The sequence below is a fragment of the Mustela erminea genome, chromosome 11, assembly GCF_009829155.1.
Source record: "Mustela erminea isolate mMusErm1 chromosome 11, mMusErm1.Pri, whole genome shotgun sequence".
NCBI classification, from domain to species: Eukaryota; Metazoa; Chordata; class Mammalia; order Carnivora; family Mustelidae; genus Mustela; species Mustela erminea.
The window spans coordinates 101,869,056-103,022,488 of record NC_045624.1 but is presented as its reverse complement, the minus strand read 5'-3'; the positions used below and the strand labels follow the sequence as shown (position 1 = coordinate 103,022,488).

General features: G+C 40.9%; 8 protein-coding genes and 1 non-coding gene across 17 annotated transcripts; 4 read left to right on the top strand and 5 right to left on the bottom strand.

The window, feature by feature from the left end:
- Window positions 1–230,042: 230,042 nt before the first annotated feature.
- On the bottom strand, window positions 230,043–231,003 carry LOC116568799 (poly(rC)-binding protein 1-like). Its single transcript, XM_032304433.1, has one exon. It carries the CDS (start codon window positions 231,001–231,003, stop codon window positions 230,479–230,481), a length of 525 nt encoding a protein of 174 aa, XP_032160324.1. The 3' UTR covers window positions 230,043–230,478.
- Window positions 231,004–236,923: 5,920 nt separating this feature from the next.
- On the bottom strand, window positions 236,924–237,343 carry LOC116569358 (40S ribosomal protein S24-like). Its single transcript, XM_032305547.1, has one exon. It carries the CDS (start codon window positions 237,326–237,328, stop codon window positions 237,008–237,010), a length of 321 nt encoding a protein of 106 aa, XP_032161438.1. The 5' UTR covers window positions 237,329–237,343; the 3' UTR covers window positions 236,924–237,007.
- Window positions 237,344–412,064: 174,721 nt separating this feature from the next.
- Window positions 412,065–428,548, bottom strand: C11H7orf25 (chromosome 11 C7orf25 homolog). Of its 4 annotated transcripts, XR_004276906.1 has the most exons (3): window positions 428,281–428,548; window positions 425,444–427,329; window positions 412,065–412,849 (listed from the first exon to the last, which is right to left on the bottom strand). XR_004276906.1 is itself a non-coding variant. In XM_032305284.1 (2 exons), the coding sequence occupies exons 1-2, from the start codon at window positions 428,524–428,526 to the stop codon at window positions 426,031–426,033; spliced, it is 1,545 nt and encodes a 514-aa protein (XP_032161175.1). In that variant the 5' UTR covers window positions 428,527–428,548; the 3' UTR covers window positions 425,161–426,030. The 4 variants fall into 4 exon arrangements, 3 of the variants coding, with proteins under 3 accessions (XP_032161175.1, XP_032161177.1, XP_032161176.1); XM_032305284.1 differs by lacking the exon at window positions 412,065–412,849 and having other exon boundaries at window positions 425,161–427,329; XM_032305286.1 differs by lacking the exons at window positions 412,065–412,849; window positions 428,281–428,548 and adding an exon at window positions 428,083–428,270 and having other exon boundaries at window positions 425,161–427,329.
- On the bottom strand, window positions 417,253–417,359 carry LOC116569731. The gene has a single exon (XR_004277162.1). It is a non-coding gene; the product is annotated as a U6 spliceosomal RNA (small nuclear RNA).
- Window positions 428,549–431,838: 3,290 nt separating the features above from the next.
- PSMA2 (proteasome 20S subunit alpha 2) lies at window positions 431,839–442,505 on the bottom strand. Its single transcript, XM_032304774.1, has 8 exons — window positions 442,381–442,505; window positions 438,663–438,739; window positions 437,823–437,955; window positions 437,256–437,378; window positions 436,434–436,515; window positions 434,840–434,913; window positions 433,712–433,769; window positions 431,839–433,624 (listed from the first exon to the last, which is right to left on the bottom strand). The coding sequence occupies exons 1-8, from the start codon at window positions 442,419–442,421 to the stop codon at window positions 433,508–433,510; spliced, it is 705 nt and encodes a 234-aa protein (XP_032160665.1). The 5' UTR covers window positions 442,422–442,505; the 3' UTR covers window positions 431,839–433,507.
- A 116-nt stretch (window positions 442,506–442,621) lies between these two features.
- MRPL32 (mitochondrial ribosomal protein L32) lies at window positions 442,622–447,377 on the top strand. The gene is made up of 3 exons (XM_032304776.1): window positions 442,622–442,793; window positions 444,181–444,362; window positions 446,813–447,377. The coding sequence occupies exons 1-3, from the start codon at window positions 442,664–442,666 to the stop codon at window positions 447,065–447,067; spliced, it is 567 nt and encodes a 188-aa protein (XP_032160667.1). The 5' UTR covers window positions 442,622–442,663; the 3' UTR covers window positions 447,068–447,377.
- Window positions 447,378–525,447: 78,070 nt separating this feature from the next.
- LOC116568798 (small ubiquitin-related modifier 2-like) lies at window positions 525,448–528,372 on the top strand. The gene is made up of 3 exons (XM_032304432.1): window positions 525,448–525,582; window positions 525,642–525,759; window positions 528,299–528,372. Exons 1-3 carry the CDS (start codon window positions 525,448–525,450, stop codon window positions 528,370–528,372), a joined length of 327 nt encoding a protein of 108 aa, XP_032160323.1.
- A 47,881-nt stretch (window positions 528,373–576,253) lies between these two features.
- Window positions 576,254–1,036,616, top strand: HECW1 (HECT, C2 and WW domain containing E3 ubiquitin protein ligase 1). 6 transcript variants are annotated; one of them, XM_032305359.1, is made up of 29 exons: window positions 576,254–576,303; window positions 722,171–722,228; window positions 784,465–784,789; window positions 792,887–792,994; window positions 832,732–832,826; window positions 872,020–872,095; window positions 878,745–878,914; window positions 925,511–925,653; window positions 928,893–928,993; window positions 930,529–931,857; window positions 936,951–937,052; window positions 942,115–942,265; window positions 950,239–950,381; window positions 952,074–952,195; window positions 954,223–954,408; window positions 964,068–964,202; window positions 972,548–972,653; window positions 973,572–973,668; window positions 979,099–979,182; window positions 979,620–979,729; window positions 985,145–985,265; window positions 986,012–986,125; window positions 986,938–987,090; window positions 1,017,336–1,017,434; window positions 1,017,998–1,018,127; window positions 1,023,298–1,023,444; window positions 1,024,620–1,024,734; window positions 1,025,123–1,025,321; window positions 1,032,603–1,036,614. In XM_032305359.1, exons 2-29 carry the CDS (start codon window positions 722,202–722,204, stop codon window positions 1,032,712–1,032,714), a joined length of 4,800 nt encoding a protein of 1,599 aa, XP_032161250.1. In that variant the 5' UTR covers window positions 576,254–576,303; window positions 722,171–722,201; the 3' UTR covers window positions 1,032,715–1,036,614. The 6 variants fall into 6 exon arrangements, with proteins under 6 accessions (XP_032161250.1, XP_032161247.1, XP_032161248.1 ...); XM_032305357.1 differs by lacking the exon at window positions 576,254–576,303 and adding an exon at window positions 576,380–576,764; XM_032305358.1 differs by lacking the exon at window positions 576,254–576,303 and adding an exon at window positions 578,110–578,188.
- An 11,501-nt stretch (window positions 1,036,617–1,048,117) lies between these two features.
- On the top strand, window positions 1,048,118–1,089,289 carry STK17A (serine/threonine kinase 17a). Its single transcript, XM_032305361.1, has 7 exons — window positions 1,048,118–1,048,469; window positions 1,058,692–1,058,904; window positions 1,071,255–1,071,399; window positions 1,083,629–1,083,755; window positions 1,086,605–1,086,653; window positions 1,086,741–1,086,920; window positions 1,087,689–1,089,289. Exons 1-7 carry the CDS (start codon window positions 1,048,264–1,048,266, stop codon window positions 1,088,011–1,088,013), a joined length of 1,245 nt encoding a protein of 414 aa, XP_032161252.1. The 5' UTR covers window positions 1,048,118–1,048,263; the 3' UTR covers window positions 1,088,014–1,089,289.
- The last annotated feature ends 64,144 nt before the right edge of the window (window positions 1,089,290–1,153,433 follow it).

The window sequence follows — 1,153,433 nt, the reverse complement described above, 5'->3', positions numbered from 1 at the left end:
GAGCCCCCTCCAAGCATACCTCTTGCTTTTGCCTTGAGATGTCTGCTCTGGCCATGATACTTTGCTTACATAAGCCCTTTCTGCCTTTCAAAATGCTTGGTGCTGAGGGGAACCTGGCTGCTCTCACCTTCTGCCTGGAGGAGAAAGGTAGGCCTGGGGCCTGGGCTAGGAGCAGGGATGCGTCACCAGATTCTATAATTTCTGGAATGTTCGTCATTATTAAATAAGGAAAATGTACTAGTTGTAAATACAACAATAGATACATGTATTGCATATGTATGGCAATCACGTATTTTAAATAATGCGGTCATAATATATGGTGTTCTGAAATTTGCTTTTCGCACAATAATACATCTGTGATTCTTTTCTTATGCCAGTGGCACAGATTCTCTTTTTAAAAAAGAGCTGTTCAGTATTCCTTTGGCTTTATTCCACTGTATGTATAAATTTACTAGTTATCTACTGATGTATCTGTAGATAATTTCTGATGAACTATTACAAGGAAAACAGCAAAGAATATTTTTACGCACATATCTTTGTATTATGTGAATATTTCTATGGACTGAGTTCTCAGAAGTGAGACTTTCCAAAGTGCACTTGAAGAAGCTGGACTAATCCATATTTCTCCAAGAAAGTGTGTGTGTGTGTGTGTACTATATTATCAGTTGAAATTTTCAAATGTAAGTGAAAATCATGTTTTAGAACATTCTTTTTCATTTATTTAGATATTAGTAGTTTGACTCTATTTCACTGTCTTTGTCACTTACATTTTTCTACCTGAATTGCTTGTGCTTACCTAGTGGTATGCTCTTTCCCATCGGCCTACCGACTTTCTACAGTAATTTAAAAATGCTTATGTGTTATGAATTATAACCCATTGTCTGTTATATTTTTCAAATATTTTCATTAGTTTAAAAAATAGTTTTTAAGCTTGATTTATCATGGCCTCCCTGTTACAGGAATTTAAAGTTTTCCAATAGTCAAACGTGTCAGTGTTTTCCTTTGTGATTGTGCTTTTCACGTCATGCTTAAAAAGGCTCAGCATCCAAGAATGTAAAACGTTCCCCTGTTTTCTTCTCAGACCAGACGGTTGAGTGCATGCGAGTCACTTGCGCAGAACTATGACAAGAAGCCAAGAGCCAGAAGCCCATTTTCCCTTCTTCACGTGCCATGCCCACATCACGATGCCTTGCTTCCTAGAATAGCAACTCTCCAACCTTGTCACACTCTCCATGACTTCCAGAAATCAAGCACAACCTCCTGTTGGGATTGCTCCTGATTTCTTTTAGTCTAGAATTGAACAAAAATGTTTTTTGGCAGAGGGGTGCCTCTGTGCCTCAGTTGGTTAAATGTCTGCCTTCAGCTCAGGTCCTGATCCCAGGGTCCTGGGATTGAGTCACGAATCGGGTTCCTTGCTTGGCGGGAAGTCGCTTCTTCTTCTGCCTGCTACTCCCCCTGCTTGTGCTCTCTCTCTCTCTCTCTCAAATAAACAAACAAAATCTTTTAAAAATTTTTTGGTGGAAATTAGGAGGAAGTCACACAAACAAGCTTCTCACAACTTGAAAACATACATATCGGTCTATCCAATCCCAGACAAATGAATGTGAGTTAAATAGAGATAGACTTTGAGTTTTTACCTTTATTTTTAAATAGATACTCTTCGGGAAAAAAAATCTCATCAAAATTTTGTTGCCATTTTTCTCCCTTGAGTTCTGAAATTCTTCATATACTCAATAGGAAATAGTAATTTTCACCACTGTCATCATAATTAAACATAATATGATAATAGTTAGGATTATGAATCACTGTCTTAATGAGCGGTGCTTATATTGCTCGTTATTATGGCGGTTGCTATGATTATTATTTGGGGATTATGGACTATCCAGAAATGGCAAGTTCTTTCCTAAGATGATGATTATAAATAATAACAATGATGCCAACAATAATATAACAACCGATTTCTGCTTTTTTGAGCAGGTAAGACTACTTTATAGGTGAGAATCCTTAAAAATAGAGATTTTAGTCTAGAACGCAGGGAATAAAGGATGAATAGCCGAACAAAACTCTGACAGGTAAAGCCAAAGGGCAGGAAGTTTCAAAACTATTACATTCATTTATCATATCTATTTATGAACTCTATTCTTCCTGATGAAAGATGCAAGGATCTGAAGCTAGTCGGAAGTGTTCACTTTCACATCTCAAAGGGGCATCTAGAACATGAGGCTGTTTACTCCAATACCGCGCCATCTCCCACCTTCTGCACCCTCCTGGGAAATTGCATTTTTCCCCATGACCAATGTGGGATAATACAGACTTCTGAATTTTAATTTATTTGAGAAATGGGTAGCAACAATCTATTTTCCTTGAAAATTCTGTCCAAGTGTTCAGAAACATGTTCCCATTTCCCAATTTTAGAAAAGAAGACCGCTGTTATTATCAATATAGCACACGTGTTTAAAAGATGCTGAGAAAACCGACATACTTTATTAAAAATCTGGCTCGGCTCTCCTTTTTCAAGCTCAAAATATTGTAATATTTAATAATACAGATAGCATATCAATTCTTGTGTAGATTCCCACAGAAAATGAAAAACAAACACTGGAAAAAGATGGAAGGGGCCCCAGTACAACCTACAAAGTATAAAACCATCAGATAAAGTAGAATGAATGAATGACAGCACAACACTGTTGAGTTTTTTGTACCAACCAAGGCATATAAAGGAGTCTCCTAATGAGGAATAAGAATAGTTTGCACTAGCACATGCGCTAGCATGTGATCACAGGACAACCCTAGGTGTCACAGTTACGGTAGGTGGAATGCTCCCCAGCTCGTGGTTGAGGAAACTGAGCCTCTGTCCCAGCATCTGATCAAAAAAGAACTAAAGCATAGGTTGGTTGACTCTTGGACTGCTGTTCCAACAACAACACTGTATTACCAGGGCTCTCCAGAGAAACAGAGCCAATAGGGTAAATCTCTAACTATGTATCAGAGATAGATATATGGAGAAATGTCTATTTTTTATTTTTTAAAAATACTTTATGTATTTATTTGAGACAGAGAGCCCAGAGAATGAGAGGGAGAAGCAGACTCCCCACCGAGCAGGGAGCCTGATGTGCGGCTTGATCCCAGGACCCTGAGATCTTGACCTGAGCCGAAGGTAGAGCTTGACTGACTGATTCACCCAGGTGCCTCAGAAATGTTTCTTTTGAGGATCGGTTCATGTAAGTGGGAAGGCTGAGAGGCCCCATGATCTGGAAACCCAGGAAAACAGGTGGCAGAGTTTTCTAGTCCAAACATGAGGGCCTGAGAACCCAGGGGGCCCATGGTACTGGTAAGTTCCCGTTCAAGTCTAAAGGCCAAGACTCAGGAGCATGGATGTCCAAAGGTAAGGAGAAAATGGACGTCCCAGTGCAAGCAGAGAGAGCAAATTCATCTTTCGTCCTCCTTTCTGATCTCAGAGCCCCAAAAGATTGGATGATATCCACCCACCTTGGTAAGTGCATCTTCTTCATTTAGTCTGCAGGTCTAAACGCTAACCTCCTCCTGAAACACCCTCCCGGACACACCCAGAAATGATGGGGTTTTTTTGTTTGTTTGTTTTTTGTGGTTTTTTTTTTTTTTAAGATTTTATTTATTTATTTGACAGAGATTACAAGTAGGCAGAGAGGCAGGCAGAGAGAGAGAGGAGGAAGCAGGCTCCCTGCTGAGCAGAGAGCCCAACACGGGGCTTGATCCCAGGACTCTGAGATCATGACCTGAACCGAAGGCAGAGTCTTAACACACTGAGCCACCCAGATGCCCCCAGAAATGACCACTCTGGTCAAGCTGACACACATCAACCATCCCAGTACCGTGGTCCTATATATAGTAACTTTGTTCACCAAGAGCGCCTGCCACACAGCACATACTGTGGGCTCATCACAGTTCTAGTCCCCTTACATGTATTAACTTGGGAATGCCTCACAACAACATAAAAGGCAGGTATTATTATCTGTGTTTGCATGCGAGGAAACTCAGGTCTGTAGTATTCAAGTGAGCAAAGCCACATGATTAACAATTGGTGGAACGAGAATTTAAAGCTCCAGAACTCCGCGGTGTGGGGTGATAAATTCTCTATGCTGGGGACACTAACCTGGCCCACACCAGGCAGGCAGTAAATATGTCATGAAGAGATAAACACGGGACAGGAGTCACTTACTGATGATGTTTAGTGCTAACGATATAACCGAGGGCACGCATCATATATACCGATTTTGTGTTATTCTGTGTATTCCTTCCTCCCTTCCTTCCTTCATTCATTCAGAAATATTTATTGAGTGCTTCCCATGCTTGGGAACTGCATGAGACACGAGGAATAGAGAAATAAACCAAAAAGACGTGGCTTTTCTTTTCCTGGATCATATAATCTAATGGGAACAAAAAGCCCTAAATATCCAAGCATATATTTAGTTACAAATTCTTAGAGGCTTAGTGAAGAAAGAGTTTATGGATCAAACTGGCTGCGTGATTGGATGGAAGAAGGGGAAGCTGAAGAAGGATTTGGGCAGAGGCGACATTGTCTGTAACACGTGAACAGAGGAGGTAACAAGGCAAATAGCATGGAAAGTTTTTGAGGTGAAGGGTTTTTGAGAAGATTCCAAAGCAAGAAAAAGTGAGTTTTCACAAGATTTTTTTCTTTTTTTTTAAAGGCCATTGTGGAGGGAGCCAGGGAATGGGGTTGTGAGGAGGGGGCCCTTCGGGGTCCACGGAAGAACACGTGGAACCATATAGAATCCACAGTTGATCTGAAATGGAAGACGGGTCTCCGGAAGGTTTCGGGCAGGGAAGTTCTGTGAGGCCATATGCATTTAAAAACATCACTTTTCTTAGTTAGCTACACAGACAGTGAGTAATCTCCTAGCCTCTGCTTCTGTAAATCTGGGAGCACTTCTCCTAGACATGCATTTCCAGCAGTTAAATGTTACTTGGGTATTTTACGTTACCCACTTGCTTTAACCCCAAACACTGTAATGTCTCTGGGTCCACTGTTCTGAAATCCTTTCAGCCTTTGATAAGACAGTGAAAGCATAAGATATGTGTTCAGTAATTCTTCACGAATTTTAACCCATTACAATATATTAAAGACACACACATCCACACACATCACACATGAAACAGAGGCCTGAAGTCCTTGGTTACATTTCTAGAAGTTTTTCTAAAAGGCTATAGCAAAAGGCAGTACAGACACAGAGCTGGGGCATTTTATGGTCCAGCCTGAATCTGCCCCAGTGAAATTCCCACCCCGGTTTTATAGACTCGACTTTACTCCATGTTAAGATAAGCATCTGAAAAGAATGGAAACACCTGCCCTAGTCTGAGGCTCACATTCTCACTGGCTGTAACCCTAGCCTTGGCCGTAAAGCCTAAAGAATGAGGCTCTCCCCTGACAGACGTGCCTGCTTTGAGTTCATAAGGCACAATGCTTCTACCTGACAATTTCCTTTCTGTTAAAAAGAGAAATGACTGTTTTGCAATTTTGAACTTGCAGAAACTATTTTAGCGAAAGATGTTCAAGAGAACCCCGATGAGTGAAGGCATCCACTTAACTGAGAAATGTTGTGTAGTTCATTATTGAGGAGAAAGGGGCAGATTCCATACTCCAGGCTCAAGGCAATAGCCACCAGCACATTTCCAATACTCTGAAAGGAGAACTGGGGTTTAGACTGATAAAAAGAGGCACAAAAAGGACCAATCCTTTGTGAATATCAAATGTCAATCTCGGTACACTGCAGTTGCTAATGGAGCTAATACATTTGGGGAGGATTTTTCACAGGGGTGAAAAGAAAAGGATTTGCTGTCGAAGCCTGAATTTACCAGTAAATTCAATTAACTGGAAGGAACATCCCGCTACCCAGCATTTTGATTAATTGATGTTCTGCTGTACAGTCATTAGATTCTGGTATGCTAACATTAAAAGCGAAAATTGTAATTATGTGGCATTTACTGAATCCCCTAGCAGGCTCACATGAGATGTGGATTCTAGCTAAAGAGGGCTACACAGTCAGAAGGAACAGCCTCTTCAAAATACTGCAAGACCAACTGAAGTTCTGTTGCCACAACTTTTCTAATCGCTTTGTAACCAAACATTTAAAGATACATAAGGGTTACACGTGTTTAAATTAAACCATGGCATTAACAGAATTACTTGTAAGTGATCTCTAAAATTCTTTGCAACAAAACTTAATAATAGATGTTGTGTGCATCTCAAAGACAAAAATAGCCCCAGAAAACATTTGATGAACGAGTCAGACAGAAATGATTTTTTTTTAATCGTTCTAGATTATGTCATGCATATTTCAGCAAACTCTACTTCCTTCACAGAAACATATTTTGGGCAATTTCTTTTAGATCTGAAGCTTGGGGATTATTAGAAAAATCCCCAACAAGTGGGAGAAATGCACCAGAAGAAATCCTTTCTCACTGGACGGTTGCTAATGGGAAAAAATATTGTGCAGTGTTCACACCGGGTGTGACCAGCAGGAAAACCCTTTTCCACACACCCTAGACTTCATCAGTGCTTGGGGCTTTGAGCTATAATTGGGATGATTCAGTAGGTTAAATAAGTGGCCTTAACAAATTACTCTTATTGCCAATCATATTTCTCCTTGCAACTTGCTGGAAGTTCGTGACGCTTTTGGTTAGGAGACCCAGGGCACCTGCCGCTCCCTGCCTTATAATTATTCTCTGCTTTCCAAACGGTGCGTGGGAGAGGTGCAGTTCCTGTAGAGATTTTGAATTTCTATCACGATGGGGAACAGAAAGCATTTCACCACGGCTCTCTTATTTTAACCTGTCTAGCAAACACATAAGCCACCCACAGTTCAAAAGCTTGCTCCTTCAGGTAACACAACGCTTTCCCTTGAGAATGTCAATGTCCTACTCGTTTTTGTGTTACCTGTAGAAGCCAGCAACACAATCTTAAATACGAAGAGTACTCAGCGCACTTCTGCTGCAAATTTGCTCACTCCACTGTCCATGTCCACGAGGCACAAAGAAAGGATGGGCATTGCGTTAGCCTGGGTCCCAGAGGATAATGATAGATACTTGGTCCAACTGTTAAAGACTCCAGTTAAAATACATGTTTTGCACTGTTTCTGTTAAAAGACACATTTCTGGGGCGCCTGGGTGGCTCAGTGGGTTAAAGCCTCTGCCTTCAGCTTAGGTCATGATCCCAGGGTTCTGGGATCGAGCCCCACATCGGGCTCTCTGCTCAGCGGGGAGCCTGCTTCCTCCTCTCTCTCTCTGCCTGCCTCTCTGCCTACTTGTGATCTCTCTCTGTCAAATAAATAAATAAAATCTTTAAAAAAAAAAAAAAAAAAGACACATTTCTGGGGGCGCCTGGGTGGTACAGTCAGTTAAGTCCCTGACTTTTGGTTTTGGCTCAGGTCACGATGTCAGGGTCATGAGATCGAACCTGGTGTCAGGCTCAGCAGGGAGTCTGCTGGACATCCCCCCCACCCCTCCCCCTGCTCTCTTTTTCTCTGTCTCAAATAGTAAATTTTTAAAAATCTTTTTTAAAAAAGTGATTTCCAGGGCCAGAGAGAAGATGATTCTTTGTGTCTCTAAACCCATCTTTCTGGATTTGTGCTTATATGGATTCACTAAAATCAGAAGGTGACATATACTTGTGAGGGCAAACTCGTGACTGTCCCTCAGTCAGAAGAGTCACTGCTAAATGACCAGGCCCTCTAGAAACTTCCAGGCCCTCAATACAGCACATCAGGCAGCCACTGTTCCATTGGCATTGGCATAAGCTGACCACCTATTTCACTGTCATATGCATTCAGAATAAAGTTTGGCTGACTGTCAATAACTTGGCTTTCTAGAATTAATTGTTTTAAAGTTAGTGCAAATCGACGACTTGAGTTGTTCTTTCGGTAATGCTTGGCCTGGATTCTTGATCCTTAGTGTTCTGTTTCCTCCTTCCACTGGCTGCTCTCCGAGAGGTGTCCAGGTGTTGGGGACGTGGGCTGGCTTATGTGACTGCGTGAGTGAAGGTCTTTGGAAGCCCCCTCCATCTACAGTCCAATATTCTTTTTCAAAAAAGATTTATTTATTTATTGAGGGAGGGGTGAGGGCGGCAGAGGGAGAGAACCTCAAGCAGACTCCCTGCTGAGTATGTGGCCTGACATGGGGCTCAATCTCACGACCTTGAGATCATGACCAGAGCTGAAACCAAGAGAGTGACACTTACCTGACTGAGCCACCCAGGTGCCCCACTGTTCAATAATCTTTGGATATTTGTATTATATCTGTTTTGGCAGCCAAGTATGAAGTCTGTGACTATCTCCCACTGGCTGATATGACCTCTTCTGTGCTTCCGGTGGCTGTGGAACACCAAGACCTTGTCACATACCTAACCCGGTCCCATATCCAGCATCTACCATGGCGTGGTCCCATAGTGGCTCTGCTGCAGGCTCTGGGAAGCTCAAAGGTACAAACTAAGATTCTATCTGGCCTTTCTGTTCTGCTCTCTTAGGTGGGCGAGATCGTACCATATTGGCACTGGGCTGTAAGCACTGATCTTCAAGAATCATAAATGGGGGGCGCCTGGGTGGCTCAGTGGGTTAAGCCGCTGCCTTCGGCTCAGGTCATGATCTCAGGGTCCTGGGATCGAGTCCCGCATCGGGCTCTCTGCTCGTCAGGGAGCCTGCTTCCCTCTCTCTCTCTCTCTGCCTGCCTCTCCATCTACTTGTGATTTCTCTCTGTCAAATAAATAAATAAAATCTTTAAAAAAAAAAAAAAAGAATCATAAATGGGGAATCTGGGGACAGAATGCCTCCCTCTGCTCTCTGAATTGTCCTGATCTATTTAATATTTTTTAGCTTCTCTGGGTGGAACCTGGGAAAGACAAATATTGGGACAAATCTCTCTGCTCTATCATTTTTTTTAGTTCTTTTCTTCTTCTTTCTTAAAACAGCAGGGAGAAGAAGCTGCCAGTTTTCCTCTCCTGAGCCAGAATTTCTGGGGTGAGGCCCGGGGCTCTATCATTTTCCTAGCTCTCGAGTTGACTCTGATGCAGCTGAGAACAACTGACGAAGGTCACCCCTTCTTCCTGAATCCATCATGGCTCTGCTCTAATAGAAAACAGGTAATTCTTACCCCCGTAAAGAAGGATTTCTGATGAATCCTCCGTGGTTAGCCCTTGACGTGGGAAAAGGGGTGAGAAAACTATATTGGACAATCTATATTAGGAGCTCAAACTTTGAATTCGCTCTGTCAAATCCTAACCTTTCTCTTCTCCCTACTCTTTGCTCATTCCCCCAAGCAAAGCTGCTCTGGGCCAGAGTAAGAAAGGCATAATCTTAAGAAGGAAAAAAGAAAAGCACATTCATTGTTGTTTTGTTTTGTTTTCCATGTGCTCAGCCCTTAGAGCACACAGCAAACCACATGTAGCATACCATGTGACCTGCGTGCATATCACATCGTCAGAACGTGCTTGGTAACAATCTGGTCCAGCACCACGAACGTGAATTCTTCTGCCATGTGCAGCGCCTGTGCTTATACTGTCTGGATTCGCATAGTTGGAATCATCCCCTCATTTCTGCCTGTGGGATTTATTACTAATTGCAAAGGATTCTGAGATGTTTCACCTACAGTGACTCATGGCTTATATCCTCCTCAATAGCACAGTCGGGTTTGCCTTCCTCCTCTGCACCACCTCTGAGAAGCACCTGGGGCTGTGACTCACGTCCTGAGTCCCTGCCCTTGGAGGATTTCTTCACACTTCACTGACATGGGAAATGGGGGCTTCTTGTTCCCAACTTTCTTGTGGACAGAGTGCAGATTTCAGAAGCTCTAATCAGAAGGATTCCTGTTGTGGGGCACCTTGGTGGCTCAGTTGGTTGAACATCTGCCTTCAGGGCTCAGGTCATGATCCCAAGGTCCTGGGATCGAGTCCTGCATCCGGCTCCCTGCTCAGCAAGGAGCCTGCTTCTCCCTCCCCTGCTCCCCCTGCTTATTATCTCTCTCTTTCTCTGTGAAATAAATAAATAAAATCTTAAAAAAAAAAAAAAAAAAGAATTCTATTTCTCCAAAGAAGACATTCAGCTGGCCAATAGACACGTGAAAAGATGTTCCACATCTCTCATCACCAGGAAAGTGCAAATCAAAGCCACAGTGAGGTATCACTTCACACCTGTTAGAATGGCTAAACTAAAAAAACACAAGAAACAACTAGTGTCGGCCAGGATGTGGAGAAAAGGAAACATTGTGCGTTGTTGGTGGGAATGTCAACTGGTCCAGCCACTCTGGAAAATGGTATGGAGATTCCCCAAAAAAGTTAAGAATAAAACTGCCTTACAGTCCAGTAGTTGTGCTACTGGGTATTTACCCCCCAAAATACAAAAACACTAACTCAAAGAGATACATGCACCCCTATATTTATTGTGGCATTATTTACAATAGCCAAACTATGGAAGCAGCTCCAGCGTCCATCGACTGAGGAGGGAATAAAGACGACGTGAGAGATACATACATATATCTATATATATCTCATATATCTATATATATCTCATATATATATGAGAGATATATGTATGTATCTCTCATGTCTTATAATTATATATACATATACATAATATGAATATTATTCAGCCATAAAAAAGAATGAAATCTTGCCATTCACAAAAATGAATGAAGCTAGAGAGTAAAATGGTAAGTGAAATGAGTTAGTCAAAGAAAAACAAATACCAGGTATGGTCTAACTCACACATGGAATTTAACAAACAAAACAAAGGAGCAAAAAATAAAAAGAGACACACCAAGAGACAGACTTTTAGAGAGAACAAACTGATGGTTATCAGAGAGGTAGATGGAAACGTGGGTGAAGAAGGAAAAAAAAGTCACTAAGGAGCTGATCTTAACATAGTGAGGGGCACTGGGTGGCTCAGTCAGTTAAGCATCTGACTCTTGATTTTGGCTCAGGTCCTGATCTCAGGGTTGTGAGGTTGAGCCCCACATCAGGCTCTACCCTGGGTACAGAGCTTGCTTGGGATTCTCTCTCCCTCTCTGTATAAATAACTACATAAATAAAATAGGAAGATTATCCTGAGTTATCCACATGGCCAAATGTAATTGCAAAGATCCTTAAATGTGGAAAGGGACGCAGAAGAGGTCAGGATGATTTAAAGTGAGAAGAACTCACCGTTGCTGGCTTTGAAGACAGAGTGATTGGCTGGGAGCCAGAGATGGTGGGAAAGGTCTAGAAGCTCTTAAGACCAAGAAGACAAATTCTCACCAAGAACCTCCAAAAGAAATGTATCTCTCCTGATCCCTTGATTTTAGCCCAGTGAGACTCATTTCAGACAGTTTAACCTCAAGACTGTAAGATAATAAATTTATGTTTTCTTTTTTTTTAATCCACTAAGTTTGTGGTACTTTGTTACTAATGCAGGAGGGCTGGAGTGTGGTCAGTGATTTTGCTGGAAAAGGGATCAGACTTTGAGAAACACAGATGTGATTTTACTTGCACCTCTGACTTTCTGAGGCCTTTTCTAGTTGTGGTAGACAGCATTTTGGACAGCCCACAATATCCCAACCTCCTGGTATCCTCTTATACTTGTATCCTTCTCACTGACTGCAGGCAGAACCCGCATCTTGTTTCCTAACCAGAAGAACATGGCAAAGTGATGGGATGTCATGTCTGTGATTTTTATAATAGGCTCTGTCTTGCTAGCAAATTTGCTCTTTTCTCGGTTGCTGTCTCAGAAGCGAGTTGCCATGTTGTGAGAAAGCCTGTGGAGAGGGCCACATGGCAAGGAGCTGAAGGTGGCCTCTAGGAGCTGGGGTGGCCTCTAGGAGCTGGGGTGGCCTCCAGGAGCTGAGTGTGACCTCCAGGAGCTGACATACAACAGGAAGTCAGGGCCCTCAGGATTTCAGCTGCAAGGCATTGACATCTGCCAACACTGAGGGAACTTGGATGTGCATTAGTTTCCAACTGAGCCTCCAGATGAGAACACAGCCTAGCTAACACCCTGGCTACAGAAGACTAAGCAGAAGACCAGTAAAGCTGTGCCCAGACTCCTGATCCATATAAACAATGAGGGAATAAATGCTATTCTGTTTTTGGTCATTTGTAATAGAGCAGAGAAAATGAATACAATAGTATAGTCCAGAGACTGGACTAAGCAGAGGTAACCTTTGGCAAAGAGAAAAGTCAGTGGACCCCCAGTGGGTCATGTCTGTTGTTCTGTAATAGTAACATTACTATTTATGAAGCATGTTCTGTGTATCAGGCATCAGAACTGTCCTGAAAGTTTCATACTCACTGAGTCCTTGACGTAGCTATCAGCCCATTGTACATATAAAGAAATAGAGGTCCCTGGAGGTTAGGCACCATTCTGATGTCCCCGAGTTAGTAAGCAACAGGACCACGTATGAAATGCATGCTGGGCTGACTTCAAAAGTTGCACCCGAGTCACTGGTGTAGGGTTACTACCCTGAGAAGAAGGTGGCACCACATTTGGGGTGGTCCAGGGCTTCCCCGGTAACAATGATCTCCCAGTGATGACTCTGGATGAGCTCCCTATGACCCGGTTTGGGAACCAGGAAATGAGAATAGCCAGATGCAGAGTTTTGTGTCCATTCAACCTGCAGCCTCTCCTCTGAGTCCTGCTGGCCTCGGGGTGTCTGTGATGGACTCCACCATCTCCTGAGGTCTGTGCCCAGGAAAGGGGCTGAAATGGAGACACCTCCTTTGGAAGTTCAGATCATAAGGGATGAAATGGGACTTGGCCACTTGACAATAAAAAGCACTTTTAGGAAAACATTTGAAATCTGGAAAAGGGAGGGTTTGACTAAAGCATTTGTCTACCTAACATATTTCCCTTAATTTTGCTCATAATGGATGATTTCTCTACCTTCTTGAGCACAGGGATGCGATACCGATTTTAAGCAGACCCACGTGGTTGTGGCCACATTCATAACTGTCTCATTTATGAATCTCAGCAAACCCACTGAGTGTAATGAGGTAGAAAAATTAGGAGCTCAGGAGGTCATCGAGCGTTATGACTGTGTGCAAATACAATTAATGCCCATCTCAGTAATGGTGTCAAGGAAGTATTCTCACCTAATATCCGATTCAAGACAACCAACACGACTAACCCGGCGCTTTGTCTGAAGACACATCTGAAATATATCAAAGAAATAAATGAACTGTCAAAAACTTCATTTATTCTCCCGAGATTATGAAATGCGGCCGGGGAATTTGTCTGAAAGAGGGCTGCAGGAGCTTGGAGGGAGTTGTGGTTGACGCCCACCACAGAAGGCCCCAGGCAGTTGAGGGCAACCTCGGATGAACAGATGTGACCCAGGCCGCCTGCTGCCATGATTACAGAGCAGGAGAAGCCTCTAGAAGCTTGTAGAGCTTCAGGAGGGGGTGGGGGGCAAACTAGCGCAAGCTCTGGTGGGGCCAAATTAGCAGCACCACCAGTGTAGTTGTGGTTAAATTCCTCTGCTCAGTTTTTATTGATGAAGGAAATCAAGCTCCACCGTGTTTTTTCAAAGTTGTCAACTCTCTTCCCTAATTTTTCCCCAAGATTATTATTTTGTGGGTGGTGTCAGAGGAAGTCGGGGATGGGGCAAAGGTTCTCAGTTAATGAATTTCTTTTTCAAACCCTGGAACTTGAAATTGCAGTTGTTGAAGGAAAAAAAACCACAGATCTACTGGGCGAGGTGGTTCATTCCATTCGAAAATAGGATGAGCCACATGGGGCAAAAGGACCCCGTGAAGATTGGGTTCCATGATGAAGAAAAATGGGAGGTATTAAAAACAGTGGTGTTTTACACTGCGCATGCACTTGTAGTCTCCTCACAACAGCACCCTCCTCCTCCCCTCCAAGGGAAAAATGAATTATCTTCCCATGAGTGTTCAAGACTCAGGCCCCTGTTCCTTCTTCCACAGCCCCAGGCAAGCAGCTAACATCTGCCCCTTGCCAAGTCTGAGTCGTCACTTTCCCTAACCCACTTAGGAATGCCGTGAAGACAAGGTATGCCCATTTTGCAGATGAGGATACAACAACTCGGTAGGTTTAAGCAGTTTCCCTAGGGCCATCTTTTGGGAAAGATGGAGTGTAAACTGCAGACCTATTAAAAAGAAGAAATAAAGGGGTGCCTGGGTGGCTCAGTGGGTTAAAGCCTCTGCCTTTGGCTCAGGTCATGATCCCAGGGTCCTGGGATGGAGCCCTGCAATGGGCTCTCTGCTCAGCAGGGAGCCTGCTTCCTCCTCTCTCTACTTGTGATCTCTGTCAAATAAATAAATAAAATCTTCAAAAAAAAAAAAAAAAGAAGTAAAATGCTGGAATGGGCCATCTGAGTTAAATTCGAATGTCTTTGCAAAAGGATGGTGGGCCCGATGTTTAATAATCCTGAAGATTAACATTTGCAGAGAGTCTGTAGAGAAAAATAAACCAGAGGAGAGAAATGCAAAGAAGCTTTCAGAAAATACCAGAGAAGCGGGCTGTCTCTACATGAATATGCATGTAGAGACGAAGATGGAGGGAAAGAAAATATTTCCAAATGAGATCATGTTTTTCAAACACTGACCATAACCAGGGCAAGGGTTCGGGGCAGAAGACCTGACAGGGGAGGCAGGAGGAGGAATCAGGTTGGGCAGAAATCACAGGGAGCGCGACTTTCTTCCGTGGCAGCTCCAGCCTTCCCTGGTAGGGCCGTTCTTCAGCTGAAGACAGACATTCCAGAAACTGTTCTTGAAGGTAGCTCTGGTTAGTCTAGAAGCAGGAAGTGCCAGAAATCGCGTGGGGGAAGCAAATTCTCTTGACGTTTCCTGCCCTCAAGATTCAAGGAGCTCAGGCTCACCTTTAAACCTGAGGAAGCTTGGTGAACTTCACCAAGTTCACCAGACCCGGGGAGAGGCGGGCCGGCTGACAGCAGCTCTCACCAGCAGCAAGGATTTATGTGCCGCATTGCAAAGGACACGCATTTTAAGGATTTCTCGCTGTGTGAGAAACTATTGGGGCAAAATGGAAAAGGGGGGGGGGGGGAGTACACCTGATTGTAATTAATGCTGACAGTAATCTCCAGCTTTCCTTCTGCAAACAGCCAGATGGGAAAGCTGAAACTGTTAATAATAGAAGACGTTGCCATCCACGGTTCGTGGAGTCATAACTCTTTAAAGACTGTTTGGATTCCTGCTCTCTCCAGACCGGCCCAGGCCAGATGCTGCTCAGACTCTCCGCAGCCGAGAGGAGTCAGAGGAAAGCTGTTGCTCTCAAACCCCCGCCCCGATGAGAAATCTATGCGTGGGAGGCCTGGCGCTGGCGGGAAGAGAGGAAGGCAAGGAAATGGGAAGAAAATGTGGGGTCAGACTGCGGCATGGAAACATCTCCACTCAGAGCCTCCTGGACGGCCCTGGGGGAGGGAGCAACCCGTGAGCTGTGGGGGGTCCCAGCAGAGATGAGATTGGAGAGGCACGTTGGAAAAGGATGTCATTCTCCAAGGGCCTGGTCAGATGTGGCCCAGCAGAGGTCAGGGTGGGGGTGGGGGGGGTGCCTGTAGTGAGTGGGAGCTGGCAGTGCTGTTTCAGGCAGGGGACAAAGACCAGAGGGAGAGAGCTTCTCAGGTAGCAGGGAACAGCCTCGTGTCATCTTCTATCCCTCCCTGACCGGCCGGAGGTCTGTCTGCGTTCTGCCTGCCTGTGCGCCTGCTGGCTGGGGGTGGCCTGGCGCAGGGAAGAAAAGGGAAAGGGCAGCAGGGATGGGTGCCAGCCCCCTCGTGCTCCCTTACGGCCTCAGAGGAAAAGACTAGCGCGGAGGGATTTTGTGGCCAGGGAATTCCTAGGTCAGAGGTTCAGTATCAGGGTCCAAGGTGGCCTCTGGCAGGAGAGGAGGAGTCCTTGGTGAAAGCGGCTAGGGGGAAGGTGGCCGTCAGGAAATCTAGAGAGCTCCGTCCCCTTCCTGTCCTTTCAAGATCACCCCATGAGCATCCCCAAAGTCCTTCTGACTGGGAAGGAGACACCCACCAGAGACTGTGCGGTCCTTGCGGGAGTTGTGACGTGCAGTCAGGCGGGCAGAGGTGAGCAGGCTCCTTGGAGGGAAGGGGGAGCCCGGCAGGTCTGCTCAGAAGGAGGACTGGAGGTTCAGCAACGAGGAGAGGACCTGAAATCGAGCCAGAGAATGAGCCTCCCAGAAAGCCAGTGCACACGGGAGGGGGCGCGTGGGACCGGCCTGGCCAGAGAAGGAAGAAGGGGGAAGGTGTGCTCCTGGCTACAGGCCATGTGCGCGGGGAACCCCCCGAAAGATGGAACTCACTAGCAAATGGCTTTCAGAATAGGCATGGCAGGTCTGTGAGGTCAGTGATGTCTGCTGGAGGCTGGACGAGCTGTCAAAATCCTTGGTGACCTGCAGGGATTGGCCCAGAAAGAGAGAGGAACTGAGGGAGGCAATAGGAGGGAAAACGTTTCAACAAATGATCCCGACAGCCCACACCACCAAAAGATGGGACTCTTTTTCCACCAGATAACTAGATTAAACAAAACCCCTACACACCTTTCCCACAAATACGTCCTAATAATTTTCACTGAAAGTTGGGTAGAGATGAGAGAAACATTTGGGAGGTGCTTGGAATGGGGAATCAAAGGAATTATGAGTAAAAAGGACATTAAGGACAAAAGATTTGCAAGGTTTTCACTGATCATTTTCAGACAGGAGAAAGCTTTCGTCCTACTTCCCCCACCTGTGCCCCAACCCCACCCCCCACCCCAGAATCTCATGGGGAACAACAAATGGAAAATAGGAGAGTGGACATGATTTTTCGGTCAGACCCAAGACTCGAGGCCTGGCTGCTTCTTCCTGGCCCACAGAGTAGTCACAAACATCCCCCACAGAGTGTGATGTCAGGAGGAAGGGGTCTGGAAACCACAGCCTTCACCAGCTCTTTCATTTTGAAAGTGTGGGGGCTGAAGCAGCTTTGCCAAGAAAAGGGAAGTGACATAACTTAGAGGCCAACTTGGACCCCGCGCTGGGGAGAACTCCTGGGGACCTCCTAGATATGCCCCCAGCACCTTGGCCCTGGCCTGGGAAAGGCAGAGGTCTGTTTCCTCCGCATGGGTGCTGGGACCGCAGGGAAGAACCGGCACAAACTTGCCTCACGGGTTTGTAGATCCTTCCATTAAAGACGATTTCCACATACCGCAATCCCGGCCCAGGCCTCCCATGCAAAGCTGGCCCCATAGCAGCTCTGCCTGCGACGAGCGTGCAGGGGGCACGTGGTGAAACCCCACCGGGCCCTGCGCCCACCTGTGCCTGCGGACGTAGCCTTCTGAGCCAGGGCCCCATAACCTGGGTAATTATAGAGCCCGGGCCCACTCAGGGGAATTAGATGAAGCAACAAGCTATTATTTCCCTTGTTTGCTGAAATAATAATATGTGGTCCCTCCATAGCGCCTTTCATCAGGAGACTTCAAGGTACTTCCCAGGCACTGCTGGATTGTAAACTCTTTTACCGCGGATTTGCAATAAAGAAAATGAAGAATAAAGGAGGAGTGTCTTGTCAAGGAGCCGGTCTTAGCCCAACCGCAGGAGCGCGGCTGCCTCGAGGAGAAGGGTCTGGTTCCGCTCCCCCAGACAAAGGGCAAGGCTGGGGCCGCCCCAGGCCGCGTGGGCACAGACGGGGGCGAAGAATGCAAACGGCAGTGCTGGGAATTGCTAGAAAGACTTAGCCTGTGCCCCGTGCCTCCTCGGGTCAGCGCCACCGGCTCTGGGCGCGCAGAACGGAGGCCGAGGGAAACAGGAGAAGGTCCAGGATGTTTAAACAATTTTGCTGAGTTCAGAAAAGGCCCCAGAGGAGAGGAGATGACTCAGGCCAATAAACGAGTGGTTTGATAAAGGAGCCCATGGGGACAAACTAGGAACTGCAGGCTGGTCCGTTTGACATGAATTGTGGACCACTTTGAACTTGTTTTAAGAGTCAAAGAGGAGAACATTTGGTCAGATACAGATTGGCTGGGGTGACTGGGGCGTCTTCAGGAAGGAAGGGGCATTGGATTTCAGAAACTAAGAAAATTCTTTATAGATCCGGCAGGTCTGGTGGACAGAGGGAGCAAAGCCTCATGCCTGGAAACCCACCTCCTCAAGTCAGGCAGGCAGCACCCACAGAACAGACGGACCGAGTGAAGTTGTGATGAGACAGGAAGACAAGTAAAACAAACAGGAAGGATTTTAAAGATCTTGGTACCATGCACACTCTGCTAACCTTTGCCATCAGTCCACTCCCAGAGCAGAGCAACACGGCCCTTTCTTTACAGCTGCCATTTCCCAAGCTGTGTCCCTCAGAACTGTGGGTGATGGCCTTTGAGAACTGTTCGATATTGAAGTAAATCTCCAAAATACCACAGACCGCTTGAATCCTCTCTGGCATATCAACAATGCATATTAGCTTATTAAAGTTCTGTAGGAAACCAACATTTTCAATTGTCTTCACCCCTGTGTTCCCAACTCCTAACTGGGACAGGTTTCCCTTCTGCAGGCACTTGTGACTGTCCCACAGAACGGCTGGTCCGCAGAGTGCTCCTGGCAAGCCCCGGGATGAGAAGATGATGAGCTGGCCCAGATTTCTCTCCTCCACGATGTCAGAAGTGCAGAGGCTGCTGCTTGAGGCGCCCTGGGACCAGGTGGACCCCTGGGGCAGGTGGAGGGCTCGGGGATCCGGGAGGAGCCCCGCTCAGTAGCACAGGGGAGGGGCTCAAGTCTCCGCTTGGGACAGCCGACCAATCAAGAAGACTAGAGAGCCGAGCAAAGCCAGGTGTGAGCTGGGCAGGGACAAGCGCACGGGTCCCGTGCAGCCCGGGCAGCCAGGCAGGCAGCAGCCACCTGCTAGAAAAGTCGGGCGGGATTGTCACTGCCTGGAAGAGTCAGGGTGAGAGTCACCAGAGAGTCACCAGGTAATGCTTGTTTACCCTCTTGGAAACCCTCTGCAGCACGAGGTGTGCCTGAATCTCATCGAAGTCTTACAAGAAGGCCATGCTGACAATCCTCGTGATACATCTTGGAGAAGTCAAGTAATTTGCCTGAGGCTGCACAGAGAGCAAACTGTTGGAGTTCATGTTTGAAACCGAACATCTGTCTTGAAAGCCTTCCCTTTCAACCTCTATGCCAGGGGTTGGCAAACCCGGGCCCGTGGGCCAGGTCCAGATCATGGCTTGTTTTTGTAATGAGCGTTTTATTGGAATACACCTAAACTCATTCATTTACCTACTGCCTGGGTCGCTGCCTGGTGATGGGGCGAGGCGGTCTGTGACTTGGAATGTCACGACTGTTGCTGCTTTAAATGCCTTTTGATTGTTCACAACGTGCCTGGCGGGGCAGGCTCCACAGCCAAGAGAGGCAGGATGTGTTGCGGAATATGTTAATTCTGAGCCACGCTGGCTTTCTGCAGGTAATTTCTGTGATCCCGTCAGGAGTGCTGAGAACTTGAAGTTGCCCTGGCCTGTACTTGATTCCCTAACTGGCCCCAGTGCAGCCCGCACTTGGGCCTTGCAGCAGCCTTGGCCCCAGGGAGCCAGGAAAGACGGGCTGGGGAGGTGGGGGTGCTTGGCTCAGGAATCTGGTGGGAGCTACGAGCCCCCGAGCTTGTGACCTTGGGGGAGCAGACTAATAATGAGGGCCCCATAGCACAGCAGGCAGGGTGCTGCGGATTAGTCCCAGGGGTAATGAGCCTTGTGTTAGACTGAGTGAGCTCTTAGTTTTGAAATCATTCTGTCCCATGTCCTCTTGGCCCCCTGGGAGAGTCTTAGAGGCAGGAGCCTGGGCAGAGGCTGGGAAAACAGGAGAAATGTTTCCTTCTTTCTCTGGCCCTTGCTCTTCAAGCCAGGCTAACTTCCACAGATCGTGTTCACGGGTCTAGGTTGGGACTCAAGAATCAGCATGTCTAACACATACTTTCTCGGGCAAACCTTACTGTGTTGGTTCTTGGACCACACTTTGGTATTTTCCGAGGCTGGAACTCTGACCTGAGCTAGCTAGTCATCTGGTCTCTCTGGTACCCTTCCGCCTGAGCTGGCTTGGCCTTGTTCTCCTGCCCAAGAGACCTGTTCCAGAGGTGGCCAGGCTGGAGAGCTCCTTCTGGCCTCTGACATGCTCTGACCCCTTCAAGTCTCAGTGTTTGAACCAGGGAACTCCAGATACCTAAGACTTGATGTGCCATGTGTGTTAGCATCCTCTGTCCCTGCCAACACAAATTCTTGGCTTCAGACCCTGCTTGGTGAGATGCTATTTCCAGGTTGCTCTAGTCCCCCCGTGTCCTATGAAAGTCAGTGGATCCAAGTAAGTACATTAGGGTCTAATCTTCTCTGAACCCCCTCTCATTCCTCCCACCTGCCACCCATTGGGCAGCGGGTGAGATCCTGGTTATTTTCAACCCTTAGCCGGAGAAAGACTCCACTCCCATCCATCAAGGGACAGATGAAGAACTAGGAGTTGCCCCTTACTCTGTAGCCCAGGCATCACCAGCTCTGCCCCTGTGTTCTCTCCTGGAGGAAAGTAGGGCAGCAAGATTCTTCCCCAAGTGGTGATAGTTTCTCGGCCAACTGTTGTGACATGCAAGGTGTCTCTTCCAGGGATTCTGGCCAGTGGCAAGTCTCCCCTTCTGTGGAGCTGTTGTGGGAACTCTGGTGGCCACAGGGTACAGATGACTCCACTGGCCATGGTGTCCCCACAGACATCCCCTTGTGGTCCACATGGAAGCACGGTGACAGTTGCCAGGCTAGTGCTGGGGAGGGATGGGAGGGCCCACAGGACCATGCTTTTCTGTGTACCTATACCCTCTTAGAGAGCTTCTAGGACATTCCAAGCAACACCAGACTTCCTTCAAAATGCAAGTATGCTTCAGTTCATGGAGACACGTAGCAGCTCCCGCATGGTCACTTTGAAGGTGGAAATGGGAGATTATTAATTTAGGATGTATAATGTATGTTCCATTGCAACAGTTACATGTGGTTTTATTTTCCTTTTCTTTTTAAATATATGACTTTCTATCTGGCACAAATTAAAATCATATACTAATAGTCCCATTCAGATGGTCTCTCAGCTCCTTCCTTGCAGGAATCCAACAATATCTAAAGTCAGGTTTTTCCTGGTAACTGTCATTGTCATTGTCCCTTTGGATGCTGCAGCCAGCTAATAAAAAGGCAAGCAGAAGAGCTGACCATTATATAGTTTCAACTCCTAGGAAGGGTTTAGAAACGAGCAAAAGAGCACGAGGCTTGGCCCAGCCAGAGCCCATGTTGACTCAGCAGCATCTCAAGCCACCATTCATTCTTTCTTGTACCTCTGGGACAAACCCTCAGGACAGACCCCTCTGTGTTCTTGCTCTCCTTCTCCCCCAAGCATACGCTCTGAGGTGACCATTGGCCTCACCAGGCATGTGGTGTCCATCGTGCTCTTCCCTGGGGCCCAGGGCACTTTGCTCCCACCGGGGACTCTAGCCATCCTGTGGTCAGGGAAGGAACACGGCCCACAAGTCCCTGGTGTGGCTGAGACCCAGGCAAGCAGACAGGCTCACCAAGTTATTACCTCCTCTACTCTTCAGTTCCTTCATTTCAAAAATGGAAATATTGGTAGGAATGGAAAATGAAGGAATATATATGAAGTGGCTTCCCTGGACCATTTGAGTCGGTGAATGAAAAACCTAACCTGTTATCTTGGACTCTCATGTTACGATGATCTACTCAGACCTTGTGTCTGTTTCCATGCTGCCTCTGGTCTGCCCTGACCGGTCTAAGCTTGTCTCCATCCTAATGCATTCAATAAACAAATTCATTCCTTTCTCAAATATTTTTTAAACGTCTGTTAAATATAGGTCTCTAGGCTAAATACAGAAAATACAGCTATTGCAAGGAAAATGAGGCCCTGTTCCTGTCTTCAGGAAGTACACGGGCCAGCAACTTCTGACTGGAGGCTTGCTGTCTCTGCCTCAGCAGTCAGCCTCTCCCCCCATCACCCTCCCCCTTCAGCCACTAGAATGTTCTAGAATGAATCTCTATCTCTCATCTGTATGTGTGGCACAAGGACATGTCTGCTAGCCAGCTCTTACTGTCTCTATCTGATCGCGCTCTGTTTAAGAAAGGAAAGCAAGAATGATAACAATAGCGAACACCAGTGCCCTCACCATAGGCCAGGTACTATCTGAAGAATTTTGCATCAGTAATGCTATTTCTTCTTTTAGCTATCCATTGAGGTAGGTACTATCTTTGCAGTAAAGGACCAGAAGGGTAGATAGGTTACCTTGCCTAAGGACCTATGCTGATCTGCCGGGAGAACCAGGATTTGGAAACAAGCAGTCAGAGAAACAGTCACAGAGCCTGTTAAGGTAAGAAACAGTCACAGACCCTGTGTCTTAAACTCCACTCTGCAACCTCTCATCAGCACGGGCACTCCTTCCTAGACAAAGGTCTCTTCTGGGAGCCCCTGAGTTTTCCTCAGCAGCCGGGGTTGGTTTGACCAACTGCTGCTTTGGTCAATTCTTCTATGTTGAGAAACACCATGAAAGATGATGGCTTCCTCTAAGTCAATGGAAAGGATCAAGATCATAGAATCAGTGTTCCATTTTTGTCTAGCAATTTTTTAAATTTTACTTTTACATGGGCTGTCTCCATGGTAAAGCAAGACGAGGGGCAGACTTTCTTTCATGATGTTGTTCAGTTGACATTCCTTCTCCCTGTTCCCATTAAAATCCCTCTGAGGATGAACTTCCCAGAGAAGATGGCAGCCAGTTAGGGCCATGTTATTTGTCTTCCCAAATTCTCATTGAAATAATTATGGAAATTGAGTGAGAGATAAAAGCTTCCAAGGTATTGGAAATTAGGAATACAGACTAATGATTTGCTAGATGCCGGGGGGTATTTCTACCAACTAAGGCTTAGATGGTGCCCGAGGTAGACAAGCCAGATCAAGCAGAAAGACATTGAGAAATTTCCACCCCATCTTACTGAGTTATTATGTATCCTCGAATTCCGGAGAGGGAGCCAATTAAATAATGAAACAACTGCTTTCTGTCTTAGCTAAGGTCATTTTATCCGACCAAACTCTATCATTGGCACTTCTTTTTTGATAGCCCACTTGGGGAGTACCATCGGTAATACAAGAGGGTCAGGTCAGAAATAGTCAGTTCAGGTATGGGACAGAGAATCATAAATGGAGGGAACAGGAAAACAGTGAGAACATGCTGTATGAATTGCATTCCAAGCTTGCATCTGAGAAGGAAAGACCTACAGGCTCTCAAAGTATCCAGGAATAAGTCGTGTTTCCTGGTATATGATCACTGACTTTTAAAGACTGTACACTTCATTGGAATTCTCCAGTAAAGCAGCCTTCCAGTTTGGGGGCTGGGAAGAAGGTCCTGATGATGTTCTTATGGTTCCTATTGGAACCAGGTGACTCCCTGCATTTGTAAATATTGGCAAACATCAGGCACTGAGAGCTGCCCTCTGATCCTTCAGGAAGGAGTAAATGGGAAAAAAATCCCTCATAGGGCAAATGGAAAAATAAAAGAAATGTATCATTAATGTCAAGTTGCAGAAGGTAGATGGAATTCTGAATCAGGATCCAGTACAGGAAACATTTGTCAGGTCAATCAGCTGTACACTCATTCTATAAAATACTCAAAGATGTATGGCAACTAACCCATAAATGAATTGAAATTAAATAGCTGAAAGCAGGCGAGTAGTGGTATTATGGGAACCAGGTAAATACTGAGTTAAGTCTAAATGACTGTTGTCATTGTGATTAGAAAATTGAATGGAAATGTTAATAAAAAGAGAGAATATAAATAAACGTATGTAACAGTGATACTTATTTTAAAATTTACACTTAAATTAGCCACCAGTATAACTAAAACCAGAATATGCATCTTGAAAATTATCAGATTGCAAAATGTTTAGAAAACCTTTCTCATCTAGGAAGAAACTGGAAAACAAAAAAGAAGCAGTCATGAATTAATTACAACCCAAAGAAAGCATGAAAGGAGACAATGGTAGAAATACTCCGCATTATTTTTTTTTTTAAGATTTTATTTATTAATCAGAGAGAGAGAGGGGGGGAGAGAGCGAGCACAGGCAGACAGAATGGCAGGCAGAGGCAGAAGGAGAAGCAGGCTCCCCGCTGAGCAAGGAGCCCGATGTGGGGCTCGATCCCAGGACGTTGGGATCATGACCTGAACTGAAGGCAGCTGCTTAACCAACTGAGCCACCCAGGTGTCCCAATACTCCACATTATTAAGTACAATGAATGTAAGCGGATTATGTTCAAATATAGACACAGTTTCAGGAGGCATCATGAGGAAAAGGAAATAGAAATACACAAAAATAAAACTAAAACAGAAGTCGAGAACTTTTGGGGGGGCCTGCTTAGACAATATCCCAAGTTTTGAGGAAACGATTTGTTCCATCGCCACAACATAACGTCTGTTTTCCTTTCTCACTCAGTTGATGGGGACAGTCAAAAATCAAGATTGAACACCATTTTCTTTGATGCTCACAATATTCCATACCCCGGAAATTAGGCTGATGAAACTTGGTGTAGGAAGGATTTCCAGCCTTCTTCGTGTCTTGTCAAGTGAAACCCGACTTTTATTGCCCGTGACTGAGGGTAAATGGGTTCTCCTGGTCCCATTTACCATTTTATAAGTCCGTTCTTGGATAATGGCATGGTGAATTGTTCAAGATCAAACCTTGGTATTGTGATTAATACTAGACTCACATTAGAGCAATTAAACGGTTATTTGCACCTATGATGTAATCAGCTTAGACAAAAAGTCTTACACAAGTCGAAATGTCAGTCATTATTCATATTATTATGGTATGCCACGAGTTCTGCGATTTTTTCTGTCCCATATATCCCTGCTTATTTCTGTCTCATTCAACATAATCCTTGCAGGCTGAGCCCATCCTGATGGGAGCTGAATGTCCCAGTGGCTGATTTAGGTAACGTGAGAGTGTTTGTTGTCATTGTCATTTTAACAGAACCAATCTCATTTTTTAAATGACTGTTGGTGTTCTGAAGTGGATGTCTGTGTGCAAATATTGGAAACACAGGCCCAGAGCCTCGTGCTGCCTGAGAGCGCCCGTGAGGGGAAGTGGTGAGTAACCACTGTGGCCCCTGGAACCATTAGGAATGGAATTCATATGTCTGAGGAGGGTGACTGAGAAAGTCTGGTAGGATCATCTCACAGTGGAGGGAGGGAGGAGTCCGGGGCCAGTCAGACACAGGCCAGACGCTGGACATCTTTCGAGGATGGCAAGGTTGGCTGGAGGTAGGTGTATCCGCAAAATCATTGACACAAGCAGAGCCGGGTGAAATGGAGTTTAGAAAATGAGTCAGAGTTTCGATGATCAGAGCGCAAACCAGCAAGAAGTGAGGCCAAGAAGGAGGTGAGAAATGATAAATAACAAGAATTCGTTCATTTGCTTGTCCGTTGTTCTGTGGGGAGTAGGGCGTCCTTGATGAAAGGGATCTAATCAGACCGGGTTTTAGAAAGACTTGTTGAGGGCGGGGTGTAGAGAATGGAGAGATGGGAGTCGGGGTGGCTGGGGAGAGAAGCCGGGGCTGACATGATGAGCTTCTGAACCCAGGCTCTCTTCCCTGCGAGCACACACACAGCAGGCTTCCTAATTCTCTTACCGACTGGGTCAGAGCGTGATGTGCCATCGGTGAACTCCCTTGAATGGCAAAATCAGCAGTCCCCAACTGAAAAGTTCCCGAATGGTTCCTTCTGCCTTCTCTGCTCACACTCCCACTACATTTCCAACAAGGGGTTGACCAGTAGCGACTGACCCCTGATCTTAGCCCAAAGATCAAGAAGCGATGACCAGTAGCTACTTAGAAACCTGTTTCTCCAACCTCAATTCCTGGGACTCTCTTCCTTAGTCAGTCTGCTCTAGAAGGTTCAGGAGCTAGTGAAGCTCTTTGTCTGCCCTAGGCTTTCACCCGCCGTGTCCTCTCCCCATGGTCTGGATAAATGGTCTGGATGAACGGTTACTTCCTACAGAAGCTATCCCTGACTACCTTTTCCAGCATATGCACCATCTCTCTTTATTCTCCATTCCCATGCCACGTTCCTTCCCTCATGCCACTTGCCATAATTGGAAAACAGGATTTATGTAGTTTTAAATGTAATTATTATTCTCTTCTCCCCAAACTAAACTATACAAGGGCAAGGCATATATCTGTTTTATGTGCTTGTGACTACTCAGCACTTTTCCATAGATCCTCATTGTTTGGAAGTTCTTAAATGTGAAGTTAAATATCCTGTCTAGTGTTTGGATCTGCTTTTTGTTATCTGCTTCAAGACAGATCAAAGGCCGTGCAGGGGGCTCTGGGCTCCTGGCCACTGAGGAGAGACCACTGGGCAGCCGTGAGCTCTCTCCTGGCCCCTTCTTTCTCTTGAGGATCAGCAGGCAATGACTGGAACCCACATGTACTCTGTGAGCAGGTCTTGCTAATTGAGATGAGATTTTTGACCCTTGGTAATAGAACTTGTCCTTAAAATGATGCTAAATTGTGAATTGTGTAAGACTGATGATTCAGAGGCCTGTACCCCTGAAGCAAATAATACATTATATGTTAATTAAAAAAAAAAAAACACGATGCTAAGTTTCATAAGGGAGAAGATTCTGGTCTTTTACTTCCCAATTCTCTCTCTGAGGACATAGCCAGTGTGGAATAGTTAGAATAATGAGGATGAATACTACACTGTTTAATTATAGCCCAATAAAAATATAAATAAGATTATCAGTCATTTATAATTACCTCTTGATCTGATCCTTCCGGGGAGGAAGAAGAGAACTGTGTTCCCTTTGGAGGTAAATTAACTCTTTCCGGCTCCGTATTGCAATAGAACTGTAATTTTCCAAGCACAGCGCTTGAAGCAAAACAGTTCAATTATAATCCAAACTGCAAGCAATTTACTTACTGGTAAGATCAGTGCTCTGAATGCCTACTTAGGAGGAGGCAAACATCAGATGGAGCTCGTGTCTGTTCTGACCGCCTGTGGCCGACATCACTGGAGTGGGGTTGAGACGTGTTTAGGGTTCAAATTCTCTCCTCTGGGAGGACTGAGCCATTAGGACAGAACAGCGCATCAGGGAATGGCCCCACACTGCTTGCTTGCTCATGGCTTGGAACCTGCTGCGGAGAGGACCCGGGGTGCAGAACTGGTTCTTGCGCTCCTTCCATCAGAACCTATGGGGCATTGGAGAGTGTGGTGTGGCACTCGGAGAGCGTGGCTCAGTGCTCCCGTGGTCATGGCCAAGGCTGCATCTCCCCAGATGCCAGCCCGGATGCGTCAGTTCCTCAGTGCGTCAATTCCTCAGGGTGACAGGAGAACTGGGGAGCACGGGCCATTTGGCAAAAATATGACACACATCAGAAAAACGGCTTCAAATTCTGCAAGGTTTTGGGCTGGGGACCTAGAGGGCCTTGATGTAGTGTTTCCTGTCAGCGTGCTGTGACACGGCTTCTAACTGGGGGAACTGTGTGCTGGACCCCCAGCGGCCGGCCCCCTGGGAAAGGGTTAGTTCTCATGGGGCCCAGGAGCCCATCTGGGCAGAAAACTCAGCCTCCCTGAGAAGTGACCTCTGGCCTGGCTGGGGAGGACGTTGGATAGCTTCCTCCAGTTCTGTCTGAATTCTTAGAACGTGGGCAGAAAAGTCAGCACAGCACAGTGATGGAAAGCAATGCAGTCACACTGGCTTAGGGATGCTGAGAGGCAGCTCTGGCCAGACTCCCAGTTCCGTGAGGGTTTCACCCAGCTCACCTGCAGCAGGGTGGCTGGTCAAGGAACACCCACCCCCCACTTCTCCAAAAGGCCCCAACTAGTCGGAGGTACGGGAGCTGAAGGTGGGGGGGTTGGTGAGGGGTGGGGTGAGCCCATGGCCCCCAGGGCTCCTTTTTGTGGTCTATCGAGCTGTCTCAGTGGAGCTTGCTGCCTCCTGAAGCAGTTGGGGCCTCACTGGGCAGCCTTGTATGGCTTCCATCCTCTCCAGCTCCTGGCTTCTCCCTGCATCTTATGACTAGGTGGGAGAGGGGTCGGGGGCTTGCACTTCCTTATTCATTTGGGGTGGGGGATAAAAATGGCACGGGGCTGTTCCTAAAGCGGGGGGAGGAGGCAGAACTAGCACCAGGAATAACACGCAGGTGTTTGCCCACTTGCTCTCCGTTCCCTTCAGAACAGCCGACCCTTCTCTCTGGCTTCCTTCGCTTGTAACACCCCTCAACCTGGCAGGGATCTATTTCAGCTCCTTATTTACACAGCAAGTGTCTGGTCCTCGGGGAGGATCTGCGAGCACATTCCTCTGGGTGGCTTTTTGCCAGGAGGAGGGAGGAGCTGAGGACTCCTGCACGTGCGTCCAGGGTCCCAACCGGGGACTCATTCCTCTCTCCCATGGGTTCAACGGAGGCTGAAAATATCATAGGGTAAGGGGAGGCTATCCCTACATGTTTGTGCCTCTGGATTTCCAGACTTTCCTCTCTCTGGAGCATGAAATCCAGGCAGGCAGGCAGCAATCCCCTCTCTCACTGGCATCGATTTAATTCCCTTAGGTGTCAGACCCGGAGGAAAAAACTGTGGCAAAATGGCAGGCACTTTACTTGTAAGTACTAGCATTTTTAGCGCCCCACCCCCCGCCCCTGCCCCATTCTCTGCGGACAGAGTGCACAAATCAGAGTAAACTTTTCTTAAAGGAAAGCTAGGACAGGACAGTGAACTTCATCTTCAGTTTTATGGGCGAACAGGAGGCAGAGATGGCTAATTCTCCCGCCTCGGTCTTCCGTGCAGAATTCCAGCCATAGTCTACCAAGGCCATGGACCCCTACAACCGGGCGTGGCCCCCTGCCTACATCCTGGCCAGTGAGACCTAAACAGAGGCCTACTCCAGAAGCTTCCTATGGGAGTAGATGACTGGGAAATGCCCTTTCTGCCAGGTGAGCTTTCCTTCTTTTTCGAGCCTGCAGGAGGGACCCAAGGGCTGAGGTGACAACGTCTATCTTGGGCCACTGAGCCTGGCAAACACGTTTAGGTTGATAAAGCTGAACACAGGTGTCAAGGCCGCTGAAGACCCCCAAACCGGTCCTTCCTTTGGACTTTTGCATGAGACTGAAATAAATAATGTCTGTCTTATTTAAGCCACGGATTTTTTTAAAAGTGTGTCATCTTTATTTTGTATGCCGCCTGGCCCTTTAAGAGACTCAGGTGCCCATGGGAGCTCCTTCTGTTGGGATATTGACTGCATCTCATTACACTGAATCATTTTACTGCAGCCTAAGGGAGTTAGCCGGGCTGTTCTGTTGCCAGTGACCGTCCACTGGTTCTACACAAGCTGCAAATAACCTTGTGGCTGTTCCTCGCCGGGCTTTGTCACCTCCCAATCCAGGCCGACCAGGAAGGCTAGCTTTCTGCAGAAGTGCTCACCAGAGGTATCCGTTCCCCTTCTGCTTCTCATTTTCCATTTCACTCTTGACTTAACTTTGTAAACATTTCTTCTGCCTTTCTTGCCCCAAACTAGGCACAAATGATCATTTGTATATCTCAGTATTGCTGGCAAGAAGAATAAATAAGGCACCAACCATTAATTCAAAAACCATGTTCATAGATTTGGTAACGGAGATGGAATATTCCGCTAGCGATGGATGTTTTTTCCATGACCACGGGCGTCTAGCTCAGGGGTCAGCAAATTTCTGTAAAGAGCTCAGATTGGAGATATTTTAGGCTTTTCAGGTCATGTGTTCTCAGACACAGCAACTACTTAGTTTTGCCATTGTAGCATGAGACAAGTCAGAGACCTATACGTAAAAAAATGAGTCTGGCTGCGTGCCAACCCTACTTGTGAAAACAGCTTACAGGACTGGATTTGGTCCACAGACTGTGGTGCAGAACCCCCCATCTGCAGGGGAGATTCTAAAGCAAGGAGCAGAGCGAATATCAGTGATTGAGGAAAAACACTGCTGCAGTGGCGGACGGAGGGTGTGCACTGGAGTTGTGACGGTGTGGGACCGTCCGCATTGTTCTGTGGGACAACGCGGATGCTCTGCAGTTCTGGAACTTTGGGACTGTTGGCTGCCATTGCGTTTCAGCAGGGCGGAGCAGCAGCTCCAAGTGGGCAACTGAAGAGTTTTGGAAGTAGACAATGGATGAAGTTTTTCTTTCCCCCCTCACAATAAGAGTAAGAGCTTCTGCAAATAGAACTATGGCTCTGCAAACAGGCACTCTCTGTTCTCCGTGTGTCATATGAATCTGAGGCTCAAAAATGATCACTGCATAAGACCTTCACGGGCATGGCCTCTGCCAATCCCACTGGGTTCCGTGCAGCCTCCCCCCGCCCCAACTCATTGGAAATACAATGAATACAAAGAAATCTGGCAAGTCGTGTGCCAAGTTCAGGCTGAATAAGACTTAACAGCAGAAGCGTGGGGTGTTCTACGCAAGGGATGCATTGTTACACACTACGTCTGAGACTAATGATGGACTATACGTAGGCTAATTGAATTTAAATTAAAAAAAAAAAAAGATTTAAGAGCGGGGGCAGGGTGGGGGACTGCAGCTGGAGCAGCGCAGAAAGCCCGATCAGGTGGACAGTAGAGTGCAAAACAACAGGGAGAAGGCGGAGAGGATGTTCTACGAGAAATTAACGCGGGCACGGACAAGACCTCCCGAACAAAACTGAGCGGCCAAAAGGTATCCTTGTTGGTTCCAGCCAAGTCACAGAGCTGCGGCTCAGGAGTTAGGAAGCCAGACGTTGGGGGTCTCTTGGGCGAACCAGGGAGGTTTCTGAGTCAGGCAGTGGTCTTCTGACATGAGTTTTCTTTGAACATTTCTTGATGCGCAGTGGAGACCACATTCGTGGGGGGACATCGCTGGAAGCTGAGTGCAGGGATCAGGACTTGGAAAGGGGGATCCTTCTTTGTGCTAGAAGTTGAACACCCCTTCACACGGACACTTCACATTTGTTTTAGCTTTTAATTAGTGTGGGGAGGAAGGGAACAGAAATAAACTGATCTTCCTGAAATCTTAAAAACAACATTTTAAGTTCAAAACAAGGAATTTTACCAGGCGAACTGTACCAAATACAAAGTGAACTTATTGAAAATTATCATTATTTTGGCTTTTATGTCACTAATAATCAAATACTTCAGTCATCTTTATTTATTAAAGATAAGTGCATGGATAGATTTACAGAGTTGTGCTTAGAACGTGTTGAGGGTCTCACACCCCAATTCTTGAAGAGTAGGTCAGCAAATTTGGCATGGATTCAGGGGTTATAATACACTCAGCTTACATCGTATTACGGCGATAGAAAAAATGAGAAGTAAACAGAAAAATGTAGTTTTTGTGAGGCCTTAGCCTGAAAGCAATCATTACAACCAAATCAAGTATTCCCAGAGGAAAAGGATACAAAAATCAAGTAGGGACAGGTGACAAGTTCTGTGCCCATGAAAGGGCATCAGGTAGGGCCTGCATTCAGGGACATCTAACAGCTACCCCAATGAGCCCAGGCTGCTGGAGAGGCCCCACGATGACGTCAGTGGTCCATGTTCCCTCCACCTTTCCTATCACCGCCCTTAGCTTGTGGCGCGTGGCCTCGAGGCAGTCCCCGGACCTCCAGACACAGTGTCCACATTCCAGGCCAGAAGGGTGGAGGGTTGCCAGACACCCAGTCAAATCTGGATTTCAGATAGACAATGAATAATTTTTTAGTACAAACCCCATATTTTCTCTGGCAACCCCAGTGGAAGACAGAAGGCGAAGACCTGAAAAGACACGGAGCTGAGTCCAACCCCTACACCGAGCTTCTGCAGGTCTAGCCAGGGGCTGAGCTCACACACCATTGGCTGCACGAGAGTCACGTGAGCTTCTTTGGCCACAGGTGACTCTGGGACCCTCAATATCTTTGACCAGCCTCACTGGGGTCCTGGACAAAAAAGATTCCATAAGTGAGGAAGAAGGGAGGGAAGGTACAGGGTAAGCAACCAGCAGGCTCTGCCAGAGGGGAGAAACTGAGTCCTCAGGCAGAAGGAAGCAAAGGCTATCACAAGAGCTAACACCTCCTGAGTACTTCCTATCATGTAGTGACTATTTAAGTATCTTGCCAATCGTCACAACTACCTCTACAGGGTAAGTGTTATTATTATCCCCATGTTTCTGGAAGAAGAGACGGAGGCATGGGTGCACTCAACTCCTGGTACAAGATACCCCAGTTCTATGAGACAGGAACAGAACGCGGACCTCTTTACATGGAACGGGCATCCAGGTGACATTCTTAAGACTCGTATGCCAAACAGACCAAAACAGTGGGGGCTGACAGAGCCCTTCTTACGGCAGCTCAAGGGCCGAGAGAGTTCCCATGAATGAAAGATGGAAAGCTGTACTGTTTGGGGGACATGCCACGTCCTGGTTTGTCAGGGACTGAAGAAGCTCCTGGAATGGGAGAATGTCAGTGCTAAACCTAGAAAGTCCTGGGCCAGACATGCCGACCACCCTGTTCCCGGATAAACCTTTAGGGGATCTACCTTAGTTCTAAACCTGAACGGGAGCTAAGGGTCAGAGGAAAAATGACTCCAGTCAAATACAGAGCCTTATGGTATAATTGACAAGGAAGTTTCCAGTATCTTGTAGAAGAGACAGCAGTCTGGAAGTCAGGGGACTTCCTTCCACCTCTGCCTCCACTCCAGACTTAACTCTGGAATCTTGGGGAATTTGCCCTCCCCTCCTCAATCAGCAACAGGAGGAAAGTAAACCTGGTAATTTCTGAGAGCCTGGTAATTTCTGGTTCTTTTAATTTTCAAAGTTTAGAACCTGATCGTTTTTTCTGTCCCTTAACACAAGAGGAGCCTTCTCCGAACCTGTGCATCTGTGGCAAGAAACAGGTAGTTCTCGCATCCCCTCTGATTCCTTTCAGTTTGGACGCAAGTCTCTCATGACCACGAAGAAAGAAAAAGATGAATTTAATTATAAAATTTTGGTTAGATCTGATGATCTGGGCAACGTCACAGCCAGCTCTCCATGGCAATGAATGACTCTGTGGAAAACCTCCCGTGAAATATTTGCTCTCCCTTTCTGTCAACTCCTTTCCAAACAATCAGATTGAAATTACCTCCTTCCTTGCAGTTCTAGCCTACTGACCGTAGTAACTATTTTATGCATAATCCATATCCTTTGTGTGATATTTTTAGCTCGGTTGTTTTCAAAGACTATGTGTGTGTACTGTGCTCCTGCTATGAGGCTGCACTGGGGAAAAGCTGTGGGAATTCCAGAATTATACCAGAGAGTGTTTCACTCAAGGAATTTCTCTGGGAAGGAGCTAAGATCCATAAACACTGCAAATAGAGAATATAGAAAATAATGAAAAAAGTACAAAGAAGTCACTCAATAAGAAGCAAAAATGTATATGCTCTGAAGATTAAACATATTCTGTATTTTGGGGGACACTCTTGTTTTCAGAAATACTCTGCCCCTTTGTTCCTACAAAAATATTCCAAGAATGGCAGCATTTTTGGCTCTCAAGCTACCATTTCATTGTTTCCCATATCCAGAAGTAGTACAAAATATTTCTGTCAAATTGCGTTCTGAGTTTTGGGACTAAAACATGGACTTAATTAAGAACAGAAGCGATCCGCTTTGGCTAAAGTTATAGGAGTGTCTTCCTGGAAGAATTAGTGCTTAGATTTAGAGAGTGTCAGACCTGGATGGAATTTCAGAAACTTCGTAACCCAGCCCTGCTTTGTACAGGCCAGGGAGATGAGCTGACATGTCCAGGCATAATTCTAAGGAGTAACAGAGTCAAGAATGGAAAGCAAGACTCCTGATTCTTAATACAGGGTTTCACTTGTGAGCAAAGGTGCCATTTCTGGGACGGGATGCCTTCATTCCTCTTGAGTATGGTCACTCTGCCCTTAATACCCTCCTAATAGGACTTGTGGTGGGAATAAAGCCTTGTCCTTGCTCAGAAATAATGACAACATGCAACAGCAGTGGATGCCAAGGGCCCAAGTGGGATATATTTGGAAGATCAGGAAGGGCAACGGTGGATGTTGGGAGTGGGAGGACATAGTGGGGAATGGGGATGTGGGCCGAGTAGGGAAGACTGGATGGTGGGTGGAGACAGTGTCAGACAGTGTGGGGAGACCAACCACAGAGACCCAGGAAGCCAGGCTGAGGAGTTGGGACCAGGGAGGCAAGATAGGGAGGCAGATGAGCATAAGGTAGAATTAAATGATCTGGGTTCTATTCTGACCTTGGTTTTATTTTTTTTAATTTTTTTAAAGATTTTATTTATTTATTTGACAGACAGAGATCATAGGTAGGCAGAGAGGCAGGCAGAGAGAGGAGGAAGCAGGCTCCCCGCTGAGCAGAAAGCCCGATGCAGGGCTGGATCCCAGGACTCTGGGATCATGACCTGAGCCGAAGGCAGAGGCTTTAACCCACTGAGCCACCCAGGCGCCCCAACATTATCTTTACTATATAATAATATCATTATATTTATAATAGGAGTATTTATTCCCTGTGCAGAGGTTGAGCACGACACAATCAATATCATCTCTTAAAAGAGACTTTTGAAGTATAACTGCCCAATGTTTCCTAACAGGAAGTTGGTGTAATCCTTAGAAAGAAATGGTGTGGGGCACACCATACCTGTTGTGGGTTGATTGTATCCCCCCAAAAGATGAGATATGATAGTGGCTGTATCAGGCAAACTTGCAGCTCTCAGTTTACCTATGGAGAGGAGGAAATGCCCTCCTTCTGGGCCTGCTGAAAAATCAAATGATTTAATGTATATACAAATGTTCTTGATGGACTTGAAAATGCTATATAATTTTTATTTTTTTTATTTTTTAGTTTTCAAAAGGGTTATATTTGGAAGCTACCTCAAGGAGTCCCTCTTGAAATACTACTTGATCTGGACCTTGCAAATAATGGTGCTTTCATGTGAGAAGAAATTTCGAGGAGGGTGGGTTATAGAACCACAGGGGTTCTGTGGGTGGTGAAAGGAGGGAAAAGAGGGGATTTTTGGTGAAGGGACCTTTGTGCCCTTGAGGCAAGGGTTTTTGGAAATAGTATAATGTCTGTTTCCAGGGTCTGTGAAAGGGAGCACCGTTAGAGACATCTCTGTGAGATGTGAGGGCCAGCACGTCAGGGTGTAGCACCAAAGGGCAAGGAATCTGCCCAGTCCAGCAGAGTGGCCTTGGCATAGTGTTATGGGTACAGAGCTGGGAGGGAGGGGTGATTCGCAGGAAGGAGCACCAGGGGCAGTGAGAATGTGCCCACGTGCCAGCCTATGATGGGCCTGACCCAAATGGAGCTGAATCAGAACAGGAGACGAAGGAGATGGCCAACCCCTCACCACGACTGAAGGTTAGTTTAGCGACCATGGTGATCCTGAGACAGGTTTCTAGAAAAAAATAAGACTTGGGGCAAAGTGTAAAGTAGAGGGTGAATGAGAGTGAGTTGGGAGTAACTATGTCTCACTAAACAACTCTGTCCATCCCCACTTGCTACAGCTGAATGGTAGCCCTCAAAGGTACTAGTTGAAGCCTGACCCCCCAGTACCTCAGAAGGTGACCACCTCTGGAGATAGAGATTTTAAAGAGGAAAATGAGATCATCAGAGTGGCCCTGAGCCTCTCTGACTGGTGTTCTTATAAGAAGAGGAAGGTCGGACACACAGAGAGAAACAAGGGTGTGTACGCAGAGGAAGACCACGTGGGGACATAGTGAGAAGGCGGCCATCTGCAGGTGAAGGACAGAGACCTCAGAGGAGTGCAAATCTGCCGACTTATAGACATGTCAGTTGCAGATTTCCAGGGTCCAGAACCGTGGGAAAATCAACATCTGTTGTTCAAGCAGCCAGTCTTGGGTATTGTGTTATGGCAGCCCGAGAAAACTAATATACCCCTTCATCCTCCTCCTCTGTTAGAACCTGAAAGAGATTTTCTTCTCAGAGGAAAAAAACAAAAACAAAAACCATTCTACACCATGATGACACCAACACTATCTCTCCTTTCCAGACCATCTCTGAGATGCCAAGAGGAGCCGTTGGTCTCCTTGTTGCCTGTGACAGTGCACAGAATGAGCTGAGCATTCCCGGGGACTGTATACATGAGCCAGGACCCAGCAAGAGGTGAGCCCCAGCAAGCACTTTCTGACTTGGGAACAGTGTTGCCTGGTTTTAAAATTAACAGGAACGGAAAGGAATTTCATGAATACTTTTAGAAAGGTCTATCTGTTACCCCTCAGGACAGAGCTATCGGTGGCCGTCCGCTCCCAGAACTAGCAACTTTGGGAGGAGGGCAGGTGAGTTTTTTGTCTGACTTCAGGGAATTCAGAAGCTCCCTTCTCTAGGCTTTTCTTCTTCCAATGTCAGAAAAAAATACAGCTTTGAGATTGGGGATTGGAAAGATGATCCCAGGAAGCAGAAGTGAGGGAGTAGGGAGGAGAAACAGGCACTCAAGGGTGTGTCCATGACTGCTTACTATTGTGCGTGACTAGGGCGTAATTCCTCAGGGCCTCTCTGACGACCCATGGAGAATCCAACCAGATGATGGGAGGTTGGGCATTTATTCACCAAATCCCTTTAGGTAGGAATGCCTCTGGCCTATTAATTTTCCTGTGGGACCAAGTTGCTCTGCACTTGGACTCTCTGGGGTTTCAGAAAAAATTCTGTGGTAACCAGGCAGGGGGGTGTAGAGGTACCCACCATGAACGGACTAGTGATACATTTGGAACAGCCCATCAGAGCTGTGAGGTCAGAGGGGCTGAAGGCATGGGGCATGGTATAGAGTATTCCAGGCAGAGCAAACAGCCAATGAAAAGGCCCTGAGGTTAGGGCATCCCTGAGGCATTCAAAGAACACCAGAAGGCTAGTGTGGCTGAATGGAGCAAGCAAGGAAGAGAGTAATATGATTTGCAGTCAGAGAGGCAACGGGGACCATCCTATGGGAAGACGCTGCTTTTAGTCTGAGAGATGCAGTGTCCATGGTCTAATTCATGTTGTGCTGATAATGCCCTTGGGTTGGGGTAAGAGTAGAAGTGGAGGCTGTTTCCACAATCCAAGTGAGAGATGACAATGATGTGTGTCCCTGGGCAGCAGCAGTGGAGGGGAGTGGTGGGAAATGGTATATGTTCTCTGATTCTCTAACAACCACACAGGGTGATTCTTATTTTTAATCCTTAGAGGTTTTATTGGGAGTTTGAAATGTCTGAATTTTATAGGTTAAGGAGCTGGTACAAGCTTCTGCCCCCATTAAGGGTGTAAACCTGGGTCCCGAGCCTCGATTTTTCCTGAGCCTCCCCGGATGATCTCAGACAGGCATGCCCATGAAATCCATGGGCCTGGATATACTTATCGATGAGGAAGGGTAAGAAGAGGCAAGAAAGGAACGAAAAGTCCATATGGTCTTTCTAACAGAGAGCCTACTTTCCTCATTACATTCCAAGATGCTGACCAAACTAGATGCAAGACTTCAGAAACTATAGAACAGCAAATTATTGGGTTGGGAAGCAATAATTAGAAAGGAAATGAAGAACATGGACGTTGGGGGCCTTAATGTGAAGTATGACATTGATAAATCAAAGGAAGCCTTGAATTAGAGATGTGGATATTTCAACTGATTATCCAAGATAACTCATATCCTCCATTAACCTCGTCCATCTTGTTTTGCCTTTGTGAGGACAAAGACAGTCTTTGCGCATTGCCAGGCCACAGGATTGTGTCTCCCAAATGTTTATTCAACGAGGGCGGGGAGGAAGGGGATGAAGCACTTGAAAAATAATTTGCTTGTTAGGCAGCCCAGAGGAATGTTCTCCTTTCCACCAAGTCTGGTATATTTACGGGAAAGATAATAAGAGAAGCTTATGATGGATTTTGACAATAAGGCAGAAGTAAACAATAGCCCAGGCCAGAAAAAGTTAAGATTCACATACCTTTACTCTTCATGCTTATCCTAATAGTCTAGTATAAACAAAGTGCCCCATGACTGTGGAGAAGGGTAGAAATCACTCAGTTGCCTTCTCTTTCCCGATGACTCCAAAGCAAATGGTGTTTATTTGGGGGCCTTTATTTTTGTGTCTTTCTTCCCTGACAAAGATGCCACTAGGGACAACAGGCATGTTGGGACATCAGCATGGCCACGTGTCTTCAGATCACTTTGATTCATGTGATGTTGAGATGAGAGTCCAGGAGAGACCACAGAAGTGGGAATGGAAAAGGCCCGATTGGACTATTCCATTCCAGCCACTCCACCCTTCCTGGCAGGAGAGAGTCCCTCGACAGAAGATGTACCGGCCGGCCTGAGCCAAATATCCTGGTCGTCTGGAAACTCTGACGATATGACAGGAATTTGAATGGGAGCCATGAGACACCCTGTGGGCAGAGGAAGAGGGTTGGATTCTTGTATTACTTGGGTGTTTTACAAGCGCCTTGGTGTTTGTTTATTGTTGGGTGACCTTGTGTGAGATCCAGGAGAATCCCCTTTGTCCTTTTTCTAGACCTGTGACTGCTCCTCTCTTTGGTGTTCAGCTGTTGCTTTCACACAAGCTGTCTGATGCCAGACCTCACAGGAGTGGGTCTGGTTTTCCTTGTGAGCAGCAGGAATTCAAGAGTCTTTGCTTTCTCCTTGGCTCTGGGAACCAGGGTCTGGTTCTGCAAAGAGCACGAAAGCCTGAGGCCTCTAGAACCAAAGTATTACGGCACTGGGGCTCCCCAGTAGGTGTTGAGACTCTCACTCACCCATCCACAAATCAGCTCACTCACACTCCTCCCTCCACCTTCAACCTTTAAGAAAATTGTTCATGTGACACGACCCTCCTAAATTGCCCTTCACTTTCTTCCTTATGATTAAAAAATCCCAACTAAATGGGTTTTTCTTGAGGAATTGTTTTACAAATATATAACAAATGTTCAGAATTATGTAACCCGTCATATTTCCCATTCTGACCTTCCTGGCTTAAAAATTCAGGGCCAAAATTAATACTTATTTTTAGATTCCCTGGTAGTTTTTGCTTGATATGTTTGCTTCCTTTTTTCTATGTTTTCTCTTATTTCCCACTTTATGTCTTAAATATGTATGTCATTTATTGTAAGGTTTCTTAATTTTTTTTTTTTTTAACTGGAGGCAACAGAGACATAAAGTAAAAATGATCTACTTGCCTTGAGCTCACCTAAAGAAACCAAGTCTACCAAATCAGAAGCAGGGCATCTGGGCAGCCTTGGCCATCTGCACACCTGTGCCCACGGCAAGAGGAAGCCTACGTCAAGAGGATTCATGGATAAGAGGCATCTTCCAATGATGTTGTTTGGTCAATCCACTGACACTATGGTTCTCAAAGTTGGTCGCCAGACCAGGAACATCAGCATCAACTGAGAATTTACTACAAATTCTCAGTTGGTTCTCAGGTCTCTCTAAGATCTACTGAACCAACATGCCCAGGGAAGGGCTCAGCATTCTGTGCTTTACTGAGTCTTTTAGTTGATTCTGAGGCATGCTCAAGTCTGAGAACAACTTGCCAAGCCATATGCTATGTGCCGGTGTAGGCCATCCACGAAAATTCCCTTTTGATTTTTTTCTGCTTAGTTTGAACTTTGATGTACAAGGCCCAGGTTGTAAGTCTCTTTGTACTTTCTTGCTCGGTCTTGAGTCTCATTTGCTCCTTTTCATTCTCCAGGGGCCATGTCTCTGTACCCCTTCTGCGTGGCACATGTGATTGGACACTGACCTTTAAATATCTTGTTGGACCCAGAAACTTGCTTTTTTTCCTTCAGCTTACACATTAGTAAGACATCAAGCGAGTTCTTCATTTCTTCGCTCACACTTGCCATTAATTCATTTGCCGGTGGCCCTGCTGATTCACATGATTATTACTCACCACCCCTGTCATTTTGAACTTTAACAGAGAGGTAGAAACAGTCAGGGAACTTCCACAGGAGTGTCTCTGGGACAATCAGCAGCAAAATTCCAACAAGGCAGTGAGTACAAAAACGTGAGCTTTGTCTTCTCCGGGCAGGGAGCATTTCGCCAGGGGTGCAGGAAACCACAGGCGAATGAAGAGTTTCTGAAGATTCGGGAAAGTGAAGTCTCTCTCAGCCTTGAAGTTGGCTCTTCCCTGCCCCAAACCAAGGATATTTATAAGACCTTTCCTACCACATAAATGCAAAGAAGGCTTCATTTTTTTCCTCAGCAGACATTTGACAGAGAACAGCCGCAGTGGAAGGAATTACATCCCCGCACCCAACTCCCCCCACCCCACCCCGTCCCCGGTCATTCATTGCTGAAGTACACTAGGATGTTTATTACTTTATTTGGGTTTCTGAAAAAAATACGTGTTGAAGACTGGAATCAAACTGGCAATCAAGGCCAGAAATAAACTGGGGCTTGTACAGAGAGGTCAGGGTAAAGGGGACACTTGGATCCCCTGCTTCAGAGTAAGGCCTATTGCTATTTGAATGTGTGGCCAACTGGGAAATCCCTGCTCTGGTCATCTGCAGTGTTGAGCCCCTCCCAGCTTCTCAGCAGGCTCTGCCTTCCTCACCTTCACTAGGTAGGTCCAGTCCTATCAGCACATTATCCACAGGCCACGTATTCAGAACAGCTCGATGCCCACTCTATTGTGTTTGTGAGAATTGTAATATTTAGTATTAATTTAGATAATTCCAATGAACCTTTGGTGATCAAGACGGGGCAAGGAAGAGTAAACCCATCTTGCCTGATTAGGCTTTTTTAAGGCTAGCCTCCTAAGGCTGGGTTTCCTGAGACATGGACATGTCTCATGGAGAAACCCAACTTCCAGCATTTTTATGAGGTTTCAATGAGATAATGATTGAGACCTACTATTGTAGCATGTGCTTGATAAATGTTACTTCCCTTCCCTCCAATCCTGAAGCATCGAACTGTGATATGAATATTTCTTGTCAAGCCATGAAATTAATGGACTCATAGGACCTACAGGGCATTGAGGCCAGGTTGATCCTGCCATGGAAAGGGCCATCAGGGAATATTTCTCTTGCAAAATTGACACTGGCCTTCCCATTAAGGCCATATTTTCCTCTCAACTGTTTTCAGCTCAGACTCTCAGTTCAACATAGACATCTACTACTCTTTTTTGCTTGTAACTTTGCCCAAAGCAATCTAAACAGTAGCCAGGAGGAGAGGAAGAAACTCATCATTTTATTTCAGGTTCTGAATAAGTGGGCATCAATGGCTTGAGTAACTCAGGTAACTAGTGTTTAGGCAAAATTGTACTTAAGAAATCTATTGTAGGTGAAATGCCACCAATCCTGTTGTTAACCTGATCATATAAGGAATAATATGTATGAAACACAATAAAGGAACACGAATGTGTTCTGCTTTCTAGCTAAATATGGAAACCCTGTATCTATTTTCTTGTGTACATAAAAATATTCACTCAACTTTTATTAGAAAATATGTACAAACTAGCTTATACAGCCATCCTGTTCTGTAGGCTTGATGATATTGATTTGACTCAAGGCAGACACGTCAACCTTCCAGAAAAAGTATTGTTTACCCTAAATGTACATCAGGCAAATAGATACCCTCCTCATTCAATGGATATTCACAGGATTTTAGGCATAAAGTTTTGGGTGCCATCCCCATGTTATAACCTTCCTCCTCCACTCTCTCCTGAGTGAAACTGCTCAGCCCAAGAGTGCTTCCTGATGGCCAGTCACAGGTAGAAGATTTGTCTCATGGATAAGGAGAGAACACATGAACAGGCATATCAGGGACTTATAAAGTCGGTTACTGTAAATAGAAGGGCTGGGGTACTGCAACTCCTTCTTCAACTAGGAACACAGACAGAGTGAGGCACTTGGCTTCTCTTCCATGAGAGCTGAAGCTTTCAGAATGCCCTGTAGTCATAGAAATCTGGGATGGCCATCATGAAACATTTGCGAACTCAACTGGCCAGAGACAGAAGCAGAAGACATGCCACTCAGAAAACATATAGGATATAAGGTATAGATACAAGCTGATACCAGAATAGGAAAAAACAAATAAACAAAAACCCAGATGTCCAGAGTGTGTGAGTTGTATGAATACAGGAACACCTATGCCGAGATGTGGTCTCTTGCCACTGCTGTCTTTAGAAAATACTTAGACCCAAAGCCCCCTTCTGGTCCAGTGTCCATGAATTTGCTTTAATTATAGAACTTTATACCCACTCTCCCTCTTTTGCGCTCCATGAGCTTCTGCATCCCTTTTCACTCCTTGTGTGTCCTTAATAAATAGTCCTTTTAGTAACTGAGTGAGTCTCTGAAACTTAAAACCAAGTAAGTTAGCTGTATTTCAGCTCTTTGCTGTGTTTGCCACATTCAAATATGACATTTATGACATAGATTTAGCCTCTGAGCTTCTCCTCACCCCCTTTCTGTTAAACAAAGAAGGATGCTTCTCTTGGCTTCTAGAATGTACCATAACAAAATTGTAACTGGTAATCTACCAACACTTTTTTTTCACTTTCCATGAAGAGTAATTGCTGTTTTACTGTTCTTCTGAAAATTGGGCTCTCTGAATTTATTTTTTTTTTAATGTTCAATTAGCCAACTCTGTGAATTTTGCCAGCTCTTGTTCTAGTTGACCCACCCATCCTTTTTTTTTTTTTTTTTAGATTTTATTTATGTATTTGAGAGAGAGAGACAGAGAGAGAGAGAGTGCAAAAGAGCACAAGCAGGGGGAGAAGAAGAGGAAGAGGGAGAAGCAGGCTCCCAGGATCCCAGCAGGCTTGATCTCAGGACCCCGGGATCATGATGTGAGCTGAAGGTAGACCCTTAACCAACTGAGCCACCCAGGCACCCTGACCCACCCATCTTGTTACAATGGCTTTGTGCCCTCAATGTCATGTTGGTTCATGCCTGGGAAGACCATAGTGAAGTCAAAAAAGGTAGGTCTTCTTTTTTTCTTATTTAAAAAACTATGTGTTTATTGGAAAAAAAATAGAACAGAAGAGTAAAGAAAAAAAAAATCACCTATAATCTCAGAGAAAAAAATCACAGTAAAATTTGTTTTTTTCATCTTCATTTGTTTGTACATGTAAGAAATAATTGAGATCATATGGAACATACATTGTGAAAGCTTTATAAGTCACTTAGTGTTGTAATGTAAATATCTTCCCAAGTTTTAAAAAGCTCTTTGTAAACACCATTTTTAATAGCTGCGCGATAGCCCATCAAATGTGATTTCATCACTTGCAGTACAGATAATAATTCTGCAGTGTTGAACATTTGTTTACAATATTAGGCTAATATAAATAATTATGTAATGGATATTTAGTCCATGTTTTGGATGATTGTTTTCAGATGGATTTCTGAATGTGCAATCACTGGGAAAGAGTTTTCTTTGGCATTTGTAGGACCCTTCAAAAGCTTTTTTCAAACTTAGAAACTTTAGAGATTAAGCAGCCTGTCCTCTACAGACTCCATCGACTATCATGAAAATTCAATAGCCACATAAATGTCATGACACCTGGATGTCAGATCCCCTGATGACTAAGCCTTCTTCGTGCCTACCTAACTCCATGGTCTTGAAATGTTACACAGTCATAACCCGATATCCTACTCAGGAAGTCTGTCTAGATGAGTAGTCTTAGCTAAACTCAAGTTGGTGGATTATACTGGTGTTGGGTCCTGAATTGGACTTCTATTAAAAGTAAAAAAAAAAAAAAAAAAGTATCAAAAGCGTATACACATATAACATACATGTGTATGTGGTGTGTGTGTATAAAATACTCTCTTCTCTTGGGCACCTGGGTGGCTCAGTTGGTTGAGGTCATGATCCTGGACTTCTGGGATTGAGTCCCACATTGGGCTTCCAGCTCCTTGGGGAGTCTGCTTCTCCCTCTGACCTTCTCTCTCTATCTCTCTGTCTTAAATAAATTAAAATTTTAAAAATAAAAAACTGGGGCACCTCGGTGGCTCAGTGAGTTACAGCCTCTGCCTTCGACTCAGGTCATGATCCCAAGGTCCTGGAATTGAGCCCCACATCAGGCTCTCTGCTCAGAGGGGAGCCTGCTCCCCACCTCTCTGCCTGCCTCTCTGCCTAATTGTGATCTCACTCTGTCAAATAAATAAATAAAATATTAAAAAAATAAAAAACCAAAAAAACAAACAACAACAACAACAAAAACCCTCCCTTCTCTCTTTAAGACCACCTGCTTGGCAGAAGATGGGGAAAACCAGAATGGAGAAGCAAATGCTCTGTCCTCCCCAATCCCACCTGTGCTTCAACAAGAGGACTCTGTATCTCTCTTCTCTATATTTGCTCTCTGGATAAACTGTCTTTTGAAGAATGGTACTTGGAGGGTGGGGGAGGGAAAAATTCAAGAGTGTCACTCTTAAGCATAATATAACTTTACAAGAGAGAAGCTGAAAAAGTTTAGCCTTTTTCTGAGTTGTATTGTAGTAGCATGACTTGGAAACACAGCACATTTTCAGACTATCTGAAAAATATAACTTATAATGCGGGTGTCAAAATCCATAAAGGGAAATATAAAGGAAAGAAGATTTGTTACCCATCATTCAATTTTCTTTCCGTTGCTCATGTTTAAATGATGTTAAAAGATATCCCATGTTATAGATAGGGGCCCTTTTAAGGACAGACCTCTAGAAATTCTAGAGATACTAGAGATACTTGTGGTACTCCTGGTCTTTTAGAACTGTTCTTAAACCAAGCAAGCAAGCAACCAACTAAACAACCAGATCAGTGAATATCCAATGAAACAAAGCAAAGAGATAACAACACCATCCCGCAGAAAGCAGAAGATGGGGTAGCTCAGTGATCAGTGAGTGTGATCAGTCAACAAATCCATCACGATGACCTACTGTGCACCATGTGCTTTGCTGGAGCTCAATATACAACATTATCTAAGGCCAGTTTCTGCCTTGGGACATTATAGCCTAGTAAGGAAACATGGACACCACAGGAGGAGCAGCAGAAGATATGTCTGTGGGGTGTGGTGGGAAAAGACAAGAAATCCAAATCCTATGGAGAAAATAGGAAGAAATTCAGAGGAAGAGAGAATGAAGCTGAGGATAAGACTGCCTTAAGGGGCAGTAGGATGTTACCCAGGCCCCATGCTTAGAAGGTCTCTGTGTTTGGTTTAGTGGTCTACCAGATATTGCCATTTTGAAATTCTTGATTGTTTTTTAACAAGAAGCCCATATTTTCATTTTATTCTGGACCTTGCAAATTATGTAGCTGGTCCTGGCTGAGGGCTTTATCTGGTGATGAAATGAGGGAAGGCATTCCAAACAAAGGGTGTAGCACAGTAAAAGACGTGGATCTGAAAGAACAGGAAATGTAAAGTCTACCAAGAGTCATACAGCTTGACAAAATTACATGTAGGGGTGGGGCAGGGATGTATGGGAAGATAAAGTAAAGCAAGTTGTAAGGCCTGGATCCTGAAGGGTCTTGAGTTTGTTGAAAGAATCTGGATTTTTATCTCATGGGTAATATAAAATCATTCAAAACTTTGACCAGAGGAGTAGCAAGATGACATTTATGTACCTGCATGGTCATTTATATAGCAGATGGAGATTAATTGTAGAAGGTCAGCCTAAGAGGTAGGTAGACTGGTAAAAATTCCTTGGAAACAGAAACTAGATGGTAGTAGAGGGGATTTTTAGGAGACACAGGATGAAGGTGCAAGGACATAGAAACAATAGAAGGAGACAAAGGCTGGTTGGATCTAGGAGTTAGTGAGTGGGGAGAAAGAGAGAATGAGTGCTAGATTTCTGACTTGAACAAATGAATGGATTGGGATGTGGTCACCTGAGATGGGGAATATAAAGGGATAAAGTTGCAGAGGAGAGATTGATGGGCTTAATTGAGACTATGTTAACTATGACTCCCTAGTAGATGGATGTGCCACTGCAGAATTGGGTACAGTGGTCTGGCTGAAGATGCAAGTGTGAAAGGCCCTGGGAATGGGAGATCGACGCAAGGATGAAAGCACTCGCTTTAGAGTGAGAAGAGTATGTAGTTGTGAGCTCTGGAGAAAGTCATGCAAGGCTCAGGTAGAGAACCTGGAATCCACAAAGCAAAGTGATAGAGGACATTTGAAAGGCAGCACCAGCCAGCAAGAGTGTCACCTGCTAACCCAAAGAACAAGTTTCAAGAGGAAAGGGTAGTCAACAATATCAGGGAAAGGGAGGTTTCCTAATTCTCCTCCAGAACCCAGGCCAGCTGCAACATTAACCACGTGACTTTGCCCAAGTCCTCTTTCCCTCCTTATTCCATATCTCATGCTGGACCTTTGTTTCTTTCTCTCTCACTTGCTTGGATTTTATATCAGCAGCTTCTTGGCTGACATCAGACTTTTGACCACAACCCAAAGCCTGCTTTCCCTTTACAATTCTAAGGTCATCCTTAACATGAGAAAGGCACCACCCTCCTATGTGGCAAGAGTTGGGCAAGAAGGACAGATGAAAATTCCAAATGGAGATTGCTTGACCACGGTTTGCCATGACACCATGACTTTAAACCAGCCCGAATCACTCCTGCCCCAAGTGCTGGCTTCAGATGCCTACGTATTAATGCTGCTGTGTCCGAGTCTCTCTCTAGCCTCTCGTTTGCTCCTTACCTCCTGCTTGGCCTCTGCAACACCCTAGCCTCCATGCCTCCTGGTCTCATCATCCTTTTGCATCCACCTTTGCCTTTGGACTTGATGCAGAAGCAGCCACTCTTGGCGATCCTTGGGACATGCCTTACACTCACCTTCTGGTTCCTTATATTCTTGGCTTATCTGACCTGGCTGCTCTGAGTCCTGGGATCCTGCTGGAATGATTGTTCACCCAGCTAGAATGCCCGCCCCCCCCACTTGGGTTGCCACTATAAACCCTACCTGCCAAGATGGCGGTGGACATTGGCTTGTTCTTACCCCTTGACTCCCAGACTTAAGCCCACCCTTTGAAATCAATATTACAAGAGCTATGGGATGCCCTTCTTTTCTACACTTTGACATTCTCCACAGAATGGTCCTTTGTTGATCCCCCTTCAACTGACAGTCAGAGACCAAAGGGTAGTGAGGCTGCCCTGAGTGTACTTGGGGTAGGAATTCTAGATAGTAAATGTCAACTTTATCTTCATGTACTCCATCATCCAAATTCTTACGTGATTCTGTTGGGTAAATTCCCTGTACAATGGTGTGTTCTTGTACGAACCGTTTCTCAAGCAAAGAAAGCATTTCCAAGTGGTTCTTTTTAAAGCTTTATGTATAACTTTAAGATCTGTGCATGTGTGGGTATATACGTATATATGTATTTTTTATGTTCTTTTTAAAAAAATTTTTATTTTTTATTAGCATATAATGTATTATTAGCCCCAAGGGTACTGTATATATGTATTTTATATATGAGGTAGATAATTTCAAGAATCTTTAATTATTTCTCAAGTATCTGTTTGGCAGTCATGTTAAGGGATTATGCAAACATTTTCATCAAACACAGCTCCAAAAAGGAAAAAAAATAAAGAGGAAAGACATTATAGGAAGTCCCGGCAAGCCACAAGGTATCAAGTGGCTGGTATCCATCTATGTAGACTAGTACATACGTCTGAATATGATACACACTCTGCCTTCCTAAAAAAGGTTTAGAACTTTCTCGCCGGGAAGGAATGCAAGACAAGATCTTGGTGTCTTAGTTTAGATAAGCGTCCTGTTCAGTGGCAGGGGCTATGTCAGAAACTGGTTTGAGAGTGTGCATGTGTGTGAGAGGATAAAGGGCCAGGAAGTAGGAGAGGGACTGAGGGACAGGCAGAGGTTATGACAATGGAGGATTCACTGGGATTTGCTACGCTGGGCCTCAGCTGGTGGGGCCGCCAGAGGTCATATTACGGGCATCTGCTTCATTGGATTTAGAACAATAAAAAGGCTATGCTCTCTTGATAATTACTTGCCTAAAAAAACCTCAAAAAACAAAACAAAACAAAAAATGAGCTAAATCCTGACTTGCCAGAAATAGTATCATCTCCCAGTTCTTTCTAAGACACTAAATGTAAGGCAGAATAAAAGAAAACTCTATTCAGGGTTCTTTCTGCCTGAAATTTTTTTTTTTTATCAATTCTAACTGTTCTGAGGGCTTTTTTTTTTTTTTTTTTCCCTAGCAGCCCCTGGGCCAATTATGGTGTCCTGGAAATGAGTAAGGGGAGAGCTGGCAAATGCCCTCTGGGGATCTGCACTGATTCACCCTCTGAGAGAGCAAAGAGCTTGACCTTGTGCTCTCAACATCTCACCGTCAAGCCCTTCTCCGTGCCCAAGCCAGGGAAACGTCCCTGATCCATAGGTGGGAGCATCTAATTCCGCCCTCATTTTCTTTCAATTGTGTGTTTTTGCCACTTTTGGCCCTGTAACTGGATGCTCTGATCTCCCTGAACTTCCAATATCTTTCATTCATTCAATAAGCTCTAATTAGGCACCTACAATATTCTCAAGGAATGAATCACGTAACCAGGCAAGCGAGAGGTAATAGGTAAAACCTGTGAGCCATTTGGTCAATATGTGGCCCTTCACACATAAAGGATATGCCATGTTCTTGTTAAAATAGGTATTCCAAAAGTCCATGGAGAATCACCAAATTCATGCAAACAACTAAACTGGTTTTCAAATTATTTATAGTCAAAATGAACTTATTAGCTCCCTAAACATGGTACTTAATAAATGATTGTCCATGGGTGTATTATCTCACAAAAAACATCTTTCAAAAACAAAAAACAAAAAAAAAACAAACTTAATTTTATTTTTATTTTTTATTTATTTTATTATTTTATTTTTTTGCCTTTAATTGTATACTTATTAGGGATTAAAGCTCATGGTAAGAATGGAAGACATGACCTTTGGGACACAAGTAATTTCTTAATATTTTTAAAAAGGATTTTATTTATTTATTTGAGAGACAGAGAGCACTAGAGGGAGAAGAAGACTCCCTGCTGAGCAGAGAGAGCCCGATGCCGGGCTCAATCCCAGGACCCCGAGATCATGACCTGAGCCAAAGGCAGACGCTTAACTGATTGAGCCCCTCAGGTATCCCCATAATTTCTTAATATGTTCTACTTGCTGATTTATCAAGGAAGACTCTGCCCCAATGTTCTGTACCTTGTTCACCTCTGAAATAAATTGCAAGAGAGAATTTAGAATGCACAATGGAGAGGTGTCTAGCTCAGTTACTAGTGACTGATGTCTGAATGCAGTGCCCTGAAGTGAGTCTACTTTCCCTTCTACAAAATGGGAACAATATGGTTGCCATCATTTTTAAATCCCTTTGGAATTCTCAGACAGAAGTACTGAGTCAGTGCAAAATACCTACCCAAACAAGGGGCGCCTGGGTGGCTCAGTTGTTAAGCGTCTGTCATTGGCTTGGGTCATGATCCTGGGGTCTTGCGATGGAGCTCCACATGGGGCTCCCTGCTCAGCAGGAAGCCTGCTTCTCCCTCTGCCACTCCCCCTGCCTGTGTTCCCTGTCTCACTCTCTCTATGTCGAATAAATAAATAAAATCTTAAAACAACAACAACAAACCTACCCCCCAAAATAAAACAAAACAAGACAAGCCTTTTGAGTTCAGGATACCTCAGAAGTAAAGTTTAATTTTCTGGGGGGTGGTATCATGTGTTAAAGTATGCAAGGAATTTTGCTGAATTAAAATTAACTTACTTCCACAGTCCCACTCCAGCAGCAAGCAGAAGACACAGGTCTGCTGATTGTTTGTGTCTGTTGAGCCAAAGCCTTTGGCGGACACTGGACAGGGTCACGTGGGCAGGCTGGGACTTGGGCAGAAGACCAGCAGCCGGTCCTGAGTCCCTGTCATCACATGTTTGGGTTCCAGCCCTTGGGGCTCTGCTTCAGAAGGGGGACCCTGATTGCCTTGCTGCTTTCTCTTTAATGTAGAATGACGGTGAGCATGACCTGGTGGGCAGAGGATTAACGTGTGGGCTTGGACATCAGGCAATCTGAAGCCAGATGCCAGCTGCTTTGGGGGAGGCTGAGAAATACCAAACGACCCTAGTCTGGAGCCATGAAAGACCCAGGGCCTGATGGAAACTGATTGGGTGCAGCCCTTCCCCTGGCAGACCTGGAGACCCGGAGACCGGATCTCCAGCCCCAGAGCATTTCCAACCAACCTGGGTGAGCCCTGCTCCATTGTGATGCATACAATTTTGAGGGGTTCTCATCTTATCAGATATATCTATATTGCTAATTTTTAAGTGATTTTTTAAAGTCTCTAATATTCAAGAATTAGGCAGTAATTTCCATTCAATCTAAAATCCAACCCCTTGTAGCTTTAAAGGATTTTTTTTTTTTTTTAAGATTTTATTTATTTGAGAGAGAGCGGGAGCAAGCAGGAACTGGGCCAGAGACAGAGGGAGAATGAAAGAGAGAAGCAGACTCTGCTGAGCAGGGAGCCCAATGTGAGGGGCTCAATCAAAGGACCCTCGGGTTATGACCTAAGCAGAAGGCAGAGGCTTACCTTCTGAGCCATCCAGGGGCCCCTAAAGGAAGAGTCTTTTAAATGTAAAAATTGTAGCAGTGTAGATAGGTAACAGATAAAAAGACTGTCAAAGAATTTGACCTGAAAGAGATGGATGTTTACATTCTGGTGAGGCTCAAGTAGCAGGTTAATGAAACAGATTAACACTCCTTGAGCACCTCCTTACCAGCCACTGTACTACATAATGGCTAAACTTAGTAAACATAACCCCTGCTCAGGAGGGGCTGAGGTATGTGGGTGTGGTGGGGAAAAGCCAGGAGGCAGATGACTGTGGTCCAGTGAGATGAGTTCTGTTAGAGAGAGAGGATGGAAGGTGACTGGGGCTCAGGGAAAAGCAGGTCAGGCAAGGTCTTCCAGAGGAGGTAACGTGAACCAAGTCGAAAGGTCATTTTTAGGTAGTTAAGTCTTTCATTACTGTGAATAAAGTATTTTTATTCATGATATTTTCAAAGGTGTTGGAGGTACCATATATGAAATGTTGGTTTTTAATATATTTCCCTTTTATAGATGCTAAAAAATTACAGTAGTCCTATTTTTTTTCCCAGTGATGGTCTTTAGTAATCCAAAAAGAAAAGTGCCATCTATGAAAATACTCGGTGTTCTTCCAGTAGCCTTTTACGTAGTATTTACATAGTTAGATAATGTATATTATATGGCTAATATTATCTTTCCTCATTATTTATCTGATTTTGATGGGAGTGTTTTTAGGTTAGCGTATCCCAAAATGTGTCTATGAAATTGTTTGATAGAAATTTAATACGGGTGTTGTGAAAAAGAATATTCCATGTTCAAATAAAAGTGGTGGAAAAACTAGGTTTAAGAGTTAAACTCGGTCATTGGATTTCTCAGAACCTTTATTTAATATGCTGATTGATATTTTAAAGGTGAATCTCCAAGGAGAACTGGTCTGAGTGTTTTTCAAACTTATATGACCTCAGGACATACACTTACATTAGAAACCGTGTTTGTGTTATTTCTTCCTAGGTACCATATCATGTCCATCTTGCTGTGTTGTTAAATATTGCTTATACCTATTTCTAGTCAAATATCTGAAAGCTGAATTTATATAACTTCCTTATAGTTCTAACAGTTTTTCTTTGTTTTCATAGGCACACTCTGGTTTGGGAAGCTGGAATTTCGTACAGTTTTGAGAATCATTTTTAAGAAAATGTTTACAAAATTTGTAACATAAAGTAGTTACCATCTCTGTTTTCTATTGTTAGACTTTAATTTAGTGTTGTCTTTAATGAACACAAAAAATGACGGTCTTCCCTTAATATCTATGCCCTACTCGACATTAAAATTCATCATCCTGCCTTTGTTTTTCTGTTACTGAGTATCTTCGCTTTAATTCCTCAGTTTGCCTTTGTCAGTTTCTCTTGTATTTTGTCAGAAAAATATGAATACCAAAAGGCTAAGCTCATAAGGTACTTTACCTCTGAAAAGGTTTCGTGTAGCTCCCCTATTAAGAGCTAACTCAAAAGAAAGATGGTAACAGTGACACAGTATTTATAGATGAAATAGAGTAATAGGTAACTAACATTAACTATTTACTCTGTGCCCAGCCAGGAGCTAAGCACTTAATATAGGTTTTCATTTTTAAAAGGAAAAGCAGAGGGCGCCTGGGTGGCTCAGTGGGTTAAAGCCTCTGCCTTCTGCTTAGGTTATGATCCCAGAGTGCTGGAATCGAGCCCTGCATTGGGCTCTCTGCTCAGCGGGGAGCCTGCTTCCTCCTCTCTCTGCCTACTTGTGATCTGTGTCTGTCAAATAAATAAATAAAATCTTTAAAAAAATAAAAGGAAAAGCAGGTTCTCTGAAAACAAGTACTATTAATGAAAACAAGTACTATTAACAGGCACTTTGCACACATGACAAAACTTGAGGCATGAACCGCTCTGAGCAGGAGGCCGCTTCACAGCTGTGCGGGTTGGAGACCCTTTCTCTCCACAGGCAGGTCCCAGGGCCCAAGAGCCACGGGACAGAACCTGCAGCCTGTCAGTGGGATAACAAAGTGGGAGTATTTTGTGGGTGATCTTGAGCATTTTCACGAGAAACGGGACAGTTTCACATCAGGAAGTGTCAGCCTGATGGTCCCTTAACCTAACCCATAAGCGCCCAGGCGGGTGGATGCTCAGGACCCGCCTTGGCTGCGCTTCCGCGGGGTAAGGCGAGCCCCCCTCCCCTCTCCCCTCCCGCAGGGTCGGAGATCCGCGGGGGTCTGAGTGCGGCGGCGGCAGTTGCTCCCAGGAGGCGAAGGCGAAGAAACTGATGGCGCCGTCTGAGGCCCACGAAGGCGCCGTGGAGGGCGCGCGGGCGCGGGCACAGGTGAGCGGAGGGGCCCGCCTGCGGCCACGGCCGGGCACTGGGCGGGGGGCGGGGCTGGCGGGAAAGGGGTGGGGGCTGGGCTGAGCTAGCACCGGGCCGGGCGCAGGGTCGCTCCGGGGAGGAGCAAAACCCGGGTCTGCGGTGGCGCTGCCCGGTGGCCGGGGCGGGGCCTGGCGCGAGCCGCGTCCCGCCGCTTCTAGGAATGTCCGCCCGGGCCGGCCGCCCCCCGGGGCTTCGAGCCGGAGCCGCCTTTACGGAAAGCTCATCTCCGGGCGCGCCCCGGCTGGCTCCGACCGCAGGCGCTGACCCCGTCCGGTGGTCCAGCCCCGGGGGAGCGCAGCGGCCGTCGCTCTCCGCCGGGCTGCGGGACGCCTCCCTCCGGTCCCCCGGCCCCTCCGGGTCTCCGGCCCTCAGGCCCCTCGCCAGGGCCTCCTGCCCTCTTGCAGAGTCAGGGCCACCCCAGCTGTCGGGCGCCCGAGCTCGCCTTCAGCATCCGCCCCAGCAAGCCCGCGGTCGCCGGAGAGGGGCGTGCGGCCGGCCTGCGCGACGCGTGGAAGCTTCGAGAAAAAAGTTCAGCTCTTCCCTTGGTCTGTTATCTTTTCAAGTCTGGTGAATGCAACCGCAAGCAGAGGCTTTACCTGGACATTTTCAAATCCTGTGGGTTTCCCAGGCCCTGCGAGCGCTGAGATGAACTCCGAACTCCGTTTCCCGTGATGAGGCTCGGAGCAGGAGAACCGGACGGGCAGCCCTTCCCAGCAGATAAGTCTGTCTTGAGCCACCGTTTGAAGCTATCCCCAAGGCCGTTGCATCCAACCTTTACTTAAAGATCATTTTTGTGAGGCATCCAATTCTGTGGCTCCCTTGGGCTGCGGCTGAAGACAGACTTCACAGTATTTACTGTTTCTGGTTCGAGCTGACAACTATTTAAGGGCAAGAGATTTCAGCTGCCACCGCCCTTCACAGCTTTTGCCACCAACACGTTTGCCAGACAGAATTAGCTGGAACTTCGGGAAGCCAAGGAGACCCCTTTAATATGGCACAGGAGAAAGCTTTTAGAACTTGGAGCTGTTTTCTTGCTGATATGGTCTGTGTCCTCTGTCCCAGTTGGAAAGCGAGGAGCTGTTAACAGTGGCATTTGTGTGGCCTGCAGGAATAATCATTGTCGCGCAGTTAGGGTGGTCAGCTCTGCTGGGGTCTGTCACATTCTTGGCTGGAGTGGCTCAGCTCTGCTCCCCATACCTCTTCTCCAGCAGGCTAGCCTGGGCCTGTTAGCAAAGTGAAGGCACCGGTGCAGCAGAGACTCGCAGCCTCTGCAGGCCTAGGCTTAGAACAGGGTCAAGTCCAAAGAATTCTAGTGGCCAAAGAAAGTCTCAAAGTCACCCCCGGTTTTCAAGGCACTGGGAAATAAAGTTTGAAAATAATTGTCAACTTACAAGACAAAATGAGTAGAGATGGGGAGCACTCTGGTAGGATCTATCCATTCACCTACCACAGCCGTAGGAGTAGGTGGCTGTCCCCTTTCCCCTGGAATTCTTTCTCTGCACCTTGTTCATCTTGCTGTCTGCCAGCCCCAGACATGCGTGTAAGTAACCTTGTATTTGTTTTAAGCACAGCTGTACGGAGAACAGGCATTTAAACATTTAAAAAAATTTTTTTTTTATTTTTTAAATTTCTTTTCAGTGTACCAGAATTCATTGTTTAGGCACCACACCCAGTGCTCCATGCAGTAGGTGCCTTCCATAATACACACCACCAGGCTCACCCAACCTCCCCCCCCCCACCCCCCCCTTCCAACTTTTTCTTGTAGCAAGCACAACAGCACTAGAGATGCCTCAGCACCCTCCATCCACATCTGCTTCTGGCATTTTCTCCTTACATTTCTCTGTGATGTGTCTAGGTCTGGATTCTTTTTATCTACTCATCCGAAAGGGCTTTCCATATATTTCCTCTTTAACAACTTTCTCTTTGACTATTTCTTCTCCAGGTTTTCCCTATTCTTTCCTTCTGGGACATTCACAAAATAAATGCCAGACTTGTCTCTGTATCCTTCAAGATTGTGAACTCCTCTTGTAATCTTACTATTTCATCCTCTTGCTTCTCTGCTTCTCTGTTTCAAACTATGTTTACTTGGGTTTTTGTCATTGTTATCTTTGTTATTATTAGTTATTTCTCTCTCCAGCTGTTTCTAGTACTTTCTTTAACAAAGTACATCATAGTACTGGCTACATCTTAGAATCATCCTGCAGATTAAAAATACGTCAATACCTAGTCTTGCCCCGAGAGTTTCTAGTTTATTGGGTATGGGTCAGGACAAGGACATCAGTATTTTATGAAGCCTGAAGGTGATTATGGTAACCAGAGTTAAGATCCGTCAAGGAAAACATTTTTTTTTTTTTTTTTTTTTGGGCGGGGTTGTGGGGGGGCGGATATTTTTTCTCAGTGACCATATTTCTCACACCCAAGATTTCTCATTCTTTCTTTCTTAATACGCTAGATTTATGTCTTCACCCCTGGTCTTGGTTTGCAAATAACATTCCTTCCTTAGAACATTTTTAAACATCACAATTTGAGTCTCTTTTACATTGTTCCATTATCTGTAACTCCTAAAATGTGAATTCCCCCACTGGTTGATTCTGGTTACTGTCTGTCATGGTATTGAACTTTCTCACAAGCTTTGTCATTTTTGACTGTGAGTTCATCTCAGACCTCGTGCCTTGGGGTATGAGGAGCTCCTCATGGGGGTGTTTTCAGGCTTGCCTGTGCTTGGTTCTGTGGATCTCACTGGCTCCATGTCAGTTTTTGTGTAAGTGTATTTTCTTGGGCTTATATTGAGTTTATAGTTCAAATTTAGGGTCTGTGTATAGTCACCCATAGCCTTAAGTGTTCTGAGCTTACACAAGTGACCCATTTCACATCATTACCTAAGGCAAGAGGTTAATTCCCAGTCTGAAGGGTAAGGATAGCTGTGTTTTCATTTGTGAACTTCTAATTCTGAGTTTCAGTTCACATGGGGAGCCCAGTTCTGGCTTTTTGTTGGATATTCCTAATGGGACTGCTGTGTCCAGTTTCTGGGCATCACTCTGGACACACATCTTCAGCTCCAATGTACCCCTGTGGATTTCTTCTCCATGTCTCTCACAAGGAAATTTCCTTCTCTTACTCTATGTGTTTTTTCTTCATAAAATTTTTGTTTTATTACAGTTTTAGATTTAGGAAAAAATTCCAAAGATAGTCCAGAGAGTTCCATGTAGCTTGTTCTTAGGTTCCCCTATTGTTATCATTTCATGTTAGTTTGATGCATTTGTTAAAACTGATGAACTAATATCGATACATAATTAGATAGTTAAAAATCCATATTTTATTTGGATTTCCTTATTTTTTACCCGTGTCCTTTTTCTTTTCCAGGATCCCATCCAAAATACCATATTATATTCAGTCATGTCTCCTTAGGCTCTTGGCTGTGACAATTCACCAGACATTTCTTGTTTTTGAGGACCTGGACAGTTTTAAAGAGTACTAGTCAGATATGTTTATAGAATTTCCTTCAACTTGGTGAATAACGCTTGTTTCATAACTAGATGGGGTTATGGGTGTTTGGATGGAAGACCACAGAGACAGAAGAGACGTTCTCATCACTTCATATCAGGGATATGCACTGTCAAGATGACATATCAGTATTGATGTTGACCTTGATCTCCTGGCTGAGGTAGTGTCTGCACGGTTTCCTCACTGTAAAATTACTCTGTTTTCCCCTGAGCATATTGGCCTTTTGGGAAGGAAGTTTCAATGCTCAGCAAACGCTTCACAAGTGGGGAGTTGTAAGAAGTGTCTGGGTGGTACAGTTGGTTGAGAAGCAGACTCTTGCTTTGAATTCATGTTGTGATCTCATGGGCTGTGGGATGGAACCCCATGTTCGTTTCTGTACGCTGTGCTCAAAGCAGTCTCTTGTCTCTGTCCCCCTGTCCCTCTTCCCATCTCCTGCTCATGCTCTCTCTCTCTCTCAAATAATTAAAATCTTAACAAAAAAGAAAAATTAAAAAGTGGGGAGTTATGTGGTGTGAACACGATGAAGTGGGGAACAGCTGCTTGAATTATTTAATTCTTTCACATAGAAAATTTTGTCTGTTCTTCCCTAATTAATCAAATAATTAATTCAATCATTTGTTTATATCAGTATGGACTCCTGAATATTTATCTTATACTTTGGTCGATAATCCAATACCGTGTTACTTATCTTGTTGCTCAAAGTGCAACAGCTTTGACTGTTGGGAACTCTTTCAGTTGGCTCCTGTATCTCTTGGACACTTTTTGCTTTTTTTTTTTTTTAAATTATTTACCTACTTGGTCGCAAGATGCTCCAGGCTCATTCTGTATATTCTGTCTTGGTTCTAGAATCAACCATGTCTCCAGGGATTCCTGGTGTCTTTTGCTGGAGAATGGTACTAGATCTGGGTTGCTCGATGTGCTTGTTATTACTGGGTTTGTTGCTTCTAGGCCCTCCCAGCTGACAGAGCAAGGTGATACACGTGTAAATATCTATGTATATACACATTTCTATATGTAGCCATTTCGATCTGTATAGGCTAAAGAGGAGCCCATATTGGATGACTCAAACTCCAGTCCCTTGCTGCGTGGATCCTTCTAGTCTCTTGCATGTCTGTGTCTCCTGTCTGATTCCTGCCATCCACCATCCTTTAACTTAATTGTACAATTCCAGGATATGGGTATAGTGGTTTCAGAGTTACTAACCTGTGTCCCATGGGAAATAACTTTATGAACCAGAGTGCAACGCATATGTACAGTTCCCTTTGTTTTTGGTCTTATAGACTCCACTCATGTCTTTTTTAAAAAAGATTTTATTTATTTATTTGTGAGAGAGGGACACAGAGGGAGAGAGAGACTCTCAGGCAGACTCCACACTAAGTGCAGAGTCTATGCTGGGCTCGATCCCATGACCATGAGATCATGACCTGAGCTGAAACCAAGTGTTGGACACTCAGTTGACTGAGTCACCAGCGTGCCCCGCCACTCATTTATAAAGTTGCTTACCCATCCCCTTCAAAGACATTCCTTCATACAGTTATAATAGAGTTAGATTTCTTTTTCACAGTCTGTATTCCATTCCTGAGATCTCAGAGCTCCTAAAAGATTTTTTAAATTTGCGTACATGAGGGTTCACTCTTAGTGCTATGAAGTTCTATAGGTTTTGACAAATTCATAGTCACGTAGCCACCACTGTAATGACAGACAGAATATTTTCACCATTCTAAAGAACTCCTTCAACCTTCAGCTGGGCTTCAGCCTTCTTCTTCTTCTTTTAAGATTTTTAAAATTTATTTGTCAGAAAGAGAGAGAGCATGACCGCGAACACGAGCAGGGGAGTGGCAGGCAGAGCAGGCAGAGAGAGAAGCAGGCTCCCCACTGAGCAAGGCTGGCTTCAACCCTCTCTTCCATCCAAGTTCCTGGCAACCACTGATCTGTTTACTGACTCTACAGTTTTCCAAAATGTCATGTAAATGGATTACACAGTATGTAGCCTCCTCAGACTGGCTTCTTTCACTTAATAATATGTGTTCAAGGGACACCCGGGTGGCTCCTCAGTTAAACGTCTGACTCATGATCTCAGTTCAGGGCTTGGTCTCAGGGTTCTGAGTTCAAGCCCTGTGTTGGGCTCCACTCATGGAGCCTACTTAAAAAGAAAAAAAAAATGTGTTCAAGATTCATCCATCCTTGATTGATTCATCAATCAAGATTGCTTGATCCACCAATTTTTAAAGAATCCTCTTTATCACTGAACATTATTCTGTGGCATGATGCACTACAATTGTTTTCTGTCCACCTGTTGAAGGACATCTTGGTTCCTTCCAGTTTTTGGCAGTTATGAGTACAGCTGCCGTAAACATTTGTGTTCAGGTTGTTGTCTGTCATACTTATGAAATGTAGATAGGCAGATATTTGCTTTAATAGTATTTGTATGTTTCTATGAAATTTAATCCTGGGTTTAATCTAGCATCTTGGTACAGAAGCCCCTGAGAATTAACCCAACAACCAGATCCTGAAAGCTTGAAGTGTTTCATGGTCCATAACTAATTGGCAGAGGAAACTGCTCAGATGTGGAGAACTCCCTCCAGGGGCTCATGTTACCATGTTGCCACCCATTGAAGCGTGGTGGGGTTGAGCAAACAGACCTGTGTGTAGACAAGACAGCTCTGTAGGGGAAGAGTCTCAGACATACAAAAAGAAGCAAGACAAAGAGAGAAAGGAACAGAGAAGGCATCTCTGTTTTCACTTTTTTATTAGCTTTCTGCCTCCTTTCCTTGGGTGTCCTGTCATACTTCCTGTTTAGATCCTGTATGATTCCTTGACGTTCATTCAATAATCTTCCTTTTCACCTGAGCTAGCGTGTGTTCCTTACAGTGAACTTCCCCTCCCCAATCAAAAATCCAAACGAAGCCTTGAGAAGAATAATTCTGTTGGTTGTATTTTTGATAAAAAAGGAGATTACTGGAACCTTAAATTCCCAGATTCTTACCAGCTGCTACTTGTGCTTAAAAACTACCACACCAGGTCCCTGAGACCGGCTCGAAGAGATTCCTCCAGGGACGCCTTAATAAAAATCAGAGCATTGACCTTGACCTAAGTGATACTCTTCCTTTGTTGTCTAGGTTGGGCTACTTTTGTACCTCAAGAGGCTGATTCATTTACTTTCTCTAATCCCTTTCCACTGGCCCCAAATTAGTTCTGTTAGGACAGGATACTCTTTTCTAAGAAAGGAGTACCAGTTCCTTAATATACAGCTACTTAGAGCTACAGGAGTGAACAACAAAGGGAACTTTGAGGAAGAAAAGATTTTTACATTTTTGAACTTCCTATGAGTAATCTCTAACCGTTGAACACATCCTACTCCTCTCTGTTGTATGATATGTTATTTTGTGTTATCATTTTATTTTCTATTGAGGAATAACAATCACAAGGTGTACTAATATTAAGAGCACAGCTTGGTGAATTTTTATGTATGTACACAACAATGTAACCACCACCCCAGATCAAGACTTAGAAAATTATCATCACTCCAGAAAGTTCCCTGAACTTCATGTAAATGGAATCCCACGGTAGGGAATCATCTGAAATCTCTTCTCTGTCGTTGCATGTGTCAGTAGTTTCTTATAACTTTGTAGGGTATGTAGTCTTCTACAATGTGAACTACTGCAAATTGTCTATTCTTCCACATTTTGTATATGTGGCTATTATGAACAAAGTTGTTCTTTTTTTTCTTTTTAAAGATTTTATTTATTTATTTATTTGAGATAGAGCAAGAGCAAGTGGGAGAGCATGAGAGCATGACTGGGGGGTAGGGACAGAGGGAGAGGGAGAGGGAAGACTCCTCGCTGAGCAAGGAACCTGATGTGGGACCCTATCCTGGGACCTTTAGGAACATGAGCTGAAGGCCTTGCTTAATCGACTGGGCCACCCAGGTGCCCCATGAATAAAATTGTTCTGAGTATTTATGTACAAGTCTTTTTTTTTTTTTTTTAAACTAGTCATATATGATCATTTCTCTACTATACATACCTACAAATGGAATTTTTGGACATAGGATAAATGTATGTTTAGTTTCTATTGCTAGTTTTCCAGAGTGTTAGAACCAGTTTATATTCTACCATCAATGAATCAGAATTCTGTTTCACATTGCTGCCAACATTAGTAGTTTTAGTCTTCTTCATTTTAAATATTCTAGTAGTAATATAGCGGTATTTTTTCTCTTTTGTCCTTAATCTATATCATGACTCCTCCTTCTCACCCTTTCATCCCCAAAGTTAATCAGTTTGGCAAATGGCATTCTTCCCTGACGATTTTCTTGGATTAATAGTGACTTCCTGGAGTAAGCATTGGAAAGAAAGATACGATTAATTAACAATGTATTTCATCAGCTCAAAAGGAAAAACTTTGGAATACATACAAAGTGTTTATTGCCCTGAGATTAAAGAGTGCCGCTAACAAATTTCTAGGTGTCATAATGCAATCTGTTCTCCTTTGCTCCCCTAGTATATGAAAGCACAGAATCGGCTCTAAATCCATGACACCTTGTTGGATTAGTTAATGAACATCTCAGGGATATAGTCTGTATTGCAGAAATTGAATCATTAATAAATGAGTGAAGAATGACCCCTGCCATTGTCAGAACACTCACTGGAGAGCATAATGTAATGCAGTTACTCATTATCTCTTGATGCTGCGTATTAGCCCTTCCTATTAGATCAAAGCAAATTTTCTCTGTTGAACACAATGCTTATTACACTCCCAGACTGAATGAAGCTGGACCATTTTATTCAAAGGTAAGTGGGAGGTAATCAGGTAAAACTAGTAAAGTTAATGCAGTTTTAATAATTAAGTTTTTTAAAAATATACTTACTAAATAATCACGGATTTTCCTTCAAATTCTAGGTGATATGTTTATGTATATCTATTTACATGTATCATGTTAGGTATAATAATAAGCATAATGAAGTAATATTCTATAGACCTTCAATATTCCTGAGGGACTAAACTCATGACTCTTAGCAAATAAGGAAATTTGTGATTTGGAAATAAATAATTTGGAAACCAATACAAATCTTTTTTTTGTGTTTGTTTCCAAGTCACTTCATGAGATTTTTGCTCATATTCTCATAGTGTAAGTAAACCACATTTTAACTTTGATGATAGAATTTCTGGGGAGGGAATCATATCATGGCACAAAACTAGTATTTTCCACAAAATTCATGATGTAAGTAAAGGGTGAAGAAGGGCACATTCTTGATGGTTTATTGGGTTACTTCTGAGAGTAATGCTCACTCTGTATGACCACCAAAAAAAGATTCAAATCCATGCCTCAGGAAAATTTAAATTATTACAGTTCCAGAAATATTTGTTAAATGAAATAATAAAATATAAAACCCAAAGAGTTGACCTTGCCCTGATCTCTCCCTTCCCATAGCTGATTCACCATCTTGGCAGTGATTCACACCCTTACAGACATAGCACAGTTTATCTGTTGATTGCTGGTGATCACCACTCCCATTCGTACGAGGTGTTGCTACATTAATCATGTAACATAATTTCTGCTGTCTAGGGTTTGATGCATTTTTGTACTGTTACATCACTTCATCTTTATTGCCAATATGGTATGTGATAGCCCCTCCACAATTTTCCTTGGCATGGATGTCACTGTGTAGCTTGGTAGAGGCCCATTTTCCTCCATAGAGCCATCAAACTAGGCTCTTCTAAGAAGGAAGCTGGGCATACATGACTCTAACAAGCATTCTAGATAATAATTGATGTGTTCAGTTTTGGAAGCATCTGTATAGAGGGAGGACTGTGATTTTTTTTTTTCATAGATTTTACATATAGTGCATTTGAATCGTGGCTCGATGAGATTTTTTTTTTTTAAAGATTTTATTTATTTATTTGACAGAGAACACAAGTAGGCAGAGAGGCAGGCAGAGAGAGAGGAGGAAGCAGGCTCCCTGCTGAGCAGGGAGCCCGATGCAGGACTCGATCCCAGGACCCTGAGATCATGACCTGAGCCGAAGGCAGCGGCTTAACCCACTGAGCCACCCAGGCGCCCTCGATGAGATTTTTTAAAAAATTACTTTACCAATCATCTTTGTATTTGTTGCTTCATCTATTCACCCGTCTCTCCTTTGACACATTGATTGTTTCTTTGGGTAGCTAAAAAGTCCTGACAATGGATTTGTGTGATTTGGGGGAGGGTAACGACCCTGAACCTCAGTTGTCTCATTTGTAAAATGAGAGTATTTACATTCTAGGTTTGTTATGATGGCAAAATAAGAGAGCATGAGAAAATATTAATAAGCAGGTAACTATCTGGGTCAAATAAACTAATGTTTATTCCTTTTATCTCTTTTACTAAAGAACTGTGAAACTTTATGGAAGCGTTTCAAACAGTGGTCCACATTTACTGGTTAGGTTTTCTGATGTGAGTTTTCAAGGTGATAAATCTTCCTCTATACATTGGTTAACTGCATCTCACAAATTTTGGTATGTGTATCTTAATTTTTTTTTTCACTTTCAAAATATTTTCAGATTTCCCTTGTGCTCTTCTTTAGACCCACAGATTATTGAGAAGTGTTTATTTCCATGTATTTGAAAATTTTCCTTTTATCTTTCCATTATTGATTTCTTGTTTAAATCATTTAAAATCATATAATACACTTTTTATGAGTTCAGTTCTTTAATGCTTGTTAAGCATCATCTGTCCTGGTAAAAGATACATGTGCACTTAAAAAGAATGTGTATTCTGCTGTTATTGGGGGACTGTTCTATAAACATCAAATAGCTCCATTTGGAGGGTGGTTTTTCTACTATAACCCTTCTGATTTTCTGCCCACTAGTTCCATCAAGCACTGAAAGAGGAGTTTTGAAGTCTCCTACATAATGTGTGTATTTTTCTGTTCTCTTGAAGTTCTTTAACCTTTTTGTTTCATTTTCTTTGAAAGCTCTGTTGTTAGCTACATACATATTTAGCATTTTATGTCATCTTGGTAAATTGGCCCTATTATCAATTCTAAGGTCTCTATTTTTGATCATTATTTTTGCTCTAAAGACCACTTTGTCTGATCCATTTGTAGATCCAATCCAGTTTTCTTTTGGTTGTGCTTGCAGAGTATAACTTTACTGGTTATTTAACTTTTATCCTACTCATATCACTATATGTGAAATGAGTTTCTCAAGAGCATGTGGTCATTCTGACAATCTGTCTTTTAAGTGGTATGTTTTCTTTTAAAGATTTTAAGTAATCTCTACACTCAGTGTCCGACTTGAACTTATAACCCTGAGGTGAAAACAAAAACAAAAACGGAAAAACAAACCCTAAGGTTAAAAGTCACATGCTTTAAAATGACTGAGCCAGCCAGGTGCCCCTAAGTGGTATGTTTTGACGTTCACATTTAATGTAATTATTAACTTAGATCTGTGACTACTGCTGTAATATTTACTTTCTGTTTGTTTTCTTTCTTTCTTTCTTTCTTTCTTTCTTTCTTTCTTTCTTTCTTTCTTTCTTTCCTTGGTTTCTCTGCTGCCTTCTGCTTTTTTCTGAATTACTTTGATATTTTTAGTACTCCATTTAAAAACTTACGAATATTTTTACTCTTTTTCTTTGTATAATTTTCTAGTGGTTGTTATAGAAAATGCAATATATATTTTAACTTTTCACAGGCTCCTTAGAATCAATTTTTATTACTTCAAATGGAATGTAGCCATTTTGACAACCATATGTAGGTTCTCTGTAGCCTCTTCATTTCGTTTTAAATTTTCTTATGTATTATATTTACATACACTGAAAACTCTATCAGACACTTTTAACTCCTGTTGTCATCATTAAAAACTACTTTAACAATCCCTAGAAGAAAATAATAGTCACTTATGTTTATGTATATATTTACCATTTTGTTCCTCTTCCTTTATTACTAATGTTCTGGTATAATTTCTCCTTTATCTGAAGATGTTTCTTTAGTAATTCTTTTAAAACAAAACTGCCAGTAATGAATTCACAGTCTACCTCACTTTATTTCATTATTTTTTATTATTATTATTTTATTATATGTGTGTGGTTTATCCTATTTAGGGTTCATTCAGCTTCCTGAATCTTTGTGTTTACATCTTTCAAAAAACTGGGAAAGTTTTTAGTCATTATTTCTTTTATTTTCCTGTACTGTGTTCTTTCTCTTCTCCTTCTGGAACTCTAGTACCACAAATGTTAAGACTTTTGGTGTTTTCCCAAAGCTCCTTATGACTGTTCATTCCCACCACCACCCCCATTCTTTAGTTCTCTATGTTATTCAGATTGGATAATTTCTATTGATCTATCTTCAAGTTTATTACTTTTCTTCTATCATCTCCATTCCATCCAATAAGTTTTTAATTTTCATTATTGTATTTTTTGTTAGTATTTGTTTTGGTTCTTATTTGTATCTTCTGTGTCTTTACTGGAACTTTTTAATCTTTCCATTTATTTTGTAACTTCTTTGAACATTTCTATAAAAGCTCATTTAAAGTCCTTGCTACATAATATCAACATCTGTGTTCTCTCAGTGTTTTTGTCTCTCTCTTTCTCTTTTTTAAAAAAGATTTTATTTATTTATTTGACAGACAGAGATCCCAAGTAGGCAGAGAGGCAGGCAGAGAGAGAGGTGGAAGCATGCTCCCTGCAGAGCAGAGAGCCCAACGTGGGGCTTGATCCCAGGACCCTGAGATCATGACCTGAGCCGAAGGCAGAGGTTTAACCCACTGAGCCACCCAGGCACCCCAGTATTGTTGTCTCTTGATGTCTTTTACCATATAAGTTGAGATTTTCCTGATTATCTTATGAGGAGTAATTTTAGATTATATCCTGCATATCTTGAATATTATGTTAATGAGGTTCTGGGCTTTATTTTAATTTTATGGAAAATTCTTTTTTTCAGTCAATCAAGTTTGTGTAGTTCAGACTGCATTTTATAACCAGACTTCTGTAGATTGTGGCTTTAGAGTCATCGCTATCCCTCATGTGCACCACTCATTATTAGTTTGGAACTTATGTTCTGACATATCCCTTACTTTGGTATTCAACATATGGTATGCTCTTTAATAGCAGATCCACAGAGGTGCGTACAGTTCTGGAGTGATGCCTGTCCTCCTTCTCCACTATCCCCTGGTACTTTCTGTTTTCCTGAGGCTCCCTCTTTCGGTCTTCCAAACAAAAAGCTGAGATTTTAGTTTCATGGCTTATATCCACTTCTTTCGATCACACTCCTACCCAGGGCCAAGAAGCAGGAAGACACAGGGAGAAAAATACCCATGGATTTGCCTGATCCTCTTGGAATCTAACTTATCTGATCATAGAGGAAACTTACTCTCCTTCAGAGATGTAGGGTCCATGGGACTCCAGGGCTATTGCTGTTGTTGCCACCATTACTGTAGGATGACTAGACTCTGAAGGGCTGGGGGGGAAAAAGACCTTGAAAGAAAAAGTTTTCTTCCATATTCTCTATGTGTTAGAAGTTCCCTTTTCACTTCTCAAAGCAGAACCAGAAGGCTTCTCCTTGAGTTTTTTCAATTTGTGCCACATACCCACCTCCTTGGTACCACTTTTAAATTTGAGATTGTGTTGAGATTGTGGGATACTAAAGGAAAAAAATCTGTTAAACTCACTGCTAGTTCGGGTTTCTAGAGCTGCATTCCTTGTATGAGACAGGGTGCAGTGTGCTTACTCTGAGTTACCCTGAAAAAAAATGCCCGTTTTATTTTGTTACCCCTTCTTTCTCCCTCCAGACATTGGTGAGGTAGACCATCAACAGTTGGGCTGCAGCACATACCCTCCCACCCCCCATTGTGAGAGATGTGGCAGTTTCAGCTTTAGTGCTAGGTGGCAGTGGGGGAAGCTTATCTCTTCATTTTTAGACTTTCTCAAAAACTTTGTTTAAATGATTCATGTGTGTACATCACATAGATCATGTTTTGTGAATCATGTTGCAATCTTTTTCTCTCAAGTGTTTAAAGATCATTCATTTATATTGATACAATATTGTTAGAGCATGTAACACATAATATACAACATATATCATTCTTTCACTTGTATCTTTAGTTTTGGATCTATTACTAGTTCTATTAAATGCTCACATTAATTTTTTAAGTCATCTTCTACAATCTCTTTGCTAGATGAAGTTCATTCTCTAGTGTATTGTTTTAGAAAGGCTCACAATTGCAGAATTCATCAAGTTCACCAGTATATTTAAAACTGTTTATTCAGACATAGTTAATATCCCTTGACTGGATATAAAATTCCTAATTCTTGATTTTTTTTTTTTTTGTATTGTCACTGTTTTCCTTATTTGTGTATTTTTTATGAGAGGGAATCTTTGAGGGTTTATAATGATTATTATTATTGTTATTATTATTATTATTATTGTATTTAAGATCTAATGGCTTTACTAGGATGAAACTAGGAATTTTACTTTGTGAGCCAAGTTTTCAGGGTACACGATAGGTTTTTCTAATGTATTGGGATATGTATTCTTTTATTTCTGTAATATTTTCCTGTATTATACTTTTAAATATTACTTTTTTCCATTGTTTTGTTTTCCCTCTTTGATGTCTTGAATTATACAAAAATTGGATGCTTTTTCTCTTCTACTACAGATGCTTTCTCTCCGAACCTTTTTAAATTCCCTATTTTGTGTTCATTCTTGGTTATGTTTCAATGTCTCTTGTAGTTTTCAACAAAATCCATTCTTCCTCAGACAGTTTATAATTTTTTCTTTATTATTTGACATTTTGTTTTTATCTTCTATGTATTTCATGATTTTAATTAAATCTCATTTCCTTTCTTGATGCTTTTGCTTATTTGCTTGGTTTTTACATTTTCAGTTGAAGGTAGAATTTTTTTTTTCATATTCCCAAGTGCCCCTTCGAAAGTATTTAATGCAGTTTGAAGTGTTGTGTTACGGTTTTCTCCTACTTTATTACTACTTTTCTTGGAGGGAGGCATGGTTCACCAGCTGGAAATTTTTGATTCTCATTTTTATTATATTTTGTTCTCAGTTTTCATTCTATTTTTCTATTTTCTTTTTATGTTTATTTTGTATAGATGAATATTGCTTGTATTTGTACATTTTCAGGCCAGGTCTGTGGGTATGGAGTGATTTATGAGATTGCTAGTTCAAGATTCTCTTTTTTATCAGAATAGGAAAATATGGTTTATTTACCTAATGACTCGCTGGGTGGAAAAATGGAATAGTCCCATGTCCTTGGATATTTCAGTATCATTTTGTTTTACAGAGTCCTAAATATGCCTCTCTTACCTCTTTTTTTCTTTCACCACAAGTTTCCAAAGAGCCACAATAGTTTCCGTTTTACCATTTTCTGTTCTGAAGTATTGCCTTTGGAGAACTGCTTCCTTGAGATTTATAAGGCTCTTTGCCTGTAATCTGTACTTAGTCCATCAGGATTCCTGTTCAATCTTAACACCCTTAGGGTGTGCTTTCTCTTCTGTCAGTGATTTTATGCCAGTTCTGCGCTTCCCAACATCTCTTCTATTTTTTTCTGCACAGTTTTTCCCAAACAGCCCTTGCTCTCCAGTGAGGCTCTCGGTGGGAATGTTAAAAATAGCTTATAGAGATTGGTGTTTGTGTTTCTATTTACAGGTAATTTGAAGTTTTGATGTTCCCTTTCTTTTTTTCTTATCATGAGGGTGGGCTTTCAGAAGTTTTATTTGTTCTTTTTTTTTTTTTTTCCTTAGCAAAATTTGGATTTATACAGCTGCTATTAGCTTGGTAACCTAGATTTCCTTACATCATACATAAAGATGAATATTGAACATTTTCTTCTTATCATCAGAAACAAAGTATGAATATTTACTCTCATTACTTCTACTTAACATTTTACTGAAGTACTCTCAGTGCAAAAAAGCAATACAAAGAGTTAAAAACACTTTAATTGCAAAAGAAATTGTAAATTGACTTTATCCAGGGATTGAATGATTTTTCACATGGAATAACTCTTAAGAAATATTCAAAATCAAGGCCAATATATAAAAATCAGCTATTTATCTGTATAATAGAAGCAAACATTTTGAAAACGAAACTTAAAGAATTCAACTTAAAATATCATGAAAAATACAAAATGCTTAGAACAAGTTTAACAAAAGACTTTTAAGAACTATCTGCAGAAAATTATAAAACATTCCTAAGAGAAATTAAATAAGACCTAGATAATGGAGTGACTTATAATATCCTTGTACTGGGAAACTTGTTAAGATGTCATTTTCCCCCTAGGGGCACCTAAGTGGCTCAGTTAAGTGTCTGCCTTTGGTTCAAGTCATGATGCCAGGGTCCTGGGATCGAGCCCCACATTGGGCTCTCTGCTCAGCAGGGAGCCTGCTTCTCCCTCTCTGTCTCCCACTCCCCCTGCTTGTGTTCCCTCTCTCGCAGTGTCTCTGTCAAATAAATAAATAAAATCTTAAAAAAAAAGAAAAGATGTCAATTTCCCCCAACTGATGTATAGATTTAATGCAATAGCAATCCAAATCTCAACACTTTTGTGGGGGTGGGGAGAAGTTAACAAGTTACTTCTAGAATTTATATGGAAAGGCAAAGGACCTAGAATATTTTGCTAAACAATGGCAGAATTAGAGGATTCATTCTACCTGATTTTTGACTTCACACTTAATATAAGATGAGAATACTAAGATAGTATGCTGATGACCTAAGGATAGACAGATGTATCAATGGTATAAGAAGAGAGAATCCAGAAATAGAACTGCACATTTCAAATCATTTGTGACAAGGCACTAGGTAATTTCTATGTGGTAAGGAAAGTCTTTACAACAGTGGTATTGGAACAACTGGTTAAATGTAGAGGGAAAAATGAACATGACACAAAGCTCATGCCTCACCTAAAATTTCATTCAAGATGGATCAGAGACATATATATAAAAGCTAGAATTACAAAGCCTCTGGAAGAAACCATAGGAGAATAATTCAGTGACCTTAAGGATGGCAAAGATATATTTAAGAGGACTTGAAATGCAGTAAATATTTAAAAATATGATAAACTGGACTTCATGAAAATTAAAAATTTCTGCTTTGTAAAATACAGAATTAAGAAGATGAATAAACAAGTCACAGACAAAATATTCACCTTTATCTATATTTATCTCTCTCTCTCTCTCTCTCTATATATATATATACACACAATAGCTGACAACAGTCTTAAATCCAGAATTTATAAGGAAAATAACAAAAGACAAATATCTCAATTATAGATGGACAAAATAATTGAGCAAGCCACAAAAGAAGGTGTAAGAATAGCCACTAAGCACATGAAATTTGCTCAATATCATTAGTCTCAGAAATACAAATTAAAGCCATAATGAGGCTTTACTTTACATCTACCACAGCAGCTCAAATTAAGAAGACTGACTACAATTGTTGAGAGTGTGAAATGGTACAGCCACTTTGGAAAATTGTTTGGCTCTTCTTGTAAGGTTAAACATACACCTGCATTAAAAAACAATTTCACTCTAAAATATTTACCCGGAGAAGTGAAAATATATGTCTTCAAGAGACTTTTATGTACCCTTTAATCATAAAGGACCCAGATTAGAAATAACCGGAATGGGTCTTCACGAGAAAGTGAATACACAGCTGTGGTATGTTCAGAGAATGGAATATGACTGGGCAATTGAGAGGGATGAACTCCTGACACATGCCTCACAGATAAAACTTACATGCTATAGACTGAGGCAAGTCAGGCACACAAGAATCCGTAGTGTACAAGTTCATTTATGTTAAGGTCAAGCATAGGTAAAACTAACATGACAGATGTTCACAACTGTGGTCAGAGTGGGAAGTGAGGATTGCCTGGCAAGGCCACGAGGGAACTTTCTGAGTTGCTAGAAATGTTCTGTATCTTGGCTGTGGTGGTAGATACAGTGGTTTACACGTTACTCAAATCTCGTTGGAAGTGTTCACTTGGTATTTCTGTATTTCACTCAAAGTAAATTTCCCATTATTAAAAACAAAAGTCAAAATCAAATATAAAATAAAATAATGTCAGAGTGAGTAGTCACACGAAAGAATTTTGCCACAAATGAAGACATACCAAGGACACTTACTAGTTGTGTGACCTCATGCAAGCTTTTCAAAATTATTATTATTTTTTTTTATAAAGATTTTTATTTATTTGTTAGAGAGAGAGAGAGAGATACAGAGCGCAAGCACAGGCAGACAGAGTGGCAGGCTGGAGGCAGAGGGAGAAGCAGGCTCCCTGCTGAGCAAGGAGCCCGATGTGGGACTCGATCCCAGGACGCCGGGATCATGACCCGAGCCGAAGGCAGCCGCCCAACCAACTGAGCCACCCAGGCGTCCCTCAAAATTATTTTTATTTTTTAATTTTTTTGAGAGAGAGTGGAGCAGGGGACACAGAGAGGGAGGGAGAGAAAGGCTCAAGCAGGCTCCATGCTCACCAGCGCAGAGCCCAACACAGGACTCAATCTCCTACGCCTGGGATCTTGACTTGAGCTGAAGGCAAGAGTCAGATGCTTAACCTACTGAACCACTCAGGCACTCCCCCTCGTGCAAGTTTCATAACTGCTCTGAGCCTAAGTTTCTTCTTCTGTAAATTAAGAGATTTATGGGATTAAGAGAATTACTGAATTACCTATGACAAGGAGTATAAAGTATTTCCCAGGGGATTAAAGGAAGTGAGTAGTCAGTATGTAGTTTACAAAATTTCTGCCTTTTACTTTCTCAAATTGTGAAATATAACTTTTTTTTTAATTAGTGTATTTTTTATTATGTTAGTCGCCATATAGCACTTCATTAGTTTTTTATGTGTGTTCCATGATTCATTGTTTGCATATTAAGGAGGGCACGTATTGCAGGGAGCACTGGGTGTTAAACACTGTTTTCTTCAAAATACTTCCTTTCTGTCCTTTCGACAACTATACTTACTATTTTGCTACTTTTCATCAACCCAGATGTGAACCCTATCCTATCACTGGTTTCACAAAATTCTACTCACATTAAATATTTTGTAAAGTTGGTAATATTATTCACCTCTCCTATTTCTCCTCCTTTCTCTTTTCTCCTGTCGTTGGAAGCACCAGAAAATTTCTCCTGTCTGTCATATCCACAGATGTTCTAACCACACGAGGATCCCTTGGAATACCGCCTTCTATTATCACGTGTGTGTATGTATGTGTGTGCACATGTGCATTGTAGAAAAATACAGGTTTCTTCATCATGTTGCATCTATCTACTTGTTTTCTACGGCCTCTATATTCCCGTATGTTATACTGTCTTTGTAACAGAAGGGCTATGCCACTCTAAGTGTCTGACATGCCCATGGTCTCCTGCAGACAAAGCAAGAACCTCAAGAATTTCATTACAGTAGGGGTAGCCACAGCTGAATGGCAGAATTAGCTGCCAGTGGCTCTAAACCTCCTTCCTGAGTGTACAGATCCCAACTTTAAGGGAGCTTACATGATAGACTCTAGAAGACAGTTGTGGGACAAGTGATAGAGAAGATAATAAGGAGCAGCCCTGAGGTGAGCAGAAATTAGTTCGGATGGACTGATCATCAAATAGTTGCAAGCTGGAACAGAAAGGCATGGGGCAGCCATAACTGTCAGTTATAAAAAAAGACAGCTGGAGAACCAGTTTGCTGGAGCTAGTGACCCCTTAAATGTGTTCTACTTTTCTAGAAGGCCTGATTTCCAATTGTCCATGTTTCTACTACTCTGTCCATGTTTCTACTACTATTTAGACCCGCCTCTAAATCTATTGCTTTTATATATCTTCTAGCTTGATTGCCCTACATCCTGTCACCAAAGATGTCATGAGAGCCTTACTTTGTCCTTTGGAACAAGAAAAGACCTGGTTAAGGCAGGAATAGGAGAGGTACTGAGATTCAGAACTTCAGACAAGACTGTCCATTTCTAGTGATTCTGGTTTGTCCAAATAGAAGAGGATCTCTCAATCTCTCTGCTTCTCTGTTTCTTTATCTTTGTCTTTCTCTCTCTCTCTCCTTCTTTTCTTAGAAGCGGACTCCTCCTCATAGTTTCTTAGGCCTTGCTTCTGTGGCAAGATATGATCAGAGCAGGGATGTAGCCTTACCAGGAAATGCCTCTCCCATCACTGGCTGGATTTTATCCTGCAGTGGTTCAGGCTCAAGGGAGACAGCATGATCTCTGACAAAGGAGAGCAAACACCCTTCCCTTGTGCTTTCCTCAGAGCAAACACTCTCCCCTTGTGCTTTCCTCAGAGCCTTGACACTCAGGCTCTTGTTCCTGCCTGAAGGAGCCTCATCTGTCTCTGTTGTAATGGTAGACCCAGATGTTCTCTGTGTTCCCTCAGCCCCAAACAAAGACAAGGGCACTTGGCATGCAGGTTCTGGGCCCCTTCATTGCAGATGAATGAAGTTCTCCTCCCATTATCTTCAGCTCTGATTTCTTCCTCACTGGCCAGTGCTGGTCCTTGCTTTTCCTTGCTTGATGCTTCCTTATGTGTAGCTCTACCCAGTCCCTATTCTCTCTGGTCCTACTAATACTGGCCCCAGAGGTGACTGGACTTCACCAGGGAATAATGGCTCCTTTAGACAAGTAACTTAAGGTCATTGTGTTTACATGTTCACCCAATCTGATGCAATGTCACAAACTCCTGGGACTTTCAAGGAGTGTCCCCATACCAACATTCAACTGTCCAAGTGAGAGAACTGAGTCTAAGGCTCCCTCAGCAACACCCTGGGAAATGTTAGCCCCTTCCTCTGTGTGCATGGAGTGGGGCACAAGCATATTTACTCAGGTAAGGCTCAGTTTGCTAAGTTAAAATCCTTGAAGTCCTTTTTCTAAAGCATTTGCTATAGCTCTTCCTGAGGCCTGAGCCCCATTTTTAAATGAAACTTAGGTATCTGATTATGACCTTCCTCTGCTCTTTTCTCTGAAGGGTTGGTGTATTTAGTCCTATCAGTACTGTTTACATATGATCTTGTCCTAAGATACCACACATAAATGGAGTTCAGGTAAATATCTGGTACAACTCTAGTTCATAGAACATATAAATAATGTGAGTTTCCTCGTTAAATGTTTTTGCATAACAAGAAAAAAAAATAGAAGGCCTGTAAAGGAAGAAAAAGTCAAAATGAAAATTGATCCATGTGGCTAGCAAAGCTTCTATAATTCCACAGGAGAATCACTGCACTTTCCCCACCCACTCTAATTATTACCTTCCATTTTACTACAGAAGCTAAATTATTGTTGTCACACCACATGGCATCAAATTATCACTGGACGCTAGCCAACTAGGCAGAAACCAGAGTCTGGTTGAAATACCAAGTGAGTAAATATTTTAAGCTTCAGGAGAAGCAAAGGCAAATGTGAAATGAACTTGAGTTCAGGCATATTTATTTGGACTTTTGGTTTGTACAAGGTGGAAATTCCATACATGGCTCCTTCTCATTGCCTGAGTATAGGTAGAACCTCCGCCAGAAAGTCAGTCACACTAACTTGTCAAGTCCACAGACACACTTTGAAAGGCGCACAGGTAAGGGGTACTTTAGGAATTCTTTACACCATCCATCTTTTAACAGTAAAAAATGACAAGGGTCATTTAGACCTGCTCTTATATCAAGACTGTGTTGACTAGCTTGAACGTGAGTCATTTAGGTGATTCCTACTCATTTTTCAGGTTCCAGCTGAGATGACCCTTCTTCCAGGAAGTCTTCCCCGCCAATCACAATTTGAATAGTTTGCTTAAACCCTTCCTATTTGCTCTTTGCCACATCCGTTTTCCTCTTCATATCCCACTTGTATCATAGCCCACTTAAAATTATGCCATTCTGACCACTGTAAACAATTTGAAGTTAGAGATGGTGCCTGTTCTTTTCATTGTTCCTGGCACTTGTGGGTATACTTTGTTCCACTCCACAGGAAAAGGGGTTGAATAGAATGGAGTGTCTCTCCTGAGTGCTAATTTGTCATCAGGATCAGGCATACAGCACTTTGAGGAGACTGGGGGAGAGAGAGGAGCTGGTGTGGAGAGAGGGAAGTGATTTTGATAGGAAATCTAATGTGCCAGGAAGCTTGCAAAATGCTTTACACATCCTGTCTTTTTATTCTTCACAACAACCTTTAGAGGTCATCTAATCCAACTTCTCACAGATGAGAAACTGGAGGGAAACATTCTCAGTGGTGACAAGAATTGCCCTATTTATGTACGTGTGTCTGTTTTTATGCCCTAGTGTAGCTTCTGCACTGGTGTGCCCTTCACACAGTAGTCACTACTGAAGTTCAGCTTATCCCTCAAAAGCCAGTCCAAGCATTTTCTCTACCTTAAGTCTTCCCATGAGAGGGCTTCCTACTTTGCCACCAATCCTTTCAATCAGAATTAAAGATTGCTTCCTTTGAACCTCTCTTGAACTGGAATTTCTAACAGATATGTGAATATAGTTGTTCAGCGCAGGGGCTTTGCACTCAAACTCCCTGAGTTTTGATCTTCCTCCCCTATGCATCGACCCTATGACCTTGGGCAAGTTACTTAACCTCCCTGGCTTTGTTTACTCTCTTATTGTATCAGCCGGGGTTCAACCAGAAAAGCAGAGCCAGTATGAGATACATATTAAGAGATTTATTGCAAGGAATTGGTTTATGGGGTTGCGAGAGCTGGTTACCCAAGTCTAAAATCCATCAGGCAAGTCCATCAGGAAGGGCAGGCTGAAACTCTGGGGTATCAGATAAAGCTGTTGTCCAAAGTTAGAATTTCTTCTTCATCAGGGAAGCCTCAGCTCTGCTCTTAAGGCCTCTCAAACTGAAGGAAGCTGGTCCACCAAGTTTATCTAGGATAATATATGTTCTGTCAACTGATTAAGGGCTTTAATCATATCTGCAGAATATCACCATGGCACCCGCCTAGATTAGTGTTTGACTGGATAACTGAGGACTGTAACCTTGCAGAGATGACACATCAAAAGTCCATTGTACTTACAAAGGGAGTCAGGGGAGCATAACAGTAGAATCAATCTACATCATAGGGCCATTACAGAGAATGAATGGGTTTATCCATTCCATGCATTTAGAATAGCATTTGGTAGGTGATAAGGCCTCCACAAATGTTGACTCTTAATATAATGTTTGTTATATTATATTGGAATTAATTTTTACATGCCTACTTTCTCTTCTAGACTTTGAATTCTTATACTCATGTAGGTACCCTAAGCTTTGTATAGAGCCTGACCTACAGTATGGCTTAAGTTCTACAAATGAGTAATTATTTTTTTTTCAGTTTTGAAATGGCTTACAGATAACCTACAAGAATGCCATATGAGGGACCCATTAATGAAGACTATTCCTCTTCCCTGATTTTTCCCTTGCACTGGAAGACTAAGGAGATGTAACATTTTGGGACATTTTCTGAAGAAGGAAAGAGAATGAAGGTACATACCAACTGAATTCCACAGCTTCCTTTTTCATATTAGTTTCTAATGGTAGCACAGAGCATGTTATAGTTTGACAGCAGGCCGGGTAGAAGAAGCTCCACCAAATGGTCCAGGACTGAGAAATGTATTAAGCCCAAGAAGAGAAATAATTTGATGTTCTGCTGATTCACTATGTAAAGATGTAAGAAAAAGTGTTTTACTTGCTCTTATGTCTCAGGAAGTTCATGTTTATAGTAAAGGAATTTTCATTCCACAAAATTTCAAATAATGACTGAGATCTAAGTTCACATATCTATATGATAAGAAAATTAAGCTAAAATCCACTGAGGCGCCCAAACCATGGAGATTCTCATTTCCTCTACTCCCTCTGTCCTCCACATCTGGAGGTAGATTTGTTTTTCAGAGTATAACCTAATACAGGAGGAGAATGAAACTCTTCAGTAATCTCTTCTTTTGTGTGGTGAGGATGTTGCAATATCTGTGATCCAAAGACTATGGTTGCAGCACAGGGGATTCATGTTAACTCTTCATCTTTTACTTTCTTTGCACTTTTTTTCATCTGTAAAAGTTACTTAGGCTTAGCACTTGCGTGTAAATATCACACTTAAGCACAGTTGCAAAGAAAGCCCAACTGGGATGGCTTTAGAATGATCCTTTTTGGAAGGCCAAGTGTAAGCAGTGTTGAACGTTTAAAAAATGAGGATAAAATTCAGGTGCTGGTAAACAGTGTGTGTGCTTACTTGAGCTAAAAGATCAGAGAAATGTGTAGAGTTAACTTTTTATCACCCAACAGTTCGCAGAAGTTCAGATAGTGCACATATGCTCTACACAAAATTGGGAATGACTTGTTACGAAAGGATTGAAATGAAAGCTCTGTTGGATTTATTCAATTCATGTGTAAACTCCATTCTTCACAAAATCTTTGGATATTACATACTATAAATAAATACATAAAGTTAGTGTGATATGGTTCCTAATTTCCTTTGTCTTGATTTAAATTGCTTTAATCCAAAAATTTTCATGGTGGCCAGGTTTTTATTAAATTTTGTTTGAGAAAAAACATTCATGAATTCCTAAATTCAGTACTAACTAGTGAGCAATGGATCATCTGTTTATCATTTACATACAGACATGTATCAGGTGCTTGCTAGGTGCAAGAAATGTGGTAAGCCTCAGTGTTACAAAGAGAAAATGGAAATTCCAGTCTAGTACATGAGCTATCCCCGCAGTGTTTGGGAAAGATGGGATGCTAGGGAAGAGCACTGGAGAGGTGCCCAGGCTCTAAATATTATAGAAAGCTTCCTGGGGGAAATGACATCTACACCAAAACCTGAACAAATTCATCAGGTGAAGGGTATGTACATGTGTAGGTATGTGTCCATGGGGAAAAGGATCATAGGCATTTCAGACAAAGAGAATAGAATATGTGAGGGCTGTGTGGCCAGTAGAAGCATGGGACATTCCAGCTGTACTGTATTTAATTTTAGTACAACTAAAACTAAAATAAAGACTTATTTCTGGTGTGTCTGTTATAGGAGGGAGATAGAGGACATGAATGGCAAGAAGACTGGAAAAGTAGAAGTCAAAAAATGAAGTGTGATAGATGATTCAAGAAATGTTCAAGAGGTATATTTCACAATTTTATTAAAGATAAGGTTTCAATGGTGTGGGAAAGGATGAATCAAAGATGGCTCTTTGGGTGCTGATGTGAGCAAATGGTGGTGCTATTTACTTTAAAAAATGAACCTAGGAGGCAAGGTTTTCAAGAAAGAAAACACAATTGGGTTGGATTTCTGGGTTTGAAATGCCAGTGGAATATCAAGTAGAAAGGCCTAGTAGGCAGTTAGATACACGACTCTGATTCTCAGAAGCACCCCCCATAGAAACAAATTTGTGATTTATCATCATATACACTAGGGTTTTACAACTTTGGCACCACTGACATTTGGGTCCAGGTAATTCTTTGCTATGAGGAGCAATTTATACACTGCAGGATATTTACCAATATCCTTGGCCTCTACTTACTGAATGGGATATGTTACCAGATACTGGCAGATGTCCCCGTGGGACAAAATTGCTCCTAGCTGAGAAGCACTGATATGGGTTGTACCAATCCATGAACATGGGTGAGGGTAGAAAGTGAAAGGATAACAGGCCTCAAATTAGAACACTTAAGGACACTTTTAGGGACCAAGAAGAGAAAGAAAATCCCATTAAAGAGACTGACAAGGAGTGGTCAGAGAAGTAAAGGAAAAACATTCCACTGAGGCCAAGGGGAAGAAGATTTCAGTAAGAAAGATGTGATCCATGAGGGCAGATGAGGCTGAGAAATATACTTAAATCTGAAAAGTAGCCTGCTTTTGGCAGCAAATGTGTCATTGACAACTTCAATGAAAATAATTTTTTGGGAGTTTAGGGGACAGAGGCCAGAGGGCAGTGAAATGAGAATATGAGTTCATATTGTGTTGTGTTATTTTATCTAACTAAATATGTCAGCCCGGATAGGAGAACATGGACAGCTAAAAAGATCTTGGGTTGGAGTTTTGAAAGGGGTTCAAAGTACGGTTTAAGGCAAAGGGAAGCTGATGATATTGACAAGGGCGTGAGTAGAGTAGTGGACCATGGAAGGTACACTGGATAGTGACAGAAATGAATGTAAGGAGAGAGTGACGGGCACAGAGAAAGTAGAGAGTTTTTTTTTTTTAAACAGGATTTTTATTTATTTATTTGACAGACAGAGATCACACGAAGGTAGAAAGGCAGGCAGAGAGAGAGGAAGGGAAGCAGGCTCCCTCCCCAGCGGAGAGCCCCACGCAGCGCTGGATCCCAGGACTCTGGGATGACGACCCGAGCCGAAGGCAGAGGCTTTAACCCACTGAGCCACCCAGGCGCCCCGAGAAAGTAGAGAGTTAAGAGTCAAGGTCTCTATGAGTAAGGGAGTAGGGAAAATGAGAATTTCTGAGGGGAAAATTTGGAAGTCGGTAGGATACTTATCAATCAGATTGGACCTTGGTTTGTTTGTAAGTTTGGGGGCTAGCCTAGATGCCCCCAATATGGCTTTAGACTTGTTTTACATCAGTAATCATTTTTCTGATTCTGACATGGTAGACATATGACTCTAGGAATTGAAAAAACATATATATACGTACACAATATATATATGTACATATATATGTACATACTTACACATATACATATATGTGTATGCGTGCATGTGTTTGTGTCTATGAAATCTTATTGATATCATGTTTTTCTTAGATAAGCTTCTCTTTGATTTGGGGCTCTCCTAATTTTGATGTTATAAATTTGGTCCTGATTTTGATGCCATATATTTGATGCTATAAGTTGTTTTATTTTCAACAGTTGGGTCCAACCAATAGACTTTGATAGACTCTCTGATAGATTCCTTAGCTTACATATATGAGGTTAGTTTTTGGTGGTTCAACAGCTTTACTTGGGAGAGAAGCGTAAGTCTTCAAGAAATGCAAAGATCAGGGAACTTTTGTTTTTATGGGTTTTCTTCCCTGTTAGCACACTTTACTTTTGGGTGGTTTCCTCCTCTATCCTCTGATCCTTTCTGACAGGTCAACAATAATAAAGGCTTGAAAAGTTGTGTCTTATAAGAAAATGAGAAGTCTGTAAAACAAGGTCAGAAAAGGGAGGACATATACTTCTGCTTTGCCTTCTGACACTCCAGGCAGACATCACTAATTCATTTCAGCACATCTTCCTCCAGAATCTGGACATGTGCTTATAGCTGTGATTCTTACCTCTGAGCACCAGAATCACTTATGGGGATTTAAAAAGTAATAAAGTTTCTCAGGACTCGTCCTAAATTTACTCAATCATCATCTTCGGTGTGCCTGTCTGAGATGGATTTTCTACATGTGGCTGCAGGCAGACAGTTTGGAGTTGGCACTGGAGATGGAAGACACATGATCTCAGTTAGAGAATAACTGCCAGCTCTCACCCTCCTCTGTATTCCCTGAATTTCCACTTTCCAAAGTGGAGATGCATTTTGCTTCCAAAAGTTGTCAATTCTGAATCAGAACAAGTCTTAATAAAGGAGCTAGAGCAAGACCTCAAGACCCCATCTACTTCTTGTCCATCAACAAGCTCATGGGAGAATCAGTCCATTGTGATGGGTCATTGATTCATTTATTCCAGAAACATTTATTAAGAGATGGTATACTCTGAAGAGGGCATGCATTTGAGGCTCTGAGCAGACTAGGTGATAAAATCATGTACTGAAGAAATTAATCAGCTCTTGCTCACATGCACTTTCCCAACAAGCCCAGCATCCAACAAAACTTTACATCAAAATACCAATCATCACATTTTCCCCAAACAAGGAATGTATGAAAAGCAGAAGAAGGAGGTGTGATACAGTCCGTTCATCTGAGGTTGTGTTCCAAGAAGACTTTCCCAATGATGTCCCTGATTTTAACAGAGAAGCCCTAGCTGAAGCCGGATAGGAGCAAGTACGTGCTTCTGGCTCCTTAGTTCTTCATCCCAAGTGGCATTTTCTTATTGGGGTATTACAATAGCTTTGCCGTGCAGAGAGACCCGTGCCCATTTCATGATGAGCTTTCAAGTTACACTTCTATTGGGTCCTCTTTAGTACTGTCTTCCAAATCTTTGACTACACTTTTCTAAGCTGACAAATTATAACATCCTGTTCTTAGCAAATGTTCCCTCTGAGATAAGAGGTTATCAGTTTAGTGTTTCTCCTCCTTTCCAGAGAGAAAGCTGAGGGGGTTTGACAAATGGTTGGCAGGCTGCTCTATGGAACCACTTGAGTTTGGGTGGGTGTTGGAGCCTCAGGAGAGAACAGACAAAAAAGAAGCTGAAAGCATGGGGCTCCCCAGCTCCACGGAAGCAAGCTCTGGTTTGTACCTTACTTAGTAATAGATCAAATAAAATGGGAATAAATATTTACTCCCCTTAAAACATCTGAAAAACAGCAACAATAACAACAAAATGAATCCTGAAGCTAAAGAAAATATGACCTAGAACAGTGGTTCTTGAACTTTAGTTGTATTGAATTCACTGTCAGCCTTGTTAAAACACAGGATCCTGGGCTCTACTCCTAAATTTTCAGATATGCTAGGACTGGGATAAGGCCCAAGAATTTATACTTTTATTAGGTCCCAGGTGATGTCCTAAAGGGGCTAATTCTTTGACCCCTCTCTGAGAACTACTGCTCTAGAACCATTGCCCTTTGATCTTGTGATCCCATGGTTTCAATAAGAGGTGTCTTTCGGTGCCATGTGAGACCTTTACGTGCAGACACATCACACTTTTGGTAGCCAGATCCTTAGTCCTCCTTAGGAGATGTCAGAAACTCATTTGCCAAATACAAATTTTCACATTTTTAAAATTATATGCCACTATGTTCTTTTGGGAGGTTTCACGTATAAATCTGGATTTCTAGCTTCTTTTGAAAAAATCAGAATAGCTTGCACCATGGGCCAGCTTTGCCACCTGGCAGCCCTCTGCTGGAGATGAAGCGGTGGCTATCCACCTTAGACAGTCATGTTCCTCCCCTCACTTCTTCTTTCTCTCAGGCTCCACAGATTATCAAGAAATCAGACACACTCATATTCAAATCTCACATTCGTTCAAAATGTTTTTGGAGTTAGGCAGTTGATCACTTACTACTCTTTCTCCCTTACTGCCCTTCATTGAAAGGCCTTGGAATGAAGAATCAATGAAGGCTATTTCCTATTGTGTTTGCTATCTATGCACAACACAATATAACAAAGTCTTAAATTAGGGAGATATTTGCAGGAAATCAAGCTTACTATAAATGTACAGAAAACGTTATTCTAAGTGAAAATAATACCCCAAGGTCCTTACCTTGGCTTAGAGGTGTGAACTATGACCTGATATAATACCTCACTAGGGAGTTTGAGAGTCAATTTCACAGCATTTATTTCAACTGCCAATGCTGACTACTTCCCGAGTTTCTATAAAAATGGCATCTGTAGCGTGATGGCTGAAAAAACAAACATATTTAAAATTCTTAGACTCTATAGAGAGTCTATTGCTGCCTTTGACTTTGTGATATTTCTCTAAATTCTTTGGAACAAAGTCCTAGCCTCCGGATCTTTCAAAGAAGGGATTTGCACTAAAACTAATATTCCTAGTCCATGCTCATCAGGGTCAGAGGCTGCCTTTTGCGCTGAGATCCCTCAATATTCACAATCATTTCACACTTTAATTGGGACGGTATCCCTAAATTCAAAGGCAGAAAGTCCTGTCGAACTTGCTTTGTTTAACAAAGGAGGCTTTCTTTCCCAAACCCCTCTGGCTTTGGTGACTTGGAAAATCTTATTAGCCAGATGAAAAAATAAATTCCAATACCGACTCTGGGACTCGAACAGCTATGTGGAGGCTTGTGAAGAGCGAAGAACCCAATTAAGCAGCTCAGCTGCACAGGCCTGAGTGCAGCGTGGCAGACCCGGGGTGCCCTCACACCCCTCGTCCGGCTGAGCTGCCTTTAAGCTCTCTGTCAAAATGGCATGAGTCTGACTGATGCATTTCCCAACCACAAGACACCAGTGGAGGGTAAAGCTAATGCAGGCTGGGAGTAGCCGGATCAGGGAGATATGACTCTGATATCTAAACAGGGATTTGGATGGAGCAGAGGCAGGCTTAAAACAACTTTCTCATAACAAAATAGAGTGGCTAAACAGAGCTGCCAAAGCATTTTCTTTGACCCCTTTGTCCTTAGCTTCAAGAGGAACAAATATGTTCTACTTTCTTCGCTTGACCTCTTATCTAAGGAAAAAATGACCCTCACCCCCAGGGATGGTGTGGACAAACCTTGTGTCGGTCTGCTTTGAAAAGAACTGAAACCCAGGTGGTGGCTGATCTGCAGAGGAATCTGGGGAATTTTAGGATGTCCCTGTTTGGTGGCCCCACAGGAGGGATTCGGGCTGGGAGAGGCTCCTGGTTGGAGGCCAAGCACTGCCCCCCTCCAGCTCCATGTCAACTGGAATGGAAGGTGAGCCCAGCATGGCTGGGGGCTGGGACCAAGTCGGATATTCATTTCCCAAGTGATTCCGATATGCTAGTAGTACCTTAAAAACATTTGGCATGATATTTTAGAAGCAGAACCATATAAAAGTTCATTAGTACTTAAGTTATCCCTACCTGGGCAAAAGTAAGAGTTTCAACTTAATTTCAGTCAAAGTCCACTTCATGTGAAAACAAAGCTTCTGACCCAAAGAAAAGTGAATAATGCTGTAAATATTAGTTACTTAATAATTGCATGTTTGGAGATATTCTGCTTTTTATGGTTTTGATCTAATTATAAGGTTAACTTCCAATTATTTTATCTTCTTGTATGTTCTGTTCTCACTGGATTCATGGAGTCATTTCCATGCCTGTATTCTGTCTCCTGACCCAGCATTTAGCACCCATCTTGTGTCTACGTATTATGTACTCTGAAGCAAACAAAATCAATTTTTTGTTGTGTTTTGTTTTATTTTTCTGTCAAAGGAATTACAGTTTAGTTAGGGAAATGAGTCTAGAATAGGAGCTTCAAGAAAATTTATAGGCAGATAGGGTTCACTTTACATTTAGGTATAATTCAGAGTTCTATCCTGCACCTTTTTCTCTATTCATTTATCCCCTCTCTTCGGGGGCTCTTATATGCACACACAGATATTGCCTATATCACTACTTCCAACCCCAAATTTTCTCCAGATACTTTTTTAAATTAGTGTATTAACATATAGCATTGCATAAACTGAAGGTATACAGCATATTAATTGATACATTTATATATAGTAATATGATGCCATTGTAGCAATAGTTAGCACCTTTATGATGTTATATAGTTATCTCTTTTTTCTAGTAGTTGGAATAATTAAGTTCTAGTCTCTTAGCAAGTTTGATGATAATACAATATTATTCTCTATATTCATTGTACAGTGCATTAGATCTCTATGGCTTATTTACTACTTGTTGCAAGTTTGTGCACTTAAACATCTACCTTATTCTCCATTCCCCATCCCCAAGGAACTACCATTTTACTCTCTGTTCTTACAAGTTTGGTGTTTTTGGATTTCACATATAAATAATATCAAAGAGTACTTGTCTCTCTGACTTATCTTAATTAGCAAAATGCACTCAGAGTCCATTCATGTTGTTGTGAATGGCAGGATGTCTTCCTTCCTTATGGCTGAATAATATGTATACACACCACATCTTCTATATTTATTCATCCATCAATGGGTATTTACGTTGTTTCAATATCTTAGCTATTGCAGACAAGGCTCCAATAAACATGAGAGTGCAGATAGCTCTTCAAAATCCCGTTTACAGGGGTACTTAGGTGGTTCAGTTGGTTAAGCCTCCAACTCTTGATTTTAACTCGGGTCATGATCTCAGGGTGGTGGGATTAAGCCCTGCATCAAGCTCCACAATCAGTGGAGAGTCTGCTGGAGATTCTCTCTCTCCCTCTGCCTTTTCCCCTGCCCTCTCTCTCTCAAATAAATAAATAAATCTTTAAAAAAAAAATCCTGCTTTCATTTCCTATGGATGTGTATCCAGAAATATAATTGCTGGATCTTTGGTAAATCTAGTTTTAATTTTTTGAGGAACCTCCATATTGTTTTTCAAAGTGTTTGGACAAATTTACATTCCCATAGTAATCTATAGAGAGTCAGTTTTCTCCACATCTTTACCAAACCTCTTGGCTCCTGTCTTCTCAACAGTAGCCATTCTAATAAGTATGAGATGCTGTCTCATTGTGGTTTGATTTGCATTTCTTTGGTGATAAGCGATATTGAGCATCTTTTCATGTACTTATTGGACATTTTCATGTGCTCTTTAGAAAAATGTCTATTTAGTTCTTTTTTAATCAGCTCATTTTTGTTAGAGTTTAATGAGATATTAACCCCTTATCTGGTAAATGGCTTGAAAAAATTTTCTCCCACTTTGTAGGTTGCCTTTTCATTTTGCTAATTTGTTTCTTTTGCTGTGCAGAAGCTTTTAAGTTTGATGTGGTCCCATTTTTTGAGTTTTGCTTTTGCTGTTGGTGCTCTTGGCATCATATCCAAAACAACATCACCAAGACCAATGCTGGGGAGCTTCTTCCCTACATTTTCTTTCAGGAGTTTTATGACTTCGGGTTTTATGTTGAATTCTTTGGCCCATTTTGAGTTAATTTTTCTGGCTGTTGTGAGATAGGGGTACAGTTTCATTGTTCTGTATGTGTTTCTCCAGTTTTTCCAACATGTTTGTTGAAAAGACTGTATTTCCCCACTGGGTGTTTTCAGCTCCCTTGTCAATTATTAGATGGCCATGTACTCGGGAGGTAATGCTGGGCTCTCTATTCTGTTCCATTGGTCTATGTGTCTGTATCTGTGCCAGTATCATGATGTTTTTATTACCATGGCTTTGTAGTAAAGCTTAAAATCAGGGAGTATGATACCTCTGGCTTTGTTCTTTTTACTCAGGATTGTTTTGGCTCTTCAAGGTCTTTTGCAGTGCCAGACAAAATTTAGGATTGTTTCTTCTATTTCTGTGAGGAATGTTCTTGGGATTTTGATGGGGATTGTGTTAAATCTATAGATGCCTTTGGGTGGTATGGGCATTTTAACAATATTAATTCTTCTGACCTATGAATATGGGATATCTCAAGTTGTTCTCCATGGTTCCTTCCTCTACCCTTGGGAGTTTGCTGCTTTCCCAGGGTTTTCCTTTGTTGCGTCTGAGGTGGGGCTCATGGAGAATGCCCTCCTTGGGAGATAAGTAGACCTTGAAGATGCCCCTTGCTCAGGAAGATTGGAGTTAGGAGCAAGGATTGATTTGAAATTCAAACAGTGAAAGCCATCTGTAATCCAGGCTTGTGGTATATTTGACAATTCAATTCACTAGAAAACTTGAAAAGCTCTTGATCTATATGCTTCTGGTCAATTTCATATGCCAGTAATACACTTATCATTCTTTAGGGTATGGTTCTCCAATCTGCTCTGTCTTTGTTCACCTGACTTAATGGCAGCCAACCAAAGACCAGACAAAGCTGACAGTGTCTCACTACATTCTGTTTTCTACTTTTTACAGTAGAATACAAGTTAAGCCAATACCTATTCTACTTATCGAGTTATAATAGGAAGACATTTTATCAGTGTTCATAATGAATGTATATCTTTCCAACTTTTAGTAATGGTTTCCGTAGTATGGTCTGCTGTAATTCTCCACACATTATTTGGCCTTTTAAGTTAAGAAGAAAACAGAATATATCCCCAGAAAACAAAAGATATTAAGCTATAGCTATTAGAATAAACATCAAATAAAAATTCTTTAAGATAGGGAGAAAGCTCAAATGCCCAAAGAACTAAATTTGGCTGTTTTGAAATCCTCCAACTCTAAACATCTCCTGACCATAAGTAATTAAAATAATAATAACATGAACTTAGATTGGTGAGATATTTTCCAATTTATTGAGATCTTTTATACAAATTAAATAAATAGAACTTTTTAAAATTGATAACCCTTTTAAAGAAAGGTTTTATAACAAGACTAAGCAGAGAGTAGAATTCTCGGATAGCTCTCCAACCCCCTCCAGTCTCCCCTATTATTAACATCGTGCATTAATGTGTTATTGTTATTATAACTGATGAGTTAATATTGACAAATTATTATTAACTGGAGTCTGTGGTTTACGTTAGAGCTCACTCTTTGTGTTATACATTCTGTAGGTTTTGACAAAGGTATAAACAACCTGTATCCACTAAAATAAATTAATGTTACATTACCTACATACAGTTAAGTACTCACATCTTTAGTGCCCAGCCTGATAAATATTTTCATATCACATTTGGGCTCATAAGGTGAGAAGGCGAAAGTTAAGTCATCTAGTTCTGTTCTACAGAGCTGAATATTAATAATAGTTTGGTGGCCATTCCAATCATGTCTCTCTGTCTATAAATTTACTTTATGCATACAAACATATAAATACAATGTATGCTGTTCTCTACCCTGCTATTTGAAAGTGTGTGGTTTAGTCTGCTTTTGACTAACAACTAACATACAAATAGCTTTGCAAGTAGAAGCTTCTCATTCTTTGTGGTTAGCAAACAAACAAACAAACAAGACACTAGAGGAATTAATGTAGTTGTCAGCTCAGGAAAATAACTCATGAAAGACCATTGTGAATTTTGCATATAATTTTTAAGAGTTTCAAAGATAAGTGAACCTCAGTAAGCTTCCTTCCATTTCCTACCCCCTTTTTAATGTATGTGAACATAGTTTCTTTTGCTTTAGCTATGAAACCTAAGAGAATTGATGAAGAACATCAATTATTATTGATGTTACTAAAAGTAATTATTACTAAATCATCATAAGGAAATGTTGAAAAACAAAAATAAAACTGGGGCCATCACGTTACCTGATTTCAAGCTTTATTACAAAGCTGTGATCACCAAGACAGCATGGTACTGGCATAAAAACAGACACATAGACCAGTGGAACAGAGTAGCGAGCCCAGATATGGACCCTCAACTCTATGGTCAATTAATCTTTGACAAAACAGGAAAAAATATACAGTGGAAAAAAGACAGTCTCTTCAATAAATGGTGCTGGGAAAACTGGACAGCTATATGTAGAAGAATGAAACTCGACCATTCTCTTACACCGTACACAAAGATAAACTCAAAATGGATAAAAGACTTCAACGTGAGACAGGAATCCATCAGACTCCTAGAGGAGAACATAGGCCGTAATCTCTTTGATATCAGCCACAGCAACTTCTTTCAAGATATGTCTCCAAAGGCAGAGGAAACAAAAGCGAAAATAAACTTTTGGGACTTCATCAAAATCAAAAGCTTCTGCACAGCAAAGGAAACAGTCAACAAAAGAAAGAGGCAACCCACGGAATGGGAGAAGATATTTGCAAATGACAGTACAGACAAAAGGTTGATATCCAGGATCTATAATGAACTCCTCAAACTCAACACACACGAAACAGGCAAACATATCAAAAAATGGGCAGAAGATATGAACAGACACTTCTCCAATCAAGACATACAAATGGCTATCAGACACATGAAAAAATGTTCATCATCACTAGCCCTCAGGGAGATTCAAATTAAAACCACATTGAGATATCACCTTACACCAGTTAGAGTGGCCAAAATTAACAAAACAGGAAACAACATGTGTTGGAGAGGATGTGGAGAGAGGGGAACCCTCTTACACTGTTGGTGGGAATGCAAGTTGGTGCAGCCTCTTTGGAGAACAGTGTGGAGATTCCTCAAGAAATTAAAAATAGAACTTCCCTATGACCCTGCCATTGCACTCCTGGGTATTTACCCCAAAGATACAGATGTCGTGAAAAGAAGGGCCATCTGTACCCCAACGTTTATAGCAGCAATTGCCATGGTTGCCAAACTATGGAAAGAACCAAGATGCCCTTCAACGGATGAATGGATAAGGAAGATGTGGTCCATATACACTATGGAGTATTATGCCTCCATCAGAAAGGATGAATACCCAAATTTTGTAGCAACATGGATGGGACTGGAAGAGATTATGCTGAGTGAAATAAGTCAAGCAGAGAGAGTCAATTATCATATGGTTTCACTTATTTGTGGAGCATAACAAATATCATGGAGGACAAGGGGTGTTAGCGAGGAGAAGGGAGTTGGGGTAAATTGGAAGGGGAGGTGAATCATGAGAGACTATGGACTCTGAAATACAATCTGAGGGGTTTGAAGTGGCAGGGGGTTGGGGAGTTGGGGTACCAGGTGGTGGGTATTATAGAGGGCACGGATTGCATGGAGCACTGGGTGTGGTGAAAAAATAATGAATACTGTTTTTCTGAAAATAAATAAATCAATTTAATAAAAAAAAAAGAAAGAAAGAAACAGAGAAACTTTCCTTCCAAGATCTCTCTTTTTTTTTCTTTCTTTCTTTTTTTTTTTTTTTTTCTGTCAATATATCCTGGTAGCAGTAAGTCAGATGAGAAGATTATTGCTTGTTATTCTCCTTACCAATTATTAGAATCCCAAGATAGTTTTTTCCACAGAAAGTCCCACATTTTATTTCACAATGAAGAAAACTTTTGATTCTCACTAGATATATTTCTATTTTACTCTGTTAAGTGTTACTGATTAAACTATAAAAGCTGTAGGTTTTCAGGAATTTCTGGATTAGGACCTCTTCAATTAGTTCATTTAAAGTGTTCAAAACTCTTTCAATAAATGTAATTCATGTTTTAAAATATAATTTTTACATTATAAAAAATGAAACAAAGTGACATGCTAAAATCAAATGATCATTCTACAGTTAATTAGTCTTTCTATGTTACAGAAATATGCATGATATCAAATTATTACTTATGAGTAATAATAAAAGCAATCTTTTACATAATTTGAACCTTCAGAAACTAAAAATTTCTAAAACGCAAAAAAAAAAGGTAATAATTCTCCATACAAATATGCATTTCAAAAAAAGAGCAAGGAAAACGAAAAGGTATATATACTCTATGTTTTTGGTGCAGTTTAGAACTGCAAGTTCTAACTGAAAGTTTTTTCTGTACATTTAGTAACAAATTTGTAATATATTTGTCAGACTCCATTTGGGAGTCAGTATAATATATGTGCTGCCAAAGCGAGCACTGGGAGTCAGTATAATAAAGTATAGTATAACAAAACACTAGGCAACATGGTTTAGGTAACAGCTCACTATTCTGAGGCTGGAAGCCTGAGCTGAGGGTGTCAGAGTGGACTTGTGAGAGCCCACTTTGGGGTCCCATCTTCTTGTTAAGGAGCAAGGGAGCTCTGTGGAGTTTCTTTTATATTAGCATTAATCCCGTTCATTGGAACTCAGTCCTCATGACCTAATCACCTCCCAAGGTCCCACCCAATACTATCACCTTGGGGGACAGGATTTCAACTTTGCTATGGTTTGAATGTTTGTGTCTCCCCAAATTTGTATATTAAAAGGCTATGTTTTGTATCTTTATCTGGACAGGGGTTACATGAGTGTGATGAAAATCCGTCATGCGTGTGTCTGTGGGAGACAGATTTCTTTGAAACTAGTCATCCTGCTCGTCTACATATTTAGTCTAAAGTAATTTCATATAACTGTCTTAGCTTTCTACTGTTGCTACAACAAATTACCACAAAGGTAGTGGCTTAAAACAACACAAGTTTATTTTCTTATAGTTGTAGAAGTCAGAAATCCAAAATGGATTTCACTGGGTTGAATTCAAGTAGTTAGCAGGGCTGATGTCTTTAGGAGGCCCTAGGCCATTCCCTCTCCCATCTCCCCCAGCCCCACACCCCTTGGCTACTGGCTACATCTCTCTAGCCTCTGCTTGTGTTGCCCTATCTTCTCTGACTCCCTTGCTTCCCTCTTTCCCTTTTAAGGACCTTAGTGATTATGTTGGGCACATCTAAATAATCCAGGATTGTTCATCTATCTCAAGATACTTAATTACATCTACAAAGTCCCTTTTGTCATGAGGGTAATATATTCCCCGTGTTCCAATGAATAAGATCTTTAAAGGGCCATTTTATTATTTTACCACAATACCCCATAAATAAAACATGAAATCACAATGGGAATAAGAAAATGCTGTTAGTTGAATGAAAATGAAACACAACATATCAAAATACATAGAACTCCATGGAAGCTGTGGTTGAAGGGATATTTGCAACCTTATCTGCTTTTTTTTTTCTTAAAAAAAAGCAAGTATTCAAATCTATGATGTGTGCCTGCTTTCATACTCTAAAAAAAAAGCAAATTAAAAACAAAGCAAGCAGTAAGAATGCAAAAATAAAAATAAGTGCAGACATAAGTGAAATTGAAAACAGAATTCCAGAAAAGAAAATTAACAAAAGTGAAAGCTTTCAGTGTCAAGAAAATTGTTAAACTTGTAGCCAGACCTACCAAAAAAGAGAAAAGGCACAAATAACTAATGTCAGAAATAAAAGAGGGAGCATCACTACAGTTATTACAATGATGAATAGATATTAATGGAATATTTTAAGTAACATTTTGGCAATAAATATGACAAATTCCTTGAGAGACACAGCATACCAAAGCCTGCTCAAGAAGAAATAAATAATTGAATACTCTTACAGTTAGAAATTAAATAGGTAGTTAAAAGTCTTCCTACCAGATAACTGGATAGGAAGCTAGACAGATAAATAGGTAGATAGATAGGCAAAATTAAAACCTCAGGCTGAGATAGCTGCAGTGCTGATGTTTACAAAACACTTACTGAAGAAGTAATATTGATCTATACAATTTTTATCTAGATAATTAAAAAGATCAAACTTCCCCCCATTATTTTGTGAAGTCACATTATAATGGTACCAAAACTAGATAAAAATATCTCAAGGAATTCGGGATGCCTGGGTGGCTCAGTTGGTTAAGCAGCTGCCTTCAGCTCAGGTCATGATCCCAGCGTCCTGGGATCGAGTCCCACATCGGGCTCCTTGCTCAGCCGGGAGCCTGCTTCTCCCTCTGCCTCTGCCTGCCGTTCTGTCTGCCTGTGCTCGCTCTCTCCCTCTCTCTCTCTGACAAATAAATAAATAAAATCTTTAAAAATATATATATCTCTCAAGAAACTAAAGCTACACACCAATATCTCTCATGAACATAGATGCAAAAATTCTTAGCTAAACACAAGCAAATTGAATTCAGCACTTTTATAGAAAGTATAATGAAAGCATAATGAAGGGTGCCTGGGCGGTTCAGTTAGTTAAGCATCTGACTCTCATCCCGCATCAGGCTCTGTGCTGGGGGTAGAGCCTGTTTAAGATTCTCTCTGTCCCTCTCCTTCTGCCCTCTGCCCCCCCCCAACAAAAGAAGAAGAAGGAGGAGGAGGAGGGAAAGGGGGGAGGAAGAGGAGGGAGGGGGAGGAGGAGAAGGAGGAAAGGAAGGAAGGATGGATAATTCCCCCAAGAGGGGATTAGCCAAAAAATGTTAAGATTGGTTTGACATTCAGAAACATTCAAAAACAAATTTTTATAATTCATAACATTAGCTATATATACTTACATACATATATACATATATATTATATATGTAATACATATATATCACATCGAATAGTGAATTAGTACAAGATCTTTCAACATCCACTTCTGAAAACTACAGATTCTAACTAGAAACAGAAAGAAATGTATTCAACCTGATAAAGAACTTCTATAAAATATTTCTTATTTTATATTTTATGGCAAGGGAATATATGCTGTCCTTCTAAGACAAGCAACAAGACAAAGATATATGCTCGCATCATTCCTACCTAACATTTTTCTTGAGGTTCTATCCAATGCAAGAAGGTAAGTAGAAAAACAAAAAAGACATGTATATTTGAAAGGAAGAGGCAAATTATTCTTTTTTTTTTTTAGATTTTTTATTTATTTATTTGACAGAGAGAGAGAGATCACAAGTAGGCAGAGAGGCAGGCAGAGAGAGAGGGAGAAGCAGGCTCTCCGCTGAGCAGAGAGCCCGATGCGGGGCTCGATCCCAGGACCCTGAGATCATGACCTGAGCCGAAGGCAGAGGTTTTGACCCACTGAGCCACCCAGGTGCCCTGAGGCAAATTATTCTTACTTGCATATGATATGATCATGTACATAGCAAATATGAATAAGTCTATCAAAAGACCTAGCTCATGTTAATAATAACTGAATTTAGCAAGATTTATGTACTAGAACTCTGTTGTATCTCCCTGTAGCTGCAGCAAACAAATAAAAAATTAAATTTTAGAAGGCAAGTTCATTTAAAATAGTGTTCAAAACTTGTAATACTTAGGAATTAATTTAACAAAATATATGCAACATTTCTACACTTAAAACTACAAAACCATTGCTGAAGAAAACTAAAGAAGGTGCAAGTAACTGGAGTTGTATAGTTTGTTGTATAGTTGTTATAGTTTGAAAGTCTTATGCCTTAGGTGGCAATTCTCTCTCCATATAATTTATAGATTCAAAATGATCCCCAGTAAAAGATATTAGCAGGCAATTTTGCAAACATATAAAAGGTAAGTCACAAACATATTTGTTAAAGGGGTTGTATTAAAAATCTATAAAGAATTCTTACAATGCAATAGGAAGACAAATGGTCAGATTTCTTTACATGGGCGGAAGATAGAAATAGTCATTTAATCAAAATTGATATGTGGATGGCAAATAAGCACATGAGATATTAATCAAAACTCCTAGTCACTAGAAAAATACAAAATAAAACTATAATGATATACCACTACACGCCTATTAGAACAGAAACAATGCCATTGATATCACTGAGTTTTACTAAGTTGATGGTACAACTGAAAATCTGCACATTGCTGGTGGAAGTGCAAAATGCTGCGTCACTTTGCAAAAACAAGTTTGTTGTTTTCTTATAAAAATTAAATATTCACTTACCACAGAAAAACCATTTTGTTCCTAGGTATCTATCCAAGAGAACTGAAAACACATGTCCACACAAAGACCTGTATATGAATGTTTACAGCAGCTTTTTGTAATAAAAATCTAGAAAGAACTCACTGGCTATTAAATGGTGAATTCAACTGTGGTTCATCCATATAATGGAATACTATTCATTAAAATAGAAAAAAAAAACTAGTGATATATGTGAAAACAGAGATGAATATGCTAAGTGAAAGAATCCAGACACAAAGTATTTGGACGGTCTGAGTCCATTATTTTGACACTCTGCAAAATGTGAAACCATTGGAACAGAAATTGATCAAGGGCAGGGAGTGGAGAAAAAGGAGTATCTACAGAGGGTCGTGGCTCATGAGGGAACTTTTCTGAGGTGGTGGAAATGTTCTATATCTTGATTTTGGTGCTGGTTACATGACACTACACATTTGTCAAAATTTATCAAATGTACACTTAAAATGAGTGAATTTTGTTGGTTATATATTATACCTCAATATACCTGACTTCAGAAAAGCAAGGGAACAATAAACTCAAAATTCAGTATAGTTATAAAACACATTTGACAGTATCCAACATTCTGTTCAGGTAGGCTGTTTCCTCTGTCTTAAGCTTCAATGATTCCAATTAAGTGACTTCTCCCCTTTCTGTTCTGAAGTACTCAAAGCCTAAACAAATAAATGTAGTTAGGACTATGACTGAGACTATCTGTATCTGAGAACACGGGGAGAAATTATGATTGGAAGAATTTAAAATAATCCTATTTTAATATAAATTACTGAATTAAGGTAAAATCCTCTTCTCTAAACTGCAAATGGACAGGAAAAGATAAAAGAATTGAAAACTGAGAAATCTTCATGGTGAAAGGTAATTATTAGAAATTCTGATTATTAGAAATTATTAGGATTTTTATAATAGAGTATGTGTATGTGTGTATGTGGGGACAGTTTTGGTAAGAAAGATTGGTCCTTCTTTCCTTGTGGCCATCAAGTAAATAAATCATTTCATAGGAGAGTGGACCAGAGAGAACTTTGGGGAAAACCAAGAAATTGTGTGGGAGGTAAAGATATAGACAAAGGCAAAAGGATACCAAGGATAGAACGTTTTTGTAGAAGACAAGAATGAGCTGCAGAGATTTAAGAATTAGGAAAAAAAGCTATTAAAACAAAGTTCTTTAAAGGAAAATAATTTATATTTTCTATGTCATGAGGATTATCCTGTGCAGAAAATTAGAGTAAATCTACTTAAAATCTTTTAAAGAAACTTGAAATTTTATCTCGGTGTGAAGACTCATAAACTGATTTCCTGGTGCGGAAAGCACACATTAGCAAATCACAGGCCTTTAAAAGAGGATTTTGTGGTAACTTAGCTTTTGTTTTCTGAAGCACAGATTTATACAAGGAAATGTCTGTTAAAATGAAGACTAAGATGAATAAAATCTACAATTTTAAGATGCTTTGTCAAGCACAAGTAGAATTAAGTTGCATATACGAAAAGTAACTCATGTCTTAATTATTTTGTTTTGTTTGTTTGTTTGTTTTTTGAAAGGAACATTCTACATAACCACAGTATTATTCTCACACCTGGTAAAAAAATTTTTATGGAGGTGTAATTGACACATGGTTGTATAAATTTTAATTGTATAACATGTTGAGTTGATACATTTGTCTATTGCATATGATTACCATTTGAAGCATTAGCTAAAATCTAGCACTTCTATCACATCACATAATTATTATTTTTTTGTGATGGGAACAATTAAGATCTAGTCTCTTAACCACTTTGGAGTTTATAATACAGTATTGAGGACTATAGTCATTACACTGTGCATTAGGTTTCCAGAACTTACTTATCTACTAGTTGCTAGTTTGTGTGCTTAAGCAACATTTCCCAATTCCCTCGCTCTCCAGCCCTGGGAACCACCATTCTACTCTGTTTTCATGAGTTTGGCTTTTTTAGATTCCATACAAGCGACATCATACAGGATTTGTCTGTCTGTGTCTGATTTACTTTACTTAGCACATGCCCTCAAGGTCCATCCTTGCTGATGCACTGGCAGGATACCCTTCTTTCTCATGACTGAATTATACTCCTTTTTTTTTCTTTGACACACACACAAACACATACACATACACATACACATACACATACACATACACATACACATACATCTTTTTACCCATTCATCCACTGATTGACAACTAGGCTGTTTCCATATATTGTGAATAAGCTGCAACAAATATGAGAGTGCAAATAGCTCTACCATATCTGGTTTTCATTTCCTTTGGATGTATACTCAGAAATGAGATCATATGGTAGTTTAATTTTTAGTCTTTTTTTTTTTTTTAGAAACATCCATACTGTTTTCCATTGTGGCTGAACCGATTGGCATTCCCACCAACAGTGCACAGGGCTCCCTTTTCTCCACATCCTTGGCAGCATTTGCTATCTTTTCCCTTCTTGATGATTGAGGTGACTTTTCTCTCTGGTTTCAGTTTGACTTACCCTGATGATTAGTGACGTCGAGCATCTTTTATATGCCAGTTGGTCATTTGGATATCATCTTTGGAAAAATGTCTATTCTGGCCCTCTGCCCATTTCTTAATAGGATTGTTTCATAGTTCTTGTTTGGAGTTGTATGAGTTCTTTATATATTTTGGATATAAACCCCTGATTTGATATATAGTTTACAAATATTTTCTCCCATCTTCTAGGCTGCCTTTTCACTGTGTTCATTGTTTCTTCTGCTGTGCAAAATCTTTTTTTATTTTGATGTAGTCCCGCTTATTTATTTTTTTAATTTCATGGCTTATGCTTTTGGTGTCACATACAAAAAAAATCAAAAAATCATTGCCAAGACCAAAGACAAGGAGCTTCTGTATGTTTTGTTTTGTTTTGTTTTAAGGAGTTTCACCGTAGCAGGCCTTATGTTTCATTTTTTCTCTTTTGAGTCTTTTTGTGTGTAGAATAGGATAGTTTTATTTCTCCACATTCAGTTATTCAATATCCCAGCACCATTTGTTGAAGACACTATCCTTTTTTCTTTCAGTGTTCTTGACTTCCTTATATTGATTGGCTGTATTTGGGGGGGTTTATTTCTGGGCTTTCTATTCTGTTCCATTGATCTATGTGTTCTATTTTTATGTTAGTACCATATTGTTGTAATTGTTGTAATTATTATAGCTTTGTAGTATTGTTTGACATTGGGAAGTGTGATACCTCCAGCTTTGATCTTTCTTAAGATTGCTCTGGCTATTCAGGGTCCTTTTCCAATAAATACAAATTTTAGAATTTTTTTTTATTTCTCTGAAAAATGTTATTGGAATTTGGATAGGGAATGTATTAAATCTACAGATGGCTTTAGGTAGTATGGACATTTTAATAATATTAATTCTTCTGATCCATGAACATGGGATATCTTTCCATTTGCTTGCATCATCAATTTTTTTCATTAACTCTTATAGTTTTCATTGTGTAGATCTTTCACTTATCTGTTTAAATTTATTCAGGAGTGTTTTATTAGTTTTGATGCTATTGTAAATGGGATAGTTTTCTTTATTTCTTTTTCAGATATTTCATTATTAGTGGATAGAGATGCAACCAATTTCTCTATGCTGGTTTTATATCTTGCAACTTAAAAAATTTTTTTTTATTAATATATAATATATTATTAGCCCCAGGAGTACAGGTCTGTGAATCATCAGGCTTACACACTTCACAGCACTCACCAAGGCACATACATTCCCCAATGTCCATAACCCAACCACCCTCTCCCTACCCCCACCCTGGCAACCCTCAGTTTGTTTTGTGAGATTAAGAGTCTGTTATGGTTTGTCTCCCTCCCAATCCCATCTTGTTTCATTTTTTCCTTCCTTACTCCCCAAACCCCTCACTCTGCCTCTCAAATTCCTCATATCAGGGAGATCATATGTATATCTTGCAACTTTAGTGAATTTGCAGGCTGGTTCCATTAGTTTCTGGTTGAGTCTTTGGGATATTTTTATTTTTATTTATTTTTTTTAAAGATTTTATTTATTTATTTGACAGATAGAGATCACAAGTAGGCAGAGAGGCAGGCAGAGAGAGAGAGGAGGAAGCAGGCTCTCCGCTGAGCAGAGAGCCCAAAGTAGGGCTCAATTCCAGGACCCTGGAATCATGACCTGAGCTGAAGGCAGAGGCTTTAACCCACTGAGCCACCCAGGCACCCCATTCTTTGGGATATTTTTGTATACACAATCATATCACCGGCAAATAATTGATAATTTTGCATCTTCCTGTCTAATTTGGATGCTTTTTATTATTTTGTCTTTCCTCCTTGCTCTAGCTAGGACTTCCAGTACTATGTTGAATAGGAGTGAAGAGAATAGGCATCCTGGTCACATCCTGATCTTAGAGGAGTAAGATTTCAATCTTTCACTATTGAGTCTATTGTTAGTTTTGGGTTTGTTGTGTGTGGCCTTTATTATCTTCAAATATGTTCCTTCTATACCGAATTTATTGAGGGATTTTTTTTTTTATCATGAAGGAATGTCAGAAAAAAATATCATAAAATTTGTACACATTATATTGTATAAAACACACATATATACACATATATATGTGTGTGTGTATATATCGATATATATATATCAATATACATATATCAAGATATATATATACATATATGTATATATATCTCAAATCTTTATCCATTCATCAGTTAATAGATATTTGGGCTCTTTCTATAATTTGGCTATTGTTGATAATGCTATAAATATTGGGGTGCATGTGTCACTTCAAATCAGTATTTTTGTAACCTTTGGGTAAATACCTAGCAGTGCAATTGCAGGATTGTAGGGAAGCTCTATTTTTAACTTTTTTGAGGAACCTTTATACTGTTTTCCAGAGTGGTTACACCAGTATGCATTCCCACTAATGGTGTAACAGGGTTCCCCCTTCTCGTCATCCTTGCCAACATCTATTGTTTGCTGAGTTGTTAATTTTAGCTATTCTGAGATGTGTGAGGTGATACCTCATTGTAGTTTTGGTTTGCATTTCCCTGATGATGAATGAAGTTGAGCATTTTTCAATTGTCTGTTAGCCATTTGGATGTCTTCTTTGGAAAACTGTCTATTCATGTCTTCAGTCCATTTCTTAACTGGGTTATTTGTGTTTTTTAGTATTGAGTTTGGTAAGTTCTTTATAGATTTTAGATCATAACCCTTAATCTGATGTGTCATTTGCAAATACCTTCTATTCTAAAGGTTGCCTTTTAGATTTATTGATTGTTTCCTTCACTCTGCAAAAGTTTTATCTTGATGAAGTCCCAATAGTTCATATTTGCTTTTGTTTCCCTTGAGTCTGGAGATGTATCTAGTAAGAAATTGCTAAAGCCAAGGTCAAAGAGGTTGCTGCTTGTTTTCTCCTCTAGGATTTTGATGGTTTTGTGTCTCACATTTAGGTCTTCCATCCATTTTGAATTTATTTTTGTGGGTGCTGTGAGAAAGTGGTCCAGTTTCTTCTCTTGCATGTTGCTGTCCAGTTTCCCCAACCCATTTGTTTTTTTAAAGATTTTATTTATTTATTTGACAGAGAGAGATTACAAGTAGGCAGAGAGGCAGGCAGAGAGAGAGAGGAGGAAGCAGGCTCCCCGCTGAGCAGAGAGCCCAATGCGGGACTCGATCCCAGGACCCTGAGATCATGACCTGAGCCGAAGGCAGCGGCTTAACCCACTGAGCCACCCAGGCGCCCCCCCAACCCATTTGTTGAAAGAGACTGCCTTTTTCCCATTGGATTTTCTTCCCTCTTTGTCAAAGTTTAGTTGATCATATAGATGTGGGTTGATTTCTAGCTTTTCTATTCTGGTTCACTGATTTATGTTTCTGTTTTTGTGCCAGTATCATACTGTTTTGATCACTATACCTTGTAATATAACTTGAAGTCTGGAATTGTAATCCCTTCCACATTGCTTTTCTTTTTCAAGGAAAAGAATTTTGTGGTTCTGTATAAATTTGTCTGTATGAGGCTTATTTGGTCTAACTCTGTGGAAAATGCTGTTGTTATTTGGGTAGAGATTGCATTAAATATGTAGATTGCTTTAAGTAGTGTAGACATTTTAATAACATTTGTTCTTCTAATCCATGAGTATGGAATGTTTTCATATTTCTTTGTGTCATCTTCAGTTTCTTACATAAGTGTTCTATAGTTTTCAGAGTACATATCTTTTACCTCTTCAGCTAGGTTTATTCCTAGGTATCATATGGGTTTTGGTGTAATTTTAAATGGGATTGATTCCTTTGTTTCGCTTTCTGCTGCTTCACTATTGGTGTAAAGAAATGCAACAAATTTCTGTACTTTGATTTTTCTATCCGATGACTTTACTGAATTCATTTATAAGTTCTAGCATTTTTTATTTTTTATTTTTTTTTTGGTGGAGCCTTTTGGGTTCTCTCCATGGGGTATCATTTCATCAGCAAACACTGAAAGTTTGACTTCTTCCTTGCCAGTTTGGATGTCTTTTATTTCTTTTTGTTGTCTGATTGCTGAAGCTAGTAGTTCCAGTACCATGTTAAATAACAATGGTGAGAGTGGACATACCTGTCTTGTTCTTGACTATAGAGGGAAAGCTCTTAGTTTTTCCTCATCGAGGTTGATACTAGCTGTAGGTTCTTTTGTATATGGCCTTTATGGTGTTGAGATTATGTTCCCTCTATCCCTACTTTGTTGAGGGCTTTTATTAAGAATGGATGGTGTAAAAAAAAAAAAAAAAAAGAATGGATGGTATAGTTTGTTAAATTTTTTTCAGTATATATTGAGAGGATCCTATGGTTCTTTTTCTTTCTTTTATTAATGTGGTGTATCACATTGATTGATTTGAAAATATTGAACCATGCCCTGCAGCCCAGGAATAAATCCCACTTGATTGTGGTGAATGATTCTTTTAATGTAGTACCATGAGATTCAATATGCTAGTATTTTGTTGAGAATTCTTACATCCATGTTCATTAAAGATATTGACCTGTAATTCTCTTTTTTAGTCAGGTCTTTGGAAGTTTTCCTTCCATTTCTATTTTTTGGAATGGTTTCAGAAGAATAGGTATTAACTCTCCTTTAAACACTTGATTGAATTCTCTTGGGAAAATATCTGACTGGATTTTGTTTGTTAGGATATTTTTGATTACTGATTCAATTTCTTTGCTGTTCTTCCTGTTTCAGTTTTGGTAGTTTATGTTTCTAGGAATTTGTCCATTTCTTCCAGGTTACCCAATTTGTTGGCATGAAATTTTTTGTAATATTCTTTTAAAATTATTTATATTTCTGTGGTGTTGGCTGTGATCTCTCCTCTCTCATTCATGATTTTATTTATATGGGTCATTTGTCTTTTCTTTTTGGTAAGTCTGACGAGGGGTTTATCTATCATTTTTTATTTTATTTATTTATTTTTTTAGAGAGAAAGAGTATGAGGGAGAGGGACAGAGAGAGAGGGGAAAATTAATCTCAAGTGAGCTCCACACTTGGTGTGGAGCTGATGCAGGGCTTGATCTCATAATCTGAGATTATAACCTGAGCTGAAATCAGGAGCCAGACACTTAACTGACTGAGCTACCCAGGTTGCCCCAGGGTTTTATCAGTTTTTAAAATTTTTTTGAGGAACCAGCTCCTGGTTTCATTGATCTGTTCTACCGCTTTTTGGTTTTGTTGTTTCTGTAACATTTATTTCTGCTCTAATCTTTATTATTTCCCTTCTTCTACTGGCTTTAGACTTCATTTGTTGTTCTTTTATCCTTTAGTGTAAGTTTAGCTTACATATTTGAGATTTTTCATGCTTCTTGACATAGGCCTATATTATTATATACATGTGACCATTATTATATTCTTTGTTTATTCTTATTATATTCATTATTATATTCTTGTGACCACTTTGGCTGTATCCTACAGGTTTTACGCCACAGTGTTTTCATTATTATTTGTTTCCATGTACTTTTTAATTTCTTTTTAAATTTCCTGGTTGACCCATTCATTCCTTAGTAGGATGTTCTTCAACCCCCATGTATTTGTGGTCTTTCAGATTTTTTTTTTTTGTTATGGTTAACTTCAAGTTTTGTAGTGTTGTGGTCAGAAAATATGCATGGTATGGCCTCAATCTTTGTGTACTTGTCAAGGCCTGATTTGTTTGTGATCTAATTTGGAGAATGTCCCATGTACACCTGAAAAGAATGTGTATATTGCTGCTTTAGGATGAAATGTTCTAAATATATCTGTTAAGTCCATCTGGTCCAGTGTGTCATTCAAAGCCATTGTTTCCTTATTGACCTTCTGCTTGGATGATCTTTCCATTGTTGTTAAATAGGGTGCTAAAGTCCCCTTTATAATTAATATAATATAATAATGTTATATTATTATAATAATATAATAATTGTATTATTATCAATGAGTTTGTGTTTGTTATCAGTTGTTTTATCTATTTGGGTACTGTGCAAAGAGAACATACATGTGTGTGAATGAGGGGAGAGGCAGAGGGAAAGACTTCCCAGTCTGCTGGGGAGCATGGAACCAACACAGGGATTGATCTCATGACCTATGAGATCATGACTTGAGTCAAGACCAGAAGTTGAACACTCAACCAACAGAGCCATCCAGGCCCTTGAGTATGGCAAGTTTTAACTAGATGTATTGTGGTCTGCTTGTTAAAAGAGACCTGATGCAAATATCTTCTCCCATTCTGTCAGTTGTCTTTTGATTTTGTTAACTGTTTCCTTTGCTGTGCAAAAGCTTTTGATCTTGATGAAATCCCAATAGTTCATTTTTGCCCTTGCTTCCCTTGCCTTTGGCGTTGTTCCTAGGAAGATGTTGCTGCGGCTGAGGTCGAAGAGGTTGCTGCCTGTGTTCTCCTCAAGGATTTTGATGGATTCCTTTCGCACATTGAGGTCCTTCATCCATTTTGAGTCTATTTTTGTGTGTGGTGTAAGGAAATGGTCCAATTTCATTTTTCTGCATGTGGCTGTCCAATTTTCCCAGCACCATTTATTGAAGAGGCTGTCTTTTTTCCATTGGACATTCTTTCCTGCTTTGTCGAAGATTAGTTGACCGTAGAGTTGAGGGTCTATTTCTGGGCTCTCTATTCTGTTCCATTGATCTATGTGTCTGTTTTTTTTTTTTTTTTTTTTTTTTTTTTAATTTGTCTGTTTTTGTGCCAGTACCATGCTGTCTTGATGATGACAGCTTTGTAATAGAGCTTGAAGTCCAGAATTGTGATGCCACCAACGTTGGCTTTCTTTTTCAATATCCCTTTGGCTATTCGAGGTCTTTTCTGGTTCCATATAAATTTTAGAATTATTTGTTCCATTTCTTTGAAAAAGATGGATGGTACTTTGATAGGAATTGCATTAAATGTGTAGATTGCTTTAGGTAGCATAGACATTTTCACAATATTTATTCTTCCAATCCAGGAGCATGGAACATTTTTCCATTTCTTTGTGTCTTCCTCAATTTCTTTCATGAGTACTTTATAGTTTTCTGAGTTCCTCAAAATGTTGAAAATAGAACTGCCCTATGACCCAACAATTGCACTATTGGGTATTTACCCTAAAGATACAAACATAGTGATCCAAAGGGGCACGTGCACCTGAATGTTTATAGCAGCAATGTCCACAATAGCCAAACTATGGAAAGAACCTAGATGTCCATCAACAGATGAATGGATCAAGAAGATGTGGTATATATACACAATGGAATACTATGCAGCCATCAAAAGAAATGAAATCTTGCCATTTGCGACAACATGGATGGAACTAGAGTGTATCATGCTTAGCGAAATAAGTCAAGCGGAGAAAGACAACTATCATATGATCTCCCTGATATGAGGAAGTGGTGATGCAACATGGGGGCTTAAGTGGGTAGGAGAAGAATAAATGAAACAAGATGGGATTGGGAGGGAGACAAACCATAAGTGACTCTTAATCTCACAAAACAAACTGAGGGTTGCTGGGGGGAGGGGGTTTGGCAGAAGGGGGTGGGATTATGGACATTGGGGAGGGTATGTGCTTTGGTGAGTGCTGTGAAGTGTGTAAACCTGGTGATTCACAGACCTGTACCCCTGGGGATAAAAATATATGTTTATAAAAAATAAAAAATTAAAAAAAAAAAAAAGAGAGACCTGATGCTATTTCCACTAGAGCTGAAGCTTTGCAGAACTTTGTGATCAGTGGACCTGGTGTGTTCAGGAGTTTCGTACTGATCCTTCTGAGGGAGGGGCCCACTGCTCTGGTTCTCAGGCACATTTGCCAGAGAAAAGCAGCACCTGCAGAGTGCAGGCAGTAGGCCTTGGTGGAAATGGTGCTCTGTTGCTCATTGAAATTTGTTTATGGTGAGTGGTGGGGGAAGAAATGGTACCAGCCCCTTTGCTTGTCCTCGGAGAGGGAAGATCACCCCATTGTTGTCCAGGAAGCCCTCTCAGAAGGACAGTCTCCCCTTGTGTGTCCCAGGTGTCCCTTAGATCCCTCCCTGCCTTTACCCTATCTGTGTCTAGGCCATCTGCCCACCCAGCACTGTAGTATAACTGTGTTCTAACCCAGGTGTTAGGCCAGCTGAATCTTAAAAGTCCAAACTAGATATCTGGCATGGTGGGTATTCATGCTTCCTTGGGGAGGGTCTTGATATGCTGGGATTGGTGCAGGCTTGTCCCAGAAGGGCAGTCACAACAAAGTGCAGAGGTATGGGAGTTTGGAGTAAAGAGCAGCAAGGAGCCAGTGTCTAGATTAACTGTCTTCGGTGGGTGTCTCTGTGCCCATGCTAACAGGTGGGACATGGGAGTAATGGCATGCACTAGCCATGCCACCTCTCTCAGATGTGCACCAGGAAGAGGGAACCCTCTCTCCCAGTGTGTTCCAGCGGATCCTCAGATCACACTGTCTGCCCTGGAGCTATCTGTACTCCTTCTCTTCAGGAGCACTACAGTGCCTGTAGGGCCCCACACTGGCCATGCCTCTAAAACTCTAGTGTTTGAGCTCCACTTGTAAAAACTCATAAAAATCAACTCCTCTCATTTTCTTGGTCAATGGCTTTGGGGAAGTGTTTTCCTTGTGCAATCCCCTGTGTCCTGCTCCCTCTCTCTCACCTCCCTGTGTGACCAGGGCTACCTCCCTTTCACAGCACCCATGATCTCTTTCTCCCCCAAAGTATATCTCCATACCCCTTACCTTCCTTGGTGCAGCCCTTCTGTCCCTCTAGTTGTGCAGTTTGTTCTGTCAGTGCTCAGGTCAATTTCTCGAGTATCCAGAATGATATGATATTTATCCAGCTGTGTGCAAGGGAGGAGACAAGCCTAGCGTTCTCCTATTTCTCCATCATCTTAGCTTCTCCAATCTGTTCCTATTTTCTATTTCTTCATGATTCAGTCTTGGTAGATTGTATGTTCCTAGAAATTTATCCATTTCTTCTAGGTCGTCCATTTTGTTTGTGTAGTCTCTTACGATGCTATGTATTTCTGTAGTATCAGCTGCAGTGTCTCCTCCTTCATTTCTGATTTTATTTGAGTCTTTCTTTTTTCCCATTGTCTAGTTAAAGGGTCACACCCATCAAGTTTAGTTTTAACAGATATTATTTAATACAGCCCATATTAAAATTCTGTAATTACTTTCAAAATGTATCTTTATTGCCTGCCTGCCTCCTTCCCTCCCTCTTTCTTGTCTTTTCTTTTCTTTCCCCTTCCTTCCTTCCTTCCCAGCAACAACAACAACAACAACAAAAACCTACATGCAAACTTCTAGATTTCTTTTTTGTACCTAAAATATATCCAACTGAAGGTGTAGAATGAGACCACCATGAGTGTAGAAATTATATGAATTAATTATTTATTCTGTGTGGTTTGGTTTTCCATTTTTTAAAAATATTTTTATTTATTGGAGAGAGATAGGGCATAAGCAGGGGAAGGGGTAGGCAGTGAGAGAGGGAGAGCCTGCCTCCCCACAGAGCAGAGAGCCTGATGCAGGGCTCAATTCAAGGACCTCAGGATCATGACTGGAGCCAAAGGCAAACACTTAACCAACTGAGCAACCCAGACACCTCTGTTTTTCCATTTGATATTGAGTTAATCTTATTCTGTAGCATTTACTCTTTTAATAATTTAATTATATTTTTAAATATCTAAAATTTTAAGTGGTTCAAATTCAAAATTACCTTAAAAGTATACTACAAAGTCTCATACTCATCCCTTCTCTTTTACTTGATTTCCACCCACCTCCTTTGGTAAGCATTTGTGTTAGTTTCTGCTTTATCCTTTGCATGGTTCTTTGGCAAAACTATGTATATGTCTCAAATTTATATTTACAGATTTATATTTATGTAAAATGTGTTAAAATACATAATACATATACCTTTAATCTTCTTTCTTTCATTAAAGACAGGATACTGTGTATATCCTTTTATGTGTCTAGTTTTTTTTTTTCTTTATTCTTCCCATCTTTTTTTTTTTAAGTTGTATTTATATGAGATGGATATTAGCTGAAACTATTGTGGTAATCATTTCACAGTATATGTAAATCAAACCATCATGCTGTATGCCTTTAACTTATACAATGGTATATGTTAGTTATTTCTCAGTAAAACTGAAAAAAATCATACACTTAATAATATTGCATGACAAGGCAAGTTCCAGAGTATCAATGCAGTTGATCCAGAATTTGATTCACCTTGTTTTTATAGATCATCATTAAAATGAAAAAAAAAAAACACAAAATAAATTTTTTGTTGTTGTTTATAGAAAACTTGCAAACCCACAAGAATATATCTCTGGGCTTCCAAGAGTCCCCCAACCTTCTTTTGAAATACTGTGACTTATATGTAATGGTCTAATTGTGTCAACTTAAGAAATCCACATTACATTTTCAGAAGCTGCTTCTAAACATTTAAATATTTGTTAGCTTTCTATGGTTTCATAATTTAGAAAAAGAATTTTTTAAATATATAATGTATTATACCTTTATTCTTCTTTCATAAAAGATAGCATATTGTATATATTCTCTTACATATTGAATTTTTTTTACTTTTACAATACATCTTTCTCATTATTTCATAAAAGTGCATAGAGATTTTCCTTATGAATATATGGTACTTCTTTGTCTGGATATAACATTTATTTAGTCAGTCTCATGAGGATAGACATTTAGGGTATTTCCAATATTTTGTGATTACAAGTAACACTACAATAAATAATATTGTATGATGTGCGTACAGTCTTTTAATAATGACTAAAAATCCATTAACAGTAAATGAAATATACATTCACCAATGGAGAAATAAAATTAAAAACTTTAGCATGCCAAAAAAATGAACAAAGACCAATGAGAGAAGATAAATTTGGAGAAAGATATGTACAATCTATATCACACATAGGAAGCTAATTTCTCTGATGTATAACTAAGTCTTATCATTTAAGGGAGAAAGGACTAGCATCAAATAGAAAAATGATCAAAAGGCACAAAAAGACAATTCATAGAAAATGATGTACTAATGGCCATTAAACATACAAAGAGATGTTTTCAGCTTACCCATATCGAGAGGAATGTAAATTAAAACTACATTGAGAAACCATTTATCACACATCAGCCAGGCAAAACTTCAGTAGCTTTTACAAGACACTCTGATGAGAGGGTGGCAGTCTGATGTATTGTTCATGGGAGAGCAGGGTTTGGTGTATGCTTTATTGATGTAATACGGCAATCATTAACAATATTATGTATACATTTACCCTTTGGCTTAACAATCCCACATCAAAGAATCTATCCTGAAAATTCACCTACACAAACATGATTCTAAGTTCAAAATATACTTCTTACTTATTTACTTGTTTTAATTTCTAATTTCAGCATAGTTGACACACAATGCCACATTAATTTGGGGAATACAGCATAGTGACTTGGCACGTTTATACATTATGTTATGCTTACCACAGGTGTACTACCATCTGTCACCGTACAATGCTATCAGACTATCATTGACTGTATTCCTTATGTTGTGTCTTTTATTCCTGTGACTTCCTCATTCCCTAGCTGGAAGCCTGTATCTCCCACTCCTCTTCCAAAAATTGTTACCAATATTATTATATTTAAGTTACGTGGGATGAATGCCATGATTTCTATGAATAAGTGTTGGGTTTTGTTGCCTTTCAGTTAAAACACTGGGAGAAAATATTTGTGAAGGTACAAAAAAGTAATGGGGAACACAAATGATTTTAACTTCCTTTGGATATATACTGGAATTTAGTATGACTTGGCTTTCATTAGATGATAAGGAAAATGTGTTTAAAATATTAGGTCGACACTGTAGCATTTTGAGATACTTTGTCCAAACATCTCCAGGGTACAATGCATCCTTCGAGGACCATGGCTCACTTGGATGGAGAGGCTTTTAACTGACAGTTATCTGTTGTGATCTCTCTTCAGAAATTGCTTTTGTAATTGTGCCCCCATTTTAAAATTTATTATATTCATAGATCTATAATGAGAATGAGGGACCAAATTAATCTTTTCCAAGTTTGTTGTAATGAACAAGTCAAGACTATTACAGTTATCTGCTACATGGGTAGAACAAGTCATTTTAAAACACACAGACTTAAAAGAACAATAATGTATTCGTTTGCTTAGGATCCAGCCAGGTCCACTGGACAGAGAATGTTCCCTGATGAGGCCTCCTTTTGCTCTTTCATCCATTGCTGTCTGCAGATCTCGATTTTGCCTTCTACTTTTTTGTTTATATCCTCTGAGAAGCCCTTCACTTCCTGGAACAGATGGTTTTACTTGCAGCTAAAAATAGCTCACTCAACCTGCTTCTTGTACACAGAAAATTGAGAGCCCACAGACCTCTTTTCATTTTGAACTGTTCTTGTCCATTTTAGTCCCAAGCTGGTGATGCTTTGTCAAAAGTCATTCTCTTAAAAACTTTATGGGTTTTCTATGAATATTTCGGAGCTTTATTCTGTGCACTAAAAGCCCGATTTGTAGTTCCTGCTGAACAAACTTTTGCCTACTTTGAGTGTGTCAAACTAATATACGGCAAAATCCTTAAGAATTTAGAAGTCATTTGGTCTTGCTGAGAGGGGATAGGAGACTGTCGTAAATCTTTCAGAAACCTTAACAAGCATCTTTCAGCCACATCTTTTGTCTGCTTTTTACCTTGAGATCATATTTTATTCAGTGTAACCTGGACTTGATCTTTGCCATGAGGCATTTTCTCATTTTGAAAATCTTTTGCTGTCTGGAAAGCTATCCAGAGCCCTCGATGCTTCCCCTACATTTTTGCTTGCATAGCTAATATTTCTTTCTTTAGCTCATCTCCATCACAATACCTTCTGACATGCTGCTGAATAAAGTCAAAGAGCACTTTAAGCATTCTGCCTAGTAATCTTGTGCAAATCTATAAATTCATTAGGTACATTTTCTACATTTGTCATTACCACAAGCAGTGGTATTGCCAAAAATTTACCTCTACGTAGCAGGTATTGTCCCATATCCAGCTTCCATTAGTAATTTCCTCATTGCTTTTCCTAGCTCACCAACAGTTTCCTTGTCACCCCACCATCAGTTCATTCCCAACACTGATGCTGCAGTCTCAGGCTTCTATTTATTTATTTTTAAATTATTGAACAGAAGTACACTCGTTGCAAGTACCAATTACTGCTTTTGTTACCTATCTCTGCCCCATAACCTAGTGACTTAGAACAACCACCATTTATTTGTTCATGATTTGCAGTCAGTGTATGATTTGACAGGGTTGGATTATCTCTGCTCTCTATAGTAGTACTGACCTGGGTCGCTCACAATTGTGGAAGACGCAAGATGGCTTCCTTCTCATGTTTGATGCCTCCGCTGGGTTTCTAGGATGGCTGTGTCTCATTGGTCTTCTCTTCTTTCGTAATCTCTCATTCTCCAGAGTCTTCCTGCACATGGCTATTCTCCAGGAGTGTAGATGGCAACTGGCTTCTAAGAGGGCAAGGATCCTGAGGACCTATGCTGCAGTACTGGTACAATGCCATTCTAGGATATTCTGTTGGTCAAAGCAAGTCATAGGGACAGCTCAGAGCTCACATGAGAAAGGATACAGATACCATCCCTTGGTGGAAGAAGTGGCAAAAAACTGTGGACATTATTAATCCACCATAGCTATTAAGTTTGATCAGCCTTAAGGAATACTATGGTATTTAATTTATTTATCCTAAAATGATCTATGTAAATAGAGTTCCCTACTAGAAAGCTGAGTCCTCTATTCATCCAATATTAAAATCTGTTACTCTCCTAACTCTGAGTCAAACACTTAGTCCATTGCCTAGTGCTGGGACAATTTTTGCTCTCCTTTTCCTGCTGGGTCCCCTATACTCATCCATCTATCTCCACCCCTACTGTGAATTTTACTGTTGTTTCACTTTCTAATGATATCTAAAAGCCTCTGGGAAACACAAAATTAAAAGCCACGTCAAAATATTGTATGCCTATTAGGGTGGATGTACTTGGGTAGAAGTGTGGGATCCATGGCTGTGTAAACACATACTGACTGAGGACAGCAAAATTTATTCCAACTGAATTTGATTTTAGCAATGATATGTAAATACTATGTTGTAATCTACCTGCTATGTCACCAAGCTCATGTAAAGAAACACAGCATTTTTATGTAGCTATTTAATACAGGAACTTTTTAATATAGCCAAAACCCAACAATTAAAATTTCAGCTTTTAAAAAAATCACCAACCAATCAGCTTAATAACCAATTAACTAACTAGTTAGACAGTTTCATTGTTCAACAATTCATTATTACTTAAAATAATTAACTTTCTTATTGCTATTAATTAATTGATTAATTAAACCAATGAGTGGCTAATTACCAATGGATTGGAAATGAGTTTACCATTCAAATTTCTTGGAGGGTAAAAAAGGAGATTTGTCTCATGTATAGGCTGGAGTTCAGAGGTGTGAGGAAGAATGGGATATGCTTGGAGGAAGGGATAAGATGAGACAAGGGTGAGGAATGAGTTAAGGAACAGAGAGGGCTGAGAATTAAATATGGTATAAAGATCAAGGAAAGTTGCATAAATTATGGTGCATCAAATTAGTATCATCATCATCATCATTGCCATAATTACATTTTTTGTCACAGTCCATGAAAAAACCTTGAAAACCCATCTAACAGCTGTAAAAATGCTCTCCTACTGCTCACTATCTTCCATCCAAATCGTGTTCTTCTCCATGATGATGCCTTCCCCCTTGCCATCCTTCTGGAGAGTGATCTCTCTTCTCCAGCACCATATTCCATCCGTCCCGCAATGTCTGTTCAAATGCTGACCTTTTAGTCAGCTTCCCCTGAAGACACCGTACCTTAGCATCAATATTGGCCTTGTCTGAATCACATAATTTATCACATCAGTATTTGTCATGGCTCTCTCTATAAAATGCAACAAACACTGCTAACTTGTTTCCTTATATTCTGGTAAATGTGTGTCCTTTATCTCACCTACAGTAGAAACTATTCCTTTTTCTTATTAAATGCCCTACAAATACATGTTGGATGGAATGGTATTAAGTTGCTACACACAATTGAGTAGACAGAGAAAATCCTTGCCTTTTGCGGTCTGTACAATTCTAATCCTCTAATTAACATTATAATTGCAAAGGAGCAGAGCGGTAGGAAGAAAAGGAAAAACAAAAGAAAATAATAAAGAGCTCACCCAGTTCTCAGAAGTCCTGGACACTCGGTCCACCTCTCCCATTTACAATCTTCGTAACTATCAACCACTCTTGACCTTTCACCTTTTCAGGAGGCCAGTGTATATATATGCTGGATTCCCACAGAGATGCATCCAGGATGAGACACGGCCGTGACCGTGAAAAGACGCTGACAACCCTGAAGTCTCATGTGTCATCGTGTCATGGGAGCGTAGGAAACTTTGGTTACTCAACTTTGAAGCCCCGAGATCTTAACATGGTATATACATACGTCCAGCTTTTTCTGACCCATATTAATACTTCAGATGCTCTTAAGACTGAAAACTCCTAAGTTTATTCTTGCATTTAAGGCTTCATCTTGCTCCTCAAACCAGAAACTTGAACCTGTTTTTCTTAGTACAAGCTCAATATTCTTCTTTGACTACAATTCAGACATATCCTCATGAGGTGACCTGTTTCATGCCACCTCTTGTCTTAATGTATAGAACAGGCTTAATTTGGGTTCTCCCAGAAGGAGACTTGGGGACAATAATTTGAGGTGATCTCAGGACCAGTAGAGGAGTAGGGAAGTAAGACAGGAAAGGGTATATTCTCAAGCCAGGATCACTGTAGTCGATGGGGAGCTCAGCCCCACAAGGAAACTCTGGGAGATGACGAGACTTGGGGATTTATTTTGCCCACTCCCTTTAGCCATTTGTAGCCCATGCTGCTGGGTGTGAGTGGTATTTTCTAGATCTTCCAGCTTTCTGAGCCCTTGGACTGAGTGGGATCCAGCGGCCAGAGAAGGCCCTCAGGCTGTGGTGTATAATGGGCTACAGGTGGGATACCTTCTGCTTCAGTGACATTTGCTCTGTCTGCCTTGTCCCTGGAACTGCTGTCTGAAAGGTGTATATTTCTTCTCATTTCAAAATCTGTTGAACGCTACCCATCTACACCTGAAATAGCTTTGCTCTAATACCACCTTCCTCTGCTCAAACAGTATTTCTCCAGTAGATAATCCCCAGAAGAGTCAGCTCTACTTATGACCAGTATGAACATGTATGTTTGCTTTGAGATTTCGATGGAGAGAACAGCAGCAGGCTCTGGCAGAAAGGCAAGAGGCTGTGGTTTCAGTTAGGTCTCTCCAATCACAGTGCTACCAACAACGTGTTTTTCTTCTCGGGTGTAAGAAAAATGAGGCATTTCTAGTTTCCTCTTCTACTAAACATTTTTCTGCAGCCGCAGTATCATTCTTGTTCCTTTGCAGGTCTCTTTCTGTCAAGGATTTCCACGTGATTTATAAGCAGACTGTCCTGGCTGCCTCCGCTCCAACAGCCACAGCTTATTTGCAATACTGCAGTAGCCTGTCCCCAGTCACCATCTCCCTTGGAGATGGAACTTTCACTGCCAATCATTCTGGTTTCTTGCACACATGACCGGATTTCCCCCGATGTCAGTCTTACCTCCTTCACCCACCTTGCCTCACTGGCCCACCCAGGGTATCCTTCCTCTCATTCTTCTTAAACCCTTTTATATATTCCTGTCAGGAGCCAATGCCTTTATATCACGGCATATTCCTCAGGGCAGGGGTCAGAAAACCTCCCTTGTAAAGGACAAGCTATTAAATAATTTGATTGTGGACCAGAGTCTCTATTGCGACTCTTCACCTCTACCACTGTGAAGCAAAATCAGCTCTCGACAATACAGAAGTGAACAAATATGGCTGTGGTCCAGTACACTGTGTTATAAAAGTGGGCAGTGGGCTAGATGTGACCTGGACGCATAGTTTGCCAGCCCTGGGCTTATAACAACAAAGAAGGTAACAACTTTCTGCTAGAGTACCTGATGTATATTAGTGCTCACCAAGCATTTATTAAAATGTTTTGAGGCATATGTAAGAAATAAATTAATACTCTTACCTTAACCTTATCTTGTTGGTGAAAACAACAGATTTCTATACCAGTATATGAAGAAATTCGCATGATAGGTCTCCTTCACTTAAATGAACAACTAGCACATTATTTTTAAAGCAAAGGTATCAAAGAAAAATTTGAGCCATATAAAATTTTTTAAAAATTTTGGGGGGCACCAGGGTGGCTCAGTTGGTTAAGCGACTCCCTTTAGCTCAGGTCACGATCCTAGGGTCCTGGGATGGAGTCCCATATCGGGCTCCCTGCTCAGCAGAGAGCCTGCTTCTCCCTCTGCCTCTGCCTGCTGCTCTGCCTACTTGTGCTCTCTATCTCTTTGTCAAATAAATAAATAAAATCTTTAAAAAAAATTTTTGAAGAACAAAATAAAGATTTGAATTCTGATTTCCAGTTCCTTTCTCTGCACTTCAAACACCAGCAGAATCAGTAATAATAGGGTGTAGACTGATAGGACTTTTTTTTACACTTAATTTTTTTAGAGTAGTTTTAACTATACAGAAAAATTGAGAGGTAGATACAGAGATTTCTATACACCCCTTACCCCCACATATGAGTGGTTCATTTTTACCTACACTGACATATTGTAATTTCCCAAAGGCTATCACTCTTAGTGTTGTATCACTCTATGTATCACTCTTTAATTTTATGGGTTTGGAAAATGTTTAATGATTTATATTCACCATTATCATATAATCCAGGGTATTTCGTGCTCTAAAAATCCTCTGTACTCCACCTACTCATCTCTCCCCTGACTCCCAACCTCTGACCATAACTGATCATTTTATTGTTTCCACAGTTTTGTCTTTTCTAGGGTGTCATATATTTGGAATCATGTAGACAGACTGTAGTCTTTCAGACTGGATTCTTTGGATTCTTTCACTCAGGTTCCTCCATTTCTTTCATGCCTTGATAGTTCATTTCTTTTTCAGTGCTGGATAATATTCTGTTGCCCAAGTCTACCACAGTTTATCCATTCATCTACTGAAAGGTATCTTGCTTGCTTCTAAGTTTGATCAATGATGAATAAACCTGTTATATCTTTGCTTAGGTTTTTGTGTGAACAAAGATTTTTAACTCCTTTGGATAAATACCAAGTAGTGTGATTGCTGGGTCCTATGATCAGAGTATGTTTAGCTTTACAAGAAATCACCAAACCATCTTCAGAAGTAGGTGTGCCATTTTGTATTCCGACCAGCAGTGTAGAAAGGTTCTTGTTACCCACATCCTCACCAGCATTTGAGGTTGTCAATATTCCAGATCTTGGCCATTTTAATAAGTATAAAGTGGTAATTTACAGTTTTTTTTTAATTTACATTTCCCTGAAGACATGATGTGCAACATGTTTTCGTATGCTTATTTGCCATCTGTATATCAGCTTTGGTGAGGTGTCTGTTAAGGTCTTTAGCTCATTTTTAAATTAGGTTGTTTGTTTCCTTATTAAATATTAAGAGTTCCTTGTATATTTTGGAAACAATCCTTTATGAGATGCATGTTTTGCAAATATTTTGTTCCAGTCTATGGCTTGTCTTCTACTTCTTTTGATTTTGTCCTTTGCAGAGCAGAAGTTTTTAATTTTAATGAATTCTAGTTTACCAGTTATTTTTGTCCTAGATCATCTCATTTGTGTTTTATCTAAAGGGTTATCATTATACCCAAGGTCTTCTAGGTTTTCTCCTATATTATCAGTTTTATAGTTTTGCATTTTACATTTAGGTCTGTGGTTTTTGTGAAGGCTGTAAGATCTGTGTCCAGATTCATTATTTCGTATGTGTATGCCCAGTTATTCCCCCATAATTCACCAAAGAGACCATTCTTTCTCTGTTGTATTGCCCTTGCTTCTTTGTTAAAGATCAGTTGACTGTATTTATGGGGGTTTATTCTGGACTCTCTGTTCAGTTCCATTGATCTATTTGTCTATTCCTTCATCAATGTTACATTGTCTTGATTACTACAGCTTTATAATTAGTCTGAGGTTGGGTAGCATCATTCCTCCAACTCTACTCTTCTTGGTGGACAGGACTTTAAATAAAATGTGGTTTTTTTTAAAGGAAATAAATAAAAAAGAGAGAAATTCCTTAAAATACTAACTCTCAAGGGAGTTTTACATTATCATTTTGGCATCTGTAAATTTCACTCATTTGTCTTTATTTTTTTCTGTATGGGTGATGTTATTTTATGGTTACAATCAAGAATTAGTTTATGCAACACATATTTACTGATGGACTACTGTATGGCAGGCTGTGAGGATTCAGCAGTGAACAAAACAGAAAAAATTCTTGCCCTCATCGAGCTTACAGGCTCATGGAAACTGAGAGGGAGAAGAATCAATAAACAAACAAACATGTACTATAACAGGTGGTGGTACATGTTAAGAGAGAAAAAAATAATAGGCAAGAAAGAGCTTAGAGTGCTCGTATAAAATGGGTGAGGGGTCAGAGTATTACCCCCCTGTTAATATAACCCTTGAGAAGAGACCTGAAGAAAGTGAACAAGGAAGTTAGGTGGATACCTAGGGAGGGAGTATTATAAGAGGAAATGGTAAATGCTAAGGCCCCTGTGGATATAATGGTTAATTTTATGGTGTTAGCCTGACTGGACCAAGGAGTGCCCACATATTTGGCTATACTTTATTCTGGGTATTTCTGTGAGAGTGTTTTGGACTGAGATTAACATTTAATTTGGTAGACCGAGTGAAACAGGTTGCTCTTTCTGACACTGGTGGGCCTCATCCAGTTGGTTGAAGACCTGAATAGAACAAAGTCTGACCATCTCAAGAGTGGGAGAGAATTCTGATAGCCTATGAACCAAAATGTTAGCTCTTCCTGTCTGATGACCTCTCAGTTGAAACACCACCTCTTCCTAGTTCTACATTAAGTAGTGTGCTAGCCTTTGGACTCAAATAGGGACTTGGGGTCTGCATATTTTGATGTTTTCAGCCTCCACAATCACATAAGTCTTCCCTTATAATAAAATATACACATACATAACATAAAATTGGAGATTTGGGAGAACTCTAACTAATCAATGGGGAAGTGAGAGACTGGGTGTTTGGCTATTTGAAAGAGAAGATGGATAAAGGAAGTCAAAGAAGAACTGGAAAGACTTTTTAGGCCATTGTAAGGACTTAGCATTTACTCCAAATGGGAAGTTTTGGGAAGATTCTGAACTGAAGACAAAGTACATTTTAAAAAGATCATTCTAGCTTTTATGTGAAATACAGCCTGAAGGAGGCTCAGAACAGAATGGGAATGACCAGTTCAGAGGCTGTTTCAGGAGTCTAGATGACTAGAATTGCAGTGCTGGTTGTGGAGCCGGTGAAATTTGCCGACTCTGGATATTAGTTAATGATAAATCTGACAGGAGCTTCTCAGAAGTCTGGAGTTGTAAGGTCTAGAGGAAAAACTAAGGTGAACTCCAAATTTGTTGTCATAGCAATAGGAAGAACACTATTTTCATTTATTGAAATGGACAAGAATGTGGGAGAGTCAGGTTTGGTGGCACAGAGGGTATCAACAATCTGGAGTTAATGTGAGAATCCAATTAGTCATCCGAAGGAAACATAGGTTTATAGTTATACAGTTAGATAAAGAAATAGGAAGTTCTGAGGAGACATAAATTTGGAGGCACCAGGGTACTGGAGGTATTGACTGCTGTGAAACCAGATGAGGTCACCAAGAAAGTTACGGGAGTCCCGAGAAGGCCAGTATTTAAAAGGTCAGAGGAATGAGGACCCAGTAAAGAAGATGGAGAAAGAATGTGCTGTCAGTGAAGTGTGTGGAGACTGGAAGGAAATGTAGCCCCCTAAGCTGCGTATTGGAAAGCTGTTTCAAGAAGAAAAGAGTATTCCAGGCTGTCAAATGCCAGTACTAGTTCAAGTAGGATTAGGAATTGGACTGATATCTAGCTACTGTATCTGACAATGGGGGGGAGCGGTCAAGGAATATCTCATAAAGAGCTATCTCAGTGAAGTAATGTATGGAAAAGCTTTCCTGGAATGAGTTCAAGAGGAATAGAGTAAGAAGAAATAGAAGCAAAGAAGAAAGACAGTTTTTAAGAGATTTGCTACAAATGGGAGCAGAGAAATTGAATTTTAGTAGAAGAGGAAATATTTATCTATAAACTGATGGGATTGATCTGATAAAGGAAATTTGATGATATGGGGAAAATGAAGTATCTTGGAATAGACATGACAAGATGGGAGTCAGTACTCAATGGTAAGGGTTGGATTTGGATAGGGACTTGGATGATTTATTTGTAGTGATAGGAAAAAAAACAGAGAATATGAATATGAGTGAGTGGAGAGGAACTAGAGTTTTGAGAAGGAAGTTGTGAAATCTAGGAAAAAACGGGGGGGTGGGGAATGAGTGACCATATGAGGGAATTGTGAGACTCTAATATTTCTCATATCACCAACAACTCTAACATCTGCCTTCTAGCTGTTAACAGTGAGTTTACAATGAGTTCAGAAAAGTATTGCTATGTCTGCTTCTCTGACTATGTCTAGTTCCTGATGCAGGTGTGCTCTAGGCAGAGGTGAATTAACAAGGCAGGTGAGCACCAGGTAAGAACGATGGAGAGGAAGTGAGACAAGGGCGACGAGGTATATGCAAAGGAGAGTTTGTCGTGATGGGAATGGAGTGGCTGTTGTGAGAGAAGGAAAAATGCTTTAAGGGAGTTGTGAGTTTTAAAAGGTTGTAGGATCATTGTATTGTTGAACTTGACAGAGTTGTTGAATTGAGATAGAGTGCTTTCCTTTTACTTCTCTTTCTCTAATTCTCCACATCCACGCCACCAGCAAGTGCTATGCATTTGACCTTCCTAATATATGCAGACTCTGAGCACTTCTCTGGATCTTCAAGATGATCATCTGGACCCACACTGTGATCATGCACGCCTTGGCTGTCATAGTAGCCTCATTGCTGAGCTTTCTACAACCACTCTCGACCCCACCCTCCTCTGCCCATACTCCATCTCAAGGTTATTTTCCATACAATGTCTAGAGCAACTTCTTTTAAAAATAAAGGAGATAATTTCTGTTGCCCAAAACCTTCCAGAAATTGTGTCAGAGTGAAGATCAAAATCCTTATGATGATCTACAAGCCCCACATGAACTGTAAACTCCCTGGCCTCCATGACCTTCATCTCCTGCTCTTCTCCTTCCTCAGCCAAGTTGGTCTCTTTGCTGTCCTCATACCCACATGCCTCAGGGCATTTGATCTTTCTTCTGCCTGGATCACTTTCACCGGCAATCTACAAGTCTGACTCCCTCATTTCAAGTCTTTGCTTAAATTACACCTTATAAATGAAGTTTTCCCTGACCACCCTGTTTGAAACAGTACTTTGGGAAAGTTCAGTAGAGACACATGTCACTATGCTTTCACATTATTTGGGGCATTGAAGGGCAAGATTCCCTTTATCCTCTAAAATGAAGCAGGCTAGCAAATTGAAAAACAAAAATGAGTTTTTAACAGGAAAGTTGCAAGCATATGAGTTGTCCTTCATTCTTCTCCATTTTGCTGCAACCTGTAGCTAATATTCTGGAGAAAAAGCACACAGATATTGGTGTGACTGGTTTAAAACAATAGTGTTATATATAAACTCACTTTATTTCTCATAAGAAAGAAAAATGTCTCTCGTGATGATATTTTTGGGTTTAGTGTCTTTCTTCAAGGGCAAATCACAAAAACTATTTAAATTCTTAGGCTACTTTCCCTTTTCCTCAAAACTTTATAAAATTATTCTCCATTGTCTTCTGATTTTTTTGTAAAAAAAAAAAAAAACCTTGAAGAAAGACACTCATTGGGGCCCTCTCTGCCCCAATAAAAATTATATTTCTGTAATTTCACTTTTAATTGCTCGATATTATTATACATTTTCCTTTTTTGTCTTAGCATCTCAGCAATATCTTTCTTCTTGACTCCTCCTGTGTCATAGAGCCAAATAGGTTTCTAAAATTTTCCCCTGGTTTCAGTAATAAAGGGGTTTTAGAAGTCTGTGCTTCCGAGTTCCCAGAATTATGTTTCTTTTCTGTGGTTTGACAGAATTAGTTCAAGTTCATTGCATGTTGTGATGCTTGCATTTAAACAGACTGGATTAGACCAGTAACCCAAAAATAGGCAGAACAGGTGGGTTGTTATGTTGAATGCTAGGGGAGGGGGGGCACATTACCTGGTTCATTCCTACTGTCCAGTACATCTGAACTGGTGTGGCAGAATTGTTAGTGCTCACTAATGCCCATCCCCCCACCACATTTCTCAGCTGCCCTGGTAATTACAGAGATGATGTTATTGAGCTCTGGGCACACGGAATGATATGCAACACTCTGGTGACCCCATGCTTGTGTCTAGGATCTCTCCCACACACACACACACACGTCTGGGAGCTAGAGGATAAAATGGTGGGGCTATGCAATGAAAGGAGCATGGATCCCTGAATTACCACTCGAAATAGTCTTCTAGAAGAGCATCTTGACTCACGTCTGTGATGTGAAAAAGATACTTTTATGAATATATATAGATAGACTTTGTCTCTCTCCCTGTGTCTTTCTAGTTACAATTGACAGTTGTAGGATCTTCTGGGTACCAAAAGACAGGTAATGGGGATAGGGTGGGGGAACAGAACAGTAGTTTTAAGGTGGTCATGATTGTGTGTTCTTGATAAGGAAAATCTGTGTTCTCAGATGGCTGACCAAGCCAGCAGGGGAATCCCAGTCCCTGCCCCAATGCCCTTCCGGGTTCTTCTTCCTGCCCCGCTTGCCGCTCACACCCAGAGTACCATGTATATGGAAGTAGAAGTGTATAAATCACCCCCCCCCCCAGCTTGTGCTCAGGGTTCACACTTTTGGAGAACAGTCTTCTGTGAGCCCACCAGTGTCAAATAAACCTCCTATCCTCCAAGATGTCCAAATGCTGCTTGGTTCTTCCATCGAGCAATCCAGTCCAGGTTCGGAAACATTCTGAATTGGGGAACAAAAATACAGTTTCTTTCTGTCAAATTTCAGATAGACTTAGGATTGAAGAACCACTAAGTATATATTTTAATCTAGCTCTCTCAAGTTTTATATCTTCACTGGGATTTTTTAATAATTTTTTTTCTAACTTAACTTTCAAATAATTTCACACTTACAGAACAGTAGCCAGAATTAAAAAAATGAATCCCTATTCACTCTTCATAGATTTTCAATTATTAATTCTTAATCACATATGCTTTCTCATTTTCTCTGTGACTATTTGAAAGTAATCTCATATGATTTTTTTTTCTGAAAAGTAAACTACAGATACTATGCCTCTCTACTCCTAAATCTGCCATGTGTATTTCCTATGAATGAGGACATTTGCTTACATAAACATAGTATAACTATTAAAATCAAGAAATTATCAGTATTATTCTATTATCTAATATGGGAACCTAATCCATATATATCCAGTTGCTCATATTTAGAGCATGTGTGTGTGTCCATCAGCACACATGTGTGGATAGTCCTCCTTACCAGTTCTGGATGCCTTCCAGGATCAAAGATTGATCCAACATTTGCATTTGGTTTTTGTGTCTCTCTAGTCTCCTTTAAATGGGGATGGTTTCTCAGTCTGTCCCTGGTAACCTTGATAGAGAAGTTATTTGTAGACTGTTCCTCAAGGTGGGATTATCTGATGATTCCTCATGATTAGGTTCAGGTTATACGTTTGTGAGAGTTAACTTTATGGGTCAACATAAAATATTAGTTAAATTTATGTGTCACCCCATGATCGGGTCATGGGGTACCCAGAGACCTGCGTAAACTTTATTGTGGGGTGTGTCCATGGGGATATTTCCAGAGAAGATTAGCATTTGCATTTGTAGCTTCTATCTCTCCTCCGTGCTCATGGGTGTCATCCAATCTATTAAGGGCCTGAATAGAACAAAAACATGGAGGAAGGGAGGACTCCCATTTTCTCTCTTTACCTGACTGAGGACATTGTTCCTTTGACATTCCTGATTTTGGAGGGCCTTCAGACTTTCGTTCTCCAGTTTCTAGGCCTTCAAACTGCACCACCAGCTTTCTCTGGTGTCCCCCTTGCAGATACTGTGGGACTTCTCAGTCTCCATAGTCATGGCAGCCAGTTTATTCCATAATAACTCCCACATATGGATAATGAGAGATTATCACAGAAGTGATGCTGTCTTCTTTTTACCTTCCAAGTGCATGGTTTCAGAAGGCACCCAATGAAATTAATCCCAATTCTGGTGCTCTTAACTTTTATCATATGGGTCATTCTGCCTGCTGACAGAATTTTGTAAAAATGGAATATGATCTTTATTTTCTGGCATATGTCACTTAACATTATGTTTATGGGATTCGCATATTATTCTTTGAGTGTGTATGCACAGCAATAGTTTATTTATTCCCATGGCTAAGTAGTCCATTACATGGACAGAACACAATATACTTATTCAGTTGTTCTTTTTATAGACTTCTGGATAGTTTTAAGTTTTTAATAATTATAAATAATGCTACTATAAGCATTTTTAGTGCATTTTCACACTGTGGGGGGAGATATATATCCAGGAGTGAATTATCTATATTATTTGATATTTATAAATTCAACAAGTTTTCCCAAGTGGTTGTACCAACTTATATTCCTACAATCAGTATCAGAGTAATTTTCGTTGCTTCACTTGCTAACACTTGCTAAGGTGCTAAGGTCAGTTTTTTAAATTTGGTCATTTCGATGGATAAGTAGTGGTTCTCACTGTGGTTTTATAATTTTTTTTTTTTTTAATTTGACAGACAGAGATCACAAGCCGGCAGAAAGGCAGGCAGAGAGAGAGGAGGAAGCAGGCTCCTCGCTGAGCAGAGAGCCCGATGCAGGGACCCCCTGGGATCATGACCTGAGCCGAAGGTAGAGGCTTTAACCACCGAGCCACCCAGGTACCCTCTCACTGTGGTTTTAATTGCTGTTCCCTAATGGCATGTAAGATCAAGCGCACCTCATATTCTTATTGGTAATTTGGGTATTTTATTTTGTGATATGATTGTGGAGGTCCTTTTACTATCTTTAAATTGGATTATCAGGTTTCTCTTATTGATTTGTAGGAGTTCCATATATATCTTGGCAATGAGTCCTTTGTCAAATAAATGTTTTACAAATAGCTTCTGCAATCTGGGGCTTATATTTTTACTTTCTTATATATGTCTTTGGGTAAATAGAACATGATTATATCTGTAAAGGCCCTATTTCCAAGTAAGATCATATTCTGGGGTCCTGGGTGTTAAGACTTGAACATATGAATCCAGAGGAGATTAGACACAAGTTAACTCAGAACAACTTTAAAAATGTCATTCCATTTTCTCCCAGGATCCTTTGTTTCTAGTAAGAATTCTCTCATCAGGGGCACCTGGGTGGCTCAGTGGGTTAATCCTCTGCCTTCGGCACAGGTCATGGTTTCAGAGTCCTGGGATCAAGCCCCGAATCGGGCTCTCTGCTCAGCAGAGGACTGCTTCCCCCCCTCTCTCTGCCTGCTTGTGATCTCTCTATCAAATAAATAAATAAAATCTTAAAAAAAAAAGAATTCTCTTATCAGTTTTACTGTTGCTCCTTTCAAAGTATATATTATTTTTTCCTCTGGCTACTTTTATGATATCCTCTTTGATTTTGCCTTTTGGTGGTTTATTTTAATATAATATATTGTAGGTTTTTTTTTCCAGTCTTGGAATTTGTAAAATTCTTTGAGTCTGTGATGTCTTTTGAAACTTTTGGCGTGTCACAGCCATTTGGCATGTCTTCAATGACTACTTCTGACCTATTCTTTTTCTCTTCCTGAGTCTCTGATTACCTACACATTAGAACTTTCCATTGAACTACATGTGGCTCTCACACCCTTGACTGCATTTTTCATCTTTTTCTCCTTGTATTTAAGTACGTCTTTTGTTTACCTACCGACCCGTTTACAAATCACCTTCTTTTCTCCGTCAGTCTGTTATTAAACACATCTGTTCAGTACTTCATTTGACTTATTGTATTTTTTCAGTGCTAAGATTTATATTACATGATTTTAATTGATCTTAGTTGGCAGATAATATTATCCATACCTTATCTCTTTTGTTTAATAGTTTCATCCAAATAACTTTTAAGTTCATATCTGATAACTCCAAACATATGAATTACACGGGTATGTTCCAGTTGTCTGTTTTTCTTCTTGGATTTGGCCATTTGGTCCTGCTTCTTAAAAGGTGTGGTAATTTTTTATTGAGTATCAGACTTTTAAAAAATATATTTTATTTATTTACTTGAGAGGGGAAGAAAGAGAGAGAGTGAGGGTAGAGAGGGAGAGGGAGAAGCAGACTCCCTGCTGAGCAGGGAGCCAGATGCAGGGCTCAATTCCAAGACTCCAGGATCATGACCTGAGCCAAAGGCAGATGCTCAACAGACTGAGCCACCCAGGTGCCTCGAGTATCAGATATTTTTAATGAGACACTACAGAGATGTTGCATAATGATATTTCTTCTATAGGGAATTTAATTTTTATTGTCAGGGATATAGTCTGAGCAACTCAACTGAATCTCCTTGATACTGCTCCATTTCTGGCATTTCTTCTCTGTTGCAACTCTTTACACCTTGCATTGTTGGTCTAAGTCCTGCCAGCTTGGGAAGGTCTGAACTGCAAGTTTGCTTTCTTGGCCCCTTGAAAATGCTGTAATATTTAATGATCTTCGCACCTATATTCCTCTTAGTTTTTAGAGTTTCTCTCTGGATTTGCACACTGTTGGATTTAGCAAATGTTTAGAGGAAAAGTTGCATACAGAATATCTGGCCCTTTCATCCACAGTTTTTTTTTTTTTTTTTTAAAGATTTTTTTTTTTTTTATTTGATAGAGATCAGAAGTAGGCAGAGAGGCAGGGGGAAGCAGGCTTGCCACTGAGCAGAGAGCCCGATGTGGGGCTCGATCCCAGGACCCTGAGATCATGACCCAAGCTGAAGGCAGAGGCTTAAACCACTGAGCCACCCAGGTGCCCCATCCACAGTTTTTTTCTGCAGGATCCTGTCACCTGATGTCTCAGATGTCTTTATAGTCATCACAGCCCAGTGAGACTGCTATAAACTTTAGTCTGGTACTGTTCAATATGGCACTCATTGGCCATATGTGGCCACTGGGCACATTAAATATGGCTAATCTGAATTGGCATGTGCTGTACGTGTAAAATACACACCAGATTTTGAAGTTGTAGTACAAAAAAATGTAAAATGTTGCATTAATTTTCTTTACATCAAATACATGTTGAAATGGTATTTTTTAATCTATTGGATTAAGTAAAATATATTATTAAAATTAGTTTTGCCTGTTTCTTTTAACCTGTTTTAATGTAGTTACCAGATCACTTAAGATTATGTGGCTCACATTATATTCCTATTGGACAGCCCTGTTCTAAATTACTGTTTTCTGTTCGGCTTCCATGCCCCATACTGCGAATTGGCAATTGTCCCAAAGGAGTAAAGTGACTTCACATGTAGGGCTTCCTTCAACATGCTGCCCTTTTTTCAAGAACTTTAGCCCTTCAAATTCTGACTGCCTTGGCTGCTCTCCAGTGCCACTGAACAGATGCTTTCTTCCTTCTCTCCTTCTTTTCTTCTCCTCCTCCTCTTCCTCTTCCTCTTCCTTCTTGTTCTTTTGAGTCTTCTCATCATTTACTGTTTTTCGTGACAGTGGGGCAGTCTCATATCACCTATGCATTAACCTGAGGCCAATCTTCTCCACCTGATTATTTTTAAAAAGTTTTTAGCAGATGCTACCAATAAACCTACATAACCCTAGGACATTATCATTTAGTGTGATACAAATCAATTCTAACCATTAGTATCTGTATTTTTGTGCCTACAGATTTTTATGGAATCACAGATTATATCTCTTTTTACTCACGTAGCCTGCTGGGAATATCCAGAAATTAACAGCCTGTGTGAATAGCCTCAACCTAAAACTATTTTGAGTAGGTATGTAAGCACTTGCTTCTTTCCCCTCAGGAGAATAATGCTGTTGCCTGCATTTTACACTCTTCCCTAGGTGTTTCCAGAATTTTAAGCTCTAGTTGTCCAATGTGGAATCTGTTTCAAAACATACCCACAACTGGCTGACTTTCTTTCTCTGTTTCATTTCCCAGCTCTCACAGTGTTCCCTGAACTTGCCACACAAACTACCTATAATTGAATCTTTGTCTCAAAATGTACTTTTGAGGGAACCCAAATCAAAACAAGTTGTAAGTATTCTTGCAAAATTCATCTTCCCTTTTAATTCCTTGAACATAATAATTATATTTAATGCTTTACTTTTTTCAAAAAAAAAAGGAAGTTAATTTAAATACAATGCAATCAAATGTTTTAAGACTACATTTTGAGGATTTTTGGCAAGTGCATGCACCTGCGTAATCTACACACCAACTAAGATAGAGAATATCTAGCATACCAGAACGTCCTCTTATAACCAAAATTCAACTATGACGTTAGGAAAGCCCATACTTTTATGCCCAGTGGTACATATTCTTGTGTCTTCTCTCTTTCTTCTAATATGACATCTGGGAGATTCATGCAACCTTTCATGAGAAAAAATAATTGTTTTCCTCTACATAGCTGAGCAGTACTCCACTGTACAAGTGAATATTCTATACTTGTTTATCTACTGTATGAGTCTTTTAAAGCATTTCTTGTTCTGTTGGACAAATACCTAGAAATGAAACTGCTGGAGCATAGGGTAGATACAACATTTAAATTTTGTAAAGACATACAGGCTTTCAAAAAAAAAAAAAAAAAAGGACATAGAGGCTTTTTAAAATAGTTTCCAGTTACTCCACATCCTCACCAACATTTAGTGTGGTCATTCTTTTTAATATTAGCTATTCCAAAAAAAAAAAAAAATTAGCTATTCTAAATGATGTGGAATTGTATTTCATTGTGGTTTTAATTTGCATTTCCCTGCTGACTAATGAGCATGTATAGTAGCCATTTGTCTATCTTAGGTTGCAAAGTAATTGTTCAGATTTTTGTCCATATATATCTATTTATATTTATAGACATATACATATATATATACATATAGACATATAGACATATGTATATAAGGGAATATTTTCTTCAGTCTGTAACTTGTATTTTTATATTTTCATGGCATCTTCTAATGTGATGAGCAAAATCTTTAGTTTTCATGAAGTCCAGATTATCAATTTATTTTATTTTATTTTCAACGTTTTTGTGTTTTGTGTAAGAAATCTGGTGAATGTGCTTGTTAATTCAAAACCAGTTGTTACAAGTATAGAAACCTTATTTTTTCTTAGAAGGCTCTGATTTGGAATGTTTCTCCATTTCATGATGTCTTATGTTGCTTTAATTGGGGTTTTCTCTTCTTCCTGCTTCCAGCCTCAGGGAACCCAATCTCAGACACTCACCACTTGGCCGGTAGCCCAATCAAGTGCCCCTTCCTTGAAACTACTTATCATATCCTCATAATTAGCACACATTTCTCCCAGATTCTGGCAATTAGCTGTTTGCAACTTCCAGTTTTCTCTGCTGTTATGAGTGTTTATGTTTTTCTGGGTCTGCAATAGGTCATTTAGAAGGAAGTTGAGAAAGGAGCTGTTTTTTCTTAAATATATATTTTCCATCAAAATTGTTTATATAAAAATGAAAGAAGATGATTGGATTAAAAAGAAATGATGGATTGTAACCCAAATTACAGTGTATTTTAATTTAAAAATACCAGGCTCTTCCAATGAATATTTTCAGGCAATAAGTGACTTGCCCTAGGTCATAAATGAAATAGACAATTATCTCTATTTGTTTAGGAAAAAAATGGTCACCCTTGGAAAGCAAATAACTTGCTGTTTTCTAGGTTGGGGCAAAGTAGACAATACTGCCCTCTTTAAAATAATCTGCTGAGAGTTCATCCTCTAAGGCACTGAGAAGGTCTGGTCTGCCCTTTAAAGGTGGAATGCCACCTTCAGGGTACCTTCTTCTCATTTTCCTCTTGGCACTATTGCCTTGGGAACTAAATAAAAATCTGTGGCCATTAAATTATAAACAAAGGCTCAGAATTCTGTAAACAAAAGATGAATTAACTAGTTAGGGGAAAAGGAGGACATGTCAAGTAACAAAGCAGGCCAGCCCTCCAGTGTCGAGCCCTCAGTGTGTTTGTCATTAGGCATTCTATGTGCCACTTTTGCGTCATCGACAAAAGAACAACTTTTCCAAATCCCACCATAATGCATAGCTGAAAATTATAGGTATTTCTCAGTAAAGAAATATTTCAGATTTATAGTGTTTCTCATTGGAGCATTTTCAACCAGTAAGAATTAATTTATGGTGAATTCTAATGGTGGTGGGGTTTTATTTTATATTATTTTATATTTTATTTTGTCAGGATAACAAACATTTTAGAGAAAGAAACAGAGATAATAATATCCCTAGGGTTACACAGCCATTAAGTATGACATAAAAAAAACTAAATTGTGGAAAAAAAAAAAAAAACTAAATTGTGGCCACCGAATGCAAAACAGGTCCCTCACTAAGCACCTTCCATCAACTGTATCTAGAATTTAACCTTTCTGGAATCTTTTGCTCAGCGTTAGTTAAAAACTCCTCGGGGACTGAAACCATAAATTGGCATAGCACTAAACATGGGTGGCTCCCTTTAAGGTTTAATGGGCAGATATATGTCTTTGGAAGATTTGACATGGCACCTAAAATTAACATATTGCTCAGTATTCTGATTAAGGCACAGAAGGTGCCTCTCAAAATGCAAATATTATCTGCCAGAGGATAATATGTTCAATAATGGAGAGCATTAATACTCTAATGAAATGATTTCTCAGAAATTAGATAACAGTTCATTTAGTAGAGCCCTGAGGAAATGGGAATATAGCAGGTAGTTTAGATAAGAGAGGAGTGATGAACAAGATCCGGAATATTGAGGCTGTAAGAGGTGATTTCAGCTGATGGAGAATTAATTTATTTCCCGACGTATCATTGGTCAATTTCTCCAACCTTTGCCATCTGTTCCTTTTTTTGGTTTGTTTTCTTTTTGCTTATGTACTTTTATCTATCCACGGGATAAACCTGAAGCTAACATACTATGGAAGAACAAAATCAGGAAAGGATGGCTCAACAGAAATTGAAAGGGACCTGTCATTATTTCCCAGAGCCCCAGTGTTATAAATTATAAAGAAGAAAGAGAGAGAGAGAGAGAGAAGGAAAGGGAAGGGAAGGGAAAAGAAGGGAAAGGAAGGAAGACAGGAAAAAGACTGTCAGGAATTATTCTCCAGAAATGGCGAATGTGGGAGAAGACTGTTCAGAAGTGACACCTGTACCTAAAGGTACACATGTGTTGTCTAAGATCTGTCTCCGCAGACCAGTCTAGTCTGTTGCAGAAACAGGTGGCATGGCATATGTCCCTTGGCTTGCCCCCTCCCAGCCGAAGAGTGGTTCCAGATCAGGCATCCAAGGGGAGATGTCAGGGGGTCAAAGCAAAAGCATGAAAGCACTGGAAAAGGAAGGGGGCAGAGGGCTTGGGCAGGAAGAGGGAACTGAAGATGGACTTTGCATCTTTATGGTTTTGATGTGGCTGGACAACAACCCAAGGGCATATACCATTAATTGCCTACTGGTCATTCAGTCAAGAGCTGTTGGCAAAACTAGTTGAGGTTCATGCAAAGCTACTTCAATCTTTAATCTGCTAGAAGTTTATTATTCAAAGATAATCATTTAAAAATATCCTAAATGGAAAACAACTTAATATCCATAAAAAAATCTACTTTCTCTTAAAATAATAAAATTGTAGCTATTTAACCAAACATACCAAAGAGCTCATAGAAGAATATCCTCAAGGTTTCAACCTTGAGATTCTGCATTAACTCCTAAGATATTTTTCAGGCCTAAAATTATATGTTTATGAGATGTAAGCCTATAAATCATCAGAATCAAAATTTTACTGCTGTTTCAGAAATAGCCTTAAATATCAACTGAGGAGTCTACTCCAAATATGATGTTTTAATCTAATTTACACCCAGATAACTGTAGTGGTGGGAACCACCCCTCATCCCATTCCTTATGGGGATAGGCTCCATTCATAGGAAGATATAATTTATTTATATCTTCTATCCATTAATCTTAGGTCTATGCCTTGAGGATTAATTGGACAGTTTTTTCAGCAAGCCTAAGAATTAAGATGCACAATTCCAATTATAAAACTAAATGTCTATACTAAAAATATATTCATTATAAATGGTCAATAATTATCTTCAAGAATGTGATGTCCTGAGCAAAAAATAGTATCATTACATATAGGCAGACATTTAATAGGTTTAAAGCAGAATAGCTTATTTATTAATTCAATAAAAATTCCTTCTTTCAGGCCCTTTGCTTTGTCTTGGAAAATCACAGAATAGGCAATTATAGTACAATGTGTAAGACTATAAAAGGAGGTATTCATGGAAGCAGATCAACCATCTTAACAAGTTACAGAGGTAAGAGGGACAGGTGTCGGGATGGGTGTGTGGGATTTAGCTGCTCAAGTGGGTCATGGTGCTGCTCAAGTGACCCATGGTGGGTCTGACGTGCACTGGGCAACATAGGAGTCAAAATACATAGTAGCAGTGCAGATACAGAAATCCAAAGACCCTGAGAGAGTTTTAGGATAGAGTTAAAGCTTAGATGTTAAAGCCCCATGTGTGGATCTCATTGCCCAGGAAGAGTATGAAAAGTGAGATGATGAGGGACCCAATGAAGAGTCTCTAGGGAAAGACCAAAGTAAGAGGAATAGCCAAGAGTCTAGGAGAGACTAGTTCTAGAACTAAAGAAAAATGTGCCCCCAGATGAAGAGAAAAAGGAGTTTCCAGCAAAGGAAGGCACAGCTAAGAGTTGCCTAATGCTCCAAAGAGGTTAGGTGTGTGGAAGTAATGTAAGGCCAGAAATATAAGGAGTCTGAGGTAACATACGCTTACCTTGGACTTACTGACTAGGGGCCCGCAGGTACCCGGATGTGGGTTGTTGTTGTTTTTTTTCCCCTCGGTGCAGTGAGCGCCTTGCCACATAGATGGAAGTGGTTAGTGTGCCCAGTGCCCACCTGAGGCTCCTGGCAAGAAAGCAGGAAAGGGACAGGGGACTGAGAGAAGGGACTTGGGGATGGGTGGGGCTTCACTGGGGAAGAACCAGAGAGGGTGGGACTGGGGATATGTGAGAGAGAAGGATAAAGTGATGGAGAAAGGCGGGAGATCAGGGCTTCCGAGGGCAGTGGAAGGACTTGAGAAGGAGAGAGATTCGCCTTGTCGGATGCGAGGAGAAAACAGTGTTCATGGCCATGTCTGTGGAAGGAGCAGCTGTGCCTCCTCTTCCACCGCGAGAGAGACGGGGAGGGCTTATCAGCTTGTGTCGCCTGAGAAGTAGACACCAAGATGGAATCAGACATGCCAGAGGTTTATTTATGGGGAGGGGAGTGTGGAAATGGTAGTGATGGATAAAGGCCGGAGAGAGCAAGGGGATAGAGAGAGCTTTGACTGCAGTCAGTCTGACACACATCGGAAGAGGGGCAAGTAGAAAGGACTAGACAGGAAGCTAAGTGAGTCTGAGCGTCTTGGCTGGTGGAGAGCCCACCAGGAGTCCTGCATCAGGCATGAATGACCCACCCTGGAGAGCCCTGCGGCCTGGGGACAGGGGGGTTCTGAAGGTCAGCAGCAGGGGGCTCCTGGCAGCAGCTCCCCCCGGGACCGCCACATGGGGCATTGGCTGGGGGACAGGAGAACACAGCACCTCAGTCCCACAGCTGTGCAACTCCAGCCCCCGCACAGCCAGGCCTCGTGAGGGCAGCTCCCGGGGCTCCCAGCTGCTGTCCTGCCTTCTCTGAAGTGCTCTCCAACGCTGGGGTGCGAGCAGCCGCTGCCTGTTGTGAACCTCTGACTGCATCGTCTTCCTCTGGCCGGCCTCTCGGCTTTTCCGCTGCTTGTGGAACCAGCTCCATGCGTGAGCCCCTCTGTGTGACAGACTGGAAGTGGCTTCTTCTTTTCTGGACAGACCAGGACTGACAAAGGGGTGTGACAGCCCTTCTCACTCTCTCTCCCTTCCCTAAACCCCCAAAACATGACTTGTCTACTTTGTTTTGTTCTGTGGTCTCCTGCCTATACTTCCTAGGAGCAAGTAGTTCTAGAAACCTAACTGGAAGGGCTGGTTCCAGCAAAATGTGAAAATCCTGGTTTTCAGAAGGGGTTTTCTGAACTTCATCATTGTAATGAAAACAGCCACCAGGTTTCTAGCATTGCAAGTTCAGTATTGACCTGCTGTACCGCTCAGTCTCCACTTGACCCTCACACCAGGGGAGACGCGCATGGCTGTTCCTTCTGTGGCTCTTGGGTCTCAGGGATGCAGCATGTCTGTTAAAAAAAAAAAAAAATACACAGAGGATTAATGACCTCATTTTCACAATGTTATCTTAAAAATTGTGTGCATTTGACTTTGCAGCGTGCTGATTTCCACCAGGTCCAGACAGAAGGGTGATTTTTTTCCTCCCATTATAACCAACATCCAGAAGGAAGAAAAGGCATTCTCCAAATAGTGGGTTCATCTGTAAGACCCAGGATGGCTCTGGAGCTCACAGTAAGGGCAGGGAAGTTCTTTCCAGAACTTTTCATTCCTTGTTTTTCCCCATGCAACAACTCTACGATGTAAAAACCTATAATTTCACCCAAATATACTCCCCCAAACCGTTCTGTAAGGACTCTGGGTTATATCACCCATGAGCTGGCATGTCAGCAGCCGGCCCTCTCTTTTACACCCATTAGAAGTACTCAGGATTCATGGGCCAGCAGAGGCTGGTCTCATACTTTTTTAGGAGGAAATAAAACAAGGAGGGGAGGATGTGCACTCAGTGGCTTGCAGAAGAGAGCTCATTGGCTGGGATAGATCATTCTGACAACAGCCCCCCTGTGCTCATGCCCCCGCCCCCGGTCTGTGCCACCAGCTCTCAATGGGACTTGGCCCGCAAGAGAGGAGGTCGATTTTCCCACCCCTTGGCCAGGGCTTTGGTGGATGCAACAAGTGCACAGGTGATGCAAACAGATTCGGAAAGCACCTGTGCTCTGGGACTTGCTCTCCTGCTGGCGGACCCCTCTGTCCCCATGAGCACACCCAGGCTGGTGTCTGCAGGGTGAGGAACAGATAGCAGCTTGCCCCTGGAGAACTGGCCAGCCTTGCCCCTGGAGAACTGCAACAGGAGCCCTCCAGGATGTTTTTCTGCCCCTTTCCAGCTTCTCTTCCTTTCAGTGTATATTTGGGGAAACAAAAAATACTGTTTACTATCACTGCTAGGTGAAACTACATTCCTAATTTCTTGGTGATGGTTTTCACTTTTCCTTCTTGTGGTTTTCCAAGCAGCATTACCAGTGGGCTGTGTTTGCTTACACGCCTATCTGGCCTTTTAATCATGCATAAAGTAATGAAAACGATGTCTGTTGTTCTAATTCACAGAACTGTGGGTGGTTCCTTAAGCCGCAAAAGCTAGATTGTCTAAGTGAGCTATCCGGCCTGGAACGCAGAGCTCAGGCCTGACACATGCTGGGTATTCCATACCTGCTGGTTGGATAATGGGAAAGATGCGGAACTAATTCTTGAAATAGAAGACGAAATATTTCTCCAACCTTGAGATCGTCTCCTACGACTCTGTAGTGTACCTTCATTTACTTCTGCGTGTCTTTTTTCTAAACTAAGATAAGTTAAATTTGAATTGGTCCAGATAGTTAGCTACATTCCTAAGGGGTAGTTAGAAAAGGGTGCGGTGAGGGGGTGGAAGAGAGAAGGAGACAGAGCAGCAGGCAAAGTGGGAACAGACGATTTTACAGTGCCGTCTTGGGTCCCCTGTAAGAAGTGGACACAAAGAAAACTTGGGCCTTAAAACTGTGCTTCTGTGATGGGCTGGGGTGAGGCAGCAAACAGGCATTTCAGACCTGAAGGAATCAGGTTCTTCTGCTGCCTGCTTGTGTGCACACGAAGCGGATCTGAGGCTGTATTTATCTTCCATATTTGGGAGAGAGGCTGAGAAATACCTACTCCGCTCTGGCAATCTGACTGAGTTAAATAAACACTTCCCGGACAGTTTGTATTTCAGGCTTCCAAATTACCTCTAGTGTGAGACCTTAAAGGCATGTCTCAACAGCTCCTAATTATAAAGTATTGAACATTTTAATGGAAGACCAAAAATAACAACAACAACAAAAGAAAATATCAATTAAATGCTTTATTTCAATATGTATTTTAAGAAAATGAATTTATAAGCATTTTATTAGCACTTGAAAGAAGGAAGATCTTGAAATATTTTTATCACATAGAATAGAGGTTGACAAACTGTAGCCCACAAATCCAGCCTGCTCCTGCTTTTCTAAAAGTTTTATTGGAACAGTCTTATTCATTCACTTACATATTGTCTTTTAGCTCTGAGGCTACAAGAGTAGAGCAGAGTAGTTCTGACACAGTATATGGCTTGTAAATTTTTATGGGGATTGAAGAATATCTTTGGAAAACTCCAGGTTGAAGCAAGACAGAGTCAGGAAACCTGGGCCCCAGGAAGAAGGCATTGACTGCCTCAGAAGGGCATTCTTCACACGGCTCAATTTCAGTAATGACTGTGTCCTCCAATCACAACTCCACAGGACTCACTCCATCCTAATGAAATCCGGGATGAAAATTCTTCTTCTGAGTTATTTGACCACCATCTGTTTAAGAGATCAGTCAATGCAGTGTTGCTCTGGGAGCTTGAAGGGGGCAGGGCAAAGCCACAGGAATGAAAGGGAGAGGGACATCTCCCCTCTCAGTGCCATGTCACGTCATCAGGTTTTGACAACGAGGGGGACTCTGGTCCGGTCAGGTGTTTGTGTTCAGGGAGGCAGCAGCCAAGATGGTGGAAGCAGTGACAGTAGGAGGGTCTGTTTGGAGAAGCTTGTTTGAGCAAAAAGATTGAGCAGAAGTGCCAGTCCTTGGAGCTTGGTGGAGGCCACAGGAGAAGAAGTGTAGAGGAGGACATTCTAGTGTCTGCTAGTAGCCCCGGGAACCTGCGGAAGCTGGCAGATCTGCATGATGGTTAGATACCATCACTTAGAAATCCAGTCTTGGCAGAACTTCGTACAAATTCCCAAAAGACAAAGCCTGACCACACGGGAGTGGAACTCGTGAGTATATTTTCTTATCTGAATTAGTTTTCTGTTTGTTTTAAAAGTAGCTGACAGTATCAGAGTGCATGGGAATCAGAAGGTTGGCCTTGGACCTACAGGGATGTGAGGAGAGGATGTGTATCTGGTTGACTCCTCCTCCTAACTCACTTCACATGTTTGCTCTTTGACTAAAAAGTGATGACCTTTAGACCATGTGCCATCTTTGTGAGCTTTCGGAGACCCTGTCCTCATGGAGCCCCTTTACCCTACCAGGGAGATTTTGAGGCCAAGGTCCAAAATTGTTATCAGAAAGAAAGGCCGGTGCTAAATAAATATAGACCTCTTCCCAAATCAAAGAAAGTCTTCTGTTACTCCTAACTTTGATCATACCACTTAATCTTTCATAGTCAAAGCCAAACCAGAGTGCTATTTATAGAGAGATCCTTCCGGGAAGGAGGCCACAAGCCTTTTAATTTCATGTAGTATTTGTTCTGTAACAGACATAATGTGTGTTTTGGAGGAATGGTTTATACCTAAGAGTAACACTTCATCTATGGACCATACAAAATGACCTGAAATTCATCACAGAAGTAAAACAAAAAACCAGGGATGTTGGATAGCAAGTTCCACACATACACACAAAAAGTCTGTGATCAAATATATTGGGAAATGTTGAGTTACAAGACTGAAATGGTTAATTATAGTTCAAAACTTCTCAGGTTCTTAAATAGGCTGATGTGTGAAATGTATTCCCAGGAGAAGAACATAATCTGGTGTATTACCCAAAAGTATTTGATTAGTGTGACCCTTTTGTGTAACAGAATATTACACAAAGCACATTCAGTCTTTGTGTGTTTTAAAATCCCCATTTTTTACAGCAGGGGAATTTGTATAAGATGGTAGACATTTGGGAGGATGCACTATATTAGGCAGAACTCTTAAGGATGGAGTTGATAAAAAGTAAATGCAAAAACAAATTGAGTAAAAACAAAACCCACCGACTGCCTAGTTAAGAAGCAGAAGCATTAGAAGGCATCTTCAAGCAAGCCTGAGTAGGTGTTCTGTTGGAGGGCTTCCTCCCTAGTTCTTTCTTGACCTTGCTCTTTCCGCGGTTCAGCCCTGCTTCCCTCCTCCTCCCCTCCTCTTTCTATAAAGTGGCAGATCTGTGATATCAGAAGGAAAGAATTCCTATTTTCTGAGAACCCTAGCACAATCCAGAGCGAGCACTCACTGGCCAGCTTGGATGCTACATCTATCTGTAATCCAAACACTGTGGACAGGAGAATGCAGAATTATGGTGGGCCAGGTCTAGGTCATGGGTCCACCCTGTGAGGGAAGCAAAGGAGGATGCGTCATTTCCACTTCAACAACACGGGAGAAGTTCTTGATAAGAGAATTTCTTTAACACAAGACAGGAGAGAAGATGCCGGGCAGGCAAAAAAAATCAACAGATGCCCACTGATTTTTCACATATTGCAGCATCTGATGGTGTACCTCCTTGTTTCGGCTCTTTGCTTGTTTAGACCTTGTGCCACAGCCACCATCTTGAGTTCCTCTGTGAGTGGTCATATTGACCTGGTATCTTCGCCTGGAAGGAAAGATTTCCCCGACTCCTATATTCTCCTTTCCCTTGTACAGATGATTAACGCCATAACCCAAACAATAAAAAGATTCCTGTTTCTTCAAACTCTACTGGGGATCTTGAAGTGTACTGCAGTCTGAAAACCACTGCTCCCTAGAGATGGTTAAAAACCATGTAACTGTTGGTCACATCAGATCCTCGAGGGGGGTGCGATGAGGAGATTTTTCTTAATAGACCCGAGTGAATAGCTCTTCTCTGACCATTTTCATTCAGCAGGTCTGGGGTAGTGTTTATTTGTCTGTATTTTACCAGAATTCTACAAGGAATCCAAGTGCATACTCAAGTTGGAGGACCGCTGTTTGAAAAGAGAAAAATATTTAAGGTAACACTGGTATTTAGATTTCAACATTGTGGAGACAACCGCCATCATTCAAGAACAGCCCACAAACTTGAACACATGGGAAAAGGAGTGACCCCCAGATTCACAAGCAGCTGCTCTAGAAAGAACTCAAGCCTGGCTGGCTAATAAAATATGATGAAGACTAGGGAAGTCCTTTCAGATAATGCAGCATGACTGAGGAACACTGGGGTACCAAGGAAGGCAGAGGCAGGGTGTTGGGACATATCACGAGAGGGACAGGGCAGAGGACAAAAGGGTATTTGAGTGACGGCACTACGTAATCTTGCAAGGTCAGGAGACAGAGCTCTAAGCAGCAACAGGCTCTATAGTCAGGAAAAGGATCATATTCACATATATGTTGTCCAAGGTCTCAGTCGGTTTTTCAGCCCTCCTGCCCCACATGGAGAACAACTCTTCTCAGTGTCATCTTGGAATATAGAAGGTAAAGATGTACACACTCTTCAACTATTTATCTTGGCAGTTTCAGTAATCTCAATGTGTATTAAAAATGCCAGCAGTGGGGGTGTGCTCTCCTGAAGGTGACCAGCTGTTCTCCCACTCTCAGAAGAAGTGGGCTTAAGTAGCTACCCCGGGGGTGCAGGTCAGTGTGAGAAAATCCTTTCTGACAGGAATGTCCTGAGTTGCAGACACCAGAATGGATTAAAGCAGGAGGCCAAGCAGGCCCTTCTCCAGAGGAAGCTGCCTCCAAGATGGTGCCTGTTGCATTCAGAACTTTTCTCACATCCCTGAGATAGTCCAGGATATCTACTGCAAACTCCATCCAAGGAAGCAGATGTATAACGGTTTCTAATGCACAGATTGCCAGAGCATTGAGGGCTTCAGGGAATGAGGCCAACAGAGCTTCTAAGGTTTCAGTAATCCTGTGAAGTTTCCCCCGAGACTTCCTGACAATCCAAATGAGCAAGAAATCAGTCTACTCTTGATTGTTTAATAAGGAATGTTCTGGTTGGTGGATTTTTCTACCTGCTTTTAATCATTCCATCGCCTCTTGGAACTTCCACCGACTGTTAACTATGGATGAAAACTGAAGGGAAAAACCCAAGCCAGTTCTGCTATACATTAGCTCTGCTACAGGAGGCGGCATCCTAAAAATTCAGAGGGACCAGAACTTACTTCATAAACTTCAGTAAGGGGAATGCCATTCCCAGCAGCAGTGTGACGGTTGGTCAGACTGATCATGCTTTTACACACGGAACCACTGCTCATAACGGAGATGAAACTATTACAATATGGGGTCCTGGTGAGAAGGGAATGGGCTACTGAATCCTCAGCATGGAGTGCTAGCTCCCTGTTACTAGGGTTGCTAAAGCATGGAAGCCGGGCTCATGCCCCACACAAGTCTGTATTGTATTTTAATTCCATTATAGTTAATACACAGTGTTCTATTAGTTGCAGGTGCACAAAATAGTGACTCAACAATTCTATACATTACTCAGTGCTCATCACAGTAAGTATACTCTTAATTCCGTGTGTGTGTGTGTGTGTGTGTGTGTGTGTACCACTTTATACATTCATTTATTGATGGACACTTGGGTTGCTTCCATAATTTGGCTATTGTAAATAATGCTGCAATAATCACAGGAGTGCATATATCTTCTTGAATTAATGTTTTCATATTCTTTGAGTAAGTGTGGAATTACTGGATCATAAGGTAATTCTATTTTTAGTGTTTCTAAGGAATCTCCATATTGTTTTCCAGAGTGGCTGTGTGAGTTTGCATTCCCACCAATAGTGCAAGAAGACTTTTTTTCTCTACATCCTCACCAACACTTTTCTTCTGTTTTTTATTTGAGTTCACTATGGTTCTGATTTGCATATCTCTGACAATGAGTGATGTTGAGCATCTTCTGCCCATTTTTATTTTTTTTAAAAGATTTTATTTATTTATTTGATAGACAGAGATCACAAGTAGGCAGAGAGTCAGGCAGAAAGAGAGGAAGAAATAGGTTCCCTGCTGAGCAGAAAGCCCGATGTGGGGCTCTATCCTAGGACCCTGAGATCATGACCTAAGCCGAGGGCAGAGGCTTTAACCCACTGAGCCACCCTGGTGCCCCTTCTGCCCATTTTTAATTAGATTATTTGCTTTTTGGTGTAGAGTTGTAAAGTTCTTTATATATTTTGAATACCAACCCTTTACTAGATATGTCATTTGGAAGTATCTTCTCCCATTCAATAGGTTGTCTTTTAGTTTTGTTGACTGTTTCCTTTGCTGTGCAGATGACTTTTATTTTGATGTAGTCCCAATAGTTTATTTGAGCTTTTATTTCCCTTGCTTCATGAGACACATCTAGAAAAATATTGCTATAGTGTATGTCAGAGACATTATTACTTCCTGTGCTCTCTTCTAGGATTTTTATGATTTCAGATCTCACATTTAGTCCCTTTATCCACTTTTGAATTTCACTTTTGTGTATGGTTAAGAAAGTGGTCCAGTTTCATTCTTTTGCATGTAGCTATCCAGTTTTCCCAACATGATTTGTTGAAGAGACTTTTTCCCATTGCATATTCTTGCCTCCGTTATCAAAGATTAATTGACCATATAATTGTAGATTTATTTCTGGGATCTCTATTCTGTTTTATTGATCTATGTGTCTTTTTTTGTGGTAGTACCATACTGTTTTGTTTACTACAGCTTTGTAGTATATCTTGAAATGTGGGAATGTGATATATCCAGTTTTGGTTTTTTGAAGATTTATTTGGCTGTTTGAGGTCTTTTGTTAATCCATAGAAATTCTAGGATTATTTCTTCTAGTTCTGTGAAAAATGCTGTTGGTATTTTGATAGGGATTGCATTAAATCTGGAGATTGCTTTGGGTAGTATGGACATTTTAACAATGTTTGTTTTCCCAATCCATTAGCATGGAATATCTTTCTGTCATCTTCAATTTTTTTTTTTTATCAGTGTTTCATACTTTGTATAGTACAGATCTTTCACCTCCTTGGTTACATTTATTCCTAGGTATTTTATGCTTTTTGATGCAATTGTAAATGGGATTGTTTTCTTAATTTCTCTTAGCATAGTGTATAGAAAGACAATGGATTTCTGTATATTGATTTTATATCCTGTGACCTTACTGAATTCCTTTATCAGTTCCAGTTATTTTTTTTTATGGTGTCTTAGGGTTTTCTAGTATCATGTCATCCAAATAAGCAAGTCTTAATCCAGGATCCTGGAGGACCCTGAAGAAAGGTCTGAAGAGAGGGAAATGAAATGGCAAAGGAGAAGAAAGGAGTAAGAGGCAGAAGTAGAGGAACTGAGTCAGTAACATACAGATTGTGGGGATCCTGCTGCATCTCTAAAGCTGCTTCCTGCTTTTACTATCACCAGCCCCACAACACCTACCATTTATTGAGGACTTGCTGTGTGTCAAGGATCATCTAACTAATAAATTGCAGATCCCGGAGCTGAACCTAAATAAGTTCAAACCCATGCATTTGTTATACCCTGAAAAATGGTAAACACAGGTCAGTTTCTCATGAGGCATGCATGTATTTGCTAACAATTTTTTAAAACTGATTTTTGCTTTCTTTTCTATCTTCTGTACAGTCTTCCCATAAACTCTCACTACCTGAGGTTCCTTAAGCTTCTACCCAATCCTTGAGACCTGACAGAGCCTGAACACACAACTTGGCAGCCTCCAAACCTCTGCTCTAGAACTTCTCCATCTGGCCCAGCAGTCCTTCAACCAGAAATGTTCCTAGACATCTCTGCCCTGGCATGGTCGTTTAATGTGATACATCTCCCTGTAAGCACTGTTTTTGCTGTATCCCATAAATTTTGATATCTGTAACTTATCAAACTCTTTTCTTAAGTTCCCTTGAGACTCTTTCTTTAATCAATTGATTACTGATGTATGTTACTTTTCAAAAGTTCAGAGGAAGAGTTTCTATTATTTTCTATGACTTTCCAGTTACTGATTTTTAGTTTAATTCCATTATGATCAGGAAATATATTTGTAATGATTTTATATCTTTTAAATCATGAAGTTTGTGTTATGACCCAGAATATGGTCTATGTGTATGGACTTTTGCCACGTGCACTTAAAAATAATGCATATTTGGCTGTTGTTAGAAGAACATTCTGTAAATGTCAATTAGATACATTTGGCTGTGGGGTTATTTTGCTTTGTCTCCTGTTCTGATTTTGTTCTGAGCTGTTCATTGATTACTGAGAGAGACAATTTGAAGTCTTCACCTGTAGTTCTCCTTTTATTTCTGTCACTTTTTTCCCTATACTTCAAAGTTTTATTGCTATGGGGTGCCTGGGTGGCTCAGTCGGTTAAGCATCTGCCTTTAGCTTAGGTCATGATCCTGGAGTCCCAGCATCAAATTCTGGGATCATGTCTCTGGCTCAAGTCCAACATCAGGCTCCTTGCTCAGTGGGGAGTCTGCTTCTCTCTCTGCTCCAGCCCATCCATACTTGCTCTCTCTCACTCAGTCTCTCTCTCTAATAAATAAAATCTTAAAAAAAAAAAAAAAAAGGTTTGTTGTTCGATACATAAACACTTAGGTTGTTATGTTCACTGAGTTTTATCATGATGCAATGTCTTTATTTTAAGCAATTTTCCTTGCTTTGATGTATACTTTATGTGATATTTATATGGCTGCATAAGTTTTCTTTCCATTACCTTTTTCATGGGAAATCTTGTCCATCCTTTTACCTTGATAGTTCCCATATCATTATTTTACAGTGGACTGCTTTTAGATAGTATATGGTTGGATCTTCTTTTTATCCATCATGACAATCTGTCTTTTAATTCATGTGCTGAGGTCATTTATGCTTCATGTAATTATTTTTGATATTTAGATTTGGTCTAGCATTTTGCTTTTTGTTTTGTTACCTCTCCTTTTCATTACTTCTTTTCTCCTTTGATGCTTTCTTTTGAATTCACTTTAAATTTTCTATGAATTTTGAGCAATTCACTTTAAATTTTCTATGAATTTCAACTATTTTTCCTTGGATAATTTTTTAATGGTTGCTCTAAGGATTACAATATACAAACCTAACTTTTCATGCTCTACTTGGGACTGATATTTTGCCATCTCAAGTGGAATGTTGAAAACTTCCCATCACATAGGTGTGTCTTTATTTCCCCCACCATGGTAGCTGTCGTGTATTACCTCTATACACTCAAAACCCATTGCTGTAGACAATGCTGTAACATTACTCCTCACCTGCATATATGTTTCACACAACATAAGAGGAGAATAGCCCATTTTATTTATCTATATAGTTATAGTTTCTTTCATGCTTCCTTTATTTCTGATGTTTCCATGTTCCCTGTGATGCAGAAGCCTGAAGTTCTCACTTCAAGATTTTTTTTTTTAAAGATTTTATTTATTTATTTGACAGAGAGAAATCACAAGTAGATGGAGAGGCAGGCAGAGAGAGAGAGAGAGAGGGAAGCAGGCTCCCTGCTGAGCAGAGAGACCGATGTGGGACTCGATCCCAGGAACCTGAGATCATGACCTGAGCCGAAGGCAGCAGCTTAACCCACTGAGCCACGCAGGCGCCACAGGATTTTTTTTATATAGCAGCCTACTAACAACAGATTCTTACTTTCCTTTTATCTGAGAATGTTTTTGTTTCATCTTTCTTCCTAAAGAATATTTTTGCTAACTATGCAATTTTAAATTTATACTTTTTTTTTCCTTTCAGTTCTTTTATGATGTTATTGCCCAACCCATCCACTTAAAACACAGTCATTTCAACTGCTATTTCCTAATGCTTCGTGCATTGTTTTTTACTCTGAATGCTTTCAAATTCTTTCCATTGCATTCATGTATAGCTTGCTAGGCTATCATGCGTCAGGGCATGGATTTTTCTAAGTTTGCACTTTTTTAGATTTGCTATACTTTTTTCATCTGTAAGTTTGTCTTTTGCTCAATTTTAGGGAGTTTTCAGACTTTTTTTTTTTCCTCTCTCAAGCAAGTTTTCTGGGCTATGCTTTCTCTTCTCCCTCTGGGAGTCTAATGACATAAATGTTATGCCTTTGAACTTTTCCAGAAGTCTTTTCATTTTCTTTTCATCTTTTTCTCTCTGCTGTTCAGAAGGTATAATGTCTTTCTTCATAACCATTGACTCTTTGTTCTGCCATTTTCATTCTTTTATTTGCCCCATCTACTGGATTATTTACGTTGATTTTTATATTTTTTTAGTTCTCAAATTTTTATTTGGTCCTTTTAAAATTATTTTTCTTATATCTATGCTGAGACTTCCTGTTTTACTATTTGTTTCAAAAATGTTTCAGCCTTGGGGCGCCTGGATGGCTCAGTGGATTAAGCCGCTGCCTTCAGCTCAGGTCATGATCTCAGGGTCCTGGGATCGATCCTGGCATCGGGCTCTCTGCTCAGCGGGGAGCCTGCTTTCCCCTCTCTCTCTGCCTGACTCTCTGCCTACTTATGAACTGTCAAATAAATAAATCTTTAAAAAAAAAAAGTTTCAGCCTTACTTCTCTGAACATGGTTGTAATAGCTGCTTATGATTGCCTTTCCCATTATAAATTGAGATTTACCTGGCTTTTCATTTGCTGAGCAATTTTGGATCATATCCTGGATATGTTGGATATTGTATCATGAGACTGTGGGTCTTGTTTAAATCTTGAAAATGTTGACTTTTTGTTTGTTTGTTCCAGCAGGCAATTTCCCTGGTTATTTTTATTTTTATTTTTTTAAGTAGGCTCCATGAACCCAATGTGGAGCTGGAACTCATGACTTTGATCTATTCTGGAGAATGTTCCATGTGCACTAGAGAAAAATGTGCATTCTGTTGGTTTGGGATGAAATGTTCTGAATATATCTGTGATGTCCATCTGGTCCAGTGTGTCGTTTAAGGCCTTTATTTCCGTGTTGATCTTTTGCTTGGATGATCTGTCCATTTCAGTGAGGGGACTGTTAAAGTCCCCTACTATTATTGTATTATTGTTGATGTGTTTCTTTGATTTTGTTATTAATTGGTTTATATAGTTGGCTGCTCCCACGTTGGGGGCATAGATATTTAAAATTGCTAGATCTTCTTGTTGAACAGACCCTTTGAGTATGATATAGTGTCCTTCCTCATCTCTTATTATAGTGTTTGGCTTAAAATCTAATTGATCTGATATAAGGATTGCCACTCCTGCTTTCTTCTGATGTCCATTAGCATGGTAAATTCTTTTCCACCCCCTCACTTTAAATCTGGAGGTGTCTTCGGGCTTAAAATGAGTTTCTTGGAGGGAACATATAGATGGCTTTTGTTTTTTTATCCATTCTGATACCCTGTGTCTTTTGATTGGGGCATTTAGCCCATTAACATTCAGGGTAACTATTGAGAGATATGAATTTAGTGCCATTGTATTGCCTGTAAGGTGACTGTTACTGTATATTGTCTCTGTTCCTTTCTAATCTACCACTTGTAGGCTCTCTCTTTGCTTAGAGGACCCCTTTCAATATTTCCTGTAGAGCTGGTTTGGTGTTTGCAAATTCTTTCAGTTTTTGTTTGTCCTGGAAGCTTTTAATTTCTCCTTCTATTTTCAATGATAGCCTGGTTGGATATAGTATTCTTGGCTGCATGTTTTTCTCGTTTAGTGCTCTGAAAATATCATGCCAGCTCTTTCTGGCCTGCCAGGTCTCTGTGGATAAGTCAGCTGCCAAATATTAGTCAGCTAATATTTTTACCATTGTATGTTACAGACTTCTTTTCCCGGGCTGCTTTCAGGATTTTCTCTTTGTCACTGAGACTTGTAAATTTTACTATTAGGTGACGGGGTGTGGGCCAATTCTTATTGATTTTGAGGGGCGTTCTCTGCACATCCTGAACTTTGATGTTTGTTCCCTTTGCCATATTGGGGAAATTCTCCCCAATAATTCTCTCCAGTATACCTTCTGCTCCCCTCTCTCTTTCTTCTTCTTCTGGAATCCCAATTATTCTAATGTTGTTTTGTCTCATGGTGTCACTTATCTCTCGAATTCTCCCCTCATGGTCCAGTAGCTGTTTCTCCCTCTTTTGCTCAGCTTCTTTATTCTCTGTCATTTGGTCTTCTATATCACTAATTCTTTCTTCTGCCTCATTTATCCTAGCAGTGAGCCTCCATTTTTTTATTGCACCTTATTAATAGCTTTTTTGATTTCAACTTGGTTAGATTTTAGTTCTTTTATTTCTCCAGAAAGGGCTTTTATATCTCCCGAGAGGGTTTCTCTAATATCTTCCATGCCTTTTTCGAGCCTGGCTAGAACCTTGAGAATTGTCATTCTGAACTCTAGATCTGACATATTACCAATGTCTGTATTGATTAGGTCCCTAGCCTTCGGTACTGCCTCTTGTTCTTTTTTTTTTTGTGGTGAATTTTTCCGCCTTGTCATTTTGTCCAGATAAGAGTATATGAAGGAGCAAGTAAAATACTAAAAGGGTGGCAACAACCCCAGGAAAATATGCTTTAACCAAATTAGAAGAGATCCTAAATCGTGAGGGGGGGAGAAAGGGGATAAAAAGAGGTTCAAAAAGAAAGAAAGAAGAAAAAAAAGAAAAAAGAATTAAAAAAAGAAAACAAATAAAGAAAAGTATAAATAAGAAAAAATATATATATTAGATAAACTAGTTAAAAAACGTTAAAAAAGAAAAGGGTAAAAGTTAAAAAAATTTAGCAGAAGAAGAGAAAAAAAATGAAAAAGAAAAAAATTAAATTAACTGCAAGACTAAAAAATCACAGGGAGAAAGCCATGAGTTCCGTGCTTTGCTTTCTCCTCCTCTGGAATTCTGCTGCTCTCCTTGGTATTGAAACCGCACTCCTTGGTAGGTGAACTTGGTCTTGGCTGGATTTCTTGTTGATCTTCTGGGGGAGGGACCTGGTGTAGTGATTCTCAAGTGTCTTTGCCCCAGGCGGAATTGCACCGCCCTTACCAGGGGCTGGGCTGAGTAATCCGCTAGGGTTTGCTTTCAGAAGCTTTTGTTCCCTGAGCGCTTTCCGTAGAGTTCCGGAGGACGGGAATACAAATGGCGGCCTCCTGGTCTCCAGCCCGGAGGAGCCGAGAGCCCGGGGCCCCACTCCTCAGTGCGCCCTCAGAGAACAGCGCCCAGTGACTCCCGTCTGCCTGACCTCCGGCCACGCTCCGAGCTCACCGAGCCTGCGGCTGGTTCAAGGTAACCCCGAGCTGCGAGCTTACTCTCGGCTCTGTCTCTGTAGCCGGCTTTCCGGTTCCAATACCCGCAAGCTCTGCGATACTCAGACACCCCCGATCCTTCTGTGACCCTGCGGGACCTGAGGCCACGCTGACCCCGCATGGGCTTCACCCCAGTTTAGCCTCTGGAGCAATGACCCTCAGTGGAACAGACGTTTAAAAGTCCTGATTTTGTGCGCCGTTGCTCCGCCGCTTGCCGGGAGCCGGCCCCTCCCCCCGGGGTCTATCTTCCCGTCGCTTTGGATTCACTTCTCCGCCAGCCCTACCTTTCAGAAAGTGGTTGTTTTCCTGTTTCCAGAATTGCTGTTCTTCTTCTCTTCGATCTGCCGATGGATTTGCAGGTGTTTGCAATCTTTAGGTAAGCTATCTAGCTGATCTCCGGCTAGCTGAAGTAGTCTCAGCCTGCTACCTCTCTGCCATCTTGACTCCTGGAACTCATGACTTTGAGACCAACACCTTAGCTGAGATCAGGAGTCAGATGAGTTTTATTCCATGCTTCTCATCTATGTTTTTTAGCTGTGGGTTCAATATTCATTCATTTTCCTAGGCCTTTTCAGTACCAATTAGGTCTGTTCCGTATGAACAGCACTGGTGGCCAGTTGAGATGTGCTGGTCTCTTTTATTGAAGTCTTCAAAGATTAGGGTATGCTATTTAAGACTAGATTCACTCATAAAGCCCTCGGATGAAACTGGGAGATCATAAGCAACATTATGGAATTGATCTCTTCATCTTCCTCCCCTCCACAATATCACTAACGTTTCCGTGATCTGCCACCCCTCTCTACCTTTCCCAATACTTCAGCCACAAAGCCCAAACTGGCAGTAGGAATTGCCCCACAATTCCTGAACAGTCTTGTGACTATAGCTTCTCTTGTCAGAGAGAATTTTCTTCCCTCAGAGTGCTTTCCTTGGAGCCACTGCTGCCACCATCTGTGCCCCTAACATGCCATGATGGTAGTGTCTGGGGACCACCCTGAAAAAGAAGAAAACAAAGGAGGGATTTCCTCTTACTCTTTGTGACACTTGGAGTCTTGTTTTCTGCTTTTGGACCTATAAGAGAGTACTCCCATTGGAGTCATTCCCACATCCTCCCACTGTATACCTCTGGGTTTTTGACCATTTTTGAGTCTGGGTAGAACAATTCTGGAGGGGAAGACATGAGAAACTCCTGCCAGTGTCATATTACATCAAACTGTGGGCTCTTTTCTTAATCCACTGTTATCATCTACTTTTCAGAGTCATAGCTATCATGTGCATTCTGTCCAGAGTTTATATTTTGCTCATTGTGACTGTCACAGGGTAGAGTGTGTTCACTCCACTCAGACTGGAGTCAGAAGTTATGGATAGGGTACTGTTTAATAGTCAACTTTTTTCCTGTTGCATAAGAAAACATCTCAAATTGTATAACCTCATGTATCGCTTTAGTCTCTCCTGAGAACATTTTATTTCACCACCAGTATAAAGCTATTATGTTGTATGTTTGACCTGATCTGATTAAATTCAATCTAAAGTCTTTGGTGAATTTCACTAACTGAAATTACAACTTTTTTTTTTTTCCTCATCACGACAGACAGATTCAATATCAAGTCTCTAGAATTCAAAACTGCCTCAGGACATAAAGAACTTACAGAAAATGTAGTTTAAATAGATGACTATATTGTATAACCATGTTCAAGAAGAAGTATCAAATTTTAAATAACGTGACAATTCCACTATTTACAGGACCAGTTTGAATGAAAAGTAGAAGACAAGAGAAGGGTTAGTATTCCACAGAAGACATTAATAATATGTGGTCAATATGAGGTCCCATATGGGACTCATAGTCAGTCTTACAAAGGACTGATGTAGACTGATCAGAAGAGCCAACAGTAATTTGCAGTTTGTCTTCCAATACCATGAAATACAAGAGTAGATCCTCCATTGAATTAATAGTCCCATGGGGTCCCTATATTATTATGTAAAATTATAACCAATCCATAAGCATTAGAATCCCTTCTGTTAAACATAATGAATGTTCCATTTTACATCCAAGATTTTGAGCTCTTTCCCAGATTCCAACCAAGTGTCAGGATAATTTTTGCATTTATTTGGCTCAAGAATAAGACTGACTATATTCATAAGCAAGACCTCAGATTTTTCTTATAACAAGATATTTGAATGCTTGGATTTTCTTGATACTGTGTACATTATAGTAAACAGTTGTTCAATCCTCCGTTTTCATATTTTGCTCCACTCCAGAAATCACTGCATATGGATACAAAATTAAAGCAGAAGTCTTTTTCTCATGGCAACCCTGTTTGCAAAAATAAACACACAGACACAGAAATGGCAGCATAAGATATGCAAAATTGAGAGTAAGTGTGGTAGACAGAATAACAGTCCCCCAGAGATGTTCATGTCCTAATCTTTGGTTACTTGTGAATATGTTACCTTACATGACAAAAGAGACTTTGCAGGAGTATTTAAGTTAAGGATTTTGAGATGGGGAGATTATCCTGGTGTATCCAGGTGGACCCAAAGTAATTACAAGTTTTTTTAATAAGGAGAGAAGAAGATGGAAGACTCAGAGAAGGAAATGTGCTAATGGAAGCAGAGGTTGAGTGACCTAGCCGTAAGCTAAGGGACATGGGCCACCCACAGAAAGGCCTCTAGAAGGAATGTAAGCCTTGATTTTAGCATCTTCACCTGGTTTTGGGGATTCTGAACACCAGAACTATAATACAGTTCATGAATTTGTGTTTTTTAAGCCACTAAATATATGGTAATTTGTTACAGCATAAATAGAGAACTAATATATTAAGTTTTTGGTTACATGAGGGACTCGTGGTGGCTTACGAAATTGACTGCATGCATCACAATAATTTGCTTGGACAAAAGCTCATCAGAAAACTGTGGGAGAGATGATGGATGGAATAGGTGGGGAGGGAGGGAAAGAAGAGGAAAGGCAGAGAAAGAAGATCATTTTGTGAAAGTCCCAAGGCCAGCTGGAACTTCAGGTCAGCTTTTCAGGTTCCAGCTGGAAAGTCAGGGAATATAGTTAGCAGGAAGTAATGTCAGTCAGATTCCACTCCTGAGAAGGAGCAGCTGCCTAGGAAGTAATCAGCGATGATGCTAACAAAACCCTGTAAGGTCTCCCAATTTAGGTAAATAAGACCCAGAGGGAAGTAAAGACCCCAGGGCTTTTGGGGCCTTCTGCCTCAGCAAGTTGCCAATGCACTGGAGCCCAAAGTGTTTGGGTGGCTAGGGCCTGAAGGGAGACCCAAAAAAGGGCACTGTCTCCTGCCACTGCATATACGTGGAGTTTGGGCTTTGCTCAAGTGAAAGTCGATCACCAGCAGACCTTGCATCCACTCTTGTGTTTTCTCGAACACAGTAAGGAAATAGCAGCATCCAAGTACTCTGGGATTACCAAGTGGCTGTGTAGGTCTGCTGGGTCTCTGTAAACCAATGCAGAAGTACAGTAAATATCATTTTTTCTTTCATTGGCATTCAGAAATCTCGGGAAGGTGTTTATTCCATTCTTGGGATGGTTATAACTCATATTTAACTATAAATCAATATGTAAAGATGAGCAAAAAGAGAAAAATGGTCAAGTCTCTTAAAAAATATTGCATGTCAATGAAAAAAAGAAGTTCTCTAGAACAGCACAGTAACTTGCTGCCTGAACAGGAGGAAAATTTAGAGAGTCTCTCATGTTCAATTCTAAATGATTGAATAGGACATTTTATCTTTGAAACAAATTTGAGCAGTCACGAATAGGGCTCAGGGGAGTCTGCATCAAGAATAAAAATATACACTGGCTGGTTGAAGGGTTATAAACAAAACAAGTAGAGTGTGATAAATCAGCTTTTGTAAAAATCACTTTGGAAAAATAGTAGACATGTATGAGAAATTTAGAAGTTACATGGAAAAGATGAAAAGAGGAAAATAATAAATAAAATTTACTTTTCCATAGCAATTGCCAATACTACAGTTGGCTGATAAATCTGAAGAGTGCCTTAGCTGTTACTGAACAAACTCTGTCCTGTTGAGTAATTCAGCAGCTCATTTTGCGATAAATGGAACAGAAGGGATGAATATACTCCAACCACAGACAGAGCCAGTCCGGGCTCTCTCCTGAACAGCCAGACCCTGGCGGCAGGGAAGGTCTGCATGCTACGGATTAATGTCGTTGATCAAGGGTGAGAAAGAGTTCACCTGTAGATCATGCACCTAATGTGTTCACAGTACATTTTTGGGGAAAAGTAAATTGGGTTACAATTCTACTTTTCAATTCATGGTTGGGGAGCAATCATGGTTGTTTCAAATAGAGGAGTTTGGCAAAAATTGGTGAAACCATTCTGTGAGAAGCAATGGACTATACAGGACTTTCAATAAAAAGTAATGTAAATTGTATTTTTTAATTGTGTGTTACCATTCCTTATGTCAGTAAAATTTATAAGCCTGTGTATGTATATCCACACATATTATATATGGCTATACATATATTTTCCAGAGCCAATTATTACTAGTACATTACTACTTGTAGATAACACTTATTTCCTAAAAATCAATTAGAATTCATTGAAAAAGATAATTATATATAAAATAAATACAAAAATACTACAGAAATATTTTATTTCACAAAATTGATAGCAGTATTTGATTTGTTTATCGAAAACAACTTATTAAAGTGGAGAATCATTAACATTATACAAATATATGCCTGAAAATAAATGATTTCAATTAAATGTTTATGACAACTTGCTAACAAAACCAGGGCTTTGAGGGGTTATAAAACAGGCTATGTCTCTCAGTGTGTACATTTGTTAAAATTCCCTTTTGTTTTTCTTGCATAAATCATATCTCTTAATACCAAAAATCTGGGGACATCTGTGACCCAATAGATAAAACTTTCCCAGGTCAGACCAGCAGGTACACTGCAGAGCTGAGATCTGAGTCCAGGCAGTCTGGTCACTCAGTCCCTAACTCTCCCATGTGGATGCTGGAGAACAGAGAGGCCACTAGTGTTCACTGTGCACGATACATCAGCCAATATGTCTGATAGAGGTGCAGCAGCAAGAGGTCTTAGGAAATCTGTTATGAGAGTTACTGTATCTTTGTTTTATAACCACAATAACTGGTTGAAAGGAGTCCTAAAAAATCTTAATTTAAAACCACAGTGAGATACCACTTCATACCCACTAGGATTGCTAGAATAAAAGAAGCAGATAACAAGAAGTGTTGACAAGGATGGAGAAATTAGAACCCCCATACACTATGGGTAAAAGTGCAAAATGGCACAGCTGTTGTGGAAGACCGTCCGGCAGTTACTCAAAGGCTGAAGTATAGAGTTACCCTGTGAACAAGAAATTCCAGTCTTTGACATCGGCATGAGAGAAATGAAGGCCTATGTCTACACAAACACTTCCACACAAATGTTCATAGATGCATTAAACGTAACAGCCAAAAAGTGAAAACAACCCATATGGCCAATGACTGTTAAAATACACATGGATAAATATGACATGAAATATGCTTAATCTATGCAAAGAAAGTGTTACAACTTTGATGAGAGATATAAAAGACTTTATTTTATTGAAAAAAGAGATCTATATTTGTGTAAACATAATTTTGTGCTGTGTGGGCACAGAATGTGTTGGAGAACTCAGTATTATCAACAGATTTCTTCTTGAGTTATTTAAAAATCTTAATTATTTACTTTTGGTGGAAATCTTACCTTTCCCCCCTCTTTATACTTGTTAATAGGATTCTAAAGTTTACTTGAAATTTAAGATTACTGAGAGTTGCCTTGAGATTAAAAAAAAAATAAGAATAAAGAGAAGAGATTTACTCTAATACCTATACAGTATTATCAAGCTTCAGTACCTGTGAGGTATGAAGTAGCGGATATTCTAAATGAAGAAATCAGGAACAAAATTTAATATATCATAAAATTTGTATACAAAATAATTGGGGGAGAGAAACCACTATTGAATAAATTATAACAAGACAATTGGTAAAAGACAAAATTTAATTTCTGTCTCACAAATCACACTGAAACCAATTACAGATTGGTTAAAAAATTCAACCTACCTGAAATATAAAGCCACAGAAGGACTAAAATGAAATGATTCCTTAGTAGGTGATGTCAGTTAACAAAGACCATTGTAGGAATGAAAGCTAGAAAACAAACCACAAATTAAAGTGTTGAAATATACAAAAATGTAAATCTTCTGTATATCAAAAGCATTATAACATTTAAGATGAAATCGCAAAGGGGAAAAATTTGTACAGCAGATAAATGCTTCTTATCTGTAATATATAAAGTGCTCTTGTAAGTCACTAAGAAAAAGATAACCAAAAACATAAATAACACATACAATTAATTTATTAAAATATCCATTTGTGAAATCATGCTGTTATGCACAAATAAAAAATTAAGTTCAAATTCACACATAATGAGATACTACTTTTTACATAGTTGGAAACAATGGAAAAGAGCAATAATTGATGTTATCGAGAATGAAGTAAAGGGACAGTCCCGAAAATTTTTGTTTTGCTATAAATTTCTATAAACATTTCAAAGACAAGTTATCCCTAGGGGATAATTAGTGATGTCGAAAAGACTACTATATAAGGAATTTCATAGTTGAATTATTTATTTTATCAAAAATAACTAAACAAAGCAGACTTAATGGTCCCAAATAGGGTATGAGTCCATCAAATTATGGTAAATCTACATGCTTGAAAATTATGTAACCACTAATAATCATGGTATCATATGATTTTAAATCAAAGAATTTAATCATATGCAAAAACATTCATGATATGTTGCCAAAAACTTTATGCATACAAGTTCAGTGATTCTCACGTGTACCCATGCATGCACACACATGCACCAAACCACTTTTAGAAACTCACACATTAATGAAAAAAGTTTTTGATGATTACCTCTAGTTAACAGTATCATCAATAATTTTTATATTCTCCTTTAGGTTTAAAAATTTTTCCAAATTTCTATAATGAACCGATTCATTTTACAAATAGGAATTAAGTATTAAAACAAAAACACAGAAAATTTTAAATTGAAGGCATTGCATAGAATATTTACTGAGCATATATGATGGGTCTTGCACTGCTCTTGGTGTTTGGGCTGCACCAGGGTATAAATGCCTTTCTGCCCCCTAGAACCTTACATCCTAGTAACAGATTACACAAAAACATCTTCTCCAGACTCTGCTGCCCAAAAGCATATGATTTAGGGGCTCAAAAAGCAGCTAGCACTGAGTGTAGAATCTCTAACTCAACTAATTCAAAAGGAGTTCTCTACCTATGTGAACACTAGTTAACTTTGGACTGCTCACAAGTAAGCCACACATTTATGTCCAAGTGATGTCACAATAGAAAATATGGGTGATTTAAGTCCAGACTCACTCTCTTTCCTAAAACTGAGAGGTTGCAATCCTGTTGTTTCCAAAGCTTGGCATTTCAGATGTTTGTATATTTATAGAAGATTCATCGTGTGTCTGCTGCATGGTTTGTACAAATTCATTAGTAGTCTCAGATCCACAACGACAAGCCTATTTACAACCAGTGGGAGGAAAAAATACTTATCTAGCAATTCCGTGTCACTTAAATAAATTCACTTATATCTACATTCTCTCCTCCACATAAGGTTCTAAATTTCTGGAGGATGGGAACCCTAGAGGCTACTTTGAAATTTGTACAGATACTAACTTCAACACATTAATTCTTAATAAAGACTCTAATGCTCTAGGATGATTAACACAGGGAACTCAGTACATAGTAGAGAACTGTGCACATTACCTGATTGATGACTTACCTGGGGTGGTGTGTAAATCTGCACTTACAAACTTGTCCATACATGCTTTGCTAGTCATGCTGAAAACCATGTTTCCAGACTGTTTACACAAAATAGAGCAGACACTGCCAAAAAATTAAAAAGTAAAAAATAAAATAAAATAATTAAAATTTTAAAAAAACAAAAAAGGGCTTTATTTTCAGTCAACAGAATATATAGTCTTACATTGGAGCCTATGTATTGCAGGGGCACAAGGTAATTACATGTTCCTCTCTTTTGTGCTACCGTATTTATGGAAGTCAGAGTTATATTATTTTTACATCAACATATATGTTGAATCTGTAAAGAAAAGGCTTATCTACCTTTTTTTCCCTTCCTTCCTGGGAAAAATAGATTTTTGGTGATTGTGGCCCATGCACCATTTTGCTTTATTAGGACACATGCTCAGTTATTAGGAGATCTAAGAAGGGTCCCCAAATCTACATAAGCTCAGAAGAAAATCCTTTGATATTCTCAAACCAGTACTTTAACCTTCTGTGAGCAAAATTCTCGATTATAGTTTTAGCAGATTTGGCAGGAACCAGGATTGCTGTTTAAAACGAACAAAAACTATTTACACAGGTGATTCTCACATGTCCTAAAGGTAGAGAACCATTTGAGATGTATTAAGGACTCCTCAATGATTTTAAAATCATGTTAAGTAATTAACAGTTCATATGTGGAGTTTTTTCATATAACTTAGGTCTATCAGCTTAATTCAAATCAACCAATATTTGTCAAAAATCTATTATATACAACCCACCTTCCTCGGACTGGGGGAGTGCAAAGTGACCCTAATAACAAAATTCCAAGGGAGAATCTGGTAAGATCTATAAGAGATGACAAGGGTGCCATGAGGGGTGGGAGAAAGAGGGAAGTCTTATCACTTCCACAAAATCATGAAAAGCATTATTAAAGAAGTAGTTGAGACAGACAGACGAAGAACTGGTGGGAATCTGACAGGCTGAAGTTACAGGGGCAGGCCAGGGCAGGGCCCCACAGGAGGAAGGACAGGATGGATGGGGGGGTGGGGTGTTTGCAATCTGGCTGAAGCTTAAGTAGAAAAAATAAAGTGAGAAATTCCTTCTGGGAAATTAATTCCATAGGCAAGAACTCAGTCCAAGGAAATGAAAGAAATTCCCTTACCACCATAGAACTTAATAAAACTCATTTTCGAAGAAAGAGCTCAGAGAAAGGAATAGTAAAAAAACAACAGAATGAATTGGAAAAAAAAAGATTTTGCAGTTAAAGAAACAAAATAAGGAACAAAACAGCAATATTGGAAACACATACATTAGGCACTAAAATAAAACACCATGTCTGAAATTTCATTATTGTAATAAAGGCTTTAGATAAGCGTTGGTGCAGAAGGGAAATGGAAAAAAAATTTAAAACAGATAGATAACACCATATTTCATTAAATCAAAACACCATCAACTTTAAGACACATTGTTATTTTATGTACCCCTCGAAAAGGGGAAAAGCACTGCCAATAACACCATGGCCCAATGCTGTCTTGTTTCTTGGCATTTTCGTATTTACTGATGGGGCTCCTTTAATCATAGACACAGATTGTTTTATATCAGGCATGGTTCTGCCACATACAAAAGGGACACACTGTCAAGATTTATAACAAGATGAATTAGTTAAGACATTCCTAGTTTCTTACATTGTGCCCAGTTGTCCTCAGTCAGTTTTCAGCTCAGTGTTGTTGAAGTCTGTGGTTATCCATCTAATGTCTCCGTAATACAGCATAACACAGCATCATACAATCGTGATGGCTACCACTTGGTAAGAAAACATGGCATCGGGCCATTCTGCTCTCAGTATTTGTTTCAAGGATAACCCAACACATAAATGGCAGATGTACCTGATTTAAAAAAAAAAAAAAAAATCAAAGAATGATTCTTGAAAATGTATTCAAATTGTAAGGACAAAAATTCACTTAATAAGGTATACTGTGTTCCAGAAAAATATATACATAGAATTTGGACACAGAAGAAATGCTGATTAAGGTATCACATTTCAAGAATAGGCTGGGTAGTGTGTTATTTAAGCATGTGGAGCTGGCAGTAAGACTTCCAGAGCTCAGATCACAACCCTTTCAGTTTCCGTCTGTGTTCTCCCCAGTGCTCTGGGCTACCTCTCTGGGGACCAAAGTGTCTGTATCTCAGAGGGGTTTCCTGAGGACCAGGAACTGTCAGGAAGGGTGTTCAGTGACTGTTAGGTTGAAAACAATCATTCAGAGCTCCATGCTGGCTGACATGAAGGAACCCGAGGCTGGACTTACTCTCCTCCTAAACTAAACCATTGGACCTGCTGTAGGGAACAGAGGCTTCCAAGACAAAAGACCCACCCTCCCCCTTCCAGGCAGTGATCTCTGGAAGACTAGAAACAATGAGATGTGCAAACAGCTGCCCAGTTTTTCTTCCTGGGGAGAGTTTCTATGCCACAGGGTAGGCAAAGGGCCCCCAGGCAGAGCCAATGGTTTTCCCAAGTTGAAGAGATGGAAATGGGCTTCCCCTGAGGCCAGGCGCCTGGAGTAGGCAAGCCAGAGGGCCAGAGAAGAGAGAGCTGCCCAGGGGGACTCAGTCGCCTCAATCATAGGAAAAGAATTAGCTGTACACCAAATGCTGCTCTGGGCCAGTCTAACAGAGCTTGGACACAAGACCCAAAATGTTCTCAATGAGTTAAATGTTTCTAAATGATTCCTTTGGTGACATGTCTGACCCAATCTTTTGCCCGTTTTTTTTTTCCCCCTTTTCAATGAGATTTTTTTTTCTATTATTGAATTTTAAGTTATTTATATATTTTTCCAGTTTTATTGAGATATAATGTAATTATTTGATGTACATATATATATTGCAAAATGATGAGTTAACATCTATCAATTCACATAGCTACAATTTCTTTTTTCTTGTGATGAGAACTTTGAAGATCAAAATACACAATACATATATTCTAGCTACAAGACAATTTCAGACATGTGGTTTATAAATGATTTCTCCCAAAGTGTGGTTTGTATTTTCATTCACTAAACAGTGTCACTTAAAGAGTAAAGTTCTTATTTTGATAAATTCCCATGTATCAAGTCACAAACACACACACACACACACACACACACATTCATAGCCACTTTATTTGCAGTACCAAAAACCTGGATATAATGCAAATGTCATCAACAGGTGAATGGATAAATAAATTTTGGTGTATTCATACATTGATATGTTACTACTCAGTAATGAACTATATAAATATATGAATGAACTGTTCACATATTCAACAACTTGGATGAATCTTAAAGTAATTATGCTCAGTAAAAGAAGTCAGGCCCAAAAAGGGGGGTACATAGCGTATGATTCCACTTATATATAATTCCAGAATACGCTAGCGAATGGGCCATGGCGCAAGCCAGTCAACATTTGCTTGGAGAGAGGAGGTGAGGACAGGATGAAATGATTACAAAGGGGCACAAGGATACATTTGGAGATGGTGAATACTATTATTATCTTGACCAGTAATATACACATTTTGAAACTTATCAAATTGTACACTATAATCACGTATATTCTATTTCATGTAAATTATATTTCAATAAAACTCTAAAAATTAGTGGCTCAGCCATCCAAGCATAAAAAGCAAGAAAGGTGGGGGGAAAAAAATCAAGCTAACCTCAGATTTCTCCATGGCCATGTGACTTTATCTACTTCGTGCTTTTATGAAGATAGTTAATGGACTTACTCAGAGGTATCTAAGATAATTTCTTTAAAAGAAAAATAAACAACTGTAAATCATCACAAGCACGACAACTGTTACAGTCTAGTCCAAGGTGCTCCTGGGAAGTATCTCAGAGACCTGATCCAGTCTGAGAACCTGGGGAAAGCCCAGTCTTCTAAAGAGAACTTTCAGGGTGCGAGGAAGTCAAAACAACGTCTTGGGAAGAAAGAACATGTGCAAATGAGCTTTTCCCTTAATATGAGCTAAAATCTGCTTCAAGGAAATTGTTCCATATCTGGAAAATGCCGTTCAGATGTTTAAGGACATGGCCAAAGTCACACTAGGAAGTGACAAGTGACAAGGGCTAGTCAAAACCTGAACAGCTCTATTTGACCTATTCGATGCAAGAAAAAAAAAAGTATATAATTTAACTATCTGAGCTAAAAAGGGGAAGAGTAACATCACCATTGGGAAAATACAAAAGACACATGGGGAAGTTTCCAAATGTCTTTCTTTTAAAAGAAAATCAGCCAGCTTTGTGAGCAGAGCAGAACGCACAGCATTGTCAAATCACTATATTGTGCAGGAGAAACTGCTGTACCATTGTGTGTGCCGACCACATATACATAAACTTCTTGGCTTACTGAGTTCTTACTGGATAAAATCAAACATATTTCCGGGGCGCCTGGGTGGCTCAGTGGGTTAAGCCGCTGCCTTCGGCTCAGGTCATGATCTCAGGGTCCTGGGATCCAGTCCCGCATCGGGTTCTCTGCTCCACGGGGAGCCTGCTTCCTCCTCTCTCTCTCTCTGCCTGCCTCTCTGCCTAGTTGTGATCTCTCTGTGTCAAATGAATAAATAAAATCTTTAAAAAAAGAAACATATTTCCGTACAAAAGTCTGCATTATTTGCTCCACCGCCTAGTGTTCCGCATGCACTCCTCCCTCTCATCCTCACGTTCCTGCCAGGACACCCAGCAAGTTCCAACTTCCGAATGCCCTGCTGGCCTCCACGTTCTCTTAGAGCGGCTCCCTCTGTGGAAAGCCCGCCCTGCTGCCCCCAACCATGGAATCCCCAAGACTCCTTTGCCCAGGGGTGCTCACTCGGCAGAGGGACCCGCGCCCAGGCTCGCTGAGATCTAACCCGGAGCCAGCACAGGGGATGTGCTCCACCAAATAGGCCTCACATCCCTGTCATTTTTCAAACCTCTAAAGGAAGGATGAGAGAGAGCTCTGAAAGTTAAGGACCTTGAAACAGCCGCATTTCCTGGGTGATGTGGAACTCCCAAATCCCCGGGAGAGGAGGAACACTTTGGAAGGGTTGGAATCACACTGTGAAGCAGGGGCTTTCAGATATTTTAAATACTAGAGGCCTTCTTCTCCTAGAAAAGTTACCTGGGATTCCCACATACAGAGCAGATTAAAGTAGGACTCACATTTGTAAGGGCGGTCGGTAGGAACAATGGGGCCGGTTAGCTACCTGATGCACTTGAGTGTCTCTGCTTTTTAATTATGATTTTATTAAAAGTGTTTAATGTGTCTTTTAAAAAGGCACTCAGACATTTGCAGACCCTGAAGCAGTCCTGAGCCGGGCTTGAAAATGACCGCCTTAAGTCGGGAGGAGTAGGGCTTAGGCAGGAATCAACGGGCATTCAGGGAATTCAGTGGTGTTGCTTGATTTAAGCCTGGGTCTTTCTTTCCATTGCATCACTGCTCTCCAGGCTTTGTGAATTCGCCCTGAGGAGTTACAGACAGGCATCTGCAGGGTCCTGAGTTTCTAATTAAGGGACCAGAAAATGCAGCGGTGGGAGGTGGGGATGGAGGAGGAGCCCGGCCACTCTGCACTTGGCAGAGGAAGGCTCACTCTCCCACAAGGCATGCAGGGGGGCCGGAGGGGTAGTCCTGCGACCCCCCAGGAAAAGCACTTTCGGGGAGGCCGCAATTCACTGGGCTTGGGCAGCTTAACAGCAATAAAAAGGGAAGGTATTTGACTTCTACCAGTACTTTCGTGATCAGCCCGTATCACATCTGTTGGGTTCCTTCACCCCAGTGGAGGCAGGGGGTTCTGCACGCGGTAGTTGTGGGCAAGCTGGGCAGCGGGCTGAGCCACCGCCAACCCCCTGGAGGATAATAGGCATCTGGACCCCGCAGGCAGAGCTATGTAAAGCTAACACACGCAGACGCTGGGGGCTTCAGCCGGTCTAAAAAGGCAGGGAGCTTGCATGGTATATTAAATTCGCTGAATTTTACAGCAAACATCTGGCCTCAAGGACAGCTGTGGTCAGGTTTAGTGAAAGACTTCAGTGAAAAATGGTAAGGCCCAAATATCTGAGCCTCTCCGTTTGCACTAAAGCAACTTGCGAATCAGCCGGGCTGCATGGGGCCTTAATGTTTACCAGCTTCACTTTATTTAAGGCAAAGGTAAACTTCTCAAACAGAAGGAAATATCATCCCTCGGATTAGGGGAGTCCTATACACGGAGCGCTGTCTTTTCTGTGGGCGAGACGTGTATTCTATTGTTAGAAAATTACAAACGTGTCTCTTCACATCCCTGGATTTTGTTTACCTTGATACCATTTAGCATTTAATGATGAACACATAGAGTGGGAGATGATCGCCCACTAAACAGCCTCCCTGCGCATCTGAGACTTTGCATAAAAAGGCATGTAGCCTAGATAACAACTCTTCGTCGTAGCCACGAAAGCAAAACTGAGAGGTTTCACACTCGATGCAGAAAAGTTGCATCTCAAAACTGTTGGCCTACCTGGAGTGGCCTGTTTCTGATCTGTCGGAAAGCACAACATGGCTTTAATGTGACCCTAAAGGATAGAAGGAAAATAGAGCCTCCACGTGAAGCTCGTTGAATGAGGCCGAGCACATTTGAAATGAATCAAGATGGCTAACATCTGCTCCTCTTTATTAGAAAGATTCTCTTTTTTATTATAAATAAACACTTTGTCCAGGTATGATTGTGAATTCCATGAGTCCGTGGACTTGGGTTTCCAGAGCAAATCGAGCACTGGGTGCCAGAAGCACAAAGCATATTCTGAATCTCTCTAGAACCCATCAGTGAACACACATAAAGAAACACATAATGAGCTAGTGCATTGCAGGCTTTTGCCTCTTCCTGGGGAGCCCTGATCCAGCTGCTCTGCAGAACACGGTCTCGATTTTCCTGACCTGTGGAGGTGCTTGGAGCTCCCGACAAACATGCCTCAGTCAGCATTTCGCTAGTTATCAGAACACAGGAGACAGTCACTCTGCCTTCCGGCCAGCTCAGGGTGGGTGTTCACTATTATCAGGTGAATAAAGGAGACCCAGATGAGACAGACCTTTAAGGGGCTGCGGATATGAGAAAATAGGATGGTAAAGAGGGTTTGGATCCCCATGCCACACATCCTCCATCTTTCTCTTTCCTTCTGCTCTCAGGAATGTACAGCATGTACGTTTAGGACTGCCCTTCAGAGCGACCCCACTGCTACTGCTTACATCCCACTTAATGGGGGTAAGGCATGATGGGGTGGTCCTGTGAATTCAGGAAGGCTATTTCTCCCTGAAAGTGGGAAAAATTAAGAGCCTGTTTTTGTGGGACGCCTGGGTGGCTCAGTGGGTTAAAGCCTCTGCTTTCGGCTCAGGTCATGATCTCAGGGTCCTGGGATCGAGCCCTGCATGGGGCTTTCTGCTCGGCGGGGAGCCTGCTTCCCTTCCTCTCTTTCTGCCTGCCTCTCTGCCTACTTGTGATCTCTGTCTGTCAGATAAATAAAATAAAATAAAATAGCCTGTTGTTGAGTGTGAATCCTGCTCACTGAAAGAACTACACTCTCCCACTCTCAACTTACCTTTCCGTCAGAAGAGACCGATCTGGATTTGAACAGTGCGTTATTACAGTAAAACTTTGGACATGGTACTCCACTTGTTTAGGACTATTTCTCTAGGTCGAAAACAACACAACATTGGCATCTGAATATTAGTCTCCACAGTGTGACTTCACTTACGTTGTATCATTAATGCCTCTTGGTTACCCAGTGGTAGAGATGTGACCAACCCATTTAACCCAGGAAGAAAAGTAAGGTCTGCCGTTTGTACTTGCTATGTTGTAAAATGGGCCTAACAGCCAGTCTTCCCATTTCTCAGTCCTGTGCTCATTTCAAAGCACTAAAATCCAAGGCACCTTAAAAAGAGAGAAAGACAGAGGACCCAGAAAAGTGTCACTATCCTACATTTTACAAGGCCTGATGGAAAGAAAGACGGTCTGTTTCTGATATATGTCAGACTCGGTACTAGATTAATGTGCTGAATAGAAACAAAAAAGCTAGATGAAATATTTTTTTAAAATCTTGTTAAAACAGCCACTCAGTGGTCATGCTATAAATGCCTTGAGGGGAGGGAACTGTTGTCTCTTTCTTATGCTGTTTGTCCCCAGCACATGCATAGGGAAGGAGCTGGTCTATCACAGGCACTCCATAACTATGTGTTGAATGATTGCTTCGGTGAGCTAGCAAGGAAATAATGAACTTGGGCCAAAATCTAAGTGAGCATGAAAACCTAGAGAGGCAAGTATAGCATTTCACCCAGTATTTGAACCTTGAGAAGATTTGGAGAAGCTGACCATTTTATGATCCTGTGTGGTACAGAGGCTAGAAAGGAGAGCATGGGTCCCTTCCAAGTAAGACTCGAATGGGAAACCTACCCCATAAAGTGGGAACACCAAGAGACTCTATCTTCAGTATGAGAATAAACTAGAAATGAACTCTCTGTCAGCTTCCTACCAGAAAATAGTAAAAAAGGAAAATAAAAAATAAAAAAAAAAAGAAAAAGAGAAAGAAAATTGCCTGTCTCAAATCTTGGCACTGAGCAGAAGGAAAGACAGGACTGAGAAATTATATTTACAAGCTAGCTCTCATGTGGATTTGCTGCCCTAATTTCATAGCATCTGGATGGTCCCAAAAACTTCAGATGGAATTGTTTAAATAATCCTAGATTGGATGCCACCTGGCAGAGGAAAGCAATAATCCTTTTAAGAAGTATATACATTTGTCTCTGTGCTTACAAGATTTACACACACATGCAAATCACATAGGAAAATTAGCAGCTCATGTTGTTAAAATGACTTAATAGATGAAGAAACAAGATATCTTCGAGTGAGAAACAGCAGGGTTGAACACTCTATGAAACTGTAGACATGGAAACAAAGCAACTATGTTTGCGAAGTTTAAGTAAATAGAATCTATGTTATAAGTTTGCATAGACAGAATAAAATATTGTAAGAAAAACAAAGCAGGTTTGAAAGAAGAATCAATACTTTTAGAAAGGGAACATATAATGATGAAAATTTAAAAACTCCATGTGTGTGTTTCAAAAAAGATCAAACAAAGCTGGAAATCAAAAGGTGAATTGGAAGATTGAGCTGAAGGATTTATCCAGAATGTAGCACAAAAAGACAAAGAAACAGTAATTATAAAAGAGAGTTAAGAGACATGAAGGACAGACTGAAAAGATCTAATTTATTCTTAGTTGCTGTTCTGGAAGTAGAAGAGAGAAAGAATGTGGCAAAGGCAATGTTTGAAGAGAAAATTCTGAGAATTATTAAAGCAAGAGATTCAAGACCTGAAATATGATCATACATCATTTTAATACTGGGAAACATGAATGCCAGGTACTAAAGGAAGCAAGAGATGAGAGGCAATTTGCCTTCAAAAGTGTGTCAGACTGACAGAAGACTTCTCAAAAGTCACATGGAAACTAGAAGATAGGGCACTCGAATTTTCATTGTATTAAGAGGAACACAAGCAAACAAACTAACTAAACCTAGAACCTATTCAACCTCAGAGCCTATGCCCAAGAAATATTTTTTTTTTTCAGAAATGAGACTGGATATTTTTAGAGAAACGAAGAATTGGTAGGTTTTGTTGCTCATAGAACTCACTAAAGAAGATACTAGAGTATGTCCTTCAGCTCAAGGGAAGGTAATTTCCAGGTAAAGATTTGGAATGCCAGGAAAAACAAAGAGCAAACAAAATAATAACATGGTGTAATATGTAATGACCAATGACTGAATAAATCCATAATAACTCTTCTAACATATGGAGAAATAATATATACCATAAAATAGCATATGACTTGGGAAGGAGGTGAATGGAGCCAGGGCGTTCTCAGATCCTTATATTTCTGGGACAAGGATGAAGATACTAATGAAATTTAATGTTGATAAATGTGCATGTCAGAATTTCTTAGGTAAACAGCAATAGGAACTAAATATACAATATCCAAAGTAGAGGAGGAAAAAGGTGGATAAAAAAACCAAATGCCCAAAAGTCCAAAAATGAAAAAATAAGCACACATGAGACAACTGAAAAAAAAAGTAGATACAAACCAAAATACAGTATATTAGACATTACAGCAAATGTAAGGAAATTAAATAATTCAATTAAAATGCTAAGGTTGTCAGGCCAAGTTTTTAAAATGCCAGCTCAAGGCATTTCCCAGTAATAAGTAAATGAAAGACTAAAAGTAAAGGAATGGAAAATATGTATCTGGATACATCCAAAAGTCTCAGAAGCCAGGATACTGCTTACATTTTGTGGAGGGGGAGCGGGGAGGCACAGAATGGGTATCTTAAGAAAATGGCACATTCTATTTCTTTATATGGGTGTGTTGAGTTCTTGGGTATTTTCTGCATTATTATTTTTAGCAAACTGTTTAGCTATAAAATATATACACAAAAGTGCAGAAACAAGAACACAGATCAATGAAAGTAGCTAAAATTCCCAACATGCCATCACCCAACTCCACGACATCTGAATCACTAGCTGTCCTAATGGGGAAAAAATAAAATAAAATAAACAAAAAAGTGTACAAAATAAGGAATGGCATGTCCCTACCCTTTTCTCAAAGGTAACTCTATTCTGGTTTTTGACACTATCAATCAGTATTGCCTGTTTTGAACTTTATATAATTGGAATTACGTAGTATACATTCTTTTTTCTTTTTTCCTTTTTTAGTAGGGTTGCTTTCCCCCAATATTTTATTTGTGAAATTGACCCGTGTTGTTGGATGCATAAATAGTTTTTTCATTCCCTGCTTTATTATTTTTAAATCAGACATATATGTATTTTATATACTTTTCCGTGCATCTGTTTTATTTCACAATAAAACAAATGAAAATAAAACTTGGAAAGATCAGATTCAGTAGTTGGGTAGTTGCTGTTACCTCTTTGCAGGTCCCTTAGAGTTGTAAATCCTAGCTATCCAAATATTTTAGACATTAAATATTTCCAGAGAGGCTAGAGTGAAAGTCATTTCTCAAACACCTCTCTCTTTCTGCATTCGCTGCCAAGTCCAGACCAGACACAGGCATAACAGATATGGACTCTGTCAAGTAAGTTCCCCTGAAGTCTGTTTGTAAGACCAAAATTCAAAAAGCAAAACCAAAGACGTGCCTGGTCAGCCGGATTTCCCCTCCTCTAGATCTGCTCCCAGCAAAGTTACGCAGCCAGTAAACCGTCACTGGCTCTGCTCTTCCCAGCTGTCACCCCCCGCCCCACATTCACCTGTTTGCCCTTTCCATCTGTAGCCCCAACCCCTGCCCCATGCTTCATCCAGATTTCTCCCTGCATGATGAAAAGGCATCTGATAAAAAGATTCACAGTGAAATGTGGAAAAGAAGGGATTATGCTCTATTTCCGGAGGCTGTCTACATTTTTACAAGGCTAACGGTAAGGGTAAAGTTCAGCCACAGGGAGGACACCCTGGGGGAGATCTGGGGAGGCTGTTTTACCCGCCATCAGGTGGACATTACCCTTGTTTGCCTGCAGTGAGCAACCCCCGCCCCCGTGCACTCGGAGGTTTTGTTCCTTCTAAGCGAGGGGACCTCTGACAGCAGGAAGGAGACTTTCTAGCTTTATATCCCTGTGGCCTCCAAACCAGAAACCACAATTCAAAGATGAAAGCGAATCTTCACAGCAGAAAACTATTTCTGAGCTGCTGCCGCTGAAAAAGCCGAGTAGTCAACCCAGCGGAGGCCGTGATGCGGACACCCAGTCCCTGCCCGGCCCCCTCAGCCGGCTCAGCGCCGCCTGGCCCCACCGGCATCGGTAGCTGCTTCTGAGGGAGGAAACTTACCCGCCTTGTGGGAAACAGGCTTGAGGACAGCTGCCGAAGCCAGACCTGGGCATGCTCCCAACTGTGCATGAAATCCCTTCCCTGAGGATGTCTTGTTCATCCATCCACCTTGGGAGACCATACTTTCTGATTTGCCTCAAGACTCCTGGTTTATGCCCGTTATCTTGGAATCCCGCTTGTCCTGGATTTTTTATTTTCTAACAAAGTAGTAATAGTAGTAGTGGCATTGAACTGGGCAAGGTTGGATGTACTTCTTATCTGCAGCTTCTACCATAATCTCATCAGCGTGGGGTCGGTACCTGATCAGGGAATGGAATTCTCACTTTATTGCCTGGTTATAGCAGAAAGACAATCAGCGATCCCTACTCTCCTGTTGCGAGGCTTCCCGTTTGGGTGGTCTTCACACCTCTTTACCCTTGACCTATCCCTCTTCTTCTAAGACCAGGATCCTGAAAGAGTAAAATACATTTTTCCTGTACATTTTTTCACGAAGCCTCATAATGTAGTTTCTATCTTCACTACTCCCCTGACACTGCTCCAGAAAAAAATCACCCTATTGACATTTCAAGAGAAATTAGGTTTTGTTATTACTTCCTTGATCTTCTGCATAATTTGATGCATTTACTATCAGATTTCTTGGAATTTTGTGCATGCCTGGATTCTGGTAACCACTGTCTCCTGGTTTTCCGTATCCCTCCAAGTCCACTCCTTTTCCTCCCTCTTCACCTCTACCCGAAACGCCTTTCCCAGATCCAAGCGTTTCTTTTCAATCTCCTTCAGGGGAACACTGGTGTTCCCAAGATTCCCAGCATGCCTTGGGAGGGTCCTCACTTGACCGCTGGCCCAGGGCGAGCCCACCTGTGCTGCTGGTCATTGTCCCCTATGCGACAGTGACCCCAAACTGTCACCTTCACTTTTCATGAACACATCAAATTCATATATCAACTTGTCCCCTGAAATGTGTACACTTAGTTGTCCCTATTTCACAGCTCAAAGGGCCCCCCCGCCTGAGCCACTATCATCCTCCAAAACCTGTTCCCTGAAATCCCTAACTTTGTCTCCCGTGCTTCATGCCGTAGTCACTTAGGCCAGAACCTGGAATTCATCTGAGATCCCGCATCCCCTTTCTGTCCAGTGTTCTGTGACAAACGTGTCATGGGTCTCTAGTGCCTGTAGAGTCCTCTCCAGGCTCCCAAGATGGCAGACGCAGCCCTCCCTGCCTCAGGTCATCAGCGGCCTCTCGGTGAGGCCCTCCAGGAGAAGCACACAGAAGCGCCTTCTCTTCCCTGCTGACACGAAATCTGAACACGCACAAACCAGCAGCAAGGTGATGTAATCCTATCCAATTTTCACAGATAATATCCAGGGTGGAAATGTTTCCAAACCACAGCTGAAAGACACATGTGGTTTTATTCGGCATGAAATTCAGCAAGTAATTAATACTCAACTCTGTCATGCTCCTGGAAGCACGGCCACTCTTGGAGCTCTGGAGAGGGAGAGGGAGCCCCTCACCCTGCTCTCTCCTGAGTCTGCCCCATGAGGGAAGGCTAAAGCCTTTTGCCCCTTCTTTTGGGGAATCACACACACACACACACACACACACACACACACACGTGCACGTGTTGGCGGCTTCTTGTGGTGCAAGGAGGACTGAAGATTCCGGAAGCCTACACAGAGAGCATCCCGAGTCAAGACTGTTCCAGGAGCTATTGCTGGGGCTGATTGCTCTCTAGCACTGTGTAGCAACGGCACACAACTAAAGAAATTCTAGAAGGAAACCAAACAAGTCATCATAGTAAAGGTTTGTACTATACTAGCAGAGTCAGATGCTGGGAAATCTCACCTTTAAGATCAGCTAAAGGAAACCACCGAGCCGAAGTGCAGAAGTGGTCAGGCTTTGGCGAAACTTCATCTGGAAAAGTCACCTCAAGGGTGTTCTTAGAAACACTTACCATAACCAATGTGGAGTTTTCCTTTTCATCCCGTCCTTTCTTTTGCCCCTTCTCCTCCTGGACATATTCATTTCTTATTTGCTCGTGCCTTTCACTGGTCTTCAGCTCTGCTTGAGAATATATTTCAGTGCTTTGAATCCATGTTGGGTTTTCAATCCTATTTTGGTTTTTAGTATTTTGGGACTCCCTTTGAGAAACAAAATAAAACTATGGAGTTCCTCTCCAGGAAGAAAACTGTACACGCAGTTCCAAGTTTTGCTTCTAATTCATGGAGTTCATGGGTCCACCCCCTCCCAGCAAAACATGTCCATGACCCTCATAGGGCCGCCTTTGTCTTTTAGGTGAAAATCTTCAAGTATTTGAAGGGAGTTCCCCCATATCACTTCTCCACCCCTCTCTAACCTCCCACTTGACTGATCCAGTCTTTCCTCACTTGTCTTGTTTCTCCCCCAAATTACCTCTGTCCATTTTCTGGGATGAACTGGGTTTGGTTCAATGGCTTGGGTATGACACGTGTCCCTAAGGATAGGCCGCTGCACTCCCTTCTCGAGACAGTGGTGGAGGAAATGTATCCACAAGCACTGGCTTTCCCTGATGCTCCATGGCAGAATCACCTAGAATGTGCCGGCAACAAATTCTCAGGCTGCTTCTCAACGTAGCGAGCTCCGCGTTGGGAAGTCTACAAGTACCCCATGGAAAGTTCTAGTCAACTGTAACCAAAGGGAGCAAAATGGGGAGGCCAGGGCCCGGTGTCCAAGCTCCCCAGGGGATGAGGGCAGGTGTTGTGTTGGAATCCGTTGCCCATGTGGGTGTAGCTGCCAGTGCTCAGTCCGCTTGGCTCCCTGGGTCTAGACAGGTAGCAGGTACAGATGCCAGGATGCAATCTTGGCCAGCCAATGAAAGAAAGCAACAGGAGAGCCCATTCCTTCCTTCTTCCTTTCATTTAATGAACCAGTTTTCACTGTGCTTCTGTTAAGTTCTGGGCTCTGGGCTAGGTGCCTGGAAAAAAAAAAAAAAAACAAAAAAAAACAGAACAAAACAGATGCGGCCCTACCTCCACAGACCTTTTGCCTAATGGGTGACACAGTAATATGGTGGGACCCTTGAACTCTGAAGGGAAGAAAAAGGTTTCAGAGAGGACTTAGGAAAACATCTAACACACTTTGGCATGGGGTGATATCAGGGAGAGCTTCCTAAGGGTGGTGACATCGATGCTGATATGTAAGGGGTGAGGAGTGCTGGCCAGATGGTGTGTGTGCGTGCATGGTGTGTCAGAGGCAGACGGGAGACAGCGTGGTGAGATGGTGAGGGCCAGAGGAAGAGGGGAGAGCTGGAGGCAACTTGGGGGTGCAGAGCAGTAGGAGAGGCCCAGGGGGGCGCTGCATCTGTAGGAGCTTCAGGAGGTGGAGGAGGGCCCAGAAGCAGCTTCGACATCGCCCTAAGAACTCAACACTTTAATCTGAAGGGTTTTTCATACGGACATGATCCAAGCGGAGGTGAGTCTCGGAGCAGAGCTGGTCACGGGGCCGCCTGCCCCACGGAGCCAGCTGGGGAACAGGCGTTTTTCCTGCACTTGGGGGGCGGGAGCCAGGGGGCACAGAGCCACCACGGCCCCGTCCTGTCCTGATGGCCAGTGTGCAGTAGAGTCCAGAGCTCCTTGTTCTGTGAACACCCTCTCTCTCTTCTCTTGTCTACCCATTTGGCCCAGATGCCCCCCAAGTCACAAAGAATGTCAGCCTATGGCGTGTTCTTAATTTTCCTACCATTCCTTAGGGGAGGGGCAGTGGTGATACAGAGAACTCACTAAGGACCACAGGGAATGACCTAGAAATAAATGTATTTTTTGCTCTTTGCCAAATCTCACCCATGCCTATGGCCGTGTCCGACCCTCCTTGGGGTCTCAGAAACCTGGGCAAGGAGCCTGAAACTGGAGCTCTTCCTGGAATATCCCTGTCCAGGGCCCAGAGCAAAGAGGCCACGTGGAGCCTCTGGGGTCCTGCCTGCGGCTGTCCCCCTCCTACCCGCCCACTGAGTGGCTGAATCTCTGCCTTCCCGATGATCTTCCCAGGGAAGTGACTGGATTGTTGAGTAAAGAACAGCCCCGTGGGAGCAGAAGGTACAGGTGGGTCTTGTCTCTTAGGAAAGCTTCTCCTTAAAACAGCAAGCTTCCTGGGCTCTGTTTGAAGACCACTAGACTTGATCCACAGAAAGAAAGAGCCAGTTACACATCCTGAATCTGACGGAGATTCAAGGAGGTGGCACATGTGGCCTGCTGGTTCAGGACTCTGGCCTGGCCCCACTGGGTTGCGGCTAGCAAGGAGTCCCAGAAATAACCTGCTTATCTTGGTCCCCACGCCCAGCGGTGCCCCCAGGCTAGGCACCCCCGTCCCCTGTCCCCTGTCCCAGTGGTTTGCTGGCTTGACCTTCAGCTGACCTCACCCCCTTGGGGCAAAATCACAGCCAGGCAGCTGCCTGTTCTTTTGCAGGAGTAATAGGACCCCTTGTAAATGCTTATCAGAGTGCCGGGCGCTGAACTGAGCTCTGGAAATTACTTTCACTAGAGATCCCTGGTGCCTGCCCCTGCATTCTGTTTCCAGGAGCTCTGCAACCACTGGGTGTTTTCCTGAGCTCTCTCTATTTTTGCAGCCAGCTGGTAAGTCCTGGATGATGCGTGTTAAATGGGTTTCCAAGATGTGTGTACTGCCCAGGGATGAGCCAAGCTTGAAAACTCAGCCTTTCTTGGGGACGATTCCCGCCTGCGATGTGTGGGTGGGTGTTGGAGGGCAACTGGGATTAGCTTGGCCTGAAAGCCGGAGGAGCGTTTGTTCTGGTGTTGAAAGCACAAATGTAATGCAGTCCGAGAATGGGACTAAAACTCCAGAGCTGCTTGTGCTCCTCAAGGCCAAGGTTAAAAAGAACTGAAGCCAAACTCTGCCTCGAGTCCAGTAACCCCCGAGTATTTCATACCACCAAGCCCCGCACTCAGCCCACCTCCCTCTGCTTGGAGAATTTATTTTTCTTTGTCTCATATATCAAAGCAATTTGCAAATTCTAGTAAGGTCACTCACTGGTAAATATTCATGGAACATTTACGGTGAGAGATAGAATCATGAAACAGATACCTCCCATGTCTTTAAGAAGCCTGATTGTAAGAGAGAAAAAAAAAAAAAAAAAGAAAAAGAAAAGCAGACTCTCCGGATTGGAAAGGGGAGAAGGGTCATCTCGGTCGGCCATCCCTGCGAGCCCAGGTGTCCTGGGCTGTCTCCTTATAGAGCAGATTTAGAGCCTAAGACAAACACTTCTGTGACTCACTATGCCCTAAAGGCTTGTTTCCTTCTCCAGGGAGCACGTCTTCTAATATCCCAAGTCTAAAGTCCTCTGTCTTGCCATGCGCTGTCTCTCGAGCTTTCAAGCATTCCTCTGAGGTGCTGTCCATCGAAGAATGTTTTGAAGTCTCCAAGACTCTTTTTACACCTAAACCCGGTCTCTCCTCCTGCATGTGGAAGGCTGATTCTTTAGGTCTGATGCCACCATCTTGTTTTTAATTTATAATAACTTCATCTTTTTTTTTAACATTTATTTATTTGACAGAGATCACAGGTAGGTAGAGAGGCTGGCAGAGAGAGAGAGAGAGAGAGAGAGAGAAGCAGGCTCCCTGCCGAGCAGAGAGCCCGATGTGGGACTCGATCCCAGGATCCTGAGATCATGACCTGAGCCAAAGGCAGCGGCTTAACCCACTGAGCCACCCAGGCACCCCTAACTTCATCTTTTTATATTCACTCCAATATTTCGTTCTAGATCAGGGGTTGGACAGGCAGCAGCCTCTGGGTCAAATCTGACCCACCAGCTGCTTTGGGACTGTCTACCTTCTAAGAATTGTTTCCATATTCGTAAATCATTGGAAAATATCAAAATGAAAATGTGTTAATGACACATGAAAATAATATATATAGCATATTTACATACTGTCCTTAATTTGACCTCTTGGCCTGCAAAACCTAAAATATTTACTGTGCGGCCACTTACAGGAAAGCTTGCCAAACCCTGGGCTAAATTTTAATTCTGTTGTTGATCATAGAACAATACATCCTTCTTCACAAGGGCTCCATAGGGATGATAGGGATGACGTTTTCCATCTTTTACAAAATCTCGAAAAATGTATACAGACCGGTATACATCCTCCAGGTAATCTCAATCTAATAATCCATGTAGGGCAACTCCTCTAGTTCAGTGTTCATAACATGACCTGTGTTTAAGGGTATCAGGAAAGCCACGTCAATTATCTCGCTTGCATGCGGTATACCAGATGCACTCATACCTCTCACTGTGCTTCTCATTCACCGGTTACTTCAACAAATGCTGAGGTGAGTCTGACCTAACTTATTCGTGGGTGCTTGTCTCCCTTTCTAATGTACAAGATTTGGCACCGAAGTTTTCCAGGAGTCAGCAGCTGCTCTCGGGCCTGAGTTTGAGAAGCGCCTCTGTACTGGGTACCGATACTGAGTACTGGGTACCACTCATTTCTATAACAGGTGATCTCCACGGTCTTAGTGGGATTAACGCAGTAAGAGTCTCAGAGTCGCTCATGATTCTTACAACTTCCAGATCGGGGGTTTTAGGGCTTTAATGACTCGTGGCTGTCATGTGGAAGTCTTTGGAAGGAAAAGAGAAGGTGGAGAAGGTCCACCTGCCTCTTAGGCAGACACAGGCTCTATCAAACAGGAAGTTGTCCCAGCCTCTCCCCAGCTCAACTCTAGGCTATGCAGGGGCAACATTAGCTTTGGGGGTAGCTGGCCGTCTCTCTGTGGTATGTGGTATTTCCTTTTTTCCTTTTTTGAATCTTTGCTAGTATCTAGATCTCTTTATGCTCTAGTTTTTCTTCTTTAAGCACAGACAAGAGGCACCTATGCTGAGGCCAGGACATAAAAACTATTTTGTAAAAAGAGAAGATGTTCTGGGGCACCTGGATGGCTCAGTGGGTTAAAGCCTCTGCCTTCAGCTCAGGTCATGATCCCAGGGTCCTGGGATAGAGTCCTGCATCGGGCTCTCTGCTCAGTGGAGAGCCTGCTTACCCCTGCTTCTCTGCCTACTTGTGATCCCTCTCTGTCAAATAAATAAACAAAATCTTTTTTAAAAATTAAAAAAAAAAAACCCAAGATGTTCTATTAGAATTACTTCACCCACTAAGTGATTATATTTTGGCATTTTTTAAAATTTCACTTGTACCAATTTTAAAATTTCACTATTGTACCCACTTGGGTCTTTTTTAAAAAAGATTTTATTTATTTATTTGACAGAAAGACACAGCGAGAGAGGGAACACAAGCAGGGGGTGTGGGAGAGGGAGAAGCAGGCTTCCTGTGGAGCAGGGAGCCCGATGCAGGGCTCCATCCCAGGACCCTGGGATCCTGACCTGAGCCCAAGACACACGCGTAATGACTGCGCCACCCAGGTGCCCCTCCCCATTTGGCTCTTAAGATCATTTCCTTTAATTGAGATCAATGTAGCAAAGACATTTGGTTGCCAGCCACAGAAACCCAATTTAAATGAGCCAACCAAGGGGCGCCTGGGTGGCTCAGTCTGTTGAGTGTCTGCCTTTGTCTCAGATCATGATCCCACCTGGGATGGGCTCATCCCTGGGATCCCACATCACATTGGGCTCCCTGCTCGGTGGGAAATCTGCTTCTCCCTCTCCCTCTGCCTCTGCCCCTCCCCTTGCTCTCTCTCCTTCTCTCTCTCTCTCTCTCAAAAAATAATCTTTTTTTTTAAAAAAGTGAGCTAACCAAAAAGAAGACAGGGTATATACAGAAGCAAAAGACCTAAGGAACCATAGGCTTGGGGATGGGAACTGGCCTCTCTCCCTCCATCTCTTCCGTGTTCGTGCATCTATCTGACTTCATGCTCTCTCACTGGCAACAGACATCAGCAGCCCCAAGTCCAAGCTCAATTCTAATTTTTTATTTTATTTTATTTTATTTATTTGACAGAGAGAAATCACAAGTAGATGGAGAGGCAGGCAGAGAGAGAGAGAGGGAAGCAGGCTCTCTGCTGAGCAGGGAGCCCGATGTGGGACTCGATCCCAGGACTCTGAGATCATGACCTGAGCCGAAGGCAGCGGCTTAACCCACTGAGCCACCCAGGTGCCCCTCAATTCTAATTTTAAATGAAGAGATCTTGGGCAAGAATTCTGCTTGGCTGGACTTGAGACACCTGCCAGAGTCTGAGACCAATTGTTGTATCTGCGCAGATGGGAGTCAAGTAAGGAGCCAAACCCAGGCCCCTCCACGCCACCCCTCCCCTGCCGCTCCCCACTCTGCCCTGTCTCTGGCCAGCCTCAGCCAGGTGATGGGAATATCCCATTCTCTCTGGAAGTAATCTAGGATTCGGGGATTCCATGGTTCTCTGTCAGCCATATATATCCTGCTGCAGGCATACACATCTCCTTGTTTTTCTTTCTGTTTTTAATTTTATGTTTTTGTCTTTTTATAAAACAGACCTGAAAAAAATATGTTTGCCAATAGCGAAGTAAAATATAATACATGCTATGGCTGAGAGCAGAGTGCTCTAAAACTTTGGAGGAAAGAGAGATCCTACATGACATTCAGATTAGGAGGTGAAGGATGGGCAGGTTTGCCACAGCAGTTGGTGGGGGGGAGGGTGGGGAACAGGCATCAGCAAACTAAGGTTCTAAGAGGATCCCTGGGGATGATCACAATAGAAAGAGCGTCAGGGTCAGGGGCAGAGGGGAAGGGTTCCACCAGGCTTCCTGGGGAACCAGGAGTAGCCAGCTTTGGCTGAGGCCTGTGAAGGCCAGAGTACCAGCTTACATAAATTCTGGTATGTCTGTGTGAGAAACAGTCTCATTTCCTTATCGTCTCTCATTGTAGATTCCGTTTCCCTCATTAAATTCCAAGCTCTCCGAATCCCTGGGGAAAGGAGCTCCTTTATAGAAAGTCAGCTGTGTGCTGATGTTTTTTTAAGTCTTCATAAATCTTGTGAACCCTTTCATAAATCACACAGAGCTGCTGTGGTGTCGCAGCTGTACTCCGCAGATCCTTGAGGGGAATGCTTCTATCTGTCCCGGGCAAAACTACCAGAGCAGTCCCGGACCCCATAGCTCCTAGCAGGTACCTCTCCCCCACCCCCGCCAGTGCCCAAGGCCTCTCACTGCCTTCCCTCCGGCTTCCCACCCACCGCACCTAAGAAAACAGGAAAGACGCCGTTATCAGTCACTTATGCTTGATGATGGATTGATTAATTGCACTTTAACTGAAATCCAGTCACACAAGTATCACCTGTGCTTTCAACCCTTCATTTGCATTTAATCCTTTTATCTTCCAATGTGGAATAAAAGGCTATTTTCTATGCTAAAAGAAATTCCAGGCTTTCACTAGCTTACAGCGATTTTAGAAGGTGGTGGTGGTAGGGATGAGGAGAGAGAAAAGGAGGGAGAAATCAGAAAGCAGGAGAGGAAAAGGGACGGGCTGTGAAGCGGGAGAGAATACAGAAGAGGTAACAGAGGCAGGTGGAAACTGACATCGAGCGTGTCTGATAAATAAGATGCTTGTTAAATATTTATTGAGTGAGTGCTCATGGAATGCAGAGATGGATGGATGCTAGATTCAGAAAAATAGATTTAAAAAATTTGCTGCTTCAAACTAGACACCAAGTTCCTTGGGGGCCAGAAATGGGACTTCTTTTTTTTATTCCCCTGGCAGCTAGAATATATTGTCCTACTCAGTAAATAAGCAGAGATATAATAAACACACAGTGGTTGAGGTTTATACACGGATTTAGCAAGCATTGCCTGAATTCAGGTTTGGGGTCTGTCGATAAAATACTTTCTTTGGAGCCCCAAACCTCAGTCTTTACTTCTAGACACCTGGCTTTTTAATTAGCCAGGCCCCTTAGGTCAGTGGTTGATCTCTCTGTACCTGAGGTGCCTCATCTATGAAGTAGGTAAGTTGGACCCTGGGCTCCGTGGAGCCCCAGAGATTTCTTTCTTTCTTTTCTTTTTTTTTTTAAAGATTTTATTTATTTATTTGACAGACAGAGATCACAAGTAGGCAGAGAAGCAGACAGAGAGAGAGGGAGAAGCAGTCTCCCTGCTGAGCAGAGAGCCCAATGCGGATCCCAGGACCCCGGGATCATGACCTGAGCTGAAGGCAGAGGCTTTATCCCACGGAGCCACGCAGGCGCCCCACCCCAGAATGAAAGTGCCCCAAAGCCATCGTGAGTAGAGGAGAAAGGCCTGTCATGGCAGAAAGCCCTCCCGCACAGGTCTGCCTCCAGCTACCCCCCTCCCCACCCGGTCCCCCACTGCCCACAGCAGCTCTGTGTCCAGAAAGCAGACCTGCTCTTATCTTTCACTATTTTAAAGTCTGGAATAAAGTTTTATTTGGAGGAGTGAATAGTTTTCAGGACCACTGCACTTGATCTCTCAAGAGTTGCTTTAACTCCCTTATTTATTATTTTTCCTAGAACAGTATCTCATTATAACAGCCTCTCAATTTCTCATGATTAATGTCTTTTAATTAGGGATTCAAAACAATATAATTTCAAAGCATTTGCCAGATGTCTGCACATACTAGATGCTAGACTACAAATGGAATTAGTCATAATCTTACCATTACTCTCCAAAATAGCTGCAAAATCCTCAAACTATATTCAAAATATTCATTGAGTGGCAAGCATTAAAATTAATTTTTGAAAACATCACTGCGTTCCTAATCAGAAAGCTGAGTCATAGTTTCTGGATTCCTGGAGGGGAGGCAGTTTCCAATTAGTGATTTCTCTGCTGTGTTGTAATAGGAAAATATCAAGTCTCATATAAATGAAGAAGAGAACACAAATTCTCAACTGGGTGATAACTGGTGAATTCTCTGGCTTAAGGATATATGGGGAAATTTAAGGTAAACATATGTTCAACTTCTAGCTTGATGGTAACTGTACTCAAAACAGTCAGTATCAGTCCTATCAGTTTCACCTAAACTGATAGGAGCTGACAAAAGAAACGACGAGAGCAGAGAGAGGGTAACTTACGTGAGCTGCAAGTCAATCTGGAAGTCATAGACCCTCCTTGCCAAGAAGGGGTAATTGGAGGCCAAGCTCCATGATCATTAATGTGTGGTTGTGTTTAATGCGGCCCATCCAATATTTCTGGCACGCAGAACTTCCGGCTGCCTTGCGGTTGGATGGGTGTCATGTGACTAGTTCTGGCCCTAGCTGAGGGGGGTCTATTCTGAGCCAAGCCCTGAATGCTAATACGAGACCTGCCAGCATTCTCTTTCCACCTGGCGTGACGCTTGGCCGCTGGGTCACCGAGTCCCCACAGATACGGAGTCGCAAAATGTCCCTGAGAAAGAGAACGTGGTAGCTTGTGCCACTGAGATGGGAAGTTTCATCATTGTGGCATAATCTGATAAAATATGTAAAAGAGAAACTTGTTTCAACCAGGTGGTAAGTAATCTTTCTTTTCTAAGCGAATTGGGAAATTTGCTCAAGGCCAGACCACCGGGCAGGGGTTTGGGAGAAAAGGCAGCCTCCCCCTTCCAAAGAAAGCCTAAAACTGCGTTTATTCCTCAGGCTCCCATGGAATACTTAAATACTCTTGGGGAGACTCAAAGAACCTACTTTAATTAAAAGCGTGTGACTTTTGCTTCTCCCATCTTGAAGTTTTTAAATGGCATGTGTCATATTTTTGGAAAACAAGACCAGTTGGGGGGGGGGGAATTAAATAAATAAATAGTTCCCCGTAATGTTTTTCATTTGAACGGAACTCTGAAATTTTTCCACAAAACTTTATTTTTCCAGGTTTTTTTTTTTTTTTTAACTTTACAAGAAAGGTTATGAAAAGGAAAAAAAATCAGAACATCTCTCTCACAATCCTGGTCAGTGTCTTCAAGTGCATTGATGATGATGCGTCGCACACACCTTTTTTTAGGCAACCTTGGGTCTTAATAAGCTTCATTTCCCGAGCTGAGCTAACGGCGACTGGAAGGGGCAGAGTCCCCATCGGAGAGCAGCAGAGGGGAGCTTGTTCCCAGAATGAGTCACACTGTCCACATGGCTGCTGAACTCAGTGGTTCCTATTAGCCAGAGTGCCAGAGTTATTACCCCCACTCTTGTTTTTACAGCAATATTAATTCCATTCCTATGAACTGAGGTTTGGACAAGTTCCTCCTCGATTTTAAAAACATATTAGTAGTGAATCCGGTTGGGCCCCAAAACAAGAAAAAAAAAAAAACATGCAAAACTTCCTCATGGTTCCACTCATGTTAGACCATAAGTTCATCGATTCTTTTCGACCATGAAGTGCCATTCATTCTTTACACTTCATACTCATTTTCCATCATTTAGTTTACTGAAAAAATAGAATGAGCAGAGTATTCTATCTATCCTGCAATTAACCACTTAGTCATGACAAGTTTCACTGGTAAAACAAAATGGGATGTAAATATATTGGGGGGGCACCCCTTCGGGATTTTTTTTAACAATGTTCTCTTTCCCTTCCCTGCCAAAGACCACCTGTGTTTTAGAGTCTCACTCAAGAATCGTGGAAGTGAGGCATTTAATACCCATGGCTCCTTAACTAACTTGAGTAATTATTCAACTTATCTCCTTAAAATATAACACTTGAAACTGCAGTGCCCAATAAATATAACTTTATTTTCAAGCTGGGCTGTATTTTTCACATCCAACTGTGAAGATTTATAAATTTACCTTTTGAGATTTGAACTTCATGAGGATCTGAAAATGCAGTGTGATAACACCTAACACGGTCCGTTTATAGTCATCACTGGAAAGACGTCACCCGTCAGGCAACTGAAAAGCAGCCACCTTCGCTTGGAGGGTGCTGATAACACTCCCGTATCCCTTAGGCTCCCATAGAAGAGCCTGCTTGAATCAGTGACCCTTGTATGCGGTAGCCTGGTCAGCTGGTCAAGGGTGGTTTTACCACCATCATTCCAACCACATTCTGACACCAGAACAGCTCCTCTTGTCAATTTGAATTAATTAATGAACTTATTTATTTACTTAATTTTTGATGCACTGATCTGTTTTAAAGTATGGTTAACAAGACACAGTGTTGCCTTTAACTTTTTGGTCATTTCCTTGGACAGTGTTTATGAATACTCTCTGTAACTTAAATTTCCCTTTGGTGAGTTTCCCCCTTGAAACCATATGACTTGCTAAGGGTTTGCTTCTGAAGACAATGTTCACTGGAAATAGGCTTGTGTGAAGGAGGAACATGAACATTTTCAACAACACAGAATGTACAGAAAAGCTCTTTAAATATGATGAGCCCTCTGCCTTCTGGATTATCTACGATGTCTTCAAAGAGCACTGTGCTATACCAAGTGTGTGAGGACACGACCATGACCTTCGGTCTGTTCCCAAAGAGAGTTAAAAAATCATGCCGCAAAGAGTTACGGCACACAGAGAGCTGTGTAAGAATAAGAAATAATGTATACATTTTAGGTATAAGCAAGAGGCCAAGTAAGGAACATGGGATGATGAGGGACTCGGCAGGGAAGGGCTCATTTGGTGGATTTTCCGTGTCAGCATCCCAGATGGACTTGTGAGGATGCCCAAGGCTACATCAGGCATATATCTACACAAGCACGCACGTATGAAAAAAAATATGTCTGAATTTGAACTGCTAATGATTTATTGACCTCATCAAGCAACTCTTAATATTAACGATGATGATTTTAACCTTTTATTAAGCACTTTATAAGAACCAGGCCCTAGGTTATAAGCTTATATTTTGGGTTGGGTTAATTATTATCCTCATTTGGTAAAGAAGGAAATAGAAGTGCAGGCAGATTGATTAAATGTTGGCAAATTGTGAAGCTGAGATTGGAACCTGCATCTCTATGAATTCACAGGGATGCTTTGATAAGTTGTTTGCTCGGTTTGTTTTCCTTAATGCATTCAGAGAGCTGAGTAAGCAAATCGGGGAAAAAGAGAACCCAAGAAATTAGGTAAAAACCCTCTACAGAAGAGGGTATCTTGTTGAAGAAAAGAAAGGATGGTGTGACCCCAGCTACAACAGTTGAGTTTTTTTTCCCTTTTTCCCATCCCGGCTCCCAGAAGGAGCCTGGATGCTGGCTGGAGCCATGAGTTAAAAAATAAAACACAGAGTAGAGCCTGAGGCTAAGGCCATTCATTCCCAAAGATGGCCCCAGAGCAGCTCCCGCACCAACTCGGGGCAGGCTGGATGTGCAGGAAGAGAGGCAGAGGGCCACCAGCTTCTTCAGGTCAAGTGCACACATTAGACTGAATTCCCCAACACTCCAGCTGCCTGAACGAAGGCTGCATATGCCTTGAGCTTTCTTAAAAGAAAGGGAATGGGTTTTCCAGATCAAAGTTTTCCTGGAATTCTGTGTCTGTGGAATATGGACAAATATTAAAAATATGTATGTGTGTACACACACACACACACACACACATACGTATATGTATATGTTCCACATATGCATCATTCGACGTGTATATGAATTTTCTAATTAAACTTTTTAATATAATCTCATGTTGGGTTCCAGCTGTGTCATTTCAGTATTCTGTGAGTGGCTGAAGACGGAAATATGCCACATGGCAATATTCCATGACCCTACCTGGGGGAATTCATGACTTGGAAGCATGGAAGAGATTCAGTCTCATTCCTAGTCATCTGTTTAAATCAACTTTCCCTAAGACTTCCAGCCTCCCAAACAATCTGTTTTAGATGTAGCAGCCAGGATCGCAGAGAGAGCAGTCTGAGGCATTTTTAGACTAAAATATACACTTTGTTCTCGGCAACAAACAGGACTTCGAGATTATCATCCAGTATCCTCTTCCCTGCCTTGCATCCCTAAGGCATAATAATTCTGTGCAGCTCAGTGCAAAATTGAACATACTGGACTAGCACAATAGAAGCAGCCCCCAGCGGAGGGGGGCATGGGAGCCAGTCCACCGTGGATCCGGCCACCCCTGCCTTCTTGGAGGTGGAGTGGGGTCTCTTCCCTCATCAGCCCTACTGTCCTGTGAAGAGAGGAAAGTGAGCTGGGAGGGAATGACCCTCCTCAGGGAAAACCTTCCTTCTTTCGTTGCTGGCGCCCAAGGACTATGATTTTCTTTCTTTAAGATTTCCAGCCTCCCTACTTGGTCTCATTACTGCCAAGTTGCACACAAACATGCCCTTTAATCCGGACGTTTTCCGGGCCCTCTGGCCACATCTTGATTTCTCCTCCTGGTTAGGGTTCCATGCTGGGCCTGGTGCTCACACAGAATTGCACATGGGGAAATTGCCTAATAAATCATAGCGATCATGGGCTTCTTATATAAATGGGGTTTTTCTTCATATATCTTCTACCTGGTGCAAAATGCATTGAGGACTGATTTTCTATGAGTAATTGTGCAATTTTATGCATTTGCAAGAACTCAGGTCTTTAATAAATCAGACCTTTGGAGTCCTTGGAGTATTTTTCTTTATACCACAGACCTGAACATTTTGTATGGTTTGTGGTCGTTTGTTTTTTTAATATTCTGGTTGGTTTTCAGTTTGCTTGGTGGTGTTGGCTGCAGACTTGTAATTTCTGCTAGAGTTGAATTTTCCACTCAGAGCAATTTTATAGCTCTCCAGTGTTCATGGAGACCAGAACGGACATTTTTGCCAATTTTGACCAACTTCATTGACAGACTCAGAATCTTAAGTGTGGGCCAGATAATGGACGTGATTCATATCTTACAAGCACCCCTGTTGATTTGCCCAGAATCTGATGCTGGCCTCTTGTGAATAACATTCTCCAGCCTTCCCATCGGGGTGTCTTGGAGTACGCAGGCCCTATCCCACGCAGAACACAAATGTTATCCCTCGTTTCTAGCACACACTCTTCAGGGTCAGTAAAATCCTTCGAGAGAGATCTAGTGTCTACACAACCCGGAATATCTTTCCTTTTGATTATGTATGAGGTGAAAGAACATTTAATGTTCAGAGATGAAGCAGAATTATCACTCATCAAACCATCAGACTGGTTTTACAAAGAAAAACAGTATTATAGTAGTCTACCGCATGGGAAGGCAACATGATTTTAGAGAGATTTTCTCATTCTTTTTTAGAGGAATGATCTCAGGAGAATGACAGATAACTCCAATGTCGTTTAAGGATAGCTGACATAAGACAATACTTGACTAATGTCATATATCAAGGCAATGAAGACTCAACACATAAATCCATTGTACGTAATCTAGCTGTTGCTAAAATTAATGCTAATTATTATGTATGAGCAGGAGCTCTAAGTGAGTTTCAATTCCACATGGGGAACAGCACCTTTGGAGAAGTTGAGGGAGGGGAATTTGCAATATTTAAGATCTGTTCTATGGCCCATGCCTTGCCTTTATTAAACCTAATTAAATCTGGAAGGAATCATGGATCGCATTTTATGGAGTAACCACTGAAAACAGGAAAATTAAGGAACATACCCAAGATTGCATAGCTGATGACTGGCGAACTTGAACTAGAACCCAGGTTCCCCTGATGACACAGTCATCTCCCTCAACTTGTATAAAGCCTTGAGTTTCAATTTTGAGACTTAAGCAAAGGTTGGCAAACCCCACTGAGATCGTTGTCCCTTCCAGTTCTTCTGTCCTTACTGTAGAGGGTGTTCCCACAAAAATACACTTCCTTGTGAATGTTCCCTCAGTGTCTACCATCCAACGTTTTGCTAAGGACCAATAAATATACACATGAAATATGAGGTAATTGTGATCTGGGTGGAAAGTCACGAGGGACTCCCATACAATTGTTTAATAATGATGCAAAGTAGTATTGACCACTGTCTCCATTTATTCATTCCTTCTGTCATTCACAGTCAATAAAAGCTCAACTTCCTAAAGCATAATTTACCAAAACACACTTCCGAACCATTTGAGGTAGCTTACAGTGTTAAAACCCCCAAGACACAAAACATTTAAAGCAAGACCAGAAGACCAGAGACAGTTCAGACGGACAAGAACATTCAAACAGGAGACTTAGCATGCAACAGGAACTTCTAAATATTGAAGCGAAGTGTAAGACCCAAATGGACTTTGCTGTGCTCTTCAGTTCTGCCTGAGGAACGCATTCTTTCGGATACGAAATGGAGTTTATTCAAATAGATGCCATATGCATCAGAGCCTCAGAGGGTCACCCAGGAATTGGCTCTAAGTACAGAGGTTATTTGAGGAAGAACTATAGAGATCTGTAGGACAAGTGTGTGAGTGGCAATGTGGGGGATTTTAAGAATGACAAGCTTCCAAAATTAAATCCAGCCAATCACAGAGTGAGAAAGGCACTGCTTCTTCAGTGGTCTTTTGATCAGACTGTCTCTGGTGGTTGCTAAGTCATTGGCTCCAATGCTCTCCAAATCTGCAAGCTTTCCCTTTTAATAAAGGGAACAGTGACCTGCGGCCAAATGCGTTCTCTAGGTGAGAGTTTTAAGTGACAGTTTAAAATGTGGTTTTGGGGGCACCTGGGTGGCTCAGTTGGTTAAGCAACTGCCTTCAGCTCAGGTCATGATTCTGGAGTCCTGGGATGGAGCCCCACATCTGGCTCCCTGCTCAGCAGGGAGTCTGCTTCTCCCTCTGGCCTCTCCCCTCTCACGCTCTCTCTCTCTCTCATTCTCTCTCTCTCAAATAAATAAATAAAATCTTTTTTAAAAATGTGGTTTTGTTTTTCATTATTTATTTATTTATTCATTTATTTTCATGGTTTCTTTCTATTTATAACAAGTGGGACTAGTTTTCAGCTATTTCTCCATAGAATAAATTTATTTTTCTAGGCAGGCTTTTACCAATCCTAGTGGTCTAGACTCAGAAATATAACAGTGGCAAGAACTGAGGAGGGTGTGGGTCTGTTAGACGCCCGCATGTGACTGGTGGCAGATAGAACAAGTCGGTGTGACCACTCTCGAAGACAATTGAACATTGCCTGCCCCCATAAGCCTCTGTCTCACTGGTATGTCCATGCCCAGGACACATTTTTGCACTTGAATAGCAGGTCATATGCAGCAAAAGTTCATAGGAGCCCTCTGAGCAATAACAAAATCATGAAAATCACCTCCATACCCAATGTTGGTAGGAAAGGAAATGAAAAAACTCTGATGAATTCACAGAACGAAATATTGCATGATTGTCAAAATGAATCTACAACCGTACTGAACAAGGATGAATTTAAATAATATAAAATATAATGTAAAGTGAAGAAAGCAATACTCAAAATATAACACACAGATTCTCTTCTTTGTTTTTTTAAAGATATTATTTATTTCAATCTCAAGTAGGTGGAAAGGCAGGCAGAGAGAGAGAGAGAGGAGGAGGAAGCAGGCTCCCCAGTGAGCAGAGAGCCTGATGCGGGGCTCGACCCCAGGACCCTGAGATCATGACCTGAGTCGAAGGCAGAGGTTTAACCCACTGAGCCATCCAGGTGCCCCCACACAGATTCTCTTCTTAAGGTTCAAAACACCTGAAGTGAAAATGCATGTTTTTAAATATACATATTGATGAAATGAGACTATTTAGAAAAGGAAGCAACAGAATGATAAACATAACCTTCAAGATGATTTTGAGGTGACAGGTTGTAGGAAGATGGTTTGCAGAAGGGGTCATGTGGCTGGATTTAGGTGATTGTCAAGTGCTGGCTTTCGCTGAGGGTGTTGGCGGTACAAACACTTGTTACATTATTCAAAGTAATTAATTAAGTAAATAACAATAAGAGGGAAAGTAAACTTTGAGTGGGGTAATAATGAGAGTCTACCAGCAGCCCAATATCATGATGAACTCAGATCCATGCTTTGGACGTCCAACAGGAAAAACGAGGGCATCGAAAGGAAGATTCTGAGCAAAATCATGGTGCAGGTGTGCAGAAAAATGCAGTGGACTGAAATCTGAAAAGTCCTGCATTAGAAAAAGGTCCTTCCCCAGATTCAGGTGGTTCAAATAAACTGAAGCTTGGAAGTCAGGTTGAGAGGGAATTCAGAAAACATTTGAACTGAAAATGAAGTAAACCACGGAGGTCAAAACAAGCAAGAAGTCCGGGGAGGTGTGGGCACCATGTGGAAACTGCGCGCGAAACAGGACACACGCACAGCTGAATGTTAGGCAAGAAAACTCAGGGCATCAAGAGCAGTGCCGAGTCAGGGAGGTGTCAGCTCTGATCAGTGCTACGGGAATATTTTCGACATTTGGCTGCTTCCTTTTCTGTCTTTTGATGTTCTCAACCTGCAGTCAGTCTGGGGTACTTACCTGTAACCCACTATTTTTCAGAAGGAATTTAAGATGGCTTATAATTATACTTAAAGCTCGACAAGGTAGGGACCTTTGGGTGGCTCAGTCGGTTGAGCATCCAACTCTTGATTTCAACTCAGGTCATGATCTCAGGGTTGGGAGATGGAGCCCCGTGTCAGGCTCTGCTGGGTGTGAAGCTGTTAGGGGTTCGCTCCCTCCCTCTCCCTTTGCCCCTTTTCTCTCTCTCTCTCTCAAATAAATAAACAAATCATTAAAAAAAAAAAAAAGACAGCAAGGTAATTAGGTGAGAAGTGGGTGAAGAATAAATAAAAATAAGAGGAAGAAGCCAAACTAGAGTCAGCAGCCCTCCTTGTGCACAAAGCGTTTGTGCGCCAGGAAGTTGTCCAACACAGTCGTTCTGTAACACCTGGGGAGGAACAATGAGTGCTATCTTCAGCTGGAGTTTTGCAGGATTCCCAGACACCTTCTTCAGATACTGATCTCACAGAGTTCTTCAATTGAATGCAACTGTAACAATGTGTCTCTGAGAAAGCCTTCTTGAGAGGGCTAGCCAGGTCCACTGGTTTTTGGTAACTTAACTCAACTGTGGGTAGAGAATGTGCTAAAACAGAAGGAGGGTATAAGTGCTAAGTGATTCCTACTAAATACTAGCAGTTTCTGCAATATTTTTAGCAGGAGCTCTTTGAGGTCCATTTCCTGAATTGTTCCCAAAGTGGGTATTCATCTCTAAACAGAGAGTTTCATGTGCTCCAGATTCTTGATGGACAAGTGGAACAGTTGACCTTTGGACCCTAACATAAAAAAAAAAAAAATGTGGCCAGACTGGGGTCATTCACTCTTCATGTCAGTGGAAGGGCAGGAGGTGCAGAATAGAAGTAGAGACTTGGGGATGGGACCCCAGTGAATTAAAACATTCTCTGTAGGAGACAGAGTAGGATAGATCCTATGGAGTCTAAAATAAGAATAGGGATAATCTAAGCTGGTGAAAGTGGAAAACAACAACAACAACTAGACAAGCAGTAAGAAGAAGAAGCATCCACAAGAGTGTTTATTTCTAGAAGGCATGTTAGTGCTTTTTGCCACTTGGAGAGGGGAGTCAGTACAGGGCTGTAGGCTGTGCAATAAGAAGTATGGGTCCCTGGAGAAGATTAGCTGCGGAGGGAGGTATGGGCTGCCAGGGTCTGGACATCTGAGGGTGCATCTGGCCAAGAGGCAGAGTGGTTGTTCAAGTTCCAGGCCCCTGAGCACTGCCTTGCAGGTGACAGCCTGTCTTTTCATACCTTTCTTCTGAGTGAGTACCTGGTTCTATGCGAGCACCTGTTTTGCTGTGTGTAATTTCAGTTGGTTTTATTCTGCAAAGTCCCTAACTCCTTTTAATTGCTAGAGAAAATAATTCTTGGTTAAGATCAACCCTTCCACCCAGCACTGGTCCAGAAACTAGAGTACACAGGACATGGCAGGAACCAAAAAGAAACCAGTCCCTGGGGCAAATAATACATTATATGTTAATAAAAATAATTAACAAAAAGAGAAACCAGTGATAGGGGAGTACTCTCAAAATTCCTTTAAAAAAAAACAAAACAGTCGGAACAGATTTGAGCAATGTAAGAGCTGAGATTTCTGGTTGAAATAGTCCAAGGATGTCACACTATTCCTCTCAAAATGCCAATAAAACAGAGATACTAATAAATCAGTCTGAAATATTCCTTCAAATTCTGTAGCTGAGGAGCAACTCCAAGAGGAATCCCCAAAAAACAGAGATAGTATCCTTTCCAGTGCCCAATACTGTGGGTCCCACTTGGCTTCGACACTTTATATCCTCTGGTAGTTGGATCAGGCATTCATCACCACACCCTATACAATAGCCCCTACTTTCTCTTTCGTAGATCAGAGCAAACTTCAAAACAAATCCTTCTGGCAGAAGGGAAGGAAGCCAAAGGGGCCAAAGAGAACATGAGTTGGCTGGGAGGGAGGAGGCTATGCATGAGTCTCAGCAACCCAGGACATGCGCATTCTGGTGAAGACATGAGGAGAGGGAGAAGCAGACAGCTAGCAAAAGAGAAAGCTGAGCCCAATGCTATTACAACTTCTGGTCAGTTCCTGTTCTTTTCTTTTGTGTGTGTGTGTGTGTGTGTGTGCGCATGTGCTAAAGTGGTATGACTTCTGAAAAAAGAAAATTATGAGTATTTCCGTTGGTTGAACTTTCCTGCAAAAGATGTTTTATAATGTTCCATGCACCTGTAAGCCAGGTGCTGTCTGAGATCCCCAGGCTTAGATCCTTCAGGCCATCAGCTCAAGCTAAAGGAGCTGGGAGCTGGTTTCCCAGAAGGAAAGAAGGATGGAAAGGAAGAAAAAGAAATATATCACTTTCCTTCTGACAAAGAGATTTCTTTGACATTAAATTCGAGGGTAAAAAATTTCTTAGATCTTAACGGATTGTGTTCAATTTAAAACCTGAGTCTATAGTATTCAGTAAAAAAAAAAAAAAAAATTAAGCCCACTTAAAGTGAGGCTTTTTATTATCTTTACTAGAATATATTAGCTTGAACTGTGGCAAATATTCAACGATTTTTGACCTAAAAATCCAATTTCATATGAATCAATCTGATAAATGTCCCATTATAAACTATATAGTCATTGAAACAAAACAAAACAAAGCAAAAAACTAAGTTGGGTCCAGAATCATTGATATGAAGCTCAAATTCATGCATTATTTTTCTCATAGGAAATTTTTAAAGAACCAAAAAACATTTTTTTTAAATATCTAGCCCAGCCCCTTAATTTCTGTGTTAGAGAAATGAGGCCTCAGGAAGTTAACACTTGTGTAAACCATACATTTCAGTAAATGTAATAGGTGTGAAATTAAACAAGGATTGCCTTCAGGATATTTACGAATCAGTCTATAATCTGCCCATGTCACTGATAAAAAAAAAAAAAAGCCTTCTCAACAGTACAGTTCTTAACAAGAAAAGTGTGCTCCTGGGGCCTCCTGAAACATTTAAGAGAGCAAATACCTCTCTTCTCATCTCATGATGTCATGTGCTTGGTGGTGGCGATGAGGGAGGGAAGGGTTGCTAACCTAGTGTGGTTATACCTTTCTTCATGCTAGAGCTGCTGGATTTGGATATCCACATTGACCAGCAAGTGCTGGGTTTCCTGGACAGGGATTTGGGGTCAAACCTTCTTCTTTCCTCTTGTCTGAAGCCTAGAGTTGAGACGGAAAAGAACTGAGGGCAGACATCACCAAGGATCAGTCTGTCCCAGGTAGTTCTAAGCGGGGAGAAATTCCCATTCTCTACTATATGTACTAAGTCTTCTATAGAAAAAGAAGGTAAAACTTTTAGGAAGAGGCTTACAGGGAACAGAATGGTTGGGGCCTAGCTACTTGGCAATTTGGGGAAGTAACTTTCACATGCAGACAGAGGCCTCAAAAATAACAACGTGAGGCTGTCTTTGGGGTTGTAAAATAAGTAGAGTGATATCTGTTTTCTTTTTTTTTTTAAACGTTTTATTTATTTATTTGACAGTCAGAGAGCACAAGGAGGCAGAGAGCAAGGCAGAGAGAGAGGAGGAAGCAGGCTCCCTGATGAGCAGAGAGCCTAATGCGGGGTTCGATCCCAGAACCCTGAGATCATGACCTGAGCCAAAGGCAGAGGCTTAACCCACTGAGCCACCCAGGCGCCCCTGATTTCTATTTTCTAAGAAAGAAATGGGAGGGTGGGAGTTGCAGAGAAAGGAAGATAAGCCAGATTCCCCAGTAGCTGCAGGTAAGAGGTTCCAGCAAAGTCTCCCTCTGACAAGGTAGAAGTTAAAAGCTGCTGGCTAGACCTTTACCCAAAAGACACTGAAACCAGCAAAGGGAGCTTCAAAGAGATGTTGAGTAAAGAAGCAGAGCATGGGAACAGCCACATGTTCAGAACAGCAGCTGTGGAATAGAAGTAATACAAGAATGCCCCATACGGTACAGCCATTCTGCGTGAATGTGAAACTCAACACAGTCAATACTGAACAGCTGAATCATAAATCTGGGACCCTTTCAACATCAGTTGCAGAGGTTTCATGATGCTGCTGTAGCCTAGAAACTGAGAGAAGATCAAGTATGTCATCTACTCCACCATGAAATATACCTTTGATTAATCCTAAATGCCAACTACTCCTCACCTAGCTGGTACTTCCTAAGTCAAATGACTTACATTAACAAATATTACTATGGTGTTTACAATGAAGGACTGTGGTACAGGGGTATGCAAAAGAATCCTGTATTTTTAAGGTAATATAAAAACACTTTTTATTTCTGTGGCACTTGATAATTTATATAGATAAGTATATGTGCATTATCTGTGCCTGTGGGCTTTATAGTAATCCTCTGAAGTGAATGCTAAAGGTATTCTCATTTTACTGATAATTAGCTCATGTTCTTTATTTTTGTATTGCCTGCATTTTCATCTACAGATTTACTAGTAGGCAGTACTCCAGTTCTTCTCCAAGTGTGGTCTCTGGACCAGCAGCATCAGCATCACTTGGGCACTTGTTAGAAGGCAAATTCTTGTCCCCCACCCCACCCACTGAATCAGAAACTCACAGTGTTTTAATTGACTTTGATGCATGCTCAAGTTTGGCAATCACCACATAATGTTCATTATTATGAAAGAAAATCCTGAGTTCTGCATGATATATCTAATGTGCTGGAATTTAGAATACGCACCTCACCAGCTCCAGAATCTAAAGACCCCAGAACTAACTTGTTATTCCAGAGCTGAACCACTGGTTATTTTTCCTCCACTTTGAGTTTCCAGGCTTAACTTAGATTTGGGTCTTGTGAAAGACAAAATGCACCACCCACCTAAGGAAATGCTTTTATGGCAAAATGTTCATTCATGAGGACCACCTCAAACAAAAGGAAGATGCCAATTGGCAAACCAGCAGGCTTATTAATCATGACCACCCCAGGGCTGCTGTGATGATTCATTATGAGGCAATCTCTTTGCCAAGAGCACACTATCTTGATTTCTTGTAGCTTTGCAGTAAAACCTTAAAATCCTATAATTTCTCGAACTTTATCTTCTTTTTCAAAATTGTTTTAGCTGTCTAAGTTCCTTTGGTTTTACATAAATTCTAGAATTTGTCTAAATCTGCAGAAGAAAATCCTTCTGGGATTTTAACTGGGCATGTATTAAATCAATTTTGAGAAAATTGTCATCTCTACTATGTGGAGTCTTCCAATCCATAAACATGACCTATTCTCTCTAATTATTTTGTTCTTACTTGACTTCTTTCATTATCAGTTCATAGTTTCCAGATTACAGCATCCATATATGTTTCATTAAATTTCTCTAAATAAGGTGCCTCGTTAGCGCAGTAGGTAGCGTGTCAGTCTCATAAATTTCTCTAAATATTTTATTTCTGAACCTGTTTTATATACATATAATTTTTAAATTTTTTATTTGCATGTACCTTGCTAATGTGTAGAAAGACATTTCTTATATAATACAGTATAATTTTGTGTGTGTGTTGTGCTTATATCCTACAACCTTGCTCGACTCACTTTTGTTCTAGAAGGGTTTTTTTCTATTCCTTAGGATTGTCTATAAAGAAAATCCCATATTTTTTTTCCATCTGTATGCCTTTTCTTTCTTTCTTTTCTTCTTTTTTGCCTTATTACTCTAACACTTCTAGGGCAATGCTGAATAAGTGAGTTGAGACTGGACAATTAACAATAAAACAACAGTAAGCGCTTATCTATGAAGTAATTACTTTTTTAAAAGATCTTCTTTATTTATTTGAGAGAGAGAACAAGATGGGGGAAGGGCAGAAGCAGAAGCAGACTCTCCTGCAGGCAGGTACCCCAATGAGGACTTGATCCTGGGATTCCAAGATTGTGACCTGAACCAAAGGCAGTTGCTTAGCCAACTGAGCCACCCAGGTGCCCTGAGTAATTACTTTAAATGTAAATGGGTTAAATTCCCCAATCAAGAACAGAGTGGCTGAATAGATTAAAAATAGAAACGGAGTGTGAATTCAACACAGAATATAGAAAGGAAGAGAGAATTCAACAATATACTGCCTATAAGAAACTCCTTTTTTTAACTTTAAGGACACAAGACTGAAGGTAAAGAGATAGAAAAAGATACTGCATGTTAATCCAAAAAGAACAGGATGGCTATATTTACATCAGAAAAAAACCTATTAGTCAAATCTGGTCACAAGAGACAAAGGTCAGTGTATAATGATAAAGTGGTCAATTCACAAAAAGGATAAAACAAATGTAATATATATATGTGCCCAACATTGGAGCACTTAAATATAGAAAGCAAATATTAACTAAAGGGAAACCTAGATAGCAATACAATAGTAGTAGGGGATTTTAATACTCCACTTTCATCATTGGATAGATCATCCAGACAAAACAAATCAATAAGGAAATGGCTGACTTGAATAATACTGCAGACCAAATGTACCTAACAGACATTTACAGATCATATTATCCAACAGCAACAGAATACACATTCTTCTTAAATGCACATGGAACATTTTCTAAAACAGATAATATGTTGGGCCATAAAATTAATAAGTATGTAGAAATTATACAACACACTCCTGAACAATCAAAAGATACAAAAAGTATTTTGAGACAAATGAAAATGAAAACACAGCATACCAAATCTTATGGAATGCAGCAAAAAGGGTCTTAAGAAGGAGGGCTTACATTAATAAATGCTTACATTAAGAAAAAGGAATCTGAAATAAAAAACCTAACTTTACATCTTGAAGAACTAAAAAAAACAAATAAACAAACAAACAAAAAACACTAAGCCTAAAGTTAGCGTTAAAAAGGAAATAACAAAATAATAAACATCAAAGCAGAAATAACGAAATAAAGACTCGACATACAGACAATAGAAAAGATCAATGAAAGAGAGTTTCTATGGAAACATACACAAAACTGACAGACATTTGTTAAACTAACCAAGAAAAAAAGAGACAGGCCTCAAATAAATAAAATTACTAATGAGAAATGAAACATTACAACTGATACCGATAAGCACAAAAGATTATAAGAGACTACCATCAATAATTGTATTCTAAAAAATTAGATAACCTAGCAGAAATGACTAAATACCTAGAAACGTAAAACCCAACAAGAATGAACCAAAAAGACATAGAAAATCTGAACAGACCAATAATAAATAAGGATATCAAGACAATAATAAAAAAGTTCCCGACAAAGAAAATTCCAGAAGCAGATGGCTTTACAGGTGAATTCTGCCAAACATTTAAAGAAGAATTAATGCCAATCTTTCTCAAAATCTTCAAAAAAAATGAAGACGAAGGAATATTCTCAATCTCATTTACAAGGCATGAATTACCCTCATCACAAAGTTAGATAAGCACTATAAGAAAATAAAATTATAGGTCAATATCCCTGATGAACATTCATGCAAAAAATACTCCAAAAAATATTAGCAAACCAAACTCAGCAGTGTATTAAAAGGATCATCAACCATGATCAGTTAAGTTTCTGGCTTGGGATACAAGGTTGATTCAAATCAATAAATGTGATTTACCACATTAACAAAATGAAAGCTAAAAACCACATGATATAACCATATGGAAGAGCATTTGACAAAATTCAACTCCCTTTCATGATAAATTCTCAACAAATAAAGTATAGAAGAGATGTACCGCAACATAATAGTGGCCATATATGATAAGCCCATGGCTAATATCCTACACAAAGGTGAAAAAGTTGAAAGCTTTTCCTCTAAGATCAGGTACAAGACAAGATTTTCCACTCTCACCATCTTTCTTCAACACAATATTGGAAGTCCAAGCCAGAGGAATCAGAGAAGAATGAGAAGTAAAATGTATCCAAATCAGAAAAGAAGAGTTGAAAGTGTCTGTTTGCAAATGACATGATCTTATATATAGAAAACCCTAAAGACTCCACCAGAAAACTTCAGAACTAATAAAAACAAAACAAAACAAAAAAACATCAGTAATGTTTCAGGATACAAAATCAATATGAAAATCAGTGGGATATCTATACACTAACAACAAACTATTGGAAAAAGAACTTAAGAAACAATCTCATATACAACAGCATCAAAAATTTTTTTTTATTTTTTTAAAGACTTTATTTATTTATTTGAGAGAGAGTGAGAGAAAGCATGAGCGGGGAGTGAGGGAAGGAGAGGGAGAAGCAGACTGAGCAGGAAGCTGAGAGGGAGCCAGATGCGGGGCTGGATCCCAGGACCCTGGGATCATGATCTGAGCCAAAGCCAGACACTTAACTGACTGTGACACCCAGGCTCAGTGATGATGGGATCATCAAAAAATTTTTAATATTTAGGAATAAATTTAACCAAGGAGGTAGAAGATCTGTACCTTGAAAACTATAAAACATTGATTAAATAAAGTGGGCAAAACACAAATGAATGGAAAAATATTCCGTGTTCCTGGTTGGTTGAAATTAATATTGTTGAAACATCTATACTACCCAAAACTATCTATAGAGTCAATGAAATCCTTACCAAAATCCCAGCGGCATTTTTCACAAAAATAGAATAATCCTCAAATTTGTATGGAACCATAAAAGACTATGAAGAACCAAAGCAATCCTGAGAAAGAAGAACACAGCTAGAGGCATCACATTTATCCATTTAAACTATATTATGAAGCTATAGAAATCAAAACAGTATGACACCAGCAAAAAATAGACACTCAGACCAACGAAGAAGAATAGAGAACCCAGACATAAATCCACACACCCAATCTTTGATAAGGGTGCCAAGAATACACAACAAAGACAGGATAGTCTCTTCAATAAATGATGTTGGGAAAGCTCCATATCCACACGCAAAAGAATGAACTTAGACCCTAATCTCACACCATACACAAAACTTAACTTGAAATGAATTACAGGCTTAAACATAAAAATTGAAACCATAGAAGTCCTGGAAGAAAACATAGGGAAAAAGTTCTTTGACCTTGATCTTGGCAATGATTTTTAGATATGACACCAAAAGCACAGGCAATAAAAACAAAAATAAACCAGTGTGATTGCATCAAAGGAAGAAGCTTCTTTACAGGAAAAGAAATAATCAACAAAACAAGAAGAAAACTTATGGAATAGGAGAAAATATTTGCAAACCATGTATCAGAGAAGTTAATATCCAAAATATATAAGGAACTCATTTGACTCAATAATAGAACAATAAGTAACTGGATTTAAAAATGGGCAAAGGATCTGAACAAATCTTTTTCCAAAGAAGACATACCAATGGCCAACAGGTATATGAAAAGATGTTCAGCATCACTAAACATCAAGGAAATGTAAATCAAAATGAAAATGAGATATCACATTTCATGGTTAAGATAGTAACAAAAAGATAAGAGATAACAAGTATAAGCCAGGATATGGAGAAAGGGGAGCCCTTGTATACTGTTGGTAGGAATATAAGTTGGTACAGACATTATGGAAAGCAATATGAAGCTTCCTCAAAAAAATTTAAAATAGAACTACCATAAGATTCAACAATCCTACTTCTTGATATATAGACATAGGAAATAAAATCAGAATCTCAGAGCTATTTGTACTCTTATGTTCACTGTAGCATTATTCATAATAGTTAAGACATGGAAACAAACTATGTGCCCATTGGCAGATGAATAGATAAAGAAAATGAAGTATATACATACAATAGAATATTATTCAGCCACAAAGAGAAGGACATCCTGTCATTGGGACAACATGGGTGAACCTGGAAGACATTATGCTAAATGAAATAAATCAAGACAGAAAGACAAACACTGTTTAATCTCACTTTTATGTGGAATCTAGAAAAAATAAACTCAGAGTGGAAGGGTGATTTCCCAGGGACAGGGGATAGAAGAAATGGGGATGTTTGCCAAAGAGTACAAACTTGTAGTTGTAATATGAATAAATTCTGGTGATCTGATGTACAGGATGTTAACTATAGTTAATAACACTGCAATATATACATGAAATTTGCTAAAGTGTTCTTACCACACTCAAAAAATTGTAATCATACAAAGTGGTAGATGTGTTAATTAACTTGACTGTGGTGTTACTCTCCCAATGTGTATGTACATTAAATCATCACATTGTATGCCTTCAAAAAAATCTCATTGTACAACCCAGATAAATTTTTATTTATCAATCATATTTCAATATAACTGAAAAACATTTATTTTAAAAAATTGTAGGTTTGGGTTTTTCACCAAACTTGGAGTTTTCAGCCATTATATCTTAATGCATTCTTTCAGCATCATATTCTTTCTTCTCTTACCCTGAAATTTCAAGAAACATGTTATACCTTTTGTTATTGTCTCCTGATGTTCTCTCTTCAGTCGCCTTCACTGTTTTTGCACTTTGTTACTCAGATTGGGTCATTTCTCTTGTCCTCTCTTCTTGTCATACCCTTGTGGTTTTTGAACCCATCATTGAGTTTCTTACTTATGTTTTTCAGTTCTGAAATGTTCTCCTTTATATCTTCTATTTCTTTGTTGAGAGTTTTAATTTAAACATTTTTCTAGCAGTGTTCACAAATGCTAATTTGAACAATTTTATAGTTACTGTTAAAAGTATTTTCCAACCTCTGTATAATCTCAGTGTTTGCTTCTGCAGATTGTCATTTTCCATGTGAGTTGTTATGTGCTGAGTAATTTTATATCCTGGACATTTTGATATTAAGTTACAAGACTGTTGATCTTCCTTCAGTTTCATGGGAAATGTTATTTTAGTTATAGAAAGCAATCGAAAGGGCTAAGTTCAGGCTGTAAGTTCCAACCCACATTTTGTTGCTGTGGTTCCAATGTCAGTTCAGTTTTTAAATCCTTTGTACAGTTCTGTAGATCTGTCACAGTGAATGCCACCCAATGGCCAATCTGGGGCATGAACAGTGGTCTGTCAGCTTAGTTCTCAAACTATTTGGTATCGTAATTAGAATTGTATTCACATGCGTGCAGCACAGGGGTTCATAAACAACTTTATGGGCAGCTTTCCTGAGCTCCTTCTTCATCATGGTCTCTTTGGTACATTCAGTTTCCAAGAGCATCTTTTTTTCACTCCTCTATTATCACTCTATTCTGCATACTTCCACGGTTCTACCAAAAAATGGCCAAGCCATGGGAGGACAGAAAGGGTGAAAGCAATGGGAATTTGCCTCTCTCTATGGGAATTCTTGCTCCACTGAATGGAGAGATAGGTTTTTATCTGTTATTAGTCAGGGTCCTCCAGAGAAACAGAGGGAAGGATAAAGGGAGACAAACACACACACACACACACACACACACACACACACACACACACGTGTTCACACATGTACATAGAAACAGAGAAAGAGAGAACTTTATTTTCAGGAAGTGGCTCACATGACTGTTGGGGCTGGTAAGTCTAAAATCTGCAGGGCAGGGGGCGCCTGGGTGGCTCAGGGGGTTAAGCCGCTGCCTTCGGCTTGGGTCATGATCTCAGGGTCCTGGGCTCGAGTCCCACATCGGGCTCTCTGCTCAGCAGGGGGCCTGCTTCCCTTCCTCTCTCTCTGCCTGCCTCTCTGCCTACTTGTGATCTCTCTCTGTGAAATAAATAAATAAAATCTTAAAAAAAATAAAATAAAATAAAATAAAATCTGCAGGGCAGGCCAGCAGCTTAGAAAGTCAGGAAAGTTAAGGTTACAGCTCAAATATGAAGGCAGCATTCCCTCAAAAAAGGTGAAATCCTTCTTCCTGAGGGACCTCAGTCTATTTTCTTTTAAGTCCTTCAACTGATTGGGTGAGGCTCATTCACAGTATGGAGGATAGTCTGCTTTACTCAAGTCGAATGATTTAAATGTTAATCTCATCTAAAAATTACCTTTATGGTGCCATCTAGAGTGATATTTGACCAGGCGCCTGAGTAATGTGGTCTTGTTAATAAAATTAACCACCACAAGTCCACCTTTTGTCAACTTGACACCCATATACATCTTTTTAAACCACACTTAATAAATAATAACCAAATAAAATAACAAAATCATACTCTTACCTAACAGTATAACTCTCCTGGTAAAACTGAGGATATACTAACCTTTTCTCCACAACAGGATACCAAGTACTTGGGTGATGGTCATTCTTCTTAACATCCTATAACTTAAATCTTATAATGTAAAGTTAACAATACTTAAATACCCTGAGGTAAAGTTAATATATCTTATGTTATATAATAAAAGCATAGGAGAGAGAAGAAAAGAAGATATTCTCTTGATTCAAACACACGCACACATTCATAACAAAATAAAAAATACCCATGATAATCGCAAATTATACCTCCTCAACGTTTCGGCTCCTTCAGCTTCCTATTACCAGCTACTTCCCAGCTGCAAGAGGACTTCTTGGGGGCTGGGTCAGGAGAGAATAGAGAAAAGAAAAATAAATAAAATGAAGGATTTTCCCCACTCTGTGCATTAGGAGTTCATGTCCCAGCTGCTTGAGCCAGAGCCGTAGGGCTTCCCTTATGGTTGTGACTTGAAGTCAGTTTCCAGGGATGTGATGAACATGGGTGAGGACATACTGGCGGATAAACAGTAAGCTCACTGCCAGAAGAATGGCACTTCAAATCTGGGCTCTTTGCCAATCTTTCCACAGCTATTTTCTTCTCAGGGTCCTTAGACAGCTGGCCCATGCGTTCTGTCCAGGTTTTATAGTTGTAATCACTTGGGCAGAAAGGGTGGGATGTGCTTATTTCATCTCACTCAGAACAGGGACCTTCCACCTACCTATTCTTTTTACCTTATTTAGTGTTACTTGCTAAAGAATTTTAAATTATACATGTGGCTCATTTTTGTTGTTTGCATCATATATACATCAGATATTGGCTGGTCTAGAAGTTTGATGGAAAAGAAAAAAATCCATATAATTAATATTAAGTACCTTCTCTGTGGCAGATATTTTGCTAAGTGCTGGGAAACCATACTGAGTAAGGCGGACTTAGTTCTTCTATCATGAAATAGTCAGGGATAAACAGACTTTAAATAAATAAGTGATCATACACACACACATGTATACACACACACAAAACCATACCGTTATGTTTGAAGTAAGCACTATAAACGAAATACTCTGTCATAGAGTCCTTAGCCCGGGACTGTGGCCAGGATAGAGCACTATGGAAAGTGTCCCTAAGGAAGTGGCCTTCAAGACAAGGCCTGAAGGTAAGTAGGACTTTCCCAGGTGAAAAGGAGTGAGGAGGAGCATTCCTGGCAGATGTATTCCCATGGGCTGAAGATTTTAGAACCAGAAGGAGCTTTTCCCAAGGAGAAGAAAGAAGGCTGGTGTTGATGGGGCATAAGGAAAGAGGAGGCTCCTGTCTGTTGAGCAAGGTATGCAGACCAGCCTGAGGAAGAGCCCACTAAAAAATGGTCCCTAATGTACACCCAGTGGCATGGTTCTCCACCAGATAATCTAGGCTCCTTTGGTATCCCCTTCCGATAGGAAGCAGGCCCAGAAAAACATGCCCCAGTATTTCTGGAGACTAAACAGAAGAGTTTCAGAAGCCTGAGAAGATCATTGTTTCCTAGACTACCTACCCTGCATTACAGCCAGTAGAAGTGTCTCTGGTGAGAAAAAAAGAAAAGCAGAGAAAAGAGGACTATCTGTGGTCATCCTTTTTCCACATGTCTGCCTGAGGACCACAGAGACTAAACCCTCAAATTTGTGAAGTTACTTTGCAGTTTCTCTGGCACAATACCCTCATCATAAAGGCATATGATGAACAACTATGAGGTCCAGAAAACTCACACGATGAGTACGAAATAACAAAGCAAGTTAAGAGCCACAAAACAAGTAGAGAGCCTGGAACTCCACCATGCTTGCCATAGAGCAGAAGTACTGACCCTGACATCTTGCAGACCAGGCACCCTTCCATTTCCCTAACTCAGCTCACACTGGCTGTGGGACAAAGTCTTTATCCTTGTGGTCTTCTCATACATGAGATACTGCAGGAATTCTTCAAAACCACAGCCCTGGTATAGATAACCTGACTTTTGTGACTTCCCCACCAAAAAGTGGGATTAAATCAGTTCTAGAATGGGACTTAAAAACCTATATTTGAATAAGGTCATATTTACCTAAATAAACTTCAAGAGTCCTACACTCACATTTTTATGCTAAAGCTCCCCATTTCCCACTTATCCATTGTGTCCACACTAAACCTACTGCTACAAGAAGTTTTGATTTTCTTTGTCACAAAACAAAACAACATCAAGAGCCTGCAATGTATAATCAGCTTGACACTTGTGAGTATCTGCATTCAGATCCATGAAGGGGCTGTGGGGCTTGGATCCCAGTTTTTCAGGCCATCAGAGGCCTTTGGACATGAGTTATGACTTTTCCACTTCTGGAAAAGAGAGGTATTTTTTCTAAATTGCAGCAGCCGTATCTGCTGAGTAATGGGCGCATACCTAGAGTCACAGAAAGAGTCCAGCCCAGTTCGATATTTATGAGCTGACATTTAGTCTGATAATGGAGGGCTTTCATGTGTTTATTTAATGGCCAGTCCCAGTAAGGGTTAAGAAGCAGGGACAAGATCCTGGGGAGCAAAGGCCCATCTCACACACATGATCTCACACACATGACCAGTGTTTGTCCCCCAACTTCACAGGCAGACCACAGATTTACTCCTCACTGTTGGATAAACCCACACTTGGTGATCCCTTTTCTGTACATGTCTGCTGCTCACAGCGTAACCGGTAAGCACAGAAGAGGAAAGAATGATCAGCAATGGAAAGTTGGCTCTTAGAACAGTGCCAAGTGCTGGGCAGACACTTGAAAGTGGGCCTTTATCAGAAAATTCGGCCCAAGTCAGTGGTTTATGACCTGGGAACCACTTTCACCGAAGCAAAAGGCAGAAAAGACTGGTTATAAATTGAGACCGGCCGAGAGGGATTGTCATTTCTTCCCACTGCTGGCCAGAGAAAAGGCAACTCTCTAGTCACTAGGGAGGGGCCCGCCATGTCTTCTGCAGCAGCTCAGTGGGAAGCTTCTTTCTTCCTACCCCATCACCCGTTCCCTCACTCCACAAACTGCTGCTCATTGAAGTCCCCAAGACTTCGTGAATTTTGGGTTTTGCTGGCAGCCAGCACTGCAGGTTGCCAACGAAGAGTAATGACGTTCCAGGAACCGCCAAGCTGCGTGAGCTCTTCAGGAAGTTGTGCCTGGAGAAGAAAGAATGTAGGATCGATAACGTGGCTGTTTACAAACATCTTAGGGACCTCCAGAAGGCAGCGGGGGTTAGGCTCCGCCATGCAGAATTGTGTGAGGCTTGATTTAAGGCCAGAGGTTTTGTCCTCTTGCCACAGTGAAAACAGGCTCCAGATCACAAAAGTTTGAATGTGCCAAGCATTGCAATCACAACCTGGGAGTGAGATGTTAGCTGAGGTAGGTAATCCCTCTGCCAAGACAGTTCCTTTTTTCCCTTACAATATGTTTTTTTCCATCTGTGAAAATAATATAGCATCATTGCTAGTGTAGTCATTGTAATTAACCAGAAAATTCACTTTCCTTTATATTTATGATTTTTAAGCCCACTGTAATATTAATTATTATTTCATGACGCCCAGATTCTGTAGAGCTTTCCAGGAAAATATGACTCCAACGCTAAGAGAAAATGAATACATGAGAAATCCCATTTGACATAGCACTGGAACACTTGTGTTCAATTAGATAAGGGACACCTACCCTTAAGTCTCCCCACCCTTGTATTCACGTTTTCAAATTTTTATTTCCTTTGATTTGTCATATCAGAATCTCTCTTTCCCAGGCTGAGACATGCACGGCAATAGTTAATGGCTTCTACTTTAGATAACCATTGAGATGTTTAGATAACCATTGAGATGTTTTCCAATTAAACATTAGATGGGAGAGTGATTAATCAGATGCATTGTGAATCCACCTCTCTTAGCTATGTTCTGAGTTTTCATGGCCAGCTAGCAGCAGAACTGATGAGGGTGGGGTTGGAGACGCCAGGGAAGGAAGACACAAACTATGACAGGAGCTGGGAGCTATTGCCTCAAGGCCTTTGTGGGCCAGAGCACTAGGCAGGGCAAGATGGGCGGCCCTCGTGCTTGCCCAGCCAATAAAGAACTGATGACAGCCAACAAAGACATCCATGTGGTGATCCCACTGTGAGCTGCCCATTTCTCTCAGGGTTGGAATGTTTGGAAGATGAGCAGGCTTTTAGCTGCTCAAGAAAATTTGCCTCCGGTAGGAGAGAGATTTCAAAAGTTCATTATCCTTCTCCTTGTTCCTGGGCCAAAGTCCAGGCATATTCTGGTAACTTCTGGGAAAGCCACCTTCTTCCCTCAACAGAAAAACAAGTCAACCCAACATTCAGACCAGCAGATGGCTTCCAGGGAAAATATAAATGATCCACCTGCTGAAGCAAGATGCTGACATAAAGTTGGATGTATTTGCAGATGACTCACAGTGATGGCTTTCTTGCGGTTGTCAATGTGCAGGCTTCTCATGCCCCTGTAATTGCGGGGTGGACAGCTCAGCAGGCAACATAGCCTCACTGTCTCTTCCTGGGGGGACCTCAGGGATCTGACTCTGCCCCCTGACTGTGGGCTCTTCCGTGCCAGGGATCTGGCCTCACTTTCCTCATAGCCACAGTGCTCAACCCACTTCCTCCCTGCGGCCGGCACTTGTGAATGCTTGTGGAAATGAATTCGAATCCAAGGCAATAGATAAGAATGACAGTCTTTCCAGTTGTCTTTCGGGACTTACGTAGGTGGGTTTATTTAGAACCAGTCTATTTGGGAGTCAGTTCTGGGAAAGGCTAACTAAATGCTACTCTTCCTACACTACTAGGTTGTTTTGGCTAGATTCATAGAACCTCATATTTAAGGGAGCTTTTCGAGGTTACCTGGTCATATGGCTCTTCTGAACACATTTGTGCTTTTTTCCTCCTGGGCAGAAGTGGTTCTTCACTCTTGTAAAAAGCACATACCCCATCACGATCTCACAAGGAGAAATCCTCTTTCACAAATAAAACCTATAATTAGATTTCCAAATCAATTCTAGTTTATGGATGAGAATTCTTTTCTTCTCTTTCCTTTATTTATAAAGGAAAATGGGAAAAATAGGAGGGTGATATAACTGTAAAGTATCATATAGTGATCCATAGTTGCATTAATTTTTAACAGTAGAAGACATTTATAGTGCCTTATTTTAAGTTAAATCAAAGAATACTAAATCTATATAGTGTAGTATTTTGTGTGTATACCATATTAATAACGCTATGTCGATAAAAAACCTTATTGACTATGTACCATGCCCCTCCCGCCTTATTTTACAGAAGAGAAATATTAGGGACACAGAAACAGAAGGCATGCCCATGAATATGTAGTGGCAAAGACAATGAAAGGAGAAAGAGACATAAACAGAGACTGAGGGAGAAACAAATTCCAGGCAAAAAAGAATTAATAGAGGAAATGGAAAATAAAGACAGAGAAAAGAAGCCAAGGTACGGAGAGGAACCAGAGGAGGTTCTGGAAGAAGTAGGAAAAGAAAAAAAAATAGAACAAGGAGCAAACAGCGATGAGGGGCAGAGGAAAGGAGAAATAGCAAAAAGAAAGTTTCATGTAAGAAAAAACTATAACCTTAATAATAGAAAAGAATGGACTTTTAAGTCTTTTTTTTTTTCAAAGATTTTATTTACTTATTTAAGACACACACACACACACACACACACACACACACACACAGCACAGCAGGAGAGTAAGAGGGAGAAGCAAACTCTCAGCTGGGCAGGGAGCCCAAGGCAGGGCTCAGACCCAGGACTCTGGGATCATGACCTGAGCCGAAGGCAGACGCTCAACTGACTGAGCCACCCAGTCGCACCTGAACTTTTAAGTCTTATTTTCTGGGTTTAAATACCAACTATACTTCTTACTAACATGCAATCTTTACTCAGCCCTCCTCATCTCTCAAACAGTAACAGTGGGAGCACCTCCTCCAGAGTCATTGTGAAGTGCTGGGGCATTGCCAGCTCGCTGACCATTTGTTCCCATCATCCACAGCTAAACCATCCCCCAGTCTGGGCCTGCATAGCTGCCGGGGTGTTATAGTCACTGTCAGACTCAAGTAATAGTTATTTGTGAACACCTCCTACTGATTTTTCAAATCTTAAATATGAAAGATCTTCTTCTAATGCCATACCTTTTTTTTTTTTTTTCAGATTTGGATAATCAATCTGTTCAAAGTATAATTATGGTGAGTAGATTTCTGGAATAGTTTGGACTTCAAGTGTTCTTTCCCACTGTCACCGTAAGTAACCCTGTGACCACAAGCTCCTGCTTCCTCACATACGCAAACACATTATGTTGTTGCCTTAGCCTCAGGAGGCAGAAAATGTCTGGGCTAGGAACACAGGAGGGCTAAATCACATACTGGTCAGTGACAATGTATGCTTCTCGATGTCTTTTAAGCAAAGCCTGTACTTGGACAAGCGTATCTTCTCCAAGATGAGCCCCAGCCCCCAAATGAAATTAACTTAGGAAATTTCTTATTTGTTTTTCATTTCCATGCTGCCTTCCTCAGCCCTCCATTCCTTACCCACCAGCTAATATTTTGTACACCCTACTCTGACATTTCAGATCAACCTTCGAAATACCAAGGTTGGATGCATGGTGTTCTGGAGTGAATGGCTGTGTGAAAGTCCCTTAAAGTCAAGATAGGTCTAAAGCCTGGACAAACATGGTGTTTGTCCTGCACAGCTCAGACTTTCTGAATTCACACAGTCATAAAACAGACAGAACTTTGTGTATCATGGTCTGGCCCTATCAGATTTCTCCACTTTTGTGATGAACCTGTAATCAACATTTACTAGAAAAATTGATATGTCTTTATCATTATTATTTTCAAAATTGCGCCTTTGGTGGAACTGACTCAGAGCCAAGTACAAATACTAAAACTAATTAAAATTCATAAAACACCAAATGGCAGCAGTAATTAAAACAACTTAATTTCCCCCTCGGGGTAATCCAACATAAAATTTCATGGGAATCTTCTAGTTGAGAAATCCCAAAGAGTTACATAAAGTTCACTCTGGCCCTCAGATAGTGTCAGTTCTCTGTTGTAGTTCAGCTCCTATACCCTTTTGTGTACTTTGAACTGAGTACTTTATAAGGAGGCTATCAGATTCCTTATCATCCTTCTGCTCCTACTCCCTTAAATGTGATAAGGGAGCAAAAATAATGGGTTAGTTTTACTCACCGCTGCTTCCCCTAAAGTTTCTCTCTCTTGCCAGGGGGATTTTGAACTAAGGGTCCTATGTAGACATGCAGACCCAGGGAAGGGAGGGCTCAGGGACTAACAGGAAACATTGAGATGTTGAAGAAATGGACAGGCGGGCCAGGAGACATACGTCTGGGCGTGAAGGTGTGGTTAAAGAGAGGACACAGGCGAGTCCTGTCAGGACTCAGTGCTGTATCTAGTTTTCTGGGATGCAATTGCTCAGCCACAGCTTTTTTTCTTTCTTTAAGATTTTATTTATTTGAGAGAGTGAGTGAACGAAAGAATATGGGCAGGGAGAGAGGAAGAAGCACACTCCCCACCAAGCAGGGAGCCCAGAACTCCAGGATCATGACCTGAGCCAAAGGCAAACACTTAACCAACTGAGCCACCCACACGTCCATCAGCTGTAGCTTTTTAATTGTAAGTATTTTTTTTTAAGATTTTATTTATTTATTTCTTTGAGACAGACAGTGAAAAAGAGAGAGAACACAAGCAGGGGGGAGGGGCAGAGAGAGAGGAAGAAGTAAACTCCCCATTGAGTAGGGAGCCCGATGCTGGACTCAAATCTTAAGACCCTGTGATTATAACCTGAGCCTAAGGCAGACGCTTAACCAACTGAGCCCCTGAGGCGCCGCTAACTGAATAGAATTTTAAGTACATTCTACTACATGTACTGTATATATGTGTATATGTATTATATACACAGTACGTATATGTATTATATAATACGAACACCTGTGTACCCAGTACCCAGCTAAAATTGCACACTAAAAATTCGCTGAAATCTCCTGTCTCCCTCCCCACTTTCAGATTTCATTTCCTCCCCACACACAGAGCAGAACATTATCAGCAACCAGGGTGTTCAGAAGAGCTCCCCATCTATTACACAGAGTAGTATTTTGTGTGTTCGTGTATTTACTTAAAATACTATGTAGAATTGCATGAGCATTGTTTGTTTGTTTGTTTGTTTTGGTTTTTTGTTTGTTTTAATTTAAGATGAGCTTCTGTTAGTATCACTTTTCAAGATAGTATTTTCTGTCACTAAATGGCTGGACATTGTGACATGCATTAAATCATGAAAGTGATTTAATCTGGAGGTAAAGAAACAAAAGGAAAGCATATTTCCTATCGGCAACTCAAAGTTCTTAAAGGGCAGGAATGACACGGCTGTCTAGTACTTCATTTTACTTCCAGCACCCCGTGAGACTGCCTGACATGTAGCTGAGGCTCAGCGAGTGTCTGTCAGGTGACCAGATTGGAAAGCCGGACAAAGACAGCAGTAATGCCACTGTCACGGGTTGGCCTGCGGCAGAGCTGTTCCCTCCGGTAGCTCAGTTTGAGGGATGAGAAAAGTCCTTCATTCCCACAGCATATTAAGGGCAGGGACCTATTTCAATTGAGGAGGTCTGCAATGCATTTTGGGCCTCTAACTAGAGAAACAATGCTTATCCAATTTTCTAAACTCTAGTAAAAAGTAGCCAGACAGAGCCCCAGTCCGTTCCCCTGGTGTTGAAGAGAAAAGGAGAAATTGTTGGACAAGAGGCTAAATTATCTTGTTTGAATGATTGGATTTCCTTGAAATACAAGGTCACATATGGCCAACGGAATTCTTTCTCCTCATAAAGAGGTCCAGATCAAAACAACGGAATTGAACCCAAATTTCACAGTTCTTTTCCCTCTAGGCTCGACTCAGAAGCTCGGAGACATCAATGACCGATGATTTTTATGACAAGCCCGAGTCTTGGCATAATGGGGTCCCTCACTTAGTTTTAAGGCCCTTTCATTGGTGATATAACAGCTCTGTTGTCGGCAGCCCTCAATGACATCATAGTCATAAAACTGAGCAACAGCAAGAAGATTGTCCCGCCGGCGGAGTGGGGACTGGGAGGCAGCCAGCAGCGTGCGGTCCTGTGTTCTTTGTTCAGCTCGAGCCCAGGCGGCGCTGGCCACCCCCCGGCTTGCGGCCGCTGCCCCCCACGACCGTGCGGGCGGCTCAGCCGTCACTGCGGCCCGCGGCTACGAAAGGCGAGCGGGCTTTGACCCCTGCCTGCCAGCATCCTCTTCCGCTCCGGCCCGCAGGCTCGGGACCTCAGGTGGCCCCATCTGTGAGGCCCTTGGATGAGTGTCCCAAGGCAAGAAACATGAGATTTCATCACCAGAAATGTGTCCCAACGTTCTAGCTTCCTTAGACGTCTCTGAATCATCCCGGGAAAGGTCAAGCAGCTGCCCGTGCGGAGAAGGAACGTGCGCTAGTATCACACACCCAACTCCTGCCCGCGTAGCCGAGGTGTCCCCACCGCCTCGGACCGAAGCTCACCACGGGCAGCGCAGGCGAGGCGCATGCGCTCAGCCACGGAGCCAGCTGGAGCACGGGGCGCATGCGCAGCTCAGCCATGGCAAGAGCAGCCGCGGAGCAGAGGCGTTCGCTGAGTTCAGTCGCTGCGGTCTGTCCTGGGCTGGGGAGGGAAAGTTGTTCACTCACCCTCTACTGGCCTCAAATGCTGTTAAAAGCTATGAAGAACAGAAATAATGGAACATAAAACTGCACCACTGTAGAGACAGAACGTGGCTGCAAACATCTGCGGAGCTCAAACACCAGCGTCCCTGGCTAAGCAGCTGACCTGCAAATGGCTTTAACAGAAGGTGAATATGGGAAGTCACAGCCTCAGAAAGCAGCGCCTCAGCTCGCAGACGCGCTAGGGACGAGGGGCTTTGCGGCGCATGCCCTGGGCCCGTGCCTATCACCAGACAGACCCCGGCATTTTCTAGGTCGGCTACACTTCGGTCCTGACTCCTTAGCATCTCAGAAAACAAAAACAAGTGATATCCAAACAGGGTCTAGGGGTTTTGTTCTCTCCGAGAAGCTAACGGGGTTCCTTGAAGGCCCCTGAACTGAGTCCCTTTTCTGTACTGAGTTTTGCTTCTCCAAAGTTTAGCAGAGCAATGGGGCCACTCAGTTTTCCGGTCGTCGGGGCAGTATTTCCTCCGTATTAAACAGCTAGAGTTTCCTGAGTGTGATCGTCAAAATCTGTGCTTCAGTCTCCACGGAATTGAAGCCAGCCGACCTCCATTTCCTCAATTACAGTGGGCCGGGAACGCTCTCCTTTCCTCACAGGGGTGTTGTGACTTTTATTTGGTCTTGCAAGGGTTCCCGAGGTCCTGTTGTCCCTGTTGTAGCCACCAGAGCTGACACTGCTGGACCTGGGGCTTTCTTCTAGGTCCATCTCTTCTACTAGTGCCTTGCACCTGTGAACATGCTGGCACGAGCTGACCTCGCCGGCTCTTCTGGAAAAGTATTAATGAGGGCTTTTCTGAACGAGTTGGACAGGAATAAATCCTCCCACTCCTTCTGAATACCACTTAATCACTACCTGTGCCTCTGCTCCAAGTCCCTGAAAGATTTTTATCCTCAGGGTGTTCAGCCGGTGTTTCTCAGAGTGGGTTCTGTGGGACACTCATTCTACAGAAAACTGATAGGAGCACATGCTGCACTCACAGCCTGCTTGCACACATCTACAGTACATGCCATGCAGCTGTTGCACACTGCATGCGATATACACACTCATCCACTTGTACACACACATATGCTGCACACTGCATGGATGGTGGTCAAGAAAGTATTGAGAAACCTAATCCGTGTAAAACCAATATTTTGCATCAGCTCACCAGAGACTTTGGTATTCTAATATGCATTATCAATCTTTAGAAATTGGGTATTAGTATGCAGTGTTTCCCAATCTACTCAAACACAGAGCTACTTCTTTGTGGAGAGTGCCTAAAATGACCAGGGGTACCATGGAACATGCTTTGCAGAACCCTCTATTACAGCAATTAAAAAACCACTTACCCATCTAAAACTGGAGTGAGAGTAACAATTACTCTTAGTAATATTAAAAACATAAACATTTTCAAAAGCATTGAGAGATTAGGACAGGGGTAAGCGCACTATGACCCACAAGCCAAACCTGGCCTATGGCCTGTTTTGGTATGGCCCTCCAGCTGCAAATGATTTATATTTTTAAAGAGCTATGAAAACAAAACAAACAAAAACAAAGAAAATGCAACAGAGACCATAAAGGCCCACAAAGCCCTTCACAGAAAAAGTTGGCAGGGCCATTAGCCATTTGTGCTGTTGAAACTTAATTTAATTAGGGGAGCCTGGGTGCCTCAGTCAGTTAAGCATCTGCCTTCAGCTTGGGTCATGATCCCAGGGTTCTGGGATCAAGCCCTGTGTGGGGCTTCTTGCTCATGGTGGAGACTGCTTCTCCTTCTCCCTCTGTTACTCCTCCCCACCCCCACTTATGCTATCTCTCTCACTCTATCTCAAGTAAATAAATAAAATATTTAAAAAAAAAAAACTTAACCTTAATGAAAAGAAAAGCTTCTTTTCTCAGTCACATTAGCCACATTTTAAGTGATCAGTGATTGGTTACATGTGACAAAAACCCACCATACTGAAAAATGCAGTTAGAGAATATTCCCATCATTGCAGAAAGTTCTATTGCTTTGAACTGGTTTAGATGAAAATTTCTGTTGAGGTTCAGGGTAACACTATCTGTGGTTGTTCCTAGAATAAGATTTCCTTCTTACTGTTGTTTTGTTTAAGGAATTTGATTGAGGTTATGTGGACAATGTGAATCTAAGGAATTTGATTGAGGCTGTGTGGACAGTGTGAATCTTGCCAAAGAGTTCTGACTGCTTTCTGATAGATTTCCAGTTGAATAAGTTTGCCATCTGAAGCCTTCAATGGTATGTTGATCTTTCTTCAGCCCCCAGAAACTCGATCTATGGCTGGCCTCATCCTGCCCCCAGACCCACATAAGCGCCTAAGACAAGCCAATAGTGGACAGGAAGATTCTCACTAACCACTATTTACATAGTGTCGAGTCTTGAGTTATTTTGGCTTGCCTCCCTCTCCTTCAAGTTCCTGCCAGCCTCTCTGTGTTTCTTTCTTTCTTGAGTTTCCCTTCCGTCCTCCTTCCCTGCTAAATGTAATTCCCTTCACTTTATTATTCAGATTAATTTTGTTCATCACCTTTTCCTTGGCTTTGGGCCTGTATTTACATATTTAAAGACTCATAAATATACTCTGCTATACAAAATGTCTACTAAATTACTTTTCAGCAATATGAAAGAACTGGCAAAAGCTTTGAAATCCCCTCTCTGCTTTTTCCCACCAATATCTATAACTGGACAAGAATAGTATCAACACTGGGTTCCTAATGGAATATATGTTACATCTCACTCACTGAATGTTAAAGGCAGAGTTTTTGTCAAAATGGCATTTCCCCCTTGCTATCCTAGGAAATGTATACTGTCAGCAACAGCAAGGAGAGCATTAGAAGAAAGAAAGGGATCAGCACCATCGAATGCCGTGGAGACAAGTGAGGATGATGACTATTCCATTCCATGGGCTTTCAAGAATTTCTTTAATAAACCATTTTAGGGTAGTAGTTTCCAAACTAGATCATCTATTGAGTTACTAAATAAGTCTCATTAGATTCTAATAGATAGATATTATGCAAAGTATCTTCTTTGACTATAAGAGAAATGAAGTTAAAAAGCAACAATAGAAGTAAAACTGAAAAATCCAAAAACTTCTGAAAATTAAATAGCACACTTTTAAACAACCAATTGATCAAAGGAGAAATCACAAAGAAAGTTAGACATACTTAAACACAAATGAAAACAAAAATGTAATATACCAAAACTTAAGAGGCATATAAAGGGACATTTATAGGTTTAAGGGCTTACATTTTTTAAGAAAACTAAAAATTTCTTATTTCAACAACACAACTTTACAAGTTGGGGATCTAGAAAAAGAAAAAAAAACTAAACCCAAAGCTAGAGGAAGGAAATAAATAATAGAAAATTAACATAGAGAGAAATGAAATAGAGAATTTTTTAAAAATACAGAAAATCAAAACAAAAAGTTAGGGCTTTGCAAAGATAAGCAAAATTGACAAACCTCTAGGTCTATAGAACAAAATAAAAAAAAAAGAGAAGATTCAAATAACTAAAATCCAAAATGAAAATGGGGATATTACTACTCATTTGGCACAAATAAAAAGAATTATTAGAAAGAACTATGAATATTAGTACACCAACAAACAGATTACCTAGATGAAAAAGGAAACATTCCTAGAAAACAAAATCTATCAAGATAAAAATCACAAGAAATAAGAACTCTGAATAAACCTGTAACTAGTAATGGAATCAGTAATCAAAGTCTCCTGACAAAACAAAGCCTAGACCCGATGGCTTCATTGATGAATTCTACCATTTAAAAAAGAATTCATAACCATTTTTTCTCCAAATTTTTCAAAATAATTGAAGAGGAGGAAGCACATCTTAACTCATTCTATGAGCCCAGAATTACAGCATCAAAGCCGGACAGAGACCCTACAATAAAACAAAAGTGCAGATCAGGATCCCTTACAGACATTCATCAGAAGTCCCCAACAAACTACTAGCAAACCAATTACAGCAGCATATTAAAAGGATTATATCATGATCAAGCAGTATTTATTTCTGGAATTCAAGGATGGTTCGGCATACAGAAATCAATCGCAATGCACCACATTGACAGGGTGAAGGAAAGGAACCACACGATTATCTCAATGGATGCAGAAAAAGCACCTGACAAAATTCAACATGCTTTCATGATAAAAACAAACAAACAAACAAAACACTTCACAAACTAGGAAGAGAAGGAAACTACCTCTACAAAATAAAAGCCAAATATGAAAAACCTATAGCAAACATATACACAACAGTGAAAGACTGAAAGCTTTTCCTCCAAGCTTTTCCCCTTGGTCCTAGGCAAGACAAGGATGCCCACTCTCACCACTTCTATTCGATTTAATCCTAGAAATTCCAGCCAGAATGGTTAGGCAGAAAAAAGCAATAAAATGCATCCAAACTGGAAAGAGAGAAGTAAAGTTATCTCTGTTGGCAGATGATATAATCTCATATGTAGAAAACAAAAAAGATAGTACATACAGAAAAAGAACTGTTAGAGCCAATAAATGAATTTAGCAAAGGAGCAGGATACAAAGTCAACACACAGAAACCAGTTGCAGTATACAAACAATAACCATTCTGAAAAGGAAGTGATGGAAACAATTCCAGTTAGAACCACATCAAAAATAATAAAACACTGAGGAATTAATTTAACTAAGGAAGTGAAAGACTTGACATGGATGGAACTGGAGGAAATTGTGCTAAGTGAATTAAGTCAAGCAGAGGAAGTCAGTTGTCATATGGGTTCACTCATATGTGAAACATGAGGAATAGATAGCATGGAGGACCTTAGGGGAAGGGAGGGAAAACGGAAGGGGGAGAAATCAGAGAGGGAGATGAACCATGAGAGACTATGGATTCTGGGAAACAAACTGAGGGTTTCGGAGGGGAGTAGAGTTGGGGGATGAGGTAACCAGGTGGTAGGTATTGAGGAGGGCACATGTTGTGATGAATACTAGGTGTTATATGCAACTAATGAATCATTAAACACTATATCAAAAAATAATGATGTACTTGACAGTGGCTAACTGAACATAGTAAAAAAATTAAAAAGAACACCAAAAAAAAAAAATTGCAAAACGTTGCTGAAAGAGTTTTAAAGGGCATAAACAAATGGAAACACATCTCAAGTTCATGGATTGGAAGGTGTACTATTGTTAAGACATCAATACTTCCCTAAGTAACTTATGAATTTGATGCAATCTTTATCAAAATCCCAATGACATATTTGCAGAAATACCAAAACCCATTGCAAAATTCATAGGAAAGCTCAAGAGAACCTAGAGGACCAAAATATTTTTGAAAGAGAAGAACAAAGCTAGAGGACTCACATTTCCTGTCAAGACTTACTAGAAAGCTACAGAATGTAATGAAAGTTATCATACTAACATAAGTGTACAGACATAGAGGTCAATGGACTAGAATAGAGAGCCTAGAAGTAAACCCTCACATCTATAGCCAAATGATTTTCCACAAGGGTGTCAAGTCTATTCAGTGGGGAATGGAAAATCTTCTTCTTCTTCTTCTTCTTCTTCTTTTTTTTTAATAAAAGATTTTATTTATTTATTTATCTGAGAGAGAGAGGGAGAGAGAGCGAGCACAGGCAGACAGAATGGCAGGCAGAGGCAGAGGGAGAAGCAGGCTCCCTGCTGAGCAAGGAGCCCGATGTGGGACTTGATCCCAGGACACCAGGATCATGACCTGAGCCGAAGGCAGTTGCTTAACCAACTGAGCCACCCAGGCATCCCCAAAATCTTCTTATTAAATGATGCTGAATATCCACATGTGAAAGAATAAAATTGGACCCTTACCTAACACTGTAAAAAAAAAAATAACTAAAAATAGAACAGAGACTTAAATGTAAAGCCAAAATTATAAAATTCTTGCAGGAAAACAGGGAAAATTCTTCATGACATTGGATGTGGTAATGATTTCTTAGATATGATACCAAAGGCTAGACCTGTATCAGATTTCATGAAAATTTAAACATTTTATGCATTATGAGACAGTATCAACAGAGTAAAAATACATCCTACGGAATGGAAGAAAATGTCTGCAAATCATATATATATATTTTTTTTTAATTTGTTTACTTGACAGAGATCACAAGTAGGCAGACAGGCAGGCAGAGAGAGAGGAGGAAGCAGGCTCCCTGCCAAGCAGAAAGCCCGATGCGGGGCTTGATCCCAGGATCCTAAGATCATGACCTGAGCCGAAGGCAGAGGCTTTAACTCACTGAGCCACCCAGGAACCCCTGCAAATTATATATCTTATAAGGGACTGATATTCAGAATATAGAGAGAACTCTCAAAGCTCATTATCAACAAAAACATCAAAATCTGATGCAAAACTGGGCAAAGAACTGGAATAGACATTTCTCCAAAGAAGATATATGAATGATATGTGTGAGAATGAAATATGTGAGAAGATGCTCGACATCATGAATCAGTAAAGAAATGCAAATCAAAGGTACAGTGTGCTACAAGCTCACAAAGAAAGCTACCATCAACACCCCCCCACCACCACCACCCAGAAATAGCAATAACAAGGATGTGGAGAAGCCGGAGCCTTGTGCACTGTTGGTGGGAACATAAAGTGATGTAGCTGTTGTAGAAAACAGCATGGTCGTTCCTCCAAACATTAAAAATAGAATTACACATGATCCAGCAGGTTCACTTCTGTGTATATACCCAAAATAATTAAAAGCAGAGTCCCAAAGACATCTTTGAATACCTGTTTACAGCAGTATTATTCACAATAGCTAAAGCATGGAAGCAACCCAAGTGTCCATCAATGGATGAATGGCTAAGCAAAACACGGCATCTACATATGATGAAGTAAGTATGAGTCAGCCTTTAAAAAATTGAGGAAATTTTGACATTTGCTGCAACATCCTGAGGACTTTATGCCAAGTGAAATAAGCCAGTCATGAAAAGATGAATATTGTATGATTTCACTTACATGAGGTACTGAGAATAGTCAAAATCATGGAGACAGAAAGTAGAATTGTGGTTGCCAGGGACTGGGGAGACATTCAAAATGGCAGTTAGTGTTTAAAGGATGTGGAGTTTCAGTTTTACAAGATTAAAGGAGCCCTGCATACAGACAATGGTGATGGTTTCAAAACATTATGACTGTATTTAATGTTATTCATTGACCACTAAAAAGTCATTAAAGTGGTACATTTATTTTCTGTGTATTTGGCCACAATAAAAATTTTTAAAAGAAAAATAAAAAGTTCCAATTGCTCTTTGTTACCTCAAATGAATCTCCCAAATAGGTTGTGTATATACAAGGCTTTTCTTAATCCTGTTCAAACTTTCCTTTTCGGACTCATGTCCCGCTACACCTGCCCAGAATCCCAAACCTCCAAGCCCAACTGTAAGCATGTTAGAACCCACTGAGGACATTCTGGTTCATCTGGGCTGTGTTTCCACACTCAACACACGACCAAGTACCTACCTTTACATGCCTGGGTCTTTGCACATGCTTTTCTTTTGCCTGGGATGCCCCTGACTGGTAGTTCAGTTTGCTCTGATTCTTGATAGTTACCACTAGCCACTAACTATATCTGTCCATAAAGAGAAGAGCTTTGGTTTTTAAAAGATCAGTCTTCTACCACTTTTTCCAGACAGGCTAACTTAGAACCTGTTGCCTCTATCTTTACTCTAAGAGAGGGAATTTAAGTGAGTCATCCTTTATAAAAAGTGCTTGGTTGACTGTCCTGGAAGTTGGGGTTCATGTGTGTTTTCTTGCTGAAGATGGAAGGACTCCCCCAAGTAAGGCAACTACTTCACAATGTACATCCAAACCCTGGCCAAGATCATAAGCTATAGAGCAACTCCTTTTTTCTGACTGTCTGGCTAGGTGGTTAAACACACACACACACACACACAACCACAGTAATCTGATGACTTGGTCACTGAATTTGAATCTCGTATTGACTTTCACAAATGGCCTTAATGGGAGGCATGAGTACAGAGTGATAAAAGGCACAGGATTTTATTTCAAACAGATGTGGGTTCAAATATCAGCTTCCCAGTTTATGACCTGGTGACTGGGAAATTTGCTTAACCCCACTTTACTTCCATTTCCTCATCTGAGAAATGGGGATAAATATCACACAGCTTTGTCAGGAATTTAAATTTTTCTCACAAATGTGAGACACGTGAATGAAACCTGCTGGCCATATATTGGGCACTCAATAAAGCTGTTGATTTTTATCACAATCTTATTGAGATATAACTCAGTATTCAGATACTGTATAGTCCACCTATTCAAAGTGTATAAACCAATGATATTTAGTATAACTATGCAACCATCGTGATAAATATTTTTGATAAGCCAATGATATTTAGTATAACTATGCAACCATCACAATAAATATTTCAAAGCGTATGAGGGATATGCTGTGGTTTAACGTGCAATACCCAGTTAATGAAAGACAGTCATGACTGAGACCCTGAGTTACCCAAACTAGCCTTGGTGCTGATTTAGCTCACTTCCCAGCTTCCCCTCAATCTGAACTGAGTAGACTCAGAATTAACTGAGAATTAAAAACAGCAACATACAAAAGTTATTTTCCTTCTGTGGTGGGGAAATATGAACCTTTCAGTACTACTGTTCCCAAAAGTGACAGGAACATACAGCTCTGTGTAAAGAAAAAATGACGGTATTGCTATATATGACAAATCCTATCCTCGACCAGGTTCCCATTGTTCCAAACAAGGGAAGGCTCTCTTACTGCACATCCTAGAATGTTCCTTCTGCTGCCTTCCTTTTATAATCATTGTTTTCCTCATCATTTCTGTTTTTCCCATTAAATGCTGTTCTCTTGTTGAGGAAATGAAATAGGGCTATTTCAGTAGACACACTCCACAGCCTCTAATACTCATATTCATTTGGTCTCTATGTTTCAAGACTTGGAAGCAGAGGTTGTGGAGGATAAGCTCAGGAGAATGGCAAAGTGCTCATTTACTATGAATGAAGCATTTGGGGGTCCAAGGGGAAAACCTATCTTGTACACATATATCTGCTACAGAGCCAAGACCCTCTTCTTGTCATCTAGCATGCAGACCAGCTGTGACTCCTGAGGCCAAGGGCTCTCCAGAGAACCCCACTGGGCCAGCTGTGGTGCCCTGGCTTCACAATGAAGCCATGTATTTCCTTTGGTGTTATTTTTCAGTGTCTTCCTTCTCTCTTTGTCTCTCCCTAAAATCTAGTTCAAAGAGGTCTTGAAGATTAAGAGTAGCTATGAGGACGGTCCCTTAATTTTCTCTTCCTTGCTTACAAATGAGGAGCTTCGTAGCACATAGCATCTAGAGCACATCATTCAACACTGAAATTATTGTGCCAAACAGGAGTATCCTGCTGCTATTTCATTGCTTGTGAGCAAAGAGGGAAACAGTTCCACATGAAACTATACTTGAGGGAAGACCATCTCATTCATCTAACTCATTCCTCTCTCCAAAGGGGAGAACTGATCTGATCTCAAGTTCAAAGACCTGTCACTGAGCCTTGTTTTCTAGCAGTAGAAGGAACACCGCAGTTTTCAAGCATAGATGGGTGTGGGCTCTCTTTCTCTGATAAAAAGGCTCTGTGGCATTTCTTTGAGGGGTGGCCCCTGTTGCACCCAGGAAAGACCCAGGGCCAGAGGTAAAAGTGGGCTGTACCCAGAGGATGCTTCAGGTTTCCACTTGGGGATACCTCATTTGAAGTGTGATAGAGACCATAAGGAAGCATTCACAGACTTGCCCTCCATAGGACTGGCCTCTTTGTCATATCTCAAGTCAATGGCAAGAGAGAATTATATAAGGCTGGTGCAGTGGACAGGATTCTATCAGAGAAACAGGAACCTTGCTAGGCAAAGCCATCACATAATTATTACTCGCTCTGGACCACTTTAAGAACAAACAGAGGCATTAATTTTAGTGAGTATCGAGGATATAAATGGGACTGTCCACGTAAACCAGATGTCACAGCGCCTCACTCCAGAAATTTCAAGTAAGGAGAGCTTTCATAGAGAGAACTAAGGTTTCACTTCCACCAGAGGGGCTGGGAGAGCAAAGATTAGGTTCAGGGCTGCTGGGCCTGGCCCAGAAGCTGTAGCAAATCTCAGCAATTACTGGGCAAGTGACCACCAGTGAGTTCAGCTGTCGAAGTGTGTGGTTGCCAAGAACTTGCCTCTGCTTATCCAACTACCTGCAGCTACCACTGTTCTTCCAGAATAGCAGCCCATCCTTCTCATTTGTCTCCTAGATCTTATGCAAGAGCCAATAGCTGGAAGACTAAGCCTGACTTTGCAAAGAGATTGTGGAAAAGCCTGGCAGGGGCACCAGACCAATATTACCTGAGCCATGCTGACAGAGAAATGTTAAATTGCTAAATGGGTTTATACGAAGAAGGGCAAAAGAGTTCATCTAGATGGGCAGAGAGGGAAAGGAGGAAAAGGAGGGAGGACTTGGGCCATTGCAGTCAGGCTTCATAGTTCTAAAGGGTTAGAAATAAATGAGAAGAGGGAGAAGCAAGAATAGGGCAGCTTACCCACTATAAAGAACTGGAGTGAGATAGAGAGGTGAGGAATCTTAGGACACTGCATGAGTTGAGGTAATTCAACCTTTTCCTATGTCTTTTAGAACCTTCAGCAGAAGCTTACATTATTTTTCAAGGGTTTTTTGAATCAGGGTGTTTTGACTGTGATGCAATCAATACCCAGACATTTCCCCCAAGTTGCATAGTTTTATGCCCAGGAGGGTGACAAGATATGTGGTTCAGGTCAGTTTTGTGAAGTTATACACTCTGGCTTGGGGCCAAAGTCCCAGCTAAAAAACAAATTTTCTTCTTGTTCCACTTGTTAGTCATTTTCCTGCACCTATATTTTTCCCTTAGGGACACAGGGATAGACAGCTCTGGTATGGGACAGGATTGAAGTAATACTAGGTACAGGGCTGTTACATATTTATTACATAAAGACATGCACCAAACATGACCTTGAATTCTATCAAAGCAATCACACCATTTAGAAAGGAAGACCCCCCGTGAGACTGGAAAAGATTTCAATAAACAAATGAAAATCTGAGGACCACAAAAGGCATAGGAGAGGAAAAGATAGTGGTGTTTATTCCTACTACTTAAACTACTCTCATTAACCATGTACTTAAATAACTGGTTTAACCTTTGTCTTACTTGTGAAGGTATAATCTCCATGAGCAGTGACCATGTATATATTTACTTATGTGTTCTTATGGCCTGATATGGTGCTAAGACTGGCAGATCACATTGCCTTTATATTTGTTAAATAATTATTCAAGATATAGGCTGCTAATTATCAATTCCCCATGTTGCAGTATTTCCCAGATGTTTTCCTTATTTTTTGCTTGTGTGTATGGTCAATTTCTAAGCCCCATTTAGAGCCTGAGGTAACTTGTCCTGTTTTTTAGTACTATGCCTTTGGGCTTTCCAAACATCTCCCTCGCTCCCCGCCCCGGGCCCCCCCAAAAAAATTATTTAAGGGAAAGAGCTCCTGTGGAATGGGTATGACTCCTATTAATTTTCTGACCTTCAGAAATGTGAATATATCACCTAAACTTTGCTGGCAGCTTTGGGCACACTTTCCAGGAAGGGGGGGATATTCCAGGGAGAAAGATTATGTCACGTCCAAAGGAAAACTACATTGGTAAGTGCTTCCCTAACAGATGGACAGAGAGAACTCTCTAGAACACAATTCCCTGCTCAGAAAGGATGTCAGTGACCAAAACAATCAGAACATTGGATTATAAAGTTTTTTGAATGTCTCTATGTCTACTTACATTTCTCTTCCCTCCATAAAGCCATTTATATGAGAAAGGACACATGAACTCTCATTTGGGAGCGGAAACGAAAAGAAGTGCCAGAGAATGTGCTGTCTCCATCCTGGGGCAGGATTGGGAGAAGGGGACAATAACTGACACAGAATGGAGAAAGAGTGGCTACCATCAAAGTCGAGAGATGTGGGTGAGAACATGGGTTCTGCTTTGAAGAAGGAAGAGCCAGTGGGTGACCTGAGTCTGCCACAGAAAGACCTCTATCCAATTCCCCTGTGAATCTATTTTGTCCCAGCTGAGAGTGGAAGCAGTACTAGCAAAATCAAAGCTTTATTGAACATGTAAATATTGGCTCCTTGATTTTAAGTTTCTCCGATACAAGTTGATCTTTGATTTTTTGACTAGTTTTTTTGTTTGTTTGTTTGTTTTTACAAGACAGTTCCAAAACCTAAAGATTGCACGTGTAGAATGACATGTTCTTCCCAGCTCCTTATAAGTCCTTTGTCATGACTGTATTTTTATACTCAATAAAAAAATATATCACATTAAAACTAAACATAGAACATAATACTACATGATACAAAAGTCAATCTAAGAGAAACCCAATTACTCCAACAGCACGTTATGTATAACCAGAGAGCAATGTCAGGGTCCTCATTAACTTACAAAATTAGAAACCTGCTACTGGTCTCAAATGCTTTTGTCATTTTTCAGTTGGAAATAATTTTTTTGAACTGCTTCTCGAAGTAATACCAAGTAGATATTCTCAAAAGTGCCCCTGACACAACTCAAATACATTCTGGATAAATAACCATGAGCATATTTTTAAATTAATTGTGGAGCTAGCAGGAAGATAAAGGAACTCCCCAAAGATTTCCCTCAATCCCCAATCCCCAAAGAAAAAAAGTAGTGAATCAAAACACAAAGGAGTGAGCAATAAATGAATATAAAACCAAAAGCAGCCCTGGGCCAAATACTGATACGAACAACATAGAATTTAGGGGATTAACATTTGCATGCCACAAACAGGAGATTAAGCTATAGGCCTATACAGGGTCAGGGAGCTAAATCCAAGACCTCAGCCCTCAGCATTAAGCTAGAACAATCAAAAGAGATGAAAAAGAATGCAGTGCCAGTTAAAGGACTGTGTGACAGTTATTACTGGTACTCACAAATACTTCTAGCTCTCCTCCCTGTGTTGGACCAAGTTTCCCTTGGTCTCTTGTTGGTGGTTGAAAACAGCTTAGGCCAATAGTCTAGGAGTGAAAGTGACACATGTCATTTTCACGTAAAACTCTCGGTGCTTAATTCCACAAACTCTCTTCCTCTGCTGTGGTAAATTCTAAAGCATTAATTCTAATGCATCATATTAAGTTGGAAATACTACAGAATTGAAGTAGTATGTGATCTAAGCCATTGTATGGAAGACAATTCCCCCTGAAGAGCTTCTTGAATCCATATCAGACTTTACATTAAAAAAAACAAAAAACAAAAACAAAAAAACACTTTTATAGTTTAAGTCACTGAGAGTGTGGTGTAAGTCACTGGTAGCTGTTTGTTGGAGTTGTTTGGTACCCAGTATTAATTACCCTATTCTGACTGACAAAGTTGCCTACAAAGAAACATGTCTTTTTCCTTCTGCTGCAAATGAGATAAAATAATAATGATTCTCACTATAAATTTACAATCATAAGTCTGCTCTCCTACAGATCTAGACTTCAAATACAACACAACCTGCATTCTGGGAAATCTAAGCTCACAAACTGTAATTAAAATGTTAACAGGTTGTTCGTGTAAAACTCACCTGTTTTCTGAAGAAAATTATCCCCCGTGTTTCCACAGCTCATGTTCAACCAGATAGGAATATTCAGTAATAAATTTCCATACATTCAAGGAAAAGTAAGCAAAGAAAGGACAAAAATCAGAGCCCCTCAAGGACTACTAATCTTAAAATTATAAAATTCAGAATGCAAAATCAAAATTTATGAAATATTTCAAAATGAATACAGACTATAAAGCTAGTAAGGAATACAAAACTAAGAAAATGATCAGGCAGACTTCTTTAAATCTTTTGGAACTAGATATAATTATTTTATTGAAAGAAAAAACACTCAGTGGATTAAAAACTGAAACAATAGTAAACTTATCTGAACTGTATAAATTTACTTGGTATGCAACATAAAGAGAAATGGAAATGGAAAACATGAACACAGAAAAAAGAGTAAGACACAGAAGATAGCATGTTTACAAGTTATTCTTTATAGAATCTTAACGAAATAACAAAAGAACCTAGGGAGACTTTCAGAGAAGTGGCAAGACTAGTCAATTCTACAGGAAAACTCCCAGTCAACAAATTCCAGCCATGTGATCAGAGCTTCCAATCAACAACATAGTGTTCCGTACTTAGGATTAACAACTAGCTGTCATGTTCAAGATCACTAGAGCACAGAGGTCTCAAGCAGGAAAGACAGAGTCCTCCAAAAGCAGAAATAAAAACAACTTGGAAAAAACAGATAATGCAAGATAATGAGTGTTTTAAAAACCTAATATTCTCAGAAAGACAAGAAACTATATCGCAACCATGAGACAAGAACTGGATGCTATGAAAAAGAATAGTGACAAAATCGGAAAGAGCTCATGGAGAGCATCAGAAAGAGCTCTTGGAAATTAAAATCATGACAACAGAAATGAAATGCTTGGAAGATAAATGAGGCAACATACCAGAAAATTGAGTGGAAGGACATGAAAAATAACAGAGCAACGATAAAAATAAAACTCAGAGAAGCTAATCCAGAGTGAACAGAGAATTTAAAATTTTCAGAATTAAAATTCTAATTCTAGAGGGGAGGAGTCAAGATGGCGGAGAAGTGGCAGGCTGAGACTGCTTCAGCTAGCCGGAGATCAGCTAGATAGCTTATCTAAAGATTGCAAACACCTGAAAATCCATCGGCAGATCGAAGAGAAGAAGAACAGCAATTCTGGAAACAGAAAAACAACCACTTTCTGAAAGGTAGGACCGGCGGAGAAGTGAATCCAAAGCGATGGGAAGATAGACCCCGGGGGGAGGGGCCGGCTCCCGGCAAGCGGCAGAGCAACAGCGCACAAAATCAGGACTTTTAAAAGTCTGTTCCGCTGAGGGACATCGCTCCAGAGGCTAAACCGGGGCGAAGCCCACGCGGGTTCAGCGTGGCCTCAGGTCCCGCAGGGTCACAGAAGGATCGGGGGTGTCTGAGTGTCGCAGACCTTGCGGGTATTGGAACGGGAAAGCTGGCTACAGAGACAGAGCCGACAGTAAGCTCACAGCTCGGTGTTACCTTGAACTGGTCGCAGGCTCGGAGAGCTCGGAGCGCGGCCGGAGGTCAGGCAGACGGGAGTAACTGGGCGCTGTTCTCTGAGGGCGCACTGAGGAGTGCGGCCCTGGGCTCTCGGCTCCTCCGGGCCGGAGACCAGGAGGCCGCCATTTGTATTCCCGTCCTCCGGAACTCTACGGAAAGCGCTCAGGGAACAAAAGCTCCTGAAAGCAAACCCGAGCGGATTACTCACCCCGGCCCCGGGTAAGGGCGGTGTAATTCTGCCTGGGGCAAAGACACTTGAGAATCACTACAACAGGCCCCTTCCCCCAGAAGATCAACAAGAAATCCAGCCGAGACCAAGTTCACCTACCAAGGAGTGCGGTTTCAATACCAAGGAGAGCAGCAGAATTCCAGAGGAGGAGAAAGCCAAGCACGGAACTCATGGCTTTTTCCCTGTGATTTTTTTTTAGTCTTGCAGTTAATTTAATTTTTTTCTTTTTCATTTTTTGTTTTTTTTTTTCTCGCCTTCGGGTAAAACTTTTTTTTTTTTTTTAACTGTTACCTTTTTCTTTTTTAACGATTTTTTACTAGTTTATCTAATATATATATTTTTTCTTTTTTACATTTTTCTTAGGTGTTTTCCTTTTTTTTTTTTAATTCTTTTCTTTTCTTTTTTCTTTTTTCTTTTTTTTTTTCTTTTTTCTTTTTTTTTCTTTCTTCCTTTTTGAACCTCTTTTTATCCCCTTTCTCCCCCCTCACGATTTTGGATCTCTTCTAATTTGGTTAAAGCATTTTTTCCTGGGGTTGTTGCCACCCTTTTAGTATTTTACTTGCCCCTTCATATACTCTTATCTGGACAAAATGACAAGACGGAAAAATTCAACACAAAAAAAAGAACAAGAGGCAGTACCGAAGGCTAGGGACCTAATCAATACAGACATTGGTAATATGTCAGATCTAGAGTTCAGAATGACAATTCTCAAGGTTCTAGCCGGGCTCGAAAAAGGCATGGAAGATATTAGAGAAACCCTCTCGAGAGATATAAAAGCCCTTTCTGGAGAAATAAAAGAACTAAAATCTAACCAAGTTGAAATCAAAAAAGCTATTAATGAAGTGCAATCAAAAATGGAGGCTCTCACTGCTAGGATAAATGAGGCAGAAGAAAGAATTAGTGATATAGAAGACCAAATGACAGAGAATAAAGAAGCTGAGCAAAAGAGGGACAAACAGCTACTGGACCACGAGGGGAGAATTCGAGAGATAAGTGACACCATAAGACGAAACAACATTAGAATAATTGGGATTCCAGAAGAAGAAGAAAGAGAGAGGGGAGCAGAAGGTATACTGGAGAGAATTATTGGGGAGAATTTCCCCAATATGGCAAAGGGAACGAGCATCAAAATTCAGGAGGTTCAGAGAACGCCCCTCAAAATCAATAGGAATAGGCCCACACCCCGTCACCTAATAGTAAAATTTACAAGTCTCAGTGACAAAGAGAAAATCCTGAAAGCAGCCCGGGAAAAGAAGTCTGTAACATACAATGGTAAAAATATTAGATTGGCAGCTGACTTATCCACAGAGACCTGGCAGGCCAGAAAGAGCTGGCATGATATTTTCAGAGCACTAAACGAGAAAAACATGCAGCCAAGAATACTATATCCAGCTAGGCTATCATTGAAAATAGAAGGAGAGATTAAAAGCTTCCAGGACAAACAAAAACTGAAAGAATTTGCAAATACCAAACCAGCTCTACAGGAAATATTGAAAGGGGTCCTCTAAGCAAAGAGAGAGCCTACAAGTGGTAGATCAGAAAGGAACAGAGACCATATGCAGTAACAGTCAACTTACAGGCAATACAATGGCACTAAATTCATATCTCTCAATAGTTACCCTGAATGTTAATGGGCTAAATGCCCCTGTCAAAAGACACAGGGTATCAGAATGGATAAAAAAACAAAACCCATCTATATGTTGCCTCCAAGAAACTCATTTTAAGCCTGAAGACACCTCCAGATTTAAAGTGAGGGGGTGGAAAAGAATTTACCATGCTAATGGACATCAGAAGAAAGCAGGAGTGGCAATCCTTATATCAGATCAATTAGATTTTAAGCCAAAGACTATAATAAGAGATGAGGAAGGACATTACATCATACTCAAAGGGTCTGTCCAACAAGAAGATTTAACAATTTTAAATATCTATGCCCCCAACGTGGGAGCAGCCAACTATATAAACCAATTAATAACAAAATCAAAGAAACACATCAACAATAATACAATAATAGTAGGGGACTTTAACACTCCCCTCACTGAAATGGACAGATCATCCAAGCAAAAGATCAGCAAGGAAATAAAGGCCTTAAACGACACACTGGACCAGATGGACATCACAGATATATTCAGAATATTTCATCCCAAAGCAACAGAATACACATTCTTCTCTAGTGCACATGGAACATTCTCCAGAATAGATCACATCCTCGGTCCTAAATCAGACTCAACCGGTATCAAAAGATTGGGATCATTCCCTGCATATTTTCAGACCACAATGCTCTAAAGCTAGAACTCAACCACAAAAGGAAGTTTGGAAAGAACCCAAATACATGGAGACTAAACAGCATCCTTCTAAAGAATGAATGGGTCAACCGGGAAATTAAAGAAGAATTGAAAAAAATCATGGAAACAAATGATAATGAAAATACAACGGTTCAAAATCTGTGGGACACAACAAAGGCAGTCCTGAGAGGAAAATATATAGCGGTACAAGCCTTTCTCAAGAAACAAGAAAGGTCTCAGGTACACAACCTAACCCTACACCTAAAGGAGCTGGAGAAAGAACAAGAAAGAAACCCTAAGCCCAGCAGGAGAAGAGAAATCATAAAGATCAGAGCAGAAATCAATGAAATAGAAACCAAAAAAACAATAGAACAAATCAACGAAACTAGGAGCTGGTTCTTTGAAAGAATTAATAAAATTGATAAACCCCTGGCCCGACTTATCAAAAAGAAAAGAGAAAGGACCCAAATAAATAAAATCATGAATGAAAGAGGAGAGATCACAACTAACACCAAAGAAATACAAACTATTATAAGAACATACTATGAGCAACTCTACGCCAATAAATTTGACAATCTGGAAGAAATGGATGCATTCCTAGAAACATATAAACTACCACAACTGAACCAGGAAGAAATAGAAAGCCTGAACAGACCCATAACCAGTAAGGAGATTGAAACAGTCATTAAAAATCTCCAAACAAACAAAAGCCCAGGGCCAGACGGCTTCCCGGGGGAATTCTACCAAACATTTAAAGAAGAACTAATTCCTATTCTCCTGAAACTGTTCCAAAAAATAGAAATGGAAGGAAAACTTCCAAACTCATTTTATGAGGCCAGCATCACCTTGATCCTAAAACCAGACAAGGATCCCACCAAAAAAGAGAGCTATAGACCGATATCCTTGATGAACACAGATGCGAAAATACTCAACAAAATACTAGCCAATAGGATTCAACAGTACATTAAAAAGATTATTCACCACGACCAAGTGGGATTTATTCCAGGGCTGCAAGGTTGGTTCAACATCCGCAAATCAGTCAATGTGATACAACACATCAATAAAAGAAAGAACAAGAACCATATGATACTCTCAATAGATGCTGAAAAAGCATTTGACAAAGTACAGCATCCCTTCCTGATCAAAACTCTTCAAAGTGTAGGGATAGAGGGCACATACCTCAATATCATCAAAGCCATCTATGAAAAACCCACCGCAAATATCATTCTCAATGGAGAAAAACTGAAAGCTTTTCCGCTAAGGTCAGGAACACGGCAGGGATGTCCATTATCACCACTGCTATTCAACATAGTACTAGAGGTCCTAGCCTCAGCAATCAGACAACAAAAGGAAATTAAAGGCATCCAAATCGGCAAAGAAGAAGTCAAATTATCACTCTTCGCAGATGATATGATACTATATGTGGAAAACCCAAAAGACTCCACTCCAAAACTGCTAGAACTTATACAGGAATTCAGTAAAGTGTCAGGATATAAAATCAATGCACAGAAATCAGTTGCATTTCTCTACACCAACAGCAAGACAGAAGAAAGAGAAATTAAGGAGTCAATCCCATTTACAATTGCACCCAAAACCATAAGATACCTAGGAATAAACCTAACCAAAGAGACACAGAATCTATACTCAGAAAACTATAAAGTACTCATGAAAGAAATTGAGGAAGACACAAAGAAATGGAAAAATGTTCCATGCTCCTGGATTGGAAGAATAAATATTGTGAAAATGTCTATGCTACCTAAAGCAATCTACACATTTAATGCAATTCCTATCAAAGTACCATCCATCTTTTTCAAAGAAATGGAACAAATAATGCTAAAATTTATACGGAACCAGAAAAGACCTCGAATAGCCAAAGGGATATTGAAAAAGAAAGCCAACGTTGGTGGCATCACAATTCCAGACTTCCAGCTCTATTACAAAGCTGTCGTCATCAAGACAGCATGGTACTGGCACAAAAACCGACACATAGATCAATGGAACAGAATAGAGAGCCCAGAAATAGACCCTCAACTCTATGGTCAACTAATCTTCGACAAAGCAGGAAAGAATGTCCAATGGCAAAAAGACAGCCTCTTCAATAAATGGTGCTGGGAAAATTGGACAGCCACATGCAGAAAAATGAAATTGGACCATTTCCTTACACCACACACAAAAATAGACTCAAAATGGATGAAGGACCTCAATGTGCGAAAGGAATCCATCAAAATCCTTGAGGAGAACATAGGCAGCAACCTCTTTGACCTCAACCGCAGCAACATCTTCCTAGGAACAACGCAAAAGGCAAGGGAAGCAAGGGCAAAAATGAACTATTGGGATTTCATCAAGATCAAAAGCTTTTGCACAGCAAAGGAAACAGTTAACAAAATCAAAAGACAACTGACAGAATGGGAGAAGATATTTGCAAATGACATATCAGATAAAGGACTAGTGTCCAGAATCTATAAAGAACTTAGCAAACTCAACACCCAAAGAACAAATAATCCAATCAAGAAATGGGCAGAGGACATGAACAGACATTTCTGCAAAGAAGACATCCAGATGGCCAACAGACACATGAAAAAGTGCTCCATATCACTCAGCATCAGGGAAATACAAATCAAAACCACAATGAGATATCACCTCACACCAGTCAGAATGGCTAAAATAAACAAGTCAGGAAATGACAGATGCTGGCGAGGATGCGGAGAAAGGGGAACCCTCCTACACTGTTGGTGGGAATGCAAGCTGGTGCAGCCACTCTGGAAAACAGCATGGAGGTTCCTCAAAATGTTGAAAATAGAACTGCCCTATGACCCAGCAATTGCACTACTGAGTATTTACCCTAAAGATACAAACGTAGTGATCCAAAGGGGCACGTGCATCCGAATGTTTATAGCAGCAATGTCCACAATAGCCAAACTATGGAAAGAACCTAGATGTCCATCAACAGATGAATGGATCAAGAAGATGTGGTATATATACACAATGGAATACTATGCAGCCATCAAAAGAAATGAAATCTTGCCATTTGCGACAACATGGATGGAACTAGAGCGTATCATGCTTAGCGAAATAAGTAAAGCAGAGAAAGACAACTATCATATGATCTCCTTGATATGAGGAAGTGGTGATGCAACATGGGGGCTTAAGTGGGTAGGAGAAGAATAAATGAAACAAGATGGGATTGGGAGGGAGACAAACCATAAGTGACTTTTAATCTCACAAAACAAACTGAGGGTTGCTGGGGGGAGGGGGTTTGGGAGAAGGGGGTGGGATTATGGACATTGGGGAGGGTATGTGCTTTGGTGAGTGCTGTGAAGTGTGTAAACCTGGTGATTCACAGACCTGTACCCCTGGGGATAGAGTATTATGCCTCCATCAGAAAGGATGAATACCCAACTTCTGTAGCAACATGGACGGGACTGGAAGAGATTATGCTGAGTGAAATAAGTCAAGCAGAGAGAGTCAATTATCATATGGTTTCACTTATTTGTGGAGCATAACAAATAGCATGGAGGACATGGGGACTTAGAGTGGAGAAGGGAGTTGGGGGAAATTGGAAGGGGAGGTGAACCATGAGAGACTATGGACTCTGAAAAACAATCTGAGGGTTTTGAAGGGACGGGGGGTGGGAGGTTGGGGTACCAAGTGGTGGGTATTATAGAGGGCACGGATTGCATGGAGCACGGGGTGTGGTGCAAAAATAATGAATACTGTTATGCTGGAAAAAAAAAATAAAAAAAAATAAAATGCGCATCTAAGCACGATAAAAAAAAAAAAATTCTAATTCTACAATTGAAAGTCACCATCCAAAAAAATGAAGATTGACAGCAATACCTCACATTATGAAATTTCTATACATGGAGGATGGAGATCTTAAGAATTTACCTCCTAAAAGAAATATTGAAACCAAAAAAACAGTGAAATAGGTTTTCAATATTCTGAAGAAAAACTGAAACCCAGAATTATGTAAAAATCAAACTATTATTCTACTGTGAGGGTAGGATAAAATATTTTAAACATTCAGTATGTAAAATGTTTACTTCCCATGCACACTTTCTCAGGAAACCAGTAAAGCCTATATCATCCATCAGTTTGCCAGCAGGAACACTGAAAAGTAGTGAAATCATGTCTCAGGCAGGCATGCAGCTAGATGTAGTGAAGCATTCCTATCCTAAAAATGATACAGAACAATTACCAGCCCTTTGCCCTAATGACCATGGGAGGCAGTGTTTACTAGAACTCCAAAAGAATAGCTTTAACTTTGGTAAAGGCTGTGGAGAGGAGCTTATGAACTTCAGTAAAGGAACATAGGCAACCAGTGGAGATTAGGAAGAAAGGAAGCCAGCTTTGACATTATTCCCCTCTGAGCTCCTGCTCATGCTTCCCACTAGCCTATACCATTTAGAAACCAGAGGGCAAGAAGTTGATGCAGTGCATGAAATTAGCCTCCTAGGGCCAAAGTAGAGTAGAAAAGTATGGAGAGTGAATCTCTAGGGGCAAATTCAATCATCTCCCCTTTTATCTAAAAATCAATGAGGATTGTCAAAAGCTAGGCAGAAATTGAATCCATGAAACAGTTTCTAACTTAAGAAAGAAGCAAAAGAAATTCACAAGATGATGGTGAAAGAAGGTCCTAAACTTTCAATGACAGGAGTGGACCCGGAGGGTAATCAGCACATTCTAAAGCAGGTCTGAGGCTTCCAAGAAAGAGGTCTCCAAAAAGTGGGAAATGTGTGTCTAATCTGTTTACAGGTGATTTAGTTAATTGTGAGAGTTGAGTTGTGTGCAAATGATACATTGTATTAAACCAAACAAAAATTTTTTTAAGATAACTGTTGACTTTAGGGAAAATAGACATCTGAAAGATCATGGGAAGAAATCCTAGTGTACTACATAACAAATGCAAAAGGATAGAAAAAAAGTAGTGGGGAGAGGAACAAGATGGCAGGGGAGTATGAGACCTAAATTTTATCTGGTCCCAGGAATTCAGCTAAGTAGTATCAAACCATTCTGAATGCCTACAAACTCAACAGAAGTTTGAAGGGAAGAAGAGCAGCAATTCTATGAACAGAAACACAACCACTTTCTGGAAGGTAGGACGTGTTGAGAAGTGAATCTGAGGCAATATATGGGAAGATAGACTGCGGGGGTGGGGCAGGCTCCCGGCAAGTGAGAGAGCAGCAGAGCACAAAATTGGAACTTCTAAAAGTTTGCTCCAAGAAGGGACGTTGCTCCAGTGGCTAAGGGGAGGGTGGACTCCTCATGGCAACAGTACGGTCTCAGGACCCTTCACGTCACAGAAAGACCAGGGGTGTCTGAAGTGGCAGAGCTCCCAGGTATCAGAGCAGGGAAGCTGGCTGTGGAGACAGAACCAAGGAGTGAACTCTCAGCTTGGGGTTACCTTAAACCGTGATTCAAGACACAGTTGGACCACTATTCTTTGAGCAGGGACCCCACAAGTGGCAGATCCAGGAGATTCACCTTCCTCCTCTGGGAGAAGCAATGTGGCAGGAATCTGCTGGGTTTGGAGACTCCAAACGGGGCCATGCACCAGAAATAGAAATGCATGGAAACAGGCTGGGTGAGCTCAGAGTGCGGCCAAAGACCAGGGAGACGGGAGGGATTGACTGCTTTTCTCTGAGGGCACAATGAGGATTGGGCCCCAAGATTTCAGCTCCTCTGGGCCAGAGATTGGGAGGCCACCATCTTCATTGCCATCCTCCAAAGCTCTATGGAAAGCATTCAAAAGCTCCAGAGACCAAAACCATGCAGATTACTTAGCCTGGCCCCTAGCAAAGGCATTGCAATTCCGCCTCTGGCAAAGGCATTTGAGAATCTCTGCAACAGCCCCTCCCCCAGAAGATCAGCAAGAACATGCAGCCAAGACCAAGTTTACTGATCAATGAGAACTGCAAAACTTCAAAGCTAGGGGAATACAGCACATAGAATTCACAGCTTTTTTCCCCATCATTCTTTAGTCTTTCACAGTTAAATTTTTAAATTTTTCATTATTTTTTACTTGTTCTGTTTTTTTAATTTTTCCTGTTTCCTATTTTAACTATTTTATCTTATCAATACCTATTTAAAAATCTATTCTATCCCTTCATTGTATTTAAACTTACTTTTTGTATACATATAAGTTATTCTTTCTTTAAAATTCTGGGATACAGTTTCCTCTAACAAACCAAAACGTACCATAAATCTAGCTTATGGCTTTATTCTAGTCTCCAGCCTGTTCACCTTCTCTCCTTTTTATTTTCTTTTTCAACCAACTTCTTATCTTCTCAATTCCTTTTTTAAATTTTCATCTTTACAGTCCTTCACCTTTCACCATGTTTTGTTTTTGTTTTTGTTTTTGTTTTGTTTTAATACCCCAAAGCAGGCCCAGCCTGCCGTGTTCTTTTGTTGGGACAGAAAGGGAATGGAATCTTACCAATAGGTGAAAAGGGCTAGAGAACACCAAGGATGGGCCCACCCTTTTTCCTACAAAGGCCTAATACTAAAAGGGAAGGGGAAAAAAACCACCAACAAAGAGTTTAAGATAGTAGTCCCAGCTTTTTCAAATATGAAGCATTTTTTAACCAATCCATTTTTTAATTTTTAAATTCTTGACATTACAGAACTAAACTGAAATTTATTAACATTCCACTCTTACATTTCTTATCGACAAACAGAAATAAAATTCATGAGCCAAAAACCCAAACAAAACTAAAAACAGGGAAAAGCTTATAAAACTAAATATGGATCCCAGCATTAACAGCTGAACAGAGAATGTGATTTTTAAATTCTTAACGGATGATAAAGTTGTGTAGAAACTGAACACTTACAAATTATTTAAAACCTGGAATCACTGACCAGAAATTACACAGTTGGATCATGGGAAAACAGCAGAAAGGGGTTTTAAGTGAACCTACACTGTTCTAGCTGCACCCCATGCCCTTCTCGGAGGAAAGCCTGGCATTGATTAGACACTAGGCCAGACTAATACTGACAGCAGAACCAGTGATAGTAACCTGCCTACCAGAGGAGCCTTCCACGGGATTGGCAATTTTGATCTGGGCCCCGGACATCTGGCGGATCTCATTAATGTTGGCGCCTTGGCGCCCGATTATGCAGCCAATTAAGTTATTTGGAATGGTGAGTTCATAGGTGGTTTGAGTAGATGCATCCAAACTTGCCCAATAGCCTTTCACTTCTGGAGAGCTGGAGTCAATTCCGGCGAATCCGGTCCCGCCGTGCATCATGGCAAAGTGAGACTGTTGTCTTGCCACCTGGTTCAGTTTGGCCAGATCGAACGGAGAAATGGTGTGTTGTCCTTGAATCGAGTAGGCATCTAGAGGTGGTCCCTCCAGGTCATGGGTGGCATGGGGGTAGCCCGCAGCGTCGCTGCACCAATCTTGGCCGTCCGGGCAGATGACTGGAGAGCTGGCCGACGTGGGCTGGTACACGGAATGGTCATGACTCTCCCTTGCCTCTTTATTCACCAGTCTAATCATACTTTTTTTTCCCCCCTTTCTTCTCCCCACACCTTGTTTCAGGTCTCTTCTGATTTGGTTAGTGTATATTTTTCTGGAGTCATTGTTAAACCATTTTAACATCTTGTTCTCTCATTCATCTATTCTTCTCTGGACAAAATGACAAGGCATAAAAACTCACTCTCCAAAAAAGAACAAGAGGAAGTATCAATTGATTGGGACCTAATCAATATGGACACTAGAACTATGTCAGAACTGGAGTTCAGAATGACTATTAGAAAGATGCTAGCTGGGCTTCAAAAAAACCACAGAAGATACTAGAGAACTGCTTTCTGGAGAAATAAAATAACTAAAATCTAACCAACTTGAAATCAAAAAAGCTATTAATGAGATGCAATAAAAAATGGAGGCTCCTTTTGCTAGGATAAATGAGGCAGAGTAGAGAATAAGTGGTATGGAAAACCAAATGATGAAGAATAAAGAAGCTGAGAAAAAGAGAGATAAGCAACTACTGAATCACAGGGGGAGAATTCAGGAGATAAATGATACCATAAGATGAAACAATATAGAATAATTGAAATCCCAGAAAAAGAAAGAGAGGGGCAGAAGGAATACTGGAGCAAATTATAGCAGAGAACTTACCTAATTTTGAGAAGAAAACAGGCATCAAAATCCAAGATGCACAGACAACTCCCCTCAAAATCAATAAAAATAGGTCAACACCCCGTCAACTAATAGTAAAACTTGTAAGTCTCAGAGACAAAGATACAATCCTGAAAGCATCTCCATACAAGAGGTCTGTAACCTACAATGGTAGGAATATTGGATTTGCAGCAGACCTAACTATAGAGACCTGGTAGGCCAGAAAGAACTGGCATGATGCATTCAGAGCACTAAGTGAGAAAAATATGCAACCAAGAATACTAGCTAGGCTGTCATTGAAAATAAAAGGAGAAATAAAAGGCTTTCAGGACAAACAAAAACTAAATGAATTTGCAAACACCAAACCATCCCTACAGGAAATATTGAAAGGGACCCTTTAAGCAAAGAGAGAGACTAAAAGAAACATAGATTGCATAGACTTTTGGGAACAGAGACAATATACAGTAACAGTCGCCTTACAGGCAATACAATGGCACTAAATTCATCTCTTTCAATAGTTACCCTGAACATAAATGGGCTAAATGTCCCAATAAAAAGACACATATCAGAATGGATTAAAAAAAAAAAAAAACCCAAGACCCATTGATACATTGTCTACAAGAAACTCATTTTAGACCCAAGGACACCTCCAGATTTAAAGAAAGGGGTGGAAAATAATTTACCATGCTAATGGACATCAAAAGAAAGGTAGGGTGCCAATCCTTAAATAAGACAAACTAGATTTTAAGCCAAATACTATAATAAGAGATGAGGAAGGACACCATATCATATTTAAAGGGTCTGTCCAACAAGAAGAACTAACAATTTTAAATATCTATACCCCTAACATGGGAGTAGCCAACCATATAAATCAACTAATAACAAAAATCAAAGAAACACATCAATAATAATACAATGATAGTAAGGGACTTTAAGACCCCCCCCCCCATGAAAATGGACAGATCACCTAAGCAAAAGATTAAAAAGGAAATAAAGATTTTAAATGACACACTGGGCCAGATGGGCATCACAGATATATTCAGAACATTCCATCCCAACACAACAGAATACACATTCCTCAGTTCACATGGAACATTCTCCAGAATAGATCATATCCTGGGTCACATATCCAGTCTTGGCCAGTACCAAAAGATTGGGATCATTCCGTGCATATTTTCAGACCACAATGCTTTGAAACTAGAACTCAACCACAAGAGGAACTTTAGAAAGAACTCAAATACATGGAGGCTAATGACCATTATAGAATGAATGAGTCAACCAGAAATTAAAGAATTTTAAAAATTCATGGAAACAAATGAAAATGAAAACACAACTTCTCAAAATCTTTGGGATGCAGCAAAGGTGGTCCTGAGAGGAAAGCATATAACAATACAAGCCTTCCTCAAGAAATAAGAAAGGTCTCAAATACACAACCTAACCCTACACCTAAAGGAGCTGGAGAAAGTACAGCAAATAAAGGTTAACCCCAGTGGGAGAAGAGAAATAATAAAGATCAGAGCAGAAATCAATGAAATAGAAGCCAAAAGAACAGTAGAACAGATAAACAAAACTAGGAACTGGTTCTTTGAAATAATTAATAAGATTGATAAGCCCCTGGCCAGAGTTAGCAAATAGAAAAGAGAAATGACCCAAATTAATAAAATCAGGAATGAAAGAGAAGAGATCACAACCAACACCAAAGAAATACAAATAATTATAGGAACATATTATGAGCAACCATATTCCAGCAAATTTGACAATCTGGAATAAATGGATGCATTCCTAGAGACATATACACTACCAAAACTGAACCAGGAAGAAATGGAAAACCTGAACAGACCCACAACCAGTAAGGAGATTGAAGCAGTAATCAAAAATATACCCCCCCCCCAAAAAAAAAACAAGAGTCCTGGACCAGATGGAATCTCAAAGGAATTCTACCGGACATTTAAAGAAGAATTAATACCTATTCTCCTGAAACTTTTCCAAGAAATAGAAATGGAAAGAAAACTTCCAAACTCATTTTATGAGGCCAGCATTACCTTGATCCCTAAACCAGACAAAGACCCCATCAAAAAGGAGAATTACAGACCAATATCCCTGATGAACATGGATGCAAAAATCTTCACCAAAATACTAGCCAATAAGATTCAACAGTACATTAAAAGGATTATTCACCACGATCAAGTGGGATTTATTCCTGGGCTGCAAGATTGGTTCAACATCCGCAAATCATTGTGATACAATACATTAATAAAAGAAAGAATAAAAACCATATGATACTCTCAATAGACACTGAAAAAGCATTTGAAAAAGTAGAGCATTCTTTTGTGATCAAAACTCTTCACAATGTAGGGATAAAGGTACATCACTCAGTATCATAAAAGCCATCTGTGAAAAACCCACAGCAAATATTCTCAATGGGGAGAAACTGAGAGCTTTTCCCCTAAGGTCAGGAACACGGTAGTGCTGTCCACTATCACCACTGCTATTCAGTATAGTACTAGAAGTCCTAGGCTCAGCAAATAGACAACAAAAACAAATAAAAGTCATCTGAATCTGCAAAAAAGAAGTCAAACTCTCACTCTTTGCAGATGATATGATACTTTATATGGAAAACCCAAAGACTCCACTCCAAAACTACTAGAACTCATCCAGGAATTCAGTAAAGCATCAGGATATAAAATCAGTGCACAGAAATCAGTTGCATTTCTTTTTTTTTTTTTTTAAGTTTATTTATTTATTTGACAGGCAGAGAGGCAAACAAAGAGAGAGGAAGGGAAGCAGGCTCCCTGCTGAGCAGAGAGACTGATGCAGGGCTCGATCCCAAAAGCCCAGGTTCTGAAGGCAGAGGCTTAACCCACTGAGCCACCCAGGCACCTCGAGTTGCATTTCTATATACCAACAACAAGACAGGAGAAAGGGAAATTAAGAAGTTGATCCCAAAACCATAAGTTACCTAGGAATAAATCTAACCAAAGAGTCAAAGTTTCTGTACTCAGAAAACTATAGAGTACTCATTAAAGAAATTGAAGAAGACCCAAAGAAATGGAAAAACGTTCTATGCTCATGGATTGGAAAAACAAATATTTTGAAAATGTCTATGCTACCTAAAGCAATCTACACATTTAATGCAATCCCTATCAAAATACCATCAACTTTTTTCAAAGAAATGGAACAAATAATCCTAAAATTTATATGGAACCAGAAAAAAACCCGAATAGCCAGAGGAATGTTGAAAAAGAAAGCCAAAGTTGGTGGCATCACAATTCTAGACTTCAAGTTCTATTAAAGCTGTAATCATCAAGACGGTATGGTACTAGCACAAAAACAGACACATAGATCAATGGAACAGAATAGAGAGCCCAGAAATAGACCCTCAACTCTATGGTCAACTAATCTTCAACAAAGCAGGAAAGAATGTCCAGTGGAAAAAAGACAAGTCTCTTCAACAAATGGTGTTGGGAAAATTGGACAGTCACATGCAGAAGAATGAAACTGGACCATTTCCTTACATCACACATGAAAATAGACTCAAAATGGATGAAAGACCTCAATGTGAGGGAGAAATCCATCAAAATTCTTGAGGAGAAACTCAGGATGCAACCTCTTTTACCTCATCCGTGGCAACTTCTTCCTAGAAACATCCCCAAAGGCAAAGGAAGCAAGGCAAAAATGAACTATTGAGACTTCATCAAGATCAAATGCTTTTGCACAGCAAAGGATACAGTCAACAAAACCAAAAGACAATCAACAGAATAGGAGAAGATGTTTGCAAATGACATATCAGATAAAAGGTTAGTATCTGAAATCTATAAAGAACTTATCAAACTCAACACCCAAAGAATAAATAATCTAGTCAAGAAGTGGGCAGATGAACAGATATTTCTGCAAAGAAGACATCCAGATGGCCAACAGACTCATGAAAAAGTGCTTCACTTCACTCGGCATCAGGGAAATACAAATCAAAACCACAGTGAGATACCACCTCACACCAGTCAGAATGGCTAAAATTAACCAGTCAGGAAATGACAAGTGTTGGTGAGGATGTGGAGAAAGGGGAACCCTCTTACACTGCTCGTGGGAATGCAAGCAGGTGCAGCCACTCTGGAAAACAGTATGGGGATTCCTCAAAAAGTTGAAAATAGAGCTATCCTATGACCCAGCAATTGCACTACTGGGTATTTACCCTAAAGATAGAAATGTAGTGATCCGAAGGGGCACATGCACCTGAATGTTTATAGCAGCAATGTCTACAATAGCCAAACAATGGAAAGAGCCTAGATGTCCATCAACAGATGAATGGATAAATAAGAAGTGGTATATATATACAATGGAATACTATGCAGCCGTCAAAAGAAATGAAATCTTGCCATTTGCAATGACGTGAATGGAACTAGATGGTGTTAGGCCAAGCAAATAAGTCAATCAGAGACAGACAATTATCATATGATCTCACTGATATGAAGAATTGGGAAACAAGACAGAGGATCACAGTGGAAGGGAGGGAAAAATGAAACAAGAGGAAACCAGAGAAGACAAACCATTAGAGACTCTTAATCTTAGGAAACAAACTGAGGATTGCTGGAGGGGAAGAAGTGGGAGGGATAGGGTGGCTGGGTGGTGGACATTGGGGAGGGTATATGCTATAGTGAGTGCTGTGAACTTTGTAAGACTGATGATTCACAGACCTGTACCCTTGGAACAAACAATACATTGTGTATTAATAATATAAAAAATGGGGGAAAGTACTAAAGTAACCAAAAGAAAGCAGGTGTCGTTATATTAATTTCAAATAAAATCAATGCTTACATAAGATTATTTATTGGAGAATGAAAGAGTTGCTTCCTGGTGATAAAAAATTTCAAATTACCAAATTTTCTGTCCCCTACTACCTCAAATATAAACGTTTAAATTGTAAAAACATATGACGAGAAACAGACATATTCACTATCATAGTGGGAAAAACTTGACATGACCCCCAAATAGTAAAAACACAGAGAATTTGAACAACACAGTTTACAGGCTTGAGGTAAATAAATTAATAGACAAATAGATAGAAACTGGGTACTCAATAATTTAGTATAATTTTAGTATACATTTTCTGTATACTCTATATACATCAGAACATTTTTTAAAGTATTATATACAAAGCTCTTAAGAAAATGTAAACAGATTTGCTATATCCAGATTATGTTTCTTTTTTTTTTTTAACATTCTTAGTTTATTAATCCCCTCATGAAAAATCTGCACAATCCCCACAGATAGAGCCACGGCAGCATCTTTACTCCTTTTGTTGTCCAATCTGCAGCTCACTTTTTGCCAGCACCAACATTGGCTTTGCAGTCCCCCTGACTTTCTTCATTCTGTTCTTGCATTCTTTTCACTGTTTTCTTGAGGTCTTTTTCTTCCCATACAGACCATGTCTTGCAAGTCTATGTTTGGGTTCATTTTTCTTTGCATAATCCAAGGAATCATAAATCATGCTAAAGCCAGTTGTCTTGCCACCACCAAAATGGGTTCTGAACCCAAATACAAATATGACATCTGGTGTGGTCTTGTACATTTTGGCTAGTTTTTCTTGAATTTCCGTCTTAGGTACTGTTGTCTTTCCAGGATGAAGGACATCAATGACCATTTGTTTGCACCAAAGTAGTCGGTTGGTCATGAACTTCCTGGTCTGGAGAGCTACTGTGTCGTTCATGATGGCGGCTGAGTTTCAAGCCCCAGATTATGTTTCTTGACAGAAATGCCATTAATTTACAAATTAAAAATAAAAACTAAGAAAAAACTATACATATGGAAATTTTTTAATGTGCTTCCAAATAATGCATATGTAAATGTAGAGATCATATTGTAAAGTACAAACTGAATAATATTTAAAATACACATTTAGAATTTTAAACTTAATACAAACACTTTAAACCTTGTTGAATAAATCCAAAATATTTCTTAGAGAAAATTTTTAGCTATAAACATTTTATTGGAGATAAGGAAGGATAGGGGCGCCTTGCTGGCTCAGTCAGTTAAGTGACCTGCTCTTGATTTTGGCTCAGGTCACAATCTCACGGTCCAGGGATCAAGACCTGCCTGGGCTCCATGCTCAGTACAGGGTCTGCTTGTCCTTCCCTCTGCTCTTCCTCCTTCTCTCTCTCTCTCTCAAATAAATAAATAAAATCGTTTAAAGAAAATAAAAATAAATACATAAATCAAAAGAAAGAACCTTCCAGATAAAGAGATTGCAAAAAAAATCTCAAAATAAACTCTAGGAGAGTAGATGAAAGAAATAATAAATGCATCATATATTAAAGATATAAAAAATATATTAGAGAAGCTAAACAATGCATAAAGCTGGTTGAAAAGAATAATGAGATAAAGTGCTAATGAGATTGCTCAGGACAAAAAGAAAGGAAGGTATAAATGAACATTAGCAAAGAAAATGCTTTTAAATATCAGCCTCAAGCCAATATACTTAAATACTTGGCAAGTGGACACATTTTCACAAAATATAACTTACCAAAAATGACTCAAGGAGAAACAGAATGCCAAAATAACCCTATAACATTAAGAAATTAAATCAATATGTTAAAATCTTCCCAGAAAGAAAACATCTGGCCCAGAATATTTCATAGAAAAATTCTACTAAACTTTCAAATGACGAATCCTTCTAATCTTACAAAACTCTCCCCAGAGTATAAATGGGGGAAGCTACTCTCATTCTATGAACCTAGGATGACTATGGCACAATAACTAGAGAAGAACAGTTTGAATGAGAAAACACAGGCCAATCTCAGTCGTAAACATGAGTGTAAAAATCCTTTTAAAATTGACAATACAAATCTAGCAGGGTAAAAAATAAATAAATAAATAACAGAGATAACATGCAGTGGCTAAAGTGAGTTTACCCTAAAAATGTAAAAGTGGTTTAAAGCTAGATAACCTACAGATGTCAAGTAGAGAGGACCAGCTCTCTGGACCAAGCTTCTGGCTGAAAAAAATTTAAAATTTAAAAGAGATTTAAAAATCTCTTCTTAAAAAACACTAAGCACCCCCATAAAAACAAAACTAAACTAAACAATAACAACAAAAAACCACCATGCCCCTGAAATTGTGTAGAGAATTATCAAACAAACATCTACGAAAAGGGGATGATAGAAAGGTATCCAGAAAGACTTCACATGTTATAAATACCATATACAAAAGAGGCACAGCGAGTCAATGGAGAAAAGATGAATTACTAATGGTGTTAATGGTGTTCTGATGGATTAAACTTACAGAAAAAATAAATAAGTTCTCATACCTCTCCACCAAATTGAAAAATTAATTCCAAAAAGCAAAACTTTATAACTTTAGATGGGAATGTGAATATCTTTATTACTTCAAGGTAAGAAAAATTCAGGGGCGCCTGGGTGGCTCAGTAGGTTAAGCCTCTGCCTTTAGCTCAGGTCATGATCTCAGGGTCCTGGGATCAAGTTCCACATCAGGCTTTCTGCTCAGCAGGAAGCCTGCTTCCCTCTCCCCCTCTGCCTGCCTCTCTGCCTCCTTATGATCTCTCTCTCTCTCTCTCTCTCTGTCAAATAAATAAATAAAATCTTTTAAAAAATAAAAGAAAAATTCAGTTAACAAAATACAAAAAGCAAAAGCCATAAAAGAATATCAGTTTTAGTAACTATATTACAAACATCTGTTTTGAAAGAACATTATCAGTAAATGAAAAGCCAGGTCACAAATTGGGCAAAGACACTTTTAATGCATAAAACCAAAAAAGCATTATTATCTAACATGGAAGAAGTTATATAAGTCAGTAAGAGATAAAGAACTTAATTTTTTTAAGCAAGCAAAAAATATATAGAGGTATTTCAGAGAAAAAGAAACATGGAAATAAATTAACAAATGATGCAATGCTCATCCTCATTAGTAATGAGCCAAAGGCAAAATAAAATCACGAGACACAATTTTGCCCAAAAGACTAGCAAAAGTGTTTTAAATTGGAATACATTTTATGTTGGTGAACATGTACAACAATGAGAATTCATAATCTGTTAAATAATGTAAATTGGTGACCATATTGGAAGATAATTGGACATTTTCTCGTATAGACTTCAAGAGTATACAACGTATGTCTTGGTCATCCTACTCCTATTTCTACGTACCAGAGAAACTCTTGCAGACAGGCCCAATAGGACATGTTTACAAATGTTTCCAGCATCATATCTGCTATAATAAAAACGGGAAGCGACCCAAAGAAGAGCCATAAGAAGAGCCCTACCGAGGAACACTAGACATGTGAGTAGGACAACTACACACATACACATGGATGAATCTAGAAAACGAAAAGCTGAGATATACCAAAAACAACTGCCAAAGAAGACATGTATTATTACTCGGTTTTCAAAAAAGTTAAAACTATACACAATATAACAATATCCTTGTTCGGGAAAGCATCTTTTCTGAGGCGCAAGCATGGTGGACAATAGTGGTTGGTAACTGTGGGCTTCCTGAGAGTGGATGGTCAGAAGCAGCCATGGGAACAGAGAGAATTCGGCACGATTGGTGATGCTCTGTTCCTTAAGCTTGGTTGTTTCTTTAATTAAATTGTTTAAAAAAATAAATAAAAGCCTCATTACAATTGGGAAAAAAATCAAACTCTTTACCCTAATCTGCGGAGATTTATTTATCTTGGCCCCTTTCTACTTCTACAGTTTCATCTGCTGCCACTCTAACATTTATTTATCATTTCCTAAACACACTGGCCTTCTTGGAGTTCCTCAAATGCTCCAAATATTTCCCCACTTCAGTGCTTCGTCAGCCATCCCTCTGCCTGGAAACCTTGGTGATGAAGATTGAGGATAACGTGTCCCTGGGAAGGAACACAAATCCCCTTCAAACAAGGTCTAGCACAGGTAGTGAAGACACTGTCCTTCAGTGTTTACCACTATGTTCCACCCAGTTTAACGAGTTTGAGAGCCATAAGAAGTCATGGGCATTTGGACAAGTGCAAAATGTCATGCTCCCTGGGAGATTCTTGGGAGAATGAAAGTAGCAGGCATTAATGTAGAAAAGCAAATCCCAATAGGTAGAGTCCAACATTTTGTCCCTTTGACTATTTGTTTCCAGCTTAGCTGCAAAGCTCAGGGAACAGATTGTGCTCCGAAGTCTCGTGGATTGTCAACCTTCTGTCAACGTACTGTGGGCTATGCCACACTAAAGCCTTGGTCATAGCTGGGCCAGGATCTTCCTGGAGAGGCACTGCAATAATTAAGGTGTAAAAGTTAAAACTTACCATAAACTTAAAAGTTAAGTTAGATATTAAAAATTAAAATTATTAAATTAAAAATTAAAACATTTTGGGGGTGCCTGAGTGGCCCAATTGGCTAAGCATCCGGATGACTCTTGATCTCAGCTCGGGTCATGATCTCAGGGTAATGAGATCTGAGCCCTGCATTGGTCTCTGTGCTCAGCAGGGAGTCTGGTTGAAATTCTCCCTCTCTTCTTTTGTCCCTCCTGCTTGTGCTCTCTTTCTCTCTCTCTCAAATAAATAATAAAATAAATCTTTAAAAAAAATTAGATATTTTGAATAGTGTTACCTCTAGGTAGTATAACTATGTGGCCAGGTACTGATCTATCCTAAATGCTTTATGTGTTATTCAATACTCATCACAAGAAAAATTTAGAGAGAATTTTGGCTGCATTTTTCTCATATGACATGGCTTCATCAGAGAGAGTAAATAGTTTTTTTGAAATCAGGATTTCAAATGAAGGATTTGAATATCTGATTCCATATCCGATTCTCTGTGCACCCCACTAAGCTGTTTCCTATCATTTCTCTGGGCCCACATTCTCTTCAGCCATCCCCCCACCAAAAAAGATGATATCTTCTTTCTTCGTATTTTTAGCCTTAACAATGGCACTGTTAATATCGATTCTGTATCCCTTGGCCTTTTTCATGTGGTAGGAAAAATTCCTGAAAACATTCAGCATATCTTGACCTTACAACAGTGCTTTTAGACTATTGTTTTTCAAAAGAATATGGAGGGTAATGATTCCTTCAGAAGTTGGATTAAAATTTGTACCAACATCTTGGTGACTTCTCTTCAATTTATAAGGTCCCTTTCTTGATGCTGACAACACAGCGAGAAGGTTGCTTCCCCATGCACAGGACGCTGGAGCTCTCCAGGGAATGATCAGTGGAAGATGCTGAGGACACGTGTTTTCTATTCCTGTGCTACACAATACCAGACTTAGCAGCTTCAAGCAGACACACATTTATTACCTAACACTATCTGTGGGTCACAGTTTCACACATGGCTTGGCTGTCTTCTGCTTAGGATCTCCCAAGGCTGCAGTCAAGATGTTTCCTGGGTTGTGCTCTCCTCCGGAGGCTTTAATGGGGAAGATCCCTCTTTACTTGCTCATGTCATTGGCAGAATTCTTTTCTTGGCCGTTGTAAGACTAACGGCCTCAGCTTCTTGCTGGCTGTTGGTTGGAGGTTGTGCTCAGCTCCTAGAGGTTGCCCTCAGATCCCAAAGGCTGAACACAGATCTCTACCACATGGGCGTATCCAACATGGCCACTGACTTCACCAAGGCAGCAATGGAAGTCTCTGGATTTTCATTTACCTTTCCTCTTACTCAATTCTTCTTTAGCCTAGCACCAGGTGTATGATATATGGTCCTTGCTCTGAAAATTTTTTGTAGGAGTTTGGATGTAGAAATACACAAAAATTAAATATCAAGTCAATAATAAAAAAAAGTCCTAGAATAATATAGTGATGATTGCATGACTTTGTTAATACGCTAAAACCCACTGAATTGTCTAATTCAAGGGATGAATTTTATGTTATATGAATTATATTCAACAAAAATAAAATACCCAAACTATCCATTAAGTGAACATGCAAAGTAAAAACAATTCAGGTGTGCAAGGATTCAGAAATGTACCTCTTCCTTAAAAGCTACTAAAGAATGTACCTTAGGACCATGAAGGATTCAACCACCCAAAACGGGAGAACATTAAATCCAGGAATCCAGGAATGCAACGCAGAAGTCAGGCCCCATAGCAGGGGCCTGCACAGGGAACTCTGTTTCAGGAGCACAGTTGCAAATGCCACCAAACTTCCCCAAAGGATGACCCAAATATACTAGAATTACCCAGCCATCAGTTTCTATCAGCAGCACATATGGCATTTCTAATGCCTGGAACTCCCTGACAAAAGTGACACCACTGGGGGTGCCTGGGTGGCTCAGTCGGTTAAGCGTCTGCCTTCGGCTTGGGTCATGACCCTAGAGTCCTGAGATCAAATCCCATGTCGAGCGCCCTGTTCAGTGAGGAGTTTGCTTTTCACTGCTTGTGCTCGGTCTTGCTCGCTCTCCCTTAAAAAAAAAAAAAAAAGAAAGAAAAAAAAAGAAAGAAAGAGAGAAAAGAAAAGGAAAAAAGAAAGAAAGAAAGAAAAAGAAAAAAGTGACACCACTGGGAAGGACAGACGTGATTTAGAAAACTTTAGAAAGTTAAGTCGGGAAAAAAAGCACAGAAATTTGATCTCCTGTCCATAACCTTGGATCACTTGGGATTCTGGTGAATAGATCCAAAACTTCACTCAGTCATTACATAGTCGTTAGGCCAAATAAACTGGTTTTTATGACTCCCCTTTTTAACTTTGGAAAATGAGAAAATATTGTATTTTTCAAAGAGAAGGTGAGAAAGATGATCCCTCCAATTTAGAGAAATGGCTATTTACATGCTAAGTTCTTAAAACAATGACAAGGGTCACATATGAAATGGTTACATAGCTCTTTGGGTTAAAGAAGGAGATGCCCAGTAAGAGGACTTAGCAGGTATGATAGAAGGATCTAAAAAGATGACTTCGTCACTGACAAACACACACCAGCATTTTGTGAAGCAAATATTTCAGCAACACGGAGGCCACCAAAAGTAAAATCAAAACACAGAATCAGTTGTGCCATAGTGAGTGAGGATGGGAATACTTCACGCTGCTCCACACCATGCACTTGAGAATGGATGAGATGCTAACTTTCCTGTTAGTGTATCTTGCTGCAATTAAGTTTTTTTCCATAGAGAGAGAGAGAGAGAGAGAGAGAGAGAACTGGTTGCATTGATCGACTCTGAGATAGCAAGAAGTGGGTATGAGACTGCTGTATTTTATTAAAACTCTGTGTTCTTCAGGTTTGTTAATCATGTGCCTTCACAAAGCCAGGGTAGTATTTTTGATATTTTGCATTTTGATAAAAACAAAGCAAGTAAATTTTGTATCAGATAAAATACTTGGAGCTGCAGGTAACAGAATTTCCACCTGAAAGCAGTATAAAAATTAAGCAATGCACGGTTTCCCATAAACAGGAGTCTGGGAGCCGAGTGGGTGGAGGCTCAGACGGATGGTCCCAGGGCGCCCTCCTGCACCCTGTTCTGGTTTGTCGGCTCCTGCGATTCCTTTACAGCACCAGTTTCAAATTCACTCGTCTTTGCTCTGCTTCGCGATGCTGGCGCTGGACTCTGTGCTCAGAAGGCACAATGGTAAGCTTTCTCCAAAGAGGATGCTCCAGGGGAGGGGGCGCCCCTTTCCGGTTGCAGCGAGCAATGCCCCGCTGGCTCCTGCGGCACGCAGTGGCTTGCGGTGCAAGAGGCATCCTGCGGGGCTCATCCCCACTCCGGAGGGTTCACCCCCACTCCAGAGGGTGCACTCCCCTCCCAGTGCATCCTGCCCAGGCCCAGCCGGCTTCCCGGTGTCACTGGGGCCCTGGCTGGCAGATTCCCGGTGAGTTTCAGCAACATCCAAGAGGGCAGTTATCCAGAGAGTTCCGCCGGCACCTCCGCCAGCTTCCTGGCGACCTGCAGCATTCGCTCCTATACCACTACCCTGCAAACCTGGTGCTTTCCTAGAACGGTTCGCCAGCATGCCGATGGGCAGTTTCCTGCTTGCCCGTGCTGCCCTGGGACACCGCAGTTAACCTCTCCACTGGGTTGGGGCAGGGCGGTGCGCACAACCACACTCTCGGGAGGTATGAATCTCAGTCAGTGTGGGGGCTGTTGGACTCCCTTTCTGATTTGTTCCTTCCTAAACACTCTGCCTCTGTTTCAGAAGTACTGGCTGCTCCTCGTATCTGCTCGTCTTGTAATCTTAGAGTTCTCCATACCCTTTATGGATTATTTCCCTGTTGACTTAAACATCCTTTCTATTAAACTTTCCTGGTCTAGTAAGTGTCTCCTGCCTGGGCCCTGAACGATGCATCCCGCCTAATGCATGGACCATTGTCCCATGACATACAGACAGAATGATGTCTGGAGGGAGACCCAGAGGGACTTTTTCAATTGTGAGATGCTCCCAGCATATTTCCCATGAAGCCTCAGTGAGCAGGGTTGAGTACCAGTCAGAAGAGAAGAAAACTAGAAAATCGTGCATCTGAACTTAAAGTGATAAGCAAAGAACAGTATTGCAAGTTTAAAGTTAAACATCAGTCAGGAGATGCAACAAGTTAGAGTATGATTAAGCATGGAGGAGAAATAGAAATATCTTAGACTTAGGGGCAGACGGTGGTTACGAAAGAAGGCAAGACCTGAGCAGGAACGTAAAGATAAGTCGTGTTTTCCAAGCACTGAAATGAAAAGCAGGGCATTTTAGATGGAAATAAGTCAATGAGGAAACAGGGAAAGGGAAGCTCAGGTTTTGTTCTAGGAAAAAACGAAGTAGTAGAATTTTTGAAGGGGAAGTGACCAATGAAATTGACCAGTTCTGTTGTGGCCAAGTCACGGGAGCTAGGAATTCCCGCCCCCCCGAATGCTCCTTCCCCTGCATTCCTATTACTCCGTTTTCAAACCTGTATACAGAAAGGAACTAAATTTCTGCTTACGTGTTTTTGTGATGACCTGTCTCATATGCATTCCTTGGAAAGAACCTTTATTTCTTCCTGTATCACAAGTTACATGCCTCTACTGCTCAGATGTCACAGATCTGCGAAACGCTTATTGGAAATTGGAAATTTTTTAAATAGTAAAGCTTCTGGCTATATTTTGTACATGTGTATACAAGTGAAATATTTATTGTATAGTCTAAAGTCATTAGAATAAAAATAACAAACAGGATTATTTTGTCCATCCACTGCCTTAGACAGCCTGTACCAGCTCTCCCTCACTTACCAACATCTGGGCAGATGCTGGAGTCCCTCCCAAGTATTGAGAATGTTACAAAAAAAAAAAAAAAAAAAAAACCTTTGTTTCACTGAACTGTTCTTGCTGATGGTTTTGTTCAGTGTGGGCCAGCCCATGGCTACGTTGCTCTTGGAAAGTGTGCATGATTTCTCTAGAAGTCCTCTGCAGACTTTAGCACCTCACAGCTCTCTGATGAGGATACTGTGCTGGCAGCTCTCCTCTCCTTTCTTCTTGACCACCTCCAGCTCCTGTCCCTAAGAGCACAGCCCACAGAGACTCTTACACCAGGCATGAGACCCATCGGCAGGCATGAAGAAGGTGGTCCTTTTCATAGAGGCACCTTTGAGAAGTCTCAAGTCTATATTCTTCTGTGTCTGGGTACCTGGAAAAATTCAAGCATCTTTACCATGCTGCTGATCTCTGTCCTCAGCCTTCATCTCTAGGCTGTTCAATCCAGTCTCCTGCCTTCAGGATTCTCTGGAGAGAAGCAGGCATCCCTACCCACATTCACCAGCACCATGTGCTCTCAGAGACACACAGAATTATCCCTAGAACACTCCCATCCAGCTTCCCTCTCGGGGGCTGGTGGCCCTAGAGAAGGCCTTGGAGATACCACAGCAAACATCTCGCTGAGGAGGTAAACACCAGCTTTCCCTCCTTTCGGTACCCCCCATTTTCACCCATGGCTATCCTAGAGTCTCTGTCAGCTGGCCTGAGAGCGGGAAAATGCCTAAAGCTCCCCACTTAGCCAACAGTACGCAGCACTGAGACTTCTAGAATTTGGCTACTACGTTGAACTCCCCTCAAATTTCTTGTCTTCTCTTGTTATAAATATTTGGGGATTGGGACAGGCACTTGGAAGACCAATTTGGCCACCTTTTACTATTTCCTAGAGGCAATCTAGGCACTTGTAAAAATTTGGGGGTACTTGTCAAACCTTACCCTTGGCTCAGTGCCTTTTGACAGAAGTATTCAATGACAGGAAAAGTCCAATCAATATTTTGTTGTTATGATAAATGTAAGTGTCCCTGTGTTTAGACTGCATCTCACTTCGAAAAGGTTGCATGCAGCTTCAGAAATGCATACAATACAACTTAAAACACAGATGAGATCCAGAAAAAATCCGTCTGATACCATAAAGATACTAAAGGTATATCTGTGATTTTTGAACAAGAGAGTGACATGATGGAAATAATGTTTTAGAAAGATTAAACTGAGGGGAGCACCTGGGTGGCTCAGTTGGTTAAGCATCTGCCTTCGGCTCAGGTCATGATCGCAGGGTCCTGGAATCGAGTCCCGCATTGGGTTCTCTGCTCTGCAGGGAGCCTGCTTCTTCCTCTGCTGCCATTCTGCCTGCTTGTGCTCTCTGTGTCAAATTAATATGTAAAATATTCAAACACTTTTTAAAAAAGAAATATTAGACTGAGGGTGGTGCGAGGGCTGGGTGGAAGTGTGACAAGCCTGGGGACAGGGAGAACAGCTAAAAAGGTCTGTTACAGATATCTAGTTGTGCAGTGAAAAGGACCTGGCACAGGTGTGCTGCTGGATGTGGAGGCAGAAGGATGCGGGGGACTAGTGGGGGGGCTAATGAAGTATGAAACATCTACAAGGGTAGAAGGGCGTTGTTTTGATGTGTTCAAAACAAAGCACATTTGAGGACTACTCTTCTTTTCAATGCAGGCCTTCGAGGCTCGGTCTCTGGGAAAGTCCCTCCAAATGGTTCTCCATGGACCCAACAGAGCTAGGCACATAGACTCATTAGATAATAACAGGCCAAGCTGGGTGTTTGCTGAGCGCTCTTTAAGATGATAGAGAGAGTCAGCAAATGAATCATTGCTCCTTGAGCTCCCCCCGCCTTGCCCAAAGGGCAGTTCTAGCCCCATAACCAGCCCTATATTAGATTTTGGAAAACAGCATAGTGATGCCAGCTGCTGGGGTAAACCATCTGTTCAGCTTCTCAGAGAACAACAAACACCTGGACGCTCCTATCTGGGAAGATGCTCTTTCCCTCTCGGATCCCTAGTCATTCAGGACCGACCCCCTTCAAATGTGGGTTCAGGAGAGTTAAAGGAGAGTCAGTGGAGCGGAGGCACCGGGCTGACATCCTTCTGATGCAAAGCTGGGCTTTGCAACTGTCCTCCATCACATTCTGGAGAGTTTTCTGTGGTTCTCAGCCTGACTGCTTTCAAGCAGTACCAGGCGAGTCCCCTGGAACTTTTCTCAACTATTCTCTACAGCTGTGGAGACAGCTCCTTGGGTGAAATCCAGTTTGCTGAATCACTCATTTCCTGTTCTTGATCTCAGAAATTTGTTTGATGTTGTTTTCTGAAAAAAAATAAAAATAAAAATAATTTGGGGCAAAAAATATCTTATTGTAGTGCAGCTTTATGGGTTCATTTTTAAAGTGTTGCCATTATAACCATCTTCCTAGGAAAAATTCTGGGTGCTGAGAAAAAGGCGAGGAGGTTCCTCCCACAACGTGAGGATGTTGGGTGTCATAGGCAAGATTCCCGGTTCTGTTTACACCGTAAAGTTGAAGATGTTGCTCAACTGGTCAGCGACAAGTCGGGAGAAGCTGCCATTTAAGAAAAACATCAGACGAATTACAGGCACAGCCCCAGAATCAGCTGTGTGGGTGTTTCCAAGCCTTCCGTCTGTGAAAGCATCCTCCTCTCCTTTAATATCGAAATAAAAGTGAGTTTACCCCCCATCCCTCAGTTAGCTGACTCCCTGCATTTCTCAGAAATCTCAGGGACTTTCCATTTCTTACAGTTCCTCCCTGCACTAATATCTTCCTTCTGTTCAATTATGTTTCACTTAGATTCTCATCTCTTACATCTGCTTCATGTCTCCACTCTACGTCAAACCAAACATGGAAAGATGGATACTCTTCCATGATTTTTCTGAGGTATCACTCATACGAGACTGTAGTTTTAATGAAGTTGCCTAAGGAGTTAGAAGTAAGGGAAGGTACTCCATAGTCATACAACAGGTGGCTGGAAACTGCCTAGTAGTGCCTATGAGGAGACCCCTCCCCCATCCCTGGCAATCTCCTGGCCATTTCTCCCAGAGGGAACATCTCCCTGGCTGACCCCTGCCTCTGACCTCCCTCCATGCAGCTGGACCCACTCCCCAATTCATCCGCAAGCCCTCTCATAGCCTCCCTCTTAAGCTGCCATAAAAATTGTGAATTCTTGTTTTATTGGGCAGGCCAATTTAATTTTCTTTGTCTCACAGCTCCTCTAGGCCAAGGCCTCGGGTCTCTTTCCCTGCCCAAACTCAACCACCATCAATCATGCTGCCAGCCAAACTGTTTCCCAACTCCCATCCACTGCATTAGTTTTTAAATCATTGAATTTAAAAAAAAAAACTACAGGGCGCCTGGGTGGCTCAGTGGGTTAAGCCGCTGCCTTCGGCTCAGGTCATGATCTCAGGGTCCTGGGATCGAGTCCCGCATCGGGCTCTCTGCTCAGCAGGGAGCCTGCTTCACTCTCTCTCTCTCTCTGCCTGCCTCTCCATCTACTTGTGATTTCTCTCTGTCAAATAAATAAATAAATAAAATCTTTAAAAAAAAAAAAATTAAAAAAATTTTAAAAAACTACATAAATCTTGTAATATATCTATTCTCAATAGAAATCAGAAACAGAACGTGGATGGCCTCCGTTTCAAATGACCATTCTTAGATTTATTCTAAAAAGTCCATCCACTTAACTTGGGAAAAATGATTTCTATGCTCAACAATGTTTGGACAAATTTTTTTTCCAGTTCCCATTGAGGGTAATGACTGGGGAAAAGGAGCCATGGTCTGTGGACACGCATTTGGACAATGGATCCTTCTCAATGAACAGAAGACTGGCACCCAATGACACCCAGCCCATCTTGCTTCTTTGCACAAGAGAAAAAATCCATGCGTATGAGAGAAAGACACACACAGTGCAATGTAGCATGTGCCATGTTAAAATATGAGAAACACAAACATTGTAAGAAAAAGAGAGAGCTCTTCTGCCTGTGAAGTTTGCTAATACTTAAAATGTGTATGAAAGAGCCATCATTTTTTTTTTTTAATCTAGGTTTTTACTCATCTGAATGAGTAAATCCAAAACACGCTGGTGCTGATTTGTGGCAGAGTGTTAACTGGTTTAAGACAAAATGAGAAAAATAAAGATAGTCTTGTGTTTTTGGATACATCCACGTAAGGTTCCCATTGCCTGTGGTAAAGATTGTTCTGTGGTGTGAGACTGTCTTTCCACTTTATATCTTCAGTGGTAGAATGTCCTATTTAAAATGAAGCAATGATAATCTGAAATAGTAGTTTTGAGGTGAGGAATTTTTTTCAAAATATGTTGTACCAGAATAAACTATGTCCTCAATTTAGGGGGGAAAAAAAAAACTATTTCTGAGTGTCTGGAAACAAATTCTCTAGAAACATATTTAAGGGATTAAGAAAAGAAACAAAACAAAACAAAAACATAAACTCCATCCCCTAGAACTTTTTAAAAAATCACGTAGAGCTTTCCTCAAGTCAGGAAGCAGAAGAACTGTGCAAAAGGCTGCAGACAGGGCCCATCTCTCTCCCAACGTGGAGGGTCTAGAGGTTGAACACCGGGGCCAGCTGAAGACCTGAGGTCAGCCCACTCTGCAGTGTTTTCAGTCTCCACTCCAGATTTCCAAATTATCCTTATGGAGCAAGAGAGGAGTCTGAAATTTTAGCTGCACAGAGAAAAGAAGACACTGTGGTATGATGAGAAGGCTTTAACTCCATCTTTGGAAAGTGGGCTGTGCTGGGGTAGAATCTGACGGCCCCACAGCTGGATCTATTCTCTCAGGAGGTACAGTGCTCACACGATCACAAGCCCGTGCGATGAGATGAAATGAGGATGAGATTTCTGATCGGGAATTGGCTCCTCGGACAAATTATTTTTCTAACAAGTTTCCCCTTTCTTGTAATTTATCTGACCCTTCAAGAGACATCAAAAGTTTATTCTACATTAACCTAAAATGCATTCGAAATTTCAAGTTAGGCAAGTACTTTCTAAGATGAATGGAGGTAAGAGTGGATTTAAGTCTTGAATAGATCTTGGAAATGCATAGCCCAGTGTTCTTTCACGGACGCAACACTCCGATGAGAAACTACAGCAGTTATGGATTCCATAATAAACCAGGATATCCGGCTCATTGTATGACGACGCTTTGCCTCTAAGTCTCCTTCACTCAAAGCACGCCACTTCCCTTACTTGCCAAGCTTATATTTTTTTTCAGGAGACTGACTTAAGAACATAGTTCTTTTATCTCAGCCTCTTCGGCAAGGCTTAATGCACAAATGTTCATGTTCTGGAATTTGTTTTTGATTTTACCTATGTACCTAGAAAATGAAAGTAGTAAACCGTAGTCTCCATATCATCTCCTTGCGTCCAAGTGTTGATTCTTAACTATCTATTTCTTCCTTTATTCATATGTTTACTCCCCCCAGCCCCTTCAAAATTTGCATGAGAAGAGAGGACAGTATTCAAAGAGAAGAGAGCGCCTGTCCAATGTTCTTGTCTCATCGAACATTCTTTCTTTTTAATTTGAGGAGGAGGAAGCTCAAAAGCCTGTAGCTAGCAAGGCCAGTTCCCAGGATATCCGCACCTTCATCTGAGGAGACTGTAGGTAGAACTAAAGCATGGATTCTGGGAAGTAGTGTCCTAAAACAATACAAGGGAAGAGAAACAGCAAAGTGAAAATAATTCAGCTGTATCAGAGTGCCTCCATGAAGAACGGGTAAAGAAGCCACGGACTGGAGATGGAGGTCGAGGGAAGGCGAGGCTGGGGGCCTCCCGGAGGGTGAGAGGCCCTGTGGGCATGGCTGCCAATTTACATGTTCACAGAAGCTGAGCCAAGGGAACAGGGTCTAGTTTAGCCTGGCAGTGTGCTAAGAGGAAGGAGGAGGGAGAGTCGGAAAGTGGGAGGAGGTCTAAACAAAAGCAGAGGTGGAAGGGGCCGTCCTGTCAGCCAGGAAGACATGTCATTCCATGGATGGCACAGGGAGAGGGATCCATGTGGTTGCACAGATGTTTGAAGGTGGAAGAGCAACGTAAGATGAAGCCTTTCCTCTTCCTTCCCTGTCCCTTCCTTGGTCCAGGTAGAGGCTACATCATCCTCGTGGAATGTTGGTGAGGGTTGGGTACAGGTTGGCGACAGGGTGCTACTGAGGACAGAAGAACGACCTGTGGGCTCAGCTGCCATTGTAGACCCCCAGTGTGCCATGGTACCAACCTGCCCGGCTGAGCTCAGACACAGGAGTGGAGATGGTGTATTTTGTGATGGCTTCACAGTTGGAGATTTTCAGGGCAGAGTTTCTAGAGGGAGAGGGTTCTAGGTGCTGACTGCTAGAAATGGAGGAACTGTGGGTACTATGTGTGGTGGAAAGGCTGTTGCATTAGGAGTGAATGTGAGACAGAAGAGATGTGAGGGAATGCGAGTGGGGCCTGCCTTGAGACTCCTCGTGAGTCTAGACGTGGCTTCCGTTGCAGGCAGATGAAGGAGGCTCTAAGAACAGTTCTTGGCATGACTTAGCTTCACAGACACTGGAACTCCCCAGAGAATACAGGGAATTAAGTTAAAGAGGAAGACCATGACTCAAGCACCTACATCTTCAAAGACTGTGAGGCTGTAACCAGGAGACAAAAAAGTAGTTGAGGTCAAACATGAGCTTCAGATAGAGGGTATTTTTCATAAAAATATAGGGGAACACAATTGTAGCAAAGACAGGTTGCTAAAATAGAGGGACAATGGGATATTTTGGAGGAAGTAAGGGCTTGGGGCAAATATAAACGTTGAGTATGATGTCGCCTGTGGAACACAGGCTATAAGTAACTCCAGACCTCTCACCAACTGACAGGATCAGGAAAGCCATTTTCAACAGTAGAAAATGAAGGCTTATATTAGTTGGGTCTAGAGCCCCAAAGAACCCAACAATGACAATAAAAATGTGGCCTCTCTAGAGGAAATCAGTTTGATGCGGCACGTGGCTTCTTCCCATGGAAACTGTTGGGTTCCATGGATAATATGAATCCTTAGTTGAGGCAAGCCAGGTTGGTCTTTGATGTCATTCAACTTCCATCCACCACTCATTCAGTGAGTATGTATCGAGTACCTTTTCTGTGCCAGGCATTGACTAGAAGCTGAGAGAAACTCTGAAAAACAAAAGTAGAGGTGACACTTGCCCACACAGACCTCCCAGTCTAGTGGAACCCAAGCCTCACCCTCAAGTGTCTAATTACAACAATGATAAGGACACAAAAGAGAGAGAAGGGTGCTAGGAGATACTCTGATATGGGGCCTCAGCTAACTTGGGAGTCGGGATGTTCTTCTCTAGGACATGGCGTCTGAGCTGCGATTTGAGACATATGTGGAATTAATCACAACAAGCAAGGAAAAGCGCCCAGCATGGGCAAGGATTCTGTGGCAGGAGGTGGTGTGAGTTCTTGACTAACTGAAAGGCCAGCACCCCAAAATGAGAGAGAGCACAGTATGTGCAAGATAAGATTAGATGTGGTTCCATGGGGCTAATAATACATTATATGTTAATTAAAAAAAAAAAGAGCAATGATATTTCAAGAAAAGACAAGTATAGACCAATATCCTTCATGAAGACTGATGCAAAAATTCTAAGCAAACTTTTAACAAATCAATAAAAATTGGATAAACTCAGTGTGGTTTATCACAGAAAAGCAAGATTGACTTAACTTTCAAGATTCTCCCTGTTAACAAAAAAGAAAGAAAGAAAGAAAAATTTTATGGGGTGCTTGGGTGCCTCAGTGTGTTAGCCCTCTGCCTTCAGCTTAGGTCATGATCTCAGGGTTCTGGGATCGAGCCCCACATCGGGCTCTCTGCTCAGTGGGGAGCCTGCTTCCCTCTCTCTCTCTGCCTGCCGCTCTGCCTACTTGTGATTTCTGTCAAACAAATAAATATAATCTTTAAAAAAGAAAAAAAAAGATTAGATGTGGTCCCAGTAAAGATGGATTGATAAAGGATCAGCACATAGCATATGCCAAATGTTAGCAGTTAGAACTATTTAGATTTCAGAAGAAGGGGAACCCCAGTAGCGTGGGGAACTTAGGACCACTTAGATTACATATTTGTGTTTATTTGTATAAAGTACTATTTTTCCATTGGCTTCTAGACTCAGTTTATAGAATCCTCTTTTGTCGAACTTGAGGGTTTTGTTTTTTTTTTTTTCCAATCCCAGAACTGGAACAAAAGAAGGTAAGAAGCAAATATGTATTTAATTCACCCCTTGCTTATTCTCTTATCTTTTTAAAACGTAAAGTATTTTCTCTGGGCCCTGGGCTGGCTCATACATGACTGTGTGTCCCCATGGCCTTCTCCTTCTGATCCCTAAGCTCCCCCCCACCCCCCCACCCCTCCACCCCCCCACCCCCTACCTATTTTGCAGGATTCTAGTCTTTCTAACCACCACCCCCCTCTGCTTCTCTCCATGAGGCCTTCTCTAATGCTGATGAGTTTCATTTCAATTACTGTCCCTTTCATCTCAAACACCAGTGAGGCAGAAACAATGTAAAAAGTCAAATTGTTTCTTTGAAAACTAGAATTTATTGTGTCCTGGTGTCACTTTTATTAATTGTTTAAAGTTAATGGTATCCAGACCTGCAGAAACTCTTATAAACATTTAACTTTCTTTCTTCGTCAAAGGGAAATCTCTCTTATACTCTATATACGGTGATGTGCCTTCTGTTGCAGACTAGCTATACACAGTCGATTTATTTACACCAAGGAAACCAGGAATTTGACCCTTGAATAACATCACTAAGGAAAAATATCAGATCAGATAGAATGCAGCTGAACCAACCAGACAGGTAAATGGGAGGATTTTCCACGAGCCTGTTCCTTCCCACAGGTCCTAGCTGTCTTGGCCATAGCAGGTTCCTAGGAAGAGAGGGATCCTTTTTCTGGGGTTCTGAGCCAGACCCAGTTGGAGAGAAGCACAGAAAATCACCCTCCAGATAACACAAATAAGAGAAGAATAAGATGCCTTTTGCCTGATTTTTAAAATTTTTTTTGATTTTTTAATTAACATATAATGTATTATTAGCCCCAGGGGTACAGGTCCTGTGAATCACCAGGTTTACACACTTCACAGCACTCACCATAGCACATACCCTCCCCAATGTCCATAATCCCACCACCCTCTCCCTACCCACCTCCCCCCAGCAACCCTCAGTTTGTTTTGTGAGATTAAGAGTCTCTTATGGTTTGTCTTGCCTGATTTTTGTCTTAATTTTTTTCAAGAAAAAAGTCCGGGAGGTGGAATATCAAAGGAATCTTAATTTTAACATTAGACATATTTTAACATAATACAATCCCCTAGTTGGGGGTGGGGGGACGAGGACCCTGGAGGCAAAATTCTTCCCCAGGATAGGCGGTGTCCTTGCAGTCATTGTCCCCAAGAGGATCTTGTACCTTGTGGTCCAAGAACAAACTAAGAACAAATTTTGGTGGTTCGAGTGGATGCCAAAATTCACACAGTCACCCCTGACTTTATGGAGGAGAATGTGGAATTCTGGGCGGGCTCAATTCTTTGATCAGTGGGCTGGCCTGCCTGCATCTCAACAAAGAAACAGTTTTCTTTGTGTTTGTTATAGACATAGCAAGTGTCTTTCCCCTTCGTGCTCGAAATTGGATTATAAACATAATTCTTATAAATTATGAATTTATACGCTGCTTAATTTATCTGCACAAACTTCATGAAAAGCCATTTCATTACATGAGCTGGAGTCACACTCTCGTCTGACGTGTCGCACATGGCAAACAGCATGATTTATATCCTGGTGAGTGGTCTACCATAGCCAGGCATTTCAATGCCCTGCCCATTATTTAGATGTATTCAGAATCTCGCCCTTTCTTGCCAGTGGATACTGGGCTTTCTCCAAGAGCTCTATGTAAGTGTCAAGATACTCTTTTCCTCGGAGAGATGCCAAAACCAGATTTATCCTGTTCCCCCAAGGTTAAAGCAATGAGGGAGATGTCCTTTGCTTTTTCTTCACTTTTTACTCCCAGAAAATAATTCATCTACATCCACACAGTGACAGCTCTTGGCATGAACAAAGGTGTCCCAAGAAAAGCTAGTAGGCATCCATGTAATTGTTCATGATGGTATCATAGTGTATTTAGCATATTGGTTGGCTTTTAGGTTTAAACAGCAATCTGACCCAAAATAAGACAATATAAAACAAACAAAATCTATACATATTCAGTAAAGTTTTATCATACTTTACAATATGCTTGCAAAATGTCAGCAGGAGTCCAGCAGGTGAAGAAATCCATTATCAGAGATTTCCGAGAAAAGTGAGTCACGTATCTGCTTTTCTATTTTGGTAGCTCTGATTTTCTTCCTGGACTCTTGAAGTAATTTTATATATAATTCATCTGCAATCATGTAAGTGGCGATAGTTTTATTTGCTTGCTTGCTTTGGGGATGTAGCCTGGCTTTTTGCCTTTTGCCACCTACATAGCTGATGCGTCTCATGCTAGCGTTAATTTCCCTATACAGCCGGGTATGAATGGGCTGCAAGGAGGTAGAAGCAAGAAGACTGGGGTTAACAATGTATGAGAACTTTTCCAGTGCATGTAATATTTCCAGAATTTTTCTTTTTTTTCCCCCTTTCTTGTGTTATTGCCTCCTTTCAAGTTTCCCTTAAGAAAACCATTTTGAGATCAGTCATGATTCCACTGGGTTACAGATATCTCATGTATGTAACTCTCAGGACAAGTCGTCTCATTCAATGATATGTTTGAGTGCCGCAGACAGTATTCCCATTTCATACGCAGAGGAAGGAGCGATAGAGGTACTAATATCTTAATTAGATCCATTAGTGAGAAATGACCTGGAACATAGTCCAGTCTTACAGCCTTGAATCCTCTGCCCCTCCCCCTCACCCTCTTAAAGCCGGGTCTCAGCAGTGACTCTGTCTGGTGGGGTGTGACAAGTAAGAAGAGAGAGATCCAGAGCTCAAGGAGAGTTATTTTAAAAAAGTAAAATGCAGGAAGAACACTAACGAAAGACAGTAGGAAATTTGGGATCCACCAACCGTGCAACATGCCCTAAAAATGAACATGGATATGATCACCTTAATAGATGTAGGAAAAGCATTTGACCAAATTTAATGCCAATTTATGATAACACAGTAAGAGTAGGAGGATTTTCCCAAATTAATAAGGGGTATCCACAAAAGACTTAACAGCTAACATAGTTACTGGTTTCGGGAATAAAGCAAGGATGTCCACTTTCACAATCTCTATTCAGTATCGTACTGAGTTTCTAGTTAGTGCAATAAAGCAAGAAATAGGGATAATAGATGCACACAGTAGAGAAAAAGAAGCAACACTTACTTTATGTAAAGACATGTGATCATGACTTTAGAAAATCCTTCTTAAGAAATACACCCAAAAAGCTACTAGAATAAATTAGTGAGTTTAGTAAAGAGACAAATACAAGGTCAATATAAACAAGTTTTATTTCTACATGCTAAGCAACAAGCAAGCAGAAATTGAAATAAAATACCACTTACAGTAATGAAAAATAAAATACTTAGTCATAAATTTAGCAAAGTAGGTGTAAGATGAGTGCACTGAAATCTCTAAAACATTACCAGGAGACGGGGTGCCTGGGTGCCTCAGTCCTTAGGTGTCTGCCTTCGGCTCGGGTCATGATCCCAGGTCCTGGGATCAAGGCCCACAGTGGGTTCCCAGCTCAGAGGGAAGATTGCTTCTCCCTCTCCCGTTCCTCCTGCTTGTGTTCCCTCTCTCTCTCTCTCTGTATCTCTCTCTGTCAAATAAGTAAATAAAATCTTTCAAAAAACAAAAACAAAAACATTATCAAGAGAAATTCAACAAGACCTAGGTCAATGGATACTCATACCATGTCTATGAACCAGAATATTTGATACTACCCAAAGTCTTCTTTTACAGAAGATGTAAATTCTACCCAAGTTGATCTATAAATTTAAGGCAATTCCAGTCTAAATTACAGTAGGTTATTTGTAGAAATTAACATGTGAATTTTAAAATTTATGTTCACATGTAAAGGATATGGAACAACCAAACAATTTGGAAAAAGAAGTACAGAGTTAAAGGACTTACACTGGGGCGCCTGGGTGGCTCAGTGGGTTAAAACCTCTGCCTTCGGCTCAGCAGCCATGATCTCAGGGTCCTGGGATCAAGCCCCGAATCGGGCTCTCTGCTCAGCAGGGAGCCTGCTTCCCTCCCTCTCTCTCTGCCTGCCTCTTTACCTACTTGTGATCTCTGTCTGTCAAATGAATAAATAAAATCTTTAAAAATAAATAAATAAAGGACTTGCACTACCTGATTTCAAGACTTTCTATAAAGTGAGTGAAAAAAATAGACATTCTAGATCAATGGAACAAAATCAAGAGTTCATGAAGAAATACACACATAGGACTGGTTTTCAACAAGCATGCCATGTAACTCATTGAAAAAAAATTATAGTTTTTCAAAACATAACATGGGAATAACTATATATTCCTTTAAAAAAGAATCCCAATCCTTACTTCAGGTCGTACATAAAATTTAACTCTAAAATTTAAATTTAACATAAACTTTAACTCATAAACCTAACTAAAAGTTTATAAATGATAGAAGAAAATCCAGGAGAAAATTACTATCATCTCAAGATCATCAAATAGTTCTTAAGCTATAAAGTCACCGACCATTAAATAATGAAAAATTAAATTTTAAAATTTTGCTTCTTGAAAACACTGTTAAAGAAAATTAAAAGGAGAGACAAAGATATTGTTTTAAAAACTCTTACAGTGTAAGGTGCCTGGGTGTCTCAGTGGGTTAAGCCTCTCTCTTTGGCTCAGGTCATGATCGCAGGGTCCTGGGATCAAGTCCCTCATCAGGCTCTCTGCTCAGCAGGGGGCCTGCTTCCCTCTCTCTCTGCCTGCCTCTCTGCCTGCTTGTGATCTCTCTCTTAAAATCTTTAAAAAAAATCTTTAAAATCTTTAAAAAACAAAAACAAAAACACCTCTTACAGTGAGGGGGTGCCTGGGTGGCTCAGTTGGTTAAGCGTCTGCCTTCAGCTCCCAGGGTCCTGGATCAAGCTCGACATCTGCCTCCCTGCTTCTCCCTCTGTCTGCTGCTCCCCCTGCTTGTGCTCTCTCTCGCTATTTCTGTCACTCAAATAAATAAATAAAATCCTTAAAAAAAAAAAAAACAACTCTTACATTATGATGTAATAATGACAACATCATAAAAAATAAAGATAATTATTTAAACAGTCACTACACTAGAGAAGAGACTCCAACCACTAATAAACACAGGATGAGATGTGCAACACCAGTAGCCACAATGCAATACCACTTCACGCCTCTTAGAATGGCCCCATAAAACAGACTGACGGTCCCAAGTATTGGGGAAGATAAGGAGCCACTGGAATGCTGCATGTTTTTTTGGTCAGAATGCAAATTGGCACAAGCAATAGGAAAATCATGTGATGGTTCTTGATGGTAGTAGAACAGGCAGTTTGCCCACAAACACCAATCCCATACCTAGTTATTGACCCAAAAGAAATGACAACAGTAGTCTATACAAAGGCTTCCACATGACTGCTTATAGCAGCTTTATTCATAACCGTCTACATCTGGAATCAATCCAGTGCCCATCAGCGGAGAAACTGAGGCACATCCACACAGTGGAACACAAGGGATGAGTTTCAAAGCATCCTGAGTGCAAGAAGTGACCCAGGAGTGCCTGCAGATGACTCCACGTGCACAGCAACGAAGGCATCCACAGGGTCAGAGAACAGATCCAGGCTTGTCTGGGCTGGGGTTGGGGGGGTTACTAGGGAGACGGACTGGGAAGGAGCACCAGCGAGCTTTCTTGGGGGAGAGAATTGCTCTCTATCTTGACTGTGATGGTTATTATACGTGTATCATTCGTTGAAAAGTATACATGTTATGTATACTTAACGTGTTTTGGTTTTTGTTTTTTTTTTTTTTTAAAGAACAAACTGCTTAGTAAGCATTTCCAGTCCATCAGTCTGTGCACCCTGGCCTGCATGAACCCCGCTGGGAGCACTGGGAGCTTGGGGCAGCCTCCGGGGCTGAGAAGAGAGCTCCCAAACCCACAGGCTCTGCAAGCAGCTAAGCGGAAGAGAAGCCAGCTTCATCATCCCATTTCCTCCAACCAGAAGGGGCCAAAGGAGAAACTGTCCTAACAGAGACTGGAGAGTTGGAGCTATTCCCAAGTCCATTTTCAGCTCTGGGCCAGGAATGGCCCGGGAGAGCTGTACAAAGCTGGAGTCAGCCCAGCTGAGAATCAGTCGTGTCTGGGTGAACTTGTGTTCTTTTATTGCCTCCAGTTCCTCGTTCTCTATGTCACTCCTCTATGTGGGGGGTAGTGTCTACTTCCCCATCCCAGGTAGGGTCTGCCCGGATGTAGTCACAGTGTCTCCCCGGAGAAGGGGGCTCCTGCTGCAGAAATAGGCATCCCATTCCCCCCCCCACCCTCATTCCTAAACCTCACAGGAGTGACAGAGGGGCCGGCTCACCCCTCCTGTGCTTCTGGCCTCAGGGAAGCCTCAGACTCAAGATCCAGGGAAGAAGGCACCTGCCGTCAGGGGCTGTAACTGGACAGATGCCGTTTTACCCATGTGGGTCCTTCTGTGTCATTACCCAGCAGCTGGGACTGAAAAGTGGGAACCGAGGACTGTTTGCTTATCTTTGTTTTTGCCAGGCCCGCGCCCGCCCCTTTACCATATGGTATGATCACCCCCTAGGGGTCAAACTCCACTTAGCAACCACACAAATACTCAGACTTTGCACACCCAACCAACAGACTCAAGCTCTAGGACGACATTGGTTTACCTTTCAGAAGCCTGTGGGAGGTGACACAGTAACATGGTGACTGCTGGAAATACTCTTAGGATTCCAAAGAGGGCATGAGAGCAGGGGGAACCCCACTGCCTGCCCTTCCCTTCCCTGTTCCGCTCCCACTTTCTGGGGTCATTTACAAATACACCTGGGGGAAATGAGTCTTTTCCCCTTTCCGCTGTACCATCCAGGCGTGCAGCCTGCCACGCCCTCCGTCTTCGCTTCTGGGTCATGATGCCCTTCTTGCTCGTCTTCGTCCCTTCTTCCTCCATCCTCCAAAGATCTGATACCAGAGAATTGAACCATAAAGATTTGGGGTAGCTGAGAATAGCTATGGTACCAGTTAAGAAATAACTTCAAATTCACTTCTCCGGTAGGCCACTCAGCACCATGTCCTACCCCCCCAGGCTTATCCCCTCTCAAGCTTTCTGGGGCTACTGGGATCACCAAATTCCTGTGATACTCTTTCCTATCTAAGCTCACCCAAGTGGCCTTGCTTTTGTTGTTGTTGCTGTTTTGTTTTGACCTTAAGGTGTGTTCCTCACTAAAAGGTAATTTTGACTTTCAAAGTACTGCCACACTTTTGCAATAATTCTTTTGGTCCTGCCCTTCTTACGTATGTGTGTAAATATACATGTGTGTGTATATATTCTACCTTTCAGACATTAGTACCAATAACTACTTTTTAAAGATTTATTTATTTATTTCAGAGAGAGAGAGAGAGAGAGAACGCACAAGTTGGGGAGGGGCAGAGGGAGAGGGAGAGAGAGGATCTCAAGCAGACACCTCGCTGAGCACAGAGCGGATGCTGGGCTCGACCTCACGACCCTGAGATCCTGACCTGAGCTGAAACCAAGAGTTGGATGCTCAACCAACCGAGCACTGAGGTGCTCCCAATAACTATTTTTAATGTTTATCCAGTCTTTTCACTAACAACAAAAAACTCTGGTTACTGTGTGCACAAATACTTTTCACATTAACATGGAACTTTGCCATGTGCCGATTATTGGACTTGTTAGCCAAACACTTGTTCCTACTTACACATAGCCCTTGAGAAGAACAGTTTCCAGTAACATTTTTCTTCCCAGTTTGACCCTTTGCATGCAGGATCTAAAGATCTTCAGTGAGTCTTTGAAGGCAGCTCAAAATAAGGTTCTCCGAGGGACTGAACATCAGATGGCTTGTTCAGGCTTCCAAGAGAAGGACCCCACTGTCCGCGGAGGCCAGCTTCTCACAGAGCATTCGCTGATGGTGTCCTAGAAGGCTTTCACATGCGCTCTGCTTAGGAAAGCAGCCTCAGGAGCCCCATCTTTTTGGAAAAGCCAATTAACCCTTGGGATGGAAAGTAAATTTTCTGACCTAGCAACGGTGTTTTCTAGACTCTCCTTCAACGCCAGACATAGGAAGCATGGAGGCTTAGCATCCGTGTGGAAAATATGACTCAAACTCGACACTTGCTCATTCCAGACAGCAACATGGTACCTGAATGTAAAGCTAACTGTAACAGGAAACCTGGTTTTCATTACAAGAAGGGTCTGTGTGTAGCTAAAAAGAATCTGACCAGAAAGAAATCAGTCAGTAATTCTACACGCTCAAAAACCAAATGATCCCATAGCAGAGGAAAAATGTGAATCAGAAAGAGCTAAGCCCTCGCAGTAATGTGTCAGAACTCTTCGATGGTGATGAAATCTCAGAACATTTATTATCTTCCCTCTGTCAGCGCTTCCTCCTCAGTGCCTGAGCTCTGGCCCTGTGTGCCCAGTGCGGACACCTGGAAAGCAGGTGAACTTCGTCCTCAGTCTTCCCCGAGCTCATTCTGGTTTTTTTACAACTCTTCTCCTTTCCCCTGGACTTTCCCCTCCAGAAACCATGGCCCACCGACAGCCTCCTGCATGTGCCCAGTACTGTACCTGGGATGTGGTAGGCACTTACATATCAGGGGGTGCTGGGCTAAGTCATTCCCCTTCCTTTCCTGATTCACAGGACAGTTGCCCTCGTCCCTCTACCCATCTAGCCCAGTTCTTAACTCCAGTGAGAATGAGTCTGCACAGAACTTTCATCAATGAAGAGCTTAATGTGTTACCAGATCAAGGCTATTCACCGAGATGTAACTCCACAAAGGACACCGCGACAGCAAGAAGTTGGTGAATCAGGTATCACCAAGTCCCCGGAAACAAAATGCATCAGGATCATTCCTGTGTATTCCTCGTGGACAGACCTGGTCCTTCCTATAGCAGTCTCTACCCCAAGATTTCAAATATTAGTGAATCACGGACTCTGAAAAAATATATGGAAAACAACAGTGTCAACAACACATGGTCACTTCCCTTTGGAAGACTGGGCTTCTTTCCTTAACTAGTGAGCTGGGTGGATTTATTTTGTGCTCATGTTAGAATTCATCCTGACCTCACATTGCTGAAGATTCTGTGCTTATTCCCAGGGTTTTGCATTCACTTTGCCCTGATGCACCCACAGGATTCCCTGGAGCACCTAGAACTCAGAAAGAGGCCCCCATGCTTCCTTGTATCTCCCCAGACTGGTCTGGGCAGGAAGTTGGCCAGGGGTGGCACTCAAAGTTTATCTGCCTTGGGGTCCCAGGCTGGTGGGCAAACACCTTCCTCACATGCAGCTCAGAGATCACAACTGGGGGCTTTGGCTCCGGTGTGATTTCTAGGGAACCAAAGAACCTTGACTAACTGTGTCTAGTTGGCCTCTAGGCTTTGTAAACACTCTTCTTCACCTAGCACACTCTTTGCCAAGCTCACTGCAGACCAACTCCTATTCAGCCTTCAGTTTACAGGTGATCCTCAGGCTTGAGATCTTATCGTGACCTACCGTGTCACCTGATCAATTCCTTTCTAGAACACCCATCTATAAAAACTTGGGCAGAGCCTGTGTCCCTCGTAAGACCATGGCCAGGAGGGCTAACTCAGTGCCAGGCTTTGGTAAGACACTTGGTGAACATTTGCTGAATTAAAGACAGAAGTGACCCAGCCACCACACCTCCAGCTGAAGGTAGCTATGTCCTGCAGGTTTTATCTAAAGCCTAGTTACTCCTTTATACTTGAAGAGGAAAACCATAACTTGGAGAAGTAATCAAAAGAGAGGCAACAGTATGAAATACTGGTATGGATGTTGGCTAAGAAAGCAAATCTTTGTGGTACAATGTCCAGTCTTACCTCCTACCAGCTCTAAGACCCTAGAGAAATCGTGTAACCACTTTTTCCCCCCTTCATTTGTGAAACAGGGATAGGACTATTACAAAATGAATCATGCCATTTGTGACAGTTATGTGAAGTAATACACACATACAGAACACAGTTAAGAAATAGTGTGTGCTATCACCACTCAAAAGGAGGGTAGCTACCTTAATGAAAGACATGGTTCCACAATGTGCCCAGATCCCAATTCTCATGACCGCGGGCCCTCTACCTGACTTCTCTCAGAATTCATGGACTGGGACCAAGACCAGTTCCTGGGAGCTACTGTATTATGAAGTGACATAAGGTGTCAAACAGTTTAGAAAAGGTTTTGATCATACACCATACATATGTCCCCGCTCCCCCACCCCACCCCAATTCAAGTCTGGTCAACTTTGCCAAAACACCCATGGATAAGGAGAAGAAAGAAAACAAGTCAGTAATGATTAAACTCAAACCAGAACAGAGCTCACTGGTTTGCCTGGGGGGGAACCCAGAGCTTGTGCAAGACACCTGGGACAAACTGTAGACCCAGGGCAGCAAAGTCATAATAACAGAAGCATTCAGCCTCACTCCCAGGACCCACTCTTCATTCTGCAAGCAGTGTCATGATATTCCCTGGAATAATTAAGGACCCCAGGGCTCTGCCTTTGTCAGCTGAATTGAGTGGGGGGAAAAAAAAAGTTCTAGGGCAGAATAAGCTGTCCTGAACCTGAGCAGCCATTGGCTCTTGGCAGTGGAGCTGGAAACAGAAGTTGGCTCTAAGTCAAAGCTATAAAAGGGGTTGTGAGTGGGATATGTGGGGCTAAGCAGCTGCTGACATTGCAGAGTTCTACATAAAATCCCCAGGTCAGTTTCAGACATTACAACTAGGAGAGCTCTTTATAGCATTCACTGGTAATTTCAGGAAGGTTTCCTTAGGGGAATAGAAGATGCCAGGTTGAAGCAGCTAAATGTTCCAAGCCTTCAGGTCCTCACGGCCTTCATTCCATATTTCATCAAAATAGAGAGATGTGAGTGTGATGAGGAGGGAGGGAGAAGCAGGAAAGTCAACCCCCAGCAAGAGAAGGGAAGAGAGTGTTACCAAGGAGACACTGAGGTTGAGCTCACTGGAGAGGACCACAGCGGGGAGCTGAGCAGTGATGAGGACCAAACACTGTGATTTTTTAAAAAATTGAAGGAAGCAGAATAATCGTCCAGCTACCTTATCTTTGGTCAGGCTAAAAGAAGTGGAGAGAGGATGAATCTGAGAAATCTTTTCCAAATGTTTCAACCTCTCCCGTCATGCATTTTACTAAAGCTGCTGTGTTAGCATCGCCTCTCCTTTCTGCCTCCCTGCCTGAAGGAGTTTGTGAGTAGTAAAAATGGCGAAAGGGCAGGCCGCGGAAGGGAACAGGGGGAGAAGGAGGAGAAGGAGGAACCAAGGCCCCAGATAATCTTTAAATTGTATAATTGGGTTCCAGAAATTTGACTTCATCTGTGTTAAGGAGTTTTGCAAAAATAAATCTTACAATCAAAGAATGTTAGAGCTGGAAGAGGCCTTTAGAAAGATCTTCAGAACATTATCTATGTAGGGGATAGATAAGGCTACATTTATCCCAGAATAAAGGGCTGATAAGAATGTTTCAGAAAATACATTTCAGTTGAATAATAATTCATACAGCCAACAAGATGCTCAGTATGTTTGCAACAAGAAATGGGAAAGCACCATTCAAGTTCAAGAAAGAAGGGATAACTTTTTGGAGAAACTCCCAAAGGCAAACCAGAAACAGGCTAGGTAGTGTTCACAAGAAGAGAATGAACATTTATTGAAAGCCCAGCACGTGTTGTGTATTTCCACATGCTTTATCTCCATTAATCTGCATCATAAGTCCTTCAGATTATATACAGGACAGGTACCTGATGGAACTGCAGGGAGTGGGGGTGGGGGTCAGGATGAGGAGCAGGAAAGGGGGAAGCACTCTGGGGGTCGGTGCACCTGTGTGAGCAAAGACACCAACGCAAGATGGAGCATGGCCAGGCGAAGGACACTCAGAAGCCACTGCATGGGGAAAGCCAGTCAAGAAGGGGCAGGAACTAGGCCGCCAGGACTCAATCATACAGGCCACGCAAGGATGGTTAGCCTTCATCTCGAAGGGCCTGGAGCTATGTAAAGGAGAAGGGATGACACAAGAGAAACTGTCATTTTGGTCTCTAGAAAAATGATTCCTGCTCTAGCTGGAAGAACCACAAGGTTAGAGGCAAGGAGATCAGAGGAGAGATTTCTGGGGAAGAGAGGATGAAGCGAAGAGTTGACTCTACTCTTTTCAGTCTGTCTAGAACATTTCCAAAATGTGGGTGATGCTTCAGCCCAGTGACAGAAAGAGGTTGAAGGAGGAGAATGTTAAACACAGTGTCCAGAACAAATCACAAATCAGTGAGAAAGATCATAGAGTTCATAGAAGAAAAAGAATAATTTCTGGATGGGATTTAGAGACTAGAGGGTTAAGTGAAATTGGATCTAATAAGAACCATCACCACTTCAGACCACAAATTCTGCTCCCAGAGGAGCCACAGGACAGCAGGTCACAAGCAAAGAACCAAAGAAACACAGGACACTACTTTGAAGGGTCAATTAAAAAAAAAAAATCCTGGCCAATTTTAAGTTACAGGGATATTAACAGTAGTTATCAGACCAATGGGAGACTTTCTTCAGTAGCTGGCAAATTGACTAGAAAAGTGGAGGCAGGTGTCATTCCCCAGGACTTGTGTTAAGCAATCCAGAAATCTGTGATCAGATAATGTACATATTTAATCAACATTCTTTCTGGTATAGACTAGAAAACTGAGCCTCCGGGTGGGCAAGTGACCAACCTGAATTCACCTATCTAGTGAGTAGTGGGGTTGGGATTCAGACTTACGCCAGCTTCATTTCAAAGTCTGTGTGCATAGCTACTACTTCATAGTGCTTTTGTTAAAAAAAATAAATAAATAAAAACAACAACAATAAAAAGCCAAAAAAAAAAGCTCTTGGGGTGCCTGGTTGGCTCAGTCAGTTAAGCATCTGCCTTCAGCTCAGGTCATGATCTCAGAGTCCTGGGATCAAGCCCCGAGTCAGGCTCCCTGCTCAGCGGGAAGCCTGCTTCTCCCTCTCCCTCTGCCATCTTCCCCCACCACCCCTGCTCATGATCTCTCTCTCGCTCACTCTCTCTCTCAAATAAATAAATAAAACCTTTAAAAAAAAAAAATCTCTTGGATGCCTGGGTGGCTCAGTAAGCTAGGCCTCTGCCTTTGGCTCAAATCATGATCTCAGGGTCCTGGGATCGAGCCCCGCATCTGGCTCTCTGCTCCGCGAGGAGTCTGCTTCCCCCCTCTCTCTCCCTGCCTGCCTCTCTGCCTATTTATGATCTCTCTCTCTCTCTCTCTCTGTGTCAAATAAATAAAAATCTTTAAAAAAAAAACTCTTGTAATTTATACTCTCCAGATGAGTATTACAGAAAGATTTCTTGGAAGGTTTTGTGAACTATTGTTACAAACATTGAAGAACTAGGCCTTTTGAGCTGTGTAAACATGGTGCTGATCCACAGTAACAATGGAAACGGTCCTTCTCCATCTGTCACTACCCCGCACTCTACTACTGAGGACTTGGAACACTTAGTGAAGCAACATGTTTAATTTTTTTTCTTTTTTTTTCCCCCTTTTTTTAATTTTTAATTTTTAATTTTTTAAAAACATATAATATATTTTTATCCCCAGGGGACAGCATGTTTAATTTTAATTGCAGCCTTGTCTCCCTCCTCCCCAGAAATTTATATAAGTGATGGATACCTCAGGATACTTTGAAGTGTCACTTGTAGCACTGATGCCTTGTCCTTAGACTGGCTGAAACAGGTAGGCTTCCCAAGGGTCCTATTTCCTTGGTGGCTGTTTTTTTCAGTGCAAATGGAACCGTGGCAAACCTTCCGTACAACCCCTCCACAAGTGCCTGGACATTTTGTTGAACTCCCAGGGTTCAACGTGGGACTTGTGTGGTGTAGATTAACATATATCTACAGGCAATAATCAAAGCAGTCAATGGTTACATGAGTTTGTTTTTAGCAGACCTGTTTGTAACCCACAAATAGATCCAGTTGTAGTTTTGTTTTGTTTTTTTTTTTAAGATTTTATTTATTTGTTTGAGAGACAGAGAGAGACAGAGAGTATGAGCTGGAGGAGGCACATGGAGAGAGGAAGAGCCAGGCCCCCTGCCGAACAGAGAGCCTGATGCGGGACTTGATCCTAGGACCCCGGGATCACGACCTGAGCTGAAGTCAGACACCTAACCAGCTGAGCCACCCAGGCATCCCTACATCCAGTTTTGAGAAAATAATCAATGACAATGGATCTTTGTCCCTAGGACTAGACTTAATTATCATAATGGAACATGCATGGTTTTTCTGTATGGCTCCAACTGACTCAGAAGAAGAATTTGAGAGAAGCTGAGGAAGTGGTATGGTCACTGGAATGTGTGTACAGCAGTTCAAGTCAATTTCTTTGACAGATGACTTTTGTCTAGATGTTTACTTTGTTTTTAAAGTCACTGTCTTTGCCATTAGTCATACCTCATACCCTGCCCTACCCCAAGTGCGTGGTAGAAGGGGGGAAAGATTTGATGACTTTAATCAAGCCCGAACGACTATTCATATTCACAACAGCTGTTGGCATATGTTGAGTTTTACATTATTTTCTTCCCCTGGGAGTCGTTCATTAATGGGGGTAAAGAATTGTCCTAAACATTTTTTTTGGCAATTTCACTAGGCAACTGTCAAACACTAAAGTATTATATTTGCAGTTGGCCTGGGCGGAGTGCAGATTTTGACCAGTAAAGCTCTGCTTTAAGTCTGCTTCTGTCCTAATCCACAGAAGAGTAAAACTTAAGCCAAAAAAAAAAAAAAAAAAAAGTTGGATGATTGCCACATATCTCTGTAACTACGGGTTGGATATGAAATAATTTAAAATGTAGTAAAACACAGTAATTTAGCACATAGGTTAGTGAAAATGCACATGTTTTGCCAAGAGGCTCCACACAGATGGAAAACCTATTTCTAGACACCAATTTATTGGGTTCTAAAAGTCCCCTGTTTACTCCATTCGTTGGGGAGCATATTTTCACTTGTAGTTTTTATGTCAAAGCAATTGGTAGTGATTCTAAAGCCCAAGAAAAAGTCTTAGGAGTGATTCTTTGCTACCCACATATATACCGGCAATCAGTGATGGGGAGAAAGTGGATAAAACAGTGAAATATAGACCTGCCAAGTGATTGCAAAAATTAGGAAACTATTCTTGAGAGAAAGAAGTGGGTGATATATGGATGTTCCATCCTTTCGTGTTGGATGGACCCCAGGAGTTATATATCTCTGTTGTCAACAGCCACACGGAGGTAGATAAGGGGACAGATTCCAGGCTCTCTCAGAATTCTGTGTATCATTTTCATGTACAAATATCTACTTCAGTGTCAGAAGTTCTGTAGAGAGAAAAAGCACATGGAAGGGAAAAAGAACACGGCAGCTGGGCCCCTAGTAGATAATGTTGTCACCTTTTCAAGACTGACCTCAACCAGTCGGGAAGTCTGGGGAACAGCATGAAACTAATGAGTTCCAGCGGAGAAACCCTGAGTTGGGCCTTTCAGCACCCTGGATTTTCTAGGATTTTCCTGACCAGGATGCATGGTGATGACCGGGATAGGGAACCCCAGCCAGCGTCCCCTCTGCCACAGGTGCCCCCTCGACACCTGCAGAACTGGACAAGGCGGTGGCCAAGGAGAAGGCAGGAAGGGGACTGTCACAGAGGGCACTTCTGCCTTGAACCCGAATCACTTTTACTTCATTGTAAATAAAGTTGCCAAAGAGAAAAGCCAGACCAACCCACCAAAGAGAAACACAGAGGGAAAAGCACAGAGGGAAAAGCCCAGGGTTTCTCTGGGATGCAGAGGTGTTGTCTCCAGCTAGTCCTACTTGAAAAGCTTTATCTGCTTTGTACTTTTTTTGTGTTCCCCAGATTTTTTTAGGATGGCTTTCTTTCTCTTAGTCCACAGATATTTAATTTTGGGGTGGATTTTATGTATTAGTCTGCATTTTGTTAACTTTGCCCATGTTTCAATGTGATTAGGTCCTTTCTGTTAGGCTTAAATTGTGCATATTGTACCATCAACCCTTGAAGCATGCAAGAGTTAGGGACACGAATCCCCAGGCAGCTGAAAATTCATGTATAACTTTTGACTTCCCCAAAACTTAATGACTAATAACTTACTATTGAATGGAAGGCTGAACAATAACATAATTGGTAGATTAATACATATTCTGTATGCTCTGTGCTTTGCATACTATATTCTTAAAATAAGGTAAGATGGAAAAAAGAAAATACTAAGAAAATCCTAAGAAAGAGAAAATACATTTACAATACTGTACTTATTCACGAGTACCGTGTTTGTTGAAAAATATCTGCATATAGGTGGACCCACACAGTTCAGACCACGTTTTTCAGAGGCCAACTGTATTCTAAAGAATTTAGAGTGAGTAAAAAGAGAGAGAAGTAAAACCAAGCTCACAAGTGGACGCATCAGGGACATTGAAATAAATAAAGATGATCATCGTATTGAAGATAATGAAACCATCTGTCAAGAATCAATTCCTGAAATAGAGAAGCCTGAAACCAAGTTGGACAGGACCTCCTTCCATTCAGGAGAAGTGTAAAGTTACGGGTTTGGGTGCAGGGTGTGAGTATGTGCATTTTTTAATTTCTCTCTTGGCACCTGTAGTTAAACAAATCTACATCTTTCCTCCGTTCCCTCACACAGGGAGTCACTTGGAAGTGTGGAGGTGAACATTGGCACTCTGCTGGTTAGGAAACCTCCAGTAAGCAAAGGCTTTATGATCCACTCCCAAGGAAGTTAAACTCATTGAAAGCAGCAGCCAGGGGAAAAAAAAAAAAAAAAAGATGTAAGTGTGACAAGAGCAAAGTCAGAGTTAATGAGGTTCATCACACAACACCAGGTGTGGGGTCAGAGGCCCTCCAGTCATGTGGATTTGGGAGGACTTTGGGCTCCTAGTACAGAGTAGTAGAGCTAAGTTAGAAGTCTCCAGACAAAGTAATCCTGGGCAGAACTCCAAACTTAAACTAGGCAACAACTGATAAGAGTTGGGGATCCATTTCTGACTTGGCTCACACAGTTGCCCAGCTTGGAATGTTCTTCCCCACCATTTCTCCTCCCTGCTCCTGGCCAGATAACCCCAATGGTTCCCATCCCTGCCCTGGGCATTGCAGCCCTGCTCCAGGCAAGAACTGGGCAGTCCAAACCATGGGCCCAAAGGGAGTCCTAGCCTGACCTCCAAGGAGTCTCAGCTTTCAAAACTACAGACCTGGGCTCTAGACCTAGGGCTTCCATCTCTGTGACTATGTCAGTCAGGGTTCTCCAGAGAAACAGAACAAATAAGGGAGATATATAGATAGATAGATATCTATCTATATATATATATACACACACGTACATCTCTCTCCCTCTCACTCTCATATGTATATATGTATTCTCCAATACAGGTGAGAGACAGGAAGAGATAGAGATACACACACACACATATAGACTGACCAATTACAAGGAATTGGTTCACATGATCTTGGAAGCTGAGAAATCCTAAGACATGCTGCAGTTTGGAAGATGGAAACCCAGGAGAGCCAAGGATCTACTTCCAGTCATCATCCAAGGGCCTGAGAATCAAAAGAGCCAATTGTGTGAGTCTGAAAACCAATGTACCAGCTCAAACAAAGTCAGGCAAGAGAGAGAGAAAGAGAGAGAATTCTCTCTTACTCAGCCTTTTTGTACTATTCAGGCCTTCAACAGATTAGATACAGCCCACCCACACTGGGGAAGGTCAATCGCTTTACTCAGTCTACCAATTCAAATGTTAATCTCATCCAGAAACACCCTCATAGACACATCCAGAGTAAGGTTTGACCAAAAATCTGAGCACTCTGTGGTCCATTCAAGACAACACATTTCTTTCTTTGGTTGGTTGGTTGGGTTTTTTGTTTTTTGTTTTAAGGATTTTATTTATTTGAGAAAGAGTGAGAGAGAGCAAAAAACCGGGGAGTTGAGCATGGGAAGGCAGGCAGGGATAGAGAAAGAGGGAGAAGCAGACTTCCCACTGAGCAGGGAGCCCCTTATGGGGCTCAATCCTAAGACTCTGGGATCATGACCTGGGCTGAAAGCAGATGCTTAACCGACTGAGCCACCCAGGTGACCCAAACTGACATATTTCTATGTGACTTTGGATAAAGTTCTTTAATCTAGGAGAGCCTCAAGTATACCTTTGTATTAAAAGTGGAACTGCTTACTCTCTGGGCTACTAGGTTTAAATTATATGCAAAATCCTTGGCATAGTGTCTGTCCAGTGGGAAGGGCTAGATACTCAGCAGGTATCAGTCCTGTCCACCACAGCTGTGACTCCCTGGGAGATCTATAAGTGTTAAACCCCATACCACTTGTCCTGTGCACACACTACCTCATGGAATCCTCACATCAAGCTTAGGAAGTTTTTAGCCCCATTTTACAGTTAAGTAAACTGAGGTTTAGTGAGTCACACCTTGTCCTGTGGTCACACAGTCAGTAGTCAGTCCATAGAGCTAATATTTGAACCAGACTTTCTGACGCCAGGGCAAATTCTTTCTTAGCTCGTAGACTAAACGTGGTTTCCTAAAGCTATAGGTCATGCAAATTATGTAAAAGTTAATTAGCTCGTGAATATTATTTATTTTAATGGGCAGTATTATAATAGCATTATTCTCTACTATTTTTATTAGGAACACAAAACATTTGAGCTATGTTATGGGTTAAATAGGTTTTTATAAGGTAGCCTGGAAACCAAATTGCCATTTATAATACTATTTCTGAAAATGTGGTCTGAATTTTAAACAGCCAACCTGAAAATGAGTTTTAAATGGTAACATGTTTCCAAGCTGGAAACTGTCTGCTGAAATTAGCAATACTGAGTAATGTTGATTCTTGGTTGTTTAACTAAAGAAAAATTTTGTTTGTTTTTCACATTCTGACAACCATAATAAGACAAGACATGCCATTTTCTCTCACACTTATCTGTGTTATTGGAAAGGCTAGCCATGTAATCAAAAATATTCACCCCAAGAGTCCATTCTGGTTTGCTGACACCCCAAGTGTAGGCAAACTCTGAACAAGGGGGAAATAAATACAGATTTGCAAGTGTGAGATTAGAGGTACGGGAGCTCTTCTCTCCCAACACAGAGACACACTCCCTGGCACCTAGAGGTGCCCTCTTCCTTCTCTCTCTGGGCGGTCCCACTTGCCCCCTGCCCACTCAGAGCAGCATCACCAGACTGGGACTCTGGAAGCAGAAGGGCCTGTGTTGGACTCCCAAGTTAGTAACTAACTGTGCAACCTTGGCCAACTAATTCTCTAAACCTCATATTTTTTTTTCATCTGTAAAATACGTTTCATAGTAAATATTTGTGAGATTGCTGTGGGGATTAAATATTTTTTATTTATAATTCCTATAATAATACATATTATACATACATACTTTTCAGTATAGAGCTATTATAATTTCTGGGCAGGTTGAAGGCAGAAGTCCCAGAGGCGACGCAAAGGGGGATACCTGGCCCCAGAGGCCTGACCAGGGAACGCTGAGGGACAGGTGGAGGAGAGAAGAGAGACATTCCTATTCAGGTTGTAAAAAATCACAACCATTACAATTGCTGGATCCCCACTAGTGAGGCTTTCCAGACTCTGATTCCATCGATAATTGCTGTTCTGAGGCTGTGCTGATGGAACACAGAAATTGCTTTATCCCACCTGGATTTCCCACTGCCTGTTCATTGGCTGTTGCTGGCACTGGGCCCCTCCCTCATGAGCACAGGAGGGCCAGGCCCAGGTGGGGAGGCTGCTGGTTCAGCAGCACACTCCCACCCCTCCCCCTCCTCACCTGCGTCAACTGTGAAGAAGGCCTTAGTGCCACAGCGTTGTGTACCTTATACTCGCTATCCAAAAAGTTCATTCAAATGTACTAGGTAATATCATGAGCAGCTCCAAAGAGCGCTTACTTCCAAATCACACTGATGTTTAAAAATACAACTTAAAAACCACATAGTAACACCCGTACCAAAGGATCCATAAATTGGGAAAGAGTCATAGCTACCCTGGTGCAAACAAAAACTCTGGTCTATAAGACACTTCAGTCAGATCAGGAATTCTTTACACACCTATTTTTCGCACATCCTCGTTTTACCCATCAGTATAATTGGAGAAAGTAGATGTAAAAGTAATCTTTTAATACCCAGTTAGTCATTCTGCTTACAAAAAACAAATATCTAACCTGCACTGATTAAGTCGGTCAGTAGAAAAGCCTTATGTTGTGTTTTGTTTGGTTGATAGATGTTTTAGTTATATTCCTATACTTTTATCCTCACAGAATAGATCATATTCTGAGAAAGAAAACAAATCAGTAACATGAGTAATAAGGAATTTCCAGTGTTATTTTACATCTATTTTAGTCTACTCTATCTCTGGGATTTGACTTGGAAGCTCTCTTTTTTTAATGTGTTATTTTGTGTTTCTAGAACATGGCTGTGCTGATAATATTGAAAATTCCAAAACTAAGGGAATTCGTCTCAGAGAAGTTAAATTGCTTGCAGAAAGTCATCTATCTATATTGAGTGGCTGTGTCAGGATTCAACCTGGATTCTTTGACTCCAAGATCCATACTTATTTCCAATATACACTGACTTTCAGATATTTACAATGTATGTAGACATTGAAAAACAAGTGTTAGATCAATTCATTTTGGTTGGCGTTAGTCATAAATTTATCTGGGTAAATCCAAAATTTATTAAAGATTATTTTGTTCTGACTTATACTTGATTCTAAAGTGGATTGAGGCACAATTTCCGCCTGTGTAGAAAGACTCCAGAGCCAAAACAGATGTTCTCACAAAACTTCTTTGGTAGATGGGTATAGTGACTCCAAATCCATATCACTGATTTTGTGTTTGGGGATTAGTATGGCTCCACTAAGCTAATTTTTTAGACAGATGATGTGTACAAGGGAAACTATGTGTGTTCAAACAGATTTCCACACCTGCCATGGTCCCTTCTGAGGAACTGCCAAGGCCACAGTCCCTAGGTTGCTCCATGAGCTGGGTGCCATCCACTGTTCCAGAAGGCTCTAGACTTCCTAATTGGGTAGGCAGTCTCAAAGGCCTATCATCAAGGTAGCCAGCAGACCCTGGTGGGGCCTGGCAAAAAACAAAAACAGGGACAAAAACCCAAACCCGTACCAGTACCAGTTGGAGGGCCTCATTGACACTTAGAGTCTGAGCAGAAGATAAAAGCGTGGTAAGAAGGAAAGCTGTGGAAACACCAAATAAGTTTAAGCGATGGATAAACTCAGGGTGTGAGTTAACTGAAACTTTGAGACAGCCACAACAATAATAAACACGAATGTCACAGTGCCTACAAAATGCCAGGCTCTATTTTAATGAATTTTGTATCCATCGGCCCATTCAATGCTAGCAATGGGCCCGTGAAGAAAGTATTAATCCTTCTTGAGTAGTTCCTCAACGGTGAGAGAGAGGACTCATGATGTCATGTGACAGTGGCCACAGACAGTAAATGAGAAGGCAGAATGGGACCACAGGCCCTTCAGTCACTTGAATGCCACAGAACCATATAAATCACTTCTCTACATGCCCTGACCCAGATGCATCTTCTACTCATCCCCTGAGAGTCTGTTTCCCTTGGGGTCATCTTTGTCCTGAAATGGAACCCCACTGATTGAGGTAGCATGAATAAGTTTCTACTCTGAGCAGCCCCCGAATTGGAACTAACACAAAGCTCACCCACAGCTGTGCTGAGTACAGTTAGGAAAGAAGAAATAGAAATGTAGGTCCACATGCTGTTTCCTTGAGCTTTCAATATGAGTCACCAGATGAACTAACTAGAATAATGTGAAAAACGTTCACACGAGTACTTTAGCCTTCTGCCCAAAGGCAATGGACTCTGTCACCTGGGACGATGCCCAGTACTTAGCATATCAGTAAATGTGAAGGAGTGTTATTGAAGAAAAATGGGTGGGTACTTGTGCATATAAAAATGTGCCATGTGTTATAGTCATCCTCACATGATACCAAGAATCCTGTTGACATATAAAAGTTATTTACAAATATTGAAGAAATAACCAAGAGTCAAACCAAAAAGCTCAAGAGTTGTGCTAAGTGATACAATTTACACACCAGGAAACCCCATGAGGGCATAAACTCTCTCTGTAGGACACATTGACCTCTGTATCCCAAGCACTTAGCACAGTGCCTTGTACATAACAAGTTCTCAATAAATATTGAATGAACTGAGTTGAATTGATCTGGCTACCAAGTATGCTCCATCTCCATGTAGACTAATCATTCTTATGAATTACACATACACATGCACCAGGTTGGTATGTGGTTTTCAAGTGATATATGTTTTCCTTGGTTTTGACCATCCTTAAATGAATATCATGATGCATGACGTTTTCTGAGATGTTCCAGGCACTTAATAATATATTACCAAATTCACCTGTGTGTTCACTCACCGCTGACTTGTTCCATTTGGAGGACATGCCTCAATCTTGCATGATTTTGGTTCATTTGCAGTTTTCTTATTATTACAAGAACTAGTGATGAACATTCTCCCAGGGATCTTTTGGTGCTTTGGAGTGTACTCTTAGTCGTGGGGTTGCTCGGACAGTCTATAATAACATCCACCTCTACGTTGTGGTATACTTGGGTGTATACTATGACGTACTGTAGATACTCTGACCCATTGTGATAGACTGTGGCTCATTCTGATATACTGTTATGTATTAAGATATGTTGTGACTCATTGTAATATACTGTTACATACTGCCAAGACATGTTCTCCTACCAACAAGATCTTGAATCTTCAACACGTAGTAAGTCAGATTTCTTCATTTTTCCCAATAAAATAGGTGTAAAACTACAAAAAATAGGTGTAAAAAATAGGTGTAAAACTAAGTCATTCTGGTCTTGACTTTAATTCCTGTGGTTACTAATGAAGTGGAGTGTCTCTTCATATGTCTATTGATTGTGTTCCCTATTAAACACTTGCTTGTGTATTTTGCACATCTTCTGTTGGTTTGCTCATTGTTTTTTTTAATTTTTTATATAAAACACAAATTATAGATAAAACTGAGGCCCTCTTGGCATTGCCTCCTTCCCTCCTTAAAGGAAACCATTACCATTAACTTAGTGCTTATTTTTCTCATAAACTTTTATTGATTTACCATGTTTCTCATACAAAGTACGATTTTAACAAACGATTTTGTTATTTTAACTTTAGATACATGTTATCTTATTTATTAATCTTTGTAAAACTTACTTTATTCACTCAACATTATATTCATGAGATGTATCCACTCTGATAGTTGAAGTACTCCTTTTGCCTTTTAATTGGCATATAGTATGTTCCATTCCATAATGTTATGTATGCATAGTCCCATTAAGGAACTTTTAAGTTTCACCAATTGATTTATATGGGCCTCCATGTGCACATGTGAGAAAGTTTTTGTATATTCCTAAAAGTGGAATTGCTGAATCATGGGTAAGCCCATCTTCCTTCATAGCAGTCATCACCAATTAATTGTACTGATTGTATGATGATTCCGATTGCTCCATATTTTTTCTAACAATTGACGTATTTAGTAGACTTTTCTCCCCATCTGGTGTGAGTGATGTAGTATATCAATGTACTTTTCCTGTGAATTTCTTTTTTTTCTTTAAAGATTGATTGATTTGAGAGAGAGTGTGTGTACACATGTGCAAGCAGGGGGAGGGGCAAAGGAAGAGAAACAGACTCCCTCCTGAGTGCAGAGTTCAGCCTAGGGCTCAATCCCATGACCCTGAGATCAGGACCTGAGCCTAAACCAAGAGTCAGATGCTTAACTAACTGAGCCACCCAGGCACCCCTATACTTTTCATGTGTATTTCTATTACCACATTAGTGAGTTTAGACATTTTTTTCAGATGTTTGGATTCCTCTACCAAAAATCTCTGGTTCATCCTTTCTCCATTTCATTTTTCTATTTAAGTTTATTTTTCTAATTAATTTTTCTAATTAATTGCATACTATTCATTACATATACATTCATACATATGTCATTATATATATTTTATATATGTTACATGTATATTCAATATATATATGATTTATATGTTATTGAAATTAATCTGTGTTGGGTAGGTTTTAAGTCTGTAAGTTTTAAGTCTTTTGAGTTTTGAGTCTAGTCTACAGTTTCCTCTTCCTCCTTTCCTTCCTCCCTTCCTTTCTCTTTTTCATACAAAATGTGTAGCTTGAATGCAATGACATTTATATTTTTTCCTTTTTTATTTTTTTCTGTCTTTGTTTGAGGTTTCCTATCTTGGGCTAACATCCTGAAGGCATTCTCCTATCTTTTTTGCTAAGATTTATCCAGTGCCTCAGTCTATCCTTAGGTCAATGTTCCACCTGGAATTGATTTGGGGGCTTTGTATGACAGAGAGGGCTGAATCTATTTTATCTTTTACAAATGGATAGCCAGTTCTGCCCATGCCATTTACCCAATAAATCATCTTTCCTACTGCTTTGTTAAGCTTTACCATGGACTAGGTTTCCACACACATCAGTTTCTACGTTAGTTGACTCTGGAGTGTGCTACTTGATCCTACACAATATTATACTGCCCAAAGTGCTCCAGCTTCCTATGACCTTCTATCCAGAAGGGCAAATTTTCACTCATAATGTTCTTGTTTGAAAATGTTGCTTTGGCAATTTGCAGCCAAATTTCCTTTCATTTCAATGTGTCTTTTAGATTTACATGTGTCTTTACTGTTCTATATGTCTTTTAGATTCAGCTTGTCAAATTCCATGAAATCTTCCTTAGGTTTTAAATAAAACTGTAGTTAATTACATTGAAATTGCTTTTACTAACATAATTTATGGTCTGGTCTTATTTTTCAACCCTATTTTCTTTTTACCTGAATTTAAATTTATTTTAAATAGTTCTCATTATGTGTCTCATTATAAACTCCTATAAATTCTTTGGGGAATGAGGCGGGATATAATTAAGTAAAATGGACAAATAAGTGCTTATCTATGTTTCCCATGGGTACCCTGGAGATATAATATTTTTGATAGATTAAAGATCTTGTGCATCTCTGAATATAAATTCCCATTGTACAGCAGAATAAATATATAAATCAATAAATGTATAAAGTGTACAAAAAAGTGGACTAAATGCATACTAATATCCCAAAAGAGGAAAGGGCTTATTTGGGTTGGGGTGGAGGGGGATAATGAAACCAAGTCACTGATACTCATTTATTTTCCTAAATATTCAATACTGAAAATGTAGAGGCATTATGATTTCTCAAGAATGAAATTCTTACTATCACCGAATCTTCATATAACACATGAACATAGGCATGGAGTACTTCAGCCCACTGGTAGAATCATTTTACTTCCTCCGTCCTTGTTACTCTATCTTCAAGCTAAATGCATATAGCATGCACCCTTGTGTGAACTTTGTTCAAAATAGCATCACTTTCCTTTGCATTAAATGTGCTTCACCTCCTTCACGGAGCTAATAGCAGTCATTATCTCTAAGAGTCGTACTCAGCACTAAGATAATGCCCCCCATTCCGGAGATTTCAGAGAACCTTTCACCTCATCTTCACTCCACCTCTGAGAAACACAAGTTTAGGTCCCATTTTATAGATGGTGAAGTTTAGGTAGCCTAAATCAAAGGACTTATTCCATTTACCCCATTACAGCTCTATGGAGGGACATATTCGGCAGTCATCTGGTTAACATGATCTGTGTGGACAGCACACCCAAGTAACACACACTGATAGGGCTCAGAGTGATGAGAGATGGTTGAGTTTGTGGATCAAATCACCTGTGCAATTGCCAAGTTCCACTTTTTCAGTGTGTCTTACACCCAGCCAAGATCAGCATGCAGTGGCTTTGGAACCATCAGGCCTCTGGTCCTAGGCTGTATTCTCTGAGTTGCTCACTCCCCAGCCTTTCCCAAGGAAAGTGCTAGAGAACACAGGTTTTAAGGGAGATTGATAGATAATATATAGTATGGGATTCTTTGGTCAAACAAGTTTGAAAACATCAACAAATTTATTGTAGGATTTATATGTCACTGTTTATTCCCAAAGGGAGTAGCATAGTGCCTGACACAGAATTGGTTTCAATAAGTTGTACCTGGCTAAACAGTTTAAATGCTCTTTTTCCTGAATAAATATCCATAGGCTCTACTCCCTTAATTATATATACACATATATATACCTATATACATGTATATATACATATATATGTATATACACACATATGTATAAGTTATATACACATATTATATATAGTATACAGTTATATATATTGTATAAATTGCATATTGTATATTATACACATTGTGTATACATTGTATGTATTATATACATTGTATATATATACTATATCTAGAATACATTGTATATTGTTATATTGTATTACATATTATTTTATTATTGTATTATATTATTATATGTAATACACTGTATATAATATATATCATATGCAATATGCTGTATACATGTATATATACACATATATATGTTATAATCATAGCATATATTATGTATTTTATATATAATGCTTATAACATAAATATTTAATTATATATGTTATATATAAAAACATACTATAGTTAAATTAAATGTATATATATAACTCTTCCAGAAAGACTTCAACTAAGTGAAAAGGAAGTAAGAATCATATAGAGCACAAAAATTGTCAAAATTGACAAGGCTGTCAAGTTGAGGCCTTGTTCCCCACAAACTACCTACTGGCTTACTAACAGACCAGTGAACGTATTGAATGTTTTTCTTTCCTTTTTTTTTTTTCTGCTGACCTAGAAATAATGCATGATATCCTCTTTTCATAGCTGTGTGCCAAACACAATGCAAACATGGTAACTATATCAGACCAAACAAGTATGAATGTCATCCTGGATATGCTGGAAAAAAACATGCAGTCAAAGTAGGGAAACAGTCCGACACAAAGAAACAATCCTAAGTCCCTTTTATTCCTGCCCTAATATAAACTGTCTTCTATTAACATAATATAAATACTAGTGTAGAATAAAATCTTTAAATAAATAAATAAATAATTTAAAAATAGAATAAAATCTTTATTTTTATTGAGATATAGATGACCTAGAACATTGTGTAAGTTTAAGGTGTGCTTGCTGACTGGATTCATTTATATATTGTAATATGATTATCTCTGTAGCATTAGTTAAATCCACATAATGATCATTTCTTTTCTTGTGGTGAGAACATATAAGAGCTGGTTTCTTAGCAACTTTGAAGTATGTAATACAGTATTGTTGACTATAATCATTATGCTGCGCATGAGCTCTCCAGTTGCAAGTTTATGACCCTATCTTATTTTCTCTTTGCCTCACAGAAGAGATGGTAGTAAATAGGGAAATGCTTCAAAGTCATGCAGAGAAGGAAAAGATCAACCACAAGATGCAGACTCTTCAGTAGGGAAACTAATTGGTCCTGGAGGAAGGCAAGGAAGCTAGGTTTTGTTTGGCAGAGAACTCTTCATTTTCAAGCCACAGATACACACGATCTTATAAGGTTGGAGGTGGGCAGGCCTGTTGGAAACCTAACTGGTACCAAAGGTTGGCCAAAGATTGGTCTGAATGGTGGAGTTGCAGACATGGGTTTCTGGCTGGGACCTTACTGCGAATGATGATCCTATCTGAGAGGTCAGAGGGTATTTATAAATCTTTTGAGCTGTTTATAGTCCTCTAGGAACTGTATGGCTGATTGGATAATGACATTCTCAGAAGTGCTATGATATACCTGTTATCATCTCAAAAGGGAACAAGTACATTCATGGTGAGGTTATATTAGTTTCTCATTGCTCATGTAACAGATTACTATAAACTTAGTAATGTAAAACAACAAAAAGCTACTATCTTATGAGTCTTATGAGGCTAAAATGGGTCTTATGAGGCTAAAAAAGTGTTGACAAGGCTGTTTCTTTCTGGAGGCACTAAGGGAGAATCTGATGCCTCTTCCAGTTTTTGGTGGTTGCTGGCATTCCTTGGTTTGTAGCTGTGTCACTACAGTCTCTGCTTCTGTCATCACATGGCCTTCTCCTCTTCTGGACTTCTCCCACGACTTCTCTCTTAAGAGGACACTTGTCATGACCCTGGACCCTTCCAAATTATGAAGAATATTCTCCGGTCTCAAGAGCCGAATTTAATCACATCTGCAAAGTCCTTTCTGCCATATAAGGCAACATTCACTGGTTCCAGGAATTAGGACCTAGATATCTTTAGGGACCGACTAGGGATCAACATATTGCCAGTGTAAAAATGAACTTCTGTGGACTATGTCTTTAGTGGCTGAGGCCTGGCCTGATGCTATTTGGAGATATATTAAGGGACCTGTTGATGGACTTCATATGACATTGGGAAGTGGACCAGTGAGTCCAGGGGTGAATAGCTTTGTATAGAGAGAGAGAGAGAGAGAGAGAGAGAGAGGAAGGAAGGAAGGAAGGAAGGAAAGAAGGAAGGAAGGAGGAAAGAAAGAAAGGTGGGCAAAAGGGAGGGAGGGAGGGATGAAGGAAGGAAGGAAAGAAAAAAGGAAGGGAGGGAGGGAAGAGAGAGAGAGAGAAAGAAAGAAAGGGAAAGAAGGAAAAAAGAAAGAAATAAGGGGAGGAGGGAGGGAGGGAAGAAGGAAGAAAGGAAGGAAGGGGGTAGGAGGAAAGAAGAGAGAAAGAAGAAAAATTACGGAGTATTTATGGTTTTAGATCAAGAGTCTGACTTGTCTGTGTACTCAATCTCTATAATGAACAGAGAAATTAAAATCGATACAGATACATCACCAGTGTTCAAGGATAGATTAAAATTATCTCTGTTATGGGAGGGATAGATCCTCAAGAGAGTGCACTGTAATGGTCAGAATGGTCAAAAGACAAAAATAGGTCAAAAATTCTTTGAGAGTCCAGGACTCATCACTGTCCTATTACTGAATAATCAGACATTCATCCAACAAATTTTTATTGAGTATTCACTGTGTCCCAGGCCTTGGGACAAATGAGTATACAAACAGATGAAAATCTCTATTTTCCTATAACAATGTGAAGAACAGAACCCAAAGTTGCCCTGTCTGAAATAGGTTGAGTAAAACTTCCATGCATCAACTGAGGCACAACCACAGTCCTTGGATAAAGCCTTTCCTCCAGGGGGATGGAGACCTCAGGGTTCTACCACTGTATGGATCTTAGCTGAGAGCTGCTGTGAGGAAACATTCATCTGCTGCTCTCACTCAATCCCTGCCATCAACTGTTACAGAGTCATGGGGGTGGGGTGGAATTTTCCTGGTCCCTGGGGTTTCTTGGGATTCTGAATTCATCTTTGGTACTTTGACACATGTTATGAATTACCTGATCAGCAGTGTGGGATTCCAGGTCATTGATAATGTCAAAGTTGAGCCATCTAAAGGACATGGCCCACATCACCTGTCACTGAATTTCAGGTGTCAGTAATCAGACCATGTTGTCACAATGAAGTAGTGTCTCTAAGCCATCGGTGGGGTCTAGCTTCACAGATTCAATGCTCTGCCTTCCTAAAAAACTGTGCACTCTTTCCTCAACAGCCTCAAGGAAGGATCTGTTCCAGGGGTGTACTAGTGACAAAGTGAGGACTGGGTATGGTAGATGTGATATTCAGGTTCCAGCTAGGTACCCCTCCAGAGACTCAGGGCTGTTCTGATGGTAGATGTCTGAGTTCCCTTTGGAACATGAAGAGGTATCCAATTTCTGGAGGCTGGTCAGAATCCTTATGTTGGAAGAATGAATCTAGGAAAGAGCTGTGTATTGAGACAAGAGCCAAAAAACAAGACAGGGATTCAAATGAGTCACCAAAAACAGGTTTCAAAGCTAGGGCCATGAGATCAAAGAATTTGAAAGCCAAAGAGATGAGAACAAGAGGCATATGGTATTCTGAGACACTCCCTAGGTTTTCAAACTGGAACACTTTTTGCATTAATCTTGACCACCAGCTCCATTTTCCAGATGAGGAAACTCAGGTCAGAATGTCAAGGGACTTGCCAAGTAACGGCAGGACTAGAACCCATGCCAGATTCCAGTGGATCCCTCCTTTCTCTTGTGTTCATTAAATAGTCAGCAGAATCACACACTCCCTGGAGAAATGGGTCAGCAGTCCTAAAACCAGTACCTTCAGAGGAGCAGATTGTGTCTGTCAAGTCCCTCACTCTTCTCCAAAGCTCCTATGGATCTTTCATACCTCTCAGTCATTTGCTGACAGCTGTCCACACCTCTGGTGAATATCTGATTAATCTGAAGATATGTTAACCTACATCCCAAATAGTTTTTCCCTTAAGATTTTTATCATGCTTGGGTAATTTTGAAAGTTTGCTAAGCTTGCAAAGTTCTTTTACTTTCCCAACAGTGAGCAGGTAATTGAAGGACGGACATTAGTTTCCCTGCAGACCTTCATGCCCAGGCCTCACATACAAGGTTTGTGGTCTGGGGTCACTGATGGGAAGTTGACAGACAGCAAGTGGAGAAAAGGACAAGATCTGGCTCACAAATGTTCTTGGAGAGAAGGAGAGATGTGGGAAAATGCTGACTTTGAATGTTTTCTAAGTAGCATGGGTACACTTTATTATCCTGAATGTCCTGGTGTTATTAACACAAAATCTATGATGAGGGATGATCCCCCTGGAGCTGATGAGAACACTGATGAGAACAAACTGTTTTATTTACACAAATTTTCCTCAGATGGAGAAATGATGTGGGCGTTTTGACTATGAAGTCCTTAGCACATTGGTTGTTGGCAGTAACTTCAAGGAGTCAGTTCTGACTATTTTTTTTCCATGTTTCCATTCAACGTCTTAGTTTTCTGGGCTTGAAGTATCTCTGGTCCTTACTCAAACATTAGAGACTCTCTGGGTTAATAAATCTCAGTATAGCTGCCTGACTGGCTGAGGTGTGAGAGAGATGGAAGGATGGTTTCTAGTGTCCAGGGAAGTGTGGATGTCAGGACCATAGAAGCTCACCACCTGAGCACCACCACAATGACTCAGAGGGCACTGAAAAAAGTCTTAATGATGTTCCAGACACTGGCCTAAGAGCCAGGATCTGCATTTCCGTAGTTTGTCAAAGCCGCGTCATCTTCTTATTCTTCATCCTCATACAAAGGCCTCCAGGTTTGAGACTGACCCTCCCCGCCAGCTATACCCTTACTTGCTTCTGTCATCTATCAACTACCTTTCCCTACGGCCCTGGTCATCGAGAAATAAAACCTGAATCTTTCTCTCCAACACATGGCCTAAAGGCATGAGGGTTGTGTACCAATGGTCAAGATAATAACCATATGAAACCCCATCTCACATCCATTGGCTTCAGCTGCCTACTCTCTGGTCACTCCAGGGACCTAGCCATCACTGATAACTCCCCTTGTGAAAATTTGAACTCTAATCTCCACTTCTACAACCCACATCCTCCTGTTCCTTGATGCTTTCCATATTTACAGCCTCTTGGTTGTACTTTCTTACTCCAGTCCACACCCCAGGACTAGGCCCCTAAACCCCCTTACCAGCTCCTCAGCATGATTGACTTCCACTGAAACCATCCCTTCTCTTCCAGCTGAGCTGCTGATGGGCTAGAGACAACCCAGCCCATTTGCTCCATCTTTCATTGAATCCCAATGTCCATTGTTGGTCCCTCACTCGTCCTTTTCCACTTTGTTTCTATTCCCCCTTCAGCAACTGGCCCTCACAACTTCCCTTGGGCACCTCTGAGAACATCAGTTCCCATCTCATGTCATCAAGACAGGATTATTAGGAGCTAGTAGCTCCAAATTTCTGGATCTCACCTACAAACCCGTATGGCAATATTTCAATCTTTAAAAGAGGGTGTCTCTTTTCTTCTTCCTTCTCAGTAATTATCCTTCTGTATTTGATCTTGGTCTCATTTAATCCTGTTTTGTGAAGGATGCTGTTATTACTCTCTCTCTCTCTCACTCACATAGCTTCAACTTCTTCATAGCTGATGGTAATTTCCCCATATCCTATCACTCTCTCTCCTCTCTAACACAAAATCAAAGCTGAAAATCAGTATTGCATTTTTTTGCTCAAGAAATATTTCCTGGGAGCCTAGTAGTTATCATCCACTATGGCGGGTACAAGAAATTTGTTGGCCAACAGGGTAGACGTGACCTTCCTCTTCAAGAAGCTTAGGGTCTAGCAAATGAGAGGGATGATGTATATAATGAATACAAAATGAGTTCACCATGAGAAATAGTAAAAGAAATTGAAAAGAAGCACAAGCTGTACTTCTATCAGGGAACAGCTCCTGGGTCCTGGGCGAAGAGAGGTTGCTCTCTGAGAGCATGGGTTTGGGTAGACAATTCAAGGACATCTGCTGGCCCAACTGCTTAGTAGCTGGTCATTTCTTAATTTTGAGCCCCACCTCTCCTTCAGCCCCACTGCCCATACATTTCTTATTTGGACCTCTTTTTAAATAGTCTGCATTTCTACATTCTTGGCTCCTTTCTTCCCTTCAGCCCACAGTCATATGGCTTCTATTTTAGCTCTGCTTCCAGATCTGCTCTAACCAGGGCCGTTCATGACCTCTTGGCTCTAAATGCAAAGACACTGCCCAGCTGTGTTAAAATGGAAATTCATTAAGATTGCCCAAAAAGAGAGTAACTGTATTCTTTGCTAAAGTAAACAGATATGATATCTTTGTCTCATGAAATTAGGAATGGAAAATAGGATATAACCATAAGCATGGAAGTTTTTAGTTCAAAAGAGAATCAAGTCTTAAACATTTTTACACTTAAGGATCTTAATAGAATAGACTAATATCTAGAAAAACACAAGTTATTGACATTGACTAAAAAAAAAAAAACTAAATTAAAATGAAATCATCAAAGAATTGCCTTGAGTTGCTTTTTTCCCCCCAAATGCCAAGGAGTACATAGTCCTTATAAATTACAGAATCTGGCCAGCACCATCCAGTAGGACAACCATGAGCTCTGTGTGGCCATCGAGGACTTAAAATATGCTTCATATGAATTAAGACGATCTGCACATTTAAGTACACAGATTCCAAAGACCAGGGATTTTTTTTAAAAGAATATAAAATGTCTCATTAAAAATGTTTATATTGAGGGGCATCTGGGTGGTTCAGTTATTTAAGCATCTGCCTTCAGCTCAAGTCATGATCTCAGGGTCCTCGGATCAAGCCCCATATTGGGGCTCCCTGCTCAGCGGGGAGTCTGCTTGTACCTCTGCCCCTCACCCTGCTTGTGAACTCTCTCTTTCCAATAAATAAATAAAATATTTCAAAAAAATTTTTTTAAGAAAACATTTATATTGATCACATGTTGAAATGATAATTTTTTTATTTGCAGAGTTTAAATATATGATTAAAATTAATTTTACCTGTTTCTTTTTATTTTTTTAATGTAGTTACTAAAGAATGTAAAATTACATATGTAATTTTCGCATTATACTTTTATTGGACAGTGCTGCTCTCATAAAAGAAGGGATATATACATTTAGCATAAAAGTAAAAGCAATATCAAACACAATATTAGTGAGAGGCAACATTTACTGTGATTATGATTTTACCGGGTACCAGTACCATGCTAAATATTGTACATAAGTTATCTCATCTTTGGTCTCAGAACAACCACAGGCAGGTATCACCGACATTTCTTTAACAGCATTACCGTGACTGTACCGAGGCAACGCAGCCATCTGGGACAGAGCCAGCCCTCCCATCCAGGTTTGCAAACCCTGGATCCGGTGCCCTTGACCTTGATACCCCCCTCACCATCATCCGCCAGATCAAGATTAGGAAGAAACATGTACAGTGTCATTTTCCTTAATGCATGAGACTTCTTAAGCTGTCTTGCCTGTGGAATTCCGAGCCACTCTTCTCGGGTCCTGGGGTTAGTTCCGAGCCACGACGAGGGAAAGGATGGGTGCCACATCACCGATTATGAGGAACATAACCCATGACATGTGTCTCAAAGGCTGAAAAGAGACACAGAAATGCCCCCAGGGCCAGGCAGGCCCACACTCAGCCTGCCGGTGGTTTGACCATTTGGATTCTATTTGCATTCCCTCTGTCCTCCCAGACAAGAACAGGCCTTTTTCAAATGGGCTTAGCTCTCCAAATCCACTCAAAATGTCACAAAATTAAATGAATGGTTTCTTAGACACCATGGGGAGTAGAAACCCAATAGCAAAACACTAATGGTTTCCTTTGCAGGAAGCCCCTTTGAGGATAAAAGAATTCATCTAAGAGTCAGACCCCTTCCTGGCTGGGGTGTCCGTCTGTCAGATGACAAGCCGTGGGGAGTCAACAGCACCCTCACCCCACTCCATCTGTGATCCCAGAGAACAAGAGAGGAGCTGGCCAGAAGGGAAGCAAATCCTGATCCTGTGATTTCAATTACAGGGAGGTGAAAAAATTATTTGATATCCGAGCTTGCTAAAGGCGCCCATTCCTTCCGCTCCAAAGATCTTTCCAGCTAAACTGAACAAAAGAGGAGAAAGAAGTTTCGATGCATATTGAGGGGAAGGGGGAGCAGAAAGAAAGCAAGCACAGCGGGCAGAGAGTTGATGACAATGCAGACAAAAGAAAGAACTTCTTAAGATTCTTTCTAAGAAATGGAATTCGCACCGCGCTGCTTCTTTTATTAGGACATCTCTCCTCCTTTCCCTTGCTCTGTACCTCTCACCCCAAGAATTAGAGTTGAGTGTTTGAGTCGACGTGGATAGCACAGATCTGGTTGTTAGTCTCAAAGATAACATCACTGCAGCCTCCTCTGTGTCTGGACAATGGGAGAGCAAACGTGTGGCCGCTGCCATAGCGTCCCCGCTCAGCCCCAGGCAGGCATCCACTGCAGTTATCCTGGAAACAAAACCCTGCCAGGGCTTCTGGCCACACTCCTCTCCACTGAAATCGAGAGACAAGTCCTCCATTCATCCCAGCCGCTGCTGAGAAAGACCTCTCCCCAGGCCGTACATTACACTAACTATGAAGTCCCACAGACCAGTCACACCCGCCTTGACCTCTAGGAGCCTGTTGGAGTGTGACTTTTCCAAGCTCTCTGGGCCATTTTCCTCATCTGGCAAGTGGAGGAGTGGAGGAAAACACGATTTCCCTAACTGGAGAGTGTGAGGCTAAAATATGTATAAATCACTAGGCTTGCAGTAGGAGCTCGGTACTTTGTGTCTCTAGAAAGCAGCCCTCCTCCCTGGACAGAAAGGATCACCATAAACTAGGCTTTTAGAAGTCAAATCCCCTGTTCTATACAAGCTCCAATTGTGGCATCCAGCCATGGTGAGACAGATTCGCCTCCCTGCCCTGGTGCTGGTCCAGCCCCATCAGCGTTTTCTCTAACCGCATCTCCAAGCCCCGGGCATAGTCAATAAAAATGTTACATCATGGTTGCGGGATGAAGAAGAGTAACCTCGGGTTATGGGTGGCTGAGAAAAATCATCTTATTTTCACAGTTCTGCTGTCCAACAGAGTTACCACAAGCACGTTGCAGTGCAGATAATGAGCATTACATAATTAGAAACAATAATATTTTAATAGAGGAATGCATGAGGGGGAACTAGCCATGTAAAAATTCTGGCATGTTTGTTCTAAAAAATTAAGTCATGCTACCTTGGAGCCCCCCCATTATAAGTTTGGTCTCCTCATTTAGGCTGTAAACTTGCCAAAGGCGAGATCCCCTCTGACATCTGGGAGTTTCCTTCAGCCTTGGCCACTTTGGTTGGCCAACAGCCGTTGCCTAATTAACTATTGTTACTTGGCTGATTGATCTATTAAGTACAAAATTCTTTGTCTTGAGGCTTCAGAGGCTGAAATGGGAAGGGGGCATGGTTTTCCTGATTTCTTAGAAGCCGTCATCTCACGAGCTAAGACTTCAGGTGCCATCTTTGTGTGACAGCCCTTCCAAAGGGCCCCCTTGTTCAAGACCAAAGGACGTCTACTGGGCACTGGGGACTGAGAACCTTGCACCTCCCTCTGACCCTCTTGCAGGCCCAGACTCATCTCCCTGCCTTCCTTCTCCACCAAGGTACTCAAGCTCCATGCGTCAAGACTCTGCTGAACAAAGCTCAGAGCCCCACGCCGGAAATGAAACTGATGAGCAGACGTGCCCAGGGTCATCTGTGAGGACTGGTCACAGAGGCTCCCAGGAATAGCAAGGAAATGCCAAAAATCCCAGGAGCTGTGATGAGGAAAGAGCAGAGGCAGATTTGGGATGTTAGGTATATGGTTTTAGTCGCAGGACACCCCCGTGTGGCCTGGTAAAATCATCACTTGGCCTATAACAACCTCCGCCAAGCTGAATCATCCTGGGCCTCGTTAAGTGGCTAACATGACAAATGCCTCCCAGGGCTGTGTCCCAGCGAAGCCAGCGGCAGTCCTGTTCTTTGAGGCCTCACCTTCCCAGGCCACCAGGTCTAGGGTGACTGGGCCAAGTCCAGAACTGCTGGTTATGGAAGCAGTGCTCCCCGGAGACTGCGATGGGTAGAGCCGGAGAGAGAAAGAGAGAATGGAAAACTCCAGAGGCTGCTCCTCTCCATCCCATGCACGCAGGCCAGCCTGACATCTAACTGCCAGCCTCTGCCTGCGGCTGCCCAGGCTTCCTCTGGCTTCCAGAACCCACTTGGCCCACACTGGAGGTGGGCTGGAAGCACCCGCTCGTCCAAGCCAGCAGCCCTCCGCCAGTGACTGAGAGTAGAAACACCTTAACTCTCACCCTCAGATGGGGTCATTCTGAACTGCAGCATCTACAGGGGCTTCCCAGAGCTCCCCAGTGGGATTAAGTACCCGTGTTTGCTGGGGACCTCTGAAATAAACTACCTGCACCCAAATGCTTGAGGTACTTTACTGTTTCTGCAGCTTAACACCAAAGGTACCATCACCATCAACAAATGCCACAGGGTCACGTGCAAATGGTGAGGAACAGGTGAAGGTCCTGGTCGTCTGTCCCCTATCCTACAGGATGCACCTGTGAGAACCAGACCACTGGGATCCAGCAGAGCTGGGAAATGTGAGGGAGGCTCCCCATCTTCCTGCCCTCTCCAGGGAGTGGCAGGCATGGAAATGAACCCCAGTGTCTTGGGAAACATGCCAGGCCGTGGAAGCCCTCCAGAAGTCATCACTGTCCTCCACAACCATCTTATGCTGCTTTTAGTTCCTTACTAAGTGAAGGAGAAATCCATGAAACCATCTCCCTGCCAGAGATGTAGCAACAAAAAGCATAATCAGTGGGGCACCTGGGTGGCTCAGTGGGTTAAGCCTCTGCCTTCACCTCAGGTCATGATCTCAGGGTCCTGGGATGGAGCCCCACATCCCGCTCTCTGCTCAGCAGGGAGCTTGCTTTTCTGCCTGCCTTTCTGCCTACTTGTGATCTCTGTCTGTCAAATAAATAAATAAAATCTTTAAAAAAAATAAATAAAGGCATGATCAGTAGAATAGCCACGAGAAAGACCCCCGTCTTGTGTTGACTCCAAAATGGCACAGAGGCTCGTGACGTACCCACAGACCAAGGCAGATGATCGGCTGGAGAGAGGCCGTGGGGTCCCAGCTAGGCTGCACAGAGTGTAAGTTCTCAGAGCACAGGGTCAGCATGGAGTGTGGGGCCGTGGGCTGTAGGCATGCAGCTCAAATGAAGAGCGTCTGCTGGTTTACAAGAACTATCAGGACATTGCCCCAAGAGAACTGCTTGGTGGTGCCCAGAGAGCAAAGGCCTCCAGATTGGTGGGATGGCCAAGGGTCACTCACTATCCCAAAGGAACTCCAAGCTTCAGAGATGAACTACCGTGGGAAGAATCTCCCAGGAGACTTTTTTTTTTTTTTTTAATGTTTCATTGTCACCTTCCAACCGACCTCATCCTTCACATGTGTCTTTGTAAAAATTTACTACTGTTTGAACTCTTTTTTGCTTTGCCTGTCTTGTCAAACCTTCTCCCACAACATTTGTTTGTAGAGAGTGGAGGAGTGAAAGCTCCCCTACATTTTTAGGTCTATTAGGGCTTTTCTTCATGAGGAGAATCTGTTTTTATCATCCTTGACGTTCATGTATTTTGGGGGTCTCTTCATTATAAAACATACTTAATTCTCATTCTGCTGTGCATTCCCATTGACTAATTTATGTATTTTCTTTTTCATAAAGTCATGGATTACATCATTCCTCCAGATATTGTGAGACATCACTCCCCCAGCCACAGCTCCTCTCTGCTGCTGGGTTTCCTATTCTATGACCTGGCCTGACCCGACCAGGTGGTCAGGAAAACTCAGAGGAAGGGTTGCGTGAAGCGCGTTGTATTTCTAGTACAAGCCGTTCCGTCCTCAGGGTTTGTCATTGTCATGGTACCGATGCAGAAGTAGAGCCCCTCTGCCCACTGGGGGAAACCCAGAACATCATACAATTTTAATTAGAACAGACATCCAAACAGTAGCATGTGCGCGGGAGTCTTTTCTGGACCACTGGGCAAGCGTGTAGCTCCGGAGGAGGGAGAGACAGGAAAGACAAGGATGGTACCAGGCGCCCCGGCTTTGACTAAGTCTCCAGATCACGCAGAGGGAGAGAGTTTCAAAGACCAAGCCGATCGGTAGATGTCCCCTGGAGCTCTTTTATCAGTTTTTTCTATCTCATCGGCTCTTATAACCAATGAATACTTCTTCCTGAACGTATGATTTGGGATATCCATCTATCTTCCAGAGAGAAGGTTTAAATCGGAGATGTGTCTGTTTAAAATCACCCTGACAAGCCTTAATTCATTTCTTTAAGTCCACCTGAAAGAGAAATTCTCTATTACCTCAAAGATATGAAGTCCCTGAGCTGATTGTGACGTCCACAGATGCGTGACAGGTCAGTGCCTGTGACTGAGAGATGTGCCGGGAGCCCTTTATCCTCATCCATTTTGGCATTTTAGAACCCAAATCGGGAGTGTGGGAGGCTGGGCCTGATTTCTCTTTCTATTTCTCAAAATGAACCCAGAGCACGTTTTTTGGGGAGAATGTTGGAGGAATGTGATTGAGGCTTGTCTCCTGAAAGAGCAATTTTGCTCTTTGACTCTTTCGGAGATGACGGCAGACGTGGGCCATTGCCACAGATTGCCACAAGCAGACAAGTCAGGTGAGCCTGAGGACCACCAGGACTGGGGGCTCTACTTTAATTTTGCCCAGTTTCTGGAAAAAATTACACTAGCACATTAATTTAAAAATCATTTGATTCCTAAATTTGTAATAAATGACACAATTCTGGAAAAGGCAGGGTGACATTCGCACTGCCAAATTGGCTAAAGGAGGCAAATTCCCCTCTCAAATTACTATTTTACTATAAAGGGTCCTACCAGATCTATAACTTTTTGCAAATCTTAGGGTAACATTCTGCATTTTTCACCCATAAATGTTTTGAAAGCACTCACCCCATCCCCAACAGCTTATGGTGCACCCATTAAAGCTGCCAATTCTGAGCACACGTGCAATTTAAAACCAGCTTTTACCTGGATTTAGGTAGCATATAATTCTACCTCTTATGTAAAGTTCACAAATTAAAATAGACATATGTTTCCTGATGTCTACATCTGTATATAGTCTTGCATAAACTTTGGTGACGAGGAGCCTGGGTGGCTCAGTTGGTGGAGCGACTGCCTTCGGCTCAGGTCATGATCCCGGACTTCCAGGATTGAGTCCCGCATCGGGCTCCCAGCTCCTTGAGGAGTCTGCTTCTCCCTCTGATCTTCTCCTCTCTCATGCTCTCTCTCACTCATTCTCTCTCAAGTAAATAAATAAAATCTTAAAAATAAAATAAAATAAATTAAAAAAAAAAACTTTGGTGACAATATAATCATTACTTGGGTGCCTCAAATCCTCCTCTGTAAAATTCCTGAAGAAAATCTGGTAAGCTTCCCTCCTCTTTGAAAGATATAGAGGCTATTATTTAATTTGGAATTAATATTCATTTATTACCACACCCAAAGAATGACTCTAATTGCCTCCCTAGACTCCCTAAAGTTTCAGTATGGATAACTGAAAAAACAAATCTCCAAAGAAATTGTAACAACTCTCAAAGAAGTTTTACTGAAAAACCAAAAGTGAAAAGCAATCTCTTGACAATGGAAACTACTTAAGGAACAAATGCTAGAAACCTAGTTCTGACCTGTATCTAGAAATACGCTGATGAAGAGGTAGGCAGAAAGTGGCCTTATCACCTTTTGAAAATCAGGGAAAGGTCATTGGGTTCATCAACATTAGGAAAATGGGACTGAAAATTTTCAATTCATGATTCCATTATAGAAGACTCTAGAATTTAAGTAGTACTTAATACCTGAGTGGTATTAAAAACCACTCTAAAAACAACTGTGCTTTAAAAAACTCTAACAAACAATTGTAAATAATCTACTCTAAAAACAAAACAATTGTTCTCTAAAAAACAATTGTAAATAATCCAAGTAAGAAGCAAGAAGATTCCAAAAAATAAAATTGCAATAACTACATCAGGAAATCTCCAATGATTTCAGACTTTTAGGTGATATGTTGTAGAGGTGAGTTGGCATCCTAAATAATATTCAAGCATCCACTGAATATTCTTTGAGGTTGGTACTGATACTATGATTTAGCAATTTTATATTTCTGTAATTGTAGTGTCAAGTTGAAACAAAGCCCATGGTTTCAACAGCTCTCTTTCCTCCTGACCAAATTTCCTTGTCTTAGAGCACTCCTCCAGAATATTCACTAACTCCACGTTCAACCCATATGGAATAAAAGTTCAGCTCCTATAAAATGAAAAACTTGGGAAACGAGCTGACCTGTCAGCAAATCAAGCTAATGCCAGAAGTTTGAATTTTGCATGTCCATGAAGTGGACAACGCTACCATGATGCTTCTGTAAGAGGAGAATCTATTTTCACAACGGCTCCGTGGCAGGAAACCAGACTCATAAAGAGATCTGTGTATCTTATTTGCCATGATGTTTCACCAAGATCCTTTGGCTCGTTTCATCACCCTAGATGTCTAAATAGTATCTTTAGCTAACATACCCACCCACACATACACACTAATTCTTGGCCCAAATCCCACTCTATTCTCATAACTTTGTGATGAGAGTTGGCTCCTGGGTAAGATTTGAAGACTCTTTTTGCCCGAACTTGAAGTAGTTGGACACAAAAGACAAGATATGGAAACAAACTCAGTGTCCATCAGCAGATGAATGTATATTCATATATATATATATATATATATATATATATATATATATATATATATATAATGGAATATAATTCAGCCTTCAAAAAGAATGAAATCCTGCTGTTTACAACATAAGTGGACCTAGAGAACATTGTGCTAAGGAAAATAGCTAGACACAAAAAGACAAATACTCTTTGGTCTCACTTATATGTGAAATCTAAAATATTCAAATTCACAGAAGCAGAGAGATGGTTACTAAGAGCTGGGGGGAAGGAAAATAGGGAGGTAATGGTCAAAGAGTACAAAGTTTTACATAAGATAAATAAGTTCTGAAGAGCTACATTATAGCATCTGTACCTAACAACACTATATTGATACTTAAATTTTTCCAAAAGGGCAGATCTTATGTTTTGTGTTTTTATAACACACACACACACACACACACACACACACACACACATGCAACATGCACACAACACACATACCAATACATTAACAACAACAATAATAATAGTGGGGGTAGAAGGAGACTTTGGGAAATTTGGGGTACGTCTATGTGATGATTTATGACTTTTATTTTTATGATTATCCCTAAATTCATCAGGCTGTTACATTAAATATATACAGCCTTTCACATGTCAACCACACCTCAATAAAGTGGTTCAAAAAAATAAAAGTAGAGCAATCTGCTTAGACATTGCCCTTTGCTTATAGTCTCATTGTAGCCTTCAATCAGCTTAAATTGGTAAAAGGCTTGAAAAGATAAACTTGTTTCTCCCTAACACTTAGAAAAGAGCTTCCCTATCTGTTTCCTCTAAGCACATCCCCAAATGGCTTTCTAAAGTGGGGAAGAGCGAGTCAAGGCAAAGATATGCCTCCTTTAGAAGAGAGAAAGACCAGTCTTCTCATTATAACAACCCCATGGTGGGGAAATGGAGAATCACTCCAAAGAGGGAACATAATCCAAAAGATCCACCAGAGTATGACTCTCAGATGGGATTATGAAGGTCTATATTTTTGTCATCATATATCTAGAAGTATTTCAGAAGAGTGATCCTTTAATTTTATTTTTATGTCATTTGCAACCTAAAATAAACATATTCTAAATTTGCTTGCTAATCATTTTGCAAATATTGCCACTCTGTCATGTCCCTGCACTGCTTATATGTATAAATTTACTAGCACAAAATCATTATGTAAGTGATTTAATTTTAAAGGCAATGTGATTGTCTTAAAGTGCATTTTTCTGAACCCCAGAAGCATCCAGTATAAGAAGCACCACGGTCTTTTCTTTTCCCTGGTTTGGTTCTCTTTGCTGTCTTACTATTCCTGTTCTAGAAAATCTGTTTTCCTGTGAAATATATTTTCTTGTTGGGACCCAGGAACTTAGGTGTTCCTTGACTCCTACAGGAAGTCTTCTCTCCTGAAAGTGTTGATCAGCAATGGGAATGAAACGGCCAGTGAAATTAAGAAACTCAGAGGCTCCTACTCGAGTTTAGAATGTCTATCCAGTTAATAGTTTAGCTTAAGATCTAACCAAATAAAGAATATATTTGGACTGCTCTAGATAGATCTAATGGCACCCTAAAACCGATTTAAAATTACTAGGTTTTCTACTTCATGTGAGTAAGAGAAACCTATGTTATTGAAAGCAAAGAAACAAAAACGGATGCATTGTTGTTTGACCAAGAGTGATCAGTAAGGTAGTTGTAATATGATTCTTGCTCCCAAGATCCCTCAGTACTCAATTAAATATGCATAGGCTGACATCTCTGTAATAAGCAGAAAGACGCAATGAAGTCACATCCTTGCTTTATTAAAAGAATCACCTCAAAATAGTGACCTTAGGATAAAGAAGGAAAAGCAAAACTAATATATCAATTTGCCAACTTCAGAAACATGACTCTGATGTGCCACTGCCCACTGTCGTTTCCACTGAAAACCAATCCAAAAGTCTGCAAACATTAGCAACAGCTTCTACATCAACGATATAGTCTAAATGTGTCCAAAGACCAAGTGTCTGCAACAGCTGGGAACTTGTCAGCAATGCAAATTCTCAGACCCTTCTAAGATACCCCGAATCAAAATCTCTGAGATCTAGAAAAACCGGTGTTTTGCAAGCCCTCCATGAGCTTTGAGTTTGAAAAACAGTGTCCCAGATGGGTAACAGCTGAGACACGTGAACAGATATATAGGACTTGTGCTTACTGGAGACATCTCTCATGTAGTCATAATTCAGACCTTTAACTGAAGCATCAAGTAGCTGTGAATGTCCTTCTCCCTCTTTGCTATTCCCCCCCACTCCCTTTTGGCCCACAATAGAGTGTATTACAAGGACTTTGTTTCCCCAGACTTGATCATCTTAGAAGTCAAACTGAATGCTGAAATGGGACTGTACTTATATTTCTCAGAGTCCCCAGCAGAATACAGGACACATAGTTAGATTTTCCGTGAATATTCCTGGTGTAAATTAAAATCTACCTCAATAAACAGAAATGGCCGGCCCACTAAGTGATAAATCATTTTGGAAAAAGGAAATCCAGGCCACACTGGTTCCAAGAATTCTTCTATATTGTCATTTTCTCAGATGCTATTGAATTCTGAACTTCAAAATGTTAATAGATAAAATTTTCACAAGGAATCTGCATTCATCTCCAAGCTGTTTTTTTTTGTTGTTGTTGTTTTTCCTGCTCTGAATGTATTACCAGAAACATCCCTAGTTTTCTTCCCCAATACCATTGATTGGCCTGTATCGACTTGGAATTCAAGTTCTAATTTAAAGAATTTTGCTCCATGTAGACACTATCCCTGGTCCAGATTCCCTGGTTCCTGGTACCAGTTCTGTGCGCCCTCCCCTAGGCGCTGCGTGCTTTGATGGCCACTGCTCACACCCATGACATTCTGGAGGGAACTGTCTTTAAACCATCGGATTTGCTGTCTCTATAGCCGGAAGTATCTGGGCATTCACAGATCCAGGGACTGGCTGAAAAGAAAATATGAAAACCCTTTATTCTCAGGACAGGACTTCTTCTGGAGTGCAGTTTAGGGAGTTCCACTGTGGAAGCACACTAAGAACTAGGCTAAAGTGTTCCCTGGCTCGGCGCCCTCCCGCTCCCTGTCGTGCTTCATCCACTTCCTGACCAGTTTCTCCCGAGACCGTGTTCTTTTTTTTTTTTTAAGATTTTATTTATTTATTTGACAGACAGAGATCACAAGCAGGCAGAGAGGCAGGCAGAGAGAGAGAGGAGGAAGCAGGCTCCCTGACGAGCAGAGAGCCTGATGTGGGGCTCCATCCCAGGGCCCCAGGACCATGACCTCAGCCGAAGGCGGAGGCTTTAACGCACCGAGCCACCCAGGCGCCCCAAGGGACCATGTTCTTAATAAATTGACCATACTGGCATCCTTGACTTAGGTTTGACTTCTGGGAAACCAGAATACTAAGATACTAAGATACTAATACTAAGATACTTGGTATACCAACTCTCGTTCAAATTTAGCCAGCTAGAGAAATGAAAGAAAATAATACAAATAGTACCAACATCAGATATGCCTTTGTCTTCAAGATTCTTCTTTCCACATTATGACCACTTTTCTAAACACACAGACTTGTTAGTGTTCTATGGTATTGCTGCTGATATTTCCCTTTAGCTGTAATTCTTCCATGAAATGGGCAATGCACTCAAGATCAACCAACCTATTTACTTTGGAAAAACAACTAGAAATTTAGAATGTCCTCTTGCACTGCATCATAAATGTTAGAAGCTGCCACAGATAATCTTTTATTACAAAAATATAATTGGAAATCTTTTAAGTTTAGTATTAATCCCAATGAATATGTGAGAACGATTGGTAACTAAGCAAACATTATACTAAATCTTCATGATTCTTCATATTTAGAATGTTTTTCAAATTAATTAAAATCATAAATATATGTGACCTGAAGAAAGTCAGCTATAATTAATTTTAGTACTGGAAACAGCAAATCACCAAGAAAATAGCAATGTCCATGAAAATTAAATAAAATGACATTTCTCCTTCCAATAATCAATAAAAATGTGCAGAGCTTTGACATTAGCAGACATTAGTTTGAAACAGACAAAATTTGTGTTCTCCTACATTTCTCTGTCAGTGTTAGAATCAGAAATGTTTTTTATTTATCTAATAGTTAAGTTTTTAGGCTCATGAAAGAATTGTAGAACCCACAGACATTTCTTAAGCAACTGAGAAGCTTGTGATCTGCCAGTGATCCCATGGGAAACTACATAAGATTCTCAGATCTAGGGCAATCATCCATTCCTAACAGGACTCAAAGAGAGAAACTAGCATTTATGGAGTGCCTTTGGTATCTTTTTTATACTTTTTTTAAAATTAATATATATTTTTTATTTTTTTAAGATTTTATTTATTTATTTGATAGACAGAGATCACAAGTAGGCAGAGAGGCAGGCAGAGAGAGGGGGGAAGCAGGCTCCCTGCTGAGCAGAGAGCCCGATGTGGGGCTCGATCCCAGGACTCTGAGATCATGACCTGAGTTTAAGGCAGAGGCTTAACCCACTGAGCCACCCAAGCGCCCCTATTTTTTATTTTTTATATATTTATATATTTTTACTTTATTTTTATATACTTTTACATTACTATTTCACTAATTGAGTCCTCATGCAACTTCAGGTGGGAACTCTGACCAGTCCCATTTTTACTAATGAGACTGTAACCTGAGAAGGATGACAAGGTCATCGAGTTGTCAGTACGTGCCACAAGTGCAACCCAAATCCTGACATATACAGTACAGGCCTTTCTTTCCAATTCATGGAAACCCTACAAGCTAGGTACTATTGTATTCTAATTTTAAAGATAAGGAAAATGAGGCACATAAGGCCCAAGTCTACACAGCCAGGAAGTGACGGAGCAGGATTAGAACTAAGACTGCCTTTTGAATAATAACCAACATTTCTCCCATGTGATCAGACTTGGGTTCAAGATGCTGAACCAAGCACATGTCCATGCCTTCAGTCTCTCCTATGAGCCCATTTAAACGATGTTACTCTTTGCAAGTCTTTATTTCTGTTTCCTTTTTTTAGCTATGGAAACTATTATTTGATAGAAATTTAAAAAAGAAATAGAACACTCATAGTTATCATGGAAACCATCAAAACAAAACAAATCAGTGCTAGCAATGTGATCTCTTGGAAATGGGGTTCACATGCAGAGATGGAGAAGGATAACATTTATTTCTCGTTGTACATAGTTGGAATTTTTGTTACTGTGAGCAATGTCTATTTTTTTTCATTTAGAGGGAATAAAGGAAGAATGAAAAACAAGGAAATAGGACAGAAAGAAAAAGAAACATTCATGAATTTCTACAATAGAATACTATGCAGCTGTCTACAGGATGGAGGCAGGTTTATTGTCCTCACATGGAAAAATCCCTAAGACATACTACTAAAAAAAAAAAAATTCCAGGTGCAAAACAATGCATGCATTATGGAGTTACTTGTGTAATACAAAGCTGTCAGTATGTGTATATCCCTAGAAAAATGTGGACAAAGATGTACACCAAATCTACCACTCCTATGAGGAGTAGAATTGAAATGGATAGAATGGGGGAGGAGGAGTTACCCACCGCTCATTAGATATGAATATCTCTATACCGTGTCTACCTCTATACTGTATACTCTTAGACTACTTTTTATAATAAACTTTATATATAAACTTGATTTATATAGACAGAGTTTTTTGTTTTTGCTTTTTTTTGTTTTGTTTTTCAGGATTTCATTTAGAAATGAATAAGATCCTGGGCCAGCGAGGTCCTCTGAGAAGCAGACACAGAGACATCAGGAAGGCAAGTGGTCTGCTGCTGCGGGTACGGCTGCTATAACATAAGAGGGGAACAGACTGGAACTGAGCAGCGAGACTTCAGGCAACCAGACAGATCTCTCCCCAGTACCAGGGAGGGAGGAGGAATCAGGGTTAGGCAAGGGGGCTTTAGACCCAAATGCAAATCTGATAACACCATGACCGACCCAATGGGAGCTCTGGGACACAGCTTTTCGAGGGGCTACCTCGGAAGAATGGTCCTGGCAGGAGAAGGAGGTCGGTCCCCAAGGTGCCAGCAGCTGGAAGATGTTACCTACCTTGCAGATGAACAGCAAGTTCTTTCTTCAGGGGTCCCCAGCCTACAACTTCCAGAGCTGCCATAAACACAGGTACTCCCCTAGATGCTATAGAGGCCACCATGGACTGCTTTTAGCTTCAGCTTTGTCTCTTTATAACAAAAAATCATAACTGTTCATGGAAGGATATTTCCTTTCCAATGTCTTATCCTAGTACCTCCTAGGACTCCCAGTGCATCTGTTCATTGATGAGGTGGGAGATACTGAAAAGCCAAAGACTCTTTTATACTTAGAGCAGAGGAATCTTCTCCTTAAAAAAGAAAAATCCCCAAATCCAGTTAAAACTGTAGCACCAGAGCAGTGCAATGCACTCAACGTTTTCAGAATCCTCTGATGGAGAACAACGATGGAAGTTTATCAGGCTGCTTCTTGTGACCTGTCTCTCTCTCTAAAAGATTACACTGCACTTCCCTCCCTCACATCTTGGTCAAGAATAATAAATTCAGGAATTTTTTTTATCCCTATCACTCTCCACCTATGTTACAGACCCTTCTTCCATCTACATATTTTTATGGGTCATTTTTTTCCCATTTATCTCCAGAATATATAATCAAAGTTTATTAACTTCTTTTCTCCAGAGAAAAAAGAGAAGGAAGGAAGGAAGGAAGGAAGGAAGGAAGGAAGGAAGGAGAAAGAGAAAGGGGGAGGATGGAGGGAAAGATAAGGGAAGGAAGGAGGGAGAGATGGAGAAAGACGAGCTATTCTCTTGTTTTGGTATTCTTTTTTTTTAAGATTATTTATGTATTTATTTGACAGGCAGAGATCACAAGTAGGCAGAGAGAGAGAGGAGGAAGCAGGTTCCCCACGGAGCAGAGAGCCCAATATGGGGCTCGGTCCCAGGACCCTGGGGTCATGACCTGATCCAACAGCAGAAGCTTTAACCCACGGAGCCACCCAGGCGCCCCTCTTGTTTTGATATTCTTGGTGGGATACCTTCTCTTGAGTCTATCAGCAATTCAATACTTCTTTAAGGAAGAATATGTGTGGTTTTAGAAGAAACACAAACTGTATTCCAAAATGCCTATACCATTTTGCATTCCCACCAGCAGTGAATGGGATTTCCAATTGCTCCACATCCTCACCAGTGTTTGTCATCAGTATTTTGGATTTTGTACATTCTGGCCCACAGGAAAGACCAGCTTTCTCTTTCATAAGGACAAATCCATGTTTTAGTTTTATGTACTTAGTATATTATGTGTAATCATAAACTCTAGACTTATTATTTCATTTTTATTCTAACCTGAGAGAGTGAAAACCCACATTAACCAAAGGTGCTCAGAAAATAAAGAGACACAACATCCTATCATCCTAAGGAAAAAGTACACACTGTAAACCACAGCTGTTCACAATATTCAGGTAGATAATATTCACATGAGCATCATGGGGCCTTTGGTTGACTAGACGGACTTTGGGCCAGAATTGCTTCTCAAGGGTGATGTAGTAAATGAATACTCCCTTAGGAAAAAAGAAGGAAAAAAAAAAAAAGAATTCTCCTTTAGTAAAAAAGGAAGGAAGGGAAAGAGAGAGAGAGAGAGAGAGAGAGAGAAAGGAAGGAAGGAAGGAAAGGAAAGGGTATCATTCCCCAAGGTAACAACACTTGGTCTTTCAACAAATATTTATTGAGTCCTTACTATGCGCCAAGAAATGTTTTATGAGCTAAGGATAAAACAATGAAAAAAAACAGGTGAAAAAAACCCTATTCTTATACCAAAAGCACAATTCATGAATGAAAAAATCTGAATGAGATTGGACTTCACTATAACTGAAAACTTCTGTGAATGACATTATTAAGAGAATGAAAAAACAAGTCACAGATTGGCAGAAAATTTTACAAAAACACATACCCTTAAAAGATAGTGATCCAAAATATACAAAGAACTCTTAAAACTCAACAATAAGGAAACAGCCTAACTAAACAAAATAGACAAAAGATCTGAACAAGTACCTCAGCAAAGAAGATACATAGATGGCAAATAAGCACAAGAAGATACTGAACATCATATATCGTTAGGCAAATGCAAAGTAAAACCCCAGTAAGATACCCCTACACATCTACGAGAATGTACAAAATCCAAAATACTGATAACAAACACTGGTGAGGATGTGGAGCAGTTGGAACTCCCATTCACTGCTGGTGGGAATGCAAAATGGTATAGGCATTTTAGAATACAGTTTGTGTTTCTTCTAAAACCACACATATTCTTACCATAAGATCCAACATTTATACCACTTGGTATTTATCCAAATGAGTCCAAACATAGGTCCATAGATAAATGTGTACAAGAATACTTACAACAGCATTATTCATAATGGTCAAAACTTGGAAGCAACCAGATGTCCTTCAATAGGCGAATGACAAACCATAATATATCCCTGCAATGGAATATTATTTTGCAATAAAAATAAATGAACTAATAAGCCATGAAGAGACAGAAGGAAACATAGATGCATATTGTTAAGTGAAGGAAGTAAAAAAAGCTACCTATTATAATGATTCCAACAGTATGAGATTCTAAAAGGCAATACTACAGACAGTAAAAAGGTCAGTGGCTACCAGGGGTTGGATTGGAGAGGAGGCAGGGAGGGAAGGATAGAGAGAAAGAAGAAGAGGATGATGGAGAATATGAGAACTCTGCACTTGCTAATATTTTTATAAACCTAAAACTACTCTAAAATATAAATTCTATCAATTTTTTTAACATCCTAATCTCATGAAACTTGTAGTCCAGTGAGGAAGAGAAGGGATGAGGGTGTGGAGAGCCAGTGAAATAACAGAACAATGTAAATGAAGATGGTAGTAGGTGATAAGCGCTATGGGGAGAAGTAAGGCTTGGAGAAGGCTATAGGAGCCAGTGGAGAGAAGTAGGTGTAGTCCAGTTACATTGGAATGAATGTGCCAGATTTGCAGAACAAATCAGCTCCAAAGGGGCAGTAGCAGCTGGGATACAGAAGCCTCCAAGTAGACCCAAACCCCTTCCCAGGAGTCATTTATCCCATGCAGCTGAGAGATCACAAGGAACCATGAAAAGAGCACAGGCTGTGGAGTCAGACAGATCTGGACTGAGATACTGGTTCTTCTGCTCATCAGCTTTGTGGCTGTGAGTAACTTGCCTCTCAAATTTTTTGTTTCCTTATCTAAGAACTGTAAAAACATTGGTCATGTAGAGATGATGGGAGAGTTAAATAAACAGTATCTCATAGGTACTCAAACAGTGGTAGTTTTCTCTAGCCAAAAGATTCCCACTGCTGGTGTCAGGAGTGAACAGCAGTAGCCTTGAAGCTGCTGTCCATACACAGAGGTTATGAAGGGGTCGATAACAAGGGCTTTCCCAGTCAAGGTTGATGTGGCCACCACCACTGCAGAGTGGCTACGAGATAATAGCAGGCCCAGTCCTAGTCCTAGGGTGTACTGTTTATGTGTTCCCAGAGAGCCTTCTGTTCAATAAGCACGCTCTGTTGAGTTGTTCCCATGGCACAGATGTCCTCATGCACCGTGGTTATTTCAATATGTCCATCCAATATATCCCTTCAAAGCTATTCTTTGTCACCTTGTCCATTTTTTTTTTCTCCAGGACCTTGACTATTCAAACAAACCAGCATGCAGTATACAGTCAACCATAAGCTGTAGAGATATGTGTACCCCTCTGGCCATCTCATCACCTAGACAAAGCGAACAACAGGATGTGCCGTTCAGAGTTCCCCAATGCCTATAGACATGCCTATTTGCATAGGATGTAGCCGGCACCAACATTCTGTCCGGAATCCTGTATAAGCCAGGGCTATGCTCTTTCTTCTCAGTCAACTGATCAATAGAGTTGGGAGAGAGGGAGCAAGGCAGGGCATCCATTTCTCACCCATTCTCTCAGCTTTTTTTTACTTCCATCTGTGAGGGTCATCCACAGGTCTTTGCATGTTAGCAGAGAGAACTACAGAAGTTATGCCACCTCATACCACATTCTCCAGCAGACAGACCTTGTCTTCTCCCAAACAACAGTCAAAGTTTCTGGCCTTCATTGTATTTGGTTCTCCTCCATTCACTGCCTACTTCTGAGTAAATCACTTTGACCTGGAGAAAGCCGATCACAGACTGGCTTATTATGGGTTATACACCAATCCCTTGAACTGGAGCTATTGCAATGAAATTTGTCTGACTAGGAGTGGCCCAAGCTCACCCAGGGAGCGGACCACTGGAGTAGATCCTACCCAAACTAATGGCTGCTAAACTACCAAAAGAAAATCTGGGAGCCATTAGGAAGGGGGAAGAGGAAAGTGAATGACAGATGACTAACCAAAAAATACCCACTATTGTCACCACTTCCCTTCTCCTCATGTCTTGATGAATGAGAGGAGAAAGTAGGAGGCACAAGAGGAAGGCAAGGGGTCAGTAGAGAAGAAGAGGGAGTGAAAGATTAAGATGAACATGAGAATTAGGGAAAGTGAAATACATAGCCAAAAGGGAAATAAGGAACCACCATACTTTATTCCCAATTTGCCTCCAGAGATGATAATGATATCAGTGTATGTTTATGCAAACATAAGAGTTGATTCCAAAAAATATTTTAGTAATAAGGGCTCTATAAACACTAATTGAAGCTCTCAAGGTTCTGCTTACTGTAGAGCAGAGGTCCTTCCCTTTCTCCTCCATGAAGCACTCCAGTTACCTTTCCTGTCACTTTATTACAATTATTGGTACCATTTGATTTGAATATAACTTCAGTGTATATCTTGTTTAGGATATAGTATGTACTGCAGCAAGTAATTCCTTGTCCCTATGTGTCTTCTCACTAAGCCAGTGATCCTCACCCGGGGTGATTTTGCCTCCTCAGGAGACATGGGGCAGTATCTGGAGATGTTTTTGACCATCACAACTAAGGGAGCTACTGGCATCTAGTGGGTAGAGACCAGAGATGCTGCTAAGCAGCCCACAATTCACAGGACAGTCCTCTATAATGAAGAACTATCTGGCCAAAAATGCCAACAAGACCAAGTGGAAAAACCCTTATCTAGGTGCTTAAGTGCACTGCAAATTCATTGCTTCAGGATCTCTCGAGCACTGGGATCATTTGGAACCCAGAACAAATGCCCAGCAAGGACTCACTTGGCTTCAGTTGAGTATACAATACAACTGACACAGTATAGTTTCACTTAAAAGAGAATCGCTCCAAAAAAAAAAAAAAAAAAAAAAAGAATCGCTCCGAAAATGGGCAAAATTGATCAGTAGAATAGCTGATAAAATCAATATATAAAAATTCCACTTTCCAGTCAACGGAAGGTTCTCATTTGGACTGACACACACTGAGTTATTTTTCCTTACCTGGACACATGGGCATCACATGCATTTTGTGAAAAAGTGGAGAACTTTGTCAACAACTTCACTACAGTGAGGTTCTGATCTCTGTGTTTGTAGCTTAGCAAAGTTTATGTGGGCTCTCCAGGATTCTGATTTTGATGCTATAAACTTTAGGTAGACTTATACCATCTCTGTTAATGTGAAATACGTAGTATCTGACAAAATGTATATATTCCCCCTCACCCAGATTTTACTTCTTCGACTTGAGTGATATTTACTGACTTATACACATCGAAGGCCACAGGCATGGGGACACCATTCCCACAGACTGCATTGCCTTCCCTGATCTTTCCAAGAGCCATGGCCTATATTTATAGTAACTCAAGGAGGGGCCTCTAGAAGCTAGGTTATGCTGAGGAACAACCTCAAAATCTCAGCAGTTTAGCACATCAATGGCTTATTTCTTTTGGGTGCAAAGCCCACTGCATACCCAGCCTAATCTTCAGAGCAATTATCCTCTCTACCCAGTCCAGACTGAAGGCAGTTCCATAACCTGAAGCTACAACATCTGGAACACACAGCCACCTTGATACCGTTTAAAAAAAAAAAAAAAAAAAAAAAAGCAAGTGAGGAGAGGGTATCCTACTGGCAATTAAGCACTTCAAACCAGAAGGTGACATTGACCCAGAACTAATCCCCTAATGTGGTCCAACCACAGGGATTGCGAAGTGTAGCCTTCTGTGAGCTCAGAAGGGGAGAACAAGATACTGGCCAGTGCTCAGATTGCCTAACTTGGGGTCTCTGCCACAGTTGGAACCCGCTCTGTCAGTGTTACTCTGAAAGCTGCAAGAGTTGTGGTTTCAAATGAGATTAAGACTATTTACTGCATATTTCCACTAAAAGAAAAATTACTGAGTACTTATTATTTCAAATGAAGTTATGAATTCAAACTCAACATACAAGATACATGTTTAAGCTAATTACAGTTGTCCTTGCTGTCTGAGTCGGAACCAGTTGCCTCTTTGGTTGGTCCCTAGTACTAGATTTAGTAGTAGAAATGTCTGACTTAGTACTAGAAACTACAAGTGTTGCCATGACCAGACCAGAAATGCAAATGCCACTGCTACAGCATTTGAGATGGAATTGCCCTAAGAATCTGCTTCTAGTCCAGCATGTGACTGCATAGATAGCTGGTGAACTTCATTAGTGGATGTTTTTGTTCCTTCAATTGAACCAACACATATTGATGGAACATTTGTTCACTGCTAGACATTACACAAAGTCATAAGAGGTACATTAAGAAACACAGAAGTCTAATTCCTGACTGGAGAACTAAGATAAAAAGAATAGGTCATATTCTTAGGTAGAAGACTCCATATGGCACCTTGCAGAGGGGATCACCCCAAGAAAGAGACCCTGAGACAGGGCTTTAAATGCAAGAGATTTATTTTAGAGCTAATTCTGGAATGAATTAGCTTTCCATTACTGCCATAATAAATTACCACATATGTGGTGGCTTAGAACAACACAAATTTCTTATTTCATCATTCTGTAGGTCAGAAGTCTGACACAGATCTCACTAGGCTAAAATCAAGGTGTCAGCAGCCCTTGCCTTTTGCAGGTTCTAGAGGCCACTTGTGTTCTCTGGTTCATGGCCCCCTTCTTCCAGTCGGAGATGGTGACCCCCATCTTCAAAGCCAGAATATCTCATGTCTCTGACCTCCCTCCGTCATCATTCTCTCTCACTACAGTTGGGAAACGTTCTCAGCTTTTGAAGGCTCATGCCATCAGATCAAGCCTACCTAGATAATCTGGCTTTATCTCTCCATTTTAAGTCCCAAAAGCTGGATCTCATCTACACAGTCCCCTCTGCCCCATAAAGTAACGCACTCTCAGGTTCTAGGGAGTAGGGTGTGGATTTCTTTGGGGCCATTATTCTTAGCTACCATAGGTAAGAGCGCCGAATCCTAACCACTAGACCACCAGGGAGCGTCTTACCTACCACAGATAGCACGGAGCGAGACAGCAAAAAAAAGCCTACAGAGTGCATCTATGACCAGGTCCCTGGAGATCCATCCCACTGGAATCATCTGGGAGATGGTTTAGAACTCCCCTCAGAGTTGTCCTAATCTGAAGGACTTCAGTCTACCATTGGCTGAGGGACTGCTGCTGAGGGCATTTCCTGGAAGTCCTCAGGTCAAGAATCCTAGAAGCTCCCGGGAGGGGGGGGGTGCCTGGGTGGCTCAGTCAGTTAAGTGTCTGACTCTTTATTTTGACTCAGGTCATGATCTCAGGGTCATGAGATTGAGCTCCAAGTCAGGCTCCACAATGAGTGTGGGGCCTGCTTAAGATTCTGTCTCTCCCTGGCCCTCTGCCCCTTCCCCACTGCTCATATTCATATTCTCTCTCTCTCTTTAAAAAAAAAAAAAAAAAGGAAGAAGAAGCTTCTAGAACAAAGTGATAGCCCAGCAAGCCTGTGAAACATGATTACTGAAGAAATCTTGGTGAGCTACCAACAGCACCTCTCACACAAAGAAACAATTTAGTATTTCAGAGTCAAGATGAAGCAATAGATGAATTCTTCATCCTCCTGTTGGAGGGGTATAATAGAATTATAGGACCAAGAACTGGCAATCTGGGTTCATGACCTTTATTTACCACACAGCATCGAATTCTTGAGCCAAACACTTGTCTGAGCTCCATTTCCAATCTGAGAAGTTGGACCAAATAAACTCTAAAATTGCTCCACTTCAGACACACTGCTTTTCATGGGTTTTTAGGACACGCACCCTAGCGATGGTTGTGCCTTTCCTTAAACATTTCATAAAAGAAATCCACACCAAAGCAGGGGACAGCTGCAAATATCCACTTCTCCCCAACTCAAATTTTAAATGTCAACACACAGTTCACTTACAGAAAGTCTCAGGAAACAAAAACGAATTATTGAATGGAAGGCTGTAATTATCATGAACACTGCCTGCAATTGACCTGGGACACTAACCAGAGAAAACCGAGAACTGACTAAAGCAGACCTTAATCAACCACAGAGAATTTGGAAAAATTGATCAAGTGTGCCAGACTGCAAATGTTCTTGACCTTGGGGATGAGTTCTTGACCTTAGGAAAACTTGTGACTCACAGAATTTCCTGGGAATCCTTGAGGTAGATTTGAACATGCTCGGACAGGCTCTCAGTTTGCAAATGACTCTGGTTCAAGATAGAAGTTCACCCCTGGGAAATCAGAACTGACGGGGGGAGGGGAGAGAAGCACAATATGAGACAGAATCAGGTGCTGCCGTTCATAGTCCTTTGGCTTTGCTCTGGGGATGTGTGTTATGAAACAATCAGATCCCTTCTTTGTCGTTCATGTACATGCATGTGCCCCAAATCCTCTCTATCAGTTGTCTTCTGCCTACACAAGTGTTGGTCTGAGCAAGAGAGCATGACGAAATTTGGCTTTCGACCCCGCGAATCATACCCATGCTGTTTAGAGGAGCATATAGTGCAGAATTTGGGGAGGTTACCAATCTGAGCTGAGCATGTACTCCCATGTCTTCTACTGCATATTTGCATTTACAGGGGGAAAAGTTCGTGCACGCTTGAACAAATGCTATGAAATGGATCTGTTGTATGCCTGAGTGATTTGTTTTCAAATCTGATGGTAATCAAGTTAATGTGAACACACACACACACACACAGAGTACTGTAACTACACTTCGTTGTAACACTTTTAAAGTAATGACCTTTTGTTTCATTGTCACATTTCGGGATGAACTTTCAGATTTTCCTCTACATCGCTTTTATATATTAACATTGAAGAGATACTGAGTTTCAATCCCTTCTAGTGATTCACTGTCTATTTAAAATAACACAAGAGAAAAGCATTTAACTGCTGCAAAGGAGTACATACAAACCACTTACAGCTCATTCTGTTTTTTTTAATCTTTCAAAATATAAATTCTATTTACAAAGCGCAAAGAACAAAATTGTGTGTAAGCTCATCCTTGAGACTGAATAGCACTTAATAATTTATTAAGAGCATGTTCCCATTTCTTACATGTCTGTGACTCCTAATAATGCTTTTAGGTTGAAGACAGGTATAACTTCACTTTACATAGAAAGAAACTGAGAAGCTACGTGCTTTGACCAGGGTTGTTCTGTGGTTGCTCAGAGTCCCAGTTTCCACTCTGTTCCCCACCCGGTCCTTGCAGTAGGAAGGATGGAGGTGGGGTGACCCCAGTAATCTCACAGGTCCTGCTCAAATGGGCAAAATGTTCCCAGGCCTCCAAGCTCTCTGTTCTGTAACTTTTCCCTTTGACTCTTCTGAGTGTCCTCACCTCCCACGCTAATTTCTTAGCAACAACTCTGCTTAAAACTCAGTAAGTATTAGCATACATCCCAGTGTTTCTTCTTCCACCAGGATTTCAGCTTTTAATGAAACTCTGGAGCTTCATCTCTAAGAATGAAATTTCAGAGAGCTTTGGGCTGAAAGTGATGGCTGGCTGTTGGGGTTTTGTGTGGTAGGAGAGAGGGACTTTATAACACCAGTTCTGTTGGGTGGGCAATTGAGCCTTTCGTGATTAACCAAGGCTTGTATTTTCTTTTTCTTTTCTTTTTTTTTTTTTTTAAGGCTTCTTTAGGCATGTTCTCCTCTGTGTCCCTTATAATTTAAAAACATTTCTTTGGAGAGTTTTTTTGTGAAATGGAAAATTGAGGCTCTATTCCAAAACATGGTTTCCCAAAACTTGTTCTCTTAGAAACGGAGTGGTTTATGTGGTTTACGTTTTCATCACTGTCTGAAACATATTTTCCAAAGGACAGAGCCACATATGCCCGCTGGTGCCCTTGCTGACTTTGGCAGCTGGTGAAAGCATTTTTTTTTTTTTGGTGACTTTGGTCATCTAACACTTAGTTAACCTCGAGACGCGATGTTATTATTCACAAGACTCTGCATATGGATTTTTTTTAAAATAATGTCAATGGCTGAAAAACTTGATTTTTTAAAATGTTTTATTTGGTTGTTTTTTAAATATTCTTAACTTGGCTCCTTAAAGTGACCATTCCACTGATTCCTACCCTTTCACAAACAGAAAAATAACAACAAAAATTTCAGATAAACTATATATTTAGCTTACTGGAGAATATCTTTGCTATGCACCAGTGGAGTAAATTCTTTTGTTATAAATACTCTATTCTTGCTGGGGGGTAAGGGGTAGGGGGAGAAAGTATTCAAAGGAAAGTAAGTTTTGATCTGTTTGTGTGTGCTGGTTGGGGGTTGAGGGGAATGATGAGTACAGCCAGAGAAGAGGAAAGAGAAGCTAAGAAGGTAGAGATTCAGTCAGAACGAGGCACTGAGACTGTTTTCTCAGCTGTAAGAAGAGAGTTGGAGGAGTGCCTGGGTGGCTCAGTGGGTTAAAGCCTCTGCCTTAGGCTCAAGTCATGATCCCAGGGTCCTGGGATCGAGCCCCACATTGGGTTCTCTGCTCAGCAGGGATCCTACTTCCTCTTGCTCTCTCCGCCTGCCTCTCTGCCTACTTGTGATCTCTGTCAAATAAATAAATAAAATCTTTAAAAAAGAAGAAAAGAGTTGGACAACAATGTTGAAAGAATCCACTCAAAAAGCTGAGCTTCCAAGAGACCCAGTCTACTAGGTGCAAAGAGCAGGGCAAACAGTAAGAAATTCTTGAAACTTCTACCCCAAAGTCTCAAGCTAGAAGAAGCCAGCCTTGAATTGAGGCCTCTGGAGAAGATGACTTTGATAGCTGGGCCATTGCCTTTTTAATCTGTAGGGACCCTGAGAGAGAACAATAGTCTTTTCCTATACTATATGCATTTCTAAGGGAAATTTTAAACCCACATAGAAGTAGACTTCTTCCCCAAACTAACAAAGGTCATTATTTCAGGCTAAAAGATTCTCCTTGAATTGTTTTCTGGGATAAAGACGTTAAATCAATTTTAGACATTAATCCCAGAAATGACTCAGAAAGGAGGACTATCACACTGCACTTTTCTTCAGTCCATTCTGGTTGAGTACACTTTACTGTTTGGGCCAGAATTCACAAACCAAGCCCAGTGGGGTTCACAGTGGGAGATTCAGTACATGCTAGGATTTGACTACATTGAATACACATGTTCACTGATTCTGCAACAAGAATACAAGTTGGCTCCAGGTCCTGAACCAGAAAAGATACCCGAGCCTCCCAGTAAGGAAGGAGAACTGGCATATTCATAAATTATAATTCCACATTTACCCTAATGTTTGTACTGAGTCTAAGATCTTGCTAAATTATCAGCATGTGAAAATGCTATTTGAACCTTGTTTCTACTTCAGCCATGTGTTTGAAATTTAAACTTCCAGAAATTCAGCCCCATTTCTATTTACTCATTATCACTGAAAGTTTTACCCAAGGCAAGCTCTGTTATGCAACCTAAGTTATTATCTGCTACAACATTAAGAGAATCCAGTGTATCAACTTGGTAATTTTTCTTTCTTTTTGCAAATATTTGCTCCAGTGGTATTTACTTTACCTAATACGTGTAAAGGAGGGTCTAACCCAGCACTCACCACTCTTCTTGGGGAAGCAGTGATTTTGATCAGCAACCTAATTTAAACTCCAAATCCAGTTCTGGGGATGATTAATGTGTATCCCAAGAAGGGGCTTCAGGGGGTTGTCAAATCCAATGCTGTATTATAAGAATATGAGAATACATGTGTTTTTCTGAAGAAATAATTCATAATTCTCAAAGAAGTCTATGACTTTAAGCAAATCTATGAAATCAATACAAAAAATTCTTTGTCTAGGAAGAACTTGAGAAAAGGGCAAAGCCTTCCAAAGATAACACCCATTTGAAGGTAGCCAGTGGAGGTTAAGAGGTCAACTGTCACATGTCAGACGAATTCCCCCCACCCAGTCACTATGACTTTAAAACAGATAATGGGGGGTGGGAACTGGAATGTATGCCTCCCACAGGGGAGGGACACATTAGTCTCATGTTCGAAGCCCAGCCTACATGCCTAACATGAAGGTTGAGGTAGGTGGCTTTTAAAAATGAAGAGGTGAGTTGAGTAATCCTTAGGAAGCTGGGAGCTCTGAGGTAAAATGAAGAAATCTGTGAGAGCATCGGGTTTAGGGTAGAGGATTTTTTTTTTTTTTAAGGAAATCAGTTTGCCTTTAGTAAGGCAAACTTGTGCTCTCTTCAATGAATCAATTAAGAAAAAGACATCTACAAACAAAATGAGCTCACCAAAGAATGGGAGACTCCATAAACTTTGTCTGGGCATAGGGTCTACTGTCTGGAGAAAACTGACAAATCTGTTTCAAACTAATGAGTAGAATTCTGATGGTTACTAAAATTTTTCTAAGTACACTTTAAATGGCCATTGGTTCAACCTAATCATGATTATTGGCTGAGGAAAGAAATTCTGTGGTTATTCTGCCTTCCAAATTAGGAGAAAGTGATTTCCCAAGCTATCAGAAAGCACCCTGCGGAGACAGCAGGGGATCCACTGTCCATGTGGCTGCCTTACTTACTAACTCTAGGACCAAGGAAGAAAAGTGTGGTGCTTTCCAGAGATGAACAACAGTTTCTTTGGACAGAGACTGGGGATAGAATTCGAGAGAATTAATGGCAAATTTCAAGTGAGGATTTGAACTAGGGAAGAAATCAGCTGCTTTGATGATGAAGCTTGAAATATGGAAGCAGTCACGGGGAGAGCTATGTTTAAACGGAAATTGAGTTTATGGGTTAAGGGGCCAGTCCCCCATGGCCTTCTGTCCACACACCCCCAGGTCTCTACATACAGTCGATATGTATGATGGATTTTTTTTTTTTTTTTTTTTTTTTTTTTTTTTTTTTTTTGCCTAGATGACATGGGAAGAGGTCTGTATGTGGTTCTTGAGAGACAGGTAGAAGAGAGAAGTGTAATGTAAGGTGACCTACTGTCTGTCCCAACTTTGTACTGTACTGAACACCTTGGTAAGATGATCATTTTCTTGAGAGACTTTGTGAGATCCAGAGCAGAGGGGAGGCCACTTTCCTCCCCACCCCATAGCTCTGCCATGCACGGTGGGAAACACGTGTGGCAAGCCCACATGCCCCGTGGCGAGTGCAAGTGCTGGCGGGAGCCGCGATCACAGCCAGACTTGCTGTCGACGTCCTTCCCTCCAATAATTTGCAGAGAGCAAATGCTGCAAGCAATCGGGGGCTTCAAGAAGAATGGGAACACAGTTATTTCTGAGCCCAGGTGACACTCCTCTCTGCGGCTCAGAGAAACACCTGGTGAAGATTTTGAGGAGAGGCAGGAAGAACTTGCACCGAGGAAGAGGAGTAACAATCTAGAAAATTCAAATATCGGTGCTCAAAATGAACTCTTAGCAGAGGTCTACATCCACATCCTTTACACCCTCTTGTTCTGTGGCTCTTTTCCCTCTACTGCCGCCCTTCCGCAGCGTGCCCGCTCTCTAGCCAGGTTCTACTGTCTTTCTCCATTGACTTCTCTGAGCAGGACGGAGCCACACTAGCCATCCCAAGACACCTACAGTGCTCCTGGCCTTGGGGCTGAGACCCACAGCTGCTGATCTCTCTCACATCTACCTTCCAGGTTCCTGCTCAAATTCCCCAATTCCTTCTCTGGACAGTCCCTAAACACAGGTGTCCCCCCAGGTCATTTATTTGCAGGTTTTTAATTAGACTTCTTGGCAAAAAAAAAAAAAAAAAGAGTCTGTTAAAACAAGACGGCACTTCTTCGGAAAGGGATTCCATATGAGGTAAAGATTTGCGAAGTCCTTTGCTTCACCTGCAACCATCTACCATCATTGTATTTTCTTCTATGTCATTTTCTTGATTTAATTTTAGGAGGATTTATTTCAGCTGTTGTGGTCAGAAATAGGTATGTATGAGATTCCTTCCTTCTTTGTCCAGCTGCTGCCCACAATTCTGTCCAACATGTGAGCTTATGATGTCATGGTTTGTTGCCTGGGTAACAAATACGCAGTCACAAATACTTCATGATCATTTCATTAGAGTGCTGACATATTTATAGGACTTGGGAATAGCACACAGCCCCTTTAAATAATGTGCTCTTATGTGGCACAAAATGCCATTTTTCCTCCCTGTGCAGTTTTTTCCTTATGGTTTGCATCATTTCCTATATATGCTGCGTGCCGTTTGCATGTTTCTCACAGAGAAAAGAAATGAGAGCATGTTTAAAAGAAATAAGGCAATATAAACGTCTTAAAACAAGAGGATCCAAGGAAGAGGGAATATTTACAATAGGACTTTCAAAACGTTTGAAGTTACTACAAACATTCAGCTGTTGAAACCTTCATACATAGCAGGATTTAGCAACGTGTCATTTAAAATGTTAACTCGAAAGTTGTGAGACAATCAACTAATATTTTTAAATGATCTGGAAGGACCTTTCCCTACATTCGAGCATTATTAAGTTTGTTGTAGCAAAAAGTCACTTGAAACACAGCACTCTAATGACTTGAGACGAAGTATAGATCTCGACTCCACTGGGGGGGGGGGGGGGGACTGATAAACAAGATCGGGTTCCACACTGCAAATCGCTCAGTGAACACGGGTCTTTATTCTCGCCGCCCCCATCCCCCCTGCCTTTTCATGAATCCTATTCAGAAGTGAACCGTTTATTCGGTTCGGGGAGATTCTCTCTGGAGGGGAAATAATTTTATCAGTAAGACTCCCTGGTGATCAGGCCGACTGGGAACGGCTGTTAATCAGCCTTTTTGACGTGGTGGCTTGAATAGCCCTTCCCGTGATGCTCTGATTCCACCTTAACGCTTTCCTTTTGAACTCACCATGACTCGTAAGTGCCTTTCTCTCCCTTTGTGTGTCTGAAGTTATCCCACTATTAACTTTAATTGGAAAGGAGCCTTTTGTTCCCCCAGAGGAGTCGTACACTAACCACTGAACTCCCTAGGCTGCGATCTCAGGGGTAGTAAAAACTTAATTTTTTTTAACAACGGTGGGGGATAAATATGGACAATGCTGATAACTTGATCGCGGTTAACAGGAAGTGACTGAAAAGGAGCAGACATTGGTACAAATTTGACTTTTTAAAAATGTTTCGATTCAAAGGCTCGAAGAGAAAAGACACAGAGTCAGGCTGAGGAAGTGGGGCTCCGGGAGGGTATTTGCCTGAGGACCTGAGAAGCTTCCCGGCAGAGAACAGAGAGAACATGGGTGAGAGCAGTGTCTCCCCAGGGGGGAGGAGGGGCGATTAGGGCACACATGGGTATGTGTCTGGCCCACTCCCCAAGGACTCATTTCTTGCCCCCCCCCCAGGAGTGATAACAGGGACAAGTATGTCACCTGAGGGTCTAGAAGACTTTGGAAGCATCATGAAGTTCTGCTTTGGAATCTTATAGCAGAAAGGTCAGAGAGAGACTCAGCCACTGTGGGCTTGTTGTGCCCCTTGGAGTTCTTGGTAACCCCATTGGGCAGGCACCAGTGCCCTGGACAGCAAGTATCAGTCACCAAACTCAGATACCCATTGAGTATGACAGAGAACGGGGACACCTTTGTCTAGTACCCAAAGTCTAGCGCCCCTGGTGGACATTGGCTGCTTCACAGGGCTCAGAGCCTTAAGTATAGATCTCAGAAAAGCAGGAAGAAAATGATGTCTTCTAAGTGATAGCTAAAAGGATGCATTGGTGGGTACATCCAAGGTAGTGTCAAGACTATAAGGAATATGGAGTCTGGACTTACTTACAAGGGCATAGTAAAGTTCTACAATAGCAGATTAGGCGAAAGCCACAGAAACAGACCACCCGGTGCTGTTATTATGACCCCTATTTAGCCAATTGTGTCTTGTGTTCTAGAATAATGATTGGTCTCTATAATCGAGGCAAACAGCTAGATACCACCCAGATCACCATGAATCAAATTTCACATGTTTAGATTTGCTCTTTTTATTATGCTGGAGATCACAGTGTTCATAATAAAATGAATAAATCAAATATTGACATTAATCAGCTTCAAGAGTGAAAATAAAATTCACCTACTTACTGTCATTCTTGTAAAAAATACTTTTTGTCTTATTTCAGGAACTGATTGATCTTATAAATTACAAAGAGAGATCAAGTCTCTCTCAAGCAAGAGGGATGAATGTTCAGCTAAAGGAGAGGGTCAAATAGACCCACCAAATTTTTGAAAAATCAAGTTTATTACTAAAGAGATGATAGAGCCTTCATTGCCCATGTCAGTCTGTATTTGAATATATCTCTAAGGAAAAAGTCCTGCTGAAGGGATCAGAATATCTAAATTCTAGCCTCAGCATTGCTTTCTACCTTGCGACTTTTAGGTCGCCCCTCACTTCTCTAAACTTTAGTCTCCCTGTATTTAAAATTATGCTAATAACATTGGTCCTATAGCAATGATTTATGGGAAGGTGTTTTGTACACTGTAAAGCATGTAGCAAAGACAAGACACTGCAATTGCAAGTTCAGGTTCCAGTTTGATCACTTTCTGCATCTGCAGTCCTCATTCCCCTCCCTCTTGTCCTTGCTCTCCTTTCAATATGGTCTCCAGAAGAATGATTTTCCTTCAGTACTATATGATGATGCAATCTAGGAGTTTACAGACTTTGATGAGATTAACTTAAGATTTGACAACATCAACGCATAATGTAGTAACTCCACTCTTTCTGCAGAGTCCCCTTTCCTGGCATAATTAAGAAGAAGATGAAGAAAAGAGAAATTACCTCCTGATTAAATTTTATCTGTGTTGTTCTCTTGATGACTCTTGCTCCTTCCTTTTCTTCTGCTCCTTTCTCTGCACTCCCAGGCACCTCTTCCTCATTTTCTTTCAGCACTTCTTTCTTAAGGAGTCCAGGGCAGCCTAGTAAGAATGAAAAAATGTGTATGGTGGGGCAGACGGACTTGGGCTCTGACTCGCTCTGGTACTTACTAACTGTGTAACCAAGAAGAGAGCATTCACCTTTCCTTAGCCTTGCTTCCTCCTCTATCCACCGGTGCTACTAGTACCTACCAGGTGAGATCAGATAGAATACCTACATAAACTGTTTCACTTTAACTCATTGGTATTTAATAACCATCCAGCATGAACCAGATTGCACTCAAGACATTTGGAAATGTGGGATTAAATGACAGACACAGCAGGTGCTAAATAGCAGTATCCATTACTCTCTGCCTTTTCCCAGTTTAATAAAAACCTTTAGAGCCAAGGCCATCCTTGGGCAGCCAAGTTCCCATGGGATAATGGAGGCTCTCTAGAGAAAATTCTTATGGCACTACAAAGTTAGGTCAAAAAAGAGTTACTATCCAAGTCAAGTTACCTAGCCTTACTTCTCTGCCATGCCCAAAGACCAAGGCTACTACAGATTTTACTTTCGTGACAGTGGAGTCATAGATACTCCAGGCTAAATGAGCTTGCTTCTAAATCCCACACTGGAATGGAGAGGCAAGCAAGGACTGACTGGGACTCCTGCAGAAAGCAGGACAGGGAGTGTCTGAGTCCATGTGGACCTTTGTAGCAAAAAAGCACAGATCAGTTGGTTTATAAACAACAGAAATTTATTTTCCACAGTTCCGGAGGCTGAGATGTCCAAGATCAAGGCATCAGCAGATTCATCATCTGATGGGAACTGCTTCCTGGTTTACAGATGTCTGTCTGCTCCTGGTTCACAGATGACTCTGTCCTCACAATGAGGAAGGGGCAAGGGAGCTCTCAGAAATCTCTTCCAAAAGGACATGAATTCCATTCATGAAGTCTCCACCTTAAGGACCTAATCATCCTCCAAGAACCCCACCTCTAAATACATTGGAGGTGAGGACTTGAAGACATGAAGTTGGGGAGGACACAGACATTCAGTCTATAACAGAAGAAAAGAGCATATAGACACAATCACCCCCAAAAGAGTCCACCCTGAAAAATAATGAAAACAGATCAATCACTGGTGGTAAAGCCGAGATGTGGATATTAACAGTCTGAAAGGAGGCCACTTACAGGAGTGCTTGACCAGAGAGGGTGGTCGTGGAAAGGAAAAGATTCTGGGAGGGAGGAAGACCTGGATGGGAGAGGCAGCCCTTGGGGGAATGGTGGAGACGGATAAGAAGAAAGAAAAGAAAAAATCAAAAATCAAAACAAAGACACACACCAAATATCCCACCCCCTCACCCCAAAAGGCATCATTTCTTCAAGAAATATCCCCTTCCTCCACTAACAGGCTTTTAGACTAAGAAACTTAGTAAACTACCCAGTTCCTGCTCCCCTGCCTACTACAAATATGTGTAATAACTAAACAGGAAAAATATTTAAAAATATTAAAAATTTAACATTACATCCCAACATGAATTAAATACAATTTTTAATAGTATGTTTAACGAAGGGATATCTCAAGTCAGAGATTCAAAACTCAGTGAAGAAATGAACAACAACAAAAGATGTGAAACCAGTTGATTGAACTTGATAAAGCAATTGAATTTTTTTTAAAAAAAAGAATTCATCTCAGAAATGAATGCTAAATTACAAGTTTCCCAAAGGAAAAGACATTTGGATGAAAATGTAGTTAGAGACATCGAAGAGAGGAATGGTGAAGAAAGTGTATAAAGAAAGTGTATAAAGAGATTTTAAAAATTGAGAGAGAAAATTACAAAGAAAATTCAACATATATTTAATTTGAACATACTTGAAATCACATCTAAAACTACTTTCTAAAAATAAAAGGCTTGACTCTACATATTGAAAATGCCTACATTATTGCCAACTACAAAGCATATTTTTGCAAAATAAGACTTTGAACTCTATTTTTTATTGAACAATTTATTTAAAAAAAAAAAAACCTTCAGGAAGAAAAGGTCCCATCACTTACAAAGGAAAGAAGATCAGGGGGTCTCAGAATTCTTGACAGCATGTGTACGAAAGACAACACTGCAGCAATATTTTTTGAAAATTCAAGGTGAGAAAGCGTAAGTGGCATGATCTTATACCTATGCAAGCTTTCCTTCAAACACCAATGGTACAGAAAAACAGTTTTAATCTGCAAGAACTCAAGAGAATACAGCACTTATAGTCCCTTCCTGACAACCTACTAACAGATAAGTTTCTTCCAACTGAGAGATGACTGGAGAAACTGGCAAAGAGTCTAGCGCTAAGAGCACAATATATTTAGTGGAGCTTAGAACAAAACAAAGATGGAGAAGAGGAGTGGAAAAATTTTATGTAAACATTACATGTTTTGACAAAGTAGAAATAATTAACTGAAAGCTGAGAGAAGTAGAGAGGCAGAGGACAGAATAAAAGTTTATTGACTGTGATGTAAATAGTAAGTGGGAGTCAAAGAACTGAAAGACATCTTTCCTAAACACCTAAGGATGACCCTGCATACCAAGATAAGACCTTCATAGAAATTAATATTTTATTTTATTATTTTATTGTACCGTACAATATTTTATATGAGCTTGCTTCCAAATCCCACACTGGAATATGTTATTATTTTATTCTGTTACTTTTCATTTTTATATTTCTAGTTCATTTGCTCTTATTTTATCATTTTTTAAAAACATCTCTGCTGAATAAAAGCCATGAATAAAAGCTACGCAGATTTTATTCCATTCACTTTACCCTAGGAGTAACAGATCTGACCCTGGACTGTTGGCAGCCGGCAGATTTACCTTCGTTCTAATCACTCTCAAAAATTAACCACAATTTTCTAAGTTTGGAGAGTCATCTACTCTGAGTCAGAGAGGGAAAATCAAAGTAGAGGACCCCTTTGACTTTTGTCAAATATCAACCCTCAGAGCCCTACTGAAGAGATCTCCCTAGTGCACAGGAGGAGAGGCACGGAGAGGAAATAATGCAAATCAGGAGCTGTGGAAATTACATAGTCTAAAAGATCTAGGGCACAGAACCTAGATCAGGCAGGCATCAGATGGTACCATCAGGAATGGAAAAAGACTGAGCAGGTGTTTCTACCGATTGATGATTTAATGCAACCTTCGCATCATCCATCTCCATGGTCAAGAGGAGGGACTTCACAAAACACAGAGTATTACGCAGAAGCAGTTTCCCCTTATGGAACAACAAATATGAATGTCTTAAACAATCTAACTCTCTCCAGTGTCTTTCCTTTCCCGTGACTCCAATGCCATTCTTTGCTGTGCTGAGTTTTTGTAAAGACTCTCTTAAAGGCTAGAAAGGCTTCAAAAGAAAATCTTTTTTTAAGATTTTTAATTTATTTGAGAGACAGATTATGAGCAGGAGGGAGGAACAGAGGGAAAGGGAGAAGCAGACTCCCCAGTGAGCAGGGAGCCCGAGAACATGACCTGAGCTGAAGACAGATGCTTAACCAACTGAGCCACCCAGGTGCCCCAAAAGGGATGGTCTTCTCATGGTGAAATTGTGATCTCTATGACAGATCACAGGCTAAAATGTTCAGAAAACATCCTGCTCCCCATGGTTCTACCAACGCGACAAGTTAGATTTCTTTGCAAGCCAAGAATAAGTTCTAAAATCGTTTCTCTATGTTGGCCATTCTGAGGATCACAGAAAGGCTAACTCCATTCCAGTCATAAGTTGGACTCTCTCTGACTGTGGCAATAAATATCAGGTTTCTTTTCAGCTACATCATCAGCGATGATTGTGAAGAGCATATGTGCCAATGCAGTGTCATGGAACCTAGATACCCCTGAGTTTATAAGCTTTTGTCGTATCAGCCAGTGCCAGTGGAATAGTACAGAGCAATGCTCTCATTTTATATGTGAGGAAACAGCTCCAGAGCAGTAAAGGGAATTCTTCATAAGTAAAAAGCTCTGGCAGAACAGATCAGTTCAGAGACCTCTTGGAGTTAAATCATGGCGGGAGGAGATACTGTAGAGTGATATCCAGAAGTGAGAAAGATGGACCCCTCAGCTAGCCCTGAAGGACTACACCACGGCTGTGCAGATGGACCTTAGAAACACTGCAGTGGAGTTCCCAGCTCAAAGTCCTCCCAAGATCCACCTACGCTGCACCCTCAATCGCAGGGTACTTAGCAGAGCTGATTGATCAGTACTCCTGTGTGGGTTCCCTAGCACATCACAACATGCTCGCCAACACTCCATGGGGCAGACCTGTCACATTAATACTTCCAGCTCTCACTATATGAAAAATGACAATAATGGCAAGAAGACGATGATAACAACAGTAGCTATAATTATTGACCATATACTATGGGCCAGCCCATGTTCTAAGTATTAACCTCCTGTTATAGAAACTGAAACTGAGACTTAGAGCTGGAAAGATAATTAACCTGGTGACCTAATTCCAAAGCTTGTGCTCACTGTGCTATAACACTGTTAGATGATGTGATCCTCCCATTAACCAGTTGCCTGTGTCCATTTGAGCTGTGGAGACCTATGGAACCTATAAGGCGATGGATGGTTCTGGACTCATCTGTGGCCACCATCTTATACAGGTGCTCTGTGCATGGCATAACTGAGATTCCAAAACATTCTGATCCCTCCATCTCTTGGAGTGGCTGGTATGCTGGCTCAGAAGTTATTATTACCTCTCTCCCTGTCCATACTCAAGCCCAATGCTCTATTCTCTCTCATTACTGATCCTATACCTATATCCTGCAATTTTCAGACTAGAAAAACAATTCCTTCCAATAATTTGAGCATTTTAGGTCAACCTTAATTACATCAACTTTAGATCTTTTTAAAATATCTTTGTTCTTTTGGCCTCAATATTAACTTTCTCATGACCTCCAGGGACCCAAACTGGAAATATTTGTGGGATGCCAGGTTGCTAGTATCAAAAATATCCCTCCGTGTTGGTCACGAACTACTCAGGTCATGGAGATACGCATATTAGGCATATGTATTTCCTCCTTATTAGACTGTGCTACATCTTTTCAGATTTAGACCATATCAGTAAGGATAGCATTATACCGTTCCACAACAATGAATAAATCCCTAAATCTCAAGGGCTTAATGACAAAAGTTTGCTTCTTTTTCACACCACAGTCTGTTGTTGCCCTGGTGGCTTTCTACCCTGCTTACCCCCACGTGGCAATTCAGCTGCTCAGGTTGTTTCCGTTTTATTATTCAGCGATCTTAGAGTCCTTCACTTGCAGCCACACTGGTGAGAAAAAGGGCAGAGAATACACACGAGCTCTTAATGACCGGAGACCTGAAATAGCTCCCCACTTGGGCGCATATCCCATTGGCCTAACTCAGCCACATTGTCCAATAGAACTGCAAGAACAGGTGGGAAACTGAGTCTGTCTGTATACTCAAGAAGGAGAGAGCAATGATTAAACATCTCGACGGTCTCTGCCCTCAAATTATATAAACTCTGGCCCTTTAAATCCTAGACCCAACCCTGCTGATACTGCATATCCACCCACCTAGGAAAGTCTCTTCTCTCTGCCTTTAAAATATTGCAAATGTAACTACTTACCACCACCTCTATGGCTTCCATGGTGGTCCCAGCCTCCACCATGGCTGGGCTTAAGGATGACAACAGATTCCTTACTAGTTTTGTTGCTTCCTCCTTGCTCCATCATAATCTCATCTCCAAACCGGTCAGAGTAATCGTATTAGATATGGGTCAAATGGTGACTTGTCCCATTGCACTCAGAGTGAGTGAGCTTCAGAGTCAATATTCTCACCTTGGCCTCCAAAGCCCTTCACGTCTGCTCACCCATATTATGTCGCCAACCTTACCCCTCTTCTTACCTCTCCACCCCCGACTTTAGGGCTTTTGCGCTGGCTGTTCCTTCCTCCTAAAATGTCTGGATATCTGCATGGCTAATTTCCCCTCTTCAAGTCTTTGCTCTGTTGTCACCCTCTCGGTGAGGGTTGCCCTGGCACATTCTACCCCCCCACAGTCTTGCACTCCACATTCCCATTTCCCCATTCAGTGTTCTTCATGGTTCTCATCCTCTTCCAACATAATATGTATTTATTTTATTATCTGGCCCACCATATTCACTGGAATATAAGCTCTACCAGAACAGGGAATTAGTGTGTGGTTCACAAGTACTTAGTACAGTGCCTGGCACATAACAAGTTCTCAATCAATATTGTCAAATCAAATAAGGGAATGAATCCTGGGACCCCAAGGGCCTAGGATTGAATCCCGGAATCCTTTTCAACATTTCTGCTAGAAAATGTGGAAGAGATATATGCACCTACTTCCCTTAAATCCAAAAATCTCTAAGATATATTTAGTTTAGCCTTTACTAAGACTTTCGCCAAAATTCATCCATGGTCATCCCATTACTAAACTCATTTTGTAGGTCTCTGTATATTTTCGTTCTTTTTTTTTTTTAGTTCTGTTTTTGACTCTGCCAATATTGTATATTTAGATATTAAGATGTTTTTAAGGCAAGGATTATGGCTTTCAACTTGATCAGTAGAGAGAGGGTCTTAATACAATCTTTTGAACAGTAGTAATGGTAATTTTTTAAAATAAGCATCTTAGCAATTTTTCTTGGCTTTTATATGTACGCAGATTCTCTTTTGTATATAGACCCAGGCCAGCCAAAGAAAAGGGGTAAGCTCAGAAGACATTCTCTCACCCACCCAAAATCCCCTCTGAGACAGGCCTGGAGAATTAGCCCTAACCTCACCGGGCTGTCAGAACCATGCAAATGAGTCTCCCTTTATCTGTTTTAAAAAAAAAAAAAAGGCTGCAAAGCAGACCAGAGGGTTTAAAGACCATTTCTTTTTCCCTTCCCAAGAGGCTGGATCACTAGTGTCTGGATGCAAGCTGAGCATTACAGTCATTGTTTTAAATAAAGGGCCCCTTTGATCTGGTTTAAAAACACAAACAGCAGGGCCTTTGCCCAATCTGAATTGGACATGTGTCCTTTGATTCTGTAAATAATCAAATTTGAACATAGTGTGTCTTTTAACCACAACTGTGAAGTGTGGAGTGAGGCAAGTTTCTGTTATAAGGAGACAATTTGCATTTATTAAGTAATATTTTCCAACAGTGCATTCTTGTTTCTGAGATTCTGAGCATGTTCCTTCATCAACATAAGGATGAATTATTTCTTTCTCTTCCCCGTCCCCATAATTCTCAACAATAAAGGAAAATCTATTTAGAAGAGCTCAATTTTCCTCAAAGGAACAACAACAAAAAAAGCCTCAAAGAAACCCAAACCAAAGTCACTCACATCAGTTCAATCTGCATCTTCTGGGCAGCTTGACTATGAAGGGTGGAATGATTAGCTAAAAGGCTTCTCATGGAGTCCAGAGGTTAGCACTGTCTGGATATCATCAGGTATGCAAAACTCTAGGCCCACGGAAGGAAAAGACTCTGCAGGGTGCAAAAAATTGTTCGCTTTCAACCCTTTTAGTAAAGGAAATGCAAGCCAGGGAGCATACTTTCTTGGGTCTTTTGGCCTCTGGATTTCTAAGCCCCAGGGCCGAAGGGAGGTTACGACCTTGAGCCCAAGCTCCCCAGAGCCCCAAGGTCATTTCTGAACTTGTATTTAAAGCTCTTCCCCAAAGGGAGTAGCAAAAGTTGGAGGTTGTTTCACTGTCAGGGTCAATTTATATTCGAAAGAGTGCAGGAGATGGGGTCTTTGCCCAGGGGACTTCCTAGGAAAAACAGAATTGACCTATTTCTAAGGAGAATGAATTCCAGAACTCAGTCCCTATGACCCACTCCCCACACACATCCGCTCTCTGTTCTTGCAGTAGAGGAGAGGACTTTCTGCAGATGACTTTTGTTAATAACAATTGTCACCCTCAGTATGAGGAACTGCCAGGATGCCTGGCATCCTTGACCCTTGTCATTAACTCTGACCAGGCAAAGACCCTCACTACATTCCAATGCCAAGAGTTTAAATCTCAAGTACAGCCTTGCATGGGGCATTGACTAACACCATCGTTCCAATTTTAATATTTACTTTTAAAATGTTTATGCCTTCCTAAAATGAATATTAATGTACTTTATGCACGTTAGATGGAGACATCGCAGCTTTTTTTTTAGTACCCGAAGTTCTGAAATTCACAGAAATAGCCTTCCTCATAAAGATTACAAAGTGTGTACCTCAAAAGTCCAGGAAATAGGAAAACAAGGCTTACACGTATCACCACTTATTGCCCACTCACAATCACAGAAAGTAGTATCCTATATAACGTAAGAAATGACCACAGATCAGAGAAACAAGCCTGAGCTCTCTCAGCCTGCTGTAAGTTTATCCTTGCACGGGATTTTATGAAAAGGTAGATGTCTCAAATCTACACATCATTTTGGAATAAAGAGCTCATCTCACTAGTTTTAGTGTGCACAACTTTCTTTTATACTCCAGACAAGATGGCTCATGATAATACTTCCCAAACAGTAAAGACTTATTTAAAGAAAAGTTATGTGAATAACGTTTACCCTTCTCTCTTCTTTCAATGGCCACTAAAATGTGAAGCCAGGAAAAGGAAAAATATCCCTTGTAGATCGGGAAAATTGCTGTTCTTCTGGAAATCTTTCTTGTGTTTCTCTGAAATCATAGGGATCTGAGATCAGCTTTGTGTGGCCAACGAGTGACTTCTATTTGCAGTAGAAAAAAAAAAACAGAGGAAAAAACAGTGGTCGCCTCTGATGCATGCACTTTTGGACAGAATAAATAGCAACGCGGCACCTTTCAACTTTGGCCGGAGCCCAGGGTCACGGTACATTTCAAATGTGTGTGTCACTTCGTCTTTTAGTATTAGATGCTCAGTATCAGGGTCAGACTTCTACAATGTATATGAAATAATCTTTTGAATCGTTGAAGACATCCAGCTCCCCTCTGAACTGGGGCTCCTCTCCTTTGGCTCATTACTGAAGAGCTCAGACGGGGTACACATGAAGACCCCCCTCTGTGTGTAAGGGGAGGCTGGGCGTCCATCTCCTTCTTTTAGCTGTTGACTGGCTGAGCTGAGTTCTAGTGCCTGTTGGACCACTAGCCAGCTGTGTTCTGGGGCTTGTCACGTTTGCTTTTCTGGACATCAGTTTCTTCCTCTCTTAAGATACAGAGGAAGAGCCATGAATAACACCTCTGGAGCTAATGATCTGTGGTTGTTTAGATAATTGTGTGCACATGTGATTAATTAGTTCTTAATAAGGACAGAGACAAAATTAACTGAGTCTGTGGTCAATTAAGCCATCTTAGATGTTGGTGTAAAAATATTTGTCTAAGTGTTTCCTGTGTAAGAAAGTGAGTGGGATGTTCTTATTGTCCTTCATATAGAAACGGATAATATGGAAACACATGAAATTCACAAAAGATTACCTAGAAATTAATTTCATCTTATAAATTTGGCTCAAATCTGAAATCATTATTAGAAAAAGATCTATTTGGCTCAAGAATTCATGCCATTACGAAGTAAATATACCCCCATGAGAATGAATAAGATAAACAGTCATTTGCTAAGAGAAACTCTAGAGAGAAAAAAATCAAGAGAGAACTTTCCGGGTCAGAGGGAAAGGGGAGGGCATGGAGTATACTGGAGTGACCTGGGAAAAAACTTGGCCTTGGCAGAGTTTTGCCAGAGGGTTCTTTGAATCATAGAGAAAATCATACTCTCCATTTGTCTCTTCTTTGTAAAGTAAATTATCATTTCGTCACTTGGTCTATAGAGCAGGGACATGAATACGTCGCCTCTCATTCAAATACAGTCGGGCTGACCCCAGCTAAGGCTTGCAGGAGATTCTTAGCAAAATAATTTCTTACCTAATTAGCTGGCACACGTGAACTAATTAGAGCTTTACTCCCTGCCAGTAAGAAACTTGAGAAATCTGGTCCAAACATGGAAAATCTGATCTCACTTGTGAGAGTTGAGACACCTGCAAGGGATGGAGGGAAGAGAGGGTTTATTCAAGTCAAGTGAGAAGGCTTGTGCGCCCGGCTTCCATTACATCATTCATTAAGAGGGCTGAGCTGCGGGTTTCACAAAGCCCCGTCACTGCATGATGGAATGGAAGAAATGATCAGACAGAGAAGTAATTGGTGCACGTGTGCTCGGCCATAGCATTAAATGTTTATGGAGTGTTCCGTAAACGTCAAGGTAGGAAGCAAATGACTAGCAGAGCGGCTGCCTTACATCAGGGACTTTGGGGGATGGAAGGGTTCTGAGCTTTTCGCGAGTAAGGCTCATGGGCAGGACATCACACTACATAATGTCAGCACTAGATAGAGCTCAGGTATCTGACCAAAGAAATTCCAGATCTGCACTCTAATTCTGCTAGTTTCTAAATGCATGACTTTGGGCAAGTTAGCTTATCTAGTGCCATTTTCATATGGTTATCCTGAGGTTGTACTTAGGCAATGAAGGAAACCACTTTTTTTTCTTAGTTTTTACTAAATACATAAAAACATTATTATTTGTGTAAAATTATGCAGGCTTGTTCCATACATCTCAAGCAATGTAGAAAACTTGAAAAGTAAAGCAACATATGACCCAAATTGTTATTGTATAAAAATAATCTGTTAAAATTCTGTGAATATTCTATGCCTATACTAACAGTTTAAAGTTTTCACTCACCTATTTAAATTATTAATTACTAAATTAATTGCCCAGAGAAAAACACAATACATTTGCTTTCATCTAATTGGCTGTTCCATATTGATAAAGTTCACAAAGGGATTGCTTAATCGCTATCTTACATGAAGAAGAGAGAGGAAAATCTGACACAATACCCAGTAAAAGTAGTGCCCCTGCCAAGCCTGAATTTCCACTGAAGTACTTTCACAAATATTTGATTCAAATTTCACTTTTTAAACCTTTTTCAATTTTTTTAGAACTGCCGTTTAATAAACGCAACTTAGAGATATCTACCTGTTCCCGTGTATATAAATTAACCTGATTTTCCAAAGACTAAGGAATGAAGTTACTTCTGCTGTCACTGTCTAATGAGTAAAGGACACCTTGAGACTGGGGGTGAGTGGTTGAAAGTAGTATAATTTCTTTAGCCATCTTGTGTGAGGTCAAATCTTCTCAACAGTTTCTAACCCCCTCAACTGTGAATATTAAAATACTCTATGACAGCAACTTGCAATCATAACATCTAAATATTAACATTTTATTGTTACCCTTGATCAATCTAGTAATATCAAAATGTTTTTAATTGTACTAAAATAATTTTATGCTAATAAAAAAGCGTTGGTGAGCATCCTTCTAGATACCTGCCAAAGGTAAATGGATGGATGAATAAAAGGAGGAAATAATGACCACATCACAGGCTATTTTCATGTGTGTGTGATATTTTATTTAATTTCCTCAAATTTAACAGAAAACAGGGGAACTAAAATGATCTAAAGGAATTGCTGAGTCTCAGAGAAATTTTTGAAACTGAAATGTATATAATTAATCTTATGTTTAAAAGAATTAATATAGATGTCCATGTAATATCACCCAGGTTTGGAAATTAAAAACTCTCCATGGGTCTTCCCAGATCACACTCACTTCCTCTCAATTATCTGCACAATAATCATTTTCTTGCTGTGCTTAGTACTTTTACTGTATAGGGAAGCATCCTAAAACATTAGTTGTTTAGGTTTGCCTGATTTGGATATTATATACAAAGAATTATACTATTGCATTCACTTGTGGCTTGCTTCTTTTGCTCAGTCTTATATTTCTAAGATTTTTATTTTATTTATATGTATAGTTGTATTCATTCATTTTTGGAAGGCAGCTATGCTCACCACTATACCACCAATGCATATTCATTCATTTTTGTTGTCATATTTATTCCATTATCTGGAAAGAGTACAATTTATCTAATCCTCTGGTTTTGGTTTTAATTTTCATTTGTCTGATTACTAATGACATAGGGTTTCTTGCCATATATTTATTGGTCAAATATTTCCTCTTTTGTTAAGGGTTTGTTCAATCTTTTATTTTTCTCTTGAGTTGTTGGTACTTACTACTAATTAATTCATAGGCAAGACAGATGATTGATTGATAGATGGATAGATAGATACAAATATCTTGATAGATATACATATTCATTCTAGATGCTAGATTTACCCATTATTAAGCTATTATCTCTTATTTTTAAATCCATCTTCCTCTATCTTGGTCTGTGACTTTAAAGCTATGTATTAGTTAGCTATTCACATGTAACAAATCACTTGGAAGATTTAGCCATTTTAAACAACACACATCCATTATCTCCCAATTTTTATGGACCAAAAATCCAGGCATAGCTTAGCTATCTCCCTTGCTTCAGAGCCTCTCACAAAACTATAATCACTGTGTCCAACTCAGGGTCTGTGGTCTCATCTTAAGGATCAGTTGGGGAAGGATCCACTTCCAAGTTCAGTCAGTGGCATTTGACAGGATTCTCTTCCTCATAGGCTATTGAACTACAGATCTCAGTCCTCACCTGCTCTTGGCTGGAAACCACTCACAGATACTTGACATCTGGATTTCTCCAAATGATAGTTCGCTTTCATCGATGCACAAACACCAAGACAATAGATGGAATATGTCACACAGAAATGAGATCTTTTAACTTTTGCCATATTCTAGCAAGTCACCAGGTCTGGCCCCTGCTCAAGGGGAGGAAAACCAGGATGGTGGGAATCTACACTTACTCATCCTCAGTTGGTTCCTGTCGAAGTCCATCTATATAAGGCCCTAGAGAAAGTCAGAAGGCAGGAAGAGGGAGAGAACCTGGCATTCTGTATCTCCCACTATTCCTATTAGTGTCACTCCTGCTACGGCTCTTCATTTGGAAGTAGAAGTTGGAAAGAGTAGCAGTTAGTTAACAGTCTCCAGAACTTTCCACATTCCCAGAGCCAGTCTCATCACACCTCCTCAGAGACAGCAACGCCAGCAGGCAGCATGTTCTCATTAGAGCCTGGCATGCAACTCCACGAGGACCCTCCCACATTCACCAGCCTGAGAGAAGCCTCTTCAGAGGCTTCTCCTCCAGAACTTTCTCCCAGCTCCTCATGCCTGATCGTTGCACTATTTCTCTGGGATCCTGCTGCCCTAAGTGTGGGAACTGCTTCTTGTAGCTAACTCTATGTTACCTTGGTACTCTTTTTTTTACTTCTCCAGCCTCCCATACCCATTTAACCAGTTCCCTGTATGAAACAGTTTCTGCTAAAACAACTAGGGTGGCTTCTGACTCATACGCCAATAGATTTGCCCAGTTTGAGGGATTTGAAACAGAACTAAAAATTCTTCTTTCCTTCAAAGACTCACAACTCAGTGAGGAAATACTACATATTTACAAACAGCTATAATACAGATATCAAATGGGGCTATAAAAAAGGTATACATAATTGGTTTTAGGAGTTTAGAAGAGGAAAAAGTGCTTCTGGCTTGGAGAACCAGAAAGTCTTCCTAGAGAAGGGAGGATTTTAGCTAGATCCTAAAGAGTGGTAATTCTTTATAAGGAATAGCATTCTAGAAGAGGGAGCAACAGGAGAAAAGCAATAAAGAAAATATAATAAGAAATAAGGTTTGGAAGTTAAGTATACAAACCAAAAAACTCAGAATCTGGTCTCTATACCAGCACTGCCCACTGAAAATTGACAGTGAGCCACAAATTCAAGCAATGAAAGTAGTCTTAAATTATCTAATAGGCACATTTAAAACAAAAAGTAAAGTGACACAGATAAATGAAGTATGTTATTTCAGGATATGTAAAATATTTTAAATGATGATATAACAGATACTAAACTATTTTACATTCTTTTTCTTAGACTAAGTCTTCAAATTTCAGTGTGTGTTTTTTTAATTAAATTTTTTTTTATAAACATATAATGTATTTTTATCCCCAGGGGTACAGTTCTGTGAATCGCCAGGTTTACACACTTCACAGCACTCACCATAGCACATACCCTCCCCAATGTCCATAACCCCACCCCCCTTCCAGTGTATGTTTGACATTTATAACACCCTTCATTTTGGACCAGCCGCATTTCAGGTACTCATAAGCACATGTGGCTTTTGGCTACCATATTTACAGCACAGCTCCAAACAAGAGGGAGTCATGAAAGATTTCTGAGCAAGGAACCAATATAATTAGGGAAGTGCTTTGGAAATTTTAGTGTGGAAAAACTGTGTATTCAGTGAGCAGACATTTACTGACCACCTCATATCTGATAGGAAGAATGTTAAGGCAGTTACTGTTTACTGAATGCAAAACTGTGCCTAATGATCAGTGAAAACCTTTGGAATTTTTTTTTGGGGAGAAAAATTAGATGCCCTGTTCTAACAATGTTTTCAGGTTTATTCATTTGTTTTAACATTAGTTAAATTTTATATATGTAGTGAGAGTCTTGTCAAATTTCTCAAAACAACTGAACATGAAACTGAGTTTTCCAAAAAGTATTCTCCTTAACAAATCCAAGGATATAAAGCTGCATTTTGGATTTATGCTTCCTGAATATTTTAGGATCTGTCAATCCTCCTACTAATCCTCTTCCCTAGAGACCTTTAATATGGTGATTACTGACATTCCTACTAAAACGATAAAAATACAGGAAATGTCATTTTAATGATTGTGGGCTTCAGCCTTTCCAAGTTACAAGATTTAAATGAGAATTATTTACAAGTGGAGTGCACTCCCTCCTAGGAATTCATTTGGCTCACCTGGATTTATGGACTTAGTCTGTTTTCCATTTCATTTTATAAATGTTAAGCTACTTATTAAGATAGGAAACAAATATTGATAATGCATGGAGTGGCGTGCTCTGTCCATAACCAACAATGCTCATGTTACTTATTCATTTAATCTTGGGAGATCAGTCACAAGACTCTGTATATTATCTTTTAACATTTGCTATTTATTGCTCTTCTACAAAAAAAAAAAAATCCATAATTGTCCTCAAACCCTTTTTGGAATCAAGACAAGAGTAAACAATCTTCAAACTATTCGAGGATTTAGTAAATGTGCTCTTTCCATATTTGGGGTCAGATCATCTGACATTGTAATAGGACAATAGAATCTAGGTTCTGAAGTTCAACTTCACGAATGCAGTCTTTGCTAAATAACTCTGGACCTGATCATTGGCAGCATGAAGGAGGGGAAGAGGAAAAGGGAATTGAAAATATTTTAACCTTGCAAAATGTCCTATATGGGTGAGGGTCAGTTAATACCTGGTCTCTACTATGAAGCCTATTATACCTTGCCTGGGAAATAAGCCATACTTATGTAAGGAGTAAGTAAGACTGCAGGAGGGAGCCTTGGGGCATTATTGATGAGAGCCTGAACTAATGGAAGAGATGAGGAGCAGTCAGGCTAAAGAGAGCCAACCTCGATGCAAATTCAGCAATTGATATGATGCTAATGGAGAGCATGGCTTCATGGGTAACACCTCTCTGGGTTTTCCCATTGTGGTTGCTGGGTACCTGGTTGCACCACTCTCCAAGAGAGAACCGTGGAGCAGGAGTGAATCGGGAGCCTAGGAACAGGGAGGGAGCTTCTCATGGACAGGTAGATTCAACTTAGTATAGGTTGAGATGCCCATGGGACACAAAGGAGGAGAGTACCACACCCAACTGGATGTATATGCCTAGAACTTGGAAGGCTGATTTGGATAGAAAATATACACTTCATAATCAAGTCCTAATTGAAGACATGAATGTAGGTAAGCACTCCTGGAAGTACATGTAGACACAGAGAAAAATGGAGCAAGGACAAAACACTGAGAAACCAGCATTAAAAGGAAGGGAAGAGAGAATATCTAATAAAGGATTCTGAGACTGTAGATGCCAGCTCTTCCCCTGACCTGGCCGACACTGGCTTCATTGGCAACTGTGCTGGAGACTTTTCTGGAAACTTGACAACTTTCCTTCTCTCTGCTTCGTTGTCTGAGGACTTTCTCTGGTGCCAAGGGAACCTATTCAGCAAGCAAAAGGGTATCCCACAGGTACTGAGAATTTAGTGAGTTCCGTCAGAGAAATAATACAGCTCCCCATCCTTAGTGGGTCAATTCTGGGGTGTCTGGTACAGGGTTCATCAGAATTCCCAGAGCATCTACCACACTCACATTACCTTTAACTTGCCCTTTATCATATTGTTTTCCTATCCCTATTTCACTCTTCCCATTTCTTTGTTCTTCCCAGATCACTTCCCAAATAAATTACCTGTATTCCCTGTCCCCACCCCCTCCCACCACCACCACCACTACCAAAATTTACCTGTCAGAGTCTTGGAGGAGAAAACTAAACTAAGATAGAAGGAAAGAGCAGCCAGGTAGGAGAAAATCAAAACAGTCTGATGTCTTGGGGGAAAATCAAGAGGAAGGAGAGAATTTCTTGAAGAAATTGACCAACAGTGCAAAACAGTGCAGAGATAGTGAGCCAGATAAGGACTGGAAATATTTCTCTGAATTTAGCAGCTGGAAGATGACTTTGACAAGAACATTTTCAGTGAAATGGTGGGAGTAGTAGTCAAATTTTAGGAGCTGTTATGTGATTGTGAGTAGAAAAGAGGAGGCGGTGATAAATGGAGGAGAAATGGTAGTAGCTGAAAAGAGCATGGAACAAGGAGGGAGGTTTTATAATTTGTTGAAGATGGCGTGGACTGAGTGTGCTGAAGAAATGGGCAGTAGAAATGGTGCCAGTAGAGAAGTATGGGCAAGTCATAGAGTTGAAAAGACCTTGGAGGAAGAGTGAAAGGATAGAATCCCAAGTGGAAGCCATCCATCTTGGCTTACCTTGTCCACAAAAAAACAGGCCAGTGATAAATGTACAGTGAAAAACTTTACGGTAGGTAAGAAATAGAGAAAGTTCCTAACTTGACTTCTATTTTCTCTGTAAAGCAGGAGACCAGTCATTAGTCAATATCGATAGCCGAGATGAGAAGGAATGGAGCTTTGAGGACAGTGGTGAGGTTTGAAAAAGCAGCTGTGGAACTCAGTGCTGTGGAATGTACAGACACATAGAAGGATGGCCAGGGAATACGGAGGCCCCTGCAAAACTGAAGAAGACGAAGTTGTGGTGTGCTTAGTCCCTGAGGTGTGGTTCAGCAGCTTAGAGACAGAAGCCTAGAAGCCTAAACAATGTGTTTATTCAAATAGACCTAGAACTATATGGTTATGCTACTCAGGGTTCTCCAGAGAAACAGAGTCAATAGTGTGTATGTGTGTGTACGTGTGTGTACATGTGTGTACGTGTTTATGTAGGGTCCAAATTCTGTAGGATAAGCCAGCAGACTAGAGACCCAGGGAAAAGTTAATGTTGTAACTTGAGTCTGAAGGCAAGCTGGAGGCAGAATTCCCTCTTCCTTTGGGGACCTCGGTCTTTTTCTCTTAAGACCTGCAACTGATTGAGTGAGGCCCACCCTTGTTATGGAGAGTAATGTGCTTTACTCAAAGTCCATGACTGATTTAAATGTTAATATCATCTAAAAAAAATACCTTCACAACAACATCTTGTCTATTGTTGGACCAAATATCTGATATGTGACCTACCCAAGTTGATAAATTAACCATTACAATGGTGATAGAAAGAGAGTGATTCATATTATAGATAAAAGCCTACACTGATCACAAGTAAAAATACAGCAGGAGAAGCCTGACACCCCGAGGGGAACAATGAAAGGCTCAAGAAACTCAAGAAGAGTTTCTCAGAGTTGTCTGCAGAACATGCCCTAGAGTCACCGAGGATGTTTGTGAAAGGCAGATTTCCAGGCACTGCCTTCATATGTAGATGATTAGAATCTCTGAGTAAGGGTTTAGGAGCCTGCATTTTTCACACCCCTCAAAGTGATTATCAGATTCATTAAAGTTTAAGAAAAGCAGGATTAAAGGGGATTTGCTCATGAAGCTGTCCGAGGGAGATGATGGGAATTAGGCAGCAGGGAGAGTTTTAAAATTAAGACACTGTGTCCTAAGTGTGGATTCTTAATATTAAAGATTTATATGCTGCCCAAGTCCCAGGACAAGGCCATGGTTATGGGTTGCCAAAATGGAGAGGCAAAGTTCAACACAGCCACCTTAGTTAAGGTACTCTGAGGCTAGGTGGTTGCTGAGGTCACCCACTGACCTTTGGAGTTGCCCTGACTGAGGACAGTGTTCACGATGGAGGGTGGATGACCAAGCCATTAGTTGAGAGAGAAGAGGGAGGAACCTACAGGGATACATTACAGCTTCAAGAGCAGAAGGAGATCTATAACATCTCTCTACTGACCTCTTACTGCACTAGGTGTGGGAAAGTGAGACCTCCTGCAAATGTCCTCTGGGAGAGCAAGATTGCAAAGAGGATAATGGTTGATGTCCTATGAAGAGTCAGCAGACAGCAAGGGAATTTAATTCTATTAGAACAGGGGTAGGAGGGGGTGGATAGATGGGACCAGGGAGAGTTTGGAGGCAAGGAGAGAATGAGAGACAGGATTTGAAAGGGAGTCTAGAGCATTAGGAGAAGCTAAATGATCAGTGGGTCTTCAGAGCAGAGGCCAAGTCTGACAGGATTTGGGGTCTGCAGGATTTACTGGATTGCACTTCCAAATGGAATTTGGGGTTGAGAAAAGTTGGTGCCCCTATAGGCCTCAGTTTGTCTCATTAAATGATGGTTATAGCAGATTGGCCTTTGCCCTGGTTCCAACCAGAATAAGCTATTGTGGTCCCCTGGGAAAACCATTTCCCAGATGTGTGAATGAAAATAATGTTTAGTCATCAGGACCTGTGAAGGGAATATCACAAGCTGCCTCTCAGAGGAAGGTTGAGAAGAATGGAATTTCAGAGAGATGAGCCAAAAAGCATGAAGGAAAGAAAGAGCCAAGCCCATTTAGACCATGGTCACCATACCTCCAATTGTGGGTACATGATCCTGCTTTGCTTTGCCCTCCTGAAACCCTCATTTTTCTCTAGGATCGCTGTACTATTTGACACTGGTGGGGTGATCTTAGAACTGTGTGAGTGCACAGAGTTGCTGAGAGCTCTCTGTCCTCGTGTCCTGGAAAAGGAAAGATAAAAGGGAACCCCCTTTCTGCACTGGTTTCACCTCCAAAGAATGATGGGCCCAGAGAGGCTGACCGGGACTCCCAAGACACAGCCGCAACCCCAGCAGCGATGCCTAATGGCTTTACCAAAAATCTCTGCTATTTCTCAAAGCTCAAGAACACCCGTGTGAGCTAATTCAAACCTGGCTTAAAGGGAACAATGTAGAGAAGAATTCAGCCAAGTGCTTTCTTTCCATATGCCCCAGAGACAATAATGCCAGTGTCATCAAATACGAGAAAAGAGAAATCCACTTGGGAATTATTATTATATTCATTTCTGCCAAAATTGTGGTAGAAAGTGCTCACACTATTTCAATCTTTTAATTATAACAAATCCTTCCTGATTTCTTAAATAATTTCTTGATTTTCCTGTTAGAGAAAATAGAAGGCATGAGTTTAATTAATTACATATCACCCTTCAGTTAGGTTCACTTGGGACCCAGGAAATCATTTTGTAAAGTTTTCCTGTATTGTGAAACCTGTTATAGGTACCAACTGATTACACCTTAAGTAACTCGGGAATGTGTGTGTGTGTGTGTGTGTGGTGTCTGTGCACGCACACCCATACACGTGTGTGTGTGAGAGAGAGAGAGCTTTAACCATTAGGGAAAATACATTTGAACAACGTTTATCCTACAATCTCATGATAAATTTCTTTCTGGAGATGTAGATAAATCAGGTTGCTAAAGAGAAAAGAATGTCACAATTGATCTGTGCCCCCTGGATGGTTTGCAGGAGTTTATGTATCACTCAAACTTTGTTAAAGCAATTCATATGCAGGAAAGGAAGGTAATAAAAATGTGTGAGTAAATGGAAGCAAAATCAAGTGAAGTTTTGAGACAACTACCCACGTAATTCTCTCTTTAAATATTCCTTTTGTTGAAAGGGAATTGGTGAAATCAATCTACACTGATCAAGTTAAATTCCAAATAAAATTGTTCGGGCACTGTTTTAAGGGCCCCTTATTAAAAACCCAACCCCATGAATATGAAAGTAGCACTTCATTTTAATCTAAAGATGGAATATATGGACAGGAAACCAGAGATGTGGACTGCACTAGCCATGCCTTGTAGGTCCTCGCCTATAAAGACAGAACAATGATGCCCATCCCACCTCCCCTACAGGATTGTTCTAAGAAATAAATGAGATCTCTTTTAATTTTGGAAGCACTCTGCAAATGCAAGGGGTTATTGTTCAGTTTTTGTTTTTTTTTTTTTCCCCTGGAATTACACCGTGTCTTACCACTTGCAGGAAAGGGGCCTGCACATGAACCAAAAGATAAAGCCCAGCTCCCTTGAGTCTCTTGCTTTTCTCTGCCACTCTGACCACCTCATACCCCTCCTGCAGCTGAATATAGAAGAATAGACCCCAGGGTAGGAGGTAGAAGCCGATTGTTAGGTGTCTCTTCCAACTTCGTCAAGATTCTTGGCTTTCTTCTTCATACCAGTAGTTTGAATTATTAGGTAGCAGACATGCTGTCAAAAGACTGGATAATTATCTGTCATTTTCCATGTCTGAAGGCAGCCTTCCACCTCTGCAGTTAGATGGATAATCTGTGCTTGCATTCCAAAATTTATTATATTTGGATTTTATGTGGGCGTGCGTGATCCCTCAAGGGAGAAACCTCAAGGAACCTGTACTCTGCTCACCACCTCCTCCCCCCCCACACACCCCGTACACACAAGCACCACACACCACACACAGCCTTACACACAGCTCCACACCCCACACACACAGCCCCCCATACCACCCACATACACGCACCATACCCCCCCCACACACACAGCCCCACAATGCAGCACACACACACACACACACACACAACACACACACTCACTCCAAAGCAGGTCTCTGTGGACCAACAAAGGGTCAGAAACTTTGGATATTTATTCATTAATCTTTCACCTACACATATATGTTTATATTCTTATTTTCACATCATTTTTCCAATCCATTTAGGGTTCGATCATATGCAGTCAAGTGGAAAAACAAAGTAGCAAATACTGATGGACCTTTTTCTTAAGCTACCATTGCTGTTTGCAAAAGGCTCTCTCATTCCATAGAAAAATGATGGTACTAGTTTTAGCACAGAAAATGTCCCTGAAAGAGTGGTTCACTAAAGGCAAAAATCAAAATGCTGACTCAGGAGAGAATGTTTTGAGTTGTTTTTCCAGCTGCAGGAACTGATCTACAATGATTTATCTCTGTCTCTAGCCCGGTTCTCTGTGGGACCAACAGCATGCATTTTTAAGACATCTTGTAGGGGTTGGAAGAAAACCTCCTTCACTCATTCTGAAACTCTATCCAGATAATAGTAATCATGATGAACAATCATGTGTTTATTCAGAATGAATAATGAATGTATTCTCTCAACAGACTGTTGGATGTTCACAGTGTGCTAGGCCCTGAGAAGACACAGATGAAAGACAGTCATCTGCTCTCCAAGATGCAGCCAAGTGGCCCGTCAGCAGAATGATTGCTGATGTACAGCAGAGCCTCTCTGCTTGAGAACAGGGTGAGAGGGACTGGTAAAAGGAATCTTGAAGGGAGAATCAGAAATTTTCCTGCAGACTAGAGCTCTTGCATGGAGGCCTACAAAAGCCTAAGAAAACTGAGCAGTGGTGAGGAGCTCTACATGGCTTACGCTATGGCCAAGGTTAGATGGTAAAGACAACTCAGGCCATGCAAGGACTTCATCTGTTGGGTCAGTGGTTCTCTGGGTGTGGTTCTTAGAGTAGCAGCAGCAGCATCACTTGCAATCTTATTAGAAATGCAGAATTTAGGGCTCGGCCCCAGACCTATTGAATCAGAAACTGAAGGCAAGGCTCAGCAGTGTATGTGTTAGCAGCCTCTCCAATTTATTCTGATGCCACCAGTTGAAGAATCACTGAGTTTGCAACACTGTGTACACATTAGGGGTCTGCTCTATGGTCTCCAACCTGCACAGTCACACAGGCTCCCCAAATCAGAATAGCCCACACTTGGTTTAACACTCTGCTCTTGCCATTTTGAAATTCTTAATAATGTTTAAAAATTATTCACTTAAATTCAATTTAGTTAACATATAGTGCATTATTAGTTTCCGGGGTAGAATTTAGTGACTCTTCAGTTGCATTTAACACCCAATGCTCATCACATCATGTGCCCTGCTCAATGCCCATCACTCAGTTACCCCATCCACCCACCCACCTATCCTCCAGCAACCCTGTTTGTTTCCTATAGTTAAAAGTCTCTTACAGTTTGCCTCCTTCTCTGATTTTATCTTGTTTTATTTTCCTCCTCCCTTCCCCTATGATCCTCTGTTTTGTTTCTTAAATTCCACGTATGAGTAAAATCATATGATAATTGTCTTTCTCTAGCTGACTTATTTCACTGAGCATAATACCCTCTAGTTTCATCCACATCATTGCAATTGGCAAGATTTCATTTTTGATGGCTGATTAATATTCCTTCATATATATATATATATATATCATATGCATATATATATATATATATTTCACAGAGAAAGGGAGGGAAAAATAAAATATGATGAAGCTCCTTCAGAACTTCTGTGCCCCTCTTGTCTTAAAGAAGACACACACAAAGCTTCTGCAACCCTAACCATCTGCCCTATGGCTGTAACAAAAAATTGCCACATCATTATTCATTAGGGAAATGAAAATTAAAAATCACAGTGTGATACTATTACATATCTATTAGAATGATCAAAATTAAAAAGACACCACAGCAAGTGTTGGCAGGTAGACAGATTAACAGTAAACTCTCCTCCACGTCTGGAGGGAATGTAAAATTGAACGAACCCAGGGTTCCCTTGCTAAGTATTTTCCAGTGAGAGCTGAGTGCATGCAATGCAAAGACTTGAACAGGGAGTGATATCTCATCTGAGCTGTTGGAGGCCCAAAGTTCAAATGTGGCATCCTGAAAAGGACTGTGGACCTGGGGATCCTGCCCAGGAGGACACCTGTCACAGGATGAGAGGATGAAGAGAGTCTAGGTGGGAGGGGGCATGGCAGGGCACAGATTCAAATTGCAGGGCAGACTCAGAAAGACCCTGCAGAGCAGGTACCTTCTGATGACACCGGAAGTGCTCCTGAGGAAAATCACCAGCTTTCAACAATAGCCAGGCCCACAACGTATGACAAGGAGATGCCACCCTCACTTTCCACACTGTGGTTTTTGCCAGCAATCAGCTGGTAAAGGAGATTTAACTCTTAAGTCCAATGCAAGGGTACTGAAATATCTACCTGGCTAAGCATAGTAATTATCAAATGGAAAGTCTGAGGACCTTCAATCACCTAGACGATAACAGAGAAGTCATGGGTCCTGCCATATGGCGGGGAAAGACTTGAGACACAAAAATAAATGTGTTCTGGGATTACATCCCCAGAATAGTACCTACTTAACGAATGTACTACACTTTAAAATGCCTTACAATACAGAAAATTCTTGACTAAGTCATAGTCATCCATGCGATGGGGCAGTATGAAGATAATTTCACTTATTTCATTTCACTTCCCCATTTTGAAGGCTATGGAACAGTCTAGAAAATCATTAAGATGGTATGGGGGGAAAGTACGACTCAAAACTCGACTCTGTAGTGTATGATCCCAGCTCTCTAACAATTTTTTAACTATATCAATAGGCCACCAGTTTGGGGAGTGAGCTTGAGGATTACTTTTAAGTCCTTAATCATACTTTTTTGCATTTTGAACAACTTCTACATTTAACCCACAATGTTCTTCAGGTTTTTGTTTGAAAGGGGTGATGGAAGATCTTGGTGAGGTTGGGGTTGGCCATAGTCTACTGGCTGACAGCTTAAAGAGAAGATTTACAGGGACCCCTCAATCTGCTGACTGTTTGCCCTCCACAAAGTGTTGATGAAGCCATGTTAGATAGCCAGCTGGCCTTCTGGAGTGTGAGGTCAATAGGAAATAGTGGGGCCTGGAAAATTCATGCAGTTTTGCACTTGGGTCAGAGGAGTAATAAATGTTTTGGAAGCGTTTTCTGTGTTTATCTGAAGCCCAAATGTCTGTGATTTTTCGGGGGAATGGGAGATAGGACTTCCTGGAGGCAAGTAAATTTGGAACACGTGGTAAGTGGTGCCCAGTGGGACATCTTTTCTTGTGAAAGAATACAACATTTTTCTGAAAAATCTGGAGGGTTATAGTAGATTAAAAATACAGCATGTTTTATCATTCTGGGAGAAGAAGAGATAAAAAAAATAGTGAAGAAATAATAATAATTTGTATCTGTAGAACATTTCGCAATTTTATGAAGTACTTTCCTGTATAAATCACAATTCAGGCCTCAAAGCAGTTAGAGCTGAGAAAACTGACATGTTCAAGGGCAACCAGCTAGAAAGAGATGGTGTCACCAAAACCCTGTTTGATCAGAAATGTGAGATTTTGAAGCAACAAATATCTTTTCAGGCAGGTCTAAGGAAACATTACCAAAAGTTAGCTCTTCTTTCTCTGAAAGCATTACACTAATCTCCAATGCAAAAGAGAGTTTTGTCTAAAAAAAATATGCTCCCTTACCCCCCAGAAGATTACTATCCCTCTTGGGGTTCCTACTTCTGGAGATAAGGTCACCTGATTCAACTTTATCTCCAGAAATAAGAGGATTCCCAGTTGCATTTGAATTTGAGATAAACAATGAATATTTTTTAACATATGTACTTTGTAACATGCAATAGTTAAAATCCTGTATTTTTGTACGTCAAACCAGAGATGCAGACTGAATTTCAGTCAGATAGTCTGAGGGAGTATTAAGCTTTGTTAGCATTTAAATTATTTCTAGTTCTGCTCTTTGCACTCATCACTGCTTTGGAAGCAAGATTTTAATCTTCATGTTATAACCTGGTGTCATATTCCCTACTGGTTTCTTCCAGTAGAGTCCTGAGTTCTAATCTTCCCTCATGAAGCACTTTTGGATACTGCCAGATGACTTCAGTACCTCTTGACCACAGACAGAAAAAAATGTAAAAATAAACTTAAAATCTTACATTAACAAAGTGCTGAGCCAAAGCAGGAGGGCTACAGTGAGGGAATTAAACAAATAATGGCTTTTTGCTTGCTGTTAATGGTAACTGGTCAGGCTACTTTCACAGCACAGACAGCCGTTAAAGAAAACCCCCTCTAACGGCTTCCCATCCATCTGGGTCAAATCCATACTCCTCACTCAAGCCCCCAACACTGACAAGCCACTGACGAGCTGCCGGTCTTTCCCTCAAGTCCAAACAGGTGTGCGCCCCACGGCCTTTGCACTTCCTGTGTCCTCTGGGTGGGCCCATTTCCTCCTGGTTCACTTTATTCCTTCCCAGGTCACTGTTCAAATGTCACCAATCAGAGAAGCCCACCCCCCACCCCCACATTCCTCTATCCCTCCCACCTCCTTTTACTGTATTTTGTTCCTAGCTCTTATCACTACCTGCCACACTTTATACTGGTGTTACCAAGAGCCAACTCTCTCTAGAATATGAGAAGGAACATTGTCTCCTGTATTCTGGAGGTAACCCCAGGGCCTAGAGTCATGCCTGAAAGATGGGTACTTCAGAAATTCTTGACAAACTGTGCACTCCCAGCCAGAGAGCCGTAGGGCTCCAGCATACAAGCAAGGAGGGCACGGTGGAGGGAGGGGACAGGGTAGGTGGGAACTGATGTGGAACTAGGAGATGACAAAGTCTTAGAGGCAGGAGAGCCCTGTAGACCACTTATTTGCTATGGGGGGCCTGCTTCTCACATGTGGTCAGCAGTGCTCTCCTGGGTCAGCTGCTTGTCAAGGCTGACACGTAAGGTATTCTGCCCCACCCCCTTGTGCCCACACCACAACGGGCTAAACACACACACACACACTCTACATATGCCATTGAAATAAGCCAGCCTTCCCCAACTTCCCAGGGTTAGAGGGAAAAGACCTTATTTGGGGTTATGGTGGTGACGGTGTTTCCATTAGTTTTTTGTTTGTACCTCAATTCTCCTCCATCCTTCTCAGTTTTCCTGCCAAAGTACCCTTCTTCCTTTCTTACCAAGCAGTCCCTTGACTTTGGCTCCTCTTGTGGTACATTCTAAATTACAACCAAGACAGAAAAAAGCCTCCCTTGGTGCTGGGTTCTCACCCCTCTCTTTCTCAGACTCTACACCATTAACTGACCTGCATCTTGATCTCCATGGTCACGCCCTCAACCACATGGCCACCCGTGGACTCAGAACTTTCATCCCCACCAGTGCATGAAAACTTCTCTCCCTACAGTCACCAAAGAGCTCCTATCAAGAAAACCCTTAAGACAAAACTACTAGATTTCTTCAGAGCTTTCAGACAGTTTCTTGCTCCCTCCTCCTAGAGAAATGTTTCTGCTCCTGCAGTTTCTGTGTCACATTCTTCCTCATTCTACTCCTGTCTTCAATACTTGCTTAGCCTTACACAGTATTCTCCTCAACCAGTAGCCACATACAGCCACATCGGCTGTGCACTGCACAACTCTGGAGTTTGCCCTTTACCTAGACATTGATATGATCAGTGCCTAGAACTGTGCCACGTACAGACTGCAGGACTGTGCACAGAAGCTCTGTATCGACTCTGCATGTTACTACTCACAGTTCCATTTCTATGCACTGAACCTCTCACTCCTCATGCTCACACTGGACCTATTCATCTGATTCAGTAATTTTAAGCACTACATATATGATGATGACTTTTAAAAAAGATATCCCCGGTCATGATTTTGTTCTTGCGTGAGGGACCGGTATTTTTATTGGCATTCTGGGTATTTTTCTCTGGATGCCCCATGGGCAACTCAAATTCAACATTTCTAAAACTTAACTCAGTGTCTCTGTCATCCATCTAACCAGATGTTCTCCTGTATACCCAATGTTGGTTAATGGGTCCATTATCCATCTGGTGACCCAAGTCAAAAGTCTAGGAGCCAACATTTAATGCTTTTTCTTCCTACTTGCTAAATTTCATGTTTCCAGAGGTCCTGCCAAATGAATGCATCCCCGCCTCTCCTTCCCCACTCTTCCAAATATGCTCTTCTCCATCACCCTGGGGCTCCTGCAGAAGGTTCCAATATCTCTCCCTCTGCAATCCATCTTCAACACCATATCCCAAAGTGTCTTAATAAAACACAAATATGACCTTGTTATTTTCCTATTCTAAAATCTTCATTACCTTGAAAAGTATATTTAATCTTTTTGAGTAGTACTCTCTTGCTGATGCTCTGGTTTCATATCATGCCAATGACGACCTCTACCTTACTTCAGCCATACTAGGTATCACCAGTTTAGAACAAACCAGGCTACTGGTATAACTCTCTGCTTTGAGATATGCCAACCCCCATGCTGGACATTTCTTCCTCTGCCAGACCACCTGGAACATGGTTCAAAATCAAGCCGTCTGAAAACCCAACATTCTACTCACACCAAGCTAGCCACTCCTCCCCTGTGCCACTACTGAAACATGCATACAACTTTATGTGCATCTTTATCCCACTGCATATAGTGATTTTGTGTTTACATAAGGGTCTGTGTGTGATTGAGGGCCAAGTTCATGTCTTATTCACACTTGCATCCTCTATGCCTGATCTAGCACCCAACCACAGTATGTTCTCCACGAATACATGCTGGTGAGTGAAGAAAAGCTAAATGAATCATCACTGAATATATTTTACATGATTGGAATTGGTGATAAACAGAACTGTTGAAAGAGAATTGCTTGCCTATGTTTGATCTTAGGTAGAAAACACTGAACCTTTCATCATTGCATATGATGTTTGCAGTAGCTTTTTTTTTTTTTTTTGAAGATAGTCTTAATCAGGTTGAGAAATTGTCTTTCTAGTCATCATTTGTTGAGATTTCTTTAAAGCATGAATAAGTGTTACACTTTATCAAATACTTTTCTTCACTTTTGAAGTGATTGCCTGTTTTCTTCTCCTTTTCTATTAAGATGGTGAATTATATTGACTTTCAAATATTAAAGTGATCTTGCATTCCTGAGATGGAAGTACTATTATAATCAATTTACTAATTTTGTGAAGGACTCTTGGTCTATGTTCATGAGGAATACTTCTCTACAGTTTTCTCTTTTATGACATTTTTATCTGCTTTCTGTAACAGGGTAATACTGGCTTCATAAAATAAATTGAAAAGAACTTTTTACTCCTCTAATTTCTGAAAAAGTTATTAAAAGTAACTCCATTTTCTTCTTTTAAGTATTTGACAAGAGGCATTTAGGACTAGAGTTTTCTATGTGGGCAATTTTAAATTATAAATTCTGTTTCTTTAATTGAGTTATTCAAGTTTTGAATATACATATATTCAAATATATATATACTGTAATATGTAGAGAGAGCTACTCCTATTTGGTAATTCACCTTTCTTATTTCTAATTCTTTTATAATAATTTAGTTTTTTTAAAGAATGTATCCTTACTGGCATTAAGTTATTGATATTTCCTTTTTATTCTTTCATTATCTGTAAATTCTGTAATGATGTCCACTCTTCCACTGATGATATGAATAATTTCTGTCTTCTCTCTTTCTTATTTAATCAGTCTAATGACAAAAAGCTGTGCTTTCTGTTAGTGTAGTATCCTATAAATATCAACGAAGTCAAGACAGTTGATAGTTGTTCAGATCTTCTGTCTTTGCTGCATCCTTGCATAATTTTTTCAATTGTTAAGAAAGGGATGTTTTAATTTCCAGCTATGATTGTGGAATTGTCTATTTCTCCTATTGAGTCTGTCAATTTCTGTCTTGTGTATTCTGGAACTACTAAGTGTATACACATCTACAATTGTTGGCAGCAGCAGCAGCAGCAACTTCCAGAGAGGTGTTCTCTAAGAATCATCAACTTCAGGAACTGCAGGCAGCTAATTGGAAGCAGAATTTCTGCAGTACATGCATTTCCAATGATTTTTTTTAATTTCTTTATCTTTCTAGATTAAACTTTTTCTATTTAAAAAAAAAACCTAGAACAGCTTCTTCTATCCTAAATAATACTTTGCAACTATAGCTACAAACAATACTTACAAGGTCATATTAAGTAAACACTGAATATTTGAATATTTATTTAGCAGAAAGTCTTATATACATGCTATATAGGTAGGATGGGAGGAAGTCTTAGATTAGAGGTAAGGTGTGGTGTTAGTATGAAAGCTAAATCCCTATCTTCCATAGTAGGAAGTCAAATTATAATCTAACATTGAAAAAATCCAAAATAACCTTATATATATATTACATACAAATATGAAAATAACCACAAGAGAAAACATTTAAAAGAACAGAAATTGTTGGGGTACCGGGGTGGCTCAGTCAGTTAAGTGTCTGCCTTCGGCTCAGTTAATGATCCCAGGGTCCTGGGATCGAGTCCCACAGGGAGTCCCACATCGGGCTCCCTGCTCAGTGGGGAGTCTGCTTCTCCCTCTCCCTCTACTGTGTGCTCCCTCTCTCTTTCTCTGTCAAATAAATAAATGAAATTTTTTTTTAAAAAGAAATGAACGTGTTTATATCTGGGGAGAGGTATTCGGGGATGCAAAATGTTGGAAAAGATGGAGCAAAAGAATGTTTTTATTATTAGCACTATAGTGTTGTTTGACTCTTTAAACTATATACATGTATACTTTGACTTTAAAAATAAGGTTTAACTTAAAATTCTAACTTTAAGTGTGACTCCATCTATGTTAAGGGTTATATAAGTACTACATCAAGGGATTATTCAATAGAAGAAAAATCAGAGCATGCCTGACATGTCTGGGCTTCAGAAGCCAAGATATAATTTAAATTGAACCCTAAAATATGGTAACAAGTGACAGTAGATTGTTGGTAATTGATATTACCAGGTTATATGTGTTTTCCAGGAAAGATAAACCCATGACAGCTTACAGTCCTGAATGCTTAGTGACATTTCCAGACCCAACTTTTTTGGAGCTTTTTCCAACATCTTTTTTCATTTATGTAACATTGTGGAAATTTCTGGCCTAGAATTGTCCTGCTTCCAAGATGAACTAACACTCAATATTATGGCACATTCAGAAAATGAGAGAATAAAATGAAACTTGGCTTCTCTAAAAAAATATGAAAGTCTATTCCAATTAATTGTATCAAATAGCATGTAATTTTTCTTTGAGGATTCAGAAAGCCCTTGAATTGAATTTACCTAAAAAAATACAATGGAATACTATGCAGCCATCAAAAGAAATGAAATATTGCCATTTGCGACGACGTGGATGGAACTAGAGGGTATTACGCTGAGCGAAATAAGTCAATCAGAGAAAGACAACTATCATATGATCTCCCTGATATAAGGAGATGGAGATGCAGTGTGGGGGGTTTGGGGGTAGGAGAAGAATAAATGAAACAAGATGGGATCAGGAGGGAGACAAACCATAAGAGACTCTTAATCTCACAAAACAAACTGAGGATGGCTGGAGGAGGAGGGTAGGGAGAGTGTGGTGGGGTTATGGACATTGGGGAGGATATGTGCTATGGTGAGTGCAGTGAAGTGTGTAAACCTGGCGATTCACAGACCTGTACCCCTGGGGATAAAAATATATGTTTATAAAAAATAAAAAATTAAAAAATAAATAAATAAAAATAAATTAGATAATAAAAAAATTAAAACAACAACTTAGTTGTTAGAAACAACTCTAAAGAGTCAAAAAATTTAGCTAGGAATGTATACTATGGGATATATAGATAAGGCAGTTTTATTATTTTCCATTATAACTTTAATTTTTTTTTCTGGGTCCAGGTCTTCATTTGGATGAATCTTAGGTAACTTTCAATTTTATATTTTATTTATTTTTTTAAATATTTTATTTATTCATTTATGAGAAAGAGAGTAAGCATGAGCAGGGGAGGAGCAGAGGGAGAAGGACAAATAGACTCCATGCTGAATGCAAAGCCTGACATAGGGCTCGCTATGAAGCTTGACATGGGGCTCCATCTCACAACCCTGAGATCACAACTTGACAGAAATCAAGAGTCTAGCACCCAACCAACAGAGTCACCAGTATCTTTCAATTAAAAAAAGTCTTATCTTAGTAATTTAAATTTTCCAGCTCCATAAAAAGGAAGTGATCTTATTTTGGAGTTAAATTAAATCTTCCCTCCTTCCTCAAGCTCAGGACAATTGCAGATAAAGTCCAAAAGTCAAGAAAGCTGGCTGTTGAGATACTCACTGTTTCCTAGTATACATTTTCTACACCATGTCATGTATTTTCCGCCCAACTGTTAAGCTCAATTATGGCCTCTCCAGCTTTGGAGCAGAGGAAGAAAGGAAAAGAGAGGAAAAGGAAGTTTTTACTTAACTACCACAGTGGCTATTTATTTCCTATTGTCTTGTCTTTGCAGGTGCCTAAACCAGGCTTTACATGGGTTTACATGGGGCTTTCCATGGAAATCCTTAATCAGCTATTTCTGAGATGTGGGTATATTTTCCCCAGTTAGTCACATATATCTCCTTCTTTAGCCAAAGTGGAACTTCTTTCTGCTAAGTTCTCTTTTTCTCCTAGCAGACAAGTCAACTTTCATGAGTTGTTCCTCATGAAAATCTTTAGAAAGCCCACACTGACTCTCCATTACAGTCATCCCATAACTGGGAAACACTTGCCCAGTCACTCTGAGTTCAGATTACCCACAGAAGCCATTAAACTGACTTGTTGGCTCATATCTCAACATATAGATTGTCCATGAGGATGTGAGCAAAAATTCACTGTATCTGTAATGGAACATGGAACTCATAATCTTTCATTTTCAACTGTTTTATACCCTTGATATGGTGAGATATGTAAGAGACACAAGATCATATGAAGATTGCCCCCTTGGTAAGTAAGTCCTTTGTGGTGCTGTGTGTTCACGTGGAGTTGTGCCACCCACATTCCCCTTCAAGATGGAACATACTTCTCCAGTTTCTGGGAGTTTTGTAGGCCCACAGCCCCTTCAGGAATAATTCAGCAACAGAAAACTGTCTCGCCCCTGGTCACACTTTTCTGTGGACAGCCAACATCCAATGACTAATTGAGACAGAGGTATCAAGGAGACCAATTTGACATAACATAGACAACTTTGGTAGGCCATTTCAATTCCCCATGAGGGTAGCTGAGGTTGTTAGGCCTGCATCAGAGCTCAGCTTCTTCCTGTGCCCAATCCTGCTTTTTCATTCTATCTTTTATAGACATTGATGTTAAGGGCACTTCTTAACAATATCCTGAACACGACTAACCTTTAGGTCAAAGTTAACTTCCTGGAGAACAAAAACAATAACAATAGCATTACATATCAATGAGCTGTGGCATTTATTGAATCTTGGTGCTCAAGCCAAAATTTGTATATTTATATTTTGAAACACCATTTAAAGCAAAAAACAGTAAATATACTAATAGCTTTATGCTGAAATGGATTATTGAGAGATAATAAGGACAATTTAACCTGGTTGTAATTTGTTATACAGAGTATAAAACACTATATTTTAGTGATTTAAACATAGGACTCAAAAACTTAAATTTCTTTGAATTACTCATCCCTTTTTTTGTACTATTTGTATACTCTGTCTATGTATTGCATGTATTACACTCTGATAAGGGTGGACTTATTAAAGGCAAGGACTATCTCTTTTCATATTTGTATTCCTGGCATCTAGATGAGAAGTAAAGCAACATAAATCAGAATTAGAAGTACTTAAAATTCAGAAACAGAATTCAGGATAGAAAAGGATCATACCATAATTGAAAACATACAGACCATTCCTCAAGAGAAGTAAAGAGTAGGGAGAAAAAATTAAAAATAAAAAATAAAAATAAAAAGAACAACAGGATTTTTTAAGTGACAAATATTAAAGGGACAGAAGAATCAGCACACAGATAATATGTGTCCCTGAAGAAGAAAACCAAATCAAGAGAAAAGAGCAAACAACAAAATGTCTAAATCAAGAAAACTCTTCTGAACTTAAGTTATTTGAAACTACATACAAAAGAGCAGATCACTGAGACTACTAAGAATACTGACCCAGAATGCCCAAAACCAAGAGAGTCTAGTAAAATAACTGTACTTTTAAAAGAACAAAAAATCTTTTGGACAGGTAGGCCACAAAGCAAGGGCCTAATAAATGAAGAATTAGATTATTATCAGATTTTTTTCAAAAGTAATATTTTATGACAGAGAAAATTGAGTAATATACTTAGAATAGTTGAGAAGAAAAAAACATGAGTCAAGGATCTCCCAAAACCTCACTTTCAAGTTTAAAGGGCACATGTAAACTTTTATCAAAATATAAGTACTCAAGGAAAATGTTCCCAAGATCCCTTTGAGAAATCCACTGAGTATAAGTTTCAGAAGACCAAATACTAGAAAGACATTGACATGAGGATTGGCGGGAACATTAAATATACAGTTTCTTGTAGAAGTAATTCTAAGTTTACCTTTGACACATGCTCACACAGAGAATAAAAGCTTTTTAGTCCTTTCTATCAAAGAGGCCTCAATACACTGACCAACCAAAAAGCAGTGATTCTTCATAGAATTCACATTTTGTCTTAAAATAACACTTCCCACTAAAAGAAAGCAGAACTTTTTGGCTGATTCCATGTTAGGGAAGGAAATGTACAAGACAGCCCTCAAACATCTTGTCATACCAGACAGTGAACAAGTTATTAAAGATCATTAGGGTCATTAAACATACTTAGAAATCAGCTTGAAGAGGTTCTCCCAAGCAAAACATGGAAATATTTCAAAAAGGACAATTACGGTTGGTTGAAATGGAGAATATGATTAAATCTGTAAGCTTATCATAATATTATTATAATAATAAGATAATCAAAGTAGTTTCCTTAGAAGAAGATAAGGAATAAATTCAATATCTTAAAAATTTGTAAAAAATAAATAAATAAATAAAAACAAAGGGAAAAAAATCTAGCACTTATCCTTTCTTCTCCCTAAGAATTATATCAGAGTAGCAAAATAGTAGATGCAGTAGTATACTCTTTATAGAGCATATATATTCTTTTTCTTTTAAATTCTTTAAATTCAATTTAGTTAAATATGGTGTATCATTAGTTTCAGAGGTAGAGTTCAGTTACATATAAACCCAGTGTTCATTACCTCAAGCACCCCCTTTAATGCCCCCAACCACCTTCCCTCCAGCAACCCTGTTTGTTTCCTAGAGTTCAATATCTCTTATTGCCTACCTCTCTATTTTCATCTTATTTATAAAGCTATTCAAATAATAACAAATAGTGATAGAATTAGAATATCACCATTTTGTACTATCCAGTGAATTAATGAAGTTAGGCACTGAACACCAACAGTTACTAACATCAGAAAAAGAGAAACAACAACATATTCTGTGCCTCGTGGTGAAAATACACAATAATACCTACTGTGTTGCCAAAGGGATCAAGCTTGAAGATGATCAAGACTCTGGATCCAATTTCCAATTTAGGAGAAATAGAACAGAGAGGAGCCTTTTAACCTGCATCAAGAGAATACAATTAGCAAATACAATCAGTGACAAACTCTTCTATTAAATACTCTCATGGTTCAAGAGACAAATTGTAAGGAAAATAAAGGGATAGAGGAGTGACTTGGGATTAAAAGAAGACTTAAAGACATATCCATTTATTTAATGCAAGGCTGTGTGGTAATTCCCAGGGTTGCATATGAGCGTAATGTAACTATGAGGAAAAGTAAGGAAGTGATTAATGTAAAGGTAGGATAATAGTTAGTTACTGTGGGTAGAAGGATGTAATTTCCAACCACACATGAAGGGACTTCCATGTGATTAGTAAAGTTTTATTTCCTTACTGAGTGGTAGTTGCAAGAGCATTTGCTTTTTTACTACTTACGATATACGTTTACTTTATATGGTTTTTTAGGTCTGTGTTTTTTTCTACAAAAAAAGTTGTGTTTTTTTTTTAATGAAATTTCTCAGAAAAATTAGGGAAGTTACTGTGGGTCCTCAAAAACGTTCTATAAAGCAATAGATCAATGGAATAGAGTTGAGAGTGCCAAACCGTTAAATGGGGAAAGAGTAGTCTTTTCAACAAAATATGCTCAAACAACTAGAAAGTATGAATTTGAATGGTTACTTTACACCATGTACAAAAATTAACTTAAAATAGATCAAAGACCAAAACATAAAAACTCAAACTATAAAACTCTTAAAAGAAAACAGAGGGGCAAATAAATCTTCAACACCTCAGACATGGCAAAAGATTCTTAGATACATCAAAACCATGAACAACAAAAGGAAAACTATACAATCTGGACTACATCAAAACTAAAAATCTTTGTACTCCAAAGGACACAACCAAGAAAGTGAAAAGATAATGCAAAGAATGGGGAAAAATATTCATGAATTATATATCTGATAAGGAAATTACATATGGAATATGTATCTGATATCTGATATCTGATAAGGATATGTATCTGATATCTGATAAGGAAATTACATATGGAATATGTAAAGAATCTTACACTCAATAATAAAAAGACAAATAACCCATTCAAAAAAATAAAAAGATTCTGGATAGATGTTCAGGGAAATAGTACAAATGGCCAATAGATACACAAAAGGTGTTCTATGTTATTAGTTATCAGACAAATGTAAGTCAAAACCACAGTGAAATACCAGTCCAACTGCAGTAGAGATGACTAGAATCAAGAACCAGATTATAACAAATGTTAAGGAGGGTATGGAGAAATTGAGATACTTATGCCCTGCTGATAGGAATGTAAAATGTTGTACCTGTTTTGGAAAACAGTCTAGAAATTCCTCAAATAATTAAACATAAAGTTGTCGTATAATTCACACACTCTATTCCCAGGTACATGCCCAAGAGAAATAAAAATACACAAAAAAAATTTTACATCAATGTGTATTGCAGCATTATTCATAATAATCAAATGTGGAAAAAAATTCAAATGTCCATCAACTGATATATAGATGAGCAATATATAGTATACCCATACAATGGAACATTATTCAGTCTTAATAAGAAATGAAATATGAATATATTCTACAACATGAGTTAACCTTGAAAACATGCAAAAGGGAAGAAGCCAGTCACAAAAGACTACATATTATATGACTCTATTATATGAAATGTTCAGAATAGAGAAATACAGAGAGATGCAAAGCAGATTAGTGGTTGCTCAGGGCTGGAGGAGGTGGAAAGCAGTGGACTGATAGCTAACTGGTATGGAGTTTCTTTTTCAGGTGATGAAAATGTCCTAAAATTGATTGTGCTGATGATTGCACACATTTGTCAATAAATTTAAACCATGTACTTATGTACTTTAAATGGATGAATTGCATGGTATGAGAATTATATCTTGAGAAAGCTGTTAAAAAGACAGAATGATTTTTTTTTCAACTAATGCTCATTCTGAGATACAAAAAGTGGCCAAAAGAAAAAAGAGATATCCAAGGAATGGTATGACACATAGTTTAAACTAGTCTAATTAGTATTCTCAAAAAGTGAAAATTTATTTATCCATGAAATAAGTATAAGACATTAAGAGGCTGAAACAATTTAAGAGATAAGGTGTGGTGTGAAATAAAGTAAACCCACTAAAAATAATCACTAAATCAGGAGAAAAGGGGGAGAAAACAAAGGACACAGAGAAGAAATCCAGCAAGTCCAACATTCTCCTGATAAATGTTTCTGAAAGAGTCAAAGAATGGAGAGAAATGAAACTATCAAATAATAAGAGAAGAGAATTCTTCAGAGGTAAAGATCTTTAGATTGAAAGACCTAAGTGCTCAAGACAGTAAATGAATAGAGGTGCTAACCTAGACACATGGTGCGAAATCTCAGAACAACTGAAGAGAAAGAAGAGGATATATAAACTTCCCTAGAGTTTAAAAAATAAAACCTCATCCACCAAGGAACAAATGTTAGGCTTCTCAGCAGCACACTGAGTGTCAACAGATGATGGATCAATGCCTTCCACAAGTCATCCTCAGCCTTCAAGACAGTCAATCAAGTATGAGTAAAGAATAGACCATGTAGTGGTTACTGGGTTTGTCAGATTTGGACTGCCCAGCACTCGACTTTCTTCCAAATAGGATCTCAGTATCCCTACAGAACTTTACCTTTCTCCTGTTACATGTAATCTTAATAGGAGGAAATTCCTGACTTCTATCCCTCACTACTTACTCACTGTTACTAATGTCGAGGGGCTCCTCTAAAGAAGACATATAAATGGCCAAGAGACACATGAAAAGATGCTCAACATCACTCATCATCAGGGAAATGCAAATCAAAACCACAATGACATAATACCTGCTATTGTTAAGATGGCTATTGTCAAAAAAACTAAAGATAACAAATGTTAACAAAGATCTGGAGAAATTAGAGCCCTTGTACTCCTTGGTGAGAATGCAAGATGGCACAGGATCATGGAAAACAATAAGAAGGTTTCTCAAAAATTAAAAATAGAACTACCCTGTGATCCAGCAATCCCACTTCTGGGTGTCTATGCAGAATTGAAATCGGGAGCTCAAAGAGATATTTGCACTCCTATGTTCATTGCAACTGTGGAAACACCTAATTGTCTATCACTGAACGAATAGAAAAAGAAACTGTGGTTTATATATACAATTGAATACCATGCAGCATTAAAAAGAGAAATTCTGCCATATGTGATAATATGGATAATCCCTAAGGACATTAAAGTAAATGAATAAGCCAGTGACAGAGGACAAACACTGCTTCGTACCATTTATATGAAATGTTCAGGAAATCATTTGCAAAAATCCATCTATCAAAAACACTTCACAAATATTTTTACTTCTGAACAGCCATCCAAGAGTCAGTCTATCTCCTGATGTTGGATTCAGATTACAGACTAAATGTTGAGAAAGTATTATAGTAACAAATGAATGGAATTTTTATTTTTAGAATACCCTGTAAATATATCACCTATTTCTACATCTTTTGATGATCTGCAACACTATAACCATAAAATGAAGATAAATGATAACATAAGTAATGGAGATAAATTGGCTAATTTGTATTTATGCTACAAATTATACTTTATTATGTATTCTATTGATAAGTAAATTTTTAGCTAATGAAAATACTTTGTTGTTTTTTATGCATATACTATTGGATATAACGTCATTATATTTAAAAATTAAACAGAAGATATTTTGGGGTTAAGAAAAAAATCTGAGGGATAATCCTTCCTGTAATTGCCACATGGTATATGCTATAGAATAGGTCCATGGTCTAGTCAACTAAAATGACTCCTCATTGAATCATGGACACAAAGACTAAGCAAACTCTTGGAGCTCATTTTCTTCCCAGTCGTGTCAGGAACAGTAAATATCAATGGGATCCTACCCAAGATGTTCCTCCTAGGGAGACAGTTGCTATGTTCCCTGATTCCTGCTTTCTTGTTTTACTCCTAGACAGTCATAAATTCTCTGAGATCCCAATAGATTTATTCTTTTATTTTTAAGATACAAAAAGTAAGTTTCTGTTGTCTACAAGAATGAACTATAAGTGATATTAAGGTCTTTCAAAGTTCCCCTCAAGAATTTAACAGAAGGTGGCCAGTGCCTGGGTGGCTCATTTGGCTCAGGGCATGATCCCAGGGTTGTGGGATCGAGTCCCACATTAAGGTCCCTGCTCAGTGAGAGTTTGCTTCTCCCTCTACCTCTCCCTCTGCCTTGTGCTCTCTTTCTCGCTCTCTCTCTCTCTCTCAAATAAATAAATAAACAAATTCTTTGTAAAAAAGAATTTAACAGAAGATGCATAAGAATAAAAAAAAGAGAAAAAGAAGACAAAAAGAGGAAAATATACATCACTCTTTAGGAAAGAGTGGATCTGTTCCAGAATATAAATTATATAGAAAAAAAAAACTAGAAATCCTGATTGAAGAAGGTGATGTAAGAAGATCCTGAACTCACCTCTTCCCATAGAAACACCTAGTCTACAACTATACCCAGAGTCATTCCTTCTGAAAAAAAAAATCCAAAAACTAGCTAAGTGACTCCTACACAATAAGTGAACAAAAAATCCTCATATGAAATACGTAAGAGAAGCCAAGGCACAATTTTGCCATAAACCCCACCCCCAGTGCAACAACCCACAATTTGGAGGGAACTCAGAATTCCAGTTTCTTCCTAAGCAGGGGAGTTTGAAACCCACATCTGACATCTCACATTCTAAGACCTGCTCCTGAGAGACAAAACTGTAAGCATCTGGCTTTGAAAGCCAACAAGGCTTATATCCAAGAGACCCACAAGAGGGTCTGTTCCTAGAGGGCTCATATGGACTCACTCACCCTGTGGCCCAGTACAGAGGCAGCCAATTGAAAATAACCCCAGTCTTTCTGTGAAAGAGACTTGCTAGCTTATCTTAAATCTTTGGCCTGATGGCCAGACATCTAATTTAACACACAGCTGAGGGACTCCTGAAATACTCTCTGAAAACAGAGGCCAGCAGGCATTACCTTGGTGTTCTCTCTCTACTTCACTCCAGGTCCTATATCACCTAGGTTGTGTAAAAGTTTGGCACACAGTTTTTGCAGCTACCACCCCTGACCTCCTGGCTTTGGTGGTCAGCAGGCTTACATTTGTGGGTCTCATAAGACTTAACAAATGGAAAAAGCATTCTTAACTGCCTACACCCCAGGGAACAGTGGAAAGACAGCAGACTGAAACTCCCCGTCTTTCTGTGAAAGAGGCCTATTAGTTTTTCTTCACAGTTGCAACTTGAGAGGCAGCTTCTGATTGAATACACAACAAAAGGCACATGGTAAGCTTCTCCACAGAGACCTCAGAGAGTAGATGCTATCATTGTCATCCCCCTCTACATCACTTCTTAAAAAGGAGTTTGTGCATATATCTGGTACTCTGGTTTTTGTATTTGTTGCCCAGGGATGCTTCTTGACTTCCTTTCTGGCCCTAGTGGCCAATGGGGTTATATTCCTGGGTGCTATAGGACTGTAACAAATAGAGAAACAGATCTTAACTGGCTACCCTGCACTTTGGCACAGCCCAGAGAGAGTGGACTGAAACATACCCCTAGTCTTTCTGTGGAAGGTGCTTATTAGCTTTTCTGCCCAGCTGTGGGCCAAAGACAGAATTCTAATTAAACACACATTTAGGGGCTGACTACAATTCTCTGCAGAGACCAGGGAGGCCAGAAGGTGTTGCCTCCACGTTCTCCTTCTGTCCCATCTCTGGTCCCCCAGTGTTTCTGAGAAAGGAGCTTGAATACATGCTTGATACCCCAGCTTTTGTGGCTGTGGCCCAGAGGACACATCCCTTGGTAGCCTGGCTCTGGTTGTCTTGTGGAGTTTCTGTTGATGGGCTGTTTGAGACAGTAGTAAACAAAGAAGCAGTTCTCAACTGGCTGTCACCCCAGGGCTCAGGACAAAAAGAACCTCCCCAAAAGAGGTACATTTGCAAACCTTAAAAGCTGCTGCCTGAAGGCATGGCTTCAAATCAGTCTGAATCTAGGAGCTAACTGAGACCCTCCTTTTTGAGAAAAGACAGGTCTTAGACACCCTCAACTACGAGGAGCCACTAAGAATAAAGTAGACTGTTTGGATAGTCACAAAAGTTTGAGAGATAAACAAGAGCTGAAGCAGGGTTAAAAAATAAGTTTCATCTTCTACAAAGGCCAGTCCTGCAAGACTGTGAGAAGTGGCTATTTTATGCAATGCATAGAAACCATTACCAAGAATCAAGTTAAATAAAGAAAGAGAAATACATTCTTAAAGAAAGAACAAGTTAAAACTACAGAAAAAAAAAGCTTTAATGAAACAGAAATGAGAGACTTATAAAGAGTGCAAAATAACAGCCATAGAGATGTTCACCAAGCACAGGAGAACAATACATGAAGAAAGTGAGAATTTTGATAAATAAAAAATATAAGAAAGTACCAAACAGTCACAAAGCTGAACAGTACAATAACTGAACTGAAAAAACAAAAAACTGAAAACAAAAAACAAAAAACCAGAATGTCTCAAAAGCATACTAAATGAAACAGAAGAAAGAATAAGTGAACTCAAAGAGAGGACAGTAGAACATATCCAATAAGAATAGCAAAAAGAAAAAAATAATAAAAAGGAGTGAAGAGATCTAAAGGGACTTATGGAACGATATCAAGCAGACCAACATTCACATTATAGGGGTCCCAGAAAGAGAAGAGAGAAAGAAAGGGACATAAAACTTATTTGAAAAACTAATGGCTAAAAACCGCCCTAACCTGAAAAAGGGAAAAACATACAGATCCATACAGATGCCCAGAGAGTTCCAAATAAGAGAAACCCAGAGAGCTCCACGCCAAGACACATTATAATTAAAATGTTAAAATTTAAAGACAAGAAGAGAACGTTAAAGGCAGGGAGAGAGGTTTAAAAATAATGTGTTATGTACAAAGAAACCCCCATAAAATTGTCAGCATATTTTTCAGTAAAAACTTTTCAGGCCAAAAGAGAGAAACATGGTATAGTCAAAGTGTTCAAAGAAAAAAAACTGCCAACCAAGAATACTCTAACCAACAAAACTGCCATCCAGAATTGAGACAGAGCTAAAAAAAAAAAAAAAAAAAGAAAAAGAAAAGAAAAGAAAAGAAAATTTCCAGACAAACAAAAGCTAAAGGTGTTCATCATCACTAGACAGCTCTTACAAGAAATGTTAAAGGCACTCTTTAACTTGAAACAAAAGGACATTGACTAGTACTAGGAAAACATGAAAGTATAAATCTCACTGGTAATATATATTTATGAATTATGTAGATCTATGAATACTCTAATGTAAAGGTGATGATTTAATCAGTTACAAAGTTAGCAGAAAGATTAAAAGACAAAATTAGTAAAAACATAATACTGTAACTACCTAATACATATGATAAAAACATATAAATTGTGACATCAAAAACATAAAATATAATAGGGAGGATTAAAATGTAGTTTTAGAATGCATTCAAGCCTAAATTGTTATCAACTTAAGATAAACTGCCATAAATATAAGTTGCTTTGTATAAGCCTCATGGTAATCACAAAGCGAAAACCTATAATAGATACACAAAATATAGGGGCGCCTGGGTGGCTCAGTGGGTTAAGCTGCTGCCTTCGGCTCGGGTCATGATCTCAGGGTCCTGGGATAGAGCCCCGCATCCGGCTCTCTGCTCAGCGGGGAGCCTGCTTCTCTCTCTCTCTCTCTCTGCCTGCCTCTCCGTCTACTTGTGATTTCTCTCTGTCAAGTAAATAAATAAAATCTTTAAAAAAAAAAAAAGATACACAAAAGATAAAGAGAAAGTAATCTAAGCATGCCACTACCGAAAATCATCAAATCACAAAGGAAGGGAGCAAGAAAAGAAGAATCTTTTCTTCAAAGGAATTACAAAATGGCCCCCCCAAAAAAATTAACAAAATTTCAGTAAGTACATACTTTTCAATAATTACTTTAAATATAAATGGATTAAATTCTCCAGTCAAAATACATAAAATGGCTGAATAAATGAAAAAACAGGAGCCAATTAAAGCTACCTGCAAGAGACTCATTTCAGAGGTAAGGATACACACAGACTGAAAGTGAAGGGATTGAAAAAAATATTTTATGCAAATGACAAGAAAGCTGGAGTATCTACACTTAACATCAGACAAAACAGATTCTAAGACAAAGACTATAGTAAAAGAAAAAGTAGGTCATTATATAAAAATGAAGTGGTCAATCCATAAGAGATATAACAATTATAAATATTTATGCATCTCACCTAAGAACACCTAAGAAGCAAACATTAATAGATCTAAAGGGAGAAATAAACAAGAATACAATAATTGTAGGGAACTTAATACCCCACTTTCATCAATAGATATATCATCCAAACAGAAAATCATTAAGAAATATTGGCCTTAAATGACACATTAGACCAGACGGATTTAGACATTTATAAGACATTCCATTCAAAAGACACAAAATATACATTCTTCTCAAGCAGATACAAAACATTCTTGAAGATAGATTATATGTTAGGCCAGAAAAAAAGTTTTAATAAATTTAAGAAAACTGACATCATATCAAACATCTTTTCTGACCACATAGGTATGAAACTAGAGATCAATTACAAGGAGACAAATGGAAAATTCACAAGTATGTGCAAGTTAAACAACATGCTACTGAACAACCCATTAGTCAAATAAAAACAGAAATTAAAAAAAACACCTTTAGACAAATAAAAATGAAAATGCAGCATGGCAAAATTTATGGGATGTAGCAAAAGCAGTTCTGAGAGGGAATTGCATCATGATAAATGTCTATGTTAAGAAACAAAAAAACATCTCAAATGAACAATATAACTTTACACCTTAGGGGACTAGAAAAAAGAAGAACAAACTAAGCCCAAAGTTAATAGAAAGAAGAAAATTAAAAAAAAAAAAAAAACCAGAATGGAAATAAATGAAATAGAGACAGAAAAGATCAATGAAACTAAGAGGGGTGTGTGTGTGTGTGTGTGTGTGTGTGTGTGTGTGTGTGTGTGTTTAAGATAAACAAAACATGCATACTTTAGCTAGAGTCTCCCAGAAAAAAATAGAGGACTCAAGTAAAATCAGAAAGGAAAGAGGAAACATTACAAATGATACCACAGAAATACATGGGATTGTAAGAGATTCCTATGAACAATTATACACCAAAAATTTGGACAACCTAGAAAAAATGAATAATTCCTAGAAAGGTATAACCTACCAAGACTAAATCATGAAGAAACACAACACTTGAACAGATTACTAATAAGGAGACTGAACCAGTAAGAAAGAATCTCCTAACAAACAAAAGTCCAGGACCAAATAGATTCCATGGAATATCTACCAAACATTTAATGAAAAATAAATAATTCTTCTCAAACTCTTCCAAAAAATAGGAGGGACTCCAAAACACGTGAAAACTACAAGCCGATATCCCTGATGAACATACACACAAAAATTTTCAAAATATTAGCAAACTGAATTCCACAATACATTTAAAGGTTTATTTGTCATCATCAAGTTGGCTTTATCCAAGGGATACAACGATGGCTCTATATCTACAAATCAATCAATGTAACAACACATTAACAAAATGCAGATATGATTATCTCAATAGATGCAGAAAAAACATTTGACATCCATTTAGCATCCATTTTTTATAAAAACACTTAAAAATTGGTGGAGAGGTAACATACTTCAACAATACAAGTCATATATGACAAACCCACAGCCAATATCACAATCAACAGTGAAATGCTAAAACTTCTCCCTATGATTAGGAAGAAGAGAAGGCTGCCTACTCTCACCACTTTTATTCAACATTGTATTGTAAGTCCTAGCCACAGCAATCAGACAAGAAAAAGAAATAAAAGATATCTAAAGCAGAAAGCAAAAAGTAAAACTATCAAATACCTCTATTAAATCTATTTGATGATGGCATGATATGATATAAAGAAAACCCTAAACACTCTATCAAAAAATTGTTAGAACTAATGAACTCAATAAAGCTGTGGGATACAAAATCAATATACAAAAATCATTTGTATTTTGATACATTAATGACAAACTATCCAAAAGGGAATTTAAAAAATTCCATTTATAATAGTATTGAAAAGAATAAAATTCCTAGGAATAAATTTAACCAAGGAGGAAAAACCTGTACACTAAAAGTGATAAGACACTGATAAAATAAATTATATAAGATACAAATAAATGGAAAAATAATTATTACTCATATATTGGAAGAACTGATATTGTTAAATGTTCATTCTACCCCCCAAACAATCTACAGATCCAATGCAATCCCTATCAAAATTCCAATGGCATTTTTCACAGAAAGATAAGAAATCATCCTCAATCTGCATGAAACCACAAATGACCTCCAAATAGCCAAAGCAAACTTCAGAAAGAAGCGCAAAGCTGACAGCATAACACTTACTGATTTGAAACTATGATCAAAGCTATAGTAATCAAAACACTACGATTTTAATATATAAGCAGATATATAGATCAGTGGAACAGAATAGAGAACCCACATACTAATAAATTATTAATTAATTTATAACAAAGTCAATTAATTTGTAACAAAGGAGCCAAGAATATACAAGGGGGAAAGGACAGTCTCTTTAATAAATGGTATTGGGAAAGGTGGACAGACACGTGCAAAACCATTAATAAGCCACATACACATAAATGAACCCAAAATGGATTAAAGATTTGAACATAGACTTGAAATCATCAAACTCCTAAAAGAAAAATAGGCAGTAAGATCCTTGACATCACTATTGGACAATTTTTTTTGTATTTCACACAAAAGCTAAGACAAAAACAAAAGCAAAAATAAACAAGTGGGACTACATGAAATTAAAAAGCTTCCACAAAGCAAAGGAAACCATCAGCAAAAAGAAAAGACAACTTAAGAATAGGATAAAATATTTGCAAACTCTATATCTGATAAAGGGTTAATATCCAAAATATATGAAGAATTCCTACAACTCAATAGCAAAAACAAACAAATATCTGATTTAAAAATGGGCATGGGAGCAAATCAAAACCACAATAAGTTATCCCCTCACACTTGTTAGACTGGTTATTATAAAAAAGACAAGAAATAGCATTATTAGCCAGGAGGTGGAGAAGAGTAAACCCTTACGCACTACTTTTGAGAGCATAAAGTGGTTCAGTCACTATGGAAAACAGTATGCAGGTTCCTCAAAAAACTAAAAATAGAACCCCCCTATGGTCCAACAATTCCATTTCTGGGTATTTATCGGAAGGAAACAAAAAATAACATACAAATATATCTGCACCCCCACATTTTTTGCAGCATTATTTATGATAGCCTGGATGAGGAAACAGCCTAAGAGTCCATCTATGGATGAATGAATAGAGAAAATGAAGAATATGTTTACAATTGAATATAATTCAGCCCCCCATAAAAGTAAGAAATCTTGTCATCTGTGACAACATGGATGAATTTTGAGGACATTATGCTTAAGTGAAGTAAGTCAGAGAAAGAAAAAGAGAATGAAAGATACCCGTCATCTCACTTCTATGTGGAGTCTAAAACAAAACAGAACAAGCTCACTCCTACAGAGAACAGACGGGTTGTTGTCAGAGGTGCAGAGTGGAAGGTGAGACGGTGAAATGGGTGAAGGGGGTCAAAAGTACAAATTTCCACTTACAAAATAAGTAAGTCCTAGGGATATAGTGTACAGCATGGCAACTATAGTTAATAATACTGTGTTGCATATTTGAAAGTTGTTAAGATAAAGTTCCAGTCACAAGAAAAAAATTGTAGTTGTGTGGTGATGGATATTAACTAGACTTATTGTGGTGAATATTTTGCAGTATATACAAGTATCAAATTATCATGTTGTATACCTGAAATGCATATGATATATGCCCATTATATCTCAATTAAAATAAAATACCTAGGTAAATCTAACAAAACAAGTACAGGGCACATACGCCAAAAACGACACAGTGTTGGCAACAGGAAACAGAGACCTAAAGAAATGGAAAGAAATGACATGGTCATGGATTAGAATACAACAGAGTGAAGGTGTCAAATCTCCTCAAATTGACAGTTTTAATGGGATTTCTGCCAAAATGTTTGTACATATGGATAATAATATTCTAAATTTTATATTAAGAGGCAAAGGAAGTAAAAAAAAAAAACTTTTTTTAAAACCATAATAAAGTGGGAGGAATCACTTACACCATTTTCAAGGCTTACTATATAGTTACAGTAATCAAGCCTGCTTGACATTGGCAGAGGGATGGAATCATTAATCAGTGGCCTAGAGCAGAGAACTCAGAAATAGATTTGCACAGATATGCGCAAATGGTTTTTTATAAAGTGCAAAAACAATTCAAGAGAGGAAAAATAGCATTTTCAAGAAATGTCGCTGGAGCAAATTGAGCAACCATAAGCAAAACAAATAAACAAACAAGAAAAAACCCTCGAACTCTCACATCTTATACAAAAATTAATTCAAAATAGATCACAGAATAAAGTATAAAACTATAACACTTAAAAAAAATAAGAGAAAATCTTCAGGATCTAGGACTAGATGAACAGTTTATAGACTTGACACCAGAAACATGATCCATGAAAGGGAAAGTTGATAAATTGTACTTCAAGATTTAATCTTTTCTTCTATAAGAGACCCTTTTAGGACAAAAAGAAAAACTGCACAGTGGGAGAAAATATTTGCCAACAACGTACCTGACAAAGGATGAGAACATATCAAGAACTCTCAAACTCAGCAGTAAAAATTAAAGTCATCTTATTAGAACATTTGTAAAAAGAGATGAAGAGATATTTCACCAAAAAGAATATACAGATCGAAACAAAAGCACATGAAAAGGTGTTTGTTCTACATCATTAGCAATTAAAGAAATGTAAATGAAAACCACAATGAGATGTTACAACACACTTTTCAAAATGCTAAAATTTAAAAAAATTGAGATTCTCTGATATTGGTGCAGATGTGGAGAAACAAGATCATTCACATACCAATGGTGGGAATGTCCAATGGAGGGTCACTCTGGGAAACAGAGTGGTGGTTAATAGACTACCTGCAAGCCCCAGTACATCCCAGCCTGGGCATTCCTGGGCATTCCTGGGCACTGATCCCAGAAGAATGAAAGCCTGTATTCACACATTGTTCACAGTTGTCAAAAACTGAAAATTACCCAGATGCGCTTCAGTGGGCAGATGCTAAAGACAGTGTAGTAAATCCACATCTTAGAATACTATTCAACCATAAAAAAGAACAGACTATGGATACATGCCCAAACCTAGACGAATCCCCACAGAACTATACCAAAGGAAAAGAAGCCTATTCCAAAAGATGACATACTTAAAATTTCAATTACATATCATTCTTGAAATGACAAAATTATAGAGATGAAGGAGAGGGGATAAGAAGGAACTGGCCTGGCTCTGGAAGGGTGATGTGAGGGGTTTGGGGACGATGGCAATACTCTGTCTCTTAGACTGTGTCAAGGACAATATCCTGGCTATAATCATGTACTATACCTTCCCAAGACATTACCATGAAGGAAAACCGAGTAGAGTGTAAGTGGATCTCTGAATTCTTTCTTATAACCATATGTGATTCTACAAGTATCTCAAAGATAAAAGTTTAATTAAATAAAATAAACAAAACTATATACAAGCATACCTCAGTGATATTACCATTTCAGTTCCAGACTACCACAATAAGGGGAATATCACAATAAAGTAAGTCAAATAATATTTTCAGTTTCCCAGTGCACATAAAAGTTATGTTTATGCTTCACTGTTGTCTATTAAGTGTGTGATAGCATTATGCCTATACAAACAATGAACACACCTTAATTTAAAAATTTAAAGATATTTTAAATACTTAATTTAAATTAATTTAACTTAAAAATACCTTAATTTAAAAATACTTTATTGTGGGGTACCTAGGTGGTTCAGTTGGTTAAGTGTCCAACTCTTAATTTTGGCTCAGGTTAATGACAATCTCAGGGTCATGATCTCAGGGTCATGAGATGGAACCCCAGGTAGAGCTCAATGGTAGGCACTCGCCCCCTCCTTCTACTCCTTCTCTCTCTCTCTCTCTCTCTTTCTCTCTGACATGCACACACAGGAAGAAAAAAAAAAAAACTTTATTGCTAAAAAATGCTAACCATCCCCTGAGCTTTCAGTGAGTCATAATCTTTTGGCTCGTGGAGGGTCTTGTCTGCTGTTGACAGCTACTGCCTACTTGGGATGGTGGTTCCTGAAGGTTGAGGTGGCTGTATAATTTTCTTAAAATAAGTTTGCTTCAGTGATTGACTTCCTTTCACAAAAAATTTATAACAGGCTATGCTGTTTGGTAACATTTTCCTCACAGTAGAACTTGTTTCACAATTGGAGTCAATCCTCTCAAAACTTCCTGCTGCTTTGTGAATTAAGTATATACAATATTCCAAATTTTTTGTTGTCATTTCAACAGTCTTCACAGCATCTTCACCAGGAGTAGATCTTACTCAAGAAACACACTGAAGTTTTGTCATCAGCTTGCAGCAATCCAAATAGAATAATAATGAAGAAGATGGAAACATTTTTAGAATTACCAAAATGTGACACAGAGACATGAACTGAGCAAGTGTTGTTGGAAAAATGGCTCTGAGAGACTTGCTCCATACAGGGTTGCCATAAACCTTCAATTAAAAAAAATGGGATATCTGGGAACACCCGGGTGGCTCAGTCAGATAAGCGTGACACTCTTGATTTTGGCTCAGGTCATGATCCCAGGATGCTGGGATCAAGTCCCACATCAGGCTCTATGCTCAACAAGGAGTCTGCTTGAGGATTCTCTCCCTCTCCTTCTGCCTCTCTCCCCCTGTTGTGCCCTCTCTCTCTCTCTGAAATAAATAAATCTTTTTTTTTTAAATGCAATATCTATAAGGCACAATAAAGCAAAGCACAGTGAAATGAGGTATGTCCGTACTAAAAAACAAACAAACAAACAAACAAACATACCTTAGGGGATAAAAGGTATAAAAAGGCTTAAAGTTCTTCTATCCCACAGGTAACTGGAAAGAAATGTAAAGAGTCTATAAATTAAGAAATATCAGTATAAACATATTATCAACATAATTAACAGTATAAAATCATATTGTTTAGAAATAGGAGCAGCTTCAAAATAAGAATCAAAGTGGTTGCCCAGGAAGGATGGCCTTGGGAGGGAGAAAGGTGAGGAAGAAGGCCCATATCATTATAAGCTCCTCCTCCATATAGTTCTATTAAAAAATGTATATGCACTGCCTGAACTGAATTAATACATACATGTACAATTATTATGTATGTAATGTCATTATGTTACCACTCATCTTTATTAATGACTGGATTCAAGGAAACAACGAGATACATTTTCCTAGCTCCTTTTTACCGTGGATCAGATCCTTTCCCAGATCAGAAGTGGAAACAAGGGAAAAGTTCAACTTACTTCCTTTCCCCACACACTGCTGACTTCTGTTCAACTCCCTTGTGATTCTTATTCCCTGCGTGTTCACAAGCACACTCTCCTTTCTCCCTGCTTTACCTCGCCCCCCCTTTCTGAGTAATAGGAATGAAATCCCACATTAAGTCCCTCAAGCTTCAATCTCTTCTTCATTCTTCTCCAGGAAATATCTCTCCTTGAAGAGTCTAAAATCCTCCTCATAATGAACTTCTTTGACTATAATTTAAAATGAACAGAGCAGATTCAAAACAGGGTTACATTATGATTTCTTCATTATAAAACCTTCCTTTTTACTATCCAAATATTTGTTCACTTTGCTCAGACTGCAAATCCAAAGACCAAAAGAATTCTACTTGAAGAGATGTTAGAACTGAGGAGCCACTCTGAGGCAGAAGCTGCTCTAAATTCTTACTCAACAGGCAGAATTCAATGTTTCTAGAACCTCAATCAAAGGGATTTCTAACATGTCATGAAAGTAAGCTGAGCTGAAAAACAGGATGGGGTGTTTTATTCACGGGCACTACCATGAGTCATGTATCTATGGTTGTACAGTTCAAGTCAAGTGAGACAGTCCATTGGGCTTGACCGTTGGATCTCCAGAAAGCTGCACCAGGATGAAGGAGGGAGCCATTCACAAGGTTCTGTATGATGAATTCCTCAAAACATTTGTTCCAATTTAAGGCTTAATGATAAATCCCTTGTAAACAAAGTTGGTTCCACAGGTACATTCACACTGAGAAGGGAGCATGGACTCCACTGGGAAGACACTGTTTTTATGGTTTACAAATCTGGGCTTAGAATGTATCACTACCCTTGGATTGTACTATCTCTGGGTAAAGTGATAAGAGGAGGGAATGAGCTGTGCATGAGTGTCCCCAAGACCCCAAATGAGCAAGGTGCCATATCTCTAAGGCTATGAAAGTTTGTCATCTTCTGTGCATTCCCTTACAGCACTTGTGCTGAAATAATTTCTGCATCTTGGGGAAAGGGAGCTACAAAATCAAGATGATGCATTGTGTAGGTGGGGTAAGTCTAAATTAATAACTTTGGATTACTTCAGCTCAGCAGACCAGCCACCTCTTGACAACTTGTTTGGCTGAGCTTGGAAGCTGTACATCTGGTTTGATCCAACTTTAGCTTATTTGCTTTCTGTTGTTCAAAGATCACATCTGTGAACGTGAAATCTCCCATCAAATGCTACTTCCAGTTCTGGCTCCTGCTGAATACAGTGCTCTTCCTATTAAGAGCTGATGCTTTAATGGTGAAAAAAAGCAAGCATCAACTATTCAATGAATCTATTCTTTTGTACCTATTTTATTTTATCTTATTTTATTTTTTAATTTGTTGGAGAGAGAAAAAGAGCACACACAAGAAGGGGGAGCAGTAGGCAGAGGGAGAAGCAGGCTCCCCACTGGGCAAGAAACTAGATGCAGAACTTGATCCCAGAACCCTGGGATCATGATCTGCACTGAAGGCAGATGCTTAACAGACTGAGCCACCCAGGTGTCCCTCTTTGATACCTATGTTAGCCTTTATTTAGCCTAATGTGAAGAAGGGTAATATGAAGTCTAATAAATACAGAGGACAGGAAAGAGTCTTGTTGGATACCATGCTTTCTTCATAAAAGGGAAATTGTATGTTTCTTGATTACACCATTATGTGAATCCAGTCTTGTAAAAACAGCAGGGAAGTCTTAAGGAATAATATACAAGGAAACCCAAGATACTTTCCTCAAAATATTTGCCACTAACTACTACTTTCTCCATTTTGGGAACAAAAATTTTAAACTGTCCAATGTTTGCCATAAATTGAACTTAGCCTTACAAGTTGCATGTCTATTCATGTGAATGTGGTTTTGCTATGTGTGGGTCTGTAGGATCTAATTCCTTTCCTTGATTATTTGCTGTTCTAATCATATTCTTATCCATTTCTTTCCTCAAGTCAGTATCTTACTTATCACAGATCTTTGTGATATGAAAATCATTCCATTGATTTATAGGGGACATTTTAATTTTAGAGCATTAAGTATCATTCACATTGGTTATAAAGAGATTCATAGGTCCTTGTTCATCAGACTTCAGAAAATTAGAGATATTCAAATTTCTGAATTATTTAAAAGTAAGATTAATTTCTATTTGTAAAGAAACTATCTCTTCTATAGCCAGTATTTTTAATGATCATGTATTTGTTATTTTGGTAGTTTTTAACCTAACATTGGAATGGTTCTTTCAAAATGTTTGGAGCTATTTATGATACATCACTTAGTTAGTACAGTGACACAAACATGTTCTCAATAACTATGTATTATATTCCCTTCTAACGGCACAAAGGAAGGAGGGAGATTTGGCTGCTCTTTGTTCCGGGGCCCAAAGTTGTGGACCACTGAGGTATATGTTTGCAAATACACATGGCCTTTTTTGTATACACTTGGTTTTCATATGCATGAAATAATTTTGTAGCCTAATAAAAAAGAACCTACATTTATATATAAGGAAGTGGAACCTTCACTGGGTCAGTGTGGTTTCAGGTCCCTTGGGGTCACAGAAAGACCAGGGATGTCTGAGTGTAACAGAGCTCCCAGGTATCAGAGCGGGGAGGCTGGCTGCACAGACAGAACAAACCAGTGGGCTCTCAGCTCGGGGTTACCTTTAACTATGATCTGAGTCACAGTTGGGCCACTGTTCTTTGAGCTGTGTCCTCACAAGTGGCAGATCTGGGGAGACTCACCTTCCTCCTCCAGGAGGAGTGGCACAGGAGCACGTGGCAGGAATTGGCTGGGTGTGGAGACTCCAAGCAAGGCTGTGCAACAGAGATAGAAAGGCTCAGTCACAGGCCAGGTGAGCAAAGAGCATGGCCGGAGACCAGAGAGATGGGAGGGATTGCCTGCTTTTCTCTGAGGGTGCACTGAGGAGTGGGGCCCCAAGCTCTCAGCTCCTCCAGGGCCAGAGATAGGGAAGTTGCCATCTTCATTCCCATCCTCCAGAGCTCTACGGAAAGAGTTCAGGGAACAAAAGCTCCTGAGAGCAAACCCAAGCAGATTGGTTAGCCTGGCCCCTGGAAAGGGCGGTGCAGTTCTGCCCCAGGCAAAGACATTTGAGAATCACTGCAACAGACTCCTCTCCCAGAAGATCAGCAAGAAATTCCAGCCAAGACCAAATTCACCAATCAATAAGAACTGCGTAACTTGAGAGCTAGGGGAATATAGCACATAGAATTCATGGCTTTTTCCCCATATTTAGTCTTTCAAAGTTAGATTTTTTAAAATTTTATTTCTTCTTGTTCTTTTTTAAAATTTTTCCTCTTTCCTATTTTAACATTTTTTAACTATTTTGTCTTATCAATGCCCTTTTAAAAGCCTTTTAAAATTTTCATTGTTATAGTCATATTCATTGTATTTAACTTTATTTTTTGTATACCTATAAGTTTTTCTTTCTTTAAAATTTTGGGATACATTTTCTTCTAACAGAGCAAAATACACCCTAAATCTATCAAAAAGCTTTGATCTAGTTTCCAGCCTGATCACATTCTCTCCTTTTTTTTTCTTTCTTCAACCAACTTCTTATGTTATCAATTTCTTTTTTAAAATCTTTTTTAAATTTTCATTTTATAGTCATATTCCATCCCTCCATCATATTTACCCCTATTTTTGTGTATATATATAGAACTTTTTCTTTCCTTAAAATCTTCGGTGGCAATTTCTTCTAACAGACCAAAATACACCCAAAATCAAGCATGTGATTCTGTTCTATTCACCAATCTAGTCATAGATAGATAGATAGATAGAGACAGAGAGATGGATATTTTTTTCCTTTTTTCTTCCCCTGATTTTGGGTCTCTTCTGATTTTGTTAGTGTATTTTTTCTGAGGTCATTGCTATACTTTTAGTACTTTGTTCTCTCATTCATCTATTTTTCTCTGGATATAATGATAAGGCAGAAAAACTGACCTCAAAAAAAAGAACAAGATGCGGTATTAATGGCTAGGGACCTAGGGACCTAATCAATGCAGACATTAGTAAGATGTCAGAACTAAAGTCCAGAATGATGATTGTAAAGATGTTAACTGGGCTTGGAAAAAAAAAAAAAAAAAACATAGAAAATACTAAAGAGTCCCTTTCTGGAGAAATAAAATCCCTTTCTGGAGAAATAAAATAACTAAAATCTAACCAATTTGTAATCAAAAAAGCTATTAATAAAGTACAATTAAGAAATGGGGGCTTTTACTGATAGGATAAATGAGGCAGAAGAGAGAATTAGTGATATAGAAGACCAAATGATGGAGAATAAAGAAGCTGAGAAAAAGAGCGAAACAATTACTGGACCGCAAAGGGAGAATTTGAGAGATGAGTGATACCATAAAATGAAACAATGTTAGAATAATTGGGATCCCAGAAGAAGAAGGGGTGGGCAGAAAACATATTGGAGCAAATTATAGCAGAGAACTTACCCAATTTGGGGAAGAGAACAAGCATCAAAACCCAGGATGCACAGAGAATCCCCCTTACAATCAATAAAAATAGGTTCATGTCCCATCATCTAATAGTAAAACTTACGGGTCTCAGTGACAAAGAGAAAATCCTCAAAGCAGCTTGGGACAAGATGTCTGGAACATACAATGGTAAAAATATTAGATTTCCAGCAGACCTATCCACAGAGAACTGGCAGGCCACAAAGGACTGGCAAGATATATTCATAGCACTAAAAAATATGCAGCCAAGAATGCTATATCCAGCTAGGCTGCCATTGAAAGTAGAAGGAGAAATAAAAAGCTTCCAGGACAAACAAAAACTAAAAGAATTTGCAAACACCAAACCAACCCTACAGGAAATATTTAAAGGGATCCTCAAAGCAAAGAAAGAGCCTAAAAGTAGCATAGACCAGAAAGGAACAGAGACAATATACATTAACAGTCACCTTACAGGCAATACAATGGCACTAAATTCATATCTTTCAGTAGTTACCCTGAATGTAAGTGAGCTAAATGCCCCAATAAAAAGACACAGGGTATTAGAATGGATTTTAAAAAAAGACCCATTGATATGCTGTCTACAAAAAACTTATTTTACACCCAAAGACTCCTCCAGATTTAGAGTGAGGAGGTAGAAAATAATTTACCATGCTAATGGACATAAAAGAAAGCTCAGGTGGCAATCCTTATATCAGATCGATTAGATTTTAAGCCAAAGACTATAATAAGAGATGAGGAAGGACACTATATCATACTTAGAGGGTCTGTCCAACAAGAAGATCTAACAATTTTAAACATCTATGCCCCTAACATGGGAGCAGCCAACTACATAAACCAACAAATAACAGAATAAAAGAAACATATTGACAATAATACAATGATAGTAGGGGATTTTAACACCTCCTCACTGAAAGGGGGTAAAAACACCTCCCTCACCATTTCAGAACAGATCATCTAAGCAAAAGATCAACAAGGAAATAAAGGCTTTAAATAGCACACTAGACCAGATGGATATCACAGATATATTCAAAACAGTCTATCTCAAAGCAAAAGAACACGCATTCTTCTCTAGTGCACATGGAACATTCTCCAGAATAGATTACATGCTGGGTCACATATCAGGTCTCAGCTGGTACCAAAATATTGGGATCAGTCCCTGCATATTTTCAGACCACAATGCTTTGAAACTAGTACTAAACCACAAGAGGAAAGTTGGAAAGAACTCAAATACATGGAGACTACAGAGCGTCTTACTAAAGAATAAATGGGTCAACAAAGGAATTAAAGAAGGCTTTATAAATTCATGGAAACAAATGAAAATGAAAACACAACTGTTAAAAATCTCTGGGATACAGCAAGGAGGTCCTGAGAGGAAAGTATATAACAACACAAACCTTTCTCAAGAAATGAGAAAGGTCTCAAATATACAACCTAAGCCTACACCTAAAGGGAGGTGGAACAAAAAGAGCAAATAAACCCTAAGCCCAGCAGGAGAAGAGAAATAATAAAGATCAGAGCAGAAATCAATGAGATCAAACCAAAGAACAGTATAACAGATAAATAAAACTAGGAACTGGTTCTTTGAAAGAATAAGATTGATAAACTCCTGGCCAGACTTATCAAAAAGAAAAGAGAAAGGACCCAAATTAATAAAATCAGGAATGAAAGAGGAGAGATCACAACCAACACCAAAGAAATACAAACAATTTTAAGAACATATTATAAACAACTATACACCCGAAAATTTGACAATCTGGAAGAAATGGATGCATTCCTAGAGATGTATAAACTACCAACACTGAACCAGGAAGATAGAAAACCTGAACAGACCCATAACCAGTAAGGAGATTGAAGCAGTCATCAAAAATCTCCCAACAAACAAAAGCCCAGGGCCAGACAGCTTCTTGGGGGAATTCTACCAAACATTTAAAGAAGAACTAATTCCTATTCTCCTGAAACTGTTCCAAAAAATAGAAATGGAGGGAAAACTTCCAAACTCATTTTACAAGGCCAGCATCACTTTGATCCCAAAACCAGACAAAGACCCCATCAAAAAGGAGAATTACAGACCTATAACCAATATGAACACAGATGCAAAAATTCTCACCAAAATACTAGCCAATAGGATCCAACAGTACATTAAGAGGATTATTCACCACGATCAAGTGGGATTAATTCCTGGGCTGCAAGTTTGGTTCAACATATGCAAATCAATCAATGTGATACTGCACACTAATAAAAGAAAGAATAAGAACCACATGATACTCTCAATAGATGCTGAAAAGGCATTTGACAAAGTATGGCATCCTTTCTTGATCAAAACTATTCACAGTGTAGGGATAGAGGATACATACCTCAATATCATCAAAGCCATCTATGAAAAACACACAGTGAATATCATCCTCAATGGAGAAAAACTGAGAGCTTTTCCACTAAGGTCAAGAACACAGGAGGGATATCAATTATTATCACTGCTACTCAACATAGTACTCGAAGTCATAGCCTCAGCAATCAAAAACAAAAAGACATTAAAGACAATCAAATTAGCAAAGAAGTCAAACTCTCACTCTCTACAGATTATATACTTTATATGGAAAACCCAAAAGACTCCACTCCAAATCTGCTAGAACTCATACAGGAATTCAGTAGAGTGTCAGGATATAAAATCAGTGGACAGAAATCAGTTGCATTTCTATACACCAAAAACAAGACAGAAGAAAGAGAAATTAAGGAGTTGATCCCATTTACGATTGCACCAAAACTGTAAGATATCAAGGAATAAATCTAACCAAGGAGGCAAAGAATCTGTCCTCAGAAAACTATAGAGTAGTCATGAAAGAAATTGTGGAAGACACAAAGAAATGGAAAAATGTTCCATGCTATGGATTGGAAGAACAAATATTGCGAAAATGTCTATGCTACCTAGAGCAATCTACACATTTAATGCAATCTATATCAAAATACCATCAACATTTTTCAAAAAAATGGAATAAATAATCCTAAAATTTATATGGAAGCAAAAAAGACTGCAAATAGCCAGAGGAACATTGAAAAAGAAAACCAACGTTGGTGGCATCACAATTCTAGACTTCAAGCTCTATTACAAAGCCCTAATCATCAAGACAGTAGGGTACTGGCACAAAAACACACATAGATCAATGGAACAGAATAGAAAGTCCAGAAATAGACCCTCAATTATATGGTCAACTAATCTTTGACAAAGCAGGAAAGAATGTCCAATGTAAAAAGAGATAGCCTCTTCAATGCATGGTGTTGGGAAAATTGGACAGCCACATGCAGAAGAATGAAACTGGACCATTTCCCTACACCACACATGAAAATAGACTCAAAATGGATGAAAGACCTCAATGTGAGACAGGAATCCATCAAAATCCTTGAAGAGAACATAGACAGCAATCTCTTCAACCTCAGCTACAGCAACTTCTTCCTAGAAACATCGCCAATGGCAAGGGAAGCAGGGGCAAAAATGAATTATTGGGACTTCATCAAGATCAAAAGCTTTTGCACAGCAAAGGAAACAGTCAACAAAACCAAAAGACAACCGACAGAATGAGAGATGATATTTTCAAATGACATATCAGATAAAGGGCTAGTATCCAGAATCTATAAAGAACTTATCAAACTCAACAGCCAATGAACGAATAATCCAATCAAGAACTGGGCAGAAGACATGAACAGACATTTCTGCAAAGAAGACATCCAAACGGCCAACAAACACAGGAAAAAGTGCTCCACATCACTCGGCATCAGGGAAAAACAAATCAAAACCACACTGAGATACCAGCTATGCCAGTCAGAATGGCTAAAATTAACTAGTCAGGAAACGATAGATGTTGGCAGGGATGCAGAGAAAGGGGAACCCTCCTACATTGTTGGTGGGAATGCAAGCTGATGCAGCCACTCTGGAAAACAGTATGGAGGTTCCTCAAAAAGTTGAAAATAGAGCTCCCCTATGATCCAACAATTGCACTACTGGGTATTTACCCAAAAGATACAAATGTAGTGATCTGAAGGGCACGTGCACCTGAATGTTTATAGCAGCAAGTCTACAATAGCCAAACTATGGAAAGAATTTGGATGTCCATCAACAGATGAATGGATAAAGAAGATGTGAGATAGATATATATATGAATACTATGCAGCCATTAAAAAAAAAAACACTCAAAATCTCGCCGTTTGAAATGACGAGGATGGAACTAGAGGTTATTATGCTAAGCAAAATAAGTCATCCAGAGAAAGAGAAATGTCATACAATCTCTCTGATACAAGGAATTTAAAAGGCTGGGCGTGGGGTCATGGGGGTGAATGGAGGGAAATATGAAACAAGATGGGATCAGGGAGGAAGAGGTCCCCCTCTTTTGGGATCATAAGAGACTCACAATCTCAGGAAACTCACAAACTGAGGGCTGCTGGAGGGGAGTGGGAGGGATGGGGTGGCTGGGTGATGGACATTGGGGAGGGTATTGCTTTGGTGAGTGCTGTGAAATGTGTAAGACTGATGATTCACAGATCTGTACCCCTGAAACAAATAATACATTATATGTTAATTAAAATACATGAATAAAACAACTAAAAGAAAGAAAGAAAAAAGAAATATTTCTTGGGGTGCCTGAGTGGCTCAGTCCTTTAAGCATCGATTTCAGCACAGGTCATGAGATCAAGTTTCACGTTTGGTCTGTGCTCAGCATGGAATCTGCTTGCCATTCTCTCTTGCGCTCTGCCCCTCCCCCCACTCATGCTCACAGGCTCACTCTCTCCCAAAATAAATATATAAAATCTTTATAAAAATGCAAGTATTGGGGTGCCTGGGGACTCAGTCAGTTACATAACAGCCTTTAGCTCAGATCATGATCTCAGGGTTCTGGGATGAACCCAGCATCTGGCTCCCTGCTCACTGGGGAGTCACCTTCTCCCTCTCCCTCTGCCGCTCCCCCTGCTTGTGCTCTCACTCTCTCTGTCTCCCTCTCTCTCTGTCAAATAAATAAATAAGATCTTAAAAAAATAGAGAGGGGTATCTGGGTGGCTCAGTGGGTTAAAGCCTCTGCCTTCGGCTCAGGTCATGATCCCAGGATTCTGGGATCGAGCCCCACATCAGGCTATCTGCTCAGCAGGGAACCTGCTTCTCCCTCTCTCTCTGCCTGCCTCTCTGCCTACTTGTGATCTCTGTCAAATAAAATAAATAAAATCTTTAAAAAAAAAAAAAAAGGAAGGAAGTATCTCTTAATTCATGAGTTCAAGTACAAACCAGATCCCACGTGATCCCAGAGTTCAAGGGCTTGTCTCATATATGCTCTATGAGACATCATCCTTGTAGGAGTTTCTTTATTTGAAATATGAAAGTTGATACTCAGTAGAAAGCAGACATCTCAAGAAATAATCAGAGTGACCTCATAACAAAGAGATAATATTCTCTAGACCATGTGCACCTGTCTTATTTGGGGGTTCACAACCACATGAGTGAGCTCCTCTTCACCATCCATTTCAGTACTGTTGTGAATAAGAAAGGAGACAATAGATCCTAATACCTTAGGGGAAAAAAATCCTACCTCCGTGAAATAACGGCTACCAGTGCACTCTTCATATAGCCTCTCACCCGCCCAGCAATACTGCAAATCAGCTGCTAGTCCCATTTTAGAGGAATGAATTGAGGCTCGAAGAGGGTAAGTGACTTGCCAAACCACAGAAACTGGAAAACAGAGGCTTGGGATTTTGCCTGAGAATAGTGTTCTCATTCTCAGTGAGCTTGATTCTCCCCTTTGCACCTAAAAAAAGGGGGAAAGGGACCCCCCCCACACACCTGTCACGGATGGTCCCTCTTCTCCATCTGAGACCATCTTCTTTTTGTTCCCTACTAACTCCCTGTGGCAAAAGAACAAGCTAGAAGGAGCTGAGTGAGGGGAGAGGAAGGGGAAGGAGAGTGGAGAGAGTGTCCTGACTTGGGATTTATGGGCTGATTTGGGGAGCTCGTGGTATTTCTCTCATCTGACCGGCTGCCTTGAAGCATCCACCAGCAAGCCCCCACAAGGTCAGACACTCTGGTCTTCCTGTCTTTTGTGAGATTTCCTTCGAGCATGATCCACTTCGATGACAGTTTCGGGTTTCCAGTGTTGTTCATGTACATATTTCCTGCACAATGCACTGACATGCCAGCATTTATCCGGAAAAGTCTCTTAACTGCAAAGCCCACCAGGCTTTGTGCTTCTGTGTTTATTTGGAGGTTATTGTGATCACATGTTTTCCTCTCTCTGGGAAGGTGCACTCAGTGAGAGGCCAAATTACAGATTCTGTGTTCCCGCTCCCTCCCCAGAGCACTGCCTCCCACATAGGCACTCACTACCTATTTTTTAATTAATGACGAGATAAATGATTTCATCCTGGTGATTAGCTCAGAGAAAGCAGGAGCCATAATGTTCCATAAAAGGATAATCTTTTGGGATAGGGTCCTAGTAAAAGAGAGCCCAGTGGTGCATGTCTCATTCAGAAGACAGAGGTGGTAAATCTGTTTGTGGTTTTGCTCATTGCAGTCCCTCGGGTACCAGGCTGGGGAGCAGCTGCCTTCCCTTCTCCAGAGCTCTTGTTTGAGGGTCTGGAACCCCATAGTGAATGCTGTGGCCTAGAAGCAAAGCACATCACACTCACAGGTCACCAGCCAGACCCCACTCAACCCCAAAAGGCCAGGATGTGCTGCTTCCCGTGGGCCTGCGGGGCACAGAGTTGGGAAAAAAGGGGGATTGTGTGAAATGGCCCCATCCAAAATAAACGCAACAACAACTCCACGGGCATCAAAGCACAATATGGCGAAGCAGGACGCTCTCTGCAGGGCAGTGGCGGGAGGCAAGAGTCCTAAGAGGGTCCGACGCGCGGTGGCATCCCAGCGTTCTTCACAAGCTGTGCAGAGGCAATGCAATCTCGTGGCTCTGGCCCCACTGCACAGCACAGAAGCAGACACTCGGGAAGAACCTGGAACGTATTTGAATGAATAAGCCCATAAACATGTGAATTCTGCAGATGGAGAGAAAACAGTGCAAGGTTGCCATTGCTTGTCCTGCTCCGAGCGCTGTGGCCTCATGGAAGCCCGGGGTTTCTGCATCAGCTGCATCTGAGAGCTCCTTCCTCCCTTCCCTCGAGTCAAAAGCGGCCGCACCTCAGCCTCACATGCATACCGCACCTGCAGAAACTCAATGAACCGGACAGTGGCTGCAAGCCCCCTCCCGGGACGCCTGCCGAGCGGAAACCAAGCAGCCGTTCCGCTTGCTCGGGTGGGCGCTTGGACAGGGGCCCTCCTGCGGGCTCTCTCCAGTGTGGAGCTGCCGCGAGACCTGATCCTGGCTGGGGCGCAAGCCGGAGCGGGCTTCTGCGGCTAAGGTCACCTGACGCCCTCGCGGGCCGGCACCAGCCTCATTTCCTAAATGAAGGAACAAAGAACAGGAAAGGTCATCAGGGGTCCAACATCACACCATGGTTTTCGGACGAGGGCAGGACAGTGAGGCCAGGTTCCCAAAGTGGACCCGAAGTCGGGCCCCAGTAGCATCGCACACGTCCTTCCTCGGTGGCCCGCGACCGCGTGGAAGGCACACCCGAGGAGCGTCGCTTCTGTGCCGCGGAGATGGCATTACACATGCCCCGGAGATGGCATTACGCGTGCCCCGATGCACAAAGCCCAGCAGGGATTTCAAGTTCCCCTGCCTGAAAACTGCTGCTGAAGGTCTGAAAGGAGAGAGAACGGGACTCCACGCGCCAACACGGAGGGAGTTCCAACCCGGGCGGAAAGCTGCCTGTGCTACTGGCCCGGGGCGCCTGACTCGCCGCGTTGGGAGCCTTCGGGGTGTCGCCCGGGGCCCCCAGCGAAGAGCGCGTGGCCACTGGATGGCGAGTACGCGCTGGGTTAGCTATATGGGTGGTGGTGCCGAAGAGAAGCCAAAGAAGAAAGGAACCAAGTGGCCTTTGGCCAGAGAAGAAAATGCTGCTGATGTAGCCTGAGCTGCTTCTAGAACAAACATCTTTAAAAAAGAAGACGCGCTACGGTATTTTCACAGATTTAACGCTCAACTCGCCCAGCTCATCGCTGCCGTCCTACAGTCCACTCCAGCCGAAGTGTTTTGTGCACATATTATGGCCTCAAATCACTTTCTTAGCTCTCCAATCATTTTCTTGCCATCTTCTTATAGTAAATAGGAACCGAACTAAAGTTCATTTCAGGAATCTGTCAGCCTTCCGGACAGTGTTTATTTGGAAAGAACTCCCTCTCCGTGGTAAAGATAGGGATCCTGGCTCCCAGCCCCAGCGACGTCCAAAGCAGTGGGAGGAAAACAATCTGTTTTGTGCTTGAACAGAAGGCTTGCATCACCTGAACTGCCATTTCAGCAGACGAGGGCACACACACACACGCATACACACACATCCCACATACATGCAAACCTGCACACGCACCACACATACTCACGCTTAACACACACACAATCAAGCACTTTCTTTTCTTTTCCAAAGTTTTAAAGTTAGCATATTTGAATCAAAAATTAGGATTCAGGGGTGTCTGGGTGGCTCAGTGGGTTAAAGCCTCTGCGGTCGGTTCAGATCATGATCCCAGGGTGTTGGGATCCAGCCTCACATCGGGCTCTCTGCTCAGCAGGGAGCCTGCTGCCTCCTCTCTCTCTGCCTGCCACTCTGCCTACTTGTGATCTCTGTCTGTCAAATAAATAAATAAAATATTTTTTCTTTTTTTTTTAATTTATTTTCAGCATAATAGTATTCATTATTTTTGTACCACACCCAGTGCTCCATGCAATCCATGCCCTCTATAATACCCACCACCTGGTACCCCGACCTCCCGCCCCTTGCCCCTTCAAAATCCTCAGATTGTTTTTCAGAGTCCATAGTCTCTCATGGTTCACCTCCCCTTCCAATTTCCCCCAACTCCCTTCTCCTCTCTAACTCCCCATGTCCTCCATGCTAAAATATTTTTTTTTTAATTAGGATTCAGTTTGGTAATTACTCCACACCCCGCCCTTGCCTGAAGATTTTGAATTATGCCTCCCGAGAAAGATTGTCATTCCTGAATAACTCATCCCCCAGGAGCTCACTCTAACCTCAGAAATGGGTCCTGGAGGCAGAAAGGTGCCAGAAATCGCTTGGTCGGGTGAGGCCGATTTTGCAAGGTGGCAGCAACGGTGAATAATGACTTGGGTGCGATTTTCCAAAGTCCGGACACGTGTTTCAAACACCCTTCCTAATGCCTGAAATGCAGAATTTAAGCTCCACTCTTTTTGGCCTAAAGCTATGTATCCCTCTTAAGCAGTTTTTTATATTTTAAGTAGTGAATCCTTCATACCTACCGAATGAAATCTCAAAGTTTGGGTCACAAAAAAAAAAAAAAAGCTCAAGTGTTTGTCAAAATTAAGAACCTGACCCAAGTGTTAGCTGAGGCAGAGGTGTCTCAATTTCTTAAGTACCCTAGATGAATCTGTTACAGGCCTATAGTTAAAAATAGTTTAGTTTAGTCCCTTAGAGCAAAGGACAAAACTATGAGACTCTTAAGAGAGAGAGGAGGGAGGGGGGACAAGAGAAGGAATGAGCCTTAAGATATTGGGCATCTAATGTAAAGAGGAGTTGGGGGAGGGGTGACAACAGCAAGTGGGAGATTTCTGGAAAGGAGGGTCTTAAAATGGCCAACTAGAGCCCTGGGTCATCTTACAGTCGTGCTGAGCAGGAACATGGTGTTCTGTTAATGACGACTAGTGGTGGCACTTCTTTACCGTGAGTCAGCCAGTGAGCTAAGTTCCCAATCACTGAACCGTGTGAGGAGCGATGAACCCTGCCATCTCACAAATAGAAAACAAGGTGGGCATCTTACCCGGGACTAAGTAGCTTTGCTCTGGGAAAAGCCTGTGCCTTCTAAATGCCCTTCATGTGAGCTACTGAAATGACCAGAAATGGAGTGGTTATAATTTTTTCCACTACTTTTGCCACCAAATTATTTCTGAACAGCAAACCAGATTTTAAAGCCCAAAGCAATACCCTATGGGTGGAAGACCCCCTCCTGGATCATCTCAAATCCTCTCCCTTCAAAGATGATGAATCTGAAGCCTTCATCTGGGGGTGCCTGTGTGGCTCAGTGGGTTAAGCCTTTGCCTTGGGTTTAGGTCATGATCTCAGGATCCTGGGATCGAGCCGCACATCCGTCTCTCTGTTCTGCAGGGAGCCTGCTTCCCCCTCTCTCTCTGCCTGCCTCTCTGCCTACTTGTGATCTCTCTCCCTGTCTCTATCAAATAAATAAATAAGTAAATCTTTAAAAAAGAAAAAGAAAATGAAGCCCTCGTCTGATGCACCAGCTCACCCCACCTCTTATGAAGGCTGGACCAAGAGCCAGTCCTGATTCTAGAAAAGAAACCAAAATGCACATGCATTAAAGACATGAGCTCCTACAATTTCAGTGAGGAACTAGGTACAAGTGTGTCTATAATTACAGTAATTCATATAACTGAACAATATTCATATATTGACATTTTCATTATATTGTTCAGTTTTTCCACTGAGCACATTTGCCAATTTGGGTAATGAAAAACAGCTCTATAGTTAGAAGTTTACAGAATCTATAAAATAGATATGGGTCAATTATAATAAAACAATTCTATTGTAAGCCAAAGGATCAAATGGATCAAATCGGACTCTGAATTTTTCATGAGTAATATATTGATTTATCCCCATCCTCCAGACTTAAGTTTTCAAAGTAGAAGGCCTTCCTTTGCATGAGTAGATTAGGAAATAATCTGAAAAGCACTTGCAGCCAGCACTGAAGAGTCTGTTGTGAAATATACTCGCTTCCTAATTGCTATTAAGAGTTGCTTCACTGTTTTGATCTTTGAATGGTGAAACGCGTTCAGATATTTCTAAAAGAAGAGCACAGAATATGAAATGCAAAAGTGTTGAAATACTTTACGGATCAAAATATTCCATATGATTTTTCTCTTTCGTATCGAAACCTTGGACTCCTAATTTAGAGAATGTTTGTCTTGTCCTTTGCTAAATTCATCTGCCTTCCTGTTGGTTACCCTGAGAAACTTTTTGCTGATATTTCAGTGACTTTGCATTTGAGGTTTCGTCGGGGACTGGTAGGGGGTCGGGGTATAAAGTTTTCAAGAAGAGAGCCTGAGAGAGAGAGGATTATTCAGAGGTTGATTTTGGTATTTAAAAATCAATATTCAAGTTGTTAAAGTCACCAACTCAAAACATTTAGGTCTTCCTTCAAATTTCAAGTTCAACCTATGCATCTTATTCACTATGTAGGTCTCAGAAGTTTTAACAATCACCTTTTTTTAAATTATAGAAGTGTAATTGACATAGAATGCTGTTAGTTTCAGGTGTACAAAAATTATTGAATGGATTCAACCATTCTATACATTACTCACTGTTCACCACATTAATAGTCACCGTCTGTCACCACAAAACACTGTTTCAATATTATTGACTATATTCCCTATGCTGTGCTCTTCATCTCCATGACTTATTTATTTTATAAGAAGCTTGTAATCTTCATACCCTTTATCTGTTTCACCCATCCCCATCCATACACCTGCTTTCTGGCAACTACCAGTTTGCTCTCTGTATTAAAGAGTCTGATTTTTTGTTTGCTTGTTCATTTGTTTTGTTTTTTAGATTCCACATACAATAAGTACAGCCATATGGCATTTGTCTTTCTCAGTCTCACTTATTTCACTTAGCATAATACCCTCTAGGTCCATCCACGTTTTACAAGATGTCAAGATCGCATTATTTTTTATGGCTGAGTAATATTCCATTGTGTGTGTGTGTTATCACATCTTTGCCCATTTGTCTCCTGATGGACAGTTAGGTTGCCTCCTTCTCTTGATGATTATAAATAATGCTGCAATAACATAAAGGTGTATATACCTTTTTTATTAAGTCTTCTCATTTTCTTTTTTTTTTTTTAAAGATTTTATTTATTTATCAGAGAGCGAGAGGGAGAGAAGGCGAGCACAGACAGACAGAATGGCAGGCAGAGGCAGAGGGAGAAGCAGGCTCCCTGCCGAGCAAGGAGCCCGATGTGGGACTCGATCCCAGGACGCTGGGATCATGACCTGAGCCGAAGGCAGCTGCTTAACCAACTGAGCCACCCAGGTGTCCCAAGTCTTCTCATTTTCTTTCGGTAAATACCCAGTAGTGGGGTTACTGGGTCATATGTTATTTATATTTTTAATTTTTTAGGTGCCTCCACACTGTTTTTCACAGTATTTGTACCACTTCACATTCCCACAAACAGCACGTGAGAGTTCCCTTTTCTCCACATCCTCACCAACACTTCAACAATCACTTTTAAGGGGTCTTTGGTTCATATTTGCTTTTAGTTACAAACTTAATTTTTAAACTTTAAATATGTGCATCGGCATTTATGAATTTCAGACAAGTGAGTCCCTTTTAAATCAATTGTCTCATTGAACAAACAACACTTCCCTTTTTAAATATTTTTTATTATGTTTAATCAGCCAACATCCTTAGTTCCTGATGTAGTGTTCAATGATTCATTGGTTGTGTACAAAACCAGTGCTCATTGCATCCTGTGCTCTCTTTAATACCCATCACCCAGTTACCCCATCCTCCCACTCTCCTCCCTTCTGTAATCCTCAGTTAGGTTCCTGGAGAGCACCAAAGACCAGAAATTAAGAGACAATCTATAGAAACAGGGACTTTACAGGCAATATGATGGCACTAAATTCGTATCTTTCAATAGTTACTCTCAATGTGAAAGGGCTGAATGCTCCCATCAAGAGACACAGGGTTTCAGACTGGATAAAAAAGCAGGACCCATCCATATGCTGTCCACAAAAGACTCATTTTGAACCTAAAGACACCTCTGAGTTGAAAGTGAGGGGATGGAGGGGCACCTGGGTAGCTCAGTGGGTTAAGCCTCTGCCTTCAGCTCAGGTCATGGTCTCAGGGTCCTGGGATCGAGCACCACATCAGACTCTCTGCTCTGCAGGGAGCCTGCTTCCCCCTCTCTGTGCCTGCCTCTCTGCCTACTTGTGATCTCTGTCTGTCAAATAAATAAACAAAATATTTTAAAAATGAAAGAAAGTGAGGGGATGGAGAAACATTCACTGTGTCATCAGACCTCAAAAGAAATCTGGGGTAGCAATTCTCATATCAGACAAATCAGATTCTAAATGAAAGACTGTGGGAAGAAATGTAAAGGGACACTATATCATACTTAAGTAGACCATCCAACAAGAAGATGTAACAATTGTAAATATCTATGCCCCCAACCTTTTCCTTACTGTATAAATATAGGAGTATGTATTTAATAAATTAAACTTATAAATGGGAATTTAGATCTTAAACTTAAACCTTAAATCTTAAACTTAAATCTTAAATGATTTTAAATCTTTAATCTTAATCTTAAACTTAAATCTTAACTGATCTAATATCACTTACAATCTTAGAACAATTTCAACCTAGAAATTAAGCGCCTAAATTAGTTAGTCAATCACACATTTTTAATTTATTAACAAGGCTGGCTACTATTCTAACAGACCAACTCTTATAAACGTATTCTCTTAATATAAAAATATTAACTCAATCATCTTGATTCTGTTAATATTTTTAAATTTAATCTCAGTCTTTTTGAGGTTAAAACATGCTAACCAACTAAAATGTAATTATATCATTCTCCAAAATTTAGGGGATAACTAGCAGTTCTTGAAGCTAGAGTTATCAGGCAAGAAGCTGATTAAAGTCTAGTTAAGGACACCAATAGTCTCCCTTCCACCATCATACAGATTGCCACGGGGGCTCCAAAACATGGTGAATGGGTTGGCATCACAAAGAGCCCACATCTCTCAAGTTCAAGTTGTATCCAACAGAATTCTGTATGAAAATCTGCTACCTTCATTCATGTCGCTGTATCACTTAGCTGGATTTCCCATTGATTTATTTCATACAACTATTTAAATGTCTCTTCACAAATGTAAAGACCTTGAACTTGACACATTTACATTTTTTTTTCATATTCTCCCTGATAGGACCACATAACCTTTATAAAAAATGAGATGATGTCTGGGCACCTGGGTGGCTCAGTGGGTTGGCCCTCTGCCTTAGGCTCAGGTCATGATCTCGGGGTCCTGGGATGGAGCCCCACATCATGCTCTCTGCTCAGCAGGGAATATGCTCCCCTTTTTTCTCTGCCTACTTGTGATCTCTCTCTCTCTGTGTCAAATAAATAAATAAAATCTTTTTTTAAAGAAAAATGAGATGATGTCCAACTGAATCCTAGTTACCAAAAACAGACTTGGCAACCAGATTTCCATGATTTGGAGTTCCAGCCCTACCACTGCATGGTTGGGTGACCTTGGGTAGGACACTTCAGTTCTCAGGGAAAGCCTCACTTTCTTATCTGTAAAAGTTATAATTTGGGGATTATTATGGGGTTTATCTAAGTTGATCTGGAAAAAGCTCTTAAAAGCTCCTGGCACATAAGAAGAATTCTATAAGCATTAACAATGACCATTAATCTTTCATGAGGAAGATTATTTTATTGATGGGACGTCTGCCTGTCTTGTAATCATAGAGAATCAGCCATAAGATGGACCTGGTGAGGGACGGCTTCTATAGTTCTCTCCTAATTCTAATCTTACTGAGCTGTAATTATTTTTGTAGAAAAGAAAATAATCATGTTAAAGCTTTTCAGGAGACTTGCCCTGCTGTTTATTTTATTTATTTTTGTAAAATGATTTTATTTATTTATTTGAGAGAGAGAGAGATAGCGACAGAGAGCACAAGTGGGGAGGAAAAGGAGAAGCAGCCTCCCTCCCCAGCAAGAAGCACAGTACAGGGCTCTATCCCAGGACCCTGGGGTCATGACCTGAGCTGAGGGCAGACGCTTAGCCAAATGAGCCAACCAGGAGCCCCAGACCTCCTATTTATAAAAAGCTTTAATGAGGCTTTCTCTTAGCCAAAGCTCAGTTTCTCCGGACTTGGTCACTATGGAGAAGTCTGAGGCTCAGGAGGGAGGTGAGCCAGTGGAACCACACACCCTACGTCCAAGCCACATGTGCCTAGAGAGACTTCCTTCACTGCAGAGGGGAAATCTAACCCCCACATTACCTGAACGCCCTTATAACGAGGGTTCAGCAGTGATTTGGTTCCACTGGATGCACGCATGCGAAGTTTGGAACCTGCCAGTGAAGAGCCGGAGTGTGGTAGCCCTTTCCCCGCCGAGGCTGAAGCAGGGCTCCCGGTGCCCAGTCCCTGACTTTGTTGTTGAGAATCAGCAATCAAAAAACGTTGCTTTCTTCCTTGCTCTAGTCCAGAGTTTCTTCTGTTTGTTTCCCAAGCCCTGCACAGCCTAAAATAGCGGTTCTCAATCAGGGGTGATTCCCCAGCCAACAGGGGACAGTTGTTAGTACCTGGAGACATTTTTGACGGTCAGGAGCCAGCATGTCGCAGGGGAAGCAGAGGTACCGGTGGACTGTGACTGCCATCTGGTGAGTCGAGACCAGAGAGGCTCTTCAACATCCTACACGATGTCCTTCCACAGCTGAGATTTATTGATCTGGTCCAAAACACCAGTGGTGCCAAGGTCGAGAAACCCCAGAAGCACATAAGGTGCTCCTATCTGCTGACTGTGAGTTGCTTTTCTTCCACCTCGAGGTGAAGAGGTAACAAGTCGGAAGGGACGGGGAGACGAGCACGAGAGCGTTCCAAGGCACGCAAAGGCTTCCCGGGATGTCGGTTTTTGGCTGGTGTCTTGATTAGTTGGTCAGCGGTATCTCTCCCTTTAACTGGTGCGAGTGATTCTAATTTCTGAATGCTATTCTCTGTATGGGGGGGAAAAAGTAGTCCTCTTTTGTTCTAAAAGAGGAAAGATGGAAGAAATTTTGACTCTCTCACTAATTTGTTGAAATGTTCCCTAGACCCTCACTGCTTGAAGTGTGGTCTGAAAAGCAACGCCAATGGCAGCACTGGGAGTTCGTTAGAAGTGAAAATGTCCCACTCCCAGCCCAGGGCCTTTGAATCAGAATACACGTTCTAACAAGATCCCCAGGAGACTAGTGTGCACTGCAGAGGCAAAACCAGCACACACGTGTGGATGAAGAGACAACTTTTAATTGGTAACTCCTACATATTGAGTTGCCTGGTTTCGTCCCTTAGCTCCCTGGCCAGTAAAAAGCAAAATTCCCAAATCAGACGCATACATCAGTGTAACTTCAGATCTGCTTTGTTTTCATATCTGATCGCTACTTAAACACCAGCAGCCCAGAACACATCAATTATTTCTTTCTCCCTCTATTAAGAATTTAACGATCTGCAAATAAGCTCCTGAGAAGATCGCACATAAAGAGACCCTATGGTCCTTTTATAATGTGAGTCATTACACCCTTTATTTGTGTCACTTGTGAGAGAGATGTTTCGCTCCTGCTTACTGCTCGGTCATGTAGAAGGCTATCCTATTAGAGAAAGTCATACCTTCTCAGCAGAAATATTCCCAGCACACACCCCTGCATGCACATCCACAAGGATTTTGTGGATGGCGCTTGGGTGTCCACATAAAACTTTGGTCCCTCCCAGACCACGTACAGACGTGGCTCTACCCATCACTATGATTCCTCGCAGGGATTCAGCAGGGATATCTGCCAAGGGGGTGAGACCCCACCAGAGGCAAATGGGTGGTTTGCAGACCATTTCACAGAGGACTAGGGTTCTGTTGAGCCGTCTCATGGACGGAGGGAAAATTGAGTTGTAGGGCTCAAGGGATGCTCCATTCCCACTCGAACCAGATAACTTGTATTTGTATCTGTTCTAGAAATTAGAGTGTGTAAAATTTCATTTGAAAAATGCAAAAAAAAAATTGAAGAACACTGGATCGGATTGCCAAGATCTAGTCAAGATTCATTATACTACACATAACCTACAGAAACGCAAATAGTAACGAAATTTGGAAAAATGCTTGCCCTCAACAACAATCAAACACAATTTCATTTTTCTCACGATATTATTATAAAAAGCATTTTTTTATTTGAGAGAGAGAGAGTGAGAAAGAACATGAGCAGGGTGTGGGGCAGGGGGAGAAGCAGATTCCCTGTTGAAAAAGAGAATCCAATGTGGGGCTAGAGCCCAGGACTCCGGGATCATGACCTGAACCAACTGAGCCACCCAGGTGCCCCAATAAAAAGTATTTTTAAATACATTTTTATTTATAAAATAAAAAATTTTTTAAAATATTTTTTAAATACCCACGTCTCATTAAGGTGTGATAAAAAGTTAGTCATGCTTATGTGTGATAGGGTTATAAGATGATACCATGTTTTTCAGAGTAAGTGCATAATAGGCGTCACAATCCATAAGAATATTAATATCCTTTTATATAGATATGCCATATCTTTAACTTTCTCATAGAGAACTAATTTGAAATTCATTTAACAATTCTATGTACCCACATATTTACTATAGTGCTATTTATTATATCAGAAAAATGAAAACAATCTAAATGTTCAAAATAGTTGAATTAAATGATTATAATACTATATAATAACATAATGCTTATGACATCATGTTAGATTAAGAAAAATATAATAGAGAAAATGTGCACACTAGGCGTACGTGGGTGACTCAGTCGGCTGGGCATGCGACTCTTGATTTCGGTTCAGGTCATGATCTCAGGGTCATGGATCGAGCCCCGTATCAGGCTCTGTCCTGGGCATGGACCCTGCTTGGGATTCTCTCTCTCCCTCTCCCACGGCCCCTCCCCCTTCTAAAAAATGTGCAAACTATACTTTCTAAAATGTCATTATGTAGAGAAAGATGGCAAAAAGCACACAATAGTTACATACGTGACAAGATGATAATTTATCTTTTCTTGTCCTATTTCTAAATTTTGAGTAGTTTGAATGGTATTTTAAAATGAAACCAAGTCTTTTTGAAGGAATCTTAAAACTAGTGGTTGCCATTAAACAAGTATCTCTAAACTTGCATGTAACAGCCACTACCCTCGGCACTTAACATTAAGAGAAAAATTGTCTTTACCCTCAGTCAACTGAACAAAGGATACGGTGAGGAAACAGATATGTGCAGGGTATAGGGACATATGTGGGGACTCGCCACTGAGGGGAGTGCTTCTGACAATTGTAAGGATGTTGTAATAAATAATAATGAGTCTCGGAAGAGATTTTCTGCACGTTGAATCATCAACACACAAGAATACTTCTATCTGCATTCATGTCTAATGATTTTTTTTTACCCAAAAGGCATAAGAGAGCTAGTCACTGGCTTGATTTCACATAGAGATATTGACTTGGGCAATGGTCTCAGCCCAATTTCTCGGTATTTTTCTGAATATGAGAAATAGGGTCGAAGAATAAGACTTTGGAAAGTAAGGAATTGCTGTCCCTGGGCAGAAGTAAAGCAGGGGTGGAAGAAGGTGGCTTCCCAGATCACTGAACCAGAACAGAGACGGTGCCAGGTCAGAGAGTCTAGGAGACCTGGGGGGGTCTCTGGTGCCCTTCCCTTCAGACATGGCCTTTTTAGCTTAATATTTATGCAATGGACTCCTGCCTGATTTCATAAATTGAAGGTGTAGTATACATTTGCCACTAATTTTGGGGAGATGAGAAATGGGAAGGTACCCCTCAACAAATTTCTCTAAAGACAGAAAAAGTTTTAGAACTTTTCTAATAGTTAACACCAGACCAGTCCACGGCTTGCCTGCTTCCTTGTCCAGACTTCTTCATTATTTGTTTGCTTTCACAACCACACTATGCTTGATTTTGTTTGGAGTACGGTACCTGATTCCTATTTAAGACTAAGATAATCATTCCCAATTTACTATTTGAGGTGTGAGGTAAAAAGCCTTTAACAATGTGTGTCCAGGTTCCTGCCAGGTTAAATTCATTAAGCTAGAAAGGATCATCTATTTTAATCCCCATAAAAAATGTATTAGAGAGATGCTATTAATTCCATTTTATAGACTAAGAAACTGAGGCCCAGAGAGCTTACACAACGTGGCCACAATGCAGAGCTAGTAAGTGGCTGGCCATGATCTGGATTTACGTGTTAGTGAGCCCAGTGGCTCTCGCTCTTCCCACCATGTCCTGCTACTGTCTACTGCTGATGTGGCCTAGCTTCCAGGAAGAGACAAGTGTACCCAATGTCTTGGGCAGAGCTGAGCAGCAGCCCTCCCCCATCCCTCGTTGACTGCACCATGTCAGTGCTATTGGCTAGCTACACAAAGAAAGAAATGGAAGGACAGCAAAAGGCACGCGGTCGATCGACCTTACCAGGAAGTCTACACGTGGTTGATGATGCCAGTCCCCTTCTCTTTATGACGGCAAGGAGATGAAAAAATAGCTTCTCTTCCCAAAAATGTGTGGTACACCCAGCTTGTGGTCTGTAAACACCATCTCACCAAAGGAACCAGGGACTAGGATCATCACAAAGGGGCTCCAAAGTCAACACGAATAAGCCCCCACTGGGAAGACTGCAGAATAACTGCAAGGTGTTGAAACACATCAAATGTGTTCAAACCCGTGAATTCCTAATGATACAATAACAAAATCCTTATTGATCACCATTAGTAGATGCTAGGGAATCAACACACTTGAGACAACTGGCAAATAAAAAGAAAGCCTCAACCATGTGTCTTGTCTTTTTTAAGTCATTGGAACCTATGTAAATTTAAATAATATATATACATTTATATAATTATTAATTATATAAATTTAAATCTGTCTTTGGCTACAAAGATGACGAGTTACGCACAAGCCATTCCCACAATGGAACAAAATGCCTGCACTGTGTTCCTACATAACTTTAAATTGACACTAATTTTAGTGACAAGGCCACCTCGGATGACCAGATTTGGTGGTCCTGCCAGAAGAGGAATTACCCATTTGGTCTAAATGTGGCTGTGGCTCTGGTGCCCACCCCGTTAACATCCAGACGGCAGGGCTAAGCAGAAAAGGCCGAGAGCTCCCCCGTGTGGCCGATTCGGGTTAAAACAAACCCGAGATGTCAGAAGAGCGCTCGCTTTCCAGGCCTGATACACTCCGGAATGTTAATCCAGCCCTCCCACCCTAACAGTAATAAAACAGATTTTTCAAAGAAATAAATTGCCCTTTTCAGAGCACAACAATCAAAAACTCTTCAATAATAACAGTCCTAAGAGGGTTAGACATGTGATATGTGTTTATGGTCTTAGGTGCCCGTTTTCACAAATGTTTTAGGTGATTTCCCCAACCTCTGGCAAGTAAAAGGCTGGAGACACTTTGTTCTGCTTCGTAACAAATTATTAATGCGTCCAAGTGGAGAAAGAACAACCCCAAAAAGTGAGAATGTCAAAAATCTGACTTTCTCTGAGAGCGCTGACTTCCTATAACTCCCTGGGAATTAGAACAGGAAAGAGGGAGTGACGGCTCTGTTCTCTGTCCTCAGGGCAGCTCCGGAGGGACCATGTGCCTGACTTCGTGAGGCCAGGGCCTGACCCGCCCAGGAAGACACAGCAGAGTGGACCCCCAAGACCAGGCCTTCCTCACCCCAGGCTGGCTCTTCCCACAGCACGATTCCCCCAGGAGTTCCCTTTTTCCGTGAGGCCTCAGGAAGTCATGGCTGCCTTTCCTTTCCTGCAAAATGAGGGCACTGGGCTTACGATCATTCTGTTCCAAAGTAAAGCCCTTATCACTCTTCTAATGTTTGTAGAGTCCAAGGCTCTTGGCTAGACCAAACTTCAGTCAGGCTTCTGAGCTTTCTTGTAGGCCCATCGATACACTTCAGCAAGAACCCCTACTCTTAACATGGGATCAGGTCCTCGCCCTTCACCATTCCCCAGAGATGGCTGACCCCAGCCTACCTTCAGAAAACACCCTGCTAGGATCGTTTAGCCAGAACCCACCCCCACCTCTGATGTCTCTTTTTAGTAATTTTCTATCCACTCACCCCACCCATGCAATATGCAGAATCAAGCATAGTTTTAAACTGAGGTTTCTTTTCTTCTATTGTTATAGTCCTGAATAAAATTTGTTTTTACTACTTTACTGTCCAGCTCTGGCTTTTCTTTGATATGAGGCCCGTCCTCAAATTACTCTGGGCCAGAGGAGTCTCCTTGCCAAGAGGGACACCCCCACTTGGGAGCCATTCACACCCAGTGATTCAAGGAGGGGTACAGAGACCAGAACCTGCTGTCCCGTAGAAGGGGCTGCCCCCGCTCCTGGCTCCCTGAGCCTCCTCTGTGGCTTATCAAGTTTTAACTGATCCCTTTGCCTAGTCTTTTTTTTTTTTATAAAGACTTTATTTATTTATTTGAAAGAGATCACAAGTAAGCAGAGAGGCAGGCAGAGAGAGAGAGAGAGGGGAAGAAGCAGGCTCCCTGCAGAGCAGAGAGCCCGATGTGGAGCTCAATCCCAGGACCCTGGGATCACAACCCGAGCCAAAGGCAGAGGCTTTAACCCACTGAGCCACCCGGGTGCCCCCCCATGCCCAGTCTTAACTCCTTTACTCTTCACAGTGGGGGAGTCATGACCTAGGGTCAAGGATATACCCCAGTAGACCTCCTCAGACACACAAACCTCCATCTCAGAAGCAGCTCATTAAAGACAACCCCAAGAGAAGAAGAGTCAGGTTCTGGGGGTCCCAGGAGCCCAGTCTATTAGTTGTATGTTTGAGACCTTTAGCCCCTTGGGCAGGGAAGGGTCTGCATCTCCACAGTGGGAGGGATCCTCAGGTATAGGCCTCTCATAGGAATTAAACAGGCCCATAGTACAGACAGCTCAGTAACATTTTGTTCTTGTCCTATTATCATGGTGTTGATGTTGAATGTGACCATGATGATGATGATGATGATGAATGAATGAAAGTTAGTGGCTTAATGTCCCACCCATTAGGTTAACTATTGCTGTTCTTTCAAACCTTGACCCAGCTTAGTTGTTCCCAAGCTCTGATTCAGAGCAGGTAGAGGGGAGGTGGGTGAGTGTCGAGTGTCTTTCAGTGGCTCTAAGACAGCCCGGGGTGATACAGTGGTCCCCGGACAGCACTTAGAAAACTGTCCCAAGCACATGGCTTCCTGGAGCTGAGGCCCCACCTACAGACTCTGACCCTGATCTGAAAGGATTAAACGTATTTCCACACTGCCAGCCAAAAGACAACTTCAGCTCCAATCTAGAAAGGGGGTTTCCACATTATTCCAGAAGATTGCAGGATACAGTGTAGAAAAATGAGCTTGTGGAGAACATAGGTAGATGTAACTAGGGAGTGTAGAAGGGAACAGTCACTCTGGAGATTAAGTATGCTCTTTTCCCAGAACCCAGAAATCCCACTCCTTGGGATGTACCCCAAGGAACTCTCCTGCACACCAATCTTCTCCTCCCAGAGTTCTCTGGACTCATGGAAAGTTGGAGGCAGCAGAAAGGTCCGTTGTAGGAGAACTGATAAATAAATACAACAGATGACAGGTGCAATTAGATGTCATAACCTAAATGAGAATAAAGCAGCATGAATGGCTGACCAAAAGAGTACTGAGTGGAAATAATAGAAGAGCTTTATAAACGAGAGCTTTATAGCACAGTTGGGTTCATATTTCCTAGAAATCTATACCCACACCAGAGCACAATAAAGTTCGGAAAGACACATGAGACCATTAAAGTAGTTACACGGAAGGATATATTTGTTATCCATAAAGAGCTCCAACATTAATATTTTCAAAAATTTGCATTAAAAAACCCAAATCTTATTATTTTAATCTGTTTCTCTTCTTCACAGCCTGTAACACTGGTTCTCAAACTATCCAGTACATCAAGCTCACCCAGAGAGTTGATGGGGGAGATGAAGGATGATGGGGAAAAAGAAGATATTAATTAATTAACTGAAATAAAAGCAGAAAAGGGCCCCACATGGACCAAGGATGGGCATGAATTAAGGACTATGTTTAACACAAGACTCCGTATGTACAGTTGGAAGGAAGGGAAGAGAGAATGGAGAGAAGCAAGGGTAGGGGGGTTGGACACCAACACACTTGACTCTCACCTCTGTGAGATGGCATTTCACTCGAGCTCTCTGATCTTGTCTGTCCAGCGAGAGTGGAGACATGGCCCTGGACATCACTTTTGGGGGTGTTCAGGGACTCTGCCGCTGAAAAGCATCTGGCCCATGGTAGGGGTCTAAGGTTGGTTCCTTTGTCTCCTTTTCTGAGACCAGGTTCCCACCTCATGCTCCTGGCTCCTGGCTTCTGCCTGCCTAACCTACCCAGGGAGACTCGGGATGAGCTCCTGCAGTTCTGGTCTATGCCTGGGAGTGGGTGGGCTTTGATACGTACAGATGACATCCACTGTCGCTGAAATGGCGTGACCTTGCAGCATGGCCCTTTGCTCCAGGCTTCCAGACTGCCCCTCAGAGCAAAGAATAGCAGAGATGCCTCTTTCTAGGCCCAGTGCAAACGTGCAGCAGCGCCATATGAATGTATTTTTAACGGCCCATTCCTGGGTATATGAAGCCAAGGAATAAACATGGTCAACCAACTCCCGAGATGACTTTCATGGGCTGTGTACTTCGGGAACTAATGTGACAGCATGAGAAAAAGAGAAACACCCTGGAATTAAACACTCCGGGATTTTTTCAGGCAAATGTTTGAAAATATTAATTTTGTAGCTCATTATTGATAAGAAATATGTCCAAATGGTACATAAACCGTAAATGGTCCACAGGCCCTTATCTGAAATCCTGAGACCCACAAAGCCCTTAAAGCACACAAAGATATATATTCTTTACCTATCCTATTTAATGTGACTAATTATATATATGTATATTTCACTGCTGAAATATTAATGTGGTTTTTTAACCGAGTGCTGTCCCCGACGCTACTAGAAGGTACATAGTGCATGCTATAATGCTTTTTCCTAAAACCCAAAATATTCTGAAATCCAAAATACATCTGACTGCAAAGATTTGAAGTTTGGGATTGTGTGGAATATTCTAGCAAGATAATAGAGTATATTACTGTATGATTTCTCACCAAACTACAGCTCTTCTTTATGGCTCTCCTCGTCTCTGGGGCCCCCACCTATGGAAACATCCACCTGCGGCTGTGCCTTCAGGAGCCCCTGCCGCCCAGCTACCTCGTGGTATGTGGATTCCCCAAATGTGGTTTGCACACCTGTCAGTGATCCCTATTTGTTCACTTCTTCCGGCTGAGTCTCCAGCAAGAAACTAGGGTACTAGAGCTTGCCCGCCATTTTCCCAGAGCTTCCCTCGACTTTCCTCAGTAGAAAGCACTTTCTCCCCACCCAACGAAGAGCAGCCCACTGCCCTCCACTCTGGCCTTCTCAGAACAATCAAGCGATTGCATCATGGGGGGCAAAGGGAGGCCAGGCTCTGAGGCAGCACCCCTGAGTCTCCTCAGTCCGCCTCCCTGTCCTTGCAGAGGACACATTCTCCGTAACTGTGCTCCCTGTTGTCAGTACCCAGTGCTCGTGACTCAGCACATCCAGCCCTGATCTGAGAGTTCACTAGTAAAATAACACTGACCTGTTCAAGAGTGTCATCTGAACTTTTGAAAAGTCCAGCAGCTCTCGAACATGATCTGGGAGAAGCCAGGCTAAGACATGAAAGAGATGTCGGAGCAGAAGAGCAAGCAGACGCTTGTTCACGTGAAGAAAGGCAGTATGGTATGGACTAAAGGGATGAGAGGCAGAAAAGCACGTCAAGACACCAGCATTGCCTCCTGCATCCCTTGGGTTAACCAGGGTGTCCTGGCTCCTGGGCCACTTGTAGGGGAACATGGTGGGCCTTGTGGGTGCCACCACCTCCCCAACACCATGTGATGAACCAGGTGCAAGAGCATTGTGGCCGGCTGGACAGTCAGTCTTCCATAAAGACTAACGCATGAGCATGTCTGGCTGTCATCATTTCCCTGTGGGTTTTGTTTTGGCCATTCTGCCTTTGCTCTGGCCCCTGACATGGATGAGACCCAATTCACAGATGTAAAAAGTTGAAGCCCAGACCCGGTGGTTCGCAGTGGCAACCGCTCCCTAGGGCCAGGCTGACCACTCCACTCGCATCGGGGACAGCCCATCTTTTTGGGCACTTGCCAGAGCTTTCTCAAGTTCTGTTTTAGACTTGACTTAATCACTCCCGTTTTCTGGCCAAGGACAAAATCCGCTTGCCTCAGAATGGAGAATCAATACAGACGCCAGGCCTTTTTTCTTCCCAGCACTGTGAAACCAACGGAATCATTTAGAAAGACACAGTTAGGACAGTTTCTTCACCCTTTCTATCATATCTTTGGAACAATATTAAACATCTTGTAGGCACTTAATAAAGAGTTATTGGCTGTTGATGCCTGATGTTGATTATTTTCAGATTTTCTGGGTCTGTCCCAATTCAACTTTGCAAGTGAACCTCTTCCCCAAAAGCTCTGGAATGTTCACTGCTCAGCCACATCATCACTTGTTCCCTGCCTTCCTTCCACCCTCAGGATAATCAGGAAATAACATCATGCTTTGTATAACTTTTCCTCCCCCAATTATACCACTATAATTTGTTTTCTGATGCTTGGTAGCACAGCGGAAGGGCTGACCACCTAAGGCCTCAATGGTGTTGGAGAATGAGTCTGGATACATTTAGTTACTTGGTGTCACCTAGCCAGACATGACAAGAAGCATCTGTGAATAGGGAAGTGACACACACCAGAATCTCTTAAAAGAAAATGGCATTCAGGTTGAGAGCCTATGAACATGAGAGAGAAGCAATGTTAAAATTTCCCAAGTCAATGTGTATGGTCTGAGACACTTTCTTCTAAATTGGTGAACATTCCAATTTGCTCTTCACTGTTTGAATTTCTCAATTCCCCCAACAGCATTTTCACAGAAATAGAATAACACTAAAGTTTGTATGGAACCCCAACAGACCCCTAGCCAATGCAATCTTAAAAAAAAAAAAAAAAGAACAGAGCTGGAAGTATCACAATCCCAGATTTCAACATATTACTACAAAACTATAACAATGAAAACAGTATGGTACTGGCACCAAAAGAAAGACACATAGACCAATAGAAGAGAACAGAGAAACCAGAAATCAACCCATATCTATACGGTCAACTAATCCATGACAAAGGACGCAAAAATATACAATGGGGGAGAAAATAGTGTCCTTAGCAAATCGTGCTGGTGAAACTGCATGGCTACATGCCAGAGAATGGAACTAGGGGCGCCCAGGTGGCTCAGTCAATTAAGTATCCAACTGTTGGTTCCAGCTTAGGTCATGATCCCACAGTAGTGAAACTGAGCCCCATGGTGGGCTCCCCAGTCACTGTGGAGTCTGCTTGGGATTCTCTTTTTCCCTGTCCAACTCCCCCCCCCCACTCACACTCTCTCTGTCAAATAAATAAAGAAAGAATAAATCTTAAAACAAACAAACAAACAAAACAAAAAACACACAAGAAAGGAACTAGACCACTTTCTTACACCACACACAAAAATAAACTAAAAAGTGGATTAAAGACCTAAATGTGAGACCTCAAACCATTAAACTCCTAGAAGAAAACAAACAAAAAAAATCTCCTTGACATCAGCTATTAAGTTTTTCTAGATATGTCTCATTAGGTAAGGAAAAGCAAAATAAAAATGAACTATCGCAACTACACCAAAATAAAATGCTTTTGCACCATGGAGGAAATCATCAATGAAACTAGAATGCAACCTACTAAATGGAAAAAGATAATTGCAAATGACATATGGATAAGGAGTTAGTATCTAAAATATATTTTAAAAAAACTTTAAAACTCAGCATCAAAAAAACAAATAATCCTATTAAAATGGGCAGAGGACCTAAATAGCCATTTCTCCAAAGAAGACATAGAGATGACCAATAGACCCATGAAAAGATTCTCAACATGACTCATCATCAGGTAAATACAAATCAAAACCAGAAGGAGGTATCACCTTACACCTCTCAGAACGGCTAGACTCAAAAAGACAAAAAATAACAGGTGTTGGCGAAGATGTGGAGAAAAGGGAGCCCTCTTGCTCCGTTGGTAGGAATGCAAACAGGGTCAGCCACTCTGGAAAACAGTATGGAGTTTCCTTAAGAAGTTATAAATAGAGCTACCCTATAATCCAGTAATTCCGCCACTGGGTATTTACCCAAAGAAAATGAAAACACTAATTTGGAAAGATATATGCCCCCTTATGTTTACTGAAGCATTATTTACAATAGACAAGATAAGGAACCAACTCAGTGTTCAACAATAGATGAACAGATGAAGAGGCTATGGTACATATACACAATGGAGTATTACTCGGCCATAAAAAAGAATAAGGTTTGCCCTTTTGTAACAAAATGGATGGATGTAAAGGGTATAATGCTCAGTGAAATAAGTCAGTCATAATATGACAAATACCATATGATTTCACTCATATGTGGAAGCTAAGAAACTAAACAAATGAGCAAAGAAAAAAGAAACAAACACAAAAACAGAGTCTTAAATACAGAGAACAAGCTGGTGGTTACCAGAAGGGAAGTGACTGGGGGATGGGTGAAAAAGGTGAAGGACATTAAGAGTACACTGACTGGGGCGGCTGGGTGGCTCAGTGGGTTAAAGCCTCTGCCTTCGGCTCGGGTCATGATCCCAGGGTCCTGGGATCGAGCCCCGCATCAGGCTCTCTGCTCCGTGAGGAGCCTGCTTCCTCCTCTCTCTGCCTGCCTCTCTGCTTACCTGTGATTTCTCTCTGTCAAATAAATAAATAAAATCTTTAAAAAAAAAAAAAAAAAAGAGTACACTGACTGTGGGGCGCTTGGGTGGCTCAGTGGGTTAAGCCTCTGCCTTCAGCTCAGGTCATGATCTCAGGGTCCTGGGATAGAGTCCCACATCGGGTTCTCTGCTCAGCAGGGAGCCTGCTTCCCCTTCTCTCTCTGACTGCCTCTCTGCCTACCTGTGAACTCTTTCTACCAAATAAATAAATAAAATTAAAAAAAAAAAGAGTACACTGACCTTGATGAGCCTCAAATCAGGTGTAGAATTGTTGAATCGTTATATTGTACAGCTGAAACTAATTTAATACTGTGCGCTAACTTTTCAATTTAACAAAACAAAAAGTATCTCAATTCCCTGTACTTCGTAGAATTTAGCTTTTTTCTTTTCACCACGTAGAGCTGGGCGTATAGCTACTGACTGATGTGACCAGAATTTTAATCAAACTGATTCAGTTGGATTTCATCAAAGCGATTCAGTTTTTGGTCGAAGTGATTTTAATCAAAGTGATTTGTTGGATCCACAAATCACTGAGCCCCTACCACAACAGTGGCTGTTTGCCGACCTGCATATGGCTGTTCTCTCTCAGAAGCTGAGTGTCTCCCGTGTGTGCCCCACCCTGCTATCCCGGTACAGACTCAAGCCTCCCTCGCCTTACTCACTCCTCTGTGTCCACTGTCCTGGGTCTTAAGACCCAGCCCTTCTAGTCTCCTGGAGGCAGATTGGGTAGAAAAAGGGAAGAAGAAAGCCAGAAGGCAGTGAAAGAAAGGGAAGGGAAACCCCCCGTGATCTCCCTTTCCTGACCCTCTTTCACTCCAGGGCTGCCCTGGGTAGTGGCCTGGACGAGATGGGGGAGGGGCGGGAAGACAAAAGGAAAGAGAGAAGCAGCCACAGAGAAAACGGACCCTGGAACCCCATTCTATTCTTCCCCTCCCTCTGCCTGCCCTCGCCTCCACCTGAGAGCCTGCCCAGCCCAGCCCGGGACCCTCAGCCAGCGAGTGGACATGGAGGGACTTACAGAGGAGGGATTCTCTGCTTCCCAATTCCCAGCTCCCAGCACAATCTACGAATGACCTTTCAGAACACAGTGCTTTGTAAACAGATACTATTTAAATTCCACCTTACGTTCAAGGATGCATGTATTTATATTTCATACTAAGCAAAACCATTTTCTGACAATCTATTAAATATAGCTGTTTCAGACATTTAGTGTAATTATTTATATCTGCAGGCAAGTTCCATCATTTTAACCCTATTCGTTATTTTAAAAACCAACTGTCTTTACTATCTATATTTTTTCTTCTTTTTTTTTTTCAAAGATTTTATTTGTTTATCCAATAGAAATCACAAGTAGGCAGAGGGGCAGGCAGAGAGAAGAGGAAGCAGGCTCCCTGCTGAGCAGAGAGCCCGATGCGGGGCTTGAGGGCTTGATCCCAGGACCTTGGGATCATGACCTGAGCCGAAGGCAGAGGTCACCTACTGAGCCACCCAGGAGCCCCTACTATCTATATTTTTATTTTTATTTTTATAAAATTTTATATTTATATTTTATATTTTTATAACATTTGAATAATCTTTATTAGTGTTGCTATAATAAATGTACAAATTACCGTATGTGTTTATATACAGTGATCCTCATATGTATGAAATTTACTATAAGAAATTACATATAATTTATTACATACAATATAGATTTTACACGTGTATAATATTAAACATCACCAAAAAAAAAAAGGCAAAAAAAAAAAAAAGACTGGAAGAAAGTACTTAAATGTTAACTATGGGACTGGAATTATGGGATACTTTAAAATTCCTACTTTCCTACTTTCTATGGCTCCCAGATTTCTTCTTACAACACATACTACTTTTATAACTGGAAAAATAAAAACAAGTGTAATTCTATATTTTAATACGTTAATGCCTGTTATCTACAAAAGCTGGCTAAAACAAGCAAAACAAGGGCAGTTTTAGAGCCAACGCTCCAAATTTGGATTTTCAAAAATAGGACTATCTATTACAATGCTTTAAAATATGACAGGAATTTAGAAATTGTTAGAGCGGTAGAAGCCTATAATTAAGAGACTCTAGAAAAGTTATCTTCCCAGGGATTATCTGTGGCAGAAACAAACTCTAGCTCATTCTTGGGAAAACAGACCCTTCTGCAGATACGTATCTCGAGTCATAGAAAGTCCCTCAGTTGGTGAACTGTTACTTTCTCGGAGGATTTCTTGATCTAATATTTTCATCATTTCTGAAGCATAAACGTGTTTTTAACTCAGATTTCTCTGTAACACTCATATTTCCATCCTGCCTGTTGTGTCTGTTTCCAGCAGAACTGTCTTCGCAGACAGCAGGAGCGGAAATGGGCAGGGATTAGGAAAGCTGCCACCCCGCTCCGTCCCAGCAGTGTCATAAGGACCCCATCCCTTTGGGTTTGTCACTCAGCAGCCCAGAGCTGCCGCTTCCTCACCAAGACTGGGTTCCACAGCACTGAGCACCTCGGCGTGCGGCCATGTGGGTCACGCCTGCTAACACCACTGTCCCCAACATCTAGTGTGGCCATCCTTCTCTGTCCCTCTCACTCAGAAGTGAACCGAGTCCGGGGAAACGGGTGCACAGCCCCTGGGGAGCAGACAGTACTCTCCAGGAACTTTGGGAAGACACTTCAGAGCCCCAAAAAAGAGGAGCACCAGGGCGTAACAATGTCCTGTGGCACAAGAGACCAGACAAAGGCAGACGACAGAACGGAGAAAGAAAAGAGGCACTGGAGGAACATTTGTTCGTCTCCTTCCCCAAAGCAAGCGGCAGCTGAAGGAACAAAGTGACATTTCCCAAAGCAGTCCCCATGAAGACCTGTGACACACTGTCCTTGGGGACAACAAGGACAGACAGTGGGCAGCAGGCTCCCTGGTAAAGTGCTCACAGAGGCCACTCAGCCATTTGGCCCAGCTCTGCTTCATGACTCAGACAGGAGGGGGCCTGAGGGGCCAGGGGCCACGGTGAGTGTCTCCGGTTCACCGGTAGGTGAGCATGTGGGGCTGCTGTGTCTGGTTCCTCGGACACCTCAGTAAAACATTGTGGCAAGAAAGCTGTTGGTAGGACGCTCCGGGATGTAGGTTGTGTGTATTTTCCCAGATGCTGGTTGGGCCTAAGAGGAAGAGAAATATGAAACCCACCAAGCTGAGCAGAGCAGGGACATCTCCAATCAGAGGGTTAAGAGGTTACTATTATGTCTACGAAGCAGGACAAACCCTCCAGCGATTGAGACCGTGTAGAGGGACCAGGGGCACATTAGGGCCGGCAAAAGTCAACAATAATCTTTCAAAGGAAAAATAAAGTGCCCATAAACCAAATGTCTGCACTCACATTTCCTGAACATCTAACCATGATAGTTAATCAGCGAGCCATCTCCCTTCTCCATCTCCTGTCTTCAGGCCCTTCTGACTTTCCTTTTGTTTATTTAAAAACGTCTTGAATAATCTGCATAAGGAGGAGGTTTCTCTGACAGAAACTACAGGGTCAGGAACCATCTCACGGGCTGTGACAGAAACACTGAGGGCAACAGATAACAGAGGTTTCAGCAAAGAGACCAAAAATTATTTTGGTAGGACAAGGATTTCTCAATTTAGAAGTCTCATGGATTTCTTGGCATGTATGTGACAAACCAGACAGTCTGGGATTTTAGCTTCTTGTCTGATGTCTATTTATTAATATTATAGATTTCATGGAAATGTATTGCTACTTTAAGATGGGCCCACAATGTTTCTAAATCCTTAATGGCATCCTGAAATTTCAAGGAACAAAAACGAATAAAACTTACAGAAATGTGCAGGCCTGGTCTAGGGGAGGTGGTAGGCTCCGTCTTTAGAAAGGCTCTTGCTTTATCCTTGTTCCGGCCTCTTTATCTTAGAGATCAAAGAGAGAGACACAGGGTCTTTAGTTAGCAATGCACAATGGTGAATTCCTCCAAAAACTATTCTATTTAGATAATGCAAAAACCTAATCTAGAAAGAGAGAAGGTGCATTTCTACAGAAACAATATAAAGCAGAACATTTTTGTCCTTGTGAAAAAATTGGCCCTTTGCCCTGGGGTGGTTTTTGGAACTGACATATTAATGCCCAAGATATACGCATATTCACTGGGGGTTGGGAGGGGGAGCAAATTTCTCAGCGATATCGGTAGTATTCCCCTCATTCATAACGATGACGAAGCATTTGGGGGTGGGTATGTAACCAAATGGTTGACAAAGAGCTTTCAAGGTCTTATGTTACCTATTTCCATGAAGCTGCCATTTTTAAGCTTTTGCGATCAGAATAAAAAGTTGGATTTACTCTGAGGTGCTCTACGCTATGGGTACTGGAAGTAGGTTATTTTGATAATCTCATTTCAAAGTACATATTTGCCCACACCAGTGAAACTAGCAGAGAAAAGCTCCCAATAACCATTTACACTACAAAAGGCTTGGCCCTGCGTGGAGGTACAGAGGGGGCAAGATGGCGGGCTCCATACCTCTGCTTCCCAGCCCTGCCCTGACTAGGGTTCACTCAGCAGGATGGCAGGACAGCCACCGGGTCAGGGCAACGTCAAGCTAGGAAAGGAGCAAAACTGCTTTGCCAACAAGCCTTTGTTAATGAATTCATTAGCCCAGTGGGGGTGGGAGGGAACGTTCACAGTATGCTCGCCTCCTGCCTGCCTCAGAGAGTCATGTGCTTGTCAGCCTCTGGTCCCGTTCTGTGTCCTTCTCCGCACTCTGACCAGATGCCCCTCAGCTAAGCAGGAAAGCTCTGCCCCCCAAGACCAGTTCCTGGGGAGGGCAGCTGGAAGAGGACGATCACACAGAGAAAGAGGGTGGGACCAGGAAAGAATGGGGGGTGGGTGCGGAGAAATGGCGGAAGAGGAAGATGAAGGTGGTGCCTGGAAAATGAGTCTGTCCTTGGGGGGTTGAGGTAAAACAGGAAGGGTCCTAACGGGATATTCCAAGTACTTCTGGGGTTGAAACTCTGAACCCCCTCCATGTCTTCGCTCATGACTTCTGCCCGCTGTTCCTAAAGCGTGGCGTGCCCCTGAGCCTGGCCCACTGGACCACTCAGGTCACAGAGGCGACAAGTCCCACAAGGACCCAGGAAGGGCACAGGGGCGTGGCACACAGGAGGGGAGAGCAAGGTCCTGGGAGGCCGCCTCGTTGCTGCAGATCCGAAAACACTCTAAGCCCTGGACAAGGCCCGGCCCCGGGTGGCCTCAGGAATGGTACTAAGGCAGGAGGAATTATTAACTAGATCGGAGAGGAAATACCCAATGTGGAGAAGCAGTGGGGATGGAGGGTGAGCTCAGACGGTAACACCTCATCCATCCCCCTCATACCTCGGCCTTCCGGACACATCCTCCCAGGATGCATCTGGAGGGGGTTGCCCCATGCCCCACCAAGGAAGCACGTAGAGAAAGGAGGACGGCTGATCAATGCGGGGGCTGACAGAAGTCACAGACATTGTCATCCAAACTCAGAGCTAATCATCCGCTGCTGGGCAAGGTCATCCCTGTCACCTACATTTGGGGGTTGAATGTCTCTAGCCCGGCACCTGAGTTTGGTCCCTCCCAAATTTAAACTTGAATTTTCAATTTCCTTTAGTGAACCCTTTAGCGAGGCTCCGATTTTCAGAACAAATGAATTTATGCCGGAGTGCTTTACAAAACGTAGTGCTTCTACCCTCTAGTTGACTTTGGGCGGCCAGACATCTTCGCATTCTTTGGACCATTTTTTAAAACATTGTGACGAGCACCTCCTGCGTGATCAGGTAGAGACTGCTGGCAGAGTGACTCAAAACAGGTGACTGACCTTAATTCTTAAAATGTTAGATTTGGGGCTTGTACTTAGAGAACGTGGGCTTCGGGGTCCATTGGGCAAGTAAGTTGCCTCTCTGAGCCTCAGCTTAGTCATCTGTGAAAAATGGATCAGGGTAACAATTCACCGAGCTTTTGTCTGGAGCAAATGAGACAGAAGAGTGTCTGGCACGATGCCCAGCACGTCCTGTTCGCTTTCCCCCCTTTCGCGTTCGGAGTTTGCTCTGCAAACTTATCCCCCACCCCCATGGGCAGTGCGATAAAAGGCGCGTGCGCATTTTAGAATTACAGGCAGTTTTAAATTGTTCGGGTCTGTATTAACGCTCAACAACCAGGTAGAGGCTACCCGGCTCGCTGAAACGCGCAGACTGGCCCGTGTCTCAGCAGGCGGTGCGGACGTTCCAGAAGCTCGGCCTCCCTCATCCAGGGTGGGAAGCATGCGCAGCCCGCCGGCCAGCCCCACCTGCTGGCCTCTTCTGTAACTGCAGGTCATGCTTGTGCTCCTTTCTTGGACACCTTCCCACCTCCGGCTTGGGCCCCTCCGTATGCAAACGCACTGCAACTTCTAGATTTTTCAGTGGTGATGGGACTGGAGGAATGTGCACTTTTACTTACAAAGTGTAGTCACGGGTGCAGCAAGATTTCAAAATATCAAAGGACAGGAGTCTCGCTCAAGGTGACCAATATGAACCAGCAGCCATGGGCCTCAGGTTTCTCCTACTGCTCGCACTTTCCCAAACGCTGGCCCAAACATTGAAGCATTTTGAGCTTTTTGTGTTCAACAATTCTGATTTGAATGGGATCAGTAAGAGATGCGAGGTGGATGTAATTTTTATTTCTCTTCTCTGGCTTGTATTTTGCTATGTCAGTTCTGAGGCTGAAAACTTCCTGCTATTCTACAGTTTTCTGTTTAGGAGTTTGTTAATAAGAAAATATGCTCGAGGGGTGCCTGGGTGGCTCAGTGGGTTAAGTCTCTGCCTTCAGCTCAGGTCATGATCTCAGGGTCCTGGGATCGGTCCCGCATCGGGCTCTCTGCTCAGCAGGGAGCCTGCTTCCCCCTCTCTCTCTGCCTGTCTCTCTGTCAAATAAATAAATAAAATCTTTAAAAAAAATTTTAAAAGAAAATATGCTCAATAGGACTTTGTTTCTTCCTGAATGAAAAGTCTGTTCTCCACGTTACTGGCTTGCCACAGCCCCACTGATGGCTAACCATAGAACACTCCAGTCACCTAAACCACAGTCTGAATAGATTTGAACCAGGAAAAGCAAGAGTGGTGGGGAAAACTATTTTGGGAATTAACTATGTTGGGTTAGTTGTTGTGTGTTTCTATTGATTTCTAGGTATAGAAAAGAGTATTTCCCTTTCTAGGACACATTCCAATACAATGGCTGATTTTATGGACAGACAATGCCTTCCTCGGTTTATCATAGAAAATGCCTTATGAGGTACAAATCTGGTAAATTCATTATTTCCAGACCTGGTGATCTGATCACTGGTACCAACAGTTAGAGGCCAAGAACGATCTTTATGAAAGCAAGTGGAGAAGAGCTTACATTAACTGGACCAATTGTGATGCAGGCATGATTTTGAAGTGAAAGCAAACTTTTCCTAAAATACTTTGTCATTGTCCCCTTTCTATTATCTAATTGCCTTGATCTAAAAATAGGACAAACTCAGCAGAATGGAGGAAACAATCAAATATAGAGCCACATTTCATTCGTTGGCCTTAAGGTTATTGTCATTGTTATTTTTCAGTTATGTTAATCTTGGCCACCTGAGACCGTAAGTCCACTGCTTACAGAAGAAATGACCACTCCGCCAGCCAAGGCTCGATGGATAACTAGGCTGTGGTTACAGAGCCACTGAAAAACAAAGGAGCCACAGAGGGACTCTTTGTCACCTCTCCTGAGGAGACCAAACAACAATCCAGGCACCAGGTGCCAGCTGCGTCACTGAGGAGGGTGGTGACAGCTGTCAGAGTCCACTGAGGGAACACCAACCACAGACCTACGTGCGAATTCCATCTCCTGTAAGAACATTCTGCTCCCACACTTGACTCAGAGACACCTGGTTGACTTTCCACTTCGAATCTTCTTTCATTTGGATTAGCCTATTTTTGTTATTTTCCTTTTTCACTCGAGGACCTTTTACCCTCCACCACTCTGCTTGGCTCCCACCCTATCACCCTTGATAAACATGGCAATAAGAGCAACCCCTTCGTGGGAGTCAAGCTATAGCCTGCCTCAGTTCTTAGAAATTAAAAAATGAATAGGATCTATTAGCATGTCCCATATGATTTCCTTCCAGCAGGATTTTCTTCAGGATTGTAACCTTGTCCTACTGTCACATTTTTTTTTCTTTTGAACCAATGTTCATCATGCAGGAAGAGTAAGTTCCCTTAGTTCAATATGCATTGCGCAAAATTGAGAGAGAGAGAGGCACAGCAGAAAATGCACCCTCTTAAGGAGTCAGAACTAAACTTACTTTTGGGTCCCCGCTCACACGTTACCCATTTGTTTTGCATTTATAGACGAAGATCACAAGCATCTTCAACAGAAGAAAGGCCAAGAGGGCTCGAATCTCACCAGACGTTGGTATTAATAATGGAGCAAAGAGAATGATGACAAAGTCAGAAAATGATACCAAGAATATAAATACAGTGAGGCGCCTCCCTCCATCCAAAATTGGCCTCCTTGCCAAATATTTTCATTTCGTTCGTACTGTTCATGGTAAAATATGGAACATGGAATCGCACGTCACGTGTCAAAATGCTCTGCGAACCATACTGTGGTCATACGTGTCTTTGAATAATAAATTGATGCGTCTTAAAATCAAAGAATATTTAGTAGGAGCTTATTTTCCTCGTGTCATCACTTTGATTCAAAAAAGGGATTTTAGGCCGTTCACAAGTTGAGAAGGACCAATGATTAACAAAGAACTTGAATGAGAAACAGAGCGGGAGCGCCTGTTAACTGGATGCCATGTAGCTCTTCGTGCTTCCGCTAGGTGGCGTCAGTGAGCATGGCTGAGAAGGGGCTGTGTCCTCTTTCCAACCAGGCCTACCGGAGGGCTCGTGTACGATGGTAGACAGAGATAAACCCAGAACTGGTCGAACAGCTAGCCAATAGCACACGTGGAAATTAGTGGTCTTGAATCTGGGGAACACTATCGATTTGTAGAACTTGGAGTCTTTGAATTGTTTGCCACCACCATTGAAACTGCCCCCCACATACTGTTACCTGCCCACAAAGGCCTCATCCTCCCCTCCACTCCATACTCTTGAAAGGCCCGAAGACACCAGATGTACAGAAAAGATCCCACGCCAATGTGCTCCTCCTCACAGAAAAGGTTACTAGCCCTCATGAAAACTTGTTAGGGGGCGCCTGGGTGGCTCAGTCGTTAAGCGTCTGCCTTTCGGCTCAGGTCATGATCCCAGGGTCCTGGGATGGAGCCCTGCATCAGGCTCCCTGCTCAGCAGGAAGCCTGCTTCTCCCTCTCTCACTACCCCTGTGTTCCCTTTCTCACTGTATCTCTGTCAAATAAATTAAATCTCAAAAAAAAAAAAAAAAAAAGACTTATTAGGACCCTGTTTGCTGTGGGGTTATGTATGGAGTGCCAGTCTCAACCCTCACAAGCTCGTCCCCTGGCCATGTCTGAATTATCACTAGAATCACTACCAGGAGTTAAAGAAAGGGGAGTATAGGGTCGCCTGGGTGGCTCAGTGGGTTAAGTCTCTGCCTTTGGCTCAGGTCATGATCCCAGGGTCCTGGGATTGAGCCCCATGTTGGGCTCTCTGCTCAGCAGAGAGTCGGCTTCCCCCTCTCTCTCTGCCTGTCTCTCTGCCTACTTGTGATCTCTATCAAATAAATAAATCTTTAAAAAAAAAAAAAAGAAAGAAAGGGGAGTACAGTTGACCCTTGAACATAGCCAGGGCCTAGGGGGACCGGCCACCTGTAAATAGCACAAAAATTAAAGGCAATTACATATAAAAGGTATAGGAAGCATGATCCTAAGAACTGATGGTTACTAGGTCCCAGACTCTGTTTAAAATACTGTACCTACAGTATCTTATTTCATTTAAATCCTCATAACAATCCTATAAGATAAATACTCTTCTTATTTTGCAGATAAGGAAACTAAAGCTTGGTGAGGTGAAGTCCTTTGCTCAGGTAAAGGTAAGCTGCAAACTGAAGAAGGAACTCCAGGCCTGTGTGACTCCTAAGGTCTCACCATTGCGTGGTGCTGCCCCCCAGTGGGAGGAGCTGGTAATTAGCAAACAAGAATTCTGGCTCTCTTCCTCTTCCTTTCCCAGAACTCCGTTTTCACCTCAGAGATGGGCTGGGGGAACATGATCCCCAAAGCCCTTTTTATTTCCAACATTCTTACTTGCACCAGAGATAGGAAAACATGTTCACGTAGCAATGGATTCTTTTTTTTTTTTTAAGGTTTTATTTATTTATTTGACAGAGATCACAAGTAGGCAGAGAGAGGAAGGAAAGCAGGCTCCCCGCTGAGCAGAGAGCCGATGCAGGGCTAGATCCAAGGACTCTGTGATCATGACCTGAGCTGAAGGCAGAGGCTTAACCCATTGAGCCACCCAGGCGCCCCGCAAATGGATTCTTAAGCATCCTGACTTTCTGACCAAGTTAATGACAATTCATTCCACTTAAATTTATAAATTCCATATTAAGGCTAATCAGTGTGTTTTGCACATTAGTCCTGAGAATATAATTATTGGGATATACATAAAGCTCCCTGAGGGCCAGAACCAAGACGGCCTCATTCACCTTTGTATTCCTGGCATGAAGTACAGTGTCTTTCACACCAGAGGGGCTCCTGAATGATTCATGTCATGAGATTAATGTGAGATTATTAAGCCTTCAACCACCTCTGTGCTCACTCTTTTTTTTTTATTTTTTCTTTTTTTTTTTTTTTATTAAGATTTTTTATTTATTTATTTGTCAGAGAGAGAGAGAGCGAGCGAGAGCGAGCACAGGCAGACAGAGTGGAAGGCAGAGGCAGAGGGAGAAGCAGGCTCCCTGCGGAGCAAGGAGCCCGATGTGGGACTCGATCCCAGGACGCTGGGATCATGACCTGAGCCGAAGGCAGCTGCTTAACCAACTGAGCCACCCAGGCGTCCCGTTTTTTTTTTATTTTTTCTTTGAAAAAGAAAAATTGAAAACAATGGAGTTAGAATTGAAATTAAAAATAATTTATTTAGGGCGCCTGGGTGGCTCAGTGGGTTAAGGCCTCTGCCTTCCGCTCAGGTCATGATTCCGGGGTCCTGGGATGGAGTCCCACATCAGGCTTTCTTCTCAGCGGGGAGCCTGCTTCCTCCTCTCTCTCTGCCTGCCTCTCTGCCTGGTTGTGATCTCTGTCTGTCAAATGAATGAATAAAATCTTTAAAAATAATAATAATAATTTATTTAGTTCACTCTGTGACTGGGTTAGGCCCAGAGAGGACATTTTTGTTGTCACTGATATTGCTGTTGTTAGTAAAATTGTAGCTATTAGCCCTATCTTCATCTTCTAAGGGAGTCCTGCTGGCTGAGAATTCTTTCTTCATCCACTGCAAAATATCCCAGGATAAGGCCTCAAAAGCTCTGTGCTTTGTCTTCTAAGCCAAAGATTTAGGAACCACGACCCTCCGCCCCCCTTGACCGCTCCCGGTGTGTGCACGCGCGCACACACACACACACACACCCCACTCCAAAACAATTCCACCCTTAATTCATAAATTATGGACAACTATTTTCTTTAGCAGAGATTTTTTGAAGAAACTTTCGTAGGAAAAAAATTTTCATTTTTTTAATGTAAAGGGAGAAAACTATGCAAAATAGATACACACACGTGTGTGTACGGACATAACTGCCTGTGTCTGTATTGTGGGTGTTTGCTCTATAGTTCACTAGTCTATGTAGTTGTCCACCAAAGGAAAAAAAAAAAAAAGGACAGAAATGTTCAATTTGAAATTAATTTTAGTTTGGATCTATATTTAATTTAGATCTATCATTTTGTATGGCTCTTCTGTTTCTATACCTTTATAGTTGGAGGTGCAAAAAAATTTCTTTCCTAAAATGAAATGGTTTGTGGTAAAAGGGTTCATCTCCTGGGCTAATCCTAACATCCAAGCTGGGAAATCTCTCAGAGTGATATCTGCAATTGCTTTCTTCTTAGGATGACCCAAACAATCAGCCAAAACTCTGGAAAGAGAGAAAAGAACAGATCACATCCAAAGAACCTTTCAACATACAATCAAGTGCGATGATAATATCCCTAAAAACTGCCTGGAGCTCAAAATGGAGAAAAAATGGAAGCACAATTCAGTTAGGCCCTTTGGAAATGCTCTTAAAATAGTTTTCAATCGTTTAGGGGCACCTGGGTAGTTCAGCCGGTGAAATAACTGCCTTTGCATCCAATCCTGGGATCGAGCCCCGTGTCCGGCTCCCCACTCCGTGAAGAGCCTGCTTCTCCCTCTCCTTCTGCCCCTCCCCACCCCCACCCCGGAGTAGTGCTTTCTCTTTTTTTCACTTTCGTTCTATCTCAAATAAATAAAATCTTTTTAAAAAATAGTTTTTAAGGTTTAGCAGAATATAAATTTTAAAAATCTATGAGTAGAGCTCATTTATATTGGGCTGGTCCTCAAAATTATGTTAAGGGGCATCTAAAATGCTATTTTATTAGTATAATATGGAAGCAAAAAATCAAATTTTGTTGCCAGAGCAATAATATAATTGAATAAAAGGAGCTAAAAGAGTGATACTCACTTTCTTATTTTGGAAAATATTTTATAGGTTCTGACTTCATATGTAAGTTACATAAATATCAAACATATGCACACTGAAATAAAACTGAATAACAGAAAGATGTATAAGGGAATTTTTAAAAAATAATTCTGGGTGGAGAAGGCCTTTCTCAACATGGCACAAAATCCAGAAGTCATAATGAAAAATAAAAACCAACATATTTTATCACATAAAAATCCAATGTATCTGTGTAACAAAAAAACCCCACAACATTGAAAGACCAAAAAAAAAAAAAAAAGAAAGAAAAATCAGGAAAAGATATCTGCAACGTATTTAAGGGGAAAAGGTTTGAATCCTCATGATGGATTTTAAATGCCCACAAATTTTACAACAGGCTTTCCATCAAGTGCTGGGCCCTATTTCCTCTCCCACTGAAGTGAGCCGCTGGCGCTATTTTAACCGATAGAGTAGGGTTTCTGGGCTTCACTGGGCCTTAAAGAACCGTAGGCTTTCACTTCCTGTTCCTCGTGGAACACTCCCGCTTCCATCCCTAAGTTGCAACATAAAAAGTCCAACCACCCTCATGGAAAGCCAACGTGAGGAGGAGCGGGACCTGCTGAGCAGGGTCTTCCTGTCATCCCCACCATGTGACAGCCTTGTGAGCAGAACGTCCACTAGCTAAACACCTGAGTGACCCCAGGCAATGCTATTTGGAATAGAAGAATCACAGAGGCAAGCCCTGCTTGAATTCCTAACCCATAAAATCATGAGATACAATACTGTGTTAATTTTTTTTTAAAGATTTTATTTATCCATTGGACAGACAGTAGTAGTAGACACAAGTAGGCAGAGAGGCAGGCGGGGAGAGAGAGGAAGGGAAGGAAGCAGGCTCCCCGCTGAGCAGAGAGCCTGACACGGGGCTCGATCCCAGGAACTTGGAATCATGACCTGAGCCGAAGGCAGAGGCTCTAACCCACTGAGCCACCCAGGAGCCCCAACAATACTATGTTGATTATGTTAAGCCACTAAATTGTGGACTACTTTGTTATAGAACTATAGATAACTGGTCTAATCCTTAATTTATGTAAAGATTTTATAAATCAATGAAAAGACTGATAAAATCAATCAATTGAGAAAGAGAAGATATTAACAAGCAATTTATGGCAGAAATACAATGACCATTAAACATATTTAAGAATCCCAGATTCACTGGTAATCAAATAAATTAAGATTTTTTTTTTTTTTGACAACTGAAAAAATAAAAGAAGCGCAATTCTGGTAAGGCTATAGGGAGTTAAGCACTGCCATCTATTATTTATGGAAATGGGGGGCGCCTGGGTGGCTCAGTGGGTTAAAGCCCCTGCCTTCGGCTCAGGTCATGATCTCAGGGTCCTGGGATGGAGCCCCGCATCGGGCTCTCTGCTCAGCAGGGAGCCTGCTTCCTCCTCTCTCTCTGCCTGCCTCTCTGCCTGCTTGTGATCTCTGTCTGTCAAATAAATAAATAAAATCTTAAAAAAAAAAAAATTATGGAAAGGGAAATGGCAATATGACAATAGGACTTCCGAGTCTGATGCAGAAACCAGGAGGGAAGAGAGACTAGTAATTTTATTGTATGAAATGCAAAACATCTCCAAGACAAAAGAAGTACCATTAATCTGGGCAAAGTGTATATTTATCAGTGGATTATCAGTATTTATTTCTTGCTCAAATCACCAAAGAATGGAGGTAAGCAGGTAGATGCTGCTCACCACGGTTAAAAAACAAAAATCCACCTGAGTGAATTTAAAGATCGGACTGGCTTTATTCAATGATTCATGATTGTGAAGGATCCCATCTAGCAACAGCAGGGAGCTCTGCTGAGCTGTAGGAAAGGAAAGGTTTTTAAACGTGGGAAGGGGCCCAGCACATTTTAAAAAAGAGGAAAGGGGCCCACCAACTCAGCATCTGCTCGTGGGAAGGAAAATCCCAAAGATAAACCAGACCCTGAGAATGCAGCCAGGGGCGACCAGAAAGTCGGTGGGGCCTTCCAGATGGGCATCGGGCCCTGCAATTGATCAATATATCAATATCAATATATCTCTATATATATGTAGATATTTTATTTGAAAGAGAGAATGAGAGAGAGAGAGAGAGACAACACAAGAAGGGGAGGGTCAGAGGGAGAAGCAGGCTCCCTGCTGAGCAGGAAGCCCGAGGCAGGACTCGATCCCAAGACTCAAGCATCATGACCTGAGCCGAAGGCAATCCGTTAACCATCTGGGCCATGCAGACGTCCCATGTTTGTGCATATATTCTTTTTTTGTTTTTAAGATTTTATTTATTTGACCTAAACCAAAATTTTGCTGCAGCTTTTTTAGGACACTATGTCATGTTTTAGTATCAGAATTATGCTTATATTCCACAAAATGAATTTGAAAACATTCCGGATACGGTGATGATCTGAGATGACCGGCCGAGATGGCACAGATGGGCTCCGGTCCTCCACCAAGGCTCCATGGTCAAGCAGGAGCAAACCCGAGTTCCCCTCTTAGGAAAGGGGCCGGTTGGTAAGGACACCATGGCTGCTGTGTTGAATACTGTCCACCCCGCTTACAGTGTTGTGCTCCATATTACTTTTTAGAACAAGAGCATTATCTGATATTTAAAAGTAAGCAAAACACTTGGGGTGCCCAGGTGGTTCAGTGGGTTAAAGCCCCTGCCTTTGGCTCAGGTCATGATCTCAGGGTCCTGGGATCGAGCCCTGCATCGGGCTCTCTGCTCAGCGGGGAGCCTGCTTCCTCCTCTCTCTGCCTGCCTCTCTGTCTACTTGTGATCTCTGTCAAATAAATAAAAATAAAATCTTAAAAAAAAAAAAGTAAGCAAACACTTATCTAATGAAGCTAACTGAACCTGGACATTTTTTGGAAGTCATTACTTAGTAACTTTAACAATTTTTTTCAATGGCTTTTGGTTATTTAGGTTTTCTACTTCTTCAAGTCTAATTCCTATTTCATTTGAGTTTTCCAAATTTATCCAAACAGTGTACAGATACAGTATATTTCCCTGTAATAATTTATCTTCTCCCCCGGCTTATCCTTTTTGGCCTTATATGTCTCTCATTTTATGCTTTCTGGGTTTTATGCTTCCTTGGGAACGCCTTGTCTTTCCATATATGATCTGCATTTATTCTCCAAACTCACCCTTCATTGGAAAGCGAGTCAGCTTGGTTTAACTTGTACCATCAGTCACATTTCCTGTTTGACAATTCAAATTATATTGTGCTATTTATTTATCTATTTGACAAAGAGAGGAGTGAAAGAGGGAACACAAGCAGGGGAAGTGGGGGAGGGAGGAGGCCTCCCGCCAAGCAGGGAGCCGGATGCAGGGCTTGATCCCAGGACCCTGGAATGGCGACCTAAGCCAAAGGCAGACGCTTAACCGACTGAGCCACCCAGGCATCCCCTGTGCTATTTTTTAATGGCAACAATCAGAGTTGCTGTTTGTTGAGTCCCTTCTAAATGAGATGAGGATTTAACATGCTTTTTCTTTCACACACCACTTCAGCATAGATTTTACATTATACATCTTCACGTTCATAAACCTTTGGACAGGTGGCTCAGTGAGTTAAAGCTTCTGCCTTCGGCTCAGGTCATGATCTCAGGGTCCTGGGATCGAGTCCCACATCAGGATCTCTGCTCAGCAGGGAGTCTTCTTCTCCCTCTCTCTCCGCTTGCCTCTCTGCCTACTTGTGATCTCTGTCAAATAAATAAATAAAATCTTTTAAAAAAATAATCTTTTGGACATTCGCTTTGCTTTATAGCCATATGATTCTTTGGACTTGACAGTTTTTAACTGGTATTTAACAACATTCTTTCAATTTTGCTCATTCTTCTTTTTTCTTTTAATATCATGTCATCCTTGCCCAGGGGCCATGCTAACCTTCTCTGTGCCATTCCAATTTTAATATATGTGCTGCCAAAGCAAGCACAACTTTGCTCATTCTTTTATTATTTATTTTTCACCTTTGCAGATATAATTTTGGACAGCTGTGGCAGGTCAATACACGAATGTCGTTGTTTGTGTGTGTGTGTTCCTGGAGAAGGCACTGCGTCTTACTTTATATTCCAGGATCCAGTGCCCCACCACGTGTCCGTATCTGCTGCTTGCATTATTACGTCATTAGGAACTGTAATCACTGAATGTCCAGGAAAGGAAAATGATCATGGGAGAACCACAGCTATGGCCACTTCAGAAATCAGCTTCTTCCAAGAGTGCTGTGGCTGTATACATTCCGGTTGGCAAAGATTCAAGTTCTTCAGTATTAATGCATCATGGAAAGAAAGGGATAGAAATCTACCTTCTTCCTGCTACTCCCTGAAAGCTCAGCCGTTCGTGCTGTGGCTGGCACACGACAGCACTCAATAAAGTAACTACACTTCAGGGGAGGAGTCAAGATGGCGGAGAAGTAGCAGGCTGAGACTGCTTCAGCTAGCCGGAGATCAGCTAGATAGCTTATCTAAAGATTGCAAACACCTGAAAATCCATCGGCAGATCGAAGAGAAGAAGAACAGCAATTCTGGAAACAGAAAAACAACCACTTTCTGAAAGGTAGGACCGGCGGAGAAGTGAATCCAAAGCGAGGGGAAGATAGACCCCGGGGGGAGGGGCCGGCTCCCGGCAAGCGGCGGAGCAACGGTGCACAAAATCAGGACTTTTAAAAGTCTGTTCCGCTGAGGGACATCGCTCCAGAGGCTAAAACGGGGCGAAGCCCACGCGGGGTCAGCGTGGCCTCAGGTCCCGCAGGGTCACAGAAGGATCAGGGGTGTCTGAGTGTCGCAGACCTTGCGGGTATTGGAACGGGAAAGCCGGCTACAGAGACAGCCGACAGTAAGCTCGCAGCTCGGTGTTACCTTGAACTGGTCGCAGGCTCGGAGAGCTCGGAGCGCGGCCAGAGGTCAGGCAGACGGGAGTAACTGGGCGCTGTTCTCTGAGGGCGCACTGAGGAGTGCGGCCCTGGGCTCTCGGCTCCTCCGGGCCGGAGACCAGGAGGCCGCCATTTGTATTCCCGTCCTCTGGAACTCTACGGAAAGCGCTCAGGGAACAAAAGCTCCTGAAAGCAAACCTGAGCGGATTACTCACCCCGGCCCCGGGTAAGGGCGGTGTAATTCCGCCTGGGGCAAAGACACTTGAGAATCACTACAACAGGCCCCTCCCCCAGAAGATCAACAAGAAATCCAGCCGAGACCAAGTTCACCTACCAAGGAGTGCGGTTTCAATACCAAGGAGAGCAGCAGAATTCCAGAGGAGGAGAAAGCCAAGCACGGAACTCATGGCTTTTTCCCTGTGATTTTTTTTTAGTCTTGCAGTTAATTTAATTTTTTTCTTTTTCATTTTTTTTTTTTTTCTTTTTTTCTTGCCTTCGGGTAAATTTTTTTTTTTTTAACTGTTACCTTTTTCTTTTTTAACGATTTTTTACTAGTTTATCTAATATATATATTTTTTCATTTTTACATTTTTCTTAGGTGTTTTCCTTTTTTTTTTTTAATTCTTTTCTTTTCTTTTTTCTTTTTTTTTTCTTTCTTCCTTTTTGAACCTCTTTTTATCCCCTTTCTCCCCCCTCACGATTTTGGATCTCTTCTAATTTGGTTAAAGCATTTTTTCCTGGGGTTGTTGCCACCCTTTTAGTATTTTACTTGCCCCTTCATATACTCTTATCTGGACAAAATGACAAGACGGAAAAATTCAACACAAAAAAAAGAACAAGAGGCAGTACCGAAGGCTAGAGACCTAATCAATACAGACATTGGTAATATGTCAGATCTAGAGTTCAGAATGACAATTCTCAAGGTTCTAGCCGGGCTCGAAAAAGGCATGGAAGATATTAGAGAAACCCTCTCGAGAGATATAAAAGCCCTTTCTAGAGAAATAAAAGAACTAAAATCTAACCAAGTTGAAATCAAAAAAGCTATTAATGAAGTGCAATCAAAAATGGAGGCTCTCACTGCTAGGATAAATGAGGCAGAAGAAAGAATTAGTGATATAGAAGACCAAATGACAGAGAATAAAGAAGCTGAGCAAAAGAGGGACAAACAGCTACTGGACCACGAGGGGAGAATTCGAGAGATAAGTGACACCATAAGACGAAACAACATTAGAATAATTGGGATTCCAGAAGAAGAAGAAAGAGAGAGGGGAGCAGAAGGTATACTGGAGAGAATTATTGGGGAGAATTTCCCCAATATGGCAAAGGGAACGAGCATCAAAATTCAGGAGGTTCAGAGAACGCCCCTCAAAATCAATAGGAATAGGCCCACACCCCGTCACCTAATAGTAAAATTTACAAGTCTCAGTGACAAAGAAAAAATCCTGAAAGCAGCCCGGGAAAAGAAGTCTGTAACATACAATGGTAAAAATATTAGATTGGCAGCTGACTTATCCACAGAGACCTGGCAGGCCAGAAAGAGCTGGCATGATATTTTCAGAGCACTAAACAAGAAAAACATGCAGCCAAGAATACTATATCCAGCTAGGCTATCATTGAAAATAGAAGGAGAGATTAAAAGCTTCCAGGACAAACAAAAACTGAAAGAATTTGCAAACACCAAACCAGCTCTACAGGAAATATTGAAAGGGGTCCTCTAAGCAAAGAGAGAGCCTACAAGTGGTAGATCAGAAAGGAACAGAGACCATATACAGTAACAGTCACCTTACAGGCAATACAATGGCACTAAATTCATATCTCTCAATAGTTACCCTGAATGTTAATGGGCTAAATGCCCCTGTCAAAAGACACAGGGTATCAGAATGGATAAAAAAACAAAACCCATCTATATGTTGCCTCCAAGAAACTCATTTTAAGCCCGAAGACACCTCCAGATTTAAAGTGAGGGGGTGGAAAAGAATTTACCATGCTAATGGACATCAGAAGAAAGCAGGAGTGGCAATCCTTATATCAGATCAATTAGATTTTAAGCCAAAGACTATAATAAGAGATGAGGAAGGACACTATATCATACTCAAAGGGTCTGTCCAACAAGAAGATTTAACAATTTTAAATATCTATGCCCCCAACGTGGGAGCAGCCAACTATATAAACCAATTAATAACAAAATCAAAGAAACACATCAACAATAATACAATAATAGTAGGGGACTTTAACACTCCCCTCACTGAAATGGACAGATCATCCAAGCAAAAGATCAGCAAGGAAATAAAGGCCTTAAACGACACACTGGACCAGATGGACATCACAGATATATTCAGAATATTTCATCCCAAAGCAACAGAATACACATTCTTCTCTAGTGCACATGGAACATTCTCCAGAATAGATCACATCCTCGGTTCTAAATCAGGACTCAACCGGTATCAAAAGATTGGGATCATTCCCTGCATATTTTCAGACCACAATGCTCTAAAGCTAGAACTCAACCACAAAAGGAAGTTTGGAAAGAACCCAAATACATGGAGACTAAACAGCATCCTTCTAAAGAATGAATGGGTCAACCGGGAAATTAAAGAAGAATTGAAAAAAATCATGGAAACAAATGATAATGAAAATACAACGGTTCAAAATCTGTGGGACACAACAAAGGCAGTCCTGAGAGGAAAATATATAGCGGTACAAGCCTTTCTCAAGAAACAAGAAAGGTCTCAGGTACACAACCTAACCCTACACCTAAAGGAGCTGGAGAAAGAACAAGAAAGAAACCCTAAGCCCAGCAGGAGAAGAGAAATCATAAAGATCAGAGCAGAAATCAATGAAATAGAAACCAAAAAAACAATAGAACAAATCAACGAAACTAGGAGCTGGTTCTTTGAAAGAATTAATAAAATTGATAAACCCCTGGCCCGACTTATCAAAAAGAAAAGAGAAAGGACCCAAATAAATAAAATCATGAATGAAAGAGGAGAGATCACAACTAACACCAAAGAAATACAAACTATTATAAGAACATACTATGAGCAACTCTACGCCAATAAATTTGACAATCTGGAAGAAATGGATGCATTCCTAGAAACATATAAACTACCACAACTGAACCAGGAAGAAATAGAAAGCCTGAACAGACCCATAACCAGTAAGGAGATTGAAACAGTCATTAAAAATCTCCAAACAAACAAAAGCCCAGGGCCAGACGGCTTCCCGGGGGAATTCTACCAAACATTTAAAGAAGAACTAATTCCTATTCTCCTGAAACTGTTCCAAAAAATAGAAATGGAAGGAAAACTTCCAAACTCATTTTATGAGGCCAGCATCACCTTGATCCTAAAACCAGACAAGGATCCCACCAAAAAAGAGAGCTATAGACCGATATCCTTGATGAACACAGATGCGAAAATACTCAACAAAATACTAGCCAATAGGATTCAACAGTACATTAAAAAGATTATTCACCACGACCAAGTGGGATTTATTCCAGGGCTGCAAGGTTGGTTCAACATCCGCAAATCAGTCAATGTGATACAACACATCAATAAAAGAAAGAACAAGAACCATATGATACTCTCAATAGATGCTGAAAAAGCATTTGACAAAGTACAGCATCCCTTCCTGATCAAAACTCTTCAAAGTGTAGGGATAGAGGGCACATACCTCAATATCATCAAAGCCATCTATGAAAAACCCTCCGCAAATATCATTCTCAATGGAGAAAAACTGAAAGCTTTTCCGCTACGGTCAGGAACACGGCAGGGATGTCCATTATCACCACTGCTATTCAACATAGTACTAGAGGTCCTAGCCTCAGCAATCAGACAACAAAAGGAAATTAAAGGCATCCAAATCGGCAAAGAAGAAGTCAAATTATCACTCTTCGCAGATGATATGATACTATATGTGGAAAACCCAAAAGACTCCACTCCAAAACTGCTAGAACTTATACAGGAATTCAGTAAAGTGTCAGGATATAAAATCAATGCACAGAAATCAGTTGCATTTCTCTACACCAACAGCAAGACAGAAGAAAGAGAAATTAAGGAGTCAATCCCATTTACAATTGCACCCAAAACCATAAGATACCTAGGAATAAACCTAACCAAAGAGACACAGAATCTATACTCAGAAAACTATAAAGTACTCATGAAAGAAATGGAGGAAGACACAAAGAAATGGAAAAATGTTCCATGCTCCTGGATTGGAAGAATAAATATTGTGAAAATGTCTATGCTACCTAAAGCAATCTACACATTTAATGCAATTCCTATCAAAGTACCATCCATCTTTTTCAAAGAAATGGAACAAATAATGCTAAAATTTATATGGAACCAGAAAAGACCTCGAATAGCCAAAGGGATATTGAAAAAGAAAGCCAACGTTGGTGGCATCACAATTCCGGACTTCAAGCTCTATTACAAAGCTGTCGTCATCAAGACAGCATGGTACTGGCACAAAAACAGACACATAGATCAATGGAACAGAATAGAGAGCCCAGAAATAGACCCTCAACTCTATGGTCAACTAATCTTCGACAAAGCAGGAAAGAATGTCCAATGGCAAAAAGACAGCCTCTTCAATAAATGGTGCTGGGAAAATTGGACAGCCACATGCAGAAAAATGAAATTGGACCATTTCCTTACACCACACACGAAAATAGACTCAAAATGGATGAAGGACCTCAACGTGCGAAAGGAATCCATCAAAATCCTTGAGGAGAACACAGGCAGCAACCTCTTTGACCTCAGCCGCAGCAACATCTTCCTAGGAACAACGCAAAAGGCAAGGGAAGCAAGGGCAAAAATGAACTATTGGGATTTCATCAAGATCAAAAGCTTTTGCACAGCAAAGGAAACAGTTAACAAAATCAAAAGACAACTGACAGAATGGGAGAAGATATTTGCAAACGACATATCAGATAAAGGACTAGTGTCCAGAATCTATAAAGAACTTAGCAAACTCAACACCCAAAGAACAAATAATCCAATCAAGAAGTGGGCAGAGGACATGAACAGACATTTCTGCAAAGAAGACATCCAGATGGCCAACAGACACATGAAAAAGTGCTCCATATCACTCGGCATCAGGGAAATACAAATCAAAACCACAATGAGATATCACCTCACACCAGTCAGAATGGCTAAAATCAACAAGTCAGGAAATGACAGATGCTGGCGAGGATGCGGAGAAAGGGGAACCCTCCTACACTGTTGGTGGGAATGCAAGCTGGTGCAGCCACTCTGGAAAACAGCATGGAGGTTCCTCAAAATGTTGAAAATAGAACTGCCCTATGACCCAGCAATTGCACTATTGGGTATTTACCCTAAGGATACAAACGTAGTGATCCAAAGGGGCACATGCACCCGAATGTTTATAGCAGCAATGTCCACAATAGCCAAACTATGGAAAGAACCTAGATGTCCATCAACAGATGAATGGATCAAGAAGATGTGGTATATATACACAATGGAATACTATGCAGCCATCAAAAGAAATGAAATCTTGCCATTTGCGACAACATGGATGGAACTAGAGCGTATCATGCTTAGCGAAATAAGTCAAGCAGAGAAAGACAACTATCATATGATCTCCTTGATATGAGGAAGTGGTGATGCAACATGGGGGCTTAAGTGGGTAGGAGAAGAATAAATGAAACAAGATGGGATTGGGAGGGAGACAAACCATAAGTGACTTTTAATCTCACAAAACAAACTGAGGGTTGCTGGGGGGAGGGGGTTTGGGAGAAGGGGGTGGGATTATGGACATTGGGGAGGGTATGTGCTTTGGTGAGTGCTGTGAAGTGTGTAAACCTGGTGATTCACAGACCTGTACCCCTGGGGATAGAGTATTATGCCTCCATCAGAAAGGATGAATACCCAACTTTTGTAGCAACATGGACGGGACTGGAAGAGATTATGCTGAGTGAAATAAGTCAAGCAGAGAGAGTCAATTATCATATGGTTTCACTTATTGGTGGAGCATAACAAATAGCATGGAGGACATGGGGACTTAGAGTGGAGAAGGGAGTTGGGGGAAATTGGAAGGGGAGGTGAACCATGAGAGACTATGGACTCTGAAAAACAATCTGAGGGTTTTGAAGGGACGGGGGGTGGGAGGTTGGGGTACCAGGTGGTGGGTATTATAGAGGGCACGGATTGCATGGAGCACGGGGTGTGATGCAAAAATAATGAATACTGTTATGCTGGAAATAAAAAATAAAAAAAAAAATTTGTAGGACACAAAAAAAAAAAAAAAAAAAAAAAAGTAACTACACTTCAGTTACTCAACTCCATTTCAGACTAAGAATTCCTTGTAGCAAAAACCAATTCCTCATTTTTTTTTTTTTTAGACAAAATTTTTAAATGCTCAGTACCAAGCACCTTAGTACCTTAATAGGTACTCAAAAAGGCCTAACCCCAATTTTTAACACTATACAATTTCAGTTGCAATGCAAGTTAAATCCACCTCTCTATTCTAAATCAGAATCCCAATCACAAACTTTTCCCCTAGGAAATGTGTTCCGGGATAGTAATGGAATCGCTCCCAAGAGAAACATTCCCAAGTTTACTTTCGCATTTCTCTGCAGTGTTCATGGACATCCTATAAACAAATTCAACCCCCGCCCCCAACAACGAACACTGGGCCTGGAAACTGAGTTCGCATCTCACAAAACAGCGAAGATGGCACAAAAGAATGAGGTCAGGCTGTGGCAATGTGTTCTAATACAGGCTCCCACACTTAGCTTGCCTTAATACTTAAGCTCTAAGACTTAATGTCCCAATTTTTAAAATACAGTCAATACGTATCTCCTTTGCTAAGCTGCTTTGCTTTGTTGCAAATAAAGCACCTAGGGCCATGTGGACGTAAAAATTTATTTTTAATTACAACTTGTGTCATGCAACAGGCATGGGATCGCCTACCACCATTTCACAAGAGTGAAGTAATGCAGCTGTCACTTGCCACTTGCAAAAGAGAGAGGAAAAGCAGTATTTATAAGTCAAATACTTGCAATATGGGAAGTCTTGGTACTTAAAAGAAAATTTGGATTCTTCTAAAATGTTTTGGTAATTCTTCTACAATTTCCTCAAATTAGTATTTTGCATGAAATGTCCCAGGTATACAGTAGTGGGACTTACCTTTCTTTTCACAAAGGTGTATACATCGGTTCATGGGTTTCACATGCCCAGTATTCACTTTATTTTCTTCTGTATTAATGTACTCTTTGTAAATGCACGCACCAGAGTATGCCTGACATGCGCAGTCAAGAAGTTTCTTTTCATTCATAATGGCCATAACTTCATAATCAAAAACTAATTATAAACTTCCCAGCCTCAACCCACATGAATGATGAACCAACATAACAAAAAACAAGCTTCAGTTTTCTCCAGGTATTTTATGCGAGACGCAGGGTAGCCACATCCCATGAAATGCCAATTGCCACTAGGGGGATGTTGCCCTACTCGATCAAATAAAAGTACTGTCACACAGCTAAAAGCTTTATATAGATGTATTTTCTTGGTTGCTAAAACGTAGGCAGTTTGGTAAATTGTTTGTCTCTTGTACTTTTTCTACTTTGGGTTATGTATTTTATAGATGACACACACAATCAACTCTACAGGTTAAGAGTGCTAAGTATTATTTTTACTATAGACCTTTTCTTCCTTCCCATTTAAGATGGGAAGACCCAGCCTTTGGTATCAATAACTTATTTCCATGAAAATATTTAAAGGGTATCATCAGTGTTCATTGCGGTTGTGTGGTCTTTTGGTAAAGGGGTGGCGAGAGCCTCTTTGCTCTCAGTAAGTGCTCTAGGCTGATGGATAAACACACTAAATTTAACACCCTGGTTGTTGGCAGCTCTGACAAAACCACTATTGGCAGTCATCGTGATGGCTTTTAGAGTGTCTCCTGTCCCAAAAATTGTTAGCGAGCGGCTATTGATTTTTGAACTGGCCACTAGTCTCAAGGCACGCTCAGAAGGCTGGTCAGGTACCACATTAATTTGCTTAATCAGCATAGTGGCCCTCTCTCTCTCCCCAGGTCCTCCTAAGGTATCTAGAATAGACTGAAAGTCTTTGACAGCAGAATGACAGGCAAACAACTCCTTGTCCTTCATAAACGCCTCCAGCTGTGGCAAAACCTGCTCCTTCCTCTCTTGCTCTGCTTGTTCCGTAAGCACTTTCTCTTTGAAGACAAAGTGGCAGCCTCCATAGCTGAGGGCAGATACGTATGTAATTAAAGTCGTAATGTCCAGATTCACTCTTTTGCACACATCGACCTTAATTTCTGTTGGAAAGGCAACACTTGCTAGAATATTTTCTCGGTCCACTTGGGTCACCTGCAAAAATTCAGGGCCCTCATCATCTGACTCACTCTCACTGGGCTGGAGCTCTTCTGGGTGATCTAACAGAGAGTTAACGGCTACTATGTCTCCTCTCACAGAAATGCCCATTTCTTTGAGCTTCTCTGCCATGGGGCTGGAGACACTGTTGTAAAATGCAAAGATGATGTGAGGGTTGCTGTACTGCACTGGCTGCTGGTGACTGGCCTGGAGGAAGTCTTCAGCCTGCTCAATGATACTTTTGTCACCATACTGGCCCCTACCCAGCCAGATGTTATGAAGAGCTTCAGCCTTTCGGCCAATGGCTTTCACCCACGTATGACCACCATTGGCAACCACATCCACCACTAGGGTCTGCTTTTCTCCCATGGTATCTGTGTAACCAAAGACATGAAGAACACTAACAACTTCTTCCAAGTTTTCTGCTGATTCCACGATGGCTCTTAGGTGTGTTAGGTTAGTGCTCTGCAGATGGGACTCCTTAATCGCTACTTTCCCGGCTTCTACTTTCTGTAAGAATTTTAACTCTGCCTTCAATTTGCTGCACAGCTTTGCGCCACCTTCTATGCCACCTTTTCTTGATCTAGACAGTGATTCTGCTCTCTTGATCAGTTCCTTGGCGATGGCGATTCGTTCACAGAGCATGGAGTGTGCAGACATGCTGACAGCATTATTCCTTTCCTATGGAAAGAAAAGAAACAAGGCAAATCGAAACAGTCCTAAGAAATAATGGCAATCAATTCTTCACTGAGGATTATACAACTTCAATCTAGCAACAAAGCTTATGGAGGCTGAATCTTCTTCTGCATGGCTGATTTTGGAGTGACTTCCTCCTGTGACAACTAAGGAAAGGATACCTATATTTCCAAACTCTTCTTTTGGTATGTTGGATTCTGACACGCTTTTTTAGACCTTTATTTCTTCAGTCTGAAGGCCACGTTCAGCATGTCCCGGGTCAGGGTAAAATGCAGGAGTTCGGCAAGCTGCTACATAAGGAGCTCCCTGATCAGCAGCTTTACTGTTTGCTTGGAGAACAATTTTTATAAAAGGCTCGGAAAGTGAAGAGAGCGTGATTAAATTAAAAATATCCACACAGACTAGCTGGTTAGCAAATGGTCCAAACCAAAAATGTCTCCCAAAATGACCACTCTAAGCCCTTCTGGCCTTTCCCTCCCTCGCGAGTGGGTCCCCTCTACCCGACTGCCTCGTGCTATCCCACGGGCACACGGTACACCCGCCACGGAATCACGACTGCCTCGTTCTTGCATCTGACGTCAACCCAGTACATTTTAAAAGACGGAAGGGACCCACCAACTGGGTTCCGGCTCCCAGGAAAGAAAAGCCCGAAGATAAACTAGACCCCGAGAGTGCAGCCCGCGGCGACACGGAGGTCGGCGGGGCCTTCCGGGCGGGCATCGGGCCCTGCAGCCGTACCGGGTCCGCCCGCACAGCTCAGCCGGGCCACGCTGACTCGGGCTCAAGCAGCCCCCGAAGCCAGCGCTGGGCGTGGAGGGCAGGATGGGGGCGCGCGGCGGCCCGGAGTCCGCCCCTCCCGGCCTCGCCGGCCGGCCAACCCCTCCCGGCCGGGCAAGTGGCGCCCCGCTCCCTCCCTCCACCTCCCCGGCTCCTCACCGGCTGCGCCAGGACCGCGTGCGCGAGTAGGCAGACACGTGCGCGCGCGAGGCCGGGACCCGCCGGGAATGCTCGCCCGGCAGACCCCACCCCACTCCTAGCAGCTGCGGCTGCTGAGGCCGCGCGAGCGCCGCCGCCTCGGGAGCCTCCTGAGTCACGTGGTCCCGCGCGGGGTGACGCCGAGTCCGCGAGTCCCAGGCGGGAGCGTGGCCTCCCGAGCGAGAATGACGCTAACGCGGCCGCCATGTTTGTTGAGGGCACCCGGCTTCTCCCACTCTGGCATCAGGAAGAGATCGCGACTTCGCGGCAACCTCGCCCCGGGGAAGCAGAGGTGGAGCTCTCGGGGCCAGGCAGCACTCCCAGTAGGGTGCCGGCCTCTCGGTCTCGCAGGCTGACCCCGCGCTTAAACCCTTTAGCTCGGTTTGGACTTTTCCGGGGGCAGAAGTCGTGCATTTTGGCGGAGACTATCTCCCGGTTGCGCCCAACGACTGTATTTCTGCCGTCAAGCTCAAACCCCTTACCAAGTGGCAGGCAGTGGAAGAATTTTCGGCTCATTTTAATACAAGAGAAAACAGCGTTTTCAAAGGTTTCACTCAAGTGTTAAGTGCTAGAGCTAGGACTCTTGATTCCAAGCCAAAGCACTTTCTTCTGCGCGATTCAGAGCTCTCCAGAGAAAAGTGTGATACCAGAGATGTGCTACCTTTCTGGAGGACATATGATCCAATGACTTCGGAGAGGAAGAAACTTGTATTAGCCTAGTAAGAGTGTCCAAAGTCAACCACAGGCTTAGCACTTTTGATATAGTAAAGCTAATTTTAAAAAATTCTTAAAAGGACTTCAAATTAACATTAGTTCTATATATGTCTCCTCCCAAACCTTATTTGCCACCCTTAGGAAAGGAAAAGGAATAAACCCACAAAAGTAACAAGAACAAGAAAATGACTGCACATGAAATGTCTATACATTTTTAGACGACAAAGAGCAATAATAACACTTATTCAATGCTTATTTTATGGCAGGTGTTATTCTAAGTGCTTTTCACATATTAACTTATTTAATCCTCTTCACAAAGTAAAAGGTAGATATATTTTATTTATTTTTTTAAAGGTTCTATTTATTTATTTGACAGATCACAAGTAGGCAGAGAGGCAGCAGAGAGAGAGGGGAGGAAGCAGGCTCCCTGCTGAGCAGAGCCAGATATAGGGTTCAATCCCAGGACTCTGGGATCATGACCCAAGCCCAAGGCAAAGGCTTTTACCCACTGAGCCACCTAGGCGCCCCTAAGGTAGATATATTTTAAAGCTTACCACCACAAAGAGGTCATCTAACCCAGGCAGCCTCTTTATAAGCGGAGAAGTTTGCACAGTGGAGCAGTGTCTGCAGCAAGTGACTCACAAAGCAGAACCCCAGAAAGGCCGTGGAACTGCAGGTGCCAAGAGGGTAGAAGGGAGGGGAGCAGTGTGGCTGGACTGTAAATGGGCACTGCTTATAACCCTTTAACAACAAATATTCAAGTTCTCTCTCAAGTCCAGTGCAGCTGGGCATTTAGCCATCCTTCTCCTGGCAAAAAAACTACCATGCTGACGGCAGGGAGTCAGAGGGCTTCCAGACACATGAAGGATACTTTTCTGTGGAAATGAAATACTGTTAGTTCCTTCTCTGCCTCTCCCAAGATGCTGACACTCCTCTTCCTAAGCCCTATTTTTTTCTGGAGAAATTGAGCAAATGGAAGACCACTGAGAAATGGTTTACAGCAACAACCCCCAGTAAGTAGGTTTGGAACTCACAAACACAGCACTTCCAAACATTTTTCTGTTTGGAATTTCAAGTAAACCAGAAAGTAGAACAAAATGGTTTTTGAAAGAATTCTATAACTAGCCTCCTCAGATAAAAGGTAATTCATTCAGGAAACATGAGGACTTTAGGACTTTTTTAAAGGGAGGTGAGAGTGTAAGAAAGAATTTTTCAAAATTAAAAATGATATCCCCAGTTTTAAAATATCAATTAGGAGTAGGAAAAGGTGGGTAAAACTGTACTAGAATGTACAATAAAGACAAGTAAAAAATACAGGAAAAAAAGGACATTTCTCAAACACTAGGAAATTGACCAGAACTGAAAGATTTTAGTTTCTACAGTCAAAGGGCCTACAGAATTCTCAACACAATGTTAAGAAACCCACAGAAAGGGACATGTCAGTGTGAAATTTCACAATGTTGCAAATAAAAGGTAACTGCGGAAGGGAAAAAAAGTTATAAAGAAAGGATCTGGAACACATACACAACAGCATTAGGTTTCTGATCAGCAACAATGGAATCTAGGAGGAATGCCTGTAAAACACAGAGATCATTTCTAACCTAGAATTTTTAAACCCAGCCAACCGAGACAGAATATAGTTTCAAACCTGCAACTAGCCTGGAGCAGAGCAGAAAGAGGGTTCTGAGAGAGAAACTTCTGGAGGTGTCTGGAGGGGAAGAAGGGTGCCGGAGGATTAGGGAGAGAACAGTGAAGATCACTTGACACGATATACTGATGGAAACAGTTTGTAAAAGGTTTTACAATCCTGTTGGGGGAATCTCAGAATTGGTGACAGCTACACAGAATACAAAAAAGTGAAGCAATTATCACCTCCAGGAAATTTATTTAGGAAATATAGTAACAGTTTACTTGCAAAGCCATTAATAAAAGTGTTTACACTGAACATTGTGATCTAATTAAACTGAGGCAGAGACAAAGTGAGGACAGCATACGAGTTCTAAATTCTCACCTTGCAGAATATAAAGTCTACATAGTGGCTAACCTCCAGGAATCCGGAGAACTGCATAAGCCTACTATTTAAAATATGGAGGACAGTACTTGCTGGAATACCTAAAAAAGTGAAAAGTAATGAAACTCAGGGGCATCGCCTCAAATGAAGTGTTAAAATTATCTAACTTTTTAAAATACACTCATGCTTATTAGGAAGCTGATTATCACTCACCTGGTATCTGATAAAGATGGGGACTTTAAGGACTAGGCTGGCAGTTTTCATCCAGGAACATCAATGAACAGATGAAAACTCCTGTGACCCTCCTTATCACCCAGTCAGAGCCCAGTGAACCAGTACTCAGTAATCACAAAGATCAATATATAAATTTAAACATTTTCCATGTTTCGTAACTAATAATTATTTTGCAAACTTAAGTTTGTGGTTCACTGAGGAACTAGAAAAGAGAAAGGACAGAACAAGCGGAGGCAAAGCCTTTAGGAGTGGGAAGATAAAAAATGAACCAAGATCAGAGAGGGGCTGTGAACATTAGGAGCACTGTGATGCTTAAGGAGGTTTAAACCAGCTCAATTCCACAAGCTGGAATGACTGAAGAGTTGTGAGACATTTGAGATGGGGTCGCAATTGAATTCCCCAAGAACTGGGAGCAAAAGGAATGGCTTTTCTGGTCAATGAAAAGAAGGAACTGAAAACAAAGGTAAAAGTGTTCTAGGCAGCATCAACTGAACGACACTTTGCATTTAATGGGGGAAGAATCAGAGAACAGAATATGGACACAGATTTGCTTCTGTGAATTTTTCCTCCTTTTATTCTGTGGACTTACTCTGTGAGCCTTCAGTAGGAATTAACACTTTTCTCCTTAACATGCCTGCCTTTACTTTCCATTCTTTGACTTGTAGAATTTTGAAATTCCTCTGGTTTTTGAACATTGGACGTTAGAGAGGGCCTGAACAAATCCAAAGGCAGCTAAACCTTACAGAATACTTGAGCATGAGCCCTGCAGACCTTTCATCTGCATCATCAAATTCTGTCCTCAGAAAACCCTCTGAGCCAGTAAGTAAAAGAGTTAAGACCTGACCCAAAAACCATTCCTTTCTACTACTATGTTCTCTTTCTAGGGTGCTGCTGGAGTTTCAATAGACCAAGAGATTAGATACGATTTTCAAAACAAACATGCTGACATCAGAGATCAAGCTGCCACCTCCCATCCCAGTAGGTGGCTACTGCCACCTACACGAAGATACAGAGCTATCATGATGGTGGGGAGCAGAACTGGGAATCCGGACCAAAACACTTCAAGGTAAGACTCTGTTCTGCTACACTCAGCTAAATCTTAAAAAACTTTTGAGCCACATTTGAATCATGGAACTGCCTATTACGTCTGTTAGTAAGAAACGATGATATTTAGCGGTGCCTGGGTGGCTCCGTCAGTTGGGTGTCTGCCTTTGGCTCAGGTCATGGTCCAGGGGTCCCAGGATCAAGCCCAGCTTCTCCCTCTGCTCTTCACCCCACTTATATTTTCTCTCTCAAATAAATAAATAAAATATTAAAAAAAATGATATTCATAAACTCTGTTCTATGGGCCACACTAATGATTTCTCTTATCCTAAAAATGTCTTAAAAACAAACAAAATTAAGCAGTATGTCTTCTTGTATAATGAAAACAGAGGTCACATTATTTGCCTACTTATATAAGTCTTAATTGACAGCCAAGGTTGAGATTACATGAATGAGGGAGACCCTTAAGCCATAGCATTGATGTTTAAGTATTAAGTATTTTATTTCTAGCACTTATGTTCATCCTTGAGTTTAAAACGTCTAGGAGAATCTAAGGGACTCCTTTAAATACATTTACCTACTTGTGATGGAGAAACCAACAGGAACGAGTCCACCACTTTTTATTTATTTGCATCACAGATTTCCTATAGGACATTCTTCGGCCTAGCACCCTTCACAGCCACAGTGCAACCTCAGTGTCCTCGGGTTTCACTGATGTACACCTAACGGTGCCCACAAAACACCTGTACTTCCTATCATCTCACAAATCCATGAAAGCCTGCAGATTCTCCCAGCTCTGAATGCAGTGATGTTTACCAAAATCAGCATTTTGCTTTACTGACACACACAGACAACATCTGATAGCAGAGAGTGTAACAAGGTTTGAATGAACCAAAACTGCATGAAGACTAATGAGTGATTTCACCATTCTGCTTTGCAGTGTAGTTTCCAGAAGTCAACTGTGATAAAAAGCAGGAAATAACTATTTTAAAATTTCACTAACTCCTAAAAAGCTAGAAGTTGGATTTAACAGTTTATTATGATTTATAAGTGTCATTTTAAAAACATCAGTCCATTAAACCATGTAGAAATAAGTATGCAAAAAGTCTGCAAAACAAAACATACTTTAAACATGTTTGAGTAGAGGGATTATCTGAGATTCCAGATTTTTCAGTCACTCAGTTATTATGCTATGGCTGCCAAGTAATCCTTAACTTCAGTCGGAGTGAGCCTCCTGAATCCGGCTTCATTGCAGATTCCAACCTCTATGTTGTCTTCTGTCATCTGTCCTTCAAAGCTTTCCTATTGAAGAGGGAGGGCAAAAGGTCAATTTTCCAAGCACTGAATTATAAACTCATTATAAATCCCATTTTTAGAAATTATGCTAACCTTTAGGGTTAGTATGGCTGTATGAATAGCATCTTCAAGTTCCAGGTCTTCATTGTATCTAAAGAATTTTTTGAAAAAACAATGATTTATGGCACGATTTACATTATGATTTAAACCTGACAGCAGCAGCTTAAGAATTTTTAAAAATCTAAAACACTCCTAAAAATACTAAGCTACAGATTCTTTTAGTCCACTCATTGCAATAGCTGTCCCCAAATAAGAATTGTTTGGCATTCAATCCTAGTATCATGGAGCTTGAAAACCTAACAGGAGTATAAATATTTTAATATACCCAGAATATGGTGGTAATATTATAATTTTTTAAATAAAGAAGTCAGACCTTTGCTAAAATTTCCTATGTTTGTTTTCCTAAGTTTTAACTTCATGTGAAATGTTTGAAGACTATTAATATGTAAAAGGAAAGTGCTTTAAGAAAGATCTTAAAATTATTTAAGTTTACCAATTAATCCCAGGTTTAAGATTTTTAGCCATCTTAACATTATGTGAAAAATGTACTGAGAAGGTCCATCTGTTGGTTCTAGTCAGTTACAAATTTCTACCATTCAAAACGCAGGACACACTTTAGGGGACTAATGCTCAAGCTAGAATACGGCTGGAAATAAGAGCAGGTGGTTGTGCTAGGGTAGTTGACGGATTTGACATAGTACTCCACTTTTCATCAAGCACACATATCATATATTTAATCTACCATTACTACCAGGTATTTGGCTTCACAATTTCTGTAATTGTTATAATGTAAACTGTTACCACTAACTCCTTTAAACTTTCCTCCCAAATTTCTTACTCCAATTCCAAGAGTTTTTAATTTTTTTTAGAAACAAATAAAGTAGAAGGAGAAACAAGATAAAAAATAGAAACAACATTTAGGAAACAACTGTAAGAATGTAAGAAAAAAAGTTCATAAGAAATACATAATATTACCAGTTAATATACTGAAGACTAGGAAGCCAGGGTGAAGAGCTTTTGTTTATTTGTAACTAGGCTACACAAATGTGTATCTGTATACAAAGTAATAAGACAAACGTGGTTAAACTCATAATGTTAGTGATTTAAACAGAGTGGAGAACGATGAAGTAAGCCTGCTAAATCTAGCTATAGTTAGCCTACCTTTTCTCGAGAAAAGTCTTCCCATTCACATAGTTCTTTCCCATTGCTGTGGCTTTCCAGGCAAAGTAAGCTCCCTAATGAGGAAGAGGATAAACCATATTTTAAATCATTAATCTTATTATATCACCCTGCCATTTCTTTTTTAGTTGTATAAATCTGTCTCCGACTTCTAAGTTCACAGAATATTGGAATGCAATGGAATATGTCACAAAATAGTCTACTTTTATAAAAGGTAAGTAACAAAGAGGCATGAAGGCACTTGTGGAGGTTATGGAGAGGGTCAGTATTTTGATTGTGGTGACAGCTTTCTCAGATATCTACACCTGTCAAAGCTCATCAAATCGTACACTTTGAACAGATGTAATCTACGGTATACAATTTATGTGAAAAAGTTGGTTAAAGGAAACAGATTAACTTAAGGCAAATAAGCAAAAGTATTATTCAGCTTACTGGGATTGAAGGGCTCTAAAAATCTGTCATACATGTACAAAAAACGGTGAGCAAGTCTTTATTATTATTGCCAAATAAATTTAAAAGAGACAGTATCTCGTTAAAAATATTTCATAGTTTAAAAAAAATTTTCCTAGTTTTGGTATTTCATAATCTAATGTTAAATGAAAGCAGCAATATATTGTATATAATATGGCCTCATCTGTTGGGAAAAAAAAAACATGCACACACACAAGAAAAATACTGAAAGAAACATACCAAACATACTTTAAAAGAAACAACTGCTTTTTAGATAAAACAGGGAAGAAAAGAGCAAAAAATGAAACCTGGATCCAAGCGATGGTGGCTTCTGCTACCCCAATGGAAGGAAGAGGGCTTGTCATTTAGCCTCAGCAGTTCAGAGATGGGCTAACAGACACTGTGACATCTCAAAATACTTAAGTTTCTTCAATTAAATAACAACCAACCAAAATAGTTTTCTTTTGCTTCTTCAGATTACAAGGTTAGCGTGTAAGACTGACACGGAGTGAACCTGCAATTATTTAATGAGCCACACACTTGGAAAGATCCGTTCCTCATCATGAATCTTTTTTCTTCCGGTTTTCCTCACAGCAAATGAGATGGCTGTGGAGTAGCAGTAGCATCTACAAACCCCTCCTAACTCACATACCAGTCTTCTGCTTTCCAGGAGACAAACTCACCCACTTTACAGAACAATGGCTTCAAGAGTTACATCTGTGTTTGTGCAGGAAAAGTCACATTCAAGTCAGCCCCAGGATTAAGCAGATGGCAAGGAGTACAGCACTGGCCTCTAGACACGAACCTTTCATTATATTTGTCAAAGCAGCAAAATTCCACTGACTTGAAGAGATCTGGTAACTACTATTTCAATCAATCTTTTCAAGTATGTGGAGTTCATGAGTAAGAGAAGGCAGGAAAACAGAGGGCAGACCCTCTTCATCAGAAGACTGCATCACCAACATTTTAAATGTGCAAATGCATATACACTACTCCACGTGTTCTAAAGCCCCAGTAAGAAAGAAAAAAGGATATCCTGCTAAATTTTAAACTTTTTGTGGTTATTGTTTTTATTAGATGTTCAAGGAGTACTTTAACAAATCCCTCCAATATGTATCATACTTACAGACGGATCGGACTGAAATAAATATGGTCGCCCCTCATTCCAACCACAAATTAGTAGGGAAACTCCAAATGGACGAACGCCACTGAAGAAAAGAAAAACGAAATTACTTGACATCTTCATGGTGTTAAAGTCGACCTAAAGTAAGGATTTATTAATACTCTTAAGTATTAATAAAGCATAGCATGGGGTAAAATGAATTAGACTTTTAAGTTCCTTAAAAAGTACTTCATACCCTTCTGAACAAATCAATTCAAAACAAATTCTCTTTATGGTACTAAGGAACACTAACCACATCATTTAGGTAAATAGAGAAACAAATATTGGGGGTAACTGTGGAGTAACATTTTGGGTCTTAACAAAATGAGAACTTTCAAAAAACGCAGCTTTTCCACTAGCTTTACATTTTCAGCAACTACCTTTATATTACCTCATCCCCATGCACACCCAGACTCCAGAGAATTAAAATAATATGGATGTGTTAAGAGTTATTGCTTTCATCATGTGCTTACAATCGTTTGTGGCTGCAAAGATAAATTTGGAAGCAGCAATAATTGGCTGCCCATAAAGAAGCATTTTAATCACTGGCAAAAGACATTACCTAGAATTTGCTTTCTGCAATTATATCAACAGCAAGAAACCACTCTATTTTTTTCCTTAATGTTCGAGATCACCCAATTAAAAATTCAAAATATCCATCATAGTGATTTTCTCTATTAAATAAATACAAGAATAGTAAATCCTCTTCTTAAATACATGCACTCCTCTAAAATGGTTTCTTTTTTTCTAATTCATGACACATTTCAAAGTATAAAATCAACTCACCCTGACTGAGTGTATTCTTGCATCACTGAAGCGACTCTCTGCACCAGCTGAGCTGTGGGGATGGGTTCTTGGTAAACGAGATAGTATTGCTGAGCTAGTTTCCGGGCTCTGTGCACCAGCACTCTAACAAACAAGGAAGAAGGAAGATTTAGTTAACACTCGGCTATTTAACGACTCTTCTCCTACAGGCATATACCTACAGTGCAAGTCTAACATGTAGCTGTGTAACAGTAACAAGCAGCTCCAAGTTAGTCTTGCTTTGACATCTGATCCCAGTTAATTTGTGAGAAGAAACCAGAGCAACACAGAGGAGCTGAGCCACAGGAAATGGAACAAGGATAAGACAAAGGGAAGAAAATTAGGGACAAGGGGTACCAGTCAGGTCAGCACTAACAGATTAAGTAACACAGTCCCTGCAGGCAAGCTAAAGTCAGCTGCCAACGATGCTAAACAAAGTACAAAAATAAAGGGTTGGGAGGTTAAAGGAAAATCATCCCATGATTTTTCTCAAGGTAGAAATTACAAACAGTTCATAAAATGGTGAAATAAACAACTGCGTAAAAGTACCTGTAATCTGGGCCCATGCCACTATACACCAGGCCTATATGCTTGGTAATTGGTTCCACTTTGTGTACACTTCGCTCATCATACAGAATGGATTTCTGTTTCTTCTCAGTTGCTAATACCACACCATTTGCAGCTTTAAAAAAAAAAAAAAAAAAAGGCGTTAAAGGTTTAATCACTTAAAGACTCTGCTTCAGTAGTTTTCTAATTATGGATGCAATTCACCCAAACTCCTTTATTTCCTTTTATTTGTAAAACCTCTTCTATATTAAAATTACCTAAGAAATGATAAATCCAATTTTCCCTCACTGGTCATCTATACTGTGTAAGGAATTCCTAAAGCTAAATGCATTACCCAACATCTCTTAAAGTATTCCAGGACACCTAAGGGTCCACACATTTTAAAATAACGGACTTCTGCCTACTTGGCTACTGTTCTTAGAATTTGAAATTTAATCAATGATACAGGTTTTAAAAGAAAAAAAGGATATCTTTAGATTAAGTTTTATCATTAACGTTTTCTAAATAACCGAAAGGATAAAAACTGTATGTAATTAGTGGAAAAGCAAAAGAATATTCAGTTTTCTCAATGGGAAAGACCATTTGTGGGTTATTACAACTGAGAGATAAAGGAGCTACATTTATTTTGAAAAAAAAATATTTTAATCATCTTCTTAGACTTACTGGCTTAGTTTTTTTAAACTTCAAAATACTGTAAATCAACAGAAAGAACTTAAAAATTATGCTTCCCTAGCTATTTATTTGTATTATTACTAATTAATTCCAAAAAAACTTTAGAATAACTATTAAAAGGCATCTGAAAAGAATGAAACATTTAATTACCTTTAATTCCTACTGAAGGGGCTCCTCCAGCTACAGCAGCCAAGGCATATTCAATCTGGACAAGTTTACCAGATGGGCTTAAAAAGAAACAAAGATATTTGCTAAATTCACATATCCTCAAATATGTATAATATAAACATCTCTGAGAGAGGGCAGATATGTAAGACAAATCCATTAACCAAATACCAAAGAACAGCTGAGTTTTCACATTATAAAGCTGTACAGAAACTGAGTTTACCAGGCAACTTGAACTTATTCATAGTTAAGCACTTATTTTTCCTCCCCGCCCCCCGCAACCCCGCTTTCTTGTCCGCCTCTCAAAGCAGCAGCCACCATTACTGTTGCCTTTTACCACTTCCCAACCTTGTGACTTCAAATTACTTAAAATTACTTCAAATTACTTAACCCCACTGTGTCTCAGTTTTCACATCCATAAAGTGGGGATAATAGGACAATTTCAAAAGATTGTTGTGACGATTAAATGAAGTGATGCCTTTTGTTCCTGGCACAAAATTAGCAATAAGTAAATACCAAATAGTAATGTAATTAGAACATCTGTGTGTTTGTTAAATACCATACAACAGCATATATTTTGTATGGGTAGAGTTACACATTTTATAAGGTAGGCATGGCCTAAGATGTAAGACCTAGTTATCACCCATGACAAAATATTTTCTATATAAGGCTATTTCACGAAGCTATGAGCTGATGATATGTAACATATCTGAGTCCATGGGTTTCACAGCCAAATACTAGCCCTGAACTGGCTTTTAATATACTTTGTTTCAATCCCGTTGATGAGTTAAAACATCACAAATTCCCAGACTAACCTAATTTTACAGATAAAGAAAAAGGTTTTGAGTGAAAGTAATTTGTCTAGAATGGCACAGCTTGGTCCATATCTCCGGTCTACTAATGAAAATAAAACCTTGAGTTTCAGAAGGTCTTTTATTTCATCTTCATAAAATTATGGATACTCTATCACTCAATTCTCAACTTTGTTCCAGACACACAGACTACTCTTAGAACTCAAAAACCCCTTTGACAAGCTAACATCTCTGCCTGGAATGCATTTCACCTTCCTCTGGTGAACTCTCTCCTGGTCACCCTTCAATCTTCAGTAGAAATGCCATGTTCTTAGAGAAGCTATCCTGACCATTCAGACTAGGTTGAGTCACATACACATATGCCTATGATGTCCCATACTTCCCCTCTGGCTAGGAGTCATCATGCTTAAAATTATTCTTACAATGTTTGTCTTCCTCAACAAAGTGTGAAGAAACTGAGGTCAGTCAGTATGCTAACATATAACCTCGTACCAGGAGTCACAATCATTTGGCTAGCAGAGACACAACTAAACCTATGTACAGAATAAGCCTAGGTGTGGCAGTTTAAAAACTCTTAAATGACAAAACTAGCTAACCTGAGTGAAATAACATCAATAGGTATTCAAATTTTTAAAATTAGGCTGTACATGTTTTACTTTATTAGTCACTATTTCAATAAACACATCATGACTCACTGGATCCACCCAGTTTTCAATTGTCCAAGATCTAGCTCAAATACTCCCAAAGAACATTTTAAAGCCTCACATAAACTTAAATAAACCTTCTCTCTGTTCCCACAGTCACCTGCATACACATCTAACACTGCATCTTCCTATATGAAAGCTTACCAGTCTATGAGCTCACTGAGCCATCAACCATCTTTTTAGTCAGTCATGCCACTGGCCCATTCCAAACTACCGGCATCTTTACCTGGGATAACTGACTTCTACCTAGTTTTTCCTCTTTTCTACCCTTACTTCAATCTCCCAAGCCAGAGATACCATTGTACATCACCTCTCACTTCAGTTCTGCAACTTCCTGGTTCATTTAAAATACAAACTTCTTATTCTGGCCTACAGTGGCCCTACACACGCTAACTCATTGCCCACCATACTCTAGCACACTGGCCTTAGTTTCAATTCCTGTAGTTCAAGTTTTTCCCCAACTTCAGGACTTTCACATATCCTCTTTCCTCTGTCCATGGGTCTCTCTACCCCTACATCTTCAAACAGTTGGCTTTTCTCACCTATGGTCTAACAATTCACCCCCACACGCAGTGCCTTGTCCCGACTATCCAATCTACAGTTATGTTTCTTTTTTTTACTCTCTTTTAGTAAAAATTTCTGAGTAAAGAGAAAAACTTTATTCAAAATGCATTAGCAGACACTAATTAGTAGACACACTCTTTACTCATTGTCAATATTCTCAACTGAATGTAATCCACAAGAACACCTTTTCATCCTATATTATAGCCTCATAACTTCCACTATTAATAGTTTAATTCTGAGTAAAACAGCCTAGAAACAAAAATTCCAATCTAAGAGTTGAACTATTACGTTAAAAAACAAGTTTATTTTAATAAATTATTACAGATGGATCCAGCCCCTGATGATGTTTCAGCTCCACTTATTCTAAAGAAAGGATTATACTTTTTTAAAGAACCAAGTTTGCTTTGTTCATAAATATGAACAGTGATTATTTAGCAAGTACTGTTCTCTATCATTGTATATGGTTACAAAGGCTTAAAAAAATCATTTATTATTGAAAACTACCAAGGATATGGAAAGTATTTTAGTATTTTAAAAAGACACCATACAGTAATAGAAACTGTATTAATTTTGTCATTGGAAAGAACCCAGTTTTAACGTGAACTCAGCTACTCATCTATGACCTCAGACAAGTTTTGATTTGCTCGACCTGTGGTTAGTTCATCAGTAAGATGTTGAAATAACATTTATCACACATGGTAGTAGAAAGAAGTGGAGTAGGTTAAATTGCACCTACACAGAAAGTACTCAACAAGTTGGATCCCGCTTGCCTTCGCTAGCTGTCAGATAGAACATTTCAACTAAATGGCACATTACTGATCCCTAAGAAAATGGTCAAACTAAGTCATTCCCGGGTCGATTTATTAAACCCTTGGCTGATGGTTTTCTTACATCTGGAACAATAGTTTATCTCAACTATATTTTTGAAAAATATATTATTATTAATCCTTTGTCCTAAAATAGAAAAGCCTACAATTTTTTGTAAAGTATACATATCCTCCCCCCACCCCCAAAATCGCCAAAACGGAAATGCAGCCTACTAGCCTGGGGCCCACGAACATTGGGAGGCAGAAAGATTCGCACTTTCATTTTTAGTCCTTAAACTTCTAACCGGGGCAGGAAAGAAACCGAAAGCGGGAAGAGATTTCGAAGTAACAAACGGAGACTAATACTCAGACCAAACTGTAACGATGAGGTTTTCCGAAAAGAAAAAGGACCCCAAAGACTCGACAAGATTCCAAGGTCCAGAAGCTCCCCAATCAGGCCTACTTGGGTCAGGAAGGAAATCCTGAGTTCCGAACGGGACACCGGGAGGCAGCTAATCCAAAACTGCCTTATTCGCCAGTCTTAAAAGTGAAAGTAAATCCCTGGTTGAGGACTTCAGCCGCCCGCAGCCCCAAGGTCGCCCTCGATCCCCAAACCCGCGTTCCCGCGGCTTCCCGGCACCGCTGCTCCCAGGCCGCGGGCGGGCCAAGAAAATGACTTTGCAAAGTCGCATTTCCATCCCTATTTGCCACTGGGCCCCCCGGAAGCATCAACCCAGAGACTAGGACGTAAAAATCCGGGCAGAGGGAACTCCTACAACCCCGGCTCCGCGGAGGACTTTGGGAGCCCCTTTCATACCTGAACGTAGTCAGCGAAAAGCTGTAACCGCGCTCCGCCATCTTTACCTGGAGTGCCAAAGCACATCCGCACACATGCGCACTGGAACCAGTTTCTTTTCATTTCCCCTCCCCGCTCCTTCCTTTCTCTCTGTCTGATTGGAGGAGAGTCAGAGCTGCTCCAGGGACGTGCTGGGCGATGTAGTTCTAGCAGCCAGGTTTGCCGGACTCTCCGTCTGTACGCATGCTCGAGGCGGCGCGGAACGCAGCAGCCAGGTGGGAGTGGTCTTCGGGCGGCGAGGAAGATGGCGTCGACCATGCTGGTCCTCGTCTTTCCGCGGTGGCCGGCCGCCCGGGGACTCCTCCGGAGCTGTTGGGACCTACTACAGCGGAAACTTCAGCAGACCGGGCCAGGTTTACCCAGTCCTCCGTGGGGTACGTAAGGAAGGCCGCCGTGGAGGAGAGATCGGATGAGGGGACCCCAGGCAGCTTTGTGGGCACAGCTTGTATTTCGCTCTCCTCCTGCGTTTTGATCCGTCGCGGCCAGTAGGAGACGTTGTCCGGGTTAATTCCTTACTTGGAAAGTAGAAGTTGGTTTTGCCTCCTCCAACCCCGAAAAACAGAAAAAATCGTCTGATTGTCCCATTCATACACAGAATGTAATCGAAGTTTGTTCGCTTAGATCGGGGTCGCCGCTATCTAGATCCTGTTTCCATCTCAGTACTCCAACCCCCTAAAGCAGTTTGTCCTCCTTTGTGGTGTCTGAGCTCTGCAGCTGAATCCTCCTGGTCTCTGTTTTCCTCGGCAACGAATTTTAGTTAGAAGTATCTTGGAGGTTAAAATTCTCATTACTTTCTCATTTACATTCTACGCTTATTTCTAAGGTGTCCCGGACATATTGTCTAGGGAGTCTGAACGGAGAGCCCACCCTAAGCCAAAGCCTACCGGTGCTTCCTGGGAAATCTCCACACCATCCCGTTAGGTATCACCCCTTTTTAGCGGAAGAAGCAGGCTCCTGAAAGTCCCAAGGTCACACGGGCGGGCCGAGCCTGTGCTGCTAACAACCACTGAGCTCTGGCTCGCAATTCTTTCAGATCTGTTAGAAAGGAATACCAGTTGCTAAATGCTAGCTTTGTATATTTTTAAGAGTTCCTGAAACCAAAAGACATCTTCCAGGTCTGAGGAATAGCAGGGAAAGGATAAAGGAATCTCTTTGATTTTATAAGCAACGTAGAAAAACAACTGAAACGTTGATAGTAGTGTAAGTAAATATCATGCAGAATGGTGAGCTAGTTCTTTTCTTTAGAGAACAAACAGTAATCACATACTATGAAGAACTAAGTGACTTAAAGGGCCTACCAAATTATATGGCAAAGGAAGTAACTCAGTTGGAATATAATAAAAAGGGGCCATGATGCAGTTATTTGAATGCAGGTTAGAAATCTATTTGGAGAACCTCAGGCTTAGATTTACTTGTAAATCTTACCAAGTAGAATGTGGACATTTTGAGTGATTCATTCATGTTTACTACTAAACACCTGAGTTCACATATTTCAGAAAGTGAAAAATTCTTGGTAAAATTTTACTGATTCATTTCAGCAGATGCCTCTAAGAAAAAATTATATTCACGTTGTTTAAAATTGCATTGTTTGAATTTTAGTGTATTTCAATAGCTAAGGCTTTTGTTTAATGTCTGTTGTTTTGTAGTGTTCTAAATTTTATGTATGTCTCTTGCCATATCACTGTTGTTAAGAGAATGATATGTAGAGAGTCATTTAGAAACTAGAAATCTATTCTTTGTTTCCACGTTTTGTTTTTGTAGGGCCAGCATTAGCAATCCAAGGTCCAGCTGTATTTACAGAACCAGCAAATGACACCAACGGAAGTAAGGAGATTCCCAGCCTTTCAGATAGTATCTTTTGGATGGCAGCTCCGAAGAATAGACGCAGCATTGAAGTTAACCGCTGTAGGAGAAGAAACCCTCAGAAGCTTATTAAAGTTAAGGTAATATGTTGATTTTTGTGGGTGTGCTTTCTCTCCCATTCACCACTGCATCTCCTCTTAGTACTTACATGGGCTATGAGTAAATCATTCTTAGAGCTTATACATGTACTTTCCTCTGGCCTAAATAAAATACAGCTTTCTCATTGTGTATGTCTATATGTCTACTGTCCTGTAGCCTAAATGTTAGGACCACAGTCAAGGAGAGAGTTTGGAGTCTGGATGAGGGACTGGGTTATGAAAAACCTATGTGACTTTTGTTAGGAGCTGGTGATTTGGAGTCATATGTTGGTAAACATCTTAATCATAGCAGAGTCTAAAATTAAATTCAGAAGCAGTAGGTATATTGGATCTCAAGTTTTACTAACCCTTACATGTTTATTCTGTCCTTCACTGTGACAAATAAAATACTGTGAAAGATAATCCTTAGGTTGGTCATAAAAATGGATTTTATCTATTTAGTGCCCTTGAAGTGTCTAAGTGCTTTATGTGAATTATCTTACCAAATCCTCACAATAGCCCTACAAAGTATATATAGCTTTGCTTATTTTTAGGATTGAAGAAACTGAGGCAAAAAGAATTTGCCTTTAGTCACAAACAACTATTAAGTAGTAGTGCCAGGATGTAAGCCTAGGCAGTCTGAATCTTTTTTCTTTTCTTTTCTTTTCTTTTTAAGATTTTATTTATTTGACAGAGAGAGGGAGAGATCACAAGTAGGCAGAGAGACAGGCAGAGAGAGTGGGGAAGCAGGCTCCTTGCTGAGCAGAGAGTCTGATGCGGGGCTCAAACCTGGGACTCTGAGATCATGACCTGAGCCGAAGGCAGAGTCTTACCCACTGAGCCACTCAGGTGCCCCAAATTCTGATTTTTTTGAACTCAACATTCTTCTCTTGAATCTTTCTGGTGTGTTCCTGTCCTCAGACAATTCCAGGTGGCCATACCCATTCCCCCTTCTCCCTGCCCCTGTGGATATACTCTTCATTGATCTAGTAAACAAGAATTACATTGTAATCTTTGATTTGTTAACTCATGCTTTTAACAGTCATGATCTGAGTTACTGTTTGCTCCATGACCTTCCACAGCAGGAGCACAGGGCAGATGAAATTCAAGAACAGAGTGGACTTTCATAAACTTCCAACATTCACTATTAAACCATGCCCTTAGAACTTAAGCCAAAAAGTATTACTGAGTCACGTTTGGAACTGGACTTAAAGTCTGGGGCTGAAAAGTATGTCATTAAAGCAATAATACATACAGTTTGATTGAGAGAATTTATAATTTTGGAATGAGATTAAGCTGTTCCATGAATTCCCTCACTGCATTTATTCTGAGGGAAAAGACTAGCCCCCTGTGGACTCATTTTTTTCACTGAATTGCTTCTGGCTACACGTAGTATATTATGCCGGTACTTTGATCAGGAAGAGAGCTCCGACTGGGTATCGCTCCCATACCTCCAATTAGACATGCAATCCAGCGTCCAGTGTAGCAAGGAAAGTGAGAAGTTGGTGAGGCAGGTCATTTGCAAGATTCTTTACTCCTTTCAGAAAGTGAAACTCTTCTTTGTCATTGCCTCACAAACCTTTCTATGTTAATTTTATGAAGTGCTTGGAATTGCTTTGATGCTCCTGTTTACAATTTTTATTTTCTACTGCAAATCTACCTTTAGAGCACATTGAAAACATTTCTTCAGAGGTTATAATTGTCTTATTGAAGTGAGTGTAAAAACTCATTATCAAATTGTAGCATAAGAAGGGAGTTTTACATTAAGGAATAATTAGTGTTATTCATAAAAGGAAAAATTACACTATATACCAACTGTTACACCATGTACTGTTGTACACCAGAGGCTTCATACAGAAATTTAAGTTACACTGATACATTAGGGGAAGCCAACTGTAATGTTTGTCATCTTGTTTTCCCCAGGGGGGCAAAAAATGGGTTCCCTTTCCCATGGTCTCTTATTACAATGGTGCCTGTCGGGGTCCCCCATTGTGTTGAAGGACTCCTTATTAGATGTTCAGTATTTGAAGGTGGGGGGAATAGAGTATCATTTTACATAATATGGCTGCTGTGTTTAAGTGAAAATGTAACAGTTCCGTAGTTGGTAGACCTGAGTTCTAGTCCCACTTTCTCTATTAATTTAAACTTGTTTATCCTCAATTCCCCTATTAAAGTGGCATTGAGGGGCACCTGGGTGGCTCAGTTGCATGTCCAGTTCTTCTCATCTCAGGTCTTGGTCTCGGGGCTATGAGTTCAAGCCGCATGTTGGGCTCTGCAATGTGCATGGAGCCTACTTAAAAAAAAAAAAAATTAAAGTGAGGTTGAACTGGTATATGACCTTATGCGACATGAACAGTCCAATAGAGTTCAAGTGTAAGCATCATTCCTGTCTGATTACAGGTGCAGTATTAGGCCTCTTCTCAAAATACGTTTCTGTTGTTGTTTTTTTTAAGAACAATATTGATGTTTGTCCTGAATGTGGTCACCTGAAACTGAAACACGTCCTTTGTGGCTATTGCTATGAGAAGGTGTGCAAGGAGACTGCAGAAATCAGAAGACAGATGGGGAAACAAGAAGGGGGCCCTTTTAAGGCTCCTTCTGTGGAGACTGTGGTGCTGTACGCAGGAGAGGTACCCTCAGAACAAGATCTTGGTAAGAGAATCATTGAACGAGACAGGAAGCGACCGTCCTGGTTCACCCAGAATTAAGACCAAAGGTGTTGGAAGAGGATAACTTCATATAAAACATTTGTCCTGAAAGAGAGGAAAATTCTTTGTTTTCACGTTAGTTTGCACTTGTTTTTAAATTACCAGTCTGGTTTAAAACGTTCTCTCAAAGCAGTTAGTTTTGTGTGGGCAATTTGAAGAAAATACCAGGAGTAAACTCTGAAAATATTTGTTTATACAGAGGCACAATGGACTAACATGTCTGTTTCTGTTATACTGTAAGGTTTTAAGTAAACGTAAAATTTCCAGTACAGGAAAATAAAAACAAATGATTCGAAATTCCTTGCAAGAATTATGTGTTTTGTTTCTGATTTTGTTTGTTTGCCAGTGGTTTTTCTTACACAAAAACACACAGATACTTTCATTTAAGTAACACCTGGAAATAGGTTACTTGAATTTTGGGTATTGTTTTTCTAAGATGGCGGTAAGAGGAGGTTTGTTCTGTTCAGTTTTGTTTTGTTTTAGCAAATTAAAATTGCCTTTGGTGAAATCCATTTTATATGGGATGTGTGATGTTAATTTACTTAGAAATAGCTCTTCACATTTTACACTAAATCAGAATGACTTTGAGAATTCCTTAGATGGCTCATGAGATTTGTATTTTATAGTTTGGGGAGAGATTTTTAGAAGGAGATGTGAGTAAATTCACTGGTATACAGAACATGTACATACCTTTTACTTTATTTTTCATTCTGTCATCTTATCTCTTTATAGCAATGGCTTTTTTAATTTAATATAATTCATTTCAAATTTCCCTTTCCCTGCCCCCTTCATGTATCTGTCCTGAACCGAAGTTTGCTATTTTATGTGTTTCCTGCCACATTTAAAAAAAAATTAAAAAGTGAGATAAGTTATTAAAACACACTGTGAGGGGCACCTGGGTGGCGCAGCCGGTCAAGCATCCGAGTCTTGGTTTAGGCGCAGGTCAGGATCTCAGGGTCCTGAGATGGAGCCCCGCATCAGGCTCCCTGCTCAGTGGGGCATCTACTTAAGATTCTCTCCCTGTGCCCCTCCCCCCACTTGTGCATGCCCACTCTTTCTCTAAAACAAATAAATCTTTAAAAAAAAACACACACACACACTCTGAGATGAGTAAGGGAATTACAGTTAAATGGAAAATCAGTAGTAGGTAAAATAATATAAAACCTAGAGATAGATTTAAGTAAAATGCATGCCACATTAGCCTGAATACTTTTTGGAAACAGGCAGTGACTTCAAGTCAAGTGTTCTTTCCTTTGAAAGAACCTATAGAATAAATCTTCGCAAGGTAAGACCCATGTTCCAGAAATAAACGACTATCCTGGTACTAAAACCTGAGGGCCATTTCTCCCATGGGACTTCACAGTGATGATTCTGTGATGGAGTAACCTATGTTAGTATTCCTAGAAGTAAAATGAATCAGTTCCATCGGTATAGTATAGACCGGTACTGTACTGAAGAACAATGTCATAAAAAACCCTTAAAACTTCCAAAGTGTTGGAGTCCTGATAGATAATTCTTCAAGGTTTGGCTCTACCTAAGCCTGAAATTGAGATTCTAGAGGAACCGATTATCTGGGTATTCACACTAAGGTGGATTACCTGTAGGTGATGATTTCTTAAACTCTGAATAAGCTTTAGAAGTGCTATGCATCAGACTTTTTATACTTCAGGTAGGATCTGTGAATCATGAAATCTGAGGCCAAGTCCGCACACCCCGGGTCTTGCACTGCCTACTGAGCGTAGGTGTATCGTGCGCCCCAGCAGACACCGTGTCCTTTGACTCAGCAGCGCGCTCTTCATGCAGGGAGAACCGGGGAGCATATGTGGCCAGGTTCACTTCTCGCCTGGACTGCTAAATGTCATATAAAATAGATCCCCAAAGTAGGTGGCAAAACCAAATACCTAGTTTCTGTTAGGAAACAGCATCCTAAAAGAGTGTTACTTTTTTTTTTTTTTGAAAAGGTTGTCCCCTCAAAGTCCTCTTTGAAATACATTTTATTAGTTCATACCACCAGTTTTTTATTGTCGGGGGAAAAAAGCATTATGAGTTGGAATTAAATCACTCATGTAACTGATTGGTTAATTTTTCTGAATATTGGAAATGATCCCCCTCCCTGCTTGTCCCCTGCCCTCAAGACATGAAGACATTTTACCAAGTACTTTCAGAGAGTAAGTCTCCAGGAGGGTTCACATTATATTGTGGTTGGGAGAGGCTGGTGATGAGGCGTGTGCCCCTCTGAGCATACTAGCACTCCCCTCCAGCTTCCTGCCTCCTCTTTAACTGTGTCCTAGCAGATCAACAGATTCTGAAAATCTGGTGTCTGACTTCATTCCGTCTCCCTGCCAGTGTCCTCATTCTAACCCCGTCATGTCTCTCCTGTGTTGTTGTTACTCTGCACTTTCCAATTACTAGTTTCCAGTCTTCTCATATTTCTAATTAATTTTCTTTAATAGCTTTTAAATTACAAAAGGGACACACGATTGTAGTTAATGAAACAATGCAAAGTATATAAGCAAAAATTAGGAATCCGTTCTCTGCCACTACACCTGATATCACACTACGGGGTATACATGGCCTCTAGATGGGACGGCCCCAAGGTAGTGTAAAGCACATTGTGATTGTATCACTCCCCTGGTCAAAACCAGAGTCTTCATTAAACCCTCACACTTTGCCTTCATAGTGTGTCCAAGTCTTTGCGCCTGCTCCCTCCCCGTCCCTTGCTCAGATTGTTGGAATCAACCACCCAGAGCTGTTTGTTGACACCCCACCTCGGCAGGCTTCACTCCTCTCTCAGGCTTCACTGGCTTCACTGTCTCTCTTCCACCTCAGTGTCCTTCGGACTCGCTTACTGTTCCTCCTCTCCTCCCTAGCCTTCAGAGTGCCCAAGCCTCCATCCTTGGGGAACGCATCCTGTCATGGCCTTAAATAACACGGTATGTTGACTCCTTCCAATTTGGTGTTTCCGGCAGGGGCCTCTCCCCCAATCTCCACACTCATGTTCCATTGCCACATGGCATCTCCCATCACATGCCCAGCAGATATCTTAAACTGAGCATCTGCAACTCGGAATCCCTTCTCTCCCAGTCCTACTTCCCCTACTCCCTGGACCTTTCCATCCCAGCTAATGGCAACGCCATTCTCCTAGTTGCTCAGTTCCAAAACCTACCCCAGTGATCCCTGACTCTGGAGATAAGTCTGTCTCTTCCTCTCTCACATTCAATTTGAGCAAATCTATAAATCCCACTGGTTCTATATTTAAGAATATACTTAGAATCTGACCTCTCACCACCATCTGCACTGCTGCCACCCCAGTCAGAGCCCCCATTATCTTGTCTAGAATAGCAAAGTCTCCCACTAACTGCTGTGTTTGCTGCCACCTTGGTCTCCTATATTCTGTTCCCTATGCAGCACCCAGAATCGTTTCAAAACAGGGCAAGTTCCGGATTTCTCCTCAGATTTCCTTACTCAAAACTCAACTCCAGTGAAACACGCAGATACACATGTGAAGACTTTTGCATTATGTAATATATGTATTTGTCATGGGTTAACTTTTGATAAATATTTAGGTGGACTATGGATGACTCCCACTTAAAGAAATTATGATAAATCTATTAAAAGTGATTTTTTTTCACAATTTGTAAATTCAAGATATGTATGACTTACAAATTCAAGATTTCTTCTATGATGTACAAAAATGGGGGACTTTGAGACTTCCTGGCGTGAGGATCATGAACCCTCCCTTTACAGAACTTTACCATCCCAGCCCCCGCCCTCTCCTATGCAGTTGTTAGGTTTCAGGGACAGGGTTAGTCCCTCAGAATTTCTGAATCTGTGCTCAGGACCTCTGCTACCCATGGTGAGTGTTTCATTCCCTGGCAAACCACAAAAATACCTCCTCTGCCTTTCCTGCAGCCCACAAGGAGCGGGGTCACCCTGTGGCCTGCATCACATTCCTTTTTCAGTCTGTGCCTCTGATCCGAGTGGTGTCTCTCCGCGCTGCTGTCTTCACTCGTCTCTACAGCAGAGGGCAACAGAGAGGGTGTTCTGGCGCCTGGGGCTAATTTATCAGGTATTGGAAACACTTACTGAGGTGGCCATGCCCCTGTGTCACCCCGCTCCTCTCCTGTCCCGTCGACTTCCTTTGCCTTTCCCTTCTCCATGATCGTGAAGTTGCTAGTGAGTGTTAGGGATGCACTTTGGAGCCAGGTCAGGAGGAAAGCCATCATGATCTGGTCTCCTGGTCCCTGTTACTGAAGCTCAGAACCAGCTTGACAGTTTCAGCCTGGATACTGAAGGAATGTTCCCCTGAAGTGCCACAGTTCAGCGGGCATCCCGAGCCGCCTCACTAGGGGGCAGCAGGTGAACTGCATTGCCTCCTCTCCAGAGAAACAACATCCCGCCAGGTCCTGCAAGGCCGAAGACATTTTGTCTGTTTCTACCAAACCCATATATTTAAGGCATGGAAGTGAATGAGACTATCCAGGGCATGCACTCAAGAGAGAGGGGAGAACCCTAAACCGGGGAGGAAATCAGGAGGTTGTCCAGCCACTGATCCCAAGAGAGGAAAGCATGTCAAGAAGAGGGAGCTCCCATTGTGTCCAATGAGGCCCAAATGAGGCTAGGAGAAGACACGTGATCATGACAGATCTCACTGTTACCTCGCAAAATCCGTTTCATCGAGAGTTGGCAGCAGAAGCCAGATTGAAGTGGACTGAAGAAGAAGTGTTCCTACAGTGGTGTTCCTGGATGGTTCTTTCTAAAAGCTTTCCTCTGCAAGGGAGCAGAGAAATGAGGTAAAGCTAAAGGAGGACAGGGCATGACGGGGTGGGTGTCTGCCCACAGGTGTGTGCTGCAAACGTAGAGCTCAAACATGTTTACGCTCAAGGGCACTATCTAGTAAGGAGACTGGTGATGAAATGACAGACAGACAGAGCTCCAGTTCCGTATTCTTTGAGACTTTGCACGAGATGTTAACCCTAAAACTTAATGAATTTAACATAGTCTTTCCACACAACAGTGTGATATTTTCCTTTATTAATTCCAACCTTATTTCCTAGCCTTAGTGAAGGTTCTTTGGTTTTCCTCACCTAGTCCCACACATTCACTGCAAGAGCCACCCCAGTGCCCTTGACTCAAACCATTGGCCGTGGAGATAGATTGTGTCCTGTTCGTTAGCCAGAATGACTTTCACCTTCCTCAGACACGTTTTGTTTACTGAAGTAGCCCCAGGAGCTGGAAGAAATCTGAGAAGCCTGATGCATTTTCATACTTTTCTCGAATATGATTAGAAGCCTAGGTCTCTGAATCTGTTCTCGCCACAGCCTAATCTATATTTTTGCTTTTCCCGTTTTCCTGCCATTAGATTTAGGTAAAGCAAATAATTCCGTTCAGTCTAGTGTATTGATGATTTAATGCCAGTGTTATAAGTCAGGTGTCATTTGGGAGGCTTAATGGGCCTTTTTGCTGATACTGTTTTCCAGAACATGAAGGCCAGGGACATCTAATTGTACACTTGGAGTTAGCATAAGGATGTGGCTTATAGGAGATAAAGTGAGCAATAGGAAAGACAAATTCTCAAAGCTTTTAAAGAATTACTATTTCCAGTTAACTTCCTCTTCCAAAAACAATTTTAGTCTTTGTATTAATCTCAAAATCGTTTTTCTTCCATATGAGTGATATTTATTGAACATGTCAGGCATTTTGCATATGTTATAAATATGCTTTAACATTGCAGACCAGATACTGCTAATTACAGCTGAGTGTGTACACTGCACAAGGCATGGTGCTGAACGTTTTATATAGACTACTAATTAAAATTTTAGAACATATATTGCTGTAAAAATTTAATGCTTTTTCTGTGGTGCTTCCTGTATCTTTTGGCCTTTATCTGATTCGGGGAACCAGAATATTGTATTGACTTTCTCAAGGAAGGATAAGCAGAAAGAGAGGTGGAAAAAAACGTTTTTTTCAAATGCTTGGTCTTTAGGGGAGATTAAATCCGGGAAAATGATTGGGGAAGGTACATATTTATTTAGTAGTTTGGCTGCCCTGCTCCAGGGAGCCAGTGAAATATCTCTGGGCCAGAGAAGCAGAGGTCAGGACTCTAAGAACGTTTTCTGGGCCCTGCCTATCCCACCCATCCCCCGTCAAACTCTACTCCTGGAAGGAGGACCAGAGTCTGGTCCTGACGGGTCTGGCAGACAGGAACCAAGGATGACTCTCCGGGTTGCATGGATGTATATGGTGGGATCTGTTCACCTTGAATTGGCGGGTGCGTCTATCACCTGGTAGAATGGATTCTCACCATAGAAATTAAGCCACGCTGTGAGGTAGACTTAGGCACATGAGCAACGCCTTGCCGTTGTCAGACCAGCAAAAAGGCTAAGGTTTGAGATTAAACCAATTCTAAATCTTCAATCCTCGGGGCTCTCTCACTATGGTAGACTGCCTGGGGATTTATGGATGGCAAATAGGAGGCAAACTCACCTCCAACCCGGAGCTTCTGGAGGGGAGCCTGTCGCCCAAGCCAGCCCAGGCTCTCCCTTGTGCCTCATTGCCTGCCCGGTGTCGGCACGTGCTAATCTAAAAGCTGTACTTTTTAATTCTATAGAACAAATGTTGGCCAGCCTCCCAGACGGCATATGGATATTTATAGTAGAATAGGTTGTTAGAGTTTGAAAGAAAATGATATAGTCCAGTGGCTTCATTTTGGAGCTCAGGAAATTTAAGCCTAGACCAAGATCACAAAGCTGGTGAATGTTAGAGGTGGGTTTTGGACTATCCACTCGGACCACAATCCAGCTATACTTGATTTTTTTTAATGTTTATTTTGTTTTAAAATTTTATTTATTTGTCAGAGAGAGAGAGAGAGTGCACAAGCAGGGGGGAGCGGCAGGCAGAGGCAGAGAGAGAAGCAGGCTCCCCACTGAGCAAGGAGCCCGGTGCGGGACTCGATCCCAGGACCCTGGGATTGAAAGACCCGCGGATCCCCTTACCCAAGAATCCAACACTGCCACTGGATGCAAACAGCAAGAGGTTTATTGGGGCGCAGGTACCGGCGGGTGGTCGGCAGCTCCAGCTAACCGAGCACACCGACCGAGGGGAAAGCGGGGTTTTTATGGACAGGTACAAACAAGTTTTGGGGGGGGACGGCGCTGATTGATTGATCCTTTGAACAGGCATACTTGGCGTCAGTGGATTGGGTCAGGGGACCCCGCCCGAAAGCAGACAAAGCAATCTTAACAGAAGCAGAACTGCTGGTTAGCCCACGCATGCGAAAAAAGCACAACCAGGATATTGAAGGCCAGGTTACTTATCAAGTAAAGACAATTGGGAGTCTCCTGGTGGAATGTCACACTCCTGCCATCAAGCATCCTTGTTAATGAGATTTAGGTTTAGAAGAAATTCAACTTTATTTACTTTTCCTTCTACCTCCGCCTCCTTCGGTTTTTATGGAGGGGAGGGTGACATTAGGGCTATTGATAAGGTAACTTCTTTGTTCTAAATCTCAAGGACATTTGCAAACCAAAGGAGACTCCTACCTTGCAGGACTGTGATCTCTGCAAGATAACCATTTGTCCTTCTTTTAGGGTAGTCAGGGGTCCTGAGGAATGCCACACATATGGAGGGGAGCGGATGAAGGGGGGGGTGCAAGGCGCCAGCTTTTGCTTTGTCCTCAGCCAGCCTCCTGCTCCTTCATTCCCCCCTGAACAATTTTGACCCTTAAATCTTTAAGGTGGTTGAAGGTGGAAGGTCTCATCTTCTGTAACTTCTTCGTGCTGAATAGGGGCGTAGAGCTGTCCCTACCTACTCAGGTCAACATTGATCAGGGTAGGAATGTATAAGGGAGTTACGAAAGGTGGAGGCAGCTGAATCCGGTGCTGACAGTGAAGAGGCGTCCTCGTGTGCGATAAGGATCGTCTGTCGTGGTGTAGTCATTGTAGCAATGGAGTCTCGGCACCAGGTAGAGAAACATGGAACAAAGCAACATATTAAGGTTAATAGGGCGATAAGAATAAGAAGCCCGAAAAGGAGATTTGGCCATAGCCCTCCTCCAAGCCAGGAACTTAACCATTCGCTGAGAGAGAGAGAAGAATCTTGTAGGGCCTTAGTTTGGGTATTCATATCTTTTATTAGTCCTGTGACATTTTTGTGATAGTCTGGGATGTACACACAACATTCTGTCTTGATAATTGCACATGTGCCACCCTGGGCTGCTGTCAGGACATCTAAAGCCATCCTATTTATCTCTTAAGGGAGGGGACTCTCCAGGGCAGGGGTCATTCAGGATCATGACCTGAGCTGAAGGCAGACACTTAACTGACTGAACCACCCAGGTGTCCCTTAAGTGTTAATTCTTTAACATTATAAATACCAAGATTCCCTGAAAATTGAGATAATCACACATTCTCACTGTAACTTCCAGAAGTAACAATACTTCTCTCAGAGTTAGTACCAATTTATACAAAAAGTAGTAAGTGTAATAGACCTTGTGGATTTCTCCTGATAGTAGGATTACCATGTCCTTTGTCCTCTAAACCAAGTTGCTTTTGAAATGAAATGGAGGGATATATAAATCATTACACTGGGACAACGGGGCTACATAGGGACTGTCCGAGGCCAGCCCTAGCTATCACCCTACCTTCCAAACATCCATGGCACCCAGACCCCATGAAGAAGCAGCCATTCTGTTCACATCCACGTGGGGCTGGGCTCTGATAAGTTTGGGAGCTTGAAGTTTTCCTCCTCATCCTGAAAGGTGAAATTGGCTCAGGAATGCCCGTCAGATCATGGCAATCTCCTGGTTAGAGATTCTGCGCGTCACCCAGTGAGGGGTAAGGATAGGTTTTCGGAAGTCTTCTGGAAAGAAGGGCCAGCTCTTTGGGATATCTTGCAGGGGAGATCTCTTTCCTCTCCTACCTTGTTTGCAGATGTGAGGCCTAGCATGCTACGGCTCACGCTTTCCTCTGTGTATCTGTCACTCTGTGTCACCGTGTCTTTCTCTGCCACCCCTCACCCTATGCCCATCTGTTTCTCAGATTCTGTGTCTTTTTATTTATCTCATTTATATACCTATCACAAAAATTTTCACAGTTTTCTTAGTGTCTAAGAAGTAATTATAAACTAGTAATCTGGTATTCAACTAGTATTCAATTCATAGTGACTATCCAAAGATTATCACTAAAACAAAACTACAGAAGTAAACTTTGTTTTTGAATAAAAATCAGTTGAAGAATTGACTCTTCTTGATAAAATAAAGATCTTAACATTTTTACTGGAGAAAAGTGGGCTTGGGGGAAAGAATGCAAAAATGAAGACAACAGACACCATAGTAGAATCTATAATGTGTAAAATTGGTTAGAAACAAACATATAAAGCCTAATGAAACAAACACTTTTTCTAAAATACTAATGGATACTAAAATACTAAAATGGATACTACTAATACTAAAATACTAATGTGAAAATTATTTTAGTAAAATAAAAATAAATATTTGAGTAACTGGCAATGGTCTGATTGTGGTTGGTAGCTGTTATCTGATTGGTAGCAATGAGCCACATGTGTCTATTTACATATAAATAAATAATAACTAAAAATAAAATTAGATTAACAGTTTATGTCCTCAGTTGCCATAGCCACCTTCCAAGTCTTCAGTAGCTGTGTGTGGCTATGGGCTACCATTTAAGTAGTGCAGATATAGAATACTTCCAGCACCTAGAAAGTTCTATTGGTCAGCGCTGCGGGATACAAATTGATCAAGGAATTAAGTGGGCCTAAAGGAGTTTACTCTGAACACTATCAAGTATCTTCAAAATGTTCGCAGTGTCAAAATGTCGAGGTCAAAACATCTTGTACTCATTTCTCTATTTTATACTTAAGACGATATCACTTAAATGAATGGTTAGCTTACATTTCCCCAGGCTTATATGTAAAACCATTTTATTGTTAATATCACCAACCCTGAGTATATTTTATAGACGTGTTTCTGTTTTATTATGTTTTCTTTAAAAGGAGCAACTCATTTACTCATTTATAAAATTAACCCTCTTTTATTTCTCCAATTCATTAGAGTTCTGCCTTCATTATTTTGTAAATATCCATCCATCCAAGGATAATAAAATGAATTAAATCTAAATGTGTTTTTAATCTGTTGTAGCAGACTAGAAGTAATGTGTTAAATCGTTCTGTGACAATTGAGTTTCAGAAGTTTTCTCCTTGCATTTTGAATATTTAAAAATTTCTTGTGATGGTATGCTATTTTGTTACCTGAATATCCAGGAAACTACTATTTTTATTTTGAAAAAATTTTTCAAACATAAATTAATATATTTTTTAAAGATTTTATTTGTTTATTTGACAGACAGAGATCACAAGCAGGCAGAGAGGCAGGCAGAGAGAGAGAGAGGGAAGCAGGCTCCCCACCGAGCAGAGAGCCCGACGTGGGACTCGATCCCAGGGCCCCGAGATCATGACCCGAGCCGAAGGCAGCGGCTTAACCCACTGAGCCACCCAGGCACCCCCATAAATTAATATTTTTTAAAGGAATAGAACAATCCTCCATAAGCCAACAAGTATCAGTATATGGTATATTTCTTCATTTTTCCTTTTTTCAATTAACTCTTTTCCTTAAAGTCTTTCAAGCAAATCCCAGACATATTATCATTTTACCCTTATAAATATGGATATTTTTATTAATAACTACAATGTTATCACACTTAATGAAACATACCAATTCCTTGTTATCCTGAAATACCCAACCCAAATGAAAATTTCTCTGCTTACATATATCGTTTTAGGGGCACCTGGGTGGCTTAGTTAAGAGTCCAACTCTTGATTTCAGCTCTGGTCTTGATTTCAGTGTCATGAGTTGAAACCCCACATCGGGCTCCATACACAGCTTAAAAAGAATAAATTAATTAATTTAAAAATGTATCATTTTATAGGTGGGTTGTTTGAGTTAGGAAGCAAAGAAATCCACTCACTACATTTGATCATTAGCTCTCTTACATGTTGCTAATCTATTGTGGTTCCCAACCCCATCTTTGTCACGCTTTGGTTTACTGTTCTGTGGAATGTTTCACATTTTGAATTTTTATGTTTACTTCCTTATGTTATTTTTCTTCCATGTAAATAGGAAGCTAGCCTTAATGATTGGTTGGATGCAAACTCAATTGTGCTTTTTAAAAAGATCTTATTTATTTAGAGAGAGAGAGAGAGACACAGTGAGAGAGAGAACACAAGCAGGGAGAGTGGGAGAGGGAGAAGCAGGCTCCCCCCTGAGTAGGGAGCCCAATGCAGGGCTTGACTCCAGGACCCTGGGACCACGCCCTGAGCCGAAGGCAGATGCTTAACCACTGAGCCTCCTCAATTGTATCTGAGACAATTCATACATAGCTAGTTCTGTGTCCTTGATCTATTACATCAGAAGGCACATAATGTGTGTTTGAACCACTCTCAGTGATGTGATCAGTGGGCTCAGCTGGCAACAGTCTTGATTCTTCCACTGTCAAGTTCCCCATTAACTTTTCATCTAAGGGTTTCATCTATTGGTGGAGCTTTGCCAGAATCAATTAGTTTATTAGGATTTGGAAAATGATGGGTTTCTTTTTTTTTTTTTAATTAACATATAATGTATTATTTGTTTCAGGGGTACAGGTCTGTGTTTCATCAGTCTTACACAATTCACAGTGCTCATCTACTAGATTCAGTCATTAACATTTCAATATACTTGTTTTCTCACATGTATCCGTCTATCCATGCTGTACTGATGCACTAATCCTGGCTATTTTTCTAGCGAATTTCAAAGTAAGTTGCAGAAATCAGTACACTTCCCCTTAAATACTTCATTGTGGATATTATTAACTGGATTTCAATATTTATTTATAATTTTTTTCTGATGTTCTTTAGACAGTAGTTCATAATATTTTAGACATTGGTACTTCAGGTCAGGTAGCTTCTCCTGCAAATGTCCCAAAACCTAGTGGCTGAAACTAACGAGCTGATTAGCTCGTGATTCTGCAGGTTGTTGGAGACTGCTTACCTTGTCTCTGTGAACTCACACATCTGTCATAAACAATGCAGGTACCGAGATGATCCAAGATAGTCTTATTTGCATGCAGGGCAGGTCTGTCACCATTTCCGGCACACAGAGCCTCACGCTCTGAAGGGCCTTATGCTTGGCCACAGGGCTCTGCTGTTCTGGTTTTGTTGTTGTTTTTTCTTTATTTATTTATTTCTTTTTTAATTTAAATTTTAAGTAGTTAACATATGGTGCAATATTGGTTTCTGGAGTAGGATTCGGTGATTCATCACTTACATACAACTCCCAGCTCTCATTACAACAAATGCTCTCCATACAATATTCTAAACAAAGGACCCCATATTTTCACTTTGTATTAACCCTGATATTTATGAAGATGGTCTTTAAATTTTTTTTAATTTGTATTCTTTTTTAATTAATTTTTAAATAACGTATAATGTATTATCTGTTTCAGGGGTACGGGTCTGTGATTCATCAGTCTTACACAATTCACAGCACTCACCACAGCACATATCCTCCCCAATGTCCATCACTCAGCCACCCTATGCCCCCAAACCCCTCCAGTCCAGCAACCCTCAGTTTGTTTCCTGAGATTAAGAGTCTCTTGTGGTCTGACTCCCTCTCTGGTTTTGTCTTGTTTCAATTTTTCTACTCTTCCCCTGATGTCCTCTGCCTTGTTACTTAAATTCCATGTATCAGTGAGATCATATGATAATTGTCTTTCTCTAACTTATGTAGATGGTCTTGCTCACATGGCAAAACTTTGGTGGGCCGTAGGCTAGAACACCACGGGCAAATAGGCTGTATTTCTTTTATCCAGTCAGTTTATGGGGGTTCTTCATATATTGACAGTTTTAACAAGTCGCCAGGAGCAGCCCTGAGAATAAATCTCAAGGAGAAAGTGCTTTCAAGTCTCTGCTTGCATCACATTTGCTAATGTCCTATTGGCCAAAGCAAGTCACATGACCAAGTCTAGCCTCCAACAAAAACACCTGAGCGTATGAACAGCAGGGGAATGGTTGTGACGGTTACTGCAAGCTGTCTGTCCCCAGAGTAATACTTAGAGCTTCTGATCTTTTTGCTTGGAGTGCTGGTTGCTCTCAGGTTTTCACTGCCTTCAGGATTTTTAAATGGAAAAAAAAAATAAGAAATATATTGCTTTTTAAAAGGAAAATAATAACGACTTTATACTGTTATTTTCATTTTTAAATGCCGTGTTGTGGGACATTCATTTCTTTGATTTTACATGTGCAGCGTTGTTGCAGAATGCTGAGAATTTTAGTTCCTAACAGTATTAACATAAGCATTTATTTGTATTAACTTACAATTTTAAAAAATGTATTATATAACCATACCGCTATTCCTAAGGATGGTAAGAAATACAGTTTTAAGATTTCTTCATTGCTACAGCATCTGGCTGGCTCAGTCAGTAGAGCATGTGACTCTTGATCTCAGGGTTATAAGTTTGAGCCCCACATTGAGTGTAGAGATGACTGAAAAGCAAAATCTTACAAAAAAAAAAAAAAAGATTTCTTCATTGCTTAATATGCCTCTATAATATATTTCACTAAGGATGTGCAATCAAAATATTTGTTCTAAAGTTATTTGAAATAATTTTGTTCTTCATATGATTATGTCACTAACTTGAAATACAATTGAATCATTTTATACAATTTGCTTTCATACTTAGGGAATGACTTTTATTCTGCTTGACTTACTCTGATGTTTAATGAAATAGTCATAGATTTGCATCCAGTTATAAGATGCACATCCCTCACTCAGTTTCCCCCAACAGTAACACCTGTAAAACTGTAGTATAATAGCACAGCCAGATACCAATATTGTTCAATCCACTGATCTTGTTCAGATTTTGCCGGTTTTAGTTAGACTCGTGTGTAAGTGTGTGTGTGTGTGTGTGTGTGTGTGTGTGTGTGTGTGTGTATAGCTCTAAATAATTTTGTTGCCGTCAAGATACTGAACAGCTCCATCCCCACAAGGACCCTTCTTTTGATTTACTTCCGTATTTTGAATATGGGAGATCATTACATGATTCAAAAGTGAGAACCGTACGTTAAGGTGTAGTCAGAGGAGTCTGGCTTCTCTCTGTGTCCTCTTAACTCTTTCTTCTTGTCCCTCATCAGTAGTTTTTTAAAAACTAGTCTTTGTGGTGTTATTCTACTATTTCTTTCTTCCACTGTTTCTTCCAGCAAATATACATATCTATTCATACTCCTCTCCCTTTCATAAAAGGATACATTAAAAAATACAGTTTTCTTACCACTCGCCTGTTCTACTTAAGGATTGCAAGCTATCAGGATAGACTGGCGTCTGCCTCTGTGTGTACTGTTCACCTCCAACACTGAAACCTCAGTAGTTTGAAACACGAGTCCACTTGTCATCTCAGAGTCCATGTCCCTCTCAGGTGGCTGGGGCTCTGCTGCCACCATTGTGCTCCCTCTGGCTCAGAGCAGAGGGAATAGGTCTACCTGGTACGTTGCAGAGAGAAGGGAATGTGGCATGGGCTGCTCTGCTTTCCAAGGGACTCACCACATTTTACTCCCATCTCGCTGGCTGTAGAAAGTATGGCCATAGCTGTTTTCGAGAAATGTAACTTTATTATGTGCTTGGGAAGAGAGAAGGCCAGCCCACCTGGGAACAGCCACAGTACTATCACAGCCCACTTTTCCTGGCAGTAAATACTTGCTTCAGATTCTTTCCTGCATACAACTACACTTGTCTGACCTCAGGATGCTAACCCATTCCTGGCATTAGTCTCCAAGTCCAGATTCTTCGGATGATTGGTGGTGCCCCCTACAGGTGTATGTCTCTACACTGAATACAGACGCGGCTTTTCTTATTTTTTTTTTAAATTTTTTATTTTTTATAAACATATAATATATTTTTATCCCCAGGGGTACAGGTCTTTGAATCGCCAGGTTTACACACTTCACAGTACTCACCAAAGCACATACCCTCCCCAATGTCCATAACCCCACCCCCCTTCTACCAACCCCCCTCACCCTAGCAACCCTCAGTTTGTTTTGTGAGATTAGGAGTCACTTATGGTTTGTTTCCCTCCCAATCCCATCTTGTTTCATTTATTCTTCTCCTACCCCCTTAAACCCCCTTGTTGCATCACCACTTCCTCATATCAGGAAGATCATATATGATAGTTGTCTTTCTCCGCTTGACTTACGTTGCTAAGCGTGATACCCTCTAGTTCCATCCACATCGTGGCAAATGGCAAGATTTCATTTCTTTGGATGGCTGCATAGTATTCCATTGTGTATATATACCACTTCTTTATCCATTCATCTGTTGATGGACATCTAGGTTCTTTCCATAGTTTGGCTATTGTGGACATTGCTGCTATAAACATTCGGGTACATGTGCCGCTTCGGATCACTACAGTTGTATCTTTAGGGTAAATACCCAGTAGTGCAATTGCGGGGTCATAGGGCAGTTCTATTTTCAACATTTTGAGGAACCTCCATGCTGTTTTCCAGAGTGGTTGCACCAGCTTGCATTCCCATCAACAGTGTAGCGGGGTTCCCCTTTCTCCGCATCCTCGCCAGCATCTGTCATTTCCTGACTTGTTAATTTTAACCATTCTGACTGGTGTGAGGTGATATCTCATTGTGGTTTTGATTTGTATTTCCCTGATGCCGAGTGATATGGAGCACTTTTTCATATGTCTGTTGGCCATCTGGATGTCTTCTTTGCAGAAATGTCTGTTCATGTCTTCTGCCCATTTCTTGATTGGATTATTTGTTCTTTGGGTGTTGAGTTTGCTAAGTTCTTTATAGATTTTGGACACTAGTCCTTTATCTGATATGTCATTTGCAAATATCTTCTCCCATTCTGTCAGTTGTCCTTTGGTCTTGTTAACTGTTTCCTTTGCTGTGCAAAAGCTTTTGATCTTGGTAAAATCCCAATAGTTCATTTTTGCCCTTGCTTCCCTTGCCTTTGGTGATATTCCTAGGAAGATGTTGCTGCAGCTGAGGTAGAAGAAGTTGCTGCCTGTGTTCTCCTCAAGGATTTTGATGGATTCCTTTCTCACATTGAGGTCCTTCATCCATTTTGAGTCTATTTTCATGTGTGGTGTAAGGAAATGGTCCAATTTCATTTTTCTACATGTGGCTGTCCAATTTTCCCAACACCATTTATTGAAGAAGCTGGTTTTTTTCCCATTGGACATTCTTTCCTGCTTTGTTGAAGATTAGTTGACCGTAGAGTTGAGGGTCTATTTCTGGGCTTTCTATTCTGTTCCATTGAACTATGTGTCTGTTTTTGTGCCAGTACCATGCTGTCTTGATGATGACAGCTTTGTAATAGAGCTTGAAGTCCGGAATTGTGATGCCACCAACGTTGGCTTTCTTTTTCAATATCCCTTTGGCTATTCGAGGTCTTTTCTGGTTCCATATAAATTTTAGCATTATTTGTTCCATTTCTTTGAAAAAGATGGATGGTACTTTGATAGGAATTGCATTAAATGTGTAGATTGCTTTAGGTAGCATAGACATTTTCACAATATTTATTCTTCCAATCCAGGAGCATGGAACATTTTTCCATTTCTTTGTGTCTTCCTCAATTTCTTTCATGAGTACTTTATAGTTTTCTGAGTATAGATTCTGTGCCTCTTTGGTTAGGTTTATTCCTAGATATCTTATGGTTTGGGGTGCAATTGTAAATGGGATTGACTCCTTAATTTCTCTTGCAACTGATTTCTGTGCATTGATTTTATATCCTGACAATTTACTGAATTCCTGTACAAGTTCTAGCAGTTTTGGAGTGGAGTCTTTCGGGTTTTCCACATATAGTATCATATCATCTGCGAAGAGTAATAATTTGACTTCTTTGCCGATTTGGATGGCTTTAATTTCCTTTTGTTGTCTGATTGCTGAGGCTAGGATTTCTAGTACTATGTTGAATAGCAGTGGTGATAATGGACATCCCTGCCTTGTTCCTGACGTTAGCGGAAGAGCTTTCAGTTTTTCTCCATTGAGAATGATATTTGTGGTGGGTTTTTCGTAAATGACTTTGATAATATTGAGGTATGTGCCCTCTATCCCTACACTTTGAAGAGTTTTGATCAGGAAGGGATGCTGTACTTTGTCAAATGCTTTTTCAGCATCTATTGAGAGTATCATATGGTTCTTGTTCTTTCTTTTATTGATGTGTTATACCACATTGATTGATTTGCGGATGTTGAACCAACCTTGCAGCCCTGGAATAAATCCCACTTGGTCGTGGTGAATAATCCTTTTAATGTACTGTTGAATCCTATTGGCTAGTATTTTGGTGAGGATTTTCGCATCTGTGTTCATCAAGGATATTGGTCTATAGCTCTCTTTTTTGATAGGATCCTTGTCTGGTTTGGGGATCAAGGTGATGCTGGACTCATAAAATGAGTTTGGAAGTTTTCCTTCCATTTCTATTTTTTGGAACAGTTTCAGGAGAATAGGAATTAGTTCCTCTTTAAATGTTTGGTAGAATTCCCCCGGGAAGCCGTCTGGCCCTGGGCTTTTGTTTGTTTGGAGATTTTTAATGGCTGTTTCAATCTCCTTACTGGTTATGGATCTGTTCAGGCTTTCTATTTCTTCCTGGTTCAGTTGTGGTAGTTTATATGTTTCTAGGAATGCATCCATTTCTTCCAGATTGTCAAATTTGTTGGCGTAGAATTGCTCATAGTATGTTCTTATAATTGTTTGTATTTCTTTAGTGTTAGTTGTGATCTCTCCTCTTTCATTCATGATTTTATTTATTTGGGTCCTTTCTCTTTTCTTTTTGATAAGTCTGGCCAGGGGTTTATCAATTTTATTAATTCTTTCAAAGAACCATCTCCTAGTTTTGTGATTTGTTCTATTGTTTTTTTGGTTTCTATTTCATTGATTTCCGCTCTGATCTTTATGATTTCTCTTCTCCTGCTGGGTTTAGGGTTTCTTTCTTGTTCTTTCTACAACTCCTTTAGGTGCAGGGTTAGGTTGTGTACCTGAGACCTTTCTTGTTTCTTGAGAAAGGCTTGTACCGATATATATTTTCCTCTCAGGACTGCCTTTGTTGTGTACCACAGATTTTGAACCGTTGTTTTCTTTTTTTTAAAAATATTTTTATTTATTTATTTGACAGACAGAGATCACAAGTAGGCAGAGAGGCAGGCAGAGAGAGAGAGGAGGAGGAAGGTGCCCTGCTGAGCAGAGAGCCCGACGTGGGGCTCGATCCCAGGACCCTGATATGATGACCTGAGCTGAAGGCAGAGGCTTTAACCCACTGAGCCACCCAGGCACCCCTAAAGGTTGTGTTTTCATTATCATTTGTTTCCATGATTTTTTTCAATTCTTCTTTAATTTCCTGGTTGACCCATTCATTCTTTAGAAGGATGCTATTTAGTCTCCATGTATTTGGGTTCTTTCCAAACTTCCTCTTGTGGTTGAGTTCTAGCTTCAGAGCATTGTGGTCTGAAAACATGCAGGGTATGATTCCAATCTTTTGATACCATTAGAGTCCTGATTTAGGACCGAGGATGTGATCTATTCTGGAGAATGTTCCATGTGCGCTAGAGAAGAATTTGTATTCTGTTGCTTTGGGATGAAATGTTCTGAATATATCTGTGATGTCCATCTGGTCCAGGGTGTCATTTAAGGCCTTTATTTCCTTGTTGATCTTTTGCTTGGATGATCTGTCCATTTCAGTGAGGGGAGTGTTAAAGTCCCCTACTATTATTGTATTATTGTTGATGTGTTTCTTTGATTTTGTTATTAATTGGTTTATATAGTTGGCTGCTCCCACGTTGGGGGCATAGATATTTAAAATTGTTTGATCTTCTTGTTGGACAGACCCTTTGAGTATGATATAGTGTCCTTCCTCATCTCTTATTATAGTCTTTGGCTTAAAATCTAATTGATCTGATATAAGGATTGCCACTCCTGCTTTCTTCTGATGTCTATTAGCATGATAAATTCTTTTCTACCCCCTCACTTTAAATCTGGAGGTGTCTTCAGGCTTAAAATGAGTGTCTTGTAGGCAACATATAGATGGGTTTTGGTTTTTTATCCATTCTGATACCCTGTGTCTTTTGATTGGGACATTGAGCCCATTAACATTCAGGGTAACTATTGAGAGATATGAATTTAGTGCCATTGTATTGCCTGTAAGGTGACTGTTACTGTATATTGTCTCTGTTGCTTTCTGATCTACCACTTGTAGGTTCTCTCTTTCCTTAGAGGACCCCTTTCAATATTTCCTGTAGAGCTGGTTTGGTCTTTGCAAATTCTTTCAGTTTTTGTTTGTCCTGGAAGATTTAATCTCTCCTTCTATTTTCAATGATAGCCTAGCTGGATATAGTATTCTTGGTTGCATGTTTTTCTCGTTTAGTGCTCTGAATATATCATGCCAGCTCTTTCTGGCCTGCCAGGTCTCTGTGGATAAGTCTGCTGCTAATCTAATATTTTTACCATTGTATGTTACAGACTTCTTTTCCCGGGCTGCTTTCAGGATTTTCTCTTTGTCACTAAGACTTGTAAATTTTACTATTAGGTGACGGGGTGTGGGCCTATTCTTATTGATTTTGAGGGGCGTTCTCTGCACATCCTGAACTTTGATGTTTGTTCCCTTTGCCATATTGGGGAAATTCTCCCCAATAATTCTCTCCAGTATACTTTCTGCTCCCCTCTCTCTTTCTTCTTCTTCTGGAATCCCAATTATTCTAATGTTGTTTCGTCTTATGGTGTCACTTATCTCTCTAATTCTCCCCTCGTGGTCCAGTAGCTATTTGTTCCTCTTTTGCTCAGCTTCTTTATTCTCTGTCATTTGGTCTTCTATATCGCTAATTCTTTCTTCTGCCTCATTTAGCCTAGCAGTGAGAGCCTCCATTTTTGATTGAACCTCGTTAATAGCTTTTTTTATTTCAACTTGGTTAGATTTTAGTTCTTTTATTTCTCCAGAAAGGGCTTTTATATCTCCTGAGAGGGTTTCTAATATCTTCCATGCCTTTTTCGAGCCCGGCTAGAAACTTGAGAATTGTCATTCTGAACTCTAGATCTGACATATTACCAATGTCTGTATTGATTAGGTCCCTAGCCTTCGGTACTGCCTCTTGTTCTTTTTTTTGTGGTGAATTTTTCCGCCTTGTCATTTTGTCCAAATAAGAGTATATGAAGGAGCAAGTAAAATACTAAAAGGGTGGCAACAACCCCAGGAAAATAGGCTTTAACCAAATCAGAAGAGATCCCAAATTGTGAGGGGGGAGAAAGGGGATAAAAAGAGGTTCAGAAAGAAAGGAAAAAAAAAAGAAAAGAATTTAAAAAAGAAAATTAATACAGAAAAGTATAAAAAAGAAATATATATATATATATATATATATACATATATATATTAGATAAACTAGTTAAAAAACGTTAAAAAAGAAAAGGGTAAAAGTTAAAAAAATTTTAGCAGAAGAAGAGAAAAAAATGAAAAAAAAAATTAAATTAACTGCAAGACTAAAGAATCATAGGGAGAAAGCCATGAGTTCCGTGCTTTGCTTTCTCCTCCTCTGGAATTCTGCTGCTCTCCTTGGTATTGAAACTGCACTCCTTGGTAGGTGAACTTGGTCCTGGATGGATTTCTTGTTGATCTTCTGGGGGAGGGGCCTGTTGTAGTGGTTCTCAAGTGTCTTTGCCCCAGGCGGAATTGCACCGCCCTTACCAGGAGCCAGGCTGATTAATCTGCTGGGCTTTACTTTCAGGAGCTTTTGTTCCCTGAGCACTTTCCGTAGAGATCCAGAGGATGGGAATACAAATGGCGGCCTCCTGGTCTCCGGCCTGGAGGAGCCGAGAGCCTGGGGTGCCACTCAGAGAACAGTGCCCAGTAACTCCAGTCTGCCTGACATCCGGCAGCGCTCCAAGCTCACCGAGACTATGACCAGTTCAAGGTAACCCCGAGCTGTGAGCTCACTGTTGGCTGTGTCTCTGTAGTCGGCTTCCCCGTTCTAATACTGTAAGCTCTGCGACACTCAGACACCCCCGATCCTTCTGTAACCCTGCGGGACCTGAGGCCACACTGACCCCGCGTGGGCTTCACCCCTGTTTAGCCTCTGGAACAATGTCCCTCAGTAGAACGGACTTTTAAAAGTCCTGATTTTGTGCTCTGCCGCTTGCCGGGAACCAGCCCTTCCCCCGGGGTCTATCTTCCCGTCGCTTTGGATTCACTTCTCTGCCAGTCCTACCTTTCAGAAAGTGGTTGTTTTTTGTTTCTAGAATTGCTATTCTTCTTCTCCTCGATCTCCCCGTTGGATTTGTAGGTGTTTGCAATCTTTAGATAAGCTATCTAGCTGATCTCCTGCTAGCTGAAGTAGTCTCAGCCTGCTACTTCTCCGCCATCTTGACTCCTCCGGCTTTTCTTATTTTGTTTATATTTTATTTTATTTGAAATTTTGTGGCTGAGGTATAACAGAACACTCTAGAGCCCTGGAAGATTTCTTTGTGCCTTTTTCCCAACACAGAGATAGCTACTACGCTGATTTCTACCAATATAGTTTGGCTGTTCTTGAATTTCATATAAATAGAATCATACAGTATATACTCTTTTATGTTTGACTCCTTTCACACAACATCATATCCATGATATGTTGTTATGTAAGAAGTGTTCATTCCTGTGTATTGTTCAATTCTATTCTATTATAAAAATATGACAATTTATTTATTTATTCTACTATTGATGGACATTTCAACAGTTTCTTATTTTGGATTATCTTGGATAAAGATGCCGTATCATCTTTTAGTGGTTATATACATTCTTGGGTTTTTATCTCGGAGTGAAATTGCTGGGCTATGGGACAGAAATATATTTTATTTGTAGTAACTCATGCCATAGTAATATTTACCTATTAAATAGTTCTCTAAGATGGTTGTATCTCTTCACATTTGATATGATTCCTGGACCCAGAGACTTACAAGCCAAAAGGACAAATTATCTGAATATTCACCCACCACGCACATTCATACTCCCACCAACATACCCTGAAGGGCTGGAGGAAGACTGTCATGGTGGACATCCTCATTTGGAAAATGGACCAATGGTGGGCACAGAGCAATCTCCGTAGCAGCTCTGGGATCCTACTGTGCAGCAGTCATGAAGACCCTCTACAGAGGGGCTGTTTCTTGAGCAGGACAGCTCTTTCTCTGCAGGGGCTCCCAGGCTATTCTTTTTATGACTCTCTGGATCTCAGGAAGGTCCTTATCTACCCATTATCTTCTTGGATCAAATGTGACCAGATGTTTTACCACTGCAGAGCAGGAATCACCATCCTTCCAGCTTCCACTAAGTTTTCAAACCCCTACTGCTGGGCCTTAGACAATATCCCATCCCACTTTTTTTTTTTTTTTTTAATTTTAACTACTGCTCCCTACTTCTGGTCACAAGTTTATGTATCTGCTAAGATATTATGTTAAGGTACAGCAACAAACTGACACAAAATCTCAGTGGCTTTTATGCAGCGAAAGTCTGTGTCTCACTCATGTTATGTGCCCCTTGCCAATCGGCTAGGAGCACCATTTTGTGTCACAGCCATCCTGACTTTGGGACCCAAGCCGAAGGAGCACCTGCCATCTGAAGAACTGTGTGGGCTCAGCAAAAGGAAAAGAAAAAAGTCCAGTCGCACACCGCCTTGCAACAGCTCCACACAGAGGTGAGTCATAACTCTTCCACTCACACTGGATTGGCCAAGGCAAAATCCAAGTGGCCATGGAAGTGCGCTCCTGTGCCCATCTGGGGAGAGAGTGTATAAATGAGCTAAATGACTCCCACGGCCATGTGTTCTGGAGGCCTCTCCACAGCAGAATAGAGATACAATCTTTAGACCAGTAAAGGCCTGCAGGGCACACAGCTCCACACTATGTGGATGTGCCAAGTTCATCCAACAAATGTCATAGTGGTAGACATTGGGTGTTTGTATTGCTTTGGTATTACTAATGTCATGATGAAAAACCTTGCGTACACGTCAGTTTACCTTTAACATTTTTGCTGGTGTACCTATTTTTTAACTTTTCTGTTACGATATTCTGTTTTCTTTAGAACTAGCATTTTTAGCCCAATCTGGTATTTTTGCATTTTAATAGTGCTGATTAACTGACTTGCACTTAGAGTCAAATTAGTAAATTGTCTATATTTCCAGTACCTATTAAAGCATATTAAAACATTGTTTCCTCCTTTTTATTCTTCTTTTGCTGTATGATTTGTGTTCTGATATATATTTTCATTTATTTTTCTCTCTTGAAGTCACAGATATTAGAAATCATGCTTTAAACCATTAGTTGAATACCATTTGCTCTTAAGAGTATCAAGTAAATAATAAACTATATCAGGATAATATAATAACTTTTGCTTATTCTTTAAATGTAAAGATACTTTTAATTCTATGATTCACTCTTTATTTTATTTCTAACTTACAGGTCTAGATTACTACTGTAATGTCCCCATCTTTATACCAACAACTGCCCATTCCCCCAAATCTTTTCTTTTCTTTTTTTCTTTTTTTTTTTTTTTTTTGCCTTTGCATTCAATTTGTTAACCACACCTTCAATGGTCATTTTTACTTAATAGTAAACGACTTCCCAGTAAGTTATAACTTCTCCTTTCCTCATTTTTTAGATAGATCAATTGCAGTGTATTTTACAGGGCTATTGGTTTTCTTTTGCTTTATTTCTTCAAGGAGAGGGCAGGTAGATTATACCAAGCTTCAGTCATATCACTGTTTCTCCTCCAACCTCTTTAAGTCCTCTGGTTTCTATGTTATTTCCCCTCATACACCCATGTCTTCCAACACTGTGTCCTCCACCTTCTTCCTTCCTTCTCTTTTGGTCAGTATCTTCTACGTCCAGGACTCCAGCCATTTTCCACCTCTGACAAGAACTCTAATACCTCGATCTCTAATCCCAAATACCACATGTATATTTTCCAAGGCTTTCCAGATGTCCTGTCCAGACTAGTTGGAGGATAACGCAAGTGTAAAATCTCATTCTTCTCTAAATCTGCTCTTGACCTTGTCTCACCTTCATTTTGGTCACCACCATTCTTTAGGTCTCTTAAGCTAAAATCCCTGAAAAATCCTTTTAAATCCTTTGGGTCTTTCATTATATCCAGTCTGCTCCTAAATCCCATCAATTCACTCCTTGGTGTCTCTCAGATCCACTGGTTTCTTTCTGTTTCCACAGTTGGCACCCTATCGGGTCCCTCTTTACTTTCCCCTGAACCCAGCAATAACTTGTTTGGCTTCCCTTTCCCCACTTTTTCTCTGATCTAATTTTTAATATCTAGTGCTCCAACCAAGACATTTACATAAAAACTTTCCAGCCTGACATTGAAGGGCTTCCACATTCTGGGGCTCACCTGCATTTGAAATAGATATTCCAAAAACCACCTTGTCCAGGAAGTCTTTTTTGACACTTCCTCCACAGATGTGGCATTTCCTATACACATACTCCTCTATCGCATTTTTTAAATTTTTTTTTAATTTCAGAATAGTTTTAGATTTCCAGGAAGATTTCAAAATTAGTACAGAGAGTTCCCATATACCCCTCACACATTTCCCTCTATTAGTAGCAATTTACATTAGTATAGTGCATTTGCCCCTCAATAAGCCAATAATGACACATTGTTATTAAACAAAGTCTGTGCTCAGATTTCCTTATTTTGCCTGATGTTCTTTTCTGTTCCAAGATCCTATTTAGGAAACCACATTACATTTATTCATCATATTTCCCTAGGTTCTGTTATGGTTAATTTGATGGTCAAACATTATTCTGGGTATTTTTGTTTGTTTGGATGGTTTTATTTTTGCTTTTCTCTTTGTTTGTTTACTTGTTTGTTTTCTGCACTGAAACCGAGAGCAAACCAACTGGGTGTTTCTTTGAGGATGTTTTAGATGAGAATAATATTTAAATCAGTAGACTCAGTAAAGCAAATCGCCCTCACACTGTGGTGGGTCTCATCTAATCAGCTGAAAGCTTAAATATACCAAAAGGATGACCCTACCCCAAGTGACACAGAATTTCTTTTGCCTGATGATCTTTGACCTGAGGCATCAGCTCTTCCTGGCTCTACAGCAATCTGCCATGCCAGACTTTGGACTTGAACTGGGACATATAGTGGCTCTGCAGATCTTGGACTTGCCAGTCTTCATAATTTCAAGAGCCAATTCTTTATCATTAATTCATATATGTGTGTGAGTGTGTGTGTGCATGTGCGTGGACACATATATACACATCTCTAGGCTTAGTTATCTTCAGACTGCGATAACAAAATACCTAGCTGAGGTAATTTTTGCCGAGTTCCTCCACTGTCAGGCTACTTTCCCCCCTCTTTCCTTACTCTGCTTTTTGGAAGCAATCACTAAACATACCCAAGCTGTGAGGATTAGTTGCCATCTCCTTGAGGGGAGGGACCTCTATGAGCTATTTGGAATTTTTGCGTATGTGAGGTTTGTCTCTTCTTCCCATTTATTTACTTATTCAAGCATTTATTTATGTCAGTGTGGACTCATGGATATTTATTTTATACTTTAGATTATAACCCAATAGTATATGATTTATGTCATTGCTCATATTGTTCCAGTGTTGGCCATTGAGAGCTCCTTCAGGTTGACTTCTTATTCTATAACTTTTGAAAAATACGCTGTATTTTATCTTGTCCTTATCTATATACTTGACTAAGCCTCACTATTAATCATTAATTCATTGTATTCATCCTTGTTCTCCGCAGTGCTAATGACCAAAGCATGTATGTATTCATTCATCTAATCATTAATACAGCTGTCTCCCACCATGTGCTACATTCCATGAGTAAGGACTCTGCAGTGATTAGCTTCAGTCTCACAGAGCTTACTCTCTAATGGAGAATAAACACACACAGAAATACGTACTTTTAGAAATTGTAGTGGTACCTGGGTGGCTCAGTCAGTTAAGAAGTCAACTGTTGATTTTGGCTCAAGTCATGATCACAGGGTCGTGAGATCAAGCGCCATGTTGGGCTTCACACTCAGTAGGGAGTCTGCCTGAGATTCTCTCCCACTCCTTTTGCTGTATGCTCTGTCTCTCTAAAATAAATAAATAAATCTTTAAAAAATGAAATTGTAGTTAGTGTTATGTAAGGAAACCAACAGAGTGTTATGAGAGAAAATGGTGATGGAGCCTGCTTTTGGAAAAAGCTTCTCTGTGGGCATGGGGGGTAAGCTGAGTTGAAGGGGAGTGAGAGGTGGGCCATGAGCAGAAGAAAATTCCATGCAGAGGGCAAATAGGAGTTTCCCGAGGTAAAAAGGAACTTAGAGTATAAACAATTAATATTTTCCAAACTGAATTGCCCTTATATAAACTTTATTTTAAAGGATACCATCCACTGTTTTTTTTTAAGAAGTAGATGAAAATCTTAGTCATGGTCTATGTTAGTCAGGATGATTAATGCGAATCAGTCGATAATGTGTCTGTCATATCTCGATAAAACAGTTATATCTCATGCACATTACAACCTAATGAAGAGTTTAATTAGGTCTCCAGGGTGGTTTCTCAGGAGCCTCTTCTCCAAGTAGTTTTCTGGCTCCTTCTACCATGTGGACTTTAGATTCCAGCCATGGGCAGAGGACAATTGGAAGATCTCATAGGTTTTTGGAGGTAAGAAAGGTGGTTACATTACTTTCCTCTACATTCCATTGGCTAGAAGTCACATGACCCCATTTCTTTTATAGGTGTAAAAACTACTTATTAATAGAAAAGTCCTGCAGTTTTATTTCTTCTTCTTGGGCATATCTATGGTGCAGCCACAGCAGCCTGTGATCTTTGTGTGCTGGCCTTTGACACAAAGTCCAAGGTTGTAAAGGTAAATTATGGACAATTAAGAAAATTACTGCAGGGGCGCCCAAGTGGTTCAGTTGGTTAAGCGTCTGCCTTCGGCTCAGGTCCCAGGGTCCTGGGATAGATTCCCGCATTGCACTCCCTGCTCAGCTGGGAGTCTGCTTCTCCCTCTCCCTCTGCCTGCCACCCCCTAGCCCCGCCTGTGCTCTCTCTCTCTTTCTCTAATAAATAAATACAATCTTTAAAAAAGAAAGAAAGAAAGAAAGAAAGAAAGAAAGAAAGAAAGAAAGAAAGAAAGAAAGAAAGAACGAAAGAACCTTTGGGAAGTAGTGCAGCCCTCATGGCCCAAATCTTCTGTCAATCCATTTCTTGACAGAGCTTGTCATCTAGACCATTGACCTGAGCTGGCTGTACTTTCCATCTGTCACTCCCTAACTGTTCAAGGACGAGTCTTAGATCTTGTACTAGTATGGATTCTGCATAATGCTGATCATATGTTCCACTGCATCCTGAAGTGTTGATGAGGTTGACCTCTGCTTTCCTCAACACCACAGGAACATATCTGGCCCCATACTCTCAACTACCATGGTGGCAAAGGCTATTTTCCACCACCCATCGATGTTGGTGTGGAATGCTCACCAATGCACTGGAGCTTCTCAGAGATCACCAGAGACAAGCAGTGGCACCAGCAGCAGTATGTGGACCTCCTGTGGAAGACAAAGCACTCTCTGGGACATGTGGTTTTTTGGTACTAAAAGAGAAAGGAAGCAGATGGGCCAACACACAGCACTGTCTCTGCCACATGTTTCACAGTGCAACATATGCAGAATCTTGAGGAACACTATTGTTAAAATACTTTTGAGGGGCACCTGGGTGGGTCAGTCAGTTAAGCATCTGTCTTCGTCTCAGGTCATGATCCCGGAGTCCCAGGATCGAGCCCCACATAGGGCTCCCTGCTCAGCAGGGAGTCTTCTTCTCCTTCTCCCACTCCTCCTGCTCATGCTCTTGCTCGCTCTCTCTCAGTAAATAAATATAGTCTTAAAAAAATACTTTGAAACAACTGAAGAGTCAGTTGTATGCATTTCAAACTTTTACAGTTCTTTCATTTAAAGGTGGAAGAGAAATGTTTTCCTTTAACCCTCAATGTTTGCCCTGCCTCTCTCTCTGGCACTGGGAAGGCCTCCAAGCCATTGGTCATTTCTCACCAGTCAGACTTCCCACAGTGCTGTTCACCCTTTTCCTCAAGGTTGTGTCTCACTGGACACAAGTGTAGCTATTTCTTTTAGAATGTACAGTGAATCATCCCCCTTAGCAAATATAGAGTGCACTATACCCTCTGCAACTCTCCCACCATGACTGCTGCCAAGCCAGAAGCACAGGAAGGCCAGAGGATGTGCATACGTCATCGTAAGCACCATCTTTATTTATCCCAGGCCTAATGGTGGGAGTCAGATACAGAAAATAGTTCTTCCAGCTATGTCTGGGAAAGATTAGTGGCTTTAGAATTGAAAGAATGAATTTGGCATTGGCTTCTTTACCTTGAATGATTTGAGCAAGTCATCCGTACTAAAAGTTTATTAAGCACCTACTGTGAGCCAAGCACATACCAATGGAGGTTGCAAAGGTAAATTATGGACAATCAAGGAACTTACTGCATTGCAATATGGGAAATGTCTTCCCATTGCCCTGATGTCTCTATCTTGGCCCACAGTGACAGGACTTTCTCTCCCCTCAATCTTGTAGCCACTGCCAACTTAACATTTGGATTATTTTTGCTGCTGCCCTCACCAGTCAAACTGATAACTCACAAGAGCCCATTTCTTTTCATTGTTGACTTTCAAATTAAGATCTGACATGGATAAGCTGAACTGGGAGCACCTAGATCATAGGTCTGTGGTTTAATTGTAAATGAGGGCCAGGAAAAGGAGGATGTAAATTTTTAAATTCTCCCACTATTAGAAAGGCATTTAAAATGTGCCAGGCAGGAAAGTATCACATAAAAAGTTTTGAAATGGCACTGAAGAACCACTTGGTCCTTTATGAGGCCATGCTTTTGTTTTAGCATGATTGTGAAATCACTCCCAGCTGTGATTTGCTGAGCAAAGACAAGTGGAAACATAGACCAGGGATGGTTTGTTTGGTCCTGGGTTTGGCACATGGGTAGTTGCCAAAAGAATAAGGCTACTAGATGTCAAGTGGCCTAGAAAGAGGTAGATGAAGTAATGATGCTCTCGGGGACTTGGAAGAGTAGGTGGAAGGAGAGTGAGAACAGTTTTCTGGAATTTAAGATCTCAGGCATTGTGAAATTCTGGGTAATCATTTAGTCCAGGAATGTGGCTAAGATTCCCCTAAGAAGCACTATGTTGCGAAGAGTCCTAATACCCTTTCCAGGTCAAAGGAAAGAATGATAGGACATCTCAAAGGTCTCAGGCTACGGGAATTTTGGCAATAGTGCCACATCGTTGCCATCCCCAATGCAGGATATGATCGTAGGAATGGTGGCTAATGAGAAATGGTAATGAAGACAACACAGAGTTCAGAGAACAAATGAATGCTGAAGTTTTCAATGATAACCAGCCTTGAGATGGAAGATTCAGGTGCCTTAGTCCTCAGTGAATGAGGGAGAATGACCAAGAATCTGTGGCAGGAAGATGGGGTTAAGTGACAGACCTCAAAGGCGGAGGAGGTTCAGCCTCTGGAGGAAGAGGAAGTCACAATGCAGAGATGGGATGATGTGTGCAGGCCTGGATATGGAGAGAATGTTCTTTGAAGAAGCTGAAGATGAAGGAAAGTTTATTGGGATGGAATGAAGGATTCAGATGATTATGGGTCAAATGAAGGTCCTAATTAGGAAAATTACGGAGAAGATACAGAATAGTGAATGAAAGTTTAGATGATAAGAGAGGTTTTCATTGTGGGCAACTGATGGCCAAAGGCAGGTGGAATTCTGAACAAGTGGAGGTGGAACAAACATCTTCTCTCAGGAAAGGTGATAAGGCTTTATTCCCCGTGGGGCTGGCATTTAAGGTTGTGTATGGTAGTAAGGAGCCTCACCTCCCCTCCTTAGAAAGCAGGGGCAGGAATGATCCTGTGTGGGATGGTGTCTAAGAGTGTCCAACATATCATACACATCTACAAAAAAGCTGGTCATGAGACTGCATTTCCTGGTTCTGTGGTAGAGGATACAATTAAGAAGTGATTTTCATCATCATGGAATCCTCTACCTGAATACCTCTCAGCTCTCTACCTCATCTTTCCTTACAGCAATATCCTAGAGCAGCTTACATTTTGCCATGACATCAACAGAGCAACCCTTTTGTGCTCTTGTGACCTCTTTGTGCTCCACAGACACCCCATTGGTTCTACTTGTCATGGTTGCTGTCCCCAGAAGGTTCCCTGGTGGCCTCACTTAAGTCACCATCCACATCATCTGGCTTGTTCACTTGTCAGAACTCCTCCTTATGTGGGACTAGGCTCTCTTACACTCCAAAGTTCCCAGGGTAAACATACTTGTTGTGGTGGTTGTTAGACTATAAAGCAGGGCAGGTCTTTATTTTTCTGACATTTCCCTCTGGGGTACAGCTCCTTCACTTAACTTGCTCAATTTATTTCAGTCACCTTTTCCTTAAGAACTAGACCCAAATCCTCAGCAGCTTGTCCAAAGACACCTAAGTGACAATCTAAGGTTCTGCATACGAAGCTCTTTCTAGTCCCGGGACAAAGGTTATGCAAAGGGAAGTAAGCATTCAGATGAGAGGGGGCTATCAGAGGAAATCTCGTATGGACAGTTTTTATGGGGGCAGGAGACCTCAACAAAGAGAATATAGTAAAGGACAAAAACTAGAACCATCTGAGAGTAGGTGTAAAATCATGACACACCACGCTGAGGACACTGCAAAGTCTCCATATGCCTCAAAATAACCCCTTTGCAGTCAACCCCACCCCTAACCCTTAAGCCCTAACAGTGATGTTGATGGCTTCTTTATACCTCTAGTTCGCCTTTTCCAAAAAGCCATATACATGGAATCATACAATATGTAGTCTGGAACCTAGGCTTCGTTCACTTAACAATTTGCAGTGGAGATTCCTACGTGTTGCTGAGTGTATCCGTAGGTCTTCCTTTCCATTGCTGAATACTATGCCAGTGTATGGATGTACAGCCGTTGTTCATCTGGTCCCCAGCAGGAGGACAAGGAGGAAACTAATGGCAGCCATTTTGGCAAACAATCTATCACACATGTTAATTGATTCAAATTAAACACAGTTCTGTATCCTTTGTACAAAAAAAATTCAAACAAATGTAGAGAGAGTAATACGATGATTCCTTGTATTGTCTTCACTTAGCTTCAACAATCATTAAGATTTGTTTCATCAAAACTGGGTTTTTTTTTTTTCCTTTGCTAAAGTTTTTTTTTTTTTTAATATTTTATTTATTTATTTGAGAGAGAGTGTGAGAGAGCATGAGAGGGGAAGAGGTCAGAGGGAGAAGCAGACTCCCCATGGAGCTGGGAGCCCGATGCAGGACTTGATCCCTGAACTCCAGGATCGTGACCTGAGCCGAAGGCAGTCACTTAACCAACTGAGCCACCCAGGCGCCCCTCCTTTGCTAAAGTATTTTAAGGCAAGTTGTAGACATGCATAATAAAGAACATAGGGATTACTCAGTTTACACTTCCAAAAGTTATGGATGTTTTTCAAATAGCATCAATGGATGAACAATTTTTTTTTCCTATAAAGGGCCAGATAGTAACTTTGTTGACGTTGTGAGCACTATGTTCTTTATTGTAATTACTCAACCTCTACTATGCTATCAAGAGAAAGCAGCCTCAGACAATACACAAATGAAGGAATGTGGCTGTGTTCTACTAAACTTTATTTACGAAAACAAGCATCAGGCCATAGTTTGCAAAATCCAATCTAATATACAGTCCATAATCAAATTTCCCAGATTGCCTCCAAAATGTCTTTTTACTATTTAACAATTCTAACACCAATTCTCATGGGGGTTTTCCCACACCACCAACCAATTCTGGAACACCAGCTGCGTGTCTTACAATTCTACTCAATTCTGACACTAGAGGCCCAGAGGTAGTCCCAGATTCCAAGGCTAAAGGCTCAGTCCCACAAGGCTGACCTCCACTTGACAATTACAAGTCTATGTTGTTACCTGTGCTCTTGACCAACTGGTTTTAGATTGTAGGTTCCGATGATTCCCTTAAGTAATTTGCTAGAGCAGGTCACAGAACTCAAGAAACAAGTTTTCTCCCTAGGCTGTTGGTTTATTATAAAAGCATACAACTCAAGAATAGCCAGATGGAAGAGATACATAAGTGCAAGGCACAAAAGCTTCTGTGTCCTCTCCAAGTGCTCCATTCTCCCCAAATTTCCAGGCGTTTACCAACCTGGAAGCTCTCCGAACCCTGTCCTTTAGGTTTTTATGGAGGCTTTACTACATAGGCATGATTGAAAAAGTCATTGCCCATTGGTTATTGAACTCAATCTGCCTCCCCTTTTCCTTCCCCAGAGATTGGAGTTGGGACCAAAAGTTCCAGTCCTCTAATCGCATGCTTGGCTTCCCTGGCAATCATACCATCCTTGGGTTTTTTTAATAGGGGCTTCTCCCAGATTGCCTCATTAACATACAAAAGACATCTGTATTGCTTTAATCACTTAGGAAATTCCAATGATTTTAGAAGCTTTATGCCAGAAATGGGGAGGAAAACCAAATATATAATTCTTTTTATAAATTGCAATATCATGCTGGTTTTTCAGCTCACATTAGGATCCAAACAAGGTTCTGAACCCAGTCTTTAGGTGATTTTAAAGTTTCTAGTGATAAAATTAATTTTGCATCAGTACCCACAAAATAGAGGCCATCCCAGTCTACTGACGCAAGTTAAATCTAAACCTAAGTAAGCTGCAGCACTTACAGGAAATGCCTCATCGTCAAGGAAACCTAACCTACACTAGTGAAATCCTCCAACTTAGCTTTGGCTAGCTTACGCTATCCTAAAAAATAGTACCTCCTAGGCAACTATTTTCACATTACCTCTTCTAACTGTGTACAACTTGCTCTCACCCTAAATCTCTTGGGGAAAGGGTTCCACTGTCTGTGAGACACGACTTTCCCCCATCCATGGGTTGTCTTTCCTTAAATAAAGAACATCAAACTCATTATGAATTGTTTTAGTTTTGTCATTTGACACTAACACAATAGCTTAATTAACTATACTTTCCAGTGTATATTATTTCTGCTGTCCCCAGACTTTCTTCTTTAAGAAATAACTATGCTATAAAATGAACAATATGTATTTATCACTGAGAAATTAGGAAAAAAGCAATAAGCAAAAGGTAAAACATAAGTGCCTCTAATCCTATCATTCAGAAATAACCTTTTTTTAATTTTATTTTATTTCTTTTCTTTTCAGTGTTCCAGAATTCAGTGTTTATGCACCACACCCAGTGCCTCATACAATATGTGCCCTCCATAATATCCACCACCAGGCTCACCCATCTCCCCACCCCCTCCCCACTAAAACTCTCAGTTTGTTTCTCAAAGTCCACAGTCTCTCATGGTTCGTCTTCCCCTCCAATTTCCCCCAACTCACTTCTCCTCTCCATCTCCCAATGTCCTCTGTGTTATTCCTTATGCTCCACAAGTAAGAGAAACCATATGATAATTGACTCTCTCTGCTTGACTTATTTCACTCAGCATAATCTCCTTCAGTCCCATCCATGTTGATACAGAAGTTGGGTATTTATCCTTTCTGTTGGGTTATATGGACCACATCTTCTTTATCCATTTGTCCGGTGAAGGGTATCTTGGTTCTTTCCACAGTTTAGTGACTGTGGCCATTGCTGCTATGAACATTGGGGTACAGATGGTCCTTCTTTTCACTACATCTGTGTCTTTGGGGTAAATACCCAGTAGTGCAATTGCAGGTCATAGGGAAGCTCTATTTTTAACAGAAATAACCATTGTTAACCAATATTTTGGTGTATATCCTTCAAAATATAAATCTGTTGATAGAGATCTACACATACTGATATAAACCCACAGTAAATTGTTTTAAGGTTTTATTTATTTTACAGAAAAAGAGAGCACAAGCAGGGGAATGGCAGGCAGAGGGAGAGGGAGAAGCAGACTTCCCCCAAGAACAGGGAGCCCGATGCGGGGCTCAATCTCAGGACCCTGGGATCATGACCTAGCTGAAAGCAGTCACTTAACCAACTGAGACACCCAGGTGCCCCCCACAATAAGTTTTTAAATTAACAAGGGATCAGGTTTGTATATTATTTTATATTGCTTGTTTCACTTCTAATGTTATAAACATCTTTTCTTGTTAGTGAAGATCCTTCTATAATTTCTGTGGATGATACTGTGACAAGTGTGTTCCATCATTTTCTTATAATTTACTTACTATATCATGCTTTTGAGATCATGTGTATATGAAGGAACTAAAAATCCTGAAGGCAGCTCTCCACTGATGCCAAAACTTATCTTAACAGCATTTAGTCTCATGACTGAAAAGAATAAAACAAAAACAAAAACTTTTCAATATCAAGAGTTCCAAGAAGTGGGTTTCACCGTAACTGAGCAATAGTGATCAGGTAGTCAGCCACTCACAGGGACACATCTGTTCTCCTTAGCATCCCCGATAGGTCCCTTTGTCATGTATGCTTTTGAGGACTTGTATGTGGTCAGATTTCTCAACAGGACTTGATTTGGGGTTCTCAGAGTTTTGGGTGACTATCCTGGTAGATAGGCCAAGATTAGTGAGGTTTCAAGATGACAGAGGCAGAGTTGATACTGTCCTAAATATTAGAACTTACTGGCTCAAGTCTCAGTCACTACTTGAGGCCATTTAACAGTATCTATAATTCTTTGTCAGCCTCTCCCTCAAAAAGTGGAGTTCAATTTCTCTTTCCTTGCATATGAGTGGGACATAGAGACTTAAATCTAACAAATGGGATTTGACAGATGTAACAGCAGGTGACTTCTGACACTAACTGTAAAGGATATAATGGCTTCAACCTTGCTCTCCTGAATCACCCACTCTAGGGAGGCAACCCTATGGAGAGTTCTGTGAGTGTAAAACTTAGGCCTCCCACCAACAGCTACCCGAGGGAGCCATTACGGAGGTGAGCCTGTGGCCAACCCTGAGGATGACTGGTCACCATTTTGACCACACCCTCAGGAGGGACCCTGAGCCAGAACCTCCCAGGTAAGTGCTCCCAGATTCTGAGCCCTGTGAGATATTAAATGCCTATTGTTTTATGCCACAAAGTTTTGGAGAAATTTGCATAATTAGGAATTTGATAACTAATACACCAATGAACTAGTGTTTTCAGGGAGACATAAAGAAAGAATATGGGTTCACCTGATGGAGTCATCCCAGGGTCCCAGAGGAGAGGGGTACTGAGAGGTGACATTTCACCAGCAGAGCCCCCCAGAATACCACATGGCTGAGTCCATTTCTAAGTCAAGATTTCCCTGCAGCCTCTCAGCTCCTTAGATTGCATTTTCTCTCTAACCCAGAGATGTTATGATGATCTCAGGACTGGCAGACGGACGACGACAATGACAGCTCGCCCTCATAAGCATTTGCTTCATACTCAACATCATTCTAAGCACTTTGTTCACATGAAGACATTTAGTCTTCGCCACAACCTTCTGGAGGAGGTTTTATAGGTACAGAAACTGAGTTACAAAAAGTTAAGTAGGGGATGGTTGAGTGGCTCTGTCGGTTAAGCGTCTGCCTTCAGCTCAAGTCATGATCTCAGGGTCGTGGTTTCGAGTCCTGCATCTGGTTCCCTGCTCAGCAGGGAGGCTGCTTCTCCCTCTCCCACTGCTTGTGCTCTCTCTCTCTCTCTCTCTCTCTCTCTGTCAAATAAATAAATAAAATCTTGAAGAAAAAAAAAGTTAAATAGTTTCTTCCACATCACAGACCAAGTATGGGTGGGTTCCAAAGTCAGGCGGGCAGGCTCCAGAGACTACACTCAACCGCAGCTTTATGTAGCAAACAGGATTAATCTGTAGGAAGAATGCCAATGTATTAATCAGTGACTATTGTGAGGTGGGGAGCCCCATTTCAAGTAATACAGATACTTCTGCAATTTAAGGCACTCCTTTTCTCAGAAACAAGATCCTGCAGGTTCACTGAGTAACATGGAAGCTGGTCCCAAGTCTGAGCAGTGGTCAGGTTGCTCTTCCCTGCACCGAGGTCACCTCTTCAGGGACTAGACTCCCTGTGTTCTCCAAGTCAATTTCCCCCAGGACTGAACTTCTGTCCATGTGTTTCCTCCTTTGATGTTGCCTCCACCTGCTCTCCCTGGGTGCCCAGGAGTAATGGCCTCCTCCCACTGAGTGATGATCAGACCAGCTCTTGGATTCATAGAGGTGCCCTCTGAAGTTGAACATATGGAGCCTTGAAGAAGTGGGATGGAGTCAGATTACTCAGAAACTTAAATGCCAGCCTGACAAACTCAGCCTTCATTCCATAGGCAATTATTTTTCTCAATAGGAATCTCTCTCATTGCTCAGAATGTAAAGGCTCTCAGTCATACTGCATACGAAGCATATGAAGAGTAATCCAGACACACTCTAGAGAGGAAGAATTTGCTTTTTCCCAAAACAGTTTTCTAGTGCCCACATAGTGTTCTAGGAATTCCTGGTTTGCAGGTTTGGGGCAGGAGAGTTCATAAGGTGTATTCTTAGGGGTGGGAATAAGGGGAGAGAAAAAAACTGAGACAAACTTCCTATATAAATAGATTCAAATGTAAGATCTGTAGATGCCCAGAGAGGCTTGGCTCACAGTTCATCCTAACCTCAGCTCTGAACTTCATCTGCACCCTCATGTCCAACAACCCTCTAGGTTAATATGTCCAAAAGAGAGCCTTTTATTTCTTCCTCCATCTCTCTTCCTTCAGGTTTCTCTCTTGCAGTAAACACCAACATTACCCATGTAGCTCTGCATCCACAGCCCCTGGAGTTCTTCTGTCTCCCAACCTTCCAGCAAAGCCTGTTGGCTTCACCTTCGGAACCCTGCTTGAACCTCATCCTGTCTGCCTTCCCTTTCTAACCCCTTCCTGGTCCAGCCCCCGTTACCATTCATGGGGTCATTGTGTATCTCCTTCCTGGCTTCTACTCTTACTCCTGTAGCGCATTCTCCTCTTTACAGCTGCAGTGACTCTATTAAAACAAAGGTCAGATTATGTCTCCTTGCTCAAGACCCTCCAGTGGCATCCCAACTTTATCAGAATGGAATTTAAGTTGCCTTTTTGGTCCACAAGGCCTTCCATGAATCTGTCCATCAGCTGTTCTCAGCCACTTCCCCAACACTCTGTGTGCTCCAGATCTTGTGTCCTCTCTGTTCCTCCGACATGCCACCCCCGCTCCATCCTTGGGTCCTTGACATGGGCTGTTCCCTGGGTTTGGAAGGCTACCCAGCAACTGCAGTGCCCAGCTTCATTCAGGTCAGCTTTCTGGAGTGGTCTTCTCTCTCCACTGTGACCTCGGTTCCCTTCCTCCCCTCATGAACCCTTTGCCCCTTCCAGTTTGTCCCCCTGGATATCTCATCAGTAGATGGTTGATCTGTAATCCTTTTTGCTCCTTGCTTGTTAGCCCCCTGAGAACAAGGATTTTGTTGCCTGTTATCTCACTAATGTCCCCTGTGCCTCAACTGGTATCTGGTCCTTGTTTGAATGAATGAGTGTCATCATTCTGGACTGTGAGCCATAACAAATGTGAAGTGAAGCAAAAGCCTCACATTAGGTCAGCTTAATAGCTACTCTTAATTCCCCGACTGACATTGGAGAATGAAAGTTTCTGGATGATAAATTAAAGCTACTGAATGTCATTTATCGTAATTCTTATCATAATCAACTCAATAAACTATGAGGTGCACATTGTGCATCTAACTGAATGTGTGCAAACCAGGCATGTAATGACACAAACGTAGAGCTGGGGGGTTGGAGTTAACGCAGAAAAGGGTATATTAACTAAATACAAAAGACTCAACGGCACGTTCTCTCCACTGGCAGATCTATACACCATTACATGGAATGAGGAAAAGAAATCAAAGGGATTTCATTTCTGGTGAAACAGAGAAAAGAGTGAAACGGAGAGGGCATGATCGGCACCATTTAAATCTAGGCCTTTATGTTTTACCTCATAATAGTGATGTAAGGTTTTTAAATCAAGATGATAAAAGCTGATCAATGCATAAAAGGAAGAAAGCAGCAACACAAATCTCTCTGGCAGAGCCTTCTCATTATTTTGCTTTCTGCCACTCAAAGACAACAGTACAGTTTTCACTTGTCTGAGAGGTTGCAAAGGAGAGAGGGCCTGCGGTCAAACTCTAATAACAAAAGCAGAGAAGAGGCCACAAAGAGAACATATCTTTTAGAATGAGAGGTTCAGAAGGGTTCTACATGATGCTGGAAATCTTGCAAATGGGCCCTTTAACAACACAGCTGTGTGCATTGCACCCCGCAGCTCTCACAGGGAGAAAGGAATGTTCCCTAGGATGGTGCATTTTGGAGGTTTTGGCAGAGGGATCAGAAATTTAACCAAAGTTGGAGGGAATTAGTCTTCAGTTTGGGAGAGTTCCTGCTAAATATCTACCTCCCAGGGTTCTACTGCCCAAAGGGAAGATACACTAGATAATTAGCCTTTTCTCCTTCCTTATTAAAATGAGACAGATGTTTAAAAAATAATCACAGTACATTCTTTAAAATAGATAAGAGCAGGCCTCCAACCCAACGTGTGTCTCCCAAGTCACTTTTATCTGTAATGAGAAATAGGAGAAGAACGGATAGTATGGGTGGTTTCTTAGATTCCTTCAAAATAGAAGATTTTAAGTTTCTATGAAGTCAGAAGTTACTCCATAAAACCAACTCAAGCAAATAATTTCTGTCTACAACATTTCTCCAGAGCGTCCAACAAAATCCCACACCAGAGTTCTCCTTGGTCCTACCTCAGCTTTCCTGGCTAACAGTCTTATGAAAGAATGAGTAAAATGATCAAAACCCTGAGGACAGGCAAAGAAAGAAATCAAGCCTGAATAAAGCACAGGCTGGAGCATCTACTTCACAGAAATCGGGAGTTAGCTTTGGTCCCTGGGTTTCCTCCTGTTTCCAGAGCAAAAACAGAGAGGATCTGCCTGCAGGACACACTCTTCCAGACCTGGATGGACAGCAGGCTGGTGATGCTCTGAGAAGTAAACGGTTGGGACAGGAGGAGGGGGTGAACTGGGTCCTGCCTCCCTCCCTTGTTTGTGAGATCAGCAGTATGAGCCTCAGTTTCCTCTTCTGTCAAGCATGCACAACTAAATAATGTATAAATATGCTTTAAACTGATGCACACTACCTAGCAGGTACTCAGTAAATGCCAGCTTTCTTATCTCCCTGTTACCTTCACTTAGGTACAGAAGGAAAGACCTTAAGGATTTAGTAAGGTGAATATACCCCCCAAGAGATCATAAAGCACATCACTAGTTGTGCCATTAAAAAGTCACTAATAGGGAGATTTAAAGCTGGAGACAATAGCTAGAAGAACCACAGAAGCCTTCCAGAAAATAATATCCCAGAGTGTAGCTCAGTTCCCATTCACCTTCTTTTGCTTCCTAAAGTCCTCTTCAGCCTTCATCCCTGACCCCACTCTATCTTCACTTCTCCAAGTATTTGGTCCTTAAATTTCCTTTATGGGCCCTGGATTATCCGATTGCTCCATTCTCTGGTTTCTCCCTTCCTCTTAGGTGGCATTTTCCTGTCCCCAGCCCCCAGTCTGAGAGACCCAACCTCACTCTGGGCAGTTGGCCCCACTACCATACTTGCTTCAGGGTAATCTCTTCCCGTGGTTAGGTAGAAGCGAGTAGAAATTCTAGGTAAAATAGAGGGAGAGACAGGGTCCCATCCCCAAATCATGAACTTATCTTTGCACACACCACTGTAACCACATGAGTGTAAATACCATATTAGAGACTTGAATGAGTTTCATTTCTATAACTAAGGCTTACCTGATTTGAAATCATCATGGTCCTTTGAGTGTTTCAGATTTTAAAAAGGCATTCTATTAGAATCTGGTAAAGTTAGCTGAGGCGTGAGTTAATCTTCAGTTGAATGCTGAAAATGTCTTTTGGAGGAACCAATATTATTACAGCTCAAACATGCGAAGCCATATCAAGTCAACAACCTTTCAACTGTTTCAAGTTCAAAAATTAATTCTATTCTCAAGACTTGTGAGAAGGATAAAGAAACAGTAGAAATTGCTGCTCATCCCTGGATGTGGTCATGAATAGAGGGAAAAAACACTGCGTGGCTGAACAGTGTTAAATTATTTACTACTGTGCACACGCTGTGGGAGTATGTGTGAAACGCTGGTTGTGTTTTTTAAGTCTAGAAAAACTCCATGATTAACATAACCCCTTGCAGATTCTCCATACCGAATATTAAGAAAACAGTTCAACTTTGTAAATAAATCTCTATACTGACAGTCAAATGCATGTTGAATTAAAAGCAATGGAGAAGCCTGGCTCTGATGCTCAAACTGACTATACCCCAATTCTAAGTCTTGTATCTCAGCTCCTCTCACCAAAGCGTCCCAACCTAGACGTTAATCTACTACTACGGTTCTACCATCAGATCAATCACCTCCTGAACTTGGACGGCACACCAAGCTCAATGTCTGGCATTAGGGTCTCTTGCTAAAACCATTGTTTCTAGATGTTGATAACTGCCCTCTTTCAGAACATCAAAATCTGGATTTCCTTACCATTTTTGGTAGAAAGGGAGGCACTGATAATTTCAGTCCACTTGGGAGATCTTCTTTATCATAAATCCATAGATCTATTGCTATGCTAGGTGACACCACTCAGACCTCCCAGGGAAAAGCCATTGCCCAAAGTCCCTATGACTCTTTAATGCCTACTTTTGAATTTCTGGCATATAAATAAATCTTATAGATCACTCAACATTCCAGTGGTTGTGTTGCATCCATTGATTTTCATGTCTATTTCAAAAACAGAATACTAAAACATATAGTCTTGGGGGGAAAAAAGCAAAGGGCATTTGTTCATGTTCCAGTGAAATAGTCCCAAATATACATTTTTTGAAGACAGAGTTCTTTTCTCTAAGCATCTTCTTTTCAAAGTTCCTTTTGATTTCCTAAGATTATTCCTACATGGAGAAAAAGAACTTGTCCCTTTATGTCATAATTGGTGCCAGATCTAATATTTATGGTTTTTCTAATCTCAGACATTAAGTATACCTTTCATTGTTTGCCACTTAAAATGTTTACTTTTTTTTTTTTTCCCCATATAGTTGTGAGCTGGACTAATGTTATGTGAGAATATGTACTCAAATGCTGCAGGCACTGGGCTGAATTCCAGCAAATAAATACACACTTAAAACACAGTAACTCAGTATTAGATGGGAATTTTTTTTCATAGGGATAAGAGATCATAATCTAAACCACAACTCCTTTTCCTTTCTAACATCTTTAAATACATAAGAACTGATTTTAAGTGAAGTCACTCATTTACATTTGTAGTGTTATCTGGACATTTTTCTTTATAGCAAGTCAAGAACATTAAACATTGAATAAAAAATAAAGTTACTTTATTAAAAAATGTTATATTTTATAATGTTACTTTATTATAATAATGTTACTTGCATCAAAGTTAGAAGCATTTTAGGATGAGGGAGTAGCTGGAGCGTTGATACTTCAATGATTGCTTTTTTTCCTTCCTCTTTTTCCAGTCTTCGAGCTATTTTGAACATCAAAGAAGTTCCTAATAAACTTTATTTTGTATCAGCTCATATTGAACCAGACTGGAGCTATTGAAAAACAACACTGTAAAAAGATGCTGAAATCTGATTTTGACCAACTACATGCACACCTTCATGACTTCTCTAAGAGTAGCATTAGAATTAAATAGTCAAGTACATAATTGGTATTCCTAACAATTCACTCACAAGGAGAAATTTCTATTGATAGGAAATCTTCTCCCCCCAAAGAAAGTGAGATTGCCCCATGAATTATGAAGAGTCTGTCTCCAAGTACAGTTCTTTAATAGCATCTGACAGGCTGCTGCTCTGAAGCTCTCCTAATGCATTTGCTCCTGAATTAGTAATAGGTTTCCAGCCTCAGTGTGCTTTCCTTCAATGTTCTACCTTTTATTGTACAGTGGGCTGAGTCAAGATACATGACTAATGTGGCTTCCCTCTTCTTTATTTCTTTATTACTTTGTTATTTTTAAAAGAATCATCAAAAGATGCAACCTGAATTTATAATGATCTGGGTGGAAATGTCTACTTACAGTGCTTTAGCATGACAGGGAATGTTTTTCTTCTGCCCCCAAAATCTTACTTAGAATTTACTTTGACATTAACAAGGTTCACAAAACCCATTCACTAACCTTTCTCGTCCCTCAGGTCCTCCTGTGCTTCTGAGTTCTTTTGCTTTTGAAAACATCCAGATGAAATATGAGAATGAAAATCTGATTCCTTTTATAACTTGGAGTGGGGGAGGATGAATTGTCTAAAAACAAAACAGATTTTTAGAATTTGAACGCCATATACAGTCATTAGGTCGTCCTCAGCCAAGCTTGGAATAATGCTACTAGAAGGATTCTGTAAATCACCTCTGGAATTAAAAGAATTTAAGGAGGCTTCTACTCCAACATTGAGATTCGTGTGCAGTAAGCCCAGATGGCAACTCAGGTATTCAACTGAGAAATTCTATTTAAAAAGACATACAGGCTATTTCCAGAAGAAAACTTTGTCCTCCTTCTTTCAAAAGAAAAGCTACAGGGTGACATTCTGGAATAAGGAAATATTAAGAATGGCTTGGATCAGGGTGTTCTGCTTATACAACTATTAATTTCTATGTCCAAATCAAAATTCACCTGCAAAGTGGGATAGTCTCTTGGTAAACCTACTTATTTCTTTATCTTTTACCTCCTTCTATCTTTAATAAACACAATACTGTTTAGTTTTTTTAACACTTTCAGGTTTTTAAAATTTAATTTAATTTTAATTAAACTCAACTAATTAATATATAGTATATTATTAGTTTCAGAGGTGAAGTTCAGTGATTCATCAGTCCTCTATAACACTAACTGCCCATTACATCATGTGCCCTTCTTCATGCCCATCACCCAGTTACCCCTTCCCCCACCCACCTCCTGTCCAGGAATCTCTTATGGTTTGTCTTTCTGATGTATTTTGTTTTTCAATTTGTTTTATTTCTTGTTTTATTTTCCCTCCCTTCCTCTATGGTCCTCTGTCTTATTTCTTAAATTCCACATGTGAGTGAAATCATATGATAATTGTCTTTCTCCAATTGAGTTATTTCACTTAGCATAATACCCTCTAGTTCCATCCAGGTCATTGCAAATGCAAGATTTCATTTTTGATGGCTGAGTAATATTCCACTGTTTAGTTTTATATTTAGATTTCCCTTATTCTGTAGATTTGACAATACAGATGTAACTGGATCCATGCCAGTTTTCCTTTTGTTCTATTTTATATTTCCTACATCTTATTTATTTAAATATTTTAAAACATTTTATTCATCTATTTAGGAGAGAGGGAATACACAAGCAAGCAAGGGGAGGAGCAGAGGGAGAGGGATAAGCAGCCCCCCACTGAGCCCCAGCCCTACATTGGGCTAGATCCCAGAACCCCAAGATCATGACCAGAGCAGAAACCCAGAGGCCAGTGCTTAACCTACTAAGCCACCCAGGTGCCCCATTTCCCACATTTTAAATATTGTCAGTTTCATATTAGTGACTTGGAATGTCTTTTTTTTTTTTCTTTCTAGTTCATCTAATCAACCCCCTGAATGTTCTACTATTCCGTGACTTACTGGAAAATTTTCCCAGAAAAGAATTTTTTATCTTTTCTTTTTTTTTTTTAAGAAGAAAAAAAAAAAAGAAAGAGAGAGGGAGTCTCACTGCTCTGTGCTAAGGTTCAGCCACCATCACCTCCTTGTTTACCACTAGGCAATTAAAGAAAGAGCAGATCACTCTCAGGGTAGTAAATGTCCATTGTGTCCAGGAGTTTTCTGTTCCACTCCTGGGTATAATATTACAGTAGAGTTGTGAACTTCACCAGCTGGAATAGAGTGGGAGAGGAACTCTCCCACTGGAGTCTGGATTTCTGCCCAGGTATTCCTGGGTGGGAGTGGGAGAAGGAGAGAACCCTGGACCACCAGAGCCTGCAGGGGAACCGTCTTGCAGGTGACTTCAACCTTGATGACAAAGGAGGATGAAAAGGAAAAGTAATTTCTCAGGAACACTGGCTTCCCCTACTTGTATTAAATTTATTGGTACTATGGGAAGCGATTTCAGAAACGTCCAGTCTATAGTTCTGGGGCTTTAAAATATTTCTAACCCTTTCATTCTCAGCGTAAGTTACCCAAAAGATATATTTATTTTAGACATAGATTTCGCACCGGGCTGCCACGATGGTGGATTCTGCTCAGAGAACTTCACTTCCTTATCTTTGTTTTATTTTGTATCTGTTCCCCTTTACTAATACAGTTTGCTTGGATGTCGTCAGGACTCTTATTTAAACATCTGATTTTGAAATTAATAAAGGCCAAACTCATTAATTTTTTGAAGCATCACTTGAAATATGCAAGAGCTTTTTCTAAAGCCACCACTTTTCTCACTGTCAGGGCACAAGGAATTCGGAGCTCGTTCCCTGCTGTTTGTAAAGGGACCCCTTGGGCCTCCCCACTTCCCAAGGCTTCAGGACGGTCGCTGTCCATGGTCCAAGAACTGCGTTTCTCTGCAGGCCTCCTGGCAGGCTCGGCTCCTACTTCTGCTTGTCTTGGGTTTGCTTTCTCTTATATCCATGCTGTCTAAATTAGCAGCATGAAATTCCTGGTGAACAGCATTCCCCTTAGCGAGAAAGACGCCCTTAAGGGGAACTTTTGGAAAATATGGAAGATCCTGAATCTGTTAGTACAAATTATTATTTGGCTTTTATTCTGACTTTTAATTTAAGCTGTGCCAAATCCATACTCTCTTGATGACTAACTTTATAGTAATTCATGATATCAGGTAGTGGAAGTCCTCTACTTTTGTTCTTTTTCAAGATGGCTGTGGATGTCCTATGTCTAGGTTTCCATAATGATTTTAGAATCATCGTGTTAATCTCTGCAAAAAAAAAAAAAAGCCCGTTGAGATTTTCACAATTCATTCATTTCACTAAAATAATAAAAGCTCTTGATAATTAGTGAGAAAATCTGGGTTCCTTGTCTGAGTTCTACTGGTAACTAGGTGAGTAATATATTTGCGAGTTGGGGTGTGTCTTAGGGCTTAGGATGGCCCAGGGCACTCTCCAGGCTCTGTCATTTACTAGCTGTGTGATATGCACAAGCTATTTTAAATCCAGGCTTATCTGTAAAAACAAGGCTAATAATAGCACCCACTCCATAAGGTGGTAGTAAGGTAGACGAGTTCATGTATAGAAAAAATTTTCCCTGGTTTTCGATATGAAATATTGACATTTAGTTTGAAAGATTTTCTGATTTTCATTACATTTTCTCTTTAATTTCAATTTAATTTTAAATTATTATTACATTTCTAAGCTTTAGATTACTTATAAATGTTTTCTTATTTTCCAAATGTTTTGTTGACTGTATTTTAGAATTTATATTTAGCCTAATTGCCTTATGATCAGAGAAGATACTGTATGCTTTTAATCATTTGTAATTTGTAGGGATTTGCTTTATGACTCAAAATATGATCAGTCTTCGCAAGAGGTCCACTTGCCATTGAAAATAGTGCTTTTTCTTCAGTTGTTGGATGCAATAGTCTATGTATGTCCTTTCGGTCTGATTTGCTGATTGTGTAATTCAAATCTACATCATTACCAATATTTTGCCAATTTGTTTTGTCATTTGCTGCTAATTGCTGATTTATCCCTATATTCCTCCGCCTTTTCTTATATATAAGATTTTTTTAGATACACACATATTTAAAATTGTTATATGTTCCAGGCGAATCAAATATTTTATCATTTTGAGGCAACTTTCCTCATTTAGTAATTTTTCCCCTTGACATCTACTTTGATATCAAAACTGCCATTTCAATTTTATTTTGGTTTGTGTTTAAGAAATACTTTTTCTATTCATGTATTTTTGATCTGTCTTCTTGTGTTTTAGATATATCTCTCCTAAATTGCATATGTGTTCTATCAGTCTTAGAAGCTTTGTCTTTTGAGTTATTATTCCTTTATATTCAATATATCTGTACATTTGAATTCAATCTAAAACCCTAGTATATAGTCTCTATTTTTCTTGCTTTTCTGTATTCTTTTGTTGCTCCTCTCTTAACTATGATTTCACTTATTGGCAGTTTGGAAAATAAGCATAGTGCATGCTATGATTCTTCCAGCAATTGTTCCTGAGGTCACAGCATGTGTCCTGACTCATCAGAGTTGAACATTACACATCCACCTTCTTCCTGGGCAATGAAGGGATGTTAGAACACTTTAATTCAGTTTATTCTCCTCATGTCTTGCAGTTTTAACTCTGCCTACAATATAAACCTTATGAAAATAATAATTGATGGTCAATATTTACTTTGGTTAATCTCTATAGTCATCATTTTCATTCCTCCTGCATCTCAAATTTTCTACTTAGGATAAGTTTTCTTCTGACTGAAGAATAGCTTTAAGTTTTTCCTATAGGTCAGATCTGCTGAACTATTTCAGCTTTTGTTTGCTGAAAACACATTTTTAATTCACCTTCCTTTTTGAAGGGCATTTTTGCTGCAAAGTAGGGTTCAAAATATTAAGGATAGTATCCCACTAACTTTAGGCTTTATTACTCTTTTGAAAGTAATCTTTGACTGCTTTTGTGATTTTTTTTTTTTTGCCTCTTTTCTCTCTTTTCTTCCATATTCCTCTCACTTCCATTTTACTTGGATATTTTTTTGTTTCAATTTATCTTTATATTCTGTCCTGGGTATTTTTTGGAATTCTTGACTCTGTGCATCTATGCTTGTCATTAGTCTTATAAAGTTAAAAGCCATTACATATGTTAGGAATTATAACTGTATCCCCTAGGCTTCTTACCCTCTCCTCTGTGTTTTTCATCCTTTTATTTTATGCTTTCTTCTAGATATTTTTCTCCTGCTATTTTATCTATTTCACTAATTTTCTCTTCAAATGTCTCTAATCTTCTATAAACCTTGAGTTTTTAACTTCAGTTATTATATTTTTTATTTCTATAATTACATTTTATTTTTTTTTAAGTAATCTCTAAGCCCAATGCTGGCTCAAACTCATGACCCCTAGATCAGGAATTGCATGCTCTGCTGGCTGAACTAAACAGATGCCCCCATATTTTATTTTTAACATGAATTTTTTTCTAGTTTTATGCAGAAATATTCAATCTTGTGTTTTAGTTCCTTGACCATAGTAAGAAGACTTACCTTAAATTCTGTCTAACAATTCCATTGTCTTGAGCTCTGTAGATCTGTTCTAAACACTGTGTTTTATTTCTGCTGCTTCTCCTTCATGTAGTACTGACTCCTACTCTGATTTAAGTCTTTCTTTCTGTGGGGTGGGAGGGTCCCAAGAATTGTATTTGAAATTTGTAGAAATCGTTTAAAGCATAGAGACATGTAATTTTCCTCCAAAGACAATTTCATGTGCTCTTGTCACATTCCTGGGGAGTCCTAGAAATACAGGCTTATGTTATTCCACTGGGTCACTCAGATGATTTGAAGCTGGGATGCAATCTGAATGAGTGCTAGTTTACCTCTAATTTCCCCTTACTCCTAAGATACCAATCTTTTAGGACCCAAACCTAGAGCACATTGAGTCTACCAGAGGCCTCATCTTCTTCAATGGTCTTAAATTCTCATTTTCTTATATTTTCTTATATCTCACAAGGCTGTAGCTGTCAGCTACATCTTCTGGGCTGACAATTGTTCCTGGGCAAAAAGTGTCCAAAGTGTTAGGATTATCTTCTGGGTTTTTTGTTTTGTTTGTTTTTGTTGTTGTTGTTGTTTTGTTTTGTTTCAGTGTTTTGTTCGTTTTAGTTTTGCCTTTGGTTGCCTTTTCTCAGACTTAACCAAGTAATCTTCACCTTCTGGTCAGGCCTCTGATAACTTCCAGCAGATTTATTTGTATATAACACAAAACTTACTATTTTAACCACTTTTAAATTCAGTGGCATAAAGAACATTCAGGCTGATGTGCAATCATCACCACTATTCATTTCCAGAAAATTTTCATCACCCCAAACTGAAACTCTGTAACCATTAGATAATAATTTCCTGTTCCCTCTTCCCACCCCAGCATCTGATAATCACCATTTTACTTTCTATCTCTATGAATTTAACTAGGCTTGATTCTTCATGTAAGTGGAATCATATGGTATTTGTCCTTTTATGTCAGATTTATTTCACTTAGCATAATGTCTTCAAGGTTTATCCATGTTGTAGCTTGTGTCAGAATTTCATTCCTTTTTAAAACTGAATAATTCTCCACTGTTTACAATGTTTACACCACATTTTGTTTATTCATGCATTAATGGATATTTGGGTTCCTTATACCTTTGACTATTATGAATAATGCTGCTATGAACATAAGTATGCAAATGTCTCTTTGAGATTGTGCTTTTAATTCTTATGGGATTATACCCAGAAGTGGAATTACTGGTAGTTTTCTGTTAATTTTTTGAATAACCTCTATATTGTGTTCCACAAGAGCTGCACCATTTTACATTCCCACCAGCATTGCACAAGAATTTCAATTTCTCCACATCCTTCCAAAGCTTTTCTTTCTTTCTTCTTCTTTCTTTCTTTCTTACTTTCTAATAATAGCCATCCTAATAGGTATCAATTTACATCTCATTGTGGTTCTCATTTGCATTTCTCTAATGATTAGTGATGTTGGGTATTTTTTCATGTGCTTATTGGCCATTGGTATATCTTCTTTGGATAAGATAAAAATCCTTCTTTTGGATTTTTTAAAATATATTTTGGATATTAGTTTTTTATTATATATGTGACTTGTAAATATTAATTTCATTCTGTGCATTGCCTTTTTATTCTGTTGATAGTGCCCTTTGATGCATAGAAGGTTTTAGTTTTGATCAAGTCTGATTTTTCTATTCTTCCTTTTGTTGCCTGTGCTTTCAGTGTCATATCCAAGAAATCATCGCCAAATTCAATGTCGTAAGGTTTTTCTCCTATCTGTTCTTCTAAGAGTTTTACAATTTTAGCTACTTCTGTAGATCTTTGATCCATTTTGAATATGGTACAATGTAAAGGTCCAACTTCATTCTTCTGCATCTAGATACCAAGTTTTGCCAACACCACTTGGTGAAAAGATAGCCTTTTCCCATTGAATGGTCTTAGCACCCTTGTAGAAAACCACATATGTGAGGGTTTATTGTGGGGGAGGGGTGTCTCTGTTATTCCATTGGTCTTTATCCCAGTACCACACTGTTTTGATTATTGAAGCTTTGTAGTAAATTTTGAAATCAGCAAGTGTGAGCTCTCCAGCTTGTTCTTCATTTTCAAGATTATTTTTGCTATTCAGGGTCCTTTGAGATTCCATATAAATTTTAGGATGGACTTTCCCATTTCTGCAAAAAAAAAATAAAAGTCATTGAGATTTTGATAGGTATTGCTCTGAATCTGTAGATTGCTTTGGTAGTATTGACATTTTAGTAATGTTAAGTTTTCCAATCCATGAACATGGGATGCATTTCCATTTATTTATCTTTAATTTCTTTCAGCAATGTTTTGTGGTTTTCAGTGTATAAGTCTTTCATCTCCTTGGTTCAGTAAGCAGATTTTTTCCCCAACATTTTAATTCTATTTAGTATAAGAATTTGTCTGAATTACCTGGAATTTTTCCTTTTTTATATAACACCTTACTGGTGTTTTATAATATTTTATTAAATCTCTGCATAGAACACACACACATATTTGCACACACACACACACACACACACATATGTAATTTTCTCATGATCTTTTTCCTGTCACAATTTCTTTTTCTGTTTGGGTTTGTCTCTATTTTTATTTAGATAAAATTTCATTAACAATACATTGTTAAGAGTGATACACATGAAAATTGATCACAATCCTTTTATGTGCTCAAATATTGTCCTTTGTGAGTTTCTAAGTGGAGTAATCTGGAGGGAAACTTGCAGTTTTTTGGAAAGTGACTTCAGAAAGAACCTTGGATTCTGAGGTTCATTATGACTTGACAGTTGACCTTCAATACATCCAGATTTGTAGTAAAATTTAAGAATATTTTGGGGTTGCTTTGCAGTATTGACTTCTACCTGGTGATTGTGTGGACTTATAAGCAGTTTGCAGAACACTGAAGGAGAAAGCAAATGGTTACATCCTCAGTTTGGCAGATCCTCACCTCATGCATGACAAATGATAATGTCAGCTGTATCTTTTATAGAACACTTAGGAGACCCAAGAATCTTTCATGTCCATCTGGGTTCATGCTATATTTTTTTCTCCTCACGTAACTTTCTCTCTAATTTTTCACTTTCCATTAATGAAATTTAAATATGTCTCTCTATCTTTATATCAATTTTATTAATATCACCATTCAGTGAGTAGACTTCCACTTAATCCTCTTGCTTTAGTGTGCCCTTCACATTTACCTTCTGGTGCACCTGTTACCTCTGAGTTCTGTTCTACCAGTCCATAATTCCTTCAGAAGATACATTTCCCTACTCATGTGAAGTAGGAGAGAGGTAGTCACCTGGCTGTGTCAGAATAGGAGTAGATTTATGGGTCTAGGTATTCCTCATTAAAGTTTATCATAAATCCCTCCCATGTCTAATCCACTCTCCACCATGCCTCCTGTTTCTGGATATTTCTGAAGTTTTGCAACACAGCTGGCTATTTCTTTTTGGTTACCTCTTCTTTAATCACATTGGATTTAACTTTTTGTGTTAGGTAAGTTGCCATTTTTTCTTCCAATTTTACTTTCTTTTCTTTTTTTAAAGATTTTATTTATTTATTTGATAGAGAGAGAGAGAGATCACAAGTAGACAGAAAGGCAGGCAGAAAGAGGAGGGAAGCAGGCTCCCACTGAGCAGAGAGCCTGATGCAGGGCTCAATCCCAGGACCCTGAGATCATCACCGGAGCCGAAGGCAGAGGTTTAACCCACTAAGCCACCCAGGCGCCCCTTTCTTCCACTTTTCATCTTCCAGAAACTGTGTTGCTATCCTTCATCTGCTATCCTTTTCTTTCCTGTTCTGTTTTCCCTTTAGGATGTATATGCATTTTACTCTATTGCTTTCATTTTTATGAGAGAGTAGTGGTAATAATACATGTTTGAGCCCTCATGTTTAACCTGAAGCTCATTTAGTTCCTCAAGAACACAAAGAATAATTGTACTAATTTTGTATATGGAATTTAATAATCACTCAATTAGTAGAGAGTAAAGCTATATTTGGAACACAGTTCTGTCCTAACACTGAAGCATATGTCATCATGCCATACCATGACAAGAGTGTACTTATGAAACTCCTCCTCTAATTAATGTTTGCATATAAATAAAATACATCCATTAATTTAGGATAGAGCCATTAATTTAGGATAGAGCCAGCTCTAGACAAAAATTGAAATTTTTAAATTTTGTTTTCCTGATAAAAAGAAGGAATCTTACTCCAAAGTCTTCAAGTAATGATGCACATCTCAGAAAAAATCTTTCAGATTACATGTATTGTACATATTTATTGCTGCATTAGTATTCAACACAATAGTGATAATGGGAAGTATGTATCTGTTTAGTAAACTTAATATGAATCTTCAAAGATTTATTATCTTACATAATAATTTATTATATTGGAATCTCTCTCCCTGATGTATATTTCTTCTAGTCAATGTGACTTCAGGAGACAAAATAGCAACAATTAACCTTTGGGATGTATGCATTTTGCCAGTGACAACAACCCCTGGCAAGAACCAGAAGATTATGTGGACATCTGTTATCTATGAAAACCCATTGCCTAAATTCTACCTTCTTGGTTTTGATATTTTTACACTAGGAAAAAGAATGTTGTCCTTTTATTATATGCCTTCTGTGATAGTAAATTAGAAGTTATAGAGTGGGAGCACCTGAGTGGCTCAGTGGGTTAAAGCCTCTGCCTCCAGCTTGGGTCATGATCTCAGGGTCCTGGGATCAAGTCCCGCATTCGGTTCTCTGCTCCCCAGGGAGCCTGCTTCCCTTCCTCTCTCTCTGCCTGCCTCTCTGTCTGTCAAATAAATTTTTAAAAAAATCTTTTTAAGAAGAAGAAGACATTATAGAGTGGTGGCTGATTGCATGGACTTTAGTACTTAACTAAGCTTTGCTCAAATATGGGGGCCCACTAGTTATGTGATCTTGGAGAATTATACGTCTCTAAACACAGAAGTTCCTTATTTAGAAAATATGGGCAGTAAGAATAGTGTCTACCTCATGGAGTTTTTGTAAATATTACAAATCTTGTTCATTCTTTCAACAGATGCTCATTCACCTTTTATCTTTGAAAAACAACTAATCTTATTGATGACCACAGTGAAAAGTGATATGATTTCTTTGGTCAGTTGTGGATGGGGAAAGAAGCAGTGGCCCCAACTCTGCCTCTCCATGCATGATATGCTGTGCACAGTGCATAGGAGAGGAACTAAACTTCTCATTTTGTCCTTATTAGAAAGTGAGCAGGTGTCAATTACAATTACAATAAATACAGAATGTAATTACAGGTAAAGTTTATTACAGTACAACTGTGGTTCAAAGGCTTGACTGAATAGGCCCCTAGAAAGGCTAATGAAATGAAGATAGAAAGAACAGAGGGTGGCTGTGAAAGAAACAAAGACTCACTGAGGTCTTCTGTACACCAGACACCACACTAGTCACACGGCTTAGTCATTTCAGTCCTGCAACCACTCTGAGCTGTGCGCAGTCTTCCACCTCCTCAACAAGGAAGAAAGAAACTTGGGGTCATGTGGAAATGGAGCTGGAATTCAGATTCCTGTTTGCTTTGCTCCAAAGTCTATTCTTACTCTTTATAGCACGCACTTTACACAAGTCAAGCCATCTGTGGATTTGTATTCTATTTCTGGTTATTTCATTAATGTTACGTTATTATGTGTAAAGAACAAAATTAATTCCTCTTTCTTTCTTTAATCATCCTTAAGGAGGGTTAAGAATAGTTGTCTCTCATTTCTCATGGGGTGTTAAAAATAATTGTCTCACGAGCTATTTGAGAGGGCAAGTCTGAATAAAAAGAATAATCAAATTTTAGAACTAGAAGGGGCTTTAGAGATCGACTGGGAGAATTTGCTCATTTGATAGAGGAGGAAACCCAGGCTTACAGAAAAATATCCCTTGCCTATGTTCTGACAATGTCATTTAGGGGGTGGTTGGCTTCCCTGCTAGTGAGGCTTGGGCTAAGGCAAGTAATGTTTAGACTGAGAGTGATACATTTTGCTTTCTTGTGACTCTTAGACTCAACCACCCACCTTCAGGCATTCATCCCTCTCTCTCTGGAAAGGGAGGAGAGAAGCAGCTATGGCTCCCTTGTGGGGTTAAGACATCTGGTCAACTTCAACATTTTATAATCCATTCTGGAAAACCTTCCCTAATACGACCCATAGCCAATCAAAGTATTTTCTAATATTTACAGTGGACTTATTATATGTATAGCACATAAAATATATCTAGTACGTGGTAAGTCCTTACTTAACTTTTCATTGATTTCCTCTTATCCTTTCATATGTCCCTTGGCCAGAGGCTAGGCAATTGGGTTTCCAGTGCATCCCAAAAGTTATAGAAGAGACACGTGCACAATCTAAGGGTTGGATGTGCAATAGATACTTGTTGGGAGGGCACAAAACAAAAAGGCCATCTTAATGATATCCCAAACCAAATATTTGTCTTGCTTTTCAACATTGACACTTCTGTTTTTGCTGAAAAATAAAATCTTGTTCATTCTTTCAACAGATGCTCATTCACCTTTTATCTTTGAAAAACAATGAATCTTATTGATGACCACAGTGAAAAGTGGTATGATTTCTTTGGTCAGTTGTGGATGGGGAAAGAAGCAGTGGCCCCAACTCTGCCTCTCCATGCATGATATGCTGTGCACAGTGCATAGGAGAGGAACTAAACTTCTCATTTTGTCCTTATTAGAAAGTGAGCAGGTGCCAATTACAATAAATACAAGTTGCTGGCTCAATCTGTTGTGCTGAGAGCAGCAGAGTAAGGACAGGACCATTACAATGGCTCCTATAAAGATCAGAACCGTGAAGCAGTATGTATAGATATGTTTCGTTTTGTGATTTGGACCCAATTTACTTACACATACATAACCGTATCATTAAACATCAAGAAAACACCTTTTAAAACTTCATCTTTCTTTATAAGAATGCTTTTAATTCTGAATTGGCCTTTCTGGAATAGTTCACCCAATCATTACTGTCAAAAATCAAGACATGTGATTGCCCTACATGAGGGCCCCTAAATAGAGAAAAGAGTCTCATTGCTTCTGCCATTAGTCCCTTAATTTGATTGTGTTCGTTGTTTTTGAAAAGCAAGGGAAAGAAAGGAACAATTTAGGAAACAAAGGAGTTTGGAAGTGAGGTCCAAGACCCTGCACAGAGAAGGGTACCTCTGACAACATGGGACTGTCGAGGTCCTTACTACCACACAGGGGTGGCCTGATTCTTATTTCTTTAGCACTTTTTGTTAGATTCTCTGGCAGTCAGAGAAGAAAGAAAAATTACTTTTTTTCATGAGACAAAAATTATTAGGGGATGCAACACTGAGCACTGAAATCGGGAATTTTTCTGAACTCACAGGAATTAATGATCACTTACAAAGTTTTTTAAACCCCATTTATGAGTCTCCTTAGGGAAAAAGAGTCTTCAGTATAAGCAAGGGAGGAAGAAATTATTGGTGCTTGTTGATCAAAAAGTGGCTGTGGTATTTCATTTAAATGGGCTGACTCTTAGCTTTTTTCATATAGTGACCCCCATCATTTTAAAAGGAAAAGTTTGACTTTCTTCTTGATCACAGATTCTCTTCCCTTCCCTGTTCACCACTTTGCACTCTCTGTCCTGTTCTCCATTATCCTAAGCCTTCTTCCTGGTTCCCTGAAGAACAATGCTGCCTCTAGCTTTCAGGAATGGAAAGAGGAACTGAAGCTTGTAGGGATATTCCAATGACCAGTAGAGAACTCCAAGAAATGTCACTCATGCTCCACCACTGCCTCCCAACCAATACTGGAGAGCCAAAAACCACAGCTCAAAATTCTTAATGCTCACCTAGCTCTTGATCTAATCCTGTACTCAGGCAAGAGGGATCAAAAGGGCATTGGATTAGTCATTCAAGTGACTCCACAGCAAGTAAGCCCAATGGCTATCCTTGGGCTAGTACGATGACCCATCTTGGGGGCATCTTTTCTTTTTATCAGCCAGACACCTATCCCCTCACTATAAAACAGATACTTACCAAGAATGCAACCTAATGCAACCTACAGTCAGTCGAGACCCAAGCTAGTGGTTACAATTGCTCTGGAAAAGCGAGTCTCAGGGGAGGACAGAGATGTTACATTAAACAGTTTATGGGAAAATCCCCACTTCATGTCTTCCCACCTATTGGTAGTGTCATCCACCTGTCCTACTCTTTCCTCACTTCCAAAACCCTGCCCAACATCACCAGAATTCCACCTGACCTTTTCAGCCCTACTCTTCTCAAAATTCTGCCATAACTTTCCCTGTTGGTGAGAACTTGTTTTCCTTCACCCAGCATGAATAAATTTAATTTAACCAACAATTCTCCTTAGTGGTTTTGTGGGGCTCTTAGCATTCCCATTTGGTAAGAAGACCTCAAAGTTCCTTGGAGAACTACTCCATAGTTTTCACCCAAATGTTTCAGGTGTGGCTGACTGCGCTTCCATTTCTAGCTGTGACCATGTGATCCAGGTCTAGGCAACTATCACATTCCTCTGACACATGAACTAGTTTTAGGAATGTGAAGCAAGTGAGACATTCAGAAGCAATGAATGTCGTTGTCATTAGAGCTATTGGTCAACAGGCATTTTTCTTTCCACTGGGGTTAAGCTGATAAACTGTAAGCCTAGAGCTTTCAGAAGTCATCTTGAAACTGTGTAGAAGAGGCCGAAACAGGAAGTGATTCCTGGGGAAATTATTTGTGAGCATAGAACTTGCATCCCTCAACTCCATCTGGAGATGCCAACACATTAGGTCATTTTCAATGGAGCTAATTTGAGTTAGATGTCTATTGTTTATCATAAAAAAACTTATACTATGGAAATTAGTAACTGACTTACTGCCCATCTCTTGTGGACCAAACCCTGCTTTGTACCCCATTCTAGTCACTGAGATCCTGTCACCTTCTCCCCTCTCTTAACCTATAGTCCTCACGATACTGTTTACAAATATTTGCTATCTCTTTGAAATAGGATTATGTGTCTCCACCCTGTGTTAAGTGATCCGACCCACTTCGTGGGAAAAGAGGATAAAGTGATCAGGACTTGGCCCACTGTGGTTTAGCCAATGAGTTGCAAACGTCCATGCAATTAGCTTTATTTAACTAGAAGTTTTACATTGTGTGGATTGGCCCTGGGCTCTACTGCATTCATGTCCTCTGCTGTGAGAATAACAGATCTCATATAGAAACTTCTCTTTTTCTGGGAGCCAGAACTGAGCAGAGGTCAGAAAAACTTACCCATACTGGCAGAACTGAAGCAGATCTGCAGTCCTCCTTTTGTAACTTAAGCAAAAAATATTTTTGTTGTTTTGCAAGCCACTGGATTTCTTGGGGTTGTTTGTCACTGTTGCAAAAGCTAATATATCTTAGTTCAACTTGTCTAGTACTGCCTTGACTCAACAATTCTGTTCTAAAACTTTCAATTGGCAAGCTCCTCATTACCTGCTCTTTGTCTGAATTTCATAACCCTAAAAGGGCAGATGGCTTTGGGGAAACAGGAATCAGAGCTGGGGATCTTCCTCTGAGTCAGCATGAGTTCAAAGACTCTAGTGCAAGGACCTCCAGGAATAATTGAAAAGCTATTTGCAGAAGTTGGAAATGATGCAGAAAGAGCTATTAAACTGTAAGTACCCAGGTCCTCTGTGGAGTTTAGAATCAAGCTGTTGAAACTACCAAGGACAGGAGAATCAGAACTGTCAGGTCTGGGGAAGATGTAGGGTGGGCAAAGTAAGAAATGAATAATTTGTTAAATCCTCAATAAGTGTCCTTGATAGAGCAGATGACATCACTACCTCATCCCCTCACAAATTTCCCCAGGGCTGGGGATTATCCAGTGGACTGCTTTGGTGTCTTTCAGGCCATTCTTGAGATGGTGGGAAGATTCAGTAACAGTTTTTCCAGCCCACATCTTTTCTGTCATCACTCGCAGTAGAACTGAGTGTGATGCTGGCCAGAGTCTCCTCTTCTTCCTCCTTGTGCTCAATTATTCTTCTCTTCTGTGTCATTGAGGTTTCACATTGGGCCCTTTTGTGGATGGTTCTAGAGAGACCTGAGCGAAAAGGGGTTGAATCTTACGATGCTGCTAGATAGCCAGACTCTCTCCCCTGAACCCTTCACCTGTTTGCATTTGTTTTGTGTTTGTTGTACCTCGGTCTGTGCGAGAGTGTCATGTTGGTGATCAAGAATGCTACAAGAAGGGCACCTGGGTGGCTCAGTGGGTTAAAGCCTCTGCCTTTGGCTCGGGTCATGATCCCAGGGTCCTGGGATCAAGCCCCGCATTGGGCTCTCTGCTCAGTGGGGAGCCTGCTTCCTCCTCTCTCTCTCTCTGCGTGCCTCTCTGCCTACTTGTGATCTGTCAAATAAATTAAAAAAAAAAAAAAAAAGAATGCTACAAGAAGTGGGAGAGGGCATGGTTGCTGTGGAATGGTGTGTTCTGGGTAGAAAGTGCAATGAATCGCTACAGCTCAGTGCTGACATGGAGAAGACAGTCAACCCCTTATATAGCCTGACTGAGGAAGCACGATGGCTGCTTCATTAGAAATGACCCACCTCTACAACGCATGTATGAGTGAAGGGATAAAACACAGAGGACTAAGGGCTTGTGTCTTGGACACAAAGACTTTGAAAAGCACCACTCTTCTGAACAGGAAATGAGGTCTAGATTCAGGTGCTGGGGAGCCTGGTGAGGAGGGAAACTCTCATGTGCAAAGTGGTGGTGGCTAGAATGGACAGTGTTGAATGCTGGGAATAGAATATGGGAGGCCCAGCACTGCAAAGTGAGTAGGCAGGTGGGTGACATTTCCAATTCTCTGTTTTTATTGTGGCTATTCAGGCTACCTGTTCTACTCTGTTATTAAAATCTAAACTCTCCAGTGCTTGCTTTGGCAGCACATATAGAATCTAAACTCCTTGTATACTTAAGAAAGTATACATCTTCCATCCCTCTCAACACAAGCATTGCTTCTTGTACAATGAGTGCTCAATAATAACTTAATAATAATAATAATAATAGTAGTAGTAGTGGCAGCAAATGTTTAATTAAATGAATGCATGACCTAGATCTACACAACACTGTCAGGGCAATGATAACCCTGCTGTTTTCATAAAGTAGACTTATTCATAGAGTTTTCATTACTGTTAGAGATGTGACATGTTTTAGTGAAAAAAAAAAAAATGTTAGATGATACCCACCAAAACACGTCTAATTGTTAGTTCCAGGATTAGAAAAGAAAACACAGTAAGCAGGAAGACATTAAATAAAGGATATTGTAAATAGCTTTCACAACCATCATTTGAAAAGGGAGTCATTTTCCAAAGCAGTTCTCATTTTATCAGTTCCATTAAAGACAGCACACAGGGGAGTTGTGGCATCTTTCTAACAAAGTCATCCAAGGTATTCAAGCCATTGGTGTCTGATAGCAAAGCCCTTAATCCTGCAGTCTATCTTTCAGTCCTGTGTGGCAACAGAGTTAGTTCAGAAAGCTGGAAAGAATTTTTTGAAGAGTTGATTAATTATCGAGGACTCCAGGGTAATTCTTAGAGGAGGGAGAGGGGTGTTAATCTCATGTACTTCTTGGTAAGCCTCTGCTGAGGTTTTTCTTGCATCAAAGTAAAGAGTTCTTGTACCACTATAGGTTAGATTCTCTGAAGACCTACTCTTTAGAATAAAATGCCTTTGAAGAATTTAGGCTATACCCAGTCTCAGTAATTTTGTATTGCACAACATAATTATGTACACAGAAACATTACATTTAGAAGAAAGTTTGAAGATTTTCAAAGTGAAGGTTGTTGGGTTTTATTTTGTTTGTTGTTGTTGTTGTTGTTGTTGTTATTAATTGTGGTCCCATTAGTACTCCTGCCCCTTGGAGACAACCAACATCTTGGAAGGATACAAAGTGGGAGGCAGGAAGAGATAAGCAGCTTAGTTCTGAGTGTGTTGGGATCACATGAATGGCAATATCCTAGAAACAGCTGAAAACAGAAAACTGGAGGACACAAGGGTATGCGTACTATCTAGGTGCTAGTCAGGATATAGGGACCACAGTTCAGGGAAAAGAAAACCCTACCTTTCTAGGTTCTATAGCTGGCTCAATGAAATAAACTGACAATGAACAGATTAGCAAGAGAAAAACTATACAAATTTATTAATTTTTAACATTACACACATAGGGCGGAGAAAAAATGAATATCCCCAAAAGTAGTGAGATTTGAGAGCTTGTATAAACCCATCTTAATAGGAGAATGGGAGCAGAGGGCATGTAGACAATCTGGAAAGCAAGTGATTTTTAGGAGAGATGAATGGGCCCTTAAAAGAAGAGACGGGAATTGTGATAATGTGTGACCATGTGTTTCTGGGTGTGCTGTTGACCTCTAGTCTCCTCTCCTGTGACCAGTCCATCTTCCTGGCTGATGAAACTTCTGGGAAAGGGATTTATGACTATTGAGTTCCTTTTAGAGGACGTGTCTTTAGGTAGATAAGGAAGCTCAAAAAAAGAAAGCCTCCTTGTGCATTTGCTGTTTTTCAAGTGTCTTCAGTTCGAAGTAATCAATACACCAAAGTGGCACATTTGGGGGTGGCTTGTCCTGAACCCCTTCCACAGAAAACAAGAAAGTGAACAAGGTCTTTGTAGAGCCAAGTACAGTGAGAGACAAGCAGATGTCCTTGAGCAGAGCTGCAGGACAATGGCAATGACTTGGGGACAGGAAATAGAAGTTAGAAAAAGAATAGTTGTGGGGCGCCTGGGTGGCTCAGTGGGATAAAGCCTCTACTTTCAGCTTGGGTCGTGATCCCGGGGTCCTGGGATCGAGCCCACGCATCGGGCTCTCTGCTCAGCAGGGAGTCTGCTTCTTCCTCTCTCTCTGCCTGCCTCTCTGCCTACTTGTGATCTCTCTGTCACATAAATAAATAAAATCTTAAAAAAAAAAAAAAAAGAGAGGGGAGGAGTCAAGATGGCGGAGAAGTAGCAGGCTGAGACTGCTTCAGCTAGCCGGAGATCAGCTAGATAGCTTATCTAAAGATTGCAAACACCTGAAAATCCATCGGCAGATCAAAGAGAAGAAGAACAGCAATTCTGGAAACAGAAAAACAACCACTTTCTGAAAGGTAGGACCGGCGGAGAAGTGAATCCAAAGCGACGGGAAGATAGACCCCGGGGGGAGGGGCCGGCTCCCGGCAAGCGGCGGAGCAACGGCGCACAAAATCAGGACTTTTAAAAGTCTGTTCCGCTGAGGGACATCGCTCCAGAGGCTAAACCGGGGCGAAGCCCACGCGGGTTCAGCGTGGCCTCAGGTCCCGCAGGGTCACAGAAGGATCAGGGGTGTCTGAGTGTCGCAGACCTTGCGGGTATTGGAACGGGAAAGCCGGCTACAGAGACAGAGCTGACAGTAAGCTCACAGCTCGGTGTTACCTTGAACTGGTCGCAGGCTCGGAGAGCTCGGAGCGCGGCCGGAGGTCAGGCAGACGGGAGTAACTGGGCGCTGTTCTCTGAGGCGCACTGAGGAGTGGGGCCCTGGGCTCTCGGCTCCTCCGGGCCGGAGACCAGGAGGCCGCCATTTGTATTCCCGTCCTCCGGAACTCTACGGAAAGCGCTCAGGGAACAAAAGCTCCTGAAAGCAAACCCGAGCGGATTACTCACCCCGGCCCCGGGTAAGGGCGGTGTAATTCCGCCTGGGGCAAAGACACTTGAGAATCACTACAACAGGCCCCTCCCCCAGAAGATCAACAAGAAATCCAGCCGAGACCAAGTTCACCTACCAAGGAGTGCGGTTTCAATACCAAGGAGAGCAGCAGAATTCGGAGGAGGAGAAAGCCAAGCACGGAACTCATGGCTTTTTCCCTGTGATTTTTTTTTAGTCTTGCAGTTAATTTAATTTTTTTTCTTTTTCATTTTTTTTTTTTTTCTCGCCTTCGGGTAAAATTTTTTTTTTTTTTAACTGTTACCTTTTTCTTTTTTAATGATTTTTTACTAGTTTATCTAATATATATATTTTTTCTTTTTTACATTTTTCTTAGGTGTTTTCCTTTTTTTTTTTTTAATTCTTTTCTTTTCTTTTTTCTTTTTCTTTCTTTTTTTTTTTTTTTTTTCTTTCTTCCTTTTTGAACCTCTTTTTATCCCCTTTCTCCCCCCTCACGATTTTGGATCTCTTCTAATTTGGTTAAAGCATTTTTTCCTGGGGTTGTTGCCACCCTTTTAGTATTTTACTTGCCCCTTCATATACTCTTATCTGGACAAAAATGACAAGACGGAAAAATTCAACACAAAAAAAAGAACAAGAGGCAGTACCGAAGGCTAGGGACCTAATCAATACAGACATTGGTAATATGTCAGATCTAGAGTTCAGAATGACAATTCTCAAGGTTCTAGCCGGGCTCGAAAAAGGCATGGAAGATATTAGAGAAACCCTCTCGAGAGATATAAAAGCCCTTTCTGGAGAAATAAAAGAACTAAAATCTAACCAAGTTGAAATAAAAAAAGCTATTAATGAAGTGCAATCAAAAATGGAGGCTCTCACTGCTAGGATAAATGAGGCAGAAGAAAGAATTAGTGATATAGAAGACCAAATGACAGAGAATAAAGAAGCTGAGCAAAAGAGGGACAAACAGCTACTGGACCACGAGGGGAGAATTCGAGAGATAAGTGACACCATAAGACGAAACAACATTAGAATAATTGGGATTCCAGAAGAAGAAGAAAGAGAGAGGGGAGCAGAAGGTATACTGGAGAGAATTATTGGGGAGAATTTCCCCAATATGGCAAAGGGAACGAGCATCAAAATTCAGGAGGTTCAGAGAACGCCCCTCAAAATCAATAGGAATAGGCCCACACCCCGTCACCTAATAGTAAAATTTACAAGTCTCAGTGACAAAGAGAAAATCCTGAAAGCAGCCCGGGAAAAGAAGTCTGTAACATACAATGGTAAAAATATTAGATTGGCAGCTGACTTATCCACAGAGACCTGGCAGGCCAGAAAGAGCTGGCATGATATTTTCAGAGCACTAAACGAGAAAAACATGCAGCCAAGAATACTATATCCAGCTAGGCTATCATTGAAAATAGAAGGAGAGATTAAAAGCTTTCAGGACAAACAAAAACTGAAAGAATTTGCAAATACCAAACCAGCTCTACAGGAAATATTGAAAGGGGTCCTCTAAGCAAAGAGAGAGCCTACAAGTGGTAGATCAGAAAGGAACAGAGACCATATACAGTAACAGTCAACTTACAGGCAATACAATGGCACTAAATTCATATCTCTCAATAGTTACCCTGAATGTTAATGGGCTAAATGCCCCTGTCAAAAGACACAGGGTATCAGAATGGATAAAAAAACAAAACCCATCTATATGTTGCCTCCAAGAAACTCATTTTAAGCCCGAAGACACCTCCAGATTTAAAGTGAGGGGGTGGAAAAGAATTTACCATGCTAATGGACATCAGAAGAAAGCAGGAGTGGCAATCCTTATATCAGATCAATTAGATTTTAAGCCAAAGACTATAATAAGAGATGAGGAAGGACACTATATCATACTCAAAGGGTCTGTCCAACAAGAAGATTTAACAATTTTAAATATCTATGCCCCCAACGTGGGAGCAGCCAACTATATAAACCAATTAATAACAAAATCAAAGAAACACATCAACAATAATACAATAATAGTAGGGGACTTTAACACTCCCCTCACTGAAATGGACAGATCATCCAAGCAAAAGATCAGCAAGGAAATAAAGGCCTTAAACGACACACTGGACCAGATGGACATCACAGATATATTCAGAATATTTCATCCCAAAGCAACAGAATACACATTCTTCTCTAGTGCACATGGAACATTCTCCAGAATAGATCACATCCTCGGTCCTAAATCAGGACTCAACCGGTATCAAAAGATTGGGATCATTCCCTGCATATTTTCAGACCACAATGCTCTAAAGCTAGAACTCAACCACAAAAGGAAGTTTGGAAAGAACCCAAATACATGGAGACTAAACAGCATCCTTCTAAAGAATGAATGGGTCAACCGGGAAATTAAAGAAGAATTGAAGAAAATCATGGAAACAAATGATAATGAAAATACAACGGTTCAAAATCTGTGGGACACAACAAAGGCAGTCCTGAGAGGAAAATATATAGCGGTACAAGCCTTTCTCAAGAAACAAGAAAGGTCTCAGGTACACAACCTAACCCTACACCTAAAGGAGCTGGAGAAAGAACAAGAAAGAAACCCTAAGCCCAGCAGGAGAAGAGAAATCATAAAGATCAGAGCAGAAATCAATGAAATAGAAACCAAAAAAACAATAGAACAAATCAACGAAACTAGGAGCTGGTTCTTTGAAAGAATTAATAAAATTGATAAACCCCTGGCCCGACTTATCAAAAAGAAAAGAGAAAGGACCCAAATAAATAAAATCATGAATGAAAGAGGAGAGATCACAACTAACACCAAAGAAATACAAACTATTATAAGAACATACTATGAGCAACTCTACGCCAATAAATTTGACAATCTGGAAGAAATGGATGCATTCCTAGAAACATATAAACTACCACAACTGAACCAGGAAGAAATAGAAAGCCTGAACAGACCCATAACCAGTAAGGAGATTGAAACAGTCATTAAAAATCTCCAAACAAACAAAAGCCCAGGGCCAGACGGCTTCCCGGGGGAATTCTACCAAACATTTAAAGAAGAACTAATTCCTATTCTCCTGAAACTGTTCCAAAAAATAGAAATGGAAGGAAAACTTCCAAACTCATTTTCTGAGGCCAGCATCACCTTGATCCCAAAACCAGACAAGGATCCCACCAAAAAAGAGAGCTATAGACCGATATCCTTGATGAACACAGATGCGAAAATACTCAACAAAATACTAGCCAATAGGATTCAACAGTACATTAAAAAGATTATTCACCACGACCAAGTGGGATTTATTCCAGGGCTGCAAGGTTGGTTCAACATCCGCAAATCAGTCAATGTGATACAACACATCAATAAAAGAAAGAACAAGAACCATATGATACTCTCAATAGATGCTGAAAAAGCATTTGACAAAGTACAGCATCCCTTCCTGATCAAAACTCTTCAAAGTGTAGGGATAGAGGGCACATACCTCAATATCATCAAAGCCATCTATGAAAAACCCACCGCAAATATCATTCTCAATGGAGAAAAACTGAAAGTTTTTCCGCTAAGGTCAGGAACACGGCAGGGATGTCCATTATCACCACTGCTATTCAACATAGTACTAGAGGTCCTAGCCTCAGCAATCAGACAACAAAAGGAAATTAAAGGCATCCAAATCGGCAAAGAAGAAGTCAAATTATCACTCTTCGCAGATGATATGATACTATATGTGGAAAACCCAAAAGACTCCACTCCAAAACTGCTAGAACTTATACAGGAATTCAGTAAAGTGTCAGGATATAAAATCAATGCACAGAAATCAGTTGCATTTCTCTACACCAACAGCAAGACAGAAGAAAGAGAAATTAAGGAGTCAATCCCATTTACAATTGCACCCAAAACCATAAGATACCTAGGAATAAACCTAACCAAAGAGACACAGAATCTATACTCAGAAAACTATAAAGTACTCATGAAAGAAATTGAGGAAGACACAACGAAATGGAAAAATGTTCCATGTTCCTGGATTGGAAGAATAAATATTGTGAAAATGTCTATGCTACCTAAAGCAATCTACACATTTAATGCAATTCCTATCAAAGTACCATCCATCTTTTTCAAAGAAATGGAACAAATAATGCTAAAATTTATATGGAACCAGAAAAGACCTCGAATAGCCAAAGGGATATTGAAAAAGAAAGCCAACGTTGGTGGCATCACAATTCCAGACTTCAAGCTCTATTACAAAGCTGTCGTCATCAAGACAGCATGGTACTGGCACAAAAACAGACACATAGATCAATGGAACAGAATAGAGAGCCCAGAAATAGACCCTCAACTCTATGGTCAACTAATCTTCGACAAAGCAGGAAAGAATGTCCAATGGCAAAAAGACAGCCTCTTCAATAAATGGTGCTGGGAAAATTGGACAGCCACATGCAGAAAAATGAAATTGGACCATTTCCTTACACCACACACAAAAATAGACTCAAAATGGATGAAGGACCTCAATGTGCGAAAGGAATCCATCAAAATCCTTGAGGAGAACACAGGCAGCAACCTCTTTGACCTCAACCGCAGCAACATCTTCCTAGGAACAACGCAAAAGGCAAGGGAAGCAAGGGCAAAAATGAACTATTGGGATTTCATCAAGATCAAAAGCTTTTGCACAGCAAAGGAAACGGTTAACAAAATCAAAAGACAACTGACAGAATGGGAGAAGATATTTGCAAATGACATATCAGATAAAGGACTAGTGTCCAGAATCTATAAAGAACTTAGCAAACTCAACACCCAAAGAACAAATAATCCAATCAAGAAATGGGCAGAGGACATGAACAGACATTTCTGCAAAGAAGACATCCAGATGGCCAACAGACACATGAAAAAGTGCTCCATATCACTCGGCATCAGGGAAATACAAATCAAAACCACAATGAGATACCACCTCACACCAGTCAGAATGGCTAAAATAAACAAGTCAGGAAATGACAGATGCTGGCGAGGATGCGGAGAAAGGGGAACCCTCCTACACTGTTGGTGGGAATGCAAGCTGGTGCAGCCACTCTGGAAAACAGCATGGAGGTTCCTCAAAATGTTGAAAATAGAACTGCCCTATGACCCAGCAATTGCACTATTGGGTATTTACCCTAAGGATACAAACGTAGTGATCCAAAGGGGCACGTGCACCCGAATGTTTATAGCAGCAATGTCCACAATAGCCAAACTATGGAAAGAACCTAGATGTCCATCAACAGATGAATGGATCAAGAAGATGTGGTATATATACACAATGGAATACTATGCAGCCATCAAAAGAAATGAAATCTTGCCATTTGCGACAACATGGATGGAACTAGAGCGTATCATGCTTAGCGAAATAAGTCAAGCAGAGAAAGACAACTATCATATGATCTCCTTGATATGAGGAAGTGGTGATGCAACATGGGGGCTTAAGTGGGTAGGAGAAGAATAAAGGAAACAAGATGGGATTGGGAGGGAGACAAACCATAAGTGACTTTTAATCTCACAAAACAAACTGAGGGTTGCTGGGGGGAGGGGGTTTGGGAGAAGGGGGTGGGATTATGGACATTGGGGAGGGTATGTGCTTTGGTGAGTGCTGTGAAGTGTGTAAACCTGGTGATTCACAGACCTGTACCCCTGGGGATAGAGTATTATGCCTCCATCAGAAAGGATGAATACCCAACTTTTGTAGCAACATGGACGGGACTGGAAGAGATTATGCTGAGTGAAATAAGTCAAGCAGAGAGAGTCAATTATCATATGGTTTCACTTATTTGTGGAGCATAACAAATAGCATGGAGGACATGGGGACTTAGAGTGGAGAAGGGAGTTGGGGGAAATTGGAAGGGGAGGTGAACCATGAGAGACTATGGACTCTGAAAAACAATCTGAGGGTTTTGAAGGGACGGGGGGTGGGAGGTTGGGGTACCAGGTGGTGGGTATTATAGAGGGCACGGATTGCATGGAGCACGGGGTGTGGTGCAAAAATAATGAATACTGTTATGCTGGAAATAAAAAAAAAAATAAATTAAATATTAAAAAAAAAAAAAAAAGAATAGTTGTCTCCAAATTGTACTCTCCATTTCCCTTAAGTTCTAATTAATCATAGACTCCTATTATTGTCCCCATAGTTATACAAACAGTGTTTGAGAGTTTTGGAAGATCAAGGGCCAAAAACACATTCAACTAACTTTCTTGATGATAGTGAAACATATCACGGCTGGTGAAACTCAAAGACTGGGGGATTATCTGTGACTAAATGAAAAAAACTTTGCATACTTCCAAGATGTTGGTGTCTCCGGGGGGCAGGAATACTAGTGAGACCACGATTAAGGATGGAGTATTTGAAAAGGCTGTTTATTTGCAGAATAGTCTCTACATTTTTGGTAATAAGTAAATAAACACGTTAAATAAATTAAAAGCTCTGTGCCACTGGCCATGTGGGAGCAAGAGGCAGATGAAGGAGTTTAGTGCAAATCCCTTTCAATCAGGGAATAAAAGATAGCTCAAATAAATACCCCTGCATGAATGCTTCAAGTGTTCACTTAAACTATAGAGGGAAAAGAGTCTTCTCTGAATGCAGGATAGCATTTTATTTTGCTGTCTATAAACTACTCATAATGATTTCATGGAATTTACAACTACTTCTTTAAATTTCTCAGCAGCTCATTTTTGAAGAAAAGTGTCAATTTCTCAGCCTTCTTATCTATTTCTCTAGACACAGGAAAACTAGGCCACTATCAGAATAAATATTGTCTAGGGCATTGTAGTGTAATTTGGGTAAGTCCAACAAATTAAGCCACAGTGAGCTACAGGAAGCCATGTCATCAGCGCAGTATGGAAATGGGAAGAATCTGGCTCAACGCCACCACACTGAAATACCTGGTATAACCCAGCAGGCCCTGCAGTGGGAGGGGTTCTGACTTTGACTCAGGACAGTTATTCCCCTGCCCTTGTATGGGATGCATCCTTTGTGTCATGTCTACATGCTTCGTGTGGCGTGCTCTCTGTGCCTACCACTTTGCTTATCTAAGCATGAAACACCACAAGAATTTCACTAGTTGGAAACAGCTTAGTGTAATTAATCTGTGAGAAATTATAATTTTACAGATTGTATTTTTATCACTGTCAAAACATAAGCAAAAATATTATTTAAAAATTTCGGCCCACCAATGAACATTTCTCTGAAAGAGACAAGGCTTCTTATACTTTGTGCAAGTGCCCCTATCTGGGTTTTCATAATGTTCAGAGCTGTTTTGAGGGCAAGTGAGGCTTTTTTAACAACAGGGAAAGATAGGAAACACATTTTTGACCACATACTCTGACCTAAATGTTGTAGGAGATGCTTCACAGATATTATTTCCATTTTTGTCATTTGTGGGGTGCTTTAAGTGCACTTCCAATTGGCAGAAATTTCAACTTTCATCAGGGAAATAATGAATAGAATTGGGGATGACTGAAAGGACAGGGCAGCATTGGGAAAGCTATTTTGAGCCAGGTACATTTGGAAGGGACCTCAGAATCGCACATGAGAGGCACTTTAGGTCAACATTAACAGTCATTTCTCAGAGCAAGCTTATTTTATCAGGAAATGCAATAGTAGATGTTGGTTGGCCGGCTGAATCATAATTAGGTAAGAGGAAACACAAATCAACTTGTATTAAAGAGGACAAGGAGAGTCAGAAATGAACAATGGAAAAGGAAGACTGAGACAATAAGGGCATGGCGTTATCTAACTGCTCTATGAACATCTGCATAAATTTACATGCTCCCTCGTAGTGAAGATAACTTAGCTTCCCCCAACAACCCCAGGACTGAGCACCTTTTTGGTTCTTCTTAAGAAAGGAAGCAGTATGGCAGAGGAGTAGGGGATCCCCTTTCACCTGGTTCCCTGAATTTAACTGGATATGTATCGAACCATTTTGAACACCCATGAGATCAACATGAGATGCAACAATATATTTCTGGATCTCTACAAGCGGAAAAGTGACTTTGCAGATGACATACTATATTTGGAAATCCCAAGACTCCACCCCAAAATTGTTAGAACTCACTGAGGAATTTAGCAAAGTGGCAAGATATAAAATCAATGCACAGAAATAAGTTGCATTTTTAAAAAGATTTTCTTATTTATTTATTTGACAGAGAGGGAGATCACAAGTAGGCAGAGAGGCAGGTAGCGAGAAGGGGAAGCAGGCTCTCTGCTGAGCAGAGAACCCAATGTGGGGCTCAATCCCAGAACCCTGAGACCATGATCTGAGCTGAAGGCAGAGGCCTCACCCACTGAGCCACCCAGGTGCCCCTCAGTTGCGTTTCTGTACACTAACAATGAGACAAAAGAAAGAGAAATTAAGTTGATCCCATTTACAATTGCATCAAAAGCATAACATACCTAGGAATAAACCTAACCAAAGAGGCAAAAGATCTATACTCTGAAAACTATACTCATGAAAGAAATTGAGGAAGACAAAAGAAATGGAAAAAACATTCCATGCTCATGGATTGGGGGAACAAATATTGTTAAAACGTTTATGCTACCTAGAGTAATCTATACATTCAAAGCCATCCCTATCAAAACACCATCACCTTTTTTCACAGAACTGGAACAAATAATCCTAAAAATTTGTATGGAATCAGAAAGGACCCCAAATAGCCAAAGGAATGTTGAAAAAGAAAAAAACAAAGCTGGTAGTATCACAATTCTAAACTTCCAGCTCTATTACAAAGCTGTAATAATCAAGACAGTAGGGTACTGGCACAAAACAGACCCATAGATCAATGGAATAGAATAGAGAACCAAGAAATAGACATCACTCAACTCTATAGTCAACTAATCTTCAACAAAGCAGGAAAGAATATTCCATGGAAAAAAGAGTCTCTTCAATAAATGCTGTTGGGAAAATTGGACAGCCACAGGCAGAAGAATGAAATTGGATCACTCTCTTACACCATGCACAAAGTAAACTCAACATGGATGAAAGACCTCAATGTGAGACAGGAATCTATCAAAATCCTAGAAGAGAACATAGACAGGAACCTCTTTGATCTCAGTCACAGAAACCTCTTTCTAGATATCTCTCCAAAGGCAAGGGAAACAGCAAAAATGAACTACTTTGACTTCATCAAGATAAAAAGCTTTGCATAGCAAAGGAAACAGTTGACAAAAACAAAAGACAACCAACAGAAAGGGAGAAGATATTTGCAAATGTCTTATCAGATAAAGGGCTAGTATCCAGTCTATAAAGAACTTCTTAAACCCAATACCCAAAGAACAAATAATCCAATCAAGGAATGGGTAGAAGACTTGAACAGACATTTCTGCAAAGAAGACATCCAAACGGCCAACAGACACATGAAAAGATGCTCCACATCACTCGGCATCAGGGGGATACAAATCAAAACCACAGTCCGTCAGAATGGCTAAAATTAACCACTCAGGAAAGGACAGATGTTGGCAAGGATGCGGAGAAAGGGGAACTTTCTCACCCTTGCAGGTAGGAAAGCAAAAGCTGGTATAGACACTTTGGAAAACAATGTGGAGGTTCCTCAAAAAGTTAAAATAGAGCTATCCTAGGACTCAGAAATTACACGACTAGGTATTTATCCCAAAGATACAAATGAAGTGACCTGAAGGAGCTCATGCACCCCAATGTTCATAACAACAATGTCTACAATAGTCAAACTATGGAAAGAGACTAGATGTCCACCGACAGATGAATGGTTAAAGATGATGTTGTACACACACACACACACACACACACACACACACACAGGAATATTACTCAGCCATCAAAAAAAAAAAAAAAGAAATCATGCCGCTTTCAGTGATGTAGATGGAACTAGGGGGGTATTGTGCTAAACAAAATAAGTCAATCAGACAAAGACAATTATCATATGATTTCATTCATATGTGGAATTTAAGAAACAAAACAGAGGAGCATAGGGGAAGGGAGGGAAAAATAAAACAAGATGAAATCAGAGAGGAAGACAAACCATAAGAAACTCTTTAACATAGGAAAAAACAGTGTTGTTGGAGGAGAGTGAGGTGGGGGCGATGGGCATTGAGAAGGGTATGTGATGTAATAGCACTGAGTGTTATATAAGACTGATGAATCACTGAAGTCTACCTCTGAAACTATTAAGACATTATATGTTAATTAGTTGAATTAAAATTTTAAAAATATTTTGTGTTTTAACATTTTCTTTTTTTTTAATGTAAGGAGTTACTCACTTGGAAATTAGTTTTTGTTGTAATATGTGTTAGCAATCTAATTTCATTTTGCCCATGTGCATAGACAATTGACCTAACAGCAGGAATGAAGAGACCTTCTTTTCTCACTAATTTGTAGCAATACCTCTGCCAAGGCTTCTGTTTGTATCTTTCCTTTGAAGAATTGCCTGTTCATTTTCTTTAGATTTTTGTAAGGATTTATTTTTCTGTTTCTTATCAATGCTGTCCAGAAACCATCATCATATTTTCAAGATACTTTTATTTGTAATACATTTTGTAATTAGTTTCTTCTATGCAGTCATTTGTCTTTGGTTTTGGTATCTCACAACACAGAGAAATTTTAAAGCTTCACGTAGCCAACTCTGTCCATTTTCGTGACTTCTAGATATGAAGAAGACTTTATCTAAGCCAAAATTTTGAAAATATTATCAATATTTTCTACTGGTTCTTTTATAATTTTATTTTTTATTTGTAGATTTTATTTCCTCTAGGAATTAATTTTATATGTGGTATGATGAAGCAGTCTAACACTTTACTTTTATCCCAAGGGGATAATGAATTTTTCTAACACTTCGGTGTGTTAGAAAATGTTTCTGCATCTCCTCCCCCTACTCACGAGGCTCCTCCAGTGTTAAAGCATGGCCAGGGAAGAGAGCTCAGGGACAGAAGAACTTTGACCTGGCTGTCTCCAGTATAACCCATATAATCTGTTGTTGGTTTCCTCAGGCCAGGGCAGTCGTTTCAAACTGCCTCTTTCTGTAGGACACTTGCAGATTTCCAACTCCTCTGCTGGAGTGTTGCAGCTTTAACTCCCCCTGGCTGGGAGTCTCACTTTCACAGCCACTCACAAGTCCCCTCACCTGGGCCCCAAAAGTACATACTTAGGTCCTGAAGATACACACAAAACTGTCCTTTCTAAGAAATAATAGTTCCTTCCCTCTGCAGTGTGACTTTTGGATGTCTTACCAAGCATTCCTATAATTGAAAAAGCTATTTATAATTATATAAACTTGGGACCACTTCCAATTTACAAAGACACACAAAATATTTTTGCATGGTTTTCATATACTCTGATTTTCCAGAAGTGAAAACATTTAGGAAATCAAGGGAATATTGTCCTTCGCGTTCAGCACTTTTTCAAGAGTTGGGGGTTTTTTTTGTTTTTTTTCTTTTACATTCCAGCACTGATGACGATGAGGTCCTTGAGTCACGCCGTATCGTGTGTATCTGTAGCTGTTACATCCTTAGTCATTCTGTGTATAGGTTCAAACATCCAGCCACTTCATTTTGTCTTTCTATTTTAGTGAGGTCCAGGCATTTACATATTAAAAACGTATTTTCCATTATGTTCTCCTTCATGTCATAGCTAGGGCAGTAAGGGTCTTTGTTTTTTTATGTAATTTTTCATTATGTATGTAAATAGTTTATAGTAATATGAATTTCATTTCAGACTGCGCTGTACAGGAGACACTACACAGAATTTGTTATAAGAAGGGGCTCTGGCTCTGACAAGGTTGAGAATCACTGCTGCCGAGGATGAATTCTGGACTTAGCTCATCATCCAGAGCTCTTTATTTCAAGTTCACCTGTCTTCTCAGACTTATCTCTCTGGTCCCTGCCCAACAAGCACTTTACAGCCAGGCACAGGGAGCAGCCTGTCCTCCCCTAAACATTCCACACTCAGATGTGTTTCTATGTCTTCCTACTTACCTCTGCCTGGTCAGTCTGACAGAACCCCACTGGCCCTCAGTCCTCAGCCCATGGGCTCCCTGCAGAGCTCCCCACCTTGACCTCGGTACGATCAATACTGTGCTCCTGCTGATCTGGTTTATTTCTCTTTCCACACCTGATTAAGACTCCGAGGACAAGTCTAAGGACTCATCTTTGTAGCCCTAGATTTTTACCCCGTGACCATATGGCAAATTATAGGACCTTAGATAGTATTTATGCCATTTATTTGACTGTCATAAGACAAAGTCAGGAAACATCCACATTCTGTGGTGATATGAGCTCCCTGGAAGGTAGGTGACTAAGTGGTGTTGCAGGGGTGCTAGGAAAGGGTCAAGGGGGGAGAGGAATCTTCTGTCCTCTCCCCCATTCCTCTCTCTTACCCCTTGCCAGTTAAAGTCATGTCAGAGCACTTAAGTTACCCAATGGGTGTGATCAGAACTCAAAGCATGCAGGAGATGCTGAAGACAACACGTGTGTGTGTGTGTGTGTGTGTGTGTGTAGGGGTGTGTGTGTGTGTGTGAGAGAGAGAGAGAAAGAGAGAGAGAGAGAGAGAGGGAGGGAGGGACAGGGCCCCAGGCAAGGTCTGAGAACTCTGGAGGATGCTTGTCTTGAAAAATAGGCCTTGGATCTTTGTGGAATTCTGGTCATTTAGAAGTATCTGTGAGTGTCACAGTAACAGAATCACAGACTTAAAGACAGAAGAGCATTAGAACATATCTGATGTGTTCCTGCTCCCCGTTCTTCCAAAGGAACAACTGAGCTCTGAGAGTCTCCCAGGATTTCCACCCAGAGACAGCCAGCAGTGAGAGAGGTCTGTGCAGGCTGCCTGGATTGGGTCTGCACTCACAATGTGCTAATTGTAGTTCTGGAATATGATTTCATCTCATTCTGTCATCCTAATTGATGTCTTCTCCCTCCTGTCCCAGCGGAGAGATGCTCAGAATCACAGTGTTTGCTGGAAGTCCCAAAATGTTAACCATAACAAGTCAAGTAACTATTGTTTTCCTTTTTAAAAATTTTTATTTTATTTTTTCAGTGTTCCAAGATTCATTGCAAATAACTATTTTAATGATATAGATATGTAGCTACTTTTTGCAGTGCTTTTACTGTAAAAATTAAGACTTTTAAGCAAGTTATCTCACTGAAAATGAGTTCAATGAAAAAGATTACCTAAAAGCATGTCTTGTATTAATAATTAGGTTACATAATTAGAATATTTTTCCAAGTCTTGCGTTGTTTCCCCTTTGTAATATGCATCTCAGAATTCAGATTCCTTTCCGTAGCACTCCAGGTTGTCTCCATTCTTCAAAGTTCAAAACTATAATGCACTATTTCTCTCACTGAAATATATCTAATCTTTTCCATCAATAAGCAAAGAACTCTAGTGCTACTTTCAATCAGACTCATGACTTTACAATAGCTGCAAGGATTTTTATGCCAATTAATGCTCATATCCCTTGTCTCTTAAAAATAGTACATGCTTATTGTACAAAATTAAGAAAATTGACATGAACAAGAATGGTGCTTGTTACTAGAGATTTTTAAAAATTTACATAAAATGTTTATCTCCTAAATCATGCTATGGCTCACCAAATGTTTGTTCTTTCTTTGAAGAGGAAAAGAAATAAATGTCTAATAAATGTCTCAATATAATTGTGCAGTATTCATGTATAATTGGGATGCAGTGCATAAAAACCCATTTTGAAATGCCGGTACCCTGTTCGCTATAGCTCTCTGAAAAGCAGTGTGAATGATCCATTGCTTTAATTAGACTACCTTAGCCTATGGAGAGCGGTAAGAGGAAAAAGCACTATGCCTGGTGCTGGGAAATCCTGCATGAAAATAAGACAGAGACAGCTAAATGAAATCTCCTGGGAAGAGAAATTTTTACTATCCTTCTCTTTTCCCAGGGGAATTCAGCAACTAGAGTTAAAGAACTAGGCTTACTCCATGGCAACTGGCCGTCACATTGGATTCATTTAGCTGCATTTGCTGATACCTGCCTGGGTTTTTCTCGAAACACTTCCAAAGAAGAAAGGCAAATCCGCAGTTTAGCATTGTGGACTATCAGTGCAAAAGTGGGAGTCTCTGGAGACTACAGAGGTTGGTAAAAAAAAAAAAAAAAAAATCATTCAATTATGGCAAATCCTTAATTATCTGACTTCAGGGTTTCCAGTCCTAACTGGCTTCCTGATAGGGAGAGGAAGACAGAAGGTCATTTTCGTGACAAGAGGAAGAACAGAGTCACAATCCTCTTAAATAATTGAGGTCAGAGGAAAAAAGAATATAAGAGTTCCCGGCCCTGGTGGCTGTCCAGCAGTACTCCCGTGCTAACAATTGCTGTTCTGGCAAGTAATTAGTTAATACAAACCAGACATCAGTTTTGCACAACTAAGAGGTAGGATTCAGCTGCATACTGTGATGCCAATGAAAGGACAGAAGCCTGAGAAGGTTTCTAGATTCCGTGGTAGAATTTGGCCATCCCAGGTAAGTACTTATCTCTTGGTAGAGCTACTGGAGACTCATGGTGAAAATGTAGGCAACTAAAGGAAGGGACTCAATTAAGATGTCTTGGAGAAATTACCTATAAACATAAAAGGACCTTTAACCCCTAAGCTTAGTTAGCTGGCAGAAGAAAGGTACTCCTTAAACTGAATTTGAGGTCAGATGTATCAAATCATTCCTAAAAGAGGATGGCTGAAGGGAGGCAGAGGAATCAGAAGCAAAATATGAGATATTAAAAGATGGTGCTTGGACACCAACACTTTGATCTCCACAGGAATTAATAAATATGTGACTATCTTTTGGCATTTTGCTTCTCACAACATTCTGGAAAGAACAGAGCCGCATTTCTAAAGGACTCCTACATCTGGAAAAAGCAGGATCTGATTCACAGTGGAAATAAATGGAAACCCATTTTCTTCACTTTGGATTATTTCTGAACACGGGTCATGAATGGGAATATCATTTCTGTTTCTTTAAGCTATTTAGGGCATTTTGGAGGCCATATGCAAAGACCATTTATGGACTTACTGGCTAAAAAGTTAAAACAAACAACCCTAAAGTCAACAACATGACCCCTTCCAATTTTCATATCACCTGAAGTAGGAATCCCTGGTCAAAACCTGCAAACATTTCATTGGGATTTTGGGTGGGAAGAGGGAAGGAAACAACCATAACAAAAGCTTCAAAGTGAAAAAGTTCTGACCAGAGGCATCCAGAATTAAAGTGAGAGATGGAATGGCAGAGGGAGCCCCACTGTGGGTCAGAACTCTGCAAAGGCAGCCAGATATATTCCTTCATAGAATGCATTTCTGGGAAAGAAAGAAAAAGAAATTGCCCAAGATAATGATTGAAAGTTCTGAGCGTTGTGTGTACAGCAGGCTAATGCCAGCAGCTTGATCTCACTTACTAAGTGGAAGATTTATGACACAGAACTTCAGGTGCCACAGAAAGATGGATCTGGAGAGGCCAGAGGCAGCCCAAGAGCGCTGGAGATGCAGGTGCTGGGAATCCAGACTCCTCAAGCACCATCTCCGAAGTCTGGGGAGGCCACCGCCCCCCCTGAGTGATGCTAATTTGCAAGACAGCTGAAGCCATCTCTTTTTCTCCCCGCCTCCTTCTCAACTTTACAACCTTCCAAATGTGCTGGAAGAAGAGATTTAAATAGAAACTAAAATACCGGGGCACCTGGGTGGCTCAGTGGGTTAAGCCTCTGCCTTCGGCTCAGGTTGTGGTCTCAGGGTTCTGGGATTGAGACTCACATTGTGCTCTCTGCTCGGTGGGGAGCCTGCTTCCCCCTCTCTCTCTCTCTCTCTGCCTACTTGTGATCTCTCTCTGTCAAATAAATGAATAAAATCTAAAAAAGAAAAAAAGAAAAGAAACTAAAATACTGGTGAAGGGACAGTGGAATTGAGGTTATGGAATAAGAAAATTCACAGTGAAGAAATAGAGCAATGGAGGGGGAAAATATCCACACAACTAAATAAATAATAGAAGAAATTCTTGAAACTTCAGACTGAAGAAGCTTTCAGAATATCAGGGTTTGTTTAGGTTTTTACCTTGAAAACAAGAGTATCGCACCTAAACTTATCCTGATAAAACTTCAGATTTTCAAACATAAAGGAAAAAAGCAGTAAAATCATGTTAACTACAGACTTAGGCTCATCTTCTCTGCAATGGAATTATGCCAAGACAGTGGAACAATATCCACAGAATTTTTCAGGGAAAAGAATGTGGCCAGGGATTCCCAATTATAACAATTTATCATCACAACATAGGAGATGATAACCATACTCTGATGTAGGTAAGTATTCAGAGAGCAAAACACCCACGCCATGTTAAAAATACTCAAAAAGGTAAATGAGGGGAGCAATAGGGATAACAACAAGACAAAATAAGGTCTTAGTGAACAATTATTGTTTAGATGATTATATGTAATTAAAATGTCAAAAATGGTTTTAAAATCTGAGATCATTCTCACACAACCTGAGAAGCAGAGAAAAAAATTAAAGCAATCGAAATTCTTCACCTTATGCCAGGCACTGAGGCTTTATTGATAATATTAAGATGACAGGACAATAAATGTTTCCCTATTTTTAGTGAAAGATATTCTCAAACAGACTATGTTTTCCAAATCAGTAGCAAGACAAAATACAACACATCAGAAAAATAAATAAATAAAACCCATGAAAGCACAAAAAAAGTGAACGATAAACCAAACAAGCATGAAACACAATTGCATTAACTAAGATAAGAACAAGTGAGGCGAATTCCATCTTCAGAAGAGAACAGTTTTCAAACTGGGTTGGGCAAACCAAAGTAGCTAAATGTTGCTTCAGAAAAACATGTAAACCAAATAAAACGAAGCTTATTTTTCACAGAGATGGACCAGGACACACCAGATGAGCGCAAATATGGAGCAGAAGTGCCTACTAATACAGGACCAACTAGAATGAAAAGAAGGAATCACTTGAACAAGGAGGGCCCATTTCATAAATCAAAAGCAGAATCTAAAACAAAGCTGTAATTGCCGTGAATAATGAAGAGACCAATGAAAACAGCACTATAAATTACAGATCCAATTCTCTTAGGGATTCTCCTCCAGTGAACAAAACTAAAAACAGTGGGGGGTTAGCTGCTCTTAAATAAACGATTCTATTCTTTGTGGGCTTGTTTAAGAAGTTATTAATGCTTAATCCTATTTTTTCTTTACGGTCTCTTTTATTTGTGTTGCCCAGATTATTCTATTGAATGCTTAACCACATATTGTTTCTTGTTGAATAATCATATTAAAGCCAAGGCTTTTCCCTCTCCACTGAGGCCACCACCTCTTCCTGGGGTTGCCTCGCTGGGTGTGGACCTATCACCCCTTACGTGAAGCAGCACTACAGGTGACTCCAGCGGTTGCCATGGACAACGAAAAGCCCAAGGATGGAGTCAAGACCGAGAACAAGAATCAGGTTACTGTGAAGGTGGAGAGGCGGGGTGGTTCTGTGGTGCGGTGTAGGATTAAGAGACGAACACCAATTAGTAAACTGAGGAAAGCCTAATGACTGCAACAGGGTTTGTCGATAAGGCAGATTCTGATTTGATGGGCGGCCAGTCAATGAAACAGACACCTGCACAGCTGGAAATGGAGGGTGAGGATACAGGGGATGTGTCCCAGCAGCAGACAGAGGTGTCTACTGAAAAGGGAACCTGCTACTTGACTCCAGAACTCTGTTCCTCCAGACCAAGAAGACAGTCTCAATCACAAAACCACAATTTGGTTCCACCACATTCTGACCACTACATACAGTTTTCTCTGTCCTTTCATTTTCCTCTTCCCCACTCCTTGGTTGTACATGAAATAATTGTGTATGTGCACACACAAAAATAAAGATAAATAAAGCTAATGATTTTCTTTTAACCCAATCTCATTATTTCATCTAATATAATGTCTTATCTAGTAGTCTGTGGTTTGATTTTAACTTTCTTTTTCACTTAAGACTTATTTAGAAGTATCAAGTTTTTTTTTGTTTTTTTAAGATTTTATTTATTTATTTGTCAGAGAGAGAAAGAGAGAGCACAGGTAGGCAGAGTGGCAGCAGAGGCAGAGGGAGAAGCAGGCTCCCTGCCCAGCAAGGAACCTGATGTGGGACTTGATCCCAGGACGCTGGGATCATGACCTGAGCAGAAGGCAGCTGCTTAACCAACTGAGCCATCCAGGCATCCCAGGAGTATCTAGTTTTAATTCTCCCCTCATTTTATTTTTAAAATGAATTCGAGTCTATCTACTATACTCAAAGATTGTGACCTGAGTAATTGATATAAATAGTTCATTAATTGGAAAAAAAAAGCATTCTCTCTATATAATAAGCAGCATTATCCTTTACCTGAATTTTCTTAATTTTCTACAATAGCAAGTATAATTTTTGTTAGTAGAAAAAGTATATATATAAACGAATTGATAGAAACACACTTCCAACCATATTTAAATTGTAAGCCTATCTGTTGAAAACATCATTGTGGTTCTTGTTGATGAAAAGTTTAGAAATAATTCAAAGAAAGAAATAGTGCATTTTAGCTTTATTTGCAAGTATTAAATTCCAGGCATCAGATTACACTTTTGGAATATAAGATAGGAAAATTCTCTTCCCTGCAATCACAGAAGAAATATTTTGGCTATTTATAATGTTCAAATTCTGTTGTTTTGTGTAATATAGTTATGAACTGGCATTTTTGGTGCTGTAATTGGTCTCTTTTAGAAAGCAAAGCTGAAATCAATGTGATCTTCTGCTTCTCTATTCTTTTTCCATGAAATGCACCTTGAATTGCTGGGCCTAGTACAACACTCTTTGAAAAATATTCAGCATTTCAAGACCATACTTTTTCTACATAAAGGAACTGATAAACTGGAAAAATATATATGCAAAGAATGTCTTCATTATATACTATATAATTGTACATGCAATGAATACAACTTTAAAAGTGTTTTAGGTGCAAACTACTAACATATAAAAATAATACAGGAAAAATATTGATACACAATTCCAGATTATAAATTATAACAAATTAGAAGAAATGAATAAATCTTTTGTTACAATTTATGGTATTCTGAGTTCATCATAATGTGCAATGTGAACTTTCTCATTAAATTAAAAATACATCCAGGAAAGCTCCAGAAGCTCAGTTAACTGAACCCTGTCAGTGCATGAATGAGAACTTGTTTCAAGACATTTCTGCAGAAGAATGTGCTGGAAGATTTACTCAGGATGACTGGTCCACACATGTTCCACATATGCCAGCAGGGGGAGAGGGCACTCTGACTGCACCTCTCGTGGGTGCCAGTGGGCAAGACCTGGGAAGGTGGGAATGGTTTCCCAGGCAAGGCTGATTGTCTGTCATACCCCTCCTTCACCGAATATACGGGTTCCCTGCTTCTTTTTCATATATCCCTACATTATTAGCAGTGTTTCCATGGCAAGAGCCATGTGTTTCCATCCCAAGCCGCTTGGGATCAGGTTCTCCTTTGATCTTTGCATTTTTTAAAAGAAGCCCTAGAGATTTCAACACCTTGAGCCACTGTACCAGAATCAGATTCCAGATGGGTACATCTTTTGTACGGTGCATGAAAGGATATGCTGACAGGGATGAGAGAAAGTGTTGTTGCTGCAGGTGAGACGTTTCAGTGCTGACGAAGAGTTTTAAGATCCTCAAGACCTGAAGACTGAAGCCCAGGACGCATGAACCCCTATCAACAACACTGCTCTAGGCTAAGCATCCCCAAGGCAAGTGGAATATATCCCACTGGGCTGTGGCAGGACAATATCATAACTCTTTATTTTTTAAACACCCATTTCTAGTTTTGCTACATTTTCTATGGTGTAGAATATTTTCAGTATTTTTTTTTTCAGATACAGTCATAAAGTAGAACAAGGCATCAATGTGAAAATCATTCTCTGGAACAAATCAGTCATAAGCATGATTATGCTTATCACATTAATCCATCTCAGCTTGAAGAAATACCTTGCTCATGGTTGAGTTGCGTGGGACAAGATTTCTCAAATGAGGATCCACAGATGATGATCAGGGGCTCTGAGTCCTCTGGCATGACATATAAATTATGTTTTCACTCTAATGATAATTTGGAACAATGCAGTTATTGTGTCGTCTGGACCATCTGATTGCTACTCTGAGACCTGCAAGTTTCAGGAAATACATCCTCCATGTTATGGGGGAATCCCGGTTGTGACCTTTGTCCTCTTTCTTTCCCCCTAGCTTCATCTACTCCCTGTGTCTCATTCATTCAGTCCCTTGGCTTTAATGCCATCTGTACACTCATTGACTCCTAAATCTTTATCTCTGGCACAGACCTCTCTCTCAAGTCCCAGACCCTTGTGTCCAACTACTCCTCCACTTGGATGCCTACCAGAGGTTCCCAAGTTAATCAGATCAGGACTGAACTCCTTATCTCACTTCACCCCCATACCTGCCCTACCTGCCGCTTCCCCCCTTGGTTGAAGGCACCTCCATCCTTTCAGGGTGACCCTTCCAAAATGCAAGTCAGATCACATGGTGCCTCCACTCAAAAAGCCGCAATGGCTTTCCTTTCCTCTCAGAGTAACAGCCAATGTGGCTGCTGTGGTTTCTCAGCATTTACACAGCCTTGCCATCATTTCACCACCCTCCTCTTCTACCCTAACTCACTCATGTGCAGCCACACTGACTGTTTCCTGAACCCACAAGGCACATTCCCATCTGGAGGATTTGCCCTGACCCCATTCTACTTTTCTTTGCAAAGTGCATTTATCGTTTTCCAACACACTATAAAACTAACTCTGTCCTATATCTCTTATTTTCTGTCTATCCCTGCTAAAGTATGAGCTCCATGAAGACCAGTATCTTGCCTGTTTTGTTCAGTGAGGTGCACAATTGCTTAGAACAGTGCCTGTCACATGATATGTGCTCAGTGTTTTGGGTGAATGAATGAGTAAGTGAATGAATGAATGAATGAATGAAACAATGGCCAGATCACACATAAGTTTTATATCTTTTCATGTTTTAGAAAACAGTGGTGGAAGATGTAGGTTTTCACACAGCTCATGGTACAGAGTTCATAAAACTCAAAGAGCCCACACCAAGTGGGCAATGGGCCTTCTCTTCTCATTGCAGGCATGTACATGACATACAGTTTAGCCTATCTTGCTCTGTACTAATGAACAATTCACTAGCAGCAACTCCTGGAATTACAATGAACACTTTTTCTTTTTTGCAATGCTGGGAATAAATGGATTAAGCACCTGTTTATTATAGATTCAATAACATCGCAATGCTGACCTTATTTTAAGATGAACTAGTCATCTCTGTAAAGACAAATTACCATGTGGCATCTCTTCAAAATATGCACTCAACAATTACTTGCTGGCAGAATTTTGGTTAAATAGGAGGTCTACGTACTAAAAAGGCCTTTAAGTTATGAATAACACTTTGCCCATTGAACTTCTCCAAACAGGCATTCTCTAAAATTAATATCTTTCCAGTTACAATACAGAAGTAGACTAACATACTAGCGAAATTAAGGCTACTCTTTTCTTGTATTAAACTCAATTTGGATGCTTTGGTTTCACCCAAACAACAATTGATTATTATATGACATTAATGTTGTTGGTATGACTTTTTTATACTTGTACTCAATTTAAAAAATTTAGTTTCCTGGTTGTAGAAGAGCCAAACTAAGGGCATTTTCACCTAGTTTCACGTTTGTCATAGAAACTAGCTCCCAACACTCTCCATCATTGTTTGGGACAAATTCCATAAGGAAAATGATAAAAGATAGGGCATATCGAGCAAAGAAAAAACTAAAGAGGCCAGATTAATATAAGGGAAAGCACAGGATCACCCTTTTTCCATCACCCCATGGAGAGGAAAGCCAAGGCCAGTGTAATTTGATGGACATGTCGGGGAGCTTCCCCATGTGGGTGTCCCCTTTACTGGGCAGGTATGTGAATAAAGTTGTCCATGGGGGTAACTGGAGCAACACTGGGGATGTGGGCACCAGCAATCTCGGGAGTAGTCTGCAAAAGGCAGTCCAGGTCTTGTGTCAGAAGAAGGGAGCTGCTGATGGCAGGGGGCGAAGATGAATCTCCTGGTCCCTTCTTGCTTATTGCCCAGGCAACCCAGTGTGTGCACATGATGATTCTGCTCAGTGCAACACAGCGTTTGTTGTATTTTAAGTAACAGTATAATAAAAATAATCTAAATCAATAGCAAGTGTCTGCTACTTTTCTAAAATGGGTTTTATATAATGCTCAAGTGTCTAAAATGCTGCCTGATAAGCCCTGACACTTAAAAATAGCCTCACCTACTGAGATATTTTAGTTTACAAATGGAAAATATTTTAGGAGACCTGACCACTATGTTAGACCAAATAAATCCTTCACTGCAAGAAATTACATTCTTGGGATCTGAGATAACTGCACAGTATAAGAAGCACCTGTCTACTTTCTCCTTCATGGCAGTGACATTTTCCTTGAAGGCTTCTTCCGGAGCATGTGGTTTTCCAGAGATTAAACTAATGCCAACCAAGGACCTTGTCAGATAGGAGCTGATCCATCTCTAATGTCGTGTTCAAACAGCACATCCTACAGTGTAACCAGTAAAAAGTGAATAATTTTCCTTTGTCGCAAGCCATTGCCATCAGCTCAACTAAAGACAAGATTTTTGTATGTCACCTGCTCAGTGACCAGAGGAGAGCAGTGAAATCAATACAACTGGCATTCTCTAAATTAAGGGCTTTTTAAATTAATTACTCTTTAAAAAATGACATCTGTTTATCTGACAGATGAAAATCCTAAAGGATGCTTTTGTCTCTTTGGTTTTCCCATCAGATATATTAAGGGACTATTTCAGTTTGCAATAGCTAGGACATTTTTAAAACAGAGATGACCAATTAGTTAAGATACATTGGTTCTTTAGTTCCAGGAATTGGTGCAACTCTTTCATATCCTAAAGAAATAATTATTTTCTTTATGGAGCATTTTCCGTGTCTTCGTTATTTTGACACTGCTACATCAATGAAACTCTTGCATAATTAGCTAGCTGCATTTGAGGTCCATGTACCCTTTTCAAGAAGCTTTGTTGCAAGCTATTCTTTACGATTATTTTGCATTTTATAAGGGAGAACTTCTCAGTGAAGACCTCTAAGGATTTCCTTCCACCATCTTTTTATATAGTTAGTGTGTTTTAGAATAACAGGCTACCACTAAAAATGCAACCTCGATATTCTCTGGGCTTCTAGAGAAGTCAGCCTCAGCTCCCTGCAGAGCCTCATCAGCCCCATGGTTGCACATTGATCAAGGGAAGAACTTGTTTTATTTGCAGAGCCCTTTGGCAGTTTTCAAAGCATTTCCCTCTGTGATTCAATTTGTTCTTTCCGACAACCCTGGGAAGAATCTATGGTTATTTCTATTGAAAGAATGTAGTTAATCAAGACTTACAAGCGTTGAAGCTTACCCTGGTAATAAGTGACAAATGAGAAATCAATGCCTTTTGATCAATCCTGTGCACTTCCTTCTGTGTCATGCTACCTTATGATATGAGTGTGAGGCACAGCGTAAAGCACGAGCTCCCTACCACCACTCTATACACATAGGCGGCCTCCTAGTGATGACTCCCAATTGGTGAAAGGTTGAAATATGCCTTAGATATACCACCATGCAATAATCTCATAAACAAGAGGACTATCACTCTACTTAGAAAATGTGTTGGGGTGAGAAATAAAGCTCTTATTTTAAAACAGCCTGAAGGTTTATAGTGTTTGAAAATCTATTTTTAAAAATCATTTTTTTTTCCATTATTAATTTACTCTAGTACTGCTCAATCTTCCCCTGGTGGATTTCTGGTGGAGAAGCAGAATGAGTTACAAAGCCAAAAATAAATCACAGGCAGATTGGTATTAAATACTGTCAATACAACTTCTGATATATGGTACTTTTTTTTTTTTTAAAGATTTTTTATTTATTTATTTGACAGAGAGAAATCACAAGTAGATGGAGAGGCAGGCAGAGAGAGAGAGAGAGGGAAGCAGGCTCCCTGCTGAGCAGAGAGCCCGATGCGGGACTCTATCCCAGGACCCTGAGATCATGACCTGAGCCGAAGGCAGCGGCTTAACCCACTGAGCCACCCAGGCGCCCTGATATATGGTACTTTTGTTGCCCTTGAGCCATAATTACCTTCAACCAGTAGGCAGAAGATGAAAGGAAGGAAATGAAAGATGGAAGTCAAAGGAATGCTCTTTAAATCCAGTGGCTACCAGCAAGTTTGGAACTAGGGTGTGATGAGTGAGGATTTGACTTGGGCTCAAAGTTTAAGAATGCTAAAAGACTCAATAGTAAAGAAAAGTAATATTTTAATGCAGTCCTTTGAAGAATCAAGTGAATGCAAAAAATCTATGATCAAGAAATTAAGACTTTTATTTATTTATTAAGAACATGTAATAAAGACAGAATTGGCATAATTGGTTTTTCCTTTTGCTACCAGCTCCCATCTGGCTTGACATGACACCGTTACTGATCCTCTCTTCATTTAAAATTTTTTTTTTCATTTAAAATCTTGATATCTTTTTCTGCACACAGTTTGCGTTTCAAAAATATTGCATTAGAATATGACTTACACATTTCACGGCCAAGATGAATGCCTGCTTACTTCACCCTAGTCGTGGCACCCAATATTCAACAATGTCTATCCCTGGATCCCCACATCATAATAAACTGTGGGCTGTGCAAGTCATCCCGACCATGGGGAATGTCCCACCTCCCCCAGCACTTTCAGAACCCCTGAACTCACAAGACCCCTCACTGCAACTGAGTCTCTGTGAACACAGAGACTGTGTGTTCTGGTTGACACAAGAAATTAAAGGAACCAAGTAAGCTGCAAATGTAAAACAAATGCCCTACCCTACAGAGTCCCTTCCACCACAGATCAGGAAATCTGTGTGACTGGAAGCTTCTCCTTGCTCAACACTTATTTCCTTCTATGACTTCATGAACAAAAAAGCAAATGTATGAAGTAAGCACACAGCAAGTCTGCCCCTCTGCAAGTGTAACAAAAAGGCCTTTTAAAAAACTTCAGCCAAAGTTCTGTCTTTCAGCCTCTGTCAGGAAAGTCCAACCCAACCACTTCTCAAAGACCACACAGTTTGTAAGAGAATCTTCCAGGGTGTGCGATAAGCAGGAGCTCCAAGGTCAGGTCACCTAGTTTGTATGGCTGCTTCTGAGAGGCAGGAAACCAGGTAAAAGGGCATTAAGGAGTTCCATCAGGCACATTCCACACTGTTAGGACCCCCTTCCCTGGTAGGATATATAATTCAGATGTGGCAAAGCAGGAAATTAGTGAATGTAGTAAAGAGTGTAGGGTAAATGGTATTTTTTTAAAGATTTTATTTCTTTATTTGACAGAGAGAGAAGTCACAAGTAGGCAGAGAGGCAGGCAGAGAAAGGGGGAAGCAGGCTCCTGCTGAGCAGAGAGCCTGACTCAGGGCGGGTAAACAGTATTTAAGAGCAGGAGAAGATGTATTCAGCCATCAAGAAGAATTAAATCCTTTCAGTGGACTAGAACAAACAATCCTAAAATTTATATGGAACCACAAAAGACCCTTACTAGCCAAAGCAATCTTGAAAAGAAAAGCAACATTGGAGGCCTCATGATTCCAGACTTTAAGCTGTATGACAAAGCTATGGTCTAACGAGTATAGTACTGGTGAAAAACAGACACATAGACCAATGGGACAGAATAGAAAACCCAGAAATGGACCTACAACTGTATGGTCAACAAAGCAGGAAAGAATCTCCAATAGAGAAAAGACAGTTTTTAACAAATGGTGTTGGGAAAACTGGACAGCAGCATGCAAAAGAATGAAACTGGACCACTTTCTTATACCATAGACAAAAATAAACGCAAAATGGAGGCAAAACATAAATGTGAGACAGGAGACCATCAAAACCCTAGAGGAGAACACAGGCAGCAACCTCTGTGACCTTGGCCACAACAACTTCTTACTAGAAATGTGGTTGGAGACAAGGGAACAAAAGCAAAGGTGAACTTTTGGACTTTATCAAGATAAGAAGCTTCTCTACAGTGAAAGAAACAATCAGGTTTCTATGGAAAGGGAGAAGATATTTTCAAATGACATATCTGATAAGGGGTTAGTATCCAAAATCTATAAAGAACTTATCAAACTCAACACCCAAGAAAACAAATCATCCAGTTAAGAAATGCACAAAAGACACAAAATAGACATTTTTCCAAAGAAGACATACACATGGCTAACAAACACAAGCAGAGATGCTCAACGTTACTCATCAGGGAAATACAGATCAAAACCACCATGAGATACCACCTCCCATCCGTCAGAATGGCTAAAATTAACAATACAGGAAACAACAGGTATTGGCAAGAATGTGAAGAAAAGGGAACCCTCTTACATTGGGAATTCAAACTGATACAGCTACTCTGTAGCTGTAGTATGTAGCTGTAGTATGGAAGTTTATCAAAAAGTTAAAAATAGAACTACACTACCATCCATCAACTGCACTACTAGATCTTTACCCAAAATGTACAAAAATTACAGATTTGAAGGGGTACATGCACCCTGATGTTTATAGCAGCATTAGCAACAATAGCCAAATTATGGAAAGAACCCAAATGTCTATTGACTGATGATTGGATAAAGAAGATGTGAGATATATATATGAGAGATATATATGTATTATGTATATACAGATATGTATTATGAAATATGTATTATTATATCTATAATGGAAAATTACTCCACCATGAAAAAGAATGAAATCTTGCCATTTGTAAGGTTGTGGATGGAGCTAAAGTGTATTATGCTAAGTGAAATAAGTCAGTCAGAGAAAGAAAAATACCATATGATTTTACTGATATGTGGAATTTAGGGAACTAAACAGATGAACATGGGAAGGGGAAAAAAAGAAAGAGAGAGTGAAGCAAACCATAAGAGACTCTTAGCAACGGAGAACATACTGAGGGTTGTTGGAGGAGGGTGGATGGGAGATGGGCTAGATCGGTGACAGGTATTAAAGAGGGCACTTGTTATGATGAGCACTGGGTATTGTATGTAAGGGATGAATCACTAAATTCTACTTCAGCAACCAATATTACACTATATGTTAACTAACTAGAGTTTAAATGAAAATTTGGAAAGAAAAAAAAAGAATGAAATCTTGTCATTTGCCATGGCATGGATGGAGCTAGAGAATATTATACTAAGAGAAATAAATCACAGAAAGACAGAAAACATATGACTTCACTCATATGGAACTTAAGAAACAAAACCAATGGGGCGCCTGGGTGGCTCAGTGGATTAAGCCGCTGCCTTCGGCTCAGGTCATGATCTCAGTGTCCTGGGATCGAGCCCCGCATCGGGCTCTTTGCTCAGCGGGAGCCTGCTTCTCTCTCTCTCTCTCTGCCTGCCTCTCCGCCGACTTGTGATCTCTCTGTCAAATAAATAAATAAATTAATTAAAAAAAAAAAAGAAACAAAACCAATGAGCAAAGGGAAAAAAGAGAAAGAAAGTGAGAGAGACAGAGAGGGAGACAAACGAAGAAATAGATTCTTAACTACGGAGAAAACACTGACGGTTACCAGAAAGGAGAGTGGTAGGAGGATGCGAGAACTAGGGGATGGGAATTAAGAGTGCACTTGTCGTGAGGAGCTCTGAGTAATGGATAAGATTGTTGAATCACTATACTGTACTATACTGTACCCCTACACTAATACAGCACTGTATGTTAACTACTCTGGAATTATCATTAAAAATTTAATTTAAAAAAGAGCAGGAGAAGATGATGATGAGAGCCTTGGTAGAGGAAGAGTTTATAGAAGATGAGGGAGAAACCAGGCAAGAGGGGCCATGCCATATACACAAGCCTGATTGCTGGCCCCCAGGCCCGTAGACTGGTCCGTGGTCCAGATGAATAAGACCTTGAGGGTGACGCTTCCTGCACTCCTGGGCTTTTTCAGACAACACTCCCTCACTGTTACAATCATGGGACAGTGTTGGGCGTGAGGGGATGGAAGAGCAGTTGGCACATGAGCTGAAGGACGAATTGCAGGAACACAAACCATGGGAGGCCATAGGTTGTCAGCACAGGCATTGCCCAACCAGCTGCTGAGGGGCTGTGCTCAGCACCAGAGCGATCTGGCCGGCCAGCTTGGGACCTGGGCATCTCTAGTGACCCTATGCGAGGAGACAAAATGCCAGTTAGCGCAACAGTACAGATGGGGACCCTCGGGATTCAGATGGTGTAGCTGCCTCATTTCTTTCCCACAATTTCCACCTACAAGGTGGGAGTTGTTGTTCCTAAATTATAGAGAAGGAGCCACGTTCAGAAAGGTTCGTTGGCCTGTCTAAATTCATGCAATGAATAAGTGGCAGATGTGATGCACTGAGGTCTGTTTGACCTCCAAAACCATGGTCTCTGCGTCACATGACACAAAACTTCAAAACTTTGCAAAAATGCTAAAAATATAGACAAATAATTAAGCCAGTAAGGCCATCTGAAAATAGAGAATTACGGCAAGCAAAGAGCAAAAACAAACACTCAAGTTTCAAACTGGCAAAAGGTCAATAAGCCCCAACGGCCTCAAATTAAACTGATATCCTGACTTGAAAGATATCAATAAGGCTGGACAATACCTTGAATTCACAGTGACCTTGATTTCAATGGTGGAAAGACATCAAGTTTGATATCAGTTCAAAGATACCAATTCAGGATTCTCAGAAGAAATAAGAGTCACATTAGGATATTGCTCATACTTTCCTTTATACTCTATATTTTGTGTGCTATTTTGTTATGAAAGATTTTAAAGCTTTGCTCTTTTTTTGGTAAATGCATTTCATTGCCTTTAGGTTGGAATCAAGCACTGAATATATAAACCACAAATACGTTTAGATTTTGGACTAAAGAATTAGATATTTTAGGGATTTCACAGTAACGTTTCCAAAATCTAGTTCTACCAAAAAAAACTCAACATTTCCTGATTTGGGCATAAATAAGATTCCAATTTTTACTGTTAGTAAAAAAAATGTCAGGAAGATGAATTCAAAGAGGCAATGTTTTAATGAAGATGTGAAGAGAGCCTACGGCAGCCATGAGTGCATCTCATGGCCTCCAAGTTCAAGAAGCATAATGACCACGAGCCCAGCTACTTATTCTGAAATTCATTGCCATGGTTTAACCAAAGCCATGTTTCTCAGAGCCTTTCCCAGCCATCAGCTGAGCAGCAGGGATAGTAACACATGCCTGTTTAGGGAGGCATGGGTCTCCTGAGAGGTACCTGTTTCTCAAGGACCCCCTGACAGTCTTGCTTCATCTTCCTTATTGGCTGCCTGGGGATCTGGAATGTGTCCCACTCAGCCTCCCTTCTCTCTCCCCGCCATTCAGCGGCAGGTTTGCAGTGCAGTCTGATGGCTCCCCAGGCTTTTCTCAGCTCCCAGCTCCTCATTTTCTATTTTATTACCCAATAAAATTCTCACGTTGAATCTTGTCTCAGTGTCTGCTTCTCAAAGGTCATGGGCAAACACAAAGTATAAACATGAGGAAAAATGACTTGTTTTAAATTTTGCATTTATTTCTAAAGTTTTAGAGCTCGACATAGTTTCTTCAATCAAATTTTCCAAAAGAACAAGTGAATCAGTGAATATTACGGTTAAAAAATAATGTGTGGAATACATAGCTTTTAATGCTACTAACCTTATATATTTCCTACAGTGTTTTATTCATAGAGGAGAGGAAATATGTCTACTGAGATCTTTGGTTTAAAAAATGTTCTTAATCCTAACCGGAAACCAAATACATTTTAGGCATTAAATTTAAAAGGCTTTCAACTCACTGTGTCAATATAAATTAGATAACATATAAATCTGTAATACTGAAAAAGAAGCAACAAATACTTGTTACCTTACTTTTCTGTCATTTGTAATGTTATATGTCCTAAATATGGGGCTTGGAAACCACCCTTCATTTTCTAAAATAGCATGAAAACGTCAAATCTACGTTACCACCAGCTGAGTGGGTGCCTTGGAAACCGTGCGGGAGCCTTTACTTTCCAGTAACAATCCTTTTATTCTTGCTGGCAATTCTAGGATGCTGCACGAAGAGCCAAATGTTATCACAGTTTAGCCTAAGCAGAAAATAAAAGTCCCTTGTGTGCTTATCTTATCGTTTTTAATAAAGTACTTTCTCACTTTCATACAAGCTAGACAAAGTTAATTAGGTTGGATATAAGAAGCTGTTCCTTGTCCTCTTTCCCCTCCAAGCACTAATTAATATTAATGAGTAAAGGGATAAAATTACTAAGTACTCCTATAATTGTACTAGTGGATCATTTCCATAGGATGATCCTGAAATCCAGATAAATAGGACTGAATGTGGACTGTCAACCATGAGAGAGTTGACAGACCTTGGTATAGATTTCACCAAAGACCCCGATAAGAGGGCTTTCCCCACCTTGAGGGATGGATTTAAGAGGATTATTATACAAAAACTGATTGATTTACTAACAAGGATGTTCCCCTTTTCCTTCTTCCTTCTTGTTGCTTTGATTTTTTTTTTCTCTGTTTGGCAGGAAGAAGCTGTGGGATTTGATATTCTGCCATGCAGATTGTTTTAACTCTTTCAGTTGCAAAGCTTTGAGGCTTTTATTCCAACACTTCTTGGGGCTAAGAAGACAAAACAAAAACAAAAACAAAAACACATTTTTTTCAATCTCTTTAAAGAAGGATGTCAAAGAATGTGATAAAAAGCTTTTTCTGCAACTTAGCAATCATGTCAAGACTTTTTTTCAAAGAAGACCCAAGCTCCTTGCCTTCCCGGTGGGCAGCTGAAAGTCATCTGCAAATGTCTTAAGCACAATTTGAGTTGAGAAGGTATTTTCAGCATGTTAATTAGGCTGCTGCACCTTGCAAGGATGGAAACCCACAGTCTCTGAGGAATTACACCAAGCAATTGTCTAACCTCTTTGGCTCTCTACTTTAGGGACTCTGTGCACTGAAATCTGACCCAGAGGTGGTCCAGAAGGGCTAAAGATTGCTACTTTCCCACTGAATATTTAAATCAGGCATTTTGTGGAAGTGTTAGGTCTAAAAAATGAGAAAAGTTTATGAGAAAACGAAGAGGCATCTTCTAAAAGGAAAGCTATTATGTAAGAATAAAACAATGCTAATTTATAGGGAAGTGTATAAATACTCATAAAGGCTATAGTTGTATTTGTTAAGAAACTATAAGGGAGAGAATGTCTTCTGTAGATATACATACTTGGAGTGTTTAAGTACCTTGCTTGGGTGGCATGAGGAATAGAAAGATTGTATGGTTGACAGAAATAAGAAAAAATTCTCGGTTACACTTACAACTAATTAAAGATATGGCCAGGATTCATATAAATGGTGGAAAGTTCTTTACAAATATTTTAGCTCCACATGTCTCCCTCATTACTGTCTTCGTTACTGATTCTGGCTTCATCAGGAAAACTATTCATAAACAAAGAGCCTTGAAGAGGGTGGAAACCAAACTTGGAAGGGTTTGTGCAATGATCTCAGGGTTATGAATAAAAACCATGGAGTGAGGCTTGCTAATGCAGGTCTGCTGTGTATCCACTGACTTAGACAACCAGGGCAAACAACCACACAGGTTTCTCCTGGGGGCTGCTGATACACAGGAGGAAACCCACAGGAAGACGCTGACACTCTTCTCCTGGTAAGGTGGCATTTGTGGACTGTCTTTGCTGGCAACTTAGGAAGCCTGCTACTTTGACAGTTCTTCTTGTCCACTGCTTTTTCCAAAAGGGTGTGAAATGAGAACAGGTGGCCAAAGGAGTTAACACTTCATCCCATTTTCCTTTTCTACCCTCTGAAATGCTATTTGGACAAAGCTGAAATATAGATCACAAGTGAAGTCCAACTCCAAACAGTCCAGGAAAAAAAAAAAAGAGAGAGAGAGACTAAATAGAATAAGTGTTTCCTTTTATTAAATGCTAACAGTAAAACCATTCCTTTACTGAAGAATATATTTTTCTATATGTCATGATACAATAACTTTTAATACAGCCATACCTCATTTTATTGCCTTTGCTTTATTATACTTTGCAGGTATTGTGTTTTTTTACAAATTGAAGGTTTGTAGCAACCCCGTGATAAGTCATTTTTTTCCAACAACATTCTCTCACTCCATGTCTCTGGATCACATTTTGGCAATTCTCATGATATCTCAAATTTTTTAGTTATTATTGTATTTATTACAGTGACCTGTAGACAGCAATCTTTGAGCTGTTGTAATTGTTTTGGGGTGCCATGAACCCATATAAGACAGCAAGCTTCACTGATAGCTGTTGTGTGTACCGACTGCTCCACCAACTGGCCTTCCCCCATCTCTTTCCCTCTCCTCATGCCTTCTTGTTCCCTGACACACAACAATATTGACATTGGGTTAATGAATGACCCTACAATGTCCTCTACATGTTAAATGAAAGGAAGTGAGGAAGTGAGGAAGACATGTCAAAGATGAGACAGATCAAAATCTAGGCCTCTTGAGCCAAAAAACCAAGTTGTGAATGCAAAGGAAGAGCTCTTGAAGGAAACTGAAAGCGTTAATCCAGTGAACACATGAATCATAAGAGCATGAAACAGACTTATTGCTCATGTGGAAAAAGTTTTAGTGGTCTGAATCAAACTGGCTTTAATATTCCCTTAAGTCAAAGCCTGTTCCAGAGCCAGGCCTTAACTGTCTTCAATTCTATGAAGGTTGAAAGAGGTGAGGAAGCTGCAGAAGAAGCGTTTGAAACTAGCAGAGGTGGTCTCATGAGGTCTAAGGAAAGAAGCCATCATCATGATACAGAAGAGCAAGGTGAGAGGCCCCGGGGTGGCTCAGTCATTAAGGGTCTGCCTTTGGCTCAGGTCATGACCCTGGTGTCCTGGGATGGAGACAGATATCCAGCTCCCTGCTCAGTGGGGAGCCTGTTTCTACCTCTCCAGCTCCCTGTGCTTGTGTTCCCTCTCTTGCTATCTCTCTCTGTCATAAATAAATAAAATCTTAAAAAAAAAAAAGGTGCAAGGTAAAGCAGCAAGTGCTGATGTAGAAGCCACAGCAAGTTGCCCAGGATGTCTAACTAAAATCATTAATGAAGGTAGCTGCACTAATTAACAAATTTTCAGTGTCAATGAAACAGGCTTCCATTGGAAGTTGGTGCCATTTAGGATTTCCATAGCTAGAGAGGAGAAGTCAATATCTGGCTGGCTTCAAAGTTGCAAAGGACAGGCTGATTCTCTTGTTAGAGGCTAATGCAGTTGGTGACTTTAGGTTGAAGCCAGTGCTCATTCATTCACATTTCTGAAAATCCTAGGGCCCTTAAGAATAATACTAAATCCGGGATGCCTGGGTGACTCAGTTGGTTGGGCAGCTGCCTTCGGCTCAGGTCATGATCCCGGCATCCTGGGATCGAGTCCCACATCGGGCTCCTTGCTCGGCCGGGAGCCTGCTTCTCCCTCTGCCTCTGCTGCCATTCTGTCTGCCTGTGCTCGCTTGCGCGCGCTCTCTCTCTCCCTCTCTCTCTCTCTCTCTGGCAAATAAATAAGAAGAAAAAAAAAGAATAATACTAAATCCATCCTGTGCTCTATAAATGGAACAATAAAGCCTGGACAACAGCACCTCTGTTTGCAAAACAGTGTACTGAATATTTTGAGCCATGGTTGAGACCTACTGCTCAAGAAAAAAAAAAGATTTTTTTCAAAATATAATTGTTCATGAATAATACACCTGGTCACCCAAGAACTCTGAGGGAGATGTACAATGAGATTATTGTTTTCATGCCTGCCAATATAAAATTAGTTCTGCAATGTACGGATTGAGGAGTAATTTCAACTTTCAATTCTTATTAATACATTTTTTAAGTCTATAGCTGCCATAGTGATTCTTCTGATGGATTTGGGTAAAATAAATGAAAACCTTCTGGAAAGGATTCACCATACTAGATGCCATTAAGAACATTTGTAATTTGTGGGACGTGGTCAAAATGTCAAAATTAACGGGCGTTTAGAAGAACTCCAGCCCTCGTGGATAACTGTGAGGGTTTCAAGGCTTCAGTGGAGGCACTAACTGCAGATGTGGTAGAGACAGCAGAACTAGAATAAGAAGTGGAGCCTGAAGGTCTGCAATCTCATGACAAAGTTTCACTGATGAAGAGTTACTTTTCATGGATGAGCAAAGAAAGTGGTTTCTTGAGATGGAATATATTCCTACAGAAGATGCCAAAAAAGGTGGTTGAAATAACAACAAATGATGTAGAATATTACATAAACATAACTGATAAAGCAGGGCAGATTTGAGAGAATCAGTTCCAATTTTGAAAGAAGTCCTATTGTGGGTAAATGCTATCAAACAGCACGGCATGCTACAGAGAAATTGTTTGACAAAGGAATAGTCAATCAGTGCAGCAAATATCACTGTTGTCTTATTTTAAGAAAATTGCCACAGGTACCCCACCTTCAGCAGCCATCGCCTTGATCAGTTAACAGCCATCAACCTCAAGACAACACCCTCCAGGGGCGCCTGGGTGGTTCAATGTGTTAAAGCCTCTGCCTTCGGCTCAGGTCATGATCCCAGAGTCCTGGGATCAAGCCCCGTATTGGGCCCTCTGCTCAGAGGGAGCCTGCTTCCTCCTCTCTCTCTGCCTGCTTCTCTGCCTACTTGTGATCTCTGTCAAATAAATAAATAAAATCTAAAAAAAAAAAAAAAAGACAACACCCTCCACCCACTAAAGATTACTGCTCACTGCAAGCTCAGATGATAGTTAGCATTCTTTAGTAATCAAGTGTTTTTAAAAATAAAGTATGTACACAGTTTCTTCAGACATAATGCTGTTGCATCCTTAATAGACTGCAGTACAGTATAAGAAACTTTTACATGCACTAGGAAGCCAAAAAATTCACTTGACTTGTTTTATGATGATATTCACTTTTTTTGCTGTGGTCTGGAACTGAACTTACACTACCTCTCCAAGATATGCCTGTTATACCCATACAGTCAGAGTTAGCAGAATAAGGGCCAGCAACAAAGAGTAATTTCAGGGGCTCTAGAACTTTTTTTTCCAATTACCCTTTGTTTCACAATTAAAAACCAAGGTTTACAAAGTGATTCTTCCTGAGAGAGAGAATATTAAATTCATATTAAGCCATTGACAAAAGATCTTCACTTTAAAAAATAAAAATGAAAAAGTTCTCCAATGCCTTCATGCCTTTGTTCATGGGTTGAAATTCTCTTCCTTCTTATTGCCTTCCTAATAAAATTTGCCCTCGATTTTGACTGAACTAAATGAAACCTACACTCAGTAGATGCATTTGTTTTTTTCTCCAATCCAAAGCATTCTGGCTTTGCCCTTAGGACCTGTGTGAGAAGCTACCATCTTCTCATTGCCAAATCCAGCACCCTATATTCAGGACACATGCAGCAGAAATGTGGTTACCTTGGACTTTCGGATGACCTCTTACAAATAATAAAATTCTGTCTTTTCTTGGTTTCTACAACACCACTTGCCCCTGCTTGCCATCCTCTCTTTTGACAATATTTTTATGTAAGAATCCCAACTGCAAGACAGGTTTTTCATAGAAAGGAGGAAGTCCCTGGCTGAAACTGGAAAACCGGGGTGTGTGTGTGTGTACACTCCCATGCATGTACATAGACAGATGTCAAAACCAGATGCCCTATTCCAGCTATTCTTCTCCATTCCCAAAGTGAGTGGACCTGTGGAACTGGAAAAGAGCTCTTGTTTTTCAGGAAGGTCTGCAAACTGAGGGACCCCTAAATTCCTAAAAGACTAGAACTTTAATGGCCAGGTGGTATGGTTCTACCTTCCCGAAAGTCTTATCTTCTCCACACTCTGCTCCTCCCAAAACATTTTCAATAAAAATTTCAAGACATCCAGTCCCTCCAGAGCAGTGGATTTCTTATACCTCCTTAAGTCATTGACTTTGTCTCCTACTTAATCTGCTTGCCTTATAAAATTTTGTGGGAAAGAAAGGGGCAGCATACACATGTTCGGCTCTCCTTCAAACAGAATCCTGGAAGATCACTATAGGCTCCTTTAGAATATCTAGCATTTCAGTGACACATGGGTTCTTCTTGGAACTCATTGTATACCATCCCTTACCATTATTTGGTCTATTTATTCTTCAAGGAGATTTTATAGAATTATGAACCCTAAGTAGAGTTTCCCTTCTCTCTTGCATCCTTTGATGGAATTGGTCATCTGAAATCCCCATTCACCTTGAGTTCATCTGCAGACATCCCATTTATAAACAGGTTAAACATGCATCAGAGTAATCTCAACCACTTTCCCTTTTTCCAATAGAGACTCTTGGAAAGAATGAAAATTCATTTCTGACCAAGAGCACCTATATGTTCACATAAGAATATAGTTTATAAGCATATAATCAGTGCAAGAAATTCTTGGCCCTTATCAGGCATATTGGCCCCAAGTACCAGAGGTGCTTGGGTGACTGGTGCCAAGGGGCAATTAATCCACTATACCATCAAGGGCAAGAACTCCAGAAGACTGGATTCAAATCCTGACTCCATTACTTATTCACTAGGCGACCCTTGAGTAGGTTATTTTTATCTTTCTGTGCCTCCATTTATTCATCTGGAAATGGGATAATAATAGCATCTACTTCAGAGTTCTATCGTAAGAATTAAATAATTTAATAAATTCAAAGGGCTTAGAATAATGTCTAGTACATCGAAAGTGCTGTATGATAGAACCCATTTATTATTATTACTACTGGTACTATTATCATTATAAAGATAGAAAGACTTCTGAAAATAAGCATCAGTGTGCTAGTTAAGGCAAAGAGAAAACTGGCCAGTATGTCTAAAAAAATACCACTTATGATGGAATTAGAAGCAAAGATTTTTAGAAACTCAAATTTACTAAACAATCTGAGGTCTGGGAAGTTCTCTGAAATTTCAGTTCTTTGTAAATTCCCAAGTTTCAGTAGATAGATAATGTAATGGTAGAAATGGTTTTGTTGGCTGAAAATTGGGAAGCTTCGTCTATTCATCTAAAACAACTTAGGTGCTTTATCTACCCTTTAAAAAGTGAAAAAAACAATGAAGACTTAATATGTGTTTGTTATATTATTATTATCATTACACTTCTGGTAACTAGCCCATCCAATTAAATAATCACTGATCATGCACAAATTCAGGGATTTGCAAAGGATAAGGATTTGCTGTTCAGGTTTCTAGAGACCTGAGAGAAGCAGAAATTTAAGCATATTTTGGCCAAATGCTGAGATCAAAGCTGAATGTCACTGCATCCCTATAAAAATGACAAATTCCTGACAAGATGGATCAAGAAAAGAAGGGGAAGAAAAGAGCGAGAATACAAATAAATGAAATTATAAATGAAAAATGAAAGGGGAATAATACCATGAAAAAATTAATGCCAACACATTTTAAAATGTAGACAAAATCAACAAAATTCTTGAGTAATACAATTTACCCAGAACTAACTCAAAGGGTGAAATACAAAGCTAGAATATTTCTACAACCACTAAAGAGACTACAAATCTTCCCGCAAAAACATCACTCTCAGACGGTTTCGTCAAATCCTACAAACTCTTCAAGGAACAGATCTTTTCAATCTTATATAAAGTTGACAGTGAATTAGAAAAGGAAATTTTGATACCAAGTCCAAAAAGTGGCACCAATGAAAAAGAAAAATTCATAATCTAATATCATTTATAAACATACGGCCAAAATCATAAACAATTAATAGTAAGTAGACTCTAAAAATATTAGCAAATTATGAATATAAATGAATTTGCTTAACATATAGATGGTATCTATTAAAAAACCTACAGGAATATAATTATTAATGGTGAAACATTAGAATTTTCTTCTTAAAACCAAGAATAAAACCAGGGTATCTACTATGACCACTTTTATCCTTCATCATACTGGAGACCTTATCAAACAAAGTAAGGGCAGGGGGAAGAGAAAGGTCATAAAGAATAGAAAAGAACAAAACTGTCATTATCTGTATATGATATGGTTGCTACACAGAAAATTCAAAGGACTGTACATACAAATTATAAGAAATAAGAGAGTATATAGCAAGGTTTCTGGGTATAAGATCCATAGACCTAAGTTAATTTCTATACAGAAATCAAGGGGAGCTGCTTGACTGGTGTTAGGGTCTCATAATCTTTGAAGAGGGGACACACAGAATGGGGCTCAGGCTTCTGAGAAGGAGCCCTACCCAGGTGGTGGTTATACCTCTAAGGGGAGACAATTAACTTGGGTATGAGAGGGGGGAAGAAAGCTGGAAACTGAACCCACAGCTCCTGCCATGATAAAAAAAAACTATTGCCAGAGTGATACCGGCAAAGGCCACAGAACCTAGATGAAGGTTCTTCTTCCCCTCTTGTCTCCCACCTTTCCTCCAGTATCCTTTATTGCAGAACTTAAAAAGAAACCATTTGGCAAAGGAGAACTACAGTTTGCAGAGACCTAGCCCAGTATCACATAGCAGCATATGGAGGGATGGGCTTGGAACAAGAGACAACAGCTTAAAAATCTAGCCTATTTTTGTATAAGATATCTTAATATTTAATATTCAGGTACTCAGAATGTTAGAATATTTAATTACAAAATGACATTAAGGTAGACGTAACTAAATGGAGAAATATACTGTTTTCATGGATAATACAAAACATCCCAAAATTTATCTACTGGCTCAATGTAGCTCCAATCAAAATCCTGACAGGTTTAGTTTTGATGGAATTTTCAAAGTAGGATTCTAAAATGTATACAGAAAAGCAGAAGCCCAGTAAGAATGGAAGTCATTCCTAAAGAAAAATAACAACATATCAAATTAATGTTTGGGAAATTTTTCTAAATTAGTTTCTGAAGTAAAATTTATATCCAATAAAACTCAGTCTTTTTAATTGTTCGGTTTTGAGTTTTGACAAATCTATATAGTCTATAATCACCATAATCAAGATGTAGGAAATCCCCATTACCGTCTCTCCCAAATTCCCTGTCCCTTTCTCATCAGTCCCTTCCCCAGTTCCCAGCCCCTGGCAACCTCTGATCTGACTTTTCTCTGTATAGTTTTAACTTTTCCAGAATGGTCATTTTTAAAATAAGTTTTTTTATGCAGAATTGAACATACTGACCAAGGAAACAAAATTAAAAGCCTAGAAATAGACCAGTGCACATACGAAAATTATATACTACAGAGATGGAATTGTCCAACCATGGGAGAAGCAAGATTTTTCAGTAAACTATCCAGAAATAATTGGCTAATCCACACGGGAAAAAATGAAGTTTAATTTCTCTCTCATATCACACACAAAACTTAATAGATTAATGACTTAAATATAAAAGATATCTATAAAAGTCTTTTAAAATTTTCAGAAGAAATGCTAGACACTCTTTCTTACTTAAAGATAGAACAGTATTTCTTAAACAAGAGCCAAAACTTATTAACATAAAAGACTGACAAATTTAAAGAAGTTAAAATTAAGACTTACTGTTTTTCAAGACACTATAATAAAAAATTTAAAATAATTCACAATCTGAGAGAAGATACTTACAACACATATAACTGATGAAAGAATAAAATCTATCAGTATAAAGAATCCTTGTGGTTTAATAATAAAGAGGTCAGCAATTCAATGGGAATTGTGCAAAGCACCAAACAGGCATTTTATAGGAAAGGAATAAAAATTTAAATAGGTGGACAGATAAGAAATACATAGCTAAAAAGAAGCACAGATAAATACCAAAAACAAAACACAGGGTGTTCATTGGATAAATACACAAGAGCTCTAACAATACCAAGTGTTAGGAAAGATGTAGAAGAATGAAAACAGCAAAAGATGCCGTTGATGAGAATGTGAACCGGCATCACTTTAAAAGCTTGAGCATTTGAGTTTCTCGCAATCCAGAAATTCCATTCCCAGGTATACACTAGTGTATATGTATTCTAGAAGTCTGCAGCTAAGTAAAACAAAATGGATGAATCTTAGCAATAATTATTCACTTTGAAATGCTGAGTAAAAACAAAACAAATTACAGATTGTACTACAAACTACAAATGTATTACAAATTATAAATGTATTTATTCCATTTATAAGACTATAAATTACACTGTAATAATACAAATTACACTTGCAATAATACATTAATATAATTAATGTGTTATTAAATGTAATAATTATATATTAAATATAATTAATGTATTTTAAAAGTAAGAATTTAAATATATTAATGTATAGTACATTCAGAATTATAGCTTTTTTTTAAGGCTCAAAACCAAGTAAAGGTGAACAGCATTACATTTAAAGATCCACAAATATGTGGTAAACTACAAAGATTTCAGAGCAGTAGCTACCTCTGGGGAGGGAGGCAGGAGGTGGGAGCATGAAAACACAGAGGTAAAGTTCCCGTTAGCAAGGTCTTAACTCATAATTTGAATAGAAGGCTCACTGGTGTTTATTTCATTATTATGTTTATAGCTTAAGTAAATATTACAAAAATTCAACTATTATATGACAAAAGGAAGTCAGTAAGAAACATTTTTTTTATGTTGCCTAACTTTAAAAAGAATTTACTAGTTTTTGTTCTAAAATACCTTGCTTTTCAAGATATTTGTTATCAATGTTAAACACTTGAAGATGAATTTAAATTTGCCTTGCATAAAAACTAATTTCTTGTTTAAATCGTCAATAATTTTACCTCTGAAGCTATCAGTACACATGAGAGTGGGGGTGGTTTTCTTTAGGAATTGTGTTAGAGTGTGCTCTGAGCACTTTCAGAGGGCTACAGGGAGATGCCTTCTTTCTAAGAGAGAAGTAAATGTGTTCTGTTAAAATCATGGAGAACAATTTTCTTCTATAGTCTCTTTTGCAAATTTTGATGCTTTAGGGACACAATTACTATTTCCCTTATGCTTCCCTTTTCTTAAAATAGCCTTTTTTTTTCCAATAAAGATTTACTTGTTGGCCCAAATCTGTCAAAATCTGGTTTAATATTCTTTTTAAATTCCTGTGATAAGTACAAGCATAAAGATTCAGTTCAGTGTCACTATTACTCTATGGATCAATGAGTGTAACAGATTGAGTGGGAAGTTAGCATAAACTGCATTGTCTCTGAGGACTTTTAAAAGTCTTTTGGGTAGCAAAGAAAAATAAAAAACAGTTTCCTGATCAGACACAAAACATAACAATATAATTAATATAGTTTTTATATATTTGACACATTAATGTACTTTTTATATGTTTGATACAATTTTTCCCAGCATGTTCAGTATTTTTAATGAAACAATCTGGTATCCCAATTTCCTGTTTTGTTTTTCTTTTGCCCATATTTTTTTTACCTACTTAGTTTTAATGTAATTTTTAAATTGATATTATACTTGTGAGTGTCCTTAAACCCCTTGTAAGAAGATTTCAGGGGCAAATGAATAAAATAACTGATAAACTACCCTATATGCCTATACTTACATACTATTTAAATAAGAAACTAGAAATAATTAAAGTTGAAAGAGTTATTTTACCTAAGGAAAGGGGGGGGTGCCTGCTCAGGCAGATCTGGAGTGACTTGCAGGTATGATTGAGAAGAACAGAATAGCAGAGCATCAGCCCAGGGGACCCAAGACTCATCAGTGGATGAAATGAGGATATGACCCTATCAAAATATTGGTGTATCTGTATAAATGCATAGTTGCAAACTTCTATAAAAATGAACATGGGCAAATATAAATGCTTGACAGCAAGGATGTCCTTAAAATGACAGAGAACTCAGAGGACAGCTGGAAGGAGAGAACTCTGTATAACACTGACTGAGCATCAGGTGTTAAGACCTACTAGCTGACCTACACATAAAATAACCAATCTCCAAAACAATCTTACAAGGTAAACATAACTGCCCTCATTTTACAAGTAAGGAAGTTGAAAATTAAAAAGGCAAAGTAAGTTGCTTACGGCTTTAGTAAGTTGCTCTTTTGAATTTGTACCACCATATAGGATATATGAAATACAATTGTAAGAAATATATTTTTTTTATTTGCTAAATCAAATTTAATTGCAGTGCTGGATCTGGATCCCTGGCTGGTCTTCATACAAAAGTCCCGAGGAAATTGTGCTGTCCAATACAATTCCTGTGGCCTTTGATTCACACTAGTAACCGGAGATGAGCTACTATTTAAATCCCCGTGATATCTTTTTTAAAATTAACATATAATGTATTATTTGTTTCAGGGGTACAGGTCTATGATTCATCAGTCTTACACAATTCACAGCACTCACCGAGCATGTATCCTCCCCAATGTCCATAGCCCAGCCACCCTAACCCTCCAACACTGCCCCCAACAACCCTATTTGTTTCCTGAGATTGAGTCTCTTTTGGTTTCTCCCCCCTATTCCCCCCGCCCCATCCGTTCTTGTTTCATTTTTCCTTCCCTTCCCCCCACAACCCCCTGCCCTGTCTCAAATGCCTCATATCAGAGAGACCATATGATAATTGCCTTTCTCTGATTGACTTATTTTACTTAGCGTAATAGCCTCCAGTTCCATCCACGTCACCAAATGGCAAGATTTGGGGGTTTGGATGGTTTTTGTTTTTTGGTTTTTGGTTTTTTTTGTGTTGTAGTTGTTGCTGTTTTTGTCAAATCCCCATATCTTAAAAGTAGTGAGGCACTAAAAGGTCTTTCAGAAGTCTGGGCACATAGGTGTTTAATGATTCGTCTTCCCAAGGTCCTACATGCCATTCCCTTCTAAAATCTGAGCAATGCTTCCCTCTCTGACTTCCAGGTGTTACCAGATAGAGCTGGCTTCCATTCCCCTCTCTCTCAGAGATGCTCTTTCAATATTAGCCCTTCCAACCTGAATACTGTTTCCCAGACTGTACATACATTCAGAAATCACAAACACCAGAAAACCAGAATACAGGTAACAGGTAGCCCACAGTGGGAGACTGCAGTCAAGTAGGTGTAGATACCACAAATTTAAAATGCACTTTGATAAATGTTGCAAGATATTTTATAGTGTTATAAAAATATTTTATTAGACCCTGTTTATAGTTTTAAAGCTTAAGAGCAAGAAAGACTAGAGAAAATTATACCTTAATCCAATCTCAGGAAAATGTCCATTGGATAGGGCAAGTGGCCTCAACCTGCCTGGCACTTGGGCAGTACTGAATACATAATTTGCTGTGTGCATTCTGTAAGAAATAGATATCAGTAGATGCTGAAAAGGGAGGGAAATTATGTGATCGTATCTATGCTACATTAAGATAGTTTGTTGGGTTGGATGGATTTGACATGGTGGTAATGAAAACAGAAAGACCCAAATATCTTTTAACATCTACAGCATTCTTTATTATTTGCGAATTCAAAGTTAGAATTTACCTACTCGTTACAATGTATTTGTAACCTCCAGATCAACACTGACAGTCCTTTCACAGTCATTCCTGGGCACGTGCAGAGCAGTGGAGAATTTGGGCTGCCCCCCACACGTTCCCAGCTGGTTAAGCTAACACTCCACCTTCTGCATATACTTGCATACACATGCCTCAGCCTATTTAGTGACACATTTTTCATGTGTTTGTTCTTCTTGATGGTGATTTCTCTGTTTAAGAGCAGTGCTGAAGTACTATCTAGGTGTCCCAAGTACAAGAAGGCCATGATATGCCTTATGGAGAAAAAACTGCAAATAGGTAAGTCTCAGTCTCATTCAGGCATGACTTACAGTGCAGTTGGTCATAAGTTCAATGTTAATGAATCAACAATATAGATGAAATAATTTGCCTTTGAACAGAGACACATAAAATAAGGTTATATTTTAATCAATTGACAAAATGTTGTTTCTAGAGGTATAAAGGGAGTTAACCTCAAATTTCCCCAGGAGCAGTGGTTCTGTATTGACTAACTCAGTGTCCAGGGCAACTTTATAGAACGTAACTATCATGAATAACATGAATAGACTGTATAGCAACAAGAATAGACTGTATAACATACAAATATTTTATCTGCTACTTTTATTTGAAAATTTGGCAATAAAAATTGTGGGTAGTGAAAAGGGCCATACAGCAAATTAAAAAACATCAGGTCTACAAATAGCCCCTTACAGCAGCATGAGTTACAAGTGTCATAGGGATGAGTACGCTAAGAAAAAAGTATGAAAAATCAGGCAAGTGGAATAAGTTCATAAGGTATCAAAGGGAAGACATGTAATTGAAGCTCTTTTACTCATGTATCTTTCAGATCAAGAGGATTTTTTTTTCCGTATCCCCAAATCAAGTTGAAAACATGACCTCTGAAATAAATACAAAAGGAGAGAAGAAGCTGACCAAAGTTTAAAGATGCAGAATAAACTTGTCAAAGTAGGAAAATCATGCGAGGAAACCCAGAATACAAGAGAAGAGTTAAAGCACTCATTATGGCAAGAAATGAAGAAAAGTTTGTCACCACAGCGTAAGTAATATGAGGAACAAATCTGGTTAGGTTTCCCAGAGAGCAGGACAAAAGGGCAAAAATATGTTACAAGGGACAGTAGAATCTAAGAGATGCAGAGAAGAGGGGTGCTACCAAGCAATTACAGAGTCCCTGAAGTAAGACACAAAGACAAATGAAAGCAGCAAAAATCAAAGACATCATTTAAAAATTTTCCTTAGCTGTTAAAACATAAAAGTATAAATTGAAAAGCTTCACAGTATTCCAAACAAAAATCAACAAAAAAAGAAACTTGTATCGAGACCCTTCCTAACAAAAAATATGAATCACACACACACACACACACACACACACACAAATTTTATAGGCAAAAGAAGAAAAAATGTTCAAGGATTCTGAAAAATATATGTTCAAATGTCCTATAGCTAACTGGAAAAAGGAAATAAAATTAAGAACCTAGGAAGAGAAAGTCATGTTCCAGAAGACTTGCGGTAAGTAGCACTGAACAAATAAAATTCCAACACAAGACTACATAACTGTGGCCATTCTGAACATAAAACTGAACGTTGAGATGAAGAATTATTTTTTTAAACAATATCTCTTATTTTTAAGATTTTATTTATTTATTTGACAGAGCATGCACAAGTAGGGGGAGCAGCAGGCAGAGGGAGAAGCAGCATCCTGGGATCAAGTACCAGGGCAGGCTCCCTGCTCAGTGGGGAGTCTGCTTTCTCCTTCTCCCTCTGCCCCACCCCTGCTCCTTTCTCTCTTTTGCTCACACTCTCTCTCCAATAAATAAATAAAATCTTAACAACAAATGCTAGGGAAGACAAAGATGAAGAAAGTGTGGTCCACACAGCCACAGAAGGAAGATAAAGAAAATAGTATGCTCAACAATCATGTGAAAGAGCCTAGTTTAACCTACTGAGTGGAGGGTTGAGAGGCTTTGAAGAGGCAACAGCCCCGACAAAATGTGCACTAACAGCCAGACATAGGAGCGAGGTCTTCCTAGACCAGCCAGCAGCCAAATTGCTAACGAAATTCAAACACATGAGTTAGCACAGCTGATACCATGAAGAACAGAGTTTCCCAGCTGAACCCAATGTTCAAGCATTGTGAAAAATCTGGGCTTGAAAGCATCTTAAGGGAACCTGGGTGGCTCAGTTGGTTAAGCTACAGCCTTCAGCTCAAGCCATGATCCTGGAGGCCCAAGATCGAGTCCCTCATTGCGGCTCCCTGCTCAGCATGGAGTCTGCTTCTTCCTCTGATCCTCCCTTTTCTCATGTGCTCTCTCTCACTCAAAAATAAATAAATAAATAAATAAAGTCTTTAAAAAAAAGAGAGAGAATCTTAAAAAAAAAAAAAAGAAAGAAAGAAAGAAAGAAAGCAAGCAAGCAAGCAAGCAAGCATCTTAAATCACCAACACATAGAATTGTGGACAAATAAATGGTGCCATATTAAAACCACGTTTTGGAAAGGTTTTTTTTCCTTCAATTTTGTATTTAAATTCTAACTGGGGGCACCTGGTGACTCAATCTTTAGGCATCTGCCTTCTGCTTGGGTCATTGTCCCAGGGTTTAGGGATTGAGCCCCGCATGGGGCTCCCTGCTTGGCGGGAAGCCTGCTTCTCCCTCTCCCACTTCCCCTGCTTGTGTTCCTGCTCTCACTCTCTCTCTCTCTTTGTCAAACAAATAAATAAAATATTTTAATAAATAAATAAATAAATAAATCCTAGTTCACCAACTCACAGTGCAATATTGGTTTCAGGAATAGGATTCAATGATTCATCAGTTACAAATCATACTCAGTGCTCAGCATAACAAGGGCCTCCCCTGATACTCGCCACCCACCTAGCCCATCCCCACCCACCTCCTTCCATCAACCCTGTTTGTTCTCTATCGTTAAGAGTCTCTTATGGTGTGTTTCCCTTTCTTTCTCTTTTCTCTTCCTCTTGGGGAGGTTATTGTACAAAAGTTGGTAAACGGGTAACTGAAACAGTTATATAGAAAGTGATAGTTATATAGAAAGCTGATTTCAATGACATTTTCTGGAGAGCCTTCTATTGCCAAACACAACAAAATAATGGAGGTTAGTTATGGAGGAAAGTCAGACAAAACAAATAAAACCACACATACACACAGAGAGAGATTTTCAAACCTTAGATACAGGAAGCACAAGACCTAAGAGAAGAGGAACAAATGAGATAAGCCCAAAGATTGTCTCAGCTTATTGCCTGAAGAGTTTCTAGACTATAATGCAGGGAAAGGAAACCCAAAAGGAGCCTGAAAATCTCACTAAGTGAAGGAGACAGAGAACTCAGTAGGCCACAGAGGCTAGAACAAAATACCAGAGTAGAGAACTTCTTAGAGAGGAGAGAACTGCCCAAAGAGAGAGCTCTGGGTTTCTCTAGAGGGATCCTCTTCTATCTCCCACTAAGTACTCATCATCGCAAGTGTGTGAGAAACATCTCAGTCTAATGAGAAACCTTCCCAAGAGGATTAGAAGGAACAGTCCTGGGAATTCACACAGGGCCTAGAATGGTTTGTATTTTTACCATTCAGAGTGGAACAACTCTATCGCAGATATTCAAGTAGGTAGAGAAAAGAATCAGTATGTGAAGAAGAAACACGGAGGGCATAAAAAAGACCCAAATTTAGCTTCCAAAGATGAAAAAATCAATATCAGAGTTAAAAAAATATATATGATGGGATTAATAGTAAATTAGACACTGCAGACGATTTAGAAAACTAAGATATCAGTGGCCTTAAGTAGAATGTCAAGCTGCCTAATATACATGTTCCTAAAGTCCACTCCCCTCCTCTTAACTGAGAACTTAGCTACTTGCTTCTAATGAATAGAATGTGGCAGAAGTGATGATATGTAACTTCTGAAACAAGGTTTCAAAAGGCATTGTCGCTTCCTCCTTGCTCTTTCTTTTGGATCAATCGCTGTGGTGAAAGCCAGTTGCCATGTCATGAAGATACACTGAAACATCATTAGAGGGAGGTCCATGTGGCAAAACTGAGGGCTCCTGTCAGCAACCAGCAGACATGTGAGAGAGGCATCTTGAAAACAGGACTTTCAGCCCCCATCTATTCTTCATGTGATTGTCTCCTTGGGTGACATATCTGTCACCTCAAGAGAGACCGTAAACCAGAGCCCCCCAAGTAAACCACTCTTGAATTCTCAACACACTGAAACTGTGACATAATAAACTGTTACTGCTTAAGCTACTACACTTTGGGTGATTTGTTATGCAATAATAGCTTAGAAATACAAAGTTAAAACAAACAAATCTCAAATAAAATGATATGTTAAACCTGTTACAGTGTTAAACCTATTAAGAAGGGAAATGCAAACAACAGTTTGTTAGGTTCTTGATGTTACTATTAGTTGATGTAGACTCCAAGTCTTAAATTATGAATATGAAAACCCCTTTCATAACTACACCTGGAAAGGAGATCTAGCCACCACCTTAAATGGCATTAGGTTCGTGGTATAATTCATCATTGTCCAAGATGGGGAAATGTATATAGAGAAAAAGGGCTGGTATCTGAGTTTTCTCAGACTCAGAAGACTTAGTTCCTGCTGCTACAAGAGAGACAGCTACACAGAAAGTTAGGCAAACATATACCATTTGTTATTACCAAATTGGATCATTTTTCTTTTATAAAAACTGAAAATCAAAATGAGGCAATGAATGCCATGGACTTTGATATCCCTAATAATACCTGGAAAAAATATATAAAACAGAAACTGTTAGAAATATGAGAATTGACAAAAACATAGAATTAGTGGTAAACTTTGCCCAATTCAAAAGGCAATTGGAGTGATCTATAAATAATTAGACTTGGAATTACTTGCCATCACAGCAGTTTAATAAAGGAAACTTTGGCTAGCAGACTGGTCATTGGAGAGGTCTGCTGAGCCCAGGGCCAGGACTCAGGGCTCCCACATGCTTGAGAAGTGATGGCTTTACACAGAAGGCTGCCTGGGCCTCAAGTTAAATGTCAGTGAGCACTTTAGCAGAAGAGGTTTTTGGAGTTCCCCGGCAAAGCATGAAAAATTGCCTGCCTACACTGTTGCAAAGAGTTTTTCGGTTTTTGTTTTTGTTTTTTTTTAACTCTTGGCAACTGTTTTGGTTAAATCCTTCTGTGTGGGTGAACTTGGCCACCTTGTTTTAAGCATCTCAGCCAGCTCTTGCTTCTGCACATCAATAGTGTTCTAGAAAAAATTAGTAATTATAAAAAGCAATATATATGTGCATTTTTGTATCAAGGAATTAGGGGGAAGAAGGCAAAGTTATATCTCAATATGAAGATGTTCATAAAATGTTCTCCATGATGACAAAGAAGTGGTAAATCCAGGTGATGGGTAGATAATTGTTCTTTGAACTAGCCTCCCAACGTTTTTTATAACTTTGAATATTTGAAAAACTCAAATGTTGGGGAGAGATGCTATAGATTAAAAATAATAATAATACACGATATGGGGGGTATGTGGACAGGTAAGGGTAGAGTTTGAAGCAAGATGAAGCATGAGGTGATAAGTGTTGAAATTCTGTGGTCAGTATGTAAGAATTCATGCTACTTCCACATGTTTGAGATTTCCTACAATTAAGCCTTCAGAGAAAAATAATTTGTAGACTGGGTAGACTATGATTCCATCTTAGTAAAAGGCAACAAAGACACAAAAAAAGCACGCACATTTTAAGTACGTGTATGAATGAGGGAGCAGAGGGTGGATATACTGTTTATCCTGTTTATCTCATGGGGATGCGTGAGGGGGCAGGGAGAGGATTTGCTTTGGCATTATATACATTTGTAATGTGCTGTCTATCTGATTACATAATATGCATGCATTATCATTATAATATTCAAAGATTAAGTAATAAAAACATGGTGCCATAAAAGGAAACAGACTAAATTCTTTCAGGGATTCTGGGGTGCCTGGATAGCTCAGAAGGTTAAGCTTCGGCCTTCAGCTCAGGTCATGCTCTCAGGGACCTGGAATCGAGTCCCACATCTGGCTCTTTGCTTAGCAGGAAGCCTGCTTCCCTCTCTCTTTCTGCCTGCCTCTTGGCCTATGTGTGATCTCTCTCTGTCAAATAAATAAATAAAATACTTTTTAAAAATTAAAAAAAAAATAAATTCTTTCAGGGATTCTGGAGATGATGTGAATATGTACAAAGGCCTAGAACTTTGAGGAACTGTAGCAAACAGAGATGAATCAATTTAATGAAGAAGAAAACCACTCAACACCTCAAACCAAACACCTCCAGTATTCATCTCTGGACAGACAGCTTCTCAATATAGACAGCATAGGTAACTTAACAGTGTGACGGCCTTACTGACAACCTTACCTTGCCAAACTGAAAGGGTTTCTGTTACACACTTTCTAAAAACAATGCATTTACAATCTCTATCACTCATGTTCATGGACTACAAACCAGTTCTTTCTGGCATCTGACAGCTTTTAACATCCTAACTTCAGCCCTTGACATTTTCTAAGACATTGACTCCAGAAGACATATAAACCTGAATAGATCAACAATCATGAAAAATTTTTTAATGTTGTCAAAGAACTGTCCCAAAATAGACTGGGTTGTTTTATTGATCATTTAGACCAATCCTTTCAAGAACAGATGATGCTCTTCTTATATGAATTTCTCAAGGGCAGAAATAAAATGGGAAATCTTTCCAACACAATTTATATAACTCTGAAAACCCTGACAGAGTTAGCACAAGAAAGAAAATTCTTGACCATTCTCAATGATAAATATAGGTAAGTATGAATAAATCGAAAACAGAACTATATATAAAGAATAATGTAGCCAAGTAGAATTAATTTTCCAGATATTCAACATTAGGGACTCTAGTTTACTTTTTCACATTAATAGGTTAAAGGAGACAACACATTCATTAGTCTTAATTAAAGTGGATGGGCCATCTTTTTGACTGCATGTGGGCTACTGCCTTGCATCTTCATATGTCTGGAGAATCCTGAACTTTGTGGGTGTTGGTGTGAGGTAAAAGATGAAATCCATTCTCCGAGCTTCTCCTGCATCCAGGGCTTGGGTACAAGTCCTAGGATTGGTCAACCACACGGACACTGGCTTTGAATGGAAATTTAACTAAGTAAACAAAGAAGTGGGTGAGTAGCAGCAGTCATGCCCCGCCTCTGGGGCAGCAGGGCAGTTGTGCCAGGATGAACACAGTAGCTACAACTGATCCTGGAGCTAGGCCCACTCACCAGCATCCCTGTAGTGGCTACAACTGACCCCACCCCCTCAGCCAGACCAGGGGCGAACCCTGCCCACCAGTGCACCCACTGTAGTTGCAGCCAGTCATTGGTGAAAGCCAGGCTGGGGGCTGGTCCCACCTGCTAGTGCACTCACAGCCGTCATGCCCAGGCACAAGAGGGGCTCCATGCAGCTCACACAGGGGACACCTCTAAAATGCATGACTAGGGTGACCAGGTGATTGCACTACTGGTCACCACAGGACACTTTCTATGTAAGGCCACGACTTTCAAGACAAGGAGACATAGCTGACCTACCTAATGCATACTAACAAATACAGAGAGACAAAACGAGAAAGAAAAATATGATCCAAACTGAAGAACACCACAAAACCCCAGAAAAAAAGAGCTAAATGAAACAGAGATAAGTGATCTACTTAATGAAAAGTTCAAGTTTATCACAAGATATTCACCAGACTTGAGAGAAAAGTAGATGAACTCAGTGAGAACTTCATTAAAGACAACATATAAAAAAGAACCAGTCAGTACTGAAGAACACAAAACTGAAATGAAAAATCAACTAGAATGAATCAACAGTAGATTAGAGGATGCCAAAAAATGAACAGCAATTTGGAAGATGGGGTAGCGGAAAGCAACCAAACTGAAGAGCAAAAAGAAAAAAGAAAAAAACAAAAACAAAGATAGATTAAGGTATCCCTAAAAGAATATCAAGCATAACATTCTCACTATATGGGTCTCAGTGGAAGGAGAGAGAGAGAAAGGAGCAGAGAACTTATCAGAATAAATAACTGAAAATTTTCCTAATATGAGGAAGCAGATATCCAGGTCTAGGAAGCACAGAGAGGCCCAAATAAGATGAATGCAAAAAAGGTCCATATCAAGACACATAATGGTTAAAATGGCAAAAATTAAAGATAAAGACAGAATCTTAAAAGCAGCAAAAGAAAATCAAACAGTTACACACTAGGGAAACCATTAGCTAATTTTTTAGCAGAAACTTTGCAGGTCAGAAGAGAAAAGGACAATGTATTCAGAGCACTGAAAGGAGAAAACGACAATTGAGAATACTTTACCTGGCAGATTTATCATTCAGAATTGAAGGAGAGACAAAGTTTCCCAGACAAACAAAAGTTAGAGTACCACTAAAATGTCCTTACAAGAAATGTTAAAAGGACTTCTTTAAATGGAAAAGAAAAGGCCATAACTAGAATTAAGAAAATTATGAAAGGAAAAATTTCACTATACATTTATACAGTAAAGGCAGTGGATTAATAACTTATAAAACTAACATGAATCCTAAAGATGAAAGTGGTAAAATCAATTATATCTACAAAAATTAATCAAGGGAATCACAAAATAAAAAGATGCAAAGCATGAATTTACACATACATAAAAAGTGGATAAGGGAGTACAAATGTAGTGCTTTTAGAATGTGTCTAAAGTTAAGCAACTATCAGCTTAATATAGAATGCTATATACACAGGATATTATATATGAATCTCATGATAACCACAGATGAAAAACCTATCATAGATACACAAAACAATAAGACATTGCCTCATATAAGTTAGAATGGCTAGTATCGAAAGGACAAGAAATAGCAAGTGTTGAGAAGAAGGAACCCTTTGAATGCTGTTGGTGAGTGTGTAAATTGGTGCAGCCACTGTGGAAAATAATATGGAGTTTCTTCAAAAAATTAAAAATAGAAATACTGTACAACCTAGTAACTGCACATATGGGTATCTATCCAGAAACACCAAAACATATGCACCCCTATCTCTATTGCAGCATTATTTATAATAGCCAAGATATAGAAGCAACCCAAAGTATCCATCAGCAGATGAATGAATAAAGAAGACATAGTATATATACACAATTGAATATTACTCAGCCATAAAAATAAAGAAATTTTGCCATTTATGACAACATGAACAGATCTAGACAGTATTATGCCAAGTAAAACAACAAAGTGATGGTTAAAGACAAATACTATATGATTTTACTTATATGTAGAATCTAAAACAAACAAACAGAAACAGGAAGAAGGGCGCCTGGGTGACTCAGTGGGTTAAGCCTCTGCCTTCAGCTCAGGTCATGGCCTCAGGGTCCTAGGATCGAGCCCCGCATCAGGCTCTCTGCTCAGCCGGGAGCCCTCTCTCTCTGCCTGCCTCTCTGTATACTTGTGTTCTCTCTCTCTGTCAAATAAATCAATAAAATCTTTCAAAAACAGGAACGAATTCATCGAGAGAACAAACTGGTAGCTGCCAGAGGGGAATGGGCTTGGGTGGGAGAGGCAAAAGGAGATCAAAAACTACAACTTTCTAGTTATAAAATAGTCATATGGATGAAAAGTACAACATAGGATATATATTCAGTAATATTGTAATAAATTTGTGATATAAAGTAGCTAAATTTATCATGGTGGGCATTTTGTAACATAGATAATTGTCAAATCACTATGTTGTGCACCTGAAATTAATATATTATATGTTGACTTTAATTAAAGATAAGTAAATAAAAGAATTTAATTGAATAAATGTACAGACGTATCCTATTCCTAGATGTAAAAAGTTAATATTATAAACATATCACTTCTTCCTAAACTAATTTATATTTTCAATTCTACTGAGAACATAAGTCTAGTGAGGCTTTTTTTAGAAAGTCTGACAAAATTATTTTAAAGTTCATACCTGTGAATTTATAAGAGTCAAGAGAATTGTCTATAATTACTGCATGGAACCCACCTTACTTTGTGAGTTATAAAACCATCTTATAAAGTGAGGAAAAGGAAAGCAAGGTGGGATTGTTGTAGGAATAAACAGAAAAATAATGGGATAGAAAAGGAACTCCAGAAACAGAGTCAAGTGTGTATAAGACTGTGACAATTCCAAAGCAGTACAGGGGAGGAGTAGGAGACCTAAGCTTCATCTGGTCCCAGGAAATCAGCTAAATAGTTATCAAACCACTCAGAACGCCTACAAACTCAACAGGAAAATGAAGAAAAGAAGAGCAGCAATTCTAGGAACAGGAAAGCGATGACTTTCTGGGTGGTAGGACATGTGAAGAAGTGAATCCGAGGCAATATGTGGGAATATAGACCTTGGTGGGGAAGGAGCCTCCCTCAGCCACTTACCGGCAAGCAAGAGAGCTGCGGAGCAAAAAATCAGAACTTTTAGAAGTCTGCTCTGGAGAGGGACGTCATTCCAGAGGCTAAGTTGGGGGTGGAAACTTAGCTGGGTCAGTGTGGTCTCAGGTCCCTCGGGGTTACAGAAAGACCAGGGGTGTCTGAGTGTCACAGAGCTCCCAGGTACCAGATTGGGGAAGCCGGATACAGAGAGGGAGCCGAGGAGTGAGCTCTCAGCTCAGGGTTGCCGTCGTAAACCATGATCCAAGATACAGTCGGGCCACTGCTCTTTGAGCAGGGACCCCACAGTGGCAGATCTGGGACACTCACTCTCCTCCAGGAGGAAGAGTGGCACAGGAGAGCAGTGCAGGAATCTGCTGGGTTTGGAGACTCCAAAAAAGCCTCGTGCGCCAAAGATAGAAATGCTCAGTCACAGGCGGGTGAGCTTGGAGGTTGGCCAGAGACCAGGGAGATGGGAGGGATTGACTACCTCTCTCTGAGGGCACACCGAGGAGTGGGGCCCTGAGCTCTCAGCTCCTCCAGCCAGAGACCAGGAGGCCACCATCTTCATTCCGGTCCTCAGAGCTCTACAGAAAGTGCTCAGGGAACAAAAGCTCCCAAGTGCGAACCCAAGCGGATGACTTAGCCCAGCCCCTGGCAAGGGTGGGGCAACTCCGCCTCTGGGTAAAGACACTGGAGAATCGTGACAACAGGCCCCTCCCCCAGAAGATCAGCAAGAACATCCAGCTGAGACCAAGTTTACTGATCAATGAGAATGGCAGACTCCAGTGCTCAGTCTTTCCAAGTTACATTTTTAAAATTTTCTTTCTTTTTCTTTTTTCTACTTTTTAAATTTTTCCTCTTGCCTTATTTTTCTTATTTTAGCAATATGTTTTTAAAAATCTTTTTAAATTTTCATTTTTATAGTCATATTCTATACCTTAGTTATATTTAACCTTATTTTTTATATGTTTTCTTATATATAATATCTATATTATATATACATACACACACAATAAGGCTATATATATATATATGTGTGTGTGTGTGTATATATATATACATAACTTTTCTTCCTTTAAAATTTTGGGATACAGTTTCTTCTAACAGACCAAATATATCCTAAATCTAGTGTATATTTTTGTTCTAGTCTCCTGTCTGATAACATTCTCTCTCTTTCTTAAAATATTTTTTCTTTCTTTTTTCAACGAACTTCTCGTCAATTCCTTTTTTAAAATCTTTTTTAATTTTCATCTTTACAGTCATATTCCTTCTCTTCATTGTATTTACCCTTATTTCTGTATATATATATTACTATATAAATAAATAAATATATATATATATATATATATATATATATATATATATATACAGAATAGGGAGGGAGAAATCGCCTCCCAAAATTTTAAAGAAAGAAAAACATATATATATATACACGCACACAGAAATAAGGGTAAAAAAATTATATATATATATATATAAAATATATATATATAATAAAATATATATAATAATATATATAATAAAATATATATATATGTTTTTCTTTCTTTAAAATTTAAATATATATATATTTATATATATTTATATATATAATTTAAATATATATATTTATATATATATATATATATTTTATATATATATATATATAAAATATATATATATAATAAAATATATATAAATATATATAATATAAAATATATATAATATATATAATATATATAATAATATATATAATAAAATATATATATATGTTTTTCTTTCTTTAAAATTTAAGAAAGAAAAACATATATATATATATATATATATATATATAATTTTTTTACCCTTATTTCTGTGTGCGTGTATATATATATATGTTTTTCTTTCTTTAAAATTTTGGGAGGCAATTTCTTCTAACAGACCAAAATACACCCAAAATCAAGTGTGTGGCTTTGTTCTATTCACCAGCCTGATTTTTTTTTTCCCTCTTTCTCCTCAGTTTCAGGTCTCTTATGATTTGTTTAGTATATATTCTTCTGGAATTGTTGTTACCCTTTCAGCATTTTGTTCTCTCATTCATCTATTCTTCTTTGGTCGAAGAAAAAAACAACAACAACAACAACAAAAAACACAAGAGGTTGTACCAGCCGCCAGGGACCTAATCAATATGGACATTAGTAAGATGTTGGAAATAGAGATCCGAATGATTATAAAGATTACTAGCTGGACTTGAAGAAAGCATAGAAGAGACTAGAGAATCCCTTGCTGGAGAAATAAAAGAACTAAAATCTAACCAAGTCACAATAAAAAAAGCTATTAATGAGGTGTAATAAAAAAAAAATGGAGGCTCTTACTGCTAGGATAAATGAGGCAGAAGAGAGAATTAGTGATACAGAAGACCAAATGATGGAGAATAAAGCAGCAGAAGAGAGACAAACAACTACTGGATCACAAGGGGAGAATTCAAGAGGTAAGTGATACCATAAGATGAAACAATATTAGAATAATTGGAATCCCAGAAGGAGAAAGAGAGAGGGGGGCAGAAGGTATGTAGGACCAAAATATATGGTGAACTTCCCTAATTTGGGGAAAGAAACAGGCATCAAAATCCAGGCCCCTTTACAGTGTGGGATGAAGATTGAAGTGGGAGGAACAGGACAGCAGGCTGAAAACAGGCCCGGCCCGTCCAGCACCTACCCTGTTCTGTCTCAGAAATTCCCAAGAATTTGGATTCCAATCTGGTTTTCAAGATATTAGGGAGGCATATTTGTTCATTGGGATAATGAAACATACTTCACATGAGTTGGTTTGACTTCTAAACTTTAAAATGTTTAGACACAGATATGCAGCTCCACATTTAAGGACTGCCCTGGCCCTTACGTAATACAGGGGACAGATGGCTCCCGAAAGCCCAGGTGGCAGAATGAGCTGGAGGCTAGAAGAGGGAATGCCTCAATCATTTTCACGAGAGAGAACAAAGTGGCCCTGGGTAAGTCGGGAGACTTGTAGATGTCATGATCGAGGTTTAGAGGGTCTTATCTGGCAGATTTTTTTCCCTTTAATTAAAGTAAGAGTTGAGAGGTTTACCTGTGAATGAAGAAAGTGTATTGAATAAGGAATTTGAAGAGTGATGATGTTTTGAATTGTTTTAAGAAAGCATAACTAAGGAGGTAGTTTTCTCACCTTTGTCTTCCCCTAAAATGCCATAAATTTTTTTTTCCACATCATACCTAAACATCCTACATCAGCATGTTCAAACTTTTGCATAATAGCCCATTTTAAGAGTATATCATATTATAAGGGTGTCTGGGTGGCTCAGTCAGTTAACCTTGGTTTCAGCTCAGGTCATGATCTCAGGGTCCTGGGATCCAACCCCATGTCAGCCTGGGCACTCAGGGGGAGTCTGTTTGAAGATTCTCTCTCAATCTGTCTCCCATTGTCCCTCCCCCATTCTCTCTTCTTTCTTTCTCTCAAAAATAAATAAATAAATCTTAAAATATATATATATATATATATATATATATATATATACACATACATAAAATATTTAACAAATATTTTATTTTGGATTTTTAAGTTGTTTATAACTTTTTTAATTACAAAAAAAAATACTCCATTAAGCCTCTCCAGGAATACATTTTTAAGTATATCTTAGATATATTTCGAAGATAAATGGAAATTTGGGGGCCAAAGAATAAGGTCTCGAAAGCATTGCCAATTTTTCCTTCTACAAAGTTTGAACCAACTTATCCTCCTATTCTATACAATAAAAGAGTGCCCTTTTACCCTCATTGTCACCATAACCCAAATCAGATTTTTTCTTTTTATTACTAGTATTGACACATTTCTTAGGTAAAAATGACTCATCATTATTGTTCTTAAATTCATCCATCTTAGATTACTATTAAGGTGGAACATTATCTCGTGTTCCTTGGTGACTTGCAGTTCTTTCTTAACTAGATCGTCTCCCCCCCCCCTTTAATGGATTGTTCCTTTTTCTCATTAATTTGTAATTATTCTTTAAATATAATGGATTTCTCCATCATGTGGGTGACAAAAAACAATATTCTTAGTTTTTCTTACCATTTGTATTTTATATTTATTCTCAACTTATACAATTCAGGTCACAAGATGAAATTGGAGGGAACAAGAAGGCTCTTTGAGACTTTTTTCAAAATGGTGCCTAAGAACATAAAACTACTTTTTTCTCAAATTTTAGAAAATTATGCTTCTCAGGAAAAAAATAAGGCACAAATTCCAAAATTAATCTTTGCATTCATATTTCTAATTATAAGAATGCTATTTAAGGGACATTGCTGGTCTTATCCATCTGACAAAGGCAAATGTTGAATATTAGTTGCTACAGGGGGCCAAAGAAAAAGAGGAGCACAGTCCCCCAGCGAGACTCTGCCAGGACTTTGGCAGTACATTATCCCAACATTCCTTAAAAGAGAAAGTATGTGCGCACCTGGGTGGTTCAGCTGTTTAAGCAACTGCCTTTGGCTCAGATCATGATCCTGGAGTCCTGGGACTGAGTCCCACACCAGGCTCCCCGGTTGGTGGGAAGTCTGCCTCTCTCTCGGACCCTCCCCCTTCTCATGCTCTCTCTCTCTCTCTCATTTTCTCTCCCTCTCAAATAAATAAAAATCTAAAAAAAAAGAGAGAGAGAGAAAAGAGAGAAAGTGTTGAGCATGCGCAGAAACAACATTGTGTCAGATGGGCTTTATCGAAGAGGAAGTTCTGAAATCTAGCTGGTGTTGGCATGGCCAGAAAAGGTGTCACAGGCATATTCTTCCCACTCTCTCTGACCGTATGTAGCCCTCTCTTTTCCTCCATCGTGTGTGTATGTGTGCATGCATGTGTGTATATGTGTAGGGAACATGGCCTTCAGCATATTTTGTAGTCTCTAGCTGGAGAGGCATGGAGTAGAGTTTGATATGAGGGGAAAAAGAGGAGAATGAGAGAGGGTGCTTTATAGGGAGTACTATTTTAATTCTATAGTGACATTTTCAAAATAACCCCTATCCAACACCTAGTTGGCATTCAATGACATTATGCTGTTTTACTTTCTTCTTTCTGGCAATGAGAAGACTCTTGAATTCAGAAATGATAATCATAATCAAAATAAAAATGAATAACCAACATTGAACCCTTTTTGTGCTAGGTACATTGTTCCAAGTGTATTTGTTTATTCAATCCTCATAATAAACTTATGAAAAGGACTTTTTGTAAGATTTTATTGATGTATTTGTGAGAGAGAGCATGGAGGAGAGAGAGAATGGAGGAGAGAGCATGAGAGTGGGGAGGGTCAGAGGGAGAAGCAGAGTCCGAGGGACAGGAAGCCCGATGCAGGACTGGATCCTGTGACTCCAGGACCATGATGTGAGCCGAAGGCGGTCGCTTAACCAACTAAGCCACCCAGGTGCCCTGAAAAAAAATTATTATGATGATTATTTGCATTTACAAATGCGAGAAAATGAGACAAAGAGGCTGAAAAAATGTATCTAAATGCATGCGATCCCCTCTTCTGGGAATGATCTGGAAAAGACAAGGTTGAGGGGACAAGACAGAATAGGCATCTTTACCTTGGGGTAAGGAAACCTTGACTTTCTTTGTGAAAAGGGACTACTGGATGATAACAATGACAAGAGCAGGAAAGTGTTAGAGATGAGCAAATTTTATATTTATAATTTGTATAGCTGATACTGAAAGTGAATTCCATGGAGCAGCAGCCCTTTCCTGCTGGACTGAGGGTTTGTGTGGGAAAGTTCGGGAGTAAGAATTAAAGGAAAGCTGAACTTTAGTTCTCTGTAACCGTAAGAACAAAAAGTCTTTTGGATTTCAAGGCAGTCTGGGTGGGAGGAAGTGAGGCAACACTGGAAAGAAAAGAGTCCGTGAGATGGGGTGGCAGGGTGACCCAAAAGAATTTTAATAAGATTGTTAAATGCAGAGTCAGGAATCATTTGTAATGCTACCTCCCCTCCCCACAACCTACCTCCAAACATCCAGAAATGCTTTTATAAGGAATTTTTTTTTTCTTTTTATCTCCCCCCCACCCTTTTGACAGGGCTATCTGAAGAAAAGCATCACATCTGTGTCAACACAGTGCATTACAAAACACAATGAGGAAGTTGTCCGTGGGCAGAGGTGGCTGTGAAACTATAAGCACACTGGGAATTTGAAGATCTTAGTAGGTTTCAAACTTCCACACAGTGTGGAATTGAAGTTTGAGCCAGTTGTGAAGATACTATTAACCCCAGAGTAGAGTGGTCCCAGCTGACATCTAGGTTACAAAAGCATTGAACATTTGGGTAAAGATCTTGTCAGTGAAGAAGGTTGTCTTTTTTGGTGCATGCTGTTCAAAATAAAGCAAAACAAATTTTAACTATTTTTTAGGTACATGGGATTGACATCCTGGCTGGGTTTTCTTGATTGCTTTGAAATCCTTTAACAAACCATCCACCTGCTGAGTCCACCATGCAAGCCAGAGATCTCTAAGACAGGGTTTGGGGAAACCCTTAGATCTTTCAACTGCAGGGAAGACACCGCTGAAAACCAGGCCGGGGGTTGTGTTAAAAGAGATTGCTGCTGAAGGATTCATTTTCAACAACAGGTCTGCTGATGAATATGATGTCCTCTAACACCTTACATTTTCACAGGGTTGGTTCCTTTGTCCAACAGAACATCTTCTGATCCATACACATTCCTGCTACCCTGGGTTGTAATACATCTTAGCAGATTCCAGGGCACTGAATGCACACCTTAGATAGGCTATCTAGGTCAAAGTGAGGTCTCTGATAAGAATGGGACCCTGAGATTTGCGAATGGAACATTTGGTTGACTTCCTGGAACATCCCGAGCCTGCAGCTCTCTCTCTCTTGATAGAGGAGAGAAATCTTCCCTTGCTTTAGCCCTTACAGAGGTTCACCTAAGGCAGAGACCTTTCATGATGATGCTTTTCCTTCATCTCCTGTCATTATTTCCATCCTGCTAAGTTAGAGTCAGGTACTGGTGATTACTGTCTGTCTTCCAGCAGGAAATAGGTTTTACACTGAAAGAACTGAAGGACCTGGCTAATTTACACCAGCAAGATATGAGATTTTGCAGTTAAGAACTAGGAAGGAAAAAAAAAAACCAACAGGGAATATTTATCCTATAGAGGGAAATGTGAGGTAATGCAAAGATGTTTTAATCTGTTAATCTATTGCAACACATGGGGTATAAAATGTCTCACTTTAGATGTTCTGAATATTTACTTTGTAACCTTGTTCATTTTTATAGATGTTTCATGACTGATTCAATTAAACGTATGTTTGATTTTTAGAACTATTGATAATATGTCGACTAATTGAATTTTTCACCATTATTTCATCATTATTCTAACCATAAGTACTTCAAATTTCTCTGGTGTCATATGGTCAGTCATCTAGATTCCGCAGGGTAGAGCACGTGATATGTAATCCAGGAATGTACTTCTGAGTCTTCATATCAAGGATGCAATTGTGAGAATCCTGCTCAGGTTTTGGTCAATGCAATCTTGTCTCTTGCTTCTCATACGACCACCACTTTTGGCTCCAATTCTCTATCTTTCTCTGTATTCAGACCCTTTAACACTGTGAATGCACAGTTACTCCCATCAAGAGGTGGAGTCTATTCCCCATCTCGTGAAGCTGGGCTGGCGTCATGACAAGCTATGGCCAATGGAATATGGTGGAAATGACAGTGTGCCAATTCTGAGCCTAGACCTTAGAGGCCTGAAATACTTCTCACCCTCCACACCCTTGCAAACCCTAACTGCTTCCATGAGAACAAGCCTGGCCTGTTTGCTGAAGGATGAGTGGTCATATGGAAGATGGCCAAGCAGTCCTGGAGGAGGTCGTCCTAGATCAGCCAGCTCCCAGGAAACCTGCCAGCAGTCCATATGGATGAGCCCAGCTGAGATCAGCTTAGTCTGGCACAGATCACCGATTTATAGCCAATCTACAGACAGATGAGAAATAATACATGGTTGTTGTTCTAATCAGCTAGATTTGGGGATGGTTTGTTATGCAGCAAAACTAACTGATGTAGATACATTTAGCACATGAGCTATTTAGAGGTCCATAAGTAAGTGACAAATTGCACTTTGGATATGTTGGAATGACTTAGCTATCACTAGCAGAAGTGGACTGCATCCCAACTAGTATTTTTTGTAATGTGTGTGGGGGGGCACCTTAATGAATGCAAATGTTCTCTTAATTTAATTTGCATTTATTTGATTCACAGGGCTATTAAAAGTTTTTAATGCTTTCATTGTTGATTTTAAATCATCCACTATAATTTTTTAGCATACTTTGTCCCACTTTTCTTTTCTATAAACTGGTTTTTAAAAATCTCTTTGAGAAACCTTTTGCTTATTTTAAGGAGCACCTGGGTGGCTCATTTGACTAGATATCTGCCTTCGTCTTGGGTTGTGATCCATCCTGGGATCCTGAGATCAAGCCCAGCATCAGGCTCCTTACTTGGCAGGGAGCTTGCTTCTCCTTCTTCCAATCCCTCTGCTTGTGTGCTCTCTCTCTTAAAAATAAATAATTTTTTCAAAAAGTTAAATAAAAGAAAAATATTTTGCATATTTTAAACATCTAACTTTTGTCCAGATGCTTTTAAACTCAGTATATGCATTGCAGTATGCTGAAATTCCCAAATGGATTTATTTAAAAAATACTACTGATGGAACAAGCTGAGGGATATCAAATGCCATCATGCTCAATGCTACGAATGTCACATTTATCATCTCACTTCAACCTTAACAATTTTTAAGGTAAATAATATTAATAAGCCAATTTCATAGATTAAAAAATTGAATTTAAGTAACTTTTTTAACAACATAAAGCAATAGTAGAACCATGGTTTTAAACCCAGTCATTGATATGAGTCCATATTGTTTACCACTATCCTCTACTTCTTTTTCTAAAGGATGGCTTTGCATTTCCAAGAAAGGGGAACACAGCAATATCTGTTTCTGTATTTTGTTTTTTCTGTCTGGCTGTGTTTCAATGCCTAAGCCAAACTTTGATCAGGGAAAAGTCCTTCTAGAATGTGATAAATTGTTGATAAATATTCATAGTTCATAACAGTCTGTCGCCATTCTTTGTCTTATGCTCCTTAATAAGTATCATGATGGAAAGGTGAGTGAAGGCAAATTAGCCCACTGCCATCCTGTCCTGACAATTCTGTTATCAATACATCTTAATAATCTAAAATTATTACAAACTTAAAAGCACACTCTAAATTTTTCTTTACTATACATTTCAACAACAAATCTTCTTGTTTTACTTCCTGGCTTTTAAAAGCATTATGGTTCTCCATTACTTACAGAATTAAATCTAAAATCTAGAGTACGGCATACTCAGCTCACCACAATCTATCCCAAACCTTTCTATCCTGTTATCTTCGATCACCTCTTTTTTTGCTCCATCTAAATTGAATGCCTCACCATTTCTGAGCACATTCTATTCCTTTAGTATTTCTGCACTTTCATATGCACTGTTATTTTTTCTTAGGCTGTATTTCACCTCTTGGCCATTCAGCAAATTCCTATTGTTCCCTTAAAGCCCTATTATTGGAGGCTTCTCAGAGTTCCCAGCCATAATTAGCAAGCTCAGTCCCATCACACTGACAGCACATCTCTGTCCCAGCACTTACATCATAACATCATACGGTATTTATATATTAACTCGACCCCAAATGCATATTCTCTTCAGGTATTATTCATCCTTACACTGAAGCTCAACGAATAATAAATTATTGAGTTAATAACTTTAATATATATGTAAGAAATAGAAAAAAAAGTCAGCGAGATAATACTAAATAATATATGAACTGAAAAAGAAGAAATAAAATTCTCCCTTTTCACAGACAACATAATTGTCTTCATTGAAAATTCCAAGTAACTTACACAAAACTGCTAGAATTAATAAACGAGTTTAGCAAATCACAGGATAAAATATAAATATACTAAAGGGAAAAAAAGCTTTATTTTTTCTCTCCATTCTAGCAATGACCAAGTCTGTATTAATCATGTTTTTAAATTTTCTGTATTTCACTCTATTTTGACATTTTGGAGGCCTTGCTGCCTGGGAAGTGAATGACCTTCCTGTGAATACACCTTTCACATACAAGCCAGCTAATTCTGACTCCTAACTATCTCCTTTATCTAATTTCCATACACCAAGAGAATAATTCCCCAGGGCCAAGTACAGTACAACTTGAGGCCACCTCTCTAGCCCAGAGCCCACTAAAATTATTCAAACTCTCCAGTTCTAAGTTTGTGCCAACTGGCCTGTCCTACTCCCCTGATTCCTTCCTGCAGAGAACAATGTAAGGGCTCTGGGCTATGATTTCCCCTTGTCCTTTCTGCCTCCTGACTGATCCAGCTACTTTCCATGCGACTCTGCATGGCATGTCCTACTTTTTGTTTCTAGAAATCTGTAACCTTTCTCCTTCTTGGCAATAATTTCTGTGCCTACATGTCTGAATCCCAGGTACATTTTAATATATAGTGGAATTCAAAATTAAAATTAATACCTTTTACAGTAGGACCCCAAACTGTAATTTTTAGGTATATACCTAAGAAAACATGTGTATGACCTGTATGCTAAAAACCTCAAACACTGATGAAATAAATTAAAGAAATACAAAGATACAGTAAGCGTATGGACTGGAACACTGAAAGAAACGGGAAGATTATTAAAAGGTCAGTTCTCCTGAAATTGTTACATAAATTTAACACAATTAAGTTAAAACCATAGCAGGAATTTCTTGTAGGGATTGATAAGTTGATTCTAAAATTTTTACGTAAAAGCAAATACGTGAGAATAAACAAAACGACTTGGGAAAAAAACAAGTTTGGAGGCCTCTACCTGATCTCAAGACTTAGGATTAATCTATGTAATTAAGATAGTGTAATATTAGCAAAAGGACTGACAAACAGGTCAGTGGTAGAGAACAGAGAATCCAGAAAGAGACCCTTATCAATATTTATTTCTGAAAAGTTACAAAAGCAATTCAATTAAGAAAAGATAGTCTTTTCAATATATAGTGTTGGAATAATTTAATACCCATGTGCAAAAACACACAAAGAGACCCCATGACTTAAACCTCACATCTAAAATATAATATAATTCCAAGTGGGCCAAAGACCTAAGTGTAAGATGCAAAAGTTGTAAAAAACAAACAAACAAACAAGAGAACAACCAAACTCTTTGTAACCTCAGGTTAGTCATATGATTCATAAAAGAAAGTTGGTAAAGTAAACTCCTTCAACCTTAGAAACTTTGCTCTGTGAAAGAAACTAAGAGAATGCAAAGGTAAATCACAGACTGGGAGGAAATATTTAGAAATCACATTTCTGACAAAGAGCTTGTATCTGGAACACATAAAGAACTCTAAAACTCAACAGGAAAGAAACAAACCATTTAAAAGCGGGCAAAAATTTTGAACAGACTCTCCACTAGAAATGGAAAATAAGAGAGAAATGAAAAATAGCATGAGAAAAAGCTCACCTTCATTAGTTAATAGGAAAATACAATTTAAAACCATAATAAGACACAGCTATACACCTTTGTCTTTGTCTTAATCAGACTGAAATTTTCTTCAATATAGCATACATCACTCTGCCCATCTTCTAACCTTGCCATGTTAATCTGGCTCCTTCTCCTTCCCCCCTTCACCTGCCAATTCCTCCTGATCCTTTAAGAATAACTCTTAATTTAGGCACCATTAATTCTAAGAAGTTTGTCCTTTGACCTCACTCTCACTCCCCACATCTGGGTCTGAATTTGTGGCCCTTGTAATAGGTGATGACGGGCCTTCCATTTTACCTCTCACCTCATCTATCAAATACAGAGCGTTCACTTCTTTAATTAGAGGTTTTAGTACTCTTAACTCTGATCTCCATGATGTCAGACTCTGTCTTCTTCAAGGTTATATCCCCAGAAATTAGCACATTAAAAATATAGTTGAATGAGTAGATAAATTCATATAAGAAAAGTTCTATGTTCCTTCATGTAACCTCTGTCTCTGTTTGACCCACCCTTGATCCCAAACCCCCTTAAGTTTCTCATAGCTGCCACGATAGTCTGTCAATCCCTAGTCGTTTGCTAATTAAAATCCTTTTTCCTTCATAAGAGGAAGGCCTGGTTTCTCTAGGTAGCTTGTTCAGCTGACCAAAATTGGACACCCTGTCCTCTGAATTACTATCCTTCGCCTTAGGTGTCCTCAAATGAGAATTCTGTATCATGGATACATTGGTCTTATGGAGACAATGTCAGACATGACAGCATGAACACAGTTTCAGCTGCTTGGTACTTCACTATAAGACGTTGACTTCTGGGTCTCCTGGGTGGCTCAGGCAGTTAACTGGTTGCCTTTAGCTCAGGTCATGATCACAGGATCCTGGGATGGAGTCCTGCATCAGGCTCCTTGCTCATTGGGGAGCCTGGTTCTTTTCCTGCCTGCAGCTTCCCCTGCTTGTTCTCTCTCCCTTTTTTGACAAATATATAAATAAAGTCTAAAAAAAACAAAAAAACCAGACTTCCTCTTCTGCCATTATGATGGAGGTCTGTTCCTAGGTGTGATCCCTTGGTTGGTTCAAGTCACCAGCTTTCTCCACACTGTAGGCGCTGATAACAAAGGATACTGTTTGTCTGTCTTTATCTGCATGTGGCCTGAGTCAAACATGCGTACCAGTCCCTCCCTGAGTTACAAAAGTTGGAAACACAAGGTGACATCATTATCATGATAACACCCAGTGTTTGCATATGCTTCATCGTCTTAGCCCTCTTATGTAAGGTTAGTGCTGTTGGGGGCACTAGGACTGGGACTTGATTTTATGGTACTTATAACACTGTTTGGAGTATATTAGAAGCTTCATAAATGTGATTCACAAATGGATGGCTTTGAAATTGATTATTTCTCCACCCAATATGCCTCGCTTTAAGGTTCGGGAAGCCAAAGTCAGTTAATTCTAGACTTGAGTCTTCTGCGGGCCATGAGACTTTGAAGTCACTGGAGAACCCATGTCGCCTTGGTTTTCTTCTCTGGGAAACAAGATGCTGTTACCCAAGCTGCATGACTCACATGACGATGTGAGTGTGGAGAATACAGGGGACAACAAGTGTGTGAGTGTGTGTGCTGCCATTGCCTCCAACGTGGAGAAGCAGCTTCATAAAGAATTTACTCCATGTGCCAAAAGGTGAAAGTTGGTGTACTTCTGCTTTCTTATCTTTTGCCTTAAGTATGAAAAAGGAAACTCCCCAGAGGAAAATAAAGCACACTTCAGGATTGTTGCTTCAAAAACCCTACGAAAGATGTTGACTTGTCCAGTTATCTCCGTGACAGAGAGAACAGAAAAGTGTCTCTGAGCCAGGTTGATGCTGTGACCCTGAAAATAGAGAGGTGAACCTCTTGACAATTAATTGAAGTAAAGAATTTTCTTCACTGTGGTTTTCCGACTCTTCCACTCCTGAAAAGTTCTGGTTGTGAGAGAGAAGTCAAGACTTAGGCCAGTGAAGGAAGAGTCACTGAGAAACATCCCATCTTACAGGGTTGGGGGAGAAGTCTTGGTCTAGAGAAGTCTGTGCACTGACTTCAATGAGGAGTGAGGAGTTCCAGAGTCAGGGCCACCCTTTGTTTATTCTAGAGGAAGACTGAGCTTGGGGTGTGGGAAGGAAGACTGAGCTTGGGGTGTGGGAAAGATTTCTCCTGGTGTGTAAAATGTCTCACTTAGGAGATGCTGGGCAGAATCGGAATAAATAAATAAGCATTCTGAAGAATGCAGTTCATGGGATTACAGATGATGGAGAGCACGTGCTCAAAACCACTGCATCTTATGTGAATACATCAAGCCAGATACCGACCAAACGCACATAGATTTACATACACGGGGCAGCCAGCAGCCAACAGCGACCAACATTTCAGTTCTCTATGCATCTTGGTTGGCTGTACAAGGAGGGATTTATTCTTTGCTTCCTTCCAGTTCTAGCATCCTGATACTGTGAGCAGTTTAGTATGAAACCCTGTTTGAAAGCTGGTCTTGTCCAACAATAGATTGGGGGGGGTAGTATTTTCACCCTTTGCATTTGTAATTACAATGTTTGTTTTGTGTTTTTGCGGTGCAGACACAGGATGGTGCCCAGACATGTGTGAGTGTTCTCAACTGTGTATAGGGTAGGTGGGGAAAGTGTGTAAGACAGAGGCCAAGAACACTTGTCATCTGCTAGGGTGTCTCTACCAGATCCTTTCTGGACATAATGTTTGCTCCGACACAAAAGGGCCAGTGGGCTGGGGCCGGTGCTGGATATGCCCGGTGTGCCTGCTGGGTGTAGGAAGGACGGGGCCGGCGGTAACAAGAATCAATATATATTTACGGCGGGGGCGGGGGGGGGGGGTGCGCGGAGGCTGCAGGGCGGGGCAGCGCTAATGAGAGCAAGCCCGGCTTGTGGTTGGTTCGGGAAGTCTGGTACCCACAGAGGAGCAGGGAGGGAGGGGATGCGGGCGGGAGGATAAAGCGATGAAGTGTGCTGCGTTACCGCGCGTCAGGCGCCGTTGTGGCTGCCCGAATACCGTGCGTCTCTGACCGAGCCGGCCCAGTCCTCGCGCGTACACTACCGAGCAGCGCGCGCCTCTCGCTGTGGTCCTGGCGGCGGCTACTGCTCGCCGCGAGCCGCTGGAGCGCTGCGAGAGCGGGTGGGCGCCCCGGTCCCCCGGCAGGTGCCCGGCGCGCCATGCAGGGCACGTGCGCCCCCCGGCTCTAACCTGCGCGCTGACAGGAGCATGATCTGTGCCCAGGCCGGGGCTGCCAAGGTAAGCGAGCGCCTTGCGGGGACTCTGCCTGCAGCCCCTTCCCCCGCCCTTCTCTGGGCGGCTTCCCCGCCGCTCCCGAGGCCCCGGCAGCGCCCTCCCTCCCCAGGGCCCGGGATCCACCCTCCTCCCCACCCTCTCGCTTCTCCCGCGAGGTTCAATTGTCAGCGTGGGACGTGCCGCCGCCCGGGCCGGGCAGGCATCCCGGGGGGCGACCCCGGCTCGGGTACGGCAGGCACACCGGGCCCTCCTGCGGGGCACGGAGAGAAACAAAGAAGCCCCCAAGCGGGTTGGTGGCGCCTCCCCCGCCCCCCGGCGCCCTCCCAGCGGCGAGGAGGTGTCAGGGGAGGGGGCGGAGAGACCTACGTAATCCCCCTTCCCAGCCCACACCCACCCCTTGCGAACCAAGGCTCCGAATTTGGGCTTTGCCTCGGGTTCCCTCGTGGACAATTGTGTCCCATGCAATGCCGTGGTTAGCCGAGCGAGTCCCCAGCCCCGCGCGAGCTTGCCAGTGCTCTCTCAGGGGGCGCGGGGCAGGTCGGGGCCGTGCTCCCCTGGGTGGTGGCAGGATGCGCTGTGTGGGTGCTGCTCCAGCGCCTCCCTGTCCCCGGCCGGCGGCACCGCTCAGCCGGGCCTGCCACCTGAGTTTTAGCCGGAGCAGCCCGTTTCGTCGCCTACCGTATTGCGAGCCGCACGCAGGCGGGGAGGGAGCCACTGGGAAAAATGCGCGCGGTCCATTTTTAGCTAGAGGTGCGCTTCCTTCTACCCCTACATTCCCGGGCCGTGACAATGCAGCAAAATCCGAGGGCTCGAACAATGTGGCCCCTCCATCCCCGCTCCGCCAGTGCCTTGTGATCGCTCTGCCGTTTTGACGTCTCGGCCACTTGGCAGATTTGCGGAGTGTGGGTGCGTGGTCTGTCTCTCTGTCTTGCACACAGAGACCATAACTTCCCTGCCCAATTTGAGCGCGTGGGGGGGGAGCTGGCAGGGACACAGGCTGCGGAGATGCCCGGCTTCCTGTGGTTCCGGGCACAGAGCGCCCCTGTCTGCATTGAGCTGACACCAGATAGCATGTGGGGATTTTCCTAGTTGCTGAAGATATTTGACGTTGCTATAGTTTTGTGCTTACTTCTCTTGGGATCTGCAGTGGTGCAATTCTCCCCCTTGTTTTTATTTTTTTCTCTTTGAAAAGATAACAAGGCTGTGTTCAGCAAAAATGTAAACAGGACGAGCAGCCTAGTTCAAAGACTAAGGGAGGCATCTTCTCTCTTTTCCTGGGATTTAAACGCGATTTAGGAGGGCAGATGCCCTACCTGAAAAGGCCAGACTTTAAAGACTCAGGCAGTGTCGCGGTCCAAGGCGTCTCAAAGCAGGTGGCCAGATCTGCATTTCTCATCAGCGGACTCGCGCCGGCTGTGGCTATTACGGTAATTCGTTCTAGATCGGGGATTCATTTTGAAAATGTGTGTTTTCCACTAAGAAGGGATTAGAGTCCAAATGCCTACCCTGTGTGTATGAATGTGTGTGCGTGCTTGGAGCAAAAGAGAGTGGCAGAATTCCCTGCTGCCCCTTCCCTCTGTTTGCCGCCTCCTCTGGAATGTGGCATTGGGGGGGAAAAAAAAGTAGGACTATTTTAGTTCCTAGACCCACAGGCAAATTGAACTTCAGAGTGTTTCATTTAATAAACCATGTTCTGACTAATTCTGGAGTCCCAGTCTAGGGCAGGTTAGCAGCTTTGTGGAATGACAGTTCATTTTGTCTCAGGTAGTTATTTCATGAAGGCAAATTGCCCAAGTTTGTTTAGATTGTGACATTATTGACTTGGTTGGGAGACCACCAATAGGCTGAGCTGGCACAGCCTATTAATGGATCAGTAGAGAGAGACTGCAACGCCTGTGACTTGTGTCTGTACCGTCATTTGCTTCCCTTTGCGCTTCTGGCTTTTAAAGAAGGGTGTTTTTAAAAGATCATTTAAGCGTTAGTCTCTGTGATGCCTGCATCAGATATGATTATCAATGCAGGGAGGACTAAAAGGACAGATGTGATTATGGGAGGGGAAGCCTCTGCCATCTCCCCTCCTTATCAGTGAAGTGAGAAAGTTGGACTGGCTGATTTCTGGGGCTCCTTCCAGTTCTAGCATTGTGTGATAATGGTAGAGGAGTAAGAAAAGTTACCAAGTTTATCAAGGCCAATAATTATAGCCCAAATTATACAAACAACAAAGGGACAGATTATAGAATTTATGGTTTGTTTTAACACCTTGCAGTTTGTTTTAACTCTGGCATCTGCATTTTCTTCTAGATGAAATTAGCCAATGACTCAAACAGGTCAAATTTGTTTGCTTTTATTCCCTAGGGCAAAAGATTTGGTAGGGTCTGGGGTACCTAGAGGAATACTGGGTAACAGATTTTCTCCTTGTTTGTGGATTAGTTCTTTATTACAGTCTCATCTTTTGTTAAGTAATGGACAATATAGCTTATTTCCAATGATTGATTTTTGTTTGTTTGTTTTTAGTGAAAGACTCTAAGTGGCTGTTTCATTGGCAATTGGTAATAGCGTCTGATTTACTTTCCCTGACAGAATTTGATATTGTTCACAAAACTTGCTAGCACTGATGCTCTTTATAGAAATGAGGCAACAATTATGCTAAGGCAAGCAAAGCATTTTCAGGTGCTTGTAGTAATTTCTACAGTTTGGGAGTGGTTGGGGTATTTGGTCATCGATTTATGCTTAACTACTCAATTTTCCACTGTACTCTGCTCATTGTTTTAAAGTTACAATTATAATAACATCCGGGACTAAGGATACCTGCCAGGCGCAATGAAGTATCCCCTCTCCTGTTTCCATAGCCTTCTCCTTCATACCTCTGAGGTAGCTCTTATCATACTGCAGTTGCAGGAGGTGTGAAAGGACCACAGCCTCCTTCAATGTGCTGCGAGCACTTTGAGGACAAGGACATTGTTCAATTCATCTCTCATCTCTCTGGCACATTGCACTTTGCCCAGGACAGGGGTATGTTCTCAGGAATGTTGGTTGAGTGCATTTCAGGTCATAACAATGCCCTCTACTCTTTTAGGCAGGAGGTAGGTGGGAATTCTTCCCTTCGTGAGTCAGATGGGCCGATCGAAGGGGTTATGTAAGCCTCTGAAGGAACAGGTGAGCCAGGACTCAAATCTGTGCCTTCCCTCATGCTGCCCCAGAGAAAGGTTTCCCCCGGCTCTCAGGGAGAAATCACGGAGATTGCAAGACTGCCCGCTTGGGTTCTTTCTTACTTGAAAAACCTGGGTTATCTTTTGATAAAATTGATCTGATAGCTGCTTGGTTCTGTCTTGCTGTGGCCTTAAAAGGGAACTTATTCAGCCCCTGAACTCCAGCCCACAATTAGACGGTGAGGGTGAGCCCCACTCTGCCACTTCCTCTCTAAGATTGGAGCTTGCTCCAATGATGGACTTATCTAGGGAATGCCCCTGGCGGAGAGTTGTTCTGTTGGAATCACATTTAACCTCTGAAATGAGCCAGCAGCTAGACCAGAGACAACCATCATTGCTGGGCCACCAGGCCACTCTGACTGTCTCCTCGCAGTCGGATTTCTACACCAACAGGTGTGACTTACAGACAGACCCCTTGCTTCCATCCGGTCACCTCCTTACCTTTTCATCCTGAAAAGCAGGACGGGTTACTATTAGGAAACCAGGAAGTTCAAATCCACATGCCTTCCTGTAAGGCAACCCTAAGCATGTTTGACACTCATGGACTTTTAGAGAAAACAGTGTGGAATGTTCCACGCGGCTTTTTTCAAGTCACTTTCCATCTCTGAGGTTTGATTTCCTCCTCTTTAAAAGTAAGGAGTTGAACCAGGTAATCCAAAAGGTCATGTCTAATGCCGTGATTCTGGGATGGTTTTTGTGGGTTTACTCAATTGAATTAGAGGGAGACAAAGATTAGTATTAATTATAATTATATTAATATTTACACTTATTTATAAACCTAACTTTGCAATATATCTACTAGAAACACTTAAGGCTATGTGTGCTAGCCTCTGGGTTATCTCTGTTAACCATATTGTCCATAAGTAGCTATCACAGTTCTTTCTTATTTGTAAAATTAGATTTACTATATGAAAGGAAAAAATCTGTGGCATTTCTGTTCCCAGTGAGGAGAAAAGTGGATGATCCCCAACTTTTGTATAAAATGTCTGTTAGTTTATGGTTTGATAGTCAAGTTTTGAGGACCTAGAGTAAAATGTTTTTATTCTCACCATGGAGTGTGTTTCACAGCTGAGTAACCGTGGCGGTCAGAAGTGTTCCCTGGGATTCATCTAACAATGTTCCCATTGCCTTCTGGTCCCTCACTTTGCTCTTATTTATTTACTTATTTACTTACTGTTTTGTGTTTCTGCCCCTTCTTGAGTTCGGCTGACCTCCTGCCTCAGCCATAACACATTGGGGAATGGTAGCTCTGCCCACTCACCCTTACCCCATCCCACTGGATGCAGGCAGGCGTCTCATAATCTTCCATCTGTCTCAACACTTTCTATCTTCTTAAACTTTTTTTTAAAGATTTTATTTATTTGTTTGACAGACAGAGACCAAAAGTAGGCAGAGAGGCAAGCAGAGAGAGAGAGGGAAGCAGGCCCCCACGCTGAGCAGAGAGCCCCATGAGGGGCTCGATCCTAGGACTCTGGGATCATAACCCCAGCCAAAGGAAGAGGCTTAACCCACTGAGCCACCCAGGCGCCCCTCTATTTTCTTCATAACTGTTGCTTCTCAAGTTAAGATACAATGAGGTTTAGAGGCAGACTAGCTCATCTGATGATTTTGTTGGACATCAACATGGACTTTCTAATCACTGGGCATTTGTCCTAAAGCCTCCTTCAACACTTTAGGAAACAAAGCAGTATGTTGGTGATTTATATGTCCCATATCATAATATTTGGATGTATGGGCATTTATTGGTAAGTGGTTGTCATGTTCTGTGACATGGGCATTGTAGAGAAAATGATAAGCAGTCCATGCACAATGACAATAATGTCACTGCTTATGGGCAGGGTATCACCAAGACCACTGAGCACCCTGGTCACTAGACAATGACATCTGGATTCCCCATAGCAACCAGGAGTTGTGCCCTGTTCACACTCTTCCTGATTTGTTGGCCCAAAACTTGATGTACACAGAGGATTGATAAATAAGGATGTACTGTACAGACAGGCTATTCTGGTGTTACCCAGTATCTGTTGCCTTGCAGTATTTTGGGGAGAATTCAGTGTATGGAACTTAAGCTGGTGTTGTTGGGGTGGGGGGTGCTGGAAAAGGATGCCATCTGTGCCCATAATGACGAATGCCATCATGGAGACTTCACTCGGGGTCCCTTTTATATATTTAGTGGAGCAGATTTTCCCTTTCACACTTTCTAGATCTATTTGGATTGAACAGATGTCAGGGAAATATCATGTGTGTGGAAGGGAAAAAAAGAAGACCAGAATTCACATCCATGGCCAGCGATTGTGATTCAATCAGTTTGTCCTTAAACTGACACTCATTTAACTTGTACACATGTTCCCTGCTTTTGCTTTCGGGGTTTAAGTCATGACAGTTTGAGAAACAGAAGTCTCAGTCCTGCAATTCAGAGGTTCAGGTTAAGGGGAGACTAGGGTTGGACACATTAGACCTTGCTTGCTTGCTGTCCGCAGCCACAGCAGCTGTCCATCATGGTCCCTCCTGCAACACACTGACCAGCCAGAAAACCACAGGATGTGATCGATTGGTGTTTACTCTTAAAAGAACTTCTCTTTTAAAGTGTTGTTATTCTTAATTCCTTTTACCATCAAAATGTAAGACTACTCAGTTAACAAAATCGTCCCCTCTATTTTGTGCCTAAGTAATTTTTGTGGAAATGAACTTTCTGAAGTTGAGAAAGAAGTAGTTTTGGGGGTCACCCCTGTCCCTGACAAGACAAAGGACTGGCTTGTAAAGGGACTGATGGGAACAAACAGTTGACACAGAAACATGCTGTGATAGGGGACATTTCAGATGCCTCTCCAGACTCCACACCCCTCCCAGCTGGTCAGTGTTCTGTTCCCTCTTACAGAACACACCTGGATAAAGTGGTCCACGCTGGCTTTCTTTAGTCCCCCTGTGTGAGCCTGTGAAAATGTATTTTATTGTGTAATGTTTAATTGACGCTAACAAGATGTTTAACATATCTGTGAATTATGAAGAAAATAAAACAAATACCGGCCAGCCGTGTAGCCTGAGACCAGAATACTGTGGGTTCATTGGAAGCACCATGTGTGCTCCTGCTTTGTCTCTCTGTCAACCTCGCAGAGCACCCATTCAAGCTCTGGTCCCCACCCTTCCTTCCCACTGTCCCCATGATGGTCACTGGTGGTGTCTGCTTATCCAGTACCAGGCCAGCTCCCATCTGAGTGCCGCTGATCACACCCTAGGGTCCGTTTTCTCTGTCCTGAGACCTTTGCTTCTAGAACACCAGATTCTCCTGGCTTCCTACTGTGTCCCTGGATCTCTTTGTTAGGCTCTCTTGATGGTCGCTGATTTTTTTATCCCTACATGATGGAATTCTCTAGGGCTTGGCTCTCACATCTCTTCTTACCTATATTTCTGCCTTTGGTCTCAATACAGCTTTTATGCCAATGATCATCAAGTCTATCTCAGTGGTCCTGGCTCACCTTAGAATGCTACCACTGGCATCTCCCTGAATGCCATGCAATCTAAAATTTGTCTGTGCAAAACACAAACCCCAATTTTCACTCCTCAAAGCTGCCTTCCCTTTGGAGCTCTCCGTCTGTGTAAGGGAACGCCTCTGTTCTTCTGTTGCTCAGGCCCAATGCCTTTGATCCCCTGACTTGTGTCTCTCTTCTAATCCGGCTTTTTGCAAATGGCAGTCCCTTCTTCTCACCACGTCTGGCCAGCATAACCAGACTTATCTCAGCCACCATGCACGGATGCCCAACCAGTCTCCTGCGTGCCCTGCCCATCTGCAATCTGTTCTCTGTACAGCAGCCCAAATGATCATTCATTCATTCACCAAATATTGACTCAATGTCTGCTATGTGTCAGGCATTATTTTAGGTGTTGGCATGCAGCATAAATACAACACAGAACAGTCAGAAATCTCTGTTATTTCTTTGCCCACAGTCTTTGATGGTTCCATCCCTCTGAAAATGAAATCCAAACTTCCTGTTTGGCCAACAGCCCCTTTATAACTGGGGCTCCCACTCCTGCTGTACCAGGCCCATGTCCCCAACCTCCTTAACCTTCCTTAACCAAGCCACTCACACTCTCATCTCCCATGCTGTTCCCTTAACCTGGAAGGGATGCATGTGCAGGGGGAGGGGAGGCTTCTCCCAGGTATGTGCAAGCTTGACTCTCGGTTGATGACATATCACTTCTTCAGAAAGGCTTTCCCTGACCACCCATGTATACACTGCCTTCTCTTCCATCTCCCTGCTTTCTTTTTCTTCACATTTCTTGACACCACTTGATTTGTGATGTATTTGCTTCCTTATGCGTCCATTGTCTTGTCTCCCATTCTGTCTTGTAAATGCCTTAGACCAGGGACTTGTTTATTTGTCCAGTGTCTGGAACAGTGCCTGGAACATAGTAGCCACACTCTTTTATTTTTTTAAATTTAATTGAATTTCATGTAAATTCAGTTAATTAATGTATGCTGCATATTAGTTTCAGAGGCAGAGGTCAGTGATTTTTCAGTTGTATATAACATCCAGTACTCATTACCTCATGTGCCCTCCTTAATGACCATCACCCAGTTACTCCATGCCCCACTCACTTCTCCTTCAGCAATCCTCAATTTGTTTCCTAGCGTTAAGAGTCTCTTATGCTTTGTCTCCCTCTCTGATTTCGTCTTTTATTTTTACCCTCCCTTCCCCTATGTTTTGTTTCTTAAATTCCACATATGAGCAAAATCATATGATAATTATCTTTCTCTGATTGACTTATTTCACTTAGCATAATACCCTCCAGTTCCATCGACATTGTTGCAAATGGTAAGATTTCATCCTTTTTTAATGGCTGAGTAATATTCTATTGTATATATGAGTCACATCTTCTTTATCAATTCATCTGTCGATGGACATCTGGGCTCTTTCCATAGTTTGGCTATTGTGGACATTGCTGCTATAAACACTGGGGTGCAAATGCCCCTTTGGTTCACTACATCTGAATCTTTGGGGTAAATACCCAGTGGTGCAATTGCTGGGTCATGGGGTAGCTCTATTTTCAAATTTTTGAGGAACCTCCATGCTGTTTTCCAGAGTGGTTGCACCAGCTTGCATTCCCACCAACAGTGTAGGAGGGGGATTCTCCTTTCTCTGCATCTTTGCCAAAACCTGTTGTCTCCTGATTTGTTGATTTTAGCCATTCTGACTGATGTGCAGTGGTGTGTCCTTGTGGTTTTGATTTGTATTCTGAGTGACGTTGGGCACAGAATAAAATCTTTTCAGAATCTGTGGGGTTAGAGTTTGGATGGTATTTTCAGGTCTCTGGATCCTCCAATAAGTGATTTCCATAAATGATTTCCCCTACTCCAAAAGGTGGGAGTTGAGTTCTTCATTACTGCCTGGGTATTTTTTTTAAAGATTTTATTTATTTATTTGACAGACAGAGATCATAATTAGGCAGAGAGGCAGGAAGGGAAGAAGGCTCCCTGCTGAGCAGAGAGCCCGATGCGGGACTCGATCCCAGGACCCTGGGATCATGACCTGAGCAGAAGGCAGAGGCTTTAACCCACTGAGCCACCCAGGCGCCCCATACTGCATGGGTATTGTGTTGGTACTCAATTTCTGTGTTACTAATCCAGGCTGGCATTCTCTCATGATTAAAGCTTGTCTTTGCTTCCTCCTCACCCCAGGGGCAAGTAGCTGTTGGTCACTCCATTGTCCTCAAATTTGAGTAATTGATTTGTTGTTATTAGGACTAGATAAAACTCTCTGCCCTCTGGTCTCTGCCTCCTCTGGTCCACACTGATTTTTTTTTTTTTTATCTCATATGTTGTTCCTGTGTTTAAAACCATCAGGAGCCCCTAATGTCTACACAAGAAAGAGCCCATTCCCCAGGCTGGTCTTGCAAGTCTGTGGGTGGTGTCCAGCCATGTCCCAGGATTTCCTGTTGACCTCTCCTGCAGCCCACTGGAACTTCTTTTCATTTCTCCAAACATACTTTCCATTTTCCTGTAATGATGTACCTTCGTCCTTACACTGTGTTCTAATCTCAGTTTCCCTAGCCCTCTATAAATTTACCTGTTTTTAAGATCTCGCTTAACTCTTATGTCCTGAGTTTTCCAGTGGATAGAACTCTCCCTGCCCTGACTTCCCATGCGATGGGGATCACTGTATGCTCGCTATTGACTCTCCCGCATTTCAGCCTCCTTACTCAATGATGGGCTCCCCAAGGTTAAGGACCATGTCCTGTTTATCTTAGTATCCTGAAAATACTTGTCCTGCCATTGCAGATATGTCTCTGAATGTTAAATGAATGAGTGCCCCGAGGAACAATCTGAGTTGAGACGGTCTGTATTGTATTGCTTCTAGAATGGCTTTCTGCAGAATGTATGCATCCATGAAATGCATATCATAACACTAAGTGGAAATTTGGAAGAGGTGAACTCTACAAGGACAAGAATTTCTATCCTGCTTTTTTCATCGATTTTCCTAAGTGCTGAGAATAGCGCCCAGGAACAGAACTCACTATTTAAAGGCTGAATGCAGTTTATAGCTGGACCATATCTTCAATTTTTAATATCCTTGTATATAAAAGAGTAAGCCCGAGGACAGGTGAGACTTTCCCAAGATCACGCAGTATAAGACATGGAACCTGTCTTCTGCTGGAACCTGCTGTCCTGCCCAGCCATGAACAGAAGAATGCCTGATAACTTTTCCCAAAGGGACTTTTTTTTTTTTTTAAGATTGTATTTATTTATTTGACAGAGAGAGAGGGAACACAAGCAGGGGGAGTGGGAGAGGGAAAAGCAGGCTTCCCGCCGAGCCTTTGTGGGGCTCCATCCGAGGACCCCTGGATCATGACCTGAGCTGAAGGCAGATGCTTAACGACAGAAACACCCAGGCGCTGCCCCCTCAAAGGGAGGTTCACAGTGTTACCTTCTTACCAATGTCTGAGTGACTTCCTTCTTCAGAAGAAATCTGACTTTTTAGATCTTCTGAAAGAAGCCATAGAGAAGAAATTGCAGAATGTCAAAAGACTCAGACCCCAGGCAATAGGAAACAAGATTTGTATGTTACCATTCTGCTTGTGTGGTGCATTCATTTTTGGGAAATGCCTGACAGATCTGGCCCCTTGGCTCTGCTGGGCCATGTTTGGGGACTTTGTGTAAACCTGGTGTCTACTTGAAAGAATGAGATAGTCAGTGTTTCTTAAATCCACTCTGATTCAAAAACAATTCACAATAAAGTATCTGGTTAAATTTCACCAGGGAATTTTATTGCAATGCTGTTCTCTGTCTTCATGACAACTTTGAGTAGCAAGCTAGCACAATGTTTGATGAAATATCTCTCACAAGAACTTTGCAAACATTCTCCACCATTTTGTTACAAGTAAGTAAAAGGCATCTGTCTGGGAAACATACATTCAGGTCCTGGTGTGACATCCTTGGGAAAATAGTTGGAAGTCACTAATTGCTATTTTCGGCTTTTTTCCCAGGAGAGAAGAAAAAATATCACTATATATATACTGAAAAGGCTTTAAGCTTCTAATGAAAAATTTGACCTAGGGACTACTGGATCACAAACCAAAATAAAAATGTATTGTGTGTATGTATACACACACATCTATGTACAGATAATATGGAAATATATATAAAATGTGTAAGTACTGTATATAAACTTTTAAAGTTCTGATTAATCATTTTCAAGTAATTTTCAATTGTTTTATTCACCTAGAAGACATTTCTTGAGTTTCCATTATATGACAAGCATTTGTTTTTGTGCGGGATTTTTACCTCTAGACAAAAATCTACTTGAGTTTAAGGCAAAATTGTGCAAAAAATACAGCAGAATAAAATCCCTGCAGTGGAGAAACATTTCGTTTGAGAAAGCAAATTGAAAGAGTTGTATCTTTTAAGAGTGATTTTTAAAAAGAGTTTTAATTTTTTTAAAGATTTATAATTTTTAATTAATTAGTCTTTATACCCACCATGGAGCTTGAACTCACAACCCCGAGATTTACAGTTATATATTCCACTGCTGAACCAGGCCCCCAGGGGTGACTGTTTTATTTCCACACAGCTAATGGAGCGTCTGTTATATACCAGACACTGGGCTGGGGCCTAGGTTATCCTGGTGAATGGGTATGCCAGAGTCCTTGTCACAGAGCTGAGGGTGAGGCCTTCAAGTTCATCATCTTGCTTCTGAGAATATCCTCACGGTTTGGTCATTACGTAGAACATCACCCTTATCAGGGACTTAGAAATCATTGTGCTGTTCTTCAGCTAAACTTAATTTTACCAAATTGAATGCTTCTGTCCTTGATCTGGACCTTCGGGTCCATTGCTTGAGAACCCAGGTCTGTAGAATCCTGTTCCCTCGTGACTCAAAACTTTGTCACAAATGGTATTTTTCCCCAATGATCTAGAGAATCTTCGGGAGCAGGAGGTACTTTTTTATCTAAATATTTTATAGAGACGTCCATGAACCTCTGTGTCGAGGGATATTCTGTAGCTCAGACAGGCTACCTGCTCAGGACCCATAGGCTTCCAGGATCAGGCGAGGTGAATGGCCGGGTTTGGTGCACATTGTTAGCAGGTGGAGGAGGCCTGGGATGAAGACCGCACTCGACGCGGGGCCTCCCACTGCTGGGAGTGGGGAAGGGAGGCAGGAGGACGGATGGTCAGATTCTCCCCTCCAGAGGTCTGCATCCTGCTCTGGGTTAAATGGCATTTATCGTCTAACCTAGGGTATTTTTTTTAGCTTCTAGAGAAAGTATTGAATGAACCATTTCAGCTATTTAGAGAAAGTTGAGGGGTTATAGCAAGAGAAATAAAACACATCTAAACCAAGCCGTGAGAGTAATGGGAGAGGGTAGGAATTAGGTGTCAGAAGTGTCACACTTCCAGAGAAGGAAAGGAAGGTCATTCTGGGGTCCTGACCCCTCCCTGTTTCAAGCGCTCACTGGTCTCAGTTGAATCATGTAAACGATGTACTATTTTTATCAAAACATTAAACTTCGTGGCAGGAATTTTTTCATGATTGTAAGAGCCCTTGCCTTTGAAATTTCATTTCAGAGGCAGAGTGAATGGCTTTGTTTTTTCCATTTAGCACATCTTGGTATGAATTTGCAGATGGCTTTTGAGGGATCCACATATTTTATTTTTCAGATCTATTTTTTCCAAGTGCCATTAGCAGGTGGAACTCATGACTTCCGGTATTTTTCAGGCAATGAGCTCAGTGAGGTTTGAAAATTAGCTAAGCCATTTATAGATTCATAGAATGCTGGCTAGGGAAGTCACCCAAGCCATGTCCCACTTAACCCTCTCAGGGTCTCCACAATAAGACAGCCATCTCCCAGGGTCACAGCCTCTGCATTTGTGAGACCTAGGATGAGAAGTTGGCTCTGGTCTCCTGGCTTGACCCTTTGCAGCACCATTTGCTAGCTCCCTTTAGGTTTGGGCAGGAAGCTTTTATATCCTTGGAGTCCAGGCAAATAATGGGTTTCAGGGTTGGGGGAGAAGGAAAGCTGCCGGCAGGGGATGGTGAGTCTGGGCCTGTGTTGGTGGCTACTTAGTTTCAAGCCAATTGCTGACATGGGCGAACGTGTTGCTAGTTCTGATTTTTCTAAGAAAACCACAAGACTGAATATTTAAGAGAATTTTAGTTTTTTAAGATTTTTTTTTCCCATTTGCTCAATTTAATAATATGGCAATACTCAGTGAGCCAGACTGGCATAACTGAAAGCCTCTAATTTGCAACTTTTGCTCTAGAGAAACTGTGCTTTGAGGATTTCTAGGATGGAAAGCAAGGCCCATGAGCATGGCTTCAAATAGCCGAAATCGGAAATATGACTCAGAGAGGTGCTCTGAGTCCAGGATGAGAACAAGTGGGCAGAAGATTTTGATTCATTAGTAATAAGGATTTTCTGAAAGAGAATTACTTGAAAACAGTGAGGCATCCGTGTGCCAGTGTCCCACTGAGCAGGGGCACTGGGCCCTTTGTTGGGATGCTGGGTGGAGGCCTGGGGTGCTGTACCTTCCATTACGCTCTCCATGACGAGCTGTAAGGCTGCCCTACCTGGTTTGGCTTCCTACCTGGGAGCTTCCTACCGCCTCAGTGCACCAGGGGAGAAGGGCCAAAACTGTCAGGGTGAAACCCTATACAGTTGGCCCTTGCACGGCGTAGGGGGAGAGGGGAGCCAATCCGACATGCAGTTGAAAATCTAAGTATAACTTTTGACTCTTCAAAAAACGTAAGCACTAACAGCCTACTGTTGACGAGAGGCCTTACCAAGAACACGGTCGATTAACACATATTCTGTATATTATATGCATTACATGCTGTATTCTTACAATAAAGTAAGCTAGAGAAAAGACAATATTATTAAGAAAATCATAAGAGAAAATACACTGACAGTACTGTACTGTATCTACTGGAAAAAAATCCAGGTATAAATGGACCCGCACCGTTACGTGTGTCGTTCAGGGGTCAATGGTGTAATTTGTTCTCACTTTCTTCTTTTTTGAGTAAAACCCCACCAGCTTGATTCCTTCTCCCACTGAGGGATTACTTCTCATCTTCCTCTCTAATTGCTGTTTTCTCCTGTCTATAAAGCACTGTGCAAGGCTTCTTCACCACTAGGAAAATTCCTCTTTTCTTGATTTTTGCTCTACCACCTTACAGATTTTATTTTGAAAATACAGCATGTATATATCATTATGCAAGGGCCTGTGAACTAGGGTTAGCCTGCCTCCAGCTTTTGTAGTTTTGTTGGAACATGGTCACACCCGTAATTTGCATGTGATCTAGGGCTGCTTTCCAGCTGTGGTGGTAGCTGATTAGCGAAGGCAGAGACCCTGAGGCCAGAAAACCTAAAATATTTACTAACTGGCTCTTTAAGAAAAGGTTTCCTGACTCTTGATTCAATCAAATAGATAGCTTGAGAATAAAACCAGGTATAAAGAATAAAATAACAACCACCATTAATGCAATGACCGCGTATTGTTATATTAATGCGTTTCCTCTGGGCATCTGTAATACCAAAATCACACCATAAATACACATTCATGTGCATTTAATAGTATCTCGAATGCATTCTCTTGTCATACAGTTTTTGATGTTTATATGTGTTATTTTAATTGACTGTATAATAATCTATATACCCTTCCATCCCTATGTATCTATCTATTATGGTCATTTTTATTGTGGCACTTTGCAGTATGCTTTCCATATAAAATTTTATTTAATCCTTCTAACCTTATGTAGGAAATATGACTAACTCCATTTTACAGATGGGAACCTTGAGGTGGAAAGTGTTTCTGAGACTTGACCAGCTCACACCACTAGCCTATCTGATCCCAACCGTGCCTTTTCAGCCATTCACCTGTTACTGGGCATTGCACTTAAATTTACCTTATTTTGTTTATTTGTTTAGTGAGGGAGGGTATATCTTAGAAATACTGCTTTGATGAATACCAATGCATACAAATCATTGACTGAATTTCTCATCACTTCCTTAGAAACGGCTCCCCAAAGCAGAACAGATCAATCCTGAAATTACATTGTGGTTTCCTAATAGGCTGACAAATTGCTTTTGGAAAAGTTGTAACAATGTATACCACACACTAATGCTCCATAAGGGTGCTCCCTACTGAGTGCTATGATTTAGCCATTCTGTTTTTGCCCTTTCATCATCCAAAAAGGGATACTGGAGGCTGACACTTTGCAGGGAACTGTGGCCAAGTGACTCCTCTGATGGTGACTTCTGGGAAAGATGTTTTCTGGATAAAAAAGGACAGGCTCAACTACCACCAATATTTCCCTTTCCACTTCTTCCAGCTTCTTGTGACAAAGGATGGGAAGCTTCAGGCTAAGAATGGCAGGAGGAGAGAAAGATGGCCTGGGGGCCTGAGACCCTGGGGGCACTATTTGGGAAAAATACCGCTAGATAGTAAAGCACTCAATTTGTTAGTTTTCTGATAGGCAGGCAGAGACAACCCCATCCAGGGCTGTTTCTGACACTTGCCAATGAAAAGACAAAGAGATGTGAAGCTCTGATTTGGCAAATTCTCTGTACCCGTGTTTTGCCAACACCCTCCCTGGGCGAGGTCTTGGTCTCTTTCCAACTTGTATGCAGTCTTTATATATCATAGATATTAACTCTATCATATATGATGTGGTTATAATGTGTCTACTAATTTTGTTTATGATGCTCTATTGGTTAAGGTGGTGATCTTTAGAGGTCCCCATCAAAAGGTACAATTTGTCTTCACAGTTTGTAATGGGGGCAAATTCCTATTTCCCAATAACCTTGCACTTAATTCTTTGATCATCCAATAAATCTTTCCCTGGATCCATTGTTACACTGGGGAGTGCAAATTGGTGACATTACCATGAAATAATTCCTTCCACATTTATTAGTTGTCATTCTTCCATGAGAAAGAGCTTTCTCTTTCTTCTGTTCTCTTCTTTTTTGGGGAAGAGAGGAATCACTGGGTTCTCATAAATTTTCATTCACTCTTTGTGATACAATCAATTGTTGTCATTTTTTTATGCTCGAATTAACCCAGTTTTGGCCAGTGGGAGCCTTTTATGCTTTTCTAGCACAAGAAATTGAATGCTTATATTTCTTTGTTATTTCCTGCCCTGCTTTTCTCCCTCCTCCTTTCTTCCCTCCCCCTCCTTCCTCCATTCCTCCCTCTTCCCTCCCTTCCTTCTCTTTCATTGGAGTGGGATGTGTTCCTAACATGGGCCAGAACCAGAGCTGTATTAAGTAAAAATGGTAAGAGGAAGTCTTCTTATCTTATTCTTGTCCTTAATTAAATTGGATTTCGTTTTTCACTATTAAATGGTATAGGCTGTTTATTTCAGTTAAAAAAAGAAGTTAGTGTTCCTCTATTCCTAATTTAGAATGTGTTTTAATCATGGTGTAAACGCAGAATTTGGGGGAATTTACAAAGGTCAGCTAGTGCATTTTCTCCTTTGACCTAATGAAATGATCCATTGCGTTACTATATTTCCTAATAGTTAGCTATTTGTATTGTCTTCAAATTCACCCAAACTGAACGTTTTTTATTTTTTTAATTCTGTGTTGATTCAGTATGCTTAGTTTTATATATATACACGTAATAATATCTTTATTTAAAGCTAAATATGAACTATATATAAATGTATTTATATATAACTCTGTATAAAAGAAGCAATAAGATTAGTCTACATTTTTATTATGCTATATATTTGAAATTTGCAAAAATGTATTAGGAAACTGTTGTTTTAGTCCTCCCAAAAATGAATGTGATGTTAGGAATATTATTTCCTGGAATTCAGATAGGATTTATTTGGAAAATCTTCTTGAGCTTTATGCTTTTTTCAGGCAACATGATAAATTAACTCATTAATCTCATAGTTATTGGTCTATTTAGAGTTTCTACTTCTACTTGAGACAAATAATTTTTTTTCCTAGTAAGTTATCTATTTGCCTAAATTGAAATTACTTTTTTTTTTTTTTGTAAATTTTAATTGGCCCCTAACCGGTGGTCTTTTTCTTTTTTTTAATTTCATATTTTCCCTCTCCTCAGTCCCTCTTTTCCTGTCTCCCTCTGTTTCTCCCTTCCTTTTCAAAATAAGATCTGTTCGAATTTTATTTGTTATTTTTAACCCAAGAACTAGAGCTGATGTTTACTTTATCACTTTCTTATATCTAATGCTGTTATTGATGTGTCTCTTTTTTTCTGTTGCATACATTTTGTTTTATTAATCACTAGCTTTCTTCAATTACAAGAGTAATATAGAAACATAGCAAAACCAAAAAATTTTTCAAAAACTATAAAATGGAAGCTAGAAGTTGTCCCTTTCAGCTCACCTGTGTTATACTCCCCAAAGACAGATACGCCTATTTTTTTTTAAAGATTTTATTTATTTATTTGACAGAGAGAGATCACAAGTAGGCAGAGAGGCAGGCAGAGAGAGAGAGAGGGAAGCAGGCTCCCCGCTGAGCAGAGAGCCCAATATGGGACTCGATCCCAGGACCCTGAGATCATGACCCAGCCGAAGGCAGTGGCTTAACCCACTGAGCCACCCAGGCACCCCAGATATGCCTATTTTTAATAATACCTTCTTTGTGAGTTTCTTTTGCTTTTCTCTTTATGCTGTCTTGGGTACAAAGCTAATTTATTTATTTCCATCTTGTGATGGAAATTCCACACCAGTCATCCTTTCCTGCTGAGCCCAGATTTGGATTCAGGATTTTCTCAACACCAAGCCATACGTTGTCACATGTAGGAGAGAACATGCTGCTGTGTCGGCCTTTGGAAAATGCAGTTGGCTACTAGACCTCTCTAACAGATTCACATTTACCCAGATTGTGGTCTTTTATAGCACAGGTTTCCCATTTGTAAATTTTAAGACTAAATTTATTCTTAAACATGAATGTGATGAGTTTCTCATTCATAGATTTGGGTGAAAATTTTCTATTTTATTTAGTTTTTATGGGATTATTTTCTGATGCTTTCACTGTATGGAGGATTTTTTCCTGTTTTATAAGTAGTGTTTTGACTGTGATTATCATGTTTGTTTATTATCTATTTCCCCAAGACTCTTGATATATTATTTTATGATCCCCTGTCTTTGGGAATCATGGAGAAGTCTGAGGAGAACCTAAATTTAAATTCTTTGTAGAAAATTTGTGTGGAATTAGAGCATTTTACCAATATATCAAGGTACATAGGCTTTTGTTGCTGTTGTTGTTTGTATTGGAACTTACTAGAAACATGCAAAACTCTTTTTATTTGTGTTTACAGCACAAGAAAATCATCACCTGTTATATTTGTGTGTATTGGCTCTGCTCCTTTGTCACTGTATTTATATCAGGAGTTTTGTTAGGCTACTTATCTACCAGTATCTCCCTTCTCTTTTTAGCTGACTCATAAACTCTGACTTAATTTTGGAATGGTCCCAGTTTAAGAGCTCAATTCCAAATCTTCCTTGCAATTTGACATATGTGAGCCCAGTGAGATGTAGGTCTAAGTCACTGGGTGGGACTTCTGGGATAGCTCTTTGAATGGGGCTGATTCATCTGGCATACCACATTTGCCTTTACTCTTCCTCCATGTTTAATCTGGAATGTGGTCGTGGTGGCTGGAGTGCCAGCAGCCATCTTGTGAGCTGGAGAAGAAAGCCACACACTAAAGCTGGTAGAAGAAGGCCTAAAAATAAATCCAGGTCCCTGGCAGGGTGGCTGCCTTACCATCCCAGAAATATCATCTCTGGACTTCTTGTCACAGGAGAGAAAGCAAACTTGTTTCTTGGCTAAGCCACCATTAGTGACTTGTTTTGTTTCAATTGGTGTCTTTGAACCAAATGTCTTTCTGACAAACAAATGCCTGTTTCATAAAGGTGAATTAACTGTCTACAGCTGTCATCTTCTCACACGTTGCTTTGTCCTTTGACCCTTTCTTTTTATATTCTTAGGAAACTTCTAATTGCTTTTCTACATCTCTAATTTGAATTCCACTCCAAAGCAGACTTTATTTCTGTTATTGCCTTTTAATTCTTCTTGATCTAGTCCTCAATTTGGGCCACATCTTTTTTTAAATTTCAACTTACATTTCATGCAGTCTCTCTTTTGAGCTCTGAATTTAAGTGTCTTCTGAAACGGTCTCAAGTTATTCTTTACCTGACCTGACGTATGGGTTCACGAGGCCTTTTGTGCATTTATGACATTTATCTGGAGCACAAAATAGAATCAGTTTAGACCCTTCTACTACATGCTGTGCTACCTCTCAAAGTATGCTTTTCCCTGAATCCCCACTTGTCTGTGTATTACACATTTTTTTCCATTTCAGTTTGTTCACCTTTGGATGGTATAACCATCTAGGCTGATGTTCTCCAGGGGCACATATTCTCCTGTCCGTTCTCCTGGGTTCTGTGTGTGTTCTGCCCAAAGCAGAGGGTCCGGGATTAGCTGGAGGCAAGGTGAAACACCTAGATGCAGTCAGACTTTAATGCCTCCTTGACATTTATCTGCTGGGGTTTATCTGGCTTCCCAATTGTTAGATGTGGTTCTGTGATCACTTAAGGGAAATTGGCTCCTGGATCAAAGTAAAAAGGGATGAACTTGTGAGACGCTTCCTCTCCACTCCCAAGGGAGGCTGATTCCAGTCAAACCCTGCTTGACGCCCCATCCTCAGCTGTGTTGAAACACAGGGAGGCATTCTCATCTCTGTACAGGCAGATAACCAGAGGAAGCTCTTCTTCCAGAGTGCTGGAAGGGTCAGGTGCATATTCTGGAAGGATGTGGCTCTTGCTTCATTTCTGAAATTGAAGGATGTGCCATGCCTCCTGCTTTCTGCAAAGTTACCCTCTGAACAGATCACAGGTTTGCAGTCCAGCCCATCCACACTGCAGCTAAGGGAGACTTCTTCCAGGGAGCTGAAAATATCGAACGGCATTATCGATCCCCAGGGCTGTGCTATGGGAGCATGACCATCATTGGAAGTCGACTCACACCTGTTTGGGTGGTGGCCAAGTCAAGCTCAGGATTTTCCAGACCTGAGTCTGAGCCCACTGACATGTCAAGGCATTTCATCTGAGAAATCCTTTTATTATGTCACGTTTAATATATATAAAGCCAAATTTATAACTTCTCGTGGTAATGATATTGTAGTTCTCCTAGCCCTTAAGACTTGTAGTAATGCAAAGTTAACATGTAGGAGGCAAGCAGCTAGCTGGACATAAGAAGTATCACCTTCCAAACACCTTTTCAGGTTGTTCCAGAAGTCTACTTCCATCTTTTCTGTTCTCACTGCTGCCACTCTCGCACAAGATTGAATTACTTCATGTCTGATCAGCAGAAGAGCAGTCCTGCTCATCTCCTTCGTCCGGTCTCTTTTCCCTTCCTCTCAACAAGCATCTCAATTCCAGTTTCTTCATCTTTCTACAGAAGCGCAGTCATGCGACTACTTTGTGGAGGAACCCTTGTCTCCTTCCTTTGATGTGCAGTATCGGGTTCAGAGACCTCCCATAGCTGGATTCCACATTCATTTACCCAGTATTGATTCTCACTGCTGTTGAAGATGGATACTCATCTCATTAGCAGATCTCACACACCCATTCAGCGCTCATCCTCAGCTCTTAAAATCTTATCTATGTTGTTTATTTCTCTGCTCGGAATGCCTTCTGCATTCTTTATTGCCAATTTAGAGTCTACCCTTTCCCCCAAACCAGCTCAAATCCAGTTGTCAGATTGTTCTGACCAACACTTTTTTAAAGAATGATTTTGCCCATTATAAATGGAATAGGATTTTTTTAATATTTGGAAATAATTTCACTGGATTTGTATGTAACTTTTATTTTACATCACTCATTTAAGGGTCTTATTTATGCTATTTCCCTAAAGAACAGCAATAAATAGGCCTTCTTTTTCCCCAGCTTTGAAAGTCAGTATAATAGCCATCTGACTTTGAGAGGGAATGTAAGAAGATGTCATGCTTTTCTGTAGTTGAAATTGTGCTGTCAGGTTGGCATAACTCAGTTACCCTCTGAACAGATCACAGTTTTGCAATCCAGCCCAACCACACTGCCGCTAAGAGACCTCCTCCAGGGAGCTGAGAATGTTGAAATGGTCTGTTGGAATGCCAGGTGAAGGTCTCAATTTAGGTTTTTTACTTTCTTGGCACATGGAGTCAATGGCTTAATCTCTGCTGATGATTAAATATCTCTTTGCTGAAAACACGAGTTTCGTTTTGTTTTGTTCCTGGTTATTTTGTTTTGGTTCCGAAAGCACAGACTCCTCTAGCACTGCCAGTAAATTAGTCATGAACTGCCAGGTGGATTTTATTCTGGGAGGCAGAATTCCAGGGTCTTCTTGGTAGAGTTCATTTGTGTCCTTTCCCCCACATTTCTTGTTCCTAAATTGGTTAGAAAAGGCCTGACTTTTCTGGCTGCACATGTATTTGTCTGCATTATGCATTTACCATTCCCCACGGAAGCTTGTTTTTCCTAACCATGTCTATAGCATTTGCTTTGAAATTGGTGTGGTTATGCCTTATTCAAGCCCGCCCTCTGTCTGAGACCAAGGGACCCATTGTTAGGACCACATTTTCTAGAGTCCTTCCCGTAAGACTGCTTTAGGATAAAAATAGAGCTTACTGATGGAAAAAAGTTTGGGATTTTCAAGGTCAAATAAGGTAGCTCGGACGAAGAGAAACAGATTTCTTTGTTGCAGGACTTCTCAGGGCTTTTGGCATGGTAGTTTGCAACACAGCTCTAGCAGGACAGGTTGTGGGGCTGTACATTGCGCAGTTCTGATGTGAACTGTGCCTCTTGGAGGGGTCCAATGACATAACCCCAGAGGAGATTCCAGTGGCATCCCAGAAGCATCTGGTATGAGGCTCTTTAATTGCTTTAGGAATATATTTTAGAAGTAGTGTTTTATGAGAAATACCATGTCAAACAGCCTGGACTGTTGTCAACCCTATAATCAAGGTAAAATTGGAGGTTTGCTGGAGTTTCTCTGCCAGTCTGGCTTAAAAGTGCTCAAAGACCCCTTCTGTAGCATTATGTGTGATGAAAATGCCGGTGTTGGTCTTCCTGCTACGGGGGAGAGTGTGCTGTGGGAACTCCATTTTCTACTTTATTAGTGCCCCGTTCACTCTTTGAGAACACTTGGCATTTTGGCATTGCTTTAACATCATATATGCCATTTTAATTTGCTTTCTTTTTCTTTCCTCCTCTATTTTATGAAAATAGCTTCCTTTTTTGGGTAATTCTTCCCCTTTTTATTTTTTAAATTTTCTTTGATTTAGAAGTTTAACACACCACTTGCTGTTGTTGTTCTCAGCTTTCTAGTCTTTCCTTAATTCAACTTTGGTTGAATTTTATCTTAATTGCTTTCTCTCATTATTAATTTTGAGGGTTTTGTTGGGGAATAGAAAATTTTCTCCCATCCCTTTAGGTTCTCTTGGCTAGTCTAATAATTAAATTAACAGAGGACAGATTAAGAGGAGAAAAAACAAATTTAATTACATATCTATGAGAGCCCCATAAGAATATGAGGCCCAAAGAAGTGAACAAAGGCAGTTTTTATAGCTATAGACAGAGAAACAATAAATTTCTGAAGAACCGTCCAGACAAAGAAACTTACTTGGCTACTAATTAGTGAAAAAAAGCAAGCAGAGTCTGTTTACACAGCCTTCTTCGCCCTGAATTCCCTGTCTCTGGTGGTTAAGAACGTCTCTCTAACTCCTGGGGCAGTGAGGGTACCCTTCCATAGGAAATGGTATTATTGCCTTTCAGGGGGAAGGAGGATGATCAGTGTAAGGACCTATTTAGAAACTGTCCCTGCTCCCCTTCCCCCAGGGGATTTACTTGGAGACAAGTCCCAGAAACCAGCTGCAGGTAACAAAGCCCAGATACAAAGGTGGGTCAGGCCAGGTGGAGGCATCCAGTCAGTGGGCGGATGCACTCTGTCTCCCTGGTTACCAAGGAGTATGGGCCCCGCCCTTTGGGCACCAAGGAGTCAGAGAGGCAGGCAGAGAGAGAGGGGGAAGCAGGCTCCCTGGGGAGTAGCTCGATCCCAGGACTGTGGGACCATGACCTGAGCCGAAGGCAAAGGCTTTAACCCATTGAGCCACCCAGGCACCCCAATATGCCTGTTTTCTGATATGTAAAATGCAGTTAGTGGTGAGTCAGTTTGAATACTAAATGCATCTGAAGTTCTTATTTCTCTCTTTGTTGTTGAATTTGTACTTATTTGATACTTTTTTTAAAAGATTTTATTTATTTATTTGACAGAGAGAGAAATAGCGAGAGAAGGAACACAAGACGGGGGAGTGGGAGGGGGAGAAGCACGCTTCCTGCTGAGCAGGGAGCCCCATGTGGGGCTCGATCCCATTTCCCTGGGATCATCACCTGAGCTGAAGGGAAGGCAGACACTTAACAACTAAGCCACCCAGGCACCCCTTATTTGATATTTTCAATGATTTTATCTTTTTTTTTCTTCCTATTCATCTCTAATCCTTGAAATTTAGGATTTTGAAATTCCTTTTTTATTATATTTAATTTGTATATAATCTCTTCATTAATTTTTTTTTTAACTCTGTCAAATGTTGTTATTTTTATTAAGGCTTCCCTTTATCTGGCTACATGCAGAGGGATGAGGCTGAGCTGAAATTAGGAGGGTCCTCGTACCAATGAGGAGAGCACAGGTTACAAGATCTTTTCCTTTCACACCAGTGACTGCCCCTCTGAAGGCTCCTGTGTCCTTTCATGTCAGTTCTCCAGAAGAATCCTACTCTGCTCTTGTCCTGGATTCCTCCTGAGCAGACGCCAGTGCCGGTGGAACGCTGCTGTTCCCTCGCAGCGTGCATCCACTGGGAAGAATTCTCAAGTCCATCGCCCTGGCCTTCGTCATCCGTCAAGTCTTTTGTGATTTTCTGGAAGGTATTTTCTTAGAGATGTCATGATCCATCTAAGCTTAGATGATAACGACAATTCAATATATTTCTTTCAGTTTTCTCCCATAGATCAGGAGAGCCCAACATAGTTTTGCCATTTCCCTCTTAGGTAAGGAGAAAGCTGGCTGGGGACCTGTCTGTCTGCCAGCACTGGGGGCGGGGGACGTTTTCCACCTCCACCCCCTACTCCAGCCTTGCACCCCCCTGGCTCTGCTGCTCTTTGCCTGAGTCCACTGAGAGGAGTCCTGAGGAAACTCCTGATTCCACTGGCTCACTAGGGAGCACCACCCACATCGTTCTGGAATCCAGCTGAAGTCACCTGCCCAGGAATTGCCCAAAGGCAGGACACCTTGGCCCACTGACCATCAAAGTGCTTCATTTACAGTTGGGAGTTGAGCTACACGAGGCGATTGGCTGGGCCCTTTTGGGCGCCTGGTTTCCTTGGAGTGTGTTTTTCTTGGAATGCAGCCAAGAACATTGATAATTCTCTTGGGTTTTACTATTGTATGCGTGTGAAAAATTTAGATTTTAGAAAACTTATTTTGCAGTTTGCAAGGAACTGAGGAAATAAAAATCTTTGGTGACAGTAAGGAGAACTAAGCACTTGAATTATGTCAGCCCCCAAGGGACCACTGCCAGGCTCTAAATCATACCAGAGGATTTTTGCTTCTGGTCCTACTTTAGTCTCTGGCCTTTTGAATGCAGTTAACTACAATGTTTTATTCCTCCTGAGAAAATGCTCACAATATGTGTGGACTGGGGTCTGCCTTCTGTATTTATATATTGTTCTGTGTTGCACACACTCTATGAGGCAGATTTCTCTGAGAACCTGAACACCAGGATGGACTAGCACTGGGGTCTGATTGAGGAGTGGGATGTCTGCTTTTGTTTCTTAACCTGTGACTTGGCTATCCTACATAAGAAGCCCTCCAGGGAGGCTAATTAAAAATGCAGATTCCGAGCTCCCAGGAATGTGGCCCTGGAAACTGTCTCCTGCTGTGCCTAAAATCAGCATTTCAAAACAAGTTCCTGGGTAATTTTTTTTTTTAAGGTTTTATTCATTTATTTGACAGAGACACAGCTAACATCAAGAGAGGGAACACAAGCAGGGGGAGTGGGAGAGGGAGAAACAGGTTTCCCGTTGAGCCAGGAGCAAGAGGACCCCGGAATCTTTACCTGAGCCAAAGGCAGCTGCTTAACAGCTGAGCCACCCAGGCGCCCGCCCCCCCTCACCCCCATCCCCACTGCCAACCCGGGCGTAAATCTTACACACACTCCCATGTTCCTCAAGCGCTGCTTTCTCTCCCAAATAGAGACTTCTTAGAAATACATTCACACACAGAATCTACTACAGGCAATGACCGAACTCGAAAGGAAACTGGAGGAAGTGAACTCCAGGATGATTGGCTGTCGTATTGAGGAGACCACCCTGCCTTGCTCCTGTTCACAAACAGAGCCAGTGTGTCCTCTTAATTTCAGCTCAGGAGTGACACCACCACGCTGCCTGGCTGTCTCCCATGTTCCTTCCCTACAGGCCCGGCTTCTCTGCCCACCAGATATGCCTTCCACAATTTTGTTTTACATTTGAAATTTGACAACACAACTTTTGGATGATCTGTCTGCTGCGCTTAAGATTGGTTCTTTTAGGACCCAAATTTCAGCATCCCCTTGTTAGCTTCATGTGTGTCTCATGCTCAGAAACGAGGGTCCTGGTTTGTCCCGACCCCACCTCCATCTGTCAGGGAGGATCGTAGCCCTGAGGCTGTTCTTCCTTCCCCTTGCGGGGCACCCTCAGCAGGACTGTGCATGTGGCCCAGAAGGATGTGTCGATAGGTTACTGGGCCCATACTAGGCCCATAGTAAGAGTGATAAGGGAAAAACTGCACTCTCAGCTGGCCGACCAAGCCAGCAAGGGAATTCCAGACCCTGTCTCAAAGCCCTTGCAGGGTCTTCTTTCCAACCCCGTTTCCCCCCTGCGCCAAAAGCACTATGCGGAAGTAGAGGGGTATAAATTCCCCGCCCCGCTTGTGCTGGAGGCGCACACCTTTGGAGACCACTCTTCCCTGAGCCTCCCGTGTTAAATAAACCTCGGATCCACCAAGGTCTCCGAGTGCCGCTTGGTTCTTCCGCCAGGACCCAGTCCCGGTTCCATAACATTTGGTTTTCCGACCCGGAAACCCAACTACACTGGCCCCTTGTAGGCTCCGGTTTGCGGCACCGGCGGGGCCTTGACGGAAGAGGGTCGTAAAGGAGAAGGCGCGCCTGGCTGATTTCCGGCAGTCTCCCGCCCAGTCACCGCGGACTGGTCTGCCCTGCTGTGCCCGCGGGACTCAAAGGAGACTCGGCAGGTGAGGACTTGGTCTCAAGTTCGGATTCCGGTGAGGCCTGGGGCCCCTGGACCCAGTCAGGCCCACCCATGAGGGTGGAAGTGGAGATTGACCCCTTCCCAGAGACCTCTTAGAGATCTCACGGGAAAGGACTCCGTGAGGTGGGGGAGGTCCTTCAGGTCAGGAACCTCCCAAAAGCGGGGACAGGAAGGGATTTCCAAAAGGAATTCCACAGCCCCCCCCCCCCCCCCCCCGGGTAAGGCAGGAGGAACGGGAAATCTTCTGGTGTGAATGCGGGGGTGAATGTGCAGTTCCACCGGGCTTGTCAGGCGGACTCCCCAAGGGTCCCCAGAAGCCTACGGAGTCCGAGTGGGCCCTAAACTGTTTCAGGGCGACCTCATAAGGTCTAAGGCGAGCCCTTTTTGGGCTCCAGTCCGGGGTTTATATGGACTCACTATGGCTAAGAGGCACTCAGGTCTCTGGGAGGGTGAGCAGGCAGGCAGCTGGCTGGTCTCTCCTCTGGAGGGACACCCACCCTCATTTTTCTTTATGCCAGTGACCCAGGGAGGGAGCACACAGGATGGACCAGGTGGCCCATGTTCCTCATGGGTGGGAGCTCTTCAAAACCTAGGGTCTTAGACTGTATGCTCAAAAAATTGTAAGAAGGGATTCTCATGAGACCATGGGGTCAAAACGTCTCCTGGGAAATTAGGCACATTATGTGAACTGGAAGGGGCCACCTTTGGGGTCAGCTGGCCCTCCCAGGATTCCCTAAGACCTACCCACTGTCCAGGTCATTTACAAAATTATGGTTGGGACTCCCAGACACCCTGACCAGTTCCCATATGTTGATTCTTGGCTTCAGATATCTACCCCCATGGGTCCAATTCTGTGCTAATAGGAAGGACCAAAGTAGGACATTTGCAGCCCAAAGGTTGTAAGGAAGCAAAACCTATCAGGGGCAGCAACGGGGATGAGCTCTGGACAAAGATGTCAGGAAGTGCGGGGACCTAAAGCTGAGCTGCAGGAAAACAGTGCTCCTGCTGCTTCTAAGTGGAGTGTGTGGGGATATCTTGGATTTAGCAGCTCTGACAGCCCAACAGGAAACTAGATCCAGACAGAAACAGATGTAAAATGACAAGAACTCTCATCCTTACGTTTAAGGGTGGGGTGGGGCGCCTGGGTGGCTCAGTGGGTTAAGCATCTGCCTTCCCCTCAGGTCATGATCCCAGGTGTCCTTCATGACAGGGAATTTAAGGAATATTCCCAAGTAGCTGCCAAAACTCCCTTTATTTTCAACAAGGGCTGTCTATGCCCCCCCTCCCCCCTTGTTGGCAGGAAAACACGGTGTCTGCTCCTCTGTTGGAGCAGATGAGCTCCTGACCAGGGAACCCTTTCTCTGCGCTCTGGCAACACTTTGTCTCTTCTCTCTCCCCTTCCCCCCTGTCCCCTTTCTGCACCACCTTGGGTGTGGCCTGCATCACTGGCTTCGGTATCTCAGGCACCGTGGCTCCTTCTCCCTTCACTGTCAAGGAGCAAGAAGAGCTTCCCCTGGACCTAACACCTCCCACTCCAGATCTCCCCACACATCTCAGGTAAAAATTGACCATGGGGAGGATCCAGGTGGAACATAATTCAGTATTTAAACCAAGTTAAGTTTGTTGGTTTAAGATAGACAGGTCTTTTAAGTTATCAGCAGTAAACGTGAATCTTTTATTCTGTCAAGGTTTACTGAAAGTCAAATAACCTCGTGTTATCTCTGTTGCAATTTGTTAGCAAAAAGATGACAAAAATGATGGTTAATTGTCTGTCTCATCAAAGTTTTCATGGGTAATTATTAAGATAGATTTCAAAGTCTTTGGTAACCTGAAACCTTAAAGTTTTGCTTGGATGATAAATGGAATTAAATTCGTCAGACATCTTGGTCTTTTCCAAATAAGATAAAGTGCTAAATCATTGATAACTGGACATAGGTTTGTGCTTTTGACTTCTTATTACAAAGTAACTAAGGATATTTAAATCTGTTGGTAAACATGTTTAGTGCTTAACTGATTCATAAATTTGCCCTCTAAAGAATTCTGGTGTAACAGTTCACAGTGGGTTACTCCTTAGTCTTTACTAGAGACTAAGGTTTCTAAAGATGAAACATTCTGCTAACTGTAACTAAGACTGATGGAAATAAGGAAAACAACTGTGTATGTGGAAAAGTAAGAAATATGTAAGAAAGATAGGAATGGGAATGCATTTTTGTCGAAGGTAAAAGAAGGTTATTTTGTCCTAAATGAGATGGTTGTTTAGAAAGAAATGGCTTGGGACAAAAGCTGAACATAAAGGAAAGTTGTAGAAGGTTTATGGAGGGAAAATTTTGGAACAGAATTTTAGATGTGGTCGGGATGGGCCAACATTGAAATGAATGGATTTTAAAGTTCACTGGTATAAGATTGAAAGTCTGCTTTCTCTCAGTTCCAAAAGACAAAGTATTCTCCAGTTGTTGCTCTGCTCTTGATGAGAAAATGCAAATAGCTGTTTTCTCTCTGCCTGCCCAGAAAAACCAGTTTCTGTGTGTTGACCTTATCAGGTCATTACCATCCCTAATCCTATTTAGGCCTGTGCTTTAAAACTTTCTAAGGTTTTAACAAACTTCCCAAGATTTAAGTTGTAAATGAAGTCTTCTTAACTTATTAGGCCTTTTATTTGATAGGCTAAGTCACTCCAGAAGTACTGTTAAACAAATGATAACCCTTGGTAACATTTGGAAGGGTCTTGTTAACTACTCTGGAGGTAATGTGTAGTTCCTAAAGTTGTTTGTTTTTGTTTTTTTCAGTTCCTAAAGTTTTAATATACTAAACAAGATAATTGCTCAGTGTTCTGGCTATTGGAGTGTTGTGGGTCACAGAATAACTAAGCTTCCTTGTCAGTTGTATCATGGTGAACTCTTGTGTTGTACCATTGGCAGTGTCTGTTTCTGAGTTTTTGTCATTTACAATTGTTCTTACTGTCTTACAAAATGAGTTTCATCTTCAAGAAAGTTAATGTAAAGGACTTGTAGGACAAAAACAGGTATTCAATATCTTCAAGATCAAGACTGAAATGAATAAGAATTTCTGGGACTAAGAAAAACTTTAAGTATTCATTTGTGAACAAATTGAAGCATTCAGCTTTTCTATCTGAACCCTCTAAGATTCAGAGGTCTCAGTATGTATTCTTTCTTCCGTGGCAATCATAGTCATTTGCATAAGTTCAGTAAGAATCTGTTCTTCTTGTAACATTGTTGGACACTATTGGAAACAATTGGCTATTTTATCAAGGTTTTGACTAGAATGTATATTTGAGAAAGACACATGTAAACTCAGATATGACCAGACAGGTTAAAGGAACTAAGGTTGACTTTATGAAACCTGGAGCCCTTGGAACTGTTGGCCTGATACCTTGCTTACAGAGTTCCCAGCAGCCTCACCAGGTGAGTAAAGAATGTCACTTCCTGGCAGGTACAGGAACCTCAGAATACTCTGGGGACCTCAGGAAGAGGAATTCTCCCAAATCTACAGACATTGCAGGCATGTCTGATGGCAAGTAATTGGCTGGGCTTCTGGCCTGGAGAGGCTACTAGAAGTTCAACCTAGAGATTCCTTATAAAAGTTCCAGCAAAGTGGATTCTAAAAGATCTATATGATCAATCATTCTTGCTGAGCTTATGTAAATAATTATGCTGTTTGCTAAATCTGGACTTGTTTTTCACACAAATTAGTCTTATTTGGCTATCTCTGGAAATGAAGGTTATTATAGAGAAAAATTATGTTTCAATAACATAACTTTGTGGATGCTAAATTCTAGTTCTGGTTATCTTTGAATAATGTTTACCTAAGCTAGACAAGAGACCAGCGGCCCCCAGTAGATGATGGGAGGCAGATTTATTAAAACCAGGCAATGCTTTAAAAAATAATACCTAAATCCTGTCAGACTTTAAACCCAGCTATCCTCATCCCTGGAGCTGAACATCTACTTCTGTAGAGCATAAATATTGGAGGTCATTGATCTTGTTTATTTTAGTCAAATTGGATTTAAAAGATTCCTGTAGCTATAATTCACCTCAAAGGCTCTATGGAAGGCCACCTCTCATAATAAGCAGGCTTAGAGGAGACCTTGAACATACTGGAGACTTAGACGTATCCCAACACCTCTAAGCACCAGGTAAAACTCTAAGGTGCATCTCCCGAGAAGCTTTAGAAAGGATCCCAATCCCCATGGGTAACTGGGCTCATCCCCAACCACCAGGGGACATGATATTTGTAAAAGATTTAAAAAAGAGCTTTTCCAACCCACCTGGACAGGCCCCCATCCAGTGATACTGGCAAGTCCCACTGCTGTTAGAGTTGGAGCTATCACTCCCTGGATCCAACATTCCAGAGTAAAGAAGGCTCACCAGTTGGAGGAGGAATCATAACAGTGGAAAGCCCAACCAGAACCTACAGAACCACCTTCAGTGAGACTCCACTAACTGATGGACATCTGTTCGCCATGGTCCCTGGCTATCATTGATGTGATATCCTTCACCTCAGGAGTCAGACTTTATGTTGCTGCCCTTTCTGATTGGAATTTCTCCCAGAAACTTATTGCATATTGGGCAACCTTAGGACCCTTAGGATGGATTACTAAGTTTATAGAAAACACTGTTACCAGGTGAGCCACCGCTCAGATACTAGCCTTGTAGGCCTGTAGTAGATGATAATGATGCCTTCTAAACTAGGTGTTTGAAGGGGCATCAAAGAGGGGAATGATAAAGGAAAAACTGTACTGTAAGCTGACCAAACCAGCAAAGGAATTCCAGTCCCTGTCTCAAAGACTCTCTGGGTTCTTCTTCCCTACCCTGTTTCCTGTGTGTGGTAAACCTCCGATCCTCCAAGTTCTCCGAGTGCCACTTGGTTTTTCCATCAGGATCCAGTCCAGGTGCCATAACAAGAGGGGACCTCTGAGCCTGAAGTACCCCACCAAACATGGCATTGTCATCAGCTGGGATGATGGAAGAGATCTAGCAGAACATTCTATAGAAAGTTGCATGTGGCCTCTGAGGAGCGAGCACCCTATGAGCTGACTGAGACCCACCCCCCAAACCTAAGGCCAGGAGAATACCACCCAGATCACATTCACGACCTCTAGCACCCTAGCTAGTCATGCTGTCCTTTACCCTTCTGGCCATACTGCAGGCATGTGATGGACTCCAGCAATGCGCTCACTCACACTGAGCCCATCCGTGTAGGCATGCCACCCCGTGTGTGGACCCAGCTGTCTGGTACCTGACAGATTGCCGTGGAAGATCCTCATGGAGCTTTACCACCATGCCAGGCATGAAGTCTCAAGGAGAAGCCCTGCAGTTTTGCCCTGGACTTGGAGCAGGGGATGGCTAGCAAGCTCCAGCTCCCCTTGGAGAAGAGCTATGAGCCTGAGGAGGTCAATTTCTCACCACTGGTGATAAGATGTTCTGCTGCCCTAGGGTTCTTCTAGCCTTCTTTCCTGGGCATGGCATCCTGAGACATTCATGAAACTCACTTGTGCAGAAAATGAGATGACATTGTCATGGCTGAATTTATTTTTTGCTGCTTGACTCAGGATTTTTAAAAACTGGAATGGTGAAGGTGACAGTAGTCAGTTGGAATTCTATTCCCCAAAGTTCTGCAGTGTGACTTGAGTGTTTGGATTGTATACTTTTTTTTTTTGAGTCATTTCAAACATCATGAGATGCATTGTTCCAGGAAGATGCATGCCTTCCCAAACACCTCCCCACATCTCCCTAAGGAGAATGGCTCAGACCTCGCCTAGTCCACTCAGGAGAGGGTGATAGCATTGCTTTTATATAAATTATGTAGTCTATTTTTTTTCATTTTCTGCCTGAATGCTTGTTCTTTTTTTTTTTTCCCCAATTGAATACCTATTTTTTAAAATTTTTTCAGCTACCATCTTTTTTTGAAGTTTTTATTTAAATTCCAGTTGGTTAACATACAGTGTAATGTTAGTTTCAGGTGCCCAGTTTAGTGATTGACCTACTCCACACATCTCATGGTGCTCATCACAAGTGCACTCCTTAACCCTCTTCACCTTTTAACCACCCCCCACCTCTCCTCTGGTAACCATTAGTTTGTTTTCTACACTTAAGAGTCTGTTTCTTGGTTTGCCCCCACTTTTTTCCATTTGCTCACTTGTTTCTTAAATTCCACACATGAGTGAATGCATATGGTATTTGTCTTTCTCTGAGAGATGTATTTCACTTAACATAATGCTTTTAGCTCTATCAGTATCATTGCAAACAGCAAGATTTCATCCGTTTTAATGGCTGAGTAATAGTCCATTGCATATTTATACCACATCTTCTTTATCCATTTGTCATATTTGGCTGTTTCCATAATTTGGCTATTGTAGATAATGCTGCTATAAACACAGGATGCATGTATCTCTTCAAATCAGTGTTTTTGTATTTTTTGGGTAAATGCCAAGTAGTACAATTGCTGGATTATAGAGTAGTTCTATTGTTCACTGTTTGAGGAAACTCCATACTGTTTTCCAGAGTGGCTACCCCAGTTTGCATTCCCACCAACAGTGTAACAGGGTTCCCTTTTCTCCACATCCTCACCAGCATGTGCTTTCTTCTGTTGTTAATTTTAGCCGTTCTGAGAGGTATGAGGTGATATCTCATTATAGTTTTGATCTGTATTTGCCTGACAATGAGTGATGTTGAACATCTTTTCACATATCTGTTGGCCATCTGTATGTCTTCTAGGGGAAAAAAGTCTATTCACGTCTTCTCCCCATTTTTTAGTTAGATTATATTTTTTGTGTGAGTTTTTAAAGTTCTTTATCTATTTTAGAAAATAATCCTTTATCAGATATGTCATTTGCAATTGTTTTCTCCTGGTCCATGGGCTGACTTTTAGTTCTGTTGGTTGTTCCTTTCACTGTTCAGCTTTTTTCTTTTTTTTTTTTTGGATGAAGTCCCAATAGTTTATTTTTGTTTTTGTTTCCCTTGCCTCAGGAAACGTATCTAGAAAGAAGGTGCTGTGGCTAGTGTTAAAGAGGTTACTGCTTGTGTTCTCCTCTAGGATTTTAATGATTTCTTGTCTCACTTTTAGCTCTTTGATCCATTTTTAATTTATTTTTTTGTTTGGTATAAGAAAGTGGTCCAGTTTCATTTTTTGCACAGTGTCATCCAATTTTCCCAACACCATTTGTTGCAGAGGCTGCTTTTTTCCTCATTGGATATTCTTTCCTGCTTTGTCAGAGATTAATTGACCATACAGTTAAGGGTTCATTTCTGACTTTCCTTTTCTGTCCCATTGATCTCTGGGTCTTTTTGTGCCAGTATCATTCTGTCTTGATCACTACAGCTTTTTAATGTAACCTGAAGTCAAACCGTGATGCCTCCATCTTTGCTTTTTGTTTTCAAGTCACTTTGACTATTTGGGTTTTTTTTGTGGCCCCATACAAATTTTAGGATGGTTTCTTCACACTCTGTGAAAAATGCTGTTGATATTTTGATAGGGTTTGCATTAACAATGTTTGTTCTTCTAACACATGAGCATGGAATGTCTTTCCATTTCTTTGTATCCTCTTCAGTTTCTTCCATTAATGTTTTATAGTTTTCAGAGTACAGATCTTTTACCTCTTTGGCTAGGTTTATTCCTAGGTATCTTACCATTTTTGGTGCAACTGTAAATGGGATAGATTCCTTGATTTCTATTACTGCTGCTTCCTTATTGGTGTAAAGAAATACAACAGATTTCTGTACATTCATTTTGTATCCTACAACTTTACTGAATTCATATATCACTTCTAGCAATTTTTTGGTGGAGTCTTGGATTTTCTATGTAGACCAGCATGTCATCTGCAGATAGTGAAAGTTTGACTTCCTTGCTCATCTGGATGCCTTTTATTTCTTTTTGTCTGTTTGCTGTGGCTAGGACTATTTTGAGTGGTCAGTCATAATGACCCCCTTTTTTGCCACCAAACTTTCAATGTGTGAAGACTTTTGTTCTCCCTGGGAATTGGCTGAGACAGTGAGGCAGTTTAATAAAAGTATATACTTTAAGGGGAGGGGAAAAAAAAGACTTGACCAGAGAGTCCTTTGGTTGGCTGTAGTCTGGGATAAGCTGCTCCAGGTTCTACCTCCTAGTCACATCTAGAACAGAATGAGTTGCCTCTGTCATTGCCCCAATTTTTAAAAGACTTGGAGGCACCAGGAGCTCCTGTTTTACATAGCCCACCACCATTTATTCTATCCGTCCACTTGGATGTGTACTTTCTCCCTTATAATTCCTCAGTCTGGGCACACTCCTGGCTAAGACAGTATGCATGCCCTTGGGGGAGAGGGAGGCTTTGGTTCTGTCCCCAAAAGCCTGGCACATGGAGTGACCTCATTCTCCCCACTGAGGACTGTGGAGGACTTGCTCAAACACCTTGCCGCACATCGTTCTTAGCCTAAGAGACAAACTACCACATCCTTCACGCTTAGATCAATGGGTATGAGTCTCCAGGTCGAGGCAGGATTTCAGGATGTCATGCAGTGTTTTTAGCCAAGATCTCGTCATACCTGCCCCATGGCCCACCTGGCCCCAGCCTGCTTTCTTGGGTGCACTGGCAACTGAGCAGTCTGTGGGATCATGCCTCCACAGTGTGCACTCAGATGTAGGGCTCTAATTCATTATCGAGTTTTCCCTGGGTCTCAGTCTTTCCTTCTTGTAAACCCTCAACCCCACCCGGATCTGGAAGAACCAAACCCCCTGCCATATCTCAGTGCTGTCCCCAACATTGACTTTGACATTCCCAGAAAACTCTCTGGTATGTGTCATACCTCATCAGTTCTGGCCTGACCTGCTACCCCAAGGAGGGGCTTTCTGACAGGATGAAGATGAGGGGCACCACATTGAGAGGGTAGCTCTGAGACAGACCCTCTGGCTGCCCTTGTCATCAGGCTGGACACGAGCACTGTCCACAAACACTGAGATCCCCCCATCATGTGGATTTTCCAAGCCTACCACCTGTTTCCGGTGCTGATCACAGGAAAAGTGAGGCATCTTTGCTAGGACCAGCTGATGTTTCTGTTGACCGGGGGTGTTGTTCTTCAGGGAGGCCGCAGCCCTGCATGCCCCCTCTGTCTGCAGCCACTCTGCCCTTAGCAGCTCTACTCTCTGCCCTGCAGGGAGGAAAAGTGGTGGCGGAAGGGCACAGAGCCTCTCCTATACACACTGGGGAGTTTGTCCTTCCTGCTGCCATGGCTGTGTGAGGAATGGGCTGGCTCCTCTCCTTCACTGGCCTCCCCAGCGCTGCAGCTTCCTCTCCCTCGCTGGGGCCTGGATGCTGTGTTAGCACTTGAGACATTGCTTCCCCGCCAATCTCTCCCCTACTCAATGTGCACTTTTTCACTCATCCAAAGACAAAGTGACCTGATTTGGGACCATCCACCCCTTCGCGGCTCCCTCGCTCCACCCTAGTTTCCTCAAACTTTATTCAGGGCTCCTGGCCCTGCGCAGTGACCTCATACAGGGGAGTGGGGCATCTCGTGGTGTGGACTGACGTGGAGGTCAAGAGAATGGACTCCGCAGACGTTTTTAGCTGTGGGCGACGGGCAAGTTGAAAGGTTTGGTCTCTCCATCTGTGAAACTGGAAAAATTGTGTGCTCATTTCCTAGGAGTGTTACTGGCATAAATGAGGACATACGTGTAATACGATTAACCTGGGACTGGACCAGAGTGCCCTTAGCAAGTCTTAGTAATTGTGCACTATTACTACCCAGTGGCAACTCCACTCTTTCCACTCTTTGCCTCTACACAGATGTCGTGAAGCGGCCTCCGTGCAGCACGGGGTGGGGGAGGAGGCAGAAGGAAGCACGTGAGTCAGCGGGAGACCCACTGCTCTCTGAGGACCTCTATAGCCTGAGTCAGGGATTGCACCTGTATCTCTGAATAAATTGAGATTTACGATTTCACCTGGAGGTTTATCTTCTAGTTCTGAGTTTGAAAACAACTATTATTAATGAATTTACCACACTTATTTCCTTGCCTGCCCACCCACACACACCCAAAAGAACATGGACCAGGTTGCTAACAGGACACGCAAATCAATTTGAAAAGGGGACCATTGTTCCAATAGCAAATTGAAATCTTTCTAAAAATGTCCTATCACTTAAATAAAACAGAAGGCATGCACACGTTTGGGAGATGCAGTGTTTGGCTAAGACCAGGGGCTCTGCCAGGGCCAGCCTGAATCCTGTTGCCCGTTTAACTTTTTATTTCTTGCTGTTTTGGGACTCAAAGGAGATGCTTCTGAATTTAAGAATTTTCACCAACTTTCTATTCGAAGGGCTAAGTTATTCATTTAAATTTTGTAAGCCTCACAGCTCTTTCTGGTTAGGTATTAATAACTTTGCCTTACCTACCCGGTTAATCTACAAAGTAGGTGGGGGTCATGTGATGACATTCTGCCAATGGAAGTGCCCTCTGAAGGTTGGTTTCATCTATCGTCAACCCAGCAGGCAGGGTCCCAGTGCTACATACCCACAGTGTGGCCTCTAACGTTTTTTAAAAGGAAGTCCAGGGACGCCTGGGTGGCTCAGTTGGTTAAGCAGCTGCCTTCGGCTCAGGTCATGATCCCAGCGTCCTGGGATCGAGTCCCACATCGGGCTCCTTGCTCAGCCGGGAGTCTGCTTCTCCCTCTGCCTCTGCCTGTCATTCTGTCTGCCTGTGCTTGCTCTCTCCCCCTCTCTCTCTCTGATAAATAAATAAAATCTAAAAAAAAAAAAACCAAAAAAAAAAAAAAAAAAGAAGTCCACTATTCCTTTATCAAACCGTTAACTGGCTATCTGTTACTCCGAAATTGTTTTCCCCTTTAGTTCTTAATTTCAAGCCAGCTCCGTGATCAGAGCTCAGATGTGGAAGCAGGAGGCCTTAAGTAAGTTTTTCATCACTAGGTGAAAAAAATCTGTCTGGATAATATAACATTGTTTAAGCCTTTTGCTATTTTAAAAATTTTTTCTCTATATATAGAGATCCATATTCATTATAGAAAATGTAGGTTTTTTTCCTATCACCATATGAATATACACTCATAATACATATATTTAAATCTTCTGCAAGTCATTTTCCCCCAGTTTATTGTGATAACATCATCAAATAATGCGAGATGACTTTGACACTGTTCGGCTGGTTTTAGATATAGACTCTCTCCAGTTTGTTTAATGAAAGTCCTATGGCTGGGCCTTTAGGTCTTGCCAATTTTCACTGTTTTATTAATAAGATAATCTTCCTTCTAAATAAATCTGTGTGATCTGTTTTAAATATATGACCTTTTGTGTCCAGCTTCTTTCACTTAGCATAATGTTTCTGAGGCTCTTCCGAGTCGTGGCCCATGTCTGAACTTAATTTTTTTCAGCTGAATGATGCTCCATTGTGTGTATTCAAATTTGCTAAACCATTCTTCAGCTGATGGACATTTGGGCTGTTTCTACCACCTTTTGGCTATTGTAAATAATACTACCATTAACATGTCTTTGTTTCTTTTCACGTCTTTTGGGTATAAATTTAGGAGTGGAATTGCTGGGTTCTTTGGTAATTCTACATGTAACTTTTTGAAGGCTTACGGCATTTGAAAGATAGACTTAATTTTACAACAGTTCCAGATTTACAAAAAAATTGGAGAAGTTATTACAGAAAATTTCCATATATCTCACCCACAGTGTCCCTATTATTAATATCTAATATTAATGTTACATTTGTTACAATTAATAAGCCAGTATTTATATGTTATTAACTAAAGGCCATACTTCCAGATTTCCTAACATCCCCTTTATGTTACAGGAATCCCCCCAGGATAGCTATTTACATTTGGTCATCTTGGCTTCTCTTGGCTGTAACAGCTTCTTCGACGCTTCTTGTTTTTGATGATTGTTTTGAGGAGTGCCAGTCAGGTGTTTGTAGCACATCCTTCTGTTGGAATTTCTTCTCATGATTAGCCTGGGGTCCTGTGTTTTGACTAGGAAGACCATAGAGGTAGAACATCATTTCATCACCTTGTATCAAAGATACATTCTGTCTGAGGGACTTCTCACTGTTGATGCTGACCTTGATCACCTGTCCGAGGTGTGTTTGTCAGATTCCTCCACTCCACTCTCTCCACTTCGCACATGGTGCTCTTTGGAAGGAAGTCACAACATGCAGTTCACATTTAAGGGGTCAGGACTCTGCTCTACTTCCTTGAGGGCAGAGTACCTACCTACATAAATTATTTGGAATTTTTCTCCACAGGAGATTTGTCTCTTTTCCTCCACTTAATAGTTTATTCATTCATTTATTTATGTCGATATGGACTCGTGAATATTTATTTTATGTTTTAAGTTATTGTCCAGTGATACATTATTTATCTCATTTCTCAAACTTTTCCAGCTTTGGGCATTGGGAGCTATCTCAGTTGACTCTTGTGTTCTTTTGATATACACCATCACGGTGTGGGTTATCATCATCCAGGACTCTTTGGTTTGGTTTGAGCATTTCCTTAGTTCCTGGTACTGCAAAAGGCACATGGGTCCATCTTGTATCTTTACTGTTTCAGTCCTAGAATCAGCCATTTCTCCAAGGAGCTCTGGTTTCTTTATCGGAGAATGGAATTGGGCACTACACTCTGGATCCTAGGTTTTATGACATTTTTGATGTTCAAAAACCCATGGCATTAAACTTGATTTAGTGAAATTACCAATATTTTACTCACTATTTTCTTGCATTGCAAAAAGGGTAACCTTAAAATACTTTCTCCTTTCTAAGAATAGATGGCTAGATGATGTAAATAGACCAAATAACATATATCCTCTTAATTATTTCTTGGTTATATTTTTTAACATTTAAATTTTTACATTTATAAGCTATACTTTTGGTACATGGTATCAAGTAGCTGTTTTACATTTTTCCAAACTAAATTACTAGTTCTATCCAATAGGATTCATTTTATACTTTTTAAGTAACTTTTCCTTGGTCTTTGAATCTTGTGATACAGATTAATTGGATTATGGGTTAAGCTGTGTGAGCTCAGTCTAGTCCATATTGTCCCCTAATACAGCTGAGAGATATGTCACTGGTAAAATCAGACTTGTTTTGCCCTCTTGTTTTCTTATATCTTAATGAACAGTTTCTAGAGGCAGTGGATGCATGTCTTCTTATTTGGGAAGTCTAGCTTCTTGCTTTGGCCATGGAGCTTGCTTTTAGTATACCTCTGTGGAAGTCCCTTATTGAAAAGCCTATCTGTTCCAATAGCAGGAGAGAACTTCAAACTCTCTGTTGCCCAAGTGTTACTGGAGTGTGACTATGAGAAACAGAGTACATGAAACATTTTCTGAAAAATCTATGGTCTGTCCAGTACTCTTTACATGTTGCCACCAGGCAAAACAGAACAGAAGTGAATTGGGTCTACCAGTTTGGATCCTTTGTAGACTTGTTCTCGTGTTGGGTTTTGTCCCAACCTTACACTATGGGCTGCTATGAGAACTAGCTGCCCTGAAACCACACTTGGATTTATCCTTTGGGGCCTTCATGGTAGAAGACGTGGTTCTCTCCATCTCCCTGTGTCTCTTTTATGCTGGCCTTAGGAAGAATTCTCACCAGATTTGTAGGCCAGCAGAAACTTCCCCAGGGTGGTTGGTGGTTAGTTTTTATCTCGTGGGCACTGTTTCCTCTACCATATGGTATTTCTGTCTTTGGTTTGGGTGATAGGAAGCTCAGAGGCAAATCCATAGGCCACTTACAACAAAATCTTTGCCTCTTACTGAATTATACCATCCTGCTTCCAGTTTTTGCTTTGTCCTGATTTCCATTTCCATTCAATTTTCCAGTTTTGTGTTTAGGGTTTCTCTACCTCTGCACTGTTGATGTTCTGGGCCACATAATCCTTTCTTGTGGGGATCTGCCCTATGCTTTGTAGGATATTACCAGCATCCCTGCTTCTGCCACTGGTAGCAGCACCTCTTAAGCCCAGTTGTAACAGACAAATATCTCCAGACATTTCCAGATGTCGCCTGGAAAGCAAAATCACTCCTTGGATGAGAGTCATCACAAAAATATTTTTGGCTATATGGCAATGTATAACATTTTAAATTAACAATAAATAACAAACAAAGAAGGCTTAGTGGGTAAAGAAATGGGAAGTGGGACATTTGCATATAGACCTAATATAAAGAGCCTAGAGCCTTTCTGAGTTGCCCATCACTGCAACTGGTCTGAACCCCTGTAAGTATATTCACCTGGTGATTCTAAAGCAGCATTTAGTCCATGGAAGTTGTCATGTTTTTAAAGAGAGAAGTTTCTGAAGCAGAGAAATGGAGGGCGTGTAATGGCCCAGCCTTCTTTGGGTCCGCCCACTCCACTACGACAAACAAGACAAGGGAGGTGTATCAGCTGCCATCATTCGCAGGGCACTGGTCAAGCCCCATGTCCGCACGCAGGCAGGCTTTCCACAGCTTCCACTGTCCGGTACGGTACCATTCATAATTCAGAACACGTGGAGATGGAAAATGAAGACAAAGAACATGAGTAGATCATAGAGATCATAAATGGGGACCTAAGAATTGGGTTATTTGGCACCTTGGGGGGCCTTATTGTTTCTAAAGACGATCTTAAGGCTGCGTTATGTGCTAGTACAATTGTGTACGCCTTGAGCAACTTGCCCCTGGCCCACAGTGGGCAATGGACATTTTGTACTTTTAAAATATTCTGTGAAAGGCGATTAAAGTTGTCTATCTTCCAAGGAAATCTTTACTAAGCTTTCAAAGCCAGAGCTAAAGAATAATAGGCAGTGCCCAGGCAAGCATTTTCATGTGTCTGTTCTGATTTTTCTAATGGCAGTAGGGATTTAATCATGCAAGAGTGTGTTGTGTGTGTTTGTGTGCTTTAACAACACCTCAGCCTAAAACATCTTTCTTTAGAGTAAATAACTGAGTTTTACACTGTTTCCTGCCTATTGAGATAGTGACATAGAGCACATTTTGGCCTTTGCTTGAAGAAATGTGATTTTCATTTTGCTTTCAGGGCACATTCCTTTGCAATGGAAGCATGATGTAGTTTTTCTTTTGTTATTGTAGAATAGCTGAAATAAAGGTGTGGAGAAATATTTAGAAGCATTTTTAAAAAGTAGGGTTATAAAACTCAGTTCTACATTCTTCATGTCTTGGGTTTCCACAGCTTGCTGACATCTGCCTGTGGACTTGTATCAAGGGTAAGCAAAGAGTCCTTCAGAAAACAATGAGTTACTTTAGTTTAAAATCAGGTGTGTCTTGTTTTTTGTTTTGTCAGAAAGCAAGTGTGACTCTCCCGCTGCTGACCCAGAGTTCCCCAGTGGTGGCCCTTGTTGGAGCTGTCTCAGGATGTGATTATTAGGAGGGTTTGGGCTGGGAAGGGACCGCCCGCTGGCCATAGTACTCTTTCCAAAACTGTGTTTTGGTTAAATGCACAATCTTGTTTAGTTTTCAGCCCGTCTTACTTGACGGCACACATTGTTTTGTCCATTATTCCACCAGGGCTTTCCACGTACTATCTCTTGTCTTCACTGTTATTCTTCACCATTAAAGTTGGTTAACATATCCTTCAATTTGCACATGTTGAAACTGAAGTTCAGAGAGGTTAACAAATAAATAATACAAACTAATAATCCAATTAAAAAAGGGCAAAAGACCTCAATAGCCATTTTTCCAAAGAAGACATATGAATGACCAGTGTACATGAAATGATGTTCAACATCAGTCATCAATGAGATATACCTTGACATATCTGTCAGAGTGGCAAAAATTTAAAAAAAAAATACAGGAAATAACAAGTGTTGGTGAAGATGGGGAGAAAGAGGAACCTTTGTGCATCGTTGGTGGGAATGCAAATTGGTGCAGCTTCTCTGGAAACTTGGACAGTTCTCAGAAAAAAAAAAAGAATTATCATCATATGATCCATCAATTCCACTACTGAGTATTTACCCATAGATTCTGAAAACACTGTTTCAAAAAGTTAGTGCGCCCTTATCTTTACTGCAACATTACTTAGTATAGCTGAGTTATGGAAACAGCTGAAGCATTAACCAATACATGAATGGATAAAGAAGATATGATGTATATACACAATGGAATATTATTCAGTAATAAAAAAGATGAAATCTTGCCATTCAGGACAACATGGATGGACCTAGAGGGGATAATGCTAAGTTAAATATGGCAGTCAGAGAAAGACAAATAACCAAATGATTTCATTCATATGTGGAACTAAAAAAATAAAACAAATGAACAAAAGAGAAAATGCGGACTCTTAAGTACAGAAGACAAACTAGCTGCTACCAGAGGGGAGGCGGGAGTGGGGGTGGATGAAGTAGGTGAAGGGGATTAGGAGTACATCCATTGTAATGAGCACTCAGTAATGTATGGAATTCTTAGATCACTATATTATACACCTGAATCTAATATCTAATATAACACTTTATGTTAATTATACTTGAATTTTTTAAAAAGGATGAAAATACACACACACACACACACACACACACACACATATATATATATGTATCTCATATAAACAGTGTTAAATATTTAAATTAAATTCAGCTCTGACTTTAGCCTGTGTGCCTTGGGTTTCTTTTGGGAGTGAATCAAGAAAGAAGAGGAACATGAATTGGGAGTCAGGAGACAGATTGTAGACTGGCCCTGCTGCTAACTCCAAGTGTGTCTTCAGTTGTTAAATCAATAAATACGGAGCTAAAATGAGCTTTGAAGCACATAAATCAGGAATCTTAGTCTAAATGCAGAGTTGATCCAACAGGTCCTGGGTGGAAACTGAGCTCTGCATTTTTATATGTAGAAACATATATACAATACAGCACTTTAGACTTCATACATCATGTTATGTCAATAATGATGTTCTTTTTCCTCCACAGAAGCTAGAACTCAAGTAATTCGAAATTATTGTGGTGGTCTTAGATACCCTGGTAGGATTGCTGAGGTAGAATAAAAAATAATGATAACAAACATTTAGTGTGTTTACTGCAAACCAAGCACTGCGCTAAATGCTTTATTCTGCCCAATAACCTGTTATTATTGCTAATTTATAGAAAAACAAGTATTTAGAGAAGTAAAATATCTCACTTAAATTCAGAGTAATTTGTAAAGCAGGATTTGAACCAAGGTTCTGTAACTTTGGAACCTTAGCCTTTAGTTACAGTGCCCATAACTCTGCTCAGTAATGATAACAACTGATGTCAGATTTTTTAACATCAAAGGAAGGGTACCATCATTGAACCAACATTTTAAAGAGATCGGAATGACCAAGAAATCAAACCAGTGGGCTTGGGCTATAGCTGGTTTCTATCTGGGCAAAGTAAAGGAGGTCTCCACTGACTGTACTCATACAACAAATACAGAAAAGAGAAAGAAAAATCAGTTCAGGTGTTCCTCCTAGACTTCTTCTGGGCACTCATAGCTCTGACTACACAGATGTCCCATTGGTCTCCAGCAGAGGCTGGGAGGACCAAGTGGGGTTGAAGGGCCAAAGACCTCAATAATTTGGACAGAATTCATAACTCAGTAGGGCCATCTATGTGCTTTCACCCCTGGGTGACACTCAGGGTAATAACGTTTATCTCACAGAATTATTTTAGGGTTTATATGAGAGAACATTACATTACTTAGCACTGTGCCTGGCACACAGAAAGTGCTTAGTCAAACCTGTTCTTGTAAAAACAATTGATTTATATTTTCATTTGGTAAATATGGGCAAACAATGAAGACTCCTACCTGAAGACACTTTGCTCTATCAGATGAGATCCCATAACAGGGGTAAGATGTGACATGTTGAGGGAAAATGTGTAAAGTAGAATGAATCCTATAGAAAACAGAAGAGGCATTTAATACACTCCAATTAGCTATCTCAAGGACAGTTGAGGGGGATATTGTGCCAAAAAAGTAGGCTTCTATGAAGAAGGAAATTGAAAATTTGCTTGCTGACAGCCCCACCAATACTGGCAATAAATACCAATTAAGCACTGCTAGGAATTGGGTTGGGGATTTAGAATCTAATTCGAGGAATTTTCACAGAACATAGAGTGAAAATGTAAATAAGTAGGCATTATAAAAAATAAATGACTAAGAGGCTAGATCTAACATACAGCATATCCAACATACACTTATTCTTCTCACTCACTCTTAACTTGAAGAAAGTGGAGAAGTAGCATCATTTAAAGATATATAAAAGGGGGGCGCCTGGGTGGCTCAGTGAGTTAAAGCCTCTGCCTTCGGCTCAGGTCATGATCCCAGGGTACTGGGATCAAGCCCCACATGGGGGGGGGGGGTCTCTGCTCAGCACGGAGCCTGCTTCGTCCTCTCTCTGACTGCCTCTCTGCCTACTTGTAATCTCTGTCTGTCATATAAATAAATAAAATCTTTCAAAAGAGAAAAAAGATATATAGAAGGAAAAAATTTTAAGATATCTAGAAGAAAAATTACCTGTGCTAAAGAAAGAGTTGAGGTTTCTGGTATAAAAGTCCCTCCTGAGGAGTGCCTGGGTGGCTCAGTCATTAAACGTCTTCCTTCAGGTTAGGTAGTGATCCCAGGATCCTGGGATTGAGCCTCACATTGGGCTCCCTGCTCAGCAAGGGAGTCGTCTTCTCCCTCACCCTCTGCCCTTCCCCCGATCTTGCCCTCTCTCTCTTACTACTCTCTCTCAAACAAATGAATAAAACCTTAAGAACAAAAGTTCTACTGAGCCCATATAGAATATTGAAAAAGATACACACATATACATATCCTAACAATATGTTATAATTTCATAGGAAAAGAAAACAATTCAGAAACATTTAAATTTTTTAAAAAGATGGAAGAGACCAATAGTGTTATCAATTGGCTCATTTGCTTCACTAATTGCCTGGTGACAAAGGAACAATTAGCAGGACTGTGAGGTAAGAGTAGACATGTAGACATGTAGACAAAGCAGTATTTACACAGCCATACAGAAGAATATACTTTGTGACATGTCAGTATCATGGAATGTTCTATCAATCCAGTATTTCTGGAAAAATGTTTAAGGAAGTACACTATTTATTAAAATCCATCACAATGCAGAACCAACAAAAGGAAAGTCAGTGCATACACGGAACAGTATTAAACACCAAAGCTACTAATCTCCTAGATTAGCCAAAATGTGTCTTAAAACATATATTTGGAGTAATTTTAATATAACTCTGATAAAAGACAGCCTAAAATAAGAGACATAAATGAACAGTATCATAATATTCTGGAACTAAAGTTCCAACTGGCTTAAAAAGAATTGTATAGTGGTGAAGTAAATATTTCATTTTTAATTTTAAGAGCTTTATGTTACTCTTTTTCGCTTTTTTTTACAGACTTCTGTTCTGGTTTCATGGATGAATTCTCATATGACATTACTTTTTTCCCCTTGCTGTTAGTTTTCTTTTTTCCTTGATGTCTTTTTCTTTCAAATTCTTTTAACATGTCTGTTTATTTTAATCTCTTTATTTCCTCCTACAAGCTTGTCAGCAAATATATGGTCATCCTTGGTGGTCTGGTCATATTTAAGAATGAGGTTTAGTCTATCAATTTGGTGGGCCTTACTTCATTGAAAGAGCCCTCCAATCCTCATATTTATAGGTGTTTTTCCTTGGGCTGGTCATTTTCTCCTGGAAAAGAAAGCTCCAGACTCCTGCCTGTGGGTTTGAGCTTGACTGCTAGAGTTCTGGGAGCTCTATTAGGCAGGGGTCAGCATAACTCAGTTCACTGATAATACCTCTCCCCTCTTCTGTACTTGGTGCCTTGTAATCTGGAGCTTCTTTTAAAAACTTCCTTCTGAAGATAAACTTTCTACATATTGCTGTGGGGTGGGGGAAGAGGATGTGAAAGCCAACCTTCCCTATTGATACTGTCTCCTATTTTTGGCCCCCTCTTTTTTACTCTGTAGTTCTGGAACCTTCTGGGATTCTGTGATGTGAATTGGCTTGTTTCCTGCTGACTGCTGTCTCTTTGGGCTAGTTCTTTGACATCTGTTGTTGTTGTTGTTGTTTAAATCATCTTCCCCTTTACCATCCATTGTTCAAAAATGGGTGGGTATATTATCTCTCATTCATTGTCATTATCTCTTGTATTTCCTTGTTCTTGTAACTTCATTACTTCTAAAGTCTTCTGCGATCTCATCTGCTCGAAAGGAGAGAGCAGAGGTAAGCACATGCATTCATTCCTTTTTTATGCTTTTCAGTGAACTTTGGGGAAACTGCCACAAAAGGTCTCTTTTCCCAAAAAGAAAGTCCCATTTGGATTTTGGCAGAAGTTACTTTAAATCTGTACATTTCTTTGGAAAAAAAAAAAAGAATTTCTTTTTAATATTGAGTTTTCCTACCTGGGAAGGAAGATGACTTGACATTCTGATCAAATGTCCTTGGCAGCATCTCAGTTTTCTCTGCCCGGGTTGAGCAGCTGACTGAGGGACAGTGGGGCATGGGAGGGCTTTGGAGAAAAATAAAGGTAGCTGGCCTGACTCTGCTAGGGGTAGTGTGGCATCTTAGAGCTGACTCCATTACCTGAACTCGTTTTCCTCAGGTCCAGATGGGACATTAATAGCTACCTCCTGGAATTGTAGTGAGAATTAGAGTCTGTTTAAAGCACAGAAAACTGAGATAAAAAAAATAATGGGCCTAGGTGGCCCAATCTTTAAAGCGTCTGACTTTGGCTTGGGTCTTGATCCCAGCTTCCTGGGATTGAGCCCCGCATCAGGCTCTCCGCTGGCAGGAAGCCTGCTTCTCCCTCTCCTACTCCCCCTGCTTGTGTTCCCTCTCTTGCTGTGTCTCTCTCTGTCAAATAAATAAATAAAATCTTTTTAAAAAAATGGTCCTTATTTACTGTTTCATTAGCATAGGATATTTCCAGGTACACCCCTATATATTTTGCTTTTTGCTATTAAGATAAATGAGATGTTTACTTTCAATATTTTCATGGTCTTTTAATAGTTTTTAAGAAAAGCAATTTCTCTTTGGAGAAGTATCGTTAATCCCGATATGTAAGTTGAATTACATTTCAATTCTGATAGTATTTTTAGAAGCAGTTCTTGCGTTTGCCATCAGTGAGGAAATTTTAAGAACTCCCTGTATTGGAGGACAGGAAGCAGGAGTGTTTAACCCAAGCCGTGGTGTTTCCTACTTGAGGCTCAATCAGAGGCCAAGCCAGTCCTAGTGCGGTCTCTGTTCTTACAGCTTCTGTTATTGGTAGGCTCTAGGTGCATTTTTGGAGTAATGTTTCTTACATAGTGAAATAACAGTAATTCTCTGTAGAAATATTAGGGGTTGTCTTTTCATTTTCTTTTAAAAATCATTAACATGTGATACATGCAAAGAAGATAGGTGACCTCAGAGCCAGAACATTACCGACCATGCTGAATCCACCTGGGTACTTCTCCCCAGTCCTCAAGTTTATATTTTACATGACCTGCAGAGGGTACAGAGTGTACCCCCAGCTTGTACCTTGCAGTACTTAGTGAGTCTGCATTTTCCTTTCAAAGCATGCTGTAAATCCAGGTACTTCTTCCCTCCTCCCCCCTTTTTTTAAAAAAGATTTTATTTATTTATTTGACAGAGATCACAAGTAGTCAGAGAGGCAGGCAGAGGGAAAGAGAGAAGCAGGCTGTCTGCTGAGCAGGGACCCCAATGCAGGGCTTGGTTCCAGGACCCTGGAATCATGACCTGAGCCAAAGGCAGCCACTTAACCAACTGAGCCCCCCAGGCACCTCTGGATCCATGCACTTCTTGAAGAACAGCCTGTGGGTGACCGGTTACCTTGCAACATAACCTTCAAGATAACAAACCTGTCCTTTGCTCTACCAGATGAGATCACAGATAGGATAGTCCTTAGAAATTATAAAACTGCATATGAGTTTAAATGTCTCTATGGAAATGCTAGATACTGCTATCAAATTTAACAACTCTTTCAGATATCCTCGAGGAAGTGAAATTGTTTTAAACAAACAATAAACAGAGCCCACACCAAGAGGGTTAGGATCCATGGCAACAAAGTGGGAAGAACAAAGGAGACTTTGGGGACAATAATGGTTTAGAGCTTGTCAGACACATTTTCTGGATGAATAAAACATGAAAAGAAGAGCACACATAGAAAAGCAGAGAATGAAATTAGTGAACATGGAAAAACAATGTATATGACAAGAAATTTGAGCTTGGAGATGCCTGGGTGGCTCAGTTGGTTAGGTGTCTGCCTTAGGCTCAGGTCATGATCCCAGGATTCTGGGATTGAGTCCCTCACTGGGCTCTTTGCTCAGTGGAGAGCCTGCTTCTCCCTCTCCTGCCACTCCCCCCACTCGTGCCCTCTCTGTCTCTCTCTGACAAATAAATAAATAAACTCTTAAAAAAAGTTAAAAAAAAAAAAAGAAATGAGCTTGTTAAAAATGACTATGCAGTGTTTATAGAAATTAAAGTTTACTTTGGTAAAAGAATTATAAATATATATTTTTAAATACTTTGTAAACATGTGAAGATCAATTTAAACATGCTATTTGATAGACTTAACCACATATACATTCTTGTATTCAGCAAGCATTAAATTGTAGTTTTGGTCTTTCACTACTATAACACCTCTAAATAAAAACTGGCAAGGGGGCCTGAGTGGCTCAGTGGGTTAAAGCCTCTGCCTTCAGCTCAGGTCCTGATCCCAGGGTCCTGGGATCCAGCCCCACATCGAGCTCTCCGCTCAGTGGGGAGCCTGTCTACCCTCCTGGCCCCCACCTGCCTCTCTGCCTACTTGTGATCTCTGTCTGTCAAATAAATAAATAAAATCTTAAAAAAAAAATAGACTCAAAATGGATGAAGGACCTCAATGTGAGAAAGGAATCCATCAAAATCCTTGGGGAGAACACAGGCAGCGACCTCTTTGACCTCAGCCACAGCAACTTCTTCGTAGGAATATCACCAAAGGCAAGGGAAGCAAGGGCAAAAATGAACTATTGGGACTTCATCAAGATGAAAAGCTTTTGTGCAGCAAAGGAAACAGTTAACAAAACCAAAAGACAACTGACAGAATAGGAGAAGATATTTGCAAAGAACATTAGATAAAGGGCTAGTATCCAAAATCTATAAAGAGCTTAGCAAACTCAACACCCAAAGAACAAAGAATCCCATCAAGAAATGGGCAGAGGACATGAACAGACATTTCTGCAAAGAAGACATCCAGATGGCCAACAGACACATAAAAAAGTGATCCACATCACTCAGCATCAGGAAAATACAAATCAAAACCACAATGAGATACCACCTTACACCTGTCAGAATGGCTAAAATTAACAAGTCAGGAAATGACAGATGCTGGTGAGGAGGCGGAGAAAGGGGAACCCTCCTACACTGTTGGTGGGAATGCAGGCTGGTGCAACCACTCTGGAAAACAGCATGGAGGTTCCTCAAAAAGTTGAAAATAGAGCTACCCTAGTACCCAGCAATTGCAGTACTGGGTATTTACCCTAATGTAGTGATCCAAAGGAGCACGTGCACCCAAATGTTTATAGCAGCAGTGTCCACAATAGCCAAACTATGGAAAGAACCTAGATGTCCATCAACAGATGAATGGATAAAGAAGAAGTGGTATATATACACAATGGAATACTATGCAGCCATCAAAAGAAATGAAATCTTGCCATTTGCGATGATGTGGATGGAACTAGAAGGTATTATGCTTAGCGAAATGAGTCAGTCGGAGAAAGACAACTATCATATGATCTTCCTGATATGAGGAAGTGGAGATGCAACATGGGGTGTTTGGGGGGTAGGAAAAGAATAAATGAAACAAGATGGGATCGGGAGGGAGACAAACTATAAGAGACTCTTAATCTTACAAAACGAACTGAAGGTTGCCCAGGGGGAGATGGGGAGGGAGAGGGTGGTGGGGTTATAGACATTGGGGAGGGTATGTGTTATGGTGAGTGCTGCGAAGTCTGTAAACCTGGCGATTCACAGACCTGTACCCCTGGAGCTAATAATATATGTTTATAAAAAAATTAAAAAATTATTAAAAAACCTGGCAGGCATTTATCATGGGATACAAGGATGCCTATTTTATGGAGTGCATTTGGTAGAAACTCTTGCTCTTACTGGCTTGCTGTGCTCAGATGGGCCCTGCCATCCTTGTATGCCCAGCACAATCTCACAGGTATAATAGTGAATTTATGAATGAACAGGAAAGTCATATGTTCAGTGTCTTTGATTCATGGATGAAGCCACTTGAAGTGGCAAGGAACTCCATGTCACTTGTCCCTTTCTTGTTGAAGTGTTTAAAACAGTAAATCCAGAAGGAATCCTATGACAGCTAGACAGGAAGAAAATTAGCAGCTGCCTAAGTACTAAGGACATTTAATTAGGGAACGTAAAATACACCAATTCTGAACTCTCATGAAAAAGATAGCTGATTTTAAAAAATTACCTTTTAGCACAATTATAAAAGGAACACATGATAACAAAAGTCTAATATATGAAAAACTACCATATGAAGAAAAAATTATTCATTATAACACTCTTATAACATTTTGGTGTACTTTCTTTTAGCCTGAGGCCAGAATCTATATCTTCGTCATCTTCATGCTTCCAGAGTCTCTTAGGAAACTGGGTCAGAGCAGGCCCTGCATAGATATTCACTGAATCAAGTGAATTAATTATGGGATGTCTTCAAGCCATTCTTTCTTCTCTCACCTTTCTTCTCGGTCATTGTTAATCAATGATTATTGCTTTCATCTTTGTACCTATGGAAAGGTGAAACTAATGAATAAGATATATAATAAGTATGAATTTGCCACACATAGGAGATAAAATGAATAGATATTTCAACAGTGATACAACTGTAATGTCAAGGAGATGTATAAAACCATCTTTTTCTGTGTTTCTTTCAATTATTTTCAAGAAAAAGAAACTGACATAGCAGACCACCATCAGTGAGGAAATATATCTAATGAGTACTAATAACCGTATGATTCCTTCTTTAAACCTTTTATGGCAGTCTTTCAGATGGCCATCGTATTTCATCTTCTAGGTGGTATAGGAAGGACTGTACTTTCCTGCACGTCGAAGTTAGGCATGATCATGTCACTTCGAGTGGCCAATGGAATAAGGGTGCAAGTAAAAATGTCTTATCTCTAGGTTAAGATTTATGAGGCTATTTATTTAGCACATTACCTTTCTACACAGAAGTGATCCAGACAGCATGTGTTAAGCTGAAACTACCATCAGTGTCTATTCCTGATAAACAGACCTCTACTACTGACCAAGGTTTGGGAGGTAGTGCGATTCAGAAAAGAAATTTTCGTTGGATTAATCCGATGAGATCGAGGCTGATTATTTGCTATCACAGTTTAATTTTGCCTGTCCTGACTGATGCATTCCCATTCATGAAACTGGGCATTTTTCTAGTCATTGTGGAAACCAATACTAATAAAATACGCATCTTTATTTCAGAGGAGTTTCCCTCCAAATGAGAGGGTCAGGTGCACAAAAAGTACCACTCAGCCTATAAGTTTAATAAACACAATAAAGTATAATAAGTCAAACACTTATAGGATAGATTAAAAGTTGTGGGAGGTATTGCTTCAGGTACATTGGTTTGAATTAAAAAGCTATAAACTCCAACGATTTCATGGCTAAAAATGAATTCTTTCCAGTAGCTTTTCTGAAACACTCAGAAAATACTTTATCAGCAGATTCATTCTTCTGGCTGTATTATTTAAGACTAGAGTATTTAAAATGTTTCCATATTTGCTATACAAATCTTCTCTGAGTACACTATTAAATTATAATTTATAATAATACATTTAATTATTATTAAATATATTATTCTAAAGAAATTACAATGATTAGGTCAATAATAATAATTCATGTGAGACCATTGCTTCCCTCTTAGGTAATTACCTGCTGTGTGATATTGTGCAGTGAATCTTTCTGTCACAGGGTTTATTTTTCTAGGGATTAAATTGATATGTTCTTTTCAAAATCAATTTGATTCACATCTGCAGAAATATAGAGTTCAGATTTTGGTCTTAGTCTGCACTGAGTCTTTGTTCCCCCACTGATACGAAGTCCGAGACTAGTACCTTTCATGTACCAGAGCTTTAGTTTTCTTAGCTATACAGTGGAAGTAATGAACTCTCATCTTTGAAGCTTCTTGTGAGCACTAAGTTAGGAAGCGCTTTGTGCCAGGGCTGTATTCATAGTGTTCTCTTAAGAAATGTTTATTAGGCAATATTAATTATATTGTTAGCCACTACATTTACCCCTTCTTTAGCTACATTGTTTCCAAAATGTTTTAAAGTTAAAAGGCAATACATGTTGACCAAACATGGGTGATTATTATTTTTTTTAAAGATTTTATTTACTTATTTGAGAGAGAGAGATAGAGAGAGAATGAAAGAGAGCAGGCATGAGAGGGGAAGGTCAGAGGGAGAAGCAGACCCCCTGCCGAGCATGGAGCTCAATACAGGACTTGATCCTGGGACTCCAGGATCATGACCCTCGCTGAAGGCAGTTGCTCAACCAACTGAGCCACCCAGGTATCCAGTATGGGTGATTATTATGAAAAATAAACAATTAAGGTATGAGGAAAATATAGCAGTTTTCTAATTTTGAGATTCTTTTATTCATGATTTGGTGAGTGGTTCCTTAACTTTTCATCTTACATGGTTATTGAATAACTTTTAGAAAATATAGGTAAGTCAAAAGAATCAAGTAACAAAGAGAAGCAAAAAGAACCAAGTTATAAGAACTTACCCATTATCTCAAAATCTAGAAGTAACTACTATTAATACTTTGGTAGGTGTCCTGCAAGTAGTTTTTTATCTGTATATGTGTGCATGTAAACAAACTATGTATGATATACACTTTTTAATGAAAAAGGGATTATATTCTGCTTTTTAAAAATACGATCCTTCTTGGGGCACCTGGCTGGCTCGATTGGAAGAACATGAGACCCGATCTCAGGTTCATGAGCTCAAGCCCCACTTTGGGTGTAGAGATTACCAAAAATGAATAAGTAAACTTAAACATTTTTTAAAAATCAAAATGTGGTATTTCATAAACACCTTGCATATGAACATCATTCCCCATAATCTTTTTCTTTTTCTATGGCTACAAGTGTTGTGTACATTCCTCTGCCCCTCCAAACCTTCCTGCCCTTTCATCCTGCCTGTACCCAGGGCTTGGCTGGAGTGGGCTACAGGGCACAAAAGAGACTCCCCTGCCCTCTGGGTTCATTCAGTGAGGAGCACCAGAAGAGACCAGAGAGGGGAAGCAGAGCTAGGCAAGGGTATTTATTCTATTCCTGCTACCCTGTGGGACTACTGGGGGCTTTGGGACTCTGGTCAGGCAGTCCCTTCCTGGGATAATAATGCACCCCCCCCGTTACAGTCTGAGAATCCCGTACCACCCTTGTAGTTTACTTACCTTTGTAAAATTCATAAAATTACCTTACCTTTTTAAAAATTATTCAAACCATTCAGTTTGAGTGTCCTGTCTCTTTCCTCCTAGGACCCTGATTCATATAGTAAATGAGATGCACACTATAGTGTGCATCAGAATCACCTGGAATGTTTCCTTTTTTTTTTTCTTCAAATTTTGATTTAAATTCTAGTTAGTTAATATTTAGTGTAATATATTGCTTTCAGGAGTAGAATTCGGTGATTCATCACTTACATATAACACCCAGTGCTCATCATAACAAGTGCCCTCCTTAATGCCCTTCACCCATCTAGCCCATCCCCCAGCCACCTCCCTCCATAAACCCTCAGTTTGTTCTCTGTTGTTGAGAGTCCCTTATGGTTAGCTACCTGGAACATTTCTTAAAACAGATTGCTGGGCATGACCTTGGGGAATTTGTGATTCAGTAAGTCTGGGAAAGGTGAGAGTCTGTGTTCTTAACAAGTTCCCAGATGATGTTGGAACTGCTTGTTTAAGGACCATACATTGAGAATCAGTGCTTTAAACATTCATTACATTGTATGAGTGTGATCGTTTATTTAACCTTCCATCTCTCCCTAACACAAGTAACTTTGACATTGATGTCTTTCTAGCTAAATCTTTACACACAGATTTGTTACTTTCATTCAAAAAATTTCCTAAAAGTAGAACTTGGGTATATGTATATGCAAAGTTTTAAGGTTTTTGATCTTTATTGCCATAATTAAATTAGAAATTACATTAGAAAGTTTTTATAAATTTATAATTCCAACAAATATGAAAATCAGCACTTCTGTTATCTCTACAAATGTAGTGTCGCATTTTATCGTTTATTAAAATCTTTGCCAATTTATAAATGAGAAAATGCAACTGTTGTTTTCCTTTGAGCTATTTTGATAACTGGTAAGATGAAGCAGCTTCATATATGCTTTTGTCTGTCTGCACTTCCTGATTTTTGGAGAACTTTGCCCATTGTCTACGTGTCTACTTGTTTGTTTTATAATCTGAGATACTTTTTATTTGTAAGCAACACCAACTTTTGTCTTTTATGCATTTTCAGTATTTCCCCCAGTTTGTTGTTGGTTCTTGGATTTTATGATGATTTTTCAGACAAAGCATTTCTTGTTCTTTCTGTAGTCGGAGCCTTCAGTCCCTCACTTTATGGTCTCAGGTTTTAGCCCATATGGTTAGAAAAAGAAGAGCCACCTTTACTCCCAACAGGATGTAACTCTCTACCCATTAGTATTACTTTAATGAATTTCTTTTTCATGTTTCAGTGTTTAAACTTTAATTTTGTAAGATCAAGCTATAGTTTTCCTCCATAAATCTCTTAGAACAACTCTTGAGGGATTCGTCCATTCCCCATTATTCAGAAATACCACTTCTATCAATCACAGAGTCTTACATGTATTATTAGGGTTTATTTTTAGAACTTCTTTTTGTTCCATTGACCTGTCAACCTCTGTACAGGACAACACTGTTAATTACTGAACATTTAAAATGCTTTTAATGCATCTCATTGATTTTCTTTAATTCCCCCAAAATTTCTTTAGCAATTATAATGGCTACTTCCACATAAGATGCCATTTTGTCTGGTTACCTCAGAAAGACCAATAAAATTTTGTCAAATTTTACATCAGTAACCTTTAACTATTTTTTCCATGAATTTCAGTGCTTCAGAATGTTCTGACCCACCTTTCTGTCCCTTTTCCCATTTCATTTGTTTTGTTTTTCCCTTACTCAATTTAATTACCTTATTTAATTTTTAGAACTTATCTCTCCTTCATTTCTATACCTTCTTTCTCCATCTGAATCACCAGGTTTCTCAAGGGGATGTGGGCGCCGGGTGTGTGTGTCCTTAGGCTGAAGGGACTGGCAGGACCGTGACTGTGTGAGGCCCAGTGCAGACGTCTCTCTTGTGAGGTCCAGGTGGATCTGTGGGTCCTGACTGGGAATAAATGACAGAATAATTTCAGTGTCACTTTTCTGAAAGGAATCCCTTTGGCATGTTCCTATGGTACTGTACTTTGAGATGACCTTTTTTTTTTTATTGCTGTTGATAGGATTATTTTCTCTTTATTCTGTTTAATGACATTCATATCCCTAAGTTTTGGGCTTGACCTGTGAATGAGAAGGGCTGGTGGAGAGAAGGTAGGTTCAACACCATCAGATGTGTTGAGGTCAAGTTGGGGGCGTGGAGAAAAGAACAGGTAGCACTTGCCTTTCCTTGGGCTTTTGCCTGGTTCATTGTGCTCAGCTGGGCACGCCCTGTTGAAATTCAGCCCATCCACCCCAGGCACTCTCTGTACCCCTTTCCTGCTTTACAGCATTCTATTCCATTGTACCTGTCATCAGTGCATCATACTGATGTACTGAGGTACATCAGTACAGATGTACATCATACAGATGATAGTACAACATACAGATGATCTATATCATACTGATGATAGTACATCATACTGATGTACTATATATTTTCTTATTTATTTTGTATATTGGCCGTGTCGTCAGTGATATAGTTTATTGTTTGTGTCCTCTACAAGAATGAAAGTTGCTGAGCTTTCCTTCTCTGTGCCTCCTGTGCAAATAAAACAATGTTTGGCTCCTATTAGATGGGCTCAAAAATATTTGACTTCATGACTGAAAGCCTGGATCCCCTTCCTCCTGGATGTTCCCTGCATCCCCCCACCCCCCCCCCCCACCCTTCCTTAGGCTGAGACTTAATCAGCTTTCAGGACCCAGCTCATGGGTCATCCTACCAGAAAGCCCTCCTTGTGAATCCCCTCCTCAGATATCACATTGTAACCCTGTGAGCCGCACAGAAGACCTGTCTGCTCACTGCCTGCCTCCCACCGTGTGACGTGTGCCTGGCCCGGCTGTCAGAGCATTCTCGCTCCTGGGTTTCTAGATCCTTGTCACTACAGGGCCTGGCTCATAGCACAGAGCTGGAGACTATCTGTCAAGAGAAGAAATGCAAGAGTTGTGTCAAGCTCTTAAATAAGAACGAACACTAGTGGCGAGATATATTTTGTTTTGCTCTGGCTAAGAAAGGTATTTCAATAAAGCTTTCAGTAATGCAGGCTTGTGAGGTAGTAAACTCCCTGTTCCTGGAAGTATTCAAGCACAGGCTAAATAATAACTGTCAGTGGGTACTGAGAAGGTGATTACCGCTTTCATTATGTTGGAGGGTGAACTAGACGACGGCTGGGGTCTCTGTGTCACTAAGATTCAATGATTCTATTATTCTTGGCTAATTAAGCTTATGTGTTAAATTTTTTCCCTTTCATTTTTTTCCTTGCCCTATTTCCCTTTGTTTGTTTCTACACTTAGTTTGTCTGTCATGTTACTTGTATGCATTTGTGTCCTCGAAATTATGAGTGCAGCTATAATCCATCTCCTGTTAATTCCTTGGGAAATGCTGGTGCTTTTCATCATCTTTCTCCTTTGGCAGCCCATTTGTCTTTCTCAAATATGCAAATGTCATGGAAACATCTGTCACTTGCTCTGTGATCTCTCTTTCTTCATAAATGATGGAGGAAGAAAAAAAATGATTGCATGTTATTAATACCGTAAACAGTTGGATCTCCATTTCAGCGAACATCAAGATTTATAGATTAGGACATTTACCTGACTATTGAATCACTTGTTGCTACACTTTCTCTCATTTTGCTTTAGCAAACAAACTGAAATTTAAAAAGAAATTAAAAAATAAGTAGGAGATCATTTAAAACTTATTTATAAGCAGATTAGTTTCCTAAGGCTGTCATAACAAATTAATAGGGGCTCGGCTTCTTAATATGGCAGGAATTTATTCTGGAGGCCAGAAGTCTGAAATCAAGAGGTTGCAGAGCTGTGCTCCCTCCAGAGGCTCTGGGAGAATTGGTTCCTTCCCTCTTCTAGCTTCTGGTGGCTCCAGGCCTTTGTTGGCTGGTGGCTTCACAGATCTGACCTGTGTCTCCATGGCCGTGTGCCTTCTTCTCTCTGGGTCTTTCCTCCATTTGTTTCTTATAAGGGCACTTGTCACTGGATTTAGGGCCTGCCTGGACAGTCCAGGATGATCGCCTCATCTCAAGATCTTTGGCTTACTTACATGTGCACCCATTTCCCAAACAGAGTCACATTCACAGATCCCATGGATTAGAATGTGGACATCTCTTTTGGAGGGGCAGCCATTCACCCCACTCCAAGTAGTAAGCCGGGAGAGGTCATTGGGAGAAAAGAAGACTGAGCAAGGTCTCACATGGAGACCCCAGGGATGCCACTGCCACTGTGTGCTGTGTTAGTGCTGTCTACAAACAAAGGTCCCATATCACTATAATAATTACAAATAGTCGTAGCAGCCCTAATTTATAGAGCACTTATTATGTTCTGGGCACTATTCTAACTGACTTTACAAGATCATCTTGGCTTATTTTTTCAACAAGTCTGTGAGGAGGCAACTATTCCTGTTATTTTACAGATGAAGAAAATGGGTGTTAGAGAGTTAAGGAACTTGCTTAAGGTGACACGAGCTGTAGGGGGAAGGGTCACTTATGTGTGTTACCACGTGTGCGACCATGACTGTTATGCTCACTGAACAGAAGCAACCCAGCCTCAGCCCCTGTACCCTGACCAGCAAAGGCAGGAGAGGGGACTGGAAGTGCAGTGGTACAGATGAGTTGGAGCGAGTCTCAGAAGTCTTTTGCTGTGCCTGTCTGTGCCAAGGGCTCCCAGTGAAAACAGCCAGCCTGGTTTCCAGAACAGTTTCCCTCTACTGCCAAGCTACTGGAGAAGGGAATGCAAACTCCACCACATTTCTTCTTGGGGAGGATCGTACACCATGCTGGGAAAGGAGAACTTGATTAGGACTGATCAGCTTGCACGTGGGTGTGCCTGCCCACTACACCATGCGCACACGCACACACACACACACATCCTCCGTTCCTGTCTGTATGCCAGCCACCTCCCTTGTTCTGTCTAGAAGAAGGTGCTGTGAAGAGTAGGGTTGAAGGCAGGTTCTGCTTCTGTCTGTGTTCCTCCTACCACCAGGACCAAGCTTCAGAACTTCCACTGGAAAGTCCAGGCCACAGTCCAGTCACCCAGGGAACCAGCCAGGGTCACCCACACCCCCCACATGCTTCTGGCTTTCTCCTTCTCCCTGAAGGGGAGGCTGCGGATCAGGCTGGGCGATGACAATCAGGCTGGGGGAGCCGACATCTCTTCCCGGTGGGTAGGAGACACGGAAGCAGGGGGAAAGAATGGGAAGAAGGCTGCTCCATTGCCATTCGTTATTTATTGTTTTTTTTTTTTTATTTGTTTATGCCTCAATTACTTAAGAAAAAGAACCAAGCCAGCTTACAAAAGGTACATAAACAACAAAACAGGAAAATACATTTTTGAACTGGAGGTGAAGTTCTGTGAGGCAGATTAAGCTGAGGGGGCTGTGGACCCTCCCCCCCGCAGCTCCACCCCTGCCATGCACCATGGCTACAACCTTGACCTAGCTCAGGTCTCCAGGAATGACTAAGGAGGGGCAGCGCAGGGCAAGTGGGCACAGACTCTTCTTTCCAGAATTAGAGGAGATGCCAAGTGTGGCAGAGCACTTAACTGGCACGTTATTTAGAATATCGTCACGCAGGCCACACGTCATCACAACAGCTCATTGATCAGGGAAGTCTCTTAGGAGTGAGGAGCCCTGGTGTGGGCAGAAGGAAGAATAGGTCCCTCCCCTCTGTGAGTCTGGGAATATACCTGCCTTTATTCTTAACTGTTCCCCTCCCTTAGAACCTTTCCACTTTTTGAGAAATGCCTTAACTTCGTTTAGCTGGAAGTTCAGTTTTAATGGTAAGGGCTTTTCAGTCCCTCAGTAATGAATAATGAAAATGAAAGATTTTAGTTTTTCACTGGCAGGTATTTCATGTGTGACTACAGTGCATTATGGAACTATCTGTGTTTATTGTGTATATATATGTGTGTGTGTGTGTTTTCTTTCCTGTTTTCAAAGGTTTGTGTGTCCACAGCTGGAGTTTTCTAAAACACATTAGTAGCCACTTATATGAAATTTCTTTCCTTTTCTTTCTTTCTTTTATTTTTATTTATTTGTTTGTTTATTTATTTTTGAGAGAAAAGAGGGTGAGCAGGAGTAGGGCGGAAGAAGAGGGAGAAAAAGAATCTTTTTTTTTTTTTTTTTTAAAGATTTTATTTATTCATTTAACAGAGATTGAGAAAGCACAAGCAGGGGGAGTGGCAGGCAGAGGGAGAGGGAGAAGCAGACTCCCCACTGAACAGGGAGCCCGATGTGGGGCTCTAGCCCAGGATCCTGGTTCATGACCTGAGCCAGAGGCAGCCACTTAAGCTTAAGCGACTGAGCCACCTAGGTGCCCCATCCTTACTGAAATTTCTAGTTATAGTGTACTCTGTGTGAATTACGTTTGAGTATATATCATAAAGTTAGAAAATTAGAAAATAATGTCAAGGAGGTGGGTTTTGTGGGTGTGTGTGTGAGTGGGTACGGTCTCCTCTGACAGTCAGTCAGTCTTTCACTCATCATAAGTCATTAATACCAACTCAATAGATTATCCATAAAGGTGTAAGATGTTTGGGGAGTGCCTGGGTGGCCCAGTCAGTTAAGTGGCTGGCTCTTGACTTTGGCCCAGATCTTGATCGCAGGGTCCTGAGACTGAGCCCCACCTTCACTCCTGGCTGAGTGAGCCTGCCTAAGATTCTCTCTTTCTCTCTCCCCCTCCTTGTGCCCCTCCCCACTCCATGCACACACACACCCCTTAAAAAAAAGTGCAAGACATTATGTGAAGTTTGGATTACTTTGGGGACATTAGAGTGTTTTTATTTTTACTCTTTGTGCATTTGAAAAGGATAGGGGTATCCTTCTTTGCATTTCTTTGGGGCTTTTTATCCATAGACAGACATTGTGAATGCAGTGTAATTATTTAACTTTTTTGGCAATGGTCTCCCTATCAATCAGCCATGCCAGCAGTTATGGAAACATGCCATGAGCTTTATAGTCAGACAAATAAAGTTAGAGGCTATGTCCATCAATCAGTCACGCCAGAGGTAAGAAAGCATGCTACAAGGCATCGGCATGTGCTGAGATTCTAGGTTCCCGAGGGAGACCTCCCTTCTAACTCCTTTCTCACTCACTCATTCATTCAATTATTCAGCCGGTGCTTATAAGCACCCCGACGTGGTTCAAGCAGTTATAGCCATTGCATCAAAAAGATGAGTGGGACTTGGTCAAAACCCTACAGTCTGGTGAAGGAGACTGACAAATCAGAAGGATTTAATATGGTAAACGTTAAGTTAGAATCTGCCTTGGATAAAGTGTTATCTAGTTCTAGAAGAAACACCTAATCTACAGCAAGGCAGAGATGAGTGGGGGAAGGCTGCCTGGAAAAGCTGACCTCTGAGCCAAATTTCTATTATTATTGATCCTTTTAGAAAGAATAGTGATTAGTCACGTTTAAAAGCCTCCTTATATCAAAAAAATTGCTAGTAACTGCTTAATTCATACTGTAATATATGATCATCTCTTATACTTCAGATTACCCTTTATAGATTATTATAGATGATTAGTGACTTGAGAGAAAGTGTGACAGGAATCTGTGGGCATTCGAGAGGAATGAGGAATTAAAGTGAATGACCTTAACTGTTCTGCAAGCATTCTGGTCATTGAGTGGAAGGGTCCATTTAAATTCTTGATCTTAGAGGGACATAGGACCTGCCAGATGCCAGGCTAGGCGGTGGGGCCAGGAATAGTAGCACAAGCAAAGGGTGTGGGGCCAGGGAGCGTCTGGCCAAGTGTGATGGCAGAAGCACCTAAAGAGCTCAGAGATTGCCCAGTGGGAAGGACCCTGTGTGCCGTGCCTGAACTATTTGCATTTCCTCCCAGAGGTTATGGCAGCTGCTGAAGGATGCTAGGCAGGTAAGAGACATGATCAGAGTAGGATGTTTCAGAAGGACCCTGTGTTATTACATTTTGATGGGATGGTGGATTCATTTCCTAGTAATAAATTATCACAAATTTGGTGGCTTTTCACAACAGGAACTGATTCTCTCCTAATTCTGAGGCTAGAAATGTCATGTTAAGGTGAAGGTAGGGTCATGCTCGCTCTAAAGGCTCTAGGGGAGAATCTGCCTCTGTTGTTTCCCAGCTCCTGGTGGCTCTAGGTGTTCCTCGGTTTATGGCAGCATTTCTCCAGTCTCTGCCTCTGTCTTCACATGACCCTCTTCCCTGTGTTGCTGTGGCCTCTCCTCTTTTATAAGGACACTAGTCACTGGGTTTAGAGTCCACCCTAAATCCAGGTTGATTTCTTCTTGAGATCTTTAGTTATATCATCTGCAAAGACCGTAGTTCCAAATAGGGTCACACCCTGAGGTTCCAGGTAGATAGGAATTTTAAGAGCACACGATTGACCAACTACAAATGGGGACAGGCTTGGAGAGGTCCAGATACTCAGATTATAGAAGGACCTGGGAAGACATTATAACAGGCACCCACAAGGAGATGGAATGAGTACATGGGGAGAGTGAGACAATTTTTAGGAAATACGTGCTTAGGAGGAAACGGTAAGAAGGTTAAGGGGTTATGGAGTTAAAAAACTAATCTCCATAAAATTTGCATGACCTAAGTCTTAACTCATATGCCACTCTTCCTTCTATAATAGTGGCTCATAACATTTATTTTTATCTTTATGGTTAGCACTAAGAGTGTTACTGTTAGTATGCTAAGCGTGTTACTACCATTATCTCATCTAATTCTTAGACAGTCTTCAGAAACAGGTACTACGGTGATCGACTCCCATCGCATTATAAAGATGAAACAGCTGAGTCTCGGAGAGGCCAAGTTATCTGCCAGTAAAGAAATGCCGGAGTTAGGATTCAAACCAGGTAACCACACTCCAAAGGCAGGACTCCCGAATACTCACACATCACATGCCCCCGCTCCACCCCTACCAGCAGTCAGTTACTCCTCCTCCTTTGCCCTCCCGGCCATACTACATGAGATACATTTCTATTTTGTCCTTTGTCAATTTCTAACTAGTTTATCTTTGTAAGCAGAATTGTGTGCAAGTATGGAGAGCAGGATCTGGACCCCTTTCGCTTTTGCATGGTGCCCCCTATATTTTGCACCTTGCGTTGCATGAAGATCACATTTCAGAATGTTCCTCAGATAAGGGAATATTACTAATTCAAACCACACTGATAATCCAGCCTGTGTGAGAGACAGACAAGAAACACAATTATTGAATATTTTTATTTGTGCCTAGATTGAGGTGAGCATAAGGGCCTAAGGGAGGAGCTTAAGAGGGACACTTCGCTGAGACTGGGAGGGGCGTGGAGGATAAGGTCAGGTAAGGCAGCTTTTGGGGCCTGAGGCCTAAACCTGAGAGGGTGTGTAGGGGTGGCCCGGGAAAGTTCTAGGCAGAGATGAAAGCTCCACATGTGGCTCAGTATGGCTGGAGACAGGGAAAGAGGGAAGGGTGGTGGCCAGCAATAAGCGTGGGCAGGTAGGCAGTGGCAAAGCCATCAGAACACTTTCTGTTGTGCTTTGGCCTTCATTCAGAGGAAACAACTGGAAGGCTTTAAAGAGTTGAAGAATTAAAGAATCAGACTCAGGTTCTGAGAATGGCTCTTCAGCAGCATGGTGGGAGATGAGCTATGGGGGGCTGGGACTGGAGGCAGGAGTGTCAGTTGAGAGGCAGCTGTGAATCTGTGAGGAGAGGGTGGGCAATGGGAAGGGGGCTGACAGCTTTCTATATATTGATAAGTGTCAATATACCGTGTAGAGGGGTGAGAAGTGGAGGTCCCTGGAGAGTTGGATAGAAAGAACTTGGTGGCAGATGTAGAAGTCAGGGAAGGGAGGAGTCAGGGATACCTTGGCAGGGTGAGGGGGGCGGTCACTGGGGAGCAGTCTGTGGCCAGAGGGAAGTCAATGATTTGTTTGGGACTTGGTGGGTTTTAGACTCTGGGTGCAGATATCGGAGGGTGGCTGGGTTTTTAGGACCTACATCCTGAGCACCTGGCCTCGTCGGAGCTGTTTGAATGGCAGGCAGCAGCCTTTATTCTAAAAGAAGGAATTGCAATTTGGAATTTAGAAGTCACCGAGTTGGGAAGATGTTAAACAAAACAATAAAAGCAATACCATTCCAGGAAACACTTGACAAATTCGACACTTAGCAAAACATTGAAAGCTTCCGTCTGAAGGAGGTTAACATAAAAACAAACACAAGTGGCGAGGAGGACCTGGGAGAATGCACCTGCAACATCTGGATATACTTGTCAAAGCACTTAGGGTCCTGATCAGTGGGGTCCTAATCAATTCCTATACCGACACAAACGGACAAGGAAAATGAACCGTCCATTCTTAGAGAAACGAGAAACTGTCAGTGAACATATGAAGAGATCCTCCGTTTCCCCTGTAATTAACAATATGCAAGGTAAGCAACAATGGATGTTATTTTACTCCCACCAGATTGGTGAAATAAGTGGTTTAAGGGGGGCAGGAAATGGCCCTTTGTTCACTACAGAAAGATACAAACCAAGCTGAGAATAAACTGAGAGTCTAGTAGTCTAGTCTACTTCGGAGGGCAAAGGAGGGTGGTTGCTAGGGAAACTTGACTTTTATCTGTGATGTTTCCATTGTTTTAGCAGGAGGATGTATTCATGGCTTGCTTGTATATTTAAAATTAATAAAAAAAGAAATCATTGCCTCCCCCTCATTTTACGTTACTGGGTAATTACAAGGAGTCATGACATGTGTTACTCATTGTTGCTTTCACAGCAGGAAGAAAGACTCAGGATGTGCGTTACTAATTCTGTTACCTTTCCATCACATTTTAATGATTGGTGATGTAGAATCTGGAAATAAAGATAATACTAGTCAAGAGGGAAAATAGAACTTAGAGCAGGGTTTTTCATGAAGAGCACTATTATTTTGGGCTGAGTCAACACTTCTGTGATGTTAGGGGTCGTCCTGTGCCATGGAGAATGGTCAGAAGCACCCCGTCCTCTGCCCACCTCCTGAGTTAGGATGAACCGCCAGTCTAGGCAAAGCCCAGAAAAAGAATTTAGGCTTCCTTACTTCCAAAGCCCAATTTCCACTTCTGCAGGAAAAAAATTAGGGACCTAATTATTAGGGGCTAGTACTTTGCTATTCCTTACACCGCTCTTACACACTCCTTGACAAAATTACATTTTACTGTTTTTTTCTTATCTTCCCATCTTAGATATACTTCCCATGCCCAGGAAGGGGCAACTCCCTGCCTGACAAGATTGCGGCTTTTGATCCTCCAGGATAGCTCAGAGCCATGAGATTATGGAGACAAAGTAATTTTGTTTGTTGAACACCATCAGAACTTTCTGGACAGAAGTTCATTCCAGGGGACACACTTCGTCTCTGGTCATAGATGCACTAGGGCCCTTGGTTGTAACAGAAATCCACACCAACTAGTTTAGACCCAAAAAAAGGAGTCAGCCACCAGAAGATTACAGCTTGTAAAAAAGCCCCAAATGGGGAGCACACATACAGAGGTTAGATGGCAGAAGACAACCTCGGAAGGGTAGCAGGGCCTGAATTTTAAATCAGCTGTGTCAGCTGTGTTAGGGGAAGGAGCATTATTTTGTCCAAAGAAGAGCCGTTAGGTCACAGAGCAGCCAGGCCAGGAGGCTGGTTTGGGGAGCAAGAGCAGAGTTCGGAGGACTCCATTAAGTGGGTTCCAACAGCCCTGAGAGAGAAAGTGGCCCAGCTGATGGGTGACAGTGAAGATAGAGCAAGGGCACTGGTCCCGAGGGAACCAGACAATGGGTTCACCTGGAAGTAGGACCAGGGAAGGATGTATGCTGGGTAAGTGTCCTTTTGCACACAGGGAAGAAAGACTGTAGGTTAGGTGGCTACAGGACATGAATGGAACCAGTGTCCTCTTAGAGATGGCGAGGCTGGCGTGGCTTGGTGTGCAGTCTTGCCTTCTTACAGAAGGTCGATGGGGGCACACTGGTGGGAGAGATGGGAGAGGGCTAACATGGAGAACCCATGTGCTTTGAGCGGTATTCTTCTGTCCCTCACATTTTAATTTTTAAAACAAAAACAAGATAAGGGTGTAGATTTATAAAAGAATAAAGTGCCTGACTTTATTCTGCATGGAATGAAGATTCCAACTTGACAGTCAAGGAATTCCAAAACTATTGTGAGTGATGGGAATTGTAATTCCACCAAAGTGTTGTGCTGTTCAGAATCACTAGTTACACACACAAACACACAAACACACACACATTTAAGTTCTGGTCTGTTGTTTTATAAGATCTCATTCTCAGGTTTTATTTCCTGGTGTCTCTTTCTGGAATTTGTTTAGGTCTTGTTCAAAACTTGAGTGAACATTTGGATTTCAGGCATCACACTTTCAGCAAATCCACTAGGCTCCAGGGATAGGACACTTAGGAGCTCTGCATGGACAATCTAGGGGGAAAAGACAGTCTCAGAAAATATAATTCAATGATATAGGAAGATGTATGAGAAGCAATGAAGGAAAATCCTTTCTCCCCCTCCTGGGAGTTTTAGCTCATATCCTAGAAAAGTCTACAGTCCTGAAATTTGAAGAATTGCCTGTGAATGATAAACGACCAGACCTGAAAGTGTTTAATATAGAATCTCCCTCAAAGGGTTGGGCATTCTTATCCCTTCTCCCTGTTGTCAGCTGCATTATAGGAAATCTTTTCAGTAAGATGACACTTATAGATAATAAAAATAAAATGCTTTTTGGTATTTCATCTGACAGCTTTTGAGATTAGTTTAATGTTATGTGCTGATGAGCTTTAAGTTTCACTGAGTTGAATATTTAAGCAGATACAAGACTCTCAGTCACTGGGAGTTACTTATGCTTATAAGTTAAAAAAACAAAAAATCTACTCTACAACTCTACCACTGGGCTTTAGAGCTTCTGAGATTTTTTTTTTTTTTTTCATAAAAACCCTTTCATATATGTCTGTTTGACATCAAACACATACACAAACACATACATACACACAAGTAAAATCTGACTTGGGTACTAATTAAAGCAATATTTATATGCAGTCTAACAGGTCAAATTATACTTATGTACTAATTAAACTATTATTAAGTGCACTTGAATGTAATGTGTTCCTTCATGTTCAAAATCACTTTTAATAGCATGCTTTCGGTTGGAGGAAAGTAAATAATTAAAAGAGGCATGAGACTTTTGGTGCCTGCCCCTCCCCCCCATTCCTTCCCCCCAGCACTCAGAATGCTCTTAATTGGCACAGATCCCTACAGGGAACCAATGTGACAATTAGAAGTCTGCCCTCTTTATAAGAGGCTCAAAGGAATACAAGGTGTTGGGAAATACTCTTATTTTCTCGGTCGCATTATAAGGAATCCTTGGACACAACAGTGTCTTCATAGAAAGCCATGTGTTCACTGAAAGGGATGCTTTTCCTCCCAGGTTGGAATGGATAAGCAGCCTGTAGGACACAAACAGCTAGACCAGTCCACCCCCCCTCCCTCGGGGTTGTTTTATTTGCCCTTGTCAAATCCCTCACTGTGTCTTTAAGTGCCCACTGCTTTGGGTTCCTAACCCTCATTCCCTGCAAGGCACTTGTTCTCATGCAGTGTCCACGGAAGTCTCAGGTTCAAAGGAGAGCTCAGATTTCTCATCCCTTTGTCACTAGGGCTGCTCTGGTTGTCCGTATATTTTGATTTTGTGTAAAATATAATCTGAAACTCAGGTTTTCTGGGGAAAAACATTAACAAAGACAGCAAACCCCAGCTTTCAGATGTAAATGACCACCCTGAGAATGTTCCAGTCATATCTGGGCCACCTGGGAAGCATTCTCAGGTCTGTGGCAAGTGAGGCATGGGGTGGAGGTACCCGAGAAAGAAAGAAGACACCAGTCTTCTCATTCCCAGAGGATGGGGTAGGGTGGGCAGAGGTAGAGGGTGGTTAGGTTGAAGGATTACATAAAAACAAACTCTTCCCACCCCTTCATGAAGGAAAGACAAAGAGCCGGAGGAAAATTAAAGGGCCACTTGGAATGTTGAGCAGGGCACAGAGGTTTTGCTGTCTGGTTCCTGGAATGGAGGGATTGGTCTACTTCTGGACCATCAAATGTATAGTGTCGAAATGGGTTGTTGCTCCCTTGGCATCCGGTGACCATAGGCTGCCCTCCAGAAGATGTCCGTTCCTAACTATGTGTTTAGGAAAACAGTCTGATTAAATAAAGTTACTGAGGGTGTGATGACACACAGTATACCCACTGCTACCTGGGTGCCTGTAATCCTTGTTGAATCTTGATAACTGGAATTTCATATAAGATTGGGAAGCTGGCATAAAAATTCTCCAGCACAAGGAAGGGGTTTATACCCCAGTGCCTGGCAAAACCCCAGTTTCTGAGCCGTCATTCTTGCAGTGGAGGGGCTATGGAAATCCCCTGTGAGGAAGCTGGAACCTTATCAGTCTGGGTTTCCTGGGTCTTAGGTAGGTGGCTTCAGATTGGTACCCTTGTTGCCAGCTAACCACCAAGTGCACTTTCTTCCTTAGCTTCAGCAGCTGTTCTGTTCTTGCTCTAAACTGTGACTCAGGGGCGCCTGGGTGGCTCAGTGGGTTAAGCCTCTGCCTTCGGCTCAGGTCATGATCTTAGGGTCCTGGAATTGAGCCCCACATTGGGCTCTCTGCTCAGCAGGGAGCCTGCTTCCCCCTCCACCTCCCCCTCTGCCTGCCTCTGCCTACTTGTGATCTCTATCTCTCTGTCAAATAAATAAATAAAAATCTTTTAAAAAAATAAACTGTAACCCAGAGATGACCCCAGTTCCTACTTTGCTTCCCAGGTGTTGTCCCAGTGTCAGCCTGGACACTGGACCAGGAAGTAACCCTCCAGCCCAGCCTAGGACAAGGGTCCCTGATGCTCAGGCTCTGGTGTGAGCTGAGAAGAACCCCAGCCACTACTTCACACCGTCCCAAGTCACTTTCTCTTTTGTCAGATTCTAAGAACATCTAGAGAATTTTGTTTCTTAATTGCAGGATGCACAAAGTTTTTATTCCAACCAACTATCTGTCACATGGGGGACACTGTCAAAATGTCTCTTTTGTGCTGTCAGTGGACAGCAAGCAAAGAATGATTTAGAATAGTTGACGTTTGCTCTGCCCCCAAAGCAACTTGAAGGGAATACGCTTAATTTCATGTCTCATTTTGTTCGATTTAATTGAAATTTTTATCATATAGTATCTGATAAAAAAAAGATGTTCTATGTTTATGTAAGTGATGAGGCATATTAATAAACCCATCTCACAATTTAAGAATCAGAGCAGCAGAAGGGACACGTGCCTATGTGCCCAGCCTCCCAAACCCATCTTCTTGTTTTCTTGATATCATTTCCCATAGAATTTATTGTGAAAATTTGCAAATGGACAGCAAAGCTGAGAGAATTTCACTGTGAACATTTCCATTAGATTTCAAGTAAAAATTCCTTCTGAATGTTGAAGACAGAATTTCAGCCACCTAGTACTCTGTCAATGCTAGCTAATTCTTATTCAAGTGGGTGGTGAGGAGGTCCCTTCACCACGCAGACTGGGAATCCTCGGATGAAAGGCTCATTACAAGCACAACAGATCATTGCCAAAATGCAACTGATGTGAAGGATAGACAGAGTAAATCCACTAATATTTGCTCTATCTTTTCTGTGCAAGTAAGACGAAATATTTTGGGAAGAACATGGAGCTTTTTGTGGAACAAAGAAGTCATGGAGGCTCTGGGGTGGCATTTTACTCATTTTCTTTCAATGGACTACTCGCTTTGATAAATGCAGACCTTTCATGGGTGAATGTTTTTAATATTTCAGTCACTTTTTCCTTCTCAAGGGCATACCTTATTTGAAGAGTCTCTTGGTTCTGCTACCTTTTCAATAGCTAATTATGTCTCAAGGTTTTTCCGCCCCCCCTTGCCCACCAGACCACATTTCCTCTTAATGTTCGTAGCAGTTAATGGCCTGCTCACATCTGAGTAACCTTGTAGATAATTCTTCTCAGAGAGCCACATGGTATTTTCTTAGCATAATGTTTACCTATTTCGTAGGTACTCCTTGAGGAGGAAAAATAGATTACCAGGTGGAGTTGGTATTTGCAGATAAAGAGTGGTAAATATGGCCAATTACTGATAAAGTATGGTGGACTTTTTTGCACCCTTGGATTCAATTCTGGAGTCCATTACTGCATGCAGAGTGCTTCATGGGAGAGTGCTTCATGTAAAAGATGCCCCCAGCTTCTCTTTTTCTATGCTGTATTTCTTTCAGAAAGAGAGAGACAGGCTACAACCAGAACTATACAATGGAACTGTAGGGAGAGGCTCTGAACCATTGGGGGCCATTTTTCAGTATGTGTCTGTGATGCTCCAGAACAGGGGTTCTTCCCCTGGGTTCAGGGGACCCCTAGGTTAGAGTTTCTGGACTTTGTATAGAGACCACCTGCATTAGGATCCCTTGATGGTATCTGTTAACAGGCAGGTTCCTGGGCCTCATCCCTAGATCTCCTAGATGACTCTTTTAGGGACTAGAGTTTGGGAATTTGGATTGTAAAGAAGCTCTCTTGCTATTCTCTATAGTACATTAAAGTTTGAGAGCCACTTCTCTAGAGTTTCACGTTTGAAATTTCCTGAAATTGTATCCAAATATTTTTATGACTTGCATATGAACATTTTTCCAGGACAGTCAAAATATTTGGAACTATTGCTCTAGAAAATAGAATCCGTGGGCCCTGAAGGAATTAATCCTACTGTCTTACAATTTGGGATTGAGTGACTCAGCTTCTGTGGGAAATGGCACCCAAAGAGGCTTGATGGCTGGGAGAACAGGTTGGAAGCAAGCCCCAGCTTTCCCCTCATTAGACCATCAGTGATGAGGATCTCAACAATTATTCTTCTGGTACTTAGTTCTGATCATGTTACCTCTCAACCCAAAATTTCATGTGCTCCCCACTACTTAATGACTTTATAGCCTGATATAAGAAGCAGTATGGGCTGGATTAGTCCCTCCCCAAGTTTTCATTAATTTCCCTCCTGTCAGCCTCCCTGTGTTATCTTCTAGCCAGGATGAGCCCCTCATCATTCCATCTCCCCAATAGTGTGGTTAGGAAAGGCTGCAGGGTACGCCCACAATAGCCAGACTATGGAAAGAGCCTAGATGTCCATCAAGAGTTGAGTGGATAAAGAAGATGTGGTGCATGTATGCAACGGAATATTACTCAGTCATCAGTAAGAATGAAATCTGGCCATTTGCAATATGGATGGAATGAGAGGGAATTAGGTTAAGCAAAATAAGTCAGTCAGGGAAGAACAAATGCCATATGATTTCACTCATATGTAGCATTTAAGGAACCAAACAGAGGAGCCTAGGGGAAGGGAAGGAAAAATAAGGTAAAAACAGAGGGTGGCAAACCATAAGAAACTCAATTCTAGGAAACAAACTGAGGGTTGCTGGAGGGGAGGGGGATGAGAGGGTAGGGTAACCTGGTGATAGGCATTAAGGAGGGCACATGATGTATAGAGCACTGGGTGTTTTATATACAGCAGATGAATTACTGAACTCTACCTCTGAAACGAGTAATACACTATAAGTTAACTAAATTGAATTTAAAGAAAAAAAATTTTTTTTAATTTGACTCTGCAGAGTCAAATCTGAAGCCCAGTCCTGGCACTGTCCCTTGTTTGTCAGCTCTGTGACTCTAGACAAGTGACTTAAACCCCTTGAGCCTCAATTTCATCCCTAATGATATAGAATAATCACACCTACTCAGCAAAACTTTGGGAGAATTAAACAAGTCATGGAGCTCTGTGCAGTGTCTGGAATGCAGAGAAGAGCTCAACTGCTGGCACCATTCCTCCTGTCCCTCTGCCTTCCCGCTTCGTTTCCTGGAAGTTTCCTTGGGTCTCCCATCACTCCCCGTACAGGAGGACTTCTCCCTCCCTCTTCCAATATGGGTAACATTTTATTTTTATCTTTCTTTGGCATTTGCCACTCCCTGATTTGTGGGACTTTTATGTACCTGTCTTACCTACCCTGTCCCTGCAGACAGGATTCCTGTCTGCTTATCCTCATGGACACAGACAAAAGCCTCCTTGCACATAAAAGGTGCTCAACTAAAAGCTTGTTTTAATGCTATTCCTAATAGAGAGGAATTTTGTATGTCTTTCTTATTACCCAGGAATTTGCTGGGTTAAAAAAGGCACTTCGTAACATGGAGGAAATGATCAAATATCAAATGATTCCACAACTCGGCCTCCAGACAGCTGTATACCAAGTCTCTGCTCTCTATAATAGCTAGCAGTTAATTATGCACAAGTCACTGTGTGAAGCTGTATCCCAGATCTAACCCTTGCAATGGCCTTTTGACTTGGGTTCTCTAACACCCCCAATTTACAGGTGAGATCTTGAGTCTTAAAGAGGTAAAGAAAGGGGGGAGAGGAGGGTAGTCACACAATATTGTGAATATGTTAAACGCTACTGAATTTTTCCATTTAAAACGGTCAATTTTAGGGGTGCCTGGATGGCTCAGTTGGTGAAGCGTCTGCCTTTGGCTCAGGTCATGATGCTGGGGTCCTGGGATTGAGCCCCATGCCAGGCTCCCTGCTCTGGAGGGAGCCTACTTCTCCATCTCCCTCTGCCTGCCACCCCGCCCTGCTTGTGCTCTCTCCCTGTCAAATAAATAAAATCTTTAGGAAAAAAAATAAAGAGGTAAAGAAAACACACCCAAGGTCCCAGTTAGAGGATGTACAGCCAACGGGACCTCATGCCTTAAGAACTGTGCTATTGTTGCCCCTTGTCCCTCTCTGATTTTGAAATCTTACAAAGGTCCTTTCACTGCCCATTCTTTAAATTAGAGAGGGCTGGGGCGCCTGGGTGGCTCAGTGGGTTAAGCCGCTGCCTTCAGCTCAGGTCATGATCTCAGGGTCCTGGGATTGAGCCCTGCATCAGGCTCTCTGCTCAGTGGGGAGCCTACTTCTCTCTCTGTCTCTGCTTGCCTCTCTGCCTACTTGTGATCTCTGTCTCTCTCTCCCTCTCTCTCTGTCAAATAAATAAGTAAATAAAATCTTAAAAAAATAAAATAAAATAAATAAATTAGAGAGGGCTTGGTGACATGGGCAAGCTCAATTGCAAAATGACATTTTCAGAGCTCTTCCTGAAAATATCTTCCTTGTGGAGGCTGATACTTCCATAAGGTGTTTAAATCACTTAAAGAATATTTAAATAAAACCCTGAACATAATATTATCTAGAGGACAAAGCCTTGGAGAATATCAACAGCTTTCTTGGGAGTGCCGGGGCCTTCACAAATATCACCAAGAAAGGAAAAAGCATTTTCTCCAGAGTAACTCATCCTCTTTTCTTCTGTGGTGAGAAACCATCAAAGTTGTTGACACTCAAAAGAGAATCTTGCTTTCCACGGGAAATAATAAATGGAAAACAGCCATCCTAGGATGCTGGAGAGAGCAGCTCACAGCTCTACCCAAGGGCTCCAGTTTGAATCAAGCTGTGTCATTTGTGCCACATCAAAGGTGAAGTTGAAATCTGCTGCACTGAGCAAAGGAGATTGTAGTATAGTGTTCTTACCCCTAAGTGAGAATTCCGAGGACAATATTAATGCCAAACTTAGCTTGAGTTGTACTGTACTTCAGTAGAAGTTCCTTGTGTTTAAGAGCCTAGATGTGGTATTAAAATTGAGTAGTCTTTATATTTTATTGGCACCTAAATCCCTTAATGTGATTATGGTCACCATTAAAATGAAGTCCAGCCCTTGCTTCCTTCCTTCCTTCCAATTTTGCTTGAGAGATCAAATATAGTCAAGCAGAGAAAGACAACTATCATATGATCTCCTTGATATGAGGAAGTGGTGATGCAACATGGGGGCTTAAGTGGGTAGGAGAAGAATCAATGAAACAAGATGGGATTGGGAGGGAGACAAACCATAAGTGACTTTTAATCTCACAAAACAAACTGAGGGTTGCTGGGGGGAGGGGGTTTGGGAGAAGGGGGTGGGATTATGGACATTGGGGAGGGTATGTGCTTTGGTGAGTGCTGTGAAGTGTGTAAACCTGGTGATTCACAGACCTGTACCCCTGGGGATAGAGTATTATGCCTCCATCAGAAAGGATGAATACCCAACTTTTGTAGCAACATGGACGGGACTGGAAGAGATTATGCTGAGTGAAATAAGTCAAGCAGAGAGAGTCAATTATCATATGGTTTCACTTATTTGTGGAGCATAACAAATAGCATGGAGGACATGGGGACTTAGAGTGGAGAAGGGAGTTGGGGGAAATTGGAAGGGGAGGTGAACCATGAGAGACTATGGACTCTGAAAAACAATCTGAGGGTTTTGAAGGGACGGGGGGTGGGAGGTTGGGGTACCAGGTGGTGGGTATTATAGAGGGCACGGATTGCATGGAGCACGGGGTGTGGTGCAAAAATAATGAATACTGTTATGCTGGAAATAAATAAAAAAAAATAAAACAAAACAAAAAAAAACCACTTTTGGTTTCCTATAGGAACTATAGGCTGGTCAGAGTCCTAGTGTTTTTTAAAAAAGAAATATTAAGGGCGCCTGGGTGGCTCAGTGGGTTAAGCCGCTGCCTTCGGCTCAGGTCATGATCTCGGGGTCCTGGGATCGAGTCCCGCATCGGGCTCTCTGCTCAGCAGGGAGCCTGCTTCCCTCTCTCACTCTCTGCCTGCCTCTCTGCCTACTTGTGATCTCTGTCTGTCAAATAAATAAATAAAATCTTTAAAAAAAAAAAAAAAAGCAAAGATTACAACTCCACTTTTTTTTTTTAATATTTTTATTTATTTATTTGAGAGACAGTGAGAGAGAGCATGAGAGGCGAGAAGGTCAGAGGGAGAAGCAGACTCCCCATGGAGCTGGGAGCCTGATGCAGGACTCGATCCCGGGACTCCGGGACCATGACCTGAGCCAAAGGCGGTTGCTTAACCAACTGAGCCACCCAGGTGCCCTACAACTCCACTTTTAAAAATTTTTTTTTAGAGAGAGAGCACATGCTTGTGTGTTGTGTGCGAGTGCACCGTGGGTGGGCAGGGGCATAGGGAGAGAGAGAGAGAGAGAGAAAATCCCAAGCAGGCTTCATACCCAGCACAGAGCTGGATGTAGGGCTCAATCCCATGACCTTGAGATCATGACCTGAGCCAAAATCAAGAGTCAGACACAGCTGACTGAACCACCCAGGTGCCCCAACACTTCCAGCTTTAAGAACAGTTGAATACAAAGAAATGTGTTTTTAATCTATGTAGTATTGTATATAGTCTGTGTTATATCCTGCAGCATAGACTATGACTGCCTTATTCATATCTAGGGCAAGTTAGAGAACCAAATATTTCTAGTCAGGAGCCATATCTCAGGAGCTGGGTCACTAAAACTACCAAAACTTCACTATCCAGAGCGTGGCTGAGCTTTATTTATCAACATTCCAATTAGTCCTAAAGTGTTCATTAATTAGCTCAAGGGATACTAGAAGTAATTTTTCACTGGTAGAATTTGTCCAGGAAGGCTATGCAGGCAACTTTGCATTTGTCTGCAGAAGGTAAAATAATCAGAAAAAGGTTGAGGACCTTAGTCTTATCTAGCACTGTGTTTGAGCCTGCTGATGAAGATTGTTTGCTCAGGATAAACAAGGAGATTTACTGTCCCTGCACTGTCCTGAGACGAGGTCCTCCAGTCCCCATGCTGCCTAATGGTTAGAGGTTATCTAAAGAACCCAACAACTTTGAGTGTCCAAACTGACTTAGGCTCCTTTGTGTGCAGTATATTCTTCCAGTATATTTTCAGTGATTTAAGTGCAAATTTGGCTGTAACTTCCAACGGCACCTTCCCAAGCATCCCTGAAGAACACATGGGAAAGCCTTACCAATTGCATACAATTATGAAGTGAGAGCAGCTCTCACATCATCCTTATTTTAATACAGACATTCGCCAAATTACTGAGCATCTACTAGGCTCAGGGCCCTGAAATGGTGGGTGCCGGGCTGTGGGAGCAAAGATCTTATAAAATAAGGTCTTTGTGTGCAGGGGCTCACTTGTCATTTGCCTTTGCCTTCATGACCTAGATTATAAAAGCTGTCAAAGTAACATTAATCAAAACCTTTCCCCTGTGAAAACTCTTCCAGCTTTTGCTACCTGATCCTCTATCCTGTAGATCTGGTGGGTGGCTTCAGGCTGGGAAACACACTGGTTCTTCGGCCCTATTCTGAACGCTCCTGCTCCCACCCCTCAGCACAGTCCCTGCCATCCACAATGTTGGCTTATTTTAAGAAAAATAATTCACCTGTTACAGTCAGCATGAGTTAGGATCAGGGGTATACCGGCAAATGTTTCAAAACTGGTGATTTTAAGAAAATGAAGTCTATATACACACATACAGGTTTATTAAAAATTCTGCTGATATAAAGGATAGGTAGCATACAGTTTTGCAAATAATAAAATATACAATCTTTTTTCTTTTCTTTTTTTTTTTTAAAAGATTTTATTTATTTATTTGACAGAGATCACAACAAGTAGGCACAGAGGCAGGCAGAGAGAGAGAGAGAGAGAGGAGGAAGCAGGCTCCCTGCCGAGCAGAGAGCCTGATGCGGGACTCGATCCCAGGACCCTGAGATCATGACCTGAGCCGAAGGCAGCGGCTTAACACACTGAGCCACCCAGGCGCCCTCAATCTTTTTTCTTATAAGCTTCATAAAGTCAGTTGATTTTCCTAGAATGTTTATGTGAATTTCTGCCAGATTTTTGTATTTTGCATCCTATAGTTGCCATGGACAGAGGAGTGCGATTCAAATCGCATGTTGTTGCATATTTTCATTTACCTTAACTAGTAAGGTAAAATTGAACCTGCCGAGGGGCTCCTGGGGGGCTCCGCGGGTTATGCGTCAGGCTCTTGATTTGGGCTCAGATCATGATCTCGGGGTTGTGAGATCGAGCCTCGCGTCAGGCTCTGCACCTCTTTCTGCTTCTCCCTCTTCCCTTCCCCCACCACCTCTTCCTCTCCCCACCCCTGCCCCCTGCGTCTTTCTCATTTTCTGGGGAAAAAAAATAAAGTAAACCATTGAAGACACATTAGAACATCGCTCATTCTTCCATGATGAACTGGAAGAAATGTTTCCTCAAAGATTTGTGCTCTTCAAGTAACAGCTACAGAAATGACAGAATACTGCAAAATTCATCTGCATTACTAACATTTTCCCTATCACTTCCTAAAGAATAGACAGTTTTTGAAAAAAGAAAATCCAGTCCTGATTTCTAGCCCTTTCCAGTTCCCAGAATATGATTACTCCCACCCTGGATGATTTCCAGTTCCCAGTGTGATTCCCACTGAACACGCATTTGGGAAGAGATACACAGGACAATATTTCCATCATCTAGATTCAGTACCAAGGAGTTACTTCAAAAGCACAAAAAATAGTATGATGTAGTAAAATAATTAGGTTGTGATGAGCCTTCAGTGTTTATTACCTTATTCTCCAGTGTAATTGATTGATTTAATTTTAAGTTGATATCATTTAATTTTTCATAATGGTTTCATGGTTTTCGTTAACAACTGGCATGCATAATTTGAGAGAATAGCAGTCTTCTCCCACAAGCCAGTACAAGCATATGTGTGAGGTCATGGATTGAAGAGTTCTGTTTGCAGAAAAGGATAGGCCTCCTCTAATTTGTAGGTCCTAGATATGGGACAGCCACTGGGGCTTCCCTGCTCAAAGGTCTAATGTGAGAAGGTCCTGAGAGTTTCTCTGGGAGTTTTATACTTCGAGATCACCTCTATCTCGAATGAAAGGGCTCCAGTAGAACACACCTTATTTGACTCCTTTTTAACCTCTACGAATGATACATTGGCTTATTTTAAAAGTAACTCTAGCAATTTGTGTTTGTTATCTATTTCTGCTTTACAGGTGATCTAAAACTTGGTAGCTTAACATAACACATATTTATTTTTTCACACAGCATCTGAGAGTCTGGTGTCTGAGGGTGGCTTCGATGGGAGGTTCTGGCTCCGTCTCTCAGGAGGCTACGTGTCAGCCAAGATTAGAGTGTCTGAAGGCCTGACTGGTCTTGGACGACTCCTCACATGGCCATTCCCTTTGCCATGCAGACCTCTCCATAGGGTTGCCTGAGTATCCTCACAACATGGTGGCTGCTTCCGCCAGAGCCAAAGATCCAAGATGGAGCAGGTGGGAGACCACGAGGCTTTCATGACCTCCTCTCAGAAATCACACACCATCACTTCAGCTTTATTCTATGCTTTATTCTATGAGTCACTACTTTTAGCCCACTCAAGGAGAGCATAATTGGGCTCCACCTTTTAACGGTAGTGTCAAGAATTTGGGGACATATTTTGAATGATCACATACCGTATTTAGTTCATTGAACTTTAGTTCATTTTGTTATTCTAATGTAGGCTTTCAAATTTTTTATTTTCTTTGTAATAGTTCATTACATTATCTATATTTTGTTTTTATAGACACTATTACCTTTTATTCATTCTAAAGACTTGTTTTGTGACTTTTATCACTAATATTCTTAATTAATATTGTTTGTCTGAAACACTTGATTTTATGTGATTGGATTTTGGGTTTTCATTTGTATGATTATTTGATTTTTTATTTTAACTGATGATCTTTCAGTAATTGAATTTATACTTAGCTCCTTATGCTTTCTTTATCTCTTTTAACTATCTTCTTGAGTTGAAGCTTTTTACTGTTTTGCATATCAGTTGTTGCAGACTGATCCAATTTGACTAAATAGGTTCTTTTGATCAGATTGTTGTCTTTTGATAATTATGGGTGACCTCTGACATATAGAAGTGAATGGGTGCTACCTATCTCCCAGCCACACTGTAGAGTGGTATGTTACCACAGAAACAAGTCTCAGACATGTCCATGTCCTGTCTGTAAACTCAGTGAAGGCTCTACCTGCAGCCTTTCCAGCACTCTCCCACACACTTTGCAGGAGAGACTAATACTGGTGCAAGCACAGCGAACATTCCAGTGTAGCTAAACTTGTAGTGGGTTCAGGTGGGAAAATGTTCTTTGGGCACAGGACTGAGAGGACTTATAGATGAAGGATATCTCTGCAAAGGGGTTTATTTTCCTGGTTCCTTGGATTCTTCCGCCCCATTCATACCAGGTTTAAATTGCCTGAGCAATACTTCTGGTCGATGAAAAGTTATCTCCAAATCCTGTAGACCAATTAATGATCTTCCAGAGGCAGATTTAGGTTGGGATTTTTGAAGGACAGTCATACTCTGGGATGAGAACACTTGGCTACAGCCCTTCCAATGCTAGGTAGCTGCACCTGTTGATTGGGGAGCAAGGAATTTGGGTCAAGGAGCTTCGGGTGTTAATGAACTGCCCTTGGGTTACAGATTAACACAAGCACTCTGCCTATGTACTGAGGTGGGTCAAAGTTAATTCCCAAAACACAACATTTGATTTCTTAAATTTCATTTTACCTTATATATTAGTCATTCGTTTTATTCTGTTTATTGGGTTCTTCCCACCTTTAACTTTTAGTCTCTTGTTATTTTTTTTAATGATTGATTTATTTGAGAGAAAGAATGTGCATGGGAGTGGGGGAGGGGCAGAGGAAAAGAATCTCAAGCAGATTCCCCACTGAGTGTGGAACATGACACAGGGCTCAATCCCAAAACCAATCTCTTATTCTCAATCTCTTAACCAACTGAGCCACCCAGGGGTCCCTATAAATATAATTCTGTAATCAGACCTACTATTATAAAATACAGGAAAAAAAGAAAGAGGGGCTCTTCTTTAAAAAAATTGCTACTGAGGGGCACCTGGCTGGCTCAGTCATTAAGCCTCTGCCTTCGGCTCAGTTTATGATCCCAGGGTCCTGGGATTGAGCCCTGCATCTGGCTCCCTGCTTGGCAGGAAGCCTGCTTCTCCCTCTCCATCTCCCCTTGCTTGTGTTCCCTCTGTTGCTGTGGATCTCTTTCTGTCAAATAAATAAATAAAATCTTGAAAAAAAATTGCTACTGAAATAGGTATACATTAGATCAGTGCTACTCAAATTTTGTGTGTGCAGAAAGCATCTTCTTTTCTTCCTTTTTCTAAATTAACATATAGTGTATTATTAGTTTCAGGGGTAGAATTTAGTATTCATCAGTTGCATATAACACCCAGTGGTCATTACCTCACGTGCCCTCCTTAATGCCCATCACCCAGCTACCCTGTCCTTCCACCCACCACCCCTCCAACAACCCTTGTTTGTTCCCTGTAGTTAAGAGTCTCTTACAGTTTGCCACCCTCTCTTTTTTAAATCTTATTTTATTTTTTCTTCCCTTCCCCTGTGTTCATGTTTTTTTTTCCCTTAAATTCCACATACGAGTGAAATCATATGGTTATTGTCTTTCTGTAACCAACTTATTTCACGTAGTGCTACTCACATTTTAATGTGCATACAAACCACCCAGAGGTGGCTTATGGAACATTCTGGCTTCCTGCGGATCTGGGTGGGAGTTGAGATCCCGCCTTTCTTCCAGCTCCCAACTGACACTGCTGGTCCACAGATCGCACTGGTAACAGCACAATACGAGACAGTTACAAAAGGTTTCTGGAACATCATTAACGTCCAGAAGGCCATTGCCTAAGTTGCTTGGCCTGTGCTACTAGTTCTCTTAAGTCTTGCCGCACTTTGTAGATGCTTCCCTTGGAGTGTATGGAAATTGTGTTAGAGAGCGGGCTATGTGATTGGGAGTGTGTGACTTCCACTTCGGAGAAGCCTAGTCAAAGAAAAGGCCTTTATCCTATTATAAAAAATAGATGTTTGGGGTTAGAAGTAAAATTTTCTGGTGTTCATGTTTTGTTTTTAAGTAATTCTCTACTCCGAATACTTTTCACGTTAGTAGACCTGGATACTGGAGAAGAGCTTATACCGTATTACCTGGAATATATTAGGGGGAGTTATTAAGACTCTTTCAGCCTTTAACCAGGCTTTAAATGATGTATCTCACAAGGTCTCAGTCAAGGCAATCTCACTGCTCAAATCCACGGTGCCTTTTACATAGAATATGATAGCAGACCTGCACTATCTCTTGAACCTTGGAGCTTTTTCTGTATTTTATTTTCAAATACAGGGAAAACTATTAGCTGTGGTAGATATTCAACACTTTGGAGTTAATCTGGGGAGAGAGGAAGACATGCTGAGTGGATTCAAAGCAAAAGAAATGCTCTTTGCTCTGACATCTCCTTCACACACCTATGGTCACAGCTGAGGAAATGTATTTTACCGTCACAGTTGGAAAGGGAAGGGAGAAGGCATTTCTTCATTGTGCTACTAAGTCCAGATAAGCCTGAAGGATTTTCAAAAGGATAATGACAGTGGAATACATTGTTATGGGAGGCATGGATCAAGAATGATTTCTCATAACGTATTCAGTTGATTAATGATATATTTACAACAAGAATAATTCCAGTACTCATCTAGACTCTGTCCAAGAATCACAGAGCTTCCTGCCATAGGGTAAATCAAGAGATGGCCCCTCTGCTGCCCGCCCCCCCCAAGTGGGGCAGTCTCATGGTTTACAAACAAACCCACTGTAGGCACACTTCCTCCCGTGAGGCTCTACCCGCCATATTCCAAACTCCTCCCTCGTTCAATTCCACTATATTTGTAAAGGATCATTACTCACCTAGGTCCAGTCTTAGTTTCGGACTGCTAATAGGTTCATTGTATGAGTCACATCAAATTCCAAACCTGAGTCTGTCTGAAGCATCATTACTGAGACTGGAGTAGAGGAAAGCTTGTCTCTTGATTGGTATTTAGGGAAGAATGTCAGGTGAGAACCTACCAGGCAAGGTATTCCTGATGTCCCAACACAGAAAGGCTCTGGGCCAAATTAAGATGCTCAAATCCCACAGTTTATTAAATCAACTTAAAATAAAAACAAGGGGGAAGCATGAGGTAGATGAATATAGTTGTGGTAGGGTATCAGAAGGGAGGATTAGTCTGAATCCTGGGTGAGTAAAGTTGATGTGTCCCGTCTTTCGCAGTAGCAGCCTTCCCCAGGGATGGCTGGGTTTGAAAAAGGGGACCCATAGGCTGAAGGTGCTTACAGCCATTGCTGCATCCTCACTCTATCTTAGAAACGTGATTAACCTGTAGCTGTAGCTTGCCAATTAGCAGGTAAACACCCATGGTTTCTAATTTCACTTTTGGGGCATAGTATGTGTGGACGTAGAATGGGGACTTGGGGTATGTCACCAATGGATGGCTGATGTCAGCGGTCACCCAGCTGTCAGCTGATGACTTGGTCTGTCCATCCTTCCCTAGCTTTGAGTAACCTTTACATTTGTGCCATCATATATTCTGCTTTCTATTTTTAGCATTATAGGTTTTTAACTTACTGTCAGCATCTCGCACATACTATGAATTCTGCCTATGCCTCACAAGCTACTTGTTTAATTGTTATTTGCACTTAATACGCACCGAGTTCCTCCTGCGGCTCACAAGCCACTTGCTAACTCACTGATTATGCTTTACGTTGCTTATGCATTTCATCATTTTATTTGCTCTTCGTGTCTTCCTTAGCAGAACTGAGTAATGTCAAATGATACAGCAAGTTCATGTCATCAAACAGAATAGGACTGATGGAAAGACACGATGTGAAAAGACTTTTTTTTTTGTTGAAAGACATTTTTGATGCCTAGCCAGTAATTGCTACTGCTTCAACAAATGGTACATTATTGAAGATTCTTTTTAAAGAAATTCTTTAATTATTGTAATTGTTAGTTGTACATGCTCATTTGAGGAAATTGGAAAATACAGAAAAGTATAAAGAAGAAAAAATCATCCTTGAGGCCACCAATTTGTGACAATTAATGTCAACATTCTGGTGTACTTTATTTTTATAATCTTATTTTAGTAGACATCTTCTTCAACTGTTAAGACTGTACATATATTTCTATATCCTGATCTTTTCCCTAGATATGGTAACATATGCCTCTTCCTAGCTTACTATAAATTCTTGATAGCCATCCATTTAGTGGTGCAAATATATCTTTTTTAGAGTTTGCAGTTTAAGAAACCGTGTTGTTTTTGGATATTATTGGCCAATCCAGATTGTCTGTAATATGTGTAGCATCGAACGAATGGATTTGTGCATAAGGTTTTCTCTTTTTCAGATTATTACTGTATTTTATACTATACATATACCATTTACTTATCATGTATCATTTTTCTCTCTTTCATATTACTGTTTGCAAAGACAATGGTGGGCTAACTGGTTGAAAGGACCTAAATGTTGTTTCTAGAGATAGACATTGAACAATTATATTCCCTTAGGGCTGTTGCAGTTTATATACTCGTGTCATAGTTTCTTTTTTTTTTCTTTAGATATTTATTTGACAGAAAGAGAGATCACAAGTAGGCAGAGAGGCAGGCAGAGGGGGGTGGGGAGAAGCAGGCTCCCCACTGAGCAGAGAGCCCGATGTGGGACTCGATCCCAGGACCCTGAGACCATGACCCAAGCTGAAGGCAGAGGCTTAACCCAGTGAGCCACCCAGGTGCCCCTATGTCATATTTTCTAAGGCTAGAAAGCTTTGTTGTGTATATAGCTTAGTTTCTGTACTTAGTGGGAATTTAATCTTGTTTGATAAATGCTGACCTAACATGAGCTTTTTCTCCGTCCGTATGAATCTAGGATACTGTTGGCATCTTCTCTGAGTAGATGCAGTACATGAAAAACCATAAACCCTAGTGTGTGTCTTTCCTCTTTTCCACAAAACCTTGTCAAATTCAGAGATGATGGTCTTGGCTTAGTTAACATCCCTCTTTTCAAAATTCTCTCTGGAGACCAAGCTCTGTAGGTAGCAAATGCTTCCTACAGAGGAGGGGAGAGAGTGCTGTAACCTGTTATGACTATCCATGAGCCAAAAAGGTGGGTTATGACAACCAGGTGAGGCAGCGCAATGAGGAGCTAGTCTCTGGAGGAGACATTTAAAAAGCAAACAAGGGGCACCTGGGTGACTCAGTGGGTTAAAGCCTCTGCCTTCTGCTCAGGTCATGATCCCAGGGTCCTGGAATCAAGCCCCACATCAGGCTCTCTGCTCAGCGGGGGGCCTTCTTCTCCCTGCCTCTCTGCCTACTTGTGATCTCTCTCTCTCTCTCTCTCTCTCTCTGTCAAATAAATAAATAAAATCTTAAATTAAAAAAAAAATCAAACAAGTCTATTTTATAATGAGAGAGATTCCCTCCCCCCACCACAAGTTTGGCAATTACTGTGTTCCCCTTCCTCGTTGCAATAGGCATAGTTTTTTTTCTTGATAGAGGGATGCCCAGATTATGAAAATGACAAGATCAGAAGGTAACTGTCACATTTTGCTAATTCTACTTATTTGGGAAGAAAAAAAAAAGAATCACTAATGGCATGGTGATTACTTCTGGAGCTTATGGCTTACAGGGGGAGTTTCCCTTCAGTCTTGCAAAATGGCGTGCGCCAAAATGAATGCTATGGCATGTGAACAGGCACCTCCAGGGAGAGATTTCTAATAAAATTTAATAATTTTCCTCATAAAGATTTATAACACATTTGGTTGAGATCTGTTGTGCACTAATCACAATTGTAACAGTTCATCCATTCAGATATTTTCACATACAGAAAAACCTTATGTTCACGGGGACGCCTGGGTGGCTCAGTTGGTTGGACGACTGCCTTCGGCTCAGGTCATGATCCCGGAGTCCCGGGATCGAGTCCTGCATCGGGCTCCCAGCTCCATGGGGAGTCTGCTTCTCCCTCTGACCTTCTCCTCGCTCATGCTCTCTCTCACTGTCTCTCTCTCAAATAAATAAATAAAATCTTTATTAAAAAAAAACCCTTATGTTCATGAGAAATTTAAAAAAACTTAATTCCCACTTACATGCATATTTTGTTGCAGGCAAATAGGACACAATGATCAATGAGACCTCCTGCATAAAAATATATTTATATCAGGATAAAATTCAGTGGGGCCAGTGAGACAGATATATGAGTTCTGGGAGATAAAGAGAAATGCAAACATTCCATGTTAAAGAAAAGCTTTACATGAATTTTATAAATTGATAACAATGACTATCAATGTATTATAGTATTTAGAGTCCATTGGGCATGTGTATTTTATTTTATTTATTTTTAAAAGATTTATTTATTTGAGAGAGAGAGAGTACACTGGGTGTGGTGGGGGGAGGGGAGGATAGAGACTCTCACGCAGACTCCTGAGCCCAACACAGGGCTCAACCTCCGGACCCTGAGATCAGGACCTGAGCTGTAATGAGTTGGATCTTTAACCGACGGGACCACTCATACATCTCATGAGTATCTGTATTTCTTCTGAGTGGGAAGGGGTATTTATTTCTCTCATGTTCATGTACCCATGGATGGATATGATTTACTGCTAGAATGAGACAGTTGTCAGCACTGATTCTGTACATTTAAAAAAAAAAAATTCACAGTTGAAAGTTAAGGATAACTTTTAGCTTTACTTCTGGTTGGTTTGGGTGACTATGATAATAATCTGTAGATAACATCGAAAGGAAGTCGTGCAGTTTTTTAAACTCCTTCTAGGCCTATTCCAAAAATCACAACCATTATTTTTAAGGTCCTATCATCTGACAAATTGATTAGGTTCTCTTTCAGTTTATCTCTGGGAGTGTTAGAAAGCAGGAAGGCTTTCTTAAGTGACTAGTAGTTTTGCTTGTTACTCTTAAACTTAGAGGTACCTTCTCTAAGTTGGTCTGTATAGTTAGAAAAGGTAGATTGAAATGTTGTTAACTTCGTACACTTTTCCAATGTAATGCAATATTTTTTAACCCTACCTATTTAAAAATATTTTTGTCAAATATTGAGTTGCCAATTTTAGCTCATGTAGGTCATGTAATTAGTAAAATGATCACTTTAGCCAAATTTGTAAAGCCAGTGGGGGCTCTTTGGCAAATCAATTTGCCAAATCGGATTTGCTTTCTGCCAGAAAATATAATCTCCCTAGTTTTTTAGATTCAGTGTGTGTTGATATATGTTGCTGAGACAAGCAGCTCACTTCTGAATTCTCCTTCTAAGATAATTACATAGAGAAATCCGGGAGCTCTCCCACACGTCTTGCCATAAATTAAGGCTCTTTTGCCGCCAATATTTTGTACCAGGCCCTTTGCTTTGCTTTTGTGGGAGGCTTCCTCAGGAGCCATGCGTGCATGCTTTGGCTTGAACTGGGAAACAGAAGAAGCAGAGTCTTTAAACATCCTTACCACTTTTGCGTCCCCATTTGACCGTATATCATAATGAAGACAGCATCTTGGGCCAAAATGTTCTTTTCTGATTCTGTTTCTATGCTTAACCCTTAACAAAAACAGTGTAAAACTGGAAATACAGGAAACGTTACAAAAGCACCTTGATTGAAAGAAGCTTCGTGAAGGAGGTTTTTACATCAACTCTTTGTGGATTTCCAGAAGGTTTTAACATCCAGAGTTGGGGTGGGATTCATGGCAGGGAAGAGATGTGCCTGTGTTTTGGAAAGTGGGAGGAGTGCAGTTGTAGGAGGGGAGTTGCATGCAAACCCAGCTTGAGCACCGTGGACACGAAGTGATGGTCTTCCTCTCTAGGCTGCATTAAGTGCATCATGTACCGGTGAATCCTATAAGAAAAATAGTAACAGCCCGCGTGAATTCATCTTTACACTTCTCATGGTAGATTTGTGACCCATAATTGGTTCAAGTTACATTTTCTTCACACTCACACTTGCCACGTTTTTTACCCGCACAAAGTTGCAAAAGAAATTCAGCAGTTCTGCTGGGCCTCAGAGTTGAGAATCTTAGGGAATTTGGGATGAAGTATGTGTAGAGAATGGTCTGGTGTGGAGAGAAATGTCTGTTATATTCTTGCAACTAAAGGAAAAAATTATTTGTACAAAGATGTCATTAACATTAAAATATAAAACAAAAAGAAAACACTTGAATGTCTGAATATGTTTAAGGGAGAAGTTAATTGTGATTCTGTGAAGTGTTGTAACCTATGACTGGGGAGTAGTAGCTTTGTGAAAACTTCAGAGAAATTTGCTACAAGGAGCCTTCAATGAAAAGAGTTTTTTTTTTTTTAAAATTTAAAATTAATTTAATTAACATATAGTATATTATTAGTTTCAGAGGTAGAATTTAGTGATTCATCAGTTGCATATAACACCCAGGACTCATTATATCACGTGCCCTCCTTATGCCCATTGCCCAGTTACCCCATGCCCCTACCCACCTCCCCTCCAGTAACCCTTAGTATGTTTCCTAGAATTGAGTCTCTTATAGTTTGTCTCCCTCTCTGATTTCATCTAATTTTTTCCCCTCCCCATGTTCATCTGTTTTGTTTCTTAAATTCCACAAATTAATGAAATCATATGGTATTTGTCTTTCTCTGACTTATTTCACTTAACATAATACCCTCTAGTTCTATCCACATTGTTGAAAATGGTTAAGATTTCATTTTTTTTTTCTGATTGCTGAGTAATATTATATTGTATATATATACCGCCTCTTCTTTATCCATTCATCTGTCGATGGATCTCTGGGCTCTTTCCATAGTTTGGCTATTGTGGACATTGCTGCTATGAACATTGGGGTGCATATGCCCTTTTGATTCACTATGTTTGTATCATTTGGACAAATACCTAGTAGTGCAATTGCAGAGTCATAGAGTAGCTTTATTTGTAACTTTTTGAAGAATCTTCATACTGTTTTCCAGGGTGGCTGTACCAGTTTGTATTCCCACCAAGAGTGTAAGAGGTTCCCTTTTCTCCATGTAAGAGGGGTTTTTGATAATTTTTAAAAAATATCTAGTAAACGCTGTTTTCAGCATTCTTTAATCCTCACAGTAACTCTGAGAACTATATGTAGCTTCTGTTAAGATTCCCATTTTATAGATGAGGAAATCAAGGCACATGAAGATTAATTTGCAAGGATACCAAGTTAGACTCTGAATATTTGATTCTGGTTCTCCAGTCTGTACAATGCACATGGCTTTAGAAGCTTTCTCCCTCTGTTTTGGTCAGGATCTGTACCCTGCAGGATTGCTACCTCATTTTTTAAAAAAGTAGCATGTGTATTTTGGGGTTTTGTGCACAGTAAACCCCATAGCAATAATGACAATCATTATAGAATAAAAAGAAGAGTATTTTCCTTTTCCATGTTTTCCATGTTTCTTTCCAGGTCCATATGTATTCATAATTCTATTATAGTCATCAAATAGACAAAATTTGTTTCCTGCTTTTTCTACTTATTTTATTTATAAAATATTTTTATTTTGCCACATTGTCTTCATAATAATTATTCAAATAGTTGTAAAATGCTTCAATAAGTTGATGTTCCATAATTTATTGAGATAGTCCTCTCTTGGTTTCCTTTATGTGTGTTACTTCACATAATATTGCAGTGATCATCTCATAAATTATTTAATTCCTCTGGGCCATTTCCCAAAGATAAATCCCAAAGATAAATCCCAAAGATAAATCTCAAAGATAAAGTGAGATTACTAGACAAAGGATAAAGACATTTTTGTTACAAAACTAAAGTGACTTTTTTTTTTTTTTAAGATTTATTTATTTATTTGAGAGGGAGAGAGGAAAGAGAAGAGGTGAGAGGGGCAGAGGGAGAGGGAGAGAAGCAGACTCACTCCTGAGTGCAGAGCCAGACCTAAGACTTCACCTCAGGGCCTTGAGATCATGACCTGAGCCGAAATCAAGAGTTGGAGGCCTTCAGTTGGTTAAGTGTCTGCCTTCAACTCAGATCATGATCGCAGGGTCCTGGAATCGAGTGCTGCATCTAGCGCTCTGCTCAGTGGGGAGCCTGTTTCTCCTGCTCCCTCTGCTGTTTCCCCCCCACTGCTTGTGCTCTCTGGCTGTCTTTCTTGCTCTCTGTCAAATAAATAAATTAATTAAATATTAAAAAAAATAATAGAGTCGGAGGCTTAACCAATGGAGCCACTTAGGTACCCCTAAAGTCACATTACTTTCCTAATGGGTTATCAGTTATGAGATACGCAGTCTTTTCCTTCCTAATCTCACAAGGATGGGCGTATTTTAGTGTTATAATCCTTTGCAAGTGTACCCCCCACTTTCTTAAGTTACCTCTGTTTGCTAGCAGATGAGTCTGGTTATTACATAGTAGAATCTTTTATTCATTGTGTTTAGATGTATGTTGCTGGGGAAAAAGTACTAACTGAATTATAAATGAACTCTCTTTGTCTTTTCTGAAGGAAGTATTTTGAAGTTGTAATTAGTAACAAATGGAATTTTATTTTACAAGAAGGCTAATTTGGCTATTTAGCTCAGGAGATGAGTAATTCCTGCAATTCTTGGCAGATTATGGTTTTGCCTACCCCTGTACCACGATAAATAAATATTTTCGCTTTCTTCAACAGTAGCTGTTGGAGCAGCTGATTTTGCTGCCCTGTCATTATGTAAGTTCATCCTTTTATTATTATTATTTATTTATTTGACAGAGAGACACAGTAAGAGAGGAACACAAGCAGAGATGTGTGGGAGGGAGAAGCAGGCTTCCTGCCAAGCAGGACCATCCCAGGACCGTGGGATCATGACCTGAGCCAAAGGCGGACGCTTAATGACTGAGCCACCCAGGTGCCCTACAAGTTCATTCTTATCCTGGAAATCTCTGAAGAAAGCTTACAAGGAAAGACCACTTTGTATGATTTGTGTATAGTTTACTGAATAAACAAAAGTAATCTAAGACAGTGAGACCACTCCCATTTCTTCATTTGCAGTAGATGTATTCAAGAATTCTAAGTCATTTTCTTTGTGGGTTAGTTTGTCCCAGACTGTATTCTTCATGCCCACCAACAGCACAGGAGGGTTCCCCTTTCTCCACATCCTTGCCAACACCTCTTGTTTCTTGTGTTGTTGATTTTGGCCATTCTGACACATGTGATGTGATATCTCATTATAGTTTTGATTTGTATTTCCCTGATGATGAGTCATGTTGAACATCTTTTTTTTTTTTTCCTTTTAAGATTGTGTTTATTTGTCAAAGAGACAGAGAGAGGTACAGACCACAAGCAAGGGAAGTGGCAGGCAGAGGGAGAAGCAGACTCCCTGCTGAGCAGGGAGCCGAATGTGGGACTTGATCCCAGGACCCCAGGATCATGATCTGAAGGTAGATGCTTAACCAACCCAGGCATCCAGGCGTCCCAGTGTTGAACATCTTTCCATGTGTCTGTTGGCCATCTGTATATCTTCTTTAGAAAGATATCTGTTCATGTCTTCTGTCCATTTTCTAAGTGGATTACCTGTTTTTTGGGTGTTGAATTTTATAAGTTCTTTATATATTTTGGATATATATGTCATTTGCAAATATCTTCTCGCCTTCTGTACCTTGCCTTTTAGTTTTGTTGACTGATTTCTTTTGCTGTGCAGAAGCTTTTTATTTTGATGTAGTCCCAGTAGTTTATTTTTGCTTTTATTTTCCTTTGCCTTAGGGAACTATCTAGAAAAAAAATTGCTATGGCCAATGTCAAAGAACTTATTGCCTGTGTTCTCTACTAGAAGTTTTATGGTTTCCTGTCTCACATTTATGTCTTTGATCCATTTCGAATTTATTTCTGTCTATGGTGCAAGAAAGTGGTCCAGTTTCATATTTTGGCATGTTGCTGTCCAGTTTTCTCAACACTATTTGTTGAAGAGACCAGACTCTTTCCCATTGGGTATTCTTTCCTGCTTTGTCAAAGATGAATTGACCATATAGTTATAGGCTCATTTCTGGTTTTTTTATTCTGCTCCATTGGTAACTGTATCTGTTTTTGTACCAGGAGCACACTACTTTGATCATTACAGTTTTGTAATATAACTCGAAGTCCAGACCTGTGATGCCTCCAGCTTTGCTTTTCATTTTAAGTCGCTTTGGGTATTTAGGATCTTTTGTGATTCTGTACAGATTTTAGGATTGTTTGTTCTAGCTCTGTGAAAAGTGCTGGTGGTACTTTGATAGGGATTGCATTAAATGTGTTGATTGCTTTGGGTAGTATAGACATTTTAACAAGGTACTTCCAATCCATGAGCGTGAAATATCTTTCCATTTCTTTGTATCTTCTCTCTCATCAGTGTTTTAGTTTTTAGAGTACTGGTCTTTCACCTCTTTGGTTAGGTTCATCCCCAGATATCTTATGGTTTTTGGTGCAGTTGTAAATGGGATTGATTCCTTAATTTCTTTTTCTGATGCTTCATTATTGATGTGTAGAAATGCAACAGATTTCTGTACACTGATTTTATATCCTGGGACTTTGTTGAATTCTTTTATCAGTTCTAGTGGTCTTTTGGTAGAATCTTTCAGGTCTTCTATACAGAGTATCATGTTATCTGCAAATAGGGGAAGTTTAGCTTCTTCCTTGCTGATTTATTTGTTTTCATTATCTGATTGCTGAGGCTAGGACTTCCAGGCTATGTTAAATAACAGTGGTGAAAGCAGACATCCCTGTCTTGTTCCTGCACATGGAAGAAAAGCTCTCACTTATCCCCCCCCAAAGATGGTGTTAGCTGTGGGTTTTTCATAGATGGCCTTCATTATGTTGAGTTAGTTCCCTTGAATCTTACTTTGTTGAGGTTATTCATCGTGAAATGATATTATACTTTTTCAAATGCTTTTCCTGCATCTATTAAAATGATCATATACTTCTCATCCTGAAAGTTGTACTTCTGAAAGGCCAAGGTTGAGGCCTCATTGAGAAGCAGGCTCAGGTTACCGACTAAAGGTTCTGTTAAGGAGAGATTCTTTGTCAAGACACAACCAATTAAAATGAGGCTTATTATTGCACTGCCAGGAAAGCTGTGCAGGTTGCACACTGTTCAACTCTAGGAGTGCCATTTACTTCATAGGCTGTGTAGATGACTACCCACACCTGAGTTGTGTGGTGGATAGCCTGCATGGCCATGTGCAGTCTTATGGCCACAGCTCCCTCGGCTGGTAGAAGAATTTCCAGTTACTTCCCTTACGTTCCATCTTGGTCAGTGGGCAAGATCCCTCCTGTCCTATCTCCACCCAAGATGTCTATGTCCCTCACTGTCATTTGAGACTTTGGGACTCTTGGACTATTTGTGGTCCACAGTGAGTGGGTGGACCCTTGCACTGAGTACAATATAGCCCCTACTGCCTCCATCCTGTCCTTTGATCTTACACAGAGAAGGTCTTTACTTAACCTTCCATATCCAGAGCATTCTTTGCCGTCACTGCTCTTCTCTTAGAGAACTAAAATCTCTATAAGCAGACACTGTCTGACACCTAAGGCTGTGGGTCTTTCCAGTCTCTGCTTCTTTGCAGTGAGAAGAGTAAATCAAGGAGCATAGGAAACACATGGATTGATATATCTAGCTAAGCCTCTGCCAGAGGCACTTAACAAGGAAACCATTTAAGGGTTCTGGGGGGAAGTAAGGGAGCTCTGGGAGCAGATACTAGTGCACATCAGCCAGTCTGCAGCAGGGGCAAGGAGCCTTTGAGGAGGAACTTCCAGAAAACAAAGGTAGACAGGCAGAAGAGAGCAAAATTCAGTGCAAAATTCAGCGCAAAATTCAGTGCAAAGAGATCTTTGGCTAAAAAGATCTACCATGCTCCTCTCTCCCCCCTTCGGCTTTTTATTGGATCACTTATGTTTTCTTTATAGCTTTCTCCCTGACTTCCACAAAATGATGTGTTCTATTTGAGTTCTTTTAGTGGTTAACTTTATCTTTCTAAGAGGTGTAGTCAACTTTACAAACATTAAAGCTCATTAATCTCTGTGTTGTCCTCAGCAACACAAAGGCCTCAAAATGCAAGCTTCCAGGGTGCCTGGGTGGCTCCCTTGGTCAAGGGACTGCCTTTGACTCAGGTCAGGATCCCAGAGTCCTGGGATCGAGTCCCATATTGGGCTCCGAGCGGCATGGGGAGTCTGCTTCTTCCTCTGACTGCCCCTCTCATGCACTCTCTCACTCTGTCTCTCTCTCTCTCTCTCAAATAAATAAATAAATAAAATCTTTAAGAAAAAAAATTCGATCTGGTCATTTATCATTTTTACAGTCAGTTCACATTTAGATGAACCAACATGTCCATTTCTTTGCTTCATACTGTGTCTTAAGTCCAACTTACTTCTAGATCTAATCTCCGGTGTGCTGAAATAATCTTTAAGCTATTTAGAGCGAGAAAATCTCTGGGTCTTTGTTCTGTCTGAAAGCTAACCCTTACTCTTGAATTACAGATTCACTAAGTATATAATTCTAGCCTAGCGCTTCTATTTTCCCTTGGCACTTTGAATGTATCATTACGTTGTCTTCTGGAGTCCTTTGTTGCTTTGGGAAAATGTGCTTTTGTCTAATTGCTATTACTTTTTAGATAATCTTTCCTTTCCTTTTGGCAATTTTTAAGGCATTTTTATGTTCTGCACATTCACCGTGCTGTATGTGTAAAGATTTGCTTATTCTCTTTGAGATATGCTGTGTGGCCTGTTTTAGGGATCGTGTCATTCTTCCCATCCGGAAATGTCTCCACCATCAGGCCTTCCCCATTTTCTCCATTCAGTGCTTCCTGTTTCTATATAGTGGATGTTTTCATTTTCTCTCCATGTTACGTAAAGTCTTGTACTTTCTAGATCTTTGCTCTCAGGTGGTACACTCTAGATGATTTTCTCATGTCTTTCTTCCAATAGGCTAATTTCTGAGGTCTGGTCTTCATCCAGTCTGTAGATTTCACTATTTCAAAGTGGCTCGATATTTCATATGAAAACTTTATTTACATCTTTTGTAAATCCACTTGTTCTTTTCCATTGGGCTCCTGTCTTATGACTCGTATTTCTTCCTTCATCTCTTTGAGCAATTGAAGGTGCCAGTCTTAATTTAAATGTTATCTCAGGGGCGCCTGGGTGGCTCAGGGGGTTAGGCCTTTGCCTTCGGCTTGGGTCATGGTCTCGGGGTGCTGGGATGGAGCCCCACATCAGGCTCTCTGCTCGGCGGGGAGCCAGCTTCCCCTTCTCTCTCTGCCTGCCTCTCTGCCTACTTGTGATCTCTCTCTGTGTGTCAAATAAATAAATAAAATCTTAAAAAAAAATAAATGTTATCTCAGACGGTATTACTATTTTTGGTTTTCAGAGTTTAAAGTCTCCCATTTCTTACCGGCTGACTGTCTCATGGTGGTTTCTTCTCACTGAGTCCCATGGACCTGGACCATGACTGCCTCCCAGTGGAACAGTTCATTCACATTTATCTCTCTGGACCTCATGCAGTTAATGAGTTCAGGGCAACCTTGTATGTCAGTGTTTGGCTGGAGGTGTTGTATGTCTCTTTACTACCCGTGTATGTGAATTCTGACTCTTATTTCTGTTGGTGGGTTAGGTCTGAGGCATTATTCTCTTACATAATTCTTATCACCCTTGGCCTCCTTGGAGCCATCGTGTCCCTGAGCTGGTGGGCACTGTTTTTGTCTTCTTCACTAAGGGACAAGTCAGCCCTCCAGGGCTTCTGGCTTCCAGCAGGGAGCCCGGCATCTGCATTCATCAAAAGCCACACTTCCAGAGGTTAAGGCCTGTGTGCAGCTCTGACCTTCCTGTGCCTGCCTGTGGCTTCAGCTTTAGCCAAACTCCTCCAGCTTCTAGTTATCCTTTCATTCCTGGCACCTCTTCTGGTATTGAACTTGGGTATATACACAGAGTAATATCTCCTATTTAGCATTTTTTTGTATTTGAAGCAGGTGGGGCAGCACTAGGAGTAGGAGGCAAAGGCCTTTCATGTCAGCTTGGCTTGCCTTATTGCATGAGGCCCCAGATGTTCCATGAAGCCAGTATAGCATGGACGGCAAAGCCGCTGAGGCCCCTTCATAGCTTTGCCCACAGTGCTGCAGTGATGTGTGGTTTTGAGATGTCACTGGTCACACTGACCCACAGATAATCCATGCTTCCCTGTCACTCTTGCTGACTCAGAAGCAGGTGACACCCCCCCACACACACACACAGGTATCCTCAGTCAGTGACTGGGGACCTGTGACACCCTCCAGACACAAGAAGCATCACTCTGCTTCCTGAGCAGATCATTCTGGATTCTGGTTCTCTGTCTCTTTCAGGCTGGTGATTATTTTCTTTCTTAGGGCTCATGACTCCTCTGTAAATCCCAATAATCCTTGCAAGGGACTTCTTCTTCCCCTGTCTCTTGACTCTTGCATATTAGAATTTGCAAGAAGGTGCCCCCCAACCCTGTTTTTTGTTTTTATTTATTTATGTATGTACTTTTTTACTCTGCGAAAGAAGTTTCAGTGGAAGAGTGAGTTTGTAGCCAGGATACAACTGGATAGGATCTGCGGGATACATGGAGAAGGGAAACCAGGACCATAAATGTCTTTCCACAAGGCTGCTGAGAAGGGGAGAAGATAAAGAGGTTATTTGAGTGAGAAGAACCTGGGAGAGGAATGAGTCTATCTGAGCGCTGACAGGAAGGAACCAGGACAGTGGACAGTAACTAAGAACAAAATCATAGAAGGACCAGGATAGCATTCTACTGTGGGGTGGCCGAGATGCACAGTCCCACAGTGGCTGCACGTAAGGTTAATGCACTGGGCTATGTCAGAGGGAGAACTAGAAACTAAAGGAATAGTGCCATGGCTCTATCTTCGGGTTCTTCTCCGAAAGGGTGGGCAGAGTTGAGAGGGATTTATAATCACTGTCCTTGACTTTTGACCTAGGGCCTTCCTCAAGCCAAGAAACCCTGCCGCCTGTCAGCCTGCCTGGATTGGGAGATCTTGGTAGTCAGTGAGTCCTTTAGTGGAGGAACTTTGTAGAAGTAGAGGGGTCTGTTGCTACTGCCCAAAAATAACTTGTGGGGATGGGTCTTTGAATATCCACTGTGGTGGGGTGTGTTCTAGTCAGCTGTTTTAACAAAGTGCCTTGGCCTAGGTGACTGAAACAATAAATACTTATTTATCACAGTTCTGGAGGCAGGAAAGTCCAAGGTCAAGGTTCTGGCTGGGGAGAGCCCTCTCCTTGGTTCACACCACTTTCTTGCTGTGTCCTCACGTGAGAGAAAGTACAGGAACTCTGATTTCTTCCTTTTCTTGTGAGGACACTAACCTCATCATGCAGGCTTCGCCATCATGACCCCATCTCAACCTAGTCACCTCCCAAAGGCTGTACCTTCAAATACCATCACATTAGGGATTAGGGCTTCAGCATGGGAATTTGGGGAAGATACAAACTTTCAGTCCATATCAGAGTGAGTATGAGGAAACTTTCAAAGGTTGAGGCCTGGGATGGAGGGCTTTGGCAGAAAATTATAGAGAGGGACTCAGGGCTTCTAGAAGACAGAATATGTGGGTGCTTGGAGGAACATGACTCAGGAAGGGTTAAGTAGAAAGTGTGTGTTGTGTAAGAGAGAGATAGGGAAGCAGGCTAAAAACCAGGATGAAAAAAAAATCTAAACTTTACAACTTACTTTGGCCTTATTCATGCAGTTCTCACTTTTAAATCCCTTCTGAAATGGCACCTTTCTCTTCTGTAAATGAATGAACTAATTTGTTCAGTATTTTTTTGCAATGCTATATGTCAGGCACCATGGGAGAGGCAGAGATGCAGGGATAGGTAAACTGTCTCCATCCTTGGGAACTCATAGCTTCATGGGACGGTGGTCCTCAAAGTGGTGGATGTGAGTCTCTGGGGCAAAGGACTTGCCAAGGGGTACTCAAACATGGCTATTTTACAGAATTCTTTTCGGAAACCTTTGGCTTCTATCTATTCTTCTCTAAAATTAATTTGTTTGGATGAACCTGTGCTCACCATAATTTTTTATAAAAGGGAGGCATTCCCCTTACCTATCTCAAATCTTACCCTGATGCATTGCCCACAGACAAAACTTCAAGGGCATCAAAGAGAGAGAAAACCTTTTTGTAAATAATAAATCAAGACATCAGAAACCTTTGGAACTTTCTCCTCTGTTCCTGTCTTCTGTAGCTCTCTTAAGAGTGAAGTGTGGTGTTGGAAAGGGAATGGTTGGCCTCTGATTTGTGATGTTCCATGTATGGTATGTAGAGAAATGGCAGGTTTCATTTTAATGACCTGGCCTCTTCGGTTCTCTGCCTGTAGTGAGAGAAGTTCTTAAGGGAGATAAACAGGAGAGCAAAGCAAGGAGAGCTTCTGTATGAAGTAATGAATACTGAGAACAGGCCATCATATTTAAATGCAAGCAACTCGGGGCACCTGGGTGGCTCAGTCCTTAAATGTCTGCCTTGGACTCAGGTCATGATCTCAGGGTCAGGGGATCGAGCCCACATATGGCTGCCTGCTCAGCGGGAAGCCTGCTTCTTCCTCTCCCACTCCCCCTGCTTGTGTTCGCTCTCTCACTGTCTCTCTCTCTGTCAAATAAATAAATAAATCTTAAAAAATAAAATAAATGCGAGCAACTCTTTCTTTTTCTTTTTTTGACAGAGAGAGCCAGCACAAGTAGGCAGAGAGGCAGGCAGAGAGAGAGGGGGAAGCAGGCTCCCCACTGAGCAGAGAGCCCCATGCAGGGCTCGATCCCAGGACCCTGAGACCATGACCTGAGCCAAAGACAGAGGCTTAACCCACTGAGCCACTGAGGCACCCCAATGTGAGCAACTCTTTACACCCATTTTCAGTGCTCATCCTCCTGGCCATTGATTCCTGCAGAAGCGATCAGGATGTTTCCTGGAACTACCAGCATTTGCAGGCTATTAAATAAAATGTGCGAATAAAACTTTTACCTGAATTCTCTCAGATTAGCAGTATATTCTTTTTTTTTTTTTTAAAGATTTTTTATTTATCGGGGGTGGGGGGAGCGAGCACAGGCAGACAGAATGGCAGGCAGAGGCAGAGGGAGAAGCAGGCTCCCCGCCGAGTAAGGAGCCTGATGTGGGACTCTATCCCAGGACGCTGGGATCATGACCTGAGCCGAAGGCAGCTGCTTAACCAACTGAGCCACCCAGGCGTCCCAGATTAGCAGTATATTCTTAAGGGAGATACTCAAAACCTAGTTTTCCAGATCATACCATGAACTCTTTCTATAATCATTTGTCATGTTTAAAATAATCAATATTTCTTTCCTACTATTTATACAAAATAAAACTGTAATTATATGTTAGCTACTAGACCGAATCTCTTTAGCAATATATTCTTTTCACTTTTTAAAGTAGATTTAAAAGTTTTGTTAATTATGTCTACAAAATTATTGGAGTTATTTCAGATTTTTATACATGAGACTCAATTGACCTTCAAACCAAATCATACACAAACAATTATGGAAGGAATGCCAAGGGTATTGTCATGCTCCACTCTTCTCAAATAACTGATAATTTTAGCTGCAAATTACATTGCAATAGAACAAATGAAATAATGAGAAGAATTTATTATCTAATTCATATAATTTACTTTAAAAGGGTAAATATAGGGGCGCCTGGGTGGCTCAGTGGGTTAGAGCCTCTGCCTTCTGCTCCGATCATGATCCTGGGGTCCTGGGATCGAGCCCCACATCAGGCTCTCTGCTCAGCAGTGAGTCTCCTTCCCTTCCTCCCTCTCTCTGCCTGCCTCTCCACCTACTTGTGATCTCTGTCTGTCAAATAAATAAAAAAATAAAAATAAATAAAAAGGGTAAATATATTAGGTCATGTCATTTTAATCTTACTGGAATATTTTTAGTAACCTAACTTACAAATTACCTTTTACTTCATATCTACTCACATCTGTGTTTTGAAATACACATTAACAGTTGATTTGAACTTAAAAATAAAGGCAGACTTCTTCTGACAGAAAAATCTGCTTGGCTATTTGGTTTGACAGAGAAGATAGCTTTACCACTTATGTCAAATGGTAAATATTTCCATAAATAGGATGATTAAATATATAACTCCAAGATTATGCCAAAAATACATTTACAAATATTATATTGGTAAAAGTGTAATGAAATTAATAAGTAACTCTCCCAACTTTTCACGAATTAATCAATATATTTCTAAGTGAAAGAGGAATATTGATCATCTGACAAATCTTAGTAACCTTTTTTTGCATACTTCCCACAAAGTGAATGACTCTGATGACAAGTAGCACACTTTTCTCAGTCAGGTGTTTTCCATTTCTTTACTTTCACCAAACTAAAACAGGACCTAAGAGAGTTGCTGGCTCATGACCATTAAAAATAATTTCAGGATGTGAGGGCGATCTGGCTGCGACATCTGTCACCCCATTGATCGCCAGGGTTGATTCGGCTGATCTGGCTGGCTAGGCGGGTGTCCCCTTCCTCCCTCACCGCTCCATGTGCGTCCCTCCTGAAGCTGCGCACTTGGTCGAAGAGGATGACCTTCCCCGATAGAGGAGAGGACCATTCTTTGGTCAAGGGTATACGAGTAGCTGCGCTCCCCTGCTAGAACCTCCAAACAAGCTCTCAAGGTCCATTTGTAGGAGAACGTAGGGTAGTCAAGCTTCCAAGACTCCAGACACATCCAAATGAGGCGCTGCACGTGGCAGTCTGCCTTAAAAAAAAAAAAATAATAATAATAATTTCATTGATGAGTAAGTATAGAATTTGGATTATAAAACTTGGAAATAGTTCAAAGATTTGTATTATAATATTGCTATAATAAAATCTTTTCTACTAACATATACTTATTTATGTTACTAAGATATGTTACTGCTTAATTCTATAATAATAATAGTAATAACAGGAATTACACTAACGTAGATGCTTGAATCATTCTAGCAATGTCGTATTAATCATGGCTACATAAGCTACTTGAGGAGATACAGCCCTTATATATGTTGATAGATGCACCTCTGATCATGTTTTATAGTAGTATTTTTTAAAACTAAATTTGTAACAAATTTATTTGATATGGATCAATTGTATACTGCTGATAATAATAACAGGATTAACAATTGATTACCCAACCGGAAGAAGTTGTTTAACACTTAGAGCTGGGGTCATTGAGTTTTTTAAAAGATTTTATTTATTTATTTGACAGAGAGAGAGATCACAAGTAGGCAGAGTAACAGGCAGAGGGAGAGGGAGGAGCAGGCTCCCCACTGAGCAGAGAGCCAATGCGGGGCTCTATCCCAAGACATGGAGATCATGACGTGAGCTGAAGGCAGAGGATTTACCCCACTGAGTCACCCAGGCGCCCTGATGTTTTTTTAATTACACTTAAATCTCTATATATTTTGTCACAGAAAGGCATAACTAACAAAAGAGTTACATCGTAAGTATATAACATGAGGATAAAATTATGTCAGGGAATTGAAATGGCAATATGAGTGCAATGAGAATTACAAAAGATGATCTTTGTATGTTGTAAACATCACAGAAGTATGTTAGAGTCTGTTGGATACATTTAAAAGAGCCATGTAACCATTTAATTTTAAAAAGTCAATATATACAATATAGAAATAACATCCTTTGCTGTGATTGAAATTTTTGATGAAAATTTCCTACTTCAATTTTAAAATACACATACAATTACATGGTATTTCAAAAAGCACATTTAGTAGTTATGGTAACAGAAATGTTTGAAGAGAAGAAAAGAACTATAATAGAGCTCACATAGAAATAAAACAATTATCACAAGTTTCCATTAATATAATAATAAGCATGGTAAGTATATGGCACATATCTCAGGTAGATAAATGAAAACTTCCTGGAGTCACCAGTAATTGAGCTAGGACTAGAAGAGTTGGGGCGGAGCCAACCTCAGTGGAAGATGGGGCCCAGAGAGGAGGGCTTGGGGGAACTATGGATGTGCAAGTAATGGAGGAAGCAATGTGTATTCAATCAGTATCCTACGCTGGGTCATTAGGTAGTATTTTTTTTTTTTAAGATTTTATTTATTTATTTACAGACAGAGATCACAAGTAAGCAGAGAGGCAAGCAGAGAGAGAGGGGGGAAGCAGGCTTCCCTGAGCAGAGTGCCCGATATGGGGCTCGATCCCAGGACCCTGGGATCATGACCTGAGCTGAAGGCAGAGGCTTTAACCCACTGAGCCACCCAGGCGCCCCTAGGTAGTATTTTTAAAATGCAGTGTTGCTGCAATGGATATCCTTGTGCATCTGTATTTTCATATTCTGGTGATGTGTCTTCACTTCTTAGAAGTGTAATTGCTGAGTAGATAGCACTGGGGTACTGGAGTCTGCCCTCTCTGACATAGGTGGGCAAGGAGTGATTGCTACAATTTCAGGAATTTTATGAGCCTGATGTTAAACCAGTGGTAACTTGAAGTTGACCAGGGTGAGGGAACTCATACCACAGAAATCAGCAAATGCCTCCTGCTACTCTGGAAAAGCCAGCTTACTAACATCATTGGGGAAAAAGTGCCAAATTCCCATCTACTCATATAGTATTCTTTAAACATATTTCTAGATTCATTTTCTATATCTTGATTTAGAATTTTTGCATCATTTACTTAAGAATGGGTAGGTTATAATTTTTGAGGGGAAGGAGCATAGCATAGGTGTTGCTTTGTTAAATTAGGTTGGAAATTATATAATAATTATCAGTTCCTTGAATTTGTGAAATAATTTTCTGTTAAGCAACAAACGCTTTTATTTTTATCTATTATAATTTATTTTTTATTTATTTAAGCTTTTTAATTTTAATTCTACTGCTAACATACAGTGTTATATTAGCTTCAGGTATATAATGTAGTGATTCAACAATTCTATATGTTGCTTTGGACGCCTGGGTGGCTCAGTCGGTTAAGTGTCTGCCTTTGGCTCAGGTCATGATCCCAGTGTCCTGCGATCGAGTCGCGCATCTCCTTGCTCAGCAGGAAGCCTGCTTCTCTGCTTGCCATTCCCCCTACTTATGCTTGCTCTCTTTCTCTCTAACAAATGAAATTTAAAAAAAAAAACCCACCCACAATTTATATATTCTCATAATAAGTATACTCTTAATCCCTTTCTTCTAACTCATACGACCCTACCCACTCCCCTCTGGCAACTATTAGTTTGTTTTCTGTAGTTCAGAGTCTGTTTCTTGGTTTGTATCTCTTCTTTTTTCTTTTGTTGCTTTGTTTTGTTTCTTAAATTCCACATGAGTGAAATCATATGGTATGTCTCTTTTTCTGAATGGCTTATATCACTTAGCATTATGCTTTCTAGCTCTATCCATGTTCTTGCAAATGGTAAGATGTCATTCTTTTTTATGGCTGGATAATATTCCATTACATATACCACTTCTTTATTCATTCATCTATCGATGGACACTTGGGCTGCATCCATAATATGGCTAATATAGATAATGCTGCATTAAACATAAGGACGTATATATCCTTTCAAATTAGTGTTTTTGTATTCTTTGGTTAAACAGCCAGTAGTGTAATTACTGGATCAGAGGGTAGTTCTATTTTTAATTTTTTGAGAAACCTTCATACTGTTTTCCACAATGGCTGTACCAATTTACATTCCCACCAACAGTGCACAAAGGTTCCTTTTTCTCTATATCCTCCCCAGCACTTGTTGTTTCCTGAGTGTTTGATGTTAGTTCTTCTAACAGGTATGATATGATATCTCAGTGTGGTTTTGATTTGCATTTCCCTGATGATGAGTGATGTTGGCATCTTTTCATGTATGTTGGCCATCTGTGTATCTTCTTTGAAGAAATGTCTGTTAATGTCTTCTGCCCCTTCTTAATTGGGTGTTTGGGTTTTTTGGCATTGCGTTCTATAAGTTCTTGATATGTTTTGGATACTGACCCTTTGTCAGATATGTCATTTGCAAACATCTTCTCCCATTCCATGGACGGCCTTGTAGTTTTGTTGTTTCCTTTGCTCTGTGGGATCTTTTTATTTTGTGTAGTTCTAGAAGTTTATTTTTGCTTTTGTTTCCTTTGTCTCAGGAGACATAACTGGAAAAATGTTGTGATGGCCTATGTCAAAGAAGTACTGCCTGTGCTCTCATCTAGAACGTTTATGGTTTCAGGTCTCACATTTAGGTATTAGATCCATTTTGAATTTATTTTTGTGTATGGTATAACAAAATGGTCGGGTTTCATTCTTTTGCATGTTGCTCTCCAGTTTCTCACCACCATTTGTTGAAGTCTTTTTCCCATTAGATATTCTTCCCTGCTTTGTCAAAGATTAATTGACCGTATGTGTCTGTTTTTGTGCCAGTACCATCCTGTCTTGATGACTACAGCTTTGTAGTATAACTTGACATCTGGAATTGTGATACCTCTGCTTTTGCTTTTGCTTTTGCTTTTTCAAGATTGCTTTGGCTATGCAGTGAATGCTATGCTATTGAATCACCCTTGCAGCCCAGGAATAAATCCCACTTCATCATGCTGAATAGTATTTTTAATGTATCCTTGGATTTGATTTGCTCATATTCTATTGAGGTTTTTTGTTTCACAGCTCTCTTTTTTGCGGTGTCTTTTATAAATTTAAATTTTAGTTAACGTACAGGGAAATATTGGTTTCTGGAGAAGAATTCAGTGATTTATCACTTATATACAACACCCAGTGCTAGGGACACCTGGGTCGCTCAGTTGGTTAAGCCTCTGCTTTTGGTTCATATCATGATCCTAGACTCCTGGGATCGAGTCCTGAATTGGGTTTCTTGCTCAGTGGGGAGCCTACTTTTCTCTCTGCCTCTGCCTGCCACTCTACCTGCTTGTGCTCTCTCTCTCTGTCTGACAAATAAATAAATAAATCTTAAAATAAAACAAACCCAGTGCTCATCACAACAAGTACCCTCTTTAATGTCAATCACCCATCTAGCCCATCCCCCAGCAACCTCCCTCCATCAACCCTTAGTTTGTTCTGTATCATTAAGAGTCTCTTGTGTTTTGTTTCCCTCTCTCTTTTCTTGCTTTTCCTCCTTCCCATATGTTCACTTACTTTCTTTCTTAAATTCCACATATGAGTGAGATCATATGGTATTTGTCATTCTCTGACTGGCTTATTTCATTTAGCATAATATACTCTAGGTCTATCCCAAGTTGTTACAAGTGGCAAGATTTCATTCTTTTTGATGCTGAAGAAGAGTAGTCTTCTTTATCCTTTCATCAGTTGATTGATATTTGGGCTCTCCCTTATTGGTGTATAGAAATGTATTGTTGATAGTGCTACTATAAACATCGGGTGCATGTACCCCTTCAAAAGTGTATTTTTGAAACTATACTTTGGGTAAATACCTAGTACTGCAATTACTGGATTGTAGGAAGGTAGCTCTATTTTTAACTTTTTGAGGAACCTCCATACTGTTCTCCAAAATGGCTGCACCAGTTTTCATTCCCACCAACAGTGCAATCCTTGCCAACACCTGTTGTTTCTAGTGTTGTTAATTTTAGCCATTCTGACAGGTGGGAGGTGGTATGTCATTGTGGGTTAGATTTATAGTTCCCTGATGATGAATGATGTTGTGCATCTTTTCATGTATCTGTTGGCCATTTGGATGTCTTACTTGGAAAATTGTCTATTCATGTCTTCTGCCCATTTCTTAACTGGAATATTTGATTTTTGGGTGTTGATTTTGATAAGTCTTTTACAGATTTTCGATACTAACTCTTTGTCAGATATGTTCTTTGCAAATATCTGCTCCCGTTCCATAGGCTGCTTTTCAGTTTTGTTGATTGTTTCTTTCACAGTGCAGAAGCATTTTATATTGCTGAATTCCCAGTAGTTTGTTTTTCCTTCTCTTTCCCTTCCTCTGGCATTGTGTCTAGTAAGAAACTGCTATGGCTGTGATCAAAGAGGTTTGTGTCTGTGTTCTCCTTTAGGATTGTGATGGTTTCCTGTCTTACATTTAGGTATTCATCCATTTTGAATTTATTTTTATGTATGGTATAAGAAAGTGGTCCAGTTCATTCTTCTTCATGTTGCTGTCCAATTTGCCCAGCACTATTTGTTGAAAAGACTGTCTTTTCCCATCAGATACTCTTTCCTGTTTTGCTGAAGATTAGGTGACCATATAGTTGTGGGTCCATTTCCGGGTTTTCTATTCTATTCCATTGACCCGTGTGTCTGTTTTGTGCCAGTACCATACTGTCTTGATGACTAGATCTTTACAATATAGCTTGAAGTCTGGAATTGTTTCCTCTAGCTTTTTCTTTTTCAGGATTGCTTTGGCTATTCAGGGTGTTTTGTGGCTCTGTACAAATTTTAGGATTGTGTGTTCTAGCTCTGAAAAATGCCATTGTATTTTGATAGGGATTGCATTAAACGTATTGACTGTTTTGGGTAGGATAGTCATTTTAACAATGTTTGTTCTTCCAATCCAGTCCAATCCAATTCATGAGCATTGTATGTTTTTCTATTTCTTTGTGTCCTCTTCAGTTTCTTTCAAAAGTGCTCTATAGTTTTTAGTGTACAGATCTTTTACTTCTTTAGTTAAGTTTATTCCTAAATAGTTTATGGGTTTTAGTGCAGTTTTAAATGGGATATATTCCTTGATTTCCCTTTCTGGTGCTTGGTTATTGGTGTATAGAAATGTAACAGATTTCTCACATTGATTTTATATTCTGCAACTTTGCTGAATTCATGTATTAGTTCTAGCAATTTTTTGATAGAATCTTTTGGGTTTTCTATGTAGAATATCCTGTCATCTACAAATAGTGAAAATTTGACTTCTTCTTTGCTGATTTGGATACTTTTTGTTTCCTTTTGTTTTCTGGTTGCTGAGGCTAAGACTTCTAGTACTGTGTTGAATAGTAATGGTGAGAGTGGAAATCCTTGACTTGTTCCTGACTTTAGGGGAAAGGCTGTCAGTTTTTCCCTATTGATAATGATATTAGCTGCAACTCTTTCATATATGGCCTTTATGATATTAAAATATGTTCCACCTACCCCTAAATGGTATTGAGGATTTTTATCAAGAATGGAAGCTATATTTTATCAAATCATTTTTTGTATCTATTGAAGGGTTATATGATTCATATCATTTCTCCTATTATGTGGTGTATCATGCTGATTGGTTTGCAAATATTGAACACCCCTGCAGTCAAGGAATAAATCCCACTTGATCATGGCAAATAATTCTTTTAATATACTGTTGAATTTGATTTGCTAGTATTTTATTGAGAAATTTTGCATCCATGTTCACCAGGGATATTGGCCTATAGTTCTTCTTTGTGGTGGCGTCTTTGTCTGGTTTTTGGATCAAGGTAGTGTTGGCTTCATAGAATGAGTTTGGAAGTTTTCCTTCCATTTCTATCTTTTGGAACAGTTTGAGAAGAATAGGTATTAACTCTTTAAATGTCTGCTAGAATTCCCCTGGGAAGTCATCAGGTCCAGGACTTTTGTTTGTTGGGAGGCTTTTGATGACTGATTCCATTTCTTTGCTGTTGATGGGTCTGTTCAAATTTTCTATTTCTTCTTGTTTTCATTTTGGTATTTTGTAAATTTCTAGGATTTGTCCATTTCTTCCACATTGCCCAGTTTGTTGCCATATAATTTTTTATAGTATTCTCTTATCATTGTATTTCTGTGGTGGTGTTTATGATCTATCCTCTTTCATTCATGATTTCATCTGTTTGGGCCCTTTCTCTTTTCTTTTTGATAAGTCTGTCTAGGCGTTTATCAATTTTATTAATTCTTTCAAAGATTCATCTTTTAGTTCATTACTCTGTTCTACTGTTTTCTTTTTTGTTTCTATATAATTTATTTCTGCTCTAATTTTTATTATTTCCCTTCTTCTGCTGGCTTTAGGCTTTATTTGCTGTTCCTTTTCTAGTTCCTTTAGGTTTAAAGTTAGGTTGTGTGTTTGAGATGCTTCTTGCTTCTTGAGGTGGGCTTGTATTGCAATATATTTGCCCTCTCAGACTGCTTTTGCTGCATCCCTAAGGTTTTGGACTGTTGTGTTTGCATTTTCATTTGCTCCCATGTATTTTTTTTTCAGTTGTTCTTTAATTTCTTGGTTAATCCATTCATTCATTCTTTAGTATGATCTTCTTTAATCTCCATGTATTCAAGGTCTCTCTAATTTTTTTCTTGTGTTGTGGTCTGAAATCATGGATGGTATGAGCTCAACCTTTTTTTACTTGTTGAGACCTGATTTCTGACTCAGGATATGATCTATTCTGGAGACTATTCCATGGGCCCTTGAAAAGAATGTATAATCTGATGCTTTAGGTTGAAATGTTTTGACTATATCTGTTAAGTCCATCTGATCTAATGTGTCATTCAAAGCCATTGTTTCCTTGTTGATTTTCTGCTTAGATGATCTGTCTATTGCTGTAGGTAAGGTGTTAAAGTCCTGTACTATTATTGCATTATTATCAATGAGTTTCTTTATGCTTATTATTAATTGGTTTGTGTATTTGGGTGCTCCTAATTTAGGGACATAAATATTTACAATAGTTAGATCTTCTTGATGGATAGATCCCTTAATTATGACATAATGTACTTCTTCATCTCTTACTACAGTCTTTGTTTTAAAATCTGGTTTGTCTGATATAAGTATGGCTACTCCAGCTTTCTTTTGTCATCCTTTAGCATGATAGATGGTTCTCCATCCCTTTACTCTCAATCCGCATGTGTCTTTAGGTCTAACATGAGTCTCATGTAGGCAGCATATAGATGGATCTTGCTTTTTTTTTTTTTAATCCATTCTGATACTCTGTCTTTTGATTGGAACACTTAGTTCATTTACATTCAAAGTGATTATTGAAAGATATGAATTTAGTGCCATTGTGTTACCTGTCGAGTTGATGTTTCTGGTGATGTTCCCTGGTCCTTTCCAGTCTTTGTTGCTTTCAGTCTTTTTTTTCTTTTTTCCCCCTCCACTCAAAGAGTTCTTAAAATTTCTTGCAGGGCTGGTTTAGTGGTCATGAACTCCTTTAGTTTTTGTTTGTCTGGGAAAATCTTCATCTCACCTTCCCTTTTGAATGACAGCTTTGCTGGATAAGAATATTCTTGGCTGCAGATTTTTTCCTTTCAGTATGTTGAATATATCCTGCCACTCTCTTCTGACCTACCAAGTTTCTGTGGACATTTCTGCTGGCAACCTGATCTGCCTTCCTTTGCAGGTTAAAAGCTCTTTTTCCCTTGCTGCTTTCAGGATTCTTTCCTTGTCTGTGCGTTTTCTGAATTTGACCTTCGTATGTCTTGGCAATGTTTGGCTTTTATTGAATTTAATAGGAGCTTTCTGTGCTTCCTGGATTTTGATAACTGTATCCTTCCCCAGATAAGGCAAGTTTATAGCTATAATTTTTCACATAAACCTTCTGCCTCTTTTCCTCTCTCTTCCTCGGGGACTCCTATGATACAAATGTTATTACATTTTAATAAGTTACTTAGTTCCCTAAGTCTATCTTGGTAGTCCATTATTCTTCTTTCCCTCTTCTTTTCAGTTTCCTTAATTGTCCATAATTTTATCTTCTATATCACTGATATGCTCCTCTGCTTCATCCATCCTAGTTTTTATTAAATCCATTGGGGTTTGCATCTCAATTATAGCATTTTAAATTTTGGCCTAACTAGATTTTAGTTCTTTTATCTCTGCAGTAAGGGATTCTCTAGTGTCTTCTATGCTTTTTTTCCCAAACCCAGCTAATATCCTTATAATTTTTTTTTTTAATATTCTAGTTCAGATATCTTACGTACATTTGTATTGATTAAATCCCTGGCCATTGTTTCTACTTCCTGCTCTTTCTTTTGAGGTGGATTTCTCCATGTCATCATTTTGTCCAGAAAAGAAAAGAAGAAAAAAAAAAAAGAAAGAAAAAAAACAAAGAAACAAAAATCTAAAATACTGGTTCCTGGGTGTGTTTTGGTCTGTTTTTAAAAGAATCTAGTTCCAAAAATTAAGAAAACAAATTGAAAATTAAAAAATTCAAGAAGTATATAAAAATACAAGTAAATTAAAAAATTTTTTAAAAAGATTTATTTATTTATTTGACAGACAGAGATCACAAGTAGGCAGAGAGGCAGGCAGAGAGAGAGGAGGAAGCAGGCTCCCTGCTGAACAGAGAGCCCGACGTGGGGCTCGATCCCAGGGCCCTGGGATCATGACCTGAGCTGAAAGCAGAGGCTTTAACCCACTGAGCCACCCAGGTGCCCCAAATTAAAATTTTTTTAAATGTTAATAATAAAAAGTTAAAAAGTGAATTGAAAAAATAAGAAAATAAATGAAAAAATAATAATAAACAAATAATAAAAGTAAAATTAGGACACTAGGTCCTCTTTCCCCTAGAGCTGAAGCTTTGCAGCACTCCATGATCAGTAGACTTGCTACGAACAAATTGTTTATGTTGGTCTTGGGGGGAGGGGTCTGCTCCCTGGTTCTCAGGCTGACTTATTTCAGTGGAACTGGGTCTCCAGGGTGCAGGCGGGGGTGGGGCTTGGCATAAGCAGCTCTGTCATCTAGGAGGTGGTGCTCTTTTGCTCCCTGAAGACTTTCAGTTCTGATGGGATGAATATAGCAGTGCCTTGTTTTCTTGCCCTCACTCTGCAGGAGACCATATAGAAGAGCAAACAGTCACCTTTCTTGTGTTCCTGGAATCAACGCTCTTGTGTTCCATCAGAATCCTTCATTTACCCTGCATGTGTCTGAGCCTTTTTTTTTTTTTTTTTTTAAATCTCAGGCCCTCAACTGAGTTTTAAAACTACAAATTTTAGGGACTCCCACAGACCTGAGCTCTTCCTCTGGGGGAGGATCTTGCTATATTTTTGGCATTTGCCCCTCATGCCAGGAAAGCATTCTATGACACGCAGCAGTTTATGGCAAAATGGAGGACAAAGCGGGCACCAAGCCTTGCTGCTCTCAGCAGGCTTCCCCACTCCTTTGCCTGGGAACAGTGCAGTCCTTCCATGCCACATGTTCTTGAGACCCAGCAGATCCTCTGACCACACTATCATGCCTGGGACTCCACCTTGTTTCTCCACCTAAGCACCTTTAAACCAGGCATGTCACCCACAGGTAGCAGACTTCTACAAGTTCAGATTTTGTGCTCCACTGCTTATAATACTTTGTGGTAGCCTGCTTACGCAGATTCCCTCTCTGCCACCATATCCACAGCTTCATCTCCCCCAAGTCAACTTTCTACACCCCTTTCCTTCCAAGAGGTTTTCTCTTTTCTACTTGTAGACTTGCAGTATTTCTTCTCTCAGACCTCCAGTTGAATTTCTTAGATATTCAGAATGATTGGACAACTCTCTAGCTGTGTTCCAGGGAAGAGACAAGCCTAGGTCCACCCTACTTCTCCGCCATCTTAACTCCTCCCCTCCTGTGGTGTCTTTATCCGGTTTTGGTGTCAGGATAATTCAGGCCTTATGGAGTAAATTGAGAAATATGCTTTCCTCGTCTCTTTTTTGGAGGAGTGTAGGAAGGACTGATATTAAATCTTCTTTAAATGTATGGTAAAATTTCCTGCGAAGCCATCTGGTCCTGGTTTTTGTTTCTTATGAGTTTTTTGATTACTGATTCGATTTCATGATACTGACTCATTTTATTGCTGGTAATTTTCTTTTTCTTCCTGATTCAATTTTGGGAGATTATTTCCTTCTAGAAATTTATCCATTTCTTCTAGGTTGTCCAGTTTGCTGGCATATACTTTTTCACAATACTCTCTTAAAATCCTTTGTATATCTGTGATGTCAGTTGTTATTTCTCCTCTTACATTTCTAATTTTGTTTGTCTCCCCTCTCTCTCTCTCTCTCTCTCTTTGTTTTTGTGGGATCTGTCTAAAGGATTTTTAATTTTGTTGATCTTTTAAAAGAACCAGCTCTTAGTTTCATTGATCCATTCTATTGTTTTTTAGTTTCTATTCCATTTATTTCTGCTCTAATCTATTTTTTTCTTCCTTCTACTTGTTTTAAGTTCTGTTCATTCTTCTTTCTTTAGGTATGAAGTTAGATTGTTTATTTGAGATTTTTCTTGCTGCTTGAGGTAGGTCTGTATGACTATAAATTTCCCTATTGGAACCATTTTTGCTGCATCCCTAAGATTTTGGATTGTTGGGTTTTCATTTTCATTTATCTCCATGTATTTTTTTTATTTCATCTTTGATTTCTTGTTTGGTCCATTCACTAGTAAGTAGCATGTTATTCAACCTCTATATTTTGTGCTCTGTCCAGATTTCTTTCTTGTGGTCGATTTCTAATTTCATAGCATTATGGTCAAAAAAATATGCATAAAATGACTTCAGTATTTTTAAATTTGTTGAGGTGTGTTTTTTGTTTAATATGTGATCTATTCTGGAAAATAGTCCATGTGTACTTGAAAAGAATGTGTATTCTGCTGTTTTAGAATGGAATATTCTGAATATATTTTTTAAGTTGTTCTGAAGTGTTATTCAAAGCCCCTGTTCCTTATTGATTTCTGTCCATTGATTTAAGTGAGGTGTTAAAATACCCCACTATTATTGTATTACTACTTATTACTTCCTTTATGCTTGTTATTAACTACTTTAAGTATTTGGGTGGTCCTATGCTGGGTACCTAAATATTTACAATTGTTATATCTTCTTGTTGGATTGTCCCTTTCATGATTATATAGTGTCCTTTGTTTCTTGTTGCAGTCTTTGTTTGAATGTCTATTTTGTCCAGGATATGCATTACTACCCCAGCTTTCTATTTACCTCCATTCACATGATAAATTATTTTCCATCCCTTCATTTCAATCTGCAAGGGTCTTTAGGTCTGAAATGAGACACTTGAAGGCAGTATAGATGGGTTTGTTTTTGTTTGTTTGTTTTTGGTTTGGGTGTTTTGTTTTGTTGTTTTTGTTTTGTCTATTCTATCATTCTATGTCTTTTGATTGGAAAATTTAGTACCTTTACATTCAAAGTAATTATTGACAGATAATGTCTTTATTGCCATTTTATTACTTGTTTTTTTGGTTGTTTTTGTAGATTTTCTCTCATCCTTTCTTCTTTTCCTCTCTTTCATGGTTTGCTGGCTTTCTTTAATAATATGCTTGGATTCATTTCTCTTTATTCTTTGCATATCCATTACTGGTTTTGTGATTTGTGGTTACCATTTGGTTTGTATATAACATGTTCTGCGTATAGCAGTTTCTATTAGGTTGATGATTGCTTAAGTTTGAGCCCATTCTTTACTCCCCTTCTCCCCACATTCTAGATATATGGTGTCATATTTTACATCCTTTTATTCTGACAGTCCCTTGTATGATTCTTACAGATATATTTATTTTTATTGCTTTTGGGCTTCCTACTTCCCTTGCTTTTGCTTATAGTCCTTCCTTTCCACTCAGATTCTCCTTTAATATTTCTTGTAAGGCTGGTCCAGTGGTCATGAAATCCTTTAACTTTAATTTGTCTGAGAAGCTCTTTAGCTCTTCTTTTATTCTGATTGATAGCCTTGCTGGATAAGAGTATTCTTGGCTGCAGATTTTTCCCTTTCAGCACTTTGAATATATCATGCCAGGCCCTTCTGGCCTGCAATATTTCTGTTGAAAAATCAGCTCATAGCCTTCTGGAGTTTCTCTTCTATGTAACTCCTTTCTTTTCTCTTGCTGCTTTTAAAACTTTGTCACTTCTTTTTTGCCATCTTCATTGCTATGTGTCTTGGTATGGACCTCTTGGGGTTGATTTTGTTGGGGAATTTCTGTGCCTCCTGGGTCTGGATTTCTATTCTCTTCCCCAGATTCAGGAAGTTTTCAGATATTATTTCTGCAGATAGATGTTCTGCCTTCTCTCTTTTTTCCTTCTCTTTCTGAGTTCCTTTAATGTTAATATTATTCTGCTTAATGAGGTTGCTGAGTTCCCTAAGTCTATTCTCTTGTATAATTTTTCTTTCTCTCACCTTCTTAGCTTGATTATTTTCCATTGCTCTGTTCTCCAGGTCACCAATTTGTTCTTCTGTTTCATCTAGTCTACTGTTTATTCCATGTACTGTATTTTAAATTTCATTTATTGTGTTCTTCGTCCCCGATTGGCTCTTTTGTTTTAATCTCATTGTTACATGTCCGCCACTGTTTTCTCAAGTCCAGTGACTATCTTTATGATCATTTTATCTTTACAATCATTACTTTAAATTCTCTGTCAGGCATATTACTTATCTCCATTTCACTCAGGTCTCTGGCTGTGATTTTGTCCTGTTCTTTCATTTGGGACATATTTCCCATCTCTTCATTTTGTCTAATTCTCTGTGTCTGTTTCTCTGTGTTAGGAGAAATAGCTGTGTCTCCGGCACTGGAAAGTAGTGGTTTTAGGCAGATGTCCTTTAGAGCTCTGCTTTTTAGTGCCCCCCTGTTCACCAGAACCTGGCACTTTGGGGTATCTCCTATATATGATGAGTGTTTCCTGCTCTTCTGACTAAGCCACTTTTCCTTTAGTCTTGTCATCTGCATTGTTTCTTTTTGCCTGTTATGGGCAGTATTTTGTAACTGTGGTATTAGTGGGCAGACCAGGGATGCCTTGGGTTCAAACTGAGTTGGACTAGGTGTTTGCCAGAGATGCATTGGCACCAACTGCAGAGTATTTTCCCTGTGTTGTCCCCGGTGAGGTTTTGTTGGTGGGCAGGGCTTGTAGTCAGAGGATATATCTGCCCCCAGCCCAGTGTTGAGGTTACAGTCTGGCTGGTATGGAGTCACTTTGGAGTGGTGCTGGCCACTGCAGTGTCTGTTTGCACACTGCCAGACTGTGGCACTGCCTTGTATGCGCTCTGACCATGATAATATTGGAGAGGGCAAGTCCACCAGAAGCACAGGGTGGGGTGAGGCTACCAAGCTTTGCGTGTGGCTGGTCCTCTTTGGAAAGTGCCCTGAAGCCCTTGGACTGAGACAGGCTGTCCTGGGTGGATTGGTGGAAGCACAACAGGGGGCAGGTTTGGGGAGAGCAGTCGGGAGTAATAGGGCAGCAGTGCTGGCAAGTTTGGTAGAGTCCTACTGGCACTGGGGAGCAGGGAGGGAAATGGCACCTTCCAGTTCCTTTGTTCCTGTAGGAGTTCCCTAGTGATCTCAGTCCCTTCAGGACAAGCTCTGAGATTAGTGAGTAACTCTCCTTCCTATATGCTCCAGGCACCTTCCAAACTGCTGCTTATGCTTTATTTTCTTGAGCTATTTGTCATGCTTTCTCTTTAAGGATGGGAACACTGTTTCTGTGGCCCACATCCTCTCCAGAGCCCAGCTTACTTTTTTTTTCTTCTTTTTTAAATTCCAGGTTTTTAGTCTGCCAGCTGTAGGTACAGAAGAAATTTGACCCCTCTGGTTTTCAAAGCTAAAAGGTTTCAAAGGGATTTGTCTCCACTGTATACTGCCCAGTGTGGGGGTCTCTTTCTCTCCCCTCTCCATGATGGGGGCATTCCCTCCCTTCCAGGACAGTCCCACAGTCCGGTTAATTGCCAAATAATGCTTCTCCATCCTTCCTACCCTCTTTGATGGGGCCTTTTTTCTGCCTTTAGTTGTGGAATTAGATCTGCCAGTCTTTGTACCATTGTCTGGATTATTTACACTGATGTGAATGTTGTCTAGTTGTATCTGTGGTATGAGGTGAGCCTAGGGTCCTCCTACTCTGCCATCTTTCCTGGAAGTCTGTGCAAAACACACTTTTAAAATTGTTATGAAGTAGGCCTGGGTGGCTCAAAATTGTTGTGAATTTCTTCCATATTTACAGTTATCAAATTTTAGAAACAAAGTCAATTTTTTAGAAAAATTAAACATTTCATCAGGAGTTTGGAATTTATTATGTTAGACTCTTAAATACTTTTCTTTTATACTTTAAACTGTTTTCCCTTCTACTAGTAGTTATGTAACTTTCGTATTATGCTGCTTATTTGCGTTTTCTCTCTAGTTTTTCTTTTCTAAGTTTGTGTGTGAGTATATATTTCTTTGGTTTTCATATATATTTCTAAATTTTATGGTCTTTTTAAAATTTTTCAAATATTTTTTGTTTTTTCATGTATATGTACATATATGTGTAAAATTAAGAGAGTAAAATAGAAAAACAAGATCAGTAATACTCTGCTTTTTTTCCTAATTTTGAAAAATGTAAGAATTTAATTCTTATTTCCCTTTTCTCTTATTACATAGCAAAAGCAGTTAAGTATATATTTAATTATTGGTCGTGTATAGAATCTGACCCATCGCAGTTGAGAGGGTTGGCATTCCTAGGAGAGAGAGTGGTGCTATTTGCCATCCTATATAGAAGTGTTTGGATGTTTTAACCTTCAGATGGCTGACCCAGTGAATACTGGCTGGACAGAACAGGAAAAGGAACAGAAGCAAAACTATACTCAAAAGGAGAATCTATGGTATTAAACAGAACTTCAATACCATAGATTCTCCTTTTGAGTATAGTTTTGCTTCTCTTCCTTTTTTAGCCTCATCATAATTGATTTCTTAAGGCCATAATTGTGATTTAAAATTCCTTTTAACCAAGAAGCTATTTAGGCTCTTAGTTTTAAATTGGCTAAGGTATTTTTAAACTTCAAACTTGCATTATGAATATCTAGCTTAGTTGCTTTGTGGTCAGAATATGTTATCCATATTCTTTTCATATCTTGTAATTTGTCTAGTTTTTCTTTGTGGTCCATGTATAACTAGTTTCAGTAAATGGTTCATGAATACTAGAAACCAAATCTATTCTTCGATGGTCAGGATCTTGAAGGCTTTCCTCAATAGCTTTGTTCTGGTCATAGATGTACCTCAGGACATGTAATGACAGTGTGTGGAAATCCGGATATAAGAGGGGGCAGACAAATCACTGTAGTTCCCCACAAAGGAGAAATAATTTGCCCAGTGTTTCATGGGAGTAGACTTAGGCCCTCTGAGGCACAGAGATGGACATGGAAGTCACGTGGGTCTGAATGCCATCTTGTGTGATCTGGGTTTTATGGGAGGAAGTTTGAGGCTGGTGACATGAAACAGGTTTTTAAATCCTTTAAGATCTCAACCATGGCAGTAGGCAGTCTATGCTGCTTAGTTCTCCGCACTGTTGACTTTATCCTATTTCTCCTGGGCCACAGCAAGCTGGAGATGTTGCTTTGTCCTGCTCTCCAGATGCTTTGTCTACCCAGAGATATCAGTCTCCTAGGTCAGGTCCTGCTCACCTGTAGTAGAGTGACAAAGGCTGTGTGGTCTTAAAGCATCCTTGGACTAGCCCTCAAGGAAATATCTGGTCATAAGTGGAATTAGAGTCCTTTGTGGCATCATTTTAAAAACTCCTTCTCTGATTATGCTTTCCCACTTTTGTCCCAGCACTGTTCCATGCACACTTCTTTTTTTTTTTAAGTTTTTATTTATTCATTTGAGAGAGAGAAGCAGAGAGAGCACAAGCGAGGGTGGGCGGGGGGTGGGGGGAGAGACAGAGGGAGAGTGAGAAGGAGAAGCAGACACCCGGCTGAGCTGGGAGCCTGACATGGGACTCCATGCCAGGACCTGGAGATCATGACTTGAGCCAGAGGCACACTTCTTAATGACAGCCACTTATTACCAATTACACCGTATCAGAAAAAATTTAGAGACTCATTTACTTTTATCTTCTCTCCATATTTTGCTTTGTAGATAATTTATGCTTAAATTCTAATCCTGAACCCGGTACTATAAATTAAAATTGAGTCTCAGCTACATATGCAAACTATATTCTTGGCTCTAGCTAAATGAAGTCTCTTCCTGGGAATGCTGATAAGAAATAAGAAACATATTTCTTTCTACTTAAAATGCATGAATTCTGTCAAATAGGGTCGGTGTTGGATTATAGTTGAATGTCTATATCAAACTAATGAGATCTGTTGCAGTTTCTTTACATTTATAGATGAATCGTGGTGTCCTAGAGAGGAAGGTATGTCTGATTCCCTCCAGAATCCTTCTTGCAAGGAAAAGAAACCTATTTGAGCTAATTCAAAAAAGGGGGAGTTGTAGAGGAGCAGGGTTGTAAAATCCTACAACACACAGCTTCGCTTGCAAAATCACGAAGGGCTTAGGTTTCTCTCGATTTCTCTTTTTGGACTGTATTCCTTTGCTTGTCCGTGTCCTCCCATGGCCTGAGGTTTGGGTGACCTCACAGAACTAACACCCACCACTCATATCTCTTAGAACAATCAGGGAAGGAACTCTTTTTGGTCACTGATCAGCAAGTTAATTGGCTCCACTTGGTGCCATGTCCATCTCTGGCAGTCAGCTTTGGCCTGGGAGTGGTGTCGTCTAGGGCAAACCTGGCCGCCAGCACCTGCTCCTTGTGGGGCCAGGAGAGGGAAGAATTTCCAAGAAGAGGAAATCCTGAGCCGGAAGGACAGGCAGTGAGGTTTGTGTGGTGCAGAACAGGGAGAGGGGCAGGGTATCACTGAGGAGTTAGCCGGCATTTTACATTCCCCTCTGGAGGAAACCTGTATGAATGGCCCAATAGTCTGTGTCGAAAAGGATTTTGAAGCTTTGGGGACAGAATTTCCCAGGTGAAAACTGATAGCTCATCCTGTATTTTTTTTTTTTTTTTAGATTTTATTTATTTATTTGACAGACAGAGATCACAAGTAGGCAGAGAGGCAGGCAGAGAGGCAGGCAGAGAGAGAGATGAAGGAAGCAGGCTCCTTGCTGAGCAGAGAGCCCGATACGGGGCTCGATCCCAGGACCCTGAGACCATGACCTGAGCTGAAGGCAGAGGCTTTAACCCACTGAGCCACCCAGGTGCCCCCATCCTGTATTTTTAACTTAAAAAATTAATATCACAACACTGGCCCATTCAACTTCAAGTATTTTAGATCACAGGTTGAATTTTGTTCCTAAGTGGCAACATGATCTGAGAGAACAGAAGGGGAGTCAGGTCCCAGTTCTTCTTCCTCATGCAGTGGCTGGGGGTCACCTTGAGAGGCGTGCTTTGGCTCGTCGAGAGCTCAGGCTGCTTTTTCCAAACAAGAAGGTAAGAGGTATGTTTGCTCTAGAAATGGGCAGCTCCGGGCCAGAAATTCACAGGCTTCCCTGTGCATTGTCAGGTGCAGCTGGTGTCCCAGAAGGAAGCACTGATTCACACATTCATAGTCAGGTCCTGCTACTCTAGAGGGACACGCAGGGTACAGCGTTTGGTGTCCGCCTAGGCAAGACTCTGTGGGCTTGCTGAAGTCTTAAATGAATCCTTCCTCTAAGGCCTGGAAGCACTTTGAACACGGTTTGACAGGTCCTTTATCAGAGAGTGAAGTTAGCGTTGATCACCTGGGATTTAAGGCTAAGGGAGCTAAGGATTTAAGCTAGATGGTTGCCGGGGTCCCATTTCATTGTGTACTAGATGAAAGCGATGGTAACTGGTACCACCTTAGAGCTTAGTGGAGTCTCTCTGGCTTCTGATGCTGACTTTCCAGGGTTATTCTATATTTTGATCTCTTTAGGCCACATGTACCATTCAGTTAGACAAGATGCTTGAATTGAAGACCCTTTCACCTTCCCTAATGCTGGTCAGAACCGTAACTTTTTTCCTCTTAGTATCTGGATCTCTTGAAGGTTCTAATGCCAAGCATGCACCTAACAGCTCAGTAAATACTTCCTAAACAAAAGTCTGGAGAACTAGCTTTTAATAGTTGAGTTGACTACATTTTGTTATCACAGATAATAATGCTAGTTAACTTTTGTAGAGGTCATTATGTAGCGTGGATTCTTGCTACTCCAACTGTGGTCTTTAGACTAAATCACACCCTCACTTGGGAAACTGATAGCAGTGTTGAGTTCAGGCTCCTGCTGAATCAGAAATGCTTAACGGTGTGGGAAATTCAGATGCATTTAGATTTAAGAAGCCCATTCTGGACCGTGTTTCTCAAGCCTAACGGCAATTAGCATCCTAGAACAATTAGATCAGACTTCCGGTGGGTGAAAACCAGGCTTTGGTATTTTTCAAAACTCCCAAGAAAAATCATGTAACTCCCAGAGGAAGCAGCTTCAGTCATTTTGGACAATCTGGGTGGGTTTTTTAATTTTTCCTCATTAATTCTTAAATTTTATTTTACTTTTAGTAAAATTCACATAGTCTTATATTAGTTTTAGGGGTACAATACAATCATTCAACAATTCTATACATTACTCAGTGCTCATCATAAGTATACTCTGAATCCCCTTCACCTATTTTTTTTTTTTTTAAGATTTTATTTATTTGACAGAGAGAAAGAGATCACAAGTAGGCAGAGAGGCAGGCAGAGAGACAGGGGGAAGCACGCTCCCCACTGAACAGAGAGGCCGATATGGGGCTCAGTCCCAAGACCCTGAGATCATGACCTGAGTCAAAGGCAGAGGCTTAAGCCACTGAGCCACCTCATATTCCACCTACCTCCCCACTGGTAACCATCAGTTTTTTCTCTGTTAAGAGTCTGTGGTGGTTTTTTTGTCTCTTTTCTTCGCTCATGTGTTTTGTTTCTTAAACTCCACAAGCAAATGAAATCATATTATTTTGCTACGCATTATAACCTCTAGGTCCAGCCATGCCATAGCCAATGGCAAGATTTCATTCCTTTTTGGGGCTAATAATCCATTGGGTGGTGTGTGTGTGTGTGTGTGTGTGTGTGTGCGCGCACGCGTGCGCCATATCTTCTTTATCCAGTCCTCCTCTATTGATGGATACTGGGTTGCTTCCATATTTTGGCTATTATAAATAATGTTTTAATAAACATAGGGGCACATATATCTTTTTCAATTAGTGTTTTTGTATTCTTTGTAAATACCCACTATTGGGTATTTAGATAGATGGTTGCCAGGGTCCCACTACTGGGCATTTACCAGATCAAATGGTAATTCTATTTTTAATTTTTTGAGGAACCTCCATCCTATTTTCCACAGTGGCTGCAACCATTGACATTCCTACCAGCAGTGCACAAGTGTTCTTTTTTCTCCACATCCTTTCCAACACTTGCTGTTTCTTGTATTTTGGGTTTTAGTCATTCTGACAGGTGTGAGGTGATGCCTTACGGTGGTTTTTGATCTGCATTTCCCTGATGATGAGTCATGTTGAGCAACTTTTCATGTGTGTATTGACCATGTGTATGTCTTCTTTGGAGAAATGTCTATTCATGTCTTCTGCCCATTCTTAACTGGATTATTCGGTTTTCAGTGTTGAGTTGTATACATTCTTTATATATCTTGGATACTAACCTTTTATGGGATATGTCATTTGCAAATTTTTTCCTCCCATTCTGTACATTGCCTTTTAGTTTTGTTGATTGTTTCTTTTGCTGTGCAGAAGCTTTCTATCTTGATGTAGTCTCAGTAGTTTATTTTTGCTTTTGTTTCCCTTGCCTCAGGAGACATATGTAGAAAAATGTTCCTATAACAAGTATCACAGACATTATTGCCTGTGCTCTCTTCCAGATTTTTATGGTTTCAGTTCTCACTTTTACGTCTTTAATCCATTTTGAGTTTATTTTTGTGTGTGGTGCAAGAAAGTGGTCCAGTTTTGTTCTTTTGCATGTAGCTGGACAATCTGGCTTTTCACTGTGAAAATCAGATGGCAGAGTCACAAACTGACTCACCTTTCCTTACAATAAAATCTTATTCCATCTCTGTGTCTTGCACATCTTGCAAAATTATAGAATATTCACGTCTGGGAGATACTTTGTGTCAGAGGGGATTACATTTGAGCCACGCTCAATCTAGGATCAGCTGTTTTCAAAATGTGGACTTCAAAGAGAATGCTTGAAATACTTTGAGGAACCTTACAAGAAACTTGGAAGGTCAGATCTTTTATTAATATTTTCTTCTGCTGCTACCACTGAATTAGTCTAGAGAAATTGTTTGCTTTTTATAATGAGCCAAGTTCAGTAGGGGGCAACTTGCACAGATGCTTCGGTTTATGAAATTAATCTGGAAACCTGTTATGTATGAGGTTTGTGTCCTTCAGTTTATCTTCCCTTGGCCACGCAATGACCTCCGTGACCATCTTGACTCCTGTGCTCCTTTTGCAGATTCTTCTTCCTTTTCCTGCACTCTGGGGCTCAGGCCTTTGGCCTTCTGTCTTCTCTACACTCACTTCCCTGGTGTGGTTCCATGTATTCTGAAGACTTTCAGTTTCACCTGTGTGCTGATGACTTCTGTATTTGTATTTCCACTTCACATCTCTCCTTTGAATACTAGACTTGTATTGCCTTCTCCACCTGGATGTCTCAGAAGCATTTCCAAACATAAATTGTCCAAAACTGAACTCCTGTTTTTCCCCCAAGCTCTGCTAAACCCCTTCCCTATCACAGTTCATGGCAAGTCTATCCTTCCATGTGGCTCAGGTCAAACAATGGTGTCTTCCTTCTCTTTCACTCACATTCTGCAGCCAATGCAGCAGCAGGCACTTTGCTTTTATCATTGATGTTTGTCTAAAATCCAGCAACGGGGCACCTGGGTGGCTCAGTAGGTTAAGCCTCTGTCTTCAACTCAGGTCATGATCTCAGGGTCCTGGGATCAAGCCCCACATCAGGCTCTCTGCTCAGCAGGCAGCCTGCTTCCCCAACTCTCTCTGCCTGCTGCTCTGCCTACTTGTGATCTCTCTCCCTCTCGGTCAAATAAATAAAATCTTAAAAATAAATAAATAAATAAAATCCAGCAACAACTTCTCACCCCTGACCTAGTCCAAACCACCAACATTTCTCACTGGAATTACTGCAAAGACTCCTAATTTGTCTCCCTGCTTTTTCTCTTGGTCACCCTCACACCCTGGGAGAACCCATTAAAACCTCTGCTCAAATCCCTTCAGTAGCTTCCTATCTCTTAGGAGCAAAATCAGAGTCCTTACTAGGACTTAAGGAGGTGGTACCTAGGTGGCCGCCCTCCTTTCCTCCCCGTCCACATCTCTACCTTCCTCCCCAGCCTCTGTTCCTGCTTTCCTCATTGTGCCAGACATGCCCCTTCCTTTAGGTTTTGGCTTTTGCCATTCTTCTGCCTGGTAAGCTCTTTCCCCACATATCCACATATCTCCTTCCCTCCCTCCGCCACATCCATTTTGTCCTGTTGCCCCTCTTACAACTCAGCCCCTCACAGCCTCCTGCCTCCCAGTGCTCATCCTGTGTCTGAGCCCTGCTTTCCCCAAAGCTCACATCACTTTCCAGTACACTACATAACTCATTCACTTCTGTTTGTCATCCGTCTTCTCAGTCTAAATGTATGCTCCAAGATGGTAGAAAAAGACATTTCAACTGTTTTACCCGCTGTTGTATTACTCGTGCCTAGAAAAGGCACCTACAGTGAATGAATGGGTGTATTGGCTCTTCCAAAGATTCCTGGACCCCGTTTAGTATAAAACATCATGTGTTTGTCACTGAGTGCCCACTGGGGCCCTGCCAGCAGCATGTATCACTAAGACATTATCTGTGGATCTCTGAGCTCAAGGCCTTACAAGGGTCTGATGTGCAAACAAGCACAGTATAATGTGATTCATGGGCTTGCAGCTAAAAAACAAAAGCCCTGGGCGTTCAGAGGGATGCCAACAATCTGGCTGAGGTAGGAGATGTGGCATTGAATGCGGTGAAGAGTGGGAGTCTCCAGGGAAAGAAAAGGAAAGCATCTTAGGCAGAGACAGCACCATATGAAAAGGGACGCTGGCAAGAAGTATTTTTAGAACCACTGAACAGCAGGACGCAGTGTGGTATGTGGGTAGGAGTGGTTGGGATAATCCTGGAAAGAGGAGGAATGAGACCAACCTATGGAGACTGAGTTTTCTGCACTGGCGAGTTTGGATTTGGTCTTGTAAGCAGTGGGGGACCATTCAGTGTTTTAAGCAAGGAAATAACAAGACTAAACTGATGGCAGGTAAATACCCCTAGTGAAAGTTCAGGGAGGGATGAAAGTGGATGAAAGCTAGCACTGTGACAATGGAGATGGGTCAAGGGCTTGGCAGCGCAGTGAGGAGGGTCAAGGAACTCACAGAGATATGAAAGGGTGAGTGGCCTAGAATTAACAGTATAACGCGGACTGGGGAGTAAATCTTAAGCACTAATAATAAGAGAAATAGAAATTAAACCCATAGTGATATACAATTTTATGCCCCTCAGCACAAAAAAGGAGGCTGACCATAACGAACATTGGAAAGAATGTAGAAACATGGGAACCACACTGATGTGGGAAATGAATGGGTTCTGCCCCTTTGGCAAGCACAGTGCCCTCCCAGGAAAGTGAAGGATCAGTTGTCTTACTGTTCGCACAAACCCACACCTGTGCACACTCTCAGGAACCTCTCCTATATGTGTCTAATGGGTTGTAACGGGTTGTGGGTAAAAAAAAGTGACATGCTTATATGGCAAAAGAAAAAAAAATGGAAAAAATCTAAACTCTCACTTATAAGAGAGCAGATAAATACATTTTGGAAAACACAGCGATGAAATACTATAGTGAATAAACCAGAAGTCTAGAATTATGAGCTAATGTAGGCAAATATCCCAACCATAACATTGCTATTTCTGGAATGTGAGGAACATTTTTATAAACTAACGTGAACTCGTTCATGCCACTAAAAAAGGTTAAAAATCCTAATAGTAGAAAATAATGGAAAATTTTCTGTGAGATTTCTGTAATGTAGAATATGCACAGGATACATAATTACTACTTGAAGAGATCTTTGATTTGCATTATTAGATTATTATTTAGATATCTCCCTGTAAAGTCAAAATGCCACTAGATACCATATCTACTTTTGTAAATCAAATAACGTTAGTATGTTCTATATGAATTTAGAGAATTGGGGGTTAAAATGGAAAGCATTTTGAATACAAATTAAAAAGACGTAAGCTCTGGTCCTGGTTCTTTCCTTATTTCTAGAGCTGCTCAGATCACTAGAACTTTCTGAGACTTCTGTTGTTTGGCGTTACCCTTAAAATGATGACAGGCTTCCCTGCTCTGACACTGGTGGTATGATGGGGAGGACCAAGTGAAACTGTGTGGAGGAAAGCTGGTCCCTATGAACTCACTGACCACGGGCTTTAGCTTCTTATATTACTGAAGTAATATATTTTGAAATAACATTGTTACTCAATTGGCAGATCTGAAAGGACAGTGAAGCAGCCTGAATTTTCTATCACAGACCCAAACTCTTTATGTCTGTGTTACTTCATGTCCTCTGAGCAGGAGGTACATGATGAGATTAGCCATTCGGGGGTGAGGTGTCGTTAGGAGAAACCCCTGGAAGGGGAGGTGACATGGGAGCTAGAAAGGCTGTGAGGCAGAGAGCACATCAGGGCTGATCGTTGTCAAGAGAGCGAAGAAGATTGAGTGGATCTTGCCAGGCCCTTCAGGACAGCATCTCATCTCCTGGGAATGGGGCCACCTGGGCTTCCTTGCGACACCCAGCCCTGGGCAGGGGCCACCCGGGGTGGGTCATGGGCTCCTGAGCACAGCTCCGGGCCGTCTCCATCAGTCAGAAATCTGATTTACCAGGAGGAGTCAAGATGGCGGAGAAGTAGCAGGCTGAGACTACTTCAGCTAGCCGGAGATCAGCTAGATAGCTTATCTAAAGATTGCAAACACCTGCAAATCCATCGGCAGATTGAAGAGAAGAACAACAACAATTCTGGAAACAGAAAAACAACCACTTTCTGAAAGGTAGGACAGGCAGAGAAGTGAATCCAAAGCGACAGGAAGATAGATCCCGGGGGGAGGGGCCGGCTCCCGGCAAGCGGCGGAGCAACGGAGCACAAAATCAGGACTTTTAAAAGTCTCTTCCGCTGAGGGACATCGCTCCTGAGGCTAAACCGGGGTGAAGCCCACACCGGGTCAGCGTGGCCTCAGGTCCCGCAGGGTCACAGAAGGATTGGGGTGTCTGAGTGTTGCATAGCTTGCGGGTATTGGAACGGGAAAGCCGGCTACAGAGACAGAGCCGACAGTAAGATCACAGCTCGGTGTTACCTTGAACCGGCCACAGGCTCGGTGAGCTCGGAGCGCAGCCAGAGGTCAGGCAGACAGGAGTTACTGGGCGCTGTTCTCTGAGGGTGCACTGAGGAGTGGGGCCCCGGGCTCTTGGCTCCTCTGGGCTGGAGACCAGGAAGCCGCCATTTGTATTCCCGTCCTCCGGAACTCTACGGGAAAGCGCTCATGGAACAAAAACTCCTGAAAGCAAACCCGAGCGGATTACTCAGCCCAGCCCCTGGTAAGGGCAGTGCAATTCCTCCTGGGGCAAAGACACTTGAGAATCACTACACCAGGCCCCTCCCCCAGAAGATCAACAAGAAATCCAGCCAAGACCAAGTTCACCTACCAAGGAGTGCAGTTTCAATACCAAGGAGAGCAGCAGAATTCCAGAGGAGGAGAAAGCAAAGCACGGAACTCATGGCTTTCTCCCTTTGATTTTTTAGTCTTGCAGTTAATTTAATTTTTTTCTTTTTCATTTTTTTTTCTCTTCTTCTGCTAAAATTTTTTTCAACTTTTACCCTTTTCTTTTTTAATGTTTTTTAACTAGTTTATCTAATATATATATTTTTTCTTTTTTATATTTTTCTTTATTCGTTTTCTTTTTATTTAATTCTTTTTTTCTTCTTCTTCTTCTTTTTTTTCTTTCTTTCTTTTTGAACCTCTTTTTATCCCCGTTCTCCCCCCTCACGATTTGGGATCTCATCTGATTTGGTTAAAGCATATTTTCCTGGGATTGTTGCCACCCTTTTAGTATTTTACTTGCTCCTCCATATACTCTTATCTGGACAAAATGACAAGGCGGAAAAATTCACCACAAAAAAAAGAACAAGAGGCAGTACCGAAGGCTAGGGACCTAATCAATACAGACATTGGTAATATGTCAGATCTAGAGTTCAGAATGACAATTCTCAAGGTTCTAGCTGGGCTCGAAAAAAGCATGGAAGATATTAGAGAAAACCTCTCGGGAGATATAAAAGACCTTTCTGGAGAAATAAAAGAACTAAAATCTAACCAAGTTGAAATCAAAAAAGCTATTAATGAGGTGCAATAAATAATGGAGGCTCTCACTGCTAGGATAAATGAGGCAGAAGAAAGAATTAGTGATGTAGAAGACCAAATGACAGAGAATAAAGAAACTGAGCAAAAGAGGGACAAACAGCTACTGGACCACGAGGGGAGAATTTGAGAGATAAGTGACACCATAAGACGAAACAACATTAGAATAATTGGGATTCCAGAAGAAGAAGAAAGAGAGAGGGGAGCAGAAGGTATACTGGAGAGAATTATTGGGGAGAATTTCCCCAATATGGCAAAGGGAACGAGCATCAAAATTCAGGAGGTTCAGAGAACGCCCCTCAGAATCAATAAGAATAGGCCCACACCCCGTCACCTAATAGTAAAATTTACAAGTCTCAGTGACAAAGAGAAAATCCTGAAAGCAGCCCAGGAAAAGAAGTCTGTAACATACAATGGTAAAAATATTAGATTGGCAGCTGACTTATCCACAGAGACCTGGCAGGCCAGAAAGAGCTGGCATGATATTTTCAGAACACTAAACGAGAAAAACATGCAGCCAAGAATACTATATCCAGCTAGGCTATCATTGAAAATAGAAGGAGAGATTAAAAGCTTCCAGGACAAACAAAAACTGAAAGAATTTGCAAAGACCAAACCAGCTCTCCAGGAAATATTGAAAGGGGTCCTCTAAGCAAAGAGAGAGCCTACAAGTGGTAGATCAGTAAGGAACAGAGACAATATACAGTAACAGTCACCTTACAGGCAATACAATGGCACTAAATTCATTTCTCTCAATAGTTACCTTGAATGTTAATGGGCTAAATGCCCCAATCAAAAGACACAGGGTATCAGAATGGATAAAAAAAACAAAACCATCTATATGTTGCCTCCAAGAAACTCATTTTATGCCCGAAGACACCTCCAGATTTAAAGTGAGGGGATGGAAAAGAATTTACCATGCTAATGGACATCCGAAGAAAGCAGGAGTCGCAATCCTTATATCAGATCAATTAGATTTTAAGCCAAAGACTATAATAAGAGATGAGGAAGGACACTATATCATACTCAAAGGGTCTGTCCAACAAGAAGATCTAACAATTTTAAATATCTATGCCCCCAATGTGGGAGCATCCAACTATATAAACCAATTAATAACAAAATCAAAGAAACACATCAACAATAATACAATAATAGTAGGGGACTTTAACACTCCCCTCACTGAAATGGACAGATCATCCAAGCAAAAGATCAACAAGGAAATAAAGGCCTTAAATGACACACTGGACCAGATGGACATCACAGATATATTCAGAACATTTCATCCCAAAGCAACAGAATACACGTTCTTCTCTAGCGCACATGGAACATTTTCCAGAATAGATCACATCCTCGGTCCTAAATCAGGACTCAGCCGGTATCAAAAGATTGGGATCATTCCCTGCATATTTTCAGACTACAATGCTCTGAAGCTAGAACTCAGCCACAAGAGGAAGTTTGGAAAGAACCCAGATACATGGAAACTAAACAGCATCCTTCTAAAGAATGAATGGGTCAACCGGGAAATTAAAGAAGAATTGAAAAAAATCATGGAAACAAATGATAATGAAAACACAACGGTTCAAAATATGTGGGACACAACAAAGGCAGTCCTGAGAGGAAAATATATAGCAGTACAAGCCTTTCTCAAGAAACAAGAAAGGTCTCAGGTACACAACCTAACCCTACACCTAAAGGAGCTGGAGAAAGAACAAGAAAGAAACCCTAAGCCCAGCAGGAGAAGAGAAATCGTAAAGATCAGAGAAGAAATCAATGAAATAGAAACCAAAAAAAAAAAAAACAATAGAGCAAATCAACGAAACTAGGAGCTGGTTCTTTGAAAGAATTAATAAAATTGATAAACCCCTGGCCAGACTCATCAAAAAGAAAAGAGAAAGGACCCAAATAAATAAAATCATGAATGAAAGAGGAGAGATCACAACTAACACCAAAGAAATACAAACTAATATAAGAACATACTATGAGCAACTCTACGCCAACAAATTTGACAATCTGGAAGAAATGGATGCATTCCTAGAAACATATAAACTACCACAACTGAACCAGGAAGAAATAGAAAGCCTGAACAGACCCATAACCAGTAAGGAGATTGAAACAGTCATTAAAAATCTCCAAACAAACAAAAGCCCAGGGCCAGACGGCTTCCCGGGGGAATTCTACCAAACATGTAAAGAAGAACTAATTCCTATTCTTCTGAAACTGTTCCAAAAAATAGAAATGGAAGGAAAACTTCCAAACTCATTTTATGAGGCCAGCATCACCTTGATCCCAAAACCAGACAAGGATCCCATGAAAAAAGAGAGCTGTAGACCAATATCCTTGATGAACACAGATGCGAAAATTCTCACCAAAATACTAGCCAATAGGATTCAACAGTACATTAAAAGGATTATTCACCACGACCAAGTGGGATTTATTCCAGGGCTGCAAGGTTGGTTCAACATCCGCAAATCAGTCAACGTGATACAACACATCAAAAAAAGAAAGAACAAAAACCATATGATACTCTCAATAGATGCTGAAAAAGCATTTGACAAAGTACAGCATCCCTTCCTGATCAAAACTCTTCAAAGTGTAGGGATAGAGGGCACATACCTCAATATCATCAAATCCATCTATGAAAAACCCACCGCAAATATCATTCTCAATGGAGAAAAACTGAAAGCTTTTCCGCTAAGGTCAGGAACACGGCAGGGATGTCCATTATCACCACTGCTATTCAACATAGTACTAGAAGTCCTAGCCTCAGCAATCAGACAAGAAAAGGAAATTAAAGGCATCCAAATGGGCAATGAAGAAGTCAAATTATCACTCTTTGCAGATGATATGATACTATGTGTGGAAAACCCAAAGGACTCCACTCCAAAACTGCTAGAACTTGTACAGGAATTCAGTAAAGTGTCAGGATATAAAATCAATGCACAGAAATCAGTTGCATTTCTCTACAACAACAACAAGACAGAAGACAGAGAAATTAAGGAGTCCATCCCATTTACAATTGCACCCCAAACCATAAGATACTTAGGAATAAACCTAACCAAAGAGGCACAGAATCTATACTCAGAAAACTATAAAGTACTCATGAAAGAAATTGAGGAAGACACAAAGAAATGGAAAAATGTTCCATGCTTCCGGATTGGAAGAATAAATATTGTGAAAATGTCTATGCTACCTAAAGCAATCTACACATTTAATGCAATTCCTATCAAAGTACCATCCATCTTTTTCAAAGAAATGGAACAAATAATTCTAAAATTTATATGGAACCAGAAAAGACCTCGAATAGCCAAAGGGATATTGAAAAAGAAAGCCAACGTTGGTGGCATCACAATTCCGGACTTCAAGCTCTATTACAAAGCTGTCATCATCAAGACAGCATGGTACTGGCACAAAAACAGACACATAGATCAATGGAACAGAATAGAGAGCCCAGAAATAGACCGTCAACTCTATGGTCAACTAATCTTCGACAAAGCAGGAAAGAATGTCCAATGGCAAAAAGACAGCCTCTTCAATAAATGGTGTTGGGAAAATTGGACAGCCACATGCAGAAAAATGAAATCGGACCATTTCCTTACACCACACACGAAAATTGACTCAAAATGGATGAAGGAACTCAATGTGCGAAAGGAATCCATCAAAATCCTTGAGGAGAACACAGGCAGCAACCTCTTCGACCTCAGCTGCAGCAACATCTTCCTAGGAACATCGCCAAAGGCAAGGGAAGCAAGGGCAAAAATGAACTATTGGGATTTCATCAAGATCAAAAGCTTTTGCACAGCGAAGGAAACAGTTAACAAAATCAAAAGCCAACTGACAGAATGGGAGAAGATATTTGCAAATGACATATCAGATAAAGGACTAGTGTTCAACATCTATAAAGAACTTAGCAATCTCAACACCCAAAGAACAAATAATCCAATCAAGAAATGGGCAGAGGACATGAACAGACATTTCTGCAAAGAAGACATCGAGATGACCAACAGACACATGAAAAAGTGCTCCATATCACTCGGCATCAGGGAGATACCAATCAAAACCACAATGAGATATCACCTCACACCAGTCAGAATGGCTAAAATCAACAAGTCAGGAAATGACAGATGCTGGCGAGGATGCGGAGAAAGGGGAACCCTCCTACACTGTTGATGGGAATGCAAGCTGGTGCAGCCACTCTGGAAAACAGCATGGAGGTTCCTCAAAATGTTGAAAATAGAACTGCCCTATGACCCAGCAATTGCACTACTGGGTATTTACCCTAAAGATACAAACGTAGTGATCCAAAGGGGCACGTGCATCCGAATGTTTATAGCAGCAATGTCCACAATAGCCAAACTATGGAAAGAACCTAGATGTCCATCAACAGATGAATGGATCAAGAAGAGGTGGTATATATACACAATGGAATACTATGCAGCCATCAAAAAAATGAAATCTTGCCATTTGCGACAACATGGATGGAACTAGAGCGTATCATGCTTAGCGAAGTAAGTCCAGCAGAGAAATACAACTATCATATCATCTCCCTTGATATGAGGAAGGGGTGATGCAACATGGGGGCTTACGTGGGTAGGAGAAGAATCAATGAAACAAGATGGGACTGGGAGGGAGAAAAACCATAAGTGACTCTTAATCTCACAAAATAAACTGAGGGTTGCTCAGGGGGAGGGGGGATGGGAAAACGGGGGTGGGGTTATGGACATTGGGGAGGGTATGTGCTTTGGTGAGTGCTGTGAAGTGTGTAAACCTGGCGATTCACAGACCTGTACCCCTGGGGATAAAAATATATGTCTATAAAAAATAAAAAATTAAAAAGGAAAAAAAAATCTGATTTACCTTTTCAGGGCTGCCACAATATCATGAAAATGCCTTATCATATTTTATGTTTGATGACTGTGATTACCATTATTCACAGTAAAATGACTTAATAAAACATCTATTCATCTAGATAATACAAGATGGAAATTAATGCCTATTTCAAACTAATGGCCAGTGTCCTGCTTTATGTTAAATATGTTTCTGTCACTGTCAGAAATGATGTGAAATTGACCACCATGTTGAGTAATTATTTAACACTGGTCTGGAGTTCTGGTTAATGAAAGGAGGTATAGAACAAAAGCAGTGTGAGTGGCCATTGTAAAGTTAAGACAACAACAACAACACAGCAATCATTTCTAGGGATATGATTGTAGACTTGTAAAATGGAAGAGAAATAGCTAGTTAATTGAGTAATTAAGGCAGTTCACAAAACTAATGCTATTCAGAATATAAAATTGTAAAGTGATTTAAAAATCATCTTATTGACAGCATTAATAAAAATAGAAAATGTCTGTATGTAATCATTAAGTGCAAGCAGTATGCAGATTAAACTACAAAGCTTTACCAAGAAACATAAAAGATTTACATTAATCCACAGACGTTCCATTTTCTTTCAGGAGAAAACTGAATATTGCCAAGTTGAGGATCTGTTTCATGGTAATTCATATATAGGGTACAGTGTTATAATAAAAATGTACTCAATTTTCCTATTAAAATTTTTGATTAACTTAAATTGATAATATTTTTCCAAAATATCCTGAAAGAGTAAGGAGGCCAGAGAGATACATTTTTTTTTTCTTAATGTAAGATTTTATTTATTTACTTGAGAGAGAATGTGAGAGTGAGAAAGAGAGCATAGAGGGAGAGGGAGAAGCAGACTATGCTGAGCAGAGAGTCTGAGGCAGGGGTTGATCCCAGTACCCCAAAATCATGACCTGAGCCCCAGCAGATGCTTAGCTGACTAAGCCACCCAAGTGCCCATAGAAGAGATACATTTAAAGAGGACAAAAGAGAAAGAATGAAATAAGGCTAACATCACCATAGTCAAAGCTACTGCAATGACTAGAATGTGGTCTTGACTCTGAAAACAATGATAGGTTCTGGAACTGCAGAATGAGAATAAATGCTAACACATGGAAATTCTGCTACATAACAGAGGCAGCAGGTATCAGCAAGGAAGAGGGAGGTTATTCACATGCTCCCAAATAAGCCACAGATGGACATGAGAGCCAACATTTTCAGTAGTGCCACAGCAGCTAGTTGGGTACAAAAGAAAGGAGCACAAGGCTTCCTAAGATCATGTGTGAGAAGGAATCAGAAAGAAAAAGCTTAACTACATAAAATTGGAAATCTTCCACTCGTATCCAAATACATAAAATTAGGGTGTCTGGGTGGCTCAGTCAGTTGAGTGTCTGCCCTCTGATCAGGTCATGATCCCAGAGTCCTGGGATTGAGTCCCACATCGGGCTTCCTGCTCACTGGAGAGTCTGCTTCTCCCTTCGCCTCCACCCTAATCTTATGCTCTCTCGCTCTCTCAAATAAACAAATGAAACCTCAAATATGCAAAATTAAAAGACAAATAACACAAGAGGAAGATATTTGCAACAAGCACATTGGACAAAAGCTTAATATTTTGGGGTGAATAGAACTCCTATACTTAAGTAAAAAACAATGCTAAGCTTCTATAGATAAACACGCAAAGAATAAGATCAGACAGTTAATAAAAGAGTAATCGGAATTTCCTAATTTTTATACTTGTGCTGTATTTATATAAAATAATGCTTTATAGCTTGAGATTCTGAGTTATGGGCGTCCTTTTTTCTTGTTTTCTGCTTTTGTTTGCTTTCAGATTTTCCACAATAAGAGCAAGTTTCTTTCATAAAGGAAGGAAGAGGGGGAAGGGGGGAAGTGAAGGGAGGGAGAGAGAGAAGGAAGAAAAGGGGAGGGAGAGAGAAAGAAAAAAGAAAGGGAGGAAGGAAAAAAGGGGGAGGGAGGGAGGGAGGAAGGAAATAAGGAAGGAAGAAAAGAGGGAAGGAAGGAGAGGGAGAAATACTATGTTGAAATCAAATGTGAAATGACTACTATAATTAAAGTCAAGAGAAATTTAATTTTTATCCACTTTCTGGCAAATAAAATATATTCCCAGTGTTGGTTATGCCCACCTTTCATAAATTAGTCTTTGCAACTAGCTGACATCAGGCAGGAGCCATTTTGGAAAGATGCTTTATAGTATAGTAATGCTAGTGAGTCTCATTATAAAATTCACTGCTGTAGAAAATATTCCTCAAAAGCCAGAATTCAAAACCTCTGTTAAGAAAGGGGATAAGACCGTCAAGATAATAACTGACTCAGGCAAAAATGATTAACTGATGCTAAAAGAAGTAGGTGAATGTCTAAGAAGTAATAATGTATTTATATAATCTCAAAATAACCATAAGATACTTACTAATTGCAAAAGACCCTCAAGATAATAACTGATTGAGGCAAAAGTAATTAATTGTGCTAAAAGAAGTAGGTGAATGTCTAAGAAGTAATAATGCATTTACATAATCTCAAAGTATCCATAAGATACTTACTAATTGTAAAGGATCGAATAGCTTTACAGCAGAGTAACCTGGCAGACATCACCTTAACTGAGTAATCGAAGATAACAGCATCAGAAATGGGGAGTGATAGTGTGTGTACCCAACATGGTGCCCACAGAATTCAGCTTTGCTTCTTTGGTGTTCTGGCCCAAAAAACAAAGCCTGTGCTGATGACGAGAAAACATCAGCCAAATTTAAGGTGAGAGATACTCTGCAAAATGACTGGTCTGCAGCCTAGAAGACTACCCGCGTCACGGAATACAAAGAATGACAACTGAATGCAACACATGCCCTGGGATCTTCGAGCTTTTCTTTTCCCATAAATGACATTATTGGAAAAAATTGGCATAATCTGAATGAGGTCTATAGATTACATAACAGAATAGTGTCAATGCTCATGTCCTAATTTTTACAATCACACTGTAGTTATATAAAATAATTTCTCGCTTTTAGGAAATATACACCAAAGTATTTAGCAGTAGAGAGTATCTACAGACCACTTTTCAATGGTTCAAAAAAAAATCAGACATGCACACATATCAATATGCATAATTATATAAATTATATATGTAGGGGCGCCTGGGTAGGCTCAGTGGGTTAAAGCTCTGCCTTTGGCTCAGGTCGTGATCCCAGGGTCCTGCATTGGGCTCTCTGCTCAGCGGGGATCCTGCTTCCCTTCCTCCCTCTCTGCCTGCCTCTCTGCCTACTTGTGATCTCTGTCAAATAAATAAATCTTTAAAAAAAAAATTATATATGTTTATATGCATGAGTGTGAGTGTATGCATACACACAAGCAGAGAGAGAGAAAGCAAAAACAAATGTAGCAAAATATTAACATTTAGAGAAACTTTGTGAAATGTATTAGGGAATTCATTGTAATAGTCTCAAAGCTTTTTGAAGTTTGCCGAAATTTTAAAAAATAAATAAATAAATAAAGCAGAAAAGGGGCCAGGTGGTTGAAGTCTCAGCCAAGCATTAGTCCTTCTTTAAGGCTCTGGCTGGAGTGGAAAGGCCCCTCAGTTCCTGAACTTAACACGCCTTCCTTGATACTGAGCTCTGTGTCTCTCTCAGTCCTGCAGGTGCCGTGTATCTGGTGCTTTCCATGTATTTTCCTACTTCAATGCACTAATAGCACTGTGGAGTAGAAACACTCAGAGTCCTCATTTACAAGTGATGTTTGGATAGCTTGAGTAACTTGCTCATGGTCCCAGAGATGGAATTTGCAGAAGCAGACTTGAACTCAGACTTCTCCACCTCCCCCTGTCCTCCTGCTTGTTCTACATCTGGGAACCATCTGTCTCTCCCATCACAAGCCTTTCAAAGCAACTCTTTTTGTCAGGGTATTTACAACTCTCAGTGCATCCCCGCAGCTCTTGCACACGATGTGGGTTCCCTGAATTGATATGTACGGGCTTATGTTATCCCATTTGCTCGGTGTGCCTCCATTAAAATCACATGGAACTCTGCCCTGTTATTCCTTAAACTATTAGATTCTGGATAGGCAAAATGAAGCAGTGACCGAATTCATTAAGTGTAAATTCGAGGCCTTCTAAGCTCTTTGACTTCAAGTGAGCAACCTCTAACAGACTCTGGCTGTGGTTTGTCCAAAGCCCCTTTTGGCCATGGTAGACAGTGAAGAGAGACCAGACACTAACCTCTCCTGGCAGGTCTTCTCCAGCCTACTCTCTCCCTGTCCCAGCCGCTATGACCCGAGAGTGCTTTTATTCTAACGTGCAAATGCCTCCAGGAGGACCCAGTTTAAGTCTGTTAAACTCCAATTTTGTAATTGCTTTCATGCCCTAAAGGGGACTGTTTGCCAGCTAAGAGATTGAAAAGGACTCGAGACAGCAGATCGAAGCAGAAAATGCAACCTTCTGATGGGGCAGGAGATGGTTTCCCGTGGTTTTCTATGTTTTGAGATAAAAACTTAGTAAATGCAAATATATAACTATGATCCCTTACCAGCAGCCCAGCACTGCAGCCACCGAATAGAATCCAATCTTCTCCCTTGTGGCAAAGAATGTGTTCTTTGTGGGAAATATTGAGGAGGGAAGGATACAAGGTATGTCCTGACCTAATGACTACTGAGACAAATTTGACCTGAGAGTTGACAGTTCCTAGGGGAAAGTGATCAAAACAGCTTGGAGTTTCAGTGGAGGAGAGAAAACAGCAAGTACAAAAATAAAAAGTAGAGGACTTGGTTGATTGGGATGGTTTGAATGGGACAGGAGAGAAGAAAGATGTGTCTTAGATCATGGCCATCTCACAAGTTTATATTGGTTCTGAAACCTCTTCCTCACTCGTGAAATAGAAGACCTTTCTTTTAAAGGTCAGTTTAGGGAAATACCAAATGCTGGTTGGTGGAAGAATCAGGATGTGGGCAGTGGGGCCCAGTGCAGAGAGGAGTAGGACGGAGGCTGGTTTGCAGCCGTGTCAGTCTGCTTTGGCTGGTGATGTTGTGAAACAAATATCCCCACAGTTTGCTTTTCCTGGGTAGGCTGTGAAATAAACATCCCCATAACTTCATGGCTCCCGCTAAAACATTCATTTCTCCCTCCCATCACACTTAGGCTGGGGGTCGGCTGCCGTTCTCCTTCACTTTGTGGGTTGGGCTGCATATGTGTTCTTCCTTTTGAGGTGTAGGCTGAAGGCATAGCCCAATCTAGAATTAGAACATGCTGTTGCTAGGAGCAAGAGGGGTGGTGTAAACTCATCTCTCTTAAAACTTCTTGCTCCGAAGTGAACATCCCATTTAATAGGCCAGAGCACATGGTCAAGTCCAAAGTGTGTGAGGTGGGTGTCTCTGGTCTTCCCACACATAGCACGAGCAAGTTGCATGGCAGGCAGGATGTGTGATCCCTGCGGAGGAGAATGTGAATGGTGTCACCATCACAGCCAACTATCCTTTCGATGTGAAATGATACAGTCTCTTGTCTTCATTTATTCAGACCAAAACCATGAGGTCTTTGGATGAGAGAAAAGACTGATTTCTGTGCAGTCTTACCATCATTTCCCCTTGGGGGTGAAGCGATGGGAGCCAGGGGTTCCCTAAGGCAGGGCTTTGTGCCACAGGAGAGAAACCCTGAAATTATGACTCGGCCCTTAAATAGGAGTTCCTGGCCCATCTGGCCATGTTCCTCTCTGGAAAAAGGAAGAAAGACCTTTGTTCTGGAAAATGATGAAATCCTTTCTGAGCAGAGGAGGCAAAAGACTTACACTCCAGCAAGTAAATAGATACTTCCAGATCAGGTGAGATGACATCTTTCCAGAGGTCTCTATCTTTAGGGTGGCCATAAATCCCTCCCCAACCCAGGTTCCAGGGTTCTTTGCTCAGAAACCCCTTACCACCAGAAGTGTAATATTCATAGACTGTTTATCCTGATACTTGTGATTTTGATGTTCTGATTTTTAAGATTGTTAAAGTTGTCATTAAGTTTTAGCAGACCCACATTTTCAGAGGCGAAAATGAGGACCTGTCTGCTTCACGATCCTTGGTAGGTGAATATTCTCCAGTGGAAATGCTGAGACCAGAGTGAAAAATCTCACACTTGTCTCCCTGTCCCAGCCGGTTGACACTATTGGGTTAAATGTCATATCTGGAACTTCTTCATGTTCCTGTATACCATCAATGTGGAAAAGATAAAGTTTCTGATGAAACCACTTGGATATTCTAATTTTTCTTGCCTTGTAAACCCTCAATATTTTAGCATTGAGTGGCACAATTTTTTACATTTAGTCCTTAGGACCTTTGAGATGCCACTGTAGAAAAGATGGGTGTTGAGCACATGCAATCACATGTATCTGGGTCAGCTGATGCCTATGTTTTTGATATCTTTATGGATTATGCATTCAAAGAAACCTGCTATTGTTTTTCAGTATCTGAAGTACTCTTCTATGTGTCTGTAGAGTCTTAAAATTTTATCCAGTGGAAAAATGTGTGACTGAAATAGAGAGCGGTAATATCCAGTTACCAAAGGGACTGGTAGTGACAGAGGTCACTAGATACCTCTCCCTCCCCCACGTACAACATCTATGGAAATAATTTTATGAAAAGTTTCCAAAATGATGCACAATGATAGCACTCTGGGGCCTAGGAACAGTGATTGATAAACCTGTCTCCAGAACTGATTTCCATGGTACAGAGTATGGCTGGCACCCAGAAGACCAGGGCCAGACCAGCACCAACCTACCTGCTGGCCAGCCTCCCATTTCTCCCCTCTTCCTGTCTTCATCTGGGGTCTTCCACTCCCCAGATGTGGCGCAGCTGGAAATGGACATAGAGATAGAGTGGGCATAGGAGCTGTGCTGCCTCCAATAAGCAAAAGCAGAACTGGGAGAGTCAGGGAAACGGAGGACAGTTCCTGGCAAGGGAAAGAGGAACTGCTTCATCCTACCCAGCAAGAAGTTTCCCTGTGGGTAGATGAACAGGTAAGGAGAAGCAAGGATCCCCTTCGGTCTGCAAGAGCTCCGCGTTGCTAGACCAACAGCGAGCCTAACTAGAGGCATTAAGTTAAATGGAAAACAGCCTTGCCTGTGACAGCACTCTTCTCTCTGTAATTCTGACCAAATTTGCAGAACTCCCACTGCCCCCACTCCGTTCATGCCACCTTCATGTGTATGCTGGATTCTTGCAAGCTCTCCCGACTTTCTCCCTTGTCTCCCCATCAGTATGCTCTTAAAGCAGCAGTGAAAGACACTCTGCTCATTGCCAACCAGGTCGTGTCACTTCCCTGCCCTCTGATGACTCCCTGCCTCACTCCATGTGGAGACCCAAGTATTTCCACTGAACTAGGAAGCCTGGAGCCATCCAGCCCCATGCTACATCTTCAACTTCATTTCCTACTATTCTCCTCTCTGCTTTCTTCGTTCTGTCTGGCCCTATTAGCCTCTTTGCTGTTTCTCAAATAAAGCCCAGGCACTTTCCACCTCAGGACCTTTGCATCTGCTGTTCTCTTTGACTGGAGCCATCTTTCCCTAGACATCTCCTTAGACACTTCCCTTTCTTCCTTCTGTTCTTTACTCAAAATCTTCTTTCCTTTGAAAAACCCGATCTAAAATGTCACCTTCTATCTACATCTTAACATTTCGTTTCTCATTTATTGTTTGTTCTTAAAATTTCCCACCATCGAACATGGGTATTTCATTTATTTATTATGATTCTTTGTTGTTGTTGTTGTTGTTGCTGTCTCCTCTCAAACATGAGCTGCACAGCCAGGCCTCATAGTCTGTGGTGTTCACAAACACTGCCTCATCTCCAGCGCCTGGTGTGCAGTTGAGCCTCAATGAACCCTTGTTGAATATATGACTGAATGGAAAGACTCTTCCCCATGAAGGCCTAGAGGGAGATATATGTCCAGCAAATGAAAACAAACAAAGTTAGGTCATGTTGTGACTCTCTGAGGGTTTTAGACAGCAGACCCAAAGCAAGGTCCTGCTAGTCCTCCTCGGTCTCGTCTCACTGAATTGAGATTGACTAGCAAATCAGACCAATCCCCTGCCAGAGCCATGGTCCCAATCCAAGTCCTGACTACCCTTGTACCTGTGAGGCCCGACTCTAGCACACCTGTAGGGAGGAGGCCTGGATAAGGGGGAACCCTCACCTGGAACGAGGCAGAACCTTGCTCGAGGGGTTCCTTTGAAACTCTGAAGGAAGGTGGAGCTCACCCCACTGAGGAACCCCATAGAGAACCTCTTGCCCCTACTCCAGGAGTGGGTGCAGGGAAGGAAACTTTGGTCCTTCCTACAGGGGGATGTAGGTGGGAGTCTTCCTCTCTGGCTGGTGCTGAATGTCAGAGCAGCAAATGTGTTAATATTTGACCATGCATGGTAATAAAATATGATCAAACAAACACAAATACTAGCCCAATAAAAAGAATCTGAAACAGAAGGGAATAAAATGCCATTATTCACACACACACACAAAACCAGAATAAGAAAGGTATTCTTCGGCCCACACCCATGATAATTTTAGAAACCATCTTGAAATCTTAAGAAAGAAACCTTGGCTACAGACAGCAAGGACTTTGTGGGACCTATGTGAAGAAAGTTACGACTATTCATTTAAATCAAAATGGGGTACCTGTGTGGCTCAGTCGGTTAAGCATCTGCCTTCAGCTCAGGTCCTGGGATTGACCCAGTCCCACATCAGGCTCCCTGCTCAGCGGGGAGTCTGCTTCCCCCTCTCCCTCTGCCCCTCCCCCCAGCTTGGGCTCCCTCACTCTCTCTCAAATAAATACAATCTTAAAAAAAAAAAAAACAAATTTAATAAGTGGAGAAAGAGATCATGTTCCTGGTTGGAATAACTTAGTGTATAAACCCTTCCCCTATTCGTTTGCTAGTTTAACTTAATCCCACTAACAAGATCCATGGGATTTTTATGTTCTAGAATGTGGTCAGTTGAGTGTAAGGATTGCGTTCCATTGAATCTTGGGCAGAGTCTTCTGTGTGGTGTTGCCAGCACTCTCTGGCTCCCTGCCCTATAAGTGCCTTGTGATAAACATAGCTCTGTTATGGCATCTTTACACATCCCCCTGTGTCCACATTTTATTTGCCCAAATTCTAGACAAATAGAAATGCAAGCAGAAGAATTGATTTCAAAAATTAATAAAGGGAGCGTTTTTGCTACCCAATGTGATCCATTCTTATAAATATATAGTAAATAGGTTTTTATGTTTTACTCTGTGTATATGGATACACACGTACACACAAACCTGAAAACTTTGTGTATCAACGTATGACTAGAAGGAACAGTAGAAGAGATTGATCTTGAAATATGTGAGTTTATAAAAAATTTATTGATTTCTAATATATTAAATGATTGCTTAACAAATAGCACTTAGAAAACTATTTGTAGGGGCAAAAAACCAAAAATGAAACAGATGTTAAATATAATGAACCATACTGGGGTTCCAGAAGGCCTGTCCCCATTACTGTCTTAAAGGTATTACTGACCAAAATAACTTTCTGATCAATGAACAGGAGCTGCCAGGACACTCCTCAGCTCTCGGATTCAGTGCTCTAAGACAGGTTTTGTATTCAGGTGGTCTGGTCTGTTTATATTGGTTCCTTTAGGGCAGGGCCAGGTCTGTCTGCGCTCTGGAGCCTGATGCCTAGGTCTGTTCCTCATTCTGTGTACAGCGCTTGGCAAATGACATAACCAGCCCACGCTTCATCTTCCTCCCATGTAAACTATAGACAGTCGTAGCCACCGTCTCGCAACGCTGCTGCGAGGGTTAGGGAGTTCCTCTACGTGAAGCACTTAGAAAGGGGCCTGACGCATCAGAAGCTATACAAATACTGGATATTAGCTCTCACCACAGCGTTTTTCCAGTGTGAAAACGACGCCAGGCAAGTGGTAAACTGTCAACGAATGAACGACTCTGAGCCTGCTTTGCTACTAGCCCCTCTCTGACACTCCAAGGATACAGGCAAACCCCTCAGTTGTCCCCCTCAGGGACAACGGGTGACAGATTTTGAAAATGGAAGCAGAAATTCAGCTCAACCAGCCTTTCTTCTTCTTCGGCCACTTGGAGCATGAAAAGCACTGAGCAGGATGAAGCCTGCACGTACCCATCTTCCATGAGTTTAAATGAGATACTGAAGACAGTGTAAGTGAGCTCCTAGCTGCTGAGGACAGTGAGAAGTCCATATGTTTTGCATAATTCTGCCCCTTCTTATTGCTTATTGTACAAGGAAAATGTTTTGCTAGTCTGTCACTGAAATCTGTTTTTAATGAAAACATCCTGGGATCGGCTATTATTCTTGGAAGACAGCTTTGTAGTGGAGTCAGTCAAGTATGAGTTCTGTTATGAGAGTTTCCCCATCGCAGATGTCCTGTGGATGGATCCTGAAGGTTGAGGAAGAGCAGCCGTGGGCTGAGCAGTGGTAAATTTTGGCCCTGGGAAGGGTGGAAGTGGTAGGTTGGGGACCCAGCTTATGCCATGAACTCTGACCCTCGCAGGATGGCTGCCGGGGGCTGCCTCCCCTGTTCCTTACCATCCTGGCTGTAGGACTCAGCCTCACCCCTCCTCCTGGCAATTCCATGCTGCTGCTCAGAGTTGGGGTCTGAGGAACAAGGTACTGGGAGGAGGAAGCTGCACTCACGTATTTACGTTGTTCGCTCTTGGAGTTGGACCTGTCCCGGTAAGGACAAACTGGTCATCTTTGGAACCGGTCTTCCTTAGAATTAGCATGTCATTGGGCTGGGAAGAAAATGTCACATGGAAGTTTGGTGAACTTGGAAGTTGAAAGTCAGGACATCTTTATTTTCCTTCTGTGTATCATGATCAATAGAGCTTTGGTTATGGTTATGCTAGAGAACTGGAGAAGTATATGAATAAATGAAATTCAAAAATACACTAATAAAATGAGGATAAAAAATGAGTAATTCTGTGGGTATGCTGCCAAGTCCATATTTGGTGAGAAAAGCCTTGTTAGTTTGTCAAAGCCTTTTTAAAAAAATTTTAGTTTAAGATCAATGATCTATATGATAGTAGGGCCTGAAAATTTGGAAGGCATTGTAAGTTGTTAATGGCATGAATTGATGTTCGTGGTAGGGGCTCATAAAGGCACCTCTTCCCAGAAAAAGGAATTCAGCGGCAGTAGTGCCATTAAGGTTATGTGATAGTAAATCTTGTGTGTCCTGAAAATGCAAAGGGCATCAAGTCAAGGGACTAAAAGAAATGAGCTCGGGATGAAATGAGACGAGTTAGACCCCCAGTCGTGCTGACAAGCTCATGGTCATGAAATCGAAAATCGGACCAGACTCATTTGTGTGAGTGCCTTGTCCCACTGGCCATTAGTAGAGGAGTCCTTGCTGTGACAGCAACGTGAGGGAAGTTCTAGTGACACAGCTGTGACCGGGATCTCTCAACAAGAATCGTTTTATTCAATCAGCGAGTCCAATATTCTGGTCTCCAAGAAGAAATAAGCTTTTAAAAATCTTATTCCAAACACGAACAGTTGAGCTTAATTTGTCCTTCCAGGCGGGTCCCTTGTGTTGCGTTTGGAATTGCCCACGTAGGACTTGGCATCTCCTGTTGGAATTCAGTCGATCCTCACTGTCAATCATCCATTGTGAGGACAACTAAAAATAACTGATAGTCATGATGGCAAGTCTCTTACGGGGGGTGATTGTGCGAGTTGACCAGCTTTCTGAGGCTATGAGACACATCCGCTTAGAGTAACTCTAAATTCTTTTTCAGTATCACAGGCCTCCTGGGAAGGCCAGGATCTCTGGGGCTTTTCTAGAATGTCCAGAAGGTGGCACTTTGACTAGGCTTCCCTGAAACTACTTCTTGGAAATAAGAAACCCACTCTCAACCAGAATCTCTAGATTTCTTCAGGGGTGGGTTTATGAGTGACTTCTTGTCATACTGCCTGTATGGCTTGGCGTTTTAAACAGCAAATGTACATTTTTTCCCTATGATTACCAAAAAAGGATTTTAAAAAAATCTGTCATCTTTTTCATCTTTTATATTGCCTCCTTTTATCCATTCCACCAATAATGATACAGCTGTCTTCCTCCAAAACTGTTCACTTCCAACATCCAGACCAAAGGGAACAGGAGGCTAGCAAAACAGCAAAAATCCTTTTTAGCACATGATAAATCATTGTGTTATACTTTGTGTATTAGTGTTTAATCTTAGCTCATTTGGGTAGGGACAGATCCATATTGGCCCTGTATGGATATCTTATCTGCTTTTTTTGATTTTTAATAATGGTAACTTCTCCTCTGGTGACCTGGTAGGAGGGGCAGAGTGTTGACACCTTTCAGCCTTGATCCCTAGAATGATGCTGTTGGACGGCTGGTTTGCAGGGCATGAGCATGGATGTCGGGGCCTCAGGGAGCTGACATGGGAACCAGGAAGGATTGGCCTTGTTGAGGACTGTGCTTGCTGTGCCCTTCCTGCTCTGCTGTTAGGACTTCTACCACAGGCCCTGCTGTAGTGATCTTCAGAAGCATCCTTCCTGCTTAGTTTCCCCACTGCCCTGTGCAGGGCGCTCTGAGAGTCCCCCCAAGGATCATAGACCCTCAAGTGCAGTAGAAGAAATTGATAAAACTGCATATAAATGCTCGTGCATTTGAAGGAAGAATTGTGTAATCTCGGGTTACTTTCAAGGTACAACTGTGTCGATCCCCAATACTGCCAGTTGCGCTTTCTTGTTGGGGTTTCCTCTAGTTAAATACTTTGAAGAGCCTGGTGGATTTGTAAGCTTAGATGGGCCAAAAGCAAAGGGTAGGGCACTTTTCCGGTTGCGTTCATATAGACAGGCACCTGGTCCTCTTTTCATTCCTTAACTTCCTTGGGTTTCAACCTATTCCTGATGGAAGAGGTGCCATCCAGGTTCTGGTTGGTGGGGTGGCATGAGATTTTGGAATCTAGAGCTGGATCCTTTTTAATCCCTACTTTGTTTATAAACTCTCCATTCTGCTCTCATTCTTCTTGGCCAGTGTCAAGTTTTACAGATAAACTATGAAGAAATTGTTTAAAAAAAAAAAAAAGGAAAGTAAACTGTAAAGTAAAATATACCAGTATTCTCCCAGGTTAAGTGCTAAATCAGGAATGTGTGATTTGAATGGTCTTTTTTCCTGTTCTGCTTACTCTTCTAACGTGCCTATGCACGTTTGATTAGTTGGATCAACATTTGGCTTGGGACAGGTGTACCAAGAGGCTTCTTTCCTATCTTCTAAAGTCTAGACCGTGAGTTGCTCAAGGACATAAACAGTCAGTCCTCGTCATTCAGCAATTCTTTCATCCATCCAGTTCTCACTGAACATGGTAAGTTAAGCCCTTCGACCAGATCTGTGCTTAGTACTGAGGATGGCAGCCGAGCTGCCAGAGAACTTTGTGTTGGCTTCACAAGACAAATGTTAAACAAATAGTTCTTTAGAATTATTTTGGAAAATCCAAAAACAAGTAGTGGGTGTTGTCCCGGAGCACCTGTGCTGGCTGGGGAGCCCAGGAGACCAGGGACTAAAGGCTGTGGAAGGGGACTGAGGGAAGCATGTTTCAGACAGAGAGGGCCGTGTCCTGACATCTCCAAGAAAAAGAGAAGCAAGTGTCTCTGAAGACAGCATAGCTCCCCGGGTGGCTGGGGTGTCACATGTGGGTTGTAAAGAGGTGGGCAGGAGGCCCAGATCCATTTTTCACGCTCATATGAAATATCTCGACCTGTCTTCAGCTTTAGCCTAAAGGAAGTGTGCAGCTATGGAAACAAAGAAGAGCCACAGTCTGATGTCCTTTTATAAAAAGCATCCTACCTGTTGTAGAGAGTATATATAGGGCACGCAGAGGGTGGGGAGATAGGTTTGGGTTAACTGAGATTAGGTAGGAAGGACACTTGGGTCATGATGAGGGAGTAGAAATGATGAGAAGCAATGGATTCTAGAATGGTTAAAAAGTAGTAGCAAAAGGTACTAACAAGGAAAACAAAGTTACTGACAGGGAGACCCAGTGGGTAAACAGCCGTCACTGACTCTGGGCTTTGGGTTCGAGGATAAAGATCCCAACTTCTTTTTGTACTGTCTTTGGGCTGTAAGAAGCCCCAGTGGATGTTGGTTTGGAGTTCAGATGAGAGCTCTGAGTTGTCATGGGAATTTGGGAATTGTCAGTGCTCTGATAGTAATTCATGGATGGGAATACAGGCCCCTCGTGTGAATATAGGAGGGTCTGAAGCCCTCCAACATGGAAAAGGTGAGTGAGGAAGAGCCTGCATATGGGGCAGGGCTGGGGCAACCTGAGGAGCAGCTGGGAAGACAGTGGCCACCATAGGGAAAGATATGAATGCCACAGATGGTGTCCAGAATGGGGAGGAAGGGCACAAAGCAGGACCCAAGCACATGGACCTTAAATTCTCCATCCCCTGTGCAAATCTGCTCAGATCAGGATGAGAATATCATCTGCGCATTCAGAATGCAAGCTTGCAACTTGTTTCTTACACAAACCCATCTGTCAGCAAAGCTTCAGGTTTCACTGGGATTTTTGGAAAGCCGATATCATATACCCCTTTTTTCTGGAGTGCAACCATATTGATTCCATCCATAGTAACTTCAACTTCCAAGGAAGAGGAGTTTTACCAGAGTAAAGACTCATGAACCCCAGAGTGGTACAGGGATTAATAGGACCCTGGTGTAAACACCACCAGCAATTTTCCCGTGTCTGGTGTCTCTCCTCTAAGCTCCTAATTTTGGACCTGGTTTTGCTGTACTGAAATGCAGATGGTGTGGCCAGGGATTGTTATTTGGGGTAATACTCTCCTGGCGATGCAAAGGACAGTATTCACATCTGAGTGAGTGCGCTGAGATGAGTCAGTGATATTTCCAGCAGTTTAACTGTAGCTCTGGTTCCTTTGTGCTTGAGGGAATCTGGTAAGTGGGGCATGTCTGAAGATGCATTTAGGAAGTTTTCCCATCTCCTCCCCACAAACCCCACACCAAATCCTTGTTTCCTGAAAAGAAAAAAAAAAAATTTCCCCCTAGTCCCATGATTCTTATTCCTTGACTGTAAATTTTAAAATCTAAATCAAATGACCCATGCCGCAAAATAACGTGGCTTGCTACCTTGGATCCACATCACGAGAATGATTTTGATCCTCGTGTGATTTTTCCATTCACCTGGGGATCACCCAAGCCAAATATCTCAATGGGGGTGGCGGGCACGACGTCCTTCTTTCGGGTAATGTCGCTGGTTTTGTTTGCTCGAGATACACGCTGAGTTAACCTCGTTGGCCTTTTCCCCAGGAATTGATGCGCGTACACGTGGTGGGTCATTATGCTGCTGCACCTGTGTAGTGTGAAGGTCAGTGTGTTTTTCTGATTCTAAGAACCCATCCATGTCATTCCATTATAAACCCACTCCGCTCATAATGGAATGTGCCTCAGCCCACCGCCCACCATGGCCGCCTGGCCCAGGAGTTCTCCACGGGCAGCTCTGACATCTGAGATCCATCACCCGTCCCTCCCCTGCCCCCTGCATCTACCCCTATCGACCGTGCTCCATTTCGAGATGATGTTTTTTTTGCATGTCAAGTTTCCCTTGTGTGATGTGAACCTACAGTTGTCACAAGTGAATTGATACCTAGAAACAAGCACTCTGGGATGGCCCTTCCAAAATGATAGCAGAGAACTCTGCGGGGCTGTCGGGAACTACCTATGGCTGATGTGAATGCACTGAAATTCACATGGAGACTGGAGCCGCGGTTTCTCTGGCTCACTCGGTCAGGCCACCCACCAGGAGGTTGCTAGTTCATTGGAGGGGGTCTCTTGCAGCTAGGGGTGGGGGGGCTTTCCCTGGAAGAGCTTTTCCCGGGTCCCTGCAGACTTCCTGCCACGTCTCCTGCTTCCTGTATATCACAGCTTTACAGCTGTCGGGGACAGCCCTGGTTTGTAATAATCATAGTTCACATTAGTGGACGCTGTGTGTCATGATCTGTGTTAGATGCTTTTGCTGCATGAATCCTCTCTCCCCACAACAATCTGAAGAGGTAGGTATGACCGTCATCCCCATCTTATTTTTGAGGGAACTGGGCATGAAGGGCCGTATCACTGGTGAGTCTCTGGGTGGGTAAGTGAGGAGCAGGGAGGGACCTGCCTATCTGAGCTGGCATCTCCACCCACAGGCCCTAGTGTGGCAACCTGTAAATGAGGCTTTTGTCTGAAAGTAATGAAAAGCTCCCATCTGCATAGTACTTTGCAAATGTACTAAGCATATCCACGTACATATTCAGCTAATCCGTGAACTAGCCCGGCAGGAAGGAGAGCAGAGCCCTGAGATGTTCAGTGAGCATCTCGGCATTCATCAGCTCTCAGAAGGAAGGCAGTCCTCACACTCGGATCCCTCTTCCACCCCCAGCACTGCCTCCAACTCACCCACGAGGGAGCTGTCTGAATTAGGAAGTTCAGAGTAACGCGCTTAGGGAATGAGCACTTTATGTTCAGGAAGCATTAAATTAGTAGGTAATCCCATGCTGCCAAATGTGCAGGGACATTCCGAGGGCAGTGACTTTAAATGTTTTACTTTAAATGTTAAACTTTTCTTTTCTTACTCTGTTTCCCAGTTTGTTGTGCCGTCAGCAGCCCCTTTATTTCTCTGAGTTCGCTCAGCTACGCATCCACTAGACTTCCCCCTCCAGGAAGGTTCAACTTTCTTTAGGAGAATGCTTTTCCCAACACACAGCACTCCTGTCTGTTTACATTCCCCTGAGACTTTTTGAAATTTTCTCTTTGGCTAGAAAGATACAATAGGAGGACTTAAAAATACCTTTTGGATACATTTAACCTTCTGGAAGAATGTTCTCACTTGCTCTTTTCAGGACTGGTATCTTGGAAAGTTACAAGCTTTGCCTTGACTGCAACTACAAAGCTAAGTGGGTACACAGATAATCTCAAGGGATTTTATTCAGCATTCCAAGAAACACGCTGTCCAGCTATTCTCCCTTGACATTTATGGAAGTGAGCGCTACCTGATTAACAGGAGGGAGAAGACAGAGATCAGACTTATGTTCCCAAAGCACTTACTTTGTGAAATATAAGCATAACCCCAACTTCCTACACAACAATGACACTAGAAACAACCTTATCCCCAGTTTCTGTGGAAAGTCAGTGCAAAACTCCTTGTCCCAAATTGCATGATAAAGGAAATGTTACAGCCCCATTACTAATGTGTATTTTGTTGAGACCTTCAAAACTGAAAATAATCCCAAGGTTTCCTATGCCTTTCTGTAATACTTTCCCAGAAGATTCACCATGGTCCAGAAGAAGTCTGCATTACTAGCTGGATTTATTAAAAAAAAAAAAAAAATCTGGAGATGAACGAGAGAAGACTAATGCAGATATCTGACCATTTTATGCAGATATACTTTTCAGGTTCTGGAATGATCCTGAGAAGGATGAATGCTAATCTCTAGAAGAAGCCCCAATAAGAGGGAATTTCATACTGAGACCAGTGATTCTCAACCAGGGGTAGGTCTCAGATCAGTAAGTATAGCTTTGTGTGTGGAGCCCAGTCATCTGCATTTGTAAAAGTCTCAGGGGTGATTCTTATATGCACCCCTGGTTAAGAACTAGCGGCCAAAACTGATGGGAATTAAACCTCTCTGTGTCTGTGAATGAGAATAGAACCTAAATCTATACTGCAGATCTTCATGCTAGAGAGAGGATCTTGTTGCTCAAAGACAGGCTTCCTAAAGCCTGTAAAAGGTCCATTTTGGAAAAGAAAACAAACATTAGGGTTTATGTGTTGCAATGATTAGCTTCTGTGTGTCTGTCGGGTCCCCCAGGGTACAGATACTGGTTGTGCAAGAGAGAAGTAACACTTGTGAAAGGAGAGAGGAAGGAAACCGGTTGGGGCCTTCAGCCTGACGGTCACCACCACCCCGGGGGGACCCTTGGGAGCAAAGCCTGCGGGCTCAGAAACACCCATGTTGGGTGGGGAACGGCCAGGCACTTGGAGCCCCACTGAGCTCGGAGCACTGTAAGAAGACCGCGACCACACCCTGTAAACTGTGGGGTCCCTGGAGGAGTTGGCAGCTGGAAACAATGAGTCCTTAGCGCCATTGTTTGCCACATACTCCAGAGACTTCATAAAAAATCGGTTCTGGGCTTTTCAGAATTTGGTCAGAAGCAGCTGGAATAGGGAGGCAGAATGAAGATGGGGTCTTTGCAGGAAATCTCTGTCTTCTGTAGAGGGAGAGGGGGGAACGGAAAAAAGAGGGAGACAAACTTGGCTCATTAGACTTCTCTCTGTGTTAGGGTATGTGCTAGAAGCCAGGGCTTGGTAGAACAGGGCATGAAGATTTGAGGGATCTTAAAAACTCCTCATGTAGGAAGTGAAGTCCAGAGAGGTTGTGCACTATCCCAGATCATTCAGAGGGGTAGGACTCAAGGGATCCATGGGGTCAACCTCTACCCCACCCAGCTTCATGTCTGCCCGAGACCATACACCCCTCCTGAAACAGAATGTTCCTTGTCTCTTCATCCTCCTTGACCTCAATCTCTGTATGACAGAAAGAAATTGTATGTCTTCCTAACTTTAGTGTTTTTGTCAAAAAGTCTTCCAAACTGAAAATGATCCCAAAGTTTCCTACACCCTCTCCCCACACCATCACTTCCTGGAGGTGAGTTCTGTATCTAGAATGTGTTAGTAGACAGAGGTGGGGATTCTTGGGCATCTGAAGCCCACAGCCAGCTTCCCTAAATAGCCACCATATCTCTGTCTTGCTTTTCAGTTATAGTCATTCAGGCATAAATGGAAAGTCATCAAAGGCCTTGAAGTCCATCCCACAATGGTTCATCTTGACACCAGTAGAAAACCAGCCAAAGAGAATCTTGAATTCTCTTCATTTATTGGCTTGGGAACTGAACTGAAAGATCCACTGCTCACTCCTTCCCTTCCTCCTCCACCTCTCCCATCCCTCTCCCCCTCATAGACTGCAGGTTCCGAAGCCCCGAGCCACTGGATAGAAATAACTAGTAGAGAAGCTCTGAAGCTCCCTGCACGTGAAGCCACAAACTCTAGACCTCACCGAGTTGGGGACCACCAGGCTCTTCCCACAGCTGTTCTCCACTCAGTGCCTTGAATTCAGCTTTACTGGGCTATGAGAGAGAAATTGTGTATCTCGCTCTGCTAGTGGGTGAGCTGAGTCATGCCCTTGGCAGAGTCAAGGAACTACATCAAGGAGACCAGTATCCTTAGGTGAACCTAGAAGGGGTCTGACCTGACAGAGGAGGTCTCCTTCAGGGGCTACTCACCCTCTGCCCCCCAACACAGGATGGGCACCCCCTCCTCACCTCGCTCAGAACCCAGATCACCTGGGGAGCGTTGGCTCACTCTGATACCAGGGAGGAGCTCTGCTACCAGTATTTTCTCATTAGGAAGCAGCAATCTCCGGCCAGAAATAAAACTCTCCTGCTGACTTGCTCACAGCCTGTCCCAATAATTGTTCTGAGCGTCATCTGACGCAGCAGTCCCAGCGGAACGGGCCACACAGGCTCAACTCTGCCCACCATGCCCAGCAGGACCAGAGCCTCCAGCACAGAGCAAGGCTGTGGCATTGAACATCCTCTTGGTCTGCCCTTTAGAAGGTGTCTTGTTTTGAATACATGATCTGTCCTGTTCTTTCAAAGTAAGTGCTTTTATCCAAGGTCTGGGCTGTCCTTTAAACATATTTTTCTCTCACTTAAAGGGAAGTGTATTTCTAGTTATTTCTAGGCTCTTTTGTGGACTCAGCTTGAGAAAAGGAGACAGGTAAGGGAAGAGCGCTTTTGTGTGCAACTTAAAGATCGGTTGAAACTAGGGCATGCACATTGCAGAGCTGTTTTCCTCAGACAGCAGGTGGCTGGAAACATGCGTGTGTAGCTAATTGTCTGGAGCTTTGCTTTTGAAGTAGCGTGTAGTGAGTGGTTTTGTTCAAACAAGGGAGTGCCGGCTTTATATGTAGCCCCAAATGAGACGCCTCTCTTCTTGGAAGTGCTGGATTTAGAACCTGAATCTTCTTTTTCAGCAAGAACTAGAAGTCCCTTCATACTGCTTTTTTATACCCTTATGCCCATTTGCATCGTGCCGAGTTCTTAGAGAACACAGCATCTCTGGGATCCTGCTGCTGTCTGAGTCCAGCACTGTGTGTCAGCAGATGTTGGTTCTGGGTCTGTCTGCTTAGTTATGCTTTCTTAGCGAAGAGTCGTGTTTTACATGATTTCAAACAATAAGTCAGTATGTGAATGATCACAGCCAAATATATACTATACCAAGAATGGATATGTATTTTCTTTTGTCTCTTGCAGATTTTTTGGGTTTTTCCCCCCATAAAGTAGACATAGGATTTTGGAGTATTTTATTCTCTGTAAAAGTTTTGGATATAAATTATCCATGTCACTCTGGCCTCATGAACTGTTAGGTGTTAGATATCAGACCCCAGGATAAGGGTCCTAAGACACAGTCTCATTCTGATTTGGATGATGGAGATGGAGATATGGACCCGTCATGCATTATTAATTTGGCAACTGTTTATTAGCACCTACTGTGTACCAGACACAGTTGTGTTGGAGACATGGTCGTGAACAAACAGGCCCCTGCCCTCATGGGGATTTCTACCTAGTTGTGGGAGGGGGTTTTTCAGAAATTAAAGTAAGTATACAGTATGATGTCAGGAATTGGGACGTTCTACGAAGAAAGAGAGAGCAGGGTAAGGTTAGGTAGAGAAGGGTAGAGAAGGTAGAGAAGAGAGGACCCGGGGATACCTCGCATTGCCTGCTTTGCCATTGTACCCCAGCTTTGGGTATCATCACCAAAAACTCATGTTATCTCTGAACTTGCTTAAAAATTTAACCCAGAAGTTATCAAGTCATCACTGCTATCCTTCCTCGCAAGATTATTTTATTGGGCTGCATTTTTTTTATAGTTGTTGTTGGTTTTGTATTGAGGAAGGGTTTGATTCTATTGATGAATTTACTGAAAAAAACAGACAATTTGATATAAAAATTCAAAGTCTGAGCTTCTTTTGAAAAAAAAAATCAATAGTTCTTACAGTATCTGGTCCACGTGTGCTTGGCAGCAATTGTTGGGAGCTGAGGGAGGCAGTCCCTGTTAAATCAGGGGGCGTATGACCTTCAGATTGTCATTGTTTCCACTTTGCTCACCTCCTGCTGGCCTCTGAAGGCAACCCCTGCTCCAGCCCATTTTGATGCCAGTCGTGCAATGCTCAGAGCGGTGGTATACGAGGGACTACGAGGGAGCCTTGCTTCCTGGATGGGCGCTGGGGATCTTACCCTTCACACAGGATCTCACATAGCCCGGCAGAGCAGGGGACTCGATGATTTACACTTCTTTCACTCATGACAGTTGCAGGTCTAAGTATCTAAGAAGCTCTTGGAGTTATGGGTCCCATTACACTCCTGCCTAATTAAAACTCAAGCCCATTCTTTTGTTATTTCATCTTTTGTCCTTTATCAATTCAGTCCACCGAAACCTTCCCGGACTTTCTCTTCTCCAAAATGCAATTAACCCAAGTATGTTACTTTGTTCCAATTACCATTTATTTCATTTCAGTGTGGCTTTCCATAGTATGATGCCATTCGTTACCTGGCATCAGAGTGTGACCACAGGAATTCCAAGAGCTAGACCGGAGGCTCCTGGGTCACATGCCCTGGGATCCTCAGGTCACCTCCCAAGAAGGGTAGCGTTCAGGAGTGTCCTCCTCCTTGTTTGAACTGTCTCAACCAGTGTTTGGATATTTCTGAATGTATATAATTGTCATAACCATATGTTTGCGGTCCCCCAATCAGTATGTGTGATTTTCACTTAAATCCATGATGGATACTAGATTCTTTGCTAGGCAATGCCCTCTCCCCTATTGCACGTGTCCCTCCTCATGTCAGAATCACACGTCTGAGTGTCCTTTACAACATTTTGCCCTGGTTAGTATCCCTGTCAGTGAGGGGCAGTTTGACCCTCACTCACAGGCCTGTGCTCATTTTCCAGGAGTGGATCTCTTTGTACCCACCGCAGGGTTGCAGCTGCCTCAATGCAGAAACCAACAACTCTGGCATCAGCTGGAAGCTCAGACATGCAGACTGCCAGGCCCATTCGGGAAATGCTAATTCAGTATCTGCCATTTTAATAAGTGTCCCAGGAAATTCATGTAGACCTTTAAGCATTGACCACAATATAAAATGTCCTTGGGAACTAAGTATTTATCAAAACATCTTAGTGGTCATTAGGGAAAAAACAATCTGTCAGTGTAGTTGAACGGAGGATGTAGAACGTGGAAAAAGCAATTAAAGTCCCTAAAAAACGGTTGTTAAATTAAATAAGATGTTATTACCAGTCAGGCGGGACAGAAAAGTGATTAAGAGCTGACGTGGGAGTCCAGTGGCCAACAGCTAGGTTCCTTGAGGAAGTTACCAGCCCGGTCCTCTGCAAGTTCCCCTGCTCAGTAGATAGAACCTTCCGTAGGGCTTGGAAATACATCTTCAGCTGCCTGGGATCCACCAGTGAAGACTGCTTCAGTAGCTTTCTGCTGAGAGGCAAGCATCTAATTTCTGAAAAATCTTCAGGTCGTTTTGAAGCCCAGTTGAGTTTGGGAACCACAGGCCCCTCATGGAGCCTCTAACTCCCCTTTTCTCAAAGGAGGACAGTAACGTGGGTTTTTTAGAGAACTTAATGGTAGCACAAAGAGAAAGATTGTGTCAAATGCCTTACACAGAGTAGCTGTTCAACACAAATAGTGATCATGGCGAGGGTGATGATAGGGGTGGGGATGACGGTGATGATGGATCATAGATTCTTAACGAGGTGCTGGGGAAGACAGTGGTGGGAGCACTGATGATGGTGATGGTGATGATGATGATGATGGTGTAGGTTCCACTTACAGGCCTGCTGGATAGGCACCGATCTGCATCCTTTTTTCTGAAATAGAAGCTTTACTTTAATATATGGATCAGTGTGGAAGCCCAGTAACAGAAATTGTCAGAATAAATAGGATTATTTTATTCTGGTGTCTGCTAGGCCTGCACCAGATATGAATCCTCCTTTTTAATAATTCTGAGTGTTCTATTTTAAGTTTTTTACATTTATTTTTAATGGAAGTATAGCTGACCTATTATACTAAGAGGAACAAGCTTCCAGTTATAAAATAAACAAGTCATGGGGGCAAAAAGTACAGCATAGGGAATAATAATGATGGTGTTTTATGTTTACCTTGTACTTTCAGTTTTCCGGGTGCTTTGCTGTACATCATCTCCCTTGACATTCCGTTTGATCTTAAGGGATGCACAGAGCTCTCGTGTGATCTTAACATCACTGGATAAGGACACAGAGCAGCAAGGGGCTTGCTTAACTCTGCTCACTGCACAACCTCAAAGGGGTTCAGGTCTTTGGACCCTGCGTCTCTATAGAAACCCTATAGAAACTGTTTGCTGTTTTTATACTAAAAGCTCATTGTTTTTTAAAGATTTATTTATTTATTTGACAAAGTGAGAGACCGCGAGGGAGGGAACACAAGCAAGGAGAGTGGGAGAGGGAGATGCAGGCTTCCCACTGATCAGGGAGCCTGATGCGGGGCTCGATCCCAGGACTCTGGGATCATGACCTGAGCCGAAGGCAGAAGCTTAGCCAACTGAGCCACCCAGGGGTCCCTAAAAGTTCATATTAAGGAAAGTTTCCCTGGCAAATCTTTCTGGTTGAGGGCTGATGAATCCCCACCAGTTGTTAGATTAATAGTTGTCTGGGAAATATCTTTGTTTCCTGAGTCAAGTGCTAAGTTAGTCTTACTTTTAGGTCTTTTCAAATCTGAGGCCAGAGAGGATTTTTTTTTTTTTTTAAATGGAGAATCAATGACCACTGAGAGCAAAATAATAAAGGCCCACTTAACTGAAAAATAACATGATTCTGGTAATTATTAGAAGAAAATATGACATGGTCCACTAACCCTATATTATAGTACTTGTATCTGCAATTTTTCATGAATTCCCTAAGGTAATTAGTTTTATGAAGTATTGCCAGGTGGCACTTTTCTACTTTCCGAGCCCACTTGGAAATCTCCAATAAACACTTCGACTGGAAAGCTATGTCAAGAAGTTTTGCAGAATGTACTAGAGAGCATATCTATCAAACATTAAGTTAATACACAGTCCACTGACACCACCCTCCTGGAAACCTTGACAAAAAGCTCCTTGCCTCCTCCACCATTGTTTTTCCTTGGCAGAGAGTTCACCCCTCCAGCTCGCCAGAACATGATATAGGAGAGTGTGTGGGGACCCAGAGCCCTCTCAGCTCCAGCTGCTTTGAATTGTCATCCCTCCTCCCCTCTCTGCCAGCGCTGGTCCTACCTCTCAGAGAAATGGCCAGTCTCTACTCTCTTGAAAACCACAGGACCAACTGTAACTTTTATCTAAAATTGTGTCCACCCCAAGGCCCTGTGGTGTCACTAGAAGGAAGGATTTTGAATTACTTTCTCTCAAGTCACTTTCTCATTACTCACTGGGCAGTACAGTGCTGTTACTGTATACTCATTCCAGTAATCCACTTTCTGTTTTTTTAGCATCCGTGTGTGAAAAGAGTAATTGCAAGTCAAGAAGGGGAGCACAATGTCTTGGTTAATTGTTAGGATAGATTAAAAATCAGTGTGCCAATTCTACATTATTTAAGAATTAGGCATGTAGGGCGCCTGGGTGGCTCAGTGGGTTAAGCCGCTGCCTTCGGCTCAGGTCATGATCTCAGGGTCCTGGGATCGAGTCCTGCATCGGGCTATCTGCTCAGTGGGGGGCCTGCTTCCCTCTCTCTCTCTCTCTCTCTCTCTGCCTGCCTCTCTGTCTGCCTGTGATCTCTCTCTGTCAAATAAATAAATAAAATCTTAAAAAAAAAAAAAAAGAATTAGGCATCTAGAAGCCCAATAGGTGTGCCCAGTGCAATCCACATTGCTAACCCATTTATGATGATTCCTCATCTGGAATCCTACTTTCAAGCTAGGAAGTTTGAAATGAAAACAACTGAGGTGCTACAGATACTTTCTTACTATAGATTCATTACTTCATAAATATTTATAGAGTGGTCACTCTGGGCCAGATGCTGTGCTGTATGGAGTCTACTGAAAGAGAAAACTCACTCAAACCATAACCCATATGGGCATTCAGAAGGAAAAGAACATTGCTCTATGAACGCATGTAAGGGGGATATTTACCTAAACTGGGATTTAGGAAGTGTACCTGAGGAAGGGACGGTTACCCGGGAATTGACATATGAATTATAGTTAACGAGGTAAGAAGGGGAGATTTCTTATTATAAAAATTAATGTCATCTGCTTCCAAGAAAATATGACCTCATTATTTAACATGGAGGGGTGTGAAAAATAAAGCAAGTTAATATTTTCTAGTTCATTTTTCCAGAACAATCTTCATGATATCTAAAGTGTACTGCTCATTACCTTGCAAACCACCTCCTGTATTTCTAGGCAATTGTTCTTCATGTTACCGCATACTCTAGATCAGTAGTAGGCTCTCATAATATTTTGAGAGTCTTCAAGGAAAGAATAATGACTGGCTATCTACTTTATCCAACTACCCGAAATAATAAATTTGCAGAGTTAGTATGTTGGTCACAGAGCCGTGTGTGACAGAAGAGGTCTACTGAGCACCATAAAAGGGAAGAATTACATTTCAAGCCAAGTAAAAATATAGCAGAGTAAAAGATGAGCACCTAAGTAATTTCTCCCAATTACTAATACCATAGTGAAATGCTGGAATAATTAATAAGTAATGCATTATCCTAATGTGTGCCAAGGGAGTAATTGGTTAAGTAAAATCTACTGCCCTCAAAGCATTATTTCTTAGAAGAGCGCATTCTCCTCTTTATCTCCTTCCTCTGTAATGGCTCCCCCCTCCCCTCCCCTTCAAGGGAAAAAAAAAATGGATATAGATACGTATTGTCAATCATTCGTTTGATTCTATTTATGCTCTGTTAGGCTCAGTTTCAACCTGAGATCTAAATATTTTAGTATAATTGGTACAGAAATCAGGAAACAAAAAGGAAAGAAAAATGTTGACTCTTTTCCTGTTCCAGAATTAACAATTTGTGTTACAGTATTACTACCAGGCATTTGCTCATTCTTTCCATTGTTCATTCATTCTGTGACCCTTAACTGATTACCATAGTAAGAGCTGTGGGGTCCCCCAAATGGACAAGACACAAACAGATGTTTAGATAAATATGGCATGTGTGTTGATATTCCAAGAGGAGACGTTAGTAGTCATTCATAAAAGACTTTTTTTTTTTTTTTTTTTCCATAAAAGACTTTTGTGGTCAAGTAAGCTAGAGATACACTGGATTGAGGCAAACATTCGATTTCTTCGCTGCAGGACCTCTCAGAGAGTTTCAGGTGTGTGAGAGGGAAATTCAGAAATGTAACATTTTTTTTTTAAACATCATCCACTGACTCATGATTCCTTGCTTATGCCCTGGGATTTGTACATTTAAGCAGGATTCTGCCTTCCGGGTAAGGAGGCCGACATTAGCAGAGCCCATTAGGACCCCTAGCAGGAAGCATGGGGATCTGCTCAGACTTCTCTCTGGGATGGAGGGACAGTGGCAAACCTCTAGTGGTGAAGAGGTAGAAAACCAGGACAAACCATAGTCATAGAGACCAAGCAAACTTGATGGCAATTTATTTTATTTGCATTACTAATTTTAATAATATTAAGCATTAATAGTAAAAGCAAGGCTTTGAGGGTCAATAAGGTCAGGAATTTCGGCAGACTAGATAAAGTCTGTAGGCTCTTGCTTCAGATTTTTTAGGTTTGTATCTATGTTTTGCCACTGCTGATTTCTATGACCCAAGGCAAGTTACCTTACCTCTCTAAAGTTCAATTTTTTTCATATGTAAATGGAAATTACAATAACAATACTGCAAAGAAAGAAAGAGAACCCTTATGTAAGTATATGTTACAATGTATATAATTGCTAATATTCTATTTTGATCTACGAAACTGTAGTTTCATAAGGCTCACAGTGATAAGGTTAAAATGCCTTCCTATTATCTGACACTAACCAGGTGTCCAGAGATTCAGTTCACTTCTGACACTAACTCCCAGAATCAGCATAGACCCTATAGTTTAAGGACTCAGCCCCATTACACTGCTCCTCTCTTTAGGCCCTACCTACAAATGGGGTGCCCAGGCCAATTATAAATTCTTCCCAGCCAAATATAAATTCCAGGGTTCCCGTAACTCCTCCTGGTGATCAATAGTTTAGTGGAAAGACTTACAGAACTCAGAAAAACACTATTCTTAACATTGTAGTGTATCATAAATCATTCCAGTTAGCAGCCAGAGAGACATAGAGCAAGATCCTAAAAGGTATAGGCACATAGGAGCCTCCGTTTCTGTAGAGCTGGGGTGCCTCTTGGCATATGGATTTATTCACCAACCTGGAAACTCCCCTGAACCCCGTCATTAGGAGTTTTTAATGGAGGCTTCATTAGGTAGGCATGATTGATTAATACATTGGCCATTGGCACCTGATCTGAAAGTTCCAATGTTATGATTGCAGGTTTGGTTTTTCTGGTGACCAGACCCATCCTAAAGCTCAGAGCCCATGAAGAGTCACCTCATCAGCATAAATTCAGGCATGGTTGAAAGGGGCTTATGCAAATAAGAAAAGATGATCTTATTACTCAGGAAAATTCCAAGGGTTTACGTAGCTCTGTGCCAGAACTGAGGACAAAAACCAAATATAAGACCTGAAACCACACACCTCTTATAAGAACAAATGTAAATACATATCTCCTAAGAACAGAAAATTCTCAAACTAAATCAAACTACAAAATTTATTTGTATCATATTTAAAGATTTATGTATCATCTATTTATTTATTTGAAAGAGAGAGAGAGAACAAGCTGGGGGAGCAGCAGGCAGAGAGAGAATGGGGGAAGCAGGCTTCTCGCTGAGCAGGGAGCCCTATGCAGGGCTCTATCCCAGGACTCCGAGATTATGACCTGAGCTCAAGGTAGACACTTAACTAACTGAGCCACCCACATGTTCTATGTATATCATATTTAAAGGAGATGTCTATAAAGTAAATGATTAAGAGAGAAAAATGAGAAATAAAAACAATAAAAGTCAGCTTACTATCAAGTCAAGTACTGTTTTCTGGGAAAATTTTCTTAATGTGACAAGGATGATAATACTATATTGATGAAAACTACAGTCTTCAGTGAAAGAGCCATGAACCTCTCTGCTTTTCCTAACAATGTAGCACTGAAGTAGGTAAAGCTGCAGGAAATGAGCAGAAATGTCCATCTGTTGAGAGTTTTAACTCATTCTTTGGCATACAGATGTGACATAAATATTATTACACAGAAGCCAAATAATATATAAAGTTAAAAATTATACCAGTTTTTGGTGCTGCATGATGGTTCCTGATTCCACATGCAAGAAGCTGGGAAATTTCCACTCCATCCTAATGAACAGGAAGCTGAACACGCTGCAAAGTCACCAACTCCTCCTGAGTAGTTAAGAGAGGGGAAGACATAGCGCACACTGCTGCCCCCCAGGACTGGTGAGCCAGACTGGCAAATACAGGGAGTTGTGACTTACCCGTGTGAAGACTTATGAGAAGAAACAGCCACAGGAATCACATTGATGGAAGAAAACCTATGCTGTAATTGATGGACGGCTGGAGGCTCAGTGCAGACAACTCAGAGAATCAGAAACCCCAGGGACCTAGTCTTAGGGGGCTGCCATGATTTTGAACGATTTAACCTCCAGGAGCTCAACCTGGTTCTGACAATAAATATCAGGGGGAAATACCCTCATACTTCTGGCAGAGGGAGGGGAAAGGGAACATCTTGACATACCTCAGAGCACTCTGTTCTTCTTAACAAAGCCTGTCCTCAGTGGAAATTAGTTGACCAGAGCCTAACCTGTTAGATTATTATCAGAGCCTAAGTGACCAGGGTGCCGGGGGAGGAGGGAAATGCCCACCTCAACCCTGTCTCACCTAATGGGGGAGAAAAAAATGAAGAAACACTTATGAAATTGTTGGGAAGCAAGAATTTGTGTCCTTTCAAAGTCCATCTAGGTGAATTAAGGACCATGGACATATCATGGCCCATGGACCAAGGACTGACATGAGGCAGATTAACAGGAAATCAAATTTAGTAGTGTATGTAATCCACACAGATACGGAAATTCCTAAGACAGGGAAAAAAGGAGATATACATGCCGTTCTGGACTAAGGAGAAAGGGGTAGGAGTCTAGGATTTCAGAGGACGGGAGCATTCCTATCTTATTATCACAGATGTTTGGTAATTGGATGTTTGTCCTACCATATCGATGAGTAACTCAGATAAAAATTTATCTCTGCTAATAACCCTTATTCTTGGAAAGACCCCCAATTTAGATTCATCTGTGAGGTTAAAGGAAGGGAAAACATTTCTCTTGAGCCCATGTGTTCTCAAGTGCCTTAAGCTCAAAGTAACCCACATACCACAGTGTCCTGAACCCCTTTAAACCTCACACTCTTACTTAAGACAGTTCTAATCATTGGACTAAAGAATGTTCTCCTACCCCAACATCTCACTACCACATTACTAGAGGCTTACTTGAGCAGTTCCTTTTACCCTGTACATCATGTCAGGCTATCAGGGAAAAAGTGACAAGGCATACTAAAAGGTAAAAAACACAATTTGAGGAGACAGACCAAGCATAAGAACCAGACATGACAAGGTTGTTAGAATCATCAGACTGGGAATTTAAAATAATAGTGATTCATATACTTTCTCAAGATTTATATGCCAAGGACTCTAGTGAATAAAGTAGACAGTATGCCAGAAAAGACAGGCAATGTAAGCAAAGAGAATAAATCCTAAGAAATGCCTGAGATGAAAATTACTATAACAGAAATGAAGCATGCCTTCGAGATGGGCTTATTAGAAGAGTGGTCGCTGCCAAGGAAAGAATCTCTGAGCTTGGGGATATCAGTGGAACCCTCAAAAACCTGAAAAGGAAAGAGAACAAAGACTTTAAAAAAAACAAAAAAACAGAGCATAACATCTAAGGATTGTGGGACAACATACATGTCGTGGGAATGCCAGAGAACAAAGAGAATAAAGAACAAAAGAAATATTTGAAACAATGACTGAGAATTTCCCCCAAATTAATGTCAGACACTAAAACTATAGATCCCGAAAGCTCAGAGAACACCAAGCAGAATAAATACAAAAAAAAAAAAAAAAAAAATTACACCTAGGCATATCAAATTCAGACTATAGAAAATCAAAGATAATTCTGAAAGAAACCAGAGTAAAATAACACCTTACCTATAAAGGAACAAAGAAGAGATTTACATCTGACTTTTCCTCAGAAACCATGCGGCAAGAAGAAAGTGGAGTGAAATATTTAGTGTTTAGAGAAGAAAGCCACCAATTTAGAACTGTGCTTTCCTCATTCAAAAGTTTTCTCTTTCAAAAGTGAAGGAGAAATAAAAACTTTCTCAACCAAAAATTGAGGGAATTTGTTGCCTGTGGACATGTCTTGAAAGACATGTTAAAAGAACTTTTTAGAGACAAGAAAAATAATATGGGTCAAAAACTCAGATCTACATAGAGAAGGGAAGAACACTGAAGAAGGAATAAGTAAAGGTAAAATAAAAACTTATTTTTCTTGTATTTCATATTTTTCTCATATTTCTTATTCTTTAAGATTTTATTTATTTGTCAGAGAGAAAGAGAAAGTGCACAAATAGGCAGAGTCTAAGAGAGAAGCAGGCTCCCTGCAGAGCAAGGAGCCAGACACAGGACTCGATTCCAGGACTCTGGGATCATGACCTGAGTCAAAGGCAGTGGCTTAACTGACTGAGCCACTCAGGCATCCCTCATATTTCTAATTCTTAACTGATCTAACAAGAAACAGTTTGTTCAAAGTAATAATAGCAACAATGTATTTGATTGTATATGCTTATGTGGATATATTATGTAAATGCAGATATATATGTATATACTTATGTGTGCTTATATATGAGTGAAATGAATGCCAATAATGATACAACAGAGGGAAGGAAGGAATCAGGATTCTTTTGTTATTATAAAGTACTCACACTATCCATGATGTGGTATAGTGTTATTTGAGAATAGAGTTAGATTAGTTGTAAATTTATATTGGTAACACTAGGACAACGAAGAAAATAAGAAAGAAAAAATGGAGTCACATAAAATTCCTTTTTAAAACCACAGAGAACAGAAAAAGAGTGGAAGACAGAAATAGGAACAAAGAATAAGGGCAACAAATAGGAAATAACACCAAATATGATAAATACTAATACAAGTATATCAGTAATCATTTTGAAGATCAGTGGTCTAAATGTACCTATTTAATGTTAGAGATTATCAAAATGGATCAAAAAACTGGGCCCAAATATATGTTGTCCACAAGCAACCAATACAGATATAAATATAAATATAAATATAAATATAGATATAAATATAAAGGGATATATAGATTGAAAATAAATGGATGGAGAAAAATGTGCCCTACTAATACTAATCAGAAGAGTAACTATATTAATTTTGGATAGCGGAATTCAAAGCAAAGACATTTATCAATTTTGGATAGTGGAATTCAAAGCAAAGACATTTATCAGAGCTAGAGAAGGGTATTACATAATGATAAAGGAGTCAGTTCTCCAAGAAAACATGACAGTCCTCTAATGTGTATGCACCTAAAACATCATGTTAAACTACATGAGACAAAAACTGCATAGAGAAATAAATGAGCGCATTCTCATAGCTGGATCTTTCAATACACCTGTATCAGAAATGGACAGATCCAAACAATCTGAGGGTTTTGGAGGGGTGGGGGGTAGGAGGTTGGGTGAGCCTGGTGGTGGGTATTATGGAGGGCACGCATTGCATGGAGCACTAGGTGTGATGCATAAACGGTGAATTCTGGAATGCTGAAAAGAAATTAAAAAAAAAAAGAAAAAAAATGTAAAGAAAGAAAGAAATTGACAGATCCAACAGGCAGAAAATCAGTAAGGACAGTTGAGCTCAACATGCCATCAGTCTACTGGATACAGTCTACTGAGATCTATAGACGACTTCATCCAACAGCAGAACACGCATGCTTCTTAACATGGAACGTTCACCAAGATAGACCACATTCTGGGACATAAAACACATCTTAAGACACATCTAAGAAATAATGGAAATAATACAATAGCTGCTATCAGACCACAATGAAATGAAGCTAAAAATCAGTTAACAGAAACTTAAAACCACCAAATGTGTGGCAATTAAACAAGCACTTCTAAGTAACACATGGGAAAAGTCTTTGTTTTTAGGTAGAGAGGGGAAGAGGAAGAGGGAGAGAGAGAATCTCAAGCAGGCTCCACTCCCAGGGAAGAGCCTCACGAGGGGCTTGATCTCACCACCCTGAGATCATGACCTGAGCCAAAATCAAGAGTGAGATGCTTAGGCAACTGAGCCACCCTAGGCACCCTAAGTTATGGAAGAAATCTTAAGATGAGGTTTTAAAATATTTTAACTAATCGAAATTGAAAACCAACTTATCAAAATTCATGGAATGAAACAAAAGCAGTACTTAGAAGGAAATTTTTAGCATCGATTGGATCTATTAGGAAAGAAAGAAAATCTAATACCAATAATTTAAGTTCCCACCTTGTGAAACTAGAAAAAGAACAGCAAGTCAAAGCCAAAGTAAGCAGAAGAAAATAAATAATAGGAATCAGGGCAGAAATCAATGAAACTTTAAACAGATAATACTCTGGTTTCTCTTCAGATCACATAAATCTTTCGCCTTTTTACTAAACAGATCATTTGTTGAGAAAATAAATGAAGCCATAATGATTACAATTAGAGTAATTGAGTTCTGCTCACAATACAATTAGACAATAAAGTTTTAAAAAATCCCAACAATTTTTAAAATTGAAAAATAGTTTTTGGCCAAAGAAAAAGCTAAAGTTATAATTTTGACTATTTAGAAAATAATGTCAATGTGGTTATTGTACATTGAAACTTGTCAAATATTGCTAAAATTATCTATATGGGAAAATTCACAATTATTATTTTTATTACTTAAAATCAAAGAAAAGAAAATTACTAAATACGCTGATGAAGAAATTAGCGAAAACCTAAATTTAGAAAAAAAAAGTTAAATAATTAAAATATAAGAAGAAATGGATGTGCTAAACATAAAATACAGGAAAACAATGGCATTGATAAATAAATCTAAAAGCATTTATTTGAGAGAAGGCAACATTCTAGAAGACAGCTAATGAAAAGAAAACAAATATCCATGATTAGAATCAGAAAAGCCATATAAAATTATATAAAGTTCAAAGAAATATAAGTTATTATGTTCAAAATTATAATACTATATTGTAAAGACTTGGATTAATCTCTTAGAAGAGGAAAATTACCATATTTGCAAAGTAGAAAATTTCAAAATACCAAAATTATGATAGAAATTATAAAACTTGACAGAGAGTACCTATTAAAGTGTCCAGAACCACACCATTTTAGAAATTGATTGAGCCACCCAGGCGCCCCTCATGGGGCATTTTTAGAGCACTGGTAATAGCTGCCCAAAGTCTGAAACGTCTGGTAACACAGACTTGATCTAATGAAGCCAAGAATATAAAGCAGTGGTTTTCAACTGGGGGAGGGGGTGGTGGCCTAAGAGGACAACTGGCAATGCCTGGAGGCATTTTGATTTTCACAGTTGGGTGGCTGCTGATGGCGTCTGACTTGTACAAGCCAGGAACCCTACAGTGCACAAGACAGTCCCCATCGTAAAGAACCATCTTGCTTAAAATACAAAGCCAGGTTGAGAAACACAGTAAACGTACTGTGCGTGTGTGTGTGTCTGTGTGTGTGTGCGCGCGTGCACGCGAGTATGTGTTTGCGAGTGTGTGTTGGCACAGCATAGCAGCTGTCTTCCTCCAGAGCAGGTAAACTAAGAAACCTACAGGTAGAAGCTACAGGACTTTTATGACTTAGCCTGAGAAGTGTCACTCCTGCCGGCTTGTGTTGGTCACCCAGACCAGCTCTGACTTAGTGCAAAGGGCACTTTGTAATGCTGTGAGCGCCAGGAGGTCAGGATCACTGGGAGTCCTTTATGAGGCTGGCTAAAGGTGTTCAATTGTCTAAATTAAAAAATGGTCAACTGGAATATTAGAATTAAAAGTTAAGTCACGTGACAGGAAACAAAATAGATACATATAATAGATGTCAGTAGATTTCATCTAAACTAGTGATTAAAGTTAGAAAATGTGAGGGAAAGAAAATCCAGTTATAAAGTATGTAGAGCTAGCTGCAAAAAGAAGTCCATGGGAACTCTTTGAAGTAAAATATAAAATTTCACAAAGGGACATCAAAGATTGGATTATAAATATAATTTCCTATATGTTTTCTTTGTATGTATTTTATTAAACAATTCCAGAAACAATCTAGATAAATACATGAACATAAGCAAGAAACTTTAGGGAAAGAAGTGTGAATTTTCAGTTTAACATTAATATATTCTAAAGTAATTTGAGTTGGTGTGGTATTAGTACAGTAATATAATGGAAGATCATTGGAACTATATAAATGGGCCACAAATTGGCCTGAGCATAAATTTTGTAAGTAATAGTGATGAAATACAAGCCTCTGAGTACAAAATATCTTACACAATAAATATTAGATACAATTAACTACTTGAAAAAAGTAATCATTTTCTCCATTAACCATACACCAGTTCTTAATAGATTTGCATTAAATATAAAATGTGAAACCATAAAGAGACAAAAGAAAATATGGATGAATATTACCTTGAATTGAAGACAGCGCATCTCTTTAGCATAAACTAACAGAATGATAACAATGGAAAAGAAACCCAGGTATTTGCCAATATAAAATGTTGTGTGTAATTAAAAAAAAAAAAAACACTGTAAGCAAAATTAGATAAGATCAGCAAATTCTGTCATATCAATGGAAAACTGTGGGTGTCCTTGATAGATAAGTAGTAAAATATGTTTTTATGATAAATAAAGCAGTAAAACCCTATGACAAAATAGAAGAGACATGAGCTGCCTCTCCATTGATTATCCATTCAATATATATTTATTGGGCATTTATGATGTGCCAGACTCTGTGGTAGGTATGAGTCATACATGTAAAAGACTGTTGAACCACCGAGAATATATTTAGCCATACTAAAACACAAAACAAAAATTAATGAAAAACCCTCTTCCATTTTGCCTATCAAGCTAAAAATTTTTTTTAATGATACTACAATTTTAAAAATGTGTTAAATGTTGGGGTGCCTGGGTGGCTCAGTCGTTAAGCGTCTGGCTTCGGCTTAGGTCATGATCCCAGGGTCCTGGGATGAGCACCACATTAGGCTTCCTGCCGAGCTTCTCCCTCTCCCACTCCTGCTCTCGCTGTGTGTCTCTCTCTGTCAAATAAATAAATAAAACCTTCCCCCCCAAAAAAGTGTTAAATGTGCACTGGGACAGGCACTCAAAATATGCAGAATGAGTTGATGTGAGTCACAGGTTTTGGCTAGCTGTCAGCAGGCATACATGTGTTACCAGGGTCCTCAGGAAATAACAAAATACTCAGATATTGGTACAAAGAATAAGCTATAGTTTATTTGCAGCATACATTCACAATAGTGAAAAATGAGAACTATCTTATAGAATTCAACAAACTGACTTAAAATGTTTAAAGTAATACCATTATATGGAATAGTGTGCCTCTTTTATAAAACAAATCTCCTAAGAATAAAATTAAAATTGCCCATGACATCATGTTATAGAAGTACAATGTACACAGCACAACATTTTTGGCTGAAAAATGCATATGCGTACCTCAAAGATGGTTGGAGAGGAAATCACTGGTATTTCAGCAGTGCAGATCTTGAGGTGATAGGGCTCGAGGTGCTCTTGGTTTTTCTCGGTATGATTTTGTTTATTTTATAAGCTATTTTTAATTAGGTAGCATTGTTTTGATCCTAGAAACTATGAGTTAGAAATGGTATATTAAGGGTTTTGTTTGTTTGTTTGTTTGTTTGTTTTTAAATATTTTATTTATTTATTTGACAGAGAGATCACAAGTAGGCAGAGAAGCAGACAGAGAGAGGGGGAAGCAGGCTCCCTGCTAAGCAGAGAGCCAGATGCTGGGCTCCATCCCAGGACCCCGGGATCATGAACCGAGCCGAAGGCAGAGGCCTTAACCCACTCAGCCACCCAGGCGCCCCTTGTTTGTTTGTTTTTTAAAGATTTTGTTTACTTATATGACAGAGAGAGAGAGAGAGAGAGACAGCAAGAGAGGGAACACAAGCGGGGAGAGAGGGAGAGAAGCAGGCTTCCCGCTGAGCAGGGAGCCCAATGTGGGGCTTGATGTCAGGACCCTGGGATCATGACCTGAACTGAAGGCAGATGCTTTATGACTGAGCCAATCAGGCGCCCCAGTATATATGTTTTGAAAAGGCAAAAGGAAGAATGTCTGTAGATGTCGGGAGCATCTTACCAAATTACAGAGCTGCCTTGCAGCTTGGTCATTAATTTAATCTGTGTAGTTCCCTTCACTATTTACTTAAACTTTATAATTTCTCTCTCTCCCCTACCCCGAGCCTGCTGCCCACCGCCCCCCCAGGACACACACACACACCACCCCCACCCCCTGCAACAAATCTAATCACTGTTGGAAAGAACAATGTAAAACCAGGACAGGTGGCTTTAGTTTTATTCAATCAAATGCTTTAAAGGGCTTTTGCCAATATCCTGCTAATTGATCCATGGGACCATTTCCTCCAGTGATTTGCGGTGTTTCGTGGTGTTAGCTTTTATTGAATTTCCTTCCTGGATTTTTGTTGTTAGAATTGTTTCATAAATTGAGATCTATTAAAGGGAATGGCATTCGATACTGGTGCCAGAAGGAGGTGGAGGGAGGGGGAGATCATGCTTTCAAGAACTGATTGTGCAGAAGGCCCCAGTCTGGTTCCAGCTGATGGAGGCCCCGTGGCAAGTGACACTTATTTATTTCGCTGCCTATGTAAAGGATACCAGAAATGGTAGGAAATCACATAATTACATAAAAACCATGCAACGGACAGTTTGTTTTGGATCAATCTAACAGGCTGACCTACAGCCTGCCTGTTCTTTAGTCATCTGAATACCAGCAACATTGATTTCCACGTTGAGACTCATAAACTCCAAGGGTGTGTGGCTCCTCTGAGAAGCCCTCCCTGTCCCAGCATGTGACCAGAGAGACCTCCTATGACTCTGCTCCCAGTTTGTCATTAATTAACACACACACACACACACACACACAGGTCTCCCACAGTGGTTTTAGAATATAGGTGTTAAATTTAATCTTTCTAAATACCTGGTACTATTCAAAATAAAATGCAGGCAGAAATTCACATCATTATTACTTTTTAAGAGCTGTGATAAACTCTCCTGTCTTTTCCTATGTTAAGGGGAATTCCACCATCTTCGTGTAATTATGAATTGTTACTAATGTCAATAAAAAGTGTTTCATTTCTTAGATGATACTATTTATTTTTGCACAGCCATACGCTAAACGCAGTCTCCTGGGGAAATGCTGAGAACACTGGGAACGTGTTAGTAGCTCTTCTTGGAACACGCCTGTCCACTGGCATAGACTACATTTGAAAACAGACCTCGAACCGAAACTGATTAATGTTTTATAGTATTTGCAAACCTAGTTCAGCTCTGCTGTCTCCTGAGGAGCAGTTCCTTTTATGGCACACGGCCTAGCCTGTCTTCTTTCTGTTTTGTTTTTCTAAAGTGATGTCAGCTACCTGAATCAGAAGGAACGTACTGCAGCCCTCCTTTGCCTGTGGAATAGGAAGTACATCCAACAGAAATGCAGATATCTCTTATCCCACTTCGTCTCTCAGAAAGTATCAGCTGGACACTCGCAGTGTTGGCTGGAAGCTTCATTTGGGGTTTCTCTTGGGTTCTCACGATGTTTGGGGCTTTTTTCCTCTTCCCCCTTCTAGTCCTGTTCTTCCTCTTTCTGTGGAAGAACAGATTTTGTATTTGTGAAAGAAAAATGAATCCATTGGTGAATTAAAATGTGATGATGAACGAATCTCCGCCATGTCCTTCCCATCCTCCTAGTCAGATGCTTCAGACTTTGTTGAAACAACTGCAAAGATCAGAAAGAGGGTCAGAAATGATCAGAGGAAATTTCTTGCCTTTCAGTGCCAATAAACCACCCACCCCTTCTCTAGACCCACTCGAGCACTAGCCCCTGCTCTGTTTCCTAGGAGGACATCACCCCAGCACACACACACACACACCCCTGCCCCCCAGTCTCTCCTGGATCATTCCCCTAAGTGTGAACCAGCTCCTTCTCCCAGATTTCTTCTCCGGCCTCCCTCCCCTCCCACCCGTCCCCACCCCCTTCTTCCCTGCAAGACCTCAGAGCGATCTGGACTGCCTCCCATTCCTTTCTCCACCGTCTGATCAAGCTGCCCTACCTCCAGCTCTTGTTACGTTCACCATTGGCTTCCACTTTGGAAAAATCCACTGGTCAGTTCTCACCTCCCAGCCCCCGACGCGGTTGACAGCACCTTCCATGAAACAGTGTTTTTCTTCACTTCCAGCAAAACATCCTTTCCTGTTTTTTTTCCCCCTAATTCACTGACTGTTTCTTGGGCTCTTTCCCACCTCCCCCAGCCCTGGCCTCCCGCAGGGCTCAGACCCTGGCCCTCTCCTCCCCGTTGGGGGTCTCATCCACTGCCAAGACTTTACAAAAGGTCTCTAAGAGGGTGACTCCCACGTTTATACGTCCGTTTCAGACCTTTCCCCTAAACTGCACACTTGAGGGGTTGGCTCCTGATTGCGAGCTCCATTTGGATCCCAGATGAACATCTCACATAGCAACTCTCTGCCTGACGTCCTCGCCGGCTCACCATCGTCCTCCACTCACAGTCTCCCTAGTGTGTCCGTTGCCAGCAATTTCATCTTTCCTGTCTCTCAGGCCAAAAACTGCAGAGTCATCCCTGACTCATCCTTTCTCTGCACCCCACACCCAAACCGTTATCCTCAAAAATAGACCGTTTCTCAGCATGTCCACAGCTAGCACCCTAGTGGGGGGATCCGCACGGCTCCCCTGATCTGGGCACCAGCTTCCTAACTCCTCTTCCTGTTTCCCCTGTTTCCTGGCGCCTATGGTGACACTCCCTCAAGGGTGCCCCTTTTCAAACCCTGTTTGGAATGTGTCACTTCTCTGAGCCTCTGATGGAGGCTCCCAAAGCCAATTCAGCAGCCTCCCTGGCCCTCCATGATCTGGTCCCTGCTTTCCTGTCCTTGCTCACTCTGCCGCAGCCACTCAGGCCTCCTTGCTGGTCTTGGTCACTGTCCACACAGTTAGTTGGGGGTTTTGTGCCTGGTGTCTGCTCTTGTTCCCTGATATCCAGACACCCTGCTCCCTCTCCTCCTCAGACAATAACGTCCCTGACCACCCTATTAAAATTGCAACCACCCCACTCCCGAACTCACTTTCCTGACTCGTTTTCCTCCGTGCTCTTATCCCTTTCTGATATGGTTTGTGATTGGTTCAATTGACTTGTTTATGGTCCTTCTGTCATTAGAATGTAAGCTTTCAGAGGGAAGAGAATTTTGTCTTATTGTTTGCTGCCCAGGCGAGAGTGCCTCCTGCAGAGGCATGAACACAGTCAGCTGCCTGAACAAATAAGCCCAAAGATTTTCAGGGATTAAGAATGAGGACACAGGTGTAGATGCGTATTTTTTAATTCCTTTGATCTGGTCTAGGTTACATGTCGTCTCATTTATCCTAGATACAACATTTAGGCGAGTTTCAGGAGGGAGTAGTCAGGTTGAGTTACAAGTGGGGGCCCTTTCTTTCCAGCCGAGGACACCCTGTGATCGTGAATGGAGTTTCTTTGCATTTTCCTGAACTCATTTAGAACAAGCAGCAGACAAAGGGCAGCCTTGGGCTTTTGCACTGCCACCTTTTACTTTAATTTTTTTTCTGGGGACTACTTTTTATACAAGGAGAAAGTTCCAGAATGAACATTTTTATGAATACTAGAAGCAAAATGCTCTTTTGTTCCCTTTTAGGATGTAGGTGTTTCAGTTAGGTGAAAAGAAGCATTTTAAACAAAATGTGATTTGCTCATACCTGGAACCCCTGAACTTCTTTTTTTTTTTAAAGATTTTATTTTTTATTTGTCAGAGAGAGAGCGAGCCAGAGCGAGCACAGGCAGACAGAGTGGAAGGCAGAGTCAGAGGGAGAAGCAGGCTCCCTGCCGAGCAAGGAGCCCGATGTGGGACTCGATCCCAGGACGCTGGGATCATGACCTGAGCCGAAGGCAGCTGCTTAACCAACTGAGCCACCCAGGCGTCCCAACCCCCTGAACTTCTGTTGGATCATGTCTGATGCACTCGAAGCCTTTCCCATTGTACTGAGAACAAACTGCAGGTCTTCCCATACATAGTCCCTGTCCCTCTGCCCCATGCCTCTTTTCCTTGCTCACTATGTGCAGTCTAATGCAGCCTTTCTGTGGTTCCTTGAACCGTCAGGAATTCCCATAAAGCAGAGGGGGTCTGTAAGGTCAATGCTAACTTTATAGTAATAGTAAGACTCTGTTTGCCTTTTTCACCTCATTCTCTCATGATGTGCCCTGGAGTTTTTCAGAAGCTCCATGATGTATTATATCAACAAACTAAAGTAAGAAGCAGGTGTGAGAATTCAGCTGTCTTCAATTACACCAGACCTTTACTTGCAAAAACATAAAACAATGCTGCAATTCTCTTTTTTGTTTTGAAAAATGTAGGTTTTTTTTTCTTTTTGCATACAGTGTTTCCCAAGTTAATATTTTATGTTTTTTCATTGTTGCTTTTAAATGACATAATACATAAACTTAAAATTTTCAGCTGTTAGTGTGATAAATATTGGTAGATATAACCCACATAAGTGGAAGTTCGTTAGGATTCTCAACAATATGTAAGAGTATAAAGTGATCTTGAAACCAAATGTTTAGAATCACTGATTTAGAGCTACAACTATACCAGTTTAAGGGTAATTGTGTGATTCAATAATGCCAACGTTCCACAGCCTCCACTCTGCTAGGTCGTGAGCACTTCTCAGCCTTCTGAGGCTGTGGGGGAGGTGATCTCTGGAGCCTGCATGGTGGTAACCATGGGGTATCCAGCAGCAGGGGCTCACCTGTGTTTGAGACGTGATTTCTCTACAACAAGCAGAGTCTCAAGACCCTTCCCTTTTGGGTCTGTGGGCTCTACTAGTCATAAGCCATTTCACTGTAAGAAATGCAAAGACTGTCTTTTTTATGATCTAATATAATTTTCATTCTATTCTTAATAATTTTCTGAGACACATTCACAAGTTCTATTCCACTTTCTCCCTATGTGTGAAATCATAGTATTTACATTTTTTAAAAGATTCTATTTATTTATTTGACAGAGAGAGATATCACAAGTAGGCGGAGAGAGAGGGGGAAGCAGGCTCCCTGCTGAGCAGAGAGTCCGATATGAGGCTCCATCTCAGAACCCTGGGATCACTACCTGAGCCGAAGGAGAGGCTTTAATCCACTGAGCCACCCAAGCGTCCCCAGTATTTACATTTTTGATGTGGGAAGGCGAGGTTCTTGTCTTACAGAGTCAAAGAATGAATTTGGCAGACAAAGGAGATTTAGTAAAGCAACAGAAGTTTATTAAGCAAGGATACAGAAAAAGCTCTCAAGCAAGGGAACTCTCCTCTACTATTGGTGGGAACGCAAGCTGGTGCAGCCACTCTGGAGAACAGTATGGTGGGCGGTTCCTCAAAAAGTTGAAAATAGAACCTACCCTAGACCCAGCAATTGCACTACTGGGTATTTACCCTAAAGATACAAACGTAGTGATCCAAAGGGGCACGTGCACCTGAATGTTTATAGCAGCAGTGTCCACAGTAGCCAAACTATGGAAAGAACCTAGATGTCCACCAACAGATGAATGGATAAAGATGTGGTTTATATATATAGTGGAATACTATGCATCCATCAAAACCCCCAAAATCTTGCCATTTGCAATGATGTGGATGTACTAGAGGGTATTATGCTAAGCAAAGTAAGTCAGAGAGGGGCAATTATCCTATGAAGACATGTCTATCTTAATTAAACCAAGAAACCTAAATTAGTTTAAATACTTGTTATATCTCACCTGGGCCCACTTTTAAACGTCAGTCAATTTATTTTTCATTGTCAATTTCTCCCTGAGACACTGGTGGGGAAATCTGGTGTGTGCTGTAGGCAGTCCACGCCCAGCGTGCGCAGAAACAGGAGCGGGGGAGACAGAAGAGACAAAGTGCTGCCACAAGGCAGAGAAAAGGGATTCCTACCTCTAAAGCTCATCCACGGCGACAGATGAGTAGATGCCATGGTTTTCCACCAACAAGTGGAAGTCAGGCCAGAGAAGACAGGGAATTTCCCCGGAAATAAAGGGAGTTTCAGCAGCTGCTTGGGAATATTCCTTAACGTTCTGGTCCAGAAGGTAGACTAACCACAGTCGGCTCCTAATTATAGCCATTAACCTGGGCAAGGAATGAGGGAGAAGACTTCACATCAATTAGAAGGAGCAGAGAGAGTCAGTATCCCCTTTGCTAGGGAGGGCCTGGGTTTCCTCCAACAACCTGGGGTTACTTGGAGTTAGGGTTAGGGTTAGTGAACTATTTACTAGATAGTAAAGTTTACTTGGGGTTTACTATTTAGACAATTATCCAGTATGTCAGGAGGGAGTTTACTGGTCTGGTTACCTCCACGCATGTTCTGCAAAGGGCCCCCATGTCTGGGTCCTGATTTAGAGCCCTGAAAGTCTGTACGGACTTAGGGTACCTTGGTCTGTTCGCAGCATTTCCTGCAGAAGAGACCTGAGAGACCCCAGTGTGGCCATGCAATAAGCATTCCAGGAGCTCAGTCCTTTCCTAAATTTGCAATCCAAATGGTCTCCAGGGGGTTGAAAAGCACCCCAAGGGAGAGTCCTTGGAAACTGAAGAAGAGAGGGGAGGCCTTACTGCAAAAGTCACGCCTTATTTTACCTGGTCTTGAAGAACCCGCCATGTTTAACCCATGAAAAACGCTAGAGAAGTTTTACAAGGGGAAATTACCCAATTTTGGAGCACCCAATCCAGAGGCGTCTCCTGGGAGGATGGTTTGTTTCCCATTTTGCAATCCCAGTAGGAGTTACGCTGTACCTGTTACAGAGAGGGGACTCTTGAAGGCGTCCTTCCACAGGAGCTCTCACCCCTGAACCAGGAATCCCATGGTTTCCTACTGAAGGTGAGAGACGGGCCTAACATTTTGGGCTGAGGAAGACTCAGGCCAGCTGGGGTAGCCACTCCTACCCGCTGTCACCTAATCCTCCTCTTCTCCTCCAGATTGCGACTCCACCCCTATCTGGCCTAATGATGAGGGTTTGGAGAGGTTAACAGTTTACACATTGATATACTTTTCAGAAGCCTAAGAATGCAAGCAAAAGGAGTAGGTTCTTTTAGTGGGAGGCGTGTGCAGCTTATAGATGAGGCTTCTCTGGGGTGTGACCCCCAGGGCCAAATCTCTATCCTTTTATGTGTCTCCAAGACCCCAAGGTCACCCATGGTAACCAAAGGGCAGGCTCAGAGGGCTGGATTGCCAGTCCTTTGTGCATTCCCCAGATGAACCTTAAAGCAGGGAATCCTCTTAATGACCTCAGTCTTAGAGTTCTCTTGATTGAGCTCTCATTGTTTGCGCATATAAATTCGCTTGCATTCCTAGCCCCAGGGTGCCTGATCAGGCCAATTAAAAGCCAATTTCAATTACGCTTCCTCTCTTTACCCCTGGGCACTTATTCTGTCCATCCTGAAATAAATGCTGTGAAAGACATTTTTAAATGAAAAAAACCTTATATCTACATAGGCAACACTCTTCCCCTAGTGACCAGTCAGAGGGATCACTGAACTCCTAAAATTCCCAGGTGCTTAGAGAAAGAATTGTGGAGGATAAAGGTGCCCCCGAAATGGATCCCTCGTGAGCCGGCGTACTGATTGGAGACTGGAAAGGCCTGAGGCCAAGTCCCTGCAGGGAGAAAACCATTTAAGAAAAGCCGGTGAGGGGCGCCTGGGTGGCTCAGTGGGTTAAAGCCTCTGCCTTCGGCTCAGGTCATGATCCCAGGGTCCTGGGATAGAGCCCCACGTCGGGCTCTCTGCTCCATGGGGAGCCTGCTTCCTCCTCTCTCTCTGCCTACTTGTGATCTCTGTCTGTCAAATAAATAAGCAAAATCTTAAAAAAAAAAAAAAAAAAAGCCAGTGAACGGAAAGCAAAACGGCGTAGGGTTAGGCCTATATTCCTGTCTTCTGTGGCAGGGGGATTGACCAAACCTTTCCCCAGAAGCCTATCACCTGAGATGGAAGACTAGGGGCCCTGCTATTCTCCTTTAATTTAAGGTGCCCGGTTTTGTTGTTTGTTAAAAGAGGTCATCTAAGAGAGAGATTTCTCCCAAGAAAGAAAAGAGTCAGCTCTTACTCACCCTTCGGTGGGACTGTTCTGTGGTTTCAGCACCAAAATGTTGCGGGAGAGTGAGGTTTTTGTCTCACGGAGTCGAAGAATGAGTCTCGGGGACCACAGAGAGTGAGTAAAGCCATAGAAGTTTATTAAGCAACGATACAGGGGGGGAAAAAAGCTCTCAGGAGTGAGAGGGGTCCTGACCAGGTTGCCACTGAGGGCTTTTGGGGATTGTCTTTCACAGAAAGCAAACCAGGGAACTTAAATCTTTTACTATCTCTATTGATACCACAATTGAGTCAGGACTAGTGGTAACACCTTCAGTGACTGACATTTTTTTTAAGGGTCTGGTCATTCTCGGCTGGTCACAAGTAGCTGTTAGAACAAGACCTGGTTTGTTCCCTTATCTCTGGTTTCCTTTCATCTCTCCCATTTTGGAATTTTGTGGTCCCATGGCCCCCTACCTGTCTTTTCCTACCTAGCCCCACCTGTCCCTTACTCATTTTGATGTTAAAAATGAAGAAATCGCAAGCTGGTGCAGCCACTCTGGAAAACAGCATGGAGGTTCCTCAAAATGTTGAAAATAGAACTGCCCTATGACCCAGCAATTGCACTACTGGGTATTTACCCTAAAGATACAAACGTAGTGATCCAAAGGGGCACGTGCACCCGAATGTTTATAGCAGCAGTGTCCACAATAGCCAAACTATGGAAAGAACCTAGATGTCCATCAACAGATGAATGGATCAAGAAGAGGTGGTATATATACACAATGGAATACTATGCAGCCATCAAAAGAAATGAAATCTTGCCATTTGCTACAACATGGATGGAACTAGAGCGTATCATGCTTGACGAAATAAGTCAAGCAGAGAAAGACAACTATCATATGATCTCCCTGATATGAGGAAGTGGTGATGCAACATGGGGGCTTAAGTGGGTAGGAGAAGAATAAATGAAACAAGATGGGATTGGGAGGGAGACAAACCATAAGTGACTCTTAATCTCACAAAACAAACTGAGGGTTGCTGGGGGGAGGGGGTTTGGGAGAAGGGGGTGGGATTATGGACATTGGGGAGGGTATGTGCTTTGGTGAGTGCTGTGAAGTGTGTAAACCTGGTGATTCACAGACCTGTACCCCTGGAGATAAAAATATATGTTTATAAAAAATTAAAAATTAAAAAAAAAAATGAAGAAATCAGGAAGCACGAGGGTAAGAGACCGTGCCCAAGATTGAATATCAAGCTAGGGCAGAGAGCCAGGGGGAGGGTCAGGCTTTATAATTCAAAATCCCAAGGGGGTGTGATTTTATTCACTGCGTTTTATTCACATTCATGTGCTTCCAATATGGATTTTTTTTCTTGATTTAAAGCTTTAGTTTTTATTTAAATTTGTTAAACTCATGGTTATATGAATTTAATATAACTTTTTGCTATAAAATAAGTTGGCTGGCTTTTTAAAAGAGCAGATTTTACAAATAACTGGGAATTGCTGGAGAATATTTATAGACGTAGTGTGATTCTTGGAGCCCTCACTATAAAAAGCAGCTTTAGACAAAGTGGGACTGGGCGGGGGGAGTGGGGTGGGAGGTGGTATGGGTTGTTGTCAGAGCTTCCTGGGATTAGAAATCTAGACAAAATGAATCAGACTCTGACCTGGGGAGCCCAGGCCAGACCACCAGCCAATTAAGTCTGAACCCCTGGGGCTGGGGTCCAACCAAGCATTTACATGCATCTGTTAAAACTACTCGGATTATTCCAAGCACTTTCCCAGGTTGACAGCTAGTGGACTAGAAAATCAAAATACAGCTCTGCAAAGATCCGTGAGGCTCTCTGAATTTCGTGAAGCAGATGGCACTTGGATTCCAACTCCTTACGAGGAGTACGGTAAGGAATGCACTTGCTCTGAGTCATAAAAAATAAAGGACCCAGAGCAGGTTGCGGGGGGGTGTTGGGGAAGCAAATAACAAATAGCAGCAAGCTTTAATCTCTTTGATCCCAGGAAAATGCCTAGACAGGGAAGGATAAGTCCTACTGAAAGCACCAGGAATCCAAGTTAGACAAAGGTCTAATTGCGGAAGCTGGTCAGCAGCCTCTTGGTCCATGGTGTATATGTCTATCCTTAACACCTTGCCTATAAATGAAAGACCACAAAGATAGATCACAGAGGCTTTGAAGCTGTGAGAGCAAGTGCGTCATTGCCCTGGGTTCCAAAGGAAGGGGCTCAGGAGCCTGGAGGGTGGGGGCTTGGGGAGGGCAGGTAGAGAATTGAACAGAGATGGAATGAAAAACCAAAACATTCCAAACAAACTTTCAGTGAGGAAGAGACATAGCAGCAGGCTGCAGAGACCCAGTGGTTGGGACTATCCAAAGCACGCAGCACAAAGCCCAGCTATCATGCCACAAAGACTGACCTCTGCTGGGGTGGCAGGGAGGCCTACGATTCTCTTCTCTTCTTTAGTTTGTGGCTAGGCTTGTCCTCAAGGCTTCTGAACTGCGGTGTTTCCTGTTCTTACTTCTTCTCTGATTGTGCAGTTAATCTCTGCTCATTTATTCCCTGAAAGAATAAATACAGTGTCAGTCTCTTTATAGTAAATACTTGAAGTAAATCTTAGCAAAAGTGCTGGCCACTGGCTGGCTCTCAAAAATGGTACCTGTTTAAAAATTGTTTTTAAAAATGGTGCCATGTCAAGTGCTGTTAAGACAGTGCAGGAGGAAGGGGGAAGCGATTGAACACAGGGAAAGGAGGCTTCTTGGTACAGGGTGATTAGGGATGAGCAGATGTGCTGAATGGGAGGGAGAGTCAAGGGTGCCTCCAGATGTTCAGCCTGCGCACCAGGAAGAATGGGGTTACTGTCTACTGAAGTGGGGAAGGGAGGCCTTGGGGATGGGTTGACCTAGAACTTGTATTTTGGACATGTTGTGCTTGAGATGGGGAGTCCATATCCAAGTAGATGTCGCTAGTTAGGGGGAACCCACCAGCATTAATCCTATGATTCTCTTCGTGTTACAAATGGGGACATAGTCTCCATGTTTTCTCTCTGATGGTGTTTTAGGAACATCATCTCTTTCTCTGGAGCTTGCATAGTTGAACACAGCTGAAAGCACCGGGACCCAGTGTGCTCAATGAGTGGGGGAGGGGACTGTCAGGACCGGCTGCACAGGAGGCTGATTGACAGTGGAATCGAGGGAGCTCTTGCACAAATATCCCATGATTTCACTCGTATGTGGGATTTTATTGGATGAGCACTGGATGTTGTATGTAAGTGATGAATCACTAAATTCTACTCCTAAGGCTAATACTACACTGTATGTCACTTGACTTGAATTTAAATTTAAAAAAAATAAATAAAAATGAGGAAAAAAATTGTTTTAAAAGGAAGCTCTTGCAAATCACATGCATCACAATGACACAGTTAGAATTGGGAAGCAGAGGACAGAGGGAGGATCAAGGTACCCATATGTATTTGGAAAAAAATCCCAGGGTAATTCTGATAGTATTCCTCCCTCTTGTCATTTTTGTGGGAACACAGTGGTAAAGCTTTAAAGATTTTTAAATTGAGAGTGTTTTTTTAAATACTTTATTTATTTATTTATTTGAGGGATGAGAGAGAGAGAGAGAGATCATGAGCAGGGGGGAGGGTAGAGGGAGAAGCAGACTCTGCTGAGCAGGGTGCCTGATGTGGGACTCGATCCCAGGGCTGTGGGATCATGACCCAAGCAGGGGACAGACGCCTCACCTGTTGCACCATACAGGTGCCCTGTTTTTTGTTTTTGTTTGTGTTGTTTTTTCTTTAAAGATTTTATTTATTTATTTGACAGAGAAAGATCACAAGTAGGCAGAGAGGCAGGCAGAGAGAGAGAGAGAGAGGGCAGCAGGCTCCCTGCTGAGCAGAGAGCCCGATGCGGGACTCGATCCCAGGACCCTGAGCCGAAGGCAGAGGCTTAACCCACTGAGCCACCCAGGTGCCCCTTGTTTGTGTTTTTAAGAGAAAACATGCAATGTGTTTGGAGTACATAAGAGTTTTGCCAGAAAAGGAAATATAGACCGGAAGACCAGGAGCCACAAGACAGAGGTTTGAGGCCCCACTTTGCTGCTCAGTGGGAACCCAGGCAGGAACCCCACACCCCTCAGAATGGGCTGTAAGCTGTCTTCCTCGGCCACTGTCACCAGGATGATTGTGTGACGTGATAGCTGAAACTGGAAAATGCTGGGCCAAAGCTTATTGTTACCATTTATCCATTCTCTTCTGTCAGTCTTGCTTTTCTGGCTGTCTGCTTTCATTCTGTTACTCTCCACCCTTCCTGAAGAACATGCAATGGCATTTTCTTTCCCATCGGAGGTAGTGAATCCCAAAGATAATTTCCCAACATTCTGACCTCCCCAACCCTGTTCCCAGCCTGCCTCTCTCACCTTACCCTCAAGTTCTCCAATTCGGTCAACATCCAAGTATGCCATGCACAGCTGAATGCAAGCTTCACAAGGGCAGGGCCATTTGCCTCTTTAATTGGCTGGTGCATCTCACTGCCTACAGCAGCATCTGGCTGGTAGCAAGCACTCAACAATATTTGTTCAATGAAAGAATGGAGTATAGTCCTTTTTTTTTTTTTTTAAGATTTTATTTATTTGACAGAATGAGCACAAGCAGAGGGAGCCACAGGCAGAGGGAGGAGAAGCAGGGTCCTGCTGACCAGGGAGCCCAATATGGAACTCGATCCCAGAACCCTGGTATGATGACCTGAGCCAAAGGCAGATGCTTAACCAGCTGAGCCACCCAGGCACCCTGGAGTATAGTCTTTTAATACTAATGCTATTCCTATATGTAGTGGTAGCCCTACCCCTTCTGAGGTTGGGTTCTACCCACTTTCCAAGACCTCCCTGGTGTTCTCACTTGCTAGAATGATAACTCAAGGGTTTAGGAGGTCATGAGCTAGAGTAGAGGAGAATGAGGATCTGGAGACAGTTATGCAAGCACTGTCAATGGACCAAGTATTTGCAGGATCGATCTGACCCACAGGAGGTATAAGGGAGTTGACATGAAGGTCATAATGGCCAGAGCCAATAGTGACAAGTGGCAGATCCATGCAGGAGGGGTAGAGTAACTGGTCTTCAAGCTAGCAGAGAGAGCCTGGGAGGCCAGGATAGGGGATCCCACCTGGTCAGTGACGTGGTGAAGATCTGAGAGCTGATTACGGGACTGAATATCATGGTCTGTTCTTTCTCTAGGGAGAATGACAGGGCAAGGTAGGGACCAAGTTTTAGGATAGCAAGGAGAGCAATGAGGTTTCCATCAAGACAAGATGTAAGAATACTCAGTAATAATGTGCTATGCCAACAGCCTGAGTGGGCTGGGCACCTCTCTTCAATTTTCCTTGACTTTACAGCCATCCAGGGTAGTTATTCATCAGATGAAACTAAGGCTCAGAGGAAGCATAAGCATACCTGACTAGGCATAGCGGGTTTGGGGTCACATTGGTAGTAAGATACACCGCTAGTCATTGGCACAGGTACGTCTGATCTAAAGCAAATACTCTCTCCTTCCTATCCTGTGGCCCCAGGGAACCAGCCACAGTGATGGACACCAAAGTGGAGAGAAGTTACCTAAAAACAACTGGAATCGTTCATAACCCGGGTCACATGTCATAGCAGAATCAAAGCCAATTGAATTTCCTGCTGTGTCCCCATACTTCCCCTCTAAGGACTCATTACAGGGGTGGCCGGGTACAACCAGCAGCAAGTGGCACGATGGGGGTTGAGGAGGGTGACAGAGTAGGCGAGTCGCTACTGGACGACCTTCTTCTCCGTCCAGCGCTCTTAAGGCCACCCTGGGCCTCTCAGACTTTATCGTGTGTGAGGTAGCGTTTCCAGCGGAGTTGTGGCCCCTCTATAGTCAGCTCAGCTTTTCTGATAGTCCAAAGCAAAATCTAGGCTTTTGTGGCAGATAATGTGCTGTTGCTGTCATCGGCACTCACCCAAGGTACCATCTTCATCATTGTGTGCCCTAGGGTACTCTCCAGGTCTAAAGAGAGTCCTCTGGAGCAGAGGTTGGCTTTTGGTTGGTTTGCTTGTTTTTCATTAGAAATGGCTTACTTCTGGGGCACCTGGGTTGCTCAGAGTGTTAAGCCTCTGCCTGCAGCTCAGGTCATGATCTCAGGGTCCTGAGATCGAGCCCCACATCGGGCTCTCTGCTCGGCGGGGAACCTGCATCCCTTTCTCTCTCTGCCTGCCTCTCTGCCCACTTGTGATCTCTCTCTGTGCCAAATAAATAAAAGCATCTTAAAAAAAAAAAAAAAAGAAAAAGAAAGAAATGGCTTACTTCTAGTGCATCATATAACTAGGGGGAAAGCCTGGGCGTCCCTGGGACCTCAGATATCCTGGTCCCCTCAGCATGGCATCCCTTTTTCTCAAAAGCATCCGTGGAGGCAAGCACCCCAGGGGAAATCAAGACAATGGTAGCAGCCCTATAACCAGCCTTTCTGGGGCAGGTGGTGGGAGAGAGGGTATTTCTGAAAAGGCGTTTCTTAGCAGAGAGAAGTAAAGTTTGATTCAGAGATGGTCCTAGGGGATTCCCTGCCGCTGTCCCAACAGTCCCACTGAAGCCATGTAGATAAGGCCAAACAAGGGTGGGTTATTCCTCTCACTAGTCCTCATCCCCTACTAGCTCCTCAGCCTAGTGCCTGACTCTACCCCAGCTGTACAACCGTTTGCTGAGATCAGGTCTTATTTTATTGAATTGACTGAAATTTGGGAAAGGTCGGGATCACACAGCAGTTAGAAGTGTAAATAAGTCCAAATCAGTCGGAGTTCAAAGGCTTTTACCCCCAACGCCAGCCTTTAAGTTAGTGGGGGGGGGGGGGGCATTCTCTTACTCTGCCATTCTAGGCTGGCAGCAGGATTGAGGACCGAGAACCATTCTGGACGACGGACCTGGATCAGCCCACTCTTGGAGGGAGGTTTTACACAGACTGAGGGGAAGACCAGAGGCTAAGAGGAGGGGGTGGGGGCAGCTGGTGGAGGAACAGGCAGAAGGCAGGGAAAGAAGAGGACACCGGATTTGCGTGTGTGCGCGTTTTCCAGCCAACCTAAACGCTTTGAAATTGACCTTTGTTGAGATCTGATGATCTCTCCTAGCTCTAAGCGGTGGTTCCCAGGACCTTTTGGTAAGAAAGAAACAAATGGTTGTAGTTCATTGCAGACAAACAAAGCTCCTCTAAATTGTTTTTAAATATCAATGGCATCTGTGACAAAAGCTTATTGTTTTAAATTATTTTTAACATCTCAAATTATAGATTATCATTTTTAAGATCTCAAAATGCTGCTTTTGACTTGGACATCTTCACTAGTATGTGGTCATGCCAGCTTAATTAACATTATTTACAATGGAGAAAAATTGAGCAATCGAAATTTCTAAAAATAAAATTAGTGTGGTAATTACTATAAATACCCATGTGCTAATAATTAGGGCTATTGAAATGACTTTTGTAGCATATTTTTAATCACATGGAGAAATTCTTACACTCTGTTATGCATGAAAAGCAAGATACCAGAATGTGTACTCTCAATTACCTGACAAAATGGGTGAGGAAAAAAGAAGGAAATATTGTAAATGACCCTACTGGGAGCCTCTGAATGATACAGTTACGGGGACATGATATATTTTTAAAAATTTGCGTATTTTCAAATTTTTAGCATTTATTTTTTTTACATTCCAAAATCCCAACTCTGGAGTTCCTTGGGTCCTGGAAATGTGCAGAATGTGGCTCAGCTTTCTTCTTGCCCAGGAAAGACTGTGGCAGGTTCTGCCCAGTGATGAGAGTGAGGCTTATAGTTGAGACCTAACCGGAATGTTCAGCTCTGAGGTCGGCCGCCCAGCCATGCACAGCCGTCGGATGACAGAGCTGAAAGAAGGTGACCGTGAGTGACCCTGCTCATCCTCCACTGATACTCTCAGATCGGGAGCCAGCTCAGCCATACCATTTTGCTTCTCTTCAATCTGCTTTATAGTCCCTTTCCACCATCCTAGGTTGATGAATGAAGTCAAATGTGCGGGAAGGCTGGTGAATCCATTTAGAATCTGTCCCAAGATTCTTCCTAGCCCCTCTCAAGACATTTGAACCTTCGGGATGCACTTGACTGCCTTGTTACCTCTGGTCCTAGCTGGTGTTCACAAACATTCAGCTGAGTAAATTTGAAGATTAAATTGGTTTTATGCAATGACTCTGGAAGGAGCTCTGCCAAACCTAAAGAAAAGGTTTTGAAAGGTGGGAAGAGGAAATTACTAGTAAAGAATGCAACCTTCTTAAAGGGAACGGGAAGGGGTCTGTTGGGTGGATTATCTCACTAGTGCTGACCAGGTAATTCCATTTTGTCCAGATAAAAGGTTGCATTCCTGGAGGGGTGGAAACTGCAGTTAGGTTAGGTAGTAAGCCTTGGTTTTCTGGCGTGGGATTTAGTACAGGTTACTCAATTTTGGGAGTGCTGTCTCCTATTTAACAATGTTCCCCTTTTGGTCAGACTCTCGCTTGACAGAGAGATGTGATTAAAATGTAAGGCATTAGCCCCATCAGCTATCGCTCTACAGTTCTTGCAGCTTTTGTCAGTCCTCTGTGTGGTATTCACAAGAAACGACATCTTTTGCTTGATCTCTGTGATAGTTACAGGTCCTGAATTCGGGTTCATGGTTTCTAAGTTGGCCATTTTCTTTGCTCCTTTTCTGACATTCCATATCATTTAGGGAAATCATTTTCTTGGTGTAAACATGCAGCTTTAAACATGCACTTAAAGCTTTGGAGAGAATATAATGCACCAAGGAGATCGTTGTGACTGTTACAAACAGGATAATACCCAATATGTGTAGTGTACTTTGGAGTCATGGTTCCGAAGGCTCAAACCAATCAAAATCAAGTCAAAGACTCTGCTGAAGGAGTCACCGTTTTAAGCCAAGTGGATTGCTCAGTGATCGTATGTAACCGAGTTTCAACCTTCCTCACAAGTGTTAATCCAGGTGCAGAAAGTGGTCTGGGCCACAGCACAGACCCCTCTTTGCTCAGCTAAGAGATAATCAAGGGTTATCTTACCAAGAACAACTTTGGCTGGAGAATCTTGTGGGTAGTTATTGTTTATCAGTGGGATCTCCAGGAGCTAAAGAGAGGTTTCTGATCATATTCTTACTGACATTTACTCTGAACCAGGGAAACCCGGCCCTGCCAAAGGAGGTGAATCCTGATCCTGAGTCATGAAGGCCTCCTGGTCACTCCTTCCTAACTTGCTGGTGTAGATCCAGGATAGTCCACAAATGAGGTGTCTTCGTTTGTGGAAAGTTAGGGGCACAGTTCAGTAATTGGAGACATTGTCTGGTTATGACTTGCCTTCTAGGCATTCAGAGGCTCAAGGAGCATGGTGACTACCACAGACAAAGATCCCGTCAGGGGCCGAATCACCCCCACTAAGCTGGCACCATTAAGGGAGAGATAGGAGTTTTTGATGACAAATCCAGCAGTCTGAAAGGCAAGTTTACCACCCCCTTAGCTGTGGCCTGGGAGAAACAAATGTGGGGTGGGGGGCATTATCTTTCCAGGCTGATGCCAGAATAAAGGAAAGAGCAAGAAGAAAAAAAGGTTTTATGGTCAGTTAAAGTATGAAGTCTTGCTCTGGTATCTTGTGTGTAAGCAGTCTACCTGAATGTCAGCCTCTTTGCCTGTTTGATTTCTATGTTTCCAGTGCTGGTATAGTGGGGCCTTCTTCAGCTATGTGATGGATATCTAAGAATTAGGTCCCTAAAGGTTGGCTGCCATCTGAGTAGTGAAAAGAACTTCGTATCTCCTTCTAGAGAGAGTCAATGGCAGTCTTTGTTTTTAGCTATTCCAGGTCAGGAGGGTTGAAAAAAATTGGGAACATTGGTTTGGTGAATTGATGTCCGGTATTTGAGGAAACTAGGATTTAGGATCTAGTCCAGCTTATGGTATATAACAAAACTTCAAAGATAACGAACAGGATTCAAATGTAATATAGACAGAGGTGCAAATACAACTTTTTTCTCTACACTTATCCCCATTTTTTCCAAGGACATTCACAGTAAAACTGATTTGCTTACATTAGACTTGAGCTGGTCTTTTACATAAGTCCCGTAAGAATAGTGGTTGACCCTGTAAGCTCTTTTTAGTATTGCTTGTAAGGAAAATACCAGGTCAGTTTTTCCAAGGGGCTTTATTGGCTACATAAAGTCAACCTGAGTTCTTTAACTGTCTGTTAGACTCTGAACAGATTCTTACTGAATTCATGTAAAGAACTCTTTCACCCTGAAGGGAATTTTGGAGGAATCTTGAAGGGGGGGGAAGTAAATGTTTCATCTTTGTTTACCAAGTTATGCTTTGCCAAATTGTTGTAAGTCATAAGATAACTTCATAGAAAAGATTTCCTTAAATCTGGAAAAACAAAACATTAAAAAAAAAAAAACAGCACTGTTTCAAACAGGAAGTCATACAAATGATGATCATCCTTCTCCGTTTATTCAGTCCCAAGTAATTAATTCTTATTCTGCTTGAATCCAGGTGTGTTTTTTTAATTGTCATTGTTTGTTCTTTGTTTTTTGGGTTTTTTTGGTTTTGTTGTTGTTGTTATTTTTAGCTCTGGGAATTCTCACTCAGTTCATTTTTATGATCTTACAGGCTTCTTATGATCAGAAACCTATACTTGTCAAAATCCTTTCTTTAAATCTCCTTAAGATGAAGTACTTTTGCAGGAATAATTCTACAAATCATCAGAGTAAAACAATAACTGTCTACAGATGACAATAAAAAATGTAAAAAAAAATGTTGCTAAAGATCTAATGAGAGTTCATTATAATGATATTAATGTGGAAATTTGGTGCTTTCTGTAGCATACAACGTTTTAAAATAATAACTGGAGTTAGGCCTGATAACATTATGCTAGGACCTCTCAGAGTTTAGGATTCCATATGATTTCTAGGAAACTAATTACATGTACAAATACAACCTAGGGAAGGCCTAGTATTATTTTACAGTGCTTCCATGTAATTTAATGTATCAAATATGCCTAATTTACTTTATCTCCTATTAAAGGACAGAGAATAAATCTTTTGAGGTATTCCAGGATCCTCTGAAAAAAAAAAAAAAAATCCCAAACTTAGATCTCAAAAACACTTTATTTAGAATTTGATTTGGGGGAAGTTTGTAAAATATATCAAAAGGTTTTAAAACACTTGGTCAGATAGGATTACAGATCATTGTAAAACAATACTTCATTATCATTTACATATCATGAGGGTTACAGATTTCACAGGCAAATACAAAAAGTTAAATCGTTCTGTGGCTTGTCAAATTGTGAAAACAACAACAAAATAAACAAAATTTAGCTTTCTTAATGGAGTTAGTTTTTTTAAGTAATGAAAGAACTGATAAATACACAGGAACATAGGAAATTATTTTCACAAGGCATAAAATCTATTTTCTAGGCATGTTACTTAAAAGGTCAAGAAAAACTCTTTATAGTCTCTTATTATGAGCAAACCAGTAGTCCAAGAAAATGTTGTCCTTTTTAACAGAGAGAAAACCAAATTTAATTTTGCACCAGCCTACTTTTGGTATTAAAGTTCATTTAAATTAATTGAGTTCATTCTAATCTTAGCTTGGCTGCACATTTAAATTCTTTTTCAAAGATTCCTTTCCCATAAGCCTTTCACAAATTTCTTTCTTACATTAAGATTTTATCCTGTGTTTTTCTTCTTTTTCATTTTGAAATAATTAGCCTCTCTTTAAGACAAAATTACTTCATTTCCCTCCACAGAAATGCATTTCCATCCTTCACACCTTCTTTTACTGAAAACACACATCCTGCTTCACTTGCATTCACAGATGTTTCCTTGGTAGATTTAATTTCTAATAGCTTTAATTATATATTAGAATTTAAGATTTTATTTATTTATTTGAGAGGGAGAGAATGAGAGAGAGAGGGAGCATGAGAGGCGGAAGATCAGAGACAGAAGCAGACTCCCCACCCAGCAGGGAGCCGGATGCTGATGCTGGACTTAATCCCAGGACTCTGGTATCATGACCTGAGTCGAAGGCAGTTGCTTAACCAACTGAGCCATGCAGGTGCCCAATTATATATTAGAATTTAAAAATTATTTAAAAACTCAATTTTTAGTGAAAATAAACAACCATGAATTGTCTTTTATATTAGCATTCTGTGGCTTAGCAAATTTTAAAATGCTGTTTATATTTTCTAAAAACATGTTTTCTCATAGTACACTTTCTTTTCAGCATGACGCAAAACATGTTTATTAATAAACCCAAATATCTTTCCTCTGTAAAAGAAAGTCTACGTCTAGTGAGTAATATTTTAGTATTTTTTATCTTACTTGGAAATGATCTAGGTATTTAATTTTATATATTTAATATTTAATGACTATTCATCATTTAAGTGAACTTACCAAACTTTAAGGTTTCAGGTTACCAAAATGATTTGGGGCAACTATTTAAAATTTCACCTAAAATATTTTGTTCTATTTACATCTATTTAATTTGCTTGTTCTTAATAACTACGTTTAGATTACCCACTAAACTTCATGAGACGTCAGAGTGAGCCATTATCCCAAGCTATTTTTCTTGCTGAAAAATTTTGTGAGATAACATGAACTTAATGACTAGTAAAGTCAGGTAAAATAGAAATTGTATGTCTGCATTATATTCAATAATGGTAACTTTGAAGATATGCTTATTTTAATTAAACCAAACTTAAACTACCTTTCATATGCAAGGATTATCCCAGATCACATGAATCTGAAAAGTAGTTGGGTTAATTTCTGTTATATTTCTGAGATTTTTAAGGAATACTTAATTCATGCAAGGGTTTATCTAAGTTACTTAAATAGAGCTCTTTTACAAGTTGATTTTAGCGGTATCATCCAAAAGTAGAAAATACCACACATGTAGAGCACACATATGTAGACACACATAAACATACGGAAACATATAAACAGAAACTTTGTAGTTTCTATTTTACTAGTTACAAAAGAAATAGGATCTACTTTTTTTCTCTGGTAGATAGAATAAGTGAAATCTACTTGCTTAGATGTCTAAAGCTAAGTTTTTGGTTAGTTTGTTTTTTAAAGATTTTATTTATTTATTTGACAGAGAGAGAGAGAGGGAGAGAGCAAGAGCAGGAGCACAAGCAGGGGAAGTGGGAGAGGGGAAGCAGGCTTCCTGCCGGGCAGGGAGCCCGATGTGGGGCTCGATACAAGGCTGAATCCCAGGACCCTGGGATCATGACCTGAGCCAAAGATAGACGCTTAACCATCTGAGCCACCCAGGTGCTCCTGAAGTTAAGTTTTATTTTTTAAAAAAAATTTTAAAGATTTTATTTATTTGACATAGAGAGAGAGAGATCACAAGTAGGCAGAGAGGCAGGCACAGAGAGGCGGGAAAGCTGGGTCTCCGCTGAGCGGAGAGCCCGATGCAGGACTCGATCCCAGGACCCTGAGATCATGACCTGAGCTAAAGGCAGAGGCTTAACCCACTGAACCACCCAGGTGCCCCTTCTGAAGCTAAGTTTTAAATGAGCTTTCCCCCTTTGGTTTTTCTTCTGATAAGGATTACCTCTCTGAAGTTTGTACTTTATTTTTTTTTTTTTTTTTTTTTTAAAGATTTTTTTTAATTTATCTGACAGAGATCACAAGTAGGCAGAAAGGCAAGCAGAGGGAGAGGAGGAAGCAGGCTCCCTGCAGAGCAGAGAGCCCGATGTGGGGCTCGATCCCAGGACCCTGGGATCATGACCTGAGCCGAAGGCAGAGGCTTAACCCACTGAGCCACCCAGGTGCCCCTGAAGTTTGTACTTTAACATTTATGTCTCAAAAGCACAGGGAGAGACGGCAAGTTACAAGCCTTTTAATATAAATAGGGGAGACTTTGGGAAAGGTAAAAAGGAATAGGTGATGTTTGAATTTCCATTAGAGTTGCATTTCTAGTTTTGCAAAGATTTATAAGTTGAGAACAATTGCTCACAATCTCTCCAAGAACTGGGTTGCAATTAGAATGACCTTCTAGATTGATCCATCCTTCCATCTTTTTATGAAGGCTTTAAAAGATTTGTTTCCCCCCACCTCCCAAATATAGTTTTATTTTATCCTGTGGGAGAAGCCTAAAATAAAGTTTCTTTTAGGCTGTGCAGTTAGCCAATTTGTAACCACAGAGCTACTTTGTGATTTTGGCTGGGACCTGCGGTCATGCCGGCCCATGGGGAGATGAGGAAGGGGTGGAGGCCCTCCAGCACTGCACCATGGGAGACACAGCAGAATGGGAGGCCCTAAACACAGGACTCAAAGCTCCTCTCCATCCTGCTTTGCTGTTCCCAGGACTCTTTTCCACCTCCCACCAGCCAGGCACTTGTCCAGAGGAAGCCCTGGAATGTTGGAAGCAGCTAGGGAGGCAGGGGTCAGTCAATCTGATTTTCTTCCTTCAGCAAAACCCTATTCTTAGCTCCTGGCTTGCCCGTGAAAGCTATTCCAGGAATGAAGAAAATCTCCAGGGGCTCTTGTAGGCCAGGATTCCCCCCAGTCCTGGAGAGGCACTATTCTTGTGACCTGTCTGAAGCCCCCTGAAGCCCTGCTTGGAGGAGGAGGGAAGTAGGAGCCTGTGCCCTGGCCCCATGGAGCCTAGAGCCTCAGAAGTTCTAGAGGAAGGCAAAAATAAAATTGGGTACTTGCTCCAGGGCAGGGTACTGGGCTATGCGTGAGTGCAATTAACCCAGCTGCCTGACCTGGGAGGGGCCCTCAGGTGCTTAGGCCCACTTATCTGGAGAGGAGAGGGACTCTGAGCAGCAGAGGGGCATGGCAGAGGGAGCTGGGCTCAGAAGCAGTAGTGCAAGACTGAGGCTTGCCCTGTTTCAGTGCCTGGGGAGCTTGGCCTTAGCCCGCCTTCAGGGGACATGAGCACATGCTCCTGGAGGCTTAAAAAAAAGAAAAAGTTGACCTCAAAGAGGGTACAAGGGTTATTATCTCCCCAAGATCCGGAGTCACTCCCAAAGGTAGCAAAAGAAGAAACTGACAGGTCCCAGGCAGTCAGAAACCCAAGCCACACTCTGAGACAAGCAAGAAGGTGATAACTATCCCTGGGAAAGAAAGGACCCGTTAACCCATAGGTATGGGTTTGGAAGGACAGGGACAATGTGAAGTTTTATTTTTCTCTATTGACTGGGCATGATAGAGATTCATAAAGGCTTCCTTTTACCCAGCTTTTGTCAGTTTCTCTAGGCTCCCATCTGTAGCTCCAGTATTTCCCAGAATTGGGCGAGGTTTTTCATTATTTTTTATTTTAATTTTCCTTTGGCCATTTGAGACAATAATATAGTGGTTTACCAGAAAATCTCTTAGGGTCTCAACACTGAGAAGGGCATGTTCGGCAACCTTCCTTCAAAGGTAGATAATGGGGATGTCTGTAAGACCATTAACTTGGAGGACTTTTGTTAATAGTCATATAAAGACAATTCTGACAAAGCATAACCAGAATGAGGACTTGAATAAAGGAAGGTAGAGAGTGGTAGGAGTTACATCCATCTTACATTTCTTTGTTCTAGGTACCTCTTGTGTCTTTAATGTTTCATTAGCCTTTTATGGAAAATCTTTCAATGTAGCCATTTTGGAATTTTGAAACCTTTGAATCTTTATGCATACCAATTAAAATAAGTATCCCATTCTGTTTAATTTTAGAATTCTTTTAAGTGCACTTAAATGATTTTATTTAACTGGAAAATTCCTAATTCTAGGTTGTTTTTAGGAAGATTTTGTCATTTCTGTAGATATTTATTGCTTCTAGGACCATAGATTTTATTTTATTTTTTTTTAAGATTTTTTATTTATTTATTTGACAGGCAGAGATCACAAGTAGGCAGAGAGGCAGACAGAGAGAGAGGTGGAAGCAGGCTCCCTGCTGAGCAGAGAGCCATATGCGGGGCTCGATCCGAGGACCCTGGGATCATGACCTGAGCCGAAAGCAGTGGCTTAACCCACTGAGCCACCCAGGTGCCCCTAGGACCATAGATTTTAGATAAAGTAGGTGTGCCGGATGTCATGCTTGGCTCTTCAGAGGTTAAGGATACCATTAGCTAAGGCTTTGGGATTCTGAAAGCCAATTTAATACCTAAAAGGGATATGTCCCTGGGTTGTGCAGTGCTTTACAGTATATTTTGGTGCATAGAAATTTTCTTGAGGTTGGTGAGGGACCCAGTATCAATCTGAAACCATTCTGTGATCAACTTATTGTATCATTGGATGTTCTTGAGTTCTTCTGCATTCCAAAAACCTTCAAATGCTCAACATGTGGGGTTCAAGATGGCAGCATAGAAGGATCCTTAACTCACCTTTTCCCATGAACACAACAAAGCTACAAAGTCTTAGCACACTCTCAACAACTGGCACCTATCAAGAATAAATCAGACTACTTAAAAAATCACAAAGGTCTGAGGAACAGCCAAAGCTGTGGCAGGGTTGAACAACTTGTTCATCATCTGCACAGGGCCACTTCTTCAAGACTGGGAAACATAGCTGTTTTGCTTAATACATAAAAACAAACACAGAGAGAGTCAAGCAGAGAAATAGGTTCCAAAAGAACAAGACAAAACCTCAGAATAAGACCTTAATGAAAGGGAGATAAGTAATCTACCTGATAAAGAGTTCAGGGTAATGGTCATAAGGATGCAGATTGAACTCGAAAGAAGAAAGGATGATCACAGAACTTTAACAAAGAGATGGGAAACAGAAGAAAGTACCAAACACAAGTCAGAGATCTGAAGAATACAATAACTGATCTGAAAAATACATAGATAGGTTCAATAGTAGGCTACACTATGTAGAAGAACAGATGAGTGACCTGGAAGACAGGGCAGTGTAAAATCACTTAAACAGAACAGCAAAAAGAAAAAAGAATTAAATATGAAGATAGCATAAGGGATTTGTGGCTCAACATCAAGTGGAAAAATACCTGCATTGTAAAGATCCCAGAAAGAAGAAAGGGGCAGAAAAATTATTGGAAGAAATAATGGCAGAAAACATCTCTGATCTGTGGGAGGAGACACACATCCAGCTTCAGAAAGCCCAGAGACTTCCAAATACAATGAACCTAGCAGTTACTTTCCAAGACACATTATAATTTTGTTGGTAAAAGTTAAAGAGAGAATGTTAAAAGCAGTAAGAGAAACCAATTGTTATGCAAAAGGGAACCCCCATGACTCTGAGCTGATTTTTCAGCAGCAACTGCAAGCCAGAGAGAGTGGCACAGTACATTCAAAGTGCTAAAAGGAAAAACTTTGAACCAAGAAGAGTCTTCTAGCAAGAACAGAAGGAAAGATCATTTTCCCGAGGTGCAAAAACTAAAAAAGTTTATCACCACTAAACTGGTCTTACCAAAAATGTGAAAGGGATGTACTTAAGCTGATAAAAAGCTTGTTACTAACTGGTAACAAGAAATCCCATGAAAGTAAAAATCTCAATGGTAAATGCAGGTGTAGTAAAGGTATTGGGCCAACCACTTATAAAGCTAATATGAAGGTTAAAAGACAAACATAGTAAAATTAGCCATAACATAATAATTAGCTAAGAGATACACAAAATAAGAAGATATAAAATATGACCTTGAAGACAGAACACATGGAGGGGAGTAAAAGGGTAGTTATTAGAACATGTTCAAACAATGCTATCAATTTGAAATAGACACACACACACACACACACACACACCACGTACATCAATGGATTGATCATCAAGACAAAATCAATAAGGAAAAATGACCCTTTAATTATGTCTTAGATCAAATGGGCTTCATAGACTTGAAAGAACACTCCATTAAAAAACAGCGGAATACACCTTCTTCTGAAGTACACATCAAACTTTCTCCAGGATGGATCATATGTTTGGGCACAAAACAAGGCTCAATACATGCAACAACATGGAAATTGTATCAAGCATCTTTTCCAACTGCAGTGGTAAGAAACTAGAAGTGATTACAGGAAGAAAACTGGAAAAATTCACAAATATGTGAAATTAATCAAAATGCTACTGAACTATGAAGAAATCAAAGAAAAAATAACAAATACTTGGAGACAAATGAAAATGGAAATACAATAGTCTAAAATCTGTAGGATGCTGCAAAAGCAGTTATAAGGGGGAAGTTTGTAGCTATACAAGGTTACCTCAAAAAAACAAGAAAAATATCAAATAAATAATCTATACTTAAAGGAACTAGGGAAAAGAATGAAGCCCAAGTGAGTAGAGGAAGGAAATAAGGAAAATTAGAGATGTTATCTGAATAATTAATTCAAGCCTCAAATGAAAAAAAAAAATTTTTTTTCCCCAAAAATAATCCAGATCATTGAGACTTCTGAGTTCTATTTGTCTGGGTAGGCAGATTATCTTTTATTTATTTATTTATTTATTTATTTATTTATTATTTTTAATTTAGTTACTTGACAGAGAGAAAGATAGCACAAGCTGGCAGAGTAGCAGGGTGAGGGAGAAGCAGGCTCCCTGGTGAGCAAGGAACCTGATGCGGGCCTCGATTCCAGGACTCCGGGATCATGACCTGAGCCGAAGGTAGTTGCTCAACCAACTGAGCTACTTAGGCGCCCTGGCAGCTTATCTTTTAACTCATAACAATGGCAGTCCGTCCTCTTGGATAAACATAAATGAAATAGAGACTCAAAGGACAATAGAAAAGATTAATGAATAGATTCAAAGAACATCATTAAAATGCCCAAAGCAATCTAAAGATACGATATATAGAAAACCCTTAAAGACTCCACTAAAAAGCTACTAGAACTAATACACAAATTCAGTAAAGTTGCAGGATACAAAATCAATATACAGGAATTTGTATATCTGTACACTAATAATGAGCTATCAGAGAGAAAAATTAAGAAAACAACCATTTATAATTGCATCAAAAGAATAAAATACCTAAGGCATAAGTTTAACCAAGGGGGTGAAAGACCTGTACGCTAAAAACTGTAAGACACTGATGAAAGAAACTGAAGAAGACACAAACAAGTACATGAAAAGATACTCCACGCTCATGGATTCAAAACAATCTCTATCAAAATCCCAATGACATTTTTCATAGAATAGATCTAAAATTTCTATGGAATCCCATAAGATACCCCCAAAACACAAAGCAAGTAATCTTGAGAAAGAGGAACAAAGCTGGATTTCAACCTATACTACAAAGTTATCCTAATAGAAACAGTATGGTGTTGGCATAGCAACACGCAGTCGGATGGAGCAGAATGGAGAGCTCGCGTAGTAAACCCGTACACTTAATTTATGACAGAGGAGCCAAAAGTATACAGTGGGGAAAGGAAAGCCTCTTCAACAAATGGTGTTGGGAAAACTGGAGAGCCACATGAGAAAGAATGAAGACTATTCTCTTTTATCGTACACAGGGCATGACTGGAATATAAGACCTAAAACCATAAAATTCCTAGAAGAAAACATAGGCAGTAGTTTCCTACCATATCATCTGCAAATAGTGATAGTTTTCATAGCTTGGCTCTTGTAAATAAAACTGTAATGAATACAAGGGTGCATGTATCTTTTCAAATTAGTGTTTTCCTGTTCTTTGGATAAATACCCAGAAATGGATTAAGTGGATGATAGAGTAGTTCTGTTTAAATTTTTAAAGATCTTTCCGTGCTGTTTTCCACAGTAGCTGCACAATTTACGTTCCCACAAACAGGGCATGAGGTGCCTGTTCATGCATATCCTCTCCAACACTTGTTATTTCTTTTCTTGATAATAGCCATTCTGACAGGTGGAAGGTGATATCTCCCTGTGGTTTTTACTTCTATTTCTCTGATAATTAATGATGCCAAACATCTTTCACCTGCCTGTTGTCCATCTGTATGTCTTTGGAGAAATGTCTATTTAGATCCTCTGCCTACTTTAAAATCAGGTTATTTAGGCTTTTATGGCCATAGTTCCATGAGTTCTTCATATATTTTGGATATTAACTCCTTACTGGATATATGTGACCTTTGTCTTAGTGATTTTTTTTTTTTAATCTGATTTGAAAGCCAAAGGAAACAGAAGCAAACAAACAACTTGGGTTATGGCAAACTACAAAGCTTCGGCACACAAAGGAAACCATCAACAAAATGAAAAGGAAATGTACCAAATGGGAGAAGATAGTTGCAAAGCTAAATTGAGTAGGACTTAAAATATGGGTCTCGGTTCTTTTACTTTCTGATCATTATGCACCATTTTCCCTGCTGGGAATATCCCCCCGGCTCTCACCCTGCCCTTGTGATTCTTCGGGTAACTCTTACCTTGGCGGTAGAGTCGGTAAGACTCCACAGACTACCTGGGAGCTGCTAATTGTTCACACAAGTGTGTTCTGGTTTTCCAGGGCTGATCCCACAGCTTATACTCTCATACTCTCGTTCATTTTCCAGTGTTTAACATATGCATTCGTTGACCAAATGAATAAATACATGAAGGTTGTCTGGGAAGTGCACCCTTAGCAGTTTAAAGCCATTCTGAAATGTGGCCCAGGCTATCTCCGAGTAATGTTAATAAAGCAAGAGTAAAATGCTGGCCTCTGATGTGGGTCATAATTGAGGTTCTGAGATGGAGCACGTTGTCACAGAGAGGATAAGACTTGTCCTCCGCAAAGAACAAAGCTAATGTGTTGGAAAGGCATGTACTTAACATTCATTAGCATGTACCTGTGGCTCTTGCTTCCTCGGAGCTCATGTTTCATCTCAAACAGCCTTCCAGAAACCCAGATTACTGCATTTTCTCATTTTCCTTTTAATACCACGGTCTTTTGGGGTCTTGTGAAAAAGCTTGATGAGCTCACCTCATTGTGATGACCCGGTCTCTCTTGCTGCCACCCCGGGAAGGGAGGGGCTGTGTCTGCTCTTGCTACATCCCTTGACTCCTCCCACAGCTGTCACCCCCTGGAGGGATACAGAACTTTAATCTTCCTACCTACAAGGTAAAAGGGAAAATTAGAGATGTTATCTGAATAATTAATTCAAGCCTCAAATGGAAAAAAAAAAGATTTTTTCCCTAAAATAATCCAGATCATTGAGACTTCTGAGTTCTATTTGTCTGGGTAGGCAGCTTATCTTTTAAGTCCTAGAAATGGCAGTCCGTGCTCTTGGATATATTACTGTATCATGGAGACCCACGACTTGTAGGCATCGGCTTACGAGTAAAAAATGCCTTAGCCGGATGATAATCTAGTTTGCTTTCTGGTGATTGCTACAGAGAATCAAATTCAATTGTATTCTCATTGAATGTAATGAAAACCTATAGCATTGAGCAAAGATTCCCTGTGGCTGGAAATTGTTGGGAGAAGCACTGGGAGTTCAAATTCCAGGGTGTCCGCTGTATCTTGCGTGTCATAGACAAGCTATGGTGATGGTCCCAGGCATCCAAATGAGAGACAGATTAGGAGAAAGCCATTCTTTTCCTTTAGTCCAGAAAACTGAAAACTGTGTCTGCTCGTAGCTTTTGTCTGTGATTCATAGGTTCCAAGAAGCCTCAACTGATTACCACTTCTCCCTAGTTCTGACAAATCCAAAAGATTCATTGGTATAACAGGTGTTGGAATGGGACCATCTATGAAAGGTATTCAAGGATCTCTCCATGTGTCATGTTTGAAAAAGTAATGGCTAAATGTTGTCTTTTCTCTTAAAGTTCTCTTAAAAACAAGCAAGGCTTTGGACTGGGGTCGTCCCTACACGGGAGAAGTCAAGTAGGGAACCCAGATGTCTGAATGACCACAGCCTGACTGTGAGCTCCTTCAGCCATAATCTTCATGGTGGCTTCCCCAATGCCAATAGAACTAAATAACATGTCCTGGGTTTTTTTGTTTTGTTTTCAAAATAGAATTCTTCCTTATGTCATTTCAATAAGTGATTGATAATACAGTAGTATGTCACTTAGTAGGTCACTTGATTTGCTGTTTTGACCATGGGGATATCTTGAGGCTGTGGGAACTTCCAAGAGCTTTTCACAGATTTAGATACTCAGTTCATTTAGTTGTGGTTCACTTAAAAAGCAATGCTTTGTCCTGCTCTTGTATTAATTATTTTTTTCTCCTATAAAAGAGAAAAAGTTTGATGGGGATGCTGGTGGGTTGATTTTTCTCCCTGTCATTCCAATCTCCCAATCATTTTATCGTAAATCACTGGGGATAGGCCTAATTCTTTTTTAATAGCACCAGTTCTTAATCGTTTCCTTCTTTTCCCAACAGATATCTCCCAATTTAAGTCTACCCTATGGCCCTCATATAATAGCCTGGGTGCTGTGATGGCACAAACCTGCTGTGGCCGAGAGAATGAGTGACAGCTAGCATAGACTTGAGTACCTGGACTGGAAATACCACAGGCGTGGGCCCAGTGATGGGAGGGAGGGGAGGGCCCTTGGGAAAGAATGTATTACCTGTGACCCCATCTGGGATATGAACTGGCCATGTCACTTCTCAAGGGAGGTAGAGAAACTCGAATAACACAGGAGGCAGAGACCAGATGCTGTTTATTTTCCTCTTTGTCCCTGCCATAAGTTGTCTTCCAAAAAATGGTCTCAAGTATTAACACGGAACTTATCTCTGTTCGATAACCAGAGCACTGTGTAGCTAGTTCAGTTCACCTGTGTGCTGATAATGGGCCATCTGGCTCGTGTCCCTCAAGACTGGCCTTTCTCGTAGAACTGTGGTCCTGGGTGGTGCCTTTCTCTGTCCTGCTGTGTGATCTGAAAGAACAGTGCTGACCACCCCCCAACTTCCTGAGGGGAGAGCTGGGCCTGTCTAGCTACCTGACCTACCACTGCTTCCTCTAGTGCCTTGGCAGAAACTTCTGCCATGTTGTTCCTGGAGGAAGGTGTTCAACATCACAGTATTCATGAGAGCACAGTGTGGGCAAGCCCACCACTACGTCTTTCCCTGTCTTCAAAAAAGCTCAGAGTCCCCAAAAGAAACAACTCTCTCCTTGAAACATGGCCTTGGTCTTGATCTTGGTCTTGATTAAGCTCCAACCTCGCCAGTCCCCATGTTTTGGACACACTGGTCTTCCAGTCCCCTGGATATGTGTGGGCGGTGTTTGTAACACTCATCATGACTTTGCCTATTGTCCTTCTGCCTAAATATACTTTCTCAATTTCTCCCTAAGTCTTATTTCCTTCCCTATCTAACAAAATGAGTAATTATCTTCCTGTCTTGTGAATAACTCTACCGTCATTTGATTTCACCCTACATTGAAATGATTACTTTATGTATCTTCTCGTCACTAGATAGTATCCAGCTCATAGCATATACCTCACCTCTGGTGTGATGTCAGTCATGTTCTCCTTGCTCACGTGTGTTTAACTGATATGTTAGCTAGCTCTGCTATGCCACTGGTGACATTACTTTGCTATATAACAGTGAAGTATAGCTTTTGTACTGTATTCTAGGGCAAAATAAGATTATAAATACAGTATGTTCCAGAAGGTCAGTCTAGTTCAGTTTGTATCGATGGAAGTGTTGTCGAAGCTTTGACAGTGGATGCCAAAGTCCTGAAATTTACTTCTCTTTGATTAGTTCTGAGGAGGAAAGTATCCTGGGCAGTGTCCCCAACAATAAAATTAGACACAAGTACCACTCGCCTTAGAATGCATGGCGTGGTACATGGCACTGCCCTCCTTCTGGGTGAATGCCATGGCCACGAGATCTCAGTAGAAACAGACCACATGTGGTGCTGTCGGTGACCTCTATTACTGTGTCTTTCGATTGTTCCTTCTTTTACATACCCCCTCCAGGAAGCAGGCCATTTCTTGTTCCTTTACCTTTCATCCTCCCACAACAAGACTTAGTGCCTGGCTCCCAGGTGGCACCAAGGGATCATCTGATGAAGGCTCTCCCTACAGGCACACTTGGTTTTCAGGATTGCTGTAGTTTGGACTTCCCCAGACACAGTGGGCTCCTTGCACCTTGCCCCTCTGTCACTGCTACAAGGTGATGTTTCTAAGGCGAACAGATTATATCCTTTTCCAGATCAGAAATCTCCTGTGGCCCTCCCATCCTTTAAGGCAGGGAGGTCCTGTGTGGAGGTCCTGTGTCTTGGTGTGTCAAGGGAGACCCTCTCTAGCACTTCTCGCTGTCCCTCCTAACACTCTGGCAGGCAGCTGGGAGGACCTCTTCCAGATATACAGCCCCACCATGCTTGTCACGCCATGCTTGTTCATAAAGCTCTGTCTTTATACCAAGACTTCCTTCTGCAGAGATTGGCTTTCCCTCTAACCCTGATCAGTTAGTTGGGTGACCTCCCTACTACTCCTTCCAAATACAGTGTCACTGTTCTCCCATCTGGGAGGGCATTTCCAGAATCCCTTTTTCTCCCATGAGGACCTTGCCTGCCACTCCTGTCATGGGCCTTGGCGTTGAGTCAGAGTTGCCTGCTTAAATGTTTGCCTCCTGTGCAAACTCTCTGAGAATAGGAGCACTGTTTAATTCATCTCTCTACACGTACTTGATGCTTGGCACAGTGTCTAGTACATACTAATGACTCAATAAACATTTGTTCATTGAATGGGCTAAAGGAAGGAAGAAAACAAAAACAAACAAAAAAGAACAGTTTACTTAAAAATCTCACCAACTCTGCTGAGCCCAACCTCCCAGGAGGTGGGAGAATTTAAGAGGGCATCTATAAAGGAACCCTGAACTTCCACAACGAATCATAAGGTATTTGAACGCTAACTTCACTGTGTATGCAAACGTAGCACCTCATTTGCAGTCCTGCTGAATTGTCCTTCTTAGAAGCGTATTCATTGCCTGGCCAGGTTGCCTCTTAGCAAATCTGAACAGGACTGGGAATAGAGGAGGAAATCACACCGTGACTTACATTCTCTGCAAAACTGATGCTCCCTCCTGAGTGAGGCAGCACAGTCCAAGCCATCGGGCTGGGGTTCCAGTCGTGGCTCTGCTGCTCACTTCAGACCACTGCCCTTCTGGAGCAGCAGGAGAGGCTGGACATGACCTCCCACCACTGACTCTGGGAGTCCCAGTGACTCGGCTTTATAGGGCGGGGTTTAGGACTTGACCGTCATGAGGCAGGTGGCCATGTGCTGGCTGGGAAAGAGACGCAGTCGCTCTGCTTGGCACAGCAGCCATGGGGAGCTCCAGGAGTGCGGCTGCGGTGGTCAGGGGCATTGCTCACGGCTGCCCCATTCTGCAGCCACGTTGCTCCCCTGCCATCCCGCAGGGGGCTCCTCAGTGGTCAACAGGGTCCCTGGGGCTTAGGCGCCGCGACCAGCCAGGGATCACTGTGGTTCTGGGAAGTAAGAGCATATCCTTTATTCGGCTTGTGTCAACACAGAAAGAAGGGACCTTCCCAGCTTGCATCAAGGTGGGACGATCCTGAGGAAGAAAAGGGCATGTCTGAGACTGAAAAGGGAAAGACATCTGTGCATTCCTATTCATTCTCTATCCTGGTCTCTGTCAGTGTGTCCATCTGTCTGCCTGTCTCTCTCTCTCTCACATACACACAGACACAGAGGAATACCACTTTCAGTGAACTTTCTTTTTAAGTAATCAGAGGAGATGTTGCTGGGGATCAGAAATTTCCCTTAAATAACATAAGAAGGCCCCTGCTGCCTCCAGTCTTCCTCTCTCCCCTCACCCACGTCCCTCCCCTGCCCTGCTCCATTAGTTTGGTCATAGTAACTACCCAGGCTTCCACAGCTTCATTCTTGAACATGTCTAAGCATAACCCTCCCAAGAGCCTCAGAGTTGTACCCAGAAATTCCGTATTTGACCAAAGTGATAAGAGTTGCATATCCCACAAAGCATAGCCAGGCCTCCTGCTCACCTCTCTTGGGCACAAGGAGCAAGAATGGCATCGGAGAAGCAGGGAGCCAAGACTTCTCTCTGCCGCCATCACAGGGGCCCCAGAGAGAAGTGGGGATGGGAGTTGTTCCTCTCAAATCTATTGTTGGATTTTTCTCGTTAGTGGTGAGGCTTTCTGTGTTCCTAAAATAATTCATTTGACTGTCATTTTAACAGGTCCCTTGTCTGTTAAATCATGACTTCCTATGTGGATAATCCCTGACTTGGTTTGATTTGCTTATTAAAATTTCCTCTGTCTAATCTTCCCTTCCTGTCGGCAATGTGTGGGATTCTATTTCTTCTTCAAAGAAAAGGAACCCACACAATTCAGTTTATATAATTTTGTGATATTCTTCTGCACAATGGCCAGCACAAAACAGCTTTTTCAACACATGGCTTCAAGGCTAAAAACACAGTTTTGAGACAGTTTCAGAGACAGGTGTGAGGAGCTGAAGAGTTGGCTAGAGATGGTAACACTGCAGCCGCCTCCCACTTTTCTCTGCAGAAGGGCTTGGCCATCTGGCGGGTCTTGGCCACCTCTGTCCCATGACCTCACTCCGACACTGCTGTTCCCAAGCCGATGTGCAAACCTACAGGCAGGAATCGGATCTCAGGAGGTGAGACACAGAGTGGGATCTCCTCTCATTCCCTCCTCTCGCTTCTGATCAGTGTCATTCAGGAACTGGTAATGGAGGATTCTGGACAACAAGCCTTGTGCTTTGGGCAAGACAGGCATTGGGAAGGGTTCCTTCCCAGTTCTTTCCCAGAAGGGTCATGAGCACCAGAGCTCATGACATGGCTCTGGGACCAGAGGCAGGTGCGCCCCAATCCAACAAAACATCTACTGAGGGGCACCTGGGTGGCTCAGTGGGTTAAGCCTCTGCCTTCAGCCCAGGTCATGATCCCAGGGTCCTGGGATTGAGCCCCGAGTCGGGCTCTCTATTCAGCAGGGAGCCTGCTTCCCTTCCTCTCTCTCTACCTGCCTCTCTGCCTACTTGTAATCTCTGTCTGTCAAATAAATAAATAAAAAATAAAAAATAAAATCTTAAAATAAATAAATAAATAAATACATAAAAACCATCTACTGAGCACCCACTGCGTTCTCACCATGGAAACACAGGTCCACGGGGGCCGGGCAAGGCCCGTGCTATCTTGGCACCTGCTTCTTAGTAGAGCAGCACTGCTAAGAAATAAGAAAGTTGCAGATAGAAGAGGTGCCCAAACTCCCGTTTATCTGCTTCAAAGTCAGAGAGAGAGAGATGTGAGGTTGAGAACAGGCACTCAATTGGGAGTAGGAGGTTGGGGGCAGTAGGTGTAGAAAAAGCCAGGGGGGCTTTTGAATATGGTCAGAAAAACATAGCCATGCACAGCCCCAGATAGACTATATTATATTCTAACCTCAACTTTGGTCAAAAACCTGTGCAAGAATCTGCCACCATTGGTAATTTTTACAAAATGTGTTTTAAAGAACATTCACTGCATCATGGTTTGTTCTCTGGAGAAAGTCTAAATGAAGCATTTTATTAAGAATGTGGAAGGAGAAAAAATTCAAATATTCTGATCATGAGAACTATGCGTTCCTTTTTTTTTTTTTTTTTTTAAATTGTATTTATTTATCTGAGGGAGAAACAGAGTTCCTGCTGAGCAGGGAACCGGATGCCAGGCTCAGGCTTGGAGATCATGACCTGAGGGAAAGGCAGACACTTACCTGTCTGAACCGCCCACGCATCCTAGAACTATGTTTTACTTATGTCTTCTTGGCTGTCAAGAGGATCAGATACTCCATCTGAATCAATTTCTTCAAGTCTGTCTGCCCATGTTACAATTTGGGGAGAGTGCTTAAGAGCGATGAAAGTGCCCCCTCACAGTCACACAGAACAGGCTCAAATCCCCATTTCCTGCTGCCAGAGGACCTTATGAATGTTTATTAACCACCCTTCTGAGCTGGGTTTTTTACCAACAGGGGAGTAGTGATGTTTGATCAGTTTTTAATGTGATGATGCCCTAAGTCCCCTGCATAGAGTGAAGGTTCATAATTATTAGCTATTTTCATACTGCTACTTCCTGCTTTCTGTCTAGTCTTTATCTCCCCAGTTCCTTGTACATTTCTTTTGTTGTAAATTTTCTCAGATCCATCGTAGAAAGAGAAGAGTTACATATAATTTTGTTTTAAGTTCCATTACCGCCCTGATGGCATAACCCAAGCTGAGTGTAAGATAAAAAAAGCTTCAGGCATCTACTTGCTCAAAATAAAATCTGTTCCTGAACTCAAAAACTATTTTGCTCTTTGCCCAGCTACCTAATGCCCATTTCTATAACCTCATCTTGTACACTTTAGTGAGGTTTCCTTCAGGGCTTCTGTTTTTCACTCATCGTTTTGATTTCACAGTGTAGAGGCAATTTTTTTTAAGAATCATTTTCTCTGTTATAGATGTGGCTTTTGTCCACTTTCTTTTCATTTCTGAGATGGGATTCACAGCTTTATATATTTCAAAACAGAAAAGCTATTAATGACTTTGTCAGTTAGAAACTGACACAGCAGAATCTTTGTTTTCCTGTGTTCTGGAAAAAAAAAAATCCACAACATACCCCTTTCTTAGAAGTGGCAGTTTTTTCTTTTAGGATTCCATCTCCTTACGTGTTTTGGTCTTGCTATGTACTATAATGCATAAGAATAACTTAAAATATTAAACATGTGAGACCTGTTCCAAGATTTTTTTTTAAATCCAGGAACATGTCACTTGACTAAAAATATTCTTAACAATTTGAGTTACTTAAGTTGGAAAGCAAAATTAGTAAACAAAACATCGTTGTTGAATCCTCAGCAGCAAACAGGAGACAAGCCAGCAAATGGAATCTTACTCCCTATGAAGTAGGTCACAATGTGATCAGATTGTCTTCAGTGACTCACTCATTGGAGTCGTTCCTGAAAACTAGTCCATAAAATAGCCATAATTAGATTACAACCAATAATTGGAAAATTACGGTGTCGCTGAAACTGTTACTAGTATTTTTGGGGTTTCTTATCCATGTCAATTACCCATCCCGAAGGAAAGGGAAAATAAAAGACACTCGAATTGCTTAGTGGAATGGAGAAAAAGCTGGAAACAATCTAGTGATACTTGTTGCCGTCCTTCTCATAGATAACAGGAAAGCCACTCTTGCTCTTTGTAGGGAGGAGGGAGAAGGCAGGTCTCTGTGCCACGAGACTGGCTTTAGAGATCAGGAAGAATTGCGAGGTTGTAAACAGTGAAATCCCTTTCTGGGAAGAGAGTGGTCTTTTATCCAGGGCTATTTGAAAACAGGACAGATCCTCTCTCTCACTCTCTCTTCACAGTTCAGATGTGAACAGAGAATGATTAAATTGTTTCTTCCAGCTGGATGAGTCTGTAGTGTGAGCTTGGAACACGTGAATGGCCAGGGAAAATGGAGCCACAAAGGAACACATGTTGGGAATCAACTATCCACCGGCCGCGCGTTGAGAGGCAGCTGTCGTGGGTCTTTAGCAAGAACACCTGTTTAGGGACGTGATGGCATATAGTTTTATGTGAGCCTTTGAACGTAACTTTTTGTCTCTTCTTTCTCTGCACTGTCTACTAACTTACATCTTTCAATATTTTATCTATTTGTAATAGCACACTTAAACCCTTCTGCAAAAAGAAGGGACATTGAATAAAATAAATCATATCAACTGAAGTTTCAAGGGCCTTTTTTGTGCCAGGAGTCATGCCAGTTCCAGAGGCTATAAAGAGCAGGGAACGCTGGCTTGAAGTCTTCACTGCTTAGGGATGTGAGCGAACTGGTCAGCTAGCAATAATTCAGTAGGACTCTCTTCAGGGGAAGGGGATTCCTGTGGGATCGCAGAGCCGAGGCCCACATTTTAGGGAATCGGAAGAGGGTACAAGGGGAGGTTATAGCAGAGTTGGTGCTGTGGCAGAATCTTAAAGCAGAAATACAATTCCTGAAGGAAAGGGTGTGGACAAAGACAGGGGTGGGGAGGGCGAGGGAGGGCGGTGTTCAAGGAGCAGCTTTGAAACTCCCCTTCTTATTCTGGGCAAATGCCATTCCTCCACTCCACTCAATTACTGACAAATGTCTTCCTTGGCTAATGTTTCCTCCTATGCCTTTGTTCCCACCGCCTGGACAGTGAGCACTGGTATAATTTGAGTTTCAGGGGAGTTGCCTAGTTTCCAGGGAAGTCTAATAAAAATACCACAGCAGAAATGTCTTCAACAAAAGAAAAGCAATCCATAATCTTTTGTGATTTTTACATTGATACTACATTGATACTACATTGATAAAATTCCCTCAGCCTCAACATTAATACAAAAACATCCTATTCAAGCACCTTACAGATAAAGGGAACATTCCCCTCCAAAAAATTGGTATATAAGGTACATTTATAAATACACTAGACCGTTTAAGCTTGGCATTTCAGTTTTGTAACTGCACGGCTGTGACTTGGGAAAAAATCTGGGGTTTGGTTGCAGGAGGAATTAAGTGTGAGGTCTCTGGGGATGATGTGAGGGGACCTTCGGCTAGTGAGTGGGCCTGGCCGATTGCCTAGAACATATGTTTTGGTGAGGCTTTCATAGTAAAGCAATACCAGTAGTGTTTTAGTAGACTTTTATTTATTAAGTGCCTGTTATGCCAAGAGCTTGGTTTGCATTCTCTCAGTAAGTTCTGACAACAACCCATTTAAAATAAGGAAACTGAGGACCAGGAGGATCAAGTAAAACGTCTAGGGATACGCATGTTGGAATTCGGTAGGTGCTGCACCAGCTTTGGTTTAACCTGTAATCATCAACTTGACTACTTACTTGCAAGTTGTTTTTATTCTCCGTAATAATACTATAAGATGTTATTTGTCCACATAAGGTATATATGAGCTGCAGAAATGTCATGCTCTAGCTACAGCCTTTCTTTTTTGGAGGTCTCTGGGCAAAGCCCACTGGAGCATGGGCAGGCTAGCAATGTCCTCTCTGAACTGCCCAGAAGAGCCAGGGGGCCTGCTGAGTGCGTGGATGGCCCATGCTCCTGGGCTTTGCCTGTCTTCCTGAGAGGAGGACTGGTTTCCAGGTGACACTGGTCTGTCCATTTTCATACTGTTGCAATGACAAGCATTCTTAAACCCCCCCCCCCCCCCCAAAAAAAAGACCATATGGTGTCAGTAGTGTGATGAGACGCTTTCTGAAGTCTGGGCTTTTCTGCCTATAGTAATGCCATGGTTACCGCCAGGGGGGCCTGAGGAATTCCTAACGAGAGACTCAAAGAAGCAACGGATAGGCCTGCCACATGGCCATTAAGGCCTGAGATGGAGAATGCCAGCAGTGTGCTTCATTAAGTTCATGGACTTTTTACAAGGGCCCTGGTCTTGGAGGATGGGAAAGGTACAGGCCTAAGTGACTGCTGAACAGACTTACGTAATCTCAAGAGCAGAGGGGACGGCCGCTGAGGCCTGGGCCTCGTGACCTGTAAACAGAAACTTGGTTTGATGGATGTGTGCAATAAGTAATTCTCCTGGGATCGAAACTGCATGACTCAACCCGTTTTTAGGCCTTAATCTTCTCTTCTGTTGTCTTTTGGGAGGGTTTTGTTTTGTTTTGTTTTGTTTTGTTTTTTGTTCGTTTGTTTGTTTGTTTTGTTTTGTTTTGTTTTAAGAGCAAGTGAGCAAGAGCAGGGAGTGGGAGAGGGAGAGGGAGAGACAGAACCTGAAGCAGGCTCCATATTGGGTGTGGAGCCTGACTCAGGGCTTGATCTCACCACCCTGAGGTCATGACCTGAGCTGAAATCAAGAGTCTGATGCTTGACTGACCCAGCCACCCAGGCACCCCCTTAATCTTCTCTTCTTGAAAATGGAAGTGTTCCTGGGGCACCTGAGAGGCTCAGTGGGTTAAAGCCTCTGCCTGCAGCTCAGGTCATGATCCCAGGCTCCTGGGTTCCGGCCCCGCATCAGGCTCTCTGCTCAGCAGGGAATGTGCTTCCTCCTCTCACTCTGCCTGCCTCTCTGCCTACTTGTGATCTCTGTCTGTCAAATAAATAAATTAAATCTTAAAAAAAAAAATGAAAGTGTTCCTATTTGTAGACCAGCATGTAATTTTATAGCCAGGTTTTATGGCCAAAATGATACTTTTAAATCCCTATTTTAATATACTTTGATGAAGTCAGAGTCACCCTTCCTTGTTTCGAAAAAGGGTCTCTTGTGTAAGTTCGCTATGTTTCTCCCCCATGTTTTAAGACTTTTTAAAAAAAAATTTTATTTATTTGAGAGAGAGAGAACAGAAACAGGGAGAGAGAGCATAAGCAGGGAAGAGAGGGAGAAGCAGGCTCCCACTGAATGGGGAGCCCAACGTGGGGCTCCATCCCAAGTCCCTGGGATCATGACCTGAGCCGAAGGCAGTCACTTAACCAACCGAGCCACCCAGGCGCCCCTCCTCCATGTTCTAAAAGCCATCTGTATCCAGAACAATCCAGCTATTATCACTGTGTATCCACTCAGCTCATATGAAGTGCTCAGTGTTATGTACAGTACAAAGCTTGCCTTTTCCTCATCCGATCCAATGGTTTCTACAGTACCATTGGCTCCAAGGGAGTCCTAGTCCTCTGAGATTGGATTTTGTCGAAAATTATGGTGTTGGGAGATCCCTAGGTATCAGAGGTTCTTGATAGAAATCCCAGATGACTGGGGACATTCTGTAGGGCAGAGAGTTGTAATGGGGAGAGCTGTAATGCAGGGACCACCTTTGATTCTGGGCTGTGTGTAGGGTCTCGAATCCTGGTGGGATCACTAAAATGTTCAGTGATAATAACTGTGATCTCCCCTAAAGAAGGATAAAGCTTGTTCTCAGTGAATTGGTGCTGGATTTCTCAAGAGATGGCTGTTTGTCTGGGGCGGTCACCCCACCTGAGCCATCTGGACCTTCTGAGACCCCCGGGCTAGAGGGAGTGAGGAGAGACAGACCCCAGCCAAGTGTGGCAATGCCCAGTCCCTTGGTGAGCTTGCATCCTTGTTCCTGCCTCCGCTGTGTGAAGCCCGAGCCAGAGTTCCGACCTTCCTCGGAGGGTTACTCACTCACAGTTCATCTCTCTGTGAAGACGGGACTAGGTCTCACACCCCCGCTCATTGTCTCTTTGCCCCCACAGAATCTGTACCAGAACAGGTTCTTAGGCCTGGCTGCCATGGCATCTCCATCCAGAACCTCCCAGAATCGACGCCGGTGCAAGGAGCCGCTCCGTCATAGCTACAACCCCGGCCAGTTCCACAGCATGGCCATCAGGAACGGCCCTCATGGCACCGTCACCATCCCCCGCTCCACCAGTGACACCGACCTGGTCACCTCGGACAGCCGCTCCACGCTCATGGTCAGCAGCTCCTACTACTCCATAGGGCACTCACAGGACCTGGTGATCCACTGGGACATCAAGGAGGAAGTGGACGCTGGAGACTGGATTGGCATGTATCTCATCGGTGAGTCAGGTGCACTTAGCAGGACCAGCCCGCAGTGTGCTGCAGACAGAAGGGTCTGGACACCACACACTTGTTCACAGTGCCTTTTTACGTATGCTTTCATATGTCACAGACTCACACAGCTTGCAGTCACCTGTGTCACATACACACCAGATTCTAACACACTGCAGACCAGGTACTGAGGTGTCTCTTGCTACCTCCGTTCAGTGGAAGAAAATCCTAAGATAGGAGGGCCAGGTATGCTTGGACACAAACGTCATTACCATTGGCAAGTGTAGAAGCTCTTCTACTTATGAATAAATTAGTATTACAAGCCTCTTGTCAAGTCCGTATGTTCCTAAGACCAAAGCAACACCATACACACGAGCGATGTGCGCCCATCTCCGTGGAGGGAATTTCACCGTTTCCAGCATAGTGGGGCACCTCTTCTCACCTGCTCTTTCCATGTTCTTACTGCTTTGTATTCAAAAGATGTCACTGGATTCGATGTACAGTGAGAGCAGGCACACAGCAGGCTGAGGAGCAGAGTGGTAGCTGAGAGGAGAATGCACAAGTCAGCGGATCTCACACATTCGAACTCACCTGAAACATGGATTTAATCTGTTGTTCCTGATAGAATCGGATGTGCTGGAAATCGGTGCATTTACGAAGCGAAGTTGTGGTTGCTGGGCAGGGGGGAAGGTGATCTCTAGAGTCAGCCATCAAACTCAGGGGAGGCCAGGCCTTCTGCTGTCAGTTTGTGTGTGGAGCAGTTTACACATTTCAGGGGTGCCTGAGTGACTCAGGTGTTAAGTGTCAGCCTTCGACTCAGGGTATGATCCCCGGGTCCTGGGATCCAGCCCCGCATCAGGCTTTCTGCTCGGCGAGGAGTCTGCATCTCCCGCTTCCACTCCCCTTGATTGTGTTCCTTCTCTCGCTGTGTCTCTGTCAAGTAGATAAATAAAATCTTAAAAAAAACCCCAAACTACACATTCGGACACAAAATGCCCAATTTAATATCATGAAGTATCACAGAAACCAGTGAATTTTATGAGGAGTTTACGACCTGTTTATCTGATAAAAATAAAGGGGATCTTATCTAACTGACTGGCTATCAGGGAATATTTTTAGCTCTCTTAAAGGTTTTGAAATCTGCTTGGCTGGCCTATTTACAATAGACTCTTTGTTATAAAGATGGAGAAATGTAATTTTTGAAATTTGTACGCAAGCCGTGGTTACTAGATCAATTGGATTCAGGTAAAATTTAATTTGCTTCAGAATAGTTCTTGAGTAAAATTGTTTGGATACCATCAGACTACAACAGAGCTTGTAAAATAAGAGCCCCCAAGCATATTTTTTAGTCCATATTATTTTAAATTTGATTAGTTACCAACATTGTAAAGTGTAGAGATTTCACAGTGAAATCCAGATTTCTAGCTTCTTTCACAAAAGCCCTCAATTTGGCAGCCCGAGCCCATAATTCTACTTGGCTTTAGTGCACCAAAGTTAAGCATTAGCTGCTTTGGGTAGCCTATCTGTACCCTTCAGTCTTTCCACAGTCTCCCTCCCATCCGTCCCTACCTTCAGTCATTCATTATGGATGTTACTTGTTCAGCACATTAGGCAGTTAGATTTTTGACCACAGATCTGGTTCTGAAGCAACTCTTTAAAGCTGTACCTTCGTGCAGTGCCATTCATTCCCAGGCCAGGGAACCGTTGGAGGAGGAACATGTGATGGGGGGAAGGTGTGACACCCAAGGGCATTCATCCAAAGTGAAGGAGTGGCTGGATCTGGAGCTCAGCCCTAGATCCGGGCTGGGGGTGGAGGTTTCAGGTCATGGGCCCCCCAAGAGTTGATGGAAGTCACCGTGGATTGTGTAGAAAAGAGCACCAGAAAGTCTCTGTCAGAGACAGGGACGCACCCACAAAGGAGGTAGAGGAGGGATGGAGACTTAGGATCAAACTGAGACCACGTCACAGAAAAGAGAAGGTGGCGGAGGAAGGAAGGGGTGTTCAGCGGCTCCGAAGGTCGTGAAACTGCAAATGAATCAGATCCGGTGTTAACGTGACATTTTGACTAAGACAAAAGTAAACACAGCTCATCATCTTAGAATCTTAACTTGACAGTTTGTTCTCCTCATAGTAGCTGCATATATATAACTGTGAAGTTATTTAATGCAGAACGCCAACACTTTCGGCAACATAGCATTTCAGAAATAATTTTCAAATCCAAAATTATCTGGGAGTCTTAAGAGTTCATAATTTGTAGGTCCTTAGTAACATATCTGTCACATTCGCAGTGCCTTGCCAAAGATCAGATCACTGACATAGACCTAACATTTTAGAGGTGATGATTTAATTTAATCTGTCATTTCGCCACAGAAGTGAAGCCAATGCAGTGGCTCCCAAGGCCACAGAGCTGCCTGGCCTGGTGTCAGACCCCATGCTGCCCATAGGAACATCTCAGCACATCCTGGTGCAGTATCCAGTGGGGGCCGTTCCATATCCAAGGAAAACCGAAATGCCCATGGGAGGCCGGGTTTGGGATGCTTTCAGCTCTGACCTTCAAGCTCCCCAGGCAAACATGACTGGGGAGAGAGTGAGACCCTTGGATGTGGAGGGGGATGTGTGGCCTTCCCACTGATCCCAGTGCTGTCCTTAGCCAGGAACGCAGTGGAGTCGGGGGCAGTAACAGGAGCAACCCTGTTATTATTATCATCATCGGTGAAATCCCATTTAGCTGCCCTCCTTTAGGGAGTAGTTCATGAGCTCAATACAGTGTAATGAAGGATTCTCTCTCCTAGTGACACAGAATGGGGAAAGATCACATGGTTTCCGTGACAGTGCGACCTTGTTTAGAATCCTGTCCTGTGGCTGGCCAGAATGTATGGCCCCAGCCAGGTATCGTCGTCAGAGCTCCAGGTTTCCTATCCAAAATAGAGGAGAAAATAGGACTTTCTTCTAGAATTACTGAACTGAACTGATGAGACATTTAATGCACATTTAATGCCTGTTGATCGAGACTTCATGCCTTGATCTACCTTGTCAGGGAGCTCTAGTCTCTGGATGTGGGATAGCAAATTACCTTAATTCCCAAACTTTGTCCTGAGGCTGTATCCTCATTTTGCCCAGTTCCATAGGAGCTGAGGTAACAATGGTAGCAGTTTTCCAAGAACCTTGCAGAGCAAGGACACGATTCTGATACACACAAGTTTCAGTTCACAGGGCGCCTTACAAACCAAGGACTTTTCTCTCTCTCTCCTGTGTATTTAATATGTAGAAAGTTTAATTAGGTATATTCTGATTTTTTGTCTCTTCTGATTTTTGAATGCAGTGTGTCAAAAATTGCTAGTAAAAAATGTATAAATTTTAATCTTAATTTATTTATTTCTACCTTCACTTCTGCAGATTCTATGCTTTGCATATGTTGCTGTGAATTACCTGCTACGTAAATGTTTCATATCTTTCTTCTACTTCCATTTCTTAGTTTATTATTACAGATCTGTCTGTGTTCCTTGTGCTACTCTTTGCCTTGAATTCTTTTTTTAAAAACTATTTAAGATTAGTCTCTCAGTTTCCTTCTGCTTCATATTTGCTTAATCTTTTACTTTACTTTCAGACTTCATCTTTTCTTTAAATGTAGCATGTGTGTATGCTTTTATATTCTGATCTAGGAGTCTCTGGATTTTAACTGGCCAGAATAGCACTTTTCCGTTATTGTATTTACTGTTACATTAAAATTTATTTTTATCATTTCTTCATATTCTTTATCTACTGTGTTTTCTTTTTGTTTCTTTTCTTCTTTCCATTAGATTGATCTATCAATCTAAAAATTACATTTTTCTTATTGTCCTTGTCATGAGTGCTTTTAATCAGAGACCAGACGTTCTCAATGAAGGGTGTTTCTGCCCCCATTCGATTATCAGAAGGCACGAGTTCCTCTGAGAAGTGGAAGCCAGGTTGCATTTTCTTTGTTGGGCTTAGATGTAGTGGATCAGTTGTCCTTTCTATCTGATTCTGTGCTTACTTGTCCATGCTGCTCTCAACAGCAATAGTCTTTTCTATTACAGATTAAGGCATAGAAAGCATAGCTCCTATGCTTTCATTTGGAAGACAAAGCAAGAGAAGTACATTTCATTTTTCCCAGGTGTGCTGTTTCAGTAAACTTCACTAGAACTTTCTAATACAAATTTTTAACAACCTGTAAAGATCTTTTCTCTATTATAGACTGGAACAAAGAGTAGGAGTCTACACACCGGAATAAATAAATATCATTCAACAAATATAATCTCCTTTTGAAAAACTTAATACATCTCTATGTGTTCTGTACAAAATGAGTAATGACAAAACTTTAAACGGCACTGGCCTAAATAAGCTAATGTTTCAGGTTATTATTATGGTTTTGCATGTGCATCATAGAGCTTTGCCATAGAGAGCTCTATTGTTAGCCCAGACTATAAACAGAAGTATCTCCTTACTGGTGATGTCTGACGGTGATCTAAGACCACTCCCTGTATTATTCATTCAGTCTTCACAACAGACTTTTGGGGCAGGTATTGATAATATACCCAGGCTGTAGCGAGGAAGGAAAGACACAGAGGGATTAAATAAGATGCGTAAAATCACATACCTACTAAGGTAGCCTAGCCTTCCTTCCTCAAAGGGCTGTAAATTTCCCTGTAACCACACAAACATTGCTCCCAAAAAAGACTTCCACCATGACAAAGAATATGGAAAAAAAAACTTTGGGTCATAGGGTCTAGGGGCTGCCAGTCCTCAGGGTGGCAAAGGGCCTGGCTGAGCCCCCACCATCCATTTCAGGTGGTGCAGAATCTGGTCCCAGCACCTTTAATGTCTCTGACTTTTGTGCAGCTGTCTTCAGATGCACGCCAGTCCCCTCGTCAGGTGCACTTATGCAAGATGGGGAGGGAGGACCTGAGCTCTGGGGATCCCCCTACTGGTTAGCCGGTGGCTGAGAAATTCAGCTTTCCACCACGATGCCTTATGCCTGCTCCCTCTCTTCAAGGTGGCAGGTACTCATTGGGCCCTGGGCTGGTCGCGGTCTAGTAGGGCTGCAGCCCCCTGCTGTGTTCCTTGTGCTACTCTTTGCCTTGAATTCTCAGCTCATGGGCTGCAGCTGCTCTGTGAGGTCCTTGAACTTAGCAAGTTCCCATGAGGTCTTTGTGAGCGAGGCAGAAGCTGCACCTTGGAGTTTTTCTGTTATTCTCGGGCTGTTCACAGAGGCCCGGCCTAGAGTCCATGTCTCCAAAACCTTATTCTCTGCATTAAATCCCCTTCTGCATGAACTGTCTGGACTGATTCTGTTTTTCTGCATCTGACCCCCACAGTACATTTGGATTTCCATGCAAAGACCAGTAGCTTTTCTAAAAATTGGCCATAAATGACCTTGGGGAAGGAACTGACCTCAGCACAGATGGGCCAGACAAGAATATCGACTATTCTGTTTTCTGGTGTGGTATTTGTTATGAAGTATTGTCAATGCAAGAGAATGGGCTATTTATTAGGAGCAATTGACAGTCTCTTAAAATGTGTCCTGTTTGGTTTTTTTTTTGTTGTTTTGGTTTGGTTTTTTTAATGTTTTCATGCAATTCAAATATTTATTTTTTTCCTTTTCTTTTTTTTGAAAATTAAAAAAATTTTTTATAAACATATAATGTATTATTAGCCCCAGGGGTACAGGTCTGTGAATCACCAGGTTTACACACTTCACAGCACTCACCATAGTACATACACTCCCCAATGTCCATAACCCCACCACCCTCTCCCTACACCCCTCTCCCTGGCCACCCTCAGTTTGTTTTGTGACATTAAGAGTCTCTTGTGATTTGTCTCCCTCCCAAATGTGTCGTGTTTAAACCTGTACAACCACATGGATCTCCGTCCTAGTTCAGTCTTTTCTGACTCTTCCCCCCTACTCAGCCCATCCTTTTCTCATTTGTGGCCCTGGGCTTTCTTGATATTTAACCCATTCTTATACTTACTATAATCTAGGGACATTGTCTGTTTTCTTGAATAAATCCCCAAATCTGTTAGAAACTTTCTGGAAACATAGACCATATCTTACTTGCCATTATGTCCCCACAGTTTAGCATTGTTGCCTGAAGAGGAGGAAATCTTACACAATCATTACATGATTAATGCATGAATGAACATCCCCCTTCTAGGTATTAGTTACGTGGATATCTGATTGTAACTGTTCAAATGAATATTCTGGTGATCAGAGTGGATAGATTCAAGTAAATACCTCTCCTTAGAGAATTGCTATAATGAGGCAAATCTCTTTCTGGATGTGAGACTGGTTATATCTGTACTGAAGACCCAGGGAGCTAGGAAAATATTACACCTTTTTTGCAGAAAGGAGGCAATTACTCTAAAAGACATATTATGCAATCATCTTAGTAACCTAAGCAGGGATGTGAGCACACACTGTGAATATTAAGACTGGCAAATTTTGCAACCAAGTGATTTTCCCGAGGGATACAAAGAGTTCTTGTTATTAATGAAGCAGAGGTAGTGAGTGTTGCTTTGCCCAGTCATCTTTACCAAATAAGAGACAGCCAAAATGTGCAATCAGCATGGCAGGTCACAAGCACATTGACCAGCTATCTCATTTAATCCTCCACTAGGAGGTCCTAGTTATTAGGACTCCACCGCCCCGTCCCCCTCAACTTTGCAGGTGATGCCATTGGTACACGGCACAAAGGGCCTTGAGAGCTGGGTCCTTCAGCTACAAGCCCTGCCATCATTCTAGCCTGTTCTCCCAGTCCATTCAGATACAGGATGTGAACCTCAGGATATCCTAGTTGCAAAAAGGATAACCATGACCTAGCTGCTTTCTGTAGAGGAGCCCCTGAGTTCTCTTTATTCCTCCCATCACTGTGGTCGATTTGGATTCTCAAATACGGTTTCCCCACAGCCTCAGATCTATCCAGCTCAAGTGGTTACGTTTTGGTGAAGAGGAAACCACCAGGGCACCATGGATGATCAAAGTAAATTCTTATCTCTGTCTTAGTCTGCCCCGAAACATAAGGTCTAGAGCCAGAGAGGAGGAAGTCAGTTAGGTCTTCAGAGATCTGTCCTCTTCAGGAATGCTGTGTTCCTCTCTGGACACCGGCTATAGGAAGGATATTGACTGTTGCACTGTATTGAGTAGAGAAATAGCAGGAAAGAAAAAGTACATCGTCTCCCCACAAGCTCCTCTCAGTGCTACCAGGCAGGAGGCTCTCCCTGACCTTGAGCCCTGGACACCGCATCAGGACCTCTCTCTTTGCCCTCCACACATCCACCCTCATCTCTGCCCTTGATGAGGGTACTTCCCTGAACCCCTGCTGGCCTCCCTCCTTGAAATTCCCCATCAGAGCACCCTGATCTTTTCCTTCCTATCCCCTAACACAAATTGTAATAGTACCTTTATTTCTCTACTTGGTGTTTCAAGTCTGTATCCTCAATTGCTTGTAAGCTTTAGTTCAAAAAGGACCATCTTGGTTTTGCCCAACTGTGGCTCCTGCATATTCCCCAGCATGACAGACAGTTGGAGCTCAATAAGTATCTGTTGAATGAATAGATGAATGTATGAGTGCATGAAGGATGGATGGACACAATCATGGACGAGTCCCAGGTATTACAGGATGATGGTATTCAGGCTGGAGAAGAAATGCTATTGGTTGGAGCCTGTGATGATTGGGACCCAATAGAAAGTGTGATTGGATGTTTTCCTTATGGCTCATTCACAGACCCCCATAGAGACCAGATACTGAAAGTTTTAGGGAGATTTTCACACTCAGACTCACACATGGAAGGGCTGTTCAAAAGCAAAATGGATGGCTACAAGAGCAATCATTTTGTGTTCTGGGAAGTGTTCACGAACCAGCTAGATGAGCTTAGGAGTATCACAGAGTGGGGAGAGTCTTGTCTTATAAAGGAGTTGGTTTAGAGAGTATCTGAGGATATTTTCAGCTTTCTGATTCTGATTCCAGGTACTTTTTCTTTGGCTGAGTTGGAGATAGCCTTAATATCCTTTGCTCTTTTTCTTTCTTTCTTTTTTTGTTCTAAATATGCTGTAAGCTAATATATTTCTCTGTTCTGCTATTCATTTAGATGAGGTCTTGTCAGAAAACTTTCTGGACTATAAGAACCGTGGAGTCAATGGTTCTCATCGGGGCCAGATCATCTGGAAGATTGATGCCAGCTCTTACTTTGTGGAACGTAAGTACTTTTCCTATTCTTGTTGCTCAGGATAAAGCAGAGTTCAGCTGCAATTTTGTTGTTGTTGTTGTTGTTGCTGTTCATTGCATTGCCTCCCCTTAGAAATGTGCCATGCAAGAGAGCCATAGGTTTATGAAGTGCTTAAAAATAAGAAGAAGTAAGTTCTGGGTTAGTTGGGCAACCGCCATCCAAAGCAGCCCAGGGAGCCATTCCTTTTCATTTCAAAGAAGTTTTGCTCATAGGCCTCTGCATTCAAGACCTTTTGGCTTAAATCTCTTAGCTTTCACTCTGTGGCTCCTCCCGGTGCTAACCTTACAGTAGCTGCCCTGCTGTATCTTATCCAGTTTTGGCTTGACTTGAGTGGGTTCTTCAAGGCGTCCCTGCTCATGGCCCCCCATGCTGGGGATGTTCCTCGCGCTGCCTTGCCCTGACCTTTGACTCTGTCCACAGTTCCCCAGGAGGCGGATGATCCATTACTACCAACAACCTATTTCCTTGATTCCTGATTTACTGACATTTCTGGGTTTATAAACTTGTCATCATGTATTTTACTGAGATATTTTCGAAACTTTCTATCTGTCTTTGAAAAAAATCCTTCTTTCACTGTAAGAAGGATTTTTTTCAAAAGGTCCCCATATTGATGCATTTCCCATTGCATGAAGAAATAGCCTTGTGGGCCTAATGTTTACCAGCTGAAGGAAAGCACAGTTTACCCTTATCTCCAAGTCCTTCCCTTCCCACTTGGGTACTGGAGAGGGCAGAATGCGCAAATCCTTTCCTGCACCTTCTCGTTCATAGCAAGGATTCAGGCCCTGTAACTCTTCTGAAAGGCAATGATGAGATACTCCCTTGTTCCAGAGGAAAGCATATGTGGCCAGGAACCTAGAGTTGTCTGTTGTCATTGGACTCGTTGTTCAAGAAAAGCTGTATGCTCTCAATTCTTATGTTTTATGTTATTTTTATTCACTCTCATTTCCATTCTTCCACTCAGTAAGCACTTTATAAGACCTACTATTTTTCAAATATCAGGGATTTGAAAGTGAAAGGTCTAATGTCTGCCCATTAGAAGCTTATGGCATCTCTCCTACTAGAAATGACACAAATGCCCCCTTATTTTGCATTAGCACGTGCAGAATGTGTAGACAAGCGATTTGATACTGTCGGATGTAGAGGTGAAATGATTTTATGAGATGTGGTTGGGCCCTTGACTTTGGTTTGGTCATAATGAAGTTCCCAACAAGAGATTTCCTTTTCCTTAATATTTAGCTCCCTGACTCTAGCTTTCCTCCTGCTAATCCATTTTGCATGTTAATACCAGGCAAAATGCCTTGAACTCAACTCTGATACCATCTGGACAAAAGCCTCATGGCTCTGTTTTCTGATTACATGAACTGAAACTTCTCCGCCCTGCTGTCGAGACCAAATAAGACGCACTCTCCTCCCTCAACCCCCTTCTCCATCCGCCCCAGCATGCCCTCTTTTGCCCAAGTCATGCCAGTATCTTCCCCATCCCACAAATAGTATCATTGATCATGAAGGACATAGATGGGCTTGATCTGGGGATAATGATGGGTTCCAGCTAGTGGTCCCTAGAGTGACTTCCCAAATGGTAGGTAAAAACTTGCATTAGTAATGAATATTAGACACAAGAGCTGACTGTATTCTCTAGTCTATGTTGGAAGTTGGATGGAGAGGCCATCTTTACACCTGTTATCTTCTTTGGAGTTCTAACTAATTGAGAAAGAAGCCATTTAGGGTCAAAACATAGTATCAGCTCAAAACGGTGCAGGAATGAGCACATCCTACAAGTATATGTTTTTTTATAGGCAAGGAAATAACTCTTATGGATAATGTGAAATTTTATGAGCTAATGTGAAAAAGTGGGTTGTGTATAAATTAATCTAGCAATAGTGCTATTCTTTCATTTCAAATAGCAAACCATTTAATATAATTGTCTTCATCAGGAGGATGAAGAGACACTTAAAGTGCCACTAGAGAGATACTGTAACATAAAGCCAGCTCTGTAAATTATATAAAATAATTGTCATAATTGAGTAAAAGTGTATTCGAACTTGGTTAAGTAGCAAAGTTCTAGAATAAACAAATGGCTTGCCAGGTCATATTCAAAAATAACTAAAAATGGAACACGTCAGAAAAATGACATTTTGCAAACGTCCTAGTGCAGACTTGAGAAGGGCTCACTGGGCAGTGCACCTGCTGGACTAGAACTACCTCAAATGGATGAAAGTGAAATTGAGAAGGTGGTTGCAAATTCATCAAAGCCGTGTTCAATGTACGGAGAATGTATTATTCTGTACAAATGTAATCTAATGTGTCAAAAACAAAAAATTTATCAAGAAAAAACTTAATTGAGTTCACAAATGACGAGAATCTTAACTCCGGGCACACCTATAAATCAAATAAATTAGAATGCGGTAATGGATAATAGCTGTAGGAGTCTGAGTACATTAAAACTGTATATAATATGCTATGTGAATTCATATTTTTAATGTGAAGTAATTGATATTTTCAAAATGTATGATTGGAAAAGTGCCAGATTAACAAATGGGAAGGGGTTGAATGTACAAAATGTTCTGATAAGGCTATCTTTCATTAATGCAATAAAAGCATCAGAGGTCCTCTTGCTATAATAAAAATGCAGAAGCCAGGCCATTACCCAGAAGGTTACACAAGTTTTTGATATTAATAAAAATCAGACTCCTATAGTATCTAAATAGTACTAAGTGCATTAATCTAATTTGTAAATTATATCTTCTTAAAATTAAAATCTATTTTACAAACTGCTCATGGGCCAGATTTTAAATGTTGAAATAGGACAGAAGACCATTCTTTTTATCTGAGGATTAAATTAAAATAATAGATGATGTTTTTATTTTATTTTTATTTTCTGTTTTTATTTTTGTCCTTTTCTAGGAGTAGAGATATATTGCAGATTACCTGGAATCTGTAATGTTCTAATAGTACATTTCTTTGGGGTCATGATTCAATTTAGAATTAGGAAATTGCTATTGATTTATATAATTTTTTTTAAGGTCTGACTAAATCAGATTTTGAAAGTACTACTAAATGAGGACCATTCAAAATAAGCATTTCCTGCACTCTGCAAGGAGTTACATGCAAGATAAAACACAAAAGAAAGGTTTCCTTTTCTCTGGCATAATTTTTCCCTAGTGGGCTGCTTTTGACTATAGTAATAATTGCTATAATCTGAGAACCGCAACAAGATACAAGGTTTTGTTTTGTTTTTTAAAGATTTTATTTATTTATTTGACAGAGATCACTAATAGGCAGAGAGGCAGGCAGAGAGAGTGAAGGGGAAGCAGGCTCCCTACCGAGCAGATCTAGCTGGGTATGTGTCAGGTTCTCCCAATGAGGTGAACGCTCTTAACACAAATAAATGGTCAGGCCCTATTATCACCGACTGAGACTATTCTGGAGGAAACTTGAGTCACTGTGTCGATAAAAGAGCATACAGATTCACCTGCCTCTCTGAACCCTTTAGTGCTAGAAGCCTCCTGGGCACTGTACTCATCTTCAGGACGTCAGGTCTGGAGGGAGAGGCTTGGTCCCTGCCAGCCAAGGCTATTTGTTGCATTCCAGTAGGAATGTGCTTATCTCCGGGCACATACCTCTCACTGTGTCTTGGTATCAGTGACAATAAGGAGCACCCATCCCAGCTTTGTGGTACAGAGTTGAACATCACCCATGAGGAAGGGGGGCTTGTAGGCAGATGGGGCCAGTGGGAGGGAAGGGCTGGTATTGGGGGCCAAGTGGTAGAGAGATCATTGCAGGCAAGGGACAGCACCTGCAAAGGCCAGAAGGCACGGGGGAGGGGGGGAGGGGGTTGGGCAGGCATAAGGGAGAGTTGAGGACAGAGTCCTGACAAAGAAGAGGAGCAGAGGGAGGAGGAGGAAGAGAGATCATCCAATGTGCAGGATTAAGTATGGCCACAAACTCCTTGACAGTCCTCTCGAGAGGAGGCATTCAAGTCTCCTCTCCCGCGTGCATTTTCATGCTAAAGTGATGGATGCTGTGCCAACTTCCAGGCCCAGATTTTAAGAGACAGGTAGCTTCCATTTCCTTACCCTTGAGAAAACTCATTCTTGGAGCTGTGAGGCAGCTGTGCTGTCAGAAGCCCAAGGTGGCCACGCATAAGGTTGCCTGGAGAGACGGTTGGCCAGCCCAGCTGCTCCAGCCATCCCCACCCAGGGGAAAGCAGGTGCAGCCCAGCTGTTATCCATGGTAACAGCATGTGAGACCCCAAGGGAGAGCTGTCCAGCTGAGCCCAGTCACCTCACAGAACTTTGAGAGATCCTAATACGGTGCTGTTTTAAGCTGTTAAGGTCTTGTTTCCTTTGTTATGGAGCAACAGTAACTGTAGCATCAGAGAAACCAAAAGAGTGGGGCCAGGGCAATCAGGGAGAAGAAAATATGAGAGGAGGCATTGTCAACACGACCTGGTGAGTGCCAGTGGAGGAGACGTAGGAGACACAGTCTGGAATGCATCTGTGGAGAGTTGGACTGGGGTTCAGAAGGAGTCGGGAGGACAGGAGGCAGAGAAAGTGAAGAGCGCAGCCTGTCCTGGAAGCCCTTGACCTGCTAGGGACCAGGTGACTAGAAGTTTGTTGGGGCAGGATAGGAACAGGACTCGAGGACAGAAATGCATGTGCGAGCAACCTTACAGCACCCCTTTCCTAGCGAGACTGGAGAGAAGAAGAAACTGGAAGAACTCAGGAGTGGTTTTCACCTGTACAGATGTGGTAGAGTGAAATCAGCACTCCCCCAGAAAAGACTCTCTCTGTCCCTCTCAGAGCCTCTCTGCACACAGGATTAATCTCTTTTAGTCAAGACCACAGACACAGGGAGCTAGAAATAAGCAGGCCGATGAGGTTCTCTATAGCTCTGCCTCTAGACTGTGCTTTGACAAGGTAAGGAGGGAGTATTCTGCCCATTTTAATCTCCATGAGATGGGGACACAAGAGCTCGCGCATAAAGGCCCGTGTGGGTGAGGGCAGAGAGAGCCCACATTTGTCAGGAGAGTATGTGGGGCAGACAAGGGAGCCTGACCTAACTAAGATACTGTGTCTGGACCTGCAGCCAGGTAGGTGAGGCTGTGTCCGAAGGGCATGGCCAGCTGATGTCCATTTAGACGGATAGAGCAGATGGGCACGAAGGGGCTCCAGCCATCCCACAGGGGGTGGCCTGTGCTTGTCCCTGGGGATCTGTGCATGGGTTATAAGATCTGACCCCTGGGCAGCCATTTGGCATAAGGCTGATGTCCTGAATAGAGGAGTCACAACAGGAATAGTGCAGCGAAACATCTCAAGCTCTCCCAGTATGCCAGGCACCATGCTGAACACCTAAGACGTATTGTCCCACTTAACTTCATGAAAGCCCTGGGAGGCCAGTGGTATTTTCCCCTTTTCTTTTTGAGATGCAAAAAGAGAATGCAACTGGTCCACTATCCACAGAGTAGGACCAGGACTTGAACCTTTACCCTCTGACCTCAGAGCCAACCATGATGTCCTGATAAGGTCAAAGTAGACCAGAAGGGCCCCCACCAGTAAGGTGGAGTTTCAGTGCAAGGTTCTGGTCCCATGGAGGGTGGGTTATCAGGTAATATGCTAGATAGAACTTTGAAGTCGGAGTCAGTGCTGGGGGCATATCTCCCAGAATGACTGGGCAGGGAACTTATATGGCCATCAGAATGGGAATCCGGATGTCACTGCTCTAGCAAATCCTTGACCAGAGGAAGGAAAGTGGAGATGACTAACATATGGCCTTCCTCCCATCCAGATGATTCCGAGTGAGGAGCTTGTAGGCTCCACCATAAAAAGCTATAAAATTCAGCTTAGAAGACAGACGCACTCAAAGATGTCAGTTACTCCTTCACACATAAATCCAGAATCTTATCTGTTTCAGTGTATTTGTTAGATGTGTATGAATCCCGTTTGTATAGACATTTTTTAAAGTTTACCTATTTCCAACAAAATCTGAAGAAAGGATTAAAGTAAAAATCACCCATAATTTCAACACAAGATAACTTTTTAAAACTTTTTTTTTTTTTTATTGCTAGTAGCATCTCCTCTTAGGGAGGCTTAATAAATATTTATTCCTTTAATTAGTGAATTAATTAAGTTAGTGTTCAGAACTCCTGTATAGAAAGCAAGAGACTTATGCACAAGGATAACAACCATTTTGTCTTCTTTTTCCCACACCTGGCCTTTGAGCCATCTAGAGGAAGAGACAGAGAAATATGGGTAAGGGAGGGAACCAAGTGGTCCCCAGGCAGATGCATATGGCAACCAGGTACTACAAAGACAGCATGTAGTTCTGATCTGTCCAGTTCTTGGAATAAGGAGGTAGCAGAGCGGTACCACCTTTTTAAGCAGACTTACTCTGCTCTTCCCTTAACATGGGCCAGTCCACACTGGGAACTGGACCAATCAGTTTAGTGATTAGCAACGCTTCCTTCTTTGGTTCAGGTCTTAGTTAGTGATTAGGAACTCTTCCTTCTTTGATTCAGGTCCTGGAAGCTGATGCCAGAAGAGCATTTTCCCTTTTTTACTACATTCCCAGCTTACATTTCTTCCTTTTGACCCACTGAGCCTTTTAGTCAAGTCTATGTCGTGCACAGCTGTAGTGTTCTTGAGGACAGAGACCCACAAAGGTCAGGGAAACCTGACGGAACACCATGTGTGACCTCCTAGACACTTGTCCTTTGCACATACCTGGGGCCAGTTCAGAGGTTACCCCCAGGAGCTGTTGTCATCCACCAAAACAGGTTTTCCCTAAGTCAACTCCAAGGCCATTTTGAAATGATGCCAGTGATGCTGTCTGTCCTTACGGGCTTTGTAGAGCTAAGAAAGAGTTCAGAGTTCATGTACTGTTAAAAAAAAAGCACTAAAGCACTAACTCCTCACAAATTCTCATTAATCCAGACCTCAGTCACTCATGAGTCTCACTTTCTCAAAATCCTAGAATTCATATGATACCCAAGAATACTGAAAAACCCAACAACATCCACAAGGTCTAGAAAATGCAAACAATGCCTTCTCTGTTGCAGCAGCTGCTAATCTTAGCACAGTTTCCTGCTTCCCAAGCAAAACCAGAGTCGGCAGGTCCTGGTCCATATTTAGATCCACGTTTCTACTGCCGGCTGTTACCTGAGAGAAGAGGACAGACAAAAAGCTGAAAGGAGAAAGGAGCGAATTGTGTTTCTTTCAGTTTCACCAGAATGAGCACCAATCTGTCTTTAAAATCCAAACCAGAGAACGTGACTTCTAAGGGAGGAACTGTGTCATTATGCCCTCCATATCCTTGGAGAAAATATAGTTACAAATACCACACCATCTACCAGAGAATGACATATATGAAGCACTGCTATTTTTATACAGAATCTAGAAATTTGAACCTCTATATTCAAAGCCTTTCATGGGTCTTCTATTCCTTCTATTTAAAAACCTCTTGATATCTTCCCCCCTCTCTCTCCATTAATAGTTACCCCGAAAAAAGGAGGCTTATTTTACAGTGTGGGTTTTCCGTAATAGAGAACATGAATTTCTTGTGAGTATTAAAATTTTAAGTCCTGTCTGACCCTTTAACAAAGGAAAAGATGAAAAGATAAAGAATATATATAATATGAAATACTTTTCAGAAGGGGAAGAGAAGATGTAAAAACACACAAACAGTAACAGAAGGGAAAAGGCAAGAAGGGTGTGGGAACATGGAAAAGAATGACCAAAATGTTCTACCGCGAGCCCTCTTCCTACTAGCGTAATCATAGGTGGTTCCCAAATTGGAGAAAATAAAATTCAGGCAAAACTCAATACAAAACAATGAATACTTAAAACATCAGAACCCGTTAAATAGAAGCTCTGGATACAAGACACAGACGAAGTAACCACACGAGGCAACTGCACAAAGCAAATTCTTGTAAGAGATGGACTCTTGAAAGAAGACCCGACACCACACCCCCCCACCCCACCACCACCCGGGAGTGCTCACGAGGGTCCTAACTGGGGTTCCGATGCGCAGCCCCTCTGGCGCCCTCTGTCGGCGGCGGAGCGAAGAGGAACGGGGGAGGGTCGTTCCTGCGCGGGGTACACCTGCCAGGGCTGGAAAGGAGCCAGGTAATTCGGAACTCGCCTAAAGGATCCGGGTGTCCTGAGACTCTGTATGAAACGCGGAGGGATGATACAAAGCTCAGAGGAAGCTCCAGGCTGGCTGCAGGCAAGAAGCTAAGCCAGATGCAAGGTAGTAAGAAGTTCATAAAACCTGTGATTCCGGCCAGCTCGAGGGAGTGTAGAAAAGTAAGGCAGTAGTTACCATTGGGATATTTACATCAAATTAAGACTGTTTCTGATGACGCATGTTCCTCTCGCTTGACCACCTCTGACACAAGCAAGGAGTGGCTGAACTTGGTGTGTTCGATGATCTTCTGTCACCTCTCCCACTTCCACACACCTTCCTTTAGGACAATTCCTGATTATCTGGAATAGACTCCTCTCTGAGCTTACCCAGAAAGAGATGCTGAAACTTCCAGTTCTACAGATTGGTCTGTGGATGCCAGACACGTGGAAAGGGAGGCCCTGCGAGCCCATCAGAAGCTTGCACCATTAGCCAGGTTGATAGTTCTGGGTTTTATGGGATGGCATGTGGGCCTCATTCATCACTTTTTTCTCTAACAGCCTTGACACTAACCTGCCCCATCACCCCTCTCAGCGTCTGTGGCCTCTATTCCTGAATGGACTCCCCAACTCAGCCAAATAGTGAAAATCAATGCCTCCAATTCAGAAATGAGTTTTTCCCAAGAGGCAGTAAATTCAAAACCCGCAAATGTTATTCTTTTCATGAAGTCCCACATCACTGGAGTGCATTGTCCCCTTCTCAGGCAAGGAATTTGCCTGCTGCAAGGCTGCTTTTTTTAAATGCAGAGGTCTCTTAGAGAGACCCAAGATTCAGTTGCTGTGTCCTAGGCTTTGGAATCAGCTGCACCTGGGAAAAGCAGCAGCCAATTCAATATGCAGCATGCCAGATGGCCTGGCATTTCTATATGAGCTTCGAGCTACCACATCCTGTGTGGCTGGGAGCCAGACTGGTGGGTGGGCTCTCCTGGGCTGGACCTGCAGGTCTGAATATTCCTAGCCTGCAAGAGTCTCTCCGCAGAAAACCGTGGGCCTATCTGCAGCTGACCCCGTTAGTCCCGCCTGAGCATCAGATGGTGAAAAAGTTAAGTGTCTCCTAGAATCTAAGGGAAAATTGGGTAGGGGCAGAAGAGAGGCTCCCTGTGAGGCAAAGGGGTATCTGGAGACAAAGCAGCGTTTTCCACTGGGCTGAATGCTTCACTTTTTGCCAGGCTAGCCCACCTCTGAGGATCTTACCTTGTCATGCAGCCTGTTTGCAAGATTAAAGCGTGACTGTCTGTGTTACGTGACTCCCGGAGAGCTATTTTGGTAGAGTTCTGTGAGCCGCATCCCTGGAGCTGGTAGCATAGCAGCCCTCTTAAATGTGGTCACAGGGCTATCTTGGTATCTGGTGACCAGGTATCAGAAATTACTCTGCCTTAGATCCCTAAGATCTGTGCATGGTCAAGGACGTACCCAGTTAGCCTAAAGTTACCCTCCCAACCTCCTGAAGAGCCATGGGTGTGGAGCTCTGACCCCCTTTACTGCCGTAGTGCAGTATATCTCGTGCCCCAATTGTCATGAAACCTCGTCAACAGTCAGGTCTTCTGATAATAGGCTGCTGACATTCCATTTGTGGTTCTCACCTTGGTCCAGTTTTGTAAGTCAATATTCAAAATGCTCTACTGATCCTAAACGGTTCATTTTAAAATTCTCGCTGAGATTGCTTCCCTCCTCCACCCATACACTCTCAGTGTCCTTCATACACTCTGCCCCAATGCATCCTTGCCCTTCATGGCACTGGCAAATCTGGAAGAATTTGGCGAGTACCTGATAAAAGTACATGCTTCCCTGAAAGAGTTCAAGAAAACACACCAGCTGGTCAAGGGCTGGGTTAAGTTATTAGTGACCAGGATAGGATGTGGGGTAGGGTCTCCATCTGACCCTGTCCCTTTATGCCAGGAACTGTACTTTCTACCATCTGGACCTCTTCGGTAGGATAGTCTGTCGTTCTTAGTTTATGTGTCCTATCTCAACCCTAGGGAACTCAGCTCTCCACCATCTGACCAGTTAAAAGCCTTCCCACTACGTGGACTGAAATGCAGAGACCGACCCCCGTAATCCAGGATGAGGGATAAAAATATGTGGCACAGAACGTGCTAGACTTTGTGGTGTATGGCCAATCCTGTATTTGGCCTCTGAGGATCTGTTGGGATCCTTGCTTCCAGCTTGAATACCCCAGGGAGGTTGAGGGACAACCTCAGCCAGGAGAGAGGACAAAGAAAGTGTCAGCGACTAGATGGTACTTCTTTTTCACTTCAGATTCTTTGATCCTTCTATCTACCTCTTATCAGGGATTTTTAAAATCTTATTTTATTAATCTTTTCAAAGAATCAAATTCTAGTTTTCTTGATCCTCTCTATATGTTTTCTGTTTTTTTCCTTTCAACTCTTATTTTTATTTTTATGATCTCCTTCCGTCTTCTTCCCTTGGGTTTAATTTGTTGTTCTTTTTCTAATTTCTTGAGATGGCTGCATAGCTCATTGGTTTTTAGCTATTCTTCTCTATGTATGCATTTAAAGCTGTACATTTTCCACTAAGCAGTTTTTGTTTTGCTTTGTTTTGGTAAAATTCTAAGTGAAGCATAACACAACAGAAAAACGCGCAAATTTAAACGCAGAGCTTATGAATTTTCAGAAAGTGAACACATCCATGTACACAGCACCCAAATCAAGAAGCAGAGCTTTACTCACATTTTAACCCATTCTGTATCTCCTCCCTCCTTTCCGTACATCTGTGGGGTTTTTTCCTTTTTTTTTTTAATCTTGCAGCCTTTTTGCTTTTTTTAGTTTTTATTTAAATTCTGGGTACTTAAGACACAGTGTAATATTAGATTCAGATGTAAAATTTCCTGATTGAGCAGTTCTACACAACAGCAAGTGCTCATCACATGTGCCCTCCTTAGTCCCCAGCACCTATTTAACTCATCCCCCACCCACCTCCCCTCTGGTGATCATCAGTGTGTTCTCTACAGTGAAGACTCTGATTCTTGGTTTGCCTCTTTTTTCCCCATGATTGTTTTGTTTCTTAAATTTCACATACAATTGAAATCTTATGGTATCTGTCTTTCTGACTTATTTCCCGTAGATAATACTCCCTAACTCTATCCACATTCTTGCAAATGGCAAGAGTTCATTCTTTTTGATGGCTGAATAGTATTCCATTATGTATATGTACTATGTCTTCTTTAGTCATTCATCAGCCAGTGGACATTTGGGCTTGTTCCATAATTTGGCTATTATTGGTAATGCTGCTGTAAACATCAGGGTACTTGTATCCCTTCAAATTGGTATTTTTGTGTCCTTTGGATAAACACCTAGTAGTGCAATGGCTGGATTGTAGGGTAGGTCTATTTTTAATTTTTGAGGAACCTCCATACTGATTTTCAGAATGGCTGCACCAGTTTGCACTCCCAGCAACAGTGTAAGAGGGTTCCCCTTTTCCACATCCCTGCCAACACCTGTTGTTTCGTGTGTTGTTGATTTTAGCCATTCTGACAGGTGTGAGGTGATACCTCATTGTAGTTTTCATTTGTATTTGCCTGATAATGAGTGATATTGAGCATATTTTCATGTGTCTGTTGGCCATCTGGATGTCTCCTTTAGAAAAATATCTATTCATGTCTTCTGCAAATTTTTTAGTTGGGTTATTTGTTTCTTGAATGTTGAGTTTTATAAGTTCTTGTATATTTTAGATACAAACCTTTTTTCACATGTGTCATTGGCAAACGTCTCCCATTTCCTAAGTTACCTTTCAGTTTTGTTGACTGTATCCTTTGCTGTGCAGAAGCTTTTTATTTTGATGAAATCCCAATAGTTTTATTTTTGCTTTTATTTCTCTTGCCTCATGAGACACATTAGTAAGAAGTTGCTATGGCTGATGTCAAAAAGGTTAATACTTGTGTTCTCCTCTAGGATTTTAATGGTTTCTTGTCTCACATTTAGGTCTTTAATCCATTTTGAAATTTTTCTGTGTTTATGGTGTAAGAAAGTGGTCCAGTTTCATTCTTTGCACAGTATTGTCCAGTTTTCCCAACACCATTTGTTGAAGAGACTGCTTTTTTCCCCATTAAAAATCGTGCTTTGTTGAAGAGTAATTGACCGAATAGTTGTGGATTCTTTTCTGAGTTTCCTATTCTGTTCCACTGATCTATGTGTCTGTTTTTGTGCTAGTACCGTACTGTCTTCATCACTGTAGCTTTATAATGTAACTAAAGTCCGGAATTGGGATGCCTCCAGCTTTGCTTTTCTTTTTCAAGATTGCTTTGGCTATTCAGAGTAATTTTGTGGTTCCACACAAATTTTAGGATTGTTTGTTGTAGCTCTGTGACAAATGCTGGTGGTATTTTGATAGGGATTGCATTAAATGGTTAGTATAGACATTTTAACAAAGTTTATTCTTCAGATCCACAAGCATGGAATGTTTTTCCAATTCCTTGTGTTGTCTTCTATTTCTTTCATCAGTGTTTTCAGAATACAGTTCTTTTAACTCTTTGGTTAGGTTTATTCATACGTATCTCACTATTTTTGGTGCAGTTTTGGGATTAATTCCTTGATTTCTGTCTGCTGCTTTGTTACTGGTGTATAGAAATACAACTGTACCTTGATTTTGTATCCTGTGACTTTACTGAATTCCTGCATCAGTTCTAGCAATTTTTGGTGGAGTCTTTTGTTTTTTCTATATAGAGTATCATGTTATCTGCAAATAGTCAAAGTTTGACTTCTTCTTTGCTGATTTGGATGTCTTTTGTATCATTTTGTTGTTTGACTGGCGTGGCTAAGACTTCAGTACTATGTTAAATAACAGCGAGAGTGGACATCCCTGTCTTTTTCCTGACTGTGGAGGAAAAGCTCTCAGTTTCTCCCCATTGAATGATATTAGCTATGGGTTTTTCATATATGGCCTTTATTATGTTGAGTTTTGTTCTCTCTAACCCTACCATGTTGATGGTTTTTATCAAGAATGGCTGTTGTACTTTGTCAAATGCTTTTTCTGTATCTATTAAATGGATCATATAGTTCTTACCCTTTCTTTTATTGATGTAGGGTATCACGTTGATTGATTTGCAGATATTGAACGACCCTTGTAGCCCAAGAATAAATCCCACCTCATCTTAGTGAATGGTTCTTCTAATGTACTGTTGGATTCCATTTGCTAATATTTTATTCAGAATTTTTGCATCATGTTCATCAGGAATATTGGCTTGTAGTTCACTCTTCAGTGGTGACTTTATCTAGTTTTGGTATCAAGGTAATGCTGGCCTCATAGAATGAGTTTGGAAGTGTCCTCCCATTTCTGTTTTTTTTGGAACAGTTGGACAAGGATAGGTATTAACTCTTTAAATATTTGGTACTACTCCCCCCTGTGAAGCTATCTGGCTCTGCACTTTTGTTTGTTGGGAGGTTTTTGATTACTGATACAATTTATTTGCTGGCTATCGGTTTGTTCTAATTTTGTTTCTTCTAATTTTCTATTCCTTCCTTCTATTTCAGGTTTTTTTGTTGTTGTTGTTGTTTTTGTTTTTAGTTTATATGTTTCTAGGAATTCATCCATTTCTTCCAGGCTGTCTAATTTGTTGGCATATAGTTTTTCATAATATTCTCTTAAAATTGCTTGTATTTCTGTTGTGTTGGTTGTGTCTCCTCTTTCATTTGTGATTTTATTTATTTGGGTCCTTTCTCTTTTCTTTTTGATAAGTCTGGCTAGGTATTTATCATTTTTATTACTTTTTTCAAAGAACCAGCTCCTGGTTTCACTGATCTGTTCTATTGTTTTTTGTTTCTATATCATTTACTTCTGCCTTAATTTTTATTATTATTTCCCTTTTCTGCCAGCTTTAGGCTTTGTTTGTTTTTCTTTATCTAGGTCCTTTAGGTGTTTATTTGGTCTGTTAGGTTCTGTATTTGAGATTTTTCTTGTTTCTTTTTTTTTTTTTTTTAAGATTTTATTTATTTGACAGAGAGAGAGAGAGATCACAAGTAGGCAGAGAGGAAGGCAGCGAGAGAGAGGGGAGGAAGCAGGCTCCCTCCTGAGCAGAGAGCCCAATGAGGGGCTCGATTCCAGGACCCTGGGATCATGACCTGAGCCGAAGGCAGAGGCTTTAACCCACTGAGCCACCCAGGCGCCCCTTTTCTTGCTTCTTAAGATAGGCTTGTAATGCTATATACTTCCCTCTTAGGATCACTTTTGCTGCATTGCAGTGGTTTGGGGCCATTGTATTTTCATTTTCGTTTGTTTCCCTGTATTTATTTAATTTCATTTGTTGCCATGTAATTTTTTAATTTAGTTTTTTAATTTTTAATTCTTATTCTTTTCAATTTAGTATGTGTTTAACCTGCATGTATTTGAGGTCTTTCCAAATTTTTTCTTGTGGTTGACTTCAAGTTTCATAGTGTTCTGGTCAGAAAAATATGCATGGTATGATCTCAGTCTTTTTGTCCTTGTTGAGGCCTGATTTGTGACCTCTTATGTTATTTTCTCTGGAGAATGTCCCATGTGCACTAAAAAGAATGTGAATTCTGCTTCTTTAGGATGCAGTGTTCTGAATGTATCTGTTAAGTCCATCTGGTCCAGTGTGTCATTCAAAGCCCTTGTTTCCTTATTGATTTTTTGCTCAGATGAGCTGTCCATTGCTGTGAGTGGAGTGTTAATGTCCCCTACTAGTATTGTGTTATTATCAATGAGTTCCTTTATGTTTGTTATTAACTGTTTTATATATTTGGGTGCTCCCATTTTGGAGTCATAAATATTTACAATTGTTAGATCTTCTTGTTGGAATTTCCCCTCTATTATGACACAGTGCCCATCTTCATATCTTGTTATAGTCTTTGGTTTAAAGCCGAATGTGTCCAATGTAAGTATTCCTACTCTGGCTTTCTTTTGACGTGCATTTGACAATAAATGTTTCTCTACATCTCACTTCCAGTATATAGTTGTCTTAGATCTAAAATGAATATCTTGTGGGCAGCATATAGATGGGTCTTTTTTTTTTTTTAATCCATTCTGATATCCTGTGTCTTTGATTGGAACATTTGGTAATTCAGAGTAATTTTTGATAGATGTGTATTTAGTGCCATTTTATTATTTGTTTTGTTCTTCTTTCTGGAGACTTTCTCTGTTCCTTTCTTGTCTTTGTCACTTTTAGTCTTTCCTTTCCACTTGGAGTCCCCCTTTAATATTTCTTCCAGGACTGGTTTAGTGGTCCCAAACTCTAGTTTTTGCTTGTTTGAGAAACTCTTTATCTCTCCATCTATTCTGAAAGATAGCCTTGGAGGATAGAGTATTCCTGGCTGTCGATTTTTCCCATTCCACACACTGAATATATCTCTTCTGGCCTCCTGAGTTTCTGGGGAGAGATCTGCAGTAAGCCTTATAGGTCTTCCGTGTAAGTTAAGGATTTCTTTTGTCTTGCTGCTTTTAAGATTCTTTCTTTATCAGTATATTTTTCAAATTTAATTGCAATATATCTTGGTGTTGGACTGTTTTTACTGATTTTGATGGGAGTCCTCTGTGCCTCCAGAACCTGTCTGTTTCCTTCCCCAGATTAGGGAAGTGTTCAACTTTCATTGCCTCAAATCAATTTTCTGCCCCCCCCTTTCCTCTCTTCCTCTTCTGGTACTTCTATAATATGAACACTATTACATTGATGGAGATCCTGAGATCCCTAAGTCTACTCTCATGATCCATAATTCTGCTTTCTTTCTTTTGTTCAGCTTCATTATTTTCCATTCTTTTGTCTTCTGGGTCAATAATTCATTCCTCAGCTTCTTCAGCCTGGTGGATATTATAACCAGTCAAATCTCAGTAATTGTATTTTTCATTCCTGACTGATTGTTTTTCAACTCTTTGTCCAAATGCTAAGAGCCTCCCTGAAGGCTTCCATTCTTTTCTCAAGCCCAGCAAATATCCGTATGATCATTCCTTTAAATTCTCTAGCAGGCATGTTACTTACATCTGTTTCATTTAGATCTCTGGCATGACCTTTTCTTGTTCTTTCATGTGGGGTGAATTCCTCCATCTTGGCATTCAAAGTCTCTGCCTTCTTTTGTGTATTAGAAAACCCAGTTATGGGGGCACCTGGGTGGCTCAATTGTTAAGCGTCTGCCTTCAGCTAGGGTCTTGATACCAGGGTCTTGGGATGGAGCCCTACATCAGGCTCCCTGCTCAGTGGGAAGCCTGCTTTTCCCTCTCCCACTCCTCCTGTTTGTGTTCCCTCTCTTGCTGTGTCTCTTTCTGTCAAATAAATAAATAAAATATTTAAAAAGGAAGGAAGGAAGGAAAAGAAAAGCCAGTTATGGCTCCTGCCCCCGGAAGTGATGGCCTTATGAGGAAGCGATCATACATGTGTCCAGGGCCTGGTGCTCCTGGGAGCGTCTCAGGTGTGCACCGTGTGCATTCTGCAGCTGTCTCTCATCTGTTTTATCCTTCAGGCCAGTTGTCTGCAGAGACTCTCCTTGTCTCTCGTGGGCAGTGTTTGGTACCTGGCCAGAAGTGGGAAGTTTTAACAAGGTGTATGCTTTGGTCTGCTTGTGAAATGAGATCCGAAGCTACTTCTGCTAGAACTGAGGCCCCACTGATCTCTCTGGCTGGAAGATACGGTGTGGGCAGGGGTTGGTCTTCTGGGGAAGAGGCCCCCTGTGTGGGGACGGAGGCGCCCTTGCTTGAGAACACAGCCCTGCCAGAGCTCAGGAGTGGGTGTGGTGTAAGCAGGCGAGGCAGCCCCTGTAGGCCCCGTGCTGCCTCCTACAGGTGGTTCTGTGCTTATGTTGAGGGGCAGGGTAGGAAAATGGCACCAGTCAACTCTTTTGTCCCCAGAGAGGAGCCTCAGTACATGTTGGCTCTCAGGGAAGCACTCTGAGACCAGCAAATAATCTCTCTCCATGTGTCCCATTCATTTTTCACTCCGCTATTTCCACACCGTCTGCGCCCAGCTTGTTTGCCTGCCTTTTCTGCCCCAAGCAGCCCATTGTCCTCTGGGCTCTATCTCAGCCAAGCCTGCTAACTTTTAAAACAGGGTCTGGTGGTGGGTATTAAGGAGGGCACGTATTGCATGGAGCACTGGGTGTGGTGCATAAACAATGAATTCTGGTACACTGAAAAGAAATTTAAAAAAATTTAAAAAAGGAAAAAAAAATAATAAAACAGGGTCTGGGCAGGGGCCTGCATTGGTCTTCTGGGGGCTGGGTCCCGCCACACTGGGATTGAGAGAGGTTTGACTAAGAAGGGCAGTTGCAGCAGAGTGCAGGGGGATGGAACTCGGAGTGAGCAGGCCAGGAGGCCAGTGCTGGGCTGGCTGCCCTCTGTCCCTGGCTCTGCACCTAGGCTGAGGGTCAAGGGAGGGAAATGGTGCCAACTGACTCCTTTGTTCCTGGAGAGGAGCCTCTGTGAATACTACCTCTCGGGCATGAGCTCCAAGAAGAGTGAACAGTCTGCCCCCTGTTGTGCCCCAGGAGCTCCTGAGATTGCCGTTTCCAGGCCATCTGCCCCCAGGATTGCTTACCTATCTTCTCTCCAGGCGAGGGGCACCCTTGGGGTTTCATCCCAGCCAAGCCTACCGACCTTTAAAACTCTGGTCTTAGTCCGGTGATAGGTATTGAGGAGGGCATGTATTGCATGGAGCAGTGGGGGTTTATATACAAACAATGAATTTTGGAACACTGTATCAAAAACTTATGATGTACTGTATGGTGGCTAACATAACATAATAAAAAAATTAAAATAAGGATAGATAGATAGAGAGATAGATAGATAAAACTCTTGCCTTCAAGCCTTGCTGGTTGCAAGAAATCAAGGAAATTAGCCCCTCTCATTTTCCCAGCCAATGGCTTTGGGGAAATGTTCTTCTGTCTTCCCCTGTGTGCTCCTCTGTCTCTAGCTCTGTCTCTCTCTCTCTCACCTTTGCCCACAACCACAGCTCCCCCCACCCTGTCCACACCAGCTCCACAGCACCAGTGATCCATTTCAGCCCCAAACCAGGTCTCTGTACTACCTCGCTCCCTTGATGTGGTTTCTTCTCTCCCTCTAGTTGTGGAGTTAATTCTGCTACACCTCAGGTTGATCTGATCGTTAGTTATAAAGCTCTTTTTAGGGGATGAGACAAGCCTATGGTTCTAATTCTATGCCGCCATTTAGCTCAAGCCCCTCCACTTCTATGTTTCTGTCTCAGGGGTCATTTTCCTTCTAGAAGGAAAGAGCTTCTTTTTTTGTATTTCTTTTGGTGCAGGCCTGCTAGTGATAAACCCCTCCATTTTTGTCTGAGAATGTCACTATTTCACTTTGACTTCTGAAGAATAATTTCACAGTTATATGAAATTCTAGGTTAGTTGTTATTTTTTTAGCACTTAGGTCTGTCACTTCTCTGTCTTCTGAAAAGTCATCTGTTAGTCTTTCATTCCTTTGAAAATAATATGGGTTTTTTTTCCTCTGATGCTTTTAAGACTTTTCCCTCTGTCTTTTGTTTTCAGCAACTAAACTATAATTTTTTTTTAAGATTTTGTTTATTTATTTGACACACAGAGAGAGATCATGGGGCGGGGGTGGGGGAAGGAGGCTCCCTGCTGAGCAGAGAGCCCGATGTGGGGCTCAATCCCAGGACCCTGAGATCATGACCTGAGCCGAAGGCAGAGGCTTAACTGACTGAGCCACCCAGGCGCCCCTGAACTATGATGTTTTAATGAGTGATTTTTGTTTTTATCCTGAGGCTAGATGACAAGTTATTATTATTTCCCTGGTTACCTTTGCCCAGTTCTCTGGGACTCCAGTCATTCTACTGTCCCATATATCCCTATTCCCTTGCCTGTATTTACCATTCTTTTTTGTCTCTCTTTCTTCGGTCTGGATTTGCTCTATGAATGCATCTAACTGACCCTCTTCCTGCTACATGTGCTATGCTACTAAGCCCTTGTATTGGGTTCTTAATTTTAGCTCTTCTGTTTTTCAATAATAAAGTTGCTATTTGATTCATTTCTATTGGTTCTAATTTTCTGACAAAGGTTGCACTTTATCTGTTTTCTTTAAAGTCTTTGCTTAAGTGACAGGCGTTAAGGAGGGCACTGGGTGTTATATGCAATTGAGGAATCACTTTACCTTTGAAACTAATAATATACTATATGTTAATTAATTGAATTGAAATTACCAAAAAAACCCTAAAGTCTTTGCCTAATGACTTCAGTATCAGGGCCCTATTTCTGTTTTGGTTAGTGCTTTAGGTCGGTTACTTCTGTCTCTTATCGTACCTGGCAGTTTTCTATCCATCATCATATGTTGGCCATGAAAGGTAGAAGCTTCGGTGGTGGTATCTCCTCCCGGAGGGCATTTGCCCTTTCCTCAGCTCAGTGGTGCAGGTGCTGATGGTGGGGACCTAACGAGAGGATGAGCTCAATGAAGGGCAGTACAGTCTTGGTAAGCTGGAATCTCCTTCTGGCTCACTGTGTTCCTACGACCCCTCTCCAGGGTTTGCATAGGGATCCAAGGATTTTCTCCAGGGACTTTTCCCTGACCCTCTCCCCGCCAGATCTCCTCCCGACCAAGGGACAGAAGATTTGGGCTCTACTTTTCAGATGTTTCCATGATTAGATTTCTAGTCTTTTGCCCTAAAAGCAAAGATTTGGCAAAATGTGAGGGGAAATCAGCTGGGTATTGAGGTCTCCAGTCCTTTCACTCTGGTCCCACGTTGGCAGCAGCTGCTGTGCCTGTCCTCTGCCACCAAGGGAAGGGTATGTAGGTTATCATTCACCCAACTGGTCTCTCCCTTCTCTTGTTTCCATTGCTCTGCAGTGCCTTAAATATTTTGTTTCAAAATCAGCTTACTGAGTTAGCAGCAGAAGCATTTGTCTGCTACGATTACTCTGTTCTAGAAGGAAGAGCAAGTCGCTAATTGCCTTTTAGCAAATACTCCACATGCAAGATCCCAGAGACCAGAAATACTTGTCTAATAACCTGCACTGAAACAGGAAACGAAATACATTTATTGGATCATTGTTGAGTTTAGAATCAGCCCTCTAGCACCTGAAATAAATATTGTCCATAAATTGAAGTTGTAATGTTATTTTACCTAATGGTTTAGTTTGATCAATATCCCTCTGTTGCTGTGGTACCATATTTGAAAGCACGAACATAGGATTTATGCTGCTGTTCTAAATAAGAAATTGCTCAAATAATGTATAGTTCTTCATGTAAAAAGAGAAATATCGGTTATTATAATTACTTCAGAAAGAAGTTGCAATTAAGTATTTTTCATTGAAGTAATCATAATTTAGCTATTAGAGAAAAGTGACCTTACCTCATGGCAATTTTTTTTCCCTCATGGCAATTTTTATAAGTTAGGCAAATGTGAAATACTTAAAGATGTGAACATCTTCTCTGTTTATTCAAAATTTATGACTTTATTTTTTCAATTATTTTCAAATTAAAAAGTTAATATAATTAGTCTATAATATAGCATTCTAAACCAATTCTGGAAATGCAGATTTAAGTGGGATAATATCTTACCAAATTACAAACTTTTGACAGATCAATTTGATATTCTGTAATACCATGACTTTTTTTCTATTAGAGTCATATATTACTTTAATGAGAATTTTACTACAAAAATATCATTTGAATGCCAAGTGAAAATACCATGGTTTTCAGAGCTATGTGTAGAGAACAAAGTTTTTTGGTACAACTTCTTATGGCATTCACATTTACATATTTTCCTTTTTTTGAATGAGTTATTGAATGCAGACTGCTTAAATGAAATGTTACTGGACAAGCTTATGTAAAAGGTAGACTGCTTTATTCTGGTGTTAGTCCAAAACCAGGGCCTGATATATGAAAGGCTTTAAACCTCTACTTTCAAGATATCCAACAGACAGTATCAGCTTTAAATTAAAGTGACTTTTCCAAGTGTTAACTGTTTACATACATCATGGAATCTTCAATGTTAGGCATCTTGTCAGTGAACACTAATTCCATTTATTCCCATTTATTAGGAAGCCTTCCTTTTGTTTTTGTCAAAAATCACAGCCTTTCTCTAAGCTACTTATTTCTTAAAATCCATTTAATTCCATTTTATTTTTTCCATGTAATTCAATTTTAAAATGAGAAAATTAGTAGAAATGAACTTATTGCTATGTAGGATAGACTGGGAGACCCCAAAAAGGTTCATATCATTAATGTTGATTATTTCTTTTAAAATATGCTGAGTGAAATAAGTCAAGCAGAGAGAGTCAAGTCTCATATGGTTTCACTTACTTGTGGAGCATAAGGAATAACATGGAGGACATTGGGAGAGAATTGAGGGGGGAATTGGAGGGGAAGACAAACCATGCGAGACTGTGGATTCTGAGAGACAAACTGAGGGTTTTGGAGGGGCGGGGGTGGGAGGTTGGGTGAGCCTGGTGGTGGGTAATGAGGAGGGCACGTATTGCAGGGAGCACTGGGTGTGGTGCATAAACAATGAATGCTGGAACACTGAAAAGAAATAAAATAAAATAGAAAAAAATTTAAAAAAATACTGCTCTTGGGAGAGGAAAGGGCAAAGATGGCAGAGGAGTAGGGGACCCTATTTCAACCAGTCCTCTGAATTGAGCTGGATATCTGCCCGAACACTTGGAACACCCATGAAATCAGCCTGAGATGTAAGATTACACACTTCTGGATCTCTAGGCAGGCAGAGGATCATCAGAGGAGAGGTAGAAAGGAGTTGGGAGAGTGTGGGCAGATATCAGAGGATAAACAGAGGGAGGAGAGAGCCACCAGAAGTGAGCCATTGGAAAGTACTACTCCAGTATGAAAGTTCCTGCTCTTGGGAACCAGCAATAGCTTGGAGACCCGTGGCTGTGAGATGGGAAGGGACTAATAACGGTACTCAAAGAGCACAAAGGACCATAAGGGATAGTCGTTAGGACCAGGTGGCTGCAGGTGGGGACCTAAGCCCACAGTTCCCAACTGGCCACAGCCATCTCCCACCCTTGCCTGAGAGGACCCACCAAGGGCTTGAGTCAGCAGTCCTGGGAATGGCGGGTGTCGGGACCGGACTCACCTGGACCAGTATTGGTCGTGGTTTTGGTGGCAGGGGGTGCAGAAAGCAGAGGCCTCGGGCAACCACTGAGACAGTGGCTGGGGGTGTGCACCACCTGCGGGAGGCTGCGGTATTCAGCAGTGTTGACAGGGGGAGTCTGTGTGTTCTAGACCATTCAGAGGGGAACAGACTGTGGCTTCTCTTTGAGGCGGAGGTCTGGGTGCAGGCAGTTTACTTTGCTCTGACCCTCTGAAAAGGTGTGAAAAGCCGCCAGAAAACAAAAACCTCCAGAGAACAAAAGCCTGAAAAAACAGTTTCCACAGAACCCAGCCCCTTGATAGGGGTTAGGGCAACCCTGCCCAAGCAGGACTGACTGAAAAACAACGCAGCAGCCCCCCACCTCCACCAGAAGACAAGGTGAAGGAACAAGAGGACAATAACCACAGGGTCCCCATAAAACTGTTAAAGCCCAACATCCTGGGGAAACTGTATACTAAGCTCCTGGTAGTGCCTCACGGCCTGTATATTTCTTAGATACAACTTTCTCTCTCTCTCTTTTTTTAATTCTCATGATTCTTTTTCTTTTATTTTTTTTTTTACCTACTTACCATTTCAACTAGATGTTTAATATAGCATATTCCATAGAAACTTTCTAACTTGAATTTTTTCATACATATGCTTTTTCTTTTTTTAAATAAATATATAGAGATATAAGCTTCAGTGTAGTCCCTTTTTCCCTATTCAATACTGCCTTTATGTATATACCAGTTTTGATTTCCCTGTATCTCTGGAAACTTGAGTTCTCTAACAAAGATAACAAGATACACCCAGCAAGAATTGAAATACCCTTCCTTGTCCACATCGAGGGATTATAACCACCTTTCTGTCACCTGCCCCCTCCTTTTTTCTTCTCTTTTTCTTTTTTTTTTTTTTTGTTGGTCTTTCTGTTTGTTCACTTTTGTTTTTGTACTTTATAAATCTTATTTTGGAGGCTCATTTTGTCTGGGTTTTTCTTTTTCTTTTGTCAGTCTTTTTGTTTTTGGTTTTGTACTTTCTAAACTTACTCTTGGGGCTCATTTTGGGTGGGGTTTTTTTCCCCTTTTCTCTTTGGCGGTGACTTCCAATTGCTCTGAAACTTCCCAGGGTGTACCTTGCCTGGATAGTGGTTGATACTTTCAACTATACATCCCCTCAACCACAACACAACAGAATGACAAGAAGGAGGAATTCCGAACAAAGAAAAGACCCAAAGACAGTGGCCTCTCCAGCAGATCTAATGAATATGGATTTAAGCAAGATGTCAGAAATACACTTCAGGGTAGCAATTATGAAGACAATGGGCTGGAGAAAACTATTAATGGCAACATAGATTCGTTAAGGGCAGAAGTGAGAGCAGATCTGGCAGAACTTAAAAATTCTATTCCTGAGATGCAATCTAATCTAGGCACTCTAACAGGGTAAATGAAGCAGAAGAATGAATTAGTGATCTTGAAAACAAACTTATAGAAAAGAAGGAGCAGGAGGAGGCCTGGAAAAACTTAAAATCCATGAAAACAAAATTAGAGAAATAAATGATACCATGAAACATTACAATGTCGGAATTATTGGGATCCCTGAGGGGGTGGAGAGAGAGAGGACTAGAAGATATATTTGACCAAATCATAGCCAAGAACTTTCCTAATCTGGGGAATGAAACAAGTAATCATGTCCTAGAGGCAGAAAAGACAACCCCCAAATTGATGAAGGAAGATCGACCCCCAGGTATGTAATAGTAAAACTGTCAAATCTTAGAACCAAGGAAACCATTTTAAGGGCAGTTAGGAGGAAGAGATTCCTTACATACAGAGGGAGGAACATCAGAATAATGTCAGACCTGTCCACAGAGATCTGGCAAACCAGAAAGGGCTGGCAAGACATATTCAGGGTACTAAATGAGAAGAATATGCAGCCCAGAATTCTTTATCTGGCAAGGCTGTCATTCAGAATAGAAGGAGAGATAAGGAGCTTCTAGGACTGGCAGAGACTGAAAGAGTATGTGACACTAAACCAACCCTGCAAGAAATATTAAGGGGAAGTGGGGTTCTATGAAAGAAAGACCCCAAGAGTGGTACAGAACAGAGATATACAGAGACAATCTATAGAAACAGGAACTTCACAGGCAACTTATCTGTCAGTAATTACTCTCAACTTGAATGGCCTAACTGCTCCCATAAAATGACACAGGGTTGCAGATTGGACAAAAAGACAGGACCCATCCATATTCTATCTACAAGCGACTCATTTTGAGCCTAAAGATAGATCCAGAGTGAAAGTGAAGGGATGGAGATCTATCTTTCATGCCAACAGACTTCAAAAGAAAGCTGGGATAGCAATTCTTGAATCAGACAGCTTAGATTTGACTATAGCTAGAGATATAGGAGGACACTCCATCATTCTTAAAGGATCTATCCAGCAAGAGGAGCTAATAATTGTAAATATCTATGCCCCCAACATAGGAGCAACCATACTTCTTACTATAATAAGTCAATCGTTAGCAAAATAAAGAGACATATTGGTAATAATATGTTAATTTGTAGGAGACCTTAACACACCACTCTCAGAAATAGATCATCTAAGCAGAAAAATCAACCAAGATATAAGAGCTTTGAATGACACACTGAACCAGATGGACCTCAGAGATATATACTGAACATTCCACCCTAAAACAACAGAATACTTATTCTTCTTGAGCATGCATGAAACTTTCTCCAGAATAGACTACATATTGGGTCACAAATCAAGTCTCAGCCTATACCAAATGATTGAGATTTTTCCCTGCATATTCTCAGACCACAATGCTGTGACACTGGAACTCAATCACCAGAAAAAGTTTGGAAGAATTTCAAACACTTGGAAGCTAAAGACCATTCTGCTAATGTTCGGGTCAACCAGGAAATCATCGAACTTAATCACTCCTCATGAAAACCAATGAGAACAAAGACACACCAATCCAAAAGCTATGGGATATGGCAAAGGTGGTCCTAAGGGAGGAATACATAGCCATCCAAGCCTCACTCAAAAACAAAAACAACAAAAAACAAAAACCAGAAAAATCCTGAATACACAAACTATGTTTACTCCTTAAAGATATGGAGAATCAACAACAAAACCTAACCCACACATGAGTAGGAAAATAATTAAGATTAGAGCAAAGATCAATGAATTAGAAACCAGAAATACAGTAGAACACATTACTGAAACTAGAAGCTGGTTCTTTGAGAGAATTAATAAGATCAATAAACCACTGGCCAGACTCATCCAAAAGAAAAGAGAAAGGATAATAAATTATGAATGAAAGGGGGGAGAACATGACTAACACCAAGGAAATAGAAGCAATCATCAGAAATTATTATCAACAGCTATATGCCAATAATTAAGCAACCTAGAAGAAACGGATGCATTCTTGGAAACTATGAACTTCCAAGAGTGAAACAGGAAGAAACTGACAACCTGAGTAGACCAGTAAGTAGTAACGAGATTGAAGCAGTGACCAAAAACCTCCCAAAAAACAAGAGTCCAGGGCCTGATGGATTCCCTAGGTAATTCTATCAAACATTCAAAGAATAAATAATACCCATTCTCCTGAATCTGTTTCAAAAAATAGAAACAGAAGGAAAACTTCCAGATGCTTTCTATGAGGCCAGCATTACCTTGATCCTCAAACCAGACAAAGACCCTGTCAAAAAGGAGAATTTCAAACCAATATCCCTGATGAAGAAAACAGATGCCAGAATTCTTAACAAGATCCGAGCTAATAGGATCCAACACTACATTAAAAGGATTATCCGTCATGATAAGGTGGGATTTATCCCTGGGATGCAGTGTGGTTCAACATCTGTAAATCAATCAGTGTGAAAGAACACATAAATAAGAGGAGAGCCAAGAACCACATTGTCCTCTAAATTGATGCAGAAAAAACATTTGACAAAATACAGCATCCTTTCCTGATTAAAACTCTTCAGAGTGTAGGAATAGAAGGAACATTCCTCAACTTCATAAAATCCATCTATGAAAAATCCACAGCAAATATCTTTCTCAATGGGGAAAAGCTGAGAGCCTTTCCGTTGATATCAGGAACATGATAAGGATGTCCACTCTTGCCACTGTTGTTCAACATAGGACTAGAAGTCCTAGCAACAGCAGTCAGACAAGAAAAATAAATAAAAGGTATTCAGATTGGCAAAGAAGTCGAACTCCCTTCACAGATGACATGATACTATATGTGGAAAACCCAAAAGTCTCCACCCCCAAATTACTAGAACTCATACAGCAATTCAGTAATGTAGCAGGATACAAAAATCAATGCACAGAAATCAGTTGCTTTCTTATACACTGAGTGAAACTGTAGAAAGAGAAATCAGAGAATCGATTCCATCTACAATAGCACCAAAAATCACAAGATGCCTTGGAATAAACCTAACCAACAAGGTAAAGAATCTGTACTCTAGGAACTACAGAACAGTCATGAAAGAAGTTGAAGAATACACAAAAAGATGCAAAAACATTCCATTCTCAGGGATTGGAAGAATAACATCATTAAAATGACTATGCTGCCCAGAGCAATCTATATTTTCAACACCATCCCAATCAAAATACCAATGGCATTTTTCAAAATGCTGGAATAAACAATCCTAAAATTTGTATGGAACCAGAAAAGACTCCAAATTGCCACAAAGAAATATTGAAAAAGAAAAATGAAGCTGGGGGCATCATGTTTCCTGTTTTCAAGCTGTATTACAAAGCTGTGATCACCAAGACAGCATGGTACTGGCACAAAAACAGACACATAGATCAGTGGAGCAGAGTAGAGAGCCCAGATACGGACTCTCAACTCTATGGTCAAATAATTTTCGGCAAAGCAGGAAAAATACCCAATGGAAAAAAACTCTTCAGTAAATGGTGCTGGGAAAATTGGACAGCTATATACAGAAGAATGAAACTGGATCATTCTCTTACACCATACACAAAGATAAACTCTAAATGGATGAATGACCTCAATGTGAGACAGGAATCCATCAAAATCCTAGAGGAGAACATAGGCAGTAACCTCTTCAACATTGGCCACTGCAACTTCTTTCAAGACAGGTCTCCAAAGGCAAAGGAAACAAACACAAAAATGAACTTTTGGGACTTCATCAAGATCAAAAGCTTCTGCACAGCAAAGGAAGCAGTCAACAAAACAAAGAGGCAACCCATGGAATGGGAGAAGATATTCGCAAATGACACTACAGAAAAGGGCTGATATTCAAGATCTATAAAGAACTCCTCTAACTCAACACCCGAAAAACAGATAATCATGTCATGTCAAAAAATGGGCAGAAGACTTGAACAGACACTTCTCTAATGAAGACAAACAAATGGCTAAGAGATATGTGAAAAAAATGTTCATCATCATCAGCCATCAGGGAAATTAAAATCAAAACCACATTGAGATACCACCTTACACCAGTCAGAATGGCCAAAATTAACAGGACAGGAAGCTACAAGTGTTGGAGAGGATGTGGAAAAGGGGAACCCTCTTATACTGCTGGTGGGAATGCAAGTTGGTACAGCCACTTTGGAAAGCAGTGTGGAGATTCCTCCAAAAGTTAAAAATAGAGCTACCCTATGTCCCTGCAATTGCACTAATGGGTATTTACCCCAAACATACAGATGTAGGGAAAGAAGGGCCATATGCACCCCAATGTTCATAGCAGCAGTGTCCACAACAGCCAAACTGTGGAAAGAGCCGAGATGCCTTTCAACAGGCAAATGGATAAAGAAGATGTGGTTCATATATACAATGGAATATTACTCAGCCATCAGAATGGATGAATACCCAATTTTTGCATCAACATGGATGGGGACTGGAGGAGATTATGCTGAGTGAAATAAGTCAAGCAGAGAAATTCAGTTATCGTATGGTATCACTTACTTGTAGAACATAAGAAATAGCATGGAGGACATTAGGAGAAGGGGAAAATGGAGGAGAAATTGAGGTGAAAGACAAACCATGAGAGACTCCAGGAAATAAACTGAGAGTTTTAGAAGGGAGGGCAGTAAGGGGATGCGTGAGCCTAGTGGTGGGAATTAAGGAGGGCATATATTGCATGGAGCACTGGGTGTTATATGCAGACAATGAATCATGGAACACTACATCAAAAACTAATGATAGGGGCGCTTGGGTGGCTCAAGTGGGTTGGGCCTCTGCCTTCGGCTCAGGTCATAATCTCAGGGTCCTGGGATCGAGCCCCACATCGGGCTCTCTGCCCAGCAGGGAGCCTGCTTCTCTCTGCCTCTCTCTGTCTGCTTCTCTGTCTACTTGTAATCTCTGTCAAATAAATAAATAAAATCTTTAAAAAATTAAAAAATAAATAATTATGTACTGTATGGTGACTAACAACACAATTAAAACATATATACATAAAATAAAAATAAAAATACTGCTCTTGGGATTTTTTCCTCTTGCTAAAGCTAAGTATTCTTCAGATTCAAAATTTAATTTGTATCTTATTGTTCCACTGCTTCTTTTTTGATTGAGGTTTAATTAACATGCACTATTACATTAGTTCTAGGTGTACAGTATAGTGATTCAACAAGTCTATACTTTCCTCAGTGCTTATCAAGATAAGTGTATTCTTAATTCTTTTCATGTATTTCTCCATCCCCCCGGAGCTCCCCTCTGGCAATGACCCGTTTGTCCTGTGTAGTTAAGAGTCTGTGTGTTTGTCTCTTTGTTTGCTTGTTTGTTTCTTACTTTCCAAATACAACTGTAATCATATGGTATTTGTCTTTCTCTGATTGATTTATGTCACCCTAACTTGATCCATGTTGTTGCTGATGGCAAGATTTCATTTTTTATGGCTAAGTAATATTCCATTGTATATTTATACCACATCTTCCTTATCCATTCCTCTATCAGTAGATACTTGAGCGCCTTCCATAACTTGGTCATTCTGTTTTTCTAATTTTTTGAGGAACTTCCATACCGTTTTCCTCAGTGGCTGAAGCAGTTTGCATTCCCACCAACAGTACATGAAGATTCCTTTAAATCCACATCCTCTCCATTGCTTCTTGATCTTTTTGAGCATTTGAAAATATTGTACTCTCCATTACTCCTTTTAGATAACTGTTGGGACTGACTCTCTCACAGTTATTATAACCTCTTGAGTTAAAATTGCTTTTTTTGGATGTTGAAGATAGGATTTACATTTGTTTCACATCTCTTATAAATGAAATATTAGATGTAAGCTCATTTTTCTTGCTACAGAATGTTATTGAACAGAGAATTTCATTCTTTCTGCAAGTGGTAAAGGATGGCATTTTACTTCTGTGCTGGTCCAAATGTCTTTCTCAGTCGTCTACTCTGATCATATTTTGATTCATAAGACTTGGGCATTTCTGCACACATGGTAATGTATGGATAGCTAAAAACTTACCATGAAGTTCCGATGTTCATGGTGATGGCAATCTGCAATGTCCGGACAGCAATAGGAATAATCACTTTATTCTTAAAGAATATTTTTCTGGGTTGCAGAATTCTATATAACAGTTGTTGGGTTTTGTTGTTATTGGGGGTTTTTTGTTTGTTTGTTTTGCATGTGGAAGCTGTCATTCCTTTGTTCTCTGTGATTTCTGCTGATACTGAATAGTCATATGTCAAATTGTTGTTCCTATGAAGATAATCTAGCTTTTAACTTCACTGGTTGATGATGTGATTTTTCTCTTCTTTTTTTAAAGTTTTACAGTGATATCTGCGTGCTGTATTTTTTTTTTTTTTTTGGTTCATAGGATTTTTTTAATCTATAGCTTGATGTTTTTTATAACTTTTGGAAGTTTTTGGAGAATTTTTCACTTTTGGAGAATTTTTGGCTTTAACACCTCTGTCTCTCTCCTCTCTTTTTGGATTCCAATTTATACATAAATTAGACCACCCCCTAGTATCCCATATGTTCCTTACTTCTCTTTTATATTTTATACCTTTTTTTTCTGCTTGCTTCATTCTGAATTTTTTCATGACCTATATTCCAATTCCCTAAATATGCTCGTGTGTTTTGTTTAATCTGCTTTAAAACCCATCTATTAAGTACACTATTTCAAAATTGTAGTTTTTTAGATCCAGAATTTCTGTTTGGTTCATTTTTATAGGCTTCATACTTTGGTGATATTTTCAATTTTGTATTTTACTTCTTTGAATGTTTTCAGTATATGTTCAGTAAAGCTTGTGTCTGATAACCCGGTATCTAGAAGCCATATGAATCAGCTTATGATGTCTACTTGTTCTGTTGGTATTTTGTACATTGTCTAGTATCTGTGTGTACCTGGACACACAGAACTGGACATTGGAAATGAAAACTTGCAGAAATACTTTGAGGCTAAGAATCATGTTATGATTTCCCTCCTGAAAGGATTTATTTTCCTTCTAGGTGATATTTAGTCATTTTAAGACATGAATGATTTGAAGGGCAAGTAGGTTATCAGCAGCATATCTAATTCTGCTGTTCAGGGTTCCAACTTGAATCATGAAGGAATTACCAAAATCTTCCTCTTTGGCAGGCCCTGAACCCTTACGTTTGATACCCTTAGCCCTGCAAGTCAAAAAAAGTTCTTTTAGCTTTTCCAGTTTCTCAGCTGCATTTTTTGGAATCAACATAATCCTCAGCCCCAACTAGGGAAATGACAACCCCAAATCCTAGGCTCATTTGTGGGTTTTCTTTTTCTGGATCTTGTCCTCAATATTCCCATTCTCATCAGGTCTCTGATGACTTTGGACTAGAATTCCCAATTTTAGAGGGAAAATATTCCAAGACTACCTAACTAAATTTGAATTTGAGATAAACAATGAATATCTTTTCTAGTATAAGTCTGTTCCATGTAATAATAGGAACATACTTATATTAAAAGTATATTCTCTGTTTATCTGAAAACCAAATTTATCTGAGTATCCTATATTTTACCTGGCAGTCCTATTTCAGGCAGATTGATATCCATGTTTTTCCAGCTTTTCTAGATGTTTTCTGAATTAACTAGTACATTGTTACTGGAATAAGAAGTTTGCTGTTGCCTACCTAGTCAACAATCTTGAGTTATTAAAAATTTTTAAAAGACAAATCACCAAATGGAATTTTAAAATGTTTACTGAAATCCTAGTTGCCATGAATTATATATGTGACCTTGTATAATTAGCTTCACATTTTGGTCTCATTCTTTTTAGATGTAAAAAAAAAAAAAAAAGAATACTAGATGACATTTGTTGAGGTCTTACTATATGCTTAGCATTGTGCTAAGCACTTTAAAAAATATTAATAATAATTACTTAAATTAGGGATTTTGTGAGGGTCAGATTTAGTAGTATGAGTGATTGGGTACATGCTAACTGCTAATTAACTATTAAGACAAATTTGTTGTAACTTTTGTTTTTTTTTATTTTTGCTTTTTTTACTTTTACTTTTATTCTGTTGTAATAAACACATTTAACATGAGATGTATCCTCTTAGTAGATCTCTAAGTGTATAATACAGTATTGGTAATTATAGGAATAATTTAATACAACAAATGTTTAGAACTTACTTATCTTATGTAACTGAGAATTTATACCACTGATTATCAACTCCTTATTTCCCTTCCCCTCCCAGCCCCTGGAAACTATAATTCTACTCTCTGCTTTTATGATTTGACTATTTTATATACAACATATAAGTGAAATCACACAGTATTTGTTCTGCGACTGACTCATTTCATTTAGCATAACATCCTCAAGTTTCATCGATGTGGTTGCATATTTCAAATTTCCTTCTTTTTGAAGATTCAGTAATATTCCATTGTATACCATATGTTCTCTATCCATTCATCCATTGATGAACCTTTAGGTTGTTTCCACATCCTGGCTGTTGTGAGCAGTGGTACAGTGAACATGGGAGAGCAAATACCTCTTCAAGATCCTGATTTCAATTCTTTTGGCTAAATAGCCAGTAGGATTTCCAGATCACATGGTAGTTCTATTTTTTTGTTTTAATTTCAATTCCAGTTAATTAACATATAGTGTTATATTAGTTTCAGGTGTACAATGTAGAGACTCAACAAACAATTCCATACATCACCCGGCTCACCAGAGGAGTGCACACCTTAATCCCCATCACCTATTTAACCCATTCCTCCACCCATCTCTCCCTCAGTACCCATCAGTTTGTTCTCTATAGCTAAAAGTGTTTCTTCATTTGTCTCACTCTCTGTCACCTTTGCTTGTTTGTTTTATTTCTTGAATTCCACATATGAGTGATAATGGTATTTGTTTTTCTCTGGTTGACTTATTTCACTTAGCATAATACCCTCTAGTTCCATCCAAATTATTGCAAATGGAAAGATTTCATTCTTTTTATGGCTGAATAAATTCCCATTGTATATGTATACCATAACTTCTTTATTCATTCAACTGATGGATATTTGGGTTGCTTCCATAATTTGGCTATTGTAAACAACACTGCTATGAACATATGGGTGCATGTGTCTCTTTGAATTAGTGCTTTTTAAATTCTTTCAGTAAATACTCAGTAGTGAATTTTCTGCATTGCATGGTGCTTCTATTTTTAACTTTTTGAGGAATCTCCATACTCTTTTTCTACAGTGACTGTACCCCTTTCCATCCCTGCAAATAGTGCATGAGGGTTCCTTTTTTTCCACATCCTTGCCAACACTTGTTGTTTCTTGTGTTGTTGATCTTACTCATTCTGACCAGTGGGAGATGATATCTCATTGTAGTTCTTTTTTTAACTTAAAAAAAAAAGTTGTTGTTGTTTTTTTAAAGATTTTATTTATTTGACAGACAGAGATCACAAGTAGGCAGAGAGGTAGGCAGAGAGAGGAGGAAGCAGGCTCTCCACTGAGCAGAGAGCCTGATGCAGGGCTCAATCCCAGGACCCTGAGATCATGACCTGAGCTGAAGGCAGAGGCTTTAACCCACTGATCCACCCAGGGGCCCCCAAAAAAAAGTTTTTAAAAAATTTTTTTCCTTTATTTATTTGAGAGAGAGAGAGAGCATGAGAAGAGGGGAGGATCAGAGGGAGAAGCAGACTCCCTGCTGAGCATAGAGCCTGATGCGGGACTCCATCCCAGGACTCCAGGATCATGACCTGAGCAAAAGGCAGTCGCTTAACCAACTGAGCCACCCAGGCGCCCCTCATTGTAGTTTTGATTTGTATTTCCCTGGTGGTAAGTGATGATGAACATCTTTTCATATATCTGTTGGCCATTTGGATGTCTTCTTTGGAGAAATATCTATTCATGTCTTCTGCCCAGTTTTTTTCTTTCTTTCTTTTGTGTGTGTGTGTGTGTGTGTGTGTGTGTTTTAATTTTTTATTTTTTATAAACATATATTTTTATCCCCAGGGGTACAGGTCTGTGAATCACCAGGTTTACACACTTCACAGCACTCACCAAAGCACATACCCTCCCCAATGTCCATAATCCCACCCCCTTCTGCCCAGTTTTTAATGGATTCTTTGTTTTGGGGTATTGAGTTTTATTAGTTCTGTATATATTTTGGATACTAACCTTTTATCTGATAGATCATTTGGAAATATATTCTCCCATTCTGTAGATTGCCTTTTGCTTTTGTTGATTGTTTCCTTTACTGTGTAGAAGCTTTTTATTTTGATGAAGTCCCAATAGTTTATATTTAGTTTTATTTCTCTCACCTCAGAAGACATATCTACAAAAACGTTGCTGTGGCTGATGTCATAGAAGTTACTGTCTGTGTTCTCTTTAGGTTTTGTTGTTATTTCAGGTATCACATTTACATCTTTAATCCATTTTGAATTCATGTGTGTATGGTGTAAGAAAGTGATCCAGTTTCTTTCTTTGCATGTTACTGTCCAGTTTTCCCAATACAATTTGTTGAAGAAACAGTCTTTTTTCCATTGGGTATTCTTTCCTACTTTGTTGAAGATTAATTGACCATATGGTTGTGGGTTCATTTCTGGGTTTCCTATTTTGTTCCATTGAACTGTGTGCCTATTTTTGTACCAGTGCCATACCATTTTGATTACCATGTCAGACTTTCAGACTTGAAGTCTGAAACTGTGCTTTCTCCAGCTTTGCTTTATTCTTTTTTCTTTTCTTTTTTTAACATTGTTTTGGCTAATAAGGGATTTTTGTGGTTTCATACATATTTTAGAATTTTTTGCTCTAGTTCTGACAAATGATGTTTGTGTTTTGATATGGATTGTATTAGATGTGTGGATTGCTTTTGGTAATATATACATTTTAATAATATTCTTCCAATCCATGAGCACGAAATGTCTTTCCATTTCTTTGTGTACCCTCAATTTCTCCCATCAATTTTTTTTAAATTTAAATTTTGTTAGTTAACATACAGAGCAATATTGGTTTCTGGGGTGAACTTCAGTGATCCATCATATATATACAATACCCAGTGCCTATCACAAGTGCCCTCCACCACCCATCTACCCATCCCCACCCAACTCCCTCCATCAACCCTCGATTCATTCTCTATCATTAATAGTCACTTATGGCTTGTTTCCCTTTCTCTTTTTTCTTCCTTTCTCTGTTCCCACGTGGTCATCTGTTTTCTTTCTTAAATTCCACATTTAAGAAAGAGTGAGATCATATGGTATTTGTCTTTCTGACTTATTTCACTTAGCATAATGTAGGCTCCATCCGTGTCATTGCAAATGGCAAGATTTCATTCTTTTTGATGGCTGAATAATATTCGTGTGTGTGTGTGTGTGTGTGTGTGTGTGTGTGTGTGTGTGTGTACATCACATCTTCTTTATCCATTCATCAGCCAATGAACATTTGGGCTCTTTCCATAGTTTGGCTGTTGTTGATAATGCTGCTATAAACATCAAGGTACATGTACCCCTTCAGATCTGTATTTTCACATCCTTTGGGTAAATACCTAGTAGTGGAATTGCTGGATTGTATGGCAGCTCTATTTTTAACTTCTAGAGGAACCTCCATATTGTTTTCCAGAATGGCTGCACCAGTTTGCATTCCCACCAACAGTGTAAGAGGATTCCCCTTTCTCTGCATCCTCACCAACACCTCTTGTTTCTTGTGTTGTTAATTTTAGCCATTTGACAGGTATGAGGTGGTATCACACCATTGCTTTGATTTGCATTTCCCTCATGATGAGTGAGATTGAGCATCTTTTCATGTGTCTGTTGGCCATCTGGATAAAAAAATGTCTATTCATGTCTTCTTCCCATTTCTTAACTGGATTTTTTTTGGGGGGGGGTGTTTCATTTCATATAAATCTTTATAGATTTTGGAAACTAACCCTTTATAAGATATGTCACTTGCAAATATCTTCTCCCGTTTCCCTTTTAGTTTTGTTGATAAGCTTTTTATCTTGATAGTTCATTTTTGCTTTCGTTTCCCTTGCCTCTGATGATGGGTCTAGTAAGAAGTTGCTATGGCCTAAGTCAAAAAAGTTGCTGCCTGTGTTCTTCTCTAGGATTTTGATGGTTTCCTAACTTATATTTAAGTCTCTAATCCATTTTCAATTTATTTTTGTGTATATGGTGTTAGAAAGTGGTCCAGTTTCATCCTTCTGCCTGTTGCTCTCCAGTGTTCCCAAAACCATTTTATTGAAGAGTGTCTTCCCTCCCCCCGCCCCACTGGTTATTTTTTTCCTGCTTTGTCAAAGATTAGTTGACCATGTAGTTGTGGGTGCATCCCTGGTTTTTCTATTCTGTTCCACTGATCTGTGTGTCTGGTTTTGTGCCAGTATCATACTGTCTTGATGAGTATAGCTTTGTAATAAAGCTTGAAGTCCAGAATCATGGTGTGTCCAGTTTTGTTTTTCTTTTTCAGGATTGCTTTGACTACTCAGGGTCTTTTGTGGTTCCATACAAATTTTAGGATTCTTTGTTCTAGCTCTATGAAAAATGCTGGTGGTATTTTGATAGGGATTGCATTAAATGTGTTGATTGCTTTGGGTAGTATAGACATTTTAACAATGTTTGTTCTTCCAATCCATGAGCATCAAATGCTTTTCCACTTCTTTGTGTTGTCTTCTATTTCTTCCTTAAGTATTCTGTAGTTTTCAGAGTGCAGATCTTTTACTTTTTTAGTTAGATTTATTTGTAGGTATCTTATGGGTTTTGGTGCAATTATAAATGGGATCAGCTCCTTGATTTCTCTTTCTGCTGCTTCATTATTGGAGTATAGAAATGCAACAAATTTCTTAATTGATCATATATCCTGCAACTTTGCTGAATTCATATATTAGTTCTAGCATTTGGGGGGGTGGATTGTTTCAGGTTTTCTACATAGAGTACTGTTGTCTGCAAGTAGTGAAATTTGACTTCTCCCTTGCCAGTTTTGTTGCCTTTATATCTTTTTGTTGTCTGATCACTGAGGCTAAGACTTCCAGTACTGCATTAAATAGTTATGGTGAGAGTGGACATCTCTGTTTTATTCCTGACTGTAGAGGAAAAGCTCTCAGTTTTTCCCCTTTGAAGGTCATATTAGCCCTGGGTCTTTCACATATCACTATGATGTTGAAGTATGTTGCATTTATCCCTACGTTGTTGGTTTCTTTGTTTTTATCTAGAATGGATACTGTATTTTGTCAAATGCTTTTTTTGAGAGGATCATATGGCTCTTATCTACCTTGACCTTTCTTACTTAAAGACATTGGAATAATCTTATTCATAAGGAAAGCTAGTAATGCCTGTTTAGAAATGCCTGTTACGTAAAATTTCCTTCCACCCAGCTGTGCTTGAGCTGAAGCCATTGGCCCCATCAAGCTGATGTCATGGCACCTACAAGCAGAGGAACTTAAATTGCACCAGCTCAGTGAGGTTGCCTAGCTATATAGGCTCACTGCTTTATTCAGTGTTCCCTCCTAATCCCTAACCTACAGGCTGGAGCAGGACTGGGTCTGGACGTGTATACCTAACAATGTGCAGATAACTATGAGGTGCCTTGAAGAATACAGAACTGGGTTGTAAGATTGTCCACCAAGAGCTTAAAAGGCAATCAACAGTAATGCAAAATCACTGCAAGAAAAGAATGACTTAGGAGGGAAATGGAAAGTATTGGTGTATCTAAAAGAACATATCCACTAAAAAGTGAGCACCCAAGTGTCATCCAGGTGGTGGGAAGTCTTGACAAGTACAGTCCAATGGATAAAAAAGTAAATAAAAATGGCTAATTAAATTTGATGAGGAGTGCCTGGGTGGCTCACTGGGTTAAGACCTCTGCCTTCGGGGCACCTGGGTGGCTCAGAGAGTTAAGCCTCTGCCTTCGGCTCAGGTCGTGATCTCAGGGTCTTGGGATCAAGCCCCGCATCAGGCTCTCTGCTCAGCGGGGAGCCTGCTTCCCCTTCTCTCTCTCTGCCTGCCTGCTTGTGATCTCTCTCTTTAAAAAAAAAAAAAAAAGACCTCTGCCTTCGGCTTGGGTTGTGATTCCAAGGTCCTGGGATCGAGCCCGCATTGAGCCCCACATCGGACTCTCTGCTCAGCAGGGAGTCTGCTTCCTCCTCTCTCTGCCTGCCTCTCTGCCTGCTTGTGATCTATGTCTGTCAAATAAATAAATAAATAAAATCTTTAAAGAGAAAAAAGATTTGATGAAAAAATGCTTAATCTCACTACTAATCAAATACATGAAATAAAGATGAAATACTACTTAAACTTATACTTAATTGATAATACTTAATATTAACAAGGGCTACATTTCCTGATGAAAGTGTAAGTGCTTTTTGAGAAGCATTTTGCCCACAAGAAAGGGGAATCCTTAAAATATTCACATCTTCTAAGGAATAATATTGCGGTACTCATATCTTCTGTGTCAAGAACCAATTGTGCTTTTAACTTGTGCTTGAACTCTGTAAATAAAAAAATGAAAGTATAAAAAAATAAAGAAAAAGTAAGCAAGCTTTCTATATTGTAAAATTTACAGATAACAGAAATCCCAAATAACAGTGGAAAACAACAGAAATGTTTTCTGCAAGGGAGGCTCCAAAATATAGTGCTTTAGCTGGACATTACCATTCAAAATAAAATAGAGATTTTTGTATTAAGGAGGAAAGGGAGAATGGATGTTGGAAAGATAACCAGCAAGTTTTGCTCCATTATCCTAGGGAACAAACTTGAACTTCAACATAATTTTCAAAAAGTCATTCATTTTTAGGGAAGAGCCCAAATTTTCAAAATTACATGAATACTACAATTACAAATCAAGTCAATGATTCCGTAAAACAATGAATGTCACCAACAAAGATTTGATAGTTGAACCTGTTTAATGTTAACTTTTTCAAATGCAGTATTATTACATTATTATTTTACTACATTACATATAGTATTAAGCTTATACTCCCAGATATGCATAAAAACACTCATAGAAGATTTTTTTATACTTTTCACTGTCCATATTTTCCATAATGAGCATATCTAAAATGCAAGCTAAGAAAATTATAGACTTTTTTTTTTGAAACATTGAGTCTGATGACAGATTCCCAGACTTGAGAAACAGGATCTCAAATTTGGGATTTCTCATGTTGTTCCAAACAAAATTAAGTAAGGGGCTAAGACATAGCCTGGCAAATTTTTCAAATTTAAAAGAAAAATCCTACAAACAGTAAATTGGGAAAAGCAAGTCACCTTCAAATAAACTAGACCCAGGTTGGCCACAGATTTTGTCTTTAGTTATCATGCATTATTTGCACTCTAAGAACTTTATTTGCTTATCCAATACTTTATGAAGTAGGTACTGTTGTTAGTTCTATTTATTTTACAGGAAGCATGGGGTAAGGGAGGTCATGGACTTGCTTCTTGTCTCACAGATTGTCAGGAATGGAGCCAAAAGGCAAACCCAGGCAGTGTGGACCCCCATGGCCATATCTTTCCTACTTACATAGAAAGGATTTTGAAGAAAAACAAACTGTGATGCAAATAGGTTATCATTAATGAGTATCACAGTTTAGAAAATATGTCTCCCATCCATGTATCTCAGTAACTTCGCAAAGTCGTCCTCCAAGTTGCTAAGATAGTAATCACAATGAATTCAATAACCAAAAATTACAGAACAGCCTGGTGGTAGGCATCACACCAGCTAGAATCTCAGAAGTAAGGGTTTATTACAAATAACTTTTTTTTTTAATAAATGGTTGCTGTTTTAGTCCACTGTTTCTTCTTTTAAGATTTTATGTATTTATTTGACAGAGAGAGAGAGATCACAAGTAGGCAGAGAGAGAGGGGGGAAGCAGGCTCCCCGCTGAGCAGAGAGCCCAATGCAGGATTGGATGAATGCAGAGAATTTGAAATAATGGATTTCACTTGGGTACAAAGAGAAATTTTTGAGGACACATTTTTAGGGAGATGTCAGACCTGTCCACAGAGCCACATGTCGAATAAGCATCAGCAGATGAGAACTGCTTGGCTCATGGGAGGAATTACGGGGCATTTTCTGGGAGTGTCCTTCTGGAAATGGTTATCTCTTCTGGATCATACCCTAGTTCTCAGTACCATTTGATTTCTATTTTTCAGCTGAAACTAAGATCTGCTTCAAATACTACCACGGTGTGAGTGGAGCCCTGCGAGCCACCACCCCCAGTGTCACAGTCAAAAACTCCGCAGCTCCCGTAAGTCCCATTTCTTCCTCTTTGGTCAGAGCTAATCTTGGTGCTTCTTTGCTTTCTCCCACTTCGTGTGTGTGTGTGTGTGTGTGTGTGTGTGTGTGTTTATACACATATGGGCATATGGATTATATATAGAGAGAGATTATAAGTAGACAGAATAGTGAGGAGGAAGGAGATCCAAAGGCAAACTTATTAAAGTCATACCACTTTTTGTTTGTGAAATGTTAAGCTATAGTAGTGAGATGTTTGCAATAGATTCATGCTTCACAGGTGTGAGGAACAAGTGTTTCTCTGGTGTGCATTTTTAAAAATTCCTTGGTTTTTAAGGATTTATATTTCCATATGTTTTAATTTCTTTTTAAGCTTATAGAGAAATTTATGGAATAGAAATTTATAATCTCAGACTGATTTGGTTCATAAAATTATAAAATGGTAGGCCTAGAAGAGACTAGAATCACTGGTCGTATTTTCCTTTATATGAATGAGGAAACTGTCTGACATGCCTAAGTAATGGACCTAAGCTCACAGCTGCAGACCAGAGATTTAAGTCACGTCTTTCGTTTGTTGTCCTCTGGTTTTGCTCAGTACTCCAGTAACAAATGCTGCCTTTTCCTAAATTACAGTCTACTTTGCATCTTTCTGGTGCTGCTTACCTTTGTTCTCAATGCATCTGATTAGCTGAAATTTACCTTCAGGTGGCATTTCATGTCCTTTTCACATAAGATAAAGATTAGTCAGTGGGAGAGGCTGACCAAAAACCGGTGAGGGCTTTGTCAGGGTGGCGTGTAAGTAAAAAAGATTTGGTTTCCCCTATGTAAAAAGAGAACCTGGGTAGCTTAGTCCGTTAGGCATTGAACTCTTGATTTTAGCTCAGGTCTTGATCTCAGGGTTGTGAGTTCAAGCCCCACACTTGGCTCCAGTGAGTAAACTTAAAGTGAAGTATGAATGATTTGGAAAGACCTTTGCCCCTAAAAGACATGGTTTTGCTGTTTCCTAAGTCAGTCCCTCAAGGTGTGGAAGATGAGTGACTTGAGTCCTTGGTGGTATAACCAAGGTAGGCAGGGCTTGGGACCACAGGCTGGGCTGCCTCAATCCAGATAATTGGTGCAGAACTGGATGCTGGCTGGAGAGGGCGTCCCAGGGCTCCCTGTCGGATGACATACAGCAGGCAGCAGGAGAGGGGAGAGAGAGGGACCATCTGTACTTCTCACTGGTTGTACCATTTTCTCCTACACTAGCCAGACAGATTGGAAGGTGATGTCTGTCATTTTACTGGATAGGACAGGAATGAGAGTGTTTTGGGGAAGTATTCCCAGAATGCCAGATACCCCCCATGGTGGGCCCAACATGTGGGAAAGTATCAAAAAGAGGGTGCCTGGAAAGGCCAAAGAGGCTTTGATGGAAGTGGCCAGTTGTTCAGGCAGGAGGGTCAGCTAAACGGAGTCCGCCAAGCTGGAGCTGATACTGAACTGACCAGAGGCAAGGCGGACAAAGCATGGAGGCCCTGAGCACACAGCAGATAAGGAAGAAAAGAGCCCGGAAGTGGAGGCAACTGACACAGGAAAAGCCTTCCGGGCACAGGCACAGCATGTCACACAATGAGGCAGCTTCTCTGCAGACACACTGACTTCTCAGCCAGAAGGGGCTTTGCTCAATGATGGACGAGCCTTTTTGGTTCAAGGCTGAAATGAGTGGTGCCGTGAGGGAGCTTGGGCAGCTCTGGAATCTTTAGGATTCCTTTTTGGACAAGGCTCTCTGGAACATGTGGCTTCTCTGAACTCAGCCTCCTGGGGACTCCAGATGTCATCTGCTTCTCAAACCAATACAAGACACGTGATTACAGGAATGCAGGTGTACAGTTTAAGCCTAAAAGAAAATAAGGTGCCAGCTCCCTGGAAACTGCCAGAATTGCACAGTGGACAGGCTTTACCAAGTGGGATAAACTCTCAACAAACAGGCTTTCCAGGGGCTGCTGACAAGAAACAGGCTGAGGAGAGAAACAGCTTCAGCCTATTATTTGACAAAAAGTAGAGGAGACAGCATTGAATCTGAGTCAGCCTTGACCTCATCTTGGTTACTCCTCTTGTGTTACCATTGCTTATACTCAGACATCTTGAAATGTGTTGACATGTTGCCGTCATCCTGATGATTATCTCCATAATAATTTTCTCACATAAATCAGTAGACACTTGGGTCGACAACTTTTGTTTCTCTTTTAATCCCCACGCACGTGAGCCTCAGATCATAAGGCCAAATGAAGCCGGGAACAGAGTCGTCTACCCACTGCCATGTTGGAGTCATTTGCAGAGGGAGCATGCATTTTCCTGGAGACAGTATTTTAATATGCATTTGGGTTTTATAATAGTTAAACTACTGGCTCTTACAGCATGGTGCACTCTTCAGAGGAGTTTCACTTGCCTAATTTTAGTTGGTTCACAGCACATCTGTGAGATAGGCAGGAAGTACCATTTTGGTTACAGGACCATTTGGCTATCTGGTGATGGAGCTGAAACAAATCTCAGTTTTGTTTCTGAAATAATCTAGCGGCATCTGGTCTAAGGACTTATGCAAACTTTTTCTAAGGGGAAATGCTATTCAAGTTTTCCAAAATCAATTTGCCAATAAACTCTGAGTATCCATTTTCCAATGATGGCTTCCATTTTCCATCCAAAGATGGCTGCCAGTGGCCATTATGTCATGCCCCAACGATCAATGAGTTAGTTTGTGGCAATAATCTAAAAGTATAATTTTTTGAAAAGGGGGAAAAGATGCGAAATGCCCCGTTAGTATATAACCAGCACTTCAATATTTTGAGCACAGCAGGTTCTCAGTATGTTTTAGTTCCTTTTCTAATTTTCCTCATTCCATCTTATCCTTTGCCTTTGTCCTACTGACAGTCATTGAGGTCCCAGTCGGGGGTGGGGAAAGATGTCACCTATGCTTATCTTCCCAAGGCTCTCATCTGTTTATTATTCTTAATTGTGTATCAGAAAATATGATGAGTAAGGGGTATGGGAGTAAATGAAATACAAATCCCAGCATTGAGAACTCATGGTTATTCTGTTGTGAATTATAAATACTCTTTGAAGTGTCTGGTGCTGGGCTGTGAAAACCCATTGGGCTGGTGTAAGCCATGAGGCAGCAACTGGGAAGGCCTTGGGAGGAGGTGGTGTGTGGGCACTGTGGAGGGGAGTTACGAGGCCCTGGAGGAAGGTAAGGCATTGGCAGAAGGACGGCAAGTGCAGAGGTGTGGGGCTGTGAAGTACCACCAGCGTGACAGAGAAGGAGACCTACATTGTGTTAGAGCTAAACAATATACGAATTACTTAATTTTTTTGCCATATATCACCCCGTACTTTGTTTTTCATACTGTTTGCATCTTATTGGGAGCACTTAACATGTATTTTATATTTTACTTATATTTTCTGTAGAAAATCATGTTTAAAATAAGCTCTTTCTCTCAGTGTTTTTGCTTCCTTTTCTTGTGCATTACAGTCCCTCTTATAAGCCTCGTGGTATTTTTTTTTTTTCCTCTCCCTATTCATACATTGAAGGACAGAAATCTCCCCAATTTGCCAAAAGACAGGGACGGTAAATTGTCCTCTGCTCAGCACACTGTGAATTTTCCAGCTTTCCCTTCAGGTCCATGCTTCCACACAGGTTTTCCATCATCTTCCCTTCCCTTTTTGTAGACCAAGCAGCATCCTCCAGTGGGATCTACTAGTGGGCTCGGGAGAGAGCTCTCCACCTGCTGGGTTCTCTACGGGGCATGAGATTCAGATGCAACATGTCCCTGTTCTCAGTGTATGCCCTGCACATCTGCTTTCCAGGTCCCTGAGGAGCCTTCACTGCACATGCAGTGGAGGACCACCATGTGCTCCCTCATCCCCAAAAGTGACAAGGCCCGGGGACTGTAGCCTCTGGATACAGAAAATAGGTGGTTGGTGGACACATATCTGTGGCAGGATGGGGAAACAGGGTCCAGGGAGTGGGGAAGGGCCACCGCAGAAAGGGGTCGGCTGGGGATGTTCGTTCCTGCTGTATCTGGGGCCTGCTGTAGCTGGTTCCCCAGATTTCCATTTAGACAGGAGTATATTCCTCCTCAGTCTTCATCAAGATTTTAATTTATAGAAATCTCATCAGAATTTTGTTATTCTGGATTGTTTCTAATCCCTAACTCACATTGCTATTTTCTGGCTACCTATTAGTATCTTCTGGCCTTCTCAATGAGAAATTGGAAGTGAACATATCCATTTCTGCTCCTTCTTCTACCACTTTGATCCAGTGTCTCTGCAGCCAAGCTTTCAGTAATAATTGAACAGCAGAAAGTTCAAAGCAAAGTTTTCTGCCAGAACTCGAGATATCTTTCTGTCAGTTCATGTTCACACATTCATTTGCTTTGTCATTTGCTTTGTCTCCTATTTCAAAACAAAACAAAACTGAATAGGCCATTTGTCTAGAAATGTAGGCTATTATTACTCTAAAGTAAGATCAGGTTCATGGGGTACCCAGGTGGCTCAGTCAGTTAAGTGGCTGACTCTTGGTTTTGTCTGAGGTCATAATCTCAGGGTCCTGAGATCGAGCCCCCATCAGGCTCCAAACTCTGGAACCTGGATATGTGGAGTCTGCTTGTCCCTCTCCTTGACCCTTCCCCAGTGCCCCTCTCCCCACTGATGCTCTCTCTGTCTCTCTAGAATAAAATCTTTAATAAAATAAAATAAGATCAGGTTAAGGTTTTCTTTGCAGTCTGGGTCTCCTGCAATGGCCATTGAACTAATAGTTGAAAAATAGCCCCCAAACTCCAAGTCATTAAACTTTTTTCTAGTAATATTTGTCTTGGGAGTTTTAAAGCAGATTTTTCAGAAAAAAATATTTTAAATCATTAAAAATAACTATAGAATAGCTACCTTAAAGTTACAAACCTCCTGGAAAACACTCTGGCCAAATTAGTTACAAAATTAACTCACAGGCAAGTGACTGATGGGAGCAACTATCAAACAGAATTGTTAGACATGAACCGATCATTTGATCAGCTTCATTAAAGAGGGTGAAATGATCTTGTGGTTTATTATTGGGAGAGATGAAGTGGCAAGACTAGTTGCTGAATGGAGTCCTTCTTGGTAAGCATCCATGGCAATGTATCATCAGTTTGGGGGTGAAGGTCTCCCAGTTTACCAAAGGGTCCCCTTCATCCTGTGTGTCCACAGGGAGTCTCAGCTTCAGCCCCAGTCTGTCATGAAGTAGTCCCAAAATTAAAGGAGGAGTAAGAGTTCATCCCTCTTGTTAAGTGGGAGGGACGGCACCGCGATGCTGGAGTGACCTTAGCATTGGATCCACGAGAGACCCGGCACAGGCAGCCTTGAGCAGACCTTGGGATAGCAGCACTTCCCAAAGGGCTTCTTTTTCATAATTTTAGTTCTTTATGTGAGTTGTGCTGTGTAAAGAATTGCCTCTACACAGTGGAAGAAGGACTTCAGGAAAGTTCAGAGCCCTTTTTTTTAAATCATAAGAAAACTGGGTCTTGTAAGGTTTTAGTCAGAATTGAGCCTTTTGCAATCTCCCTAGACTTGTGCCCTACAATCATATCCCTCAGTCTGCCCTCTTTTCCCATTCTGATTCTAGAAACCTGGCCCCATGACATTTTGGGAAGGTGACATGATGTTTATTTTATAATTGGATGTGGAATTTATAATAGCCATAGGAGTCATTTGTGAATTAATTCTGTTTTGTCTGTTTTCTTACTAACACATCCATAATTCATTTTTGTAGCTTGTCACCAGTACCTATCGAACCAGGCATTAGAAAAGAACTTCATCAAAAATCCTATGTTGACATGAAATTCTGAGGCTTAGTCCCTAATATTCTGAAAATCAGATTCTTAATGCAATAATCTCAGGTACGCTAGAAGGGCAATAAGTCTGACGTGATTAGACTGTACATTATTCTAATTTTTCATTTCTTTCCTTTATATCTATACCTCTTAGCCTTTCTTTCGGAGAGAACTTAAGAAAACGTTTTGATTTGTAGAAGCCATAAACCAAATGCTACAAATAAAACACAACAAATGTAAACTTGAATGCTCCTCCTAAAACTTCTTGCATGATTTATTTACATGCAAAGGATCTGCCTTATCCATTTACCAGCAAGCTATAGGATGATTTTATAAGGGGGTATTTTACAAGATCTCCTGACTGTTGTGACTTTAAAGTCTGTCTCCATTTCACAAAGTCTAGGGTGCACTGGGAAAGGGGTTTCTCAGAGGAATAGGGAGAATTTGGTGGTTAGTGGTTTTTTGTTGTTGTTGTTGTTGTTGTTAACCTTTTCATCCCCTGAACCAATTTTATGGTTATTGACATAACATACCATTTCTTGTATTTGAGAATCTGTAGCCACGTTTTGTCTCACTCCTAACCTGGCAAATTGTTTTATGGTGCTCAGAGCTTCTTGCTTCTAATCCTCTTTCCCCAGAAACCACTCCCACCTCCTCAGATGCAACCCTCCCCAATATATGCAGCACTCTGGTTCCCCCACCTTGGAGTTTTGCTGAGAACATAGTTATTTTGTACACCTTTGTGTAGCCTACTGCTTCCATAATTCATTTATGCAGTTATTTCTTTATTAGTGAGCTCTTCTGTGTTGACCACTAGTCATCCAAAACTGAACAGAATAAATGCCCATCCTCTTGAAGCTACATGCCTGGGATGAGGTTGAGTAGTGTGGAGACAGACAAGAAAACAAGCAATAACAAAGGACTATTCTAAGTGCTGTGGGAATGGACACATAGGGCACTTTGGGAGGACCAAAGATGAGCATGCCCAGAACATGATGGAAGGCTTTCTAAGTGGAACAGACCAAATCACGGCCGGGATTTGATCAAGCCCTTTATTTTTATTTTTTTTCTACACTGTTTTGCCCATGTGTAGGGGCACGTTATTCATATGCATATCTTCAGCAAAAGTCCCTTGAGGTTTTGATTAGACTAAAGCAGGGGAACATTTAGACATTTGTATTTTGGCTAACACATCAGATGGATTCATTCTTGTCAAACAGAAGTAAGAGGAAAGGAAATCACAACCACACCAAACATCCTCTTCTAGAGAATTTATGCAGGTCCTGCCCACAGTCATACCTCTTAAAAAGGTACCCTGAAAGTTTGGATTCCATTGTGGCCCAACATTAAGAAATTTGTTCTATTTCAGTGGAAGAGGTTCAGAGCTTATTTTAAAGTGGAATTTTGGGATCTTGAGTCTGGAGGTGTTTCCTGATAAGGTTCTTCTACCAGCTTTGTTTTGGCATTGGGGTGGTTTACATGCTTCCTTCCTGGGTTGTAGGAAGCAAGTGCCAAATAACATTCTCTGCATTTTTCCATAGAAACCACATTTGAAAATACTAGACACATATCACTCATGGGAAGTGGAGATCCTCTCTGTGTTTGTAAGAGCCATGTTCTTACACTGGAGTTGGGATGTCTGTTAAGCTCTGATATTATATGGATGTGTTCATGCATGTCCTAGGGGAGGATCCCAGGCATTCATCAGATTCTGAACAGGGTTCATTGTCCCAAAAAGCTCATCACTGTTAGAGAAAACACCCCTATCACTCTTTGCTGATATGGAGACCTAATTTGTCAGGATTTGTACTGTTAAAAGTCTACCTTTGCCTTTATTGGAGTAAACACCCTAGTCTTTGGCAACCCTACGTAAAGCCAAGAATGTTTTTAATGAAAGGAAACAGGTAGTAAATACCTAGATAAGGCACACAAATCTAGAAAAGAGATGAATCTAGACATGAATGTACCCCATGAGCCTGATATAGGAGGACATCAAAATTAAATGAAGGCCTCTTAAACAGAAATCTTTTTGTTTTTCTTTTGCAGTAGGATACAAATGTTGATGTCCAGGGATTAGAGGCAGGGAGCTTGGCACAGAGTAGACAAACTAAAAAGTATTTATTCTTCCTAAAACAAAGCAAAATGAATTCATAGGTGAGGTCTTTCAAATGATTGAGGTATAAGTAAGTCAGATACAGTTTAAACATTCTAGAGCAAAAAGAAAGAAAAAAACTTCTAAATAATTTTCCTTACCCACCATAACACTGAAACCAGAACTGTCAAAAAGAGCACTAAATAGAAAACTATAGGTCAGTCTTATTGATGAATATAAATATAAAATCCTTAAGTTAAATATTGGCAAATAGATTTCAAAAGTATTATTAAAATAAAGAATTATACCCAAGTTATAAATTTGCCTCATTATTATTATACTATGTGAACAGAAAACCACATCATCTTTTCTATAGATACAAAAAAATCATCTGACATTTCTTTCTCTTAGTGATGCTTGTACTTTCAGAACAATGCTAAGTAATAGTGGTATTACTAGAGGTATTAATAGCGCTCTTTGTCTTGTTCTCAACTTTAATGAAACCATTTCTAGTGGTTCCCCAGAAAACATAGGCAAGAAATGAAGATTCAATGTTGGAAAGAAAAACGAAATTATCATCACTTATAAATGACTTGACTGTATTATGTAAAATAATTGATTGAGACTCTTAGAAACAATAAATTATCTCTAATATATAAGAATTAATACCTCCACTATAAGCAAAGAAAAGCCAATCAGAAAACATAATGGAAAAAAAGGTTTTCATTTTAGATTAACCAAAAAAAATAATAAAATATCTCAGTAAGAAATGTGCAAGACCATGATCTCAAAGAGTTATCTGCACTCAAATGTTCACCACATCATTATTCACAATAGCCAAGATATGGAAGCAACCTAATTGTCTATCAATAGATGAATGGATGAAGATTTTATGAGATAGACAGATAGATAGATGAATATTGTTAAGACATGAGAAAAAGAAAATCCTGCCATTTGTGAGAACATAGATGGACCTCAAAGACATCATGCTAGAAAAATGAGCCAGAAAAGAAAGACAAGTACTATATGATTTCATATGTGGGATCTAAAAAGGCTGAACTCACATGATGTTATATGTCAATTATATCTCAGTGAAAGTGGAAAAAATGTGCATGACCAATTTATTTTTTATTTTTTTTAAAGACTGTATTTATTTATTTGAGATAGAGCAAGAGAGAGTGAGAGAGAGAACATGAGTGTGGGTGGGAAGAGGCAGAGGGAGAGAGAGAAGCAGGCTGTCCACTGAGTAGAGAGCCCAATGCGGGACTCGACCCCAGGGTGACCTGACCTGAAGGCAGACACTTAACCAACTGAGCCACTCAGGCACTCCTGTACAAGACCAATTTAATAAAAAATTTAGAACTAATGAAGGATAATAGAATATTTAAATATATGCAAAGATGAACTGTATTTTTGTTTCAGAAGCAGCATTTAACCTATATAAATTCCCTGTAAATTAATTTAAAATTCAACACAACTGCAATTAAAATATAAATAAGATGGTTTTGATAACAAAGTAACCCTAGCTTCATCAGACCCAATATGTGAGAAAAATTATAATGGTTTTGGGAAATGAAAATAATAAGGAAAGACTAGCCTGCCAGGAATTAAAAGGGCTATGAAGCTATAATAATTAAAATTGTTAATGAAGAAAGAGACTAATAGAACAATGGAAGAGAAGAGAGTAAGAAAATAGACCCCAGGATATTGGGAAACTTAATTAACAGTTAAGGTTATATTTAAAATCAGTGTGGGAAAGAGAGATTTTACCATATTGGTATTATGGCAGCTAAACAAACTATTGAAAAAATATATATATATATGCATCAAACCCTCTTATTATTCCTAATTCCTTATGTACAAATGGATAGATATTTTCAATACTTAAAAATTCTAGTTAAAAAAAGGCATGTATAGGGGCGCCTGGGTGGCTCAGTGGGTTAAGCCACTGCCTTCGGCTCAGGTCATGATCTCAGGGTCCTGGGATCGAGTCCTGCATCGGGCTCTCTGCTCAGCAGGGAGTCTGCTTCCTCCTCTCTCTCTCTCTGCCTGCCTCTCTGCCTACTTGTGATCTCTCTCTGTCAAATAAATAAATAAAATCTTTAAAAAAAAAAAAAAGGCATGTATAATTTGAAGTCTTGGAGAGGAATAGTTCTTTAAAATCAGAACACAAAGCCTAAGACCATAAATGGAAAGTAGCAATAAATTCTATTCGATACATTTAAAAAATCTGAATGGAAAAACATTCTAAAAAGTAAAGAAGTAGAAAACAAAAAGAAGAAACTGATTTAAAAAATCAGGCAAAAAGCTAACTTCTTTAATTTACATAGAACTCATTTATATTGTTTAAAGAAAAGAAACCATTTTAGAAACAGGCAAAGAGCCTGAAGTCCATTTTTAGGGGAAAAAAGTACAATCACCAGTAAGCACATAAAAAGATGCTCCATCAAAACAATGTAAAGACAACCACACTGGGAGAAAATATTTGGAAAAGATTTATCTGACAAGGGACTGTTATGCAAAATATGCAAAGAACTCTTAAAATCAGCAATAAGAAAATGAGCAACCCAATTTATAAATGAGCAAAAGATCTGAAGAGACACCAGACCAAAGAAGATACACAGATGGCAAATATGTAAAAGAAAAAATGCTCCATATCATATGTCAAGAGGGAAATGCAAATTAAAACAAGGAGAGGAGATTCCTCTTAGAGTGCCTAAAATCCAGACAACACTGCCAACAGACAAGGATGTGGAGCAACAGGAATGCTCATTCATTGCTGGTGGGAGTGCCAAATGATACGGACAGTTTGGAAGACAGTTTGGTAGTTCCATACAAACCCAAACAAACTCTTACTATATGATCCAGTGATCACACTCTGTAGTGTTTATCCAAAAAGTTGAAAATTTAAGTCCATACAAAAACCTACACCCAGATGTTTATAGTAGCTTTCTCCATAATTGCCAAAACTTGGAAGCAATGATGATTTATTTCATTAGGTGCATGGATAAATAAACTATGGTACATCCAGATCATAGAATATTATTATGAGCTATCAAGCTATGGAAAGACATGGAGGAATCTTAAATACATATTGCTAAGTGAAAGGAGCCAATCTGTAAATATTATGTACTGTAGGATTCCAAATATACGACATTCTGGAAAAAGCAAAACCAGAGAGACAATAAAAAGATGAGTCATTACCAGGGGTTGTGGGAAGGGTAGGTCGAACAGGAAGGGCCCAGCGAATTTTGAGTGCAGTGAAACTATTCCATATGATACTATAATGGTGGATGCATGCATGTTATTATACATTTGTTCAAACCCACAAAATATACAACACGAAGAGTGAGCCCCAGTGTGAACCAGGGACTTTCAGTGAAAATGATGGGGAAGCATGTAGATTTATACATTGCAACAAAGATGGAAGCTGTTGGTGATGGTGGAGGCTATGTATGTGTAGGGGCAGGGGGTTTGTGAGACCTCTCTGTACTTTCTGCTTAGGTTTCCTGTTAACCTAAAACTGCTCTTAAAGAAAAATAAAGTCAATTTAAAAAAGAGAGATGCTCCAATTAGAAAGCAAATATAAAACAACATTGTATCTTTGAAATTTGGTAAGAGAATGACTTCGTAAGAAATGATGGTTGTAAGATAATGGGGCATCTTTAAACAGCAGGCACAGATGCCTGATCTAAAGGCTACAGGAAATCACTGAATTAGAAGACTACCTAAGAAAATTCACCTAAAACTGAGTGGAAATAAGAAACAAAAATAGAGAAAGAACAAAAAGGATCTAGAGATCAAATCTAGGGACAACAGGATTTTTAAAAAAAGCATTGCCAATGAAATAAAAGATAAAAGACATTTCTGATCTCAAAATATATAGATATACTTTAGAATAGACATTGAAAATCCCAATCATATTTAAGATATCTGAATTTCATGGTAAAATACATATATATGTTCATGGTAGAAAATTTAGTAAGTGCATAAATAAGAAGGAAAAATGATAACACAGCATGCAGCAGGCCTGTGGAACAATATCTTCAAGAATTTTCAAACTGAAGAATCCTGTAAACAAACAGGAGAAACTTCCAGGATACTTGGAAAAAACAAAACCCAAGAAACTTTGAATGTTCCTCCACAGCACTAAAGATATACAGATGGCATAGAACTCATGATGGCATTAAAGGTGGCAAGATGAGTATTTAAAGAAAACATTTTGGGGACGCCTGGGTGGCTCAGTTGGTTGGACGACTGCCTTCGGCTCAGGTCATGATCCCGGAGTCCCGGGATCGAGTCCCGCATCAGGCTCCCAGCTCCATGGGGAGTCTGCTTCGCTCTCTGACCTTCTCCTCGCTCATGCTCTCTCTCACTGTTTCTCTCTCAAATAAATAAATAAAATCTTTAAAAAAAAAAAAAAAAAAAAAAGAAAACATTTTGATTTCTACTGTCTCAGCTGTCAAAGATATGTGAGGACAAGGGAAGATGGATATTCTCAAGCATATAAGAATATGGAAATTGCCCACACATTAAAGATGCAGTCCCAAGTCTGAGGAAATTGTGGTTTAAAGTGAGTAAGGAAACTAATTAGCTATAAAATGATAGGCACAATAATTGTGAGGACACATTATTATTTTATTATTCAAATATATATTGTGTGATTTATTGCATAAATGGGTTGAACAAAAAGTACTTTAAACTTAACAATCAAAAAGGCACTCTTAAAAACTCTCTTTTTAAAGATTTTATTTATTTATTTGAAAGAGAGAGAGTGAGCGTGAAAAGGAGCAGAAGCAGAGGGAGAGGCTGAAGCAGACTCCCTGCTGAGTAGGGGCCCTGATGTGGAACTCGATTCCAGGACCCTGGGATCATGACCTGAGCTGAAGTCAGATGTTTAATCGACTGAGCCATCCAGGCGCCCCTTAAAAACCCTTTAAAACAAACAAGCAAACCTTCAATATCGAGACTTGCCATGGTAAGGAATACTTGCTTAAACCAAATAGTGAGTGTCATTCCTGTTGAGGCCCACAGCGACGTCCGTGGGGCCTTTAGCCACCACAAACCTCTCAAGGGCAGGTGTCCACAGTAGGCAGCTTGTACCCATAGATCTGATCTCTTAATGTTGAAAATGAAGGTTTGCATGTTGAATCCACTGACATATGCCTCTATATGTCAATAAGCTTCACTTCTATTCCTGACCACCAAAGAGGATTAACATGGTGACTGTATTAGCGGGCAGGGCTGCCATATCAAAATGCCACAGATGGCATGGTTTAAACAACAGACATTTATTTTCTCTCTTCTAGCTTTCTGAAGACTAGACATCCTAGAGAAGGTGTTGGCAGGATTGGTTTATCCCAAAGCCTCTCTTTATGGCTTGCAGATGGCCTCTTCCCTGTGTCCTCCTCACTGGCATTTTCTCTCTGCACATGCATTTCTGGTGTCTCCTCCTCTACTTATAAAGATGCCAGTCTGATTGAATTAAGGATCTGCCCTAAAGACTTCATTTAACCTTAATTACTTCTTTGAAGGCTCTATCACCAAATATAGTTACGTTAGGACTTATGAACATATGAATTTTGTGAGACACAAGTCAGTTTATAACAGAGACCTACTGTTTCCTTGGGCTGACTTGACAAAGTGTACTCTAGCTGTCTGTTGTACAGCGCCTGTGCTCCAGGAGAATTCATACAGCTAGCTCACTATCCACCACTGTTGTACATAATATATATTTTATATATTTATAGAAATACATATTGTCACATAAGTATATAATTATATATTTAATATATATTAAAATGTAAGGATTTCAGTCTGATTTTCTGGGACTCTATAATGAAACAACACAGGAGAAGAATGCTGATCTTAGAGCACCAGTCCTATCTCCTTGGCCATAGAAATACAGATTCAGATGTAGATGTAGATATAAATATACATATACATATACATATATATGCATATATATATAATTACATATATGGATTTTTCTTTTTGTATTTACATGAGCTTGATCCTCTTTCCACAATCCATCAAACCAAATATATACTCATACATTACAACACTTAGCCATGAAACACTAGAAGTTTGGTTTTTTTTTAGAAGTTTTTAATATCAAAATTAGGAGACCTTAGTTTTGTATAGTCCCAGGAATTCAGCTAAACAACTGTTAAATCATTCTGAACACCTGTGAACTCAACCAAAGATCTAAGAAAAAGAAAACCTATAACTGTATAACTGTACAAATAGAAAATCAACCACTTTCTCCACCAATGACATGACAGAAAAACTCACCTTAAAAAAGAGAATAAAAGGCAGTACTGACTGCCAGGGACCTAATCAATATGAATATAAGTAAGATGTTGGAACTAGAGTTCAGAATAATGATTATAAAGATACTAGCTAGACTTGAAAAACTATAGAAGACATTGGAGAATCCCTTTCTGGAGAAAGAAAACTAAAATCTAACCAAGTCTAAATCAAAAGAAGCTATTAATGAGATGTAATAAAAATGTAAACTCTAACTGGTAGGATAAATGAGGCAGAAGAGAGAATTAGTGATACCTAAGACAGAAAGCTGAGAAAAGAGAGAGAAATAACTACTGGATCATGAGGGGAGAATTCAAGAGATAAGTGATACTTTTAAGTGAAACGATATTAAAATAATTGGGATCCCAGAAGAAGAGGAAAGAGAGAGGGGGGCAGAAGGTATACTGGAGCAAATTATAGAAGAGAACTTTCCTAATCTGAGGAAGGAAACAGGCATTCAAGACAAGGAGGCACAGAGAACCCCCTCAAAATCAATAAAAATAGGTCAATATCCCAACATATAATAGCGAAGTTTGCAAACTTCAGAGACAAAGAGTAAATCCTAAAAGCAAATGGGACAAGAGGTTCAAAACCTACAAGGGTAGAAAATTAGACTGGCAGAGTACCCATCCACAGAGATCTGGCAGGCCAGAAAGGACCGGTATGATATATTCAGGAACTAAATGAGAAAAACATGCAGCTAAGAAAATGTTATCCAGCAAGAATGTCATTCAAAATAGGAGGAGAGATTTTTAAAAAAGAAAAATTCCAGGACAAATAGACAGTAAAAGAAATTGTGATCATTAAACCAGTCCTGCAAGAAATATTAAAAGGGATCCTTTAAGCGAAGAGAGAGCCCCAAAGTAACATAGACGGAAAGGAACAGAGACAATCTACAGAAACAGGTACTTTACAGGTAATTCAGTGGCACTAAATTCCTGTCTTTCAATAGTTACTCTAAATGTAAATGGGCTAAATGCCCAAACAGCAGGTATCAGATTGGATGAAAAAGCAAGACCCATTAATGTGCTGTCTGCAAGAGACTCATTTTAGATGCAAAGACACCTCCAGATTGAAAGTGAGGTGGTGGAAAACCATTTATCATGCTAATGAACATCAAAAGAATGCTGGGGTAGCAATCCTTCTATCAGTCAAATTAGATTTTAAACCAAAGACTGTAATAAAAGAGGAGGAAGGATACTATGTCATACCTAAAAATTATGTTCAACAAGAAGATCTAATTGGAAATATTTATGCCACTAACATAGGAGTAACCAATTATATAAACCAATTAATAACCAAATTAAAGAAACATACTGATAATAAAACAATAATAGTAGGGGACTTTAACACTCTGCAAAGGACAGATCATCTAAGCAGAAGATCAAGGAAACAGGAGCTTTGAATGACACACTGGACAAGATGGACTTCAAGATATATTCAGAGCATTCCATCCTAAAGCAACAGAATACATTATTCTTGATTGCATATGGAACATTCTCCAGAATAGATCACAAATGAGGTCAAAAATCAGTTCTCAACTGATACCAAAAGATTGGGATCATTCCCTGCATATATTTAGACCACAGTGGTTTGAAACGAACTCAAACACTAGAGGAAATTTGGAAGGAACTCAAATACATGGAAATTAAAGAGCATCCTACTAAAGAATGAATGGGTGAACCAGGAAATTAAAGGAAATTTTTAAAAATTTATGGAAACAAATGAAAATGAAAACAGGATAGTTCAGAACCTTTGGGATACAGGAAAAGTGGTCCTAAGAGGGAAGTATGTAGCAATATAATCCTTTCTCAAGAAACAAGAAAGGTCTCAAATATACAACCTAACTTTATACCTAACAGAACTTGAGAAAGAAGAGCAAGTAAAGCCTAAACCAAGCAGGAAAAGAGAATTAATAAAGAATAGAGCAGAAATCAATGAAATAGAAATCAAAAGAACATTAAAAGAGATCAAGGAAACTAGGAGGTGGTTCTTTGAAAGAATTAATAAGATTGATAAACCCCTGACCAGACTTTTCAAAAAGAAAAGAGAGAGGACCCAAATGAAATAAAATCATGAATGAAAGAGAAGAGATCACAACCAACACTGAAGAAATACAAACAATTATAAGAACGTATTATGAGCACCTATGTGCCAACAAATTCAGCAATCTGGAAGAAATGGATGCATTCTCAGAAACATAAAAGTACTAAAACTGAAACAGAAATAGAAAACCTGAACAGACCCATAACCAGCAAGGAAACTGAAAGCAGTCATTAAAAATCTCCCAACAAACAAGAGTTCAGGGCCAGATGGCTTCTCAGGGGAATTCTACCAAACATTTAAAGAAGAACTTAATACCTATTCTTCTGAAACTGTTTCAAAAAAAAAAAAAAAGAAAAGAAAGAAAGAAAGAAAAGAAAAAGAAATGGAAGGAAAACTTCCCAACTCATTCCATGAGGCCAGCATTACCTTGATCCCAAAACCAGACAAAGAGCCTCCCCCCAAAAAAGGAGAATTACAGACCAATATCCCTGATGAACAAGGATGCCAAAATCCTCACCAAGATACTAGTCAACAGGATCTAATAGTAAATTAAAAGTATTATTGGCTGTGACCAAGTGGGATTTATTCCTGGGCTGCAAGGGTGGCTTAACATCTGCACATCAAAAAAGAAAGGACAAGAACCATATAACCCTCTCAATTGATGCAGAAGAAGCACTTGACAAAATACAGCATCCTTTCTTGATTAAAACTCTCCACACTGTAGGGATAGAGGGAACATACCTCACTATCATAAAAGCCATTTATGAAAAACCCACAGAGATTATCATTCTCAATGGGGGGAAACTGAGAGCTTTTACTGTAAGGTCAGGAATACAACAGGGATGCCCACTCTCACCACTGTTGTTCAACATAGTACTAGAAGTCCTCTTTTCAGCAATCAGACAACAAAAAGAAATAAAAGGTATTTAAATTGGCAAAGCAGAAACCAAACTCTCACTCTTCGCAGATGGCATGATACTTTAAGTGGAAAATCCAGAAACCTTCACCCCCAAATTGCTAGAACTCATACAGGAATTTAGCAAAATGGCAGGAAATAAAATCAATGCACATAACTCAGTTGCATTTCTACAGACTAACAATAAAGACAAAAGAAAGCAAAATTAAGGAGTTGACCCCATTTATAATTGCACCAAAAATCATAAAATAACCTAGAAATAAACCTAACCAAAGAGGCAAAGGATCTGTGCTGAGAAAACTATAGAACACTAATAAAAGAAACTGAGGGAGATGCAAAGAAGTGGAAAAACATTCCATGGATTGGAAGAACAAATATTGTTAAAATGTCTTTGCTACTCAGAACAGTCTACAAATTTAATGCAGTCTCTATCAAAATACCATTGACACTTTTCACAGAACTGGAACAAATAATCCTAAAATTTATATGGAACCAGAAAAGACCCCCAAATAGCCAAAGGAATGTTGAAAAAGAAAACTAAAGCTGGTCACATCACAATTCCAGACTTCAAGCTCTATGACAAAGCTGTAATCATCGAGAGATGAGAGATGGCACAAAAACAGACCCATAGATCTATGGAACAGAATAGAGAACCAAGAAATGGTTCTCAACTCTATGGTCAACTAATCTTTGACAAGCCGGAAAGAACATCCAATGGAAAAGGACAGTTTCTTCAATAAATGTTGCTGGGAAATTGAATAGCCACATGAATTTAAGGCACTGTGGCTGAACAGGAAGCCAGGGCCAACCAACACTTGTAGATCTGGCTCTTCCCAGATGCTGTCTTATAGAATTTCAAAAAGTCAGAATCCATTCCTTGCATTTTAATGCAGACAGATAATTACTTTTTGTCCTTTGCAGTTTTTCTGTGTTGCTTTCGACAAAGGTGGCAGAAACCCTAAAATTAATAAAGTCTTCAGGCATGTTGCCGTGGTATCAAGGCCCTTATATGTGTTTACACCAAAGGGAAGTCATAATTGTCAGGCAGCTCTAGGATCTAAAGTGGAAGTCTGATCCTCGATTTTCTTATACCTCTCCCAGGGCTGTGGATAATTTCTCCTCCCACATTCTTGACTGCAGCCATGTTTTATGAAAAATGGTACTCTGTCTGCATTTCAGAGGAGGTCAGTAGAATCTTAGCATTGATGCTTTGATGTATGTGTGTGTGTGTGTGTGTGTGTGTGTGTGTGTGTGTGCCCGTGTCTGTACATGTGTACATGCGCAGGCACACACCTTTTTAAGCTAATAGGAGTAGGAATTTTTATTATTTATACATCCAAATAGATACATTTCTATATAGTCACTAACAGGTTGTTGAGATTTCCTTGTAACTGGAGCCAATTTAATTTTATTGGCCAAGTATACAATATATGTGTATTACACTTTCAGATTAAAAAAAAACTTGCTTAAAATTGCTAACATTAAGTTTTTTTTTTAATCTAGCTATTTGAAATCATTATTCTTTCTCTTTTGAGACCCTTTCTAGCTATGTCTAACTCTTTAGTTTGCCTTTTCTTAAGGACTTAAAGAGCTAATAATATAAGGTGATTTTGTTGGATGAGGGAAAAGGGGACTTCTCAGGAGGAAGTTTATTCAAGAGCAGGAGAATCTGACTTTTCAAAGAGCTACTCTGTAACCTGGAACAATCCTGTGGTTTATGGTGTGCTCCCAGATAACCTGTCTTAGGAAGAATCTGTATTGTTCTCTCAGACATTCCAATGGTGCATGATGAAGCACTTTGAACTAAAAAGGACATATGGGCAACATACATCCCAGGTATAGAACACAGGGGGCCAATTATTGTTTCTGGGTGTGCATGTGTGTGTGTGTGTGTGTGTGCCTGAGTCTGTACACATGTACATGTGTGGGCACACACCTTTTTAAGCTAATAGGAGTAGGGAAACAGAGTTGGATTCAAATCCCTGCTCTCTGACCTACCAACTGTATGTCTTTGAAGCTGGGAATAAGATACCCAAACCCAACAGTTGTATGGGCATTTTTTCCTTTACTCCTTCATATATTTAGTTCTCACTCTTAAAATTTTAAAAACAATAATATAGGGGGAAATATGGAATAAAGAAACAGATAATACCATTTTTGTCATAATTTTTCTTCTTACTTGGATTGTACATGTTAAAATTGGCCTGATGCTTTCCTCATTCATTGCCAAATATTAAAATATCCAATTACCCTGTATTTCCCAAACAATACACAGGGATATAAAAACAAAAACTGAATTGGGTTCATACTCCTGGTCAGCAGGGTTATTCATGTAGAGTTAGGGTCCAGAACTCTGGACATGATGGGTCCAGGATTTGTCTTCTCTGGGTTTCTAAGTCTGTGTATCTGCATGGACAAAAGTCAGTGGCCACTGTTCTTATCATCCAGAGTTGTACTATGATATGGGGCTGAAAGGCAGTTCTGTTGTTATTCTTGATGATATGATGGTTTCCATATCACACAAAAGAAATCTCTGAGCCACCCTCTGGCTTCTCCGTTCCTAACACCAATCTACTCCAGCCATGGAGTCCCATGCTTCTGTTCCACACCTTCATACCACCAGTGACAGCATCACTTCCAAATTCTCAGTTCCAAGAGTACATGACTCTTGGGCCATCCTCTCCCTACTTTGCAGCGAACTTCTCCACCCTGCGTATTGCACTCATGTTTTCTCCTCCCTGGCTGAGATTCTACCATATATCACTCCAATCTGTTGCTTGCCCCTTTCATCGCTGTGTCACTGTCACGTGGCTAAACCCAGTCCTGGTTAAGCCCAATTCCATCTACTCTTTACTTGCTTCTAGGAAGCAGAAGAATCTTCCATTAGTCTCTGACCACAAACCTCAGGGGCCCTTTAGTACTCCCCAGAAGCACTCTGCCTTTCCCACACTTAGAGAAGGCTATTTCACATTTTCTTCTTTTTCCTCAAACCTCAACACTCCTCCACTGTCAGTTGATTACCTGTCTTCCTTCATTGAGAAAATGGAGGCAATCAGAACACAACCAGCTGGCACCCACACTACAGCAGGGTTATTCATGTAGAGTTAGGGTCCAGAACTCTGGACATGATGGGTCCAGGATTTGTCTTCTCTGGGTTTCTAAGTCTGTGTATCTGCATGGACAAAAGTCAGTGGCCACTGTTCTTATCATTCAGAGTTGTACTATGATATGGGGCTGAAAGGCAGTTCTGTTGTTATTCTTGATGATATGATGGTTTCCATATCACACAAAAGAAATCTCTGAGCCACCCTCTGGCTTCTCAGGTCTACTAGCCTGCCTGCATGTGGGCAATGCCCCCTCCTGTTATTGCTGCCATTTCAGCCTCTGCATGTGTGCAGCGCCCTATCCCATCTTGCCTTCTAAGAAACTCATGCTGAAAGTAGTATCTGGCTCTTGCATAGTCAGTTCTTCCCCTACTGGAGCTTTCCCAAGCCATCACATGACATTCCTGCTCAAAACTGACTTTTTCCCCAAACAACATTCTTGCCATAGCCTTCAAGTTCTAGATGGTCTACCCTTAGATGGTCAGCCTACTGCCACCTCCTTGTTTTCCATTTAGTTCTAGCCTCACTGGTTGTCCTTCTGACTCTTGAATATAGCAAGGGCCTCAGGGCCTTTTGCACTTCCTATTTCTCTGCTTAGAATATTTCCCCAAATATTGAAATGGGATACTCTCTCTCTTAATTTAGGATTTTTCTCAACGTACCTCCACAGAGAAAGCTTCTGTAACCACCCAAAGTGAAATCTTTGTTCCCCACACACCCCTATGCTTTGTTTGGGATTGTGTTATAATTTGTCTGTGTTTGCTTCCATGTTAAAGGGTAACCTCCAGGGTCATGGAGGCACCTGCCTGTGCTATTAGGAGCTGTTTCCCAGTGCCAGGTAGAACAATATCTAGCATGTAAGAGGGCCTTCATAAAACATTTGTACCCAGTAAGCTTGGGTCTGAGCCCTGGCTCAGACACTTAACTTGGTGGCCTTGGACAAGTTACTAAACTTCATTGATACTCAATGATATAGGTAAGTGATAAAAATGGACCCACTTCACAGGACTGTTGGAAGGATGTCTGAGGGATGAAATGGCGCCTGTGACACTTTCAGTACTAGTTTATCAGGTAATGTGCCTGCAGTAAGGATTAATTCATATTATGATGAGCATGAGCTAATCCTGAAACCATTTCTCTCTGGGACTGCTTCAGCTCTCTGGTTGCAAAATACATAGACTTCAGTATCAGTAGAATAGAGAGAAGCTAAATGCATGTTTGGATAATATACGGAAAGTCTGAAAATGCCAAAAGTAATGAGTTAGTACCTGTAAGCAAGAGTTTAATTCTTTCGTTAAAGATGTTTTCTTCAAAAGAATTTACTGGCCCTAGAATAGTACCCATGAGATGGATGGTTGGATGGATGAATGGATGGATGAATCGATGGTTGGATGGATGGATGGATGGATGGATGGTTGGATGGATGGGGATTGTTCCAAATGATGGCTGAGTTATGGGTTTTATTTTAACAAATATTTGTAAGAAAAGAACTAGATCAGAAGTAGTATGGATTACTTGTAGTGCACAATTGAGTCTTGTTTAGAGACCTTGTCTTTAAAGATCACAGTTTAGGCAACTAGAAGGAGGGCCTTGGCTTTCTATAAAGCCCTGGGGAATGCAGAGGTGTGAAGTAGGTATGAGGTTAGTGGATGCTGAGCAGTCTCTAATGAAAGAGCAAGAACTCTCCTGCCATATGTGAGAGAAAGGTTAGTACCCACTCATCACATGATTCTGCAAAGTGTAGGCAGCAGGAGGCCCCCAATGCATCTGGAGAGTAGGAAGCTGCTCCTCAAGGGCCCTGTGATGGCAGAGTGCCTGGGGACCAACAGCAAGCCCATCCTTGGATGTTAGCAGGCTCTTCCTAGTTTCTCTTGGAAAATGAGTATCCCTGTGGCATGTCATGTGCCAAAAGGCATTATACTAGAGAGAGGCAGATACGTTTGTTTGCCCAAACATAAATACCTTTTTACATGAGAATGCATCCTAGAAATGTTAGAGCAAGTTAGCAAGGGGGAAATGGTTTGTGTGGAAGCAAAGTCATTTTATAGGTATCTTTTCAGGAGCATCTTTCATTTGGTGAGGGGTACATACTGTCACAGTTTCACCAAACACTGCCCATCCCTCCCTGGGTGATCACTCACATTGCTGGTCTGCTCAGTCCAAGGGAGTAGATGGTGACAAAGAGCTCCATGCAGAATGCAGTCCTTTTCTTTCACCAGCAGAAATAGCTGCTGACATAGTCCCCATGATTTCATTTAACCAGAGGTTTTCAGGTAATTAATTTAACAGCTGTTTTCAAAAAGCAGAATTAAAGCCGTTCTCTTTTTCCCCTCCAACCTCACAGATTTAGATGCAAAGACCTAACTATTGGTGCGCCTGTCTTCTTAGCTACTGGTGGTGGTAAAGTACAAAACCGAGGTCTGAAAGGACAGCGGATTTGAGGAGTTTTATAACCTGTTAGAACAAGATTCTAAATTCCAAGAGGATACAAAGACAGAGAGGTTCAGTACAGGGCTCCTCTCTTTCCCTGAGCATTCTTGTTTACCACTTAATGGAGCAAGGTCCTCTCCTCCACACTGTTGTCCTATCACACTGTTGGGACCCTCATCATGCTTCACCTGGGCCCTTGCAGCTGCCTCAGTGTTGTGGCTTCTGACCTCGTGGCTCGCAGCCTGAGGTGTAACCTAGACTCACCAGGGGAGCTTTAAGGATGAATGTCCTTGCCACACCCAGAGGGTCCACCTCCTTGGGTCTGGAGAGCCTGGATGTAGGTACAGAAATGCCCTGCACATCAGCCTCCGGGCTATGACCATGGGAGCCTTTGGAGCACAATCTAAGCTTTGAGCTCCCGTCCAGAACATTACCATGCTTCTGCAATGAGTATGTCTTCCTTTCTGAAGTGAATCAGATCATTTAAATACAAAGTTATTCACCAAAAAATAAAACCAAACATTCACTGGCTCTCTCTTGCCTATCGGTAAAGGTCAAGTTCCTAAACATATACCACAATAAAAAAGAAATAAAAATAAAGCATACATTTAAATGTCCCAAACCTGGCAACACCAGCCTCAACTTTCTGATGCTGCAGAGTCTCAGGGACACCATGCTTTCCAGCTCAGGGCTGGGGCCGTGCTGGCAGCTCCCAGAACACCAGGCTAGTTTGCATCACTCTGCCTTTGCTGCAGCGGTTCTGTCTGCCTACAGCCTCCTTCCTCCCTTACCTCCCTTGGCTCATTCCGCCTCATCCAGCGATACCCAGTTCAGGAGTATTCAGCTCCAGAGCAAACCTGGGCCATACCTCCAGCTGCACAGGATTGAAGCAGTCCATTGCCTGTCAGAAGATCAGCTCCCTAATGGAAAATGCCAAGTACCCCATGGCACTCGAGGGCTGCAGGAGAGAGATTTGGGGGTGGACCCCCTGGCTCTGCCTCTCCCTCTGCCACTCTCCCCTTCGTGTACTTTTGTGGCACCTTTCCCTGACTTTTTTCCCCTGGCTTTCAGAGTGTGCTCTGGCATGATTTGGTTTTAGTGAAAGTGTAGTCTGTCAGTGCATAAAGCACACAAAATGATTGATTTGAAAGACTGATGAACAATGAAATAATTGTTACTTAAGGGGAGGGTATCATTCAAGGAGACTAGAGAAGTTTTATACATTTATGTATACAGACAGATACACATGTACATACATATACATGTTTATAATATACAACATAAGTTATTCTGTATGCTATATGAGGTTTTATACACACATAGGTATTTCTGAAAAGTTGAGAAACACAGAATAAATTCTTTTTTAGATAGTAGGTTGGTTATATTTCCAAGTGATACAATTAACATATTTACCCTCTAAACACCTTTCCAGGTATTTTAAATTTAAAGCGGTGTCTCCAGTTGTTAATCATGAACTGTCAATTTCGTGCCCCTACAAAGTGTTCTAAGAGTCTGGAAACACAGGGAAAAGTGTGTGTGTGTGTGTGTGTGTGTGTGTGCGCGCGCGCACACACATGCCCTGCCTTGCTCCAAGGAGGATCTCAGGCTACTAACAGAATACACAAGCAGTGAAGGGTGGGGCTCCTGGGTCAGGTTCCTGTGCTCAGGACCATGGTGGGCACACATTTTACAAGGGCTGTGGTGGGGGCTGATAGCTCTGTATCAAGTGGTCCTTGCTAACAGGAGAACAAGTCCAGTTACACAGTTCATGGTTTACCAGGGATGAAAACTGGCCACAGCTGCTCAGGAGAAGTACATCTGTTGGTTCTAAGAAAGGGCAGATATTTTTCACAAGGCAAGAAAAATGTGTGGAAAATGAGCTCTGGCTCATAAAGGAAATAGAGTGAAGAAGGTTGTGTTAGTCTTCTATTGTTGTGTAATGAATGACCACAAAGCTAGCAGCTTAAAACAGCACAGATTAGCTCACAGTTCTGAAGGTCAGAAGTCCCACACATGGTGGCTGCATTCTCTGCTCAGTGGATCGCAGGTAAATACAAAATCAAGGCATCAGCCAGGCTGAGTTCTCATCTGGGAGTTCAAGGGGAATTCTGCTTTCAAGCCCAGTCTTGCTGAAGAACTCAGTACCTCGTGATTGTAGTTCCTGTTTCCTTGGTGGCTCTTCAAGCTAGCAATAGTGCATCAAATCCTTCTCACTCTGAAACTCTGACTCTCTCTTTCTCTCTGCGTTCGGACCCAAATTTAAAGGGTTCATTGATTAGATTAGATGCACCATATTATCTCTGCCTCTCAAAGTCAACTGTGACATATCCCATCACCTAATCATGGGATTATGCAGGGCTGGTATACCAGAGGCAGGAAACCTTGAGGCCCCCGGAAACTCTTGCCTGGTCCAAGAAAACTCTTAGGCCCCTTCTTTCCTGCCACAAGGCTTAAAAGGGCCCCTTCAGGACTCCCAGTTTTAGGGGTTAAAGATGGGGGAGGAAAGAGACAAGCCAAACCAACTCAACGGGAGTTCCTAACTACCCACAATATGTAGATGTTCACTCCCAGGATGCACATGGTCTCTGAGGAAACAGAGCTGGCACCCTTCCTTCCCCATGAGCTGCCAAGTAACTTGCCCTTAGTCCAGCTTTACCACAAAGTAACCAGGGAGATGCTCAAAACTCCCTATAGGCTTCCCCTATCTTCTGATGGAACCTTTCCAGAAGTTCTGCCCACCACCACCTCCCTGCCTGCTGCAGCTCTGTGACCCCTAATCTCAACCTGTGACCCTTCATCCTAGACCCATGGTCCCTCAGATCAGCTCCAAAATAAGCAAGATGTGCTCATCCGCTGTCTGGGCCAACTGAAGAGCGTAGAAGCTAACACAAGCTTAGTGCATAGTTGCTTCTATTTTTCTATTTCATGAAGGCCAAGATGATTAAAATAGCAGCTTAACATGAATTTGTTGGAAAACTGAGGATAGAAAAATATGGACAAGATTCCAAGTACATTAAATTAATTCAGATGAGTGTGGCATAGCAGACAATGCATTTGTTGACCTGAGGTAGATTTATAAGAGAGTCTGGCAGAGCAGAAAACTGGCTCAGACATGCAGAAGGCCTGGAGGCAGCTTTCAGACTACCTTGTGGTCATGTCTCTTTTTTAGAGCCAGCCAAGCTGATGCCTCGATTGACCTCTTTATGCTTCATGTTCTTCATTGAAGAGTAAAGAATCAAATATTAGATAACCCACTAACATAATACTTAACAATAAAAAGCCAGAGGCTCAAAAACAAGTCACAGTATAAATAACAATACTGGCCTCATTGAGAGCTTCTACTGTGTGCCAGCCTTTGTGCTGAGTGTTTCATGTGCACCTCATTCAGGTCTCGGGAAAACTCTGAGAGGAGGTTCCATTCTGGCCTCCATTTGGCAGAAAGGGAACATGAGACTCAGACTGAGTTGATTGTCTTGCCTTGGGCCACACACTGAAGAGAAGCCAGCAGAGAAGGGGGTGTACAGACTGGCTTGAGCTGTCAACACCCAATAGAACACCTGCTTATCACAACCTCCATACTTTTTTTGGTGAAATGTGAGAGCAAGAAACAAACTGTGGGAGTAGTGTCATCAAGGTGGTGGTATAGGAGATTGTAGCTTCTGTCACCCCACAAGCATCCACAATTAGCTGCCCATGAGCAGAAACAGCTCTGGGGGAGCTGTGGAGTCCACATAAGAAACTTCAGCAATGCAGTGACCAAAAATCCTAAGAATAATCACACAAGAATAGAAGAAAGACAGCTTTCGCAGCATTGTCATCTCCATTCCCAGGCTGACACTGCTTAGCACCCCAGGGATGCTGAGGGAAGCCCCCAATAGAAGGAGTTCCCCTCTCTGGGAAAGGAAGAACAGGTGAGTGTCCCCAGTATTTTAGGGCACAACACAAAGGTCGCACTTGGATTTTACCGCACCCAGACCAGCAAAGCTGAGCTGTATAGAGCTAGCTAGGAACAAGGAAGGAAAATAAGGACTACCAATAGCAGCACGCAGCAGGAACGATCATGATTCACAGTGACCTGCTCTATAGACAAACCGAGCAGCTTCCATTACTGTAAAAGGAATTAATGACCAGCTCATCTGTGGCATAACTCCTCCAGATTTTACCAGCTTTTGCCCCATAAGTACTTGTGTCTGCCCGTGCAAACGATCACGGTCTGTCTTAGCTCACTCTACCCCCTTCCACCAGAGCCTGCAAACCACACCGGGAGCCAGCCTAGGCCTCTGCATCTGTTGCAAATGCAAGATGCCACCCTTGAGCCCCATGGCTGACCTTCATCACTGTGTGTGCCAAAAACTGTAATAAGAAACAAAGGTCATCATATAATTACAAAGGGGTCTATTTATAGCATCTGTCTACCATCTATATCTATATATCTATATTTATATATTAAACAACACATTTTTAAACAACCAGTGGGCCAAAGAAGAAATCAAAAGAGAAATTTAAAAATCCCTTGAAACAAATGAAAATGAAAATACAACATATCAAAACCTGTAGAATGCTGCAAAAGCCATTTTAAGAAGGACTTTTATAGTGATAAATGTTGACATTAAGAAAAAAAAGATCAAATAAACAACCTAAATTTATACTTTAAAGGAACTAGGGAAAAAAAGAACTAAGCCCAAAGTTAGCAGAAAAAAGAAATAACAAAAATCCCAGCAGAAATAAATGAAAAAAGACCAACAAAACTATAGAAAAGACTAACAAAACTAAGAACTAATTTTTTGAAAAGATAAACAAAATCCACAGACCTTTAACTATGCTAAGGAAAAAAAGAAAGAAAGAAAACTGAAATAATAAAATCAGAAATGAAAGAGGAGACATTCTAATACCTCAAAAATTCAGAAGCTAATAAGTGATGACTGTGAATATTTATACACTAACAAATTTGATAACCTAGAAGAAATGGAGAAATTCCTAGAAACATACAACCTACCAAAACTGAATCATGAAGAAATAGAAATCTAAACAGATCAATAATAGGTAAGGGGATTGAATCAGTAATCAAAAACTTTCCAAGAGATCCCAGGATCAGATGGTTTCATTGGTTTTTCCTATCAAACATTTAAAGAAAAATGAACACCAGTGCTCTTCAAACTTTAAAAAAAAAAAAAAAATGAAGAGGAGGGAACACCCCCAAACTCATTTTACAAGGCCAGCAATACCCTAAAACCAAAGCCAGATAAGGACACTATAAGAAAGAAAACTGCAAACCAATATCTTTGATGAATATAGATGCAAAAATCCTCAACAACATATTCGCAAACAGAATTTAACAGTACACTAAAGGGATCATACAGTATGATCAAAGTGGGATTTATCCTTCGGATGCAAGAATGGTTCTACATATGCAAATCAATCAATACGTAAAATAAATATTAATAGAATGAAAGATAAACATCGTGATCAAGTCAGTAGATGCAGAAAAAGCATTTGATAAAATACACCATCCTTTCATGGTAAAAAAAAAAAAATGGGCAGAACATACCTCAGTGTAATAAATGCTATATATAACAAACCCACAGTGAAAGGCCAAAATGAAAGGTTGAAAGATTTTCCTTTAAGATCAAGAATAAGATAAGGGTCCCCATTCACATAGTATTGGAAGTCCTAGCCAAAATAATCAGGCAAGAAAAAGAAATAAATGCATCTTAATTGGAAAAGAAAAAGTAAAATTTGTATGTTTGTAATGATACAGTCTTTTTAAGGTGGTGGCTGGGTGGCTCAGTGTGCTAAGCATCTGCCTTTGGCTCAGGTCATGATCTCAGGTTCCTGGGATCAAGTCCCTCATCAAGCTCTTTATTCAGCTTGCTTCTGCCTCTCACTCTGTCCCTGTGCTCTCTCTCTCTCTCAAATAAATAAATGAAATCTTAAAAAAAAAAAAAACACATGATCTTATATATAGAAAATCTTGAAGACCACACCAGAAAACTCTTAGAACTAATCACTCAGTGAATTCAGTAAAGTTGGAGGATACAGAATTAACATATGTACATCAATTCTTTCTATATACTATCAGAAAATGCCAAAGAAATAAGGGGGAAAAAATACCACTTAAAATAACATCAAAAACAAATACTTAGAAATACATTTAACCAAAGAAGTAAAAAGTGTGCACTGAAAAGTATGAGGCTTTGATGAGAGGAATTAAAGAAGACACACAAAAAAATAGATATTTCATGTTCATGGAGCAAAAGAATTAATGCTATTAAACACCCATAACTACCCAAAGGAATGGATAGATTCAGTGCAATTTTTATCCAAATTCCAATAGCACTTTTCAAAGAAATAGAAAAAACAATCCTAAAATTTGTATGGAACCACAAAGGACCCAAAATAATCAAAGAAATCCTAAGAAAGAACAAAGCTGGAGATACTACACTTCCTGATTTTGAACTATACTACAAAGCTATAGTAATCAAAACAGGATGGCACTGGCATACACAAAGAAACGTAGACTGATGGAAAAGAAACAACAGCTCAGACATAAACCTTTATATATATAGTCAACTAATATTGACAAGGAAGCCATGAATCCTCAATGTAGAAAGGATCGTTTTTTCTTCAATAAATGGTATTGGGGAAACCACATGCAGAAAAAATGAATTAGACCTATATCTCCTACCATTCACAAAAATTAACTCAAATGGATTAAAAACTTTAGTGAAATACCAGAATCCATACAATTCCTCAGAAAAAACATATAGAAAAAGTTCCTTGATCTTGTCTTGGCAATGATATGTTGGATAGGACACCAAAAGTACAGGCAACAGAGCAAAATCAACGATAAAGCAAAAATTAATAAGTGGAACGACATCAAACTAAAAAACTTGTGCACAGCAAAAGAAAAAAATCAACAAAATGAAAAGGAAACCTACAAAGTGGGAGAAAGTACTTGAAGATCATGTTATCTGATAAGGTGCCAGTATCCAAAATATGTAAAGAACTAATGGACCTCAGTAGCCAAAAACAAACCAATTTAAAGATGGGCAGAGGACCTGAATAGACATTTTTCCAAAGGAGAGATACATATGGGCAGCAGACACATGAAAAGATGCTCAATATCACTCATCATTAGGGAAATGCAAATCAAAACCACAATGCACTATCACCTCACACCTATTAAAATGGCCATCACCAAAAAGATGAGATAAATGCTGGTGAGGATGTGGAGAAATAGGAATCCTTGTGCACTGTTGGTGGGAATGTAAATTGGTGCAACCACTCTGGAAAATAGTATGGGTTTCCTAAAAAAATTAAATATAGGGACACTTGGGTGGCTCAGTCAGTTAAATGTCTGCCTTTGGCTCAGGTCGTGCATGATGCCAGGGTTCTGGGATCAAGTCCCACATCAGGCTCCTTGCTCAGCAGGGAGCCTGCTTCTCCTTCTGCCTGCCACTCCCCCTGTTCATGCTCTCCCACCCTCCCTCTTTTCCTCTCTGACAAATAAATAATAAATAAATCTTTAAAAAATTAAAAATAGAATTTCCATATAATCCAGCAATCTCACTTCTGGTGTCTATCCAAAAATATGAAAACAGAATCTTGAAGAGATATCTGCATTGCTGTGTTCATTACAGCATTATTCACAGTAGCCAAGCTCTGGAAACAACCTAAGTGTCCATCAATGAGTACATAGGTAAAGAAAATGTGAGATAAATATAGATATAGGTATATAGATATGTGAATATTACTCAGCCATGAGAAAAAAAGAAATCCTGCCATTTGCAACAACATGGAGGGATCTTGAGAGCATTGTGCTAAGTGAGATAATGCAGACAGAGAAAGACAGATACTGTATGGTATCACCTATATGTGCAATCCAAAAAAGCCAAATTTATGGAAACAGAGTAGTAGAGGGGTGGATTCTATGGGTGGAGAGGTGGGGGATGGTGGGGAGATTTTGGTCAAAGCATACAAATTTTTAATTGTAAGATGAATAATGTTCTGGGGATCTGATGTCGATCATGGTGATTATAGTTAATAATACTACATTATGAACTTGACAGTTACTAGGAGAGTAGATCTTAAATGTCCTCACCACAAAAATGAAATGGTAATTATATGACATGATGGAGGTGTTACCTAAAACTATGGTGGTAATCATTCTGTGGTATATAAGTGTATCAAACCAACACTTTGTATGACTTAAACTTACAAAATCATTTTATGTCGATTATATCTCAAAGCTAGGGGAAAAATAATTTGACAGGATTTCAACAACAAGAAAAACTGGCATATACATCCAATGGATTATTCAGCCATAAAGAGGATTAATCATGGGGAAACCTTTTGATGGTTAATTTTATGTGTCAACTTGACAGGGACACAGGGTGCTCTGATATTTGGTCAAACATTATTCTGGGGTTTTCGTGTGAAGGTACTTTCAGATGAGCTTAACATTTACGTTAATAAACTGAATAAAGCAGATTGCCCCCCCAATGTTGGTGGGCCTCATCCTAGGAACTGAAGATCTAAATAGAAAATAATCCTAACCTTCTGTTGAATGAAAGGGAATTCCTCCTGCCTGACTGCCTTTTAGCTGAGACATCGGTTTTTCCTGCCTTAGGACTCAGACTGAACCGTCAGCCCTTCATGGGTCTTGACTGCTGGCTTTCACACTGGAAATTAACACCATCAGCTCTCCTGAGTCTGCAGCTTGCTGACTGCAGATGTTAGGACTTGTAAGCCTCGAAAAATGTGTGACCCAGTTCCTTATTATATGTGTGTGTATACACATACGCGCATACACACACATACACACATACACACACACACACTGTTGGTTCTGTTTTTCTGGAGAGCCCTGATTCATACAAACCTCAAAAACATTACACTAAATAAAAGAATCCAGTCACAAAAGGCCATATATTGTATGAACCCGTATATGTGAAATATCTAAAATATGTAAATCCACAGAGACAGAAAGTAAATTAGAGGTTTCCTGGGGCTGGGGAGGAGAGAAGAATGGAAAGAAACTGCTCAATGGGCATAAGGTTTAAGATTCCACTCTGAGTCATTAAAATGTCTAAGAAATAGAACAGTGGTCACACAATATTGTGAATATGTTAAATGCTACTGAATTGTTCCATTTAAAATGGTCAATTTTAGGGGCACCTGGGTGGCTCAGTGGGTTAAAGCCTCTGCCTTTGGCTCAGGTCATGATCTCAGGGTCCTAGGATTGAGCCCCACATTGGGCTCTCTGCTCAGTGGGGAGCCTGCTTCTCCCTCTCTCTCTGCCTGCTTATGATCTCTGTCAAATAAAAAATAAAATAAAATGGTCAATTTTAGGGGTGCCTGGGTGGCTAAGTTGGTTAAGCCTCTGCCTTGTGCTCAGGTCATGATCTCAGGGTCTTGGGATCCAGCCCCACATTAGGCTCTCTGCTCAGCGGGGAGCCTGCTTACCTCTCCCCCTCCCTCTCTGTCTGCCTTCCTGCCTGCTTGTGATCTCTCTCTGTCAAATAAATAAAATTTTTTTTTTAAAAAAAGGTCAGTTTTGGGCGCCTGGGTGGCTCAGTGGGTTAAGCCACTGCCTTCGGCTCAGGTCATGATCTCAGGGTCCTGGGATCGAGTCCCACATCGGGCTCTCTGTTCGGCGGGGAGCCTGCTTCCCTCTCTCTCTCTCTCTCTGCCTGCCTCTCCGTCTACTTGTGATCTCTCTCTATCAAATAAATAAATAAAATCTTTAAAAAAAAAAAAAAAAAAGGTCAGTTTTATGTTATGTGAGTTTCACCTCCTAAATTATTTTAAATGAAACAGAAAAAAGTAAAAAATACATACATACATACCCCCCACACCCATGTACATACACACATGCACACATGTGAATATATGATTACATGTGTACACAGTACGTACATGCCCCACACATGTATGTATACCCATACATGTGCGTGTACATGCATACTCCCATGCATATATACATACTACACACATACGTACATACATACATACACACCAAAAGCTTCCAGGGAGCCAAGTTGGTATCACATTTCATGGAATCTAAAATGCCATGGATATTAAGATGCATCATTGATTTTCATACCACCATGATGGAAAAAGCTTCCCAATTACAAGACACATTGATGATTAGCAATACCCCGACTTCACAGCATTAACATGGAAAGCAATGGATATCTTAGGATTGATGAAGGCAGCTCCAAAGAGATGGCCTGGGAAGGTGTGCTACTGCCACTTCTCAGCTTCAGTTGCTTACTCTGGATATTCTGGAAAAGTCTGAAACCCACATTTTAAATAGTTTAATTAAAAAAATATGTTGGAAACTAATTTTTTAAAATTCTATGACTGTATTAGCCAACGAAAACACATCACTAGATCTTACAGCCTGCAGTGTCACTTGTGCTCAGTGATTGCAAGAGTGCCTTTTGTAGGTGGAAGCAGGCAACAGTGATCAGCTCACAGAGAGTAGAGTGGAGGACCCTTCACACACTGAGGGCCTCACTGTTTAGGGGACAGTCATCCAGACCAGGAAGTGAGATCTGCAGAGAGTTGGATTTTTCGTCCCTAATAGATACAGGCTTGAGCACAGCGCATGGGGCCTCCATGGGCCAAGGCATTACAGAACCTGCTTCTGGTGCTTGGAAATAGGATCAAGACAGTTTGAGATAAGAGTTACAGACAAATCAAAGGCATCTTTCTATTACTGTTTGAAAGAAATCGACACTTAAGACTGATGCTTCTCCAAGTGTGGTCCCCTCAGCAGCATTAGCCTCATCTGAGCCTTGGTAGAAATACAGACTCTTGGGCCCTCCCGAAACCTACAAAATCAGACTCTCGGGGATGGGGTCTGGTAATCTATATTTTATGAAGCCCCGCCGGTGATTCTGATGCATTCTAAAGTCAGAGACCTCAGCCCCGGAACAAAGGGAATGACTCAACTATGTCTTAGAATTTGGTAGAGTTTGTTATACGCCTACTTTCAGAATAGTCTACACTACACAAGAAACTATTTTTTAAACAAATAGCTAGAAAAACTAAAAATCATCAGGGAACATCCAGGATTTGCTTACTTCCAGCTAGCATTGCTCTGTACCCAGTCTCCTCATTTTATTTAAGAAAGCCAAATGCGGGGCACCTGGGTGGCTCAGTGGGTTAAGCCACTGCCTTCAGCTCAGGTCATGATCTCAGGGTCCTGGGATCGAGCCCCACATCGGGCTCTCTGCTCAGTGGGGAGCCTGCTTCTTCCTCTCTCTCTGTCTGCCTCTCTGCCTGCTTGTGATCTGTCAAATAAATAAAATCTTAAAAAAAAAAAAAAAAGAAGAAAAGAAAGCCAAATGCCTAGCCTCTCAGCACAGCAGCCCCTTGCCCCCAAGGAGATTTGCTCCTGGTGCTAATGTCTGCAGTCCTGTTTTGCCCAAAGCAGTCAGAGCTAGAAAATCATTCCCCAGTAGTTACATGTTTTGTTCAATTCACACAATGAAAACTAAGAGGAATACCTCATTTTCCAACCCCTCTCTTTTTGCCCAAAGTGATTAGCAGAAGACCCCTGAGATTGAAGGCCATGCCTTGCCTTCAAGGCAATAATGTAGGAGCAGTGGGGACTCTGGAAGCTGACTTGGTGACAGCAGCATCAGAAGGCAGAGAGGAGCAAGCAAAATAACAGAATAGGAGCTGAAGAGTTGAGCAGCCAGACTGGGTCTGAGGAAATGGTCTCACAGGGCTGAAGGGCTCTGTCACAGGTTCTGCAACTCATTCTATTTAAGCCAGAGGGACCATAGATGGATTCATCCCAGGTGCATTTGGGGAAGCCAACAAATTGTTCTGAGCTCAGCTTTCACACTTGTGAACTAGTGATGAGTGAATGATGCTTGACTTGCAAACCATTCTCAGAGTATGTCTAGAAGTACTGGCTCCAGGCTTTGCATGTCACCAGCCTTCATCCCTGTTACTTGTCTCTTGCCCCTTTGATGGGCCTTGTAAGTCTTCCATCACAGGTGTCCCTGGGGTTGGGAAATGGCCTGGAATGTGGCTGACTGTTAGAATTTTATGTTTTATTCTTTTATGCCCCTAAAGATGACTTTGCACTTTAGATTTATAGACCTTTCTGCTGGAGAACTTGGAATGAGTTGCCTAACCACCTCATAATCATATTATGAGGATTCAGTAAGACAAATGTACTTAAAAGTGCTCTATAAACATTTATAATGTGTTTCTTTGTTTATTATTTGCACATTGAACATTTCAGAGACTTGGAGATAGAAAGGAAACTTGGAACTTGGATTTGTTTGCTTTCTTTTTATGTGTTTTTTTGAAGGCAGGTTGGAGGCATATCAGATTAATTATTAGATGGAGGCAAAATATATCGAACTGTATGGAAACCACTGATCTCTGATCTAAAATGGAACCTGTAATTCCCTGCTCTTGGCTGCTAATATGCCACAGCTTGGATAGCTTATTATTGGTAATGCTGTGTTAGCTGGCACCTGATTTTTAAATTCATATTAACAATCATTGAGCCTGCACTTTGCTTTTATAGGAAAATGAGAGTTACCTGGGTTAGGTAAATAAATAAAGGTTCAGGGCCGCCTGGATGGCTCAGTGGGTTAAGCCTCTGCTCAGGTCATGATCTCAGGGTCCTGGGATTGAGCCCCACATCGGGTTCCCTGCTCAGCACAGAGCCTGCTTCCCTTCCTCTCTCTCTGCCTGCCTCTCTACCTACTTGTGATCTCTGTCTCTGTGAAATAAATAAATAAAATCTTTAAAAATAAATAAATAAAGGTTCAGTGAAGTCATGAATTTCAACATCTGGCATCATTGTTGCTTGAATTGTTCTGGAACTGAACACAAACCTTGTCAGCATCTTAGGAGGAAGAGTCATCTACAATTATTTGAGAATAGTTGTGGCTATGTAAATGGAGTTAATGCATTAGAGTTGAACATACTGTGGCCACACCCCTGTTGGAAATGCTGGGGGTGGGCAGTGTGCTACATGGAACTTTTCCAGCTTTTACCTGAGGAAGAAGAGCCAGGTCCAGGACATTTACAGAAACAACTCAGAGTCACCTTTCCCATGCAAAAGAGTTCTTTGAAAACTCCTTTTTTACCTCAAAATGCACACATGTTTTGCATTTGACTTTAAAGCTCTTTATGTTTGTTTTTAAATTAGTTTTACCCCCAATTTTGAGTACAGTGGGTGCTCCACAGCAGATGTCTCCCCGCTGCCCCACCCCGCCCTGGGGCACACTTGCCTACCTCTGGGAAAGAGCAGGCACCTGTCGAGAAACCTCTGTGTTCTCAGAGACTGGGAGACGGAGGATATAGGTTAACACACTCATATGACCGCGTGTTCGAGGCATGCATGTTTCCAGCAAACAGCTACACACCTTCATACTGCTGAAGCAGAGTTCCCCTGCCGGGGTAAAAAGGCCTACTCTCCACTCAATTTTTTGCCTAATTGTGTTTTGGGAGCATGTAACGATGTGGATTCATAATTAGAGCCTTTCAGACAGCAGACCTAAAGAGAAAATGAGAATTTGAGCAGGAGAGATACATCAGAACTAACCCCAAAGCCCTTCCCTCAACCCTAGGAGCCTTCTCCATAGCCTTCGGGAATCTTCTGCACACCACCAATAGATTGGGCTGTGAATCTGTTAAGCCATTTGCCGAGGAGGCTTGTTGTGGAGACATCTTTGTGGAAAACAACCAATGAACTGGCGAGGGCTGCATCCGACGAGGGGCCTCCAGACTAGCACCGGGCGGTTAGGGTAACGGCGAGGCATCACACATGGGAAAGAGCAAAGGGAACTAAGAGAACCTACAGACCTGAGAAGATGCGCAGTCTTCACCTGCCTCTATCACCTCAGTCAAGTGGTTCCAGGGTGAACTCTGGCTGAGTCTTCACACCGTTTTCACAGTCCATAAATGGTAGGGCTTCTATATGTGCAGCAGATCTTTTAACCTCAAACACACTCCTGGAACTCACCTCTACCAAGACGTCAGGATGCAGAACCTTCCTGAAACACGCAAACATTTTTACTTCCTGGAAAATGTTAATCACAGTTACTGTTGGCCACCACGTTCATATTGTCAATCTGGCGCCGAGATGACTGTAAATAATGTTAACAAAAATCCACGAGCTAAGTAGATTTCTGTGGGGTTTTAAATGTGTCTCCTCTGTGAGCTTAGTAGCCTCTGAAAAATACACACTTCTCTCTTTGTCTACAGACCTGATTTTTGCTACCATAAAGATGAAGAAATAGTTTGTAAATATCCTGCATATTTACAAATTTGTAAATATCCTGCATAACGAGCAGAGGAATATTTAAATAGGAAGAAGCAAAATATGTATGCTTCAAACTATCCTTTGCTATGATTGCAGGTTTAAGCTTGTGTTAGCCTGTTATGAAATATGTAGTTTAGTCCTCCACTTTTTAAAAATTGGAATGCACACACTTTAGACTTATAATTCTACAAGTCTTTATTAAAGTATGGTTTCTGTTGTGTCTTCAGTGAACTTATATTCTGAGGAGATAAGCTAGATGTTGGCATCTTTAAACTAGAATTAGGAAGACAGTTGTCATTGTCCTACTCTGGCACGTACAGCAGCGTAAGGGCTTGTGGCTAGCTTATTGAGAGCTCCTATGGCCTTCATCTGGACAGAGGTTTGACAAAGAAGAAAAAAATTACATTAAGGAATTTTGATTTATGCCTAGGTGTATTGGCCACTTCAAGAGTTAGGAGAAGGGTCAAGGCTGAGGACACAGTGTCTGAGCTGTTTGTTGACTTCTCAGGCTCTGTCAGCCAGGCAATGTGAAGACCACACACAGAGCAGGAAGAATCAGGCTTTCCAAATGGAGGGGAGATAATGCCTTGGAACCAGCCCATATTCCCAACCCACAAATCCCAGGCCATGTCTTCCTCTAATTGTTTATTATCAAATGAGATTCAGAGAACAGACCTATCTCTTATCTCACTTGATGCCAAGATCCATTCCATATGCCACTGACATTGATTTCCTCTGCCACAGCCCAGGAGTCCTGAGATGCACCTTGCACTTGGGTCTGAAAACAGGTATACTGAGGAGATTCGCACATTAGCTAAAGCCAAGCACGTAGGCACACCAGGGGCACCAGCTTCAGTGTGAAGAAGGATTCTAGAAATCCCTTTGTACTCTGCTGGGCCAAAGCTGTGAGCCCTAGAGATGCCTAGTCGTTACACTCAAGTCTTACAAAGGCGGCTTGATGGTAGCATATAGTCACACTCTTACAGCATCAAGGATACTGAAAGGCAATAGAAACAGCCCCACAACTTACAACAGAGACTTTGAGCTAGAGGCTGACAAGTTCAAGTTTTCTATCTTCTCCTTTCTCAGGACAGATTATCTTCTAAAAAGTGGACACTTGGGCAGCTGGGCTTAGGTGGCTCAGTTGGTTAAGCCACTGCCTTCAGCTCAGGTCATGATCCTGGAGTCCTGGGATGAAGTCCCACATTGGGCTTCCCCTGTTCTGCAGGGAGCCTGTTTCTCCCTCTCCCTCTACCTCTCCCCCTGCTTGTGTTCTCTCTCTCTCTCTCTCTCTCTCTCTCTCTCTCTGTCGAATAAATAAATAAAATCCTTACAAAAAAAAAGAAGTGGACACTGTATGAATTTGCTTAATAATCTAACTTTTTAAAAATTATTTTCTGCAAATGCAGTGCTTTAAATAGTAAATCTGTGTTGGAATAAATAGTCATGATCATTTCTGAATAGAACTTTCCTAGGAGAAAATGGAAGCAAGGACTTTAGGTGTTCTGATTAATATATTAGCAGATATATATTGAGCAATGCTGGAAAATAAAACATTTTAGCAACTTGACTTGCAAATACTCACCAGACTACAGATAATCCATGTAACAATTATGTTTCTGAAGTTTCCCAGATTAAATAAGAGAGAACTCAAAGTAGTTCTTAATGCTATGCTCAGGCTCTTCCCTAATACACAGAATTTCCTGGAAATCCCTAGATAATAATACAGATTAGAAGAAATGGAGGTACCGCAGTTTTACAGCATACTTTGCTAAATGGAAACACATTATAATTACAGCAGTAAACATCTATTGACCTATATCATTCTGTTTCCTTAGGGTCTGCTTTAATAAATAGTTTTTGCAAATTTGTGAAAAGATGTTGTTTACATAAGTAGTTACAAAGAGCCTCTAATATTACAGTAATTGTGTTTGTTGATTTCCATTACTCTGAAAAATGCCCCTCCTCCCCACTAGCAGATCCTCTATTACTGGGAAAGATATAAGATTGCTAGAAGCTTGTTTTAATCAATAGTAGCCTAATAAAATCACAACACTGCTGTCTTTGTAGACTATAGTTGGAAAAATAACTGTGATTAAGCATGTTTGCTTTGCAGTGTATCTATTTCAATGCTTGTTTTGCTTGTCTCCCATTTTCTTTCTTACAGATTTTTAAAAGCATTGGCTCTGATGAGACTGTCCAAGGCCAAGGAAGTCGGAGGCTGATCAGCTTTTCTCTCTCAGGTATGTTTTGCTCACCTGAAGGCCATGGAGACAATAAAAGGTCAACCAACAGTTGGGTGACCTATTTGACTCTTACCTACAAGTTACTCCATCTCTATGTGCCTCAGTTTCCCTATCTTCTAGTGTAATTCCACATTTAATTTAAAACAAAAATTAAAAATACCTGCTCCGTTTTCCTTGACCTCATAAGGATACCAGAAGAGACAGTAAGTAATAGATGCTAAAGCACTTTGAGATAATAGGAATAAAAGCTGCCATTTCACTTTGCCTCCATTGTCACTAGCATTATCTGAAAGTTTATAAAGTGGAGGTAGGGGAAAGCCCAGGGAGAGAAGCAACCAGCAGACTGTTTAAGTGAAATCTCACATGAAGCTCATTTGGTAAAACAGATAAAAACCAAGCTGCTCAAAATAGTACATTTGTGGAAAAGTCAGTGAAAATCCAAATAAAGTATGTAACTTAATTAATAGTATTTAGTTGAGTAATCTAATTTTTTAGTTTTCATAATGCATTATAGTTCTGTAATATATTAATAGTGGGGCAAACTGGGTAATGATGTCTTGAAAATATCTGTACCATCTCTGCAACTCTTCTGTAAATCCAGAATAATTTCAGAATTAAAAGAAAAACTGAGTTACTCTGCCTAAAATGATATACAAAGCTCAGAGCCCTACACATTAAATTCCATCCTAAGTGGTCTTTGGGGAGACACAATGGCGTGAAGCTCTGGGACTCTATGGAACACAGAAAACTGTTACCTTGGCTTGTTGTCAACCAACAAATGTCGCAGGCCATGAATGTCAGAGAGCTAAGACCAAAGACACTAAGTACACTAAGTACATGAGTGTCCTTGGGAGATAAGACAGTCAACTGGCATTTTTTTCATGTCTAAGTGAGCCCCAGTAAAGCAAATGTGTGCCTGAAGAACCACTGGTAAATAATTATAGCAAGATTACAGGATAAAGGTTAATAAACAAAAAGTCAGTTGCTTTCCTGTATACTGGCAATGAACAAATGGAATTTGAAATTAAACACAAAATGCCTTTTTATATTAGTACCCCCAAAAACAAAATGTTTAGATATAATTCTAACAAAATTTGTACACGGTCTGTATGAAGAAGACTACAAAACTCTGATGAATGAGGGGCGCTTGGGTGGCTCAGTGGGTTAAGCTGCTGCCTTCGGCTCGGGTCATGATCTCAGGGTCCTGGGATCGAGTCCCGTGTCGGGCTCTCTGCTCAGCAGGGAGTCTGCTTCCTCCTCTCTCTCTCTCTCTGCCTACTTGTGATCTCTCTCTGTCAAATAAATAAATAAAATCTTAAAAAAAAAACTCTGATGAATGAAATTAAAGAACTAAATGAATGGAGAGATATGCCATATTGATAGATTAAAAGAGTCAGTATTGTCAAGATTTTAATTTTTCTATAGAATCAGTGCAATCCCAGTTAAAACCCCAGTAAGTCATTTTGTAGATACTGATATATGACTCTAAAATTTATGGAGAGATGCAAAGACCCAGAAAACCAACACAGTATTCAAAGAGCAGATCAAAGTTGGAGAACTGACTTACTCAACTTCAGACTTGCTACAGCTGTGGTAATCAAGTTAGTGTCATACTGTGATGGGACAGATAGATCGGTGGAACAGAATAGAGTATCCAGAAAGAGACCCATAAAAATTTAGTCAACTGATCATTAACAGAGGAACAATGGCAATACAGTGGAATAAAGACAGTCTTTTCAACAGATGGTGCTAGAACTACTGGACATCTCCATGCAAAAAAAAAAAAAAAAAAAGACTCTATATCCAGAACTTATACCCTTCACAAAAATCAACCTACTGAATAACTGTTAGAACTAATAAATTCAATAAAGTTGGAAGATACAAAATCAAAATACAAAAATCTGCTGTTTCTGTGGTAATGCAGAAAAAGAAATTAAGAAAATAATCCCATTTATAATTTCATCAGAAAGGGTGAAATACCTAGGAATAAACGTAACTAAGGAAAGACAGACCTGTACACCAAAAACAAGAAACACTGATGAAAGAAACTGAAGAAAATGCAAATAAATGGGGAGATAGTCCATGCTCATGGGTGAGAAGAATTAATATAGTCAAAATGTCCATACTACCTACAGCAGTCTACATATTCAGTGCAATCTCTGTCAATATTCCAATGGCATTTTTTCACAGAAATAGAGCAAAGAATTCTAAAATTTGTATGGAACCACAAAAGACCCCAAATAACCAAAGCAATCTGAGGAAAGAAGAGCCAAGTTGGAGGAATCATTCCCAATTTCAAACTATATTACAAAACTATAACAGTCAAAATAGTATGATATTAACATAAAAACAAGACACATAGATAGATCAAAGGAACAGATAGAGAGTCCAGAAGTAAACATACTCTTTTATGGCCATTTAATTTATAGCAAGGAGCCAAGAATATACAATGAGAAAAAGACAATCCAGTCAATAAACAATTCTGGGAAAACAGGACAGCCACATTCAAAAGAATAAAACAAGACCTATATTTCACCGTACAAAAAAATAACTGAAAATATATTAAAGACTTGAACATAAGACCTGAACTCACAAAAGTTTTATAAGAAAGCATAGACATGAGTCTTGGTGGTGATTTTTTGGGATTTGACAAAAGCAAAGGCGACAAAAGCAAAAATAAATAAATGGGACTACATCAAACTAAAAAGCATTTTCACGACAAAGGAAACTGTCAACAAAATGGAAAGGAGTAAGAGAAAATAATTGCAAATTATATTTCTAAAAAAGGGTTAATATCCAAAATATAAAATATATAAAGGGGTTATATATCCAAAATACATAAAGAACTCATGCAACTCAGCAGAAAAAAAAAAAAAAATCCGACTTAAGAATGTGCAGAAGAGGGGCACCTGGGTGGCTCAGTGGGTCAAAGCCTCTGCCTTCAGCTCAGGTCATGATCCCAGGGTCCTGGGATCGATTCCCGAATTGGGCTCTCTGCCCAGCAGGGAGCCTGTTTCCTCCTCTCTCTCTCTCTCTCTGCCTGCCTCTCTGCCTACTTGTGATCTCTGTCTGTCAAATAATAAATAAAATCTTAAAAAAAAAAAAAGAATGTGCAGAAGATCTGAATAGACAGCTCATCAAAGAAGACATATAGATAGCCAACAAGTACACAAAAAGATAGTATCACTTACCATAAGTGAAATGCAAATCAAAACCACAATGAGATATCCTCTCACACGTGTTAGAATGACTAGTATCAAAAGACAAGGGAGGAACGCCTAGATGGGTCAGTTGTTAAGTGTCTGCCTTCAGCTCAGGTCATGACCCCAGGGTCCTGGGATCTAGCCCCCCACTGGGCTCCCTGCTTAGTGGGGAGCCTACTTCTCCTCTCCCACTCCCCCTGCTTGTGTTCCCTCTCTCACTGTGTCTCTCTCTATCAAATAAATAAATAAAATATTTTTTAAAAAAAGACAAGGGGAAACAAGTATTAGTGAGGTGGTAGAGAAAGGGAACCTTTATGCACTATTGATGGGGATGTAAGTTAGTGCAGTCACTATAAAAACCAGTATGGAGGTTCCTCAAAAAATTAAAGATAGAACACCATAGGATTCAGCAGTTCCACTTCTGGGTGTTTATCCAAAGAAATGGAAACACTAACTCAAAAAGATATATGCACCCCCATGTTCATTGAGACATTATTTATAATAACCACGACACAGAAGCAACCTAAGTGTCCACTGATAGATGAATGGATAAAGAAATTGTGGCATATATATACACAATACAATGATATTCAGCTAAATAAAAAATGAAATCTTGCTATTTGGACAACATGGTTGGACTTGAGGGCATTATGCTAAATGAAGAATGTCACACAGAGAAACACAAAGACCATATAACCTCACATATACATGGACTCAAAAAAAAAAAATCAAGCTCGTGGATTGGTTGGGGTTGGGCAGAATGGATGAAGATGGTCAAAAGATACAAACTTCCAGTTATAAAACAAATAAATGATGTGAATATAATATACAGCATAGTGACTAAAGTTAATAATACTGTATTGTGTATTTGAAAGTTGCTAAGAGAATAGATCTTAAATGTTTTTATCAGAAGAAAAAGTTATAACAATGTGTGATGACAGCTGTTAAATAGACTTATTTGGTAATCATTTTGCATTCATACAAATATAATACAAATACATGAACCATTATGTTGTACACCTGAAACTAATATAATTTTAAATGTCAAATATACCTCAGTTTTTACAAATAACTCAAAAATGGATCAGACTTAAGTGTAAAATGCAAAACTATAAAACTCCTTGAAGGTAACAGGAGAAAATCTCCATAACATTGGGTATGACAATGACTTTTTAGCTACAACACTGATGATGTGGTGCATAAAAGAAATAATTGATAAAGGATGAAATTTATTAGAATTTAAAACTTCTACACCACAAAAAACAATGTCAAGAAAACAAGAAGACAAGCCACACTGGGCAAAAATATTTACAAAATACTCTTCTGTTAAAAGAACATTATCCATTATACAAAGAACTCTTGAAACTCAATATGAAAACAAACAACTCAATTTTAAAAAATGGGCCAAAGATCGTGGCAGACATCTCATACAGATGACAAAAAAATCATTTGAAAACATGCTCCATATCGTATGTCACTGGGGAAACGCAAATAAAGACAACAATGAGATACCACCACATACCTATTAGATTGGCCAAAATCCAGAATGCTGACAACACCAAATGCTTACAAGAATGTAGAACAGTGAGAACTCTCAGTGGTTACTGGTGGGAATACAAGTGGTATAGCCACTTTCAAAGACAGTTTGGTCATTTGTTACAAAACTAAACATACTCTTACCATAGGATCCAGTGATTGCATTCCTTGGTATTTACCCAAATGAGTTAAAAACTTAACTCTGTACCAAACCTGCACACAGATATTTATAGGAGCTTTTTTCATAATTGCCAAAACATGGAAGCAATTCAGACATCCTTCAGTAGGTGAATGGATGAATAAACTGTAGTATATCCAGACAATGGATTGATGTTCGTTGCTAAAAGGAAATGAGCTCTCAGACTAGAAAAAGATATGAGGGAATCTTAAATGCATATTACTAAGTGAAAAACAGTTATTCTGAAAAGGCTACATACTATATGATTCCAACTTTATGACATGATGGGAAGGGCAAAACTGTGGAGTCAGTAGGGAACTCAGTGGTTGCCTGGGGGTGGGGGTGGGGGTTATGGGAGAGGTGGAGAACAGAGGACTTTTTAGGGCAGTATACATATTCTGTATGATACTCTAATAATGGATACATTTGTCCAAATCCATAGAAGATACACCACCAAAAGTGAATGCTAATGTAAACTACAGACTTGGGGTAATAATGATGTGTCAGTATAGGTTCATCAGTTGTAACAAATGCACCCCGCTAGTGGGGAATGTTGATAATGGCAGAGGCTCTGCATGTGTGAGGCAAGAGGTATATGGGTGGGATGCCTGGGTGGCTCAGTTGGTTAAGCAGCTGCCTTCGGCTCAGGTCATGATCCCAGCGTCCTGGGATCGAGTCCCACGTCGGGCTCCTTGCTCAGCAGGGAGCCTGCTTCTCCCTCTGCCTCTGCCTGCCACTCCGTCTGCCTGTGCTTACTCTCTCCCCACCTCTCTCTCTGATAAATAAATAAAATCTTAAAAAAAAAAAAAAAAAAAAAAAAAAAAAAAGAGGTATATGGGAAAATCTGTACTTCCTCTTCATTTTGCTATGAACCTACAACTCCCCCCATCAAAAAAAAGTATTTTATTTAAAATAAAATAGTTGATGACATTAGCATGTATCTAAGTTAAAGAAAAAGGAAGAAGAAACTCAATACTTTTGTGTTATTAGGGCAGAAAGCCAACAGCTCCTGATTTACCATTCTTATGTTCCTGTTGAAATGCTTGAGAAATAACAGTTAATTGTGCAAACCTGCAGAAACAGCAGAAGCATAGAAAACTTCTCAACTGCCTTCCAGAAACCAAGAGGGAATTTCATTAACCAAAACAGTGAAATCCTGAAACCTGAGAGGGATGCCATGTAGGATGGACAGCATGGGGCTGGGGAAGGAGACAATATCTCTGTTAATTGGTTCCCGTTTTAGTTCTGCCACATAGACATGGGTTGATAGACCTACTATATTCATTGTGTGAGACTACAGCCCTTGGCCATCTTACCTCTCCACTTTGCAGAGGAATTTTCACTTAGACCCTTAGAATTTTCATTTGGATTTCTTCTCTCAGTGTCCACCAGGTTTCCTGAGGTGACCTCAGGCCCTCACCTCAGCTGTCCTGAGGAATGCTGGAAGTCCAGTCCAGGAAAGGCCAACCATCCTCTCTTAAAACACATAGTAACCACAATATCTGTTGTATTGATTTTTGACAAGGAATGGTTTTCTACATGTCAGTAATTGTTCCATATAATGGGTTCTGTAGACATACCAGTCTGTCTTTATAATGAGGTAGAAAACAGTCTAAAGATTGGAAAGACTTTTCCACATTTTAGATGGACTTTTCTCCTTGTGTAAAGCCTGATATGATCTTTAACCTCACCAAAACACATTTAAATTAAAATGTTCCTAATTTTATAGATTTCCAGGCCATGGGGTTGAAGAAAGGGATGTTTTTCAACCCAGACCCTTACCTGAAGATTTCCATTCAGCCTGGAAAGCACAGCATCTTCCCTGCCCTCCCACACCATGGACAGGAGAGGAGATCCAAGATCATAGGCAACACTGTGAACCCCATCTGGCAGGCCGAGGTGAGTGTTGTGGGCCCTGAAAAGAAGTCTGAGTGGCCAACTGAAACAACTGACCATAAACCAGCCCATATGCCATGCCCTCCTTTCTTGGAGCCCCAGACTGCTGCTAAGTTCATGGCTCTCTGATCTTAGAAGAGAGCTGTGTTCTCTGTGGGTTGTAACTCAGGGATCTTGCTGGAGGCCCTCAAGGCAATACCAGGAAACTTGCAGTAACACTCAGTAGGCCTGCTGTAGCTCTTCATCTGATTCAGAACCTGCATCTGAGAGCAAGACAGCCTCCCAGTACCTCTGTGTGGGAGAAAGAAGAGAAGCATTCTTACACTCTTCCTATGTGTGCAGTCCTTAGGCAAGAATGCCAGATTTTAAATGTGTCCCTCTAGACCAGTTCCAGAGTTTCTAAAACCATCCATTTCCTAGAACAGGTAAATCATGAAGCCCTACAATACCCTTGGGAGTTACATATTTTTTTAATTTAAATAAACATAAACCCTAATTTTGCATCCCACCTTCCTGGTCTGAACGGTGTTTGGTAACTTGCTGGAGTATCGAGTGGTTGGTTCTGTCTCATGAAGGCCTGTCTCCACTCCCGAATGTGTGTCCTCTACCGGCCAGAAGTGAGGACATTCCTCAGTAAAGCCACGCACATGTCAGACTTGGCCTCACAGTGACTAAGTTCTCTCCTACGGAACTAACAGAAAGTTGTCACAACCTGCTGGGCAGCTTAACTCACATGCTTTGGCTTGAGGTTGTGACCTGCTGACTGTGTGGGCTGGGGAAGCAGGGAGGCTTAGGGCATGGGAGGGGCTACTATTTAATGTTGGTGTTAAAAGCACAGGTTTGCAGCCACACAAATCTTGGTTCAAATCTCAGCATGACCTGTTACTCATGTGGATTTAAGAAATCAATCATCCTCAATCTGAGCCTGAGGTTACCTTCACCAGGCTGTTACTGACGGGAATGTGCTCCTCCTTTCCAAGGCACTTGCTTTGGACAGGTTTTCTTCCTTTATTCTTCAGAGTAGATCATCTCTGTTGTAGACTTTACAAGCGTCCTTGAATAAGAAAGCGTAATTAGATGTCTGGGGATAAATCTCGTTCATTGTCTCTTAAATTACACCACCCACTTCCTAGGCTTAATAAACCCTGACCCAGGCCTTACAGAGGAGCAATGTTTAAAGTTAGAGCAATGTAAAGGCAATGGGATTGCACTTGAACTTCCTACTGCTTTGGTTATCAACAGACTCTAGAGCACTGAGAGTACCAGTAGCATGGAATACTGAATCTTAAATTATTTGATCCTTCAGTCCTGGCTATTGTCACCAATTATTTCTGGTCTCCTCACTGCATTCCTGAGGATAATAAAAGACGCCACAGGAATTTGTAGTACATGGGGGTGGGGGGCGGAGAGGCTTCTCTCTTCCGAAGAACTTCAGAGCAACTTGTTCTAAAACATTTAGTCACAAAGGTATTATAAGTCTCAAAGAACAGTTCAGAAACCCACCACTATCAGAATGTTTTTGGTCTAAAAATGTGAGCTAGAATCCACTCTAAGTTCTGAAATTATTTCTGCATCTTTAGTTAAGATTTACTTCACTCTGGAAAGATCCTAGCACACTCTCACTAGTCCTTTGCTTTTGACCTCCTGCATTCTATTCAGCCTCCCCTGGTTAAAGTTGGTGTTCTTTTTTTTATTTCCTTAACTGGGTTGTGTGATGGGCCTTAAGGAGAGGATGTGATATAATGAGCACTGGGTGTTATATGCAACTGATGAATTACTGAATCTACATCTGAAACTAATCATACACTGTATGTTAACTAATTTAATTTAAGTATGTAAAAAAAAAAAAGTTGGTGTTCTACAATAAGTTTTGCCACAGGTCTTCCCTATGAGGATTAGACTGAGGGTAACTGATTTCTCAAGTTAAATATCAGATAACTTGACTGAAGATCTGCAGTTTCCACCCCTAAATGCTCTCCTGTGCAGAGCACTCAGGGACTTGGCTGTCCCAGCGTTACTTACCGCTTGTGTCCGTAACGGATGCACTTGGCTCTGAGCTAGAGGATGTGGGGCCTGCTGTGGTATTTTTTACAAACAAGAAGTCCAGAGGGAGGTGGTTCTGGAAGTGCAGCTGCTGAGAACACCAACGAGGGACTCGAGCTCTCTGGGTCTTCCCACCACACTATTTGCCGATGACACTCATCGTCCTGTCTTAAAGCCTCAACCTCAAGTTCGAGGGAAGAAGAGAGCAAAAAGCCTTCTCCGTGTAAGGCTTTGCATTTTTATTCTGTAAGAGAAGCCCTTCCCAGCAAAAGCCCTGTTATCTGTCACAGACATTCACCTGTTTGGGAAAATCTAGTACTTCGATTCCCCAGCTCTAAAAAAAGGAGAGGAAGGGAGAAGGTGTTGAACATGGGTATCGAATAAATAATTTGTAGTGTGTGCAATGTGCTTCAGCTCCCCTCACCAGTACCTTACACTCTCAGTAGTTGCCATCCCCCACTGCCCCACATGCTTTCACGGGGCTGCAAGATAATCTTTGCTCACGTCTGCCTGAAATGTACATTCCCAACGAATCCAACTAGCAAGTCCTGCTCACCCATCAAGACTCTGCTAAAATGCCACCTCCCTCCTGGGCCTTCCTTGATTCCCACCCTGGACCTCAGGAGGAAAGTGCTCCTTCCTCTCTGTCCCTTTTTTTATTTGCACATCCATCTTTCCCGTGAGCCTTTGAGCTCCTCAAGCAGATGCTAATATCCAGTTTTTCTTCGCATCTCCAGTTCCGAGAACCTACTTCTATAAGGCTTATATATAGGGCTTACTATGTCAAGCAGTGGAAACATTTTATGTAATTAGCTCAGTCCTCACAACAACTCTAATGTACTATTCTTACCTCCATTTAAAGATGGGAAAACCAAGACACAGAGAAGTTAAGTAATTTTCCCCAGGTCTCAGCTGGTAAATGGCAGAACCAGAATTTGAAGCAGGTCATCTGCCTTTAGAGCCTGATACTGATCAGTTTGGGGTATAGGTGGTTGTGGATAAATTCTGGAAAGAGTATCCACAGATTTTATCGGATACTCAAAGTGATGAGTATAACCCCCTCCCCTTCAAAGGAAGAATAAAGTTTAAATCTATAGCATTGGATGATGAGGCTGAAGACGGTTATCAAGTCGAACGTGGTCTTTCAGCTAATCATACGAATTGCTACTTCTGAAGGGTAAATTTGAAGGATCAGTGAGAATGTTTTTAATGGGGAAAGCCAGGTGAAGTTCTATGGCTGATAAGATTAATATAAGAAATGTTACTGGGTATCTGTTCTGTGGTAGAAATAGAAATCTCTGGAAGGACAAAAAGGATTGAGAGGTAAGACCTCTCAGGCGGGTGGAAGGAGACAACACAAGGAAATAAATGATCTAATCAAGGTATGGACAGAATGCAGCAGAATGCTGATGGGAGGACTTCCCAGATGGTGTGCTGTGGGACTTAGGTCGTGATAGGTGATGAGACATTTTTGGTGAGTGCCATGGGGGCATTCCAGGTAGAAGGAACAGCATGTGCGAAATTACCAAGGCATCTCACAAACACATTTCTATAGAAATGGCATGTGATTGAGAAATAAAAAGAAAGAAATACCATGTGGTTGGAGCTCACGGTACACACAGACAAGTGCATATATCCACACAGACAGTTGCATATATCCAGCATGGTTCTCTTCTTTCTTTCTTTCTTTCTTTTTTTTCCCATGTTCAGTCAGCCAACATACAGTATACCATTAGTCTTTGACATAGTGTTCAACAATTCATTAGTTGCCTGTAACACCCAGTGCTCGTCACAATATGTGTCCCCCTTAATGCTCATCACCCAGTTAACCTATCCCCCCACCCCTTCCCTTCTGTAACCTCAGTTTGTTTCCAGAGTCCAGAGTCTCTCATAGTTTGGTTCTCTTAATTCTTACAAACAAAACCTAATGTTGGGTTCTGGGTCTCATACTGCACCTTGGTGAATGAAATGAAGATTCCCTGCTCCTACAGAATTCACGCACATTTTTAAATAACTGTGCAAACAGGTGAATGAGAACCAAACTGTCCTACTCTTTGTATATACCTACTAACATATAAAGCGCATTCATTTGAAATAATTGAATTTACCTGCACTTAAGAGCAAGAATATCCTTTACTGTATAGTTTAAATGCTAAATTTATTTCTGTGATTAATGTTGCATTAAAATCTTACTTTATTTTTTTCAGATTTATGCAAGTTCAAACTTAAAACATGTTTTTGCTAATTAAAACACTCTAAACCTTAGAAAAAATACTCTTGGAATTTTATTTACTTATTTATTTTTACTATCAGAATTTTTAAATGAAGAGAGAAAATTGAGAGAAAATACATACTAAGTATAATGTCAACTAAAAAAAAATTTAAAGAAGACTACATGTTGATTGATCTCTTTTTTATGATTACTACTGTAATTAGAAACTATTTTCACACAGGGAAAACGCTCCTGATTTTCAAGTCTGTTTACTTTCCTGAATGGGTATAATAAGCACTTAATGAGATTATATCCACACAGAGAAGTTAAATAGAAAATGGCAGCAACTGAAGGGTTTGGGGTTCTTTATTCAGAGTGCCTATCGGGAGAGTATATTTAAACCTCTAAATCAAACAAGGAATTTCTAAAAGCAAATGCTTAGAAATATCATGTGGATTGAGCAAATATTAAAATCGAGCCTGGGCCATGGTGTTTGTCAGCCTCTACCCTTCCCTAGGAAGGGGCCTGAGTGTACCAAGCCTGGCAGGCTTGCACAATAGCAGGAAGGTCATTATGGCTGGAAAATAACCATGTGTGAGGGATGGGAGTCGGGGATAAGATGAGGTTGGGCAGAGAGGCAGGGCCCAGCATCTTTTAAGTCAGGGAAAGTGGTTGTTTTTTTATCCTAAATGTGGTAAGATGCTATTGGGGTAAGAAGGCATTATGTTCTGGTCAAAATTTACCCAAATGTTCCTGCGGCTCTGTGTAGAATGGAAGCAGTTGCTTTCTGCTTCCAGCTGTCATGAAACAGCATGTGGCACCGTAACACAAAACACCTAGAAAAGCCAGATAAAATTTAAAAGAAGAAAAAAAAAAAGATTTGTGATCGTGAGAGGATGTTCAGGACAACAGGACTTGTGTGGCCAAGATCCTGGAGAGGGGGACGCCTGGGGGGCTCCGTCGGTTAAGTATCTGCCTTCAGCTCGGGTCATAATCCTGGGGTCCTGGGATCCCACGTTGGGCTCCCTGCTCAGCGGGGAGCCTGCTTCTCCCTCTCCCTCTGCCTACTGCTCCCCCTGCTTGTGCTCTTTTCTCTCTCTGACAAAAAAATAAATAAAATCATTTTTTTTAAGATTTTATTTATTTATTTGACAGAGAGAGATCACAAGAGGGCAGAGAGGCAGGCAGAGACAGAGAAGGAAATAGGCTCCCCGCTGAGCAGAGAGCCTGATGTGGGGCTTGATCTCAGGACCCTGGGATCATGACCTGAGCCGAAGGCAGAGGCTTTAACCCACTGAGCCATCCAGGCACCCCATCATCATAAGTTTTCTTGTAGTGTTCAGCAATTCATCAGTTGCGTATAACCCCCAGTGCTCATCACAACATGTGCCCTCCTTAATACACAGGTGCCTATTCTTGGACTTATCAGAGGTAGATTTTAAATACTATTTTATGTTTTTAAACTTAAGAAGCTAGACATAAATAATAAAAATAAAACTAGAAAATGCCCATCCGCTTTGAAAATTAAGCAAAATCTCCTAAAAAATCTAGGGGTCAAGGAAGAGATCATAATAGAAACTAGAAAATATTTTGAACTGAATAATAATGAATATATGACATATTTAAACTTATGGGATGCAGCTAAATTAGAAAATAAGCTGATCCCAGTGATGTGAGTTTCCATGTGATTAATCTACTATACCAGTACTGTGAAGAAGATGAATGCAGATATCACTGAACTAGAAAACAAATACCTGACAGAGAAAGTTAACAAAAATTACAATGTAGTTATTGTACTTGTATTAAAAACATGAGTATTATGAAAATATTTTGCAAATAAATTTGAAAATTTAGAGGCAATGGGAAATAATTTTTAATAGCCAAAATTACAGACTTTATTTAGGTTTCCTCAGTTTTCCCTATATTATTCCCAGAATTATTATTTTTTGTTTGTTTTTAATTTTGTTTATTATGTTATGTCAGTCATCACACAGTACATCAATAGTTTTTGATGTAGTGTTCCATGAAATGGGAAATACTCTTTACATTATTATTTTTATCATTATGCTTATTAAGGGACAATCTATAAACAAAAATACAATTCATTACATACAACAAAAAACTACATTAATTTAAAGCAGACATTTTGTGGGGAAGGTGCCTGGGTGACTCAGTTGGTTGAGCATCTTACTCTTGGTTTTGACTCAGGTTATGTTCTCAGGGTCATGAGATTGAGCTTTGCATTGGGTTCTGTGCTCAGCAGGGAGTCTGATTGAGCTTTCTCTCTCCCTCTGCCCATCCCTCCTCCAATAAATAAATCTTTTTAAAAAATTAAGCAAATGATTTGATTATAACAAGGTTGCAGGATACAGGGTTAATATACAAGAAGTCCCTTGCTATCTTGTATACCAACAATGAACAACTAGAATTTGAAATTAAAAACAACACTTTTATATTACCATCCCCAAATGAAACACTTAGCTATATATCGAATAAAACTTGTATTGAATGAAAACTATAGTGAATAAATCAAAAAACTAAAAAATGGATATATGTTCAGGGATAGGAAGATAACATTGTCAAGATGTTAAGTTCTTTCTAATTTCATCTATAAATACAATGTAGTCTTGAAATCCCAACAAGCTATTTTTTGGGTATTGACAAACTGATTCTAATCTTTACATGGAGAGGCAAAAGACCTAGAATATCTAGCCAATATTAAGAGGAGAAGAACAAAAATGGAGGACCAATGCTACCCAACTTCAAGGCCTACTATAAAGCTGCAGTGTCAAGAATATGTGGTATTGAGGGGGGAAAAAAAAAGATAAAGAAGGATCAATGGAACGGAGTAGAGTAGAGAGCCTGGAATTAGACCCCCACATAGTCAACTGATCTTCGACAAAGAAATAGAGACAATATAATGGAGCAAAGACAGTCTTTTCAACAAATGGTGCTGGAAATCCACATGGAAAGAAAAAAATCTAGAGACAGACCTTATACTCTTCAAAAAATTAATTCAAAAAGGATCATAGACCTAAATGTAAAATGCAAAATTATAAAACCTCAGATATTAACATAGGAGAAAATCCAAATGACTTTGAATTTGGTGATGCCTTTTGAGATATAATACCAGAAGCATGACCCAAGAATGAAAGAATTGACAAGCTGGACTTCATTCAAATTAAAACTGCTCTGTTAAAAACTGTATCAAGAGAATTAGAAGATAAGCCACAAACTGGGGGGAAATATTTGTAAAGGCATAGCTGTTAAATAGCTATTACCCAAAATATAGAAGAAAAAAAAATTTTTTTTTTTATTTGACAGACAGAGATCACAAGTAGGCAGAGAGGCAGGCAGAGAGGAAGGAAAGAAGGATCCCTGCTGAGCAGAGAGCCCGATGCGGGGCTCCATCCCAGGACCCTGGGATCATGACCTGAGCCGAAAGCAGAGGCTTTAACCCACTGAGCCACCCAGGCGCCCCTGGAAGAAATTCTTAACACTCAATGAGAAGAAAACAAACAGTCGATTTAAAAATGGGCCAAAGATCATGACAGGCACCTCACCAAAGATACACGGATGGCAAATAAGCACATGAAAAGATGTTGCACACCTTATGTCGTCAGGGAAATACAAATTAAAATAGCAAGGAGACACCACTGCACACCTATAGCATGGCTTAAATCCAGAACACTGGCAACACAAACACAAACGCTGGAGAGGATGTGGATCAACAGTAAATCTCATACATGGCTGGTGGGCTTGCAACATGGTACATTCACTTTGGAAAAGAGTTTGGCAGATTATTAACTAACTATACTCTCTTAAATGACCCAGCAATCAAGGTCCTCGGTATCCAAAGGATTTCAACACTTATGTCCACACAAAAGCCTGCACAAGAATAATTGCCAAAAATTGATGCAACCAAGATGTCTTTCAGGAGGTGATTGGATATATAAACTGTAATGGGTCCGGACAATGCAGTGTTATTTGGCACTAAAAAGAATCAAGCTACCAAGTCATAAAAGACATAGTGCAAACTTAAATTCATATTACTAAGTGAAAAAAGTAGATCTGAAAAGACTACATACTGCATGATTCCAACTATATGACATTCTGGAAAAGGCAAAACTATAGAGACAGACAGTAAATTGTCAGGGGTTGCCAGGAATGTGTAGGAGAGAAGGATGAATAGGCAGAGAGCAGAAGACTTATAGGGCCATGAAAATACTTGGTATATTACGATGGTGGGTGAATCTTAATTTACTTTTGTCCAAACCAGTAGCATATAAAACAGGAAGAATTAGCCCTCGGGTATACTGTTGACTTGGGTGATTATGATGTGTCAGTGAAGATTCATCCTTGGTTTAAAAAAAAAAAAAAAAAAAAAGGTGCCATTCTGGTGAGTGATGTGGATGACGGAGGAGACTATGCATGTGTGGGACAAGGGGTGTAGGAGAAATCTTTGTTCCTCCCTCCAGTTTTGCTGTAAATCTAAAAGAGCTCTAAAAAATAAAGTCTTTTAAAAATAGCTTTGGCTCCTCCAGAGTTTTTGTATTTTCTGATAAATTTTAGAAAGACCTTTGAACCTGCAAAAAAAGAAGTTCTAGAATCTTATTTGGCAATTTGTTGAATGTTAACTATTCCATTCTGTGAAATGATATATCTCCACTTATTTAGGTCTTTAATTCCTCTTGACAATGGATGTGGTTTTCAGTATAGAAATCTTGCCTATTGGGGGGGGAGGGTCTATTGTAAGTGGAATCTTTTTTCATTTCATTTCCAGTTATTTACTTCCTATATATATAAATTTTCTCTATTAGTCTTGAATCCTGCAGCCATACTAATTTCACTTGCTAATTCACTAGTTGTTTCATGTGAAGATATTTAAGTAAACAAACATACTACAGCAAATAAAAATAATTTTACTCAATCCTTCCTAAATTTATGCCTTTTGACTTGTTTTTGGTGGTCTGCCTTATTGCAATATGCAATAGTGCAAAGAGCACTAAAAAAGCATAGTGCCACTAGATTTTTGTAGATGCTCTTCATCAGCTTAAGAATGTTTCCTTCTATTCCTAGTTTGCCGAGAATTCTTTTATTAATCATAGGTGATGTTGAATTTTGTTAAACACTTTTTCTACAGCTGTTGAAATGATTCCACAATTTTCACCTTTATTCTATTAATTTGGTAAATTACCATGATTGATTTTCTTTTTTTATTATTACTTTAGGTTAGTCATCATTAGTCATCGTTAGTTTTTGATGCAGCGTTCCATGATTCATTGTTTGCGTATAACACCCAGTGCTCCATACAATATGTGCCCGCCTTAATTCCCATACTCAGCTCACCCATCCCCCACCCCTTCCCCTCTAAAACCCTCAGTTTATTTCCGGGAGTCGATAATCTCCCCCATCATGTTCTGTCTCCGCCTCTGATTCCCCCCCCCCTTCATTTTCCCCTTCCTTCTTCAAATGTCCTTCATGCTATTCTTTATATTCCAGAATAAGTGAAACCATTTGATAATTGACCTTCTCTGCTTGACTTATTTCACTTAGCATGATCTGCTCCGGTTCCGTCCTATTGATGCAAAAATTGAGTATTCATTCCTTCGGGGTATTCTATTCATTCATTCATTCATACCCAAAATTTGGGTATTCTGTTCATTCTATTGAATATTCTATGGATATTCATAGAACATTGTATGACTATTCTATTCATTCTGTTCTTTCATTCTTTCTAATATTAGATCAACCATGCATTCCTAAGATAAATTCTACTTGGTCAAATGTGTCATTATTTTTATATATTTTTGAGGTTCTTTTACTAATAATTTATTAAGGATTTTTACATGTACATTCATGAAGAATCTTGATCTAATTTTGTTAGTCTGGTTTTGGTATAATTGTAATCTGGTCTTATGAAATTAGTTTTGAAATTTTCCTTCTTTTATATATTCTGGAAGGATGGTGTATAATTGTTGTTTTCCTTCTTAAATGTTTAATAGAATATATAGATGAAGACATTTTAGACTGCAGTATTAAAACGTGAGTTCCATTTTTAAATAGAAATAGGGCTATTCAAATTAACTATTTATACATGGGTAAGCTTTTGTAATTTATGTCTCTCAAGGCATATTGACATTTTTCTTCATGCAGTTTTTATAGGGGTGTTCCAAATAGTATTTTATTGTCCTTTAATGTTTATAAATTCATTAAGAATAATATTTTTCTCATTTTTTTAATGGTGAACTATATTTTCTCTTTTTTTTGCTAACCAATCTATATATGTTTTTATAAATCTTGTTAATTTTTTTTTCAAAGAACCAGGTTTTGATGATGATTTTCTCTATTTTTCTTTGTTTTCTATTTCTTTCTATTTCTACTCTTAATTTTATTTCTCTCCTTTGTTGCCTTCTACTTACTTTAGGGTTATTTTGCTGTTCTGTTTCTAGCCTCTTAAGGTGACATTTTAGGTTTTGATTTTAAACTTATTTTTCTTCTATAATATGTTCATCTAAAACCATTAATTTTCTTTAGTCAGTGGTTTAGCTGCATTTCATAAAATTGATATTTTTTTATTTTCATCATTCAGTTCAACATATTTTTCAATATCCCTTCTTTGACCCATGGATTATTTTGAAATAGACGGTGTAAAGTCTAAATTTTAAGGCTTTCTTAAATATCTTCTTGTTATTGATTTCTAATTCAACTTAATTGTGGTCAGAAAACATACCTACTGTGATTTCAGTTCCATTTAAATACATTCAGTCATGTCTTACAGTCTGGTATACAGTATATTTTGGTGGATTTATTATGTACAGTTGAAAAGAATGTGTATTTTATGTTTTACGTAGTAAAAATTAATTTCTTACTATCTAGCTTTTTATCAGTTGCTGAGAAAATTGGGAGATGCTTAAATTCCCCTGCTATGATCATGGAATTTTCTATTTCTCCAATTCTGCCAACTTTTGCTTTCTGTATTTTGAGGCTCTCTTTTGTTAGGTACATGCATAGTAATGTTGTCCTGATGAATTGGCCCTTTTAACATTATGAAATATCTGTCTTTGAAATACCCTGTCTTTGGCAATCCCCTTTCTCTTGAAGGCTATTTTATCTCACATTAATATAGCAACTCCAGCCTTCTTATGTTTGATATTTGAATGGTATGCCTATTCTCATCTATTTACTTTCTAGATATTTGTGTTCCTATATAAAAGATGCATATCCTGTAGACAGTTTTTCACCTACTATGATAATCTCTACCTTTAAATAAGAGTCTTTAGTTCATTGTCATTTAATGTCATTATTCATATGGTTGTATTTAGGTCTGTTCTTTTATTATTTTTTGTCTGTCCTCTTTTTTTTCAGTTTTTTTTCTTGTTTTGGATTATTTGAATACTTTATAGAATTCTGTTTTAATTTATCTGTTGGATTTTTAGCTACCCATTTTTGGATAATTTTTTTTGTAGTTGCTTTAGGGACTGCAATATACCTTCTTATATATTCATTATCCACATAGACTTAATAGTATACCACTTCACAAAAATGTGGTAACATTTCAACAATATTTACTTGTGCCCATGATCCTTTATGTTATGGTTGCCATATATAGTACATTTTTCATACACTTTAAACCCCACATAACTATGTTATAATTTTTGCTTTAAACAGACATATATGTATTTTAGGGGTGCCTGAGTGGCTCATTTGGTTTTGGCTCTCAAGGTTGTGAGATCAAGCCCCATATCAAGCTATACACTGGGTGTGGAACCTTCTTAAAAGATTTTCTCTCTCCCTATGCCCTTCCCTCCTCTCCCCCTCTCTAATAAAAAAGACCAGACATATGTATTTTAAAGAAGTTAAGAAAAAGTACAGACCCCTATACTTTCCCCATTTGTTAACTATTTCTAATGTTTTCACTCATTTCTAAAGATCTGAGTTTTCCTTCAGGTATCATCTCCCTTCAGCATGAAATCTTTCCCTTGGCATTTCTTGTAGAGTGAGCCTGGTGACAGTTCTCTTAGTATTTTGTTTATCTGAGTGTTTCAATTTCATCTTCATCTTGGAAGATATTTTCACTGAATATAAAATTCTGGGTGACTGGTATCCCCAATACTTTAAAAATGTAGTTCCACTGTGTTATGGTCCCCATAGTCTCTACTAAGAAATCTGTAATGATTTGAATCATTGCCCTCCTGTATGGAATGTGTCATTTTTCTTTGGTTGGTTCAAGTTTGTCCCTTTATCTTTGGTTTTCAAGTTTGATTATGGCATTCCTAGATACGGTTTTTGTATAAGTTTTCTAGGACATACATTGTCCTGCCACATACAGAACATATTATTTCATAATTCTGGAAACTAGAAGTCCAAAATCAAGGAGTAAGCAGGGCTGATTCCTTGTGATTGCCCTGAAGGAGAATCTGTTCCATGCCTCTGCCCTAGCTTCTGGTGATGCTGGCATCTTGGTCATTCCTTGGCTTGTAGATGTGTTGTTCCAATCTCTGCCTCCTTCTTCACATGGTATTCTCACCATATGTCTCTGTGTCCATATTCCTCTCTTCTTATAAATACAACAGACACATTGGACTAGGGCCCAGTCTACTGATCTCATCCTAACTTGATTACATCACAAAGATTCTATTTCCAAATATGATTACATTCACATGTTTAGAGCTTCAACACATTTTTGGAGAACAACATAATTCAACCTATAACAGTTTTCTTCTAATTTATCCTGTTGGTTTGTTGAACTTCTGGGATCTATAAACTTATGTTTTCACCAAATTAGTGAAGTTTGGCCTTCATTTCTTCCAATATTTTTCTGTTGAATGCTCTCTCTCCTTTTTTTCTTGGACTCCCAATATTATATGCTAGACCTTTAAATATTGTCCCACAGGTCTCTAAGGCAATTCTCTCTCTTCTTGTAATTGGATCATTTCTGTTGATCTGTCTTCAATTCCACTGACTCTTTTTCACCTCCATTCTATTATTACCTCTATTCAGTGAATTTTTTTCATATATTAGAATTTTTAACTCTGAAATTGCAGTTTGGTCTTGTTTTTCTTATTTATGTTTTGCTGATGATGTTTCTTGTCTATTTATTCATGACAAGTATATTTTCCTTTACCTCACTGAGTGTAGTTAAAATATTTGCTTCAGAGTCCTTTCCTGATAATTCTAACATATGTGCCCCTTTTTTGTTGTTATTCATTATTTTGTTGTTTTGTGGTAGCAGGCAGTTAACTTGGTTGGGCTCACACTGCCGTGAACGTGGTGGCCAGCAGTTCAGACTTCAGTTCAGTTCTTTAAGACCTAACTGCAAGCTGATTTCATTTTCCCTGTACCTATATGATTCTGTGATCAGCCAGAAACTTGGGCTGAGTTTAAAAAAAGAATTTGTTGCTTTCATTCTTTGCCTTTCTTCTTTCTGGCACTTTTCTTTCACTTTTTGGTGATGCTGGTTACTGCAGGCTCCTTTGCCTGGTTTCTGCCAGCCAAAATGATGATGGTGTTTTTACTGAAGTTTTAGCTACTCTTTACCACTATTGGAGTAGACTACAGCTGCATTCAAGTCAAAGACCCCCAGTCTCTTATTTCAGTGAACAAGTTCTCACAGTTCAGCTGTATCACAATTATAAGCAATCCTGCCCCCAGTATTGTATGGGGGCAGTTCATTCTCAAATTGATTTTTCTGGACATGGCCAGAATTTGAATTTTTTGTAAAGAAGCAACAATGGCTAGCTGTCTTCTGTGGTGTTCATTTTAAGTGTGCTATTAAAATTTATTTAAATTTAATGAAGGGGAAAAAACATGTTTATCTTAGTATATCCAGAAAGTGTAGTGATAAAATTTAATATCTATTCCTGATTTTTAACAACTTTCAGAAAACTGAGAATAGAAGAGAACTTCTTCACTCTGAAAGAGGACTTAAAATATTAAGAATAATAAGAATAAAATCTAGAGTAAACATCATATTGAAATACTTTACCTTGAGAATAAGATAAGGATACATGCTTTAGCCACTTCTGTTTACTGAAGATCCATTCAATGGAATAAGGCAAAAATAAAGAAAATATATCACAGTTGGGAAGGAAGACTTACTTATTCTCAAATAACATTGTCATATAAGTGAACAGTGTAAAATAATAAACCATTAGAATTAATAAGTGAATTTAATGTCACTAAATAAATAAAAGGTTAATATATAAACACACACTATTTCTACATGCAAATAGAAAATGAAAACTTTAAAAGATGCCATTTACAATAGCATCACAAAACATCAAATACCTAGGAGTAAATCTAGCAAAAATGTAAAAGATCTCTATACTAAGTACTGCCACATTTCTGAGAGAAATTAAAAACACCCTAAATAAAAGGAGAGATATTATATACTTAAGGATTTGAAAATTCATTATTGTATGGGGGCAGTTCATTCTCAAATTGATCTGTGGATTCAGTGAAATTTCAATCAAAATTCTAAGAGGTATTTTTAATGTCACTTGACAAGCTAATTCTAAATCTATAAAGAAATTTTAAAAATGGCCAAGAATAGGCAGAAATATCTTGAAAAAAAAAAAGGACTTAAGTTTACAGATGCCATGATAAATATAAAGCTACAGGAATTACAATGATATGCATTGGCATAGAATAGATGAATGGCTAGTTGAAATGACAAATTAGATACACCGTAGTATCACTGTTTTATGACAACAGTGGTACTGCCATATACAGTAAGAGAAGGATAGCCTGTTCAGAATTTGATGTTGGGTCAATGCGCTGTCCATGTACAAAGCACAGGAGTCTCGAATGTAGTCTCATAGCATAGACAAAAATCAGTTCCCAATAGATAGTTAATCTAGCGAGAGAAGTTTAATGATAAGGTTTCTAATTCATAACATGAGAATTCCTTCGTGACCCTATGGAAGCCTAAAAAAGGGGGAGGGGCTGTTAAGTAGAATATGAAAGCATTAACCACAAAGCAAAACTTGGTTAATCGGATGACATTGAAATTACAGATGTCTGTTCCTCAAAATTCTACATTAAGAACAAGCCACAGAGTGGGAAAATATATTGAACTGTATCTAGATAGCACTCACTACCTCTACAAATCAAGAGGAAAAGGACAGACACTCACAGAAAAATGGAGCAAAGACTTGAACAGGCACCTCCCAGAGGAGGTTGTCCAAATGCCAATAAACATATAAAAAGCTTCTCAGCTTCATTAGTCATCCAGGACTAAAAATTAAAAGTGCAGTGTGATTCCACTGCACACCCACCAGCATGGCTAAAATGAAGGAAATGGACAATGACTACTGCTGGTGAGGTATGGAACAAGTAAGACTCACACTCTGCTGATAGTGGGGGCGGAGTGAGAAGGAAGAGGGGGAGAAGGGACATCAGTTAGGAGGCAGTTGCCAAAGCTAGGTGGGAGACGATGAAGCTTGGACCAGAGAGGTGGCAGTGAACATGGAGAAGTGTAGATGTAGATATAATTAGCCATTATGCCTCAATTTTGTCTACTGGGTCCCTTCCATATCTCCCAGATACCAGGCACTTAAAATAGGGCTCTGGCAGGTAGCTCAGAGTAGCATCTAGTGCTGGGGCTGGCTGTAAGTCCAGTATTAGGCACAAAACCCCCAAAAGATTAGCTTACAGTTAAGCAAACCACAAACCACCAGATGTGTCAGATGTGGGCATAAACTCACAAGAGTTAGGCTTGGGCTCGACATTTAGAACATTCTTGTAGATGCCAAGTGCTAATAGGCTGTTACCAGAGTTTTCACATTTAGTCACCCCAGCAACATCATGAGTAGGTAAGAATGAGACTTATTGTCAAAGAGATTGCCAAAAACCTCACTGATCAAGCAGAGCAAGTGGACCACGTTCGGCTACAAGCCTCATGCTCTAGAGATGAGATAAAAGACCCTGGCTAAGGCCCGTGATCTCTAAGGGCAATGCTAGATGATTACTGTAATCACCAGCCCTAACAGGCTTTAATCAAGCTCTGACTGGTTTACAAAAGATGGTTAACCTCAGTGCTGGTTGATTAGAAATTGAAAGGTAATTTAATCAGAAATTAAACTGTACTTTTAACCTGGACTAGATGAACAGTTTTCATAAACACAAAAATCACATTTATGGAAGAAAAGCATTCTTCAAAATGCAAAGCTGGCACTGGTGGTAAGAGAGAAGCCCTAGATAACAGCCCTGTCCCAGGACAATAGTTTTTTGTTTTGTTTTTTAAAGGTGTTGTTTATTTATTTGCCAGAGAGAGAGCGAGAGCTCAAGCAGGGGGGAACAGCAGGCAGAACAGGCAGATGGAGAAGCAGGCTCCCTGCTGAGCAGAGAGCCCGATGCGGTCGGTACTCGATCCCTGGACCCTGGGATCATGACCTCAGCCAAAGTCAGCCACTCAACCAACTGAGCCACCCAGGCGTCCCAGGACAATAGTTTTTAAAAAGATTTTTTGAATGGGATGCCTGGGTTAAGCTGTTTCCTTCGGCTCAGGTCATGATCCTGGGGTCCTGGGATCGAGTCCTGAATTGGGATCTTTGCTGAGCAGGGATTTCTGCTTTCTCATCTATCTCTGCCTGCTGCTCTGCCTACTTGTGATCTCTCTTTCTCTCTCCCTCTATGACAAATAAGTAAAAAATCTTAAAAAAAAAAAAAAAAAAAAAGATCAGAGCACCTGGGTGGCTCAGTGGGTTAAGCCTCTGCTTTCAGCTCAGATCATGGTCTCAGGGTCCTAGGATCGAGCCCTGTATCAGGCTCTCTGCTCAGTGGGGAGTCTGCTTCCTCATCTATGTCTGCCTGCCTCTCTGCCTACTTGTCATTCTCTCTCTCACGCTCTCTCACTCTCAAATAAATAAAAAATTAAAAATAAAGATTTTTCGAAGTTCACTGATACAAACAGTGATAATCTCAGCACCAAATAAGTTATTTTAATTGACGAACTCAGGAGCTGAACACTTTTCTGAAAGGAACTCGTGAATGGAACACCAGCGTAAAAACACAAGGGGCTCGGCTCCAGAGCTACTGCCTCTGTTTCCCAGGTGATGGCTCCTGCACTGAACTCAGAGGCACACAGTTTGATGTCAGCTGGCTGTTAAGCTAATGACATCCTATAGGGCTGATACCAAAATCAAAGGTGAGGCTAGAATCCGTAAGAAACAGACCTAAGTGGATTTCCAAGAATAAAGACTTGAGAGTTAAAGAAATCAAATGCAGATGAGCCAAAGAGGAGGAACCAAGGAAGACAAGGATGAGGAATGGGGGAGCAGACAGTGGGAAGAGGCCGTGGGAAATTTCAGAGGAGGCATGCAGTTGTGCTTAGTGTAGCCATATAAGCTGGTCACATTTATTTTTAAAAATGAAAGAAAAAAAAAAAAAAGGCAGTGTCACAGAAACCAAATCCTGAGCATTCTCTTTCCTTATTCATTCAGCATAAATTCTGCTTCGGTAAGGCCCATCCCTGAGAGTGATCCTGTCCTTCTGGGGGCCGACAGCAGGTCCCCATCTTTGCCTCCCTTATGCTTGTCTTGCAGGAAGTAATGACTGTGCTCCAGGGACAAATTCCAAGTCAAGTCTTTAATCTATTTAGCTTTGTCAGCTTTTCCAGTGCTGTAGGTAATTAACCCAGAAAACCATAAAGATATATGAACAAAAGCAAATATAGATAACAGTATTTTTAATGTTAAAAATATCAGGGAAAATCAATAGAGTTCGTGTCATATTATCAATGACTTTAATTTGCAAATTTTTTACGACGGTATTACTATTAGGCTATTGATTTCCTGTATTATAACATTATTATTATGGTGCTACCATGATTAATTAGCTAATCTCACAGTTCCTGGGGTTTTGTTTGTTTTAAAGAGAATATATTTATCTTCAAAAATCTGGTAAACTAGGCTGCTAACTGCGTCTGTCTTTGGCTAAGAAACCCTTGTATTTAAGGGAGGCGTTACTGGGTATGGGTGTTACTTAGAACATTTGTGAAAGAGACATTCAGACAGAAGTAATACAGCACTAGTCTGTTGACTTCCAGAGTGATGGAAAGGGGGTACCAGGCAGCCCACACAGAACATGAAAAAGCAGAAAGCAAATCCACCTGACGTTGCAGGGAAGAGGAGGGAGTCTGGCTCCATTTGTTGGACCAGCTCTTTAGATATGGAACCCTTAGGGGCTTCTGGGTGGCTCAGTGGGTTAAAGCTTCTGCCTTCGGCTCAGGTCATGATCCCAGGGTCCTGGGATCAAGCCCTGCATAGGGCTTGATCTGCTCAGCTGGGAGGCAAACTCCTCCTCTCTCTGTCTCTGCCTGCCTCTCTGACTACTTGATCTCTCTCTGTCAAATAAATAAATAAAATCTTAAAACACACACACACACACACACACACACACAACTCCATTGTTAAAGATATGGAACCCTTAGTGACCTGACTTTTCCTATGAGCCCACAAGTGCCAAATCTAGGCCACACAGCATACACACTGCTTTTAAAAAGTTCACATTTTAATATAGTATTTTATTTTATTTTATTTTTTATTTTTTATTTTTTATAAACATATATTTTTATCCCCAGGGGTACAGGTCTGTGAATCGCCAGGTTTACACACTTCACAGCACTCACCAAAGCACATACCCTCCCCAATGTCCATAACCCCACCCCCCTTCTCCCAACCCCCCTCCCCCCAGCAACCCTCAGTTTGTTTTGTGAGATTAAGAGTCACTTATGGTTTGTCTCCCTCCCAATCCCATCTTGTTTCATTTATTCTTCTCCTACCCACTTAAGCCCCCATGTTGCATCACCACTTCCTCATATCAGAGAGATCATATGACAGTTCTCTTTCTCCGCTTGACTTATTTCGCTAAGCATGATACGCTCTAGTTCCATCCATGTTGTAACAAATGGCAAGATTTCGTTTCTTTTGATGGCTGCATAGTATTCCATTGTGTATATATACCACTTCTTCTTGATCCATTCATCTGTTGATGGACATCTAGGTTCTTTCCATAGTTTGGCTATTGTGGACATTGCTGCTATAAACATTCGGGTGCACGTGCCCCTTCGGATCACTAGGTTTGTATCTTTAGGGTAAATACCCAGTAGTGCAATTGCTGGGTCATAGGGCAGTTCTGTTTTCAACATTTTGAGGAACCTCCATGCTGTTTTCCAGAGTGGCTGCACCAGCTTGCATTCCCACCAACAGTGTAGGAGGGTTCCCCTTTCTCCGCATCCTCGCCAGCATCTGTCATTTCCTGACTTGTTAATTTTAGCCATTATGACTGGTGTGAGGTGATATCTCATTGTGGTTTTGATTTGTATTTCCCTGATGCCGAGTGATATGGAGCACTTTTTCATGTGTCTGTTGGCCATCTGGATGTCTTCTTTGCAGAAATGTCTGTTCATGTCCTCTGCCCATTTCTTGATTGGATTATTTGTTCTTTGGGTGTTGAGTTTGCTAAGTTCTTTATAGATTTTGGACACTAGTCCTTTATCTGATATGTCGTTTGCAAATATCTTCTCCCATTCTGTCAGTTGTCTTTTGATTTTGTTAACTGTTTTCTTTGCTGTGCAAAAGCTTTTGATCTTGATGAAATCCCAATAGTTCATTTTTGCCCTTGCTTCCCTTGCCTTTGGTGATGTTCCTAGGAAGATGTTGCTGTGGCTGAGGTCGAAGAAGTTGCTGCCTGTGTTCTCCTCAAGGATTTTGATGGATTCCTTTCTCACATTGAGGTCCTTCATCCATTTTGAGTCTATTTTTGTGTGTGGTGTAAGGAAATGGTCCAATTTCATTTTTCTGCACATGGCTGTCCAATTTTCCCAACACCATTTATTAAAGAGGCTGTCTTTTTTCCATTGGACATTCTTTCCTGCTTTGTCAAAGATTAGTTGACCATACAGTTGAGGGTCTATTTCTGGTCTCTCTATTCTGTTCCATTGATCTATGTGTCTGTTTTTGTGCCAGTACCATGCTGTCTTGATGATGACAGCTTTGTAATAGAGCTTGAAGTCCGGAATTGTGATGCCACCAACGTTGGCTTTCTTTTTCAATATCCCTTTGGCTATTCGAGGTCTTTTCTGGTTCCATATAAATTTTAGAATTACTTGTTCCATTTCTTTGAAAAAGATGGATGGTACTTTGATAGGAATTGCATTAAATGTGTAGATTGCTTTAGGTAGCATAGACATTTTCACAATATTTATTCTTCCAATCCAGAAGCATGGAACATTTTTCCATTTCTTTGTGTCTTCCTCAATTTCTTTCATGAGTACTTTATAGTTTTCTGAGTATAGATTCTGTGCCTCTTTGGTTAGGTTTATTCCTAGGTATCTTATGGTTTGGGGTGCAATTGTAAATGGGATGGACTCCTTAATTTCTCTTTCTTCTGTCTTGTTGTTGGTGTAGAGAAATGCAACTGATTTCTGTGCATTGATTTTATATCCTGACACTTTACTGAATTCCTGTACAAGTTCTAGCAGTTTTGGAGTGGAGTCTTTTGGGTTTTCCACATATAGTATCATATCATCTGCGAAGAGTGATAATTTGACTTCTTCTTTGCCGATTTGGATGCCTTTAATTTCCTTTTGTTGTCTGATTGCTGAGGCTAGGACTTCTAGTACTATGTTGAATAGCAGTGGTGATAATGGACATCCCTGCTGTGTTCCTGACCTTAGCGGAAAAGCTTTCAGTTTTTCTCTATTGAGAATGATATTTGCGGTGGGTTTTTCATAGATGGCTTTGATGATATTGAGATATGTGCCCTCTATCCCTACACTTTGAAGAGTTTTGATCAGGAAGGGTTGCTGTACTTTGTCAAATGCTTTTTCAGCATCTATTGAGAGTATCATATGGTTCTTGTTCTTTCTTTTACTGATGTGTTGTATCACATTGACTGATTTGCGGATGTTGAACCAACCTTGCAGCCCTGGAATAAATCCCACTTGGTCGTGGTGAATAATCCTTTTAATGTACTGTTGAATCCTATCGGCTAGTATTTTGGTGAGGATTTTCGCATCTGTGTTCATCAAGGATATTGGTCTATAGCTCTCTTTTTGGATGGGATCCTTGTCTGGTTTTGGGATCAAGGTGATGCTGGCCTCATAAAATGAGTTTGGAAGTTTTCCTTCCATTTCTATTTTTTGGAACAGTTTCAGGAGAATAGGAATTAGTTCTTCTTTAAATGTTTGGTAGAATTCCCCCGGGAAGCTCTCTGGCCCTGGGCTTTTGTTTGTTTGGAGATTTTTTTCTTTTTTTGACTTAATAAGAAGAGCATTTTATTTTATTTTATTTTTTTAAAGATTTTATTTATTTTATTTGACAGACAGAGATTACAAGTAGGCAGAGAGGCAGGCAGAGAGAGAGAGAGAGAGAGAAGGAAGCAGGCTCCCTGCTGAGCAGAGAGCCCGATGCGGGACTCGATCCCAGGACCCTGAGATCATGACCTGAGCCGAAGGCAGCGGCTTAACCCACTGAGCCACCCAGGCGCCCTTGTTTGGAGATTTTTAATGACTGTTTCAATCTCCTTACTGGCTATGGGTCTGTTCAGGCTTTCTATTTCTTCCTGGTTCAGTTGTGGTAGTTTATATGTTTCTAGGAATGCATCCATTTCTTCCAGATTGTCAAATTTGTTGGTGTAGAGTGGCTCATAGTATGTTCTTATATTAGTTTGTATTTCTTTGGTGTTAGTTGTGATCTCTCCTCTTTCATTCATGATTTTATTTATTTGGGTCCTTTCTCTTTTCTTTTTGATAAGTCGGGCCAGGGGTTTATCAATTTAATTAATTCTTTCAAAGAACCAGCTCCTAGTTTCGTTGATTTGTTCTATTGTTTTTTGTTTTTTTTTTTTTTGGTTTCTATTTCATTGATTTCTGCTCTGATCTTTATGATTTCTCTTCTCCTACTGGGCTTAGGGTTTCTTTCTTGTTCTTTCTCCAGCTCCTTTAGGTGTAGGGTTAGGTTGTGTACCTGAGACCTTTCTTGTTTCTTGAGAAAGGCTTGTACCGCTATATATTTTCCTCTCAGGACTGCCTTTGTTGTGTCCCACAGATTTTGAACCATTGTATTTTCATTATCATTTGTTTCCATGATTTTTTTCAATTCTTCTTTAATTTCACGGTTGACCCATTCATTCTTTAGAAGGATGCTGTTTAGTCTCCATGTATTTGGGTTCTTTTCAAACTTCCTTTTGTGGTTGAGTTCTAGATTTAGAGCATTGTGGTCTGAAAATATGCAGGGAATGATCCCAATCTTTTGATACCGGTTGAGTCCTGATTTAGGACCGAGGATGTGATCTATTCTGGAGAATGTTCCATGTGCACTAGAGAAGAATGTGTATTCTGTTGCTTTGGGATGAAATGTTCTGAATATATCTGTGATGTCCATCTGGTCCAGTGTGTTGTTTAAGGCCTTTATTTCCTTGCTGATCTTTTGCTTGGATGATCTGTCCATTTCAGTGAGGGGAGTGTTAAAGTCCCCTACTATTATTGTATTATTGTTGATGTGTTTCTTTGATTTTGTTAGTAATTGGTTTATATAGTTGGCTGCTCCCACGTTGGGGGCATAGATATTTAAAATTGTTAAATCTTCTTGTTGGACAGACCCTTTGAGTATGATATAGTGTCCTTCCTCATCTCTTATTATAGTCTTTGGCTTAAAATCTAATTGATCTGATATAAGGATTGCCACTCCTGCTTTCTTCTGATGTCCATTAGCATGGTAAATTGTTTTCCACCCCCTCACTTTAAATCTGGAGGTGTCTTCGGGCTTAAAATGAGTTTCTTGGAGGCAACATATAGATGGGTTTTGTTTTTTTATCCATTCTGATACCCTGTGTCTTTTGACAGGGGCATTTAGCCCATTAACATTCAGGGTAACTATTGAGAGATATGAATTTAGTGCCATTGTATTGCCTGTAAGGTGACTATTACTATATATGGTCTCTGTTCCTTTCTGATCTACCACTTGTAGGCTCTCTCTTTGCTTAGAGGACCCCTTTCAATATTTCCTGTAGAGCTGGTTTGGTGTTTGCAAATTCTTTCAGTTGTTGTTTGTCCTGGAAGCTTTTAATCTCTCCTTCTATTTTCAATGATAGCCTAGCTGGATATAGTATTCTTGGCTGCATGTTTTTCTCGTTTAGTGCTCTGAAAATATCATGCCAGCTCTTTCTGGCTTGCCAGGTCTCTGTGGATAAGTCAGCTGCCAATCTAATATTTTTACCATTGTATGTTACAGACTTCTTTTCCCGGGCTGCTTTCAGGATTTTCTCTTTGTCACTGAGACTTGTAAATTTTACTATTAGGTGACGGGGTGTGGGCCTATTCTTATTGATTTTGAGGGGCGTTCTCTGAACCTCCTGAATTTTGATGCTCGTTCCCTTTGCCATATTGGGGAAATTCTCCCCAATAATTCTCTCCAGTATACCTTCTGCTCCCTTCTCTCTTTCTTCTTCTTCTGGAATCCCAATTATTCTAATGTTGTTTTGTCTTATGGTGTCACTTATCTCTCGAATTCTCCCCTCGTGGTCCAGTAGCTGTTTGTCCCTCTTTTGCTCAGCTTCTTTATTCTCTGTCATTTGGTCTTCTATATCGCTAATTCTTTCTTCTGCCTCATTTATCCTAGCAGTGAGAGCCTCCATTTTTTATTGAACCTCATTAATAGCTTTTTTGATTTCAACTTGGTTAGATTTTATTTCTTCTCCAGAAAGGGCTTTTATATCTCTGGAGAGGGTTTCTCTAATATCTTCCATAACTTTTTCAAGCCCAGCTAGAACCTTGAGAATTGTCATTCTGAGCTCTAGATCTGCCATATTACCATTGTCTGTATTGATTAGGTCCCTAGCCTTTGGTACTGCCTCTTGTTCTTTTTTTTGTGGTGAATTTTTCCGCCTTGTCATTTTGTCCAGCTAAGAGTATATGACGGAGCAAGTAAAATACTAAAAGGGTGGCAAAAAACCCAGGAAAACATGCTTTAACCAAATCAGAAGAGATCCCAAATCGTGAGGGGGGAGAAAGGGGATAAAAAGAGGTTCAGGGGCGCCTGGGTGGCTCAGTGGGTTAAGCCGCTGCCTTCGGCTCAGGTCATGATCTCAGGGTCCTGGGATCGAGTCCCGCATCGGGCTCTCTGCTCGGCAGGGAGCCTGCTTCCCTCTCTCTCTCTCTCTCTCTGACTGCCTCTCCATCTACTTGTGATTTCTCTCTGTCAAATAAATAAATAAAATCTTAAAAAAAAAAAAGAGGTTCAGAAAGAAAGAAAGAAGAAGAAAAAAAAGAATTAAAAAAAGAAAACGAATAAAGAAAAGTATAAAAAAGAATAAATATATATATTAGATAAACTAGTTAAAAAACGTTAAAAAGGAAAAGGGTAAAAGTTAAAAAAAATTAGTAGAAGAAGAGATAAAAAATGAAAAAGAAAAGAATTAAATTAAATGCAAGACTAAAAAATCACAGGGAGAAAGCCATGAGTTCCGTGCTTTGCTTTCTCCTCCTCTGGAATTCTGCTGCTCTCCTTGGTATTGAAACTGCACTCCTTGGTAGGTGAACTTGGTCTTGGCTGGATTTCTTGTTGATCTTCTGGGGGAGGGGCCTGGTGTAGTGATGCTCAAGTGTCTTTGCCCCAGGCGGAATTGCACCGCCCTTACCAGGGGCCGGGCTGAGTAATCCGCTCGGGTTTGCTTTCAGGAGCTTTTGTTCCCTGAGCTCTTTCCGTAGAATTCCGGAGCATGGGAATATAAATGGCGGCCTCCTGGTCTCCGGCCCAGAGGAGGTGAGAGCCCGGGGCCCCACTCCTCAGTGCGCCGTCAGAGAACAGCGCCCAGTAACTCCCGTCTGCCTGACCTCCGGCCTCGCTCCGAGCTCACCGAGCCTGCAACCAGTTCAAGGTAACCCCGAGCTGTGAGCTTCCTGTCGGCTCTGTCTCTGTAGCCAGCTTTCCCGTTCCAATACCCTCAGACAGCCCCGATCCTTCTGTGACCCTGCGGAACCTGAGGCCTCGCTACCCCCGTGTGGGCTTCGCCCCGGTTTAGCCTCTGGAGCGATGTCCCTCAGTGGAACAGACGTTTAAAAGTCCTGATTTTGTGCGCCATTGCTCCGCCGCTTGCCGGGAGCCGGCCCCTCCCCCCGGGGTCTATCTTCCCATCACTTTGGATTCACTTCTCCGCCAGTCCTACCTTTCAGAAAGTGGTTCTTTTTCTGTTTCTAGAATTGCTGTTCTTCTTCTCTTCGTTCTGCCGATGGGTTTGCAGGTGTTTGCAATCTTGAGTAAGCTATCTAGCTGATCTCCTGCTAGCTGAAGTAGTCTCAGCCTGCTACTTCTCCTCCATCTTGACTCCTCATCCTAATATAGTATTTTAAATATTCACCTCTCTTCTTGTGCCTGGAAACATACAAAATGCATACAATATAGCAAGATAAAATATATTTAATATAAGCGAGAAGAAGGAAATCAGAAAATAAATTTTGGGGGCGCCTGGGTGACTCAGTGGGTTAAGTCTGCCTTCAGCCCAGGTCATGATCTCAGAGTCCTGGGATCCAGCCCCGCATCAGGCTCTCTGCTCAGCAGGGAGCCTGCTTCCCTACCTCCCTTACTTGCCTGCCTTTCTCCCTACTTGTGATCTCTGCCTGTCAAATAAATAATCTTTTTTTTTTAAAGGAAATAAATTTTTAGTACAAAGATAAAGGTAGTACACAAAATGAATGTTCAAAGTCTTGTGCACCCTCTAGAAGAATGTTAGGAATGAGTGAGGAGAAAAGGCCTTCTAATCTCAGAGGAATGGTCACACAGGTAGTGCTTAGCCTAGAAGACAAACTTTGGTACTTTTCATACAAATGCTGATTTTGATTTGCAACTAATTTTATTTAGAATTTGTGCAACTGTCTATGTTAACAAGTAAGATATTTTTAATTTTATTTTCTTACATTATTGTACAGTTTGTAGAAAAGGTGTCTCGTCCTCAGCAAATCATTGGGGTAGTTGTCTCCTTTTTTATTTTTACTTTCTTTGAAATGTTTATATAAGAAAAGATTATTTACTCCGCGAGTTTTGGTAAAATTTACTTCCAAAGTGGCTTGAAGACAGAATGATTGATTACAAAGTCAACTGTTTAATGTTATTAATTTATTCAGGTTTTTATTTCTTCCTGAATCTATTTTAAAATTTTTTCTAGAAAGTATCTATTTGCATATGTTTTCTATTTATTTTTATAAAATTGTTCATAAAAATACATATAAAATACAAATGTGGAGGCCATGTGCTGTGTGTGTGGATATATGTACAATTTTTATGTCTCTACTATTTCTCTTTATATTAATCTGATGCCTTGATTTTATTCACCTAAAGGGCCCTGAAATTTTGTGACTGGTAAACTCTCCAAGTTTTTTTTTTTTTATTCAATTAGCTCATTAGTTTTAGATCTTGTGTTCAATAATTCATCAGTTTCTCATAACACCCAGTGTTCATCACATCACATGCCCATCTTAATGCTCATCACCCACTGATTCCATCCCCCACCCATCTCCCCTCCAGCAACCCCACTTTGTTTCATATAGTTAAGTCTCTTATGGTTTTTCTCCCTTTGACTTCTTCCCATACAGTTTTCCCTCCCTTCCCCTATGATCCTCTGCGATGTTTCTTATATTCCATGTATTAGTGAAGCCATATGATAATTGTCTTCTCTGATTGACTTATTTTGCTCAGTATAGTACCCTCCAGTTCCATCCACATTGATGTAAATTGTAAATAATCATCCTTTCTGAGGGCTGAGTAATGTTCCATTGTATATATAAACCACATCTACTTTATCCATTCATCTGTTGATGGACATCTAGGCTCTTTCCATACTTTGACTCTTGTGGACTCTGTGAATGTTGGGGTGCAGGTGCACCTTTGGATCACATTTGCACATTCTTTGGGGTAAATACCTAGTAGTGCAATTGCTGTGCAATTAGGGGTAGTTCTCTTTTTAACTTCTTGATGAACCTCCATGCTGTTTTCCAAAGTGGCTGCACCAAGTTGCATTCCAACCAACAGTGTAAGAGGGTTCCCCTTTCTCCACATCCTCTCCAGCATTTGTTGTTTACTGTCTTGTTAATTTTAGTTATTCTGACTGGTGTAAGGTAGTATTCTCATTGTGGTTTTGATTTGTATTTCCCTGCTGCCAAGAGATATGGAGCATTTTTTCATGTGTCTGTTGGCCATTTGTATGTTTTCTTTGGAGAAATGTCTGTTTATGTCTTCTTACCATTTCTTGACTGGATTCCTTGTTTTCTGGGTGGTGATTTTGATAAGTTCTTTCTAGATCCTGGGTACTAGCCCTTTATCTGATTCGTCATTTGGAAATATCTTCTCCCATTCCATAGGTTGCCTTTTAGTTTTGTTGATTGTTTCCTTGCTGTGCAGAAGCTTTTTGTCTTGATGAAGTCCCATTAGTTCACTTTTGCTTTTGTTTCTCTTGTCTTTGGAGATGTGTCTGCAATAAGTTGCTGTGGTGGAGATCAAAGAAGTTACTACTGTCTGCGTTCTTCTCTGGGATTTTATGGATTCCTGACTCCCATTTAACTCTTTCATCCACTTTGGGTTTATCTTTGTGTAAAGTGTAAAAGAATGATCAGTTTTATTCTTCTGTATGTGAGTGTCCAATTTTCCCAGTACCATTTATTGACGATAACTGCCCTTTTCCATTTGATATTCATTCCTGTTTGTCAAGGATTAGTTGACCATAGAGTTGAGGGTCCTTTTCTGGGTTCTCTATTTTATTCCATTGATTTATGGGTCTATTTTTATGCCATCATACTTTCTTGATGATTATAGCTTTGAAATATAGTTTGAAGTCTGGTATTTTGATGCCATCAGTTTTGGTTTTCTTTTTCAACATTCCCCTGGCAATTCAGGGGCTTCTCTGGTTCTGTACAAATTTTAGGATTATTTGTTCCAGCTCTGTGAAAAACGTCGATGGTATTTTGATAGGGATTACATTGAATTTGCAGATTGCTCTGGGCAGCATAGAAATTTTAACAATATCGGTTCTTCAAATCCATGAGCATGGAATATTTTTCCATTTCTTTGTATCTTACTCAATTTCTTTCATAAGTGTTCTGTAGTTTGTAGAGTACAGATCCTTTACCTCTTTGGTTAGGTTTATTTGTAGGTATCTTGTGTTTTTTGATATAGTTGTAAATGAGACTTATATCTTTTATTTCTCTTTCCTCTACCTCATTGTTAGTGTATACAGATACAACTAATTTCTGTGCCTTGATTTGATATCCTGCCACATTGCTGAATTCCTGTATGAATTCTAGAAGTTTGGGGGGGTAGAGTCTTTTGGGTTTTCCACATAAAATATCATGTCATCTGTGAAGAGGATTTTGGCTTCTTCTTTGCCAATTTGAATACCTTTTATTTCTTTTTGTTGTCTGATTGCTGAGGCTAGGACTTCTAGTACTATGCTGAACAACAGTGGTGAGAGTGGGCATCCCTGTCATGTTCCTGACCTTAGGGTAAATGCTCTTAGTTTTCCCCCATTGAAAATGATATTCTCTGTGGGCTTTTCATAAATTACTTTTATAATAATGAGGTATGTTGCCTCTATCCCTACACTGTGGAGAGTTGTAATCAAGAAAGAAAGCTGTATTTTGTCAAATGCTTCTTTTGCATCTATTGAGAGGATTATATGGTTCTTGTTCTTTCTATTAATGTAGTGTATCACACTGATTGATTTGCAGATGTTTAGCCACCCTTGCAGCCCAGGAATAAATCCTACTTGGTCACGGTGCATAATCCTTTGAATATACTGTTGGATCCTATTGGCTAATATCTTGGTGAGGATTTTGGCATCCATGTTCATCAGGGATATTGGTCTGTAATTCTCCTTTTTGGGAGGGTCTTTGTCTAGTTTTGGGCCCAAGGTAATGCTGGCCTCATAAAATGAGTTGGGAAGCTTTCCTTCCATTTCTATTTTTGAAACAGTTTCAGAAGAATTAGGTATTAAGTTCTTCTTTAAATGTTTGGTAGAATCCCTCTGGGAAGCCATCTGGCCCTGGAATCTTGTGTTTTGGGAGATTTTTGATGACTACTTCAATTTCCTTGCTGGTTATGGGTCTGCTCAGGTTTTCTTTCTTCCTGTTTCAGTTTTGGTACTTTTATGTTTCTGAGCATGCATCCATTTCTTCCAGATTGCTGAATTTGTTAGCTTATAGTTGCTCATAATATGTTCCTATAATTGTATTTCTTCAGTGTTAGTTGTGATCTCTCCTCTTTAATTCATGGTTTTATTTATTTGGGTCCTCTCTCTCTTTTCTTTCTGATAAGTCTGGCCAGGTGTATATCAGTCTTATTAATTCTTTGAGAGAACCAGCTTCTAGTTTCATTGATTGCTTCCAATATTCCTTTGGTTTCTATTTCATTAATTTATGCTCTGATCTTTATTAATTATCTTCTGCTTGGTTTAAGTTTTATTTGCTCCTCTTTCTCCAGCCCTATTAGGTATAAAATTAGGTTGTGTATTTGAGACCTTTCTTGTTCCTTGAGAAGGGCTTGTATTTCCATGTACTTCCCTCTTAGGACCACCTTTGCTGCATCCCAAAGATTTTGAACAGTTGTGTTTTCATTTTTCATTTGTTGCCATGAATTTTTAAAATTTTTCTTCAATTTCCTGGTTAACCCATTTATTCTTTAGTAGGATGCTCATTAGCTTCCATGTATTTGAGTTCTTTCCAAATTTCCTTTTGTGATTGAGTTCAAGTTTCAAAACACTGTGGTCTGAAAATATGCAGGGAATAATCCTAATCTTTTGGTATAAGTTGAGACCTGCCCTGTGACCCAGTATGTAATCTGTTCTGGAGAATATTCCATGTGCAGTATGCATTCCATGTGCAGAATGTGTATTTTGTTGCTTTAGAATGGATTGCTCTGTATATATCTGTGAAGTCCAACTTGTCCATGTGTCCTTCAAAGCTGTTGTTTCCTTTTTGATCTGCTTAGATGATCTGTCCTTTGTAGTGAGTGGGGTATCAACATCCCCTACTATACTTGTATTATTATCAATGTGTTTCTTTAATTTTGGTTATTAATTGGTTTATATAATTGCCTGCTCCCAAGTTAGGAGCATAAATATTTATAATTGTTAGATCTTCTCATTGGATAGACACTTTAAGTATGATATAGTGCCCTTCTTCATACCTTGCTACAGTCTTTGGTTTAAAATCTAATTTGTTTGATACAAGGATTGCTACCCCAGATTTCTTTTGATATCCATTGGCATGATAAATGATTCTCCATCCCCTCACTCTCAATCTGGAGGTGTCTTTAGGTCTAAAATGAATCTCTTGAGACAACATTTGGATGGGTCTTGCTTTTTTATCCAATCTGATACCCTGTGTCTTTTGATGGGAATATTTAACCCATTTAAATGCAGAGTAACTATTGACAGATATGACTTTAGTGCCATTGTATTGCCTGTAAATTCCCTGTTTCTGTAGATTGTCTCTGTTTCTCTCTGGTCTGTTACTTCTGGGTTCTCTCTTTGCTTACAGGATCCCCTTTAATATTTCTTGCAGGTCTGCTTTAGTAATCACAAATTCTTTTAGTTTCTGTTTGTCCTGGAAGCTCTTTATCTCTCCTTCCATTCTGAATGATAGCCCAGCTGGATAAAGTATTCTTGGCTACTTTTTTTTTTTCCTCTCTTAGCACCCTGAATATAGCCCTTTTTTGCTTGCCAGGTCTCTGTGGATAGGTCTTCTGCCAGTTTGATGTTTCTACCATTGTAGGTTAAGGAGCTCTTGCCTTTAGCTGCTTTTAGAAATTTCCTTTTGTCTTTGAAATTCTCAAACATCACTATTGGGGTGTTCATCTATTTTTATTGATTTGGGGGGTTTTCTCTCTACCTCTTAGACTTGAATGCCTATTTCTTTCCCCAGATTAGGAAATTTCTCAGGTATGATTTGCTAAAATATACCTTCTGGTCCTCTCTTTCTTCTTCCTCTGGGACTCCAGTAATTCTAATATTGTTTCACTTTATGGTATCACTAATTTCTCGAAGCCTCCCCTCATGGTCCATAGGTATTTTTCTCTCATTTCCTCAGCTTCCTTCCTTTCTGTCATCTTATCTTCTATGTCACTGACTCTCTTCTGCCTTACTTATCCTAGCTGTTAGCGCATCCAGTTTAGTTAAATCCAGTTAACCCATTTTTAAATTTTGGCCTGATTAGATTTTATTTCTACAATGAGATCCTCTAGTGTCTTTTATGCTTTTTCAAGCACAGCTAGTAACTTTATAATCATTATCCTAAATTCCACCCCTAACATTTTACTTATATCCATATCGATTAGATCTGTGGCAGAGAGTATTATCTCTGATTCTTTCTTTTGTTATGAATTCCTCCTAGTCATTTTGCCCAGAGAAGAATGAACAAGAGAACAAAATCAAAAATATCAACCATCACCCAAGTAAAGTACACACTAGACAAATTTGAAGACATCTGAAACCAGAAAAAGAAAAGAAAAGTTAGAGACAAAAAGGGGGAGGACATAATATAATCTCCCAGGTGGACAAAACAGGGTGGTCCACTTGGTCCTAGGTGCATTTTGGTATGTTTGTTAGAAGACACTAAATCCCAAAATTCTAAAGAAAGCAAACCTTATATATATATACAAAAATTCAATACAGTGAAAAGAAGCCAAAAATGAAGAATATATCTATAAAATGTAAATGTAAAAAAGTGAAAATTTAAAAAAAAAACTTAAAAACAAAGAGGTAATAAAATAGGAAACTAGTTGAAAAGGAAAAAGAAAATGAAAATTTAAAATTGAAGGGAAAGGAAAAAAAAAAACCTCAAATTCTATATACTGCTTTCCCCTAGCACTAGAGTTTTGCAGTCCTGTGTGCTCTGTAAACTTGTTCACCTGTTGTTCCAGCTGGTCTTTTGTGGGAGGGGCCTGCTGTGCTAATTCTCAGGTGTCTTTGCCTAGGCAGAGTTGCACTATTCCTTGCCGGGATCCAGGTTCAGTGTGAGCTGCTTCAGGTTCTTCTATATGGCTTTTGTTCCCTGAAGGCTTTCTATGCCACTTCAGAGGATGAAAATAAAGATGACCTTCCTCCTTCCCCCCACCCAACTCCACCAATCTCCAGCCCTGGGCCTAAAAGATCTTGGCTGCCTTTCTTCAGTAAATCCTCAGGGAAAATAGTCTTCCCTTTTGTGTTCACTCTTGTATGCACCAAACTCTGTGGACTCCTTTGGTGCACAGCAGTGCAGATCCTCCTGGGGAAAGGTGGAGGAGGGTCACCAAGGTTTCTGCCCTTTCCAGGGCCCCCACTCAGAGAGTAGTCACCTGACCCTGCCACTATTTGCAGTTTATGGCAAACACAGCTGAGACCCCACTCCCAGGCTCACTGACCATAGCCAGTTTCCCCGCTCCAGTGCTTAGGAACTCTGCTGGCTCAGGCACCCCCATTCTTTCTGTTACCCTGGGGATCCTGAGACCACACTCTTCCCGCTAGGATTCTGCCCCACTTTGCCACCTGAGCACCTTTCAGACAAATCTTTCTCTCACTGGAGCATTTTCTAAAAGTTCCAATTTTCTGCTCAGGGGCTATATCACTTTATGGAAGCCAGCTTAATGTAGGCTCCTTCCCCACACACCCCAACCAGTTATCTTTCAGTCCCTTCTGAATCATCTCTCTGCACCTCCTACCTTGTAAAAAGTGGTCACTTTTATATTTGTAGAATTCTAGCAGTTCTCTTTCATCTCAGGTTGATTTCATAGGTGTACAGATGATTTGATAGTTATCTAGCTAAATTCAAAGGACCAGGTGAAATGAGGTCCACTACTCTTCTGCCATCTTGCCTCCCTTCTCCAAGTCTTTATTATTTGAAAATGTTTTTAATTTTTACTTCACTCTTGAATGAAAGTTTAGTGCGTATAAAACTTTAGGTTAACAGTTATTTTTCCCTCAGCACTTTGAATTATAACTGAACACAAAACACCAATTTCCCAGACTATGATCTAGCTTACAGCCATCCTACCACATAACAACACACAGTTACACATACACACACGCATGCATGCACATGTGCCCAGAGAGGTGCCGTAATCAAATATGTAACACTGAATTCTATCTTGCAGACTCATGATGCATATTTGTATAATTAAAGCCCCTGCATCACCTGCTATTAAAGAACTGTTTCCCGTGTTTAGCTCAGTGTTTCTTATCAGAGCTTTCTCTCTTTCTTCTTTTTTGAGGGGGACCTCTCACCATGATGGGGAAACTAGTTCAAGAGATACTACAGTACACTGATTTAAATACTATCTACAAATAATCACAAACATATTCATAAGGTCTCATCCTGCTCTTACTTACCCTACCTTATTGTTTTAGGTTTCTATTACTGTGTAACAAGTTACCACAAATTTAGCAACTTAAAACCGCAACTGTTTATTACCTCACAGTCCTGTAAGTCAGAAGTCTGGGCTCAGCTTATCTGGGTTCTATGCTCCTGGTCTAAGAGGCTGAGATCAAGGTATTAGCTGACCTGTATCTTCATCTAGGCTTGTCTAGAAGAAAGACTGTTTATAAGATCATGAGGGTTGTTGGCAGAATCAGTTCTCTGCTGGTTGTTGGCTGAAGACCACTCTCAGCCACTACAGACTGTTCTCTGGTCCTTGTCATGTGGTCCTCTTCATCAGCAGAGCCAGTCATGGGGACTCTCCCATGCATCAAATCTGTCTCAATACTTTTCATCTCTCTGACTTCAAAAAGTGCCCAGTCTTTTTTAAAGGGCCCTCCCGATTGGGTCTGGCCCACCCAGATTAATTTCTTTTGTATTAGGTCAAAGTCCACTGATTGGTAATTCCCAAATGTGGGTGTCCCATCCATCATGTTCACAAGCCCCACCCACACTGTGGAGGGGGTTATATGGCTTGGGTGGGGAAGGGAGAAACTGGAGGGGTCATCTCAGAATTCTCCCTACCACATTTATTATTCATCTTTGCCAGCCTGTGAGTATCTACATCACACACCCAAATGAGGAGTTTCACTTTCCTTTTATTTCAGAAAAGTCCACTATAGTATGATTCCCAGGTTTTCTTCCAGAACAATAACTAGTGTGGCCTGGGCACTGATATTTCAATCTAGTGTTCATAGAATATTTTTACTCAATCACAAGCTTGGAGTGTATTCCACTTTTACAGCATTGGTGTTTCACATGGAATGGAATTACTTCAAGAACTAGCCAGTCATTCATTACCTCATTTATTGGTGTGCTGAATACAAAGGTAATGTGTGGCTTCTGTGTGCAAAAAGCTCTATTAAAAACAGATACTACATGTGCATCCTTATTAACCACAAGAAAATAAATGGGCTATAGAGGAGCTATTGAAGCAGAAGAAAGAGTCGCTGCCTCTGTTGGTGGTTCCCAAAGTCAGAAGAGGCTTCATGGAATAAATTTTATGTGAATGAGTTTTTAAAGCCTGAGTAACATGGCAAGGAAATAAGGAAAGAACAACTACCAGGCAAAGAGTAAATCTGAGAATGTGTGAAAGAAAATGAGTATTCCATTTCATTTCTGAGTATTTCAGGGAATAAGTATGTTAAATGGACCTGGAAAGGCTGGCAGGAGCTGGACACGTCATTGGGCAATTTAGATTTCATCCTGTAAATGAGAAGAAGAAGGAAATAGCTATGCAGGAGAATGAAATGATCAGATCTGTGTTTCAGAGACATACCTTTACTGGCAACTGTAAGAGAGAAGCTGAATACAGGGAGACAAGGGCCATATGTAGGCCAGTGCAGCCAGAGTGAAGAAGGGAAAATGGAGAGTCAATAAGAGAATTTAGGCTCTGACTGACTGGATTTGGGCTTCTGCAGGTGCAAGAACAAGCAGGGTGGCCCAAGGTGCACAGGTGAGGAACCACATCAGGGATGATGGCAGTTTACCAACAAAGCATGTGCAGATGCTGAAGATGAAAGAAAAGCTCTTTTCTTTATACTCTATTAGGGGTACCATAAAGTCGGGACAGAAAGGTTAAGTAAGTTGCTTGTGATCACACAGCAAATTTTGGTCTTTGTTTCCAATCTAGTAACCTAATCCTATTCCTTCTTTGTAAGTATTTAAGTGAATCATCTCCAGAAATAAAAGATTAGAGATATAGATGTGGATAAGGATATGGATATGGATATAGATAGAGTACATGTATATATAATATATACTTTTTCTTTTGATATATTTTATGTGTAATGTGTAATCATAAACACATTACATATTTATAGGCACACACATACAGATCTTACTTCCCACTCAACCAAGCCACGAGTAAATCTTGGCCTAACTTTGCCATAGCAGTACCTAAAAATGAAATTAATAATACTGTATTCTGAAGCTGGGGATTCTTAGAGCCTCATATGGAGATGCTTGAGGCCCTGTCAAAATCCAGTTTGTTCACTCTTGGGCAGAAGAGATGGAAACTTCGTATATATCACAAATTTGCAAGAGCAGACTTTACTATTCAAACAGTTAGATTCCCTGCAGTTACAAGGCTCATGTCCCAGCAGAATTGTCTTTGGCACTTCTTTCCTAGCACAGAGTTAAACCACACACTGCTTAGAGGGGCTTACGCCTGGACTCCAGGGCCATCCCTTCTTAGTATAAAACCCTGTGATGTTGCTAGGGAGAGTTAAAAAGTTCCTCTTGATTCAAATATTGCTCTACTGATGGAGTTATTTTTCTATCCTTGACTTTAGGCAGCCCTGCTTTCAAGGGCCATTTTAAAACTCAATGAATAATGCCACTTGGATAGAAAGCCATATACCGTGCAAGGTTCCACCGGAGAGTAGCTGCAGTTTGTATGCTCCATTTACTTCTTTCCTGCTTTCCTCCTCTTTGAAGAACTTTTGCGGAGGAAGTAGCAGACCTAGTCCATTTAACTTTCATTAGCAATGAATAATAGTGTTGGCTGGGTGGTACCGGCAGCCTTTGGTGAACAGAACTGACTTATTTCCCTATTAAGCCCCACTGCAAGAGAGGCAAGGCAAAACTAGATGTCCCTTCTAACTGACCTGTTTTCGCCAAACTGGACCACTCTTACTCCATATCACCAGTTACATAATCTTGGCTTCTAGTTGGTTTCCCTGCCTTACTCCTGAATATCCTCCTACCTTTTCGAAAGCAAAGTTAACCATCTCTGTCATTTTTTGATTCTCAACCTTTTCCAACTTGCATAAGTTTGTGAATAAAACACTATACTACTGCTGTTAAAGACTGGGGTCATCTTTTTCTCATACCCCTCCTTAAACACTCAATGGAAAAATACTTTCCAGATCATGATGAACATGTCTCTTAAATTTCCCACAACTGTTTCCTCATTTTTATTATCATATCACCCTCACATTGATACCTCTCTCATCTCAGTTACATTGAGGCAATAATGAGCCCCATTAAAGGACTCCTTTACATGACCAGTAAAGACCTTTCTACCTGTGGTGACATCTTCCCTTTCTACCTAAGACCTATTATTATGGATGATCATGGTCCACACAAATGACTTATCAAACTTCCCAGTTTCCTTAACCTCCTCAGTTTCCTTGGCCTTCACTTTCATTCATCACCAACCATCCATTCCAACACTTATACCCTAGATCTTGTTAAAATATCACAAGCTCTCCAGCTTTCTTTACAGTCAACTGTTTGATACCCAACTCTTTATTTCCATCACTCTGTTCTCTGATTACTTTGGGACATTTGGTCACTCAACCCCTCTCTTATTCCTAAATATCACTCCTCCCACATGCCCTCAATCCTGGGAATCCAATCTTGGAAATTTGTAGCCTCTTTCTCTCCCACATGCCATGGCTCTCACTAACATTTAGCCAGTCCACAAATCCGCCACCCTCTCCTCCTTCCCTGCCAGTCTTCCTCCTTTTATCTCACTTGTCTTACCTGATCTGCCCACTTTCAGATCAGGTAAGTGGGCAGCCATATGTATGGACCACCTCCTCAGCACTACTACATTCCTCAAATGCAAGACCTTTGTGTGTCTGTCATTTGCATGAGTCAGATCCTTCAGTTCATCCCAGATGCCTTTGGAATAAGTCCAAGCTCTGGCCAGGAGTTTTATCTCACAACATGACCCACACCAGAACCCAAACATACTGAGCAGCCCACAGTCCCCAAAGGGACCTGTGCATTCTGTGAAGTTCAACCCCTTGTCCATGGTACTCTCTCTCCCTGGAATGTTCTTCCCACATTTTCTTTACCTGGCAGATGTCTGCCTGTATGTTGAGATTCATTTAAAGCATTGCACCCTCTGGGATGTCATCTCTACCTGTCCATCAGGCTCCTCCCCACCATCATAGCTCTTCTCTTTATTCATTCATTAGGATGAGCCTTTGGGGACTCTCACTATAGCACTTCCTGTCTTATGGTTGTCTACTTGCAACATAAACACTGTGACTCTTAAGGTTAGAGACCTAAGGCCCCAGCACTTAAGGGTGGTGGCTGTGCCATCAGCACTCAGCTCAGAGTCAGTGCTCAGTGAGTGTTTTTGAGTGAGTGTACAACATTCCCCTTCTCCTGAGTCATTGCCTCCTTCATTAATGACACTCCTGATTTCTTTCCCATTGTGGAACTGCTGCCAGTTTACATAATTGCCAACTAAATAGTCCCTTTAATTAGCTACTCTTTTTATTTCAATAAGTTCAATTCATGGAAGTTCTTTTTATAAAAGATCTGCCTTGTATTTTTCCTGAAGCAAAATGGAACATAATAAATAAAGTATCTTCTTTCTATAAAAGGCATGTTGAGTAACAGTGCAAACTAAAATAAACAAATTCCCCCACAGATTGTAATACCAGTCCTAATATCTCTCTGGAAAACTGAAGTTGTCAGGCCTACGTCAGTGGGTTCTCAACAAGGGTGATTTTTTCCCCCCAGGGGACATTGGTCAATATCTGGAGCTATTTTTGGTTGTCACAACTAGGTATTACTGGCATCTGTTGGGTAGACACCCACTAACATCCACTGCTATTATTAAGAATGCCAAGACCAAAATAAAGAATTATTAAATTGGGGATGAATAATAGGTTATGAATCATTGGACTAAATATTTAAGCCACAGAAAAATATTTAGATTTGATCTAAGGAATATTTTCCTAACAATGAGAGTATTTGAAGTTAAAAATGGATTGTTACTCAAAGAACTGTGGCTCTTCATTCTGGGTGCACAGCAAAGTAAACTGGGAAGCTTGAACCATGACCAGTTCCCAGCTCCACCCCCCAGGGAAATCTGATTTAAATAGTCAAGAATGGGATTCACTTACAGGTATTTTTCTGAAAGCTCCCCAGATTATTCTAACAAGAGCCAGAGCTGCGTACCAATGGCCCAAAGCAAAAAATAAGAGTCCCAACAATATGTGCTTAAGCAAAACTTTTACTTTGTGTTGGAAAGTTTACTTTTATGTGAAGTTTACTTTTAACCAAAAGGAGGCTTGATGCTGTAGGAGTACTGCATATAACACTCCAGCTTATACCCAGGTGTTGGGCCTTGCACAGCTTTATTCCTGCCCTTGCTGCCCAAGTGTAAGAGATCTGACATTTGCCTAAACTACACCCAAGAATGGAATCCAATGCTATAAAGTAAAGATGACCTGAAGAACTTAACTTCTCTGACCCTGGGGACACCAGGAGTTCCTTTGTTTAGGACAGTCTTATGTTTAGGTGGAGATAAGGAGCCATTTATGGATTCGTTGGTCCAAGCCTGTGTTTGTAGATTCACAGTTCTCTAGGGAGACTTCCCAGGTATAGTCTGAAACCACACCCCATATGTGGAGGGCAGGGAGAGAGGAAGAAAGAGGCATGCCATTCCAGGTTGGTAGGTGGCAGTTTTAACAGTAACAAAGGGAACTTACATATGAGGCTTGTCTTGGGCAGCAGCAAGATGAATGGATCCCCATACCTACCCTCTAAATCTTAAAAGGTGACGAAGAGGCCCTAAATGGGTTTAGTCATGTGCACCATGCAGCTGTTTTCAACATCACATCACCATCTTGAGGCTGTGTCCTTGGAGCAGCCTCTGGCAGTAAGAAAGGCAAGCAAACCCACATCCCAAGGATGGGGGTGTGTTGCAGCAAAGTGCTGTGTCTGGGTCCAGCTCACAGGTCAATCAGTGTTGTTTGTTTGTTTGTTTTTAAGAGTTTCTAATTTTATTTGTATGAGAGAGAGACTGGGGACAGGCAGAGGGTGAGGGAGAGAGAATGTCAAGCAGACTTCTCGCTGAGTGCGGTGCCCATCATGAGGCTTGATCCCAGGACCCTGAGATCATGACCTGAACCAAAATCAAGAGTCAGATGTTAACCAATTGAGCCATCCAGGTGCCCCTCGAGCAGCGGTCTTTCTTTATAGTGTTCACCAACAATGTTTCAGTTGCTTTTAGATGCCCATGAGCAAAAAGAGGGTGAAGTGGGAAATGGCCAGACTTTAGACCCTAAGAATGTTCAGGGAAGGCTCCTTCATTTGCCACATTGGTTTTCTTTCACAGGTGAATTAGGATAAAAAAGATAAAATTCCCCAAACAGAGAGGGCTTAGAGCAGTAATGCATCTTTTCAAAAAATCTTTTGCAGATACAGTTCAGAGATTTCTCTTTTGGCCAATAGCCAAGCTATTTCTCTGGATAGAAAGACAGAGGGAACATTAGCAGTAGGTAACTATAGCTTTGTCTGAGCTGTAGGTATTTGAACCAGGCCTTATGGATTACTACAAGCAGCTGTGGAATTATTGGTCATTATGGGCCAGATGAAATGCGGTAGGGAATTTGAAAAAAGTACAATAATTAGAAAGTCAAAAGGAGAAAGAGATAGGATAGATGATCCCCAACTTATGATGACTGGACTTAGCAATTTTCAACTTCATGACAGCGTGAAAGGTGATATGCATTCGGTAGAAACTATACTTCAAATTTTTTATTTTGATCTTTTCTTGGACTAGGGAATGGGTGTGATATACTTTCATGATGCTTAGCTTATCTGGTGATGCCACAACTCCCAACCAGGTGATCATGATAGTCAACAACCAATGCACTTACAACTATTCTGTACCTGTACAATCATTCTGTTTCCACTTTCAGTATAGTATTCAATTGATTACATGAGATATGCAAAAAAAAAAAGTTTGTATTAGAGGATTTTTCCCAACTGCAAAATGTGGTTTGAGCATGTGTAAGGCAGGCTAGCTAAGCTATGATATTTAGTATTAGATGCATTGCATGTATTTTCAACTTCTGAGATTTTTCATTTAAAATGGATTTATGAGGATGTAACTCCATTGTAAGTTGAAGATCTGTAGTGGATGTGGCAGATAGAGTCTGGATAGAGCAGAATTGGAAGGAAAGAATACAGTTTAATTTAACATGGAATGAGCCTTCTTTTCCCATTTGACAATTGAAGATGCAGAGCCTCAGTGAGGTTGTTCATGAGACTCAAGAATTTGGATGTGCAGAACTTGAAATAAAAACCAAGTTCAGTGTCACAACAAAGATTCTTCAGGAGCTTCAAGTAAGCCAGGTCAACAGAAGCAGCCAGGAGAAACACCCTTGGCTCACCAGTACAAGAAGCTTGCTCATGAATAGACAGACTTTTACATTTTCAGAGCTACTCACTGGTTCTTAGAAGAACCTCACATAGCTGGGAGCTTACGTGGACTCCAGGATCTATGGAATGTAAGGAAGGGCCTAGTAGGGAGAGCTTAATGGGGAGAGAAGGAAAAACTCAAGCATTGTTACTGAGTTTCACAGTGAGTTTTGCTAAGTTGACTTTGGTGTCTAGTGTAGGCTGCTATAACCAGAAATACTCTTGTTTTAATAAAGGTGATTAAGTTTTTCATTTTGAAAATAATATATGCTCATTACAGGAAGTATGGAAAATACAGAAAAAGAAATAGGGGGAAACAATCCTACTTGGAAAGACAACTGCTATTAAAACTGATTGTAGGAGCGCCTGGGTGGCTCAGTGGGTTAAGCCTCTGCCTTCAGCTCAGGTCATGATCTCAGGATTCTGGGATCAAGTCCCACATCGGGCTCTCTGCTCAGCAGGGAGCCTGTTTCCTCCTCTCTCTCTCTCTGCCTACTTGTGATCTCTCTTTGTCAAATAAATAAATGAAATCTTTTAAGAAAAAAAAGATTGTAATTCTTTCCAGTTTTTTATTCATGTAATTTGTATTCTTGTGATCATGAATTAAATGTTAAGAATAGGATGCTCTTATCACTTAACATTGTAAAACAAGCATTTTCTATCTTTTGTTCAACATTATTAATACTCCCTTCTCCCAGGTAGTCTGAGCTAGGCAATGCCAACATGTACCTTCTCCTTTTCTGCACTTTTTGTTTGTTTATTAAGTTTTTATTTTGATTCCAGTATGGTTAACATACAGTGCTATATTATTTTGGGGTGTGCAGTATAGTGAATCAACAGCTCTATAGATCACATAGTACTCGTCATGGTTAAGTGCTTTCCTTAATCCCTAACACTTATTTCCCCCATCCTCCAACCCATCTCCCCTCTGGTAACCATCAGTTTGTTCTCTATAGTTAAGAATCTGTTTCTTGGTATGTCTCTGTTTTTTTAGTTATAGTTAAGAATCTGTTTCTGGTTTGTCTCTTTTTTTCACTTTGCTCGTTAGTTTTGTTCCTTAAATGCCACATATGAGTGAAGCCATATGTCTTTCTATGACTTATTTCACCTAGTGTTACACTCTTTAGCTTCATCCATGTTATTGTAAATGGCACGATTTCATTCTTTTTTTTAATCTTCTTTATCCATTCATCTACCAATGGACAGGTGGGCTGTTTCCGTAATTTGGATATTGTAAATAATGCTGCAGTAAACATAGGAGTGGATATATCCTCTTGAATTAGTGTTTTGGGGGTTGGTTGGTTGGTTGGTTTTTGCATAAATACACAGTAGGGTCATTACTGGATTATAAGGTAGTTCTATTTTTTTTAAGATTTTATTTATTTATTTATTTGACACACAGAGAGAGATTACAAGTAGGCAGAGAGGTAGGGAGAGAAAGAGAGGGGGGGAAGCAGGCTCCCTGCTGAGCAGAGAGCTTGATCCCAGGACCCTGAGATCATGGCCTGAGCCAAAGGCAGAGGCTTAACCCACTGAGCCACCCAGGCACCCAAGGTAGTTCTATTTTTAACTTCTAAGGAATCTCCATACTGTTTTCCACAGTGGCTACACCAAGTTTGCATTCCCACCAATAGTACCCAAGTGTTCCTTTTTCTCCATATCCTTGTCAATACTTGTTTCTTGTGCTGTTTATTTTAACCATTCTAATATGTGTGAGATGATATAGTGTAGTTTTGATTTGTACTTCCCTAATGATGAGTGGTGTTGAACATCTTTTTGTGTGTCTGTTGGCCATCTGAATGTCTCCTTTGAAGAAATGTCAATCCATTTTTAATTGGATTATCTGGTTTTTGGGTGTTGTGTTTCATGAGTTCTTTATATATCTTGGATACTGACCCTTTATCAGAAATGTCATTTGCAAATATCTTCTCCCATTCTTAGGTTGCCTTTTAGTTTTGTGGACTGTTTCCTTTGCTGTGCAGAAGCCTTTTATTTTGGTGTAGTCACAATAGTTTATTTTTGCTTTTATTTCCCTTGCCTCAGGAGACACGTCTAGAAAAATGTTGCTATAGCTGATGTCAGAGAAATTACTATCAGCACTCTGTTCCAGGATTTTTATGGTTTTGGGTCTCACACTTACGTCTCTCATTCATTTTTTATTTATTTCTGTGAATGGTATAAGAAAGTGGTCCAGTTTCATTCTTTTACATGTAGCTGTCCAGTTTTCATACCACCATTTGTTGAAGAGACTGTCTTTTTCCCCCTGCATATTCTTTCCTCCTTCATCAAAGATTAATTGACCATATAATTGTAGGTTAATTTCTGGGTTTTCTATTCTGTTCCATTGATCTGTGTGTCTATTTTTGTGCCATACTGTTTTGATCACTACAGCTTTGTAGTATGACATGAAGTCTGGAGATAGTTCATCTTTAGTTTTGTTTTTCTTTTTAAGATTGCTGTGGCTATTCAGGGTCTTTTGTGGTTCCATACAAATTTTAGGATTGTTTGTTCCAGTTCTGTGAAAAATGCTCTTGGTATTTTGATAGGGATTGTATTAAATCTGTAACTTGCTTTGGGTAATATAGACAGTTTAACAATATTTGTTCTTCTAATCCATAAGCATGGAATGTCTTTCCATTTTTTTGTGCCTTCTTCAGTTTCTTCCATCAGTATGTTTTATACTTTTTAGAGTACAGATCTTTCACCTCTGTGGTTAAGTCCGTTTCTAGGTACTTGATTATTTTTTGGTGCAATTGTAAATGGGTTGTTTTATTAATTTCTTTTTCTGCTGCTTCATTATTAATATATAGAGATGTAACAGTTTACTGTACATTTGTTTTGTATCCTGAGACTTTACTGAATTCATTTATCAGTTCTGGCAGTATTTTGGTGGTCTTTTGGATTTCTGTATAGAAATCCTCTGAAAATAATTTGCAAATAAGTTTGACTTCTTCTTTACCTACTTAGATGCCTTTTGTTCCTTTTTCTTATCTGGTGGCTATAGTTAGGACTCCAGTACTATGTTGAATAAAAGTGGTGAGAGTGGACACTTTGTTTTGTTCTTGACCTTCAGGGAAAAGCTCTCCATTTTCCCCATGAAGTATGATGTTCACTGAGAGCTTTTCATATACACTGAGGTATATACTGTCTAACCCTACTTTGTTGAGGGATTTTTATCATGAATAGATATTGTTCTTTGTCAAATGCTTTTTCTGCATCTATTGAAATGATCATATGGCTTTTGCCCTTTCTCTTAATGATATGAAATATCATTCTGATTGATTTGTTAATATTGAATCACCTTTGCATCCTGGGAATACATCCCACTTTATAGTGCTGAATGATTTTTTTTTTAAAGATTTTATTTATTTATTTGACAGAGAGAAATCACAAGTAGGCAGAGAGGCAGGCAGAGAGAGAGAGAGGAGGAAGCAGGCTCCCTGCTGAGCAGAGAGCCCGATGCGGGACTCGATCCCAGGACCCTGAGATCATGACCTGAGCCGAAGGCAGCGGCTTAACCACTGAGCCACCCAGGCGCCCCTGAATGATTTTTTTTTAATGTGTTGTTGGATTCAGTTTGCTGGTATTTTGAAACCTCAATGCATATCAGCTCTTTTTTAAATGCTTGGTAGAATTCCCCTATATTCCCATCTGGTCCTGGACTTTTGTTTATTGGGAGTTTTTTGATTACTGACTCAGTTGCCTTCCTAGTAATTGGTCTGTTCAAATTTTCTGTTTCTTCCTGCTTCAGTTTTGATAGGTTATCTTTCTGGGAATTTATCAGTTTCTTCCCGGTTGCCCAATTTGTTGCCATAAAATTTTTCATAGTATTTTCTTATAGTTGTTTATATTTCTGTGGTGTTTCTCTAATTTGTTATGTTGTTTGAGTCCTCTCTCTCTCTGTTTCTCTCTCTCTCTCTCTCTCTCTGATGAGTTTGGCTAGAGGTTTATCAATTGTATTTTTTTATCCCAAAGAACCAGCTCCTGATTTCATTGATCTGTTCTATTTTTTTTTTACTTTTTTATTATTTATTTATTTATTTATTTATTTATTTTAGTTTCTATACCATTTCTTTCTGCTCTAATCTTTATTTCCTTCCTTCTGCTGTCATTGAGTTTTATTTGATCTTCTTTTTCTAGCTCCTTTAGGTATAAAGTTAGGTTGTTTATTCTTTCTACACTTTTCATTGTTCACTATGCCACCTTCTGATGGTTACAGTCTTTCTTTAATTGTTGCTGCCTTTGTTTTAAAAGTCATACAGTTATTTTAAAAATGAACAGTTTAGAATCAAATGAAAAAGATCTGCCTTCTCTCCTCTAGCCTACTAGCCTACTTAATTTAACTTACCTGTTTCTTTTTAATGACAACAGAGTTTTCTATTTCAAAGATTTACTATCCTTAATTTAACTGGTCATGCAGCTGTTTAAAAAATGAACAGTTTAAGAATCAAATGCAAAAGATGTTTTTCTCTCCTCCCTACTAACCTACTTCCTAAGGCTAAGTTTGGAGCCTACCCCTCCAGGTATTTTCTTTGCAGTTCCAAGTACAAATGAAATCCACTCTTGATATTGTTATACATCTTGCTTTTTTACTTTGTTTTTAAAGTATCTATTCATGTTGGTACATATTTACCTGTTTCTTTTTAGTGACAACAGAGTTTTCTATTTTAGATTTCCTTAGTTTAACTGGTTGCTGTTGATAGACATTTTTGGTCTTTTCAGTCTTTTGCTATTGTTAATTTGCACAAGTGTGCAAGTTAATCCAGAGGGAGAATTCCTAAAATTGGGATTCTGAGTTGCAGGGGATTTGCAGCTTAAATGCCAGTAAATATTGCCAATTCCTTTCCCAAAGGTTGAATCAATTGAATGGGATTGTACATCAATAGTGTGAGATTTCTTTTTCCACTGTCAAGAATACAGGTACTATGAAACATTTTTAAATCTCTGCCATTATAATCAAGAAAAAGAGGTATTTTGTTACGGTTTAAAGTGCACTTCCTTAATTATAGATGACTTTATGCTTGTTCTTTCTTTAAATATGTTAATACCTTTAGTATAATGGGACCTAAGTGGATTCATTCTCTTTAAGGTGAGCTGTTTTTATTCTTCGAGTCTTGGAGAATAGTCTTGTTTTTTTTTTTTAAGATTTTATTTATTTATTTGACAGACAGAGATCACAAGTAGGCAGAGAGGCAGGCAGAGAGAGAGGAGGAAAGCAGGCTCCCCCCTGAGCAGAGAGCCCGATGCGGGGCTTGATCCCAGGACCCTGAGATCATGACCTGAGCTGAAGGCAGAGGCTTAACCCACTGAGCCACCCAGGTGCCCCAAGAATAGTCTTATTTTTAAGCATCAAAAAAAGGTGCCTCAGTGTAGTTATTATTCATTTACTGAATAAACAGGGCTCATAGCATTTCTAAGACCTTGATATATATATATTGCCACTGAGATGTTTTATAATGACTTCATCCAAGGCAGATGGGCTGGGAATTGGCCAGCCCTTTCACCTCTCAGTTAAAAACTGAGAGGTGAAAATAAAATAAAATAAATAAAATAAAATAAATGAAAATATTTATTTTTATAAAAATAAAGTTTATTTTTATAAAAATATAAATATTTATTTTTATAAAAATTATAAAAAATAAAAATAAAATATTGTATTATTTATCAAAATAATAAAATATTATCTGATCAATAGCAAATAATATTGATGTGACATATTGTTTAATTACAGCAATTCAGCTTTGTGTCCTTGCCCACTGATGTACTGGAAATTGAAGTGAAGGACAAGTTTGCTAAGAGCCGCCCCATCATCAAGCGCTTCTTGGGAAAGCTGTCGATGCCCGTCCAAAGACTCCTGGAAAGACACGCCATAGGGTAAACCTGTGCCTGAGATCTCAGTATCACTAAGACTTCAGTGAGCAGGCGAGGGGACACCTCCAAGCTGCAACAATGTAGTCTCGTGGGGACTCAGACTAAAATGGTGGTATTGAACTTCCTTGGCTTCTCCCATTAATTATCTTGCTTGAGATACAGCATTGAGTTACACCAACCTTTCCCTTTCCTCTTGTTTATGTATCACTGGGTATTTCTGCAGAAGAGTAGAAAAATCCCAAGACGTATATACTGAAAGGAGCCCTTCATGGGGTATTTTTCTATACAGCTAGAAATTAAAATTTATTTTGCTATCGAGAATATTATTTCTGCTTGTGTATAGAATTTAATCATTTGGGACATTTCTATAACAAGATGAAATGCTGGTTTACTAGCGTAGAGAGATTTAGAAGATGCTAGTATTTGTAGAAAATGCTAGATAGTATGTATGAAATTTTAAAAGCATGAATTCTCATGGACAACAGCAATTAGGTCACTTGCAGAATTCAGTTATATTTAAGAATGTTTCTCTTTGTATCTTTCATTTTCATGTCCTCTCATGATTCTCATTAAAACAGACTCTTAGCAGATGAGATATTTATATATAGTGTATATTTCCCTAGTTAACAGCAACTATATTTGAAAATGCTAGGTAGAGTTCTTGGGACATAAATGTATGCTATGCTGTGCTGTGCCACTGCAGCCCTTAGAATGATATTGAAGGAATGAGGAGAATGTGCAGAATTTCCAACTGTCTTCATTTAAAGCTTTTTGGATTTTCAGGACTTTGGAATCACAAATGATTATCATAATTTAATTAGCGCATTGTAGCCTGTGTGCGTCCGCGTGCGTACTGGCGTGCCATTAACTCTCAAGCCAAAGGGAGAGACATTTATGGGGCTACAGCCATGTCCTTGTGTCAGACACAGTGTTTGTGCTTTCTGTTTATGGTTGTGAGGATTAAACAAACAAACAAATGTACATTAAGAATGCAAAGCAGGGGCACCTGGGTGGCTCAGTGGGTTGAGGCCTCTGCCTTCGGCTCAGGTCATGATCCCAGGGTCCTAGGATCGAGCCCCACATCGGGCTCTCTGCTCCGCAGGGAACCTGCTTCCTCCCCTCTCTCTGCCTGCCTCTCTGCCTACTTGTGACTTCTCTCTCTCTGTCAAATAGATAAAGTCTTTAAAAAAAAAAAAAAAAAAAGAATGCAAAGCAGTCCCTGGCACATAGGGACTAAAAGACTCTAGATCATCCATTTTTTTAAAAAATAGCGTAATCTTGGCTTGTAAAATAAAGGCAACTCAGAAGGCACCCTCATTTCCTTTGCCTATAACACCCCATCCCTAGGCTAGTTCTCCGCCTCCCCTGAGTCCTATAGCTGGACCACCTCAGCTTCACGTGGGATAGCCGTGGCTTCCTTGAACTTTTTAGAGTAGTCCTGCCTTATGCCTCTAGCTGGATGTAAGCTATTTAAAGGCAGGCCTATGCATTACAAGCTCTGTATCAACTGTGACACTTTTCATGTGGCACAGGCTCCAAAAAATATTTGTTAATGAAGTGAGTGAGGAGCAGAAGAAAGAAAAGCCTGGAACAAATAGAAAACTTAATTTTTGTCTCACTGCCTGGTTGTCTTTAGGCATCCCCTGATTTCAACTAGGTTTTTGGGTTCAAGATCTCTTTCCTGTGGTCATAGTAGATTTGCTTCATAATATTGACCAAGGTCCTTTTTAATAAAGATTGTGGTTCATTGGGTTTTGCTCCCTATAATACTTTATTTAATGGACCTCCTAGGAACCTCAAATGCTAAACTATGGCTGACCAAAGAAATACATTAACTCAGTGTATCATTGGGATATAGACTGTTTCATAATGCTGGGGGTTTTTTTAATTTTTTTTTTTTTTATTTTCAGCATAACAGTATTCCTTGTTTTTGCACCACACCCAGTGTTCCATGCAATCCTTGCCCTCTCTAATACCCACCACCTGGTTCTCCCAACCTCCCACCCCCCGCCCCTTCAAACCCCTCAGATTGTTTTTCAGTATTTTCTAGAAACATTAAAATGCTACCAGCCAGCCATTTATCTTTCTATTTTAGCATGCCCAGTGAATAAATGGAGTGAATACAGAATCATTTGAGTAACAAACAGTTTAGGAATATGTCTTGTTATTATTAAACTGGATTTGTTGATTCTTGAATATCCAAAATAATTACCTTTCCTATTGAAGCCAAGGTGGGGGGAGGGAAAAGCGCTCTGCTAAAGCTCCATTGCTGATGAAACTATGAAAGCGAAGTTTCACATTGATTCCCCCTGGATAATTCTCTTCTTGGTAATCAAGAAGTAGCCTTGAGTGGGCAGAGGGGAATATGCCAGACTCCAGGGCAGAGTTTCAGAGTCTGTATGTGGGACCGTGGAGTTAGCATAACTGGAAAGCAACCTACCAGTTTTGCTTCAGTCCGTCCTGCAGCAGGTCCCCTGTGGAAGCACTCCACAGCTATCCAGACCGCTCCAGTTACCATGACAGCATCCTTTCTTAGACAGTATGTATACAGACTCCAAGACATGCCTCTATTGCTGGCAATGTCCATTGAGGGCACTGGAAAACGTCAGCTTGCACAGGAAAAGCAGGCAAAGATACCCATGTCTTTTTTGTTGTTATGGTTGTCTTTTGGGGGGTTTCTTGGCTTAGAACACAGGTTGGCAGCAAACTTTCTGTAAAGGGCCAAGTAGTAAATATTTTAGGCTTTGTGGACCATGTAGTCTCTGTTTCAACTATTCAACTCTGCCGTTGTGGCATGAAAGCAGCACCAGACAATAAGTAAACTAATAAGCATGGCTGCATTCCAATAAAACTTCTATTCGAGGAACTGAAATTTGAATTTCAGACAATTTTCATGTGTCACAAAAATATTACTCTGCTTTTTTTCTGTTTTAAAATGTAAAAGGCTCAGAGCTCAGATGTTTAAAAAAAAAAAAATAGGTAGGGGGCCAGATTTGAGCCCTGGGCTACAGTTTCCTGACTCCTGCTGTAGAACATACAATAAGGATTTTTTTGAATTTTTTCACTGCTGTTGAGCAGATGTTTAGCTTCTGTCTGTCTTCTCTGCACCTGAGTGGATCATTGCCTCCTATTAGCAGGGCCTCCCTGGACTTACCCATCTCACCTACCAGCATAGACAGCATGCTGTCTAATATTTAAGGAGAGGTACTGACCAGATTGTAATGGTGCTTATTTCCTTCTAGGGATAGGGTGGTCAGCTATACACTGGGCCGCAGGCTTCCAACAGATCATGTGAGTGGACAGCTGCAATTCCGGTTTGAGATCACTTCCTCCATCCACCCAGGTATTTTTGGCATCAACTTCATGTCTTGTCCTAGCCTAGGGTTGGTGTGGTTCTTTTCTCTTAAAATACAATAACCATGGTTCTCTCCAGACATGTCCTAGGTTTTGTGGTTCTCTCCCTTCTCCATCTGAGACCCAGAAGGCAGTGATCTGTTCTGGAAGCCAGGTTGCTGTCCCCTTGATTGAGAGGCTCCTCTTCATTCTGGTGACCCAAAGGTAGAGGGTTAGACAGTGGAGGGGGAATTGACAATGAGCACCGGTATGGAGCCGTGTCTAATTTATCATTTTACTCCCAGCACCCACATAGGAGATGCTCAATAGATGCTTAATCATCGCATACATGAATGAATGAATGAATGAATGAATGAGAAACATGAACGAATGTGATGCATATCACATTATTGAAGAACTATTATTGTACAATGGATTTATCACAGGGGAAAATGAAAAACATAAATCAGACCGAAAACTTCAGAATCATCCAGTTTTCTGTTTGTCAAGCCAAAACACATTTCCAAACAAGAATGATGAGATGCCTCATAATTCTACTTTGGTGTTCTCCCACAACCCCCTTACTGAGTGTAGATCACGCTGAGAATTAGCCAGAATTAGCCCTTCTGGGCCACATTTATGAGTTGCTGTTAAAGCTAATGAGGCTTTGAAAACTCTTAAGTCTGTAGTTTTTCATGGCCCACTTGTCAAAGTCCAGTTGTGGTGGTCTGTGCCCAACAGATAATGCAGATTGTGAGAAAACACCCTGACTGCTTTGTCCTTTCACACTCATCCCGAGAATGAAATTGACTCTTCCTTCACTGTAGCAGTAAAGATGGCCTCACGGCTCACCAGAGAGATCATTCATCTTCAGTGAGTGCATTGCACTAGTGCTCTTGAAATGGGAGGTTCACACCAGGCAGGCACCCAACAGAGCAAGCAGCTGGGAGAAGGTAGAAGTAAACAGTGCTTGCTGTTCCTTGAATGGTTGGTTGATGTGGAGACCTTGTTTATTTTCCATTGCAATAACCTGCAACAGGCTACAGAAGGACCCTGGTTGCTCCCATCAAGTAGTCATTTTCTGCTCTGTAGTTGCTAAGAACCTGGCTTTACCCATTCTGCCACCTGCTGGACCCCACAGAGGACACTCAGCAAACATCAGCCTTGCCTTAGGGCAAGGCCCTATAACCACCCTTCCACTACCCGCCCCCCACCCCCGCCAAGGGCTTCTGTACAGTCTTCCCTGAAGCAAACATTGTTGAGCTAGTTTTATAGGGTTTGGGTATTTTAACCAAAACTATGAATTCCCTTGAAACAGAATTCTGAAAGATCACAACCACAAATTGTCATTAACAAACGGAGAACTCATTCTTAAAGAATTTTTTAGCAGAGCTTTGGCCTATGAGAAATCCTCATCAACGCCTCCATCCGATATCCTCATGCAGAAATCCTTTAGGATGGCTTACGGGGCCCGCAGAGTACACTAATGCACGAACCCCACTATGCCCTCTTCTGGGAGAAATGACATTTTCTTCTCGCCCGCAGATGACGAGGAGATTTCCCTGAGCACCGATCCCGAGTCCGCGGAAACTCAGGACAGCCCCATGAACAGCCTGGTGGCCAGCAGCCGCGGGGAGCCTGCGGGCGAGGCCCTGGAGCCTTCCGGGAGCTCGGAGCCCGAGCCGTCGAGCCAGGACCGTGCCGGCGACGCTGCCGGGAGCGAGAGCCTGGAGCCTGCCGAGCCGGTTGAGGAAGCGGCAGGTACCACCGAGGCAGGAGACGACGGCGCGGGCTCTGTGGGACCTGACGGGGCTGGGGAGCTTTTGGGCCCGGGGCGCGAGGACGCCGAGCCAGCCCTGAGTGCGGAAGAACTGGCCCAGCGGCTGGAGCTGGGGGGGGAGGTGCCCCCGCCGGGGCTGCTGGAGGACAGCGAAGCCCGGGGCAGCCCTGGGGAGACGGAGGCGGAGGAAGCGGCCGCAGAGAGCCGCGCGGGGGGAGAGGAGAAGGAGCAGGCCGAGGAGGAGGAGGAGGAGGGCGACCTATCTGCCCTGGGGCAGGGGGAGGACAGGCTGCCGCTGCGGGCCTCCGTGAAGAGGAAAAGCAGGCCGTGCTCCCTGCCGGTGTCCGAGCTGGAGACGGTGATTGCGTCGGCGTGCGGGGACCCCGAGACCCCGCGGACACACTACATCCGCATCCACACCCTGCTGCACAGCATGCCCTCCGCCCAGGGGGGCGACGATGGCCCGGAGGAGGAGGCCACCCTCCAGGATGCCTCGGAGAAGGACGGGCTTAGCGAGGTGGACACGCTTGCCGCCGCGCCACCTCCCCTCGAGGAGGATGGAGAGGGACCCGAGGGGGCCACTCCAGGCACGGCGACCCCGGGCCACTCCGGCTTGACCAACGGCGTCGTCCCGGATGGCGACTTGCTGCCCAGCACGGGGAGTGAGAGCGACTCGAGCCCCCGGCAGGGCGGGGACCACAGCTGCGAGGGCTGTGACACGTCCTGCTGCAGCCCGTCCTGCTACAGTTCCTCGTGCTACAGCACGTCCTGCTACAGCAGCTCCTGCTACAGCGCCTCCTGCTACAGCCCCTCCTGCTACAACGGCAGCAGGTTCGCCAGCCACACGCGCTTCTCCTCCGTGGACAGCGCCAAGATCTCCGAGAGCACTGTCTTCTCGTCGCAAGACGACGACGAGGAGGAGAACAGTGCGTTCGAGTCTGTGCCAGACTCGGTGCAGAGCCCGGAGCTTGACCCGGAGTCGGCCAACGGGGCTGGGCCGTGGCACGACGAGCTGGTCACCCCCGCCGGGAGCGTGGCAAGAACCGTGGAAGGTCTGGAGTCCCCCGTGGCAGGGCCAAGCAATCGGAGAGAAGGTTAGACCTCAAACCTGATCAGAGTGAGAATAGGACCACCAGGGGGACCCAGGTCTCACCAGCAAGGTTTCAAAACAAGTGAGATCAGTCTCAAATGGGGTTGCCGGGGCAATGTATGCCTGTCCTGTACATGTATGTGCGTGTGTATCTGTGTATGTAAGTATTCGTGACTGTGACTAGCAGACATCCACCACCTCTCAGATACACACCAAGAAGTACAACTAGTGCACTCATGTGAGTGTGCTCTAGTATGCGTGCCTGTCTGTTTTACCTAATCACTAGAACTGGTTAGTGTACATGTGACCCTTCTGGTCTTGACAATGACCAGAGCACCCTAGATAGTCTTGAATGATACAAGCAGAAAATATTCGGCAACATTCGGTGGGTAATGTATAAATATCTGCTGACTTCCCCAAACATACTGAAGATTAGCAATAAATGTTAATATAAATTGAAGAACATTGATTTTTACCTTTGCTTTAGAATTTAACGTAGCCTATGTACATATGGAAATGTATAGCCTACATATATTTGTCATTATTTCTGTCTGTTCAGTTCTCGTTACTGTTGTTTTTTTACTATTATTCTATTTATTCAATCTAAAAATATAAACAGCTCACCCATTTCTCCCATTCCCACTCCTGCCTCTGGCAGCCACCCATCTGTTGCCTGTTCTCTTGAAAACTACAAGACATTAATGAAAGAAATTGAAGAAGACACAAATAAATGGAAAGATCTTCCATGCTGATGGATTGGAAGAATCAATACTGTTAAATGTCCACACTGCCCAGAGCAGTATTACAAGATTGTGAGAATCCCTATGAAAATTCCAATGGCATTTTTCACAAAAATAGAACAATCCTATTATTTATATGGAACCATAAAAGACCCCAAATAGCCAAAACAGTCTTGATAAAGGACGAAGCTGGAGGACTCACACTCAGATTTCAAACAACAAAGCTATAGTAACTAATTCTGGTTTTGTTTTTTTGTGTTGTTGTTGTTGTTTCTTGTTTGTTTTGTTTTAATTTGGCTATTTTGGCTAATGGGAGGGGGAAAAAAAATCACGTGAATTCATAAGTCACCTCGTTTCAAGTGGGATTCTGATCCAAAAGCTGCCACCTTTAGTTTTAAAATATATTCTATATTTTAACCCAAGATGTTTGTTCTTAGTCATGCCTGTGGAATCTTCTATAAAATTAATTCTTTATCCAGATTTGGGAACCATCTTCCAGTCAATGACAGTGACATGGGGGAAATAATTCAAAGGTCACATGATACTATGAAATAATTCCATTGCTTTAAAGGAGAAAAATACAGATTCTGCTATTTTCCTGCTCTCCTGTTTACATTAGCCTCCAAATAGAGGTGGTAGTATTGTCTCTAGATTGTAAGCTCATCAAGGGCCAGAACCGTATTTTCTGTCTGATTGATTCTTAGCACGTAAACAAATGCTTGGCACCTATAAAATTTTATAGCAACGAAAGTGAGCATAAAACTTAATCTTGAGTATTCGACAATGCCCAGTTCTACATTTCAGAGAAAGATGGAGTGAGGGAAAATAGCACTTGGGATAAGGAGGAGTGCCAAGAGATTGGTCAAGAAAGAGAAACACAGGGAGGAAAACCACGGTGACATACAATATGGAAAGGCAGGGCTGAGAATGGGATGGACAATTCCTCTCTTTAATGTGGGTGTTTTGAGTTGCTCTGGGCCAGATGCTATGTGCTGAGCCCAGGAAGATGGACAACTGTCAGAGGTGTGAGAGGGGCTCAGTAATTACAACAGAATTAAAAATAATTATAGTATAAAGAGATCTGGGGATACACACGTAAGAGGCACAACTAGGAGCTGGCCGGGGTGTTTTAGTCCAGAGGTTGGCAAACCTTTTCTGTAAAGGACCCGAAAACAAGTATTTTAGACTTTGTAGATCAAGTGGGCAGAATTAAGCTACTCTTCTTCCCAAAGGCTACTTTTTTTTTTTTTAACAGTTTTACACTTTAAAGTGTAATAACCATTCTTAGCTCAGAGCCGCATAACAAGGCCAGAGTCATGGTTTGTCACCTGCTGTAGCCTGTGGTGTGTATTTTGACCACCATGTCAGGAGGTAATCATTACTTGAAAATTGGTTCAGTTTACAAAGGCATGTTTTACCAAAAAAACAGAACAAACACTCTCCATGCCCTTGACGGATGAACAGTCCAACTGGGAAACCTCCACCTTAACAGAAAGGACAGGAAAGTGTTTGGGGGCCATAGTGGACCTCTTGGCAGGGCAGTTTCGAAAGAAAATTGTGAATTTCTGAATTCTGCCGACTGTAAACTCAAAAATGGCTGAGAAGCACCTACAGGCTTTACTTTACTTAGAGGTGGTAGTATTGTCTCTAGATTGTGCCTGCTGGGGGCAACACAAAGATTCCTGAGATGGCCAGTCCCATGACAGCTGGGCACAGGCTACATGAGCCTACCCTGTCCCCTCTTGGTGGTGAGTCACTGTCCCTCACCAGCACACACTTGAAGAAAGCAGGGCTTCACCACCACCCGCCTGACTTTGGCACGTGTGCACTGTTCTTCCACAAGAATCACTCTCGCCCCTTCCTGTGGCTTCCAAGACAGGGAATTCCTTCACTAAGTTAGGTAAGGTAGGCTGGCTGTACACGTGTCCACATAACTGAATCTGCAGCCATTTAGGAAAGATGGGTTCCGTATCTCCCTTTTGTTTCTTCCCCTCTCTGTGAAAACCTCCTTTTTAACCTCAGCATTAAACAGTTTTTGAAAAATTGTCTGCAGATCGAATGAAAAGAGCAGTGTAATGTGATTTGACCTCCAGACCTTGGAATCAGGCCTCCTGGGTTTAATTCAGTCTCCCGCCCCTTCCTAGCTGTGCCACCTAAGCCAGCTTCCTGGAATGCTCTGTGCCTCGTGTGTGGAGTGGGTGTGAAGGGAGACTCGCTTTCCAAGGGTTCTGGAAAGGATGAAATGAGATGATGCACGTGGAGGGCTCAGCTCTGACCGAGGAAGGGCTCTTCCAGGCAGAGAGGCAGGGAGGCTAACTTTTAAAGTGGAATATGTTTCCTTCTCAGGGATTCTAGCAGGTCTGACCACTTGCTTTGTGTTTGAGGCAAGGGTGAGTGTGTGGCGCCCTGCCCTCCCGCAGAACAGACCCGCTTGCTTCTTCCTTGCGCTCCATCCATTCAGTGGGCTGAGCTGCGCCTGTCGTATCATTGCATTTGCTTGGGGTTCACGAGCAGGTGGGGTCAGCTCCATTAACCCCAGCAAACGGCAGTATTGTGTTTCCACTAGCTTGGAGGAGTAATTAACCCGATTGGTCGAATTAATTACAAGAGGTAAGTTTGTTGTTCTTTTTAAGAAACCAAATTAAAAAAATGCAGCAGCTGGTGACATAACAACGGTACCATCGCTTTTTCGTTTCTGACACTGAGCACATGCAAAAGCAAACATGAGTGTGGGATCCACTAAAAACAGAGCCCCTGTCTGAACCAGGAGTCCAGTCACAAGGAGTGGTGCACCAGCACAAGGGACCCCTTCCTCGGTCTCCTCAGGGTCTTCAGAAGGCCCCCAGGATTTGAGCAACATACCAAAGCTTGCACAAGAAATCATGCTATATATTTAGCATTTAAAAGGACCCATGAATACATCTCTGTTTTTGTTTTACAGTTAGCTCTAGGAATTAACTGGCTAAATTAAACCCACCTAACTTCCTAATTAATTTTTTTTTTATCAGTTTTGGTGGGGTTTTTTTTTGTTTTTGTGGTTTTTTTTTTTGGATCTAGAGTGAGAAGAAATTATCCTTTCCGTGTATGGACATTCTAGGACATGTTTGAAATTTGGGGTCCCATAAAGATCTTCACTACTCTTTTTTAGCTTCTCTCCTTTTTGACCTAAGGGATGATGGAACGCTTGCTATTTGCGTCAGCCGTGGAGGGCAGAGGAAGGAGAAGGCCTGACCTTTGTCTTCGGGCCAATAGAGGCTATTGCCAGTGAGCCAGGAGTGTGTGAGCTAGAGGGATACCACTCTGAACGGGGGCTGTCTCAGGGCATAGGTCTTCCTAGCTCTCCAAAGGTCAAGAGTGATTGCTTCTGATGATGTGACCTGACCCTATGGGCCTCCCCTCCACATAGCCACTCTCGTGCAGGATTACCAGGACCTAAGAACGTCATGAAATAGGAACATCATTTTAGCACATTGTTCAGTTCACTCTAAGTCTGTTTGACAATAATATTAACTATGTCTATAATAATCAAGGTATGCATTCCATGGATATGTTTATTTCTAAAATTTCTCCATGTCTGTCTTTCTTCCTTCTATCCCACTTCTGTGTTTCAAGTTTTCCTCTCTTAGTCTTCCTGCCTCTTATCTACTTCCTTCGTCTCTTGTCCTTTTCTCTCTCTCCAGAGTACCCTGGCTTGTCTGATTTTTCCTCAGAATAATCTAGAACAATCACAAGATCCATAGCTACTTGCTCCTCACCCCAGTCCCTAAGCTTCCATACTAGAGGAATTTACCTTCTTGGCCCACCAGTTCCTCAGCGCCATCTTGAAAGGCACCATCTAAGAGTTTGATTCCGAAATCGAAATCTGAAAAACAGCCTCTTGGCAGCCCTCTGGTGAAACCTATCCAAATGAGGACCTTTGGTTTTGTATGGGCTCACCAAGCTTTTACCAGACTTCACAAATGCTGCACTTCCCTCAAACAGGCCTGTTTCTTTAGCTGGGCTCAAGTCAGGCTCTGCTCATTTTCTTTTGTGTCCCCGTCTGATGCCACCCTCCCATTAACAAAAGTCAAGTGGGTACAGAATCAGACCCCTGATCCTACATACTGGTCTGTGTGATACAGATCATAGTCGTGAAGTATTTATTTTCTTGGGTTAAAAAAAAAAAAAAAAAAAAGAATCCCCCTATTCCCTCTCTCATGAACGACTGTGAATGTAGCAAACTGACACACACAAAAATAGATTGCCCGCTCTGGGTTTTTTTTTTTTTTTCTTGTAGTCATTTGTTTTAGTCATGCTTTTTTGATGAAGTTGCTGCAGCAATGAGTGAATCTGAATGTCTTGACTATCTTGTCCGTAGGTGAATGTCCTATACTCCATAATTCCCAGCCAGTAAGCCAGCTTCCTTCCTTGAGACCTGAACATCATCACTACCCAACAATCGATGAGCCTCTTCCACCAAGTAAGCTTTAGTGTTTAAAGTCTATGTCTTAATTCTTCCTATCGAGTCTAAACAGGTCAGTATGAACTTGTGTGTACAGATCCAAAGTCTTCCTCAACTCCATACCTTACACGACTATAAAATATATACATTTATATACATGGCACCTACTGTAAAAATGGGGTGTTTTGATGAATGATTTCCGTATGGGATCTTGAAGAAATAATCCATTACCTTCAGTGCCCCTCAACTTCTGAAACAGAGTATTTCTTACGAGACTTGACTAGTCCTTGCAAACTGTACATGACCTTTAAGTCCTGAATTTTACTATTTTCTGTTCAGAAGTTCACAGGTCAAGATAGACTAATCCTGTTGTTCTCCATTGAAGCTGTTACATCGCAGATGCCTCCATATAATAAAACATTCAACCCATCAGGATGCAAGGACCTGTGTTGCCTTGCTATAACTTCCATCAATAGGTGACAGCCTACTTCTTCGGTAGTTCTTAGGAGCTTCCAGAAAAAAGTATCATCTTTAGGGATGGTGTTCCATCCATAGTAATGGTGTAACTCATTACTATTTAACTAGTCATTTGAACTTGGGAAAATCATGTAATATCTCAGAGACTGAGTTTTCTTATTTGTAAAGTAAAGCCTTAATTTTCTCATTAGCTACATGCTAGATCTAGACTGGGTAGTTCCTAGATATCATTTTGGCCTTAACCTTATAATACTACATTATCATACATTTCTAAGAAGGAACTGATACCCTGGACATTATACAGTCACTTCGCATATATATGTTCACGAATAATTCTAGAACATCTCTGTTTTGGCTTAGGCTTATTTTTCAAGCAGAGATAACCTTTAAGATTTGATAAATTTTACAACTGCAGAATCTTGCCAGGATGCAAGGAATCGATATTTCTTTACATTCCTTTGCCTGTGCTTACATTAGGAGGTTACAGTTAAAAAAAAATTTTCCTGATTCATCTGTTCTTGGTAACATGATATATTTTGCATTTACACCATTCTTGTCCTATTCAGTTGTAATTTATCAGTGAGAAAAGAATAAATACCTTTAATATGTAAACATTTAAAAGAATACTGTATTTGTTTGGGGGATCAGGGCAAACATTATGTTTTTTAATTTTTGATACCTGATTCCTTTCTTTATTTATATATTGATTTATGGATAGTCCACAGATGACTAGTAAAATTTCAGCATCACTATACTTAGCACTTATGTAAAAAATATCTATTATAAATACATATATATAACATGTTCTTACCAGGAAAGGAACACTTCCCCTCAACAAAAACCTATCAGTTCCTGTGTGCATGAATTGACCTCCAATCCATGCAAGAGTAATTACTAGTTATATTCCGGACCTGGTAAATAATTGAATATAAGTCTAATTTAAAGATTTACTTTATATAAGCTGTTTTCAATAATGAAGACAAATTTCTCCAGTTGGGTCTCAGTTCTCTGTTCATTCAACACTGAAAAATATGACAAATGTTGGTAGGGAAGCCTAACAACAGAATTTTCTTTTTTTTCTTTCTTTTTTTTTTTAAAGATTTTATTTATTTAACAGAGAGAGGGAGATCACAAGTAGGCAGAGAGAGGAGGGAAGCAGGACCCCTGCAGAGCAGAGAGCCCGGTGCGGGGCTCGATCCCAGGACCCTGGGATCACGACCTGAGCCAAAGGCAGAGGCTCAACACACTGAGCCACCCAGGTGCCCCCAGAATTTTCTTGATAGTCATTCTTTCAACAAATATTCATTAAATGCAACAAATATTCAATAAAAGGTAAACAAAACAGACAAAGATCCCTGCCCTCGCGGAGCATACGGTGTAGCCAGGCGGAGACCCACCCATGATGAAAAGAGTGAACAAGGCAATAGTGTAACAGGTTAGATGGTGGGCAGTGCTGTGGGCAGGCATAAGCAGAGTGTGGCGAGGTGGGATTTGGAGGATGCGCTGGCGGCTGGTTCGCCGTTTAAATCCGGTGGTCAGGCAGGCTTCCTTAAGAGGCAGCATTGGAAGCTAGGCTTAGAGGAGGTTGAGGAACAGCTGGGAGACCAGTGTGTCTGGGGCCGGGAGACAGTAGTGGCGGATAAGGTCAGGGAGATACCAGGGACCCAGAACACACAGGGCCCTGTAGGCCACTTAACAGCTTCAGCTTTGACTCTGGATGAAAGGAAAACATTTAGAGCAGAGAAGTGATATTCTCTGACTTAGGTTTTGTAAGTTTTTCTGCGGTTGCTCTATTGGCATTAAATTTTGAGGAGGAAATATAGAAGCATGAAACCCAACATACGGTTATGGCTGTGGCCCAGGTGAGAGGCAGAGGAGGCTAGGGCCAGGGTGGGAGCTGTGGAGGTAGTGAGGAGAGCGGTTGCGTTCTAGACCTATGTTCCGTAGGTAGGTTTGCCTACAGATTAGATGTGATGTCTGAGACAGAGACAGGAATCAAGAATGGTCTCAAGCATTTTAACCTAGAAAGATGGACTTGCCTTCAACGGGGGCGGGAAGGGAAGGCTGCAGATAGAGGTTTTGGTGGGAAAGATCTGAAGCTTGATTTTGACCATGTTCTATTGGAGATGTCATCTAGGTAGTGATGTCAAGAAGGCAATTGGATGTGTGGCTGAAGTTTAAGAGAAAGGTGTAGACTGCAAACATGGTATTGCATTTGTTAAAGTAAAAGAAGAAAAGGAGAATAATTTTACAGGCTTTTTTTAGTATAATAACTAAAGATGGTACATTGTTAGGCTCTACATTGTTCCTACACTTCATGGAAAGGATAGAATTTTATATTTGCTAGGGCTTTCAGTCACAAATGAATCACCCTTACTTACCAAGCATCATAAAGGTAATCACTGGCAGGAATCTGTCTAGCCAACACAGTGCCGTGTCTGTCAGGATACACTGAGGCCTAAAGTTCTATTTGGAAATCTTTCTTTACACAATATGTAAAAGTAAATTCTTTACAAACTAACCCAGAAAAAAATGCTTATAATCTCTAGAGATTATAAATATATAAATATATATAAGAATATATAAATATATAAATAGAAATATATAAATATTTCTGAACACATATGAATGTACAGTTATGCATTTATAGTTAACACTATTACATATTTAATATATTGACAGAAGGACATGTCTGGCTGGCTTGCCATCCTTTTCCACGAGAGATTGGCAAATATGGGAACTTGTAGAAAGAAATTGTTATTACCACTGCACTGCCCCATTTGCTAGTGTTTTCCTTGGAGGATTTATGAGACTGGAGTCCTTCCTTCATGGCTGGAACTGGAGGGTGGGGACCCTCATTTCTCAGCAGTGTGCCCATGGGACCTGGCGTAGTTTTTCGTTCATAGGGAGTGCTGAGAGGAGTTTGTTTGTTCACCTGAACCAGATACCACAATACTCTTCAAAGACTCATGTTCCTTCTTTGTTGAATGACAGTCATGTTGAGTTCAAGAAAAAAAAAAAATTGTTGGGGAATCACTGAAATTTTAACAATTTTTGGATCAAGATTAATTACCTAGTAGTTACACATATACCCAGTTTTATCAGTGGGCTATTTTTCATTTACAGCTAACAGTTGAGCTGGATTATCTAGTAGACAATTTTCGTCCACACCTTCTAGAATATATTTATACAATCTGATTATGTTTTTCCTTCAGTTTGTCTTAAACAAGATTTGGTGTGTTCTGGTATTTTGGTTTCCATTGTGCATTATTTGGCAATTCCTCAGGTAAATGTCAGACGTAAGTTATCATCGTCACAGATGTACCATGCATACATAAAACCATAAATATACCAAATATATTGTTTTTTCTCATTTAAAAAAATTGAGAGTTGCTATGTCATTACCTGAATGATCATTTCTCAATAGAATTATTAATATCTGACCTACTCCCTAAAGCTATGGATTTTCTTACTTAAAAGGCTGAATAGTTTTCCTCCATTTGCAGTCATTTTTTGCTTTTTCTTCCTTAGCCTAACGCATTTTGCAGCATAACTTTATCATGAAGCTCTTATTTCCACCACGTTTTCACATTTGGACTCTAAAAGCTTTGCCCATTGCTGTACAGCAGACATTGCTCTTCTGTGTGAAGCTTATTTATGTGTGTTTTACTTCTAGCTCTCCCGGGTTTGAGGACTTTGGCACTCACCCCGCCCTACCCCGTGTATTTATGTCGTGTATCCCCCCATGTGTGCGCGTTCAGTTGTTTGGTTTTGAAATCCGAGAAGGAAAGAATTTATCTTTGTCTTGGGCTCCCCCTGCTGTTTGTGATGTTTCCTTATCAGCAAAGAGGTAGTCCAACGCTTGATGTGTGTTCATTATTTATCAGTGAAGAGGTATTTAAAATCTTGATGTGTGTTAATAGTTGTTACTGGTTTTGTTTTGTTTTGTCAAGAGATATTTGGCAGCCACAGGTGGGTTGAAAATACACTGAACTTACAACTTACCAAAAGGATGGTTTGAAGGGCTCAGATCCTTCCATTCTTCCTCAAGAGGAATGGCAATGAATTAAAGTTGCAGAGTATTGGATAGAGGTCATCTGAAGTTTCAGGTACAGTATCTTAGAACTGTAGCTAAAAGTGGTTTTAACACGAGGGCCATCATCCCCTCACCGACGAGTCGCTGTCTCTCAGATTTAGCAAAGAAAGGATTCTCCGGCATCAGACTGTCAGCGCTCCCTGGAGGGTGTTTCCAATCTTGCAGCTGTCATTGGAGTAGCCAACAAGATTGACAGGATAGAGATTGTTAAGGGAAGAGATAAAGTAAACATCAGACTTTCTCTTTAGAAAACAGTAGAATCGTAGCATAGGTCGTATTTGAGGAACCCTAGCTACTAAGAGACGCTGAGTGCAGGAGGCTATTTTTCGGAAAGCCAGTACAGCAGTAGTCCCTCCAAAGTCATGGCAGGTGCTGGGGGCAGGGTCTGATCTTTAGCAGGTCACCAACAGTGAGTTCTACCTACAGAAGACCTGGCAGTGGTATCTATTTCCCGTGAATCAGGAGTTTGTCCTTGATTTCTCTTTTTGCCTTTTTATCACACACCAGACTGGGAAGCTCGCATTGACAGCCACGGGCGGGTCTTTTATGTGGACCACGTGAACCGCACAACCACATGGCAGCGTCCGACAGCAGCAGCCACCCCTGATGGAATGCGGAGATCGGGGTCCATCCAGCAGATGGAGCAGCTCAACAGGCGGTTGGTGATCGGCATGCGGGGAACCCCTGGGAACCCCTTGGAAAGGAGAAGGGCAGCCAGCGAAAATCCCCCCCACTTACACGTTTCTGCTCAGACTGTATGAGGAACCTGGAAAGTAATTATGTACCTTAAGAAACCCATTTGTAGCAGGTACTTAGAAAGCTAGATTTAGAATTTGGTGGCAGGAGACTAATTAAGCCTGAGTGTCATTTAAAGATGGAGAATTCTCTGAACTTCTTTTTTTTTTTTTTTTTTAAGGTTTTATTTATTTATTTGTCAGAGAGACAGCGAGCGAGAGCGAGCACAGGCAGACAGAGTGGCAGGCAGAGTCAGAGGGAGAAGCAGGCTCCCTGCGGAGCAAGGAGCCCGATGTGGGACTCGATCCCATGACGCTGGGATGATGACCTGAGCCGAAGGCAGCTGCTTAACCAACTGAGCCACCCAGGCATCCCTCTCTGAACTTCTTGATGGCATGTGCTCAAAAACAGGTGTTCCTTAACCAGGGGCTCTCAGACCACCCTCCTCCCTAGGTATTCACTGAGGATGCCTTTGTTCCATGAACCCTCCAGAAACTGTATGCAAAATTATACATGGATGCACATTTTCCCATTAGACTGGCCCATATCTCTCATGAGATTCTCAAAAGGGCCCAGAACTCAAACAGCTGAGAACCCTCCAAAGATGTGTTCAGTAGAATACTAAAAGCTGTCTGGAGAAAAAACAGTACCATCCTGTATTCATGTCTGTCTGTATTCATGTCTGCCCCGGTCCCCTAATTGCTATATACTCAGTAATTCCTAAACAGCTTTCATCTTAGAAAAAAAAAAAAGTTTAAAAGCAGTTTTTGAGGATTGTTTGGTCTAAAAACCAGACTCTTACCTGTGAAATTGTCAAGATGCCATTTTGTTTTTAACCTGCAAATGAGATCCTAAATAACATTTCTATCACGCTGTAAGCTAGCATGTGCATCATATCCGACCTCTTCCTTCTTTAAGGCCAAGATGGCAGTTTGGGGATACTTTTCGTAGCCAGGACCGCAAACTGCATGCTTGAATTCAGCCTTATCCACGAGCCATCTCATTAGGATGAAACAAAGGAAAAGTTGAAAGGAACTATACAGTATAAGGAACTAGAAGCTGATGGTATCAGCCAGAAAAATAAAGTGGGCAATTTAGTCCTATGAAAAACACACAGAGGCAAAAAATTGAACTTCTGGTTACTGTTGCACACAGAAGAACACGCTTAGGTGAAATTCGCCAGGATTCTTTGATTGCTCGAGCATTTGGAAGACATTCACTGTCCATTTTTTGTCCATTAGTAGCTGAGCATTTAAAGTCATTAATGAGAACCGTGCTGGATGTTCATCGGCAGTACATTTCTCTACCGTCATTCCCACAGAAGGAAAACACGTTACAGAACTTGTGATAACCCAGCTTTATTAGTTAAGAATGCATCAGAAATCCACAGGAGAGCCCTTTCTTGGTGATTACAATGAAACTCCTGTCAATAAAAATGTGGAGGACACAGCAAGCTCATTTTACACAGACTGCACTGAGATTGCATAGGCAGAAATAGTCTGTAGATCTTTCCTGCCCAAACAGAGAAGCTAAACTTGATTAGGAGCTGAACTTGGCAGGCTGAGACATAGGGAGAGTATCACCAGGCTATTATCTACAGGAGGTACAGTTCCAAGCACTGAAAGAAAACAATACGTTGAAGCAGAAGTAAGCACCTTGACCTAGGACATTAAAATCCATGAAAATTCATCATATTCAGGTTATATAATATAAAAATTAGGCCAAATCCATCCTGAATCAGGCCTCTAGAGAAGTTCTACAGGCTTTCATGTGTAAATTCCTGTGCCCTCCAGTGGAGCTGAACCGTCAGGAGAGGCAGCCAGACTTTGTGAAACAGGAAGTGGTATTTGGCACATCCATCTGGACAGATAAAAAGAAAAGAAATTTGGTGACTTGAGAAAGTACTTACTTCTTGTGAGAAAACCTACTTAGGGAAGGCCAGATAACCTCGAGATAAGTATCCCGGCTCTTCAGCGCTTATCTTAACCTAATACATTCAAGCTTACAGAGTTTTTCAGTGACCGGGCATGATAAGGCGGCCACAGAAAGTACACTGCTGGTCTTTGGGATGTGATCACTCCTGGGGGGTGTTTTTCTGAAAACCTTTGTTGGTTATCAGAAGGAATTAACAGCAATCCCCGTCTCACAGCAAAACAGGTATTTCTCAGTGTTGCAAGGTGTAAGGGAAGGAAAACCTTCTTTCTTCCCTCCTAAGTTCTTTGGCTGACTTAATACTTAAATTGACATAAGAAAAAGATTAAAAGGAGAAAACTAAATTTAATTTCATATGTAGGGAAGCTCACAGAACTATGAGACTCAAAGAAATGACAAGAAACATTTTTTCTGTGTAAAGAATTAACAAACCAGTTTGGGCTTGGGGTAGTAAATTGGTGTAGAGGAACAAGGTTGGTTTACCCAGCCGTCGTGAGCCTGATCCCTATCCCTGATGATAAAGAGGATACTGCCCTCCAGGTGCAGATTCACAAGGGAAATTCACTTCCTGCCTTCAGAGATCAGAGGACGGTCAGAGGGTCCTTCTGCACTAGTGGTTTCTTAAAACTTTAATTCAAAATAATCAATATGCCGAAATGGCATATTTTGGGGTGGCCTGTCCTGGACCCAGTGGGGTTTCCCTGGACTCCCAACAGCATAATTATGAAAGTCAAGTGTGTTTGTGCAAGAAGATGCACACTGAAAAAGGCAGAATGCACAGTGCAGCCTACAGCGACCACATTCAAACTCACCGGTACCCACACGCAGCACACCTTTCCTGGCCTTTATGGCTTGACCACTGTGCTTCTGCGGCAGAGACGTCCCTCACCACCTGTCTGCCATGCTCCATTCTGCTAAGGCCCATGAGAATGTCCTGTGGTCCCTGAAATCTCCCAGAACTCTTCACGCAGAGCTAGTGGTTGCCTCTTCTGTGATTGAAACTTTCTGCCTTGTCCTCCCGGGTACCCCTCCCCATGCCTGATGGGTACCAGAGTCTAACAGGACTCAGTGTAAGAGTTTCTCTAGTTAATTCTTTCACTTTCAGAATATTCTGAATTAACTCGATGCACCTTCACAGATATTTATCGAACAAGCAGAAAATATAAATATGTATTCTCACTTCAAATAATCAACTAAAGTTTGGGGTTTTTTAGTTATTTGGATAAAATATTTCTATTATTGAGACATGGAAGTTTAAAAATGAAAAAAAAAAAAAAGATGTATATATAATTCTATGACCCCAGGCTTTACCTTTTGAAAAAAATCTTGTCTTTAATTTCCATGTGCATGCATAGACCTTGTGTAGCTGTGATGATAATATGTAGTTAGTTTTATATTCTCTTCTCACTTGCCGCACTATAAGCATTTTCATATTGCTACAGAGACTTAGAATATCATTTAAATGGTTGTATAGTATTCCAATGAATGGACTGTACTTTAGTTAACTTCATTTGCCATAGTGCTGGATGTTTTCCTTATTGCTTTCATCACTATTTTGGATAAGGCTGAAGGCCCTGTAAAATATTAGTATTGTCTCACAGGAGTATTTTCTGGGGGTTATAGTCTCCAAAGCGCAAGCCACAGGAGATCACTGTGGTCTTGGTACTTGATATCAATGCCTAATGTTTCCTAAAGTGCAGGCTCGCTCTGCCAGCAACAACAACTTCACTCCTGTCCCATCTTTGGGTGTGGTTTTGTGGACCTAAGAGGTGCTCCCAGGATTTTAGTTCTTACATTTGATTTCTGACAGGGAGGGTCAACTTTTGTTTCCATAAGTTTTTCTTTTACCAGTTATAGTTCCTCCCATGAGAACTGTATGGTCCTGGGCTTTTGTGTTTGGTTTGGCTTAATTCTGGAAGGTTTTCCTCTTGCTTGGCTTTGTGCATCCCTGTGTGTGTATTCATTTATAAATTAGATATTCTGGCTGACTTTCTTACCAATTTCCATGAACTCTTTTTTTTTTTAATAAAGTATTTTTAAAAAAATTTTTATTAACATATAATGTGTTATTTGCCCCAGGGGAACAGGTCTGTGATTCATCAGTCTTCCACATTTCACAGCACTCACCATAGCACATACCCTCCCCAATGTCCATCACCCAGCCACCCCATCCCTAACCCCCACCCCCCAGCAACCCTCAGTTTGTTTTGTAAGATTAAGAGTCTCCCTCCCAATCCCATCTTGCCATAAACTCTTTATATAATATTTTAAAAAGTATGAAGGAGGACGTGGAAGGATAATTCTTGATGAAATGCGAGAGAACCTGTTCTGACTCCCTCTCATCTTTAAAACAGAGCGAGTGTCTGAGGCTACCCTCGCTGAGTGTCCTGCTTCCCCAGAACTGTCCCTGTACTTCAGGACAGATCAGGGCTGGGGTGTAGTACCTGGGATTTGAGGCTGTTGACGCAGTAAAGCCCAAGACAACCAAAGTCCAACTGAGGACACACAGCATGTTGTGAAATTACTGACATTTTCATCATCAAATAAGATTGCATTGATTCACAGACATTCTCTTCTGTGGTCACTGTACTTTGGGAAGGAAAAGTGAGGTTACAACTTTATATTTGTCTGTGCTCTGTTCTGGGTTATCTCTCACAGAGTAACAAACCACCCAAAATTGGCGGCATGAAACAATGATAATTTATTGCTACCATCATTGTTATTATATATCACTTTTATTTGTCATGGTTTCCATGGCTGACTGGGTTCAGTGAAGCCATTCTCTCTTGGGGTATTGTGTTGTCTTGTGGTTGCAGAGGGTTGCCGGGGCTGGTGACCCATATATCTGGAGGTTGATGCTGGCTGTGACTGTCAAGCAAAACACCTATCTATGGCCTTCCCATGGGACCTCACAGCATGGGCACTGCAAACTGTCACTTATGTTATCTTCAATTTGTCAAGGTACCCACAAGCTCTTCCCAGGTTCAAGGAGAGGCAACATTGATTCCACGTCTTAATAGATGAGTAATTAGGTTCCAGAAGAGCATGTGGGACTAAAAATATTGTTGAGCCATTTTTGGAAAATGCAGCCTGCCATGAATCATTTAGGGAATCTCCCTGACAACAGCTCCCTTGGTCTTTGGCAGCCCCATTCCTCCCCTGGTCAAGGTTACACACTTAGGCAGCTTCTCAGTGGCCCACTCTGTCCCTCCCACCATGGTGGCACTCTCTGAGTTCCAACAGGCAGAACAGCAGACAGCCATCCTTCACCTTCCCCACAACCTCCAGACCACAGACAGGTTGACGTGGTAAATAAACATGGGATTCCTCGATATAATCCTTTGCTCATTCCTGCCCTCTCCCTGTTTTCTTATTAGAGGACTTCTCAAAAATGCCCCACAGTAACTGCTGCAGGCAAAGGTGTCTCTTGACACACGTCATGAATGAGTGGCTGAGCCTCTGTAGATAAAGTACACCGGTGACTCTTTTTTTTTTTTTTTTAGATTTTATTTATTTATTTGCCAAAGAGAGAGAGAGAGAGCAAGCACAGGCAGGCAGAGTGGCAGCAGAGGCAGAGGGAGAAACAGGCTCCCCGCCAAGCAAGGAGCCTGATGTGGGACTCGATCCCAGGATGCTGGGATCATGACCTGAGCCGAAGGCAGCCGCTTAACCAACTGAGCCACCCAGGCATCCCCCAACTGGTGACTCTTAAACCTAGACAGAAGTAATGCCACCTGAAGGACTTCTTAGAAATGCAGATTTCAATTTTGCTTTGATTTCTGTGATTATAACAATCGCCCAGCTGATTCTCTTGCAAGGGGTGTAGAGACCACACTTAAGAAAAAAAAATTCCTTTAAAGAACAAAGAAGGAGGTCTCTGGTCTTCAGAAGCCCCGTCACAGTGGACTCTGTAATGATGCTTCCCCCTTGCCCCATGTTGGATTGCATTCGGAGACTTGGTTATTCACTGTTCCTTGGGCTCTCACTCTCCTCTTCCTCTTCACACCTCTTTCGCCACCCCCTGTATCTCCTTCCTAGGTGCAAGACTCATACAGCAACCGGTCCTTTGCCTCTTGTCACTTGCATGAAATCAACGACCTCCAAGTCAACATATCCAAATCCACACCAAGATCTTCCCTTCCCTCCTGCCTGTTCTCCTACATGTCCCTTTTCAGGACTGGCTCCCTCACTTACCGTCACTATTGTCTCCTCCTCCTTCAATCTCTGCATCCAGACAGGCCGCCAGGTCCTGCGCAGTCTGCATGTAAGATTACACCGATTCTTCCACGAAGTCTCTCTTGAATTCAGCTCCTTCTCCCATTCCTGCTGGGCCTTGAGGAAAGGGGAAGCTGAATCCTAGGTGTATGCCTTGGTAGGCTGAGACATTAGGCAAAACAGAGGTCAGGCGGGGAGGATAAGGGGGCTACATGGATGAGGGAAGTAGAGCAAAGAGGAAGGACACGGCTAGACATCAACCTATAAATTACAGCGTAAATGAGACAGGCAGGGAGGTTTAGGAAATGTCTGCATTTGGGGCAGAGACAGATCTTACTCTCCCTGCCGTGGGGGGGTATTCCTCTCCCCCAGCCATGGGTTGTTCCTCTCCCCCATGCTTGCAGAGCCACCATCGTCCCCCATGCCCGCCTGTGTCCAGGCCTTTAGCACCTCCAGACTGGGCTGTTGCAGTGGCTGGTTCCCAGCTGCTCTCCCCAACTCATGCTCTCCTCCTGCAGTGCATGCCCCACCTAGACGGAAGTCCTCTTTCTCAGTTGCTAGCTCAACCTCTTTTTCAGCAACTAGCCAGATCCTGCCGCAGTGGTTCTCAAAGTTGGTCCCTGGGCCAGCAGCAGCAGCATCACCTGGGAACTAGTTAGAAATGCAGGGTCTTGCCTCCTTCCTCCCCAGATCTACTGAATCTAAGAAATTCTGGGAGTGGGGCCCAGCTGTCTGTGTTTCAACAAGCCCACAGGTGATTCTGCTGCAGCTCAAGAACCCGTCTTTACAGGGGCACCTCAGGGCTCCCTGTCTCCCTCTCTGCTGGTCCCTTCGCTGCCTGAGCCCCACACCTCCCGGGAACCCACCCAGCTACTCAGAGTTCCGCAAGACTGAACTCTTCTCTGTTAGTCTACATTCTTTCCCTGAAAGGTCCCCAACAGGCTCATACTGATTCAAAATGTAGGCATCGAGGTATTTCTCTGTCTGTGTCTTATGCTTTGGGACAGCTTTTTGACATTGTTAGAGTGATGGCTTGCATGCCATTCCCCTCTTTGTTCTGTCTCCACTGTGTGTGTTCAGAGGCCGAAATCCTATTCCCAACCTGACTTGGATCTGAAAGTCCAGCACGGAGCCTGGGCATTTTGGGAGAGTCAGTACATACTTAGTAAGTACCTGGAAAGGTGACTGACTGGCCGAATCCTCAACCTGGGAAGAAAAATAAAATGAGCCTTCAAATCAGCAGAAAACATCTGCTTGTCGGCCAGCATGCTCTTAGTATGTAATATTTCCACAGTTCCTGCCAATGATATCAGTTACCTGTCAGATGACAATAAGGGAGTAGAATTATTACTCTGGTTTATAGACCACAATATGTACAATAATGTAGAAGTAATTTGATATCTTAGTTGTGACATTTAAAGTTATTTCCCAAACCATTATTTTAAACTTAGTCTGGTTTTGTTTAATGCAGGGCAGAGGCTGGTTTTTTGTGACTAGTTATCTGTGTTAATGTGTGAAAGTTACCATACTTGAAACTTATCACAGTTTACAAAACGAAAAGAAGTCCACTCATCTGGACACACTTGTCTTGCCAGTTGTTTCGGTATCTTGTGGGAATTTTAAGCATTTATTTGCCAATATTCAAGACGATTCTTTACAGATTTCTCCAGTTCCCTGATTCAGAGCATCAGCCCCCAGCAAGGCAATAAGCAAAAGTTAACTCCTGTCTTTCCATTTTCTGATGCAAAGGTATCAAAACATTCAGCGAACCATTGCAACAGAGAGGTCGGAAGAAGATTCTGGCAGCCAGACTTGTGAGCAGGTCCCGGCAGGAGGCAATGGAGGAGGTGGTGGGAGCGACTCAGAGGCTGAATCTTCTCAGTCAAGTTTAGGTATGGAAGGAGGAGACCTGAGTCTCCTGGGTTGGCATCCGGTGGCCATGTGACAGTGTATGGACCCCTGCCCTGCCTTGGGGATGGACTGGGTCCCCCGGGGGAAGAGTGGTGGAATGGGGGAGGGGAAAGAGGCTTGGTGTCAGCAGTGTGAAACAGACAGCATTTTCCCACCATGAACATAAAGGAGAAGTGAATTCATAGTAAGAGAACTCATACTTGCGCATTGAGGCAATTTTTCCAGGGGCCTAATGATTTCTCGTCGAGTGAATTTATTTGTGGGTGTCCTAAGAATTTTCCACTTATAAATAAAACATGCATTGAAAATTCACAGTCTACATCAAAGAACCTACATAACAACACTAGGAATAATTATTTGTTTGCATTTAAAATAAAATACAATTCCCCCTTGAGGGAGCAACGTGGGAGTAAAGAGGTTTTCCCAAAAGCTTACCTTAGGTACTCTTCTGCCCCCCGCGCCTGGTTACCTAATACCGGAGGCTAGGCCTCCGCCAGTTGTCTGCTTTTCATTTCTTTGAATCTGCCTGAGTGGACTCAGACGAGAATATTCAAGAGGCATAAAAGACTGGCTTCAATTTTTTATACCCGTAATGACAAAAGATTATCACAGTGACTTCCCAATCCACTTTCTCTTAAGTTGGGTTGAGTGCTGGCACGTTGGAAGCTCGGGGCAGAAGCTCCTCACTGCAGGGCAGAACAGTGGATTTCCATGCACACACAGTCCCACCAACGACTGTAAGTGCGTCCACTCTCATCATTTTACCAGACAAGCTAGTTAAACTGACTGGTTTTAGTTTTTCTTTTTTTTTTTTTTTTTTTGTGACCTCTGAGAGAGGTGTGCTCAAGTGGTCAAGTAATTAAAAGCAAGAGGAAAAAAAGGAATAGAAAATCTCTTTCTGAGTTTGGTTTCGGGAAGTTTTGCATTTGCAATGTAACAAACCATCCCAAAAGGTAGCAGCTTAAACTCCTAGCCTTGCATTTATCACACAGGAGAGCAACTTTTTATTTGCGGTGGGGCTCGCGCATGCGTCCTCAGTCAGCTGCCCAGTCCCCTGCAGGCTGACTACCCTGACGTGGTCTCATTTGGGCTGGCTGGTCCCTGCTCCCTGTAGCTTCTCATCTTGTCCCAGACTAGCCCAAGCTTGTTCTCACAGTGGTGGCAGGGTCCTAAGACAGAGTAGGGACACGAAGACTTTCTGGAACCCTGACTTACGAGTTCTGCCAAACTCTGTTACTCTAGGGAAGACACAGGCTAGCTCAGTTCGGCAAGAGAAGTGCAGAGCCTTGTGGATGCAGGGAGGAGAAGAATTGTGCCTCTTAACTATGCTTAGCCTTAAGATAGCCTTAAGATAACTATGCTTAACTATGCTTAGCCACTCATAAAATAAGGAGAACAGCACTGGTATAGAAGGGACAAGATGTTCGAGGACGTGAGCCTACCGGAGTTATGCAGGAGCACTCCTAGGAGATAATGACTCTTCACTGGCACAAACAACGTGATAGGACACCCGGTCCTATCACCGAGATACCTGATCATATCACTATTCAGAACCACAGTCCATTCCCAGCTGTCCAGTCAAAGCTTAATGCGCTGCTGGTGTAGAGAGAAAAGTACTGCATTTAAAATGACTTTTTTCCAATGTGTCTGTTGCTTTGCTTTCCTTTTTCCAGATCTGCGGAGAGAAGGGTCGCTTTCTCCGGTGAATTCACAAAAAATCACCTTGTTGCTGCAGTCCCCAGCGGTGAAGTTCATCACCAACCCGGAGTTCTTCACTGTACTACATGCCAATTATGTGAGTACTCTTGAATACAGAGGGGACCCACCTGGCTTCCATCAAAACTCAAAATACGTCTTTGCTAAATTGTTTAATAGATAAAAAAGGAAGGCGTTTTAACCCAGGCAAGATTGAAACCAAAACAAAACAAACCAACTCAGTCCACTCTTTCTACTATCTGGGAGTCTCCCAAAAAGGAGAAGAGCTGGATTTGGCAATGCTGTTGCTTCTTTGTTTTCATTAGGCACAAATGTATCAATATCAGTGAAAGTCCTTTGGAAACAGATATGTGTTTCTGTTACTGCTAAAATTTTAAAGGAACAAGATTATGAAGTTGTGACAGATCCCCCTCAGCCTGCATCATTTTGTAAAATCACTCTCATTAAAGAAATGTTAAATTAGATTTCTCCTAGATAAATATCTAGTTTTCCCTTTAATGAAATGAGATGTTCAAATACCATACTTATTTTTGCATATATGATTTTTTTTGGTATTTTCAAGAAAGCAATTACATGCTTTCCCTATATTCATTAATTCTTTCATTAGACAAACATTTTCTGTGGACAGATGCAGATGTAGGTGCTGGCCTCACAGAGACAGCATGACAGCTGAACAGCACAAGCTCCCAATTTGTGGAGCAACAGACACGTACAAAGACTAGTCTGACGGGAGAGGACAGCGCCCAACCTCAGGGAGGAATGAAATGCTCTGGAAACACCAGAGATACAGTCTAGGGGAGCATCCCCAAGGACAGGGCTGATGAACTGAGTCAGGAAGGTTGCAGGAGGGTGGGAAGAAGCTCCAGAGAGAGGGAGAAAGGACGCAGCTGTGAAGAGGCTCCGGGTTGGGTATATGAGGTTGGGATGTGGTGGCGGGCAAAGGTGGTTCAGAAAGGGCTGGAGAAAAAGTAGCAAAACTCAGGGGAAGTCATGAGAAGGAGTGTGGCTATGCCTCAGGAGGCGGTAGGAACAAACAATAGTCCTAGGCATTTGTGTTATAAGATCAGGTGTTCGATTAAACGTCTTCTCTATCAGAAGGGCGGCGACTGGGGGGCTATAAGGCTAGAGGCTGATCCAGTGTCGCAAGTGAGAGATGACCGAGGCCCACCCTGAGGAAGGGGCTAGGAGGACAGAAGGGGGGACCATGGTGATGGAGGCAGGCAGGGGTGAGGACTCGAGAAAGTCGGAGTCTTTTCTGCTTTGGGCACCTGAGTTAGGGGTGAAATTACTTGCATCTGAGCAGGTGTAATTATTTGATTAGGTGACAGCGGGAGGAGACCAGTTTTTAGCAGGTTTTATTTGAGAAGACTCTGGGACATCTGTTGTTGGACTCAGAGTGGTTGCCCACTGGGGCAGGAGTGAGTCACAAAGGGGGACAAGGATGCCAGATGTTGATGCCCTCAAGCACTGGGCACCAGGTGGCTCAGGTCAGGAGGAGCCACGGCCCCACTCTGGCAGCAAGCGGGGCTGGCTTCCAGGCCTGTGGACCGGAAAATCATCATTTGGCACAACTAAAAACTCTGGAAGCGTTTTCCTTTCTTCTCATCCCCATCCCCTCCACACAGAGAAGTTTGTGACAGACCTCTGAAGGCCAGCCTTAAGTCCCCAGGGACCCTAAATTAATCCTCCTTGTTACAGACGCAGAAGTGGAGCAAGGGAGGACTGGTGCAGGCAGAGAAGGGTGGAGAAGAGAGGGGGCAATGCTCCCAGTGACGGAGGGAGACTCAGGAGAGCCCAGCCTAGCGCTGACTGGGGAGAAGGGAGAGGGGAGCCTTTGAGTGTCCCCCCTGCCCCGCCCAGAATGTGACCGTATCAGAGATGAGGAAACACCCATACAGATCAAGCAGATCCATGTGTGTTTATCGTGCACATTTAATTTTTGAGCAAGATCTCCCTTCTGAGGCTTCCCCCTCCATGCGCACAATAAATCACTGTGTTAGCAATCAGGTTACATTGCGATAAGATGTTCAAAGTGTACTTGGTCTGTATTTTTCCTACCCTCCTCCCCCAACCCTCTATCCCAACCGGCCCTGACCCCCCTCTCAGGGTGCCTACCGAGTCTTCACCAGTAGCACCTGCTTAAAGCACATGATTCTGAAAGTCCGGCGGGATGCGCGCAATTTCGAACGCTACCAGCACAACCGTGACTTGGTGAATTTCATCAACATGTTTGCAGACACGCGGCTGGAACTGCCCCGGGGCTGGGAGATCAAAACGGACCAGCAGGGAAAGGTGAGTGTGACTGACAGGTGGGCCTTTCAACAGAGAGCTCTTTATCTGAAGAAGACCCATGAGAAAGTGAGGGGTGGGGGAGATGAGTGAGGACAGGAAAGTCTGTGTCTCAGAGATGTGCCATCAGCTACCAGGGGGAAGAGGTTCCCATCCTGCAGCAGGGTTTCTGTCCTGCAGCATCCCCAGCCTCTTGCCCCCTGATGCCAATAGCATCAACACCAACTTGGGATATTGCTAGATGTTCCCTAGAGAGCAAATCATGCACAGTTGAGAATTGCTGCCTATGTGTTTGGAAATTGAAACCAGAGTCTGTTCAATGACCTTTCTATTGTTATGCCTCCGTAGACAGCTAACTCTCAGGGAATGAGATTATTAGTTAAGTGGGAATGACGTTATTAGATTACTTGTGGTGATTTTCCTAATAAGCCTTCAGTTCTCATTAAAACAACCTGGCAAATGGGAGGGTATCTTGGGCCCATGTGATGTTACTGGCTTGCATATTGCCTTTGTGTGACCTTAGCCAAAACTGATCTTTCCCAGGGATGCTTTGGAAGCCTCACTGAGTTTGCTGCAGCAAAAATGTTCTTTCTTAATCATCACCAGTCACATCAATGTATTTATAGGACAGGCTAAACAGTTTATGAAAGACTTGTTTCTGTGTAATTTGGGGGGGGGGGGTGGAGGCCTGTGGTAGAGAGAATGCCTCCCTTTTTTAGGGTCAAAGGAATCAGAAATTTTGTCAGTAGACATGTCTCGGTCTCTGCGATGTTCAGTGTGCCACAGTTCCCCAAAGTGGGCTGATTGGGTGCCGTTGTCCCCTGGGAACCACAGATTCCTCCCCACAAACCCCTTAGCATGTCTCAGTACCTGTACTCTCTGAAGTGTGTGGAGAAAGAGTGTCCACTAATGCAAGTCTGTTAGCTTACTAAGTCTGTATGACCGGCTCCTGTGTAGTTGGGTGAATTGGAAAAGGGTCTGGGGTGGGGGGTGAGCTTTGTGTAGTAGAAAAACCTCGAGAGCCAGAATCTGCTCCTAAGGACCTTCTCTTTTACTAGGTGTGTCCTCCACTTGGAGAATGACAGTGATTTATGCTGGGAGGACCTGAGGTTGTGTGTTAGGGTGGGAAATAAATCCTGAGCCAGACAGAAAGCAAAGGAGCCAGAGTGCACGTGCCTCATCTTGGTGATCTGTGGTCACCATAGTTACATTATTCCTTAACTAAGTTGTCAAGAGTATACCACTAATGGGGCGCCTGGGTGGCTCATTGGGTTAAAGCCTCTGCCTTCGGCTCAGGTCATGATCTCAGGGTCCTGGGATCGAGCCCCACCTCGGGCTCTCTGCTCCGCAGGGAGCCTGCTTCCTCCCCCTCTCTCTGCCTGCCTCTCTGCCTACTTGTGATTTCTCTCTCTGTGTCAAATAAATAAAATCTTTAAAAAAAAAAAAAAAAGAGTACACCACTAGGAATCAGTGAACAGAAAGTGTCATTATGGTTTATTATGCAAATAGCACACTAATGCAAACAACTTGCTTAGCCCAGATTTCCATAACACCCTAAGTGCATACAGCTCTCACACTAGGATGCAAACAGCCAGAGACCCAGCAGAATGCCAGGAAACCCCCCCAGTGCCGTCAGCCCTGTTTCTCCAGGGTGTATCACACTAGCAAAGAAACACAGTAGCTGAGACTTGCGCCAAGAATTTTAGTCATTTTGAAATGTGTATTAGGGAATTTCTGGCAAAACATTTTCCCCCTAATTTTGTTCAGTGATATGGTACCATATATAAGAAAGAAGGAAGTCTGAATCTAAAATGAGAGGGCTTGAATTCTGCTTTCAGTTATGACACAAACCAGCTGTGTGACTAGATACACACACATAAACTGGTCTAATTCTTTACTAATTGAGCATATACAGACTCAGAGATGGCAAACAAAACTTCTAAGAAGCATACCGTGCACTGAATTTTTGCAGGGGTTGGTGGGGGGAGTAGCCTTCAATTAAAAATGTATTATCACAATCCATAGGGTAGAGAGCAACAGTGAAGGATAGTGGGGACTACCCCATTCCATTCTAAACGCGTGACCATGAGCAAGTTCCTTTACTGCTCTGAGCCTCACTTTGTCCGTCATAAAGCAGCAATAATTATTATTGCCTTCATGCCAGTTATAAAGAGTAAATAAGTGAATATGGGCATCCATGATAATAGAATAGATTAGTAATTCCTGCTGTTCTTCCTCTTGATGCTGTGGGAATTAATTGTCCAATCCAAAAAAATGCAACATCGGACTGGCAACTGGAGAATATACAAGAACACCTCATTGCTAAAGCCCATGGATGATGGGAATAGGTTGACAAGAACATTTGTGGACTGTCTCCTACAGGCTCACCTCTCTGACTCGGAAAGAATGTGTTGCACAGGAGTCTGGGATCTAGGAACAGCGGTCACTGAAAAATCAGGGAGTCATAGCTCTCTATGCAAAAGACATTTTCACAGATGGCCAGAGAAGATTCCAGAATGCCACAGCACCTTCTGGTTCCTCATTCTAGCCAATCTGCTTTTTGCTTTATTGACGTGTGCAAAGACAATAGCCTTTGTTTTTAGTGTACACCATGGTGGGCATAGAAGACCAGGGCTGGCTGTTTGATGTCTTTGAATGCATGATCATCCCCACAAAGGGGTTCAGGGACAGTGCTCTGAGAGTGGCACCACTTCAGGAGGACCAGAGTGAAGGCCCAAATGGCGTCTGACTCATCCGTTGTCTTGGAAGTCTGAGAAAGGAGGCCACAGCCTTCTGCCAGCTTCGGTAGAGATTGGATGTGGACCTTAAGTAGGTTCCAGGCTTGAGTGAGGGGGAGGCTTATCATCCAGAGAGGGCGTGGGGCTGCAGATGGTGGGGCAGGGGAGGGTCTGCCTGTGGCCGGCATGCAACAGAGGCATCCTCTACTAAGGAATGAACACACAACAGCAAAATAAACAGGAACCTATGAAGAGAGCCACTACTTCATGAAGGAAACAGAACCTTTGAGGAAAAAAACATCTTACAGTATAATTTCCTTCAGAAAATAGAAGAATTTAAAAGGTACCTGCCAATCATACACAAGATGGTTTAGGAGCACGTGGTTTCTATTGAGCAAGAAGAAGTAAGAAGTAAGAAGCAGCAGCCACAAACTGAGAAACGCTGAGAGGAGACAGATGTAAGAAAACAGAACTACCGTATGATCTGGAAATCCGAAAGAATTGAAATCAAAATCTCAAAGAGGTACCTGCATTGCTATGTTTCTTGAAGTGTTAGTCACAATAATCAGGCAACCTAAATGCCCACTGACAAAAGAATGGGTAAAGAAAATGTGGTGTATAAGAAGGGAGGTGGGGGGGTGTTAAATGGTGATGGGGGTTAAGGAGTACACGTGTTAGGAGGAGCATTGGGTGACATATGTGAGTGTCGAATCACAAGACTGTACACTGGAAACTAACGTAGTGTATGTTAACGAGCTGGAGTTAAACTAAAAACTTTAAAAAAGGAATGTTTGTAAATGTATGTACAGAAGCATATGGGACTAGAACTGCTCCTAACTCAGTGAAACTGCACAGTGCATAATGTGTCTGTCAAGTAGCATCTTTAGCATCTTCCATTAAGATATTAGTGTTAAACAGGTGTTGGCGAGGATACAGAGAAAGGGGAGCCCTCTTGCACTGGTGGTGGAAATGCAAACTGGGGCAGCCACTCTGGAAAACAGTATGGAGGTTCCTCAGAAAGTTAAAAATAGAGCTACCCTACCATCCAGCTATTGCACTACTAGGTATTTACCCAAAGAATACAGAAATACTAATTCAAAGGGATACAGGCCCCCCAGTGTTTACAGCAGCAGTGTCAGCAATAGCCAAAGTATGGAAACAGCCCAGGTACCCATCAACTGATATACAGTGCAATGTTACCAACCATAAAAAGGAATGCAGTCTTGTCAGTTGCAAGGAGGTGGATGGAACTAGAGTGCATTACGCTAAGCAAAATAAGTCTTGTCAAAGACAAATACGGTGTGATTTTACTTATGTGTGGAGTCTAAGAAACAAAGTAAAAAGCAAAGGGCAGGGGAAAAGAGAGGCAAGCTGAGAAAGAGACTCTTAACTATAGAGAACAAACTGATTTTGTTTTTTTATTAGCATGCTAGCACCATATACTCATCAGTAGTTTTTTGATGCAGTGTTCCAAGATTCATTGTTTGCATATAACACGCCGCGCTCTGTGCAATACATGCCCGCCTTTTCAAACTCAACACCCAAAACACTGGTGGTTCCTAGGAGGGAGGTGAGTGGGAGGGGATGGGGAGATAGGTGATGGGGATTGCCCAGTGAACTTGTAGTGAGCCCCAGGTGTTGTATGAAAGTGTTGAATAGCTGTACTGTACACCTGAAATTAATATGATACTATGTCTTAACTGGAATTCGAAAACTTACTTAAAAAAGAAATTGTGGTATATACATATAGTGGAACATTATTCATTGTTCCTTAAAAATGAAGGATGAACCTGGAGGACATTATGCTCCATGAAATTAGCCAGTCACAGAGGGTTAAGTACTGCATAATTCCCCTTACGGGAAGTATTTGAAATAGCCTCAGAGTGACAGAGCAGGATGGCGGTGACCAGGGCTGGGGCAGGAGGAAATGGGGAGTTTGGGTTCAATGAGTGCAGTTTCAGTGATACAAGATGAGTAAGTTCTAGAGACCCGCTGTACAGCCTTGTGTTAACAACACTGTTCTGCTCTGTGCACTTAATACCATACGGCTGAAATTTTGTTAGAGAACAGTGATTAAGTCTCACATGTTCTTCTACAATTAAAAAAAAAAAGGCTGAAAGTAAACATTTTAAAATCACAAGAAAGAACAACATGTAATAGCATAGGGATAAAACCAAGCAGAACTGATGCTATATAAAAATCAGATCACTGAGAGAGAACATGGAAACTGTTGTCTCTCAAAAAAAGTGAGGGAAGAAACCAGATCGCAAACACGGAGGGGTAAGTTAAAAATAATAAATAAATAATAAAAGCAAAAAGACCATATCTTACTTTCTCAGCCAGGCCTGTCCTAACCATTCTATTTAATACCAAAAGCACCCAAGATCCCCAACCCATGTGCTCCCCCATATAAGTTATATACTTGTTAGATTTATTGTTTTGTCTGTTTCTCCTGACAGAATTTTGAGCACCTTGAGAGCAGGGATCTTTGCTCGTTGATGAAACCCCAAGGGCTTAGAATATTCCTAGCATATAATTACCACTCAGTTAAAATCTCTGTTGGGGAATGGCTTATGGATGTTCCTAAAGAAGAAACCAGAATAATAGGTAGAACAACAAAAATTAAATTCAGAATATAAAAATTCACTTATTAAATATTGAAAATAAAATTTTGTGCTCTAAAATAAATTATTCAGGTAGGCAGATTAATTGGGCTCACTGAGCTATATTAAAATTAATTAAAATTCTATATCTACACATACTCTGGAATTGTCTTTAAATGGGGATTTTTTAAAAGTCTTATCAGTATATAGCCATGATAATATGAAAGTTACCTTAAAAAGAATAAAAATCAGACAAGCTTAAAATTTTCCATCCATGAAACTCAACTACAGAAATTCACAGAGCAAGGAGTACAGGTTATTGATGAGAAAAATTTGCAGCCCCCAAATTCTATATCCAAACAAATTGGTGTCATTCAAGTGTGAAAATACTAGGAAAACCACCTTACATGCAGGATTTCAGAACTCACTGTACTCTCTTGCCTGTCCAAAGAAAACACCAAAAGCCATTCCCCCAATGACTTACAAATGAAGCAGAACAGGAAATCAGTAATGGAGAAAACAGTATAAAAGGGCCTTAGTGGTGAATATTTAAATCAATTAAATACATGAATGTAAGTGTAAATAATTGTTAAAATGCTTTAAAATATTTTGAAAAAGATTCAATAAAATATGGGAGAATATGTATAAGAAAAATGGAAAAATTGAATAACAACTATCTGAATCATATTCCTAACCTAAAATAAAATAGACGAGGGAAGAAGGCTGGTGAACAGGGCAGGGAAAGTTGTGCTAATGTTCATAGTTGAGTAATTTGAAAAACAATGGCTAAATATAGTTACTTGATCAACTTAGAAGGCAACTGTTTGTACCATTGAAAGCAAGATTTTTCTGTTTCAAATTTCTACCAAAATAAGATCAAGCAAAATATGGTTTACATAGCAAAATACCCCAAAAATTCACCAGGAAGCAAAAAAAATTGTAAATAACCAAAATAAAGTAACAAAAGTACAGCCAAGCATAATAGTCTTAGTGATAGGTAGAAATAGGGTAAACTTATATACCAAAAAGGAAGACACTTTCAGATTTGGTAACAAACAGATCCAGCTTACTAAAAGACATACCGAAGAAATGATTCAGAGTTTAAAAAATAAAAGAATAAATATTAATAGAATGTAAAAACCATAACAAGAAAAACCATGGTATATTAATATCATAGAAAGGAGAGTTCAAATTCACACCATTAAATGGAGTCAAAGTAAGATTTTTTATCAATCAAAGGCACAACTAAAATAAAGATTTGTTATTCATATATATTATGAGCCAAATAGCATCATATCATATATAAAGAAAACTAAAAGAGAAATACAAAAAGAAATGAAATAAATGCATGGTAGGAAAATGAGTTTTGTATCTATCAGTTTGACAAAAGGACAAAATAAGTCAGGATTTTAAATAATATAGTTTTGGAATAATGGATATATATTATTTTGTTAAAAATAGACCTTATGTAGACCTTAATTACATACAATTTTTATTTGTCAATTATACCTCAATAAGCATAGAAAAAATAGAAGTTATATGAATGGATAAACAAAATGTGGTATTATCCATACAATGGAAGATTATGCATCTTTGAGAAGCAGTGAAATTCTGACACATGCTACAGCATGAATGGACCTTGAAAATATCATGCTAAGTTAAACAAGTCAGAAACAAAAGGACAAATACTTTATCTCACATGAGGTATCTAAAAATAGTGCAATTCATAGAGATAGAAAGTAGAATAGAGGTTCCCATGGTCTGGGGGAAGAAAGTAATGAGGAGTTTGTCTTTAATGAGTACAGAGTTTCAGTTTAAGAAGATGAAAAACTTCAGGAGATGAACAATGGTGATGGTTATGTGACAATGAGAATGTATTTAATCCCACTAAACTGTATACTTAAAACTGATTAAAATGGCAAAATTTGCGTTTTGTACATTTTACCACAATTTTCTTTAAAAAGAAAAAAACAGTTTACAACTCCTTTATGAGATCCTTGGAGCTTTGTTTTAATAAATGATAATATTTTATAGCACAAAGAAAACAGAAGAGCATAAAATACTCATGTTGCATTCCATGGCCGTAAGCAATAGAGCTAAATTTTAAACAACAAATTTAGAGTCAGTCAGGAAACGACATACTGTATGATTTCACTCCTGTGTGGAATTTAAGAAATGAAACAGATGAACATGGGAGGGAAAAGAGAGACAAACCATAAAACAGACTCGTAATGATAGAGAAGAAACTGAGGGTTGATGAGGGTTGATGACAGCAGGTGGGATGAGCTAACTGGGTGATAGGTATTAGGAGGGCACTTGTGATGAGCACCGGGTATTTTTTCTAAGGGATGAATCACTGAATTCTACTCCTGAAATTAATTAATATTGTACCACATATTAATTAACTAACCCATAAAACTGTGAGAAAATGTTTGGCTTCCCCTGTAAACAATAATTCAGCACCATTTACCATTCAGCATTTCTAAGGGGTCTTTCAAATACTCCACATTTATAAAGTCCATGAAAAGCACTCATGGACTTATGATGAGGATAAGAAGGTAATTTGTTAATATAGACCAATAAACAAATTTTTTCTAATTTTAGCCCAGTGATTAACTCAACTTTTAGGAATTTATACTAAAGAATTGCCACATATGCACAAATAACAATAAACCCATTTAACTTTAATTTATAAATTTGCAGGCATATAGTTCAGTAATAAAAAGACCCTTCAAATATTGACTTCAGCTTATACTTGTGTGTTTAAAATCTCATGTTATAGAAACACGTTGATAAATGTTTTTTTTTTAACTCACATTTTTTCTTCTTCAGATTCTTTACTCATCTTTTCGATGTCACTAGTGCCACTTTTGAAACACCGAACCCAGTTTTTCAGGGCACATCATATTTAGTCCCATCCAAATTGGACATATGGATTTTTTAAACTTTTATTTTATATTTCTAAGATTTTATTTATTTATTTGAGAGACAGCACAAGCAGGGGAAGGGGCAGAGGAAGAAGGAGACTTCCCACTGAGGGGAAGCCCAACTAGAGACTGATCTCAGGACCCTGAGATCACGACCTGAATAGAAGGCAGATTCTTAAGGGACTGAGCCACCCAGATGCCCCCAAATAGGCCTTTTTGAATCTGTGTGGGATGCTGTCCTGGGAATTTTACAGCAAGTCACAGATACTGAGTCACATGATATTAGGGAAGTTAATCTCCTACATCCTGTGGAGGTAACTTTTGGTCCCCATAATGAAACCACTTCCTGTATCACTTTTTATAGAGCTCTTTAACAAAAGAGACTTGTTTGCAAGGACATCTAATACTTGAAATTATAAGCTCATACTTCCCAAGAATAATTTTTTCATCTGTATTTGACTTGGATTACCTCTGTAAGGTGGCATCCGAGTGTGTCTACAATGAACATTGATTGAGGTCTTTAAGAGGAAGTCACCTTCACCAAACATTACATTTTGTTCAAGATAGTATTTGAAAGATTGTTTAGTAGTACAAAAGGGGTTTTTTTCCTGAGAAGTTACCAATTTTATGAGAGGTAATTTTAAAGAATAACTTTTGTCACATATTGGGACATGTACAGTAATCAGACATGCTGCAAAGGTTTATGAACAAGAATGTTTATTGAAGCATTATTTTTAAAAAAGTAAAAAAGTAAAATGTCCAGTGATAGAGGGTACCAAAATTACTATACATCCAGCAAGCTATATACCTGCTAAAATTGTATTAAAAGAATGTCTGATAACTTAAGGAAATGCTCATAACATAGGAGATGGAAAAAAATCTTCTAACAAAACTGTAGGTGCCGATGTGGGGAAAATATGTAGATATTTGTATATTTGCATGAGAAAAGAAAAAACTGGTGGAAAGGTCACCATAATATTTTGATGATTACCCTTGGATTGTGAAATTTGAGGTAATTTTTATTTTCTTCTTACTTTTTTATCCTTTTAAAAATTCTTCTCAATGAGACTGTGCTAATTCTATAATCAAAGAAAGAGACTTTGTTTTTAAAATAAAATGTTTCATGAATTATTACTAGTGTTATTTTAATACATTGAAGGCTCTATTTCTCTTACTTTCCATGGTGAGTAAAGTGTTATGACCAGGAGTCTATAAGTCCGCAGTGTGAAGTGTTTATCAGTGACTGGCATGCCCCCGTCTTCCATCGTTTTGAGCAGATAAAAAGGAGGGTCAGAAATAAACTTGAAGACTGGGCACTGTAGCACTCCCTTACTTTATTGACCTCACTCTGGCTCATTCTCATGCAGTGTGCTTTTTTACTGGTCTATCTGCAGTCTTTCTTCGTGGACCACAACAGTCGAGCTACCACTTTCATTGACCCCCGAATCCCTCTTCAGAACGGGCGTCTCCCCAACCACCTGACCCACCGACAGCACCTGCAGAGGCTTCGGAGCTACAGCGCTGGAGAGGTAACCCCCCCGCCTCCCCGCCAGGCTCAAAGTTCCACAGGCCCTGCTCCATTTTGGTGACTGGAATCTAGGATTGCCTGCTCTCCAAGGGCTCTGCTCTATCCTCATGGTCTTTAGAAGAATGCGGAGTCAGGGACACCCACTGAACTCTGTAGACCCATCTTCAGACCGCCTTCTTTCTGCCTTCCATTTTGTCCTAACAGTCGCCACTACAAAGACTATGTCTAGCTTAAGGGACGAAATGGAAAATGCAGGCTCAGGAGACCCGCACATCAGGCCTGCACTGTGCTTCCTTAGGCGGGCCAGTCACATGTGATTTCCTAAACGATCCTAAGGATCATTAAACCTTGGGCTCTTCATAGATCCCGGAGAAGACATCAGTACCATAGACATACATGGACCAAAAACTGGGGGGGATCCACTGGGGACATGAATACTCTTTCTGCATCCTACCCCGTGCTCTTTCCTGTTTATATCTTTAGTCACTGCCTATGGTCACCTTCCACTGAATCGTGAAACCATCCTTCTTAAACATCATGGGCATTGTCTTTCTCAAGTACAATCTCTTTATCCCATACCCTTTCCTGGCCTCCCTTCTCAAACCGAAACTCCAAACATAGCTCTTTTCTACTTCTAGTCCGTTCCTGGCAATACTTTGAGTAAATCCCTCATTGACGTTTCCCAGGTATCGGTACCATCCTGGAGACCAGCAGGATCTCAGGAGGTGGTGGCCACTGAGAACCGTTTCTCGTAAAACAGCCTGTCGTGTTGGATTACAATGAGGCAAAAAATGAAGTAGTACAGGGTAAAAGAGGAAGTGTGTGTGTGTGTGTGTGGCTCCCCACTGCCCCCACATCATTCCAGGGAGAACTAAGGTGAATGTCTCAGGAGAAATGGGGAAAATAACAATCCACCTGGCAGCCTCAGACAGCACATCTCAAGGGAAGAGCCTGTTCCTGACGTATTGGTACCAGTTTACTACTCTTTTAGGGGAAGCATCTGTATCCTGTCAGGCCTAACTCTTCCCTACCGAGGGCGCTCACAGTATAATGCCAGTGTGAGAAAATGGATTTCCCTTTCATGGGTCATCTTGGGTTTTGTTTTAGGATACTGCTGAAAACATGCTGATTCTTTCGTTCTGTGTATATGTAAAATGTGCACCTGACCATGCAGAGAAAAATGTTACGCTTTCCCCCAGGTTACGTGGGTGTCAGGAGCACAGATAGCAGACACTCTGCAGCTGCCATGCTCGCAGGCGACAAAAAGCAGCACCCAACGTCCCAGCTCAACAGGCATTGATTATATCCCTCTCTGGTGGCACTTACTTATAACACTTCAGAAAGTATGGCATAAACTCAAGATTTATTTAAGTGGATAAACTCAAGATTCTGAATCAACTTGAAACATGCCATTTAATTTATTTAAAATATCCAAGGTCTTTAGTATTATTAACGCGATTTCGTCCTTACGAGAGATAAACCACATTTGATAAAAGAAACTGAGTCCTGAAGTCAGGTTCACTGTCAATAAAACAAAAAGGTAGGTTCCTCCTACCTCCTACCTACTACCTAAGGTAAACCCCCTAAAGATCTAGATCTCTTACATTTATAAGAAAGTAGTCTGAAAATACAAGTATTAAGACATTTCTGTTGAAATGAGATTCAAGTCATGAGTGCCACTTGCGTTACCTGTTTTTTGTTTTTTTAAAGATTTTAATTATTTATTTGACAGACAGAGATCACAAGTAGGCAGAGAGGCAGGCAGAGAGAAAGGAGGAAGCAGGCTCCCTGCTGAGCAGAGAGCCTGATGCAGGCCTCGATCCCAGGACCCTGAGATCATGACCTGAGCCAAAGGCAGAGGCTTTAACCCACTGAGCCACCCAGGCACCCTCAGTTGACCAGGTTTTTAAACTCATCCCATCCCTCCGCACATCCCCTGGTAGCTTTGCGCTGACACAAGGAGAAACAGAGAAAAGCTGGGAGGCAGAGAATTGCTCATCCGGTTAGCATTCCAGAGAAAACAAAGACCCAGGCTCTATGAAAATCAGTATCTGGTTCGCCCTGCTGTGAAAGCCCAGAGCCCAGGGAGTGAAACAACAGGAGGATCTTGGTATAAAAACAGGAGGAGGGGTGGTGGGAAATGTTAATTGTGTTTGCTGTGATATTATTTTGCTCAGCAAACATTGATTAAGTGCGTGGCTTGCTATGAGCACCGTAATGCAAAGAAGTATGAGATATGATCCCTGCCTGGGGGGGTTTTATAGCCTGTGTTTGAAGCCAGGCCAGAAAACACAGAGTAGAGTACCAAGAACAAGTAAAATATGATTGAGTGCCAAGAGAGATGTTAGGACAAGTGCCACAGAAGTTCAAAAGAGGCCAAGGAAAGACATCTTTAAAGTTAATGTACTTGACCTAACCCTAGTATCTAGCCAGGTACAAAGGAAGAGGAAGGGCAACCCCACAGAGACCCGCATGAGCAGAGGTGCAGCAATAGGGTCAAGAAAGGGCAGTAAAGAGACAACAAATATTTCACTGTGACCAGAATAGGGTTTCCACTTGCATTTTGTCTTGGTTTTTTAAAAGCTTTGAATGCCGTATGGTTGACACTTCCCCATGAGCCCACTGAATGATTTTTGAGAGGAATAACATGATGGTTTTTGTGGAAAAGTGGCTTTAGAGGAGAAGACGATTGGCATTTTGAGGACACTTCTCTAATGTGTGGAATTGTCCCCTGCCATTGCAGGACCTTTTTTCCTGCTCACATCCATTAACTGTCAGGAGAGCCCTCACCTCAGCCGTCACTATGACAACCGAAACAAACAAACAAAAAAACACCAAAATACCTCTAAGCATTTTCAAATATTCCCATGTGGTCATACCACTTTAGTTAAGAATTGTATTTTATAGTCAGGCAAACTTAAAAATCAGAAATTCAGGTCACACAGGGAGTTCCAGACCGCAGTTCAGATCTAACTCCCAGTCCAGTGTACACTAGTATTTTAGAAAACAGACAATGGTGGCCAGGAAGAGGAAAGAAAGGAGTGATCTGCAAGAGAAGGGCCCATTAGAGGCCACTGGAGGTGGCCAAGAGACCCAAGACAAAGAACACCCCTTGGGAAGAAGACTGCAGAGATCAGGAGGTGGGAGGAAGGGGTACCTGGGACTTCAGTTGCAGATGGAGTCTCAGCCCCGGCTTTGCCACAGAGGAGGTGTGTCACTCCTCCTTCCTTTCCTTTCTGGGGCCTCAGTTCCCTCATCTGCAGGGGACACCAGGGGACTAGATGGCTGGCTCTGTGATTCTCAGTCTGTGAGCCTCGTGGCACATTAACAACACAGGTGAGATGAACAGGAGAGCCAGTTGGGGAGGATGGCGGGTTTGCTCTTGGGTAAGTTAGACAGTGAGTAGGAAAGCAGTAGGCTATCCAATTTGAAATGACAGTTAAGCAGATGGAAATATGAGACTCGGGAATGATCAGTGAACTGTTTCCATAATCCGTGGTTTTTTCGTGTCACATGTCAGGGTTACTGGGGGATTTGCTATAGATGTTTCTTAGGCCACAACCTTAGGAATCAGTATTTTCTGTTTCACCTTCATGAGCCACTCCCTTGAGTGCTACTCAGCACTGAATGTTTTATCAATTTTAAAGACAGAATTGAAATCAGCTCCTATATTCAGGATCCTAAATGGTAGAAATTTCCCTCAAACCCCTGTGATAGGTTATTAACAGAGGCACTGTCACATTTCTTTTAGATTTTTTTTACTTCAAATGAAAAATTTTCAGGCATTTTGCTGAAAGCAGTTATCAGGAATATAGTAGTTTATGCATAAAAAGATCATGATTTGATGCTTTAGCCTGCATTTTAGTACAGTGTCACGTTGTCTGCAATATACCAAAAAAAAAAAAAAAAAAGGTGTTAACAGAACAGGCCTAACTCTTCCCATAATGTCCCAATGGAAATGGACACAGATAAATGGAAAGAGCGTATTGGGCTATAAATATTGGGTTCCATCTCTTGTGAGGAAATCACTAACAATCACATTTGTCTTGTAACAATAAGGAAGGGTACATAATTTTTATTTCTTTTAACACCTTATTTTGGTCAGGTTAGAAAGTCATTAGTCATAGGAAAGTTCTGGAAGGGTACACACCAAAAAGGATAATAGTAATTGCCTCAGGGAAGGGCAGGGATCTGGTAGAGAAGAGAAACTGACTTTTCACTTTGAAAGCAGAGGTCACTCTGGGTCATTCTTTGCAGCGAGCTTTTTTTGATGGTAGAAGTTATTCCAGTGGCTCTGATGACACAGAGAAGTCATCATTCGGGAAGCTTGCCTTTGGGGAAGGTAACTTCCTTACCACTTCTAAAAACTGGGAATTTTCCTCTTGATTCCGTGTAACCTATATGTGGTTATAGGTTTTACTGGAAGTTTATAGAATTCAGACACTTATGAAAATAAAGTTTTGAATCAACAGTAAGTAAAGAGTGTAGAAAACACAGACACAGACAGGAAAGAAGTTGAAAGGAGAGTATAATATCCCATCTGGAGACACTTCTGGTCTACACAGAAATAAAAAATTGAATCATGTTGTCTATGGTTCTGTATCCTGCTTTACCAGTACAATACCCTGGAGACGGTTCCCATGCCATTAAAATTCTTCTGTATTTTAATCGTATGAATCTACTGTAATTTAGCTCAAGCCTTCCTTTGTAATTATGTTTATTATTCACTTTCACTATTATAAATATGTTGAATGACTCAAGCATAGATCTCTCTCTTGTTTCCTTAAGATAATTCTGAGAACTCTGTTAACGATCTACTTTCAGAATACAAAAGGAATCTAGAGATGAGTGCAAATTCATTACTTGGGCTTTTCCTCTGAACTCAATATTTTATCATTAGGTCTCCAGCATTTTCAAAGAGAACGTTAGCTGATTATTAACCCAAACTCAGTGTAAAACCTGCAATTTCAATCAGTGCTTTAAAAAAAACCACCAGTTTACATTTCTAAATTGCAACACAGAAGAGAAGCTTGTTTACCAGTTACTGAAAACTATTTTCTGAGCATATTTTTTTTTTTTCTGGAGAGCTAAATGTTTGAAGTTTTCACATTTGCAATTATGATTAAAGCTATCTCAACATCAAAAGGAAAAGAAATCTTTAAATTAGTTCCTACTGCAAACTGGGTTTTAGCCAGTCATAGAATAGTCATGGCATGTCTGGGGAGAGAGGTGGGCCCTTGTGCAAGAGCGGGGGTGTCCCTTCTTTGTCTGTCTCACACACACACACACCTGTGAGAAACTCAGTAACACAAAAAGTGTCAAATGCACTTCAGTGAGTCATGTACTTTTGGTTTTAAATGGAAAATCCGTTTTTCTAGTCATTTTCAGTAGTTAGGAAAACAAATGTTAGCATCATGTTTGCGGTGAGATCCAAATCAGGTCACTCAGCTGATGCCAGACATTCCTCAGGATGGACCATTTAGTACTGCTTTAGGGGTACAAGGATTCTAGCACATAGTAAACTCTAGACTGATCTCAAAGTCATTCCTAGCCCTGCTTGAAATTATCTCCATCTCTATAAATTCCTGGCTCTTGGTTGGACAAGCCTGTTTCTATTTAACCCTCCCATCTGTTCTCATCTGTAGGCCCTCTGCTACCTCCTTTACCCTCAGCAGGTATCTCTCATGGTTCAGGTACCCCATGAGCCCTCCCTTCCCCCTGTGTCTTTTCTCCACCTCACTCCTAGTTCGCTTAAAGCACATTCATCAGTCAGTCATTGACCTGCAGGGTAGCTGCCCCTCATCTGGTTTCTGAAGTTTTGCCATCAGGCTTAGTTTTGCCAGTGAGCAGGCGAGCAGGCAACTTCAGAAGTAGGCACCAGGTTTCCCTAAAACGTATCTGCGACATATGAATTCCCTACAGCAGCCAGGAATAGAACTGAGCCTCCTCCTGTTTCAGAGTGCCCTTTATTTCGGGGCAAGCCACCAACAAGGGGACGCTTAGGCTCAGGGTGGGGCAGCAGGCATCACTTGAGTTCGGAATACAGCCGTGCCTTCCTGAGGTCTGTTACCAGACCTACTTCCTCAGTTCTGTAATACATCATTTAGATAATCTTCAACTGAGCGGTCTTTCAGAGACCTGTCTCTGCAGCATTCAAAATATTTCAAACACATTCAAGCAGACTGATGTAACTCCTTCCAAGAAAAAGAGACCTATCATTTCAGTCCTAGAAGGGCTTTACATATGTATTAATTCAAGGAGAGAGAAATGTAAAGACTCCACGCTGCCTACTTTAATAATCAGCAAACTTTTCTTTCATCACCTTGCACTGGAACCATGTACATGGACTAGAAAGTGCTGTTGCAGAAGTACTAGCTTCTAAATCTTGGTGGCTGGCTACAGGAGCAGTACAGAGCTGAGAGCTAATGGCGTCGAAGTGAGGAGTCTACCTCAGTAGCCCAAGGAATCTATTTCCTGGTCCCCCAAGTAAGCAGTGGGCAAGGAAAAGAGCCAGGAGAGAAAGGATATATCTGCATGGCTACTATTTCAAGAAGAGCAATTCAGGGGCACCTGGGTGGCTCAGTGGGTTAAGCCTCTGCCTTCGGCTCAGGTCATGGATAAAATCTCAGGGTCTTGGGATTGAGCCCCACATGGGGCTCTCTGCTCAGCAGGGAGCCTGCTTCCCCCTGTCTCTTTGCCTTCTGCTCTGCCTAGTTGTGATCTCTCTCTCTCTCTCTGTCAAATAAATAAATCTTAAAAAAAAAAAAAAAAGAGCAATTCAAAGACTGCCATATACAGACAGAACTGCTAGCACAGCTTGCAAAGAAAGGATGTTACCTGTCTCTGTGTGGAGTGTGGAAGGAGGACCCAAATGAAAACCAGCAGTTACCATGTCTTTAATGAGTAAGCCCTAAGTAATCTGTCCTATTTGTCATCTGCTATATGATACGTGGATTAGCCTGAAAGTCCCCTTTCTGGACTTCGTAGCATAGGAACTCAATAACGCTCCTGAATTCTGTGGAAGTGAATCGTGCGCCACTCTCAGAGGGAGAATTTTCTTTCCTTATTTGTCCAGATCTTGCACACTTTTTAAGTAATATCACAAAGTAATAGTCAATGTAATTCTGAAATGTTTGCAAAGCCTATTTTGATGTACTTTACCAAACACCATCGAATGAGTCATACTCTACAGCAAACCCCATATATCTGGTGAATGTACTCCAATGGGGAAAATCTATAGGGTCCTTGTTTAAATAGCTTACCCTGCAGGGTCCTTTAAGGAGCAGAAGTGCATGGAATCAGGGTAGGAAGCTCACTGCCACACTCTAGAACTTAGGGGGTTTGTTAAAACTTAAAACTGAGCTGAATTAATCATCACAAATATCAGTTTTAAGCTAAGAAAATTTTATATTTCATGAAATTTTATCAAAATGGGCATCCAAAACCAGGGTATTGGATGCAGGCTAACAGCAGGAGAGGAGTCAAACAGATGCTTTGTGGTCAAGCATTAGTTGCTACCGTGGTTCTGCCTCTTACAGTTTAAAATGTTGTAAAAACTAAATTTATCCAATTCTCAGTTTCTCTGTTTGGAATCTGGGGTTAATAGTGCTTATCTTTCAGAATTTTGGGAGAATGGGAGGATACTATGTGAAGAGTAGCCAGCACAGTGAATGGATCGGTAAGCACTCAGCAGAGAATGACCATCTGAGAGTGATCCGTGCTGTTCAAAAGAGCAGGTCCATTTCACACTCAGTTCTGAAGTGCGGTGCTAACTCTGAGAAATAGAAGTCATAAACTTAATCTTTACTGAGAGTATTCATGTTGAATTTGTCTCTTCGATCAATTTTTTTAATTTAACTTTCTTTTTTCAGCTTTCGAAGATTCATTGTTTATGCACTACACCCGGTGCTCCAATGTAATACGTGCCCTCCTTAATACCCACCACCAGGCTCACCCCTCCCCTCAACCCCCTCCCCGCCGAAACCCTCTAAGAAACATTTCTCTTCATCAATACGTTGAAGAGACTTATTTCCAGGACTGGAGAAAATAAGTCTCTTCAATGTATTGATGAGGAGAAATGTTTCTTAGTCGATATAGTGTATTAATTCAGATAACATTGATAACATTTGGCACATTCACTTTCTTAAAAAACCATCAACCACCCTACTTAGTCTTTTTTTTTTTTTTAACTTGCTTATTTCTATTCACTTTCAGGACTGTAACTTCATTTCTTTCTTAACTTAGGTGATATCAGGATCTTTTACCCCTCATATTGAAAAATTAGTATCAAAAGACCATCTGAAATTGATAAGATTTCCAGTGCTAACAATTTTATTTTGAAATTAGGCTTCAGAAGTCTCTAGAAACAGAGGAGCCTCTTTACTGGCCAGGCCAGGACACAGCCTAGTAGCCGCTATTCGAAGCCAACACCAACACGAGTCATTGCCACTAGGTACGTATTATGCTTTGGGGACCCCGGATACCCAACACTTAGCCTTTTTTTTTTTCTTGTCATGAATCTTTTAATATTTAGGATTCTGTGTTCTCTTTTTTCCTCCCCTATGGTGTAATCTACCCCTACCCTTTATTTCCATCCCCCTTGTGCCCCTTTTTCCTTTCCCTTCACGCCTCAATTTGACCTGCCATCTTCCCTGTTTCTCTTCTGCTCTCTTCCAGACCCCCATCCCTCTCTTCTGTATTCCAGTCAGTGAATTGTTAGCCGAGACCAGGAGAGCATAGTTTAAATGAAGTGATGGGACCTGTTGCTCTTAGATGCAGTTTTTGATTTAGAACTCCCTTGTATGGGGATAAGTCAGCACAGTCTTCGTTCCTAACCTCAGTTATCTCCTGAGGTACATCCCACTTGTATCAAGGGAAGTGAGGTGAGAGAGCCCCAGTGGATTTGGATATTTCCATTATCACTACTGGGAAGTCAACCTTGGCCACAGGTCGTCAGGGTCAAGTGCTCAAAAAAGGGTTTCTTTGAATTCATGTAAAATTTTTTGCCATAATAACTATAATAACTGACCAAGAGAAGTCAGAAGGAAGAGAGTACAACTCTCCTCATGGAAGAGCTATTTTATTTTCCTTCACCTGTTCACACAGGGATGAGTTAACACACAGTTAAGTTCCTGGAATATTAAGGATGATTAACTTAGATCTGGTTCCCTTTTGGTTTGCTCTTTTAAAAATGATAGTGCTATTATGTCACAGAAAACAACCCGCAAGAGCTTCCATTTTTTGATGAGTATGTCACCTGCCCTTCAAACTCCTGGGTTAATCCTGGCATCAAGCAGCCATTTTCCAACCACTAGAGAAATTACCTCTGGGTTGAAGACTCAACCACAACTCGCCGTTCTGTCTGTTTCAGCATATAATGACAAGATTGTGGCATTTCTTCGCCAACCAAACATTTTTGAAATGCTGCAAGAGCGTCAGCCAAGCCTGGCGAGAAACCACGCACTCAGGTAGGGGCTTGTCCCTCATCCTCTAGCTCTGGGTCTCTCCAGCTGGTCTTCCAGGTGGGACAGCACCTCCGTGGGGAGAGAACAGAAGCCTGTGTTTTGTTCATGTATTTAATTATGTCTTGAATACTGAAAACGAAGGATCCGGGGGGTTCTAATATTCTTTGCAGTGTCACAATAATCAGAGCTAGCCATATTGCCGGGTCACATACTATTCATACAATGCCAATATGCTTTCCGTTGATTCGGAGGGAGGCACAGGAAAAGTAAAATAGCTTCCAAAAAAGAATTACTTATGTAAAGCACCACATAAATTTTTTATTCAAGTGTTATTAACACAGTAACTAATGTGATATTAATTTCAGGTGTACAGTGTAGTGATTCAGCAGTTCTGTGCTTTACCCAGTGCTCTTCGTGGTCCCTGTACCCTTAACCCTCTTCACTTATTTCACCCATTTCCCCACCCGCCTCCCCTAGTGTAACCATCAGTTTCTTCTCTGTTGTTAAGGGTCTGTTTCTCCTTTGTCCCTGTTTTGCCTTGCTTATTTGTTTTGTTTCTTAAATTCTACATATGAGTGAGACTCTATGGTATTTTTCTCTGACTGACCTATTTTACTTGGCATTATACCATTTAGATCTATCCATGTTGTCACACATGGCAAGATCTCATTCTTTTTATGACTGAGTAATGTTCCATTGCATATATGTACCACATCTTCTTCATCCATTCATCTGTGGATGGACACTTGGATCGCATCCATATCTTGGCTGTTATATATATATGCTACCATAAACACAGGGGTGCATATATCTTTTTGAATTAGTGTTTTCAATTTTTTGGGTGAATACCCACTAGTGGAATTTTTAGATTATGTAGTAATTCTATTTTTAATTTTTTTTAGGAACCTCCATACTCTTTTCCATAGTAGCGCACCAGCTTACATTCTTCCCACTAACACTGCTTGTGGGTTCCTTTTTCTCCACATCCTTACCAGCATTTGTTGTTTCTTGTGTTTCTGATATTAGCCATTCTGACAGGTGTGAGGTGATGTCTCATTGTGGTACTGATTTGCATTTCCCTGATGATGAGTGATGTTGAGCATCTTTTCATGTGTCTGTTGGCCATCTGGATATCTTCTTTAGAAAAATATCTATTCATGTCCCCTTTCCACTTTTAATTAGATTACTTAGGGGGGTTTTGATGTTGAGTTGTATAAGTTCTTTAAATATTTTAGATGTTAACCCCTTTTTGGGTATATCACTTGCAAATATCTTCTCTCACTCACTACATTGTCTTTTGTTGTTGGTTTCCTTCACTTGCAAAGGCTTTTTGTTTTGGCGTAGTCCCAAAAGTTTATTTTTGCTTTTGTTTCCTTTGCCAAAGGAGACATATCTATAAAGATGCTTCTATAGCCAATGTCAGAGCAATTACTGCCTATGTTCTCTTTTAGGAATTTTATGGTTTTAGGTCTCACATTTAGGTCTTTAATACATTTTAAATGTTTTATCTTTAAAATATCACAGTTAATGGTAAACCAACTATTAGATGAACATATTCAAAAATACACCAACAAGCAAACCAAAAGTATCAGAAGTATCCTGTGTTCTAACTACTTATATCTTAATATCCATTAGTGTCACTGTTGCATGAGTGTCTCTGAAACTGACTCCACTTCATTTGGAAAGGACAGCCACTCAAGGTGATAACAAGAGAACATATCCTCTGAAGTTAGATCCCACTTTCTTTGCAAGATATTCAGGTATCTCTCTGCGTCAGCTGACTACATAACATTTGGAAGCTGACTATACGTGATGGTTAAGTGTTTCCTCTTGGAGTTTGAGTTCTTACTCCATCTCTTAGAGACCATTGATCTGGGCGCGTTATTCAGCCCATAGATGCCCTTGATCTCTTCAGATACAGAGTTATCATGTGGGCACTGTGGAGATGCTTTTATGAGTGTGTGTAAAGGATCAGGGAAGGTGGGCACAAGTGCAGTCACTGACTTGTCATCTCCCATTTGGTGGTCTTTTGCGTCTAGCTGACAGCTGTAGTACTCTGATTTGACTTCCTCAGTGAATCACCAACACCTGAACATAGCCTCTTTGCTATTCAAATTCCTATTACTCCTGCCTGGGTGGATCATTCACTGTTCTCCCCACACACACCCACACACCCTCACAGACACCTCTTCTCCCTGCTTTTTACTCCGTGTGCATTAGAATCACTGTCTTCCCCGTTGCCGGATCTCCACTCTTCCCTCTTTCCCTGTCTCTACATCCAAACATCTGCCTCTCACTTCCTCTCTTCCAGCCTTTTTTTTTTTAACCTTTTTTTTTTTTCTTCCCTATCATAGCCTGTGTTTGGGTGCTCAACATTTCTCTCCTGGATTTTCTAGGGGTGTCCTCAAAGGTGTCCCCTGGATCTAGGACAAAATTACCTTCTTACAGAATAAATCATCTGACACCAGCCTTTAAAAAAACTTCCCATTGTGTATAAAATAAAGTCAGGATTTCTAAGCAGTTTCCAAAGTCTGGCCCTAACCTAACTCTCCATCCCGTGCTAATTTTTTCCTTCTGGTATCTTCCACCTCCATTAAACAAGCTGTGTTCTCTCCTTGTTCTGCCCTCTCAGGAACGGCTTTTCTCTTAAGGACCTCTCACTCCTTTTAAAGGCTCAAACCAAATGGCAAAGATTCACTGACCTAGACAAACTTCAGTACTTCTTTTGCCTTACTTTATTAGTACTCCTTTTTTGTCCTTCTACTCTATTTTTTCCATTATCTCTTGAATACTGTCTGTACTACTGTCTCCCTATGATATGTAAACTCCTTACAGCAGGACCTTCTGGTCCTTGCTTTGTACTACTCTCCCCCTCAGAACCAGGTCCTCTGCTTTGAAGATAAGAAACATTAATTACATTTAGAGCGAATGGAAGATCTGTATTGTGAACAGGTGACCTTCAGCGCGAGTGATTGTCCCATCCACTTCTGTTCGCTCTGCCCATTTTATTACTGTGCCACAGAAGGGTCATTTATTTGTGGGCTACTCTATGACTCACAGTATATCATAACTTAAGGGAATTTCCAAAGGATTTTCAGAGGGATTGTACTCTCTGGAAAGTTTCTGAGAGATTGCTGCTCTTAAACATTTTATATGTTACTGATTCTGTTACTAAGTAATGAGTTCACAGCTAATTCTTCTGAGGAATTTGAACTCACCAAAGGCACTAGAGTCTCATTTAAGTCATCTTTAAAAGTGAAAAATGTAATCCCGTGAGTAAAAGAGTGAAAGTAAACTATTTTCAGCACTATTGCATAGTATTGCATTATAACAAAATTCAAGAAACCTTAAAGTCTTTGTTGCAGTGCAGAATTGTACAATTACAATTTTCCAGATATTGGAATTAAGATATCTTGTAGTTGGAAAAAATCTTGGCAATTATTTAGTACAGAAACTAATAGCTTCTTTAAGATTATGGACTCCTTTAAGGACCTGTAGGCCCAGGATGAGAGCCCGAATATCTCATCAAAAGCAGAAGGCCCATAGTAACTAAAAAGCTATGGAATAAAAAAGGGAGAACAGTAAGAGGAAGAAACTGCTCTTCAGGGAGTCAGGCTTCCAGTAACCAGGAACCTGGGCATTACTAGCTATGACTGGGCCTGTGCTTGCCCCGAGTGTGACAGGAGGGTGACTCAGCTCTATTTTAAAAGTCCAGAGGTTGAAAAGAAAACCTTCTTTCCCCATGACACTGTTCAGAGGAAGAAATTACTGCTTCCTCTGTGGTCTCCAGGTGGGGGCTGTGACCCCTGTTCAGCCTTGCTCTTCTCAGGGAGCCATGGATCCACTATCGTGGGTCCACAAAGCCAGTTTCTGGGTTAAAGGGTGGAGGGTGGGTCCTCAGAAAGCTGTTCAGCAGACAGCAGTGAATCATAAGGAAGCCACATGTGGAAAGGGAAGATGAAGCCAGAAACCCAGCGGCTGATGACATTTCTTCACTTTAAGGATCATGGTAGCAATTTTCATTCATTCATTCTTCCTTCACCTGGTGTTTTTATTGTGCCGGTGTTCTGAATCAGAACTGTGGGAGGCTGTGTACACAGTAGCAGAACAAAGCAGACATTGGCCTTACATTGCATGGTATTTGCCATCTGTTGAGGAGGGCAGATGATAGGCAAGTTTGCCTTTTTTTTTTCCCTTAAGCCAAATATATAGCTATAGAATGTGTTAAAGGCCACAAAGGACAAGATCAGAGTTCAGCGATAAAGACGAAAGAACGTCAAGGATTTCATTTGGATATTAAGTTTTGAGGCCACAAGGGGAGATGTCAAGATGTCAAGGAGGCAGGTGGCTGTAGTGAACAGAGTCTTGAGGAGAGTTTTGCACCGGAGTTTTCCTGGTGGGCAAGGGTTATTATGTGTAGGAGAGGTATTCTAACCTTTAGAGATCCTTCCCAGTGCCAGTACCTTTGGGATTGAGTCCCAGGGGCATTTGGAGGCCCCCCCAGACAACTGGGTCTGCATGAAATTTTCATAGACATGACAGAAGGTGCTATGTCCTGTGGAGAGCCACTGAAAGTCTCAGAAAAGTGTGTTCGGCTTTCTTATATATGGATGTGGTTCATGTGGGCAGTGGGATAATAGAACCACTACAGGGCAGTGACACTTTCTGTGGGCACTCTGCTGCCGTAGTAGAGTTGACCCTCTTTGGACTTCATGTCCTCAGGGATACTGGGAATAAAGGGCAATCCCTAGAATGTTCTTCCCATTTTTCCTCCAGACAAAGAGACCAGGGGCTTTCCCACATAAAGGTCCCTTGGGGAATGGGATGATGGGCGGCAGGGGCACTGTCTTTGGAATGACATATGTTTGAGAGTCTTTTGTGAGACTGAGTTAGCAAACCAGGGGAGAAGATCCACCAAAGTCTTCCAAACAAGAGTTCTGTGAGGTGGTATCAGGATTTCGAGGCCAACGCTCAGGAACATGGAGTCGAGAACAGGAACATGAAGGGAGAGACAGCTGGTGGAGGAGGAATGGCGCTTGCACGCTCGGCTGGGCTTCCACATCTTCCCTGCGAAATGGTGCGGACAGTTCCGCTCCGTTTTTCAAAACCCCAGTCAGTGAAGACACTGTGAACACCCCCAGGTTTTGACAATAGCCTTTACTGCAGTGATGAGCTACCTATACTGAGAGGTTGAGTCACAGTGCATTTCTCTGTTCGATCTTATTTTGCATATCTTTGTAGAGGCCCAAACGCTTCCCTTTTCAAAAATATACCCACCAAAAGGACAAATTTATTATATTGTTGCCTGAAAATATTCAAGTAATGATGAAGATCTGGGTTCACATTATTATCATCAGAGAGGGGAAAAATTGGGAGATTTATTCCCTAACTTACCTGTTGGTAATTCATACTTTGTTTCCCACATTTTTCTAGGGAGAAAATCCATTACATTCGGACTGAGGGTAATCACGGGCTTGAAAAGTTGTCCTGTGATGCAGATCTAGTCATTTTGCTGAGGTAAGGGGCTAAGCCTGAAACGCTTCTAGAAAGGCTGCTCTGGGCAGTCTTCCTCCACTACAGCTATGACTGAAACACTCACCATTTGTTTTAGAGGATTCTACTGGCTGCAACTAAAGTAGGGCCTCCACCCTTGTACCTGCTGTCCATCGCCGCCTTTACATTTACAACTGGGGTGTCAAGAACTGTATATAGTACTTGAAAGAGACAATTATTTCAGGATTAATTAGGGTTTAAAATAATGCTGAGAATATTTGCATGCCGGCATCTGCCTACCTAAGTGAACCTAAGTGCTTTTGTTGTTGCCTTGTGAGAACCGTAACCACTGTTACCGCAGTTCATGAATATTCTCTCATGGACAGAAAACTAACTTTTTTCCTTTCTTCTTCTTCCTTCTCCTCTGCTTCTTATTTCTCTTCTTCTTTTTTACTTTGCAGTCTCTTTGAAGAAGAGATTATGTCCTACGTCCCACTGCAGGCTGCCTTCCTCCCCGGGTACAGCTTCTCTCCCCGCTGTTCACCCTGTTCCTCACCTCAGAACTCCCCAGGTAACTTGAGCGTAACTTGAGCGTAACTTGAGCGTCTGGCATTCTGTCTCGTGTCAGTGGCGACCCGTGTTTCCCCCAGACGGAGGTGGGAGAAGGACAGTTGTGTATGAGCTCTCTCTCTTCCTCCCTCTCAGTTTTCTGATTGAAAGCACACTGCCAAGATTGGGTGTTGAAATTTGCTGCCCGTTTTTGTAATACTGTGTTCTACATTTTTTTGAAGATTTAATTTATTTGACAGAGAGAGAGATCACAAGTAGGCAGAGAGGCAGACAGAGAGAGAGAGAGGGAGAAGTAGGCTCCCCCCTGAGCTGAGAGCCTGATGTGGGGCTCCATCCCAGGACCCTGAGATCATGACCTGAGCTGAAGGCAGAGGCTTAACCCACTGAGCCACCCAGGAGCCCCTATGTTCTACATTTTTAAATAATTGGAAAATCTTTTTTACAAAAACAGTATTTCATGACATGTGAAAATTCTGTGAAATTCAAATCTCAGTGTCTGTAAATAGAATGTTATTGGACCCCAGCCACACCTGTTTATTTGTGTGTTTTCTGTAGCAACTTTCACACTATAACGGCGTAGAGGAGGAATAACGATGAGACCAGATGGCTGCAAAAGCTTAAAATATTTACTATCTGGCCCCTCACAGGAAAAGGTCTGCTGACCCTGCTCTAAATTGCTTTTGTACCCCGCAGGCATTTAGAAGGGAAGAACTGTTTCCAAAACATTCTGCCTTATGACTCAGAATGTTACTAGATACCAATTTTGGTAACTTTTTGCTAAGGAGTTGCTCAGTGATATGGTTACTAGGGGCCACCATAATGTTCCCTATGAAGACGTTGAAGACTTTTCTTACATGCACAATTGTTCCCCAGCTGTTTTCTTCTATGTATTAGGATTAATTTACTCATGAAACAGAAATTCTTTATAGGTATCTTCCATTCCAAATAAGGAAATGAATACTGAACTCTTTAGTGACAAAGAGTTCATCAAATCTAATCAAAATGATTAGTTACTAAGTAAAATCTATACTCCCAAATGGGATCCAGATATTGGAGAGTTTTTCCTCAGTTACTTGGTTTACTATACCACCTTGGTCAGAGTCTTGGTAGTAAACCCAAATTTCTTTTTATAGATTAAAAAGTAAAGGGATTTAGTTATAAAAACGTAGTAGGTAGATGACTGGGTGATGGGCATTATGGAGGGCACGTGATATGATGAGCACTAGGTGTTATACGCAACTAATGAATCATTGAACACTACATCAAAAACTAATGATGTATAAAACCGAATGGGAAGAAATCAGAGAGGCAGACAAGCCATGAGAGACTATAGACTCTGGGAAACAAACTGAGGGTTTGAGAAGGGAGAAGGGTGGGGGGATTGGGTAGCTGGCTGATGGGCTTCAAGAAAGGCACATGTTGCGAAGAGCACTGGGTATTCTATGCAACTCATTGAACTCAACTCATTGAACACTGTCAAAAACTAATGATCTACTATATGTTGCCTAACTGAACACAATAAAAAAAAACTAATGATGTAATACTGTATATTGGCTAATTAAACTTAATTTAAAAAGGAAGGAAAGAATGAAGGAAGGAGAAAATAATAAAATAAAAATCTAGTAGGTTCATATCTCACAGCCTCTAGAGTCTGTCCAAGCTTAGTTTTTGAAGCCACTGGAGAAAGTCACAAGAGAGAGATTTTAGCAGTGTGTTTCGTCCCTCCAAAGGGATGTCTCACTCGGCATTACTTGGAACTGCTGCAGGTCTCTAAAATGAATATATTAGTTTGGCTCCTCCAAGTCATGTCCTCAGAATTATCTCTTAGAGGTAGTTTTATTAATTGCTAGAATCTGTTTCTAAGTCAGTATCTCCTCATTGTCGTCTCCTCCAAACCAGTGCACCAAAGGCTTAGTTAAGGACATACAGTGTAATTGAGATGCCATGGCCTGGGAAAGGAGGATGAGGAGCTTTGCCTGAGCCAACATCAGGACAGCCAAATGTTTCTGGTGCACACAGGATGACTTACTTTTGGGGAGCAGAGCCTTCCATTTAGGGACAACTGTGGGTCTCCACCATGATCTTTCATTTTGTCATAGATGTTGTCCTTGCCTGATAAAGCATCTGCACTTTGGTTCAAACAGTTGAAAGTAGAGTATGATTTTAACATCTTGACATGGGGGAGATATAATAGTACAAATAGAAAAATAAAAGAGAATAAAGAGTTATTTGCTAAATGATAATTATTTGCATAACTTTTATAAAAGGCATTACTAATACCATGAACGCAAACAATCATCCAATTCATTTTAATTTTTAATTCTCCTAGCTCTGACCATGGGATCCTAGATTATGTAATCCAAATGTTTTGATGTTAAATTTTACAATTCCCATATTTTTAGACCTTCATGAAATTTACCTCGGTGCTACAGAGATAGCAAATCATAAGTATTTATGCTAAAGTACTTTGTAAAGCATAAATTATTAGAAAAATACATAGTAGTGATCATGGGCATAGTGGTAGTACCAGCAGTAATAGAAGTCATATTATAAAATACACTGCATTCTACTGGGCAGAAAATGCTACTTGCACCTAAAGACTTGTATTCTAGTTGAACCTGTAGCCTGAAACCTGTCATTTCACTTAGGATAGCTTTTTTCAAGTGGTGGCTGTTGGTGGCACAAAGGTGAGGCTAGGGCCCTTCACACTTCACACTTCCTTGATTATACTACTCAGCTGTCTCTCCCCACCACCCCGGTTGCTGTCATCTCCCAGCCTTTCTGTCATTCTCAAAGACTGCGGTACCTGTCTCATAATCTCCCTCTCCTTCTCAAGTGCTTCCATCATCCTGAATGACTTCAGCATACACAAGGACACCCATTCATTTCCCTGAGCTCCTGGTTTCTGGAATTTCTGGTCTGCAATGCCCTTCCCCCCAGTGCAACCACTTGTTCCCACAGTCATCTTCCCACCCCTGTCGTTATCTCTAAAATCACTGATTCAAGCATCTTACTCCCATCCAACATGCTTGTTCAACTACTCTCCCCATTACTGTCCCTTGTCCTCATCAGGACCTTAGTTCATGCATGTCTCTCTTTTCCTTTCTGTTCTTCCCTTACCCAGCATAGATTCCACAGTTCATTTTCTTTGTAACATCTGTGCCAATGGCCTAAACTCCCCAGTCCTCTCCATTTTGTTTGCAGAACTCTGCCCCTTGATAAACATACTATCTGCTTCCTCTGCATCTATGCTCAGGACTTCTTGGGCAAATTCATCTGACAGGGGAGACTACAAACTATATGTTAGCCATCTCTCACCTCACCTAGACCTTGAATACCCAAAAGAAAACTCGACCATGTTTCCTAGGTAAACTTGCCTACTGCTGGTTATTTTTTCTTTTTCTTTTTTAGAGAGAGAGTGTGCAGGGGGAGGGGCCCAACACAGGGCTTGATCTCAAAACCCTGGGATCATGACCTCTGAGCCAAAATCAAGAGTCAGACACAACCAACTAAGCCACCCAGGTGCCCCCTACTGCTATTTTGAATGTTTATGCGCCCCTCAAAACTCCAGCTCTCTGTGTCTCTCCTAGCAAATGAAGCCCCTTCTCCCTTCACTGAGAAAACTGAAGCCATTAGGTAGACATTTTCTCAACTGCCTGCTGCCAATCCTACAAGCCTTCCAAGCCTACCCCTCCTTCCACTCCACACTGGCGCATCAGAGGACCTGCCTTCACTGAGGTCACCATGACCTCCAGACACACAGTCCAGTGGGTAATTTCTCACATTTAACATTAAGCCACATTTGACATTATTGATTGCTCCCCCTCTTAAGTCACCTCTTCAGTAAGCTTCTGTGACACGACTGTATGCATTTCAACTACTTCTTTGGCCACCTGTGCAGACTCATCCTTCACTTCCTGCCATGTCCAAAACTCAGTCCCAGGTTTCTTCTCTTCTCTCTCTCAAACCATGTCTCTTTCCAATTAGACATTCAAGGGTAGCACCATCAAAGACCAAGCTTATGATCTCCCCCACAGATATGTTCTTTTATTGTCCCTTCTCATTGACTATCGATGCAGTTCCTTCAGTTACAAAACCTAAAGCCCACCTCTCCCTCACTACCTATGTCCAGTTCATTGCCTCCTAAACACACCACAGTCTGTGCTCTCCTCACCTTCACTGACACCACCCTAGTCTAGTTTAGGCTCTCTAAATCCACCCCAGGCCTCTCGTTTTTCTCTCTCCTGCAGAAAGACTAATGTTTTCATAACTCAATTGTCATCATGTCAGTCCTCGTGCAGTGGCTTCCTACTGTGCTTAGTATTAAACAGAATTGTTTAGCAGAATGGACCTTATCCTTTTGATCATCCACCCACCTCGCAAGCCTTGTTTGCATCACTCTGATCCATGTATCCTGAGCCCCACTTTCCATTCTGCCTCAGTACCTTTGTACATGCTGATCTTCTACCTAGACTGCTCTTCTCCCAGCTCATGTCGTTTCTTAGTTAAAGGGAAGCCTTTCCCAACTAATTCAGTCTAATTCATGCTTACTTATTCTTCCCCAGGGAATATTCCCCAGGGAAGCCTTCCCAAACTTGGCCAGAGTGTTCTCTGATATCAAAGAACTGAGTTCCTTTCCTTCATAGCTAGCAGTCATCTCAACTTGTAATTATATTGTCCTGCCTGTGAGTTTATTGGTATCAGTCTTCTTTAGAATATTAATTCAATACCTGGAATATAGTAGTTATTGAAGGGGCAGGCCATGATTCTGGTCATCTGTAAAACTTGGAGAAGAATGTTATTTTTTCCACTCCTTTTCTCATTAAAAAGTGTATAAGGATAACAAAGCATTCACAAAACAGTGATATAAAAACTCTTTCTAAATAGAATCAGAAAGTCATTATTATTATTATTAAAAATGTTTCCTCTATGATACAAGATAATCTAATATAAAGTCCTCAATGCTCTGGGCCCTACAGGACACCTCTGTTTATTTTAGGGTCAGTATAGTTAGACAAGTACGCCATACACATGTGTTAGTCTGAGTTGCCTCGTTACAGTTATAATCGCTTATTATAACATAGAAACTTACAAGAAAAATTTAGACTAGTTTGATATGTTGATTTAGATTATTTAAGTACAGTTAAGCCAACAGATATTCTCACGAAGGTATTGTTAAGAGAAATACAACTTGAGGTGGAGTGGAAGACATAAATGTTTATTGTCATCAGAATTCATTTTTCTCTTTATTATATTACTTCCATTTATTACAAAAGAAACTGAAAGCATAATGGAAATCAAAGGAAACTTTTTTGAGAGGAAAATAAGACATAGGAATGTGCCTCCGGTTGGCCCTTCTTCTGACATTGCTCCACATATCAGTGATGACCTTCAGACCATGTGCTTCTTTCTGCAGGCTTACAGAGAGCCAGTGCAAGAGCCCCTTCACCCTACCGGAGAGACTTTGAAGCCAAGCTCCGAAATTTCTACCGAAAATTGGAAGCCAAAGGATTTGGTCAGGGTCCAGGGAAAATTAAGTGAGTGTTCCAATGCTTGTTCACCGAATTCGGATGCTAGATGTTCCTATCCTTTTCTCCCCTATACTTTGTGATACTTTTTGGAGATTGGATTCCATGGTGTGGTAACAGTTATGTTCATAGAAAGGAGGAATGTTAAAAAAAAAAAAAGTTGGGAAGAAAGAAGGAAGTTAAATTGGAAGAGAATCAGGAAGGAAGGAAAGAGAAGAGAAGGAGAGAGAGAAAAAAAAACATTTCAGACAAAGGCATATACAAAATTAATGATAGACCTTTACAGAAAACCAAGAATCTTGAACTAAATTTTTAAAATTATGTATTTCCTCTTACTTATTCTTGGAGCAAATTTAATTCATTGGTCAAATTCATACATTCTATAACTTTGTAACAGGTCTAAGTGAATAGTTATATTTTTCCCCTCTGGGTTTATTGTGTTCATCTTTAAACACTAAATCTTAACTCAGAAATCCAACTTAAGAGATTCTCTTTGGAATTGTTCAAAAGAATCCTAAAAGTAGGGCAAATATGGTGGAGGTCATCCAATTATAAAAACGTACATGTTGTCCTTGTGCTCCCAGTGTTTTGAAAAGAGCGTTAAAATAAATCCATTGCTGAACTCATGTGATCTTCACCAAGTTGGAGAGGCAAGGGGGTGACACCATAAGCTTGGGCGCTCACAACTCATCCAGAGCACTCTCCAACATCAGAGCCCAGAACCACTACTCACTGCCCACATGGCTTCTTCCCAGGCTCATCATTCGTCGGGACCATTTGTTGGAGGGAACCTTCAATCAGGTGATGGCCTATTCCCGGAAGGAGCTTCAGCGAAACAAACTCTACGTCACCTTTGTTGGAGAGGAGGGGTGAGGCACCAGCAGTTTTATGCAGACACCTCATTCAGTGTGGGCAGGCCAGAGTCACCAGATCTTGGTGACTTTTCTGAAAAAAGAACAGGATAGCTCTTAGCCTTTGCCCCAAGGTGATTCTGATCATGTCCCTCCAGGAGGTCTTTCTCTCTCCAGGCATTGCCAAACTTTAGGATTATGTTCTTCAAAAGCCCAAGATTATTGGCTTGTGTTAGAGTCTGAGGTTACTTATTTACATTGTGCACAACCAAAAATATAGACTTAAGCTATTGGATCTTTACTTTTTCAGGTTGTGTACACTTTTGAGTATCTGATCAAAAAGCTCTTCCTCCTAGAGTGCACATAAAGAACTACATAGCAAATTTTCCCTAGCATTTCAGTGATTTTGTGAAAAACTATCTCCAACACTGGAAGATAAGCCTATCTAGGAGGGCATATCACAACAAACTTGGAAGTTTTCTTGGTTCTCACCCATGTACTATCATGGGAAACTCTTTTATGCCTCTCACAGCAAGCTCCTTCTTTCAGATGGGCCAGCTCTGTGTTTTATCCAGTAGGATCATATGATTGAATAAAGGCTAAGAAACACTGCCATAGGAAATTTATTCATGGACATCTAGTAAGAAACATCCCGAAGCTGCTTCCTCACTTTCTACAGCAGACTGTGCTCCCACAGGCATCCACTGTAAGGATCAGAGGCCTCTCTCTGCTTTCCCTACACTGACTGAAGGAACAGACTAGCACCTGGGTAGAAACAGGCCCCTCCCCCAACAAGTAACGAGCTTCTTGGGCCTCTGCTTCCTTTGCAGCCTGGACTACAGTGGTCCTTCGCGAGAGTTCTTCTTCCTTTTGTCTCAGGAGCTATTCAACCCTTACTACGGACTCTTTGAGTACTCTGCAAATGACACCTACACAGTGCAGATCAGCCCCATGTCCGCGTTTGTGGAAAACCATCTTGAATGGTAAGATCTGGAAGGCTCGCTTTCTCAGCTCGAAAGTTCTGGTCTTTCTCAGTCAGACGTCAGTAGTACTGACTTGAGCAGCACTATTTCTTGTTTAGAGCAGTGGGCCAGATACTAAGAGGGGTAATGAGAGTGAACAAGAAAGCCCTAGAAAGAAGATTCTGTTAGTTTTCACCCAGAACATGAAAGGAATTACTAAAGACACTGCAGATTTACTATGAACAGCAAATCGCTGAAAGAGCCAGTAATTGCCTTCTGAGGAAGCACTGAGGTAAGTAGACGTAGTTGAATGTTGAAATGTTTACCAAATGTTAAAAAGTCTACTAAAATCCTAAGAGTCCCTGGTGGAGGCTCCTTGGAGGTATTCACTGGGTTGAACATGTTCTTGATGGTGGACCAGTGGCTCTAGAACTGTCGATATCAGCTTGTGCCTCTTACCATGAAGCAAGTAAGGCTGCTGGGTCATGTGCTCTCCGAACATCCTCCCGGCTTGAAAATCCATTATTTCTTTGATTCTCTTTTATGGAGGCATCCATCACCACTTACCAAGATGTATAAGAAGATAACTGTCAGTCAACTGTCTGCCATTCTGTGGTGAGATACCTCAGATGTGGGTATTAGAAGTCTCCAGAAAGTTGCGTGGTACATCTAGGATGCAAGCTTCTTCCTGCTGTTGCACCACCACACCTGATTTGAAAAGTATTCCTACTCTTACTGTAGGAGCTACTGCTGTTAAGAGGAAAATGAGTCCTAGAAACTGATAATATCTTAACGTTGCTCATTTTTGATGTGTTGTGACAGCTGCTGGGGGAGGGAGCTCCTGGGGTGATCCCTGGCCTCCTGGCTTAGAGCCCCAATGCCCATATTTTGATATATAGCATCAGAATAACCCACCTCTGCTAAGACTTATAGCTATTGCACGTGTCCTCTCTCTCCAAAAACCCGTAGCTCGGAAGTTCTTGAGTGGAGCAGCAGTGTATCTGCACTCAGTGTTTGGCCCAAGTGAAGAACCCAAAGTTGCCCATTGTTGTTCCATTTCCTGTTTATCCATAAGTGGATGCTGAAGTCTGTGAGGCAGAAGCACAGAGGCAGGGCAGGTGGAGCGTGCAAGGGGCCACTAAGGGGGTTTGTGACCCTGAGAACTGAAGGCCAGCTCGGACTAAAGTCATATCAGGAGGGGTTCATTCCGACAGTAGAGAGTGCGGTAGCACCCGCGACACAAGAGTACATGCATACACGCGTTATCCTCAGTACGGTCCCTCAAGTATCCCTTTGTTTGCAAGCATGACATTTAAGATGTTAGAAATAATGACTTACAGTCAGCAATCAAGAAAGAAATATTTCCTTCAAATATATGACTGTGCTAAGGTGTTGTGGGGATGTCTTCATTAATTTAGCATTGACGAACCAAACACACACTGTGTGCCAGGGAGATACAAAGGTGAAATGAGGAAGCTCTTTCCCCCACGGAGTGGTAAGAGTGGTGGGGAGCAGCACATGCGTAGACCAACAGCTGTGCTGCAGTGTCTTAAATGCCAGGCTACACATACTTAACACACATGCACACGTGTGTATAAGCCTGGGATGCATATATAAGCCTGAGAATTGTATTAAATTGTATTATATAAAATTGTACTACATTGTATTAAATACATGTATTAAAACACATTGTATTAAATGACAACTCTCAAAACCACTGGATACAAGGTGGGGGTGTGGGGTGTGGGGAGTGAAGCCAGTGGATCTTAAAAAAGAGGGGATGACTACACCCAGTCTTAAGAGACTCAGCAGAGGAGGGGAGAGAAGATATGCCCAGAAACCAAATAGGGATTAAGAACTGAAAAGCATGAGAGGGAATGGAGCTTTCCGCAAGCAGTGCAGACATATTAGGAGCAGAGAATGACCTCAGGGTTGAAGTGAGGCTGGGGCAGGAGAGGAAGTTGGTCATAACCTACATAGAGTACACTGTAGTTAGATTTGTGGTTTTGAAAGTAAATCTTGCCATTGCAGGGAGACACATTTGAGGAGGTAAGACTGGAAAGAGTGAAACCAGCTCTAAAGCAGTTGATGAGTCAAGGGGTTCACACTCAGGCAGAGGTGGTGTCCCAGGAAGGAAGAGACTGGCTTGAAGGGCATCTTGGAGGGAGAAGAAATTGAACTAGTTGGTTCACTGAAGTAATGGAGCCTCGAGGGAAGAAGAGATGCATAGCATATGTCCGGAGTTGCCTGGTTGGATGGGCCGATACTACTGGCTGTGATGGGAGTTACATGAGGTAAACGGTACTCAAAGATTTTATTTATTTAATTGAGAGCTAGATCGAGAGCGAGAGAGAGAGAGAGAGCACATGAGCAGAAGGGAGAGGGAAAGATGGTCTGAAGCCTCCCACCAAGTGCAAAGCCGAGCACGGGGCTCAATCTCACCACCACAGGGAGATCATGACCTGAGCCGAAACCAAGAGTCAGATGCTCAACTGACTGAGCCACCCAGGTGCCCCTCAATGATATTTAGAGGAAAGGCGAGGAATTCACCCTTTGGCCAGTAGTTTGCACTTTCTTCTCTAAGGACAGGTTGATGTGTTGTGTAGCTAGAACTGTGGCCCTGGTGAGCTGGAGAGCAGCCGGGCTAGAAACTGGGATGCGGGAGATTGCAGAGTGGCTGCACTTTGAGAGGAGAGGAGAGAGCCCTCAGAGCTTGTGCAGATGACGAGCAGAGCCAAGACCCACAAGACAGGGACAGTGTGGGTACACCGGGCATGGGCAGACCTTGAGAAAGCTAAGAAGGAAGAACCCTAGAGCTGAGCTCCTGTGAGGAGCATGACGAGGGAAGGAACGCACTGGTGGGAGCAGAAGGTGCTCATGAGATGCCTGCTGGGGACAGGGGAGGCAGTCTGGAGAGGGAGAGGCAGAGGGGACATGTAGGCAGCAGAATGGGGTCTGCAGGGCTCCGGAGCCTGGGATTTGGTGGACAGAACTGAGGGGATCCAGGAAGTAAGAACATTCAGATGACCAAGGGGGCTGCATTCAGATTGTGGCACGGGGTAAGGAGGGTCAGCGCCATGGTGGCATTGTTGGGACCCAGAGTTTTGAAGGAAACCTTGCAGTCAAGCACGTTTTAGTGCAAACACAGAGCAAAGGCACAGACAAAGACTTGCGGCTTGCTACCTGGGAGTGGCCTCCGTTACTTTCCACTGGGGAAGGTGGCTAGCCCGCCGCCCAGCCCCTGCTCTCACACCAGACTCCGGTCCTTCCGCTCACCTCTGGCATGAGTGGCGGCGGACAGCCATGCCGATGTTTAAGTTACACTTTATTACAGTGAGGAAGGGACTGTTACACAGGGATGTTGCAAGCATTTGCGGAGTTCTCTGGGTGAATGCTTTATAAACATCAAAGGCCTAGAAGTAGGTACCCTGGAGGTGCTAACCGCTGCTTTCCAGAGGAAAGCACCTGGGGACTTTGTTCTGCCAAGGTCCCTACTCGTGTTGAGTATATGGGCTATGTAGCCTAGAACAAAACTGCAGGTCGCTTTCTGAGCAGCTCGCCATTTCCACGGAGCCCTGGCAGACCAGGCCGCTGTAGTGCTGTACATTGGAGGGAGAATCGTTATAAGGTGAGCAGGGACTTCCCCTCTGATGCAAGGCAGAAACTCAAAACTTCCAGTCCTCCGCACCCTGGGCCAGTAGAGACATGAGGATGCAGAACGAGCACGGGCGCTGGACAGCACAGGGAGCCTCACAGAGACTCGGACACTTCTCTCATCCGCGCACAGGGGCCTGGGAGCGGGCAGCAAGCTTGTTGGGCGGTCAGAGCCATGGCTGAGAAAACTTGAGCCTCTAGGGCACAGCCTGCTTAAGCTTTAGATGGGAAGCCCTGGTGGGCTGTGGGCATCGCAGCGAATATTCGTTCTGGGTGTCTTGCTAGAAGCTGCCCTTGTGCCTAGTAGCAAATAGTTTTACAAAGAAAACTGAGCACCCTGGGGTGCTCCATCAGCTCATTGGCAGACATTTTAAAGAGGGGTGCCAAGGAGGGCTCACACTTTGGAGTCAGTCTGGGCCTAACACAATGGATGAGCACCGCGTGGGTGCCGAGGCTGCTGCCTAAGCCTTTGTCAGTGTCACTCCTGCAGCTGGGAGAGGATGACACTGTGGAGTTGGTCAGTGAATCCTGAGTTCCCAGACCTCAAAGCAGGTGCCACACCCCCGCCAACAGAATGGGTGGGGCTGTGGCTGATCTTGGGTCTAGGTGCAGGGCTCTCCTTCCTTCCTCACTCCCAGGACGCTTTCTCCCACGATCCACATGGGCTGTCAGGAAGAAGATTCTTGCTGTGACCAATACATCACACACAAGAAAACAGACCAAAAGAGTAGAGGACCCATCCTGGTTGCAGCCTTGATTTTGTAACGCTGGAAATTGTCCCCGATGCAGAACAAGCCTGGGCTGGGGTCTGCCTGGAAGGAGGAGTGACTCCCGCCCCCTGCCCACCTCTTCACTCTACACAACAGAAATGAACAGAAAACTCATCAGGTTTACAGGATTCCAACATCACCCAGGATTGAAACCTTGCTCAGGTGTGGCTGGAGGAGGCATCCTTGCACTGGTCTTTTTTCTTTCTTTTTTTCTTTCTTTTTTTCTCTTTTTTTTTTTCTGGTCTTTATCTGTCACTGGCCTTCTTCTGTGTCCCGTACCCTGATTTATGTGATTCTCCCTTGAAAATACCTTCATCGGAGTAGAGACGGGTTTGTCTTATTTTTACTCTAGCACATGCCTGCCAATTTGAGGTGTTAAAATAACATGTCTTTGAGGATTGGCTGGATAACTGAGTGTTGTTCCACAAGCCACACCAGTCACTTCCTTGTACCAAGGCCATTAAAATAGAGGGCTCCTACCTTCCATGTACAATTAGTTGCTCAAAGGTGACCCTTTGTTACCATCTGTGATTTTAAAGCCCTTACAGTGTTGGCAATAAATGCACATGTCCCTGGGAGCTTTGTACTCTGCTGTTACTGATGGAGAGCCTCCAACTCTTCTCACAGTGCACTGGGCCTCTCTATCAGCTGCTTCCAGGCCAGCTTCCCCCCAGAGATGGGCAGAAGAGCCTTCCTTGCCCACTCCCATTTGACTGCAGCTGCCTGAAATTCTCTGGCCCCTGCTTGCTAGTGTGTGGGCTTCACATATGCTGGGAAACAGCCAGTGAAATCAGAAGCCTGTACCGTGGGGCATATGGATTCTACCCACTTCCCTTTGTTTCTACTCAAATTTTGAGAGATCCCAGTATGAATGAATATAGTGTACACACATTAAGGAAACTGAAAAAAAATCTGATTGGGGGGGAGTGTGTCATAGGCCTAAAAGGACTTCTTGTAATTGCTGTTTCTTTACTTATTTGTCCAATGACTTTACAAAGTGAGAAGGACCCTGTCAGAATCAGCAGTGATAACACTCCTGACAAGTAAGAGAGAGATCCTTCCATAAAAGCTGTAGTCACAGGGGCTTGCAGCCCTGCCGGACATGAGTCAGGCAGCAGTGGGCTGGGAAAGAGCATCTCGACACTCTTCTCCCATCCTCCAGCCCCACTGGCCAAACCACCCGTAAACCAGAGGGCAAGGGATCTCCAGACATCGTAGCCCATAGCAGCCTGTCCCCAAGGTTACTGTGCAAGGCAAAGAATGGTGGGAAACCCATGGAGGTGAAAGGCCAGGGTCAAAAATAACTAGAAGAGCCTCTAGAGCTCGGACTTTCAATCCATCCACTAGAAATATTACCATTTGCTAGACTCCGTGTGTCTGTCATATGTGTCTTTGACTACAGAAGCCTCCAAGTCCTATTCTAAAGTCTGCATCTTCATTCTTTGCCATTTGCATATTAATGAGGTATTCATATGCTCACCTTTTAATTCTTTTAATCGCTATTTTAGACTGATTTTATGGCCCTGGAAATACAGGAGCTAATACAAAGCTAAATAATAAAACATCCATTGAAAGCTTGCCAACCATGCCAGGCACTGTTCTAGATACTTTTGTGTAACAATATTATAATCCAGATACTGAGTAGATGAAGGTGCTGGTACAGATGAAGACAATAAGGTACAGATGTAGCCAGTGTCACAGAGACAGTCACCAACCAAGTAGAAAAGGGAACCCAGGCAACCTGGCTCTAGCATCAGGCTCCACTTACTAGGGCAAAGGCAGGTATTTAAATGGACAGATTACAATACAATATGATAATTGCTATATATACCATGTTATGCCCTTACCACATTGTATGGTAATGAGTATTAGGTACAAGAGCCTTAAGAATGAGCGTGAGAGTATTATATTGTTGGACGTTTAGATTTATTCTATTTTTAAAAAGATTTTTATTTATATACTTATTTGAGAGACAGAGAGGGAGCAGGTGGAGGAGCAGAGGGAGAGGAAGAAACAGACCTGCCCTCCTGAGCAGGGAATGATCCCAGGACCCTAGGATGGTGACCTGAGCAGAGGGTAGATGCTTAACCAACTGAGTCACCCAAGTGCCTGGGTTATTCCATTTTTTAAAAACCTGGTGTGAACATTTAAATAAGTATCCTTTATATTTTAAAAAAAAAGAAGAAGAATGGCTGGGATCTTGGGGCACCTGGGTGTCTCGGTCATTTAGCCTCTGCCCTGAGCTCAGGTCATGATCCCAGGATCTTGGGATCGAGCCCCACCTTGGGCTCCCTGCTTGGCCAGGAGCCTGCTTCTCCCTCTGCCCCTCCCCCTGCTTGTGCGTGCTCTCCCTCTCTCTCTCTCTCTGTGTCAAATAAATAAATAAATAAATGTGTGGGGAAAAGGGACATCCAGATAGAGGTCCCAACATTCCCAGCAGGGTGGAGGCGTGAACACACATGTCCGTTTGGTACGGCTACAAAACAGAGATAAAGAGGCTCTAAAGGCGTCCCCTTATTAGTAGGAAAGGGCATCTGATGGCATTCCAGGGATTTTGGATTTTATCATGAAGATGACAGTGTGATATCTTTAGAGGAATGTCTTGATCAAATCTGTATTTTCAAAAGTCAACTCTGGTTATAAGTAGTTGAATTGGAGTGGACAATGGCGGTGTCATTTAAGAGGCTGTTGAAACCGTCCTTTCAAAAAAAAATAGGGCAAAAGCAGTGGGAATGGACTTATTTCAGAAGGAGAATGAGCAAATGAGCAAAGCTTGGTGATGAATCATAGAGATAGAGAGTTAATTTAAGTATATGAAATTTTCCACTTGCTATAAAGTGATATATAAGAAAATACCAAGTAAAAACTTCTTATGTATTCTGAATGAAGGTGACAAAACTGTAAATGTGCAAAGCTCTAAATGTATTTTTATGTCTAATATAAAGTATGAATGGTGCAAAATGCATATATTTTCAAATTATTATGTTTGAGTAGGAAAGATTCACATTCAGTTTAAACATCTCCTCTAAGGGCCTATCCTGATCAGTTGATTGAAAATAGCCCATCCAGGGGTGCCTGGGTGGCTCAGTGGTTTAAGCCTCTGCCTTCAGCTCAGGTCATGATCTCGGGGTCCTGGGATCGAGCCCCGCATTGGGCTCTCTGCTCAGCGGGGAGCCTGCTTCTCCCTCTCTCTCTGCCTGCCTCTCTGCCTATTTGTGATCTCTCTCTCTCTGTGTCAAAGAAATAAATAAAATCTTAAAAAAAAAAGATAGCCCATCCATTTATAACTCTCCAACTTAACAGCTTTGCATAGTGATAGAACTTATTGCTGTATGAAATAAAGTATATTTATATATTTATCTTATATATTTATAACTCATTATTGGTTTGTCTCTCCCCCTAGAATGTAAGCCCTATAAGACTGCAGCCTTGTTTTCCTAATCATAAACTTGGCACTCAATAAATACGTGTAGAAGCAAAGAGAGATCACAAGTAGGCAGAGCATCAGGCAGAGAGAGAGGGAAGCAGGCTCCCCGCTGAGCAGAGAACCTGATGTGGGGCTCGATCCCAGGACCCTGAGATCATGACCTGAGCCAAAGGCAGAGGCTTAAACCACTGAACTACCCATGCACCCCTCATTTCAATTTTTAGTTCAAAATATTTGGGATTTGGAAAAACAGTGCTCATTTTTGCAGATCATTTAAGATTCTACCAATTGTCCTCTCTAAGATCACCACTGGAAGTTCTTTTCCTGTCTCAGTGATTCTAAATGCCACTTCTCCCAGAGCAAGCCTAAGATCTTAGCGCTGAAGACTAAACAATCGAAACAGGTGAATGGCTTCTCCATTCTGAGGCAGAGTGCTAGAGTGTCACACGTGCTCTGTTTTAAGTACTAGCATGCATCACTTGATGCATCACTTGATCACTTTGAATTGTTGCATCACAATAATTACTGTGATGTGAGTCACTCTTCACATTATCATCAGCAGCAGATTTTCAGAAGCCAGGTTTCAGATCTGACACTGTTTAATCAGTTTCTGTTCAACAGCTAGAAGGTCCATGTGGTCATTTCATGTCAGTGACGGTGGCCCATCTAACCCTGCCAGTGTCATAACCAGAACTCTAAGACCTCTCAAGTCAGAATCTCCAAGAACCTTTGTATCTGTAGCATAGACTCTTATCCCCATTCTGCTTCTGCCCTGACCTCTCTCCCTTTGCAAGCAGACACTACTTGGGTGGTAAAAATCTTCTGCTTTCAGGTCTTTAGCAAAGGGAGGTGCGGGGAGGAGGGAGACTCCTTTGAACATGTTTAGAGGTTGGCCAAGTGGGTATTAAGTGTAATTGTAGAGTTTTATGGAACTTAAGAAGTCCTGGATAACATACTTTAAATGTCCCTTGCTACATGTGTGGAGTCTTGAATTAGTAGGTAGAAACCACAATATCACAAGATCCCATTGGATGTCTTCTGGCCTTTCAACCTCCCCAGGATCCCTCCTGACAGAAGAGCTCAGTGTATAGTTTTTATTTGAGTCAGGATCAGATAAACTCCTTACTCTACGTCACCCAGCAGCAGTCGCTAGGGCTTTCTGTGGTCTAAGAGCTTCGTGGGTCCCGCCTGGCTGAATCTGAGTAGCCTTCCCAGCCGTGCCATCAAGTAACTATGGCACAGAAACTAGATTAGAAATCACCATTAAATTGTGCATGACCTGTTGTGACTGTGTCCATTCTGTTCGTTTCTTAACTCAGCCTTCTTCAGAACTTGCGAGGAAGTTTAGGCAAGATTTCAAAACTTAGAAAGAACGCTCACTTTGAACACTTGCATTATCTAGAAATAGACCTGAGGATTTAGTATATTTAAAATACTCAATTCAGTTGGGAAAGAATGAACTCCTCTGTTAATGATGCCAATACAATCAGCTGTGCAACAAAACGTTAGGTTAAATTTCTCTCTAATCTGAAAGCATATGTAAAAATTATAGCAAAATTTCTTCAAGCAAATCTAGGTGCCATAGATATTCTAGAACATTAACATTATTGAGAACGTAAAAGAAACAAGAAAGCTTGTGTGGTAGAGACTTCTTAAATCATTATTGGAACCCTAGAATCTATCATAGAAAAGACATTTGAATATGTATAAAAATCTGAAGACTTTTTTATGGCAGAAGTACCACAAACAAATTCAAAAGGCAAGCTTAAAAAATGGATCTATAGTCATTTTAATGAATTAATCTAAAGATAATGTGCGATTTTTTAAAAATAAATTCGTAGGGGCACCTGGCTGGCTCAGTTGTTAAGCATCTGCCTTTGGCTCGGGTCATGATCTCAGGGTCCTGGGATCAAACCCCGCATTGGGCTCTCTGCTCAGGGGGAGGTCTGCTTTTTTCTCTCCCATTCCCACTGCTTGTGTTCCCTCTCCCTCTGTGTCTCTCTTTGTCAAATAAATCTTTTTTAAAAATTAAAAAAAAAATTCCCAGGGACACCTGGGTGGTGCAGCCAGTTAAGCGTCTGACTCATGGTTTCGGCTCAGGTCGTGATCTCGGGTCCCGGGATGGAGCTCCACGTCAGGCTCTGCACTTGACACTGAGTCTGCTTAAGACTCTCTCTGCCCCTCCCCCCGCCACTTGCATTCTCTCTGCTTCTCTCCCAAATAAATAAATCTTTAAAAACAAATCATTAAATACATTCCTAAAGACTGAAATGCCATTTGGTGCAAAGGGCTTAGTTGAATTACTAGTTGGAAGCATGTCCCAGATATGAACCCCTCCATGCACTCCTGCTCCTGGGGACTTGGTGCCCGTCACATAGCCTGCCTGGCAGCGAGCTTTCTCGGGTGTGTTATAGATGCTGCATGTTCGTGCTGCCGCCTTGCTCTCCTGACCTGGTCTCTCCTTTCTCTATCCCATTTTGCCGCCACCCACCCACCCCCTCCGCCCCCCACCCCTGTTACTCAGCACAAAAATCTGTACTAATTCCCGCTGTCTACAGAATGCAGTCCAGATTCCTCAGGTCCTTGGGACAGCCCAGAAGGTCTGAGACAGCTCGCCTTTGAGACACCATCTGCCTCTCTGACCAGTTCCTCCTTTGTCCTCCTCCTGCGTCTCCCAGGGGCTACACTCTACTCTCCTCTGCCCTCTAGGGTTCCTATTGTCCCTCTGTCCCTCAGCCATAGGGGTCCACATTCCATCCGCCCTTAAAGCCCACTTAAAATAGTTAGTAGTTCCTTCCTGATTTCTTTCCTGAACTTTCTTCCAGAAAACAGCTTCTTCTCTTGAGTTCTTTGAGAACCCACGGTGCTCAAACCCTTTTAACTGAAACTACTTGCCAGTGGAATGCGTGTTCAATCCAGCATTTAGAACAAGGCAAGTAGAGCCAGTCTCCGTCAGGTGCTGTGTGACTGCTCACTTGCCCACTCAGATCCTTCTTCTCCCCCCTTGGGTCTTCGCATTGTGAAGATTTGTGATAGTTTGGAAACTGGATCAGTCAACACCTTACTCTCTTTGCTCTTTGCACCCAGCCTGGTGTCTGGCATAGAGGCAGCAAGCACCCCAGTTCCTGAGCCGGGGCGTCACTCAGCACAAGATGATGATTTCAGAGCCTGGCAAACCTGCCTGCACATTTCTCCTCTCCTCTTCAGTGCTGTGTGAGCAGCTTTCTTAACCTACCTGAATCTCGGCCTCCGTGAGAGAACGATGCCTGTTCTGCATGGTGGGGCAGAAAGTAGAGCAGAAGGCTGTAAATGTAGATGCCATCATTCTGTCCTTGATATTCTGCAGGCACGTTGGAAGGTGCTAGAGAGAGCTAGAGTGGTTCCTTCCATCCGCAGTTTCTCCACCTCAGCACTGGTGACATTTGGGGCCAGATAATTATTGCAGGGTTTGTCCCGTGTGTTGTAGAATGTTTAGCAGCATCCTTAGCCTCTGCTCTCTGGGAATGGTTGTGCCACCCCCACCGTAGCCAGTTGTGACAACCCAAAAAGACTCCAGAGGTTGCCAGATGTCTCCTGGGAGGCAGATGTCTCCCTGTTGAGGACTTTTATGTTTCCATATGGAAAGGGGTTGGGCAAAGAAAAGTACCTCCCGGCTGAACAAGGGCAGCCACATTTTTGCAGGATAAAGAATATTTCTGCAGGCTTATCGTATTGTGAAAACATGTTTCATATTGGAATAAGTCATTTTTTTTTTATGTCTTTATTTACTGGATCCACATAACCCAGCCTCTGAGCAGGGACCAGGTAAGAGCCTCGGTGCCCTCAGGTCCCTGACTCCAGGTTCTGATTCTTTCTAGTCCATCCACAACAGAGCCTCCCACTTGCTTTAATCATTTGCTTCCAGGACACTTGCCTGCTGGACTCAGCGGCAAAGCTTAGACAGAGGCCGTACATCTCAGGAATCAGGAGGCACATGGGGTTCCTTGGGAGGGTTGCAGGCAGGGAGTTCTCTCTGACCGGGTGCTGTCACCTGCCCCGCAGACCACCTGCTCCCTCCCAGTGGGCCTGCAGCTGTACAGGAGGGCCTGGTACCCCACGGCAGTCTTCCTGTAGACCCGGAGGGAGCAGCACCAGAGCAAACTGCTGGTGGGGCTGCCGGGGCCAAGTCCAACCCACTAGTAGCTGTGGCACTGGGAGACGAGCTTGGGGCCAAACCCAGCGCTCAGCAGGCAGGAATGTGCACTGAACAGAGGGAACGAAAACAATGCTGGGTGCGGCATGGGAGCAAGGAGCTGGGGAAATGTCACCCTGTTGGAGGACAGGGCACCACAAGAGTCCCAGTTCCACTTTCCTAACACCTAGGCCAGAACAGCTCCATAGCAAGGAGGTCATTATTGCTGGCCCTTGACCCCACCATTTGCAACCTGTGTTCACTTTCCAAAGGGAGTTCTGCTCACATAAGTTATGGGGATGTAACGTACAGCAGACAGAATGTAGTTAATAATACTGTGATCACTTTGTATGGTGATGGATAACTAGTCTCACCATGGTGAGCATTCTCTAATGTATAAAAATATCAAAGTACTATGACATGTACTTGTCCTACTAGTAGGACATTACTATGTGAGTTATAATTGAATAAAAAAATTTATTAGCAATCAATAGCCCTAAAAATGGCTCTTTCTGGGAGCCTAGTTGTGCCTAGCAGCAGAAGCATATAAGATTTCTGAGCAGATAATAAGAAGAGAGGCAAATTATAAGAGAGAATTATATAGAATTATAAGAGAGAGCAGGAAATTGATGGGAAAGAGCCCTGAGGAGGCAGGAGGGAAGAAGACCCATCCCACTAATGAAGAGAGAAGCTTTGGACCGGGGACGGCTCCCTCTTTGGGTTGGAGGGAGAGAAATGACAAGGGTGGGTTGCAGGTGCACACTTGAGGCTGGGGACACACGAAGGGGGTTAGTTTGGGCAAGAAAGAAGAACCTCTCCCCTGTTTACTGTGGTGGAAGGTGGCAAAGACAGATGCACGTGGGTGCGGGTGAGTGGGCTGAGTGTAAGTGTACCATCTGCTTTGAGAAGGGATGGGTCTTTACACTCCACGCCCTCTCTGGGGTCTGCTCATAAAATGCAATGGCCAATGCCTAAGGCAAAATTTCACTTCTGACTTTCAGACCATTTCTCCCCACCCACCCGGTCCCCTCCACGCCCCCCCAGTTTAAAAAAAAAAAAATGATGAGGGATTTAGAGTTAGTGATTCTCTTTAGTTGGCAAATGCCAAACTTGATTTACAAGCATACTTCCAGAACCCACCCCACAGAGTCTGATGTCCAGTCACCTATATATTAACAAGCATCCCAGGGATTCTGATGGTGGTAGAAGGTCACCAGGCTGGGAGAAGCATTACCACAAATTCTGGCAGCTTCCAGAGCCCTCAGAGTGTGGGAGAAGAAGAAAACTAGGTGTTCGTGCAGTTTTCGCACAGAGAAATGAAATCACCGCAGGCAGAAACAATAGCTTTTCTCTCAATTTACCAATATGTGAGAAGTCAGAAAACATAAAGATCCAAAAATGAAGGCAATAATATTGGGTAAAGAACAGAAGCCTACAGTTGTGTGGGAATATCATAAATATTGTATGCACCTAAGTAATGAGGTCAAGAAAGGATAATTATTTTTAATTAATAATTGCCGTGAGCATAAGGAAAGAGGAGTATCTTTGAGATAGGTTTATAAAGTGAAATAGAACTTAGCAATTATGAAGTGCTTTTCATCTTCAAAGAACCTATTAACATTAAATTACTCTTCTTTTTAATTCTCCCATGAGGTAGGTAAGCAAATTTTAACGTTATTATCCCTTATTTGTAGATGGGAAGAGAGGACTGGAGAGGCTGTGACATGCCCATGTAGACCTAGAATTGGGAAAAGACTTAAAAGAAAAAGAAGTTCCCATCATATAGGAGATGTGGGTTTCCAGGCTGTAATTTCATCTTTGGTTTCCTGTATGCTTAATGTTACTGAAAAAGAAGTGACAGCAGATGTGTATGATCGCCTGTTGGTGGAGGGATGGGAGAAGGTCATTGCGGCACAGGGATGGGGGAGGCCGCTTACTGCTCCCTTGATTTCCCTGGTGCATTAGGACTTAAACTGAGGAAGCCTTTTTTTTTTTTTTTTAAGATTTTATTTATTTATTTGACAGACAGAGATCACAAGTAGGCAGAGAGGCAGGCAGAGAAAGGAAGGGAAACAGGCTTCCCGCTGAGCAGAGAGCCCGATGCGGGTCTCCATCCCAGGACCCTGGGATCGTGACCTGAGCCGAAGGCAGAGGCTTTAACCCACTGAGCCACCCAGGTGCCCCTGAGGAAGGCTTTGGAAAGAATCACAGGTAATTAATTTGACCAGACTATTTACATTACCTTACTTCGGCATACATATGAAGTAGGGATTAAAAATTGTGCTTTGATTACATGATTCAGACTCTTTTTTATGAATACATCTAGGCCAAGAATTCCCTAAGCTTGATGCTTTCTAAGTATAAAAATTCACAAAGTTGAGGGGCGCCTGGGTGGCTCAGTGGGTTAAAGCCTCTGCCTTCGGCTCAGGTCATGATCCCAGGGTCCTGGGATCGAGCCCCGCATCGGGCTCTCTGTTCAGCAGGGAGCCTGCTTCCTCCTCTCTCTGACTGCCTCTCTGCCTACTTGTAATCTCTGTCTGTCAAATAAATAAACTAAAATTTAAAAAAAAAATTCACAAAGTTGGAACTATTGTTTAAGTCACTGGAAGATATACTTCCCATAATATTTGTTCATTTTCTGATTTGTTTAAATACCAAATAGAACTAACAGAGTCAACAGCATCTTGTCTATTGGAAGAGGTTTTAAAAAACACAAATTCTGTGAAACTATGGAGGCTTCTTTTCTGCTTCGCCTCCATCTCGTGAGAGGATATGTGCTCTCAGAGCATTGGGCAGGATTAAGTTGGACGGCAGCGGAAACGGATGAACGGAGGGTCAGGGCCAATGTAACCCACACAGAATGGGTTTTCTAAATTGAGAATAGTTAAACTGTCTGAAAAACAGTGTTGGAAATGGCATTTGCAGAGATGAGCCAGGGACAGATGTTTAACCTTAACCAAGTTGAGAACAGGATCAGGGGCTCCAAGTGATCTGAGAAAGGGGATAATTGGTGCAGACATACAAATCTGATTATCAAGAATATCATTGTGATGGGGCGCCTGGGTGGCTTAGTCAGTTAAGCGTCTGCCTTCTGCTCAGGTCGTGATCTCAGTGTCCTGGGATCGAGCCTGGCATCTGGCTTCCTGCTCAGCAGGGAGTCTGCTTCTCCTTCTCCCTCTGCTTCTCCCTGCCCTGCTCGCCAGTACATTTTCTCTCCCAAATAAATAAATAAAAGCTTTAATTTTTTTTTTAATTTAAAAAAAAAGAGTATCATTTTGAAAGATACACATGAATCACTCTAGACTTCTAAGGAGGTGCACGATATGATCCAGGACGCAGATCCCCAGGCACAGGCTGAGCACAGATCTTGGGACCTTGGAGTCTGTAAGGGCACTAAAGGGGCAAGAAGGGCTTCCAGTTTTCAGATGATGAATAACAAAGGTACACTCTAAGATTAGCTTTCCCTGCTGGCCAGACTTCTAGGGACTTTGTCTTTTTTATATTCTAGCCCCAAAGAATATCAATTAATTCTATTATCTTAAGAAGTCAGCAGATAAATCTTCCAATCTTCCAAATAATAAATCTTCAAAACAGTCAAGCCAGATAAAACATAGTTGCACACCTCAGTGTCATATTTATTTTTTTATTTGGTTTATGATGTTCCCATGCCCCCCCCCCCATCAATACAGTTAATTCAGAACCAATTACTTAAATTCCTGTAAGGAGTCCTGTTGTTCTGGGTATATCTGTACCTGTGGGGCATAAGAACTTGATGTTGTCAGAGCCAATATTATTTTGCCAATTACATAAAATCTATAGAATGTCCTTGAAGTTGAGACTTCAGGAAGTCACTTCCTGAACACTAATAATGCCACTAGACAGTATGCTCCATGGGAGCTCGGGAGCCTTGTCTTTTGGGTTCCCTGAGTAGCCCAACAACTAGCCCAGTTCCTCAGAAATGGTAGGGAGCTCATGATTTGTCAGAAGGAAGGAAGGCAGACCTTCTTTTCTTTATAACCTGAGTTTTAGTAAAATATCGTGCGTTGCTCAATGAGGCAAGAGAGGGATAGAGCATTTCAAGGCACTGTAGCTTCTGCTTGGAGCATAGCGACGTTGCTCTCCCGGACTCTCTTCTTTCTGTAGCTCAGATAATTAAGACCATTTCAACCTCACCTTCCTGGATTACTCAGATGATGATATAGTAGGTTTCAGAACATTTTAGCTATGCAGGCAAGCAGCTGTTTCCGGTCAACTTCTCTACATAATTCTGGGTGTGGGCCCAGACTCCATGTCTCATTCGAAATTAGGTAAATTCTCCTCTGGCATGAAATGAAATGACTTTAGTGGATCAACTTACAAACATCACAATAATATGCTTATTGAGAAGAATTCCAGAAAACTTAAAGGGATTTTTGGATTCCATATTTGTGTTCTCTGTACCTTTCCTAGGGTTGCCACATCAAATTACCACAAACTGGGCATTCTCAGTCTGGAAGCCAGAAGCCCAAAATCAAGGTGTTGGCAAAGACATGCTCCTTCGGAAGCCTCTTCCTTACCTTCTGGTAAGGGGGCTCTGAGGATGTCTTGGTTGGTGCTGCATCACTCCAATCTCTTCTTCTGTCTTTTTGTGGCCTTTCCCTCTGTTTCTGTGTCTTCCCTTCTCTCTCTAATAAGGACATTTGTCAGTGGATTTAGGGCTAACGTGAATAATCCAAGATGATCTCTCCTTGAGATCCTGAATCCTATCCACAAAGACCCTTTTTCCTATTCACAGGTTCCAGGGTTTGGAAAGCAGATTCCAGGATCTGGGAAGTAGACATATCTTCTTGGGGGCCAACATTCAACCCACTAAAAGGCACAGATAATTTGCATCATAATCTTCTAGAAGAGCTTTCTCTAAAAAGGAGTCCCTCATTTGGCCACCATATTGAGGACCAAGCAGCCCTGTTCTTACTCGTTTGCCCCCTGTGGGGCTGGTATTAATAGTGGGCACTTGGCAGGCATCAGGGCTAGACATTCGTTTCAGTTGCTAATTAGCAATCAGAAGATAATATCCTGTCATTATCTTGGGTTGGCAGAGTCTCTTTCATGGCAGATGAAGAAAAATTCAAGTTTTCTCAGCTAATTGCAACACTGTTTCCTCACACAAGGAGCTATGAAAACCAAATAAAAATCATGCCTTCCATCTGCAATATTTAAACAACTTTGGGGGTGTGACGGAGGGGATTCTTTGCACATTTCTTGAAACATTCTCTGAATAAAGGTGGGTGTAGAGAATAGACCTAATCTACCTAACCCCAGAGGCCTTGACCTACATTCCACTCTGGCCACCTGCTCCCACAATGGCCCTCCCAGCCTCATTATCACCCAGACCTGTGCCATATCTGAAATTGAAAAATTTAAAATCCCACCATCAGTCATTGTACATGCGGTGTTCCCACCTCCTCCCCCTACCACAGCTGCTCCCTGAGTTCATTTGCACCTCCGACACCATCCCCTACCCATCTGGCATGGCTGCCTTCACCCCGGGCCTCCGTGCTTACACTCCATCTGATGGGCAAAACGCCACCTTGGATCAGTGTCATAAGGCACTCTCCCACATTCAGTGCCAGGGCTATTTCCTGTACCTCTAGCACCAAAGAAGATGAAATAATTCTGAGAGGTGGTACAGTGTCTGACCTCAGCAGGTTCTACAGCAGAGCTCCCCGGGCCTTTGATGCTTCTTCCCTTCCACTGTCCTGAAAGCTCTTCCACGTTGAGGAGATGACTTCAGATCCCCCTCAAGTAGAAACACTGAGGCTCTCCCCTCAATTTCCCACCCCAACTACAAATGCCCAGTGCTGACTCCTTCCCAGCCCCTCCGTCCTCCTGCTTAAGACAGACCCTTCCACTCAGGCTCAGGATCCGTCTGCTCCCCTCGCCTCTGTGCCCTCGCTCCAACAGTTTCCTTTTTCTCCCCATCTTTACACGTTCTCCCCCTGTTATGGCTCCTTTCCTTGGTTCACTTCTCCTGTGGAATCTGATGTCTCTATCCATCACCAAAGCTGCCCTTTCCGTGAGCAGCACAGACCACCTAGTCAACAAACCCGGTGAGCTATCATCCCTCCTTACCTTAGTGGAAACCTTTACTCACGGATTTTTATATGTCAGTAAACATATATGATTTTATAACATTAGTAATGTGCATTCATTGTAAGAAATTTAATTCGCATAAGGAAATATCTCCACACAGAAACAAATACTGTTAATATTTTGACTCGAGGGGCCCAGGGCGGCACAGTCAGTGAAATGCCCGACTCTTGGTTTTAGCTGAGAGTGTGATCTCAGGGAAGTAAGAGGGAGCCCACGGCATGGGGCCCTGTGCTCACCAGGGCATCTGCTGGGCTCCATCGCTCCCTCTCCCTCTGCCCTCCTCCCCACGCTCTCTCATTCGCTCTCTCTCTTTCTCAGATAAGTAAATAAATCTTTAAAAAAATATTTTTTGACTCCAGTCCTTCCAGGATATTTTGTGGATGGTTGGATAGGTGGATGGATGGAAAGATCGATATAATCCTACATAAAATATAACAGAATCAAAGTTCCCTGTTTTTTAAAGTTCTCTCTATGTGACAGTATAAATTCTAAAGCTATATGTTTTATCTGACCTCTGTGTTGAGAGGCAAACTCTTTTATCCAAATACCTACTAGACGTTTTTATTTTGATCCTCCCCCAAGTTAGCATCTATCGAATCTCCCACAAGACGCTTCCTGCCGTCCTTCGCTGCTTGTTCTGCTCCCATGACGCTCCCTGTCCTGACATTTTTACTTTCACAATTTTTCTCACCATGACCTGGACATACTGTCAATCACCCTCCAATCTGCCCTTTCAACAAATCCATCCCCTCACGTGACTGCAGACTGATTTCTTAAAATGCCATCCAAGTACATCACTGCCTTGCTTAAACCCTTCAAGAGGTCCCCATTCTCTAGGATTTAAAAGCTGAGCTTGCAGGCGTGGAAAGGAAGACCACCCAGGACTCCCCGCGTCCTCTTTCTTTAGCCTAATCTTGCTGCTCCTCTGTGTGTGTGTGTGTGCTGTAGTCATCATGAACACATTCCATTCTATTTCCTGCCTCTTTCCTCATGTGATGTTATTTTCTTGGAAAGTCCTCCCCTGCCTTACGGGACCTAATTTCTACTCATTTTTCAAAGTTCACCTCAGTCATCACTTCCTCCAGGAACCCAGCTAGATTTAATCCCTTCCAAATCAGCAGACGTCCTTCCTCTGTGTTTTCACACACCTGAGTCCTTTTCTAAGCACATCTTACAAGGCAATGAATCATGGCATTGTTTTATCTATTGTGGCATTGTTACATCTATCCCCCTGTCCTGTAAACTCTTCAAAGTGAACGTTTACCTTTGGCATCTTTGTACACACCCGGCACATAGTAGAATATCAGTAAATTTGTTGAAATTGAGAACGCATGAACACAGCATAGTTTCTCTTACATTTGAAAAACAAACCCAGGCCTCCTTTGGTGTCACACCCTCCTTCACCTACTACCCTGATTTCCCACTCCCCCTTAAAGACACGTTTGTGCAAAGAGTTACCCTGCCACGTTCTCCACTTCCCTTCTTCCCGTTCTCTCCAGCCAGCCTTTCCTCCCCTTTACCCCCATGGAAACAGCTCTCCTCAAGGTGCCAAATCCGCTGGGCAACTCTCAGACCTCCTGTTACCTGATCTCAGAGGCGGCTGACATTGTTGGTCTCTGCCTCCATCCTGAAGCATGTTCTCTTGGTTCCTCTCCAACCTCTTTGCCATCCCTTCTCAGTCTATTTTATTGTCCCTCCTCATCGTCCAGACCCATGCGTGTTATAAATGCTCAGCCCTTCGTCCGCCTCTCTATCTGCACATACCTCTTTGGGGAAGTCTGGTCCAGCTGCATAACTTGAAATGCAGTCTACCTCCTGCCAGCCCTCACATTACCATCTGCAGAAGGCCCTTCCCAGAAGTACAGACTCGCTGCTACAGCTGCCTGCTTGACAGCTCTACCCAGATACTGAATAAGCATGACAGCCTTAATGTGTCTGAAAGACAACTCTCCGGTTTGTCCTGCAACCTTCTCTTCTGGTGTTTCCCATCTGGCAGATGGCACCACCATCCACACAACCGCTCTGGTCCGAGACCATGGAGAGTCTTCGGTGCCTCTCTTTTTCTTACATCTCCCATCCAGTCCATCAGCAAGTTCTTTTGGCTCTGTCGTGAATATACATCCTGAATCTGACTTCGTTGCCTCTACTGTCACCACCCTGGTATAAGCTACCATCACCTCCCATCTGGATTACTGCAGGAACCTCTAAACTGGTCCCTCTGCTTCCACTCTCACCACACTCACCTCTCTGCATGCAGCATCCAGAGAGATCCTTTCAGTGCATCAGTCAGTTCATGTATAGACCCTATGTGAAACCCGCAGGGGATTCCCATCATACTTTGGATAAAATCCAAAGTCCTTACTATGGACTGCTGAGCCCTAATGTTCTGTCCTCGGGGTGTCTCTCCAAACTCATGTTCTATCCTCCTCACTCTCTCTGTCCGGGGTCCAGTCCCATTGCTCCCTTCCCTGTCATTCAAATAAACTATATGTGTTCCCGCCTTGGATATCGCTGTTCCCCCAACGTATAATGCTCGTTCTCCTGGAGGGTCACTCCTTTCCATAATTCAGATCAGAAATCATCCCCTCAGAAAGGATGACACAGTCTGGTGTGTTTGGAAGGAATCAATACTGCCTCCCAACTTTCCCTCAAGAGAAACCTAGAGGCCAGGTTTCTGGTGGGAATATAAAATTATATTTGGTGGAGTAGGGTTCCTGGAGATTCTTAGAGATTCTAGGAGTGGTGAAAAACTGCTCAGGTATTGCAGAGTGGAACACAAAGCCTTGAGACTGGTGACCTTAGTTGCCACCGAGGGCCCAGGAGAGGCATGCAACACCTACGTCAGTTAGAAAGGAGACTGTAATCACCTATTTGGATATTCTTCCCCCAAGAGGGTGGCTTTGCCCTCACCCCCACCAAGGGACATTGAGCAGTGTTTGGAGACAGTTTGGGCTATCGTGACTGGTACTGGCATCTAGTGGGAAAAGGCCACCAGTAGTGTCAGCTGTCTTAAAGTGCACAGAACAGTAATAGTCCATGCTATTCCTTATACTCCACAAATAAGTGAAATCATAGATAATTGACTTTCTCTGCCTGGCTTACTTCACTCAGCATAATCTCCTCCAGTTCGGTCCATGTTGATACAAAGTTGGGTGTTCACCCTTCTGGTGGCTGCATAATATTCCATTGTGTATAAGGACCACATCTTTATCGTGGAACACTACATCAAAAGCTGATGATGTACTGTATGGTGACCAACATAACATAATAAAAAAATAGTAAAAAATAAAATAAAATAAAGTCCCCTACTATTATTGAAAAAGAGAGAGGGGGAGAGAGAACAGCTAGTCGGTAGTGCTACAACTGAGGAACCAGCTCTATTCTTTTGAGAGTCACAAAGGACCTTATAACCCTGCAGAGCCCTGTCATTTGCAGGGAAGAAGTGACCTAGGATGATCTACAAAGTGGCAGAAATGGAAAACAGAGCTGCTTCAGAGAGAATTCTAGAATTCAGCCATCACAAATCATCTGCTGTCGGTCTGCAGGTGCTAGGCAGTGAGCAGGTGGGTACTGTCACAGAGCCCTAGCCTATGAGGCCGGCCATGGTGATGGTGTCCTGGGAGCATTCAGGCATGCGTACAGTTTTGGCAGCACTCTGGCCTCCTTCGTTGACTCAGCACAATGTTCTCAAACCCTTGGGATTTGCCAGTAGAGTGCTGGTTCTGACAGGTGCTTGTGCTCTAGGAGACCTTGTGACATTTGGAAAAGGCCTCCAAAGTCTGCAGACTGTATCCAGGATTTTGAGCAGACCTCCATTTCCTGCCAAACACTTGAACATCTGCCGCTCCTCAGCCCCCAGCCTCTGACAGGCAGCAGGGGCAAGCATATTATCACCAATTTTCCAATTTTCCAGCCTCTTACCCCCCCCCCAATATACTGTCTGATAACCTTTCCAGGCAGGAAGGCCAGGAGATAGGGTCAGCTTTAGGTCATTCAAGGCTGAAGGTGATCCAAGGGGTCTCTCTGATGCTGAGCATCAAAAGATCCAGAAATCATGGGGTGCCTGGGTGGTTCATTGGTTAAGCCTCTGCCTTCGGCTCAGGTCATGATCTCAGGGTCCTGGGATCGAGCCCCACCCCGCTCAGCAAGAAGCTTGCTTCCCCCTCTCTCTCTCTCTGCCTGCCTCTCTGCCTACTTATGATCGATCTCTCTGTCAAATAAATAAAATCTTTTAAAAAAAATAGATGCAGAAATCAGAGTCACACAGGAGGAGAGACTGAAGGCTTACAGATTGAGAAGAAACTGAGAAGACCAGTAAACCCAGAGACACCTCGACACAATTATTAGGGGCCCAAGTTTAATGCCAGGGCATCAAACTACCAGATACACCACCGCAGAATCTTTTTGACTTGGCATATTACCTGGATACTGCACTGAGGGTTTTATTACATTTTTATATCACTTTCATATAAAGACATTAATTGGAAGCCTTTTAAGAGTATTTTGTTTCACTATCCGAAGTGCCCTCCAGGGTATCATTAGGTCTTATTTTCTTCTTTGTCAAGCCATCTGCTTTCCCTTCCATAAATCCAGCCTGTGAACAAGAAAGTCCTCTCCCAAACTTCCTGACTGAACATTTTCGCCATTGCGCAAACTGCTTTTGTTTCAGAATCAGTTGAAAAATACACCGTGAAATCATTACGTGCTATCTCCTGCTAAAACATGTTCCCATCCAAAGTTCCACCGGAAAGACTAAAGAGGGAGAGGAAGGGAGGGAGAAGCCTGCTATGTTGGCTTCTTGGTGTGAAACATTCACCACATCTTTCCATCCGTTGACTCAAGTCACCCAGTCTCCTCCGTGGTTCCGTCTTTCTGTCTGTCTTCCTGAATGGGGACCTCCTGTGGATATTGGAAATGGGCATCCAGTGGTAAATGATGTCTCAGAAATGTTCAGTAGGCTTGTCTAGTCATGCTCCACTGGGATAAAATCCGATGATGATTTTTAATTTAATTCAATTCAGCAAAGCTTAATGGGGTCCTTAACCTGTGCCAGGCATTGTGATGCATGAATGTTGTGTGTGAGCAGAGCAAAAGCCTTAGTTCTATAGCAGCCACGGACTCAGTCCACATTCATTCGCACCTCTCAGTCCAGCATGGGTGTGTATGGCCCTGGGGTTCTGAGGGATCAGACGTGCCAGTGTGCAGTGGTGTTTATTAAACACCCAAGTGGACTGACCTCCTCTAGTCCCTAGGCAAAGTCTTGTAGTGTCTTCGCAGTTGCCCTCTACAACATTTTGACCCCCATTTTGCAGATGAGTAAACTGAGGACTGTGGTTGTTTAACAGCTTGCCCAAAGTCACACGAGTCAGTAGAGTTAAACTGAGGCAGCCTGACATCAGAACTACAGTTTTCTTCTTCCCACCACGCTGCCTTCTTTGGATTATTGGCTAACAGCCCGAAGAATGATGAGTCAGCAAATGGTTATATACTCAAGGGGAGAGTCGAGTCTTTGTTGGGCTTTCATCCCACATGGAAAGATGTGCCAGAAATGTGTAAAACTCCATTACCTTCTGAACTCACTAAAATGCACAAAACCCAGATAGTACTGAGATAAATCCTCGCCAGGAACATCAGTTCCTTTCATATCTCCTGCCATCATCTCCCTCCATGTGTTTACAAAAGCTCAGAGTGGCTGCAGTTGCTTTCATCAGAGGCAGACTCAGTTCATCTCCAGATACCTGGTGAGGTGTTCAGAAGGATGCTTGAAGAGTGCCATCGGCCTGTTTCAGAAGTCCTTTGATGGTCCCAGAGTTAACTGGCTGCATGCTGCCTCCCCCAATACTGATGAGCAGATGGTTAAAGATGAAGACCACTTGGGTTTCCATCAGAGTGGGAAGGGCCAAACCAAGTGAAGAACATTTATGAAATGAAATGCTTTGTGAGTTTATTTAAACTGCATGATGAAAACCTGTATTTGCAGATATGTGAGAGGGTCTGTGTTGTCCTGTGGTATGAAAAGAGGAAGCTGCAGAGAAGCAGGAGTGGCATTCACACAAGTGGTCCCATTCACACAAGTGGTCCCATTCACACAAGTGTGTCTGTGCTCAGCAGCTGACATGTAGGGGAAAGACCCATCAAGGTCAAAGACGTTACCTCATGAGACAAAGTTGATGTTCTTTTATTTGATACCTTCAATGCTGTGTGTATTTTTCTTTACACTAAAAAATACCCAATTCTGTTTCGCTTGGCAGGAAGATAAGGGTTGATGATAACAAAAACCAAAAACTGGTAACACACGGAAAACCAAGGATATGAAAAGAACATAGAGTCCAAGGATTTTTTTCTATAAATCACAGGGTTGGTGGGGCTAGGTTGAGAAATGTCATTGTGAGCTGTCCACTTTCTTTCCCTGAAGGAAGACAGACCATGTCTTTGTAATGATGAAACCCATAGGTGACTAACTCAATAGAAGGGTTTTTTTTTTTTTTTCCCTATTAAGGGATTTTTATTTCCTATCCTGGGGTTCTTAGTATTTTGGTATATTGATCATATTTTTGTGGCATCTTAGGTCCAAATGGATTTCTGTGGATTAATCTCTGATCAGGAAATAAATAGGAAAAAATGGCTTATGTGTTTTTAAAGAGTCAGGAATACATCTTAAGGGGACAGCATATCACAATATCCTAGGAGTTTTCATATTATACCCAAGGTGGAGCTAGAGGGAAACTCTTTCGTCTCCAGACTTGAGGATTACTGATGAAGGAAGGCCCCATTCCTGACCCATCAGAGTACTGTATCCTTCAGGTGGCTGGAATGGAGTAAAGATTGAGACCCACCATCTAGTGCCAGGGGCAGGGTTCCAGAGAGACCTGCGTGGTGTAGCTGTCATGTCTGGTACATGCAATTGGGGGACATGCCTTGTCTTCCCATGTCCTCAGTCACCTCCGTGCTGTCTGCACTTGTACCTGCTGATGTACCTGGGGCCTGAGGCCCCACCTGTGAAGAGAAGTTGAATGATGCCCCCCTCTGGAATTGGACCCATGTGGGCATGTCTGATATGGGAGCCCAACAGGAAGCAAGTGTGAGCAGGGAGTCTGGGGTCCTGGAAATAACACAAGAGAAGCAGAAGAATGGCACAGCAAACCAGAGTGGTCCACAAGCCTGAGGCCGAGATTGGGGGGCTGCTCCCTAGGTCCACCATGACTTTGCCAGCCTGGGGGTTGAAGGACAGTGAGTAAACTTCAAAAGTAGTTTCAGTAAACTCTCAGGTCCCTAGCAGTTCTGCTGTGAAGTCTGTCCAACAGAGCAGGTCGACACAGAGGAGCTGTGCCCTACCAGCAAAACAGAAATGAGCACAGTCCACTCCGAAGAGCAGGTCTTGGGCAGCAGCAGCCTGGGGGTCAATGGCAGTGGCACCACATTAGATCATGCAGCACATTAACCATCGCTGGTATGGGCTGAGATCAGTACGCTTTCAAAAATGGCAGCCCGGGAAAGGAGGAACAGTGCCACGCCCTGGGAGCCAGGCTGACCAGCAGTATCAGCTGAGACTCCTTGTGAGGTCCCTGCTGAGGAAGGAGGGCTGGAGGTCCTGCAAGTTCACACATGGGAACATGCAGCTGGGGACCCTGTGGCCTGGATGTTGAAGTGACACAGGAATATCCACAGGCAGGGAAAGCACGGTCTGCTACTTCCATGGAGACTTTTATTTGTCCTTAAAACTTTTTATTTGTGGGGCGCCTGAGTGGCTCATTCAGTTGAGTGTCCAGTTCTTGGTTTCAGCTCAGGTCATGATCGCGGGGTCCTGAGACAGAGCCCCGCATTGGTCTCTGCGCTCAGCATAGAGTCTGTTTGTCCCTCTCCCTCCTCCTCTACCCTTCCGCACACTCCCGCTTGTGCATTCTTTCTTTCTTTTTCTCTCTCTCATAAATAAATAAATAAAATCTTCAAAAGTACTATTTGTTTGTGCCAAGTAATTTAGACCAAAACATAAACTTTTTTTGCTTAAATTATGTGTATAGTTTCTTAGATTATCAATACAGAGACTAAAGAGATATAATTTCTTTCCATTTCATAATTCCTACACATGTGTAACAAAAAGGATAGTCAGTTTCTCAGCAAGTAGTTGTTCAAGCTAAGTGAGATAAACCAAGGAAGTGCACAATTACTAGAAGAGGTTTTCTTATAAATGAAATTATACACCATGGCAATTCACCAGCTGTTAAGGTTTTCCATTTCAATCCCTGCTTTTTAAGCTGTTCTTTTGGATTTGAGTTGTACAATTGTATTGTGCTTCATACAGACACATCCCAGATCATACTTCATTGCTCTGGAAAATATTTTACTATATATATTGGTCTGGCTATGAGCCATCCTGTCTGTGTTTATGTAAAGCAAACCACATTATCATAGATTGCTTGCACACCTACAAAAAAATATCTAGAGCTTACTAGTGGCCCACATCAGCCTGTGAAACTGGTATAATTTTGTCTTTAGAAATTCCATCTTACAGTCTACCCATTCAAAGTCAATCAACAGCTGTCTGTTGGTGGTCTGCATTGCAAGTGTCCTATGCCGGAAACCAGGCCATTTGCTGCACTCCCATCGGGTCACAGCCCCTTGTTGAGAGGTAGGCGGTGGTGATCCTTGCTACACGACGCTGGACAAGACATCAAACCCTGAGTCTGAGCCTGCTCCCCAGAACTTGCTTTCCTGATCACTTATGATTGGTCCAGGATGGGCAGCCAACCTGAGTCACAACAAGCAGGGAATCGTGTTGGAAATTTGGACTAAGTCAGAAAGAGTCAAGTTGGCCTCTCTAGGATGAAAACCACAGAAGTTTTGACAGCAAGAGAGAAGAAAGGAGCAGAGGTGCATAAAGAGAAGTCAAGGGGAGAAGGTAGATGAGGGACACAGTGAAGTCACTCCAGTGCCTCATCTGGCTGGCTCCCAGCTGCCTTCCTGACCCTGGATTCCATGAGATACCACCAAGAACTTGCAAGGAATTCCCCCCTTGACTCAAATTAGTTGAAGTTTACTTGACACAAGTTGGTGTTGGAAGTCAACATAAAATAAGACAATAATATCATGTAAAAACTGCCGTTTTCCAGAAGAGGAAACAGAGAGCAGGTAATTAAGTCCTTGCAGGAGATCACACACCAGGCTGCCTGGCCCCTGGACCAGAGGATTAACTTCTCTATTGTTTGGCTTCTCCAAAGGGACACAGAGGGAAAGTCCTGACAGATACACATCTGTGTCTTCACCATACCACTTGCTTGGGGCTAAATATTGGCCTTCAGTTTCTTAATCTGTGAAATGACGTTAGAAAAATTGTGAAAATAGAGTTGTTGCAAGGGTTAGGGAGATAATATCAGTAATATGTTACTGATATCAGTAATATGTTCAGTAGGCATTCAGTGAAAGTTATTTCCAATCTGTTTCCAATTTTTCACTCAGAAGTAATTGCAGTCACTGGAGCTCCTGGCACATTGTAAAGGGCAGTGGTAACCAGCATTCTTCTGCGTTTTTACTGTTAAATAGGGTGCTGAGATCGACCTTCCTCATTGTGGTAAGGGACCATTCTTCTATTCCTGGTTTACTACAAAGATTTTTGTAGATGACTGAGACCAGAAATGGATGGCAGATACTATCGGGTAACTTCAGCTTCTAACAACAGCAAAAGCCATACGATTTTTGTCTTTTGATTTCATAATTCATTTTTCTACAGATTTTATTTATTTGAGAGAGAGAAAGAGGGTGAGAGAGAGCATCAGAGGGGAGAAGGTCAGAGGGAGAAGCAGACTCCCTGCAGAGCTGGGAGCCCAATGTGGGACTCCATTCCAGGACTCCTGGATCACGACCTGAGCCGAAGGCAGTGGCTTAACCAAATGAGCCACCCAGGTGCCCCCATAATTCATTTTAACAATAGAATTCCAGTGTTGTTAATAGAATACTGAATATTAAACTGTCCTCAGTTTCCTAAAATCAAATATCTTTAATCATTTTGCATTGTTCTGGGAATGGGTTGGTAGGTTCTCATGTTTTAACTATAATTTTTTAAATATATACGTGAAACGTCTTTAGTGTTCTTTCTTTTGCTTTTTTCCAGATTCCATTTTGTGGTGATGGTAGCTCATAATGATGAATTAAGAAGTTTTCTGTCCTTTTCTGATTTCTGGAACTACATAAATAGCAGAAGGGTTTTCTATCTATCCATGGAGGATTTGAAAGAATGTCTTTAAATACGTGTGAGTGTGTGTGTGTGTGTGTGTGTGTGTGTGTGTGTATCCAGTCCCAGCATCAATTTTGTATATAGTCCTTTCTCCTTACAATTTTCTAGTTCATACTGTGGTTCTTTGCCTATTTAAGTTTTCTGCTTCTTCCTGAACAGATTTGAATAATTAATAGTCTGTTAGAACATTTACAATTTCCTGGAATATTCCATTTTTTTAAACATTGAGCTGAAAATTGTGTTCTTGTGTAATATTTTCATCTACTCCCTATCTGTGGATACTTACTGCCTGCTGAGATTACAGTTCTTCCTTACCAGGCCTTTGGGGGCCACCTGTCAGTGAAGAGGGTCCTCGGCCAGACACCTGTGTTGATGTTTGCGCTCTTCCTGCTTTGGGTGGTCTCGGTCATCTCCATCTGGACAGTCACAACCCCACCATAACACTAGAAGCCTCAGCCGTAATGCTTAGAGTCCAGTTAGAGTGGGCAAGCCTGTATTGGGATAGAAGTAAGCTGTTTTTGTATATACAGGATTCTGGTCATCATGTTGGGGACTGGTCAGTTATTAAGCGGGTCAGGAGACAGCCCTGGGACAAAGCACTAGTGGAGCACACTGGCCTCAGGGACTTCAAGACGTCTGATTACCCTGCGAGCTTCCCCATCCACAGTGCCTCTCCGCTGAGATTCCCTTTACCTCCACTCTCTTCCCAGTCGATCGTACTTGTACGTTGATGTTTGCATGTTATCTCCTGCGAAAAGAATTGACCACTTGAAATATGCCAGTATGAAGTGTTATTTAGAATTATGCTCATTCTATGGGATCAGAGGATGTATTCATTGTAACAATGTTTATAGTAGTTGTAGGGTAGAAAATCTTCTGAGTCTGAAAAAAGTCTCATGAAAGGTAGTGGAGGTGGGTTAGTTGAAAATTCCAACTGGGGGGATCTGAAAAAAAAGTCACAGCAGAGTCTACAGTTAGGTGAAAGTCTGCTTAGATGGAAAGAGACCAGGGAGACCCCAAGTCTCGGAGGCAGGAGCCAGAGATGGGCAAGGCCCACATGCTGAGGAAACTGTGTGCTAGACCAAGCAGACGAGCTTCTGGTTTAGGAGCAGGGCAGCTGTGGGATCAAGCTCCAGCAATCAGCCAAGCAGGTTATTAGCGAAAATTCTAGAATATTATTAAAAAATCCCAGGATTTTCCCCGATAAGGATTTAAATCATTAAAGGCCCATGTATCTGGAGGTAGCCAGACCTACAGGACCAGTTCTTCCCAGCGGAGACCTGTTCTTTGCTTGTGTGTGGCAATAGTAAATAGCCGTGTAGGCTCAGCTTATGCTTCCCACAGCGGGATTCCACGGAACTCTTCCTCCTGACTCTGAGCACAGCTGCCATGAAGGACTCATACTCAAGTCTTCTACCTCCTGGAGTGTATTGGGCACACATTAGACCTTCAGGTGATATCTCTGGAATGCTTGAATGGATAAGGAGACATGGTCCAGAAAGCTTCCTATGTCCTTGGGTTCCGGTCCTCCTCAGGTTCAGTGTGGACTGTTTATCTGGGCTTCCAGACTTCCCCTTTACCAGTGCATTTCTTCTCTTGTGTCCTTATACTGTCAGCTCTGAGAAGAGGACTCCAGCAGAAGGACTGTCTTCTGGTCCTTGGGGGAGAGGAAATTTCCTTTAGTACATACCAAGCACGCAGGTGTGGTTTAGAGTAAAGCGTAAGAAGGAGGAGAATGGGCAATTCCCTTGTGTCATCAATTGGCAAATTCTGTAAACAGCTTACTGTCAAGAAACACATCAAATACAAGTACAAGTTAAATTTTTTAACAATGTGAATTTCCACCTGCCCTTCAATTTTTCTGCCTTGTCTGTGTTTCAGGTTTAGGTTTAGTGGTCGTATCCTAGGCCTGGCTTTGATCCATCAGTACCTTCTTGATGCCTTCTTCACAAGGCCCTTCTACAAGGCACTTCTGAGACTGTAAGTATATTACTGTAGGCCGTGGTCTCCCTGGTACCTCGGACTCTGTCCCTGGTTTACCCTAACCATTCCTGTTCGTTGACTTTTCTGAGTGCTTGGACATCACATAAACTTTTTAATACAATATAAGGGCATTTGGAGTTTTTATGTAAGCATAGGAGAAGACTATTAAAACTTCATATAATGGAATGAATCAGTTTATATAAATAGTTACAGTCATATTGCAAACTTTGCATTACATTAAGTAGAATTAATCTGTCTAAAACTTCGTTGTTTTAAAATATTTTTTTAAAAACATTTCTCCAGTTGCCATCAAGAATCCATGAGTTAATAATCATCCCATGTTTTTTACTGGGATAATTGCATTCAATTTCTCAAGTGAATTTCAGATTTCAATTTGAAAAACAAATTTTCAAAAACAAGCACTGAATGCACTGAAAAGACTCATCAGTATATTCCAGAGTATCAAATTGTTAGAATCAGTCTGTGTTGTTTTAGCCAGGCTGGGCATCTGTCCGGTTAGTTAACAAACTGGTTACGTTTTGCCCTTGGAATGCACCCAGGCCCTGTGATCTGAGCGACCTGGAGTATCTGGATGAGGAGTTCCACCAGAGTTTGCAGTGGATGAAGGACAACAATATCACAGATATCCTAGACCTCACGTTCACTGTTAACGAAGAAGTTTTTGGACAGGTTTGTGAGATGCGGGGCTTGGAAAGAGCATTTGTTTTTACTGTTGAACATTCACATGACACAGTTTACCACCTTAATTGTTTTTAACTCTGTAGTCCAGCATTGTTGAATATAGTCACACTGCTGTACAATCTCTAGGACTCGTTTCTTTTGCACAACTGGAACTATAGCCATTAAATAATAATTCCTCATCTTTCCTTCTCCCCAGTCCCTGGCAACAGCCATTCTACTTTCTCTTTCCGTGAATTCGGCTGCTCTAGATACCTCATACAGTATTTGTCATTTTGTGACTGGCTTATTTCACTTAACACATTGTCCTCAAGATTTGCCTACATTATAGCACATGATAGGATTTCCTTATTTTTAGGGCTGAATAGTATTCCACCGTGTGTGTGTGTGTGTGTGACATTTATTTATTTATTTATATAAAAAATTAATTTACCCATTCACCTATTGATGAACGCTTTGGTTTCTTCCACATTTTGGCTATTGTAAATAATGCTGCTGTGTACATAGGTGTACGTTTATCTGTTCAAGCCCTTGCTTTTCATGCTTTGGTTTTTAATCTAGAAAAGAAAGAATCTCATTCATTTAAAATATAATTCATTGAGGACTACTTTCTTTAGTAAAGCTGCCCATGTCTTCTTCCTTCTTTTCCTTTTCATGACGTGGATCTACTTTATAGATATTTTGAAAATCAAAGTGATAATGGATTAGAAAACATTTTTATGAAATGTGAAATACATTTGGAAGGTATTTATGTGATCTGTGCCACTACAAAATACTTCTTTTTATCACATCTAGATATTTGCTCCTCCAAAATGCATGTATATAAATATTATTTAATACGATAAAGCTTCTTATTTTTTCCATCAGTATTTATATATTTTTTAATCTTCTGGGTTATAGTTTTATCAGGTTAACCATAACCTGAGTCATTTACAAGAGATTTCAAAAGCCTGTGACACGTGATAACTTGTAATGGGTCGTTGTGAAAGTGGAGTTGGTAGGCTTTGGAAGTACCTATGAGCACAAGTATAAGCACAAATGTGGGCAGCCTGCCTGCTTAGTCCAAGTGTGAGAGGCACCCACTGAACTTGGCGGCACCCATACCATAGTCAAGAATTTTGGACAGGTCCTGGAAGATGTCAACATTCTGTTGAATTTCCTCTGTGTAAACATACCTCTGAAGAATACCCTCTTCCATATTTGAGAATTTTTTTTTCTTTTTACAACTGTAGAGGGCACATTTAAATGTGTTCAAAAATATATGATTTTTTGGGCCCCTGACTGGCTCAGTTGGTAGAGCATGTGACTCTTGATCTTGGAGTTGTAAGTCTGAGCCCCATGTTGGGTGTAGAGATTACTTAGAAATAAAATCTTCCCCCCAAAAACAAAAAGAATATACAGTTCACTGGACTCTCCTGCCATGTACTAGGTGAAAGTATGAAGTACACTTCCCTGTGCATGACTTCTTTTAGCCCATTCTTTACATTTGCCTTGTAGTAGAGGGTAAATTTGTAAAATAAGCTCAATCATTTAGCAAGTTTTATTAAGACAATGGAGTAGCCATCTTAAAAAATTTTAAGTTAAAAAAATTTTAAGTTAGATTCCTTTTTTTAAAATTTTATGTTATGTTCATCACCATACAGTACATTATTAGTTTTTGATGCAGTGTTCCAAGATTCATTGTTTGCGTATAACACCCAGTGCTCCATGCAATCTCTTCCCTCCTTAATACCCATCACCAGGCTCACCCATCCCCCATCCCCTCCCATCTGAAACCCTCAGTTTGTTTCCCAGAGTCCATAGTCTCTCTTGGTTCATCTCCCCCTCTGATTCCCGCCCTCCCTTCATTTTTCCCTTCTTTCTCCTAATGCCCTCCCTGCTATTCCTATGTTCCACATAGAAGTGAAACCATATGATAATTGTCTTTCTCTGCTTGACTTATTTCACTCATCTTAATACCCTCCAGTTCCATCTATGTCGATGCAGATGACAGACATTTATCCTTTCTGATGGCTGAAGAATATTCCTTTGTATATATGAAACACATCTTCTTTATCCATTTGTCTGTTGAAGGACATCTCAGCTCCTTCCAGAGTTTGGCTGTTGTGGACATTGCTGCTATGAACATATGAGCATATAGCCCTTCTTTTCTCTTTAAGTTAGATTTCTAACCTAACTCATTATATCGCAATAAATACCACCTAGATTAGAAAGCTGACTATTAAAAATAAATAAATAAATAAGAATGATAGAATTTTTATTTTTAGTCTTCCAGTAAGGAATGCTACTATAGATGTGACACAACTTTCAAAGTCATTAAAGAAGAGACTGACATAGTGAGCTAAAATTACTCTTTAATTCTGTGTGGCAAAAATACAGCATAAACAAAGTAAGAGCGTCATAATATTGAATAGACTAAAGCTAGTCTTTCAACATAGAAAGAGATTCCACAGACCAATAGGCAATGATCAACAAGTAGATATTAGCAAAGCATAAGTGATTCTCAGAAAAGGAAATAATCTCCTTCACAAGTTGTAAAAATGTAAATTAAAGTATAGTGAAATGCCGTTTTCCCTTACACGATTGTCAAGAATCGGAATGGTTAGCAATATTCCATTTGGGAGGTGGTGTAGGGAGCAGACATGGCTGCACAGGAGTGTAGGTGGGAGTAAGTGGAAGTTTGGTTCACTCCCTGTGAAAGGCACCCTTATGATATCTACCCTCATTCTAAATGCACCCGCCCTTCTGGATATTGTATGTAAGTGATGAATCACTAATTTCTGTACCTGAAACTAGTATTACCTTGTATGTTAACTAACTGGAATTTAAATAAAAAAATTAAAAAACAAATGCACCTGCCCTTGAGTCAGCACCCATGTCTAGGAGTTTGTCCTACGGATTCACACCTGATTCAAATGAGTAATGTACTAAGAACTTCACCACACCCTTGTTGATAGTTGCAAAAGATCTGAGTACTCTGAATGTCCAGAAATAGAGCACTGGCTAAATAAAGTCTGATACATTCACACAATGGAATAGTGAGCCAGTGGGATGCGGGGCTGAAAAGTGCAAGACATCCCAGCCCATCAGCTTCCTTGTAAATCATAGATCGTGAAGGGGATATTGCAACAACAACAACAGAACAGAGTAAGTCAGTTCTGAATTGGTTCATGACAACTGTCAGGGTCCATTTTTAAGTGAAAAAAGTATGGTGATGAATAGTGTATAAAATATGCTATTTATGGGGGAAAGGAGATGATTTATACATGTTCCCTGCTATATTGGTCAGTTCTCCCTGGAAGAGAAGTGAGGGCAGTTTTCTCTGGGTAGGGAGACTACACGGCTGGGAGATGAGACGGGAGAGAAGCTTGCTTTTCACTCATGGCTTTTTATACCGCTTGAATGTTACTCCCTGGACCCATATTACCTACTCAGAGAAAAATGAAGTAAGCTACACATAACTGAATACACAAAATTAGAGGGAAAAAATAACACTGAAAATACAAAAGCATACTCCTCTTGTGTGGGGGGCACAGGAACAACTCAGAAGTTCACGATGTTCCCAATGAAAAATAATAAGGATGTGGTGTAGATCTAGAAAAATGTCTCTCTGTGTACAATGTAAACAGATCTCATTCTTCTTCAAACGAGGTCGCTAAGAACAATGACTTTGGTTCTGGAGAACTGAGTCCTAGCCCTTCTTTTAGCAAGTTATGAGATCCTGAAGAGCAGATGAACAGCTGCCGGTAAAGGACATCATAGGCTTTTCCTGGGTGTGTTAGTTGGGATTAGGGTCAGCTGTCTGTGAGGAAACCCAAAATGACCCTGCTGAAATTAACAGTTTATTTTTCTCTCACATCCAAGTATAGAGGCAGACAAGTCACGGCTACAGAGCCTACCGTGGGCATCTGCACTCGTGGCCCAGCCATCATGGTGGGACCTGAAGCCGCAGGACAAAGGAATGACAGCCCCTCCCTTCAAGGAGGGCCATACAATACTGCTGCTTACACTGTACCTGCCAAGATTTAGTTACCTGGCACACGTAGCTGCAAGTGGGTTTAGCAATTAGTCTTTAACTGGGCAGCTGAAAATCAGAGGTTCCACGGAATGTGGATACTGAGTAGCAATTAAGATGTTAGAATTGTAACTAGCACTAGTCACCTATGTGATAAAAATAAAAATAACCATCAGATTTCTGTGGACTGCTTGTTTAGGTACCTAAGTTAATGAATGCCAAATATACATATCTACATTTCTTAAACCCATGGCTAAATAGAGTTATGCCTCATTTCTTACAGCTTCGAGTGGTGAGCTGAGCCCCTTAAGTGACTGACAACTCCTTAAAACACCAACACTTTTTTTTAAGATTTTATATATTGATTTGAGAGAGAGATGATGAGCAGGGGAGAGTCAGAAGGAGAAGCAGACTCCCCACTGAGCAGAGAACCCAATGTGGGGCTTAATCCCGAGACTCCAAGATCATGACCTGAGCTGAAGGCAGCCATTTAACTGACTGAGCCACCCAGGCACCCCAACACTTCCTGATAAAAACGGCTAACATGTTATCTACCCTCTTGCCTTTCAAAAGATAGAGCACAGATCCTAGCTTTTCTTAACGATTCATTTGTCCTACAAGCACCACTATACAAAGTGGCAAGGTCATTCTCTGTTTCCTTTCTCAAGGTCAGTCTGTCATTCTTCAGTCAATATTACACCGGCTATAAAAACCATCTTCCCACCGTCTGCTATTTTCCTGCCAATTAACTGCTCTGGGTGGGGAGGCTGGTGGCTTTTGAGGATGTGATCTAAGTGGGATTTGGGGGAATTGAGTATAAGGACTTTCCAGTCCATCTCTTTCCCTGGGACAACGAGGGGCATTTTCCTTTTATTTCTGTTATGCCTCTTGAGTTAAGGAAATACGCTTCCCCTTAATAAAACAAACAAAAATGCAGCTTTCCAGCTTCCAGCTCAAACCATCATCTGAAAAGAACCAGAGCTTTTTTAGTAACTTCCAGAAAAGGAAAAAGACTGAAGGAGGTAGTAATGCTGAACCCATGTGAGGAAGACTTTTTATAAATCATTCGTCCTCCTAGAATTGACATGTGTCACGGCCAGATGAGCTGAGTTGATAAGCAACGCCATCTTTCTGTTTGCTCACAAGGTAACGGAGAGGGAGTTAAAATCCGGAGGGGCCAACACCCAGGTGACGGAGAAGAACAAGAAGGAGTACATCGAGAGGATGGTGAAGTGGCGGGTGGAACGCGGTGTGGTACAGCAGACCGAGGCCCTGGTCCGGGGCTTCTGCGAGGTGAGGCCCAGGCCCGGCTGAGGAAGACAGGCTGCGGTCAGGGCCCTCCCTCGTCACCAGCACAGCTTGTAGGGGGAAAGAAGAAGAACCAAGTCAGGCAAAGGGCTCGGCTCCAGTCACCACATTGCAAAGAGGACACCCTTGGGACAGAGGACAGAGGGGTCAGAGTTCTCTGGGAGACCTAGCTCTTGTGGTAGGTGAAAAATGCCTTCACAAAAATGGTGTTGCTGTGGCCCCGGTGTGGCAGTTAGGAAAACCCTCAGTATCTCCTGTCAAGGTATGTGCATGCTGTGTGTTTCCTTTCATTCAGTGAAATGAAAATAAGTGACCTGAAGGCATCGGAGGGCACTATCCGTTCCTGCTAGATTTCTTGTGTTATAGTGTCACTTTGTGCCATGACCAAGGTGGTAAGTCAAGAGGATAGGGACAGCCGCCAACTTCCCGTGCACCAAATGTTAACATCCTTAACCTTTTGCAGTTTAGAAACAAGACGCTGTAAATGTTTTCTCGGGGCTCGGGTCTTGGAAGGTTTTCTTTCCCTGCCCGTGATGGAGGACAACATGGCTCACTGGCTTGTCTACCAGGAGCCTGATTGGAGGAGCTGTGACTTGTGTCTGATCTATTTGAAAACAAAGCGTAAAATCAGAGCTCAGAGCCCTAGCTAAGGAGGTCCTTCCAGATCTTTGAAGGCAGGAGGAAGGAACTGAAGGGAGAAAGGAAGGGAAATACAGTTGTTTTAATATAGAATGCCCTTTCTAGGAAATAAGTCATGGTTTTATATGGAAGAGAGGATACCTTGTAAGTGAAATGATCATAGTAGAAGCCCTCAGTTCACTTCAACATGTTGGGGGGACCTTTTGCCTTTAAAATGCAATGATACTTGGCAACTTCAGTGCGACCAGAGAAAGTCAAGTCAGATTTGCTCATGAAAGCATTCTGAGAGGGACTTTCAGAGGTAGTGAAAACCCTGGGGCCTTTCTGGAGTTCCCAGCTCATTGATGGTTGTGTTTCAGAATGTTTAAGTCATGACTTCGAACTTGAACACGAAAGTACAATGGTTTAAAAAAGAATAAAGTTGGAAGTGATGGTCCGTTTCCTAGTGTAAAACCACAGAAGTGATAATAACGACTAGAACTTCAGCGTGGTTGGACTTGAAGCCTAAATGTGTATTTCAGGTTGTAGACTCGAGGCTTGTCTCCGTGTTCGACGCCAGGGAGCTGGAGCTGGTGATAGCTGGCACGGCGGAGATCGACCTGAACGACTGGCGGAATAACACGGAGTACCGGGGAGGTGAGCCGAAGGGCTGGCCCAGATGCAGTTGTCTGTTTTTAAGAAAACATAGACTGCGGTGAAATTAATGTAGCCACTCCTTGTCTCATGCTCACCAGGCCGGAAAACGGTTGGTGGGGTCCCAGTTGTTCACGTGGGAAGCAGACATCTCTGAGGACATCCCTCAGAGCATAAAATCTTATAAAATGGCCATTTTGTAAATCAGCTTTTGCTATAAAACCTGACCTGGGTGCACAGATTGCCTTCGACCTGTGTGAAGGCCCACGTTAGAGAACCTGGCAGACCGACAGGAGCAGTTCGGTCCTCCTCACCCCTGCGGTACATGTCGCCTCTCTTCCTCCTCTCCTCTCTGCACATCCTCCCTGCCCCCTCCCTCCGCTCCCCTCAGGTTACCACGACGGGCATCTTGTGATCCGCTGGTTCTGGGCCGCTGTGGAGCGCTTCAATAACGAGCAGAGGCTGAGGTTACTTCAATTCGTCACGGGAACGTCGAGTGTGCCCTATGAAGGCTTTGCAGCCCTCCGGGGAAGCAATGGGCTCCGGCGCTTCTGCATAGAGAAGTGGGGGAAGATTACCTCTCTCCCCAGGTAGGCGCTCCTGCCGGCCCTCACGAACCCACCGAAGAGGGCCACACACTTTGATATTGGGGTTTGGGGGATGGTCCTTCGAGATGGAATTCTTTCCTGCGACCCAAGTTACTCTTATGTGACTTATTGGCGAAAGGCACCCGTGAGGAGTCTCTGGGAGGTGAATTTAGACCATATTCTTGGTTGGTTTTTTGATGACTGAGAGCATTTAGGCTGTAGTGTCATGGCCCGTGTGTCTGTTGTGGGAAGCCTTCCCAGCTGTCTGTAGCCCAGTTTAACTTGAGGAGGAATGTCTCAGCAAGTAAGGGAGGGAGGAGAGGCTGGAAGCCCAACAGAAGCCTTCCAGCTCTGTATCTGTCCTTCTCCAGCACATGACTTGTACTCGGAAGGATGGTTATGCTCGTACGTGTCACGTTTTTCCTACTGTGTTTTGAAACATGAGAGGACAAGACCATGTTTATCTCAAGTCTCTGTAGTGACTTCAGTATAGCAAGCTGTCAAGGAGATGATGGTGAGATAAACGCACTAAGGGAGACACTAGGGATCCAGGCAATGTAACAGAAGGAATTCCCTCCACCACGAGTTCTAACACTTCCTGGATCCTTCCTCGACCACCTTGAGCAGTCTTTTCCTGCTCAGTGAAATAAAAGAGCACCTCTGCATAGGTACCACAGTAATAAATACTGTTCAATGACAGAAGAAAAGACTAATCCATATTATTTGCTTCTACTATGATATTTTCTGATTATAAAAGATGATCCACATTTAATTCAGCTCTTTCCACATGGCCTCCTGGACACTACTGCTAAATCCTAGTGGAAGGATCTACTGAGCTATGATTGGCATCCAGACCTCCCAGACCTTCCCATGTCATGAAGACTCGTCAGCTGATGTCAGTGAGTGTCAGGAGGCCCAGGAAACAGAGTACATGCCCACCTGGTCAATGACAGCCTACCATCTTGGCACAGTTTCCAGCCCTGGCTTCATGCACTTGTTCCGCAGACCCTTGGTGCTCATTCACATGGGTCTGCTGAGAGCTGAGCATACTGAATTAAATCTGGCAAGAAAATAAGGCATAAAAAGTCAAGGTTTCCATTTATGTAGTTTAATGACAGATTCGGTAGAGGAGGTTATTTGGAAACAGTCTGTTTTTAGAGGAATTGGTTTGCCTCACTATTTGATGATAGCACACGCACCCCCCGCCCCCCGCCCCACCAGCATCATGTGTACCCTGAAGAGTGGCTAAGACACAACCGTCTATCTTCCCAGAAGAGCTTATAGTCTAGGAAGGAGCACAGCCCAGTAATAGTAAGTTACAACACGAAGTGGAATCGGAGAAGCACTGAGAAGGAGGGTAAATGGAAGGTACCGGGAAGGTCTGTAATGTAGAATACAGACCAAATCCCGATTGAGTTGGGAAGGGGACATGCCACAAGAAGATGGCACTTAGGTGAGCACTGAGGGGGCAATAAATGAGTAGAGCAGAGTTCCAAGCTGAAGCAGGAAGGATCGCTGAACCAGCGTGGAGGTCAAGATATCCAAAGTGATGCTCACAAGGGATGTGATTGAGAAAGATAGTTTGGTGGGTCACAGGGAGAGGGCTGTGCTGAGGAGGCTCTGTTTTACTCTTTAGGAAAGGGAATAGGAATTGCTTTTGTCATTTGGAGGTCACAGATTGAGCCTAAATACATATTTTCTTTGAGAAGCTTTGAAATATACATTAATACTATTAACCTACACAAGGAGGCTGTAAGATGGACATCGGGCTTATCATCGAGCTATTCACATCCAGGCCAAGGCATCCCTGAAAAAGCTGCCGTTCTGCAAACTGCAGAGAGGATTCCTTGGGGAGACAGAGACTTTACCTTGGGCCAAGAGGGTCCCAAGAAGCAAGTGCTGAGATGCCTCAGGGAGGACAGTAAAAATGACCCCCTGGATAGTAACCCCTAACTAGTCTTCCCTGTACATTTTCTGAAGATCCAAGAACCGAAAAAGCTCACCAATGTGTTCAAAGAAAGAAATAACTTCTGACTTCCAAGAACAGTAGTTTGGGTAGACTAGCCAGACCACATGGTAGATGGCAAGAAGCCCAGAGCTAGCAGAGCACCAGGCACAGGACAACCAGGGACTTCCCAGGGAACAGAAGCCCAACGCACACTGCCCAGACTGGGAGGAAAGGTGGTCTGAAACTACATTGTTCTCAGATCTTCCCCCCCATAGAGAGGCAGCTGGCTTCCCAGACCAGAGTGCCAAATAGCGTCACAACCAAACCCGAATCATAGCCCAGGCTAAATAAAAACTTCACTTCAATTCGAGTCCTTGCCTCCTAAAAACTGTAGGAGGGTTAGGAAGGAGGGCTATGAGAGCAGTGGTTTCCAGGGTGTCATTTTACAGTGTCTGGTGAAGAAACTTCCGTACCAGATGGGCGGGATAGTCACTGGGGTTGAGGTCAAGGAGCTGGCAGGTTAGGGCATTGAACAGGCCGGGTCACCATGTGGACTCAGGTACCACATAGTCTGGCGGGAAAACTTAAAATGGGAAGGATTTAAGCAAAGAACCAGAGGTTTTAATAAATATAATTAGCTGGCAGGTCAGAAGGTATGGAAGATAGTTCGAGATCACTGATTTTCAAACTTTTTAACCATAGGCCACAGAAAGAAATACCTTTTTTACATAACATTACAACCCAGTCTGTGCATATTTGCTTTGTGTATGTGTGTGTGTGTCTGACATACAAGTTCCTCAAGATGACACTTTACCTTCTTGCCGGCAGATAACATGCTGTATCTTCTAATCTATCCTGTTGAATTGAAATAAAATGCAAGATAAAACCTGTAGTTAGGGCACCTGGGTGGCTCAGTGGGTTAAGCCTCTGCCTTCAGCTCAAGTCATGATCCCAGGGTCCTGGGATGGAGCCCTGTATCAGGCTCTCCGCTCAACGGGGAGCCTGCTTCCCCCTCCCCCTCTGCCTGCCTCTCTGCCTACTTGTGACCTCTCTCTCTCTGTGTCAAATAAATAAATAAAATCTTAAAAAAAAAAAAAAAACCTGTAGTTATGGGGGGGCGGAATCTAAGAGAGTCAAAGGAACAGAACTTTTTGAACATTTGATTCCCTTCTTTTTTAATTTATTTATTCATATTTATTGAAGTGTACTTGACACAGTGTGTTACATTAGTTTCAGGTGTAAGCATTGTGTACACGTCTGTAAGTTATGCTGTGCTCACCGTGAGTGTGGCTACCATCTGTCAACTTACAACAGTATGACGATGCCATTGACTGTATTCCCTGGATCGTGCCTTTTATTATTGTGACATTTCCATTCCATAACTGGGAGTCTGTACCTCCTGCTCCCCTCTCCGCATTTTCCCCATCCTCCCACCCCCGTGCCTCTGGCCACCACCAGCTTATTTTCTGTATTTATGAGTCTGTTTCTGCTTTTTCTTTGTTACTTTATTTTCTAGATTACATGTATATGTGAAATCATTTAGTATTTGTCTTTCTTGGTCTGGCTTTATTTCACTTAACAGAATACCCTCCAGGTCCATCCCTGGTGTCACAAATGGCAAGATCTCATCCTTTGTCTATGGCTGAGTAAAAAGAACAGAAATTTTTGATTGAGGATTTGAAATAACAATCTAGAATTGGCAGTGGGGAGTGAGCAGGGCTCACCCACATCCCAGAATGTGGCAGAGTGATCGTGGGCCGTCTCCCTCAGGAGCACTGGGAAGCGATGCTAGGACTTGTAAGTCATGTCCAGAAAGGAAGAGTGGGAGAGTTTCCTTACTATGGAGCAAGGACTGGGGAGGCGCCAAAGAAAGGAAAAGCAGGGAAGTTAGAGTAGATGCTGCACAAGACAGCATGGAGGTGGAATGAAGGAAAGGAGACAAACTTCAGGGTTTACATTTGGAGTAGGGACCAGGGGTTACAGAACTGTGGGTCAGGGGCAGATTAGCATAAAAGTTGCAAATGGAATTCTAACCACAGGCTTCACTGAGCACTAGCACGGGGGTGGGGGAGGCCTGGTTAAGGTGGGCCGGGATGGCTCTCAAGCCGGCTAGGAGATGTAATTTTGCCCCCCTACAGGACATTCAGCAAAGTCTGGAGACATTTCTGGTTGTAGGGGGAGGTGCTACTGGCATCTGGCAAGTAGAGGCCAAAGATCTTTCTAAGCATTTTCTGGTTCACTGGACAGCCCCTCCCAACAGAGAATTCGTTTAAAATGTTAGTGGTACCAAGCTGAGAAACCCTGCTCTGCGGACCATAAGGCTTCAGGGAGCCATTGGGAGTTCAGAAAAGAAATTGCCAACCACTGAGAAACCAGAGAAGCCAAGGGGAGAGAGATGTTCAAGAAGGCTCTTATAGAGCCTGAGGAAGTGAGGGTAGAGAAATGGGTCCCTGGATTGGGGACCAAGAGGTTCTCAAAGAGGATGAGAAAGAGTGGGTTCAGTAGTGGCAAGAGTGAGAAGCATCACAGAGTGAGGTTGTGGTTGGGTGGGGAAGAAGACGGCACGTAGGAAGACCGGACTTGGAACACTGGCCTCACAGCTTGCTGAACAAGCAGCCGCAGGGGGCAGGGATTTGCCTGATGTTAGTAGTGTTTGCTTTTGACCAGCCTCAAAGTGGTCTCTTCGGGGGAGAAGCATACTGTCCTTGGCTTTGGTTACCATCTTCCTCAGTAACTTGAAAAAAAGAAATAGAGGAGACAGGGCGATCAGTAGTGCAGATGATACAAATTAAAGGGCAAATAATACAGTGATTGACACAATTTAAATCCTGAATTAACTGCAAAATGCTGGAATCCTAGATTAACACCAACCGAGTGAAAATTGACCTGGCAGGATTGGAAAGATCTGTGTGGAGTTCCAAGATAACAACCGCACAAATGGGAAATCCGGGTGACTCATCTGCCAGGAGTTCATGTGCGGAAGGCCGAGCGGCTTGAGTCCCCACAGGTGCGACATGCTTCCTGCAGTCATCCGCAGTTGTGGCCACATTGAGAGAACCTTGTGTCTAAATGATGAATCACGGATTATAAGAGGCATTTATGTGTATTCTAACATTGCTCCTCACAACAGACCCCCAAGGCACACAGAACATGTTATTACCCCCATTTCACAAGGGAGAAGACTGAGGCTCAGAAAGACTAATTGACTTTCCCAAGGGGATAAAGCTAATAAGCGGCTAGACTGCAGTCGAAAGAGACGTCTTCCAGCCCTGGTTTTGGCTTTCCCCAGCACCCCAATGCACCCCAGAGCATGGGGCCCAGTGCCCAGGGGGAAAAGTGAGCAGGAGCTCTGAGCGGGCAGAACCACTCCAGGAGGATGGCGAGCATCTAAGAATGCGAAACTGAACCGTGACTGGATTGTGTATGTTCATCCTAGTTCACAAACTAGAATCTGTTTAAGAGTGTTAACCAAAGCTGGTCATAAAAACAGTAAAAGCCATTCAGAGAAACTCTGGGTGTTCACACAAGGTCTTAAAGAGTACCATTTGCTAATGCTTTCAGATTATTCCCCGAAATTACCTTATATAGAATTCATTTGGTTTGCAAATAGGGATTTTTTTGCTGTAACATTTCCACTGATGAGTGCCACTTAAAAAAAACAAAAAACAAAAAAACAAAAAACCAAGATGATGATGTCTGCTCACATCTCACACCTCACTAGTTGAGCTAGGTTCAAAAGCATACCTGGGATGTTCCTGCCCCACTTAACATAGCTAGCCAGAGCCCAAAGTAGTTTTAATCTTTCTAAACATAGAGAAGCCACTGACATTGTCATCCTGCTCATTTTCCTGAGTGCTTTTTCACTTTTACTCAAATGAGTTTAGGTAAAATATTTTAATTATTCTCTTGTGAAGTCAACCTAGGCCTACTGGAATATTAGATCATAATCTGAGACCTCTACTAATCTTGGTCTGTTTTATGCTTCTTCCCAGTTGAGTCCTAGAGGCCTAAGGCCAGATGCACTACTATCCTCTACTGACCATTGGCGCTTGTGAGGGGAGGAGTTTGGGGGGTAGTTTCCCAAGGACAGTGAGGGAGCTATGACCAGGCAAAGGAGGAATGGAGGTTGAGAGGCAAACACAACAGTCTCCTTCCCCTGAGCCTCCATCAGGAACTCTGAAAACAAAGGTATAAACAATACACAACTTCCTTGGGGATCTTGTGATTAGAAGAATTCCGTATCCCAAATGAAATTCAGATGAAGGGAGAATGGTCTCTTCAGTTAGAGTTTTGTTTATTTGTTTATATATATATAGTTGTGATATGTTATCTTCTTCTCTTTTATTTTTTATTATTTTATTTCATTTCCCCTAAATGTGCCCCTTTTTGTGCTGGTTGGCTTCTCAAAACACCGCTGCAACACACCGCCCCTTCGAGGGAGCAAAAGGCATTCAGTTAACCGAGCGGCACCCACCCACCTTCCTCCCTACCTAATGCAGGCCATGGCCTCAACCAGAGAGTCCATGAAAACAGAGCCCATCTGACAGGGAGAAACTAGTCAGGTGACTTGAAGTTCCACAGGAGGCACCTGTTCTGGTCTCTTGGGCTCTCCACTGAGCCCCATACAGATGACACAGGATCTGGTCCTGGTGGGGGAAACCATTCCTTGTCCAAACCAGGTGCTGTCGTGCGTGGGCCCCGAGGATGAATATAGGATAGGACAAGTAAGGCAGAACCCAGGGCGCAGGCATGATCCGGGCAACCAGGAAAGACTAGTCCATGAGCTCAGCTGTCCTTGGAAATCCACGTGCCCGTGTCAGGTTAGCTGTGTCGCACTGCCAGTGGGGGAGTCTGACCGTCTCCAGGGCTCACCGGACTTGATGGAGCTTTGGATGTCAAGACTCCAGGGCATCTCGTGGCAGCCGTGCACTGATGCATGTAGTTTACTGTGGCCCAGAAATCAGAGCTGGACAAGGAGACGTGGAACTGTGATCCTCTAATAACGATCATGCTTCGGCCGCCTTCACTGGTCACATCCAAGTTCACCGCTCAGACGCAGAATAGAGCGGACCCACAGAGAAGCCGACCGATCCTCTAGTACAGCCCTGCATTAGTATGGTTTGCTTATGAAGGCAAACCGTCTGTTACCATTACTCTCCTCCCTCAACTGGTTTATGTGTGTCTGGAAGGCTGTTGTTCTTAGTTGCAAGATTAAAACTAGTTACTTCATGGTGGTCCGAAATCGTGGTTGCGCTCACTTTGTACTCCCTTTTGCTTCATAGCTTCTGATCACAGATACATGCAAACGCCTTCACCAATCTTTTTTCCCCATTCAGGGCACACACGTGCTTCAACCGACTGGATCTTCCACCGTATCCCTCATACTCCATGTTGTATGAAAAGCTGCTCACGGCAGTAGAAGAAACCAGCACCTTTGGACTTGAATGAGGACCTGGAAACTCACCTGACATTTTCCTGGGATGATCCCCGTGCCCTTTCCCTAAATCAACTCTCCTTTGATTTTTGGTATCCCATGATTTTTATTTTCAGACCAAATCAGGATTGACAAAAGCTGTGCATGAAGAACTGCCTTCTTCTGAGATCCAACCTTCAGGCTTATCTCCTCTATTCTCGATGAACTGCTAGCCTGTATGCAATATTAAACAGCAGCCATCTCAAGGTCTGTGTGTATCTCCACATACCTCCATTACTAACAGTGAAATAGGAATGCAAACTATGCTACACTTGACCAAATGGTAATCAAAGTTTACTTCCATTTATATAATTTTAGGGAAATTTGAGCATTAAGCATTCCGAGCTTTTATACGCCCATGTCTTCTTCTGAGCAGAGCCACCATTTTTTTATAATTTCTAACGACCAACTCCAGGTCTAGGAGCCAATCAACAATTTCTTTTCCTCCCACTCTCCTTTTGCCCCGCGCATACCATCCATCCAGAAACAGCAGTGGCAAAGCTGAAATTTTTATACGTTCAACTCATGAGTCCTGTGTGGCATCAGTCCCATCAGCTGGAACTGGCCTTAGACATATGGTGCAAATACCACACTTTCCAACAAGTAACAACAACGGGAAAAACGCCCCCTGCTGATGCAACATAGTGTATCTCGCTGGTTGTGGGGATTGTGGCTTAGCCTGAGTTTAGAGAAGTCCAGGAGGGGCACAGCCCCCGTGAACACTCACCACCAAGAAGCAGAAGCTTGTGCACATGAAGGAGATCTCATTACGTAGCCTGAAGCCCGAGGCTTCCACCCCCATGGTGATGTGCAGTAGAACGTGACAGAGCGAGCAGGAGAGAGGGAAGAAGGCCACGTTAGGTTGGTTTGAATACCGGGGTTCTATTCTGTTTTCCTTTGCTTTGCTCTGTTTGGTCAAGCTATGGTTCTCCTTCGCAAAGGGAAAAGAAAATGTAAAGATCGTCTCATGGCTTTTGTTAAAGGGAAATGGCAAACGGACTTTTGTTTTAACTTTGATGTTGTTATTTTCATGCTGCTTTTTTTTTTTTTTAACTTTTCTTTGCTGTGGTGTTCGAATTCCTTCACATCTGATTGTCCACGGGGACACGTTAAACGAGAAGCTGCAGAGAGTGATGGTGCTTGTTCGGGGTCAAGGGCAATATAATATTCCTCCTTCGTCCGCAGCAATCCTCCTGGAGCGGACACCTAACACCCCAAAGGCACGTAGTTTTGTCAAAATAAATATCCAGTTTCTTTCACCACTCAGTGAGGAGATAGCTCAGAAAACTCAAGTGTTTTCAGAAAAACAGTTGCCGGCTCCAGAGACAGACTAACCTCTTGATTACATTTGGAATAAGCCCAAACTTAATGGTCATTTCTATTTTTCTAACCTTGTTATCCGTGTTGTCTGAAATATGTCATAAGTGAAAGTGTTTTTCTTCACTGGGAAAAGAAGAGCTAAAGGCCCCTCCCCCACTGTTGAGATGTCACATTGTTACTTCTAATATATTAAACAAGGGAGAAGTGTGAGAAATGAAATGTAAGACAGAGTTAATCCCACAGGAAGCCATGCCTTGTGCTCATGGTATCAGTGTGTGTCCAGGCACTACATTATGTTTCCTGGGCTCCAAAAGGAAACTTCTTTTAGTAAGAATTCTTTATAATGCACCCCTGGCTGCTGTGTATCCATAGTCAATCAGGAAATAATATGTTACAGAAGTTGAGCTTTCTGTTGTTGTCTGAAAAGAATATTTACCAAGATAAGATGGAATGTGTAAGTCACATAACATAAATTTGGGGGATCTATAAAATTCAGTACACATTTCCGTATCTGAAAAGTTATGGGTTCCAAGGGAGCTATTATTTATAGAATAATGCTCATCATCTCACCATTTTACCTCTTTGAACAGCATCTCTAGTCTAGGGGGCATCTTTCATTTTTAGAACTTGGTGTTATCCATGTGTAAATACTCTTAATTCAATCACTTGATTCCTTTTTTAGTACTTACCTTATTTGTTAGGCATTGGCAAGGGAGGAAGGTGTTCAAAAGACGGAACAGGCTCCTGGGGAGCTTTGCAATTTACACAAATATCTAATTAACATATTAATTAGATTACTTGATACCCATTCTACCCATACACAGAAGGAACGAGGTACCCTAGGAAATATACAGAGGTAGATATCTTGGACGTGAATGGTTTTTCAACTAAGTTTTCCTTCTTCCTGTTCCCCTCCTCCCACCGGATGCCCTGACTCTAAATGTATCCCACAAAGCTTTGCAGGATCCGTATTTCGTAAAAATATAAAATTCCAAGAAGAAGTGCCGATGTCAAAGTCAGCTGAAAGGATGCAAAGTTTGCTTAACAGGGTCCCAGATTCTGTGACAGCCTCGCGTAGAATCCTGAAGGAAGGTAAACAGAGAAAAGCAGTACATACAGTTGTTATGGAACGATCCTATGATTTCTCTATGTTCCAAGTGATGCTTCTATAGCTATTACTCACTAATATATGAGGCTAGAATACATGAAAATCGTGTGTGTCTAATTATGCCATTAATTCCACCAGCTGGAGGTGTGAGCCTCCCCCAATCATATGACACAACCAGCGAGGCAGATCTGTTTTGTTACCACTATATTTTCTTTTTTCATTTAAAGTATGAGTTTTCTCCATGGAGACATATAATAATATCAATCACTTAACAAACCACCATTCCCCTAAAACACGACCTTTTAGAGCTAGTTCTGGTAAGAGTATATTAAGCTTAATTGGGGAACAAACAACAATTAATAAGAGAAAACATACATTTCAAGTAGAAAAATACTTGTAAAATGCTATGAAGTATTATAATTTCATGGATAGGACAATTTATTGTATCATACAAAGACAGAAACTGCCTCTGCTGGGTCAGGAGTTCTTCATAGCTTCCTGTGTATGGAAGTTGGCAGCAGTTATGAGAACTTTTTTTACTACCATCGTAGCACAATTGTTTAAAGGGCAATGAGGAAATTGAGAAAAAGAGAAAAAGGATCCTTTGGCAGATTTTTAAACCTTTTTTTCTCTTTTAATACATGACCATATGTCTATTAATGGTAAGTATCTTTGTGTGGCAAGTTGATAAGCCAGAATTTCCAGAACAATTCTAATGTTCCATCTATGATATTTGTCAGTCCATGTGTCAAACCATGTGTCCAAAATTTGGGTTCAAAAAATTTCTCAGTTGCCACAAATGTTTTCCCAGTCAAGATGAAACACTTTCAAATGAAAGTAGTTAGAACTTTACATAAAAAATGTGGTGCTTTATTATTATTATTATTATTATTATTATTATTATTATTATGTACTTCAGTGTCCAGTATTAAAACTACTGCAATACTATATCATAAAAATCTGGGATGGATATTCTACCCATCATACGGTTGAAAAGAGAAAATGTTATTTTCCTGTTAGTGACATGTAGTCCCTTTGTTCTCGTAGAAAAAAAGGTGCCTAGAGGTAGTGTATAGAGTAAATCTTGTTCCATTAGCCTACTTCCTGCAGCTTCCAACTTACCTAAGGAAATGTCTATAACGGTTTTGTTCAAAGTCTTTGTTCTAGTCAGTAGCAGGAGAAGTCCACAGAGCTGGGCTGCTTTTGCTTCCATCAACAAGAAAAATGTCACGTGATACTCAGGCTGAGCTTTCTCTTCCATCATACCACTTTCAAGGAATGTCAATAAACTCACTTTGGTATGGCATCGTGTGTCCTCCTTATTGCAAGCAGAAGTCTAGGGCAACGCGTAACAGTTTATGTCATGCCCACGCTCTCACTGGATGTAAGCAGTAAAACAGCACGGAAGGCGGTCAGCTGCTGGGATAAACCATCCCTGGAAAAATTATTTACCAAAAGAGCAGAGTACGTGTTCACAAATCCATGAATAATGGAACAGGTTTTGTAACGAGTTCCTTCTGTATGCCTGTTAGGACAGCACACAAGCCACGTGGGCTGTGCCTGTGAGTGTCCTTCATGTTGAACCAGGCACACATGGGTTTATTACATCCCTACCTGTTGAGATGCTTCCACAAAGATGCCAGGCTACAGCCCAACACCTAGGGTGACCCCCCAGAAAAGAGCAGTAGGCAAAAATGTTGTGTCCAGTGGCTCGTACCGGAGTTCCCAATATCATCATGGTCTTGGGAGTCCGTAAAAGACAAACTGTGTGGCTGTCACTGGGCAGTCAGAAGCTGAGTTATTCTTTGAGGAGGAAAAAATATCAGATAGTGTGGGTAGGACTGAGAGACCAAAAGTCCTGAGAAGCCTCAATATTGCACTTTTATGCACATTCTGGGTTACTTTAGATTCATTCTAACTGAAAATAATTTTTCTCTTAAAGCATAAGAAAAAAATTAGCCTAAACCATAATTTGCAGACAGTAGATGATATTATTTGATATTTTAATCTGATCATTATTCTGAAATCAAGATTAGATTTCAGATCTCCCCAGTTCTGTGGCCATGCTTTTCCAACACAGTGCTGACAACTGTGGGAGGAAAAAAAAAGGCACATGTGTCTTAAAGCCCAGACACAATTTAGGTATGTTTGTAGAGGACAGTTCTCTAACAATTAATGAAGAGAAAGTTATGGAAGCTCAGGCTAACCTTTATCACTGCTGCAGAAATCATTACAATTTTGGCTGAGGAGAGACACTTGGATACTCCTGTCTGACGAATTTTCTCTTAGAGGTAAAGAATCTGGGGGCCAGGAGAGATGATTTGCTCAAGGCCACCAGGCTTTATCTTGAGGGCTAAAGGTATGTCCTGTCGCAAAATATCCCTTGGGGTCCTGAGCTCCTGGACCTGGTATAACCATGAAGAAATTGGCCAGGAGGGTGGGAGAGGGAGGCAATTATCCATCTGGCGAGCCATGGGGTGTGCCAGGAATCCAGTCAGGGTGAACTCACCAAAGAAGGATATGGGCTGCCTATGGCTACAGACCCTCCACATGACTTTGCTGGGGCTGCTGTAACAAAGGACCACAAACTGGCTTAACCCGGCCTGAAAGTCTAAGATCAAGGTGATGGTGGAGTTGACTCCCTCTGAGAGAGGATCCGTTCCATCCCGCTCTCCTAGCTTGCAGGGATTTGCTGGCCGTCCTTGGCCTTCCTAGGCTTAGAGACCCCAGCCTTCATTTTCGTGTGACATTGTGTGTGTGTGTTTGTGTGTGTGTGTGTGTGTGTGTGTGTCCAAATTTCTCCTTTTTATAAGGACAGCAAGTCATAGTGGATTAGGGCCCGCTCTATGGCCTCATTTTAACTTGGTTACCTCTGTAAAGACCCTAACTTCAAATAAGTCCATGTTCTGAGGTACTGGGAGTTTGGACTCCAAAGTATTATTTATGGGGGACACAATCCAATCCCATGCTATCCTCCTTCCTGCCACATGTCATCAGCCCCGACAGTAATAGTAATAATAATAAAAGCTAACTTATATTTAGAACCACACTGTTCACCAGGCTCTTTTATTGCTTTTACAAAAATCACAGAAGGAATAAAAAACATTGCCTGTAAGTTTACTGCTTTTTAAAATAGTTTACTATATAAATCAATAATTAATATTGTGGCATCTATTTTTTTAAAAGATTTTATTTATTTATTTGACAGAGATCACAAGTAGGCAGAGAGGGAAGCAGAGAGAGAGAGAGAGAGGGAAGCAGGCTCCCTGCTGAGCAGAGAGCCCGATTCGGGGTTTGATCCCAGGACCTCAGGATCATGACCTGAGCTGAAGGCAGAGGTTTTAAACCACTGAGCCACCCAGGTGCCCGTGTGGCATCTATTTAATCAGTGGATTAATGAAAATGACTGTGATCACAATAAATTTTTTCACTATTTAAGAACTAATTTGTGCTTTTCATGTATAACCCTATGAGATAACTTATATCCCTATCTTAAGCTGAAAAAACCTAAAACATAGAGAAGCCAATTAATTTGCCCAAAGCAAATGATATAGCCAAGAGCTGAATGAGAGGCTGGGCTCCTTCCAGAGGCCAAACACTCAACCACCACCACACACTACCTTCCTTGAATTAACCATTTATTGAATACTGTCCTGGGTACAGGGGAAAATGGTAATATTTGCCTCAAGGAGTTCATGGTCTAGCAATACGCAATTCATTCTTCTGCTTCATGTGAGATTTGACCCGTTTTTGATATGAAAAGTCCCTCCCGCTGCAACCTCACCACAGCTCCTTACCCACATGAGTAAGGTATGATGTCATTTAAAAAACAATAATAAATAAGCAAAATGCTATGGGGAAAAGAAAACAAGAGCCATTGGGTCCATTGAAGAGGAATGAAATAGTAACAGAGAAGGGATGAGAAATGACCAAATCAGCCTAAGAACCTTCATACCTAGGGCGTCTGGGTAGCTTAGTCGTTAAGTATCTGCCTTTGGTTCAGGTCGTGGTCCCAGGGTCCTGGGATCGAGCCTGACATCAGGCTCCCTGCTTGGCAGGTGGCCTGTTTCTCCCTCCCCACTTGCCCTGCTTGTGTTTCCTCTCCCTTTGTGTCTCTCTGTCAAATAAATAAATAAAATCTTTTAAAAAAAAAAAAGAAAGAAAGAAAGAAAGAAACTTCATACATTGAGGACCTGGGAGATGAGTGCTGGAAAGAGATTTATTTTAATGCCTGGAATTGCTGAGTGAATTAGTGTCAAAATGTGTTGAAATTAATCATCTTATAAATACTCAAGAATTTGTATTTCTTTCCATCTTTTCCCAAAGGGTATATCTTACAGTTTTCTTTTTTCCTTTATACTTACGTAGTCTCTATTAATTTTTTAATGTAATAAAAATGGGATCATGACTTTTATCATATCCAAACTTTTATATTTGTCATTTATAAAAAGAACCACTCTTAAGTTTATTACTTTAGTAGGAAAAATTAAATGATAATAGAGAGTGTCTCTTTTCTAAGATTGTGATAGATCGCATTAAATGGCCTTAATTCTTCATCCCCTCCTATTAGCCATACCCAGTCACCTCTTACAGGGAGCCAAGCCCAGAGGCATGTAAATTACTTGCACAGTTGAGCTTAACCTCTCTCTCTCTTTATACTCAACTGTCATGGAAGCAGAGGCCTGGTATAAGAAGAGGATGAGCACATGGGGAGCAGTGATGAGACCAGGCTCAGTCAATCAACAGCCAGATGACCCCCCAGGTATTTGAGTAAATGCAGCCAAGATTATGAAAGCCACATAAGCCAAATTCCAGCTGATCCCAGAAACATGAAATATAAGTTCATAGTTATATGCCAGTGAGATTTTGTGATTGTTATACACTATTATTGTGGCAAGTGCATAACCAGTTCAAAGACCATCTTTTCCTTTCTGGGATAACTTTTGAAACCAAGCACAGAAAGTTTAGTTTAATGGTATGAATGCATCCACTATGCATGATAGCCACTGTTTAAATTAATAATGAGACTGAAGACAGAAGAGAAATTAGCATATTTACATCAGCTCATCAACAAAAAATTATAAAATGCATGAAGAACTCCAGTGCCAGGAAAGAGAATCCACAGATAGAATGAAGGGGAGAAACTTGAAATATACTACAATCTAAGAGAAGTCTAAGGTAAGTACTTTGAAATGTTCAAACAGATAAGGAAATGATAAAATACATAAATCAGAAACAGAGATTATAGGGCCTAGAAAGGCAGGCTTGAAAAGGACAATACTGAGATTCTTTTCCTTTTATTTATTTATTTATTTTTTTCTGGAGCAAGCCTCTTGAATTCTTTAGGTACTTAACTTGTATGAAAATGTATAGCAGCTCATAACACTTGAAAGACGTACCTTCTAAAATAACTGAATCTATATTTCTCCATATATATGTGTTTACAAAATGTACCTTTATCATAATTGCATAGTAAAAATAAATAAATGCTCTGTTAGTTTCATTTTATAAATTCAAGTTCAGGTTGAGATAAGAATACACAAATGCTGAACTTCTACCCTAAGAATGTTGAACTTCAACTTTCAAAAAAACAGACCCATAGGTGTTTAATGTTTTTTAAATTTGTTTGTCATAGTAAATATAATTTGTTTCAGTGGCATAGCAACACATACATATACATAAATATGATTTGGGTTTAAATTACTTCTTGTTACTAATTTGCATAAATTATAAGCCAAAACTCTTTGAATTTATAGTTCATTTATTTTGAGACTATGTGTGATGTGTATATAAGTTTATGACTGTTAGGTCTCCTTAGTGGCTTGTTTCTTTTACAAATATGTAATGAACTTCTTAGTGCCCATCAATATTTACCTAAAATTCTACTCTCTTGGTTATTAAGAGTTATTAAGGGTTCTATGAATATCTACATTCACCTCCTATGTGGATACCCATAAGATCTTTTACCCAACACACAGAGAATATGCACTCCTCCCAAGAACATGAAACATTAAAAGGAAAAAAAGACTACAATGTCTGAATAAATGCCAAAGAAATTATAGCCCCACATTCTCTGGCCACAATGCAACATAATTAAAAGCCAATGCTTAAAAAAATTATTTACCATGGGATAATAACAGAACACGAGTCATCCCTAACTCATGGAAATAGCAAAAACATCTCTTATACTTACATATTCAACTGGCCAATGAACATCTCTATTCAGTGGGCTAATAAATCATGTGTATCACTCAGGAAAGTACAGTCACTCTGATCCAGAACAAGAAATTTATTATAGAGACGGACCTTGCACAGTTGTGGGAGCTGGGGAATAAATCTGTGGAAGCTGTGCAGCTAATGGTTGACCTGAATCAGAAGAAAAGCCAGATATTAAGAAGGAGGGAACTAGAATAAGGAGCTGAGATAAACTGAAATGCATGAGAACAAACTAGAAGCCTCCTCAATTCAGTGACCTTCTGAAAGCAATGGTTCCTTCCATCATGGAGCCACACCCGTTTCCGACCCCGACTCAAAGAAACTGCAGAAAGAGATCCTTCTCCTAAACTCTTCATCCAATCCGCCAGCGATTCCCGTTGGAACTTTTCATCAATCCCGTCGCCATGTCCCTTGTCTGAGCCACAGTAATCGTGCACCGATGTGACTGTCACAGTCTCCTAGCCGGCTGTCCTGTATCCAGGTCACAATGCTACAGTGTGTCTTCTACACCGCAGCCAAATCATCATTATAAGACATGTGTTAAAGCATGTCACTCTTCAGTTTCAATCCTTCAGTGGTTTCCCATCAGTTTTTAAACCCTGCATGATTTGCCATGAGTTACCTCTCTTATCTCTTACCTCTCTCTCCTAGCCACACACCCCAGACTCCTTTTCCCCTGAGAGCATTTGCAGTCATGATTTCCTCTGCTTGAAATGCTCTTCTTCTGCATGTCAGCAAGATTCCCTTCCTGGCTTTATTTAGGTCTCTCTCTCTATTGGCACCTTCTCACAAAGATATCTCCTTGCCAATCCTTCTGAAATATGGCCCCCAGTCCCTCCCTACATCCTATTTTTGCTTCATGTTTTTTCATACTACTTATCTCTATGGACATTGTTTTGTACAGTTGACCCTTGAACAATACCAGGCTTGGGGTGCTGACTCCTCCCACAGTTGAACATCTATATATAACTTCTGATGCCCCCAAAACTTCACTACTAATAGCCTGCTACAGACCAAAAACCTTACCAATAATATAAACAGTCAATTAACACATATTTTGTATATGTATTACATACTCTATTCTCACAATAAAGTAAACTAGAGACAGGAACATGTTTTTAAGAAAATCCTAAGAAAAAATACGTGTATAGTACCATACGGCATTAGGATCGAGACCTGCATTGGGCTCCTTGCTCAGCTGGGAGTCTGCTTCTCCCTCTGCCTGCCACTCCCCTTGCTCGTGCTCACTCTCTCTCTCTGACAAATAAAAAAAATAAAATCTTAAAAAAAAAAAAAACTGACCTTTATTCTCCTCTCATTGCCTGGATATATCATCAGAAACCACCCTCCAACCCTCTCCCCTCTGGTAAACCATCAGTTTGTTTTCCATAATTAAGAGTCTGCTTCTTGAGTTAAGATGGTGGAGGAACAGGGGACCCTGATTTCCTCTGATCCCTAGAATTCAGCAAGATAACGATCAAATCATTCTCAACACCTGTGAAATCAATCAGAGATCTAAGAAAAGAAATGCTGCAATTCTACAAATAGAAAAGCCACCATTTTTGGAAGGTAGGTGGTGCAGAGACATGAGTCGGGGTGATCTATCAGAGGATATGGCAGAGGGAGGGCACCTGCTTAAGGAGTCACTGCCAAGTATTATAAGCAGCCCCAAATCAGAACTTTTAGAAGCCTGCCATGGTAGAGGATGTCCCTGGCTTAAACGTGTTCAGGTGGTGAAGCAGGCCAGAATCCCAGGTGGGACAGTATAGTCTCAGGATCCCTGGGGCCACTAAAAGAATGGGGGTGCCTGAGTGTGGTAGGGTTCCCGGGCATCGGAGCGGGGAAGCTGTCTGTAGCCAGGCTACGCACCCACTTTTTGCTCGATGTTTCCATAAACTGATAACCACTGTATGGTCACGCAACTACTTTTCTTTTTTTTTCCCAACAAAAGACAGGGTGGGGAGACCTCCCTCCGTCGCTGGGGAGGAGCAGTGTGGGTGCACACCTCAGGAGTCTGTAAAGTCTTGAGACTCAAAACTGGGTCCCATGCCTGAGATGAAAACAGTTGGTCATGAGCTGAATGAACACAGAGTTCTAATGGAAAATAGAGGGACAAGAGGGGTTGACTGCTTTTCTGTCAGAGATCACTGAAGAATGGGGGATGCGAGCTTTCAGCTCCGGGGCTAGAGGTCTGGGCGCCGCCATATTTATCCCCCTTCTTGGTGCTGAAAGCATTGAGGGAGCAAAAGAGCACCACAGAGTGCAATCCAGAACAACTGAAACGAGCCTGGCAGGGAGGCACCGGGCCAAGGACGTCTGGTGGACCAGGCCTGCCCCTCCAGTCTCCTCATCCTCACCACGGGGCAGGAACCACGTGGGGCTCTGTGTGGAGCTCCGTGTCCTACTTTTGGGGGACAGGCAGGGCAGGGCTATTACTGAGATGTAGTCACAAATGGAAGCTCTAGCAGAAAGGATACATGAGGCAGAAGAGAGAGTCAGTGATGTAAAAGATAAAAGGATAGAAAAGAAGGAAGCCAGGAAAAAGGAAGACAGCTACTAGATCACCAAGGGAGACTTGAGAAATCAGCTGTGCCAGAAAGCGAAATAATACCCTGGTAACAGAGGGGAGGAAGGCTTATTTGAACAAGTTATAGCTGAGAACTTCCCTAATCTTCATAAATGACTTGAAACTCTGTGTCGAAAACCCAAAAGACTCCAGCAAAAAAAATCGCTAGAACTGATACAGGAATTCAGTGAAGGCACAGGATATAAAATCAATGCACAGAAGTCAGTTGCATTTCTGTACAATAACAATGAGGTAGAAAAAAAAGAAAAATCAAGTAATTGATCCCATTTACAATTGCACCAAAAACCATAAGATACCTAGAAATAAACCTAACCAAAGTAAAGGTTCTATACCTTTATACACAGCAATTAGGCAAGAAAAACAAAGAAATGGAAGAAGACACAAGAAATGGAAAAACACTCAATTCTCATGGATTAGAAGAACAAATATTGGTAAAATGTCCATGCTACCCAAAGCAATTTACACACTCAATGCATTCCCTGTCAGAGTACTATCAGCATTCTTCACAGAACTGGAACAAATAATCCTACTATTTGTATGGGACCAGAGAACACCCAGAATAGCACACCAAATTAACAATGCATTAAAAGGATCATACACCATCATCAAATGGGATGAGGCAAGGATAGTTCAATATCTGCAAACAAATGTGATATACTACATCAACAAAATGAAGGAGAAAAAAAAATTACATGATTATCATAATAGAGTCAGGAAAAGGTATTTGACAATAAAAATTCTGAACAAAGTCTGTATAGAGGAAATGTACTTCAATGTAACAAAGGCCATATACGACATACCCACAGCTGACATCATAATCGACACAAAAAGCTAAAAGGTTTCCTCTTAGATCAGGAAGAAGACAAGGATGGCCACTCTCCCCACTTTTAGTCAACAATAGTATTGGAAGTCCTCACCACAGCAATTAGGCAAGAAAAACAAATAAAAACATCCAAACTGGAAAGGAAGAAGTAAAACTGTCACTATTTACAGACAACATGATATTATATATAGAAAACCCTAAAGCTTTCACCAAAGAGCTATTAGAACAAATGAATTCAGTAATGTTGCAGGATACAAAATTAATATGCAGAAATATGTTGCATTTCTGTACAGAAATAACAAATTATCAGGAAAAGAAATTAAGAAAAAATTTCATTTACAATTGCATGAAACAGAATGAAATACTTAGGAACAATTTTTTAAAAGATTTTACTTATTTCTTTATTTATTTATTTACTTACTTATTTGACACAGAGAGAGAGCATGAGTGGGGGAAGGAGCACAGTGAGAGGGACAAGAAGACTCTGTGCTGACCATGGAGTCAGACATGGGGTTTGATCTTGGGGGTTTGATCTCATGACCTTAAGAATATGCCCTGAGCTGAAACCAAGAATATGCCCTGAGCTGAAACCAGATACTCAACCAACTGAGCCTCCCAGGTGCCCCAACCTAGGAGTAAGTTTAACAAATGAAGTGAAAGATCTATATGCTGAAAATTATGAGACGTTGCTAAAAGAAACTGAAGATGGCACAAATAAATGAAAAGACATGCCATACTCACAAGATGGAAGAATTAGTATTATTTCAATGCCCACACTGCTCAAAGCAATCTACAGATTTAATGCAATCCCTACCAAAATACCAATAGTATTTTTCACAGAACGGGAACAAATAATCCTAACATTTTTATGGAACTGCCAGAGACCCAGAACAGCAAAGAAATCTTGAGAAAGAACAAAGTTGCAGGTATCATGCTATAGTAATCAATACAGTACGTTGCTTGCACAAAAACAGACACACAGATCAGTAGAACAGAACAGGGAGTCTAGAAATAAACCCATGCTTACATGTCCAATCTGTAACAAAGGAGGCAAGAACATACACTGTGGAAAAGACAGTATCTTTTAAAAGCAGTTTGGGAGGGGCACCTGGGAGGCTCTGCTGGTTAAGCAGCTGTCTTTGGCTCAGGTCATGATCTCAGGGTCCTGGAATTGAGCCCCACTTCAGACTCTCTGCTCAGAGGAGCCTGCTTTTCCCTCTCCCTCTGCCTGCTGCTCTGCCTGCTTGTTTTCTCTCTCTGTGTGTCCAATAAATAAAATCTAAAAAAATAAAATAAAATAAAAAGCAGTCTGGGAAAACTGGGCAGCTACATACAAAAGAATAAAAGTGGACCACATTCTTATACCATATTCAAAAATAAACTCAAAGAGGATTAAAAACTTAAATGTAGACCTGAAACCATAAAAATCCTAGAAGAAAAACCAGGCAGAAGCTCTTTATCACTCAATATTTTTTTGATGTCTCTTAAGGCAAGGGCAAAAAAACTCCAAAATAAACAAATGGGCCTGCCTCAGACTAAAGTTTTGGCACAGTGAAGGAAACCACCAATAAAACAAAATATAACCTACCAAATGGGAGAAGATACTTGCAAATCATATACCTGATAAAGGGTTGATATCCAAAATATATAAAGAACTCATACAACTCAATAACAAAAAGCATACAACCCCATATTAAAAAATCCTGAATAGACATTTTTTCAAAGAAGACACACTGATGGTCAACATACATATGAAAGATGTTCAGCATCACTAGTCATCCGTGAGATGGGAGTCCAAATGATCAGGAGATAGCCACCCACAGCTGTTAGGATAGCTATTATCAAAAAGACAAGAAATAACAAGTGTTGGTGAGGGCGTGCACTATTGGTTGGAATGTAAATTCATGCAGAAGATTAAGAGAATATATATATGGAATATTACTCATCCCTTAAAAAGAATGAAATCTAGCCATTTTCAAGAACATGGATGGACCTAGAGGGTATTATGTTAAGTGAAATAGGTCAGAGAAAGGCAAATACCATTTAATTTCACTTATATATGAAATCTAAAAACAAGACAAAACAAAACATAAACAGCCTTATAGATATATAGATACAGAGAACTAACAGGTGGTTTCCAGAGAGGAGGCAGATAGAAGAGGGCCAAAATAGGTGTAGGGGATTAAGAGGCACTAAGTTCTAGATAAAAATAAGTAAGTCATGAGGATGTAATGTACAACACAGGGAATATAGTGAATAATATTGTAATAACTTTGTATAGTGATAGATGGCAACTAGACCTATGATGCTGATCATTTCATAATGTATAAAAACATACTTAACTATCCTGTACACCTGACACTAATACAATATTGTGTGTCTATTTTAATTCAATTAAGAACAGACCAGATGAGGGAGGGAGAAGGTATGTGGGAAATCTCTGTACCTTTCAGGTAGTTTTGCTGTGAACATAAAATTTCTCTAAAATAAAAAATAAAGTCCATTTTAAATTTTTTTATTTTTTTAATTATTTTTTTCTAATATACTTATTTGACAGACAGAGATCACAAGTAGGCAGAGAGACAGGCAGAGAGACAGGAGGAAGCAGGCTCCCCGCCGAGCAGAGAGCCCAATGCGGGACTCGATTCCAGGACCCTGAGATCATGACCTGAGCCCAAGGCAGAGGCTTTAACCCACTGAGCCACCCAGACTTCCCTAAAGTCCATTTAAAAAACAAAACAAAACAAAACAAAAAAACAAACAAACAAAAAAACCCGAATATTTAGGGAAAAAACACCAGACGAGAGCACCATGTTAAATACAGAGAAGACATCAGACGTATAATACTGCGTATTGCATAGGGCTAGAGTAAGGGGTTAATAATATTTACTCAACTTCTGCTTCCAGATTTCCTCCCAGTGTGTGAAGGAACGAGGTGCCCTGGTCAACTCCCCGTGCTGTACAGCAACCCGGCTCAGTCTCATAACAACCCGCCCCCCCACCAAGCCCCACGCCCAAGGTAAAGCGCCAGCTGGCAACACTTATGCCTTTCACTGACGGAGGGACCAAGTTTTGGAGCACTCAGATGTTCAACAGGTGTGTAACTGGCTGGGGCCGGGTGCCCTGGCTTCGGAAGGGTAGTGCTGCTCTTCTCCTGCAGGCCAGAGCGGCCACCCAGGCTGCACTCTCTCCCTCTCGGCTGCAGAGGGAGCGCGTGAGATACCCTGCGCTCCCGACTCCGAGCGGGCAGGCGAGGGGCGGGGCTAGGGGCAGGGCGAGGGGCGGGGCGGGACGTGGGCAGGACGCCGGGAGTCCGCCCGCCGCAGTTAAAGCGCGCTGACCGGGGTGGGGGGTGGAGAGCGGCTTCTTGGAGGCTCTTGGGTCCGCGTGAGGTGGCAGCAGGTGGGACCGTTACCCGCGGGCAGCCGGGAGCGAGCGGGGCGGCCGGAAAGGAAGCGTGCCGGTCCACCATGATCCCCCTGGAGAAGCCCGGCAGCCGCGGCTCCCCCTCGGCCGCCGCCTCCGGGTCGGGCCGGGCGGGCGGGAGTCTGGGTGCGCCGCGCCGGCCGCCGCCCCCACCTCAGGCCCGCGGGCTGCTGACGGAGATCCGCACCGCCGTGCGCACCGAGCCTTTCCAGGACGGCTACAGCCTGAGCCCAGGCCGGGAGCTGGGCAGGTGAGGCGGGCGGGGCCCTGCGGCCGATCAGTGCCAGAAGCCGGCGGGCGGGCGCCGTGGGGGTGGCGGGCCCGGGGCCGATAGCGCGCGCCGTGACTTGGCACAAACTTGGGTGCGGGCGGCGGGCAGCGGGCGGGGCGGTCGAGTCGCAGCCGCCAGCCCTCCGCGCGCCACGGCTTGTCCCCGCAGCCGGCGAGGCGCTCCCCGGCGCGCGGCTCTCACCCGGGAGCGGGTGTGACCGAGTCCCCCGACGGCGGGGACCGGGGCCGTCAGCCCCGTCTCTGCGCAGGCCCTTCCGGCGTCTGAGGCGTTTTCCATGCGAGGCGGCGAGGGGGGCGTGGGAACTGCGTGCACTTCCCCGGGAGCCGCAGCTGCGGCGTCGGCGCTGGCTTCGCCCTTCAGCTCGCGCGTGTGTGCTCGGTCCCCTCCGTGGCCGTGCGAAGGCGAAGCGGGGCGGGACGGCTTCCGCTGCCCCCGCGCCGGCCGGCCGTCTCAGCCTCGCGCCGACTTCGTTTTCGGCTTCTTGGTTTCGTGCGACTTTAGTTGTGAAGTATTTGGGTCTCTGTGGCCCAGGTCCCATCGGCTTTACTCCCAGGCTCTTGGCCCTCGCTTCGCGCTTTCCCCTCTGCTCCAGCCGGCCCTTGTCCTCTCCTCCCGCCGCCGCTCTTTCGGCTCTTCGTGAAAACTGTGAAAGGCGAAGGCTTGCTTGGAGACCTTACACTGTGCGTGTTGATGAGGGGTGAGGGAGGGGTCGGGGGACCGACTCCCCTTTTCCTTACGAACAGTTTGGAGAAGTCCGAGGCGTCGGTGTTGGAGTCAGACCTGAGCGCGTTCAGCCCGGCCGGCCCGCTCCGTGTGCCTTCGAGTGGGTCACTTCGACTCCTGCTTTCTCACCCATAAAATCAGTATCATGACCGTGCCCGCCTCCCTCGCGGGGGTGCTGTGCGGGTGACAGGCCTGTAGAGCACATGCTGCAGGTCCTGGCACAGAGACTCAGGAAACGTCCGCCGTTGCTGCAGACGTCTGTCCGGCTTGCCAGACAGCGCCACGGTGGGATGGGGCAAGGGCCTGACGGTGGTGACTGCCTTCATCTGGGGTCTTGGGAAAGGAAGGTCTTGTAACATTGCTCACAAGCAGTATTTAAAAAGCTCAATTTTGCATATATTAAGCTGGCTTTTATAAATAGGGGTTGGGGGTTTTTTTGGTTTATTTTTTTGGAGGGGAATCTACCTTAAACATGTCATCCTTATTTCAAATGTTCACAAAAGGAAGAATACCTTTCAGAGCAAGATACACTTCGCTATGGTGCGCACTATTTTTTTTTTTAAGATTTTATTTATTTATTTGACAGAGATCACAAGTAGGCAGAGAAGCAGCGGGGGGGGGGGTGGGTGGTGGGGGGGTGGAAAGCAGGCTCCCCGCTGAGCAGAGAGCCCGATGTGGGGGCTGGATCCCAGGACCCTGAGACCATGACCTAAGCCGAAGGCAGAGCCACCCAGGCGCCCCATGGTGCGCACTAATTAACTGAATCTGTACACACTTTAAATGTGACATTTAGTTATACCGGAGAAGGCCTAGAGAGCTACTGACTCAGCTAGGTTTTCTAACTCATCCAAATTCTAGACATTGTGAAGTAGCCCTGGTCTCCTGAGAAGGGAAAACTAAGACTTTCTATTATTTGGTTGTCTGGCTTCCTTCCACAGAAGGAAAACTGGCATTACAAAGCTGAAATATCTTTAGGTGGCAAGCACTGTCTTGTAGAGTTTATAATAAATGACTTAATCTGAAAAAATTGATTTGCACCCTACCAGGTGTTGATACTAAGTCCTCCAGGAATGTTCTTTTCAGTTTATTTTTGTCTGTATTGTAAAATTCACTTGCCTACAGGTATTTATCTTTTGCAAGTATTTACATATATTTGTATGCTCACATAAGTTTGTTTACAAAAGTTACAACTCCTGAAGCAGCAGAACAGTGCAATTAGATAGCTACTTAATATAAGAACCTAAAACAGAAAAACCAAATTAATGTATTTGTTTCTTTTTGATTCCTTTAATTTTTTTTTTCTTTTTTCTTTTTGTCACGGAGAGGTTTAATGCAGTGATAAAGACCATGGTCTTTGGAGTCAGACAAGCTGTGGTTGAATCTTAGCTCTTTACTTACCACTTATATGAACTCGAGTAACTTAACCATTTATTGCCTCACAGTTGTAGAGAGAATTAAATAGAACACATCTATAGCATTAAGGCTGTACCTTTCTTAAGGGGAACACCCAATAAATGTAATTCATTGTGTAACAATAAGTGTTCTTTTACATGTAACCAGAAAGCAAAATGCACAATTTTATGCTTCTGTCTGTGGTGAAAGTAGTGAAATCTCATTGCAAAACAGACAGGAACTGTTTAGAACTCTCAGGAAGCAAAAGTTCTGTTTTCTGTTATTAGCAGTCTCTGTTTAAGATTTATAAATTTCGCATGTATATTATGGTTCTGACATAATTATTTATTCATAATCTTTTCTGTAATAAGAAAGGCATCTTTTTTTCCAGCTATGAACTGTGGTTGCATTTCTGGTATAACTAATTGATCTCATTCTGATACAGAATTCACAAAATTATCTGTTATATTTTAATGATGTAGTAGGAAAAAGCGAAGATCTATTTGCTACATTCTATGGCCTTTCATTTAGTCAAAAATATTGAAGAGATGAGAAGAGATAAATGTTCAAAGAAACTGAGTTCTTTAAGAAGTTACCATTTTTTATCTTACACAAAATTAAAGCTTTCAGTGAAATGGTTGAAGAGAATTTTTGAAGCGGTCAATTTTGGTTCTATAGTAATGAGAGGATGTGATTTTGATTATTTTTAAGAAATGTCAGGTCATATTCTTTGATGTTTCCAACAGAGTCCATAGCAACCTAAATGTGGGTAAATATAGGATGTAAAATTTTGTTTCTTGAAGCTTGACTTCTTATTTGTAAAGCTTGTTACCTTTCTTTCAGTCAGGATATGTGCCAGTGTAAACCACATAAATGATTATAGGTACAGGAGACATGACCTTGAGTTCTGAGAATTTTTTCATAATATTGATTCCCCTTGAGCTTGAAAGTATAGGAACAAAAATAAGTTTCTAGAAATTTAAAATAGTACAAATTTCACATTGAGTGATTTGCCTTACATGTGTTTTCATTATTTGGTCCTCAACTTTAACACTTTTTATGCATTGATAAATTTTATCTTAAGAAAAAAAGGATTTTAAAGCCAAAAGAATATCTTTTACTAAATTATTACATACTGATAGTTGAATTTCTCTATGAGAAAAAATATGAATTCTCTGCTGAGTGAGTATTTCAAAAATACTTTATGGTTATACAGGTGCTTTCAGTTGTATTATCTTACTTAATTCTCACATGCACGTTTGGGAAGTCATTTTCTTTCTTTTTTTTTTTTTTTTTTTTTTAAGATTTTACTTATGTATTGAGAGAAAGAGAGAGAGCTCAAGCAGGGGGAACTGCAGAGGGAGAGGGAGAAGCAAGCTCGCTGCTGATCAGGGAGCTGGATATGAGGCTCTATCCCAGGAACCTGGAATCCTGACCTGAGCCTAAGGCAGGCAGATGCTTAACTGACTGAGCCACCCAGGCACCCCCGGAAAGTCCCATTTTCAATGAGAAAACCAAGGCAGAGATTGATGGAGTCTTATGAAAGACTGCTGAGCTGGCACTCTTTGAAATCCCTTCTGTTATATAAGTCAGATATTTCTCAAAGAATAATCTGTAGCCTGTCTTGTAGCTGAAGCAGTTTCTCATAGTTTTTATGAGAGGACATGAGTTCCATGTTGGGACGAACTCTATTTAAGCTTCTGTGTCATATAGTTTCCTCTTCAGTTGGTCTTTGTGGTAGATAGGGATGTTGTGTATCTTTCTCTTCAGAGCAGTTGAGAGTAACTAGAATAAGAAAGGATTATTATAAGAGAATGTTCAAGCTGAAGGAGGGCGGGTATATTTCAGGAACTGTGTGTTCTTTACCTGGATTCATGGCTGTAGATAATGGCTTCAGGCTTTTGTACCTTATAACTACTTGAGTATGTGTCATAAATTATAATTCATAATTTCTTTAGAAATTAAAACCTTTCTGGGGCATGTGACTGGCTCAGTCAGTTGAGCTGTTGATTCTTGATTTCTGCCCAGGTCATGATCTCAGGGTCCTGAGATCCACCCCTACATAGGGCCGCACGCTCACTGGAGAGTCTGCTTGAGGATTCTCTCTTCCTCTGCCCACCTTCCCTGCCCCCCCACCCCCATCTCTCTCTCTCTCTGTCTCGCAAATAAATAAATAAATCTTTGAAAAAAAGAAATTAAGACCCTTGGTAAGTAATATTGTCCATGTAGAAGTTGCCTTGTTTTAGGATGGATATTATTTAAGATTCCTTGGCCACTAGTGATTAGTTTGAAGAGTATTTACCAATAGTTGTGTGTAATTTGGTATTTTTGGAAGGATTAAAAAAATTGGCTATGTTTGTGGTTCAGCAGCAGGGTTACTTAGCAAGTTCTAAGGCAGATACTTCATTGAGTCAGCTGTTCTAATTTTTGAAAAGTTGGGACTTACAATGTTAAAATCTTAACTTAAAATGTACATAAACTTGGTGTGCCTGGGTCGCTCAGTTGGTTAAGTGTCTGCCTTCAGTCCAGGTCATGATCCCAGGGTTCTGGGATGGAGACTACATTAGGCTCTCCACTTAGCAGGGAATCTTCATTACCCTCTCCCTCAGCCCCTCCTCCCACACAGGCTCTCAAAATAAATAAAATCTTTTAAAAATAAAATATAGTCACTTCTTAAACTTTTGGCTAAGATCAAGTGTAAAAAAATACATTAAGGATTGAAGAATTTCAGCCTCTTCATAAAGCTATATGTAACAAAATTTTATAAAATCAGATTATTGAACCAAGTGCATTAGAAAGCTAAGTAGCTATTGTCATTAATTCACCTATTCAGGTAAAGAAGAAGGAACTACACTTAATGAGGGAAATTTTACATCAAGTAGAGAGTTCAAGTTAGCCACCTTCAAAATTTCTCTGTTCTAGGAGTCTTCTTTACAAATTACTATCATTATAGATCTGAAGTTTGTGCCCCAAACACTAAAAATAGTTACTGATTACTGATCATTTGTTGAATGCTATACACTGTAGAGATGTAATTTTGTGTAGTCTTTACTATCTTGCAAGGTTAAGTGCTATCAACCTAATCTTACAGATGAGGAATTCAGGCTCAGAAGTAGTTGAGTAAATTGCCCAAGATTATGTAGTTACAAGCCAGAATGGAAAATAGTTTGTCTTTTAAAGCCCTGGCTGTTCTTGTCACTCATGCTGATAGCTGATCTGAAGGACTCACTGACTTTTACACTTAGGATCCATAGATATTTTGGGTTCTGCTGGTTTCCTTTTAGAGGTAAGGAAGACAGGTAGAATCTGTCCTAGATCTTTCTGGAGTGGAACTTCTTACATTTAATAGCACTCCAGTGCTATTAAGTAAATGTTCTGTATTAAGCACATAAGGCACTTTGCTAGCATCTGGCAATTATTCTCAAATGTAACAAATCAGTCACTATTCCCTTTATCAACAAGAAGACCTGTCACCTGGGAAAATTTTATGGGGAAAATAACTTTTGAGCTCAGCCTTAATGAATGGATGGAATTCCAGTAGTAGTGATGGAAGATACTCCTCCGACCATTGGCAATAAAATAAATAAGCACAGTGGCAGAAAAATTCAGTGAAAGAGGGAATAGCAAGCAGTCTGATGTGGTTAAAATATTAAACTTCATAAGATTAAGTTGCCAGAGAACTTTTATTTAATAAAAACAGGAATAGCTGTGTATATTCAGGGTGCTTATCTGATACCCTATTTGAGCACCTGCCATCTGCAGGGCACTATGGAGATACAAAGATGAATGATAAGTGAGGTCTAACTAGGGACGTCCTAGCCTAGCTTGGGGAACAGGCATGGTGCAACAAATGGTACTATGTCAGACCAATTTAAATAACATGTGCAAACCCATTCAAACCTGTTACCATTCTTATAATCAGTCTGTCAATTGATGGTACCACGTTTATCCAGTGCTCAGGTAAAAATCTTCCAGATTTTTGTGGAACAAAAAAGTGCTTCCACTTTTCCCTTTTCCCCTCAGCTCTGCCTGCAGTTCCATCTGCCAAGGATGCTTATGAACTTTGACCCTCTTTTAAATGCTTCGTCTTTTCCTAGCCTCTATGCTGCTGTTTTACTGGAGACCTACTGCCTTAAATTATTTTATTGGTTTCCCTAGTCTCTAGTTAACATTTTGCAATAAACGGTTAAAAACACTATCAGAATTATCTTTAAAAAATTTATTTTAAAAATTCTAACAAGTACCCATTTTTACCTTGAGAGAGTCCAAACTCCTTAGCACTTCTTAAAGATGTGCACCACACCTTCCTAAGTTAGGGCTCAGCAATGCCAAGATGACAAAACCAAGGAGGCTTAGACTGGTGGATCTAACTCGATGTCCTTCCTCTAATTATTTGTTGATGTATCTTTACTTTCCCACCTCTCTGCAATGTATTATCATTCAGTGGTTCTGAAATATATTGATTTTTTTATATTCCCCCCACCAAAAACTATTTAATACAAACCTGAGTTGTCAGTTTGGTGTGTAATAGTGAACCACAGATTTTTGTGAAATGCATGGCGAACTCAGTAAATTGTGAGAACTGTGTAGTCCAGGAAGAATTTTGGCTAAATCAATAAAGAAAGCAGATGTGAAACAAACATCTTATGCCCTTTGAACCTCATCAGCTTCAAGTCTGTAGATTAACTGTGGCCACTAGTTTCCGGAGAACACTTTATCTTTCTGCCCAAGTAACCTGAAATTCAGGATTTAGATACAATCATGGTTTTTACCATGAAGCTGTGGTAAAACGTGCATATTTTAATCCTTGAGGGGTGTAACATTTAAACACTGTGATGATATAATTCTTAATATGTTCACTAGGACTCAGCACCTTGAATGCTGAATCTCCCATTTCTGGGTACTGTGTTGCTCTACAGAAAGAACAGTCTCAGAAGTCTTTTTATCTCCTTTGTACTCTTCCTTGAGTAGTTTCAAGGGTTCCCCTCCCATTGCACCAGTCATCTAGAGGTGAAGGCCGTACAGGTTTCCTCAAAACCCTCATGATCTGCTGTTCTTGCTGTCAGTTTTAGTATCAGAATGATGGACGAGTTTCTTCAGTGTGGGATAATGCAGGGCTTGGCTGACAATTGCCAGCCGCCTATTTTTGTAAGGCTCCTGAGCTATATAGAATGACTTTTACATTTTTAAATAGTTGAAAAAAATCAGTAATATTTGATAACATGGGAATTATATGAAATTCACATTTCAAAGTCCATAAAGTGCTTTTGTTTTGTTCTGTTTTGTTTTAACCCAGAGCCACCCATTCATTTACCTTTTGTCTGTGATTTCATTTTACAATAGCGGACTTGCATAGTGGCAACAGAGACCAGCAAGACCGAAAATATTTGCTATCTGCCCCTTTACAGAAAAATGTGCTGACTTCCAATATAGTGCATGACACAGTGGAAAGAAAAGAATAAACCTAAAACTGTGAAGAGTGCTTCCAAAAAAACAAAGGCGGTGTCCAGACTAGGCACTGGTGGGGGTGGAGAGCCATGGGAACTGTGCTGGCGACCCTAAGAAGTGGTTGTGTGGCTCCAGATGTCGAATTGAATATGGGTCCCTTTCCTGTATTTGCCTCTGGTTCTGGAATTTAGCAATAACTTTTCTGTAAAAGGGCTCCCAGAGTTTGTAGGTTTGCATGTGTCTGAATCCCTTTCTTTTTTGAGTCATCTGTCTTCCCATCTATTCAAAAATACACATTCAGGCTAGATATGAAGTTGTATTTTACTTAATGCAGAGTACTGTATTGCCTGGAATGTTAAGTGTGTGAACAGTGAACATTTGTGTATGTGATGGAAGAGTATATTCAAAGCAGTTCAGCAGAGTCATTTCTAAATTACCAGGAATATACTTCCTGTCAATTATATATGTTGGCCTGTTTTTTATAAATGAAACTTTCTCTCTTTTTCTCTTTTGAAACTTCTGACATAGTAATAATTTGATTCTTCTTATTTTTTTCTTAAAGATTTTATTTATTAGAGAGAGAGCACAAGTGAGGGGCAGAGGGAGAGGGAGAAGCAGACCCCAATCATTCCTTATCCCCATAAAGGTTCTGAAGACTTTCTCATTATTCTAGATTTGGACCCAGAATTCTAGACTATTGATGTAATTTTGAGTACTGTAGAACAAAGAAAACCTATGGAGCCCAATGTGGGGCTTGATCCCAGAACCCTGAGACCATGACCTGAGCTGAAGGCAGATGCTTAACCAACTGAGCCACCCAGACGCCCCTGATTCTTTTAATATCTATGATTTTTTTTCTCAAAAGAACTCAAAAGTCATCAGGAATCTTTTAAAACTTGATAGAGATGTTAGTCTAATGATTTTGCGGAGTAAAATAAAAGGCATTAGTCTGTGATGAATAGGTTTATGATTTAATCCCTCTAAGCATCTATAAACGTCTTTCACATTTTTGTGAACAGAAAGAACTTTGATCTGAACAAGGGTGCTGTTAGGTAGATTGTTACTTATGTGAGCAACTAAGTTCACAGTTATACGTAAGCATATATCCTTTAACATTTTTATTAGTGGGGGTTACAAAAGTATAAAGTGCATGAAAAATATACTTGTGGTTAACAGCAGCTAGGAAGGAAAAATTAGTACTCAAAATTACATCAATAGTCTAGAATTCTGGGTCCAAATCTAGAATAATGAGAAAGTCTTCAGAACCTTTATGGGGATAAGGAATGATTGAAAATTGGAAAAAGGGACGTGTGAGAGCTCAGGTTGTGATCCCAGGGTCCTGGGATGGAGCTCTCTGCTCAGTGGGGAGCCAGCTTCTCCCGCTCCCTCTGTTCCTGCCCCACCCCACTTGTACTCTTTCTCTCTCCATCTCTCTCAAATAAATAAAATAAAATAAAATAAAATAAAATAAATAAATAAAATCTTAAAAAAAAAAAAATGGGAAAAGGGAGTGGCAGTTAACAGATCCCAGCTTCCATCAATACCCAATAGATTTGCATTTGGAAGAGAAAGGTCTTTCTGTACTGCTCAGCAAAAAGCCCAGACTCAACAGCCCTTCACTTTAGGCTTGTGATGAAAATCTTTTTAAAATAATATGCACCCAAGAGTGGAAGAAACAACCTCACAGTTTGAAAGAAGACACTGATACTGGCAGTAGGTTAAAAAAAGGAAAAAAAAAAAAAAAACACCCAAAAACAAAAACTGATTCCTAAGCTGCCTTCCAACTTAAAGATTGGGTATTTTGGGTGATGACTATCACAAATTAATGATTTGTTTGACTAATAGCTTTTTATTTAGCACTTACTTTGTGACAAATCCCTTGTTGAGCAATTGCTATGTATTATATGGTTGAATTCTTACACAACCCTGTCAAGTGGATTCTGGTGTGTCCTCTTTTACAGATAAGGAAGATGAGATTTGAAAGGTATAATGAATTGCCCAAGTGGGCTGCAGAGCTGTTTCTGGGATTCAAACCCACATCTAATTCCAGAACTCATAGCCTTAATTTGCTTAGTTTGTTACACTCACTCCCCTGTGACTTCCTTATTAGTTTAATAACAGATGATAGTGTAGTGTATCAAAATGATGCTTGTTGTATCTCTCTTTATAGGAAAATGAGACAGTTCCAACTGATGCTGTAGTTGAAATATATAAATGAGATCCCTAACTTTTGTAGTTTTGAAAGGCAATATAGTATTAGTCAATTCAGTTCTTTCAGAAATTCTGATAACCAGTTTCTCTTAACAAGCCTAATACCTTTTTTCAAGATTCAAATCATTCTTATGTATAAATGTAAAAAAATAAATTGTATAACTGCAAAAAATATTTACTTTAATATGCGGTTATTCTCTATTCAGAAGTAATTTTGCAGGTTTACCAGTTACATTTTATTTGATTAGAGCTGTACCTATTAAATTCCTAAGTGGTAGTCCTGCATTTGTGATTGAATATGGTCTGAATTTGATTATCCACTGATGAATATTTGGAAATTTTATGAAAATTTACCATCTCTAGAAAGTTGTCAAGTTTAACAGGGAATGTTTTTCTTTAATTCTAGGGGGAAATTTGCAGTGGTGAGGAAATGCATAAAGAAAGATTCTGGAAAAGAATTTGCAGCAAAGTTCATGAGAAAAAGAAGAAAAGGTCAAGATTGTCGGATGGAAATAATTCATGAGATTGCTGTTCTTGAACTAGCACAGGACAATCCTTGGGTCATTAATTTACATGAAGTCTATGAAACGCCATCAGAAATGATCTTAGTTCTCGAATAGTAAGTATTATTTTCCTTAGAGTTTGTTAGACAGTCCATACTTCATAGGATGCTAGTCATCTGTGATATGTATTGTAGCCTAGCCCTGGAAATCTGAAGATTTTCCAGAACTTTTTCATGTGTTTCTCTTGTTAATTTGGAAAATACCAAATTAATAAGAATGCATGTATATTAGATTTTTTATTTTCATTCTTTAATGAAATTCTTCTGATAGTAAAGTTCTCTTGTGTTCTTATTAAAGGCACTCTTCAGAAACTAAGTGATACCAAGGTAATATTAAAATAAGAGACATTTCACAGTCTCTTACATGTTCATATAGTCTGAGTTAATATTCTCCTTCCTTTCAGAAACAATTGTTTGATTCATACCATGTTTTCATTTGAGTAAGTAGGGACTGTAAGGAAACAGCTTCAGAAAATGGACAGTTTTTTCTTCTTAAGAAATCCATTTTCCCTCTCTGCTTCTCCTACTAAAGGAAATGATTGATAGATTGGAATACATATAAAAGTCATAACTACATCAAGAAATACAAAATGAAAAGACAAGCTCAGGGAGAATAGTTTTCTGTTCATCCAAAATGCTTAAAATTTATTTACTCTGTAACTAGATAGTACAAATTACACACAAACGTGAACCTCCCAGTTTAAAAACAATGGACAAAGGATATGTTAAAATTTCAACCAAGTAAAATTGAAAATCTGATCAGCTTTATTAAGCGATTCTAGCAAGTGGAGGGCAGCTCCAAGTTGTACAAAGTGGACAGGTTTTCTAGGAAGGAGCGTGTGGCAAGAAGTTATTAGCAAAAGAGGGGGAAAAAGGATTGTTTCAGGCAACATCACCTTCCCTTAAGGGGAGGGCAGGGAGTCTTATTTGGTGGATTACCTCATCTTCTTTTTGGGGGATGGATAGGGCCCATGTGAGATTCCTTGCTGATGCTGGTCAGAAATTTTCTGATTGACTGGTTAAGACTTATACTTCTAGGGGCACCTGGGTGGCTCAGTGGGTTAAGCCTCTGCCTTCAGGTCAGGTCATGATCTCAAGGTCCTGGGACTGGGCCTTGCATCGGGCTCTCTGCTCGGTGGGGAGGCTGCTTTCCTCTCTCTCTCTCTCTCTCTCTCTCTCTCTCTCTCTGCCTTACTCTCTGCCTACTTGTGATTTCTGTCAAATAAATAAATAAATAAATAATCTTAAAAAAAAAAAAAGACTTATACTTTTAGGGGAGGTTGAAACTGTAATTAGGTTAGATATGAAGCTCTAGTTTGGTGATTTGTTGATTTGGTGACACCAGGTTGGGCCTATGCTTTTCTTTTTAACAGATATGAAGGGAAATTCCACATAGATGTACATATATATAAATGGCCTATATGTATATGAAAAATATTGATTCTTAGAAATTATATAATGTAAATTTAAAAATATTTCCCCTTACAAGAGTGGCAGAGATCATAAAGAAAAAGTGATGTTCGTGGGTTGAAACATCTGATTTATGCTACAGGTGGGAATATTAATTGGTGCAACTTTTCTGGAGGACAGACTGGAGTTGTGTATCAAAAACTGAAAACAACGACGATGATGAACAGTCTTTAATCCAGCAATTTCACTTACATATTTTTCCACAAGGAAATAATGGGGCAGTTGAGCAAAGATGTGTTAGAAAATATTCAGTGAAGGTTTTTTTAATGTAACAAAAAAAGAAATAACCTAATTGTTTAATAGAAAGGGCTCATTGGTTAAATAAGTGATAATGTCACAAAGTGAATTACTGTGCAATCATTTAAAAAGCTAAGGTGGATATAAATGTTTCAACATAGATTTTTAAAAAAATATTGTTAAAAAAACATTACAAATGTATAGTATTCTTAAAAAATTTGGAAGTTTGTAGAAAGCAAATTCTAGATGGCTAAAATAGTGGCTTCCTCTTGATAATGTAATTCAAGAGCATTGTGTTTATAAATTTTAATTCAGTAATTTCACTTATAGGAATCCCTTCTAGAGAAATTATAAAATGTGTTTCACATAGGGTATTTTTAATAAAAATATTTAAAATGATGGGATGGTTAACAAATGTAGTATATGTGGATCATATCTGAATAAAGTTTTCTAACTTAAAAAAAAGTTGGTCTAGGAATCTCATTTATAAATCCCCTGCCTACCTAGATTTTGGTTTCCAGTTTGTTTTGGAGAGGATCAAGGCATGACTGGAATTTGATCTAGAAAAGACTGTGAAATGCTACTCTCCGACCAGATCTCATTCCTCTCCTGTTCCCACCAAACCTGCTCTTCTGCCTTTAATCCTGGGCTCTTCCCAGGTCTCCCGGTCTTTCTGCTGGCTCCAAACTCACTTCCTTTTTGTGATTCCCTTTTCTTCCGTGGCTAGTTCTGCTAGTCTCTCGCCAGCACCTCACGTTATTTCCTTCTTTCTCCCAGTCTCAGATGAGCTTTCGCTGTCCTTGGGTAGTTCTTTACCTAATCTCTCGTTCTTTTAATGTGCCCCCCCCCTCGCCCAGGATCTCAGGATCTATTCAAAACCGTTAACACACTCACTACATCACCTGCTTCCCATCTTTTCTGAGACACCTGGCCCTTTGTCCCCTTCCTGGAGAGAATAAAGGCTGGCAGGCACTCTCCCGCAGCATCCCTCACCCCTTCGCTTCTATCTGAAGTTTCCACTGCTTAACTCTGAGGCTAAGACCTTAATTTGTGCTTTTTAACTCTCTTCTTTTCTAGGGCCGTAGTTTTGTTTTAAGGTGAGTTCACTGACCTCTCTCAGCTTTTCAGCCCCTCTTCCAAGGCGGTGCTCTGCCCTTGTCTTCCAGTGTGGCTGTCTCTCTTATCCTAAAATTCCTTTTCCTCAGTTTTGACTGTCTTTAAACCATGGTCCTGGCTTGCTTTGTCCTTTCCTGCCATACTCTCTAAAGGAGCAGGCTGTGTTTACAGCTTTCCTCACCTCGTCCGTGTCGCTCTCTGCCAATCCTTGCATGTGCCGCGCGGGCCAGTGCACCATGACTCTCCGCTGCCGCACCTGCTCTTCCCAAACCGTTTGCCAAAATCTGTCTCCTCTTTTCAGCGCTCACTCCACTTCTTACTCTCTGTAAACCCTTTGTTGTATTATACCTTCTTTCTTGAAATGTCTTCTTTCTTGGCTTTCAGGGTCTCTCTCTTTTTTCTTCTTTTTTCTTTTAAATCTGTCACAGACTTTCACCCTGCTTCTGCCGTGTGAATACAAGTGCTCCCCAGAGTTCGTTAGCGGTGTTCTTGTCGTGCATTTATATTCTGTGCATTTACTCTGATAACAACCTGTGTGGCTTCAGCTATTATTTATAGTGATTATTTCCAAATCTTTGTCTCCAGCCCTGGGCCTTCTAAGTTCCGACTGCGTCTCTCTGTATCCAGCCACACATCGTTATCAATTCAGGATATGAATATGTGGGCTCCCCTGCATTGCCCTGATAATGCCTGTTTTTCTTCTGTTCCCCATTTCCATTGTTATTCCCCATTTATTTCATAGCTCAGGACTGAAACCTTGACTCTCCTCCTTTCCCTTATCTCCTTTAAAAGCTTGTAAATAATAAATTACCAAGTTTTTCACTTAAACCTCATCCTTGCGTTCCTTTTTCTTGGTACCTGCTGTTTCTCCTCTCTGTTGGGTCTCTGATGGACTCTGAATAGCTTCTTGGTTGATCACTCTGGCTTCAATTCTAGGATGTTCCACAGACTTCTGGTAGGTTACTAAGACATAGATGTGGTAATATCATTCCCTTGCTTAGAAATCTTTGGTGGCTTCTGTTGATTTAGTGATCATGGTTTCAGGACCACACATCAATATGATCTGTCTAAAAATATTTGTATTCTACTTTTTGTATGAAGAGAAAGTCTTAGAAATATGCTTTTGGATATTGAGGTATCAAAATTCTCAGCCACATCAGTAGATTGTTTTGAGGGAAACAGGCAGGTTTATGATCCCCACGTCACTAATACATTTCGCATACACTTAAGTACCTGCCATATGCACCAGGTGCTAATAGTATAAAAGTGGTATAAAAGTAAAAAAGTATGAAAGTAAGAACAGCACAGCCTCTGCCCTCTCCATGCTACAGGCTTAGTGAAGGAAATATAAATGATTACAGTGATGTTGGTGTTTAACCAGAAATGCTTGCTAGTTGCTGTGGGAACAAAGTGTCCTGGTCGTGTAAGAAGTGACTGTGTGTGCCAGGCACTATGCTAAGTCTTTCAGCCAGCTTTATAGAAAGTATTCACGTGCTGTATATACATTCTCTGTTCTATTTTTTTAAAAAATTTTCAGGTTTATTGAGATATAATTACATAAAACATTTTGTAAGTCTGAGGTGTAGAATGTGTTGATTCGATACCCTTATGTATTGTGTGATGATTACCATCACAGCATTAGTTAACACCTGCATCAAGGTATATAATTACCTTTTGGGGGAGAGGGGGGGATGGGTAAGAACATTTAAGATTTACTATCTCAGCAACTTTCGAGTATATAATATTAGTAACTATCACCACCATGCTATACATTAAATTTCCAGAACTTACTTGTCTTGTAACTGCAAGTTAGTGCCCTTTGACCAATATCTCCTTTTCCTCCACCTCCCCACCCACTGGTAACCACCAGTCTAGTCTCTGTTTCTAGGAGCTTTGCTTTTTTAGATTCCATATATATGTGGAATATATTAAAATGGTTGAATAATATTCCATTTTATGTATAACACATCTTCTTTGTCCATTCTTCCATTCATTGATACTTCAGTTAAGAGGGGAGTGTTAATCTTTTTGAGATTCTGTTTTCATTTCTTTTGTATATATACCCAGAAGTGGGATTGCTAGGTCATATGGAAGTTCTGTTGATGAACTCCATACTGTCTTTTCTTTCCTTTCCTTTTCTTTTTTCTTTTTTTAAGATTTTATTTATTTGACAGAGCGAGAGAGCACAAGCAGGGGGGAGCAATAGAAGGAGAGGGAGAAGCAGGGAGCCAGATGCAGGGCTTGATCCCAGGACTCTGGGATCATGACCGGAGCCAAAGGCAGGCTCTTAAGCATCTGAGCCACCCTGGTGCCCCCCCATACTGTTTTCATAGTGGCTGCACCAATTTACATTCCCATTAGCAGTGCCCATGGATTCCCTTTTCTCTGCATCTTTGCCAACACTTGTCTCTGTGATGATAGCCATCCTAACAGGTATGAGATTATACCCAGTTGTGGTTTTGATTTGCCATTCCCTGGATGATTAGTGATATTGAGAACATTTTCATGCACCTGTTGAACATTTATATGTCTTCTTTGGAAAAATGGTCTGTTTAGTTTCTCAACCCATTTTTAAAATCACATTGGTTGTATAAGTTCTTTATATACTTTGGATATTAAGCCCTTATCAGATACATGATTTGCAAATATTTTCTTCCATTCCATACATTGCTTTCCATTTTGTTGATGGTTTCCTTTGCTGAGCAGAAACTTTTTAATTTGATGTAGTCCCACTTGTTTATCTTTGCTTTTGTTGTCAAACCAAGAAAATTGCCAAGACTGATGTCAAGCAGCTTACAGCTTATGTTTTTTCATAGGAGTTTTATATTCATGTCTTATATTCAAATCTTTAATCTATTTTGAGTTGGCTTTTGTGCATGATATGAGGTAAGCATCCTGTTTCATTCTTTTACGTGTAGCTATCCAGTTTAAAAAAAAAAAAACATTCATTGAAGAGACTGTCCTTTCTCTATTGTATATTCTTGGATATTGTATATCCTTTTTCATTAGTTAATTGACCATCTATGCATAGTTTTATTTCTGGGCTTTCTATTTCTGTTCCATTAATCTATCTTTTTATGCCAATACCATACTGTTTTTATTGCTGTAGCTTTAATACACACATACACACACACCCACAGTTTTTTCACAAGAAACTTTTTGTATTAGAGGTAAAATTGGTTTATAACATTATGTAAACTTCAGGCGTACAAAATTTGACTTGACGTGTGTGTACTACAAAGTGATCAATACTGAAAGTCTAGTTACTATCCATCTTCATATAATTGGCCCTCTTCACTCATTTTTGCCCACCTCTCTCCCCACTTAGCCTCTGGTTACTACCAGTATGTTCTCTATATCTATGAATTTTGTTTTGTTCATTTTTTTAAAGATTCCACATATGAGTGAAATTATATGGTGTTTATCATTTCACTTAGCATATCAGGGTCTATCTGTGTTGTCACAAAGGCAAGATTTCATTCTTTTTAATGGTTGAGTAGTAACTTATTTTGAAATTGGAAATATATTTTGAAATCCAGATTTGTTGTTTCTCAAGATTGCCTTTGTTATTCAGGGTCTTTTGTGGTTCCATGCAAATTTTAGGATTTTTTTTTCTGTGTCTCTGAAAAATGCCATTGGAATTTTGATATGAATTGTGTTGAATTTGTAGATTACTTGGATAGTATGAACTATTCAACAGGATTAATTCTTCCAACCCATGATCATGGTATATCTTTCCACTTACTTATGTCCTCTTTGATTTCTTTCATCAGTATCTTACAGTTTTCATTGTGTAGATCTTTCACTTTCTTGGTTAAATTTATTCCTAAGTATTTTATTCTTTCTGATGCCATTGAAAATGGGGTTGTTTTCTTAATTTCTCTTTCTGAAAGTTCATTGTTAGTGTATAAAAAAATGATTTTGGTATATTGATTTTGTATCCTGCAACTTGATTTATTTGTAAATTTTAGAACAAGATTTTATATGAGAAAAAATTTCAGAGGACTAATCAACCTAAAGTCACACTAAATAACAGCCAAGATTCAGTCTGGGAGTGTGTGATTCCAGAGCTTTTACCCATGAGTTGTGCTGCTTTATGCATCTAGGAGGGAGATATTTAGGGTTGTATACTAACTCATTGCCTTACCTAGAATGTTTCAGATTGTTTTGACCTTCTCTCCTATTTTTCTGTCTGACTTACACCTCCTCTCCTGCTAGTCCTTTTCCAGCCACAGTGTGCATTTTGGACACACTGTCTTTTCTCAGCACTTAAAGATGTCATTGAGTTGTCATTTGCCTTTTGTTTATGACAAGAAGTCTGCATTGATTTCTCCATTCCTTTATAAATGTCTCTTTTAAAGACAGTAATTCAGAAATTTGAGCATGATGAGCCTTGGTTTTCTTTGTGTTTATTCTGCTTGGGGTTTACTTTGAGCTTCTTGGTTGGATCTTTGCAATTATAGTTTTTATCAGTTTGGGAGTTTTTCAGCCATTATTGAAAAAAATATTTGTGTCCCCCCCAACTCTCTTCTCTTGTTCCTTCAGTTACCATCTGTTAAACTGCTTGATATTGTCACTCAGGTCCCTGGGATCCTATTGTTTTTGTTTTTGTTTTTTTTCCCCCCTTTCTAAAGATTGAATTGCTAGGTCTTAAAATTCCGTTGCTATATCTTAAAATTCACTGATTCTTTGCAGTGCTATAAAGCCCATCCAGAGCAGTTTTCATTTTAGATACTTTATCTCTAGAAGTTCCATTTGGTCCTTTTTCGTACCCATCATCTCTCTCGTTATGGTCATATTTTACTCTAAATCCTTGAGTATATTTGTAATGCCTTATCTGCCAATTCCATAATCTCTGTTATTTCTGGGTCTGTTTTTATTGTTTTCCTGTAAGTTGTGGATTGTAATTTTTAAGATTTTATTTATTTATTTGACAGACAGAGATCACAAGTAGGCAGATAGGCAGAGAGAGAGAGAGAGAGAGAGAGAGAAGCAGGTTCCCCGCTGAGCAGAGAGCCTGATGCAGGGCTTGATCCCAGGACCCCAGGATCATGACCTGAACCAAAGGCAGAGGGTTTAACCCACCGAGCCACCCAGGTGCCCCGAATGGATTGTAATTTGTGGCACTTTCAGATGTCTTAATTTTTGGAATGATGCCATACATTAAGATTGTCACAGTATTGAGTGGATTTTATGATCTTTCATTAAAAATGATGACGTTTGTTTTGACAGGCAGTTAAATCACTTGTAAATCAGCTTTCTTGGGGGCAGTTCAGAGGCTACTTAATCTTACTACTAAGGTATGGCCCTTCTGGGATGGGGGGCCTGCTAACTGCCAAGTGGTTCACATGATTTGTCTACTTCAACTGGACAGGATTGAAATACCTTATACTGTTCTCTGTGAATGCTAGGAATTATTCAGCTTCTAACTTCCCAGCAATTCTTTGCTTGACCTTACAGAGTTTCACCTTATGCTTGCCCTTATTAGTATTTTATCTAAGACTTCAAGATACAGCTAAGCACATGTCTGGAAATCTTTCTCTATAGGTCACTCCTCTTGAAATCCAACTTCATTAGCTTCATCAAACTCCTGGTCTGTGTCTTCATTTTAGCAAGGCTGCCATATTCTGCTTAAGCTTCTCTACCACCCTGTATCACAGTCCATAAATTATTTCCAAATAGGAAGACAGACAGTAGGGCTACTTATTGGTGTCCCTTTTCTTTGGGATCATGGTCCAAACTGCTTAAGTTCTCATGTCTGAAAACAGTTGGCTCATATACTTTGCTCATTTTCTAGTTGTTTATAGATAAAGGGTAAGTTCTCTGCCATTTGGCTCAAAGGGGAAGTAGGTACTTAACCTTTAGTGAGTCATGTCCTGTATTTTTTACACCATCATGCCCTTATACTTTGTACACTCTGCCTGGGATGTGCTCTTAACCATTTCAGCTAGTGGATTCCTTTTCCTTTTACAAGTCTTAGAATAAATATCATTTTTTATAAGCTTTATTTTCTCCTTTCCAATGAATTGCTCAGTTGCTGAATTGTGAAATCACTTGATATATAATTTCACATGCACATATATTTATACATATGTATTTTTAAAAATGTTTCATTTTTTTCTCTCCCACTAGTACCTGAAGTTATAAGCCATACTTATTTCTTTATTTTAAAGATTTTATTTATTTATGTATCAGCGTAAGCATGCACAAGCAGGGGGAGTAGCAGGCAGAAGGAGAAGCAGGCGCCCTGCTCAGCCCCATGTGGGGCTCGATCGCAGGACCCTGCGATCATGACCTGAGACTTAACCAACTGAGCCATCTAGGCGTCCCCATACTTATTTGTAATTTATCTTTATATCCATAGCACATTGCACAGCACCTAACATATTTGATTGGTATTTGTTAATTTTGAAGAGTGAGGGTGGAAAGATCTGAACTGAGCCTTGAAGCAGGTACAAATGGATATGCTAGTTTCGATAGAAAAAGGAATGTTTGGTGTCAGAGTCTAGCCTAGGTGCAGGCAGCCAGGCAAACAGTTGCTTTTAGACTGCAAACATCGTGTACATACATGGATCTGCAAAATGTTGATCAAAAGATATTTAACTTTCTAAGGGCCACTAGAACGTTGAAATGAAAAGTTCTTTATATGTTTTATAAAAATAGTTTCTGTGTAAAAATTTTTTGGGCAAAGTTCCTGAATTAATGTTTTTGTAAAAACTTTTTTGATAAAAAATTATATGTAATTCATCATTAAGTTAATTTCTCAGTTTCTGGGTAATTTTAAAGTAGTGGAAAATAAGCACTACTAAAGTAAATATACCATAACATAGTTGTGGAAGTGTTGCTGTGGTTAAAAGATAGGGCACAACAAAACTTGTAGTGTTTCTCTGGCTTCTAAGTGAAGGCAGATACTTCCTATGAAGTGGCTGGTAAATAGTCTTCTATGTCCTGGTAACCCTACATAACAGATGCTTTTAAGTGTTGCAGATTGTTCTTTAGTATAATTTTGTTCAGTTCCATTCACTAATACAACTGCATTTCAGCAGATATAAACCAGGATGATTGCACATTGTATCAGAAGGGTGACCGAGTCTTGCTGTCAGTGAAGGCTAACCTTTACGGCTTTGATAGTCTGCGTTTGAAATACATCTCTGAAAATTTTCAGGAAACTGTAGTTTTGTACTTCGTATGCTGTGCTTATGTAAACTCCTTAAATTGTTGGGAAAACAAAGGAAACCCTTGGGTTATAGCAAGGATTGGTACCCCTTATAGTGGAATGAAGTAATAAGAAATTGCTCTTAAATCTTTTCACTTATGTAAATTGACCTTTATTGAATTTTATTGTGAATGGTAGTAATGAGCTGAGAGACTCCGGGAGACTCCATTGTGTTTGGGAAAATTTTTCAACCAAAATACTGTTCTCTGTTTTAGTTGAGGAACATGGACAGTTCTGAGTTGTAACTGGCAAATGGTGGTGTACACGTGCAGAGGGCCATATGTTCCGTCATGGTGTATCTCTAGCTGCTTGGGACCGAGTAGCTCATACTGACTCTTGCTTTAGGTCATCAAGTCCATCTTCACAGAGTACGGTAGAGCAAGGCTGCAGTTAATGTACTCTGTAATGATGTTGTGACTGTTCATTTCTTTTCTTATGACTCGTATATTACTTTAACCATGCCTATATATGGGCATTTTACAATTAAATACATAAAAATTATTTTGATGCTTTCATATTTTTAATACTATAATCAAAATAAAATATCAGTTGTATAGGTTTAGCCAAAATGAAAACCTTATCAGCCAATGAATTATTTGCTTTCACTTTCATCACCTGCAACTGTTCCGCTAAACTTAAGTATGCTTTTATCTAATTCTGGTATTTCCTTATATGGGCAGAATTTGGAAATAGGTTGCTGTAACAGAAAAGGAAAGAATAAAAGGAACTAAGTTACCATACTGAAAGGCAATTAATAAGTAGCTCTGGTCTGACAGCAGCATGGCTGTTTGGAGTTTTATATTTCATGATAATTTATAGCAACTTTATGAAAACAACCTAGTCTTTTTCTTTTTTCCACACATAAAGGACATTTTGAGATAAGACATGAACTGCCATTTTTTGGTATGAGCACAATGTTTAAGTATGGACTTTCAGCCTAAGAGCAATAAAATTTTTAAATGTTGATTATTTTTTTCCCTCTTAATGGCAAAATTATTTGGAGGAAAACAAACCGAGATGCTTTGCCTAGAGGTTGGAAGAAAGTTTAAATCAGTATTAAACTTCTGGTGAGGAGAGGCTCTTCCTATTAAAATTTAAAATGCACGTTCCCTTCACTCCAGCTGTTTTGTTCTAGGTATCTACACTTGAGAGCTCTTGGCACATGAGGAAACATGGGAGAAACTCTAATGTGCCTTCTTATCACAACATTGTTTGTAATTGTGAATAATTAGGAAGAAAGTAAATGTCCTTCAAAGGGGTATGGTTTATTCACAGGGATATAAGAGTTCAAAATTATGAGGTAGGTAGATAAATATAAAACCATCAAGGAAAGATTCTTAAGACATGTTTAAGTAAGAAAAAATTGTAGAACAGCATCAGTAGAATGTGTCTTATTTACCATTTATGTTTTTTGAAAAAATCGACACAACTAATATTTTGTGTACATTTAATAAGTATATATTTTCATGTATGTATGTATGTGTGTGTGTGTGTATGTGTATATATAAATTGTTTTTTTAATCTGGAAAGAAATAGTACACCAAAAGGAGATGTGGCCCTTTGGAGGATTGGAGAAGGGACCTTTAATTAATTGGAGGTTGTTTGCTCTATTTTCATTATTTGTATTTTTTATAAAAATATTTCTATGTATTCTGTAATCAAAAATCTTGAGAAATTTTCACTTGAGGGATGCCTGGGTGGCTCAGTGGGTTAAGAGTCTGCCTTCAGCTTAGGTCATGATCCCAGGGTCTTGGGATGGAGCCCCACATCTGGCTCTCTGCTCAGTGGAGATTCTGCTTCTCTCTCTCCTTCCTGCTCATGCATGCTCTCTCTCTCAAATAAGTAAAATCTTAAAAAGAGAGAAATTTTCACTTGAAAATGTGTTAGTATATTTCACTATTAATGTTTAATTCTTGAAGTTCTTAAACTGATGTTTTTCTTTAGCTTTGGAAATGTTAATCTTAGATCATACTAGAAGCTTCATATTTTTACTTGAAAAAGAAAAATGGATTTAGGCAAGTAGACAGAAGTTCACAGACACTCAACTTATACTTTAATTGGTTTTATTTATTTATTTATTTATTTTAAGATTTTATTTACTTATTTGACAGAGATTACAAGTAGGCAGAGAGAGGGGGAAGCAGGTTCTCTGCGGAGCAAAGAACACGATGCAGGGCTCGATCCCAGGACCCTGGGATCATGACATGAGCCGAAGGCAGAGGCTTTAACCCACTGAGCCACCCAGGCGCCCCTCAGCTTATACTTTAAATGAAGATACTTAATGCGTAAAATGTTAAGAACTCAAAAAGGCTCGTTTTTAATGAGCCCTTTTGCTTTATAACTGAAGTGTGTTTCTGTCTTTCTCCAGTGCTGCTGGGGGTGAAATCTTTGACCAGTGTGTTGCAGACAGAGAAGAAGCCTTTAAAGAAAAAGATGTTCAAAGACTCATGAGGCAGATATTAGAAGGTGTCCGCTTTTTACACGCTCATGATGTAGTTCATCTCGATTTGAAGGTAAGATCTAAATTACTTTACAAGTTTGAGATGGTTAAAGAATGATGACACTCCAGGTGTAAAGTGTTTAACATGATTTATTCAAACATTGATCAAGTGTGTATGCTTTATAAGGTAATAAGGAAATAAAGGTCGAGTCTCTTCTTATCCTCTAGCCAGTTTTATCAAGGAAGTAATGTACAGGTGTGTACATAGAAAGGTAAATAAATTGCTCCAGAAAAGGGAGCAATTTTAGAGGATATTGGTAGGATAGGTAAACTCTTCCTGATAAAAGATAGGGTTTGAGCTAGACCTTAAAAAAAAAAAAAAAAAAAAAAAGGATTTAAATAGATAGAGAAAATATAGGAAAAAATATGGGAAAATTCAGAAAATAGAAGATAAAATTTTGTCACGAGTTAGGAAAACTTGTGGGGCAAACATAAATGAATAGCATCACTGGAATTGAGAGATGAAATAGGAGATATTGACAATTGAGAAAAGACCAGATTCCAGGGGTTTCATTATGGAGAGGGAGATGACTTTTTAGCAGGAATATCTGAAAGATAGTGTTGTAGAAAATTAGGCAGGCAGCAGTCAATAAAATAGAGAACTAAAGAGATTCAAGGCAGGTAGATTTAGAATTGAAAATTATCGAAGAAGGAAGAGGAGGGAAGAAAGAATACACAAAGGGCAGCATATCAAGTAATCAGAATGCCAGCTGAAAGTAGGGGACGCAAAAAGGGAAATTTTATTGGCTAGAAAGACCAGGCATAATTTTAACTTAAGGTATGACACTATTCATTAATTCAAATATTACGAGTAGTTGGTTTTTCTTCAATCCCCAGCTCTGCCTTCTCAAAATGGCAGAAAGATGGTAAGCTAGCTGCTGCCATTTAAGCCTTAGAATTGTCCAGAGGTGTAGCAGGAAAGAGCCAGGTTCTACTAATTAGCTCTTTCTGAAGTGCTGAGATGCACTCTCACCAAACCAACTTAGATGGGTCTGGAACTAATAAGCATGTGGGAGTGGGGGGTGGGGGGATGGTGCAGGGTTTTGACTGGCCAGGCCAGCATTACCAGTGTCATCTGCTCCAACCCTGGAGGGGTAAAGTCCTCCTCCCATCCAAAGTTTCATTGGGACCAAGAGTGGGAAAGAGCTGGATTCTCAGATCAGTTCTTTTTCTAAAAGAACAGAGGGTGGGTGGATGCTCAGGAGACCGTGAGTGTCCACTACAAGTATCCTTAGCGCATCCCTTCAGGCATCCAGGGTAGAAGAGTCTAAGATCCCCATTGATGGTTGCTTCCATATCCAGTCCCGGTGTGACTGTGGGAAAGGAAACATTCCTCAAGGAACACACCAGTGACTCCAATTCTTTATCAGCCAGAGGAGACAGGGTTAAGAAGGAAGGTAACCTGAGGAGACTGAACCCCTGAACCCCAAAAAGGCTTTCCTCTTCTGGACTTCTGCAGCCTCGTTTTACTCCTCATCTGCCGATCTCGCTTGACTTCTGCTGTAGTTCGCCTTCTAGCGAAAGGAGCTGCTTATGGCAGTGGTTCTCCAACCACAACAGGGATCAGGACCGCCAGTAAAGGCTTGTCAAAGCAAATTGCTAGGCCCCAGTTGCAGAGTTCCCATTGGGTACTGATACCAGTACAGGCGCCATTTTGGGAACTGCTGCTGTGGGGCGTGGTAGATGTCCTCCGGTTTAAATACCAGTGTTTTATCTTCAGTGCGTGAAGGAACACTCAGGGAGGAGTACAGGAGGGTACGGTGTGTGCTCTGGAGGTTGACTTCTTAAGTAAACTTGATAAAACTCTGTCTGAAATAAGGTGGAAGGGCAATAGATATTCCTTCAAATGCTAGTTTCCTACAGAAAATACAGAGGAAAGAAAACAATTTGGAAACTTTCTTGTTCTTTTCTGAAAAACGCCAATTTACATTCATTCTGTAAACAGATACTTTTCTCAGGGATGTCAATTTTTTACTACAGCGGCTAAAATGCATGGTTATGAAACTGTAGATTATGGTAGGTAAAGTGGCATTTTTTGGAAGGCAGGTGTACCCACATGGAGTTCCAGGATGGTAAAGCTGAAATGGCCTGGGTAAAACCCTCCTAGCACGGCTGAGGGAACTAGGGTTTTGTTTTTTCCCTTTAGTCTGTCATATGCTTGGAAATTTGCTGGAAGTAATACACACTACTGCCTCCCTCGGGAACACTTAGCCGGAAGAGATGGTCTCTGCAGCCCAGACTTCAGTAGACTCGGACTTCAGGAAGCCTCAGTTAGTGTCAGGCATGCAGAAGAATTCCCACAAGTAATGTTTGCACTAAGCTTTTTTTTTTCTTTTTTCATGTTTGGTTTTACACACTTAACTTTGGAAAGTCCTATGTTTATTTTTTATGATGTTTTGCTGGTTTTATGATGTGAAAAGAACTTCCAGGAATGAACCCTAATTTAAATAACATTGCACCTATAGGAAATACGCTTTCGATTTATGACAGCTCAACCTTTAACTATTATTCAGGAACTAATTAAGTAGCAGGTCAGACAGGTTGCCAACACTGTGTGTCATGGGTCTTTGATGTTACTTGAAAGCAAAGCAGCCGAAGGTGAAAATTAAGTTCTTGAATACCAGGTTTAACTGTGTATTTACTCAAGGAAATTATATCCCTTTCTCCCTAATACGCTCAGTATAAATCATATTCCTTTCTCCCAGTACACTTGGTGTAGAATTCTTTCTGGATTTAATAGAGGCTTTGATGATGGGCCTTTGATGTTGGGAACTGGACTCTTCATGTTTTGTAGGCCCAGGGGAACTAGAAGACTGGGTGGCCTGGGGGGTTCTCAGCCATCCCTCTGTCTCAAAGTGTCACAGGTGCAGTCAGATATGTCCCTATGTGAACTGCTGAAGGGGGAGGGTCGGAGACAGAGTTGGTGCTGCAGCCGTGCCGATGGGAATGATTTCTACCAAAAGGTCCTCTCCAGTTGACTTTCTGTGACCTCTGTGAGTCTGGACAGAGAGTCTGCTGTCCCATACCTTTTAAGAACCATCTGTGCCATGACAATTTATGCTTATAATGTTGACTCTGAGTCTAAGGGCTGGAAAGCTACAAAGCTAATATGTTTTCTGAACTTTTAATTCTGTTCAAATTGACAATCCCCATGTCTAGGGCAACTATGAGTTAGTAGACTGTTTATGTTCCATTATGGTTAAAATGGGACATTCTTGTCCCAGAGACAAGTAGTTAGAAACTAGAATAACTATTGTAGTTCTCCTATAAAAGAGATAATTGTCACAATGGGAAATATGCTACTTGGCTTCAGATCAGACCCCAGATGGGCAGTTTGCCAAAAGACTGATTCACTGATGACTCTCAGCCAGATATCTTAAATTGAACATGGCAAATGCTTTGAGGGGTAGCAGATGCAGATCTTGGACTGTTTATATGACTGCAAAAATAGAAAAGACGCTAAACTGCGATGAAGGGAAAGCCCACTCATTTCACATAAATTGTGGCAGGATTGACAAAATCTGAGAAACAACAACTCTGCCAAAGTCAGGACAAAGCTAAAAGCCTCAAAATGACCTCGATTTGGTGAATTAGTGGGATAGTGGGATAGTGGCCTACTTCGGTCACGGGATGGACTTGACCAGAAAGAACACAGAGAAATCCAGTCTTAAAACCTGGTGCTCTTTGTGTTTGAATGGTCTTTGCTGGATAGATCTCTCAACAGTTCTACACCCGGTCTTCGGTCATGAGCTCGTCCACACTGTTACATGTATGTGACAAGCAGAGGAGCCGGCCAGGAACTAGAAGCTGGAACTTTCCATTTTGAGATTTAAGTTGGTCACTGACAGTTTGAACATCAGTGTATTACTTGAAAGAGGGGTAACATTTCTTTTTTTAATTTTTATTTATTTATTTATTTATTTATTTATTTATTTATTTATTTATTTGAGAGAGCAAGAATGAGAGAGAAGGGAGAGAGGGTCAGAGGGAGAAGCAGACTCCCCGCTGAGCGGGGAACCCTGATGGGGGCGGGACTTGATCCTGGAACTCCAGGATCATGACCTGAGCCGAAGACAGTTGCTTAACCAACTTAGCCACCCGGGCACCCAGGGGTAACATTTTTAAACAGTCTCCCAAACTGATTGAGACACTAGTATTAACTTCTTTCTGTACTATGACTGGGTGTTAATAAATAAAAAGCTTGAATTTTCATTGCCTGATAAAAATGTTTCTCAAAATTTTGTTCATGGTAACTTAAGGCTAATTAAGCAAGTCAATCTCAACTTTATAGTGCTCTTATTCCTGGGTGATGATTCAGTAACTGTTAAATGAGCTATATATAGGAGAAGATGACGATACCAAGATAAATAAAATTCTCTCCCTCCCCTCCCCGGCTGTGAAGCAGAGAAATAAGATAATCCAAAGATCTCCTGACTGCCTTTGTCTGTTTGAAGACAGTTTGTGTGTTTCCTGTTTCTTCCATTGTCATTGCTTCTCCAGCGACCTTGTTTTCTTTTACCACCTGGGATTCATGCGTCTTAAATAGAGTTAGGTGCCATGAGCCACCACTTGTTAACATGAACTGGACTCTCTAGAAGGAAGGTCTGGCTGAGCTGTAAATGCTAATGTACTTCTCTTTGTTTGCAGCACAGCTGTCTCACTTCCTGGAAGTGGGTATATTTTGCCATCACAGATGGGCAGATTATAGTCCTGTAACTGTACTTAGGTTTTATTTAGAAGAGTAAGGTCTGTTTCTGAAATGTATCTGTGGTCAAACCAGGGCAGTTGGCAGAAACTACACAGTAAGCATTAACTGAAATTCCCTGAAAGAGCTCTGATTGTAAAACGTGTTTTTTCCTAGCAATCCCTCTGTCAACCGTTTAATGTCTCTCACTTTGGTAGATGATGGATGCATGTGACTGGGCCTAGATTTCAAATACAGTAACGTTTTCATAATCTGATCACATTAATTTAGAATTTACTTCATTACCACCACTCCAACTAATTTTTACATGATTACCAAAGAAAGCATTTCCCAGGGAATGTAAAGTATAAATAAAATTTAAGGACAAACATTTAAGCTATTTTAAAGGAACAAACGGTATTAATGTTCTTAGAACATTTACAGACTGTGCATGTTTTAGTAATCACAGATGGCCCTTACGATGTGGTAAAGATTGCCATTTCGCAATATTTCTCTTGGAATTTTTTATGTACTGGAAAGGGCAAAACATGTTCAATGATGAATATAGGTAACAGAGGCAACTTCTCTTATCTAATTTGCTTGAATAATGACATTTTATTTTACTGGAGTATTTCATTAGTGTAATAATATAAAAATTGCCTTGAGAAGTCTTGGGACTCATAATCCTAGTTTTTTCCCTGAAGAAATAGCTAGAAGCTAATTAACAAAGAGAAAATAGCTTTTTAATGGAGTTTGTTTCCAACTTAATGAAGGTGGTTTGCCAAAACCTCTTGTTGTTTTATGATTAAAAAGAGAAACTTGGGGCACCTGGGTATCTCAGTGGGTTAAAGCCTCTCCCTTTTGCTCAGGTCGTGGTCTCAGGGTCCTGGGATCGAGCCCCAAGTCAGGCTCTCTGCTCAGTGGGGAGCCTTCTTCATCCTCTGTCCCTGCCTGCCTCTCTGACTTCTGATCTCTATCTGTCAAATAAATAAATAAAATCTTAAAAAAAAAAAAAGAGAGAGAGAGAGAGAGAGAAACTGATTCTAACAGTGATCAGTTGCACATTTTCTGTCCTTTTGTGTATGTGACAGGAGGGATGCTTTATCTGGTTTGGATTAATTTATAACAGTTAGCTTGCCTCTACAGTCCAGACTTCTGTAGTGACAGCAATTCGTGGTTTTTGTCTTTCTGTTTTAAGTTTTTACTGTAGCCAAAACTTTTTTTGATTCAGAAAACAATCTTTTGTACAAAATGACAGATTACACTGAGCCAGTTGTTTTCACTATAGACAGAAAGTCTTAGTTTTTATGAATAAGTTTTCAAGATGAACTGCTATTCTGTAATTGTGTAGTGGTAATAGATTAGGACATTATACAAGAGATGTTAAGAATTCTCTGAACATTTATTGGGGTATCATTTGGATTTTTTATTTTTAATTAAAGGCGTTTATAGCTACACTGTTCAATCCAGTAACACAGGCCATTTGTGGCTGTCAAGCACTTGAGAGCAGAGATGTGCTCCAAGTGTGAACTTTTTGCCAGATTTCAAGGACTTAGTATGGGGCGGAATAAAGTAAAATAGCTCAAAAATTTTATATTATTATCTGTTGAAGGGATAGCATTTTAGATATATTAAATTAAAGAAATATTAAAATTATTTTCACCTGTTTCATTTTACCTTTTATAATATCTCCATAGAAGATTTTAAGTTATATTCTGTGACTTGCATTACCTTCCCTTAGGACAGCACTGGTTCAGAGGACAGCCACAGATAATTAAGCCAGAATGACCTGTAATATAAAGATCACTTAGCCTTTCGGCTTATTTTTCAACCTCCTATAATCTGGGTTTTTCTTCCAGGATTTTACTAAAAATTACTTCTACAAAAGTCTTTCAGAGGTTGTTTATTTGCTATATTCAGTGGCCTTTTCTTGGTCCTCACTCTTTCTCGTGTCAAAGAGGACCTTTGACTCTCACCTTCCTGATTTTCTTACTACAACATGGTGCCTGGGTTCCTAGCCTCACTTCTCAGACTGCTATTTCTTTTCTTTTTTCTCTTTCTTTCTTTTCTTCTTCTTTTAAAAGATTTTATTTATTTGATGGTGTGGGGGGTGGACCTAAGCAGGGGAGGGGAAGAGGGAGAAGCAGACTCCCGGCTGAGCAGGGAGCCCAATTTCGGACTCGATCCCAGGACCTCTGGATCATGACCTGAGCTGAAGGCAATTGTGCAACCAACTGAGCCCCGCCCCCCCAGGTGCCCTCAGACTGCTATTTCTGAACGTGCTTGTCACTCTTGTTGCTTTCCATTTGATATAGTTATTGGCCCAAACTCATCTTGGCCACTTTTTTTCTTGCCGTCTTCTCTTCCTCTCATTTACTTCCATGGTGTTAGTCTTGCCTCTGTGTCCTTGTCCTCCGGAGCCATATCCTCAGCCCTGGACTCTTTCCAGACTGAACTGCCAGCAGTCTGGGGTGTTTTTGCAGGCACCTCTCCTTCTGGGTCTGAGAATCAGAATGGAACCAGTTGTCCTCTCTTGCTGACCTTGGCTGTATTAATCAGTGAATGATCTAAGCACCTTGTTCCTCCACAGCGTTGGTCCCAATGGGCTGTGGATTTGGTTACTGGAATGTGTAAAGTTCCTTCTATTTTTGTTTTGTTTTGTTTTATTCTGTGCTTCATCATATCTTCCTCACTCTGTCTCTGTCTCCCTTTCAGGACTGCAAAAACAGGGTAGAGGCACATTCTTCGAAGACATATTCTTGTATTTGAGAATCCCTTGCACGCATCACGCTGTAGATTAGCTCACCTGTATATGCTTCGGCGTGTGGCCTTTTCTTTCCCTGGGATGTCCTCTTGTCCTCCCCTCTAGTCTGTCTTCTATCAGTTCTTGCAGAAGGCCTCACAAAGCCTGATTCCTGTTCCTCCGCCCCCATCTGCTCACTAGGCTTTGCCTGCCACCACACTCGTCCCTTCCGCCTTTGCGCTGTTCTCCGGTTTGTGGTTCCTCCACTGGTAGCTTGTCCTTGCGTCTGGCGGGGTCTTTCTTCTCCCGGAATGCCCCCTGCCAACGCCAGGCCCCTGAGTACTGTGCCGGGACTGGCTCCTTCGTAGCTCACTACTGCTTTCTCAGAGAAACCTTGCCTGACTACCCGGAACCAGCACACTCATGCGCAACAGACACACCCCGCAGACACTCCCATCCATTTCCCTTCTGAGTTCTCCTGAGTGCTTAAAAGCACCCAAGGTGTTAACTATTTACTCTTGCTTCTTTGTCTCAATTGGAATGTAAGCCTCCAAAAGAACGTGGGATTTAGGTCTTATTTTCTGTTTTCCCAGTACGCCGTCAATAAAATTTTTTTGAATAAGCACAGTATCCTTTTTCTCCTCCAAGGTCTGCTCACTTCTCTCCTGTACAGTTCTCCAAGGCTGAATTATTCTCGCAGATGGATGGCCCGAGTGCTTTGTCCACGAGCACACTTGAAACGCACAGCATAGCTGGTCGAGCCTGCTGGGTGCTTCCCTGTGATTTTTCTTCTGATGGGGAACTGTCACTGGAGACTTGGGATCACTGGTATTTGCAGTGCCTCCATTCCTGACACAAAGTGGACACCTGTTAGGTTCTTTTGTATAGTTCTGTCTCTTCCTTTCATTCAAGCAGCAGCTAATGGGTGCCCCTGGGTGCCAGCCCACTGCATGACTCCTGGAGCCGGGGATTCTTCCTTCTCTGCCCCTGAATCCAGACTTGGGTCAATCTATAAGCATTTTCCTAATAGAGAAGTGCAGGAGGGAGGGTTGGGTAGATAGTAACCCCTTTACAAGCGAGGAACCACCTAGACCTCAACTTCCTGTTTCATATGTTCTTGCTTGTTGAACGTTGTTAGAATCTCTTTGCTGCCATCCTAGAGGTCTTCTCAGCAAGCTGACATGATGCACAGAAGAATGGAGAAAAAGTACACAAAGATATTGTTGTGAGCGCGAGCATGGCAAGTAGGATACACTGGACAGTGTCTGCTGAGACAGTCTCCACTGTCGCCGAGCCAAGGGGAACAGGTTACTGATGAGTCTGGAGAGCCTGGGAGGAGCTCGGACCAGCAGGGGTTTGCATGCACGTTAAGGAGTTTGGAGGTTAAGGCTAGCGGGAAGCTACTGACAGGTTTAGGCAGGGGGTGACAGATCAGGTTTGCATGGAGCAAAAGATCCTTTTGTCTACAGAAGGCTGGGCAAAATAGACCCTAGCAAAGTGTTCAGAGGCTGTTGCAATTGAGCAAAAACTTGATGGTACCTTGAATGAGTGTTCTGTAGTTGGAGAGAAATAAAGTCTAGAAATGCTTAAATTTATGACTTAAACTCCATAGGGTGTAGTGAAACGTCAGCTAAATGAGAAAGTGGGGAGAGAGGAATGGCCAAGGTGATTCTTAGTGTTTTCTTCTACCTTGCTAGGTGAGAGTGGCATTCCCTGAGGCGACAGTCACTGGCATATGGGGAATCTGATTTGGGAGGGAAAACAGTCTGGTTTGAGCATGCTGAATTTGAGGTAGCTGTGAGACATCAAAGGGGAGAGAGTAGGTGAGCAGTTGGTTGAAGTGGTCTGAGCCAGAGATAAAAATCTGTGACTCATAATGTCTAGGCTATGCTTAGGCCCTGGGTACAGATGCACTGTGTCAGGTGAGAGCGGGGAGTGTACGAGCGGGGAGCCTCAAGACCAGGCTGTGAGAAACCCATTGAATGGGCCAGTTAAAGGACGATGAGCCAACAAAGGAGACAGAAGCAGCAGCCAGAGAGGAGGAAAAGCAGGATAGTGCTTTCCTGTGGAAGCCAAGAGTAAAAGAGTCTGTAAACAAGGAAGGAGCGGCAGTGATGTCAGCGATGTTCAGAAAGCGTGGAATTAGGTCATTGGATTGTAGTGACCTACGGGAGAGGAAGAAGGAGACAAGTCAGATGGAGTGGCTGCATATGCATGGAAGGAAGGGAGATGTTACCGTTCATTACAAACCTCTGGAGAACCACAGTGTGACAGAGGGGAGAGGAAAATACAACAAACTGAGCAGGGGCATACATCTGTCACGTACAAGGTGTTGTGGAGTAGAGGGGGGCAGGCATCGAGCCCTCCCTGGAGGGCCAGAGGGGGCGTCAGAGTTGGCTTTTTTGAGGCACCGGTGCCTTGCTGAGACCCGCCACGCATGGAGTGAGTGATGCAACTAAATTTGCAGAGAAGGGGAGAGGGCTTCCTGAGCAAAGGGAGCACAGAAGGCAAGGGCATGAGATGGGGGTGTGCACGTCTTGTTTAGGGATTACAGCTTGTTGGATTTGGAACACAGATTGCCTGTGGGAGGGTGGCAGGAGATGAATCGTGAAGAGGAGGCAGAAGCCAGATCATGAAACACTTGGGGTGCTGTAGTGAGGTATTTATACTTTATTGGTATGTATGGTTCTCAATTTCTCTTTGGAAATATTCTTAATGGCAGAAGACAGGAAGTGCAGCCCTTTTCTGAAGCAACATAAACTTTTCTTTCAAAAGTCATTTTATTTTGGGGCGCCTGGCTCAGTGGTTAAGCCTCTGCCTTTGGCCCAGGTCATGATCCCAGGGTCCTGGGATGGAGCCCCGCATTGGGCTCTCTGCTCAGGAGGGAGCGTGCTTCCTTCTCTCTCTGCCTGCCTCTCTGCCTACTTGTCATCTATATCGGATAAATAAATAAAATCTTTTTAAAAAATCATTTTATTTTAAAAATTGAAGTGAATTTTATTTTATAGTATATATGTTTGACTTTTTTATGTAAAATATCTGAGGTTATTTGGGTTAAAAAAAAAAAAAAGACTCCAGGAATATGAACCTTATTGATTCTGTGGCCTTGGCCTTGGGTAGCTCTGTTGCCCATTGTCAAATACATTCCCTCTGAGAATGTGTTCGTGGGTGAGGACTAGCAACCAGTATCATGATCAGACTTACTTTATGGCAAGAATATTTATTGTTCAGTGAAGGATGGGTTGAAGGTGGGGAAAACTAGAGGCAGGAGGGTAGTGGTCCAGGTGAGAAATAATGAAAGTCCAAACTTGAAGCAGTTGGGGGTTTTGAGATTTGGGACATGGTACTGGCATGCTGGTGACTTCACTAGGTGTGAGACATGGTTGAAAATGAAGGAGACAGAGCACTTTAGGTTGATTCCCCCCAGTGCCTGACCCGGGCAATGACATTGGGTGTAGATAAGGAGAGGCATGGGGCGCCTGGGTGGCTCAGTGGGTTAAAGCCTCTGCCTTCAGCTCAGGTCATGATCTCAAGGTCCTGGGATCGAGTCCCACATTGGGCTCCCTGCTTGGCGGGGAGCCTGCTTCCTCCTCTCTCTGCCTGCCTCTCTGCCTATTTGTGATCTCTGTGTGTCAAATAAATAAAATCTTTTTTTTTTTTTTTTTTTAGTATATGTGCTGCCGAAGCGAGCACTCAAATAAATAAAATCTTTAAAAAAAAAAAAAAAAGGAGGAGGAGGAGGATAGGCATGGGGTTGATGGGGCTGAAGGAAGAACTCTTGCCTGAGCTGTTTACTGGATTGATGGCCTTGCTCAGTAGTGGGAGTTGAAGGTGTGGCCCATTTCAGCCAAATGAAAAGATCTGATTTTAATTGGATCTATGAGTCAGAGAAGGACTTAGGATAGAGGTCACCAGCCTGTAAGTGGTGGTTGAAGCTTCAGTAGTAGATGACATAGGGGAGGGCCAGCCAGTGAGGGATCTGGGGCAACACCAGTATTTAAAAGGAGAGAACAAGGAAGAAATCTTTAGAAAATGGTGAGAGATTAAGGAGGAAATCGTCCAAGAGTGTGTAAAAGGGTGGTTGGCAGGCCAAATCATACAGCCACAATGGTGCCTTGAAAGACATTTATTTGATCTGGGGGGGGGGGGTTGTCTTTGGTTATTTAAGATTTTGCGATCTTAGTAAGAACAGCTAGACCTAGGAGAGGGGGCAAAATCCAGACTCAGCTGCACTGAGAAGTGACAGCAAGTGTACACAGCCGTGCTTTCTAGCTGAGCTTTGAGGGAGTAGCCCGGAGTGAGTGCGTTGGCTAGAAAGAAATGGAGAGTTTTATAGGATATTTATGAGTGGCTTGGTTTTGTTTTTAAGATGGGGTAGATGAGGAGCACCTGGGTGGCTCTGCCTTTGACTCGGGTCATGGTCTCAGGGTCCTGGGATCGAGCCCTGCATCGAGCTCTCTGCTCGGTGGGGAGCCTGCTTCCCCCTTTCTCTCTGCCTGCCTCTCTGCCTACTTGGGATCTCTCTCTCTGTGTCAAATAAGTAAATAAAATCTTTAAAAAAAAAAAAAAAGATGGGGTAGATGCACATTTATGTGCTGAGCGGGAGCCAGTATAAGGGGAAGAGATTGTATGAGGCCTGTTGCCTTATGTATTGTAAATATATTGTAGAAGTATTTCGTGAATGACTGCTTCTGGTTTTTTTTTTGTTTTTTTTTTTGTTTTTTGTTTGTTTGTTTGTTTGTTTTTTGTCAATCTCGGTTTCACCGGCGAGCTGTGTAGGCTTTATGGGCTACTTGCTCTTTCTGTATTTTTTAGCCTCAGAATATTCTGCTGACAAGTGCATCACCGCTGGGTGACATTAAGATAGTTGATTTTGGTCTTTCAAGAATAATGAAGAACAGCGAAGAGCTCCGAGAAATTATGGGTACTCCTGAATATGTGGGTAAGTACTCCTGAGAGGGGGTTATGTTCTGCATTTGGGGTCAGGCATCGTCTTCGTTAGGGAGCTCACATGCGGCGTGGTTAACAGTGGGGCAGGCCATCTGCTATATTAAAATTCTACCATCAGAGTCCTTCTTTTGTGTAAAGATTTAAAAATGGTAAACATTAAATGGTAAGTTACCAAACTGATTATTGCTTTCCTGAAGGGAATCAAGAGAATTTAAGGGCTTGCTTCTAAAAGGAATCAAAAAGGATTTTCTTAACAAAGTATAGGATACCAGGTTACCTGAAGGTAGGAGGATGTTTAACAAGTAAGGACCTTTAAAGAACTTTAAGTTCATAACGAACACTGTTGGGTAATTGCAAGCCCTGTGAAACAGTCGGCATGTGGCATTTCGTTGTTGTTGGATTAACGCAGGGTCGAGCTTCTGGCAGAAAGATGCGTTAAGCCTTGAAGGTACAAGAGCAGCTGAAGGGATGAACCGTGGCTTTTCAGTTTTGTTCAAAAATAAGTGAATTCTGACTTTTTGGACAGACTGGCAGAACTACAGGATGCAAAGGGAGCTATGGCCTGAATGAGGTTAAAAAAGATACCCGGAAGCAGAGCAAGGCAGTGAAAGAGTGTCAAGGTGGTGACCAAGAGTTTACAATATTTACAATTTCAGAGGTGGAGCAGTTCTCCATCATTACTAGGGCCGAGGGGCGGCTGTGGCCCGCGGCGCTCTAGACCTATAGGTGCAGAAGCTGGATGCCAAGCTGCCTGGGGCAGACAGGAGAGCAGACGCTGTCCAGGGTGGTGGCAGGCGGGTCAGGGGGTGGTTTTGTGTCCGATGACAGCAGCCAGGGGCAGGGGAGAAGGCGGAGGTTGGAGTTGTGAAGGGGACAGGCTGGCTGCATTTCTAGAGGGCCTGGGCAGCCGAGGCCTCTTTCTGGAGAGGAGCCGAGGGTAGTGGGACTTAGTTTACAAGAAGCATCAATTCCAGAGGACAGATAGGGTTGAGGAAAACAAAGCTGTTGGGCAATGATAATGCAAAATATATAACCCAATGCTTTGAAGTTAAAGTCCTACGATTTGAAACATCCTTAATGAGGTAATGAAAGGTATCACTGGCAGACAGCCTTCAGAATGTTGATGTGTTCTTTTGGGCTAGAACACTTAAATTCCAGTGTGTGTCATGACCACTCAGGAAGGTTTAAGGATGGGGCTTCGCAGGCCTCCTCTTGGGAAGCAGCAGCCCAGATCCCTCAGCCGGTCGAAAGCCTTGCAGACTAGAGCAAACGAGGAACGCAGGGCTGTGAGAGGAGAACCTTGTGGTGGTTACTGCCCTGAAGGGAGTTCTCTTATGTTTTGTTTTATGCTTTCTGTTCTTTGGGTACATTCTCCGTTTTCTACCAAGAACTTTTTTTTCCCCCTCCAAAAAACCAGAACTATCTCTATTATAAAAGTAATTCCCAATCCAAGAAGACTAAAAATAATTCAGAACTATGTTAATAGAGAAAAACAATTTCTTCCTGCAATTTCAAGGTGAGTGTAAGCCTCCCAGCTTGTTCTCTTTACAGAATCCTGTCTGGGCAGGGGGCTGTACACGTGACCTCGGTCCTGAAATCTCTTTAGACCCCCCCATGCCTCTGTCCCTAAAATGGGGCTACCCTAACACTACCCATCGGATTGGCTCTATCAACTCTTACATCCGTGTTCAGCTTATAATAAACATGAGAAAGGAAGCTACTATTTCCTGCTCCCTCCTCCCAGCAGCTTCTTTGGTCTCCTTTTCCCCTCCAGTAGTTTGGATGCTGTGCATTTCATTTTAAATTTCCCAATAGTTTCTTTTAAAACTTTAAAATAATATTCATAACCTCTGTTTCACGACTCAGCATCAGAAGGTGAAGTTGAGGAAATATACCCCACCTAACATTTTCTCCCAACCTTTTCATCCTCCCTAATATTGGGGGGGCAGGTGTGCCCCCATCCCCTACCAGTGATGAGTATGTGACTTGAGTGTTTCGTTTTTTCCTAGGATTAGATATCTTCACCCCCCACTTGTTAAAATTGTAATTACCACAGTTGTTAGTTTTTGATCTGTTTATAAATGGATTCAATACTTGATTGCCTGTCTTGAGTTCTTCCCACTTTTGAAAAAAAACTCATCTTGTGGTTGACTGGATTGTATCAGTGAGTGAGTTTGCCTTTCAAGGAGAATTTTCATAAATTTCTCCTAAGTCCTTGCACATTTGAGAATGCCTTTTATATTGCTTGCTGGGACAGTTTAGTTAAATGTTATCAAAGCATGCTGTTTTCCAGGACTCTACAGAGGCAACTTTGTTGTCTGTGTGTGTGGTGCATGTCATCTGAGGATGCCCAGTTTTTTCTTTAACCATGTTGATTGACTTGTCAGTGGGTGGACATCTTAAAACCCCCTCCGGCCACAGCATGGAGAAGAGATCAGGCAGGTCAGGGGAAAGTGCCGTGGTCTAGGGTGCGGGCCATGGGGAAGCAGCACCGCGGATGGCATTAAGATTTTAAAGCAGTCATCTGTCAGGACGCTCAATTATCGTGGGTATGGGAGGAGAAAGGTGTCAGAGTTGTCAGTTCCTGTTACAGTACTCATGCATTCGGGTATTTTAAAAATATTAAGACCAAACAATGGAGGGTACTGGTGGGAAAATAAGTTAATTACATCTAGTTAGGCTTTACAGTAATTCATGCTAATTTATATAATGCTACATGTTAGCCCAAATCTTGGTGGTGTCTTAGAGTTTCTGATGAGTATTTTAAAAAAATTTTTATTTCAAAGTGCAAATTGGGAATTTTTTTCGCACAGCTAAATGTTTTCTTGTTTCTGATACTAGCTCCTGAAATTCTTAGTTACGATCCTATCAGCATGGCGACAGATATGTGGTAAGAGTTATTTCTGAAAACTTGATCAAATTGGTTTCAAGAAATGAGTAGGATATTAATTTTTCTTGCATTTTCATTCTGCTTTAGGAGCATTGGAGTGTTAACGTATGTCATGCTCACGGGAATCTCACCTTTCTTAGGTGACAATAAACAAGAAACATTCCTAAACATCTCTCAAATGAGTTTAAGTTATTCTGAGGAAGAATTTGATGTCATGTCTGAGTCTGCTATTGACTTCATCAAGACACTTTTAGTTAAGAAACCTGAGTAAGTATTAGTGAATATTGATCTTTGTCCATTTTTGAGTGATCTGCTCTCAACAAAAGCAGGCTAACCTGAAACACCAAACGGGAGGCAGGACAATGTAGACATTAAACTAGATGAAACCTTGAGCTTATTTGTATTTGTTGAAAGAAAATGTCAAAAATGAAGTTTCTTAGAAAACATGAGCTGCATCTCAGTGAAACAGCTATTGTCTGTCTGTCTGGTCTTCCAAAAGGGCTTTTCAGAGATCTCTTCCTTCAAGTGTTTTCCAACACTGTGGGAGTGGCATTTGCACAGATGCCAAAGCTCCCAGTCTTACTCAGGAATCACAGTAAGATTCTTGTCAGCTCTTCATACCTCCCCATATATAATACAATAAATACACCTTATGCTCTGATTTATGTATTTTTAAGATTTTATTTTTTGAGTAATCTCTATACCCAGTATGGAGTGCATACTCAACCCTGAGATCAGGAGTCACGTGCTCTACTGATTGAACAAGCCGGGGCCCTCCCGGTATGCTCTAATTTATAATTGAAGTTTTATTTATTTATTTTTTTAAAGATTATTTATTTGAAAAAGAACGAGTTGAGGGCAAAGGGAGACGGAGAAGCAGACTCCCTGATGAGTGGGGAGCCCAATGCGGGGCTCGATTCCAGGACCCTGAGATCACGGACCTGAGCCGAAGGCAGAGGCTTAACTGAACTGCCAGGTGCCCCTCTAATTGAGGTTTTAAACTGTCTTAAGTGTAAAATATGTTTCATTTTACAGAGATCGAGCCACAGCCGAAGAATGTCTAAAGCATCCGTGGTTGACAGAGAGCAGTGTTCACGATCCTTCTTTCAAAGTGAAAGGGGCATTAGAAGCAGCAAATGCACTCCAAGAAGGTGATGCTGTGCCTGAAATTAATTCAGATACTCAGAAGCCGGAAACCGAGGAATTAGGTGCAACAGAAGAGTTAATTGTATTTACTTCATATACTTTAGGACAATGCAGACAGTCTGAAAAAGAGAAAATGGAGCAAAAGGCCATTTCCAAACGATTTAAGTTTGAGGAACCTTTGCTACAAGAAATTCCAGGAGAATTTATCTACTGAGCAATACTTCCCTTTAAAACTTTAAAAAAGATTTCTGCATTGAAAACATTATTATTATTTATGGACTTCTGGCCACATGGTACATGTACTGAAAGTGGATAAACCAGGTATCGCTGATAGAAACTAAAATAACTTTGTCAAACTTGTGGAGTTAGTTATATCAAGACAGATTTATAAAGCTGCCAACCAGGAGTTTTAACGGGTAAAGTTATCTGTGTCCATGTTATTTTTTTAAGAAGGGAGATGTTTGAACCTTTTGTTTCTAAATCTTGTTTCTCCAGAATGAGAATTTGCTATGCAAAGATATCTGTATTTCCTTTCTTTAAAAATCCAAGTAAAAGTGCCAAATTAACATCTTTGTAAATCTATTTAGCATTATTTGTGTGCATCTATATCTGCATATATATATGAATATATATAGATATAGATAGATGTAGATATCTTTGCTAAAATTGACTTTTTCACTTTGGATTTTTTGGAGGGGGGAGTAAGCTTTTTAATTATGTATCTTCCAAATTTAGAATAACATCCACTAGAGTTTGATAATATTTTTATATTTTATTACTGCTTTATAGACTTGATTTGACTTCTATTGTCTTTGCTTTTGCCTAATGCTTATAACTTATCAGTGAAAAAGCCCTGGCTCATTTTTTTTTTTTCTTCAGTGTCATAATATAGGAGTGGTGATGATTTTTCACCTCAGACTATTCTGGTTTTAAGGTCAAGGTTAAGTAATCCTGTAATGTAAACCAGTGCTGACTTCTCAGTCCCCCACCACAGGTTACTTGTCTACTGTCTTTAAGGAGACGGCACCCGTGCCGCCTTCTCATGTGCTTGTCACTTGCAAGTGTCAGTGTGATCTGATCAACATGGGGTTGCTTTGGTCAGTGAAAAGATGCTATTACATTGTTTTTGTTAATAAAACCCCCGAGAGGGTAGAGATGAAGCATATTCGTCCTAGCTATTGAGCCTCTACTCTGTGCCCTCTGACTGTACTAAGAAATGTTATAAAAAAACAAAATATTTATAAACTTTATTTTGTTCATGAAAAACCTGGATACTTTGTTCATGAAAAACATTGGATACTTTGTCATCAGGGAAGAAGCCATTCCCAGAACTTACGTGAATATACTCAGTAGAATTTAATTTGATTAGGATCAACACTTCAGTTGGAAGTAGGCCCCATAGTAAGTAATAAATTCCTATGAAAAAGTGTAAATGTAAAAGTGTATGCCGTATAACTTAAAGCAACTAAACATCTTTCTCACACAAAAAAGTCTGAGTCGTGTCCTTATTTATCTTTTATTAGGCTCAGGGCGTCAGGAGACTTGGGAATATAACTGGTCTGTTGCCCGACCAGTCCCTTCACAGTTGCTCTTTGGGGCTCACTCGATGCTGTCCTCTGCATGAGTTCTTAAATGTCAGGGTCATGAGCTGGTGGCAGCACCTAACCACATGTTGTGTTGTAAAGTGTGTGCGGTGTACTGTACAGGACTCTGCCCCACGGTCTGTAACCACCCCCTGGCTGCAGGTGTCAGAGCCCCGCGACCTTCATACAGCATCAGCTGAAGCTGATTAGGCAGTTCCAACCGGCAGGTTGCAGTTTCTCACTAAATCGGCCGCATTTACAGTTTCTTGGAAACCAGTGTTTCTAATCGAGCTATAGGAGGAAGAGGAGGAAATGCTACCACCATGGCAGGGTTTTCTGTGAAAACCTGTGACCACTATGTGAAGCCGCAGGTAAGTTCCTTTCCTCTTGGAAGAGGAAAAACACAAGTTTAGGCACATTTTTTTAAACCTCTCTCTGACAAAAATAGAAGGGAGGTTAGAACAATGTCCACTATTGAGTGACACATTTTTATACTTGATAAGATTTGTCCAGTTTTAAAACCAGAACATTTAGGTAACATTTAGATTTTTTTGAAAACCACTTTACATTACATTCCAAATAAATACATTTAATATAGTTGTTGTATTTGTTAAAAAAAAAAAAAATCTGTTTTCTTTTAGCCAGCCACTTTGCTGTTTGCAGTGTGCTGCATCTTTAGTGGCTTTTGTAAACACATGTAAAGATATACTGACATTTTTTTGACTTATACAGAACATGAAGAGCCTTCACAAAAGTGGGCCAAATAAAATCTTTCCGTTAGTGATTTATCAATTAGCTTTATACTCACCTAATGATGTTAATTTTTTCTTTTAACAAGCTTATGAAGAACCAAACCAGTATTATTGAATTTGTTCACAGAATCTGCAAGTCCATTTTTAATAATAATAAAATTCCATACTGTCATATTTTAGCTTTAGAAGTTTATGAAAAAATAGGCAAAATGTATAAGTGGTTTTAGTCAGTTCAGAAATTGTGTTTTAATGTTTTGTTTTGTTGTTTTCACATGAAAAGTAGGAGAAAATGCCACACTCTTATAGAGGAAGGTCAGGTGAGAACCACAAACTCCTAAACTTTTACAACTGACCTCAGTTTGGAAGAAAATTTAATAGAGAAAAAGTCATAAAGGCTGCTCAGAGAACGTTGGACAAGAGGTGAGTTACAGTCCTAGTAATGTAACGCGTGGTCTATAGCTCAGGCCACAGAAACCAAAGCAGGATTGATCTTGGCACCAACATAGATGGTCCTATGTAGGGGGAAAAGTCATTAGCCGGGTATTAACAAACTAACCCTAAATATACTTTAAACTCACACACACCTGTAAGAATTAAATTGCACTGATGAGACTAAAATAGTCAAAATTGTTCAAGGTTATTTACCACCTAGTACCTTCATTTAGTTGCAGAATTTAAAAAAATACTAGGGAGAAGAGAGGTTGTTTTGCCTGAAATGTTATGATCCCTGTCTAATTTTTCACTCACTCTGAAAACTCCTGGTTTATGGTAAAAGAATTCATGAAAGAGCGTAAAAAGAGGTTTCAGTGGCCTTAATATTCAGGAAAGGAACTAACCCTGGAAAACAGTGAAATGCTACTTAACATAAAAATTGCCAATTTCAGAAATTCACAAAATAGGGATTTATTTTACCATTTTCTTCTATGTACTCATCAACCAACAACATTCAATAATCACAATTTTATAATATAGATTCATTGATCTGAAAGTATCCAAGGTTTCAAAGTTTGTCGATGGATATTTTGGTTGTATGTCTCCAGTTTTTGCTATTACAAATAGAGTTCCTTAAGTAATACTATGTAAATGGCATTTTGTATTTTTGTTAGCTGCTTTTTAGAACACAGTCTCAGAAATGGGATCGGTGGGTCAAATGGTGAAGGTACGTAACATTCTTCCAGATACTGTCTGTCAAGTTCCCCTCTGCAGAGGTTGTATCGCTGTGTTCTCATCCCATCTGCAATTTAAAAGAGCCTGTTTCCTCACGGCTTTTCAAGTAGGTTCTCACACTGAGGGATTATTGCCAATTTGCTCGAAGAAAAATGGTATCACTAGTTTTAATTTGCATTCTTTTTAAGAATGAGGTTGAACTTTTTTTTCTTAATATAATTCACTTGCATTTTTTTTCTGTGAATTCATTCATTAGTATCTTTTGCTCAGTTTTCTTCCAGGTTATGGTTTTTCTTTACTTTTGCTCCTTACAAATTATGAATGTTAACTTTTGCGATTTAAATTATAAATGTTGGGGCACCCGAGTGGCTCAGTTCGTTGAGGGTCTGGCTCTTGGTTTCCCCTCAGGTCATGTGGGGTTGTGGGATGGAGACCCATTTCAGGTTCTGGAGTTGCTGGGGAGTCTGTCTCAGATGATCTCTTCTCCTTTTGCCCCTCCTGACTCTCTCTTTCAAATAAATACGTCTTGTAAAAAAAGGTAAATATTTCCCCCACTTTAGCATTTGCTTTTTGCTTTGTTTTTGTTATTTCTAGACATGCAGAAATTTGTTTTTATACAGTCAAGTTTATTAATTTGCCTTATCACTTGTAGATGGTGACTCGTTGGGAAGATCTCTCTACTTCCAGGTTCTAAGAGTTACCTATAATTTTGCTAGTATATAGATGGTTTCATTTTTACATTTAGATCTTTGATCTAATTGTTACTTGTATGGTTGACAGTGGATCCGATACTGTCTTTCTGCATCTAGCTATCACCTGTCGTCATTGTTCAGATGTCCCCCACTCCCTCCCGACTCAGATGCTAGCGGTTACCATAACCAGGTTTCCGTGTGCACTTGGACGTGCGTCTGTATTCTCTGTGCGGTGTTGCTGTGGCGTCTCTTCATGGGTCAGCGCTGCATTATTTATATTTTAATGTCTGGCAAGACAAGCCCTCCCTCCTTGACCTTGCTTTGCTGGGATTTCCTGGCTGCCTTTGCTTACTCTTCCAAACTAATAAGCTGATCTAACTTTTAAAAATCCCTAATGTTATCTTTATTGGTACACATTAAATTTAACTCCAGGAGGACTGGCATCTTTCCGAAGAAGAATCTTGCTATCCATGAATGTGGAAACCTTTGTATTTGTCCAGTCGTACTTTGTATCTATTGGTAGTGTTTTAGCACTTCTCATGTAAGTTTGGCAGATTTTTTGCTAAGTTTTTTTCCTAAATAATTTGTTTTCTGCTGCTGTAGATAGAGTCTGGTCTCCGTTATTTCTTCAAACTGGTTACTACTTGTATACGTGAAGATTTTTCTATATTAATCTTATACTCTCCACTAAATACTCTGTAGTTTTCCACAGATTCTTTTGGGTTTTGCTGATACGTAGTCATATAATCTACCTGAACAGTAACTGCTTTCCTCTTCCTAGGTTTTAGGCCTCTTGCTTTTTCCATTTTTTTGCCTAACTACACTGGATATAACACAGTGTTAATAGTGGATACAGTGTAGCCTCATCTTGTTTCTGACCTGAGTGGGAAAAATCTCTGGTAGTTTCCTCATTGAGTGAGCTGCTGGCTTTGGGAAATGCAGGCATGTGCACACACTCCTCTCCTGTAAGGGGAACTGTGGATCCTGTATGAAAGTATCCTAATTTCGCCTCCTTAGATCTATTAATGATTGAGCCACCGAGCACTCCTGAAATAAACCTCTCTCAGTCGATGTGAACAATTACCAGAGGCTAGACTAGGCTGATATAAAACTGGCCGCTGATCTTCGGGGCTTATCGCTGTTATTTCTCAAATGTGCTACATGGCCCATCGTGCTTCAGTGGTAAGCTCTGTCACATATCAGCTTCGTTCCAGAACCTGAGTCCTCGGGGTAGCTACCATCTAGAATATTACTGATTTTAGGGAAGGGAGAAAAGAGGACATGGGGAACCAGACCTTAGCTCCCTGGCCCTTAAAACGTCTACTCAGAAGTCTTCCCTATCACTTCCACTCACAAATTCACTGGCCAAAACAAGCCACGGGGTGACACCCAAGTTCAAAGCAGGGCTATAGAGTCTTCCCATGGAGGGGGGCACTGCAAAGGAATAGGCAGCACAATATTTTGCGAAATACAATATACCACTAACTATATGTTACTGGATTCAGTTGCTAAAATTTAGAATTTTGCAGCAACATTCATGGGAGAGATTGGTTTATAGTTTCTCACTTTATAAAACTAACTTGCAAGTAAAGTAAGACTGCAACGTAACTGACACTAACATGGTAGCTAATTTTAAAAGCTATTTTTTAAAAGTATTATGTGGTGGAGGAAAAGTAATTTCTGCCTCTCAGGCTTATTATTTAGTGATAAAAGACACTACACTGTATGTGATCTGTGATATAGACCTGTATCTGAGAGGCCTGTTTTTTTCATCTCCCACTTTCCTACCCTGGATTGTAAAATGCTATTTTTTCTTTTCCTGATTTTTTAAAATGTTATGTTAGTCACCATATCGTACATCATTAGTTTTTGATGTAGTATCCCAAGATTCATTGTTTACATATAACCCCCAGTGCTCCATGCAGTACGTGCCCTCCTCAATACCCATCACCAGGCTCACCCAAACCCCCACTCCCTCCCCTCAGTTTGTTTCTCAGAGTCCACAGTCTCTCATGGTTCGTCTCCCCCTCTGATTTCCCTTCCTTCTCCTGTCCTCCATGCTATTCCTTATGTTCCACAAGTAAGTGAAACCATATAACTGACTTTCTCTGATTTCACTCAGCATAATCCCCTCCAGTTCCACCCAGGTTGATGCAAAAGTTGAGCATCCCTCCTTTCTGATGGCTGAGTAATATTCCATTGTATAGGTGGACCACATCTTCTTTATCCATTCATCTGTTGAAGGGCATCTTGGTTCTTTCCAGTTTGGAGACTGGGGCCATTGCTCCTATGAACATTAGGGTATATAGATGGCCCTTCTTTTCACTCCATCTGTATCTTTGGGGTAAATACCTAGTAGTGCAATTGCAGGGTCACAGGGAAGCTCTATTTGTAATTTCTTAAGGAATCTCCACACTGTTTTCCAAAGTGGCTGCACCAACTTGGCATTCCCACCAACCGTGTAGGCAGTTTCCCCTTTCTCCACATCCTCTCCAACACTTGTTTCCTGCCTGTTGATTTTGGCCATTCTAACTGGTGTAATGTGGTATCTCAGTGTGGTTTTGATTTGTATCTCCCTAATGGCTAGTGATGAACATTTTTTCATGTGTCTGGTAGCCATTTGCATGTCTTCTTTGGAGAAGTGTCTGTTCATGTCTTCTGCCCATTTTCTGATAGAATTATCTGTTTTTTAAGTGTTGAGTTTGAGGAGTTCTTTATAGATCTTGGATATCAGCCCTTTGTCTGTAGTGTCATTTGTGAATATCTTCTCCCATTCCGTGGGTTGCCTCTTTGTCTTGTTGACTGTTTCCTTGGCTGTGCAGAAGCTTTTGATCTTGATGAAGTCCCAAAAGTTCATTTTTGTGTTTGCTTCCTTTGCCTTTGGAGACCTGTCTTGAAAGAAGCTGCTGTGGCTAGTGTTTTCTGTATATAGCTGTCCAATTCTTCCAGCACTCTTTACTGAAAAGACTGTCTTTTCCCATTGGATATTTTTTCTGCTTTGTTGAAGATGAGTTGACCATACAGTTGCGGGACCATATCTGGGCTCTCTACTCTGTTCCACTGGCCCATGTGTCTGCTTCTGTCAGTACCGTGCTGTCTTGGTGATCACAGCTTTGTAATAAAGCTTGAAATCAGGCAACATGACACTCCCAGCTTTTTATTTTTCAACATTTCCTTGGTGATTCAGGGTCTTTTCTGGTTCCATACAAACTTTAGGACTGTTCCAGTACCTTGAAAAATGCCGATAGTATTTTGATCAGGATGGCATTGAAAGTATAGAGTGCTCTGGGCAGCACAGACATTTTACCAATGTTTATTCTTATGATCCATGAGCATGGAATGTTCTTCCATCTTTTTCTGTCATCTTCAGTTTCCTTCATGAGTGTTCTGTAGTTCTCAAGTACAGATCCTTTACCTCTTTGGTTAGGTTTATTCCCAGGTATCTTACAGTTCTTGGTGCTATTGTAAAAGGAATCAATTCTCTAATTTCCCTTTCCACAGTTTCACTGTTAGTGTAAAAGAAAGCAACTGTGCATTGATTGTGCAGCCTACCACATTACTGAATTGCTGTATGGTTCTAGTCCTTTGGGGTGGAATCTTTTGGGTTTCCAAAAGATTTTGGGTTTTCCACGTGAAGTATCATCGGTACATGTTCCTTACAGTACTTTCAAATGAATGACTCTGCAGTCGGCCAAAGTCAGGACCATGAACAGGTTATTAAGGAGGTGAGAATCCTGTGGGTGGGCACTGGAGGTCTTCCCAACATCCTTCCGCCGTCTCCATGACCCCTGCAGTCATCAGGTGTCCTGTGTGGACCAGCAGCTTTTGCCTAAGCAGCCTGACAAGCAGTATAAACACTGTCTCACTTGTAAGGCAGGTGCTTGGGAAAGACAGAGTCATATTTTTCATACAGACAAACTGAAAACAGCAGAGTCAAGAGGCCTAAGACCGGTTGCCTTCAGAAAATGCTAGCGCTGCTGCCTACTGAGCATTACCTCGCCCTTTCCACTACGGCGGAGGCCGCAGCTCACTATTTGCCAAGTTCTGGCTGTTTCATGTACAGAAAATTTATTTCAGCTTCACCTTTGCTGTAAGCAACTTTACCAAAACCAGGAGTAGTCACACCTTGTCTGCTCAGGTGGTGTTGAATCTCTAGATGGGGGGATGGTTGAAGGGAAGACAGGCAAAAGGAAGTCAATTCTCACACAATGGCATAAGGGACAGGACTACCAGCCCTGTCAGAACACATTCATCATGGTCGCTTAAACCTTCATTAACTGTAGAATCCAGTGCTTACGCCAAAATCTCTATTGGCCACCTGCAAAATGCCAACGCGGAAACATGCTCTAGCCAGCTTACCTTTCCAGGGCTTTCTTTTACGAGGTCTTAAGCTAAGCTACACCCTGGCCAACTGGGTATCTTATTTCTGGGGCGCAGTTCATACTCGTCCTGCTGAGGCCTTGCCCTGAGTTGCTCTCTCCACTTGTGTGAAATCTCAGATCTCCAGGCCCATCAGAGCACTGCGCCTAGATTTCCTCCTGAACAGTAACTCACACTTTTACATCATTTTGACACCACTGCTGGAAACGCTCTTGGCACAGTATCCTAATACTCTGTAGCTCTCCAGTCCCTCCCCACACACGCAGCACGCCACCTGGTCGGCAACTTACAGGGGCGAGAACAAGCCACATCTTGTAGAGGAGAGGCTCAGGGGAGTCGTACTACCATTTGCTGGCTGTGACTTTGGTGGCTGTGTGCGCTCTCTTGCACGGTCCTTAGGATTCTTGTGATTCTAGTGAAGCTCCTTCTCCAGTCCCCAGGCTGTCCTGTCCATTACAGGGTATGCAAGGGGCACTTCCTCAAACTGCTTATGGGGAAGAGTTGCTTTTTCCTCTGATGACAATATGGATTACGAGATGTCCTCACGGTAGCTCATGGGCGGCAACGGCTGAGGCACGGTGAGGACTGGATACACAGGGCGTCATGGGCTGCGGCTACACATCACTGCTCTGCTCAAAGCAAGGGAAGACAAGGTCTGTCTACTGCGAAGACCCAAGTTCTGGCCTGTTCACTATCATACAAGAAGGTAAGAAGTGCATACGTGGAAACAAACTTAACTGGGAAAAGCACCCAAGATGGTGACTTTGAATAGAAATCAAGGATCTTCTCCTGCTATGATAATATTTCCTGTCAGTTAGCTTAGAAAGTCTTAATTCAAGCTCTACACAAACAACAACTGGCACTTGCTTTGACTTCAGAACAGATGGTCCACCCAGGCCCGGGTTTCCTGTGATTTGGCAACAGCATGAAAAACAAGCAAACACTGAAAGGAACCAAAGTCAGAGAACAGTCAGATACGAAGCAACACACACCGACCCATAGCCAATCCACAGTATTAACTTTTAAAGAATAAAAGCAGCATAAAACTGTGTATCCAATGTTACCATTTACTTTGAAAGATTGTATAGATTGTGATGTTTATCAATAAACACAGGGCAAAAGTGCTCTCAGGGAAAGGCTCACTTTTCACTCTAAAATCTATTCAAAGACTGTGTATTTTTAAAGAAACAAGCTCCAGAATAGACCTAACTTCCAACGATTAAAGGCCTCATGGTCCACCAGCGTGTTTAAGCTCAATATTTTCTGAAAGGCTTCCCTCAAGGAATATTAATGTAGGAAAAGAGCTCATGAATGTCCTTTATTGTAGGCAATTATAACCACATTAAGCCTAACAACACCAAGGGGGTAAAACTGGCCTTTTCAAAGCAAAGGTATCAGATTTCTGGTTTTCATCAGCTCCGGTGCTCAGAGGGAAGGAAGATCTTTGACTTCCTAATACTGTTCCCTTATAAAACAAGTAAAACCTAAAGGTGTGCTTCTCGAATAGGGGGTTGTGTATGAAACAGAAGGATAAGGACCTGCTAGCTTTAAACTACCCATTCCTAACTTAGTTTTGCATGTGTTATGTACACATAAATAGTTTAAGCTTCCAAAATGTCTGGATTAAAGCAGTTATTTTGCAAATCTTCAATCAGGCACACAGTTGGTGACTAAAAGAGAAATAAGATAAAAACAACAGCAGTGAAGCCAAAAAAAAAAATGCCTAAGGGATTGAGAATGTTCACAAGCTACTTAGCAACATGAATTCAGGGTAGGGCATTCTAGTGTTAACAATTAAAGACCTCCTTGTTGCCAGTAAGTCCTGGTCTCACTGATGGAACTGAAAACCATGGGAGGGGCGGGTGGGAGAGGAGAAAGGAGAGATGAGAACCAGCTGAAATTAACATCTTATTAGTACAGATTCCTGGCATTCGGTACTTTGTTTTTAGACCGCAAACTTTCAAACAGACTCTTACATATTTAGAGTACAATTTTCATTTCTAACTAAATTAAAAAATCCACACTACTTGTGGACAAATTAGAATCCTACCAGAATCCCAATTTGCCGGCACACACAAGCACCCCGGCGGCGGGACGCCTGGCTCGCAGCCACGAGGGCACGCGGTGATGAGGTAAGACTGTCTGGAGGGAGCCAAGTCTTTTCAATCATCTCTACTCGTTTTCTACTTCATGACCCGTGTTCTCACTGAGCTTGAACACGGGAATCTGCTGCCCATCCTGAAGCTTTAAGAAGACCTCCTGAAGGCGCCACCTGAGAAAAACCAAAAGAAAAGTCTTTACTCACGCACACCAAGGCAAAAGACCTGGCCAGGAAAGGAAAAAAAAGTTTTTTGAATAATATCTTAAAAGTTTTAAACATTATTGTATACTGCAGCTACGTTACCATAACGCTTGAACATTGTCTAACGGACTCTGATTGTTTAACCAGCATCGCTGTTAAGGAAGTTCAGCAAAGAACGAATGACAGGTGAATGTTAGGGGCACGCAGGGAAGAGATGGGGCGGCTTATTCCCCGTTTCCTAGTTCACATCCACCTTCAATGCTGTGCTGGGGCTCCGCCAGCTCCTTCATTAATCCCAGGCTCAGGGGTCCATGAGCCCAGGGGGCACCAGGTAGGGGCTGCCCGAGGGCTGCCTGCTCTCTCGTCCTCGGGAATTCAAACCCATCTTGGCTCAATGGAAAGCTTCATGGAGGGAAGCTTCCCGAGGGGGAAATGAGCAAATGTAGCTACTGGCAACCAGACAAGAAAAGCCAATTAATGGGGTGGAGATTTAATATAAGGGATGGGATGAATAGTTCTGGAACAGGAACCCATGATTTTATTCATCTGCAGTGACCGAGTCCGGCGTGTGAGAAGCTATTGCACAGCAGCAATTACCAGAGATCTAGATACTGTAACTGTGAAGTTTTTCAAGGAGAGGCTCTTTGGGAGATTGTACTGGATAAAATGTCTGGACTCAGCTAAGAACCAGCACCCTGGCTTGGGGTCCAGGCTGTCAAACTTTCCAAGCTTTGGAAAACAAACTCCTATTACCGCAATCACTTTGCTACAAATGAAAATAGGAATCAGGACTGTTTCCGTCAGAAAGTTCTCCTACTCCCCCATTCCCACCCACCTTCCCACACACCTCTGAAAGGGGCCGTCTCGGGATGAGTGGACGTGGAGAAGACCCTGGGACTTGGAGCCAGAGACCGGAATCTTCAGCTGGGGGTGAAAAATGTGAGATACAATTGGATTGTTGTCCTCTAAGGAAGTGAAAAAATGTTTTTAGAGTGAACCCTAAGAAGTCCAATGATCGTTCACAGAATCGGCTGTTTTCTGACTGAGCCTAGCTGCAGAATTTTCCCTGATTTTTCATCTGGCTCCATCCAAACATCCTACCCCTCTCCGAACAGTTTGGTGAGGTCAGTGGCAGGCCTCTCGCTGGCAAACCCAAGGCTCTGGGCACTTCCAGTGATACTCGGAAAGCCACTGCTACAAGAGAACAAACCGCAGCTCCATGCGGCAACACGGATGTCAAAGGCCCGGAAGTATGGAATGCACGATTTCCGGTGTTGGAAAAAGTATCAGAAAAGTGACTGTCACTAGCGGGGCTGAGGGATGTGAGAGGACCTGCTGGGAAGAGCGTGCACACGCTGAAGCAAAGGGAACAGGCTACATCTAGGTGGGGGCCTGTGCTGCACAGGTGTATGCACTTATTAAAATTCACCAAATAAGACAGATTTATATCCTTCCCTAAAGGTAAGTTTTCCCTAAAAAAAAAAAAAAAAACAAAAAAAACCCCTCTGCTTAATGATATGTTGCTTATGAGTTTAGATGAAGCGTATGGATGTCTGAAAATAACGAGTTCATGGACAGATATCGGACTAGATGAACAGCTATGGGATAAAGCAAATCAAGTAAAATATTAACAGTTGACCCTTGAAGATGATTTCAAAATCTGCATCTAACTTCTGACTTCCCCAAAACTTAACGACTCATAGCCTACTGTTGCCTAGAAGCCTTACTGAGAACACGACAGTCGATTAACACATACTTTGTGTGTTACATGTATTCTACACTCTAGTCTTACAATAAAGTAAGAGGGAAAAAAAGCCAAGAAAAGCACACGGAAGAGCAAATGCATCTGCAGTGCCGCGCTGCACTGAAATGCGGTGTTAAGTGGTGGGTGCCGGACAGTGTCAGGCAAGGATCAGCTCCACGCGTGGAATCCAGATAGCAGTTACCTGGGTGCCACGGTGTACATTCTTTTATCTTTTCTGTATGTTTGAAAGTTTTCATAATAAAAGAAAAAAAAAATCCCTGGTTTAAAAGGAAGAGCTATTACCAGCATATCTTTTGGTTCACACTCTGACCTCTCAGGAGCTAAGCGATGGCACATCTCACCCGCTCCAAACTGCCACCAAGAAAGAAAGAACTGCGCGCGCTGGGCCCTGGCCCGGCAGCCCCTCCTCTGCGTGCAGCCCCTACCTAGCCCACCCGCTGCTCCCTCCCGCGCCGCCGGCCTGCGCTTCCCCGTCTTCCTGGGAAGTTTGACACTGTGGACCTTGAGCGCCTTCGTCTCTGCATTCCGCACGCGGCTAGAATCGGTCCTTCACTCGCCGCGGACTCTAACGCATTTGTTGGACAGACAGACGAGCGCACTTTGCACTCAGGTGGGTTTATCAGGGGAACCAGAAAGGACGAGCCATGAAGAAAGCGGCCAGCATTCCATGGAGGCAATGCGAGGAAGGGAGAAAACTACCGTTTAAGGAGCCGCTCGGGCTCGCAGGAGCACCCACTGGCTGCGGACGCACTTCACGACCCCAGCTGAAGCCGTGGTCCGCCACCATGGTCCCTTCCCGACAACGCTCAGTCCAAGGTGGCGACCCGAACCAGAACAACGCCCTCCCCGTCCCCCTGGTCCCTCAGAAAGGAAGCCCGACATAGGACGATGAACAGATCCATATCGCTCTTACAGAAGGTTCTCCACAATGCCCAGTCATGGCTAGATTTAGTGATTTTCTCACCCCGATCCCTTACTTCAGCCTTCTCCAAGACACCCGCCCCCCCGGCGGCAGTGGCCTCTCCCGGCCTCCCAGGTGCCCAGGCTGCAGCCCGCGGGGGAAGCCGTTACCCGGGCACTGGCGATGTCCACGAAGTTGTCCCTGTCGGTGAGATGGAGGTGGTGTACGCTGAGAGGAGCGCCCAGGGCTTCCAGGGCCTCGGGGCGGCTGTGCAGCTGCTCCAGGGCCAGCTGGTAATAGGAAGCCTTGGAGAAGGCCTCTAGAGGGGAAAGACAGTTGTCACATTTACTTTTCTTTTTGAGATTTGGTCACATAGACTCTCTATAGAAAGTTAGAGGATACAATTCACGTACAGCACAGAAACAGAACAAATGTGGAATTTCTGGATGGAAAAATAATGAGGGACCCCTGACTCCAAGCGGTCCATTTCAGAGAAGGCACCTGGGGGAACACGGCAGATGAACTTGGGCGAGGCACTGGATCCTTCTGTGCCTCCGTTTCTCCATCTCTCATTTCCTGCCTCGTGCATCGCCTCGTTTCCTCATCTACAGGGTTGGCTCGGATCATCTCTAGCTTCCCTCTCGGTTCTAAAGTCCTACAACTCCATGACCTGCTCCAAGCGACACGGCTAGTCTGCGGCGGAGCTGGGGCCCAGATCTGTGACTCGGGACTCCTACATGCTGTCCCTTCCACTGAGATGAAGGTTCTGATCAACCAAAAAACAAGACCACAACTTCAATAGCAAAACCCTTAGGCCAAGAAACAGACACTGAAAGTGTTCATTTGTCAAAGTCTATAGGTTTAAGGCAACAGTTCCCATAGGTAAAGCTTTTAAACTTCTTTCAGTGTCAGGTGCATTCCTGGCCCAAAGGCTGCTGGTAACTCCAGGAAGCGTCGCCCTGGAGGTGCCAGGCAGACAAGCTGCCCTTGGGAAGGGGTAAAGGTCGGCCTCCCAAGCACTTCTTCAGTCTGGCACTGAGAAAGAGCTTTGCTCCTGTAGGCCCGATCCTGGTAACGGACGGGAAAGCAAGCCTGAGTCGGGAGAAGTCAGGGACAGTGCTCCTCCTGGGCCGCTTCCCAGGACTGGGCCTGCAGGGGGCTGAGAGCAGAACAGGTGCCAGCCAAGGCAGGAAAAGAGGGAGCAGAAGCTGGCTCCGATTTCCGTGGTCAGACACTGTCCTCAATATTTCAGAAAGCTTCCAATCCTCGGTATCTTGTACAACGACCTCAGGCGCCAGCACTGCTATCATCCCTCATTACACAGGTAACTGTGGGGAGAGACCCCGGCCCCCCCGGGGCCACACAGCCAGTGCGGAGTCTCAGCTGTCTCTACTGGCAGACCCTGGCCTGCGAAGGGGGAAAGGCCGGCAGGCTCCTGGCCCATAAAATGCATCCATTCCTGTTGCGTCCTGGCCCCATCCCTTAGGCAGGGGCAGTGGAGACTGAGGAATTCCTGTCTGACTTCTCTATCCCAGGCGGTGCTCCTCTCAGGCCACCTCGAGACTCAGAGGCCTGAGGGCCAGCTCTGAAGGGAGGCGGGGCAGAGTGGACACGGAGGACACTGAGCTCCCTTTGCCGTCTGCTGGTGACACTCGCGTCCCGGCAGGAAGCGAAAATGGCACAGAGTCAGGGTGAGAAGCCAAGCTGGGCAGGCATAAAGGGTCTTCAAAGAAAGTCAGTCTAGAGAAAAACCGCGGCTGCTTTGCAACCAGCAGCAAGGGAATGACGGTAACTGCCTTGGCCGCCAGAGTCACCGCGGCCTGTCTTTACAAATTCAAATTTGGGGGCAGTGGGGCCGGAAGCGGCTTCTGTCCTGATTTTGCATCCTGGACTCTGCTTTTATTTTCTGCTCTCCCCAGAGTCCCCTCCTCCACTAAGTCAGCAGCAGAGAGGCCAATGGCACTTGAGAAACAGCCGGTTTCCCCACCTGTGAACCATCTGGTATTGCCTCTCCCTCCCTCCCCTCTTTACAGAGCCTCGGGAATCAGAAGGGCTCTCTGGCGCGCGCACTGGCGAGAGGGGGGCTGGCTTTCTGCACGGCCTCGGCCGCCCACGGTGCTGGGCCTTTATCTTCACTTGCAGGTCCAAGGAAACCGATCACGGGATGAGCAGGAAGCTACAGCCCATGGGAACGGCGGCCTGGCTTCTAAAAATAGCTCCCTCCCCCTCTCTCTGACCTGCCGGAAACTCTGAAGCTTTTCCCTCGGGCGGGAGAGGGGCAGGGAGCGGGCGGAGGCCTGGCAGTACTCACTCTGCGTCAGGTAATAGATGAGGGCGCAGCTGCCAGCGGCCAGCGCGCCCGAGGACAGGACCATTCGGCCCAATGCCCACGGCATGCTGCTTCCTGGAGACGCGAAAACAAGAGACACGGGTTTATTGTTACATTCAGGTTTATGCCAAGGCCTTCACCTGGGTGGGGGCCCGCGGAGAAAGGGAAGCTGAAAAGGAAGCGAGGCGGCGAGGCCACCGTGCCCGCTTGCATCCTCTCAGAAAGCCGGGCTGGCCCGGGAGCAAAGCAGGGGCACCCTCCCGAGAGTGGCCCGCATCCAGGCCCCAGGCCACGGGGGCGCCGCGGAGCACAGAGCAAGCATTCAGCGCTGCCGGCTCCCTGCCTGGCCAGGAAGCACAGCCGCTTTGTCCCCGGCGGGGTGGTAAACAGGAAGCGGGTCCTTTTGTCCGAGAGCCGAGAGCCGGTCTGATGAGCTTGCGAACGGGCTGGCGTGGTCACCGGCTGCTTTCTTTCATATTTTGAAAAATGTCCCACTGCCTGGATGATGCATGAGCAGATGGAGAGGGGCCCGCTCGGCCACTTCAGCGCGCACCCCCACCCTGGCCCTAGCTCCAGCTCCTGAAGCCCGGGCGGGACCTGCTAGCGCCGCTGGCCTGCGTCCCCGCGGCCATTTAACCACTGCCCACACCTGGCCTGGGCCTTTCTGCGAGGCTGCGAGATACCCGGCCGTAAAACAGAGGAGGCCACTGGCTTCGATCCAGGCCACCACTCAAATGCCCACAGGACTACACAAGTCACACAAAGGAGGGCAGACACTGACAAGTGAGGCGGGCGCAGCCAAGGGACACCTTCTCCCTGGCTCCAGCCAACAAGACCCCTGTGAGTCAGATTCTCTGTGCCGGCTTCCGGTAGGCTGCGACCACGCACGCTGCAGGGGCCATATCCTCATCCTCTGAGATTTAGGTAAATTCCTCTATCTTGATATTTCTCCAAAAAGAAATGAGATTTTTGGACAGAGATGGAAATCCCAGTGTATATAAAGGGAAAGAGGAAAAGTGTTTATGTCCCCATTTGAAGATTTAACCTTAGAATTTACGCGCTTCTTTGGGACAAAGCCATTGATGTGACATAAAGGGGTCCAAGGCATTGTTGTGCAAGAGAACTGACCAGAATGCCAGTTCCTCCGCCGGCTGGACCTGTGAGTCAGGGTATCTATATCCTCACCACCCCTCCTTGACCTTCTAGAATACAGAGCATAGTAACAAGAGTCTGCTTATCATTTCTGAAACCTGCAGGTACATGAATCCACGAAAAGGCCTGTTGGAGAAAGTTCCCCATGTGGATATTCTTTTTGGGAACCGAGAACTAAACACACCCCCAGGTAGGGCTAAAGTTGACCAGTTCAACACTAAAATAACATTAAATTGAGGTTTATATACGGAAAGGATTTTCATCAACATATCAAATTAGGGAGGATGAAACTGTACATCATCCTTGTATTCATTTACTTACATCCAGTTTTATTCAACTAAGAGAAAGCCACTAAAACCCCAGACACACGTAGCAGGATTGCTGTGCCAGTACTGGCCGGTGCTGGGTAGCCTGTAAGAACATTCCCCAGAGCTGAGTGTAGGTCAGTTACAGCGATGCGATCTGGGAAAAGCCATTTAGTCTCATAATGCAAATGGTCAGAGCATCTCCGAAAAATGCATGAATCAGATCTTGCCTAATGCCAAGGGCAGTCAGGAGGGTGGGGCAGTGAGTATGAATCCCAGGGAACTCCCCACAAGGCTGTCCTTTCTAAAGCTGGCAGGAGGCCCGCGGTGGAAACTGTCCTGAAACAATGCGGAGAAGAGCCACCCATCTCTCACGGGAAGGTACGGCCCCAAGTGGACACTAGAGACCAGGAAAAACCCGCAACTGTTACGGGAGTAATTTACACGAAGTGTCTAACTTGATAGTACTCCACAGTTCTGATGGGGAACGCGGCCCCAGAGCGTTCATTACCTTCGCCAGTTCACAGCACAGCTTTCTTGAAGATCATCAAAGGAAAGGTGCGCTGCAATTAGATAAAGATTTTACATTAAAATCACTTTTCAAACCCAATTCTCTCTAACTTCCAGTTTTAGACAGCCAAAATGTATTACCAGTCCAAGCCTTGCAACATGAATAAGAAGTTAGGTTTCAATTTCAAAACAAGGGGCACCTGGGTGGCTCAGTGGGTTAAGCCGCTGCCTTCGGCTCAGGTCATGATCTCAGGGTCCTGGGATCGAGCCCCGAGTCGGGCTCTCTGCTCAGCAGGGAGCCTGCTTCCCTCTCTCTCTCTCTTTCTCTCTTCCTGCCTCTCTGCCTACTTGTGATCTCTGTCTGTCAAATAAATAAATAAATAATCTTAAAAAAAAAATAAATTTCAAAACAAGCCTGATCTATAAAGGGCCCCAGATCCCCCCTTTCTCTTCTGCCCTACTAAGGAGAGACAACAAAACCTGCTGGTTTCCTGTGTGTGGGCTGTGTATCTCTTGCCGTGATCAGAAAACCCGCGTGGGCGGGCAGGACCCGCAGCAGGTGTCTGACCACAGTTTGAGTAAGCCCGGGGCCAGGCAGCCGCCCATCAAAATGAGATGCTAGCAATGGAAGCTGTACACCGTAACTAAAGACAGTTTCTCAGGGTTAAAAAGAAACAACAGTGTAGTGAGTGTATGCATAGGCATTAATATAATAAGTAACACATATCTCTCACTGTTAGGTGCTTGGCACCTATATTCTGAGCACTGCACACAGAATAATGCATTTAACTCTCCCAATCACCCCATGAAGCAGGAACTACTGTTATCATCCCCATTTTACAGACGAGTAACTGAGGCACAGAGAGGTGAAGCAGAGTGCCCAAAGTCACAGACATGCGTCCATGTGGTAGCACTAGGATTCAGACCCCGGCAGGCCCAGGATCTATGCTCTTAACCACCCTGACACGCTGACTGTAAGATACCTGCTGATTTCAGAAATACTGAAACATTAAAAAAATAAATATGTCTGAATATAGCCATAATAATGTTCAGTGCAAGAAGGTCTTATCATATATGCCTTTCCTGCTATCTTTCGTGGTAAGAAAGTGGCAGGTACTGGGACTTCCACTCTTCTGTTTGGCGAACGGTTGCTGAGGGCCTGTTCCGGTCGGACAAGCAGTGCTGCGGATCCACAAAAGGGCCATCAAGTAAACTGCGCAGTTTGGCGCAGCAGGATCCTCGCAGGCTGCCGTTTCCAGGTTACACGCCCTAGACTCCTGTTCATTAAGACGGTTTTCCAATAGTTGGAAGTGCTAGAAAGTGATGGAGGAAGGGGTGGGTGCCTTTTCCTAATTTCCACAAAGGCGCCTACAGGCCAGCCGCAGCCTGGTGAGTCAACCAGACGTGTGCACCAGGAGAGGAAGTGACACCCAGGAGCCGTGGACTCTGCCTGGAGGGCGTCAGCAGAGGTTTCACAGAGGAAATGGACTCAGCAGAGAAAGCAGCGAGACAGGCTTCCATCAGTGGAAACAGGGAGCAAAGGCCTAGCAGCAACCTCCACCCACCACCCCCAGCTACAGAAGTGCAGGGGAGTGGGTGGAGCTAGGGCCACAGGACAGTGGTAGGGAAACTGAGGCAGTTCCTGCTAAGGGAGGCCATCCACCCTGAGCTACTGGGCTCTACTCCGCAGATGAGGGGCTGCAGACAGGGGGTTGGGGGGGGGCAGCCACGCAGCAGGACCAGTCAGATGACCTATGACAGAGAGTGAGACCGAGAGCTAACACCGAGGTAGGAAGAGTATATCAAAAAGGCAGTTTCTTAAAATATTTATTTACTAATTGGTACAAGAGCTTATTCTCAAAAGGATGACAGGGCTAAAAAGGCTGCGTATTTTTGGGGCGCCTAGGTGGCTCAGTGGGTTAAGCCGCTGTCTTCAGCTCAGGTCATGATCTCAGGGTCCTGGGATCGAGTCCCACATCGGGCTCTCTGCTCAGCAGGGAGCCTGCTTCCCTCTCTCTCTCTCTGCCTGCCTCTCCATCTACTTGTGATCTCTCTCTGTCAAATAAATAAATAAAATCTTTTAAAAAATAAATAAATAAAAAGGCTGCGTATTTTAGAAGAAAAGAAACAAACTGAAAGAGGACATGAAGCCAAACAGAAAATAATTTTAAGAAAAGAAACAGAGCTGAGGTAAAGTCAGTGCACGAAAGTACATGCTCTCGTGCACTAGATATTTCTCTAAGGAAGCCAAAGATCTGACACTGAGTTTCCCATGTGCTCGGCAGAAAGGGAAGTCTGGGCAGTTGCAAGCACCAGAGTGTCCGCGGACCAGCAGCGGGGGAGGAACACACGTCCCAACACACAAAGCCCGAGAAAGCTCTCCCATACGCGCCCAGCACTGGAGTCTCTGAAGTGGCCAGCCCTGCAAACGACATCCCCAGAATTCCTTCCTAGAAGTTCACAGCTTCCGGGCACCTGGGTGGCTCAGTTGGCTAAGCCTCTGCCTTTGGCTTAGGTCATGATCCTAGAGTCCCGGGATTGAGTCCCACGTCAGGCTCCCAGCTCCTTGGGGAGTTTGCTTCTCCCTCTGACCTTCTCCCCTCTCACGCTCTCTCTCACTCCCTCTCTCACTCTCAAATAAATAAATACAATCTTTTTTTAAAATTTCACAACTTCCAAAGTACTTTTTTTTTTTTTTTTTGCAATATCCCATAATAAAAGCCACAATCACAGTCCACGGAAAAGCATAACCAAGTGGCCAGATAGGGAGGCCTGAGTGGGAAGCTCCGATGAGCCACCTTGACTCGAAGGAGACATGAGGCGGTCATGACTGACCTGCTCCCTGTGCGTGAAAGTGAGGGGAGGGTCTGGGAGCGGGGTTAGGGGCAGAGAACAGGGACTCAGAACCTGCTCCTTTTCAGTCCACTTCGGTTCACCTGCCTCATCAGCTGTTTTGAAGAAAGAACTCAGCAACCCCCAACCTCACACACACAAAATAGAAAAAGCCTTGGTAGAGAACTAGAGATAGATGTTAGGCTAACCCCGGGATTGTTCATTTTAGAACTAAGCTTTTGAGAACTGAAATTTTTTTTTTTTCAAAGATTTTATTTATTTATTTGACAGAGATCACAAGTAGGCAGAGAGAGAGGAGGAAGCAGGCCCCCCGCCGAGCAGAGAGCCCGATGCGGGGCTCGATCTCAGGACCCTGAGATCATGACCTGAGCCGAAGGCAGAGGCTTTAACCCACTGAGCCACCCAGGCATCCCTTGAGAACTGAAATTTTTAAAATTTGATGTGAAAATCTGCAAGAAACTCAAATTCTGTTACTAATACACAGTTAAGGGAAGACTTTTTGCTTTACAGCTAAGTAAGAGGCAAGGCTTGCGGCACATTTTGAAAATTAAGTTGGTTAGCCACAAGGTAGAACAAAGTACAGGCAAGCTCTCTTCAGAAAGCAGTCCTAGTAGCTCTGCTCTGACACACAAAGGGTGACTTGAGTCCCTGAAGGCCAACAGCTTGCAAACTTTCTAGAAGCAAATGGCAATCTGTGAAACAGATGCTGGCAGAGCTGCTCAAGCCAGCACAGGGCTGGAGGGCGCTCCGGTCTGCCTTCCCCGAACCCCCAGCCAGATGGAGGTCTGCAGGAAGTACCATTAGGGGGATAAACAGAAGCAGCCAGAGGGTTCAAGCCACAGGCAGGATCTGACCAGGGAAGCATGAAAGCAGTCTGCTGGTACAACCTCAACCTGGGCTGCACATCAGAATCATCTGAAAAGCTTCCCCCAAATCCCCCAAAATAAAAAACAGATGTCCAGGCCACCTCCCATATCAATTAAAACAGAATCCATGGGAAAGGGTTCTAGGCACAGGCATTTTTTACCTCCTCAGGGGATGCTAATATGTAGCCATGCTTAGGAACCAGGGGGTCTGCAGGACCAAAGCACAGAAAGTCAGCAATGGCCTGAAGTTCAACGGCTGGTCACGTGCTCCTGGGAAGTTAGAGACTGGAAACAGCTCTTCTCTCCAGGCCACAAACCCCGCCTACCCCCGTCACATCTTGAGAGACTTAGAGCCTATGGCAGTAAATGGAATGGACTCCTCTTGCCAAACATTCTGGCAAGACCGGACAAGAGGCAAACCAAGCTAGGGGGCCAGGTCAGATGGTGAGAACCTCAAGCAGAGATTTGCCAGTCCATGAGATAAAATCCCGAGCTTAATTAAAGTTGAGCTCAGGAGGCCCTCACATTGAGACAATCATCCCAAAACCCAGCTGAGGAAGACAGACCAATCTACAGATAAAAATCCTTGATTTTTAACAGGCATTTTTCTCACATTGTATATTTCTGAAAGTCCGGTTATGTCTTACCAACTGAATCTCTGTAGTAAAGTGATTCTTTCCTCTATACCACCATCCCCAAATTGTTAAAACCATGACTACCTTAATCTGTGTGCATAACGTAAGGCAGCGGAAGTGGAGAAAGGCCAGAAGCCGACACATGAACCCAGAGTCATGTGACCTTCCCAGCAAGACTATTCACGTTCCATGGGCTCTAACTCCGGGCTTTGCTAGGGGAGCCCCACTTCAGGAATCATCTGCCTGCTCACTTACTTTCCTCCAGATCACATACGGCCGGCCTGGCTTGTCCCACATCTAGTGACTACTATGGGCCAGGCACAATGAACATTTTATACGCGCTACTAATATAATATCTGTGAAGGACAGATATTTTTGCCTTTTTGGAGCTAGACAAAAAGCCTCAGGAAAGGTTCTGAAACAGCTCATCTGTTCCACAGCAGAGCGATTACAGGCCTCTATCTGATCCCAGAGGCCACGGTTTTTTTTTCCACTAAGTAACAAAACCCGTGTTACAGACCAGAGGTTTCAGAACAGTCAGTTTCCCATGTGGGTGATACATGCTGTCCAAAAGCCACTCCACAAGTTCCCAGGTGATCCCTGCAGGAAGCAAGCAAATCACCCCTATCCTGGGAAAGAGTTTAATCAATATATCCCCAAGTGATCATTTTAGGGCTCAAGACAAAACAAAGATGTAAAAAATCTATTTAGAGACAAGAGGCAGTGGAGGAGAGAGAGATCTTCCCCGTTTGTTGAATGACACTGTCCATTGCTACTACCCCCTGAGGATTACATATCCCTCCAGCCTTTATAAAATCAAAACCATGAGGCATATGGGAATCAATGCCTAAGAAACGAGAGATGAAAAAAACTAAGTCAATAGGAACTTAAATTAGAATGAAAGGATAACAAACAAAAAGACAAAAATACAGAAAAAAAAAGATTTTAAGAAAAAAGGAGGAATAGCAAAATTAAGAAATAAAAGAAGGTAAACTTTTAAAAAACAAACGTATTATATTTGAGATAAAGGAGACAAAATGGCTAATACCAAAGAACAAAAAGACAAAGCATGGGAGTAAATACATAAGATTAAGAAAAAATGAACTTAAATGTTCTCACACACACACACACAAAAAGTGAGGTGATACATTTATTAATTAACTTGATGGAGGAATCCTTTCACAGTATATATGCATATAAAATCATAATGTACCTTGTAAGTATCTTGTAATTTTGTCAATCATACCTCAACAAAAAGAGGTCATAATGTTGACATGTGGCCGTTAGTGTAGAACACCCAATGCCCATTCCACCACGTGCCCTCCTTAATGTCCATCACCCAGTTACCCCCTCCCCCCACCCACCTCCCCTCCAGCAACCCTGTTTGTTTCCCAGAGTTAAGAGTCTCTCATGGTTTGCCTCCCTCTCTGATTTCTTCCCATTCAGTCATCCCTCCCTTCCCCTATGGCTCTGTGCTGTTTCTTATATTCTACCTTGAGTGAAACCATATAATAATTGTCTTTCTCTGACTGACTTATTTCACTCAGCTCCAGTTCCATCCGTGTCGATATAAATGGTAAGATTTCATCATTTCTGATGGCTGAGTAATATTCCACTGTGTATATATGAACCACATCTTCTTTATCCATTCCTCTGTCAATGGATATCTGGGTTCTTTCCACAGTTTGGCTATTGTGGACACTGCTGCTATAAACAATGGGGTGCACGTGCTCCTTCAAATCACTACCTTTGTATCTTTGGGGTAAATACCTACTAGTGCAATTGCTGGGTCACAGGGTAGCTCTATTTTTAACTTTTTGAGAAACCCCCATACTGTTCCCATAACCTCTTATTTGTAACAGGCTGATCAACAGGCAAGGACCCTGGCATGAGTGACTCCCCCACCCCTTCTTAACCTGAGTTAAGCATGTTAATAAGAGGCTGTCCATATTCTTTCTATCATAAGTATCTGTTAGTGATCAGAGGGAGACCATGATTACCTGGAGAGAGGGCCCAGTACCAATAAAAATAATTAACATTTGAAAAATATTAGTAAAATGTAAGATAAAAAAGACAACAACTAGTTTAAGAGAGCACCAGGTTACCACTTCCTGACCTGCATTTACAAATCCCATTTCAAACATCTGTAAAGGGGCACTTGGGTGGCTCAGTCGCTAACCCTCTGACTTCAGCTCAGATCCCAGGGTCCTGGGATCGAGTCCCTCATTGGGCTCCCTGCTCAGCGGGAAGCCTGCTTCTCCCTCTCCCACTACCCCTGCTTGTGTTCCCTCTCCCCCTGTGTGTGTGTGTGTGTGTGTGTGTATGTGTGCACACGCGTGTGTGAAATAAATAAATAAATGAAAGAATAAAGAACTTTACAAGAGATACTATTATAAAAAAATAAAAATAAAAAGCCAAAACATCTGTAAAGAAATACAAAGGAAATGAGAGAAGGTAGAGCCTGCTTTGAGCATTAACAATTTGCTAGAGTCTGGGAGAAATTTCTAATAAGCACAATGTAAATGCAGATCGAAAAACACACCCATGGCCTCTGAAGGGGAAGAACCAGGAAATACGTGGGAAGAGGTTTCAGCTCCCCACCTCTCTCCACCACTCCAGATCTGCTAGGTTGGCAGCAATCAGGAAATAGGCCAGCCTGTCCCACGCTAGGTAAGTCCTGAGCCACTCTCCCTTCCCCATCCAGAAGCTCTTTTTCTGCATCCATTTGGAGACTCCTGTCCTAGTAAGTACCACCCTGCAATAATTAGACGCAAGACTGGCAGCGGCAACAAGTGACTCCAAAAAGTAAAATAACGTGGAGAAAAATGATTTGGACAATTTCAGTTTATAGGAGTAACTTACTACCTCTGAAAACCGAGAGCAACGGGAATAAGGAGACATTGTTCTGAGAAAGAAATGGAAGAAATTTAGGTAAGGAGAGATTTCAAGAAAACCTGAAAATGCAATAGCAGAAGTGACATGTAGCCCATGAGAAAAAGAGCAGAATTTACACGGTGGAAAAGCTGACTTCATAATGAGGAAGTTACAGTCAAGACTTGACAAGTGTGGGACAGACCAAAATGCAGGTCATGCTCCAGTTCCATTCACCAGACTTACTGGCAAAAATTTTATATTACAAGAAAGAAAAGCAAATAGAAATCAGTTCCCCAAAATTATACCTATAAAGAACAATGAATTCCCAAAGACAATGGAACAGCTACAATGACTTCCTGAGAAACAAAGACTGTGCTTCAAGAAATCCATGAACAGCCAAACTGTGTAAACGCAGGAGCAGGCACTGTAAGTTTGGAGATTAAGTATTATTATATTACATAACCTACACAGCATTCCTGAAACATTATTTGAAGATACATTACACCTTATCAAAAAATAAACCCAAATTCCCTAGAAATAATGGTATATTTGGACTGACAGCATGCATGGAGATCAATTAAATTAGTTACATCTAAGTAACTATTATTTATACAGTTACCGAAAGAATGGAAACATCTAGTCTTTTTTTAAAAGAATATATAAGGGCGCCTGGGTGGCTCAAGGGGTTAAAGCCTCTGCCTTCGGCTCAGGTCACGATCTCAGGGTCTTGGGGTCGAGCCTCGCATCGGGCTCTCTGCTCAGCAGGAGCCTGCTTCCCGCTCTCTATCTGCCTCTCTGCCTACTTGTGATTTCTGTCTATCAAATAAATAAATAAAATCTTAAAAATGTGTATATATATAAAATATTTAAATTTATAATATTGACTAAAATTCCAGAAAACTAAACCTTAAATGTGTATAAAACCAAGCAGAGGGACTCACTCATCATAACTGAGGTAAAGATACTGTTTTTTGTCTTGATGTTGAGAGAAATCTGTAGAATTAAACGCCATGAATCAAATTCACTAAGGAAAGTACATGCAAAAAGCTTTTGCCAAAGGAACAACAACATATCAACTAACACAATAAATGTGAAGGGTTTAGACTCTCATTGTGGTAGGCGGGCTCCAAAGATGGCCCTCAGTAAAACACCCCTCCACATTTTCACAGACATGTCCCTTGAATCCAGGCTGGCCCTGTGACACTTTTGAACACACCCAATGAGGCAGAACTCATGCGGGGGCAGTTACACGCCCCAGCTTTCAGTTTAGCACTCTGGGGAGCCTGATGCTGCCGAATCAGAAGTATGGTTACCTGCTGGGGAGACCTCATAAAACCACCAGGTGAAGTAACCACTCAGTGAAGGAGAGGTCTGAGACTAGATGGAGACAGGGAGACAGAAAGACATAGATGCCCCATTGTCCCGACATCCCATTTGAGCCCAGCTGTCCCTACCAACACACTAGGCACGTGAATGAGCAACCACAGACCTTCTCGTCTAGGCGAGCCACCAGACGGCCGCAGTACCAGCAGAACACCATGGAGCGGAGGGACCACTCCTGAATCAAGACGGACAATGAACGGTTCCAGTTTGAAGCCACTAGTTTGAGATGCTGTGTTATGCACCAACAGAAAACCAAAACATCCTTTAAAAACTTTTCTAAAAGTATTTTTAAAACTCTGCAAAATATACCTTATTTTTAAGGACAACAATTTAAAAAGCAATAAAAGGCCTAAAAATAGAAGAAATGGCATATTCAAAGAAAGACAAAGCAGAGTGGAAATATTTAAAGCGTAGATTTAAGGCAAAAAGACTTTAACGGACTCAAAGACAGACAAAAAACATAACAGCTATGATTAGTAGTAGCAAATAACTAACACTAAAATATATAAAGCCAATAACTACTAAAAAATAAAATTAAATTAAAAAGTACAGTATGAAATAAAAATGTCACTTTCCATCTTTAGCAAATCCAATGGGGAAAAAAAAAGGCAATCAAGAACTGGGGCACCTGGGTGGCTCATTGGGTTAAGACACTGCCTTCGGCTCAGGTCATGATCTCAGGGTCCTGGGATCGAGCCCAACATCAGGCTCTCTGCTCAGCAGGGAGTCTGCTTCCCGCTCTCTCTCTGCCTGCCTCTCTCTCTCTGTCAAATAATAAAATGTTGTGATCTCTCTGTCAAATAATAAAATGTTTAAAAAAATTTTTTTAAAAAGCCATCAAGAGGGCGCCTGGGTGGCTCAGTGGGTTAAGCCGCTGCCTTCGGCTCAGGTCATGATCTCAGAGTCCTGGGATCGAGTCCCGCATCGGGTTCTCTGCTCAGCAGAGAGCCTGCTTCCCTCTCTCTCTCTGTGCCTGCCTCTCCATCTACTTGTGATTTCTCTCTGTCAAATAAATAAATAAATAAATCTTAAAAAAAAAAAAAAAAGCCATCAAGAACCAAGAATTTTAATAACTTCTTACCTTACAAGGTTCAGGGTGTGTCCACACATATCTGTGAATACATATTTGAACATACTGATATTTTTCAGTGTCTAGCAAGTGGCATGCATTTCATAAGGCTTCATGAGACTGACATAAATGTTTTTCTGTTTCCACTGTCCAGGCCAGTGACTATCTCCTGGAGAATAAATCTGTACAACTCTTGAGAGGACAAAGCAAGTATAGATCAGCAATCATGTATCTTAAACCAATTCATATGAACCACAGCAGAAATTCACCCTACGCTATTGTAAGTGGCTATTATCCTTAATTTTGAAGACTGAGATGGTAAAATTTGAACTGGGTTTCAAATAAGATGGATGAACTTAAAATTAGCTTAATGCCATTTTTAATAAGAATAAAACTAACTGGGGGGACCTGGGTGGCTCAGTCAGTTAAGTGTCTGTCTTGGCTCAGTTTATGATCCCACGGTCCTGGGATCAAGTGCTGCATGGGCGACCCCTGGTCGACAGGGCATCTGCTTCTTTCTTTTCCTCTGCTCTACCCCTCTGCTCCTTCTCTCTCTCTCAATAAATAAATAAAATCTTTTTTTTTTAAGATTTTATTTACTTATTTGACAGAGATCACAAGTAGCCAGAGAGGCAGGTGGGGGCGGGGGGGGGCTCCCTGCTGAGCAGAGAGCCTGATGCGGGACTCCATCCCAGAACCCTGAGATCATGACCTGAGCCGAAGGCAGAGGCTTAACCCACTGAGCCACCCAGGTGCTCCTAAAATCTTTTTTAAAAAGAATAAAATAAATTAAAAATGTTAGGTTGTTGTCCAATAACTTAATCAACATATATTTCCCAACTGCACTCAAAATACCAGGCACCAGGCTATGCGGATACAGCAGAGAACAACATAGAAAGGTGGTTTGTGGACTTTACATTGTAGTGGGAGGAGATAAATCATAATAATAATAATAAGATTATTTTAGTTAGTGGTAAATACATTGGGAAAAATAAGAGTGTCATGAGAATAGGAAGACAAGCCAAAGACTGGGAGAGAGTATTTGCAAAAAACATATTTGATAAAGGACTGCTACTCAAAATACACAAAGAACTCCTAAAAATCAACAATAGGAAAATAATCCTAATTAAAAGCTAGGAAAAAAATGTGAACAAATATCTCTCCAAAGAAGATGTACAGATAGCATATAAGCATATGCAAAGATAATGTCATCTGTCATCAGGGAACTACAAATGAGATAAAACAATGAGATATCATTATGCACCTACACTAACTACTAACTACAACTACAAAAATCCAAAACACGACCACCACCAAATGCTGGATGTGGAGCAACCACCAATGGTCAGAACGCAAAGTGGTATAAACACTTTGAAAAAAGCTTGGCAGTGGCTTGCAAAACTAACCCACCTAAACAAACAAACAAACAAACGTAGGTGACACGCGTGAAAAATCAGCGAAAGCTCTTCTGTCCTATCAATCATCCTCAAATGCAAATCCAACCGGAAGTGGAGGACTTCACGGGTGGAGACTACTTTACCACCCCAGCAGGAAGAAGGTTTCCCTCACCACACCACCACCCGTCCCCGCCCACAACAGCCCAGCCAATGAGACAATCACCACTCAGCCAGTGAGGAGCCGCCGGACTTCCAGCCCCACCCACCCCCTTGCTGCCTGCACTCCTTGTTTGTAACTGCCTGCCCCAGTTCCCATCCACCGGTTCCTGCTATAAAAGAGTACACCTCTCCTTTGTTCTCCCAGCTTCCCTATGGTTTTGACAGAGCTTACCCGGACGCAGACTTAAATACTTTGCTATTCCCCCGAAAAACTATCTATTGTTGGTAAAAATAACTGGCAGTTTCTTTTTTTCTTTTTTTTTTTTTTTAAAGATTTTATTTATGTATTTGACAGAGAGAGATCACAGTACACAGAGAGGCAGGCAGAGAGAGAGAGGGGGAAGCAGGCTCCCTGCTGAGCAGAGAGCCTGACGCGGGACTCAATCCCAGGACCCTGGGATCATGACCTGAGCCGAAGGCAGCGGCTTAACCCACTGAGCCACCCAGGCGCCCCTGGCAGTTTCTTTTTAAGATGAACACATGCTATAATATAAACGAAAGAAAGAGTAATACTAGCTGTGCACTGATGGAAGGCCTCTCTGCCACGGCAACATCTGAGCTAAGACAGAAGGTGTGGTGTGAACACCAGAGGAGGGGCGAGTAAAGGTGGCTAAGGCCATGAGGCAGCCACCAATTTGGTATGTTCAAGAAGCAGAAAGCAGGCTAGTGTGTTAAATGAGGGCGGGCGGTCGGCAGGGTCTTCACCATATAGGTCTTTTTAGGGTATCCTAGAGAACGGATTTTGTTCCAAGTGTAATAAGATGCTTCTAAAGACTTCAATTAGGGGATGCTATGGTCTGGCTGGCCTTTTCTTTCCTTTTTAAAGATTTCTCCAAAAGGGGTAGGAACAGAAGCATGAAACCCAGTTAAAAAGCTCCTGTGGTAGTCCGTACTGACGATGACAGCCCCTTGGACTAGCTTGTAGCAGTGATGATGCAAAGAAGTGAAAAGACACAAAGTATGAAGCAGAACTAACAGGATTTGCTGATAAACTGGATATTGGAGGTCAGAGAAGGACAAGGTAGAGTGATCTCACAGAATTTATCACTACGATCCTTAAACCTCCTTATAAATACTTTGAGCATTCAAAATTTCCATGCAGTTAGCTTTAGAAATGATAAAGAGTTGTGGTAGAAAGCTTTAAATAGTAAACCATGATTTCTAAATTTGATTACTCATGAGGTCTCATCTGTCTGAAAAAGGAAAAAAAAAGTTTCAAGGTCATTCTCTTACAGATTTGAAAACAAAACACAAAATAGTATTTTCTGGCAATGGACTCTGATTCATAACCATTGTGCAAGTGAATATGTAAAGCAAACCCTATTAAACGTTTACTTCAGCATTTCTATCAAAAGCCTCCATTTTAGAAAAAGAAAGTATATAGAAAACTAAAACAATTTGGTACCAGTGATTAGAAATGGAATCTGGGATAACTGTGGTTGAACGTCCTTCCCTGAAACTCTCCCATCATTTTCACAGACTCAACTCTCTACCTGTTTTCCTTTTACCTCCCTGGCCTGCCCTCTTAAGTTTTTTATTGAAATCTATACCCTCTATCTGTTCTATATTGTTTCTCAGTCTGTGTTATAGGACGAATTGTGTGCTCTGCCCCCCAGTCATATGTTGAAGCCCTAATGTCCAGTACCTCAGAATATAACCATATTTGAAGGTCTTTAAAGAGGTAATTATGGGGGCACCTGGGTCATTCAGTGGGTTAAGCCTCTGCCTTCAGCTCGGGTCATGCATGGTCTCAGGGTCCTGGGATCGAGCCCTGCATTGGGCTCTTTGCTTGGCAGGGAGTCTGTTTCCCTTCCAGCCTCTGCCTGCATCTCTGCCTACTTGTGATCTCTGTCAAATATATATATCTTACCAAAAAATAAAGAGGTAATTATGTTACAATAAGGTCTTTATGGTAGGCTCTAATCAGATAAGGACTCCCTTGTAAGAGGAAATTTGGGCAGACATGCAAACAGTAAAGACCATGCAAAGACAAACAGAGAAGGTGTTCCATTTACAAGCAGAGAAGAGGACTCAAAGGAAACCAAACCTGATAACACCCTGATCTTGGATATCTACCCTCCGGGATTGTGAGGGAATATATATATATAGTTGTTGTTGTTGCTCAAGCCATCCAGTCTCTTGCACTTTGTTATGACAGTCCTAGACTATGATTAGTCCTAATGCACTCCATATACTCTCTTCTGCCCCCACTTTGATCTTCACCTAAGATCATATACTCAAAGGCTTGAATTTGGACCAATCAAGATGATTCTCAAATCTCTTTATGTTGGTCAGGCATCCCTTCTGTGCTTTAAACTAAATCTCTATTAAATACTTACATATGTGCCCAAGTAATCTCCTTCCCCCATCTTTCTCTGCTTTATGCCAGCTCTCCCCTTCCTGCATTCCCTACTGTGGTGGGTGGAACCAACCCAGGTGCCCAAGTAAGCTACCTGGGAAACATCTTTACAAAAACAAGAGGGAAAAAAAAGAAAAGGCTACCATGTATTTATTAAACATGTAAGAGCTTTACATACATCTTAAAACAACTAGAACTTTTATATACTTCTGGTGGAATGTAAGTTAGTAAATGCACCATGGACTGTTCAGCAGTCACCAGAGACTCCCAAACCCAGCACTGCCACAAACCCCTGCACTCAGCACCCCTGCACCACGAGACCCAGGTTCACAGCACACTCCAATGTGGCACCAACTGCAGGTGAAGGTCTTCCCTTCTGCAGTTAGTCCATAAAATGTGGAAGAAGTGACTGCTGCTTCAAATACTCAGACAGCTAAAGTGATCACAAAGAAACAAAGAAATTAGTTAAAAATGGGCAAAGGACATGAACAGACATTTTTCAAAAAAAACATACAGATGACCAACAGATACATGAACAGATGCTCAGTATCAGCCATCATCAGGGAACTACAAGTCAAAACTACAATGAGGTATCACTTCCTACCTATCAGAATGGCTAAAACTAAGAACACAGGAAACAACAGGTGTTGGCAGGGATGTGGAGAAAGGGGAACCATCTTACACTGCTGGGAACGCAAACTGCTGTGGCCACTTTGGAAAACAGTATGGAGATTCCTCAAAAAGTTAAAAATAGAACTACACTATGACCCAGAAATTACACTACTAGGTATTTACCCAAAGGATATAAAAATACTCATTTTTTTGAGAGAGAGAGCAAAAGCAAGAAAATCACAAGGGGAGAAGGAGAAGCAGACTTGCGGCTGAGCAGAGCGCCCAATACGGGGCTTGATCCCATGACCCTAAGATCATGACCTGAGCTGAAGGCAGACACTTAACCAACTGAACAACCCAGGTGCCCCAAGAAACAGATTCGTAACTACAGAGAACAAACTGATGGGAATTTAGGAGTGTATTTGTTATGAACACTAGGTGTTGTATGGAAGTGTTGAATCACTAAATTAGACTAAACTAATTTAAAATTAGTTAAAATTTAATTTAAATTAAACTAAAACTAATATTACACTGTATGTTAACTCACTGGAATTTAAATTAAAACTATTAAAATTAAAAAAAAAAAGGAGACATGACACCACGATTATTGAAATCACAATTAACTTCCAGTAACTGACCTCCTCAAAATGAAGATAAAGAAATTGTTTTACAAAACCTTTTTAAAAACTGTTATAGTCAGAGAGCTGAAAGGAGACACAGATAAACAGTTTAATAAAATCAGGAAAACAATACAAGAACAAAATGAGAACAGAGAGATGAAAAATATAAGAGAACCAAACAAAAATTTTGGAGCTTAAGAAGTGCTGAACTGACAAATTTAATACTTTCAGCAACAGACTCAGAGAGAAGAATCAGTTAACTCAATGACAAATCATTTGAAATTACTCAGAGGACTAAAAAGAAAAGAAAGTAAGAAAGAATGAAGAAAGCATGCAAAATTTATGGGACACCATTATGGTAAATAAATGATGCACAAGGGGAATCCTGGGTGGCTCAGTGTGTTAAGCACGTCCCTTTGGCTCAGGTCATGACCCCAGGGTCCCCATATCAGGCTCCCTGCTCAGCAGGGAGTTGGCTTCTCCCTCTCCCTCTCCCCTGACCCCCACTCATGCTCACTTGCTGCCTCTCTCAAATAAAGGCATAAATAAATGATGCATATGAAAGTCCAAAAAAGAAGAGAGGAAGTCCAAAAGAAGAGAGGCAGAAAGTTTTTTTTAAAGATATAATAGCTGAAAACTTTCCAAAATGGAGAGAGATTTGAACATCTAAGTTCTTAAAGCTCATAGATCTCTAAACAATTCAATGCCAAGATTATCTTCTGGAAGACACTTTATAATACACTGTTCAAAATTTGGAGACAGAGAGAATCTTGAGGCCAGCAGAAAAAAGATGCTTATCATCAACCCCAAGGGATATCAGTGGCTTTCTAAGCCGAAATTTTATAGTTTCAGCTTTGAAACTGTGAGAGAAATAGGATGATATATTCTAATTGTTGAAAGAAAAAAAAAAAACTGCCAACCAAGAACACTGTATCCAGCAAAGCCCTCCTTCAGAAATAAAGAAGAGGTAAAGATATTCTCAGACAAAAGAAAAGCTGGGGGAGTTATGCATCCAGAGATCTACATTACCAATAATGTTGAATAATATTTTCAAGCTACTCAGGATGCTGAGTAGTAGTAACATGAAACACAAGGTAAAGTTAAGTTCACAGTCAAATGCAGAAAACTCCCATAGTGTAATATAGTGGTTAGTAAATCACTTAATTCCAGTATAAAAGACAGAAGTATTAAAAATAACTATAGGTATAATAATTGATATATACTATGAAAAAATAAAATGCAGGGGGAGTAAAAGGGTAGAGCTTTCTGTATGCAATTGAAATTATGTTGCAATGTTTAAAACAGACTTTTAAATATCTGTAAAATATTTTATGGAAGCCCAGATGTCCATCAACAGATGAATAAAGAAGAGGTATACACACACACACACACACACACACACACACACATATATATACATACATATATATATACACACACAATGGAATATGACTCAGCCTTCCAAAAGAATGAAACCTTGACATTTACAATAATGTGGACGGAACTAGAGGGTATTACACTAAGCGAAATAAGTCAGTCAGAGAAAGACAAATACCATATGATTTCACTCATATGTGGAATTTAAGAAACAAAACAGATGAACATAGGGGAATGGAAAGAAAAATAAGATAAAAACAGGGAGGCAAACCATAAAACCCTTAACTACAGGGAAGAAACAGGGTTGCTAGAGGGGAGGGGAGTGGGGGATGGGGTAACTGGTGATGGGCTTTAAGGAGGGCATGTGATGCAATGAGCACTGGATGTTATACACAACTGATGAATCACTAAACTCACCCCCTGAAATTAATAATACACTATATGTTAACTAAGTTCAATTTCTAAAGAATTACAGAAGGCTCATGGAAATAACAACCAAAAATCTACATAGGTACATAAAAGACTTAATAAAGGAAGCCAAGGTGTACCATTACAGAAAGTTATTACAAAAAAAAAAAAAAAAAAGCAGCAAGAAAGAAAGGAACAAAGGTATTACAAACAACCAGAAAAAATTATAAGATGGTATTATTAAGTAGCCATCTACAAATATTACTTTAAATATAAATGGGTTAAATTCCCCAATCAAAGGAAAAGAGTGGCTATATGCATAAAAATAAGACACAACTATATGCTGCCTATAATACACTCTTTAATACTTAAAACGCAAATGGAAACCAAAAAAGAACAGATAGCTAACCTTATTATCACACAAAATTAACTTTAAGTCAAAACTTAACAAGAAACAAAGGTCATTATATAATGATAAAGGGGTCATTTAATCAAGAGGATGTAACAATTGTAAATATATATGCACTCGACAGTGGAGTACCTAATATAGAATACATATAAAACAGATTTGAAGGATGAAGTAGACAACAGTGCAGTAATAGTAGAGGACTTTAAAATCCCACTTTACAATACACAGATGATCCAGACAGTAAATTAATTGGGAAACGGGACTCAAACTGTACTTTATACCAAATGGACCTACCAGACATACAGAACATACATTCAATAGCAGCAGCATATACCTTCTTTTCATAGGCACATAGGACATTCTCAAAAATGGATCATATATTAGATCACAAATCTTGTATTTTAAAAATATTTAAATCATACCAATCTGACCATAATGCTATGAAACTGGAAGTCAATAAAAGGAGGAAACCTAGAAAATTCACAAATGTGTGGAAATTAAATGACACACACCTGCAGAACAAATGTGTCAAAGAAATAAAAGATTAACTTGAAACAAATGAAAAAGTAAACATAACATACTAAATTTATGTAATGTAGCAAAAACAGTTGTAACCTGGAGGTTTATAGCAATAAACATTATATTAAGAAAAAGCTCCCAGGGGCGCCTGGGTGGCTCAGTGGGTTGAGCCGCTGCCTTCGGCTCAGGTCATGATCTCGGGGTCCTGGGATCGAGTCCCGCATCGGGCTCTCTGCTCAGCGGGGAGCCTGCTTCCTCCTCTCTCTCTCTGCCTGCCTCTCTGCCTACTGTGATCTCTCTATGTCAAATAAATAAATAAAATCTTTAAAAAAAAAAAAGAAAAAAAGAAAAAGCTCCCAAATAAACAACCTAATTGCATACCTCAAGGAATGACAAGAACAAAGTCCATGTTAGCAGATGGAAAGAAATAACAAAGAACAGAGCAGAAATAAATGAAACTGAAACAAATATAACAACAGAAAAGCACAAGAAAACTATAAGCTGGTTTCTCTAAGAGGTAAACAAAATTGATAAAACTTTAGCTAGAATAACCAACAAAAAGAGAAATTCAAATAAATAAAATAGAAATGCAAAAAATAAAATAAAATAGAAATGCAAGAGGAAACATTACAACTGATACTACAGAAATATATATAATCATAAAGACTTCTGTTAACAGTTATATATACGAAAGAATAGATACTATAAAAGAAATAAAATTTCCTAGAAACACATATTCTACCAAGAATGAATCAGGAAAAAACAAAACTGAACAGACCCGGGCACCTGGGTGGCTCAGTCGTTAAGTGTCTGCCTTTGGCTCGGGTCATGATACCAAGGTCCTAGAATCAAGCCCCACATTGGCTCCCTGCTCAGAGCAAAGCCTGCTTCTCCCGCTCCCACTCCCTCTGCTTGTGTTCCCTCTCTCACTGTGTCTGTCAAATAAATAATTAAAATCTAAAAAAAAAACAAAAACAAAAAAAAACTGAACAGACCCATTATGAGTAAAGAGACTGAATTAGCAATCAAATATCTCCCAACACAGAAAGCCCCAGAAACCCCCTTAACTGGCTAGTTCTATCAGAATGAAAGAAAATTTAATGCCAATCCCTCTCAAACTCTTCCATAAAACTGAAAAGGAGGGAACACTTCAAATCTCATTCTATAAAGCCACAGTAGTACTGTGATTCCAAAGCTATATAAGCGTACTACAAGAAAATTATAGACCAATGATCCAATGAATATAGATGCAAAAATTCTCAACAAAATATTAGCAAACTGAATTTAAGAGCACTTTAAGTGTCTTGTCTATGATGAAGAAGGATTTATTCCTGGATGCAAGGATGGTTCGGCATATGAAAAATCAGTAAGTGTAATAAATCACATTAATGGATGACAGATAAAACTCACATGATCATATCAAGAGATGCAGAAGAAGCATTTCACAAAATACAACATCCTTTCATGATTAAAAATGCTCAACAGATTGGTTATACAAAGAACACACCTCAATATAATAAAGGCCAGATACAACAAACCCACAGCTACCATCATATTCAAAAGTGAAAAATAGAAAGCTTTTCTTCTAACATCAGGAATAACACAAGGATGCCCACTATAACCAGTCATATTCCACATATTACTAGGAGACCTAGATGGACAATCAGTCAAGAAAAGGAAATAAAAAACAACCAAATCAAAAAAGAAGAAAAATTGGGCGCCTGGGTGGCTCAGTGGGTTAAGCCGCTGCCTTCGGCTCAGGTCATGATCTCAGGGTCCTGGGATCAAGTCCCGCATCGGGCTCTCTGCTCAGCAGGGAGCCTACTTCCCTCTCTCTCTCTGCCTGCCTCTCCGACTACTTGTGATTTCTCTCTGTCAAATAAATAAATAAAATCTTTAAAAAAATAAAATTAAAAAAAAAAAGAAGAAAAATTATTGTTATTTTCAGGTAACATGATTTTTTTTATATAGAAAACTGCAAAGATTCAACATAAAACTGCTGGAACTAGTTAAAAATTCAGTAGTTTCAGGGTATAAAATCATCATAGAAAACCAGTTACATTTTGCACTAATACTGAAACAAAAACAACAAAAAAGTAAAGAAAGAAACCCCCATCCCATTAACAATAGCTTAAAAAAAAACCCCAAATACCAAAAAAAAAAAAAAAAGAAAGAAAGGAAAAGAGCTAAAAATGAAAAGTGTAAGACTTTCTTAAAAGAAATCAAAATAGAAACAAATGGAAAGACATTCCATGTTCATGAACTAAAATAATTAATATCATCAGCTGTCCATACTACTTAATCACTAAGAAAATCCCAATGGCATTTTGCACAGAAGCAGGAAAAACAATCTTAAAATTTGTGTGGAAATGCAGAAGACCCTGAATAGCCAAAGCAATCCTGAGAAAGTACAAAAAAAATGGAGAAATTGTATTTCCCGATTTCAAACTGTACTACAGATTTATAGTAACTACAACAATATGGTTTGGCATAAAAATAGACACATAGACCAAGACAACAAAATAGAGTGCCCAGAATTAATGCCCAACATATAGAATCAACTAATATACTGTAAGGGAGCCAAGAACACTCTACGGGGAAAGCACAGTCTCATCAATAAATGCTGCTGAGAAAACTGGATAAACACAAACAGAACAATGAAACTGGACTCCTAATTTATGAAACTCAAAAAAAAATTAACTCAAAATATATCAAAGACTGAAACATAAGGCTTGACACCACAAAACACCCAGAAGAAAACATAGGGAAATAGCTCCTTGGTGTGAGTCTTGGAAATGGTTTTTTGCATATGATACCAATAGCAAAGCAACAAAACCAAAATCAACAAGTTTAACAATAGCAAACTTGAAAGCTTTTGGACAGCCAAAGATACAATCAATAAAATGAAAAGGAAACCTACAGAACGCTAGGATATTTTTGCAAATAGCAGAATACACATTATTCTCAAGTGCACATGGAACATTCTCAAGGACTGTATGTGAGGCCAAAATGAGTCTCAATAAATTTAAGAAGATTGCATGAAATCATATATCTTTTCCAACAATGATCTGAAACTAGAAATCAACTGCAAAGAAAAAACAAAAACATGTGGAGGCTAAACAACATGCTACAAAACAACCAACAGGTCAATGAAATCAAACAGGGAATAAAAAAATATATTGAGACAAATGAAAATGAAAACACATTTCAAAATCTATGGAACAGAAAAAAGCAGTTCTAATGATGAAATTTATAATGATACAGGCCTTACTCAACTAAAGAAACAAGAAAATCTCTTAATAATTAAATTTATACCTAGAGAATGAAAAAAAAGGAGGGGGGAAGCACAAAGTTAGTAGAGGGAAAGAAATAATAAAGATTAGAGTGTAAATAAATTAAATAGAGACTAAAAAACAACAGAGAAGATTGCTGAAACCAAGAACAGATTTTGTGAAAAGAAACAAAACTGATAACCCTTTAGCCAACTCATCAAGAAAATGAGTGGTTCCAAATAAATAACATTAGAAAAGAAAATTATAATTGATACCACAGAAATACAAAGGATCAAAAGAGACTACTACAAAAAGTTACATGCCAACAATTTGGAAAACCTAGACAAAATGTCTGAATCATTAAGAATTAGAAAATATGAATACACTAGTAACTAAATTGAATCAGTAATTAAAAAACAAAACAAAAAAACCAAAAACCTCCTAGCAAACAGAAGTCTAGAACCAGACAGCTCCACAGGTAAATTCTACCAAACTTTTGAAGAAAAGTTATGACTATCCTTTTCAAACTATTCCAAAAAATTTAAGAAGGAATGCTTCTAAATACATTTAATGAGGCCAGCATTACCTTGCTACTAACAAAAAGACACTACAAAAAAAGAAAATTACAGACCAATATCCCTGATGAACATAGATGCAAAAATCCTCAACTAAACATAAGCAAAATGAATTTTAAAAAATACATCAAACGGATTATACACCATGATCAAGTGGGATTTATTCCAGGGATGCAAGGATGGTTCAATATCCACAAATCAACGTGATTCACCACATTAACAAAATGAAAGACAAAAACCATACAAACATCTCAACAGATGGAGACAAAATAGAATCTGACAAAATTCCACATATATTTGTGATAAAAACTCTCCACAACGTGGGTATAGAGGAAACATGCCTCAACATAATAAAGACAATATATGTCAAACACACAGCTAACATCATACTCCTCAGTGAAAATCTAAACACTCTTCCTATAAGATGAGGTATAAGACAAGGACCCATTTTCACAACTTTTATTTAATAGCAATTAAGCAAAAAAAAGTTTAAAAAGAAGAAAGAGCATCCTCATTTGAAAGAAGCAAAATTTCACTATATCCAGATGACATGATACTAAGACCCTAAAGTCCCCACCAAAAAAGTGTTAAAATGAACAAATTTAGTAAAGTTGCAGGATACAAAAATTAATGTTACATTTTTATACACTAATAACAATCAGAAAGAGAAATTAAGAAAATAAAAACCATCCTAAAATTTCTATGGAGCCACAAAAGATCCCAAATAGCCAAAGCAATCTTGAGAAAGAAAACAGCTTTAGGTATCACAGTCCCTAGAGGAATCAGATTCTACTACAAAGCTACAATAATCAAAATGGTATGTTACAGGCACAAAACAGACAAATGGATCAACTAAAGTGAACAAGTAACTCAGGAATAAACCTACATATATACCATCAATTTATGCAAAAGGAGGCAAGAATATACAATGGGGAAGTCTCCTCAATAAACAGCATTAGGAAAACTGGACTGCTAAATGCAGAAGAATGAAACTGGACTGGTTTCTTACACTATATACATAAACACCAAATGGATTAAAGGCCTGATGTCATAAAACTCTTAGAAGAAAATACAGGCAGTTAACTTTCTGACATTGATCTTAGGGACTATATTAAATTAAAGGGGGAGGGATTGTGGTGGTGGTGACAGACCAAATAGATAAAGAACATTAAGTGGTATAATGTTCCAGTTATAAAATAAGTTAAACATAGGATGTAATGCACAGCACAGGAAATACAGTTATTAGTATCAAGAATTCTGTATAGTGACCGATGGTAATTAGACATTGTAGTGACCATTTTGTAATGTATATAAATACTGAATCACTGTTATACACTTGAACTAGTATAATATTGTACATCAACTATTCTTCAATTAAAAAATCCTAAAAAATTAAATTTTAAAAAATAAGGTAAAATATTAAAAATTTAGAAGGCAAAAAAAAAAAAAAAAAGATAAAATTGAGGACAGTAGTATTTCTAGTGGGGAGGTAAAATTTTACCTTTGCCATCTTAGAGTATCCAGCTGGACCTGAGAACTAAACTGACTTAGGACATACTAACAGAAGAAAAGCATATAAATCTTGTTACATGTACACGGAAGTCTTCAAAAGGAAATGAAGACCTAAAAACTGGCAAAACCCAAGTGTTTCTATATTAGATTGAACAAGGACAATTGTGGAAAAAGTAAGATATACTGCAAACATAAAGGAAATTGGAATTACTTTAACAAGGTCTCTTTGTACAGAATACTCAGTCTCAACTTCTGACTTTGGTGATAAGAATGTTTCCTCCCTGCAGAGGGAGGGCATCTTTCACTTGGGAGGTCAGAGCACCCTCCTTTGTACCTCCTGTTTTTCAAGTGCCTTTAGCTAAAAATAATCCTTATGTCAAAGTGGCATATTCTTAGGTGACATATTCTGCTACTCTTCGATAGTACTCTAGGTTCTCATATTGTTCTTACATTAGGTGATCCATTCATAGAAATCCACAACTTACATATGTGATCCATAGGTTCTTTTGCATGTATTTTAATGTATATGAAAAAATCTTTAAAATATAAAATAATATTAGCTCTGTGCCAAACATACAGTAAATGTCCAAGAAATATTAACTATTTTCAATGTGAGGGGAAAGTTCCTACTTAATAGTAGAATTCAATCAAAATTTTTTAAGGATAAAAAAGAACTCGATGAAATAGATAAAAATGTTCACAACTTCTAGGTGATGAGACGCAGTTAATTTTTTCTGGATCTCCATATTTGTAATTTCAAATCTTCTCATTAAGCATGCTTAAATCACAAAGAGTACCAACAGAAATAAATGGAACAATGAATACAATGTCTCATGCACATTATGCACTTAAGTATCTGTCATAATATAAAGAAAAATATCTCATTTTTAAAAATATTATCAATAAACAATGAATCTTGGAACACTGTAAAAATAAAATAAAACCTAAAAAAATAATAAATAAATGTTATCAAACTGCTAAATGGCTTTGCTGCACCATTTTATCCTCGCAAAGTCATCTGAAGACCAAGACAGGATATATTCTAAAGGAACCTTGTGCTCCTCTGCATGGCTTAATAATAGGTTAGCTAACTTCTTGGTTAGTTAGCATATCACGAAGATAGTGCAGAAAAATAGCAGTGGGACTAAATATCTACTCCATTCTTCATTTAATCTCTCTGGGCCTATGAACCATAAAGCCCCTGCAGTTCTGCTGTAAAGAACAATGGAGATATTATAAAAACAATCTGTAATCTGTAAAGGTTAAGGCAATTGAGAGTTGCCTGTATCATCCTATATTTCTTCATCTTGGGGGGTATCAGGTTTGCAACCCCAGTGACTATCAAAGAGTTGCTGAATCAAAAAAGAGGTTCAATAATGGCTTCTTAAATAGAATTTCTTAATGTGTCTTCTTCCTCCACCACCCAATAGTAGCTCTAACACTTCTGTTTTATAGATTATAAACCTCCAATGACTAAGATGGTCTTTGATAAAAATCAAAACTATTCTTAAAATTCATCTCTGGGTAAGCTTTTCTTCTGTCCTTTGTGTGTTGTATCTTCCTAACAAATACTCTGTGTTTACCCACAAGTAGAAACTGTATGAACTTGTCTGGGTTCAGCATAATACAATGTTTGACAAATTAAGCATTTTAATACACAAAAGGGAATCTTTCTTTCTTGTTCCAAAAGTAAAAGCTCAATAGCTTTCAGGAGGAGTTGGGAGAAATTACCCTAAACACATAAAACTGCTGGTGATACTACCCTAGGCAAATCTGATGATAAGCCACTCTTTGTGTTATAAAAGAATGAACATAGCAACATGCTTTATTCATAATTTCAGCCTGATGTAATGCAAAAGTTGAAGTGCAGGATTTGTGACCAATGGACCTGAGTCAAGGACAAGATTTCCTTGATGAATAGGCTTTACTGAGTTAGTCACAGAGGCAGTAAATATACACAATTCAGTAATAGGGCTTATCTTCAGGATTTTAAGGGCAGGCTTCCCATGACCACTCTCATCCCAACCCAGTGTGTGCTTTCCACGCTGAACCATGGCATAAGTATTAGGCATTTTTAAAACTGCTGATAAACTGATAGAGTTGCGTGGTTGAAGGCAATTTTAAAGGTTAAAGGTTATTAGCCAAGTTTATTTTTCAACAGATACTACACTTTGTTTTCCTTAGATACCATTAATACAAGAGTAGCCCTTCATGTTTTTTTTTCTTCTCAACACACATGCCACATGATATTTAAATTCACAAATACATGCCAGGCTATAGAATAAGTGCATTCACAGTAACACCATCTCCTTCTCCCACACTCAAGGAAATGAGTCAAAAACTATTATAAAATTAAGTGTAAGTCTACCTTAATTTGTATTGTAAAAGTAAATTAATGACAAACTTAATCCAATTCCTAGATTTAACAAATTACCTGCTGAATACCTCATGATCATTCACTACTCGGAATTATAAGGGGATGATGGCAAATAGGGAAAGTTAATTACACATTGTGGTGGGGGGCGGGAGGGGGCAGGAGTGCTACTGGTAAACAGTTCAAGAGAATTTACATGAAAAATCTTATCAAGGAATCTTACAATGAATCTGAATAAAGCCAGATGCTAATCAGTGGCTCACTTGTACAACTGGAATAAAATAATGTACTGCTCTGTTGATTCCTTTACCATTAAAAGCCCTTAGACAGATTTCTAAAAATTGCCCCCCATTAATATTTCATATTCATATTGGAACCTACAATTCTAAGAACAAGTTTCCAGAGCCTTTTTTGTGTGGGAGTTGGGAGGAGCCATTCAAAACAGTAATTCTTTCTATCACATGTACTTTATCAAAACTTACTACTAATTGCTCTGCTGATTTCAAAGAGTTTGGAAAGACTAGAGTGGAATTGAGGGGACTAGAGAATCAGGCTAATCTAGAGACCCACCAATATTAAATCTTTCAGAATCAGCTCCTTGGCACAAAGCCAGACAAACACAAGGTGCAAAGAGACTCAGTGGACTAAACACCACACCCTTCATTAGACACCAAGGAAGACTGATGTTTCAAAGTGGTAGAGTTATTACTTGGGTTATACACAAATACCTCCCCATTAACAGCTCCTTAGAATACTTCTAAAAACTTCTAGTTTAACCAAAGAATTTCCATTAAAACTGGTTATTTCTTGGGGCGCCTGGGTGGCTCAGTGGGTTGAGCCTCTGCCTTCGGCTCAGATCATGATCTCAGGTACCTGGGATCGAGCCCCACATCGGGCTCTCTGCTCGGCAGGGAGCCTGCTTCCTCCTCTCTCTCTGCCTTCCTCTCTGCCTGCTTGTGATTTCTGTCAAATAAATAAATAAATAAAATCTTAAAAAAAAAAAAACTGGTTATTTCTTGTTTAAAAAATAAATAAAATCAGTATCTTCAAAGAAGTGTTGGCTGATACGAAGGAAAATTAAGAATACTTTCTATTTTGTTTTATACACTAGGTGGAGGCATGAAAACAGAGCTATAATATATTTATGATTTATTTAGAGAAATATTCTGGTAAATTAACACAGCTGTGTTACTTATTTAGAAATACTGATGTAATAGGGATTTTAAAAAACAAAAAATACTTTAAGAATTCAAGTCAAATTTTCATTCTGAATAAAATTTCAGTAACACAAACAACTTGGGCTAGACTATTAAAACAACAAAACAGTATGGAGACATTTAATGAATAAACTTCCCTGTTAACACTTTGCCTAAGTAGACTTTTTCCAGAGATATTGTGTTCTGGCTACATGAGACTGGCTTTGTTCCTTTCAATAAATTAGAAAAGGGAAAAAGGGGAAGGGAATGTGACAATCACACTTAATCCACACCAGGCTGCCATATGTCACTTTTTGTCCCTTGCTGGTTCATTAATTATTCATGAATTCACTACCTGAAAAGTGCGATATTTATCTTTACAGCCACAAAGCTGTCAATTCAGTTTGAAGCAAGCCTGTCTTTGTTTTCAATGAAATGCACAGTTTGCACCAAAAAAAAGGCCTTGTGTATATGACACCACTCTACACTATATACAAATATTAAATTAAAAAAAAAAAACCCACTGATATAAGTTGAGTTTCCATGTTGGTCCCAGCCTGAGTCTTATTATTATTTTTTTAAGACTGTTAAATCAAAAGAAAAATGAAGCAGTCTCAGCTTTTAGAGCCTTTGGCCTTTATGGATTTCCACAAAGGCCCTGAATCCTGCTCCCTGTATTTTGTTATCAATGGTCTTACTGTTTCCTTTTCTTTTATTCTTTTATACACGCTTGTTTCTGGCAAGTTTACTCTGCTATTAACTTACCTGCTTAAAGCTACCTGAGTTCCAAGCCCTGCTTCCCTGGGATTCATTACATCAGCTCTAGCTCAAAATCTATCCTAGAGTTTCCTTTTCCCACAGACAGTCATCTCCATGAAAGATTTCACAGGTCATTCAAATTCCAACTTGTCTGCCAGCATCTAAAGAAGACACATTTTTAAAAAGTTATATAAAGAGACACAGCTTTTATCACAACCTGACAAGAAGACAGGGAAAACAAGCTTGCCTAAAGATACTTTAAATGCTTCGTTGATGGCTATAAGCTTAAAACTATCACCAAGAATCCATCAAATTTTTATGGAGGGAGAAAGATCAGAGGGAGAAAATTGATTAAAAATAGATTAAAAACATACCTGCATCTTAAAAATTCCTTGACTAGCCTGAAGAATTAAAAAGCAAAGTGAATTCTACATTCCAAAATTATTATCATTTAAAAGTTTTGATAATAATGCCAAAAATGTAAATTGAATTTAATTTTCCTTAGGTGTGCTCAACAATACTTTTGACATGAAAGTTCAAAACATGTGATAAAGGTTAACAATTAGCAATGGAGGGAAAAGACCTAATCAGAAGTAAAAATAGCACTTTATAAATAGTTCCAACATATGATGCATTCCTCCATGTTTTATTTCAATTTATCTTGTGAGGATACCTAAATTTAAAAATTTCTTTGTAATTCAAGAATGTGATTGAGGACTATACCTCCATTAACAAGAAAATGAAGCAGAAAGAGCCTTGATATTTCAGAACTCCACTACGATGTAGGATTAGTCATCAAATCCCTATAGTCATTAAAGCAGGAGATCAATGTTTATGCCTAAGAAAACAAAAGAAAAAAGATTCAAATACAGGATGAATGGTTTCATGATTAAAAAAAAAATTTAGGGAGAAGGTGGTTGGGTTGTGGACATTGGGGAGGAGGGCATGTGCTATGGTGAGTGCTGTGAAGTATGTAAACCTGGCAATTCACAGACCCGTACCCCTGGAGCTAATAATACATTATATGTTAATAAAAAATTAGAAAAGTTAAAAAAAAATTTAATTGCAGAGACTTATCCATGTCAGTGTGTAATTGTTTTATAGGATTATCTATTTCCAAAAGTTCCTAGCTCATTTGTTCTTGACCCAATGCACCTCCCCTTGTTTGGTCATCCAGGATAAAAACTTGGGCCTCTTCTAGCACCATGCTTTCATTAGTCAGGACTAGGTACAGCTGCATATAGTCATCTACAACAAGAACAAAAACAGATATCCAGGGGTACCTGAGTGGCTCAGTGGGTTGAGCCTCTGCCTTCAGCTCAGGTCATGATCTCAGGGTTCTGGGATCGAGCCCCACATTGGGTTCTCTGCTCAGCAGGGAGCCTGCTTCCCCCTCTCTCCGCCTGCCTCTCTGCCTACTTGAAATCTGTCAAATAAATAAATAAAACCTTAAAAAAAAACCAAACAGATATACAGACAAAACTAATGGCTTACGTAAGATAGAAATTGACTTTATTCCTACATACACAAAAGAGAAGCCCTGATGTAGTCAGTTAAGCATATAGTAGTTCAGAGTGCTGGACTCTTTCCCATGTGATGATGTGCCATTCTCAGCAAGTGAGCTCCTGCTATCACATGTACGTAATAGCCAATAGGAAAGATGGGAAGCAGGAGTCAATACTAAGATTCTTCCAGAAGTTGCATACAGTACTTCTACTTTCATCTCATCACTCTGGATTTAGTGATTTAGTATATGGTCCTATCTACTTACTAACTGGAAAATGAATTCTTTACACTGAGGAAAAATATGTCCAGCTAAAATTTAGGGTTCTCTTACACAAAAGAGAAAGAAACTGAAAGCTGGGACTGGCACAGTCACAGTCTCTGATACTGCCCTCTGATTTTATGTCCAAGTCCCCTCAGTTCTTTATCTTTATTTAGTTAAGTCAGCCTAATCAGCCTGGTTTTAATTCATCTCATCATTGCCTTTGCTTGAACTGCAACACCCTAAGTGATCTCCTTCAGCCAGGTGGAAATCAGCTATTCCATTTGGACACAGAAACTAAAGAACAATACCAACTATCATAAGTATGAGAAAAGCTCTCTGAGTGGGAGGAAGGAAGTTTACAGCAAAATAGGCCTACCCCAAGAAATAAAAATCTCAAATAAACAATCTAACCTCACACCTGAAGAACTAAAAAAGAAAAAACAAAGCCCAAAGTTAGTAGAAGGAAGAAAATAATAAAGATCAGAGTGGAACAGAGACTTAAAAGATCAGAGTGGAACAGAGACTTAAAAAAAAAACAACAGAAAAGATCAGTAAGACTAAAAACAAAATTGATAAACATTTAGCCAGACTCAGCAAGAAAAAAAGACTCAATAAATAAAATCAGAAATGAAAGAGGAGAAATTACAACTGACACCAGGGACATACAAAGGATTATAAGAGATAACAATGAAAAATTACATGCCAATAAACTGGACAACCTAGAAGAAATGAATAACTTCCTAAAAACAAAAAACTTCCAAGACGGAATCAGGAAGAAATAGAAAATCTGAACAGACCAATTACTACTAATGAAATGGAGTCATTAATCAAAAAACTCCCAGGGCGTCTGGATGGCTCGATTGAGCGTCAGACTCTTGGTTTTAGCTCAGGTTGTGAGATCAGGCCCCATATTGGACTCCATGCTAAGTGTGGAGCCTCCTTGTAATCTCTCTCCCTGTCCCCACTCCCCCGTCTCTTGCACATGCACTCTCTCTCAAAAAGAAAAACATTCCCAAGAAACTAAAGTCCATGAAACGGATTCACAGGTAAAGTCTACCAAACATTTAAAGAAGAGTTAATGCCTCTCTTTCAAAAATTATCCCAAAAAATTCAAGAGGCAGGAATGCTTTCCAATTCATTCTATGATACCAGCATAATGGAATACCAAAAACAAAGACACTAGCAAAAAAAGAAGAAAGCAAGGAAAGAAAAGAAGAAAGAAAGAAAAGAAAAAAAGAAAATTAAATTAAATTATAGGCCAACATCCCTGATGAACACAGATGCAAAAATCTCAACAAAATATTAGCATATTGAATTTAAAAACACATTGAAAGGATCATTTGCCTCAAATAAGTGGGATTTCTTCCAGGGACACAAAGATGGTTCAATATACACAAATTAATAAATGTAAATAAATTAACAAAATGAAGGACAAAAAACATATGATCATCTCAACAGACGTAGAAGCATCTGACGAAGTTCAACATCCAATCACAATAAAAACACACAACAAAGTAGCTACAGAAGGAACATATAACATGGTGACGGCCCTATATCAAAACCACAGTTAACAGCATGTGCAACAGTGAAAATTTGAAAGCTTTTCCTCCAAGATCAGGAACAAGACAAGGCAGTCCACCCTTACTTTTATTCCACATAGTACTGGAAGTCGTAGCTACAGCTATTAGACAAAAAAAGTGAATAAATAAATAAAAGGCATCTAAACTGGTAAGGAAGAAGTAAATCTGCAGATATTACTATGCACAGATGATGTGTAATTATAATCAGAAAACCTTAAAGACTCTTCTACAGAAAAAGAAAAAGAAAAAAAAAGAACAAACGAATTCAGTAAAGTTGCAGAATACAAAACCAATATGCAGAGATACTGCATTTCTGTACACTAATAACCAGAAAGGAAAACTGAAAACAATCCAATTTGCAATGGCATCAAAAAGAATAAAATACCTAGGAATAAAATTAGCCAAAGAGGTAAAAGAAGATATTTACAAATGATATATTTTATAAGGGATTAATATCCAAAATATATAAAGAACTCCTATAACACCACCAAAATTCCAAATAATCGGATTTTAAAATGGGCAGAGGACCTGAAAAGATACTTTTCCAAAAAAGACATCACAGATGGTCAAGAGACAAAAAGATGCTCAACCTCACTAATCACTGGAGTAATTCAAATCAAAACCATAGTAAGATGACACCTCACACCAGTCGGAATCACTATTATTGAAGAAATAACAAGTGTTGATGAGGATGTGGAGAAAAGGGAACCTTTATGCATCGTTGGTGGGGAATGTAAATTGGTACAGACACTCTGGAGGTTCCTCAAAAAACTAAAAATAGAAATACCATACAACCTCGTCATTCGGTTTCTGGGTATTTACTCCAAGAACACAAAAACACTAATTTGAAAAGATACATATACCCTCATGCTTATGGAAGCATTATTTACAATAGCCAAGATAGGGAAACAACTTGAATGTCCACTAATAGATGAATGGATAAAGAAGATGTGGAGTGAGTGAGTGAGTGTGTGTGTGTGTGTGTCTACAATGGAATATTAGCCATAAAAATGGGTCAAATCTTGCCATTTGTGATAACATAGATGACCTCAAGAGTATTATGGTAATTTAAGTCAGATAGAGAAAGAAAAATACCATATGATTTCACTTATATGTGGAATCTAAAAAAAAAAAAAAAAAAGGATAAACAAACAACAACAAAGAAAAGGAGTTTCATAGAGAACAAACTAGTGGTTACCAGAGGGGAAAGGGATGGGGATATAGGTGATAAATAAGTCAGAGATGAAAAGTACAGGATAGAAAATATAGTCAATAGTACTGTAATAATTCTGTAATGGTGACAGATAATAACCACATTATTGTGGTGAGCATATCATAATCTACATAATTGTCAAATCATACAAAGTACACCTGAAACTAATATGTTATTTCCACTTTAATTTTTTAAAAAATCTCATATCTGACTTACTGAAGAGAGTAAGAGGAACAGTTTCACTTTACCCACATTACTATTCCTCCAACATGACACAGCTCAGAGCCAGAAGACTCTCTCACCAGCAGTTTTTCCCACAAGGGGGAGAGAGAGCATTTAAGTGTGTGCCCAGCTTTCCCAACTGTATTGTAATCTTCCTAAAGGCCCACTTCTTTCTTTCCCCACTGAGAATACTGAGATGAATTGCATAACTGAGGGGTAAGGAGGGGCTGACAGCAGAAAGAGCTAAAAATGCATTCCTCAAAAAATTAAAAATAGAGCTACCCTGTGACCCAGCAATTGCACTACTCGGTATTTACCCCAAAGATACAGATGTAGTGAAAAGAAGGGCCATATGAACCCCAATGTTCATTACAGCAATGTCCACAATTGCCAAAAATATGGAAAGAGCCAAGATGCCCTTCAACAGACAAATGGATAAAGAAGATGTGGTCCATATACACATTAGAGTATTACTCAGCCATCAGAAAGGATGAATACCCAACTTTTCCATCAACATCGATGGAACTAGAAGAGATTATGCTGAGTGAAATAAGGCAAACAGAGAAAGTCAATTATCATATGGTTTCACTTATTTGTGGAACATAAGGAATAGCATGGAGGACAATAAGAGAAGGGAAAAACCAAAGGGGAGAAATCGGAGTGGGAGACGAACCATGAGATTCCAGGAAACAAACTGAGGGTTTTAGAAGAGAGGGATGAAGGGATGGGTAAGCCTGGTGATGGGTATTAAGGAGGGAACAGTTTGCATGGAGCACTGGGTGTTATATGCCAACAACCATGCAACACTACATCAAAAATTAGTGATGTACTATATGGTAACTAACATAACACAATAAAAAAAAGTAAAGAGAATAAAAAGAGAGCTAAAAATGTATCAAAGACATGGATCCTACTAACCATTTCATGTACTGAATCAGGAAACCCATACCTGAGGTGCTGGGGAGGCCTTGACTGCAATTCCTCCAACTGGCTCCCAACACCCCGCACGCCTCACTCATACATACCCCTACCTCTGGCAGACTCCCAGCCCATCACCTGACCCACACTTAGAGTGAATGGATGGAACTGTGTTTAAAGAGATGCATCCTTAAGTATATTATTGAGCTATTTAAATGAAATGGAAATCCTCTATTTGCAAGAACATGAACAAACCTAAAGGACATTATGTTAAGTTAAAAAAGCCAGAGAAATGTGAATTCTGTATGATCTTCCTTATATCTGGAATCTTTAAAAAAAAAAGAAGGGTGCCTGGGTGACTCAGTGGGTTAAGTCGCTGCCTTCAGCTCAGGTCATGATCTCAGAGTCCTGGGATCGAGCCCCGCATCAAGCTTTCTGCTCATCAAGGAGCCTGCTTCCCTCTCTCTCTCTCTGCCTGCCTTTCTGTCTACCTGTGAACTCTCTCTGGCAAATAAAATCTTAAACAAACAAACAAATAAATAAAAATAAAAGTAAAAGAAGAAGAAGAAGAAGAGGAGTAAGTCTAACTCATAGAAAAGTATAGAATGGTGGATGCCAGGGGTTGGGGTAAGGAAATGGGGAGAGACTAACCAGAGGCTACAAGTTTTCAGTTAAAGTTTTGAGATCTACATACTCCATGGTGACTATAGCATATATAGCAAAATGTATAGTATGGTGACTATATTGTATATTCCATAGCTGAAATTTGCTAAGGAATATATTTTAAGGATTGTCTCACACATGCTGTGCAAAAGCTTTTTATCCTGATGAAGTCCCAACAGTTCATTGTTGCTTTTGTTTCCCATGCCTTTGGAGACGTGTCTAGTAAGAAATTGCCGAGGTTAAAAAGGTTGCTGCCTGTGTTATCCTCTAGGATTTTTACAGTTTCCTGTCTCACATTTAGGTCTTTCATCCATTTGGAGTTTAATTTTGTGCATGGTACATAAGAAAGTGCTCCAGTTTCATTCTTCTGCATGTGGTTGTCAAATAATCTCAACAGTCTTTACTGAAGAGACTCTTTTTTTTCCACTGTATAGTCTTTTCCTACTTTTTGAGGATTAGTTGACCATAACATTGAGGGTCCATTTTGGGGTCATATGAATATATATGTGCTATTCATCTATGTGTCTGTATTTCTGCCAGTACCATACTGTCTTGATGATTACAGATTAATAAAGCTTGATGTCCAGAACTGTGATGCCAACAGCTCTGTTTTTCTCTTTCAACATTCCTTTGGCTATTCGGGGTCTTTTTTGGTTCCATACGAATTTTAGAATTGTTTGTTCCAGTTCTGTGAAAAATGTTGATGGTTGATAGGGATTGCTTTGAATGTGCAGATTGCTTTGGGTAGCACAGACAGTTTAAAAATATTTGTTCTTCCAATCCATAAGCATGGAATGTTTTTCCACTTCTTTGTGTCTTCCTAAATTTAAGTGTTCTATAGTCTTTAGAGTATGGATACATCACCTCTTTGGTTAGGTTTATTCCTAGGTATCTTACAGTTTGGGGTTCAATTGTAAACAGGATCAAGTCCTTAATTTTTCTTTTTTTCAGTCACATTGTTAGTATATAGAAATGCAACTGATTTTTGTGCATTAATGTTATATCCTGCCACTTTGCTGAATTCCTGTTATCAATTCCAGCAATTTTTTTTTGCTGGAGTCTTTTGGACTTTCTACATTGAGTATCATGTCATCTATCAAGAGTGAAAGTTTTACTTTTTCCTTGCCAATATGGATGCATTTATTTCTTTTTGTAGGCTGACTGCCAAGGGTAGAACTTCCAATACTTTGTTAAACAACAGTGGTCAAAGTGGACATCCCTGTCACGTTCCTGACCCTAGGAAAAGAGCTCTCAGTTTTTCCCCATTGAGGATGAAATTCCCTGTGGGCTTTTCATACATGGCTTTTATGGTATTGAGGGATGTTCCTTCTAGCCCTACATGGCAGAGAGTTTTTTCTTTTTTTTTTTTAAGATTTTTTTTTTATTCATATGAGAGAGACAGCACAAGCACGGGGAGAGGCAGAGAGAGCGAGAGAGAGAAGCAGACTCCCCACTGAACTGGGAACCCAACATGGGGCTCGATCCCAGGACCTGGAGATTGTGACCAGAGCCGAAGGCAGACACTTAACCGACTGAGCCACCCAGGCGCCCTGGAAGAGAATTTTAATCAAGAAAGGATGCTGTAGGGGCACCTGGGTGGCTCAGTGGGTTAAGCCGCTGCCTTCAGCTCGGGTCATGATCTCAGGGTCCTGGGATCAAGCCCCGCATCGGGCTCTCTGCTCAGCAGGGAGCCTCCTTCCCTCTCTCTCTCTCTGCCTGCCTCTCCATCTACTTGTGATTTCTCTCTGTCAAATAAATAAATAAAATCTTTAAAAAAAAAAAGAAAGAAAGGATGCTGTATTTTGTCAAATGCTTTTTCTGCATCTATTGAGAAAATCATATGGTTCTTGTTCTTCCTTTTAATAATGTTGTATAACACACTGATTTGTGAATGCTGAATCACCCTTGTAGCCCAGGAATAAATCCCACTTGGTCAAGGTGAATAATCCTTTTAATGTTGCATCCTGTTAGCTAGTAGCTTAGTGAGAACTTTTGCATCCATGTTCATCAGGCATAGTGGTCTATAATTCTTTTTAGTGGGGTCTTTGTCTGGTTTGGGGATCAGGGTAATGCTGGCCTCATATAATGAGTTGGGAAGTTTTCCTTACTTCTCTGGGTTTTTTGGGGAACATTTCAGAAGAATAGGTATTAATTTTTCTTCAAATGTTTGGTAGAATTCTGCTGGTAAGTCATCTGTCTCTGGACTCTTTTTTGCTGGGAGATTTTTGATTACTGATTCAATTTCTTTCCTGGTTATGTGTCTATTCAGGTATTCTATTATTTCCTGTTTCAATTCTGGTAGTTTACTTTTCTAGGAATGTATCCATTTCTTCTATATTGCCTAATTTATTGACATATAATTACTCAAAATACTCTCTTATACTCTTTTCTATATTAGTGTTGATTGTGATCTCTCCTCTATCATTTTTTATTTATTTGGGTCCTTTCTCTTTTCCTTTTGATAAGTCTGGCTAGTGGTTTATCAATCTTATTAATTCTTTAAAAGAATCAGGTCCAAGTTTCTTTGGTCATTCTACTGTTTTTGTTTTTGTTTTTTCCCTTATTTCTCTATCACTGATTTCTGCTCTGATCTTTACTACTTCTCTTCTCCTGCTAGATTTAGGCTTTATTTGCTGTTATTTCTCCAGCTCCTTTAGGTATAGGTTAGGTTATGTATTTGACACTTTTCTTGGGTCTGGAGGAAGGCCTGTATTGCTATATATTCCCTCTTAAGACCTCCTTTGTTGCATCCCAAAGGTTTTGAACTGTTGTGATTTTATTTTCATTTGTTTCCATGTATTTTTAAAATTCTTCTTTAATGTCCTAACTGACCCATTCATTCTTCAGTAGGATGTCCTTTAACCTCCATGTATCTGTGGTCCTTCCAAATTTCTTCTTGTGGTTCACTTCGTTTTATACCACTGTAATCTGACAAAATGCGTGGTATGATCTCAGTCTTGCTGTACCAGTTGAGACCCGATTTGTAACCTAGTTCATGATCTGTTCTGGAGAATGTTCTACGTGTACTCAAGGAGAATGTGTATTCTGCTGCTTCAGGATGAAATGCTCTAAATATATTTGTGAAGCCCGTCTGCTCCAGTCCATATGGTCCAGTCAAAGCCCTTGTGTTTCCTTACTGATGTTCTGCTTAGATGATCTGTCCATTGCCATGAGGGTTAAAGTCCCCTACTATTATTGATTGTATTATTACCAGTCAGTTTAATTTTGTTATTAATTGGTTTATATATTTGACTGCTTCCACGTCAGAGGCATAAATATTTAGTTGTTTGATCTTGTAGCAGAGACCCTTTTATTATGATATAGTGTCCTTCTTCATCTCTTATTACTGCCTTTGGTTTAAAGTCTAGTTTGTCTGTTATAAGGATGGCCACTCCAGCTTTCTTTTGATGCCTGTTAGCATGATAAATCATTTTCTACCCCCTCCCTTCCAATCCGGAGGGGTCTTTGGGTCTAAAATGAGTCTCTTATAAACAGCATATTGATTCCCCCCCCCATACTGATACCCTTTATCTTTTGATTGGAGCATTTAGTCCCTTTACATTCAGATTAATAACTGCAAGATATGAAGTTAGTGTCATTGTATTACCAGTAAAGTCACTGTTCCTGTAGCTTGTTTCTTGTTCCTTTCTGGTCTTTGTTACTTTGACCTCTTTCTCTGCTCAAAGGATCCCCTTTAATATTCTTGCAGGGCTGGTTTAGTGCTCACAAGTTCCTTTAGTTTTTGTTTGTCCTGGAAACTATTTCTTCTTCCATTCTGAAAGACAGCCTTCCTGGATAAATTAGTCTTGGCTGCATTATTTTCCCATTCAGCACACTGAATGCAACATGCCAGTCCTTTCTGGCCTGCCAGTCTCTGTGTATAGGTCTGTTGCCAGCCTTATATGTCTACCCTTGTAGATTAAGGCCCCCTTGTCCCAAGCTGCTTTCAAGATTTCTCTTTATCTTTGAAATGTGTAAGCTTCACTATTATAGTTCGAGTTGTTGACCTATTTTTATTGATTTTGAGGGGGCTTCTTTGTGCCTCCTGGACTTGAATGCCTGTTTCTTTCCCCAGAAAAAGGAAGTTCTCAGCTATCATTGTTTCAAATAAACTTTTTGCCCCTCTCACCCATGTCTCATCTTCTGGGACCCCTATTATCCACATGTTATTTTGCTTTATGGAATCACTGGGGTCTCTATGTACCCCTTTGTGATCCAGTGATTTTCTTTCTCCCTTTTTTCAGCTTATTTTCTATCACTTTATCGTCTTTATCTATGACTCGCTCTTCTGCTTCACTCATCTCTGTTTTTAAAGCCTCCACTTGGGATTGCATCTTCATAATAGCATTTCAAGTTTTGGCCTGGCTAGATTTTAGTTCTTTTATTTCTCCAATAAGGGATTCTCTAGTGTCTTCTATGCTTTTTTTTTTTTTTTTAAAGCTTAGTTAGTATCTTTATACTCATTGTTCTAAAATTCTAGTTCAGAGGCACCTGAGTGGCTCAGCTGGTGAAGCATATGCCTTCAGCTCAGGTCACAATCCCAGAGTCCTGCAATCGAATACCCTGTCAGTCTCCTTGCTCAGTGGGGAGACTGCTTCTCCCTCTCCCTCTGCCTGCAGCCCCCCCCTGCTTGTGCATTCTATCTCTCTGTCAAAAACATAAAATCTTTAAAAATATATAAAAATAAATAAAATTCTAGTTCAGACATCTTACTTATATCCGTATTGATTAAATCTCTGGCAGTGAATAATACATTTTGTTCTTTTTTGGGGGGGTGAATTTCTCCAGTTTGTTATTTTTCCAGAAACGAAAAGAGAAAAAGAGAAAGCAACAATAACAATGACAACAGAAGAAAGAAAACATAACAGAAAGAAACAAAAATCAAAACAGAACAAAACAAAAAACTGGATCCTGGGTGTGTTTTGGTCTGCTTGATAAAAGAAACTGGATCCCCAAATAAGAAAAAAAAAAAAAAAAAAAAAATAAATATATATAAAAATAAAATAAAAATACATTGAAAGAAATAAAAAATATAGACAGAAGTATATTGTTTTAAGGCTCTTATACAAAATATTATTTAATAATAAGCTGCTAGAATTACATATATATTGTAAACTTTAGAGTTACTGCTAAAAACTAAAATGATTGCTAATATGCCAATAATACAGATAAATGGAATCACGAAAAAATACTCTATTAATCCAAAAGAAAGCAGGAAATGGGGAATAGGGTGAAATGCAGAAAACAAAGAGCACAACGGCAGATTTAAACTTGATCATATTGATAAAAATTGTTTAAGGAATATGATTAGAAGACAAACATTATAATAACGGATTAAAAAAGAAAACAAGATTCAATGATATACCATCTGAAAAAATTAATTGGTCCATGACAATGGCTACTGTCCTTCAGGTTTACAAAAATATAGAATATCCTCCTCTTTCTGCCTGAGAAATGACTTAGTGCAAAAAGGAGGGCTCAGTAAGGTTCTCATTTTGCAATAGGTCAAGAAATTTTTCATCAATTAAAAATTTCCTTGCCATAGAGTGAACAAATGCAGAAAGTCGGAATTATGAATTCTACCCTTCTGGTAGTGCTAACATAGAATGGGATTTTCTGAAAATACAGAACATTTGGGTGAATTCAAGCCTCCCAGCCACATAAAGAATTACATTAATTCGAAAAGGCTGGGGGATTCAGTTGTCCAAACTAATTCATATCACACTGACCCACTGAGGCTTTTGCAAAATTGAGCCCCCAACACCAGTTAATTTTACAACCACCACTGGGCAATGAGAAAACCTGGTGCTGCATCAAGTCAAGGATTTTGCAGGAGTTAACACATGCGTTGGCCACATCTTGGCAAGTCAGGCTGTCAAATGTGCACTTGGATCTACTCATGTCAGCCTAATAAAACAGGTAACCAGGCTATGGCCCAGCATCTTCCTCCTCTGTCAAGTAAGAAAATATGCATCTCACTGAATCTCTTTCATATATAGCAAAGCCATAAGCAGTTTCATTTATAGCCGTAAAGGTAGTTTCACTAATAAACATCACAAGGTGACAAAATTAATCTCTTAAGAGTTAGGTCACGGTGGTTAGAAGTACTGGATCAGTATCTGACCTTGAATTCCTGAAAAGCAGCAGTCAATAGCAAAACAGTTCACAATTTTAAATAGCCTCTTACCACTGGTTGTGTTTTGTAAGCTAACGTTCAAATACCGAGAAGGTGTGTCCTAAGGACCTTTACAGTTGATTCAGAGTGAACAGTCTTATAACGGATTGTTTTATCCACGTATCTAGATGGGAAACATGAAGCCAGGATGTGTAAGGGAAATCAAGGTAGCTAATGAAATAATCAGATGATGCAGGAAGAGGGAGAGCCAAAGTGAGTGACTTTTTCTAAGGAGCAGTATTAGTTATCTATGGCTGATATAACAAATTATCACAAACTTAGTGATGTAAAACAACACAAATTCATTATCTTACAGTTCTGTTAATCAGAAGTCTAACATAAATATTGCTGGGTTAAGATCAAGATATCCGTAGGATGCATTCTCTTCTGAGGGCTCTATAGGAGAGTTTGTTTTGCCTCATAGAGGTTGTCCACTTTCCTTGACTCATGGTCCCTTCCTCTATCTTCAAAGCTAGTGACACCAGGCCTAGTCTTTGTGCTACCATCACTGTAGTTCTCTCTTCTGCTTTCCTTTCCCAAAGAACCCTGTGGTTACACTGGATTCACCAAGTTAATCCAAGATAATCTCCACATTTTACAGTCAGCAGACTAGCAACCTTAATTCATTTTTACCATGTAACCAAACATTCAGAGGTTCCAAGGATTAGGACATGGATATCTTTGGGGAAGGAGGCATTATTCTGCATACCACAGTGCCCCTGGCAGCTTCCTTTTCTTCACTGGTTTGTAAGGATAAAGCAATATTGGTTAACAGGGGGAAACAGCACAAATTAAGGAAAATATGGGTAACCACTGTGGTTCCAAGTTCACACTTTTAACAAGGATGCCAAGGAAACATCAACATTACTGCACACTGGATTGGCCCAAAATAGAGTAGCTGGGAAACATTAGCACCAGCTATCAGAAACAGAAAGGGGGGGGGGGGAGGGGAAGCAGAGTAAGGGTCAAGGTTCAATACTAGAGTCCAAAGTCTGGAATTAGCTATAAGAACCTACTTAGACAAGCCACTTAACTTCCATGTTTTATTTTCCTCATTTATAAAATGAAAATGTTGATCTAAATTATCCTCTAAAATCTCTTTCAAGTCAAAATACTATGATGTAATGAAATAGGGGAGAAAGGATAAAAAGACCAGAAGTTTACTTTCCTTAAATTTGAAACCAGGGCTGTGTAACACTTCATCTTCCACAAGGAATGAAGAATAGAAAAGTAGACTTTCAGATTTTGAGGCCAAACAAATGATACCTTGAAAACAGTAAGAATGTGGAAAAATCTGACTCTCCAAAGCACCTTCATGACTTTTCAATTTAATCCACTTAAGTAAAACAGCCAACAGATGACATACTTGGATGCGTCCGATAATCAAAATATATAAAATAATATTATGCCATTAAGAAAGGAAAGAAAATTTCAGAAGGTTAGCCATTCTTTAATGTTGGGCAGGGAGAAATGAGGAAAGTGGATAAACTAGTTTCTAGGAAGTAGAAAGTGTCATTCAGGAAGAATAACTTATGAGTAATGAAATGGTAACCAATTGATCAATAAATACCTCAGAACACAACCCTAAAAACAAACAAAATTAATCAAATGAACAGGAATTTCAAATGATCTCAGAATAATAAGTTTAAAATGATAAAGTACTGAAATATATTATACAGTTAATCCTTATTACACAAGAATCTTGCCCATAATATGTGAAGTTTATTGATTGTGGCAATTTATTTAATATTACTAAATCCATAGAGATGGTACCTAGACTTTTTTTTCCAGAAAGAATTCAGTATAATTATTAACCATCCTACATAAACACTGAAAAGTATAAAAGATTACAGTCAACCTAAAAACAAAAGGAAATCCCCTCTAAAGTAATTATCTACATGTCTACTTTTGGGCCTCAATTAACACTTAAACATTAATAAAGTAGCTTTGAGAATGCAGAAATAGGTTTATCTGAGTAATTTATACATTAAGAAGAGAGCTACAGTTTTCTTATAAATGATTTTATGTTCTAAATAGTGAATATGTAAAAGAAAACTATGTGGAGCCAACACTTTAAGGACATTATAGCAAGAATTTAGGAACTGACTATTTACAGAGCAATCATGGCATAAAAGTTATGGTTCTGGTGTCATGAATGAGACATTTAGAAACTGGAGCCCTAAATCCCCACAATCTTTGAAAGCCTAGATTTGCTCACCTGTAAAATAAAAGAGGCTAACATTTGAGAAGATGACAGTTATTTTTCATACTCATTGATGGCAAATATGAAAAAAAGGCATATACTATCAAATAAAAGCCTTATGATGGATAAGGAAATAGATTTATGTTTAAAAGTATTGTTAAATATTACAACATCACAAAAATTCTGCAAATTATTTGTTTGTTTTGTAGTAAACTTTGTTTTTAGAGAAGTTTTAGTTTCACAGAAAAATTGAGCAAAAAGTATAGGAAGATCCCATATGTCCCTGGATAACCCCCTCCACATATACCCTTCCCTACTATCAACATCCTGCACCACAGTGGGCCATTTATTACAATCAATACAGCTACAGTGACAAATCATTATCATCTAAAGTCCATAGTTAATCTGTTTACAATCTTGATGTTATACACTCTATGGATTTTAACAAATGTATGACAATGTGTATCCACCATTACATTACATTTCACTACTGTAGAAGTCCTCTGAGCTTTGCCTCTTCATCCTTACCTCTCACTAACACCTGGCAAGCACTGATCTTTTTATTCAAATGACTTTTTTTTTTAAGGCCAAAGGCTTACCTAGGACAGTGTAGCCTAGAGTTGGGAAGACCAGTTAACGGACCACTCAATGTCCTAGGCCATCTCCACTCACTGTCATACAACATCACAGGGCATTTGAGCTGTCACTATTACAGAAGTAGTACAGGATAAGGAAACTGAAAAGGGTAAGAAAATATTCCACCTATGAAACTTAATAAAATACTGATATATTTCTTTGTAACAATAATCTGATACTGTACTCTTCTAAACTTCAAAGAATTTTAGAGAATGTGATGCAATGTAAAAATCAAGAAAGCAGTATTTTTAAACACATGTTAAAGTGATCTCTACACCCAGTGTGGGACTCGAACTCATAACTACAAGATCAAGAGTTACATGCTCTACCGACTGCGCCAGCCAAGCATCTCAAGCAAGGAGTATTTTGTCATCACCATTTTTTCCAGTAGTCTTTAATATTTGCAACGTTGCTTTCAATTAACTTTATTCTTCAACAGATGCTAAAGGAATAACTAAAATAAAAGAAACTGGTATTTCCTGCTCCTGGCAGTAATAAAAAGTCTTCATCATAATATCCAGCTTTTTGTTTCCTAGCTTTCTGTTAAGAAATGAAAAATTAAGTTCATTGTGTTGCAAATTCTACAGATCAAATGTCCAGTTTTTCTTCCTTTCTTCTTTCTTTCTTTCTTCTTGCAGCAAGGGTCAAAATACTGGAAATGAATAGTTGCAAATGCTAAAAGCAGACTCTGGTCATTTACATTTATTCAGTATGTTTTACAGCTAAGAAAAACCATAGTGACCACTCCTCATAGGTCTTCCCTGACTCAAACCTGACCTACAGCTGTTTTGCAAACCCTGAACTCTACACTCAGAACAATCAGGTAGGTATGGAAGACCCAAATTGTCTGGGCCAGCTGAGAGAGGCCCTATCACTTAGAGCATGTTTCCACTTGCCAAAACTACTCATTTCCAGTCAGAGGAAAAGAGCCGATGAAGAAGCAGCACAAAAGACGACAGTATCTCCAACTACAATGCATAGCCCGGAGGTTTTCAGATGAAAAAAAGAAAGAAAATGTTTTCTTGGATTTTTGCAAGCCCTCTTCTACATATTCTCTGCACTTTAAGAAGCAAAGAGAAAAAGATCGTGGCTGGGACTATTTTGGTTTACTCTATAAACTAAGGGCAGTACATTTTTTTTTTCTAGTTTCTTTCTTTCTTTCTTTCTTTCTTTTTTAAATTTTACTTACTTACTTGAGAGAGACAGTGAGAGAGGGAATGCAGGCAAGGGGAGTGGGACAGGCGGGCTTCCCGCAGAGCAGAGGCTTGATCCCAGCCTGAGCAGAAGGCAGAAGCTTAACATCTGAGCCAAACAGGTACCCCAGGCCAGTATACTTTCATATGAAATCTTCTTTACTACTTAAGACAGGCAGCATAAGATCCTTTGTAATAAATAAATCTCCCCCAGTGGAGAGATGATTAATATAACAGGGGTAGAAGTATGGCTTCTAGATGCTAGTAATGTTCTGTTTCTTATTTGGGTGCTCACTACTTTTTAGTATTCACGTGATACTTCAATATAAAGCTTGAACCGAAACAAAAATCAAAACATTTACCAACAGAAAAAAAGATTCCGGGTATGAACAAGTAATTCACAGAAATTCAAAGGGCCAATAAACTTTTTAAAATGCCCCCCCAAAACCACCCCTCTTGAACTCCCAAACCCTTTCCCTATGCCCTCAGAAACAGACCTATCATCCTCAATTACTCATCCTTTTCTCAGAACATTCCTGCTTAGGACACAACCCTGGCTGTACATACAATCACCTGGAAGTTAAAAAAATTTACTTAAGCCTGAGCTCCACCCCAGACTGGCTGAGTCAGGATCTCTGGGTGCTGGGACCAAGGAAATGGTATGATTATAAGCTCTCCCTGGTGATTTTAATGCACAGTCAGGGTTTAAAGCCTCTGCCAACTGAAACCTGGCTCTCCCTGTAACCCCCTCCAGTCCTGACTGTCTACATTCTCATACTCCTCTTCCCATTATGTCTGGAGACAGTGTAGGTGTTCTTATTTCTTTTTGCTACTTCCAAATTACTCTCTCACCTGCCTCTCTAAAATTCTAGCTTTCAGTCTCAAATTATCAGACCTAATTATCATCACCATCCCTAATGCTGCCTGCAGTCATCGACAGAACAATTCTAACATCATTCCTTTTTTTTTTTTTAAGATTTTATTTATTTATTTGACAGAGAGAGACACAGTGAGAAAGGGAACACAAGCAGGGAGAGTGAGAGGAGAAGCTGGCTTCCTGCCTAGGAGGGAGTCTGATGTGAGCTTGATCCCAGGACCCCAGGATCATGACCTGAGCAGAAGGCAGATGCCTAACAACTGAGCCACCCAGACATCCCAACATCATTCCTTAAATATTTTAGTCCCTGGCCATGACTCTGTTCTTATCAAATGCATGATGATCTAAGAAGTCAAAAAAATGCCTTGAGACAAATGAAAATAGAAAAATGACATGCTAAAATTTGTGGGATGCAGGGTGCCTGTGTGGCTTAGTTGGTTAAGCGTCTGACTCTTGGTTTCAGCTCATGTTATGATCTCAGAGTCCTAGAATCAAGCTTCATGCCGGGCTCCCTGCTCAGCAGGAAGTATGCTTGTCTCCCTCTCTCTTTGGGCCCCCCCCACCTGCTCATGCCCTCCCTCTCCCCCTCTCTCTCTCTCTCTCCAAAATATATAAATCTTTGAAAAAAAAAATTTATGGGAAGCAGCAAAAGCAGTTCTAAGAGGGATGTTCATAGCAATAAACACTGAGCTCAAAATAAATAAATAAATAAACCAATAAATAAATAAATAAACAAGCAAATGACACACCTCAAAAAACTAGAAAAAGAAAACAAATGAATCCCAAATTTAGGAGATGGAAGGAAATGACAAAGATCTGAGCACAAATAAATGAGAAACTAAAAAGAAAATGGAAAAGACCAAGGGAACTAGTAAGAGCTGGTTCTTCGAAAAGATCAACAAAACTGACAAACCTTTAGCTAAACTCATCAAGAATAAAAACAAGAGGACTCACATAAAATCAGAAATAAAAGAAACATTACAACTGATGCCACAGAAATAACAAAGAATCGTAAGTGACTACTCTGCACAATTATATGTCAACAAATCTGACAACCTAGAAAAAATGGATAAATTCCTAGAAACAAAATGCACGATGATTTAAAGGTCCACACATAAATGATCCTTGACATCCTCCCTCCTCTCAGGGTCCACTCCTTCACTTGACCTCAGCTACTTCTTCTTAGTCATACTCTAGAATTTCTCACCAATAACTTGACCCCATGCACAATCTCAATTTCTAGCGTCCCACTACCCAGCCAACCTCTATCTTTTCAACTCACTTCTTCAAATATCTTTAATATTTTTAAACCTCAGCTCTATAATCCATTGATCCTATCACTTTTGCACTGTCCTTCACCCAACTTAGAGTCCATGATCCACTATTATAATCTCCCTCTTTTGGATACACTCTCAACTGTCTTGCCCCGCTTCCCATATCATGATCACCAGGCAAATCCCAATCCTAGATATATCCTATTCTCTACCTTATCAGCACAGTTGGTGTGGCCCTGTAATCACTGACCAGTTCTCTAGTCTCCTGAATGATTAGGTCATATATTTTCCTTCTATATCTCCATCTCCCTCCTTGGGCTCAGCAGATAACCTTGCTTCCCAATTCATTGAAAAAATAAAAACAATCAGAATCTATCCATTTATCTACATTTGAGTCGAAGTACTCTTGCCTTCCCTTTGCCATTATGGATGAATGGTCTGTGTTCCTACTAAAACCAATTCCTCCACTGTATCCATCCATCTCCTTTAACCTACTCAATCTCATTCCAGAAATTCACCCCTCTCTCTTATGCAATGTTCCTTTATTATACTATTTTATTATACTATTCATATCAGCATCCAACACACTATAATAGGTCCTTATCTTTGAAAAAACTCTTAACCCCACATCTTCTAGCAGTGGTCTCCTTTTTCTACTCCCTTTAGGAAGAAATTCCTCAGCAGAGATATCTATTTTTGTTATCTTCCATTCCTGTCTTCCCATTCCTTCTTGAAAACACTCCATCCTATCCTTTACCTCCTTACTACTCCACAGAGACAGCTCCTATAAAAGTCATTAAAGCCTTCCATATTGTTAAAACCAAAAGTCAAGTCTCAGCACTTACCTTACTTGATCTGAGTATATTCAATATCACCAACCAATTCTTCTTTGAAACAGTTTCTACACTAAGCTTCCAGGACACTACTCACTCCTCCTCCTTACTAAGGTTCTCCTCCTCCTTACTGAGCACTCTCTCATTAGTAAACCTCATCCTTCCAACCTGTAAATGCTGGACTGGCCCAGGGATCTTCTTGGACTTCTATCTCTGCACTCATTTCTTTATCCAATCTCATAGCTAATACTATGCTGACATCCATACTTCTTGCTTAGATTTCTTTGTATTGCAGACTCTTAGATCTACCTGCCTAGTCAACATCTTAACCAGAATGCTAAGGAAGTATCGACAACTTGCTTCTCAAAATCAAATTCCTGATTTCTCTTTCCTCCCTAAACTTGCTTCTCCCACAGTACCCTTTCAATGAATGGCAACTCTAGCCTTCCAATTGCCCGGCCCAAAACGCTGTTATTTTTTTCTCTCACACTCCACATCTAATATATCAGCATATTTCGTTCATTCTCTTTCACAATTTATATACACTGTGAACGCTCTTCACCACTTTCATCTACACCATGGACTAAGTCATCATCACCTCTTGCCTGAATTTTAGCAGCCTCCTAATTAGTCTCCTTGCTCCCTCCTTTAGCCTCTCTTAACTAGAGTGAACCTTTTAAAATCTAAATAAGACTACATCACTCCTCTATTAAAAACCTTCACTTTTCATATAGTAGTCACACTCAAGGTAAAAGACAAAGTCCTTACAATAGTCTATGAGCCTATTAATTCTCTCACCTCATCTCCTTTTACCCCCTTACTTGCAGCTGTCCTGGTTTCCTTGCAGTTTGTGACTGGGTATTTTATGCAACTAAAGAAACACTGGACATTACATCAAAAAACTAATGATGTACTATATGTTGGCTATTGAATTTAAAATTTAAAAAAAGATT

What these genes read in the sequence shown, in the direction of transcription:
- LOC116568799 (XM_032304433.1), bottom strand. Translation starts at nt 231,003, where the DNA reads ATGATTAGACTGGTGAATAAAGAGGCAAGGGAGAGTCATGACCATTCC.
- LOC116569358 (XM_032305547.1), bottom strand. Translation starts at nt 237,328, where the DNA reads ATGAACGACACAGTAGCTCTCCAGACCAGGAAGTTCATGACCAACCGA.
- C11H7orf25 (XM_032305284.1), bottom strand. Translation starts at nt 428,526, where the DNA reads ATGGCGGCCGCGTTAGCGTCATTCTCGCTCGGGAGGCCACGCTCCCGC. An exon ending in ACGCGGTCCTGGCGCAGCCG is followed by an intron (nt 427,330 to 428,280) that starts GTGAGGAGCCGG and finishes TTCTTTCCATAG; the next exon opens with GAAAGGAATAATGCTGTCAG.
- PSMA2 (XM_032304774.1), bottom strand. Translation starts at nt 442,421, where the DNA reads ATGGCGGAGCGCGGTTACAGCTTTTCGCTGACTACGTTCAG. An exon ending in CCCTTCAGTAGGAATTAAAG is followed by an intron (nt 437,956 to 438,662) that starts GTAATTAAATGT and finishes TTTTTTTTAAAG; the next exon opens with CTGCAAATGGTGTGGTATTA. An exon ending in CAGCCATACTAACCCTAAAG is followed by an intron (nt 433,625 to 433,711) that starts GTTAGCATAATT and finishes CCTCTTCAATAG; the next exon opens with GAAAGCTTTGAAGGACAGAT.
- MRPL32 (XM_032304776.1), top strand. Translation starts at nt 442,664, where the DNA reads ATGGCGTCGACCATGCTGGTCCTCGTCTTTCCGCGGTGGCCGGCCGCC. An exon ending in TTTACCCAGTCCTCCGTGGG is followed by an intron (nt 442,794 to 444,180) that starts GTACGTAAGGAA and finishes TTGTTTTTGTAG; the next exon opens with GGCCAGCATTAGCAATCCAA. An exon ending in AGAAGCTTATTAAAGTTAAG is followed by an intron (nt 444,363 to 446,812) that starts GTAATATGTTGA and finishes GTTTTTTTTAAG; the next exon opens with AACAATATTGATGTTTGTCC.
- LOC116568798 (XM_032304432.1), top strand. Translation starts at nt 525,448, where the DNA reads ATGGACAACGAAAAGCCCAAGGATGGAGTCAAGACCGAGAACAAGAAT. An exon ending in CAATTAGTAAACTGAGGAAA is followed by an intron (nt 525,583 to 525,641) that starts GCCTAATGACTG and finishes ATGGGCGGCCAG; the next exon opens with TCAATGAAACAGACACCTGC. An exon ending in CTACTTGACTCCAGAACTCT is followed by an intron (nt 525,760 to 528,298) that starts GTTCCTCCAGAC and finishes CTTTCCCCCTAG; the next exon opens with CTTCATCTACTCCCTGTGTC.
- HECW1 (XM_032305355.1), top strand. Translation starts at nt 578,066, where the DNA reads ATGCCCTACCTGAAAAGGCCAGACTTTAAAGACTCAGGCAGTGTCGCG. An exon ending in ACCCCATCTGGCAGGCCGAG is followed by an intron (nt 878,915 to 925,510) that starts GTGAGTGTTGTG and finishes GTTTAATTACAG; the next exon opens with CAATTCAGCTTTGTGTCCTT. An exon ending in ATCTTCTCAGTCAAGTTTAG is followed by an intron (nt 950,382 to 952,073) that starts GTATGGAAGGAG and finishes TCCTTTTTCCAG; the next exon opens with ATCTGCGGAGAGAAGGGTCG.
- STK17A (XM_032305361.1), top strand. Translation starts at nt 1,048,264, where the DNA reads ATGATCCCCCTGGAGAAGCCCGGCAGCCGCGGCTCCCCCTCGGCCGCC. An exon ending in ATGATCTTAGTTCTCGAATA is followed by an intron (nt 1,058,905 to 1,071,254) that starts GTAAGTATTATT and finishes GTCTTTCTCCAG; the next exon opens with TGCTGCTGGGGGTGAAATCT. An exon ending in AGCATGGCGACAGATATGTG is followed by an intron (nt 1,086,654 to 1,086,740) that starts GTAAGAGTTATT and finishes ATTCTGCTTTAG; the next exon opens with GAGCATTGGAGTGTTAACGT.